Source organism: Thunnus maccoyii, chromosome 9 (genome assembly GCF_910596095.1).
Source record: "Thunnus maccoyii chromosome 9, fThuMac1.1, whole genome shotgun sequence".
Lineage (NCBI taxonomy): Eukaryota > Metazoa > Chordata > Actinopteri > Scombriformes > Scombridae > Thunnus > Thunnus maccoyii.
The window spans coordinates 22,257,656-23,342,342 of NC_056541.1; the positions used below are offsets into that span (position 1 = coordinate 22,257,656).

The window sequence follows — 1,084,687 nt, forward strand, 5'->3', positions numbered from 1 at the left end:
GGGAAGATCTGCACAAACAAATTGAATTTAATTATTGTGTTCATTTATTAAATTCAAATACGTTTTAATAGACATCCCAACAGTCTGATTATGTCAACATATGGGAGGCCATGCAGCAAGGCCTGGGCTTACATACCTGATAACGCCTGGGCTTTTCAGCAATATTTACGGCTTCTCTTTCTAATACACTCCAGATGGTGTGTGACTGTGCCACCGCAGTCAGCGAGCCCCTCAGTTTTTACTCAGCAGCATTTTGTTACAATTACATCAATGCTGAGACAGAATTTATTGGTGACCCATTTTCTCTGCATTATATGTAAAAGAAAATGATAAAAATAAAAAAAAGAAAGGAAAAAGAAGAAAGTTTGGGCTTTTGCTTTATTTACATGTGAAGATTTTTTTTTTTTTTTACTGCTCTGAAGTTTACTTTTCAGCAAAAAAAAAAAAAAAAAATCTTTAAAAAACCTCATTAAAGTATAGAGCTCAACTAGTTCCCACTTCATGGTTTGATGGATTAATATGTTATGAAGACAAAACACACAGGCCGCATTCATGCCTGACCAATCTTTGTTGTAGCCAGTGCGTTTTTTTTTTTCAGCCAGTCACTCAGGCAGAATAATGCTTGTGAAGATATAATCTACTGAGCCTATACCCTCTGTGTTCCTTTGCTATATTATCCACTGACAATAAATTGGCAAGTTTTTTTTAAGCAGGTGTCCCACCTCTTCACTAAACACATGGGAGTTCCATTTGTTGTAGGATTTGGTTAATAAACTAATTCCGTTTATATTTTATCACTATCAGCTTTATCATGACATGATAAAAGCCTGTGTCTGCTGTAGTATAATTCTGTTTTTTTAACATGTGCACATACTCTTTAAATTATTATCTTATATGACAAAATAGTCATCTGTCTATCTACCATGTTAGTGTTGTTTTGTAGCTTGTTTCACTAGTCAAAGTTGCAGTTCATATTGTTGCTATCTGTGTTTACCTGGATTGTTCAGAGACGCTGCTGTAGGTCTATTATGTTTGACTGAAACGATGCATTGAAGGGTATTTTTCATCTGTGCCACAGGGAACCTCTCCTGACAGTGGTAAGGTTTCCCATTGACTCCCTGTAGTCACCATGGTTGGTGCTCTCTCTCTCTCTCTCTCTCTCTCTCTCTGTCTCTCTCTCTCCCTCTCTCTCTCTCTCTCCCTCCCTCAGCCACCTCAGAGGACATGCGGCATGTTGATAAATACATGTCTTTTTTCCATCTTACTCAGCACCATCCATCAAATGTTTATGTCCATGTTACACTACTGTGCTTAAGGGAGGTAGAGGATGCCAGTAGTCGTGCAGAAACACCCTCTAAATCATCAACAGGGGATGTATTGCCCTCTCTACATACTAAATAATTACTTGATCATTCGCACTGTGTTCTGGTCATGTTGGTCACATGGTGAATTGTCTTAAATCAGGCTATGCCAGGGTTGTGTTGTTTGGAGATTTAGAAGTGGTCTTCTGCTGTTCTCTGTGGGTTAATAACCTCTTTACGCACTATAACCACTGTGTTTTGATCCCAGTAATACGTTGGATAGAGCATTTCTCTGGCTTGCCCACGGCTTGGACCACTCTACAGAAGACCAGTCGCCCTGTGGTTGCAAACTCTTTGTGGCCCCACATACCGCCGCTGTGATTATAGAAGTGCCTCCTCTCCCTTGTTAAAGGAGCAAAGCTCTAATCTAGCCTCTGTGTCGCCCCCAAAGCCAGCGTGCTATAGTGAAAATGTGCGTGCGTGTATGTGTGTGTGCGCGCGTGGGGGACGAGTGAGTGGGGGTCGGTCGGAGCGAGAGAAGAGGGGACGGGAAGGGTGGGAGAGAGGGAGAGCAAAAAGGAGGGGGGGTTATAACGGAGTGGCCCTTTCCTTCTTTTGAGTGACACGACCCCTCTCTTCTCTTCAAAGGCCATGCAGAAATAAACGCATCTCATTTGAATGGCGATTTTTCTTGGTGGTATTTCACAGCCAAGATTTCTGAAATAGGAATGTGTATTTTTTTTTTCTGCAATATTGAATTCGGGGATGGTTCTGGTGGCGGGGTATTCAATATTCCCATCTCTCCACATGCAGCATTCTGCAGCCAGTGTGGTATTTTGTCCATGACTACACCACCAACACCACCCCCTCCGCTCCTGCACCCCCCACCCCGTCCAAATTCATTTGCATCCGCTGATGATATCAGTAAAGAATTACTGGCACCGTATGAGGCAGGGTGGGGGAAGAAGGCTTATTTGGATAAAACTGGACTGCAGAGTGGACACGGCCCTAAAGGTCAGTCGCCCATTCATGTCAAGGTGGCAGGGGGTGTGTGTGTTGGGGGGGTCGGCATGGGATTGCCAAAGAGGCTTATTTGAAAGCGGGCGTATATTTGAGGCAAGGGAATGAAAAGGAGTGGACCACAAAGCTCGTCATACTTCAAATACGCCCCGTCACATCTTCACTCTCTCCATTCCATGCACGCAGCGGGTATATAAGGAAGGTAGGGTCTCACTACTATGGCATGGCCTGCAGAACGAGCAGCAGAAAATACAGCATGTGGACCAGAAAGTGGATCATAGAGGTTTCGGTGTACTAAAGAAGGGGGTTCCAAGGTTCTCCTTTAGTGGTTCCCTCTGATTTGCGCAAATAAAATACTGCAAATAATGGGGCCAGAAAGTTCCTTTAATGCTGCTGATGTGGAGCATTTCATGTAATCTCGCGGGGATGTTTTCAGCACCATAATGCTGAAGAGATAGAAAACCTTTCTGAAAGGATTCTTTATAGCACCAAAATGGGGCTTTGCTATGGAGCAACCCTGTAATTTTCTGATTACTAGCCTATATACTACAATTTTGGTAATAGTGCAGAATGTCAAGGATTTACTTCTAAGGAAAAAAATATAAAAGAAAAAGAAAAAAAGAGAAAAAGTATGAATATAATGGTATGTAGCTGTATATTGTAACAGAAGGACGCACTGAACGCATGCAATGTTCTTAGAAAAGTAAAAAATGCAAGCAGTGTGTCACACGAATATTTCATATTTAAAATATATATTTTATTAGGATTATCTTATTTTATATATTTTTTTCATTGCATTTTTGTAATGTAATAAATGACCAGTGATCAGATTACATCCAGTACAGTCTCCTTACCACAGAATAGCAGATCGTGTAAACAGTATCACATAATGGGTGAACACGTAAGAAAACTGCAAATGTATTTTTCCATTAATTAATAAATCAATTAACGCACTCTCCTGCAGTGCATATATACCCCAATTTACTTCGAGGGCACACACATACACACACACACTCACACTCACACACACACACACACACACACATACACACACACGCGCGCGCGCACACACACACTTTATCACTTCATCATTATGTATATATAATAAAATTAGGTGAGGTACAGTGCAGTGGAAGCAGTCACAATTTCATTATAATTATTTCTAAAACTATATTAGTGGCCTAGTTATAAGTGTGCACATGCAGTCCAAACTTTATTTTCAGTGTGGAGGTTGGGGGAGTTTACTGGACGCCTCAACCGAGCGAAAACTGTCACAAATTGCTGGTTGTTTAGGAGCGAATGACAAGATAACGAATATGAAAAATGTTGCTCCTGACACCTCGGTTCATATATCATTGCAAAAGCCGACTAATCAGTCACATATTGTCTTCAGCATTATTACACTTCAATATAATGTCTAATTGATATGTCAAAATTGTATATTTGGGTTCATTACACTTCCTAAACGTAAAAAGTAAAATGTATTGTATGTATTTGCTAGTTCAGCTTAGAGAGGTGAACTTATTGAATTATCTACAACTATACAAGAGTTTCAGTTTACAGAACCTTTTGATGTATGAGATTAATACACTATGAGTTTTTTTTCTAACCTGTTCAGTTATAATATGGACTAAGATGAATAACAACAACTATCTATCTCTATAAATACTCACCATCAGGCTTTTGCCACTGCTATCATTATTACTCAAACACTTCTTATACTGTATGAGACTATAACTGCTACTACTGCTACTGCACCATCATTACCAGCAATTATGTTATAGGGAAGACGACTTAGTTCTATCTTTGTATATGAAATAATGACTGCGGCGAAGGTGAGTAGAGAAGATTACTGCGAGTGAGGATGGAAGTGTTAGAGGCATATTACTCACCATTTTACACACATGATTCCACTTCTCTGTTTTTTTTTTTTTTTTTGGTCAAAACCCACCTTTTAACACCTTTCAGCAGCGGCAGAGCATCAGACACATATACTATATTATATAATTGATTCTCAACTATGAACTCGACAGAAGATGTATTGTTTGCTTCTGGTACATATACATACACAACCCCAGTTAAAACGCTGTGATGCAGCTTATTTTATCAAGTGGGGGAGTCACCAGCCGCCCTTCCCCTCCCTCACCCACTGTGACATTAAAAGTTGTCCCATTTTCAGCTTGACCACTAATCACTTGCTTTGCCATCTTCACCCCCTCGGATGCTCATAACAGTTTGATCCGGTGGAAAAAAAATAAAACGCAAGCAGACGTTAAACTAAAACTAATTGATCGATTTGAGCTGGATCATGTATTAATATTGCATAGCAGGCACGGCAGGGCTGGGATCGCGCCATGGCATGCATGATACACGAAGTTTCTGTGTTAGAGAGCGCTAAACCGCGGCGCTTTGTTGTGGCGTCCCTCTGCGCCCCTGTGTGCTGTGTGCGTAAAGGCAGCCTCTCTCTCAGACCCTCCATGCCTGTTATTGTTTCTACCTTTGTTTGCTAGATGGCGCTCTGCGTTATGGGACCCTCTGACACAAGAACCGCCTCATACCCTCTCTCTCCTCAGCTGCGCTCCCAGCCCACAGTCCACCGCACAGCACAGCGTTTCCAGTGCCATTTTTTAACCAGGAATTACAGCAGCTGCAAACGACTCTAATGCAGTCCCACCGTTGTGAATAGTGGGGGAGTTTTATAATTGCATTATCCTATGTCGACTGACATTTTTGTTTGTTTTGTTAAGCTGTGGTATCACATCGATTAAAACCAGCGATCAGTAATGCATTTAATTTGAATGTAAACTGATAATAACGCAGACTATCACACAATATTTGAGCTTTAGATAATTAGTGGTTTGTTTTTACAGTGTAACGTTGCAGAGCATATACACTAATTCGAATTTGAATTATGAGGAAAGAAATAAAAGCGCTTCAATTATCCATTTTCAAATAAAGAATGTCATATTAATTTAAGTAAAGACTAGATAGAGAATTAAGTCTGTCTCCAAAATCTTTGGAGCACAAATAGTCAGCATTATTATGGCTTTACAGAAAATAGATCAAAATGTCTTTTAAATAAAGAGTTAACTACAAGCACAGATAATGACTCAGGGAAAGACTTCTTTATATTAGTAAGTAGTAGTAGTAAAACAAAGCGTGATATTGACGTTTGGAATTACACAATTAACGAAAATGTTTATAATTTTGCGTTTTTTTCTGATTATTTTTAGGAACCCAACGATCATTTGACACCCCTTATAATCTGTTTTAGATCGATTACAACCAAGAAAAAAGTGTAATGTATTGTTTGCTGAGTGGTCCACTCTGCTCTAAGATATACTGCTGCAGTTACACTTTCACTAAATAGCGGCTTGTCGGTGTTTGACGTTGATGAATGTGTTGGAAACTTGGAGAGCCTTTTACAGCTGTCTTAAAAACACGCCGTGGCCCCAGACCAGCCACAAACAGATCAGGTGCAGGAGGCTTAATACGGCAGTCAATGACAAAGAAGCACGCACTTAACACACATTTGAAAAAGAGCCTCCGATGCAATGAAAAGTAAACTCTGTCAAGGTTTTATTTTAGAATCGAGTTTACCGACCATTTTTTTTCGGTTGACTTGAATATTTGTCTCATAAATGGAAACAATATCAGATCTGATGTAAGTTATTTGAAGATGCGGTCGCCTGAAGAGACAAAAGTACAGAGATTATTATTTTTTTTAAAGAAGATTAAATTGTTTTTTAGTTTATATTTGCGGTTTTGATGCTTTACAATAAACTGGGAATAGTGTATTTCAACCATCTTTATATTTCCTAATAAAAACAGATCCAGAAAATACATTCCCTCTTATGTGGCTGAAGATGAACACAGTCCAGAACATAAAGTGGGCTGTGAATGGTGGTTTTTGGCTTTTTTCCCTCCCTCTGTGGCTTCATTTATCCCTCATATGAAGACATCTAAAACACAAACCTCCTGTATAGTCAAATGAATTATTATATGGGAATTAAAGCTTGTTTATATTTCGAGTATTGCAGCTCATTTCAGTAAATAGTCTATTTGTAGCAGACCCTAATGATTACAGGATATGCTTTTTATATTTAAGTGGGGGGCTCAGTGTCTTGATAATAACACACACACACACACACACACACACACACACACACACACATACACACACACACAGGAACACACACCTCCCCCGTTGGATCCTGGGTGTTGTGGCACAGCAGGTTCGCTTGTACTGTATACGGGGCCTCTCCACCTGCAGCCCCCAGAAGACACAAACCCAGTCAGGCTTCACCTCATTCCCTCCAAATCCACGTCTTCTCCTCCTGCTATTTACATGAGTTGGCCTACACTTGGCTAACACATTATTAGCAAGCAAGGGAGAGGGGGGAAGCAGCAGTTCAATTATTTTTTGAACAATGGGCATGGGCCCGTCACACATTTTGAGTGTTTGAGTAAGGCTCTCCTGGTATTTGTTTTCCTCGACTTAACAAGCCATCATCTCACACATGCATATAGAAATGAAATAGCTCAGAGATCCCGCAGGCAAAGGGCGGGTTGCGGGTTCAATTAAGGTGGAATAATGCATGGGGACAAAGCGTATGAAGACCTCGATTGAAATTGATCAGAAAATGCATTCACCAAAAAAAAAAAAAAAAAAAAATACACAGTAGCCTCTTTGTTTTGACTTAATGTTGCCTCTTTGTATCCACACTGAGGCCTATGGCTGCCTCTGAAACTGCAAGCTACTTTGATTTTTTGGAAAATAATTCCAATGCCTGAATATAAAGCTAAGAATTTAATACCACCCAACCTATGTCTAGACTGATTCACTCCTTTTTTTGACATTCCTTTCTTTCCCTCCTTAATCGAATTTGCCACATTTAAGCTGGTGTGTGGATTTTGAAGCATAAGCAGCCATTTGGGCTATATCCCAGACAGAGAATACGAAGGTTTGTCATATTTTCTTAAGTAGAAAACAAGATATTTCACCGCCACTGTGGGATTTTAACGAATTAAAATATCTCACTGCTCGCCTGTGATAAAAAGGTATGGGATTGAGGCGCTCGCTTGTTAAGTAACTTGCTGTCAGTATAGTTAGCAGTGCTCTGATATGGACGGTGGCTGCAGAGCCTCATATCTTGGGGTTTTAATTAACAAGCTGTCTCAAAGCTGTAGAGCTCCATCAAACAGCCTCTCTCTCTCTCTCTCTCTCCCTCTCTCCCTCTCTCTCTTTCTCCACCAGTAAATCCTCCTCCCGTCAGTGCCTTGGGCTCTCTCTCAAACTTTAGACATTCTGGTTCCCAAATCAACTTGTTACCACAGTATGTGCACCAGCTGATAGGATGTAACTACTATGAGAAAATTTGCAAAATATAAATAGCTTGTTTTCCTCCTTTTGCTTAGCATCTATCATGCACATGTTTAATCACCAGACGTCCTCATACTGTATTCTGTTGGGCTCGTGTGATGGAGTCATAACTTGTACAGTCTGTTAAAGTCTGTTTCACAAATGTGAGATTATGCACCTTTAACCTGTAAACTTTGTTCTGAATTATCTTTTGACATACTTTACAAACTCTCATTCCATACATTTATTACAAAAAAAGTTTATATTTAGGAGAGGTGTGACCCTCACTTTCACACCAAAGTCTCCTACATATCCGGTGAGGAATCGAGTTAACAGAATAGAGTTTAATATGACATCTTAGGTGTTATTAAACTGAGGGAGTCATACGAGGACGCACGGGTCCTTTAAGGATAAAAATATAGATTCAAGTCTTTGTGTGAGTGTAACTGAGTATTGTTTACATAGACAGTTGGCGCAACAGCCAATGTAAACCGCCAACAACCTCTTGATTTACCACAGCATTACAGAGTGTAAGCACTGGCTTCACAGAAGATTTGTCTTCGGTGAAAGCAGCAAAAATCTCTCCCTCTCTGTCTCTCTCTCCCTCTCTCTCTCTCTGTTTGTGTGTGTGTGTGTGCCTCTCTCTCTCAGACTATAGTAAACTTGGTGCTGGGCTCCCACCGTGGCCCAGACGGGGGTAATTTGATAGCAAGGCAAGGTCAAGACAGTGCGCTGTCCATGGTGCTGCGACGGGCAGGCTGGATGTTATCATCAAATTAGACAGGACAAGTTTCAAATCGATGCCACCCCCGGATGTCTGGAGACCGCCAGCAGTCGGAGTTAAAGTCCTAACAAGTCCCCCCTGACAGGTCAACACCTCAACACAAACACACACCTCTGATGCAGCAGCCTACAGGTCAGCAGCGCTGTGCTGGCGAGATAAGCATCAATCGGCTCTAAGTGAAATGTATCTTTAGGTCCACTGTTATTCTGCGGGCCCTGCATGACACTCTGGCAGTTGAGGTTGTATTTTTATAAAAGTTGTTTTCTTCTCCTCTACTTGAAGTCCTCGTGCTCGCCGATTTATTTGACAGTCTTCATTTATCTGTGTATGTGAGGAATATCAGACAGACACACTCATCCCCCCCCCCACGCACACACACATACACATCCTGGTTTATAATAAAAATCCACTGCCACACAGCTATGGAAGGTCGAAAGTTTAGTTAAAAGCATAACTTTTGGGTTAATAAATAGAACTGTTATTATAAATATTTATATGATATGTAGTGGTGAACTGAAAGGTTGCACGGTCACTAGCTGAGATATAAACAATAGGCTTTTCATCTCTACAAGATCAAAGAATATAATGTTTTATGCATCTTCTGATTCATAAAATGCAAAAGATGCTTTTTATTTGTCGTTTTCAAATTAAACAGGATGCCATTTTCAAATTATTTACTTTTGCACTCCAGTTGCTTGACCCGAGCTGCATTTAATTTGTAACAGATTATGCAGAATATAGAAATATATTTTAGTTTGAATTGAATACGTTTGATTCTTAATGAGACTGAAACAACAGTTTCTGAAGAAAATAACACAATCCCGCTGTTCTAGCTGCAGTCTTTACAGTTTGCTGTGAGTTTGGCACATTCAGATATTAATAGATATATGTATATAAATGTAATCCAGCTGCATTTCTTTTTTATTTCTCGTGAAAATCTGTAGAGTTTGATACTCATTGCAGCTCCTTCAATACTAAATAATAACTTTAAAATTACTAAAAGGCCCGTGCAGACAATTTACAACCTATCTAATGACTTTAAACACAAGTGTAACTGAAAAGTTGCACTTCATCTACATACACATATGCATTATATGTATTATCCAAAGAATGAATGCCATTAGTTACAACCAATTTGTGAAAGATCAGGAGTGAATGAGTTGAGAGGGAGATCTCAGAGAGAAGTGAAGAGGGCACTGATTAGAGATGCTGCCAATCTGTCACCGCCTGACAGCTTTTGCTGCAGGGATAAACAGCAATAAAGTAGAGTTGGCCGCTGTGTTGTTAACTTCACACAGACTATCACACACACAGCTCGCCACCGGAGGAGCAGGTAAATTCACTCAACCCCTCACAGGGCCCCCCTCGCCTATCATCGCCTCTGTCTCCCTCCCTGCATGTCAAACTACCCCTTCCTCCCGTCCTTCCTCCGTCAAACTCCCTTTTCATCCTCCCTGCTGACTCAGGTAGCAAACACAATGAGGACCTTAGCGACAAGAAAGAAAGCCATTCAACCGGATGGAGAGATTGTGGACGAGGGAGAGAGAGAGAGAGGGAGAGAGAGGGAGAGAGAGAGAAACGTTATATTTGAATGGCTGATAAAGAAATGAAATAGATGGGAACAAAGTCTAAGCCGTCGGGATGGGAAGGAGGGGTTAGGCATCATAGAGCAGGCTGCAAGGTGACTGCAGGCCCTTTAATAACACAAGTATATTAACTGGCTTAACCACGGAGATTCAAAATGAACCCAACTTCACTTAAGGGGCCTTGCAAACCATGAAATGCACATCAAAACACACACCTGCCAATCCCACCACCTATATCCCTCCAGCCGCCCCCCCCCCCCACCACCCCCCCACCCCCTCTCTCTCTCCACCCGAGCTGTCCGTCATGGTGTGGCCCGGCTAATTTGAGTTCATTGGATGGCAATAACTTCATTTAGAACTTCATCTCTTTTTGGGGTGGATGTAATGAGGATGCAGGGTGCTGCCAGTGAAAGGCCGCTCCCTCAGTAATAATAACTTGGATCTTATTCTTACCCCACGCACTGCCGTGTTTATCCTCGGAGGGCTGCGTCCACATGATGAAACTCATCTATAATGTGTGATTTAATATCGCGTTGCACTGTTTGTTTGTTTTTTTTTTTTCTCTCTCTGAGATTTTAAACCCAAAAGTGTGAAGACGGAGGGCTGTAGTGTGGGTTGGTGCAGGAGTTACACAGCAACATGGTTGTTTAGATTTGAGTCTATATTGAACTTTTTTTTCTTTCTTTTTTTTTTTTTTTGAAATGTTACTTTTTCTAAGAACGTGAAAAGCTGAAGCTGAAGTTGAGATAATGTCACTTCCAACGCAAAACTTCCTAAACGGATTTGAATCAGCTATATATTTTTGAATCAGCCATACATTTCTTGATATTAAAGTAGATATCTTCTTAATTCTGTTAGAAATGTTAAAATAAACAATATTCACTGATGAAATGAAAATTAAACTGTATGTATTCAACAATTTGACACTCAAATGTAAGAACTTTTCGCGTTTTTGAGAGAAAATATATATTAAGAGAATATATAGCTCATCACTCATTAAAAGGCTTTTTTTTTTTTTTTTTTTTTGCTGTGTAATTCAAGGCCTTTTCTCCAACCGCCAACTAATCGATATCTCACCAATTCCAGTGCGATATTGATTCAGGGTTGACTGGACTTCAAGGGTTTCTGGAAATAACTAATTATTTCGTTGCTTTACGTGCAAGAAAATATTATTTCATATACAGTCGACCTCCTTCGATTCATGATGGTCGCTTAAAATAATCTTATTTTTTTCTTATCGATGACAACTCACCTCTGGAGTTGTTGGAAGCACTAAAACAAAGGTTTTTTTCTACAGAAACAACTGGACCATGAGCTTCATCCCGATGAAAATCCCTCTTCTCTTTTCTGACAAACTCTCAGTAAACTTAAAGATTAGAAATAAAATATATTAAATAATTCACGCGTTTTCTAAAATTTCGTTGAAGATTATTTTATGTATAGCTCTATATATAACAACGTCATTTTTTCGATCGATATTTTATTATATAATTGTTAGTTTTAATGATGCCTATTCAAATCTAGTGATAACGCATTATCAATGAGGTTATTAAATAATTTATTCTATGTCTTTTACTTTTAAATTGAACTTTTGTTTGAATTAAGTTTTAATCGGTTATCTGTAAAGAGTTGAAAAAAACATCAGTTTTATGTGGTACATTATTTTTTTTTAAAAATAATGTACATTTTCTGGTTTAGATTTTATAATATAATTAATTATATTATAATGCAGTGTATTAAGACATCATGAATATAAGTCGAAATATCAACATAAGCATATATATTTTTTAAAAACCTGTGTATTGTATTATTAATGATCAATCAATCGGTCCTCTGTTAAAACTTTAACAATAACATTTGTATTTAAATCGATGAGAAAAAAATATTTTATATGGTCTTGTAGTCAACTGGTTGGAAAATAAGAAAATAATAAATAATCAGCACAGGTGACTGAGATCTGTGAGTAATAAATTTGCGCTCCCTTCACTTTTTTCTGTGCACGTTAAGAAGAAACTGAAACACTGCAGCAGCTACACATCATACAGTCAACGAAATTGTTTTGGAAACGTGCACGCGAAGACACACACACACACACACACGTGTGTAAATAAAATTGGCATTTGTCAATATGATACTTGAAATTTGACAAATTACAGTGTGCTAAATAACACACGTTATAGGTCCTCAGATATCCAGTCGCATTTTACAGTCTGAGAAAGGCCCCGATCACAGGCCTGTAGAGCCCCTTCATCTTGACTGCCATTCATCAAGACAAAATGACCAATTTTCCGCAGTAAGTCGTCGGTGGCCTGTTAAACTAGGCCAATGAGCTGTGTTATACTTCCTTTCCGCCCTCCTTCATCACTGCTTGCCTAACATTGCTTCCCTGAAACCATCAGAGAGTATAGCCTCAAATCTTAAAAGTCAGAGCCCATTCTTCAAATGTATTGCATTTCAGAGGGTGTTTTTTTACTGCAGGAGTCTTTAGGCCAGCAGAGTATCAGAGGAGGTGTAATTGAGGGGGCGGTGAGGGGATAGAGTAGCGGTCCGCCTGAAAGCTGCTATTAAAGCCAAATGGACTGAACACCGTAAAACGGCTCTGCCAACAGCTGTCCCACAATCGGAGTATTATATGCCAGGATCCTCAAGCACGCACCGCACACACATTAGGCCACGCTGCTGATGTAGTGGCAACTTATAAGTGTTAAACAGCAAAACCGAGAAAAGAAAATACCAACGAGCAACCACTAGAATATTCCGGTAATGTTTTGATTATATTCCTACAGGGACTTCAGCGTAGTTGTGTTTCTTGTGTTTTGGTCTCTAAAGGCATTTTTCACTTCTGTACAAGCTCTTCCTGTAATAACCAAGGGAATTCCAATTTTGCTGGGATAGCCGATTTCCTTCGCATATTTTCACACATTATGGTTCTAATAGTTGTTTTTCATAGGAGCTCCAAGACAGGTGAGAGCAAAGGCAGAATAGCGGGTCATCTTATATGTGTGTTTGTGTGTGTGTGTCAGCTCAGGATTTAGACTAATTATACAAGTTTTTGTTGCACAAGTTCTTTTTTTTTTTTGGATTGTTTGCTTAATAACTTTTAGGACTTACATAAGGATGTTTTTTGTGCATATTATGATATATAAGATGTATGATATCTCACCTTTTATAGATCAAGTGATGCAGAGTGAAATTATGCATTAAATAGATAGAAATTAAAGTATATATTTGCATGTTGAATACATTCAAAAATATGGGGATCCCTATATTTCCCACTTTGGGGACCCCACTTGGTACAACACCTGTGCCCCACACATACATCTTTCAGCAGTGCTGCACCTTCTTCTCCCTGTAGAATAAAGCTCAGTCACACTCTTTCCTAAATGTGATGTCTGTGGCCCCAAGTGTTGTCTCAGTCCGCGAGTCCTTAGAATAGAGAAGGAGAGAGGCGATTGAAGAGGAGTTGTTTCCACTGGATTAAATGGTTTCTCTGCAAGTCAATGAATATGTAATGATGTCTAACGAAACCGGTCACTGAGTCCTGCTCTGGTATACAGGCCCTATATTAAAGACCTCTTCTGCTCAGGAGAAAACACAGTATAGAGCCGGGGAGAGAAAAGATGGGCAGAATAGGGGAAGGGAAGAAGGGATACAAATCTTGAATGCACCTCCAAGCTTAAGCCAGACATTCTCCCCTCAGTCAATAGATGAAAAAGTATTTGCTAACGTACTGAGAGAGAGAGAGAGAGAGAGAGAGAGAGAGAGAGAGAGAGAGGGAGAGAGGGAGAGAGAGAGAGGGGTGGGGTGGGGTGGTGGTGGGGTGCATCTCTTTTTAAGACAAGTGTGGGGGGTGAATTTACATTTTTTAAACTGCTTTGGAAATATTGTTTCTGATAAGCAGTCATGCCAATAAAGTAATTGAATTGAATTGATGGAGAGGGGGTGAGAGAGGGAGAAAGACAGTTCCTCTACCATGATTGTTAAAGATATTTTTCTTTTAGTATACCCGATAAAACATTGATTGTTGCAGTTAGTTGACCCGTAAAATTTAGGGGTTAGTTTTCTCTTCTGAGCTGAGCATATAATTATGCAAATAGTGATCTGACAGTGATCCGCTGGAGGAGTGCTGAAGGAGAGAGAAAGTGTTGTGTGTGTATGTGTGTGTGTGTGTGTGAGTGTGAGTGGGGGCTGTCAGAGGGGTGACATTCCAACTTTGCCTAATGCCTGGTTCCTTTTGGAAAGAGTTCATCTTTTGCAGGGATGGCGTGCATATCAGAGTGGGCCAGAGCAAGCAAGCGTAACAACAACTCTCTTAAAGTAAAAATTGAAATATCAGGCTGTGGCAGCGCAGGGGTTCCCCAACTTTTTCATGTCAAGGACCCCACCCAAACCCGACCAGCCCCCCCACAAAATCTGACATTACAGAAAGGACCCCCCTATTTGGCAGGATTTCATCCTAAAGCTCCGCAGCTGCTGTTATTTTCTGCTGTAGATATGATTCAGTGTGGAGCTGCCTGTAACTGTCTGTACCGTGAGTTGACGACAATAGCTGGGAGAGTGAAACCTATAATCAAATCAGTCATACCTATTATACATTGACACGCTATGCTAACTTCTAGCGAGTAAAAAAGACAGGCGAGTTGGACAGTTTCTCGTACGGTTTTGGGGCTCCTCTCTTGGAGGATGCCCGCAACCTTCAGGAGCCACTGAGATAGTCACATCCCGCAGACATTAACTTTAAAAAGCAGCACTGAATCCTTACTGTCTTCAGCAGTAAGGAGACATATGACAGAGTGATTCATCTGAATACACAGGACACTTACAAAATTACTTAAAGATAAATGGCACAGTTTCTATTTAGTTATGAAGTTTATTAAAGCCAAATTGTGGGAAAACTGGATTACTGATGCCTGATTGAAAAGTTTTATTTGTATTGTGAGCTGGGTGTAAACTGAAGGATATACTTTATATACCGTATAATCTTAATCTGTCTAATTAATCTTACTCTAATTCCGCTGTGTATTAGTCGTCTGCCTTTGATCACTGACGGGAGGTCATACTTTTCGGTACCGCCCGTTCATTGCTCGGGACAGGAGGCAAGTTAGACTAATTAATCAGATAGATAGATAGATAGATAGATAGATAGATAGATAGATAGATAGATAGATAGATAGATAGATAGAATACAGATCTTTCTCTCTCAGCAAATCGCTAAATTAAAATTTACTATTGATGCCCCTATGACGTTCTAAACTCATTTTTGTAAGAGAGAAAGTTGAGTAATTCACTTGTGTGTGTGTGTGTGAGAGAGAGAGAGAGAGTGTGTGTGATTGAATGCCCCTCTTTAATCAACGGCCTGACACGGTGTGAGGGGGACTCGCCTGGTTCCACTTGTTGTTCGGGGGTTAATGGAAAAGATTTCTAAAGATTTATTGAGGGGGCGTTTAATGACCTGATCGGTTTCACCGTGTGAAAACAAATGATGCTGTAAAACCTCGCCGGGATGGAGGGGGGCTCACTTTGCCAAAATTAATGACCAAAAAAAGGGGAATTACTGTTTATGGTTTGTTTTCCTTTTGACACACTTCTTGCATACACTCTCTTCCTGTAGCTTGACCTGTATAAAAATGCAACCTTTAAAACTTTTATCTACAGCTTCGCTTTAAAAAGCAGCAGTGGATTAAGGTAAACATTTTAGCTTAAAAACTTGATAAAAGGCACTTAACTGACACCGGCCGATTGTGCTGCAGCACATGAAGGTTAGGTGGTCTTCGGTTATGTGAGATGATGACTCAGGTCATTTTTCACTTGCTGCTCGACTTTCTCGTCCTTCTGCACTCACTTTACACTTTCGGAAACCTCTCTGTCTCTCTTTACTTTCGCTCCTGACTATTTTATTGTTCAACACATTTATAATGCGCGTTATTCTGCAGTGACATCCGTTAAAAAAATCTAATGATTTTCAATAAAAACTCGAGGACATAAAAAAACAAAAAACAATATGCAATGAAAATCAATAATGACAGGAAAATATAGACAGGTAAAAACCAAGGTGCAAAAGTTCATTTTATTTGCTTTCGACAGGTTTTACAGGTTAATTACAAAAATGAATCAATTGTGTAAAATGAAGAGTCATAACTGCGTTGAAGAAACTTTAGAATAACTTTGAAAGAAAACCGTTTAAAGCCAGAATGGTTAAAAAGAAAAAGAGACAGACATCTGAGAGTTTAAGAAAAATATGTGACCTGGCAGGACACTCGCGGTTTCATAAAATCCAAACGCTTAAAACAAAATGTGTGTTTCTTAAACCAATACAACATATAAACCATCTGCAAAAAATAATGTCTTCAAGAGCAATTGGCAAAATTAGTCCCCTTTTATTTGCAGACTGTGCTTTGGATTTAGGCTGCTCTTACATCTTTAGTTCCATTCACATATGGCTTGCTGGATACTATTAAAAACAGTGAGCAGAGTCTTGTTTATTCCTAAGGCAACAATATACAAATTATGGAGTGAAAAATGAACTGATTGTAGCTGAAAAGCAGGAAGATGAGCAATGGTATCTTGAAACGAAAATCATCAAATCAAATAATAAGCCAACTTCTTTGCTGAAACCTGGAGAGATCTGAATCAAATTAAAAGGAAATTAGGCCTGCAACCATCAGCCACAGTTGTCTCATTACAGCGGAAAGATAATCCACAAAAGCCTTAAACCATGCACACAGTGGGCAGGAGAGGCAGGATTTCACAGTATAAAAGTTAAACAATGGTAACTATTTGAAGTGAAAAAAAAAGAAAAGTACATATTTGAGAATGTGTCTAAGGTATCATAAGATTTAGTATCCAGTTTGAGGTTTTACTAATGTCATGACACATTAGAAATGTATTCCATTAAGCTTTGAGTGGTTTATAAAACACACCAGCCTTATGGAAATTTTTTTTTTTTTATCATGTTTGTGTCACATAGTCAGATTATGTGCAGCTGAGCAGGGAGCTGACTTTGTCACTTCTAAGTACACAAGAAAAGTACTTTGGTGGACGGAAAAAAGGGGGGAAAATAGATATGTTACATTTCTCCAACATCTAAGGAAATATCATTCAGGCTTAGAATAATATTGAAATCTTGGATTTCCTGACATGTGTAAGGCGATATATTGAGGCTTTATGAGTGTTGTGAGCTGACTTCTGGCTCCTGTTAAAATGAGATATCCCTCAAACCCATTTTGATGCTTGACTTTAAGTGATTTTAAATATGCTCAGTGTCCTGAATTTTCCATATTCGGCACAGGTTGTGTTTGTTTTATTTGTTTCATCACATTCAATCATCTGGAGACATCAATTTCAAGGATACACACATATATATATATATATTTATATATATATATATGAAATAAAGATATAAAGATGGACTCTCCATAATTTTGCAGATCAAACCCAGGGATACTCCAGAGTAAACATTTACAGCACTGAAGAGTATTGGCTTAATATTAAAAATCAAATAGTGTGAACGTGTGTATGAAACAATGCATTCAAATTTAGCTCAAAGTTGAGAAATTAGAAAAAGATCTCTCTTATTATAAGCACAGCAAACCCAGAGATATATGGCACATATTAGAACCATATTTCACACAAAGCTGAATGAGAGAAGTCAAGTTTAAAAGCAGACTGCATATGCAGTGGGGTTAGAGAATAAAGAAGTCATAAAAACAATACGCTTTGTTAAAACAAAACAAATGGTGACCAGTTAAGAGCGTGTGTTCACTTGTTTAAAAAAAATTGAGGTGAGTAAGGGCTAAAGAAAAAAAAAAAGGGCGCTGAGCAGGTTGAAATGATATCTAATGGTTAGCAGAAGATACCATACAGCATGAGCTGATTTCAGGGTAAGCGGCCCAGGCTTTAGGACCAGCGGGGAAGAGGGAGAGGAGGGAGAGACTGAGCAGTGCAGACTGGAGGGCAGGCGGGGCATTAGCTCAGTTCAGGCTGATGTCAGGACAATTAGAGGTGCACCACAGCGCATTGTGCACAGCGCCTGTCAGCCTTAATCTCTGCTGCCGTGGCCCATACCCGCAGCCAGGCCACAGCCCATGGGAAGCGCTAACACTCAGGCCCATATTGCTTTGACAGTTGCGTTCATCTAGAAGTAATGCAAAACGTTATTGTGATGTATACATGGTGACCCTGTACTCTTGTCTCTTGCAACAACAAGGCTATGTGTGCGCACAGCCAAGGAGGGCCGGAAGGGAGAAATGACACACAGGGAGAAGAGTGGGGCAGGAAAGATGGAGGTTACAGAGGGAGAGAGAGAGAGAGAAAAAAGAAAAAATAGCAGAAAGGAGCTGAAACCTTAGCCTCCCTTTCTGTTGCTCCCTCATCTGATCCCCCCTCCCACTCCTCTTATTCCAACTCATTGTTCTTGGTCCTCTACAAATCTTGGTGTTTGTTTTTGAGGGAGCTGCTGCGTGTGGTGACAATGTTGGAGGTCTCCTCTGCCTCCTCGTCCTCTTTTGCCTCCAAGACCTCACTGAAGAACCTGAAGATGGAGTTGAAACTCATCCAGGAGGTCAACTCATGTCTCTCTGTACCTATATAGAAAAGATACACACACACAGAAACACACACACAAACATAAGCATGAGCAGGTTTCACAAATTATTTGCAAATTGTCAGGCTGTAGGCAAAGACAGTGCATAGTAGATATTCCAACATAATTAAAAATGTAGCTCAGCATCCTATACACCCAGTGTGGCAACATAAAAGGTAAAAAATGAATGGCGGCCATTCGATAAGATGCTTGTGTATTAAGGCTCACCAATCCCACAATTCATCGCATCCCTCCATGCAAGCCTAAGGCCTTATGCATGAGAGCCATGACAGCCTATGACCTATTAGTCCAATGGGACAGCTTTAATATGTTATCCAAGCAGATACCTGATAAGCAACACCACTGCACGTCCTTCTTTCCATCTCAAGCCTTCCTACAAAACCATAGTTATGGACAATGGGTGCACTAAGCGAAACCAGTGGAGCGGTAGTCATTCATTCTAAAGGGCTGATTGAGGAAATGGAAGACAGAAGCTGAGGTAACTAGCGAGCATATCAGGTGGTCTGCTGGTGGCGGGGGGAGGCAGTAGTGCTGGGTTTCCCTCTGACCTCCTCCAGGTTAGTCTGTTCCCAAGTTGGGGTCACACCAGAGCCTGAAATCTGGTACATACGCCTCCAGCTTTTAGTTGGATGGCTTGCAAACTTAGAGTCTGTTTTCTACTACTCCAGCTAGACCTGCCACAGAACACCTTGGCTTGGCATCGGAGCATCAATGATCAGGACAGCTCGTGGCTGCAGCTGCTGCCCGACTTGTCTGCACTCCTGCTCGCTAACCATTCAGTGAGAGTGCTAAGAGATAATGGCTTCTTTCTGCCCCTGCTGGCTAGCAGCTCAGCTGCTTAGCAACACAACTGTAACTGGACTTGAGAAGCCATATTGAGGTGCCCTCTTGCGCAGAGGGAGAATAGGTTTCCTGCAAGATGATATTAAGAGTTTCATCCTTTGACAGATAGATGTGAAAGAAATTTACATGTGTTTACAGACAGAGGGATGAGCGAATACAAGCCTGGCAGTAATGAGTTTTCTTTTTTGAGTCTTTATTTGCACACTTAAGACTGTTTTTTTTTTTTTAAGATGGGACCTGCATTTGTTTGTGAAGATAAGAATATTAAAATGTGTCCCTACAATTTTCTTGGGAGGATTAAAAAAGGATAAGCTCAGTATCTGAAATCAGTTAGATTTGTGTAAAAACACAACCCTTCTAAGATAAGTCAAATCAGTAGTACATTAAAAATACCACTTTACCCCTGGTCCTGTCTTTAGTGCCTTTCTCTTTCCTCCCTTGCTTCCTCCCTCTCCTCTGTGTACAAGGAATTGGCTATAAAAAGATAGACTGGAAGGCCACAGGGATACAATTAGGAAGCACCTTAAAGGCTCTCTCACCATAGACAGGCCTCTGATGACCACTGCACTGACCCCATGTTTATTAGATTGACCCCTGGCTGGACGCATTAATGGAGATGGTGTGCATGTGTCTGTGTGTGTGTTTGTGTGTATGATTGTAAGACTGGGGGTAAGCGTGGGGTCCTGGGCTGAGTGTAAATTTGGGTTACGTTGCTGGTGGTGTGTTTTGTTTTGTTTGTGTGTGTGTGTATGTCATATTTGTGTGTAAGAGTATGTAAGGGGGTTCTCGATCACTCTGAGATAAGGGACTGCGCTTCACGCTATATAGCAGACTGCAGTCAGTACCTTGGGTCAAATTTACTGGCCTGGCAATCATGGGAGTCAATAACCCGGCACTCACAGTGACTCTGCTACCTGTGTAGGGCTCAACATAACACCTATCTCTGGAAAACAAAGACACAGCCCTCTCACACCTCTAATCTATCATTTATATCCAATTTAAGGCACTGTGATCCTTTTCCACCTCCTCCTCCTCCATTTTCCCTGTCTCATCGGTCTCTCGCTCACTAGTGTTTTTACTTGTGTTTTGTCCTTTTTTTTTTCTCTCTCTCCTGCAGAAGCGATCAATGCCGCAGTGCTCCCTCGTTCACCCTGAACTGGCGGTGAACTCCTCCGGAACGCCGCCAGCCTCTCCACCCTATCCCATCGCACTTTGGGGTCACCAGGGGGGCGTCTCTGTGCCAATATGCAGATGAGCCTGTGCCCCTCCAATGACTCTGGTGTTAAGCTCCACCCCTCTATATGGTGGAGACTTTGAGTTGAAGTGAACCCCCCCCCCCCCCCCCCCCCCCCAACAACACTCGCACACATAGAGGCATAAACCCACCCTCACACGTGCTTAAATAAGCCTTTAACAGCTTACGTCCACTCTTCCTTTAATAGCCAAGTGTGTCAAACCTAATGGATGTTGTCAAAGCTGAGTTGTGACCACTGATTTAGAGGAGGAACCCCAATGACCAGGCTTCACTAGCCACTAAAGACTTAGAGGGACAGAGAGAGAGAATTACCTCAGCTATGCCACAAATCAAAGTAATATCTTTAAAAGATGAGGGGATCGATGTGGTGTCATCTGGCTATATGTGTGTAAAGTGAACCCATAAACAGCCAGTGAACACTACTTTATCCTCAATTTTAGCCACTGAATGAAAAAGTTTTTCAACTAATAAGCATATTTTTTTATATGAGAAAATGATTTCATGTATTGTTAAAACAAGATATAGTAGATGAAGACACTCTTCCTTTTGTATCGATTTAATTGTAATTTGTGTCTTGCATTTAATTGATAAAACTTTTGAAAATAAAGTACCTTGTGTATTTACTTGTGCTTTTTGTATTTTATTACTATGAATCAATTAAGTTGCTTTTGCTAATTTTAACATGATCATTGTAATTGCATTAATCTGATGAAGTTTATTAGAAATGCAATAATGTCCTCATTTATTGTAAATGCAATAATGATTATGTTACTGTGAGCTCCATAACACTGGGTATTGTCATGGGAAATACAGAGAAAAATTGTCTTTACTTTCACGTGTTTATAATTAGTATTGGGCGACGGGAAGCTTAACCGAGTCTATTACTGCAAGTAGAATGATGACGGCTGCAACCTTGAGGCGAGGCAACACACACTAACAGACACATGGCGTGCTGTGATGATGTTTCACTGTAATGCAGGTAAGAGCGCGTACAGAAACAAGGTCTGTGGTGAAAGCTCCTCTTTGGTGCTCTCTGCTCAGGTCGTGGCAGAGTTTCAGTTGGGCGCCTAACCTGTGCCCTGTGTTTGAACATTCCGTGTGTGTTGTCTGAGCCCGGTGAGGCTGCCTCATTATGTGACAGGCAGAGAGTATTTGATCCTGGATATTTAGCCTCCTCCTCTCTGTCACAGCCACTGGAGCCCTCTCAAGGTAATTGACTGACGGTTTGATCTCCCTCTGACTCTACACTGGTACAAGACGCTGATACACACACACACAAACACACAGATTTGTCACTTGCAAGCATCTATGCATGGATGGCAGACACTCACGCATACTTTTACTCACACATGTAGCGCATACCCGCTGTACGCTCCCCCAAACAATCCAACACGCACCCCCACTCACACACACACACATCCAAACACACGGTTGTTATCATTTGTGTGCAGTGAGGTAAGGGAACAGAAGAGAGTTTTGAGCTGTTAAAAAGGAAACAAGGAAACTCCTCCATAGCTATGGGCCATGCTTTCTTCCCTCCGCACCAAACACTGCATGCTGTTACAAATGGTAATCGGCTCTGATTGTCACAAATTTCAAAACAAATGCTAGGTGACTGAAAAGCCAAAGTGACGCCCCGAGTGATACTCCGACAGAAAGCCCGAATCAAAGCATGCCGACTATAATTAGGTTCCATCTGGGCTACATTATTTAAAGCCGCATCAGTTAATTGCTTGTGTACAAATGGCCTATTTTATTTGAATCAAACTCTTTTTTTGTGATTCGTAATTACACTGATGTGAAGGGGGCCATATCTCTTTACTTCATTTATAATATAAATACATATTCAAATTATTAAGAGGACTTTGAGGCAAGGGAAATGTAAAGTGATGATACTTTTCTTTGTGTAAATTGAATTTCTTTAAACAATTATGAGTGCTTAATCAAATATATTGACATTTGGGTTAAACATTTAATGAGCTTCAATTAAAAAAGAAGATGAACAATGATATAATCATGGAGTGAAAATTACAAAAACAGGGTACCTAACAGGACTAATACACATGATATTGCATGCAGAAGCAAACATTTTCTCATTTCCTCTTGTCAAAGTTTTCATCAAAAATCTAACACAAACAGTGTCTTTTCTTATCGATTTCCTATCGACGGTAACCTAAGCTTTTGTTTTATCTCGATGTGAGGCACAGCAGCACGTTGTGGAGTGGGCCCTGGCTGGCTGTAACCTTAGCCGGGTGGCTGTTTGTGGAAACTATCTGTTGCATGGATCAGCAGTGGGGAATCGCTATCTGTATCCTGGTTGTCAGACGATCGGATTTCCGCCCCTGACGGTCTCTGATATTAGATGATCTTCCGTGGTGTGTGCGAGAGTATGTGCACAGTGTGTGTGCAGATAATGAGTGTGCGTGTGTGCGCAGTCAGTTATGCATGTTGTCATCTTGCTTGCCGACATGAATAAAGGTCAAGAATGTCTTTTTGCCCCACGTGGCTGTCTGTCGAGGGGGGAAGGCCATGTTGCCACTGGAGATGAGGTCAAAGAGAACCCAGGCAGGTGACAGCCGGTCAGCCACACTGCCAGAGCAACTCTGTCCTCTGTAACAAAACATGGAGATGTTGTCCTCAGTCAAAAAGCTAATTAAATCTAAATTTATCCCTTCCCCACCATCACCACTCAATTTCCACTCAGGGTGAAGACACATCCACATCAAACCCACAGACACTGTAACACAGGTATAATCAGACTTTGTTTATGCTATGCTGCAGTATGTGTCTTATTTTCAATAAAATCAACACGGTACTAAGCTTTCACACATCTACAGGGCCAGGATAGACACGCATGCATCAAACAAGAAAAAAATGAAACAGAAAAACTACTCAAAACAGAGCTCATTTCATCAAACCACTAATACCACTGCTGTTTCTTGAATGCAATTCATTTTTAATGCTCGTCGGTAAGTGGGGTCTGCCCCCCCTTCTCGTACTGCATTTAATTACTTTGCTTATTATTGTGTGTTGTTGTTAGACAAAAACAAGGCAGAACTCATTACACATCCAGAGATGAGGAACCTGAATCACTAGCTACAGGGGCCGCTGAGGGGACTGTATTTACTTAGAATAAAATACAAACAGAAGAGAGATACAGGGAAACAAAATCGAGTGAAAGCCCAGAGAGGGGAGAATATCACAGTAACTTGTTGAAATTATCCAATCTAAGATACTTTACATTCCACATAATATTTCCAGGCAGAGTAAAACTTGTGACAACTAGCACTTCACACAAAAGACAGTGCAGCACTGTAGTCTACTTTCTACTTCTTTCTCCTTCAGTACCCTCCCTTCATCTATCCTTCCCCACTCGCCGCCTCCCTACCCAGACACTGAGACTGCACTGAGTGCTTTTTTATTTTAACGTGAATGAGTGGCCTTGGCCATCATAAAGGACCCTCACTTTTATAGACTCGGAGCAGAGTATTTACAAGATAACCCTGGTCCAAGGACAGCGAAAGCTGTTTGATACCAGTGTCAGACTCCCCTCTCCTCTTCAGTAAAAATCGAAAGCCCAAACATACCCTCGCCTATGACAGCACCTCTCAATGTCAGTTGTTTTACTTTGCTCTACTGAAATGGGATGAGACACTTTGGAGTAAGAGGAGAGGCAGTTGTGTGTGACATTTAACAAAGACATTGGTTGAACTTTTTCTCTGTTTCTCCAATTTGTACTGTATATGTATATTAAGCACAAAAAACAAGTTGATAAGAATTTGTCTCAGTGTCATTGGGACACATAGCAGGACATCAGGACACTTATACCTCCTATATAACAGCCAGTATGCTGTACAATAAAATGAGAGACAATTTAAATCAATTGAAAGTAGAATATATTTGTTTTAATTAAACTGTACACATTTTATTTTCCTTATATCCATAGAAAAGGACTCTCTGTTGTCCTGTTTAATCAGGAAGCCATTTTGATAAAAATTGAGATTACAATTTCAGACGTGGCTAAACCAAAAGGAAAGAAACCTGTTTTGAGTTGACAAAATTAAATAAAATATGTTATTTGGTTAAAAGGGAGAATGTGAGATGATAGTCTGAGCACACATAACTAACTAAACTATTTGACTACACCAGGAAACTCATATTGTGAGAATGTCTTTGTAATAAAAAAAAAAATCATGAAAGTTTGAAAAACAAAACATTGACACTTCAGTTACCAGATGCAACACATAACAAAAAAAATCTGCTATTCCTTTCCTTATAAACCATTCCCATTTTGCCTCTAGTGACAGATCTGTGCTCCATCATTACCGGGAACAAATGTTCACTCCTGCATGTCCAAGATTCACTGACAATTGTTGTCACACACATGCACATTGTCTATGTGTGTACCTGTTGATTCAGTGTATGTATGTGCCAGAGAAATACATAAAAAGAGAGATATTGAGTGATTGAGTATGCGTACACATGTATGTGTATGGAGGGGTCTTGTTGGGAGTGCCACCCAGACATTAGCACTGTAAACAGTGCAGGCCTCCTTCCCTGTCCAGGCCCTTTGTTCCTTCTGCACCACCATTGGTTGGGACTTAAATGGCAAACACTCGGGGGCTGCTAGCTCGCCTGACACGGTTTTGTTTTTGGCCTATTGAGGGGCAATGGAGAGCTTCTGTTTCTATGCCCAGGCACAATGTGTCTCAAAAGCAGCATGGCTGAAAAGAGAGGCCCATACAAAGATTGTCCATTAGTGGAGGCACTGCATGCATGCGTATACGTGCACCCACATAGGCACAAGTGCACACACATACACTGAAACACACACATCATGATGCTTGGGTAAGGGTCAGGACAGACAACCTTGCCAAAGACACTGGTGGAGATGGAGCATGCGCACACGCTAACACACACACACAGACACACACACGCACACACACACACACACACACACACACACACACACACACACACGCACACACACTCACACACAAGCACAGAGTCTGTATAACCAAATCCAAGCCAAAGTGCACACTCGCTACACCACTTCACCATACTACACTCACTCCTTACTCACATAAACACACAACCTCTGCTCCACTTCAACACAATGAGGTCTGAAACACACACATGCACACGGAAACACACACATGCACGAGCTCATGCACCTCCCTAGCACCTTCAGGACAATACCAGGCATAGAAAAACACACACTCACACACACATGCACACTTCTACAATATCAGACATACACACATCACAAAAGAGGTGGAGGAGGAGGAGAGGGGTAAGAGAGGGCCCCTTGCACCTGTAAGAAAGACAGGCCACATTCAGAATCAATGGTCACAGAATAGACAGCCTTGAGTGTGAGAACCCCCATCCACACAAGGCCATGGTGATCGCACACACCTTACAAAGATCCTTCACTAACCAGGTTGTGTAAGCTCTATAGGAGAATGGAGCACAGCAATTAACACTACTGGCACATGTATTGTGAAATGCAAGGTATAACTGCATAGTATCTAAAGCATTTATACACTGGCAGCATAGTGAGGGAAGTGTAAGATACATAGCAAAATGTTGTTTAAATGATTTTCCCCTTTTTTTCTTTACATTCCACCAAATAAATCTGTGTCCTTTGCCTGTAAATGTTCATACAGCATGGCCCTTGCTGCTTTCATTGCTTACAATGTGAAAAAAATGTGTTGTTACATGTTCTTCTCAATGCTACAGCTTTTGTTTGGTGGTAAAAAGCATGAAGTGGATTGATAGCCTTATAGGCACAGTAGTCATGACCAGCACTTCACCCAAAGATCTCTTTAGCACTACAAACTAAGTGGACACAAATGTTTGATACTCTACACAATGATTTGTCACCCGTGTCAATCTCCAACAATGTTGGGAAAACATAACTAGGTTAGCACAAAGCAGTTGCCCATGTACCTATTTAGGCTCTAACTGTAATGAAATGAAAGTGTACTCATGTGTACATACATACACAGGCTTGTGGGTTTCTTGGGTGAGGTGGCATATTGAGTAACAGAGAGCTTGCTCTAACACCACTTGATTATCTAGCACTTCTAACTGCCTAGCATCTCCCTGGTGCAAAGGGCACACACACATACAAAAAGACAATACAGATACACACTTGATAGGTATAAAACCATATTCATGTGGTTCGCACAAATGTTGATTTTCATGTTAGCTCAAGGGTGATTCAGTGTTCACATTTGTACACTCACATGAAGAGTTGAATTGGCACAGAATTGGCTTAGACAAGGTAACCAATACAGCGAGAGAAAAGATATGTGGGCTCTGAAGGACATTTTCTGGCCACGGCAGTATACCCAGTGGAACATGTGATACACTAAACTGTATGATTTTCTACACATTTTTCAACTAAGAGTCTAATGTGATGGGAATTTAACATCTAAATCCACTAACAGAGCACTATGTAAGCCTCAAGTGTCTTTTTTTTCTCAAACAGACACACATACATACACCTGCTGTGCATGTATAGAGCTACTTGTCACACGACCTTGTGATCCCATGCATTGTAACACGTACAGAGAGGGGGAGATAGTAGGAGGAAGCAGTGGAGAGGAGAGGAGAGGAGAGGAAAGGAGAGGAGAGGAGAGGAGAAGAGAGGAGAGGAGAGGAGAGCAGGGGAGAGGAGAGGAGAGGAGAAAAGAGGAGAGGAGAGGAGAGAGGTCAGGTGGGGGAGGAGCAGGGCAGGGGTGGAGATAGCAAAGAGTGGGTGTTGAGGGCGGGGCAGGTCTGAAATAGATCACTTAAGGGAACAAAGTGTAATTAATGGGTCGCCAAAGATAAGAGGGCTCTGGCCCTATCTGGGAATGTGCTAATGGAGTTGACACACACTCAACAAGATCAGTGGACGACCGCTCTTTATGGGACGTGCATGTGCACACACGCGTGCATGGGCGGGTGTGTGTTTTAAGGACACACACTAGATAAATAGTGGGAGGAGAAGACCGCTAAGGTGACAGGTTAACATGGTTTCCTCCATGACGAAGATCTGCCATCCCTGCAATCAGAGAAAACCCAAAAGGAAACACACACACACACACACACACACAAGGTTTCTCCCGCTACACTCAAACATAACACACAAACACATACGTGAGTCAGCCTCCCTAACTCACGTAGACGTCGAGCCTCAAATCAAAACATGAGTGATGTTATTACTCTTGGCGAGTCGGCATGCCTTCAGTCGCAGGGATGTGGTTGTTTACGGAGAGATGGAGGGGGAGGAAGCTGCATGGTCAAGAGAGGGTCAGACCTGAAGTGTTCTAAGAGAAGCAAACTGACACAAACCTCTCCTCAAACTTCCTGCCTGCGTGTGTCCCTGCGTCAGGGGAACCCGGCTGGAGCCAAGAGGCCTGTGCGAGATATGTGTGTTGTGCATGTGTGGTGTTTAAATCTCTTGGGTTTGGAGCCTGGCCCGGGAGGTTGGGGGAGGGGTTGCAGGCGCCCACGTGCGCTGGGACAGTGAGATGGTCTGTGATGGACAAGGCAAGACAAGGAGGATTTCCCCTGTTTGTCTGAGAGAGCGGAGCTGCCGCGTCACACACAGACAGAGGGAGAAGCCTGTCTCCGGGATGGATTTTGTGTGTGTGTGTGTGTGTGTGTGTGTGTCATGAGGAGAGAAGGTCAGGCATCTGGTTGATTTTGTGTGTAGGTGTGTGTGCGCGCCTCTCTCAGGGTCACAGACCCTGGGGCCATCTACTTCAGTCTGCTTTAGTCAGACAAGCCAAGGCCACATTAACACACTACATGACTTAATAATATAGAGACCCCTGGCTTGGTGCCGCAGATACGAGGCTCAGACAGGTGAATAATCAAAAAAACCAAACACATATCTTACATCTTTATGGAAATTAACTATTTAATATCATTACAGTCACCTTGACAAGTCAATAAATATAAAATGAAGTAAATATAACAGTCCTTAAACACAAGGGCATGACCTCGACAATAGCAAGCTGTGCACTGTGCTCTAGGTGAATCTTAAATCTTACATTGTGTTGTTATGCGCGTCCACAGCAGCCTGAAAAGTATGTTTTTGTGTGTGTGTGTTATGTAGCATCAGGGGGTTCAATGGAGAGGGACGAGATTCCGAAGTGTCAGGACAGGGGGAGAACAGCTTCAAAGACTCAACATCAACCCCTCTCTCTCTCTCTCTCTCTCTCTCTCTCACACACACTCACACACGCGCACACACAAACACACACTGACGGACAGTCCATTGCTCCCAGCATATCTCTACTTTGTCCTTGGACTGTCTGAATACCACTGGAGGCGAGCATGATTTGAGAGAGCAAGTGGGAACAAGAGAGAGGGAGACAGAGAGAGAGGGGAAGAAAGAGGAAAATGATAGAGGGAAGGAGAGGGAGAGAAAAGAGGCGCCCCTCAATGACATCTAAAGAGATAACTCACTCTCCAGAGCTTCTTTTCTCTTGCTATCACTTTCCCAGGCAGCACTCCTTCCACATAAGGCCTCAAGTGTGAGTGTGTGAGTTTTAACTTTGTGTGTGTGTGTGCATGCGTGTGTATGAATGAGTGACAGAAGTGTATGTGGGAAAACAGTGTACGTGAAGGTGAAAAAGGCGAAAGATTTTTGAATCTCAATGAGACGATCTAAAGAGCTATCAAGCACAATGACGTGCATACTGAATATAGCATATTGTATACGTTTGCCAGAGAAGGGAATCTTCTGCTTGCTCACACTTCATGATGGTTGTACGGGATTATGGATAAAATTATAATAAGCAAGCTAGAGATGCATGAAAGCTGGTTTGCCTATTTGTTTGCATGTAAAGCCAGTGTTTAATTGTATACAAGATAAAGCTGAAAGCTGATAATACGAAATAACTGAATGCTGTATATATATATTTATGTCTGAATCATTTTGCTGTGAATCTGCACTCAGATGGCTCCTCAAGAAATGATGTACAGAACACAACACAAACAACAGCTGGCTTGTCTCTTGATTGAAAGTTAACTTTGGGAAAACCAAGCATCGGGCCACCGGTGGGTCACAACAATGTTGAAAACACCCAAACAAAACAGCAGGAAAACACAAAGTGGTCTGTCGCTGCCACTGTTGTCGGAAATGCTCCCCTTTGTAGGCACAGACAACTGTGGGAAAAGTTAACCTTTTGATAAGCTGCTTCGAGCCCCAGCTGTATGCATTTTTCATCGAAATGTGTGAGTCAGAAAGAGAATAATTATCTCCTCTCGCTCCGTGGAGAGGCGAGGGGTTGCAGCCCCAGTCTGGTCTTCATAAATGAACTAAGTCCTGAAATGAAGCAACGCTGATGAGCAGAGAGAGAGAGAGAGAGAGAGAGAAACTGAGCTATGCTAATACATAACCCAAAAATAAATGAAATGTACATAGTAAAACTTTCCTAGTTAAACACAATGGTAAAGGCACTAAGAAGCACAAACATATTAGAATTGCTGGATGCACTAAGATGTTCCATTCACTTCACGCAATCACGCACCAGAATCTTCACCCTAATATTTTTTTATTCCAGTGTGGAATTAACTATAACACAACTCTGATAAGGAACCTAACCTGACGAAAGTTCTGCTTCAAATACAGCAGTGCAGTGAAAATGTCTTCTCAGATGGCTCCATCATCATCATCTGGTGATAAAAGTTGGCACTGTTAATAATTGTCTTGGCCAACCAAATATGTGCAACCGCATATTACCATGTACCATGAAGCATTGTGCTAATTCTATTATTTACCATGCAAGTAATGAGCCACTACAGCCCATTATTGCTGCCATGATAGAGTTTAAAAATTCTGCCTCAAAAGACGATAAACCACTGTACAGTGTCATTATACCTATACTTATACCTGCAGCAATGCACCCAGACCGATGGAGCCCCTGCGTTTTGTTGATGCAGTGTTATCGTTGGTCCGAACATGGCCCAACAGTCCTTGCTTAGAAGACTTTCTTATCAGTACAAGAACAAACATGTATGCACAATCACACACACAGACACACAAGTTGAGTATTGCCTGCCAAACTGGGCAAGGTCACTGATCCCTGCTTCAGAGTGGCCACGTTCACCTCTAGAGGAGACACTATCTACACCACCCTGGCACAGACACACACACACACACGCACACACACAGAAAAAAAAAACAGAGCACCCACCCCAACAGAGCTTAAGACCTTTATCTGACAGCATCAGCTAACACCAGATACACACACAGTCCTGCCCTGACCTTGCAGCACTTCAAGATTAATCAAAATTGTAGCTGGGATCAGAGGTGTGGGTACAACAGGCAGAGAGATTCATTTTGTGTGTGCGTGTTGCTCTGTATTTGTGTGTGCATGAGTGTAGTGGGGTGGACAAGACGAGCGTCAGAGATTGAGGGAGGGGAGGTCAGGGGAGGCACTCACCCTCTCAATCCTCCACTATTGACTTGTGAGCAGAGAAATGGTGCCGAGTGGTCAAAAGCAAATAGAATAAACTGATCAATAACCTTGCACTTGTCAGGGGGGACGAAGGCACCTTTAGAAAAAAAAAACACACAGCAGCCCACCTTGAACTATGCAGGAGTGAAACATTGATCAAATCATGTAAAGCTCTGCCAGCCCGTTCACCCAGTTTTGTCCTTCATCCATGACATGTGTGGAACGCTACTTCTCAATAACACTACGGGAGAGGGAGCAGTGAGGGGAGGTGCCATGGCGTTTCAACAATAACCAAGTAGCTATTACAACATTTAACAGACGCATTGGGAGAACATGGCTCATTCAAACATAAAGTAATAAACAATTAAAGGATGTGACCAAGCGCACGTGTGTATGTTGGAGGTGGCTGGTTGTTGAGGCAGGTGATGGAGGAAAGGGACAAAGAGAGGCAAGAGGCAAAAAAGTCAGCAGGATTGGGGGACTGAGAGAATGAAGAAGGAAACTGAGTGAGAGCGGCAGAAACAGAAGTGCGGGAAGGAAGAAAGAAAAGTAGAAAAACTACCCTCTGTCATAATTTAAACGATCCGTAGTCTCCCAACGCTCTGTTTACAATGTATAATTTATGCCTTGCAGTTCAAACACAGCTTTATCTGCACTCAGCCGCTAAGTGATATGATTTCACTTTTTATAGCAGCCCCCACCCTACTCATCCAATCCACCACCACCCCTAGTCCCTCTGTAATGCAGGCTGGTGTGATTCTGCACGCCTCATGCACTGACTTTCAACTGTACACCCCCCTGAGGGCTAAAGTGGCATATTAAACCCCTCCCTAACCCCATCCTCTTTCCTCCCTTAAGCAAAACCACAGCCCTAGACACACACTTAAACACATGCGTTCTTGCGTGCGTGAGCTCACACCCACTGATATGCACACCCTATATGCTGCAAAAAGAGAGGGCTGCCTCATATTTTACAGCAGTTAAAGTTTCTTTCTGTATTTATTGCTGTGTTGGTGCGCAGTAATGTCCCATTTCACAGCAGCACACTCTGACCCCTGATCAGAGCCTCTCTGATGACCCCATGGCTCTGACTGAGTTGCACTAATACACCACTTAGGTTACTCCAGTTTAATGGCACTTTTCATCTACCCCCTCTCCCATCCAGCAGTACACACACACATGTACACACACACACATTACATTGCAGATAAAGTACCAGTCAAAAGTTTGGACATACTTTCTCATTCAAGGGAATGGGAAGGTGTGTCCAATCTTTTGATTGGTACTGTATACCATATATACATAGATATCATACTTGATATTGTGCTGGGGGATATTCTGGGCAATGCGTTTGCATCCTAAAACAGAGTGGTTGTCAAGGGTTACGCCCTATAATAAAATTGGCTTCCACAGTGTTCACCATGGTGTTCAGTGCAGTGATGGCATCAAGATTCAACTAATGAAGGCATAAACTGTAGTGCAATACGGAAGTTGCGAATGCGAATGAAAAAGTGTAAGGTGAGCATCAATATTGATCAATATTAAATTTAGTGTTTTTAGTGGTAATTAGCACTACTGGTAATTTTAGTGAGTTATCATAGAGCATGTCAAGGTATTTTAAGATGTGAGAACATTTTAACTGTTGTACAAATGCAACTCTGAGATGACGGCGTGGATCACAATTTCAAAGAATATCAAAAACCCTTTCTTTAGTCATGTATGATGGTATGCTTTTGTACTGTCAAACATTCTTACTGAATCACACTATGAACTCTGGTCTGTCCTCATTACACCATCATGTTACAGATCAATTTATCTGACTTCTGCAAAGAATGACCCCCCCTGCCTTTCTTGTTCTCTGAACCCTTCTGCTCTACTTTCCCACCATTTCATCTATTCATCATACTTCTCCCTTCCTTCAGCATCCCTCTTTTTACTTATTCTCTGCCATCTCCTCTCGTCTTCTTTCTCAGCTATCTGCCTACATAGTGTTTGCGCTAGCAGAAAATTCCCACTTCGTCTCTGGGGGGAACTGCGTTTTTCTCTGCTTCGCTCGTCTCTCGTTCTTCTCTTGTATGTTTTCCATGCTGGCAAAGCTTCCTCTTCCTGCATGCAGCAGGGAGTGTGCTCCGTCTGCAGCTGTCCCATAAGGGACCCTACAGTGTGATGTTACAATCTCCCATCTAGTGGGATCCTCTCTCTATCTTTCTCTCTCTCTTGCTGCTCTTTTCCCTTTCTCTCAACACAACGTTCATGCCCTTATTTTTTTTCCGTCTCTGTCTGCTTTATCCTCTTCTCCCTCACATACTTTCTTAATCTGTTTATCTGACTCTTACCCCTCTGACACTTTCTACCTTACATGCATACTCTCTCACTTTCTGCCTCTCTACTCCTACTGACACTCACACACTTAAATTACTCTTTCCTGTTTACTTTTCTGTGTTTTTTCTGGCATTGGGTAATCTAGACTCTCCTATTTTCAACCTTCTAGCCACCAGTATTTTCTAGAGGCATCTTTAAAACATGACACTCTTGTGGGCCCTTTTGCCTTTAATGGAAATGTGTGTGAGGAATGGAACCCGGTAAAATCTCAAAATCCAAGACTCCAGAAACTTCAGCCATTAGCATACAGCCCAAAGCCTCAGTCTCCAGGGAAGTGGCTACTGTGTGTGTGTTGTGGTCCAAGTGTGACTGGCCAGCCAACAGACCAGGGACCTCTGCCATATGGCTAGGGGCTGTCCTGCTCCAGTGTCCCTGTAGGGGCACACTATGATGAGCCACCCCACAGATCCTGAATTGGGCACCATGCCCTGTGACACAGAGGATAACACAAACTCAAGCAACAAGACATTCATCGCAGATGTGCATACATGCATACATGCATGGACAAGAAGGCTCTCATTCACAAAAAGTCTCTCACAAACTCATTGGGCTTCCCTCATTGATATCACAGGGAGTGCTTAAGTATAAACATGTGAAATGTGAGAAAAGTGTAAAAATATTCACAGCTGAGTTAAATGAAGTTGGCAGTTTGCACTTTTTTAAATTAAATATACTAACTTCTCCTTCACCAAATCAACCTTTCTGCCAAAACAGAACCAACAACAGGAAATGAGCCAGACTCTCATAAATGTTACACTCTAAATATTTTAAATACACACAGGGCATCATAACTGCCTGTCTGCTCACTGTATATCTCTGCAATGAATATAAGCATGACTTTTAAACTGCGGCTCAACAGAATTTCCCTTTGGATTCTCATGTTAATGCTACACACACTTATTCTAAGGCATTACATGTTTTAATTCATTTTTTTCTTTCTTCTTGATAAAAATGTAGATACAAGAAAAGTGTAAGAAACAGATAATATGAAATACAGCCGGCAGTTAAATTTATTTCACAATGTTAATGATATATAAATAAGTGAGAGAGAGATTTTAGTGTCCTCATAAGCATGTCAACACTAAGAAATCTGGACTTGTCCACTCAAAAGTGAATGCTGCAGATAAAAACAAAGCTTGGCTATGCCACTCACGTAATGATGCCTATACATACATATACAAGGAAATACCATATGTACTCCAGGGACTTATGAAGATATAAACAGAGTTGAGGGAGATCTTCAGTTTGTAGTAATGCAGAGCAATGCCTTGACTAGAAAAGATGAGGTGCTGTGTGGGTGAGATTCCCTTGACCTGCCATCTATGGACAAGGTCTCCGGTTAATTAAGTTTCCAACTGCATGGCTATTATGTTTGCAGTTCTCTTTGGAGATTAACATGGAGGCCTCTAAATCCACCTCACAATTTCATTTCATTCAACAGGATTTCTTTTCTCTTTTCTAAAGGTTCATATCAGCAATGTGATATGGGGGCGGGGGACGGTATGTGTGTTTGTGTGTGCACGTGCGCGCGTGTGTGTGTGCATGTGTATCTCTGTTCTTTTCAGCGTGCATTTTGTGACTTGTCTGTGCTGTAGCAATAGATAAAGAGGGAGACGGAGAGAGCGAGTTCTTTTCAGTGTGCATTCTGGCATGTCTGTGTGAAAGGGAGATGTGTTAAACTGAAACACAGAGAATGGGATTCAGGTTAAAGCTAATTCACCTCTCTAAATATTGCTCTTGGCTGAGGATGACACATTTGTCCATGGTGTTCTCACGTGGCCAGAGATGAGCAGGGACACAAAATGTCAGAAACTGACGCCAGTGTGATCAAGAGCAATCACAAGGTGAAGAGCAAGCTGACTGTCTGTCGGCACAAAAGCAGACTTTGACACTTCTAGGTAACACAATACCTCAGTGTAAATGATGAGTACAGAGGGCATACAGTATAAGTACGTTGGTTACACACACTTTTGCCAGACATATGCAGACAAACATGCATACATTCACACACACGCAGACACATGCACACGTGTCTAATGAGCGACTGGTACAGGATGTTTGTTTGGGTGGAACTTGAACCTGTCTGTGCCCTAGGGCCACAGCCAAGCAGGTGTTGGAGCACACACACACACACACACACACTCACACACACTCACACACACACACACACACACACACACACACACACACACACAATCACACACAGAAAGCAAGAATACCTGGACACCTGGGCTGGGCTGCACAGCACTGTCAGACTCACAGGAGCTGTCACACATTCCAGGATGAAAGTGACCCTAGAGCTGAGGGGGGCACACCTGTGCCATGGGAGGCCCCCTGTCTGTTGAGGACCCTCTCATAAAAACACTCTGTTACGGTGACAAAGTTGTAGGCGTTTAATTGGCACTTAAACGTGCTCAACGCTAATATGGGTACTAATAACATCTCTCAGAGCCTCCTAAACAAAGGGACAAAAGGGGCTGAAGAGGCAAAGAGGGTTACACTTGTACAGAGACAGAAAATTTAGTATCATGTTCTGAGTAAAGATTGCTTAAAATTGTATTTTTCTACGTGCTAACTAACAGTTTGGCTGACGAGCTAGTTCCAGGTTGGTGGCCACAGCTTTGGTAATACTGTCTAAGTCTGTGTGTCTTCGCAGGGCGGTACAGTGAGCAGCTTTGCACTTTACGCTGCTATGAGCAATCATCAAAGCCAGTCACACGTACGCATGAGAGCTGAGGTTCCTGGGTTCCTTGCTCGGTCGCCTGGCTCGGGGCAGAGAGTGTGTATGTGTGTGTGTGTGTTTCAAGGGATCAGGGCATTGTTTGATCATTGCCCACTCATTGTCCAGTCATTAAAGGGCACTTTTACCTGTGTGCCCAATGAACAATAATGAGAGAGCAAAGAAAGATGGAGAAAGAGAGGAATATGGAGCTGCATGCAGACACGAAATGAGAGAGATACCGTAAGTCACAGACACAGAGAAAGCGACAGACGGATATATACTGAGGGAGTTTGACACACAGCCACAACAAAAGACAAAAACAATGCAGCATCAGAATGGGGAAGCTACAAACCCAGGCTGGGCAGTTCAGATAGATGGGGTGGGGAGGAGGGAAAATGGAGGGCAGTGGGCTTGTGGGTCCTGTCCTGCCCTCGACCTGCGAATGCTGGCACACCCTGTCCTGCTGCTGGCTAAATAAAGAGCCCCAGGGTGGGCCGGGCTGGGCGGCAGGAGAAACAGACACAGAGTCGGCATTACCCAGCTAATCTCATTAGGGAGGCAGCCCTGCCAAGCTGCCAGGGGTCAGCCAGAGTGCCACGTCACTCACCACACCTTTGGCACTCCTTGTGACCCCCAGGCAGGTTTGGGCTGAGACTTATGGCCAGACGGGGTGAGGGGCGTTGGGTTGGTGGTAAAGGTGCTAAGCAGAGGGGGTAAACTAGATCAGCAGAGTTTAGAGTCAATGTAGTTTAGAAAACAGGGAGTGTCTGCATGCAGTACTTCCAGATAGAGGTAAAGAAGGTGAGGGAGACCAGAAAGTGGATAAAAGAAAAACAGGAGAATGAAACAAACTCAGTGAAACAGATATAATGCAAATGAGAGACAAAACCAAGAGAGGAGAAGGAGATAAAGAGAGAGTAAAAGAGAGAGAGATGGAAAGAGAGACAGAGACAGAGGCAGAGAGGATGGATAAGCAGCTTCCTCCTCTGCAGCTTGGTTTAATGTATTTACAGCGGATTGCATCAGGGTGCTGTAGTTAAAAGGGCCATCGCCATCCAACAGGGTCATCTGTAGTGTGATGTGCCTCTCATAAAGGGGATGTGTGTCACTGAGATCACCCTCACACGGGCACGCACGCACGCACATACACACAGACATATACCCACAAAGACACATGAGATACATGAGAATGTGCATACATGTGCACATGGTCAAATCTCTTCATTGAAAAGTATGAGAAGCCAACAAAATGTCATAAACTCTTGCCACTTCTATCCGATGGATCCAACCTCTCCCACCTTCTTATCTCTCTTTCTCCACTTCCCTCCCTCTGTGAACACAGTTGAGAGCTGATATGATGGCACTTTTAGCTCCAGCACCCTGTGCTCGGTTGACATTCAGTGAAGCGGGCAAAGGTAGGGGTTTGGAGCTGTGGAGCACCTCAGTTCTGTCAGCACCCTGACTGCACCCAGCATGCAGCCAGGGTACTTATGGGCTACTCCTATAAAGGTACTATAATTTTTTATATACTTTCTTTTATACTTTCTATATGTATGTGCTGCATGTTGGATATTAATTACTATTTTTATTTTTTGCACATTTGAGCCCATTCACAGCCCATCCTTATCTGCTCAGCCTTTCTTTCCTTACTTTTCCTCCCTCTAGCATACGCTTAAGCTACCTCATTAAGCAGATCAGCTGATCACGAAAAAATATTTTAAATACTAGTCATAGCGATGTAACTGCAGAATATACCAGTGAATTTAAAGCTCAGTGGAAGTGAGCAGATATTGATCAGTGACAGTGGCAAATCTCCATGCATTATGGTGGGAACAAACTTGGTCGCTAAAAAAGGTACCACTTTGCCCGTCTGGCAGTACTTTGGGTTTTGGCCTAATGAAAGAGGAGAACCAAGACACAGTTCTGAAGTGGTGTGCAGGATTTGTGTTAATGTAATCTGTGCAAAAGGTGGACCGATGACAACATAACACATAACACATAAGTAATGAATATAATTTTCTATGTTATAGCAGAGACACTAGAATTACAATATTCTTTTGTCTATTTGTCATTCCAGTGTCTGTGGCTATTGTCAATCTCTGCTTAGTGCAGTTTATTGTGTGGCATGCAGATCTGATCCGGGCTGGGCATACTAAATTGACAGTCATCAGTGATGGAACCCTATTAGCTAACGTTACCTGCGCAGCATGCCCATCATCTCCAACACCTGCCCACTATGGACACAAACTCATGGCCCTCAACCCTCTATTAACTCCACAGAAGAAAACCTTTCTGTGTATAAACTGGGAATTTAGTGCTCCCTATCATCTCAAGTTGGGGATCCAGTCTTACTTTTATTTAAAATACTTGTAAAACACTTTCTTAAATGAACCATGCTAATATATGTATATCAAAAAAATTATCTTTAACCTTAAGTCAGATGAACAAATATTAGTTGTTCAGCTCTTTTCACTCTGCATACATGGACCAGTGCCTTTATTCTGACCCTCTCTTGAACTGTAAACGTCAGCAAAGAATAAGCAGGGTGAGAGCTACAGAGGCCAGGATAGCATGACCAGTGGCACACACTACTATCGACTGAGCTCAGCTGTTTAAAACCCCAATCTCATTACTGTAACTCCTGATACTGATGAAGTACACAGGCTGGAAGGGGGCACGGGGGATAGCGAGAAAGGGAGAGTGAGAGTAAGCTGAGGGCAACATGGAAAGCAGAGGTCTTGTTGAGGCTAAAGCTGTTGGTTTGTGTCTGTGATGACTAAAACAGAGACTTGCAGTCTTTTGGCTGGGACTTCCATCATTAGCCACTAGCCAGTGCCAGTTGACACACTTAGTAGTTTTAAAAACGGAGTGAAAAAAAGGGAAATTAACCCAATCGCCTTTTCTGCTCGGGGGACACATTTTCAGAGCTGTCTTAGTTAGCCCAGCTTTGAAACACTCATAATGGCTGGCTGGCTGATGGGCTAGGTGACTGCCCTGATGGTTGTTTGACTGACAGCTTGTAGCAGTGTGATTCCCTGGCTAGCTAGCTGACTGGCTGGCTGGGTGCCTAGTCGGGTGGCTGGTTGATGTGCTGGCTGCTGTCTGGATAATAACAGAGAGTTTATGTTATTGTTGAGCTCTACTCGACACCCTGAGTGTGTTTAGACGTGCTCTATAAACTGTGCATAAGAGCATCCACTGCATATCAAAGCCCTCATCCAAAACCCTCCTAAAATAGGCAGAGATGAAGTCCGGGTAAAAAAGGGGGGAGCCAGCTAACTAGAGAGGGAAGGGCACTGAGGGAAAGGTTGAGAGTTCACAGCTGAGTTCAGGCGGGCCTTGCACTGCTTTGGGCCCCTGGCCAAGGCTGAGATTGGGATAAGCTCCTGATGGTTCCACTGTGAAATGGGATCAGAGGAGGGACAGAGGGAGGGATGGAAGGATGGAGGGAGGGCTTAGGGGGGGTAACTGTATGAATAGGCTAGAGTTGGCGTTGAGATTTGAAATTGTTTAACAAGCTGGTGTTGGAATATGCTGCCGGGAGTGGGGCTGGCTGAATTGCAGCTGTACAGGGAGGGAACGTGGTTGTAGGAATGCTTCTTCACTCCAAAGTATAGAGATTGCTGGAATAGTGCCATTTGATTAGATTCCTAAAGAACCACATGACCTATGACAGAGGAAATTATCTTCAGAGCATCAAAGTGAAAAGAAAAAATGAATCTACTCTGAGAAACCACATGATGTGGCTCCCTTTTCTGTTGTATAATTGATAGCATAGTCATACGCTGAATGACCGGGTAGTTGAGGTAAGCACTGAACGTAAAAGTTAAGTTGCAGTTCGCCAAAGTACCTGAGGGCCCATTCGACGGCAGGTGCCAGAGTTTCCTAACTAAAAGCTGATCAAGCTAACCTTACAGTTACCTCAGTGTAAATGCTCCACAGTTGACTAAGAGTGGGAGTGCCCTTATCCTCTCTGCAGGGGAGAGAAAAAAAGCAGAGGAAAAGAGAGGGTGGTAGAGATAAAGAAAGAGTCTTTAGGAAAGCGAGGCTCTCCTGACTAATTTTGGAGGGGTGAACAGTACAGAGTTCGGATTTGTGCCAGAACATGATTTGCAATATAAATGCATGCACCACTTCAGAAAATATTAACAAGATTTGGGGTTACGTGCCATAGCTGTGTTAGCCACAGGGTTGTAAATTAGCTACATAGAAACTGTCACGTTTAGAGATACAATATGAATGGTCAGCTAAAATAATCACTACTAAAAAGATGCCTTTTCTTATTTAAAAAAGAAATCAAGGAAATTAAATTAACCAACTTCAAAATTTGCACAGAATGTAGCGCAATTCTCCATTTGCTTCAAAGATATTCTCATGACATGCTGAAATATGCTGCACATAAATCTATCCGCTATACATTACACATATTCATCATCTCTAGCTACAGTTTAGATGCCTCTTCTCATTTCCTATTTTTTATGTATGTTTCCATGAAGAGACGAGTGCGAGTGCCTGTGATGTGTGCATATACATGTGCATTCACTACTGTATACGTGTATGTTTCAAAGCGTATATGTGCATCTAGATTCTGGGAACTCATTACCAGGAAAATCAATGCATGACATTGGTTTATAGCAGGCGGCTTCTCATCAACCTAAGACCTCATTCCATCCTCTCTCATTTCAGGCTGAGCACAGACACCACTACATATGAACATAGACACAAACAGAAAAATCAATACATTCAAAGTATATAGAGGGCACAATCATCCTTATGAGCATTATCAAACACAGCTGAAAATGTGCGAAGGCTTTATTTGTACGTGTCTATAAGTGTGTTTGTATAGAGACGAAGACAGCAGCATGTGCAATCGCATGTATGTAGGCAAGTTTGTGTGATCATGTATTCATCTAAGCATGCATATATGCATTTTGTGTTTGTGCAGCACAGTGTAATGCATTCTCGTGTGTGTTTGTGTGTGCGAGTCGCAAGAGTGAACGAATGTGTTTGCGGGCAGGCGTTTCTGATGAAGATATCAGAGTAAGCAGAGCCAGGGCGGGATCAGAATGTTGAGGAGAACTGGAGGGCTCAACAGGCAGAGAAGAGGACAGTGTCTGCCTGAAACACACCACTCTAACACACACGCACACACACAAACATCCTCACACATATCCCCCCCCCACCCCCCCCCTCTGTCATGGCCTCTGCTCCTACTTTATGTGTGGCACGCAACATGCTTTAAAGCGAGAACTACGAAGCACAACACTGTCTGCCTGGGGAATTCTCTACCTCTACATCACTCTCTCCTCCTTTGCACATCTCTCTCTTCCTCGCTCCTCCGCTCCCTCACTCTCTCCCCTAACTCTAAGTCTACGGAAACCCTGAAAGAACTTTAGCTTGCACAGCCTTCCCACAAAAGCGACTCTCTCCCTCTTACTCTCTCTCTCTCTCTCTCTCTTCACCACTCGTAGCCAACAAGCAGAAGAGACGGCAACCCTGTGCTCAAAAGTGATCAATTTTTAATTTCTCACCACTTTTTCATGTTGTGTCAGAGAGAGATGTCAGCAACAGGAGCCCTGGGGAGGCTAAGGGAAGGAGGAAGAGGGGGTGGTAGCAGATGAGGGAAGTGCAGGTGAGGAGAGCGAAGAAGAGCAGAGGATAGAGGGGAGGGAAACAATTGAGAGTGAGAAAACAAACCAATGTTCATAATCACAGTGTGTGAAAAAATACGTAGTCTACTTTATCACTGCTAAAATACAGGAATGCATCACATGTAATCTCTATCAAGCTCATCTCCAGTGATATGTTATTCAACTATCTTCATGTATCTCCCAACGCATCAGTTCCTTACACATTCTGATATTTGTGTTAAGGTGGTGGGGTTGCTGTGTTTGTGCCACATGCTGGCTGAGCTGACTCTTGCTGGCTGGCTGTTTGGCTCTTCTTGGTGACTTGGGTGGTGAAAACGAGCAGAAAATCTAACTGTTCCATATCAAGGAATATTTTTACTGCTGCTAATGTGACTTAAATACCTTGTTCCACAGCTGAGTGGGCTAGCACCTGCTGCAAGCAGCAGCTAGCCTATTACAGCTCGGTACAGAGCTGTCGCTAATTTTCTGATTCAATTAGCATGCCTCAGAGCTTTCCAGTCTAATTGCAAACTACTTCACAGTTACCTCTCTGATTAATCGCTGCCCATCTGCGAGCCATTGCACGCAGAACTTGGTGGAACAAATTTGTGTATTCTCAAATATCAATAGCATTGCCCTGAGCTGTTGAATAGGCTACTATATCAACTGGTCACTGAGAAGCCCTGATATCTTATGCCCTGATCCCATATAGGGCTCAAAGAACACATCCCAATGTTCTGCATATGTTGCTAGAAGCTTTTTACAATGCCTGTAAACATAGTGCCTCAGGTGGTTAGAGGCTCTGTGAAGAATGTCTGTTAGAGTGTGTGTTTTGTGTGCAGGATAAAAACAGAGAAAGCTATGCATCACATGTTATAGTGAATCCACTGTACATTTTAACCATGCTGCCTAAACCTAAAAGTAAGTCTAACACGGAGCATTCATTCTTTCATTCTCAAGCACTGTATTCTCAAATAATTCTGTAATTTATTAAATGTTCCAAATTAAAAAAATATTACCGCATGGGCCAGCTACCATTCTCGTCCTACTTGATAGTCCAATTCCAGTAGATTTTGAACCTCTTCAACATAGATGCATTAACAATAAAATCTCACTATCCCACAGATCCAGCCCACCCCCCAACCTAAACTCTGGACTAGCACACCATTAACCCCGTAGGCATAAAAAACTCTCAGCAAATCAATAATGTATGAAACTACTACAGTGCAGTTTAAAAAATTCTTTTAAAAATTAAAATTTGAGTGAAAACAGGGGCTACACAAGATGGTATGATACACGTGACATTTGATGCATTTGTTGGACACAGCAAAGATATCAGCAATGCCATAAGATATGGACATATATTATTTTGCTAGTTCACTGCACAAACTGCATGGAATTTTAAGCATTTCAACCACAGCTATTTCAGCTGTAATAACAAGATTATTAATATAATGTTGTGACTGTCCAATATGAATTCCATTATACCTTACTCTAATCCATAGCCAAAAAGCACAAAAACTAGCATAAACTCTTTGTGTAAGGATAGTATATGCATCCACTTCACAATATGAGATGCCCCATAGCACACTGTTAGTTGCAGAGATGGAAGTGTTATTCTGAGCATTCTCAGAATAACACACCACTTAAAGTTGCTGTAATAAATATTTGTACAATTTCTGGCACTTTTTTGTTGGTGGATCAGTTTAAAATATTGCAAAAAGTGGATCTCTTCATGAATCACCACTATTGCAATATTGTAGCTCTTGATTTGTTTATTGTGGATGTTCATATCGCAATATGATAAGAGCACGGCTAGAAATATTGCTTCTACATAGAATAGGGCTCAGATGGAAAATGTCATTATTATAAATGCTGTTTCCCATTACTATTAGTATAACCATACACTTCTAATGCCTCAAACTGTTGCCTGTGTATATTGTTCATACTGTCCTGGATCAAGTTTTGAAACTCTACATCTTCACACATCTGTTGCCCAAAGGCATTCTTAATGGATCACAATTGACTGACTATTGTTGCCCAGATATTTCTTAACCTCCCCCAACTGTAGGACCCAGGATAGTGTAGTCTAGACCTGGAGGTCATAACCCTCTGTGAGACCCACCAGGAGACCCATCACCTCTCCCACCAAACCAGATCAATAGCTCTGTGTTGTCTGGGCTGTCGGCCAGTGTTTACTTGTGCTGACCTCTGGAGCTCAAGAAGAGCAGCATAGGACAGATGACAGCAAAAACTAAGTAAAGCACAATGGTAGAGGAGATGAGGGCAGACAGTAGACAAGCTGAGGATTGAAGGGCAGAGATACTGCTATCAAAGAAGAAAGGCCCAGGATTGGAGAGGAGAAAAGAGAGGGGTAGAAAGAACATGAGAGTGAGGGCAATAACGAGCACACCAATATCAAAGAGAAAGGAGTGGAGCAGAGGTGAGCAGAGAGCTTTGACAAGAGAGAGGAGTACAGAGAGATGGTTAAAGGAGTGTAGCTTGGGTCAGAGGTAAGGCTGAGGTGTCTCAGGTTATCATATCAGTCAGTCAGCTAGAGACTTCCAGCTATCATAGCCAGGGCGCGTTGCTCTCAATCCCACACAATCCTCTCCTCTGTTCTCCAACCCAGCCCTATTCACAAATCTAAAACCAAGGTCACAGCAGTGTTTACACAGCCTTTAGCCCAAATTACATCATCCAAACGCTGGCCTGCTGGATGCATCACACTGTCACTGAGAGTAAATGACCTGGCAGGCTGCCGTCTTGCTCAAAGAGGAAAAGGGGAAAGAACAAGAGAGAGACAGAGGGATAGTGCACCAACATGGGTGGTGAAATCATATAAAGAAGAAAAAGTATGATAAAAAAATGAGGGAAAGAAATGGCACAAGAGCTTGGCATGTAGAAACTTATCAGGGTTTGCAATTTGTGCTCTCCACAAAAAATGAAATGTCATCCAAAACACAAACACGTTATTGTCCTGTGGCAGTGTTTTCCCCTCATGAGTCTACACACTAAACAGGGGAGCATAATGTATATTGTTGCTGGCTCCCAATAATGATGCATAACCCGGTGGCTGCACAGGAATATAATACCAATATGTCAGGTCTCTGATTTGGCCACAATTTGCATGGTTATAATAGCTTATCGACTGGCTCAAGGTTGAGCAGGGCCAGGCGGCTTCACTGTAATGACCGGCCGTGTGCCTCCGACAGTTTATTTCAAGCTTCTGTAGCTCAGTCGCCCGGGCCCCCTATCTCGTCAATACCCAATCTTGATCCCACTATCTGCCTTCTGACAAACTCTGAACAAACACCTCTGCTCCCTCCATCCCCAATGCCAACAACCTCACCTCCACCCCCTCCAAACCAGTTCTTTTTCTTTAAATTATTCCTGTATCATACAAGCATTTCCCATGGAGATCAATACAGGTGCAATTCATTAGGCCTCCCAAAATCTGCAAGCGTTTGCTCGTATAACAGCTATCGACCCTCCCCATGTTGGCTCGGTGCCCACCTTGTTCAATGTCTGTGCAGCAGTACAACAGGCGGGCTCCAGAAGCAGAAACACGCTTTTTGAAATTAAAATTATGGATTTTGTTTGAAATGAGAAAAAAATAGGCTATGATATGACCTCTAAAAACAAGCATTTGTATTCATAACAATTCATAACAATACATGGAAGTCCTTTTAATTGCATTATTCCAACTGATCCACACACTATTTTAGTTGATGTTTTACAACTATGCAGTGAAATTTCCACAGTTACAAGTTGCCTTAATTCAGCATTTACATATCATTGATATAAACTTGTGACACTGTTTACAGAACTACATAAAGTAGTACTGAAACATTTTAGTTGGTTAATCAAATAGTTGTCTAATAGAAAATTAATCAATTCCAATATTGATGATTAATTTAGTCAATTATCAAATAAAAAAAGTAGAGATGTCCTTTGCCAATCTTATAGATTGATATTGGGGCTGATCTGCTTATTTTAATGGATCAGTGTCAGCTAAAATAAACCTGATCAAATGACAATTTTTTTTTTTTACTGTGATTCATTGTGTTTTGTCCAACTCAGCCTAGTGTTGCAGTGAAGCTCTCCTCAAACAACTTGGCTTCATAGTATGAGCGCTTTCTACTCATAAATGCAAGTGAAAAAAAGTGAAAATTATTCAGTGCATGTATACTCTAAGCTATGGACTCAGAAGCCAAATAAAGTTGATCGGGATACCCCTAAAAATAGCCTACCACACAAGTTCAGCTTCACAGAGACGTTTCTTGCTTTTTGCTTTAATTTGGGGTATTGGCTGCTGGTCAGACACAGAGGATACTGGTTACTTGTGATGGGTATATTACTTTTGCCATTTTATAACTTTTTATAACTAAATGCTTGATTGGAAACATAATCAATAGATGAATCAGTGATGTAAATCGATGTTAGTTCCAGTACCAGCATGAATTATGTGAGACCTCAACAAGGTATTACATTTACAACATTAAACAATTTAAAGGAGATAATCCCTTTGTGTCTTAATTTTTGTTAATTTCTCTACTAAGAATTACAAGGTAATTTCTGTGTTGTATATAGTAAGTATAAGTATATAGTATCAGATTAAGAAAATACACATATCTTAAAGGGAACAGTGGTGAATTTTCAATGTGATATGATTCTCATTAGCTGTATATGACTTTGAAATTTGAAATTAAGAATCAAAATCTAAACATCTCAAAATACTTTATTTGAGAGGGAAATAAAAAATTAGATGAAGTGAGTGAGAGTAATATGTATGTGCAAAATAAAGATGAAAAGAAAATAGGTGGATAGCCGTAAAGAAGTGATGAAAAAGAAAGAATAACTGCAGAAGTCTGTCTTCCTAGAGTACTCCATGAGTTTGTCACTTGAAGTCCTTTCCTTCCCAACAGGCTACACGACTTAACAGTGTGATTGCTCCAACCCTAACGTTCCCTACGTCAGTTTCTAGGGCACTGCCTTCAGAGAAAGTCCTCAAGTTTAAAGGAAGGAGGACATAAAACAAGAGAGACCCTGTCATTCCTGCTCAGTGTGCCTTCCATTTCAAGACCTGAGACTGTTTTATACAAAAAAATAGTACAAATTTAAACTGTATTTGTAAAACAACAAACCCAAACTGTTCAAAACCTCTTAGTACGAGATTTGTGCTGCGCTGTGCAAATTTGTTTTTGAAAGCGTCTCATTCTATTAAAAATCTAAATGTAACATTTAAACCCACATTAATTAAAGCTTATAGGTTTGTTTCCATTTTTTAAGTAAAGGTGCAAAATATTGGATTTTCACTATTTCATAATTAAATGGTGACTACAGGCATAATGGTGTGTCTGTGAGCATATATACATTTCAGTATATTAGTCATTTGATGATTATCTATTTAAGCATCAGTTACATTTTGTCTACAAATGGCACTCGACTACTGTATATCTAACCAGGAAAACCCCTATTACCACTCAAATGAGAGCACAAAGCAAATCATTCCTTTTGTTTAACGCAGTTCTTGGATATCTGACAGAGACAAATTAATGAGAAAATGCCACCTGTAATCTTTTTTGAAGATCAGAAAAAAATAATATTGTTTTAAGAGTTTTGTTTTGATTAAGAGGTGAATGATAAGTTGCACCGTATTTAAAAAACAAAGCCCGAAAAGCATCCCACTGGTTGTCTGATCACAAACGTAGCCCATCGCTTTGACAAATCAATTCCGAAACATCTCTGTTTTGGCTGTTATGAAGCCATTTCCGAAATACAAAGAGGAGGGGGGGGTAGAAGGAGAAGAAAAGGATAAATCAAAAGGGGTGGTGGAAACAGGCAAGCAGTGGTCCTCGGTCGAGAGGTCAGAGTGAAGGCAGTGCCGCCATGCCCACTGTGGGCACTCAGCTGGAACTAAATGTGGACGCCGAGACGCCAACTATTGGAGCGCTGCCAAGAACCTCTCACCCTGCTGCGCTTTCTCTCTCTCTTTCTGCCCGAGACTCAACAATGAGTGGGGACTCACCGCCTCCCTCCCCACAACCCCACCCCACCTGCCCCCAAATCCCCCACCACACCCCCTACCCCTTTTCGCACTCATTCAGTCATTCAGCTTAACATTTTTATTACAGCAAGCACAGGGATGGTAGGATGTAGGAAGATCACTGAAGGGGCGGAGGTGGGGGTGTGGGGACCGGGGGGAAGTGAAGGACGAGGGGATGAACTTTAGAACTCTGACAGCTATGTTACCCAAAATATTACAATCATTTATATTTCAACACCTCTATGGGTGAATGGGTGGTTATGGCCATGTGTGTGTTTGTGCAGGACCACCCTCTCTGGGATGTGTGGGAGAGACAATGGGGCCAGTGAGCTCCAAACAGCTGTGAGTGAGCTGGGTGTCATACCACCTCCACACACACACACACACACACACGCACACACACACACCATCTGTGAACACCAACACATGACAGAGCAAATAGGATTACAGTATGGAGGAAGACAAGGAGGATGATCCAAACACCATAATATCATTTCCAAGAAGGGACGGGGATGGGGCAGGGCATGGGGCGGGTAGGTGTCGGGTGGGCTGGGATGAGGGGTTTACAAGGGGGTGGGGCAGAGGCTTAGTTGGTCAGGGGTCAGACCTACAGTGCAGCGATCTAATGGCTGTCTGGTTTGTGCACCACAGCTTAGCTCGTGTTTTCCAAAAACAAGATACAGAAACTAGGCCAGGATTCAAGAGATGAAAAGCACCACAAATAGCACACAGGATAAATGAAATGCACCAAAGTTCACATAGTTCAAACCTTTTTTTCCAGTAGAACCTTGTTTATTTTAACTCCTCAGAGACAGAAGTTATTCAGAGAAAGTATTTGATACGAAAGAAAATATAGAAATCACTGATTAGAATCTGTGAAATATACAACACAAAAGCATGTGTGCATTCTAATTTAAAGTTCATATGTATCAACACTGCTTACGTTATATGGACAAATTACATAGTCTGTATATCCATATGAAATTGTATTTTAAGATAAATTAAAGTACGTAGGTCTGTTTTTATGTCTCAAAAAGACGGTGAGCTTTTAGCCTGTGCTGTGAGAAGGTTATAGGCCAACATCCGACATAAACCTTATGACATGGTCAACATAACAAATACTGAGTGTCAACTACGATTAAACCCTCGGGTTAAATCCTTAGTGTGTCCTGTCATTCGAAAGAAACATTTTCATATCACTTTATTATCATGTGATTTGTCGACTAATATTGAATGTATTAAAAGAGATTATGGTTGCATTAGAGGATTAGAGGTCTTTTAAGGAACCAGGAATGAATGCAGTGACCTCCACACCCATCCATACACACACATACATACATTCATACAGATAATTCACACCAACCACGTCATATATGAAAGAGATTACAATGTCATTTACAGAATTGTAGTACAAAACAATCCATTTCTCTCTCATCTATCCATTCATCCACACATGCATGCATTTTTCTGCTGATTGGTTCAAGGGCCTGTCTGTGTGACAGAAAAAGGTTGATCCTGGGGCCAGAGCAGGAGAGGAATGCCAAGCATGGGTTTAAGCTGTAAGGTAACATCTATGTCAAAAGCCTCATCGAGTGTAAGACTAAATCTCTGAGTTGGGCCGGGCTGCGCAGGTCTTGAGTAGGAACTACCCAGACAATCTAACATGAACACATCCAGCGTGGTCCACAGGAGCCAGTCTGACATGTGACTGGCTGCGACACCTCAAGGTCAAAGGTCAATACAGATTTTCAGCAAATCTGAGCAGGCACGGCATGAACTTATATCCAGGGAGGGGAGGGGGCACGGCTTGGCCTCCAACCCTTACCCGTTAAGACCCTTGAAGTTTTTTACCCTGACCTAGACTTGACTCCTTCATCTGGGATGTTAGCTATACTAATTACTGCCTGATAGCCGCCTGGTGCCAAACGCAATTCACTTCCCCCCAGTTCTTCTAGACTTTGCTCCAACAGCTGGTGCCAACCTCACTTAGCGCTCATGAAGTGTTTCAAACACAAAGTGCGAGCCCCCAACTTCCACTCTGCTCCTGGCAATCTACCTCTTTTGTTTAGGGTTTTGTTATCTGGCCACATGTTGCTCAGAGGGCAAGGTTGGGGGCAAAGGGGAGCTGCACTATGTAACATCAGAGGGTCAGCTGGCATGCACTCTGAGAGAAAAAAAGCATTTCATAAGCCAAACAAAAGGGGATTAAAATGGCGGAATTTGCACCTCTGAGTACTGACCCCACCTTTTTGCATCTCAATAAGACAAACATCTCCTCTGCCACTAGAGAGTTGGTTAGGATCTGAACGAGGGGAAAGGTAGGGTGGAGGTAGCTGTAAGCTGTGACAGAGCCACAGCGCAGTCAGGTGACTTGGGCTCAAGGATGGGGAACGGGACTCGCCTTTAGTTAGGAGGCTCAATTTATTTCCTCTATGCCCTGAGGCCCGCCTGTCCAACCTTGTGGCGCCCTCCATTACCTGATCTGCATGTCTGCCACTTGAGCCTTAGATCCTCTTCTCTGCCCTCTGGGCCACTTCCAAATCTCATGGCAACAGCTGGTCATATCTGGGAACCCAGAACAGGCCCAGATCAATGTAAGTTTGTCTGTGATTATCAGTGTGTGGGTGTATATGTGTGGTGTGGGCCTGTGTCTTTGGGGGTGTATCACTAAGTGTGTCTACATGTGTAGGGCTATCTCTGAGCATGTCTGTGCACATGTGAAGCTGTGAGCATACAGGCAGTGTATGTGTGTGTGTGTGTGTATGCAAACAAGTGGCCTGTCTATGTTGATTAGATAGGAGGTGAGCCCTGCAGTAGGCGGACATACTGGCTGACCAGCACACAGATGCAAAGACAGGGGGGAAGGCAGGAGTGGTGTTTTTCCGCTGGCTCTGTAGTTTAGCCCTAAGAGGTCCATGGAGGTGATAACAAGACTGTCTCTAGGTCACCCAGATAACACGCCTGTACACACAGCATTCCTCTTCTTGGGAGGATGTACACACAAGTGTAGGTAAGTATGTGTATGTGCAGGAATGCATGCACACATATCTTCACCCAAGTATAAAGGTACTAACACCATACAACTATGCTGAAACAAGATGTGTCACAGATGACACAGTAAGAGGGCCTCTGGGAATAGTTTGAGCGCAAAAGGATGGACAGAAACAGACTACCAAGATATAATCACAGATGATTAGACAGAACATTAATATTAGAATTTCACAATATATACATCATGCACACCAAACCCTAAATGAATTTCCTTTTTGTCAGTCATCTTAATGAACAAGACCACTTAGGACAAATTCATATGGGGAAAACCGGGGACTTAGACAATTGAGACAGACATAAAAAGCAATTAGACCGCTTAAAATCAAGGCAATGGCTTACAGAGGGTTTGGTTCAGTGATAAAACCAATCCACATAGTTGCACACTGAGGAAAACATAATACACTGCACATTATGACACATTTATTGCCCCATTGCTTAGACTCAGTGCTAGACTATTTTCAGTGCTGAAAAGTCAGCTGACACACAGGTCAAAGGTCATCCTGTGCTGCCCAGAGCAGTGACAGGCCAGCAATGGTCAGAGGATGTTGGTGGATAAACAAGAGAAGCAGGAAAAGAGGGTTCAGGATTAAGAGCAATAGCATCAGTGAGAGATCAGCGCAGCCTATCTCATTACTCCCAGGCACAATAAGCACAACAACTCTCCAAACACTTTATAATTGCTGCTTCCTAGGCCACAAACAAGCTGTGTTTATTACCCCTTTCTACTCCTTGGTGCTTTCAATGAAAAAAAAAAAAATCATCTTCTAATTGCCACATTTTTCACGGGCGGTTTGTCTCCTGTCCTGTAGATTGCTTGTTAATAAAGTTTTTATCTGTCAACATGAAGCACAGTGGAGGATCCAAGGTCACTGCTGCATATTCAAAACCTCCCTGGTTGTGGAATCTACCATTACTTTCGTTTACATAATTATATATATAAGATGTAATTTCCTTTTCTCTGAAAAAAAGACAAATAAACATTATAATTTGTGGCTGATTATGACTCAAGGACTTTCAAGGATGATTTTTTTTCTTTCATTTTCCAATCATCTCTTTGGCAATTATGTGCATTCCAGATATATTTTCACAGCTTCCATGTTTGTTCTTTTTGGCTGGACCACAACAGTGGGGCCAGCTCTATAAATGCAAAAGTCCCTCCCTGACTGGCTGACTGACTCACTGAGTGACTGACTAAGGCCGACCAATGGCGTAACTTCATCAGTCGCCTCGGCGAGTGTCGCCACTTCTTGTATCTGTCATTTCAAATTAAAAGCCCTCTAGCGTTTACACAGTCCAGCCATATACTAGGTTTTGTCCTAGTCTTGTTTTATTTCATAACAATCATATTAAACGTGCATTTAATTATAACCTTATCATGAAGTAGAGAAGAGAGGGGGTCAAATTGTTGCAACAATAAATCAAAAAGGTTTAACTAAACACGAGCTGACTTTTAACTAACAGAATAAGAAAAAAGTCTAAACCCTTTGCTCACACATACAGTGCACACAGACAAACACACTGACATATTAAATTGACTGGCTTTTCCAGATGTTGGATCACAGCATGTGTTCTTCAGAGCAGCTGGGCATACAGTATGTGTGTGTGTGCTTGTGTGTGTATTAATTAGCTGCTAAACCAAATGAACTGGCCTCATGAACCCATAACAATAACAGTCTCCATTAAAAAATAAATGTATAACAAGCACAACAGAGCACAATGTAAGAACAGTAGAATAACAAAACTGTAACTTGCACCTACAGTAATTTCAGTTAATACACACTTCTGGGAGCCACAATCAAAAAATCAAATTAAAAGTGAGTGACAAAAAAACTGTTTGCACCACAATATAATCACCACATCTGTATTTAGAGTCATTTACAAATTGTTCACCACTGTAGGTCAAAAGAGTACTCCACTGATTTAGCATTGCCCTCCTATAATGTTGTTGGGCTCAGAACCGGAGACATCTTTTTTATTCCATGCAGTCTTCTTCCTTGTCAAAACCTGCTGCCTACATTACAATGCAACTCGACCCCTTCCATTTGACTGTATTGTGTTATGTTAGAAGCGCTAATGTAGCTTTGAGCCACTAGCCTCCAATAATAAATAATAAATACAAAAATGTCTTAACAGATTTAACTGTATAAATGGAGTTACAGTAAAACAATTGGAACATCTTGCTAAATAAAACTGCAAAGACGTATTTGTGGGTTTGTCTCCCATTTCATTTTCAATAAATATATTGTTTATAGTCAAATTATATATATTCATGTTCTTCCCCCTGAATAAAAATGCTGTGGAGCAATGAATAAGGTTTTCTTTCTTTTTTTTTTGAGTAGCTTGAACTTATAAGGATTTATGGTGACACTCTCATATGATTACTCAATAGATTAACCTCTACCTGCGCTAATCTACTTTATCCCATCAGCTAAATTCACCTAGTGGCAGCGCCGGTGAGGAATACTACATCCACAACATATACAATATCTAATCTATCTATCTATCTATCTAGACTAAAATAGGATTATGAATTTCAGAAGTAATACATGCATGAGTTAATGGAAATTAAATGTAAAAAAAAACAAAACGGAACAAAAAACCTCCACCAATGGGGAGCAAAAGTGGAGCTATTAAAGTGTAAGGTTTTCCTGTTTGCCTTGGCTATCCTCTCATCTTCCCACAGACAAGGTCAATGCCAATAATGATGATAAGTATCATCAGAGGAGTGTTGCTGCATGGATAACATCACTGTGACACTTGTTGGGTGGCAACTTATGCCTTGTTAATGAGGGCACAGTGATACTGGGAGACTATGGGATGAAGGTGATTGCTAAGAGTTATAATGCTAGCAGTGGTTAGGATTTGCTGTGCCCCACTGGGGCTTATTGGATTAATTCCACCCCAGGAATTGCACCTAAAACCTACAGCCACAAGAACCCAGCATGTTATTATGTGTTTCCTGCTTTTTGACTATACCACAAGGCAAATTGGGGAAAAGTAGCTAGAATCCCTTACAATCACTGACAATCAAAAATACACTGTCTGTCATTTTTCATCCTCATCTTTACACTTGACCTGTTGGTGCCGCAGCTATCAAATGTGGTATATGCACGGTTTGTGTGTTCTTTTTCTAAGTAGTTCGCCACATGTCGAGGTCAGGGGTAAAGGCTCGGCGGATTAGAGCCTATATCAACTCAATGAGAAGAGGCCATATGGGCAAATGAGATCCATGTCTTTGAAGCACTAATCTGGGGATGCCCTCTGAGTGACCAGGGATGGACACTACCCACAGCAGCTAAGAGGCTAGGGGATTCGAAAGCAGTCTGTGGCCTGCTCTACTGTACCCTGTACGTTAGCTCCCCCATCTGACCCTGAGTTCTCAAGAGAGGAAAGAACCAGGCCTTGAACATGTAAGAAGATTTAAAAAAAATATCAGAGTAAACAAATACAGTGTTACATGCAACTGTATTTTTTCCATTCATCCAAGATTTACACAGACTGAAATTTCCAATATGTGACATGAAGTATACATAAAGTAATATTTATTTCTCAAATGTTTCAACAATCCTCCCTTTTGTTCAAACCTTATAATTTGCATCAGGGTAAGAAAGTATATCCTCAACTCACACATAAGTAGGATTCAAGTCAAAGCATTTAAAATATAATGGCCAAAGTACTGTATACTGTACATACAGATGTGTTTACAGCAAAATGACTTCAACAGAAAAAAATACATAGTTATTAATGGAGTGTTGAGTAAAATGCTTTGTGTTTGCCCCATGGCAAAACCAAGTTTATAAAAAGAAACATAAATAAAGCAGTAGGAGGTATGGCAAGAGAAAAAATAAGAGATAAAAAAAGAAGGGAGGAGGGGGGGTATTTATTAGAGATTCTGTCCCAGTGATTGGCTGTGAGGCGGGTAGCGGAAGGACAAATGGACAAATCTGAGGAGCTAATAAGAGTGAATACGGAACGGCCCTCATGGGCAAATCTGGCACTAAGATGATAATGAGATTATAAAACCCCACTATATTGCAGCAAATTGTATAAGTGTTTCATTGAACCTTGTTGAACTTTCATTTATGCATGCCAGGCTCTTTCCCTTTTTGTCTCTCCCTTTTCTTCTTTTCCCCGGGATGATGGGTAGAGTATGAGAAAGGAGAAGAGGATAAAATGCCTCCTGGATAGAGTTTACCTAATACAGAGGTGAACTGAAGACCACAGACGGGGCTTTCCAGACAGGCTTCTAGTTAGCATAATCACAATAGCCTAAACTGTTAAAGCTATAGTGCTCTGTATGTGAGATGTGATTATAAATTATACTTCACATCTTATCAGCAACACTCATACACATATCATGTATTACATTTATTAAATATCTATGGCAAGTAGTAAGTATTAATTAAGTAGTAAGTATTAATTAAGTAGTAAGTATTAAATATACTTGATAGCCAACATTTACAAAACGTATGTATTTGGATTTATTTACATGAGCTTTGATATTTTTAAGTGCAATTAACTGAACCAATTTTAACAATGCCATGTTAAGTGTGGCTCAAATGACAGCTCGAAAAGAACTATAGTGTTACAAAATTTAATTGTAATCTAACCATGACCCATCTAACCAATGTAACCATGTTGAAAGGTGGGCAAAATTTTTAAAAAGAACATTTTAAAAAGTTGGAAGGCCCACTGCTGTTCATTCTTTGTCGCTGAGCAACCAGTTCCCATTAAATTTTAAATAAATAAATAAATAAGCAAAAATATTAAGAAAAGGGGAGGGGGGGGGGGGGGGGGGGGATTCGGAGACAAGATGAAATGACGAGTTCAAAAGCTTACACGACATTTTTTCTATAAAACATTTCAGATTTTCACACTCTAGACTTGTTGTTCTCTGTTCTTCACTTGAATGTAAGTCATCTGAGATTATGGATCATGACAGTTAATCAGTGTAACGACTGATTAATTTAAATTGTTTTTGTGTATGTAATGTCATTGTTGTTGCGTTATAATATTTTTTCTGTTGAATGGATGTTAAAAAATTAAGACACATTGGTCTCAAATACTACACAACATTTGCAATTAACCACAGCTACTGCTAATGAAAATAATAATGTATGAAAAATAATATTGTGATTACTGCCACTAATTATAAATCAATTACTGAAGCAATATCTTCACATAACTCGAATCAGTTCTAAAGACAAGCTAATGCAGCACTTTAAACTTTTTATGAACCTCACATCACTGCTGAAGAATTACAGTGTTTAACTTTGACAAGCTTGTACAATTATTAGCTTGACATATTGATCAACTTCATTTCCTCCTGTTTGCCTGCTAAGACAAACAAATAGCAACACCCTTGTCTTGGACCTGTAGCAAGGGCTTGTCTATTGACTATGTCGGCATATCTTTGATGATTCTGATCTGGGGGAAGATACAAGTCTGACAGAAAGCAAAGCACTGGAATTGATCAATAAACAGGGACAGTCCTCTAGAATTGAATCAAAGAATTGAATCAAAGTGGTCAAGTCTTTGATTCAAAGGAAATGTCCCTGAGAGAAGGCAACCTACATGACGGAACAGATTGCCCTGTCACCACGGGACAATACTGTGACCTGATAATCGACTGTGGGCAGTGTTGCATTTAAGACACAAAATGGAGACTTGGCAGAGGAATCCAACAAGGTTGGGTCATGTTTAGTGATGATAGTTGCTGTAAAAGTACCTAATGTTAGGACATTTCCATTAGGAATAACGCACTCCTGTGCTCTGAAAACTGTTTAAGCACAGTATCTTGGGCATATTTTGGTAAAAATACCAAAAAAGGGGGTGGGTGTGATAAGCCTTTTTTGTTCTTGTGTTATATATATATAATATATAAAAAGCTATAAGCTATTTTATAATATATAAAAAACTAATCAAGAAGAGACACCCTGCAATCCCAATCCCAGACGAGGGAAAAGACAGGAAGGGAGGAGAGGAGAGTAGCTGATGGGTGACACCCTTTTCAGAAAAGTAATATGACTGTTTTTTCCTCAACTTAAAATCCTGTGACAAATGCTCACAAGATGGCACAACACAATGATCCAAAAGTTGTGGAACAGAGGAGGAGATCAAATCTATAATGATGATCTGGCAGCCAGCCATATACACTAACAGACAGAGTTCCATACCAGGCCGACAGTCAATCGGTAGTCAGATTCTTCCAATCAGGACTCACCTACTTATTTAAACAGTCCAATCACAGGTGACGACAAGCATATTCCAGTACACACCACCGGCAGATACATTCTTACAATAAGCCATGGTCATAGTAGATGCAGCATTTTTTTTCCAGAGCATCATTCATGAGAAAAATCAAAACTAAAATGCAAAACACAATATTTCTGCCACGGCCTTTATCATTTCATATAACCACCTCATCAAAAATCTATGCACACTTGAGGCCAAAGTGAAATATGAATGGCATTGCATTCATATTCTTTTCAAGAAGAAGTCTGCATGTCTCAAGCATTAACTCTGAGGATATTCTTCATTTATGCTGAAATGTGTGTCTAAGCCTGTTTTCACGCATTAAATAATTAAATCACACATCTTTATTCGCAGTTTATTTAACTTTAGTATTAAGTTTTAAGTTGGAAAACTGTTTTCCTTTCTTCCAGCTGTCATGCCCTAAAATTTCTTCAACCTCACCTGCAACATTTCAACAATTCCAAATCAGATTCCAGAAAATCCATACGTATAAAAACAAAAAACAAACATTTAGAGGGAAGATATTCTGTACAGTCAACACTCTCCTTTGCTCATATCCCCTGTTTACCTCTTATACACCAGACTGTTGATAATGAGCCAATGTATCACTCCAGGCAAGGCAGCTGAGAGTTAAAGACATTGCAATCCATATTTTCACAGAAGAGTCTTAGTTCTTTTTCACATGTGCTTTACCATATAAACTATATATGTTTGTGCACTGATGTTCCTTAGCATTCAACACCATCGCATCAACATCATGTTGAGAGTTGGACCACCAAAAAACTGATATTTTTGCCTCACCCCTAAACAATTACTGTTTTTACCCTTTACCCTTCTGGTTCTCCCTGAGCAGGCATGGGAACTTGCCACAGGGATTGGAAGAAGAAGAGATGTCTGGCCATTATTTTAAGTGATTTCATACATTTCTCCACAAAATTCGAGCAGACATGTTTGGTATCTTTGGAAACATTGGGATTTATTTTCAAATAGAATTTAAAATAGAGTTCTGAGGGTTTGAACAATGTTTGGCTGTACAGCATAAGTTTGTAATAACTGGGGTTCAAGAGGTAAAGCCTCCTTCTTGTAATATGGCACTAAAGAAAAAGACATCATCAGAGAATTTCATTGTGTGACACTGGGTATTAAAAACGTCTTGTAGATGGAAACATTACAAAGTGTATTAATCACACACTCACCCCCCCAAAAAACTCTATTATAAGTTGGTATTCTGATCATAAGATTGTAGTTTATATCAAAGTACTATCACAAATCAAACTAAATTATTGTTCAATCTCACAAATCAGCATTTTATTACTAGTTCCTGACTGACACACCAATTCCAGGCATCATTAGTCTTTGGTGTCAGCATTTTCCACTTTATTATGATATGGCTTGAGACTAGTGTGACCCAGACAATAGGCTGAACCAACCTCAGTGAATCCAGGTCAAAGGTTAGGGTCCGGTTCACCAGAGTTTACCTGTCTATTTCCTGCTACACTAGAGCAACGTGTGCCAGTTGGACTAGGAAAACACTGAATCACATTTGTGAAAACACAGACACACACACAGACACACTTTTCATGTGATCTTCCATTGAGGCAGCGGACTTCCACATTACCAAGCTGAAAAAACAGCAGTTAGAGGGGATGAGGTTAATTTGAGTGAGCCTGAGTTTCCTCTTGGAGTAAGTCATCACACAAACATCAATCAGACAGTGTATGTGTGTGTGTGTGTGTGTGTGTGTGTGTGTGTGTGGTGAAGGGGTGTCGACAGCTAGAGGTGTTTCACGGTCAGCAGTGCATGGATCAGGGAGGTAAGGGTAACAGTCTAGTCAAACCTACAGCAGGACAGAGCACATTCGCAATCAGGCCATGAACGTTGTCCGTGTGTGGGGGTGTGTGTATGTGTGTATTGTATGAGCGCTTTGTGCCAGTCTGTCTCGCTCTTTTGTGTCTCTGTGGTATCTTGCTACATTAATAACACTGAGCCACAGACATATAAGCCTTAGGTAAAGAAGAAAGGCAGAGTGACCTCACATGTCATTGCACAGGAATTATTTCTCATTTCTATGACAATATTGCGTCATTTTTTTCAGCCTACCCCCTGCCATTTCCATAAAAGATATAAAAATCAAGAAATTCTTTCAACAAAATCCACCCCTTTAATTATGGAAAACCTTGTAAGTAAGGGAGAAAGGTGGGCGCATCAAAAAATTACATATACAGTAGTGGCGTATTTATGTAGTGAACGGAAATGAAAGTGAGTCTCCTTCTGCAGTCCATTAGGGTTAATTACAGCCTTATGTTGGGATGCTTGTAACAGAACAGGGTTGGTAATTAAAGTACAGGTAAGACATTAACTTACTTTTGTTAGCCATTAATCAGTGTTTACCTTCAGAGAGCTCTCCCTTTGTAATTAATAATCAGCTTGGACAATGAGTAATCACCCAACAGGAAGTTGTGTGTGCATGTGTGTGTGCTCATGTACAAGTGTGTGTGCTACTGGAAAAGTGGGTTTTCCCACATTTGAAATAGCATCTTTACTGATCAAACCACCAATCAACCATCTCACCAAAAACAAGTCAATAAACTAAGCAAAAATAAGAGAGGAGACCATATAAGAAAAATCACTGTAAGACTGGGTTTTTCCCTCTCTCTTCATCCATCTATTCCTGGTCACTCTCATTCTTTTTCACTTCCTCCCGTCTTGCATTTATCCTTCCCTTGGCATCAAAATGGCAGTAAAGGTTTGGAATGATTACATCTTGGGAAGGCCTAAGCAACCCCACTTAACCACCACCCCACTCCCCAACTTATTTCTCTGTCAGCCTTACAGCTACTCCACCACATACACAAAGGGAGCATTTCCAGCAAGAGATTGGTTCCACTTTATCTGCATATTTAGCCTGTGTTCGGCATGCTCCTAACTGATAAAATTCTACTAGTGTGCTAGGCCACTGCCAAACGCCAGAGCAGTGACCTTCTTGGGGGAACAAATTCCTTTTGAAAGACAGGGAAAAAAGAATCGCCTGGAAGGAAGAAAGATTGAGACAAAAAAAAAAAGAAAGGGAGGATAGTCAGTCAAATACGGTGGGATTGGATCCAGGTTTCATCGCATTTAAAACAAGAAATGGAGATGTTAGCAGACACCCCCGCTACGTGTTATTCTCCACCCCTCTCTGGGCACTTCCAGCCCTGTCAATGTGCCATGCCGGCGTTGCTTCACAGATGATTAGGAATAACAGACAAGCTCTGCCTCCACGTCTCCCTACCTCCTTCTGCCAAGAGTCTACCAGCATGGAGAACACAATCATCATGTCATCACTGCACCACACAGGGAGGCAGGATGCAAGCGGAGGAGGGGAGAGGCAGATGTATAGGCAAAGTCAGAAACAGAGAGAGTATGGAGAAAGAAAGGAACAGATGCAGAGACAGAAAAAGAGCAACGACAAGACTTGTCCTTCAACCCGTTTTCCCATCAGGCTGCCTGACCAGTCCCAGTGCCCATGTCTAAGCAGTCCAATACTTTGTTAGCCATCAGACATCTTAGTGTGTGTGTGCGTCTGATCACATGCCATTCTCCACAGTAGCTCTGTCGCCCCAGGCCTGGCTCTGTCTGGCTCCACACAAGAGCCGTGGGTCACACTGTGATATGTGTGTCTACATATGTGCATGATGTGCGTGCATGACAACAAGGATTCAGTGGTGTTCCCTGTTGCTGAGACACTTCATGGTCAACCCTGATTACCCCCACCTACACATATAAACACATACTCTTTCCATAGCAACCCAGACAAGAGCAGTCATGGCAGGAGAAGAGGTGACTGTCGGGAGCTGTATGCGTGTTGATTGAAGTGCTCGGCCACGATGCCCTGACAGCCTTCCCTCAACCTTCTCTCAACCTCGTCACCTCTGTTGCTCTGCTGTGACTCTCACCACAATAGCCACTGCCTGTGAACCTGCCAGGCTGCCAAGGACACAAAGACGACCGAGTCAACCTTTGACATCAGAAGCTTCCACCAAAAGACCAGAGACAAGCTGAGTTGGCGGCTCTGTTAACAGGCCAGGGACACATCTTTTCAGCTTGGTTAAAGTAGCTAAAGTCAATAGAGCACAAGTCAACAGTGCATACATACAGATGGACGCTATATCAAATGGGTTTGTGTTACGACAATGTCAGGCATACCAAGAGTTTCAAAAAGTAGACCTTGATATCTTGGCTCAAAGGTTGCTGTCTTTTGACCTACAGCAGTCACTGAGAAGAGACATAAAACATCAAGGTAAAAACTGACATTTGAACATGAAATACAGTATGGTTTTTGTATTGAAGGCTAGCTGACATTTCAAGGAGCTGATTCACTGGTAGATGCGAGGCCACCCACCCACACAGCTCCATGTGGAACATGGTGTTTTATTGGCCAAGAAAAGATAGCAGTGTTAGAGATTTATTCACAGACATGTGGAGCATGTGTAAGATGACCTATACATTCACCATGATGTCACTAAGGGGCTATGGATACAATAAAACACAATGTTGCCATGCAGGACCCATAGAGTGATGATGGAAAGGTGTGATGAGACAAGATGTTAGAATGTGAGTGTGCAAGTAGTTTACACATGTAACAAGAGTAAAAACAGGTGCTTTTAATACTGATGATGGACATATTATTTACTGATTTAAAGATCTCTACAAGGCTTGACTTCCCTTTTGTATCCGTGTGTGTGCATGCTCGCATGTGTGTCACTCTTCAAACAACACTGCAATCATCATCTCTTATCAACGGTCATGTTGAGGATTACAGCTTTCATCCCTAATCCTACATTAAGGACACATTCTCATGATGGCCGTGACATCATCAAGGCCAGTCAACCACAGAGAGGGCACAGGGACAGGAAGCCAAACACCACAGGAGAGGATTAATGAATATAGGAGACAGAGTAGATGATGAAAAAGAGAGAGAGAGAGGGTGCGACAAAGAAGATGAAAATAGATACAAAATCAAACAGCACATTTCGGTAGTGTGTGTGAAAGAGCCTCTGTTTCTTTGTCTATTTGTGTTTCAAGATAATCTGCCCCTGCTTCAGTTTCTCTGACAATGATCTCTCTCAATCAGCCCTACTAAGACCTCCAAGCTGCCCAACACCCACGACCATGTTAAGAACAAATACTGTCAACGTACACACCACCGTGCACTGACTGAACCTTGATAATCTGCACATGTGCACTGCTATAAGCCATTGACAAACACATATATAGAGTGCCATACATACTGTATATATTGTATCATTTATTAAGGTGAATTAAACACTGGGGAACCTATTTCTATTTTGCACATCAGTCATTTAGGCAGCTTGAGCTCTTCAATCAAAATAATTGCACTTACCTGCCCTGGTACATTCTGGTACCATCCTTGTTAGCTGTTTTTAACAGTTTCAAGTTTGTATATTGTGTCTACCTTACTCTCATCTGTGATTACAGATATAGTAGATAATAAAACTTTTACTTTAAATTTTACCTTTGATGAGTGTTACTCATATTTTTAGTCTATGTTACCCCTTTGATAGTTGAATAAACTGTTGTAGTTGAATAACTGTTTTGACCTATACGTAGTGTGGCTACACTTTGTTGTTCTATACAGTAGTTTTGAAATTGTAATGAAAACTGAAAGTGATCACAATTATACTCTAAAATATAGAGTCATAATGTTATCACTGTTGGAGTTTGTTTATGCACAGTAGATTTGATACCTGCAGAGACTCGGGGGCAGTCTGGCAGCATGGGATCCAGCGGTGTGTCCAGGGGCTCTGGACTCGATACCCAGTTGCAACAATGCTGTAAGGAGATGAAAAAAGAAGATTGATGAAACTCCGAGCACAGATATCTATCAATAGCTATTTGTTGTTTCTACAAAAAACATAGATTACTTTTACACACACTACTCATGGCATGTACTCATGGAGGGTCTGTATATGGGAAATGAATATGCAGCAACCCACATCCTCCACTATCACTTCCACAAACACAGTAAAATATATGCTCAAAGTTGGAATAATAAGGGATGAGATCTTATGAAAAAAAAAATTGTGGCTTCAGAAGTATAATTTTTATACTTTAATAGAAATGAAGCATGTTGAATCAAAATTGAGATATAAGAAAAAAAGAAGAAACGTGGCGAAAGAAAGGGAGAAGGAAGAGAAAATGGAGAGGCAAGAAGACAAAGAAGAAGGGGACAGGTGTTGAAGACAAGAGGAGGGACAGTAGTGAGAAAGAGGTGTGTGTATGTGTGTGTGGGTGTGTGTGTGGCAGAGCGAGGGGGGAGAGAAAGAGGAAGAGAGAGAGAGAGAGAGAAAAAGAGAGAGAGAGAGAAAGAAAGACAGGAACAAGCAATTAAAAGCTCTGTGACATGCTGCCCAGACAGCTTGGCGTTTGTTTGTGGTGGAGAGCTGAGGCCTTCTACCATGGTGGATCAGTGGGTGCCCTGGGGGAGGGTGTCTGCCCAGCTTGCTGACCCATAACCCCCTGCAGACACCCCTAGTCCTCTCAAACCCCCTGTGGTTGACAACTCTACTGTCAGAAAAAGGAGAAGACCTCTTTATCTGTGTTTTGCTGTCTTCATCTTCCTTCGGATTGTCTGTGTGGCGTTCCCTTATTCTACCTACTGGGTTAAATCAAATGTAGTAGGGTTAAACCCCAGGTATCATTAATAGACTCTACCAATACCAAACTAAAAAACAACTCACTTTTCCCATGCTTTGAGTTTTTATTCTCTGGGTCAGCAGATGGCAACATATCAAAGTGTGTTTTTCCTTGTTTGACCGTGCAATGTGGATTGGTATGCTGTGGCTTGTAAGGTTAGTACAAAAACAAGAGAAAGGGGAGAGAGAAAGAGGGAGGCTGAGAAGGAATGCTTGGAGAAGACGTTCCCCAGATAAGATAAAAGTTCAATAGAAGAAAGAGAAAATGTAAAGAGATTAGAATGTGCAGCTGGCGTCCTTCTGAATCACTGCTTATCTGCCCTTGTTTACTTTCACCCTAGCCCCCTGACAGCCATTACAGTGTTGTGCATGCTTGTGTGTGTGGGTCAGTGGCTGCATTGCGGGGGGTCTCCAATAAAGATGGGTAGCGTTGTGAACCCTCAGGACTCAAATACTCACACAAACGTGCACGTGTGCGTACGTGCTTTCACATTTTTGCCCTCAGTGAACCTGACTCTCAAGGCCCTGGCAGAGAAGGGACTGGATAGACAAACCTGTGAACCATCTCGCACTTCAGCTTCTCCAACAAATTCACATACAATACACATACTACATACATGCAAAGATCCTGGGTCACATCACATGCCCTCTTATCTATCATCCCTGAAGTATCCCCCCTCCACACACAAGCACACAAAATCCTGTGCATGCAGACACACTCATCACTGATAGCATATGTATGCTAGTGTATACATGTGTTCTGTTCTGCTGTATGAATATGAATAGGCACAGAGGGAAACTGAATATAGCTGATGCCTAATTGAGCCCCTCTTGCTTGTTGCCTTTTTGTCTACATAAGTTTCTGATGCTACGTCCAAGCAAATGTCTTTTGTTACTGTCTGCTCGACATGTACTGCATCTTCTTTTGTCCCACAGTGATTTATTTACTGTAAGCTTATATAGAAATATAGAAACTCACTGTGAAAGATGATTATAATAAAACATCTGGCCCATGTATGCAAATCCCTAGCAAATGTCAACAAGCAACACAAAATGCAGTTGGGAAATGTGCACATGACGGCCTGTGATTAAAATAAAGCTCGGCTCATGTGTGATCCGTTCTTATCCAATCAAAGGAAATAAAAATGAACTTAAGAACAAACTGGATCTGCCCCTCGAATATAAGAAATGCTCCCTTTCTCTCTTCATCCATATTTCAGTTCTTCAGCCTTGTCAATCACAAGTGCTAGCTATCGTAGGGGGTATAGCATAGGAAGAGTCAAAGAGGTTGAAGAAAGATCGGCTGAGAGATGAGGAAGAATGGAGTGAAGGAGGAAGGGGGGTTAGTGTTGGGGGAAGATGACAAGTCATCGGTAAACAGTAGCATATTGTGTATTTTTAGATCCTTTGCCTTGCCCTAGATGTGCTCTCCTCTGAGCCTGGGCTTGAGGGCAGAGCGGTGTAGAGCGGCACAGAAGCAGTGGGGCTCCTTGACTGCTACATCAAGTGTCTCATTGTATCTTCTTTAATTCATTCAGTCTGTCTGGAGGAAGATGTCAGCTGGGCTGTGGAGCAGTGGGCTGAAGGCAGCTGGAGAGAGGGGAAGGAGGCGAGTCTTTCAAAGGGCCCCCCTCCCTCCCCCTTCACCTCTACCATCACCACCAATGGAGGCAGGGAGGTCGGGGTTTGAATAGATTTGTCAAGGCAACAGCACACATGTGCACACAAACTCTTGCATAAATGCACACACACATACACATAGCACACGGCCCCAGTGCTGTGGGAGACCGCAGGCATAACAGCAGTCACATAAAGGCAAGGCCTGCTGGCTGGGATTAGAGAAGGGCGATGTGACAAAAGGATGGCACATCACATCGGCTGTCTCTGACGCATAGCATCATCACTTCAAGCAGCTTGTCCGCCGATCAATGGCGCCATTGAACTAAAGGCAGACAGAGAAACAAACATGTAAACAGATTTGACTCTCCACCCACCTCTGCTGCTCTGTGCATATGTGTGTGTGTTTGGATTATGCTGGATATGTACACATACATGAACCCGTGCAAACACAACAAGACACACTGTTGCACAGTATATTTTATTTCTCTTAAATCCCATTACCAATATTACTCAGACACAAAGTTCCAAAGGATCCCCTACAGTGGTGAGTAAGAGGCTGTGACTAAGCGCTAAAGCTAACTACTGAGCTAATAGCATGATCTTAGAGTGTGAATGGCGAACAGGTGTCTGCTCTACCCCTCTACCTGTGAGGGATGCTTTTACGCCTTCTCTGTCATGTGTATATGTGTGTGTTTGAGTGGTGTGTGTGTGTGTGTGTGTGTGTGTGTGATCTGCCACCTGCTGCCTTCTGCAAGTCAGAGTGGATGCCAGCCTGCCTCTTTCACATAAACAACACACACATGCGCACATGCACACACACACATGCGTGTACGCACACGCATACACACACATACACAAAGTAATGGACACAAAACACTGCACTCAGCTGATGGCAGAGTGATCTAATGGAGCTTCCATAACGACCAAAAAGGTCTCTCATACAGTAGGTGTCCATATCCACTACACAGAAAGTGTCACAGGAAGACACACACAAAGCCTTAAAAGGAGGATGTACTCCCTTTACCTTCCTTCCAAATCCTGCATTAAAAAAAACGTAGAATGAAAACAAGTAAAATGTGCTCTAAACACCATAAACTTCCAGAAGAAAAAGTGGTGAAATAATGAATTAAGTTACACAATTATCTTGTTTTTTTTATTTTGATAAGACACTGTTGTATTGCTGAGTTGAATGCAAAGATTAAACAAAAATATGTAGTGTGTATACACTGCAATTGTATGTAATTGTCTCCATCCAATGGTAAAACAGTATTTCTATCTCATAAGCACACAGGACTGAGTCCCATGATAGAAAGTCTGTGCTAAGTGTATAAAAGTCTCCTAAACCATAACACACATGACAGCCAGCAAACTAACTTCTCAGAAAGTAGTCCTGAGTATCAATTCTTGCTCACTCTCTCTATGTCTGTCTCTCTCCTACCTCCTCCAGTTGCTGTATAATCTCTATGGATTAGGATGGTTTATTCATGACCATAGTGTACTCTGTATGTATGTGTGTGCACAAGTGTATCTGTGTGTGTGTATGTGTGTGTGTGTGTGTGTGTGTGTGTGTGCTCTGGGCAGGCCACTAGAGTGTGACAGCAGGCCAGCACAGTGACAGGAGACACCTTGGAGACTGTGACAGGCTGCCAGCTGTACACCATCATTCGCATTTCTCTCCCTCACTCACTTCTCCTCACTATGCTACTCATCTATCTCCACATACATCTCTTCATCTCCTCTCCTCCATCTGTATTCAGTCCATTCACATCCTACCTGTCTTTTTGTTTTTCTTTTCCACGGCTCTACCCTGTGCTTTCTCGGCGGCAGTCAACAGGATTTAAATAATTGAATGTTTCTCATACTTTATTTCTTTGCTTATTTCTTTTTCTGTCTCAGTCAATGGAAGAGTCTTTATATCTCTTTCTCTGCCTATCCCCTTTCCATCCTCTTTTCTCTCACCTTCACCCTGTATTTCGTCTCTCTTGGCAGTGATGTCAGTTGCCCCTTGTCTGACCCATTTGGTCTATATAACCTGGCCCAGCAGGCGCTGATCTCTAAATCCCATCCCCTCTTTTTTACTCTCCTCTTCCCATCGCTCCATCCTACCAACCAGCGACCTCTTGAACCCCAGAGGGAGGGAATTATCTCTGTCCGAGGAGAACAGAGCAGTGCGCTGCTGGGGTACCCCGACCTCACATGCACCCACTCGTACGGGCACCCATATTTATACACCACCCAGGGCATTATTCAGGTTCATTGCTAGCTCCCCTCTGTGATGTGTAGCACCATCTGTGCTGTCCTTCCTGTGTGTGTATCACAGTGTGTGATGCTAGTGTTGTTTACATTGAAGATCCAGCTGTGTATGGGTTATTGATATAGATGTCCTTTACAAAGGAGCAGTATATGCATCTACTGTCAGGGTCTGTGTGTCTTCATGTGTGTGTATGTTTTGCACTGCACCAACAAGTGAAGATTGTGGACTGTGTGATCACTCAAAGCCAAACATCAGAAAAGTGAGCCAATGATAGAAACACATAGATCAGGCCAGAGCCATGGGATTAGCATATTGGGTGGAACACAAAGGGACTCTGACCTTTTAGTGGAACCACTGCACACACGCAGTATTGGTTTCTAATGTAAATGCCGAGGACAGATTAGATTTTGGATTCACCTCAATCCTCGTGCTGACCCAGGGCTTGTTAACTAGCACTGCACTGCCATCCATGCCCAGAAGCCAGTAATGTGATAAAATACTAAATTTGAGCAACAAAATTGAGGTTACCAGTTTCTAAACATGACACATGATTGTAGTTAGCTTTCCTCCTCAATATTGACATATCCAATAGTAATGTATATCTCACCATTTGGCAATTATCTACAGAATATATCATTAGTAGTGGTCTTCATCTGATGCTAAATTAGAAGAGACAATAAAAGGTCAAAACAACATCTGTTAAAACATTGTCATTTTTTTGTTGTTAAATAAAATGTATGCAATGATTAACATAAGGAATCACTGATCCCTGAGAGAAATATATTAAGTATAAACATTGCTTTGGAATTAGCAACAAGTAATGAGTACTTTTTGTAAAGGTAGTGCTAATTATTGTTAGTAAGACAGAGAATTATGGATAGAAGGAAGAAAAAAAAACAATGCTGCACAAACAGTGAGTGTCTACACATCTTCCAAAAAGCTTTCTGTGCCATTGAACAGGGCATAGCATGGTAGAGGTGTGCCACTGTCTCTTCTAGAAAAAAATCCCTTTAATTAGGCAGGCTCCTCTCTTAATTCAGCCAAAAAAGGACTGTGGGTTAATGAGTACGAGAGAGAGTGATTCCTTGCCTGTCCCCTTCCTCCTACTGGACAAAGAAGGTTATTTCAGATTTATTGTTCTGGGTAATCATCACAAATAGAAAATCACTTAACATTCCAATTATGCTCTGTCCCACACATCCCTTAGATGGATCAAAAATAGGAAATGCCAGACAAGGAGAAGGGGGCCAGCGCAACCTTGAATCCCCACCCCTCAAACTAACATACACACATTCACGGATAAGTAACACGCACTTGAGCACACAAACCAAACACACACACACACACGAAATGGGAGAGGACAAAAATAGCAAAAACAAAAGGCATGGGATATAAAAGAGGATATAATACAAATAAAGGTATGGTGTGTGTGTGTGTATGTGTCTGTGTGTGTGAGTGTGTGCATGACATTTGCATCTCTGGCTCTCAAGCAGCTCTGGTCTTGGCTGGTCCTCATCTGTATGTGCATACTGAGTGAGCCCAGGTGCTGCGTATGGCGCAGAGGTCACACCAGAAAGGGCAAGTGCTAAAATGAAACTAACACAAATGCACAAGTGCACGTGCATTCTATCTCACACGCTTACCCACAAGCACATATAAACACACTTACACACACATATATCCAGCCACATACACACACACCAGTGAGGGTTAACTGTCTCAGTTATTCATTGACATGCACCCAGGAAGAAAGAGTGGGGGCTGATAAAAAAGACAGAGAGGAAAAACATGCAAACAATGGTTCTCTATGACTTCTAAGGCTAGCTGTTGGTCAGGATGTAGGTCAGCAGGGTTGTACAGGGAAAAAACTGAGAAAAGCACAATCTGAGAGACCTCAGCTCACCACTGGGTGAATTTACATGATGAGATAGGAGCCCAGGAAAAGCCCATTGTACATTTTATAGCATCTTTGTTTGTTTTCAGTGTGTGTGTTTGAGTGTGTATGGCTACTTCACCTGCTGCATCCAGTCCTGTGTGCCTTTGCTGGTCTCCTGTAGCCAGATGTTGTGAGCCGAGTCAGTCAGAGCCACAGCACACACTCTGTTCTTCACCTGCATTTCCCTCTGATTCATCTGCCATAAAAAGCAAATCAAATTCATGTTAATCACCCTTCTAGCATGTTAATGATACACACTTACTGTTGAGATGGGCACTGTTTGTGTCAGAGACACATGGGCGACTATAATAACCTCTTTAGAAAAGAAAATCTTTTTGCATTGTACAGATGTGAATGTAATTATTTTATTATGACAAACCCACTGTGTAAGTAGATACTTTCCTCGTAAAAATTTCTTTCCCCAACACACGCTGTCAGCCTACCCCTCAGACCATGATAGCAATGGCCCAGTGGACAGTTTTGAAACCGGTGGACACAGATTCAACCTGGTGTATAGCATATGTTATAAAGTGAAATATGAAAGAGCTGCTCCACCACAGCGTGTCCTTGTCACGTACTGTGCAAATGTCCTTTCCTGTGCACGTTCAAATACCTTGGTCCCCATTCTTAATACCCTTTCCCTTCACATGTCATAGAGAATGTGGCGTCCGCAGGCCCGTCTTCCTATTCCCTTCTGAATGTCAACGCCGAGGAAAATGTCACACAAAGGACTTGTTACTGCACTACAATAGACTTCCCACACCGCTGGTCCCACCCCAAGGAGTACTGTAGCCAGGCCTTGGGAATGAGCCATTTCACTGTGTTTCACTTCAAGATAAAACAGGAAGAAAAGAGCACAGGACTTGCAACAATAGGTTAACAATCACTTAATCTATACGTTTAGTAAGGGTGGGAAAAAGATTGGCGGACTGAGGACGGGCATAGCGCTGCAGAATAGCTCTAAATTTGGTGATTACCTGGTCATGTACATACACATGATGCTACGTCAAACATACTGAATTTTAACCACAAAGGTTTAAAGGTTCATCATAAGTGTCATCTTGAGGGAGGTAACACTTCACAGTATCCTGGACTACTGGACTTCTTTCACTTAAAATTGTCCTGGTGTTTATGATTTTGGAATAAGACTACCACTACAGTGGAAGATGTAGGTAATGTGATACTAAGCCAGGAATTGGAATTTCAGGCCTTAATTGGTGCTTGCATGTTAGAACGCTATTAATATTGGACTATAAATGTGCCAGTGTAATAAAACAATATAGTGCTGAGGCCTGAGTACAAAGCTAGAGTTTGGGCTTGCATATAGGGTTTAAGCTGACAGTATGAATCTGAGTCTGACACTCAGACTGGGGCTAAAGCTGGGGCAATCACAGAGGCCAGGTCTGGCTGGCTGGCTGTACATCAAAATGACGGTGGGCATTTGAATACATCCTCCCTTGCCCAGCCAAATTAAAGTGGGAGTGTATAGAGATAAATTGAATCTATTAAAGCACTAAGGACTCATACATCATTCAGCTGATAAGGCTTCCACTGGAGTGTCTTCACCAGAGTGGAGGATAGAGCAGACTGAGAAGGGAGGTACAACCATGAATGTAAAGAAAAAAATGCACAACTGTAGAGACAGACAACAAAAGAAGACAGAGTGTGCACATGTATGCACACATTTGCTCCCTCACACAAAATCCTACGATCACACACACACACACACAGATACACACTCCGCTCTGTACTCCCTCCTCATCCACGCTTGGTTGAAAAGCTTTCCTCTGGCAGAACTGGGCCCGTGGGAGTAGAAAAGTCAACCTTTTAAAACTGGAGGTGTCAGTCAAGGTCCTATTTTCTGGCACTAGCCAAATGGGCCAGTCCCTAAGTATAGGGGCTGCAAGCAGAGGCCAGGAAACAGGAGACAGTGGACTGACTGCCCATGGAAAACGCTAAGTACATGACTTCAATCCAGTCAAAAACATCGCCCAAGCCCTGACAGAAAACTCAACATTTTTCCACTGTCGAAGTGGATAAATGGGTCTCTACTTGCTCTTATTGTGTGCCCCTTAAAAAACATCTGAATCCATTTTATTTTTGATGGAAAACTTAAATGTACTTTTAAAAGTACAAGAAATTTGGTCGGTAGGGTTCACTGTATATCTCTGGTATACCAAAACTGTAACTGAACTATAGTAAAGTTTGTAACTAGTGTTTTGTAAACTATATTTGCCAAACTGACATTAATGATAGGTTGTTTGTCCTTTTTTTAAAAAAAAATAATTTCGACGTGCCACCTTTAACACTAAGCACTAATGAAATAACAAAGGGTATGCAGATGGATGGAAGCAAGAACATAGAACAAAAACACTAACAAAGACAACCGGAGAAAGTGTGTGTGTGTGTCTGCTTTTGCGGGGTATACATGCACGGATGTATGCATATGTGTGTAGAAATGAATGTGAGCAGATATGAGAGCAATGCAGAACACACAGGCAGCGAAGAAGCATGTGAATGACAGACAGCGGTTAGAAAAAGATAAAGGCATGTACAAAGAAAAAGGCACAGCTGGTAAGGTGGGAGTGAAGCTCGGCTATAGATGGTGCTGATGGATGCGTCTGGAACTTAAATACTGGACTTAAGTATTTAGACAGTGCATGATTAATCTTGTGTGGACAGGCAGACTGTCTCATCAAGCAGACAGATGAATGGAGAAAAAATTGGATAACAAGACCTTTGGAAATCCTAAAGCAGTTGTTCAAATTGATTGGACTCAGCACCTCTAGCTGCTTTGTGGTATATAAAAACAAGTTTCCCGAGCAAAATTTCATCGGTTTGAAATAAAACAAACCTCTTTGTTTCCGCCCTTCTCTAACCAACTTTAAAGTTTCACTGTAATTTTCTATTCACAGATACTTACACAGTGTCATTATTTGCTGAAATGAGAAGGGAAAATAAATCAGGAAGTCTCACTAAAAAAAGTCTGTTTTCCTCATGATGCCTCAACTGAAGATTAAAGACCAAAGGACTCCATCTCCCAACACTGGCTATATCAATCACTCCTCCTGACAGCTGTCACTGCCGCAATGCCTACACACATATAGTTGGCTGTGGTAACAGTTGGGGTAATAGGCTGACAAATTATGACTCCAGGAGAGAGTGCTCTATGCAGTGTGGCCCTCAACCACAATGATTTTGACACCACTGGGTCTCATGTTTTACAAGCCACAATGACAACTGTGGTTAGCTGCATGTTGAAAGCTAAATCTAAGCATGTCTGTGTCTTCTGCTAGGTGGGTGATACTTATGGGGGAACTTACAAACCAGTTAAACCCATAAAGCCACATGCTCCCATGTGAATAGAGATGTAAGCTGTCTTATCCTATGACTCATCATGTTATAATTTTTACACTATGTTAGACTGCAAGTTAGTGTTAGCCATCTTTATCCAGAATGTTAAATGTGCTAATCCACTATGTAACTGCAGACTGTAGCTTTAACAAGGCAACGGGCCAGCTGTTGTGATCAGTCTTCTATCGGACAGGGAAAAGGAAGAGAAACGTGGAAATACTTGTTGAGCTAAAACGAGCACACAGATGTTGAGACATTTGCAGCTGCATATGCAGAATAAAGTTCGGGTGGGGTTGGATATGGGGGGGTTTGAGTATAAAAAGAAAGAGGAGTAGAAAGGCAGAAGGTTTTAGGTGGTAGTCAGACGAACGGGTATCAAAACAGGTCGATTAGGAGGATAAAGGAAGGAACTGAGAAAAAACAAGACAGATGACAGGCTGACGTGCACAACAAAAATATTTATGAATACTTTATTAATCCCCATGAGGAAAATTCTCTTTTCCCTTGGCCCACTTCACAGCTAGGTCAGAACACAGGGTCAGCTTCAGAACAGCATCCCTGCAGCAAGTGGTCTTTCGCTGTCTTACTAAAACATAAGTGGAAGCTTAAGCTTAAGTGGAATTTCAGGGGTCTGAACCAAAGTCCTCAGCTTTAAGAGCCGCCTTACTCACTACAGCACCTTGATGAAATGTTTATCACCAGCCATTTTGACATAATAATTTAGTGTGCCACAAAAAAATGTGTAAAAGAAATCTGTTAAGCCATTTCTGTAACAAGCTGTTTTTAACGGTCTCCACAAGTGTGATTTGAATTTAATTTGACTGCAACTACACATCGTGTTTACATCCCTCTGAGCCATGATAACAAAGCTGAGTCACAATTGATGACGTAGACTCAAGTTCACTCCCATCCCAAATACATTCAAACTCTGGATGAACTATGAAATCCTTCTCCCTCTTTTTCTCGGCTACTCTGTTTCTCCGTCATAAACCATTTCTTTTCTGATTTCTCTGCAGAGGGCCTGGTTGCTATAGAGATCTGTAAACATCACAGATTTCTGACCCCCTGGTTGGCACAATTCTGCTAAATCCAGCTTTTCACGAGCTCTATGAAATAGCCAACCCCCATGTGCTTGGAGCCACGCAAACGCATGTCTCTCACACACACACACACACACACACACACACACACACACACACACATACACAGATTTTTCTCTAACCCTTGTATCTTTTACCTGACCTCTCACTTGGCCTTTAACAAAGTACAGTGTTTAGCGCTTCAAGCTGCTTCCTGCTACAAAGCCAGCTAATTGCTGGACTTTTTGTTGTGCATAATCTTATTTTCACCACTGACGTAGAATGTGATATGTGATGGGTGTGTGTATATGTAAGTGTGGGGTGTGTGTATGAAGGAGGGAAGGGGGCATTTTAATCATGTTTATTTATCTGGACGAGGAGTTGAAATAAGCGAAGAGACATCATTTAACAGCATGCTAAACTAATCTCTGGTCGAGATAAATACTTCATTTCTCTCCTCTCCCCGTGACGCTCCCTTGCTCGCAACCGCTCTGCTGACGCTACATCTAAACACCGGCAATAATAAAGACAATTATTTAGGCCTTTGATAATTATGTGTCAAAGGCAGCGAAAGCCACTAGATAATTGGGCAAAAACTGAATGGTAATCCACAATGGAGATCCCCGTGGGGAGACAGGCAGACTCATCCCTAGAAAGACTGCAGAGCGAGAGAAAAGAGAGAAACAGGCAAAGACAGAAAGATGAGAGCTCTTTAAGGGGCCTTGCTTACTGTCAGATAGTCAATGTGAAAAGCCACAATTATACATAGAGAGTGAGTGCGAATAGAGAGCAACAAACAACAGAAAGGGAAAAACAAGGGATGGAGAGAGAATGACAGAAAATGAGTGAGAATGAAAAAGAGGAAAAAATGTAGTGTTAGTAGGAATGAGCAAAGACTGAGCAGAGGCCAAGGGGAAGGAGGAGAGAGAGAGAGAGAGAGGGAGAGAGAGAGAGAGAAGCGCCCCGTGACGATGCCAGTCAGAGACGAGGCTTATAATGTGGCTGCGCCATGCACTGCCAACAGCCACAGATAATCTAGGACTACCCACTGAGCACTGAAGCACTGCTTAAATATTTGATTGATTAACTGTCCTGTTGCTGCCAGAGAGTAAGAGGAGAGCATCAGAGAAGCCAGGGCGAACACAGAAAAAACAAACAAACATGTATGCGGGTGCACACCGGAAGGTTTGAAAACACATGGCGCAGGCACACTAACACATACACCCCCATAAATCCCTACACGCCAACATTGGAACAGGAGGACAAACACAAACACACACAGACATGTACACACTGAAAGCATATACTCTGCAAAGACAGTGGCAAGGGCTGGAAAAACAAATATAAAGGCTGGCTGATGCTGTGGCAGTGATTTTTTTCTATCATAAATCAATGACGACAATAGACTTCTAGACAAAAAAGTGGTTAAATTGATGATCCTCAGCTGGATTTGGCTTTTAATGACCACAGAATTCACCACTGGGATGGTTGTATGTGTGTGCTGCCCCTCTGAAGTTTACGTGTATATGACTTAATGTTGTTAGCCACTGATCTCAGGTCAAAGAGGGGTGGAAAGGGAGTGAAGGTGCAGTGTGTTCAGCTACTCTACCTACCCTGTCTGTGACACATACACACACACATAAACACAGTCATCCCTGTTCGTCCCTGGCTGTGAAAACACAGGCAGCTGGCCCCCCACGCTCCGACACCCTCCACAGGAAGAGACAACACCAGCGCTTCCTGTGGCTTTGAAGCAGCGGTCCCAGGTCCCCTGTCAGTCCCCAGCTTCCTTTGTCTTAACTGCAGGAAGGAAGCCCTCTCTAGCACGAGGCCACGGGGCCCTAGGGAGCAAGAGGGAGTGTGTTTGTGTGTGTGTGTGCATCTTTCAGTGTTGTGGGAGTGTGCAGAGGTTTTGCTCACTGAGGTCACATGCATTTACTCGGAGTTTTTCCCCTCTGACTCTCCAGTGCGGGAACTCTGGTCATGGCGAGGGTGTAGAAAGGGAGGGAGAGAGCAGGGGAAAACTGCAACAACTTCCTCCTCTCTTTCCTCTTTCCTCTCACAGCTTATTGCCACATGCATGATGAAGGGAAGATGAGGGAGAGAGGGAGAAAGGGAAGATGGTGGACAGAGAGACACGGTGAGATTTGATAGGGTGAGGCGGGGGCATTTCTCAATTGTGTGAGTGACAGCACCGGACACAGGGTAGTGGGAGGTGGTGTATGTCTGTGTACGTGTTGGAGAGTATTCCACGTGTATATAAACACGCACGCACGCACACACACACATACATACATACACACACACACACACACACACACACACACACACACACACATATATACAGGCACACTCACACACATGCACAGACGCACACAAACATCAGTGTGGGCGGTGAGGAAAAGGAAGGCCAATAAATATTTACTGACACAGCAGAAGTGGAGAACGGTTGTCCACTGGTGGAAACAAAAGGCAGAGGATGAGAAGCAGCGTGCCAGGAAACCTGCCGGCTGCGGGCGCTGCGCCCCACTTGTGCCCGCATGGAAAACAAGAGGAAGACGGGAAGGGAGGACAGAGGAGAGAGAAAGGGCAGGGAGGATGGGGTGGAGGGAGGGAAGAAAGGAGGGACGAATGGGGTTGTGGGTAAACAATAAGCCTGGTGTAAAGAAACTGCTGTTCACTTAAAAAATGGATTTAGTTTCTTCAACGCAAAGTTGAGTGACAGTTTTTATGTGTTAGAGTGTTGGTTCATGCATGCTGGCATGTGCAACTGCCTTTTTTTGGAAAATACTAGTCTTTTTATATATTACTTCTTCAAACTATGTTTCTAAGTGAATCACTCTTTGAAATTCACAATCAGAAGTGATTTTCCAAAGAGTTTTGTCTCCCTGCTAGTGATAATGTGATAGTGATAATTCCATACAGTAATGATAAGTCCCTGAAACACTAGAATTTTCACTTGACTGACAACTCTTTTATTGCAACAGCATTGCTTTCGAATCTTTCTGACTTGATTAGCCAAGCAGATGCTCAAATTGTAACAGCGTTTTCATAGTTACTACAACAGAATTCGATTAATTCCTAATTAACATCTGCACAGTGGTAAGTGTTAATGATATCAACTCCCAACAGTTTGATCAATTTACATTCCTGTCACAATGGAAAGAGTGCGGTAGTCATTGCTCAAGTTGCTCGAGCTATACCAACAATAGCCCTATAATGTTCACATTGAAATGATATTGACACAATTAAGAAAGAAGACAAAGTTTTGTAACATTAGTAGTTAAGGATGTTCATATATTGTTTAGCGACAGCAATTACAGAAATTCTCCAAATGATAATTTCTAATTAGGCAGCATTCCTTAACGAATTGAAATTACTGCATGGCGACTAATTAAAGTCTTGTGTTAATTAGAATACATCTTAGTTAAGAAAACCAGCACAAGGTACGGTGGGCAATGTCTTCATCATTCCCAAATCAACTGGCCATATTAACAGCTTTGGTCTACAGAGTGAATTGAGAAAGTTACTTTTGCGCATTGGATTCTGTCTAGGCCTCATCCTCACTACTCGCCTTTTCTCTCCCTCTCTCTCACTCTGAAAGTGCTTCTTTCTTGTCTTTCTCCCTGTCTCCCAACCCTCCGGCAATGCTGTAAAATAGAAACCTAACCTCAATATTTTCCCTCACGGTGCTGGGACTTGCTGGCCCATTAAATTCCCCTTCCCATGTGTCAGCTTGCACATTTCCACCATGAAATTTTCGTATAATTAAACTTTCTTAATGATTTATAAGCTATAATAATAGCCGTAAGTATTTCAGAGCAGGTTAAAGGGACAGCCTTTAAGTGCACGCCGGGGGATGACCCTGTTTTAACATAGTTTCGGATGGGTGACTCTCGGCTGGAGACGAGGATGGATTGGGCGAGGGAGAGTGGGATTGACGGAGGGAGCGAGCGAGTGAGAGGGCCTAACAAGGGTGGGTGGAGGAGGAGGCTGAGACCTTTGTGTCGTAACTCAGGCTGATACTGACATCGAGGAGAACCAAGGGCTCCCTGAACCCTGGCAGGGAGGAGACAGCTTACTACAGACAGACAGAGAGAGACACTCACATGCAGCGCAGGCATACACAGAAACGGAGGCAGAGAAACTGATAGAAATACAGAAACCCTGGGCTGGGATAAGAAATATGAAAAGATGCAAAAAGAGAAAGTAGTAGAGAGACTGCACATCAGCTAAAAAATACTTAGGTAGACATAGAAAACATTCTATTAAATGAACGGTAAAGAATTTGAGGCATATTGTTTTTTTGTTTTTTTTTAAAAAAAACCTTCATAAATACACTTAATCCTAGTGAATTAAAACATATCAATAAACAGACAAGTTTACCATGCAAATCTGTAGCAATACTGGAGTTAGTTTTTTAAATGATGTTCATAAGCAGTTTGGATGCATGTTTTCGACCACAAACACACACACAAACACACAAGCGCACACACACAGATGTTTGCTCTCTGCTGCCTCTCTGACGGCGAGGCTGATATGATTGCCACTTAGGAAATCAGTGTGTTTTCACACCACTCTCAGCTCCGCCAAAGCTAATGTGTTAAATATCCATCGGGTACTGCTGTCCATTTCTGAGACACACACACACACACACACGCACAAACACACACAGCCTTAGGGGCTGATAAACACTGATTCCTTATACTAACTGGGCCTACAGTTGGCATCCAAGCCAAAATTTCTAAATTGGGGTGCAGTGAGAAAATTTCAACAACCTATGATGAAGAATTTTCACTTAGTTCTTCTAAATTTATTTTGAATTGGTTTAGATAGAGCTAAATTTTAACATTTTAATTGTATGAGTCTCTTGTTATTATCAAGAAATGTCCATTTATTATTTTCATGCATCGCTGTTTTTTTTCCTAAGTTTTATACAAATTCACTTTCATGGTGCACAAATCAACACATAAAGTCCAGTTACAGTAAGTGTTTTAAAAAGGTGGAGCCTGCTAATAGCAAAATCTACCAAATATCTCAGACTGTTTTTCACCTTAGCTGTGAATGAGGGAGGAGGAAGAGAAGAAAAATGAAACAAAAACAACAAATCTGTTGGCGCCTGCTTCTCTGCACATTACTGGCAAATCAGGTGTGTGTGAGTGTGAGAGTGTGTGAGTGTGTGAGCGTGTGTGCATGTGTGTGTGTGTGTGTCCCTCTACAGGGCTGCAGGAGTTGGATTCTCAGGGGAGGTGTTTTGTTTAAACTTCCAGGGCCACTCGACCCATCGCTGAGTGAGAAGCCAATCATGGACAAATGAAAAAAAAAAGAAAAAAAAAGAAAAAGAAAGTTGGGGAAAAGGGAAAAGGGGAGGAGAGGTAAAAGACAGTGCTAATGAAAGTGACAAAGAGAGTGTTCCTCCCTTCAGTTATCATCCTCTACTCCTTCATATTTGCTCGTCTCCTGTGCCGTGGGGCAAGGGAGAAAGAGAGAGCCCAAGAAAAGAGAAAGGGAAAAAAAAGGAAAAGAAGAAAAAACAGGCTCTGTGATCCCCTTGTACTCAAAGGAAGGAGAGAGTGAGGGAGGGAAAACTACAGAAGGCCAACTGAAATTAATGGAAATATATAACAATCTGAAATTAACTTCTCATTGCCACTAGCCATGATTTAAAACAGCTTTTTAACGAGAGGAAAAATGATTCAGAAAAGAAAGAGAGGGAGAAAGGGTTGAGGCCATACTACAAATTGGGCAGGCTGGGGGAAGCTACAAGTTAATTTGCCCCATCATGCAAAAACTTTGCGGCTCTCAAGGCACACTCACTTAAATTATTATTTTTATGCCCAAAGTAATCAAGACATGAGATTAAAAGATTAAAAAAAATAATACTAAAGTATGATAGAAAAAATACAAAGCAATTCAATTTACCAATTAAACAGACAGAGTAAAGAAAAAATAACTATTTCAAGTATCTGAATTGTATCACAATGTTCGGTTGGACCAGATTTAATGGAAAAAAACATTTTCCCTTCCAGGTTTAAAACAACACAAATGAAGAGCCTCAACTTCAGGTTTTATTCCAATAAATGGAAAAACAAATCATGCACAAAAAGTAAGGAAATAATATCTAAAGTATTGAATTACTGCAGTCTGATATTAAGAAAAGATAAAACAAATTTATTATTAATAATAAAAATAACTAGTATTAAATTGTTTAAAGCAGACACTGAAAGTATATTTTTGATAAAACAAAAGAAAACCTGCATGTAGTTTGAATAATTTACCTTTAAGTAATTCTTTAGTAAAGTTTTTATACATATCTTATTAAAATAATATACCTTACTACCACAGCAATATACTTGTGCACAAAATGAAATCACAACAGCGATTCCCTTAATAAATTAAATGTAAAATTTACAAAGAGCAGTACACTAGTTGAAGTGCTTTTCAAGTGATATTGTTGATTAAAAGCAAAGCCTGAGAGAAGGGTGACGAACACACACACACACATGTACATACACACACACTCAGAGCATACGCACACATACACAATTCAGTATAAAGTATATTATTAATCTTATAAAAAAAGCAATTAAATCAAAGTGGTATAGAGCCTGAAGCTATGAGGACTGTCAATTCTGCTGGAAATGCCACAGAAGATTATAGTTGGGTTTGTGGATTCCATGAACCCCTTTTTTGATTAGGGAGTCAATTATTTCTCATTACTGAAGATGCTATTTCGGAAAAAGACCTTGTCAGTCAATCATGCAAAAAGTCCTCGAAAAGCGTGAATAAACCATTAAAGAGAGAGGCGGATGGGGAGGTGGGGGGAAAGCATACTGACCCTTTTCCCCACCCAAACTCCTACTTGTAGTCAAATTACCTTTTTAACTATTACACCTCTGTCAGGTCTTTGTCAGCGTATGGTAATTAGGGCCTTCAGTGGAGAACATTTGAAAGGAAAACAGTATATTTATTAGTTTATCTCAGAGAAAGGCATTTACCCAGAGCTGAAGGTAAGTTTGAATGTGGTGATTATCTTGTCATTTTCAGGCAGTTTGTCTAAGAGTGTGCATGTGTGCGTTGGTAGGTGTTTCTGTGTGTGCACGCATGTCAGTGTGAGTGAACGCTGGTGTATATGACTCCAGGTAATATGCTGTTGTGTGTGTGTGTGTATGCAAGTAGATGCACAAACACATGTGCATTCATACATATATATATATATATAATATATATTTATACGTGTGCGTGTGTGTGTGTATGTGTGTACTTTAGCCACTTTCAGCACACTGATAGGCGAGCGCAGCACATTTCTCCCGTCCTCTTTGTTCTGTGTTGGGTTTGACACCTCTAAACAATAGCAGCGCTTCACTTCGCCCAGCCCCAACCCACCACCAACCACACGCTGCATGGACGGGAGCTGCCAATTAGCACTATCAAACACCCCTCATCAGCTGTCTGCTTACCACAAAAAAAAAAAAAAAAAAAAAAAATCCCACAACAAATCAATAATTCGAATTTTCCTTCAAAAACAATTACAATCATCAGTAGGCTTAAAGATACACCAGAGAAGTAAGCATAATCACTAATTGTATACTATGTATTGTGTGTATAAATTAAGCAGAGAAAACAACTTGAGTACTGCTGTCCACATAAAGTGGAGCGCCACAACAAGCACCCGACCAGCAGAGTAGAAACAAAGGTCTGAGCCCTCCCTGTCTTCTCTCCCACTCCGGTGTCTAGAGCCAATTCTTCCTTGAACCCGAATGTGTCCGAGGTCTTGTCTAAATCCTAGCCTTTTGGATAAACAGGGCAGTCGCTCTTGTGCATTTTTCTTCACAACTGTTAATATGTGCCACTCTCTCTTTTAGTTTGTCTACCTTTGTCTAATGCCACACTGGGTGAGCTGTGTTTGGCGGCCACCGGGCAGCCAGACGATGTGGTGTGACCCAGGGGGATGGAGGGCTAACGTGGGGAGAGAGACGTGGGGAAGGGGGGCCTGTCATGGCGAGAGGGTCTCAGAGGGCTGGAGGTGAGCAGAGGTGTCTGGGAGATGACTGTCGCTCCTCTCAGTGGTCCAAGCCCTTTTCATTAACCCGCACCCCTGTGTTCACCAAACAGAAACGGGGGGGTGGAAGTGGGGACAGAAGGGTGCGGACGACTGCAGAACACTAGCCCTGGTGACCACCAGAGACCTGCTGCCTGCCTGCCTGCCTTCCTGCCTGTCTGAATGCAGATCTGTGTCATCCATTACAGACAAGGGACTGCTTTTTAACAAAAATACAAACACAAACAGGAGCTCACGCACAGGCACACAGACACAGACAAGACACACGCATACACAAATACACATACATCGAAGCCTGCTAAGGAAAAGAGAGGGGTAACGAAGGACAGGCAGTGCCCCCTAGTGTTTTCATCAAAGAGAAATCAGACCAAATCAACTAACCATAACCCCAAGCAAAGCCACAAAAACAGATACAGGAAGCGAGCAAGGAGGAAGAGAGAGAAAGAGGAGGGGGGGAGTAGCAAGAGGTGAAGAGGCTGGATTCATGGGAGAAGTGGCATCACATGTGGAAGACATGGCGGTGGGGGAGGGTGGAAGGGGCAAGACCAGGGGAAGGAAGGAGAAGGATGGAGGGAACAAGGGATGAAGAATGGATGAAAGTAAAGTTAAGGAGCGAGAATGGGGGATGGGGGTGTAGTGGACATGTGAGCTGGCTGGTGTTGGGGGGAGGGGGGGTTAAAAGATGTCTGACACGACCAAGATGTTTTTAATGTTCGAGGCCGAGAGAGCGAGAAAGTGAGAGAGAGCGTAGGAGAAGAAGAGAAGCAGGCAGGCCATGCATGAAAGCCGATGTCAGAGGAGTCCAGAGAAATCGTCGAGTGTGAAGCCATCTAATAGGAAAGCGGAATATATATGAGACAGAGACACACACACACACACACACACACACAGACTGTGAATTACTAAGCCACCCAACGTGGCCTGGTAACGGAACTGGACATGAACCACAAACTAATGAGTGACATGACGGGGGAGAAATGAAAACGTAGCTTACTGGGACAACAAACAAGCCTTTTGGAGCAAAACGCACACTCATGCTTGAAGATAAAAACATTTGTACATAAACATGAATACATTAAAAAAAAAAACCTGTGCAAATATGTGTGTTTTTTTTTTTTTCTTTTTTCAGTCGGACAGCACATCCAGCTTCATATTCCCACCATGAAACAAGGCCTACCCTTCAGTGAGTTCCGCATTCAGCTCCAAGCCAGCTAAGACATCAAAGGCTGCTCCACACCAGGAGTCTCTCACTCACTCTCCTTCTCCCTTCCTCTCTCTACCATCCTTTTGCTCTTTCATAACCCCCATCGTATTTCACAGCACATAAAGCCTTAAAATGGCACATAAAACAGTTCATCTCTTTTCACTGTCAGCTTTCCAGGCTTAAAAAATTAAATATGCTTTACTGCAGGTACATAACTAAAACACACCCCTGGAAAAAATTGCCATAAAGGATTCAAACTAGGCTTTCCATAATTATTGGAGGCTATAGAAGTGGGTATAGATCAGCTGAAGAGCCAATATGGGGTATTTCAAGCTCAAAATGCAGAAAATAGGAAGTAACTGAGAAATTGTGAGATTGCCTGTTTTTCCTTTGTCATCAACTCCATCGGCATCTTTTCTGTTTAAACACTAGAGGAAACGTGCAAGAAAAAAAAGAAATAAAAGAACGCCTTGACCCTGGGGTTTCGAGTAGGTAAGGCAAAAACATCATAGAATGCCAACATCACATTCAATGAACTTTAAAAGCAGTGAAAAACAGAATGGACTGCAAATGGTAAATGGACTGCATTTATATAGCACTTTTCTAGTTTACCGACCACTCAAAGCGTTTTACAACACATGCCAACATTCATCCATTCACACACACATTCATACACTGATGGCAGAGGCTGCCATGCAAGATGCCAACCTGCTCAATGGGAGCGATATAGCGCTTTTTATCCAAAGGACTTTACAATGTTTCTAATGCTCATTCACTCATTCACACACACACTGAAGGTGCAGCCATCACAAGCAATTTGGGGTTCAGGATCTTGCCTAAGGACACTTCGTCATGCATGCATTCGACAGGTTTCGATCCCCAGGAGCCGAGGGTTCGAACCACCGACCTTCTGATTGGTGGACGACCTGCTCTACACCTCCTGAGCCACAGCTGCCTCCTGTGCCATGGAGAGCAGAGAGTGAAGGAGGCAGGCGTGGATGAAGAAGCTGAGTTTGGAGGAAAAAAGCAAAAAGGAGAGAGACGATGAGAGAAACAGGCGCAGAGGAGGGAGAGAGGGTTTAAACTTCAACCTTAAGAGTCACTGAGTTCACTGACATTTGCACCAGGATCCGCCTAGCTGTTCCTCAAAGCTTTTCAGAAATGACACTTTCTCTCTTTTCAATTCCTAAGACTTATTCTTCCTCCTACATTCAGCACAGAATGAGACCATTCAAAATCTTGAGGGCAGAGAAAGAAGAAAAAGACAGAAAAGCAAACTGGATTGAATGTGTTGAATTTGTGTGATGCCCGCGTGACAATTTGCAACTCCATATGTCCTCAAGATTCCTCTCGTATATTGTATGCATTCTTATAGAAGAATTAACAAGGGGGGAGGAAAAAATGACATGGAACAAGTGATTCATTTGAGCTGTCAACATGTCATCTCCACCACATTCAAACCTCACGTCAACCGCTCGTATTCCCTCTCTGGTGAAGGTGACCTAGGTCGTAACCAGCTGACACACTCAGACACAGCAGGTGAATGCATGGAAATACCACAGTGGGAAAAGTGAGTGTGAGTGATTGGCAAGAATAAAAGGCAAAAAAGGACATAAAGGAAAAAGAAAAATGTGACATCTACTCAAAAAAAAAAGGAAACAAAAATACTTCTTAAATGATTGTGAGCTACTCGCATTTTCAGGTAAGAAAAACACGAGCCTTTATACACAGTTCATTCAGTATCTTAGATGATATTGAATGATAAACTTCAGATTACAATTTTCATCTAGCGGTTCTACACAAAATAAATAAACAGCAATTCAGAGATGAGTTCTTAATACTGAGAGTGTGAGACAGTGGAAGGAGTGGGAAAAATGGATGGTCTTGGACACAGACATCTGTTGAAAAGGACAAAATATAAAAATGTGTAAAGGAGAAGGACAGAAGTGAGGTCAGTCTCAAGTAAAGGATAGGAGAGACGGCATAGCATGAAGTAGCAAGGCCGTTGTGAGGCTGAGGTTAAGAGAGGGAAGGGAGAAAGAAAGTGAAGCAAAGGGGAAGAGCAAAAAACAGGTGAAAGAACATATACACTGAGGCACAAGATAAAAGGAAAAGGAAAAAAAAAACAAGAAGAGGTGAGTTTACAGGTAAGTGGTAAGAGAGAGTTGACAGTAGGAGGGTGACCAAAGAAGCTTAGAGGAGGGAGAGAGTCACATACACACATAAATCAAAAATCGCTAACAAGGAGTGTTTGACATTTTTAAAAACAGTGGCAAAGGGCAGAGGAAGAATGAACGAGTGAAGGACAGTTTTGCTGTGAATTAAGACCGAAGGTAAGAGACAATGAACGCCGAGGAGAGGAGTGAGAGAAATGGACAGCAGTGCCCGATGGGTATTGAAAAGTGAAAGAAAGAGTGAGAGAGGTCTGAAGAGGAGGAGAGGGAAGAGAGCGAGACCTTGCCTCTGAGGCAACGAGCCGAGAGGAACGAGAGAAGCAGACAAAGCGGCGCACTGCTTCTCACACAGCAGAACAAAGAGAAGAGGTGCATTATGGGAGTCTGAGCCTTGCACCGCCACTGACGCCATGCTGGATAAACACACAATGGTACAAATGCATGAAGTGAAATGTAAACACATTAGCCATGGATGTAATATGTAATGCAATCAAGGACATGATTAGTATATAGACATCTGGTTTTAGTTATTTTCGTAAAAAGTCTCATCACTTAAAAATTTTTAAGTACATCAGAGATGTCCTATTTTGAGTGCTTTATCTCCTCTACCTTCATAAAACTGCACAAATGCAAGAATATGTAAAAACTAATTCAATCGCAAATATTGTGGACATCATACACAAGAATACTATACCAGATATATAGTATATGACTAGCGTCTGTCTGTCATAAACTCAAAAACAAAACAGAAAACGTTCAGTAATATTGACTTTAAAACAGAGATAAGGAGAGAGTAGAGAGAAGGAAGCCTGTCTGAGCGGCTATAAGGCAGACAGTGCTGGTACAAGAATGGAAACGGCCAAGAGAAGGGAAAAAAAACAAAAGCGAGAGACAGCGCAGGGAGGAGAGCTTTCTTTGTAGAACACTGATACAAGCAGACCAGAGTTGAAGCAGAGGGTGAGGAGGAAGACGAAGGGAAGAGGGCTGTTTGATTATGGCAGGAATTCAGGTATGAGTAGAGATACTAATCTCTGTCTGTCTGAGTGTTGTATGTGTTTCGTTGTACATCTGACTATGCGCATATTTGCATGTTTAGTCCTTTATATCATCTTTATATAATTATATCATTGTATTGCATTTGCCCTCTCAGGCAGCTAGCTCATGGAGATACAAGTTCAAAGGAGCAAAGATACAGGGTGGCAGCGCAAAAACTATTTTTTACCTTTCTCAGCTTAAGTGTCAAAATTTCAAGTAAAAGTATGGAAAATTGTAAAGATATTGGCTTTTAAGTTTTCCATCTATCCTTTGACTCCTACATACTTCCCCCTTTCTCATGCTCTCTTTTTTTTCTTTCTATTTCTCCTCCTTGCTCTCTCTCTCTGTCTCTCTCTCTCTCTTCCTCCGGCAGGTCTGATATACCAGAGCTGCAGCTGAACTCTGAGTAGCACTGTCTCCGGGAAAAAACAAAGTGATCAATGTGAGAAGGCACGGGGCGCTCATGGACAGGCCAATCAATGGTGGAAAGAACCTTGCCCAGGGCCTTATGCAAATGGAGGCACGTCGCATAACCTCAGGAGTGAACATGCGCACTAGATCAATGGGACGAGGGTAGAACCTTACAGCAAGATCAGCCTCAGCCAGTAAATATGTAATGATGAATCCCTCTAGATTTTACTGAACTCAAATGAACTTCAACTAGCTCTGCTTCTTATATCACAAAGTGGCAAAAAAAAAGATCCCCGTGTTGAAGAGGTGGGGTATGGGGTGGGTGGGGCAGGACAAGAGAGATCCTTTGAGCCTTTGCACAATGATGCACTGAGGACAGATGGATTTTTCACTTCCTTTTCACTAGGGAGGAAAAAAAATAGGAAGACAAAAAGGTGAGAGGAGACTTATGAATAGTCACCTCAACAATACTTGTTTGAGATGTAATGATTTTCAATTACGTCACCATGGCAACATCTGTGTGTGTTTTGAGGAACGAAGGAGGAGAGTGGGTAACCGTGACGACCTGGTGAAAGCGTGCTCGACCATTTAAAACCATTGATGGTCAGACCGAAAAAACTGGATAGGGCAACCTACTCAAAATGGACAACATGACATTAACTAATGTCCTTATATATTAAAGTGTAATATTGGTGTCAGCAAAAGGTATCACAGATCAATTAGAAGTAGTGTACAACTTGATTATGTACAAGTAAAGGTGGTGACGGGGAGACTGATGATCATGCTATTGCATAACAACTTTTCTCACAGTAAGCAGAAAAGGATCAACAACAACTTACTGAACTGGTCCTGAAAAAAGACAGATAGCTGTGAACTTTAACTATTGGTTACCATAGAGAGAGACAAAACAGAATGATAAAGATAAAGATACTGGCAAATAAGTAAAAAACATAAACAGAGAGACAGAGGGACTTTTGAACTGATGATGGAAACCACAATGTGAGGAAGTGATCGTGAAGTGTATTGACTGCTCCTGCGTCAGAGCTTGAGGTGAGAGTAACAGCTCCATGTCTGTCTCTGGCTGTTGAGTACACTGTGGGAGAGTTTGATCAAAACAAGATACATACTGTATATCCCCAGGTTTTTATATTGTGTGAAAATAAAGGTGATGCATTGAATTGCCCTTGGTTGTTGGCTATGTCTCAGATGACCTTTATAACCCTTGACCATTCAAAAGAATAACAAAAGTTAGGGAAACAAGAAATAAAAAACAAACATAAAATGTACTGAAACACGTAGTCTTTTTTATCTAGTTATACTTGCAGTACTCCTGAAATAAATTTATGGGAGGCAGCTGTTAAAACACTGAACACAAATAGAATATAGCATATGGAAAGTTACTAAAAAGGAGAAAATAAAGTCAACTGATTACAATAATGTGCAGTGGTAGTTGTAGTTTGTAGTTGTAGTGTATATATGCTAGCAAAACTGTGGGAAAATATGGAGAACCTTCAATAAATGCATGAACATGAAGCGACTGAGTGTGCAAGCCCGTTCCTCACAAGAAAACCAACAGTATATGTCTAAAATTCAGGCTGGCAAAAACGACCTATAGATACGTTTACGCCATCTAGCAGCCGTAGTAATTATGACTCAGGGAAGTGACAGTTCAGATGACGTCAATATAAGGTGACTTGATAAGATGATTTTTGCCTTGTTAGGAGGAAGCAGGTTGAGTGGATGGCTAGATGGATAGTTATGTTTCCAACTGGGAGTCAGGATATTTTTTTAAAAAACTTTAAGGAAGTATAAACCACGTTTCAAGTGATCATTTTAACCCAAACCATGATTTGTCTCTAACCCTAACCAAGTGGTCATGGTGCCTAAACCTAACCAGACCTTAACCACAGCGTTGTCACACCACAAAACATTATTGTTTTTTAACAGTGATTTGTAACGGTTTTGGAAAGCCACAGTGCATTACTATAGTAGCTAGATGATATAAATGTATCGGTCATTTTTTCCAGCCTGAATTTTAGACCTATACTGTATTTTTTTATGAGGATGTGTTGAATGTGCACAAAAAAGACATGCTATTAAAAGTCTGTATCTTCTTGGAATCTTTTTGTTCATAGACAACAACATCACTGATAACTAATAAGCTAGCCAGTTAGTTGCTCAGTGACTCAAACAGCGTGACGTATTGAACAATATGAGGACAGGAAGATGCTAGCTGCACATAGAAACATGATGAAGCAGGGAACTGATTACTGAGTGGACAAATAGGATCCGCTCTGTATTCTAACACAGCATGACAGATTCAAGACTACAGCAATTTTGTACGGCTTCTCAGATTGCTTCCCTCCAGTTCATTGAGACATTTGAAAGCAACATGACTGAAAAGAGGAATAAACTGTATGTTTAATGTTAAGAAGCAGGTATGTCTTGATTGTCCTGCAAGTATATGGCAATAAAACAAGACCAAATTAAAAAGAAAGGCAATTAAAAAATCCAGCAAACAAAAAATTAGAACCCCTCACACAAAATCAATTTCCCTTGATATTGTAGGAATAACACAAGAGAGACAAGAGGTGAGTAAAGTATTTTCAACCCCCCCACTCCTCCCCAACACCACAAATGTAATCTAGAAACCAAAGATGCTCCTGAAACATAGAGAGAAACACCAACAAAGGTGAGAATAATGGCGTCGTATTGAAGGGAATACTTCACAAAGCCTATTGTGCGAGTATCCTTTTCAGGCAGCAAACCCGCTGTAATTTGGTCTGCGTCATCTGCCTCTAGTCACAATGCAGCACTACAGCTTTGAAATGGATGGCAAATGAAGGCCATTTGTACATAATCACAGCAGATAGAAGAATTCAGAAGCCCTACAATGTGTTGTTGAGGTGGAAAGAAAGACCTTGGTCTATCTGTGGCAGCCAGCGCAGCTAAGGTTTGGCAAGGGAGGTCTTTTTTCCAGAAACAAGCAAATCAATTCAAATCAAATCAGCTTGCTAGCCGTGACATTTAAACAGTTCAATTTACATCCTTATGTTAAGAGAAGAGCCGCTCTCTAAGATGCCTATTCATTCACAAAGAAATTAGACGTCTATATTTCAGCCACTTAATGGAGCAAATATGCTGTAGCTGTAGTGAGGAAGAAACCATGTCTTTTCATGGTGTACAAAGGGCTAGGCATTGTCTGTCATTACGAGTGGAGCACAAAAACACAGAGAGGGATAATATACATAATATAGACAGGACTGGAAAACAGTACCATGCATGATATGCATGCATTACCACATACACGCAAGAGCGTACCAACACACGTGCACATGCGCAAACCCACAGTGGTGATGGTGTATGTCCTGAGGGCTTCTGTCCTGCTGTGCAAGCTGGCAGGCACTTTTGTCATGGTGGTCCTTTTGTTTCACATCAAACAAAACACCACAGCTTTGCATACGGCTCCACTAATTTCTGCTAGTGTGCCCCAGCCATTTATCATCGCCTCTCACCCTCTCCTCCTCTCCTCCCCTAACGTGACTCTGATAGCTGCTCTCCACCAAGTTGTTCTGTTTAGGACGATACAGGCTTCTTCAGGCTAGGGCTGACACACTCAGTCATCCGCACATGTATACATGCACACACACATACACTCAGGCAAACAGAAAGCCCTACAATACGTGTGCACCCACTTGCAGACATAGACAGACATACACACAAGTGCACATCAGCACATGCAGACAGACATACACACAGGAAACTGCACTACTACCGCACCGCTTGCAAGCCCGCCAGCTATGGAGAACCTTGAGATAAAAACAAACCTTCTCTTCATCCCCTCCAGAAGCAATAGACAGGATAGTACGCAGAGTTTCGAAGGCAGGCGAGACGTGCATATAACATTAGACGAGGGGATTTTCAGAGCCCGTGTACGGACGTTTTCACAGCCGGGATGATTTTGTCAACAAATTAAAGTGACTTTTTTCTTGTGTGATGATGAACTCAGGTGAAGGTTGCAGTGGTCCTTGAAGAGTATTTGAGATGGACATAAATGTGGAACTTAGTTTGACACAGTTGAAAGGAATACTCCAACATTTTGGGAAATAAACTTGTTTGTGCTTAGACTGGGATTTAGATACTGTAAGAGGATCGATATCAATTTCATGTCTGTGCATTCAGTAGAGAGATCGGTCCAGGATGTGTTTAGTCTAGGTAAGCACAAACATAGGAAGCAGTGTTGAGATGGCTAATTTCCGACAAAAGAGAAAAAAATGCTACTTCCAACAACTTCAAATTTGTCTTATTTACATTTTGTGTCATGTTTATTAGGAAGCTAGTCACTGGTCTATCCAAAAGTCAGCTAGACTTTGTTAAGAGCTTAAAAACTTACAGTATGAGAGGCTACATGTGCATGTAGTCACTTCTCCCAACTGTCATTAGTCATTAAATACCATAGTTCCAGTCATGGATGGATAGTTTACATGAAATAGGATTAAGTACAATAACAACTAAACACTTCTCTAAATTGTATTCTACTCTATGACTTGATGTCCATGTAAATGTTTGTGATTTTCCAGGGGCATGCTGTAAAAAGGGTGAGGACTAGAAACAGGAGAGTTTGCACTGCGTCATGTGTTCAGCGAGCTGTTACCATGCCAGTCATGAAGCTGTACAGACCACTGCCAGACCCAGAGTCCTGCACAGAGGGCATAATTGGCACTGTCGCTGCCCTGAGGGTCTCCACGACTGGGAGAGGGAGAATCAGGAGGGCGAAGGAAATGAGGACACAACGGACTACATAGAGGAAAGTCGATTTAAGTATGGCAAATATCACAGTGAAATGGTTTGGTATGTACAGCAACAATGAATAAGGAGTGAGAAACGTGGAAACTGAAAATGCAAAGAAAATTAAAAAAAAAACTGTTGTATTGCAAAAGAGATGCAATGGGCTTGTTTGGAGATCTTTCCGTGGTAAATGGATAAGAAATCTTAAACAGGCAGAAATATAAGCACAACTTACTTTAACTTACTTGTACTTTAGCTTGTGAATCTGATTATGCACGAACAATGCACAGCATTGTTCGACAGAAATAAGCTTGCATCTTGCATCTTCCCATACTGTACTACATTAAAAATTCTAATTTAGTCTAAGGACGCTGTATCACAGTGGAGAAATTCAATCACTTTCTAAACTCCAAGCTATGTAAAACTAACTTCTCTGACTCACACTGATTCACCCAGCAGTGTTTCATCTTTCTCATCCTCCACACACCGGCATAGTGATGAAGTCCACAAGGAGTGAAGAAATCCTCCATATCTGTCTGTCTCACCTCAAGCATCTCTTCCCACATCTGACACCTAGCCATAACGTGCACACACACACACGCACGCGCACGCACACACACACACACACACACACACACACACACACACACACACACACAAAACCACACACATGATAGAGAGAGAACTAGCTATATTCATTATAGATTGAAACAGATGGCACTATACACAAAGTGCACAAAAAGATATGCGGCAAGCATGTACTGTATGTATGTGGCGTGTTCATAGAGGACACTTAAATCTGTAATCATGTTTTTGAGGGGCTGTTGTGGCGGTTGGCTGGTTGTCTGGTTGGCACCCACACATTTGTGTACTGGGAGACAGATGCATTCTTACGTAAGACCTTATATAATGCTGCCCTGTCCTATCCAATAAGAGTGCTCCTTTTTCATTCTGTGAGCGGGAAGGTTAGTGCAGGTTAGACAACCCTTCCTCAACACAACCACCACCACCACCACCACCACCACAACCACCACTTCCACTTCCACCCCCAACTTGTGGCAATGAAGAAAGATGAAAAGACAGGCTGAGCAGAGGGAGAGATAGAGGCAAGGACCTCGTTCTGTATGATCCTATCCCTTCGGTCCCTTCCTCTCTATCTGGTCCGTTCTGGGGGGAGACTTTGTGATCAGGTGAGGAGAGGATGATGTGGACCTGGAAAATGGCCAGGAGCATGGCCAGTATGTAGGTGTCATAGAGAAATGCAGAGAGAAAGAGAGTATGCAGGAAGGCTAAAATATCTTGGACTTATAGGAATACCAGGTTCAAAACAAAGTGTTATGATTGGGGGACCAGGACCCATCTTCCATTAAAACTACATAGCTGAGAGAGACACAGAAGGAGGACCAAGAAGGAGCGGGCTGACCAAGCATGAAAGCAGATGTCAGAGGAGACTAGAGACTCCAAGGGAGAGATAGAGAGATGGCGAAAACTGCAACAGTGAACTGAGATGGATGGATGGATTTCGTGATAGCTAAAGAATGATAGAGAGGGTAAAAGGGCAAAAAAGGTGGGGGCGAAGCAGAGAAAAAGCGAGCAGCCTTCCCCCTGCAGCGAAAGCTTCTCTTTCTCTCTTGCGCTCTCATTCAAAGGCAGTTAGCTACTCTTTGATGTATCTATAATTAGTCAGTACACACTGTGAAGTGTTTTAAAAGAAATCAAATTGCAATGAAACACTTGAGTGCTCCAAACAGGGGCTAACATGCTCCGGAGCAAGGGGAGCGAGCAGGAGAAATTAATGGCGGGCCTTTTTGATGTGCTTGATCAGAAATGTATTTATTAACTGCAAAGGGGAGTAGTAATTAACCCACAGACAGCTTGTTTTCTCTGGGTCTTCTCATGTGTCAAATGGTTCATCCCGCAAGGCTCCACTCTCCACTCGCCTGCTCATGCGCACACACCTCCCATCCTGTCCCGCTGGACCACTTTCTCCTCAATTAAGTAGACGGTGTGCATGTGTATGTATGTCTGTATGTGCGTGAGTTTGTGCATGTTTATGTGTGAGGGAGTGCAAAACACAGCAATAACAAGTGAGAAATATATACTGGTTGCTTTAAGTCCCATGTGTATATTTATCCGAGTATTTGTCCGAGTGCATTTGGATAAAAAGCCAAACAGCCTTGAGTGGAATACTTTATATAAACAATGCTCCTAAACAAAATCTATACTGCAAAAAATGATGATTGATTGGACAAGTTAACAATCAACTGCTCACTGAAGACAGAGTTGCTGATAGGTACAGGTGGGTGGATGAGGGAAGCTAATAAAAACTATGAGTGTGTATATGTGTTATTTTCGGGTTTGAATAGGTGAAGAAGGAGGACTGAAAGACAACAGAAGCTGAGATGGCCTCGAGGGAAACCTGACTATGGTGTTTTCGAACACCCTGTCACTTAAAGTGAACACAAGGATCTTTCAAGTCTCTATTTTGATGTTATTGTCCCCATAGTGCATCTGCTATATGCTACGTATTTATATATGCATACACTGTATATGAGTGTTTTAAGAGGGTTTTCACGTGACAAGGACATCACATAAAAGGAAGCAGTTAGAACCTTGTCGAGGCCTTTATACACAGAGAGAGAGAAAAAGTCTGACTTAAACACAGAGAGACAGAAAGATACCAACAGAGAGAATAGCTAGTCTTCGTCACACAGTGAGAAAGCCCAAGAGATTGTGAGGCTGTCACGGACAAAACACTGCATGAATATTTAGCAGCCAAATTAAAATTACAAAATACTAAACAAAAAAGAGTAGGTGAAAGAAAAAGAAAGAAAATAAAATATTCCTGAAAACACCAGTGGGACAAGTGCCCACCTTTAATCCCCCACTAACCATATTCTCATTGTGTCTCCTCCCTCCTCCTCCTCCTCCTCCTCCTCCTCCTAGGAAAAGAGGAGAGATATGTCCTAAATAATATGGGATGTGGTGAATATAGCAGTAAATCCTTCAGATCAAGAAACCAGCTGACTGGCAATGTAGCCAAGCTCACAGATCATAGAGAGGCTTGCAAACACAACTTGCACAGCGTGTTACTTTGCAGAGCTTAATACAGTGCAGTTCTTTGCAGTAACAGTATTTTAAATGCTAACATGGCTAGCGCTGCATGTTAGCAATAGGCCGGGAACTTAGCCAAACTAGCTACATACAAGTGGTTGCTGCAATTTCAGAAGCCAAAATTACAAAAACTTTAAGTTAGAAGTTACAAAAATTACAACTAAATTTTCTTCTTCTTCTTTTTTATATCAAGCTACAGAAAGCTACTGTATGCTAGCATTTACGGGGAAAAATGTGCTTTATGTTACTTATATGCAAAAAGGTTTTTTTAATGATAGTATCCTTGGAAATATGTGACAAATAAAATGTGATGGTTTCTTTGCAGTGCCAAGGTAAATTAAAGTTATCCAAAATACTATGAAATGATTATTAGTTTTTAACATTTTTCATTGTTCTTAAAATGTTAAGAAAGGAGCTCAAACCCAGAGTGAGGACGTATCCTTTAAGGGGCACATTAACTGCTCTGTATGTTCTATTGTTACACACATTAGACTCGACAATACCTCAACAACTATGTCACCTAGAAATTGCACTTATATAGTACTAATTTAAATAAATGTAATTTCTAGGAGACAAAAGCAGCATGTAGCCACCTAGTATGATGGCAACATTAACTTCCCCACCATCAACCATGACTCCTAAATGCTTCTCTGTTTCAGTAAGAATAACTCGCCATGATTGTATAGGCTATCTGCACATTGAAGCGTAACTATTACATAACTCTAGTCATTAAAACACTAACAGAAGAGAAAGTGATGATCAATATGTGATGCAGAATCCCATGAGGACATCACAGTAAACCAAAGACTAGAAAATAAAGCATTAACCTCAGAAGTCTTCATATAACCCGCAAAAGACACACTACAGGCCCATTTAGCTGAAGGGTGCGGTTATAAAGCCAAGAGGCTGGCCAAACTTTTATTTCTGCCCTCCCATGTGCACCATTAATTCCTTCAAATCCACCTCTCCCTCACCATCTTTCAACCTATTCTCTCCCTCCTTTAAGGCTGAGATATCTGCATGCTCTGCCACAGATCTAGTTTAACAGTACCACTGTAGTTGTATTGCCATCCCTACATTTCTTTATCCAGCCCTCTGTTTTCCCCTCTTTTACTCCTGTTCTTGATGTGCAGAGGAGGTTGATAGTGCCCTAGGACAAGGATGAACCAGATTGTTTACAGAACCAGTACTTTTTCAAAGAAACTAAATGCTATTTATTTTTAATTGTTCCACCATGTTTCACACACTATCACTCTGCTGCCTGTTTCCCTGAGGTTCCCAGTGTTGGTTCTGCTCTGCATGTTGTTTTTTGCACACTAACATGTTTGTCTGCATATACGGGTGTTAGTGCAGCATGTTCTGTGGCGTTGCAAACTTGAATCTGAGACTATGCGAGTGCTGGAATATATAATTTCTCCTTATGTGAGTGATCGTGCTGACATGAGCCTATTGTGTGTCTCACTGTGTCTTTGTGTCGGTGGGAGGTAGGACGGATAAGCGGAAAACTGAAACACTCACCAGCTCAACGAAAGACAGCCCTCCATAGCTGTGGGCCACGATGAAGACATTCTTGGCTGCGGCTTTGGACACAAAGTGGTCCCACACGTACAGCACGTGTTCCTCGGAAGAACCATTTTCCTGCAAAACAAAAAAGCCACTCCAATGTTAGATGCATAGCCAAAAAGACTAACTGACGACAGAAACATTAAAGGCTTGAACAAACTCCAACTAACACAGTTGTGCAATTACAATTCATTTAAGGTGTCAGAATCCAGCCAATATCGGTGAAGCATCGATATAGTTATCAAACTCTTTGAAATGTAGTGCTACAGCATTAAAACCTGCACCCGAGGCCTGCCAAAAGGAGGGGGGTATAAAAGAGAAACAAAAAAAGTGGTGGTGGCCTGAGGTGATTTCTATAAAGAGCCACACTTCAGTGGATCAATAAGTCTTGCATATTGCAAATGCCCTAAATGTAAAACTCAATAGGCTCGGTGACGTAACGTTTAAATCTTAATTTGTACCCCATTGCTCAATCGATGGCCCGTCTATACGCCAGTAGAGGCATAATGGGAAGACGCTTGGGGAAGGTCAAAGGAAAAACAACAGCGAGGGCATATATACATAAATATACAAAACACACAATCAGGCACATTATTGCACCCGTGCATACACACACAAACTGCCCCTCATCTGCATGGACACAGTCTTACAGTTCACACACATGAGCAGGAACAAACACACGTGACCAGAAGACATGTTTAATTAACCAGAGTTGTAAGCACTTATCCAGGGCTGGAGAGAACAACAGTAAAAGTACAGGCGAGAAAAGGGCATCCGTTAATGAACTTGTGACATTGATTCAAGAATTTGATTTCCTATCAAACTGTCTGGTTCACAATAGGAAGCAACAATACATTCCCACAAGAGGGTTACACCACACATGGAGCCCTGTCGACTGGAAACACCTGTATCCCTAGATCACAACACCACACAGTATTTATGATAGCACCACACTGAATGCAAACATAATATTCACACACACACACACACACACACAAGCACACACACATTTCTCTTAATTAGCATACAGATCTATATATATAAAAAAAGAATATCTTGAAATAAACAAACACATGGCCTATAGAGAATGGAACCTCATCTGTTAATTGAGTGTCAAACGGTTTAATGTGACTCCAAAACAAATAATTAGTGATATGAGGTGAAGGACAGAGCAGGTGTGTTAAGAGACTATCCTGTTAGTATCCGTAAATGTGTTTGCATTTTACAAAGTAAGACAGTATATTATCACAGAAAGATAAGTACTTCAACATTCGCTCTCTTAAAGGTGGTAATTGAGGAGACAGTGATACACACACACATACACACACACACACACACACATATACACACACACACACACACACACACACACACACACACACACGTTAAAGAAAATATGGTTTAAACTTCACTTTTAGAAGAAAGTAAGGCAGCTTGTGATTTGACGGGATGTTTTCGCTTGCACGTATCTGTGTGTACAACTTTGTGTGCAAGTGTGTGTGCGCTTGTACTATTTGATGATGTGCTGATGTGTGTTTTTGTTGCTGTGTTTGTCTAGAGGTAAATTAACCTGTCAGAGTGTTTGTGTTTACTGCTAGATTAGCATGAGGGGGTTGTAGTGTCAGCACCCACCGCCATTCACAGAGTGTGATGCAAGAGCAGGCAACTCCGCTCTGCCCTGCCCTTCTGCCATTGGTGCATGTGTGCGTGTGTATGTGTGGGTTTGCCTGTGCGCACGGAGGGGCTGGCTGAAGCAGAGTTGTCTGTCTGAAATGCTGTGACATCAAAGTCCTTTGAAGTCTCCCTCCTCTCTCCTCTGCCATGTCACCCTTCATCTGTGAAGCCCATTTCATTAGCCTGCCTCCCTCCCTCACTACTTCCATCTCCTCTACCTTCTTTCTCTCCACTGATGCCACCTGTTCTTCTTCACGCTCCTCCGTCTCCAGTTTTGTCCACTTCTCCACCCACCCTTTAGTGACAATGCCTAACATTAAGACACAAGGTGCTACTGTACATTACAAAATGATGTCTGTGTGACATCCACTTTTAAAGAATCTATTTATTTATTTGCTAAAAATATTTTACATTCACATTTTAAGATACATATATTGCGCAGTTGATGTCTTCATAAAAACAGGTGAGTGGTCCAATTCTCCTGACTCCATCACCCCACCTCACGCTAACACACACACACACACATTCTTTGTCTTCACCCTCAGCAGCAGGCAACAGAGTGACTGACTACCTGGCATGGCAGTGTAGTGAATTATCTAAACAGCATTTGCATATTGTTGCAATTATTTCCTGGGGTTAATTAGCTGCAGTGGAGCACACCGCCCTGTGAGACCGGCTTCCTGTCACCAGCTCTCACACAGTATCTTACCTTATTTATTTATTTCCCACTGTTTGTGTATATTTGTCTGTGTGTGTGTATGTGTATGCTGTGTGTGCATCTGTCAGCACTGTCAGAATAGTGTCCCAACTGCACACCTGTTGCCAGCATCCTTCAGCCATGACTGTCAAGGGACACTGAGGATATGTACTGTTTGTGTGTGTATGTGTGTGTGTGTGTGTGTTTACCGAGTATATATGATCCATACTGTCTCCTCAGAGAATATAAAATACTCTGCACTCTAGACAGTCTCAGGACCAGACAGTCTCCAGATGCTGACAGCTAAATATTATCAAAAAGAAATAAAAATGTGCAGAGAGAACTAGAGAACTAGAGATAAATAGAGAGAGAAAAAGAGAAAAAAGGGTGAACCATACACACACACACACACACACCTATGTGCATGTAAACAGAATTAATGTGCATTTATTGTCAGTCATCATGAACTCCAGTGCAGACAGCTCCCTATAGTACAATCGTCTGTAAGTACTTACATCCCACAGCCTGTGATTAAAGTGATATACGTATACTCAAAGATTGGACAGCTCAGTCAGTGCAGCAATGAATGCTGCCAAACACATCTTTGAGCAATATACAAGGGCTACTATATATACATACATTCACATTGAGTTTTTATACAGCTCTAATGGCTGCAGTGAGTCAACTTACCGAAATGTAGTTTTAGCCATCTAAAATTCCTTCTACCCGATGAACAGAACGCTGATTATGTGTTGTGTGTAACTTACGTCACCATAAGAACTGCTGGACAACCTGCTACGCAACATTGTGCATGACTATCTACCCCACTTTTAGTCCATAAGTGTTTCCAACTGTTACTCCTTTGTTGAATGTGTTTGCCTTCCACTGTCCAGTTTCAAGATTTTGTTCAATTTAGCTCTTTCCATTACATGCACAACTCACAACTGCATGCACACACACACTAACAGGCATATTCCAGTGTATGCACACAGATGCGCGTGCAGACACACTCTCCTGTTTCTTCAAAAGTTGTCCGGTCCAATACTTGCCCTGTGTTTATTCACTGTAATGAGAAGCAGGGAGAGGAGAGTGGAGGAGAGGAGTGTGCTGCAGCCAGAATAACAGCCCCAACGCCAACACAAACCCAGTGTCTGACCAACACAGGAAACAATGAATCTAACAACATCAACACACTCTGACAAACAACCACTTCAGACCTCCCTGCACCTCCCTTCTGCTCCTCCTCCTCAGTCATCAAAACCACACAGGACTAGAGAACTTCTGAGGAGGCTGGAATCTCTAGTTGGGAGATGGTGAGCAGTGTGGACCGGAAGGAATCTAGTGGATAAGAGCCATTATACTTTTTACACTCAGAAACCTTTCAGTGGGAGCCAGCAGTGTCAGGACAGTGTCACGGGATCCCTAAACAACTTTATTGGGTTTGGGCAATGCTGGTTTCAATCTTGCATGAATGTCAATAAGTATTTCAATGTGTTAGAGCCAATGCTGAAATGAAATTAAAAGTAAAACAAACCTACATCAAATTACACTATTACCCCAGAGTTGCTTCCAAAGGAAGAGGTAGAAACAAATTACCCAAATTAGCCTCTCTCACTTTCTCTCTCTCTGTCTCTCTCGCTCGCTCTCGAAAATGAACACACACACCCAAACTCTAAATGTCTGACCGATCTCTCTCTCAGTCCCCTTCTGCTCTCGGGCCACACACTGAGTAAACCCACCAGCAGGCCCAGTCATTATATTCTTTAATATGTCCTGATCAGCACAATACAAGATTGCTTTCATTTGCCCCAATGATTAAATATTAAATAAGCAATGTATATAATTGCATGTTTGGTATTAGCAAAGAGGTCATTAGAGTGAGTTAGTTTGTGTTTGTGTGTGCGGGTGTGTGAGTGTGATTGCGTACATGTCTCTGTGCACACAATTAAAAAACGGACCTCAACGACACCTGTTTGCAATTGCATTCTAATCAATGTCTAGGACGTGTACTCCTTCGCCATCTCCTTCCCTTTTTTATCCCCCTCCCATTTTTTTTTCTTTCTTTACCCTCTTTTAAGGCAGACAGAGAGCTGAAGTTAGCTAGAAGCTGTCTGGGAGCTGATGGGTCTGCTAGAGTGGGGGTAGAAGGTATGGAGCAAATTAGTGGCAGAGATGGGAAAATAATGACTGTGGCATTGTGGGTAATTAGCAGGTATAGTACCTATGGAGGGTTGGGAATATAATGATGTGAGAAAGAGACAGAGAAAAGGGAGAATGAGGTGAAAAACATGTGGAAGACTAACAAGAGGGGAGAAACTGTGTGTGCACGTGTGTGAGAAAGAGAGGGAGAGAGAGAAATGTATGTGTAGGTGTGTTATTTGACTTTGCAATAAGTGAGTGACTGCGAGAGAGCAGGAGCCAGAGAAAGGAGAAATACTATAGTGTACGTGTCATCCCACGTGCAGATTAGCGTTCACAGACTGTATACAATAAAATAGCATGACCTTGGTGGGGTCAGGCTGCTCTGACAATATTTGCCAGGGCATTGTTTCAAATCAATAACTCATTAACAAAGTACAAAGGAAGTTGCTGTGGGTTTGTGAGATTCTTTATTAGAAAAGAGCGGCTGCGGGCCAGAAAGGTCATCGCTGTGACATCTCGGCTAGCCTCGCGCCGCTGCCCGGATTGTCAGGTGAAATTACTGCGAGCCATTAATTGACATAAGGCAAAGGAGAGCGGGCAGGCAGACAAGGCTGTGTTTGTTCCAGGATGACCCTGAGGTGCTGTGTGTGTGTGTAAGTCTCTGTGTGTGTCTGTGTATGTCTTTATTCGGGTCAGCCTGTATCCACAACAGGATTGTGTGCAGAGAGAGAGAGAGAAGGAAAGAGAGCTCAGTGGGTGGGGAGGTGTGAGGGAGGGCAGGATGGATGTGTTTGATGGTTGACCTGACTAGAAGATTGGGAGCAGGGATCTGAGACCAGCTACACTGGTTCTGCCTTGAGCAAACACACAAACACACAGGTATGCCAGCACACACATATGCTATGTACTACACATAACACAGAAATGCTCACGCGGACTAACAAGTTCAAAATCTCACAGATTCACTCCTATTTGAAACTTTGATAAGTCAAATGACACTTATACAGTTAATTCAAATACAAGAAGATAACGCCCAAGTTAAAAAATGTCACACGTCACCACCACCATTAAAAGGTAACTCATAAAGACATGCACACAGGTCAAAACTTTTACTCTCCCACACTCACACTGAAATACACACCAAATACAAAGATGGCATCTAGCCAATTTGTTCTCTGCTGCAAGCAGGTGAGCTGCCCTCTAGCCCTGGTCATTGACCTCTCCTCTGACCAAGTTCAGGGGTTAATCAAGTCCCTACCTGTCCTTGGATATGCTGAGCCTTACTTCTTGGCACGATCACAGGTCAAAGGTCAAATAAACCCTGTCTGTATAATTGCTTGTGGGCCACCAATTGGGGCAAAGGGGTGAAGGTGACAAAGAGCAAAAGAGCCCAGTCCCATAGAGAAAAACTGTAGCGCCATGTCGAATACAATTACCAGTGTGTGTGCTTGTGTGTCCATGTCTTAATGTTTATAATCAAGTTTTGGTGTGTGTGTATGTGTGTGTGTGTGTGTGTGCGTGTACATTAGTGAATCCTCAGGACATTTTGTAGTACAGTGTGAACATGGGGGAACAGGACATCATCTGCTAAACACAGACAAGAACAAGGGTCTCCGCTGGCCTCTGTGGACAGTTGCAACTGGGAGTAATGGGTCTTGGAGAGGTAGGACCTAAATAATGCTGCTTCCTTTAGGAAACACACTCTACAAGTCTTATTTTAAACTGCTAAGAGAGTGTCTTACGTCAATGCTAACCAGAGCGAATGGTAAAAAATGGTTTAAGACAAGGGATTTAAACAATGCCTTGAGTAGAAACACAAGCACACTGAAGTGCCCCAATGTTTTCTCCATTGTGGTGCGATTACTCCAAATGAACAAATATAGGGAAAGTGGAAAGATGTGATGTGACCCTCTCCAATCTCCATCATACAGATATCTTATTCTTGAAGTTGAAACTGAATATAGTAGGGGAAAAAGAAGAGAAGGAATAGTCCCAATCTGCTACTTCAAAATGCTATAGGAGTGAAGGCTTCTCTGTCCAACTCTATGAACGTTTAAGTAACGTTCAATGTGACATGTTAAAAGGAAAAGCATAAAAAACTAAGAGAGAAAGAGAAAAGTATTCCAGTCATTTATAAAAATAAGTGGTGCTTAAAGAAAGGCGAAGCTCTGTTTTTTGTCCCCTTTGCTCTTTTTTTTCCCTTCTTCTTTCCAGGGCCTGCTGGCCTAATCCCAGCCAGCCAGCCTTGGGTGAACTCTTTGGAAGCTTCTTAAGCCCATGAATGTGCCTTTTGTTCCTGCCATTCCTCCGCTTGGCTGACAGAAAATAGCTAACTGGATTACTGCTAAAATTCAGAGTAAAGTGAACTCCCAAACTTCTATATGGCAAAGTGCTAAGAAAGCCCCCCCCCCCCCCCCCCACCTCCCACCCCCCACTCACCCCTCCACTATCCTCAACAGCATCCCTCCGATCAGACTTTCTATCCTTCCATCCCACCCTCTGTGCTCTCTCCTTCTCTCCCTCCTCCATCAACATCCCCCTAAACATGGCCCAGTGGTGTGTGATCTGGAGGAGAGGAGAGAAGAGGGATTAGATAAGGTTGAGAGGTTGCACACTATGAACCCAAGGCTAAAAAGTAAGAATCCTAAAAGCAGTTTAGAGCTTATTAATGTGTGTAAGGAAGCGTATTAATCAACTCAACTCTATCAGGGACTGGTGTGCATGTGTGTATGTGTGTGTGTGAGTCTTTGTGAGGCAATGTAATAAAAAAAGAATGCATATTGTAATTGTATGGGTCTTATTGGTATAAATACAGAGTATAACAGGTGTTGATTTAAGCTTTTTTATATGATGTCGAATTTTATTATATTAGAGGGAGTAGAGGCATATATTTGAGAGTGTGTGTTACTGAATGGCTGTGTGCAGGTGGTCTGGCAGCTCAGCGGGAGTTAGAGTGTGAGGTATAGCGAATAAAAAGGTTTGTGTGTGTGTGTGTGAATGCGCGTGTCTTGGGTGGGTGTTGTTAAAAAAAGATGAAAACAGCCCTGCTAAAGACGTTTGATTTGATTCACCACCCACCCCGACTAACAGAGGTAAAAGAAAAGGATACACACACACACACGCACGCACACACGCACACACACAAATGTCAAAACCTTAGTTCTTTTTCCACCTCCTTTACTCTTTTGTCTGCCAGTGTGTGTGTGTGTCTTTGCATATCTGCATGTGTGTATGTGCGTGCTCGTATGTGTGTGACAGCTTACTCTGAGGTGGACAGAGGCAGAGCAGTGGAGAGTAAAGCGGTGCAGGAGGAGGCGTGGACGATAGAGGCGAGGTCATACACACTAACATCCTGCTGACTTCTGGGTCAAAGGTCAAAATTCAAGGGGCACCAACACAGAGCCAACCTGCTCACTCATTAATCTTTATCCTGAGTCTTGCAATCCCTGCATCTAAGGACAAGTGTATTTGGCTGGAAAATCTAAACCTTCTACATGACCCCTATTTTTCTGGTTAATGAGGATAATTTTGTATTAGCCTGCTGGTCTGAAAAATATAGACACAGAAAACATTTTTTTAACCATCTCTCTCCTTTCACTGGATACTGCACTGGTATCAACTGCTAAATCAATTATTAGCGTATATTAAACAGAAAAAAAAAGTGACATGGAAATAGGCTGGTGCGGTATTTTCTTAAATCCTAACTCATTATGTTGTCTATCTGTCCTGACCCCTGTTTAACTGCACAGTATTTCTAAAGACACACCATGGCTGTATATCGCCTTTGTCTCAATGCATCTGACCCTGTCTGGTATGCATTATGCAGGCATGGGGAAAGCAAGATGAGCTCAATATCAAGATGTGAATAATATTGCGTGCTTCCTCGTAGGGTAGGGAAACCTTGGTTGGGACTGTGTTAACGATCACTGCTAACATTACAGAGTGCGAAAGATTTCAGTCAACAGAAGGTGAGCGGGGAGAAAGAAAGAGTGAGAGAAGAAGAGAGACATATGGAGAAAAAAAGAGTTGGAGGAAGAAAGAGATCATTATGTCATAGAGAATCCTTCAAGTTATACCTTTAAAATAAAAACAAGTTATGAATACAAGCTCCCATCATCGCAAGTATAACAAGATGTGGATTGCATTCACAATGAAAGATAAGATAAAAAATATGAAAGTTCTATCAGCCACTCAGAGAGTTGACAGAAGCAAGTTGGTTTAACTGAATTACATTACAAGACGTTAGGGATTGTTTACCATAAGACCTTTATGTCAGATAGTGCAAAGCCAGTTCATCAGTTATATGATGGGGAATCCAGCACACATGTAAAGAAGTGCGACAGAGTAAGATAGCGCTGCAGCTAATTATCCCTTATTAGAGTGTCTGTAAAGATACTGCCAGGGGGGTGAGAAAAAAAAAAAAGTCTGCGTTGACAGCTCACACACCGCCCGCTTGTCCCACAGCAGCCCTAACTCTTGTCAGACATTAGAGACTGACGTCTTTCACACACACACACACACACACACACATGCACGAACACCCACCCACACACACAAACGTACATGCATTACTGGGACTCTACTGCCATAAACTAAACTAAGACACAGATAATCGATGAGGACACTCTAGATGTATAAGACCCTGCGACAGGAAAACGTGTAGCTCATCTTGCCTGTAATTTTTAACATGTTACTGAATGAGAGCCTTTAAAAAAGAAAGAAAATTTTCTAGACCTTCTCGCAGCAGCAAATTGTGAATTCTGTTGGCAAGGGGTAAAACAAAAGCTGCCTATGAAGGGAAGATATTGTTGTATCTCACGTCACTTTGGCCATATTTATTTTCACAATGGAACTACATTTATGAAAAGGGTCACTTCCTTTGTTTGGCCACAAGGTAAACGGGCTGAGCTAGGTGCCCTCAGCCACGTGCGTGCGTCTGTACGTATGTGCATCTGTATATATGTGTGTGTGTATGATTAGGGGATGTATGGTCAGTGTCGCATGATAAGAATTTTGCAGTGTGTTTGCAGAGTGTGTGTTAAGGAGATAATAATCCCAGCGGTCAACAAGAGTGAAGGGCCACAGCTACACTGACCGGCCCACCATCTGAGAGAGAAAAAGAGAGAGAGGGAAAGAGGGAGAGAGGGAGGTAGCCATGTGGTTAACACTTGCTCACTGAGAGGCGACTGGAGCTCAGCCAACCTCTTCACACACAGGCTGACCACACAAGAGCCTCTCTTTCTCCCTCTGCTTCCCATCCTCCCTTCCTCCATCGTTACCTAACATTTCCTTTCCTCGCTTCCTCAGCTAGCCACCTCCCACCATCCTCCGCTCCGCACCTTCTTGCCTCTTTTGTCTCTTCCAAACTTACCCAAATTCCTCCCTCCCATTTTCTCACCTAGGTCTACTCCTACCTTCTCCCATGACCCTAAATGACCACGACCCCGTCACTCCGACACCCTCCCCCATCATGTCTACTTTTGATGAACATCTAGCCTTCTGTCCCTCCACCCTGGCTCACTTAACACGTCTTTCCTGCCTTCCTTTCCTGTCTCTCCTCCCTCGCTCCATCCCTATGTCCCTCCCTCCTTCTGCAACATACCCGTATTGGGGTCCGTTCAGTCTCTGTCTCCTTCTGAGGGTTGCGGTACTTCTCATAAAATTCTCTCTTCTTCTTGCCCTCTTTGTCATCTTTGCGTTCCCTCTTTTCAGCCGGTTCATCCGAGGGTTCGGTCGGAGAGGGCAGAGGAGAGGACTTGGACGGTTTCTCCACCTCCAGGTAGTTCTCATTGGGGTTGAGCACCATCACGCTATAGCCCTCCTAAAACAGATAACAGAAGTATGTGTATTAGAGCCATAGCATCAGCATCATCTACATCAGATACTGTTCATATTAAGTGTTCAGCATTCATGATATTTAATATATTTATCTATTTCTGTATATATAATACATTATAATGAACTTTATTTGTATAGGCCTTTTCACAACAAAGTTACTAAGTGCTTTATAAGGCAAAATAAATATACAAAATTCACCAGTTTGTATTGCAATGCAATTTAAACACATTATGAAAGAATAAAAGTGAAATCTATAGTGGAGAAGACTCTATCTATATTTATAAAATAAATGCATCACAAATAGACAAATTAATAGCCAGAAAGATATGTGTGTGTAAGGTGAGATTTGTAGAAAATGTAACATTACACATTGTTTATTTTTTGGTCGTTTTTTGTTTTGTGTTGGTTAAATTGCAGTTTTTTTAAAACTTTGTCAAACCCACAATGTAAAGTTGACAGAGAAGTGCATGATAATATCTGCTACACACAGTTCAGCAACTTTCCTGCTCAATCTAGGCCCTGAAGGGGCTCATGGGGTATAAAGAAGAGCTCGGCAGTGGATATCTAAGAGCAAATAATACAAGAACAACACTTGAAAGACCCCAACTGTTAGATAACTGGAGTAAAAGATGCAAATCCACCCAGAGAGAAACAGTAGAGAAAATGACAGAGGAGAGCGTGTCACTGCAGGGACAAGCCTGAGAAATAACTGAGGGATTGGAATTCAGTGACGGTGGTTTCAGTCGGTGAATAGCATTTAGTGACTCCAAAGGCCATGTGTCACTTAATATCAAACCCAATCGATCCCACCATCACTCAATGCAAGAGTTAGCTGCAACTGCATACGCATCTGTGTGTATGTGCACGTGTTTGTGTGTACTTGACTTGAAACTTCTACAGACAGCACTCCAAATGAAGCTCAGCTCCAAAAGAGCACCTCAAAATTTTAAAAAAAGCTAAGAAAGTTTCCACACCAAAACTAATTTTGAATAAACACTGATAACTGATACATTACTTCAAAATGCCAAAAATTAAAATTAATAGTTAAAATAAAGAGGAAATATACTGTATATATAAGAAAAAAGACACCCAAGTGGTTATAATAAAAGAGAATGACAGATGGGAAATGTATTATGGAGAAAAGGAAGTTTTCTTGTAGCCTTTAGTGACTTCTTCAACTTTCAAGCCTTTTAATTAACTGTGTTTATTGTCCCAAGCACTCTGAAACTTAAGCAGGAAATAGATGGATTCCTGTTTCACTGCAGTTGTGCTTTTCACACACAACCCCCATTGTGAATACATATACACACACACACCCCAAGACTCAAATGTATGGGTATGTGCCTGTGTAAACACACACACACACAAAGACACACACTAAGGAGTATGAAAGATATCAGTGCTGACAAAAAGACCTTTAGGAGATGTGAGAGAGAGTTAAGAGAGGCGGCATCGCTCAGCTTCCACTGCAAATTGCCATCGCACACACTGTCTTCTCAAGGCGGCACATCTTCTCTTCCTTAATAAGTGTTAACACAATGTGCTTGTCTTCCGTTGACGCAGTGTGTGTGTGTGTGTGTCCCTCCTGTGCCCATCGACATCAAACCTGCCACACACCCCTTCCCTTAGCACCTGCCGTGTGTTGACAACGACAAAATGACACTTTCTCACTTATTCAGATTATAAAATTAGTCTGATTCTCACTCCCTTTCAGATTCAGACAAGGCTATCCTTCCCTCACTGGGTATATTTGTAATGTAAAACTTAGTAATAGTATTTTTTCAAAATAATCTTAAGAAGCTTTTTTTAAGTGGGATGGAAATTCAACGTGATCGAACTTAAAGTATGTGTTTTCTCATTATTTCATCAGCTTTAAAATGTCACTTAAAATTCAACAAATGTATTTAGCTTTTGAGAATTTTCTGTGAGATAGCAGCAACTATATGATGATGAAATATATTTCAGTTTTGTATTTCTCTCTGAGATAAGTAGGGCGATTTGGCAAATGATTTATATCTAGGTAGATTACCTGTGTTTTCATGAGTTTGTGAGTATATGTACGTACATATAAAGCGGTAGGGGTGAAGTTGGAGAGGTAATGGTTTAGGATCTATTAGAGAGATTAAATTTAGCCTTCAGACATCACAGAGACATTTGCACACAAATACTGAATTTCAGACACACAAGTGCACATGCAGACAGATGGATGACCAGATGAAAAAGGAGCAGGAGCGATTGAGGGAGAGCGGAAAATAAAGAGAGAGAGAGAGAGAGAGAGAGAGAGAGAGACAAAGAGGGGAGAAAGAGTGAGGGACAGAGAGAAGAGAGATAGATGGATAGTAAAAAAGATAAGACAAAGATACATAGAGAAGGAAGGAGAGACAGAGAAATGTAGTCTAACCGGATCCACACCAGCTTTGTGGCACTGCCCACTGGTGGCAGCCTGATAAAATAACTGACAAGACCAGTTCAGCCTGTGGCAAAAACATTAGAGCAACATGACACAATTTAAAATCAATTAGTGTTTAGATGAAAAACTAAACTAAAATATGAAAAAAAACTAAACAAAGACAAAATGAGAAGCACACTACACTGTAAACAAATTCCCCAAATTAGGACAGAAAGACAGAAAGAACAGGAAGAGCCTCTTGCATTCAACCACTATCACATCACTTTGTGTGCGTTTTTCCTTTCCCCTAATCCCGGTTCACAAGGCCAAAAGTTAATGGTTTAGCAACACTGGTCCACGTGTTCTGATGCTAACCCTGAGTGGCCTACAACGGTGTTTGGCCTTCAGTGCTCTTAGCCTCACCCTGACTGGTCAATAACCCTTCCTGGCCTTAAGCATTCTAATGCTAACCTCAAGTGGCCCAAGTAGTCTGGTTCCTAGCCTTTAGCGTCCTTATGCCAACCCTTAGTGGCCTATAGCCTATGGCCTTTCCTTTGGAGAGGCTAACACACCTAACCGAGCTAACAGTGCTAACCCTTTCAGCTGTCCAGTCACCCAGAAGGACATTGCTGTAAAGGCAACCAGTGTTGTCGGCGTACTTAGTCTGGAGGAGCAGGGCCGCCGAGTTCACCTCTATGTCGGAAACCATCATTTATTTGAACACTGAGAGGTCTATCTTGATGTCAGGACAACACTGCTCTCCCTGCCCAGCCACTTCCTCCTCTTATTCTTCTCAACCAAATATACAACCATGAGTCTGAGGCAAGTGGACTGAGCACAACATAGCAAATGGGGAAGTTTCTTTCTTGACGTTTTTTAAAATAAATTTGAACTCAAACTAAAATATGGTTCTTTTATAAATGTGATAATTGTATTTTTTTCTTATGTGTAAAAAAAGAGTTTAAAAATAGATTATAACTTGCCACTATGATTGGCTAATTGGACATACTAAATCGATCTACATAAAAAAATAAATGTGTTGAAAGAAAAAAACATGGTATTCAAATTAAACAACTCAAATCCCGCACGCCTAATTTCTCCCACAGAACTCATGTTCATCATCCCAGTCTTTGCGTTGTTTTGTGACAGCTAAATCTTTCTACCATACACTGTTCTAGAGGTAGGTCATTCAGTCTTTGTGTGTTTGCGCTAACTGTTAAGTCTCACACACACCGACACACACACACACTCTGAATACACTGGCTAAATCTGATCTTTGTTTTGTGATGTGCTGTCAAAGTCTGAATCTTACACAAATGCACATTGCAAACCTTGGGTCACCCTGCTTTTTATGCCACTAAATCTCTCTCACACAGATTTCTAACATTGGGTCAGTTTGCCTTTGTCCTATACACACACACTGTCTCAGATAAAACACACACACACAGTCCTCTAGCGTTGGGTCAGACTTGTCTTTCTGCTGCAGCGTGTAGGCTAAGTCTCTTCCCATGCCCTGTGGGTGCCCCTGTGCCACCACCACACTGAGTCCCTGCCCTGGGGCCAGCGGTCAAGAGGGTCGCCCCGACCCCTCTAAGGGGGGGCACCCCGACCCCCATCACCCCGCTACGGACGCTCCTTAGCACTCCTTTGTCGGCCTGTCCCGAACCAGATAGCACAACAAAGGCTGCCGCTGCTACGGAAACCAGCGCTTGTCTCATCATCGTGATGAAACCCTTCCTCCATCATCACCCCATCTATCCACATACGGCATTGTGAAGCTCTTAAAAAAAACACTCTGTTTACAATCTGAAAGGTATTGGGAATTTTTATTAAATAAAAAAAGAATACATATATGAAGCTGTAATTTAAAAAAAAAATTGAGCATTAGTCGTGATTTATTATTACAAAATTAGAGCTATAACATGCCGTCTTAACAATATTGTCAATACTATTTGATGACACTGATGTGTTCTCTTTATGCTTAAATTGGATGCCGTTTGTCCACTTTGAACTTTGATGGTAACGGATCATTATTTTCCCTTCCACTCACATTATTAGCAAATAGCGTGTGTGTCTGTGTCTGTGTCCGCACGTGAGTGAGTACACAAGTGTGAGGGAGAGTAAATAAGATGTCCCTTTAAGACAGCAGCACCTCTATTTTTCCAGTGGCGTTGTAATGAAATGAAATGTGTCTAATGTGCGGGAGCGGGGAGAAAGGCGGCCGGAGTGAGAGGGTGTTTCATCTGTGCGTGTGGAGCTCAGCGAAGCTTTGATGTGAGAGCTCTCATGTAGTGAGCAGGGCTTTGGGCACAGGGAAAAGGACAGCACTTGACAGGTACAAAGCATGGCTGATAGCGGTCACGGGTGCATGCAGTGAGAAAAGTGGATGGTATGGTTGCGTGAATTTGAGGTTGTATGTGTGGCTGAATAGGAGCATATAAATGCTCTTCATTGCATCGCACTTGTATTTTAATGCATTTTTGTATCCGTATGCATGCATATAATGTCTCAAGAATCAGCATGCAGTCTATAGGTGTCTATTAAAATTGGCTCTTGGGCAGCTTATTTTATTAGTTTTCTGTCGGGGGGCTGTTAAGATCAGGGCAAGCAACACTCCCTTTTCTTAACAGCCGTCACTCCACTTCCTTGTTTCAGCAATACGCAGCTCCCGATTCGCTACTAAGGCTTGACTGACAAGGGGGAAAGGGTCACCCAGCATGGCATACCCAATAAGAGGAGGAGGAGGGGAGGGATGTCTGCAGGCTGCAGTCGGGTTTGAGGTCTGAACGAGGCACAATGGCTGACCGAGAAGAAAGGCTAAGTTGGAAAATAATCGAAAGCAAAGCGTCGCCGTTGCATCTTGTTTGCATTTTTAGTTACAAGTGGTTGCAGTGACGTTTAATATAAGTTAAAAAAAAACGTTTTAAAGGGAGGGGGGTGGTAGACTGTTCCTCAATAAAGAGGCATGAAGGAGCTGAGAGGGAAGGTACATACTGTAATAACGACTACACTCTTGTTCTGTCTCCCTGTCAGGGCCACCATGCTCTGTATGACCTTGTCTGTCTCCATCTCTACGTGAGCTTTTTCGGCGTGCAGGGCCCCTTTATCCATCCAATCCCCCTCTTTTCTCTCTCTCTCTCTCTCTTTTTTCCCACTCCCCCTCTCCCTGAGGCTGAGATACCACACAGATCGCACAGTAGTGTCAGATTAAGTCACGGTGCCCCCTTTCTCATTTTAACACAGCACCAGTCTGAGACCCCCCATACCCTCTGAGCACACAGCTATGTTTCTCTGAGAGCAGAAGGGCAGGAGAGTACTTACTATACCACAGGGGCTATGAAAAGACATGTGTGGATCTTAGGGGTCATGTGAGAAGGGATGAGACAGGATTGTCATCAGCCTGTCAGCAGAAAATCAATCATCCTCTTGATAACTACGGATACCCGGGGGACATGCCGGAGAAGACCTAAATGTAACTAAATATCATTATCTTTCAGTTTCACAAAAAAGACACCAAAACTTAAAGTAATACATGGAAAAAATAACAGGGTGAAATTACAACTTAGGTTAAGACATGTTTCCTCTGAATAAAGTGGTACGAATCGCACTACATACATACGATACATCTCATACAGCTCAAATTGCATTTTTTTTGGATCCACCGCTTAACCCCACATCCCTGTATGCTCAGCGAATCAGTTGAACAGCCAACACAAATGTTTACGTAGGAAAAGTAAGACACACTGGAGCTTCATCTCCCCATCTGCTCTCTGAGTTAATTTTGAACAAATTGCCCACTGCATTGGTTTCTCCTCTCATAAAGAGTACACATTTAATTAAGTTTCTCCGGATTCAACTTTTCACTTCAAGTTCAAAGACTACATTCGGTGTTCGCTTCCACTAATGTAGTCGTTCACTAATTTGGTCAAAGTAAATAAGACTCTGTGGTAATGATTATCTTTTTCTTGATCTTAATGAGCACAAATAGTTTAGGTCAGAATAAGACGCTAACCTTTTGAGCTAGTCAAGTAGTTGTGTCTGTAATAAGCAGCAGAGTTTTTAACCTTGGCATGAATGTCTGGGCTCATTTGGATATTGTTTATATGTGGAGCTGAATATTTATAAATGAGTTCAAAGTGGAGCAGTGGGGTGGAGGAAGTGAAGAGAATAGCACAGCTTCTGATCCCTGATGCCTCAGCTTCTTTTCATGCTCGCATTTACATTTCTTTCTCTCTGTTTCGCTTTCTATTCCTCTCTTCCTGTCTTGCTCCTCCCGACCTGTCTATTTTCAGCACCTTTGTGAAAGGATAGACATAATGACACACACACAAACTGTTGAGTAACTCACTCAGTGTAATGCCGAGGCCAGTTTATGTAATTATTTCTATATTCAACGTCACTGAATCTAGGCTTGATGGTTGATCAAGAGGAAGCATCCGAGCGTCTGGGCAGACACTGCCACATAAACACACATAAATACGCACACACACACACGCATGTTCGCTGACACACACAGAGTTCGGAGGCCTGCTTCATCTGCTCTCAGCACGACACACACAGAGGGAGGTGCAGGGTTGGGGGTGGGGGTTGGTAGATTGGGGGTGGATGTAGCATTAATCACCGTCCAGGTGGAAATTGTCAGAGCTATCGATTGTGCAAGTAAATGTTACACAAGTCATTTGTCAACTTTTTTACACAGGAACAGCGTGTCATTTGCAAAGACGCAACTGTGAATGTAAACTCAAAGACACTGAAATTTAGAGCGGTGTCACCACATGGGAAATCGGCTCCGTGGTCACTTAGCAGTCATGTAAATGTATGAATGTTTCCTAAAGTTTTATTATTTCTCTTTACGTTGCAATCTTTTAACAATTAGGAAAAGTAAAAAAAAAAAAGCAGTGTTGCTTGGGCAGATGATCAAATCAGTTGCATAATAAATTAACAAATATTTCCAGTCTAGTTTAATATTATTGTATAAAACATGTGCTTGCCACATACACAAAAAAGGAAATACAGTAAGCAGGAACAGTTCTCAGCCCACAGAGGGAAAGCTATGGGGAAATAAATACAGGAGGCTTATTCTGATGCCGTTAGCATTTTGATTTATATATTCTATATTGTCTCCCCTAAGCATACACATGTATTTTTAATGAGGGCACAGAGAGATATAGATCATGGAATGATAGGTGCCTCCCTGCCCTCCTGCCTAACTATTTAATGTATGAATCAAGGAGAGAGGAGAGCGGAGGGGGGGAGGCAGAAAAGCTACAAAAAGAAGGAAGACAAGACGAGTCCCAGGAGTAACCCTGTCCTGAAGGCCACTAATAACTGTGCACGGAAGGAAGAAAGACAAAGCCTGAGTTCAGTGGGCCTAGGAAGGAAGGCGTATGATCTTAAACGAAGATGATGATTATAATGATGCTGGGAATTTCAAGAAGTAAAAACATTGCTGCACAAGACCAGTCAAAAGTGAGGCACCTCTGCCATGACAGTAAAATATCCATTTCTGACGATGATACAACAGTGGCTGTGCGTTTACAGTAAGTTCGATTGAAGTAAAGACTTTGCCCCAACACATGAATTCTTAAAGTACACTGTCGATGAATGTTTCTACTTCACCATCTGGACAGGTAGTTAGTGAGTTAACACACATGAACACACGGTGGGTGTGAGACGCATGACCATATGTACAGACTGAGCCCGCCAGGGTCAATGGCAGGACACATCTAAACATTGCAGACACATGAACACATGTATGCAAGCATGTGTATGCACAGACCTATAGGCCCATACCCATCAGCATGGTGAAATAATACACAAGTACATGTGTGTGCCATGGTAAATTACAAAGATTTTTTTTACGGTTCAGTACATCCATCTGGTTAAAAAAAGAAATAACTTTGTGATGATGTTTTAATAGTTGGCATGTAGAATGTGCCATTCATGAAGAAAAACCACAGTATTTTTTATTTGGAAAATTGATTCTCGACCACTTAGTTGTGCTGAAAAAAATGTGTCAGTGTGCTGGACTGGGTGTCATCTCCCAGTAATCTGCACTGTGTTGGTGAATAATGAGACCGTGCTGTTGCGTCCAGGGTATTAATCTTACTGAACATCACAGGAACACTATGACCTCCATGGGTCAAAGGTCAAAGAGAAATCCCTTCACCCCTGCCCTGTTATTGTGACCTAGGAGGGAGAGCCACAGAGAGAACTGGTGGTCCTGCCGACAGTGCTGACTGTTGCTATGTGAGGCGTGTGTGTGTGAGATATTTCATGTTAAATGTGACCTTTCATGAGATTAATTTTGATATCTTATATGTGTAAATTCATTTCTATCTGCAACGGCATTGTACGTTGTGAGAGTGTAACAGGCTACAATCATGCAACCGGCAATAAATTTGAAGGCCACAGTTTTAGCGCACTCACAACCACAGTGACACACACACACACAGTCCAATAGTCCAAGAGAGTCTGACCTCTCTCTAAGTGGGGCTGCACCACAGGTCCTCGAGTCAGGGGAGGTCGCCACAGCCAATCACAAGCTGTGTTTGAAGTGTTAAGGGTAAACACTGTGACTTCTCTGTCCTGCCATTTACTCTGCTTATTTTCACAGGATGTAACTTAGAAAAAGAGGTGGTGGAGAATATTTGTGTGTATATGTGTGTGTGTCTGTGTGTTCCAGCACATTTTCCATAGTGTCATTACCACATGGCTGGGTTTATGCTCCACAGCACACACATGGAGCTACGCATGTATGTTGGAATCCCCTTCATCCTCTCACCATACGGCCAAATACACGTGGAGAAATCCATGCTATGGCAACTAAGGAAACCATGCATGGAGCAATAGACATTTTCCTATTAACCCGATGTAGCCTTCAAAAACGGTTGAAAGCAATTAGCCATGGAAAGCGGCTGTAAAACACATCCTCTCTCTCTTCAGTTCTCTTTCACACACAGTCCAACCCCCTCAACCCCACCACCACCACAATCCTCACTAGAGGCTCTTTCAAATCTACTACTTTTTTTTTAAGACCACCTGTTGTCTATTATTTTTACATTCTGCTTTTCTCATAAATCATAACACTAGGTAATTAATCAAGCTGTCAAAATAGGGACTGGAGGTCACCTGGAGGGGTCGGAGGTGGTTGCAGGGCCGATGGAGGTCAGGGTCACACTGCATTCCTCATTATCAAGTTGGGATGGGAGAGGGGCCGAACAAACAAAAGCGAAAGCAGATGGGGGGGGGGACAGATGAAAAAGAGAGCAAGAGAGACAGAGAGAGAGGGAGAAGGAGAAATTGACAAAGAAAAAGTGAAAGAAGCTGTCAGTTGCCTACAAATGAAGACAGGGGAGGCAATTCTGAGAGGGGAGACATCACATAAAGAGATGGGGGGAAAAAAAGAAAGAGAAAAAAGGAGGTAGGAAAAAAGAACAAAAGAAATCTACAACATGTTTCTACTGTATAGACCTGAAATTGGCTGCAGAGAGGAGAAAGAGAGAAAAGAAGTAGGTAGGGTGGTGTGGCTTCTTCGATGAGAAAACAGAGAATCAGCTGTGGAAGTATGATTGTTATCTTATTCCTTATTCTCTGTCCTAGTGTGTGTGTGGTGTGTGGTGTGTGGTGTGTGTGTGCGTGTGTGTGTGATGAGGCAGACTGATATCTTTCTCAGGAGTGTGTATCGGTGTCTCAGTGGGTTGAGAGTCAGTTCAGAGACACCAGGGCCACAGGCCTGGAGTGGTATGTCACCGACTCCACAATACACACTGCTGATTAGATCACACTGATTACACTGGCACGTATACACACACATAAACGCTTGAATAAATGCCCGCAGACAGACAAAAAAGCTGAATGAATGTTCTGTCTGTTCCTAAGCCATTTCTGTGGTCATCATTGAGCAGTTGTGTTATTTGGGAAACAGAAAATTAAAAAATGAACACTATCTTATTGATCAGTTAATGTTTTCTTATGTTTCCTGGTTCACTCAGTAATATGAATTATGCAATGTGTGGCAAAATGTGTTGACAATCAAGTAAAGTGAATTATCCAATTATGTTGGACATGATTATGTTATGTGAAGTTATGGGTGCACTATCAACAAGATGAAAAAACAGAAAAAAACAAACAAGCAGAATACTCGGCGGGGGGAGTTGAAAGACTAGGACAGACTACTGAAGTGACGGCGAGTGGGAAAGATAAAAAAGGAACAATTTAAAAAGTGCAAATGCCGCGGAACTACCCGTGCTACGTTCACATCCCCCTCCCTTGTGTGGGGCATGAATTCTCAGGCGTGGCTCGCTCTATCAAAAACATCACTCTTGAATGAGGCGCCGACCATTGCGCAAAATTAGCTGTCACCCTTTCCTCAAAATCTTTGTTAATCTTGTTTCCAGTGTTTGCGGATTTATCAGCACATGCATCAATGTCAGCTCCTTGGTTACTGAGCCGCACTACTTGGGAGAAGATATAATTAAAAATGTTTGGGGCGTGGGGGTGGGAGGGGAGGGCTGCTGAGGAGCGGGAGTGCTAGGAAAGATGGTGCGGGGTAGGGGGGGTCTGAGAGGAGGAAGGTGAAGTCTTCCTCTTGTCTCATAGTTTCCCCTGGGAGCCTGTGGAATACAGAGACTGTGATAACAGACAAACGGGCTGAGCCGCACCTCTCTTCCTCTCCCTCTCTTGCTCACTCTCTTGTATCGCTTGGGTCGTAATGACTGTTGCTCCGCTGATCTGACCATAGCCGGGAAACTGGTGTCATTGTTAACAGCTGCTTGACACAAAGGAAAATAACAGCCAAATGCATCCATCTAGTGACATCACTGCCTTGTCAACCATTTGAGTTTCAGAGTTTCACACGGGGGTTTCATAGCTGAGGAGAAAGACAATCGGAAAGACAATCATACAGCACATGCACGGACATCATTTTGGAGAAAGCCACTGTGGGTAAATAAGTAGAAAAATCCATTATTGGTATATTTAGTGCAACTTCTCTGATTATTGAAGAATCTGTTTGCGTGTTCACAGACTTAAACTAAAACACTTTGACATCTGGAGGGGCGGTGATGAATTTCACTGTGCCACCACAGCTTGATCCTTGATATGTTTCCAGCACATCTCTTATTATCATGTGGCTTTTTCCAAACCATCACTTGCCCATCCAGCTCGTGTCAAGGGACGAGGGACATCATGCATTAGAAATTCAACGTCCAATTCTCTCCTTCTAAGTCACAGATACAAACACACACCAGGCATGCATATACACATGTATAAAAAAAAAACACACACAGCCCTCTGGGATCGTGGTTGTGATGCCGAGACATCCCGGAGAGCTGTGCCACAGTACCAGCAGGTTTCAGGGCTGTGTGGACAGAACTCTGGCCACAGACATGACAGCTCGGGAGACAGCTCGGGAGGATGACAGACACATGTTTAAAACATAGCGCATAAATGCAAACCCCTTATGAGATGACACCTATCGTAGGGGCCCTCTGTCTCTTTCCCAAAAGACTGGGGTGTCAAAGAATGCGACAACTGTGCACCCTTGTGCCCGAATATCTATTACAGAAATTGGAAGGAAGGCCACAGGACAAACTGTGAGTCTGAATCTATTGTAGCCACAAATGGCTGTTCACAGTTTAGCTTGCATGTGGTCATGCTAGCAGGAAGGGATTAGATGACAGTGCTGGACTTTCAGGAAGGCAAGAGGTATTTAACCTTTCTGATTTCTCCTGCACCATGGTGGGAAGCAGCCATGATGATCTAGACTGAAGTTCACACGTCTTGGAGGTGAGAATACAGCTGCCCCATGGCAGAGGCCTTTCACTGCCGTGGGGTTGGGGGTGGACCAAATATCTCACCATACCTGATACGACATGTCAGCACTGCAAGCAGAGCTTTTTATCCATGCTCACATATTCTCTTCTTGTCTCCTCCTCTGGCTCTTCTTCCTCTCCCCTTTTCTCCTCCATCCAGACCTTTAAGTGCGGTCTGGCAGATTTGGCTGGGAGGTCGCGTATTCCCCCTCTTCATTAGTGAGAAAATGGACTCTGGTAAACGCTTGTTAAAGCCCTTACCTACACTCCCCCAGTTAATGGGAGTGATCCATTTGTGTCCGTTTCTGCCTGACAAGGCTTTACTGGAAGATTAATAGTGCGGTGTCAGGCCACGGCCACCCTCTGTCCCGTTCTCATTTCCTTTCTTCTGGGACGCACACATGCAATAATGGAGCCCCGTCTTTTGTTGTAACACCATGATTAGCCAGGGAGGAAAAAAAGCAAAGGAATGGGATAAAGAATAGAGGAGAGGAAGGGAAAACAAGGAAAAAAACTCATCCCTTCACGATGTGGTACACGTGTAGGTTTTAAGGCTGTGAATTACAGGCACTTGACAGTGGCAGAGTGATATTATTAATTAATCTCCATGTGAGGTGAAGAGAGATATAATGAATCACTTATGGATAATTCCACTGTTTTAAAGGCTGCCCCTATCTTGGCATGATCCAGAGAGAGGTCTTGGAAAAAGTTGAGGATGGAATGTATGACAGAAACAGAGACAGAAATAGACGGAGTAAGGGAACACCATGGGAGAAATAATAGAGAGAGAAAAAAGACAGAGAAAAAGCGAGAGAAAGAAGTGGGGAGAAGTCCTTAAAAGGGCCACCCAAGGTTTCGTCTATCACCCAGGCCCCCCAGCCATCCCTCTTCCTTTCGGGGATGACACTGTCAAGTGCTCTGTCCCTTCACCGGGTGAACAGGATAATCGCTCTTAATAATTACATGGACATTCCCGGGAAGTCTGTCCTGTCCAGGAAGAGCAATTCTTCAGATGAGAATCCCGTGGTGTAAAAGGCCTGGAAATGTGCCATATAAATGTAGAATTAAATCTAGATTTTTTTTATTTATTATATATTTTATTTATTTATTTATTTATTTATTTTTGCCTTTGTATTTTATCTCTCTGGGTCTTTTCATTCTCTGGTGATTTCTCTGATGGGCAGACTAACAATCTGGTAAACACACAAACAAACACAGACAGGGACCTGCATCACAACCCCCTCCTCACTACATCACAGTCGGTGCCAACGGAGAGCAGGGTGTTTCTCAAAGCAGAGTATGGGGGATTGGGCTGGTGGTGTCTCATTAAATTCTTGGGATTGTCTAATTGTCTTTCGTGGACCTCCGAGAGACTAGTACATTATACTCATTGCAATTAACTAAACAAAAGAGCCGAACCGCCCAAGCACTGGGGACAAGGCAGGCTAGGGGAAGCAAGCCGTCCAGCCGGGACCAGCACAACAAAACACAAACACACACACCAGAAGAGAGTGCAGAGAAACACTAAAGAACAAGAGAAAAGATATGAAGGAGAGCAAAAAAATGAAGGGGAGAAAAAAAAGGGGGAGGGAAACGAGTGAGGACTCAGACAGATCTTGGGATTGGCCAGATGTCAGAGTTGGGTGGGAGTTTGGGGTGAGGCGGGGTGAGTCAAAAGAGGAGGAGGGTGTCTGTGCTCATTTGAGACGCACCTTTGTGCTGGACCTGTCTTGTTTACTGCACCACAGCTTAGCAGTGCGAGGGTCCTATTCAGGGTCCAGGCCTTTCAGAAGGTACTGAAGGAGCCCTTAAGCCCACTTAACTACCATTTTCACACACTCTGCCTGCTCTCCTCTTTGTCCTTGCCTCCATTACATCAAACGCAGGAACAAAGGCGGGGAACAGAAACTGGGACTGGCAGAATGGCGCCCATCACAAATATTAATTTGAAAAGGTGTTGGAGAGTAGAATCTACTTTTATGCACAAGGACAACTTGGGATTTTTTTTCCCTACCTTGTGGGGGGGGGGTTCTTTGGGGGCCGCAATGAGCTTGGTTTTCAGGCTAAAGGGGAGGCTGAGGACTTGCAGCACAATTATCCAAGAATAAGGGGCTTGAGACGTGGCACACTGCTAAAGAATGAGCACACACAAGCGCAGAAACATGCACGCGCACTGCCTATTAAATAAGCTCCAAACATCAGGCCTCATTCATTTGCCAGAGCTATTAGGCAGAGCAACAAACTCAAAGAACACACACACATACATGTGAAGAGCCCATGCAGCGGTTGGCATACAAAAATTAAGAAGGAATCTACAACTCTCCTCCAGAAAAATGTACATAATATGAGCCACTATAAAAACTAAACTGCTACTTACTATAAATTTTTAAAGGTGGAGTAAGAAAAACAAAACATTGTGTGTTGAGATGTTTGAAACAGCGCTTTCATTCAGACACACCTGATTGAAGCATATTTGCTGGCGAGTAAATGGGTTTGAAAAACTGACCTTGAATTGACTGGTGGAAAGATAATTGTCTGAACTAGAGGTAATCCACAGTCCACCGCTCTTATTGCTATTAGCTCAGAAACACACACACAAGCTACACACACAAGCTACACACACACATACACACTCAGCACAGGAGCAAGGCGCATGCGTTTTCCGTGGAATGCTGGTCAGATCACATGAGAAAGTGGGGTGAAAAGTTTATGCTGCCATTACCCATCAGAAAAAAAGTGTACATGCCTCTTTCTGACATCGTCCCCCCCCCAACACACATACACACACACACTCATACACACACACACATACACACACACACACACAGTTGTAACACACACTTCCCGAGTTCAGGGAGTCACGGCCAGGGTAGTGGTATGTTGAAAAGCCCATCCTGTGTGTGGACATGGTGTATCGCTCTAATCTGCAGGATACAAGCTCCGCAGTCCCGCCCCCACCTCCATCTCATTCTACCCACACTCCAGGTCTCATTGCTGGTCAAACCAAACCCTGGCCTGCCCTGGCCCTGGCTCTCAGCAGGCTGGCTCTCACCCAGCTACTCTGGCTGACCCTGCAAACATGTGGTCAACTTGGGCAAGGCAGACCCTCAACTCTCTCAGGTGTGGGGTGGGAATGGGTGGATGGAAAAACGGAAGGAGAGAGATGAGGAGAAAAGGACACAGGGCTGGCTCCAAACCTAACCTTTATGCAAAAAATAGATTTGTGCTGTAAGAAATAAATACAAATAAGAAATAAGCAAGCCGCAACACTTCCTCCTGCCATATCGAGTTCAAATATGTATATTACGAGGTTGTCTATTCTCTGTATGGTAACACAGTGGAAGGTAGAAGCTGCAGTGTGTGTTTATGCATATGTGCTTACAATGACCAGCATGTGTGCAAGCACAGAAGCTGTCCAATCACCCATATAGGTATTCCTGAGAGGGAGGGAATGCAATAGGGGGAGTGCCCATTTTGATCTCTGACAGAGCTGCCACTGCCAGAATCAAACCCAGCTCAGTGGGGCGGCGAGCAGGGAAGGCAAAGCCACTTGATGGGGGGAGGAACACTCCATTCACCCGTGCACCACCCCCCTTCAAAAACATACACACTTACAATTACTCATAATCTGCTTATGATGCAGGCCTACGGTGGGTTTGCTAACATTACCAGAGTGAGAAAGAGACATGAGTGCGAGAGAGATTGAAAGACAGAAAGGACAGTCTCCAGGTGTCCAGTAATAGTAGTGACTGGAACGGTTTTTACTTTGTGTTTTTTTTTCATCTGCCACACACTGAGGCTTAAACATTTCACACAACTGCTTTGCTCCCAAGCTTCAAAGAAAATAAGAAGGAAATAAAGAAAGGGTGGATAGGGAATGAAAATAGTTGTTGAATCCACCGCATTTAGAGAATGTGAGAGAACAGGATTTAAGCAAATACTGTGTAAAGAAGAGTAAACACAAAGAAAAGGATGTAAAAAAGATGAGCTTTTGTTTTCTTGCTCATTCAGCTGCAGGATGGATGAAAATCTCTGGAAAGGCACCCTGACCTGTTGACATACTCAGATATCTAGGTTTTTTTTTTATGTTATTGTGTAACGTAGTGTACGAGAAAATCTTAGAAGGAAAACAATAATTTCTAAACTGACTGACATACAATAACCTGAGAGCCAAATACAGGATATCTTTATTCTGATAGCACACCAAAAAAATAAAAAAATATAAAATAAAAAAAGAAATATATTTAACATTGTAGGGGGAAAAAGGAAAGTATACAGTATGTTTATTCTGAGTAGTTTTGAATCCTGCACATTTTTCACAGTGACACAGCAAACAGTTAGCTAGTAGTAATCCTCCCTTTAGCAGCAGACTCACAATACAGGGATTTTCTGAGTGCTCGCCACAGTACGTTGCTTAGCAAAGGGAAGGAGGATGGAGATACGGATGCTTACGAAAAGAAGGAATGGATAGGAGCAGAAAGAAATTGATTCATACACCATATATTTAAAAAATTTCAAATTTAAATCATCAGACTTTGTTGTTTCTTTTTTTTTTTAGAAATAAGTCCATGACCAGCAACATCCACTTGTTTAAAACTATAGAAATGTTAACTGGCTAATTGAAACCAATATAAGCACATTTCAGTTAGCATTTACTTACAAGTTTTTGTAACATGCCACAAAGTCACTTAAACAGAACGTTAATGCAAAAGAATCTTTTGTAAAGTTTATAGTAGAGTAAACTAAGAGATGACAACTAAGTTGGAGGGTAACAACAACTGAAAATTACTTCCTCTTCCCACCCCACAAAAGCTGCTTAGCTTAAGGACAATAAAGGTAGATGGGAAAGGAGGGAGAGAAGCGTATGTTTGTGCCTTTGTGAGTCAGATGCAGGTTAGCGAACGGGAGGATGGAAAAAGAGAAGAAGAAAGTCTACGAGGTGAGGATACCACCACAGCAGTGTGTCTCGGGGGAAGAGTGGTGGGTGTTTCATGACAAAGCCGTCTATTTCCATAGGCTCTCTGTGCCTGATCTCCCTCTAGTCCCTCAGAGCCACGGCCTTGATCTGGGCAAACAGTGTGTGTGTGTGTGTGTGTGTGTGTATATGTGTGTCTGCATTTATCTGCTCACATCATTTCTAAGTTGATGGTACTGAGTCACAGCTGGTATGCAGTGCTACAATTTCTTATCCATCCACTCTTTTATAGACCCTGTATCAGACACTGTAGAATGAATAGCCCCGTCTACACTAACGATTGCTAACATCACTGCATTTTAGCATTTAAGCAGGGAGAACCTGCAGGGGAGATGAGATGAGGGAAGAGTCCATAGAAATAGAAAGATAGCCTGGAGGGAGATCGAGAGGAGAAGATGAATGATGAAAATAGTGTGATGGTTTGAGCTAAAGATGACCATGAAGGTACAAATCCAGCTCAATCCATGATTTGATAATATGAAAATAAAGATTTCTTCCAGAAATGGATGGATATATATGTATATACTATGATATTTATCATGGTATATAATATTTCTTCTGTTTTTAATATGGAACTCAAGCAAGACAGACAGACAAACAGATAGATTGGTACATATAGAAAGACAGACAAATAGATAGATAGGCAATAGAGAGAGAAGAAACACTGACTGAAAACAAAACGGGGCCCAATTAAGTCAGATGGAGAGGGGGGAGCGAAGGGGGGGAGAGAGAGATAGTAGATCTAGCCTGACAGTATACTGCCACCTATCTGTCTGATCTGGGACAACAGTCCCTTCTTCTCACACATCTGTCCCAGGATCTGTTGTTCAAGTTTCATATTATTCAGAAAAACACAAACATAAGTGAGGCAAGTGTGGGAGGAGAAAAAGAGAGGCAGGGAAATGATAAAAACCCTACAGAGATTAAATGCAGACGGTGACAGTTTAAGAAAGAGAAGGATGGAGAGAGGATAAAAGAAAAATCATGTCTGTTCCACAAAATCTATTGTATCAAAAGGTGGTATATCGTTAGGATTTTATTGATACTACTACTCTTATCGATACTCTTTATCGGTTCTTTTTCATTACTAAAGAATTGCTTTTTTTAAAAATATGTTATTTTAAAAAACAATCAATTCAGAACAGGATTAGAATTGATTTATATTTTAAATATAACTAAATATTGTTTCTAGAGCAGCAATAGTAACGTTTACAACAGCAAAATCACTATATAAACTCAATAACATCTCACTGGAAACTAATCTTAAATGTCAATAAGATAAATATTCCTGACATCAAAATACTGAGTGAAGTTTAGAAAGAAGACCTGCCTGCTAGTAAAGGGAGGAGGGACTGGTTTAGAGAGGGTGCTGCCATTTCAGCCAGTAGCTAAGTTTACAAGAATTTGCCAAATTTTAAGATACGTGACTCTAATCTAAGATAAACAGGCTACATAAAGACAGCTTTTGTTTTAGCTTGTTCAGAACAATTCACTATTAGCCAAACTAGCGTGTGCTGTGCTTGTGTAAGACATAGCAGCGGTGGATGAGAGACTGTGGACGGAACAGATGAAAATATCGCTTTTCTACATGTTTATGCTTGTTGAACAAGTGTATTGATTAAGTAGTGGCTTTTTACTCGTGAAGATTTATTGCACTTACAGTAACAAGCGTACTTGTCGTCGACTCGAGTAATCTTTCACTTTACCTGGTTCACTGTCTCCACCATGGCCTCTCTGCTCTGCTGTCTGTGCCGTGTCTGTGTGTGTGTGTGTGTGTGTGTGTGCGTGTGGAGGAGCTGAGCCCTGAGGACAAGACAGAGATGGGAGGCTCCAGCGTGACAATAAATTACACCAAAATGTAAAAAAGTACAGATAAAAGAACCCACCTTAAAAATACCACAGGTTCTTACAATAACAGAACCGGTTCCAATTCAGAACCGGGTTTCGGGGGCATCCCTAGTAGCACAGCAGCCTGGAGCAAACATCTGCTCACCTGCCAGCCAAGCCTGACCAAATCTCTCTCTCTCTCTCTCTCACTCTCTCTACCATCACACACACAAAAACAACCAAATGCACACATAACCAAATTATCATTTTTCATTTAATTAACATCAAACCCAACAATTTAATAACATGTGTGTGCATCTAAGAATCTAAGAAGATATAAATGTCCCCAAATCCCACCCCATACAACCACCCACCCAATTCTCCTTTAAGCATCAATCCGGTTTAGGAATTCCCCGGCTGGGGAAACGGGATGGCTGCAGGGCTGGGCTACCACCAGCTTTGGTTCATATGCAGGTTCCAGTTCATCCACAGTTCACGCATACTCTCATCTTTTTGAAGCAGCACCCCATCAGCTCAGGATCATGATTATTCAGGACAGAGAAGAGAAGCGTGGCGTGCCATCAATATAACATCTGCCCTTCTCCCTCCCTTGCTGTCTCTCTTTTTTCTTTTACAGACACACAAAACTCCCTTAGAGAGTTGGCGCCCCAGCATTTAGACCCATGTTCTGACCCTATATGTAGATCCATGCCAAGTAATCATTCCTCTTTCGCTCTCATTTTGTAGCGCCTCCTTGCTACAAAGCATACTGCCCTAAGCTTTGAACCTTTAACCATCCAATTTAACAAACTTAGAGGATCTTGCTGAAAGTTAAGCATGCCTATTAAAATTTGCCACATCTGTAGAAATACTTTGTGTATTATTAAATCTTGGACATAAAACAGACAAATATCAGCATGGGAATAGGCATCTCATGCGCCAAGTAATACTGATGGGCTTTTATTATGGATTAATCAAATTTAATCTGGTTATTGCATATGTACACACACACACACACACACACACACATGATGAGATGGGCAAGCAAGTGGAGTTTATGTTGCATTTTAGCAGAAATCATGACTCTCTACTCTCTGTGTTCCACTTAATCTAGCCTTACAAAGTACACAGCTAAAACAAATCACACAGCATTGCCCTTTATAATAATAATAATTATAAAATAATGAACAGACAAGTTGTATGAATTGCCTTTGCTTTGTATAAATTGGCATATAATCAGCTCATTAGCAAGAGGTGACTTTAACAGAGAAAAACAAAGGAAGAATGTCTCTGCTGTCAATAAAGAGCAGCAAAAGTTTTTTTAAAGGGGGTGATCAGCGTCCTCCACGCACAGCATAAGGGGGATTTTTTTTTCTCTGAATGCAGTGACTCAGGATCCCCACCAGCTAAACAGCTTTTCCTGCACTGCCACCCACTGCCAACATATGCCACTTCCATACAAAAGTAAAAGCACAAGGAACTTCACACAAACTACACGCATACATGTACGTGGACAGACACAAACACATATGTGCACTCATACACGTGCAAACACATCAATCTGGCTAATAAACACACACACACCCCCACTCTGTTCCTGCACACATCCACACAAACACACACACACACACACAACTTTGTTCTTCATCTGGCCTCCTCCACTCGTTGTCTTTATTTTAATCTGCAGGAGAGGAGTTCACCAAGAAGTCAGCGGGGCATACAGGAGTTGCGCCTCCAGCAGCACACACTTGCATACACGCACACACATACACGCAAAGCTACAGGGACACACAGCAGGATGGTGCAGAATGGGGAACAAGGCAAGGCGGAGGGAGGACGCATCAGCATTTTAAATTAACCAATGGAAAATATACAACAATTTGACATCAAGAACCCCCTTTTGTCTTCCTGTAACAGTGAGAAAAAGAACAAAGCACAAAAAAGTGCACCATTCTGCCAGACTGGCAGAGATGTTTGTGAAGAACAATGAAGCAAAAAAGGAGATAAAGATTTTCATTAGTGTTCTTATATATGTACATACATTACACCTTTAATAAAATTTATTTCAAAAATACACACGAGCATGGCAGGGGTGAAGGATATCGTGGTTAAAAAGAAAAGGACTGATGAGGTGAAATAAATGAGAGAGGGAGAAAAGAGAGAGAAAGATCGAAAGAAAATGAGAATGAGAGAGAGAGAGAGAGAGAGAGAGAGAGAGAGAGAGAGAGATCTGTATGTAGGATATTGCAGTCTCACTGCACCACTCTTGAATGTCAAACAAGAACCCTGGGCAGAGCAGAGAGCAGAGGAGAGAGCAGAGGAGAGGAAAGGGAGGAAAGACTGAGAGGCGGCGAGGCAAGAGAACGAGCAGCAAGCTAACACTGGAGGCTAACAGGAGGCAGGCAAGAGAAGTGGTTAGTAATGAGATATCTTAACTAAAGAAGGGCAACGAAGAGAAAGAGAGGGGATGGAGGAAGAGAAGAGAGAGGCATGGACCTGGATGTGGAAAACAGACCTGCTGGTGGGGAACACAAAAGAGGCGAATGAAGGGCTAAAAAAAAAAAAAATCTTCACACAACTGAGACATGTTTCTTTTCCTTTTTAATTCCCCTCTCACTTTCTCTTTAGCTATACTCCCTCAGTCAGCCTGTGCATGCTGCTGTAGTATGTGTGCAACTATGCATCTGCACATTTCTTGGTAAACATACTGCATAAAAGTGTGCATCATCACACACTTGAATGTGTTCTCTAACTGTATTTGTTTATGTTTTCGTGCATCCACATGTTAGTTTGTGTAAGCCTATGAGTGTGTGCGCACACAAATTTCCGTGTGTGTGAGTGTTAGGCTAGAGCATCTCTCTAATTGCTGGTGTATTAGAGGGCCAGCTCTTTGATCTGGGGGCTGTGCCAGGCCTCAGCACTCGCTGCGCAGGGTGGTCTCCCATCATGCTCGGCTGATCACAGACGCAGCCTCACTATTGGCTGCCTGGCAGGCCCTCCCATCAGCCTCGATGCTACACGCCTCTGACAACTTCATTATCCCGATTCAACCCTCCAAGTCTACTCTGCTATACCCTGCTCTGCTAGCAACAGAAGGCTAGTGCTGGTGCGACCGACACACAGTGGAATGCAGGAAGACTCTTACAAAAAATATCAAGTAGTATGATGAGAAAAAAAATAACACAGAGAAAAACACACATGCAGACAAACACATTTAGTTGCCAGTAATAGTTAATAAGCAGATTTTCTGTGTATTTTTAGTGTTTTGTGCTCTAATTCTGCATTGGCTGAGGTGCACTATACTTTTATTATCAGACTAATAATTGATGATTTTTTTATCTGATGAGTAAGGCGGAGTGAACATGGGGAGGACAGACGAATGGAATTTTAATACGCTGCTCTCTATTATATGGTTTTTCTAATACATTAAAGGCATCTCTGTCTCTGTCAATCAGTCTGTCTCTCACTTTCCCTCCCTCACACACACAGACACACACACACACACACACACACACACAAAAGCCGGAACTTACACAAAATATCTCTTTTAAGACCAAAATGAAGATGTTAATATGCATATGGTATATGGTGTGTTTGTGTGTAAACCCTACTCCTCTATATGTTAACTAGACCTAGAAGATGGTACACTTCAGGTGTATGTCTATGTGATGTATTTACATTTTTGTTTGTTGCAGAAGAATTTGCAAAAACATCTCAGACTGAGTAATTGAGGTAAACACACAAAAAGTGCCAGTTGTCTTTTTTACTCAACCCCGTTGATGCGTCATATGTGAATATAAAGCAAATATATTAATAGGATCTAAAACCAATCTCAATCATTGGCTGGTGTACTGGAGCCTCACTTGTTCTTGAAATATCAAATATCAAGATGAGAGCTAATCTCCAATGCTTCAGCTTGTCACAACAAAAACTGATTGACGGTCCATATCATCAATAGCCTTTAATCATTAACAGGCATAGCTGACACATCTAGGACAAAGCTTTTATAACATCCCATTTTCAATGACAGTAGTCATAAATCTGATCCCATTAACAAATCCTAACTTGTCTTTCATTCTAAAAGTGTCCCTACTGTGGAACACGCCAGCTCTTTAGTTTCCCAGGCACTCAAACTTTTTTCCCATGATGCCCATAGATAATGGAGTATGCAACTATGCCTCTTCTCAGGACAACAGCTTCTGTATTAAATCCTTCTGGCCAGCTCTTTGGACTGATTTGATTTCCAGGTTGCTGAACAAGACAGGTACTTGTAATACTGGGGTTTGGTAGCCGGAAGAGCAGGTAATCCAGGTTTACCATGGTTGTAGCTCAGTGGTAGATAGGTGAACTATTGAACCCTGTCCCTGCAGCTCAGGCTTGGTAGTGTAGCAGGCTAATTAGCCGGTCGCAGGGATGAGAAAAAAAAGATATCTCTCTCTTCCTCCTCTGCTCCACTTCTACTCCTTTTCATCTCTCATTCATGAGCCCTTGGTGGTGCCCTTGGCATTGGGTATGTAAACTATCAATTCATACCATCACACACAGACTCAGGACTGGCATTATAAAACTGTACCATGGTGCATAATGAGCACACAGCTTAATGAAGTTGTTTCAGAGGTGATGCTGTGTGGAAACGAAAAATCAATGATTATTTCACAATCCTGACACATATTTGATTAAATATGAATTTAAATGTAGTTTGGAGACTGTGATGTATCCTTAAAAGAAAGCAAAGCATATATTCATCTTCAAATGAATATAAATCATTCACTCATTTATTCATTCATCACTACTGTGATCTTAAGTACAGATTCATATGCTCAGTAGTTCTTGTTATTTACTCTGAATCCAAGCCCACATAGTAACCACTTCCTGTGGCCACAGCGAAACACAAAGAGTGAATTCCAACACAGAACACACTAGTTTAACCAACACTACTGATCACAGACTCCAATCTAGCTCAAACAAACAACACTATATCATGTCTTCTCCTTTTTTTTTTTTTTAACTTCTGATTCACAAGAAAACACAGATTTCAGAACTGTGTAAATCCAAAAGTACCAAAAGAGGGATTTGGTATTGGAACCAAAATTGTCAAACATCGGCTGGTTCCTGTTTCTCAAATGTAAGAGTTTGCTGATGTTCTCAAATTTAAATCACTGGAAATGAATATTTTTGAGTTTCGGGCTATTGATTGGAGACATGACCTTGAGCTCTGGATGGCTATTTTTCTGATATTTTTTTAACTTAACAATTGATTGCTTAATTAAAAATAATCACTGGTGGCCCTACATTCCATCATTCCAGATTATTGCTTTCTGTGCATTTGGCAAATTTTATTTTGACCAAAGTCTATCAATCAACTATTCCATTGATCAGGAACACAATAGCGGAAATATCCATCTAGGAAAGGGATGTGTTCCGGCTTTACAAGCAAAAGATAGCTGGCTGGCTGGCTGGCTGAGAGAGGAACTCAATCCCGTCTCCTGCTGAGGGGGAGACGAGCGCTGGCTGTCGACAGGCACACCACCTGACTACCACACAGCTACTGATTTGAAACGGCAAGTCAAGAGAAGTCAGGAGTAAATAAGAGAGATAGATAGAGTGAAAAACAGAGAGAAAGAGAGAGAGAGAGGGGTAATAGATTTCAAAGTGTTTTGGGGGAGTAAACAGATGGAGTAAACACAGCACGAGGGAAACCAGGGGACTCCCACCGAACCCGCTCAATGTGTCACTGACACTGCAGAGCAGAATCAACAAAGTGCTCTGAGGGCAACATGCACACAAACACACACACACACCTACACAATCACACACAGTTCACCAATTGGCAGGATGCTGGGACCCAGAGCTCCTATCCAGAGCAGTGACAGGCACATGGAGAACAAGCTGCCTGACAGCACATGACAACTCCTCAGCTTGTGGAAGAGGAGAAAGGCATCTCCTATTCTACTTTTAACTGTGGCTTTAACAAGTGGCCTGCATATGTGCTGGTGAAAATACAGTAACCTAGATATTTAGTGTGAAATATCTCTGTATTGAGGCATAGCTATAATTTACCTTCTTTCATCTCCTGATCATGCTCTAAACCTCATCCTAGCACCCATCTGTATTGCTTCTCTCTCCAATTTCTTCCACGCCCCCAGACCTGCTCGCACGCCCAAACTCTGCTGCTGTGTGCCAGCGTACCAACAGGCCTGTAGGCCTGTCCAAGAGAGAGACAGAGAGGAAGAGAGAAAGAGGGAAGGTAGCCAATTAAGATTGGGTAATGGGAGAGTGAAAGTGAGCGAGTGTGTGTGTGTGCGTGCACAGTAGTATGGGTGAATTCTTGACTTCAAGCGTCTGTAAGTGCACTTGCTCTTGTGTGTGCATGTGTGTATGTGTGTGCAGCCACAGGCTGTGCACACAGCCCAACTTAATTTAGCAGGCCCAGGATTTTAACACAGGCCTGAAGCTAGCCAGCAAGCTATAGCTGGACCAGAGAGCCAGAAGTTAACAGGCACATTGCTCCCCTAAACCCCCTGAGATCTCGTTCCTACCCTGAGGGGTGAGAGAACTCATTTACTCATTGATGACCATCACTGATCATATCCTTGTGGTCATATCTTTCCATCAGGTACTTCATTACAATAAAGCTTTATGGACTAAAAACTTTTCCACCCCAACTTCCAAGACCTAGACAGTCGACAATGCCTAAAGAGGTACAGGGCCCTCAGCTGTCATTGACAAGAGTTCTGACACAGTTTGTGATTGTTTGTGAAGCTGACATTTTGGAGGACTGCTAACACTTGCACTGCTGTATACAGACTGACAGACTCTGCTTGTAAACCATGAACAACAACAGAGGACAACAAAGGTGGCAACATCCATGTTTCTATTTTCTCTATGTCCCCTGGAAGGGGAGCTGAAATGACATGCTACCTTTTGTATGTGTGTGTGTCGTACCCATGTGTAATGTATAGTATGTGTGGTGCATGTGTAGCATCAGGGCTGAGATGGATGTGGCAACATGGAATTTTTGTACTGCAGTGGGGCATGCCCTTGACGTTGTTGTCAGTGATAAAAACACAGATGCAGCAACAGTCTGAACACAAGCACACACCTTGATCACTGGTGTTTATGGGAATTCATGCCTGGGGACTTAACACAACAAAACAGTGTTGGATTGCGTCTGAGCCTCAAAACAAACAAATATGCCAAACTAGCTAAGCACATAGCAACCAAATTTCCAGTTGTCTATTCACACACTGTTTGGCTATGGAATTAATAAATATTGCATCAATAAAAAGCGGATCAATTACAAAAGATGGTGGGTGGATGTAGCCTACAGCTAAAGATTGCAGAGTGACAATCGTACTGAACATAGAATGAAGCATGTGTGTTTGCGCATGCATGAGGGAGTGCATTCAGGCACTTCACACTGTCTCTGTGTGTCTCAGTGTGTGTCGTCTTATTCTACGAGGTAATAGGCAGTCAGTTTCACAGCCAGAGCATGACCTAGAAAGTGAAACCACGTCGGCAAGGGACTAAATGTGTCACATGGGCTCAATCATTTTCTCTCTCTCTGAAGACAGAGAGAGAGAGACGGAGACAGACAGAGGGAGGAAGAAGAGGAGAGAGAGAGAGAGAGAGAGACGGCTTCTACCATCCCGCTGCACTCAGAAGCTAATTAAGTCATTTGAAATAGCCACAGAGGGTACCTGTATGCAATCTAGCCAAGGCAAAGGGTTGATGAGGCTCTGCGAGGCCCCAGGCTAACTTAAAAAAGAAGGTAAAGGAAGGGAATGAAAGAGCGGAGGAAAAGGAGAAAGGAAGAGGGAAAAAAAAGTGAAGTGGATTTTTTAATTGAAGCCCAACTTGAAGAAGAGCATGTGTGTCTATGTCTCCTTGTGTTGTGCAGCAGGAAAAAGGTTAAGCATGCCCCCAGCAGAGTATGTCTGCACACACAGACTCTCAATGGGGAGCAGGTGGGAAGATGCAGGGATGGAGGGATGGAGGGGTGCAGGAGAAAGGCTGTGGATAATTGAGAGAGTTCACTGAGCGGCCATGTCGTATGGTGTGCATGTGTGTGCGTACCTGTGTGTGTGTGTGTCACCCTATCTCCTAGAAATTACATCTATATACAACTAATTTGCAACAGCAACTACGTAATGCCAGCCAGATTATGTTTTCTAGCAACATAATGAGGAAATGTTAATAATGTATCAGTCCGCAGTGACCTGAAGCACACTACAGTATGTGTTTATTAACATTTAACTGAAATCACAGTCTTTTACTAACCTTAACCAAAGTGCTTTTGTTGCCTTAACCTAACCACCAATGCAAACCCCAGTCTCTGGTGTCAGATTCCTGCCCTTTATACGCCCACCTCCCTGCAACTCTGGTCTATAAATGTAGCACTTCCTTCACTTATAAAATCATTGCCTCTGAAAATAATCCAGGCAGAGAAAATAACTAAGATATATATAAACGTTTATTCTAGGAGACAGGGTTGCTCAACAGCACATTCACACAAACGCACACCTGTGTGTCCCTTCTTAAGACACACATGCTGAACACACAAGGGACATTTTCTAATTGTCAGTCTACGCAAACTTTATTAACACTTACAGATGACAGCCACAGGCATTTACATACAGAGAGAAAACTGTGGAGCTGCTAATCCAGTCAGAGAATGTAGAAATAAAGACCACAGATGATATAGGAAATATGCAGCTGTGCTTGAACAGAACACACACATCTGAGGGTTTTGTGCCTTGTGCCCTAACATGCATGCCCTCACCAGGGGCAAGCTGACGACACCAGCGACTGAACTGGGTCACACACACACACATACACACACACACACACACGCTCGCACAGACAGTATAGACTGCGGCATTGGCAGCATGGTGATCACAGGAGAGGGCAGACAGGGGGCTGGATGTAGAGTGATTGGACTATTCTAGGTCAGCTCTCCTGACAATGCACCACTGTCTCCTAATGTGGTGGGCTAAAGGATAAAGGCTGTGTTTGGCCTGACATTACAGCTACACGTTCCAAAAGGAATACCTGCTACATACAAAGAGACACGCACACACATAGTGCTCGCGACGGCACAGTCGGAGCCAAACACATATCTTAAATCTCACGGTCACACGTACACGCTTGTGTGCATGTACAAACTGGCACGTAAACCACACGCATGTAATGTACACATGCACACATCTAACAGTGGCAAGGGAGGTTTAGGGCAGGCTCAAGACCCCCAGAATTGGATTCACCTCCCTCTTTTTCCACCCTGCTCTAATAAAGCTGTATGCAGCAGATCTCCTCTGCAGCCTATAGAGAGAGATCAGCCTGTGGACTTCAAAGAGGTTGCAACTAGGTCACCACAAGACACTGCAGTCAGCTAGAGCACAGTCTCTGGTCTGAGACATCTCACTTCTCTCCCTCTCCCTCTCCCTCTCGCTCTGGCTCTCTCTCTCTCTCTCTCTCTCTCTCCCTCAATACAATGATATCAGTGAAATTAAAATGGATTATGGTGCTTTTCTCTCTTGTCATTCCCTGGAGTCGTATAGCACCATGTCATGTTACTGTTACTATAATGTTACTTCTTTATCACTGTCCATCAAAGCCGGTGCTCAGCAGTTCAACTAATGTTTAATTTAGACACAGAGCAAGAGAAATGTGGAAAGAGAGAGGCAATGAGAAGAGCAAGAGACAGAAAATGAGACAGACACCAAGCAGAATGCAGAAACAGCCTAACCCTCCATGGTCACACACTGCCATCCTGATCTGTCTTAGGTCAAAGAGACAGTGACTCTAAAGGCGACTGCACTGCACTTTGGATAAAACAGACACAGAGGCAGACTGTGAGATGAATGGGAAAACAGGAACCTTAGAAAGAGAAGGAAGAAAGAAAGGAGAGAAACAGAAAAACACTTGGGGGTTTGAACAAGGTCAAAATGAACAGAGAGCTGCTGGGCCATGTTGCCTCTCTGAACACCGAGCAAAACACAACAACTCTGTTAACACAAGAAAACAGCCACCAACATCTTAAGACGGATACAGAAGATAGAGAGAGAGGGAGTGAGGCAGGAAGAGGGGGTGGGCTTTGCACAGGTAAGTGAAGGACATAATAGCCTACATAGTAACTAAACACACACACACACACACACACACTTTTTCTGGTGTTACGTTAAACTCTCCAATATGAAAAAATATTATAGAACAATAAAAGCTCTTTCTTAAATTGGTAAATGTATGTGAATGTCAGTTTGTGTCACTGTGCGTGTGCTTTTGTAGGCATGTGTGTGCAAACACGTGTGATTATGATTGTGCAAATATGTTACACACAAATATGTATGTCTGCAAATGCTTGTGTGACTGTGTATTTGGGTTTTCAGCAATGTCTTGTCTACCTGTGTGGCATCTGTGGTGCTTAGAGTATGTGTGTTCTTGGCATACATCACATTTGCAGAGTGGAGAACAAGAGTCTTGGAGCAGCTGGTTATCTTACATACTCTGATCCTATATCAGCATTTAAGTTAGATCTTTGTTTAGGTCAGTCTTACACAGCATTTTAACTGTCCCAACACAGGAGAAAAGTCTGGATACTACTCCCAAAAGTAGATACTGTTTATTTTGTTTGAATAGGACTCTTGATTATGTATTATGAAAATGCATTTGATGTGACAAACAGTCACCACACGTACATTAAACAAACAAAAAAAGTACAGTTCCAACATCTTCAGGGAAACGATTAAATACTTTATCAATGCACTCAGCACAAATGTCCTGATAGGGATATAATCATTTGTCTGCTGATCTATCTGACACAAATTATAATTGGTCAATAACTCAATTCAGCCATTGTCTAATTAATTTTTAATGGCCAAATCCTAAACAAATAAATTAATTAATGTTCAGGAAACAAATCCTGGTCAAGCATTTTTACTGGAGGGCTGCACAGGTTGCGCATGTGCAGAACATTCACCTATCACTGCAGAGACAATGGTTCAGTTGCCGAAGGCGATACCTCTGGCTTGGGCGTGCATTGCTACAAACACAGTAAGTGAGCCAACACCTCTGTTATGCACATACTAACATGTAATTACTACGTTTTCATCTCTGGCCATTAGATAAATATCTTAAAAACAAAACTCTGCCTGTATTTTTCATGTGATGAGCATAATCTCAATCAATTAAAGGCATAATTTTAATCGATTCATGGGTATACAGTACTTGTGGGTGTGTGGGTCTGTGTGTTACAGGCATGACAATTTTCACTTCAAGCTTGACTGCAGATGTTGTCGCCTTCTTCAGTCACCCAATGAAGAGCAGCATGTCGGTGCCTTCCTGGAGCCGAGCAAAACCGTCCTCACGTGGTGTCCCGATCAGAATGTGATTCTGCGTTCTTACTTTGGTCACATGCATTTACTTGATGCTTGCTTTATTTGGGTGTACAGTATTGGTATGAGTGACTGTGTGTGTGTTTTGTCACTGTAGCTGCGTTTCTGGGTGTGTGCCTCAGCGTACTGTGTTCTGAGCTCAGGTTGACATTCGTTTGACTGACATCGGGGGCGACAGCAGCACAGTGGCATATGGTAACCGCCTGCTAACCGCTAAAACTTGACATCAGCGCAAACAAGTCAGCCAAGCATGGCATAGTGTGCTCCTAAGAGGGTTAAGGGATAGGCTGTCAGCATACGGTGGGATAATAACACCTATCACAAGCATCATAATACCAGATAAAGGGGAAGGGAGCCAGATCAAATATACAGGTTGGTGGGGACTCCGGCAAAACCAATGACAAGTTACACACAAAAAAATAACAGGTAAACTGTAACGGATCCAAACATGTGCTGTGTGGTTGTTGTGGATCCTGATCTCATTGTTACACAGCCGGAAATGTAAAGAGACTCATTCACACAAAAAGGGCTGCCTCAAACATGGCATTTACAAGCATCTCTCATCTAGATTGTGTTTACAGGTGATGTAGTTGGATTATATTCACACCTGGCCTTAACATGTCTCTTTACACAGATCTAACTTCTCCTTCCTTTGCCAAAACAAACATTGTGACACACATCACTTCCTCACACAATATTCATACAGAAGGTGACAGTAAATACCCCGTCTGGCTTGTTCCTCATCCTCTGGTAATTTGACACTTTTTTGAAAAGTAAGCTACTATGAGAGCAGTCTGATGCTTTCTGCTTGGATCTGTGTGCTTAATGTTATCTCTGCCTATGAAGCTACTATGAATGGATTCACTGCATTTTCACATGAGACCAAATGCATCTCTGAACATGTCAAGAGGTGATTTGGTTGACCACACCTTCAATTGGTCTTTGCTTTTAAACATGGATTTTTATGCATTTTTGTGTCCAAGACAAACTGCATGTTGCATGATGCATATTGCGCAGGCCACAAAAAAACACACAGACGCAAACAGTTATTCACTGACCCACTGAGCTGCAGAAGACAAAAGAGCTGCAGACAAATCTGATCACTGATGTCATCTCTCCTCATTGTCTCATCTTTCTTTTGCACAGACAACACAAGCACACATCTCGAAACACTGAGACACTGCTGTCACTGCCATGATCTGATGTACCGAAATGTACATTTCACATCCACAGAAAATGCAGGACAATATCAGTCTCAAAAGACAGATAAGCCTTCAAATAAAGATTCCATCTTCAACGTCTGGTCACAGAGAGGGACAGAAAACACACAAGAGCAGACAGCTACAAGACTCTAATTCATACGAGTGAACACAGATAAAAACGCAGTCTCAAATAAATGCATGGGATATTACTGATCATCTATATATGACAAATAATCCAGTGGGCCAAATGATTGAAAATAGCGTCCTGTTGTTAGCGTCAAACACTACTGAGGAAAAACTGTCTCTAAAAACTGTATTTCAAATTTCTACAAGAAAACCAGAGCCTTCTCACAGCATCTATTTTCATTTCTAACCACAGAGCTTGCACTAAAACTATTAACAGAAAGATTTGTTGTTGTTTGTCTCTAACCCTATTGTACCTCCTGGAACCCTGGTAACCCCTATTTAAGCACTGGGTTTCCTCTCATCGATCAAAGTGTGGCACACACAGTCCAGGAGCATGACACTGGCACTGGAAAGCTTACAGCAGGTTTCAACTTTGACCCAAGAGATGCTCAGCAGCAGATTGTGTGTGTCTGTGCTTGCTTGTGTTTGCGCGTGTGTGTACTTGAGTGTAAATTCACATACGGGTCACCTATCTGCTCACCACTAGCTCCTCGCAAAACTCAATTTCCTCTCGGAGTGTCCACAGCTAAGCACTTTTAACCTCTGGAAAACCTGCTGCGATGGAGGATACATGCAAAATTTACAAGAGGATGAAGCGTATGCCTGTGTGTGTGTGTGTGTCTGCGTGTAATATTAATTGACTCAAACACATATACCCACCTGTACCCAAAAAAGAAGTAAAGGCTGTTACATTACAGCTGTCAGATACTGAACATGTTGCTGCACAGGCTGATGAATTGTGGAAAACATTGTGGAGGATTTTTCTGTGCATGTCTTTTGTGTGTGTGTGTGTGTGTGTGTGTGTGCGCCTGTGTGTGTTGGCCGTAGAGGAGTGTTCCCAGGGAGAGAGTGAGGAGGTATCCACCACACACTGCCTGGGGCCCTCTGGAGGAGAGACTAAACAAGACCTTCCCATTGGGACGCGCACACACAGCCTGCAGCTGCAAATGACCTACTACCCACCTCACACACAGACATACGCGCACGCACACACACACACACACTCACTCACACGCATGAAGAGAAAAGCCTTTTAGATTATATAATTTGTTAATTTCAAGAGCAAAAATAAAGTCAATTATCACACGTGGACTAATGAACGTACACTCCCAAATATCAAAGTCTTCCTCTCTCATTCTCTTCTGTTTTTCATCCTCCTGTTCTTTCCATACTCCCCCAAGCAACATGGTGGCATGCAGCCTGGAAACTGACACACCAAACAACTCTCAACAGCTTTTTCAATTATGTGCATCTATGTTTGAATGAATGTGCGTGTACAGTGCATCCAATAAGTTGTGTGCTTTTTTTTCTAACATCTGTACTTGTCATGTTCAATTTATGGATTCACAGTGGTGGTTCCTTAACTTTTTTAAAACCATGGCGCCCTGGTGGCACACAAACACATACTCATGCAACCTTTTAAGCTTAACATGACATAGTAAATATCTGTTATCAACATTTCTTTTAGGTCTATTTACTGTGAAAAATATATAATGAAATGTTATTAAAAAGGAACACCAGAAACTGGAAACAAATCATACCACATCCCTGGCCGGTTTTTACAGCATCCCAGGGTTTCACAACAGCCATTTTGGGAACCACAGATCTATGACGCTACGTTTAAAGTCAGTCTGTTCAATTTGTATTACTTCTAGATCAAGAATCCTCTAATGCAATTTTCAGGTGTGTAAATCTAGAGGTACTTTGTACCAAATAGAAAGCATAGAAAACTTGCCAGAGTTAATATACTGTTACTCTGAAAGTGTTAAAATCAACACTTCCTATGTTTATAGAGGCCAATCAACACTTATTAACACCACATTTGCTGTGTTTTCCCCTGAATTGCTGCTCTTAGCCCAAATGTGAAATATCATAATGCATGCTTGCTCACACACTTGTGTGAATTACGTATCTCGCAGATTTGCACTGAATGTAAATTACAGATGCCACTGGTAATTACGATAATGACAGGAACTCCCAAAAGAAAATTCATTTTAAATGGGGCTTGATACATAACGTGAAGAACATGTCCTACACCAATGACATACAGAAACAATGATAAAAAAACCATGAGATATGACCTTTCACCTACAGTTTGTGTTTAGAAAATACTTCAAATCCATGGTAAACTGTCGTTCCCATTCATCAGTGTCTTGTGAAACAATAGCGTGCGTGTTTTCCTAGAGGAAGCCTGAGGATGAACATATCTTCTTCATATCGTTCTCTGACTGACAAATAAAGGCTCCCTGCCAACAGAAACTCAATGAGACCACAATCAATATACTGCTACAAGGTGCACACACACATGCGCAAACGCACACTCATATAAACTACACAGATAGGGAATGATGTACGATTACCTGGAGCACATAACAATCAGCTGCATGCTCATACAGTATGCACATGCACACACTCTTGTACTGCAAGTGCACACACACACACAGATGCGCGCACTGAAAGACACTTAATATGCAAATAATTTTTTTTACAACAGGGACAGCACTCCATTGTTCATGTGGACGAAGGGGGGCAGATAGATAGATAAATAGGTCTCTAGATAGCTAGCTTGGACCCCAGTTGATGAGATTTCACATACAGCAGCAGCAGTGCTGTTAGGACAGGGAATACCACCACAAAATAATGTTTTCTCTCCCTCTGATCAATTTTTAATTTGGCCCGTGCAGCCGAGCCCTTGGCGGGCCTGGCCCCGGTAATTATGGTGGGTTATTGACAGCTGCCTTCCCATGGGAGGCTATTTAAAAGAGGTTTAACCCCTGAGCAAGTCCAGGCCCCACACCCGCCTTTGAAGGTGTCAAGTGCATTGATCTAAGCTGCGGGATGTGCTGGGACCTCTCCACCTGGAGGTGTGTGTATGCCTGTATTTGCGTGTGTTGGTTGCAGGGCTGCTATTACAAGGCCATGGCAAGGCGGAGCATCTTTTGACCCCTACACAGACACACCCACACACACACACGGGCGCACACACAAACACACACACACACACACATACAGAAAGAAAATGTCCTCTGGCTAAACCTGGCTGGCTGGATAGAATGATACCTATCTGGCCCCTGTAGCCACCTGATGCCCCGAGATAGGCTGTACACACACTGTACATACAATGTTATCACTAGGCTACACACACACACACACACCCACACACACACACAAACAGGTTAACTCACAGCTCGGGGGGAATTAGAAGAACTAATGAGAAAGGAGGAGGAGGAAGAATGGTGATTGGAGAGACAGACAGAGAAGAGAGAGAGGAATATCCTCACAGCACACAGGGCCATGACACAAGACAGGCAGAAGCCAAAGTGTGAAGCTGATGTTGAAGAAGACATCATCCAGCTAAAAAAGGAGGAGGGGGGGCAGCATGACAGAAATTAAAAGAGGATTTCTGTGTTTGAGTTTGTCTGCCTCGCTGCCCCCTTTCAGCCTCCCATTGAAATTCTGGGCAGATACAAACCCCTAGGCTTTTGACACACTTTTGAAAACACCACACCCCCTCTTTCTTTCCAGTGGGTCTCCAGTGTCGAGCCTGACTCACTATCAAGAGAGAGACAGAGAGAGACGGAGAGAGGTGGGTGAGAAGGAAGGAGGCAAGACGGGGGCTGTAGATCTGTTTTTGTATTAGCACCTTCCAAATTAAATTAAGTCATTCTTGAAGGCTTTTTATTGTTTGTGTGTGTACGCATGCAGTTAACAATTTGGGAATTGTCAGACTTGATATTGTTGATCAATTAATTCCTATTTGAAATATCTAACATGCTAAGAAAGACAACTTTAAATTGCTAAACTTTTTTTAATTTAGGTGAGCACTTTTAACCATCTGAAAAAAACTGAACTACCAACATAACTTCTCTAGAAATCATGTATGTATCTGTATGGCTGATAAAAATTACTATAACTTCTACGAATACTGAAAATTAATTGAGATTGAATACAAAGCATTTTGGAAGAGAGCATTGAAATTGATTCCAGCCAATAACACTGCAAAAACAAAATCTGACGACTGCAGAAAAGTTGGGGGAAATGTCAACAAGTGATATAAAGTCTCTACAAAATGTGGTCTTTTTCTTTTCTCACACTCATCCACATGAGTGATTTAGGAGAGCCATGTCCTGACAACAGTATATACGTGTTCTCTTTCAATTCTGACACAAATTTACACAAGTTGAAAGTGCTCCTGTAACTCCAACAGCTATCCATACACAGATACTATAACTAATGATCCCACCTTTCAATACTTCCTCCTTTCTCAATTATTCTGTCTGTAACCTCACAATCTACACACACTCTCTCTCTCTCTCTCTCTCTCTCTCTCTCTCCCTCCTGTCCCACCCCCCTCCAAACCCCTTGGCGCCCACCCTCCACCTCCACCATCTCAGTCTTAGGATGCAGAGCAGTGACAGGGCCAGAAGGTAATGATACAGCTGCCATGATGCAACAAGCAGACCTGTCGACTGTCAGGAATTGAAATCATGAAGGAATAAGCTGTCATTAAGAGGCCCTCTCCCAGTAGTGGAGCTGTCAGACGCCTGCCTTCTGCCTACTCTCTCTCTCTCCATACTCCCATCTCTCCTCTACCAGTCCCACCCCATTTGCAGTCACTGCCTCGCCCTCCTCTCATTTCTCTCTTCCTGCTTCAATCCTCTCTGTACCCCTCTCCTTCTTTCCACTTCTGTCCTCTTCCTACCAATCGTAACCCTCCTCCCTCTCTGCACCCCCAGACACCCCCCCCCCTCTCCAACCCCATCTCAGATTCCTCTTTTCCACCTCTTTCCCCAACTCCCTGGTTGTTGCTGGAGCAAGCTCCTCTCACCTGTCATTTTACCTCTAGGCTATGGGAATAGCACCACTTCCATGTGCACACACACACATGTACATAAAGTCAACATGTATGAGATCTGCACACACAGCACGAAGGCTTCCCTTAACCCGGTGCTACTGTATACACTGTGCCAAACACCACAAGCACACCTTCTGCCAGATGTGATGTGTTTGTGTCTGCGTCTGTGTGTATGCTTTCTCTGTGTGCACACGTCCATTTGTATATATTTTAGACTTATATTAACATATACGTTTTGCCAGCTTATCCATGTGTCATCATCATATAGCAGCATGACAAAGATATGTCATATTTGTAGACAGGAACATGGTGGATATGGGAGGCAGAGACAGGCGATGGGGTGCAAATGTTGTCTAAGAGACAGGATGCCCCAAGATTCACCCCTGAATGTGATGGTGTGTGTGCATGTATGTGGTGTGAAGGGCCTGATTAACTAGCGCAATCAGCTATTTTTCCCACAAGCCCCTGATTGGCAGTGGTGATCCCATCGGAAGAGAGGAAAGGCTGACTCGAGCTTCCAAGGAACATGGTTAAGAATTTCAGAGTGGTGCTTTAACACACACATATGCCGTAGTCTTGTGCCGCATGCACACACAAACATTACAGTAGTACTGTGTCTCTTTTGTGTGTGTGTCTGTGTGTGCTCATGAGTGTGTGTTTTGTAAAGCCACAAGCTCCCCCCATATTTCCCCGAATGCACTCCAGTTGACCCTTTGCTGCAGGCTTTGAATTTCCAATCAACTTCCCATGAGTAACTTCACACGAGCTGCACTCGAGGCAACAGATTCCTGCTACGAAACATTTTTGTAAAATGGGGCCTAATCTAAACATAATAAAATACATGCTCAAAATGTCAACATCTGACCCAACACTGCACTTAACAAAATTTGCAAATCAAAAATATTGAGTAATTGTCATAATGCCAGAGTCATACAGCCACACAGAATCAGGTTGTTCTAAAGATGATTTACAAATACGTTTCCATGCTAAACTTCGAATGTCTACATCGATGACAGTCCCGTTGAAGGAATATTACACTTTCAGATCTCACATGTCTTACATGGCTGTGTATCAGCAGCCTATTTCCAGTTCTTTTTTTAATGAAGTGGTGTAATATACTTCTTTCCTCAAGCTAGTTCATCAACCTCTTTCTCAGTTAGTCATTTCCTGCATTTTCCCAGAGTGGTTTTGACAAGTCAGTGTGAGTTTTGCATTGCATTCAGCTGTGGGTTATGTGTGTAGGTGGAGAGACTAATACTGATAGCTAGAGCTGTCGTGGTATTGTTTTCCTCACCGCACAAATTAGCGAAGCCGTTCAAACTGCCGTGGTAACCGTCATAAAAAAAAAAAAGAAACCTCAGATGTTACAAAATAATTGGTTCCTAAATACCATAAACTTTTCAAATGCATTTATTCCTGTAGTAGTCTATTCTTTATAGCCTCTATAGTCTAAATGTCTATCTTTATGACTTATGTCTCTAAATGTCTTATCATGTCATTCGGCACGTCATTCTTTATGTCAAGCCTGAGAGAATAACTGTTGTCCCATCACTTGAGCCACTCACTCAGCGGTGAAGTGGCTCAGCTTGACTCTGCGGTGGGCGTGACGTGATTGCGTTACTGCAGAAACCGTGGCGGCTCTACTGATAGCCACAGAGATAGCAATAAAAAGAGCTTCCCGCTGAGTAAAAGCGACCACCTGCCCAGTTTAATAACCCATAATAACTATTCTCATAAAATGTATTATATATTATATTACTGTATAAATGTAGGCCATCTATTCTAATTTTCATTGTTTTATCATACTGACTAATTATGTGGTATAACTTTTGAGCATACTTCAATCTCAAGCATCCACTGAAAAATACCACACTGAATAACCACTATAACGCATACTGCTGATGAGTATGTAGTATGTCACTAGTTTCAATTATTTTGCTTGTGGTTTCACTGATTAGTTCCTCCCTCTCTGCCTGAAGGGGAACAAATCATCAAAATCAGCTAATGGCATGTTAGGTTGAGAGGAACACCAGCAGGCTCTTGGCCCTCCATGGCACATTGCATTGGAGTGGTATATTGCTCTGTCACAGTAGTAATGGCTGGCTGGCTGTCCTTGAGGTGGTCTCCCCACAGTCTTGCTTGTTCACAGGATTCTGCTCTTAATATGGCGTAACGCTGCTGATCAGGGATTTTGTTGTTGTGTCTGTATTTGCTGTGTCACAGAGCTGCCATCCCTCTGTGCTGTCATTCATTTGAGAGCTGTTGACCAAACATGTTTTATTGCTTGTATTCTGCATACCTGCGAATTAAGGTACAGCGAATATAACTCTACGTTTTCTTTAGATGGTACAAAACTGTAGCTCTAATTCCTGTATATTCATTTCAAAACATCCACACAATTTTCACAGTATGACATACTAAACCACAAACATGCCCCTAATAGATGCAGACAGCATGCATTGACTGTAAATGTGTGTGCCTGTCTTTCCAGTGCGCACACGGAGTACAAGGCATGTGTGTGGTAAATGCCTGGATGATGATTTGTCAGGGTGTAAGAACATGATTTCTTGTTTACTATGATGAATGAGCAACACTCACACTACACACACCATGTTCTCTATATCTAAGCTGTCACTTTGGCTCTCTGCAGCACAACACTGCCTTCTCCAACTGTAATACCAGCCAGGGTAACTGTAATTCAAAGACAGTCTCGGGGTAGCTGAATCATCCGTTAGCACACACATGGACACACAGGCACGCAAACCCAACCTCTCCCGTTGTTGTACACAGCAGGAGAGGGCTTTGCACAGCAGTGAAAGTCTTTAAGGTATTCAGATGGACGAAACGGGCGAACGAGGGGGAGAGGGAGAGCTGGATCTCCTCTAAGTCAATTTGAACAGCGGGCCGATGAAATTACACAGGTAGTCGTGGCCAGGCTGGCAAATGAGCAAAGAGATGGGGATGAAAATAATAAGACAGGCAGAGCCACTTTTTGCTTGCTGACACACAGTTGTATACACTCGTGTGTAATCATATGGCAGAGAAAGAGAAACTAATCTATATTTTACATGATTTCTTCCTCTCTCTCAGCTCAGTCATCCATGAATACATAGTACTACATAGGAAATCATGCATAATAAGAATGCATAAATATTTTTGTGTTATAGTTATGATTATGTTGAGGAATATGCTTCATTTTACTAACAAGACAATATAAACCTTGATTCTGGGTTGAGAACTGTACATTTATAGTGTTATTTAAGATTATGCGTTTGCACCTGTGAATGAATGTCTGCTTGTTGTTATTTGCCTCTGTGATTATATGATGCTGTGGAGTGCTGAAATTACTCATACTCATATAATTTCTCATATGACCTTAGGACAAAGTTTCCTTTCACTACACACTTGTGTACATTGTAAAATGAAGTGAAACATAATTGAGTTGACGCAGTACATCCGGAGACTAAGCTATGAAAGCACACAGCAACAACAAATTACCACAACCACATTTAAACCTCCAGTCAAATAAAACAAAATACCACGACACAATGCCTCTGACTGTGCCACAAAGTTTTCCACAGTGCAAACTATTCAAACCAGCCCTTCAAATAAACAGTCTGCCTGTGTGTTACATTTGTAACACCAATATCACATCAGGCTACTGTGGTAGTGGTGGTACCAGTGGCTGCATGGTGAGCACACTGCATGCCTTTTTTTACCCCAAAACCCACAAACCCTGCACACCACAGACATGCAACAGGTTATACTTTGCAAAGGATAAACTGCAAGAAAAAAGAAAATGAAGGACAGAATTTAGTATTTATTTTGTCCTCAGTGCACCAAGCTCATCTGTCCATCTTGGTGAAAGATCAAAACAGGGCATCTTGGATCAAAGATCAAAAAATCAGATTGCTCGAGTGTCTTTTGTTGTTCCCCCTACCTCCATGGCTCTGGTGATGAAGGGGATCTGCGTCCCTGAGTCCAGGTCCTGGTTGATGATGAGTCTGCGGGCCCACTGACCGGCCCGCACCACACCGCTGCCCTGGATCAGCACCAGTAGCTTGGACGGGTTGGACAAGGCATTAGGGCTCATGTAGATAAAACTGGAGGGCTCATCGTCTGTGGCATCTACCTGAACGTTCAGGGAAACACAGGTTACCTTGTGTCACTGACGTACATCAAAATATGTCAAAATCTCATATAAGGAAATTTGTATACTTTCCCAGTGATGTTCACTATTTTTTTAAACTGCTGAACTGCTTGGGACATTTTACTCAATCAAAATCAAAATGAATCCTTGCCGTTCTGTGCAACAGCAGCAAATGCAAAGATGATCAAATTGTGATTTTATAATTAGAGCTTTAATTTCTGTTGCTTCAACGAATCGCCTGATAATGATTATGAAAAGAAACGTTGGGAGTTCTCTTATGTAACATGCATGAGTTTAAGGAGAAACAGCCTACTCCTCTGTGGCTTTTGTAATTAGAAAGCTCATATGCATCACCACACTAATCATCAATAATCATGATTAGAAAACAGCCTTTGTGTGATTAAAACTGAGGCAGAAAGTAATACAGACAGAAAGAGAGGCTAAGCGAGTGAGTGTTTGTGTGTGTGTATGCGCTCCGTCCACATCCCATGCGTCGTCGCATCCCTCCCAAGTATGCCTGGAGGAATCTCTAAGGAGACAAACACTGTCCATAAAAGCCATGGGTGGCAGCTGCAAGAACTTAATCCAAGCAGACAAAGAGAGCCGAGTGTGGGGGAGAAAATCTTACCCTTTTTTCTCTTGTGCTCCCTCATTCCCTTTCCCTATACTTGGCTGCAGTTAATCTTCTTAAAATCTGCGGTCACAAGTTCAATGCCACGCAGGTGGACAGACCCACCACTAACACACAAATACATACACACACACACACGCCATATACATGCAGGCGGGTGGGCAGCAGAAAAGCAGAACAGAGCCATTTTCCAGAGGAATAATGAGATAAATAGGCCAGGCAGATAAACCAGTAAAAGTGTATAGGGGCTAATGAAAGGCGCTGAGTCTCTGGCTAGGTGATTTATGGACACTGTTAGTGCTGGTGCTAACTCTGCTTCTAAACACCAGCGCTGCCTAACATCCCTATAAATGCAGCCTGAAAAATGATCACAACTTTTAGAAACAGAAAAAAGAACAGGAACGGAGGGGTAAAGGGGGGCAGAAAGAGACAAACATGCTTCCAACAACAGATAAAAGGGATCAAGTGTGTGCTCTGAGCCTGGATGAGCTGGGCAAAGAATAACTCCATGATGGCAGAGTAGAAAGTCCCCTTCAGCGCAAATGAATGCAAAACAGATTAAGCATCAGCATGCTGCGCCGCTGCGCCTTTGAAATGACACGTCACAATACAGTTAATTTGTTGAGGAGACACTTTTACACAAAGGATGTGGGCAGAGGAGGGGGTAATAGAAAGAGAGGAAGTAAGAGAGAAACTGAGTGAGATAGAAAAAGAAAGACAAAGACTGAGAGGAGAGCTGACTCCTCACAATCCCCTTTTCTTTATTTTTTTTTAAACAGGACACTCAATATCATAATCACACTCTGAAGCCTAAGCATTTACGTCAATTTTCATATTTAATACTCCCTTTAATCTTCAAGGGCATTAAATCAAAGAGGAAAATGCCTCTTTTCACTCTGGGTACTTACTGGCAGGATTGCTTTAGTCATGTTGCACTTTTTCTCCAACAGCTCATAAACATACTGAGTGATGATCTGGAGAGAAAAAAAAAACACACACACACACAGGCAGACATTACATTGATAATACTGTCTACTGCAATTAATATTTTCATATTGCTGTTGATACAAATCCATCCAAAAAAAAGTAAACTAAACTGTTGTGTGTATGTGTGAACAAGTAATAGCAACCACTGTCATACTTGCAAACAGAATAAAAAATACTATTCAAAACCCTTGTTTGCCCCCTGGCGTGTGTGCGTGTGTGCGCACATGAGCTACTTGAAAGGGTCTGGATTGTACTGTGTGTGTGTGTGTGTGTGTGTGTGTCTGTGTGTGTGTGCGCGTGTGTGTGTGTGCGCGAATCACAGTGCAGTGAGAGTGTTGAGGTTGTAAGTGCCAGGAGAGGAAATCTCCTGTACAAGCGAAGGGCTGATGTAAGTTATGTTTATCCCCGCAGCCACAGCACTAAAGAACCTTGTATACCGAGTCATTCCAACCCCAGGCCAAGCCTTTCATGGTTCAGTGACATTAACAACTTTCTATTCCATTTTCCTTATTTTCTCTTTCCTTTCCTCCTTCCTTTCTTCTCTCCACGTCTTGCTCAGCTGAGAACTGAAAGAAACACTCTGTGGAACAGATTTTCGACTTTTGATCGGATGTTAGAGAAAGACAGAGGAGTAAAGAGTAATAACAGATGACAGGGCACAAAATCACTAGCAGTAAACTGTGTTGGAGATATTGCTGCTGTGATGATGTCGCCCCAGCATATGTCAGGACAGACCCTATGTCCAGTCCGTGTCATGACAATGCTGTGTTAGGTGGAGGGACAGCAGGGAGAGCTGTGCAACATGCTGTCCTGCCCTGCTGTGAAGTTTCACTTTGGTTAGCTTTATAGCATCAGCCTAACTAAATCAGGCAACCAAAGGCTAGCAGTGGCGCCACCGCTAAAAAGCGTGTCCGAATCCCAGTCACGCTCTCTAGTCAGAGACCGACCAACTGACATACCCCAAACACAAACAAGGATCAAGAAAGTCATGTCTCACAGTACAGATCATGCTTAGCTCTGATTTATGTGTGGAAAGGGACAAAACTGTACTAGTATTTGATAGTACTCACTTAAGTCAGTGGGATTCATCCTCTGGGTACCATTAATGTCTGTATAAATCTATGAAAACCAAATTAAAAGTAAACACTCTGTATAAGGTACAGTATATGTACCAGAGGTGTAGTACAGCTGCATGACAATAACAAAGAATCTCAAAAAATAGTCAGGAAGCTAGACTTAAACTAACATGACAACATTTGTTCAAGTTCCTTGGAGGAGTAAGAAAATCTCTGCCGCCACTGTTGACATGACTGGTAGAAATATGCAGCAGATTAATACCAAAAAGTGAGAAAAGCCAAGACAAGATTCTTTTAGGCCACAAGCTGCTTAGCTTTATAATTTTTGGCACACAATACAAAATATTTTCTATTCCCATTAACCACAGGACAATGAAATTATACATATCCCTAAATTACATGTTCCAAACTCCAAACACATTTTAAATGGCATGAATTTGAGAGAATGTCTGCTATCTGATCTTGAAGGTGGCAGATTATTCTCCACACAGCTGATCTTTTACAGAGGAAGGAAAGGACAACAAAAGGCCAAAGTTAAGAGAACTTGAAATGGTTTCTACATTTGAGTCAAATGTGAATTCTCATGAATAATCACAATATTGCCATACTCTTTTATGCCTGAAAGAAACTCAATCCTAACTTGATTTACTGCTTATAGACAACATGCAAGAATAAAATTATGCACCAGACACATATTACCCTTATGACAGCCAATCAAAGGCCAGCAGACAGACTAAATGAGATGATCGATCTACTGTTTGACCCTGTAAAGGGAGGGGAAAAAAAAGCTAGAGGAGCTAAAACAACCTCACCTCACCCCAACCCACCAAACCTCCAACAGCTAATTCACTAAAATGTCAGCCAGTCTGATGAAGACTAAAATGATTCGGGGCCTCAGTATGCTAGTGTTTAATGACATCAACAATAAGCCTCACAGGAAATTTCATTTGCACTACGTTATTTGTTCAGTGCCTCAGGTGGCTCGAAAACCATCTGATATGGAATAAGGAGAGAGACGAATGGAGGAGAGAAGGGAGAAAAAAAGTGGGAAGAATGCAAGAGTTTCACTGTGTGAATGTGTTTCCGCTGATGAAAGGATACTATAACAATCTAACATCCAAATTTGTACAGGCTGTGTGGTAATCTCTATGTTTTAGCTCATACTATAAACTGCCAGATGACCTTTTCAGTGAACAATATACGATCAGATCAAAGGTCAGAGCTAAAAAAGTGAATAGTTGCAGCATTCCAATGGATCATACTCAGAAAATATTTTTTAGAAACAATGGAATAGACTCAGAGCTGAGGCACAGAACTCACGTAGTGATGCACACACATACTCGCGCACACACACACACATGTGCACACCCAGCCAACCTCCTTCTGTGTGGGCCTCTGTGGACTATGTCTCAGCAGCTGATCAGTACAATAAGAAAAGCCTCTTTGTCACCTAATTACCAATGTGTTATAAGTGCTTTAATGAAATGCCTGCAGGAAGCAACGCTGAGTGCCTGCATTGTCGGGATTGGATGATAGGAGAAGCATGAGGAGTGGATTTGCCAAATAATATTAAGACACACAAAGGGACACATAGGGAGGGGGTGAGAGAGAAAAACAGAAAGAGAGAGAGAGAAAGATAAGAGCAACCTGAATCAATCCAAATCAATAGGTTTCATGATAATAAGCATGCTTACAATGCCTTTCTATCTGCAACAAATATATAATATCATTCATGCTGACAAGATATTGTACGGGTGCAACATTACATAAAATGTCAATGTAAACTTGGATTCCCTGTCTATCATAAAACATGTGATCTGAAGTCCCAGACTGCACAATTCCAAGTCCAAAGACATAGTTTCCCCCAACGGAGACACACACACACACACATAAATGACCATGACTGACAGTTTATGAAACATGTAGCCCTCACTATGTAGACACTACAATGACCTGTGGGTCACACAGAGTCAGACTTCACTGAGGTAAAAAAAGAAGCAAAAATAGGTAAAAAAAGGAGATTTCAAGCAGCAATTCAATTGTCTTCTAGGACACCCGGGTGATGATGTATCCCTGAACAACGGCAAGCTTTCTACATGACCGTGCGAGCGATCGTGGGAGAGTCTGAAATAGACCTGCTGCGGCTGAGGTCACCTCTGTGTCTGTGGTTTGTTTGGTAGGGGAAGCATTGTGGCGATGAAGCAAGAACAGAGGGATCAGGGAGGAAGGAAGGGACTTAGAGGAGGGCTCAGTGGGAGGAAAGAAGGAAGACAAGAAGGGAGAGATGGAGAGGTAATCCCCAGGAGCCAGAATCTCGTGCCAGCTCCCACTGTGGTGAACAGCTGAGAGGAGAAGGAGCTGTGGAAGCCGGTATGGAGGGGGAGAGAGAACAGTACAGTACGTGGCCTTGATAAGAGCCCTTTAAAGTGGGTGGGCTGTGACTTCAAGTCCAAGCAAACCTCTGGTCATCCCCATAACAATCTCTTCATCACACTCATAAACACACCGGGCCAAGGTCTTAATGAAGACCGCTGTGGCTGCAAAGTTGATGTTTTTTAAACTCCTCACTACAAAGAGAGAGAAAGACCTCCCACATTATGGGTGCACATGTGTCAGTTAATGTGCGTGCGTGTTCTCCCACTGATTAGAACAGTCATGCCTGGTTTGGCTGACCGCACCTGAGGCTATAAGGAGATGATCCTTCCCGGGCATGCACAAAACAAACATGAGGAGGAAGAAAACCAGAACAGGAAGAGGAGGATAGATGAAGACCATGAGTAAGGAAAATATGAAGAGAAAAGGAGGATAGGAATCAGAGGGCTATAAAAAAAAAAAAGAGGCAGGGAGGATAAAGGTTGAGATGGTCAAGGGCAATGGAAAAACTGAGGTGATTACAGGAGAAGAAAAGATAGCAGTAATCTCAAACCGACCCTGAGAGGAGATTACAAATCATGATGTGTTTATCAAGATTGTTCTAAGTGTCAAAAAGATAAGTGAAACACAAGACTGTAATAATACAAATAAAATAATACAAAAGTCTTTGTGTATGTCAGGGTAATATTCAACTGAAAATTTCAGCTATAGCACAAAACTTCATAAAACTAATTTTGAATTATCTGAGGTCATATTTACAAAGGCCTCATTGGGTTTTCAGTTTAAATAATGTAACTGAAGATATTCTAACATTTACTGGGGGCCCATGAAGCCACACCGGTTTGTCTCATAAACTCCGATTACCAACCATGTGCACAAATATACTCAAGACAGCGAACACATACTGTACAGTATACACAAATACACAAGTAGCTCATGTACAGACACACACACCTCTTGTCTCTCTAGTCCAGAGCCCTCTCCAAAAGCCACTTAGCCATAGAAACCAGAGAGCAAGAAAACGCATCAAAGCTGTTTATATAATGAAACTGAAAGAGCTGCTCCATGCCGTATCACTGACTACACCCAGGAAAGCATTCCTTCTTCTCCAGAGAATAGAAGAGAGGAAGAAGGAAAAAAAAAAAAAAAAAAAAGAAAATCCCCCGAACAATGCAGCACAACAACAGTGGCAACAACAGCAAAGCATACTCAAAGAGAGAGAGACTGCGAAAATGAGAGAGAGCATGAGGCAATAGAAAGGTTGTTTATTTTAAGTCAGCCTTGTGTACCAACAGAAAGTGGTATTAAAATAGGGCCTATTGTTGTGAATTTGTGATCTGTCAGTCCATGTGGGAAACAAAGAGAGATAGAGAGAGAGAGAGAGACTGGTGTTATTCCCATGAGGTCTCTGTCATTCTTCTGTCAGAGGAGAGAGGGCTCTCCAGGGGAAGAGAAAGTTCTCAGACACAGACTGACAGACAGACTGTTTACACTTAGCGTAGATATTCCTCTCTCTCGTTCCTTCTCCTCCCTCCCTGCGCTACTCATCCTAATGGCATCGTAATGACCTCCTCAGGTGTTAACTGAGAAGCCGGTGGAGGGCTAATTCAAAGTAAAGTACTGTTTGCCACCATGGGTGCCGGCGGTAGCGACAGATGCCAGCGCTGTAACTACCAGCCCTCGTGTCTTTTCTCTGACACCCCCCTCAACTACTCCCACCCCCTGTCCAATTCCCTTCTCTTTCATCAACTCTAATCCACCTCACCCTGCTCCCTGCAACCATTTTTGTCTGACTGTGTCTGCTTCCTCCTCCCTGCTCTCAGCAGAAGCTGCAGCGGCAGTGTTGAAGTGTTTTGGGAATGGAGACGTGATGGTAGTCAGTGAATCAGGGCAGACAGCTGTCATTTATAGTCACTCTTTAGAGAGATCCCATTAGCTTCCCAACAAAATGGTCCACGACTGGTATGGGGTCTCCTGATGCTTTAAGTACAGTATGGAGGAATGTCTCTGGGGTTCCCACCATGGGCCTGATGCAACACTATATGACTACACCATGAAATTTTATAAATTCATAGCACCTCCACAAACTAAAAATGTCATTCATACCTTGTTGGTTACTATTGTTTTTACTAAACAGGTTACTACATTTCTGCTAAAACATCTAATGCAATACATTTGGGGAAAAAAACATTGTTTAATACCGTACAAAGTATGTTCTTTGCAAAATTACTTGATATAACATTATTTCCTAATATAGGTCACTATATTTACCTGTCTGCCCAACATCTAACCCTAACCCATACCTCCAGTATTCTTTTCTTTTACCCTCCCTCTGTCTTTTTTTAAAGATGATGTTTTCTGATAGAATTAAGATTTTGTGACCATTCACCTTCAATTTTTATTCAGATGCTCTTTAAAGGCCCTGATATACTCAGACACTGTTACAGAGGAGGCGAGGTGGGTGTACAGCGGACACACTATTATATATATATATATTATATTATATTATCTTAAAAGCTGGTCATAATTTCTCTACTGTTCCAAGGAAATTCTTTTGCCCTTCTCCTTAGTGTTTTGCTCAAGGACACTTCAGCAGGGTCTTAAACCTTGGCCAGCTGGTCACTGTTATGACAACACCCAGCATCCATAATGCGGAAACAGAGGGTGACAGGAAGAGAAGCATAACAGAGAGACAGCAGAGTGTAAGAGACAGACAGAAAGAAAAAGAGAGAGAGAGAGGAAGAGAGGAAGAGACAGAGAGAACGAGAGAGAGAGACGGCTTTCTAATTCAGCCATCTGGCTAGCTTTACTTCATTATAATATTCTGGCTGTGTGTGTATGTGTGTGTATGTGTGTGTGTGTACAAATTTGTGAGTGCCTTCCATTCCACAGATGCAGGCAGAGCAGAGAAGAATCCTCATTTATTAACAGCTTAATAGAGCTCCATCTGGGCCAGACCCTATGCTTGTCTTCTATCAGAGAGATTCATCACCGAATCACAGGAATTAGACTACAACTGACACCTACACACGCTGAGGTGACCCTGCTGCACTGAGCAACACCGCACAGATAGCCTGCACTGTATTACAGCTGTAATATTACAGCCACTACAATGTCACTACACCAGAGTTTTTCAGTCTTGGTTTGTGTAACGCTTTCAACTTGACTAAAACAAAACGGCACAATAAGAGGAAAATAACAATAATAAAAATATACAGTACATTAGATCAGTAAAACAATTTATAAACTGGGGTTCATTGAAATATCAGACAATGAGATCATTTATGTCTTTATAGAGTGCACCCAGAACTTGACAGGGATAATACAGTTTTTTCAGCTTTCCTATTTGTCCTACTTATCCAGAGACACAGACAACCATAGATACCTTTTTTATGCTACTGCCATACCTTCAAATTACACAGAGATATAAAAAAAAAAGGCATCAGTGTGTGAGCTGACTCTGGGTAAAAAGGAAAAATAGCTAAATCTACCAAATGAACTAAGCATCCCTTGAAAGAATTTAGTTTGAATATTCAATAACCACGTGCCCCCTTAGGATATTCTCATGCCAGAAAGCTTATGGTTTGGAGAGGCCAGCACTATTCTCCTGTTGACTCTATGTTTGCACTGAGTCAATACATCAGTCAGCTGAGTCAGCACATTCAAACCGTTGAATTTGTGTTATTTACTCATTGTTTTAATGATCTTTTGTATCCGCTTTCCTTTAACCTGTCTTGTTCAATAAGTGATTTCCTACATTTCCCACAATGATTTTGCACAACTCCCGACAAACTTGCCTTCTACTTTTATGTGTGTAAATATAGCCCATGGTGTCCAAACAAATGGAACCAGTGCAGGTTCTCAGACATAGCCTCTGCAAATCTCTCCACATCACACCATTTACTGTATGGGAAAATGTTTAAATTATTTTTTTATAGATTAAAAATGGAGAGTTAAAAATGATTCACTGCTCTTGCGCTAAACTCAAATTTTCTTCCCATCTCTTTCTTTTGCTTGGAGGCCATCACACCAACATCCTCGCTCTCACTCTTTCTATCCGTCCCTCCATTCAGACGAGGCTGAAGTGCAAATTGGACATCTGGTGCTGTGATGTGTCTGACAATACAGTCGCCTACCCCCCCTCCACCCCCCCCCTTTCTCTCTCTTTCTCACACACACACAGACACACACACACACACACACACACAGTCCTCCATACAAAATACAGGACCATGAAGATATAAAGAAACTGAAAAGAAGAGAGTAGGGAGGGAGAGATGGACAGAGGTATGGAGGAAGGGAGAGAGAGAGAGAGGAATGTGACTGAACATTAGGGGGCAATGATGATGCCATTCTATTCACACTGCCAGGGGCAAACACATGTACCCACGTCCTTGTGCCATCACACTCAGCTCTCAGGCTGCATTGTGGTTAGCTCTCAGACCGTCTCAGGTGGCAAGTTGATAGATGGAATTGAGGTATGTTGGGGAGACGTACTGACCCACAACACACTTGTCTGCATTAAAGTTTATTCTACATTTACCCTCATGACTTAGCCCACATTCAGACCAAAATCAGACCTGCATTAAAACAACACATGGTGGTTGGTGGGGTTGTGTTGTGAATTTGGAGGCTTCTCTGCACAGAGGTTTATAATAATCATGGAAATTTATCATGGTAGCAATTATTTTGTCTTTCATCGCGATGATTATGAGACTGAACAGTAGAAATACAGTTATTAAGTAACCTGCCAGGAATGTGCACTTAAATGTATTGTAGATGATTGGCCGATGCAGTGTATTGCTGGATGATGTTGCATTACAGCAGGTTTACATTTTTTGCCCCCCTGTGCTGGAACCCCTGCCGTGTCACCGGACAGGCTTCATTCAAATTAATAAGCAGTCTGTGTTTTTTCACGCAGGGCTACTATCTGAACCGGGCCTTTTACGCAGAATTCAGGAGAGGAATGAGACAAAGAGTTGATGGACAAACAATGACAGAAATTCCAGGTACGGATACATCTCGACCAGACTGACGCAGAAATAAACACGCAGGTATGCCTGTGTGACACACACTCTTAAACTCACACATACAGAGACTGACTAAGCAGCATAACCTACTTTTACAACCAAAGGCATACAATTCAGTAGCTGTGTCTATTTATAAAAGAGCATATTTCTTACCAGCAAAAACAATGCATTTGTACAAGCAAGGTACAGTATTCATTTTCTTGAATCATCTGTGGCCTAAAAACAACAGACAGATAATACTGCTTATTCAGGTAGTGCTTCTGTCTTCTCAGCCAGTTAATCTCCTGCAGCACAACTCAGACAGTATATGTTCTCATTACACGAGCTCATATCAACACTGATTGACACCGTTTCCTTTTTTCTCCTCTGAAGAAGATGCTTCTGTCAATTTTTTAATCATGGGATGAATAAAATTTGCATACATCCTGCTTGATGATTATTTGTTTCCTCCAAATGTTTGGCCCCCCTTGGATGCCTGAGTTCGGTTAGTTTAAATGTCTGTGTGTTCTTTCAGGGCCTTTGCTTGCCTGCTACCAAATGTTTGTTTCTGCAGCCTTTTTAGATGCTGGTAGATAGTGCCTGAGCAGGCAAAAGAAAAGAAGGGAAAAAAGCCTTCACAGAAGGCTGGCTCTCAAAGGAGCCACTGTATACCTGCATTAGAAATAATAAAAACACCCAGGTAATCCCACAAACAGGTCTATCACTTGCTTTGAACTTCAAAGAATGCACACAACAATTAAAAGCAACATAGCGGGGGATGCAAATAAAAAAACAGATTACAAAAGAACATTTGTCTCATTATCTTAATGCATATTGCATGTGGTGGTACTGTGGGAGTGAATTAGAGGTGAACTTTAGGATGGATATATGGTGATGCAGTTGGACGACCACGGAACTTCATAAGTGTGTCAACTTCAAAAAAGTGTCGGCAAGATTTTCAAGCTGTATGTATTTTGTGGAGTCCTTTAAATAAAAGTTTCCCACCATATAGTCCACAGACGTACAGTAGCAAAGAATAATAAAGGCCACAGTCATGTCCGAAGAGATTCTTTTGTTTACATGCAGTGTCAAGCCCTAAGTCTCCATCAGTACAATGTATGCAGACCTCCAGTAATGTGTGCATCACCAACAGGTTGCTCTATACACCAGCTGCCATATCACGCCTACTTCTTTCCTGGTACATACTTTACATTTGATTCAGGTTCTTGCTCAGAATCAGAAGATGTATCGCTGTCCAGTTCAGATTTTGCATTCCTGAATTTAACTGGAGTTATGTGACAAATTTGACCTCAAACTCAAGTCATACCTCAACTAAGCTGACAAGAAGATGATTAGGGTGAAATCAATTGTGCCAGTCTGCCTCCGCGGACCATGACCTTTAAAATACTTCCTCACTCTAATCTGACAGAGGCCTGGACCACAGGATACACCTCAGTTAAAGACATTCTGTAGCAGTGGCATTTAGGTGTTATAAAGCACGCAACAATGCGGTCCATCCAGGTTAATATGGAAGAATTTGTTAGAGATCTACCGTCCATACACACAAATTTTACACTGTAAAGGGTGTGGCAATTTATGTCCACATCATGTTTGAAACAGAGCTGGAATCCTGTCAATCAGCCTACTCAGGACCTTGTAACACTTTTGTAACTCTTACACAACTCAATTAACAGCCTAATGAATGGATAAAGCACACAAAAAATAACAATGTTCTTAGACATATACTGCACATGTATGGAAGTCAAAAGGAATTAAATGAGAGTCAAACTTGAGTTTCTGTATGATTACATTGGTCTGCTAGCTGCTGGACTGTGTAAAATAAGAAGAAATGGTCAGTATTGAGTTGCAGGAATGAAAACACAATCAACTTAAAACAAGTAAACATCTAAAAAAAAAAATGGCAGTCTGTGTAAGACTGGAAATGCTCTTCTTTCTTGGAGGAAATACTTTACAACTTGCCCTCTCCAGCAGTTCTGCCACCATGGTGAGAAAAATTGACATGACACTATTCAGTAAGGGGTATCTACAGTATATGTGAATGCCAAAAAACACACTGCCTTACACCAATATAGTAAAGCAATGTCACAGGTGCCATGTGTGATAAGGGCTTATATGCCATGTCAATTTGTTCCACAAAGAATCAACAACCATTGCTACATCTTGTGAAGCCATGTTACAAATAGCCTGGGTCAGGACAGAAAATCCTAATAAAACGAGTAGGCACTGCAAAAAATTGCTGAACCTGGATGGCCTGAAAGAATCCTAAGAACCCCCATATTATTGCTTACTGTAGTATGCCAGTAGAGAAAGCAGTATGTTACCTCTCCCAGAGCTTCATAACGTTTCTGGTTCCAGCGGTGGAGATCCTCTCTGGCATTGAACACAAAGGGTTCTCCTGTCTTTATATGTCTGAGTTGCCCATCTGTAGAAGACAGACAGAATGAAAGGAGGAAAAAAAAAAAACGCATCTGTAATGATAATTGATATGTGTATATGTGTAGGTACTGTGGGGGCGGGGGGGCACTACTTCTTACTGGACATGTATGCCAAATGATGCACTTCAGTTTTTCATTGCTTATTTTCTCTCTCCCACTTGCGCTTCCTCTCTTGATCCTTTCACTTCCTTACTCTCCCTCCCTCAGCCCCCCCATCTGGCAGGTACAAGGCCTGTGGATGCAGCAGCGTTCTTCCAGTCACGACTCCAACGGCCTTCTGGGTAATCTGGCAGGCCAGGGCTGGACAGCTGGTATGGCACAAATTCTCTTTCCCTCTCTCCCTCTTTTCATCCATTTAAAAGCCTCTCCCTTTCCTCTTCAACTGTGTCCATCTCTCTCTTCCTCTCCGTCCTCGCTCACTCTGGCGACAGGCCACAGGTCTGTCCTGGCTATTGCACCTGAAATCTCTAAAAGCAAAGACTAAAGGAGGTGTGGGAAAGGTCCAGAGTGTGTGTTTGTGTGTGTGTAAGCATAGAGAGAGAAAGGTGGCCTGGCACACATCAGCCACAACGACAACTGCTCCTTACAATTCCTTTGAGGATGCTGTCTGGGCATCAGCCAATCACCCTAACCAGCATTGCTTACACACTCATACACACACATAAACACCCCCGTCCCCTTACACACACACACACACACACACACACACACACACACACACACACACACACACACACACACACACACACACACACACACACACACCAGCAGCTCCAGCCAGGAAGACCAGGTGTGGTCATACAGTAAGTGTCACTAGGCTTAAGCATGTATAGTTCAATGAATTGTTGCCACGTCGCCATTATAACACATAAGAATTGAGTGAGAAAAAACAAAAGATCTTTGGGATAATGTTTAAGTTATTCATCATAATTTAGGGAAATCAGAGGAGTTTTAAACACATCCAGGTTTTGTTTCATATAAAACAGTCATAAGACGGTAAAATGCTGTTCAGACAGGGTACTACTTTTTTTCTTAATAAATAATTACCCTCGTGTGGCTGTTGAACCACTAGGTTTATACCTTTGCCAAGAGCCCATCGATCCTGCGGTTGACACTACAACACAATAAAACACTAAGCAGTGTTAAATTTAATTTTGACCTTCATGACTGCAGAATTTGAAAGAGCTAAACCACTGAAAAGTACACATACTTAACCCAAATAGCCAGGGGGCTCTCATACTTTCTCAATTATTGCACAATGTGAGAAAACACATCTAAGATATAAATAAATATATATGTTTGCAAGATAAAAGAATGCATAAGCTTTTTTTATCTGCCTCTAAATTGCCACCATTTTCACCCCTCTATCAATGTGATAAATCTTACATAGCTAATACACTGTGTATTACAGTACTTGCTTTCGTGGTTAGTTGTAATGTAATCCTGAATCGAGGTTTGTCATCATGTTGCATTAAAAAGCAGACTTGTGCCTGTGAGGTAGAGCAGGAGAAGGGTTGAGAAGTTAGGATAAAGCAGTGTGCACAAAAGTACCTTGAAGAAAATCAATTATGCATTCATGTAGGGGTGAGGATCTAAACACTACCGCCTAAGAGAAGGGAGAGAGGAGCTATAATGAAATCCTACAGTAGGAAAGGTGTGTGTGTGTGTGTGTGTGTGTGTGTGTGTGTGTGTGTGTGTGTGTGTGTGGGCATGAGGGAGGGATGGAGGGAGAGAAAAGTATGTGTGTGTGTGTGTGCGGTTGTGTGTATCGGGGGGTGGGTGTGGGGGTGGGAGGGGGGGAGGGGATCTGTGCCACCGCCTCCCCCAACACATCACATCCTCTCAGAGGAATAACGTTTTCTCAACTTTTATCCTCTTTTTCTGTCATAATTAGCATTCTGTTCTCAATTTGGCCGCTTAATTAGGTGTACATAACCTTGGATTTCCAGTAATGGAAAACCGGAGGGCTAGCGAGATGAAGCCATCAAATTCAGTGATTAAGATACCTGCAAACTATTGTACACAGCCTCGTCTGTATTCACATCATTACATGGTCAAATTAACATTTTTGTTCCACCTGTCTCGGGCAAAGGTATCCTGGGTGTAGCTATAGAAATGCCTGCAAGCCAGGGCGACTGCGAGCAGACATACAGCACTAGAGACACTGCCTGAGGGCCACCACGGCTTTAATAGAAATGCTATCCTTCAAAAACAGGCTTGAGTGGAAATTGACAAGACATACAGATGGGTATAGGTGTGTATGTCTGTGTGTGTGTGTGTGTTTGTGTGTGTGGGCAGGTAAGTTATGTCTCGGTTGCGGATTTTGAGCAGGGCAGGGACAGAAATAGAGAGATACGGAGGAAGGGAGAGAAAAGAGAAGAGGGGAGACAGAGAGGTGAGAGAGAAGAGACGGGAGTGTCTCTGAGTGTGTTCCTCCCTCCATGTGAGACTGAGTTGGGACTCGAGGGTGAGGTAGGGGGACGGTGGGTGGGGGGGGTAGGTCTATGTGTCTCTGTTCTTAGGCACAGCGAGGTTATGCAAATGCTCCGTCAGGCGGAGGGCAAGGCTGAGTAGGTTACTGACGGGCCGTAGAGTACACAACATGTCCCCCACTCAGCCAGCCAGACAGCCAGCAGAGACACTGACAGAGAACAGAGGGGGGGGGGGAGAGAGAGAAAGAGACTACAGGGGAATACTAAGAGCCAAAACCACCACCACCTTTCCAAGCCTCTCTCCACCTGTTTAGATCAAAGCGAGCCAGGAGAATTCTAAAGAGACTTTTATATCATCTGGACCAACACCACTCAGCTCCTGGCTGTCACTGTTAACTGACAAACAAGCACACACACACACACACACACACACACATGCACGCACACACACGGACATTCACACCACTACAGTACACCTGTACCCCCAAAATGTCCCAGGTGACACCAAACACAGTTTTGGGTCATTAATTCAAAAACAGTGATATAACACTGAACAGAAGACTCTCTTAGGGGCGTGTGTCCATATCACGTTTTTCTCTGGCAGAAAAGTGCTGGCAGGGCACTGGGATGAAGCGCTGAGAGAAAAAAAAAAGACACCGCACGTGGGTTTTGTTTCTATGACAACAATATCTTAACAATTTCTATGACAACATATCAACACTCTAACCACTGTTGTGTGATAGACTAGCATCGCCCTTGTGCTTACTAACTATCTATTTGTTTGACATTGTTTTTCATTGCTTGCCCTCATACTGTGAACAGATGAGCTTAATAACGGTGATGTCCCCGCTGTCACAGCTCAGTCTGACAGCCGTAGAACAGTGACGACACCAACGCCTTTCTGAAAAAGTTCAGAGATTTTCAACTAGAAGCGCTCACAGCGGCCGCACAAAAAAAGTAGGAACGCTCAGAAAAAAAGACGCTGGGTGCAAGGATTTTTCTCTAGGCGGCCACATGCTGTTGCATACACTCTCTCCTCACTGGGGACAACTGTAAAAAGATGCTGGCGCTCAGAAAAAAAAAACACTATATGGACACATGCTCCCATACTGAAAATGTCTCTGTACAGTAGCTTTAACACAACTCTGGTTGATGCAACCAACTCTATAGAACAGTGAGAAATAAAAGAAAAAGAAAAACAGATTGTTCTGCATCACAAATTTGAATTCATTTTTTTTGGACTTTTATCTAATCTTTGCTTTTATTTGAAATAGAGTTTTACCTCTTCAGGACATTAATTCAAGTGAAACATTCTTTGGTGGACATATTCAAGCTGTGACAAGGGGTCGCAAGTAGACGCTGCTTCATTTTAAGGGTTACAAGCTAAAAAGATGTGGAACCACTGCTTTAGACAACAGCTCATTGACTGCAAGGAGAGACATTTCCCTGCAGTTTATATCTACACCTCATGCAGCTGCCAATTCAGTGCCAAGATTTAACTTTATTTTCACCTGTGCCAAAGTATTTAGCTTGGACTTTAGTACTCAGCAGTGATGTTCTAATTTATTAAAGTGCATGGGCTTTGGTGTTTTTTCTTAAAGCAGAAAGCTTTATCTACTATTTGGCAAGCCATGGAACTCATGGTGGCACTTGTGGTTTATGGTTTGAAGTTTTAAATGAGCACTCACATTCATTGAAGGCATATTCAAACTCCTCCAGTGTTTTGGGGAAAGTGAAAGGAGGTTCATCTTTCTTCATTAGTTCATCTAAATCTATTCTTGACAGCAAATCTGAGGAGAAAGAGAAAATCAAATTAGTGACAACAATTATGGCTGCTTTTCTTTAAAAAAAAAAAGAAAGTCAAATTTACTTGTCATAATCACAGTCACAAAATTTTAACCTTAGCATTTCTAGCAAAGTGACATACATTTTACCTCCATAAGGTCTCCCCAATTTTGTTAAGTCATGAAGCAACAGCACCTTCTATGCCAAAGTTCCCCCTAGCAGATTAAACTAAAAGCTCTTCATTTCCAAGTGGCGCAGGAGGTGGAAAAGAAGATATTCTCGTCAAATAATAGCCAAACCAAAATGTCTATAATCATTTTTCTGCAAATTTTCTAACTGAAGTAGAAAGAAATTGCACAAATTGATCTGCTAAATAAATGGTGGGTGAATCTGATTTACTCAAGGTTAAGTAGAATAATTCCTGTCCTGTGCTATTTACTTTATGGGCCAGCAAAAAAGCCTACATATGCACTTCTAAGGAAGGCTTTCATAATCAAAAGACAAATATTTAAAAGAAAATCCTGTATTTAGAGTCAGACAGGCCACAAGAATTTTAAAGGAATGCATTCACGAATCAAATGGGAGGAATTGCTCATTATTTCATACCAGACTGAGACAAAACTTATTTTTCTGTGACATTTATTCTGCTGTGGCTTGTGCAAAATATTCTTGTATTTCTCATTTTAATAATCTACCATTTTAACAGTAGATGATAACATGGAAAAAAAAAATTCCTTCCAGTCACAAGGTTGTGTGGTGTTGTAGAAACACTTTTCTAGGAGGGATGAGTGGGCTGTACATCATCAACAGTGCAAGAACAGGAATTATGAGTTTTACAGGTATTAGACAAGTCAGACATGTTGGTGTCCCTGCCTCCAGGTCAGCATAGGGGAAAAACCTCACTAGGGTCAAAGCAGCTGACATTTCCAGGGGAGTTTGTTTGCATCGAGTTAGTGAGGATGCAAGTGACAGCTCCAAAACAAGAAGTCAGAAAGTTTAACTAAGAAGAAATAAAGAAGAATAAAATGAATACATATAAATAACAATAAACATGTTAAAAGTTACATCAATCTGTGCAGTATAACTGACCCTGTAAGTTATAACTGTAGGTTAAGTCCACTCTTCTCTCCTCTTAACACAAACGTTCCCTCTTTTCCTCTGTTCCAAGAGCACTACCTCACTTTCATATTTTCATAGTATTGCTCCATATTCACCTTTCAGTGCAGTAGTTTTCTCTCTGTCCTCCTGGCCAGCTACCTGGGCCATGGCGATCCACAGTATGTATAGGGCTGGTATGGCGGCACAAAGATGAGAAAGCATGGGCTCTGTGCTCCCAGAGATCACTGAGATGTGTCCTGTCACATGCGGGAATTGACAAGAAGAAAACTAAGAACTAGGATTTATCAGTGCTGGAACACATAAAGCCTACTGTGTGTATTTATAAGAACTAAACCTTTTGACCAACTGACCAAACATGTACTGCTAATTGTCTCAAAGCTTGTTGCACCTGTAAATTGGCAGTGAGCCAGAATATAGTTTACTGTTGAATCCTCTGTACAAGCTCTGTGCTTTAACCTCAAGTTCAGCTAATTCATGAGCTTGCGGAATAAAACGGATCAATAAGCTGCAATGACACACCGCATAAACATTTAACTACCACTGTCTGTCAACATTACTGCTATGAAACATGTAGCAGCGGCAACCGTGTGCTCGCTCAACTTTGCACCCGTGCCACAACTTTAATTCATTATGCAAACATAGCAAAGTTATTCTTGCTATAAAACGACGCTGCAGGCAGTAAAACCGATCATTATCACACGCTTAAATACCTCAGACTGCTTCGTCATTTACCCAACAACAGTCAACATCTGTTTAATGTTTCGTATTCTTTAAAAAAAAAACAACAACAACTCCGTGATGTGTGCACTCGCTCTGCATGGAGCTCCTCACTGCGAGCATGTAGAGTAGGTATAGTCGTGCTTTTTTTATTTCACATTCTTTAAAAACCAAACTAAGCACGGAGGTTCGCAGAGGACGAGTTGTTTTACAGTAGATGCATGCATGCTTTTTGTTCGACTCACGCACCATCAGTAAAAATGCGACTGTCCAGTTGCTGCTGCTGCTTCCTTGAAATTTCTACAAACAGGAAGGACTCTGAGCAGTGCAGAGCATGGAGAGTGTGAAGCTTCCGGGTTACCAGGGCAACGGACTGGAAGGATTATTTAAAGACACAGTAGCACAGCAGCTGCTTTCAATTTGTACAGATGTTTTCTGTAGCCTGTGATTTTTTCTTTTTTTTTTTTTTTTTTTTTACCCGTTGGCTGCGTTTGTTTATTGTTTATATCAGACGCCGTTCATATGTAAACTTGCCTTGTGATGATTTTATATTACTGAAGGGGATAGTTTTATGTGAAACAAATGACACTCAACTCTGTACTCAGAAAGTACAAAAAAAGAGTCATAATTCTGTGAGAATACAACAGATTAAAGTGAGAATAACTGGCCGCTCAAGGCTGATTTTAAGACAGTGGTGGAAGAAATATTCAGATCTTTCTCTTAAGTAAAAGAAGGAAGATTACAATGTAAAAATACTAATAATCTCAAGTAAGAGCTTTGCATTCAAAATCTTACTTTAGTAAAGGTATATAAGTATAATCAGCGACGTGTACTTACAGTATCAAAAGTAGATGCAGCAAAATGACGACTCAGTAATATTAATACATTTTATATAAAATTATTATGATTACTAATACATAAACATGTAGAAACATTTTAATGTTATAGCTGGTTGGGTAGATTGGTCTATAACAATGCATCATACTCGACATGATTATGTTTGGTTTAAAATAGTGAATCTTTAAAAGGTTAGTAACACGAGCTGGAAAAAATGTAGTGTAGGGAAAAGTCTAATATTTGCCTCAGACATGGAGTAGAAGTATAAAGTAGGAGAAAATGACTCAAGTCAAGTACAAGATATATTATAAGTACTTATACTTAAGTACAGTGCAGTCTTTGTTTTGACATAATAATACAAGAGAACAGTGATTAGCTGTATGTATTAGCTCAAGCTGGCAGGAGGGTGAATTGAGTGCCATCATTATATCACTGTTACCATGACACACCTGCCTCAGCACCCTCTATAGATTTTACTTATTGCTTAATAGTTGGCTTCTCCCTTAGTCAAACTGTCCTTTATTCAGCTTTTTGTTTAATATTGTCTCCTACATTGAGTAGAAGCCAATATAAAAGAGTAACATTTGTCATCTGTGTTACCTTAAATTCAGTATTATTTATCCTCTAGAATATTTAGATGTTGGATACCACCTCATGGTGATTTTCTATATCATCATTTTCTCTAGGGAGAAGCTGTTATGTGAAACCTTTCAGGTTTCAAGACTCTTCTCACAAACCTGTCAGGTTGACATGGATTATCTAAAGGGAGAGTAAAGAACTTGAATTCATGGTTAAGATGTTCATCATTGTGACTAGACGTGCCAGACTGATACGGTGACATACCTTGTTCACCTGTACAGTGTACCTGCAATTGTGCTTTATGACACTTGCTTTTTGATTCACAGAAATAGCCTCTTGGTTAAAGTAAAGCTGGATGCCCTACTTCTGGATAGCCTCTAGAAGTTGAAGCTGTTTCTCTGGGGAGTTGAGCTACCCTGTTTCCTCAAGCAGAGCGCTGGAGATGCTACAAAGAGAGACCCAAATGAGAAACAGAGATGACATATTGTGGCATTGATCTCCTCTGAGTTTGACAAGATAAAGGAGATACTTTTCATTCTGCACACCTAGAGTCACATGACTTGGACATAAGTCACATTTAAGTTTCTACAGTATTGACTAAATCAAAAAAGTCAAGCAAATCAACCAATAACTCTGGAATTCACCTGGAGTTGAGCCTAATGACTTAAACAACTTGATACCCTCACCAACACAAAAGCAGTTGTATAATGTCGCCTGTGGCTCTGAAGGGAGCTATTCAAAGTTTGAAAAATTTGACTTGGACTTAGTAAAAAAAAAGAAAAAAAAAACAAGAGAATGTGTTATGAACTGGAGATGTGGTTGTTGTTAATTACTTGAAGCTGAAATTTCAGGAACTAGGACTAGACAAAGACACAAATGGAAACCATGGTGCTCTGGCTGAAAGATGGTCTGTCTGTAACACCACCATGCTGGCTGCTAAACTACTAATGCTAAAACTGCTAAAGATTGTTGTACTTGTGAACAGATGTACAAGTGAAACCTACGTGTTTCTGCTGTGAGAGTTTGCTGTGGAAATTTGATTACTGCTGTGACTGTTTATCCCGTATGAATATGTCACAACTCAGGGATTCTAAAATGTTTATATAGGCCTGATAATCCCCAAATGGATACCGAATAATAGAATATTTCGTTTTCTTTGTGATTAATCATTCTTTGTAATGATTTGTTTTGAATTATACTGTCAGCTTTTTTGACAGGTGTCTTCTGAACCTATCACCTGTCTACAATAGAAATACAAATGGATAACCCTACATGTATTTACTCCAGGAGGGAGAGGGAAAAAAAGGAGATCAAAGCTTTTTTTTTCCACAGAAAACAGTTATCTTAGAAGAACAGTTTGGCAAGCTAAATACTGTTTTTCACCAACACCAACTGTTTTGTTATGTTAAATACAGTACATTTACAAAGACTAATTGTGCTTTGTTGCTGTTTAGCCTTTATTCAGAGTCAGAGACAGAATTCAGTTGCTGAACATTTTGTTGTCTTTTGTATTCTCTAAGTGGCTTGGCGATCATAATCTTACTACATTTGCATTGAAAACCTAGTTAAGGAAAGGAACATCCCTCTCTGGAGCAGGAAATGTTTTCCTCGTCTCTCAAAGGAATTGCAAAGGGTGTGCGGTAGCCTTTGTGAGCTCAAATTATATTCTTGTTGTTGAAAAGAGCTTCGTTTGAGTTGTTTAATCCTTACTTGATCAGATGTAATGGGGAAGAACACATGATGTTTTAAATCAAAAACGTAATGCTAACTTCATAGTCATAAATCATCATAAATTATTGACTGCACAGAGATCACACAAAACGATCATATACAACAGAAGAATATTCAATAAAGTGAGAATATATGAGAATATATGATTTTATTTTCATGTTTAATTCTAGAACATTCCATCTCCATCTCATGAATAACAAAACACGGACAAACTTGGAAAAATATACTGAGCAATCGTATTACACATAAAATAAATGTTTTCTCAGTTTGCACAAAATACTGACTGATATTACATAGTGGGGCAGATTTTTGGGACACACTGCAATCAAAACATACATCATCTTGCTTCCCAACCGTAATATTTGATGTTTGCTTTCAGGAACCAGGAGAAAGTATGCTGACACCAATGTCCTTACATTCACTGCCTCAAAAAAAAAAAAAAAAAAAACTTCAACTACCTATGATGATCACACAGTCCCATCTTGTCCCAGGCAAACAAATCCAGGCTCTCCATTTCCCAGAACTGATTTCTGGAGATGTGCTCCAAAAAGATGAAATGCGTCTGATGCAGCATAGAAAAGCACAGAGAGTTTGTCTGAGGGGTGTGCATAAAGAAGGAGGCGCCGACTCCCTCACTCTTTTTGTTGTTACGCAGTTTCTTGTCCTCTCACTCATGTTTTCATGCATACACATATGCAAATTTGCAGCATACAGCATATGCACAAACCCAATTACACCTACAAATGTGCACACACACTCACACCCACACACACAAACATACACACTCTAATACCTTGAGAGCTGCGAGTGTGTATTACAAGTAAACATTTACAACATGATAAAAATTCCAACTGCTTGGGCTGTTATTGGGCAGCGCTTTTATCGGATGTTTGCGGTCCCTCCTGGGTCTGTTCTGCCACTGTCTCATCAGCTTCAGCAGGGTCCTGCAGTCCCGGGCTGCAGTGGCAAACAAAATAGGCTCTTTGAAGTTCTTCTACCATAGCTTTCTCTCCATCTTCCAGCTCTGCACCATCCTCCATCTCCCACCTGGAAAGCACAGAGAGCATAGGGAGCGGGTGAAGCGTTTCAGACAGAATATCAGCTGTTTTAATACCAACAAACATTTATGTCTATTTATCTCCTCCTGCTGCCTGCAACTCGGCTTGGGTTTAGCACAGAGTGAAGAGTAACCAGTTGTCCATATGCATTCTCTCACACACACACGGCAGACCGCAGCTCTCCGCGGCTCTACGAGCTGCACTTTCACTCTTTGAGTTCTCATACGGGAGTCTTCTTCTCTTTCTTTCTCCATGATGTGGGGGTCAGTTTCACAGCAGTCTCTGCTGCTGTGATACACAATCAGACTTATACTTTTGCTCTCATGTGAACACACACAGACTTGCAGGCATCCACACACACACGTAGAATGAGGACTCAAGGGATGTTCTAGTGAACATTAAAACAGAAAAAACTTGGGGGAAAAAAAGAATACATTCTTTTGCCCCTATGTAGGACTGTCTGTCTCTTTCCCTTTCTGTCAATCTAATGCTTGAAGTGGCTAAATCATGGTGTAACAACTTCATAACTTCATACCATCCATGTTTGGGTGACTAATTTTTAGCATGAAGGAAAGGGCTCCCCATATCTTGTTGCTTCCGTCTTGTTAAACCGCTTCTACAGCATGTCTCTCCATCACAATTTCTAATTCTTAGGGCTACAGACTGGATGGTGGGCTTCAATATGAAGACATCAAGGGTAGTCACGTTATATGTAATTCACTCTCAGTATTTCAATGGAATCCCTTAACGAGTGACTGTGGTCAATCAAATCCATATGGAGAGCTGGCTGAAGGCTGTCTTTGAGCCGCCGCATCACACTCCTTCCAAAGGAGAATTATATCTGTCTGACTGCAAACGATTGCATTTTCATTGCAATCTCTGCGTCTCCTTTTATCCCGCCCTCCCTCCCCTCCGATTCCTCACTGTATCTTCAAACATGTACCATATAGTTGTGCTCTGCGCGTGTGTGTGCATGAGTGCAGTGTGCTTGTGCTTGAGCAGGAAGAGAAGGGGTGAAACACGACTATATCATGCACGTGTTTCATGCATACAAAAAAGCGGGCCTCTCAATTCACTTTAATGGAGTTTCAGCCTCTGTCATAATGTGTATCTGGCCAAATCAGACATCCTATTTTTTTGCTTCTCCGCCACTGTCAGTGTGATAATTACCGCCTGTAAGGGGAGGATCTGTTTATGTAAATATGCAGCTTTGACACAGAGGTTTCTTCTAATGCGACTGCTTTCTCTCTCAACATACAACTTCAGTTATTTCTAGTTTCTCTGTTTTCGGACTACTTTTTGTGACAGTCTGGATCTCTCTGTCCATCCATCACAGAGCGAGTGGACTGTTTCTCAAACAGGAAAGAACAAAGAGAAGAGTAGTTAAGTCTGCCTTTGATGGAAGCTGTAAAGAAGAGTATTTCTAGTAAAGAGTATCTTTAGGAAAAAAGCAGATAACTACTAGGGGCAGACAAAATTGCCACTATATTGTTTTTTCACTGACATAAAATTAAAATCAGTTCTACTAAATAACCATTATGGGATACAAATAACACTCACACAAACAAAACAATACAAATGTCACGCAGGGAGCAAAACAAGAACAGAAAGGGAGTGAGGGAGAACAGAAAGCTGGAGGAATGGGGGCCAATAAAGGAGCGAGTGAGCGAGGAAGGAAGACAGGAAGGTACGCTAAAGGTTTTTCAATGTTTAATTTTCAAATAGGATTAAGCAGAATGACATTTAGCTGAAGGTTACAGGCTCAGCATTGTCTTAGCTGATATTGATATGCAGGAGGCGCCCTGCTTGTCACCGGGACAAACACCGTTGATGAATGAGAAGCCTTTCCCCAGGAAGGTGTTAAGTGCAAATTTGAAATGAGAGAGAGGTAGAGGTAGCGAGAGAGAAAAAAAGAAGCAGCACACACAGACAGAGATTGAATTACCATGATAGTTGCCATGTACACTGTCACTAGATAATGTTGCCAAAAGTGTAAATTGTTCTGTAAAGTATAGGTTGCATATTTGTTGAGATTGGTTGATCTCGTGTTGAAAATGAGCCAAAAAATACACTAGGTGCTTTGCTGTGTGTATCTAATTTCAACAACTACAACACAACAATGCCTCTTAGAAATGCATAAGTAGGCTAAAGTTGACAATAACTTCACTGTATCCTCATTTCGGCAAGTTTTCCCCCAGAATTTACATCTTAATAAGGGGAGTCTTACCCTTTAATTCTTATGGGCTCTGCTCATTTTTCATGCATTAATACTGGAGCTGCTGACTTGGCTCTTCCTCTGAATACAGAATAGGACACACATATTAAGACTCATATATTTACAGGATTGATGCCATGGGAGATTGTCTCTGAGTGAGATGAAAAGGCTGGCTCAGATGTATTTCAACATGAACATCAAATGTAAGCTGTCCTAATCATGAGACAACGCAGGCACAAAACAGAGAGCATCTATTCTGATTTTCAACTGATAATGAGTAATGATGTTCAACAAATTAAGAGCATAAGCCTTGCTCAGAGATCATCCGACAATCAATTTACTTACTGAATCATACTCAAAACATAATGCAGGTGAAACTCTGATGCTTAACTTCAGCTACTACAAAAGACAGATACTATAAAAAAAAGGGATATGTAATCTGTGATGGAAAAAAATCCAGGCATGGAATGGGGAAAAGAAAGAAAGCAAGAAAGAAAGACAGAAAGAGACAGCAGAAACAAAATTAAAACAGGCAGAGGTACAAGTATAGAGTGTGTGAAAGAAAGTGAGTGAGCACGAAGACAAAGTGCTTGAAAGATCATGAGAGACAGAGAGACAGTGGCCAGTGGTTTCCTCTGCAGCTGTCAGCGGGCTGAGTGGTTTCTCTCAGAGTATTGGGTGTTTGTGCTGCGCTGGGTGCCCTGCCTGCTCTGCCACTGGGACCGCTGTTTGTTTAAAAGGCTCGCCTGTCAAACAGAGAGCGCCACCGACAGCCAGACACTCAGCTAAATGACTCTGACAGCAGCCCTAATCAGAGGCTTCGCACATTGCCGCAGGGCCTGGAGGATCCATCATAACCCAAGCCTAAATATTTAAAGTGCTAAACTTTCCAAAGGTCAGGCCTTTCCATGCATGCCAGGGCGACATGTGTCAGAGAAGTAGGATGAGAGGGACGGAACAAGAGAGAGAGAGATGCAGAGTGAAAAGAAAGAGAGAATATGATTAAATGTCTACTTGCATTTCCACCCTTGTGAGAACCCCTTTCAGTTGTAGACATTTGAAGTCAGGTTACTTTTAGTGAATGGGCAAAATTTTGACTTCAACCATCTCATTTGGGGTTAGAAATTGGGATTAGTGTGAGAGACGAATTTGACAAGATTTTTGTATGTAAAAATAAACATTTCTCAACATTTCACATCACAAAGTGGAGATGAAACGAAGTGCCATGCCATTGGTCTGACGGGCCATTATTCCGAAACCCCAATAGTTCGAAAAACTTCCAATTGGACCAAAAGCCCATTAGTCCAATGGCCCATTATCCTGAAAACAAAAGACAACTGCTCTGAAAATACACTCTCCTTGGAGTTCTTTGCCTTTAATATCTAAGTGTATTTTGATGTGCAAATGCAAGGATTTTTTGTTTGCCCATTGGCTAAAAATATCAAGGCTTTAAAAATAGATAAATCAAATTAAAATAATTAAATTAAAATGAACAAAATACAATATACAACTTGACACTTAGTCTACCCATTGAAATTCCTCAGCATAAGGCAGATATCTCCCAGTAATTTCCATTGTCAAGCTTCTGCAGCATGATTTTGCTATTACATAGTAGCCTACTAATGTGTGTGAATAGGAGGTGTAATGTTAAAAGCACTTGTGAGAATGTCATCTCTACTTCCCCAGAAATATCAACTTTCTTGTATTTATCTCTTAACTTGATCCAACAGCTGTCCAATGATTATGCCAGACATTGTTTCCTGTTTACAGTGCAAGCACAGAAGAGACAAATTGCACATCTCAAACCCAAATTGTTCCTTTGCACCCTAGGCAATGCACTTAACTGGAGTAGAGAGTAGGCTAATACCAATCAAAATAATTGATGTTAACATAAGCACACTGCCCAGGGAGAAAGGGAATGATGTGTTGACCATTGAAATGCAATGATTTTCCTTTCACATGATCTGTAGGCCTGCACCTCTGTTTTCAACAGCACATCATATAATTATTTATATTTCATATTTTTTACATAAATCATGTACACCTAAGCTATTTACAGTTAACTCATTATCTGATCTAAAAATAGCAATATAACACACTGATGGAAAGGCTGATCAAATCTAGCCTATTGGAGAATAAAGTTTTGAGAAAAAAAAAACCTTAAAAATTACTTTCATAAGTGTTACAAAGCTGGTATTGGCAGGGCCACCATTCAGTAATCATTTTTATCCAAGGCTAATGCACAAAACACACAACATGGTGTAAGGAAGATGTGTCAAGTTTAATTTATTCTTTTTATGTTTAGCTATAATTTTTATTTGAAGATCAGCTCACATCAGCCTACAACAAGTGGCTGTGAAGTAGGCCTACAATTAGAACACATCCTGGGGATGAAAAGGCCTGGCGCCAATAAAACACAGAACTTGAAGACACTTTCTCAATAAACAACAAAATAATAAACTTATATATCTCTATCAACATTACAGAGAATACAGAGCTGGGGAATACAGGATCCTGGGAGCATATGGCCTATAGGGATGGGACCACACAAAATTGTGCACTGAATGCTGCACAGCATTCCAGTACTAATCCAATGTGTGGACTCGCTGATTATATTCACGCTTCAGACGCACAATTCTTTCCTCCAGGTGCTGCCATTTTCTTTTTGGTAGTGGCTGAGGTTATCCTTTTTCAGCAGCTGCAGTTGATGTTTCCACCAGACACTGCTCATCCTTATGCTGCCACAGGAAAATCCACAGTGATGGATGCCTCCTTTGCAGTGCCGAATTCCACCGTTGATGAAAACCTAAAACAATGAATAAAAACATGGTCAGATAACCAATTAAGTTTGTTAAAAAGTTACTAAATTGCAATTTAATATAGTTAAGTTCTTTTTACCTTCAACAAAGTTGTTTGTCCAGTTGATTGACATCCTGTCGAACATGTTCCACAGTTGTGGTGGAAACTGACTGCCATCATCAATGTAGTTTTGCTCACTGTAATGGATGAAATGAGCCAGACTAGGAGCCAGACTGTGTTAAGCAAACTGTAGCTCTATCAGTTGACAGAATCCTGAAATTCTGCCTCACTAAAGCCAATGGCAGGTATCCTATTGCCATGAATTTCCGTACACATTTCCGTTGCCTGCTATGCCTCTGGATATGAGAGGTCCAGTTCCTTTGTTCGTCTCCATAAGCTCTGGCAAAAGTGGAAAAAACAGCCCATGACCAACTCTTGGGCAGTTTGGTCTGAATTGCCAGCAGCAGTGAACTCTCAGTCACTTATTATGCACTGCGGTCTCCATCTGTGCCCAATTACACACTGCACCTTGCATTTGACGTATGTCAGTACCTGCCTGTATTGACCGACCATTTTGCCAGTCAACAAACATATAACCAATGGCACCACTCTACCCATGTACTTACCATGAATTGTCACAAACTGCTGGTAAGGCCTTGGGGAATGTGATATCAAATGTATACATCTTGGCACCTGCTGAGCTTGGCAAAATTCTCATCAGTACCAAAAATCAGAACTCCTTAGTCGTTGTCCTGATGACACAGAACGTCAGTTTCACACCATGTTTCAGGCCACCCATTTTCAACAAGCACCTCATTCATATTATGTGGTATTGGTGGTAAAAGTGAGGCACGTTTCTTATTCAGTTTTGAAAGGACATTACTGAATTCAGGGACATGGTCATCCTGCTGGGGATCTCTAACAACCTGATCATATTCCCCTTTTACAGGTTTTGAAGGGTCAAGCTCAATTGCCTCAACCATTTTCTGTTTAAGTGCACTGGACTCAATCACGTTCATATAATTTGGATGATTGTGATTTGACACGCTTATGGATATTGACATTTTTTTGTTCTATGTTAAATGTATGCAGTTTGAATGAAGGCATTGCAGATCTTTCATCAACAACACCAGTAAACAGTCTTCTGTTGCTTTGTTTTTGGTAATGGTACCCTTCGTATACCAAAACCTTCCCTTCTCGATTTCCTGGCTATATGGATGCCATTAGGCCTTCTACTGACAATCAACGGACAGCAGTTTGGATCAAGTTAAGAGATAAATACAAGAAAGTTGATCTTTCTGGTGAAGTAGAAGGGACATTCTAACAAGTGCTTTAAACGTTATACCTCCTATTCACGCAGATTAGTAGGCTAGGCTACTAGCCTATGTATTAATCATGCTGCCAAGCTTCTCAATGGAGATTACTGGGAGATATCTGCCTCACACTTAGTAATTTCAGTGAGTAAGTGTCATGTCGTGTATCTTGTGAAATGAACCTATTTTTAAAACCTTGACATTTTTAGCCAATGGGCATACTAAAAAGCAAACACTCGAAACCTTTTGTAATCGGTACGTTTGCATTTGCATGTCAAAATACACTACGATATTAAGGGCAAAAGATGACACCCCCCACCCCTCTCGTGCCCACTGATTATTCAGTACCATGGACAAGGCTGTCAGTCACTGAACTCCAGCAACTACAGAGTGTGTATTTTCAGAGAAATGGGCTTTCGGTCCGATGGAGCATTTGTCAAGCCATTGGGGTTTCAGAATAATGGGCCTTTAGACTAATGGCCAGTCCCCAAAATTGGTCCCACAGTAACTAAGACACTTAGATTCACCACAAACCTACAAACATTTTAAAAAATAAAAACTTGAGAAATAAAAAACAAGCTTCTAGACAGCAGCAAGTGAACAGTCTGCCCAGAGAACGCTGGACTCGCCAACAATGGACAAACCTTTTCAACCACTGCTACTTGACCAGAATAAGTTTTCAATTCAAGCAGCTTCTTCTTGCTGATGTTAAAGTTCGGAGTGTAAGGTTAGGTGTTTAAAGGTGATAGGTAAAGGTGAGGTCAGTGGATGTAGTCGGTGGAACGATGCACATACAATGATGTGTGTACTATGTCTGTGTGTGTATCTTCATCAGACTAAGTGTAGCCATGCCATGTAGTCCATGCTATCTCATTTCACGCTCTTGCACTTGGCCTTTGGTGTTGCAGCTCTACAGACAGCACTGAAGTGTACTCATAGTCTGCCGTGCACTTTTGCACGCAGGTGTCTGCAAAGTAGAGTGCATGGGAATGAATCCTTATAGGAGAGAACACAGAGGACTTTTGCGAGGAGACAGAAAGTGTTTGCCCGTCATTAGTTTTTCAGTGAACTAAATTAGTTCTTTAGCAAGCAAAGTCATAGTATGTAATACACATCTGTCCTAGTCTGAATTCAATCTGCAGTATACCTTGAAATAAAGCAAAAAAGAAATAAAAATGCATCTTTCAAGCTCAGGGTGACACGACAAACTAAAAGGAGGATTAGAAGCCTTGTAAAAAAGGAAACAAGTTATTATTTGGGAATGGATACTGTACATTAGAATCTAGTTCAGTTGGGGTAAATGACAAGTTCACAATACGGGGCAAGGGGTCATCTCTTTGACTCAATTTCCATTGAGAAGCAAACATCCAATTCAATTTAGATATGTGCCTGTGCAAGGCCATGAGCCAGAGGGAGATTGTAACTGACAGCCATTGGACAGCTGGCTGGATTTGAATATTGACGAGACAGAGACTTGACAGAAGGGATTATGCTCTACCTTCTGATTTACTAGCCGCTACACTGATCCATTCTATTGTCAGATCAACTCAATGTCAGGTCTACAGTATGTCCGTGCGGTGCGGTGATGCCACTCAGTATTAGGACCTACCTGAGATCCATCTCAATCCAAAGTGATGTCCACTCAAAAGATACAAGACACACACTAAATCAACAAGGACAAAAAATATGCAATATCAAAGCAAATCTATTTCAAAGCAAACACAAGCTGCTTCTCTCTAATGTTGCTGTGTTCAATATAGACAAACACAAATACATACACACGCAATGTTTGTATGACAATACTTAATTTTGTAACTACTAACCTTAACCCTCTAGCATAACTAAGTAAAAGGAGTCCTGTAAAGAGTCTGACTCTTTCCTTTTTTTTCTCATGTTTCTAATCTTGTGATGACATCTTTATTTCATGTCTAAAAATACAAATAAACAAACTCATACACAGGTGCACACACACGTGCATGCATAAACATCTGCATTGTCCAGTATTATGTTCACTGCCTCTTTTCAGTTTTGAGTCTTTTTGAACAAAATTCAACTGTTGTATCCTTCCTCAACAAACTTAATATCCAAATTTCATTGAATGTGTGTTGATGTTTATATGTTATGTGTGAGCATGTGGGTCAAAGCAACAGTTTTACCCACGTCAAATCCAGCCCCGTTTCCCACCCAGCACGCACCCTCCCATCTCGAGGACCGCCGAGAGCAGGCGAGTCATGGAGCGCCTGATCAAAGGGCCTCGGACTGATCTGTGAAGGCCCTTTGAAAGGACATCCACAGTTACACATGTTGACACGCTTGTACGTGCTTGGGCACAAACACACACCCTGAGTGTCAGGGGCATGTATACACACACACACACACACACACACACACACACACACACACACACACACACACACACACACACACACACACACACACACACACAAACACACAAAATCACGAACACGCCATCGCTTTAAACTTCAAATCCAAGCAATGATGATTCTAGCACATCAGAGGGCTAAAAGCGCCTTTTTCTCAAATACACCACACACACAGATGTATACACACACAAACACAGATCCTAATGCCAACACCACTGAGGACTCCAAAGACAGAGAGAGAAGAAGAAGAGGGAGGTGGAGGAAGATGTAATGTTGTGACATATCTCTTCTGAAAAGTTCAGGTTTGGGATCACAATCTACTGGTGTATAAAGACTAATGCAACAGACATAATGACTAATGTAATAGACCTATAAGAATAAGAGACATTTAGTACTATTTAGTACTACATTTAGTACAGGCATAGCAGACAGACTCGACTTATGGCATGCATGTACTGGACAACGTATTTTAAATATGTTCTTATGGGTTACTATTTGATTTTTAAATATAAATGAATACATCATAGGAGAGCAACTTGTATTTTATTTAATCTGCTGTTGTGTTTTGCCTCCACCCTCCTGAGGCCTCCATCAATTTGTGTGTTGCTGGTGATGGTGATGATGATGATGGTGTTGGGAGTGGGAAGGTGGTAGAGGATTCTACAATGGGTACCAATGTATAGAAATGATGTAACAATAATATTTCTTTAGCAAAAGAACCCAAATTTGCTTTCATACAAGATATCATTCTATTATTTGAAGAAATATGACTGTGTATTCACATCACATGACCACATATTTCGAATCCTCTGCCTGGCTCTTTCTACCTCCTCACTATTCTCTCCAGTCATCCAGGGGAAAGTTTGTGTAAATTTGCAGTGGCTTAATTACTGAATAATTTAGACCATGCTCCAAATTAATGTAGACATCTCCATATTAATGTGTTTGCTCACCTATTCCACATTTATTTGTACTGCGGACAGGAGGGTAGCAATTATCACAGCATATCATAGCAGTTGTGCCAGTATTTCAAACATCATTAGGCGACTTGTCCACCACTGTGTGACTGTGAGCACTACTCTGTTGGACACAGTTTGGTACATTCCTCAAATAGGCTCACAGTGGTTCTGTGGGTAAGATCTATCAAATCTTGCTCTGGAAAAAACGGGTGAGGAGGTTTGTTTGTGTTTGACAAGGTGGTGTCCAATTTAGAGTCCTTGCTGTTTGTGAATGTATTATTATGAGCAGAACACCTGCCACGTCTACACAGTCAATGTCCTCTGGTCAGGGTAGTATAGTGGCTGACTAGCTGATTGCTCCACGAAGACACTGAGTTCTGCACATGGCCCAGGAGGTTGACAGCTCTCTGCTCCTCTAATCTCCTCTCCTAACCCCCCTTTTCCCCACCTTACCTCACCTTTCTTTTCTTCCTCCTCAGTCTCCTGACTGGCTCTTGTTAGGAGCTTGGCTGAGCAGCCTGGCACCTTTCACTGAAACAGCACCCAAGAGGAGGTTGTGACACAGAGAATGCGAAGTGTATGTGTGTGTGTGTGTGACCTCTCTCACTTGAGCTACTGTAAATCATTATAGAAAGGCCCTTCGTTAAATAAGCCAACCACCTTGGCACCTTTCAGTCGAGTCCCCTGTATGCCTGAAACCGCCTCTCAAACTCCCACTGCATGGGGCACAACAATTAATTCCGAAAAGGAAACAAAAAGCAACTACAAATACATCTTAGCTTTTGTTTTCAGTCTTGCATTTCTGATGTTTGTTGACAGGAATAAAATGACATCTTTAACAACTGATGCATGTATATCTGAGCATGACAACCCTCTTTCATCTACCCCATATGCCCATATGACCACCCTGTTCCTCCTGCCTTCACCCTCCACTTATATGTTACTGCAGTAACAAGGGGAGGCTAAGCTAGTTGAGCAGTCAGTAAGTCAGCCATTCAGCCTGGCAGGCAGGAAGGCAGGCAGAGAGGCAGGTACCTCTTAATGGCTCCAGTGTGCCTGCAGGTCTCTGGGATCAAAAATCTCAGCAGAGCCAATCTGTCTTTCCCCATGAGCCAAAGGGAGAGAAGGACAGGGGGTGAGAGATGGAGGGAGAGAAATAGATAAGTAGGCAGGTAGAAGATAGAAAGCAAAAAGAGAAAATGTACTTACTTTGACAAGAATAAACATTGGGAGACAAAATGCACACACAGATATATGTGCACATAACATGCACATATCGTACATAATGAAACTACAAGTATAATCTCACACACAAGCTAAAAAACTACTATGTAAGACAAAGCCCAAGGTTCAACCTGAATGCATTAAGTTTTTTGACTGGGTCTCCTTCATATCTGTCAATTCCTGAATCTTTATGAAGACTGCGTTAAGGCGGGGGGGGGGATGATGAAACTCATATGACGTGTCGTAGAAACAAATCAGAGGGAAAAAGTGTTTGTAGTTGTTCCAAATGGCCACACTCAAAGGTGGGGTGAAAAGCTGGCTGTCATAGAAAGGGGCGAGACGCGATAATCGTTCAAATGAGGATAATGGTGCATACTTTCCAATAACCTTTCCTGTAAGGAGTTCATAGTGTTGCACTCCTTTGAACAAACAAAAAGTACCAAGTAGTTGTGTGAAGAATGAAATGAAATGATGAGCTTAAGAGAGAAGTGCAAATCCTGCCTACTTTCTCCCCTCTGCAAACCTGTCCAATTGCCGCATGAAGTGAGCATGATTGTAAGATTTTCAGTTTAGGAGACTTACAGAAATTGTCCTGATGCTGACCCCCAATTCTGACCTCAGAGAGGTGTCTCTCTACGATTTGTATCAGAATTATTTGAAAATTTCATTGCTAACCTTCAAGCTTTGTATCCTTTGTCCAGTCTTGGTACATCAGTTCTCTACAATCAACAGTCTTTTCTTCCATCTTCTGCCTTTTCTCGCAGTCCGCCAACAGCCAACATTCACTTGTCTCCAGCCCAGGCTCACTTGTTGCCTTCAGCCTTTCCCTGCAGTCAACATGTACCTTCAATTCCCTAGTCCAACCTCCTCTGCCACCGCAAGATGTGCAGGTCCCCAACTTCCTTTAGAGAATAATAATTAAAGCCTCCTTTAACATACCATCTCCTTCCGTGTTGTGTGTCTCCATTTCCTTTCAACCCTGTCACCAAATGCATAAAATATCACCCATGAATTAATGAACAAAGATGATTCAGATAAACAGTCAGTAGCTTTAGATTTTGCCCTCCACACACACACACACACACACACACACACACACATATAAGCACAAACACTGAGAACAAGCATTCACTCATGCAATCTCCCCACTGAACAGCATACAGAGGGAAAAAAAGATGTTCATTGTGATTTCACCTCAATGTGCTACCAGGAAATAGCCTATTACTTATTCAGTACTTTCTCTTTGTTATTTGTGCATATATAAACTGTCAAATCTACTAAGGAGCGCTGAGGGTTGAGAAACTGCTACTTGCTCTCAGACAAAGGCCTCACTCTCAGACATTGATCTGGCAAAACTTCTATTCAAACCCCTCCACATATTTCCATAGCAACTATGAATAAATTGCATTTTTCAGCATATTCAACTTTTTCCTGGATTATGTAGTGGCTTAGTTGGGTAGGTTTGCTAGTACGGCCGATTTCATGGTGAGAGATTGGGTTGAAGAACAGACAGACAAGTTGGAAAAAAACTGAACTAACTGGCTCCCTGTCGAGACATCAACTACCACATCAAGACTAATGCGAGCAGACAGTGCAAATTGTTGGATTTTTCACAGTTGTGACACAACATGCAATGATACAACAATGGCTGCGTTGAAATATTTTGGATTGAATCAACTTCATCAAGTGCGGTGTCATCACTCATTGATTACAGTCCCTGCTGCAGTGCATCAAATCACTTATTTACAAGTTGACCAATCTGACCAATCACAGGCATTTAATTCATGCACGCCATGGTTAACTGGTCTCTTCCTCCCAAACACTGGTGCTGTAAGAGAGTGGTGACTTCTCAGGCAATCTGCAGGCGCAATATAACTGGACAATGCAAGGGGTAAATCCTTTTGAGTTGGTTGCATGGTTGCAGGGATGGAAATTTAGCTTGATGTCATTGACGTTTAAACAACAGTTGCACTATGTAATTAACAAGACAGAGAGCTGTAGCTTCATCACTGCAGTCAATATCTAAAGCAACAAGAGCCACAGGAAAAAGGCACCCACACATATCATCAAGGTAATTGCCATAGCCTAGTACATAGTACTTGGCGTTTTTTAAGCAGAGCCTATCTAAGTCACCAGGTAAAACTGTGTTGTTTTAAGAGTATATCACTTGAAAATACCTGTCAGTAGTTGCACAGTGTGGTGAAATTAACTGACACCAGTTGGTGTGTAAATCCTCAGTGACGGCCATACTGTAAATAGTGCAGTGTTCAAGCTTCATTCATAATGACATTATTAGCAATGGGCTCCCGTGGTTTTTCTGGGCCTGCAATGCACTGATTAGTCCATGCAGACATTGATCTCACCTTGCTATGTTGTGTGTGTGTGTGTGTGTGTGTGTGTCTTGGCTTGGGGAGCTCTGTTATTGTGTATCAGATCAGGGCCTTGTTCTCTTACCATTTCAAACAGTTCATTTTCTACCATGCTAATGGCAGTTTTAGGGGGTTAAGGAGATAAATAAATCCTTGCTGTCACTTCATTTAAAATCAAATGCCACTTAATTATAGCTGTATGTGTTTTCAAACACTTTGCATAATTTATTGTTCTGCTCCATCCTAATCTCCAGATCCTTATCGCATGTGCTCTATTTTACCCCCTCTGTCCTTATAATAAAATTATAATGCTCCCACTCTCAGTTTTCCTTTCTCTTTCTTGCTGCCAACAGCAGTGTGAAAGAGATAAGGAAGGCGATGAAAAGACATTTTTAAGTTGTGCCTCACCTAGTACGGATTTGATGCTGTAAAGGTCTATTGTCAACTCAGGAGAGCGCGCACACACACACACACACACACACAACCCTCTGGCAGTGTCGCAGTTCTTACAACCAAGATACAAACACTGTCAAATTCTATAAAAAAGAGCGACGTAACATCATCATTCATGATTTTGTTATAAGCGCACACGTTCCAAAAAATAACTAATGCAAGCATGCTGACGAGATTTTTTAACCTTTATCCATGTGATGTCAAGGAGCTTTCCCTGATTTGCATGTGTACTGTACAGACCCACACTTTCATTTCTTTGTAGCACTAACGTGCCAGAAAGAACTACACACATTAGTGACATTAATGTACTAGCGAGGTGTAGGTCATAAAGGGAGGTGAGGGGCACTAATATGCTACTTTACTGGCTGAGGCTGCCATCATCAACACTAAATGTCAGATCACATCAGTCATTTTCTCTCTTTTGGAAAAAAATAAAAAGTTAAAAAGTTGGCATTCTGTTCTATTGACCTTGCTCACAACTCAATGAAAATTTCTTATGAGATTAAATTAATGGGCCATTAAAATAGAGGGGCAGAGAGAGAACTTTAAAAAGGCCTTAATTAAATTGCGAGTAAATGCAAAATAACATTACACTGACTAAGATGGATTTAATGTTGAAAACAAATCAGAATCATTTTATTCACTAAACTTAATAACTTAGGAGAATTTGGTGTCACTGACAGACGCAGATACTGACAACCTTTGCACACACACAGCATGACCCCAAATCCATTGTAAGTGCAAGAGTTATATCATAATTTATATGCAGTTAGACACAGTGGAGTATACATCTCACTATACATTCATGCAATCACCATTTCTATCATTTTGCATTCAGGGAGCATAGTGTACTGTATAGCTGCAGCTGCTGAGGGAGTGGTAATGTAATTGTCCGGCAGTACAGTGGACCAGAAGACAGATTTAATCCTTGTAATCAGTGGATTTTGATTCTTGAGCATTTATATCATTTAACTAAGTACAACAAGTAAAGACCTAGTTTAAATAAGCAAACACAGGCAACATCTGAAACTATCATTTTTGACAAGCCACTGATTAAGAAAGCAAGTAAGAGCTCCAACTGTTTTTGATTTGAAAGCAGCACGTATTTTGTTGGCAGTTGATCGTGTTATTTCTTTACATAAAAAACACAACAAAAATACCTCCTAATAAGTACCTTACTTTACTCAACTTGGGCAAATAAAAGCCTTTCATATAAGTTGGTGAAGGATACACACACACATACACACACACACAAAATCTGTAACACCTCCATCAATGAGCTTCAGTCAACGTGAATTGGGAGCAGATGGTGTGTGCATACCTAACAAGATGTGTATGCGGCTTTCTGTTCCACAGAATCAGAAGCAGTAGCTTCAGTGTTACCATAACTAGGTAATGGATGGGAGGAGCATGCAGTTGTGCATCCTCTCTGTGGGCCTTCCATCCTGGGCCAGTCGATGGACCAGACAGGCTGGGGCTTAGTATATCACATAGATCCCATGGCTGGACAGCAGAGCCGACAAATACAAGTCAATAGGAAGGTACTGCTTTTGAATATTCACAGTAGTGTCTAGTGGCAGGCTGCATATTAATTGGCCACAGAAAAATCGTGCTCTGTCTTTGATGCAGATTTTGTAAAGATTCCTTGACTGAGAAAGAAAAGAAAAGGCAATCCGTGAGGTGTGCATGGAGTTGTGCGTGTGGTAGTGGTGGTGTTGGGTGTGGGTGAGAGGTGAGGTTGTATTCTCTTGATTGAGTGACTTAACAGCTGGGTCACTTAAACCAACACAATCAATGTCAGTCAAGTCAATCTGAGTTCAAAACACAGAATTCATTGCAAATAAACTAATATTGTATAGTATAAACTTCAGATAGACACCACTATATAATTACAATAAAGTAGATTGCTTAGCCTCAGAAAACCATCAATCATATACAGTATAGCCATTCCAAACATATTCCCTATAGAGAAGCATAAAGATATTGCTATTGAGCTTTTGAAATGTCAGGGCAATGGAAACCCAGGCATTGTGCAATTACATAATGATTATTGCAAAAACTTTCTCCCCCTCACTCAGTGTGGCTGTAATATGCAGTGGATGGCCATGGGGGTTCATTAGTGAGAACAGGCTGCTGTTGAAAAGCTCTAGTTTCACCTCTGATCCCGACTAATGTGATTTGGACCTGAGATTGGTAGTGGAGAGATTAGATGCTAGCTCACCTCAGGGTGGGAACCAGAGAAGGAGACATACATCAATGTTGTTTGCTTTCAAACTCAAACGTCTTCTTACCTCTAATTTGCTCTGAAGCATCTGCAAAAAGTGTCTAGAAAGCATTCATCGTCTAATTTATTTTGCAGTGAAGGAGAATTGGTGGGGCTGAGCGGGTGCTTGCTAATCCACTCAGTTACATTTTGGAGTGCATGATTTGGGCTTTCATAACAAATCAATTGATTTGTTGTGAGTAAGACTGGAGAACGGAAGACCAGCTATGGATGACAACTGTGTTAGCATTCTCCTCTTATTACCTCATGGCTTACCCCCATGGCCCGCACTGCCAGTCGCAATGTCAGACTACTCCTTCTTTCATTTCCTTTTCATTAAGCCTCTGCGCTCTCTGTCACTTCTTAGCCTCCATCCTTACAGACCCTCCAATTCCATCCATATACTCCTTGTGCCCCCTCCACCTCCTCCATTATGTCTCTACCTCTTTCCCTCATTCCTCTCTCCCCCTCTCATTAGGTCATAGTTGTGGTGATTTGTCAGGGTGGCTGTGTTGATTAATAGGCCGACGGAGCCCCTATATTTGGGGGCTGTCAGCGGGGCTCCAGAGTGCCAGGGCCACCCCGCTGAGCTCCCTCACCACCCAGGTGGCCCCATTTGGGCTAAATGAGCTGTGAAGGGTCCCGGCTATGCCCGCCTGCCCCACACTCAGACGTTACGCACAAACACACACGCATGCATAGACACAAAAAGGCACACATGCGGGCACACACACACACACACACACACACACTCTGAGATGCAGGCGCACATGCAGGCACGCTCACGTACTCAACACCCTGGCTCTCACTGCCACGCACCCCTGCGTTCCCACATGATTTGTCACACTCCATCAATAGACAATAAGTTACTGCCACTCTAGCCTGTCAATGGGCCCTGTCTTCAGCAGACCCCTCTATGGTGTCTCCTAGCCCGAGGGGGGGGTGGGGGTGAGAAAGGGTGAAAGAGAGAGAAAGTAGCGATCATGTAGTAGTTGAGAATGAAAACGGAGAGGAATAAAAAGAGTCCGGAAGAGAATGAGGATGAGAAATATGCATGTGTATGAAAGAGAAAGAAAATAAAGACAGGTAGGTGGATAGAAAAGAGAGAAAGAGGATGCAGGAGATATTAGACAAATTGCTTTGCTATGCATCCCACATCCCAATGGAGGGTTTACAGAACTCGTCCTGATGCACAGGCAAGTAGCCAGGTTCAAGGAAATGGGAGTCTGAGCCTGTATGTGTGTTCGTGTGTGTGTAGAGTAACATGGTTCAGCTGCTCCAAGCCAATTGCCTGGCCTTGGAGTCAGAGGCAGGTTGTGTGCATGAATGCGTGTGAATGCGAACGTCCCTCTTTGCAAGATTATTTTTGTTCTCCCCAAACTAGGAGGGGGAGACCTTGGTGAATGAGATCATCCTGCTGTATTGCACAGGCACACACACACACACACACACCCACAAATGCACAAGCACACACACCTCCACAATGATTCAATCTGATGATGGGTATTGGAGGGGAAACTGGAATCTGTGAAGGTCAGAAAAGTCTGAACAGTAACATCCACCACTGCAGGCTACTGCCACTGTCTCCACTCTTACACTGTCATTACTGCTGGCTGGCTAGCTCTCATTATCAACTTACTTTATCAAATACACTTCATTATCAGCTTGTCCTTAACAGACAGATGGGATGGACCCTCCAGCAAATGACAGAGTAACTGGTATAAAGTGATTCCTTTTAAAGTCTATTCAATGAACGGGTCATAACACATATAGTCCTCTGCTATTAGTTTATCTGTGATTTACACTTGATTGGACATCTGGAGGAAGAAAAAAAGTGTTATGTTTCTTCAGAAAATACTGTTTAATTGTACCAATGGCTATGCATTATAATTACATCTGAAGTGATTATAGTCATTATGAAGTCGTTATTTCTGAGACTGTTGAACATATGAAAGGCGGATGGATACACTGGCTGAATAGACAGCTGTTACTGAAGATGTAAGTAACAGACAGCCCTATCACGCTGGCAATATGGACGACCATGAAATTAAGACTCAACGTATAGTAATTACAATGACAATGAGCTTTGTTCGACGTGTCAAGTATCAATCTAACACTTGCCAGGCAGCTTTCATATCATAGCTAATAGGCAGTTGGCGGGCCAGGCCGTTGCCAACCACTGAACCAAACTATTCATAAGCCGGCCCTTGTCATTGTGCTTAGCAGTTGACGTAACAGTAACACACACATCAGCTACATGTGCCCCCATGCAAATGAGTGCATTAGAGCAGACCTCGGAGAGCGGAGCGTGGCCAATAAATCCAGCCAGGGTGAGAAATGTAGCCTTTACCATGCGTGTCCAACCCCATCTATTTAACCTAATTACACACACCATACCAGGTAATAAAAGTCTGCATGCCATCAATTCTGACATCCCATCCAGGGCACTGAGAGGAATGTCTATTAAGATCTATAAATCTTCAGGGTAGTGATCTTATCTAGGTATAAAGTGTGTGAAAGGGTGTCTCAGTAGGCGGCTGTGTCTTTCCTCCGTGAATGTGTGTGTGTGTGTGACAGAGAGACTGAAGTGAGTCAGTATAGCTCCCATATACTTTTGACACGTATGTATGTATGTGCATGTCCGGCTATGTGCCTTTTCAACTACTTGTGCATCAGTCTGCTGGTACTGTAATGGAGCACACGAGTGAGTGAACGCACCCGCCTGTGTGCAGCTGAGTTGTAAGTCAAATTCTGGATGCAGGAGGTGCCACACAAAGAGATGAACCCACCGATGGGGTTCAACCATCCCTATTCTCTTTATGGGCTCTAATCCAAAGTGAAAAGACAAAACAACAAATAGCTGATTCAGACAGCAGTAAAACACGCCACCAATCCTGGTTTTGGCCGACTGCTTTTCCTAACCAGGTGTTTCATGTCGCTCAATGACAGGCTTGTCTGTCATGCCGGAGGCCGGGCGGAACGTGGCTGCAGGTACTTTCACTTTCCGACGTCACGCCTTGCGATTGGTTAAAGAAAACAGCATGGAGTTGCCGCAGCCAGTGTTTTAGCCACAGGCGGCTGGAGATAAATAGATGTAGTCACAGTAGCTTCACTTGCACTCTCCTCGCCTTTGTCTGCAGCACACCTGAGCTACACCTGATCCCCATCCCCACCCATGGATGTGGATCTTTGAAAGAGAGGATGAAGTGGTAAGGTGAAGCAATTCACAAAAGGAAGGGTGAGGGGAGTGAAAGACAAATAGCTGAGAGGTGATGAATCCTATTGTAGGAAGCCATCGCTGTGAACCATTTCAACTTTTCACCTCTCTGGCTAATTGGCAGAAAGAGGATCATTCATGTTAGAGTGGCAGCATTATTGCATTAAACACGATTAAATATACTGGCTATTGGGTGAGAGATGACAGCTTAGTAAAAGGAGCATGAATAAAAATAGAAATATTATCTAGGAGCTCACTAAAACTACTGTACAGTGGCATACAGTAGTTCAGCTGTAATTGCAATCATACTAAACGATAAATTGTTTTTAATGTGGTTCCTGATATTTACTTTTATAAAACATTGAAACCTTGCTTTCAGCTCTATGCAATACTCAATAGACAAGTCAATTTAGTGCTTCCACATCCCAAATATCAATGAAGAATTTGCCCTAACAAGCAAACATTTCAACAACCATAATGAAAACAGCCATACGGGCCTGTCTCCAACTCACTCTCTCTCTCATCATTTTGATGGCATATCACCCACCCAGTCTGCAATTTTCAGCTTCCTGAGAAAAAAAAGAAGAAGAAAAAAAACAGGATCACCACACCTGGATTTCCACTCCAGGATGTCATCCATGGAATTCAGCAGAAAAGCTAATCCATCAAACTCTGTAAAAAGAACAGCGTGGGTGTGTGTATTTTCTATTAAAAAGGATTACTCCATTACCAAAACACACCCGGTTTGAAAAGCCAGCTCAGAATATACGGTTTGGTAAATTGATTTATTACTGATTTATCTCGCATAAGCCTAAGACAGTGTTGGTTTTTGGATAAGTGCAGGCTTTGTGTCACAAACAATTACTGTTTCATATAGCTGGCTAAGAAAAGCTGGTGAATTCGCAGCGGCTGCTGTCAGAACATCAGGCTGTTGTGGCCCCTGTCACTGCAGAATACGCTAAATGGCTAGGATTGATAGCCAAGTTTGCTGGGAGGAGGGACTTCTTTCTCATTGCACTTTGTGCTTAGTTTGAAAATGGCAAACCCCAAAATAGTCACACATACAAACACATCTGCACAAATACAAAGATTTATAAACAGAGGCACATATAGAGTTTTATTCATGAACGTACACACGACACACAAAGGCGGTTAAATGGTGATTCGCTGTTGGTTTATGAAGATTATGCTCTTCTTCATTGTCACATGTTTGCTGCATTGTGCCTCTACTCTCTACAGAGCTCACAGCTTCAAAGCTCCTCCAGTGCAATTGTTGTCTCAGTCACCTATTATAAACAACGCATTTTTAGAGAAAAGGCAGTAATTGTGCAAAAGTGTGGCACAAATGGTTTTGTAACATTACTGTATGCCTTCCTTCAATGCAACCCATACACAGGACCCTGAAAGCTCTCATCAATTGAAGTTCTGCTTTCATCCAGCATAAAAGCTATGTTTGCAATTGAGCTTTGGTGCTATACCTTTCCTCGCCTTTACCCCCAACCTCTCCGCCTTGTTTCATATGAGTGCACAACCACAATGGCTTGAGTAATGGGTCCAAAATGCCTTTTCCTTGAACAAAATCACTGTTTTTGTGGGTCATGCGGAGGTAACTGAGACCTGTACAACTTGAACAGACTACTGCTATTACTAATTCCTCTCTCTCTCTCTCTCTCTATTCTAATAGTGAAACCATTCTGCAGTATCTCACAGGCCCCATCATTTAGCCTGGCTCAATGCAATATACACACACACGACAGAGAAAAAGTACGAGAAAGAGAGAGAGGCACACAGAGAAAAACACAGGGGGAGAGAAAGAGAGAACACAGGTCAACCACAGAGCTTTTTCCTTGTTTGAAAATGTCAACATCAAAGAGAAGCTTCTCTCCATTGGTGGGGGCGTGCTGGTGGGCTGTGGATGTTTCCCTGCTGCAGAATGAATTGGGGTCCAAAGCCAAACCAAGAGCAGTCTAAAATAGCCTGGTGACTGGGTGGTTATGGCCTCACATCTTATATGAGTCGAAGCCGCATGCTTTTAGTGCCCAGTGGCTGGCCTTGTTTGCCGCATTACACTGTAACTAGGATGTATAGTGGGAGAAAAGTGCTAGAGTGTTACATTGGCACAAAGGTTTTGGTTGAAAAGTTATTCTTAGTTTAAAAATCCTTTAATTTAGCTTGTAAACGACAAACATCCTGTCATAAAAGTTAAATTATTGACAATTTTGCTTTTCTCTCACTGTGTGTCAGCTGTAAATGGACCCAAGACACTGCCAGTTACTCCAAACTCACATCCTTTCACCACCTGCTGACGTAATATCCTTTGACATGTATCCTCTATCACATATGACAGCGTGTTGTGGGTGTGAGCACATGTGTGTGTACGTACATGCATGTTTAGAAGCGTGAGCAGGCTGCAGACAGTGGCCACTGGGAAATCAAGGAGCACTTTGTCATGCATCTTTAAATGTGTGACACTGCGTCTCATGAGACGGCGCCTGATTGGTCTACGAGGCATCAAAGAATGACGGGTGAGTGATGGCCTCGAGGGGATATAATGTGTGTGTGAGTTGTGTGTGTGTGCTGGCTGGGGTTAGAGACACAGGACAGCACTGTGACATGTCTGGGTGGCACCCTGTCAAAGCCAGCTGGCAACGTCTTATAATGTTGCCATCAGGGAGTCATACGCCACTCTAGTCTCAGTTTTCAAGATTCATATAATTTTAACCCATATGTGAACTTCAACACAGAGAAAAAAAATTGAATCAGCTTTTAACCGACCAATCACTCTTTACATAGAGATTTGTTGGACCGTGGATATCATAATGAATGCATGTCAAACAAGTCAGGAACAAGAACATACAGCATGTGCAAGTACCAAAAAACTCACTATCAAAAATTCACACTGTAAATTAAAGGAACTCATGTTTTTACATTTGACATCTTGCCATCACTTTAAGAATAATTTATAATGACTGCACAATAGGATCAAGCTCAAAAGCCCACACCACCAGCATTACAACCAAGTCCATAGCACAGAGTGCAATTCTGTAATCAACAGCACGAGACATGTTTCAAACGGAATGCACACTGTAAAAAAAAAGCACGGATGAAGAGAATATATCAGACAAAAATATTGTGCTGTTAAATATCATTAATCTTTTATGTTTGGAGTATTTCTGCATTGTATTAAGGTATGATGTCTTTTACTTTTTTGCTGCAGGGTGCTTAATTTACTGTACGTCGTCAGTCTTCCTGGTATCAGTGTAATTCAGTTGGTTTGCTACATTTCATAGAAATATTTTTGACCACCTGCAGAGACAAAGTGTAAACTTGTTGCATTTGATACAGAGAAGCAAGAGTCATAGCCTTCTATTATCTTTAGTTTTCTGACTGCATTGCATTCTGATCTACTGGGGCTGCTATCACTTTAGTATCTCTGCCTCTACAGTGATGGGGTTTTCTTTGTAGGACTGTTGAATACCACTGCAACTCTCTCTAGAAAGAAGATGCAATGTTTGTTCCCTGAAAACATAGTAAAAAAATCAAAGCAATTTTCAGTCCATTAGTTGTAAAAAAAAAAAAAAAAAAAAAGAAAGAAAAAAGGTTTTCCAAAATGACAGAATAATCAAGAAATTAGATGGTTAATTTTCTTTTTTTTTTATTTTAAATAACTGATGTTCCGCCTTTCCCTGAATTTGTTTTGGGGAAACAAACACATTGCCGTCCTGTTTGAGGCAGAGCACCCAATGGAAATTCACTACAGCTTCCTCAGCAAACCTATTTCCTCTTGTGAACTATAAAGAAAGTCTTTGCTCTTTAATTATGTTGCACTGAAAATGTGCTGATGTTATAGATGGGTGAAATATTTCTAATTTTGCTGCTCTGGACATGTCTCTTTAGACATTAATTTGAGGGAATAAAAAAGCATACCAACAAAATGAATGCAGAAAAGATGCAAGGTGCATAATCAATGGCTGTTTTAATGATGCTAAAATCTTTCAGGATGGATTTCTCATTTAATTTGAATATTTGCAACCATGAAATGCAGACTGCGTTATGATATGATACAGTGCATTTATAGTAAAGTCAAAAACACAGAGGAGTTTTTAAATCAAAAGTAGAACAAATAATGGGGATTTTTTTAAATAATATGATAGGTTGTATGTAATCTATAGTAACCCTATTACTATCATGTTGGAATAAGCTTGTAGTTTCTTTAAATACAAAAAAGAAGCAACAGCTTCATCCTCTGGTGTGTGAATCATGTGTGGCTGCTGTAAAGAAGAGCTGAAATCCAAAACCAACAGGGGGCAGGCATAATTACCGAGCATGTCCCTCATATTTACTATCTTTTAATAAGCTACTGACATAGAGCAGACAATGGCCTGTCATCTTTATTTTGAGTTTATTTGTATTATGTTTAGTCGTATTTTCATCAGTGTACAAGGACTGGCATGGAGTGAGAGAGAGTGTTTAACTTTGTCTCCCTGGTCTCTGGTTCTGATAGATGTTACCAGCTCTTACCACCCGAGAGGTGGAGAGAGAGAGAGAGAGAGAGAGAGAGAGAGACAGAGAGACAGAGTGAGGGAGGAGGAGGATTTACGCTGGCACCGCATTTTTGTCCAATTAATAGATTGCCAGTGTGTTGCGTATTTTGCATGACAAAGGAGGGTAATATTAAACTGCCATTTGTAATGAAAATGCACTTTGCAAATTAAAAAGTGCAGAAACCCAATTTTTCCTACCTCTTTAGGAAATAAACAGTCCTTAACCAATTAAAGCGCATTGTAATAATTCTGTGATTTATTGCAGGTTGTTTAACTTTCAAAACTCGGCTAACCTATATTAAGGTCACAATCCATCATGTCTTGCATGGAGTGCTGTGGAGTAATGGCTGTTGTATTAGCTGCTTTTGATGATAGTATGAAAGAAGTATTAGCACTTGTCAACAAAACTGCTTACAACATAACATTAGCATGCATGAGCTGCGTCGCCTATTCATTATCTTGGCAGCTCCACACACGCGGTTACTGCCTTATAAAACATTTTGCCAGGCCGAGAGCACACGCACACTGTTTGGTTTTGTGATAGAGTGGCAACATGCAAACCAAGGGGCTCGCTCTGGTTGCAATGCAAACAGGTACCGGAAAGATGGAACAGTCTCTGTGAGACATAAGTGAGGATGGGAGGAAGAGCGAGGGAGAGAAGGAAGGAATGAGGGATGGATAAAGGATAAAGGAGATCACTCTCCATCTTTGCCTTGATTACTCTTCTTCAGTTAAGCTTCAGTCTCTGTGTTATAAACACACTAGAAAATGTCCACTGGCTGACAGCGGAAGAAAGGGAGAGAGGATAGGGGAAACAGAATGGATGAATGCAATGAGGGTGAGAGAGAGTACAATGTTATGAAAAAGCTACCAGCCTTTAGAGTTGAGCTGAGGCTGAATGATGACTGGCAAGAAAAAGGTAGCGCCAGAAGCGATACGGAAAGAGGTAGACACAATAGAAGCTGAGCTGTGAGGGTAACATTTGGAGGGCTGTTGAAGCAGATACAATGTGGAGAAAGAGAGAGCTTCAGTGGTAAGAAGCAACTGATTTGAAAGACAGAAAGATGGAGATGATGAGGGGGTTGAGGGTGAGACATGGGTTGAAATAGAGAGAGAGAGAGAGAGAGAGACAGATGTAAACACAGAGAAAGAGTTACAGCTGAAGGGCACGGCAGGGTACCAGCCAGAGAGAGAAAGATGCAGAGATGCAGAGCGTTGTGACATGGTGACATTTGCCTCCACAAATGGGCTCTCTGGCTTTAGCAGCGCAGTCTGGTGCGATGCCCCCCGACTGTGAGCCAAGAATGCACTTAGCTCAACAAGAGCAAATGAATGGCCCTGTTTTGACTTCTACCATTACACTCCTTCTCCCTGATAGCTGGTGCTGGGCAGAGTGGGTCTTTGTTGGAGCACAGGGATCCCTGCGTGTTTAAACACCCCTGCATGGTCTAATTAGTGTGGTAAATCAGCAGTTGGATAATATGTGGATTCAGTACTTAGCCCTTGATTCTGTAGTTCTTGTTCATCTGACTTGCTGCAATTTGGAGGCAACTAAAATTAAATTCAAGGGTCAACATACATTGTTAACATAACAATACACTAAATTTCAAACCCATTTCAAGATGAAAAGCAGTAAAGCAGATGCCAGTTTGTTATCTGTAGTTCCATTCTCATATCTGGACATACTGTTTGTTCTCAATGGGGGCATATAGAACCATGCTCTTTACTTCCCACACGGATAAATCTGAACGTATACCTGTCACGAACCACACAAACACCTGACTAGCCTACAAACATGTCAACAAGAGCCCATTTAGCAGCAAAAGCCACCATGCCAGCTACTCAATAGAGCTAATTACATCACTGAGGATTCTCATGTCCTAGAGCAGCACTGCTAAGCAGCATGCTTATATTATTTTATTTAGTTTTTAACTGGAAGTCCATTTTAGACACATTTTCTCATCTCTTGAATAAAACACACAGAAGTCTACTCCTCTTGTGAGAGACAAAAGTGCTCACTCAAAAGTTGTGCTGGGATTTTTTTCCCAGTTAAAAATACAATTATATCGTCAACTAACAGTAAAATGGACCAACCAACAAATTTATTTATTTATTTTTAACAACAATTCAACATCTATTATTTCATACTCTTTTGCATGTGATAATTTCCTCTTTAGAGAAAGTGTAGGCACTCGACTGAGTTAAGAGAAGTACACAGGTAAAGGAACTAGTTGCTATTTTGGGGAAGTAACATATTCATACTGTCAGTGTTGTTGTTATATGGTGTGTACATAGAGTACCAGGCAAAAGTTTGGACACAGCTTCTCATTCAAGGGTTTTTCTTTGTTTTTTACTATTTTCTACATTGTAGAACAATACTGAAGACATCAAAACTATGAAATAACACATATGGAATCATGTAGTAAACAAAAAAGTGTTAAACGAAAATATCTTTCATATTTTGGATTCCTCAAAGTAGCCACTGTTTGCCTTGATGACAGCTCTGCACACTGTGTTGAGACCATCAGTTATCTTGTACTGGTGTAGTGTTGGTATACAGGCAATAGCCCTATTTGGTTACTGTAGTAATCCATATTACGGCAAGAATCACTCAACTAAGTAAAGAGAAACAACAGTCCATCATTATTTTAAGACATGAAGGTCAGTCAATCTGGAAAATTTTAAGAACTTTGAAAGTTTCTTCAAGTGCAGTCGCAAAAACCATTAAATGCTATGATGAAACTGGCTCTCATGACAACCGCCCCAGGAAAGGAAGACCCAGAGATACCTCTGCTGCAGAGGAGAAGTTCATTAGAGTTACCAGCCTCAGAAATCGCCAATTAATGGCACCTCAGATTAGAGCCCACATCAATGCTTCCCAGAGTTCAAGTAGCAGACACATCTCAACATCAACTGGAAACTGCGTGAATCAGACCTTCGGGGTCAAATTTCTGCAAAGGACCCACTACTGAGGGAGACCAATAATAAGAAGAGAATTGCTTGGGCCAAGAAACACATGAGTGGACATTAGACCAGTGGAAATCTGTACTTTGGCCTGATGAGTCTAAATTTCAGATTTTTGGCTCCAACCACCATGTCTTTGTTAGATGCAGAGAAGGTGAACGGATGGTATCTGCATGTGTGGTTCCCACCGGAGGTGTGATGGTGTTGGGGGGCTTTGTTGATGACACTGTTGGCGTTTCATTCAGAATTCAAGGCACGCCTAACCAGCACGGCTACCACAATATTCTGCAGCAACACGCCATCCCATCTGGTTTGTGCTTTGTGGGACCACCATGTGTTTTTCAACAGGACAATGACCCAAAACACACCTCCAGGCTATGTAAGGGCTATTTGGCCAAGAAGGAGAGTGATGGAGTGATGCATCAGATGACCTGGCCTCCACAATCACCCAACCTAAACCCAATTGAGATGATTTTTGGATGAGTTGAACTGCAGAGTGAAGGAAAAGCAGCCGACAAGTGCTTAGCATATGTGGGAACTCCTTCAAGACTGTTGGAAAACCATTCCAGGTGACTAAAACATGAAGCTGGTTGAGATATTGCCAATAGTGTGCAAAGCTGTCATCAAACTTAACAGTGGTTACTTGGGGGAATCTAAAATATGAAAGATATTTTGATTTGTTTAACACTTTTTTGTTTATTACATAATTTCATATGTGTTATTTTTATAGTTTGATGTCTTCAGTATTGTTCTACAATGTATAAAATAGTACAAAATTTAAAAAAAAACCCTTGACTGAGTAGGTGTGTCCAAACTTATGACTGGTACTATATGTTTTGATGTTTTAATGAACTGCTGGATGGGCCAAAGACAATTTTCCACTTCTGTTGTATTCTAATGTGAATAATTAGTGTGAAATCTAACTTTATCCAAACATGTGCACACACACATACATGGCCATATACATCCACTGTATTAATACATGTATAGAAAGAGCTCTGTGTACTCAGACATGAGGAAACATTTAAATGCTCACTGGTTGAACCGAACATTCTGACTCGGCCCTTCATATTGATATTTGGCCTGTAGCACAGTTACCATTACATGTCTCCATACACTGTCTGTCTCTGATCACTCAGTCGTCCAGACCTGCTATGCATGTGTTGATATTCAAATCTCTCTATTTTCCTCTGTAGATTCATCTCCCTGATGATTATTCATGTGCATTTAACTCTCAAACAGCCCCTCATTAACTGTGGCACGCTGGGCCATACGTTGGGCCAAATTACGCAGCTTTGACATACACAAACCAGCAGGGGGGAGGGAGGGAGGGAGCGGAGTCGTCAGGATAAAAGGCCTGGCTCTCTACTTGGTCCTCTCTAACCATAGATAATGGCTGCCAACGTGTCTGTATGGTCTTTTAAAGCAATCAGCACTTTCACTTTTAGAGGAGTGGGGTTGGGGGTGGGGGTGAAGAAGGGGGAGGCTGAAGAGCAGGAGGAGAAGGAGGGAAAAGGGGGGTGAAGTGGTAAACACTGAGACAGGATTGGACCCTCACCATCAAACACACAGATGGTAAGGTGGGTAAAAAGCAAAGTCGAAAATTTTGACTAGAAGCAAGAGAGTTCCTGAGTTGATCTATAAGACAGGGATATTTAATTTTATCATTAATTGATTGGTATCAGTTACATAAAGCTTGATGTATTAAAACACAGCAACTTATTCCTTGTAATAAATAAACTGCAGCCAGGAGTTTTGACTAATGATATACACACTGACAGTTGTGGTAAGCCATGGGAGCACAGCCAATTTGGCTTTAAAAAAATTGGCATTTTGTGACTATTTCAGCAACATTTTGCAGGTGTTGCTGTTGGCTAAAAACTTCATTTGAACCTTAGTGTTTTGTTCATGCTGGGGATGATGATAGGTTGTCCAAATCCTGCCCAAACCTTCCAGCCACAATAGTACCAGACTAAAACTACCCTCTCCACAGATACAGTACATAAAAAACTATACCACACTATACTGTACAAAACACAATAAGTGACCATTATAGGAAAGCTGTGATGCAAGCTATAGTTTCTAATGCAGGCTTACTCAGGTACTTTAATTTATGCCTGCACTGTGAAGCTGTTTTATGTAGGAAAATGTAAATATCATATTGGGACTTGGCAGATACTCAATATTAGATGAGTTCATGAGCAAAAAAACTTGATTCAGACATCCATACTAGAGACTTGCTCTGGTTCTAAGTGATAGCTAATGAAAGATGGCTGGTGAGTATGTACTGTGTAAGGATAAGGAAGAGTTATTGAATTCTAGCGGCTAATGAAGTTAGCCAGGAGATTAAAAAGGGGTAGAAAATCTAAAAGGAAAACAGGCAAAATGGTTGTACAATGAAATGATAGCTTACATTGACATTTAGAAGTGATAACAACTCTTCCTCTTGTTGCTACAGTTGTAGTCTTATTGGAGTCAAGAGAATAATCAAAACCTTTTTATTGATTAATAGACGATGTCCTAATAATAGTGATCACAGTTAAATAGTGGAAAAGCCTAACAATGGATCTTGGTAATAGACAAATCAACCCTTAAAGCGGCAGAGAAATTAGCCCTCAAATATACAATCACTATTACAGCGAGGTGATTAGTCTTTGTCTGACAGTCTACTATACACCCTTGGCCACCACACATACACACACACACACACACACACACACACACACACACCATTAACGTTTTTGATACTTTGTGGGATAATGCAGGTGGCACATGCCAACAACAAACTGACAAAAAAAAAAAAAAAAGATTTCAACACACATTTACTATGGAAATAATGTATAAGGCCATAGTTCTGGTTTAGCCCTGCAACAGAGCTTACATTCTGAAAGTGTGGTGAAATAAACATTGTCGGACTGACGATGACACTTTGATATGTGCTGGCCCAAGAGTCAGGCTTGTGTATATTTCTGGGTCAGATTACTGCTCACTAAGGAGAATTTTATCATTTCAGAGGACTGATATGTTTTGTATTTGTAAAACGAAACAAACACTATAATATAAACAGAGTTCAAAATACATCCAACATGAAAAATTACATGTTATTTGATTCACATCACTTAACTATATAACCATTCTAGATACTGCGGTTGTATTTAGTGTATAGACATGTCAGTCACTGAGTCTTAAATAAGAGAGAAATTACTGCACACATCTGTTATCGGCTGCATGTTCTGACGTATCATAATAACACTGAGCGTGGGAGAACAAGTTTTGGATGACCTCAACCATCGACTAAACTCAACATAGCCATTACAAATCAGCCTTCATTGAACCGCAGGCTGAAAATCACTCATCATTGCCTCTCCCTGCACGTAGTTGGGCAATCAAATCAAAATGCGCCCTAATTTGACAGTTGCTATGAGAGTGACCTCAGCATAATGTGAATAACTACCCTTTATTACGAAGAAGAATTGAGACTAATTCTACATAGCTTGTCACATCTGACGTTGGACCTTAAGGTTTGGGGGGAAGGGTTAGCGCCATATGCTCAGTATATGACAGCTACATCACAGCATAGAAGTGTGTACTCCTCATGGGATGGTGATGGCCCCAGTGTGTGTGTATGTGTGTGTTTGTGTGTGTGTGCTTGTGTGTGTGTGAGTATCACAGATGTTGCAGTCTGAGGTCTGGTGCAGATGGCTTTGGGCATACTTGCCAGTGATCTCTTTCCAGTGAGAACAGCACCCTCACACACTGCTACCTGGACTCTGTTTACAGGATAGGAAGTGACATGCTGCACACACACGGACACAGAGAGACACACAGACCTCATATAAAAATGCACAGCACACAAACTCACCTAGAGTGATGCTTTTTATTCTCCTTGACAAAACAGGTCAATTAAACACTTCCTAAAAGAATACTGTTTAATAGACCTGTTTTGTCAACTGTTTCATTCCAAGCTGAATTTTTGAAGTGTGAGGAAATGCTTGAAATGAAACAGTTCTTTTTCTATGAATATCATTAGAAGGTTTCTTCACTTAAAAAGCCTTCTGTCTCTGACTAAACTCAATTGTTTCAACATTTTCCACCTTACATGATTATAACATTTAAAACAATGAAAAAAATGAATTTACTACAAGTGTTAACCCAATAAACACACTTTCAAAGCTTATGTGGGACAAAGCATATTCCCAGTTGGTATGTCTTAGATAGATTAGCCTGCTAATTCTGAACTTTCTTAAGCATAGGATATTTAGTGTTGCTACACGCTCCTCATTGACCAAAAAGGGGGAAAAAACTGCTTATCATACACTTTGTAGACACAGTTATGAGACATGAGCACAAAGGTTAATGTAGACCTCCAAGATACTAAGCCAAATTGCAACCAGAGTGTGTGGAAACAGTACACAGACACAGAAGAGCACAGGTGAGCACAAGTCTCTTTCTCTTATTCTATGTTTGTCTCTCTCAGTCTTTCTTTTCCTTCTGTTTGTCAGTGCCTCTCCCTCTCCTTGTTTCCCTCAGTTTCTCACTGGGTAAAGGTGTCCTCTGGGGGATAGAAAGGCCTTGGGGGATTTGTCTTAGTGCAGAGTGCCACCTTGTTGTCAAGGCTGCAATGACACATTTCTTTCAAAGCCACTCCTGACAGATGCTCTCAGAAGAGAAATGTCATTTCATGATGCATTGCAACATCAATGCAGCACATACACAGATAGTTTCTATGATATGTATTAAGATGAAAGGTGAGGAGGTGGATTGGCCACGGGCCAGACAGATTATGACATAAGAGTGTAGTAGCTCAGATATGACTACCTCATGGCATCTTATGCCAGTGGCTGGTGCTCCATCTCTGAAGTCTATGACTTTAATGCCTTAACCGGATGTTTCAAATTTAATTTGATTGTATTCTAATTAGGGGTATTCTTTTTATTTTTAAAGGATGCATGCAAGTAAATATGCAGTATGTGTTTTTAAAACTTGACATGACATTATTAATGTTTTTGTCAACTACAGTCTACATACAAACATACAAACAAATTATTTATAGAGTGAGTGAATAAATCTATTCCTAAAATAACAGCTTATTATATTTTTTACAAGTTGGTTTCCAATAATCAATTAAGCAAAGTAAAGAAAAATAATTACTTCAGTCAAAGTTTACCCCTCTGCATGTTACATCAATAAAGCTACACAGCTGATACTGTGAAGCTTCTTTTACGTAAAACTGCCATGAGTATGACATCAGTCTAAGAATCATTGCACTGAAGCTGTGAGAGACAGACAGACTGACAACAGATTAAGAGTGTATGTGTACATGTGTGAGTGCATAGATGTGCTAATAGGCAAAAATGACCATCATAAAATCCACTTCCTATGGCGGAGACGAAGGAGGGAGCATACCATACGCTGGCTCAGTAATGTGTTCATTAATGTGTGAGAGACCAGGATACAGGCAGCAGGGCACTTGTCACAGCATTTTACTGGATGAAGAAGTTAATTAAATGAGGGAACGCGGGATGAAAAGACAGAGAAATGGAGGAGAAGTCAGGAAGGACCGAGGGGTGATTGTTAACAGGACATCTGGCACAAGCTTGTTTCTCTCTGGGAGAAGACAGAAGGGAGGGGGAGATAGCAGCCATAAGTACTTGACCTTCCACTTGTCTGACTGGCAAACTCACATACACAAAATCAAACTCTAAAAAACACACACCAACATACAACCACACACATATGCAAAAGTGTATGCGTTTTCTGTGTGAACAGGTTCCCAGAGAGCAGAGAGAAACAGTGTGAAGGTGAACAACATGGCCGGCAGGGTGCTGACACGTCAGAGACGGAGACCAGAGGATGAGATCACTGTCCCGCCTGTGGGCTAGAATGGCATCAGGAGCCCCTCTTGCATACACATGCACAAAGAAAAACACACATGCACACACTTCAAAACATAAACAAGCAAGCATGTAAGCCTACATACACACATACTGTACGCACTTTTGTATGCACACAGGTACACGCAGAGACGCACATACTTTCTCTGGGAGTATGCAGTGAGTGTCTGTGCCTCTTGCATATGTGGCCCCATGCATAAACAATGTGCCCTGAGAGACAGTAGAGTGATACTATGGCCCTTAGCACAAGTCCCATGAGCCTCTCTGCACCCTCCATAACCGCTTCCAGTTTCTCTTTCTCTCTCTCTCTCTCTCTCTCTCTGTCTCTCGCCCTTACATTCTCACACACACACACACACACACACACACACACACACACACACACACACACACACACACACACAGGAAAGGCAAATGAACAGTAAAATACACACAAATGAAAAAAGGAGCAGCACAAAGAAAAAGCACAGAGAGAGAGGTGTGCATAAAAATGAAGCACATAGACACACACGCTTACTGATGAGCACAAGCACACATGCACATACAGTGAAGCACACTAGCACACTCGCACAGACACACACACACACACACACACTTGCACCAGCGACTTTCAGAAATAACAGAAGCAGCTGTGTGAGCTTGCGTTGTGAGATTACCTGCAGATAACAGAGGATACCTGCTGTACATGTACAGTACACACAAGGTGTAGTGGAGTGATTGTACTGTTAGTGCTGGCTTATCACCATTACTGAGACGAAGCTGAGCTACATATACTGTGCATACAGCAAGAGCAAGAATGTTTGAAAGATGTGTACTCAAAGTAATAGTCTTCCACAATTTCCGGTAAATACATTTCCATCTTGCTACCTATTGCGGAGTGATATAACACAATAATGATTCAACTCATGGACACTTCATTTTCTCTACTCTTCTTTCACTTTCACTGTTGCAAACATCTGGTGGCAGGCCAGTCTTTCAGGAGAAAATTCCTCCAGTGCACAGGAGGACATGCATTTTAAATTTTCAGCAGCAGCAACAGCAGTTTGATTGAAATAAACATAAGAGGAAATAGGTGGTTAGAATTTGCAGCACAGCTGTAGGAATAAAAAGGTGCCATCGACAGAAACTCATACGTTAATAACTTCACTACCAAGTGATCTCCTGGAAGTGTAAACCAAAATGTAACTGCAATGAGTAACTTGGACCTTCATGGGTTTAAAATAAGAACACAGGTTGAACACACACACAAAAAAAGAGGCAGATGTGAAAACAAAACCCAGCCACATGAGGACACACATGGGCACTGTGAAATCATCATTTTGGCTGCATGTGCAATAGAATGAGGGCAACTAAGGTGAGGATGAAATATATAGAGGCAAATTCGAGATGGACATTTGAGAACGGGGGAAGTAGAGGAAGAAGAGACACAGAGAGAGCACGGGAGAGAGACAGAGTGAGTGAGTTGGCGAAACAAAGAGGAATGTCCTCAGTATTACGAGGGAGATAATTGAGATATCCAACTCTTGACAAAATGTGCTATTTCACTGGTGCTGGGAAAAACACAGAAGTGGGGGGGCGGGGAGGGGGGGTGGGGGAGAGATGGAAGAGAGGGGGAGAGAGGGAGAGTAGTCTAGAGGGAGGTGACAGTGGTGTATGTGGCTGTGCTGTCTGTCTGACCTGATTGCAAATAAGCGAGGGAGCTCCACCGCGGCCCAGAAGCACTTCCTCATGCACACAACTCTGCTCTCTCACAAACACACACAGTCTTTCCCTTTAATAAGACTGCTTAATGGTGGCTGTACACACATGCCACAGCAGTAAAATCTGAATGCATGCATGTGTATGTGTGTGTTTGTGTGTGTGTGTGTGTGTGTGTGTGTGTGCACGTGCACATGCATGGATACGTGTAACTGGTGAGGAAAGGGACAAGGAGGAGGAGAGGGTTGCTGTAGTGAGACAGCAAGGAAAAGGGGGAAGAGAGGGAGGGGAGGAGGGAGGGGCAACGGTGGGTTTCTGAGACGCATTTGCAATTTAAAACACGGTTTGGTATAATGAAAATGTAAAGCAGTGGTTTTATTTTATTCAGTGTGGCAGGTTCAGATTCCCAGAGAAGCTCCACTCGAGCAATCAGTCCATTAATAATTGAATTTTGTTCAGGAGCTGTGCATGTTTGTGTATGTGAGTATATGAGTGTGAACATACGCGCGTGTAGCCCATGTGTACACATGTGCGTATTATGAGTGTGTGAAAGTGCATGTGACAAACCTCTCTTCTCTTTCCAGCTGCTGACCCTAATATGAAGCAGCCAATTAGAGATCTTTATTTAATTGCTGGGCGACTCGTCCTCGCTACACACCGCCACGCTCTGCCAACAACTGGCACTGTGGCACTGGGGCAGGGCCAGGGACACGCACACATACAGTACATCCATGCATATGCACACACATACGCACACTCTCATAGAAACATGCACACACACAAATGCAAAAAAAAATGCCTTGATGATAATTCCCACAGGAACATGCCTTGCTGTAGCTGGACTATTTTAAGTCCTACAAGCAATATTATTTTGCTTTAATATCAGCAACCAAAATTACAGTATGTGTGCACCAAAACATATATTAACCCTCAAATGGTTCATTAGACATAACTATGAATATATGTGTAGAGGAATTTCCTCTTCTTTTAGCTCTGGCATGTCCTTCATCCCTCTCTCCTCATTGACTGCTCTTTCTCTCTCTAGGCCCTAACTTCTCTCCATCCCTCCTCTCTGCCCTAAATCAGGTCTCTCTCCTCACCCTCCCTCCTCCATCTCTATATCTGTCTCTCTCCCTCTCCCTGGCTGTCAGAGAGTATCAGATCAGTAGTTAGATCCATGGCCGAGGCCAAACCGGCCTCTCCGCTCTCAGCACTCTACCACAACACATCATTACAGCTGACAGCAGGACTTCACAACGCGCCGTACACACACACACACACATGCAAGTGTGCATACAAACACATACAGTCATGTTTATGTGCATGCTCTTACTCTCTCTCTCTCACACACACTCAAATAGACACACACAAAACCGCAGTTACAAAGCATGAGGTCGCTACACATTTAATAACAATCCCACTGGAAAGATTGGACAACTTTTTGCCGGATGCATATTCACTAACACAGCTGTTTTTTTTATTGCGTAAATAGTTTTTTACAGATCACTTGGTCGGGTTTCATAAAACACAGAGATTTAAAATGAAGGGTGGAGATGGGGGAGGAGGGGGAGGAGGGGGTGGGTGGGGGGGGGGGGACCACTTCCAAAACCAACAGCAGCAATATGCCAGCGCTGGCGGGGAGAGTTAGCCTCTGTGTAACACTTCCAAAGAGAGGGATAGTCCCTCTTACAAGCCGTAAGGGCCAACTGGTATGTGTGTGTCTGTATGTGTGGGTGGATATGTTTTTAAGCCACGCTGGGGACTTTAGAGCTCCTGCTAAAGTGAGTTTTACACACACACATACACACATACACACAAACACTTGAGAATACACCTGAGAATACGCACAATCACCATGTAGAACAACAAATCTAACACTTTGCCCACTTTGATCGGCTACCCGAAAACAAGTCAGTGGTGGTGGTGGTGGTGGTGGTGGGGGGAGGGGGTGACTGGGTGGGTGAGTGGATATGGGGTGGGGGGCTACTGAAAAGAATTGGGATATAGTGCCCAAAAAAAAAAGTGCCCACTTCCCTCCCCTCTGGTAAGATGACAGGAGGAGAGTAGAGGGAAAAACAAAACACACTAATCTTCTGGCTTCGCAGGAAGCCACAAAGCATCATTTACACAGCGGAGTTAACAGGAGAGCACCAGGCTTCCTGATTTGCAGCGAGCAGCCTTGTTCTAGATAGAGATATTCAGACTGTCAGTATAAACTGCTTCTGTTTTCGTTTTGCATTTATTTCAATGCCAGACTCAGGGCATAAATTTTTCATCACCTGCTAAGCTATGAATAAAAGATTAAAAAAGGAACTGAGAGGGGAGTGGAGGGGAGGGAGGGACATAGAGCGAGAAAGAGAAAGAGGATAGAGAGGGAGAAGAAGGAGAGGTACAAAAAAGTCTAACAGATGTGGTGCATGCGGTGCAACGTGCGAGCACTGTGTGCATAGTGAGAAGGTCTCCCTCTCCTCTCTCTCTTTGCCCCCGCCTGCCCAACTCCCCCCCACTCCCCCAACCCCCCTGCACCACCATCCCAATATACCTCTAGGAAGAGAGCAGTGGCTGCGGTGCAGGGTAAAGATGCTATAATGAGCGGGAGGCAGAGGAGCATCTCACCTTGGCTTTTTATAGGATTACCTGAGAGGTGAACTCTCTGCTCTGTGAGAGGATTCATCAGTACATCCTCTCTCTCTCTCTGCCCTCAGCGGTCTTTGACAGGCAGGGCGAGAGTGAGATGTCGAAGAGCTGCCGGAAAATTCTATGCAATACAGAGCTGACAGGTTCAGGTGCGGGTTAAAGAAGGGAGAGAAAGAGAGGGATGGAGGGAAGGATGAAGAAATGCAAGGATACGGAAGGAATGCATCTTGCTCTCTAACTCTGTAATTCTACTCTCTCTCTGTTGATTTTATGAAGCTGTACATCTTGCCTCATGAGGACTATGAGTGTTAAATCTGTATATACCTCACACCATTACTTCCTCTCTGCCCTGCATTGACAGTATGCCACCTTTATTGTCAGGAGTGCTAGTGTCACTTGCATACTTGAATCCTCAGTTGTAGTTAGATAATAGACATGGCATTTTCTAGTATGTCCACTTGTGGCTAAATATAACAAGTAATGAATACACACACACTTGCAGACCAAATAAACAAAATGCAACTATTCTGATTATTGTTTTGTTACTGCTGAAAATTTCAAACATCAGTAGTGGTTAGGAGGTAGAGGATTTCATTATGTCAGCACTTATTTAATTTTTCTCCTGTTTAGTTAGGAGATATTTTATAGGCTAAGTGCTGTACACATTAAAAAGAACAATTAGCTACCTAGAATTCTCTAGCTATAATCAGTGGTCTGAAATTGTATTTTCGGTGCTTATCAATGTACTTCAACCCTCTCATCTGATAAGTGTGACATGCAAAGCAGAACTACCTGTTGTTGATTGAAGCAGTAGAAAATAAGGTTAAAAAAAAGTTCAGAGTGAGGGTGACAGGAATTACATCTGCACAGAAGTACCCACATATATACTTATACCTTATACCAATTGACCTAATCAAACAGGATGTAGTCTAAGGAGACAGGGACATGGAGGCAGTGCTGTATACAACAAAACAAACTGGGTCTACATCATGTCAGGCAGTGTGTGTGTGTGTGTGTGTGTGTGTGTGTGTGTGTGTGTGTGTGTGTGTGTGTTTGCATGTACACAGTTGTGTAGGTGCTCAGGTCTGCAGGGAATCAAGATGCCTGATCAAAATAACCACTTATATAGATGGGCAGTCACAGCCCATCCACTCAATGCAGCATCCCCACAGTTGTACATATATACATACATAAGCATACAGATGCAGTCATATGACCTTGTCTCAACATGTAAAAAATTAATGCTAGACTCTCTTGAAATATATACATTACACTGACACAGAGATAAAGAACACCCACTCGCTCTGTGTACTTTCAGACACACACACACACACACACACACACACACACACACACACACACACACACGAGAGTGCAGGCACAAATGCAAGCATACACGTGTGTTTGTGACCTCATGCACAAACATGCACGCGGACAAATATATTGTGTATAAATATATAAAAAGCCAGAAGGTTGTAGTGTATGTATGTGCAGGGTGAAATTCATCTCTGGTTAGAGTAGAGGTAATATATCCCACCAGGACCTGTGTTCCACGTAGCAATTTAAAATAATTATTGTGAGACCTGATGCTAGACGTCAGCCCCAGCCTTCTGCATCTAAATGAGGCTGAGTGTGTGTGTTACCCAGTGAAAAACCATGGTGGGGACTTCCCAAACTGCCTCCCATAGCCTCCTGTTCCTTTGCAATGGTTATGTTTTATTCTATTGAGATAAATGAGTCAAATATTCTCAATGCAAACCAGAACAAATCAGTACAATATGTTAGACATCTGAAGAGCTACCAAAACAGGGTAATGATATCATAATGAATGTCAGAATATAAAATGAAAGTAGAACTATTAAAATTTTAGAATTTGTGCTGCACGTTTCTGTGAATAAAATATGTTTCTCTGCCCTGTTTTGTATGCAAATGTGCTCATAATGATACTGACACTGTAAATCAACAGGTTCATCAGTGGGCATTCAACCACAGTCCACAGTGTCCTCATCATTTGCAGAGTTTCTTGGACAAGAAGTACAGATACTGTATGAATGAAGTGTGGGAGGAGAATACTACTTAAAGCAATAGAGAAATATGAATGAAGGAAATAAAAGAAGAAACTCAAGATAATCCACAATAATATATCAATTCACCAATTCAGGAATGTTTTGTAAGTAGCCTACTGGTAGTACACTTATCAAATAGAATTTCCAATATAGTAATTAAAAATTAAAAAGTGTTCTTTTTACTTGTAGAAAAAATAGATTTGGCCAGTTGACTGTGTGAAAGTTGAATAAAAACTGTGAGAGGGGTTCTCTAACATGTTGCCATCAGTTTGCCCTATGCACCGCACCTCCTACTCTTTCACCTCCTGCCACTCGTCTCCTCACATCACCACCTACTCACCATCTTTCTGTCTCGCCTCCTTTTTGTTGAATATCCGTGTCACTCTCCTTGTCACCCCTTCTTCCTCTGCTCCCTGTGGTAACCCTTGTTGCCCTCCCTCTGTATCCCCTCATTTCTGAGTCTGACTATTTCTTCATCCTCATTTACTGCAATCTCAAGCCAAATTTTGTGAGCACTCCCTCCAATACCATCTCATCTCAGTCAGGAATAAGGGTGAAGGCCATGCCAGAAGGAGTTGGCATCAACCTGTCACCCTACCATTCCCGCTTCCTCCCTTCTGCCAGCCTGCTTAATCAAATTACCCCCCTCACCCATGCATACACAAGTCCATTTCTCAATCAACTTCCCTCTATACCACTCTCCCTCCTCCTTGCCCTTCCTCTTCTCATCTCCTAAAACTTGCTCCCTCTGTTCTCTTTATCTTCCAGTTTCCGACAGACTGTGTAAAAAAAACCATATAAGGCCACAGTCCAATTGGCAACAAAACGTATGTGTTAACATGACTATTTTTGTGTTTGTGGGTCTTGGTGACTTTGCTTGAGTCTACGTGTTTGCGTGTGTGAACGGTACAAAATGGCATACTGTAACAATGGCTGAGGCTGCTGTTTCATCCTAATTAAATTTCCCTCCTCTTTTTTGCTTCCTTCGTGTGCCCGCTTGCCCACGCTCCAAATGTCAACAGAATTTGGGCACATGGAGTGGCATCTGGTGCCACATCACCCAACGCACATGGATACAAAAAACCTCACAGCACGCCGAGTTAACCTGGAGTGCCGCCAAGCCAGCAGCTACGCGCTAGCTAAGTGCCACAGCGCCAGTCAAGTGCCCGTTCGGCTGTGCGCCCACCCGCATCACTGCATCGCTCACACACATACACACACTGGCGCTTTCAAACCTCGATGGCACTAGGCGATGACAGGGAGACAGAAGGGCCTTGCCTTGCTGAGCCGCTCCCTGCCCCCAGCACATACTGTACAGCTCCCAACCTAACCCCAGAGCCATACTGTATCCCCATACCCTCACTAACAGTCTGTTAATGTGGGCTACAGACACAGAGAGATACCAACCTGCTATTGCCTCCGCTCAAACACACATGTGCTCTTATAAGGAATATACATGTGCGGACGCAGATATGCACACATATACATTACCAATTCCACTGCAGTCCAGACATTAAAATATACACACAGGCATACATTTACACACCAACATACACACACCAACACACATACCGACACAACTCTTCTTTGATTGAACTGTCTCAGATGGTACCATTAGAGGCTGAGGTCTGGCCTCCAAACCACAGTGTTCCTCTCAGCTATTACAGCTTCCCAAGGTTTGCTGCGAATTTGGCATTTCTGGAAAACACTTAAAAACACATGAGCATGCATGTACAGACACACACACACACACACACACACACTCCACCTGGCCTAACTTTCAATTTGTTGCTCTTAAAAAGTGTTTGTGCTGCTTAAATCAAAGGACACACATGTATGTGTGAAAAGAGAGGAAGAGAGAAGGAAGAATAGACAGAGAGAAGAGAGTTCAGCATTTACCAGTGAGGTCAAATATGTTTTAGCTGTGGGGATGATATAACAGAGGAAAAGAGAGAAGTCTCCCAAATATTGACTGCTTTGGTTCACAATACTCATATTCTTATAAAAACACCACTCAACAGATTTATGCCGACTCCCCGTGAATTCAGGGACCCCTTTTTTTCCTCTCTTTCCCCTCTCCTCCCTTGCCTCCATGCAGATTAGAGTTGACTCTCAATTACAGTCCATCTCCGAGCACAGATGACAGTGTGAAGCAGGTCCAAATAAAACACATCAGGCTTTTCAAATAGGCTGGTTCAGGACCACTGAGCAGCCAACAGCTAGCCAGCCAGCCAACTCTGTATACATCCATGGCTGTGAAGAAAGCTCAAGGAAGCTGGAAAGCTGTCCATGTTGCCTAAGCCCAACATATGTTCTATTCCAATCCGTGTCACTCTTCATTTGCCTGTTTGTCCCCCTTGTTCTAGACAGCTCTCTCATTCTCTCTCTCTTATGTTGGCATTTTCCTTAGCAATGTGTCTTTTCTATCTCTTCTTAACTTCTTATTCTCTCTCTCATTTTATTTTTAAGAAATTTCACTCTATTGTCTTTCCTCTCTATGATTTGGTAATACTTGACTGGTTCTTATTCCACATTAAAATATTTTTGCATCAATCAGTGACTGGTCTTCTCTTCTGTATCTGAATGCTGACCAGCTCCATAGCATTAGACATGTTGTCATATGGCTGTATCTTTGGCAGAACAAGATCAAGACAAAGTTTGGAGAGGAGGATGGGAGGGAAGCATATCCTGGTCCATTTGCACAAATTTGGCTTAGTTTTGAGGCAGTATACATATAAAAACAGACACAGCCAGGCATGCAGAGAGACAGATAAAAATGGGCCTTGGTAGCTGAAAGAATTGGGCTAAACAAAAAAATCTATTTGGCTTGTTTGTGAAGGAGATGCTCCATGTTATTTGTTTGGTGCTTGTCTTTCTATTGACTGAGATAATCAGAGAGTGATTATTTGATGTAGGAAAACACACAAGCTCACATGGTGCCTGCCTGTTAAAATGTAAACACATAGAAAGCAATAGCACAGCTTTTCATCTTTACATGAAATGACGCATTGTACTGTATGTTTATTGTACCAGATACACATGGTGCCTGTGTGTGCACGTATTTGTCAAGTGCACATAATATACTTAAGGTGGTGGTAGATGAGTGGTGGTGGTGGTGGTATTGAGATATGTGTGTGTGTGTGTGTGAGAGAGCTTGAATGACATTGAGCTCCACATAGGCATATACATGTGCAGGTGTGTGTATACGTGCACCTTCTATAAGAAACCCACTCAGTGTGTGGCCTCCACTTAAGCGGTTGAGTGCGTTTGGATCTGTGTAGCCACTCATACACCAAAGAGAAATGAAGCAACTGCTGCTGTGCCAGCTTAGTGTGGGCAGGACAGGCTGAGGGGTAAGAGAGAGTTCATTAAGAGATTTCAAGGCACCTGAAGTTCATTTGTCTCCCTAAAGCATCAAAACAGGATAATAAGGAGGGGAGGAGGGAAATGGCAACATCGAGTCATGCCTTTGTTTTTCCTCTCTTTAACAATTCTCCCCTTTAAATACCAAAGCACTTTCATCCTTATCTGCTACTTGTCTCTAAATTTCAATATGAAAAAAATTCTTAATGCGTTCCAATGTCAAGGTTTAGCTAGGGCAAACCTGTCTTCTGTTATAATGCGGTGCAGATAAGGGAAAATAAAATTACTCACAAGAAAATATTTCAACTTAAACTGCTGGTCACTTCCTTTTTTACTGCCAATTAAGGACATGATGTTCAACTATGTTTTGAGGGAAAGTAGATTTCAAAATATGACCAATAGTATTTTTGTTGCATTGTATTAAGTGTTGTGATTGTATCCTGATAACATAGCTGATATAGTTTGATTTCAAATCCATGCCTCACTGGACCTGAAAACTTGCCACTGCCTGTATCTAGCCATTGCATAATTGATGGGAGTTAATTGTCATTTAGTTTCTGTTCCTGACCTCCCTCACTTGGTCTCCTGGTTTTGTCATGTGTGTGAGCAGTGTATCTGTCATTGTACCTGTGTGTGCACTCTTGCCCCTGCCTTGCACACGGCCGGTGCTAAGGCTAATAAATATGCTCTTATAATCCTGCTGCTGGTGTCATCCAAGTGTCACTGGTAGACATAAGGCAGGGTGACAGTGGGGCGCCCCTTGCAGTGTGTGTGTGTGTGTGTGTGTGTGTGTGTGTGCTTAATGTGACTTTGCTTGGATGAATGCATGGTTGTGGGTTTGTGTTGAGAGCTAGCTGTGTGTGTTTATTTGTGTATCCTGAATTGTGTGGTATGTGTGTTTCTGTGGAACTGATTAAGACACACTCTAGTGTGGTGGGACACCTGGTCTTGGTGGGAAAATGGGCCATGGGCCACCAGGGCAAGAGGCAGGGAGAGAGAGAGGCAGGGGGAGGCAGGAGGGAGGCAAGGTGAGCTACTGGGAAACACTGTCATCCACTTCCGCACCAAAAGGACTTTTAATTTAGCCACAGTCAGATTAGACCAAGGCACATGGCATAGGTGGAGAGACACACTGCTGCCAAGTTATTAGGTAACCCTGAGTGGGCAAGGTGACAACACACAAATAGATATACTATATGAACACACACACACACTCACACACACACACACACACACTTGCAGGTCTCTCGCGGGGCTGTAGGGCAACAAAAACAACCATGTGTGTATTTAGGACATAGGTTTACTGACCTATGCTGAATGGATAGCTCTGACATCACTACCAAAGCTAATACAGCATACACTGTGGCAAAACAGACAACACGTGCCATATCTTTTGGTTATAATCAAATGAAAGAGTTCTGAAAAGTAACATGGTGATATGGCAGATTCTATATAAAGTCTTAGCAAAAACACTTTTGTGATGAGTTTGTTGAGGAGTAAGTTCTCAAACTGCAATGAGATGTTGCATTGCATGAACTAAACCATGTGCATAAATCACACATTCAGAAAAAATACCAATTTCAATCACACAAACTTTAGAATGACAGAATAAAAGATGGAAAATGGAGATGGAATTTGTTGGTGTCTATTGTGTTTTGTCCAAACGAAATTACAGAGGACCAGGTATTTCTTACACCTCACTTAAACTTAAAAACTAACCAAGATAATCCACATAAAGCATAAGTGGAGTATTGCTATAACCTGTGAACTGCTGTGATAAGTGCACACATGCACACACACACACACGTCTAACCCTAACCCTTACCCTAACCTTAACATAACCCTAAACTAACCTTAACTTTAAACCAAGTCTTCACTCTAAAATTAATGACTTGCTTTCAGTCCCTATAATGGAGGCAAGTCCCCACAACATGACTGTGTAAACAGATTTACGTCCCCACAACATGAGGAATACAAGAACCACACACACACACACACACACACGCACACACACACACACACACACCACATCCACAGTAAACATAAAAAAAGCCGGAGGCAGCTTGCAAAAATGAAGTAACAAAGCTAAGCAGGAATGGCAGTTTTCTTGGTGTCTGTTTAGACTTATAGTAATTGCTGCATGTCTGTCATTGCCGACGCAGGCGAAGAAAATGTCTTCCTCAGCTGCTCCCCTGCCTGTTTTGTTCACTGCACTTGTGTAAAGTGGGAGAAAATAAGTGTCATTCAATGAATGCAGCTATTCTTCCCATGACAGCTTCATATCTGCGAGTTGGGGGGAGGCCACCCCAAAATTCTCCTTTCTGCTGGTAACGCCTTTGACAGGGTGTTAAAAAAAAGGCCCCACCTCTTTGTCCAAGCATGGGTAAGCAAACACACATATATTGATGTGCATACACACCTACGTCCCACTCTAATAAGTTTTTACACACCCACTCAACAATGCACAAGGACTAACATTCACACACACACACACACACAAGCGCACAGAGCAAGCAGTGAAGGGTGTCTGTGCTGAGTGAATGGATGCCCTTTTTAACCCTGCTCAGCAAGGGTCCCTGTGTTAATACAGCTGATCAGATGGCTGAAAGAGAGACACACAGAGAGAGAGAGACAGAGACAGAGATGCGGCTTGAAGAGTCGAGAGCAGAGTAGAAGAACTTCCCTATATTCTTACAACTATACCTGTCCATCTGTCTGACCCTGTCTCACAGTTTCTCTCAAGCTCCTTCACCCTCACTTTCATATGCAGCAGGCAAATGGGTCAGTTGCTATGGTAACAACTGAGAGGCCAGGGATCTTCTAGTCTATTAAGAAAAGTGGGGGAAGTTGTCACCCTCCCACCCACCCCACACACACTCATTCAGTTGAACAGTGTAGGGAAAAAGAGTGAGATGGGCTGTACCGGGTGGAGTGGGATGCATACAGAGGCAAATTTAAGTTTCAGTCAAACTAAAAATTTGCTGGTTTGAAAAACTGTAATGCAACATAATGTCTTCATACAAGGCCAGGGCAGAGTTGGTGATGACAGTGCTGATGAGTGTGAGCACAACAAGAAAATCAGACCAGGAATAGGACGTTTGGTGAATCTGTGTTAAGGTTTATAGGATTTACAGCCTTACTTTGTGTTTTTAAGGTGACACAATTGACATATTTTTGTATTTGGGTTGTACCCGCAGTTTAACAGTGTAAACTAATTGGAAGAAAATGTCCATGGTACATTCTCTGTATACAATCAATGTTTGGAAATTGTTCATTGCATAATCCTAACGACTGCGACCTTTTGACCTCTCCAGGAGCCTATAGCCCACCTGACCACTATGCTTTCCTGAACTGCAGAGATAGCCCCGCTGATGGTGCACTCCCTTGAATATTTCAATAATCAATGAAATATTAATAAGCTGCACCGAGATGATGAGTAGAGGAAGTAGGGGACGGGGGTGGAGTGAACGAGTGATAGAGGGAAGGACTGTGCTATACGAGGAACACAAACCGAGAGAGAGGTGGAGGAGAGAATTCTTGTGAGTTTTTTCCATCGGTCCACAAAGTGTGGTAATCTTTTTCACTGCAGACTGAAGAAAATTCTCCACAACAACAACAAAAAAAAAGACAAACATCCATACCCCATTATTAATACAAACGGAATAGTTAATAGCAATCTATGAAGACTAATAAGCAAGACATTTGTTCAGCTTTGTTCACTGAGGCAGGGCCTGCCAAATCAAAACTGGGGAGCAGTCATGACTGGTCTCTGATATTACCTGAGATTATTGTATATTGTATAAAGCTTAGTGGCAGAAAGAGAGAGAGAGAAGGAGATAGAGACAGAGAGACCCCTGCGGCTCACACCCTGACGTGTATGTTACGCTCTATTAAATTAGCATGAGTCCAATATTAAAATAATAACATTTACCTCCACAATAAATGCGTTGGGTTCCAAAATCAATACCTCTACCCTATAATGCCAAAGTATCATTACAAATAATAAGAGCAAAGTTGTTGCATTATATTGAGCATTAGATTAAAAAAAACTGAGAAGGGCATGCACATATTATAGATTAAATAATTTCATTTCAAATGTCACAGGTTCCTATAAGAGTTAATAGAGTTACATTGTTAATGTGATTGTTTTTTGTTTGTTTGTTTGTTTGTTTTTTGGGTAGAGGGCAAAGAAAGCAAGAGGTAATAATGATAATGATAACAGAGAAAAGAAAAAACATTCTTACACCAGTATGTGCTCTCCATATTTATACGCATTACACAACTTTCTTCAGGGACGAAGAACCTTTTGAGGAATTCAGTTTCCCAACCTGTGTTTCCACCGGAGGGGCCAGGATCTAAATTAAGTTCCAGGGATATTGTTTTACCCCCCAAAAAATCTGCCCCTGCTTGGGGGGAAGCAGTTTTCAAAAGTACAGGAAGTTTGGGAGTGCAATTTGCAGGGATGACCGTTTCTGATTGGTCAAGCACAAATACCTTGTACACAACTTGTATACTTGTGTACTCGTGTAGGGCTTTATTCAAGGAAGCACTTTAAGTCACTAAAGGACTCATATCACTCAGCATCCACAAAGCAAACCCATTAGTGTACCCTCCAGAAAAACTACTCCACGCATCAAATCAAGGAGAAAAAATCATTGATTGAGGCACGCACATTAATTAGTGAAATAAAAAGGACCTAAATGTTGGAGTGGAGTGATGATTGTATCATCTTTGAGTTGATAGAGTTGAGTCTAAAGGTGAGAACAGAATGATAGGGAACTATACAGCTGGATTGTGAAGGTCCCTGTCATGCTGTCTATGGCCTTATTGGATGAGCCACTCTCAAGGTACTCAGTCTCTATTCAGAACATGAATCAATGGCTCCTGATTAGATTTCGGGGGGTTACTATGCTGTTTTTGTTTGTTGTGACATCTTTCCTCGCTTTGTGAGGTCTCTGTGCTCCTGCCTGACAAAGGCACCACCTCCTCCGATGGAGGAAGAGAGAAATGGGGAGACAGGAACTGGGGGAGGGGGATCACTGAGAGGGACCGTCAAGGCTGTTTCTTGTCGTTCCTTGTTGTGTTGCGTTCCGCCGTGCTGTCGTGTGCAAGTGTAAATGTAAGAATTTGTGTTTTCATGTATCAATCTTAGTGTTTTTTTTTGACCATGTGAAGGCATAAAGCATTTGCAGTCATGGAGCGCAATTTGTTAAATATGTATCAGCAGTGTGCGCATGTGTGTCTGGTCTCAAACAAAATCTGATTTATTTTTCTCTCTATGTCTATTCCTGGATGTTCCTGCTAATATTAGTCCCTATTTTGTAACTGCCCTTCCATTCTATTCGGCAGAGGAATAGGGAAATGAAAAAAGAACATGACGGAAAAAGGAAGAACATTTGCAAGTGATGAAGGCTCCCAAGTTTCCAAGTGTTCATTAGACTAGAAAATGCAGGTCAGAATGACATTCTTTCTCATGTTCGATGGCCACTTCAAATAGCGAAAGTCCAAACTGGAAACAGCCCACCACATGCCTAACTCTTTCCCTGTATGAGTCACGTGATTTTTGCTCAGTACACACCATATTGCAAAATCCTCAGTAGAAGAAATGTGTCGTGGGGAACGTTTACCAGAAGCTGTTATATATCCCACTGCATTCCAGCCAAGCCAAGGCCGAGCCTCACAGCTATCACAAGTAAACTGCCTATGTGATAAGGGGCTGAAAGAATCCGATAAGCTCTAAATCTAAACAGGGCCAAAGCATCTGCCTTAATAATAAATGTGCCATGCTAAAAGGTTACTTGAACTGCCGAATTCAAATTTAATTGAGGCTGTGTGTTGAATAATTAATCTTTTTCCCAGAGAACACAAGGCGCACTGGACAAGCCAATGCTGAGAGCCCAGAGAGGCGGAGAGGAGGAGAAGAGGAGAGGAAGAGAAACAGGCAAAGATGGAGGGAACACAGCGAGGAGTGTGCGCCAGCCCACGCCACGATCCCATGAACCCTGCCAGAGCGCGACCCACTATACAACACAGTCAGAGCATGATGTCATCCGCCACATCATCACCCTGGTAACCAGCCTTCGTGTGTGTGTTTGTGTGAAGACGGGAATAAAGAAATCAACCTTTCAACAACTGAACCCAAATAGGAGAGTGAGAAAAAGAGCAAAGGAAGGAATCAAAGCTTTCGCGGCGAGAAAAAAAGAGCATCATGAGATGATAGTTGGGATTTTTGTTGTTATTATTGTTGTTGTTGGGGTACAAAGCAAATATAAAGAGAAGCGTTTAACATCTGTCTTTAATGTTTGTATCAGTTTTACTCCCTCTCATTCTTCTCCTCCTTCTTCTGTAGGTATTTCAGTTGGAGGCGTCTCCTTAGATCTGTGCCTTTTAATGCTGACTGCCGCAAATCTTTTGAGGCCGACTACAAAAGCAAGCTGGCAGTAAACTTTTCCCCCTGAAGGAGAAAAAGAGGAGTGCTGTTTGGGATCGCTCCACTCTAGGGAATCTCCTCCCCGACACGGGCTGATCTGAAGACGCCATTGCCCCTCCTTTGCCCCGACTGGCCCCCGAACACACACACACCTGCAATAGCAAAAGAAGCTTGTGCGTGTTTGGCACGGCCACATGTCGACTGATTTAGTTTTCTCCATGCACATGAATAAGTAAGGGGGCTTTTATGTATCATTGTTGCATGTTTATGATGTGCCTTGCTGCCTGCAGTACACCACATTTCATATGTAAACATGATATTGTGCATAATCATAGTCGTTTTATTGCAACGGTGCTGTCAGGTTGCACTGCCTGTCTGCCCTAGCAGCAGATGCAGAAGCAGCAGTCCTGGTCTTCTAGGTTTTTTTTCCCCCCCTCTCTCACTCTCTCTCGTCCTCCTATCAGCCCTCTCTGGGTATAAGGCAGCTCCCCTCCATTGTTGATCTGACTCTGGGCTCTACATTGCTGAGGTGGCGGATTGTGGCGAAGAGATGCCTCTGTCAGGAACGTGCTTATCCTCTCGCTCTAGCCACCCTCTTATACATAAAATATCAAACATCTGAGGGACAATATGCTGACCTGCTGTGACCTCCACACATGCGTCCGCACACAAAAGGGACACACACACGCATGCAGACGCACACGCTGGAAAACAGAGACACACACACACACACACACACACACACACACGCGTGCACAGATGAATGCTGGCATACAGTGACACACACACAAAAAACGCTCAGAGAGCTCAAGTCGGCTCACATCCCCCACTCGTACGTGCCTTGACTTTTTTCCATCACCACCGCATCCCTCAGATGATGTATTTGCGACATCTGGCGGTGCTCGCTATATTCATGGGTACCGAGATACCATGTGGGTAGGAGGGAGAGAGAGAGCGAGAGAGAGAGAGGAGAGAAAAAGAACCGTGGTTGCCTGGGATGGCAGAGCGACTGAGGGAAAACAAGGGGAAAAAAAGAGCAGGGTAGAGCGAGGGAAAGGACCCCTAATCAGGGGGACATAGACGGACGGATTCATTGGCAAATATACTATGAGTTGCGCGCCGTAAAGCCGCAAGCACCTCGAGTTCCATAGCAAAAGGCTTGGGTACCCCCTAGTGGGCGCCCAGCGGCAATCTGGCCCTTTTGGCGATGGTGGGGTGTGGGGGTGCTGCGTTGGGCTGCCATGAATCCATAGGGGTCAGAGGTCAGCCTTCTTGAGTTGCAGTGACATCATGACAATGGGACACTTCTAGAGCCTCAGAAACACAAGCTGATCTATTCTGCTAAGGCTAAGGCACCAGGCCCCTCTTTTCCCACACATTCACACCCTCTGCCAGACAGGGAGTGAGGGAGTGAGAGAGAGCAGAGGGGTGAATGTGTAGGCCTCACCCCCAGAACCCCCACCCCTCACCCCATTTTTCTTTCTTTCTCTCCCTCTTTCTTTCAGGGGCTAGATTAAAAGAGATGGCTTAATTCTGTCTAATTATCCACCCTTACCCTCTCCCTGCTTCTCCCCCTCTTTTTTTCTCTGCCTCTCCCCATATCTCAGTGTGTGGATACTAATTAGCTGATGTGAATTGTATCTACTATACAAATAGACTGGGCAATTATGTGAAAAAATTATATTCCTGCCTTTTAAAACATTACACATTTGTACCACCAGTACTTGTTTTCTTTTCCCACTGAGGTAGTACAGAAATAATCCAGCAGTGTAACTGTCTTTGCAGTGGACCAATCAACACTATGATACCATGAGTGATGATATTCATCACACATTATCAAATTGCTCAGATAATTGCAACACATAAGGGGAAAGCCTGGTGTAAATGCCTGAAACACTGAACGGCACTGTCGACTAAACCTACAGCATTACTACAATCTCAACATTAGAATACATTTGATTCATTCATTCAGTCTAACTGTATTAGCTCAACAATAAACAATACATTTTCACCCACACGTTCATTTGCTTTATGTAATAATAGTGCAATCTCTGTGTGTGCATATGTTTGTATGTAAGTGTGCGCGTGTGCATGCACGTTACATAAGCAGAAATCACATTAATGAGATCATACACTGGTGTTGAAAGTGCTAATTAGTTGCTGGGCTGAGGGTGAGGAAACTAGGCGAGGATCCTAGTGACTTCAACCATTGTTTCCTAATCCCCTCCACACATTCATAATTCATTCCATCATGGACAGCAATAATACAGCGGCGCTCGTTTTGTCTCTTTTTCTTTCTCTCTGGTTGGGGAAATTATGATTTTCTTTTCTTTTTTTCTTCTCTTTTTCCTTCTTGCTGTGAGGTTTCACTGCGATCATAATAAAATGTGCGAGTGAGGGATGTTCGCCTCGGGACCCAGCTGTCGGGCCACTTTGACAGCTTCATTTGTGGTGTCGCTCTTTGATCCTTCCTGTCACTGATATCCAACGCCACTGAACATACATTTGCCCCCCAACCCAAATAAATAAATAAGTAGTGAACTGTGCAGTGTACAGCCAAGTGAGGCGAGGTTTTCAAGCTAGTTGGCTGTTTGCTACATCTGCTGTGAACTGGCTCGCCTCCACCCTCTTTGCTCTCCCTCCACTGCTGCGATTCACCGACACCCCCAGGGCTGATCCCTTTGTAAATGCTCTCTGACACACACCCACCCACCAACATACATACACACACACACACACACACACACACACACACACACACACACACACACACACAAACAAACGCACATCAACGCACTCACAACCCTGTACAGAAATAACAGCAGAATCACTTCCAACAGTAACTCCCTTTGCATACAGTGTATATTCCCAAAGTGCACCATTATTGCATGGAAGAGAATAAGAAAGAGAGGCGTTGTTAAGATATGAAGACAGAGGTGCAACACTAAACAACAGACAGAAAAATACAAATGCACCTGGTACAAGGTAAGAGTAAGGTTGTGATACAGAGAAAAAAAAGATAGCAGGAGGGAAAGCCGGAGGGGGACTGATTATGATCGGAGCTGTCAGGTCTGAGATGCTGAGATGACAGAGATATCAGCCATATCTGCTCTCAGTGATACAGATACAGAGAGACAGATATCAGCCCACACTGGCCTCCCACAGCATGGACGCAACCTCCTAAATAGGAAGTGATGAGCCAACAGTATTTATTGCTTTATGTTACTGTGTGTCAAATGACACACTTATGCACTTGTAACCTACATGTTTACGCTTTGTCAACTTCATGCTTAATGAGTTAATGAGAAATTTTGCATGACTAACCAAATTTTGAACATTTTAAAATCCACATTTACACCAATAATATTCAAATATTAAAATACAAAAGTTCTCAAGCCCGGTCACACAGTCACAGTGATGGATAACAATTAATTACAGTGCAACCCTATAACATCTCCTGTAGTCGTGGTTATGCCTTCCCCATTCTTAGTAGACAATGACCTGGCCTTACCCTGGTACAATTACAGGTAAGAACGCACTTCTGATGATGCTTGTCTTATCAAACCTACAATAATTACAATGAATACAACGCTAACACAAGAAGAATACAAGAGACATGGAACAGCAGACCATCTTGTAAAACTTTTGCTACTGACTATCCCTTTGGTTCACTGATGTTTGTTTTCTGATGTGAAAGACTGTGAACCAAATTTGTCGAGCCAGTCTTGTGAACTCAAATGTCGCTGCTGCAGCATGCTACCAAAAATGCCTCACTCATCATTTCATTTGCACTTGACTGCTAGTATATGGGTGCTTGAAAAATAATGCAGTGCATTTTTTTTAAACATTGTTACTGGTATCACTGTAGATACCAATTAATCAAAAATATCCAGATATCACAGTAATAATTACACCACACTGACGATAGACTACCAGATACCCTGCATCATAAATTCATAAAGTAAGCAAATATTTCTATCCATTTTGCAATTGCCTTGCCTTTTTTAGTATTCTAAGTGGTATAGTCTTAGAATACTAAGACTATACCACATGCACTAAGATAGATATGAACATAGTGTACATGTAGGAGAACCTCCTTGAAACGCCTATACTGTTGGCAGGCTTTGAGATTACCGCAGGCATTTTGACCTCTCCACCAGCCATGTGGGCATCAAAACTACAGACCCCACAGATACCCTTGGAGGAGGTGGGTAGGCCTTCCAAGAAAGAACAAGAAAAAAGGGAAGGAGGGAGATGGTAGTGGGCCCAACTTTTTCTCTGTGTTTTTTTGATAAAGCATCTTAGGATGAGAGTGTACGTATGAGCATGATTACAAGAAAAGAAATAGAAAAGACGAGAGCAGGAAGGGACTCACCTTGAGAGAAAGTGAGAGTGAGGGTGGAAGTGTGTATGTGTGGATGGTCTCGAGCCACCTTCCAACTTCCACTCTTTTGTAAGGTGTATGTTAAGTACTGTATAGAGAGCCATGGAGGGCTGTATGGAGAGCGTTGGTGGAAGCTCACCTTGAGAGGAAGAGCTAGAGGGAGGGTAAAACCTCCAACACCCAGATGAGACTGTGTAATAAGCACAGAATGGACAGATACCAGTAAGGTTAATATGAAGGACAGTGGAAACAGAAAGGCCACAGAGTGATGCTAACCTTGAGAACAGTGAGGGGCAGAGGGAAGGTCTACCACATGGTGATAAGAAGGGCTCTTTTAAAGAGCTGGAGAAGGAACACTCAGACAGGAGGGCTAGGCAGGCTGACTGATTGCAAGGTACAGTCCAAGGGTCACACTCTGACTCAGTGAGGGTAGGGATACTGGGCACATATGCATACACACACAAACCAGGCTCACAAAACCCACCAATTCACACAAAAACACCAACTTGTCCATTCACACACAAACACACACACACACACAAACACTCTATACCCCCCTGACCAGCTCTTCATCATTACAAGTTAAACTCAAGATGAAGAGAAGACAGATTACAAAACAGATGGAGTGATAGGAGGCCAGATAGGAAGAGACAGGACAGGGAGCCTCGACAGTAATCTAAATGTCCTTTCCTATGATTGTCATTGGCATTCTTATAGACTGGCATGTAGCAGTACAATATGTCAAATAATACCACTCTCCGTTCAGTCTGCTGTAAAGGGTAGAGCAGTTTCCATAATGTCATAAGAAAAAAAAAACAACATCTAAAAAAGATGCTTCCAGCAAGCCAGGTCCTGCATCTTAAGAATCCATCAAGATCACTAAATGTCTCCAGTGGCAAATTCAATCAAACAGACTGTTCTTAACAGTCATGACAGAGAAAAGATACAAAACAAAGATGTTTTTTTAAAGAAAATGAAGGAGAGAAAGAATTGATTCCTGCAAAGGCAATTCACCCCAGAAGAAAAATTCCAGCGCTTTGCCTTTATGTTTCAATTTTTTCTTTCGCTCCTTCCCTTTTTCTTTGTCTTCTGTCAAAAACAACTTGGGCTAACATCGCAAGCTGTCACATCAAGGCCATCCCCTGCATCTTACAAAAGGGACAATTCTGCAGTTGGATGGAGCGGCAAAGCTCCCAGACACCCAACCATCGTTTACACACGAGGTGTAAAGACTGGGGGGAAAAAAAAGGCTTTTTCTATTTGAACCAGAGTTTGTGCCCTGAGGACAAACCCATTATAGCACAGTGAAGGAGGTTTTCCATGCAATAACTTAACAAACAGATATGGATGAATGCTCAGAGTGGTAGGAGATCTAAATTCCAACATTTTAAGCTATTTAAAAACAATGTCAGGATTTTAAGCGCTGAGGTTTTTTCCTCCCTAATGATGACTGCATCATGACATCATCATTATCTTTCCTTACAGTACAGCACAAAAAAATGCATTAATTGCTTCCTAACTAACTTTGAATATAGTTACAATGTAGCTGCAACATGATCACAACCCAATGCTATAACAAAGTCTTTCATCATGTCTGAGTGGACACACACACACACACACACACACACACACACACACACATAAACATACAAAACACACACAAAACACACACAACACACACGCAAACACACACACACTTTCAACATCAGCAAATGCTTTCAACCATCAACATCATAGAAGCCAGATAAGTGTGCCCCCTCTTTGCAACAACCACTGGGGAGGTGAGAGGCCTTGTAGTCAACATGCTGAAAGACTACTCAATGATCAAAGACTCAGAAAAACATGACCCATGATGGTTTCTCTGAGAAGATAGGAGAGAGCCAGAGCAGGTAAAAGGAGAAAAAGTTGAAAGAAACAGAGTAAAAAGCTGCAAAGGTGGGGGAAACGGATAGCAGGAGGCAAGGAGAAAGGGAGAGTGCAAACACACACTTGCCATTTGCCACAGATTGGCAGCCTACTTGGTCATCACATTTACAGTATATGCTGATCTTGCTTGCTTAGACTATTATTAGAGTTTGGGTATACATTTAAATTAGGCTTTTAATTTACAATAACTGGTAATTTTTTAGGAAATGTGCTTTTCCACTCCACTTATCAGTTCTTGAAAATGAAATATGGATCTTCTTTGCTTCCACCTACATCAGAGTTTACACACTTGTCAATGCATTATTTTAATATTTAAAATATAGTTGGCTGGAGATGCTGTAGCATTTAAAAGGCTTGCTTCACAGAATAGAGTAGTGATACAGGGAAATGGGTGATAATTATATCATGCAAGGGAGGAAGTCTGCATGATCCCAAATAATTTACTGTAGCATGTGTAAGACTACAATGGTTTTTTATTATCTTCCTTGTCTTATATGTTATTGTTCCAGTATTAGGGGAAGAAACTCCAGTAAAAGCCACTGTAAAACAGCAACATTTAACTTGAGCAATGATAAGACAGAGCAGGGTAAGGCAAGGAATATTATTACTACTGCCATAGCTGAGGGAGAGAGGAGAGGAGAGGAGAGGAGAGGAGAGGAGAGGAGAGGTTGAGTCCAGCTGGAGTGTTCGCTCCAGCTGTCTATAGATTTGTCAAGACAAGTGTCAAGACAAGTGCACCTCTGTGCTTACCTGTAATGGCACAGGGGCAGGAGGGCGGGACAGGCTATTTCAATTCAGCGAAAGTGTGTCTGAGTAGGTCTAAGTGTTAGAGTGTACATGTGATTGCGTGTGTGTATTCGAGACAAGAGAAAGAAAGATAGAAAGAGAGTGATGAAGAAAGGCAAAGAAAAAGAGGAAACAAGTGTAGAGGGAGCTCATGAACAAAAGGTAGAGGCACAGAGTACAAAGATGACCGCATTAGAATATGAATCCAGGGCCTCGAGCACTCTTGGCACTTAAAGAACCCCTAAAGTCAAGTGTCAACTATTATGTGCCATCAGTGGCGACACAGGGTCACAGATCAGGACGGATGAGGTCAGCAATGGTGCTCACCCTCTCTCTCAACATGCACCATTAAACAGTCCCACAGTGTGCAAAAAGGACTAGCTGTGATTTGGGTGGAAAATGGGCTTTGCAGTGACAGGAACATCTATCCAGCCTTTTACACAGGAGTTGGGATTTCCTTGTATAGGAGAAACACCATCTATGATATTCAATTATGTGAACAGAGTCAATATTTGCATAGACACATTCAGCTAATGATGTGATATTTTACATAATAAGTGACACGTACATTAAAGGCTGTAACATTCACAGATGTACCTCATTTCCTCCGTTTAACTATCAAACAGGTACAAATACAACACACAGGCAACATGCTGAATGTATAAAATGCTTCAGTTGTTTGCTGTTAAACCAGCTCTGTAATTACCTGAAGGATGTTTTAATTGTTGCATGTTCTACTCTTAATATTAGTCAACGCTTTAGCGGCTCTCCAGGTGAGATTGATTGGATAAATCAGTCGGAATTATGGGAAAACAGGAGGCCTGCCAATCAGCAATGTGCAAGTGAGTGTGTATTTTTAGTGTGTGTGTGGCTGGGAACGTGCCAGGGCATGAGCACATGTACATGTTTGTTGGGATGTGTGCGTGCAAGTGTGTGTGTGTGTGTGTGTGTGTGTGTGTGTGTGTGTGTGTGTGTGTGTGTGTGTGTGAAAGTATATAAGGCTGACAGCTGGGCCTGTTCAAAAGGCTTACCGAGCATTCTGCCTGTTTGGGAAGCAACAAGCACAGTCTATCTGAACGGGGATCTAAAACCTGTGTAAACAGCATAGTACAACGCATGTAAACAGCCACTGAGTAAACATACTATCATTCACATACCAGCGCAGAGGCAGCTCTGATACACTGTATTATACACATGTAGTGTAGTAAAAAAAAAACTTTCACATCATAACTGTATTGGTCATAGGTCAAAAAGAGAGAGAGAGACTAATACTCTATTTCAGTAGCAGAACTGGGTAGGAAACATGAGAGAGACAATGTCAGTGTGTGTGTGTGTATGCATGTGCATGTTCATGTGTTATTGTGTGTTTGCTAGTGCACAGAGTTAGTGTGAGTGTGTGTTGGTACTATATTGGATGTGGGGTTTGTCAATGTGTGTGTATCTGATGCCAGTGTGTGTACATGAGTATGACGCTGCACTGTGTGCATGTGTGTGTGTGTATGTGTGTAAACATGTGTGTCAGTCCATCAGCATGTCGGCGTCACAGCCCTTCACTAAGTCCCAGATTAACAGTGACAGGCAGAGATCCCTCTAATTATCTCTTCCTGGACCACATGCAAATGGCAGAGCTGAGCGGAGAGCAGCCATTGGCTGGGGCAGCCTGGGCGCCGCCGACGGGCTAATGAGCCTGGCGACAGGATACAACCTCATGATGTACCACCAAAACAAACCCTCACCGTCACACAGGCTCACACAGGAGCACACACACACACACACACACACACACACACACACACACACACATATATTAAGTTTTAGGGGTTTAGTTTATGCTCTCTTCCAGAGTTTCTTACACTGAATGAGTATGGAGTATTTTTGGCTTCTGCCAGTTATAAAATTAGACTCTCACTTTACTATATGGGGATGGTATCTCTCATGCTAAAATGGTGTCCTAGCACACCCATAAGCAAATTATGCATGTACTGTATGTGTTAAACCACTATACCTAATACAATCATTAGCAATATTAATGCTACCACAATTACTGTTGGACTGATATGAGTGCAGTTCTTCTTGACTGCTGTATTGACACTGTAAACTAAAATTTTATTATTAGTTTTTCAATTTAACATTGAGTTTTACAGAAAAATCCTTCAATGCACTCATGAAAAAGTTCTACATTTGCTGCCTGGTAAAAGCCTAACTCAGTGTCACTCCAGGGTCTGAATAAAGATGGCACATGGAGTAGAATATTTAGAGAAAAGAAGACAAATACAATGATGGACTGGAACAGACGGTCACAGTCTGGCTCTTGACAATGGACTGCTGCAGTCAGCTAAAAAGTCAACTCAGTAAATCAGCAGGAAACATGGCAACAGCGTCAAACAGTCCTCCATATCTTGAACTGGGTCCCAGTCCATCTAAACTGGTTGACAAAACTGGTTCCAGGGGCAAAATATGGAATTATTTTGCTGACAGAGCTGACAAAAACAAATACCCAGTGGACATTCTACAATCTCTGAACAAAAGTTGTTACAAAGCTCCCAAAATCAGGTGTGGTAACAAAATATTTGCAGTTAACAAGTGTGATAACTTGGCAAAGTATAATGACCACTGTACTAGGATGTTATCATATCATGTTTGTGTGCACCTCGGTATTGTAGTAACACTGAATTTGTTATATATTTCATTTAAAATAATATATATAATTTGATTATATTACTACTGTACTGTACCACTGTCAATGCAAGACTACAGTTTCACTCAAGTAATCTGGCATGGCTCAATTGGCATTTTATTGAGACATGTTATTTCAAGTAGGATGTACAAGAGATGATAGACAGATCTCTCACTTATTTACTTAAACACCAACATGAACTCTTCTATTACATGACAAATACACAATTTCTCTGGGCTGTCATTGATCTTTGCTTTTGATTTTCACCCTGACAAAAACATGGCGGTGGTTTGAAAAGAAAAGTGTTAAATGGGTGCTGAATCATGGCTCATTTTATATTTATAAAATCTGCTCAAAAGGTTTGTGAGCTTGCAAGATGCAGTGGTGTCATCCTCAAAATTCAGGCATTTTAACAACAGAAATTCATTTCCTCCACTATTATCCATACTGAAGACAGAAACATAGCTTCCTCCTGCTGTGTGGAACACTGTCTTTATATTTGTACCATCAAACACCCCAGTGTATTTGAGGAGCCTTGGGACTTGCCATTTTTAATCAGGAACGGGTGGCTTTGTCTTGTCCCTGTTCCAGCCAGCATTTCTATCCATCCTTGGAGGGCTTTGCAGTAGATTAAGTGGCATTTTCATTTAGCTCTGATGTTACCGAGTCTCTCCAACTATTTATCCATCCAAGGTTGGAAGTTGGAACAATCGCAGAGGTTGCTATTTATGTTATGAAAGTATCCAAAATCACAATATTTATGGGAGGAAATTTAAAGATGTCACATGAAAGTGCTGAAAGTTCACAATACACAGGGGATGACCAGGTAATCCTGTTGAGAGGCTTGTCGTATGGCATAATCACTATGCAGCGACAATTCTGTCAGTGAATAGTGATATTATTGTAACTATTGTTAACAATTGTAACCAATTCAAACGCCTTGGGAGTGCAGATTGAAGCAGTAAAATGGTTGGAATGTGTTATATGATATAATAACCAGATGGGGATCGTTTCATTTTCACATGACTACATGACGGAGGCATGTGTATTGTACCCCTAAATACACTGTACAGTCAAAATGGCACATAAAATATTCTGACTATATGAGAAAAACGCACTACGCCAGCTGGCTGAATTATATCTTCACCTGTGTATCGTATTCATTTTTTAAACTTAACACAAATTTGTTGCCACTTTATCAACATTCATAGTTTGAATGAATTAGGATTTATTTAATTTACAAGAGAATGTGGACAGTTGGATTTGAGGACAATATGTTGTTTAACTGTACTGTACCACAAAGTACAGTCTGCTGTAACCACAGACAACAGAGCAATGTACAGTAATGACTGATGTCTCATGTCTCTAGAATGGTTTGACCATGACCACTCTCTGAGAAGATAGATTTGCCTCGACCCTCCAGCTCGTTTTTAGAGGGACAAGACAAATATTTCAGATGTATCACACCGAGGCATCACGCTGGAGGTGAGAGAAGGAGAGTAAGGGGAGACTGGGAGATAAATACAACAGTGGCGAGAGAGAGAGAGCAGGGGAGAGAGGAAAAGTGCGGCCTGCCTGCCTGCCTGGCTGACAGTTGACTCTGTTGGATGTGACTTTCACAGTCTGCTGGCGGTTTGTGTGGAAGCTATCACATCTGTGACTGGCCGTTTGATTAATGAGCCTCTCAGCTTGTCTGTGCAGTTTGAGGAGGGGCCACGGCCTTATCCCAGGCATCACTGATTTATTCGCCTTTGGAGCAAACCTCCAAATATCACACATACTGAAATATAAGAGTGAACATTCACACACATGCAGGCAGACACATGTACGCCCTCCATGATATGCATACAGTATACAAGTTGGTGCAGTGCAGATATGTATGCACTAAGGCAGGCATGGAAACAGATTCATGCGCACAAGCTCGTCCCTCTCTCCGACACCTGCTTACGGCTAATGAAAACCTCAATGTGTCAGTGCTGTCCAAGGCTAGCAAAGACAAAACACACCATGTATAACCAAGCAGACAAAAGATGTATTCTGTCTCCACCAACACAAACTCCCATCCCTAGCTGTCAGTCAGCAGAGGGTCACACACAAGGGGATCAACGAGAGAAGAAAGAAGCCCTTCCTCAATGACACATCACACTCTCCTGATTTTCAAAAGTGACAAGTCTTTTGAATTTCTGGCCTCGCAAGATGGAGAGCCTGATGATGGCTTGAGAGCGTTTCTTCTTGTTTCTTTGGCAGCGACAGCCATGAAATGTCACTCTGGCTAACCTTGAAGCTCTTTTCTCCTGTGTTTTTTTTTAATGCTTTCAAGACTAGGGCAACCAACTGCTCAAAATGGTATGGTAGCATCACCCTTTAAGTCAGATAAATGAATCCAAACATACTTCCATGTACATAAATGTGAATTAGTGTGCGCATACCCTCACACAGGCATGCACATGTGCTCACACACAAATACACAGCCCCACCAACCACTGGCACACACTCCCTCATTCCCTGAAGCGTAAAGTAAGACCATTAATCCAGACACACTGAGATCCAGCTTCTCCCCAGGTTGATCAGCGTCCGTGGAGGAAGACGAACATTCTGACATATTTGTTTTTATTTTATTCCCTGAGAAAAAGGCCCACCATATGGCAGCACCCAGGAACAGATGGCGATTGCCCACTTTCTGAAAGCACAAGCGTCTATCGCCGCAATTTAAGGAGCCGCTCAAGCAAGAGAATGCCACAGACTGGCATTTTTCCACAAACTGCTATTGTTATAGACCTAAGGGGTAAAAGCAACAATGAGACAATGCAGAAGAAATGCTTTAGTGTTCAGTAGTTACAGTGAAGCTTACGTTATTATGCTACCAAATCTATGGGTCAATGCTGCTAGTACTCTCTTACTGTCAATGTGCAGAATAAAATGGTGAAGATGAGTGCTTTCTCAGGATATTAGCTGTGAAAATAGCAAAGGCCAAAATATACTGAACTTTAAAGACACTGTTGGCCAATGTATGAAAATAATCTTTGTACTATCCAATGCATTTTTAGGAAACGGGACCCAGAGCAGTGGGTGAGTTTTGTTGATGTAAGTATGAATGTCCTTGGATGATATTAGGTGCTTGTGATGGAGTAGAAGAGCTGCCCTGTGACACATGAAACTTCATCTCTCATTCTTGGCTACCCCTTATCAAACAGGTCAGGGGACCTTCTCTGACTTAGCCACACACAAGCAAACTGGCTAAAAAAGTCACCTTGGCAGATGACAGTTAAATTGTGACTCTAGTTTCCAGCAATATCCCATACTTTTCTCAAAGATTTGTTGTATTTTCCTTGGATGAAAAAGAAAAATGACATAAAAGACTACAGTTCATAAAGGCCTTGTAACACACAAGAAGGGCCAGCATTGCTGCCATTAATTCAAACCTACAAAGGAGTTGTGTTGCTTTTGACTGTTTCCTACCAAAGTATGCTGTGACAGTTATAAGTGTTCACTAAAGAAAATAGGATTTCAAAGGTGACCAAGGACAAAGCAGACGAGTTATCCATTTATCATTAGTTGAAGAGAAACTATTCACTATCAGTTGAATCACTTAGTCCTTTAACTCAATGCCTCTACAACAAAGAGTGGCTCATCACTTGAAGCCAAAGATTGAGGCAATATGGACACATTTCAATCGGTAGATCATGATAATAAACATGAACTCTTGGTGCACAATTTGTTCAAGGTGAAACGTCAAGTGCATATTTAAACTAGGCATGTAATGTCATTCATTTTAGCATTTTAAAAGGGAACTCAGCTTAAAAGCTGCTAGAGACTCATGATGAAGGGAATGAGTGAATATACATCAGAAGGCTTGATATAAGTCTATGAAATTTACTGTAGTCCTACCGAGGTCTGCCTATGAACCTTGAATGTATGACTGACTGTATCATGTGTTGTTTCTGCAGCATACCTGATTCATAAGTCAAGTGTCTATCACTATCTGTAATATAGTCTAAATGACTAGATTTAAGAATAGAAAGAGTTGATGGAAGTGTAAAGATGTAGTTATGAAAAGAAATGTGGGAATTCAGAGCAAAAATGCTAGTTAAAGTTAACTCCCAGAAGCTTCCAAGGATTTACAGAATTTAATTTTGTATAGAATCTGCTAATGTGGGTAAAGCTAGGTTGGTAGCCTCGGTCTGGCATTTAGCTATCAGCAAACTAGTCAACCAGTTATTCTCCCAGTCAGTCCATCATCCATTTATCAATCCTTTTTCTTTTGATTAGTCAGCCACAATACCATTCAGAACATTATTAATTCATCTAAGTTATTCCACTAAGCATCACTTACATACATTGTACCAACCAGTCAGTAAGTAACCAAGTCAGCACACCTGTTAGCTACCCATTTAGTCAGAAAACAAGTGGGCTAAAAAGTTAGTCCACCCACAATTCATCTATCTATCCATTCAAACAGCCAGCCTACCAGGAAGCCAGGTCGACCAGTCAGCCAGTCAACCCTGGGGGTCCTAGGGTAGTATTAATCAGTCTGGTTTCTGCTGAAAAGCTCAATCTACAGATGATGGATGAGCCATCGTGCTGAGGGAACTGAAGTGACAGGTGACAAAGAAGGACACACACACCTGTATAAATCCACTCTCCCTCCTGTCTGGCCCCGATGCTACACCGTCAAGGTAGCAGGGTGAAAGTGTATGTGTGTGTGTGTGTGTGTTTATGTGAGTGCAGGCGCAAGTGTCTCAGCATGTGTCCTGCTCTGCTAATGAAGTCATCTGAACAGTGATTTAACAGCCCTGGTATAAAGGCCTACTGCCCTTAACTCATAGCCGTGCTCCATTAGAATGTGATATAAACCCTAGGCACAATAACTGTCCTGCCACTGTAACAATATATAGCAGGCCAATGGACCACACTGCTAACTCACACAGTCCAGGGAGTGAAAAAATTATTGGCTGTGTACAGGGAGGGGAAGTCATTCAAGGAGACTAAAAATACAGAACATCACAAGGTCACAGTAACAGGTGTTTTTGTACAATATGAGACAGTGTCATTACAATGAATATTGTCAAGTGTGTAAGATTATATCCTGTGGTTTGTCCAGCAACTGGAGGTAGTAAAAGAGTAATTGTTGTGACGCCTTGGTGAAAACAGCCGAGGGCACTTCAGTCTGCACTTATGCAGAAAGCATTATTCTTATCTGCACTAACAAATGGATCAGTGGATCTGACATTAGTGCGCTTATCCTGTGAATGGCCTTCTATAGCTTGAGAGATATTTTTGAGTCTGAGATGGATGCGAGAAAAACTTTGACAGCTTACATGTCGCCAGCCGTGAAACTAACTTCCTGCTCTGTGACAGCGTCTCAGGCAGAACCAAAGCCATTCACCAAATCCTCCATGAAATCTGCTCCTCTGGCCCAACAAAGAGAGGCTAATCAGGCAAATGACAGAATCTCAGACATTTTGATACTGTGAGATTAGGGTGAATTATATAACCTTTACCCCCTCCCACTCCCATCCTCCCTCATATTTTTTTGGTGCCCTGTCAGTATTGACTGCTCTCTTTCTCTCTCTTTATGTCACTCACACTCTCAAACTGCAAGTCCAATCTCTTTTTTCTCTCTCTCTCTCTCCTCCTATGTGACTTCATATCCACTTCATTCAGCTTCTATTCATGAATGCCCCAACATTAATTTGGTTCGGTCAAGCAATGACAGCATCTGTTTTAACATGCAACAAAGCAGCATATAAGGGGGGAAAGAATGGAGTGCGCGTGTACTGTATGTGTGTGTGGGAAGGGGGGGGTAGAGGCATGAGGGCGACAAAGCTCGTCACAGCACAGCATAGAGCTGCGTACTTCACCCTTATTAGACCTGTGTCCTTGGCAGATGCAGAGCTTGCCCTTTGTTAGAAAGGTGTGTGTGTGTTACAATGGCGGTGATTTAGAATGGATTGGGCGTAGGCGTGGAGACAAGGTGCAGTAGCCCCATGGCTCCCTGATAGCTGGCAGCGTGACAGCTGTGAATGGAGAACAGGGAACAGCCTGAAGTATTGCCATCTAATATGTGTCACATACCTGCATAAATATTTATGCCCGTTGCAGAGCAGAACAGGAGAGGGGGGGGGGGGTGGGACATGATCGGTGGACTTGGGTGAAAAACTCTTCAATCAGGTGACACCAAGATCTGAGCTAGCTGCCCTTTTTCCATCCCTAACTACTTATTTGTCTTGTTAGGAGAGTGGGCATACCTCAATTACCAAAATCTGCAAACATTTCCAGTTGTCAGTCGCATACATGCATGTGCATCCACAACGAAAGGAATCCATGATTCACCACACGCAGCATATTATAGTACTCCAATATCCTTTTTCCAAAGAGTTCTTTCCACAGCTCAGCCTGGAAGCCACAAGAGCCCATGGCCTTTGAACAAGTGGTAGTTTGAACCTCTGATGAAGAGCAGCTAGGCTATATGATCCCCAATGACTGAAGCTTATGCCAAACTTTTGTCAAAAGGGAATTTGGGGGTGGAAGGAACGTTTCTTTAGAAGTCCCAAGTAAGCACCTCATTTTGTACAGGTAAAGACACAACTGATGCATCACATGCCTCTGTGGAATGGGGCTTTTATTTCATGAAACGACAAAAAACACCTGTGAGGAGCAAATTAAAAACATAAAAAGACACACCCCGTGGTCAATCAACATGTGTATATGTAACAAGTGAAATTACTGTTTTACCTGTTAGCCAGCAGAGTTTTGAAGGTGACCTGACTCATGCCCTGAAAGGCTGGCAGCAGCCTTGGCCAGTCCCATGCCCAGTCAACCACAGCACTCTGTTGATGTATGAGGATAGCGTATTGTTAGTTATTAATCAGGGTTAATACCATCAGTGCATTACCGCTCCAGCTGGGACCCACTAACAAAGGAGGAGGGGGATCCCCAGCGCAGGCCACCAACACCAGGCGATCAATCATGTCCGCACAAGAAGGTTTTTATTCCAATAAGACAGCAATTAATTTATAAATCCATTTGGGGGGATGTAGCCATCATTTATAGAAAGATAAATCAATTTTGGGAGGTAGTCGTTACTCTTCTGACTGCTCTGCTTTTTTCTCTCCATCTTCAATGGCACCCCGCCAACCCCCCCCCCTCTCTCTATCTCTTACTCTCTCTCTCTTGCTCTCTCTTTTTTGCCTAAACACACACACACATTCACACACACACACACACACACACACACACAGAGAGAGAGAGAGAGAGAAAAACACACTTGGCACTAGCACCATATTGGGAAAGCAAATAAAAATCAGATTGCTTTGATTGCCAAAATGTCACTCTTAACTCCAGGCTGAGTTTTATTGACAAAAGGAGGAGAACTCAACTCGTTCCCTCCATCCACCCATTCCCCCTCTGCTCCTTCCTCATAGGTGATTGATGGATGTAACTTTTTTTTCTCCTCCCTCCATCTTATTTGACAAACAACACAGGCACCTGAAGCGGAGAAGGCATTTTAATCATTCTCTTAATAAGGTGTTTCTATGCAAAGCTATGCAGCCTCCTGTGATAAGCCGAAAACAGGCCAAGTCTTAGGATTAAAACGTGTCTGTTTTTGAAAAACAATAGCGTCAACGCAGCTACATTACAAGGGATCACAAATGTATAAATACATTTAATCCATGTTAAAAAGTAGAAAGACACACACAAGCCTGTCTTGAGGAAATACTAGCCTTTGTTGTTTGTTTTGTGTGATATCAGCAGTATTTCCCCTGATAGTAGGAGGGAAATGAGGGAGTAGCTGACAGCTTTCACATTGAACTAAAACTACCTGTAGCTACAGATATCTCCTTTAAGGAGGAAAAAAAAATCTGACAATTAAGTGAACATCCTGGTGGCACTCTTGGGGATAAGTTTGGGGTAAGAGGGTATACGGTTCAAAGCCCCAAAGAAGCGCACTTTAAGACTGCACTCTCCTTTAACATAACTCATTTTTTATAAAAAGGAACATTTCTCTCATCTTTTCACCTTTTCAGCATTCTTTTCTTCCTGCCAGCCTAACTCCTGCTTGGAAAAGGCAGCGACCTATGGAGAATAGGGAAGCTGAGCCCCAGAAAGACCTGACAACTTCAGAGATTGCCACAGTATCCAGTTCACTAGAGACTCAAACAGCTCCTAACCTTCAACATTACGCTTCTGGCCTTAGGAGAAAGTAAAATGACACGACCTTGCGCAACACAAGTACACCTACACAGTGAAAAGTTTAAAGACATAAAGAAGCACCAAAGAATCTCTACAATATTTCAGATATTTCATAGAGCTAAAATAAAAACTAAATTAATTTTTGCTCCCAAAATAAACCGTGATGATAACCTAAAAATATCACCTCACTTGACTAACCTGATCCAGCTTCTTTTTGCCAATATGCTCAAATTGGTGGAGCGGGTTGAAACAGGTAGTGCCCACATGACCATTAAAGCCAAGGTCAAAGTTCACCAAGTGAGGAGGATCATCGGGTGAGTCTGTTTCTCCACTCAGTTTAGACATCAGCAGTTCCTATATCCAAGACAGAAGGGGAGAGAGGATAGAAACACAGGAGAGACAGAAAGGAGCAAGGTTTAAAAAAATCCATATCATGACTGACAGAAAATATTCTGTAAAGAAAAAAGTTGACACTAAGACCAACAGAGGGAGGCGAAAAAGTTATGTACAAGTAAACTAAACTTCCCCAAACTGAAAGAGCAACAGAGTATACAGTACCCTAGGACATTCAGCATACAGTATATTGACATTTACAACATTTTTTGCTATTGTAATATTTATTTTTCACCTGCAATAATGATAATGACGATTTTTTCTTCAGTGACTTCCAGTTTGACTGACTATTCACAAGAGTAGAAATTAATCAGAGCTGTTGTTGGTGTCCTGCAAGATGTACAGTATAAAGTAATGAATGTGTGTATGTCTCGATGTGTGTGTGTGTGTGTGTGTGTGTGTGTGTGTGTGTGTGTGTGTGTGTGTGTGTGTGTACATGGGCATCCTGTTGTGAATTCACTATATTCCCATCCGTCAGTTTGACATGGCCTCCGAACCGCCTCTCCCTCCACCTCACCACCAGCCCCGTCTGCCCCTGACCTGCATGTTCTTGCCTCGACCTTGGGTGAGTAGAGATACTTGAGCTGAGCGGAGGGTAACTCAGAGGCTACTTGGGAATCCCATTCATATTCTATCAAATTGCTACGCAGACTTATGGCTATTTATGGATTCCATCAACAGCAGTGTAATGTATAGGGTGCTTATGTTTGTGTTATTCCACTGTGTGTCCTCATAGACAGTCTACAGGACACAGCTTCTCCTAGCTCTTATTACACCCTATTACTATACTTATACCTATACTACTATATATATATATATATATATATATATATATATATATATATATATATAGTTTGGGGTTGTTTATTGCAGATTGGATGTTTAACCACACGTGCCATCATAGAGTTTGTCAGCCTATTGGTGGGCATAATGTATAAATATGTGTGTGTTTTCCATTTTTAAAACATTTTGACCTGACAAAGATCAAAGTAGGATTGAAACATTGTCATCATTAAACGTTTGTGGCTTGGAGTAAGTGTGGAGGTGTTACTTTTTTCATTAATGCCGTCTTCTAATAGCCTCGCATCTACACGATATGTGTATAATTACTCTCCGTCAACTTGTTAGTACTGTCAATATCATTTTTATTATTGTTATGAGTTGCTATTATTTTTTTCGTTTTGAATGCATTTTATTTGTGATTGCATTCTGCAACAGCAACAGATAATTAAACTTTATGCTACAGTACTTAAGGATTAGTCTGTTGATATGTTTTTTTTTTAACTTCAACAAATCCCATGAAAAGACTAAAACCAACAATAACTGATGTTACTAAGAAGTATTGTTTGTGTAGACAAAGCCTAATAGAGTACAGCTTATTTGTCTCTGCCGTAGACCACCATTCGAGACGTTCTTAAATATATACATCTTCAGTAGGAACTAATGGGCTTGAGGCTCAGTACCACAGACAGGCTGAAGAAGATGGTAAATGTATAGAGACAGACTAAAGCACAACAGTGCTTTTGGTCTTTTCATGGAATTAGTTGACAGTAGCAAAAATACAGAATATCACCAGCATTATCCTGTAATTGGTTTTCTCCCAGATCGGAAGAGCCACTGTGGAAAGGCGCAGCCTCTATATGGAGCATGTGATACAATATAGCATATATTGTTTTTTTGGTTGGCTTTTAAAAAAAGGAAAAGCCTACCCGAAGAGGTGTTTTGGAATTCGAGTTGCCAAAAAAATTCTCTTAATAAGGTAACTACTTTTTAACTATGTACTTTTTACTTACTTTCAAGAGTCCAATCCTACTAGAGGGCATGTTTTACCATCTGCTTGAGGAAAAATATCACTAAACTCTGTACATACACAACATATAACATCTACATTTTGATTTACTTGAATTAACTTAGGCACTTTCTTGGGAACTGCTACTTTTTATTTTGTTTAACTTTTTTTCTCTGAAGTGAATTCTGATTTTTTTTAAAAAAGAATCACTGCTCTTTCTCACTCTGATCTCCCCGTAAGAGCTCTATACTGAATGTGGTAACTCCATGTGGCTCCCTCTCCTCCACATGTGGTGAGTGTATAACACAGGAAATCACTGTAGGTTTGCACCCTTGAGGTCACCTGAACAACAGAAGATCAGAACAAGCAGACATCGCACAGGCAGCAGCCCTCTTCCCTCTGTCTCCCCCTCCTGAACAGCCTGCGGCCTCAGGCCAGCAGCCACCTAATTGCTGGGGAGAGGGAGTGCTTCCCTACCTCATTGCCTTGGATGATGTGATAGATCTGCCTCAGGTAGTCCCTGCCACCTGCTTTGTGGCAGACCTCCAGCAGCATCAGGCCTATTTTCTGCTCAGTCAGTTCAGCTGCAGCGACTCCACTCTCCCTTCCTCGCTCAAATACGCTGAGAGAGAAACAGAGACGGGAAGAGGAGGAGACGAAGAGGAGAGAAATCACAAAGTCAGAAAAAACACAGAGTGGGGCAAAGAGAAAGGGGAGAAAACGGAAAGAGGGAGGGTGAGCTTGTATCTGCATACCACCTCTGGCTAAGGAAGTATTTTCTAGTTTAGAGAGGAATTTGGGATAAAATTTAGAATTTGCTATACAGAAGAAAATTAACTGAATCACTACTGAGTTTAAAATAAATGGGTTCTTTTTAGTTTTTAGACAAACCATTCACTCCAGAGGGCAAATCGACTCAAAATGCAATTCTTGGCAAGAATAGAAATAGAAATATTTCTTTGCTCCAAAAACTTGTTTGAAAACCAGGCAGCCTGGTCAAGGGTAACACTGGTGAAAGTGAGTGAGAAATACATACAAATTATTGAGCAACTGATAAAATAATTTTCACTGTTTTCATTACTATTCATGAGATACATAGGGGAATTTTGACCGAAGGATGCTGGTGCACTAAAAATGATTGGTGTGTGTGTTCTTAAGTGCGTATATGTGTGTGTGTAATTGTGTGTCAAGGTCCTCACGCATGTACAGTCCCCAACCCTGGCAGACACCTGCATCATTTTCCTGCCCTTCTTGTATGGATGGATATCAGACTACCTTCCATCAAACCTTTTCCTTCACATACACTTCCTGTCATTGTTCTCTCTCTCTTTCCCGCTGTCCATGTCTCTCTCTCTCTCTCCACCTTTGTAATTATAAGGTGGCAGAAACGGTGTTGCCTGTCAGCCAGCCATTGGCTGCTTGACATTGAGAGTGGCAAAGGAAGAGGAGTCCTGTCTCGTCCATACATCCCCTCATTCTTTTGCCTGGCGGCCCAGCGGTGGTGTTGTCGACGATGGTGGCTGTGCATCCGTGTCAGCACCTGCGCTGTATCCTTTCCTGTCCATCACTGTGCAGGTGAAGCAGATGATTGGATTCAGTCAGCGGGGTGATTAATGAGGGCCCCTCCGGATTTGGGACAGCCTATCAATCATGTCATTAGGGCCAATGTGCCCTGAAAGAGGCAGACCTCCGCCAAGGAATAACTGCATTCATCTTCATCTGTGTATGCATCCCGTCAGCCCAGCCAGGGTCACCATGATGGAGAACAATAATCTTCTCTTCTACAAATTACTTTGCAAAGACAAGGTGGGTGGCGTGGGGAGGGGGTTACAGTTGGGAAAGGAAGGAGGGAAAGTGGGATGAGGGAACAAGGGTGGGAGGGCTCACAAGGGGCAAATGTTCTTTGTAGAGGGGTTTACTCTGGGTAGGTGTGTGTGTGTGTGTGTGTGTGTATGCACGTGAGATGCCAGTGAGTGAAGTGCCAGTTGTTTTTGGAGTTATTACATCCACCACACACTCTCTCTCCCTCTCTTCCTCTCTTTCTGACACTGTATTCTGATTGTTTACAAGCCAGGCGTCACTTCCCTGTGAAGGTTAGTTTAATGAATAGTAATGATCCCACTGAATGCCTCCGACAGGTGATACATAATCACTCTTCTTTCACTTTTCCGCCTAACCCCCTTCCCACCTCTCCACCGCTCTGTCTCTTCTCTTTTTTTTACTCCAGTCTTGCCTGCTCTTCCTGTCACTGAAACAGACAGGATTTCCTAGAACTACCCATTATCTTCTCAGTGTTTTTATTTATTTCATTCTTTTTTTTTTTTTTTTTTTTAATTGTAGATGTTGTGTTAGGACACTGAATCACCTTTTTATGAAGACGGATGCATCCAGAGTTTGTTATGATGAAGTGAGCAACCAGAGACGCAATTTCTGGGAACGAGCTACAAAGCGCTGAGCCAAAGGTCACAGATCAGCCCAAAGTGAAAGCTGTTTTCCCATCACTCCAGCCTGCAGTCCACTCAGTCAGACTGCGTGTCCATCATTTACCACAACAAACATCGCAGAGATACATTGATCTTACACATAGAGGTTTTCTATGAAAAATGATCACAATGATACGATACATCATAATTTGAATGCTCAATTAAAAAAGGCATATCTACGCTGCACACTCTTTCCATTGTTTTATTCAGCATCTATATTGAATGTCAACTGCCTAAATACATCATCAGTCAGTTTGATCTGTTTGAACCTCCTCCTTCAGACCACCAACCCTCAACCTCCATCTTACTATTGATAAATCACTAAAATTATCTATTGGGAAATTAGTATTCAGTTTATAAAAAGCTGTTTTTATGATCAAAATGGTCTGAATAAAATGATACCTCACATGAATAATCAATATCAAGTGAGACTAGTGATGGATTACGCATAATAGCACTTTCCTGAATGCATGAAAACGTTAATATAAAATACTATACTAATATAAAATCGATACCATTTTGAATTTGACCTATTGCTAAATCCCCACAGTTGACCTCTCACCTGTCTGAGCAAAGTTTGCGGGCCTTCTGCAGCTGCATGTTTGTCCATTTGGGTCTTTTTTCCTCCAGAGCCTGCAGCACTTTGTGCACTGTGGGTTTGGGAACACCCTGCCAAATGGACAACCAAGGTAAATGAGTAAGAAAATCAACACGTGGCACACATCAGCTCAACTATTATCTGGGTTACCATGTCAGTATTTCTTTTAAACATGTATAAGTAAAAAAATGTATACTTTCAGCTTGTTCATACCAAGTATAGACTTTGGAATAACCTTCTTGACGAGATCAGGGCTGCAAACTCTGTCTCGTCTTTTAAATCACTTTTAAAAATACTTTTTTTTTTTTAAATTGTTTTTTGGTGAAATTGCTTTTCATTTATATTTTATAGCATTTTAGTTTGTTTTACTCTCTCTGTGACTCTCTACACAGGATGCAGCTCATCTTGGCCACTTATATTTAACATCTCATTCTTTCAATTAACCATACCGTATGACCACAGGTGAGATTTGGAACATAACCACAAGCTTCACCTTTAGACACAACTCCCACTTAACCACAATAGTCCACTATAATGTCCTACCTTACGCTCTTTGGTGAACAAGACCCCTTATTATTGCAATTATTGTTATTATTCAAACCTTTTCCTTTACCTTCTGTTGAATGCCCATTGAAGCCTGCAGGCACTCAGCCAGCAGGGCCAGGCGGTCCTTTGCCCCACGGTCCAGGGCCAGCCCACTGATCTGTTCTATTGTGTCTGGGTCCTCCAGGCCCTGGATCAGGCAGTTTAGTAGGGCCCAGAGCAACAGGCCCACTAAGCGCAGCTGCCGGCTATGCTGGGAGAGGTGCTTCTCTGCCACTTGGAAGAGGTAGCGGATGGGGAGAGGCAAGGATGCTACAACCAAGGGCAGGTTGGTGAAAATGAAGGATAAGGCTTGAATGGCTAAAGATATGACAGCTGGAAGGAGAAAGAAACATTAGCTGTTAGTTTTTGTAGAAACCTAAAAAAAATTCTGATATCTCGCTTTTCTTGAAAATACACCCAGTCCATGCATACACTTAGAAGCAGTCTCCTTTCCTCGTGCTTCCAGTGATGTGTAGTTCCACTCCTTGGGTACTTTAGCCAGGACACTCTCCGGTACATCCTGCTTGAACGTGGCTCCACTGGGCTCCTCTGTGGCCTGCCAACCCATCACCATGGAAACTAGGTGTACCAGGAGGCTGTTGGTAGACTTGGTGACTATTTCCCGTACACAGCTGATCACTACAGGTACACTCCGTGTTGTTTCTGACAAAAAAGGTGAATGAATTTGGCAGGTAAAGAAGGCTGTTTGATAAAAAAATATAAAGCTTAGCTGAAGCATGTAGTTCATGTTAGGTTGTGACCAGTTGTGAGGAGGACTGGGCCAGTCAAGACACTGTGAGAAGAAACCCAAATAACAGGCTAAAAAAGTACTTAATTGTCTCATTTTGGATTAGATGTTTGGCATGGAAAATGTCTGCTCCACTAACTGAACTAATGCAGCTGATTCTTTGTAGCTGTGTCCTACAATGGCACATGTGCCATTGTGTTTTTTGACATTCAGAGACCACTAACTGACAGAGTGATTAGCTGCTGGTCAGAGCTTAGCTCAACTGGTAAAACAAATTATGCACAGTTGAATTTATTACACAGACATATTGCATGTTGAAAAAGTACTCCTGTATTTAATTAATTTTTTAAAGTGGACATGCAGCACAAAGAAGTCTCTCATTTCACCATGAAAAAATAAGACCTCCAACTAAAAGCTTTTAATACCATTCAAGGTCTTAAATCATGTATAAGGCTATAATCCATCTAGTCATAATAGTGTACTTCATCTGTGTCAGAAATGACGCCACTTTTCAAACAATGGGAAAATACAGAGACATAAATAGCAGTGCTGTGGTATTCTGTTGAAATATCTGTAATAAAGCAAGTGATATCAAGTTAAATTCAGATGTTTTCGATCAAACCCAGGTGGCCTGACAATAGAAATCTTACTACGTTCTCCAGGTGCACTATGTCTTTCATCACTCTGCCCTTTCATATCCTGCTCATATTGATAGCAGAGCAGCTACAGCATGAAGTTGTATGGCACCCATAAACTTCCTACAGCATCGGCTGTAAAACCAAAGGCTACAACAGAAAGATATAGTACAGTGGCGGCATCGGAAGTGCTCTGAAATCTCAAGGGACACTTTACAAATGTGTGACCTCAGACCCATAGAAAAAGAGGAGAGCGGAACAGAAAATGATTTAGCTTTTTGAAGGAGAAGCACTCTGTGGCAGGTGACACCTACACCTATTTTTCAAAGTCACTTGGTTTTCAGACTTTATACCGCCAGCTACCGTATTGACTAGCGTATTGATTTGAAACAACCTGCTACTGTGTGATGAAACATCAGTCTAAATGGAGAAATGGTGAAACTCTCAACGTAATCTATGAAAGTTAAATCAGTGAACAGTTTAAATAGAAATGGGGGCACTGGGGGTATCCTGTAACCAAAATTATAATACAAAGATTTGGCACGGTCCAATAATTAAACTAATTGCCCTGTGAGGATAAATGATGATTGGATGACATTGAGAATTTCTCTCTGGCTCACTCTATCTCTTTTTCCTTCTTTTCCTCTGTCGACCCCTCCCTTGCTCTGTCTCCATCCAAATACTCTTCTCCAATCACCCTAATTTATGCTACAATAATTACCACTCACCCAGGATATAAAAATCACCACCAAAAAGAGCTCCATACTCCACAGGAGTTCTGATTAAGCTCTGTATCAAAGCTTGTACCAGAGAGAGGCGGGAAAAAAAAGAAAGAGTTGGGAAGTAATTGCAGTCTCTGTAACAGCATATTAAAGTCATTCTTTAACTCACGTGCATGCAATGTCAACATGGGGCCTACGAAAAATAGAGATATTCTTTGTGGGCAGAATTACTCGTATTTTACATATTGTATACATTTTTGAAATAAGTTAGAGAAGTTTCGTACATCCATTTTCTCTTACCCAAGAAAGAAATTGTTGTGTCTCAATAGCCTGGGAAGTGTGACAGAAATCAGTTTTCCAACTCAACATGAAATGATGGCGCTGACTTGTTATTTTATCATCACTTCATTTTGTATTATCTTACATAGTACATTATACTGCCCTGAACACTGAGGAATGAAAGTATGAAAGATATCAAAGTTTATCCTGTGCTCCGCAAACGCATTTTTTGTCCCAACAATTGCACATATTATTTAATGACATTTCATTTCTATGAACATGAAAGTTTTTAGTACAGTAGCCTCTAGTAAAATAAACTGTATATCAACCTCCACATCGATATAATATCAGTAATATTGGTTGGGAATACAGCAGCCTGTAGTAATGACTCCTGAACTACAACATTATACAGCAGCTGGTAGTTACTTTACCTGCCAATGTATAGAGATGTCCCCATATGCAAACCCTCTCTAGGTATGGTTGAAGGGCCTGAGTCAAGGCCTTGGGAACATTATTCAGGCAAGTGAATATGTTGAACAATGCGACTATGAAGTCATCTCCCGCCTTGCAATTCTCTGTAGACACTTCTAAGCCACTCTCCTGGCAAAAATCTGAAAAAAAAAAAATAGAGTCAGTCTAGTGAGACACTTCTACACACAATACAAATAAATGTGTGTGTATTCAAAATGTCAATGAATTCATGAAATTTTGTTACTCAGGGGCACTTGATACACACACAAACAACAGGATGCACAAAGAGATGAAAAGTCTTACCCATACACACATATACTTTCAGTAAGTAGTGTGTAGGTGAGTGTAAAATCTGTTTTTTTGAATTATGATTCAGAAAATATCAACCTTATAGAGGTAGGCAGTAAGAGATGTAAAACCCTATCCTACGAAACAGCATCTTTCTTCGCACAAAAACACAATGGAAAATGTCAAGGCTGCCCAACCTGACACATGTTAACAGAAAGGGTGAACAAAAGGCATTGTTGAATAGAAGGGGAAGAAAAACCCACATCTGTGTTAGATGGAGAAAAAAAACAGACCAGAACAAGCAGAAAAAGAAACAGATTTCAAAGCCCCTGGCTGTGGGATCCACAGCACATGGAGACAGGAAGTGAAAAGGAAGAGGTTTTGACAGGGTGTCCTTGTGGGGGTTGCTGTCTGAGCACAGGGCTGAGGATGGAGGTGTGTGTGCGTGTGTAACCCATATGGATGTCTATATACAGTATGTGTTTTCTGTACTTACAAGTGTGTGTGTGTGTGTGTGTGTGTGTTAAGTTGACAGGGGTTGCTGAGGAAAGGCCCATTGCTCCAGAGGTGGCAAACATCCAGTGGTCTGTCAGTCTGCAGTGTGGGAGATGACAGCTATTTGAATAGGATAGTGTATGCAATGCAGCAGTCAATGAAGGGGTGCCGTGATGGAGGGCAGCATGACTTCCTTCTGACTAATGCTGGACTATTTTAAAATGACAGGACTAAATTAGCTGTTGCAGTACAGGGCCAGTAATATCAGCCAGCTTAATAACAGGCAGGTAGGAAGCACTGCCACCACTCAAGGTCCAAATGAGAACAGATTTCCCCTGTCTCTCTCTCTAAGTCTCCCTTCATGTTGTCCACTCTTTCCTTTTCTTTCACAATCATACATCCAACACATACACTCACAAGTTGTCAACCACCTTGACCTACAACAGTCTATTAGGCAGCATTATGTGGGCTATGCCGGCATCTTGTTCTCTGCCTGTCTGGTAATTGGTCCTTAAGGAGAGAGTGTTCTGGATATCACTGCTGTGGCTGCAACGGTCCAAGGAAACAGTGGTGACTAACATTAATTTCCACTTGGGGTGCTGGAGAGCATGGCAGGTTAACTAGATGCCTTTTAATAATGATCCCATTATGGAGCAGCAGATGACTTCAGAAAACAGATGACAGTGCACTGGCACATCTCGAGTTTCCACTACTGCTGCAGCACACAATAATTCCAATGTGTTTGTGTTTCTATGTTGATTTCTCTAGTGCTTTTTTCTATTTTTCCTCCCTTTCCGTCTCTAAGCTTATCCAACCTTGATACATAGCCAAAACATACACCTGTTTATCTTCCGGACAACCAGTCAACCAGTCACAGGGGACCCTCTCTGCAAACCTCTGTAATTGGAAGCAGGCACGCTGATGATAATAAAAAAGGCTCTGTGTGTGTGTGTGTGTGTGTGTGTGTGTGTGTGTGTCTGTGGTGTATGTGTGTGTGAGTTTGTGTGTGTGTGTGTGTGTGTGTGTGTGTGTGTGTGTGTGTGAGTACCAGAAGTAATGTAATGTCTCCTGATTCAGGGCAAGTTGTGCAAATGCTTGGAAAACTGTTACTGTATTGTGGATATGGAGATATTATCCCCCTGCATTTTCAAATCAGCAATCAATGAGAAGGTTAGTTAGTTAGTTAGAAGGTTAGTTTGGTAGTTAGCTTTCCAGTGAGTTAGTTTGCTTTGATAAGGCAGAAATACTATACTAACAACACAGTTGAAAAAGAGCGATTGGTGAAATAAAGTTAGCATATTAAAAACAATTCACTGCCAGATTTGAATGTGTCAGCAACTAACTTTCAAAATGACTGTAACACATAAAACTGAACTGACTAATATATATATATATATAAATATGTGTATGTGTGTGTGTGTGTGTGTGTGTGTGTGTGTATGTATGTATGTATGTATGTGGCTTATGGGACTGTAAGTGTTCAGTCAAGCCGTTCCTTCTGTCTTTCTGCTTCCTGGTTAATTAGCCCGTCACTGTGATAACAGGCGAGAGTCAGCGCTTCCAGCATTGATTTACGGCAGCATGTAGGGAGAAGCATTGCAGAGCCTCTGAGCCAGACTCAGACCGAGCAAGGGAACGAGACAGTGAGAGTTGTTATTAATGAGGTCGCTATAATGTGAATTAATGTGCGAGTGCACAACAGTCTTTAAAGGTTAGACTGTTGCTGGTGCGGAGGAGAGAAGAAGGAAGGGAAAATCTTTAAAGGTCACCATGTGTGCTCCGCCTGGGCCTGTTGAGTGTTTATTACTGCGCTCTATTGATTTAGTGATGATGATGACCAAGGTGAAAATGATGATGATGGCAAAGATGATGATGATAACTTCATAAAATGGATAGAGCTCATCTAATATCCGTATAACTTACTTAGGATCTTAGAGAATAATTAAGACACTGGTAAACACCTTCCCACACATAGCCCCTGTGGTATCGACTCTGTGGGTCCACTATCATAAAAAAGGAAATATTAAAGAGAAAGGCTCATATTTTTATTCTAAAAGATAGACAGCTAGGTATGTACACAGCTTATATACACACATATAGACACTGTGCCCTTCATCCAATAACACCTACCAATCCATCTACACCAGAAAGAGAAGACTTACAAGAGTTTTCCAGGAGTATTTGGGGCAGGTGACAATCTCTGTAAAGCAGCATTCGCAGTAGCAACCCGGGATTTCTTCCTGGGTCAGAAGTCAGCAGCCTCAGCTGACATGCAGAGGCCGTCTGGCCCGTAAGGCCATCTCTGAGAGTGGAGAGAGGGAAAACAAAGTTGACAGTTCTGCAGTGTCAGGTGAGTGAACAGATAGTAGTCCATTGTGCAAGAGGCAACGAAGGAGGAAAAAAGATTCACAAGTGAAAGACAAAGACAGAAATCACAGCTTGGATGACAATCTTGGAGGAAATAGTATTTATGCTACAACGGTATCTTCCTTCAGTGTCACTCACTCCTGATGTGAGTTTAGTCTGCAAATGCCTTCACTCTCGCTTACTTATAGTGTGCACCGGGAAGGAATTAGCTCTAATCTTGGCCAGCTAAAAGCAAATTAACATTTGGGAGACAGCCAAATACATGAATATACAGCAGTACCCCCCTCCTACATCTTTTGTATAACCAAGAGGCTGCAGCCAGCTGTGGGTAATGAGCCATATCCTTGGTGTGTGTGTGTGTGTGTGTGTGTGTGTGTGTGTGTGTGTGTGTGTGTGTGTGTGTGTGTGTGTGTGTGTGTGTGTGTGCGTGCACATCCTTCGGTGCCTATGCTTGTGGTTAATATGTGTGCAAGTGTGAGAGCATGCTGACATGTGTGTGCCTGCATGTTACTTTATACATCTCAATAAAATCTAATGGAAGGAATGGACAGAGTTTGTCTGAAGAGCAAGGAGGCAGGAGGCTGTACAGGGGGTGTCTGCCCAGAAATTAACCATTCTATTTGAGCCAGAAAGCTAGAGCCGGGTGCACCCTGCTGCTTGACTGAGGAAAACTATGCCTCGATCTGACAGCGCAATTTATGATGTCACTGGGACCGCAAATCCAGAAGAAATCCTCTTTTAACTGCTCTGATAAATCTACCCGGCTACAGCGCAGGGTCAGCTTACAGAACCAAGACATACAGATACAGACACACACACATATGTGCAAAGCAAAGAAGAAAAATGCAAGAATGTATGCGTGCACAGAAACACACATAAAGCCAGAAAACAGAACTTCAGATCCTTTCTTTATAGCCTGTAATGCTAGATGATTTATTTATGTGCTTTGTGATTTTATTATTGTTTTATTTAATAACCATAACAATGGGTTTTATTTTAATGAGCTGGGGAGAGATCTGGCCACAGAGAACGGGTCCTGGATGAGGACCTGTGGATCTGGCCCTGGGCCACCAGCAGGCCCCCTGGCGCCCTTGCATGCAGGCAGGAGGTGGGAGCAAAGAAATAAAGAGGTCATAAAAATAAACTAATTTCAGCTCTCCAATACATAGGAGCAGGAGAGCGGGAGTTAGTTTGATTTGTGCTCCATCAGCACGCAATGACATCACCTCTGGCTGTGAGGGAGATGAGAGGGGAGGAGGGTGGAGTCAAGGGTGAGGGGGTAGAGTGATTGACTGCACCTCGGAGGTCAGTAACAGTAACTGGACACACATGTATGCATGTACACATTAACGCATACATAAGCACATACACACCATAACGTACTCTGTTGACGCCTCATGTGTAAAGCCCTCAGCAACCATCAACATAAACAAAATCAGTGTCAGCGGCAATGGTAGTTTATGTTATTTTTTTTTCTTTCTCAGCTTGCATCTGTGTTATATTACCACAGCAACTCTAGCTTGAAGCCCTCAGCAATGTGTAAGTCTTGTAATATAGCTGCACGTATGCTGCTGTAACTCCACACACACACACACATATGGTTCTTTATACAGTGGGTGGAGGTGTGTGTGATGGCTTAGCATACCAGAGTGTGTGTGTGTGTGTATGTGTGTTTGTGTGTGAACGTCCATATGTCTGTCTACTGTATGATGGGTGATGGATGGTATAATGGTTGTTTTACATACCGTATGGCCTGCTCTGTGAAGAGGTCAGGGTCTATAGCATTTAGCCAGTGGACAAGAGGGCTGTCAGGCTGGTGTGGCATGGACTCCTTTGCAGGATTAATCAGAAATGTCCTGGAGGAAGACAGATCGCTCATGGCAATTTTAAACAATATATCTTCAATATACTATCTTCTCTACTGCAATTGCTTCCAGGGAGCCCATCATTTCACTTTTTTTTAACATTAAGAGCCCACTCATTTTTATTATAAAATCTAGTGTGGGGCTAAACCTATTTGAGACATACATGTTTCTAGAGTCAGCAGCTATAGCCACATGACTATCTCTGCGCTCTAGTGTCAAAGTGACAGTACAAAAACTATGGTGTGCTTAGGTCATATTTTACTAAAACATACTGTGTATACTGACCTGTACAGCAAAGATAGGGGTGCTGTGACAATGACGAGGACTGTCAGGAGTTGGTCACACAGGCTTTGGATTTGGTAAGGCCAGTCTGATCCGCCCGCTATTATGGCAATTGCTGAAGAGGGGTCGGAGTGCATCAAGGCCTCAGGACTTTTACACACACTCCACAAAAGCTGCTCCACATACAGCAACACCGTCGTAATGTCACATCTTGCACACAGAGTAAGAAAACAGAAAAGGTGAATGTACAGATGAAAACAGAAAAGATGAGATGTGAGGGGAATATGTGAGAGAGAGAGAGAAAGAGAAAGGCACTGTCATGTTGAGGCACTGAAAGAGAACATCTTCAAAGGCTAACATCCACCATTACATCATGACATAACAGCCTCATCGCACAGCCAGTCAAATACCAGAACCTCCTGGTGATTTTACAGTTGGAAGGTTAAATGTACTGCTGGCTTTGGATTTCACTATTAAAGTCATTGCTTTTACGTTTAAATGCCCATAAATCTGTTTCCTCAATTGGACGGGGGGGGACTGCTCATCATCTCTCATCTCCTAATCCCTGCTCTTCCCTATGGCCTAAATCGTTATTAGACCCACACAGGGATCGACTGATACAGGAGAGGTGAGGTAGCGTAAGAATACCCATGTGAGTGCTATACACATAGGAAACTTTGAGAAACTTTGAAAAGCCATCTGTTTAGCCTAGACTTACACTTTACAATTGTCTCTCCAGACACACACGCATCTCCAAGCAATATAAACCTATAGACTTTGTGTTGACATCATGTGGCGCTACACATGTACACTGCACTTTGTCCTTGTCACTCTTTCATCCTCTCACTGTGTGTCACCTGCTCATTATCATCATTCAGTTACATATTAAGAGAGGTAAGAATGAGGATGAGGAGAGGATGACCTCTTGAGCCTGTACAGACAGTACTTCTATGACGCACGAACACAATGCTCAGACCTCCACCAACGGCCCCATAGGAGCCGAGTGAAATTAGGCCAACAGTGAGGAAGAGGGAGCAGAAACTATTTAGGGCTTTGTCTAGGAGTTCTGATGTAATAACTGAAGTCAAGGTAATTTAGGATACCATTATGTGTAGCCAAGTCTATATTCATATAGGCTATACAAAGATGTGTGTAAAGAAGGTAAAGAAGGAGTTATGCAGCTCAAAACATAAACATGTAATCACTCAAAGAGCTACATATACAATATCTTAAAGGAATAGTTTAACAGTTTGGGAAATATGAGTATTCACTTTCTCACCAAGAGTTAAATGAGAAGATTGACATTACCAGGAAACCAAAGTCAAATTACTGAAACTAATTATCTTTTTGGATGGAAAACATTTATAATCTCATTTTATGCTTGCTTTGGAGCAAGGGTGCGTGATACAGATAGAATCTTCCCTTTCACTTCATCACAGTAAATGTAATTTCATGTTATGATATTGATATATATTGTGATTTTGTAAATTTTCTGGAAAATCAATTAAGAAACCATTTGCAGATGTAATACAAGACATGAATATCTGCTTTGGGCTAAACCAGTGAATGAAATACCTGTTGGAGAAATTATGTATGTACTGTACACTTTTGAAATCAAACAGTCCTGCTCACTGATTTGCAACTTTTCCCACAACAGCAAAACACAACAAGAGATATTAAAGGGATAACTTCCGAAGAGGATGGCGATGGTCGACAAATTTGTATTTAGAGAACAGTATTTATTGTCACAACACCCAACCCTACTCTGCAGGCAAGTTTGAACTACACTGATGTGCTCAAACAATGGGTAATGAGTCATACAGCAGTGTATGACTAGATTTTGTATGTTGCTATTTTAGCAGCATTTTAGCGAAATTTCTCAAGGTAATATAACTATATCCAGTATAGGACAAGATAAAGCACCTGATCTGCAGGTGTCTCTTGTATGAAGGCTGGGCCCTGGCATATCTTTGCACCAGCAGCTGTAAGGTCTCTGACAGCACCTGGCCGAGCACCTCTTTGGCCAACTCCGCTGGAAGGATAGCCCAGAGGTCGCTACGGAGCCCACACAGGAAGTAGAACCACATCTGCACCGAGAAGGAACAGCGCTCGCCCTGTGGAAGAGAGAGGTGGATGGGAGGAGGGTGGGAGGACAGGGCGGTTACAGATGAAGATATATTATGATATGGACATTAACAGTGAAGGAAAAACACAGAGAGCAAGAGGAGATAAAAATAGAGGGGGGAGAAAGAGAGAGGGAGAGAGAAAACATGAAGGAGAAGAAAGAGAGAGACAGAGACAGAGGCAGGTCTGTCAACACCAGGATGTCTCAGTGGTCACGCCACCTGCACTCTGCACCTGGGTTTCTGCCCCCACTGGGATTTTAGACTGCTTTAAAGTCCTGAACTGGAGAACACATCACAACAGGCATACACTCGCGCGCACATACACGCTCACACATACAAAGAGAGAAAGAGAGAGGGGAGAAATTGAGAACTTCTCTGCGATAACGTGAGCAAAGACAAAAGATAGTGAGACGAAAGAGAGACAGAGAGAAAGAGGGACAGATGGGGAGAAACATTACTATCCTAGCATCCTAAAGAAAAGATATAGAATTAATTTGTTAAAAAACTTTCCTCTTTCACCTCCACCTGCCCAAATTCTTCATGTTTAACTTCCAAAAATAAACTGTTCCAGCAGATGATGTGTGTGGCGGAGATATTGACACATCCAAAACTCCTCAACTTCCTCTTGTCTTCAACTCATCATGCCTCTCAGTCCCTTTCATTTCCTTCTTACTTCACCTCATCTATCTCGTTTTTTTAGTTCTCTCCCTCCTCTTCCTCCCTTTCTTCCCTGGAGCCAGTCATTTAGGGATCGGTGTTTGATGGGGAGCGTGACCGAGCTCTATGTCCGGGATTAGGCTGCCATCCTCCGCCTGTGGACTCAGCAGAGCAAACCCAGACACAGACTTTGGATCCAAACCAAGAGCAGCCACAACTACATGTGTGGTTGGACTGTTTTATCCCTTCATTCAAGACAAACTTATTTAACTAGCCAGGTCAACTATGAACAAATTCCTATTACTGATGAAGGCCTGGCAAGATTGAAGACTGAATCTGGGACAGGGAACTAAGGATGGAACAAACTTGGAAACTCATAATAGCTTTTTGTTTTTTTCAGATGAAATTTAGCAGTTTGGCTTTATCCATGACAAGGAAGGTAGCCAAGGTCATGTTCTTAACTTTCTTTGATCGCCTCAACTGACCTCATATGCTGTTAATAAAGCATATTAAATATTTCTCTGCCAAAAACTATTCAAGTGTCAATATCAATGTTAAATAACAAAAGAGAGAGAAAGAACGCAAGCTGGAAACGGGTCTCTCTGGAGCTGTGCTGAGCCGCGTGAGAGCCAAGACACAGAGCTGTGGATCCAGGAGACAGAAAGCATTCAACTACACATATACAACAGACATCAAAAATACAGATACATACATACATACACACGCCAAATGAAATGCACATTCTGAGATGCTGCTGCACACCCACACATGCATTCATCTGCACAGATGCACACAGGCATGCTTGAACAAAAGAACACACCTGCGCACAGCAGGTCTGTCTGACACCATTGACCCAAGGAAGGAGGGAGGAACAAAGGGAAAAAAAGGCAAAAGCGAGGTAAAGTAAGAAAGAGAGGGGAGGTTTAGATTGGTTTAAGGGCATAAGGTAGGGGAGTTCCAGGGGCCCTATGCTGTTTCCAGACAGTCCCAGTGTAGACTGCAGACTTCAGACAGCTGAATCCCTGGAGCCCCCAGGGCACCATGGAAGCCACAGATGTTCTCAGGGAGCTCAGAGTAGAACACTTGGTTAGAAGAGGGAGAGTGGGAGGTAAAGGTGTATTGTGGGAATAAAAAGAAGAAGCAAGAAAGCTCTAGAGTATAATTCCTAGAGTTCCTCAAATTTTACAGAACAAGCCTGCTAAGACACGTGGCATTAGAATTTCCACTTTTTACAATGAAAGGAGGGATATCAACACCAGACAATTTGAAGTTTTTCTTATGTGTTACTGTTCCTTTTGATTTGGCAGTAAATAAGTAATATTCAAATAGGCTCCATTGATATATCATAATTGCTAGAAACTTTAACAAAGTTGCCTTGGGTAAAATCAAACAGATTTCCGGGACATGTAAAGATACTTTACCTCGTAGAAGGGCTTGGGGTCAGCCCAGTGGTGGCTCTCTGCGTCCTGAAGAATGCAGGTGGAACAAACTTGGATACAGTAGCTGGTCAGCTGGTCTCTCAAGGCCTGAATTATATCTTGGTACTTCTGGATAGGGAGCAGGGTCAGGGGTCTAGGCAGTGAGGAAGGAAACAAACCTTGGGATTACCTAACGGTAATGGCCGATGCATAATCTATAATACATATGGTATATTAAGAATAAAGAAAGGGACCGTTGAGGTCAAGAGTCCAATAGAGCAAAATCCTGTAATCTAGATGTATGATTGACTACTGTATATTCAGGGAGCTATCAAACAAACATGAGGTGAAATGATTAGATGAAAGAACAGATGATTTATTCTAAAAGTTCAGTGTGACATTTCATATCCTTTAAATCTGCCTGCCTTGATACTTTCCAGAGAGAGGCAAGAGTTTAACAGGGGTGCAGGAGGCTTAAAACCACGGGGACTGAATGGTGTAGAGAGGGGAAAGTGCTTTATGACCGGAGGGGGCACAGTGCAAGTGCAGGTGGAGGGGTGCACAGGGCCAGAGGTGGGAAAACAGGAGCACCAAGGGCACCAGGGATGCCTTTAGAGGGGATCTGCGGAGAGCAGAGGTTAAGGGGGTATTACGGGGCATAAAAACTCACCAGATGTAGACACAATATGGGTGTCATTACTGCCTGTCAATCACTTCCAGTCTTTTTTTTTCTTATTTTCTATGCTCTCCTCTTCTTAATCTCAACTTTACTGGAGGAGTTAATCTCTCTGATCCCTTCATACTCTCTTTATCTCAGCTTAATAAATATCTTTCTTCAGATAGGAGTCATGCATAATGTTGAGAAAGAGGCTAAGCACGGGTAGAGAGATGTGGCAGAGATTATGAACCAAAATACTCCAGATTTGTCTGTGCTGTCCTCTTGACAGCCATTGCCATACTTACATTCATACTCCAAACTTGGTAACAGGACTCAGTAGCAACTGAAATTTGATGTCTGTCTGATCATTGCGTCAGCACAACTTAATGTCCTATACAGTCACCATCTGTGGGTTGACACATCATTTGAATTTGGCTACAGTATGTGTTGTCAGTGTGATTATAACACAAAAGAACATATCCAGTGCAACTCTCATTTGTAAATCCAACATTTGGTTCTTTGCTGGAGGAAAGTGACAAAGGTGGCGTTTCAACAAATCTATCTCCATGTTTCTGCTAATGCGTGCAGCCAGTCAGCCCTACTCACACAGATACATACATGTTCCACACAACTCAAATCTGATGTTATTGTTCCTCTGGCAAAGCAGCCATTACTGTAGAATAGTTGGGCACTTCTACATAGATTCTCATGTTATTCATTGAGCTCACAATATTCAATCAATTACCAATAAAAAAATCTGTCTGTCATCCACTGCATGCTGGAATAAACCATAGATAGACAAAAAGACAGATATTGTAGATATAGATAGATAGTGAAATGAGCATATACACAAATTCACTGCAGCCGATGTATCATTCCCCTCCCATGCAATCCCACCAACACACACACCCTCTCCTTACACTTTAGCTAAAGTAGTAGTTGAATCCTTCAGCCTGGCATGGTAGTGCTCCAGTCGTTGGTGCACATAAATGCAAGTTGCCAGAAGAGCAGGGAGGTTCTTCAGAGGTGCAGAGGCTGGTACCTCCAGGGCCCTCTCCTCTAAACGTCCCAACATGGCAAACGCTGCCCTGCCACACGCCTCCACGAAGCTTGATCGCACCTCCAGGAGAGAGCTGTCCCTGCAGGCTGCTGCCAAGGGCAGTAAGGCATCCAGCTCCTCCATGATTGCTCCACAGAACTGAGGGTAGAGAGAAGGCAAAGACAAGACAAGATGATCTCAATAAGATAGGGAAAATCTGTCAGTAAGAGAAAAAAGTGGGGGAAAAAACATCAGAAAGGGATTTGACTAGATGTAAATAATGGAACAATTGCAAGGACTTATCAGAATGACAAGGATTTTAGTCAGAGCTGAGTATTACGCATGTAATTTTTCACTAACATTGTACAAGCCATTATAGCTGAAAAGCAAATATCAGTGCAAATGTAGAATACAGATGTAGAGACACTGAAGACATGCCCTCTACATAAACTTTGCTGCTGAACATGCATAATTGTTATCAGGTCAAATAAAACCTTTCCATCTGAGGATACATCAGCACTGTCTAATTTTATAACAGCATGCATCATGTTAGCCACATTCAAACAGAAATGTTACACATGGGAAGAGATGGGGAGTCAGACGTGCTGAGAGGGAAGAAAAAGGAAAGGGTCAAGCAAAGGTGAGAGTGAGAGAGGGAGGGGGAGAGAGCTGTTTCAGCAATGTAAAAGACCTACAGCTTACTCTATAAACTGCCAGAGTAACAAGCAAGACTTATCTCATTTATCCACATTTGTCCTAGAGATAGGCCTATAGGGACAGGGCTGCCTACACCTTTCCCTCTCCAGACGCTGGGAGACAGGCTGATGACAGTACTTTAAGAGAGTTGAGTGTGTGTGTGCTTGCTGAGATACAAATATGCAGTCTGGGTATTTGCTGGTACTTACATAATGCTGTATTAATTAATATAATGATAGCAGTGTATCAATCAGTATGGTTGACACAGTGCTACTTCATTCTTCTTCTGCCAACGAGAATAAAGTGAAACAATTTCACAAACACGGCACTTGATGCTGTTGATGACAGGAAGCTTTAAGGAGAGTGTGCATGTGTGTGTGTTGGGGTACGTGCTGGCTGCCAACTTATGCAAAAAATAAATGCATAGCATGCATAAACATTACTGTAGCGTAATAGTTTAATATGTATTCTGCAGACACTTTATAAAATGCACCATGTACCTATCACTGCAGAGAACAATTATACACCATGATACCACTGCCTCCGCTACCATATGTGCCTTCTATAGACATCACATAGCGAACAATGAGAGATGATCAGGCAAGTGCCAAGGAGTCACATATGGGCGTGACGCCAAATCCAAATTTATACATCCATACATGTGAGTTATGAGTCAGGCAGATTCTCAAAAAACCTTAAAACAAAGCATGTTTCAGTTATTCCCCAGAGCTACAAAGCCAGGTCACACCGAGGGAAAAGACATGCAGAAAACTATACCGGTTTAATCAATCAATTGATCACAGCATGTATTACTTGCTTCATAGTAATTCTAGAGTCACACACTCTATTACTTGACTTACTGTACTGGCTGGCTGGGAAGTTCGACATTCTGTCAGATCAGGGCTTCAGCGTGTGTACACAATTGACAATCTCACAATCTCTTTACACTATTTTCTCCATAAAAGCTTCCAGAGGGGTTAAAAGGCCTGGGAACAAAGGCCGTTTGGACAATTAAGTCAATATCTGACTGCATGTAGTCATTAGGAGCTTAGCTTTGAGAGAGAGAGAGAAACCAGAGGGAGACACAACACTGTGCATTACCAGGGTGATGAAGAGCCCTGGAGAAGCATCTCATACACATGCAGAGTTGACTCACACTCCCACAAACACACACATACTCAGCAGACAATCATCCTCACATGTACATGCATGCTCACTCAAAAATAACCACCCGCATGCACGTCCACGTTGACGTCAGGCTGAAACCTTAACTAGCTAAGATCAAAGTCTCGAATCCCACCAGGACTATTGCAGCAAGGTAAAAGAGATCGTATAAAGTTTTTAAGTGCTAGGGAGGCCTGTTTGTGTGCGCAGAATTTGGAGTAGACAAACTAGTTGAGAACTGAACATGCAGGTGAGGGCTTGAGTGAAGTCTGAATACAAAAAAGGCACTTCTGTTGCTATAATAGAGAGCTAACATCAAGGTTAGAAGGGCCAACCCAAACAAGGAAAGTTCAATCCCAGGTTTTGACAGGAGGTTGAGTTCCAGCTGTTGACGAGATGCTATTCTGTATTTGGTATGCAACTGACTGCCAATAAAAAAGTACACTATCTAAAGTACTCTGATGGATGAATGGTATCATCGCAGCCAGCCTATGTATGGTAATACAGACACTGAAGTGGGTTCACATGAAAAAAAGTGAGGATTGAGGTATGAAGATATGAATATAAATGTGTGAAATATTGATCCATCATAATGCCGTTGAACCAGCCATATTTCATGCTTACGTCTTGTATAGTAATTTGCTCTCTGCTCAAACACTTGGGCATGTGTCAAAAAAGGACGGGGGGAATATATATATATATATATATATATATATAATATCTAACGGCCTCCTCTTGGATGTCTGTCTGGCTCAGTGTTATTGAATGCAAATGCATGCATGTATAACCTTTGGGCTGAAAGGCTCTCATCTTTGAAGCGTTGACCTACACATAAATACGTTGTACAGGTCCTGAGCACAGACAAATTCTGACACTCGTTAGCAATGAGAGCCACAAATACTGTCAGTGTAAAAAGGGCTAGAGGAGAAGGGGAGGAGGAGAAGGCGAGGAGGGGGAGGAGGAGGAGGAGAGAGGTGAGGCAGTAATGATAATAGTCTGTACAGTGTGTGGTGTAGAAGAGAGTAGCGTGCAGCAAAAGAGTCGAGAGGAAGATGCAGGATTGTGAGCTGGACAAAGTTTCAAGGAGTTGCAGAAAGGAAAGTTAGGTAGTTGTTTTGCAATAGTAAATTAGGAAAGAAAATGGAGAGAAGAGAAAGAAAAAAACGGCACTAGTGCCACTTTAAATAGAAGTAAGTATATGGCAGTCCAGCACCAAACGTTGGAGAACCTTTGTAGAGTTAGACATTAAGCCTGGTCTCACATCAGAGACTGGTCTTTCTCCTGAGAAAAGTCAATCTCTGGTGTCATCTTCACCCCTCCCTGCCTTTTCCCAGGCCCTCTCCTCTCATCCCTCTCTCTCTCACTACCCCTTCTTTATCCTGCTCTCTACCCTAGCATCTTTGCCTTTGTGATCACTCTATCTTCTGTATAGCCGTATTCAACACCTTTTTCAAGACTATCTATCCCTCATAATATCACACAAACTGGTTCTTGGTTTCCTCCTATCTCTCTTTTGTCCCCGGAGTCTTCCCCTCAAGTAATACTGATGACTCTTCTCAAGGCCCTTTCTGATCCAGGGTGTCAACTGTGTCAGGCCCAAATCATTTGGGCTGTCTATTATAGAGAGTGCTTTCCGCTGGGGCTACAAAACCATTAATCTTCCCGGGTCTGGATGATGTGTTTAGACCTGCATTGTTCAGCCAGTTAGTAATAGAGGATAAAACAGGACAAAGACATTGGTGTGTAGGGCAAAACATGCTCATGCACGGGGCGAGGAGTGACAAGTTGGGGTCTACATTGATTATGTGTAGATTGTGTGTGTGTGTTTGTATATTTCTGTTTCTGTATACATATGGGGGCAGAGGTATCAGGCGCGCAACAGCTGAGTTTTACATCTAATGTGACAAATCATGTGTAGGAGAAATTATGTAATCACACTGTAATTCTTAGATGAATAAAACTTACATGGTTAAATATTGTAAGAATGTGCATGACACAAAAAAAAATCATTTCATGTTCTACCAAAACAAACCCTTTCCTCCTACACATAACATCTTTTCTTGAATATGTGGGGGTAGCCATATTTGCATTAAGACATACTGTATGGTGTATTCCACTTTTTGTTGCATCAGTATTGCTACGTAGTGATATAAACACCTTAAACCTCTCTATCAGAGTTCTCACAGGACACAGATCTAATGACACACACCTGACAATGCCTTCCAAAGACATTTACAGCTCTGGTAAGACACTTCACTGTCACTTTCATTATTTCATCATTCACAAATCCACCTGAGGCTACACATTTCTTGTGCTTCCAGCTCTGCTTGTGGCCATTTACAGAGTGGTGTGTCTTTCTTTAGGAAAGCATCTTTGGGTATCCTCTATTATCTTTGGGCACTGTGAAAAGAACTGCTTAAAGCACAGTTTTATATCAATACTTGCATAAAGTCTTAAGGTAATTCAATAGTAACATGAGAGAAATACAGGGTTTGAGGCACACTGGAATCTAATATGGTAACATAAAGTGGATAGGGTGTCTTTAATCATTAAATAGGCTTTGCTCAATTATATTAAGAAAATAAAATAAATGAAATAGTCTTAAAAACTAATTGAAACAGATTAATTAAAGTATTACCTTACTGTAATTATTGTCCAGATCAGATTATTAATGTGTATATAAACACAGCTTGACAAAGCTGAACAGCTCTAGTTAACTGATTAAAATGGCTAACTTAAGAGTTGGTGATGTGATGCATATCCCCCATTTAACCATTACTTCAGATCTTAAAGAGAGAAATGGAAATGAAGGCAAGCTACTGAACTTTTCTGATAAAATAATAACAAAGTCCTGTGATCCAGCAACACAGTTGGATGGGTTGGTAAATTCTTCCCAGAGGGCAACTTTTAAGAGACTGTTAACAGCTTTCCGCAATCATATTTTACCATCAAAATAACAGCCATATTTACACCCAAAAGTTTGATTTACATATGAACATTTTACAGTTTGAGCATCTACCAACTGAGTTGTTTAGTTTTTGACCATGTATTTAAAAGGCAGTCAATCTAGAACTGATAACAAGTTCCAGTACTGTGTTTTATATTAGGCTGAAGCTGGGCTACGATTTTGTTTGCATAAGGATTACAAATTGTGCCTTTGAGGGGAAAACTGAAAGATGCCAGATTTGTTTTTTCACTTTTGTGTTTCTGTATAACTTGCAAGATGACCCAGTTGGCAGGCTACTCACTGTGAAACCATTCGACAGACACTGATGCTGACCAACATGTCAATAATTTGACTCCCCTATATTTCCTCTCATTGACAGCGCATTTGTCTAGTTTTGTCACACCAGATACTATACTTGATAAGGAATCATATATAAACATTGGATAACTTCTGCAAACTGTAAATAACTGTAATAGCAGAGTACCTTGACTATCATTTTGGGAGTCTCGCTCTCTGGGTAGTTGTAGAAGGAGTCTTCTCTGAGATGTCTGTTGCTTGCAGTGACGGTCAGGGTGATTAAGGTGTCTCCTGAAGAATATAAGGCCTCTTCCTGCTGTAGACTCTTGGTACAAACATCATCCAGCACCACTTTAACACAGTGCGCCATGTGAGGGACCAGCCCCTTAAATGCTGACCTCCATTCAAACTCCAGAACCTGTGCCGCAAAACAGGAAATGAGCAAACAGCCATGAATGCTGAAAGGAATATTTCACCTGTTCTACTTCAATGCTACAAAGAGGCAAATCGTCTTGCCTCTTTGCAAATATAGAGAAAGGTAACAAGTCTAAATATCACTGAATAGTTGTAATAGAATAGAAACGTCCTCGCAGGGTCTTACAAAGGAACACGCACAAAACCCTTACCTCTGATGTGTGGAGAAGTGTTTCCGCTGTGGATTTCTTGTCTTTTTCAAGATCCCTAGTCTTTTTCAAGATCCCTAAATGACCAATAAAAGTGTCTCTTTAATGCAAATATCACACAAGATAACATTTTAAGATATTTAAAATGTCACAATTGATATTAAACAGTAACTGTGTCTGGTCATACTCTCAAATCATGTCAGCAAAATCTCACTGGAGACCAAAAGTGTTCACTAGTTATCACACTTCAAAGATGAATGACTATGTGGTGGTGGTCTGTAGCATCTTTCAAATCTATGCATTATTTAGCTTGAATATTTCCATATCACTCACAATATGCTGTGTGATATTATGTGCTAAAAGCCTGACCGAATGCCAAGTGAGGAAACATGAAAGCCACTGTATAACTCAGAATCAGATATGGGTCACATTGTTCCCATGTCCCCCCACCAGCCAAAATGAGACACAGTGACCGGAGAAAAACTGTACATGCCTCAGAGGGAGCATAAACAGGCAGTAGATGCGAATGGTGATGGCTTTATGAGTCTAAATTTGGGGCTTAGATTTAGATAGATTAGATAGATAGCATCAACTACAGTATATATGGGGGTAATTCTATGAAGGGAGATTGTGTGGATGTGTGGGGTGGCGGGGAGGATAGGGGGGTGCATGAGACAAGCGTACAGGATGTTGGGTTGGGTTGCAATTAAAAAGCGTGAACATCAAGGCCACAGTCTCCTAATCAGAAGGCGAAGAGTGAGACCCCAGGCGAGGCAATTTAGGCGAACAAGACCGCATGGAATGGAAGAAGGAGGAAGCAGCAAGCGCATCACTTTTTGACCTTTAAGCCCATCTGATGAATTTCTGGTAATTAAGCCGTTTGATTGCCTGGAATTAATGATTTGGATAACTGCCCTTTAAAGGCTGTTTACCTCTCTGTAAATTGAGCCTTTCTGCAAGTCTTGTTTTTGTAAATGTAACCTTTGTGGAAATTACTCCATGCACCAAAAGCTTTCATTTAACATCTCTGTAGCAGCAGTTCAAAGGGGAGAGAGGAAAAGGGTACTAAAGGCTTATATAACACCCAAGATAATTCCTTACTAAAATAACACATTTCTTCAGACACAACTCAGACATCCTGCTAGAAGTAACAATGTGTGTGTGTGTGTGTGTGTGTGTGTGTGTGTGTGTGTGTGTGTGTGTGTGTGTGTGTGTGTGTACATGTTTGTGGGGGTGTAACTGGACTGTTTATGCCTGGAGGGGTCACACACATGCAGGGCTATAGCCAGAGTTTTAGAAATTCTGAGGTCATGAGTCCCGGTGTTGAAAAAAACCTGCATTTTTCTAATTATTTAGATTATTCACATTTTATTTATTCATCAACTTTTTGATCATTTTCTGTAAGACTAAGACTTCCAAAATTCCCAGAAAAAATATAGAGAACACAACCTCAGAGGTCAACAACCCTGATTACATGTCTGAAATGTATGTGGACGTGTGCATTTTGGAAGGAGTCGTACCTTTTACACAGGGAGTCTCTCCTGTGCAATTAATGAAGGTCATGTTAGTGACCAGCTCCTTTATATTGCTCTCAAACCCCAGCAAGGTGCAGGCCAGATGGGTTAACGCCCTCAACTGGTGGGAGGTCAAACTGAAGCTTCTGCTTTTCATGGGAAGCTCCATTGGCGCTGTGAAGAAAGAAAAAAAGAAAGAATAATAATAATAACGTAATAGTGGAAAGAAAGGAAAAATAAACAGTTTATGTACTTGTGAATGTATGACTAACATAGAAATAGAGGAATGAGAGCCGCACTACAGTTTACAGTTCAGTAAAGGAATAAACAATTTCATGAAAATAGTTTTTCAACTCAACCTCCCAACCTGCATGCACTCATCAGAAAACACCCGCCATCCTCAAGTCTTGCCTTGAACGACACCTCTTATAAATATCGACCCATTCATGTTTTCCCAATACACAACATAAACAAAGAGACAGTGAAAAAATATGCAAAACTTTGCTCCCCGAGAAGTCACACATGCACATCCTTCTCTCCCGGCACAAAACTTTTCTCCCCCTAACCCACCAATGACCCCCTCGGCAAATATGGATTTCCCATTTTGGAGGCTGCCAAAGCCATCACCCGGGGGATGTTCCGCATTAAGCTGGAGAATGGGCGGCTGGGAGATGCGTTGCCATACTCCCAGACACATGCACAAATACTTTTGTGTGTCCGCTTAAATGAGCTCCTCCACTGCAAAGGCATTTGGGAATGGATGAGCTCAGTATTAGCCTTGACTCTGAAAGCGCAGAGATGATTGAGCGTTGAGAGGGAAAGAAAGAAGAGGGGGGCCCTTTTCCAATAATTGTAACATTATTGCCTCTGGATCCTAATGTAATTTTGCCATATTGTTAAACAAAATCTGACAATATGACAACAAACTATCCCCAAGGATGTGTGGTTTAATCATGCATGAGGTTTGATTCTGTGTGTGTGTAGGTATGTGTGTATGTTTACATCAGTGTTTATGAGTGACAGCAGATGTAATTTTGTGTGTTTGTGTTTGTCGGGTGTGCACACGCGTGTTTATGTGCATGTAATGCAGGTCATTATGAATAACTTGATTTGTAGAAGACACTTTCACACACATTTGCACATGTCAGTCTTCCAAGATAATTGCCATACTGCAACCAGACTCTGTGGTCACCATGGAACATATTCTGACCTCAAGTTTGTTTATGTTTGCAATTCTAAGCGTATACATCTATTTATGTCTATGTGTGTGGGCATGCATGGATGAAATCGCATGTGAGCAGCGGCGTAATTATTTGGTGTGTGTCTGACTGTGTGTGCATGTATGTGTGTATGTGTGTGTTTGTAATTAAGCTGCATGGGTCTGCAGCTCAGCAGCTCCTCTGTAATGGGGTCCAGTGGGAGCCTGAGCTAGAGAGACTACCTCGTACTGCATGTGTACATGCGTGACCTGGCTGACACCCACGTGGCAGACTCATTCTCCAGCTTGCACATTCGCACACGCACCACCAATCATGTCTATTTCTGAAGTCACCAGCAAATCAACACAGAGCTTTCTGTGTCTCAATGCTGGGGCAGACTAAAGCTGTCAAAAACTCAAGAGTAAACAATCTAACCAGATGAGACAGGGACACATTAGAGACAGAGCTGCTGGAGTCTCTAAAAAGCTATCACTATTACACCTCACATCCCACCCCCACCCATCCCACTTTCTGTGGGGCATTAATCTGAGCACAGCATCCTTTAACCACCACTTCATCTTGAGTGTCACCTTTTCTGGAGCATCATCTCTGTCTCTGTCCTTTCTCACCATTCATTCCTTTCATACCCTCAACCTATGACTGTTTCAGTCACTAAGTCACACACTAAATAGTTGCACATGACCTTGATGTTTAGCAATGCTCTGCCTCAGTGTCTCATTGAGTGCTGCCGCCCAGGCTATATAGGTATTTATAGTTGTCTTCCTAGCCAAATAGCCCTATAGCCATAGCAGTCTAGTACACAGCCATCTAAACCTCATTATACCTTTGTCACAACAGTGAGGCCAAATGGAGGCTCTCATAGCTGGTTGATGGAGAGGGTGTGCTTAGAAGCACCCAGGTGTGTCATATAGCGTAGTGCGTAGCATGTCCCATAGAGCAGAATGAGGAAGGGCACTAGCAAGCAGAAGGGTTCAACCAAGGGTCAATGTACTGAGAATCAATAAGGTGCTGAAAGCAGGGCAAAAATCATACAGTATGTTTATATAAGAGAGCTCCTCCATACGACACTATAGTGTAAGGATGTTCTTATGAACAAAAAGACAATTAATGGCTTGCCATATTACTATGACAACCATAAATGTAGTATGCATCTCTTCAGAAGCCCTCAAAGCAAACAATCTTAGGGCAGGTGGGGACAAGGGTGGGGGCTGGGGGTTCATAAAGGGCAAGAAAAATGCTAAAAAATACCGAATTCTGTAGGTCTACAGTGGACAGTTTCAGTTTGTAGCTTTTAAAAATGACAATAATGCAAAACAAAAGGAAAAAACAAACGGAGCAGGTATTTTTGGCGAGCCATCAGTCTTCTCCTTGTCTGTCTCTCCTGTGGGTTCCACCATCAGCTCCACAGCACACACACTCTCTCTCTCATACACACACATATGTGCACAAACACACACTGCTCTTGACTGGCAGGGAACAGAGACAGAGGGGAGAGAGGAGGGGATCTAGGGGAAGGGAAAGGGGTGGTGGTTAGGGATGAAAACATGGGGAAGAGAGGGAGGGAAAGAGAGGGAGAGGCGGGATAAGGGAATTCCCTTAGCAGTTGTTATTGATTCCGGTGTTTACGGGCGAATAGTTTAGTGCCGTTTACAAAACAGAACAGATGCAGCCAGTGAGCAAAAAGGTAAACAATTGCTGTGTGGCGGGCTGCCAAATCCCCAGTCTGATGTATTAAACTCACGGTGAAGAGCATTTCCCCTTTGGCTGCACTTATTGCCACTTCATTTCCTCTTCGCTCACATACACACTCTCTCCTTCTTGCCATCTCTCCTCTTCTCTGTGTCTCTGTGTCTCTCTTTCTCTCTCGTTCTCTCATTTATCTGAGGAAAAAAAAAAAGAAAAAGGGCGTAGGACGCTTTTTGCCGTCTGGCTAGTTTCTGTCCTTCTGTGACCCAGGAGGCCCAGTTCTTCCTAACAGAGCCATTAGTGGGGGGAATTGCATGTGTCTGACATGGCCGAAAACCAATTATTAGACACTTTCTACCAAATGATGCCCAAGTCTTTGGGGAATGGGCAATCATGCAATAATTTAGCCACTGATTTAATTTCTCTCCAGCACAGCATCTCTCCCTGTCTCATCCCCTGTCCTCTCTTTCTCTCATTCTGTCTCTCTGTAGTGTAAATCAGACCATCAGAGGGGTGGTCTGCCTCTCTCTTACCACACTGCCTGACTGGCCTGCAGTCTTTAATCATGTGATTAAAATGTGTGAAGACAAGCTATTTGTGTTTGTGCAGATGTGCGTATTGTGCAACCCTTCTACAGGTGATGTAAGCATTTGGTCTCAGTAAATTCAGAGACATAAGGAAGGAAGATAAGCAATTTTAGCATGTTATACACAATGTAAATTCAAGGTGCTTTACGTATAGCATAAAAGGCCAAAACACAATCATATAAATAAGATTATTGCTATTGTTCTTGTTACGACCGCTTTTATTTGTATCTGAAATGAGGATAACACACATATTTCTGACCTGGCTCTTTGCTTTCAAAGTGATTGATGGGACCATATAATACCAGGCAAAGAGATTTCGGTATCAATAGAAGGGGACCAAGTATTGACCCTTGTGGGACTCCACATGGTATTGTGATCAGGTTGGAAACTATATTGCCAATGAAAACAAAACATTTCCTGTCTTAAAAAAAGTAACTGAGGCCTGAACCTAAAGCAGTTTAAAACAGTCCTCAAATGTCTCAACTCAACAGTTCAAAGTTAAAACAGCCTTTAAAACATATAAAAGTAACACTTTGAGAGCAAAGCAGAGCAGTAGCAGTGAAAGCAAAATGTCAACTGACAATTGGACATGACTCAACACAACTCTGCAAGTTTCTCCTGCAGTGGAATCACCATGTGCTTTTCTCAGCATGCTGTCTGATACAGATGTTAACCAACATACCCAGGGACTAAAATAGGCTGGTTCATCCCTTTCTTGTGTATATGTGTGTGTGTGTGTGTGTGTGTGTTTTTTTTTGTGTGTGTGTGTACCACTTCCCACTTTCATTCTTACCATGAGGCTTTGCTCTTGGGGTGTTACGCTATGGTTGCTGAGCACTTCTGTGTGTTTCTTTTTGTGCCTGTGTTTTCTGTGTATCCATGCCTCCTTGTGTGCTCATCTCATAGGGTGTCAAGCAGGGTCATGTGGGTGCCTTAGGGTACGTCTGTGCGTGTATGTGTGCGTATGTGGGTAGAGGGCTATGAGCCACAGTGGACCGCCTGCTAGGCCCTGTGACAGCTGGGGTCCTCTTCGTCAGTTGCGGCCCACTGCTCACTCAGACAGCCTTATTATGGGAGGCCGCCTGCTGTGATTCCCTAATACACACACTGACAAGTGCACACACATGTACACACACACACACCACCCAAGCCCTGGTCTCTTGTGGCCCTTTCCCTGGGCACTGTCCAACCAGGCCACAGCAGGGGCCACCTGCCCTTCACAGAAGGGTAAAGTAGCAATATTTGATATCTCAATTAAGCTGCCTTACCAAGAAAGTAGGTGTAATGGTGGTGGTTTTTTGTATTGACAGAGCAGCAGGGCTAACTGCCTCTGCTCTATGTTTGTTTTTTTCTATCTTTCTCTCTCTTTGTTTCTGTCTCTCTTTGTGGTGAATATTGACAGTGAGATAGGGGTTAAGATTTCTCTGGCTTCATCCCCATACTTGAACGGAGCAGCTTGGATGAAGAACACGGAGGAATGTATTGTCTTGATGGGAGCATTTCATTAAAACCCACTTGTTTAGTGCCCTTGTTCGCATTATTGTTTTCAAGCCCTCAGCGAATCACACTGACTCTTCATCACGAACTGCTGGCTGCTCTCAATAAGCCAGCCATTTTTGTCGGTGCTTTCTCAATAGGAGGTGCCAGGAAAATGTTCATATCCTTGAGCTTTTCAAGAGTGAGACACAAAAGACATTGTGACCACTCGGAGGAAATGGAAAAAAAATAAATGGCATGCATAATACACATTCTCAAGGGCCATGAAACATATTCTTTTCTGTGATTTCATTGGAGCCATGATTTAGAGAAAATGAACACTGACACACACTCACACATAAACACAACCAGAGAGTAAAGACTCAGCTCTCATTAAGATTAGTAAACAACCACTTATGCTGTGTAGTAACTCTCTTAAATAAGGCCTTCTCAGTGTCTACCAGGACAGGAAGAGAGCGACATAAAAAAAGCATCATCCATGAACTGGAAGCGTCACACAAACACACATGCCCACGTGTACACAGAGATGCACACACACCCCCCTACCTTGCCCATAATTACATGGCAGCATGCGGGTGCACGTCCCTGGCTGACAGTGTGTATAAACTCAGGCAGAGATATGATCTAGTGAGGAGCTGCTCTTATTAAATATTAACAAATGCCATTCCCAAGTAGCCTCAATCCCCACAAGCACCTCCAATGCCAGTCAGAGCCTCAGCCTAGCTATCTCGCGTCACTACAGAACCTCTCTCCCTGCTGAATAGGCTGCTGTGCTTTCTCTAAGAAAGAGTTCAAAGAGCCAGAAAGGGCGAGGAGGGTGGTGCAGTGGGGGTGAATGTGCTTTATATACATGTTCTAACTCAATTCTTTTTTATCTATAGGGAGCTGCAGACGTCGTCATATAGGGAAATTAGTGGAAGTGGAATTCAAATCAGTGCCATCAGAATGGGGTTGCAAAGTGTTTGAACAGAATTTCACAACCACGACTTCACCCCTGTGGTCGATTGTTGGGGAATAAATTGCATGTGTGTATGCAGAGAAGTTGGAATGAAAGCTTTTGATGTCCTACAAAAACACGGATCTCCTATGCATACGTATGCAAATTGCCATATGGAAATTTAATGATGCATTTTTAAAAAGGAGGTATTAAATGACTCTTGATCACACAATTTTCTATATAAGCCTGCAATTAGTGTGCATACACATACTAACATTGAGTAAAAGACAAATGGGCAGCCACGTGCACATGACACATGCTCAAGGGTGATTGAAAATACACATGCACTCTTGCAAACCCACCTACCCACACATACACACATCATGAAGTCAAAAGGTGAAAACATAAATAAAACTGCACCATAGCAAATGGGTTTGGTGCTTCTGCATGACTACACAACTTGTTCTAAAGGTTTAGCAAATTCTGATCACCACTACCATCTATATTAACAGGAACAATAACTAGCTAAATTGTTGAGAGAAACAGTGTGTAAATTGTCTGCATGAAGAAATTCTTCAAATGTGACTTTTACTGTAAAAAAAAATCATAAAAGAGTTAAGAATTTGGATTATTGCTTTAAAGTATTAAAACTGTAACTGATGGCCAATAGAATATCATAGCCATGACTGAAAATGTATCCGACCGTAACCTTTTACAGGCAGGGACACTAAAAAAATGTAAATTACAGTATTTTTCTTTACTTTGGCAAGGTACACCACACACACACATATATACACACACATACAGTTACATGCACATGCAGACATAGCCCACCCACTTCCCAGCAGACTCAGCGAGGTGTGTTAGTAAGGTTTAAAGCCTGTATTGTTCCTGACCAGCCAACCTGTCGGGCCCACTCCCCAGTCTCACTGCTCACCCCATTACACTTGGAAAACTATGAGAAAATGGGAAAAGACAAGAAAAGAAAGAGAGAGAGGAAGTGGACGCGAGAGAGAGGGAGTAAAGGAAAAGCAGGGAAAAGGAAGAAGAGGAAGAAAAATAAAGAGGGCTGAGAACCTTCACATCTGTCTAGGTACAATGTCAGAGCCTGCCTTTGAGTCGGTAGGGTTAAAAGAGGAGGCAGATCTTGCCGTGAACGCTGTTAAATGGTTCAGTGGTTTGACAGTGGCTGATGCTACAGACAGCGCTGCTCCCCTGGGAGCCTGCACAGTCTCCCGGGCATGGCTCTTATCAAAATATACCTACCGCCTGCCTCCACTGCAGAAATAAACAATAACGCAGCAGGGAAGGAGGGCGAGATCTAAAGAGTCATTGGATGTTTATGAAAATAGAATCACTTTTTGTTACCACTGTCATAATTGTCTAGACAATTATGGGCGTAGCACAGAGTATAGAGAGTAAAGTGTGAAAACAGATTATGCATTAATGTTCGAGCTTTGGCTCTTTAGGAGCCACGGGTGTTTGGGTGGTGGATATGTGGGTTCTGGGGCTTTTTGGGGGGGACTTAAAACATGAACACAAAAATGTAATCCCAGTTGTAGCCCTCAAAGCTGTGTTGCAGCTGATAGTCAAACACACACACACACACACACACACACACACACAGACACACACACACGAAAACCCAGCACAGGCAAAACTGCTCCATTTTACCATCATTACACAGCACGGGTCCCCCGCTCCCTTTGGAGCCGTGTTCTGCCTCCGGTGCTACATTTGACGGTTTGTTGAGCGGCACGTAGGTGTGTAGCCTCCGTCGCGTTACGTGATCAAACAGTCCAACTGACGCATGGCCAATTATCCTGGCTGCCTCCTCTCATCTCACGTTTAAGGAGAGGGAAAGTAAAAACCAGAGAGGGAGATGGAAAGAGAGAGATGGAGGGAGGGAAAGAGGGAGAAAAAGAAGCAAGGCTGGTGGTGTGTTTATCGAAGAATGGCAGATGTAAAAGCACTCTTCTCCCTGTTCCGCAGGGAAGCTGACATGTGCACCATTTTTGAAAAAGTAAACAATGGCTCACACACTTTAAATTTTTTTATGGTGAATCTTTACCCTCAGCAAGCCGTAAATAGGCCAATATGAAACAAACAAAGAGAATATGAGGGGAATTGAGTATCAAAAGTGACACAGTGTGTGACGGTCTGTGCTCTTCTCTTGTCTCACTGTATAACATCACTGCCTGTGCCATGACAGTGACACATACTGCATTAGTGACAAATATTAAAAGCATTTCTTTGTATTTTTTCATCCCTCCCACTGTGTAACAAGGTCCAGAGAATGTTGAACCTTGCTCCACCTTGCGCCAACTCTTTCTTGCCTGTTGTTCTCCCTACATGGCTGTATCACTGCTCAAAAGTAAGAGGAAGGTTAAGATTAATCAATTTCCCCTTCTCTGCTATAAGGTCCTGTTGTCTGAAGCCACCAGTGCTGCTCCACCTTTGGTATGTTATCAAATCATTTATGATCTTAATAATAAATGAAATTGCCGTAAAGAAGACAGTAAAGATACTGTATGTTAATCAACCAAAACAAATCATTGGCCAATATGGCACAGTACATATTGCCAGGTGCATGGTGAAGAAATAAATTAACTCTGGCTTAAGCTCACTGTAAAGACAGAACTTGGATATAGCTTGGACCTTCTGAGGATCAGGGCTCATCACAGTCATAGTTAAAGTATGTGGTAAATAGTCTTTAGAAGTAGTTTCAAAAGAAACCTTGGCCCTGGAAATGCTGCTCTTCTCTTTTTGTTGGTAGAGAGGAAAGTGAGGCAGACGGGAAACAGGGCAGTAAAAAGAAAGCAATTACAATGGGAACAGCAGTTACTGACAATCACTTACAGAGGCCTTGGCTCTGGCTCAGATCACTACACACTGCAGTTGGAAAGTAACAGAAAAGTAAAAATGGAGAGTAGGGAGAGAGAAAATCGTTAGCCTTTATTGGGTAACAATAAGAAGCGGGAGGAGAAGGGGAGAAATGGAAGAAAAAAAGAGCAGTAAAGCACATCTAAATAAACTATCAATACCACAGTCTAGGAGATAGAATATAAAACAAAATGAGCAGAAAGAGTATAATAACAGATCTAAAAAAATAAATAAAATGAGCCACATACCTACGGTTGCCCGGGACCTGGCTGAGTATTTCTTGATCTTGCTGCTGAGGGTGGTATTGTCCCTCAGGGCCGTCTCAGATTCTCTCTCCACCGTGGAGGCCAATTCCCGAGCCACAGTGCTGAGGTAGGCTGCATTAAGGAAACCCAGGATGGTGTGCGGCTCTGCTAGTCTTGGAAGGACATGGAGGTCCTCTGTGAGGGCTTGGGTTAGAGCTGGGACCACAGAGCGGAAGCCCATAGTTAGTCTGTCAAAGCCAGTCTCACTGCCTGGGCTGGAGCTCAGGGCAGACTGCAGAAGAACCACCACAGATTGGCTTCTTAGGCCCTGGATAAGTAAAATCAAAATAATATATCATTGTAAAATTACTACTGTATCATATTGGTAAAGTATGTTCACAATGTGGATCTACAATACAAGAAAACAACATAGTTCATGAGTAAACTATGCTTGAAACGCTTGCTAACATATGCATTCAAACACATTTTATTCATACAGAGAATTATAGAATATCTCACAAGATTTTTCACTATTTCAATGTACCTGGTAATGTGTGAGCACTTCAGACTCAGGGTAAAGAAAGCAAAGCTGTTGCAGGCAGTGGATTCGTTCAGTGATGGACAGAGCGGAAATTAGTCTGGGCCCAGGACTCTCTGGGCTGCGGGAAGACAGTCGGTCCAGCAGGTAGCGGCGTAGCTGGAGACGCACATCATCCCACGCCTCCTGGATCTTAAGAAAATAATCAGATGAAGGGGAAGTGCAAAAATACACAGATGATCAACAACACCACATTTATAGTAGGAGGTATCTGAATATTTCTCTTTTATCATAAACAGTGCCACTACTATTATATATATATGAGTATAGCCTGAGCAGTGCATCCTTTTGTCAATATAACTTTTTGTTATTTGTTTAATTGTTAATTTGTTTATTTAAAGGATCCACATTGGCTGATACCATGGCAATCAGCTAATCTTCCTGGGGTCCACACCTGACATATTGCACATAACACATTACATGATAAATATTAAATTGCATTAATATACATCAAAAAATACATCAATATATACATTAGTATAAAAAATGCAAACTTAACATTGATAAATATACATATTGGTACATAAAAAATTCAAAGCCAGTCAACACTGAACATACATTTAGGTAGAATACTAATTAGAAATCAATATATAGATGATATTTAAAAAACTGAGATTTATATAATTCATATGAAGCAGAACACGAATATTGAATACTGAATATTGAAAACTCGCACAGTTATAACTCCTACTATTCAGTCTGTCATCTGCATGCCAGTAGATGCCTCTGCATATTATTTGTGAAGGATGATTTATTTTTTACTTGGCAGATATCGAGGGCTAAATTATTCCAGTTTTTATGGCTTCATAAATGACAGTTTTTTTTCAATAAGTTATTCCTCAGTCTAGGTACCACAATCTGAACGTTACTGCCAAATCTGGTGTTGTGGTTATGTGTGTTATTGCAGTAAGCTATTTGGTTGAATAAAAATGTTGGCATCTTTGAGTTAATGGTTCAGATGAAAAATGTGGCAATGCTTGATGAAATCCTTTGCTCAATGATAAGCCATGAGAGGGAGAGTGCAACTTTTCATTGTTAGTTCTAATAGAGCTGCCCAGAACAAGTCTAGCAGCCCTGTTTTGTATGACTTGTAATTTTACAAGATTTGTTTTGGATGCAGACAACCATACTGTTGAACAATAGTCCAGGACACACAAAATTAATTATTTAGAAACTTGACCCAGCATGTGTGATTGTACATCAGGAAAAAACACACATGTGACTGCAATGCCTCGGCCCATTTTTCTAAAACCGTATTAATGTGCTTGGTCCATGATAGGTGACTGTCAAGGACTAGGCCCAGCAATTCAGCTTTGTCCACCTGTTGTATGGGTTCACCAGATATGGATAGCTCCACCAACCAATTTGTGTTGTGACCCAAAGAGAATATCTAATTTGTTTTGATCCAGTCATATACTATATTCAATTCACGAGACGAAACTTTATTCATGGCATTTGGTTGCTGCATAATATACAGCGAAATCATCAGCGTACATTATTATAAATTACTGTGCATTTTTCACAGCAGGGGGAAAAGTCATTAATAAAAATTGAAAACAGGAGTGGTCCCAGACAACTTCCTTGAGTTATACCACATGCTACACTACTACAATTTGATAGACCACTGTTGTAAAAGACCTTCTGTTTTCTAGAGGAAAGATAGCTCTTCATCAAGGTAGTTGCAGATGGTCTAAAACCATAACATTTGAGCTTTTCAATTAAAATATGATCACTGAGTCAAATGCGGCACTGAAATCTAACATAATTGCTTGCACTATTTTTGAGTCATCAATCTCTCTCAACCAATCATCAGTTATTTGTATGTGCTGCACAAGTCAAGTAACCCTTTCTGTATGCATGTTGATATTTAGTAGTCAAGCTGTTGTTGTTATAGTAGTCTTTGATCTGAATATGAATAATCCTTTCCATAACCTTGCTAAGCGCAGGAAGAATACTTAAAGGTCTACTATCAAGCCCACTGAAAGGTAACTTATTATTCCTAAGCAATGGAATGATTTTTCCCTCCTTCCACAGTCTAGGATACACCCCACATAGCTGTTCAATATGTGACTTAAAGGACCTGAAATGTTATCAGCAATGATGTTTAGCACCTTGCTGTCAAGATTGTCTGTGCCTGCTTTGCCATATTCAGGAAGAGTCTTCAGCAATATCTTAACATTTCTAGCCTCTACACAGTTAAATTGAAACATATAGTTGAATTGAAACATACACAGTTGAATTGAACCTGTACCACCTAGGCTCTGCCTCAGATTGTTCACCTTATTGATAAAGAAGACATTAAAATAGTGATATCTTGGGGCTTAGTTAAAAACATACCATCTGATTCAATAAAAGAAGCACATGCATTTTTCTTCCTTCCTATGATTTCATACAAGATATTCCAAAGTGTTTTTACCATTATGTTTAATACTGTCAATTCTTTGCTTATAATATTCTTCTTCCTTTTGTTCAGTTCAGTCACTTGGTTTCTCAGTTTACAGAATTTTAATATGTCCTCCAATAAACCTGATTTTACTGCCACCAATTTAGTTTCATCTCTGTTTCATTAAATTCTTTAGAGGTAAATCAGTCCATTGGGCTGTTTTAGTTTTAGCTGTGAACTTTTTCACAGGTACATGACTATTAACGATTTCCATAAATATATTCATGAAAGCAGTTAAGGAAACCTCTGGGTCGTCAGCACTGTTCACACCATTCCAATCAACATTTCTAACATCCTCCACAAAGTGATCATTCGCAAATCTTTTGTATGACCATCTATATACAACTTTGGCTCTTGCTTTAGGAATTTTAGCCTTTCTACTGAGAGTAACTATATTGCTGTCACTTAAACCTTCTAGTACAGAGACTGTATTTTAGCATAGCTCAGGGACATTAGCATATATGTGATCAGTACATGTAGAGGAAGTATGGCCTGCTTGATTAGTGAAAACTCTTGTGGGAAAGGAAACAATTTGTGATAAATTACAAGCACTAATTAATGATAATATTTTTTTCTTCCTTGGGCAGTTACTGGTTATCCAGTCTATATTCATATTTCCAAACAAATATATTTCACTGTTCACATCAGAGACTCTGTCAATCCCTTCATATAATTGAGTGAGATAGTCAGCATTAGCATCAGGAGGTCTGTAGCAGCAGCCCACCACTATTGGTTTGAGGTGGGGTAGATGTACCTGAACCCACAATGCTTCTACATCATTCAGCATGAAACCAGCACGTAGTCTAACAGGAAGATGGCTTTGTACAAAAATTGCCAAAATTGTCACCATGTATATTTCTATTCCTCCTAAAGAGGGAGAAACCATTAACCAATAACTCGGAGTTCTGAATAGATTAATCTAAATGAGTCTCAGATACAGCCAATATATGAATGGAATTAGAAAGCACCAGATTATTCAAGTCATGTATCTTGTTCCTTATGCTTCAGATGTTCACATGTGCAATTACCAAGCCTTTGTTTGGGAGCTTTAAAGGGCTCGATTCCATTATTTGGGAGTAGACGCTGCCTTGGTCATAAAGTCAGAAGTGTGTAGTTCAATAACTTTTTCTGGGATTGACGATCAGCTTGTCATACCTCAGCACTCAACTGTTTAATTGCACATTAAATTAATTAACCCAATAACTAATTAAATATTGTAAGGACTCAATTGAACTGAATTAAAAATCATGTATTACCATGAATGAAGAGTCATCTCTGACTGTGTGTAACAAGTGGACGGAGGAGGCATTTAGTTGAGCATGGTGAGAGGAAGACGAGGAGGAAGAAGAAGGGGTACAAGGGAAGCAGACACCACACTGGGATGACAGATTCAGCAATAGTTGCAGCGTCACCTCCTCTCTCCCCTCTTCTTCAGACCTCAGGTAATGTTGCTGAATGGAGCAGAGGAGGGATGGAAATGTTAATATCCTGAACTACCTGAAGATATGAACTGTGGACAGTGCAGTCTGAATGACAATTTTATTAGCCACACAGCAGTGCAAAACTGACCCTACGAGTCAGAATAACAATAGTTCTCATATAAAAGGTATGAAAAATGTTCGCAGCCAAATCCATTTACTAACTCCAGGGCTTGTCATGGTCTTGTGAATAAACAGTTAATTTCAATAGCTGTGTGTCAGTGCAACTAAGTAGGAAATTGAGGTTTCTCCACAAAATCAGTGCAGATTGATAAAATCGTTCAAATCAACATCATGAATTAACAGTAATCTTCATCTTAGTAAATTTCTCGTTTTTGAAAAATGTAATTTGCAACTGTTTTATTATCTGCAAAATATATGGTCATCATTTGGAAAATATTAATATTATAATCATCTCCATCAGTCATTGTCATCATCCTAACATATTACCAAGCTTTTGAAGAAGTCCATGAGCTCTTGATGCCCTGTGGTAACAGGCCTAAGACTATTGGGCATTCTGAGGTTGAACCACTGCAGGCACTCTGTAGGGCTGGGCGGACGTTCCCCTGTCCGGGAGTCTCCCATTTTGGCCTGAAGCTCCATCAGCTGCTGTTCAATGCTGAGTGACAAAGAGATATGTACATTGTATGAGACTATGAGCTTAAACAGAATACATTACCAAACTGGAACAGCTACTTCCAAAGTTCCCTTAGATTACATTCAAACAACAAAAGAGAGGAGATAAATATGAGGCAGAAAGATGACATATTCAAGCAATTTAGTCTCACCTTTACAGTATTACTTAATAAAATTGATCACTTTTGTATTGCAACTGGTTTGAAAGAGAGCTCTTCCATCTGATGCGTGTTCCTGTTGAATTGCTAGAACTAATCTTCTCCTCCTTCCTTATCCAGACAAGATCGAACAAAGTGTGTGACTATCAAGATCTACTGAGACGTTGTCCTAATTTGAAAGAAGACTCTCAAGAGATTAAATATCACCTCAGACATCAAACACACACACTGGGAAGAAAAGCACACAAAACCAGCCCCATTACAGTCACACATACACATAGACACCATATTAAAGATAGACATGGACCTATACTCCAAATCACATTTGGCCCTCACTCACTCTCATTCAGTGTCTGTATTATGAGAAGACAGATACAGAAGCATCAACTGTAATGAACACAGACATCGATATATCAGTGTGTGAGTGTGTGCTAAGCATCTGGTGTGAAGTGGCGTTACAGGCATCGGTAGGCATCTGAGACACGCTTCTTGCCGTCTCACGTCTTACTCTTCCCCTTGACACACATACACAAACAGACAAACACACACGCATGCGCGCGCACACACACACACACACACACACACACAGCTCTTTTGATTTTAACAGACAGCACCACCTATTCCGCTTCCCCCCTTAATATGACAGATTAGAAATGACATCTTTGGGCCTGACATGTTTAGTCATTTCCATGCAAATCAATGCATATATATTTGCCAATGTAAGACAGTGTGTGTGTGAGTGCATGTGTGAGTGTAGGCCTACATGACTGCATAATTAAACAAGTTATGGTGTTGTGAACAAAGCTATTGTGTTTATGTGTGGCTGTGGGTTTATAAGTGGACATGTGCACAAAGCTGCATAAATGAATGGTGTGTGTGTGTGGTAGTGCATACAGTAGCAGGACTGAAATTAATAATCAGATGACCAATTGCTTGATCAACAAAAATTAATTAAGAAAAGAGACTCAAGAAAATGTATGAATGATGATCAAATAATGGTTTTGGGATTTTCTGCATTAAAATATCAAGATGCTTTTGCATTTCATATTACTGTAATACCTCTGTATTTTTTGATGGCTTTTATAGACTAAATGATTAACAAAGAATTCAAATAAATAATCAATATATAGTGATAATACTAATCAGTTGCAGCCATACATATCTGTCTCCCAAACTTGTGTGTATGTGTGTGTGTGTATAGTATACATGGTACAGAGCCAAAGTGCCATTTCCCCATCAGACAGCTCATCCCCTACCGCAGGTCTATAAACTGCCTCCTGCCTGCTCCTGGGCCATGAACGCATCCAGATGTCTTACAATGGCAACACATTAAATAACCGTTCAATCTGACATACTTTCGTTTCAGAGGGGAAAAATGCAAGGGGATAAAATGTTATAGACTGTTACAAACCACTATCCTCTAGACTGAACACCGCCTAATGCTATCGTTCTCTCTCTGATTATCTCTTCCTCTCTCCTTCTTCTTCTTTAAGGCAGGCAGATGATGCATCTCACCTTATTCTCTTGACACCAACTTGGTGACTGACAGAAACCCTGATTATAAAGGTGGCTGTGTTTGATGTCAAGTCATACTTGTTATACAAGTGCAGAACTCTTTCATTAGGGTAGGTCTTTATTATGTTTATTTTTTCCCCTGCCATCCCCTGCATATGTACGTATTTTTTTGTTAGTGTGCACGGTTATGCATTTGCCTGCATTCATGTATGCACGTGATATAGGGGAGGATAATGCCCTGAACTTGTGACAGATTGTGTGAGTGCAGCAACTCTTAACTATACTTGCCCAAAGCTCGCTATAGCTGTAAAACACAGATTCAGCAAGGTTCAAGCGTTACCAGCATGGCTCAGAACTGCTGACGGTACTGTGTGTTAAAATTAATCGACCCCCACTTTAAACAACAACACAAAGGACTGTTCAGTTTTGTTTGTGTGACCTATGACTTTGCTTTCTCTTAACAGAATAGAGCAATGACTTTCTGAGAAAAGTCAGTGGATACAGTATACTTAAAATCACAACTTTCCTTTTCCCTTTTTTGAAAATCACTCAAGGCAAACAAAATATAAGTGAAGAAATATAGATTTAAGAGGAAATTCAAAAGTAAGAAATGTCATAAACTGAATTATTTGCATAGATTTCTGTTTGATGTCTTGCAAAGAAATAGGTGAAATGGCAGCACGTAGCTCTATGCATGTTTATAGTTGGTTCTGGGCTCCACCCCAGGACTTCACATAGACAGCAGGTTTCAAATGGGCCTCCATCTGTAACTCACTTTTCACCGACTGTCGGAAGTTCATTAAAAACAGAAAACGTAGGTAGAGTGCACAATGGATATGAATTGTGTGGTTTTTCTCTAGTTTTACCACAGAACTGAGGTCTGAGTTTAAACCGCAGCTTCCTAGCACTTCAGGATATCCAACGTTTTAGCCTCTTAGAGTCTGTGAGATGTTACAGTGGTCTTTGAACTCAATTTTGCCATATGTGGACACAACAGAGAGGTTGCTGAATTGAAACCCATATGAAGCCATAGACTGAGACAGGAGGGAGAATGTCTTTTAGGCTACTCTAGCTCTGGCCCCATTCTCCATCATTTCACTCTTGCCTTCACTCAACAAAACAATGTACTCTAATGGCTACAGCAACAGTGAAGTCTTTTTTCCAGTTGCCTCTTCAGATACATTTTCAAGCCTCGCCTCCACAGTTTTCCTCTCTGTTTTCCCCCTCTTTCCTCTCTCTCTCCTCAAAACTCTTACTTTCCTAATTTTCTTTTCTTTACTCTCGCCTTTCAATTACCCCTCCTTAGGGCCATGTGCTGTAAGTTGTAAAGTCAATGTGGATGGTCTGTGTCAAGAAGTCCATCCAGCTCTCGACAATGTTGTGACCTTTTGCCCGCCAGTGTGAAAGCTACCTGCAGCCTAATCAACTTGGCAGGATTAGCTCCGAACCTGATGACTTCCACTGCCAGCAGCTCAGACGCCAAGCAAAGAGACAGAAAGAGAATGAGAGAAGAGGAAGGTAAAAATAGGTAGAATACAGAGGAGTCACAGGAAATAAAACCATTCAACTTTCTGAGTAAGGACGACAATGGACGAACCCGTAATGGCAAAAACGCAGAGGCAGAACTCAACAAAAGACCCAGAGAATGAGAAAAGAGGCAGAGGAAACTGTGAGGAAACGATTCTTTAGGCCTCTTGACAAACATGTCAATCATCTCACCCTAACTGACACACATACACACTCTTGCATTTTCACTAGTGAAGTGAAATCTAATTGTTTCTCAGACAGGTCTAGCTAGACAGTCAACACCGTAACCGTGCCCCCCCCCCACCAACCTTCACCACCGCTGAGAGAGAAAGGGAGCAACCGGAGGTCTTTTATTAGATATGATGGCACATTTCACAGCTCCCTGACTAACAGAAACCCAATCCCGCGATTAGTCAGCGCTTTGACGTTATCTTAAGTTCCTTGTCAGAATTAATTTAGTGTGGGTGGGCTGCTGTGGGGCTGCCTGTCTGTCGCGCTCCGCTCCCCTCCGCTCGCCTACAGGAGGTGGGGGGTTGGAGGCAACGGGGGCAGGAAGATCCCTTTCAAATAAGCCCCAGCTCTAGTCAGTGCCAAACCAGCCGCCTGAGAACTAAATATCTCCTCCATCAAAGGGCCCCATTCTGCAAGGGGAAAAGGAGTGAATGGGGTTGAATGAACAGGCTGAAAACAGATCCCGTCCTGGCCCGGCATGTCGCCCACTTAGTGCCCTCAACCCTCAGCCCCCCGGCCCGGGCAATGATACCGGAGAACCGATACAGCTGATATACTAACTTAACACACGCGTCACGCACAGCTAAACACAAAATCAACGATATACTGTGAGGACTGCAGATCAGTATTTTTGCTCATTGAAAAGGAACCTTGCACGATAGATTTTATACTGTGGCAGGTTTTCAACTCCACCTGCTTGCACACATATGCCAAATCCTGATTATCACAGGCACTCGGTACATACACACACACACACACATACACAAAATCAAATTTAAAAGTATTGATATTGTACCCTGATCAAGATTGGCAGGCGACTAGTGAGAGCCATTTACCTTGCCAGTGTGAAACTAGAGGCCTGTCTGCAGTCTCCTGGCCTGTGCTGACACTTCATTAGAGGTCTTTTCCTGGTGGCCCACCACTCCCCAGCCCCACTCCCCCACCCAGCCCTGCACCGCACCACTGTCCCATCTGATGAAAACTAATGGATTACAGCTTTTCAATTTGGGGGAGCCAGCTCCGTTGTCAGCCTATCTTAATCTCCTCCAATTAGGAAGCAGCTCTTAAGCAAATCTCTGACATCTGAGAACTGGGAGCAGGCCAGTCACTTTGACCCATAAACAGGCTGAAGTCCTTCACGGGTGTAGGCAGCTCTGTGTCCTCCATCTCCCGTCTTCCCTTTCCTCTCCTCCACTTCCGTAATTTGTCCCAGACACTGATAAGTCAATTAGGCAACAGGTGAGTGAGCTGTGGATGTGTGTATATGTCTGCAGGCCACCCTGGTTGAGGCAAAATAGAGGCCTTGCAAGATTTTGTTTGCCTGGATGTGTCCTGACAGTGAAAGGGCTATCCTGAAGTAGTCTGGGAGGAAGTTAGCTGCAGCCTGACAGAGACACTGACCAGTGGTCCCCCACGGCGAGAGGAGGATTGCCTTATTTTTAGCCCATTCTCCATTATCTGGATGCTTTGTTCTCATAATGGTTATCCCTCTCCCATCTGCAGGAACACAAAATAACCCTTTAATGCTTAGAAAGCAGAAAAATGGCCCGGCCTTCGGTAATAAGCCTTGAATTACCTACCCAAGGGTTTTCGTTTCAAGATGTGGAATCTTCAATTATTATGTTCCCATTTAGAAGGAGGAAGGAAAGAAAGAGAGAGAAGGGGAGGGAGAGAGAGGGACAGAGAGAGGGAGGAAGGGATGAGTCCCAGACACTAATGGTGCCAGAGTGAGGCTTTGTTCACTTGCTACATTTAGCCTGTCCTTCATCATCTGCCCTCAGCCTCACAACGCTGAAAACGATAAAAGACCTGAAATATAGATTTCTCTTTCTCTTCTCTCCCCCATGTCTCCCTCTTTATCAATCTATTTGTGCTATCACTGTCTGCCATCATTGACAGACATCTATATTTCAGTCTTGAGTGACAGCAGCACTAGAAAACAGCAAATTTAAGTTGCTACACTGCATTTCTTCCATAGCACAAGTTTTCTTCTTTTCCCTGTAATTAATGAAATTGACCCACCAAGATTGAATTCTTCTTTCGGTGTATATTATTAAATACTTGGCTTTAGATTTGTAAGATAAGAACAATGTAAGATCCAAAGTTTAATGACCTCTTCATGAAAGTCAATACAATCATCCCTTATCAGCTCAAACATACATGTGAATAATCATGAACAAACAGAACACATTTACATGCACATAAAAAAAAAATATTGAGGAAAAATCAAGTTTAAGGCTGAATCAGACCATGAGCTACCAACATTACAATAATGTGGTCACTCAAAAACCCATAGTTACATGCAACTAGTCACATCTCGCCTGACGCACTAGTATTTGTGTGAACAGAGGCAAGTGTATTTTCAGTGAAGTTATCACTTTTCTGACTGCTATTTTCCTGCTGTGCAAATGTGTCTGAATTTTATAAGCAGCCAAGTGTTCACCTGTGCAAACAGACTTTTTTATTCTAATTTTAGTGTCAGTTATAATCAGATTGGATATAATTGCTGTATTTTAGACGCAAGAAAATACAGCAAGAGGAATGATCTTTTCATTCATTCCTCTGCACTTCTGCCACAGTTATACTTAACCTGTATTTATAATGCATATCTATACATATAAATATCCTGCTGAAAATCTGTGTGTGTATATGGTCAAAAAATATTTTTTTCCAGTAGTTGTGTTACCCCGGTTTCTTTGAATCCTTTACTCCGATGACGAAAATTAGGTTTCTTGTTTAAAAGACATTTAAGAAATCATGTTACTGCAGGTTCCTTAAGTGCATTTATTGTAAATTTACACAACTGAAATTAGGGGTTTCTCTCCGCTGAGAACAAACATCTCTGTTGTAAATGAAAAGTCTAAATGTTGTGATGTTTCCAACTGCAGGCATTTTCAGAGGTAATGATTTTGTCCAAGCTCACAACAGATTATATATCAACAATGTATGTGTAAATTACCCTGTGCTCTTCAAATGACTCTGGGATATGTTATGAAAAAAAAAAAAAAATCTAAACACATAGAAATACACATACACACACATGCACACATCCACAAAGTCCAAATGGACAATACAGTCCAATGTACAAAATGTGGCTAGTCTAAGGGAGAGAGAGAGAGAGAGAGAGAGAGAGAGAGAGAGAGAGAGAGAGAGAAAATAATACAGATCAACAAAAAGATGGATGCAATATTTCAACTTTTAATTGTGATGTCATATTTCTACTGCTGGAGCACTGCTGGTATCACTGCCATTGTACAATATTACTGGTGTGGGTTTTTAAGTCATGTCAATCATGCAGATTGCACTTCACTTTTACATTATTCCTGCTGGTGTCTCTGTACGCAGTCAACATAAAGAAATCACATCTTGTTTTCCCACCTTCAAAATAAGCCATTTGTTTTCCTTTATCTTTTAACAGTAGGAAAAACAACTTCCACAGATGTGAAAATTGACATAAAGACATTACATAATTCATCAAAGTACCGACAAAGCTTTAATTATGTCTTGTCAAAGTTTTTGTTTAACATTTATTTTATCGTGCCAGTGTTGTGTTCTCTATAAACTGCACATTGCATTCACCTGACATCCACAGAAAGAAATGGAAGTCTCCACCAGGAAATAATCTCTTAAAACATGCTGTCTTAAAAACTTCACATCCATGTCTTCTTATTTGGGGTGTCATTGTCAACTGGGACGGTTTTTAATTTCAATCTGGCTTTAACATCAAGTAAGTAAATGTAAAAGAACTGCAGGATACATTAACAAATGATTGGGAGACGTGAATTACAAAAAAAAAAAAAGAGTATAACTCTAAATGACAAGTCAATGCTTTTGCTACTCTAACTGACCTGTTGGCATTGAGTCTGAGTTTCTCCTCTGTGTCCTTTAGAAGCTGTTCAAAGTCCAGCTCACTGGAAACCCCTGGAACCACCAGCTCAACAAAGGCATGGTCTTCAGGAAAATCCCCAGGCCACTCCATACTGCTCTGCAGGGAGGAAGAACTGGAGGAAGAAAAAGAGAAGTGGCCTTTCAGTATAACATGTAAAAAAACAACACATGACATGTTCCAGTTCATAAAACAAAATAATGGAAAAGACAGCAATGGTGTCAGGATTAAATCAACATTGTAGACTGACATCAAACGACTGAGATATCTGGAGTGTTGTATTATCACAGCTGTCTGTCAAGAAACAAACCACAAACACACACATACTGTACACACACACACAGTCATATGGATTGTAATAATTTGAAATTTCCTCAAACAAGAGTCTTATTAGGAGGCAGAAATCAATTGCACCTGAAACAAAAGGAAGCTTATCATCAAGAAAAACAGTTTCCTGCCTCTCCTTCCAGTTCCCCTCCTCTTTCCCCAGAAAATCATTTGCAGTAGGAGGACCCCTGATCAAAATGCATTGCCTCAGCCTCTAACAGTTTCCACCTACTGACACTACAGTGAGTTAACACAGAAAAAAAGACAGACCAAATAAATAAACAATGAGGTGAGATGCTCTTCAGTCGAGGCTTTAAATAAACAACTCATCTCCTTACGTCTCCGCCAGAACTGAGGGCCGCCCCCCTACCCTGTGGTGCTTAACGCTCATGCTAACAGCCAATCCCACGCCAGTGCCGCGTTGCTGGGTCTCATATCAACATTGTCATCAACGCGAGTCAAGTGGAAGGTAATGGAGAGTGTCTGTGTCAATTTGGCTTTCTCACACTCCGCCTCTCACCCCTTCCTCGTCATCTGCTCTGATTTTAATAATCCCTGTCAAACTCCAAACAGCTCCCTGCACTCCGCTCGGCTTCTTCGCTGCTGCATACAGTCTGTGCCACTCTCCCTGACAGGGCAGACAGGAAGCTCAACATTCATTTAGCCTGCACAAAGGGAGGCCTGTCCAGCTGGACAAATATTATTTTCCTCCGCTGACAGCCTCACCAGTTAAGCTTGTCCTTTATTATTTCTCCCTCTCTTCTTCTCTCTTACTGTTTCCCCTCATCATCATGCTCCCTCTGCGCCACTGTCTGAGAAGGGGTCTATACGCAGCCATTGCTGAAAGGGAAGATTTTCAATCCATGGATTAGGAAACTCAACATTGTAATTATATGGGCTCAGCCAGACACTGTGTGTGTATTTTCACAAGTGTCTGTGTGTGTGCTGTCTACAACCACTAAGTGTATGCAAGACAGACAGACAGATGGACAGGGGGTCTGAATGTATACGCTGTGTGTCTGCTGGGTGTTTTCCTCCTGGTCTGCCAACATATCATCTGTTATCTTAAGCATGAGTGTGTACATTCAAGTGTGTGTGTCAGGAGTCTCCAGGCAGCACACAGGGCCTCATTAGTACTATACTTTAAATCATCCGGTCTCTATTGTCTTGTCATTAGCTCTTTACAAAGCAGATGTTGGAGGAGCCCCTGTGTGTTTCACAGTGTTGCAACAGGGACAACTGGGCCAGGCGCTGAGACGCTGCCTGCGTGTACTCTGCAGCTATTAGAACACAGTAAGGAACACAGTCACACACACACACATACATACATACACACACACACACACATCACTGTCCTATCTCTCTTGCTGCTGCCTGTCTACCCCAGCTAGGCTAACACACAGGCCCATTTACAGTAATGAGTTTGTCCTGAAATATTTAGCAGCACGTCCCCCAGGCCGCCGCTTTAAAGCCACTTAGAGCATGTCAAGTTAAAGTCAACATTATTTTAAAGGGGGTACCTAACAGTCTGCTGTAAAGGAAACATAATAAATTAAATAGGTGCATATTCTGAGATCACAATACTGCTGAGAACTATCTCATGCATGCCCAGGGGGGAGCATGGCTTCATTGTTACCGTGTAACCCATGTAGTCCTGCTACACTGCACTGCTTTTGACTGATTTTCTTTTTTAAAAGAAGTCCTGTCTGCTTAGCGACGGGCTTTAGTCTCATCAGATTTGATATAGTGACATTTTCCCTCAATTTAGGAGGCATTAATCCTGTTCATATGTATTGGTCACTCTTTTTCTGTACCTAAGGGAAATATGTGGGCATAACATCTTCTTAAAATATGTAGCGTAAGACTGTTCAGAAATTGCAGCGCAACAACTTGGCATCATCATAACAAATGCCTATGTGATTAGCCTACACTGAGGGAATGAATAATACATGACTTAATCCTGATATTACTTGCTGTTGCTGTTTTGTGAAATAATCATCATCATTCAACAGTATTAAAGTACCCTGAGCAATGAATCAATTACAACCACTGAAAAACAAGACAATATTGTCACACTGGAGCAGTTCATATTGTGTAGCTTATTGTCTCCCAACTGCCATGATTTCAGTAATCGTAAACCTCAACACTTATATTCTGTTGGGCAACTGGTATACATCAAATTCATACACTTAGAAGTTGGTATGGTGGTATATCCTTCACATAAGACAAAATATTTGTCAAGTACAAAAAGAAAATGAATCAATACATCATCAGCTACAAAGATGACTGGTTCCTGCTTGGGCTGCAGCAAATTATTTTCATTTCAAGTAAATCTCAACATTATTTTGTGATTAATTGATTAATTAATTTGTCTATAAAGTCTCAGAAATTCCCAGACCCCAAGGTGAAATCTTCTAATTGCCTGTTTTGTCCAACCAACAACCTACAGGCAAAAGGTATTTAATTAACAATATTATATAACAGAGAAAAGCAGCAATTAATCACATTCGAGAAGCAGGAGCCAGGTAATGTTTGGTATGTTCTTTCTTCACCTATGACTTAAATTAATTGATCAATTATAAAAATTGTTGTTGATTATGCATCTTCTACTGCCAAATCGGTTACTGACATTACATCATTAGGACTTGAAAATGTATTTTATTCTCATTGATAACAGTCCTTTAGAGTATTTTATGGTGTTAAATTATAATGTATAGGCGAGCAACACACCTAAAAGAGAGTGACCTTGGACTGTAGTCTGACAGCTGCTGTTTTCTAGCTTTTTGTCATGCTGGTCTTTGGCCATGTAACTAGACACATCCAGACCTTTTAGATCACAGAAGCTTAATTCTTTGTCAAATAATTGCCACTGACTGTTTTTGATTAGGTGACTTTGACGGGTGATTTGTACCTTTTAATGCTGTCGATTCACGTGGTACAACTACAACTACATCCAAGTTTTATTTTTTTTGAGCTACCACACATGCATCTGTGTGTATCTTACCTGTCATAACATCTTTATACTCTTCTCTCGGTGAAGTGTGAATCCTTTATAGGTTGGCACAATATGAACAGCGTCATCTGCAGCCACTTATTTCTGACATTTATCTGCGATACAAATGTGTAGTTATGACAAAACGGTAAAAACCAAGACAATTCTACATCAAACATGCCACCACGTCACAATAATAACTACATTCATGTGATGGACATTGAAGCATCGCTGTGACCGAACGTTAACTGAACACGGCGCTGGGCAGTTGTTGTTGTTGGCAACAGTCGTGCGGCTTCATGAGCAGCTTCTCTGTCAGAAATCACCTTTCAAATTGATCGATCCATCAGATATTCCCGTTAATCAATCAGTGCTGCATGGTATCCAGTTATTGTGGATATTTCCGGGACAGCAAGCGTCCGTGACAACGACCCGGAAGTAGCTCTATGAAAACTTCCGCTCGGTGGGAAAGTCCAATTGGCAAAGCAAATGGGGGGGAGGTAACTTTAAAGTGACGGATAAATACGCAGCTTTTATTAATTGTAGATATCGTGTAACACAACACTTGACTTTAGAGTAATTATAATATTTTATGTCAAAAATATCGTCGATTCAACGTTGCGTATGCACACCATACATATTACTATGTGAGTGAACTTCCCTCTCCAACAAAATCATCTGTGCCGTGAAGCTGTCAACACATGGCAGTAATGGGCGGTGAACTCGATTTCACACATATAGACTATTTAATTACACTTTTGAGAGACGATGTGTGTCTGTTGACGAAGTTGAACGTATGTTAGGATTAAGGAATCTAACACGCACTCATACACAGGAAACATTGGATGTCGCTGTCAGAGTTTTGGCGCGCCAGCTCGTCACTGGAAGAACACAGTCATCGGTGGCATGAGAGAGGTATCTGATCGATCATCTGTGTTTAAGCAACTGAAAATCAAATTCTCATAAAGTGAACACGACACAACGCCGATTTGTGCTCATTCAGTCAACTGTGAGCCAGACTGTATAGCCATATGGGTGTCTATGTCAAGCAATTATGGCAGAAAGTTTTAGTATACCCTTATTTTGTTTTACATGCAAGTAACTTTTCTCAAACTTTGTAATTATGTTGGCTCAGACAAATTACCCCCCCCCCCCCCCCCCCAGCCAAAAGTAACATAATGTGTCATGATGTGTAGTGCAGATCTTCCTGCTTTTCCAATACTGTTAATTAGTAGTGAGAGTACATAGTCAAGTAGTAGTCAAACAAGACTTGCAGCATTATTTTCTCCACTGCAGGGAATGACCTTAACTTACTCAACTTGTAATTTGCATATAATAGACTGGAAACTCCTCTTCTCTTCATTTTCTTCTTCAGGATGGAGAGCTACACACATGTCTTCCAAATCTCTGGGATCAAGAACCGTGATAAGAAGAGAGTTTTGGTTCAGGGGATCCAGCAGCTGGGTGGAAGATACATTGGTGGCTCAGTGAGTAGAGATCGACATCTTTCAAAAAAAATAAAAATAAAATTGTAGGATCTTCATTTTTTTTTTCTGACATATATAATAATTATTCAGTCTAAAGATTCCCTACTATAGCCCAGAGTGAGAGTCTTAAAAGTAAACCAAGCAACCTTGAAAACCAAGCAAACCTTTGCATTTTAAAAAACCAGCAAATGTTCATATTTTTTTTCTTCTTCTTAAATGATGAATTTCATAAATCTTGTATAAAAACTCAATCCAATTAATGTTCTGTTCAATTAATCCATCCACAGTCAGGCATTAGACCTGTCTACTACATGGAGCCCTAGGCAGGTTGTCTTGTTAATAGCCAGCCTACGGGGCTAAATCTACTTTTAAGCCCTGAGACTTCGAATCTCCTTTGAATTCCAACTGCAGCCACTTCCTGTGAAAGCTTTTGATTATATTACATTATATTACTGACTGTATATGCTTAATAATATGAGACAGCAGGGATGAGCTACATTCATTCACATGGACAGTATGGTAAACATGGAGAAAAAATTGTCTCTGACAGCAGTTCCTTTTTGACCTTGTGTCTGTCAAGTAGATGTGTTCACACTGAGAGAGACCTCTTTGTGCTTAATGCTGTAGTTTCTACAGCTGATGGATTACTGTAAAGTGTTTCTGATAGTTCTTTGGGATTTAAAGTTTTAGTCCATCATGTGGTCTTTGAAAAGGTTAGTCTAGTGTTAGATAATGTAGGTGATGTAAATCGGCCCTTCTGTCTTGTACTTAAAGTTTTAAATTACAGTATTATTCCCACATGTATGGCTGGGCTGGATAATTGAATTATTATTCATTAATGTTTAGTGAATTTATTTGTTATTTTATACAAATTCTGTTGTCCAAATGAATGACTCAAAGCCGACTGTAATTATAACTAACAAAATAAGTTATTAATACACATGAAGAGTACTGTCTAGAATAATACATAACAGTGAAAAACAGTTCATTTATCAGTTCATTTATCAGTTGGATTATTTGATTTTTATTCTCTCCCAGAGACATGATTTTTCTTTAAAAAGTGAAATCCACCTCTGGTTTTTAGTGTGTAACATTTTCATATACTGATGCAATGATTATCTTCCAGGTCTATCAGGACATCAGCACCCATCTCATAATCCCTCAGGTTTTGTCCAGCGAGAAGTTTTTGGCAGCCTGTGCTGCAGGTCAGTCATAATGATTCTGATTATTATGATGATTCAAAAATAAGTCATATTTGATTAGCCTAATTATACTCAGATCACTCATCTAACTGAGCTACTTACAGCACTTCACCGTAGCGCTCCTTTTTTTTAAGTCTCAAGATTGACTCAACCCCAGTTCATTTGATTTTTGCCTCATCTTGCCTCATCACTGTTTCTGCTGCTTCTCTCCTACTAGGAAAGTGGGTTGTGACTCCAGACTATGTTTTGGACAGTGTTAAGAATGGCTCCTGGCTCGCAGAGGGACCCTATGAGGTGGCCATTTCCACAGGTGCCACATCCACCTTCTATCCTGTCAGACAGTGGAGGGAGAAAGTGGCCAGTGGAAAACTAACAGGGGCCTTCCAGGGCTGGAGGGTTCTTCTTAAGATCCAAGAGCCCACTCGCAGGGCCATGTTCAAACGGTGAGGTGACACACAAAAATGCTATATCACCAGTGTTGAGTAAGTTAACTGACTTGACATCTGTTATTCTATTCTAAACATTTACACAATCTGATAATCATTCTGTCAATGAACACCAATGAGGGAGAAGATTTGTTGCAAGATATGATAATAAATTAATTGTAATTTAATTTTTCCCAGGCTCCTAAAAGCCGGCAGGGCCAAAGTATACCGCTGTCCTCCTCCCTCTCATGCTTCCATCACTCATGTCATGGCTAAACCTGTCACAGAGGACTCAGACTCCCATAATGCTCCTTGCTATCCTGTAAGCCACATCGTCCAGTACCTTTTTGGGGTAAGTAAGTCTGAGAGAAGGATTTAACACTGGATTGGCCTGCTTCAATGTTATGGCCTGAAGTGATTATCAGGACTCATTATGTTATTCTTATTTAATTTTTCCATTCAATTTTAAATATCATATGTGGTCAGTCATACAGTATGTGCAGTTAGCACTCGAGCCTTAACGGCTTTAATTTGTTCTTGCTCATGATCAGTTTCTCAAACTCAAAATGTTATTTAAAGCTTTTAAAACGTAGGAATAAAGGTTTGAAAATCTTGTTTAAAAATCTTTAACAATCAGCCTTTTTTTCTCTTTGGCAGAGCAATTGTGTGGATATGAATTTCAAAGTAATGAATGATCTCCCAGCTGAGACAAAGGAAGCCAGTTTTATTGATGTTGACTTCTCCAAGCTGGAGATGGAGCTCAGGGACTATGTCATCAAACAGCAGGTGTGTGCGTTACAGAAAAGCACTAAAGCGTGATTTCAAATCATCTGGTCTACTTTCATGGTCACTTAAATGGGCTGCATTAGCTGTATTATACATATTTGACACTGTTAATGGGGTCTTTTTCTTTAGGGCCGGCCGAGACTGTGCTTCCTTGAATTTCTGGGTTACCATGACCCCCACCGTCCACAGTCACAGGTAGACGTGCATACATACTGTACCCACCCCCCATCCTTGATCACTACTACACATCTCTAAAATAACTGTGTTTCATCAAGAAGATCAGGTCATTCAATTTCCTTTATGTCATACATTTCAATGGAAAGTGACTTATAGAGCGAGGACGCATCATACTCAGGTCACTGATTTAACCACCACTGTCAGCTGATCTGAGAGTTTTGATTGGCAGACCTATTAACATTACTCTCCACTGTCCTGTCCATACCTTACCCAAGTGGATCTCCATCAGATTGCTATTATAAGTGCTCGTGTATTTCCATTCTGTACTCTCTGTACTCCATATGCTATTTGCCAATAGCTGACAGTCAGAAATGACCACAGGAACCTTTGATACCCATTCAGTTCCTATTTCCATTACCCTTCTGCCCTCGTTTTTTCCCTCCTCTTTCTGCTGTCCGTTTCTTTGAGTGCCATGTTTTCTCCTCTTTTCCATATACCTGTTAAATTTCATCATTGTTCTTTTATTCCTCTAGGCAACAGAAACAGACTTCAGCAATGTTGGTAGTATGATAGAGTGTGGTCTCTTCATTGAAGCCTTGGACTCAATCAGGAGTGCAGTGTTCCCAGGTCTGCTGCCACCAGCGCCATACCTGGTCTCCCTCTTAGAGTACGCACAGCAGGTAGGACCAGAATTACTAGACTGCATTAATTTTCACCTGCTGCTGCATGAGCCTCAGGGCCTGTATGAAAGTGTAACGTGTTTTGTAAGATTTCTCGAATTTCCTTCCTTTCTGGCATTTTACCAGGATCATTGTCATTGAACTAAACTGTAAATTGACATTCTTGCCGTACATCATAATATCCACACCACTCAAACTGTTGTCTGTTTATTTTGTCACAGGGTCATGCCACAACTCTCTTCCTGAGAAATTTCCAGCATGTCATGTATAGCCTGCTCATTACCAATCCTCCCTGGCTGGCCCCCAGCACAGTGAAAAAATATTTTACTCAGGTGTTGCAGTGTCCTCGGTGTAAGACAGGCCTGTGGCCTTTTCTAAAGACAGCCATCAGGTAAACTTCTGAAATTTCAACAAATTATTCACTTAAAAATGTGTGCACCTTTAATTTCTTAGAGAGAGATACTTAAACTCCTCTTTCATTAAAAGCAACCCTATTTGTATAATTAGCAAACACTATAAAATTCATTGAAAAAGTAATAGTAATTTCTTTCTCATATGTACTGTTCTTCCATATGTCCTTCAGTTACTGCCTGTCAAGTGAGTTCACATGTCACCCTCTCCCTGGACCTGCCCTGCCAACACTGTTACATTTCCATAGTGACCTCCTGGCATTTTTTCTCAAGCTCTTCCAGGGGGAACTCCACTCTGTCACCACTGGGTAACAACACAGATACACATTGTGGGAGATAGGGCAGTCCCTTTTGTTTGTTTGTTTTAAATGCATAGTCCTTTTCCATTCTGTTCATTAAAGGAGCCCCTAATCTTTGTTGCATGGATAGAATTGTGGAGGGATTTTCCCACAGATGTAACTTGCATATTCCAGAAATCCCCAACAAATCATTGTATTTTAACTGGTGTGTGCTGCTTCATTTACCCCTGCCTTTCTCTGTCTTAGGGATTTTCTATTGCTTCAGGGAGCAGGTGTATCTCAGGTATCAGCGTCAGGCTCTTTGCTGTATGGAACCTTCTGGACTGTGTGGGAGCGCACCACCTTGTTGTCTTGTGCTGTGAAACAGCTTATCCAGCTCGTCGTGCAGGCTGCCACAGAGGTGAATATTATGGAATTTATACATTGTTATAATCATTTAGTTGTCTCATATCACTAATATCAACCAAAGTGGCTTCATCAGAGTTATAATCACCCAACAAAAATGTAGTTACTCTGATCCATTTTAGCTAGGATGGTCAGATTAGTGATGTGACTTGACCGAAGTCTTCTTAGAATTTACTAACTCAGGCGTGGGACATTGTTTATCTATCACTGTAGGACTATGCTGAGAGGGATGAGAAGCAGAAGCTGCATCTGGCGGCTACCCTTCTGGACCTCTTGTCTGTGTTGGTGGAGTTCTGGTGTCAGCAGCACTTCAAACTGAACCAGAACCTGGTGGAAAAGGGCCTGAAAGACCTAGCGGAGCATTTTGCCGTTATCAGCCAGGGTATGAAAATACAAATGAAAATACAGCCACAAGCGGCAATTCATGGGTTCAAACCGTTTTGCGCTCAACAGAGGGGAGCAGCTCAATTGGCCAAAATTTAAGTGTCGAGCAGCAACAAGTGGGTTTCAGGCTTCACAAAGGTGAGCAAAGTCACTTCAGCTAGTTTAGTTCTGTTAGAGAATGAGCAAATATGAAGATAGGCCACACCCACTTGCACTGATGAGTATGACACTTCAGATTTTGGTAAAAATTTGCCCCCCGGAGCAGGCACACCAATTTTGGTGAAATTCTGTCCACCTGGTTTTCAGATACATGTTTGTGGCATTTGTGGCGCCCACTGTGGGTTGGACTCAAAATGCTTTGGTAGACCTATTTCCTACCTATTTATATCAAGGACTTAAATTATGTGCCAAGATTTATGATTGGACAAATGGTTATTGAGTTATGGCCAATTTCCTGCTAAGCCCCGCCCTTTGCAAAGATATCCTCCATCATGGCGGACTTTTATGGTCCAAGAGGCTTTTTTGTAGAGGACATTGACCTGGACCTGTGGGTGAAATTTTAAGCCAATCAGGGGTGTGGCCTTTACAAAATTGCATTTGCGCCTTAATTACAGCGCCACCATCTGGCCGATTGGGCTCATATTTCTTGGGAAGCATTTGCACATTGTTTCCAGTTATTGGGCCAGAACGGTTCTACCCCTTCGGGATTTGAACCCTAAATATGTTAAAAAGTGGAATAAAATACATGAACTAATTCACTCAGTATTAAGCAGAAGAATTTGGATTTTATTTTTTGAACGTCTAATTATGCAATGGTGTAACATTTTGATGATGAATAATGAAATGTTTTTCTGACCAAGACAGCTTGCTTTTTTAAGTCAAAAGTCATATTTGACAGTATGGTATCTGATGTATTTTCCCTCTGTTCTGTCCTGTAGATGTGTCTCCAGCGGCTCTGGCGGAGCTGGTTGTCAGAGTGTCCTCCACCAGACTTAAGTTGGTGATGGCTGATGCCATATTCAGGAACCTCTGCTGCAGAAATGGATTCACTGTGGGAGATGAAGCCCTCTCTCTCAAGAAAATGGTGTGTATGTTTTTGGCTCTGATAAAAAGTCTGATAAAACTACATGTTTGTAAAAACATAGCAAAAAATAAAGGAATTGAATATACTTTAATACAGATTTCAAATCTGTCTTATAAAAACACAGGTACATTGTAATTTTGTTGAATTTTTCAACTGTGCTTTTATATTATGGTAAAGAGGAATAAAACACAGATGTTCTGCATTAGTTAACTTGGCAGTGTGAAAATTCATATAGATTTCATTACAATGCTATGCTACAGAGACAAAGACTGCTAGTGTGGTCTACCCATTATGTTGCAATAGAACATCTGGCTTTCTCACTCACGGTTCGTGTCCCCTAAAGACACACAAACTTCCACTTACACTATAAAGGCACTGTCTAACCTTGTGTGTGTATGTGTGACTTCTGACAGGTGCTGTCCTACCTGCCTGCTCTGGGAAGTTTATCTCAGAGTCCCAGCGGTGCTCGCCGCAGGACTGAACCCACCTCCCACAGCTGCACCAGCCCGGGCACCGGCTGCGGGTCAGTTACACACAGCTGTCTGTCTATACCACTTTCAGTCTCAGTTGTATTTTCACAAAAGCCTGAAGCAGAACATGTAAGGACATACGTGCAGAGGTGGGGGCTGCACACAGTATAAGAGTCTAGGACACTAAATACATTTTTAATTAACTCAGGACAGTTTTTCCTCATTTCACTGTCTTATACTAGACTACATTCAACCAGGAGTAAATTTACTTATGTTTAAAGATCAACCTGGGAATTTCAAACGGCAGTTGTGTGCAGTTCATTGCAAGTCCATTGCTCTTCTCTGTCTTGTTCCCACTCTTTTAATTCAACATTTTCTGTGGTTGAGCAAAATTGCCCTGGTCAACTGCTTTAGATTCCCTCCTAGACATCACTTTCTTTATCAATGTGCGTTGCTACTTCCTCAAAAGTTTATGGCGCAATTCCCCCCTAAGATTTTCAAAAATGAACAAAAAGGCATGTATAACAGCATTCATTCATCTTGCTGGTTAGATGCATTGCATATCTTAAATAGTAGAATTCTTTAACTAGCAGTCTGTCCCTCGACTGTCAAGATTCCACTCATAGGTGTAAGAGTAGAGAGTAAAACGGGTGAAAATGTACAAACTCGGGGGAAATCTTAGTGAAGGGGAACAAAGGAACACCTGGAGAGAGGGTGTGTGTGTGTTTGTGTGTGTGTGTGTGTGTATGTGGGTGTGTGTGTGTGTGTGTGGGTGGGGTGGAGGAGCAGAGATGCATGAATGGAGGGACTGAGGGAAAGCTGGGGAGAGGCAAATAGAGGTCAGATGGAGCGTGAGGAGTTGGCATGTGATGGGTCATGCCCAGGTCTGATCCTATCAGTGCGTGCTTGCTGACAGGAGGGGTGCAAAGGGAGGTTAGACCCCTCCTCACACACACACACACTCATATACTGTACACTCATGCACTACTGAGTCTGATTTGGACAGGAAGCCGACAGATAGACAGACTAGGATATCCCATCAGGCCTTTGTGCCTTCCCTTATGACCAACAGCTCTCAGCCTTCACCCCCCTTCTCCACCTCTCTTAATCTGCCCTTGCATACTAAATCCCTCTTTGCCGTCTTGAACGCAATCACGTACACACACACACACTCTCCATAACCCGTATCAGACATCTGCTGTTCCACCAGCAGGTAGTTGGCCTGGAGAAGGGCAAGAGTCACCAGGGAGCAGGTTCATGTGAAGGCTACTGGTTCATGCACTGACCAGATCCCCTTTTCCTCCCATCACTGCTCTCTCTTTATTTTTTCCCCAAAGTTTGAAGAGTTCTGTTTATTTGAACATAGACATGAGAAGAAATGAAGAAAAAAACAAGGAATGCAATGTGTGTGGATGAGATAAAGAAATGCCAAAGGGTATGTGGAATCATTTGACCCTAAAAGAAAGAATGAAATCAAAATGACAAAGTCTGCGATAAACTGAGAACAGAAACCAAAAGAAAATCTTGTTTCTCCTTTTGCATGGCTGAATTCATGATATTATACATATCGTCAGCGATGTTGACACTGTTATGTTGACACATTTATAAAACTGACACACCCCTCAATCTCTTAAGCTTTCTCAACACAGTTCTCTGTTTTGCTTCAGTGCAGTTGAGGAGGAACTAAAATGGTAACATAAGATTATTTTAGGAATATTTTATGTAAGAAATCAACTGTATTTATAGTTAGAGCACTTGTCAGTATTTCACAGTGCTTTACAAGACAAGTCAAAATATAAATAGCATAAATGTGATTGTGGTTTCAGCAGTGAAGTATTGATGTTAAATGGTTCTGTTTTATCTGCCTTTTCAAAGTGTCAGCTTGACACAAGATAAAACTCGGGCAAGATGTTGGGTGTTGAATTTATGAAAAGAGCCGGAGCAGGTCTTAACCGTTGAGCGGAGCCACACAACCCCTTTTATCTTTAATTTCTTGCTGTTAGAACACGTTAGGCTGGTTTACTATGACTTGAGGCTGCTGTGGTAGTGTATGAAATGATGGTGAGTGTGCTTCCTATACACCAACTGGCAGCCTGGCAACACAACACACATTGAAGCCAATCTGACAGGCTGGCTGATTGACTGACTTTAGATGGCTGTTTGACTTGCTGGCTGCTGTTGCCGCTGTAATTGAACTTAGGTTTTCTCCTACTGGCTTAATCACTCACAGTGTAGTGCTGTTATCTTTTCAAACCATTTGACTATGCCGTTATTTTGGCTTCATCTCTTAGAACCAGACCTGTGTGTAGCCAGAGTCAACTCGATTTAAGAAAGACCTTTAACTAGACTAACTCAGCAAATATTTGAACAAAAGAGGGACTTTCATCCATTTGGCTTTTTTGGCTGTGGCCTTTTAGTTGGAATTAAAGCAAGTAGAATGTAATATATAGCTTCTGCTTGCTGTGGCATTGGACATGCACTTTCATTATTCCTCACAAGTTTCTTGGGAGTCAGCCACCAAGGGCACATGCTGCTCCAGGCCTAGAATTGATAGCTGGGCCACTGACAGCATGCTGGTCTCCTAAAGTAGACCATGAGGGGAGGGGAGTCCAGGGCATATACAAGCCAGGTGCTGTCAACCTCCACAGCTGCCAGCCTATATGGACAGAGGACACTTGGTTGAAGTGGTTTGAGATGAGAAGTTGTACACCCTCATCAGCGCTTGATATTAAGGATGTCCTGTTGTCCTGGGGACAGTAAAAATAACAAAGATACGGAGTCTGGGACAATTCTAGGACAGTAGAGAAACTTATTACTACAAATGAAATTATTACGTTTATGTGTCATGGAATAGATATCATTTTAATTGTAGGTGTTCAAATTTGAAAAATGCTAGGTGGCACCGGCACAAGCTCTACGCTACGTCACATAAGGACTTGCATACTTGCTAGTTTGGACTTGGCAAGCTCAACTCGGGCCACTAACCTCAGAGGACGGGAGGACGCAGCACGGCCATTCTGCAACTGGAACAGCAGCGTCCTCGCTGACAGCACCAGCTCAGCTTCAACATAACTACCTGACTGTACTGTGACAAAATAATCTCAATTCAAAGCTCCACTAATACACTTTTTTCTCTCACAAAACAAAAACCTCATTGACAAAGAGATGCATTAAATTATGGCATTCAGTCTGTAATGTAGATATACAAAAAACCCAAACTGCCATGTAACTTAATAAAATAAAATGAAATTTAATATAGACTAATCTGTTCATTTTAATACATTTATATATTTTGAAATGTGGTGATATCTGTACACATAGAGCCCCAGAGGCAGCGCTGTTGTTCTGTCCAGTAAAAACACGAAGCTTCAATTTAAAATTCAGACAAACTAATGTGGCAGCTACAATTGTTAGGTTTCATCTGTGAGACCAACATTTATCTTCCAAAAGGAATTATATCATATATCAAAATGCTGCAGAGACATAAGAGCCAGCAGTAAATTACTAAAGAGCTGCACAGAGCAGTTCATTGGATCTTGAAACAGGTTTGTATTTGCACTGCAGTTTGCAGTGATGCGTTTATTAATCAAACAGTTAGAAAAAACAATAAGCAGTAACTCAACCAATGACTAAAAGAATAATGAAAACTGACTGTGGACAAACACCTAGGGTGATATTAATTTTTATTAAGATATAAGTGCAGGGAACAACTAGCAGAACTTCCATGGCAGACCAGAGTGAGTCAATGAAGTGATGCGAGTTACTGAAACAAAGTTATTAAACTGTATTTGTTATGTAGAATGTAAAAAAAAAAAAGGACTTCAATTTGGGACAATGGTTGTTAAGTCTGGGACAGTTGAAAGTAGAGTTCGGGACAGTTGCAGCAGGACTGAAGAAAAAAGTTAATTTCGATCCCTGACCCTCATCCCAGACACTCTTATGGACTCTCTCTCTCACACACACAGACACACAGAGCTTGTCTCATCTCTTCTCAGCCTTGTCCCTGCTAATAACAAGCAATGTGACAGGACGCGTGTTTCCTCCTCACTGCTGGGAGCTCCTTCCTGGCTTCTGAACAAGCCAATTACCAAGGAACAAGCCTCTTCCCTGTAATACGGATGGCACTCCGCTTCAATGCAGCGCACATGCACATGCACAGACGTATACACACAGACACCTGTCAGGCTTCATGCAGGCAGATCTCCCATACCCACTCACAGGACTAGTGACAGCCCACAGCTATTAGCACGCCACTACTTTGAAGAGGCTTCACTTTCTTTTGCTAGTTATTCCTCCTAATGTGCTTGCTCACATCGAATTCTCCGTCTCTGCGTTTGAGGCGTTAAGTGGGAGGAAAAGTGCTTTGGAGACGGGAACGGAGGATTGGGTGTGTGATGTGTGTGTGTGTGTGTGTGTGTGTGTGTGTGTGTGTGTGTGTGTGTGTGTGTGTGTGGCCAACACAGTAGGGGTTTGACAGATATTGTCAGATTTCATATGAGATGATACAGAGCCATGAGGGATTCATTTGCTAATGGCACTTTTCACAGTACAGTGATGCCTGTTCCACTTTCTGTACCACTAGGCCTCCACACTGTCATACTGAAATGGTCAGTCATTGAAACTTTAGACTTGTTTATGTGAATCATGGGTAATCTCTCATTGAATTAGCTTAACGTGTCTATTTTCTCATAACCCCCTTGACTGTGTCCTTTGTCCCTGTACAGAATTCAGAACACTGTGGTGAATGAAACGAGCGCCGAGAAAGAGAACATCCCTAGAGGTCTGAACAGAGTAAACGCAGCAGGTATGGCACGTACATACACACACACACACACACACACACATACACACACACATACACAGACCACTGCTTGACAATATTGCTGAACATTTGCAAGGAGCAGACTTTTAATGGACTGATGCACTGCACTAGGTCATCAGTAAAGAGCGACATGATAGCTCTGTCATCACTTTCAGTTTAATGAAGAGCACATAATGTATGGAGAGAGTGATTGATTTGCATCGGACCACACTTCCATCTAGTCAGCTGTAAGGGCAACTTGGCTGCATAAGTAGGCCTGTCGTGTATGTTCAGGGCAGAGTTTGGACCATATCAACACTTCTGCATTATGCCTCCTCCTCCACTCGTTCTACTTGCATTGAAATTCAACGCTGCTCTTTGTTTTGTTTTGCTTTTTCCTCATGTCTTATTCACCTTTTAAAAAAGTAATAGATAAATAAATAAATAAATGGCATGGCCAGAACTAATGGGTTTCTCGCACAAAACAATAACACATATTAGTACGCACAGTGCACCTCAGATCTCCATTTTAGGGATATTAAATGCAGCAATTAGGGTAGCACTGCAGATATACAGTGGCTGCACTGGTGGAACTTCCTGCAATTAGAGGCATGGCACTCTGTGTGAACTCTCGAAGGTGTCAGAGCTCATATCTCCCCCCTCCACCTGATCAGAAAGGCTCTGTGCTGGTGCGAAGGAGGGATGGAGGGTAAAGGAGAGAAGTGGGGGGGGTGGGTAGGGAGGGCTGAGGCAGGAGACTCAAGGCTGTTGGCATGTGTTGTTTTTCCACTACGTGATCTCTATACCGATGCAGTCGGCATTAATTTTTGATGAACCATCGGCACAGCATCCTCCCCTCTCGCCCTCTCATCCCATCCCATCTCATCCCATTTTCTCCCTGACTCTCTTTCTCTTACAGGCTTTTTCAACCACATATGTAAGCTTACTTTCTTATATGCTGCACTTCTTTACTTTGGTGCCTCCATTAACCTTGGTATCTTTATCAAAGTAGCTGAGAAGAGTTGAGGGATTTAGGATAAACTTCTCTGTTTCAGTGTCTCATTATTCCCTGTTGGCAGAGTAAATGATTGAATCCTACATTAAAGGGGACCTATTATGCTTTTCCTTATTTTCAGTCATATATATAATGTTACAATGTCGGATGTTCATATTAAATGTGGTTAAAGTGTCAAAATAATGAGGTAAATGTATGTAGAAGTAATCCCTGTGATCAAAGAGCACTGGCTTCAGACTGCTCTGAATGCTTGGTTTCCAACGTTTTTTTCTACTTTCAGCCCAAGCCGTCATCGGCTCTTGACAGATTTCTCTATATGGTCATCTGCTCCACGCACAGTGCGTGAGTTCACTGCTCCACTCCGCTAACATTATGGCATTTTTCCATTCTTTTCATCTGCAGCTATTCATCAAACATCATCGTCACTGTGGCTGTTTCTGCTTGTACTATTGCTCCATGATTATTATTTCTAACTGATCCGCTGAACAAAGACCTTCAAATATCTCCATATGTTATTGTGTCGACTGGTTTTTAGCACCTCTAATGAAGCTCTGCTAATTCGGTGAGGAACACATTTAATTTCCTGTAAATTCTTCGCAATAAAAGTCTCCCCTTATTTAGTCAATTAAAAGCTTTTAATATGAAGTGGCAAAAGTAGGAAATGTTGGGTTTGCATCGGTGGTAACTTAACACGACTTTGTACAACGGCTGCTTGGCAGGCTCCCTGAAAGCTGGCCAATTAGAACAGAGTGGGCTCATCGGGAGGAGAGCCTTAAAGAGACAGGAGCTAAGACTGCCTAGAGACAGAGGCTGAACTGAGGGGCTACATAATGGGCCAGTATATGATAAATAAGGGTTTTTTTGAAATGTGAATTATGCAAAGCTACTCTAGTGGAGTCCTAGAATAAAAATATAGAGCTGGAAATGAGCATAATAGGTCCCCTTTAAAATCTTCACCAGTGGGATTTTTCAATGATGGTCAGTTACGTCAAGGCCAGTAGTTGGTTTTTGGCACAATGAAAGCTTCAGTAATCTTGATTTTGGGGAACTGACATGCCGCCATTACTCTTAGCGCCAGCAAAAGCAGTAGTCTTCAAATAGTTTTAAATACATCCAATAACTGGCACAGAATACCTTCCTAACACATTCCTGACAAATAGCATTGTTACAGGCTTCCAGCAGCTTTCTGGTCCAGGGATCGGCAGGCCAAGCAACACTTTACAGGAGTGTAGCAAGCAGACTGAGGGATATAAAGAGCAACACATACATTTAACTTTTCTATTAAAGTGTGAAACGGGGAATTTATAGAAAAGGACAGGCGGATTTATCCTTTCCGTGCTTGTAAATGCTGAGCATGCAATTACCCCTATAATAGAGGCGTTGTGTCCAAATTGGAGCCATTAAAGTGATTTAACAGTGCGTGGATTGGCCCTGGCATTTGCGAGGATGTGTACACATGGGGTGTAGTGGAATGGGTGTTTAATCACAGCGTTTTAGAGCCCAGTAATAGCAGAGAAGTCCATGTAGAACACTGACGTGCCGCATGGTACAGCTTACTCATTAGTGACTGTAGTTTTTGAGTGGGCTCCACCCTCTGTTTGGGTGTTTTTGATTTTTGGATTGGAAATACGGTTTTGCTTCATTGATTGCCTTCATTATTGTTACTCATACTGTACAACCATTTGAATATTGGTTTTCCAATGTCACATCCGCAAACAGCTGTGTACTGTTACATGGAAGTTAATATGATTTTACAATGCAGCATATATTTTCAGAAGGAAAATGAGATTGAAATTATGAACTAGCGACAGTGTTTTAATCGCTGAGTGTAGATAAATGTTTAGTAAAATATCACCACAGAATAGTGGGTTAATGCACTGTATAGTGCCTTTAACTGGAATTTTGTATTGTATCTAAACATTTGCAAGAGTATTACACCAGGAATCATCAAAAAACAGTATTCATTGCTGGTCAGTAAATTATTTGTGTGTGGGATTTCAGTGATTTGTTTTTGAGCATTCTAGTTGTTGAGTTTCAGACAATTTTTTCCACGTTACGTAGTATTATAACACATTACTGTTTAATCACAATACAGTTACAGAAATGTCATTTTTGGAGTTGGATATTAAAATTTCGTACTCCACCTGACTATGAGCATAAAGCTTGAAATAAGTTGTAGTGAAATAGCTACTATCAATGTGTTTGTTTTTTAGCATTCATTACAACCAATAAGTCACTATCTTTTTTTTATCTTTATCTTTATCCAGTCTGCCCTCTGCCAACATCGCTCATTTCAAAATATTTAACAGCCTTCTCAGTGACCACAGAAATATTTGTATGATATAACCCTGCAGGGTCAACTACATGATGCAATAAGAAAATTCTCTAAATAAATTTAATAGTTTCTTGCGGAGCAGTGCTTCAGTGTAGGACTACACCAACCATCCAATCATAGACTGTTTATAGAAATTAGATTTTTAGAGGTTTGTGCAGCAACATTTATAAGGGTAGTGAAATATTATAATATACTGTATGCATGCATCATTTTATAAAATGTAGTTGTTTCTGAACTGGATATAATCAACATTGGAAAAATGTTTGACTTTCAAAACTTTTAACTTCCCTCTGTTTGTGAGGTTTTGCATCACATTTTTAGGGAGAACATAAATGATCTTCCTTTTGATAAACAGCGCTTCCATTTCCCCCATTTTTTTTTTTTTTTTGTTTGTTATTTTTCCACTCCTCAACCTCTTTACTACCACTGGATGGCATTTAATACATCTTCTGCATCCTCAAAGACACCTCCTGAAAGAAAGGAATTCTTCAGGATGAATAGGATCCAGCATTTTCAATATTTCCCCTACATGCTTTGAAATGCAGGAAACCCTTTCAGTCTGTCCTCCACTGCCTCTTCTTTCTTGCCCCCCTGTTTCCTCCCTCCCACTCCTCCTCCTCCTCCAGCTCCTTTTGCCCCAGTCTCTGCTCTGTGCATGCTGGAGTGGAGCCCCTGTACAGGCGTGGCGTCCTGGGGAGAGCTAGTAAAGCATTTATTACGGGCTTTGCAGTCCTGTATTATACTGGCAAGCACAGAGCCACTCATGCTTGGCCTTTAACTTCCCTCTGAAGTTCAGCCATACATGAAAAGAGGGGGCTCTGGCCCGCTAATATATTCCTGATTTAATATTGTATCAGAAAAAGTGAGGGACGGGGTAAAGAGGAGAAAAAAGGGGGAGGAAAATTGTGTTTAAAAATGTAAATGGAATCCTTGAGAGGTTTTTTCCATGCCTGTTCACTGGTAGTTTGCTGATTAAATATCACGTGGTGACACTGGCAATGCCCAGCGGAGCTTTTGAACCCTGGATCTGTGAAGAATCCTTTTCGAGGCTTTGTGCGTGGGCTGTCTACCATAACTTCCTCTCAAGTAACAATATAGGGATGAGCGGACAGGAAGCAAGACCACTTTCTCACCACTACATTCAATCACTTGCCGACTACCCCGATATTAACTTTGTTGGGCTCGGGGTGTAAGTGGGTAATCTCTGTCTGTAAAAGAGGAAAAGAGCGAGGCGAATTTGCCCAACTCTCCATCTTTAATTTTTTTCATCCCTTTTTTTTTTTCCCTTGAAAGATCTCCCCCTTTTCTCATCAGTCTTCTTAATTTGCATCCTCATTGGCGGGTCGTACTTTTTTAGGTCAGGCTTTTTTTTTTTTTTTTTTTTTTTTTTTTTGGTGGTTGGGGATGGTATTTTATTGGTGTGTTCACCATATGGAGGGGGACAATGGGCAGGACATCGGGCACACCCTAATTTCGGATTTCTCTCTTCTCTTCCGCCTCTTCTCTCTTTTGGGTGTGTTTGTCCGTTGTGTGTGTCCTGGTCGAAGGAGAGACCCTCCTCCACAGAGCTTGCAAGAGGAACCAAGTGGAAACAGTGCTTCAGATCCTGGCGCTTCCTGGCACGGACGTCAATGTTAAAGGTAAGACTTTCTTGCTTTCCCTTTCTCTCACCGTCATCTCACTTCACTCCCACTGTTTGCTCTAGGGTTTCGAGGAGCGATTAACATTGAAGAAAAAAAGAGGAGAGAAGAAATAGGAGTACGTGTGTAATCATTGAGGTTAACCTTTAGCTAAAATGTAAAGGGTGTGTCTAGGAAGAGTGGGATGAGTTTGGAGGCTTAGATTTATAGATTTAGAGTCACTTTGCTAAGTGACTTGAACGCCTTTTGATATTTCAGAATGACTTTCTTTTGTCCCTTTAGGTCAAATATAATGACTTGTCCTCCTTTTATGGAAATGTTGTGCTGTTTCAAAGGTTTCTCCGATTTTGTAATCACCCTTTAATAGCAACCTAAATGAACTTGCTTCTCGGTAGGGGGCTTATGCAAGAGGTGATGTCCAAAATGTGATCAGGCAGAACTATGTGCAAAATGGTAAAATAAATTACCGCTGTCACCTCGCAGTTGTCTGCTAAAACGAGGCCCGTGGTAATTGAGGCAGAACATTTTCGGTCCTTTCTTGTCAGATAAAACAGATGTACGTTATGATGTGCTCCAAATGGGCTTTTTTAATATTCCTTGGGACTTGACTGTCCTTTACCATTGTAATTTTGGAAAGTAAGGGTGTAAAACAAGACAATATAGGCTAAACTAATTGGATGTTTCTAGGATATGCTGGTATTTTTATAATTATGCATGATGTACATAAACGCTGTTTAGAAAACTCCCGAAACAAGAATTTTAAACATTCTAATGGCGCATTGATTAATAAACCTCAATCCCTAACTCCCTAACAGCCTTATCTTAGTCATGTTAATGTCCTTTGTCTCATGGCAGTGGAACAGACAGATGAGTCATTGATAGCATTTGTTAAAAGTTCTTCTAAAATTTGCTGGCTTTAACGCAGAGTTTAAAAGCCTGCACCACTTTCAATATTAGTTTAAACCATTTTTCAAGGTGTCTCTTGTTAGTTTCTCTCAATCTGTGTACAGAGTTCCTCCTAATAGCTCTTGGTAGCTCACTCATTAGCTGAGTTGTTAGCATTTAGAGCTCAGCGCTAACCAGCGACTTAGCTGCGATGCAGTTGGTTAACCTTCTCACACCACAAGAAGTCTTTTCAAATCTTTTTTTTTTTATACTCCAATTAAACTTTATTGCCTAATACTGTCATTTTGGAGATTTACATATGTATTCAACTTCTTGCTACCGATAATTCTGTACAAAACATTGTACTTAATTTACTTTTTCCAGAAAGCGCATTCTTCAAATATCGTAGAAGTTTCAATGAACCTTTTTAACCTTAAAGGATACCAGATAACAATTTGTTTATACCTAGTTTATTTATCTTTCCTATTGAGTAAGCATTATTTGTGTGTTTGTTTGTTTGTACATGTGCTTTTGTTGACCATTTAGATCATGCAGGCTGGACCCCCCTGCATGAAGCATGCAACCATGGCAGCACAGCATGTGTAGAGGCTTTGCTACGTCACCACCCCGCCCCTGTCATTAATAACCAGGTGGGAGGAGTCAGTCCTCTGCACGACGCTCTGCTCAACGGACACATGGATATCGCCAAAATGCTTCTGGAGCACGCAGGTAGGTCAACTTCACCAACACAGATGAAACTCTTTGCTTTTGAGTGCGTTAAGTGTTGCAACATGACAGAAAGATTTACTGTCTCAAACATACTCAAATATGTATAGTTGATTTAATTTCTGATGGTTTAATGATGGGTAAATATTGATAGTAAGTAAGTAAATAAGTAAGTAGTACTGCTTATGCAAAGCGATTGCTAAGCAGCACATCAGTACTTTTGTGAGTGCTGAGTGATTTACACAGGTCTGTGGTTGTTGGCATCCAAGCTGTTGAATGCTGACATTCAGCAACACTCAAGAGTTGGCTGCAGTGTCGCATTCACAAGCTAACATGTGATTAGCTGAGTCATTTTTCTAATCTATACAACAGATGGATGGAAGTACATGAATGCACCAAGTCTGCCAGACTTTTCAGTCGGTCCATTTCTGCAACATAGAAAATGATTATAATAAAAATGCAAAACTATCTTCTAAATAAATACAAACTAAAATTATAAAAATGTATGTTGCTTGTCAATGCTCTGAATGTGACTCAGCCAATCAGAATAGGAGCAGACTTTTTATTTTTTTCAATTAGTTTATTCTGTAGTAGATTTTTAACCCAACCTGTGTCACTGTCAATACCATATATACGCATACATAAGCATGTTCAATTAAAAATGGTTCTTCTAACTCTGTGGCACATGTTTATATTTCCTAATTGGATGGTATAAACCCGACTGTTACCATATGTCTCCATGTAATCCATCTTCCTTGAAGCGATTCATTAAACCAAATGGTCCCCGTCACATTGATGGAATCATATAATGTTAAAATAAAACACCTTTAACTTGTCTGGCCAGTCAGCTGCCAAGAGAGCTAATCTGTAGAATTAGCTATTTAGCTAATGATTTACTGCAGTGGTGGGCTGAGTGTCACTGCTGCTGTAGCCAAGACAAGCTTTCAATTTAATGTAGCCGACAAATGTAGCTGAGCTTACTGACGGATTGAATGCTGCTTTCGACCTTATTAGCAAGGCCAGTTTTATCTTAACTAGCTTCATGGTAGAGCGAGGAACCTGTTGACACTTGGAATTGACAGAGTATCAGACATGAGGTCTTTTTAAAGGGTCACTCCACTAATTTTACACATCAAGTTCAGTTTATTCATCACAGAGAGTACTATTCAGCCCGTGAAAACGGTTGGATAATGTCTTCTGTAACTTCCTAAAGTCTGAAAAAATAACCCAGATGATGTCATCAGGGTTCATTCAGCTTGGGCTTGGAAACTTCATATTTCTATATGAAGCCTGTGCTACAATGTGGGGGTGTGGATTTTAAAGACATGGGCATTTACAAGGCGGAGAAGGTCTAATGAAAGCTGCTATTGAGTTGCATTATGGGAAATGAAGGATCCAGTGTTTTTGGAAATGTCAGACTAAAAGTCAAGATTTCTTAGGCTCTGCTGCTTGGATTTTGATGATTCTTTTTAAAATCTCTTGTAAATCTCTCAACTGTATGGAAATACAAAACTAAATCAGTGGACTACCCCTTTATTGTGTACACTCAGTTGTTAACAATTTGTGTGTTATCTGAGGGTATTTTTATTGGTAGTATTGTGGTGAAAGTTATTGGCCGAGGACAAGACAAGCTCAGGTTAAGAAACTGATGTTTTTTAGATAAGATGCAAATACATTTCTACTGCTATTTACGTTTACCTACAGTGCCTTTAGTGCCTGAACACTAATATACAGTGCAACAAGGACAAACAGAATTGGTGCTGGGTCCCAGAGGCCGTAGCGGTTGCCTACTTCTTCACTGTATGAATTCTAGATCATCTATATAATCTCTCCCTCTGCCCCCAATGCTTGTCTTCATAATCCTCATGCAATCCTGCACTACAGTGTCTGTCCAAACCGATTATGCTATCACCTCATAAGATGTCTGTTAATGTCTTTTTGACAAGATTAAAGGAGTCAGGATCTGCCGCTCGCGAAATTCACATGCAGGTTTTTGTTGGAATGTGTCACAACAGAACTAGTTTGTGCGTCTGCATGTTCGCGTGCCACATACAGTCTGAGCTCAGGGGGGTTGAAGTGAGCGTGACGGGTGTCAGAGCTCAGGAGAAGGTGGCATAGCTGGGTGTATGGCAGCAGGTGGCAGAGGAGGTGTGTGTGTGTGTATGTGTGTGTCTGTGTATTTGGTAGGATGGGGAGGGGGTGCCATTTGCCATCGTTGAACAAGTCTCTCATGTAACATACCTCTGCCTCCGCTCACTTCTCAGTTTGACTAATTATAGTTAATTTGATTCGACTTTCCCATTAACACATGTACATATTCTGTCCTCAAAAAATAAATTAGACTGGGATTGTTTGGTCCCGGAGAGGAAACAAGTGAGCGCTCCTTTTTTCTTTTTTTTTTTCTTTCTGTCTTTCTTTTTTTTTTTTTTTTTTTTTTTTTTTTGCCCTTCGTCAGAAACGGGAGGTAGAGCAAATTAAAAGAGGTCAGAGGAAGAAGCAGCTATCTGTATCTGTAAAATTAGAAGAGAGAGAGTGAGTGTGTGCGTGAGTGCATGCATGTGTGTGTGTCTGTGCAGCAGACGTCTGGCCTGCTGTCTAGGCCAGGTCTCTTCGCAGGGACCGAGCAGAACAACAGGAATGAGAATACTCTCAATTTGAAACACCTGCAGGCTTGTACATTATACTTCTTTTTCTCACTCGCTCTCTCCTGACTGTTTGCTATTTCCTCGCACCTTGATGGCGGGTTGTCTAAAGGCTACAGCAGGGAGTTGGTGAGGAGGTGGTCCTCATGACTCCAGGCTATACTGTCTCTCATGGTCTCTTTTCCCCGATCTCCATCTGGTTGCCATGGACACCATCGATAGGGCTATTTTTTCTTCTTCTTTTTATATTTTACTTACTTTAAGTCAGTTAAATGTGGAAAGTTTTGGCTTTAGGGCCACATCCGACTTGGTTACTATAACCATCTTTATGTTGTTGTTCATTCCAGTTTTTACTCCAAACTCCGGCAGGTCTTTTGTGCTTGTGGCGGCATGTCTAACACCCATACATCAGATTCCTTTTTAAATTTTGGCCTGGGAGACTCACTGCACTGTCCCATGATAGGAATACAGGCTAGTGGGCCAGATGCATACCCATTTCTCTCTCTCTTTATTTATTATATTCCCAGGTTTTTTGTTTCTTCTTCTGAGTGCCCGCTAGATCTCCTGAAACTATATTTTTCATTGAAGCATTCACCCCGTTGTCCTAGTTGTTTCCAACAGACAGGCTGAACCTAGCTGCCAAGGTTTTGATAGGCCAAAGAGGGCAACACTGACACTGGCACACCAACAAAGCCTTTATTTGGGAGTGATCTCACCCCTTTGTAAGCCTGTCTGCTTGGAGGCCTGTGCTCTGGGTGTGTGTGTGTGTGTGTGTGTGCACGCGCGCATTTTTAGGGGTGAATTGTAGGGGGGAGGAATGGATGGATCCCACCCCTACCCCCTCTACCTCAGTCCCTCCAGGCTTATAGAGCTGGCAAGGAAAGGATGCCATGGCTGAGGGCAAGGCTGACTCTGCTCTCCTCCCCTCCTCCTCCCATTGCCCAAGGCCGTCCCACATGACCCTGTGTGAGTGTGTGTGTGTGTGTGTGTGTGTGTGTGTGTGTGTGAGTGTGTGTGTGTGTGTGTGTGTGTGTGTGTGTGTGTGTGTGTGTGTGTGTCTGGCTTGTTTTCACACATTATGGATGTGGCCTTGGCTATATATTTTGGTGTGTATGTGTATGCATGCACAAATATTTTCTGAATCTCAAATACTGTAATGAGTGTATGCTGGCTTGCAGTTAAATATCTGTAAGTGTGTATGTGTGCTGACATTCCCTTTGCTCCCTATGCTCCTTCCTCAGCTGGTAGGAGTGTTTAAATTTTGCAGGGTGGCCAGGGCAGCCAGTACCCCTGATTGGAATGGAAAATGACCCGGAGCCTTAAGCTGTGCAGTTCAGACCTGGCACCCACACACACATAGAGGAGGCGTGTCATCGAGTGAAGGCGGTGGAGAAATAAAGAAAAGAGCCTTTAAGCTGTCATCCCTCGGCCCTGTGACCGTAATCACTGATGGCGTCCTCTCAATACAGCCCACCATGTTAGTAAGCGCAACTAGTCCATCCCCAACTCGTAAACACACACACATTCACGCACACTAACCAACTCATTTAGATGCTTACAGAGGAAAGAGTTTAGGATCAGAAAGAATTGTTCAGGTATGTTAAAGTGTTTTTGTTGTTGTTGTTTTTCTCTTGTCTAATTGCTTGACTCAGGTTCAAAGAAGGCAGGAGAGGTTGCTATGTACTTCAGTTTCTCTTAGGATTTTTGTGCATATCTTGTGCACACACAAGCGCACACATGCTTGATGCAAAGCATCCAGCAGTCCCTGCAGATCTTAATGTGAACGAGTGTTTGTGGAGCAGAAAGATGTCATTTGTTCACTGGCACAGGAAACACACAATCCCCTTGGACCATTGTAGTCAGTCATGGTTTGTCTGTCTGTTTGTCTATCTCTGTCATAGATACACACACGCACACACACACACACACACACACACAGGTAGTGCTTTAGACACACTCAGGCCTCTTCACTGTCAACACAGTAAAGAAAGTTCATTCCGCACAGCACTTATTTCCCTGTGGGTCCTGAACTGGCAACTGCGAGGAGCTGAGCGCTCGTACTATTAGAGGTGAGGCTGTGTTTTGAGCCCTCGGCTTAACTCGGGTGTTGATGTTTCAACTGCGGGTTTCTCCAGGCTGTATTTCAAGGACTTCCCTCATTGGGAATTTTCAACTAGGTTCTTCTTCTTTTTCCTCTCTTCCTGCCCCTCTCTCGCTACCTACCAATCCCTCCCACCCCACCGAACCTTTCTTTCTTCGTTTTTCGGGTGGTTGCCAGGATTAAGTGTGGAGTTCTATCCAACAGTTTCCCCCGATTGTTCCTCACTGTGCTCGAAGAGGAGAGTGAGACCCCTTTTCAGATAAACATGTGTGCATACGTGTGTTTTATACAGATGAGGAACCAGAGCTCAAGTGGAGTGGGGGTGATGATTTTGTGATTTGTTACCAAAGGTTTTTTGTAGCCTACTTATGCTTAGCACTACTTAATTTTTTTTAATCTTTTTTTTTTGTAATTAGTATTTTATTGAATTTTACTTCTGTCCACATTAACAATGTGGACATGTTAGAAAAATGCATAGAGTGCGTACTTCAGTGGTTATAATTTGAGACTTAATAAGCAAAAATTCGAAGTATTTTGCAATGTGTAAACAATCTATAAATCAGCGCCTAGGTCTCTGAATCCATAAGCATAACAGAACCTCCCATTTCCCAACGGACACGGACTAACCAACGGTCTTGATTAACCAAAATAAGCCTCTTTCAGCAAATTTGTTCGTATGATGCCACTGTTGCGGACTCTGTGAACCGTTCCTACAAAGAGGGCTCACCTGGGTTCCTCCAGTTTCTCATTATAATTTGCTTTCCCACCATTATACTAGTCTAAATAAAGTCATCAGCTTCACAGTGAGTTGTCATTTGTGGATCACTGAGAACATTTAGCCATGGGCAGAGCTCAAAGTTGGTCTTGGTAAGGTTTTATACGTTCATGAACCTTTAGCCAGTAGTTCTGAATCATAGGACATTCCCAGAGTGGGTGAAGAAGAGTCCCTTCAAAACTGCAGCACTTCCAACAGTCAGCATTGTCCCTAAGCTTAAGCCCAAACAGTCTGGAAGGGATCCAAGAAAAAGTGATTGAGATTCTTAAACTGGATTAATCTAATTTTGATGTCTCTTGATACCCTCTTAGTGTTTTCACATACTGATACTGATACTTACATATGATCCCACTCTTTCTTTGTAACATCAGTGTTCAAATGTACTGCACAAGTTAACGTCAGCATGACAAGACACAGTAACTGTCTGCTGGAAAATCACTGCATAATAGATAGACGCCCAGTGTTTCCCCTATAATAGTACAGGCCTGGTGGGCCATCAGGCCAAAAAATATTTTTTTTAAATGCCAAAAATAGCGCCAAATTCATTCATCCATTCAGAAATCAATAGCGTTTGGGAGTCTCTGAGCAGCACTGTTTCAAAACGTGAGTCAACATCTGTGTCATTACCTGGGAAACTGCAGGTAGCGTAACTCCTTTTAAGGAATAAGGCGGTATGTAAGCGAGTGAGTGGTTAAGCGAGAGGGCGATCATCAGAAAAGTGACAGTGAATGAGAGAAGAGCAGAGGAAAAGGTTAGCAGTAAGGCCATATTCCAAATCAGGCGGTGCGGCATTCAGCCGCAGGGTCGAGCGGAGGTGTGGGCGTGTTTATTTGTCCTCTGGAACGTAACCACTGTGAAACAATCAGAAACTAACATTTTATTAATATGATTCATCGGCTTTCTTGCTTTTCATTCTCGCTCGACCCCTCAGGCAGTAGGCATAATGATACAATACTAGTTTAGGGAGACCCATGCTACCCTTACTGGTTGGCAACTGAAGCTTTTCTAACTTTATCCTTGGACATTTACCATTCCATTAAAAAGTTTTTGCAAATATGGTTGAACCTTTTAAAGTACATATGGGATATGGCAATAGGAAGACATTGAAGCAAGTAATTCAGTTTTGGGATACAGTTCATCTTGAGGACATCAACTTTTCCCCATAATGATAAAAATGATGGTGACCACCTTTCCGTATCTAATGAATTTTTCATAAAAAGTCCAAATTCTTTTCAGTTATTTTGCCGATTTGTGGGGGAAGAGAATACCAAGATATTTTAAACCTTCAGTAGGCTAAAATGACCCTACCTGAAATAAAGTTTTTGGGCCGTATGAGGCTAGTGGAAGAGCCTCTGACTTAGACCAATTAACCTTATATCCGTATAGCTTGGAGAACAAGCCAATATTATCCAAATGTACTGGGACATATCTAAGTGGGTCCAAGGTAAACCACAATATATCATCTGCGTAGAGCACAAGCTTATGTGTAGACTCCTTAATTCCCTGAATATTTGGGCTCTTAAAAATAGCTGCTGCAAGAGGTTCAAGAGCTTGTCAGAAGAGCCCTGGTGACAGCACCGACCCCTGCCAGGTACCTCTACCAGGTGTAAAATAGGATGAAATGAGACCATTTGTTTGCACTGCTGCCTCTGGGTCTTTATAAAGGATTTCTATCCATCTCATAAATGTTTGGCCAAACCCAAAAGCTCTAAGTGTGTGAAATATGTATCTCCATTCTATCCAATCGAACATATCACAGTGTCAAGTGAAATAGCTGCTGGTGGACTGTTAGAATCCCACTCAAACAACGTAATATTTATAAGGCGTCTCACATTATCAGAAGAATTTCTACGTCTGATAAAGCCCACTTGGTTCAGATGGATAAGTGACCTAAGTGTTTTGTCTGATCTATTAGCAAGTATCTAGATAGCAGTAGACAATCGACTGAGATCAATCTTGGACAATAGCTTTTTGCAGTTAGGCAGGTCCTTGTCTTTTTTTAGTATTAGTGCAATAATTGCTTGATTGAAGAAGGAGGTATTCTACCAACTTTGAATGCCTCTGCAGCATCCTTTCAAATAATGTCAAAAGGTCTTCAGCATAACATTTAAAAAACTTGGTCATATAACTGTCTTAGCCAGCGGATTTGCCTGCTGTTAGGGCCTTGATTGCTTCAATTATCTCCTGTGAACTAATAGGTGAATCTAAGCCCTCTCGTTGTGCAATACTCGGCTTAGGGAGGTTTAAGTTGTTGAGAAACGATATTATCTCTTTGTCCATGGCAGAGCTTTCAGATGTATAGAGATTTATGTAGAATTCCATGAATATGAAATTTATCTCACTAGATTTGGTTGCCAAGTTGCCATCCCTATTGAAGATTTGGACTCTTTCTGTTTAATGTACCAAGCCAGAATATTTCCCACTTTATCCCCCAGTTCAAAAATAGTCTGCCTGGCCCTAAACAGAAGAAACTCAGTTTTCCTGGATACTATAGTCTTGTACTTGTATTTAAGGTGAATCAGTTCTTTTAAAACCCCTTCGGATACATTCCTTTTCAATTTGGACTCAGTGTTCTCAATTCTCCTTTCTAGATCTATGAGCTTAGCAGCATTAACCTTCTTTTTATGAGAGACATATTGAATAATGAATCCCCTTAGAAAGGAGGTGATCTTGTCCCCACCTTCCAGACCTGTCCTGATACTGTGAGCACGGTCCATTTCGATTCCACCCAAGTGAGGGTCAATTCCCAGGGACGTTGAGATAAATTTGTTTAGTATGCAGTAGTGTCGTTCTTTTCAGCCCTTTCTGGTATCCCAACAAATCCGAGGTTATTGCGTCTGGATCTGCACTCAGCAGTAGCCAGTCTGTCTGTCAGTAGGTGTATGTCCACTTTTGTGGATGCAGGATTAGCGTTCTTGCTAGCTTGCTTGGCTTCTGGCCTACTCACTCGTTCTTCCACCTCCGTAATGCAGGAGATAAGGGAGGATAGCTTTGTATCCATGGAATACAGAGATGGTAAAATTTCTTTCAGATCTGCAGTTTCCTCTAAGATCTTACTCTGCATCATTCGAATCTGAGCCACATCATTTGAATCTGAGCCATATCATGGTCTGTGGCTTTGCTAGCTGCAGGATCTTTGCTAGCTGCTTCTCCCTTGTCCTTATTGGCACTAATAGATACATAAAGTTAAGTTTATGTGGCTGAGCAAAGTTTTCTTTGTTCCATATTACTGCTAGAAGACAAACTTTTTAAGTCTTCTGACATGTTTTGGTTTCAATTAACCTTTGCCCACAAAAGTACTGATATCTGAACACGTTTGAGGATGAATAAAGGATATTAATCCCAAAGTCGATGAGTCTTATCCCTGTGTCACGTGACTCCTGCTCAGCACCACTTTTATAATGTACACAAACACATATCTTGGCCTTTTTTTTCTCTTGATACATTTAGTCAGCATGAAGGCCACCGGGAGCTAGCTTATCTGAGGAGGAAAGGGTAGAGGCCAAGGAACATTAAACTATTTTTATTTCACTGTCGTCTTTCACCTACAAGGTCCATCTTGAGTTTTAATGTCATATATTTATTTGTAAGGACTACATGATAATTGAGAGTGGTGAACTTGTAAGTGTTGAAAACATGCTCTTTCCATCTGCAAACAAAGCCGAGTTTCAAGGTTTAGTTCATTCCTTTTGTTAGCTTCTGGGCTGATTGAAAGGAAAAACAGCATGGTCATGGGCCAAAGATGATTTTGTTTTGTTGGCCATGAAGATCATTATCTGTTTCTGTGCTGCAGCCCTGAACTCACATCATCATACACTCTATGAAAACAAAATGTTAGTACTCTTTTTTTCCCCCTTTAAATTAAAACATTCAACAAGGACTCAAGAGAGGAATTGAATAGTATATTGAAAAAATAATGGAGATAAAAACACAGACAAAAAAGGAATTTTACTTACTTGAAAGTCATTAACAAGAAGTCAACAATGTGTATTGAAAGTCAACAATGGGGTGGTGTTTGAACAGTGGTGGAGTGGGTCATATAGTGAAAATGAAGTGTAGTAGAAAGACATTCAACAGCAGTTAAGTGTGTTTGCTTAAACTAATCTTTCAATGACAAGTTAAACCCTGCAGCGTGTGTAGAGTGTTGGTCTTTTAATTGTTACAGTTGTAAAGGCCACCTCTAGTTCACCTCTAAATTGTTAAACCGTCTCAAGAAAACAAAGAGTTTGGAGCTCTACAAGGATGTGCACACAGTGGAAGCAGCCATTCATTCATCAAGAATCTAAAGTAAAGCAGAAGTTACTAAGGATGACTTTCACAGCACAATGTCAAATAAAGGCTTGATAAAAAATTGAGAGAGAAGAGGCTCTGTTGCAATGGTGCAGTCACATTCAACAGTATTGTTATTGTTGCCAAAACTGTGTGTAAAGCAATAGTTTAAGTATATGATTGATAATAGGCCTCTCATCTTGTTGTAGTGGGAAAACCACAGGTGTTTCTAATAACATTAACAATGACTCTGCTGTATTCGAGTGCCCCGGTAAGCCTCGACAGTGTCACTGTGAGCCAGCATGCACAAGGATCCTGAAACCAAAGCAAATAAATAGAATTCAGCCATCTTTGATTTTATTATATACACTTTTGTTTTTTCTGACTGACATGTCAAAATGTTTTCTGTCAAAAGGGCCTATCCTGTTCCCACAACTATCCAGAGAGAATTTCTAAAAGATTACTTCCTCCTTGACTCGCCCCTGTTTATTTTCCTTAATTGAGAGAGACGTTGTTTCTGGAAAGAGATTGTGCTGTTGTATTTTTTATATTTTATTTAGTCATTTTTCAATGCTGTGAGAACAAAATGAAATTCCACTCACCTCTATTATACTGAGGTAGAGGCACAAACATATACAACTCAAAACCTGGGCCAATAAAAGCAAAACTATCTGCATTTTTTAACTGACCCTTTAAATTCACCCTTTCTGGGTTCATTTAGCAGCAGTCTGGTGTTGATGGGATTTTGTGGCATTATTTCCAGAAGTCACTTTAAATTTGGTGGCTGCACATTGCAGTCAAGTAATCAGTTTCTGATTACTGATGGAGTCACCAAATTATTAACTAAAAGATGCTGCTTCAAAACACACTTAGGCCTTGGACATCGATTCTTGGAGCAACATCAAAGAGCCTTTTTTAAAAAATTTTATCTTATTTTTTTTAACTAAACGAACACTCCACCTTATGCTTTCTAATTTGCACAGAACATCTATATTGTTGTGCTTCACCTTCTACCTTTGCACTATGCACACTGTGTATGAAAAAGAGCAAATAATACCAACATGACATAGTTTGCACTGGTCTTTTTCCATGAAAATGAGTTCATTTTGTAGAAAATTATTGTGTGTATTGTGAGTTCTAAAATCAGGGTTGGTCTCATGGCGTCAGTGTGGTCCAACCCGGGTGCTTGTCAGATGGTCCAACAGCTTCTGAAACCCCCTTCCCACGTACCTTTCTGACACTGGAATTGGGGAAGGGGCTGTATTTGACAATTTCTATAACTTGCCTAAACCGTCTGTTTCAATCTGACATTTAGTGATTGGCCAAGTCTGTTGAGATGACAATGTAAGCAGGGTTTGAACTTCTTTCTCAAGCTCTCTTCTGTCATTCTTTACACAACTACACTACTTTGTCACTTTTCGCATGTCACTCCTCTCTGTGATGGCAGGCTTTTCACTCTTCAAGTGTGGCTGTTTGGAGCAGCTATACATACTTTCACTGTCCGACATGGTCAAACTAGTTCCTCCCCAGCATACCCCCACCTTTACGTTTTCTGTGCTCATGGATTCAGCATTGGTTCCCCTTTGCTATAATGTGATTTGTAGGCACATTTCAGTCTTCTTATATCAAATTAAGCACTAGTTTGCTTAACTAAATGCGGCTGTGTGCATGTTAATAGCATCATAGGAAACTGTTTATCCGCTTGCACATGAAGATTCAGTGCATGATGTGGTTTTAGAGCCAACAGCTGATGGTTATGATTAGCCATTTCTGATTCTGAGAGTTCATTTAGGGCTCCACTCTGATCATTTAAGATGCTAATCGCCCACCACTGATCAGCATCCAGTAAATCAGAGTATATCTGATGCCCCCTCTCACTAGAAGTGTTGTAGTGGCAGGGGATTACACGAAGCCAGCAGCTGGTGTCCATGCCTTCACATCCTGCTGTACCTTATCACCCTCCCACACTTCCTGTAAAAGGTTATGATCTGACTGTAATCTGTGCCTGAACCTGTTAATCAGACACAACCTATTAAACTGACCATACTTTCACTGGCTATGTTGAAATGTTCTTCCTCTAATATTGGTCAATTGTATTTTCCTAATATGTAAAAAAAGATACTAATACTAAGATAAAGATATTGGCCCAACCGCTTCATCTAATGTACCCTCCACATTTTTCTCATCCATATTTTTTTTTGTTTTTATACTCTGATTATCACACTAGAGAGGGGGAGCGAAAAAAATAGGTGAGCGTTCAGACACTGTTGCTAAAGCAGAGAGAGATTTAAGCATATTCACATGTCTGGCCGGTCTTTCTTTTTCCTTTATCTGATGCCTCTCCGCTGGCTGCTCTGGTGCTTCACTTGGTTGGCCTTGTTGTTTTTGCTGTGGTTTCTAGTCGCTAGCTAGCAGCTCCCTGTGGATATGTGATGCCGTGCCCCTGGCTGCAGTTCGCACACTCACCCTGCCTCTCTTTTTCAGGCAGCGAGGGGGGAAGAGAGAGAGAGAGAGATAGAGAGAGAGAGAGAGAGAGAGGATGTTTACCATGCTGTGGAGCTGCCTGCTTCCCAGCTTGTCTGCCTCAGCCTCAGCCCCAGCCTCAGACCAGAGACAGAGAGAGACATAGGGGGAGGGAGCACTGCATCTTTCTTTCTTTCCTTCCCTCCCTCCCTCTTTTTGCACCAATTTTCCCCTCCTCCACTCTTGCTTTTATATTTCTTGTCTTCGCCTGCCCTCTAAAGGCCAAAGGGCTTTGCGCTGTGTATGTATATGTGTGTGTGTGTGTGTGTGTGTGTGTGTGTGTGTGTGTGTGTGTAGACTGCATCTGGCTGGTGCATCAGGCAGTGGCTTTTGCTCGGCATGTGAATTCCCCTCCCTCCGCCGTAGCTTCAGAGCTGAAGTCTTAGCGGGACATTTTTGCATTCATGTACACACACACACACACACACACACACACACACACATAAAGGATGGTGTAATTACCCTGTGCTCTCATGTAATACCCCAGGTGTTGTATTTATCTCCACTGCAGCATATCTGACACCCAGTGCCAGCACCTGGATTCACTTCAGTCACCGTCCCTGCACCAAAACCATTCCCCAGCTCATAACTGTGTGTGTGTGTGTGTGTATGTGTATGTGTGTGTCTGTGTGCAATACAAAATAAACAGCATGTGATGCTATTTTCATGACTTCTGTTGGTAAATGTGTCATTTAGCACTGGTTATGTGCAATGATGTCTGTATGTAGTGCAATTGAGCTGAGTATTAGTACACAAGACTGTAATTTCTATCCCCTGACGTAAGACAGTGAGGATTCTGTTGTCCAGTGTGTGAAAGAGTCTCATGCTGGTACGGAGAGAAATAAATAGAAAATCATTGGAAAGTTAAAGACACGCATAAAGGAAATAAAAGAGAGAAAGTCAGGCAGGTAAATATGCGACAAAGAGCAGACAGTTCGCATTGACACACACTGTTAGCTTTCAGGCAGACAGATCTACAATCAAACACGTAGCCATACAGTCAGTCGTACCGGCTTTCAGGCAAGCCGAGCCCAGGGCCGTGCTGCAGGGCTCCTCTCCTCCCCACACCAGTGTCATCCCTCCGGTTTGAGCCTGTCTGTCAGCTGGTTTTGACACAATGACGGCAGGGTACACTGGAAAACTGTGCCTCTCAATCTTGCATTTCTTTCTTCTGGCTTACTGATGATGTGAGCGAACAGAGCTGGGATTGACAGACATGACAGAAGGAATGCTAGAAAAGAGGCAGTGGTAGTTTAGATTGGACTGAAAGACTGTAGCAGATTGTGGTGATTTTATTTTGCATTTTTGTGTCAGGCAGTTTTATTGTCATTTCCAATTTTCATCATCAATAAAAGGGAATTTTTCCTGCTGGTCACTGCACACATAAAACACAAGTGCAACAAGATTTCCGTTGTTCAAAAATGCAGTTATAATATGGTATCTGGCTTGTAGTGTAAGTGATGCTTTGTGCTTAAATTATTTCTGCGATATTCGTTTACATATCTTTGCCGCTCCAACAACCGAATTTCCCATGAGAGGAGAACATACTGTAGGAGTTTCATTTTACTTAACTGCAAGGAAATTCATGCATTTCAAGAGTGAGTGGTGTAAAGCAATTTATAAATTTAGTTTATGCACATTCACTATGCATGCATGCATTTACTCTGCACATATCTAAGTATTAAATTTGAATTTAGCCTTTCTTTGTTCAGTTTTATATTCGTTATATCTAAATGTTCTTGAATTCTAACCCTACATCCAACAGATTATAACACTCACACACGTACACCATTTAAGAATGAGGAGCAATTCATATGACCCTGTATTGTGCCAGGGAAAGCAGAAGTATTAAGCAGAAGTGGAAGAAGTAAACTTTGTCCACTCTTCTCTTTTCCTCCTCAGGTAGAAAACACTGCATGACATGCTTAGGTTTGTGCCCCAGGCTGAGAGGATCCTTGCAGAACTCTGTCCAAGGCTGGTCCTCTCAAAGAAAGGCATAGAACAGGATGAACTGTAATGAAAAACAACCTTGGTCTTCCAAAACCATCCCATCTTTGTTAGAGTTCATCCAGAAGCGACAATGGCAGATCTATTTTCCAGCAGACATAGTGTTGCGAGTGTCTGTATGGGGTTCTATAGTGGTGGTTCAAAAAAAAAACAAAAAACATATCCACATTGTGGTGGACCTGCACCTTTCTGCAGTGTGTCATGCCATGGTCAGCTTCACACATTACAGTCACTCCTACTGGATGAGCATAATAGTGAGGACAGCTTGTTATAGGAACCTGGTGATTATGACCTGCTGTGAGCTACCTCACTCTCTCTCTCTCACACACACACACACCATGTCACTCCGTCTCCCTCTCCCTCCCCCTCGTCTTTCTCTTGTGGCCACTTTGATCAAATCTGTGCTCTTACGTCCTTGACTGCTGCCCCCGACGCCTGACCCCTGCATTTGAAATTTCCCCGCTTATGTAAAAGTTTATGTAGATTAATGCCACAATTTATGCAGATTGAGTTTTTGCCACTCAGGCTTGAAGCACTAAAAGGTAGATGAGCGCTGACCTTCCCCGCTAACAGCTACGTGAGCTCTCACCGATTATCTCATAACTGCTATACATAGTGTTAGTTCTGTGGCAGATAGAGAGATGGAGAGCAATTTCTGAATTCATAACTTTCCATTTTTAACTTTTTTTTTTTTTTTTTTTTTAAAGCGTGTCTCTTAAAACAAGGCTACATTCTGTCTTTTTGTCAAAATGGCATTTGGGAGGCTTAGTACGTGTGGTTTATGTCACAATACACCACACACACGCACACTCATGATTGTCCCTCCTTTAAAACATCATGCTTCCTGCAGCCCCACAGTGTCTGTCAAAGAAAAACAACTGCCAGCAGTGGTATCAACCAGCCTTTCAGCCGTCTGTGTGTCACGCCAAGCCTCCACAGAGCTGTAAACTCGCTCACAAGTGGCCGCAGCATTGCTGAGGTTGAACAGTCAAGTGCCATCAAGAGCAGTTTGCCATAGAAATGGGTCTATCTGAAAGCAAACAAAGGGCTCACACTTAACTCGACCCGCTCCATGTAGGCTAAGTGCGCACAGGCCTGTCTGACACTGGAAAATGGCTTTCAGTCTGAACAGACAAAGCAGAAGAGCAGAAAGAGGAGACGTAATTGTCACTGTTGTAACTTTTCTGGCTTTGAGAGAGGCAAAAAAAAAAAAAAAACTGTTGCATTCAGCTGTGACTGTCATGTTCAGTTTGAATGTGGCGAGGCAGGACTGAAAGGGTAAAGGCAAGGTTATTGCAGATGCTTTCAATGTAAAGATATTTGTATTCATCATAAAATTAGTGTGCCACATCTGTCTCTTTCGCTGAAATATTACCGCTGATCTTCATTGAAAGTGCAAGCCAAGATAGTATTGTGCCACAGTCACAAACGATTTGGATTAGTTCATAAACTTTGCTGGAACAAATCATCCTCACAAACCACTTTTTCACATCTCTATGAAGCGTGAACTTTTAACGGAGCAATTTTCTGATGTCACAGTCAAGGTCTGTTGCGAGTTTGTCACCCGCGGTAGTTCCCTGTGTTAGTGCTACTGTTGATACTGTAGCAATGAGCTCGCTCACAACATTACATCAAAAAGCTAACAGGAAAGCGGAGCCTCCATCAGGTCACTAGCCCTCTGTGCTTTTTACACAAACACAAAGTGACCCGCCCGTCACACAGTTAAGACAAGGTGTCAGCTGAAGTTAGCACTGAAGTGAGCTAAAAGCCTTGGCTGGCACTGAGGCCCAGTGGGAAAACAGCTGTTCACTTTAACTCCTCACTACACTGTGTGTGTGGGAGAGTTTCTGTATGTGTGTGTACTGTATAGCATATGGCTTCATGTGTGTGTCTGCGCACTATTTATATCCGTTGCTGTGTCCTGCCATTGACCCGTGCAGTGTCTCTTCCGCCTTATTTGATAATGATGCTTAACATTACACTTATTAACCTCCTAGTCTTCCATTCAAAATCAAATATTTCAAATTCAATCAAATCCTTCTGTATTGCAGCTTGCCAAAACTACAGGTGGATGTTACCAGATATCATTTTAAATCACCAAATGTCCTCTGTGCTAATTTCCTCAAAAGCACTTTCAGGTGATGCTACAAGAAACAAGAGGCAACGTAAAGATGAGCTTACTAAAGGTAGAATAAATACTGGTGGGTCATAGTGCATGAATGTTTAGGTAGTGTTTGTATTTAGATTTTCTGTTTTCCGTGTGTGATGTGATGTGATGTGCTTGTATCCTTGCACCTTCATACGGAGCTGTCTTGGATTGAGCGATCAGATCCTCTTAAAGACTTTCTGCCTTTCTACAATATAGACGAAGCGTTCTGTGCAACCAGAACAAATTGGAGTTGACTTTTGAGTATGTTTTTTGAAAAAAGTCATAATAACATCGATTCTGTAGCACAGTGTAACAGTGCAGAAAAAAAAAAAAATAGATGCCTGTCAAACATATATATAGGAAAACATTTACAGTCATGCTTGTCTCAGGTTGTTTCCTCTTGGTGCTGCATTTTGAAGGAGTCAGCAGAGGAATTTTGCACCACACACAGAGAACCAGTCGACTTTTAAGAGTAAGTGCTAGGTCATGCATACAGTCTTTTCAGGCACAATTATGTCATCATGGACGTACAAGCTGTCATGTGCATTATGTGTACTGTGTATGTACCGACACCTTCGAGGAACATGTAGCGGCATCGAGCTGTGAGAGAAATGTCTTCTATTGAGGACAGTAAAGGTTGTGTGATCTGACGCTGTATACTTCTGTCCCCTCCAGGCTCAGTTCTCCTCCAACAGACTGATGGAAACGGGCGGACTGCGCTGGATCTGGTCTCTGCAGCAAGTCAGAGGGAGGAGCTCCTCCACAGCGCACAGGTCGGTGACTCTACCCTGAGAAAGAACGTGTCCGAGGTCTTGAACCTGCCCCTCCTTGAGGCCGGATCCTCTCTGCTGTCACACCTCATTTTCTCCTACCGGCAGGAGAGGGGCCTGCCCAGCCACACACAGTCCAACGACAAGACCCACAATCTGGGACACAGGCTGGTTAGAGCCCTGGAGATGCACTCGCTTGAAAAAGTGACTTTGGGCTGGACAGACCAGCGGGCAGTGAGGCTGGTGGCGGATATAGAGACACTGTTGGAGCTCGGCAGAGGGAGTTACCTGGGGCAGGTGTCTCAGGCAGTGAAAGAGTGCAAAGGAGAGAACACTCTGCTACTAATGGAGGTACTGGGGGATCTGAAGTCTCTGGGAGAAGCACTAGTGGCTGATGTGTGACATAGAATCAATTGAAGAAGAAAGAAAACACATTGAAAAAGACATGAAATAAAGAAATAGGCAAGATAATCTGTGATTGAAATGTTCACCAAAGTGCATCTGTGTTAGTTATATCCACCTCTTGGCCTTCTGTGGATGCATGCCTTCAAACTAATGTGGCCTTCTCTTGTCTTCTCATTCAGGTAAATAGGTAAGCATGTGTTGTTGTCTTTTTTTAAGTTGACTGTAGGTTCATTTCTACAGACATACAGTTTTATTCTCATTTGATTGTAACCACACCATAGTTTGGTTCTATTTCACTACCTGTTTTGGTGTCAAATATTTTATACTTTGCAAATATTTCTGAAATGGAAAATGTTGTCATGGCAACACTAACATTTCTGTGTAGACTGTTACTACCTCAAGTTTGAGTTTTTCTACTTTTCTTAATGTTCAAAAATTAGATTGTTTAACAGATGTCACTATTATTTATAACAAAATAAAGAAAAATAAGTTGGTTGAGTTTTACACTTTTATGCCACGAAGTTAAAAAATTTCTGGTGTAGTATTTTAATACCAATAAGTCAGGGGGGGACATGGCAGCTGAAAGGCGCTCTAAAAGATCGAGTAGCATGATGTGGGGGGCTGCTGTAAAAGAGTAACATCAGTTCTCACAGAAGTTATCGTGGTCTGGGATGCTTGAGACACTGATGTGCACTCAGGGTCTCCGCCACACAGACAGCAGTGAAGAATGAGCCACTTCCTGAAGCTGAACATGAATGAGGAGAGGGGCTTAAAGCCTGCATGTTTGAGTGGGTCGAGTGGGCGATGTAGCAATGGAGGTGAGGAGAGGGGGATTTGAACCTGAAATGTGAGCGCGGTCGGTGTTGGAGACTGAGATGAATGGTCTTATCCCCTTCGCTGCTACCGGTATTCACTTAAAAATGAGCTTGTTGATGTGGAAAGCACATTGTGCAAGAATCCAGACACTCTGAAGATGATAAAAAATATTTAATCTCATGTTTGTTTTTCCTCTTTTTCAAAATAAGCAACATACATCAGATGCATTTCATTTCTCAAACCAGAAATATATACATCATATTTTCTCATGACTTTCGCCTCTTCCTGACCCACCCACGTCTCAGCTCGTACAGTATTCCTGTCCTGAAATGACATTGGTCAGAACTGGGCACATGAGGATGATGTCACAGGCAGGCAACGTTGCAGGCGGAAAAAAGACAGATCTTAGAAAATGAGGCAGGCATACACCTACTTTACAATATCATCACCAGACCATCAACAGGCATACTGTATAAAATACAACCAATAATTAATAAGTAGTTAGCTATGTACAGTATCATTTAAAAAATAAATAGTCTCATTTCAAATTGGTGCAAATAAAAGTTCTTTTTCCTTTACAGCTGTCAGTCTGATACATTCCTTTATATAATTTATTTTCTCTGCATCATACAAAATAAAAACACTTTGGTTTGCTTGCAAACATAGCCAGAACCAAATAATAAATGACAAAAGAAACGGTATTTGGATGCAATACCACACAATAGTCACCACATTTTGCTGTAAAATAACTACACACAGTAGTAGACACATATCAGGTATTCAAATGGTCCCTTCAGGCATTATAAAAAGCCATCCTTCACCAGCCACAGAGTGTGTTTGTTGAGGAGGCTATAATCAGTCTGCGACGCTGCTCTTGGGGGACAGTCTGTTATTGTCTTTCAAGTGGATTCCTCAAAACAACAAAACAAAATCAATGGCCCTCTAGAGTGACAGATTCGAGCCTGTTGATATTTAAGCATGGAGATGGATGGGTAAAGAGGGAGGGAGGGAGCAGGAGAGGGTTAGAGGGGATGGCAAGCAGACAGACAGACAGAGAGGGTAAGAGGATGATAAAATGGCAGAGGAGAACTAGAGCTGCATTGGGGAGGGGGTTTAGAGTGATAAAGACGGACGGAGAGACAGACAAACAGACGGACAAAGGGGGAGAGCTGGGAACAAAAAGATGGAGAGGGGAGGAAAGATGGAGGCAGGGATCAGTAGGATGAGAGGAGACCTCCTCAAATGTAGCCCGAGCTGTGATCTTTCAACAGATGCTCAGCGCGAAGCCCAGGAGACCGTCCCTTCAGACAGGGTCGCAACCCTGCTCACTGACGAATGAGGGAACCGCAGAGAGAGCAAACGGAGAGAAGCATGATGGGAAGAGGGATCTGAAATAGCATAAAAAACACACACACACACACACACACACACACACACATTGACATCTCAGGCCTAAGTCCCCTCAGAGCCTTGTCTTGTCACACAGCGACTTGCTGCTCATCTAGCTGACGGCCTTCTACACTAGCAAACCCCACACCAAATAACAGCTGGCACTTCTGCTGCACCACACACACATTTACATGCTGACACACACACACACACATACACACCGAATGAAGCTGCGCATCAGTCTACAGCTGGAGGGGAGATACAATTGTAACACACACCAACACTGAGAAAAGCAATATGTCTTTGATTGCATAAACGTGTATACGCAAACACTCTTACATACACAGTTCACATACACAAGCCTCTGTCTCTAGAAAGACAGATCAAAGTTGAGCTGTGGGCGCAGGAGGTGGGGCAGATGGAGAGGGCGGCCAGCCTGGGGCACAGCATCACAGAAGAGCGTGTTTGTCTTTGTGTGTGTGTGTGTGTGTGTGTCTGAAAGGGAGAGAATGTGCCTACTCAAATGGGATGTTTTGTTTTCATCTGTGAGCAAGTATGTACAGTATGTGTGACAGAGATCTCTAAGAGAGCCTGTGTATTCAAGTGAGAGGTTGTCTTTTTTTTTTTGAGTATGCATGCATGCTTGTGTGTGTGTGTGTGTGTTCCGTGTGTGGCCGTCGAAGCCAAACACGGAGGGAGATGAGAGGAAAGGAGACCAGCCTTTCAAACAAGATTAGGGCTGTGGCTGCCTAAAGGCCTGCCTGCCTTGCGACACTCTGCATAGACTGGGTGACATCTATATTAACACCATGACAGCAGGCCCAGTCTGCTGCGCCTCCTGACAGAGAGAGAAGGTGCCTCACTGACTGTCTGACTGATTGACTGACTGGAGATTTTGACATGTTTTTAACAGGTTAAACGAGCTTACAGCAAAATTATCTGAGCATTTAGTAGTAGTAAACGCTCAGCGGCATCATGTCAACTGTCCCAACAGTGTTGTTCTTTTTTTCCTCTGGGTATTTTTTTAATGACGATTATATAAACACAATCTATGTTTCAATCACTGTACTTGAAACGAATACCACTGCCCACTGCGGTTTGCTTTTTTTTTTGTTTGTTTTGGAGTCAAATTCTGAAAAAAAAGCTAATTTGGCCATTGCATTAAAGCACAGACAGACAGATACCACCACAAGCTTTCAGCTTGTTTGTCCAGTTTTGTGTTTGTGTAGAAGGACATATCTGGAGGCTACCACTGTAATTACTAATCAACTTGTCTGGCTGAGTTAAGTGGAGACGATCCAAATTACTGGCAGTGAACATAACATCATTACCACATCCAAGAGGGGAAGAAAAGAAAAAGATACTTAAGTACAAAAACAATTAGAAAATATTAATATACTCCAAAAAATCACTTCATAACTACAATATTAGCTTAAAAAAAATGAAATGTCTACTGCAGAGTGATGATGCACAATGTTAGTATAAGGCTTGTTTCCTGATAAACATGGATGCACTGAATATGTCGTTTTGGAGCAGTGAGTAGAAATGTTCAAATTCGTTTCACTCATTGTGTGACACTTGTGGCGAGCAAACGGACAGAGTCCTCCGAGCTGTCAGAGTGACGGAGAGAAGAAACAAGGAAGGTGGCTCATCACGACAGAGATAAAGGTCATTCCATCCATCCTTCCCACCCGCCTTTAAAATCAATCAAAAGCATAATGGTGATAAGAATAATTCAAGAAATTTCTTGTACTTGTCTTGTACTGTTTTTTTTTCTCTTTTTCTACAAAATTACACTTCAGGAAACTGTACTGTACATCATGAGTAATTAAAGACAGAAAAAGGTTTAAGAGAGGAGAAAAAAAAGGAAAGGAAAAAAAAAAAAAAAGGAAGGATAGCTGAGCCGAGCTGGTCCCGAGCCGTCTCCCTCTGCTCCTCAGTGTCCAGTAATAGACCAAGAGAAGAAAAGTGGAGAAGAGAGGAGTTGGTGGGCGGACACAGTCATCTACCCGGGGTTGTTTTTCTTCCTTTTATTTGGACTGGGATTGGGATCCAGTTTCAGCTCTCGGTACTGCACCTGTTAAAACACACAGAAACACATGCACGCACGCACACACAAACACACACCACCCGGTCAGGTGGAAAGAGCAAAGGATGCTTGAATAGCACAGAAACCCTCAAGAGGCTCTCTGGGTCCAGCTGTGTGGAACCGTGGCCTCAGGGAAGGGATTACACACTGATTACAACACACACACACACACACACACACACAGATGCACATAAAGACATGTACACTCACACGCACACACTCACACACACACAAACACAATACATGAACACTGTTCAAAGCTCGAAATACACTCGCACACAGACGCACACGAATGTACACGTACACACGTACTTCCACAGATGTGGAACGGTGGCCTAAGGGAAGGGATCACACAAACAAACAGAGCACAGGGCAAGGGCTCATGGGAAAGCTTGGAGAGACAACAGAGTCATCTCAGCATGGCAAGATGGTGAAGAGAGAAAGGGCAGAGCGATGGGAAAGAGACAGAAGGTAGAACACAAGTCTGTGTATAGCTGGTAGTTACTTCAGTATCGCCTCATTACCCATCACATGTTGACTTGATCTGTTAGCTTCATACATGCTGCACTGAATGTCGTGAGCTTTATTGACCAATCTCGTGATGAGTCATGTAGAATAAAAAGCTAATTACTGTATAAAAGTCAGGCAGAGACATGACATATTTCTGACAAAAAACCACAATGTGAATCTGCACAAAAGCACACTGAGTGCATCATTCATGGTATGAAAAACAAACCAAAAAATGACAGTGCAGAACCCCTCCTTTGTTTCTCTCTTCACTCAGGTTGGGTGAACTGTGGTTAGGCATCAGAAAGTAGTCTGTCTATGTGGAGCTTTCCCTCTTCTCCCTCAATAATAAGTGGATACTAGAGAAAACCTAACCAGATGAGACTTGTGTCTCCTTGCAGACAGGTGAAGGGCCTGTCAGCCATTAGGAGCAGAACAGCAACACCAACTCGAGTGTTTCACAACTACTTAGGATGACTTTAACTGGTTCGGCTTTAGACAGCAGGAGATGTGCAGGGAAAGAGGGAAGGAGAGTCTAGAATTTCTAGTTTCCTTTATTTAACTTAAAGTTACTACAAGGGACTTTTATTTTGTGTTAATTTTAGAAGCCCCTGTGGACTACAGCGGTAGTATTTTCCCAGAATGAAGACTGCATTTCCCATGAGCACCACTGCCTTTTGTCATAAAGATCTTGGCTAGCATGTGCATTTATTTTGGAAGCTACTGAAAGAAAGACATTACTTATTTTTAATACTATTTATCTTTTTTTAAACACAGCTGTTTGCAGGATGCATAGCAATGAGGTAATGTATCTATTTGTGGCTATGTTAGATTAATGATTGTAATATGATGATAGTACTGTTCATACACCTGGGTTACAGGTACGGCTGCATTCAGCACCAAATCTGGCAACTTTCAATGTCCCCTCATCCTCTCAACGTCTTCATACTCCCTCATGCTACAATGCTACATACAATGTAAACAAAGGCTCTTCTGGTCTGCTTGCCGTAAATCGTTTTGTCAGATTTTGCAGGCGATCCGACCCGGTGGCAGGCATTTAGAATAACTATATAGAAATAACCAATCTCCTCAATGATGATCTTGTTTGCTTATGTAGGTCATATAGCAGCATCAGAGGCAACACGAGACTGTTTCATAACCAGTTAAAAGTTCCTTGTAGTAACTTTAAGAACCACTTTAATCCAAAGCACCCCACAGCACCATATGTGCATGCTCTTTTAACAGCCCTAACGACGCGAAAGTCCCACCACAACAAATTAAGTGCCATGTTCTACCTTTTGAGGCATTAAAAGCAAATATTTTACTTTCTTCGGAGCCTTGTGTTATGTTTTGTTAACAGTATGTAAGCAAGCATCAGCTGAACAAATGTAGACACAGATTTTCTGCCTAAACTTAATCCTACAATCCAGCATCATAATTCTAATGACTATTTATGTATCGCTATTATGTTACTCATAATCACTCACTCTAGTGGCACATTACAATAACCTCAGAATATGTTCAACGCTATCACTGGGGTTAGCGTCACCAATTTCTATATTTGACATGTTGCTTTGCAAACAAACCTAGCGAACAGATCATTGAAAGAAACAGCTCTTAAGTGATGGACACTCAGACGCAAGAGCATGACAGTGGTTCAGCGTCAATAACCACAGACTGTCACTCTAGCAGTCTCACTTTCAGATGTATGCACACATGTGCATGCATACACACAAATACAGTCGCTAGCCTAGACAGATTCAAAACACTGACAAGCACTAGCCACTGAATCAGAATACTAATAGAGACAAAAAAAAAAAGAGTTAACAGTCACAGCACCAAAGAGCCAGTATTGTCTGTGGGATCCCTCCTAGGCTGACGTACTGTAGGCTACTCTGCCTGTCTGACTGACTGACACCCTCTCTGATTCTCCAGGCAGACAACAAACTGACGTCAATACGGTTTCTCTGTTCTGTCTCATGGTGAGTCTGTCTGCTGTGGACGGGAACAGCAGCGTCTCTCAGCGCTGGCTGGGAATAAGCCTTTATCATCCATCTTCTACTGGTTCCCACTGTCGCTTCAGTGAAGCCTTCCACTATCCTCTGCCTGCAATGTACAAATCTGTGATGCAAAGAGACATGTGTGAACGCACGCAAAAGACACATGAGTACCAGCAAAGGAAATGTACACACACACACACATACACACACACACATACACCCGCGCCTCCCACATCACACAAAACACCCTGCCATCCCCGCATCATTAAAATCCCATATAAATCCACACACTCCACACACAAATATACAGTGGGGTATGGCTGTTCCTCCGTCTAACAGTGGTGGTCACCAATGTCCCGTTAAAGTGCTTACAGAGTGGTTAGGCCAGCATGTGTTGCTTTCTACGCCTCACTAGGCAGCCAGACTGCACTGATTCAGATCTGGATGCTCCTCGCTGTCCACAAGGCAAACTAACATCCTACTAAACAGCTGTACAAATACAACTGGTTTGTAAGATACATTGACAGAGAAGAAGAGAGGCTAAGAGACACAGCCTGAAAGATGACGATGAAATAATCCAGGTGGAGAAAACAAAGGGGGAAAGGAATGATGGGAAGCAAGATAAAGAAGGGACAGAAATAGACAGAAAGATCAAGGGAAGAAGGGTAGACACCAGGACAAACCAACAAAGGAAACAGGAGAGAAAACAATGAGAGCAAAGAAGAGACTGGGTGAGATATGTGGACACTCGGGTGATGACAGATACTGTTCTCATGTGGGTGTGGATCCTTTTATAGCCCTGCCAACTAAAGCAGACAACGAAGCAAAAATCCAAGGGACAGAGAGGGGTTTATATGGCCCCATCTGTGTGTGTGTGTGTGTGTGTGTGTGTGTGTGTGTGCATGCAGTGGTAGTTTTGTTAGGGGACCATGACAGTCCTGGCAGAATGCCCACATTGACTGCGATCAATGACAGTGGTGTATCCATGGATGAACAAGTGACTGAAATGGTTGAATTATTTAAATCACTGATGAGTGATGGAGTAACAGCACATCTGCACAGACTGCAGTTACATGGACATACAGTATATCTGTTAACAGGAAATAATTGCAAGCAAATTCACAAAAAAATCAACCCTTATCTAAATGTTTATTTCTCTATATGCAAACTAATTTTCACTCATTGTTTGCTACAAGCTTCAAACAAGCTACCGTAGATCCAAAAGTAGGACAGGTATTGTACGGGATCACTGACTGTTAGTGGTCCCATTATACGACCAAACCCCTACAACAGCGAAAAGGAACACGGCAATTTAAATCTGCACGTTGACATTCCTGTCCAAACAAAAATCTTTGTGAGTGCATACAAACAAAGAAAAGTTTGCATGTCAGTAAAAAGTAGGGTTTTGTTTGTCATGAAAAGTAGCGAGAGGGATCGACAAAAAGAAAGGGTGAAGGAAAAAACAATATCTCAATCAAACAATACTTTTCTCTCTGAAGAGCTGCCAGCCAGGAAAAATGGGGCTCATGCGTCACAGGTTCAATTCCACCTTACAGGTGACAGGCCTGCCTGACGCTATACCCTTGGCTCCCTGCTGCAGACAACAAGAGCTAGTTAAAGTCAAAAACAGAAGAAAAAGGCAGAGGAGGTGAGGAGAATGTGGGACGTTAGCAAAATAAAAGAAACCAGAATTGGGTGAAAGTAAAAAAAGTGTGGTAATGCACATAAGCAATTTGGTAGCGCGAGTGGGGAGCTTAAAGGGGAACATCGACGGGAGAGGCAGTGGGTAAAGACCCAGCGCTGCTCAAAGGCTGCTCCACCCTCGCTCCTCTCCTCTCCTCTCCTCTCCCAAATGTTGACAGTACAAGTGCAAAACAGGCTTTGAAGTATGCTCTGCTGAAGGGGCGCCGTGTACCGTGCTTCGTTTAACGGTGTTACCCACAAAGCATCCCGGAACCTGCCTCTCTCCCTCTCTCACTGTCTCTCATTCTCTCTCTCTCCCTCTCACATTGAACCTTTGACAGTGTTTTGATGATGCCAGTGTGGGCAGACAGACAAGGCGAAACCAGGGTAGGTGACAGTGTGCAAAAAAAAAAAAAAAAAAAAAAGGCAAATACGTGAGTAGATAAATGAAGTCAAGAAAGGCAAGGGAGCAACATTTTAATGATAATATGTTATTCTGTTTGCAGTCCTCTCCAGAGAGCACAAAACTCAAAGTGGGTTTCATCTCATGTGACACCTAACAGAGCATAAGGGTTATTAAATGTTTCCAGGGAAACACTACTGTGTACAGTTCAGACATCTGCAGATTGTAGGATTCAGCACTCACGTCTATTGTTGAGAAAGAAAAGGCATGTCAAGGTGACATAAGCCAGCGAGCAAAAAAAAAAAAAAAAAAGTAAGGAAAGTTTTGCCTATTAGCTGCAGTGGTACGACATTGAATAGTGACTAATTGGCCGCTCGCAGTAAAATGTTTAAATTTGTCACAAAAGTGGGGGAAGGACAAAGCGAAGGAGAGAGAGACCTCTAGTAGATGTGAGTGATGGCATCTGGCAACGTATCAACCTTTAACTATCCTGCCTTTGACCTCAATATACCCAAAGAGGTCTCATCCCCAACATAAATGTTGTCTAAAAATATTAACCCGACTCCCCACTGTTCATTAGGAGCTAAATTGGAATTCATGCTTATTTTTGTACTGGGGGTTTGATCCAGCTCCTTTACACCGATCATAAAGGGCCACTTGGCATGCTAATTGCCTTGGCCCTACTTATGCACTCCCTAGCTCACATGGCTAATGGTGTCGTAAAACATACTAGTGCACTGACACCTCCCAAACGCCAGGTAGGGAATAGTAAGCACTATAAAGGTGCTCAGTTTGGCCTCGTTTAAGAGGACATGAAGGATTTCCTGATAATGACTATAAAGATAGCTTATGCTAGTAAAAGATCCAAACCAAAAACTCTTATCCAGAGAGCAAGAGGGACTCTTGCACGCACGCATGCAACCCTGCACACACAAATACGTAAGCCAGCCTTTAAAACTGCTTCTCACAGAGGGACACGATCATTTAAATAAACTGTTCTCTGCCTGTTGCAGCTTACATTCACTGCTGGGGATTTAGACTATAAAGAGTGTTTGACAGTGCTAGGGCCCAGTGTCAGTGATTTGGAGAGTTTGGTTCACAAGACTGAAGTACCTGGTGAAAAGAGAGTGTTGCTGCTGCTGAATGCAAAGTTACATAGAAATGGAAGATAAGAAAACAATGACAAAAGCTGTTCCCCATTTGCTGTAGTGCTCTGCATCTATATATGTTATGATAGACTGCAGTCCAGTGTGGTTGCCCTTTGAAAATAAAGTCATTAGAACCTCATCAGTTCTGGCTGCACTGAAGCACCTCCAAATGATGCGGAACACTAAACTGAAACAACCCCAACCCACCTCACATGCACTACTGCTGGGAGAGCATGTGTATGTGTTAGGTCACATCGGGGCCCTGAAATAGCACTTCATTAGTCATCCAGGGTGTCAGGCACAGTGGGCCCCTGCACCAATGCCAGTGGGTGCCATGGACACGTGCCCGTGAGGGGACGCTCCATTTGGACCCCAGCACCTCTCTGCATCATCTGAGAGCCTCAGGGGCTTAATCCCCACTGACGGCTCTGACCCAGTAAGGTGGGGGCAGGCAATGAGGTGAACCCACCACCGGAGGAAGCAGTGGGACGCACTGCGAAGCAGAACGTTCTAGTCTGTTTTTAGCCAACGACCGCAGAGCAGGATGTCTTCACAGTGGGCTAACCTTTGTATTCAGTGAGAAAGTGATTAGTGCAGGTTTCAGTTCTGACAGAGCAGCAAATCTAAATGTCGATGACCTTATCTTTTTGATGCAAACTAAGTTAAATTGTCCTAAATAATCAAACCAATCATTTCCATCAAACCATCAACTCAACTTTTACCTTCTGTCCTCATTCCTTCTCCCCTATATCCACATCCATTTCCATCTTTCCTCCCCTGAAATCTATTCTTACCCTCTACCTTGGTCTTTCACCCTCATTACTCAGTCAGCCTCCAAACTGTCAGAGAAACCTGGCAACAATTACCATTCCAACAGCTGCAGCAATAACTGTTACAGTAGCACTTACAGTTTTACTTATACAGTAGGCACAACTCCAGCAGCACGGGCACCAGACCAGGGCAGCATGTCTACCCCCACCTTCCCCAGCCAGCAGGCCCTCATTAGAGGCCTTGTAAAGGCCTCGTACCTGCCGGGCTTGGGCCCCTTCACTTCTCTGCTCCTTCAGGCTCCGGGTGTGTAAGGTGGCTGCACTTCACCAGAGGGGACAGCTTGGGCTCATTTAAGGCAATGGCTACCTGCCTTGTGCCAATCGCCGCAACAGGCCCCAGAAAACTATGAAACTGTAAAACTGCACGGGGGCCGAAAGGGGGAGAACATAGGAGGCTGACAGGGGTGTGTAGGGGAGCAAGGATTATGACCCTGTAAAGATGAAAGAAGTTGCGGGAAACAAGCGATCAAAGAGGAAGTGTGTCAGCGCTTATGTGGCAGGGGATTGGTCATATCAGAGGCCCTAGGTCGTACAGCCTCAGTCTGCACATTTGTGTATCTGTGTGTTCGTGTGTGTGTGTGTGTTGAACTCAGCACAGCGGGGATTAACGGCCACAGCGGACACCATCGGTGCTGGATAACACAATGACTTTCACAAGCTGCTGCTTAATTGCAGTTTAAACTGCACTTTGTCCTGGGCAGCACAGCACGTTACAGATTTAACATACACACACACACACAAGCACATTTACACACCTATATTTTACCTTAACGAAGCATCTGTAGTCTTCAGCCACAAAGTTAATCTGATCTCACGGTTAATGTAGAAGCAAAACCGCATGGGGCTGGTTAACTGTTGGTTTACACTCTGTTCCAATTACTAGCATAGCTGGGAAACGACAGCTAACTGTAATTGTGTGTGAGTGTATGTGTATGGAGTCAATCAACCTAGTTATATGCTGGGCACTAAACTCACTTAACCTTGTTATCTTATTACACAGCTCCAGCTATGTATGTGGAAATTAAATTAGACTAGGAAGCTACTAATAAGAAAACAAAGAAACGACTTTGAAACAATTAGATTAGATGTCTAAGTGGGTAAAACAATAGCCAGTTCACCCCACAAGTACAAAAGTGCAGAGTATAAACCCAGCGAGCGGCTGAGAAGAGGAAAAAGAAAAAAAAACAGAGAAAGAGTAAGACATAATAAAAGGAGCCCTAACCCTTGCCCATGTCTGAGACTGACAGAGGTAATGTCAAAAAGATATAAAAGATGAAACAAACATGAAAGTGGAAAGTTCACCCACCACTTGTACATCTGAGGGCACTCTGGACAGAAAGTCTAGCAGCTCATTGTTATCAATGGTGTAAGGGTCTCGCAGCTTCTTTGTGAATTTATTCACCCCTGTAGAGAGAGAGAGAGAGAGGTAGGGAAGAGTTGGAAGATATCAGCACATACTATATGAACACGTATTTGTATATACCTACTGAATGTAATTACTTAAACTTACAGTACATGTAAGTAAACATTTCTGACATTAGCTCACCCCAGACTAGCACAATATATCTTAGAGGAATGAAGTAGATGATGATGGTTGCCACTCCAAGAGCCACAATGGCCAGCCAGCTTAAGAAAGGCACAGTCCAGTTAAATGAGCTGTAAAGAGAGGAAAAAGGGGTACTGTAAAAATTAGGAGCAGTAAATCCAAACATGCTGAGAAAGAGTAAAGAGCACAGTCAGAAAGGGCATTTTAATACTTTTCTGCCCAAACAAGCTGATCTAGAAACCCCTGCACTACTAATTCATGCTCACTGGAGCTGAGCAGAAGAAAAGAAGTTTATCCTGTCTTACAGGTCAGTATTGCAGGGTGAAAATGGCCTATGACTCAATGCAATTCATATCATCTGATCAGTAAAACATCCTAAACTTTACAGAAACACGGGCCACAAACATTTCAGCTTAGTTTAAAATTAAAATTTACCTGTAACTGAAGAAAGAACCTATAGTGCAAGGCCAGTCCAACTTTTAATCTCAAAGAAACTCCCTGCCTTCACTTTGCTTGTATATGTGTGAGTGAATGTCAGGACCTTAGTGTACATGAAATTAATGGTTTTTGTGTGTGTGCATGTACAGTGATGTTTGTTTAAGGTGTAAATGTTTCAGTTAACAGGAAGTCATGGGGGATTAAGTGAGAAATGATGGACAGCCCGTGTGTTTGTCTTTCAGGGTTGGGTGTCACGCTGACAGTGTTTTCTGAGAGCAGCACTGAGTTAGACTCAGGCTGGCAAGAGGAAGCGGGGCAACCTGGCATTGCAGAAAAAAACACTGGGACGTGCGGAGCGGAGCAGAGCGCAGCGGGCTGTGTGCCGAAGAGCGGGCTTACGACTCACTTCTTTATCCTCTCGCCATAGGAGGCCACTTCATCCAGTGCATTCTGCACGCTGATGCACACGTCCTGAATGGCATAAAGCTTGTTCATGAAGCCCTTTCTCTCAGAGTCCTGCGAGAGCACAGATAGAGGGAGAAAGAAAGCAAGGGTGAGACAGGAAGAGATGGAGCGAAACAGAGAGGAGAGGGTGAGAGAGGGGAGGAAAGAGAAAGAGAAGAGAAAAGACAGGGGCTGGGCACAGGCATCTTTGTGAAAACAATACATTTTAAATAGCGTCAAAGATTTGGAGTGGGAAGCCAAATCACCAGATATCCTGCATGAACTGACGGAGTGCTCTCATTCCAGGCAGTAATAGAGATATAAAGTCGGCAGAACAAATCAAAATGTTTTCCTCCTTACAAAAGCTCACACAGGAAAATTTGAATACGTGAATAGAGAGGCAGAATTAAACTGAAAGCCGAATGGATACATCAATCTCTGGGCGCTCTTTCTCCCTCTCTCTGGTGCTGCCAAGACAGCTAGGAAGACCAGGCAGAGCCCTCTTTTGTTCTGCTGGCTGGCACACTGTGATGATGTCACCAGCTGTGACATCATTATCATCCTTATTAAGGCCATCACCCACCATGAAGAGCAAGCTCTTCCTTTTCAACTTTTGATGGTTGAGAACTTCAGAATATTGCGAGGAGCGGGGGGGAGAGACCACAAACTAGGCAGGCAATCTAAAATCTACAATCCCCCCTCTCACTGAAACAAAGTGAAGAATTTAAGAAGTCATGCAACAGTCAACAAGCTGCCTGCTGACTGACTGACAGGCAGGGACAGGATGGATCTGGACAGAATGAGGTGACAGAGAGTGATCGAGAGCCGTTGGGTGAGTGAGGACATCAACATGCAGACTGATTGCGGCTGAATGTGATTGGTGGGCATGCTTGGGAGACAAAAGTGGGGCATAACAAGAAGAACAGGGCTATCTATTACCATCAGAGGAAAGTAACCAGAGTGTCCAGTGCTACAGTATGATCAGGGGTGGTCAGTTTACAATATACTGTAGTAATAGTAGGGGAATTTGAAAAAAGAGCGGAGGACTTTTGTCATGTCATCGCCCAGATCATCTGGTTCTGGTGCATTGGCATGCCAGCTAGCATACACAACTCTATAAACTCTTTTTCTTTCTAATTCAGTGAGAGTGATTACTGTTTTCAGGGGGAGTTTGGTCATTTTGCTTGTATGCTTGCATGAATGAATTGATGTTTTCGCCTGTTTCTGAGTATATTTGCTGCTGAGCTGAATGGAAGATACCAGAGACATTCATAGTTCAGATAAGAAAGAATCTGGATTTGATATAGCCAGGAAAAATAAGGACATTACACAGCAACATAAGTGAATTAGTTGCAAAATGAACAAAAAAAAAACTGAAGCTTAAGTAATAAACGTTTGAAAGAAACCAAGAGCTTATGGCAAAACAACCGATAGCCACAAAATATTTCTTTTGTTAGAGAGACAGCATGTACAGCAATGGCTGCTATAGATGAGAATGGATGGACATGGTTAGATTAGAGAGGTAAACCTCTGAGTAATCCTTATCATTATACCCAAAGAGGACAGTGAAGTAGTCAAAGACACTAAAACCCCCAGGACCCCAGAGGCCTTTACCACGTTTCACTCCTTAAGACCAGCCCCCCCACCTCACCACAACCCTCCCAGTGAGACTCAAAACAACCCCCCACTGCCCCCAAAGCCACCCTCTTCTTTCTGCTCTCCGTCCAGGATCAGATAATGTGAAAAATGAACCATGGAACAGTCAGGGAGACCACATGGCCTCCCCAGCAAAACCACACAAGACAAATAGATATAATTAGACAGCGTCCCTGGGTTATTTTTCTTTGCAAATATTTTACAAGACTCCCTTTCTTTCTTCCTCCCTCTCTCCTCCTCTTCTCAGTCCTTTCCTCAGAGTCCATCTGTTTTTCATTGCTCGCTCAAACAAATCTCAGAGTGTGGAGGGCTATTGTGATGGGCTGGGTTAGGCCGAGCCGAGACGGACTGGGCCGGGTCAGGCCATTTTATTTTCTGGCCCGGACTCAGGGGAGAGTGTTTGAGGGCCAGGGGAGTGGTGTGAGAGAGCGGGCGGGGGTGGAGAGGATAAGTCAGAGGTCATCGGAGTATAAACCATTGCCACATGCCCCTCGGACTGCGGTCTGACTCCTATTTCCTGTCTTCAAACACGGCTCGGGGAGGCGGGAGGTAGCAATAACACAGAGGGCCACGGAGAACCTTGTTTTCCCAGCTTCCCCGCACACTGCGCACATATGGAGCCAGGCAACCTGTTCTTATAATGGAACCTAATATGCACACAAACACACACACACACACACACACACACATACACACACACACCCTACAGCTATTAGATAAGGTTGATCTGCACACCTGGTCTTGCTGTGTGACTCTACAAACGATATACACCGACACAGATTAGACGATGAGGGCCCTTGACTTCTGAAAGCAGTTTCTTTCTTTACTGAGCAAGTTTGTAGATTAAGTTTTTAGACTGCAATGTCACTCACCACTGACAGAAAGGGGATTGATACAGAATAATACAGAGAGAGACAGGGCACTCACACATCACAGTCAACGTTAAGGAAAGCTTTCTAAAATATTGACTTACATATCAAACAAAACTGTGAAATATTTGAATCAGGGAGGTGAGCTTAATTCTCAGTTGTATCATTCTTTCTGTAGTTTAGTGGAGCATGTGTGTGCATGTGTGTGACAACCATTAGCTCACATGTGATAAGCGTTGAGGTTTTCCAGTCCTGACCAGCTCCCAGTCTCACTCAGGAGGAGGAGCAGGGTCTTTACAGGAGACTCAGGGCCTGTATTTCCATCTGTCTCTTCCTGTGTCTGTCAGGGAGACTAAGATGGTTTGTTTGGAGAACTGAAGGCAAGGCTAATAAAATGAAATCTGTGAGGCCTCTCGCTTTGACTTGGCTACAGTTGCAGTCATGTTAATGCTCAAAGTATGCTACAAATCCCAGCACCTCTGACAGCAGTGTTCTGATGGATGGTGCTGCATGGCTTGAATCATTCAGACAGATAGTGTAATAAGCTTGCCTAATGAGTTCAGCATCATGCATTTTAATAGACTGCAACTGTAGGTTCATCTGCAATGTGTTATGCTGACATGTTACAGTAACTGCCAATTCAGTCTGTGTACTACAAATTGTCACTGCAGTCAGATGACAGAGCATTCAATCTAGACAACTTCATCTACTGTAAGAGAAGCCTGGATCTGTGTAGATATTATATGTATTCTTTACTGTCAGGTACACATGCCATGTGTACCAGTACATACAGTACAGTTTATGTACAGTACAATATATAAGCCAATGCATGAAATGTCATTAAATGTTGGTCATAATGTCTGACTCTGAGATAAAAACCACTGTCTTACTTTCTGCCATAACTACATTTGATATAAACCGAATGCTTAATAAAAGGGATATAAAATGATTGCAAACTGGTGCAGCAGCATTAAATGAAAACAAAACATATGCAAGAAGATCAAAACGGCAAGAAAGAATATATAAGAAGAAAGAATATATACTGTGTTAATTAATTTTTGAATACCAATAAGCAACAGTACACTATTAATGCAAAATAGCATTAATTTGTGTCTCTTAAATGCAAACTCCAGTGTCGGTCTGATATAAATAAGAAAGCGTCTCGAGGCCTTTGTACACATCTCACATTATTTTTCATTCTCTGTGTCCTTTTGTGTGTGTTGGTCTATCTCTCTCTCTGAATATCATTTGTTTTTTAATCTATAGCAAAAGGTCAGGGCCAATCAGAGTGCAATGTGAGTTAAGGGTGAAGTCAGAGTAACAGCACACTACTGTGTATGAAACGAAAATCTGCACTGAGACAATATGTTTACGCCGTGAGTGAAATGTTTCTATGTGCAGCAGAAACTCCTTGACATCAATTAACTCTCATCAGGTTTGGTAACAGAAATATTTAGTGAGTCAGTGTCCTTTGTTGGCAGAGTTGCATGTTTTAATTGTGTGTATGTCACTTAAAGGCAATAAATGCATCTTTTATGGTTATGTCCAAAGTTTGCATCATTGTGCGGAGTGTGATATGAAATCTCAGCCAAGCAGCCATCACTTTAGAGCTCAGCCACCCTGTGTACAAGTGTGTGGAGCAGGTTGCACCATGGGACTGCTCCCATCAGGGAAGACAGACTAGGGAAGGCTCGTTAAAGTGATGTGAGCTGTTTGCATGTGTTAAGGAGAAACAACCCTCAGTGACACCAGAGAGAGCCGAGGGACATGCGCTCTCTCACCTACATATACACAGAAACAGCCCAGTCAGGCTATCAACATAGCACTTGCTGGTAAATTGTGGTAAACAAATGTGGTAAACTCCTTGAAACACTTGATTAAATATTTAACAAAGGAAAGATGTGCAATGCCTCTGTGTACTCAAGTGTTCTATTTCTCTTTCAGAGAGATAGCATCATAGCTGAGCACATCTATATGCAAAAGTGCAAAGTGAGCACTTGTAAACTTTGCAAAGACAGTTTGTTCTTCACTGACCCAAGGCCTAGAGCTAAACAAGAGAGAGGTCACTGAGGACTTAGCCTATTACGATGGACTCAAATATCTGTCCTATATCTACTGGGTGGAAATAAAGAGAGCCATTTGAGACTGTTTTAACCTCCGATCACATTGTTCTCCCTGCTGGGTTACGCCATAAAAATGATAAACCTAACAGTTATAATGTAGCAGCATATATCCAATCACACCACAAAATGAGCCTGAACCACAAGTGGCTTCTGCTCAGTGCGGCTGTGCTAAAATTGCACCTGTTTTTCTTTGTTTTTCTTTTTGTCTCTCTCGCTCTGGCAGCACAGTAAAAATTGAAATGTCAAATAAAACGTGACAGGATGCTAATATGTGGCTCCCAGAGGGCATCTGAAAGTGTGCTTGTTGATTTTGTAACTGCAGAGAGAGTCGACATCCCTCCCATTTCCACCCCAGGAAAAAAACAAAAAAAAAACATTGAAAAGTTGAGTCAAGTTGAGGAATGCTTTAGCGGCAACACTGATTCAATTTCCAAAGCCAGTGAAAGAATTAAGGATGACAGAATAATAAATAGCGCATACAATTAGCATCTGCTGTACAGTCTGGTTAACACTTAATGCGTTGCTATCTCTCCTTATGAAATAAAATATGGGTAAAGGAAACTAATTATTCGTTCCCATAAACATTATATTTACCTCTTCCCAGTTTTTAAACATTTCTGTGAATAATTAAATATAGAAATAATTTAGTAATTGATGAAAGTGAAATACTGTTCACTAGTGGGAGGTGAGGCTTGTCCACATCAATGGCTTTTAGTTCAATCTTTTTTTGTTTTTGTTTGTTTGGTTCAGTACATGAGTCACAATTATTAGTCCAATCTGTTAAATGTTTACGTAATTGTTCATAATTTGCATTTCTGTATTTGTATTGCAAAGCATTTTAATTGGTTTAATGAAAATGTGAGTGACTGCTTTTTAAACTAGAAAGATCACACGTTTTTGCCGCTTGTTCATTGGGATGCTTTTTCTGGCATTATAATGAACTCAATAATATTTTACAATGGACATTTTTAGCAGTAAGTACTTTATATCTGTGACACTGACCGTTTAAATAGTTCTTCTTCTACCACAGAGGTAATGTAAGCCAAATACAGGCCTTAATATGAAAATTAATATGTCTGAATAGTGTCTATTCCAAGGAGTCCACTGGGGAGCGAGGAGTCACAGATTTAACCTACTGGGAGTTAAGAGAAAAAAAAAGTTGGGGACCCAGTGGCCTAGAAGAATATCTCCCCTCTGTCAAGAAATGACAACAAGACGAAACAAAGGCCCTGCGACCAGCCTCAGATACCACCATGCAACCTGGCACCTCGCCAGCGCCACATGAAAGAAGCAGATGTTCCTTTTTTTTTCAGGCTGCGGTTTTAATAAATAATTTATCCCATACAAGAACTAATCCATGGGTGAATGTGGGGAATACATCTCTATTTCCCTCCCTCTCTTTTTATCATAAACACATAAATATCTGTTTAACTAGTGTGTTGAGATGCACTGCACGTCCTCCTCCTGGCCCTCATCAGGCAGCTCACACACACAAAGGCCACGTTAAGATGTGATGGGGCGTCCCACTCCCAAAGGCCCAAACGGATGAATGTGAGGAGAGTGTCTGTGTGCACACACAGACTTCTTTGAGAATATCTATGTGCGCTAAGGGTTGCTCCCACAAAGCCAAAGTCAAACTACAGTTAAGACTGTCAGCTGGAGGTGGACCAGGCAGACACAATGCTCTCTAGTACTAATTAGTCTCTTCACCCAGCCTAGTCCCATAGCGAGGATAAATATACACATATGTAAAAGAGAGGGAGAGAGAGGGAATGAGGGAATAAAAGGAAGAGGTGGTGGTGACTTATTTTCAGTTTGACCTCTGCTTCCTATCCTAAAGAGAAAGGTTTCTGGTGTTATGAGAGTGCGTTTGTGTGTGTGCCTCTAATGTGTCTGGGTGGCAGGAGGTTGTTTGCCACTGATCATCTTTACCCATCTCTCCCTGGGGCCTCTCATCACCTCTACCACACCAGCCACTCCATCAGACTCAAGGTCGGGTGCACACACACACACATAAATGACTACCACCCCACAACTTCTGCGCTTGATCACTTCCTCTTCCTCACCTCCTGCCGAATGCCACCCGACCCCCCGCCCACCTGCCTAATTCTCCCCCACCTTGCCTCACCTCTGCTCCCCTGCTCCTGTGCTCTCCTTCCCCTGTCCTTCCCAGAATCCAGCCTGGCAGAGTGTGATGAATGGGACAACATTACTCTTGTCCTCTGTTGGCCTGGTTTAGCTGCTCCAGCCCATCTTCCTCTGTCTGTCAGTCTGTCTGTCTGTCTATCTGTTTGTCTTTTTCACTCTCTCTGTCTGCGTTGGCTTAAAACATATGGCACTATGAAATCTAAATACTGTATTCATTGGTTTTCGCCATGCTGCAAGATGAGAGTATAAGGAAACTTTGATAATACGCAAATGTAGATGAGGTACAGCTATTATACATATATATATATATATATATATATATATATATATATATATATGTATATGAAAGACAATCGTTTTAAAGACACATGTAAGCATTTCTGATTCTGTAAGGTGGTGTTTTTATCCACAGGAGTTTCATTTCTCTTCTATAAATTAAGATCCATACCTACACAATATTGTATAATTGTTCATTAATTAAATCATAGTAAATTACATGTGATTCATCACCCAGGTCTATAAAACGTGTGCTATCTCCGGTGTACCTTTAATTACATATTCATGTTCAGAGAGGCACAGGCAAGAAACAGCTTTAACATCCACTGTTTTAAACTTTGTTTTGGTAGGGAAAAAAAAAACACGACAGAGCGAGAGTGCATTGCTATGAAGTGAAGGGATCACGTCTTCAAATAAAATATGCATCCTCTCAGTGCTCATTACAGATTTATGACTCTTGTTAAAAGAAAAGGTGGCGGCTGCCTTCTAACATGTCTGACTTTCAAATTCAGACGACACCGCTGTCAAGTGTTGTGCTCCACATTCTGTCCAATGAGAGACCGGGAGGTATGAGTGTTCCATCTTCAACATCCTATTCGGTGAGTGTCTCGTAGAGAGTTACTTTGGGTGGATGAGAACACACAACTCCTCACCTACAGTGCAACGAGTGCTCGTCGTAAGCCTTTGATGCATAGTTCATCAGTCAAAAAGTTCAGTTGGTTCAGCCGCTCTTGTGTATGTGATTCAGAACAATAACAGTTGGGGGAGTAGACATTGCTGCATTAGGCATAATGAGCATTGGGATTTGCTCCAGCAATATGAAATAGTTTTGCTGTTTCTGTTGCAACTTTTAAGAAAAAGTGCTCACAAGCGTGTTCAAATCACCATACCACCCACAACCGCACACACATGCACACATATATGCTTTCAGGGCTCTGAGAATCCCCATTAGAAAATTACTTTGGTAGGTGCTTATTATCAGTGACTTATGGATCATAAAGTGTGAAAACAATCATTATTTTTAAGAGGAATGTAATTAGTGCTATTCAAAAAAAAAAACAACAATCTAAAAGTGTATTTTTGGCAAAAAAGTACACTGAGCAACTCTGTGGTGGAATTTTATTCCCTTATGGCCCTCATCACTGCACACATTACAAGTTCAAAATCAGCAATCAGCAAAAACTTGAGTCACTCCCAATGTCACCCTTTAGTACCTCAGAGCCTACAGTCCCACTAGCATCACACAGTTAACACACTGTCGCACCTCAATCTACAGCTGTCACCTTGCAGGGTAATAGGTCTACAGTGCTAGAGGGAAGTCACACAAAAAGACGGGAGCAGCCTTCCATGCTGGAGCCCCATTATCGTCCCCATCACCTTAAAGAGCAGGCAGAGGCGGAGGCCTCCAGGCGGGGTTGGATTGGGGGGCCGAACGTGCAGAGCGTGGGTGTTTGATTGAGACGCGGACAGGGAACAGGTATTGTACACAAAACCCTGACAGGACAGCAGACAGAGGCCGCCGGACAGACGATGAGCTAAGTAGGAAACCGGAAGACAGTCACACACACCATTAGAAGTCAGAGCCGCACACATGCCCACTTACCACCATCGCTCGTATCCACTCAAAGTGCCAGGAAGCCAACATATCCTCGAGGATATGGTTTTTATCACGGCTGTCCTCCCAGGGGCCTGGTTTAGGGTCCTTGTGGATAGATTACAGTAAGATTTTGTCTTTACAACCCGGAGAAATTAAGGTGCAAGGGTTAAAGAAAAAAAGAGGATACTTTACAACTGGGGTCTTATAGTTGATGTTTTGGCCAATATAACAGGCTATAGGCAAGAACAACATTGTTTCACCACCTTCTCTGTAGAGCTTGTAAACATAAGCACTGCACTAAAAGCAGCTTTAGCAGTGCAATGCAGAGGAGAGTTGTAATTGATTTTTTTTTTAAGTATTCAAACTTTGTTTCATCCTCCAAATAAATGCTTTTGATAGCTGGGTTAAAGCATGACTGTTTTAAAACCATTTTAGGCATATACTGGACTACTGCAAAGCTGTGTCTAGAAGAACACCAATTTCTATAATCTCTACAATGACTGTGGTGAGTATAAAGCTGTACTTATCTATAGGTATACTGGTAAACTGCAAAAAAAAACCCTCAGAACAAATGTTCATGTCAATAACAAAAGGCCAGAGTTAAAGTAAAAGTGAAAAGGGAATGGAGCAGAGCGAAGGAGAAATGAGAGAAAGCGAAAGACAAAGCAAGAGATATGTATCTTGGGGGAATAGAGATAGTGAGAGATGATCCACCTGATGTATGTGTGTGACAAAGAGGAAAAACAAACAAACAATGCAGTGTATTTTGCATAGAGAGACAATACCCCTCTATGCCTCTTTCACCCTCCTTTTTGTTTTCATTCCTTCCTCTATTAGCCAAACATGATTAAAATGCAGTTCCTACTAGTGTCTCTGCTGAACAACGAAAAAAAGACAGTGAGATGGAAAGAAAAATGAAGCGGAAAAGTCAAAAGCATCTTTTACAGCGTGACGCTTTTCATCCTTCACAGGCAGGGAGAAGAAAAGAACACAGAGATTGAAACTTTTTTTTTCTCTTCCCCTCTCCCTCTCTCTGTCTCTCTCTCCTATTCTCCTCAGCAGCTGAAACCCCCCCGATACCTGAGGACAACCCCACTGCATTACAAGCTCAATAGCCTCCCTAGAACAACATTTCAGTCACACTTTTTTTTTCCAGAGCATTGATATAATTCCCAATGCTCTCTTTAGTCCAATTACATTATGCCATGTCGCTATCTGAGCGATCGGCGCAGTGCCGTGACTGGGACTGAGAGAGGAGTGCTGGGGCTTGGGAAGGTGCTGCACAGCTCCATGTGCTATCTGGAGATAAGTCAGAAAACTTACACTGTTTTTAACCATATTCACACTGAGACAAAGTGTGCAAACCTTGTTTAACATAACATAGAGCGGAGAACCTAGGCACTAACAAGGAGAGAGCAGAGCGGTATTGTATGTAAAAATCAGTAGCCGAAAACAGCTGCAAGGCCTGCAGGGTGAGAACTGGATATGTGTGCTGATACTAGCCATTGGCCAGGAGTTGTATACTTGCCAGAGAATTGATAAACACACACACACACATGTGCACACTTGTGTGTGCGTGCATGAGTCATGCCTACAGGGAAAGCAGCAGAGGGTGGAAAGGCTGTCTCAGCACTATAGATGAGAAGGATAAAGAGATATTGTGCTTTAGGAAGACAACTGCGTGGCAGGAGAGATGAAGACACAGAGGATCATGTATGCTCAATCTTATATACAATGTACAGTCACCTGCATTACAATTTGTTACAACCTGTTTGGACCACATCAACATTTGGTGTCATGCAATGTGTACATAAATCACAGAAAGCTATCCTAAACTCCTCAAAATTGTATTGTAATTCCATATGGTTTACCTATATTCAGTTGGTGCCCCAATAGGTCAAAAAAGATTTCATCGCTGGTTCATGTGGAATGCCGTACGGAATTGAGTCCATAAATAAGACTAAAAAAAAAAAGGACTTTTCATTTCAGTATAGTAATTTAGATTTTACGGTTCAATGCGTTGGAGCTAATGAATAATGTCCACTCTATATTTACCATCAACTCTGCACATGAGGGAGGGAAAAGAGAAAATGAGCGAGAAACTGGAGAATGAAAAAAAAAAATTTCAAGGGTGCATGTGGTGTGTCTGTGTGTGTGTGAAAGAGAGATAGATAGATAGACAGAGAGAGAGAGAGAGAAAGAGAGAGGGAATGCACTGAGCAGTAAGCCTGTGAGCAGGACATGATTGCAGTGTGTATCTTATCTGTGTCAGGTCCTCCTGAGGCTAGTGGAGCCTAGCTGAGCGGAGCACGAGCGCTTCAGTGACCAGTCAACCGTGTGAGGGTAATCTCCTCACTCTTTCAGACTCTCTCTCTCTCTCTCTCTCTCTCTCTCTCTCCCTTTTTCCAGTAAGCCCCCCCTCTGGGAGACAGCTGAGCCACTGCGCACACATAAGCATGACGCTCACACAAAATACACAAACACATTTACGCACACAAACACTCTCACCCATGCTGAGCCTAAAGGTGATAGCTTCGTGCCAGCTTTGGACAGCGAGCCCTCAGGTGAGAAGAAACATCACAGGCTACATTGCACACTGAAGCCCCTGTAGCCAGTAGCCTGTAAATATACTGTGGGAATGAGCTGCATGTTGCTGCTATCTTACACCATCCATGTCCCACAATGTTACTTCGAGGTGTATTGGAAGATACTGAGAAGGCACATACAGACACATGAACTCAGCTGTAAGTAAGATAGAATTAGGGATGGCTGAGATGACAGCAGGTCCAGGACACTTGGGCATACAGGAGTACCTGTCCATGTCATTTTTACACGTTGTTGTGGCAGAGAAACCACAGGTGCGACTAACATTGATAATTGCTGCTTTCCACTTTTAACTGGTTCCAGAGCCCTGGTATTGTGCATGATGTGCTCAGTGTCATGGCTTACTGGGGAACCTACATAGAATGGAGGCATCGTTAATATTATTAATAACACTCGTGCTTCACCTGCTATGATGAGTCAAAATGTTTTCTGTGATAAAGTTTTATTACATTCGGCTGGGAGAAAACTCTCTTAGGATTATCTACGAAAAGAGAGTAAATCATTTCAAACGAAAACTACATGTCTGATAGTGTCCCAATACTAGCATCCCATAAACTAAAATCAGTGAACCTATGAAGGTGATAAATATAAACATGTCAAATTTAAGATCTACTGTTTGGGATGTTGCAACTGATATTAGAGTTCATGATGACAGCCATGTGAATAATAAGATGTATTGAGCTACAGTGTATTTTCAGAGCATTTAAAAAAAAATAAATATGGAAAAGTTAAAAGGTCTATGATTTTAACTTTACTATTTACTATTATGAAAACCTCTTCTTAGATTAAAGTGTTGAGCTCAATTGCTCTTGATTCAGCCTGTCTGGATAGTTAGATGATGATAATCTGTTGGCAGCACATTTTTTCACCATCATTAAATCACAACCAGATACAATACATGCTACACACTTGAAAAGTGTTCTGTATTATATTATCTGAATCTCTAAAAAAAAACTCTTTACTCTCAAAAAACATTTTTCATTCTGCCATGCTGACATCTTTTCATGCTGGATATGTATCTTATTTGTTATTTCTAAGACTACAATTTCAATATGTGTGCAACTGCTTCTGTACTCTGTTGGTGAAAAAGCTGCATCTGCAACTTGCCACCATGTTTAAGATTTGTTTTATTGAAAGCAGAGGTTCAAAATTTGGGCAGTATACTGCTTGCATATTCTCTGTGTGTGTGTGTGTAGGCAATAAGAGTCAAGCAACATTCCAAGCTGAAGATTAACGCACACACACAAACACACTCGCGGAGCAGGAGGACGAGAGTAGAGTAAAAAAAAAATTAGTTCATGTCTAACATTCTTTCATCCCTCATGTGCCTGCCTGCTTGGCTTTAACAACTGAGCCGTCCCCATCAATTAGTCTAGATGCTGGACTTTCATTGAGATTAAGTGACTAATATCAGTGCTTGCTCACAAGAAAGACACTTTTCACGTCTGCCCAACAATCTGCTAAGTCAAAACACATGTGGTGATCCAAGGCAAAAAGCCTGCAAGGGGTCTTCTATGCAATGAAAAACAGGTGTTCTACTTTTTGGCCATGTAATACCCCATTTAGCCTCTGGAGCAAAGGTTATCCAGCTAATAGCTGCCTTGTGGTGCACTGGGAAGAGCCGTGCACATGGCCGGAGTAAACATCTGGGACGAATTGTACATACTTGCAACATATGCTTCAAGTTCAATTAAAATGAGGCCTTGGCACATTTATTAATCTTTTTTTCCCTTTCGCTCTCGTTCTCTCTCTCTTCTTCCCTCTCTCCCCTATAGGCCTGTGCCATAAAAGAGGCCTCCTTTGACCCGTCCTTCATACTTACTCATACAATCTGAAGCTGTACCTCATATCCAATGTAAAAAACCTCATATCCAATGTAAAAGACAAATTTGTTAAGCCTTGAAATTCCATTTGTTCTGCACTTAACCAGGTTGGAGGGAAAGCAAAGGGAAGAGAGAGAGAGAGAGAGTACCGTATGTGTCAGGATGAAAGAGTGAAAAAAGGCAGGGAAGGGGACGATTGAGGAAAGGGTAGAAGGAGAGAGATATAGGCGAAGAAAAAAGAAAAATGCCCCCCTTTCAACTTTCCTACAGCCCAAATGAAATGCTAACAGTTGAGGGGAGCAATAGATCAAAATGTATGAAGCCAGAGTTGGTAAATTGTAGCCTTTGTGGCGGCTGTGCTATCCAGCATCCCAGCCCTGTGTGAGCACAGAGAGCAAGGCCTTCTTATGTGGAATAATCAGTTTGGCACCAAATCTGACGGAGGCTGCACAAGCTGCTGCTGCACCTCATTTCAATATGAAAGTCTAAAATGTATTTCATATAATCTGCAGCTTTTCAAATGCCTGTATTTTTATTTTTTCCCTGAGAGGAGGTAGGAAATGCAGTGATGGAGAACAGACGTAAAGAAGGGGTAAAAAAAGGTTCAAGGTTGCCTGGTGCATATCTTCAGTCAGTGGCCCCCTGTACATTTCAGCCTTGGAACTTCACAGCCATGAAACTTTGCTTCTGCATCACTGTGGGAGAGGATGTAATGCTCACGTATCTTTGTGTGCTCATCGCCCAACTGGCTGCCTGGCTGACTTATTGCCTGACTTACTGGTGGGATGACTATTTGACCATCTGCAACATAAGTGTGCTTTTTTTAACCCTTTTGCTGCAGACTTGAACTTACAACCCTTCGAAAATGGGAGCGGCTGTAAGCGAGGTTGGAATTGTATAAGAAAATTTCACATTCAGAATGTCCTTAGGCAAAATAATTTTGAGATATCAAATTGCCTGGTCAAAGGCCTTTACAATTACCATTGCAAACAGCCAGAGTTTTCCCTCAAAAAGATTACTACACCAGACCATGCAAATTACCACATCTTAGCCTACTAACCTTTATATTGCTGGAGTGTGGCTGCAAGGCATCAAGTAACAGCCAGACTAATTTCAGATTCAAGACTTTTCCGTCAAGGTGCTTTACGGTTTTCACAGTAAAATATTTGGGCTTTACTTAAAAGCTCAAGTTAGAATTTGTAAGAGTTACACTTCCTTGTTTTAAGACCCCTCGAGTCTGATCACACTGTGGTATCAAACTGAAAATTGTCTTCATTTCAAATGTGCGGCACCGAAGCCCAGACAACCCTGTAGATGGTTACAGAGTTGCTGAAGCATTTCAATTACCATCCCCAAGTGGAACATTGACAAAGTACTGTATCCTATCCAGTGGCATTTGTTTCAGTAGCTGTTCCTACAGTGTAAACGAGCGGAGGCAGTAAAGCAGCCACCTGTTGTTACCTGATAGTGTCTGGACAAGCCCAGATGCTGTTTTACTGGGACATAAAGGAGCAGTGAATGGACCTAAATAGCTAACTAAGCACTTTATACGGGTGCGTGTTCACAGGAAACAGGGCTGAAGCATGACTGTAATAACGTAAATTCTTCATAGTGTTATACGAAGGGAAAAATAAGGCCAGTGTACCAAACTGCAGTGAAAGACCAGGCCAAAGCAAAGCAAGCCAAGAAGAAGAAAGATGAGGAATGTGTTGTGTATATACCTACAGAGAAAACTTTTCAAAAAGGTTAAAAGGTTGTATAATCTTTGTACAAGTGTTTGTGCCTCAGGCAGTGACTGAACAGGGGAGGAGATGGGAGGGGAAGATCGAGTCATTTCATTCGTCTGTTTGTGTTTCCGGTCTATGAGGCAGTGTCAACTCTTCCTGAGGCAGTGTTTGTCTGTGCGTGTGTGTGTGTGTGTGTGTGAGTGTGTGTACATTTGTGTATGTGTTTGTGTGTGAGTGCATCCCTGCACACAAGACATAATTACCTTGTCATCTTTGTCAAAATCCTCATCCTCGTCCTCCAGCAGGTCCTCCATTGCTTGCTGACAGATGCAACGAGAGAAAAAAAACAGAAAGAGAAATAAAAACGTTTATGTAACAGCTATGGTGCAGATAAACATTAGATAACACAGGGTTAACATTGGCAGAACACCCAGAGAGGCATATTAAAGCTGATTGGTTATGGTTATGTCTGGCAAGAGTTTGTTAATGAGTATGGAAAGCATGTAGATAGCACAACTATTGGATTGGTGTGTGCTAATATGTCACAAGCTTCAGAATAGTTTAGAATTACAATTTAATTTTAGAAACATTCTGTTGTTCAAATGCGTTGACACTTCTGGAAATGTAAGCAAATGCTCTGGCTTTGAATTTCAACGGGCTGAGGATTAAAGTCTATTCATCCACTCAAATCGCATTGCACAAAAGCATTCAAATCTTACACCATTCAGCGGGACGAGACAGCAGAACTCTTCTTCTTCTGATTCTTTTTGGTCTCTTCTGACCTCTATGACCTTTGCACCCGTCTCTCACCTCAACCTCCCAATTTCTATACATTCATCAATCTATCATTTCATATCCTCTCACAGAATGGTGCTCCACGAAAGAAGAAAGAAGGAAGCCTGCAGCGTAGAGAGCAAGTCACAAAGAACAGCAACTATGTGCTTCAGTGGTCCAAAACCGATGAAACTGGAGCTGCTGTAGCTCTGAAGCCCCAAGATACCCCGATACATACTGTACAACACATAGAAGAAATGACAGAGACACACTCCTGTGCACACAGTCGGAGACAGTCAGAGACACAAAGACACATATGAATACATACGACATTCAGTAACAATGTCACATGCAGGTTGTGGCTTCTCCTGTTCACTAATAGAAGAAAGAGACAAAATTATTTTTACATATGCATTAACAGGAAATGAAATGTAGTAAGAAAAATGTCTTAATGGGAAATGCAGTCCTTCACATACAGCTCAGACCTCTATCTGTATGTGAAAAGTAAGCAGCCAAAAAACAAATGTCTTGGCTTATATAAAAGCAGCTTGAGCCACTGTGTTACTATATCTGATTAGTATTTAATGATACACTGCTTCGGTGGCTGTGTGCCTTTGTGATCGTGCACAAGTTCACATATGATGTCACCAAAGAGAAGACTACAGATCATTGCTGAATCTCTTATCCACCGTCTTCCTGTCAATCACACATCAAAGCAACAAGGTCATATTGTCGCTCCCAATTTACATAAACAAACACCCGTATCGTAAGCCCTACAGCTGTCAACACCCAACCCCCAAAACCCTAAAAACCTTCACCCAGACTCGACGCCACCACAACCCCCTAACCACGTCCAGAACGCCACAGACTAGTTTGGAGAAATCCAAAAATCATTACTTAACGAGACAATAGCTTTTGTCCTTTTTGTTTTTCATTGGAATAAGGGGAAAAACTATGTGGCGGCTGACATAAGCCTCTTATGTAAATGCAGCTTCTCAACACAAACAAAGAGGAGTTCAGAACAGCAGAGTTGAGAGGGTAGAGTCAATAGTGCGTTGTGCACCAGTGCATGTGCGTGCATGTGTGTGTGTGTGTGTGTGTGTGTTTGTGTTCTATCAATAGCTCGGAGCGAGTTGGGCAAAGTGTTGTGCATGTGTGCATGGTACTCCCTGTTGAAACAGTCTGACTGTATAGCAACTGGTTATTCCCCAGTTCACTGAGACTCCATCACTGTCTAGAAAAGTAAGCCTGACTGTTCACAGTTCACAATCTCTTTACTGATAGAGAATACATTCACTACTATGCTATACAAACACCAGAGAGAGAATTCTCGCTCTCAGCCGAGGCAAAAGATGTAGACGTGATACTGTAAAACGAAAGCCTTCTGGCATCTCTAAACAAATGAACTATAACTGTTTATAAAGTCATCATGGTTCCTCCCAAATCCTTTCACCCGTGCCAAAATACAAACATAATGGATTCCTCCACACAGAGGCTTTACTAGGGCATGCCTGGCACACGCTCCGAACTTTAAACAAAGGGAATGAGCATGAGCTAGCAGGAGAAGCATGACCTAGAGAGACAGAGAGAATGATAGAGTCGTTTGTCTCCCTCTGCTCTCCGCTCTGCTCTCTCTCCTCTATCGCCTCTGGTTACAGAGAGAAGTCATGTTTCCTGTGATGAGACACAGTGTAAAATTAATAAATAAAAAGACATGGAACATGTCATCTGCCCTGAAGATTGCCACGGCTAAATGCGTGCACTGAAGCTACTGTCTCAGTAAGGGAGGATATAAATTACCTCAGTGCAGCCGATGAATTCCAAACATCTTCCTTTCTCTCCCTCTACCTTTCTCTCTATTTTTCTCATTCGTTTCCTCTTTCTAAGACCTGTTTGGTGTATGATATCATTTGTCTGCTTATCCCCCCATTATCATGTTGTTTGAATTACTATCATTACAGCAAGGCAGCATCAAAGCCTTGCTGTCGACAGGATCGTGTAGAGCTCACATTGCCTGCAGAGCCGCTCCAGTCAATTCAATATCTACTGAGGTGGGGGATTAACATATTCAGACCTATTCAAATAATACAGGGAAGATACAGGCTACTCTTACAGATTACACTGTGCACCATAAATACATACAAAGATGGTGATAATATAAAATACATACAAAGAATATAAGTGAGTACAATGACATTGAGAGTTCAAATGGCTGTGAAAGTATATGAATACATCTGTTTGGCCTTCGTGGCTCCGACCTAAAAAGCTGATTTGCGAGGATTAAATTTCTTTTTTTTTTCTTTGTTTTTTTTTATACACTTTTGTCTTTGTTCTAGAGTGGCGACACCTTGTCTGTACACAAATTGAATTTTTAAAAAAAAGAATGACATATCTGTAGCATTGGCACATAACCCAGCACAAGCTCTGCTACATCATTCTGATTTTTCCTCTCTTACTGTGCTGCCCAACATTGCAAAATACTGTCTGTGGAAGGAGAGAAATGAACTGGACTAAACAATGAGTTTTGATTGTGTGTGTGTGAATGGCTTAGTCTTTTATCACACTATAATCAAGAACATGCAGCTACTGAACCGGATCATAGAGGTATTGTGGTATCCTCTTGTTTAGGTGTGTGTAATTCTTCAGTAAATCCTTGCATAACTATTGCTTTACTCTGTTTGGTGACTGATACTCAACATCTTCATGTTATTTACATTCAGTATTACGGAGCCAGATCTTTCTCTACCGTTTACTGTTACTCTGTGCCAGTTAAAGTGAACACTGATAGCTAAAAATCTGTCTGGACTGAATTTGAAAAAAGTCTGGCAAAAGCAACGGAAACTAAGGTAGTTGAAAAGTCCAGAGAGTGTTTGGATCTGATACTTTCCTGTTTGAGCGAGCCCCTGCTGCACAGACTGATTGACTGAGAATGTGATGAAAATTTTGTTACAGTGGTAAAAGGGAGCAGCGGAAGACAGTTTTTCAAGAACTGTGTGTCTATCAGCAGTGGGGCGCAGGTAGATATTTCTAATACCCTATTGATCCCCAAGAGGAGAATATTTGTATTCTCCCTTTGCATCCACAGGGAGCTTCTTGCACACATTTAGTGGCACAACAGCACCCCTAGAGTCTTTCTCAAGGACAGAAATTGCCTAATCTTGATTTATGTCCAGTTGTATCCCCCTTACTCCCCTAACTCTAACAAAACTAGCTCTGACTTTGATGTTGGAAGATTAGCAGTATGATTGTACCTTATAGGACTTAGCCCTTACCTATGTGATACAAAGTGAAAATGGCCAAAACAGGTTTGGAATTTAGGTTACAGGCAAGGATAACTACACTGTATGGAAACATACCGGAGAGTTTACAGCTAACCTGGCAAGGGTAGAGGGAAGCTTTTGAACTAAAAACTGTACTCTGAGGGGATTGTTGCTAGTACGTCATTTTCACCCTTCCTGTATAACACCTCTTTACTCACCCCTCTCTTTCCCTGACCAGGCAGAGTTCTCCCACCCTAACCTTCCCAATGACAGCCGCAGGGGGAATTGACGCCAAGGCAGACATCCCAGCGAACATGAAGATATACTTTCTCCTCCTTTTTTCTCCAATTCATCCATCCCTCCCTCTCTCCATCCTCCTGCTGCTCTTCCACTTTGATACGTGAGGGGGTTTTAACCTCTCCAGCTGCTGAGGTTTGGCCGACTGGCTGGCTGGGAGATCTCAAGGCCCTACTTGGTATGCACTATCCATGAGTGCATGTGTATGTGTGTATGTGTGTGCATATTGCCTACACCACAGTTTCTGCAGACTGGGGGAGGACTGTGCGTCTGATAAGGGCTGCTGGCTGAGCTTGGCTGACCCACGCGGGCCCTTCACAAGCTGTCAGAGCCACGGCCCTCAGAGGGGGGCCCTTCCATCTGCACTGCCCCAGCCAGGGCTCACCCAGCAGGGGGCTAGATAGGGGTGAGACCGGGGGGCTACCAGGAGCTGGAGGCTGGGGGTGGGGGTGAGAAGGGCGGCTCCATATTCATGAAAGCAACACAAAATCTGTGATCATTGGAAAAGATGCGTTAGCAATGCTTATTTTACAATTGCCAAACTCAGTGTACATTTCATCATTGCTTATTTGCTGACAAAACAGCAACTATGGTTAGTCAGAGATTCAGCAGCTATTTACAGGAAATCACAATGATCATGCTCCACTATCATTGTTTAGATAGTCGGTAAATCCGGTAAATTCAATAATAAGATGTTTGTCCTTCTCAGACAGATGATACAGTCTTGTCTTATTGTTTTTCATGCTCAATTGTGGAAAAGAGACTTGGTACATACTTGATGTTCAATCTATTGCACACACACTCACATCTGTAGGCTTGAGGCTCAAGGTTTAAACTGAAAAACTTGCAAACAGCTACAGCGGGTGTACTGTATAGACAAAACAACAACAACAAGCACTGAGGCAGACACCCTGAGCTGCTGACGCTGTTAGCAAAGAGCACAGACAGTTACAAAGGTTCAGTGTGATGAAGGGAGTTAGACAAATGGAGGGAAAGGAAGAGAAAGTGAGACAACATGATGAAAAGCAAGGCTGGGAGGATTCTGCAGTGGCATTCCTGATGCTCCCGATGCTCCCGTCCCGCTTCAAACTATGCCCGTCGCCTGTCTTTCTGCCTGCCAGCCTGCCATCCTATCTGCCAGTTTAGCAGAGACAGAGAGGCAGCGAGAGGAGCAGAGATGAGCGCGGTGATGTCGGGGCGGCACGGGGGAAATCAGCGGGGCACAGGCGCTCCCAGTTAAAAGTGACATGACCTTTTGATTTTGTCACCTGTCACCAACTGCCATGTCTGACTCTGCACTGAGGAGTGCCTGCCATCCACCGCTGCTTTCCTCTGCCTCCGTCTCTCTGTCGCTCCGTCTCTCTGAATGCCTCTCTGTCTTTTTCTGTCTCCTGCTCCCACTCCATCTCCTTTCCTCGTCCTCCTTTTCTTTCCCGAGCTGCGGCTTTGTGGGGAAAAAGTGGAGGTGTGTGACTTTCTGGAGGAGTTGAGGTATAATAGGCTGCGTTCCCTTTTTTCCTCGTAGCTTTCTTAATATTTACTCTTTTCTACCTGTGTTGTGCATGGCTCTTAATGAGGGCAGATGTCAAGGCACAGTGTGTTTAGAGATGCAGAATTTTTTTGAGATGCAAAATCTGGGAGAAAATAGAATAGATAAAAATGGCAATGTAGTCTTGTTCTAGAAATAATACAATGTTCAAATAAAAACCAGACATTATTACCGTCTTGGAAATAAACCTGATTGTTTTTACACTAATGAACAATACACTGCTGTCACACTGAGTGCTTCACAGTCGGGAAAGTAAAGATTAAACTTGTACAAGTAAAACTACATGAATTTAAACAAATACAAAATAAAACTATTAGAAGAAAACTTTAGTAAATTGTTTTAACTCGGGATGTAGAGTGGGTTGAAAATAGTCAGCTGTATCTCGCCGTCGGAGGCATGTCTGTAAGTGTGAAGTATCTTCAGGCCATTAAGGTCTTCTCTTCTGTAATGGGTTAGTGGATTCAGTGGGTGAATCAATGTAATGGTCTGAAGCATGGGATAAAGAGGATGGTCCTCCAGTGTGACGAGGCCTAATTGCCCGTCATCCTGTGGTAGAAAGAGACATCACCATGTTCTGTATGTGCCCTCTACGACAGCCTGCACTGAAATTAACACCTTCATAACATCTGGTAAGGGCCTTTCTGGGCCAACAGAACGCCAAGGAAGGATTTCTATTGGGATGTGTCCCTGCTCGTTAATCTCAGTGCCCATCATATATACTCATGCAAGCAGGCACACATATGAATACTACACACTGTTCTGAAAAGATACACACATGCATGCACACGCGCCTTGCAGCCTTTTTCTCTTCCAGCCTGTCCTCTGGTTGACCGAGCCCATCCTACTGGCAGCTTTTTTGCAACAGGTGTGGGATGAATCTAAGCCCCAAATGGTTCCAGGTATCAAAACAAGATAGAGACGGAAAAGGAGAGGGCCATGTCATTAAAAAGCTCCACCTCCTAACAACAAGGGACTCCACATAAATGCATTCCTTGATAGTACATGATCAGCTTTCAATGTCAAAGTAAAAGCAGTATCGTACTCTGCATAAAGTCAAAAGCATAAAAAGGTCTTTCTCTCCTTTTGTTTGTTTGTTTCAGAGAACATGTTTCGGCATGACATGCAGGTCAGCTAACAGTGTTGAGGAGTCAGGGTTCATAGGTCAGAGTGCTACATGATAAGAGAGGAGGTTAGTGACCTTCCTGGTGCATCGCCTCCTTTAATCGCTGTTCTAAGGACGCTCCAACTGCTTAGCAGGTACTGGTCAAGGTTGGGGCGAGGGTAAAGAGTGCTGATCCGAGATCTGTTTGCAAAGCAGCATGTAACCACACAACAGGCAGTGACCCTGAGTGGTGAATTACAGCATGTAGAGAACACTGTGTTTGTTTATCTGCTATAGACAGAGCTATGGACTGTGGTTGCGGTGTAAAACTGGAGAAGGGTCCTCACATTGAACTCATCAGATGAAGCAAGGCCCTTCAGTTCATTAGGAAGTCTGTACTCAAGTGTATACTTTTTTTTTTGTTTGTTTTCTCTCTTTCTCCCCCCACACTACCCTGCTCTCTCTCTCTCACTCTTCACAGTGAGTTCAGCAGAGATTCCTTTGGCATTACCCTCACCCCAGACTGTTGGAAAACCACAGCGCTCCGGATGCTGACCCTTGCTCGGCTCAGTACAATGCTTTAATTTGGTGTGTTGTTTAAAGTAATTAGAAAGCCCTTTCCCTTTGTTTTCTTTTCTATTCTTTTCTTTTCTCTGCCAAGTGCGAGAGGGAAACAGTGAGTCGTCCATGACTTCAGCTTGATAAAGAATCGGAAGAGGAATCCAAGGGATCGGGGGAGGAAGCGAAGAACGCAGATATTGTATGCTCGCTTGCTATACCCACTTCCCCCTGCACCACCACAGATTGGGAAACTCTGAAAACAAACAGGGACAGGACTCGGGGGATACATGTGTCTGAAAGTGTGTGTTAGAGTGTGCTGCGTGTGTGTACAGCTTTTGCAAACACAAATACCTAATAATACTACTTGCTTACACTATTGTACGTTACCTTTACTGTACTATATGTATTCAATTTGCATTTATTGCTATTTGTATGTATTTTACATAAGATAGTGCCATCACAAATGTAAGAGGCAGAGAGTTGATAATGGAACAGAGAGAAGGGGTTCATCACATTCACCAATCCTGAGGCAGTAAAATTGCAACAACGAGACAAGAGACGCTGTGATTGTCAGAGAATCTTCTTTGTGTCGCCCGTGCTGCGCTGTACTGTTCAGCACAACTGTCACAGCAGCAAGAAAAGGAGCATTAATGGTGCTAATCTTCGACAATTAATCCCACTTTCATCGGATATACTGTTGCAAAGGATATCTGCACGCACTCTTGCATGTGCACACACGTGTATGCATCGATGCACACACATACAGTAGATAGAAATAAGACGCAGGTTTTATACACACACACACACACTTTTATCCTCATATACACACACTGTACTTTGGCATACACATGGAATACACACACCTTTTTCTCTGTTTTACACAACTTACACATGCAAAAGCGTGTGTGTGCGTGTTTGCATATGGTGTGGTTCTACACTTCAGTAGAGCCTGAATCATAACCCTGAATAAAAGAGAGCAGACCGAACTACGTCAGGCAGAAAAACCACACACATACCACACCTGCACATTTACATACAGTACAGATGCACATATACAGCACTACCATCCCCTTCTCTTCCACTACGCTCTTGCCTCGGACTATCTCACAACCAGCCCGTACCAACTTGTCTTTCAGTCCTCCGCATACCATCCACAATCCAACAACACTTGAACTGCAAGAAGCACCTGTACAATGCTTTTGCTTTAAACCTTGACCATTGTGCTCATGTTGGACAGTGGAAAGTTTAATTGAAAGGAGGTAAGGTATTAAATTTTGTAGCATTGCTCTCATGTTTAAAAACATTCCTGGCCTTGCTGATCTATTCATCCCAAGCAGTCAAGTTAAAGGTATGTTCTCTGAATTCAACCACACACTCTCAAACCACACACTTTAAAGATGATGATATTCAGGCAACCTTCAAAAAATGGCAAAAAAAAAAGCCTTCAGGTGGACTACAATTGGGAAAAGATTTGAAGAGAGAAAATACTTACAGTACACTGAAAAAGTAAATGCCATTTTTTATAGTTGGTGGAAAACATCTTAAATGGTTCTGCTTTCAAGTGAGTTGAAAATGTGTTGTACAGACTACAAGCCTGAATGTGGTAGTATATGTTTATCAAAACTAAGACAGTATCAGATATTAAAAACAGTCAATCTGAGAGATCCCGTGTCAGTGCAGTAATAGGTGTCCATATCTCCTCTTGTCTCAGAGCACGGGACAACTTTGTAGAACTGAGCAGAACAGTATTGTTGTTCTAAAAGGCACTCACCATACCAGTATCAACAGTATCAACATGTCTTAATGTCCCAACCAATTCCTGAGATACTTGAGACACAATAGTCTCTTTCAAGGAGGAGAGAAAGCAATTCTGCACGAAGTGGAAGTTACATGTTCTTAAACTTATGAAGAAGTGAATGGCACATCCCGAGAATATGTAACCTTTGTTGCCTCATTTTAATTAGGAAGTGCATGGGAGAAGAATATCATTAGGTCTGGATAAATACAAGCAGAAGGTAGAGGTGACAAAAATCATCATGCTGGGTTTTGTCTTAGGGCATGCGTGATTTTTTTTTTGTCAAGCAATGTCGCCATCTACAGGTGAGGGGAAATATCCTTATTGTCATTCACAAATGAAGTGTCTATTTGGTCTACTTGCATTTGCAAACTTTCAAATTTTCACTTAAATGACTGTATTCAGGTTAAACATTCTAAATTATGTACAACAAACTACTATATCACCATATAATTGTCAAGTAACAGGAGGCTTGCATCTGTCTCACAGCGGTTGTGTTGCTGATTGAATTGCTGACTTTTTAAATTAACAAATATGGAAATAGAGAATTATAAATAGAGAAGCTTAGCTCTAAAGACTTACAAAGTTAATTTGTGTTGTATGTTATGTACATTTATCAAATTCCATTCTTATGTGTAATAATACAATGACACACCAATGAGCTCTGGTTCATTATAATGAAAAAATGTAATATCTGTTCCAAATCCAATCCAATCTAACCCAAAGAATCCTTATGAAGAAATAAATACACACATATAGATGGCAAGAGACTGCAAGAAAATCTGAGGTCTGTTAACTGGTTATTTCCAACTCAGTCTCGGAAAAGGCACTTATTAAAATTAATCACTTCATTGTTCACGCTCACTCCATAGTCCAGCTCTCGCTCTCATTTTCACTCTCTACTCTCCAAATGTGCCTGGCCATGATTAAAACATGTCTGTTTTCCATGACATTGCTTTGACATCATTTAATTGGTATAAGAGATAAAAAATAAATGAATTAAATAAATATACTACCAGGTAAGTGGCGTAACGTAGCTCAAGGTGACAGCCTATTATTTCTCCCTTTTCTTTGCCTCAAAGAAGGCAAAGTGAGAAATGTGAGATTGCACTGAGAAAGCAGCTCAAGGGGTAGATGGATTTCTTTTTTTAATTCTAAAAAAAAAAATCAGCTGATTATTGTTTTCTTAAACTCCAATTTTGCTCAAAGTTTACGGCTGCAATTTAATCAAATGGTATATTCCAAATGAGTTTTTATTATATTCATCTTCAGTGTTTCTTCAGAAAAGTATGTATGTATGTTTTTCACTCATCTGTACATCTATGCTGATAATACTCACAAATATGTCTTGTATCAAATCAAGTATCATAGAAATGAAATGTACTTAAATGTATTAACCCCGCATTGTGCATTTGGAAAGACGCATTTACAGTGAAATGAAAGAAAGGCGGAGGGATATCAAGAAGCTATGAGGTCACTCACCACATCTTGCCTTGTATCCTTCCCCGACACAATGAGGATGTAGTTCCAGGCCAACGGCAGCAGCAAAGCCAGGGGAATCATATAGAGTTCAAAGTTCCAAACGACAATGACAAAAAGCTAGAAAGAGAGAAAAGACAAAACTATCAGCGAAAGAAAAGTGAGAACAAAAAAAAGTGAGAACAGTGTGGTCTAGGAATGTATACATTCAGGACCCCATATTGACCCTCATGAGGCAAACGCCTGAGAATGTACGCCGACCATATGTGCGATTGGAAACGAGGCACATTCAAACACATTCATATGCAGAATCATAACCACCATGGAACAAAGCGTAAAAATAAGACTGTGCTTTAACAAAGGTACAGGCCTGGTGTCGCTGAGCCTAGGTTCAACACCCTGACCCTCAAGGCTTTCTAGGGCCTTCAGCTGAGGAGAAGGACGATGAGGAGGATGAGTACGAGCCGTCAGAGTCTCTTTCCTCCATGCCAATCATTTCAGGGGCTGAGGTCATGTACCGTTTCAGCAGCAGCACGTCAAAGCTGACCCTTCCATACTCAGCCCCAAACCCCAGCATCTGACCTCACACACCCCACACCCCGAGTCCCTAACCCTGTCACTCCAAGCCCCAATACCCTCTCTCCTACCCGAAAAGACTCTTATGCCCCATCTCTAACCTCCTCTTCACCCATCTGCCAAAACCATAACCCCTATACCTCCCCTCTCATCACCAAACAAGAAAAGTACCATCTGAAAATTAACCTTTCCTAAAACCTTGTATTCTGGTTTTGGCAGGGCTCTTTAGCCTCTGACAACAGATTATTGCGGTAGATAGGAGACGATATCTGTGGGAAAGTGAAATTGCTAATGATGGAAGCTTGTTATTTTATGGCGGCATTATGTCAATGGTCAAAGAGAATTGTGTCCGTTTTTTCAAAGTTTATCTGGACGAAATGGGATATTTTGTGGAAATAAACTGCTGGAAATCTTATCTTTCATCTCAAATAAATTTATGTTTAAGTATATAGAGATTTTTTGTGATTACTATTACCTCACCAGCAATTATAGTAAATGCTGAAAACTCAAGGCATGCCTAATATTCCATCTTTTACAAGCAAAACATATATATAAAATTCAAGCACAAGAAATCCATTTTTTTCAAACATGAGCAGAAAATATTTGTAATGAATTAGACTCTTTGCTGAAAAAGCATCTCTGTTTCACAACCAGTTTAATGGGAAACTTTCAAAAGGGGTGAAATTGAAACTATTACTGTATAAAGCAGATTTATTGGTATGTGTACCAGTTATGGTCTGTCCTGTTTGGCTGAAAAGATTAATAATCAACAATCACACTGTTTTAGCTTGTGTCTGTGTGTGTGTGTGTGTGTGTGTGTGTGTTGTTTGTAAGGGAAAGACAGAGAGAGGGAGAGGGGAGAATGAAAATCAAACTCTTCACTGTGTTTACAATCTAAGGTTAATACAAATATGAGGTTCAACAACCCCTCAAGAGTGTGCATGTAGGTCTGCTGTTACCGTAGTGGAGCCAGTCGGACACTAAACTGCACACACACACACACAGACACATTAATACACACTGCGCCGTCCGTATTTAATTTTCTTTGCACCCACCCACACACAAACACATGCGTCCGAGAATCAGCGCAAACAACTCCTCGTGACAAAATTTTTATCCTCAGCTTATCCCTCTCTCACATTGAAAAGTTTGAAAGGCTCGTTTCCAAACTTTTGAATAAAACTATAACTCCATGTAAAATTTACTAACAGACACTGAGTATACAAAGCAAAACAGAAATAAATTAAACATAACAAATGTCCAGTGCATTTGCATACTGCTCACAGCAAAATTTATTTTTCAAATAAACCCGAATGGCCTTGGTGCAACAACCAAATCTCCCAAAAGGATCAAAAGCTTTCTCTGTCTTTCTCAGGCTCAACTTCTCACATGTCTTTCTCTGACACAGCTGTATAAGAGAATTGCAAAGAAACTATTCAATAATTCATATTTGTATACTAATAAGCACACAACCATTTCTTTTCATTCATCATAAAAAAGCTGTTAGTGCCGTGTAAGCTCAACAACAGAAACTCGCATGCAAACATACAGAGCAACACATGTTTACAAACACATTTTCTCTTCGAAATGTAACCACTCTAAAATTATCCATCTTCCTACAAATTATTATAATTCCGAAATCTGTATGATCTGTAACACTGATAAACACTAGATTAAACTCTAACTAAACAATGTGCAATTGAGGAGCAGAATCATGACTTCACTCAAACAAACAAAGGAGCTCACTTGTTTTAAACCTATTCTGGTAGAAGCTATAAATAACAGCAGAATTACAAACATCTTCATGCAGATGCGCACATACTGTTCATTTCAAATACCCTGTTATAAATATACTGTACAGTAGGCATATATTGTACAGTAAATATATTTAGCGTGTGGTTCACTCATGAACACTCGTGGTATCATTATCACACAATGGACAAATTACAGTAATTGCACGTCGCTAGCCAGATACACTTATATATATATATTTATTTATATATATATATATATATATATATATATATATATATATTTCTTTTTTTTTTTAAGTCTAGCTTTCTTGTCCATTTGCCTGAGGCTGTTTAACCTGTCGTCCCCCTTCATTCCTCCTCCATTTGGTTATGGTAGCTGAGGGCGAAGTTTTGACTGGCAGCTGGAGGAACCGGACACCCAGGCTCAGCAGTGGGCAGCCCTGCCCCGTCTCCATGCCCCCCGGCTGGGTAATAGGGGCCCTGCAGTGCCTGGACCTTTCCACCAGGACTGGGTGATCACAGCCACCCCCCATTGCTCGCTACACCAGATAGCAGGCTCTTCGCCTGGGGAAGAGGGAGTGGGAAGTAGCCTGCTGTGGATGTCAGTGACCAGAGAAAGGCGGAGGAAAAAAAACAAAAAAAACAAAAAACCCACGATGAAAACATGAAAACTGGATTGAGAGGAAAAAAGACGAGTGAAATACTAAATGAATATCCAGATGTAGTCTATGGGAATAATTTGTAGATGACTCTTTGTGGCCGGAGACACATTATGTAGTGGTCTGTGACGGTTCATTGTGAGCGTGCAAACACGCACATAGAGAGATGCTCACCATGCCTCCTTCCTGCTGTTCTGTTTAATACTGCTGAATTCTTACCTGTTTGGTAATGTGATGTTTATATAAATTCTTTCAGTGTTTTTGTCTCCATGTATATATTTCCCTCTATATGATTCAAATTATACAAACTCTGATTTAGTCTTGAGAGCATTAAACAGCAGAGTAATGATGCAAATAAATGTGTAACATATTTGTGCAAAAACAAAAAGGAGTGATGTGTTCTTTTTCCTCTCATTCTACAATTGTGTTAAATATTGTCTGTGATTTTCTGAACTACTACTGAACAGCAGTGATCAATATTTATTTTACAGTTAGTCTAGCATTTGTTTCATGGTGGACATTTGATTTTCTCAATAAAACTACTGGATTTGGTGACAAAATAAAAAGAAAGAGAAATTAACAATTTAAGTTTAGACTACTAAATCAATTTTATCCTAAAAAAATATCATAATTTCTTATAAAAATGACATGTGCTTCAGCAAGTCTTTAGTGAAATACAGGACATTTCTAGGAACAAAACTATTCTCTTGTCATAAAACAAAGTAAAATAATAAATTCCACTGTCAAATCTGCTGAACCATTTCAAATATAGTTAAAGGCTGCATTTGAACTGGGCAAGCTTCATCTGAGCACATGCTGAAATTTAAATGAGAATGATAATTAAAATAGACTATCACATACATGAACAAAGCAAAACAATGATGGAATAATTTGTAATATTTTGGCTAAAATACCAATAGACAAAATCAGTAAACTAAATTATTTTGACAAGTCTCTGTAGTTGGATTTCAATGTTATTAAAATCTTTGATGCTTTCTTGAATATTTAGAAATCCCCTGAACAAAAGAAGCTATAATAAAAATGTTAACAAAGAAAGAAAAGTCAAAATGATTTATTCAAACATTCAGTGCACATTGAGAGTTGTATCTTGCATTATTTGTTTCAAAACACAACCTGCGTTCTTACGGCTCTGAGCCGCGGCACTGTGGGAGGGTAATATTCAGTACTTTGGCTTACATTAACCACACACCAGGCTAACTTTCCCCCTGCTCTGTCTCAGTGGAGTGAAACTGAAGTTTGGATTTCAGAGTTCCCCTTTATCTCTCTAACATCAATTTCCATGCTGGCACTAAGTGTTGCCAGATAGCAAGTAGAAGTCCTGTTAAGTTCGAGGGAACTAGAGAGGGAGGGAGACTGTGTCCTGTTTGTGACCGGACTACCTACCCATCATTCAGTGGTGCTAGACTGCCCCCTGCTGTACTCCTGCAAAACATACTGTAGATCAATTGCACAATTAATGCTATTCATCCGATAAAAATCAGCCTGATTCACTAAACTCAATATGTCAAAACCAGTCGTTAGAATAAAATAAAATAATAAAATAAAGCATCCACTATTTTATAACTATAATGCTGTAATTGGACACAAGTACCGATGAGAAGTACCTGTAAGGATGCTATCCCCGACTCCTTAAGAAAAGTCCTTTTGCATTTTCTGTTGAGTCTCTATCTCTGGTGATTAAACTCTGACTTGGTATTCTCTGTTAGTCATGCCACTATATTTCAACTATCATTCATTTTGCAAATCATGAGAGCAGTAAAATGTGAAAGTATATCTTTCAAAGCTGTCCCTTGCTGTGGGCAAAGACGAACTCCCGACTTTAAAACTTTTAAAAGTTAGACAGGTTCTTTGAAGAGGAGTCAAAGGAGCAATTTAAAGAGACCTGGAGTGGTGTGTACCACTGACTGCTATGGCATCTTTACACTGTGTGTGTGTGTGTGTGTGTGTGAGAGAGAGAGAGAGAGAGAGAGAGAGTATGTGTGTGTGTGTGTGTGTGTGTATCAAACTGCCAGACATGTGCAAACACACACGCAGATACACACACACTCCAATAGTTGCTTCTTTACCTGTCTTTGCTTTTTTTCCCTTTTTTATTTCAGCAGGGTGAATTTTTATCTAAATGCAAAGCAGGTGATAGGTGCTCCAGTTTCCTCTAGAAGTAGCTCCCTTGTCTGGGCTCTCTTCCTGATAAGAGTCCTACTTTGCCTGACATAAAAGAGCCCGGTATCATTTCCCCTGCCTCCCCAACAACCCCCAGCTCGCTGCCCTCGCCCTTCCCCGAGCTTCACAAAGCTGCCTCTATTTGCTCCCAATTCAGGGCCCAATTGCAGATAAAGTTACAGCAAATTTGTTTGGAGGAAGAGCTGCTGAGGCCTGCGGTCCCTCGGGCAATAACAGCCTTGTCTTGCAGGGGCCGTGGGGAGAGCTGGCAGCAGCAGGAGAACAGAACCCAACACCGCTCAGCCCCACAATGGCCTCAGCTCTCCGGGAGGGAAGGCAAAGGGAGGGGAAGGGAGGGGGGAGGAGGGAAGGGGAGGGGAGGGGAGATAAAGAGGAACAGGGATGGATGGACAGATAGAAGGGAAAGACACTCAGCTTGCAGGTGTGGAGAGAGGAAGCAGACGCTTAACCCCGAGACAGGGAGACGGAGACACTAAGACCCACCCATATATATACACACGCATATACGCACACAGACATATACACACACACAGACACCACCCATCATGCAGGACAGGAGGTAACTCCAGTCCCGTCCATTGTGCCAACGCCTCAGGCAAAGCTGCCACGGTGGCTGATTCACTGTCGGGATGGGTGGGTGACAGCAGTGTGGGTGTGGGAGAGAGAGAGAAAGGCTGCATGTGAGACTATGCGATATCTCTCTTTCTCTCACATGCACACAAAACACACACAACATACACACTAATCACAGCTGGCACTAATGGGCGACGTGTACATGTGGCTGGCAATGCAGAATTGGGCAGAAGGAGAGTAAGGGACCATGAAGAAAATTTTGAGCGTTTTTGTGGAGGGAACGTTGTGAAGTGACACAGTATGACAACTGCATTTTGATGCAACGCCATTTACAAAATCCCACAAATATGTGAGCACGCTTATATTCCACCCCCTCGGGCTTACTAAGCAGTTACGAAGTGCACACATTTGTAAGTTTAGAGGTTGAATTGCTCACAACTCCACCTCTGCAGCTAGAACCGTGTTGGAAAGTTAAGTGTAACATCTGTCTAGAAAGACAGCCAGACAGAAACACACATGCACATGTGAAGACACACATGCCCGTAATCACACACAGCCGTACACCTTCATGAACGCACCACCTTGGCCAGATGGCCCCCCATAAAAACCCACTTACAGAGATGAGCGAAGTGATTAAGAGGCCTCTCAAAGTGAGGGAGAAATGAGAGAGGGATGAAGAAATGGAAGGGAAGGGAGGGAGGGTGTACCTGTGTAGAGGAGAGGTCCTAAATACTCTGATGCTTTTAGCTAAGTGCATACTCCTACGATAACAGACTCACAAAAGAGCGAGAGAGGAGGGGTAGGAAAAGCACAATGACACCTAAATTTCAGACTTTCTATAAACTATAAAACGTTATGTCCTTGGCCTAGATACATCCTTTATCGTCATCTGAATACTTTGAATTTAAGTAAGTACAATGAGAATATGAATAGACTGCACTGTAACTCAGAAATGGATGTACAATACGCTGTGTTTTCAAAAAGGGTGAAGAGCTATACAAGGCATACGCATGTGTGTGTTTGTGCTGGCGTGGAGGCTGCACTATCCAAGGTTGCATGCTCCCCTGTCCATTCACCATGTAGATTGGCAATTCTGAAGTGACCTTGTTTTCTGTGAATTCCTTGACTTTTTTTTTTGTCTGAAATTTTCATTTATTTCTAAAAGATAAGACACGAGGACTCGCACCCAGTGCAGCCTTACAGGAGAGAAGATGCAAACGTTCACGTGCACGCCGGGCTTGCGCATGGGTCCGCTCGCACACACGCAGAGGGAAAATGTTAACTGATCAATACTATGTCTCTTCTGACCCGTGTCATGTGATGACACTGTGACCTGATGTACAATCACACACACACACACAAACACACATACCTCTGCAGAGATGAAACTAGTGTCAGACAGCCAAATGCTGCTAGTGTCTAATTTCTGCTGTGGAGATACTTAGTGCCCCCATGGTAAAGGGCTGGGGCGGGGCGGGTCCACCTGTCCTGTAGCTACTTAAGTCAGGACACCAAACCAGACAGGATTAAATGCCTGCTCTGTCATCTTTAGGGTAGGAACCTCCATGCAGCCACTCACCGCCCTGCAGGAGGATGTCTTTTACTGATAGCTCTGCTGTCCAATTACACTTCACCTTTTAATACCAGACAGAGATGACAGGTGGAGAGAGAGAGGGTGGAGAGAGATGATGAAGAGGAGGTTGATGGGAGAAGAGAGAAAGAAGCTGCCATTTCCACTGTCTGCAGGAACATCTTGTCACACTCCAATAGACTGCAGCTGCATTTTATAAGTATTTGGATGTATGAGGGCTATATTTAAAATCGCTTAAGCTACAACACCAACTGCCCATTAATTCCCAGCGTGTGAGACTCAAAACTGACACTTGCAATATATACAGTATATATACCATGTGCGCTCAAACATTTAATACAAAGCCGGAAAAAGAACTGAATCAAGTGTATCATATCAAGATATTTGAGTGTGTTATAATACTCTGTAGTGGGGTTTCAGTGTGTGGATGTACTTAACTGTGCTTGAGACATCAACAATCTCTTGCGTTAGAGTGTACAATTACCAGTGAAGGATCCATACTTTGTGCGCAGAGATGGTCCTCTTATAACATGTTACTCTCCTACTCTGTGTGTGTGTGTGTGTGTGTATGTGTTTGTGTGCAAGTGGTAACTGCCGATCACAGCCAGATAAAAAAAATGTGTAATAGGTAAAATATATGATAATGTCTAAAATGCAAATGCAACCAATTGCAATTAAGCTTATTTCTGTGATTGTCTAGACCATTCTCCTGTGTGAAACATAAAATAAACCAAATTAATCTAATACCAAAAAAGAAGAGACACAGCTCCTGTTTCTGTTCTTTGTGTTTAGGTAAATGTATATTTGATACATATGATATGGTAAAATGTATATTTCAGTGCATATCTACATACCACAAATGCACAGATGCTCCTCTGTGGCGAGTCCCATTCGAAGCAGCTGTTGATGTAACAGCCTGTGTTGATCAGGAACATGATGCAGCGCCTAACTCGGTTGAAGTTGCGCAACAGCAGCTGGAACGGAGACGGATAGAAACAGTGAACATTTAAGGTCAGAAAAGTGCTTTAGCAAGGAGAACAGCACGGTGTTGTATACATGATCTATCACTCCATTGTGAAAGCGACATTTACAGTCCATAAACATATGGGCATCCTGTAAAGAAGACATATTAACGTGTTGTATTGTGAATATATGGATAACTGATGAGACTCGGTATGACAGAAACACTCAAACACATTGAGGGCTGGGTGATATGGACAAAATCAAATATCACTATATTTTTGACCAAATATCTTGATATTGATATTGTGACAATCTTGTAGGGATGACACAACATTTACACCATGAGATTTTTGATAAATAATCATCAGTAATATGGATATAATGATTAAATGGGAACAGGAAAGCTAGAACAGTCTGGTAAGTTCAAAAAATTGCATCACTTTAAAAAGACAACACTTACGCCATGTTACGATATCCAAACTCTAAGACAATATCTAGTCTCATATCACAATATTGATATAATAGCAATATATTGCCCAGCCCTAAACACATTAGGGTTTGATGACTTTTCCACATTAGCTGCACATAATATACTTTTAGAAAAGTTAATAAAATATAGTGAGACAGGAGTAAAATGATCTGCCTACAAACATAAGCACAGCTAATATGATACATCTGTGATCTAGAAGTTTGTGATGGTATACTGTTAAAGAGGTCACTTTTCTCTTCTTTTTAATTACTTAAGGTGTGAATTCGTTACGTTTTTCATAACATGAACAAATCTGTTTATATCATATAATTTGCACCTTAGTTTAAATGACATATTGTCATACTGTCAGGGTTAAACCCTGTAGTGTCTCATTCTGCTGTCACTTTGTAAGGTTAACTAGAGCATTTAGCTACAACTTGAGATTTGCAGCTTTGACCTCACTTGACAACATTCCAGCATTGAGTGCACCATGAGGACGTTAGCATGTGGATAGCTATATATGGATGTGGATCAGCGTGTAAGACAAACCGCTGCTTTAAAGTGTGACAAGCTGACTCACAGTATTTCTTTAAGTCTACTATTCCAGTGATAAAATTAAATACAATAATAACAATTTCCAACACAGTCCCTGGATTCTCCTCCCTGATGGTTCTCCCGGCATTTGGCCAGAGATGAGAGAGAACTGGCTAACTGCTGTCCTCCCCCTGGGTTGCCAACCATTCAGGGAATAGCATAACAGCGGCGCAGAACGCCAACCACCCAATCAGGTCACCACCAGGAGAAAGTGCTCCCAAAGGACAAACTGTCTCTGCAGATCGCTCTTCAAAAAATTCTAGGCCATTATTTTACTCTTTGGAAAATTGTGTGTGTGTTTGAATATACTGTGGATACACAGTACGTGTTTGTAGCACTACAGTAAACTCTATTGTCTGCATGTATGTGTGTTTGCATGTGGTTAGGGGTGTCTTGGGTGCTTTGATGCTAGATGAGAGGAGGATCCCTCCTTCTCTATGTATAATTATGTGGAGCTTTTTGTTGCCAAACTGAGGATGACTGTATGGTGTCCTGCTGGGGACACACAGACCCTAAGGACAGCAAGACTGTAAATCATCCATTTCCACGTTTCTCAGCGCATGCACATGATGTACATGCTGTACTCTTCTTGGCTCATTATTGCCATAACTGCCTTGATAAGAATATTTCATTTTTCATGAATTATTTCAAAGACTGCCTTGAGTTATTCTTTCAAAACACTTATAAAAGTGGTAAAGTCATTTATCAAGTCAAATGTCATAATTACAATTAAATGGTTGTGTTTGGCAGGCAGCTTATGTGTTTTTTTTCTTTTCTTTTCTTTTCTTTTCTTTTCTTTTCTTTTCTTTTCTGTGTGTGTGTGTGTGTGTGTCTGCACACTAAGCAGCAAGCAACAGCAGGGGAGCTGCTACCACACAAAAGAGCCCTCACGGGGCAATCCCTCCAAACCAGCCAGTGACATCATCATTGCGAGACGCTGACATGGGTCATCTCTATGAGTCAGAGGTGAAATGGCGATTCTACACTTGGGAGAAAAGTGTAGAGTGGGCCAGTGTGACAGAGAGCAACAGAGAAGGCAGAAATAGTGAGGAAAGCAGGGAATAGATGGAGGGTCGACAAAAGGGTGGTATGGGAGCTAGTGTGTGTTGTGCTGCGCTGTGCTCGGCTGTGCATGGCGCAGCATTGACTGCTGAGCCCAAACGGTCACTCATATGACATGTCTGATGTGGGCCAGCCCCTACTATTCAGTCCTTTGTGATGCCGCCACACTGAGCGGCGTGACAATGAAGTGCAAAGCAGCAGTGGCAAAAAGGGCCAACTATAAGGATGGCCAATCTACTTATGCACCCCAGAGCTGACAGCTTGACATTTCTATTCACCAGTCAGAGTGGATGCGAGGGGGGTGAGATGAGAGAAGAGAGAGAGGAGGGAAGGAAAAAAAAAAAAAACAACCAAAATGCTGTTTTTCCTTCAATCACCCTGTTGTATCTTGCCCACACAGTTGTTGTGCTTTACAAGATGCCACTCTCCAGGCTTGTTGATATTGCTTCAGACAGTTAGTCAGAATAGGGGATACAGTGGTAGACACAGATAAAAATGAGGTGGAGTGGAAGAGAATAAGTGTTGGCCGCTGATGTACCTGTTTGGACACTCTGGGCTCCTCCTCGATATACTTCTGCTCAATGGGAATCAACGTCCTGAGACCAGCCTTCACCTGGAGGACGGAGTGCACACACACAGTGTCAAAAACAGCAAACGGTGAGACTGAAATGACACTCATTCAAAAGGATGCAGATGAATAAAATGATAGAGATGAGGATGTTTAATTAAAGGGAATTATTTAGAAGTTTTTTTTTAAACATATGATGTAGTGATATAACATAGCAGCACATGCGTAGAGTGTGCCCCATGTCAGTAGATAGGGAGAGCTGAAGAGAAAGCTGTAAGATGGCCGCTATAGGACACACACAGCGATAGTGAATGGGCGAACAAAGGATGCTGAGAGGGAGTCTTCGATAATTAAAGCCAAAACGAGGACGAGGGACAAGGGACGAGGAATGAAATGGAAGCGAGGGAGGGGGGGACAAACAGAATAAAGACAACAGCAGCGTAAAGGGGGGAATGCTGGAGAGAACAAGAGAGGATAATGGCGGGTAGGGGACAAAATAAAAAAAAACAAAAAAAAAAAAACAGGGAGGAGAATCAAAAAAGCAAAAGAAAGACTTACAGCATTAAAAATCACGTCTATTTCGAGAAAGATGACCCCTTTTGTTGGCCCTGTCAGCTCCTTGCTTTTCAAGGCGTAGGCTTTGCGTTCTCCATTTTGGATCTGTGGGAGAGGGACATGACAGGCGTCTGTCTGGCAATACCCGGCTGAATCGGCTCCCCAGGCCACCTTTGAACCCCAGCTGCTGGCGCTGACAGGGAACCCAAAACAACTGTGGCAACTCTGACAAGTACCTGTTCATTACCCACTGCAGCTCGGCTCTGTCAAACAGAAATTAACTATCCTGGGGAATCATACTGTACAGCAGAGCATGGATATATTAGACACACAGTTCTTTCTCAGGATATCTATATTTTTTCAAATATAAGAGACACTCTTCTGTCTTTCTTTTGCTCTCCAAATCGCGTCGTTCCGTCTCTTGATCAGTGTCATTTCCAAATCATTTCTCATTCCCTCACTTTCTTTCTTCTCACCTAACAATCTCTTTTTTTTCCCTTAGCCAGTCTTCCATTTTTTTTTCTCATCCCTGTCATCTCTTTCTCTTTGTGAAATAATAACAGTCTCATCTGTGGAGTTGCAAAAATAACCTCTGCTTTTTATATCTTCCACTGTGTGTTTTCATTCTTTCCGTTCCTCTATGTTCTCTATATTATCCCCGAGGGAGGGAGAAAAAAAACACACGCAGAGAAATCTGCCTTTGACTCACATTTAGTAAAGGAATAGCCACTTTCCCCAGGAAGTCTGCACTTCTGTCTCGGTCCTCATCGTAAACAGTGACTTCGAGTACTGAGTGGATGTCCTTCACGTTACTGGACCACACACAAAGGCAAAACCACAGAAAACAGTTTCAAATCTGAAATGCCCCAATGAGGCATAACACATGCTTCATATCTTAATACCCTCTAATACATTAACATAAATGTTTAAAAATCATAAATGTCATTTGATATTGCACTACATTACTGCACAAACTAAGTAGAACTTGAGTGTGAAGTACAAACGTGTCATCTTTTGAAAACTAGGCTAGCAAGAAGATGGCTGATGTTATGTATAGAAAGGAGGCTATGAGAAAAATGTGCACTCAAAGAATGACTAAATTAACCTGTCCCATCACTGGGAATTCTACTAGTTAGGACTCTGAAATAAAACCATCTCATATATAAGAAATTATGTAGAGTTTGATCTTCATTAAGATTAACTATAGCCATATGTATATTTATAGATTTGAAAAACATGTCTTTATTGAAAAATAAAATGTAACGAGCCTTCTTTTAATTCAATGTCTTGGATTTTTTTGTATTTCATTGCATACTATACATTTTGAGCACTATAGAATAAGCAGTTGTATTTTCATTGACTTATATTTTTAAGTTCACACAATAAACTGTAATCAATACTCTCTTTTAAAAATTGTTCAGATCAATGCATTTTTAAAAACACACAAAAAAAACCTATAGAATGCTGTGAATCACAAAAAGGCAATTATATTTCTTTTTTAATTAGATTGTGGCTCTGACAATATCAGACTTTAATTCAAAGATACATGTCAGTAAAAATTAGATTTTTCTTATATTATTATATTGTATGTGTCTATACATGCACGGATATATAGGTATTGTAAAAGCCACTCACAAAGTGAAGACCTTGTTCCACTCTGGGTTGAGGTTTTTGTAGACAGTGTGCGTCTGCAGCCGATCGTTACTCAGCTCCACCACACAGAATGGGTCACTCTTACCTACCGAGCAGAAAAAAATAAATAAATAAATAAATAAATAATACATGAATGACCTTCTTAGTCAAAAGAGAGACATAAATACAATAGATACTAAACTTTTGTTACCTTGAGGTTTCAAGGAAAGCATGAATCTTAAGTAACAGCTTTTGTCTATCTCCAATCCCTCATGTCATTAGGACACATAGTATATAGCATCCCCCTTATATGGTACCACATGACAGCTCCAATATCCTGGACTTATCAGAACTGTAATAACATGATTCTTTCATTTTTAGCCTCAATGCCATATGTATTATACAGCAGTATATCAGTGAAACAGCTGCAAGTTTCTATCCACACCCTGGGAACATGGACAACTAAAAGATAAGCTTCAGGACAACTACGCCCTGGGCAGTCACGGGGGTGGGGGAAGTGGGGGGGGTGGACTTTGAGAATGGATGGTGCTGAGAACACAGAGAGCGATGTGGCTCTGAAGGCCAGAGAAGTTCAGAGTAGAAGATAAAGACAGCCGAGCAGAGGTGTGATAAACGTAGCTGCTCCGTGATTAGCGATTCCGTGCGCGCTGTGAGATGGATGCAGCGGTGATGTAATGAAAAAAATGAGTGAAAGAAATGCATGCAATGCAGTAATGAAAGAATGACAGAGAAAATGTTTCCTAACCATTGTTTCTGCTTTGTTCTGGTGACAGCAACCTAAATAAGTTAAAACTGTGTTAAATTGAACTCTTTACATTTTTATGGAAATCACTGCTGGAGTTTTATACACCGGCTGCAACACTAGTTTCATCAGTATAACACAAGTACACGTTTTAACAAAACAATATTTATCCAAAGGCAGACTTACCCTGCAGAATAAATCATTTTAAAAGCTCAATAACCACATATGAAATAACTTGAGTGGCCCGTCACTGCCAAAAGATAAAACTTTAATACACTGTGTGAGAACTTTAAAGACCCTTAGATGGTATACACCATAGATGTGATATATGGTTCACTATAAATCACATTCATTAATGCTAATTCATTCCAACAAAACTTTCAATTCAGAATTTACTACGGTTATGTAACTGTAGGAAGAGAGTGAGAGAGAGACGGAGGATAAAAAAAACATTATTACAGAGTTATGTACACCTCCTGAGAATAGCATACTGCACTATAATAATCAAAACCAGTAATGTCCTATATTTTCTATTTGTTTACTAAAGTCTCACATTTAAATTTCTTTGTACACGGAAAGGAGTGAGACTAGCTCCCCACGCCTGCCAGCCCACCTCCTTTCAATTGCCTCAAAATGAACTAAAAACAACAAAACTCTTAATTCAAGCTTTGATCATTATTTTTTATTAGAACTGTTGGGAGCCGTTTGTGCTGTTTGTTTAAGCTTATCACTTGAAAAGGCTGGGTCAGGAAGTTAAAAAAATATATGTCCCACACAAAATTCCCAGGGAAAAAAATTGAGAATATTGAAATATTAGTAAAGCAGCAATGTTGCATAATAAGACTCCATAAAGTTGGGATTCAGTTCAAAGCCCCTCGCCGCACTCGTGTATGTGCTTGTGTGCGTCCGTCTGTGTGTGTGTGTGTGTGTGTGTGTGTGTCATGGAAGGCATGCGTGTGTGAGTGTCATTGATTGGTGTGATTTTCTTCAAATGTTGTGACAAGGGCAGGACATTTAGTGGGTGTGCAAAGTAAATGTCACCGTGATCAATGCTGAGCCGTAGGTGTTGCCTTTCATATCTGTTTGTGGCGTTCTATTGATGTAGAGTGTTTGAAGTGGATATTGACAGCTACGACTCCTACGATAGAAAACAGGATACATTAAAATAGACAGACAATGGACTAAGGAGCCTACTTCTCCATGCATCTCTCTATGGACATATTAACTGCCTGCATTGCTGATAAATTATGTATTGTGTTAAAATGCTAATTATTCATTGGGGCTGTTATCAATCCACAAAAAATACAGATTTTAAAATTGTAAAAAAAGTAAAACTGATTACATTTTAGCAGCATTTTTCATTCAATATTTTTACAGTAGTGAATATACCAAATCCTCCTTAATCGACCCAGAGCTCCCATAGCATAAACAATTATAATGTTGTCCCCACAAATCAAGTCTGATTAAATTTAAATGCAATCACCCAAATTAAGAGATGGAAATTATTTCTGCAGAACGCCGTCCCTCCCCCATTTTCTGTCTAATATTCTGTTTTTAATGACATGGCAGACTGTGTTGCCGCAGAGAGCCAGTTGTCATTGGTGATGAACTTTCACCTTATTGGCCGCCAGCACCAGAGGCGGCTGTCTTAACCAATTACACGCTCAGGTTTGAGCGCCACTCAGCGATCATCCAGGTAATGTCCGAGCAAAGCTCCTCCCCCCTCTGGGTCCCGTCTCTGTAGCACTTCCAGAGGGTTTGTAGCAAGGAGCGGGCTCAAACTCATTTCTGGGTGCCCTAAGATAAGTGTGGAGGATGAATATGGTACGGAGACGAGGGAGCACGCTGTAATTGCCTCGCAGGAGGCTTAGAGTTAGCGAGGAGTTTGAGGTTGGAGAGGGAATGCACGCTCTCATGTTTCTGTATAATCACAATTAATTATGATTCAGACTTTAAAATGTAAATCAATTGCATTTTTGTTGCTTTTCTTTTTTTTTTATTTCTTCATTGCTTTTAATAGACTGTACAAGATTATCTACAGTATTCCTCCATGTGTCCTCTGATGCACAGTGGAAAATCAACACTTTACTTGTAGGTTTTGTTTTGATATTGACTGAAAAAAGAATGAAGTCTATGCATGCTGCGGTGCTACTGCTGGAAGTGCGTATGTGTGTGTGTGTGTGTCACTATGTTCTAACAGTATAGCATCCACTCAGAGGGACAAGAGCTGGCAGACAAAAGGGATTGTTGGTTTTAGAGACTATTTTCAGTTATCCTACTCGGGCTGGAGAGGAGCTACTCCACAAAAACACTTAAATTAGAGAGAGAGAAATGGCCAGAGAGTGAGAGAAAGATAGAGAGAAAGAGAGAGAGAGAGAGAGAGAGAGAGAGAGAGAGACAGGAGAGGAGACAGGCAATGTGAATGGGAAAGAGATGGTGAACTCTTTCTCTCTTACTGACCTCCTCTCTCTCCCTCCCTCCCTCTCTCCCTCTCTCTCTCTCTCGGTCTGTCTGTTTGTCTGTCCGTCTGTTTCTCTCTCACCTTGCTCCTGACCCTCTCTTGGTCTGAGCTGTTAAAATAGGGTGTTTATGTGGTGAGGGCTCTTATGTGGCTCTTACAGAGCTATTGTTTCTGCCAGTGACACACGCACACAGACACACACACACACATACAGACTCAAAACAAGAATAAGCCATATAGAAACAGCCCCTTTGCCCGTCTGTTATCTGTATCCGTTTAGCTACTATCTCTGTTGGGTTAGACGGCTGAGAGAAAACATTTTATGGGGAATAAAAATAAAATATTTCCTTTGCGTTTGCAAGAACATAAAAATTCAAATGACATTAAAAATTCGATAGAGAAATCTCTTCAGTTATGACTTCACTTACAAGAATGTTATATGAGAAGGCAAACGTGAAACCAAAGCGCATGTTTTTTTTTTCCAATTTCACATGTACAGTGCACTGCAATCCAGCATGTGAAATCAAACTTGTCCATTTGAAACACATATGGCAAATGTTTAAATGTATACGTGGAAAAAAAAACATTTATCCAATGGTTTAAATTTTCAAATTTTAAGTAAAAACTGGAGAGTGACAGCTTATTCGTGTTCTTTGTAAAAAATTTGTCAGAAACAAACATGAATGTTCCCATATAAGAACTAACTTATTTTTTTAAAAAGCATGTTTGTTGTGAGTTTTCAAATCTGAATTCAACACTTATTTCCAGTTGTTTTGTGCCCGCCTTGTAGTTTGTATGTAAAAATATTAGCCCTGGTTGGCACCACAACACATGCTGCACTTTTACTGTGGAGTGGGCCTGTAGTTATAATTTCAAATCACCACAGGCTGTAAAGACACTGTTCTGAAATCAAACATGTTCCCTATGACTGCGTCAAGCCAGCAGAGACAGAGCGAAAGGCAAACAAACAGCCAATAGACATTATATTTCCACAATTTTACTCTTTTGATTTTTTTTTTTTTCTTTTAGAAGGAATCCATGATGCTCAGACTGAATGATGAGCTCTACAACGAGGTCACGGAGCAAATTCCTGCTCCGAGTGAAATTCAAAAGCCAGAGAGCCATTAGCCCTGCACTCCGGCTGCTCCGGTCGCTCCACGCAATAACCCAAATCAACCAGCTCCACTCTGTATTGGCTAATGGGACTGTGGCTGCTTCAAATGGAGAAAAACTCTAGACTTTCTTTCTCTCTCTCTCTCTCTCTCTCTCTCTCTCTCTCTCTCTCTCTCTCTATCACACACACACACACACACACACATTTCCTTCTCTGCTAGATAATACAGAGTGAAAAACTAGGCCTGTCCACTGTAGACCTAATTAAAAGTAAGAATTAATGGAGAATGGAGGATTCAGAGAGAGCAAGCAGAGAAAGAGCAGGAGGAGGGAGGAGGAGGGAGAGAGATTTGTTGGTTCAAATGTGTACTTTTTCTCTATTATTCAAATGAGCAGCCTGCATCTTTTCTAAAAATGCAGAGACAAATTTAGCGTCCTGCACAAAGTAGACTTTAACTCTCTCTGAGGATTCTCACAGAGGATCGTCCCTTAAACCAAAATTACACCCTGACTTTATCTTTGGGAAGATTTATGGCAGATTGCTTTTGGAGGAAAATGTGCCACTGAAATTGTTCAATGTCTGGATGCAAAACTCGAGCAAAAGTTATTTAAAGGAAAAAATACTACTGTAATTGATAGTATCAGCTATGAGATGTTTAAGCAGTTTTCACTCTGACGGTAAAGAATCAACAGAAATTGAAGAAAAAAAAACAGCATAATGGAGGCTTATTTGTTATATCATTTCTAAGTCTATGAAAATATGAGCATGCATATGTGAGTGAAAAAATAAGCTTTTGAGAGTGTATACGAGGAGCGCAGACGCTACCGTCCTACTATTTGGACTTAAGCTCAATTTCTTACCTGTGACATCCGCTGCCATCAGTCCCTCAGCCCTGATGACTTTCACCTGCACCACACCGACATCTTTCAGGTTGTGCAATGACCTCCACAAGCTCTGAAACATCACAGGAACATGGGGTGAAAGGTCAAAGAGGGTGGCAAATTAGCATTTAAGAGAAAGGCAGGTCAATAGCCTGACATTTCATTAAGAGAGGAAAGGCTAGAATATGTCCTTTAACAGTCCTTATTTGAAAATGTACTGTAGCGTTGGCATTTATAGTCAAGTCTAACAGAGGACAAACGACCGGATTTAATTTCACTGAATAGCTGTGCTCGCTCATTTGAAATGTTTCCTAGCTTTGTACTTTTTAGATAAAAATGGAACTTAACTGATATCGGTAAAGAAGGTGAGACATTCAGGAATATATTGTAAAAGGTAAAAGTGAAGAAAAGTAGTGTGTAGATGGAAGTGGAACAAATAGGGGTCATTATGGACAATAGGTAAGTTCAACACTACAGTATAACATGTTAAATAGATCATATAAAGTATTAAAACAGAATAGATTTCAGCAGTATACCCATTCCTAATACACAGTTTAAAGGCTGGCTTGAGGTGAGAATGGACAACATACTGTCTTAATATGCAGAACTGTCCAAAAATAGTTAACACATCCTCCTTCCATCCCTAACAAAATGCAGTTTTGACCAATAGCTACAACTTTGATGCATGATTTTCTGTGAATTGTAAGTTCTTTAACCAAAAACCAATTCGCACACAATCAGTCTGGATAATTTAATTGAAGGTGCTGGCCCCTTCCTCATGCATTGGGCTTCGAAAAAGGTGTGCAAAATAGCAGCATTAGTGTCAGCAGAGGGAGAAAGAAGAAGTAAAATATATAAAATGTGAAATTAAAGACATCCCAAGAGCATATGTGTGCAATATGTAACAAAGGAGGATGAAATGTAAAGAAAATTACAGCATAACGATTTACAAAAATGCAATCTTGATATTAATGGTTCTGTAGAGGGCTCACTGTGTACTACCTACACTTGTGTCTGTGTGTTTGTTTACTTTATAGAGAGACAGAGAGAGACCATTAGGCTGATAATATAATAATAGAGATATTGCAGTGAGAAGACACATCCAGTGAAGCGTGAATGGCAATGATATCATAGTTAAGAGGTAAACACACACACACACACATTGACCTCTACACTATCCAGTTCACGCCACATGTAAACAAAAGAGGAAGAAAACACACACTAACAGTAGGTAAACACAACTGTAAAACAGATAATGAAGAAGAAATAATCACACACGCTAAATCACACACCATGAACTTACATTTACATACGCTGTCAAGAGATGAGATTGTCTAAAATGAGAAAGCCAAACACTCTGCTACCATACTTTGTACAAGGTTTTAATAACCATGTACAATGAATTAATAATGACTTTAAAACTAGTTTGTAAATCTGTTGAATAAAGGAAGACCTGTGGAGATCAACAGCTGGGCTATCAGGCACCGACACACACACACACACACACACAAAGACACACACACACACAAACATAAACTCGTGCTTTTGTTCACACCCAAATACTCAGGTATAAACACATGCATAGAAAACCTACACTGAGGCCAAATTGAGTAGCATGTCGGCGTGTCTTAAAAGCAGAGTGGAAATGCACTTCACTTCAATTTATTTCTCTCTCTCTCTGGCAATAACCCCTTCCATCCCCACAGGAGTAATTATAATTTAAATTTCAGAGTCAAGGCCAGGCTACAGACTTAATTCATTATTACCAACTCTGTCAGACTCTGCCTGTTTCCAGCGATATCATTGTCCAAAAGCTCTCTAAAGGAGATGAGAGGGGAGAGTGTGTGAAAGAAAGAGAGGGGGAAAAGAGTGTGTGTGAAAGAGAGTAAGAGAGACATACAGAGAGGGAGAGAGAGAGAGAGAGAGAGGGGACAACTCTCAATTTTAAGGCATGATTTCTCTGAAGATAAAGCTGCTTGTTGTGATTATTGGGGGAGCCGCTCAGAGGAGAGACTCAGGGAGAAAAAGAGTCAGAGAGGGGGCACGAGGGAGGCGAAAGACGATGAGACGAGGGCAAACTAAAAGCTGACTAGTTAGCGTGTTGGTGTTCGACAGAAGAGCACAACAGGATAACGATTTCCCGACTGTAAGGCTGGGGATCAAATGTCAATACCGGTACTGACCGGAATGTGTCCATAGAGAATAAAAAAATTGTCAAGTTTTGAAAGTTGGCATTGAATAATTAATTTTGTTGACTATTGTTTAATCAGCTCTTCATTTCAAGTCCCTCCTATCTCAAAAAGTGTTTTTCCTTTTGTTCCTTGTTTGAGTTTCACTGAGTTTAACACTAGACAGCTGTTGTTTTTTTGCATTCATCTGCTGAAGGGGGAAAGTATCTCTTTGCTCACTTTAAATACCTACGCACTTAATTTGTGACATCACAGCAAGTTCGGAGCCAATCGTGGTCCGTTATACAACTTACACAAGTGTGATGCGGAAACTTGAAGACTCCAGTGTACAAACACTGAGAATGGATTTTACAGTGAACTAAGAGACATCTTCCATCCAGCAGTTCAACTTTTAGAATGAAAAATATTTGCATTTTCTGGATTTTTTTTAATTAGAGAGGAAATAGAACTAATTTTAAGAATTTTTAACAAGGTAATCGAACTTTTGTGGAAAAGCTATGTCAGTGTATTTTTATATGTTTAAAATGTCTTTGAATAAAAACTTTGCCAATGTTAGACTGTATTTTATCATTATTTTATTATTCTTGTGTTTGAGTGCCATTTAAAATTTGAGAAGTTTGGCTTCTTTTGTTAAATGAAAAAGGCTTTTTATAGAGAAACCTGTTTATATTTCTCAAATTAAGGCACTGAAAAAAGGATCTTTTGGTATCATACCAAAACTCAAGTATGATTTTGGCTCTTGTATCAAAAAGGTCCATATTCAATATTCATATGTAAAAACAAAAAATGGCACAGATATCAAAGAATGAGACAAAATGAAATCTTTAATGTACGGATGCAAAGATATTTTTTCACCTTCCAACCCATCCTCCACAATCCATCCCTTCCTCCCACCACACTGACTCCCTGAGGGAACATTTAGGGTTCAGCCTCGATCCACAATTGGTGGTGAAAATAAACCCATCCTCCACAAGAATTTGAATACTCATCAGAAAGATAGCCGGCAATAGATGGACAGACAGACAGGTAGAAAGGAAAAAGAGATGAAGGGAGGCCAAGACCAACCCCCACTCCCTCATTTACCCCTACCCACACACACACACATCGGGTCTTAGAGGGTTCAGCAGCACGCAGGTGAGAAAAGAGGATAAGTAGATAAAAGGAGGGAGGAACAGAGGAGCAAAGAGAAAGATGGAAGGACAGCGTTTGCTTTCATAAGACAAACCCTCGCCCTGTCTGTGATTGACAGACACTGTCACTGTGACGTTTTCTTCTTCCCATCTCTGTCACACTACACAGACACACAAACGAATTAGAGCTGGCATAGGCTTATGAAACGCTGTCATCTTTGCATTGTGTCACCTTTCATCAGAGCTGCAAGTAACATTTCACACAGACACACACACACACACACACACACACACACAGACACACAGAACATCTGCCTACCAGCAGCTCAGTTCAGGGGACATTTAATCAAATGACTGAAATGTTCAGATACAAACCAAATGCTAACATCTGATCACAATATAGTTTTTGCAGTTAGTACACAACAAATGAAGCCTTCTTCATGCCTCTTACTAAAAGAAAATGACACAAAACCTTATGTGACGGATGTTATATCATCCATTGCCACAGTGTATTGCAGGACAATAGTGTCCACCCACAGCACACTCAAAAATCTACTGTTTATAGTATGCATATTGTCTGGTTTGAGTATATTGAATTTGTACATAGTATGGATTTCAGACAGCACTGTTTGTCAAAGTTTTTCTCAAAGTTTACTCTTTTCCTGTCCCACACTTTACTGCAGCCCCTTATCTCACTTCCTGTCCAGGTGATGTCCTTTATCCTCACCTTAGAGCAGTGCACCAGAGAGGGTGGGAGAGGTACTGCATGTGTGTATGTGTGTGTGTGTGTGCAAATACATGGGGGTGGGTGGTGAAGTGCCACCACTTCAGCAGAGGTCACCACGTCCTCCTTCTCTCATCCACCCATCTTGCGGCCACCTCAGGCCCATTAAGAGCCATTAGTGTGTGTGCTCCTTTGCCATCATAATACATAAATCTCTTCCTCTCCTTTTTCCTCTCTCCCTCTGTCCCTCTCTACTTCTGGGAAACAGTAATTAGGGATGAAGGAAAGGTTATAGTGAGCAATAGTACATCTAAGGCAGTTGTCACTAAGTGAGTGTATTGCACCGTGTTGCATATGGCTCTGCCGTCAGCTGCATTCAAAGTAGTTTGCAGTAGAAATTCATGTGTAACCATTCACATGCATACATGCAAGTGTACACAGGCACACATAAACCTGGCATACACACACACACACACAGTGTGTCACAATGCAGAACAGCTAGAATGAGAGAGATATTAATGAGCTAGGCGCTAGCATCAGAACCCAGCACTCAGGTATCTATTATCTGCTTTCTTCAATGGCCGCAGATTGGGATGAGGAAAAAACACCTGCCAAACGCAGCACAGTGACCTCACTGACACCATATGAGGTATGGCGCGTGTGAGAGAGTGACAACAAGGACAGCTCTGGGATTTAAAATTAGTAATGTCATCACAGAGATGCAGGTTATTAAAGTGAGTCTGCGTGCATGTAGGTGAATGTGTGTGTGTGTTTTTTCTTCTTTTTTTTTACAATACTAAACTTTGCAATCCACCACTACACACCTCACTAGCTCAAAGTAATCTTATGTATGTGTTTTTATGATGAGCAGGGTGGGCCATGCAGCTGAAAGCTGAGACATGCAAAGGGTTTCAATTGTCTTCTCTTCTTCATCCTATTTGTGAAGATATCTGCTCTTTAAAGCTGTGATGATGACAGCATGGTACTTGTATTGCTCTGCCAACCCCCCTCTTCCTATTAGATAGCTGTCGCAGGTAGGTACTGTTTTTGCATATGTCTATGTGTGTGTGCCTGTGTGTGATTAGCGGTAGTGAATGCTTTGTGCAGGCTTGTGTTGGACAGCTGATTTGTAGCTGATAAAACCAGTCAGTAAAAATGTGCCTGAGCACAATAACATACACCTTCACCGGCACATGCACACACACTGGGCAGATTAGTGAGCTTTGAGCAGCACTGTTATATATTAGTGGTGGTACTTGGTCTTATCAGCGCTCTTTGATAAGGTACATCTTTATTAAATTCTCCAACTGAAAGACGGCCAGTCTGGAGAAAAGGAATATGTTAATAGGTAGAGACCATTCAAGTCTTCAAACCGACCTCACTGTGCCCCTCCATTTGCAACCCCCCACCTTCTTTCACCCTCTATCTCTCCATCCCTTCATCTAACAGGAGGGCCACAGTGGCGACAGACAAAGAACTGATGCTGCCGGGAGAGCGGGACAGAGATGGGGAGTGCAGGAGAGAGAACGAGGCAGGAAAAAGGAGTAGGCGATGGAGGGAAAATGTCTCGCCTTCAGCCGAGCAGAAAAACGGGGTCTGCACGAGTTGTGAGAGAGGTGAAATAGCTTTTTCTTTTCATTTTACACGCCTTCCCTTCCCGGTGCAACCCTCACCCTTTACCTCTCGCCCCCTATTACACACACACACACACACACAAACACACACACACACATACACTCACGCTCCCTGCCCTCATTTTGTGACTGTGAGAAGAGGCACAGCGTGTGTGTGTCTCGGTCCTAGAGCTCCCCCCTCTGATCTTGGGTGGTTGCTGCAGCGCGGAGGAGAGTGGTCGACCTCCTGTGGCTAGCCAATAAGGCACCGCCACGGTTATTTAGGTCGTGGCACCCGTGTTCGGCCTGTGGAGTCTCGCCGCTGGTGCTTACGCACACATTGGAAGACGCAAACACACACCAGCTGGGACGTACCGTTAACTGAAATTAGAGCACATCCCATAATCACACTGATTCTCACAAACACAAACAGCTACTTATTATAAAGTATGTGAACAGGCACATACAGCATACGCTCACACACAACTACTCTCCTAAAAATGACATGGAATAGGTGCAGTAATGATTGACATGTTGCCCCATTTTTCTCTATTTTGCTATTAAGTCAAAAATTTAAAATGAAAGCAGCAAGTTTTCAATATTTTACATTTTTCTCTTAAAATAAGTCATGACTGCAAGCTAACATGACTGCAGCATTGAGTGATAACACCACAGGACATTTGGTTGAGAAATGTTAGATGTCAATGAAATCTACTGAAAGCGTGTGCGCGAGCGTGTGTGTGTGAGTGATGTGTGAGTGTGTCTTTGTGGTAAGGAGTAAGGATGACAGGGTGTGAAGGGTTAACTAGGCTAAGACAAAGACATAGGCTGAAACCATTGTGTTGAGTGGAGGGCCTTTGGAGCAGATGGGGCCTCAGGGCTCTCACTTTCTCTCTCACTCTAAAACTAAGCTCAAATCAATGACAACAGCCTAACAAGCCGAGACATTCTACACACAAATAACTGAGCCCACATGCATTAATCATAAATGCACAAATCTCCGTAGGATGCTGATGCAAACAAACCAGCCCGTATCCTCCAAACAGTTATTCCCATCAGCTTGTCTCATTGCTGCCTGTTATAGACTTGTGATCTCCCTTCTCCTTCCCTGACCTCTCAACCCCTCTATTTTCTCTGTGCATCTCATCATTTCCTTCGCTCTCGACGTCTCCTAACTTCAAATCTTGCCTGGTGGATTTTCTGTGGAATCTCAGCGCATTTACTTGTGAAAAAAAGATACTCCTTTTGATGAATAAGTGCGATTCTTCAGAATATTTGAATAAACTGTGACTTTATAACAATCAGAAGTCTGATGATGAATGTGTGAGGGAGTTGTCGTTTGACACGTCGGGCTGACTCATGACACAAAAGACACAATAGTTCTCTTTGTCTTTACAACTTGGACATTTCAATGTGCATCACACAGCCATCAATTCAAGCAAGACGCTTCGGTGCCAGGTGGATGGACAGTCAGTAAGGAAGGGGCAACTGCATGACATTCAGCTTACTTGTTTGTAATATTTGCTGTTGATGTGTGTGAACAAATGAAGGCAAGAAAATCAGATAGGCATATGGATTTACTCCATGACAGATGAAGGGAACTGCACCATACTGGTCATTGTGTAGTTATATTACGCTTTTTTCTGATTTTATCTTCTATCATTTTATATGGCTTTTTGTCTGGAAGGGTGCAGTCGACAACACAGTATTGCTGGGTAGGTTCGACACCTTTTAAAAGATACAGCAAGGTCTTTCTAATAGGTCTTTGGGTTGAGCTCTCCACTATGAGTACTTTCTCTCACATATGTTCACTCAGTGTAATCTACCTTATCCTAAACTCATTCACACAAAATGAAGCCACTCACAACTTACAATAATACTAACTCACATATCTCTGCATGATCTGGTGTCTCTCATGCGGGTCGTCCAGCATGTTGACTGACAGGTCTGAGATGGAAACGGCGGCGGATGCAGTGAGTGTGACCAGCAGCACCAGCACACCTTCGCATTCCTCCAGCGGCAGGTCCAATTTGTGTGTGTGTTCTTTACTGAGATGCGACAGATCGATTGTACACCTAAAGCACACAAACACACACACGCACACACAGAATTAAAGCAATAGCGTATCGTACATATTCTGTGGGGAAGTTGACTTTGCTGAAACATAGACTGATAAAGGAGGAAGCTGAGCAAAACTACAGAGAAGACAATGAAGAAATGCTCCTCTTGTTGTTTTGAATATGAAGTTTGCAGGAAAATTGCCTGTAAAGTACTGTCATAATTATCAAATAGTTATCATCTCATCAAAAAAAAATTTATATTGCATGTTACAATTGAGCATAGCAATAGCAACCCCTTAACGATAGTATACACATAGCAAGAGTCATGTGTGTCGGATATACAGTAAGCAACTGTAGACAACCTGGCCAAAGTTCACACAATTAATACCTTTAAGTAGGCACTTGAGAGCATCTTCTCTTGGCTGGATTGATTTTCTGGCATGCCTTTAACATATCTCCAGCTAATATCAAGGCAGGCCAATAGTAATTATTGGACTTTGGTCAAAGAGTTCAAAGCAAAGGCTTCCTCAAGTGCCTTCATGCTGATGAAAAACTATGAAAAATTCATTTCCACAGGAAATGGCCTAATATCTAGCCGGGGTTTCAATTTTCAAAAGACTGCTATACTTTGCAGTAATCAACTGGATATTGAACAGGAGGTTAAAAAATGAGTAAATCTGGAAAAAATGACACTTTGCCATTTAGGACTAATATTACTGGTAATACTGTCATTATGCAATCCTCTCGCTGAATAGGACCTATATTAAGTCATTCATTTTGGTAAGCTGTTCTACCTAAACAATCTGACAGAAGGCTGAGACATATTTATATACAGGAAGACTGAAAGAGATCTCTGTACCTTCCCATGAAGTCATCCTTCTTGCCAGCATCTTTGTCCCAGACTGTAATATCCACATAGCCTCCGTGCTCCTCATACAGGTGGAAGTCAAACTGCTCTCTCCACTGAGGATTCAGCGTTTTGGGAATTGTCTGAGTGGACGACAGAAGGAAATACATTGTTTGTGTCTGAGTTGTTTATATGACATTGGATCCATACAGTCCATGAACCATCCATGTTATTAGCTAACAAATGTCATATAAACAACTCAGACACAAACAATGTATTTCCTTCTGTAGTCCACTCAGACAATAACATGGATGATTCATGGACTGTATGGATCCAAAGTCATCAGTTGCAGATTTACAAGACAGTGAAAGAGCTAAATTTTGGATATATATATATATATAAAAAAAAGGTGAAAGGTGATTTATGACATCTTCCTGCTAAGTAAAGTCCAGAATAAAGAGAAAATGGGAGAAAAGATTTTTGGACTGTTTCTACAGGCAGACAGTGAAGAGACAGAGGTGCCTAAGATGTGCCGAGTGATTAGGAATTTTTATTCATTGTAGGTTTACTGTAGGAGCAAGAATGGTGAGGAAGCAAATACTTTTCTTAATGCAGAAATAGTCCATCTGAAAAAAAATCCTTGTACATGGTTCATAGAAGGTTTTAGCTGTGTTCAAATGTTCAAATAAACATACCATAATTTGTCTTTAATAAGAATTGTATTATTCTACAGGCCTGACTCAATAGTTCCATTATGTACTGAATATGGACAATAATGAAATATTACCGTAAAAACCTTTCCTTTTAACTTTGATTACAGAGCCATTTCTAAAGAAAGCGCCTTATCTGGAATTACACAGTGATGACAGTCAAATGAAGAAAATACTCTCTAAAACGAGTGCTTTTACCTTGCTCTTATACTTTTGGTGCCCCATCCTGAATTTGACGTAAGGGTCGCTGAGGCCGTTGGCATCCATGGGCTGGAGGCCGCGACCTTCTATCAGACTGATGCTGACTATACCTCGCCACAGCTGGGCTTTTCTATGCACATCTGACAGGCGCATACTCTGATACTGCAGTGAGTAAACACACGTTCACAGAAACATTTACACACAGAGACGTGCATACGGACACATGCACACAAACATCCACACACACACACACACACACACACACACACACACACACACACAAATACATTAATTAACCACAAGATAGAACTTTTAGGCATATATACACTTTGTAAACCAGAAAATAACCATCAATAACACACCAAAATACATCAAGACAACACAGAAATGAGCAGGCAAAACACAAATGACAACATTGGAACACAAAATGAGATAATTCAACACAATTTACCCCTGAGGTCTGAGCTCACCTGACATGTCAGATCATCACCGAATGACAAGACAGGGTATCCTACTAATTAGTCAACAACTGTTTTGAATCCTGAATGATTTCTAGGGGATGCTGAGAAACTCCACCTCTGTTACATGGTGTTACGTAGTGACATTTTATATGCCTATGTTGAAAAATGAAGAACATGTACTGTTCTCTCTGTCTTTTATGAATAACATTTACTTTGAATTCATTGTAGAAGAAACTGCTCAAAGTCTGCACAAGTGTATATACTTAAAAATTGGACAAAATTACGAATATAATAAGTAACTGGGAGGCAAGTGACTTATCCGAAAATGGGCAGACCACTGAGAAGCAGCCCAACTCTGAACATTTCTTATTCCGTCTGGCCATACTGCCAGTTGACAGCACTACAAATTGATTGATGATTTTATTACATATTTAAGTCTATTTTTTCCAACAGTTTTCTCACCACTTACAGGCCTATTTAACCTCTCTTTGAATCATGTCAGTATCCTTCACTAAAACAAAGAGCAGGGTATTTATTTGTCAAACAAATACACCCCTCTCTCACTCCCTCTCTGCCTTTCTCTCTCCTCCTTCCTCGTTAGGGAGAATTTATTAGCATAGCTTTTGTTTTGTGGGTGAATTTCATTAAACTCTGAACAAACCCTGCCTCGCAAGCGCAGGCCTTTGATCTGGAGACGGAGCCTCTTAATTTCCATTCTCCAGACATTAAACAATGCGAATGGCCCCCTGCAATACAGCCAACCTCCCATACAGCAACTCCCACCTCTTTTATTTCTCCTGTTCACTTGCTGCTAACACACTGTATGCTAATGATGAGAGGTCGCCATTATATCCTTCTCGAGCACAATCCTAATTGTTTCCTTGTTTTGTTGCTACATATTTCTCGTTACAGAAAACCATGGGCTATTTGGATTGGAAGTCTATATCCCTCTGCCAGAACACAGCAGGAGAGAGATCATGCACGGAGATGTTCAGAGGCTGAAAGTCTTACAGCACGTTAAATTTAAGAGCTAATACACGGTTCAACTTTTGTCAGCTCTTTGGATGAAGAAAAACGTTTGAAGTGCCAAAACAAGCATTTTGCCTCGTGCTGAAGTTAGAGAGACCTGGATTTAATATGCCTCTGACTCATAATTATTATCTCAAACTACTTCTTGAATAGTTTGTATCATCTACTGTGGGTTCAACACTCATAGATGCTTCATTAAAAAGAAGTGGTTGTGTAAAAATAACTGTGTACTGTAAGCAGTCGAGCATGAAGGCAGGGAGGGACTCAGGAGCAGCGCCTTTTTTGGTTGGGTAGCACACTAGCTAGTTAGTTAGTGTTTGAGCTCATTCCCGAGTCACAGGCGGGGTGGCCCAGTTTGGAGGCTTCAAAGGCTTGATTTGGGGAAGCGCGATACAGCAGGACGTCTGCCCAGCTCCAACCAAGCGCACTTCAAATATGTATCTGTGTCTCTTGGTGGTTATCGAACTTTTTACTGTTGGTTAAGGAAAAGTGAGTACCTCTAGGTGCAATTTAGGAGATTGACTGAAAGTAAAACTGAGTTTCCAGACTCAGCCACTGTTTCTTTCTCAATGGCAACTTTTAAACAGCACAGGAAAAGACACCAAATTACTGCAATAAATGAGAATTATACGCAAACTTATGTGAGAAAATCAATTTATGTGCACTAAATTGTTCCGGATAAAAAAGACAAGATAGGCGCTACATGCATGAGCCAATGAGAAGAAGCAGATCCTCAACCAGCATGCTCTCTGTTCAACCTGACGGCCCACAAGAATAAAAAAAAAAAAGAAACCAAAAGGTAGCAATATCTTATGTATGGCAAGATGGGAACTCAAAAGAATGTGAACTCGAAGGGTTTCCACTTGATGTAAAGGGGTCGAAGAGTCATTCAACATAGTCAACAATCAACAGGCGTTCTTATTGCACAGTTGATTTGCTGTACAGGACTCCTTTAAAACCCCTAAAAGCAAACCAATTGCTCTATTTTCTCACACAGCAGCTGCAATACACTGCGTAGATCAAAGGTGGAAGAAATATGATATTTAAATATAGAATATTTTGTACTTGGGGCCCAAGTTGAGCAGAAGCACTGCACTTTTAAACTGCTGAAAAGGACAAAGCTGGAAATACTAAACATGTTTAAAAACATAATCTAAAATGGATTATGAAATACAACAAAAATTCACTGTAATCTATTACTTCCACCCTTGGTGTCTATTTATATAACTTTTGTCTTGCCTTCACACTTGTAAATATGAACAGGCGTGGTGGCACATACAAAAAGAGTTTACATGACCTCAGGTGATGTAAAAACAGGTGTTTTTGGTGGTATATTGCAGCTTGTGGAAAATAAGCTGGTGACAATGAGAACCAAAGAACTGATAAAGAAAGAAAACTGCTAATACCACTGTGGGAGGAGGAAAAGGAGGGAGGAAAGGAGAGGGCCAGGGAGACTCCATCCATGTACCAGGACACCAGTGAAGAGTGCAGGATAGGTGAGGTGCAGTGCGGTCGATAGTGGGGTTACAGTACAGTTGGAAGTTTGCGGGTGGGGGAGTTACATGCTGTTTTAGTTTACCTTACTAGATCGTTTCCAGTTCCTTCTCAAAAGCATGGTCTGTAAATGAGACAAAGCGGTTACAGAGCACCCCCCAATGTCTCCCACTTAGAGCTGCAGGGTCAGAGGTTAAAGGGCATGGGGTGTATGAAGATCAGATGTTAGCCCTGGCCTGGTGCAAGGGAGGGTTAGATAAGGAGTGGGGCAGTTGTCATTCATGCATGTTAAGTAAGCAGGAAGTGTGTAAGAAGCGCTCTTACTTGTCATATGGTGTTATGAAGTATTTGCATACGCAGACATGCGCACACACGTACAGATAAACATGTATGTATACATTAGATGCAGTTTGTGCCTCTCATACTGTATAACCATCATTTTTATACTTGATACTTTCACAAAGTGCATTTCCATTCCTAGAACCAAAGAAAGACAGCAATTGAAAATGAAACTGCTGACGTGTTCACTTTGCTTGGTTTTTACTTCTTTGTTCAGGTCCAATAATGACACTTTGAGAAACAATTGTTCTTTCAAAGTTTCAAATATAAAAATAATCATTACCCAAGAGGACTATTTACATGTGCATAAATACACTCACATAATGTCCAATTTCCAGTGTCATCCCAACACTCATCAACTTGAAAATAAGCACTGTATAAAGCAGATCATCATGTACAGAAACACTGTTGATGCTGCATTGAGACTACAATGACCACATTATTAGCAGTTTAACCGAACGTTAATTTAAAAGTAGATTAAAGGTTCAATATTCTTCCCTTACCATACCAGTAGGTGGCAACAGAGTGTCATTTAGAATGCACTAGTATAACCTTGTACTCATTTTCTTCACAGTTGGAGAAATCCAAAATGATGCTTAACCTAAATAGAGTTTATTTGTTCTGTCAAATGTGGACTCTCTGAACTACAGTACTAAATAAGCAGCAGAATTAAGACATCAGATCAAAAGGAATAAAATATTTCCCCCATGACTCTGCCTTGTTCCGAATCGAGCATGCAGGGGTCCAATTAACCAAACAAATAATTGAACAGAAATAAATGCAACTCTGAAACATCGAGCACGTCCGTAGAGGCACCAGCCAACATAATTAGGAAAGAGAATCCAGTGCTCTTTGAACATGGAACTTTTCCACAGAACATATTAATTACACTTGTGTTTATGCATATGTATTTGCTGAGTTGAAGAGTTTCCAGTAACTGAGGATGAATGAAGCCAGCACATTCCAGTTCAACACAGCCTGCCTGGGTTCCTGATGTACGAGGACAGAGTTCACTTAAACTAAAATAACACCGTTGCTGAACGTTGATTAAAGATATTATAAAACTTAAATTGATTTGTTTGGTTTTCTTACCAAAAAAATAGCTATGCTAGACTTAATTCATCAGGTTTTCTATATTTAGCTACAGTATATAAGGCATATAATTCCTTATCTTGGTGTAACATGTCAAAGATGATATACAGTGGGGCAAGTTAGAAAGGGAGGTATGATTCCTCTTAATGAGAAGGAAAAGTAGTGTTTGCAGGAAGAGTGACAGAAAAAGAGATGAATGAGTAATCTGACTGAGAGTTTATTCAGTTTTCTTACAGCATCCCTCATGTCTCCCTCCTTCGGTGACAGTGTCACAGCTAGTTCCAGGCTGCCTAGGTCATGTTCAGGGTACTGTGGGTCCTTCAGGTCCAGCGTCACATCCAATGTCCTACAGGGAAGCACAGGTTCACATAAAAAACCATATTATACAAATATTGTACATACATAGCCATATAGTGTATTGATTCCACATAAATAAATGCATGCAGATATGAAAAACACAATTATCTTAACACAGAGTGAAGACATATATTTAGTCAGTTAAAGTCTGACCCAACGGATGTGGAATACTGAGATAAGCCGTCCCACTAAGTGATTACTATATTCTGCTACCTTCTTCTCTCCTTTCCAGTCTCCACTGCTGTTTCAGTGAGTAACAACGACAACAATCAGTCAGCTGAGCCAACCATCCTAAATTATGCATAAACCAGGTAATTATTGAGGTAACAGCAAAGCTTGTAATTACTAATAACAAGAGCACACAGTATTTAACAAAAGCGCTGTGAGTTTAGGTAAATTCAGGCCTGATCTTGACAATTCTGAATGGTTCAAAGTCACAATCGTTAATTCAAATTGTTTTTTAAAAATGGGCACCTTCCACTTAAACTCAGAACACAACACTGAAACTTGCTATCACTCCATAACTGATTGACATGTGTTTTAAAACAGGGATTAACAGTACACAACAGCAAAAGTTAGAAATATTTTATGGTGCTGTTCAGTGTTCGGTTACATTGGTAGCACTAGAAAAAACACCAGATAATCTAGTTCTAATATACTAGAATGGAAAGAGACAGATCTTTGACACTGAAACATCGCTGCCTTGCTGCCTGCTGCTTGTGTGGTTGGTTTGACTTCCTGTCAGTTGGAGACGACATTAGGAAACTGCACACACCAGAGTAAACTCAGCCTATTTAAGATGTTTCATTTCTAACATCTCCCTCTTCTCTTCCTCCTATCACACATTATACTCATCCACACACTGCATTCATTACTGATCTAGCTGACTAACATTATTATTTAATTTGAGCTTAAGTTGACAATAAATGTCATTTTAAGAATTTCCATTCATGTGTGATTCCCTTTTTTGTTACTTACTCTTTGCCAGCTCATGATAACATATATAATGTAATGGAAATGGAAAAATGGAAATGTAGTAAATATGTTTCACACCTTTCTAAGAGAAAAAGTGCATCAAGTGAACACATTGAACAACATTACAGTTTTAACCAGAAAATGCAAGAAATTGCGTATGATTGCTGAAAGCTGAAGTTGATTGTGCTGCATTGCTGGAAGCTGAATTGCATTGAAATTCTACCAAGACTAATGTTGGCTGCAGGTGGCATAAAACCTACAACCTATTGTTTTTAAGAAAGCAATGCGATGCACTGCGCTTACATGTGACACAGCAAACTGTAAGATCAGATTTTCATATTTAGACTTTTAATTGCATAAAAAATAAGGGTTGCAGCCCTTCTTATAATAATTAAAGGGCACTGGGGTCACATTGAATGATGGGACATAATAAACATATAAAGCATTTTTTTTCATAAGCAAAATGTTATGAGTACTGTCCTGAGCGAGTATTAAACTCAGAACCCTGTGATTTCACAGGAAAACTGACCATGAACAAGGTTTAACCACTGAGCCAGCACAGACCCCTGAAGCATAAAGCACAAATTCACATTTTGTTAAGGAGAAACTGATTTGTCTGAAACAAAGCTTCTAGCTCAATGACATGACTAGCATGATTAGCAGTAGGACTAGCTGAGCATGAGGATGTATAATGTGTGTACACAGTGTTTGAAGGAAGAGACAATCTGTGATTTTAAGAAACATGAGAGTGACAAGACATAGCCTGCTGATTGTATTCTAGTCAATGAGTGCGTGATAGCGCTCTCCCTATCAATTAAGGTGTAGATCTCAAAATTATAACTCCTATGGGTTATATGTTTACATTTTGAGACAGAGGAGGCTTGTGCCAGCATTTTAAGGTGTGTGCTTGGAGAGTTAAAACTGTGGAAGTGAGACATGTCTGGAACTTTTTTTCTTGTCTAAAAAAATCTCTGCTCTGCCGTGATCACATGACACTTTGATGAGGTCCAAAAACTACTGCAAAAGCCTCCACTTTGGACTAAAATTACTCCAAAAACTTTCAGCAATCACACAATTTAATTCCTCTTCATATATTTCTCAGTGCTGTCAGAATCAAGCCCTGATGTGCTTCATGAGGTTTGAAGTGAGTTTCCAAAGGCTGCCACAAGAGGGAGGCAAATGCAAGAAAAGAGAGGCAGCTGCTTGAACAATCCCTAAAACCTGAACATTTATTAGTTTCTTGACACATCACAGGGTTATGCAGCTAGCGACACAAATAAAATCAGCAGAGACAGAGCACATGAGGGTTTAGTAGAAAGGAAGGAGAGAGAAGAGAGGATAAGGAAAGTGTTAATAGAAAAGGAAAAGAGGGAAGAAAAGGGAAATAAGCCACGGCAAAAAAGATAAAGAGACCTTTGATGCTCCAGTGACTCCAGGTAGAGGTATGCTGAGCCCATGAAATCATCCTGAAGTCCAAAGTCATAGTCAAAAACCTACAGAGACACAATACAGCCGTAACTGTCAATAGAGGATCCTTACAAACCACACTGCAAATGTCTTCTGTCTCTGACATTATTTGCACATTGACTTGTTATAACTGTCTTAAAAAGGTAGCTTGTAAAACATTATGTGTTCATGTCCAGTGAGACTTAACAATCCCCCAATAAAACATCAATTTGTATTAAAGCAGCATGACACCTGATGCTCAGGATTAATCTGCTGTACCTTGACATACAGCGGGTCCCTCAGTGTCTCCACCAGAAGGCTGACTCTCTCCTCCCACACTGGGTTGAGGTTCTTATGGATGGTCTTACTCCTGAACACCTCCTTCCCTGCAATCTTAAACTTCACATATGGGTCACTGGTCCCTGGGGAGAAAGACATCAGACACACAGGATTAAGGTATATACTGCCTATTTAACTATCTATAGAGTAAAGCATTAGGGTCAAATTGAAAGTTTAAGAAGATCAACCCTTCTTCAGCTGGTCTCATTTCTAATTTTAGTATTTATATCTACAATTAGGAATGCGATTTAAATTAGCCTTGCATGCTGATGATCAAAAAAATACAAATCATTTTCACAACCAAAAACACAAACACAGTGGTGCATGCTGCTTTGAAGGCCTAAAGAGAGTATCAGGTGTATCATGTGACTGATATAATGACAAATTTCACTATTGAAGCTGGGTCCCATACAGTGCCTCTATTTGACCACTAGATGGGACCATTGACTCACATTTGTATTATTCTGCAAAAGTGGCTGGTGATTTTGGTGGAATCTGCCTACTGTGAAACTAGTCCCCGAGAACATGAATTAGGCCTGCATGCTTACAAACATTTCACAAATAAAGATAGTGTATGCACAAATGAACACTTGATCTAACATACATAAATGTAGACATAAATATGCACTAAGGCCCACAGTATATAACACACACGCACCCTGTATTTGGTGTGGTAGATAAAATGTAAATAGGCTAGAAGGTCTAGAATTATAGTCTCTATGCATTCACTATTCATCATGACACGATATATAATTCTGAATCTACATGTTATTTCCCTGATAAATGGGTATTGATCCTCCTGCCCATTACATTTGTGCCTTATTCTAACCTCCTATTCCCAAAGGTCCATGAACTTCAGAATAAGTCAACTGGTTTGACAGGCAAAGAATGTCAGAGACCAGATAATAACACACCATAAAGGCAGAGAACACGGTCAATTTAAGGATTATGGAGACCATGAAGTAAAATTAATTTAATTTAAATTAATTTCTTAATGACATTCAGTCCAGTAGACAAGTTCATAAGTTCACTGCATCTGAATAAAAATGACACGCAACAACATAGATTTAGAGAGACTGTGAAGTATTCGTAATGGCAGTGGTTGCATTCAGAGCTGTGTTTGTCTTGGAGATAATCAGGTTTACTGGCTTGGCAGTCTGTTCACGTCCAGATTCAGATAAAAATAAAATGGCCAAAGGGAGCTGGTCCGGACTAATGAAAGGCATTTCACATAAATACATATTTACTTCACATGCACGCATACATGAAGTACATACAAGATACACAGGGGAGCTCATTTCCTTTTATTTATGATTATTTTATATGAGTGCTATGTTTCTCCTTGGACGGTGTAGTGGCCAGAGACCACAATGTTTCGCATTGAGGGAGTTACAGATACTGCATGTGATATTGGTACAGTAGGTGAGACACTCATTGTAAGCAAGATATACAGTAATAGAGGGTTGACCAACCATTTTTTACAATTTGCAAATTGTAGCATATATCATTCAAAATACTATTAAACTTATGTAAATATAATAGTCACATGAAGATAATCCTGAGCAAAAAGAGGCACATGAACACAAAGATAATATTATAGATAAAAACATGTCAATAGGGGCACCCTGGTAGGGCGACCCTATTGACATGTACTTTCACTGTACATGCCTGACTGCTCTAAGGTCATGATATGACTGCAAAAGCAAAATACATCACTTCATACATCATTTTCCTCCCTTTCAAAATTTTAGTCGGTACTACTTTATGCTCTCTCTTTTATCTGTTGTCGTTCCCTCCATCTTTGCCATCCACAGATCCCAGTACCTTTCATCTCATCACCCCTTGCAGTGTTTATACATGTGACTGTAAAGATGATCAGCAGTAACCTCCAGTGAAACAGTACACTGAACTTATCTGTTTGTTTGTCTGTGTCTCAAATCAGTGTCATGTTATCATCCACTGTGACAAAAGTGATTACCAAGCAAATCGCAGGGGAGGGAAGGTAATCCTATTATCAAACAATTCAAAACACTCTGTGCCTGCGGTTTATACTTTCTTCCAGCAACTCTGGGGAAAAAACAAGAATGTAAGTGAATATATAAACTATACCTTATAGTGCAGTATATACCATATGTTGACTGGCTGTGAAGATCACAAGCAACCGTAAACCTGAAGCATATTGTTTACCTGTTATGATAATCTGCCCTGTTTTCTAAGATAGCCATGACGGTGGTTGTGTTGTAGACAAGGCTGACATTGAGGATACTTGTTGATAAAAGACTGAGCTCTCTCAGTGTTTGCAAATGTCAATTCAAGAGGGACTCTTGCTCTATCATCTCAAGGGGAAAAAATGCAAATATATAACTCTCACACAAAGACTTGACTGATGCTCACTAAAGGCAGTGAAGAGTACTAATGGCGAGACTGACATGGGTTATTTTGTAATTACAAGAGATGTGAGCAAAAAGATATGGTTCTGCTGATAAAGAGCAAGTAATTGTCAGGAATATTATACTATTAACTTGTCATTTGGATCCTGTATAAATGTGTCATTGACAATATTAAACACAAAATCTGCTTGGTGTGAGTAAAAACTGCTGACTTGATTCTCAGCTGCCAGCAAGCTTTGATGTGAGAGTGGCAAAATACTGTATGCACTAACATTGGCCTCTGGGAAAAAATGTCCACTTCTTCACATGTAAACAACCTAAAACACTCTAATGCACACCAGAAACATACAGACACACACACACACACACCCTTTTACACACCGTTGCCTTTGACATATCACTGCAGGACAGCTGCAGCAAGGAGACACAGAAGAAAAAAGGAGCAGAGAAGAAAGGCAGCTAGCAGTGTCTGGGATTGCGTCTGCTGTTTGTAATGTTATAGCATATAGCACAGTAAATAGAAAAGACAATTCAAGCATGAAATACATAAACAGGAAACAATTCCTTGTAAGAGAACTAAAGAAGACTCAAGGACTTAAGAGAAGTGGTCCTTTACTGCATTATGGAGGCATCATTTTTTCTCTCTTTCTATGTCCCACCAGGTCGATATTTCCCAGACACACACCACTGGCTCTGAACCTCTGCATCCCACAGTGCCAGCTTTATAGTGCCATAAACACACACACAGGCTGAAAAGTATGAAATGAAGAAGGCTGGTGCTGTGCAGTAGGTGGGTGTTGGCTGAATATAAGTGAGCGTGGGAATAGCACAGAGGAGTGATGGCAGAGGTGCTTTCTTGGAAATCAACCATCATACCACATTTATAGAATCTTTCCCCATGGTTGGGGAAAGTCCATCAAGAGAGAAAGTGATTGTATGTCCCATATAAGAGCTGGTGGGTGGATAGGTCAATAAGCAATAGGTATTATAAGAGCAATAGACCTGAAGAAGAAGAATTAACAGTGGCTGACAAATGCCTAAAACCAGTTGAGGTTCGAGACAGTAGGTTTGATAGATTTGTGCACCCTGGATGGTTGTCCACCTTACAGGCAGAAGGCTGACAGATGGAAGTGCTGGGTAAGGGGAGAGTGGGAATAAGAAGTCAACGTGTCATACATTGATGAACTGCAAAGTAAGTAAGTGCCATAGGTATGCATGGAAGTGCAGCTGTAGAGAGCAAAAAGCGATTTTCTGTCTTCTACCATTGAGTGCCATTAGTACTGATGCTTATGGGCTAAAGACTCTTTGAAAAGGTTGTAATTATGTTTTAGAAGATTTAACAGCTCTCTAAAAAGTAAATGATTGCATTGTAATGTCTACAATGTATGTACCATGAGTTTCTAAATACACCCTGCAGGACAACACTCGATCGACACTTGATATGCAACATTCAGTGATTCAAGTCTGTTTTTTCAGCTTTGCATGTTGGGATTAACACTTTGTTAACAGGAGAATTAACTGAAAACAAAAGCAGGTCAAAACACAGCAATTGTGTGCTCCAATAAAACACAACTTATCAAAAAATAGAATTCAAACTTAATATGTTTTTATTGCTCAGACCTCAAATACACAAGTTCACTTTGAAGGAATGAGGGTCAGGAAAAAGAGTTACTGCTGAAACCAGGCTGAAAGATGATAACATTGGTTGTAACTAATAACGTTACTGATGTTTATTTTAACACCAGGTGTAAAGATACATTTAATTTGCCACATATAATACCAGGTTATTTCAGGGCATACATTAACATAGGAACAAACACAGACATAGTAAACCCTGTCTCTGGAACAAGGGCTTTTCTGTAAGCCCTGTTCTTAGAACTGAAAATCCAGGAATTTCCTGAATTTCAACATTTAAGATAGTTAACTCCTTTATCCTCCTTTCTTTAAGAACCTCCTGGGTCCACAGACTGGTGGTGAGCAAGTATGCGAGTGTGTGAGTCATATTATTCATCTTCTATGATGATACTGAAACCAACCACTACACAGTGTAATAGTAGCTGAGAGCAGAAATAAACGTGTGTGTGAGAGGACCCAGCGGCATACTCAGCAGGTAAATTTGCTTTGGGTGTGGCACACAAGCAGATCTAAAAGCCCCTCATAGACTTATTTTTGAAAGCTGCACTCTGTCTTCCTGACAGGCAGTTGAAAACATAATCCACTACACATTTATCTCGACTGAACACCTAATGGGCAGCGGCCATAAAAATACTGCTCACTGCATCTGCCTGCCAGTAAGCCAGCTGCCCTGTCAGACACCTGAGAATGCAGCAAACTGGCAATCTGTGATCCAAAATCCATAAACGAAAGGGTAGCCCCACTACCAAAAATCAAAATGCATGATTGTAACCTCCTATCACCTTTGAATTGGCAGGTCATTTGTAAGCATTTGAGCAAACAAACATTTAGATGGATTTAGAAACACAAAATGCTCACTCTCCACCTATTTATTATCTAATAAAGCTGTGTGTTTCTGGATTCTTGACTTGCAGGACATGAAGCAAATGGTTAAAATTAATTACATTCTTTCTAAGCCACTTACTATACCATTAACATTGGGGCTATTCTTACTTAAATGATTACTCTTGATGACTGAGTTAAAATGTTTAAATTTGCTGATGTTACTACAGTGATTGGGTTAGTAACAAAGTCACATGAATCAGCATATAAGATATGTCTGATACTGTCAGCTGGTCCAGTGACTGAACTAAAGAGACTGATGACTAAAAAGACAATCATCAACTTCAAGAGAGGGGAGGGTAGGAAACTGCCTCTTAAAAAAATCCCAAGAAACCAGTCAAAAGTGTTTAAATTTATTGACACCATTATTTTTGCAAACCTTAAATGGGAAAGCCACATTCACAAAATCTTAAAATTGGCTCATGACAGATTCAATTTTTTACAGAAGCTCAAAAAATTTCAGTCTCAAGAAAAGCTATGGTCCAGTTTTAAACATCTGTTGTAGGAAGTGTGCTCAGTTTTTCAATCACAGTTTGGGGTTTGTAGTCTGAAACAAATGCATTCTTCAATTACACTATGAATAAAGTTAACTCAAGTTAACTATGCCATTGTAGTAATGTTTCTTGTTTTTACCTCATGCAAAGAGGCAATCCTATATTACTGTCCCTCTCCTTTCAGATTCTTGTACATATGTGTAGTTACAGTATGTGTGTGTGAAAATGCATGCACATGTAATGTATGAATGTGTGTATGTCTACATACAGTACCAGTCAAAAGTTTGGACACACCTTCCCATTCACTTGAATGAGAAAATGTGTCCAAACCTTTGATTGATACTGTATACATCTGGACTGCTAATTTATTTACATTTGTAATGTGTGTTGAGATAACTTGTGTGACTGTGCCCTATTACCTGACTGGAAAAAACTAAAGGTAAAATGTTACAGCAGAATCTACATGTTATGTTCAAGATCTGCATCAGGAAATTTAAAAAAAAATTAAAGGATAATACCTGTGTAGACCAAGTAAACAAAAAAATCACACTTAGAAATGTTGATAGCAAATGTCTTCAATCCAAGAAGAATTTAAACAAAGGGTTAAAACACAAACGGCCTGTGATTCCCACATGGCAAATGTCACATGAATAATAAAACTGATTACCAGCATGGAAGACAATTCTGGATAATGTGTTGTTCCATTAGGAACATACCAGCTGTCAGCGATGGGAGGTGTACAACATAAACTAACACTCGAGGGACATGCATGAGTTCAACCCATCTTTACAAAATGAATTATTTCCTAAAAATGTTTGTCTTTGATCTGGAGAAGCTTTTACCTTTATTGATACAATTGTGTATAACTGTGGTATAGGCCTTAGGCATATTTTTGGTTTGATCTTTAAAAACACATTCATTTTCTGTAGTCACTGTACCTCATGAGCTTTATGGCATCTGTGATAACTACTGTACTTCTCTCAGTCCATCTTCTCTTTCATACAACAGCATTCTCTTGGTCCTCCATCTCAACGTTTTCCTCCATTTGCTTTCATTCCCCTCCAGCTCTCTAAATTAAATTACCTTATTAAGCCTCATCACACTTTTGTGACTTTCAGTAGATTTCTTTTTTGCCCTAGGTACTTAGAGAAAGTTATGGCATTGACATATTGTCACCGCATCTTCCAACAGCCCGCTTAATCTTCAGGAGGCAAGATTTGCCTCACCGTATACTGAAAATAAGTTTCAACTTGTTGTTTATGGTATGCAGTGAAAATGTAATGGATAGACTAGCTATCATGAATGTAAGCCGAAGTAAGTAAGAACAGTAAGTAAATCAAAACCTTATACCAACAAAGTCATATGTGTGACCTGGGTGACACGAGTGACCTGACAAAGGAGCCTGACACCCAGCAATCATCACCTACAGAATCTTGTCATGGGTGTGGACTCGTCAGTGTAGGGCACAGAGGGAGGAACCTTGAAAGCAGATGGTTGAGGAGCACATCTGATGAAGGCACTAAAAGGGCAACATCAAAAAGGAGCCATGATATGGCCATTTGAATGGCTATATTAACTGTAGAATGGCACGCCTGAGCATCCGTCAGGTAACCATGAGAACTTGTCACTGAAAGGAGGGGACACTCCCTCTACCGTTCCTCATTTTGACTGTCAAATAGGTTCCCTGAAGATGCAATAGACCGTGCGTCCCCATCATGTTGGGTAGCAGTGGAGGGTAGAGTAGCTAACTCATCCACTCCAGGCCTCATCATAGGCATGGAGTGGAGATTCTTAGTAGAGGCATTAGTAGCAGAGGGATTGCTAAAAAACTATAAATTAAAAAACAAGGCGTTAATCTGCACAAACTTGGGCTTGGGAGCCAATGTGTGCATATATATATATATATATATATATACACACATATATAACAGCTTTTGTTTCTCTTTATTTACAAAAATAAAATGTTATATTATTTGTAAAATAATAGTAGCCAAATATGACCTTTCCAAAAAATATCTGGGGTTTTACTGAGTGATTTTTAGGAGGTTTGTAAATAAATACACAGTCAAGTCAACTAAATGTCCATTTAGGATTTAGAGGATTTGCTCCTGTGGTGTAAAAGTCAAAATACAGAAAAGTTAATCTAAGTCTAATGCTTCCATTTAGACACCAGAGTTGTTCTGGGAGTGAGCAATGGTCCAAGGGCACGCAAGCGTGTCTCCCTACGCTCCAGAGAAACCTCAGAGCAATAACTAAGGATTCATTTATTTCACACATACAAGAAGAACTCATGAAGGGGATGAAGAACTTTGTTCCCGCCTGTGTGTGTGTGCGATTGTGCGTGATGTGTAAGGGATTTATTTTACACACCCAGACACACACAAGTGGTCATTACATTGACAAAAGCACCACCACTCTGCCTCTCTCACTCTTTATTACCAACTCACTATCTTCCTCACACACATAAGCGCGAGTTCAATGAAATAGATGTATTGAGTCATAAGCACTTTCAGCCACAAATAAACACATGCACATGCAAGGCCAAACACCTGCCTTGTTATATTCTTGAGAGGCAGCAGGGCAGTAAAACAGACAGAACTCTTGACAGTAATGTCAGACATGAGGCCCTGACCTTGGATAAAAAAATCTGGCAAAACAAAGGATGACTCCTGTCTGTCTGTAACAGTAGTTCTGGCCTCAGTTCTGGGCTATGAATGCTGAGAAGAAGACTTCTCCAGCAGTTAAAATGGCATACTATTTATAACAATCATTCACAAAAAAGACCCAGAGAAAGTTGGAAGTTACTGACCCATCTTGTTTCTTAATGCAGACCAGAAAATCCTAGCTAACATTTTAGCTAATAGACATGGTAAAGTAATTGATAAACTAATCTATCAAGATCAGACTGGGTTTATTCCTGGAAAGACCTTGTCACAAAACATCAGGAATGTTTTTAATATACTGTACAATTTTAAGTTTGATTGTAACTATTATTTCACTGGACGCTGAAAAGGCATTTGATCAAGTGGAATGGACTTCTTCAAATACTCAGAAAATTTCATCTTTGAGAAAATTTCATTAGATGGATAAAACTATTATATCAAAAACCTGTAGCAAAGATTATGGCAAATAAAGCACTTTCCTCCTGATTCAATCTGGGTCAGGGCACAAGACAAGGATGCCCCTTATCCCCACTCTTATTTGCTTTGGCCATAGAACCTCTTGCAGAATCGATGCATTCTGACACACTTATCCAAGACAGCTAACGCATATAATAAAATATCACTATATGCAGATGACATATTGTTAAACATTATAAGAGTGTAACGGTACACAAAATTGACAATTCGGTATGTGCCTCGCTTTTTAGGTCATGGTGCAGTACATTATTGGTACAGCAGAGAAAACAAAAGGAAGGCAGAAAATAACATTTTGGTCCTTTATTCTGAAAAATGTAAACAGCCAACAATGGCTCATTGGCCGTAACTATTACTGAAACAGTTAAGTTGTGCTGCAGTGGGAGAGGAAAACAACCTTTCTGTTTCTTGCAAGGAGTCAGGACACCTGGCTGACAGCTGTTGCTTTCTGTGATGCTGAAGCTTAATTCATGGTTGCTCAGAACTGGTTCTTACAGTGTGCTGTCCAACCACATCAGAAATCAAATGTGTTTTTAGTTGTTTAGTGGTTTCACTCAAAGGCAGAGTGAAAAGCCAACCATCACAAAAAGGAGAGAGGGACAGGGGGAAATGCAAAATTGTTTGAATACAGTGATAATGGTGCATATTTACTTAATAGTGTTGCACTTGGTCAATTTCATGGGAGGATCATCCAGCTTTGATCTTTTGTTTGTCATTCTGATGGCAGCAACACTACATGAGCATGGGTAACCAGGCTAACTTGACTAAGCCGGCCAACATACATCCATGAGCATGCTACAGCTAAGTGGTGGACTGTCAAAACATTCATTTCTCCAAGCATGCAAAAGTTAGACAGGGAGTTCCACAAGGTTCTGTGCTCGGACCAAAACTATATATGCTTCCTTTAGGTAATATTATTCAGAAACACTCTATGTTATGTGTTAAGTGGAAGATACCCAGTTATATTTATCAATGAAGCCAGATGAATCCAATCAGTTAACTAAACTTCAAGCATGCCTTAAGGACATAAAGACCTGGATGACCTGCAATTTTCTGCAACTAAACTCAGACAAAACTGAAGTAATTGTGCTTGGCCCTACACACCTTAGAAACACATTATCTAATGATATAGCTACTCTGGATGGCATTGCCCTGGCCTCCAGCACCACCATAAGGAATCTGGGAGTTATCTTTGATCAGGATATGTCCTTCAACTCCCACATAAAAGAAATTTCAAGGACTGCCTTTTTTCACTTACGTAATATTGCAAAAATCATGGAACATCCTGTCTCAAAAAGATGTAGAAAAACTAGTCCATGCATTTGTTACTTCTAGGCTGGATTATTGATTATTTCTTATTATCAGACTGCCCTAACAAGTCTCTAAAAATTCCCCAGCTGATCCAGAATGCAGCTGCACATACTGACAAAAACTAGAAAAAGAGATCATATTTCTCCCATTTTAGCTTTGCTGCACTGGCTTCCTGTAAAATCCAGAATAGAATTTAAAATCCTTCTCCTCACCTACCAAGCCCTTAATGGTCAGGCGCCATCGTATCTTAAAGAGCTCATAGTACCCTATTACCCCACTAGAACACTGCGCTCTCAGAATGCAGACTTACTCATGGTTCCTAGAGTCTCTAAAGGTAGAATAGGAAGCAGAGCCTTCAGCTATCAGGCTCCTCCACTTTTGGAACCATTTTCCAGTTTCAGTCCGGGGTGCAGACGCTCTCTCTACGTTTAAGAGTAGGCTTAAATTACATTTTCCTTTTTGATAAAGTTAACAGTTAGGGCCGGCCAGGCTTGCCTTGAACCAGCCCTTCCTCTGGCAACTGAAAAAGGCGGTTCCATATTCTAACCATTTAAACTCTCTGCTTTACAAGAAATCCCATGTCCCCTTCAACAGCTCGCTTATCTGTCAATTTATGCACCCCAAGAAAACACCTCATGGCTCGATTCTGGATGGCATTACTGTCGGGGGCATCTTTAAAACCCCACATTCATTAGATCAGCTACAACAGAAGTTCAGGCTTCCATATAGTCACTTTTTTTAGATTCTTACAATTTAGGAATTATATACACTCTCATAATTTAATTTTTAAAAACATCTCAATGCTATACATGTTTACAATGTTTTGTGTCTCCCTCTATGTCTGCATTAAAAAATGAATAGCAAAAAAAGATTTAGGAGTTGAAATATCAGAAGAAATTTGGCAATCAAGTATCAAGATTTATTTATTTTATTGCACGTGTGTGTATATATACAGTTTGTGTGTGTATGTGTGTGTGTTTGTATCTGCATTACTTTTACCCTATTGTCCGTGACTGTTAATGATTCAATTATGTAAAGGATTTCTTTTTTTTTTTACAGGGATTTTCGCTATCTGCTACTCATTATCCCTGATGGATTTCCACCATATGAATTGTGCAATTACAAGAGCCCCTTTTTGTGCTCTGTTTTGGGAGGGGGGCTTGGAGGTGTTTGGGTTCACCATATTGGTGATTTTATGTTGACTGTATACTGTGTAAAAATTTTCATAATAAAACATATTTGAAAACAATGGCACAATATGCAAATAAAGTCATGTTCAAACTTGTTAAAAAACAGTCTACCTCACTTGACACTATCTGTCAAAGGTGCTTGCTACTGACTGCAGGGTGAAAGACGACAACGATACAGGGTTGTGATTAGCCACAGATATCTAAAATAAAAAGCTCTTTTCTGTCATATGGCCTCACACTGATATGCTGAACAATTCATTATTCTGCTCCTTCATTTTCATCATCAATCTGTAGATACTCATTACACATTGATGATCAATAGCTTTCTGTGTCAGTACAGGGCAGAAAAACGGTCCTGAATAATTAACTGATAATATATGAGCAGGTAATTACATTCTCACTGAGGACAGTGTGATATCATCTACTAAAAATAAGTATCATACTCCATGAGAAAAAAGATTAATGTTTTGGATATTAGGTTACTGAAGTAAAACAGACCCTAAGAATTCATGTTTGTACATAATAATTATCTTTTAATAAAGAGTCAAAAATACAAAAATAGAATCCATGTAACAGCCCTGAGCAAAAAGTAGCAGGGGGAGCTCTACACACACTGAATGCAAAATCCAAAATGAATTCAAAAACAAAAATATTATTTCTTATTGGTGAAAGTTGAAAAATATTATTTGAACTAAAGTAAAGCCTTTGTACAGTAGATCTGAGATTTACTGATATCATTTTGGGTATAAAAATACAATGAATATGGATGACAACCTGCCTGCTGATAGCATTAGAAAGCCATCAATAATGCATAATGTCAGTATGAAATCAGTGCTGTTTTAGTCCAGCAAACACTTTGTTCACATTTCAAATACAACAAAATTTAGTTTATTCATTTGAGGCAGTTGACTTCAATAGAAAATGACAGATAAGTATATGACAGAAATTCAGTTAATGAACAGTAATGTATGAAGAGACACAAAACAGATCTGATCTGTTTTACAGATGCAGTACCTGAGATCAATAACACACTGTAGTGCAGCTCTGAACCAATGTTTTTGATGTTTCAGGTAGTTAAAAACTGTTTGCAGCAAAAGTATGCTGAAGAAGCAGTGAGATTATGTTATCAGTTACCAAATATCTACAGGATCTGTGGAAGCTCTACTCAAATGTATTAAAATACTAATTTAACTTTTTCAAAGATTAATGGCTGAACAAACAACATTACACATCCATTTACACTGCACATGGAAATTCTAAAAATAAATTAGATAACTGCAGTGTGACACAGCGGTGTGTCGCCTTTCCTAAAAAAACGGCCTCCTCTAAAATCAGAATAAATCTTTAAACTTATGAAATATTTCATTAACCTTAAGAGCAGAGCTTAACATTTCTGCTTGTCAGTTAGATAATATTAAACAAACATCTTATGCACTTACTTTGAATGCAAACCATGGCGGTAAAAACAGCAGTTTGAAATAATAGACCTTTTTCACTGCAGACATTTTGAAATGTGACAGCAAGAAAAGCACAGGTGTAGTTAATAATTAATAATGACTACATTACATTTAGGTGTTCCAGTTCTAGCATAGCAATGCCTTACGTGAACCCTTGATAGAACTAAGTCATTAGTAATGTTATTAGTTCCACCTGTGCTTTTCCTTTAATGTCAAGTCTACCCTGAAAAATGTCTAATATAAAATTATTTGAAATGTATATGTTCTTATAATTGTACTGTTTGTTAGTACTTATGACTAATTAAATTTCTAATTCTAGAATAACAACTGCAAACTGTAAAACCCTTGGCAGTGGAGATGTACTTTATTTCCAGTATCTTCTTTTCAGAGGAGCTGCTGATGATCCCATAGAAATTCAGTTATTGAGCAAAGTTGGGCTAATTCAGAAGATGTAGAAAGCATAGCCCTGAACTCCTTCAGAGGAACAGCACCGAGCCACTGGTTTAGATATGTGGACGACACATGGGTCAAAATTAAAAGTCAGGAAGTGCAAGCCTTCACAGAACACATTTACTCAGTGGACAGTAACATCAAGTTCACATGAGAGGACATCAGGAACAGCGTGGGTAACGTTAGTTTGCTTGTTGAAGTTACAGTGAGCTCATTCATTCATTTGGAATTGATCCAGTTTTTAATTGAGTGGTTGTTCAGTCATCTGTTGATGTTGTGTGATTTGTGATAAGTGTGCAGGAGGTCTGGCTGCTTGCTTGTGAGAATTTCTTCAGTTTGGTTTTAAGCTGAGCCGTATATTGAATAATGAGCTTAAGGTAACTAGAATAACAAGTGTTATCATGTCATCTTTATAGACTATATTTTGTATGTTGTGCATATAGATAAGAGTGTGTAAGACATGTATTTGATACATGCATTAATACTTTCTGATGTGAACCTACACTTTAGATCTATGAATGTTTTTAGTGTTCAGTCTTTCTAGTGTTCAGCACTGATCTGTACCTGTATCAGATCATAAGCTTTGTGGTACTTTATATATTTCTGTATACTAAGAAAATACATAGGAAACACATGTAAATCATGTGATATGTTGTCTGCTTTTGATGAGAACTTAAATCTGTTGTCACCCTAGAAGAATACTATAAATTTGAATTTCACTTTGTTGGTAAAATGACACATTCTGAACCACTCAACGGCTAAAATGAGCACTTCTTTGTTTAGAAACAATATGTATAAATGTCTTTAAAGAAGCAGCCTTTTCACCACTCAGGGGTTTTTGTTTTTGAAAGAAAATTGTTTTATTGGCATATAAAATTGCCCCCCACCCCTCCGATTTCATCAGGTTGGGGACAATGATGTAGTATGATGCGGTTTGTTGTAAGATTCCATGTTGGTTTTCCTCCTGTCCTCCCCAATTTTTTGAGTCACCAGCCGCCACTGGTCTGGAGTATCTGAGAAACTCAGGAGGATTTTCAACAAACACTGCATCCCTGTGTTTTTCAAACTCAGCAACACACTAAGACAGAAACTGGTCCACAGGAAAGGCCGCACACCCAAACACAAGAAAAGAAATCTAGTGTATGCAGTCAAATGCAATGAGGAATGCATAGACCTGTATACGGGGGAAACTAAACAACCATTAAGCAAATGCATGACTCAACACAGGAGGTCAGCAGTTTAGTTTACCAACACCTGAAAGATAAAGGACACTCTTTCAAGTGAAGGAAGCAATCTGCGTCAAAGTAGAGAGACCATCTCTCATCAAGGGAGGAGGTCCGCGACACCACTTATCGCCCACCTACAATGCTGTCCTTTCATACTTTCCTTAACAGCAGTTCAAATCTGGCTTCATGTGACAACTCCAACGACTGTCATTTACACTTGGTCTCAGGTGACTCCAACAACTCTTAATTACTGTTGTTACAACAGCCAGTAGTACTGACAAACCAACTGGTGTCAATGACCTTGATAACAACCCCACAGAGGTTAAATACCTCGGACTCCCCACCAGTCAGTTAGAACTGATCGTGCCCCTTGAAGGGAAGCGAAATGTCTTCAAGTATCTTCGACAAAGTCTAGTTGCCCTTGATTCAACCCTCCTTAGATAACGATGACCTGGATGACGGAGAATCTTCACAGACGGCTAATCTAACATTTCAGTATAAACCTTTTAAATGGGCACAAAGACATAAAAAAAGATTTTGTCTCACCCTGTGAAGAAGGAATAAAAATAGTCAAAGAAGAGACTAAAATTCACCATAAGAACATAAAATCCCACCATATAAACCCTAATATTAACCTTAAAATGGCCATACTGAACTTTTACTTCTTCTTGGCACGCACTGCTTCGTTAATATACAGTGCAGGAGGTCATATTCAGAGTTGGCCAACCCACTGCCTGTCAAAAAAGCTGTTATTAAGAACCACAGCATGAAGGAAGCTTACTGATGCTTGTCATAAGATGTAAGAACAGGAGAGGAGAAAAATGTGGTAAAGCTGCCCATAAAATAGTCAGTCATGCTCGAGCTGCAAACCTGAAAAGGCTCACACACACACACACACACACACACACACACACAGATTGTAGGCACTTTGTGTGGCTGCAAGTGTGTGTGTGTGTGTGTGTGTGTGTCCATGGCCTATGTGTAGTGTCAGGACTGACGGATGGTTGCAGCACTGGGGTTACCCATTACCCAGAATGCAATCGGCTCTAGAGGATGTATTGAGTAAGGCTGCAGAGACAAGACACTCCATTATGGGATACTGACAGATGGCTTGAGAGTCTACCTCATTACAATCCCACACAATCACACACTTGCAGGCCTCTCCTTTATACTGAGGAGTTTACTTTCCTGTCCTCTGATGACATCTACCCCTAATGACCCTTCACTAATGTGCAACATGGTTTTGCTGCAAAGTATGAGATACCATCACAGTTAGATGGTATCTAACATCATACAGCTGAGCTGAATGAGCAAAAACCGAAATAAAGCAGGCAACTGTACAGCACGTGGGAGGATAATATGAGAGGTGAGAAAGCAATGAAGGGGCCTTGAAATAAAACAAAAGACAATATGCCAACAGTGGTGTCAAGCTCTGGCTCTCTCACTGTTTTCACATCTTAAGAGACGGTTGTGCAGCAGACGAGATAATTAGACTCGCTGTAGTTTGAAAACTGACAACTAATCACTGTAAACCTCCACACAAATATTAGCTCTTTAAACATGCACGCACTCTAGTAGACAGGACACACACAGAGCCATATGCAAACAACAGAGACTATAACCATGTAACCAGTCATTGCTCAGTCTCAGGGGGATGAAAATAGTTTCTAGTAGGGACTAGAAATCTAGCTATTGTTACACATAACCAGATATCTGTTGCACTGGTTTATAGCTTTTAGCCAACAATAGACATAAACAAGTCTGCAGAAATATATGATGTGGAGTTTCATTCATATCAGTTGTGGGAATATTTTATCCAAATATGTCTTCAGAATTTTTCTGACATGGATTATGTAAGCTGATTAAGTGGTTTAAACATTCAGATATAGGTGTCTTTTTATGCTAATGTTCCTTACAACTTGTGTGTTACAACTTGCAAACGATGCCCTCAAGTACTGAAAGAACTATGGAAACTGACGAGGGTGATTTGGAAACAACAGAGTGTTCCTGCTGAGCGGCATAGAGCTGTGCTGCGATCCTAATAGCAAAGAAATGTGGAAGGAAATATTTTCTACTCTGTGATTGCCAAGAGAATGACCAAGTTCCTACAACAAAACAAGTATATCGACACAAGCTGCCAGAAAGCTGAAGTCCCTGGTTTCTCGGGTTGTACAAAACATGCAACGCTAATCTGGGATCAGATCAAGTCCGCCAAGAGAGACAAGCAGGACCTTCATGTTGTATGGCTGGACTTGGAGAATGTATATGGGTCTATCCTGCATCAGCTGGATATCTTCCATGTGCCGGTGTGTGTCAAGAACATCATTGAGAGCTACTATGCGGATTTGAAGCTTTGTCACTTGCTGCAGGACTATATAACTGACTGGCAGCAACTTGGCAGGGGAAGAGCAACGGGATATTCCATCTCACCTATCCTATTCACAGCTACTTTTGAAGTCATCTTGATTGGTGTGAGAACAATGCCCAGAGGGTTGTGCAACAGTGCAGGCCAATGGTTGCCACCTCTGCGTTGCCTCATGGATGATCACAAGCCTACTGCAGACAACTGCATGCACAGCACAGCTCCTCAAGAGACTTGAAGAATCGCTGTCGTAGGCCAGGGTGAAAATAAAGCCTGCCATGTCTCGCAGCCTCTCAATCCTGAAGGTTAGCCAAGTGGACACAGTCTCTTTTCAAGTGTCAGGAGAAATAATTCCAGTGCTCACAGAACAACCAATCAGAGGTTTGGGCAGAGAATATACAGCTGATATCACAGACAAGCATGTGGCAACTGCAGTCACAGACCAACTAAAAGAGGGACTGAAGAGGACTGACCAGAGCTACCTGCCTGGCAAATATAAAGTCTGGTGCTACCAATTCACGCTATATCAACGTGTGATGCGGCCACTAAGATGTGCACAATAACAGCAACAACAGTCTTAAAACTGGATGGGGAGGTGCAACAAGCAGAAATGCTTTGCAGGTAATAACATCAACTAGTCACCAAGATGAGCACCTGGTGGGTGCATTTGAATAATTATCCTTCATTACTTGCAAACCAAGGGGTGAAGAGCAGCAGGAAAAGGATGTATATCAGCACAAGGCAGGGCAATTCAACCATCAGATTAAAAAGCACATAATGTATTACAAAAATAATAATTTATGGTGACTTTCAAAATCTAGAAAGGTCAAGCAAACATTTTACTGGATAGGCCTTGGAGATAAATTGAACAAACATATTCGGAGATGGTACTATATATTCATGGCATACAAACTAACACAAAACAAACAGTCAAATACAGACACCATTCAGAGGAATTAGTGATGTTTAGTACTGAAAATTGTAGCTTTATAGCTCTCTAGAGTCAAAAATTAATTGTTTATTTTTGCATATCATTATATAGCTTGCTACACATCACTGCATAAAGCACTGTCATAAAACCTTAGCTTTATAATCTGAATCTTGAAAAAGTGCTATGACAGAAGTGGAATACATAAAAACAATATTGGGCTCTACCAGTCAAGCAAAACCAGAGTGTGCTGGGAAATTTAATCTGAGTTGAGCTATTCCATTCTGGGTAAACACACTGTCTCACTGAAGTGCTGGATAGGCATTTCAAAATGTTATGTAAAGATTTAGCTGAAGCAGGAATATCTCTACATCCTTTGTCTCTCTCTCTTTCTCTCTCTCTCTCTCTCACACACACACACACACACACACACACACACACATACACACATACACACACAAACAAAGGTATTGCAAGATGGGAAGAGAGGATGTTGTGTCAGGTCTTGGACTATTAACAAGCTTCACCTTCCTCACCTACAGGGAGCTAGAGATAGAGATGGAGGGAAGTGTGTTTGAATCTGAGGTCATCTACAAAGCTCCAAACTTCCCCATTGGTAGCTCACCATATATGACAACTAAGACAAGGCTAGGGCCTTAGGGCCACAACAATGTCTTTCTCATATAGTATAAGGTGAAATTCAAGGCAAAGTTATTTGACAGTCAGAATTTGCGTTGAATGTCTCTCTTGTGGCAGTTTTACAGGTGTATATATATGCATAGAGGCAGGATTAGATGGGAAACCATAACATCAGTGTCGACACTTCCTCTGTATAAGCCATACCTTGTTACAAAAAAGCTGCAAAATACATCTATTTACTTCACATCTGCTTCATTCATCCATATCCAATATGTATATTTTTGTTATCCTGTCATTTTATTAAACCATGGCACAGTGTTGGTGGCTGTCTCTCCTCGTGACAAAGTGGTTTGATTCTGTACAGGCTGAGGAAAGACTGATGACAAAGCCAGCCAGTTATTGTGGTTATATCAAAAATACTCACAAATGGCTCTTGTCCATTTAACACCAGACAAGTGAGCGGGCGATATCTCCTTATTCCTATCAGGAAGCCTTACACAGTCTTCTAATAGCTAGGTAACAACCAACCTCTGATCACCATATGGAGACAAATGAAGAGCAATCAGGTTCCTATTGTCAGTGACTATCCTAAATACAATTTTACCCATAGATATACTACCTATACATGCATATTAACACACTTTGTATGTAGACAGTCAACAAAGCACTAAAAAACCTTAATAGAAAAATAACAAAAAAGTCAGTTAAGACAAAGAATGAGGTTCATGTAGTAGCAGTGATGCAAAACCGTCGTCAGTAAAGGCTGATGGGTGAATAAAGTACAACACCATGATAGGGTGACACATAGGTATGATATATTACCCTTCCAGTATCTCATGTCAATACCTGCTCTGACCCAAATTCAGTGTCCTTGCTCTGCCGTAAGCACTGAACCCTCACAGACTTTAATTGACAGCACCTGCGTGCTAAGCATAAATGCCTGAGTGCATGAGAGTAAGAGGGCAAGAGCTGAAAATGCTTTACAAGGAACGTGACTGCACTCAGCAACTGGAGCAGAGGCTTTCCTATAGCCAGCAAAGAGAGGCTTGTATTTCATATGTCGTTTAATTAATTAGAGTGCTTGGATCTGAGTGTTCACTCCCATTTATAAATAAAATATGTGATGAAGTTTGATCAAATCAGATGAAATCATATTTAGAAGTTGTTACTATATCAGGTCATCATAGGAACTATATATAGTGCTTGTACTGAAGGTGAGATATGAACATGTAATCTTGTTCCCGTCAGTGCTTTAAGATGATAGAAAGTGACCATAAAGGGCTAAAGCACTGTTGAGGGAAAATAACTAAGGTTTCATAGGCTGTTTGCAAACAGGTGCCATGTCTGAAAAAGTACACATTGGGGGTGCCTTTGGTCCAGCATTATGTTTGCTTTCTGTTCTAATTTTTCTGTTCTAAAAGTTCAGTAATATCCTCCTTTTAAGCAACGGTGTGAAATGCTTGCTTCCAGTGTGATGTGAATCCCATAACGTAACATGACGTTCTCTGTTCATTTAAAATACTGCATTATGGGAAGGTTGTAGTCAAAAAATAGAAAGGTTATTTTATCAGTTTAATTAGAAATGGACATAATAATAAAGAAGCATCTATCCTATTTAATTATAATAAAGAAAGTGAGGAGTTGTTAAAAATTAAACAGCTCAAAGAACAATTGGACAGAATTTTATTTCTTATTTCTAATGTTTGACTGTCTTTACTGCTGCCTTCACCTGCTCTAACTGAGGGGATTTTGTTGTGGAAACGTATCCTTTAATTGTCTGTGAGGACTTTTCCATTTCAGCCTCAGTTCATCCCTTGCCTTTGTTCCCTTGCTCAGGCACAAAAAGGCTCCCATCATTTAGAACTTGACTGAAGGGACATCGAGAGAAGACAACGTGCTAATGTGAAACCGGATGCCCCTTGTCACTGAGCCCCTCTCCCCCTCCTCTTTTGAGTCTGACTAGTCACCCTAGTCGTTGGGTGCATACATCACTTTGATGCATGCATCAGAGCTGCCATGTAAGACGAATTTGTTTGCTACCGGTGTGCTTTGGTTAGCTTCTTGTAAAACTCCATTTAAGTCTCTCTTAAATGTATTGTATGTAAATGTATTTCAGACTGATTTATTTCATTTAACTGAAAATACAATTAATATATAGACCTTTTTAAACCATTCTACATGTTGGTCAGAGAAATAATTCCAGTGTTTTATGGTGAATATTTTAGTGGTTTTTAAATCTGTATTGATACTCAAATTTCAAGGTACTGAAAAAGCAGTGTTTTGGGTATCTTGGTATGATGCTACGCTAGTTTGGGAAATAATGAAGTGATTAGTATCCAGCAAACTACTTCTGTTTGTTTCTTCTAAGGGAGACTGGTTAATACAAAATCCCACCAATCCCATGTCAGTCTTCTTCATCCCTCACCTGCTGTAAAGCTGCAGCAACATGTAAATGACCTGACAGTACTGTATCTACAGTACATTTTAAAGTTTAGCATCAAGTTGTATTGTATTCATATTCAGAATAACTCCTGACTGTGTGACAATTTATGCAGTTTGTGTTACAACACTGACTGTTATTATTGCTCACATTGAATTCACTGAGTCCACCATATTATTTATGTGTCTCTGTCTCTCCTTCTCTCTAATGAGCTGTCTTGATGGGCTCAGGACAGGACAGGTGAGCTCTGCAACTCACAGTTCATTATCCAGAGGGACAGGTAGTCCCATGTTGTAGCAAAATGTACAGGAAAGAAGAGCAGCTTATTCATATCTGTCATCATGGTGACTGCTATAACCGCTAATGAGACCTATGCATCAGTCATGATCCAAACTGTCATCTCAGAAAGTTTATAAGAATGTCCCTGCCCTTCTGTGTTTTTGCTGGCTGGTCCTTCAGCTATGCCAGACATAATCACCTGCTTAAGTACAGTATAAGAGCTGTGTTCAGAGAGCTTCCACTATCTTGCACTTGTGGTGTAATCACTATTATACAACAACTCTGGAGAAGCAGCAAATCCTATTAAGAAGAGTGGCTTAATATGAGATAATATATTTCATACTGGTACATAGAGATAGATAGATAAACTTCCCACAATGGAATTTGTTTCGACTTTATTGTGTGTTGCCTTTATTGTCATCTATCATGCTGTTTACTTACGGGAAATACAATATGATTTTGTCAAAGTATAGTATGCAGGGGGATCATACCACATCAACAGCTTTGGCTCAAAATGTGACAATGTTCTAGCTTAAACCAAAGCTGGATTCTTTTCATGCTTAGATGCACAGGAAATGTGCCACATTATTCCCAGTAATTCCATCTCACTTCACACATACAAAATGGAGAGAGCTGCACAAATGAAAAGTGTGATTTAATAAAATCCTACATGAGGAGACAGATCAGAGAGAGAAGAAAAGAAGCGAAATATGAAAAAAAAAAATGAAGAGGTGAAAGAATATAAAAATAGTAGTGCCCAGAGAAATATTACATTGACAAAAAAAGACATATATAAAATTGGGGAGAGACTCCTAAAGCAGTAGAGACAGCAGATGAACAGAAGATACAATAACAATGAAACAAAGACATAGATATTTCAGTTCTCTGAGGATGGTAAGATGTATCTGTGTGTTGTATTCCCTGTGAAAGTGACCAAATAAATGAGGGAGGTGGACAGAGGACAGAATAGGGAAGCTTTTGGTGGGCTTGATAAGGGCAACATAAAGCTGTAAAACCTGTCTCTCTACATAAACCTTGATGGTGTTCTAGTAACAGGATGATTAAACAGAACCCCTACCTGTGCGATCTCGGATGGCTAGGTTGTTCCCTTTCTTTAGGACAATATCCAGCTGGTACATGGCTGGGCTAGGAGGTCGAGGGGGGGGTTCTGCATTACTGGGCCCCACTATGTTGATGCCCTGTAGAGAGAAGAAGTAACATAAGTGTTCCAGGTAAACCAGTACAGTCCAAAATGAACACAGCTTAGCAGTTTGTATAAGGGCAAAGAGAAGGACAAGAGAAAAACAAAATAATAAGAAAATGAGGCATTCAGTGTCAGCCAGACCCATCTGTATACTTTAAAAACTTTGGTCATCAAAGAGTTAAAAAAAAGGGGGGGAAAAAGAGAAAGAAATGGACATAAACTAAACAGCACTAGTGGACCCAACAATATCACTGAATCTTTAACTTCAGGTTGTTTTTTTGTTCTTTACTAATAAGTTTTTTTTCTGCAGCATCATTAAGCTCTGAATAAATCACATTACATAGAGAGAAAAAAACCCTGAGGAATAGACTGAAAAGGTAAACAGAGAGAGCAAATGAATATTTGCACATTACATAGTAGATGTTGCTTGAGTAGTATGCTTATTAATCATAGCAAGCATGAAATCTCCTCTGGAAGCTTCTGAGCATCAGGCTCTTGGAAGGTCATCTCTGTGGATCTGCATGTCACGCTGCAGCCCTGAGGTCAGTGCTGTTCTCTGGGAACCCCCGACGGCTCTCATCGTGGCTCCCATTGGAGCTAGAGGCACATTAGCAAGCCGCATGATAAGCCAAGCCATTCTCTGAGATCCACTACATCTTACTTGCTTTCTCTATCTCTTGCTCCTTATTCTCCCGCCCTCATTTCTCTCCTGCCCATTAGACAACCCGTGCGTGGGCACTCCTGTCAAGTGTGCCCAGCTATCGTACTCTGAGATGAGGCTAAGAATAACTATAAAAGAGCAGAAAAATGCTAGTGGGCCACTGGGAGGCTACTAACGGACTACCAATGCTAGCATAAGAGCAACTCCCTCTTGAGAGACGTACAAGAGCAGAGAGATCTCAGAACAGCTAAAAACAAGATAAGGATGAAAATGGAAAGAAAGAGAAGGAAGATCCCCGAGGAGACTCTCTATTAACACTGTCATCATAACATTATTTTCCTCCAGCATAATGCTTGGCTGTCCTTAAACACAATGACTGCATAGAGCAATTGTATTCTATTTATCGGTTTCAACAAAAAGCAGGAAGGGTGAGGGTTGGAAAACACAACCCAAAACAGAAGAGTCCCCAGTATTTCTGTGTATGATGGTGCTATCAATAGTAGAATATAGTAGAATATGATGGTGCAGAAATGTTCTTCCATTATTTAGGGACAACCCTGCACTGTGGCTACAGGTTAATAATGGTGATTTTAATTACTACACTTTGGTTGATGTAGTCCCATTGCAATGTAGCAATTAGCCTGTGCTGCCTTAAAAAAAACATTTCCTGTAGATGAGAAAATGGAATTTGCTAAATAAACAAACTACAATAAGTGAGCAAATCTAATTTTTGTACAAGAGGCTGTTGGAGACATTTGTATTATATTAAACATTTAACTGAAATAAAGTCCATCCAAAATAGTGCAGACAAAGCTGACTATTAAACTACACTTTGAGGAGTATCAATATACAAAATGTTCTTAAAATAAAATAATAATAATTTCAGCACTGGCAGCCTACTGGCACCTGTTTAAAAGAGTGTCATTTCGCTGTCATTATGCTGTCTTTACAATAAGAGCAGTAATTAATTACTTATGTGCAGAGCATAGTGCGTACTTAACACAGTGAAATCAAAAACCAAAGCAGCTGGGCAAGAAATGTGGTGGCATTTAAAGCTTGGAACTCACAAATCTCCACGGAAAAGACGATCCAAAACAATTTCAGCCTGACAGCACCTGCTGTCAAACAGGGAAAACAGAGTTGATCTTTTGGGAAAAATGAAAAACTATAATAAATCTCAAAAACAACATCTAATCTGCTCTGTAACAGGTGCACCAGCTCAGAAAATATCTGGAGAAATATAATGTGAACATCCAGGGACAGACAGAGAGTTAAAGCTATTTGATTGGATAGGATAAACCTGGGGTCAGCAGTGTATTTCATTTACTGTAACTGAACTCTGTGTTTGTGTGTGGATTGTGTGGGGGTCTGACCCTGTAACATTAAGCCCTTTTGGCTTTAAATGTTACCATCAAACAGTGACACAGAGACACACAGTCTGCAGCACGATGTCAAGTCGAGTCACATCGTAACACACAGCAACAGGCACAGATATGTTGTTGGGGGGGGGGCAGGTGCTCGAGAAAAAAAAAAAGGGCACTGATAACTGAATACATGAATTCACATTACACGTCTGTTGGGTCGTCTCACTGATCAGCAGGCAGTGCAGCGACAATGCTGCTGCAGTATGAACACACACACACAGACACACACAGTGAGCAGAGGAACCAACCGAGTAACTTTGACCACTTTTACAAACCATAGGGAATCAATCAAACTGTCAAACTGCGTCTCATCAGAACAAATCCTGCAGTTTTTTCAAGAACTTGATCTAAATCTACACTTTTACACTCAGAAGTAAAAATTCATCAGGTTGACCTTTAAGTCCTGTTCACCAATAAATACAGACTTTCTCAGAGTGGAAACCCTTCAGGAAATAAAAGTTAACTCTATCAGTCTCGTTGTCCTGAACCAGACAGGAAACTGCAGGCAAGAGACAGGATGGAAAGCTGAGGAAGAGGAGGAGGGAGTCATACCGCCTTAAAAACGGCTGGTAGAGTGTGATTTAAGTGCAGGCCGTGAAGGGGGAGGGGGAGGGGAGGTGTGTGAGTGAGGTTGGAGGGCTTTACTAGAGCCTGCAGCTAATTGCTCCGGTGGCATCTTAAAGCCCTTCTCCCCCAAAAGCCCTTGGAGCCTGAATATTGCTGCTAACAGAAGAGCTGCTGACACAGGAGGAGAGGAGAGGAGAGGAGAGGAGAGGAGAGGAGAGGAGAGGAGAGGAGAGGAGAGGAGAGGAGAGGAAGACAGGAGGAGAGAAGAGGAGAAGGAAACAAGAGATAAGGAGTAAGGAGGAGAGGAGCGATATCCAAATATGATTGTATAGACATATTTATTTCATTTCACACCTGTGACAAACAATGCCAGAGCTTAGGGGAAACACTATTGTTATTGGGATGGGCAGGGGCTCATGCAGTCTCCCAGAATTAGAACTCACATGCAGTTGTCGGGCATTACATAATACTTTAAATGAGAATTGATGCCATGGGCCAAATTTAAAAACTAAAAAAATATGAATTTAGAAAAAGAAATGGAAAAGAAATGTCTCACAAAAAGGGCACTTATCTAGTCAGAAGCCAAGAGGGAAGGTGCCTGAGCACCACCTGGGGTCTATTTGTGCACGTGCCTGCACAGAGATTAAGAAAAAATGGAAATGCCCTGACTCACTGTGCCCACAGAAAATGCCAGTGTTACTTTTCTTCTCTGAGGTACATGTATGCAATGTTCACTACTGGCTATTTTTCTTTTCTTTTTCTTTGTGTGTATATGCTGTACAATACTACTAACAGACACACAAGTTAAAACTCAGGTCGAGCACAGACACACAGAGGGACACATATATAAGGAGGGAGCACAGGATTTGAAGTGAATTTGTAGATAGCACAAGTTCTTTGAGTGAGCGATGGTACATCTGATAGGATCAATGAAATCTTTGCTAAAACAAGCAACTAGAGAAAACAGGCCACCAAGTTAAAACTGTTATATATAAAGGAAAGACAGAACAAGCAGTTGAGGGCTTGCAAGTGTTGCGTGTCCAAAGTCCAAACCAAAGGAAGTGACTTTTGCTCCCCATTGGGTGAGGAGGGTTGATCTGGTGCCAGGAGCAGAATAAGCATCTTATGTCATAAAATCCCACAAGAAAAATGTCCATTTTACCCTCTCACGATTTGCCATTTAAAATCTCAGCATGTTTTTGCCAAAGATAGGAGCAGTTTCTAAAAATGTCTTACATGTGAAATTGCCTCTGAGTTCCATTGAAACAGAGCAAACAAACATCATGAGAAACTGCAAAGAAAGCGGATGTATTATTTTCTCCTTTCTTTCATGTGTTAAACAGTCAAATTCTGATGAAATCTGAAATACAAAATGTTTACACAGTATTGTGTATATATGTTTAATGTATAAGATGTAAAAAAAAAAAAAAAAAAAGGAAAATAGTGAAAAACACCCCCAATCACAATTTCAAGGTTAGGTTTTCATATTGGTTGTTTTGTCTGACCAACTCCAATCCAAACATATTAAGTTTATAATTATGTAAAATAGAGAAAATCATATGCTATACACACGTATTCACAACAAAAAGCATATTTTTTATGTGAAAATGTTGGTGACACTATAATACTGGTGCACCAATTCAAAATACAACAGCAGACAAATAGGAGTGTCTTGTTATATTTTATGGGTTTTGAAGGAAAAACTATGTAAAAATGTGAAACATTAAGTGAATATTGTCCACAATTCATATCTAAGGATTCCATCCAACAAGAAAGTAAACAAAAAGTTAAGTACAAGTTAAGTAAAAATAAGTCTTGTGACAAAGTGACAAAGATACGCAGACGCTTTCTTTCTCCTACACTTACACACACAGACACACACACAGACTCTGGGTCTTGAACCAGTCGTTTTGTTTATCCATCCTTTTGGGACAGACTCACAAGAGAGGATTCACCTCCATCCTGTCCCCTGAGTCCAGGAGACCTGAGACTTACCCTCTGCACACTGAGGCCTCAGTGACGAGAAACGCACTAAAAAGACACACTACACAAATTCACATTGACAGTTACGGAGAAGAGAGAAAGGAAAGGCAGCCAAGACTCTTCCCACTCCACCTGCTCTGTGTTTCATGATTCTTTGAAGCTGACAGAGAACTAAACAATAGTCACCACAACCTAGTTTTCAGTCTCTCTCCTGTTCCAGAAAGCAATAAACCCTCTGGCAGCAGGAGACTGTACAGATCAACACACAGTGTGTATGAGTGTGCTTATTCGGCCTACACTTCATCGCAATTTATTTGTAATGCAAGTATTCCAGTGTTACACATGGTGCACCCAGAAATATACAACTTATGTCTAGTAAAAATGAGCACAAATACGATCTTTTAGATTTAGCTATTGTACTACTCACAATCATTCACCATTCAAAACTGAGAAAAATAAGCAATGTTCCAGAAATTGACATCTTTGCCCGTTCGGAGCCAGAAGTGTGTGTGTCTGTGTGTATGTGTGAGTGTGTGAGTGTGTGTGCTCGTCTGCATCTTGCCCAACGCAGCACGATGTAAATACAGGATTAGAAAGAGTTCCATTACAGCTGCATGTGGCACCGCTCCATTGAGATTCAACTATCAGAGCACTTTACATTTACATTAAATAATCCCTGGAGAACTACACTGTGAAGTGTATTTGGATACAAGCCTTCAGCATTTCCCTTCAAACCCTTTTGACTAAATCCCAGCTGAATCCATTCAAATATCAATCAATACCAATTTCCTTTTCCATTAACTAAATACTACTTTGATGGGATGAAAGGGGTTCAACATTGTATTGCAAATATTGATGGCAACCTTGCATCCTACCATCATCTCCTGGGGGCTGTTTGCATGTGATTACATGCACAGAGCGTGTATGTGTGTATGTGTGTGTGTGTGTGTGCTGCCTGTTCCTTCATTTTTGTGTGCATGTGTGAATGTTATCAACAGTCAATCATAGAAAGGAGAGCTGGTCCTTCAGCAATAAGTAAGAAAGATGATGTTTCAAGCTTCTTTGAAAGGATGAGGGAAAAATATTCAACAGGATTATTTAACACCAACAGATTTCCAGCCAGACACAATAAATGTTATCTGCTTACAGTCTAAGAGGGAGGGCACAAGAGTGTCAGGAGTAGATTATCTGGATATACTGCTTCAGATCAATTATGAAGCCATAAAAAAACACTTAGTCAAACTGCCTCACGTCTGTTGACTCCCATACACCTTAATTAAAGCTACACTGTGCAGCACGAACCCACAAAGACCCACAAACACCATGCCACAGCTTGATCAGAATAACTTTAGTAGTACAAAAATAACAGAATATATAATACATAACAGAAACCAGCAGCAGGTTCAGTTCAGTTTAGTATATTTGACTTTTCAGTGACACATTTGTACAGCAAACTGAAATTCAATCAACATCTTCCTCCTGAGCATCCAGTTTTAGCAGCAGTCTCAAACTCATAAAAAGGAAAAAAAAAAATGTAGTGAGCTCAGAAGACCAGGTTACTCATCTGGCAGCTCATGATGTTGTATTTCTTTTCAGTGTCCCCGCATGACCCACAGTAACTTTCCCCTCCTTGCCAAAGAAGCTGCTCAGGCTCTGAGAGATAATGACAAGTTGTGAAAGGTTCAGTTTAACTCTACAGTGGTTGCTCAGGTACATGATAAAAGGTTGTAATGTTGTAAAATGAGAAACGTCTGAGTATTATCTGAGTATGCATCCCATATTTGAGTTTCTGGTGATGGTGGCTGATGGTGACATCATTTTGAAATTGTGCTACATGATCGTGCTGTGCCATAGTTTTAGTCTAGGTTAGGTTAACCTTGACTGCTGCTGAAGTTTTATGCAAGTTCACATTTCACATTTAAAAGGCTTAGAAAAGGCTTAGAAAACGTCCCCTTTGGGATATCAACCAGAGTCATATATTTCTTTTCCTAGATTATATGTCATGACAGTGGTGTCTTCATGGAGGAGGAAGCCTGTATTTAGCCCAGAGCTAAATCACTCAATGCGGTGGCAGGTCATTTCCAGGCTCTGCACCTCTGTTCCTGCATTACAATAACCTGTACCTGCTTTGCTCATTAACAAGAACAGTCCTCCTTCTTTTAGTCGAGATGCCAACTCCTTCTATTTATCATAAAACTAATTAATTAATTAATTAATTAAACACAGTGAAAAGTGTAAACAGCCTGGAAAGTATTCACAAATTCAAAATACTGTATTATTTTGTTGTTTTAATCTGATAGTCTTACTCAAAGATAGATGCACTTAAAATGTTGTGTCTTAGATCACACTGCTATGTCACATTGACTGGACTGTGCAGTTTTATCTCTCGGGGTCATGTGTTAAAAAGTAAAATCTGTGTATTTCAATGACTCTGGCACCTAACTTAGAATTAATGTCTTGTTTAACTCGTTGACAAAATGATGAATGAAAACATACTTCCTTAATAAATGCAAGTGAACGTGCAAACAGGAAGACCCACATGTAGGAAATGATTATTAATAATTAAAAACACTGAAAATGTACCTCACCTTGCAGATGTCTGTAAGAGGAGGTTAAAAAAACTGGCACATACTACTACTGAAGTCTGTTATCTCTTCTCTAGTCTTTTTGAACTTGTTTCCTTGAGGGTATGCATCTAGGATTTGTGCCGGCAAAAACATAACATACTAGCTGAGTGTTGCTTCGCTACTCCAGAAAAATGAAAAACCTTTCTGTAATATTTGAGGTATGACATATCCCCATGTTTTCCACGATGAACACAATATAGCGTATAAAGTGAATCTGTTCAATAAAAGTAGGCTGAAACTCGTCCAGCTCCCAGTCAGAGTTGCAGTATTTCACAGGCTAATACAGTGATCTCATTATTTCTCTTTATGGATTCATTTTCAGCCACAGAGCCTCTTAACAAGCTTTGCCCGCACAGTCATCCATCAAACAGATATTTCAGTGCTTCCAAGATGGAAACATGGAAGCACAGCACCATATGCATGTAAAACACCTACACACATTTCTGCATGTATACATAGAAATACTAGTAGGGCTGGGTGATATGGACATAATCAAATATCACAATATTTTTGACCAAATACAACGATATCAATATTGACTATTGGTGCTTTCACAAAAATATTTACACAATGAGATTTTTGATAAATAATCATCAGTAAAGTGGATATAATGACAAAGTGAGTAAAGGCAAATAATAGAACAGCTAGAACAGTCTGGTAAGTTCAGAAAATTATATCACCTTTCAAACCAGGAAAACCAGGAAAAGACAACACTTATTCCATATCATGATATTACTATATCCAAAATCTAAGACGATATCTAGTCTCATATCATGATATCAATATAATATCAATATATTGGCCAGCCCTACACACTAGCAAAAAAACAACAACCAAAAAAACAGATACAGCTTTGGCTATATGACCACAGAGTATTAATGTAACAGTTTACATTTTGCAATAACACCAACTCCCTCAGATATGATACTTTGCAATTAGAGCTTAAATGATTAATCAATTAGTTGAAGAACAGAAAATTAATTTACAATCGGTTTGATAATCGGTTAATCGTTTCAGTCATTTATGACGCATTTATGCCAAATATTCCCTTGTTTAAGTTTCTCAAATGTAAGGATTTGCTGCTTTTCTCTGTTTTATATCATTGTAAATTGAATGGGTTTAAGACTGTTGGTAAGACAAAACAACAAATTTAAAGGCAGCTGGTTGGGTTCTGGAAAATTGTGATTGACTTTTTGCACATTTTCTGACATATGATAGACTAAGACATTTAATATATAATCGTTAATTTCAACCCTGTTTGCAATTATTACCCATAGCCTTTGAAATACCCACAAATTACAACATTCGCATCAATCTCTGAACACACTCACATGCACATACACTTGTAATCATGGACACATAAGGAAGGTTAGGCTCTTGAGGTCTGCCTGTGAGGCCTGTTGAATTTCTAGAAATGCATCTTTCATGTACTCAATCTAATTATAGCACATATGGGGGTGGCAAATACTGGAAAGGAAGAGATTCAGGCTGAGGTTGTTTCCAGCTATATCTTACAGTACATTACAGTACATTTCTACAAAATCTGCCCATGCTATAGCTTGTGTGATTGACCTGCCTGAAACGTCTTTAATAAAAGTTGCCACACAGCCACCTCTAGTTATTTAGCCTCTTTTAGGCCCTATTTACACCTGGTATTAACATGTTACCTGTATCTGGATACAGTACCTAAGTAAAAACGCACATTAATGCAAGGTGTAAATGTGCTTAGAAATGCAATCACATAGTGACTGTATTCATAAGGAAAAAACTGGCCCAGTAAGTTGAAGGGTAACCTAGGTCTGCCTCTTCCTGCCAGCTAAGGCAAGTCCTGCAAAAACTATAGTAGCAGCAGTAGCAGTCTTCTCAAAAAGTGATTTAGAAATGAATGACGTCGGTTGGTGGCAGCAGTTTCATTGACCTGGGACGCGCCATGTTTGTTGAGAAGATGGCCAGCTCCTCCTAGCTAATTTCCATATTGTGCACAACATGGGCACAATTGAAAAAACAAGAATGCATTGTAATAGGTGTAAATGCAAAAACCTACAGATTTGATGTCATTATCCAGACAATGTATCCCGATACAGATTACATGTTAATACCAGGTGTAAATGGGGCCTGAAAAAAATCTGTGGCTAAAATGACCTTGTAGAAGTTGGAAATATTTGCATAAAACTTTTTTTAAAAAGTTAAAGGATTGCTTGAGAATGTGAGCGTCATATTTTAAAAACTACTTGTGATTCACCTCCAGACATCCATTAGACTGAATTCTTTTAAGTCCTATTAGTCGTCTATCACGTAAAGAGGAATGACCTCAATAACCGAATTAAATACAGTAAACAAACAAACAAATTTTGCACTTGAAAACCCACACATTGCTTGGTGATTGACTCATTTTTCCATTCAACCAGCATTAGTCACAGATGGCAAAGGCATTTATCAGCAACTCAATAAAGTCATCGCTTCATCAATGACAAGTGAATCACCACCATTCACCACTGCCTCTTCCAATCACAGTCATCTCTTTTACTCCACTTTCTTCCTCCTCTCACTTAGCCTGCATGATAGTATCACAAACACAAAACCACGTCTCCTCTGCCATGTTTCAGACTCTTCTCAATATTATATTCATTTTCATATTGGCACTATACTGTGTTTTTTGTGCAAACTGGTGATGGCACAGATAAATGTGCACATATTTCTCGCTCTCATCACACGGTGCCAGTCACAGAATCTTGACAAATGTTCTCCATTAAACTTTCCCAACGAAATAAGCTGCTCCATTAAATACCAGTATCTCAGGGCCATTATTGAGTCTGCCCTCTATTGAGTATGTGTAGCCGGGTAATGTATAATGTGACAGAACACAGAGCCAGAGCAGGGCTCAGACAGGTAGACAGCCCACACCCACTCAGCTAGATAATGAGGTCTCTTTGGTGTGTTCTTTTCTTAATAACAGTCTAGGAGTGCACTGTACAAAGACCGAGCTTCTTCACTCTCTTATAGCATCATAGATAAAGCAGGTCTCACTGGGGTAATGAGTCTTTTGATGCAGCAGGTATAATGTCCTGCTGATAACAGCTGAAACACTTACTGATGTGTTTGAATAAGTGACTGTAAAACTCCTTATCAGTAGATGAGTCAACAGTGACAAAATATGGTAAATAACTGAATTGAATCTGTCACATTATATTGTCATCTGCATGCACCACAGACTTTAAATTTATAGGCTTACAGTAACACTCACATTTATCACTGAATGTCACTGCTTTCCCTGAGACAGAAGCTAATGTCAAATATATACTTCCTCTCCTGTCCCATATCCTGATGCTAAAATATGATTTAACACGCCAGATGGTTATATTTCACAGTCTATCAATCGTTCATGATCACAAAAGAGAAACCCAGTGAGGGAGAGTCATGGAGATAGAAAGCAGTGACGTGATTAAAAAGTAGAGTTACTGTGAATAGGAAGGAAAGAAGGAGAGTTCACTTATTACGTGTCAGTTGAGAAATGAGTCATTCCAACTTCCTGCCTACTTTTTTAATGTTGAAATACCTTCAATTCTGCATATAGTTGATGAGAAGTTCTTGAAATGATGTTTTAACTAAAACTGATATTGTGTGACAGCTCTGGTAAGACAAGACTTCATTGGTACAGTGCTGTAAACTAGACAGATGAGCTGCTATTTATTGGAATGAGATTAAATGTCAGCACAACCACCATCACCACACCACAAATGCGTCAGTCTTAACGTCTAACAACACTCCCCACTGCAAGTGACAAAAAGTATGGTACTTTAAAAAAAAAAAAAAAGAGAGAGAGAGCATCATTGCACAGCTCCATCATCAGTCTCGCAGTCTGTCTAATTATAGTGTGTCTGTGATGTCTAATGTTTAAAAAAAAAGTATGCGTTTGGCATCTACACTGAAACTCAGCTACAGTATCAGCATTATACCCAACATAGTTATAAAGTATAAGTTATACACTGAATAAATAGCTGCAATATTTCTCATTGAGTTGTTTGTGTGGGGATGCACAGCTTTAGTTATGGGTTTTAATAATTCATTGGCTAGTGTATCGTCTTGCTACATTGTCTTTAAAAACACAATATAGTTGCAGTTACAGCTGTCAGCGATACGTTAATTTTGGTGAAAGCAGGTAGAATTCTGGTCAGTGACACATTTCACACGATGCTCTTAAAATAATTTAAGTGTCAACATGGTCAGGTGCTAGTAAATGCATAGCATAAACACCAAGCATCTATCTTTAAATTGTGTGTTCATTAAAAACCCTGACTTGGTCAAAACATACTAATCCCCCCCTTGATCTGCAGTTCAATAGTCATCAGATGATTGACTTCCAGAGGGTTTTTTTTTTGCATCCATCCATTACAACAATCAATAACTCTTTATATCGGTGATATAAAAGAACTACTTTGGAGGAGATGAATGAACCGCCAAATAATAGCTCTTAAGGAACTGTCATTAAACTACAAAACATTAATCTTTTATAATCCTGCAGATATCATTACAAGAAGGAGCAGTGGGCATTAATCAGGTAGACGTGAGCTCCATTGTGTAGAGCACGATGAATGATGAGAAAAGAAGAATAATTACTGTAAATGATATTGGGTGACTAAACAGTAAGCACAAAGAGAAACTACTCCTAAACAAAGATGGCGAGAGATGGGGCCTAAATCAACACATTTTCAATGGCAATCACAATCACCAAGGACAAGACTTCTTCCTCTGTCTGTTCTTGTTCAAGGTATCCTGCAGTGACAGTCTCTCTTCAGTCTGTGGTCAGTAGCAGTGGTGGTCTTTAACCCATTCATGAGCTGAGTGTGTAGGGGAAGCCTGTCTTGCTATTTGGGGACAAAGTCAGGAGAACGGCGAATCAACTGAGGAGTAGAAGTGTTTGAGCTGACTTGTTTTCTCTATCTGTCTCCTTTGACATCCTGTACAGACTGGAAGGAGTGCTGCATACATTCCTGTCAAGTCAGGTTAGAATATCCTCAGAGTTTAACAAGCCCCGAGGAGACATTGAGCTTACTGCTGGTGGAGAAAAACAAGTAGCTTTGTATTGCCTTAAGACACAATGCTGGAACTCCAATTATTTATGTTTGCAGATATAACTAAACACCAAATTAGCCGTAATTATGAACTCAGAAAGCTGTAGGATTGGATCGTATATGAATAAAGTCCTCGCCGTAACAGTGATAATAATAATCTGTTGCATCTGCAGTAATTTCATGCAAGTAAGAGCTTACACAAGGGAAGAAAAGAAAAAAACCAAGAGATAAAGTCACAATTGACACAAACTGCATGCGTCATGCAACTTGTCTGAATTCATTAAAATGATGCACCCAGTGAACCTAAGGCTTGAGTGTACAGACAGTAAATGCAGTGGTGTGTGTATATATGATTATGTAATGTTTTCTCTTTAGATTGCAGCAATGCTATGAGGAATTGGTTATTATAAGAGCAAAGTGGACATAGTAGAAAACCTTGTTCATGCCCCATGTGAGGTCTTACATCAAAGAAGCCAAGACAGAGCAGAGAGAATGAGAAAGACAGTAGAAGATGGCCGAAATAAACATAAACAGAGTGAGAATGATAGATAAAACAATATAAAGACGGAAACATCATCATCTCTTTCATACTGTCCCTTTCTCTGGACCACAACAAAGTACCAGACTCATCACAAAGAAGCAGTGTGCCTTAATGATTATGTGCTCTGCTCTTTCTAACAGCCCGGACATCATCATTACCCTTCTAAAACTGGAGTTTTGTTTATCCAAAGATAAGCATTAATGTCATAAAAGCTATGCAGAGAAGGGCGTTATGGGTAACACTTAGTCACAGAGCATTGCAGAGGAGTCAATGCACACACCCTCCAAATCTCAACAACGCCTCTTGCAGATCTGCATGTCAAGTAAATTGATCGGTTCCCAGAAGGAAACCAAAAAAAAAAAGTAAACGTACTATACACAAGTACAAAAGAAACACCCACACAAACATCTCCAAGCGACCTTTTCGCCTATGTGCAGCCCAGAGAAGCATAATTCCAGCATTAATGTCACCACAGCTGCCCTCTGTGTGCCTCTAATCTACAGCTCTGACCTCCATACCTAGTGGCGTAACCCAGTTTCCATCCTTCCAGCCAGCTGTGTCAAGACCCTCCCTCCCAGTCACACCAGATGTTAGAGTTCAGCCTGCATGGCTTGGCCCACTTTGGTATGTGTTTAAATGGGTGGTCGGCTGATAAACACTGAGTTGTACATGAGAGCAGAAGAGGGGAGCCTTTTTCATGGTAAATCCGGTGATGAGCAAGATTAAGTTGTGGTCTGAGTGTGTGTGTGTGTACATTCATAGCATGTCTTACACAAACCACAATAAACTCTTTGTTTTCTTCTTGTCGACCACATTACATTTATGTTCAGAGGATGTTTCATTGTTATCATGAAGTCTGCTTATCTTTTGCTGTGATAGAATTTAATTCATTCTTTCACATCTGCCCTGTGATTTGTGAATCAATGGTCCACTCTGTGTCAAAGGAAAAATTCATCGATGTGAATATGATGATTTCTTTAAACTAGATCACCTATGTAGTAGAAATGTGTTTTGAAATTTGTGCCCTATTACTATAGAAAACTAAGGAAAAGTTTTTGGATACTGCTCTTAAGGGGTCCAACGGTGTGTTCACATCCAGCAGAGTACCAAAGACAAAGTTAGCAGAGACAAAGTTAGTGAGCAACAGCATTATATCTCTTTATGGGGCTTATTTTCATTTATAAAACGTTTTCCCTCACAAACCAGTGAGCTGGAGTCATTCATGTGGATCAACCTACTGAGTGCTGAACGGGTGCCGCTGGATGTAGCCACAAGTACAGGTAACACAATCGCTGTTCACTGTTGCTCTGTATTCAGACTTGGCAAAGTCCGATATAATATTCCGTCAGAAAAAAAAAGTCAGGTTCATTAAAGCACTACGAAGTTTGTTGCAGCACAGTTTTCTGTCTCTCTCCCAATTGCGATCCCGTGCATCCTGGCGGTCATGATGAAGGCACTTCCCTGACTGCGGCGCTCTTGGCTGATGCTGTTTCAGTGGTTGCCCTCTCCGCCACATTCTGTTTTGTCTGATTACACAGCACTATATTCAACCTCATTAGTTGCAATAGTGGCATCACATCTCTGCTCTAGCATTATATATATATGTTTTCTGTGTTAGATTCAGCTCTTCTGGATGAATCACAGATAAACTTAGCAGTTTAGCTTAGCTTAGCTTAGTTCTAGTCTGGTGTTCATTTTCTCTTCCAGAATCTTTTGTGTCTGATTCAACAGCTCAATATTGGGCCTCATATCAAGGAACAAGTTGTCTTCCAAAAATACTGATATTTTGAAGTATTTAGTAGCAGTGTCTGCTTTTCCTTATCAATAGCATAGCATGGGATGGGCTTTGGGAGACCAACATTTTACCATCCTTGAAGGTACCAATACAGAAAATGTGGAAACGTAGTTTGTGGTTTAAGGCAGATCTCCATTGACTGATGGATGACACGTTTTGGGACACGTGGCGCACATTTGCCAGCAAATGAGCAGGGAGCTCTGGAGGGAAGTTAAACATTGTTCATTTGCATATACTACCCACATTGTAGTGATACAATGCTTGTTGAAAATCGGCAAAGTTTCCCTTTAAGCACTGTTAATTTAGTTATTCAAGTGTTCAAGGAGTATTTAAATGTACTGTGATAGGTTGCAAGTAAAAATTTTGAGGTTTAATTACTGTCCACATTTTAATTGGATTATACTGACATACTGAAAATATGCCGAAAGACCAATGAAGCACAGCTTCAAAAGGTTTAAAAGATTAACTGTGGCCTAATTGAAAGCTTTTTTTACAAGAGGTTTTACAAGAGTTGGCTTTTTGGATTTTACAAGAGGTAACATCAATTTTATTGTCCTCAAGGGGAAATTTTTGCAATGGACTTTAAGTAATATTTTTATTTGAGTCGATGATGACAATGCTTTAACCCATAAGTGCAACAAAATCGACCAGTAAGGGAGACAGTAAAAGCAATTTATCAAACACGAGCTGAACAAGCAGAACACAAACGTGCAGAAATGCAGCTCTGCATGCAGTCAACTCCTGAGCCCCTCTCATCCACAGCCAGTATGTTTTACACAGTCATACAGAGCATGTTAGGTTAATATCACATTGTTACTGTTAGTAGCAAACATTAATTGTAAAGCTTGAGCCTAAATAGCCACAAATCTTAAAATCTGTTGAATTCCTGCACTCACCGTGTTAATGTAGAACTGTATGTCAGTGCCCCTCATGGAAAATTCAAATGTTACCCCTTCGAACATATTTACCATAAATTGTTTCAGCTTTGAACCACACGTGCTAAACGTGTTAATACCACTTCCTGATGCAACTCTACTAAAAGCCCCTTTGTGACACATTCTGCTGAGAGGTAACACATGATGACTGGTGTGACAAATTTCTTTCACAGGGACTCTGTGGAGGACATGTTTGTTTTCAGAAAATATGAGACATGAATGTGCCTGGAATCCAGTGCAGGTTAATGCTAGAGAAACTGCATTCTTGGCTGCTGCATCTGACAGCTACATAACACAGCCACTCTCCATAAATAATAAAAAGGAGAGATCTTCCACAGAAACCCAGAGGCTGAGGAGGTGGGAGGAGGTGAAAGAGCAGGGGTAGAACAGAGTGAGTGTTCAAGGGAGGAAGAAGAAGATGAACAGAAAACAGCAAACTAGACAGAGAGGTTATGACAGCACAAAAGATGGAACCCAAAACGAGATGTGGGTGAGGGAAATTGGAGACAGGTAGATGGAGACACAGACAGTAAAATAGATAGATAACCAGCCTTTTTGGGTAAGTAAACACAGAATGACTCAATGAGATAGAGAAACAGGAAACATCTTTCACACAACAAACATGCTGGCAGCCTGCAGAGCATTAGCAGGTTATTCCCATGTGTTTGTCACAACTGAATTTCGTGCGGCGACAAACCAAGCCGGAAGCGTCAAGTGTTGCTGACATCGCAGACAGACAAGCTGGTCGCCCTGCTGCCAACCCAACCTGTCAACCAACCAGAAGCGAGTCAAATGCCAGTCTGAGATCACGCTGACACGCCTCACAAACAGGAGCACAGTGCAGCTCTGAAGAGAGCAGAGCACATCCGTCAGGAACATGTTGATCCACGCTTCCATTTGCTGGCTCAGCAACTGCAACAGCAGAACAGAACCACACCAAAAACACTGCTGATGCGCTTTTTTGATGGATTGCAGGCTCACATCCACCACAGCACTGTACATATATATTTGGGCTTTCAGGCACCAAAAAGATAGAATCATCACTTTTTTTTTTTTTGGGATTCCTTTTAAAATGATGTACTGCTGTGATTAATATCACCGCTGATGTAAAAGTAATTACAGTCATGAAATGTTGAGTGTTATCTCTCATTAACTGCTTACTGTATCTCTCATTAATATCTCTCATTAGTGATGCATTAAAGAGTCACAAATCAGTGTCATAAATGAAACCACACAAGCACAGCACTACAATCATGGCATTTGCATTCTCTATCAATAGCTGTAGAGATATAATCAAGTTGGTAATGTGAGTAAAGTATTCTTACTTTACTTACGTACTTTCTAAATACTGCTGACATGTAAACATAATTATTAGGGTAGGTGTCCAGTCTCATTATAACTGCCACAGTCATGTTTTTGTGTGTCTGTAAAGAAACATTAGCCACTTATATGACCAAATTAAAAAATCTACTAAAGACCAATCAGCTGTGTGACCACTGAGTCTAAACTCCATCTGTGGTCTTCTCATTAGCGCAGGTAGTCTTGCTTTTAATTTGACAAGTTTACATTATTCATTTCTAATTGACATTGCGGGTGTATGTGATTGCTGTTGTGTGTAGCTTTGTATTTTGTATAATGTGTTCTGCTTTGTACTGAGTGTTGTTGTGCTGTTGTATGTTTTGATTGTGGGGGACTGCGGATGCAAATGAGCTCTGAGCTAACGCCGGTGCAGTGCATCTTTAATGTGTAAAAACTGCACACTGCCCCAATCAATAAATCAAATCAAATCAAATCAGATACTCTGATATTTTTGATGATGACAGTGAGCCATCCACCTAGCTATTATAAATGCCAAACTGAGCATGCAACAGGGAGACATTAACCACAGAATGACAATCACTTCATTGCAGCTTTGGTTTATGAAAATGAACCCCTGCTTATAAACCAAATAGGCATATTGCTTCGTGGTGTATTGTATATGTATTTAAATGAATGAGGCGAATATCAAAGAATCATTTGAGTTAGGTAAATTTATACTAACAGGTTTTCATTTCTTTAGTTTAGATGAAAAAACAACTTTTTTCATCTTGCCAGAATCTTCTTGTTTTGTTTATGTGGATGCCCCTGTGATTCAACCTGTTGGGTCCTGGTTTGCTGTTTACGACTCATAACACCTGTTTATGTGCCACTTGAAATATTCACAGAAAATTAACAGTTTTAATGGGAGTGCTGTCATGGACTGTACATACTGTACATACATACTGTATTCTTTATGATGTCTAAAGAAAAGAAGCATTCTTTTTAAATTGTTACACTCTCCACTTCTACTGTTTGGCATTATTAACAACCCTCTATGACTTCATATTCCTGTAAGATAGTTTTCTCCAAATCGGAACTCCAAGTGTGGAAATAAACAGGCTGTTACTGTCTCATTTTGAATGCACCCCTGTTTGTTGCTGTTCCCCTGTGAACCACTGACAATCTTACTACACTGAACAAAAGCTCACAGAGCCAGTGGTGGTATTAGCATTTTTTTTCTCTTGTTGTATGCTGCACCTTCTCTCGTACATACTAATGAGACAGGAGGGAAATTCTGTCCATCATTTTTCTAATTTCTTACTTTTTTTTGCAATATTTTCCTCTCAATGTGGATTCCCCCTGCTAGACTGGGGAGGGTGTAGGCTCCTGTGTGTTATTAGATGCCCCCTTTTTAATGAGGTTCACAGCAATATATTGACTATGTGTGACAAGGCATGGCCTCCCATCAGCATTGCCTCCCCCCACAGCACCACCTCCCCTCGTTGTCTGAGTCGTGATGCCGAGTATAGATCTGGTCTGAACAGCATCTTCTCAGATACTCTGCACATTGCTTAAATACTGTACAGCATTTACTCAGATTGTTAGATTTTTTTTGTTCTTTTTCTTGTTGTTTTTTTTTTTGTTGTTGTTGTGTAAGCTGTACAAGTTATGGAAGAGCAGTTATTTAGGAAATAATAGCAAGCTTAAGTGTTTAAAGCTACACCTCTTGTATGTGTTCCAGCACCACCTGCTCCATATGAGGTTAGGAACACTGACCAGATGGGCTTGCATCACTGCAGTCATAATCTACCGAAGATCTTCATAAAATATCTCCTTCTTAAGCATGGCACTGAATCCATTTATTTATGTCAAAGAATTATGCAATACATTTCTACAATATGTCTCAAATTAAATATCCAATGAATCTCAATTTTCACTACATAGAGAGGCTTGTCTCTGTGCCAGCTAGTGCCACCCCTTCACAAACACGAGGATGATGCAGATCAAAGGCTCTGGTACCACCTCCACACTACCAAAGAAACCAACTGGCAGCATGACAGGAGTGTGTACCCTTTACACTGTTACCTTTGCTAAAATATGCAAAGACTGAGAGGTGAGGGGAATTGTAACTGTGATGGATGAGAAGCGATGTGCTTCGTGATGGACAGACGACGAAGAAAAACACAGAGATTGTGAGAGGGAGAGTATGAGAGGGTGAGATGGAGAAACAGAATGACTCAGATTCATACATTTATACAAGCCTAGCAGGTATCATTAATTAGACCGTGTGCTTTTTTTTTACTGTGAAAGCTTCTTCTGAGAAATGCAGCACCTTGAGAAGCTTTTTGCAGATATATGAAATGCAGTGTAATGTATGAACACTTAGGTGTCAGAAAACACCTGAGCAATATCCACCTGATTAAGTATCCCCCATATACTGGTTCTATTTGCATACTGAAGAAGGTAGATACAGCTATTCTTTAACCCGCAGATAATACCGATCGTGACATTTCATTCCACACTCAGAAATTAGCACGTCCACGAACAGATCGACTGCTATGAAACTCAATTCACTAGCAATCTGCTATATTAAATGCGTTTAGTTTTAATGGTATAAGAACCAATGAAGCATTTTAACTACTTTCACGCTGAGCCTCTTCAAAATCAGCAACCAAGCAACCATGTGTGAAACTGTGGTTTAAATCGATCACATCTTCAAAGATCAAGAACCTCCTTCTCTCCCCAGCTGGGACATTTATACCAGCCAAATGCTGCAAATGTTGGCTGTTGCTGAACTTCGCTGGGCATATTGACAGGTAATCAGTCATAGTTTTAGAAGTTCTATTAAAAATCTAAAACTCAATTTGGGAGCCAAAATAGCCTAAGTAGCTGATGAATGTTGTCATTCAGCAGCCTTAAATGGTCGCTTATGAACAGTTTGCTTAATTCTTACATGGATGACAGACTCCAATACATCCTACACATGATGGAGATGGCACAAAACTTATATCTAGATGATACCATCCCAAACATGTATGTATTTAAACCATTTACACAACCATTTGCATAACATTTAATTTAATTAAGGCACATTCCTTATAGAGTTTCAACTCCTGTAGCCTAATCTCAATCTTTCTCTAAACTGAAAAAATCTACTCGTTTATTTACTGACATCTAATCCTCTGTTACTGGCTTTTATGTGGACTCAGTTCATGAATGTATTGAAAAGTATTTACACTATTTTGTAATGCCGAACATATGATTCTATATGACAAAATGAATGATTCAGTCACATTTGAGAAATACAACATGTAAAACCCTGCTACGGATGCTGCACTTCGTTTTAAAAACACATTACTCTCTCCCAGGAGAACTTCATAGTGTGCATTATGCATGTACTGTACTGGCTATGCAAGCAGGAACAAGAACTACTATTCAGGAATTCAGATACAAGTTGCTGCTTTTCTTGCAGTCCCTTCTAGGAAGAGAATGAAAATATTTGATGTTTTGAAGATGACTGTCATTGGGTGAAAATGACAATACAGCTTTTTTCATTACCCTTTTTTTTTGCTATGAAATGATATAGAAAATTGAGAAAAATGGTATTTAAACAATCTAAGAACGCCTGAGGAAACCCTGCAATATCCCGCTTTTTGAGATTGTCACCAGGGAGAGACTCATTCAGGTCTTCTCATCAGACCATTTCTCTTCACCCTCCTCAGGCTATCCCCTCTATTTTTACCTGCTGTAGTTTTTTTTCTCCCCCATCTCCCCAACCTTCTCTTTTCCATCTTGTCTATGTTACCTTGCCTCAATCTTACTTTCCTCCTCCATCAATTCTCAACTCTCCCCCAGTCCTGGCTTTTTAGCTCTCATTCTAAGCACGTTCAGCACCGAGCCCTTGAAACAGGAATTAAGGGAAGAAGACTGCGGCTGGAAAGCCAGGCAGAGGGGTGTGGACCAGGGACATGAGGGGTGGGAGACATATAAGCCTTATCTCCCCACCCAGGGGAATGGTCTCCTACACATGTATCCATCCTTCCCTTTTTTTTTACCCATTACAGTATCTGGTCATGACGGTTGTACAAACTGGAAGATTCCTCTTTTATCCATCTGCATCAATCCGTCTCTTCTTTTCGAATCCTAAGTCTTTCCTACCCTTTTCCCCTCTGCCTCACACTTATGTATATACCCCTGTTTTTCCTTCTGTCCATATCCTCCCCTCTCTCCTGTTTTCCTCCTCTTCCTCTTCTCCTGGAGTAACAGTCTCATGTCATGTCATACTAGCAGCCAGCTCAGGTTCCACACTATTGGAAACTGGACACGACACACCCACTGCACCTCCACTCCACACACACAGACACACACAGACACACACACACACACACACACACACACACACACACACACACACACACACACACACACACACACACACACACACACACACACACACACACACACAAACAAACACCCACACATAGTGTAAAGATGGCCAGTGTTTTCTATTGTCGACACGGAGTGCAAATCACCACATAAACAAAGCAGGTTTATGGAAATGCTGTATGAAAATCTGCTCTGCATGCAAATCTGTGAACATGCTAAAGTGATGGAAACATTTCACTGATAAACGGCACATTTGAATCCATTCATCATCTCCCTCAGCTGTCTCCAACCCTGTGGACTGAAATACTCTTGGAAGAAAAGAATGATCCTAAACAACCACTCTTTGCCATCAACACACAAAAGAATAAAAAAAAAACATATCAGTACACAGAAAGGAGCAGACAACATAGAAAAACAGAAATCAGCATTGTGTGTACGCTTGTGTATGTGTGTGGCTGTGTGTGAGTGTATACCTACAGTAAGGCTTCGTCCCGCAGCTGAGAGAGGCAACGCTAACATCCAGACACAGATCACGCTCCACTGTACTACTGCTGCTGCCGCTGCTGCTGGCTTACTCTCCTATATGAGCCACACACACACACACACACACACCAGCTCGCTCCGTACCTTGCTTACACACACACACATACACACACATAGCAAAGGGCAACCAGCTGTGAGGTTCCTGCATAGCCCACAGCCAGTCACTCAGCATCACATCTCTCTCTCTCTCTCTCTTTCTCTCTCTCTCTCTTTTTGTCACTCACAACTGTGCAGAGATGCTCACTGTAGACTGACTAATCCGCTGGGATGGAACAATGTCAAAAAAAAGTTGACAGAGGCAAAATCGGGATCCCGCCACCAGCTGCTGTCCCAGAGGTCTGCAGATGTTTAGTCAGTGAGAGAGCTCATTTTATCTTCGCCAATCCTCTCATCTGGACATTTGATAATGATTACATACCCGTGTTATTTAACAATATAACAGAGAGTCACTGACAGAAAATACTAACAGAGAGAGGCAGCCAGGAGAGAAAAAAGGTAAAATATGGATAATTGGTAACAGTAATAAGGGGGACCATGTAGTGTACAAAAAGTAAATGAACTGCCTTTGTGTAGCGCTTTTACACGTACACATACACCCCGATGGCTGCAGAGCTGCAATGCAAGGCACTGGCCTGGCCATTAGGGGTAGTTGGGGGTTCAGTGTCTTGCTCCAGTACACTTCTACATCTGATGAGGGGTCTAGGATTAAACCCCCAAACCCTGTCATACACAGTCGCCCAGATACTGCACTGCATTTACAGATTTTCATCCTCCAGCTCCTTTTTCATCTTCCCTCTGATTCATAACTCATTTTACAGTATTTGAATGTTGCAACGTCTCTAAAGCCCCCACACAATCATAGCCCACCCACACAGGTGTTTTCACTTTCACTGTTGCCTGATAAGACTTCTTCTCAGTTATGTGAAGACAAGAGCAAACTGGGCTTGACTGACATCTCCTTCGTTCTCCTGTCTTATCTTTGTTGCAGCTATAGGGCAGGATACTAATGTGTTCACATGATAATGGCAGAATGGGAGAAACAGGAGAAATCTAGTTATTCCAAGACAGTTGCCCCCGCTGTTACCCTCGTAATGACTGCATCTAATGACTCCATTTAAATTGCATAAATTTGCTACTTTTGCTTTGTTGCCTATTTGGAGAGGTTTGTTAACATGACACCAGATACAAAAAATCAAAGTCTTTTTAAATTAGATGGATGATTATATTAGTGTTAATATTAGATTTTATTAGGTGTAACCGCTGTGATTCTTTTCAGCGAATGGGAATCCATTATAGCTATCATAATACGCCGGGCAGGATTAATCATAAAACTTGGTGCAATAAATACTGTTGATATTGCACAAATATCTGTCATCACCAAATGGAAACTTTCCTCTTTTTTACCCTCTGCAGTATATACTTCTGCTACCTTTATCCTTCTTGTTATTCATGAAAAAGTCAATTTGCTCTCCTTTCCTGCAGCCGTCTATTAAAAGTGGGAGAAAATGGTGAAAAAGCAAACTATCTATGGTTCTGGTGGTGGTGTGCAACCTCTTTTAACACCATGGGAGGCACATGACTGAATGCCAAGTCAAACTTGTGGCAAACTAGACCAAACAATTGTTTACTGTTGAACAATAGAAGAGCTAAAACCTGCCCTGAAACCAAATACCACCAACGCAGGACATCAGGACATCATGTCGAGGTAGTTCAGGTTTTTTCACTTAGGTGGCCAATCAGTGTTTAAGAAACAATGAATTGTACAGAGTGTGTGAAAAAAACAAAATTAACTGAGGTAAATTTGGGGTACTTATTTTTGCAATGGTCAGAAATAATGTAAATAGTCAATGAACAACAAGATACATACATAAATTATAACATACAAGATAGATGTGCACAATTTGCATGTGCATACATTATGTTGTACATACATACAGTATGTCCCAGCATGCTTTGCTGATAAAACTATCATGTCATCTCCTCTCGAGTACATGTGTAAGCTGTAAATAATGTAAAGGCCAGTCTCTCCAACTCCTCTCCTTCTCTCTCTCTCCCTGTCAGTCCCATCCACCATGCTTTTCTACCTGCTCGTTATTCATATCACACACGTGGTGGGTACTCCTCACTAGGAGCTATCAATCCAGCGGATAAAAGATAGTCTGGCTGTGGGAGAAACTGAGGAAAGGTGCACCTCACAAGTCAGAAAAAGAGATGTGTTCTGGAAAGGTGAAGCATTAACGAGCGAGAGAAACAGAGGAGTGCAGCGGTGTAAATGGCTGAAAGATGAACCGGTAGGAGAAAGAAAGAGAGCGAAGGAGGGAGATTGGATGGTAGATTTAGAGAATGTCAGACAGGAAAACAGTTTGACAGCAGCATAGGGAGTCTCAATAGAGAAGAAAGGGGCTGATATGAAAAAAGCAGCAGGAGAGATACGATACACTATATATGCTACAGGAAAAGAAGGATGGAAATATAAATAAATAACACATGATAGCACATAGAAAGGTAAGGAAATGCTGCAAGGCTCAAACAACAGGGAGCATAAACATTTCTCACTCTTTTTTCTAAAACAATTTCTGATCCCTTTGCGTTTAGGAAGCGAAACAGGGTGCGTGTTAGGCCAGACAGGGGGTGCCACTCTGCTTCCTGGCACCGACAGCTCTGCAGAGTCACGACAAAACTCTGTCGAGGCACAGTGAGGAGATGGGGCAGTATGTGTGTGTGTATATGTGTGTGTGTGTGGGGGGGGTGTGTGTGTTCTTATATTACAATAAAGTCAGACCCCAGGACACGACAGCTGTCCCTTTTATGCGTGCTGTTGAATGAGGCTTGTTTGGCGTCTTATCTGTCAGCAGGTCTGATGACTTCAGTTGCTGAGTTCAGTCCAACGCTACACCCCTCATCCTCACAGCCCAGAGCGCCACAGAGAAACTGATGAAACTAAAATATGCCCGACAAAAACACAATAGGTTTTGATGCCTCAGTGCTCTTAGTAATAAAGCATGTTTTCCTTAAGCCAAAGCAATTCTGACAGGTTTAAAACTTACATAACCAAGACCTGTAGGGCTCAGAGAAAAATAACAGTATGTACAGTATGTGTGCGTGTGTATATGCACTTGTAGTCGGGCATATTAATGTATATTTAGAGAACATGTGGCGATTGAGGCAATAGTTTCATGCTTGTGTAAACGCAAAAAACGCCCCAGCTCTGCTCTTGAGGTAACAAAAACACAGACAAACGTACAGTCACCTTCTAAAATGTGTCAGGTTGTTTCTTTTCTACACATACTCATGCACACAGTACACACACATGCACATACATGTGATAAACAAATACACCCATGCGATGCCTCCATCCTTGCCTGAATCTCCTGCGTTGGCATGTCTGCGCCAACGAACCCTAGAGTGTGCACCATCTGTCTACTCATTACTCACCACACATCACGGAGCATACACATACTGTGTACACACACAAACATGCACAGCAGAACATCAGTTAAACACATATACATGCACACGTAACATTTCAGCTATAACCAGTGCGTAACATGACCGGCGGTGGAGCTGACACAAGCTCTTCTACTCCTGTAGTGTTACCGCCGGAAGAAATGGGGTAGAGTCTCGTATCAGTGCTGGAAAAAAAAGCAGGGTGGCCTTGGCAAGCGGGCAGACAGATGGACAGGGATAGAAGTGGCAGAGGTAGAGAGACAGGCAGGCAGACGAGCACACAGACACAAAGGCTGATTTATTTATTTTCATACCTCATTGTGAGCCTTTGATATTTACTCTAGAATTCAAATCGATAATCACTTAAACAAATGTAAAGCAGCCGCAGCGAGTACGCTGCGCATACAATCACAGGGATCAACCAATCTCTGTCCCAGCAGGAAATAGAGGAGCACACAACGAGCAGCTTGCCACAGGTGGCACACACATGATGCTTTTCACAACTTCTGCCCTTTTGTCTGATTGTTGTTCCTCCCCTTGCTCTCAGTCCTCATCCATTTTCCTTTCTCTACTCTTGCTTTCTGTCTTTTCACCTCTTCTTTGTTTTAACCTGAAAGCATCATACTCCACCCTCCCCTCTCTCTCGTCTTTTTTTTTTTATCCAATTGAGGTCTCTGTTTACTGACTCGTAGAACCACAAGAGCATCAAAAACTTGGCTTCTTATTTTTTTGGCGCTGTGTGTGTGCCTGATACTGCCTGGAGCTCTCTGCATGCTCACCTACACAATCATTGTCTTTCTCTTAGGTCTGTTTACAGTTGAGATATTACATGACTGTAAAGACACTGGCAAAGATTGATACCTGTGTGTGTTTCATGATGATATGATTGCCAGCAGGGTAGAGCTTAAACTGTAAGATGATTGGGGATGGGGATTCCCAACCCAGCTTTTCTCTACTGATAACGATTTTGATACGTCAACTCAGGGTACCTGCCAAAACCGAGTACCAATCCAATAGCTGTTCTCTCTATTTCCCAAATTTAAAATCTAAACGCAGCTGCTAGTGGAAACACTGAATTTTATCATAAAATTGACAAATTTTGTGAATCAATATCGGATCCATTTAAAGGAATACTTTGACATTTTTGGAAATATACTAATTTGCTTTCCTGTCGAGATTTAGATGAGAAGATTGATACCACTCTCCCATCTGTATACTAAATATAAAGCTACTGCTAGCAGCGGGTTAGCTTAGCTTAGCTTAAAAGACTGGAAACAGAGGAACACAGCTAGCCTGGCTACCAACCAGCACCTTTAAAACTCGCTAATCAACACAAACAAGACGGTGCGTTGTTACAGGAGGTTGTAACTTCCATGGAGTCTTGTCGTCACAGAGAGGTTGCCAAATGACCAGATGAAACTCCAGAAAGTTACCACACCTAATATTCATTATAATTAGCTTGTGCCAAAAACTAGCACAGCAAACAGGCCTTGGAAGTGATGTAAAAAAAATGCCAATGGCATTAATTAGAGACAAGAACCATCAGTACCAATACAGAGCAAGATGAAAAAAAAAATCACAGTAAATAATTAACAGGGCTAATTAAAGTCAGAACTCAACAAATATGCAAATGAAGCTAGTAGAACAAGGCCAAAGTGCAAACATAACAGAAAAAAAAAATCCCAAGGAGAAACAGGACAAATCAAAAGAACCTCAGCAGAGGGATTTGCAGAGAGAGAGATGAGAGCTTTAAGTCAGGGTAAAGAAAGGATAAAGGGATGCAGTGATGTACAAAGGGCAAAGTCTGGTTAAAAGCTGAGTAGCCCCGGTGGCTGCCAACAGCAGAGGTTAACACACACTGGGAGCCAGGCCAGACACAGCATACCCCCTTCTGGGAGACTTGCTGCTTCCCCCGGATCTATAGATGGATTTATCTCACGGCTGTTTACTTTTGTCTCTGTCGCTGTCTTTCTCTCTCTGTGTGACTTTCTCTCTCTCCAATTCTTGGCTATGCTCGCTCTATCACTTGCTACTTGTACTACCGCCACCCTCCTGCCTGTGTCGATCACATATCCAACCCTACCTCACTCCTCCTTTGAGCTTTCAGTATTCCTTGGACGGCTTGTGTTTCAGCCAGATTGCCAATTTGCCCATCTCAAATTGAGCATCACAAAGACAAGCGTGAAGACAAACTAAAAGTAATCAGTCACTTGAATTAGAGGACATTAGAAGAAGAAAACCCCAATTGATAGAATTAAACTTGTCTTCCTCGCTCTGAATTCCCTCAAGTAATTTAGTTCTGAAAATACATTTAAAAAATATGGATGTCCTGTTGATAAAATTGCAGCCCTTGTTGTAAATTACACATCTCAGTTCTCTAACACATTTCATGACCAGTCGTTTTAATGAAAAAACAAATGGATAAAGATTTTTTTCTTACCTGGGTTTACATGAACATTTTTACCTAATCTGTGCATTTTTTAATGAAAATAGCTCCTAGCAAAAATGTTTAATATATTCAGTGTAATTCTGCATTATAAACTTACAGAAACATGACAAGATTTCAACACTATAATCAGCTTACAGATATTGAAACAAAGTGACCAATTGCAACCCCATAATAACGTCCTGTGGTGGTGTAATTTAGTCTTTAACTTCCCATCATCTCTCTTTTTCTTTCTTTTAACATCTGTTTGTATCACTGTTATCAAGTCTTTCCAGTCTCTCAAGATTTACATATACTGTACATAAACACATGTATGTGTTCCTTGTGTCTGTGTATGTTGTATTTTATGGATTCCTCTTTGCATTTCCAGATTTTACAATTACACTGTATGTCTTTCTTTCTGTATGTATTGCAGGTGACTATAACTCGAGCAGAGGCAACAGGCAACAGAGTTCATGACCTCCCGACCATTAAGTCACATAAGCAGCTGTCTCATGGTTGTGAACGAGGCTATGGCTGGAACGTAACATTGCTCAGTTCCCAATATAATCTAGCACGATGCTGGTTCACATTATACACGAATTCTTTGTGCTGCTGGAATCTGAATTACACTCCGTTCCCTTTAGATAATTTGTATCTAGTAGCTGCAGATCAATAATGACCGAGCTCGGTACATGAACTCAGCCCGTCCATGAGCTAAGATTGTACACTCCATCATTTTATAATACATCTAATGGTGCAATATTCAGCAAGGGCAGAAACGCATGTGTGGGTCAAATACATATCTCTTGTCTTTACTGTATGATGTCTTTTATCCGGGACAGAGACATGACTGACCAGGTCTATCCGGCCATCCACTAGACAAAAGGGATACTGATACAACTATTACTGACTCACGACCCCTCTACTGTTTCTTTAATGTGAACATTTTCTAGTTTCTTACTCCTCTATGACTTTGGATTGTGGACAAAACAAGACATTTGAGGACGTCATCTTGGTGTTTTTGGAAACAGCTCTGAGCTGTAGTAACAGCTGCGATCTTTAATCACAGTCTAGTACGTATAGAGCAGTGAAGTTATTACTTGTGGCCAGGGTTTCAAAGTGCAATCCTTTTTCTGGACAGACAATATTAGATGTCTGGCAGTTGGATAGACATAAAACTGCCCCAGTTGACTCATCAGTATAAACAATGAGACATTGAGCAGAAGGTTCATTGATTAAGGCAAGATTAAGAACATGTACCTCAAAAATGTTAAAATATGCCAACTACGAGTCCCAAGGAGATCTGTGATTATCCGAAACAGCAAGCTTAAAATTCAGTAGCCAATGTAGCACTTATGGCTGGGCTGAGATTAGAGGTTGACCTCTGCAGAACTCATCAATACATTCAGCATTTTGACTATTCCACTTTGCTGTGTGGGTGCAGGTATTATTACTGTTCACTGGGAAGCACTCATTGGAAAAAGCAGTACATTTGACTCCTCTTTGATGATTTCTTCCTGCATGACTGTTGAACAATGGTGTAAAATTGTCGAGACCCTCACTTTTTGATTGAGTACTACCGACGTTTACCTTTTTTTTCTGCTATGAAGTTCCATATAGCTGGTCACGAAAAAGCTTGACATGACTTCACATAATCTATATTTGCAAAAGACATCAAAATATCTATATTTGTGCACTTGTCCATGAGAGCAGAAATAAACACTGTCGAACAAATATAGAGCCAGAAACGCAGGATACATCACAAAAGCTACTTTCAAAGTTTTAAGATAGGAAAGGCTTTTCCTTGAACAACCCGGGATTCTTCCCCCACACGGTGTGTCATCATAGCAGCCTACACTCCAGACCTGGAAAGAAGCCCACACTCCAGACCTGAGCGTTTGTAGTAGCAAACCTTACAAGTTTCACCCTGTGATTCATCCTCTTTCATTAGAACTACACCCACATGCACGCTCATACAGCCACAGGCTTTTATTATAACCACTGATAGCACATTGGTCCCTTAGAACTCATTCTGGTGAATTTTTTGATAAGTAAAAAGTTCAGCAAGAGCATTTACTATGAAGACTGTCCTTGACCCCAGTTCCTGAGATTTGATGATTAGGACACACACACAGTAGCTCTGCAGTGATATTACAAGGCTCGACTGCCTCTCTTAACTAATTAGTCAGTAGAGTCTTGGTCAATTAATCTATGAAATCCCTGAGTATTGAACAAATAAAAACTTGTTAAGGTGATGAGTAAGTACAGTTGTCTTCTTAAGAAGGCAGGAGACATTTAAGGCAGCCATTACTATAAAACCAGACGGTCATTCAATTCAACCCAGAGTACAGTATGTCTTCCATGACCTACTATGTAACCTTGCATTATTTTCTCTCTCTCTCTCTCTCTCTTTCTATATATATATATATATAATATGGGAAGAAAAGTATTTCTCCTCATGGGAAAACTGAATTGTGCTAATATTGTTGGATGGTTAGGTTCGGCCCCATTGCCCACTCAGCCTTTACAGACATAGTGTCGGGTGATATAAATTGTTTTGCCATTGATGTGGACTGCTACAGATGTATTATGGTAGAACAAAGTACTATTTGTGGGCCAACTCTAGAGATGGCAATATCTACCCTCATATAAAAACAAATCACTTTCATATATATAGAAAGTCACTAGCAGGCACACACTGGCCACAGTGCGTACATGTAGGTGTATACACACTCAATGTAAGATGCTTTATTAAATAGTCACACATTTCAATTCAATATTGAGACAATAAATAAGATAGATAAGAGATAAGATGTTCCCCTGCTTTGTTAAGCATTTAAGCATGCTATCATTTGTCAATTAACACTAAATTAAAAGTACAGCTGATATCAGTCAGGACCAAAGTGGTGGCCAGACTGACCATTAACATTGCCATAATTGTAAGAGTGCCTAAAAATCCTGTAAGAATTCCTATTTGAATGAATACAATAGAAAATACAGTAATAATCCTCCCTGCAATGCATTTGTGTGCAAAAAGAACAAATGAGTAGGAGCGACAGGAGAGACTTTATGATTAAATCTCAGAGCAGATGAAGAGACAGACAGAAAGAGATAACAGATGGCTGCTGGAAAGAAACATTCCCACCTTCAAGATGATGACTGACACTTCAGTGCCACTGCTAAACAATAATAATAAAGCTCTCTCTCTCTCTCTCTGTCTCTCTCTCTCTCTAACAGAGAGAATAGCAAATGATCACAGATTTCACTGGCAGAAATGTCTCATGGGTATAACTTTCTCTGCACCGTTTGCTATAAATAATTTATTGACATTAAGTGTGTTTCCATCCATTTCCTGTTTGTATGTGCATTTTCAATTTACACATAAACCTGAGTGGAAATGCCAAATGCCAAAAACAGTTAAAATATCGCAGAGAGTTTTTAAGCTTGGCTGGGGGTGGAACATTTGATATATCGATAAAAAGAAAATGAAACGCATGGAAATAGACTTGGAGAATAATCCGTGACGTGTATGAAACAATCCCCTCCACTTAAGCAGCAGACGACAACATCAGATCTGTGTGGACCGATGAGGAGGCTGTAATGTTCTTCAAATTAATTAATTAAATTTAATACATATGCCATATTTCCACTATGTTTTGGTTTTCCATTGTTTGAGGTTTGACTGGCGCTATGTTTTATGGAAATTCAGTTAAAAACTGTGCTACATTTGGATGAAAACGTGACTAGTATTTTGATTAGCGTACTTGGTTGCATCGTGATTTGTTAATGAGTATTTCTGATCATTTTCAGCATTGTTATGAAAAAATACCGTCTTTTCTTATTGCAGTGAGTTTACGATAAGGGAGGACACAGTATCCTGTAGCATCCACGACATAAACAGTGCCATCTGTTACATAAACGCATAAACAAATGGCTGCATTTGTGCTGCATGACCTCTTATAAGATGACACATCCATATTGATGTGGTGGGTGTGTGACTTCACACGCAAGGACATAAAAAGATAACTGAGCTGGGTTTGGATTTGCCTGCGTTGTGTCTGCGGTGAGTGACTATTGTCCTGTCATTGAGGTAAAGCAGTGTAGTAAACATATCACATCAACAAAGCAAGACAGAAATCTCTATTCATTTCAACATCTGTTCTGACTGCTCTGTTTAAGAAATAGGTCATAAAACTGACTTTCCTTTCATACAGGATCAGAGTTCTCAGCTCAGTAATAATATACAGTAGTTATAGTAGCACAATAGTTCAAATCAGACTAAGTGGCCTTAAAATAAATGACAGTCACACCATCAAGACGTGAAAACTCACCGCTGATTCTGTGGAGCTCATGGAGTCCCGCTTCTTTCACAGCAACAGATAGAGGACGAACAGGGACAATTGATGTGTTTCTGTATTAACGTGCATGAAAGAGTAATTGTGTCTATGTGCGTCCCACTGTTACCAGTACGTCAGCTGGTGTGTCAACAGCAGATGCGCACACCAATGGGAACAAGAATACTCGCTGAGGCTCACAGCTTCAGAGGTCACCATAGAGGGAGCAAAGTGCTAATGTCAATTAACACGTTTATCGGTGAACCTGCCTCGCCCTGACAGCCGGCCAGGATGAATAGGAATACGACCCTCCTCACACTTCTTAGTATAGAGTTTCACAAGGCAGCAGTAATCCCCAGTATCTCTGCTATTAGTCCTTGAGATGGTGAATGAATAGAAAGAGATGGAGACAAGACAGAAAGACAGAGTGACAAATGAGACAAACGTACAAACAGAGCTAGAATGAAAGCGACAGGCGGTGAAAAATTAAATGAAATGAAGTGAAATGAAAAGCAATGTCCTGACTTGGCACGCCTTTTTATAGAGACTATGGCCTGTGGTCATAATCATGACTTGGAAATAGCAGCCACCTGTTAGAGGTGGAAACTCCAGCACGACACAGACTGGCTGGCAGGCCTCTGATGGGAATTGGAAACAATTTACACCCTATGTCACTATTTGTCATATAGAGACAGAAGGCCAATCATTACAGATGTCTGTCATTATATTAAGATTAGAAATAGCTACTTATATTACATATATGTATAATTCTTTATTAGAGACGTCCTGAGACGGTCCTAAGGATCAGGGTCAATCCAGGCATATTTTAATGAACCAGATCAAATGTCAGACCTACTTTACTGTACTGTACTGTACTGTACCCCTCTGGATTTGTCTACATTAGCCTGCTGTTGCAAAGCGGCTCTCCTTTGTGACAGTGTGATCATTTTACTCATGAAAATGTTATGAGTGTTTCCTGTTCCAGTGTGAGAGACTAAACTCAAAGGCTAACAAATCTGTTTTTGATCTTTATAGAATAGAGTCAGCAAAGAGCAGTGTACAAAACATTCAGGTAGCAGCTTCTCATTTTTTGCCAGTGACAGACATTGTTGCTGGCAGGTCATATCAGCTGGCGCTAATTGATGTTGATTTCAGGGGTAACTTGATGACAGGCAGAAATCTAACTTGGCTGGTTTCAGCTTTGTGAGACTTGTGGAGAAAGTAATGTGATAAAAACTAAATCAGTCAGTTTACAGTGTTAGAAATAATGATTATAATGAGCATAAATTGCACATTTGCACATCAAAGAGGGGCATCTGCCCAAAATATTAAAATTTTGAAAAAAGGACTAGATGTGTACAGTAATGACTTAAATCTTTTGAAAAAACATGAAACAGCACAAACAACACAATACTGCCCTATACAACCTCATGTACAGTAGCATCATATAACATAACACTACATTAAACAAGAAAGAATAGGAAAAAATAATATTATAATAAAATATCAACTGAATACTCTGAACATATTATTAAATAAATATCTATTATTTCTAACATATGTTTGTTTGTCTGGAATTAATCATAATGGAATTAATGATACTTTGAATGCATTAGGCAGTTACACGGCAACGCAGTTCAAATGTATACAATCACCAGTGTGTTAGATGTCACTCCATGAAGAAAAAATTTCAGTTCCTTATTGACTAAGGTAGGTCCATTTATAGAAAAATCTTTCAGTAATTACATTCAGTAATGTGTGAGCATTGCTAGGCAATATCTAAACAGGAAGCAATCAGCTAATTGTAAAACCCTCATTAAGGTTGTGTTAATTCTTTCTTAACTTCTTAGTGACTACTAGCTAGTATCAAACTAGTGATTTACTAAATCACTTAAGTGTTATGTAGTAAACACTTAATAATTAAGTCTAAATTTGTTGCTAGGAAACATCTATAGCACTGTCCAATAAGAAGCAACCTACAGTACGTAAACAGGAAGTCACCACAGCATCACAAGTGTGTTTTAGAAGTATTCATACAGTTTACAGTGAGAGGGAGATATTTAATTATGTTAACCCAACCTACGTTATTTGAACATTTAGTTATTTGTAATTTTGGGTATACTGTGTTTTTTCTGTGAAATGTAATATAAAGTCATATATGATCAAGCTAGCATTAGTTTTGTCAGTTGGTTCATTCAGCTAGCTTACACAACAGTTACACCAGACAGTTAGAGGGTGTAATTATCTAGTAACAACTAATCTCTACATAAGATCTAGTTTGTGTGGTGCAAATGATTTTAATTTAGTGATGCCTAAATCCCCACTTAGTAAACACACTGGTGCCAGTCAGGGCATATTTTAATGGATAGGATAAAATAAACATTTACATTATAACTAGCCTTGTTATGTTTGAACTTATGAGCAGCTGGTGCAGTTGGCTCCAGGAGAGAAAGAGACACAGACGTATGCAAATATCAAAGACATTTGAAATTCAATTTGCGTGGTTCTCACTGAGAAATTATTCATTATTATCATTATTCTTTTTTTTTGTTTTTTGTATAAAAGGTAAAAGAATACCTGACAACTAAATCATCCAGCTTTTGTTTTTCCACACAGAACATGGGGTATGGAGATATGCTGATGGCAAAATCTGTTAGAAAGACACGTTTCAGTTTCTCTCCCTTCAGGTACGATTTTTAATTTAATTTTGTTGTCTCTTATCTACCTTTTAATTAATCTTCTTTGAATATAAATGCAATACAAGGGAATACTTCTGGAACAGAAGTATATGAATAATGCAAGAATGTGATGTAGTATTACTGGGAATTTAATCAGTTCAGTGTTTTTCTGTTTAATGACTCTTGTCTTAATGACTGGTCAGATGGAGACATCAGGCAGCAAAGGAGAGGAGGTTCTGTATCTTATGGATCAACAGAATGGTGAATAAACAAGTGGAGAAGCGAATCGCAGAGCTGCGGTCGGAATTCCTTCTCATGAAACGAGACTTGAGAGATGAGTGGTTGGCTGAACTCCTTGAGTTGATAATAGAAATGAATAAGGACTATACGGATAACACCAAAGAGGATAAAGAAGATGAAGAAAGTTCAAGTAATATGTTAGATGCCTCCGGTGATGCTGATACCAGTGATATCGCCAGTGACGAGAGCTCACAACCGGCTAAATGTGAGCAAAAGGAACCCCTATTGGTTTCATCAAATGTCGCTGAAACCAGCCAGTTGATGAAAGAATCAGCGGAAGAGGAAAGCTCAAAGTCACACGCAAAACTCTCCTTTGTTATGGGGGATATAAGATGTTTGGAAGAGGGCAGCGTCACGGTGGACAGAACGAAAGAGGAGGAGGCTTTGCTGATCGAGAAACAATGGAAGGAATGGATGGACAGACAGGAAATGAAAGTAAACCCAAAGCAAGTGGAGCCAAGTGACCAGCAGAGTTCTGAAAAACAAGGGGAGGCGGCACTTCCTGTATCAGAGAAACAGATGAGCCAAAATGAGAAAACGAGAAAGGAGTGGAAAATTAAGACATATCTCAATGACCTTTTCAATACTCGTACATCTTATAAATGGGAGAGATTTGAAGATGAGGACTGATTGAATCAACCTTTTGCCATGCTTTACAAAACACCAACGATTTCATGACATTTCAGTGTTGTGTTATATTCAGTGAATAAAACATTGTGCATGAACACCACTATCTCCAGCTTTAATAGATAAATAATGCCATCTCTCCCTCCCTGCAGTGTGTTGGTGCTGCAGCGTGCATCAGTGTGATTTATGAGTTGGTTAGTGGTGGAAAATGATAATGAAATGTCTTGGTAGACGTCTATGCACCATATAAATGTGCCTGTACCCAAATTACCTCCTCTCTTCATCGTACTCCCACCTCATAACACTTGGAACATTAAGGTCTTATGTGCCACAAAAAGAAATCTGAAGTTGTGAGATACAGTCAATAGTTCACCAGGGAGAACAGTTCTGATGCCAAAAATGTATGGCAGAGATATGGACTGAATGTTTCCAGACGCCTACATAAACTTTCATCTATCAGGGAATAAATATCTCAACACACATACATTTGAAACCATCCCAACTTCATTAAAACTTCAGAAAATGTCAGTTTTAAGTCACTGATTCATCTATTCACTGTTCAAAAGCAAGTGAAGAGTCCTGAAGGTTCCAGACTTTTAGAATTAGTCAGTCAAACAGACACAGATGTATAATGCAGATCTCTCTGACAAAGAAAAACCTTTAATCAGTTGATAAAAAAGCATTGCCAATTTAAATGACTTCTTAAAATTTTCTAGTGGGTACACTGAGGCCAAAGAGAGACAGCTATTGGCAAGCTAATTACACAAGCTCTTTACAGTGGAGAGGAAACGCTGCTAGCACTCAGGAAACAGTCCAAGATGTGAGATTAGGCTGAGCACCACATTGAGACTGGACGCTGGTGTGAATGAGAACACTCACTTATTTCAGCACAAATCCAACAATATCACCAACAATTGTACTCATAAATGCAAGCACACCTACTTGTATGCACAACACACACTTGCATGCATTGAACATTTTTAAATCAAAATAAACCTGCAAAAGTCTCTAATTGTGCATCTGTTTCTCACCACATCCCTCTCTACAATTCACAAGTCATAAAAAGCAGCCAATACTCATCTTTTTATTTTAATATTAAAAAATCTGCTAATGTATTGGCCAATCGTAAAGATTACATCAACAACAATTTTGATACGGAACCCTTAAGATTTAAGAATTATGACCGAGGTACATACTTAGCGACATGTTACAGTTGAAAAATCAAATTGTCATTGTTCTCTGCTGGACAAACTATGTAATGGTGACACTCTCTCTAAATTACCTTAAACTTAGTTTGGCCTTTCTGTACGCACACGATATCTGCAATAAGTAACAAATCATAATATTTGAATGTAATGTTTTTTTCCTGCCTGTCTCTAAATGTATCTCACTGACGAAGAAAGGATGAACTACCAAAAGGAAGAGAAGATAATAAGTACCTTGTCTAAATTAAGGGTCTAAAAGGACCTAATGACACTAAGCAATAAATGGCTAAAAGCTGTACACACATCACTACAGAGAATGTGACTTTTGTAACTCAAATATGTGCTTCTGACCTAACAGTCTGTTTGGCTCCAAACTGGTTTGTGAAACAAGATAAGAAGATGAGGTTACAACCACATTTCATTAAAACACAACAGCCATACTTTTATATTCATTAGAATTACTTGACCTCATCTATGTAGAGTAAATATGATTTATGCATGAATGATGTCCAATAACAAAAACCTTTTTAAGCTATTGTGCAAGTGCCTTTTAATCTCAGAGAGAGATTGCAGAGTGTGCAGACAGCAGTGCAGAGTGTGCAGAAAGTGGCCTTGGTTTGATATTAATGGAAGGCTAAGCATATCTAAGCCAAAAGCCTCACTAATCATATCCTGCCAGTTTCCTCACTTTCCAGAGAGCCACATCAGCTTTCTACCAGCAGGTGGCACTAAGTCCCTTCCATGCTGGAGCCAAATTCAGTAGCTCTATCAGCAAGGCCTGTACAGACAGTTCATGTTGATACAAACCATCATGTCATGATTTATGTCTGAAAAGTGACAGACATTGATTTCATGCTGTCATGATGCTAATTTCTCTACTAACAGATTGAGCTGACCATCGGCATCCTGCAGCAGCCTACAGCATCCCAGAATGAAAGCACAGCAATACTGAAGTGATGTTGCTCTTTTCGTCTCTGGTGTGATTAACACAGCACAACACTGTGATGATCATGTGCCAAAATGATGTTGCTCTCACACAGTCAGATCTCTGAATAAAAGCATACCCAAGAGAAGAAGACTTCACAGAGACACCCGAAGAAACAACATTTATGAACCGATGAATTTGAGCTTTTGGAGATTAAATGACAGTTCTGATTGCAAAAACATGAATTAAGTGTGTAAATTGTCACTTATCTAAAGCAGTGAATTTAGAGGACCTATAAAGTATGTTTAACTGACATGAAATGCACAAAATGAACATTAGCTGCCGTATGCACAGCTGTGCCATTGTCTCTAAATAGATTTTCCAAATTTATCCATGCAGGAGCACCTGCATTTAAAAACAGAAAGCAGCATATCAGATTATTCACAGTTTTATCTCATTGTCAACTCTAAAGAGATATCTGTGGGTTAAGAGACCGATTTTGGTTGGAGCACCACTTAAAAGCTTCATGATGTACCACATGATGTACCACAGTGACGCTGACCAGCCACAAAACACACTACTCCTGTCCTGATTCACTGATGCACCACTTTAGATGTGATGAAGGTCTGGATTTTAGATTAATGACAGACTTTGCCTGTCTGCCATCTGACCAGCTGCTCCTAAATTATTTCCTGCAGTCATCACACCCTTTTGATTTCTTTGACAACACACCTCAGAGAGAAAAAAAACTTATCTTTCAGAGGGCCAAGTCAATTTCAAGTAACACTGGCTGGCTATAAACATCATTGGGCACTGAGCCAAAAGTGACACCTTCAAGCACCAAGATACACACACACATACACACTTCCTTAACAGGTTTTGTGATGAGCAACTGACAAGAGAAAGTCACAGCAAGGTAAGAAATGTCTGATATCGCACTGATCTCTCACTCTAAGTCATAAGTTATGAAGCAGTTATTGTGTCATTGTATGCTTCATAAAAAGGACACATCCGCAGGCATCTAATGTGCACAATGATTTAAATAAACAAAACAGGCCTTCATGTGAAAAATTCTCTATATCTAGCTCTACTCAGCCATGATGGGGTGCATCCTTCCACACCGATGTTTCAGAACAGCAGCAGTCATGTCTGCAGACTGTCAGTTAGCTTCATGTAAGGATAGCAAGCCAACAGGCAAAGAATCCAAAAGCTGCTTAAATTGAGTTAGTCTGAATCTCTTTTGTCACCTTTGTAAGAAAATTCAATTTGCCGCATTGGCTGATGTGCTGTGTTTGACCTGCGTGTTTCATGTCAATAACAAAAAAAAGGGATGGGCTTGGTCTAGTAAAAGAAAGAAATAAAGTCCACCAACTGTTAAAGCAAAATGAAAACTGGTCATGTTGATTAACAAATAAAGGTCTCATCCTTTAGATTCTTCGGTAAGCAATGTTTCAGTAAGACCGATTACAGAAAACTCATGATTAAAGAAGGACAAATAATGTACCAGCTGATCATAATTTTTAGGGAAACTGCAGATATTTAAGTGCAAAACTGAAAATAGTTTACATTCAACTAGGAAGGAATCCATGAAGCAGTTGAATTCATTGTAGAGTAGGAAATGTTCGTAGCTGAAACAAAGTTAATATCAGGGTCAAAATCTGTATCATGACAAACATTTTCATCTCTGTTCAGTTCAAATGGATTAAATAACATACTGTCATGGATTGTAAACCTATGTTTAGTGATAAGAATGTCAGACAAGAATGCAAGAACGTGCATAGAAAGGAAACAATGAGGCACAAATATCTCAGATCCATGATTACAGTAATTACAAGATGTCATTTTAGGAACAGGTGTACATTTTAAGTGAAACCCATTTTTACCGAGAGAACAGTGAATACCTGAACCAATGGACTTTTTGGCATTTTGAAAATTTCTTTTTCTGACTCATGTAATATTTATAGGTAACTGTTTTAAAGAAAAAGCATATAAAATAGTTTCATAGTTGCACTCAATCTAATCTGAAGGGGAATCACTTCCCTATTCCTTACAGTGAGTAATCAGCTTATCATATCTGAGATAAGCAATGTCTCCTGTTTGTCTGGCCTCTTTGGTTGCTGGGATCAATTCCTTGCATTTCTGTCTGACAGATTCTGAGTAGTCTTCATTAACAAAGATGTCTGGCCTATCCTTATATCTGAGAAACCACTATTGTCCTCCTTGGCCAGGTGGTTTCCCAGAATGGTGTACATACTCTAGTTTTATTTGCTTGTGGTCAAGTTTCAGATTTTCTGCAATGATTTTTCTGATCTTTTCCTCAGAGTGACTTCTCATGGTCAGTCTCCAGAATCCCTTCAAAGATCAAATTGTTACGCAACAATGATTTTCCAAGTAATCAAGTAATATTTTGATCTTTTTTATTTTACTACTCCGCACGTCTCCTTATCTTAACCAGTCATTCAAGGGTCACTTAAATATGTTGTAAGATTAATAATCAGTGTATTTGTTTGACTTTGATTGTTTGCGCTCCACACTACTGGCTGTAGGTACTGTTGATGATTTAGGAATTGCTCATTTTAAGTTGCTCTGGGCATTAGTTAAGTGCTTACATTTAATTTAAATGTTGAGAATCATTACGAAGTAAAGCCCCTAAATGTAGAATTAGAAAGACATTTAGGTTTGCCTTGAGCAAAATAAACCCCACTGTGGAATCATACGGACTTCAACATACAACAGTTAATCAATCCAGTAGACGGTTAATGGATATTTCATAATCTAATGAGAATGCTATCCAAAACACCCAGGCACTCTCTCTCTCTTTCTCTGTCTCACTCGCTCTCTCTCTCTCTCACACACACACACATCAATGAATGACAGGGTGAAGCTATTCAGTAGCTAGATGAGTGGACACACAAACCTAATCTCAAACACTCAGCCATTACCACTATACATATTCTGAGAAAAAAACACAAAAATGAAACAGAAAAATTGTTTGACCTTGTTCATTAAACACAAAGACACTAAGAGCAAATTATTAATATAATGATGTCGTTGAGTTTAGTACTCTTAGGAGTAAAGATCCAGGAGTAAACACATGTTGAAAGAAATACCAGCCAGATCTTATGATGCTCACTTGTCTTGGAACATTTTGTGTCGCCAGTTTGTCACAGCAAATTGAGCTGCAGTGAAAATTGGCAGTAAGCTATAACTCTAAATCGGTCCTTTACTGTAGCTGCTCAGGTCCACCTTCTTCTGTAACCACCAATTCACTGAGTGCTTTCCAGACATTACTGAAAAACAGTCAAATGAAAAACTTATGTGTGGTGGGTTTAAATAAATGGCACCTCCTGAATTCCCCACACTCACAATTTTCTCCCTCTCTCTCTCTGTCTGGATCAATACGGTGGCTTTTCAAATGATTACAATGACTTCCCAGGAACCCACATAGACACATAAAAATGTTCCCTTGAGTTCAAATGGCTGCTAACCAGGAACAGAGTAATTTGGTGTTCTGAAATAATAAAGCATAAAACACTCCACTGTCCTGGGTCTATATGTTGTAGGAGGACAACCGCTTGTTCTTTAATTCTGTTAACTAATCTTTGATTCTTCAGGAAAATAAGAGACAGACTCCCTGGATTCCTAAGTTTGTAAGAACAGACCCTCGGCCTGCAGAACTGACCTTTGTAACCCTCCAAGTGGTTCGATCAGTGATGCTCAACAGACTCAGAAAGACCTCCTAGAAACCATTTCGATCAATTGGATTACGACACGAACTAAAAGCATGAAATGACCCTAAAAGCCACTTGGACCGGAGGAAAACAACTCCCACCTTATAGATGGAAGACAGGCTCTTGAGACAAACCTGAAATTCATGTAAATGAAATATCTAACCATCATGTAACTTATATCGTGTTATTTGTCATGTAAATACAAGAAGAATGGTATAACTTTCAGAGGTGTATGACTATCTACTAAAGAGATATAAGACTTAGATTGTATTATCCTTTTATACTAACAGGTAACAATACTGCTCCTCTATTGACAAGAGTTAAATTCCCTTATGTGAAGAGTTAATGAATGTTTAATAACCATGTATTTGTATTTTAAGTGTTTAACTTGTGATCTATTAACCTCATAGACAATCATATTTTAGTAGTTAAATTAGACAAGTAGTTTGGTTGAAAGAATGAAAGAATAGAATATATTTGAAGGATTTGGGTTTAAAGTTTCTTTTATTGTTAAACAATAGTCGCGTTGAATGCTTTAATATTATGAAGTAAGTCATGTCAACTTTATTTAAAAATGTTTCTCAAAGTAATCTAATCACATAAGTGTTGCCTAACTTTATTTCCTTTCACTATAGTATTAAACTTTATTTCAGTTAATGGTTTAAGTTGTGTAAATAGTTCGAGAAAGTTTAACTAATGAAGGTTGTATGCTTGGACATCGTGAAGTGTTAATATGAAGGTTAATGTTTGTTATTAGAAGAACTGACTTATCAAGAATCATGTAAATTGCTGAACTGTTTTTGAATGGTTTTACAAATATGATACAATCTGACAGGACCGTTATTAATCAGAAATGCTTGTTCATGAATGCTTGGACACTATGAAAAGAATGTGTTTACAGCTTTAATGTGAAATAATAGGCAACAGTGACTTGAAGTGTGAGTTTTTGCATGTAAAAACTCAGAATTAGATTTCACCAAATTCCTTTACTTCAGGAGGTGCAGGCTGCAAAGCACCAGCCACACCTAAAGCCCCTTAAACAAAGAAATTGAATAATCATCAATAATTCGGCGCGAAACCCTTTAGAAAACACCCAACCCCCTCCCGTTTTATCCTAACTTATAAAAACAGCCTAAAAGGAAACTCTTAAGACGTCTCTTTTATTTGTTTTTCACCCAAATATATCCGTATTTAACCTTTTATTGCAACAAGTTAATTTGTTTTGTTTCATTAGTAACATTAAGTCTCGTATTTCCACGTACAGTAATTTAATTTGAAGTAAACACGTACAGCATTTTATTTTGAAGTAGACGCCGCTGAAGACTCGAGCGTAGTCAGACTAAACTTTATCCGACACTCAACTTAAGTTACTACAAACCAACCAAAAACCTGAATCTACAACTTAAACTCTTGAAGAGGAAGAAGAAGAAGAGGAAAAGAAGAACGCTTGAAACTGATCTCTGAGAGCAAGACTGCAACCCAGAAGTGAAGCCGGCCTGAAGACTCTGCCAGAGCCTGAACGGCTCGATTCTTTACCGGCATTCAACGCCCCTGCATCCACTGAGATGCGCCACATCCCACAGCTGATACACTGCTGGTGATGCTGCGTCAAACAACGCTGGACCTGCCAAGATGACGCCTCTACCACAACAAGACACCGCAACAGTAAGGCATAACATGGCTTTGTGATAAAAAATTAAAGAATTTATTTAGAGAAGTTGAATTAGCTTTTTCCTTAGCATTTCCCGGTACGACACGTTAAGCCTCGAATCACGCACTTCGAGCCACTCTTGCTGAATCATTTCCTTTATTATTTTTTTTTTTTATCATTCTTAGGCCTTTATTTAATTTCTTTTAATATTTATTATTATCTGTATATATTATATTATCTATGCTTTATTATGTATCCTCAAGACGTTTAGCTATTAATAAATGTCTTCATTTATTTCAATTAACCATTTTGCCATAAATCTATGTCAATAAATTAATTGAACAGCTTTGGGATAAAAGAAAAACATAATAGCTGTTCTGAAAGTGAATCTATGTAGAAAATGTATGTGACATAAAGCATCATGCCCCATTTTATCTTCCACCTGATGCCATCATTCAGCCAAAGACAGGAATACCTTATAGCTAGAAACAGTACAGAACTGTCAGAATATTTTGAATTTGGCATCTAAATACACTAATGTGAAACTCAAATGTGGTATCAGGGTGACAATAAATAAATCAGCTCATTTAAAAGTCTTGAATAGGGATGAGAGGCACACATGTCCTCTCGATACGCAGAACATCCAACATACAGCAGAGCTCCTATATTGATCTTAATGGGCTACAGGAACACTTATGACTCAGTTGGGATAGCTTCATCTATGTAGCAGGGAGGCTCATTTGCAAATATTCAATATGCACTCACCACTGAGGAAGTGGGGTCTACATTGAGTTGCAAATGATCTATGTTTGATTAGCATAGGGAGTAGGAAAAACATCCCACAGCCTTTGGTCATCATGTGTTGTTTTGAGGATGGCCACAACCCACCTGTGCCATATTATTGTTGCCTGTCTGCCTGGGTTTGTCCTCGCTTTCATCTCGTGTAACCAACCCACTTTTAAAAGCTGTCATATAACTCAGCTGCTGGGTTGTTAAATTTCAAGAGCGATGAGGTTGTAGGTCACAGAAAAATATAATAAGTAGCGGACACAAAGGCTTTGTTTGGGGCTCTTAAACGAGAACATTACACTGTCACTCAACGTGGCCTTTCTCTCAAATGACACAAACACTTACCTGTTTCCTGATATCCAACAAATATCACATAGCAGGCTATTGTTGGACGTCATCTGTAATTTAACCAGCCTTCCTACTCATACGCACACATCATATTCCTACGCTGAGCCACTGCTTTGTTCTGACTCGATCTAGTGATGATTAATCTATGTGGGAGGGCAGCATTAAGAGTTAGAAAGCTAATTCCCAAGCTCCATCTATTGATTTAAAGGCTGGCTGACCCATCTCTACCAGCTCTCTCATTACTCTGACTGACAATCATGTCTGCCACCACTTCTAGCCTTTGTAAATAGGCAGTATTTACCAGTAGCATGCTTGATCATTGCATATTACTGTAATAAGAGAGAGGAGGAGGAGGGAGTTTGTTGTGAGAGTGATACCAGAGCAGTCTCTTTTTCTGTGTGTGTGTGTGTGTGTAATGCTGCCATTCAGGATGGCGCGTTGGCACTCCTGAGTCATTGAGCAATCTACATTGTCACCTTGCTTAACCTTGTTTACAATAACACCCAGGCGCTCAGACTAGTGAATGTATGTCTGTGCGTGCATGTGTATACCTTAGCTGCATATGCTCAAGGGGAAAATTCAGTATTTTTCAAACTGGACCCTATTTTCTCATCATTTTGTGTCTAAGTTACTAATGGGAACAACAATTTTTTAAAATTGGCCCAAAACTGAGTGAGAGCGCTGCAGCCGGCAGCCGAAATGGGCTGCAATGTAATCCTTTGGGGCAACAGCGCCCCGTCAATGTACGCCCACTAAAAATGTGTTCTTGCCACTGACAGGCTCCAGGTTGTTATTATTAAGTGTCAAACAACATCATGGAAAGGATCCCTACAGAGAAATTAAATGTTTTTCTTTACATTTCTCTTGATCCGGTTTGTTTGTTGTTGTGTCTCTCCAAGTTTCACTTAAGGAGAAGAGAAATCTTGTGAGAGTTGAGTTGTTATTTGCAAATCTTTAAGATAACACAAAGCCTCCTCCTCCCAGCACTCCTCTGAATATTTAGCTGATTTCAACAACTCAACTCTCGTGAGATTTCAGAACGAGACTTCTCCTTGAGCGAGACTTGGTGAAACACAACAACAAGCGGACCAGATCATGCAAAAGGTAAAGAAAAATGTTGTTTTTTCTCTGTATGTTGTAATGTTGTCAGACACTTATAATAATAATCTGAGCCTATTACATTGCAGCCCATTCTACGGCTGCCAGCTCACTCAATACTGGACCAATTTCAAAAATTGTTTGTTCTTGTCCATTAGTCCTTTAGACACAAAAAGATGGGATAGGGTCCATGTTGAAAAATACCAAAGTTTTCCTTAAACAGAGTGTGTGTGTGTGTGTGAGAGAGACTATGTAATGGGGCTGGCTGAGACTGGTGAGAACAGTGCTGGAGGGTAACACAATGTCACAGTGCAGAGATCCCATCTTGCAGTACACAGACTGTTCTTCTGACAGGCCTAGATACATTTTGGATTTGTCCTCAGAAAGCTCTTGTAAAAAGAGTGTTGTTATCAGAGAGACTAATACTGGGATCAGAGGAGAGATAGATAGATTAGATAGATAGAGATAGACTAGGGACACAGAGCAGGTAAGGTTATCCCTAAAGGACATACTGAGGGCTGATGAGAGGAGGAAGAGGAGACTCATTGAGGGCAAGGACTTGCAAAAACACACAGTTTGTGACCTTGCTGAAGGAACACTTCAGACAACGTACTGCATGATTGACAGGAAGAGATGATCTGAACCAAAATAAAGTAAAAAAAAGTTGCTTTTGATGATGTAAAAGTTAATCTGGCTGTTGAATTTAAAACTAAAAGGCTTAAATGATGAAAATTAATTAACGGTATTTTTTAAAAGTGTGTCTATTACAGCCTCTACACAGTGAGGTAATTTTAAGCTAAATGTCTTAGGGCTTTTTTAACTTTTGTTCAAAATAAGCATTTAGGAAGACAACAATTTTGATTGTTTTTTGTAAACATTAGTTACAGTCATAGTTGAATTTGATAGCTTTCTCAATATAATAAGCATGCTCTACACAAGTGTTCAGTGTAGATAAGACAATTATTTCCCACAAACATCCAGAGGTGACTAATACAGTAGCACACCAGCTTCCAAAATGAAATCCTCCTAAAACTTTTGATGTGTCCAGTTTTTGTTTTTGTTTTTTTACTGCCTATTTCTTCTTTTTGCCACTTTCAACCACTTTCAACTCTTGCAGTCAACATACACAATCAGTTGTTTATACAACAGTGATTAATATCCATGAATCTATTTATTGCATAACAGTTCCAAGAATAAAACAAAGCTTTGGGGCAGATCATTTGAATCAGGAATTACTCAAATTCAAGTAATTTGACTAAATGATAAAAGATAAAAACATCCTTAAAAGGACAATATGGAAACAACCTGACAGGACACTATGTCCAGAGGCACAAGTAAAAGACTCACAACTGACAAATAAAGACTATGTTATTTAAGTGTTTCCAATATCACTTGTGATCATTCAGTCACGGTTTATTGCCTCAGAAAACCTTATATAAAGATTATTCTAGTGAGTTCAACACAGTGCGGTATACAGATTTTAAATTTGGAGGAAAACTGAGCTTTTTTCAGATCAGTATCAGATACTCTGAGTTGAGGTATCAGAATCTGTTGGATTGGTATGCAGGTCACTATTTCATTGCACAGCTAACAGGTAGATACTACATTTATAAATATGGGCACTTCAGGTTTTCGATGCACGTCTTTAGATGTTTACAGCTCTTATGAAAAAGGTGAAGCAAAAGAATTGGCCCTCAGTTTCAGGCCTTTAGGAAACATTGCAAACAACTGAGCCACCATGCTGCCTCATTCAAATAAAATTAAATCTACATTTGCTGCTGATAATTTGCACTTGTCTACAGGTAGAACCACTCCTCTATCACATGTACTTCACAGATTTCCATGGCAGAAAAAAAGGCACACTCATATGTGTGGGAAGCAGAAATCTGGCACTAAAAGACACTTAATCACAAAGTGAGAGCTAAAATCCATCAGCATCTCCAAATGGTGTCAGTCATACTTCACATCTCCAATGTGTTTTTTTCCAAGTTCCCGTTGCCCAGACAGCTAAGAGGTCAGCATCAATCATGTGCTTGTCAGTGTCTGTTACAACCGTCGGTCCCCCCGGCTGTAATGAATCCTAATTTAAGCTGCCATCAAGACACTTCCAGAACAAGGCCAAGGGCTGTTTTTCAAGTGGCCGTGATGCGGCTCGAACAACACAAATCAGATATCGGCAACAAAAAAAAAGACACTTTTTCCTGCAGCATTTATAACACTCATTGCATTCATTGCACTCATTCATCTCAGTCATTGCCATATCAAAGTGGACAGTGTCTAAAGTTATCTGATATGCAACATGTATGGAGATCTATTAAGCTACTGTATATTTCATGGGTCAGATCAATTCATTAAAAGTAAAGTGTTTGATCAATTGTTCCACTTCTCTTGTCCTAACTTTTCCATTTGAGAATTTTGAATTTAAATGAGGCTTTAGAGATATAACACAAATTCTGAGATTCACAGATTCTGCAATTACAAATTATTTACCGGTATTTATTCTAATCAGTGAAGCACTAACTAAAAGCCTTCAGTTAGTGATTTACAGGGATGAAGCTCTTGTCCTGCCCATGTTCATCCAAAGACATGTGTATTCTCTCCAGGCACTACCATACACTTTATCCATGAAACAGTTACGTGAATGGGAATACCCACCATGCATCTTTTACTTCTGATATATTTAGCATTAGATTGTGGGTGTATAGTCTCTGTGACACAAAAACCTACTTCCCTGGTTCATAAGTGTTGAATATTTTAAAGTACTCCATATGAGCTGCGCTGAGCATAAGGGAGGATGAAAGAAGGAGGGGGGGAGGTCTGAATAAGTACTGCAAGCAGAGAACTGAATCTCAGAGTAAAAGCACAAAACAGAGATTGACATTTTTTCTAAAAAAAAGTGTCACCTGTTTTGTTTGTCTTTCATCTAAATAGGTATAAGTTACATGCTGTATACTAAAACCAGTGGAGGAAGAAGTATTCAGATCCTTCATTTAAGTGAAAGTAATACTACACTATGAAAATACTCAATTACAAGAACTACATTGAAAATATCATGTAAGTAAAAGTAAGGTATTATTAACTAAAAGTACTCACAATGCAGAAAACTGGCCCCTATGAGTGTTGCACTATTATGTTTTACATTATTGGCCATTGATTACTGTGTAAGTAGCATTTTATTGTAGTTGATCAAGGTGGAGTTAATCTTAACTATTAAGCATAATGTTCAGTTTAACCTAACAATGCATCATATTATATGAGATCATCGCATGTTTTGTTTGTAAAATATTAATCTGGAAAGTAACTACAGTAGTAACTTTATCTGTGAAACAAATGTAGTGAGATATAAGAGCTCTACAATATGTCCTTCTGATTAGTGGTGGAGTATAAAGTATATGAAGTATAAAGTAGCATGAAATGGAAATACTCCAGTGGAGTACAAGTACTCCAAATTTCTACTTGAGTCAATGTACTTGGTTACATCCCATCACTGACTAAACAAGCTACACAAATGTGAACACATATACTGTATTTCAGGGAAAAGCACAACAACCACTGATACAAAGCCATTGTTTGGTTCATATCTGTGGTCAAGCATGGAGACAAAGTATGATACAGTGAAATTGACTGGAACTGAGAAGAAAACTGGACCGAGTTATCAGCTTGATCCCACTTATGTCCATTTAAGAAGCCTATTGGTGTGGATGCAGCCCTGCCAGTCTTAATACAGCCACAATTCAACACCATGGACAGCGACACTTCCAGTGATGAAACATGAGAAAGCAGGCAGCTTGACATCAGAGGGGTGTATAAATCACTGCACTGCACAACAGAAGTACATGCTACTCGTAAAAATAATGTCAAAGCTTTAACTACTCACCAATAAATAAAGTCAGTGTCACGCTAGCTAACCAGACCTTCCGTGTGTGAAGAAACATGGGCTGTCGAAGTTTGGTGAAAATGTCCAAAGAGTTAGGTTTTCCTACTGGTGGTGTTTTTTCTCATATTAAGTACAACTGTTTTTTTTCTATGATCTAGTTACTTGTCACAACAATGATGGAGTGGACAAAAACTACTGTGCAATCTGACTTTCAGCTCCATTTACATGTCACCATACTGTTGTTTTCATTGATTGTTTCTCAAATTTGGCTTTGATGCATTTCAATGCGATTTCATTTTCATGTATTTATTTATTTATTTATAACTTCTTTCAAAGATATTTGAGGGGGAGGGTGGTGATGATTTTATGTCTGTCTACCATTATAACTTAAGCTAGTAAGATGTAGACTGGTAAATTTAAATCAATTTACTAGCAGTACACAGCTAGTACATTGACTGATTCAGAGTGAAACTGGGGATGACCGGCTTGATTGCTTTACAGGCTGAAAAAGTAACATGTTTTGTTTATGAGGCCAAACTCATTTCAGTTGCAATAGCCTGTAGTCATATACAAGGGATTTAAGTTGTCTCTCCACTCTGCTAACACAAGGCTCTACATAGGTAAACATATGTATTAACTCACTGGCATTTAGGACCTGCAATTACAATTGCCTTTTTGTTGCGATCTGGTCAGGGTAGGCTACAGAGAAAACAAAGCTGTCTCCAATCAATACTATTTTAAAGTAATGTCATACAGGACACAAGGCTTCAAGAAAAGGTCAGTCGGGTAATGATAGAAGGAAAACTCTGCTGAAGACTGAGAGCCAGCCACAGGGCAGCTGCATGGAGGGAATAAAATCAAGAGAGTTTAGTTCAATGAATATGAAATATCCATTTACCAAAGGTATAGGGGTGACTTGGGTAATAATGCCCCACTTTACTTCAATAGAAAGATGAATGTATGAGAAACTTTATTGAAAACTATGTAAAACCAAAAGAAAACTAATTAGAATATGAAATGGAGGAAGAGACCAAAAGAGGAAAATCAAAAAAACAGATTCAAAAATAGATCCCAGGATATAATGTGTGCTTTGTTTTTTGCTTCGTAATGTAAGCATGAAGTCCTTTCAGACCACTGAACAAAACATGATTATGAAACATAGGTTACCTATGGCATTTTTTTTTTTTAGATACAACAAAACTCATGCCATTTTAATGAAGTACACATATAAAATACATCCAGGTAAAGCCATTATCCCTTCTTCATCTTACATGTCACAGCTACATCTGATGTGCACAAAAAGAAACTGGTTATTTTTAAAGGATTATTGGGCTTTGAGACAAGTGAAATGTCCAGTGTGCAAAAGGGACTGCAACTTGATATCAGGAAGATGTTGCATGTTTTTAATATAGCATTCACCCACATACACAGATACACATAAACATATTCAAATCCACCTGCCCTGCACTGCAAGCAGCTGAAGTAAAATGTGTTTATTCTTTCCTCCAACAAGTCGATAATGAAATGACTCCCAGAACTTGGCAGTAATCCCCTCCATCATTCACTTTCCAAATCTTTATTCTTATTTAATTTATGAGATTTTGGCTTGGAGCTCTCTGCTCTCATTTTGGTAATGAGCAGTGATATACACTCACCTCATGCTGGATTGGTGGATGACTAGAATATTTTATTGTGGTAGGAAAGTGTTTAGGCAGCACATACTGTAAATGCATTGTCAACATGCACATGCCCAAATACAGTATGCATATACGAGTATGCAAGCACAAAAATGCACATTCACCGATGTGCCACAGGCTGTGTGTTGTGATTTTGAGAATTTCACTGACTTCCTTCCCACATATTTGTTCTCCACCCCCTCATCTCATCTCTCTTCACCTCATCTGTTATCATCTTAATTTTCTTATCTCAATTCACATCATCTCTCATCATTCTTATCTCATCTGACCTCACCTCTTTAGCACCTTTATTTCTTCTCACAGCTCATCACCTAATTTCCTATTTCCCATTTTATTCCTCTAAATTTATTACATAATCCAGAAAGATCCTACTGATCTGTGATTGTACTTGCACACAATCAAGCTAACACAAATAAATCTCTTATCACGTTCCTACAGCCTGAGAGGATGAAGCTTTGTTATTGTAAATTAGTGGTTACCACTGCTCTCTTCTTTCTAGGCATGTGGTAAATCCAACAAATGAGCAACAGAAGCTTAAATAAACATGGCAACCGCAGGAAGTATTTAACGGCTGACACTTAATACTAAAAGTTTATTTGGCAAAGTGAGATATCCGTGTATTGTGTAAATGAACTGGTAAAGTGCTGTGATAAAGCTGCAAGATCAATTTCGATGAAGTCACTAATTCTTGCTTTCTTTTACCTCTTCAGTTGATTGCAGTGCACTTCTCCTAGAGATCTAATGGATAAGAGATCTTTGGCAACAACTCCACTTGGGAGAAATGTACTTGTATGCTAAATCACTTTTAGACAGCGGTCTGGATGATGCTCAGAGCAGTTCTGGACTACTTAAAGAGTATTGAGATAAAAAGCTTTACAATAATTGCTGCCACTGAAAAAGAACCCATTAGGCATTCACAGATACATTTTATATCTTCAATATTATTTAATAATTGACAGTACTATGAAATATCAGGAGAGTCTGTCTGAAATGGCAAAACCCACTCTGAGATTGGTGGATGGGATCATAACCAGGGGACCAATTCTGGGTCCAGACATGATAATGAGCTGAAAGCATTACTCATCAGACAGCTTTTCCCATTGAATTGAACCAGGACTTTCTCCAGACCAATGGAGGTACAAGTCATTACCTAGCCTACTGTTTATAGCTTTTACTGGGGCATACTGACTCAGCACATTAGGTGGTGTGGGAATACAGATGCCATCAATCTCCAACACTGCTGGTGGCGTTCTTGTTATCCTGTTGCCAACTAGCTACTTATCATGAAAAGGAAGGACATGATGGACCCTTGAGCGTATGTATGCCTGTTGCAGCTTCTGTCCACAGGCAAGGGCACTGTGACAGATGGACTAGTGACGCTAGGGGACAATCCCTTTACTAGAGGAAAAGGGATGTGAGGAGGCAAACGGAGGCTATTAATGACATCAGAGCATGTAGTCTGTATTAAAATCCTAGATAGGATATATGTCATGGTGTGATGGTAATATGATGGAATGATATCAAACCAAGCAGCTTGTGATGTAAGTTTGTCGCTGGTGATGATCATATAAGCATGCACTGACACTGGTTGTAGTAATCTGGCCCATACAGCATGCAAGAGACAGGACAGAGTAAAGAACGCCACGCATTGACAGATCAATGAGTGCATCACATGATGTGAGCACGTTGCAGCAGCAGCAGCATGAAACTTGTCTCTTTTATTCAATTTCCAGGGCAATGTAGCCCAGCCATCCTTATGGATCATTGCAATAGCTTTGCTTGGTTTTAACAGATAATCTGAGTGTTTTACCACATGTGTCTTTACTCACAGAATCACTTGCGTTTTTACGCAGCTGCTCCTCCTCTCCCACCACCGCGGCCGGGTCCACCACCAGTTTCTCGAAGCACGCCGAGCCGAGAGAGGAGCTCTTCTGCTGGTACATGATCAGCTGGGAGACGGGGAGTTTGGGGCTTCCGTGCGCCGTCAGCTCGGGCTTGCTCCCCGTAGCCCCAGAAGCTGCGCCAAGGGTCTGCCCGTCGCTGCTGGTGCTGGGGACCGAGTCGCCTCCAAGTGACTTGTCTCCATCGAAAGGCGCCGGCGGAGAGCAGCACAGATTCGGCTGAGACGACGAAAACACCCGGTCCAGCTGTTTCTTTTTCCTCTTAAACATCCATAACCCCGATTCCTTTTTGCTGCCCTCCGCGCCACCGGCACCACGACGCTCCGATCCTAGTTTCGGACTGAGCCATGGCTTGGTTTTCTCCTGGAAATTCTTCCACATTCTCCGCTGGTAGGACAGAGACTCTTGCCCTTTAGCGGCGCCTTCATCCTTAGGTGATTTTTGCTCCATGGTGCCTGTGCAGCAGCCAGCCAGCCTGAGCACACTCTGTATAGTGAAAGGATGTCACAGTTGGGCTGCTGCGGCTCGGGAGCACTTCCACTGATGATCAGTTTAGAGCGCCAAGAATGAGACGCACAGTGTGATGATGAAGTCTCTCCCAACGAACCTTGTAGAAGGTTGCCTATACAGGCAGCACTATAAATTTGATGTCACACACCGTGCTGCACGCTTGTTAAACGGCAAGTAAGCTCACTCTATTGGAAAAAAACAATGGTTAAGTTGGAGCACGGTGTTGACTTCAGCTGTTCCCTTAAAATGTTTGCTAGATGGTTGCTGTACGTCTTTGCGTCCCTGCTCTGTCCACTGTGCTTAACCAGGGTTTGGTCAAACTTCCCCATATGTTCAAATGAAGGACGAATGGAGCACCGCGCGCCTCCCTCTGGCCAACCATGTCATTTGAATGGATAATCTGCATGCTGGTGATTGCATAATGCAACCCCACAATGCCTCGTGGAGATGTTTATAATATAGTTGTGGATCCTCTGTCACCCTCCTTATGAATTTATCCCTTTACATTTTGATATGTGTGCGTGGTGAACTACAGCCTCCAGATTCACCCCTCTAAAGCAGTGACCTTGATCAGTGTAAAGCTGAGTCAATCTTAAAACCTTAAGAGTTTTTTTTTTTTTTTTTAACCATATTTGGATGGTTTATTCCTGTCAAATAGGTCCAGCTTCAGTGAATGTTATCACCCACATGCAGCAGTGTGCAGGCAGTGCTGAGCAGCTTTTTCTCTTTTTGGATGCTGTGCTGCTGCGATTCGGATAACAACTCATTACGTCTTCCCCTCTGGCCCTTGCTTCAGTGCTGGCCTGTTCCGTCCCCCTGGTTAACACTGTACCCATGTTCATATAAACAAACACACAGAGACAGTTATTAAAACAGTGAATACCTCTCTCCATATTACTCTTGGTCACACACACATGCGCACACACACACACACACACACGGAAGAGGTCACAGTCTGACCTCTGCAGACAGGGTCGGTGAAATTTCCCTTTGAGCAGGTAAAATACAAAGAAGGGTTGTTATAACTTTATTAAATTCATCTGACTACACAGAGGAACTGGGAATCTATGGAGTATTTGTAGGCCTTGTGTTCTGCCTGCATGGGTATTTATTCATGTGAGACACTGATCTGACCTGGCATCACTTGTAGAGGTGATGCTGAAGGTGTGAGTGGCCCTGTTATAAAGCCTTCTGTTGGGGACTCTTAGCCTTGACCTCTAATAATGAGAAAATGATAATCAGCCTTTAGTGGCATGATGATCTACAGCAACATTGACTTACAGTGCTGTAAATAGAAGAGGGCATCATATAACATCTGTAACATTTTTTTGTTGACATAAAGACAAAGCTATGAGTAATCTATATCTATCTATATTAAAAACTGATGAGTAGCCAATGAGGAGCCTGAATTTTGTTGTAGCTTGGGATCATTTGATCTCATCCATCCAACAAAATAAATCACTTAAATTACAACTGAGGGCACTGGCAGCAACACAGCGAACTGCCCTGAACCCATTTTTCAGTTAAGTAGATGGAAAGTTGAGCATGCGAGCCAAACAATCCCTCTCAGCTGCCACTGGCTTTTCTATTGGGCTAGCATAGATAACTGATGAGTCGGCACTGCGCAGACGTTTCCTATTAAAGATCCTGCGCCTGGTGATAATCCACAGCGTGTGTGGTTGGGAACACAGACACCTGCAATTAGATACATAGAAATTCAATAATGTGTTTTTTTTTCCCACTGCAACTGCACATAATTCAATGTGACTACTTGAACAACTTGACTCACACTGCATGATAATGTAGGTTGGGCCTTGGTTAAATGAAATGAGATAAGGCCATTTTCACTCTGGGCTATAATACATTCAGTCAGAGGAAACCTGACTATTAAATGAATAGCCACAGTACCACACAATAAAGAATATCTTTATGTTATATTATGTGCAATGGAATAGCAGAGGGATAGGATACAAGCTGATTCATTTAATGGTTTGGCCAATATTCCCTTACTTTCCTTGCCCAGTTCAAGTCATCACATATTCTGTTTTCTAGCTTCAGCCTCCTTAAGCCACATAAATCAAACCTGCCTGATGCAACCACAGTTCTTCTTCTTAATACTGGCCAAGGAACAGGTAAGAAATTAAAACAGCTTTAGAATATTTTTTGAAATACCACAGATAAACGTTTTTTTTTAACTCTTGCTATTCAAAATGTTTCCATAAATCTCACTAAGAATTGTCATCAAATGCTGATAGTGTGTATTGGTAATCTGTACAGTTATTTGCCACATTCATTTAAAGCTCTTATATGCTTATATTTTCTGACAAGAGAATAGACTAATCAGATGGTCACCAACATGTCTGTAAATTCAAGCAAAACTGATGCTCATACTCCCATGTTGGCAGATATTCTGCTGAGTGAAGCTGCTTCGCTACAAATACAATACATCATTCTCACATTACTGTGTTGACAAATTCAAACTGGCAGACAGGCACACCCCACTCAAATAGACCGCAGTTATCAAGTGACAACACACAACACATGGTCGGATGAAGAAAAGCACAGATCTGAGTATTCTGAAATTTAAAAAAAGATATTACTTAATATATTGTTAATAAAAAGGGGACATATTATATGTAATATATACTGTTATGCCTATAGAGGACTATAAGATGTTGGTTTTATTGATTTTAACAATAAGAATGTAACAGACCAGTAAGGCACACTGAGTAACTACTTTATGTCTCACCAATGTATATATGTTTTTCTTTTTAGACAAGCAGCATGTCAGATCAGTCAAAAGTTACAAGCCTACCAGTATCACAGCAGGCAACTTTTCATTTAGACTAACTGTATTTTTTTTTTTTTTTTATTACCCATCAAAAATTACCTTCATATTTTTCACCTTCCTTAGCTCCTGTGGCTCACTAATTCAATTCTAAAATCAGTCTGTGAAGAGAGATAAGTTCTATTTCCCCCCGCTGATGGGATGGAAATAAGGTTGGGAACCACCAGCGGCCTTTCTTACACGCCTGTGAATCACACTGATCAAATTAATCCTTAATCCACAATAGCATCAGGCAGGGTGACACATCACGCAGAGAGAAGTCAATGAGAGATCTGGTTTGAGGATGACCTGCGGGGATGAAAACCAACGCACATCATCTCATTCTGTCTTCATTATTCTTGTGGGCAGATGACTGCTTCATTGAATTATGGATTCTTTCTCTCTCGATATATTCCTCCTCTAGTGCTAGGGAAAAAAATGTTCATGACTTCACACATGTATGATTTGCAAAACGAAATCAATAATGAGCTTGTAAAACTCCAGACTTGTTTTTCTGTTTCTGTTTGTTTCACGATTAAGGCCTGATGATCTTCGAGGGTCGTCTCAGTAATCAGGAGAAGACGCTGGCTGTGCTGCTGGAGCAGGCCTTCAGGATCAAAGAGGAGGTGGCAGCTGGCCAGCGGTCCGCCCAGGGCTCTGTCCAAGCTGAGGTCCTTTCCCGTAGGCTGCTGGAGAACCACATACTCACTATCACACACATTGTCAAACAGCTCAGTGTGGATATACAGGTGCACGAGTTGCTAGAAGGTGGACGTTAGTGGATAAGGTGTTGTCTTTTGCAAAATGACTCAACTGATGTACTGTAGTCATGCATCTTTGTAGCCTCTGTGCTTGTTTTGTAGCGAATATTTAAAATCTCTCATTATGTAGATAAAATAATTGTTCATCAGTGTGGATTCTGTTTGTCTACTGTGTGGTCTTCTTTTCCTTCCAAGTCTTTTATCTGCTTTTTTCTCCTCATCTCTTTTGATGTCCTGCACACCAGACACACACTCATGCTGACAAACTCATGGCTAATTTGATTATGCCTGATAGTATGGTCCTGAGCAAAGCCCCACTCCTTCTTATCATCAGCTTTAAGTCATTTTGATTGTATAAGCAGAAACACTAATGATGTTCACAGTAGGTTGTTAAATAAACATCACCACGCTATGCCAGCGCTTCTGAAAAATGTCAGTCAGAAATTACCCGAAAAGCATGGACCATGAGTGCTTGGAGTTGACTGAGCAGAACATCAAGTCACACTTTGATAATATGCCTTGCAGAAACAGGGCACACAAACGAAACACACAGCTTCATTAGTGCATACCAAACGGCCCATTAACATGATTAGAGGTTGTCATTATGTGAAATATTACATGAATCCCTAAGATCTAATTAATTCTGCACACGAAGAAGTAATAAGCTGAGCCATGAAGTGAATAAATGCTAAATTAGATGAAAGCGACATCGCACGGTTACTATTACTTCTCACGATAAGGCAAAAGGCACATCTCTTTGATGTTGGGTTATCAGAGACACGTTGCGAACATGTGACTGGGCCTATCCTATACAGTGGTTATTCATGTAAACGTAGCGTAAACAGGCATGATGACATTTCTGGCAATTTGGAATTTCTTTCTCAGCAAAGGACATCAAGTAGTTCACCCACAATAGTTGTTGTGACATCGTTACAGCAGACTGATCACTCATCAACGCTGCTGTCTTTGTTCTGAGCAGACACTGGAGACACAGATCGCCCAGTGTCACCTCTGGTACTACACTGGCTGTTCAAAGCCTCGACCAGAAGAATATGGCTGGCATCGGAGACCTAAGAGGAAAAGTAGCCAGGTATGCACACCGGGTTTGTTGCTCGCAGACGGCAAACACTGAGGAACACACTACAAAGTGTGTGAAAAATAGAACAATGTAATGAATCCCAGTTGCTAGAAGATTAAAACTTTCCTCTAAAGCTTTTTTTTTGGAGGAATGCTACAATTATTTAGACCAAGGTCTGATGCACAAGTGATCTTGTTTATCTCCTTCTCTAATGAAGTGAAATTGTATTGCCTGTATTCTGTCTGGCAGCTCTTCACAGTCTTGCAACTTCCAATCTGCTGTGGCACACACACACACACACACACACACACACACATTAATCATTTTGTTCCTACTAGAGTGAAGTTTCTAGGTTTGAACACGCTCTAGATGCTGATTAGCACTTGCTCATTATTTTGTCCCTGTGCAGTTCGTGCTTATTAGACTGGATAGCTGAAGAGATGATGTTATCTCAGCACTCTGCTTAACAGGACTTGCTTTGGGATTGGCGTTTTTGTGGCATAGCTATAGAGGTTTTATTATTTGAATGGAAAATTTGAGCATCCCAGGCAATCATTAGATAATATAAGATCAAAGACATAGTGTAATGTTCTTAATATGTTGTTTCACAAAAGGCTTGCTTCCTCCACAGTGTTTAGCATGCCAGTGGTGAGGAGGGAGATTGCCTATTACTCAACAAACAGCTGATTTATGGTCCAATATGGCCTGTAGAAAAGCCTCTCATACTCTAGTCTAATGACCTCTGCTCTTGGTCATAAATAATCAAGCAAGCATAGCGCAGGTGGTTTTTGATACACCGTTTTGTTCAGTGGAGCTCTTTATGATATGAAGAGATGTAGTGGTCTGCTGGGAAATAACCCAAACCTCACACTGGTCATCTAAATAATTAGCTGCAAGATTTTATTATTGAGCTTTCATTGTATTTTATCACAAATATTTTATTGACATTTGCATGCACTAAACCTGATAGAGAGAGGCAGCAAGAAACTTTGCATGCATAGTGATTGAATCTTAAATTAAGCATAGAAAGGAAGAGAGCTAAACTGCCATGCTGATAATCAGCATAGTTCATGCATTTCATATAAACTTAACAGATAATATGTCAGAAGCAAGAGGTTGCACATGAGAAGCTGCAAAGTATTTTTCCACAATCTGCTTTGTGTTCTGATTGTGTTTGGTGATAAATCTATCAAAATAATTTGCTTATGTGATGGGCTGTCATGTTTTGCCTGTGTTTTCATCAGTAGATACAAACATGTAACCACTAGAACATGCAAATTTGTTTGTTCAGCATTCAAAGGACAAATTCTCACTGCTTAGGATTCAGCACAGCCTTTCAGCCTCCCTGAGCTCACCTTTGACAGTATTTATAACATCACCTGTCTCCTGTCATCTGTCTACCTGCGTGGCTAACATCTAAACTATGCATGCCTCAGTATAGATCCTCCTCCCCTGTTTTCTCTCGCCTTTTGCTCATCTTCATGTCTATTTTAATTTTTTTAAAAATTTTAACATTCATATTGATATTCTCAAAGAAGGCAGTGCTGAAGAACTTCTGTACATCCTGGACAACTTTGGACTTTCTCAGCATGTAATAAACTCAACACATAACAAGGGACATATTCTGGATCTAGTTATTTCTGAGGGTCTACACATTTCTGAGGTTGTGGTGACCGATGTTGCCCTAATCAGAAAACACTATATCAACAAAAACATCTCTACATTATTCACCTGGGTTTTTACACCGACACCAGCTCTGCCCTCAGTTCCTGCCAATGATCTTGTGGACAGATTTAGCGCTAAAGTTATGAATGTTATAGATACCGTTGCCTCCATGAAGATCAAAGTTGTCTCTGGTAAGTAAAAAAGCACCATGGAGGAATACAACACTGGTAAAAGCTCAAAAAAAGAGAGTATAGACAGGCAGAATGTAGGTGGTAAAAAAACAAACTCCAGATTCATTACAACATCTATAAAGAGAGATTTTGCATCTATAACTTGGAACTAAAAAGGGCAAGGCAGTCCTTTTTCTCCAAGATTATTAATAGAAATAACGATAGCCTAATGCATGCACCTTATTTACTGTCATTGACAAACTGACAAACCCCTCAGCATCACTCCCTCCTGAACTGCTATCCACCAAGTCATGCAATGACTTTGCATCTTTTTTTTTAATAGATAAGATTCTGAGGATAAGACAAACAGTCTGTAACTCCATCTCGGGCAAAAGGCTATGTTGCCTGTGCCTCGGTATAAAACCACTGTAGTTAATTGGGCACATTTTCACCCTAACACAAATTGTCCAACACCTTAGACCGACTACCTGCTGCCTTTTACACTCTGCCTACAAGTCAGTCAGTCAATTACAAATAGTCAGGCCTTTTCCAAAAGCCCTGAAGACTGCAGTTATTTAACCACTTTAAAAAAAAGTCAAATCTGGATGCCTCATTAATAAATAACTACAGACCCATATCAAATCTACCTTTTTTTTTTAGGAAAGATCACTGAGAACAGGGGTGGACTTTACCATTAGGCAAGATAGGCAACTGCCTGGGGCTCCCAACAGCTATAAATTTCTTATGATAGTTAGATATAAAACATACAAAATGGTGTTACTATTCTAACTCATTACACCCCTAAATTACGTACAAAAGGGCCCCAAAACACAAATCATTGCCAATGTGCTCACAACTTGACTCACATGTTGATAGGGATGCAGAAACTGCTCCAGGTAATGTGCACTCCAACACAACATCAAATAGTGAAACAGAGTTGTCACAGAGCACATTTCACAAATAAAAAACTAAGAGGAAAAGTAAAGCAATCATTGTAAAAACTATTGCTTCCCCTGAAACAACTAGCAGGAGCACTTGTTAGTGCCCCCCCCTCCCCCCACCCTTATGAAAACAGACAAAGACAATGATGATAAAATAAGGAAAAACTGCATTCAATGAAGAGAGAACTAGTAGCCTATGAGAAAGGAGAACTGCTTTCAGGTCAGAGGGAGAGAGGAACACACAATGTGCAGCAACATGCTGCTGTCAGTGATGGTAGAAGTGTTCAGAAGTCACAATACTGCAATATAGAAATACTCCATTACAAGTCAAAGTCCTGTATTTAAAGTTATACTTGTGTTATATAAAGTTTTACTATATTACATGTTACTTGTATTATTATTATTACAGACCTATTGTCTTATAAGAAACATTTGAATGTTAATTTTAATATAATTTTAAAGTTATGTAGCTGCTGTTGGATAATTTAATATATAATGATGCATCATATTTTATCTTAATCTGTAAATGTAGTGGAGGTATTTGGTGGTATTTTAATGTCTTTTTTGCTTTTAACATAATTTAAATGCAATGTTAATGTCTTATTTTCAATGTATTGTGATGTAGTTCAATGAATTGCTTTGTGTCTGAATGGTACCATTTGAATAAAATTGCCTTGCCTTGATTTCACATCTTTCCTTAACTCCATGCCATCCAACAGTTCTGATTCAGTAGTCTCTCACCATCCCTCCCTGCTTCCCCGCCTATAATCTCAGGTGTGATGCCAGCATTTCCAAGCTGAGCGCTGATGTGAGCTTTTGGGAGCAGCAGGTGATTAAACTGCAGCAGGAGGTGACAGAGCTCCGGTCGGCTGTGGATGTACGGTTCCAATAGCTCAAAGTGAAGGTGAGAGACCATGTATCAGTGCTGACAAGGTATTTGGCAGTAAAGATGTAAGATAGTGGTTTAAGTCCTTACCATGAACTGCTTTGTACATGGTATGGACTTTGCCAGATGCCAAAAAGTAAATCAATCCTCTACATACATATGAAAAGTTCATCTATGGTTTACAATAGGTAGATACAGCAGGTGAGTGTAGAATTACTACTGGTGAGTTGTGTTGTGATCATAGGCGGCTGACTAATGGAGCAAGTGGAGCAATCGCATCTCCATTATTCAAATAGGAGGAGCAAAGTCATGGTTTTGATACCTCACCTTTTGTTTTTAAAAAAATAAACTTATCATCATTCAGTCTCCACAATCAGGTGATTATATTTAAACAGCCTGTATCAATGATCATTTTCAGCAAGTGACAAAAACAAGTAATTAAAAAAATCTGACGTTTTCTCTTTGAGTAGGTTCAGTACAATCCGTTGTGAGAGACAGACAGACAGAAAGAGCGGAGCTTTTCTTCACAGCGCCAAAGTGTTAAAATCAACAAACAGTCAAATATTCAGCGGTGGAAAGTAACTTGATTAGACTTCTGCAAAATACTTTGTTTTAGTTTCAGTTTTAGTCTGACTTTGATGCAAAAAAGTAAATCAGTCCTTTACATACTTGGACATATGAAAAGTTCATCTATAGTTTACAATAGGTAAATACAGCAGTTTCAGTTTAAGTCAGACTTTGGATGGAATTATTTTTAAATATGATGAGGCATCATTACGTGTCCTGATCTCTCATCCGGCTGCTCTGCGCTGTGCTTTCATTATTATGACTATTCTCTCATTTTCTCATACAAGTTTACTCAGGGGCAGTAAGGTCTAGTCTTCAACTAAAATGGCCCTTTTAAGTCTTGAGGAGCAAAAATCACCGTCTGAGCTGTGCATTAAAATAGTCATTGATTTGAGATAATGTAGGTTAAAATAATCTGCTTTTGAAGTTATGATTATTCATTCCTGTGTAACATTACAACTACATCAGCTAGTGATGCTAGTGATGTACACAACTACCCCAGATCCCCCCAACAATTATGTATCTTTCCAAGTTTGCTCTCCCATTTTAATACATAACCAGGCACCTATGGTTGTGATCATTATAATGTGGACAATATATAATGTCCATCACCCGTCAACGGATGGGATGAGTTGAATTTGTTACATCTTTGACAGAATACCAAATTCTTCTTCATTGTGACATTCAATAAGGAATAGGAATAAGGAATTCAAATAAGGAATAATACCGTCTTTTGTGACTATATCAGGTATAAAAGGATTTTTACGCTCTTGTAAATGCTGCTTGCATGTACAAAAAAGTAATCTGACAATATGCACGGGGGGTGTATTTGGTTGTTTATCCAAGAATAGACGGCTGGCTATCAGGTGATTTGGAGCTTACAGCTGCTGAGTGAGACTAGTCTTATCAAGTAAGACTCCACCACAATCACAGACTCTGAAAGAAGGAAATGAAGGAAGGAGGAAGAGGGAGGTTAATTAGCATAAGGTTGTAAAGGTCTCTCCTTTCATTGCCCCTCTTGTGTCCATTTTTTTTGTTTAGCATATTTTGATTATTTATCAATATTTGAAAAAAAATACTAAAACCCTGGATTAGAACACATATGTCTGACATTATAATGCTCTCCATCACTTTACTAAATCTAAAGCTGACTATTCAGTACATGCATACACACACATACACATGCACTGGTTCAGCCTGCACTCAGTTCTGTTGGTGGTGCAGAGTGGTAAATCAGTGTGATGGAAGCTCATTGGAGCAGTGGTCAAGCATGTACCATAAAGATAATTGAAAAAGCAGAGAAAGTGGGTCAATGCTGTTAGTCTCGGTCTTCCTGACTGACCACAGGAGCAGTGTAAGGCTCAACCAGCTATACTCAGCAGAAAACACAAAGGGTAGAGGTCAGATCGTGGATCCTGCACCACAAAACACTCCCATCGTCACTTTACAGCATTTGTTTGTGTGTGTTTTCCTGTTTCCTGTTTTATCGTGACCTGAGCAGACTGGAGGTCTCACTGACAGAGCATTCCCAGGGCCAAAGGAGCTCCATGTCTGATCTGCATAGACAAGTTCACCTCCTAGAAGCAAGGTGAGGCCATTAATTAAAGCAAGCATACACCTAGCTGACCTAGCTTTCATGCCAAATTACTGAGGCATGTATACACCTCAGTCTGATTCTCCTGTGAATTTCTTCTTCCTTCTCTTTTCATGGAGTGGCTTTAGTGTAGAGGTGTTGTCGTACACTATATAGCAACATGAGTAAGCAGGTAATATTTAGCATGTTTGTTGTTTTTTACCCTGTTAGCATCCTGACATTTGCTAATTAGAACTTAACACAAAGTAAAGCTGAGGCTGATAGGAATGGGTGTAGTTCTGCAGGTATCAGATGTCTTTACAATATTTGTTTAGTAATCCCTCCAGCAGGTTTTGAAATATTTCCGTCTGGACCAAAGTGGTGAACCAACAGGCTGAAATTGCCATCAGAGAGCTACGCTGTTTGCCTGGCTAACACAATTTTGAAGACAGCAAAAATGTTTTAATGTAGGTCATATAAGGGGTGTCTTGTAAGCCCATGTGGGCTGGGCACCTCTTGGTGTATGACACTTGAAATAAAAATATTCATTTGTTCATTCATACAACTGGTACTGCAGGTAACAAAACTTTTATGACTTAAGTGCTCTGAACAACACGTCTTATTCTGTGATGCTAATATCTCATTCATACTGCACTGTCTTATGTTTTAGGGGGGAAAGTGGGTTACTGTTAACCATGCAAATGCCATAATCAAAATGTTTTAGTTTTTTAGTTTAGTTTATTTGCACACATAAATAAAAAAAAGACATCAAAAATTAAAAAAAAATATTTTAGCTTTATATCAATATTTACATTATTATAGTTTTTCACAATAATCGGCCTAATAATTATGTTTTCTCCACATTTAATTTTTTTGAAAATTGTTCTGTATACAGTGTGCTGCTTGTGACTGGTACGTATGGCCATAGTCATACCTTTTTCATTCTGTCCACATTCATATACTAATGAAAAACTATGAGTTACTAATTTCCATTTCAAATAATATCCCAAATAAGCCCCAGCTCTCTCCACAGCTATACCAAGCTGTGCTTTCAAGAGACATGGCTATCATCACATTGGTGCCAGAGGCACAGAAAAGCTGTTGATAAATGAGTTGATTTATCAATGCAGCTGATAAATAACGTCTATTAGCATCAATATGCAAAAGGAACTGCATAGATTTGCCACTGGGGAAACAGAGAAGTGAATGATGAATATGTTCTATTTAGTATTGTTGTCGAACTGTAATGGAAAACAAGTCACTGATAATGTTAGAATAAAATGAACAGTAGATAAAAATAGATGAAAGAATTGATGAAAAGCAACACTCTTCCCTCCACCTGTCCAGGTTTGACCATTGCTATATTTATCTTGAAATAGGTTTATTTCAAGTTTATTTACTCTCTCAACGTCATGTGTGGTCAAGTCATTTTGAAGCAGACACAGCTGATTTCAGCTGCTTTCAGGGCCCTACATTAACAGCTGGAACCCAATAGATACACAGTCCTGTTGTCTAGTATATGTCTGGCCTACCAACTGTCAACATTAACCAGATTAGGCAGCCAGCGTGATGTAATAAATGAGGTGGTTCTGTAGCAGCAGATCTGTGGAGTTAGCCTACATTAATTTGTAGCAGGAATCTGTTTTGTAGTGCAGACAAACACACACACACAGACACACACACACACCTGGCATTTGTCTCATTGGTCATTCAATTTAAAGTGTTCAGGAAGAAGGAATTAGGACAAAGAAGATCAACTGAATATGTATTATATATATAACAGAAAAATACACCCCACTGAAAATTCCCAATGAGACACTGTGCATTGTGTCCTGCAGTGTCCCACACTATTTCATTCAGCAAGTCTAATGTTGCAGCATGAACATCAGTTAACCCAAAAGGTCCTGTGAGCAATGTGAACTACATATAGTTATATTAATGTCAACTTCTTCCAATATTGCAGGGAGAGGGAAATTTGTTCTGCTCTCCTAAAAACAATGTTCAGAGCAATACAAAGGTCATAAGATGAACAACATGCCTGCACTAGTTAATGCAGCATCACTCCACCACATTTTCTTTCTCATTTTAAAAAATGTAACTGTATTTTTAGACTCAGTCAAATATAGTGCTTGGAACAATCTGCAAATGTGAAATGCTGTGCTTGTGTACACTTACGTTTGCAGGTGTGCATGTATTTAACTGTGCATTCAGCTATTCGGTTGTGTGAGTGTGCATGTGACTGTGAGAGTATGTGCCTCCATGCACATATAGTAGCAGCACCCAACAACAGTGTTCTGCCTGCTGAGGTTGACATCAAGTCAAACTATAAAAAGCAGTGCAATTGCTGAGAAGGTCTCACCTCTAATTACCAAAGAAACACTGACTAAACATTTTGAAGCAGCTTCAAGGAGCAGAACAAAAGCATTTTGCTTTTAATATAATTTAACTATATTATAGTGACGTCCATCATTCATTTATGATTGACATTCAGTGTTCACACCAGTCATTCTACTTAGTGCAAATTGTTAACTAGACAAGGTGGTGCCAATAAATTATTGGTTGTGGAAACTGACAAACTCTTCATCAGATGCCAAGCACCTGGTAGTGCCAAGTATGAGTTGTATATAACAGGCCCAGCAAGCATGCCAGCTCAGTCCTCACATTGCCAGTCTATGTGCACTCCAAATATACTTGTCTACTGTACTTTAATTAAAGCTTTTACCAATGACTGAAACCCGCAACTTCATAGTTTTAATCTGTTACTGCATTATCAAAATATCCCAGTTTGGTGGCTAACCTAATCTTGAAACCATATTTACTATTCCTGATGTTTTTGCAGGATATCAAGTGACCTAAAGGAAGCCAAGAAGCAGACAGACACACTGAAGAGGTGGACAGAACAACAGCTCCACAGCTCTGTCCAGACACACGCACAGAGCAATTGCAATTTATTTTTCCATGGACCTTTTTTCACAAATATCTGAAAGCTTTAAGACAGTTTTTGCCTGATGAACAGCACCCTCTTCCTATTTTGTGCCATTAATAAAGAGTAAAATAAAGTATAGAAGCTGCCAGTCTTCTCAGTGGTATTTATACCTTATGTTACTTGTCAGATACAATGATATCTCAAAGATAATGTCATTTTAAACTTGTAAAGCTCAAATGTTATAAAGAGCATATTATAATCAATTAAAAAGAATGTTTAGGACTATTCACACACACTAAGTAAAAAGTGTTTGGCAGCACTGTATGTTTATATGTTGTGTGTTCAGTTAGAGGCAGAGTCTAGATTGGCTGACCGACTGTGTGGTCTGGAGGCCCGTGTGGAGCCGTTTGAGACCCAGCGGGATCAAGCAAACCACCGTCAGGCAGATCAGCTGAAACGCTCTGAAACCAAACTCGGTAAAAGAATGTCCTCAATTGAGAACAGCCTTCATCAGGAGCTGCAGCTGCTCAAACAGGAATACCACAAAGGTGGGTGACAACTGTTGGTAACTTCCTGTCATCAGTGAGTAAACATACACATACTACATGTAGTTTACAATATACGTCAAGGAAAAAAAATGCAAAGACACCTCACAAAAGAGAGAGAAGCAGAGAGACAGAAACAGAGAGAGAGTTATGTAAATAACTAGTCACAAATTGAACTGAGCTGACTACTTGACTAATAAGCTCCATTTCCTTTGCCTGAAAATGAGATGCTTAGTATTCCAGTTAACGACAAGGACATCTTAAATTAACCATAAGAAGAGAGGTATCTTCGTCCAGAGGTACCAGCATCACAAAGCTAATCTTAAATACAAATGTATGTGAGCTACAGCTGCTTCATCTAGTTACATCAAATCTAATAAGTCATAAGACAAGCCATGGAAATACACAGCCAGTCAGCGCAGCAGCTTAGCTCTGCATCAAACTGCTGTTGACATCCATCCTCATCTCATTGCTGTACCCTGTGGAAGCACATTTCCCAGGAGAACTGGCACTAGATCTCAAGCCTTCCCCACTTTATGTCAATCCCTTCTCAGTCTCCAGCTCGTATTAAAGTGTAGACAAATAGAAAATAGACAAAGTAAATAAGAGCAGTGACAAATCACCGCTCAGCCACAGATCTCCATCCATCACTCTATTTTAAGTATAGGATGAATAGGTTGAAGGAGGTGGTATGAGAGGGGGAGAAAAGCAATGCATAATTGATGCTGGTCGTAAATATTCGGAGCAAGACAGGCAAGGAGTCAGAAAGAGAAGAAGAATGAGATTTAATATTCCATCATTGAACGATATAGTTTATCACCTCCACCTCACGGTTCACAGTCACCAAATATTACATCCTAAAGTTATGTGATATTGAAAAAATATTTCCATTTTAGGCAGTATGTTCTGAACTACCCAATGAAGTCATGATAAGTGATGATTAGGACCACAGCCAATTTTATCCAGAGATTAAAAACTGAGATTATATGAGCTTGTTAAAAAAGTTGGTTAAGAGGGTTCCTCATAAAATTAACCTACAGATTAATAACGACACTTTTGCAACTGTTACTACAACACCAAATGACACAGGGTTAGAGCAAACAAGATAAACTAGCACAAAGCCAACGTTGTTATGGTTATCAGCACTGTGCAAGCAGGCCACAAGCCAAGTACCATGTTAAGACCTCAATCACCAGCAGCACTCACATACAGTACCAGTCAAAAGTTTGGACACACTTTCTCATTCAAGTGAAAGGGAAGGTGTGTCCAAACTTTTGACTGGCACTGTATGTAACCTAGACAGCCATCTATGTTAACATTAACACATTAGTCCTGGCCAGCCTTGTTAAGTGAATATTACAAATTACCTCAGCTGCTGTCAGTTAACTAAAGCATATGCATTTAGAGTCTATGAGACTGACCTATTTTCATGAATTTTGTCCAGGCTGGCCTCGTTTTCCATCTCTACCAGCAGTATTACCAAGCTTGAGCTGAGAAAAAAATTATCTCAAGTCGTTGGGCCAGAGCTACGTCAGGTTAGCTAGGTTTCAGTTTTTACTACAGTATTAGATGCATTACACTCTCTGCACCTCCAGTAAAATCTAGATAACTCATACAGACAATAATGTCTGATGATCCTTTGTACACCCTGCCTCTCTTTTGGACAGGTTTCCTGTCTGTGCATGACGTCATTGAGTCCCTGAGGCAGATAGGTAACATAAAATCCTGCCTTGACAAGGAGAAGCTGCAGAAGGATATCAGGCACATCTGCAGCAAGGTGGCTGAGCTTAATGACTTGTGACATTATCAGCCGAAGAGGAGCTCTTTTTTACTGTCACACCTATCCTAAAGCAATGGCTCAAAGGCATGTCTGTAGGTGACAGTGTGGTGTTTCCTAACTGGCTCTATTCCCAGCGTCCATAAGCCCACAGCTGTTTAACCTATACATATTTCAAGTTTAATAACTTGCTGAAATTCAGAGAAATTATCAAGTAATATGGAGTAGAATGCTTTTTTGGTGAAATGTTAGGCAACACAATTTGTACAACTGTAATGCTGTGTACATAAATTCTGTGTGCTGACTAATGAAACTGAGTTTTGACATGTGATTACAGACATTAAATCATTTATAATTGCCAGTGTCAATGACAGGTTAATTTTGTGCACTTGTTTAAAATACGGACAGGACCAGTTTTGGTGTTTAAATGGAAATATTTTTCAGACATGACATAGGGATACATGTGTGTTCACGGGGTATTTGTCCATTATATAGCCGCTATAACAGCGTCAAATCGTCAGTACTGCCTGTTTCAAACATGTTGACTATTACTGTGCACAAGGATATGTCCTGAAATCATATTGTGAGGACAAAGGTAAATCAAAGTTTGTGATATGAATGTGTTAAATGATCCTGCCAGCACGGGGCGCTATAAGTCAGAATTGAGTTTGTTTGAGTTGTCAATACTTTGAGTCCTGTGAATGACTCATGTGCTCTGAATACGCTGCTGGAGGCGAAAAGGAAACCACCCTGCCGAAACCCGGGATCGAACCAGGGACCTTTAGATCTTCAGTCTAACGCTCTCCCAACTGAGCTATTTCGGCTTGAATAAATATCTACAGCAAGGGTCACAAACATACGACTAGACTGGAATAGTCGCAGCTTACATGTAATGTAGATTTGTATCTTATGTGTAATCAACTAACGTTACCGTGGCGAGGAGTAAAGTGGAAGATTTTAAGTACGTCTTTTGAGATATTTATGCTGACTCCAACATACATGTTACCATAGACTGTGTGCCTTACCCATGGGCTGTAAAAAAAAAAAAAAAAAAAAAGGATGTAGTCACAGTTTTGAAGCCTCGAGTTTAGCTATTTGACCATCGCCATCTTGGATTTCACTGTCGCCATGTTTGTTCTATGGAGCCAGAAGCAAAGAACTTACATTGATACTACTTTGCCAGAAGTGGACGTGGACCATGGATGTATAATGAGATTTTAAAGTTATAATACACCCATGACGTGAACATATTCGGACGAGAGGGTGGAGCTGACCATAGTGCTAGCTTGGTTAGCACGGTGCCTTCACAGTCCATGGTTAACAGTGATCATGCTAATGCTAATTTCCGCTAGCGAAAAACAGGCCTAAAACCATAAAAACAAAATGTACTCACCGGAAACACTGAACATCCGACTCCTTCGAGGGCATTTTATCACCAACAAACGCTGAACAAGACTTCTCGAGGCGACCAAAATGTTACAATTAACTTTAATGAAAGGAAAACACACTGTGAATCTGGGGCCATGGTCACGTCCATCAGTGGTTACGTTACGTAACCAACGTTGTCGCCGTGTTAGCTACTTGTCAATCACAACGTAGCCACGCCCTGACGCATACGCTGCTTTATCATCTATTTTACTCTAAACGGGGCCATAATTTACAAAACGAACATCATGATGCATCGAAGAAGACTTGATACTATCGATTGTGACCATAAACTAATTAGAAAGGTGTTTACTGAGGTAATAAATTAAGGGAGAAGTGGGGTCATTTTCTCAAATACTTCCATACAATCGGACTTCTTTTTGCAGCCAGTGGAGTCGCCCCCTGCTGGCCATTAGAAAGAATGCAGGTGTAATGCACTTTCGCATTGGCTGCACTTTTCGGATCGAGAGCTACCCGCTCTGTTTTACAATAACCACAACTAAACCCTAAGTCCAGCCGAGGATGTGGCGCTACGAGAAACCAATTCATCATGGTAAATATGACCAGAAAAGGTTTCATGGCCCGTACGGGGATCGAACCCGCGACCTTGGCGTTATTAGCACCACGCTCTAACCAACTGAGCTAACCGGCCATATTTATTAGCAATCGTGACGTAATCAAAACTCTTAAAGCAACTTACTGAATAGAAAGTGAAACTTTCTGAGAGCTGACAGAGAGAAGTCTTCACCTGACGGTAAGGTTTGTCCCTGAATATTAAACCTTAAACAGCACTAGAGTTGTAAGATTTACAGAAAAAGTTAACAAAAGAACAAACAGGAAGTAATAAAATAATATGATACTGCATTAGATTATGTTAGAAGTTATGAAAGGTCGTTTTACTCGCCTCATCAGACTGACACAGCATATAGCCTTCCTTTGTTCTAGTTTAGAAAGTTGGATTTGATTCATGATAGGATCTTTTCTTGACTTATAGCCTACAGACTTATATATGTTGTCAGTTAGGACAGTTATTGTCAAACTGAGGGACATAAGGGGTGGAATGTGTATTGAGACAGCAAAACATGGACGGACATCTGACAAGGAAGCAAACAGATGATCCATCAAACACAAGACATATAAACACACATATAAATAGGATTTTCAGAGTGAAATAAAAAAGAAGTTAAAATTAAGTAAAACAGATTAAACACGGGAATGAAAATTACAGTGCAGTGCAAAATATGAATGAATAGTACAACATTTAATTTAATGGAAAGTAGTGGCAACACACCCTGGAAAACTGGTAGTTTGAGTAAACTTTTAACACACCTTTTCATTTGCACAACATCACTTAATGTGTGGTTCATCCTGGCACTTTTGTTACTAGTTTCTCTAGTCAGGGAGCGGAGGATTAAAACTAATCTGTAATTTCTAAACTCTGCAAGTCTCACCCTGATTGCTCTTAAATCTGTTACATGATTCCAAATTTCTGTATTCATTTTCACAGAGTTGCTGGTCTTTGCGGAGCTTCATCATCTTTTATCAGTCACATCTCTAAAGCAGAATGTCAATACAGTTCTCTGGCTGGGAGGTGGTCGACGATGGTGCTTCTTTTCCTGGTGTGGAGCTGGCGGCGTCACAGAAACCACAAAACCGGGGTGTCTACACTATGTACCATGGGACCAGTGTTGCCAGTGCACGGCTCATCATCGCCAATGGTTTTAAACAGTCATCAGGTGGCATGCTGGGAAAGGGTGTGTATGTCAGTCGCAATAAGAAAAAGGCGGCACATTATCCATTAAGAAGTAGCCTTTCAGACCGTATGGTCTTTGAGGTACGAGTGCGTGTTGGTCGCGTTAAGCGTATCGACAAGGACAACCATCCTATGCAACTCACCTGGCATGCAAATGGTTACGACACTGCCTGGGTGCCCCCCAATATTGGCCTAAGAGCTGTGCCCAGCGGCCTAGAGGAGGATTGTGTGTTTGACCCTAAAAGAGTGAAAGTCGTGGGCATTGCAAAGGCACCAAACCCCACCATCCTGGCAGAGCTTAAACAACTCATTGCAAAAAGATCCAAAGCATCCGGGAGAGGAGGCAGTGATGCTGCGGATGTGTGTTCACTGTGTAAAAGAAAGACCCAGCAGGGTTCCACACACATCAAGCAACAGTGCTGGAAGTGTGGGCAAAACATCTGCATCCTCATGTCCAAGCATTTCTGTCCAGACAAACCCTGACAGGGGGTGAGAGAAGAAGATGAAAAACAACAGAGGTGTTCAATACAGTCTTTGTATGAGCTGAATGCTGAGTGAGGGGGAAACTAAACCTGAAATCAATCAGACTTTGTAAACAGGACTCATAAGTGTAATAGATACAACATGTTAAAATAGTTCCTGCTGAACATGTTATCTGTTATTTTGTTATTTTTAACATATTTTTGGGATCTCTATTGGTGAAATCTGTTAATGCATTGGTGTTGATGGAACTGACAGTTTGATGTTTACTTTTTATTTCTGTTGGACCATAGTTTTATATTCTCTTATCAGCATACATTATCATTATGTGCAATCAAGATGGAGTGTGTTAAACACAATGAATTCACTCCAGGTTGACTGTGGTTATCTGTTATTTTCTGTGATGTAAAATTTGAAACGTGATGTGATAATATTCTCACAATTTTGATTTACTGTAATGAAGGAAGAATTTAAATTTATTGAACACTAAATCATGTGACATGTCTAAAGCCAATAAACATCATTATTATGATATCAGACCCATAATGTCCAGTTTGATATGATTCCATATTTAGTGATGAAGACTCAGAAAAGCTCATTCAGTGATGGTTTCAGTCTGTGGGTAAACTCATAGCTTCATGATTTCATACTGATGCAGTTACACATTTCAGTTGATGAAACACTAATTTTGCAGGTTACAAAAGCACCTAGAAAAAGGGTTTGTCTACCATCAAAATTGTAGTGAAAACTAAACAGCAAGTACAGACATATTTTGAGAACTAAAGTGTGGTTAGTTTCAATTTCCTATTCCTGCACTACCAGGGGACACACCTGCTGGTTGCAGTCTTAAATCAAAATGGAGATATGAGGAATGGATGGATTATCAAATAATCTTTTTTAGGCCAAAAATAGACAGTTTTCCCCAAGTTGATGTTTGATTTCTAAAAGTGTATCAACAGGAGTAAGAAAATATAACAGCCTTGTTATCTGAGACCCCTACTGCAGACATCATAAAGCAGGAAAAAGGATTCAGCTCGCTGCTGCATACTCTAAGCAAAATCACATTCATGCATATAGAGGCAAATAAGGTTTTTCACTTGGCCTTGCACACCACATCATAACCTAATTATCTCCTTCCTCTGCCTTTATGCATGGTGCACAGTATTCCTCTGCTGAAATACTACCTGGCCTCAAGTTTGCTGTGTGGTAACATGTTAAATACAAACTAATTTAGGAATATGTCTTCTGAAATAATTCAAGGCTTAATGCTAGATTTTTACACAGGGTCCCTCCTCAAAACAGGGTTTCAGGCTGGTAATTCAGCAACCCACACTTGGGCCTGACCAGCTGGTAATCCAGCCTTCTTCTAATGTAATGTAATGTAATGTAATGTAATGTTTTATTAGCAAACTGTTGTTGACAGCGTCTGAGACATAAGGCGGTGTCAATGACAGTGATCAACAGGAAAATGTTTCATGGCCCGTACGGGGATCGAACCCGCGACCTTGGCGTTATTAGCACCACGCTCTAACCAACTGAACTAACCGGCCTTATTTATTTTGACAACGTGACGTAATCAAAACTTGAAAGTGAAACTTTCTGAGCGCTGACAGAGAGAAGTCTTCACCTGACGGTAAGGTTTGTCCCTGAATATTAAACCTTAAACAGCACTAGAGTTGTAAGATTTACAGAAAAAGTTAACAAAAGAACAAACAAGAAGTAATAAAATAATATGATACTGCATTAGATTATGTTAGAAGTTATGAAGAAGGTCGTTTTACTCGCCTCATCAGACTGACACAGCATATAGCCTTCCTGTGTTCTAGTTTAGAAAGTTGGATTTCTTTTCTTGACTTATAGCCTACAGACTTATATATGTTGTCAGTTAGGACAGTTATTGTCAAACTGAGGGACATAAGGGGTGGAATGTGTATTGAGACAGCAAAACATGGACGGACATCGGACAAGGAAGCAAACAGATGATCCATCAAACATAAGACTCATATAAACACACATATAAATAGGATTTTCAGAGTAAAATAAAAAAGAAGATAAAATTGAATCGAACAGATTAAACAGAAGAATGAAAATTACAATGCAGTGCAAAATATGAATGAATAGTACAACATTTAATTTAATGGAAAGTAGTGGCAACACACTGGTAGTTCAAGTAAACTTTTAACTCGCATTTTCATTCACACAACACCACTTAATGTGTGGTTCATCCTGGCACTTTTGTTACTAGTTTCTCTAGTCAGGGAGCAGAGGATTACAACTAATCTGTAATTTCTAAACTCTGTAAATCTCACCCTGATTGCTCTTAAATCTGTTACATGATTCCAAATTTCTGTATTCATTTTCACAGAGCTGCTGGTCTTTGCAGAGCTTCATCATCTTTTATCAGTCACATTTCTAAAGCAGAATGTCAATACAGTTCTCTGGCTGGGAGGTGGTCGACGATGGTGCTTCTTTTCCTGGTGTGGAGCTGGCGGCGTCACAGAAACCACAAAACCGGGGTGTCTACACTATGTACCATGGGACCAATGTTGCCAGTGCACGGCTCATCATCGCCAATGGTTTTAATCCATCATCAGGTGGCACGCTGGGAAGGGGCGTGTATGTCAGTCGTGATAAGAGAAAGGCAGAAAATTATCCATTAAGATGTCTACCTGCAGACCGTATGGTCTTTGAGGTACGAGTGCGTGTTGGTCGCGTTAAGCGTATCGACAAGGACAACCATCATATGCAACTCACCTGGCATGCAAATGGTTACGACACTGCCTGGTTGCCCCCCAATATTGGCCTAGAGGAGGATTGTGTGTTTGACCCTAACAGAGTGAAAGTCGTGGGCATTGCAAAGGCACCAAACCCCACCATCCTGGCAGAGCTTAAACAACTCATTGCAAAAAGATCCAAAGCATCCGGGAGAGGAGGCAGTGATGCTGCGGATGTGTGTTCACTGTGTAAAAGAAAGACCCAGCGGGGTTCCACACACATCAAGCAACAGTGCTGGAAGTGTGGGCAAAACATCTGCATCCTCATGTCCAAGCATTTCTGTCCAGACAAACCCTGACAGGGGGTGAGAGAAGAAGATGAAAAACAACAGAGGTGTTCAATATGGTCTTTGTATGAGCTGAATGCTGAGTGAGGGGGAAACTAAACCTGAAATCAATCAGACTTTGTAAACAAGACTCATAATCTTCCTTTTCCTTCCCTAAAGTGATAAGTGTAATAGGTACAACATGTTAAAATAGTTCCTGCTGAACATGTTATCTGTTATTTTCTGTGATGTAAAATTTGAAACGTGATTTGATAATATTCTCACAATTTTGTGAAATTTATTGAACACTAAATTTATTGAACGCTAAATCATGTGACATGTCTAAAGCCAATAAACATCATTATTATGATATCAGACCCATAATGTCCAGTTTGATATGATTCCATATTTAGTGATGAAGCTCATTCAGTGATGGTTTCAGTCTGTGAGTAAACTCACAGCTTCATGATTTCACACTGATGCAGTTACACATTTCAGTTGATGAAACACTAATTTTTCAGGTTACAAAAGCACCTGAAAAAAAGGTGTATCTACCATCAAAATTGTAGTGAAAACTAAACAGCAGGTACAGACATATTTTGAGAATTAAAGTGTGGTTAGTTTCAGTTTCCTATTCCTGTACTACCAGGGGACACACCTGCTGGTTGCAGTCTTAAATCGAAATGGAGATATGAGGAACGGTTGTATTATCAATTAATCTTTTTTAGGCCAAAAATAGACAGTTTCCTCCAAGTTGATGTTTGATTTCTAAAGCCGGATCAGTAGGAGTAAGAAAATATAACAGCCTTGTTATCTGAGACCCCTACTGCATACATCATAAAGCAGGAAAAAGGATTCAGCTCGCTGCTGCATACGCTAAGCAAAATCACATTAATGCGTATAGAGGCTAATTAACCACTTCCTCTGCCTTTGTGCATGGTGTACAGTATTCCTCTACTGAAATACTACCTGGCCCCAAGTTTGCTCTGTGGTAATATGATATACAATGGTATACAAACTAATTTAGGAATATGTCTTCTGCAATAATTCAAGGCTTAAGGCTGGATTTTGACACAAGGTCCCTCCTCAAAACAGGGCTTCAAGATCAGGTAATACAGCAGCCCACATTTGGGCCTGACCAGCTGGTAATCCAGCCTTCTTCTAATATAATATGACGGATTGTTAGCTAACTGTTTTTGACAGTGTCTGGGAAATAAGGCAGTGTAAATGAAAGAGGATGACAAAGAAAAAAGATCTGATGGCCCGTACGGGGATCGAACCCGCGACCTTGGCGTTATTAGCACCACGCTCTAACCAACTGAGCTAACCGGCCCTGTTGTTCCACGCAATTATTATCCATATATATAAATGTACATATGTCCTCATAGGTCTTCCTGCATATTGTCATTATGAGGTTGAAGTCGAAATCGAATCTTGTTAAAATCCACTGAACAGAAAGTGAAACCCATTGAGGTGAACGACTCCTCACTGACGGTAAGGTTCGTTAATTTTCTAACGTTAAACCAGAATATAAAGCTCGTTAGCTACGTTAATAGATAAGGTGTAACCACCACGACTCATGAATAGTTAAAAGGCTTTAGTTATGAGAGTTGAAGTCCGTCGTCTACTCACCTCTTTGACAAAATATGAAGCAACAACAACCCGAGCTGTGTGCTAACTAACGTTAGCTAAACGTTTCCTGCAAATAAAACTTATTTCACTTTGATGATAGTTTGTCTTGTGATATTAACGAATAGCTGCTGAGCCTTGATATTTATTTAACCTAAAGGGTTGAGTAGTACGAACTAAATTAAATGTAATAAATATGGTTATTATCAGAGTCAGTTACACCAATTCTCTGAGACGTCGAGATTTTGGGACCCAATGAAAAATTTCAGCTTTCACAGCTACTGTCAAACCGTATTAAATACATCTAATTTTGAAGTTGTTCTTTTTTGTTTGTTTGTTTGTTTGTTTTTTACCACATATGGTAACTTATATTTACTGTAGGTGTTACTGGTGAACCTTTGCAGGGGCTCGACCCCTAGGTTGGGAACTGTATATAAATTAGTTGAAACTAGCTTCACCTTCAGCAGCTACAACAGTAAAATGCTGCTCTAACACTGATGCTGTGTTGGTACTTTTGAATCTGAATACTTCTTTCACCTCTGCTTAGTTGAACCAAAGCTTGATGGAAAACAAATAGTTGGCAGTAAGTTGGATAATGGGCATTTAAAAGGTCTTTGACTTGATTGTAGAAAACATTCTGTGGTGATGATAATTTTAAACATGTTTTTTTTTTTACCAGCAAACTTACTAAATAATATTAATCATTCATATATTTAAAGGCTGCTCCTTTAACTTCCTTGCCAGCACTGTTTATTACCTTCAGAGAACAAAGTTCTATTTCTTTCTTCCTAACTACAAATAAATTCAATCATCATTTCATTTAATCTTAACCTTATCTCTGTTTCCCTTCTTATATTGTAGCCTGCACAAGTTGGGTCATAACAATGTTGAAGTAGGCAAAATTTAACCAGATGATAAAATTTTAAAAAGACAGAATTTAGTCATAGTCTTCATTTTTCCACCGGTAACAATATTTTCTCAGTCACTTTGAATAGTTAGCTGTTTCCAACTCTCATTCGTGGATTTTCCATCATACAGGCCTAGTAATAATGGTAGTAGGTATCTGATATGATGCTCATTTTGGTTTGAGACATTGGAGTGGCTGTAATATTCATGTGCAGATTATATGGTAAATAAAGTCAAAACCCTTCCTTCCTTCTCCAATTTTCACATTATTTAAGTAATGTGTAGCCCTCAAATACAAGAAAAAAATACATAGAAACAGTCTCTTTTAAAGAGAAGATTTAAAAAAAAAAAAAAAAAATTGATGGGGAAAAATATGGGCTCAGCCCCTGATGGTTAACTGTCCAGTCAACGTCCCTGACGACACTAAGGGATCAACATGACATTACAGGCCAAAGGGACGACCAGATATTATAAAAAGCAGTTAGTGGCTGCTGTCACCGCTATCAAAATGTGTGACCTTATTTGTATAATTGGTGTTTTTTTTTTTTTTTCTTTACAGCTGTCTAAATTTGTAATCCTTTATCTAAATATCTTGGTAACATAGTATCAAAGTATAGCATGTAATAACAGTGTTTACAATGGCAATATAGCTGAATCTCCTGACTGGAAAACAGAATCTGATTGGTCACAGAATTTGATGCAACACAATCCTATGTGACACCATGTCAGCTGAAGGATTAAAGCTACATCCAATTAAACACAAATACTGCTCACAAAAACCTGTTATAACATGATGCCATTTTTGTTTCCATTTCTTACAGAGCTGCTGGTCTTCGCTGGGCTTGAACAACACTCTTCATTAAAGCAGGATGTCAGTGCAGTTCTTTGGCTGGGACGTGACCTACGATGATGACTCTCCTCATGTGGAGTTGAAGGCCTCTCAGGAGCCCAAAGACCGGGGTGTCTACACTATGTACCATGGCACCAGCATAGCCAACGCACGGCTCATCATTGCCAATGGCTTTCAGCAGTCACCAGGTGGCATGCTGGGAAAGGGCGTGTATGTCAGTCGCGATAAGAAAAAGGCAGAACGTTATCCTTTAAAGAATAGCGTTTCAGACCGTGTGGCCCTTGAGCTGCGTGTGCGTGTTGGCCGTGTCAAGCGTATTGACACGGACAACCATCCTATGCAATACACCTGGAGCACGCAGGGCTATGACACCGCTTGGGTTCCCCCCAATTGTGGCATGAAAGCTGTGCCCAGCGGGCTACAGGAGGATTGTGTGTTTGACCCTGAAAGAGTGAAGGTCGTAGGGATTGCAAAGGCACCAGACAGCGTACTGAAAGAGCTTCAACAGCTTGTAGCTAATAGTCTCAAAAATCCCACTGGAGGAGATGGGGGAGCAGCATCGCATCATGGCGGAGCTGTGGATGTGTGCTCACTGTGCAACAGAAAGACCCAGCAGGGTTCTCCACACATCAAGCAGTCATGCTGGGGCTGTGGGCAAAACATCTGCACTCTCATGACCAAGCATGTCTGTCCAGTTAGGTCCTGAGATGGGGTAAGGACTTTGAAAAAAATGGGAGTTTTTATGCACAGATGGAACCAGGATCCATGTGGACGAGGGAAAAAAACTCAGGGTGAAATCAATCTTTGGAAAAGGGACTCAGTTTCAATCTTTGGTGCAACATGTGACATATTACTGCTGAACATGCCTTAAGTATCTGTGTTGTTTTTTATGAATTGAAGTACTGTAGATACGGCATTTACATTTCTGCTGTATTAGCTTTATATTCTCTGATCAGTATGTTATTAGGATTATGTGCAATCAAGATGAGACAATCTTTATGTATTGAGCAAAATGACTTTATTCCAGCCTGAATGAGGACACCAGTTATTTTATACTCATGATTGTGATTTACTGAATTGATTAGATTTCCTTACAGCTGAATCATTTAATGCCAAAGAATCATGTAAAGCCAATAAAGTTCATATATATTATATAATAATGTCCAGTTTGCTATGATTCCATATTAATGAAGAGATGAAGCTAAATTAGAGGTGGGTTGAGCTGCTGGATACACCCATAGCTACATGATTTTAGAAAGATTTCATTTTAGACTTGCAACATTCAGGATGAAGAGACAAGCAGTGAATTAAACTCCAGCAATCTTTGATCTCCACGCTTTTTGGCATGCTCCAAAAGGACCTGCAAAACAGAGGAAAGAATAAATGTATGTTCAAGTTTCGATCAAATTAAACAACCAGTACAGAAATAACAACTTAAGAGTGACTAGTTGCAATTTCTGTATTCATGTGCTTCACGTCATGGTTGGAAACAGTGTAGGTACATTATGAGACAGCTGTGTGCTCACATTTATTAGCTCGTCGTCATTTTTGGCATGCAGGTGTCTGAGAAGGTACCAGCTGGCCACCTGCACCACAGTCACTGGGAAGTCTCGAGAGGGGACATATACCACCTTCTCCAACAATCGCCTGGTGTCCCTGCAGAGGACACGCACAGAAATGGGAAAAGGGTATAAAATGAGACCGTTTTTTTGTTAAAAAAAAACATTGTCTACATTTATGAGTGGAAACTGTATGAGATGAGAGGACATGATCAAGTGACAAGTCATGTTTAGTCCTTTTTGTGCTGCCTGTGTTGATGTCAATGACAGCTATACTTATTTGCTCTTGAAAATGTACAGAATTCGAAGGCTGCAGATCTGGTTTGTTGTTTAGATGAAGTTAGCTGGCATGAATGTGCCATGTGGGATTGTATAGTACACTTGTTGGTCTGGGTTGAAACCCTTTCTGTAACTATTCTTTCTGTTTTCCTATATATAAAGAAAACCGTGTCTAACATGACATGGCCTCTTGATACTGCAATTATGCTTGGCGCAGGGGACTTCCCGCAGCATCTCTCAAGGAATTTAGCCAGTTCATGATTGGCATATTTGTTCTCATCAGCTCTCAAGTGAATGCTGCACTCTAATTAAGCCTCCTGGCAGGCCTGTTAGGTAGTGACAGAAGGCTATTATGTCAGGACAAGGAAACTTTGCTTTGTAAATTGCTCAGTAGTTCCAAAAGTATGAACATCTTGAAAAGACAGATGGATGCATAAATCTGAAGTTACAAGAACCTTGTGATTTATTTGATCATATTAGATGCTTAACTGCACGTAGCCAATGGGATAAAATCATTTTCATATTTACGCAAAGCAACACGCACACCTGCAGCAGTGGAAACAGAGTACAGTGAGAAGCACCTACCTCGCGGTCATCTTGACAACATACTGGAGCAGTGCCTGGAAGAGGAGGGCCATGGGGGATGAGCCCAGCTTCAAGACCTCTGTAGTGGCTTCTAGTACCAGGTCCTTCCAGTCATTTCCTGGGACACCCGCCTGACAGGTCAGAAGCACACTGGGTTAAGGATAAAACTAGCTGGGAGAACCTTACACCAAACATTTATTCATCTCCTAAACTTGCAATGACAAAGAGATGGTGCAGGTATTAAAAAAAAACATCTCCTTTCATGTTTTGACAGTACATTGCAGTTTTCTAAAAAGGTAAATAAACACCTGACTAGTCTGTGCTAACTGTTTAACTGCTTTCAGTGAGAGCAGTGGCTCCAACCAAGGTGTGTTACTATTGGATTTTCTGTTCTTTGAGCAGTGGACCTAAAGCACATCTGCTTGAATCAGCTGAATCACAAAAGCAGTTTCTTGTCTTGTTTGTATTTCCACTTGGCCTTGACTGCTGATCCTACAATTCTCAGCGAGATAGTCACCCATCTCTCATCTCTTCTACCGTGTTTCTGCCCATGTGAAGGTGATGTAGAGAGAGGCTGCCTTAGACTGCTATGCAGTTTGAAATCATCACATTGCTGTAGTGAGTGTGTGTCTCTACTAATATGTAAATGTACCCCGTGTGTTTCTATAGAGAGCCTGTCATCAGTTTAGACAGCTAATAATCATCATTACTTGTAGGACAAAAGAAAAGCTGCGTTCTCAGCCTTACACAGTGCTAATTTTAATCTCTATCCAGCAATAACATTACATTTGTCTAAAATATGCATATTTGTGGCCACAGTATTGTAGCATAAATATCTGTGATCATTGTGCTGTAAATGCTGTACTAAATTAACCTAATCATGAATATTTTGGGTGTGGATGCATGTTACATCCTATATAAAAACTCACCATACAGGGTCCTAGGGCTAGTAGAGCTAGTCGAAGCAGGCTCGCTACTTGGCTGCTGTGCAGGCCAAGCTGTGAGGCAATTTGCAGACTCCGTCTATAAGCCATGACCGCCTGAACAAGCAGGCCCTGGCTACGATACACATCTGCCAGCCACTGAGAGAAGGAGAGTAAGAGAGCAATAGGACAAGCAAGGATGAGAGAATAACAGGGGGATGGGAGGAAGAGGATATAAGAGAAGTGAAACACGACGAGCATAGAGGAGATTGTTAAAGCCGATGTGAGATAAGGAAAGGTTAGGAGATGTGAAGAATACAAGAACACATTAAATCATTAATGAGCTTTGATCTGATCATCACTGGAAAATAATCCACTGCCTATATATTAAATTGAAGCAAATATAAAGCTATTGGTACAAAAATACAAGACTGAATATATAATACAATGACTTCTCAATACAATATTCTTATAATAACAAAAACAAACCCAAATTTCGACTTTATTTCTGGCAGCAACAAAAAATTCTAAATTTTGTCCATTATATACGGACCTATAAAGATGGCATGGATAATGATTTTCTGTCATTACATGAAATTGTTGATAATTCAGGAATAATGTACTCTGTGTTGATACAGAACTGACTATGACATTGTGATAATAATACACATTTCTATCTCCACAATTAATATTGTAACATTTGTTGTCATTAACCAAGTTAAGCTACAGTCTGCCAAAATGTTCAAGGCTTAAAAGAGATAACATGGCTTCTCTGCTGCTTCACCCCTGCTGCTTGCAGCTATCTGATGTTAAGTGCAGTTATCGGAGGTCTCAAGCAGGGCACAGAAATGCTCTTCATTACGTTAATGTCTCAGTGGAAGGAAGAAGACGTGTCTGTTTGTGGTTAGGAAAAGAAAACCACTTTATCAATACAACATGATCTCAGCATTTAAATGAGTGATCACTCAAGAACGAGACCATCAAGATCCAAGATTAACTTTACTGTCATCCAGAATATACACAGGACAACTGCACAGCAGAACAAAATTAAGTTGCATCCAGCTCACGAATGTAATAAAAAATGCTAAAAACTAATAGTAAAAATAATAAGTTAATTATAATATACATTCATTATAATATATTACAATATTTTCAAGCCCCACAATGTAGCAGAGTTTGTTTTTGCTACATATTTACATTTAAAATTTGGTACCATTAAACAACTGGAGCTTGAAATTAAAGAGCTACTGTCCAGTATTTCTTATGATGGAGTATCCACTTACATGCCATGCCCCAAGGTTGGTGGGGTTCATCATCACAGTGTTGCTGAGCTGCTCCAGCACAGAGTCTGGAAGGACAGTACCACCATCATTTGCCACAAGGAGGCGCTGACACTGCACTTGTCTCAGCAACAGCATCACTGCTGGGTGCTCTGGAGAAACATTCAGCACCTGGGGCAAAGCAGGCAGAGCATAAGAAACACAACGTTGAAAGGGAGGGATGACTTATATTCTTTCACTTTATTACTTAGTATAGATTATTCTGCATCATTCATGTTAATATCTCTCTAGAATAAGTCATTCCTCCAATAAAGTACATGAAGTGTGTGTGTGATCATATCCCACCTGTGAGCAAAGAGCTTCTGCCTGCTCTAACTGTCCCCCAAGCATGAGACCAGCCACTGCCTGTTGTAGTACCCAGCCCTCCAGAGACTGGGCTAGAGGGCGCTCTATCTCCTCCACAGTACGTACTGGGATACAGAGGCATGTCAGTTGTATACTCAAACACATACACAAAATAGTGAATCTAGTAAAAACCACCACAGAACCAAATGCACACACACCTTTCTCAGAAACAACTGACATTAGGGTTTGTTCCAGTCCTTGTCTGCAAGGAGCAGAGCCAGAGAGATAACAGGAAGTGTTTTCTGTGTGACAGGCAGCCATTAATCCTGCCCATGTTGCTGGATCATCTGAAAGTAAAGGAGAGGTGAGACTCAGACCACACTGACTAGCTTTATGCTCATCTGACAAAGCTGTAAAAATTCATTTTACTGTATTTATGAGGGACACCGTTATCTGGAAGAAAGGTTCTCACAGAGGAATCCCATAAACATTATTTTACTTCACACTATTTCACCTAAATTAGATAATTACATAAGTGAAATTACCCAATCCTGTCTGCAATCTTCAAGATTGCATTGTAAAAAATAAGTTTGTATGTGAGGTAGTTCAGTGTGTTTGTGTATATCTACCAGGACAGAGCAGCACAGCTCTCTGCATGGTCTTAAGTGCATTCCTGTGCTTGTCTTCTCCAGAGTGTCTCCCACTAGCCAGCTGGTTCACTCCACTGTACAACAACGCCCTCTGCAGGCACACAAGTCAGATCAGCTCAGTTTATTTTACAAACACTAAGAACTGTAATGACTTTTTTAGCTGTTGACATTTAATTATTAATAATTATTATTATTTAGCCAAAAGACCAGACAATGAGATTAATTAGGTGAAAGAAATTGTAAAAGAAAAAAAAAGACAGAACACAACAGATGACACACTAAACCATTTCAACATATTGTAAATATATATATTGTAAATATAACACACTATTTTACCTTTCCTTGGGTCATACTGGAGAGACAGGCAACATGGCCAGCCATCGCTCCACCCTGAAAAACAAAGCAGACAAAACCATGAGCACTTCCACTAGAACTGTCCAGCAGTACTACAGCACGACTGGGGGAGGTTGTTCAGTTAAATGTGTGTGTCAGTATAATACATTTTCTGGGGTGTGTGTGCATATACATATATATATACAGACTAACATTTGCCTTCCTGGGGTAGTACTGAGGTACCAGTCTGGACAGCAGGGCCCACAAAGATGAGTTACCCGGATTGCTGTAAATAAGACATCCAGCATTTATTTGACCAATGTGTGAACAAAACAGCATAAAGTGTAACCTTGCAGATACTTGTGTGGTTATTTGTCAGCTGTTATTAGATTTTCATTGAATACTGCAGATCAATAATGTTCTCTGCCTAACCACAGACTTTGTTTTTAAAATTGATCACAAGACAATGTATGCATAGAAAATAAATTATTTTGTGTCAGTTAAGTGTCAGTTGAGTACTGATTTTGACAGCTTACCTGTGTACCGCTCTGGAAGCCTCTCTTTGCACCGCACTGTAGTTGCCCTGCAGGGCCAACAGGGTGCAGGTGAGTAGACATCGCTGCTCTATAACACTGCCAGAGGCTGAGCCTTGCTTTAGCAGCTCAGTCAGGGCAGCAGTGGCTAGCGTAGTATCACTGTGGACCAATCCAAGGGCACATAAACACAGCAGAGACTCCGAGATTGGCTCCTTTAACATTGAGCTGTGGAGACAGAAGGCAAACAGACAAATACATTTAGCTGTCAAGCAAGAACAATAGAAGCATCATCACCACATTATCATTATGCGGTAATGAGTTTGGGAAGCTCCAACTTCTGAGACATGACAGTTTGGTGTCAAACAGCATTAGCGACCTCTCAATCTTTTTGATGCAATAATAAACTACCATTGGTTTCAGGAAGTCTTTTTCTTTTTCTTCTTTTTCTAATTGCTAGTCTTGCAGGTTTGATATTCTGGCATGACTGCTTGTGAACAAAATTTCACACTTTTCAAAACAGTCGCTGACTGCAACAATAACAACTTTAACAAATAAATGAAATAATTAAATAAATGTGGTTTATCTATCTCTAGTAAGCGTCAGGTCTTTGCAAGTTGAGACAGGACTGGTCAGGAAAAGACACTAATCGGTCTTTACTTGATTTCTAAGTTCAATCTAAAATCGTACAATATGCTTTGAACACAGGTTAGCGTTAATGTAAAGTATATGTAATTTTTTGTCATGGGCATTAGAACTCACCACTTAAACAGCAGAGTCTTGGCTGAGTCTAGGTTACCCTGCCTGTGCTGGAGCAAGGCCAGAGCTGTTAAGATATAAGCCTTCTCCTTTTCACTGGCAGCCACAGCCAGGGCACGCTCGTAGGCTAAAGGACACATACAAAACAGTTTATTCGCATGTGCATGCATATACTATCTCTGATTTGAGTGTGGCTCTGCTCACCATTGATGCTCTCTGGGATGAGTCCTGCCCTGCAGTAAGCCAGAGCCAGCCCAGCCAGATCACTGAGCTCCTGCAGTGGTGTGGAATTATAAACTTGCACCGCTTCCTCCCACTGGCAAGAGGTGCTGTGAGGAATATAACATGACATACAACAGAAGGAAGTCTGACATTTGGGGGTTTTGAGGCATGCTTATTATGTGTTCATTACTGGAATGTGTTCATTACTGGAATAATCTGTTCATTACTGGATTAATCAGTATCGGTGGATTTCTTAGTTTTGCCAAAACTGTTTAAGGAAAATGATAATGAGACAGCTGTTTGTTACCACAAAGCACGGCCATAGCTGCCAAGAGCAAAAGCCAGCTCTTCTGTGGAGGACATCGACTGAAGCAATACAACAGCTCTGAGGAAAAAGAGTTCAGATTAAATACATACAAGGGTGAACAGTAAACAAACATTAGGTAAGTTATTGGGTTTCTTATAGATGAAACAGCAGTACATCTTTCATGTATTTTTGGTAAAATGCCTCTTTCTGTGAGTCTACAGAGTATAATCAGTATAATTCAGACAGACACCTTTGGTAAGCCTGTAAGGCCTGTCTCTTCAGCTGCAGATGCTCATTCAGGTAACCCAGCATAATGAAGGCATCCGGATCAGACTGGATCCTCTCTGAGAAAGATGCAAAAAAAAAAACAAAACTACATGTCACACAAGTTCTGTCCCTAACACATGGTCCAAATACCACCAAGGATGTGTGGACTGCTATGCATGTACATAAACATACGCATAGATTCTGTACCTGTGTACTTGCTGAGTGCCACCTGAGCAGCAGAGATGGCATTCATCTGGACTATGTTGTAGCGGTACAGTTCAGAGTCTCTGTTGCTCTTATCCAGCAGGGTGGAACACACCCAGTAGGCATAACCTTTCACTCCCTCCATCTGCCAGGGGGAGGTGAGTGATAGAGAGATGTAGATGAAGAGGGAGAGAAAGGCAAAGAATAAGTCTGACAAGGCAGGGAAAAAAAGCCATTTTTTTCATAGAGGTATCATGTCTAATTCCTTACTAGTAGTAGCAAAAGGCTTAGAACTGAAAATTCAACAGAGTAAGAAAGGTGATGCAGAGATTAAACTGTAATTAGCCGGCTAATGAGTGGGTATTACAAAGGAAAGTGCATTTGGGAGGTCACGCACATGTGTGTTGAGTTCAGTGGTGTGCCTGAAAAGATCCATGGTGTCATAGCTTCCCACTCTCTCTGCTATCAGTGCCTGGTGAGAAGACAAAGATATAAAACCATTACTTAGACAGACAAAGATGAAGAGGTCTAACAAACCTTGTGCTTTATAATTATGTACACTACTATAATCAAATTCTGGCCTAGAACGTAGTATTTCTTAACTTTAAATCCTTGTATTACCAGATCTCTCTCAAATTCCTTACCATAGTGGAACACTTGTATTGTGCCAAGTCAATCAAACTATCTTGGTTATCTTACCAAATTATTTTCCTTGTTGGTCAGATTTGAACATAAGTTGTGTCATATGTATATGCATATATGGGACAAAAATGTGTTTGTTATAAAGACGCCTTAACCCCTGAACACTGAATTATTGCAGAGTGTCCATTACCTTGACAATATGGCATCAAAGTGACCTTATAACATTGTCTTATGATGTCTTTGTTAAATAAAGTTCTGTGAAAGGTGGGTTGAGTACCTGTCCGATCCAGCAGTTGACATACAGCGGCTCCAAGGACTGGGCAATCTTAAAGGCCTCATGTGCAAGCTAAGAAAATAAAACCAGACTTTAACAAAGAAAGTATCCGCCAACTATGATAGAAACAAGAATAATATATATAAAAACTGATCACACACACCTCTATATTGTCCTTCTTCAAATACAGGGTACCAAGGTTGGTCCAGGCAACAACATTCTATAACGAAATATGAAAAAGTCTATAAAAACATCAGCATATTTTCTGGGAACCCCATTCATCACCTGAACAAATGTGCAGTACATACACTTGGTTCAACTTGTATGGACTTGATGAAGCAATGTTGAGCCAGAGCAAAGTTTTTAAGACCTGATGTGACAGAAAGAAAGTGACAAGACAAAATGGCATTAATTCCTCTGACACAAAATACTTAACTACAATTATTAACAGTGATAACTTCATCTTAAGAAGATGTCAGTTAAATGAATGTTAACTATATCTCCAACCAATCTGACAAAAAAGTCACATCTGCATACATAATTAGGATATGCATTTTCTGTCTGTCTAATAAATGAATGTGTATTTCACCAAGAGTAATAACTTGAGTATTTCTTGCATCAAGATGAAAGTAATTTATGGTTGAGAGGCCATCATTCTCATTGAGTGGTATGATGTGTATTGCAGCAGTCTGACTAGTGAGCAATTGCTACAATGGATGGCCCTTTTCATTCTAACTGAAGATATAAAAAAGAGGGAATGTAAAATAACTGAAATCTTCTTTAAGCTGATAAAATATTACAACTTTCTATTAACTGCTGACTTTATTTATTCATGTCATTACAGTGGGCTGGCATAAGAAATTAGAGTAAAATACAGTTCAAGCTTTTGCTCTAAAAATATATGTGGAACATTTTCATTTCACAATAATATGTTTAAATATACACAGAATAAATTAATTCAGTTAGACAATAATCATGTGGGTTTTATTTTACCAATTACATATTGGTGGGAGACGTGCAATCTGTCCACCAGGTGGGGTAATCCTCCATTATTTACTGTATAAAAGCGAGGTAGCATACCTTTGCTCATGGAAATGACTCCCAGGGAATTCCAGTAGGTATGATTCCCACTGTCCATCATGATCGCCTTTTTCAAACACTGAAAAGCGGAGAAAAATCTCTTAAAAAGAACACTTCTGGGAACAAACCATGCCAAAGCTGTTGTTGTGCAGGATTCTGTGAGTTACCTGCTGGGCTTTCTCTAGGAGCAGAGATGGGGAGCTCTGATCTCCCTCTGTAGGGCAGAATAGGCTAGCCTGGTGGTAATAGTTGAGTCCAAGGTCATACCAAAGACTGGGGACCTCAGGCATTAGCTTCAAAGCACGAGCGTAGCACCTGTAGACAAAAACATGCACTTAATGTTCAGTATTTGGATTCTAATGAAAGACAGTAAAGGCAGGCTTTGCACCCAAGAGCAACAATCAGAAAATTATGCCAATTCAATCATTTAGTGTAAACTTCTTAACAGCAGTGTCAAGTCAAAAAACGTTCTCTCACCTATGTTAAAGATCGAGGATTTAACCGAGTAGCAATATATATAGACAGCTCTGAAAATATCCATGCCTGTTTGTGCTCATACCTCTCACCAACTTTGAGTGTCTGGGCCTGATTCAGCATGTTGTTCTGGGTGTGGGGGTCCATACCAGCCAGTGGGGCTGGCACTTGAACCTGGACTCTGTTTGGAGACACTGTGCTGACTGCAGTGCAGGCATCTCCCAGCAGCTTCCACAAACAAGAGAGGTCCGGACGCAGCTCTACAGCTCTGAAGAGCACAGAAATATGAAAAGATAGGTGGATGAAATGGGAGAAACCATCTATCTGATTGTTTTAGTTTAATAAATTCAAACAAAGCTTTAATTTAACATTTGCATGTTAAACAAACTTCTACTCATTACTTGAAGAGGTTCTGTATGGCTTGCTGAATGAGGTCAATAGCTCCCCCATCTCTGCAGTCCTCCATTAAACTTTTTGCCAGAGAGAGCTGGCACTCCCCAAGACCTGAACAGATCACACAAATTTAATTGATTGTCTAGGTTCAGAGAAAAGACAGATACACAGTAAAAGCTATAACATTATACCACGTGACATGCAAGCGTCAGATATAATGACATAAACACGTACCTTTAAGAGCAGGAACATAGTCCTGCTGTGCTGTGATCTGCAAGTACTCTGCAACCGCCTCTTTGAACTTGCCCAGGGTCTGTTTGATTGCAGCAGCCTGATAGACACTATAGATGGAGGAGGGCTGAAGCTGATGGGCCTTACCAAAGGCCTTCAGAGCTGCTGTGAAACTCCGGCGGTTTAGGTAGGCCTCACCTAAACACTCCCAACACACCCAGTCCTCAGGGTCTGCTCTCAGGGCTGCCTGCAGACTATCAATATAAAATACATGATCAGAAATGCTTATATAACTAAAAGACCTATGATGATGTTAAAAATGACAAAGACTAAGATAATACATTTTACTGTCTCAGATTTGAAAATCTTACTCAGCAATAGCCTGTTGATGCTGCCCAACCTTCAGGTAGTAAAGCCCTCGTCTCATCCAGGCCCATTTAGCCGAGCCGGGAGTGGCCTTCTCTATCACAGACTGAAGTATTGCTAAGGCAGTGTCCTGTAGCATTTAGAGGAGAAGAAGAGGAGGATAAAAAGAGAGGACAAGGAGGGGAAGAGCATGGGAAGGTTACAGACAAAAGAGAGACATCTGTAAGAAAACACTTTACCATAAAGTGTCAATATCACACTTGACAGCTCTGTACATTATGGCTTTTTTTTGCCACTGAACCTACTTACCATATCGTCATGAGCCATGCTGAGATCCACTGAGGCAGCTCCAGACTCAGCATCATCATTGTCCAAGTCGAAGGCTTTCTTATAACAGCCTCGTGCCCGGCCATGGTCATTTCCCACCTCCCGATAATAATGTCCAAGGTAGCGGAATACACAACCAAGGTGTGGGTCTAACTTTGCAGCCTGAAATGGACAAATGAAGCTTTGACCCTAAGATGCCTTTTAACATTACACTTGACAACTGGCAATAAGTTACATACTGTGACATTCTGAAAGTTAAGTCCTTCAACACTTATCTGTCATAGAGCAGACCATCAATATTTTGGCGATTAAATGAGTTTTTAAAATGGATATATAGTGTTGTGAAATACAATTTACCTACTTTATCTAATGAAAAAAATTAAATCAATATATTTGTGCTAACCTTGAGCAAGTGTGTATGGGCTTTGCCACGGTCTTTACGAGTTTCTTCTCCCATGTCCCAGTAGAGTCGTCCCAGCAAGAAATAATACTCTCCACAGTCTGAACTTTGGCCTGCTGCCTTTAGGAAACTAGACCACAAAAGAGCAAGAAGGAAAAGTTCAATGTAGAACCCAAACCATGGACTGTTTTACCTAGATTTAATGTGGATGGATGGAAAAAAAACATGCAAAAAGAGACACACAGTTTGTTACCTCTGTTCTGCCTGCTGCTGCTGGCCCTCAGCTAAGTGTGTCAGTCCTCTCAGGGCCAACCCCTGGGCCAGGTTTGGATTAGAGGCCAACAGCTCTGATGACACCTATGGAAGATATAATAGTTTCGTTTGCACCAGTCTATCTTTGATCTAATACAAGACAGATATTCATCTCACCCTGGAATCATATCAGACGTCGCATATGTTCTTAATTATTTATTTGCTACAATACTGTTTCTTATGGTATCATATCATAAATGTGACATTTTTACAGACTTTCACAGAATTCAATAGGCGAAAAGCACGTTACCTTAAGTGCTTGATCGACCTGTCCTTTGTTAAGGTATGCACGTCCTTTAAAGGCAACTAGGACTGGCTCTTTGTCAGCATTGGGGATCTAAAAAAAACAACAAAAAACAAAGATGGACATGACATTTCCTTTGACATTCTGTAGCACTACAAATTTATTATATTAATATTTAAAGAATTAGAAAAAAACCCAAATCACTTTCAACTGCTGAATTTTGCAGAACATTTAAATATAAAGTACATACAACATGCTGGATAAACAGATAAAAGTATCAGTAAATGTGTCTGTTTGGATCTGTGAGCGGACATGTCACTGATTACCTGTGAAAATGTCTCCAAAGCCTGATCTGCAGCCTTCTCCCCTCCACTCCTGACTAAAGCCTCTAGCCTCAGCTTTAGCATTCTGACCCTCAGCTCCGTGTCTCCAGACACACACGCTGTCAAACCTAATCGAACACAAGCAGACACACACTGAAGTTCAGTATCTGCTTCAGGGAAAAAAACCCAGCTGCCCTTTAAAGATAGTGGTTAACATCATTGTTTCAATCACAAATCCCTTTGTTGTTTTTTTAATGAATTCTTGATGTATTGTGATTTGTCGTATTCTTTGGATTAGCTGATTCTAGATCGGTAATTAAAATGCTGGTGTGAGATCATCTGGATGACAACAGTGATATACAGAAGACAAAAAAAAAATACCTTGGGAGCATGATATAGCACTGTCTGAGTATCTGTGCAGTTTGAACTGAGCCTGAGCCAAGTTGTACCATCCTGTACTGGAGCTCATTTTCTTCAACCCTAATAGATTAAAAAAGACAGATCAACAGCAGTTAGTATAAATTCCAACTTCCAAACCATATTACAGTGATTGTCATGAATTGTATGCCTCAGTATAAAGTCTTATGGCACCTTTTACACTAAGAGCAGAATGCATTAATTGTTCATGTGCAAACTAACCTTGTGCAAGGTCCTTAATTGCATCTTTATACCGGCCCTCTTGAAGTGCTTTGGTGCCCAGACCCAAGTGACCTAACCCACTGTTAGGGGCCAGGTCAAGGAGCCGGGAAAAACAGCTGACTGTGTCCTCATTCTGGAGACCTTCAAATGAAAACATAGCATGTACTAAGATTGCATCTGCCATTTTCTGACACAGGCAAAATATTTTCCTCGATGTCTGAGAGTGACACTTCATAAAAACTGTAAATCAATATCTGTGTACTTAAATTGTAAACTTAATGAGCAAGACAACTCAACTCTTACCTGTTTTGAGGTAGTGAGAACAAAGGATTTCCAGAGGATAACTTTGGTTGGGGTAGAGGGACAGCATGGACTCACATGCCTCTTTCATTTTTGCTTCTTCGTGTGGAAGCTACAGCAAAAGCAGAATCATAATAATCAGTCTATTTAGGGAAAAAAACCGCCTATTTTTAATACTGTATGAGCATTGTATCTACGGTGAGAGGGGATACAAACATCAGAGAAGATTAACTTACTTTAGAAAGACATTTGACATAGTCAGCTGAGGCCTTCCTGTGTTCTTCTCCTGGTACAGGATCCATGAGAACCATGGCCTTCTCAAATGCTGTGATTAACTGATAAACAGAAATACAAAAAGAGACCAACAGTCAGGCAGCATAAAGAAAGACTATTATTACGTTTTTCAGTCATGTGGGAAAAACTGAATTTTATGACCACCACAATGTAAGGCAAACCTACTGTAGGCTTTTTGAGCTAGGAGATTATTAGTGATGGACTCTTATGTTTCACAGAGTGTCTAAGCATGACAGGAAACCCTGTATATTACTCAGTACACATAGATACTGGGTGAAGACTTACATGGTTTTGAGTTTCATTGTCTTGCTCCTCCTCATTAAGGCAGTCTGACAGGAGATGGGTCATCTGTTGCCATAGCTGCAATAACTCTTTCTTGTCCACAGCCTCTTCCTCCTTCAGTTGAATGAGCTGCTGCCAAACTTGCGCCAACTAGGTGCACATATACAAATGCCTTAAAATGTGTGAAAAAAGTACACTGAACTCATGCACTTTTACACATGTTAAAAATGACGTACCTTTGAATATTCTTTGTCAGACTGGTAGATTTCTGACAGCTTTTTGATCACCTCATAACATTTGTTTTTATCAGAGCTGTGAATGGAGAATATAATGAGAATCAATAACATCACAAAACTAGCCAAAACTACAACAGTTCGTTAAAAATGGTAGGGGGTGGGCAAAAGCAAATACTACAAAAATCATCATAACTTAATTTTAAGAGACATGTTCTAAGGAAGTCTCTCTGTATCTTACCTTGCATACAGCTCAACAAGCTTCTGATAGATGTTAGGTAGCTCAACTTTGAAATCCCACTGATCAGTCTTCTCATAAAGATTTGCCAAGCCCTAAAACACCAATGCATTACTGATTTGTTACATAATTACTGGACCTGGGGAGAAATTTAGTATAACATGCAACATCCTCAGTAAAGATGGACACATTTTTTAAGTATTGAGCGCCACTCTGCAGTGGCACCCATTTATAATTTAAGTATCAGCAAGCACTGACCACTACATTTCCCATATTACCTGCCATGCCAGTAGCTGCTCAGGCTCCAGCTCCACTGCCTTCTTGTAGGCTGTCTGTGACTGTTCTGGTTGCTCAAGTTCACTGGCTGCCAAGCCAATAAACACCCATGCATTATAATTGTTCTTCTCAATTTTCAAAACAGCCTGAAAAACACATTGAAGAGAGCAAAGTCAGCTGTGCAACATCTCTGTGGTTGTAGTATCCTGATTTGTTTTGTTAAACAGATGCATATCAACATACTGTAGAACAGAAATACCTCACTTTCATCAACATCTGAAAATGAGATACCTTACCTTGCAGTGTTTCAAAGCCTCTTTGAATTCTTTGTTTTTTATGGCCTCTCTGGCACTTTTCAGAGCGGCTTTCACTTCTTTATTAGACATCCTGAGATGATCTGAGTGATAAGAAGAAAAAGAGATATTGACACATCATAACTGCCCATATTGCTAAACCAGTTTACAAGCTACCAAGCATTTGAATGACGTATGAGCTTACTAATGCTAGCTTATATGCTTGACTTAAGTTGCAAAGGTTTTGCTAGTCTTACTGAGAAGCGACGATGATGATGACAGGAAACTTAGGTAGAAAGAGTACAACCTTACGCTAAATTAATTGTTAGAGGTGTTGACTAACTGACTAACATATTTAGCATTAGCTAACTGTTAGCTTGTTGGAGCCTCTAAACCAGGTCAGTTTTCTATGACAATTCGTTTCAAACCTTTAGAAATAGAATAGAAACTTTTTTTAAAGGTAGCTGAGTACGTTTGTCTTGCAGTTAACACAGTAGGCTCTGTATATATGTACAAAAGTTGGAGCCACCCACTGTTTACGTTGACAACTTGCTCTGCTGCTGCTGCTTCTTCTTCCTTGTGTTTAATGGCGGTTTGCAAACCAGCTTATAGGCGCATTACCGCCACCTACTGGAGTGGAGTGGGGGATAGTAGATTGGCAGAAAAAAACAACTAAATTTTCTCTATTATTCCTGTTACTCTTAAGTAATTAATTAATTAGAAGACTGCATACTTTCCACGATGTCTTTCCTAACAGAATCCCCGATGTAATATTGTGTTTTCCTCTGTTGCTGTTGTCGATGACCCGGAAATGCTCGAGAACAGCCACGCCTTTTCAAAATAAGATTAGTTTACAGTTTGGTCCATTTGAGTGAGCTCAGACAGAAAAAAAGCCAGAAATACAGTGTTGAGATCATTTACTTTAAATACCAAACTACAATAATACTTCATTAGAGGCAATGAATGTGGTGGAGTAAAAAATATATGTGCTTCTGAAAGGTAGAGGAGTGTATAAAGAAGAATAAAATGGAAATGCTGTATTACAAATAGCTCAAAATTTTATTTGAGTGCACTACTTGAGTAACTTGAGTTGCTTTCCACCACTGAAGAAGGCAGGCTGTTTTAATATTAGTCTATTTTTTATTTCGAACATGTAAATAAAATAAAAATGTAAATAAAATTTTAAAAAGATAAAAACTCATATATATAATTTATAAACAACTATCACAATTTTATGTACAACCCAAATATCCACTTGGTGTCAATAAAATAAAAGTTTAACACAATGCTTCCTCATCCATATACTTTTTCAAAATATTTTTTTTTGTATATCTTCTTGAACTGATTTATGTTTGTAATTTATTTTAGCTCCACATTCAGACCATTCCACAAATTCACCCCTCAGATTGAAATACACATACTCTTCATAGTGGGGTGAACACAGAGTTTCTTTAAATGAAACTCTCCTCTCAAATTATAACTCCCCTCTCTGTCGAAGAACATTTTTTTGTATATTACCTGGTACCTTTTTACATTATTTGTGCTGTGTTAAATTCTACCAGATCCACGAACATCAAGGTATATGTCTTTAAAAACAGCGTGTTGGTGTATTCACTATATCCTAAATTGTTTACTATCCTTATGGCTCTTTTTTGTAGTATGCATACTGGCTGTAGGGTGCTTTTGTAGGTGTTACCCCATAACTCCACATAGTAACTCAAATACGGCAATACAAGTGAACACAATTTTAACAAAACGATTGAATGTAGGAATCAAAATACTTAAAATACTATAAGAGGGTCATATTTAATCTACGTCCAACTGAAAGTCTGTGCAGTTGTGTAAAACAGTAAGTGTCCAGCACTTTAAAAAACAGACAATTTAAAGTTATCCATCATTATTACAGTAAAAATATCACAAAGAGCCATAGAGCCACTTGTCAATAGCTCTCTCATTAGCTAATGCATCTTTTTGCCAATCCACATGCCACCTGAGGTTAGCGATGACCTGGCTGTAGTTTTTCCCCTGACTTTGGCGCCAGGCACCAAAAACTTTTTTATTGTAGAGATGGACAGCTGTAGAGACTTTTGGATAGTCTACAATGCTACGCAATAGCTTGTCCAGATGCTCCTGCACATCTGGGAATTTGTGTACCACATTGTGAAGTTCTTCCTTGTCCAGTGTTAGGTCTGCAAAAGAGAAAAATCAAAGTGAACCAGAGCTTTATGATTGTTTTTTTCTTCATAAACGAATAGGAGCAGTTAGTTTGAGTGATTGCAGTTTAATATCTGAAGCTATGAACTCACCAAAAAGCTGTGGGTGGACACTTTGACCATCTGCATAGGCGATGTATTTCCACTTTCCACTTCTCAGCATGTATGTTGAGGCGTTGACATTACAACCATGATATTCACTCAGAACCCAGTCTGGACGTTGCCTCTTGGACTTGGATAACAGAGGAAGGAGCGAGTGGCCGCTGAGATTACCTACAGGTGAAATACCAGCAATGTCTGCAAAATAATATAAGATTCAGACTTTACACGAGTGTCTTACATGAAATTGAAATACAACAAACAAAATCTAAAAGATATATTATTCTGTTGCTTTCACAGATTGTAAACAAACAGTCTAAAGCTCTAAACACCAATTAGAGGTATATATCTACCCTTTATGACTCATACTCATCAACAGACATTGCAATCCTTTTTTCTGTCCACTTCCTCACCCAGTACAGTAGGATAGAGATCAACCAAAGACACAAGCTGGTTGACCTGCAGGCCAGACATCAGCCCAGGCCCCATGATGAGCAGGGGAACATGGGAACTACCCTCAAACATGGACATCTTGTAGAACTGCCGGTGCTCCATGGCCAGCTCCCCATGGTCAGCCGTAAAGATCACAACAGTGTTGTTAAGCAGGCCGGTTTCTCTCAGTGCTGAAATGACCTGGCCTAGTGAGAGAGAAAGAGTGGGAGACACAGAGTGAGTATAGGCCTGCTGCTGTGAAAAACGTGTTATTATTTACAACAAAATGATAAAGTGATGGTAAACATAACAGGATCTCAATGCTGGCCATAATCTAGACTTTATCTCACGAAGTAAGTTTAACTATAACAACACTATCAACTAGATAAATTATAGGCTTTAAAACTGTATGTTTTAACATGTTCAGTATCATGTAGTGGAACACAGCACTGACATTTGTGTTCTCCTCTTGTGTGAGGAATATGTTATTGAGAGCTTTAGGGGCTTTTTTAAGTCAAAAGTTGATCAGTATTTATCATTACAGCACTTCTTATGATACTCTCACATCATTGTGCCTATATAAAGCATTTAATACTCACAAAGCTGCCTTGTTATCTTGAGGACTGTAAAAGCAGAATAAGTGCAACTGAGCCAACTGCTGCACTGACCCAACATACACTCTACTAAGGGACTTCAGTGCAATTAGCTTTTTCAATTGTATTTATTACTGATACTACTCAAGTCTAACGATGTGCTATTACCTGCAATGCTAAGCCCTGCTTTATATGCTGAGTGGTGCACTGGATGAACTGCAAACATTTACTATAGTCCTATTCCAGACATAATAATCTGTCACTATGTGCTCCTCAGTGTTTCGATGTGAATGTGATATTTTTGGCCATGTTGGGATCCTGTAGGAATGGTGACTCAAGTTCTTCACAGCTGATTGGTGCCCTCATACATTACATATCTGGTCTGTAAACCTGAACAAAAACTGCTCCTTGCAGGCTTGGTTTGTGGTATTAGTTATCATGGAAACATGATTTGTTCTGAGCTAACTCCTGCTTAATGAGATCTGTACTTGGTGAATTTACCACTGTCAACTAACCCAGCATGGCATCTGCCTCGGCACACATGGAATAATAGAAGGCCCGAATTTTTTTGACTTCCTCCTCAGTAAAATCACCGCTGCAGTTTTTGGTGAAGGTGGAGTAGTAGTCAACAGGGTGCATGGCAGCCATGGGGAGCCATTTAGGAACTGAGATGAGATCAGAAGAAACCTGTGAGAGTAAAATATACAGAGTTGTGATTTCACAGTGATTTCTATCAAGAAATAAAATGTAGTTCTGCAACAACAGAGAGAGAGAGAGCATTCAAGAAACAGAGGAAGAAAAACATGCCTTTTTTAGCCAGTATGGTGAGGTAAGGAAGGTGGATCCTCCTGCGGTGGGCCCCAGGGATTCAGTTCTGTAGGTGTGGGGTAAATTGAGACCAAGGTAAAGTGCAAAGGGCTGGTGTGGGGATGCAGCTCTCTGGTGGATCCACTGTGTAGCCATATCTGTGTGTTTCCAGTCTTCTTTCTTGATCCTTTTTGTTGACATGTTCCCAACAAGTTGCGTCACAGGCCGGCCCTCTTGGCGCAAGAGGAACTGAACATCTCGTGTCCAGGCCTCAACTCGATTACTGCAGTAATAGCACAAACACACACAAATGCCAACAAAATGCAGGCAGGGAGGGGGAAAAAAGGGAAGTGGAAAGAAATATGTGAGGACAAGCATCCAAAAAAGATGATTCACATTGTTCTGGAAAATAGCTGCCCACATACACAGTCTGTTGTTGCTCATTACTCATATAGTGGGTCACTAAAAAATTGTTTGTGTGTATTGTGTGCGAGTGTTGTGTTCATGTGAGTTTGGTTATTAAGGTCAAGTAAAGGTGTTTTCTTATCTGAGACTACTTACCTGACAGAGTGACTCCCTGAGGTGTAGTCCAGCTTGCCCATCATCTTTGTGTGATATCCATTCTTCTCCAGCAAATCCATCCATGTTGTTGCATTTGCATCGAGGCACTTGTAGTTGTTCCACGACTGAGTGAGGTGAACAAATTGACCACTCCACATTGCTGGGAGCAAAGATTTGTAAAGTCATATTTATTATTCCATATTTCCCTTTGAATATTATCCAAATACCTTTATAGTTGGGTAGTCACTGTTGAAGGATAAGGGTTTAGAGTAGGAGTAGAGAAAAGATTACTCTGCTTAACTTTGTCACTTGCCTGCTCTTGAGGGGCAGCAGATGGGAGAGTTGGTGTAGGCACTGAGGAAAGTGGTACCGAGCTGTCTGAGGTAGTTTATGTATGGCAGCTGCACAACTTTGCTACCAGGATCAAAGGTCAACCGCCCATCCTGCAGAAACAAGACATTTTCCCAGACACATAATCAAGCAAAGAATTTATATGAGAAATGAATAATCTGTGTATGCTGTTTGATCTGTAAGCCTGTTCTCTCATGCAGTTTTAACCTAATAAACAAGATATTATGGTAGTACAGAACTTCATTCATACTTACAAATGCATCACTCATCACCATCACAATGTTAGGTCTAGTTCCATTTTGGCACAAACCTCCACCATAAATTTGAAAGAGAAAAATCAAAGCCAACGCTTTCATCTTGGCAGCCAACAAATTTGACGATTAGCTGCTGTAAAAACAGGAAAAGACATTCAGAGCTGAACTTTGCTTCTGCTGGTTACTTTCGACTCTGAGGGTCTATAAACATCCAGGTGACGATTTCAAAATAAGAGTTTAAATCTACACTAGATCACACTGTGCGAAATGTATATCACTTTTTTTTTTTATAAAATTGAAAACATAATCATCTCACATTCTGAGAAATCCTTTAAAAAATATATTCAGATGAAAAAGTCGTTTATCAAGACAGATAAAACCACAAAAATAACTGTTTTCCACATGTAATGACAAGTTTTAAACTCTAGAGGGAAGCATTCATCTTAAAACAAAAACATCTGTATTGAACAACTTTTTTGAGCTGTCACCGTCAACTGCTTAGAGCTGTATGGTATGGTAGTAGTAAACAAACGTATGTCTATGTTTAGGAGAAAAACTAAATATCTAGTTGTAGGCTAATAAATGGTGTAATCAAATTCTTTTTGCCAATTGATTCAGTCTTGCAATTATATATATAATAAGTATAATATGTTGCTTGAAATGAGATTCATAATTCTTTGGTTTGAAATGTTTCTGTCAGGGTTAAATTTTAATCAAACGCACGTTTCATCCATTGGTACTGTACCAACAATAGTCGACCTACATACACACACATATTAAACACTACTGCAAATTCAACGCCCATCATATGAAAATGTTATTAATGAACTGATGTGCACCTTGTAATTGATCAAACTGAAATAAAAGAGGGGATTAAAAGGAACGCAGTCGTTCATTGCTTGTTGAAAGCAGTGCTCAGGAGTTACAGTGCTGTTCAACAGGTGATACTGCAGCTCAGTTTAGAGGCTTTAGTAACCGCGAGGTGGCGTTTTGAGCCTCGGAGTTGTTTTTCTGTATGCTGCGAGTTCAACACAATGAGAAATCCCTAAACCCCCCCGCCACCCCCCCCACCACCCATTTGCGCACGGATCCGTTCAGTCTTGACAGAAAACAACAACATGTGTGATTGATGATTAAATTGCAGGGCTCTCTGAAAGGCTGCTCATCCTCTTTACCCTTAAACTGTAGGCCTGCATGTCTCCAGCATCTCTCCATGGACTGCTGCAGGTATCGTGCCAAAAAAAAAAAAAAAAAAAATGCAGCTCTGTTGTGCTGTTGATGTAGATGCTGATGGATGTAGAGATTGTAGTGAGCCTGGATATTTGTGTGTGAGAGCATATGTTTGGATTATATCATTGATTAATGTACAGACACATTAACCATATGACCACTCTTATGACTGAAAGGTCTATAAACAGATTATGAGGTGATGCACTATTTATGTATGGTTACTATAGCTATAATATACAAATTGGAGGTGTGTTTGTAGGTCAATCAGTAGATGAATTCCTCATTTCAGAGCTGAATAAAAATGACTGGAATAAACTGAGAGAAGATTTATCGGAAAGATTTGTTCATCGTGTATTTTATAGATGAAAAATTACAAACTGCTGCGGGGGAACATGGCTTTCTAGCAGTCTTTCAGCTGTTCGACCAAACTTGTCATTGGCTCTGTGCCACACTTCTCCCTCTGCCTTGTTCCAGGAGGCGGAAGGAGGGGGCAGTGAAGCCCCGCGCATGCGCTCAAGGTTGTTTTTCACATAGCCCGTCGCTTAAAGTGAGCTGAGCTACGAGGGTTTCCTTGTCTTTGACTGGAGACCAACTCGCAGAGAGGCGGATGATAACAGCATCCATTGCTGTTATTCAGCCTTCACACATCTCAATGAACTGCTCGCACAGAAGCCACTGATCGTGCCTACTGCTTTTTGCAGGGCAGAGATACTGATCAGTGTCTAAAAACTGCATCCATTTTTTCTTATGAAATTATTTTTTCATAGACTCTTTTTTTTAAATTTCTAGGTCTCTGTAGCCTAACTCCTTTCCACCATGGTGCTAGGAAAGGTAAAGAGCTTCACAGTAAGCTACGACTGTCTCAATGACAGTAATGTTCCCGTGTTTTCCAGCGGGGACTGCGTCTCAGGGAGGGTGATCATCGAAGTCACGGGAGAAATCCGTGTGAAATCTCTCAAAATCCACGCAAAAGGATTTGCAAAAGTTCGTTGGACTGAATCGAGAAATGCTGGATCCAACACTGCCTACACGCAAAACTACACGGAAGAAGTGGAATATCTAAATCACAAAGACGTTTTGATTGGACACGAGAGAGGTAAGAGTTTGTGGTTTTATGATTTATTTAGTTTTAAGCAGAAGTTTTTAGAGAAGCTGACCGTGATGCTGTGTATGTGCGTGTTTGTGGAGGATCAGGTTCACAGGAGGATGCTGTTGTCTTGAATGATAGAAACTGTGAAAATTAAGATTATAGACACATTTAAGAATATGTGAAGTTAGATATTGTATTTTTGTAAGGTGGTGTTAAATCTGGTGTGTGTCACTGGCACGTCACAGCTCCATCGTGTTTGTGTCAAGGTGTCAGAATGAATGACAGCCATAGCGCAGCTGTGTTTTTCACTGTATTTCAAGTGAAAAAGCGACTATCAAAGTCATTTTCGAGCCGCGGGAGACAAAGAAATAACTTGCACGTATGTGTCTGCAGCTTTTGTGAGGATTTTTCAATGCATTACCACATCGTATAGGGTGTTTCTTTGTGGCTTTTTCTTAAGTTTCCACCCATTGTTCAAAGCGGTTCAATCCTGTTCAGAAAACTGGACCGGGAGAGGGCGGAGAAAAGGGCAGACCCCTCCCCTCGCCTCTCCCCGATTGGCTTAGGTGCTCATGTGTGGCCAATGACATCACTCTCTTGCAGAAGAGTGGCAGAAAATTCTGCAACTTTTTAAATGAAGGAAACACCTGCAACATTTAGTGTTGCGTTGACAGAAGTCTCCAGTTTTAGAAATATCAGGAAGCTGATACTTAGTTTCCATTTCACTTTCATTTAATTTATTCTTCCTCTGCAATATGTTTTTTCTGCAGGAAAATATAATATGTTGCATTGCCTACCTGTATATCTCCTGCAGCAAAAATGGTGTTCATTTTATCCACAATTTGTGAGCATTTGTATTTACAAATGTGTGTCCATGATGGTTTTGGTTAACTTGGTGTTTTCCACCATCTAAACAATGAATGGACTAATACAGTAGTTTCTGGTCCACTGTGAGTTTAGCAGGTGAACTGGGTCAGTCCAGCTGTAATTCCACTTTTGGGTTATTTTGCAATTATAAGGCAAACTGTAAATCAGAGAAGAATTCACTTTTTAATTATCTGTTACAATTAAGGAGACACACTGTTGCAAAAAGCGCCAAGCTATGTCACTAGTCGAGAATAACACTTTAATAAAAGATACATTTTTGCAACAAACGCCTTATCAAAGCTTTCCTGTTGTGTTGAAGCGGTCTAGAAACTGTGGATAAGTGCTGTAGTTGGTGATCGTAGCAGGGCTGTAGTGACTGCGGTGTTGCACAGTGAATGCGTAATGAGAGCTGAGCGGCTGTGGGAAGCTGCTCGCACCGGTTTAGGCCGGTCTCCTCCTGCTGGAGTCTGCCGTTTGACTGACAGCTCCGCACTTGTTTACCACACGGCTGCCTGGCTGCTAGGGGGAGGGAGTGCTGAGCTGGCAGACCCAGCCTGTCGACCCAGCTCTTCAAAATGCACTCTGGATGTTGTAAATGAAAAATTATATTTAATCATTTAATAAAGTGTCCCCGCCTGGGAAAAAAAAATATAAAAAAAACGGTATTTTATTCCGGAGGAAAACAGGAAACATCTTGGTCCTTGTTCGTGAAACAGATTAATCTGCAGATTAAGATTTTATTGTTGTCCCATATAGTCTAGTTTCCCGTCCTAGCCTATGGATTCTCTCTCATATAGGCCACAATACGCTGTCCAGGATGTGGTTCTTTGTTCCTCTAAAAAGCAAAATCTTGCAAGCTTAGTTTCTGGCACCATTTCACCCCCCCTCTACCCCCCAAAAGATTCAACTTCTCTGGTGTTCTCTAAATAGTGGCCTGCTGCTTATCTCTCAATACATTAATTATTTACGGACAGATATGATAGTAAAATCCACTTTATTCTCTTTTGTCTCCCCCACCCTGTGTTTTTTGGTATGACTTTCAGATGCCTTCGTAGAGCATTTTACCCAGGTATGGTATACATGTGTTTGGAATATTGTCCTCCTTGTTTTTCAGACGATGACAACTCTGAGGAAGGACTCACCACTATCCATTCAGGAAGACATGAGTATGCATTCAGCCTCGAGCTTCCACAGACGTGAGTGTCTTGATATTACACTTGAGATTAGATATCAGTCTGCATCATTATTCAGCAGTATTCTATGTGGGCTTAAGGTTGGGTTAAGTATAACCTGTTTTTTTTTTGTTTTTTTCTCTCTTCCTCTTCTGTCCTGCAGACCTCTGGCTACCTCTTTCGAAGGGAAGCATGGCAGTGTGCGCTATTGGGTAAAGGCAGAACTCCACAGGCCATGGCTCCTGCCTATGAAGACCAAGAAGGAATTTACAGTCTTTGAGCACATTGACATCAACACTCCATTATTGCTGGTGAGACTTAAGTTTTGAATATGCTTTTCTGCTGGCATTGTATGAAGGAAATATGATTTTAGTGTGACTCAGTCTAGACGTAGTTTTCCTAATTATGGGGCAACGTTGGAAAGAATTTGCCCTTTTTTTTTAATCTTTCGCAGCTCGTTTCCATATGTGTTATTCCTGCCGTTGTGTTCTCAGAAATATGTCAGCAGTTTTGGTTTTACGTCCTGAATTGTGGAAAAATAAATATCAGGATGAGTGTCGAAACGAAAAAGTTATCTAGTTTCGACTGATTTAGCCAATGAATAGCTGGAACAGAGCCCGCACGGTAGTAACAACCCAGAGCGGCTCCTTAACCAGCTCTTTCTTTATGATGCTGGGGAGGAATATTAAGGAAATGTTCTCCAGTTTTTAACTAAGGCATCTTTTTTTCTTCAGTCACCACAGGCCGGCACGAAAGACAAGACGCTTTGCTGTTGGTTCTGCACCTCAGGTCCTATTTCCCTAAGTGCCAAAATTGAAAGGAAGGGATACACCCCAGGTAAGAATAAGTTAATGATTAGCAATGCAGCTGCAGCAACCTTGTTAGTCATATATTAACCAGATACATTAAACACATATATTATCACTTCCTACAGATTACTTCATTGATTAGTAATTAAATACTGGATACTGATGATGGAAAAGTCTAAACATCTCCTTCCCCCTACTCCAACTCTGTAGGAGAGTCGATCCAGATCTTTGCTGAGATCGAAAACTGCTCATCCCGCATGGTGGTGCCAAAGGCAGCCATCTACCAGACTCAGACTTTCTATGCCAAAGGGAAGATGAAGGAGGTCAAGCAACTGGTGGCCAACCTGAGGGGAGAGTCCCTGTCCTCGGGCAAAACCGAGACCTGGAGTGGCAAAATGCTGAAGATCCCACCTGTCTCGCCCTCCATCCTGGACTGCAGCATCATCAGAGTGGAGTACTCCCTCATGGTAAGCACAGTTTTTTTTTTTTCTGTACTTGGGCTACATTCAACCTATTCTTTTTACCTGCGACTGTTAAGATTGTAATTCAAATAGATGTTTCTGCCTTTGTTAGTTTCCTCTTGTCCTCATCAATGTATAAGTACAGAATCGATATTTCCTAGTAAGCCAACACATCTCCTGGTAAAGAACCTGGCTGACTCAGCTAGCATTGCCAAATCTGGGTCTTGGATTGCACCAGGTGTTATCTCCACATGCTGCTAAGAGCATTAGCCCAGAATATCTGTGGTAACACCTGCCTTGAGGGTGCTTATAACCTCTTTACCCTGTGAACAGACAGCCACCAGGCGACGACTTGCATAAGCAACTGACCTCAAGACATTGACCCACATATTGTTCAACTGCTGCACAAATCACATAACCCTGACTAGCATGGTTTTATCTGACAAACAATCAAAACATTATTTAATTTCATGCTGAATTATCTGCTCCAGAGCCCTGAACTACTCCCCTTATACCACAGAATGTCTTGCATTATTCTAACCTGCTCTGGTGTCTGTGCTCAGGTGTACGTGGACATACCTGGGGCAATAAACCTGTCCCTGAACCTGCCCCTGGTCATCGGAACCATCCCTCTCCACCCCTTCGGCTCGCGTACCTCCAGCGTCAGCAGCCAGTGCAGCATGAGCTGGCTGGGCATAGGTCTGCCTGAGAGGCCTGAAGGTAGGTTGGATCTCATGCTTGTGATACAAATTTATAAATGTAGTTTAGGTATAATGTCTTTAGTATGCTAACACTCGGTCTCTTCTTTAGCTCCTCCAAGCTATGCAGAAATTGTGACGGATGAGCAGAGGCAGAGCAGTCTGGATGTCCCAGCAGCCCGCGAGGAGCTGGACGGTCCTCTCTTTGCCTACATTCATGAGTTCCGCTTCCAGCCCCCTCCTCTGTACTCTGAGGTGAGCAACAGTTGGCACAGAACAGAGCATTTGTCCACTTATCTTCCTATTACATAGTGAATTAAATCAACTCTGTGTTGCTATAAATAAACCCTCCTTTTCCTGTTCTTCTCTCCACCCCAGATCGATCCTAACCCAGATCATGCCAGCCGTACAGAGGAGCGCAGGCTCGACACCTGCCCATCACGCTGAGGGTATCCCTTCAATTCCCCTGACTGAATTGGGGATCCCAAAGGAACCTGCCTGCAAGGCTCAGCTTTGTTTATTTTTCTCCAACAACAGCGTTTGCACAGCACTGTTGACGACAAGAGAAAAACAAAGTATCCAACCAACCAACAAAGACTTGGACAAATACCCGCCGTTGAGTTGGGTTGGACAAATCTGTTCCTGCCTTCCCTCAGTGAGAGAAACAGGAGTCACTAGTTTGGGGTCTCACCTCCTTCCTGTGTCAGCCTGCTGAGGGTGGGATATGTACAGATGAACACGTATTCAGTCCGTATGAAAACCCCCACTAGTAGCAAGAACCCTGGTGATAGTATTGATGATGTCGAGGAAGAATCACCAAGGCTCTGCCCGCCAAGCTCCTCTTTAACCGTTGATTCTTCTGTACCCATGGCACATATGGACATGGCTCCTCACACAAAGGGCAGAACTAATCATGTCCAGACTTCAGCAGAATCACCTTAAGAAAATGGGATGAAGAGAGAAAAATAACAACAACAACAACAACAACAACAACAACAACAACAACAACAAAGTTCTTACCACCATAGTCTGTATGAATGAAAGCGGCAGCAGTCAACAACAGAGCAAAGACTAGGTCCTCCTGCCTCATTTGGGATTTTGTTTTGCACATTTTATTCTTTACTTGAGTTGTGTGGCTCCGTTTAATGAGAAATGAAAAAAAAAAAAAAATCACTCATAGTTTGGTTTCAGTCTTGTAATGCACCAGACTAAGAATATGAGACTGCAAGCTTAACTTTGAAGACTTTCATTTGCATAACTTTGAGCAACGCAGAGAACAGGATTTGATTTTTGGAAAAAAAAAAAAAGAGACTGAAAAGGACAAGAACAATGCACTGAATTTCTTTAAGCTGTTCAAGAAATTTCTTTTTTTCCTTATGACATTTCCTCAGTGACTTATAACAACTAGACTGGACTTTTACAAAAAAAAAAAACAGACAAAAAAAAAAAAAAAAGACTGCAGCACACTAACTCCATCTGGAAGCTCTTTAAGGTGTTGCCTCCTCAGCTTGGATCCAAGTGTGGCTTCCCTCCTCTTGAGTTTAGTTCCGTTCTGTTCTTGTATTTAGCTCCAATCATAGAATAGCTTTTAGCCTTGTTTTGTTGTTGAGATTGCTCTGGATTTGGACTAGGGGGGTTGCAGACCTGCATTTGCCACTCAAATTGTAGCTGAAAACAGAAATGTGTGACTGTGTGTGTGTGTGTGTGTGTGTGTGTGCGCGTGTGTGCGTGCGTGATGGAAGGTGGTACATTGTGGAGGGACTCGCCTCACCCTAATTGCCTGCAGCCCCTCTACTCCTAATCTCAGGGCAAGCCAGGCTTGCATAACTGCCCAAAAAGCACTGTCTCAGGTGGTCTTCTCACTTGCCAAACGGTTGGAAAAAAAAGAGAAAAAAATGTTAGGGGTTTTTTTTTTTTTTTTTTTTAATTGCACTGTTAAAAAATAATGAAGTTTTTATTTTAAACTACCAAAACGAGAGAAAAGACCTGCAGAGATGCAAGGCAGCTTTCTGAGATGAATCACATTCCCTTTTTGTCCTGCTGCACTTGCCCAGTTCATCCAACCAAACAGTTAGATTTGACCAGACCAGTGAAGCCAGAATGCTAACTTATAATAAAAAAATAAAGGTAAAAGAGGAATGACACTGCTTCTGTATTAAAGGAGCAAATCCAGCACAAACAAAAAGCTGGAGACGTTGCTAAACTTCTGTTCAGACTGGTCAGAACAAGTAGTAGTAGGTTGACATGAGTAATACATTGGTTTTCTAACTCATTCAACGTAATAGACCAGTTGTAACAGAAGTTTGACATAGTCAGGAAAAAAAAAGATGAGCAGCACTTTTTTATAAGAAAAAAAGAAAAAACAAAAAGCATTCAGTGGTGAAGGTCTGGGGATAAAACATTTGGTACTAACATGTTATTACTAGAGAATTTTTCAGTAAAGCAGTGATGTGTAGGACATTTATGCATTATTTAATCTTTTGAGGTTAGTGACTTTTTTTAAAAGTTTACATTTTAAACGTAGCTGACACAAATTTGTATGTGTTGTGTGTACGTGTGAGTGTGTGCGTGTGTGTGCGTGTGTGTGTGTGCGTGCACGCTCTTATCGAGATCCAGCTGGCAACTAAATATATACAGCTTCTGACAGTAATCAACGAACTGCAGATCATTTAAGTGATCTTATCTTAGTGGCCTTGACACAGAAAAGACCTGATCATGATTCTTCATTTTTCAGCGTCTATGTTGACTCTTTTTCTCCTTTTTAATTTTGTTTTTGTTTGTACACATCTGTATGTTTTAAATCTTTCCATGTTTATTCAAAGAGGACAAAAAGGGAAGAGAGAAAAAAAAAAAAGTGTATTAAGAAACGACATCCTGGACAGGCCTCTCGATTCTGTTGTTTTTCTGAAGCTGATGAGGGTTAACTATAATTTTTTCCATGTATTTCTGGGCATTGATGTAGTTTTGCTTCCTAGTTTAATAAGCAACATTACTGAGTTTGTAGTCTCCCTGACCTCTCTTGATCCCCCTCAGGCCTGGGGGTGGCAGCTGTTGATCAGCACCCTTCCCCCATCTGAGAAACATTTTAGTTAACATGGGATAGCAGACTCCTCCACGGTAAACTCACGTTCTATCCTGTTATGTTTCTTTGCAGTTCTTTGTTTGGATTTTATCTTAGGGAAACCGAATCAAGCTACACGGTAATGAATAAGCTTACATATTTGTTTCAGGTTGGTCAATTCCATAGTCCATTTGCTTGGGTCTCTGAGTAGTCCAGTGTCAAAACTAAGCTAAACTCCTGACTTTATAAAGGCAGGAACTGAAATGTTCAGAGAAAAAGTACCAGGAGACGGGATCTGAAACATTTTAGAAACAAAGTGCAATATCACTCACTGAATTTTCTTTATTCTCCATTTGTATGTCTTGTTTTTATCTTTTTTTGTCTGTTAATCATGACGATGTATAGATATTCTATGAATATACTATGTTCTGAATGATTTAACCTTTTGTCTAGTTCTTCCTTTTGATTTGAATAAACACTTTGTTCTAAATTACACTTCACTGTGATGTGAGTTTTTGTGCGTATGATTGAACACAGTTATACAACAACACCACATTGTAAGCTTTCCTGTGTTAATACATGTCCGAGAAAGAAAATTCACCTTTGTTTTGTCATCAAACACATTTAGTAAATCTTTAACAAAATTACAAAAAAAAGCATCCCTTCAACTGAAAAACAAACAGATATAAAATGACTTAAAGGTGAAAATGATTCATCATTACCACCTGCTTTACCTCCATAGAAATCTATTTTATTTGGGTCATGACAGCACTAGATTAGAAGCACACAGGTTGCTGGACCCAGATTATTTCCCAAATACTAGTACAATGGTGCCCCTAGAGGTGATTTAAAGAACTGCATCTGGCCTGGCTGGGAGTAAATTGCATGAGAAGGCCTTTGAAACTGGATGATACCTGTGAGAGTCATGCTTTTATTCTAAACAGCGGCCAGTTTTTTAACAAATGTACCACATAAATGTGATCTCTTTTTTTTTTTTTTCTAGTTCTGTGCCAGTTTTCAGTTTCACAGATGGGATCCTCCTTAACAGACATGCATACACTTGAGACAAATGTGGCACAGAGCACTCAGGAGACATTCCTCTTTTCACTGTGTTTGCACATGTTCACTCTGGTCTTTTGCTGACCAAAGTTTCCAGCGATTAACTGCAGGGATTCCTCAGGTCAGAGGAGGAGAGAGAGAGAGCCAGAGAGAAAAGCAACACTTGCCTATTTGCTGAAGTACCACTTGTGTGCATTAGGTCTGAGTGATTCAGAGTGCCGAATCATTTACTCTGAATCATCTCACCTTATATTATTGGCGTAGTTGTTTTTATTGGTGGAGCAAAATATTAAAGTTCTTGATAGGTTATTGACTATTTCTCTCAAATTAGACATATGATGGATAACAGATCAGGTCTTTAACTTCCTTGAAAAGAAACATGGTTGACTCACAGCACCCCTTTCTAGGAAAACTCTCAGTGAAACCTGATATGAGTTGATGGCTACAGGCCAAGTGACCCACAGTGACAGGTCGACATATAGCAAAACACATGATATATTGATCCCGGCTGATTGTGCTGCATACACACGAAAGGACATGCTGGCCTGCTGCAAAGCAGTGATGGACGAGGTGTCAGCATGAGACCTAATTGTGCAAAACATTTTTTTCATAGTTGAGTCTTTAATCTTTATAATCTCAAATATACAATCCTCTAGCACCAAAGAATAACTTTTGTTGACATTGGACTTTCTAGGTTGTATCAAGTCTTAATTGCACAACTATGTCAGGCCTATGTAAAGTTATTTTTGTAGAAGTGGCACTTATCATGTTGATACATATTGTTCTGAAAATCCTTGTGGTTTGATTTGTTTCAAGTTGAAGTCAATATTTAACCTGCACAGGTTGCAACTTTCTATCTCGAAATAGGCCTGCTCTCATTCCGATAACAGTTTGTCTACACATGACCTATTTGTAATGTTCACCAGGCCGTTTTGCAAGCAGTCAATCAATTTTACTCGTAGAGAAACTCATATTACGTCAACCTGGGTTTATACTAATTGATTTTCTTGGAAAATACGAGCATGTATGCACAAATGAGCTCAGCAAATTCGATCATTCCGGATGTGAATGAATATATTGTACCGCGTGTCTCGTAGGTCAAGCTGGAACAAAATGCACAGAACCAGCTCTGAAAAGTATGAAAGCCATTGCTGTTGCATAACTGAACCTGGCAGTTTGATGCCTAAATGTCCTCTGTGGCTCATGAAAGAAATAACTGTTCCCAAACTTGACATGTTAAACGCAAAGTGATCGCTCATCGACCTTACTGGGAATTTTAGAATATTATCAGTTCAAGCCTGCATCAGTGATGACTCAGCTTTGACCAAGCACTTCAGTTTGCCTTTGTCCCCACCCTCCTCCCCTCAGTCCCCCCCACCCCCTGCCCCCAGCCCCCTTTGACTTTTGTGGGCCCAGGCCTTTGTGGGTGTCTGACCCCTGTGGATTGAAAAAAAAGGAGGAGGGGATTATTGTGGGAGAGCATAGATTGGGGCGGTGTGCATGTATGTGTGTGCGGTGGGAGTGTTGATTAGCAAGTGCTGACACTACACAGGCCTCAGCTGTTTCCTCTCACCGGCTAATCCCACTACCCAGAAGCCCCTGTGATTCAGAGGTTCTCGGCAAGCTTGGTGTGACCAGGCACGTTCAGCATGGATGTGTGTGTATTGGGGGGGTTGGACTGAGGCCCCCGTACGCCTGCTTGCCAGTGCCACATCATCACTGTGACATAATAGAAATACACACACACACGCTCATCTCTGTACTGAGGCATAGAGCGCAGCATTGATGTGAGCCCACGCATTCCTCGAAACAATGGAACAACCAATATTATTACAGGTCTGCAAATGTTGTGGAGGAGGGGATATGAGTTAACAAATGTGAGAGTTTGTGACTGCTGTTTTGTAACTGCCAAAGAAGTATAGTGCCCTCATAGAGTTTAATTGTTTTCCTGGCATCGTTAAATTATATTTTAAAATTATATGATACATATCCAGTGCCATAAAATATATTGCACTCGAGGAACGTCTCTTAATGAATATGTTAGTTATTCAGGTGTTTTGCAGACACATCCATGTCAAACCATCTGACCCTTTGAAGAGGCAGTCCGACCTCTGCAGCTGAGAACTTGAATAATTGACAGAATTTGGCTACTGTTGACTTATCATTAACACACGTGCTCCTCTGTTAATGACACTGCTTTGTGTCAAACATTAATTGCTTCCAACTTGTTCTACATAAATAAAGCTACAACAAAAGTTCCCCTTCCAGCACAGGCCTCCACACCTCGCACTTCCCTGAAATGCAAGTTTTTCTAGTTCAATCACTTATCACTCCAAACTCATATAACCGATATATTTGTTTTACGTTTTTTTTTCCAGAGGCTGGTCTCAAACCACTCATAACCTTCCTGTCAAATAATTATACATAGTGTATTCTCATCCTCTTATCAAGTCTTTCTGTGTGCTGAGACATCAAAGGTCACAGTTTGTCTTCTTCAGTCAGTAACTCGGTTAATATGGCAAGGTTTATATCAAATTATCTTGTGTCATGGATCAATGACCATATAAGTAAATTATTCTTTATTATTTCTTGTATGTCAACATCAACCTCACTGACCAAAGAAAGTTTATGGGTCTTTATTTTGATTTATTACTTCAAGAATGATAAAGATGGGCTTTTAATAAGTCTGTGTTTGGATTTATTTATTTAATACATCCTGTGTAAAAGTACGTCTGGGAAGTCACTAGTCATTTTCATCATCTTGTACTCACACACACATACACACAAACATCAGCAGCAGCAGCAGCAGCTCTCCATCTGCCCTGTGTTGTACAGACTATACTCCTTTTTTCTTGCCGGGCACAAAGAAAGAAACAGAACGAGCTTGGATAGACTGAACGGAGGCGGAGGAGGCTAGGAGGGGGGAGCAATGTTCTTTTTTTTTCAAGGGCTTTTCTTCATGATCTTCCTCGGCAGCTGGTTCATTCCAGTTTGAAGCACTTCTGCACGAGGACGCTGACAGCAGAGACTGCTGCTTTTTTGTCACTGATTTTCGACCTTGCCAGGAGGTTGTTTACCTTCACCGAATACACCGTGTCGCACTGCTGAACAAGAGAATAACTTACCATGACACAAAGCAGGACCTTGCTTACTTTATTCACCCTGTTGTGATATTAGTTAAGCAGAGAGGGAACATACATTAAGAGGAACCTCGTGCCGACCTTTTGTCCCTTCATTTTGTCACTGTCTATGCATGCGTGCACATGCCTTTTCACTGCAAAAACATTTCAAATGAACATTAATACAGTGCATGCATGTCAACAGCAGCTGCAGCACATAAACAGTATCTGTCACTTGTCAGTTTTTAGAGTGCGTGACTCTAAGTTGGTCCCTCCGTGAAAGATAGATGTCAGATTCCTCTTCTAATCTCAGCTTCAAGTCCTCAGGGTCTGTCTTCACCTCACTGATGTGTCATATTTTCTGTTGTGTCTGTATTATATGAAAATCAAATTCTTGGTTTTAAAGAAAGCGTAGACATTGTCTGCCCTTGGGCTAACAGTGATTATGGCCTTGATACCCAGACTGAGTGTGATTTATGATGATGGTGCTAATTGAAAATCCTTTTAAATATCCTCAGTGGAGCTCTTTGGGGGGTATTGTGGCCCTCCATGTTTAGTAGGACAGGAACCTGATAGCCAGAGTGACACTGTGCAATGTTCCCATGCCAGGACTCCCATCCCCGCCATACCAAAGTCCCAGCATGGTCAGAATTCCACCTCCAACCCTCCTTCACACACACACAAACACACACACACACATACAAACACACACACTGCACTGGCGTGTTTGCAACTCTTACGCAGCACCAAAAGTTCAAGACCTTAGTGCTACTACTGTTGGGTGAAGCCCTGCACAGTCTGCACCTATTTTTGCTCCCACTGCAGAACTGGCAATGGTCAAAATAGACAAAGTTAAAGAAAGAGGTCAAGTTCAAGGTACTAAAGTTAATATTAGGTGTCATTTTAATTATCCAAGGAGAAATACTGTACCGAACTGCGTCATCTTGATCCCTAAATTCACTTGAGAGATATAAGATGAGACGTTGAGAGAATCCAGCGATAAAGTGACTGCTGTAAGTGAGAAAACAGAGTCATGCAAAAACAAGGAGCTCAATGCACAGCGGAGAATGACGTCACTTTGATTTCTGTTATGCAGGCTGCTCGGGGATTAAAAAGCCTACAGCTTTACTGTTGCGTAGGTAGGTTCCACCCTCCCAGCCAGAGGAGGCAAACAGAAGGCTTTGTCAGGCCTGATTATAATTCTCTAGAATCATGTCAGAGCCAGGCCACTAGGAAAAGTCACCTGGAGTTCATTTTTGATGTGACTCGTTGCATTTGGGCAAATGCCTTTCTTGCGCTCTCTCTCTCTCTCTCTCTCTTTTCCACTATTTGTCATCTGCAGCTTCTCGGAGCATCCACCAAGTTTTCTTTCTCACCTAAAGTTTCTCTCTTAATGAGGTGTCTGAAAAACTTTACAGAAGCCAAAGCTGCTCTGATGGCTATGGCCGCACGTCTCTTTCTTATTATAACCATATTAGAAAGACTGATGAGTTTGGGGACTCATGACATGAATCCAAGGAGAAAAACAAAGTCAGCTTGACATTACTGACACCCTTCACTGTGTTCAAAATGTACCACACAACGTAAAGCGAAGCAGTATACCATGCAACTCAGATGCTTGGTGCTCTGCTGTATTTTTAGAGCTCGAGAGGAGGAATGGGAGATACCTCCTTCACCAGTGACACCCTACCTCCCCTGTTATGTCACAGAGAATTTGAGAACGTACAAGTGGGTGAAATTCTGTTGTAACCCTAAAAAAAGATTGAGATGCTCTCTCTATAAACCGCAGAGATGCTGCAGTTAATACCTTGTTCAGTTGTAATTTGATTATATGTCTGCATGAATAGCTGTGTGTGTCTAAAGAGTCTTGATATAGTATCTATAATCTCCTTCACTAATTCATTCAGTACGACAAGAAGCTGTATCTGAGAGCACAGCTGCAGACGGCTAGACAAAATCATGTCAGCGCCTCATGGAAGAGGTGATGGCAGGTGATGTGGTTACTTTAAAGTCCCTTTTCATGTTTGTTATTAAGTGTTATTAAGTCTGTTTGTGTGTGGTATAAAATATGATATCTAATGGCGAGCCACCAAGCCAAGCATGATTATGCGAGGTGAAACTTGACATGCTTTTTATGCAACTAGCTCCCCAAAGTCCTTGGTCACCTTAAGTTCCTGTTCAAGGGGATAAGAGGCTGAGGAGTGCTGTTTCACCACTTATCTTATTTTACCTCGCTGGTCCCCAGTGGTAGTTGCTCACTTTCCTTTTTTAGCCACGGCTGACTCATTGCATAGCTCCCATCCCCCCTCAGCTCCCTTTCTGTGCCTGCTCAGATTCTCCTGAGTCACAGGGAGCAAAGGCACCCCTTTCCTCACCCCTCCTCTCTTTGCTCTTCCCATTCTGACCCCCCACCCCCACCCCCACCCCCCACCCTCAACCCCACCACCCCCCACCCTCTGTCTCGCTCCTGAAAAACAACAGGTGCAGCGGGGCCTGCAGAGGGCGGGCTGTCTGGTTGGCAGCGCATCCAAGCCTTCCAGTCACTTCTCACTGTTATTTTACCCTCTCTGCCTCCAAACTTCCAATCTGTCACCTCTTCCCCATCCTTCACCCAATCTCACTAAACCCTTTTACCCCATGTCTGCCCCCCTCCATCCCCACTCCCCCCCCTCACCCCTCCACCTCTATCTCTGTACTTGTTCCACCTCTTCCACTACTCAGCTCCTCTAATCTCAAACGCCTGCCACTCTCCTACTAACTAGATGCACATTCTTTCCAGGCAAATTATATTCTGTCCTCTATGATCTCGCCTGCACAGCATGGAGTTTACCACAAACATGACCTTCTGTTTCAAAACAGACGGATTAATTTTAGTGTCTGATACAGTCTCGCTCTTCCCTCCAACTCTGTCTTTCTTTGCAACCCCTTTTCTCTGTCTTTACCTCTCTCTGTACTGTATGCCACACCACTCAGTATTTGAAAAACACCATGCATACCGCAACTACACCTCATACAGGTAGGTGCGTGATGCAGATGTTTTGTGACTCACAATTTGTGCACTGTCACAATCTTCGCATTCTCAAACACTGGCAACAGCAGACTGTTTTGTGGGTCAACAAGTTGCTCTTTGTATACAGCATATATGGTTTCTAGGCCATCACTGGTGCACGCGACAGGTTCCAAACATCACATGTTCTTCACTCTCTAACCCAGATCCCTGTGTCAGATACCCTCTAGCCCAGTGACTTCCAAAATTGTATGATGGCCTCATACACAAAGTAAAATGGGGCAAGTTGTACAATACAGCTTTAGAGGGGAAAGTAAAAATGTTCACAGGTGTAAAGGGGGATTTTGTTGGCAGGTTAGTTGTGGTTAGTTCCAATTATTTCAACTGTGGAACAGCAGTAAAATAAATCTACAGCAAAACAATGTAGTTTATCTTATCTCCTACGAGATAAGATAAAATACACTCTATGCAGAACTCCACTTTCCAGTCCACAAAAAACTGCATGCAATGCAACTACATTAAAGCCGCTGAATAAATGTTTATAAGGATGTTTGTTGATTGGCCTTGAGGTAGAACATTGCCTTGCTATTTTGAATTTACACTCATGCGTTGCCTTTAGATCTGATGTTGCACTGTTAAAAACTTAAGCCATCTTTATGGTGAAGAGACCTTTTAAAAATTTCTCTTTGGCCTTGCTCAAAATAGGACTAGGACACTTGCTGTTGATTAGTCTGAGCTGACATTAAAAAACGACCCTGAAGCAGCGGCTCAATTGTAAACAGTTGAAAAAACTCTTGAGTTTTCTGTAAATCAATTGTTCCCTTTCGCTCTGTCATTATAGTGAAAAGGGAAAAAAAATCACTAATTTGATGTCCAGGGGTTAATCATTATTGTGTCTTCTCTGCCTGATCAGTTATTTACCAGCTCCAAGTAGTATGTTGAAAGGTATAATCTTCTAGAAAGACATTTTTGCAGGAAACAAGATGTAAAGTTAAACTCAGTAATACTGTTTCACACGAGAGTTCAGTTATTAATGGAGCACAATATCAAAAAACACTTTACAATCCAACATTTTATCAACATGTCAGGTGTAGCGTGACTAACTGCTGACAAGACTTAAATTTCTCGTCCTTAAATTTGTTGCCAGATATCCCGAGACTCCATATCATGTTCCAGATTTTTCCATCCGTCTAGACTTGCCTGGACCGGTGGGCATTTCCCCGAGTCTGACTTTGCTTCTTGGGTTAGACTGATATGTAAACAACATGGCCAGTCAGCCCAGCTGGTGCCTGTGAAGCTGAATCCAATAGAATGGATAGGAATGACCAGGTGGCTAAACAAGATGCAGGCACACATACATGCACAGTCAGGACTAAACACACACATGCACACAAGCATGAGTCATTATAAGCCTGAGTTGTGTGTCCAAATTGTCCCCTGGCAACACTCTTAGTTGTGGCCAAATGACAATTTGATGAAAGCCACAAAAGATATTAATCATAACAAAGTAAGAGCTGCTGAAATGTTGATGTGATTGGCTCTGAGACAGCAGAGAACGTACATAACAGAGCTGCGTTACACAACAGATAAATGACCTGCACCAATTCTGAAGATGCGTCATTATAAAACCTTCTCTGAGTTGTTGCTCATGCACAAACGCACACTTGTGTACGCGGTGTTTGAGATGTATTGATATAATAAATTTTCTCCACAAGTTATATCAAGGACAGTGACATTGCTGCTTCACTCTCATGCTCATTATCATCCGAAATGACATGAGAAGATTTGGAGCGCGGCTGAATCTTCTGTCGGGTCTGTGAGTTTTGGCAAAGATTGTTAGCCAGTGGAGGCAGAGGGATGTGAGAAGAATTTGCTTAGGAAGGGGTTTAACTACTTTCTGGAACTTTCTGAGCTTCATATTCATATTTTTATTTTTCCTATAATCTGACAATTCTTGATAGTGGAACGTCCCAGCTATTTACTTTCTCTTTCAATCTCTTCTCAATCACACCAGCTCCGCTTCTTTAAATTGTTTCAGTTTTTGTTTGTTTTTCCCCTCCTTGATTCCTCTCTTTGTTGAAAACTCTGCTGCAGTTCCTGACTTTCACTAATCCTCTCCTCTCCTCTCCTCTCCTCTCCTCACCTCCCCTCTTCTCTGAGCAATGAATCACCACTGCATCAGGAGGGTCCTGGGCTGTGGGCTAACTACTTCAGCTGACCAGAATCGGCCAATAGGAAAAAGGGGATGAATCACACCCCTACTAGATCCACCCCTGCTTCTTCCTACTCCAACATATGACTACACACACACACACACACACACACACACACACACACACACACACACACACACACACACACTTCCACGTGGTATCACCAAAAGCGTACTGAGTGTTTTTTCTGTACTATCAAGTGAATTCTCTAACTCTGTTGTACACATTTTTCATATTCTATTTAAAATCACACTGCATCTTTTCAGTCACTTTGTCATTTTTTTTTGCTCCTTTTGCTCTTTATCTTCTATGATGCTTGAAGTCAGGATATAATTCACACAATAGTCTGGTTTGTGTTCTCTGTCCCCAGCTATTTTTATCATTTTACAGAAGAGACGTTCACACCAGAGTCACTTTAGGACAAGGGCAGCCCGGTCCGGTCTGCTCCAGTTCTGTGACTCATTTTAATCATTTGGAGCGGCTGCCTGATGAAAAAAAAGAGACTAAAAGGCCTCTCTCATTTCATCCAACTGAGTCAGTTTTTGGCAGCCGGTCTCTTTTCCCTCCAAATGAGGGGAGCTGGAGCAGTGAGTGCCTCTAAGAGCTACGTTCGTCGTCACTGTGAGCTGAGCAGACAGAGAGGAATGTGTGACACATATCAGTGCAATCGTCTTCTGACCAGTTCACTCTCTTCTCACCATGTGCTCAGCTGCTCACTGGTTCCCGCTTCTTTTCACAGCAAACTGGATAAAGAAAATTTTGACATGGATGTTTTATAAGGTGAATGTTAAGGACATTTTAGCATTATATATTACATTATAGTTGCTGTCCGCCTTTTTAAACACCTAACTACAGTAAGATGATTTTTTTTTTACATCTTGCACTAAAAAACTATCTCTGAACATGTTTTGTGATGGTAACATAAACTGTAAAAAAAAATAATGGGCGTAGCCACCACGACGCCACCCATTGGTTTGTGGACTCCCGTTTTGAACCCTCAAGTTCGACATTTTGACTGTCACCATGTTGGATTTTTGGAGCCAGAAGTGACCATATTTGGACGAGAGGGTGGAGCTGAACCTAACACTCGCTGCTAGTTGCTAGCTTGGTTAGAATCATGTATTTACAGTCTATGGCTAACTGTGATAATGCTAATGCAAATGCTAATTTTGGCTGGCGAAAAACAGGCTTAAAACAAAATGTAACTTACTTACCTGAAAAACTGAACAGCTGATTCTTAAGAGCACCTTTTTGTACAACCAAACGCTGAACAAGACTTTTTTATGCGACCAAAAAGTTAAAATTAACTTTCACAAACTGAAAACACACTAAAATAGCGAGAGCTACACCTATATCTTACTCCTATTTTAATCTGGGGTTACAATATGTAACATACGTAACCAACGTTGTCGCCGTGGTAGTGACTTGTCAATCACAAGGTAGCCACGCCCTAAAGCATACCCTACTTTATCATCTATTTTACTCTAAACGGGATCATAATTTACAACATGAACATCATGCTGTATTGAAGAAGACTTGAAAATAGCAATTGAGACCATAAACTCAGTGGGAAAATGCTTACTGTGGTAATAAATCAAGTGAGTAGTCAATTTCTCATAGACTTCTATACAATCAGATTTCTGGAGTTTCCCACTGCTGGCCATTAGAAAGAATGCAGGTTTAAGGCCGGTACCTTGGATGGTACCGGCCTTAAACCTGATGACAACAGCAGAGAGATGACCAGTAACAAGGGGAAAGAGACATACAACAAGGGTCGGCTGCTGGAATCAAACTATGAACTTTGTCTTAACCAGTAGGCTGTCTGCGCACCCCAGAAATGCACAATGAGACACAGGTGCAACACATTAGGGCAGGGCAGGTAATCACACAGGAGGGAGACACATGAAGGCAGGAAGTAAAGGACCTGAAATGAGACAAGAGGTGAGTATCAAAATAAAAAAACAGGAAGTACAAAACAAAGAACACTGGGAGAAACAAAAGGCAACTCAACTATCCAGCCGGGGCGTGACAGTTTCGAGACTGTTTGCTCTAAAAAAGTGCAGCAGTGTCAGCTGAGGTCCCATCTTGCACATCTCTCATCAAAGTTGATATTTGACTAATTTTGGGCAGGAAAATAACATTGATACAAATAACTTAAGATACTGATAACGAAAGCAGAATTGAGTCATCGTCAGACAGGAATTAAATCCATAGTACAGTTAGACAAAAATCCAGAAGTTAATGAAGTATGATTTACTCATTGATTACAATGAAGAACTGTGGTCGGTTAAAATACTTCAACACCCACACAGCTAACTGTAATACTAGTAAGAGTACACTGCAAGCGGTTCCCTCTTTTGTTCTCCATGCTTGGCAATATGAAACAACAGGTGGGAGACGACAAACAGTTTGACCTATGAAGCATGCAGCATTTTAAAGATCACATTAACTCTGAATAAACGCTTCCCAGTAAAGATATTCAAGGTACCATGAACACTCAAGGTAAGAGATCTGCATGGGAAAGGGATTACTGTACTAGACAACAATTTAAGAATAAATTAAGCATCTCTATTCTTGTTCTTTGACCTAATTTTTGTCCTCAGTTCTTGGACGCAGATTGTGGACTCTCAGAGCATGTGGCTGAGGGGAAGTCATGGGAATGGTGGATGAGAACAGACATAACAGATATAAAACTTCATTAACCTTTCATTATCCTGATGAAAAGTGTACTTGTTCCTCTGCTCTGATCTGGTCTTTTTCCCCTCATCACAGTAACGCCATTGTTCTGAGTTGGTCAGTCTGCTACCCCACCACCAACCCTCAGGTCCTGCACTGACTGCCTTGCATTTTACATTTCATCACGGACACACAACAATAACTGATATTGTTCTCGTATGCAGCCAGAGCCTGATCGGGCCGGTTACTCTGTCTCATGCCATGTTGTTGCTGCTGCTGCTGCTGCTGCTGCGGCTGCTGTTGGTGTAGACGAACTGCTGGATCAAACCAGCTGAGTCTGGCTGAGCTCACACACACAGAGGAACCACTGTGACACGATGACTTTCTCTCTCTGATGTGTCATTTCCATTGGTTCGGAAAGGTCACACGTCTCTCCACTGAGGTCACCAGTGGTTTCCCTCTGCATTGCTCCACTCCAGCAACTTTCTCCCTACTTCCTTCCTCTTTTGCTTAGTTGTTATCCTTTTCTAGTGGTCTGTTATCTGTTAGGTGTGCTTGTAGATGCGAATAGATATCTGACAGCGAGATAGCCCACATTTCCACTCATTGTGTTCAGATTGTGGTATTTATAGAGCGCATCCTCACCACTGAGGTCAGAAAGTGCTGTTCCATCCAGACAAGCAACATTTACTCATATGAGTGTCCAGTTTTATACTGAACTGAAGAAAACAAGACTGACCTAAACTAAAAGAAGCATAGTGAGTTCATATTTATCATTATTTTTATCATTATTTAGTCATCTCTTTTCTTCATTTATTTCAATCAAAGACAGAATTTACCACACAGATGCTGCTGCTGTTGATGATGACAATTTAGAAAACTATGACAATGATAATGATGATAATGCTGGTGACTACAGTCATGATAGTGAATGTGGTGGTCACAATAAACAGCCATGTTCCACACAGGATGACAGGAGGGCAGCTATCGCTCTCTCACATGTCTTAAGTTGCCACAGCAAAAGCGACTTGCGGGTGATAAGCAAGAACTGGTCTCAGCCTGTTTGAGTGAGAAATCAATGTGAGCTGGAGTTAGAGAGTCAGAGAAGGACAGTGAGAGTGAAAAGAGCTAGAGAGAGTTTGTGACTGACTTCACTCCTTGCCACAATTAGCTGCTGACTTTGAAATACTTTATCAAGGCTCTGCTTGTAATCTGCACACGCATACATTCATGAGGCACATATGGCCCTACAAACATTCTCGCATGTGCACACTCAAGCACAAATGGGTGTGGCAGTGCTGATGATGACAGCGCAGCTTACATAGACCAGTCCTGTTGACTTGACCTGCACTGGAACACTTTGACCCTGTTTACAACAAGCAGACAAAAGGTTATTTCAATACATATCACTATAATAAAGACACTTTATCAATCTAAATGTAAGGCAAGCCTTTTATGCTTCAAACGCTTTGATTGAATAAAGCTTTGACACACAAAAGCCCACTTGGGATAAAAGGGAAGCTGGATGAGTTTCAGACCTGACTCTGATGCTTTGTGGTTCTCAGTAAGGTCTGTGTTTCCAGCAAAACAACTTATCTGCCCAAACGTGACGTCTATTTCAGGTTGCTGGAGGGGTTCCAAATATATATCAGCCTGTAGCTTCCAGTGTCAATTTTCAAGCACATGGAAGCGTACAGTATGTACAGTATCAACACTCAGGCATGCATACACTGAGGGCAAAGTTGTTTGCTCACATATTTGCATGCATTAACACATGCATGCACTCAAAAACACACAAAAAAAACAACACATGCATGGACATATATTAAAATACAAACATATAAGCAAGCAAGCACATGCTATAGAGGGGACAATCTAGTAATCCTGCCAACCAGACCACATAGTGAGAACAAGATAGAGTGTCATTTGCAGACATGAAATGTCTAGCCCCAACCCCCTTCCCCGGTCAGGCATGTTGGCAAGGCTGCCATGGACAGTGTTGCCTTTCACTTTGCAGAATCCCATTTCATAGAGCAGCAACAGCCTGCAGTTACAGCACACTGTGTCCACAGTAATGTAGCAAAGAGACAACAAAAGGCATCAAAGAAACATTTTAGAAGCCTCCCAAAAGAAAAGTCTGTCCGGGCTGCTCTGCTACACCCCGCTGTCAACTTCAATCAATAAACCAGCTCATTTCAATAAACATGCTGCATGATCTGTGATGTCTATGTCTATGGCTCAAGACGGTCCGTTCGCTCCAGTGTTCCTGGCTACATCTCCACAAGGCTCCCTTCTAATCTGCCTGACCTTTGGAGTCAGTGGACGGAAAGAGCCAAAAGGTCATGTTATCTGACCTGAGTGTCAGCAGCTTCAAATAAAAACGGAGCGAATGTGGGAATACGAACGTCATCCCACTAACCGAGTGTATCTCATCTCTTTTAATAAATTAGTTTGTACAGTCCCACTGAAACACATTTCATGTGTGTGGAATGTGTGTTCTCACGCATGTAAAGTGAATGACATTGTTGATTCAGTTTACCTCTCTTTGTATATGAAAGGTAGGCTACTTAGACACTACAGTTCCAAGAGAGTGAGCGTATTTCTACTATTCCTTTGGGTATTTATGGACTGATCAATGAAGCATTTAACCAGTAAAAACAATTATTTACAATTAATAAACCATTTTTAAACTAAGCCTTATGACAAAGTGGTGCCAAGTTCTATATACTTCCATATTTGGCTGGAGAAGGCCAAAGTCTTCATCTAATGACCCAAGAATAAACACATACTCAGAGTTTTCAAGCAGTGACACCACTGGGACTGCTGAAGCCACCAGATACCCTCTTGGACTGGTTGGTCATGTCAGACCAGTGTTTCTGTGATGAGTGCGATGTAATTGACCATGATGGTATAAGTCACTTTGGCTTGTTGAAGTAAAGTAAGAAAAGCTCTGCTCTGATCTCATTATAGCAAAGGTCATCATTTGCCATCTTAATGAGGGGCGATATAATGTGTGCATATGCTTACACACACGCACACACACACACACACACACACACACACACACACACGCATTTGATGTAAACTGTAAATTATTTCCAGGATTTAACAAGTTTTAACTGTACTATTTGACAATAAATTACACTATTATCACTTTACAGACTTTAACTGTAATATTTCACCATATAATACTGTACTCTGAACGTTACAGTGAAATCAGTGCAGACGTGGACGTTACACAGGAAATTACTCTAAAATTTTGATTTGAACTTGAACTTCATTGCACAGCCATGTAGGATGGACAATTAGTAGTAATACAGTAGTAGTAGAGTAATGAAATCAGATTTGTTATCTAACTGATCGACAAGGTTTTCGATCTGACAATGTATATTATTTTACCTTGTGACTTAACTAGCATTAGCTGTTTGTCATATGTGTGTTTTTTAAGCCATCGTAAAGAATTAGCACACAGTAGATACGGTAGACCCCCCCCCCACCCAGTAAGTTTGAGCGTGCTCACCTTTAGATAGACTCATAGCTAACGTTACCTGCGACGTTAACCGAACTTCATTATGTAGTGCTTGTAGTAACTTTGGAATATTAGTTAGCCAGTCAGATAGTTTTTGGAGCCTAATTTGAACATTTTGAACATCCTTTGTTCGCTTTTGTCAGTGCTAACGCATTCTCTCCTATCTTGCTGTTTCTGTCACAGTGTTTGCTGCACTGCTGGAAACTGAAGACCGCTGGTTTAAGATAACATTAAGCAAAAAATTTAATGTTGGCATGTTAACGTTTTTACCAACCAGAGGAATAATTGTGATGACTCAGGACAGGGGCAGAGATTCAGTTTAGTTGCTTAGTTATGTTAACGCTAGAGCTTGTTCGAAGCTCCGTCCACCATGTGCTATGGCGCAACTGCTGCATGATTCTTTCACTGAAAGTGTGCAGGATGATAACACATAGCTGTCCTCCGAAAAGCCTTAAATTCTCTTAAATTGAATGTTCAGTATATATTCGTCTGGTCCTTGTTGTCTTACATTATGTAAATTAAATTGTTTCACCAACAAGAAGCATTCACCTTTCTTAAAGTTAGTTTTTATGTGTGAAAAAATATAGATTAGCAGAGCAGCTAGCGTCATATAACACATTTGACACTATTTCTGTAGAAGTGGCCCAACCACCAACAGTAACCTGCAGTTATACTGAAATGTTGCTGGAGCTGTTACAACTGCACAGCCAGAAATAACATTACTGTCCATGCACTTTGGAGTATTAGTCAAATATATTTAGTGGCCTACACAGTTTGTAAAACTTCAAACTAAGACGCCATTGCCTATTTTTGTTTGATAATGGGACTGCTATTAGTAGTAAACATCTAAACTCCTCAGCTAGTTAGCCTGCTAGCTCAGCCTCAGGCTTGTTTCCAGTTCACAGATCCAGATGCCAAACACACTGCTGATGTGATCTGTCATCACACAGCTGCTAGTGGTTAATTGCTGAATATATAGACTTGAAAACTTGTCAAAAAACAAATAGCTACCTCTGTTCCAGTCTGCCATGTTGGTGAGGGACGTCACGAATAACCTGTGCAGGGATTTTATAAATGTACATGACCACCCCATGGGAGTCGCTATGGTCATCTCCTGTGGGAAGCAAACGTATAGTATTTTCATCAGCATCAGTTTTCTGAATGTCCCAGATGATGGTGGTTTAAAACACTGACTGCACATCTTAAGGTGTTTTCCTGAATACTCACATGATTTGTTAAATTTGTTGAGTAATTAAAAATATCAGAATCAGTCTTTAAAAAGACCCTCATGTGTAACTGGTGTAATAAACCCCCATAATCCCAGAAACAACACAGAGGACATGACCTCGGTGCCCTGCACCCAGTGATGCCCTTTGTGAGGTAATATTTCTGCACTTGTTTCCCCAGAGTTGTTTACTTGTTTTCCCATAAGGCCTTTTAAATGATCTGATCTTCCTGTATCCCTACAGTCACAGAGTCCCTGTCAGACCAGATCTACACCTCTGACCACTGAGTTTGTGTTTTTCAGGAAGGCCTCTGTCAAATCCCAGAGGAAGGAGACATGGCCAGCAACTCTTTTTATGGGTTCAGTCTACTTAGAGATGTCTTTGATTGTTTCTGGTGCTGTTTGTCATTTTGTTATGCCAGGATATGCTTGTTTTCTTTCTCTCTACTGTACTCAGGTTTCTCCCACAAAATAGATCTTGATTTCAAAGAGATTACCTGATTAAATAGAGGTTATATACTGTATAATGTTGGACCAACAGACATTAGATTAAGTGTAAACTCATTTTAATAGAGTAAGCCAGGATCAGGCCAGGACATGTAGAGTGATGTGTCTCCCGCTGCAGATTTAGATGGAAACTCAGAGGACATCGACAGACGGAAACGGGAGTTCGGACAGAATGTCACCCCTCCTAAAAAAGCCCAAAACCTTTGTGCAGTGTGTGCGGAAAGCCCTGCAGAACAAATTCAACACCCTGCACTTGGTTGCAATCATTTTAGTAGGCATTTATGTACGGGTAGACGCTGCGAGACAGAGTGAGTTTATCTTTTTGTTTTAAATTGTCAAACAGTCACTCTGTTTGTTTAAATATTTTCTGTTGTCTCATTATCAGGTTTCAGTCAGCGGGGAGGTTTGGGACTCAATGTACTTCCTGTTGCGCTTCCTGTCATATCAGCAGTACATGTGATAACACTTGTTCATAAAAATCATGTTCACACGCTAAGCAGCTGAGCTACTGCTTCTCATCTACACACATTAATTCATCTTTAAATTTACTTAATATTATTACTGATGTTTATTATCAATATGTCTTACTTGCAATATGAGAAAAACTTGTGCTGTGTTGTCTATGTTGAGACCGTGGCTTGGCGGCTGGTGATGTAGAGGGGGAGGGCGAGGTGGAGGCCAGCCGGATTGAAGGTGCTATTTTTCTGCTATCGATGGGTTGGGTGGTCGTAGTAATGATCTTGAAAGGATTAATCGGAGAGAAGCGGTACCGTAGCCTCAGGATTGAGCAGGAGCTGAAGTTCACCGTGGTCCGAGGGGGTAGGTTATTCAGATCAAAGTGTCCGAGATCGTCGCCAGTGACATTTATACAAGTGAAATATGGTGAGAACATGCATGCACTGATCGGTAAGGTCAGTTCACCTGAGTTTACCAGTTTTACCCCACGTGATGTTTAGAGCAGGGTAGGGCTGGGCGATATGGCCAAAAATGTTATCACGATAAAAATCTTCATATCAGTCTATCATTACTTATCTCGATAAATGTCAAATCATTCTGTCTTTCCAGTTTAAAGGCTGATTTTTGCTCCTGAGTAACAATTAAAGAAACCAGATGGTTAATTGTGGTTTTAAACTATTCATTATGGTGAGAACTCAGTGTAGCTCCTGTGATGGCTTTTCTCTCTCCCTCTCAGTTTAATTATATCGAACATTTGTTGTATTTCTATCAAGGAAAATTATATCAAGATAATTATTGTTGTCATTTTATCACCCAGCCCTAGAGCAGGGTGTCAAAAGTCAATACTTTCTGGTATGACTGAAATATGTCCACAGCACTGAGGATCATAAAGTTGACATCAAATGTCCTGTCAGATTCATTATCTTGTTGACTTTTTCTTTGATCAGATAGTTATCAATTTAAATAATCATTTTGCCAGTTTTGACAACTTTTGAATTTTGTGTTCAATAAAAAAGGGTTTTTTTTGTAGAGAAACATGTTTATATTTATTTCTCAAAGTGAGGTATCAAAAGAAGCAATGTTTTAGTATCAGTGCTGAAGTTCTGGTCACACAGTGGTGGAATGAACTCCCCCCAGTACACAGGACAGCAGAGTGTCCATCTTCCAGCAGCTGAATCCACCTTTTAACAATACACCCTAGAGGGACCGTGATAGACCATACTGATTTAAAAAAAAAAGAAGAAGAAAAAAAAGGCTTGTACCATAGCTGTCCAAACATACCTCTAGTTGTTTGCTTGAGAAGGTTGTTAATCAACTCAGTAAATTTTATTTCAAACATGTAAATAGAAACATAAAAACAAAACATAAATCACAATAAAATGTTGCACTTCCAATTCGTGATGATATCTATCTCTTGTTCCTTTTGGGTTTGAATCCACTTATTGTAAGTGAATGTCATGTAATGTAATGAAATTCATGTATCCTATCTGCACCAGTATTGAAAAAAATCCAATCATACCCAGCCTCAGTTGTGTTTAGTGATGCAGATAGTCTCAGTTTTGTGTGACAAGCTTTTAAGATATCTGTCTTTGGAGACCAAGCTGGCACCACAAAACGAAAGAAGTGAATAAAATTTAATTATGGTCCTCGAAACATTTTTAAAAATTCCATTTGAAAATCTGAACTGCAGGGAGTCCTTCCAGAGACAGTGCCCTTGTTCCTCTGGCTTATTCACAGAGCCCACTGTTAGCAGATCATTAGGTCTTATTTCAAAATGTCAGTCCAGAAGACTGCATATGAAATGTATGTTATTGTCATGAAATGTTTTCATGATAACAGTATAATCTTGTCATTTCAACACAAACCTAACTACCTTGTGGGGATAATTAAAAAGTCCTATAGATGGGTAGTTAAATCATGTCATAAGGTTGAAAACCACAGCAGAATAGTTGTTAATGATAAAGAGCCAATTTCACTCAACACTATTTCATAATCATTAGGTAACAAAAGATAAAAATATTTCCACCCCTCCGCTGCTGCATTGGTTATTTTCTTCTGCTGTCTTGGTGTGACAGACAGATGCTGTAATGATGATGTAACATAATGACCTGATAAGGGTGAACTGTTTTTACTGTGTACTTGTGTGTGTTGGTGTTCCAAGTGACCACCTCCCCGCTGACGGCGTCCTGATTCAGGGCAACGATCTCAAGACTGATGAGAGCTCTGTGACTGGAGTGTCAGATCATGTCAAGAAGGGAATGGATAAAGACCCTATTATGCTTTCAGGAGCTTCATTCTGTCCCATTCATATCAAATTACAGCAAAGTTCAGTGTGACCTGAACTGTCGTTATCAGCTCTCATCATCCAGTTTCTGCTGCTGCTTTTCCGCTACCAAATCTGATCCTCTCTTTGGGTTTCACACTTACAGACTGAACACTGAAAAAATGCATCTTTAAACCAGCTGAAATATCAGTAATATTTTTGTTTTAACTGAGTGTCCAAAAACCAGTTTCATGGTGATTATTGAGAGATGAGAGTCACCATTGTAACAGGAATATTGATGATTTAAAAACTTATTTTATATACTTAATTTACTTAATTTTAATTTTTGGAGAATTATCTTTCTCTCATGGCCGTCTCTTGTTCCCTGTCATTTGTCAGTGTAAATTAGTCTGGTTAAGTCTGTTACTGTTCATTGACTTCAAATGGTGTTTTCAAATATTAAACATAAATTTAATTATACACTATACTACATTTAAATTTAATTTAAAAATATTTTCCCTGAACATATCACTCAGTCATAATAGAATGGGAAAGACTGTCCGCGGAAACACAAAGAGGGAATTTGATGCTAAAAAGACTGTAAATGTGTCAGATATCCACTTGATATGACTAACTCAGACTGCTGAAGCCTCATATAAGCTTCAGATAAACTTTTAAATGCATTTTTGCACAAAATGACTGTGTGGACGCCCCCTTTACTTACATTGAAGGCACATTTGAAGGGGATCTTTAAATAGTCAGTATGAACAGGAGGAATGATTACAGCGAGGAAAACCTCTTTTTAGTGTTCATATGGACACCTGACTGTTTTAAGACACACTTGAAAAATTGCGAACCTATCCTTTCATGAGATCTAAGAGTTTCTTTTCTCTATGAGTTGACATTCCAGCTGACATTTCAACACATAATAAATGGTTTTAATTGTGGAACTTATTGAGGTTAATTGCTCCTTTTTTACATGATTTATGTCATAAATAAAATAGCTTAGTAGTTCATCTTTATTTTAACTGTCATGTGGCTCTTAGAGGAAATAAAGAGTTTATTTCCATAACCAAATGAGATTAAATTCTAATTTAATAAAAGCCTTAACAGATTTTAACAATATATGATATCAAAAGTTAAATATCCATATGCCCCAGAAACACAGGGCTGTAAGCAGGATTTACACCCCAACACAGAGTCTCCATTTAAATTTTATTTTATTATTAAGGTGTTTTCAGTTATGTTTGTGTAAGTTTTATTTAATGGAATAAAGTATTTTGAATTTTGTGGCCTTAACAGTGTTCAAAATTAATTTTTGACTCTAAAAAGACTGGAATCACCCTTTAAATGTTTAAAACATTGTAAGTAGAGAAAGCAAACTCCCCTCAGCTTTCTAAAACCTCAGATTTTCCAGAGAAAATACCAAACACATGACTTGGTGTCCTCACTGGTAATTATGGCTCAGTTTAGAAAACTCTGCTAAAAATCTACTTACGTAAAAGTACACAAGTATCAGCAGTAAAATGTAGTTGAAGTATTGTAGTAAAAGGAGTGATTTGGTCCCTCTGACTGATATTATTTTTTACATCATTAGATTATTAATACTGAAACATCAGTGTGTAAACAGCATGTTACTGTTGTAGCTGCAGGAGGTGGAGCTAGTTTGAACTACTTTATATACAGTTATCTAGTGTAGTCCAGTGGTCCCCAGCCTAGGGGTCGGGCCCCTCCAAAGGATCACCAGATAAATCTGAAGGGTTGTGAGATGATTAATGGGAGAGGAAAGAAGGAAAAACAAAGTTCTGATACACAAATCTGTTTTCAGTTTTTGGACTTTTTCTCTAATATTTGATTTTTGGTGAAATATTGGATCATTTGAACATTTATTGAAATGAAACCATGTGAGAAGTTTAGAGGGAAAAATCACTATTTGGTGCAGCTGTTAACAACTCATAGACATCTGAAATGTGACTCTGACTACACACTGCTTTTTGTAAGACGTGTCATCTTTAACAATGTGTTGTATTTTAACAGCTTGTTATATTATCCATTGTCTCAAATCTTCATCTGAAAAGTAACTAAAGCTGTAAAATAAATGTGGTGGAGTAGAAAGTACAATATTTCCCCCTGAAATGTAGTGTGTAGTGGAGTAGCAGTATAAAGTAGCATAGATGTTTCCTGCTCTTATTTAACATTTGGGTGATCCATCTGCACAGACTGACAATTATGGGGATATTATTGTATGGAATATTATTCAAAAATGTGTACTTGAAAACAGGATTTTGTTTTTTAGTTTTCTAAACTTGTACATTTATGTTTGTAACTGTAAATTCTGTGCTGCAAGCTTGCTGCACACTTGCAGGCTGAACATTTCGGTGACTGAATGCAAACTCAGTTTTGCCAGTTTGTGCATCAGTCACGGGCCTGCAAGCAAGTATTCATGACCTGCGAGGCAAAAACACTCACACAGGAGTGTATGTGCATGCACACAGACTTTTGACATGCTTACTGCATGTTGCACATGTTACAGTCATGTTCTGTACACTGAGCTTTGTAAAAGGAGGGTGGGACCTTCAACTTTTGACCATTCAGCTTTGTTGGAGCCTAAACCCCTTAAAGCTTCATAAAGGGAGTGTGTGACCACTAAGATGACTCAAAAACAAACTCATAGCAGCAGCCCTGATAAACATTTGGATTGTCATACTCCATGAAGTCACAGTATACTGCAGCTGTCTGGAAAGACAGTACAAGCAACCTTTTGAAATTAGAGGGTGCCACTTGATTTAGCATTCATTGAAAACATCTTTAATAGAGGTTGACAGTGAGGCTCAGCTTCAGTTTCAATTAGTGTTTACTGATAGTGAAAGCAAGACAGGTTGAAGAAAAACTGCTAAAATATTATTGAGGATTTTAGCTAATTCTTCCTTTTACAGTTATTTATATGCTTTTCTGATGCTTATTATCTTTAACCTTCCAGACTTGCAGAGGGTGCATCTTACGCTGCCCAGCATTAGGTCTTAAAGGATAGGTTCACATTTTTCAAGTCCGTCATAAAACAATTAAGACATGTCCTGATGTATCTTGAAAAAGTTGTTGGTTGTTGTAAGTGTTCCCTCTGTTCACACTGGAAGAGAAGAGATTCTAAAGCAATTCCCATGTAAGTGATGGGGGACAAAATCTACACATTCTGTGCAAAAGTTTCAAAATTCAGCCAAAGCTAATATAAGACTTCAGCATCTTGAGTTAACAGAGCATCCTCCCATGGACGGGAAGATGAGATGATAACTTTAACATATGCAAACACACAAATTCCTCGATTTATCAGGTCTACTTTGAACCGTCTATGGGTCATTCTGTTCTCTCTCCTCACATTTTGCAACTTTGTGCAACATCAGCGCGCCTGCAAATTAAGTTTCTGCTGACTTGGTGTCCTACCTGACTTTTTTTGCTCTGTGGTGTGTTTCAGGGAAAACCGACAGGAGCATGGGGAATGTACTGGGAGTTGTAGCTCCATGTGCGTAATACACAGATTCACAAATGCTTACCAAAGGTGCAAATCATCTGTACTTGAACTCAACCGAATTCTTTGGTCTTGGACGAAGACGGTAGTGCTTACTCAGTGGTCTCTGTAGGATACAGAGAACTGTTTCAGTTGTGTGTCAAACATGCACTTGTACAAAAGTTATGTTGTCTGTTAGGTAAGTTAGTTAGGAAGGTATGCATACATGAGAGTGTGATGTGAACCGTACATCTGTATTGGACGCATTAGTAGTTCTCAATTTGATCTTATCTTGAATGGCTAATAGCAATCTCTATTGTGACTTAAACCTGTAAAATCGTCTTCTGTACTGTTCAAATTACCTTTAAGCAAGTTAATGATTATCACGTCACAGGGAGCTGATTGGTTGATTAAATTACACGTATACTACTAAGCCACTAGTATTGACGTATGTGAGACTTGAAGTGCACAAGACGTACATGAACTGCAATAACATGTACCTTTTCTCCACAACAAGGCTGAATGTTATGCAACACAGATTATTTTGAAGATGTGAACAGGAAGTATGTAATTAATTAGCCTCTTTTGTTGTTATTCTGCTTCTTGTTTTACCCATTCATCAGCATCAGTGGTTCCTGACTCACTGTCTGGCTGTATTGATTTAACAGATGAAGACTGTTGCCGCCAGGCTTTATATGTGGAACTGGGTCACTCTTTTGTAGTCTGAGATGAGGTGTTGCATCCATTAAAAGGTTACACTTATTTATATTCTCACCCAAACTGCACACTCATTCAGAGCCTCAAGAATTAAAGACGGGTTTTCTTACATTCATTATATTGTGAAGAAAAGAGAAAGCGAAAACAGTCGAACGATGGCATTATCATGTTTCGGAAATTCACACCCCTCCATTGAATTTAAAGAAATGATATAATCCATAGAGATTTTGTTGTCATAATAGACTTCAGATGAACAAAACACAATGACATTGTTTTCCTTTGAGGGTCTACCTTAATTTCCTATGGCTTTTCTGGAAAGACAAATGCATTCATTTTTCCACAGGAACCCACCCCCCACCCTCGCTCCCAAGCGAGGTGTTAAAAGAGAGCAATCACTGATGGGATGTGACTGATAAGAAGCAGTCCTCTTTTCATCACCGTGTGTTTGCTGTTTCCCCTCCTTTATATTGTCAGACAACCTTGCTTTGAGGATGTGGTGATTCACTGAGAGCTATAAATGCAGAGTCATCATCTGTGTGTGTGAGAGAGAGAGTATCTATACAGGCGGACTGTGAGCCAGCATGAATCAGCTGTTGCCTGGATGTCTAAAGTGTTATCTCTGTTTTTCCCTCTGGGCACAGACAGATAGAGAGGGCACGCAGGCAAGAAGACCAAGGACTTCAACATAAACATGTTTGCCTCCAGTCTGGTGGCTCTGGGACCGCGGCTGGTGGGTTGGGACATTGAGCTGTTTGCTGTGGCTGTTTAATTGCTTTCCCCCTATGGCTGAGAGAGACAATTTAGATAATTTGAACACTTTTATTGATGCTCTCAGCATCTCATCTGAGACTCTGTGAAGTGCTGGCAGAAAAGTTTTATTACTTTTATATCAGCAACCAAATCAGCACCTCACAAATCTCAAAATGCCTTTTTGAGAAACCCTACATTCAGCCGACTGAGTACTTTTAATCAGGAAGAACCAATTCCACAGTCGCACAATATTTAAATCCCCTTTAGTCCTTGGGCCTGAGGGGTCATTCTTAACAGTCGCCACTTACTTGGTTTATCTGGACCTTTTAATCATATCTCATGGGCTTCGACAACTGATGTTCAGTTATCATGGAGATTCTTTATGTGGCTGGGTTGTCAGAACATCTAGTAAGAGTTTTCAAGTCATCGGGAGTCAGCACTTACTACAACCAATCAACACCTAAAAGAGGACATATCATACATATTTCAAGGTCTATATTTTCATTCTGGCATTTGCATGATTTACAGTTCCTTATTTAACTATACTGCAGCCCCTCAATTAAGCCTCTGTGTGAAACAGGCCATTTTAGGTCCTGTCTCTTCAAGGCCCCCCTCCCTATGAGCCAACTCTGTTCTGATTGGTTAGCTCCCAGAGGTTGTCCCCTGCAGACCTCCACCAGTTCCCGAGACTACGTAAGCAACCAACATTAGTCAGATCTAACGTTTTTCCCCCCATTCTTTACTCAAAATATAAACTTCTCAAATACAGACGTATATGTTCGAGCCTATATTTGATCTGGAATATGCAAGTGGGCTAAGTGGGCTTTTGATTTAAAAAAAATCAAAAAAACATTATATGTCCCCTTTAAGATCTCTGCTGGTATACGAAAAAGACAAGAACCCCCCCCCCCCCAGTATGACTAGATCATATGGTGTATGACATCACTACCATCTATCCATACATATAACAACACAATAAGATGATATTAAATATCTATTTTTTTCATTGTCAGCTATAGTTGTCTTTTTGACACCTGCTGATGCACTGAAGACTAGACAGATCCATATCTTAGTGTTCATAAACTGATCTAAGCTTGGTCCCTAATGAAACACTTGACCTACAGGATAAAACTAAATTATGGCAAGACTGTACACCACAGTTAATTACATAACTACAGTATACTATAAAATACGTCATGTGCACTGGTCTAACTTGCAGTCAGCAGTTTTTTATGCAGCAGTTAATTGAGATCAGCAGGTTTGACTAAAGGGCAGGAAGTCTTGCTGTTTTTCAGCAGATCCATTGTCCTTGTATCCCTAAAGCTTAATAGGTTACTGATGACAGCTGTTGTTCATGTTAATGTCTCATTAACAATGATGACATAATGTAGCCTACAGACATTGCAGTTTACCCTAATGGATACGTAATGGAAATATATGTGGAGTTTGTAATGCTATCGTGATGGCTCACTGCAATGCATGAAAATTAATTGCTTGTGTCTTAAATGCTTTTCTTAGGAGGTGAACAATGAAACAGGCCCCTTGGAAATGCTACATGACAATCAAAAGTTCTTACTGCACTATTATGAGCTCATTTGCTGCTGGAAAAAAAACAAACCCGGAAGCTGCTGCCATCAAACATTGGAGTGTTATTTTGTTAAATGAAGTAATGACCTCTTTGCTCTCCTTTGCTCATTACAGCAATGTTTTTCTTCAAATCCCCGAGGACAGGCTCCTACTGACAGTTAAAGGATGGGTCTGAAAGCGATGTAATCATATTGCAGGAAACAGAGAGGACATGCAGACTGAACATTGTTGTGTTTTGGGAATTGATATGATTTCTTTCAGGGTAGAGGTGTCTTCTCCACCCTCCATTGACGACAAATCCAAAAGTTCACCCGCTGCTTCTCCCTCAGGGGGTGGACAAGGGCCTGAGAGGTGGACAGAAAAATAAAAACAGGGGAAAAGAAAAGTCCTGCACTTCCAGCCACGCTTGAGAGTGGGGAGAGGAGGATCAATAAGTTTTATAGATTTCTGTGTGAGAAAATAGTGGCTCTGAGTCACTTCCTAAATAAAAATAAACTACTTCATGGGTAAAGGGGAAAAAAAAAACATCTTTTTTTCTCTCCTTTTATTCTTCCCTCCACTTTCTCACCTCTATTTGCTGTGGGAGGGAGAATGAAGTCATTAGCCAGTGGGAGGGAGGTACTGTATATCTAAAGGCAACATTTTATATCTAGCTGGTTCCTCACTGTTGAAATATCTTCAAGTAGCACACTCATCTCCTGCTGCTGCTGCTCTCTCATTATCTGTTGGCAAAATGACCTCAAGCATCCAGCCTACGTCTGGAAGGGTAGCTGTAATGAGCAAAGTACGGTGTTTCTCGCAACAAATAGATGGCTGGATGTTTCTGCTTCTGTTCAGTCTGTTTCTGTTTCCTTTTTACATTTGCAAATTTCACATTCTTGCTCTTTCTTGAACAGTAAAAGTAACAGCCTCCCGTGCAAACCAGTAACCAAGTTCAGAAGTCGAGTTGATGGAGGACAGAGGTTAAAGGTCGGTGCAAGTGTCAAGTAGACGGTGGATTCCAAGAGGATCAAAGCTGCTGTCAAAGTTGAAAGGGGAATATTCGCTTATACATTCACAACTTCTTCACAGCAGCAGATCAAAGACCAGACTTTGCTTTAAAAAATGTATGACATTAAGTGAAACTGAATTAAATATGACTGAAAAGCTAACATAATGCAATTTTTAAAGTATTTAGAGCTTACTCCACATTCCTCTGCTTTGCATTGATTACATTTTTTTTTTTTAATTTTCTGACTCATTCATTGCTCTCTGCCAGGGTGCGTTTCTTCTGCAGACAACAGCACAGCAGTCAGACCTCTCCCCGTCTCTCAGCTCTCAGATGATGCAGAACCAGTTTGTGAAATTCCTTTGAGGCAGCGATCATTCACACAAACCGTCTTTCGTGAGGGCGTGACCCTTGACCTCTGTGGAGACTCACTTACATAACTGTCAGAGAACACCCCCCACCACCACCACCCCCCACCCAGTCATAAGCTGTGTCTTTACAGTTTGACATTTTTGATTTTTGGCAATTTTGAATGATCAGTAAAAATGGAATCAGCACAGCTAGATGTAAAATATAGAGTAAATGATTTATTAACAATGTTACACAATTTCCATCCCTAGCAGCAGTAGTTGTGCTGTGGGCACATCCGGCTATCTCATTTGCTAGGTCTCTACAGAAAAAAAAAGATCCAAATATACATTCAGAAAACAATTCCATCAAGGACTTTAAAAAAATTAATTTAGTAAAACATTTATGTATAGGTTCATACATATATATAAAAAACAGATGTACAGTAAAAATCACAAGGTTTCATATCAAACATCTATATGAAAATGTTCTATTCAAAAAACTGTTTTAGTGCAAAAGCATTTTATAATATAAAAATACTGTGTTGTAATTTCTCTGTCTGATATGAAGAGTAGAGGACATGGGATCTGTGTGAGAGGAAAAGGTTAGAGGTGTGTGTCGGCGATGGGGATTCGTCTCAGCTCAACGATTTGGGAGTTGGTTACGCTCCCTCCGTCGTGGCTTCCAGGGATGGACTCGTTATCGCTGACATTAAGGCCGGTCCCTAAAACAGACAGAAATGACACCTTACACTTCAGTCACAAAACATGATTCATGTCTTTGTATTATGTGTTTGTGCAGAATATGTACAAACACATGTGTTTTTAAATATCTATTAGCTGTATACATTACAACAAATCTGCACAGCTAGTCATTTGCAATGCTGATTATCTGTCACATTTGCCCTGCTAGTGCAAACATGTCATTATGTAATTAATAATCTTTGTACTGTACTGTATCTGATCAGGCATGGTAATTGGTTGGACAAGGAGCAGACGTAAAGACTGTGATGCAAGAGTGGAATTCGGCAATGAAACAAAGTATCTCAGAAGTCGAAGGATAAATCGTACAGCAGGCCTGTTGGTAAAACTGTGGCACTGTATGTATAGTAATGTATAGTAAACACATCCTCAGTAATGCTATACAGTAAGTACGCAAAATCACATTTCCATATGTTGAAATATTACTACTGCTACAGACTTTATATAACAGTCACCAAGGCATATGTGCTATCTACTGTTTGTGCTCAGCAAGACAGTAGTTAACTCCACCGAGGAGGTTACTAGATATATACTGCATTGTTTATTTGCAGGATAACTTGAGAGCTTGCAGGGTTCAATATATTTTGGTGGAAGGTTAGGCAGTGGGCCAAGACACAAGAGATATTTCTTTGTGTAGATTCAGAAACTGTTGCAAAGATTTCTTCATATTATGGGATAGGGTATTTCACTATTTTTGCATGAACTTCTGCACTTATTTAATACAATAAATCACAAGATGTATTTTGAAGAAAATCCTGATCTAGATAAAGATTAAAAATAACTAAACAGCTTTAGTATTAAAATTCATATGATTATTGAGTCTAGTGTTAAATTTCTTATTACATTCTATTTCTAAATGTCTGACTTTGAATGTGGTCTCTGTCTTGATAAAGGATGGTGACCTGTGTAAATCAGGGACACTGATGGAACTATGCACAGTACCAGTCAAAAGTTTGGACACACTTTCTCATTCAAGTGAATGAGAAGGTGTGTCCAAACCTTAAGTCCAGGACTTTATCATTCTATCCCTGACAAAGTCTGATGTTTTATTATATAAATATATTAAAATGTTGTCAATAAATGCTGTCTTTGTCCAACGAGGCTGCTTGATGGATGACGCTGACTCCAAACTGGACGTTGTCAGGATCATATAACATCACAATTAGCAAACTTTTATTTATATATTAAGCATCCTGAGTTGCGTTCTGACTCCTGACCCATAATGCTTCATGCTTTCAGGTATGTCAAGGCTCCTTTTGCCATGTATGATAAGAAAAAGCTGCCCTTTCACTGTAAAACTGACATGTTAATGATCAGCCCTCAGTCGTACTACGTAGTGTACATGTGCTGACGCTACGTGTACCTCAGCGTGTGCGTGTTAATGGTTCACTACCAAATGAAGTGTGAAGACCCTCATTACAGCGCTACTTACTGACCCCGTCAGGCGGTGCCCTATTATGTAATACTGATTAACGAATTATCTTTATTGCTGACTGACTGGTTGAGATTAAACCAGGTTATAAGTTCAGTATAACGTGTATGGACGAAGAGAAGGTCAGAGGTGAGCAGGGAAAGTGTGAAGACTGCACTGGTGGTTTATAGAAGACCTTGAGACTGGTTAAGTAACAAGTGTAAAAACACATTAAATCGAGTTAATTAGCTGATTTTTACTGTTTTACTAAAATCAGACAAAAAACTTTCTATTTTTTAACACAGCAAAAATCAAGTTTTCCCTTTTACTTTTTACCTGAGGCCATGCCAGAGACCTGTGAGGAGCCAACCGCTTTGAATTAATTAAATCTTGCAAACTTGCCTCTTTGCTACACTGAATAATATGAATGATTACTTCATACTGCTGAGTTTGCAGCTAAGGGCACCAATAAATTCCCCCGGCTTGTGTGCTGCAGCCCCAAGACTATTTAAGGTTGAGCACCATACCGACTCAGGACAGCGGGAAGGGTTCAAGATAAGAGCAGAGCAGAGACAACTGTCCTGCTGCTACAACTGTCTGTTTATTTGAGATGCAGCCTGACACATGTACGTGTACAAACAACACAACTCTGGCTCTGGTTCACTTTGTCACCACACAATCAATAAGAGGGTGAGAGGCTATCTCTGTTCATGTTTTTCGCTTAGTGTAATGCTATCCTCTCAGCCTAATCCACATTTATTAACACCCCTAAGTCTCTCGAAGTCACAGCTGCTAGCAGGACTATAAATTTGGCTATCTCCTTGGTGACAAGTTTTGTTTTTCTTGGATGCACGCTAACAGGTCTCCAGTGCTGCATCCTAGAGGCCTATGCTCTTCACTATTAAGTACCTGAACAAACAGAGTGAAGTTTGATGATTGTTTCGAGATAAAAACCTGATGTCAAAGTCAAATCAAACCCCAGGCGTGCAGCTTTTACTGGGCTGAAAGCCATCAGGAGCTTGGAGTTGCTCAATAATTGTTAATGATTAATTTTGTCTCCTTGAAAGTATTTTGACCAAAGCCTTCAATAATTCTAAGAATAATCCTGAGAAATTCAGTGTGACCTGACTCAGCCCCATTAACTTCAAGTTCTTATCAGGCTCAGTTATGTCACTCTGTCTATCTTCACTACATATCTCTTATCTCTCCCGAGGCAGCCACCATTTGGCGGATCAAACTCTTGCTCTTTCTATGACGTGAGATAAAAGCTGACGGGGATATATTTGAAGATCAAATGGTTAGCTGTCCATCAGTAGGAGCACTCACTACTGCTGCAGAGTAACAGGGACAGACAGTTATCTCTGATAACCATAAAATAGTTGATCCCATGAATTTACAACTTGTTAATTCATTTCCAAACAGTACATGAACTAAAAACAATCAATATACTTTTTTAATTACAAGAAAGTTGATACTTTCACTTGTGTTTTTCCACAAGATTTATCATAAGACAATTTCAAGTTCAACTTCCTGTAGCTGTAAGGCACCACAGATGGATTCATTTCCTGAGCCGAAGCCATAACAAGAACAATCATGTAGATTTTCATGATTCATAACAGAAAAGACTCTTCGTTGCCACATTACAATGCTACTGCTGAATGCCTCAGCTGGTTCGGTGCCTAAATTTTGCAATGTGACTCTAAAACTGATTATTACTGATTTCATGTCTGCAAATTAGATCTACACCAGCACAACTGAAGATCACGACTTGCTCACAATCCTCAAAGTTTAGAAAAATACTTCTTACCTGTTGAGGGGAGATTATTTCATTAATTTGCTGACTAAATGAGATATAGATATAGAAATTATATTTATGAATAATTTATTTGGTGTTTCTTGTGCTTATTTTAAAGTTGTGGATCATTGCTTATTTATATTGTAACACTTTAGGTAGGACAGCTGCCTCTGTAAGAGTGTAAGACCATGACATCATCAGATTGGTTGTTTTTCAGCAGTGGTGACAGTTACTCGAGTGGAGTCCTTCTCTTTCTGGTAATGTCTCACATTAACAGCAGAGGAGTGTCCTGGTGTACTGAGGCTCCTTTTGGCTCTTGTCCAGCTGGGCCTGATTCTTATACAGACACTGTGAAGCAATTACTCAGTGATTTGAAAGAGTGAAGAGAGGACTGTGTGTGCTGGACTGGTGATATATCAGTGAGCAGTTTGGGCCCTCAGCTCATTAAACATTGATGGCAATTGAGGAAGAATGGTTTCCATGGCAGCAGAGAGATTTAAGGTCAGCAGAGGAATGACTGCACAGGGCTGAGGCTCATGGATGCAATGGATATGTATGTACACTATGGAATAATCAGATACACACACCACACACACACACATGTACACACTCATTTTGGCATTCAATCACCACAGTATAAACTCATAATATCTTTTTTGTGTTTGTGCTTTAAGCCACATGTGCCACGCCTGGTTAAAAAGAGGCAGAAATTAAGGTCATATTTTGGAAGCAGGTTGTGTTTTTCTTGTAATGTTTAAAAAAGAATAGCCACCACATTGTGTTGGATTGTGGTGACCTTCTGCACAGTACACAGTGTCTGTATTTTTATATTTCATGGAAAAGTACTAGACAGACTTACTCATAGGATGTTTTTATGCTTTCAGTTAGGATTGGGAAACAGGTAGCTTACGTGTGTTCTGCTCTATCTGCTTGGAATACGTTACAGATTAACACAAAATGTAACAAATTAATCTTCGTAAGTGCTTTTTCATATAAAAAATGATGGGACCAAAGGTAAAATCATTAGTATATCACTGTGTTTGATTAACAATTACCAGAATGTGAACTAGAAACTCTTGGAATTCTATTGTTTTTTTCTGCCATTAGTTTCTTACTGCTGTGTAATCTGCAGGAAACATGTTTTTTGTGTGCTGCTTATGTGTGTTGGTAGGATCCTCACCAGTTTTTAAGGCAAATATGAGGTCGTCAAACTCCTGCGACTCCTCGTCTGCAGTGACCAGGTTGGTGTTGATGAAGCCTCCCTCGGTGGTGTATGTCCCCATCACAGGACTGGGCTTAAACACACTGCTGGGCTGACTGCTGGGCCGCAGCGACGCTCGCTCCCAGTCTGCTGACACCTGACACACACACACACACACGTATACATACACATACAGTTATATGAAGTGCCATACCGATGTATTACAGTCATTGTTGGCCAAGAACCTGGATTGAACCTTGATTTTATGATTTAACCTTGAATTCCTTCTAAACCACACTGAATAAAAACAAAACAATATCTTAATAATCCTGGTATTTAATTTTACTGTACTGCATTTGTGACATGTGATGTTTTTGCTTGATAGTTGCAAAATAATACAAATATTAACTTTATTTATATAATACTTAATGTTAATTTAGTACCTTAATTTATCACAGAAAACATTTTAGAGGTTTTCAACATTCTCTTCTTTAGGTACAAGTAACAGCCCTCATGAGTTGTAGACTATGATAAGTTCAATGCCCCAAAACCTTAACTTGACATTAACGCAGGGCAAAATTGGGTCAACTTTTCATCTCGTCAATACACTCACACATACACACACATGCATGCTTGATTCAGAGAATGGCTGTGTCTGTCAGCCGTGTAATCATGTCTGTGATGAGTTAGGGTCAGGCAGAGTGCATGTTGTCCAAGCACCCCAAAGGGTTAAGGCCAGCCCAAAGGGTCACTTCAGGTTCATGGGGTGAGAGTGAGGTCAGTGGGTTTTGGGTTTCGGGTTTCATATTTAATTAGCCTAAAATCATACAAACGATGCTGCCAGCACAGTCAGAAAGATGACACAGAGTCTAAAACTGTCAATTTGGGGAAAGATAAAACGCTCTATTTATGCATCCGTGAGGCGAAAGAAAGGAGTGATGGGATAAAAAAAAAAGAGATGATGGCAGAGATGGAATTAAAAAGGGGAAACTGAGATTCTGTTTTTTTCTCTCTACACAAGCATATCACTGTATGTGTGTGTTTCCCTTTTATTTATCTGCATAAAAAAAAACGCAATCCATTATCTCTTGTTTTCTTCAGTGTTCATTTATTATGAATGCCTCATCTGTTCATGTACATGCATAAATTTGTGTGTGCCTGTGTGTTCTACCAGCTTATGATGCTTGCTGGGTTGTAACAGGTACAGAGCCTCCCAGTGAGGTGAATTAAGCACCACCAGGCACCTCAGATCCACTTTGAGGAGAGCAGTGACTGGATGATTCCAACCTTTCAATAAGCAATTCAACCCTAAAATTACATGTTTCTATCCTTATTCTAATCTCACTCCAATTTCTTTTAAACCAATCCTCTCCACAAATCATCACTCATCCAACACCCACATCGCTCTTCTTAGCTCTTAGTCTCTTGTCTGTGCTCTGCCTCTTATTTTTCTTACTGGGCTGCAGCCAAATATCAGAAAGGCAGGAGTGTGCTCTCATGAATAAAACAAGATTACTGGATTGCTACGTGGGGAGAGAGATCGAGAAAGAAAGAGGGAGGGGAGAGTTCCCAGGAGTAATGAAGCTAAACCGGCCTCCTTTTTTTCTCCTTCTTTTCTCTCCCTCTCACCAGCTCACTCCTTATAGGGTATTCTCGAGGGAAAAAGTTGCTGAGGAGACTGAGTGACTATAGTAGTAGTGTGTGTGTATGTGTGTGTCTGTGTATGTGTGTGTACATTATGTTTTCAGTGTTTGCTTGCATGCGATGTGCCGGTCTGACAGAGGCTTGAGGAGACAGGCCACAAGAGGAGTTGATGTGGCTGTTATGAAGGAGTTATGAAGACTGACCGTTTACACACGCACAATTTCACACTGATGTTACATAACGGGAATCAGTCTGAAGCGGCCAGAGCAAACGAGTGTGAGTGAGTATGAATGTTCCCTCTAGAGTCACGCTCAGCTGATGTGAGAAATGTGTGAAGGAGGAGCAGGAATGGGCAAATAGAGCCATGGGAATGAGGGCATGGGAAAAATAGGAGGAGGAGGAGGAAAGTCAGCTTTACATCAGTCAATCAGTATTTACAGGAAAATTACTTTTTTTTTTTTATATCCTACGTCTTATTTTCTTAGTTCTGGTCATCATTCCTAACAGTTATAATAAAATTTTACTAATGAAGTTAATAGCTTAGATCTGGAGACACAGGAACATCCCTACCCTTTTGTTAGAAGGAACATGAGCACTCAGACAACTGCTGTAAAGGTTGTAAATTTGTCCATATTATCTCAACAGCTATTAGAGGTGAAATCAAATGTGAGTGCATCCGATTTATCCTCGTTGCACAGAAAAACTGCATGCTTACTCAACTGCAGCAGGTACATTATGTTAAAGTGGAACCAGGAAGTGAATTTTGGACTGGTTGTTGCATCTGCAGATCTCAGCAAAGAAGTTGATGGACAAAATGTTTTCATAACCAATATATATGACCCAGATAATAAAAGACATCATTTGCCTTTCAGTTATGAGAAGAAATTATAATTAAGAGTTGACAATGAAGTACACTGTAGTTAAAATAAAAATGCATTAGAACAGACGAGTATGGAGAATATGGGTATCAAATACTGTTAATCTATATAATTTACTATGTACTAAATGTCTACCTTTGATTATAAATGTGTCTCTCTATCTGACAGCCCTCTAAGATCTGTGTGTGTATGTTTGTGTCATACCTCCTCCATGGCGCTGATGAGGTTCTGAGTTGATTTACTGATGTCACCCCCAACAGTGGTGGGTCCCCCTCCCTGGTAAGTAGAGTCTGGACTGTCATGGCCGCTCATCTCCACTGTGTAACTGGCTTTAGTCGGCCAACACAGCTGGTTGTGCATGACAAAGTACACTGCGAACACATACAAGCCCTGTAAAGAGAGAGAGAGAGAGAGAAAGGGGGGATTCAGCATTAGCATATAAGTTCTACATTGTCCACAGTCCTTTTGCAGAGCTTAAGCTTGTGTCAGACACAGAATCTGTAACATTACTGGCTTCGTAAAATCTCTTTGACGCTGGCAGGTTTTATGGTTGCTTGTAATGCTGGTGATTGAAGGAGTTAAATGTATTCTGTTATACTCATTGTATAGGTCACACTTGGGTGAGACAGTGAGGTAAATCTTTAGTGTATAGATTTTTCAAAAGACAACTGAAAATTATATTATAGGTTTCATTATTATTAAGCATATCATAAAAAATGAGGTGAAAATCCTTGCACATCATTATCAGCAGCAGCAGCGTCTGTTCAAGCATGATGAATGGACAATTACTTCATCTTTGGGCCATGACATCATCGGCACCCTGATACTTCTCCTCTCTCCACTTCCTTGTCATTACCAAATCCTCTTGGTCAACGGCACCGGGCTGCGAATTACCCCAAAACACCGGAGTGTCAAATACCACAGGGCCCTCCTGTATTTCACAACACCCATCACCGGGTGATGACGGCAGCCGCAGACAGAGATGGAACGCACAAGAGGGCCGGGCACCGGTTTGTGAATGTGTGTGCATACAGGTGCACATCCTGTACACATACACGACCCATTCTGCACACATAGAAACACTTTAGCATGTTTAAAAATGACGGTGGTTTGGTCTAATTTCATGTGACGACATGGTTTAAGAGCACCAGACATGCAGACATTCAGAATCATCTGTTATGCCAATTGTTAAATTGATAAATCCAGATTTCCTCAGTAGCTTTGTTTATGGTCACTACACTTAAAGCAAAAAGACAAATTTCCCTCTGTCTGGTGAGCAAAGTAACAAATTAGTTTTCAACAAGTCCCAGTGGGTACGAATGTCCCAAATGTCATAAATATTTCACAACATCTCACTATGCATCTCACTATGCAACATGCAGTTTTGTTGCATATTGGAACTATAAAGCTGCATGTTAGCAAACCACAGGCACGCTCCTACAGTATATATAGTGAAGCGATCATCATTACCCATGCACCCGGGGGATATTGACAAAGAAATGGGGTTATAAACAGTGCTGATGGCTGCAATCAACATTATGAGAAAGTCAACAGGGGACGTAACTGGAAACTGTGTGTTTATGGTTGTGCTTTAAAACAGGAAAATCCAGCTCGTAAGAAGGGAAAAAAAGCCCTGAAAGTAGATAACACACATGGAACACCTCACAGGTCATTAGCTGTGCTTTTTAACAAAGTGTCTGTGAGTGCCGTACATTTACGTACGTACCTTTGAGGACAGGTAAGTGTGACTGAGCTTCTATTTAAGAAATTTATACCATGTCACTTAAGAAATGGGACACTTCAGGGTTAGGAGCTCAGTTTAGTATTGTGTTAGGTGATTTGTATAGTTGGGACTTTTTGTTTGCATGTTCTTCTGATGAAGTTAAAGAAAGAATCACTTAAAACACAGAACAAAAGCAAACAGGTGTGTCTATCACATCTGGGTGTGCGTGTTGCCGTCCATGATTGCAGCTCCATCATAACAGCGCTGTGGGTGATTAGCACAGATCATTAGCAGCCTGAGGAACAGGCTTTACTACCATAGGCTTGTTATGTAAGTGTTCCCTGATCAGTGGAGAGGCCACGTCTTTAGAGATGGAAAGCGCAGACCTAAGGAGAGCAGGAAGGACAGGGAAGGTGGAAGGTAGATGGGGGGGCGGGCAGAGCTGAGGTCAAGAGAGAGAAATGAGGAATAAAGGAGAGAGCACAAGAGGCATGTAAGGGGGAAGAGGAACAAAAAAAGTTGTTTACAAAAAAAGTAGGGGTCATTCAAAAGAAAAATCTCTGCCTCCGAAGATGTAAAGCTCTCAGAGACATATTGTTGTCTTCTCCTAGACTGACTCATGTCAGCGTGACAGTGTTGCTGACAGTGTAATTCTTGTTTTCAGCTGAATAATTGATGCAATATTCCCTTCATTCCTAACACAGAAAAGTGTTGTGTGTTGTGTGCAACACATTTTCTGGTGCTCATAAAAGCAACAGATCTCTTTCCCATGAATCCTAATTCTTTGAAGGCTTCGCACAGCTGATTGCGTGAGTGTGGACATGCGTGGGTCTTCTTTTCCATAATAACACACAGATATGCTGTGCCCTATTTTTAAGCGAGTACAAAGGTTGAACGAGGAAGCGGGGGTGGAATTGAATTTTAATGGAGCATGGTGCTGCTTCACGGTTATGGATGATTCTAACTGTGATGATACAATAAGGTAAGGTTTACCGGCAGCAGGGCCGCCACAGGAGGAGATAATGAGGGGTAGTGCTGTCATGATTTGATTATTGTCTCCTGGTTCAGCCTGATGTGGCACAGATGTGGATCCAGACTAACCACGTGGCATGATGGAAAATGGGGGATGGAAGGAAAAGGGAGAGAAAAAGAATGAAAATAGTAATCTATGAATCAAAATAGTCTTAATTTCCTCATTACTGATGCAAAGATGAACGCTTTCACAGTTTGGTTCTATTGAATTTCCTGCCGGAGACTAAAGGTCGCTTTCTACAAACAGCGCTCAGAGACGAAAGAGTAATATCTGCCCTGCAACACAAACACAGTTGTGCACAGCTGTAACATCTGCAGCTGTTTAATGGTGTTCAGTAATCAGCTGTTGGGAAGTGGGCCACACAACCACATCAACAACACCAAGGTAAACATGGAAAATTCTCCTAATGGAAAATTCACGGCACGAACGCAACAAAAACAAGACTACTATTCTTTGCAGTAGAGACCTACAGTATCATAGCATGTAACCTTAAGGCAATGGAACAAAAGGGAAAATAATACATTAAAGACATAAATAAAGGATAAAAGAGCATGTTTAAATAAACAGCTAGTGGAATACTTTATGCAGCTTTATGCAGCACCTTAGCCTGTACAATATGTTGTTAAGTACAAAGTTTGTTAACCGCAAGGGCTTTTTTCTTTCTTCTGTTAATTTAAGCTTTTCCACATTGTGTGCAGAACTAGATGAGGCTAAATTTGTTCAACTTTACAACTTTTGCATCTGTTGTGAATCATGACAAACAAGGTGTGTTTGTTCACATTTGTTTCATTAAACTCTCATTCAGTCTCTAATGGAAGTCTCACAATAGCATAAAATGTCAGACTTGTAACGGCAACTTTTTCCCCTTCACAGCTAAAAAAAACCTTTTTTCCATAAAACTTTTTTTTTTTTCCCTTATATGCATGCACGCACGCACGCACACACACACAAATCTAATTGCAACCATGCTTGGTAGATGGCAACAGCATCTCTATCGATACTCTATCTAGTCTGTTTCCTAAGCAGCTAAAAAAAAAAACTGTAAAAACTAGGTCAGATGGGTTTGTTTACTGCTAATCAATGTTTTCGGACTTTGGCTTTGGGGCTCTCTACCTGTCTGTTCCACTCTGATGAATCCTTCCTCATTCCTGCTGCAGATGCAGACTGAAACCCAGAGGCTCCTGTTTTAGTCTGAGCTCTGAGATTGCAATGTGGGAGGAAGGACTGGAAATCAATTGCCATACTTCTTTTTTAAAAATACCTTTTTTTTAAAAAAAAAAAGAGAAGTCAGAGTTTGAAAAGTTGACTGTGGGTGCAAACTTGTTACCAGAATATGTCCCCTCCTGAAGCAAAGGGCGAACTGGACGCAATGGAAATCAGTGTGTTTGTCTGTGTGTGTGTGTGTGTGTGTGTGTGTGTGTGTGTGTGTGGGTGTGTGTGTGTGTGTGTGTGTGTGTGTGTGTGTGTGTGTGTGTAAGATAATAAGAAAAGCAAAAAAGACTGTGATGTTGCTCAAAAAACTGACATCTATCAAGTTTAGGAACATAACACGACCATTCAGTGTTTCAGGACAGAAACGCAGAGTCCTCCAATATATAAATGTGTTTATACTCTAAAGAGCACCATCATATTATTGGTCAACTGGAGAAACTGACCACATGATGTCACAGAGGACAAACAATACTGGAGCTCATAAACAAGTGCTAAGTGCAACCGTTGGCATTGACATCATTTCTCTTCATCAGTCAGTCTACCAATAGAAGAAGTTTACTTTGGTGCAACACTGTTGTCTTTGGCATGTGGATGCCACATATCACTCTAGGTTACCACAGACCTCTTATGGCACACTTTACAGACAGATGATGTCTGTAAGGTGATGACAGAGGAGACCACAAACATTTATAGACCACACAAGGAAGAAAAGGTCCTTTTGTACCAAAAAGAGCGGGGTGTGGTCAGGAGAGCTTCCTGGATATCTTTGTAAAGACACATTGTTCTGTTGCGCTAGAAGCAAGACATTTCCACTCAACTACATCCCATCCAGCTTGGAGGAGATATTTGGTGATAGAGTTATTTTGTGTCTCGTTAACGTCCTCTTTATCCCCACTGATACTTGGAGCACAGAGTCAGAATAAAGCGAGGGAGCAGCAAGAGAGAGAGGCAAACACAGAGACAACAAACGGAGTGACACACAAATGGTGAATGGAGACGAGTGAGATGGTGGTTAGAGGCTTCACTGAGATGATAGCCCTTCTCTCTCTCCACTCCTGAGGCACTCCTCTTGCTCTGCCTCCCAACACTTCAAAGCAGAGCTTCAAAGTGGGATGAAGTAGCCTTCATCACTCCCTTGCTCCTCAAGTCAACAAAGCATCAACACACATCGTGAAATGCAAACACACTGTGCAATGACCACACAGAAGAAAAAAAGCTGTGTTACTGTAATCCAAAAATACATTTCCTGATATTATTAATGTGCCCCGTAGCACCCTCAAATCCCCACATGTTCCCCTGGCGTAGTGTGCACATTTCATAGCTGAGTTTCAGAACAAAAACATTTGGCTGGGAGGTAAATTTTGAGATTTGGGAGAGCCGTGGGAGCTTTATAACAAAATAAAGGAGTGAAGCTTTAATGATGTCAACTAAAATCAAACTTGAAAAAGGGAATGCTTGGCAAACAAACTCCAACACATTTCAAGCTTGGAGGTGCACATAAAAACATCTTTTATGTCAGTTTCACTTCATAACTCTGCATTAGCGAAGATGACAACTAAAATGTATGTTGATGGCACCAGTGAAAATGACAACACTAATGATGAGATTAAAGATGATGATGAACAGCGAATCAGTCCATTAATCTCATTGGTACAGTGTTTAATCGAGAGGGGAATGCAATACAACAAACTTTGAGATACAAGCCAGGAGATGCTGCTTTTTTTCATAAGTGTGTTGGAAAAATAATTGCATAAATGAACAAACAAATAAGTAGACAAACAAGCAAGCAAACAAATGGATAAATAAAGCAATGAGCTCACCAGCAGGCAGTTAAAGATGACGTAGAGGATGAGCATCCACAGGTACCTGTAGCCCATATGGAGTCCTGCCCACAGCCAGACCAGAGAGATGAGCAGGAACAGGTAGAGGACCAGCGGCACCTCTGGAACACACGATAACAACAGAGAGGCATCGAAAACAATATTACATAAAGTATATCAATAACTAAACAATATGCATATCAGATTTTGATTCATCTTATGACTACTGTAAAATCCAGCTGATAAGTTTTATCTTTTTTATAGCACCTTAGATGAGTAAAAGCTTTTGAGTGTGTTACTGGAGAACACACACACACACATACACACACACACACACACACAGACTATCACATATGCCAGTAAACAAACACACATGTAAACATGCACAAGAAGTAGTGAAGTGTGCAAAATCATTATGTTTGAGTGGAACGGAGAAAATTTGCATGTTTAGTCACATTTATGTATAATTTACTGTAAAATACCAAATGGAGTAGATTATCAACATGACAGAAATGATCGCTCTGACCAAATGACTAAACTAGGTGTGAAAATGTGTCTGGTATGCATCACCCAGAGGTCGAACAGTTCTTACAACAAGAAAGCCATGTCTGGGTTTAAGACACAACAGGTCAAAGCCTGGTGGCTGATAATCTATTTGATAATCTATTGCTTCCAAATGTTCAAGAATGAGAGTAAAATGCACCATAAATTGCCTAATGATATTCCTTAGTATAATAAGACTAATATTGATATTTAAAATGTTTAAAGAACTAAAAATGAACCTCCAGAGACATGCTATTCCAGTTTCGACAAACCTTGCGGCAAGCCTTCATCTCTAGCCTTTGGCACACCTCACCTCTCTAGGGAATTTTTTACCGGCCAAAATAATAAATTGCCTTTTTGTGTCACATATACATTTGTCTCAGTACATTTCATTGAGATAATAAGATATTATGTTGAATATACACTTAAAGAAGAGGCCAAATTATTTTAAAAAAGATCAATGGTTAATCAAATCAAATCAAGTTTATTTGTAGAGCTGGTGTTCTACTTTATCCAGCAGTGTAACGGATAGCCTTCCGAGATTTAAAGAAGTCTTTCTGCACGTGAGCTGTACTGTAGTAACTGGTGTCAGTCTTAACCCACTTTTCTGTCAGGGCTAATACACTGCTTTCAGACATGCACAGGCCGAGGCGAATACTGGGCTCCAGACTCCAGCTGTAAATTTATATTCCCTGTTAACCACTGACCGTTCTAGTCTATTCATAATTCATAGTGTAAGAGTTCAAGGGAACGACCTGAGTCTCACATTGAAGTGAAGACTGAAGAAAGCCCACTGAGGTATCCCTGCACCCTCATCTATATCAGATCACGGTGTTCCTCACAGCTTGAAAAATCACTCCTTCACCTATTATTGGAACAGCTAATTAGAGGACAAACAAAATGAGGTCTGCCAATCAGGAGCGGACTGACTAAACTGGCAAAATGAGTCATCACATCAGAGAGCAACCCGTTCTCACTCGAACTCGAGACAGAGAGAGAGAGAGAGAGAGAGAGAGAGAGAGAGAGAGAAAGAGAGAGAGAGAGAGAGAGTGGGAGGCCTGATAAATAAAACAGCTCATTACTAAGCAGCATGTATTCTTTGAAAATAATGAACAGAACATGAAGGTAGCAGCTGTAGAAACAAGAAAACAAAATAATCTTGTCCTTACAAATTCTGTGCAACATTTTGAACATTTTTAAAAAGGCTGCACTCGATGAATAAACTTTATGGCCTGCTTGTTCAATTTCTTCACCGAGAAATAAAGAGATTTTTTTGCCACTTCGCTGCCACAGGTATACAGGTCAAATTACAACACTGTCAGCAGGAAAACCACATCCAATGCAGTGGTTAAGTGTTGTAAAAACATGAGGTTCCAAATGATGCAGTTATTGGCCACTGCCATGAAATTAGAGGCCCACATCTTTTTCATTTGTTAGCATTAGCCTTGGTCTGAGATATACTGAACAGCTGATATAATAAAGCTTTTACATGGAAGAATATTAGGACCGAAAAGGACCAAATGGAAAAAGTGAAGATAGAAGAGGGATTGAAACAGGGTGTGAGAACTGTAACTGTAAAAATGACCCCAGGTTATGATCATTATTTGTTGTTAGCTCAAGAGGAAGTTAAGACCACAGATGTTAATCAAATGTCTAAAAAGTGCTATAATAATGAGTGCTTTACTTTAGATATGCCTTTGAAATATATAGAAAGTACTGTAGTGTATGTATTTGGGTGTGTGTATGTGTGATGGGGTGTAGCGGGCTGGAATATGCAGCAGCATGTCTCCATTAGTGACAATCCCGTGTGGCTGAGAGCATGATGTACCATTGATAACATTCATTCATGCTTCATTTTGTCATATTTGCCATGACCATATGGAGCACACTTTAACAAACAGACCATAAGAACACACCATAACCTGAATCTTACATAAACAAGATTCCAAGACAACACCTTCAATAACTGAACTCAAACGTACCCCAGATGGGCTTAAATGCTGATTTCAAACTGACCTTCTAATCTCAAAGAGCAAACATACAAATTCAAAATTGTGCTGTTGAGTCACTCTAGCTGCTCTCTGCTAGCTGGTGTTATTCAGGACAGACTGTACAGTTCACCTCACAAGTAGGATGGAAACACAGGGCACGGGGCCCAAGTTTGCACGAAAAGCCCTCACGTAGGTGCTACTTCCACCACCCTGTCAGCTCCTCTCTGCTCCAGGTTCTGCTCCTTATCTCACTGCAACTTTCCTTTGGCTCTCTCCCTTCCCCTTTATTAAAGCCGTCTTCTCTTTTTCTTCTTTTCCATGCCTCTCTCTCTCTCTTTAGACTTTTTTTTCCCTATAAGTCTTTATTTGCGCATTGTTTTCCACTGCTTCACTATTATTATTTCACGCCCAGTCTCCTCATGCCTTATGCCCAGTCTGGACATTCTGTCTCACTTTGGTGAATATTTTCTCAGAGTCAATAAATCTGCCTAATAAGCCATTTCATCTGCTGCTTTATCTGTCCTCTCAAACTTCCTACTCCTTCCAGTTAGAGCAGCATAGACTTTTTCTATCTCTCTCTCTTCTTTCTTGCACATCTGTCTCCATCTCCTCCCGCCCTGGTATTATTTTTCCAACCATGTAAGCACATTCCAGCCTGTGGACAGGGCAGCGCTCCCACAGTAAGAACAGGTTCCCAGAACCAAATGGAGATGGACTGCAAAATGCTGACTGACTGACTGACTGACTGACTGGCTTCAAACCACTACGAAGAAGCAGAAAAAAGCTGAGCAGGCAAAAGTTTTCATTAGTTATGCGTGTGTGCAGTTAACATTTGTGTAAACATGCATGAATGCATCTTCAACTCTCTGCCAGACAGACAATGAAGCTGAGAGTGATGTCATGGGCATCTTTCTGTCTGGGAGATCTAAAATAAACAAACATATTAATCCCCCAGTGGTGCAACTTTTGCGCTAAACTACTCCTAGGCATTTTTGCTAGACACAAGGGACCTACTTTTCTCCACAGGTGGACAGTTTACATTTGATCAGAGTGGGTTCCTGGTATGAGAAGACAAACTGAGAGGGGAGTGTTGGTTCAACAAAAACAGACAGACACAAACTTAAGATGGTGCTGACATTGCTGTCACAGAGGTCAGCAGCTGTAATAACAAGCAGCTGTAATAAGCATGTGTTGAGCATGCATGAACACATATACACAAGTAATGTGTGTGTGCACTAAGTATGAACATACATACATAGTAACGCTATGTTTTTATGTAAACGTTGCTTAATTGCTGTGAATATTCCGTTAAGAGTAATGACACTATTAGACTACTGACAGGCTGACTGAGCACTACAGTTTCACAGTCATGTTTTCTTGTATACTTTTACGCTGGCAGAAAAACACTGAATGAGTGTGAATGTTTCCTTCAGGAAAAATGGCACCCCCCTAATATAAACTCAGCTCTAACTTTATAACTGTGCAGTTTGGAATTATGTTACTAATATCCGTTCCGTCCTCCAGAAAACAGAAAACAGGAAGCAGTGGTCTTGGATTACAAATCTTATTTACATTAGAATACACAAGCACATTGAGGCTTTGCTGTTTTAGTATTTACATTCATCTCAATTATAGTAACAAACAGGAAAGGTGTTTATACCAAATAATCTCAGTATCAAGTTGACATCTTGGTATGTGGATAATGTAGCCATTACTAATACATCTGTTAAACCAGGTATGAGAAAACTAATCCAGTCCTAATCCATTGTGAACATTTACATATGGTTTTGCATTTCAAGGCAATTGATCATGACGCTGTGACAGCAAAACATAAACACGTGTCTGGCATCCAGATATAGCAATAGCACCGCCTCAAACACAACAAGTACATAATGCAGCACTGTGCAATCAAACCTCACCCATCACATTTATTTGTTTCCACATTCCTGACCAATCAATGATCAAAGTGCATTGAGGGAGCACTCAGAGCCATAAAATAGAACAATAACAGTTATTCATTCAACTCTGCTCTGTTGAAAACTGAGAGCCTGCTCACTACTGCATCAAAAGAACATCATGTCTTGAAAACACACCTTGTGGGTGGGGGGGTGTCATAAGTACTCACTGAGATGATTTGAATTGACACCGCTGTGTATGGTTGGTTAAGCTGATGTTTTGTTTTTTGCTGGCGAGTCTTACATAAGGCACAGCGGCAGAGTTCCAATCTATGCTGAGGTACAGGTACATGTCTGCAGGTTGGGACAAATATGCAGGCACACATGCTTGATTTCACTGACGTCAGAGGTCCTGCTCTATCTCACATGGCCCTGTGAGTTTTACATGTGGGCTTCTCACACTCACGCACACACACAGATTAACCCTCACCTTATCTCCTCACTTCTTTATTGTAGTAAGGAATTTGGAAATGTTGGTGACCTATATATATGCTGTCTAACTGTAAAAAGTACCTGCAAAACCTGTCAGGTTGAAAAATCAATCTAATCAAAGGATGTTTTCATGTTGTTTTTACTGTACTTCTGTTTTGCAGCAGTGCATGTGGTTTTGAAATCTTCTCTGATACATTGCAGATACGTCAGTAAGTCGAGGGAATTAGCAGACACACAGCCTGTGATTAGAACAATAGAATATGAAAATCCTTTCCCTCAAATATGTTTTATTCCCCTTTGGACTCTGAACATGTTGAGACAAAGCAGATGCTGATATTTAATACAGAGAATCATACACTGTGCCTGAAACCAAAACCAACAATAAAGAAAATGTTAAGGAAAGAAAACCGAGACAAAATGTAGTCCATACTGTTTGTGTGCATGCTGTGTTCATAGTTTTATATATGCATGTGTCACTATGTGTCAAGATAAAAAAACTACAACTTCAACAAACACTGATCCCTCACTGCATGAACTTTTACCAAGAATGTAGTCGTTTAATTGTCTGTTTTTGAATGAATTTGAATTCCCATTCACCAGCAGCCTTTTCACAGTGAAGCTGTTTTACACAAAATTGAACACATAGATACACACCTCAAGGGCTGTCCTGTCTGTGCTCACACACTCCTCACACAGTCACTGCTGCTGCTTTGAATAGTGTATGTGAGGTACCTACCTTTCCCCTCATTTACGCTCTCGCTCTCTCTCTCTCTCTCTCTCTCTCTCTCTCTCTCTCTCTCAGAGTAAACACTGACTTTTAGAGGCTGCTGTAACCTTCTTTGCTGTGCTGACTGCTTCATCTCTGCTTTCCTCATTCAATATACAACACAGTACCATATTCTTATTCCTCAACCCACCACAAACCTATCCTGTCTACTCCTGATCTCTGCCTCTCCTTTTCCTGCATGTCCCTTTGCTATCCCTCAAAGTAAAACGCTCCTGTTAGGTAAAAAATCTTACATGATCAGATTTAGCCTCAGTCTGGTGGTGTATATGAGAAAGTATTGCTCTCTTGTTAGGTAATGCACACTTAACTGCAGCTCAACAAAGCACTGTTTTGGTTTCCTACCCTACTTCAGAGGCCACACACAGCGTGTAGGGCAAACTGCTCGCCAGCCAAAGGAGTGGCACTAATTCAGGCTTTGCTTTGTCATTGGAGGACCAAGACTGAGCAAAACAAGCTTAGGCCATGACACTGTGGGACTAAAGTGCTTTGGCAAGAATTCCCATGTGCGGGGTGGAATGATCGACTGCACTGAATAATTTCAACTGATTCATACTAACCATAACTCTACGATGGTTGTTTCCCAGCAAAGAAGAACGCCACAGAAAAAACAACTTTGAGGTCGTGTGCATACTAGTTATTGTCTTACTACACTGCATTTAATGTATTTAGTGCTTTAAATGAAGTTAAATATGCAATTAAAACAGATCAGATGTGGTAGAGGTTTTGGAGTTGCAGTGTGCACCACAAGCACATCCCACACTTCTACTACAATCTGTAACAGCTGCATACATCTTTCTTAAAACTGTGTCAAGTTCTGCAAATCATTTCATTAAGTCGAAGAAGTAAAATGGCTGAATAAAGGCGAGACTGTTATAGCATTAAATCATCAGTCAAGCAGGTATTGGTGATGCTTTGTCCCTTTTGAGCTCCTGTAAATGCATATTACGGATCTCTTGGGTACACACAGCAGACAGAGACAGAGCCTGTAGCTGAGCAAAATAGGGGCCGAAACCTATAGCCAAAAATAGGGGTGGATGCAGTCCGGTTCCTGAGGGCATCTTGGCAGCAGGCTACTTGTTTCTGTGGCGTTTGTGTTTGTGCATGAGAGAGATACAAAATGAGATTGTGTGATTGCACACGTAGGCACTTTTATCTTGAGTTTTTATCGTTTTGTGTACCTTTTCCCTCCTAAAGTGCAATATATAATATCTATAATTGGAACATTCTCAAAGTCATGCTCATGTATAAAGATGTAAGTGTGTTTGTGTACTTATTTGCTGGTGTGTTGGGTACCTGTGCTGTTAGTGCGTCCACGATAAATGTCATCATAGGCCTTCCACTGCTGAGTGACCTGGTAGGCGTGGATGAATACCACCAGCACTGCAACCAGACAGATGAGAGGCACCAGCACTGCTGTGCACAGTGCTGCGTAGATGTTCGGGATAAAGCACCTAGAGGAGGGACGGACAGAGATGTGAGTGATTGGTTTTTGTCTTAGTGTATGTAGAAAAGAGCAGAACAAAGAGAGAAAAGAAGGGGAAAGGGAGGGCGAGAGAGGGGGAAGTCAAGCTAAAAAGCACGATGTTAAGAGTGCGCCCAGCTCAAGGATAAGCTCTAGAAAACAGAACCGTATTACATGTCTTTATTGCTCTATATTTACTCCAGTTAAAACCTTGTTTTCTCAAGTTTCACAAACAGGATCTGTTTGGTGAGACCTCTGAGCCTGCCTAAGACTCACAGCATTCTTGCTCAACAGCAGCCTTCGCCTTCAGTAGCAAAATAAGCATGTTTTTAAATCTTCTCAACAACCAGGTCACCCTGCAGCTACAGTTGGATAATATCTGAGGCCAAAGACGCTTAAAAGTGTTTTTTCTATTTTAAAGATGAAAGAACATTTGCAAGAACAAACAACAAGATACATTTGTCTGCTTTGAGAAGGAGATGAATGAGGAATAGTTATGCGAGTTCATCTGCTGATCCTGCCAAAGGAGCAATGTTTAACGCTCATTGAGGACAAACTGAATTTCAGGCTTGATACAAAAGGTCGAAAGGAAGCTGGCAAAAACTGAAATTTATTCCTTCATTATCTTAACTTATTGCTCTTTCGGTTTCTACAGTTTTTTTAATGGTGTATTTTTCACTGTCTTTCTCATTTTTCTGGGAAATCTCAGGAGTCTTTCCCAAGATTCTGTCCAGTCAGATGCATTTTTTCTTCATTTAAGAAAACTGAGCAAAATATTTGTCTCTGGGAAAATCAACATCCTCATGTAAACTGTAACAGCCAAACAACTCAATCAAAACACTCGTGACTTTGTCCTTTTCACAAGACAAGCTCAGCTCCCGGTTTGGTGGGAGCGCAAAATACAGATAGGACCTCACCACAGGCTTGAGTAATCCCAGAGAAATATTTGGCACAATGCTAGCCATAACATGACACGAAGTATGCCAAATAAAGCATTGCATCACACTGTCCCAGCAAGACAGCCAGACTGTGAGAGTGTAAACACACTGTAATATGGATATTTGTACTGTTGTGGCCTTGTGGGGGGATGAGATCCTACTGTACTCAAAGTCTCACAAGAAAGTGAAATCTCAGGGATTCTTGCAGTGGATGAAAAAAGAAACATTACCCAGAGGTCTGTTTTCCTGACTTCAGGGTGGTTAGCGAGAGCACAAATGAAATGAGCAATGTTCTATCATTTGAAGAATATAACCGAGGTTGGACCTTTGTTTTTCCTCTCAGAGATGCACAGAGGCTTGTGCATACTTTTTTCACAAGTAGGCTTGACTACTGCAATGCACCATTCACAGGTCTCCCTAAAAAGTTTATAAATCAGTGACAGTCCATTCAGAACGCTGCTGCCAGAGTTCATATCGCTCCTGTTTTAAAGTCTCTGCACTGGTTTTCAGTTAGTTTAGGGATAAATTTTAATATTCTTGTTCTTGTATATAAAGATATTTATGGACTTGCCCCTGGCTACTTAGTTTATATGATGCAATGCCCCTGATAGATCCCTTAGCTTCACAGATTCTCTGCTACTAAAGGCATAAAAAACAAAAACCTATGGTGAAGCTGCTTTCTGTAGTTCTGTACCCAAACTGTGGAAAAATCTGCCTTTGAATCTTTTAAGCAACTGTTAACAAAAGACATTGACTATTTTACTTCCTTCCTCTTTTTCAGTGTATTGATTGATTGTATATCTTCTCTTTTATTTTTTTGTTATTTTATAAAGCACTTTGAGGGGAATTTTCTTATGGATGCTGTGGGGTTTTGTTTTATACATACAGCACATTTACAGTGTGAAGTAATGGTTTATATACATTTATTGATATGAATCAAATATATCTTGTCTCTACAGGAAATTACTGACAGCAAGGCAATAAAGTAGCCACACTAACCGTGACTCAGTGTGTCCAGGTAACACAGTTCATCATGCTGGATTTAAACAAGAGTTACAGTAGCAAGATACTATAACTGTATTTAAGTTGTATTTTGTACAAATCTAAATCTAATCAAAATTATGGTTATGAGATGTACTGCATTAGAGAAAGTTTTATCCACACTTTAATCTAAAGATGCATTAAATTTAAGAGGGGCCTCAATTTAATTAAAAGATGTACAACCTACCAAAACCGCAGTAAAAATTAAATGAGGTCCAAGCTCTCAACCACACAAACTGAGACCTAGCTCGATAAAGGAAAACCTTTAGGCACTCTGTGTAATTACTTACTATATGGAAGATAGGGTATCAGTATGAGCTCATGACAGGAGGGTTGACAATTAAAGGAATGTGATATTATGACAAATACAGGATACAAATACAGAGAAAAAAGTATCATTCAGTAGTGCCTTTCCCTATTATGTTCTCATCTCATTATACTTCTACACGTATGTAGTATCAAGTACTATAAAAAAGGTGTTTCACTAATGAAAAACAAAACGGTTTTACAATAATACAATTTACAAAAACGCCTAATGACGCAAGGTCTGAGCCTGACACCTTTTTGTACGCAGGCAGGCTGAAAACAACTTCAGAAAACAAGAAGCTACCTGTTTACACTGATGAAGAGAGAGAGAGAGAGAGAGAGAGAGGTCAAAGTCGAAGGCTGCCTCATTGCCTCAAAGAGGAAGGTAAGCTTCCCAGGAAACTGAATACCCCTCGGTATCCTTGAATCTCACATGTATACACCAGTGGAGGCTGCTGGTCCATAGAGGCAGAGGAGGTTGATCCTCCTCTATTTTTTGAGAGGCAAAAGGGAGATCAAAATATAAAAAAGAATATTTGGTTGAAATAAACCATTACCAAATCTCAGTATTATTTATAAAGTATTTTTTCTCTCCTCTTTGGAAAAAAATCCATTACTGAAATTCTGTTTAAAATGCTTCAACAGCGACACCTGCAGGGCGGGAGGAGAAAGGGAAGTGTGTGAAGTGGTGGGGGTGGGCGCGCGATTGGTGGAGAGTGGGGGACAGAGGAGGACGGGTGCCTGCTGTCCTCCGCAGGGCGGGATCTCTTACATTGGACTTAATGTATTTCATTTTTTTTCATGCTAATCTGTGATTGGCCATGACATGTAAAATGACGCTCCAAAGGAGGACGTCCTCCCTAACCAATCAACAACCAGAATGCAATATTGACATCAAGTTGGTTCAATGATAGTTTCCAGATTTCATCTTCAATTCTCTCCACTGTAAGGCAGAGTAGCAGCAGTAGATAGCTCCTTGCGTTAGCCAACGCAACAGTTAGCTTGTTGTAGCAGCCTGAAGGACTCTTATACATCCATGGAAGGACTGTTAAGGACTGTTGTTAAGCTAGTGGGAGAAATTATCTGGTCTGTGCAGTGCAGCAGCAGCAGGACGCTGCCGGGGAGGCTAGAGAGAGAAGCAACTGGAGAAACAACCAGGAGAGTTAGCTTGTTTGTCATTGTTGCTAATGATATCAGACTGGTTAACCAGCAGCCACAAAGTTCTGTTAACTAACAAACAAGATGACCAACAGCTACAAATGGACGTTATGACATGAATACTACATAACGTGAGTCAGATACAGCTTCTCTCTCTCTGTCTCTTTGGTCGCTAATTTCATCTCTGATGGTCAAATGTCTCTGTATGGCTTTTTTGTGTTTTTTTATCTCCCTAACAAGAATGCAGCAGAGATCATATAATGTGTTGTGGGTAACGTTAGTTTGCTTGTTGAAGTTACAGTGACCTGTCTGGACTCACTCATTCATTCGTTTTTAATTGAGTGGTTGTTCAGACACCTGTTGATGTTGTATGATTAGTGTGCAGGAGGTCTGGCTGCTTGCTTCTGACAGTTTCTTTAGTTCGTTTTTAAGCTGAGCTGTATATTGAGCAATAAGCTTAAAGTAACTAGAATAACAAGTGTTAACTAGTGGTGTAACTGATTGTAGTTGATCCGTGATCTGTACGATCCGTACAGATCACGGATCAACTACCCCCCACGGTTCAGCAGGCATATGAACTGCGGATTAATTGCAAAATTTAATGTCTCATTTAAGACAACGTAAACAAACTGCTCTAAGTACAAGTCATGGACAGACAGCATGTCGCTAACGTTAACAGGGATTTTGAAGAGCAACGATCAAACCAGCATCTAACGGGTCCGATGTGACATTTGAGTTATGTTTACCCGCTGTTTAATGTGCTGCAGCTGAGCAGCTAATTAGTATCTAGCTGCTAACTGACGTTAGCGGTGAATGTTTGTTATCATCAAGTTTTGATGATGTGGACAGAGGCTGTTTCATTCACTGTTTAAAAGAGGAAGGTTTCGTGCCTCATATTGCAATAACTGAGCACTGAATATTTTATACATTTTATTTTATTTTATTTTATTTAAACATTGGACATCTTAAATGTTGTTTTCATTCAAGACCATGGGCCAAAGTTCCCTGCTGTTTCTGGCTGAAAGTGTGTTACAGAGTAAATGGAAAACAAAGTTTTATTTGTCTCCCCCCTTTTTTTTCGCTGATACTAATAATGATCTGATCCGTGACTCAAATCCGTGATACGATCCGAACTGTGAGTTTTGTGTTCATGTTAACACCCTTAGTGTTAACATATCAGCTTTGTAGACTATATTTTGTATATCGTACATATAGATAAGAGTGTGTAAGTCATGTATTTGATACATGCATTAATACTTTCTGATGTGAACCTACACTTTTAGATCTGTGAATGTTTTTAGTGTTCAATCTTTCTAGTATTCAGCACTGATCTGTTCCTGTATCACATTATAAGCTTTGTGCTACTTTATATATTTCTGTATACTAAGAAAATACATAGGAAACACGTGTAAATCATGTGATATCTTGTCTGTTTTTGATGAGAACATAAATTTGTTGTCACAGTAGAACAGTACTATAAATTTGAATTTCACTTTGTTGGTAAAATGACACATTTGATCCACTCCATGGCTAAAATAAGCACTTATATGTTTAGAGACAATATATATATGCTAAATGTCTTTAAAGAAGCAGCCTTTACACCACTCAAGCAAATTGTTTTATTGGCATATAAAATTGCCCCCCACCCCTCCGATTTCATCAGGTGGGACAATGATATAGTTTGATGCGGTTAGTTGTAAGATCCCATGTTGGTTTTCCTCCTGTTCTCCCCTCACCAGCCGCCACTGGTATACACTCACTGTCTCACATCCTCCCACCCACAGGAAGCACGCATACACACTCGATACCAAGGATAACAGCCACACCTAAGACCACTGGCTAATTTTAGATGTGATTTAAGGGTTCTAACTTAATCAGTGTTTGACTTCGCCCATCATGGACACACATGAAAGACAGCCACTCAGAAGAAAGACACACATGTTGCAAAGTAAAAAAGTTTGCTTCACACTAAGCACTACATAGACACCCACACACACTAAAACATGGTCACATCTCTAGGGACCATTGTGCAAGTTTTTTTCAAAGTGACCTCATTTGTAGTGTTTTAGGATTGAGGTGCTCTCTAAATATAGACAGAAACTGGTTATTTATACCTCACACATAAAACACACACACACACACAGAGCTATACAATATATAGGTTATTCCAGGTTTCCCCCCTTCTCACTACACTCCCGCTGTGTGAAAGCCTCCACCTCCAAGGTAAAGAGTTTCTATGTGGGGAGACGTGTGCAAACACTGAACCTCATTCATTTATTCATTCAGTTGATTGGGTAAGCCACCTCCTCACATGATGTCACTGGCTCAGGTGTTTTCTGTTTGCTCTACTCTAGTGTGCAGTGGAATTTACCTAAGCCTAAAAAAAGAAACTGAGGTCACCATGACTGACTCAGACCGGTTTAAAAAACACACAACTATGAAAACAGATGACGTTGGCGTAGGGTCAATTACATCTCCCTTTCAACTGTTGTAAAGAAACAAACACATACACCATTTTTTACATATTTGTATGCACTTACACATCCCCTTGCACCAGTCCATAAACAGTGTGTATGGTCCATCCGAAGCCTCCAAGTAAGACGATAACCAGGATGATGATGACTAGAGCAGGAAGCCCCCAGCCCAACAGGAAGTACAGCAGGTATCGACGCTCTGTATGCTCGTCATTCATCACCAGCACTTGCCAGAAGTTCACCGCCTGGGGACACAGTTTGACATAAACATTTTGTGTATAAGACTGTGAGCAGAAAAAAAAAAAAACAGACACGTGCCAACAAAAGCAAGACCTTCACTGACTACATACATTCCCTTAACCCTATATCAGCCTCTTACTGTGGTCAGTGAAGACAAAACATCGTCACTTTGGGGGATTTTTTTCATCTTTCTATGCTTGTGAGGACATTTGATCCACATAGTTACTGAAGTTTGAAAACAAACACACGCACACACTTAATATCACACCCACAATAGCTGTGTTTGCTTTGTAATCTAACAGGCTTTGATATTCTCATCCGTCTGATACACCGAGCCCTTCATTGTTACATAAGAGGCTTTTCTGAACACCTGTTGGTTAAAACACAGACACAATGTCTTATCCCTGCGTGAAGACTTCAACAGATAAGAGTGTAGCTTTCTAACACAGATTTGAGCAAATGCACTGCAGAAGAGCAAAGGGCAAAGTTTATTTTAAGTTTAAAAGGTGAGCTCAAGGGCAAAATGAAGCAGTTCTTCATTTTGCAAGCCTACTCTCTCGGGGTGGGGTTAAAGTTGATGACCTTGATCCTGTCTAGCCTCGCTAGGGCTAAGACTTTTAAAGCATAAGAATTCAAGGAAATAAAGGAAATCAAAAAGGACAAAAAAGATTTAGGCATTATGACTTAAGCAATTAAAAGTTCCTTCTTTTGTTCATGGTGATAAACATTTATGCAACACTTAAGTCTGTGAACACTTAAGTAGGACATTTGCACAGAGGGCACTGTGATGCAACTAATGGCAGGAGGTTAAGCAGATGCTGACCTCTTCCTCAGATAACCTCTGTCTCCCCCATAACCATAACCATATTGTATAACCACTGACACAACAAACATCGCTGCACAAACCCACAACAATGAACACACATTAACACATATGCAGCATGCGAAACCACACTACAGTTGTATAACAGCTTGACTGCACTGCACAATAGCACAATATCCATCAGATTCAAGAAAAGCCTTCACTTTCCTGTGAGCAGGCTGGATCCACTGAGATACAGTAAATGGATTATGGGTAACTTTGTGCTGAACTTTTCTCTCTCTGCAGCAGCTGCTTCTCTCACTGACTGTTGCTACTTCAGTTATAAGAAAAGGCAGGAATACAGGTCAATATGCTCGCTGACTGGTTAGCCTGGCGATTGGCTATGCTTTTGTCATGCTGGTTGTTTAACAGGCCAATATGCTTAAATAACATATTTTCTCACTTGGTATTGAGACATGCGGATAGTTTTGTTTTTATTTGTCCTGGTTTTGATATATGTGATACAATGGGGATGAATGGAATTTTGATAATAGTTTCACAGCATTGAGAATGTGTTTTTTCAGAAACAATATCTTTGATACTCTGAATAATCCATAGTTTTCATTAGAACTACTTTCTGATGAATAAATACTCCCAAACAGTGGAGTATCCAGATTGTACTTAGGGGAGCAGCAGAGAGACAGAATCTCAAAAAAACTATCTACAGATGATGTATACCAATAAAGGTAAGTACTTTTTTGTAATTTGGGTGAATTGGCTCTTTAACCATGATTGAAGCAGTACTGTAGCACTGTTGGAAAGCTGTTTGTCTGACCACTGACCACTTAATCAATTACTACATCTACAAACACATAATTAGCAAAACACTGGCAGGTTTTGTCTAACTGAAGAGCTGTGAAATTGGCAACCTAGCTGGCTGTTTGGTTTGTTTGCTTGTTTGTTTGGCTTTCTGGTTAACTAGTGCAGTGAAACAGGGCAGAAACACACAGTAGGCCACTGCTAAGGCTTTGGCAGGTCTCTCTCGACTGTAAGAACTGTATTGTTATGTAATATTATGCAGCCTCTCAGTAAGCTGATGTTGGCGAGCCTCTGCAGTCAAGAAAAATCTGGTCTGGATAGTGATTTAATTATTGTCCATTTTCTGGCATTATGTCAGCGCATATTCCCCTGATCATCTATTGGACGTTCACATCCACACACACACACACACACCCACACACACTGCAGCTATTGATTTAACTCTTCTTTGTGGTCTGAGATGGGTTGCTGGCGCCCACTCATATCAGCCACTTAGCTGGAAGCAGCTACCTGATAGGAGGGAAAAATGAGCGGTGAGACATCACCGAGGTCAATACGGAGACGTCTGTGAGGACAAAGGGGTTTTAGTGCCACACATCAATGAAAGCCAGAGTGGCGGCAATATTTTCATTGTCAACTACTACAGTTGCTGACAGTAAAGAAATGACTAGAGATGATCGCTGGCAGTGGTGTTACAGAACAAGAGCAGTACGAGAAAAAGTAAATCTCTGTGTATGATAAAAAGTGGGGATAAAAAGTGTACTTTTTTCCTTAGATTTGAACTCCCTCTGGGGTGAATTATAGTTTAGTCCTAGTTTCGTTTTAGATCTAGTTCCACTAGATCATATCAGCTCTGCTACTATTCTAACCACTACCATGTGTGTCTAAATCCGCTTTTTTTTTTTTTTTTTTTTAACGTCAAAACACATTTAATCTCACTGCCAATTCTCTTGATCCAAATTCTAACACTTCTTAAGCAACATGAAAGCCTTTGGGCTAATCCATCATCTTTGAAGATATCTCAGAGGTCATCTGGTAAACATTCTGATATGGAAAAAAAAAGAAGAAGCCTAGCCTGCATACATTCAGCAGAGCTCTGTCCCAGTATAACCCTGTTGTGGTCAATCTTCATTAGCTTATTCAAAGGGCTAATCTTATAATACTCCACCAATAATAACGTATGTGCCAGAAGAGATTATATCCACTACATAAACAATTATTATGTTCACTTACAAACGTCACACGTTGTAAAAAGACTGAGGAGTGATGGAAACAAAGCAATAGTCAGCTGCTTACGCAAGAGGAGGACAACGAGAGGAAAAAAGGGGGGAGATGAGGAAGTTCATTTAGGGACAGGTCTCCTTGGGATACTGGTCTAGTACAGTACATACTGCTGAAATGTGTGGCCTGTGTTTATCTGGTAGAACTCTAACTTTTTTACCTCAGTTTGGGTCTGATTCATGGTCGAGTCAGTCACAGAACGGTTGTAAGAGATAATGGGTTATGATAATGGATCACTGCAAAATGTGACATATTATTTGGACCTATAAGCGTTCATTACTATTTCATCAACTGGTGAATCTAGTTTGTCAGGTAGTTTACAGTCATTTCTAAGTGCCACCAGCATTTTAAAAACCCCAATATAACATAAAATTGCCTTCCTAGCACAGATCAGCAGATATTTCTGATGGAATTTCTTAATTTCTCTCCTTTATAGAGGTGTTTCCAAACCTCTATGGAATCTGTTTAACCAGGCTATAATACGTATGTTTTAATCCTAAACAAATCAACAGGAAATCAGTCTATTTTACTACGAGACAGGATTTGGTGGAGGAGGATCAGCTGAGGTAAAGGGTCTATCCCTAGGGCAGCGTTCCTCTCTAGAGCGGCTCATGAAGTACTCCGGGCCACATTCACCACATTCCTGTGCTCTCTCAGCAGGTCACAAGTCATCCATAGTCTCTCTGAAGGATTAAAATTGGCTTAGGCAAGATTTACACTGCTAGCTGAAAATCATATTCTTTTCTTTGGCTTTGTGTGTGGCATAAATCTGATATATTTTATATAAATGTATTAACAATGAAAAGATAAAAATAAGTGTCACATTTTGGTGTTTTATCAATAAAGAAATGATCATTTTCACATTTCTGATGTCAGTTAGACTCCCAGAGGCTGCCAGAGTATATGAAGCTTTAATATCTTCTTCATGTGGGCATGTAAACCTGCGTGTAAGGACTTTGACTGGTTGGCTTTGTTCTTGGCAGTTACGTCACAAAAGAGAGACCAAAAAGAAATAGAGGCCGGATGGTCAAGAAGGGGGGGTTAGACGCTGTGGTCTGGGGTGAGGTGTTACTAAGTGGTACCAGTCTAGGGTCATAGGTCATGTTATGCAGCATCCTGGTACCTTCATCTCACCCTCTAATGAAAACCTATCTAAGCCCACATGGTGTAGGAATGGAGTCTCACTTCTTAATATGTTTAAAAAAACACATGCTTCACATAAAGAACAAAAGGAAGAATGGGAACCCTGTTTCTGCCAAGTCATGGGGAAAATAAGCAGGAAAGAAAATTTTAAAAACAGGTGCGCTTCAGTAAAAATCATATTTCCTGTTCTTACAGAAAACCCATACCTCTCTTAAAACACACCTGTGTCATTAACTACAGGAAACTACAGTGAAGAAATAACCTGATCTTAACATGGCATATAAGGACACTTCATCTGTTGTACTATAGATCTCTGATCGATATCTTTATCTTTGATCAACAAACTGACTTTATTGAGCCTCTCATGTTTCTTATCAACACTGTGGCTCATTGTCTGATTGAAATCCTGGTGTATGGACATTATTGTTGAGGTTTTCAGACTGGACAGACACAACGTGACAATGTGATGCTGGTAAAGGGGTTAACCAGTCTCCTCCTCATCTATTTTTCCAGGTGAATGAGCACAAATGGAACATTTTGCCCATCTCTGCTAAAATTATTATCTGTAATAGTCTAGCTGCATGGGACAATGGCAACAATTATAACAAAAACATTTATTAACTGGGCACTCTCTCCTAGGGGTATGTCCAGGACTATTATTACTGTTCCTGTAGAAATCTAAAGGGAATAATAGTGTTTATGTCCAAATATTTAATGCTATAAGGAGCAAAAGTTTTTAGTTACCATGTAGACTGTCTAGTGTTTCCTGATACATTTATTACCTGTATAAGCATCCAAAAGAATTGACTGAGGTGGAAATAGTGAGAGAAGAGCGCCAGAGCAGCACAGCTGTCCTCTGAAAACATTCGACCACGGAAAGCTGACACCAGGAAACAGATCTGTAAAGAAAGAGATAGAGAAAAAAAACAAATTTAAAATATATGGTATAAGCAACTATATGGTATAAACAAGTACATTAGATTATGCTATTCACTGCTCATTTACCATTGTGTGTAATTTCTTTTTCATTCTTATGGCAATTACTGTATGTACACAATTTTCTCTTTTTAGAGAACATGTTGACATTTTTTATGACTAGTTGGCACACACATGTACACAGGTGCAGTACTCCTTGCCTTGTCAGCGGGTCATATTGAGCATGAAGCCTTTTATTGCCAGCTTTATAGTCTATGCATTTTTAAAGAAGGACAGCAGGATTCAGATAGCCCCCTCCCAAAGAGAGACATCCTATCCTGCAGACCTGTTACATCACCATGCAGCAAGCTACAATATGCAGGCTGGAACAAAAATAAAGACATCAACAACATAAACAACACTGACTCCTTTCATATTATCCCACATGTACAAAGATTTGTACAAATGTGTGGGTGTTGCACTTCTCCAAATAACAGAATAAAGGGCACAGCAGAATCTCACTGCAGAAAACAGCATGTGTGTGTGTGTATGTGTTTGTATCAGTGAAGGAGAGAGTGGGAGAGATAGCAGAAGAGAAAGGGAGAGAGAGAGAGATTTGTAGGCGGGAACGTATCAGGGCCAAGATTCAATTTGTAACACTGGAAACCCATGAGGGCAGCAGAAAATACTGCTGCTCTGCTGTCCATCAGAGAGCTTCATTAACCTCCGGCACTGAGAAAGTGTGGTGCCAACGCAGCCGGGCGACCGTTGCATAACCTGCAGCCTGTTGGCCCGCTGCCAGCGCCATAGACCAGAAAGACTAAGGAGTAGAGGGATGTGGGGTGAATGACAACTCGGTGTCAAATGTTACTTAAATTGCATTCATTACACTCAGCTGCCAGGGACATACAGTAGCAGACACAGCTTCAGGTAAAGAAGGAAGGTTTCGTTTTACATAACAGAGCCAAGAAAATGGTTATGAAGGAAGACGATATGAGCTCTGAACATCTCCACAAAAGCTAGTGTATACTGTTGGCACCGCCCATTCACCTAATTTATATAACAAGACTGTCTCTATAGTAACCAAGTAAATAGGCATGGTGAGCTGTGAGATTACCTGTTTTCCACATTTATATACAAGCATACACGGCTCCTGTTTGTATGACTTGTGTTGTGGTTACGCCGCATAAAGGTTGATGTTAAGTGACATGCCCTTCAGATGACACCAGAAATCTTACCTATTTGAGTGAGGTGATGTCAGCCTCCTTGCTCCTCAAATGTCTCCTCTCTACATGCTTTCTCAATTTGTTCATTCTGTTTCATTGCAATTTCTGTCTCTCTGCCTTCCTCTTCCCTTCCTTGTAATTTTTTTCCCCCTTTTCACATTTTGGAAACTTAGCAGGAAAAACCCTAAATGACCATTTCTGGATTTTCCAGCACTTACTAACCCTGTCGAGTAAGTGGAAAAGTCAAGGCCTTTAAAGAAAAATAAGAATCATGAGTCAGTTTCCCATCCATGCTCCAAGCCCTGCAGGGTGTGAGTGGGAGGGATGGCACAGGAAGGAAACTTGTGCCTGAACTGCCTGGAATTGGGCCTGAGCGGAAAAGCTGTTCAGGTAGCTTATGAGAGCAAAGATCAAGCTGCAGGTCTGTGTGTTTTTGGCAGAGGGTAGCCTCATTTGGCCAAAGGCACAGCGTGGCACACCATCTACCCTCTCAAAAGCGAAACAATGAGGAAAGTACCAAGTGAGAAATGCTAAATAAACTGCAGGACGCTATGCACATAATCATAAGCAAACATGCATACACGCATGTTTGTGTAACACTAAGGGCTCTGATTCCATGAATTCAAGCACAGGGCACCGAGCCCAGTCAAGTCCGCCAGGCACAATGGGGGTGGCAGCACACTTACATGGCACAGCTTTGTGCAATGCATCCACACAAAATTACTATAACCTTTCATGGCAAATCCTAATAGCCACAGGGACAAGTATCAAATAATTGAAACTACTGACCTGTGGTGACACAATGACATAACTGCTAGAGAGAAATCGCTTTGTCGGGAAAGGAGAGCAAAGGGCTTAAGTGAATGTGTGTGTGTGTGTGTGTGTTGTGGTTTGAGTAGACTCTTTAACAGGTAGTTGCCGTCCAGATGTGCATGTATCTCTGTGTGTGTTTGTGTCCTCCATGGCCCTGAGCTTCCAACTACCTGGCTCAGGTCAAGGATAGAAACCAGGTAAACAGGTATAGTGAACCAGGTTGGGTGAGTCAGCAGGTGACAGGGGGACTCCATGAAGGTTTTATTTGATTAGAGACTGTTTGGTGGCCATCTGCCTTTTCAAAAGGCCCTAAGATAAGCAATCACACAGACAGGTACACACATAAAACTGCACTCTGACAGGAACTTGACGGGACTTTTTATTGCTTTGTCCTTATTGCATAATACTCTATTGTCACCTTCAGGGTCTAGTTATTATATCACACTTCATATCATATGGCTAAAATAAAGTGAAGGACATGAAACTATACATAAACCTAAAATATTACAAAGTTATTTGGGATTTACAGTTTTTTACATATGAGATTGGGGAAGAGGCTTGTAATGTACGCAAGCCCAAGTGCAGTTAAAATCAAACCAAACTATAATCATGATTTACGAGTTCTATATAAATATACATGTAAGTCTGCTGTTGCCATTGGCAGCAGCGGCAGCAGCAGCACTGTGGCAGTTGAAAGGAGCAATCAGATTTTAGCTGTAAACTGCTTACATTAACAGATATTCTGTGTTGATTTGTGTTCCCAAAAGAGGTTAAAAGGACAGGATTTCGGAAGCCTAAATATCCTGTAATCTGAGTGTGGAATAAACTGGAACCTGTTAATGAAACCACAGCAGTGAGGACTCTCTATTCTGAAACTAAAGTGAGAAATTGGGTGTAAGAGAGATAAGGGAGGTATCCACCCGCCCTGTAGCTAATTACACTTAGGACAAACAAACTGAATGTCTAACACTAGCTAAATGTCACAACACACACAGCACTAACTGAACACTAAAACAGAAGAGGGGGGAGGTTAGCAAAGGGGAGTCAATCAGGTTTTATGACAAAGTGGACTGATTCTTGAGGCATTCATTAATGACTGTACACATCATCAGTACTGACATGCAAAGCACATGAACTAATTAACTGTGAAGGTATAATTATGTAACTGCCTCTCATTAAACAGTCACCTGTGAGGATAAAGCAAGTATCCTTGGACAAATCTAAACTATAGCCATTAATTCTGGGATGGCATAGCTCCTTTCACCTGTTGCTTGAGTTTTGTTGAAGAAACAACACAGTAAAGAGATTTGCTATCATTTGAGCCACTGAGGGAAGTCTGTGTCCAGGTCAAGCTCTGCGGTTTTGAAAGATATGCTACTCTATGCTACAGAGCCAGGATTATATATGGATATGGACTTTGTGGAGGCCTATTATCTGAGGTTAGCTAAGTAGGTATGGAGGTCATGGTTACAACTGTGGCCATTATTCATTCCATTGCGAAAGTAACACAGGTATATGTCAGCACTGTAGTAATGATGACCTGCCAGAGGGAATAGGTTAGCAGGGTGGGGAGGTGACAGGTGCGGATGTAGGGTTTATCAGAGCCTATCTACCGCTCTGCCCTTTGTCCCCAGGTCTCCCTCACTTTTATGTAAGACACCAGGAGTCGACCTGTCTAGACCCTCAGGCTACAGACTTATTCATAGCAAAGAATGGGAGGTGTTGTAGGAACGCTAAGTACAAGTCATGTCAGTGCAGATTGTGTTATGTGTGTGCTTGTGTGCTCTTTTGTCTGGTAAAACAGGAACCACCACAGCACACACACAACTAACTGAATGCCTACTAATTTATTACCCTATTGTACAAAGATTACATATCAAGGTGCTGTCTCGCTCTGTTCACAACACCCAGGAAACTGCCAGAGACAGCAAATGAGAGTGAGATAGACATACAAAGAGGCCTTGAAGAGGCCTTTGAGAATAAATCTAAAAAAGTAGAAAAATAAAGCCGCTCTTCTATTACAGAATGCTTTTGTGTCCTTGTCTCGCCCCAGATCTTTAGCCTGATCTATTGGTCCATCTCCTATAGGCTAAATGTCCAATCAGAGAGCTCCCCTTTATTTTGTGGCCCTTAAGCACAGCAGACACTGTCAGTTCACTGTTGTTGTTTTTGTTCCAGATCTATTGCTGCTTTGAGAATGATTTTGTTTTTCTGCAGACACGATTTAAACTCATTTTGATATGATAAGCATGTCTGACATAAACAAAATGCCTTTTTTCCAATCTTAGCTCAACAGTGGGAAATGATACAGAACTTGACAGCAAACTGGCGCAACGCAAAAATGCCTCCTAAAAAAAATTAAAAGATGCATTATTTTTACCATACCGTACAAAACAAAATAAAGTTATGCACTGCACATCAAATAACACCAGCCTATTTACTTGTAAAACCCAACAAAGGAGATTAGAGAAATGCTGCAACAACAAGCTGCACAGATGAAAAATAATGCAACTACTTTGTGTGGCTGGTGGCTGCAGCTCTCGTCCTCTCAGTGGGTTTCATTGCTGATCGATAACCCTGTGTGCTGACGCTAAGGAAGCTGTGTACCAGAGTGGCTAAAAATAGCATCTGCCTGATGCATTACATCACTGAGGGAATGGGGCCTTAGCTGTCCGCCTGCCAGACGATCCATCTAGACTCGTGTCCAAAACACTTAACCTCCACCTCTTCCCTCCTCCAGTCATGCCATCCTATTCTTCTACTCCCAACTCCATCTCCATCCTCTGCTACACCCTGCATCTCATCTCCCCCTCTTCCCCCCTCCTCCTCCTCCTCCCCCTCCTCTCTCCTTCACCTCCCCCTTCTCTCTAACAGCTACCGGTCTGATCTAGCTGGTTCCAGCCTCAGCCTGCACCCTGGGTGTTTCCTCTTAAGCCTTTGTTCAGAAAGAGATAAAGCAAAAGAAAAGGAAAAAGAGAAATATAAGATTACCATTCCACCCTCACGCTTTTCATTTTCTAACTGGAGCAATGCCTTCCTATCAAGCAACATCACTATCACACCAACTCTCCTCCTCCACAGTGGAGCGATTCTATTTTAAAAACCAAAGCAAAGCCAGCTCTGATATGTAGAACTACATGTTTATGTATAAGGTACAATTACAGCTGCTTTAAAGTGAGCAATGTGACTGGCCAACAGTATTGATTTCAGTGCTACTGACTGTGTGTTAATGAGAATGCCATTTCTTTTTTTGCCTTACTGTATGTGCAGGCATCACCAGTCTCCTCACGTGCTGCAGCCTCTAACTTCATGCAAGCGTGTTGTTTATGTGCTAAAGGTGCACAGGACAGGCAGTTGCAAGAAGCGGGTCACACGGGGATGGCTGATAGCTGGGTTAGTGGGCCAGTGTGTGTGGAGAAGGAGGTGATATAAGTGAGGTGATTTAACATTTGCTGACAAGATGGGTGAGGTTGTTAAAATAAAAAGAGAAAACAAAAACAGATGAGCCCAACGAGAGCTGCATGCATCACAGCTGAGCAGGAAATATTATATCTGACCCGTGTCGAGTGTCTAATGTAACATTTTGAGAGCACCGTCCAAGACATAGCTACTGCTGTCATGTCTTTTATATTTTGAGCCTCACTGGATAGTTCAAAACAACATAGCCTGTATGCGTGCTAATGAGCTATCTTACAGTAAGTGTTTTTTTTAAGCATGTCCAGTTGCTTAAGGTCATAGTGTAGAAGTAAAGTTCACAGGTGTTTTGGGTTGAACCTCAGGCTGAGGCTTACTTGCTGAGCCAGCTGTTGGCAAATAAACACCCACTCCCTTTTGGTCTGTTTCACATCCAAACAACCACAACACTGCATCTACATTTGCTTACGTGAGCACACACTGCGATACAGTAATACCTGTCTACGTGCCTGTGTGAAACAGGAAGGGACATAATCGGGAGCCACTACCACGCTGACAATGAGTGATATATTCCCAGAAGAAATGATAACCTTAGAGTCTGCAGGTTTTGGACTTCCAAGTGTGATCCTGTGTGACACAACAATAGGGGACTGTCAGCACTTTGAAGTTTACAGTGTCATTAGCGTCGCTGTTTCAAGTCTAGGGAATGCGGAAACCAAGGAGCATCCCAGGCTTGTTTTTGTGGAGTGTGATCATTTGAAGAAAAAAGCTAAATGTGATAATATAATCTGTAAAAATCTCTGTACTGTATGTATTTCTGCTGTGTCACATTCCAAAGGTCTATGCACCAAATCACTGTACATTTTTTTAAAAAGAATCTTAAACTGTGATTGTTTTAATTGCCATTTTCTCTGTAGAGCTGTAGAGACCTGTGCAAACTAAATCTAATGGCAATGACTCATTATAATTAGTTCCTATTTAGTTACAGCACATGTAGATAGAAACTATTTTCAATGTTATTTCTTGCTGTTGCTGCATGTCCTATCAATACTCGTGCTAAATCCTCCTTACAGAGAATCTCAGCAGTACCACCCACATGAAGCACATTTAGCTGCATTCCAGCAGGCCTTCTCTTCTTTCTCCCATTCACATTTGAGTCAAAGGGAGTCTGCTGCTGGAAACTTGCAGCTGCTTTCGAACAGGGCTACTTTCAAGACGCCTCTTGAATTTCCTTCCTCAACATCTGGTGGGAGCCAGTCTGGAGATCAGACAGTGAACTCTTTGGGCTGCAGGACACTAGACACATGCACACATGGATGCACGTGCATACACATAGCTATAAAAACACTGCGACCAGCTGCTCAAGGTCAGCTCCCTAAACACACATACTCAATGGGTCTTCTTCTCTCTACCACAACTGTGTTTGTGCACGCATACTTATGTGAATACATGATGTGGGTGTGCACCAACCCACAAATAGAATTCTACTGGCATGGTGTGACTATTATACATGTTTTCTTTAAGCTATTCTAAGTCAGCAGACAAAATGCCATATAGCAAAACATCATGAAAACATGGCCATCTTTTTTCAAATTCACAAATCTTTTTTTACAATCTTTCACAATTTTTTTTAGCAGGTGCTTTTATCCAAAGTGACGTACATCTGAGAGTTGATACAACGTAAGCAGGGACCTAGTCAGGAGAGAACAACACGATTAAGTGCCATAAAGCTAAGTTCAGGTCAGACAGGACATAGGTGCCAATAGGCAGTGCACAGAGGCAATGCATAGAAGTATGGTCTATCAAGTTTAGAGGTTATTGTGAAAGAGCTGGGTCTTGAGTTTTTACTTAAATATTGAGAGGGCCTCTGCAGATCGGATGGAGTTTGGTAACTCATTCCACCACCAGGGAACTACAAAAGAGAAGAGTCTGGCTAGCGACTTAGGGCCCTGTTGTGGTGGTGGTACCAGGCGCCTTTCATTTGCAGGTTTACTTCAAAGAGAAACTACAGCAGCACAGAAAGATATTTCTTTGTTGTATGGCTGCCGAGGCTTTGTAGCCTCAATTCGATAAACAAAATGTAATGAATAGTGCAATGGATGTGACATGTCTTCCTGATATATGCACGAGTATGCTCAATTTGACAGTGCCATGTGGCTTACAACACAAGTAAGCATGAAACAATTAAGCTGTCTGAAAGAAAGCACACACAGATTTCTTCTTTTATGGTGACCTGTTGCATCACTTCCAGATCTGTAGTACTGTCATGCTTCAGCTAGTTATCAGTAGGATGAGTGCAAGTCTAATCATATTGATCAGAAAGCCTACAGAAACCTACATTGACCCACTAAAACAGCCTCATCCACTGCCGCCCAAGAGGCCATCGATCTAGGAACGATCTCTTCTGTGCAAAGTGGTTGATCCACAGCAGCTCTCAGTGTCTATCATTGAGAGACTGTAAAGGCAATCAATTTGTGAAGAGTCTGATCGAGATAAATACTTTATGCTTCATTCATGCTGCTTCTGCACACACACTCTGCTATACAGTACAATGTTCTTTGCTGTTCACGTCTATATTATCATGTGCTGTATAATGCCTCCATTCAACTACCATATCCAAACTAGACTAAATTAGCACAATCTTTTGAAGACTTTGGCTTACTGTTATAGTTGTAATGCAACATTAAACTGTTTTTTAATTTGTATAAATATACTTAGATGAATCAGCAATAGATGAGCAATTGTTTGGCTGTTCAGATTCCGTAAGGGGGAAGTTGTTTACAGTTTAGATATGAGTAAAAGCGAATTCATCCTAAGAACAGTGCAGCAACATCATAGTGTGCTCCAAAAAGGTCTAGTCATAAAAATGAGTAAGAGTAAGTAAATAAGTAAGAGTAAGTCTGGGGAGTCATTGATTAGGCACCTCAATCACATCTGCTGTTGAACTTGGCTCTGGCTGTGGAGCTACAGAGACCTCTACAGGTCAATAGCTGAAAGCTGAGTGAACTTGTGTGATGTTATTTGCTTCTCTGTGTATGTGTGTATTGGTTGGAGTGAATATTTGTTCACCAAGCCATCTGGACATGCTTATATATGTTTGTGCATCCATTAATACAAGCATATGCATGTGTTGCATAACTACCACATTGAGGAGCTGGCTGTGGTACTTGGAAAACAGCGTGAACAACATTTGCATATGTTTTTGTATGTTGGGTGTACATGAGCATATTCCCACGCACTTGGTGGAATATGTGTTCATCGGTGTATGTGTTTAATGTGTTTGTCGTTAAGATATGTTTGTGAGCTAATGCACTCGTAATCAGCGGCTTGCCTGCTGTTGTCATCGCGTCACTCCAATTATTAAATCACGTTCAAGATGAGACTGAGATTGAAGATTCAAGCTAGAAACAAACTGACAAAGTGGACTGTTTACAATGTGCTGATAAACCGAGAACAAAAGATCTTTTTATAGATACAGTTCAATTTGATTAGACCATTCGCCATTTCCTTCCTCCATTCAACATTTCCTGATTCTTCGAGGAAGTTCGGCGACTCATTTTCTATTTCAGGCCATTAAGCTGGCATCACACAGCTTACTCCATCATTCTCTCTCATGTTTTCCCAGCATAAGAAATCCTCAAATGGTTTCAACAAAAGAATCTTCATAATTAATGGGTACATATAAATATTCAGTAAATATTAATTAATTAATGTAGCTAAACACAGACAACATTAATGCTACAGTAATATGCTGTGTCATATGTTATAGCAACTGGGAAACTTCCTATACAACCTAACCTAGAAAACCACTGGAATTATCTATCTAGCATGGCAACACCACTGAGTTCAATAGTTTCAGGGTAAATCGGGTTTTCACTCCTCTAAACCTCCAAAGTTCACTCCACTCTACACATAAAGGTCTGCCAAGACAAGCTGTCAAACTCCAAAAATAGAGCAGGATACTGCAGACTTCTGAGGGCCCCACTTTGTTTATCATTCATGGTGTCAGCAGCCCTGTTTGATAAAGTCCTTCATGGCAAACAGAATGACCCCGCTGAATCAGGTAAAGGTGCCTACTGCTACAGAGTTTAGAAAGTATAGCAGGCTAACAACGACAGCTGTTAGTTTTTCAACAGATTTTCTTCATGCTAATACATTTACTACCCACTGGCCTTTTAAATTATTACTCCTTCATAATGGCATAAGATTACAGGGATACCAGCAACTGATATATGATAGAGCCCCTGACTTGACTTGCCTTGAGTAATTTTGCTCTCAGATATCATCTGTTGATTGTATTATCTTTATCTACTGAAGCAGGTAATTAATGGGAAGTCAATGTGTACAGCTCAAGGGAAGTAATAGGTCATATATGTTGAATAGATAGATTAATTAATTAATTAATTCCTACTGCACAGGGAGTTTTCATACATACAGTATATTGTAGCTGAACACCCATATTTATCAATACTTTTATGAGTTGTACTGTGAAGGATCTGATCTGCTCCAAGTGTACTGAACATTGCTATTTTCTTTGATGCACTCAACACAGTGACTTGTTATATTGTCAAAGGGTGTGTATAACTGAAATATCCTGTCACCCCAGAAATAACCGCCCAAGGAATTGACAGCTTGTATAATTTGCTCTTGGATATGTGCTGTCTTGTGTCTCACAGCTCCAAGACAAGGCAGGAGCTAACGGTTGAATCCTGATAAAGGTGAGAGGCTACTGTGGCCTCCTGTTGCTGTTTACTGTGCTTTTTCTGGAAATAGAGGAAAGTTCATGGTAGTGTTTCTAGGGTCACCAGTTCTTAGGACAACACACATTTGGCAAAAATGAGAGTGTAACTTCCAGAGTCCAAAAAGGGCAGAGTCTGGCGCAGCACAGGGGATCATTAGGAAATCAGTTTGATTAATCCAGCTTAAATTGCTCTTTCTCATGAACAAATCAAAAATCAGAGGTGCAGACAGGTGACCACAATTTCTTGCAACGTATGCACAGTAAACTGAAATGATTAATGCTGCAAATACTACACTGCTGAATCAGTTTAATATGACCGATCAATAGTTTACCACGAAAATGTGTACTGGACATACAAGGATGACCTGCATTACTGGAAGATTGCATGTGTGTGTGTGGGTGTGTGTGTGTGCTACATCCTAATGGCTGCCCCATGATGTAATCCAGATAAGACTGTCTGACCACGCTGGTAGATAAATAACTAGACCGATTCATGAGTAGTTGCTGCCTTTAAGGTTCTGTATTTGTGTGACGGTATGTAGTTGACAGCTACAGAGGAGGTTACATTTCTATCACAACACAAATTAAATTGATGATGTCGCACATGTAAGATTTAAAGAATGTATGTAGTGTTTCAGAAAAAGGACTTCAGATTTGATGACAAAAATTAGTAGATTACTTTAATCAATGTATTACTGTAACCTTACAAAAAGAAGTAAGGATATAAAACATGTAAATAACGCAGCACTTTCACTACTAGTTGCAGTATGGGGCAAGGCATCTTATGCACTACTGTGAGGACAATTAATAGCATGTGGGTGACAAGACACACATTTCTGCCGACTGCAGAGGGCACTAATGCAAATGTGTAGTGCATGCACGCTATATGAAGTCTGTTGTTTTTATGCAATCCAAGTGATGGACACTTGTGATCCAAGAAGAATATGAGTCAATGTAAACACGGATGTAAAAAAATGCAGGTTTCAAAATATATACAAAAATCTGATTTGAAAATGTTTTATGCGGGAAAAAATGCATTCAGCACATTTGTTATGCCTCAAGGATACGCACAACGTGTCCTTGTGAGAAACACCAAATGTAAACAAACAAGAACTCCACGGGGTGCCTTTAGGGACTTGCAGTAAGGCCACTGTTGATGATATTAAAACATGACGAAAACGGTCCTGGCAGACATCCCTATGTTTGGTCTCTCAGAGTCAGTGGACTGTCTGTAACCAGTTTAGGGAAAAGCAACATCAAAACTGATGAGTCACACAGGACGTGCCCGGCCACTTCCACAGGGATAACGACAGAGTGAGAGGCTGAGACAGAGTGAGACAGTCTTTTTGTGGCTCATAATGTCAGAGCTCCCAGCTAAGCCCAGCAGCAGCCAGAATGATAAAGGGGACAGAGAATAGAAATAGGCACATCAGTCATCATTTTGAGAAATAAAGCCGCGGTGAGAGGAGAAAGAAGAAGCCACAAGGACAAGGTGAAAGTGAAACGGGAAGATGAAGACATGGAAATAACTTTATGAGAGAAAAATTATAGTTTTTACTTTGTGTGGTTTATCGTTGTTTTTCAGTATCAGACAATAGACACAGGGACGTCAAGAAGGGCACAATGAACACTGAGTGTTGTATAAAAGAAAGATCCTCCTGTGTCGAGCAGAGACGGGTCAGATGAGGAGGAGGTGAGTCAGGGCAAACACTATGCGCAAGGTGTTGGACCAGCCAGTGGAGTGTAATGTGAGTCTCCCAAGAGGCCGTCTTCACCTCTCCACTGTCCTGTCCACACACACACACACTCACACACACAGTAACTGCTGATACTTTATACCCTTCCAGCACTTGTCTGCCATTAGCTCAGGCTGACAGACAGTAAAAAGCTTAGACTTGCATTAAAATCAAGATATATACTTTATATAAGACTGGAGAGTAAGGAAATCTCACTGTAAAGAACATTTTTGTCAAAGCGTTAAGGACCCTTTTCTTTATTATAGCTGAGAAAAATATACTGGACGAATCTATTGACTGAGAATCGACATGAGAAGTAAGAAGAAAACATGAAAAACAGCATGTTTTCCTCTCATTCTGTCCCCCCTTTAGCTTTCTCATTCTGTGTCCAAACACTTGTGGGCATAAAGCACTGAATAGGATAAGATATGCATATTGTCTGACGTCAACCAGAGGAGTAGACACACAAAAACCCACTCTCTGTTTATTGATTTAATGATTGATTGGCCATGATGGGAACTTCCTCAGGAAAAACAGTCACTCACATTGTTTACAAAGACTTGTGTTGATCTTACGTCCTACAGACAAGGACACGGTAAGGTCTTGGATTACGCAATTCTCCCCCTTTCCTGGAGAGCTGAGAAACTGCATGCACGCTTCTCAAAAACTGCACCGCCCCCACATATGCGTACACACTGACGACAGACACGAACTTTTAGGTATCCCTGCAGCAATTAGACAGTTTCTTTATTCTGCTGAAAGACGGGAAGTGAGGGTGGTGGGTGTGGTGTCGGGTTAGCGTGCTGTATGTGCTTGTGGACTGAGTAGTAGTAGTTCTGAATGCTGGAGCCGGTCCCAGAGCTACCAGGAAATCCTTTATAACCAGAACTAAGAGTCACCTAAACACCTCCCAAATACTGGAATAAAGCACCCGGGTAAACACTTATCTGAGCATGTGGGAATGGCTGTCTGAGTCGTGGAAGGCTGTTAAATCACAATGGATGAGAAATTAAATTGTGTTTTGTTTGCAGTCGAGAGGGAGATTAGATTTTCCTTTCTCACACTGGCACTTGAATACATGTTTCTGAGAACACACGCAATCTTGACTGGGCTTACATACTTTATATGAAATATTAAAGTTCTGTCAATAATATGTATTTAATAAATAAGAAGCTGTAAGTTTACAGTTTCTTCAGCGACACTCTAGGTACAGTATACAGTACTATAGGAGAACTATAAGTTCTTTGACAGTTCTCTATCTTTTTACAACTATGGGGATATCTTTAAGGCCATGGCCTGAAGGCAAACATTGACCACTTTCTTTAAAATTAGTGGGAAATGGATGAATCTGAATGAGATGAGAAAGTGCTTGAGGAGCCAAATTATAGGAAAAGATTATGGGACCATCAGTCATCTAGTTGTGTTTTAATTGAGGTATCTACCCAAAAATGTCCATCAAATTTATGACCTGTCTCTGCTGTCACCATTTTATGTTTTGGTATAAATGAATGCAAAATTACGCCAGCAATGTAAAACCACATGTGGGTGTACTGGGACTACATACTACTGTAGTTCAAGTCAAAGAGAAATTGCTAGTAGATTGATGAGCTCTAACATGATTGGCACACACAAAATCCAATGCACACACACACACACACGTACACACACGTACAGGTGAGGTTCACTTACACAGTACATATGCACTGGGTAAATTTCCACTCTACACAGACAATCTTCAGTTGTCTTGCTGAGCGGAGGGCAAACTGCTGGCCAGAGCCTGTCAACGCACTACCTCTGATGTGACAAAGTGGCGCGCACACACACAGACACACATAAACCACGATCGTTTAAAGTGAGACGACTCTCCCTGGAAGTGGTGGACAGGACAAATCATTATTTTCTCTCAGTAGGTGGTCTGACGTCTGTATCGTTGTCAGCTCTCTGTCGCCCCGTGTGTGTCTTGATACCAACACAGATCAGTTCCAGTCTATTTGACCTCCTGACACCTTCAACAACCTGCTTCTATGACTGAAATAACGTTGGAAAAAAATATGTAAGTCTGCAGAATGTATCTAATACTGTACAATCAGAGTTACAGTATTTACCCATCATTAAAATGAAAATCTTGAAGATTAAGACTTTAAGGCTTTAAGGATATTAGACTTCTGGACACACATTAGATAGAAAACACCGGGGATATGTCGCAATGGCAGTTTGAAGACATCTGAAGTACATTTCCTGCTTTTCCTGAGTTGAGGAGTGGGAATTATTCTAGTTCTTTCTTGCTGACTGTAGCTGTTGTAGAGAGAAATAAATCAAACCGGCAGCTTTAATTTTCTGCCCACAGAGGGCAGCGTCAGTGACTAATTACAGCCCAGCCACCACAGATGGAGAGTCCTTTCTGTCAGAGGTGGTTGGAGCTGGCCCTGACAGTTCAAATCAATGGTGAGACACGAGCAAGGCTGAGACCCACACGTTCAGGAGACGTTTCTGTCACCCTAATTGCATCTCTTCCATCAAAGATGCAAGATCCTTGGACTTCTTAATACAGAGATTTAACACGAATCACTTCATAATGCCTACCCTTGACTGTAAATATAATACCACAGAGCATTACAGATTCAAAACGATGCAAGACTTGAAAAAACAACAGAGGACTGACTTTGATCTACCGATGGTATGTCATGTGTCTGATCATGTAGTGTTGTAGCAGCAACAGTTACGGTCTCAGTCTTACCAAGATGTGGATTCAGATGAATCCTTACTGACATAGACGCATCATATAGTAAAGGTGCATCAAAAAACAGGCAGATACTGTGCGCTGCACTGTCAAAAATACAAATTGATCTCTACAGTGATGCTCTTACTAAGTACTGCTCACGGATGAAAAGAAATGAAAATAAATATTGTTAGTCACAAGCCAGAGGCAGAAATGAATTTAGTTTACTTTAATTATTTATTCATACGATAGGATTTTTTTCTGAAAAAAGGCTGAGGATTGATTGAATTTGACCTATCCTTCCACCAAAACCTCTAAATCCACTGGATATAAGTGTGCTTGCTTTGCTCCAATTTAATAGATGCAGACTGACTCCAGTATATAAGTTTTAGCATGACGGAATTACTTAGTTTTATTAGTGTACTTATACAACAATTGGGGAAAAACAAACAAGATTAGGAGAGCCTACTTCACTGGAACTGCAATTGGGGAAAACAAACAAGATTAGGAAAGCCTACTTCACTGGAACTGCAGAAGGAAGTCAGAAACTAAAACCTAAAATAATCCCGTCTACAATACAGGAATATAGCTCATCCTGAATGAAATGCGGAACGCCCTTCTGAGGGATCAAGGCAGTTAACCAAACACGAAACTAAATGGTAAAAACAAAAATGTCAGAACAGTTACTAAATAGACCTTGTGGTGATATTGTTTTGTCAATTTGTCACATGTTTTAGCCTCATGTCCACTGCATTCATGTGCATACATGTTTTAACAATGGAAGTCAATCAATAAGGCATATTCAATCCATTTGATGATCCATTTGACCATCTCATTGGTTTGTCAGTAAGAACACTGGATAGTTGACGTGTTGGACACAAAGAAGAGACTAGGGAAGAACTAGAGCTCACAAACAAATATGCTCCTAGAGGTTAACATAAAAGGGAGGTTATGTTCTGTCTGTTTCTAGCTAGCCAGTCCAGATCCAAGATAAAGTGCATAGTTAAGTGAGGACAATGACGTCAACTGGTCTATTTTAATTCAGCACATCCTGCACTGTGAGCCCATCATTACCTCCAAAATACTCCCAACAGAACTGGACAACTACTTAGAAGGAATATCTTAATACCAGAGTGCACATTCAGTTAGGCCTTCAGTTTGACAGTCTGGAATTCAACCAGGCCTTCGTCAACTGGCCTCGACCAGAAGGCCACAGAAAAACATGCATGTATTTTATAAACTATAGCACCATCTAAGACACGTGCACATCCAAGGAAGAAGGCCTTAACATACAGTACAGTATCAACAAAGAAACAGAACAGGACGGAATTTTCCATCCAAAACCCTTTTAGGTTCAGGGGCTCTCTCTGGGCCATAAACAGGTCGAGCCCGAGGTGGTTAGCCCCCAACGACAGTCTGCTTTAGTAGGGGCTCATGTTTGTCAACCAAAGAGAGGGGGGACCAGTGGAAAATTACCAGTCCCGCACTCACTCACGCACACACACACACACACACGGTTAGGACCAGCTGAGAGACTAACCTGCAGCCGCATATCTATCTCGCTCACTGCTTATGTGACAGCTTGCGTTTTTAATGGGCGAGAGTGCGGGGGGCATGGTTGCGTTGTCAGGACGCATCGGCCCGCAAACTACGCAACCAATGACATTTGATGATGTTTTTTCATGTCTATGCACATTTCCAAGAAAAAACCTGGGTCATGTGTGGTGGCCAGTAAGAGAAGGTGGCAGCGCGTATATGTGTGTGTGTGTGTGTGTGTGTGTGTGTGTGTGTGTGTGCGCACATGTAAAAGATTTTTATAAAAAAAGAGTACATGCATGTGTGTTTTCTTCTGTTTTTGAGTCAGTATTTGGACATGCGCTTGTGAAGGTGTGTGTTGCACAACAGACACATTACAGCTGTGTTAATGTATGTGTGCTAATGATCCATAGAGCAAATAGAGATAAATGTGTCTATAACAACCTCTACAAGTTCCCCATCCATCTAAATTTCTAGCCATATAGAAAATCAGTAGATGCGAACAGATGAAAATGCCAAAGAAACAGATAATACAGATGGTGTGGGAGTGAAGGTCTCAGCTTTCATAAGCAGTCAATTGAGGGTGTTGATACTGTGGCCTGTATAGAAAAAGTGTTGCAGTACTACACAAGAGGATCTTAGCAGAATAGTATTACCTGGGTTCCAAGGCAGCTCACCATCATGTGAGTGAGAAGTTTGGCAGCAAACATGGGGAAACGGGAGCACAGCACGTGGGATATAATGGCCAATGCAAAGCCTGAGGAGGGGAAAAAAATGGAACCAATATTTATTAGAAATTAATGACTATTGGGATGAATATGGAAGAGAGGAAGCTAAAGAGGGAGGTGGGCAGGTATTGGGCAGACATAAAAACACAGGAAAACAAGGTAAGAAATGCTGAAGAGAAGATATGGGAAGATGTTGTTTTGTACCTGAGATGCAGATAAATCCGGAAGCATAGAAGGCCTCGTTGTAAGATGCAAGAGTTGTAAACTCTGCGTAGGCCGTGTAGATAGACAAGTGGGAGCAGGCACATTCCACATAGTTCCCACTCTCTTTCACAACCCTGCAGTATTGACCATCTGATGACCAGCTAGAGGTGAGGAGAGGTGGAGGAACAATGTGGAAAAAGGTGAGAAAAAACAAGGAAAAGACAAGTTAAGACACTACCCTTACTACAAACTGTGAAAAAACAGGGACAAGGCATCTGCTCTCTGGTATTTTGGCTTCTGTTATTATTATTTGCTGTCACATTTACCCTTCAAAGATTCTGTGACAAACAAGAACATTATAATTTGTGCCGGATTCAATGGCACAAACATTGAATGAACAGACAGGTTTTTGAGCCGTTTCTCAAAAGCAAAAAACATCCTCAGTGACATTTTAATTTTGACCTGCCATTCACAGCAGGAGAGTCTTGCTGTAACAGTGTCCTTTCCCTGTCTGTGACTTTGCTTCTCTCTCCACCTTTTGCTCTCTTTCCCTATCAGTTCTCTCATCAGTTTTGTTATCTGGAATACATCGTTCAAGTCGCTGTTCCGGCCAAACCAAACCTGCCAATTCTTAACTTGTAACACTGTGTTCCAGCCAAGTCCCACTCCAAGCCCCAGGAATGTCCTCAACAAACTGAGGGCGAGTGGGAGGATTCAGAGTGCGCAGATTTTAAACAGAAAGCAATGTGACTTCACCCACGGTCACAGACAGGCTCCACTTAACAAACTGACCTTACACACGCAATAAGTGTGGGGATGACGAACTATTCAAATAGTATAAATATATCAAGCATCAAAGAGAGGCTGTAAAGGATGTAGTTGAGACAAATAACAATTCATAAAAGAAAAAAATGTATACAGTACCAGTCAAAAGTTTGGATACACAAACTGAATGGGAATGGGAAGGTGTGTACAAACTTTTAACTGGTACTGTATTTTTATCAGGCATACGTTGGAATACAATACAAACCACCTAAACCACTCACACTGACTAGCAATGGAAGTTAATATATATTGTAGGTGTCAAGTAGCTGTCTTAAGCCTATTTAGAAGCTGAGCATGAACCTGCATATGTCTGTCTGTGGTGGATTACCTTGCAGTGGTCTGGTTCCAGAGAAGGCACAGAGACCGGCCAGGTTTAACTCGCTGACCAGGTGTGTGGATACGATATACCACCTCATTACCGTCTCCTAGGGGTCGTGACCCTCTGTCCTGGAGGCTTGCTGAGAATACCTACATATCAACAGAGGCAACAGAAGAGGGGACTTAAACTGTGGAGTGAACTAGAAAAGGTATGGCTAGTTTATTTTGGGGCAATACTGCCACCTGCTGTTTCAATCAAATAATTTTTCCAGCAGTAAAAAAAAATCATTAACTTCCTTTGTTATTTACAGTAAACTAAGTAAAACTACATGAGCTTCCCTACCTTCCCATTGAGAGCAGTGGTTGTATCATTGGTGAGAAACCAGTGTTCAGTTCTAAACTCGGTCAGCTGAATCCGACTGAGGTTGCCACAGTTGGGAGTCAAGGCTGCTGGCACTGCCAGCAAGGTATCTGGGAGCTGGAAGAAGTCTGCATTACGGCCCCTGAATTTGTGTCCATTGATCTGTGTGGGGTACCATTGGAAGGCAGAGATGGACATATATGGACATTTGTCCAGGATGGTTCCCCCTCTGGAGAAATCACAAAAAAATACACATTTATAATACCAAGCATGAAAACTGTGCTAATAATATTTAAGAGAAAAAAAATCCTCAGTGTGCACAACATGTTCAACATCTCAGAATTTCAAAGCAAGATATCTCCCAAATCTTAAAAGACCAACAACCCAAAAAGTCTTCTGTAGATTTAATAGCATTCCTCACTCCTCACTCTTTTTTGCACAGGGACACTCACATTTCACATTGGCTGTGTGTGAGGAGGGAGAACGCAAATCGCTCAGCCACCTCAGCAAGGTGGCTAAGGCCCCGTGTGTCAACTCTGCTGGGATTGGCCAATGCACACAGCAGGTCATAGGTCAAATTCCGGCTGCTTTCCTGTAAAGGAGTCCTCTCTGCCACTGCAAGCACCTGGCTCAGGAAAAACAGAGGGAGAAACAAAAATGCATTGAGAATTCCAGGTATTATTGCATCCATCTGTCACTGATATGCATGTGATCTGTATTTGAGTAAACTTTAGCGTGCAATATTTCTCTTTTCCAACACTTCTGGCTCTGGCACTGTCACTTTTGTGCTTTAGGCCTCGATATTATGCAGCACTTATAACTCTTTTAAAGTGAGTTAATGTCATTTTCGTCTGCAGTGTTTCATCTCCTCCTCACTCTCTCTCTGCTCCCACGTATCCTCATGCTGGCATTTCTGCTGTCTTTGCTTTCTCTCTTCCGTCCCCCCACACACTCCGTCATATTAAAGCGGTGTCTTTGCTTGTCTGGAGGCTGAGCACGCGCAATATTGTAGACTTGAACATCAGAGCAGTAGTAATAACAGCGCTCATGTAGAATGACAAGTGAGACCTTTTCAAGTGGTTCTTAGAGTTGTCAGAATAGTGCAGTGGAGATGACGTGTGCCCTTTAGCGCAGAGCTGTCTGACAAAACTACTATGCTGACTCTCAGGCTTCAACTGGTGAAAAAATTTAATCAGAAGAACATTTAGAAGCAAGAAAGTGTTCCCCTCATCAGAGACTCATTAATCATACAGTTTTAAAAATCTGATGTGAGTGAAAATAAACTGTAAAACGCCATTCTGTCGTTTCTGTTGAGACCAGAGTTAGCTTCATCATTTTGACAATGTGATGACATTATGGGGAGACTTACTTTTGGTTTCAGAGGATATTAAACACGAAAATCATAGTGCAATTAGTAAAAAAAAGTAATGTATGCTTTAACAAAATATCTCTCCAACCCTCTTACCTTTCCCACAGCTTCAAGCACAGCAGCCATCTGCTCACGCGTGAGAGGTGTAGTGACCTTATTGATCAGACTTTGCAGCACCTGGTTCAATATAGTTGTGTCAAGAGGCTGGTGTAATTGGTCCAGTAAGACCCACACAGCTTCACTTGCTGCATTTGACACTAGAGTCACATTGGCGATCCCATACTCAGGGTGCACTCTGGCGCCTCCTGTAGCATTGTAGAGCTCAACTTGGAAGCGCTTCGGTGTGGGCAAGGACGAAGCAAGGTCAGGTGTCAGGTAAATTTCCAAAGATGTGTTATGGTGGCCCGCATCAAAGGTTAGCCTACCCTCCTGTTTAGGAAAATCCATCCCTGCTTTAGCAGGCCGGATTATAGAGCTTCCCACCATCTCATCCCTGGGGAGTTCCTAGGGGAGAAAAAAAACACAGATGTGTGATGTTTCATGGAGTCAGATTAATCAGCATTACTCTGCAAAATAAAAATGACAAAAACTTACTACCTGAAAACACTCAACAAAAACAATTGTACCTCCGGCTACTCTATTAAAAAGGCTCAGTTCTCTTTTGGTGCACAGCATCCACATGGTCCACAATCCAATTGCAGCACATGTAGATGAGTGAAGTTGACCATGTTGTGAAAGTTGGGATGAAAGTTTAATGTAAATGAGAGATTAGGCTTTTGTTATGTATAAAAGCTTATATGTCGCGACATGCTTCAGTTCTGAGAGATGAAAGCAGATGACCTGGCCATGTGTCTCAGTGAGGCTTTTCAATTTTGTTGAGTGCACTAGACACTCTCTACCTTTCATCTCTAATATCAAATACTGTGAGTGCCAGTAGAGACTTTATGCCCCTGAGCTGGGTCTAGCCAAGATATCTCTAATCATTATTCCTCAGACAGAGAAAGGGTGGCAATGAGATAAAAGATGTGAGGAGAGGAGGGAACACTGGTCTCTTTGAACTTTATAAGTATCAATAAACCATGACCACTATGTCCATATAGTTGAGGGAGAGAGTGAAATCTTCCAGGGACAACCATCAAGTGAAATAACTACTAGATGCAGTCCTGTTATTTGCATTCCATTTTAAAATACCTACATAAATTAAGGACTATATCATGCAAAGTTGGTGGCATTTAGTATCTTTCTAGCATTAGGATACAGAATTCAACTATGACTCTATTTTTCTCTAAATTGATCTGAGGAAGTGTCCAAAATGAGAAAACAACAACAGCTGTGAATAATCATGCTCCTGAAAAAGAATGCTTCCAATTTTCCAGTATTGTGAAATAAGGGAAAATCTGTGACAAAACCACTGTACATACCTCGGTTGTAGCAGGTAAAATGTGACATAATAAAATGATCATGTTTTTCTAACTGGCTTATATAATGACAGTGTTATAAAAGAGCCAAATTAGATCAGTATACTTTAGATATGTGATAGGGTCAACAAAACCAGGTCAGTTGGAGACAAATAAACGTTGTTCAGGTGTTACGATTTCAACGATTGGGTAAAATCCTATTTGGCCTGGTAAATGGCTGGAATCATATTGGCCTAGATTGAAAATGGGATTTCCTACTATCCAGAATAACACCTCCAAGGCAAAGGCGAACGGACAAAAACTGGTCCTATTTGTTTCACATAAAAGTCAAAGTCAAATAGAAGCAACTGTAAATACTGTACCAAGATATGTGCATGATGTTTGTTTGCGTGCCCAATTGTATTTATAGTACTTTATGTGTGCATGCGTATGCAATAATGTATGTTTGTGCTTAGTAACTACAGATATGTGTGTGTAACCTACCAGTGTGCGATATTGTACAGACATGGTGGAAGTTGTGATTGCTTGTCTGTAGACCTGGAGACTGAGCCTTGTGGTCATCAGGGTGGCGATGGGCAGTCTGTGGCCCACAGCAAAGTACACGATGCCTAGTGGATTGTCACTCTCAACCAAGGTGATGTTGGCAAAACGGGTTGTTGCATTAATGGTGGCGCCTGCACCCACCTGATAAATCTCCACTAAGAACCACGCCTGGTACTCTGGTTCCTACAGCAACACAGATGAGTGGTTGTTTTATTTTGTGCCCCCCAGGATTTCTTATGATTACATATATAAAGTAAATCATTATTCCCCCAAATATGTTGGCTTATAAACTGTATAATCAATTCTTATAGCGTGGAACAATCAGCTGCATTATAGCACACTGAAGCATATGTAAATCTTGCATAAAGTGTATTTAAAGGTCAGGAAGATACCAACATGCCCTGTTGCTGGATGCACCAGGGGCTTCTCCCTCTTCTATTACCTCATCATCCTGGACCTCCACAGTGAGAGCACAGATTATCTCTCCTCTCCTACACAGCACAGTTCCTGAGGTTTGCACCAGCTGTTTGGTTAGGTTGACTCCATTATTGACAAGAGTTAAAGTTGTCTTGTTGAAGGTAGCTCTCCAGAAGACCTGCACATCCTCAAAGGCTCTGAACAGAGAGAAAAGACCATACAAAAAATTAAAACAGTTTCTTTGAGGCAATATCATATTAAGCTTAATTTTTACCAAATGGGTAAAAAAAAGCAGTTTTATTACCTGTTTTCCTGTCTCTGCAGGTAGAGACGAGTGGTTCTGTTCTCTGAATCCTCATCCAGAACTTGGCCCATCAGAGAATTAAGACTGAAGCCCACAATACCATTGTGGAAGTCGCTCCCTGGTATGGGTAGTACAGATTAATGGTACAAATTAATTTCATCATAACCAGACAACCACATAATTATGTACTTTGTAATCAATCATAATAATCTGCCCACTGCAGTGATTATGTGAGAAGTAATGCCAGAAGGCCCAAAATAGCCGCAGGATACTAATGTAACAGTGACCTAATGCAAATCAAATAGCATTACTGAAACTGGAGGAGGACACTGAATCACTCTTTCAAATAACAAACACATGTCTGCAGGTTTTTTGATTAGACCCCAAGGACACACTTGGAATTAATTTAGTGCTATAATCAGAGGAACATAGTTTAGAAAACATAGCAAGAAATGAATATGTTGGAACATTTTTATTTGCTAATAAATTTGCAGAACTAGAAAAGAACTAGTAATAAATACTACTTAATCTTGATAGTGGAGTCAAAGAAAGGTCTTTCTTCGTTATTTTACCAAGGATGGTGATCTTGGCAAAAGCCCCAAAGCCCTGGTCTGGACTGTCTGTGATCTGCGCCCCTCCCTCGGGATCACTGAGGTAGATGAAGAATACTTCCTGTCCCTCAGGCTCAGAGTCATCCAGGATGAGGAGAATAACCTCGGCTTCATTTTGACCAGCCTGCAGGGACACTATAGTGGACTCCAAGTGGAAGTCCTGATTCTCCTTTGCTAAGGTCTCAACAGGCTCCACAGCGAAGGGGAGAGGTGTTGTGCTTCCATCTGGATTAAATCACATAGCAACACAAACTAAAGCAAAACTGCAAACATCACCGTAAATTCAAATATAATTAACTATATTGTAATTGAGCAATAGCGAAGTGCTATAAAACAAACACACCTCCATATGCTTGTACCCGGACTCTCACAGGCCCTGCCACACCGTTAGACCTGCGCACCCTTAGAACCACCTTCTGCTCCAGCTGGGTCTCCTCATCCCTGTCCTCTGGTACTTGGACCAGTCCAGGGCCAATACTTAGCACACCGCCAGTCACATCACTAGCCAGGATGGTGACAGTGGCCAAACTGTGCTGAGGGTTGAGACGAGGAGAAGTATTTGCCAATGCTGAGACTTGAGTAAGGACTTGAACATCTGTTAGGTTGATTTGAAAGTATTCATCAGGCTCTGAAAGGGAGTCGTCAAGTATTGAAAGGCGGAGAGAAGAGTTGGTTTGGCGAGGGGAGTCAAAGACCAAGCGGCCGTCTGGCACTGCAATAAAGTCCTCTCCTGCTGCTGCGCTGCCTGCTATTGTTGAATAGGACAGGCGGGTGCTGTTGCTACGAGAACCGTAGAGTCTCTGAACATAAAGTGTTATAGTCTGGATGTCTTCTGCGATAACCAGCTGCCGGGATTCAGGAGCAAACTGGTAGATTCCCAGCGGCTCCACTTCTGCCACAGTATATCCTGACCTGTGCAGGGAGACAGATTCATTTGATTGGACAAACATTCAGTCTAAACTTTATTATTTAAAAGTCAACATAAGTAAATCTTTGCTAACCCTAACCCTTTTTTTTTTATATAAAATATTGTTCCATAATGACTTTATAAATAATTTTTACCTAAACTATAATGATTTTTTTTGTCTTTATGTTTTATGCAGCAGACTTCTAAATCTCCATACTGACTGTACTACAACTTCAGTCCACTGTGAAAGCATTACCTGAGCTTGACACTTCTGGTTGCAACAGTGCTGGAGGTGGCAGCAGTAAGGTGTATAGCATAGGTAGCCGGCTCAAGTGCGTCATCAATAGCTGTCAGAGATATGGCTTTAGTCTTCTCTCCATGGGCCAGGTTTAGTGAGCCTGAATATGAGGAAGGAGAACATTATCAAAATCAACTGACATAAATAATGCAAGTTCAGTGAAATGTCAGAATCTGCGCTGCTATCATTCAGTATTTCAGGGTTTATTTGCTTACTGGGTATCTTACCTGAACTTGGCAGGATAGCTCCAAGTCTGAAGCCAGGAGGAGCCTGTCCTGAAGGATACCCTGCTCTCCACTGCACCCTGATGTCTCCAAACAGCCCTGCTCGCGTCACTTTTGCTTCACATTTCCCAGTTTCTACACTTGAAACCTGCAGAGCCAGGGAGGCAAAACCAACCTGCACAACATAAGTGAGAGAGGATAATTACTAATGTTGTTATCTTGTTGTCTCCTTTATTATTAACCAGCAAAAAACAATATAAGTGCACTGTTGTCTCTTATAATTATTCTGTATTTCACAGCACTGAGCTAGAATTGGATTAGATTAGATTGGATTGGATTAAAAATACACAGTATAATGTTCTGTAGGTAGCTGTAGCCAGTTATTTGTTATAAAATGTCTTTTTGTGGTGTCCACAAGGTTTGTCATGTACTGTAAATTTCATTGTTAGCAGCGAGCTAAATGCATTAGCTCTGGTGTGTTACATGGACCTTTCAAAAGGTTGGACAAGGAACAGTTGAGTGTTCACAGAGCTGTCAAGGACTCAGCACTAACTCAGTTATAAAGGCTTTAAGTGAGTTTTACATGATATTAAAGTCTGTGGGGAGAGATTTCAGAGGGGTATGGTGCAGTGCGTCAAAGTTTGTCCTCTGGTGGCTGAGAAATAATTAAACAAACTGATGTTTATTGATTAATTTTCTGTAAGTGTAAATTACTCTACCTTAACTAAAGAAAACAGATGCATTATGTCCATGTTGTTTATGTGGGAACCTAATATTCAACTAAGGAATTATTCCTAAGCAAAAAACTGCAAAGTAACACAGTAAGTATATCACCAGAAGACAAATCCACCCTGACAAAATGTCCTTGAGCAAGGCCGTGAGGCCCTTCCACTTTTTACAATTCTGAGTGCCCTGAAAGAGGGCGATATAAAGGAAGTTATCTTTGCGAGGTCATATATCAACAAACAAACAAAAAAACCCAAATCCACAACTCACCTCTGAGCTGGCAGCCTCTTCAGGCACAGTCACCGTAGCAATGCTGGCCTCATAAAGGAGATGAGGCGGAGAGCCGAGAATAGGACCGACTAGTTTAACATCAGTCAGCTCTGCTATGAAGCTCTCACCCACTGCCAAAAACACCTACAGAGAAAAGAGTAGAAAAACAAACAAGTGCTGTATGGGTGCTTAAAAACCAACAAACTACTTAAAAACTTAAATAGGGTCCTTTTAATCATTCACAGAATTTTCAAGTCTTAATTGTTGTTAAGCATCCTCATCCTTACCTGGCTGCTGATGGGCAAAGTGACAGTGATGAAGGCCTCTCCTTCTCTCAACAACAGCCTCCCCTCAGCTCGTCCTCCCAGTATCTCCTCAATGTCCATCACTTCATCTATCACTCCACTGATCCTATAGCCCACACTAGCATTGCCAAACCGCCCTGCGAGCCGTGTCACGTTCATAACAAGAACTCTGCTGACCTCTGACCCTGACCCCACTACCACTATAGACTGTTGCTCAGGGTTCAGGGAAAACACGCCATGGGGCTCATCATTAGCTCGCACCCTAAGGATGAGAGAGGAAGGCGAATTTTGAGTTAATTAAATCTTTGACTTTTTAATTTTTCATATATGTGAGTGAGTATAACAGAACCATCACGACAAACCTAATGCGGGTGCTGATGAGGTTTGGGTTGGCATCTAGGGTGGCACCACCCTCCACAGATGTGAGCTGGACAGTGTAGAGCTCCTCCAGCTCTGGTACTGTATCGGGCATCAGGCTCAGAACAATTTCTGCTTCCCTTTGGCCCTCCAGGATCATCACTGAGCCAGATAAGGCTAGGAAGTCACCTGCCATATCAGAGTCACTCTGTATCTGCCAGTGGACCTAAGGTGTTGGAGAAATGTATGTGTGTGTTTCAGTGAGAGATTGAGGAAAGGACAAAGGATTTGACCAATAACTGACACATTTCCTTATTGTTCCAGTTATTTTGTTTTTCTGCTGCTTGTTGGTGACAGAGGGGGCATGTACTACCTAATGCACATAAATACACATTGATGTAATCTGATGTTCATGTAATCTTACCGTGATGTTACCCATGACACCCTCTCTGCGTGTAATATATAGGGAAACGTTGAATGGGCCCTCTGCTTCTGTGGATTCATTGTAGACACGTTCTCGAAGAGCATTCTCAGTAAACTGGACTATACCATTTGGGTCACCAAACTTCTCAATCTGGGAGACAAAAACACATTGAGAGATGCTGAAGCCCGCTATTAGATTTCCTTCTGCAAAAGGTGTTCTGATTGATCATAGTGAAATCAACCTTGCAGTCATTAATCAATGAAGTACCTTCAGTGTTACAGAGCCAGCCTGAGGATCTATATCCATGTCCCCAGACAGGATGTTGAGCTCTACAACAAATGTCTCCTCCACCTCCACTTCACCATGGGGGAGAATAAGCAGCTCTATGGTACGTGTACCTTCCTCTCCATCCCTGAAGAAGAAGGACCCGTTCACAGGCTCTCTAATGTCTGTATTGAATGGAGGAAGGACCTTTCTGCTGTTAGGGCCAAGGATGATCCAGGAAACCTGTCAAAGGGTAAACAAGTTTAAAAAGCTAAGATCTGACAGTAATTTGGAAGCAACAAGGACTGAGAGAGCTGAAGTGATGTCATTTTCTCTGTCTGATACCGTTGCATCGCCCACTAGACCGCCTGCTCTCTCCAAGACAAGGTTGAGCTTTAGAGTGGAGTTTGGGTTGACCAAGGTGATTAGGCTCTCGTTGAGGAAACGCAACACCCCGTTTGGAGAGTCATTTTTGGTGATGGTGACCCTGGCAACATTTTGAGAGCCTAGGACTGCTCCCCCTGTAGCTCCAACCAGCAGGACTTCAAATATCTCAGCATATTCACTGGGGAAGACAATTTCAACTTTGAATTATAATAAAAGAATATCTGTATAAATTGTATGAGAATTTCAAAACAAATTTGATGATTTATGTACAACTCAGCACTGATATTTTATCCTAAATATACAGTATACTTTAATTAATCAACCTAAAATGTTTTCTTAATTTCTCCTCTCACCTGTCCTGGTCATCTATGATAGTAACATTAATGTAGCTGGTATTCTGGCCATGGTTGAACACAACTGAGCCATTATTTAGGATGTAGTCGAGGTCAGGAGTTGCACTCAGGCCTTTTGAAATGAACTGAGCTGAGACCTGTCCATATGAACCCACTCTCCTCACCACTGGGATCAATAAAGTGCCCGCATCCTCCTCAACTGAAAGAAAGAAGCCAGGAGGAAACAGGGATTTATTCTCTGTAACACACAGTGTTATTGCAAACTTTGCATGGCAGCTGATTTATATTTGTGTGTTTGCCTCACTTGAACATTGCACATAAGTTAGAATTAAACAGCTACTTTTCAATGTGCCTTTGTTTTGACTTACCTTTAGTGCTGATGTAGTCCTGCCTAAACTCCAGGATACCCTCAGCGTTGTCATTTGTCTGTATGACCACAGTAAGAGAAGAGATGTTGCCTATAGCTGGAGGCTGGTCCAGCTGGAGACCTGACTCTCTCACTGCGTAGTCCACAGCACTGACCACCAGAGGGAGACACAGAATGAAGAGTGACTGACAAGAAGTCTTTGAAAGTCATATCATCACAAGATTTTGACTAAATTAAGGCTCTGCAGTGTCTGTGATGTGAATGACGAGGACCCTCCAGTCCCACTTGCAACATAATTTCTGAAATTACTATAAACATTATGACCAACCATTTGTGGCCTTTACCCAACTAATTTTACTGTACCTGACATTGACTAGCTCCACCGCGGTGATGTTGAGGAAGAACACCTCAGGCCCCTCTGGAAGACTGTCATCATAGATACGCAGTGAGATTTGTTGTGAGTTCTGGCCTGGGGTGAAAAGTAGTCTTCCTGAAGCTGGAGTGAAGTCAACTCCGCTGACTGCTGTGTCGCTGGAGGTCTGATAGGTGACCCGCACACTACCCTGACTGCCTAAAGAGCGATTAACTGTCACATTCACCTGGGGAGAAGCATGTAGCTGTGAGTTAGGTTTTTGACTATAGTATATCAGATGTAGTCTATATGTTTTCTGTATATGACTCTGTACTCACCATTCCCTCCTCCTCAGTCGCCCTGATCTGGTGCTGGGTGAAGGAGAACAGGCCATGGGGGTTGTCGCTGGCTGCCATAATAACTCTGGCATGCTGCGCTACGGGACTGATTTCTAGTCCTGGGGTGGCAGACATGAGTGTAAGCCTGTACTCACGTCGTTCCTCAGGGAAATCATCATCCAGGGCCTGGTATCATGATGGATATGACAAGGTTACTTATGGAAAGCATGCAGAAGGTCATTATTATGATGCATTTTGATCTACATATGTGTATTCCACAGACAATCTCCTAATTTTTCAATGAACACCACAATCCATATTACTCAGTACCTTCAGAATGATGGTGGCAACAGACTGTCTGTCTCTCATAATCACAATGCCAGAGATCTCTTTGAACTCCGAAACCACAGCTGGGGTGATATTCCAGTAAACCTGGACCTCCCCAAAAACACCTGGCCCTCGCACAAGGCTGGGAGACACACACATATAGAAAATGATACATACACCAAAGGATTTTCACATTCAATTCTTAACCAAACAAAGGAGGCACTGAAAATTAAAGCTCTCATATATCTTCCAGTGATGTTTATCTCACCTGACCACAGCACTGCCATTGTAATCTCCCTGAGGTTCTCCAATGATGATGTTCCTGGATGACTCTGCTATTCCAATAATCCCCAGGGCAGCCTTGTCTGCCCTGATAGTGATGGTGGCCAAGCCTGGAGGAGCGCATGACCAGTGAAGGGAGCACATATCAATGAAAGACAATAAATAATAAATTGATGCAGTAGCCATGCAACTTTTTTTTACCTAAATACTGACCATTTAGGGGGTCAATGACAGTGCCACTCTCAGCAGGAAACAGTTGGACAGTGAAGTGCTCATCTCCTTCCAGCACAGTGTCAGAGAGGGCTCTTATCACAAACGTCTTTATTGACTCAGTCTGGAAGGTTTAAAACACTATCACTGTATAGCAGACATCATGAAGAAACTTGCATCATACCTATGTATTGACCTTTATAAATACAAAAAGAACAACAAAATGTCGTGAGTGATGTTGCATATTATTACACGCAGACTAAATCGTTACATAGAAATAATACTGTACTGTGTGGTGGGACAATGACACCACCCCTTTTATATTGTACCTCAGTGAAGACAAGTGTTCCATTGAAAGGTTCGAGGTCATCTTTAGCCTGGCCTTCCAGCTGCCACACAAGTGTCACCACCCCCTCTCCTCCTTCACTACGCAGCACTGCTAGTGTCGCCACAGCAGCAGGATCATCCACAAAATCTGGCTCACTGACAGTAACCTGAGAGAGGACAGAGTAAGGTGATTATATAATGATACCAACAATAAAATCACACGCATCACCAGTTATACCAGAGTTGAGGATCACTGTGATGATATTTAAAGGATCGGAGATGGTGTTGGTGCTTTATTTTGTCGCAGTGGAGGAATGCGAAGGTATCAAAGTATGTGGGTGTATTTAAGTCTAGGTGATCCACAAATCTGCTTATGGAGGAGGTGTACATAAGTATGACTAATTTAGACTCACCTCCAGTTCCCGAAATCCAAATCGTCCGAGAGGTGAGTCATTAGGTGGAATGCTGATAGTTACAGAAGTCACCTCTCCGAGTCGAGCACCACCAATCACACGCAGTAAATTTACTCTGAAGGTTTCCGAAGTCTCTACTTGTTCATCGTCCAAGATGGTGATGGCAATAATGGCTTCAGTCTAAGAACAATGTGAGAAAACAAAATCTAACACTGAGGATTTCAAGATAATAACACCTGTATCGTCTGTGGTTGTGGACAGTCTCTACTTGTGGCTCAATGATATTTAATACAAGTTAATTTTAAATATGGATAATCTAACCATTTACCTGCTCATCTTGAAAGGTGATGTTCCCAGATGTAGGGCTGAAATCATTCAAATCAGCAGTGAGGGGCTGAGCCTCCCAGTAGATGACCAGTCTTCCAGTTGTACCAGCAAGTCGCACTACTGACAGATGGAGGATGTTGTCTGGTGGTGGTATCTCATAGGCCAGCATGCTTCCAGGGAAATCCTGGAGAAGATGTTTAGAAATAATATCTAATTTGTGAAGAATACAACTTAGGAATTAAATATCTATTACATTACATTATTCATTTAGTCTTTTGGTTGTGTCATTATGCATCAGTTCAGAGGTTGTTGAAGAGGACTGCAAACTCTCTAACATGGTAATTTCAAAGTCATAGTCACAGAGATGATCCTGCTCTCACCTCAGACACATTAAACTGCAGAATCCCTCGAGGGTCATCGTTCTCCTGGATGGTTACTTCCGCCACTTCCATACCAGGTCTCTTTACACTGGGCTGGCCTGCTCCAACTGACCCTCTAACTAGCTCCACACTGGTGATATTTACCAGGAAACTCTCTGCCAGCTCTGGGATGTCATCCTTAGAAAACACACATTTAGGCAAACACACATATGCATGAACAGATGCTCTTACTCTCTCTCAAAGTCATAAGCTTTGTCACTAAATTTAGCTTTGTGGTTACACAACTGCAGTTAATGGTGCAAACAGGAATCATCTTGGATAGCGCAACATTTTAAGAGATTTATACAACTTATCCTCATAAAAGTATTAATGAAGCCTTGCAGTCACAAAAGACTGGCAAACTGTGTCTCACACCATTTACTTCAACCTCTAGTATAAACACACAAAATAATCATAAAATCCCATTAGTGGGAGGTTGAAATGGACATTATAGGGCCCAGAAATGTATCTGGGAGAGAAAAAGCAAAAAAAGCAAAGAGAAGAGATAGACAGTAACCATAGATACAAGGAAAGGAAAAGTTGATCAAAAGTGAATGGGTATAAAGGGAGTATTTGAATGGAATGCAGAAAGGAAGGGAAAGAGCTGCATTTTCCCTCTTTTGATTGACTACACGTGGCATTTTAAGGCTAGTCTGATAGTCAGCAGGGCTGCTTGGTAAGTTTTATCCTGAAGGGAAGAAACAGACCCCAATCTATACACACACACCAGTCTGAATGGGCACAAGTGTGGGAGGTGTGAGATGAAGGAATACTTAGAAAGGAAGATTAAAATTGTGACAAAGATTGAGCAAGAAAATCTATTATACCTCATTCCAAAAGATGATGGGAGACTGGTGCATTTTAAGAAGAACACTATCATAACACTGTCATATTCCTAATTTATTTTTCTTCATTCAGATAGATTTAATCAGCTCTATTACACAACAGTCCACCCTTACCGGTAGGACTGTGATAGTAACAAGGGCCACAGTAGCACCATCAATCATGATGATGGTGTCGTCTTTGGTGGTGTAGTCCCGTCCTGCGGTGGCCTGGTTGGATGGGGGCTGGTATAGGGCTGGTCTGGTCTGGTAATGGATTGCCACCTCACCTGAGGAGCCCTGCTCCCTCACTATGGACAGGGTCACATTGACTGGAACCCCTGCAGGTTGGAAGAAAAGGGAGGTTACACAATGTTAAAAAACAGCACGAAAATGATTATTTCCAAGATGTGTCATGTTAAGGAAGATGGCAACAACAACTTGATTCTGTAAAAATCCCATACATGTAGGTTAAATAATATTTGAAGGACAGAGGTATATTACTGTACCACACAGACTACTCTGACATCTCGGCTAACCTCCAAAACACAGATTAAGACAAATCCTAAATTACTTCAAATCCTGGAAACCTGCAGATCTCCTTTACAGTAAATCTCAAAGCGTGATTACCGTAATAGCTCCTTAAGAATCCTTATTCAAAAATAAAATGAATGACTGGTATTCAGCAACCAGCTTAACTCTATTAGAGAGGATTATCTTTCAATATGTAACTGCAATGCGCTGTGAAATAAACATTTAGTGACTAATCATCACTCGTTCACTCATCTCTTGCAACAGAAATTCTTACTCTGTGGTTCTTGTGTTAGTGTAAACTGTGAGTCCAGATGCCATCCAATCACCCCGTAGGGAGAACCATTTGGTAGGATGGTGAGTAGAGCTTGTGCCCGCTGCTTGTCAACGACTGCAGCCTGCTGTAGGTCCTGAAGCCCCACAGTGGTGACATCCATGAGGGTGATAGTGACACTCTCTCTCAGTTCTGGCACACCATCTGCTATCACAGTCAGTGAGATGATCGCTACCGATTGGCCCTCTGAAAACGTTACCTATTATGGAAAACAAAATGTTAACTTCATTTCACAAATCAGTGACATTACTTTATTATTATTATGCCACTTTTAAACTTTGATAACATTTCATATTCAAACATGTTGTATATAGATACAGTAATGTGTCTTTCATTATGATAAGTAAGTATAATAGGTTAACTCACCACTCCTGAAGTGGGGTAAATGTCTGCCAGACTGCCATTTGCAGTCCAATGAACAGTCAGTCTGCCAAAAGTCCCTCTTCTCCTCTGGACACTCAGAGAAATTTGATTATTTTGTTCCAGTTCCTCCACTTCCATAGATAGAGAATTCTGCAGAGAGGTAATGATAATGTGATGAATATGATGCTTAAAAATGACCTTGAAATGATTCTGATGTGGTTTACCTAACTTTAAGTGGCTTTTAACACAATTGCTGTAATATGAAGACAACTATGGCTAAAAACACAGGCTATCTTACATCAAAAGGTTTATCTGCTAACCTGAGCAAAGCCAATGACTCCATGGGCATCATCGTTGGTCGGGACAATGACAGTCACTTGACCACCAAATCCAATCTCAGCCCCACCCTTTGGATTCTTCAGGCTAACCTGAAAGCTCTCCTGCTTCTCAGGGATGTCATCATCTATGACATTCACTGCTATCTGCAGTTCACTATCGCCTGGTAAAAAGTGCAACTCGCCATAACTGAATGTGAGGAAATGAAGAAAACGACATAAATTAGTTTGTCTTTTTTGTCTTATTTGTCCTTGAGCAGGATTTGTCTTCATGAGCAAACACTAGCACATTCCAGACTTAGAAAAAACGATTTGGATACCTGGGTATGAAATCAGATTGATTGGAGACAGAAGTGAATTCATAAACTGTGGAACTGTTCTCCTCAGTGGAAGCCAAGAGGATCTTGGTGGTGTTGAGGGACGGGACCATGAGAGAGAGGAAGCTAATGGCTGGAGGGGCCCTCAGCATCATGGTGAACAGGTTGACATCAGACCTCCAAGAGTAGAGCGATGAGCTATTCCTACCAGCTAGCAGGACATAAGCTGTGAGAGGAGATAAGATTTAATTGATTTAATCAAGATGTCCAATGAAAGGATTTCAATCGTGCAACTGGATTAAAATGACGAAAGCTATCTTTACAAACAAAGCACTTTATCCGATAACATATGTACTTACTGACTCCAGAAGGAGCAGTAAAGGGATGAATAGAGGTGAGGCCTGGGTGAGGAATGGATTGATACAGCTGAGGTAAACGCTGCCCTGAACCCCACCATAACACCTCACAGGATGGAGAGAGACCTGAAGAAAGATACATGAACACACAAACACGCACACACATTTACATTCTTTCACACTAGAATAACACGTTTATGTAAAGTAAGGACTGGTCTTACTGACACACCCAAGACTGACAAATTACAACCTCTGTGTCCCTCTGTGGCTCTGCTCTCCTCCACACTGAGGCCTTTCCAGTAAACCCACAACAGGTCTGAGACAGGGAAACTCACCACTTTTGCAGACTCAGAGAGATTATGTCTCATCAAAATATACAGAGTGTAGTATAAATATATGATCTGGCACTACCTTGTGCATTTTGTCATGTTAGTTGAGACAACTGTACAAGGCTATTTTGTCTGTAATAGACACATAGTTTCTGTGTCCCTTCTAAAGTATCACCGATTTGTTTGTGCTATCCTAACCAGCATCTAACCACCACCCAATCCACTAAAAAGTACAGTGAACCGCAGAAAATAGCATCTCATTATTGTAAAAACACAACTATCCTCTTAACATAGCATAGATTAAGTGCATTTAACTTCCATTCTGAGCCATTTCTAAATATGTAGTCTCTGCAATACAGTCAACTAACACATACATTTTAAATTTACAAATTTTGCTTGTCACATCTGCTCATTGATGCTCTCATAATTCAAGAAGAGACTGGCAGTAGTTGTTTAAATGTGCAAAATAAAAAGACAATTTATTAATGTTATGGGAAGTCAAAGTAAGACAATTACCCTCTATAACAACCAACAGAAGAGTGTCATCTGCTCTTGTGTGGATTGCCTCCACCAGACTGGCTCTGCCGTTGAGTGGGAGCGGCTCTGGATTCAGAAACCTTCCGCTCGTCCACTGAAGCAGGAGGCAGCTGAGAGTCTGTTTGTCTACGCACACCACCAAGTAAGGAACAGCTGCACGAGTGAATGGAGTCACACTGAGGATGTCCTGTTCAAAGTCAAGGGTCTGGAGAAGGGTGAAGGAACCTCCACTCCAAACAAAAATCTATAGCACAAAACAAACAAAATAACAAGACTTGAAATTACTCCAATGAGGAATTTTACCCGTTTTAATGATCTTGACACACCTGAAAACACATAAAAATCTGTGTTATTGAGTTCAAGCCTCACTTAAAATCTAGACAGTGGAACAGTAAGCCTCACCTGGCTTGATGCGATCAGATAATCTCTGCCTTCAGTGGAAAAGTGTTTCACATCCAAAGCTTCAACACCTAAGGTTTGTGCCTAAAGAAATCAGATTGCACTAATTCATATGAAGGCAACACAAAACAAGGGAATGAAACTGTGCCAATGTACAAAAACTTGATGTAAGCAATGAGTACCATAATTGGGATGATACTTACCAATGTGACATCGAGGTCCATTTGTAGTTTAAAGATGCTGAGGTTGGCAGCAGGGGAAAAGGGAGGGCCACTATGTGTGATGGCTATGTAAGTAGAGTTATTAACTGCAAACCCGATACAAGAGCTCGGGTCCTGAATCCTGACAGACTGGAATGACAAAAAAGATTACCATTTTTTTTATGATTATAATGTAAATAGTTATAAATTAGTTCTGTAAGCATATGTGTTTGCAGTAGGAGGATCGGGTGCTGGTTGAGAGGAACAATACTGTAGTTATCCTACCTCTACTGGCACAAAAACACCCTGCCATCGATAGAGAGTGGCCAAAGTGTGGGAGGATCCAACAGTGGGACTCTTATCCAGCCTCATAGCAAGGAAAGCAGGCCCTTCAGGGAGGGAGCACCAAGCAGAAGTGGGGTTGTCCTCAAAGCTTTGGTACACACCCATCACTGGGAGATGACCCTCTGGAGGAAACAAGTAAGAAAAAGGAAAAAAGGAATTATAATGACATTGATTATTAGAAGAGAAGGGGGATAAAAGGAACAAAAAGAAGAGATTTCAGGAGCTTGAGACTTTGAATACAAACATTTATTGGTCTCACCAGAGGCAAAAGCTGTGACAGACTGTGTCTCCCATTCCACACTGACAGCTGACTCCAGACCATTGCTGCGAGACACGATGAGGAAGACTGCTCCACCACCTTCATTAATCACCACTTCTGTGTTAGTTCTGTCCAGAAAATGCATATACAATTGATAAAACTACATTTATATGTTTTACATGTGTGTACATGCTTATGTATTTGTACACATTTTCAACAAGGGTTTATGTTTTCTTAAGTTTGAGGGCCTTCTTGGTGCAATTCGATCCAGACCTGTTGAGAGCGGGTCTGATGCGGAACAAGCCAGAAGGAGCAAGGTTCTCCAGGACGGTGATAAGAGTGTGGAGTCGGTCACCCAGCCGTGCACCTCCTGTTGGGTCTGACAGGGTCACTGTGAAAGTTTCATTCACTTCAGGCTCAGCATCCAGCACTGCCCAGATCTCCAGCATCTGAAACGACACAGATAAAACAATGACTCACTAGCCAAATAAACATAACTGGCAAAATGCTTTTCTGTATGTTACAGGCAGAAGAATGAAGGCTCAAAACACAAGATCCATTTTACATTACAAAAACAGTAAACATAAAATCTGAAAGTGATATTTGAAGTAACTAAATACTGACTACTAATATGTATTATACAGTAAAATTTCAAAGCTTTGAGTGAAAAAGAAAAGAAATATCAGTCTTTTATAATGTACATGACTTGTCATGTTTAAATGCTGTAAATCTATTTTCTCTCACCTTAAACCTGACTCCATCCTCCAGTACCACAAACCCTTGTGCTGGCATCAGGTCGCCCTCTGCTAGGCTGCCATTGGCATCTGTGATGGAAAACTGAACGGTTACGGTGCCAAATGTGCCTTTCTCAGGGTTTCGTACCACGTACAGGGTGGCCACACTTTCACTCAGCACCGACACAGACGTGGGCTCCTTCAATAAGAAATGCTCGCTGGTGTTAAAGGAGATGACACCATGTCCATCGTCACTGGCCAGGATATTCACGGTTGCTGTAAGTAAATAGAGAGACGTATTTAAGGAGAATAATATCAAAGTTACATATGGTTACATCAGAATAAATTCTTATATATTATCAATTCTTGTAAACTTGACAGTAATTTAATATCTTTTAAATACTTTTTTAGTGTTAAGCAATCATGTATAATGCCTCATTTCATGTCCTGTCCAGTTTAAGAGTACACGATAAGGTATTTAACCTGATATGCCATGATGCAAATAACTGATTGAATGGTGGTCTCCACAGAGTCTGTTTTCATACCCCATTTCACCACATTGTGTGGTACTGTGCTTATTCTACCGCTTACCATAAAGAAAAAAGTTGCCTGTGTTTACATTAATATTTTTTTTTTAGTTTGTTAGTGGTCAGTTGAACTCATGGTTAGGAACAACACGAAGAAGATGTACAGTTGCTGTGGTTACCCACTGTTTAATTTACTTTGCCCTGTGATGTAGACCAGTGATTAAACTGTTAATTGGAACAATGTGAGAATGATAAAGAACTTTAAAAATCCTATAAAGCCTCCCATTCAGTCAGAAACAAGTATTTTCTTTGGCCTTGGTATAACACCTCTTTTATCTCACATGTTAATTTATCAAATTCCTAACCCTCTTAACGAAAATCTCCACTAATTCTTCACCATGAATTGCACATTTTGTAGATTTTGACCAAATATACAGTTTCTTTCGAAAGTCTTGTGCTTCTTGATTCTACTGCACTGAAAATTTCCCAAATTCTATTCTGTTCTATTCTGCTCTATTTACCTGTAATATTGGTGCCCAATTCCAGCCCAGGGGAAGGCTCGGACATGATCAGCTGGAATCTTTCAGCTCCCTCTGGAATGTCGTCATCAATGATCTGCACTTCTACAAACTTATGCCTTTCGCCATCAACAAAATGAAGCATCTGGGTGGACAGAAGGATTTTCACTTGAAAAAAATCATACTACTACAAATATTACACAGTGCATGATATTCCATGTTAGTGTGTAAGTGTGGGTCTCTGATTGTGTGTGTGAATGGCTGACCATTTCGCTGGTGTTGTAGTCCAGTCCTTGCTGAGCCTCGAGGTTCTGAGCGTAGAAGAAAAGAGAGACATTTCCATATGTCCCTTTGTTCCTGTAGGCCACTAGAGTCAGCACCCCTATCGATTCATTCACTTCAAACCTGGAAACGACAAACATATTTGTATGGGAAAAAAACATTCTAATTACAGCATGTGTAAATCAACATAAGAAATCTGTTAATCATAGGTGCTTTCTTACATGGTGTTTGTCCATTCAATGACTCCTCTAATTCCATCATTAGCAGCAATGCTGACCTCTGCCACCAAACCCTGAGTGTCTAGGGAAAAAAAAAAAACACTTAGCACTAGCAATGGCACTGGCACTGACTTTAGGGCTATAACTGCAGTGCAAGCTCCAACAGCAAGTTGTGCAAGATCAAACTCTAGAGGATCTAATTTTTCTCATGCCACATTTGAGCGAAGGATTACAGCTAAGAAGCGTCTTCTGTAAGTGGCTTGGGAGGTTGAGCAGCCAAGTCTTTTGGGTGGACTGATTTATGACCCCCTGAATAGTCTTCTCCCATTCACTCTATGGCCAAGGTACTGGGAGGCCAGCTATGGGTTTAGTTTGGCTTTCTCTCACCTCACCACACAGTGCTACTCGGCTCCCACCAAATCCCCAGGCTTCCTCAATCATGGAAAGCATCAATCTCACCATCCAAGCCACATAATGACTGCTGCCAAAAGAACGGCTGTGTGTTTACTGTGCGTCTCCAGGCAGAAGGCCGATAGTATTCTGGGAGTCTCCAAGTCCTGCTCAGCCCATAGTATTCTGTCTACTCATCACTTTCTAAAGTTACTCATTCATAAATTGGACTGTGGTTTGCATTATGCAAAAACAGTAGCAGTAACTACCAAAGCTCTGTCATGGCGCACTTTGACAGTCAACTACAATGTTGTAATTCAATGTACAATACAAGAGTATTGTACATCAGGCTACATGGCATTTTAGGCAAAGCTTGTGAGCATATGAAAGTGTATTTTACCTGGCAATGTGCAATACACAACCTCTACTCATCAAACAGAGCAAAGTGATGTAGAATTGGGATAAATTATAGGAAGAAAAGGAAGTAAGTAAAGTAAATTCACAAATTTCACTAGAGAACTAAAGAAGATGCTGAATACATCAGAAAAATAAAACTAACAGAGAGAGACACTGAGGAAAATCTATTAAGATCTTTACTTGCCAGTAATGGCACAAAGTAATTCAATAATCAGTACAGATCAGATTTAAGCTGCTTAACTGCTCTATACCTAGTTGGGGAACAGTGGCAAGGGTTGTGATGAGTACTGCTGATGTAATGTTGACCAGGAAGAACTCCTGCAACTCTGGAATGTCGTCCTGGTAAAAAAAGGGAAATGAAAAGCTTAAAATTCAACATTCAAACAAATCTGCTTCAACTGAGTAGAGCTTGCATAACATAAGAGCTTATCTTGGCAGAGATCAAATCATTTCCAACCCCACAAACAATGCAGGTAACACTAATAGCAGTCAGCACAAAAATGCCATGTCTCAATGTTTTCTTAATATCAGACTGATGGTGGAGCAATGGTTAAAATTTGCTGCTTCTTGATTGATGATGCTTTCCCCTACTGCTTTACCCTCAATAAGCAAAGCAATAAAGAATTGTAAATGATGAAGTATAGTGGAAAGATAAATCATGCCACAATGGTATGTTAAAAATCCATCTTTTCTCATATATCACCTTAGCTAACAAGTTTGATGGACAGACCAATTAAAGAATAGAAGAAATAGAAAACAGTCACAGTCTTTACCTCCAGTATGGTGACAGGAATGGCGACAGAAGTCTGTCCATCCTGAAGGATCACAAAACCAGTTCCAGAGACAAAGTCTTGTCCCGGGTCAGCGAGAGCACCCTCTACCTGGGATAAGTCCTGTAGAGAACCTCTGATAACCTCATAGGTGATATTCACAGCTCCTGGACGAAAACATTTAGGCATAATATCAGTTAAAAAGCCAAGGATTCAAATATGTATATAATCAACAAATTAGTGATTAGAAGTTAAATCGAATAAATCTAATTCACAGGGAACTTATTCATTCCTACTACACATTTCTGTCTTTGCACTCAGCCCACTGACCTGAAGCTCCAAACTCCCTGTTGATGTAGATGTTAATAGTTCGGTCCTGTTCTTCTGTGGACACCCTGAAGGATGATGGGGCAATGCTCAGCATCCCATAGGGTACATCGCTGGTGTCAACAGTAAGCACTGCCTCTCTGCCCTGAACATCAAGGACAGCATGGCCGGTCACCGCAACACCTGTGTCAGGAAGATGTCAATCTGTGTAAGAATTCTGATTAGGGTTATTTTGAGGTACTTGTGGTTTCTTAGAAAATATAGCTCATGTGTATCATATCACAATAAGCTAATGCATGATTATCAACCACAGAGGTACTAAGAGCAGATGTGTTACCAAAAGTTTGTATGTTGGACAAGGAAACTTTGTATTCGTCTTTGTCCTCTGGTGTGGCATCATCAAGAAGCTGTAGGTCAATGGTGTCATTCAGCTTTCCCTGTAGGAGATACATAATAAAATACATAGTTCCTGCTGTAGATACCAAATCACAGTTTATAACAATTTAAATCATGAACAATGATCAACAATCAACAACAATGACAACATGCTGGTATATGCCATTGTCTGCATTGCTACAGTGCACAACTGAACTGGCCCTTTGTACACATTTCTGTAACCGTGCTGTCACAACAAACTGTAAAATGATCTCCATCCAGTATTTTACCTCAGCAAAGAAAAGCCTCCCTGAGGTTTTGGTGAAGGTCCGGTCTACCAGGGACCCTTGTATAGTCCAGTCCACAGTGACATTACCCAGACCTGGAGCTGTCCTCAAAACTAACAAGGACAGCTTCTCACCTGTAATACAAAATATGACACAGTCAGCCCTAACGCTCGATGCAAAACCAGGAGTAATCTGAAATGCTGTGTCTTCTTTTCTCCTTTTCATTGACTGTGAGTGAAATTTATGCATAATCAGAATAGGATAGTGCAGTATATGAGAAGCCTTTCCAAAGCTTTAACTCCCAAAGCTTTGCAGATACTCATTTTATGAGTTTAAATTATAAGTGAAGATAATGTAAAAAGGTTTTCTTATAGATCCAGGTAAAGACAGTCGAGGGTCTCTAATTGTATGGATTATACTCAGTGAGACGTCAACTGCTCATGCATACATAATTTCCTGATAATGACAGACAGCCACAGGGACCACCTGTTGCTGCAAGCTGCCATTGCTATGAGTGTATTCCCTTACCTTTGCACTCACACATAATTAGGACACATCTCTAGTGACAATGGAAAAATGTTTGAAATACAATGTATGGGTGTGATAATGGACATACATGATGTATACTCAAAAATAACTACGCACCCTCTCTGGCGATGACAGAACGTGAGGATGGATGGAGTCCTACTATCCCAGCCACATTATCATTAGCCAGTATCACTATGGTTACAGTATCAGAGCTGGGCAGGATTCGACTTCCTCCCTCCGTATTGACAAGACCAATCATGAGGCTCTCGTTGTCCTCTGGTTCAATATCATCTCTGATTACTATCTCTATTGTCTTCTTCAGATCACCTGTAGACACAGAGGATAAAGTATGTGGAACATGGTTAAGAGTACATGCTAGGCTCTTTCAATTCTCCTGACTATTAGATAAATGAAAGCAAACACATTTAAATGTCATGTGAAGAATTCCAAGATACATGGACCAATGGTGAAGGTTTAATTAGGACACTGTCCCAAGTAACTACTTCTAAGGAGTTGAAATGCATTTTTTTAAAATATAATTCTTCATAGAGAATTATAAAAGTGCATGCTTTTGCTCATCAGTGAGTGATCCACCTACCATTAAAAACCAGAGTCCCTCCAGTCCCTGTGAAGTCAGCATCTGGTGTGGCTTTCCCTCCAACAAACCTCCACTCTACAGTGACAGCCCCTACATTTCCTCCCCTCCTTTCTACAACCAGGGGCACCACAACCATAGGTTCTTCTCGAACCTCTAGATAGAGCCCCTCGTTAGTGGCGTTGGAGCTGAGGCTGTATATCAAAAATATGCCAAATGCATCGCCATTCATCCCTATAGTCACCACAGCTTTGTCTGGCTGGCCAATCGAGGGCAGGTTCTTCTGTGCCACCGTCAGATTCATCAGCTCGACCTTCAAACAACACATGGTTATACGTTTTATTTGTTATACAATTTGCTGTAAAACTTGAATAGAATGTGTGTAAGAAACCATTAATATCGATCAATACACTGTACATATTATTGGATTTTACCTTTAAGATCTTTATGGAGAAACTCTCGGCCATTTCAGGGAATTTATCAGTCAAAATTTGGACTGTGAGGTTGGCGACCCCTGAACCATCCTCCATGAAGGCACTTTGAGCTGTCACAGGGGTGTAATCACTCCCTGCCACAGCCTGGGCACTGAACAGCACTGCAGCTGCAGTGACATTTTTTATGTAAGTCATAACCTGGGATTTTGTGGTCAGCTGGTCTGCCCCTGAAGTTACCCAAGTGCAGGATGGTGGGGTCACGGCTGATGAAAGAGAGAAGGCCTGGCAGGCATGCTCTCTCAGACATGCAGCAGCACATGCAGCCAGGGGGTCTCTCTGACCAGTGATGTTTATTGTCCTATGGGGGGCTGTGGATGGAATGCCTGGTTTTGGGGGTTCATAGTACATAAGCAGGTTCTGGCCCTCGGCCTGAGCTGAGCCAACAACATCAATCTCGGAAGTGCTGTACAGGATCTTTAAGCGACCAAAGTGACCCCCTCTGAAATGAAAGCAATGGTGATGATGGAAAAAAGACAGATGATAGGAAAAGGGGGGTTAGTGTAAGTAGTAAAAAACAGCAAAAAAACTATTTTTGCAGAAAAAAAAAAAGATCATCAAAAGTACCTCCTGCGGACACTAATATTGGCTCTATACACTCCTTCCAATGGCTCCTGAATGCGGTAAACAGACTGTTCAAAGAAGACTGTCCCATAGGGGTTGTCATTGGCAGGCACTATAATGTTAACAGATGTGTCAGCTCCAAGGTTTCCCCCATTACTGGCACCAGTAAGCTCTACCTTAATTATCTAGAAAAGACAGAAAGAGTATTATATACACTGCGACCTGTAAATACAGTAAATATCCTAATTTAGATCATTAAATGTCCTAATTTAGACCATTCATATTGTTATGTTCAGTCTCAGTTCCTTACCTCAGTGATTTCAGGAACATCATCAGCTAAGACCTCCACTCGGAGTGTCTTCATGGTCTCTCCAGGAGCAAACCTCACTTCTCCTGATGTGGGTCGGATGTCCCCCACAGCTAGTTTACCATTGACAGTGGCCTGCCATTGAACTACCACTGTTCCAATAGTACCAGCATTACGGACTATAGGCAGCATGACCTCAACAGAGCTAGATCCTGGTTCCTCTATGGTGACTGGGACAGCCTGGAAGACTAAGTAGAAATAAAACAAAGTCAAGAACTTGCTGAAGGACCATGTAACTTATTGAAATCAAACCATTATAGTGAAAACAGTATAATTGTGCATACAAGATGAAAAGATTGAAACTAACCAAAGGCACCAAAAGGGTCATCAGAAGGCAGTATGGTGATAATGGCACGTGTGAGCTCTCCCAGCAGAGCTCCTCCAGTGGTCTGGTTGAGCAGCTCAATAAGAAAGGTCTCCTCCAGCTCAGGGATCAGGTCATTGATGACATAGATGGGTACAGATTTACTGGACTCCCCCTCAAGAAGGACCACATCAGTGGAGGCTACGCTGTAGTCCTCACCTACACGATGACACATATGCACAGACATATGAACATGGCAAACCTCTATACACACAAACTGTAGAGACAATTTACACTGCCCAACACTTACTGACTCTGGCGGTCAAAGGCACGGCTCTGAACTTGACAGATACGTCAGCAAAAATCCCCCCTACACGTGTGACGTTTATTATGGGACCAACATAGTGCTCAGCCACACTGACGGCAGAAGCTGACAGTTGAAGGATTCCAAAAGCATCGTCACTGGCCTCCACTATCACCTGGGCTACAATGTCTGTCTTGGGGCCCAGAGAAGGGGAACTGGAAACTGTAAGGGACAGTAAGAGGATATCTTATCAGTGTAGTGTAGTATGGTTGAAGTATCATTACATCTAAAATTACTTTTTCAGGTAAAATCTGTGTCAGTAGCTTACTGAGCCTCTCCTGCTCTCCTTTGATGAGTTGAACACTGATCAACTTCACAAACACTGACTCGTCTCTTTCTGGATCCTCATCATCCAGAATTCTGAGAGTGATGTTTGCTTCACTCTGATTGGCAAAGAACACGACGGAATCCAGGAGAGGAACAAAGTCCCGCCCCTCAGAGGCTCGGCCCACATCGGGGGTCATGTAAGGTGCCGGATCGGCCTCTTTTAGTGTCACGTACGTGACTCGCACCTGGGTAAATGAATATTGCAAAAATATAATTTGGTACATCCATAACAAGTGAGCATCTATCAATTTGGTTTAATTATTTATTCCAAGTCAAAGACACAGAATCATCATCTTAAAATTCACCTCAATAAAACATATCACATTATTTTATTAAAGAATGCTGCCAGTCACAGAATTGGCAGTAATTTCTATACTTCTACACCTATTCAGTTCATAAATCTTCTATAGTGGGACACACCTGTCCCATCAGGCCTCTCTGTCGCAGGATGGTAAGGGTGACGGTTGAGTCTGCTTCAGGAAGTCGGACAGGCGTCGTGACATTAGAAAATACAAAAACACCATAAGGATCGTCATTGGCGAGCACAGTCAGAGTAGCAGAAGTCTGGACACCCAGGCGACCGTGGGAGACGTTAACCAAGGACACGGTGAAACTCTTGTCCAATTCAGGGATTTCATCCTGGGAAACTCTGATGGTGATGTTCTCTGATGTCTGACCTACACCAAAGGTGATGTTACCAAACCTACTGACGAGTTCCCCCTCGGAGCTGGGATCAGCCTCCCAGAACAAAGTTACATTGGAAAGGTCACCAAAGGACCGATCCACCTGGGAGAGGAAAAAAAGATTTTGTATGATGATGAACATTACTGTATGTTATGCTGCATTTAAAAATAGTAACTAACTTTGTTCTCAGAGCAGTATCAACATCTTGACTACTGACCTGTAGGACCACAGAGCTACGTCCATCCTCAGGTTCTGTCCCGTTAACAGACAGGGAATCAGGACTGAACTGGAACACTCCGTGGGCATCATCAGAAGCAGCGATGGTCACTGTAATGTGGGAAGCAGCTCCCAAGCTGGCTACACACACACAATACAAGATACAATCCTGCGTTACTGTTTATAGATATAGTTTGGATTTGCATTTTTAAGAGTGAAGTAAATGAAAAGTACCCAACGGCTAGAGAAGAGGGAATGGAAATGTGACACATCTTTCAATCAAATCAAGCTGCTGATTTTGAACAAGAAAGCTTAATAATATTAATAATAACAAAAATAATAATAAAAATACACACCTTTTTACCACTACATAAAGTGATATTATGTTCATGTGCATCAGACTGAAGTGTGTATGTGGAGGTTATTTCAGAGTGCCCAATTTAGTGTAAAGCACTAGGGTTTGCAACACGTCATGTGAACCACTTACCACTACTACCACTGCTGAAAGGCTATTTGCTTTTCCCATATCACTCTCTTTGGGTACCTCTCACAAGGGTCATAGTACAATGTAAATAGCACACACTATCAAACACACACATGCATGTGCACATACACATTCACAGCTGTGTGTGAATGTATATGCACTTAAGACTGCACTGGTAGATACTAACTATGATGTTGGTGGTGATTTTTTTGCACCATGTTTGAGCCAATTTGTATCTAAATTAATGGAAGACCAGTGTATTAGTTTGCCAATATACTGTGTTGATAATATATTTGAGAGTTGGTCAGTGGCATACTAACAATGTGATCATGGTTTTATCTCTGCCCACGGTCAGTGTATACAATATGTTTATTATCATCTTATCAGTATCACTTATTTCACATGGCTGACCAGAGAAATCAATACAGAGTGGTTTGGGAATATTTCACTCAACAGCTTCAAGATTGGTTGTCCAATTCACCCACACATTTCATTAATATAGGTTTCAGAGGAGACTTCCCCAGCTTTTATGGCCCAAATGTTCATATTGATCATTCTTATCTAAGTTTAGAGGTCAGATTTAAACATCAGATCCAAACAGTATTTGTCAGCAGCCATGCATCACTTGGTTCCATGATAGAGCTTGACTTTGAGATATACAACCTTGGGGAGTGAGAAATTATGTCAGTGTGGGAGTTGACGTAATACAGACAAGGAGTTCAGGGATTTAGGGGAGGGGAGACTTACCATGGTGTTGATAGGATGGAAGTAGGAAGTCAGAGTCACTCTCCCCACTACCACTTCCTTCACCATGCAGAAACTGATCCACTGATGTATCACACACCAGGATCACACAGGTGTCACACCAGGTTAGAATCAGACCAGAGGAGTAGGTATCAAAGGGCAAATAGGAAGGATGGTTGGTAGGTAGGTATGTGGGAAGCACGCAGGAGCACAGCACACAAACACACAAATCGCAAAACACACAAAAACAGAAAGGCAGAATACAGGTTCACTTCAACTCTAAATCAGAGGATAGAAAATGGAAGGCTTCTAATAAAAATATAGTGAATTAAAGAAAAAGTGCAGATAAAGTAGTTCTAAAACAGAATATCTATTAAAACACTATGTTGAATTTCTCACCTCCTCCATCAGCATTGTAGAGCTCTACTCTAAAAATCTTGTCCAGTTCAGGGACAGGATTGTCTATGATGGTGACAGTAATGAACTTTAACCTCTCCCCTGGAAGAAAGTCCAGCATGCCCTCTGAGTCCTGACAATGAAATACAGAAAAACAGGAATCAATCGAAGCTGCACAGCAGAAAGTTGAAAACTGGGGCCAAAAGTTAAAATCTCTACATTTATCAATAAGTCATCAGAATGGCATCAGTAAGATAGAAGACTTGAGGGAAAACTGACCTCATAGTCTTCAGGACTGGATGCTGTGAAGGGCGTGGTCCTGTATCCTACCATGACCCTTCCCAAAAGGCCTTGGGCCCTGGCCACAGGCAGACGGACTTGTCCATCTTCCTCATTAACAGTGACGTGGGCAGGTTCTAATGCCGGAGCAATCAACCCCTCCCCTGGAGGGCTAGGCTGAAACTGCAGCAGGCCTGGAAGTAAATGTGTTTGTGAGTTATAGTGATGATCAGAACAAAGGAGATGGGTGAGAAAAATGTGACACAAGAAGAAGGAGGGGGGAAAAATAGAATAATTCACACAGCAGGAAGAAGTAGAGAGAAAGTTGTACTTATGTTCAGGTGACCGAATAAGCCACTTATCACAATATACTACTAATAATAGCAACACTGTTTTTTAGATGTGTGAGTGAGTACCATAGGGGTGGTCGCTGGCTGTGACAGTGACAGTGTTAACAGAGTTGCTGGGGTCAATGCTTGCTCCGCTGGTGGGGGTGGAGCCTGGCTTCCCATCACCGGACTCTGCTGACACCAGTGTGATCTGAAAGGATTCTGCCAGCTCTGGGAGGTTGTCATCCAACACCAACAGGTTCAGCACCTAACAGAAAGATGCACATACAGTACATTTGTGTTATGTTTGACTCCAGGCTGTACATCAATCAGTCGCCATTAAATGCTTGATTTGTCATAACTAAGTCTCACAGTAAGTACATTATTTTTGTACAATGTGTTCATGGTGTGTGTGTTGTGTGCTGCAGGCTTAAAGACTAAGCTTAATCATCAGCTGACACCTGTTGACTCATCAGTAAATGCCAAACAAGCAACCACTAGGTGGGGCTGGTTGTCAAGTAACAATGCAATTAGGTGACTGTAAAATACTGCTGTTAAACTGGACATATAGTGTTTATTTGAAATCAATTAGCTGATGTGTAAATACAGTGCACGATAGGTGCATCACACTTGTTTTACCTACTATGTGACCGTTCTCTACGTGAACCTGGATTAACTCAGAGGGGTTTTCCTCAGCTCATATAAGGTCACATTAATTCATGTCCAACAGTTGAGTCACTCTCACACACAGTACCCACACCTCAGAGCGCTGTCCAGGCACAAAGAGCACAGCTCCAGTGGCATTAACAAAATCCTCATGGGCTGGCGTCCCGCTGTCCGAGATATCCAGTTGGGTAACAGTGTAGTTAATATAAACGTGGTCCAGAGATCCTCGCATACGCTCAATCACACAAGAAATGGTGGAACCCTCCTCAGTGGTCTAAGAGGACAAACAAGAGAATAAAAATGACAATATTGGAGGAAGTGATCAATACTGAATGCATTTTACTACAGTAATTTACTATAGTTATGCTTAACTGTTAATGGCTCTATCTAATTCCTGCACAGTAATAATGTGACTTAGAGAGTGGGTACCTGATAGCCCACATGCCTGTGCGTCTTTTTTATCCCCAAAGGGTCTAGTATATAAAGAGGAGTTCTGATGGAATGCCATCGCCAGCCCTGCCACCTGTTGTGCTGATGGAAATGAGGAACTAGATCTCCTGTTTCCAGTGCTGGAACTCCTGATCTACTTCTACAGGAATGCCCGAACTGGTAGACCTGCTGCAGCCATACCAGCTGTCGCTCTACCTCTACCTACCATCCATCCAATCCAACTAAAAAGAGAGAGCATACTCTTGCTGCAGCCAAGCATGAAGACTGATGAAATATGCAGCAGGACAGGGACTGACAAACCAGTGGGTTCCCATTACATGTGTTTCTATGCATACGTTTTCTCTGTAAACACAACTGAGTGATGACACTGACAAATGCTACTATAATGGTGGTCATGTAGACTCAGACTCATTCAAAAGATACCTAATTTAACCTTGATTAACAGTCTGATTTACAATTTTAAAAATTCAGTTTGAACTTCAGTGTTTGTGAGGTGCTTAGATATGCTTAAAGCAGCAAGTATGTTCCACTAAAAACCACTCACTAAATACTGTGCACTTACATCAGGTATGCAGGCACCGGTGAATCCGAAAAGTCCATTGGCATTGTCACTCTTCATGATTCGTAATATGGCAGTGGGTCTGGGGAGGGGGAGGCGGGCTCCACCATGCACTGCCACCAGCTGAAGATAGAACACCTCCTCTCCCTCTTCCTCATTATCATCCCTGACTTCCACCACAAATGACTTCTGCCTCTCCTCCTGCCGGTACCGTAAGTAACCTGAGATGTTTCGCATGTCTGTTTTAGCAGGCTGGGTGTGAAGCTCGTGGATGTGGCTGCGGTTCAGTTTCGTCCTGTACAACCGAACATCCTGGAGAAGGCCTGTGTACCGCTGTTCACCCTCAGGATCTGATCCAATAAACACTGAAGCGGGTCCTGGAGTAGACATATCCAAAAACAGTGCACAATATTTTATACAACCAGCAGCTGGACATAGCATACGTAGCATATGAAATCACAGATGATATGACTGCCAAAATAAAGGAAACACTGACATTTAGTCGTAGATTAATGTGGTGCTGAGTGGGTCACAAACTGCTACATTAACTCGAAGTGTTTCGCAATTTTTGTGTGTGTGTGTGTATGTGTGTTGTATAATTCTCCTGGAGGACCCACATACAAACACATGCACGCACACACACACACTTAAGAAAGGATGTACCCATTTTTGAAAATAACTTACATAATTCTAATTCTTGAATTGTTTGGATGCTCTAAAAGTCACAGGCTGACAAATAACACCAGTACATTTGCTATTATTTAATTTACATACCTGGGATTCTGTGATTTAATATTTATCTATGAATTTACAAACTGGTTTGAGATCTGGTGTAATCATAGCAACATAGTATGAACTGCAAAATTTTCACATGGATGAATATGACTTTTTTTGACCCAGAGGGAGACCTGTACTATTACAATAATAATAATCATATTATTGTTAATGGTGGAACTACTTTGGTTGCTATGGTTGGTGTATTAAGACCAAAAACAGAATCTTGATTAAGGCACCAAATGCTGTTAAGGTCTAGCCCTTTCTCATTACTCATTTATATACTTACACCTCACATGGCTATCGTTTTCTGTTCTTGTACAAAAAGGGACAAATGCAGGAAATCTGCCACAGTGAGCAAGTACAATGCCCTGACACAACGTGGTCCATCTGCAGGTTGAGTTGCCAGTAGCAGACAATAACACATGACATGACTACTGATTATGTATATATCTATGGTGATTGAAGTTAGCCAAAGAGCCATCAGGATATTTCGCCTCTGGGAGCTTTTGGTTCAATACAGGCTGTCACTATTGTCTCCATTAATTAGAGAGAAAAGGAAGAAAAGAAAATGCTGACTGATTCCCTTTCGCAGTAACAATATCCAGTAGTGCTGAGGCAAAGCGGTCACTCAAGCATCGCAGAGTCCCAGTAGTTCTGAACAATGAGGAAGCAACTGTGTGTGTGTGTGTGTGTGTGTGTGCACGTGAATGTGCATTAATGTGTGTGAGGGTGCATGCATCTATATGTTTGCAAGAAGACTTGTTTTCTTTCCATATGTGAACAATGAGAAGAGAAAAGAAAGAAGCTTGGACAGCCCCCCCATACAGTCACACATACAGTATGCCATGCACAAACACACTAACAGACACACACACACACACAAAATAATACTAGCTGATTCAAAAACTCACACATAGGCTGCCAATGACATCATAATTACAGAGACATGAGCATGATATTTGTGCCTCTCTGACACTGACCATGGTGCTGAAACAGCAGTAAACATAATAACCTGGATTTACAGGGCGAGAAAAGTCAAAGTCACAATTTGGCCTGAGTAGATTTTGTCCTTTGGGTTACAATTTGGCATAATAAATTGAATGTTAATGTAAAAAAGACTTTCAGACAAAATAATTTAAACACTCAATTTGTCATCAAAACGTTTCATCTGTGAATGTGATCTGGTATCAGTACTTTGGTATAGAGTTTTCAAAGCAACATGAGTGAGGCAACTAACAGTGATGCACTGGGGCCCAATCTTTTATGCCCTTGACATCTTTTATAAGTAGATGTCAAGGGGAACAAGCTAAAAGGTCATGACAACATATCGTAAACATAAATAAACTGTATTTACAAGAAAGAACAACAGACACAAGTTGAAAGTAACCAACAGGGATATGTCAGACACTCTACATACAACCTGATTCATGTCAGTATGTTATGTTTAATACATCTCTAATACTGTAAAATAGCTCACCATCAGTGATTCCCTCTCCTTTGATGCTCTTCAACCCTCCAGGAATGGGGTTTCCATCCAGGAAGAACTCAATAATCCCATCATCGACTGTAATGATCAAATGTAACCATGTATTATCCTCCACAAACTTCTCAGCAATGGCCCGGGCCACTTGGGTATTGTTTGATCCTATCACTGTATAGTACAGCATCACTGTGACATGAGACTCGTTGGTGTGGACCTTCACTCCATAATACAAGGTCCCATTCCTGATGCCTTTGGAGACTACGAAGCCATCTGTATTTGGTCTAGGCACTAGCCATGCAGAAAAGGTAAAGTTGCCCAGGGCAGCGGGCCCATCTTCAGGGGAGATGGTCCCATAGGCTCCTGGAAGGCCAGAGAAAAACCATGTGTCTGTGGCTGAGTGGTGTCTTCTGGCATGAGGCCTGAGCTCAACCTCGTCTGGGAAGGAAGCTACAAGGAGCAGGTCATCCATCAGTGGAAGGCCGTTTGGGAAGCGGCCAGAGACAATCTCCCAGGCAACCTGCACATCACCAAAAATACCCTGCTGTCGGAGGATGGTGAAGGAAGTGACATCAGCCATATCATCCATTGAGAGTACATCTTCAGCTACTTCTTGATCCAGGTTGCTGTCAGCGATGGCAAAGACACCGAATGGGTCGTCATTGAAAGGGATGACAAGCGAGGCATTCAGAGAAGTCTCAGCCAGTCGTCCACCCTCCCCTGGGTAACCACCTTAAAAAATTAGACAAGAGCTGAAGGGTTTTTGAAACAAAATATAATTTAAAGGGTTTGGCTGGCAATTTTCTATATTTTTCTTACTGTCGATAAATCTCATGTGCAGAGCAAAACCAACAATGAACTCACAAGTATTGTGGCTGTATCCAAAGTCTGATAAATCGTGTTACTGTCTGCCATAGACCTCTGTTGTTGTCCAAAAACTATTAAAAACACGTCAATGAGCCACATCACCACATTGGGTGACATGTTCCTTCATCCCTGAAGGCAGTGGTTACCGTAGCTTGTTTAGAAATAGCACCAAAGAGTAAAAATAGCAATAAGATATAGTAACCCTCAGAAGCGAGGCTCCTAGTACAGCAGACCAGCCACTGTGTTACTGTGCATGCACAGTGGCAGGTTACTGTCATATCACTATTTTTACTCTTTGGTGCCGTGTCTAAACAAGCTATGGTAATGTCATCGTACGACTGTCATCAGGGACAAAGGAACATGTCACCTAGTGCAGCGGTATGGCTCTTTGATGCGTTTTTAATAGTTTTTTGACAACAACGGAGCTCTGTCAAACAGTTGAATAAGATATTCTCAATACTGAAAGCCTAAGCTGATGACTAAAGTTATATTTCCTCAGTATCAGTAATCATTTGTTATGGTACCTGCCACATCTCAAATGGTGACTTTTTACATGTTTACATTATCTGTTAAATCTATCACTTTTCTCTTGAACTCACCTGAGATATTAACCAGCCTAAGGACAAAGAACTCATTGAACTCTGGGAGCTTATCTGAGATCGCCTCCAGGACAATGGGCTTGGACTCTTCCCCAGTGGTGAAGGTAATGGAGCCAGATGTGTTGGTAAACTCCTGGTTTTCATCCAGTGGAGTTATTGAGTCATTGGCATAAAGCTGCCAGAAGACTGTAACATTACCAAAATGACCCCTTGCACGCAGGACACTGGCACAGATGAGAGAATAATTTTAACAACAGTGAAAACTTCATCTCAAAAATGGCAATTTTCACAGAATGTTGTCAATGCATTAGAGGTAAAAAAAAAATCATTTGAAGCCATTCTTCAAAAAAAATGTTCAATTAATATGACAACCACCAATATTTTAAATTATTGTAAGATGTTTTGCACAAGATAAGCATCTATTGAAGAACTGTTCCTTACTAGAAGTTATTGGTTTTGCCCTCTTCAACACTTTTTTCTGTTGGCTCCAGGGAGAAAATCCCATTGGCATCATCATTGGCCTCAATCACCACAGTAGCTGTATCTGCTCCATACACAACAGCATCACCTGTGTACACACACACACACACGCACACACATATAATCAGGTTAGATCAGGACCCACATAATGATTTTATGTCAGTCTGTATCCTCAAAGAGATGAAAGATGCTTTGCTTAAATAGATGTATAGATAGGCGCAAGAGAGACTAACATGGATTTCACTGGCCATATTGTTATTGTCATGCTAAATTTCATGCAATACGGGGAGGCTGTCCAATAACATAGCACACCATAACTATGGCAACCAAGACAAGAAGGAAAGGGCTTCTTACTCATGAAAAAACGAGAGTCCAAGAGTAAGGGCTTCTCTCAGTAAAGGAGTTAAAATGAATAAAGTCAAAGATAGAGCCTCAATAAACTTTTAAGCTTTTTTTGTATACAATTAAGGAAGGAATAAGAACTACTAAAGAATATTTAGCAGAAATAGCATTCACACAAGTGCAGTAACCTCCCACAAGCAGATACTTCAAGTTGCCAGACTACAAGAACACTGAAATAGGAATGCAAATCTGCTCATAATTAAAAAGACAAGGTAAAGAGTGTCAGTGTCCCAGTATGAGTTTGATTGACTTCCAACATGAGGGTCATTGACTTTTAACGCAATCCCTATATAAAGGACAATCCCCTGGCATAAACCAGAGCCTAACCCTTACTCTACTCTACTCCATGTCATTAAGTAAAAAGAAAGAGGCCAGTGGAGTAGTCAGTCTTTGTGTCTTAGAAAGTCTGGAGTCTGGTAATTAAGGTCCTGTTGGGGCCCACCAGTCTTTCATTCCCATCCCTGACAGACAATACTGGGATTAGAAGAGCTTTCAGTGTTACCACAGACAATGCTAAATAAACCCAGCTACTCCTCTGTGTACATATACAACTGGCATTAAGACAAGAAAGGATAAAGGGAAGGGAAAGGATAGTTATATGGAGGTGAGATGTGTAACTAACTTTCAGTTATTGGTTACATTCTTTTAGAGGGATCAATATATGCATAAGAAGTTTCGATACATGCACTATATTACATGACATAAGCACTGATTCACAAACAATATCCTTATAATATACAATACACCGCTGAACTAACCACTTGTTTAAAAGGAAGAATATACTCACCTGTGGCGTTGTACAGAACAATATAGAAGGGTTCATCAGTCTCTGGTATGTTGTCATCTTCCACGGCCACAGAGATGTTCTTCATCCATTCACCCACATCATACACCAGCAGCGTGTCATTACTCAGCAAGGTGAGGTCACCTGGCGATGCATCACCGTATTCCACACGATACATCACTGTGGCACGGAAGTCTGCACGTCCCGCCCTCAGAACAGTGAAGTTGGCCACGCTGCCTTCCCGAAGCTGTGCGACAACAGGTTCTTAAGATGAGGCAAGAGAGATGACCGGAGACAGGGGAGAGGAGTGAGTGGCTATAGTAATAATATATGAATATATCATTATAGTCTTTCAGAAGATCCTTCATATACAGTAAATTTCTTACCAGAAAAGTAAATGGGATCATCGTTCTTATTAATCTGTAAACTGGCATTGAGGATGTTGCCCATTCTTGCTCCACCTGTAGCATTTAACAGCGCGATGGTGAAATTCTCCATGTCCTCTGGGATCTTAAATAAAAAATAAATAAAAATTCAAACAAGGAATATAACTCTAATTGGGTTGGCATGCATTGTTGAGTTAGTTAATTGTTTTACCTCATCAGGTACGGAGAAGAGAGTGAGGTTTTTCAGGTACTCCCCCTCCTTGAAGGTGATGTTTCCCTGGAGGGGGCTAACGTCTCCGGACAGGGCTGGCTCCAGAACCCATGAAACAGACACCTCTCCAAAGTGACCCCTGTTCCTGACTACAGGGTACATCGCTGTGAGAGAGTCAGAATAGACAGAGACAATCTGTTTAGTCAATCAACTTTCCCTCAAGTCATCAAATGTGGTCCTATTACTCTTGGTATAGAACATAATGATCATGTATTCTTCTGGTGCCCAGCTTAACTTTTTATGTTTTAAATTCACATTTTTTGCCTGCCGGCTCCACAAGTTGAACAAAGCACTAGTTAACCTGCGTGAACTTTCTGCTACAAACAAATTTTATTTACTACATAAACTCTAATTGTTCAGTTTTTAATTAACTAGCACATAAAAGTTCATTTACAGTAAAATACAAACTTTTATCACAGTCCAGCTCATCCTACATGTAGACAAACGTGCTGTGATTCATCCAATTAGATTAATTTTAAGTGTCAGTGAGATATCACTTGACATGGAAAAGTATCACTATTATCTAAAAGAGTGCCACTCCAATGTACCTTTGTGCATCTCGTTCCCTTTGCTTTCATTGATGGCCATTGTCAGTCCTGATTGGACAAACTCAATGACCCCAAAGGGGTCGTCATTCCTCCGCACTGTGATGTTGACCTCCTTGTGGTTGCCAAGGCGACTGGGTGGAGTGCTGTGGCTGCTAAGTACCACAGAGAAAGTTTCGTCCAGCTGCATGCACACACATACGCACATAAAAACACACAGACACACACACACACAGGTTTTCATGCATCAAAAACAGCGTCATTTTTACAATCTGTTATATAACTATAACTATCTTGCAAAAATTAAATTTGAGATACATTACAGCAGTATGTAGGACAGATGAAAACCAGGTTATTTCATGAGACACACTTGCAAAAATCTTGAATCAAATGATGGGTGACTTGTTAAATTATCTTAAATAAGATTTTAAGCTAGTTAGATGGACATTATTTCGCCATGATGGAAATTAATGTTATATAAACTTCAAAGGTCATATTCTTACCTCAGGCACCCCATCAGGCCTAGCCACCAGTGCCACCACCACCTCTCTCTCCCCTGGTTTAAACTCCAAGATGCCCGTGGCGCCATAGAATTCGGTGCTGCCTGAAGGCATGACAGCATATCGTACCAGCTGTTTGAGCAGCTGTCCCTGGGCTCTGACCACATGCAGCTCCACAGCCTCACCCTCCTAGGTGAGTAAGTTTAAAGTTTATGATGTAATGTCACCACATCCAGAGACAACAGAGAAAATAACTTTATTTAATTACTGTAATTATCAATTCACACTGTTTGTAGCTAGTTAGATACAAACTACACAAACAAATTTAGTCTTATAGTTTGAAACTGCAGTATAAATCTTAGACTTACATTGATGACCCACGGACCTCTGGAGAATGGAGAGAACTCAAAGACTCCCCCGGGGTCATCGTTCTCCAAGATGACAATCTCCCTGCTAGTGAAGCCAGCCTTCAGGATCTGATTCTCCACATTACTCCTGGGATACATACACGCATAAACAGTATAGGTATCATCATAATAGTTAGCAAGCACTACTAAAACATAGCAAAAAACACATTGCAAGAGATTGTATTTGGCTAAATATTAGTTATTATGCCTTCCTTAATGAGGGATTGTAGAAAGCAAAGAAGGCACATAAATGCCCCCTACATTGCAGTAGATGAAAAGTGTTTGTGTGTTTGCTTCTGTTGTGTTTTGTGCTTCTACAACATTATGCAAAATATCACGACAAAACAGCTGAGCTTTAATTTGAACATTCCCTGTATTGTGTAATGCTCATTCATTATTTGTTCCGTATGCTGTTAAGACAACTCTTAACAATGTCAATCAACACCGTGCCTGCATCTTTATTGCTCTAGAGGGGTGTGTGTATGTGTGTGTGCGTTGAGAAAATTGGAGCCAAGTAAGCATCACATAATGGGTAAATTAGAGACAAAGACATGACAGAATGAAGTACTCCAAACAAACAGTCACAGCCAAGGCACTGCATGCATACAAACACTGACATCTTTAAAAGGGTATACAATCAAGCCTGGTTAAATTAGAGCGAAACACATAAAGAAGATACTCTGTTTACTCCTCACAACCACTTTCTTTTGGATTCCCTTTTTTTCACACCATCGCAGAATCCCCCCACCCCACCTCAAAGCCCCTCATCCCCAAATCAACCATAGACCCCTGAAATCCTGAAGTAGGCCCTTCTCTGAGAAACAAGGTCCTGATTCACACCACACAAAAGGCCCAGGTTCACTCCACTCTCCACTTACCCGAAGTACACTATAAAGCGTGCAGTCTCCACCCTGCAGGGGAGGAGTGGGAGGGAAGCAAAGCTGCCGTTCTCATCAGAGCATAGACTAACAGATGAACCCATCCCCAAACCACCACCACAAACACACACACACACACACATATTTACAGAGAACCAAGGGAGGTAGGGGATGAGATCACATCCACTCTGTTTTCCGATCCCACTGGACTCACTCATAGTTACATAATATTTACACTCTAAACCCCTCAAATGTATTTTATCATAATTATGTTTGTGGACATAAGGTTCTAATAAATCTTGAAAATTCTTAACAAAATTACTGTGTTCAATATCTCTCCATACCTATCCAGAGTGAGCAGTAAGGTCTCATTGACTTCTGGTATATTGTCAGCCAAGACAGTGAGATTGATGGAGGCATCGCTCTGCCCAGAGAGGAAGATAACAGAACCACTTAAAGGCTCCAGATCATTCACTGTTACGTCTTCAGGATTGGCCCCTATTGGATGGAGACTCCAGAACACTACAGCCTGACCATCTGTCCCATCACGCCGCAGAGGGAGGTTCACCTGCAACAAACATTGCGAAAATGAATTACAGTACATTTATATATGTACACACAGAAGACTTGCTTTATGAACACAGATTGGAGTTGGCAAAGACAGGGGGGGGCTTTCCTGACTAGAAGCATGGAGTTTTGTTAATTTAACACTGTGTATGAGGGTATGACAAACAAAACCAAAATATGATCTTGTAGTGCCACCACCTCATACAAAAGGAAGAAGATCGTATTTGGCACTGGAAACCTTTGAAGGGATGTTGAACAAAGCAGGTCAGCAGACTGAAGTGTGTGCACTAAAAGGTGATATTTATTAACAGAAATATAAATGAAACCGAGGCAAAAATGAACCCTGGGAAATTCAACAAAAATAACCTAAGCTGAAGCAAAGAACAAACAAATAAAATCTGCAGCCTCACCGAACTGGAACGTACCATCTACTCAGGTTACCACAGGGTGAGCTAGACTGATAACAAGCCTTCAAAACATACAGAACAACACTGATGTAGAATTTATTTGTTATTGCTATCACAATTTTCTATGGTCACACACACAGCTATGAGTGCACCAAATCATACAGAATGTCATTTAGTACAGAACAGTTTTATCCTTCTTACCTCAACTTGACAGTGCCTAATGACTCAGTGCTTAGTGCAGCTAATGATGTACACCTGTTGTTACTATTACTGAGTAAGCAGATGATCTGCCCTGCCGTCACCAAACTCTCAAAAAGAATAAGAGGGCTGAAGCCCTTCGACAAAATATAAAATTATGAAACACCAACTACTTGAATGAAACCTGTATTCCACTATTTGTGTAACATGACTGGTAAATTAACAAAAACATTGAACTGGAATTAGTGATTTAACGCAAAAACACTAAGAATGTTGGGAACCAAGTCCCAGTGAAAAGGGAGAGGAGCAACCTTTTCACAGATGTTCATCAATAATTAAACATGACACTTTTTCTCACAAAGTCATTGATATGGTAATATAAAAAACAAGGTAGATTAAAGGCTGTCAGGTTACTTAAGATCTTAGCTAAAAATTGTTTTGTGACTCCCTGACAGGATCATTTATATTTAATAGTTCATTAATGGTTCATTTTTGCTTCCCGGTATATTCTTTTTAATAAAATAAAAAAATAAAGATCCTGAACACAGAAATTATACTATTTGTATGTACCACTGCTAAAATGGGGGTTATATCTTACCATGCTGGTATTGCTGTCCTCTGGTTCATAAACCACCACCGTGGTATTACTGGTGAAACCAATTTCCCCATTGGCAATGTCTGGGGTGACTGTCAGGTTTAGGTTGAGAGGTCCCCCAAACCTTGGGCTGTTTGAGGGAATTGGGGGATTGATATCTACCAGCTCCAGTGCATTCAACTAGGGGAAAGAGAAAAAACACCAAGACTCAAACTAGGGATAGATATTTAGATGAAAACTTTTTTAAAAATAAAGCATGTTTCTATAATCAGTCATCAATAAAGAATACAGCTGTAACTACATCTCATTATTTCTATTCTGTCACATTTCAAGAACGGTTGAATTACCCCTCAGTGCTCCATTCACAGCTTTTATGTTGGTGCATGTAAATGTTGAAAGGCCTGAATTTAAGTGTGTGGTGTGATTATAGTTTTGAATGTGAAGAAGGCTTTTCTAGTACTTTTTTTTGCTTGCTTTAAGAGCTGGGTGATGTTGTTAGTTTGGACAGTTAGGCAATTCCCATAGCAACATGCCAGATTTGAGTGCCAAATGTCAAACGATTCACAAATTCAAATGAGGATGTAACTGATGTGGCCTGAAAAACAAACACGAACGGAAAGTGTATATATTTAGATGTGTGAGCAAAATGTTTCCTGGATTACAACTTCACAAAACCATTATATCACTAAAATGGAAAAAAAATATCACATTTCATCCAAACATGTGTCACTCATGTGTTGCACTTTAACTTGTTCCCAGAATTGTTACCTGTATTAAGAAATGAGCCCCGTTCTGCAGAAAGGCATCATTCCTGATTGGCAGTATGAGGTGGACCGCCCGCTCATTGGAGAACACCACATTAATGGATCTGCTAACATTCAGAACCTGGTCACGGGCCAACGCTGGGTCTATTGGACCTGCAGGAATGTAGAGGGCTGTGAGAGTCATAGACACATCACCCAGAGTGCCACCGTCCCGCAGGAAGTTTAGAGACAGGAAACGGCCCTCAGGTTGGCTCTGGATGCTTTGCTCTTTTTCCAGGTTAAACCGAAACATCCCATAGACATCGTCACTATCCTGGATGTAGAACACCATCTGGGGAAAGAGTGGAGGAAGACCATGGAAAGAATAGGAGTAAAATTGACAAATTAGCAAAAGAAAGGAGAAGTACGCAGATTTTGCATTTTGACTGAAGACAACATGATTAAATACACATTCTCCATATTTCAAAGAACACATAGAACTTGCTTTTGGAGCCTTGTTTGCAGATACAGTGAGAAAAAAAGAAGAGAGACTGAAGCATGAGGAGAAAACTGAGAACTGAGGTACTTTTTCAAATAGTGCAAGATATTGTTTTCTGCTGACCACATTTGAATTCCGTGAATTTATTTTTATACACTTTGTCTTGGAAAAGAAAAGGGATTTCACATGTTTGACACATGGGCCTTGGAGGCAGCAACTCCAAACTGGTTTCAGTCCCATGCTCAGTGTGGAGTGAGGTGACTGATCTTTAGAGTATAAGGGGGTAATTGCACTGAGCTCAAGGTTCCTCATCAATACCTTGTTGGAATTTTGTTGTATATCCTGTTTTTCAGTTACTAAAATTAAACCTTGAAAATTGAAGGAAATAAGGAGAGGTAAGGAACAGAGAGGAAAGAAAACAAGTGGGACTGAAAGTAGTAAAACAGAGCCCTGAGCTAACTTTAGAGAGGCATCCTCTTTAATTAACTCTGCTAAGACTGCTAGAGTAGTTTTCATGAGCATTTTAACTGTGGCTCATTCATTTCCCTGAAACCTACACTTGTCTCATGCATTGCCTGGCATGTTCACAAATCAGTTCTATGTAATGTGTGTTGGTTTGTGCGATTTATCATGTGTAACATTAATGAAACTTAACAGTGATTCACTTGTCCCAACTATTAAAGTCATCTGTTAATTCTTAAAGGGATTTCTGCTGAGCATACTCGCTCTACACAGATGGCAAACAGGCCCTGTAACCTCACAACCCGAGGTGCTGTGCTTATGTGTGTTTGTGTGTGAACAAAGCAGAGTTTGTATGCACCTCATCTCATGCCTTAAACATAAACAAGACCTAGATGCGCCCACTGCTTTCGCACATAGCCAAGAGGCTTGGACAAAGATGGAAGCTATAAAAAAACCTGTCACCACTTCACCCATGCTTTCTAAAAAAAACACACAGACAGACACCACACACAGAGTGCGCCTGCTGTTTCTGCTTTGTTTTGATTCAGCCACATTAAGGGAACACCCACAGAGCAACGTGACAGACTAAAGGGTCGATTTTTGCAGAATGTGCCAAGTTTGCCACTGTACCTTACAGTAAATCACACACAAACACACACCCATGCAAAACACATGTACAACATCTGGAGGATATGTTCCCTAACAAGTGCACCCTTCCCTCTCTGTTCGTTCTCTGTCGCAAACACATCATAGCATCAAACAGAAGCTGTAAATAAATACATAAATACTGGCCAATCAAAGATCTTCTATGAACTGACCTCCATGGGTTCGTCAACCTCAGCATTTCCAGTTACAGTATCGGGCAGCAGCTTGAGAACAAAGGCCTCTGCCTCTTCAGGTAGCTCATCTGCCACGATGTTTATTGGAATCACAGCTGTCACCTGACCGGCAGAGAATTTCACTGTCCCCGCCGCAGGCCTCAAGTCATCTGACACTGGGGAGCGGTCACTGGAGTTTCTACTGATGGTCCAATTGGCAGACACATCACCATAGCTGCCTCCATTTCTTACAATAATAATGCCATCGAATCTAGGGGAATGATAGAAGAAAACACAAGTTGTCAACTTTTTATTATGATGCTTTTACACTTAGATTTAGACATACATTATAGCTATTATTTGTAAGTTTTCCACCTCTGTGTCAGGTCTTCATTGATGCTGATTGGCTGAATGACTGCACTGCTGCTGATCGACAGGACGCCGTGAGGCTTGTCGTTGGGCTCGATGGTCACTTGCACAGCATTGGGTGATACTAGCACAGCATCTCCTCTGACTGTCTCCTCTAGCAGGACCACGTGGAAGGATTCTGCGATTTCTGGCACTTTGTCATCGTTGATGTTAAACTGCAGGCTGGTCGTGTAGACAAACGGAGGGAATGTAATCGTTCTGACTTGCTGTAGGTCAAGGAAATCCACAGCTGGTGTGGCACTGCCCAGTCCTTCACCGCTCACCACCATGTAATCTACAGAGACCTAAAGACAGTATGTCCAGATGTTTTATATGAATGTATCTAATGTTTTTTTATGCTGCAATATGCTGTATATATATACTGTATATACTGTACTGCATGTTTGTAATTAAGAGGTTGAGCCCTATTCTTCATCAGCCAGAAGTCTACACACTGCACGTTAACATGCACAATTCTCCAAGTTGATAAGGTCAATAGGTCATGAATATTGCTAGCTTTTGAACAACAAACAAAAAACTGTATCTTAGAAATGTACCTCAGTGTCAACAGAGCCGATGAGTGGCCCTTCCTCAGTCAAATGACCGCGGGTCACATTGAGGGCAATGACTCCAGCAGACTCTGGTACTGCCAGGATAGGGTAGGAGAACCTCAGCGGGCTGTCATTACGCCGGATTCTCAGCTGGACACTGCTGGCGTTGGACCTGAGGAGTGCTCCACCTGCCACACCCGTTAGTCTGACCGAAAAAACCTCATCATCCTCTGGGATCTGGTCCACAGAGAAAGGGAAGCACATTTACAGTTACACACAGTACATGGTACATTTTATGCAGCTGTTTTTAAAAGTCTGAATATGTAACTTTGAACATTTTAAGAATTCAAATTTTATGTTCAGAGGAATGATGCACATGTGGCCTCTCATGAAGGGGTCTTTAGAAATGTTAACCTTTAATCATCAGTTAGGCCAATTTGTACAGATAGCAGGATGTGTGTGGTTAGTTTTGTATCAGTCAAACATATTGTATAGTATAGGGGTTTGTCCAATCAAACCTTGAACTTTGACCTTTAAAATAGCAACCACACCCATCAGGGCAATCTGGGTAATATACAATTTCGTCAAGCAAAATCTAAAAGATTGATAGAGAGACAGATGGACGGAGAGATCGTCACAAGCTAATCCATATCTGTGACATGTGGTGGTTTGAATGGGGAGCTTGTTCAGTACCTGGTCATCCTGGATGAAAATATTGAAGTGAACTACAGCCTGTCCTACAGGGATGGTGATGTTCCCTCTGTCTGGACTGAGGTCCTCAATGGCAGGATTGGGACCTCCAGAGATCTAAACACCAAGGAGTCACAGTGATGTTTACACTTCAGTATGTGTGACGAGAGAATTACATGTTCCTCTTTAGGTCAAAATTCTCCAAGCTCTTGGATTGACAAGTCTTGTTTTAACCAATAGGGAAAAAACTTACAAACGCGTCTTCATCAAGTTAAAAACAAGCCAGTTTGTCAGATACATACTATAACATATAAGCAGATATAAATACAGTATCTTAGTTCTGCTAGTTTTATGTATATTGTCTTCTCACCTCAAAGTTCACAGTCACAGTCCCATATGTTCCCTTTTCTCTAATCAGGGTGAAAGGCACATAATGGTTCCTTCCTCTCGGTTCGTCGACTATGACCTCTTCAGTCTGAGATGAGGAAGGTGAAGTAGACAAGAAGAAACAGACAGAAATAGAGCCCCAATTGATTAAATTTAATCGATTTCAACAGAGTTTCTTATTCACAATTAGAATAAACCAAGTTATACTATATTATATTATAATGAGAGCAGGGATAAAGCAGTGGCAAGTTAAACAAAATTGTTTTGTATTCTGTTTCAGTAAATTAATGTGATTGAGCGCTAACAAATATATTCCATCATAACATGGAGTAAAGATTATATTCAGTCTCACTGTATTTAGAGTCATATTCATTGACTTAAAATTTGGAAAGTAGATTTGTTTTTCTATGTAATTCTAGGTTCATTTGTCATGACCAAAAAAATTCAGGAGTATGCAAAAAAGAAGGAGAAAGGAAAGCAAAGAAATGCTGCACAGGAATTAGTTTAGTATCCTAAATACATAAATAAATACATAAATGCATCTACCAAGGCCAAGAGGCCTTTATAGATTCTAAGCAAGCCAAATCATTATCCAGCATATGAGACCATCTGGAGGTGTTAGGGCAAACAGTTCCCAATATACCACAGCTACCATGGAAACGCTATAAACTCCCACTGATAAGTTAATCCAGGGAGTGTTGTGGTTTTATTTGCCCCTGGAAACCCGCAACCACTAGATGGTTACATCGCCCACAACCACAATACTGGTATGATTGGACCATTCTCTGCTGTAATAGACCCACATTACTCCACCTCTGACCCTTTTCTTTCTACTGGTAAGTAATGTCTGCGGAATCAACTTTTATAAAAGTGGTCGCAATGCAAGTGCATGCTCATGGTGCAAATGCACATTGGTGTGGCCAGTTACATTTTGGAATTTGTGTGACTACACAACTGCCAATATGGTACCAAATAGTTTTTCTCTGACTATATTCCATATTATTGTAGACTGAATTAATCATAGAATCTAAATTTGAATATATGACATAATTTATGCTCTTCAGGTTATTGTATACAGGACCAAAGTGATTAAACAAATGAAGACAAGATGCATGACAGGGTTTCTTACAGAGTTGAAGGCAATGATTCCAAAGGCGTTGTCATTGGACAGGATGGTGATGGTTGCCTTGCTTGGTGTTCCCAGTTTCACGCCATTGGAGGAGCTCTAGACAGTAGAAAGAATTGAAATGGTTAGATAAAACGAGGCCAAATATACAATATGTACCTTAACACACCTCATCAGCTAACCCTGACACCCGTGTGAAAAACCAGAGCGCCTGCCTTATCCACTGTCTTCACTTCATTCTTGTGCTCCCACTGAGAGGCCCTGGTGAGAAGGTACAAAGACAGGAAGTACTGGTCTCAGCCCAGTTGATTTGTCAGGTTCCCTCTCTGTGGGATACCTCTTCAGGACTTGTGCTGTGCTCTGTGACTCGGCACTAAGACCTGACAAACTCCAAATTTCAGTGTGCTTAACATCAAACAATGACTTCACGAGGCTTAGACTGTGAGTTTTTAACTTGACAAATAGGACCATAACCTGTGATCTGTACAAGCAAAGTTTCCCTTTTTCTGAACCCTGTTAGACTTGTTATTTTGTGTTGCTTTCCAAGGTTTCCATTTGTGAGCTTACCAATGTTTTCATAAGCATCTCCAATACTAACTATGCTGCTTACCACCATGTCTCAGCTCGAGTGCACGGGCTTTCCCTTTGCAGCATACAAACATCTGGATACAGGCTAATTTGTGCATGTGCAGGCATTCACGGTAATATCATCGACTATGAGAGTCATGACAAATTATAATAACCAGAAACAGAAGACACTCCTGTTGAAAGTCCTTTACAAAACCACTGTGTGTGTGCATGTGTGTGTGTGTGTATGTGTGTGTGTGTGTGTGCGTGTGCGCGCATGTTAGGGTGACAACAAACAAAAGAGAAAATGAAAAACAAGTAAGTGCTTAGGCCTTCTGCATTCACTCCTCTATTCAAACAGGGCTTTTCCCAGCTGTAATAGAGCTTTCTTTTCGCTGCTGAGCTCTTGTAACGGTCAACTCACAGACACAGATTCCAAACAGTTTAACGAAGCCAAGCCACTGAGCGAGCCAGGAGTCTGCTTACACACATACACACACACACGTATGCCCAACATAGACGTAGACATTAGACACAGACATAGACATTCACATACCCAAATATGCAGCGACACACAAACACAAAAATTGGCTTCTTTAAAGCCAGCCTTGTCATATGCACTGTATGTAATGCTACAAAAAATGCTGCCTCCCCCAATCGAATATTCTACAACCCACTGTGTGTTAGTGCTGGTATTGGCTGCACCTGCTCTGGTCCACAACAATTCTACACTATTTCTATATAACGTTTTGTCATATTCGCCCTTTCTAATAAGGTAGCACTATATTTTCTATTGTAACAGATTGTTGGAAATGATAAATGTTTCCTGATAAATCCTTTGTTTCTTTCTTGTGCTTGATGTGTGACACCTCTGGTAATGCACATCCATCTTCCAGACAGTCTTTCAGTAAGCTGATAGGGTAGCATTTGGTCAAAGCTTTGTCTTCGCTGTAGTGTAAACAGAAGGGCTAAGTGGGCCTCATCTGGTCTTTCACTCTAGTGGCAGGCTAAATACGGGCTTGCGCTACTGGATTTTAACCAGATGTCACAAAAATGCAGCATCAAATTAACAATGTTGTGAGGAAAGTCACTCTTGTTGACAGCTGTTGAGAGTTTTGTGAATGCACAGAGATGACAATCAATGATTCACAATTGACAACCTTTGTTTTAGGTCTTTTAGTGAGGGATAAGACAGTCAGACAGCAAGAGCAGCACCCCCTAACTCATCAATCAAACTTGACAGCTAAAGGCTAAATGAAACCATGGAGATAGCCTCTGGGTGTAAGGCATCTTGAATGTGATGGTAATTCTTTTGAGAAGGATTTACAATGTCTACCCCTAAAATATTTTCAAACTTGCAAAAATCTATAGCTGCCCTATATAAGACTATGTACAATAGCAAAAGACAATAAAAAAACAGTAACTACACACCATCTGTCCATTCTATTTCTTTCATCTAGTCTAGAGTAGTGGTGAGTAGCAAGTTTTGATAATATGCTGTTTAATAGTGTCAGCAAAAATAGTGTGTCAATTGAAATGCTGAACACATAACTTACATAGAAATGAAATCCATGGAACGGACATGCCCATCGAAGTCAATGGGAGCAGAGAATTAGAGAATCACTTGAATCTAATGTGTGGTAAGGTTGTGGCTGTCAAAGTTAGTTTCATCTCACAAAGGTGTCTTTTAGTGTTGAACCTCAGCGACGCTCACAACATGTAGCCCCACCCAGGCCAGCCACGGAAAAGTCCTATAGAGCGCACACATCAAAGACCCTGAAGCTCTGAGCCTCTCAGGGCTTACTGTGGTTGACGCCCCCACTCCCCATTGCTTAGTAGCTGGGGTTAGGGTTTAAGACGGTCAGGGGCAGAATTAGAACAGTGGGACTTTGTGGAAAGAAAGCTTGTAGCTCCACAGAGGAGAGAGAAGGAGCAAGAGGGATTTGTCATCCATCCAGAAACATTTGGCACATAAATGCAAGTCTGCAAAGGAAAGGTTGACATACATGTTCACGCAAACTTTGAGAGAAACAATGGACTTTTACCTGTAGTGCGAGATTGAAGGTAAATGTCTCATCAGCTTCAGGCAAGTCATCATCTTTCACAGCAATAAAGATGGTCTTACTGGACTCGGTGGACAATAGAAAGGCTGCAGCATTAATGGCTTCAAAGTCCCCTGTGTCAACTCCCTCTAGCTGGGTAAAACAAACAAACATAAAATGGTATCACTCAAAGTAATATTGTGTTTTATGCATTATCTGAAAATGTAAAATGGAGAGAAACAAGGATGCTGCAGGTACATGATTAGTGCCTTACACAACTGTGCCAATAGGATGCCCCTGGCTAAATGTTTTTGTTTGTTTCAGCTCTTTCCAGTGACAGAGACAGTGTTCCTGTCACTTTACTTCCTCTCCAATGGTGCCTTTATCTAGCAGATAAAGGCACCAGTTTGTTTCTGTCTCTGTTAGTTTCCTGACAGGAAGTCTGGTATAATGCAGGATTTCATTAAATAATAAGGTAATGGCAGTCAGGTATAATAGATAATGTAAGAAGAAATATGGTTAAGACATCAAGAGGCATAGGAAACCCCCCAACCACACTCCACTGCATGGCCAGCTCGCCTTGCCAGACACCAGCTGTGAGCAGCTGACACTAGCCCCTATGTTGAGGACAGAAAGCCAAAACCTATTCTGTGATTTCCAAGACAGTTTCTGCAGACACACTAGGCCTTGGATGTCACCACCACTGTCTGCAATAAATGAAAAGTTACTTTTTCATTCACTGGACATGAAGGTGACAGCCCAGCAACAGAGCAAAGAGACAGTGCTACTGCACTTCTGTTTTGGGTGGCTTTGTACACAGAGAGAATTGAATAGATGGTGTTATGGGTTGAGGGGTTTCTTGTGCAGGATAATATATTGATATGATGTTATTATACTATATTCAAGCTTGTCCCATGTCCTACCAGAACCAAAGCTGTCACATTGACCGGGTCTCCCACTCTCTCCACGACCAGCCGGACCACAGCTGTGCTGCTCTCGTTGACAACAAAGTCTGTCTGCCCTAGGAACCGCAGTGTGGCTGACTCAGACGTAGTGCCAGGGATGGACAGAGCCAGAATCAACCCAGCTAGCAGGAGGACAGGGAGCATTCCTATGAAAAGAGGGAAACACATGGCGGAAATGTTTTTGAAAATGCAGGAGAGACAGACACAGTGCATATATTGAATTACAAAAGAAGTAAATTTTAAAGAGTTTTACAAATATAGAAAGCTGGAGAAGTTCATTTTAAGTTCATAGGATGTGTTTGACAGATCTTTCACCATTTAATGAATGTAACACCACTTCATGTATGGCAATGGCAATGCGTGATACAAAGACGTATAAATAACAAAGAAACACGGTGCTTCAAGGAGGATTAGTTTAAGAAAGCATTAGCCGTTTAAGAATAGAGAGGCAATTGAAACTGCAGAAATAAAATTCAAACTATACAGAAAAGCTCACATAAAACTTAAATCTAAAATTTAGAGACCTTCAGGGTACAGTTTTAAGAATAAAGATGTAGGATGTCTCTCCTCAGGAGCGCAGAAGAGAACTAAAAGTCAACCCAGAGATGAGGACAATGGGAGAACCCAGACAAGAGATCCAAGACACAATTACAGAAATTACAAGACTTTGTCTACGATGAATAATTTATTCACTCATTCATTATTTTAACGATGGATTTTGATATCAAAGTGAACAAATGTACAGTCAGTATATATTAAAACTAATACGATCCAAATACAGGCAGTATCGAGGGGCCAGATGTTCAGAAAGGCTGGCTTATGAAAATATGCCCGGCCGGCTGGCAGACTTGATGGTCATAGTCATATAAATGATTCATAACATTATTCCATAATTACAATGGCTGTTGTCCTCATGTTGTCATAACTGTTAAAGCACTTGTTGTTGAGGTTATTCTTCTTGACCACATGAATTTGTTGTGCCATGCCAAAATAAATCTGATCAGATCAGTATTTTCAGTAATTTAGCATGAAGCTTGCCGTGCAATTTTGTGCTGCCAGCACTCTCCTCTCGTTCTAATTATCTTTTCTGCTCTTCTGCTTCCTCCAATCATCCTCACTTCTTAGTTTGTCTCTTCTACTCCTCTCTGCTCTCCACTTCTCACATCCTCCCCTCTCCTCTCCTTTCCTCCCCTCTCCTCTCCACTCCTCTCTTCTCCTCTCCTCTCCTCTTCTGCTCAACTCTCTCACCCAGAATAATCCTAAAGCTGGATGGAGCCACTGAGACAGTTGTCATGGTTAACACAACAAAACAACACAGCATGACAAGTGGGGTGGAGCCAGCTGAAAGCTAAATTGCGGCCACTCAGTCCTGTATTTCCCCCTCCCTGCTGCCTTTTACCCATCCCATTCATAATCTGCACCACACAGCCTTGCCAACAGAATGAACACGTAAGGTCTTTAAAAAAAAATGTTTGCTCTTAATTACAAGGTTGAAAAAGAACATCAGCAGCTACGGTGGATGAAGTCATGCTGTTTGCTCCCTTTTTTCATAAGCAGAAATCGTTTAGGAAAGTTGGACATTGAAAATATCCCATTTTTCACATGTTCCATTACTGTTATATCAATCTGAGTTATTCTCAGTATTGGCTGGTGTTTAAATAGCAGCTATCCATCAATCAGTTTGTCAGCTTAGAGAGGAGAACAAGACACTGTAGCAGCATTACGAGCTGCTGGTTGACTGATTGAGCCAGAATCAATAGATGCAGACATTATGTGTGTGAATGTTATTGTGTGTGACAAAGAGAGAGAGAGAGAGCATAAGCACGTGTGTGACTGTCTGTGTGATGGGTTTGGTGTTAAGGGGGCACGTGTGTGTGTGTGTGTGCATGTGTTAGACACATGCCAGCAGTGGAAAGATTGCTGGGAAATCCATCAAAAAGGGATTTAGAGCTGGTGGGTAGCAAGGTTGGACAGTGGGGAACAGAGGGTGAGGCTAAGGGGGAAGAGAGGTGAGTGTGTCGCCGGACAAAGAGAGGCCTGGGCTGAATAAATCCTGTTATTCGCCCTACTCTCTCTCTCCTGGGGTCAGGAACTTCCTGCACCACTGACTGAGAAATCCCCTCTTTCTTGCACCATGTCCATGGAACTGCCTTACACATTATTAGTCAATTCTAAGGGCTAATAGTGCACCTAAGGGTGTGTGCAGTTTCTAGGCATATAGACACATCCTAGTGTATACCCACTTGCCTAACTAATTTAGTTATGTTGGAGGGTTATAGCAACAAATGCCTTTTTGGCCATGGCAATCCCTCATCAACCACATCTTCACTAAAAATCACCACAACTCTATAATAAAGAACAAATTATTTTTCATTTAAGCTCACTCTTTCTATGTCATCTCTGTTCTCTGTTGTTGGAACAAAAGGTCTTGGTTCCAATGGGCTTTTTCTTCGGTTAACCTTTGTGCCTAAAAACCTCACTTCCAAATGACTGCCTAACATCACTTAGACCACAATCTTTCAGATGGATGGTAGCGAGCATCCAACCCTCTAACCTCCTAAACCTCCACTCCAAAACAGAGGAGTGGTCCATTTCACATCCACTCACCCAGATGCTGCGCTCCCTTCAAAGGGCCTAATACAAAACAGATGCTGTGTGCATGGCACAGGTCTGTCTTATAAGCGGCAGGGCAGTTTTGTGCTGGCATCGTGTGTTGTGCCAACCCTGACCCCAGGGGTTACATGGGGACCAAGGATCTGTCTGTCACAGCAAAAGGCGGCATGGAGTGTTTGGCACAGACCTCTGACATTGATAAGGCTGGGAGTCAGAGTCCATATAGAGAGGTGCGCAGAGACACACTCAAAAATGTGTGACAGACAGTCACACGCGTGCACAGATATGCGTATGCATACATAGATGCATTTGCCAGAGATACCGCAATCAGCATACACATCCAAAATGCAAGGTCTCAATGCTCAAGCAGACAGCAGGGTGATAGGCCAAGACACTAGAGAGCTTCATAATGCATGAAAACACACTGTCCATCACAAATATCCTGGGCCAAAGGAACAGAAAATGATGGCTGGGGCCAAGACTCTGGGACCTGGCGCTCTAACAAGCCACGGACAACACCACAACTAAAGAGACTTCACATTCTGAACATCCACAATTGCTTTTGACTTATTCTGTGACTGCGACTTCAGTCAGCTGACTTATTTTTTTTTTATATTGTTTAACTTTATTACCTGGAACACACATTGTGTCCAATAAATATTTATTGCTCACTATATATAGTTTTGGCTAAATCTGTGATGCACGATATTATATCCATCCAGAGGAGAACAACATAATGCATGAAAAACATTCCCATAAACTTGACAAATGTACTCTTAAATAAGTAAGGATGCTCATGAATGTTTCTGGAACAATCCTGAATCATTCTTCACAAACAATTAAGTACAAATTCATGAAGGTCAAGTCTTATCTCATTAAGCCTTGACCTTGAACCTGCTTTCACCATAACCATTTTTCTCCTGCACATAATACTTCCAGCTAACTTCTTTCATCTTTTCAATATGCTGAGTCATTTAGAATTACGGTCCTCTTGCACAAGCAGGCATTGTGCTTGCCAGGAAAGTTTCTTAGTATTGGCTATTGAGCTAAACGAGTGTCATGAAGTCCGCTCGTTTCACCGGCTAAGCTCAGATCAAAGCTAAAGGGAACAATGGCAACACACACATGCACATGTACCCACAACCTGCATATACTATCTATGGGGTATCCCTTTAGTATCCCCTTGCAATCACTCACTCCTCTCTATCTTCTGATTGTCTCCCTATCACTTCCAACTCATTTTCCCGTATCTCTGTGATGGATGGCTCTCCACCAGAAAGCCTTCTCAGCGGGCTCCAAGCTGATAAGCACAATCAGCAGTCACAGTGATAACATCAATGCTGGTCGGCGGTGGTTTGACCCCATCACCTGTAAGCCCTTCTTACAGCAGCTAACAGTGTTAGGAGTCTGGTTCACAAAAACACTGTAACACTGGATCACTTGCACACACACAGACACACACTCACTCACTGATCTACTGGATATCCCTGTCAGAGGTGCTGAGGAGGTGTCTGGTTGCAGGGCTGCTCCTGGGGTCAGCGCACGGCGCCGATGCCTCTAGGGTTTCTCCTGACAGTGGTCTGCGTGTCGTAATCTTTAGCATCAATTATTCACTGCAAGCCTAAGACTTCACAGTCGGAGGATCGTAGTAAGCGTGACACTGCAGGATCCTCTGTATGGAACGTGCTGTGTGCATGTTTGACAGTGAGTGACGTAAATTTAGCTTTAACCAAAAAAGTATGCTAAAGTTAACAGTCTCATTAAATTCAGCATGTGTCATCTCTTTTCACCACTTAAGCTCCCTGGGATCTTCTCGTGGTAATGTACCAGCCTCTATAATCATATTAAAGACTTTGCCTTTCCCCTATATTTCACTGAAAATACCTGGTATTGGAAGGTTTAAAAGAGGAAAGAAATACTTTAACTTCCTTTTTGGTCAAGGGTGTGTGGTATAACAGTCTGCAGAGTCTTAATCAAGGGCTTTCCCATGCAGCATGCCTGCCCTGAGGCTTCCCTGGTTTTGAGACGCCCTTGGTGAAGAGTTTGTGGTTATATCTGGAAGTTAGTAACACACACACACACACACACACACACACACACACAATCTCCAGTTGTCTGACACTGGGAGGCCAAGAGTGGGATCTCATTCATCAATCTTACAGCTTTGGTCGGTGATCTGGAGTCAGTCTGGCCACAAAAAGAAACTGCTCTGTCATTAACATCAACTAATATAACAGTGTTCCTGGAACATTTGTGTGTTTCCTCAGCACAAATTCACACTAAAAACCAACCACGCAAACAAATAGACAGTATGACTGATACTGGCAAATATAAGCAGATAAGTAAACAAAACAGAAAGAGGTGATAATAAGCCTCAACATCTGTCAATCTGTATTTATGCCTCATGTAAGGGGTGACTGCTATGCCAGTGCTTTAGGGCTGTAAACATTGGAAAATGGACATATCCTGTGGTCGAACCGCCGGATTGTTATTCAGAGTTCAAACTAAATAGGAAAAGTGCCTAATTTGGGAAGGCAGTGGCTACCAATAGTGTTGCTTAAAATATCTCACAAAAAAATGTCCATTAAGGTCCTCAATACCTTAAACACAAAACATAATAATAATACCACTGTGTCACTTAGTGCGTGTAAACAGTTTTTTTCTCTCGTAATAGAAAGGCTGCTACAGTATATTAGAACAGTTTGTATTTATAAGTCTCAGGCTATGTGCTTGGCCCAAAACCACGGTGCCTCCTTGACTCTGTTTATTGGATTGTTTTCTGTTTGAGCTGCACTCTCTAAGCGATGCCACCACCCCAATGTGTTCGGGCCCTACCTCAGAAACCACCCACCGTCCGTTCTCAGCCCGGCGTAGCCACGACTGCCATACCCGGTCAACTCACGAGCCCATAATTGCACTTCACATGTAGTTTCTCCCTTTGGTATTTTTAGATCAGTGAATGTTCTCGCCATGCAGAGAAGTTGGGGAGAAGAAATTAAGAAACTTAATAAGCGAGTAGAGCTAAAACATACATCATTAAATCTGACAAAAACTCTGTGTTACTCACTGGGCTTATTTTGGAGAGCTCAACCCCCAAAAAACAGATTTCTATTTATTTAGAGGGGAAAAACAGAAAACCTACCATTAGTCCAACAAGAAGGGGGAGAGAGATTTTTGGGAAATGAGTATGGCAATGTGCTGAATTGCAGCCAAATTATGCCATTCCACATAAGGGGACCTAGAAAACACTTGAATGAATGCCTCTCTAAGGAACAAAAATGCATGAGGTCAGCCTTCCAGCTATTGTCAGAAGATACTTTTCAAACCAGGCATTTCTACTTCAGGGGCAAGAGGCTGCCAATCAAGTGTGCATTTCACTGTGAAAAAGAAACAGAGAGAGGGAGAGTTTTCCTGAGGTATTGTCCACACGGCTGTGGTCGGCTGCTCTTATGTTGTGCCAATGGCATCTCGCGTCCCTATAACTAAAAACAAGAGTTTTTTTTCTCCTACTTAGGAAACAGTGGGAAGGAATATAGAAAAAGGAAAGTAGTTCCAATTGAGTAGGAACTAGTGCGTTAGCAATTTAGAGCATTTTCCAGTTTAAGCATTGGCTGACTGATTAGCCTGTATGACACACGGTGATGGAGGCAGACAGAAAAGCACTTTCAGGGGATTAAACAAGGTTGTGCTCTCCACAGCCTCCCAGACCAATGGGCCAAATTAGAAAGGGTATTACTTCATTGCATGTAACCAGTTGGGCCTGGATGAAATGCTAATTGCATTTCAAAAGAGTTCCCAAAACAGAGAGGCAACCCAGAACGGGGGTGTATTTTCATTGGAGAAGAAGCGGGACTTTACGATTCACTGACCAGCACACAATTTTAAGGAGCGGGCTTTTGTTCGCTCATGCTCCTTTTTGTGTTTTGTGTGCATTTCTAACATTGCCACAGTTCTCTATTCTTTTGTTTCTCCCACTTTTTGGCATGCAGGCCTACTCTCGAACAGAATCCAAACCATCCTATTCAGACTCCCTCTTTTTTTTTTTCTCTGCTCTACTCTATCACTCCTAAACAAGGACACGGCTGCACACACAGCCACGGTACAGTAGGTGTGGGGGAGCCCCTCTTTCAGGCCTTGGAAGCAATGAAAACCTAAGGGCCAGATGGCAGCACTGAAGCCGGAGGGAGTAAATCCCTAAACAAGTGCTGTCCTCACATCCTAATTATCATAAATAAAAATAATAAAAACTATTTTTTTTGTAATCTACCTTACTGATTTGTAACCAGTTATTCACACGAAAGTATGTTATGTAACCGTGAATGTAAGGGAGCACTTACAGGTGTGTGCAGTATTTATATGACATACATTTGTTAAAGGATCCTTTCATACACTCTAATCAAACTCAGCAGTATATTACCTTCAACTAATAAGCATCTTTAACTTATGTCAAACATTCTTCTTCTGCAGTGCTTCACAGATCATACGGTGAAAAACACAGAGATCCGTGTCTGTTTATTACCGAAAGATTGTGATCTTGAGATGTTTTACTCACAAAGCTATAATCTATAATGACAGGCATCCAGAGAAAGTGGATGAATACATCACACTCCGCCACATCTCAGCCATTCTCGAATCAACCACCCCCCCAAATCACTACCCCCACCTACTCGAGGAATTCCTCTGCCATGACCAACTACAGTACAATGAGGGAAGTGAGAGATAAACAGAGAAAGACAAGAAAAGAAAGAAAGAAAGAAAGGGCTGGTGTAAAGAACAGGGCTGGTGGGAGGGGGGCAGGGATGAATGTGTGCGGATGAAAACAGAATGAGTCATACATACGCGGGGTGATGGTGGATAAATAAGGTGGAAAGGTTATGGAGAGAACTAAGATTGATCTAAGAGTCAGTGACCTACATCAACAGAACAGGTTTATGTCTTAAATAAGTGTCCTGACCCTTTTTTTCTCTCCCGCTCACTCTCTCTCTCTGTCTCTCTCTCACACACACACACTCACTCACAGAGGGGTATTAACAAACGAGGAAGGGTCCAGGGATGGATAGCCATGAAGTCCTTCCAGCCGAACTCAGAGTGTGACCCACTCAACCCAACCTGTCTAAATTAGTACAGGAAGCAGGGGGCACCATGGGATTTGCTCCACGTGGCTCCCCAAAAAAACATCCAGGCGAGGGGTATAACCCATGGGAATTTATGGCTGTACGGCGGGACCCATGTGGGGGTCTGCGCGTTTAAAGAATAGGATCAGTGAAGGGCAACCAAAGAGTGTGTTTATTCATCAAATGAGGCTTTGAAAAACGTTCATGGCTTTGGGATAGTAAGTTGTTCATTGATCAAAAAAAAGAAAAAAAAGAAAATATGCTTTCAGCAGTCCTTGAAACTAAATTTAACAATCAATGTAGAGTCTAGCCAAGAAAATGGGAACCAGAAAAACAGCCTTCCTAAATGTTCTTACTTTTCATTATGTTTTGACATCTGAGAAAAGGATGTTACTCTCTGTGCTTCCTGCACTGATTTTCCATGAAGTTTGCAAGTTGAGATGAAAAATAGCTGCTTCGGTTTAACGCGATTGTAATTAGCATCGAATAAAGTGGAAATATTGTAAAAACATTAGAAATTAAATTTTTGTTTGAGTGTTTATGAACATAGTAGAGAGACTGGTCATGCATTATATTCAGCACAGCAGGTAGGAAAGGCTCTGAGGCTGACCTCTCTGAGACCACCAGCTTTACTAACATCACAAGAGGTCAGGGGTCAAGTTTAATACTTGAATGGAGATACTGGGCAGCTGTAGGAGGGCTCCTCGTCGCCCCTACGGAGCGCAAGATATAACAAAAAGCTTGTGTGTAAGAGTACATGTGTATGTATGAGTGTGTGATTATGAGAGTTGACAGCAAGGTCATGGCCGAGGGTTCGCTGCAGCAACCGTACTAGAATCCTCTCACCGGGAACAATATGTGGTTGGTCAGGCCCACTAAAGAGACCTCAGGATTGTTGGCCATCGCTGAGGGCCCACCACTTTCCTGTCCCTCTGCTCCAAGGACAACAACTACTAAAACACGATACTGTCTCTTCTGCGTAAGCATGAGCTATCAAATAATTTTTCAAAACAAGCTATTTAAACCCCAGAGTAGGTTATACGAGACGTATTTATGACTTGAATTTGTCTATTCACTAAATCTAGAAGAAAGTGTATCAGGGTTTCCAGACATGGTGGCATCAGACCTCATGATCCTAGTCAAGTTAAACAACAGGAGACCTGCAGGAACAATAAAAACTAATTATTTTCAGTTTCATGAGTGGTGTAGGTCATATTCTTTTGTCTACTTTTGTCTCTTGTTACAAAGATTTTGGAAGATTTCTTCTTTGACCTTATAGTACACTTGTTCCTCATGGTCTCTCTGCCCACAGCAGTGCCTTTTTAACCACATGGGCCAAAGATCAGGAGGCAAAACACTATGCACCAAACATTGAATGAGATAGCTCCAAATTAAACTTCTGTTTAACAATAATCTGTGAAAATTAATTCCACTAGTTAAAATCAAATCCAGTCACTCTGCACAGTATATACGGCTACAGGAAACAACTTAATGTCAAGTGCTTGTGCAAACACTATTGTCCTTGGTCCCAGTTCGCCTCATGTTTGCTTTTCTGTGATTTTTCTTTTTAAAAGAAAGAGCATCTTGATCTGTGTTTAAAAAATATGTGCTGTATGGCACATGCACCGATGTATGGCTGAGAATCTGAGGCTACAAAAATATGTCTTTGGTTTGCCGTTCAAAAATGTTAACACCTATGGTTCATAAACTCAAATAAGCATTCAGTGAACCCAGTCAACTCCCACCATAGTGCTACTGCAGGTTTAAGGTACACATCTGGACTGTCATGCACCAAAGGATTATGAATTGTTCTACTGCGTGGTACTTCTGAGGGTAATGGTAATTTGAGAGAGAAATGGGAAGGTAGGTGCAACATTTTATCCTCTCAAGGTGTGGAAATGAAAACCAGACCATAACTAAAAAGAGGTGTGCATAGGTCTGCCGTTTTTTTTTTCCTCCCACATTATGAAAAACATTAATACAGAACACAAGATCATTCACTAAGGAGAAGACAAAAGATACATCAGGTCTACTTATTCACAAATAGAAAATTCGATTTCCTCCTGGGGATACATTGGAGAGCAGTCACTCTCAGCTCCTTCTCTATCATCATAGAAACAGACATTTAATGCACATACAGTACATGCACAATATAAACACCTTAATAATTCTTTTCCAGGCATTTGTTATATTTCCTGGAGAGGGAAACATTATTTCCTGGGCCTGAGTTTTCAGTGGATATATAAGGTTTACATACTGCATATTTAGATATATGGTAAGGTGTGGAAAACACCTAAGAAAACAACCAAATAACTTAGGTTTCAATGTATATAGTGCAGAACATTGAAGGAGTAATGGTGAACTACTGCAGATCGAGAATAGGATTGTTATAACTGTATATAAGTTCCCATTCAACTTTGCAAATATCCTTCACTCAACAGATAAAGACATTCTTTACAACTCTTGCCCCCAACTGTGATCCATGGCGGACAGCCTGTTGCAGGGCGGTAAAGTGTATCTAGAGCTGTGCCCTCATCTACTATTTCCCCCTCTATCCCCACACAGTGGGAATGTAAGCCCTCTCATCCCTGGCAAACATCAATCTCGTCCTGTCTCCTATGTGCAACACTTCAGCACCTCTCATCAATGAAACAGGCTCTCTTTATGGCACTGTCCCCTTTTGTACTGTGTAGCCATTAGGGGGGTGAGACAGAAGGAGAGAGAAGCAGGCAGTAAAACAGTTTCCGCCCAGTGAATCACATTCAGACCCTCACACAGCCGACTGGGGGCTGACCCCTGCCAGGCGATGACATAAACACTGACAAACAAAGGACCTGAGCTCTGAGCAAGTGAGGATCTCAGAGGATCCCAAATCTACACAAACTGGCTGACTGTAACATGTGGGTTTGTGATCATGGAAATATAAATGCAGGTTTCAGGTGTTAAAATAGAGAACATTTCATGGCAAGTTTAGCTGCTTCTTTGCAAACAAAAAGGGGGCAGACCGTAATTCCTCATCTGATTTCATAATTTCACCCCTTTTATACAAAGATACATTGCAGAAGCAGGAAACGGTGAAGGCTGGCGCTGGGGGGAGAGCAGGTGTAAGTGCTGAATGGATACAGAAGCAGCTCCCTCCCTTCCTCCCCAGTGAGAAAAAGGATTTAACTCTGCTGAGGCACCACAGAGGAGGCAACAAAAGAGATTTACAAGGGACGCACCGAGATGACATCATGTCAAATCAATTAGAGATAAGGTGGACATATTCAATTATTCAAGCATTTAAAACCCCACCCCATCAACTGGTGTAAATTATGAAGCCCCGGACATCTGCGCCACAAACAGCAAACACAATGAGGCTACAGGCACCACTCGTTTATTTAACAGTAGCAGCACATGTGCGCAACTCAAAGTGTGCCAAGATTACTTATGGCCCGAGTAAAGCCTATAGATTAGTCAACGGAGCCTTTATGAGCGGGTCCGCGGCTCACCATGTGTGGCAGTTCCCTCTGAATTCTTGTTTTATTTCAGTGGGAGAGAGGAGCCACACAAAGCGCAGTAATCACACTGGAGATCCTGGATGTAACCATGGAAGCGTTTGTCTCCGTCCTCAATGGGCTACCCGGCCATTCATTTACTGATTGCGCTGAATCAATATTTAGGCTTTTCAATTTTATTAGCTGCTCCGAGGGGGATTTTTGGCACCGTGTAAAAAGAAATTAGCAGCGGCCAACCACTTTTAATTGTTTTCTTATAGTGTTATACAATATGTCTGCTTGAGCTGTCTGGCATAATTGATGAGGAGTATCTACTACTCATTTGTTTCCTCTAGTCTCTGCCCTATTAATCTACCACTGGCAACAGCGCCTGGAGTCACCAATCATTAAGCTACTGACTCACTTACTGAAAAATAAATCTAAGACGTTTGCATTGTCTAGGAGACAATCTAACCGTGTGTCACAAAGCGATATCATCTCCCATCCTCAAGTCTTGTCTATGAAATGAATCCAGCAAACTTTTGCCTGGTCGTCACACATCCTTATTATTAGTCTATAGTCACACGGGCAAACAAGATATTTTTCTAGAAAAACATAAAATAAATAATTCCAGCTTACCTGACACCTTGCTTGGCCTCTCTGTCCAAGATAAATGACTACAATATTTGTATTGCTGAGGATAACATCGATAAGCGCTCCCGGGGTCCGCAGCTCCTTCTCTTCTCAAGCAGCTGCCAATAACTGCATCATTAAGTGTTGTTTATAAGAAACCTACTGAGATCGCTTGCTCCTTCGGCAGCAAATTCGGGTTCCCGGTAAACAACATGGGATAAAGCGCGAATGTCATCTAACGGGACTGAAGCCGGCAGGAGAAATAACAAGAGACGGAGGACCTTCTCCTCTGTCTACACACAGCTCCGGGCTCCTGCAGCCATGTGAGAGCCACCGCTACTGCATATACACTGTTCACTGTCCCGACACAAAGCTTAGTTTGCTGTTCCACAAGAGCTCCAGCTCGTATGTCTCCCTGTCGCTGAGCCTAATGAGACAAGATGTTTTAATCCCATTTGTCTCTCAAGGGTGCTCAGTGTGGTGGCGGACAGCTCCACCCTGTGAGCTGATCAGGCATAGAGCTGCTGTCCATCTCCCCACTGCTGTCACTCCACATAAACTTTGTAAATTTGTACTTGCGTACAAGAAAATCTGTAGTGGCCCAAACAGATACAGTTGTATACAAAAAAAAAAGAAAGAAAGAAAAAGAAAAAAAGAGAAAAAGTCTTTTGCATCCCCACCCAAGCAGGGGCACATATTGTTCTATAAATACAAGCAACAAAAGCGAAAATACGTTCTCAGCTATCGCCATAACACACGTGACACCACCTACTATGATGTTTAACGTAACACTCATTATAAAAGGTAGATCAACTTTTTAGCTAACTTTGTAGTGGATCTCAATATCAAGTAGAAATAAGATAAAGTTGGTTTCTATTGGTTCATTGCATTCTGTATGGAATTTGCCAAAAATTATAAATAGTTAGATTAAAAAGCTAGCGTTCCTGTCCATTGAGTTATTTTAAAAACAAATTAAAAATGTCACTACCCTAAAAAAAACAACTATTGCGCTAACTAGCCGTTATGTTACATTTACATTAGCTTGTATTTTACTTAACAGAAAACTGAAATAGGTGGACGCTGAAACGTTGGTTAATAACAATATGCATATCTGAACATATAATTCAGAATCTAATCATAACTTTAACCTAAAATCTCGATAGTTGTTCCTGAAGTGCAATTAATTGTCCTGATATCTAGCGCCATCTCGTGATTTAAAAAAACTGTGCGCTTTGGAAGTGTCTGTGGTAACGTCATTACGTAAATATTCTGTTGACGTGGCGTGAGAGGTTGCATTTTAACAGTAGCTAGCAGGCTTAAGTATCTAAGCGCTAACCAACGCCACAGTGAGACCGAAGACAAACCCGTGGAAGTATGGATATTATTCAGGACAACTGATCGATCACTGCTCATCTTTTTCAGGTAACGGCAGGTGTTGACGACTTCCTCCAAATCATATCATTCATCAACCGTATCCTGACCGATTGAAATGTACAAACGTTACTCGCCACATAACATAGGTGGACGCTAGTTAGCACTAGCCTATGTGGTTCTTAGTCTGCTAACCTAGCCAACTGTGGATGTGCTGCTGCTACATTACACTTCTGTCAACACAAACGCAACCTGACATTTCATTTTAGACACTGATCTGGTGGCTTACACAGACGTATTTCTAAAGTTACAGGACAACGGCATCGACTGAGGTACACGTTAGCTTTAGCTGTGTTATTTTGTAATTGCTTTGCGTTAGTTAGGTGAGGTGAAATAGTCAAGTAGCTAACTTAACTTATATGGGATTTTTGCCACAGTTACTCTTTGCAAGCTCAGATAGTTCATCGTATCCCTGCCTACTTGCTAAAGAAGGAGGTAGTTGGGGTGCTTGTGGTGAAAGTCGCCAGCTAGCTGCTAGTTCTCTTTATCACCTTATGTCAGGCAGGAATCTGGCGCACAAGAATAATCTATAGATCGCTGAGCTCATACCGGTAAATAATGACAAGGGGAATAGGTAGGTTAACGTATCTGACAGGGTGTCACATTAGTTGGTGGTGTATTGGGAAAGCGTTACATAAACACAGCACCCTCTTATCTCGGTGATTGAATGTAACGTTGCTGCCTTTATCGTCACTTATCTTAGTGAGTCTTATCTGGTTGTACTCCAACTTGCATGGCCAGGTCTGCCAGAGATGGACTTTAGATTTGTTTTTCAATATGCTGAACATGCTCGTTCGAGTTACCAGAAACGTGTAATAAGAAAGTAATAAATGAACTTCCCCGCTACAAACACCAGTTAATTGTAGGTGTCAGAGAAAGATATGCACGTTTGTGCTTGTATGCTGTCATTAAGTTCACACAGACCAGCTTCCATTCATAGTCTAATTTCATTTGATATGTAAAAACTTTAAGATTATATTTAAGTGCTATCTGACACAGTGGTCACATTTGGGATTACAATGACAGCTGAAATTATACTAGGATATAGTTATGAACACATCCAACACTGGTGGACACTAGGCTGGTGAAAGCAATTACTTAATAGTCATCTACATGTACTTCCACATTTTTTCCAAGCAGTGAAGCAGCAGTCACTTAAAGCGTACCTTGTTGATATTGCCAAAAAATAGACTGTACAAGTTTTGTACTCAAGCCTATTTCTGCTCTCTCCAATACAGTGAAAAAAAATGTCCAGTAGAAGCCAGCACTATGGTTTCCAGTCAGCCACCATGGTGCAGCCTGCTAATGGCGGCCATGCCTACCTGTTTGGAAACAACGGTTCGGAGAATGACCTGTCAGAGGAGGATGGTGAGAGCTACGAGTTGCGGCCACGTGGCAGAGAGAGGCTGCGGAGGAGCACCTCCAGAGAGAGGCTAGATGATATTGTCTACCTGACCAGAGATATCCAGGAGGGTGACACCCTGAACAGTATTTCCCTGCAGTACCATTGTTCGGTACGTGTCAGACAATCAGTCAATGTGTCTCTCTGTCTTTCTTCATCTCTCTGGGGAGTACCCACTCAAACTCTTTCCATTTCCATTTTGAAGTAGACTATCTTTTTTCTTTCCTTACATTACAACACATACATAAACATGCTTGGCCCTCAAAACAGTTAGGGCTGTAAGTAACAATTATTTTTGTCAAATCTGATCTGTCTCAAAATGAATCCACCTCTTCCCTACATCAGTAACAAGTATTGTCCAATAACCAGAATCTTCATGTCTTCACCCATGCTTTGATCCCTGGTCTTTATAAGCTTAAACTACTCTCTAGTGAGAACAAAGGAGAAGGTGGTTATTTTCAGGTCACAAAATGTTGCATATTTAAATAAAGGGTGTATTAAATAAAGTTAATTCATTTGCACAAATATCTAATAGTGTTCCCAAATCAAACGTAAAATAAATCCATACTCATCAGGCTGTTTTTGGCCACCAAATAATACTTCTGTACTAATTAAAATAAATCTGTTTATGACTGGTATAGTGGCATGACACAAAACACTTACTTTTAGAACATATTCAAGTTATTTGATTTGAGTCAGAGAGGTCATATAGAGGTCAGCTCCTTAATAACATGGCAACGTTTCTTATAAAAATTTGTTGAACTGTCATCGCAAACCATTTTTATAATCCCACCATAATCATGCTGACAACACTCTTAATTTATGTTGACTTGGGTTTTGTTGTTTCTTGTATTTTCATTTGAATTATTTCCAACATAGTGGTTTTATAGAGGGTTGACTGCAGTTAGTTTTTGCTCCAAGAACCATTCTAGTTTAGTGGTTGACTGATATTCAAAAACATAGAAATTTGTGTTTTTAAGCAGTAAAATAAATTCACATTTCTTCTGTGTTTCCTAGGTGGCTGATATTAAACGTGCTAACAACCTCTTGACAGAGCAGGATTTCTTTGCTCTGCGGTCTGTCAAGATTCCTGTGAAGCGCTTCAGTGTCCTCACTGAAACTCATAGCACTGGACCTCTCAAATCTGCCTCCCCTTCAGAATCCAGGCGCTTGCCCCAGATCTCCCCCGTTACCGCCCTTCCCTCAGAGTGCTCCACAGACTCATCCTCTTCCACGGACAGTGTGGAAGGGTTCCTCCAGGAGAAGGACAAGGACATCGAGCGGCTGGTGAAATCCACAGGCCCATCTCGGAGCAGCCTGAATGAGGTTGTGTCCTCCTTAACGCTCCAGCAACAGCAGCCACTGCTGGGAGAGGTTGAGTATAAACCAGTACAGAGAAAGGACCCTTATTATGGCGCTGACTGGGGCATGAGATGGTGGACGGCTGTGGCTATCATGCTGGTTGTTGGCATTGTTACGCCTGTGTTTTATCTGCTGTACTATGAGGTTCTCATGAAAACTGATGTAAGCCATCATGGCGCCCCTACGCAAGGTAATGGCAACATGCCTCCTGGACATCAGAATAGCAATCTTGTCAGAGAAGACAGTCATGCAGGGGCTGGACCTGGACAACAAGCTGGAAATGGAGCTAATGGAGAGCAGCAGGAACCCAGTGCGAATAAAGCAGGAGATGTTCAACAAGGAGTGAATGAGAAAACATAGCAAGGGATTATAAACTTTACATACAACTTTGTTGCTAACTCAGAGACATAATAAAACTGGGAGGATGTTCCCATTTTTTAGTAGTTTTTATTGACTTGGTACATCAATGCAATCTGTCTGACAGGGAAAGTCACTTTGTAGTGGGAACAGTAATTTTTATAGGGTTGAGATACTATGAGCAAGGGTGTGACCACATTAATTTCCTGTGACTGACAAATTTAGGTTTGTTTGGTTTTAAAACAAGGAGTTTTCCTCATCTTGTTTTTGCAATAGTTTTGTTATCATCCATGCTGCTGCATTCCCAGAAAATGAGTAAATTTTGTCCAAGGAGTTCAACAAAAACAAACCAAGGTGTTCAGCAACACTCAGTGTCAGATCATTGGCCACACCCTAAGAGAAACATTAATTGTGGGGATCTAGTTTTAAAGCAGTTTTTACTGAGATTGGTCCAATTTTTTGCCATGTTTGTAATAGTGTATTTTTCAACGCCATCTGTTGGAAATGTATGATTGCTGCCATTGTGTTGAATATAAAATTAATTTATTTCTATCATACTTTAGTCTTTACTTACACTATCAGTATTGGGGGTTAAAAGTTGAATTATAATTCTGAATTTCCTTGAAAGTTGCGTGAATTTTCCTTTTAACTCGCCTGGAGAGAACTGCATTTCATTTCTAACCCAAGAGCATGGTGAGAAAATCGGGAAATTCACAGTATTCCCACAGTGACTCATACTTGTAAATTATGTGAAATTTTAGACTTTGTTATATAGCCCTTTTATTTTATCACTGTGTTCACTTGATATTTTATGAAAAAGCATTACGTGTTGTTGACAGTATGTGCCTTTCAACCTGTGGAAAAGTGCTACAGGCTGAAGAATAAATAAATCTATTTTGAATAAATTATTGCCAGTGTGCACATAGTTTGGCATTTCTTATTTACACAAGTCTTTAAGGAAATCTTGGTTTTCAAGATCACAAAACAAGGAAAACAAAACTATCACTCTGCTTAGCAAACTTATCTACAATATTTAACCAATAGTAACGATCACATGATTGTTCAGTTGAACAGTGCATGGTTGAGGTGAGAGTCTCAGTATGTTGCTTCGCCGTCCATATTGTCATCACTGTCTGCAGCGAAGTCTTCACCGTTGTCAAAATAGCTTTCAATGTAGTCGTTGCCCTATAAAGAAATGTGGATAAAAGGAGAATATTAATGTTGGTTCTTACACATTGACTAGAGCAAGTTTGTGATAAAACATTTCAAAATGAGGTTCATTTGTTATCTAACCTCTTCAATGTCCTCTTCATCATACTCTTCCGCTTCAATTTCCTCCTCCTCCTCTTCCTCGTTCCCTGTTTTCTTTTTGCTCTCATCGTCAGATTTCTCAGGATTCCCATCATCTTTCTTTTCCAGTTCCTAAAATATTGACATTAACATTAAGTTGTTTATATGAAACATTAGCTAGCTCAGAAGGACATGCTTAGTTCTTGGCACGTTCATCAATGACTTGATAAATCACATGAACCACATTAAGCCACTTACATCTAATTTACTCAGCACATCCTTTGTGTCTTTGTTTGTTGTCTTCACAGTTTTCTTCTTTGTGCCTGTTGGATTTAATCATTTAATCTTCATTTTCACAGAATTAATCTTCATTATTTCCTAGTGGATTTAATATATTTTAAATACCTGCTTTAACACGAGGTTTTTTCTTCTGTGGCATCAATTCTTTTGGGAAGAGGCTCCAATCTAAAATATTAAGAATATACATTATTTTCCTTTTTTCCCCCTTCAATTTGCTCTAATCCCATGACAGTATGTTATACCAGTACCTGGAGTCCATTCGTCATCCTCCATCTGCCATTGCTTCAGATATCTCTCCGTGTATCGCTCTACCTCTGTTTCATGTAAATAAGAGAAAGTCCTGTTTCAGTACATTCCTCTCTCTCAAAACAAGTCTCCATTCACGCTCACGTCACATTGAGCAATTCATCAGAACCATACATATACAGTATGAACATAAACCACTGGGTGCTGCTCCTAATTCTTTGCTACAATGTGTCCTCACAAATGAAACTGAATTTATAAAATATAGATAATAGATACCAGTGACACATACCATCCTGTTCATCCCAAAACAAGCTTAGTGATTGTAAAGGTTATGGTCTATTAAGGCTCAGATTATTGTAATGAGAGTTATGTTTTTTATAATTTCAAAGCACCTAAACTACATCTGAAAACATTTATGACAAGATAAGATCTTCCACTAGTTACGGACATATTCAGCTCATTGCTGACTAAGGGAACTGTAAAGGCCTGTCAGGCCAGACCATAGCAATCATATTAAAACTGCCAGATGAAGCAGCAGCTGTAACTCAATATTCTGCCATAAATCTGCCTTTCACTCCTTTTCCCAGATAGGACCCTAATTAAATGTCTCAGCTCCTAAGTGCTGTATTATCTTCCTTCACAGAAGCCAATTGTCTTGCCATAGCATTTCTATTAGATGTCAGGTTTCTAATGCACTACTCTCCTCCTCACCTGCCTTTTTGGACAGGGGCTTGATGTTGTGTGGTAGACGTTGCATCGTTCCCCTCATCTCCTGTTTCAAAGCCAGCATGTAGTCCTCATCCTCCCCAGCTTTCAGCGGAACTGGCTTAAAGTCTGTGTTCTGGAGGAAGATTGATTATGGAAGGGAAACGATATCAATTATGTACGACAGTTATGTTTCTTTTTCAAAAGGCAGATTTGAAAAGCTTTGAATGAGGCAGTCTAAGGGCTCCAGTTTTTTTTACATTTTAATTGATGAGTGAAATTAAATAATTTGAAGTAAAATGCTGTGATAAAATAGTACCACACAATACCAAACTAACCCTTAACTTGAACTGAATGAGATTGTATGAGGACAATTAAAATGCAGCCCAGACTTGATTCCAGCCTGCCATGTAATGGTGCACATAGTTATAATAATACACAGCCTTTTGGTATAAATTAGAAATAACAGCTCATGGTACTGGACAATACTGGGTTTTATAACAATGAAAGCTGTATTTTTTAATTACACTGTACATGTAAAGCCCAACTAGGGACAAGAGTTGAAAATTAGCAAATGCTATAAATTCTGCAGCACATCAGTTTCATGCACTGTATTGGAACTATATAATATTGCAATGTCCTTATCAAATAAAATAAAAATTCAAATTCAATCAGTGAATGTAAAAGTAATAAAAATTGGTGCATCACTTATCAGGGGGACATACGACGTGCAAACTCTCAGCCAAGCACAAGTGAAGGATACTTAAAGGCTTAACGCAAAATATATTTAAAGATCCCCTCCAGACATATTTTAACACATAAAGTAATAATGCTTGGAATAATAATTTGTGTCTCAGGTTTTTTTTGTTTTGTTTTGTTTTGTACACAAAAAAGTTCAGTTAACTAGTTAAAACATTCTTAAAATGACATTGCTATACATCCCTCATAGAAAAATCCAGAATCTATGAATATGCAAATGTTTTTATTTTCAAAAGTTTAAATGCCCAACACGAGATGTCTCCTACTTCACTGAAAAGTCCGTTCTAAGTGTGTCTCCACTGGGGGCTTCAAGTTTCCACATGACATCACACTTGTAAATAACTTGTAACTTACTGGACCACTACTGGTTCTAAACTAGTTGTGATGTCACAAATCATGCTTGTCGGTACATGTGTTAAACTGGGATTTTGGGACAGCACAGAGAAACTTTAACTCTTCAGCAGATGAATGAGAAAATGTCCTTAAAGTGTCAAACTCTGCACATATATCATTCTGCACGGTGAAGCTCAAACATCCAGGTAAAGGAAAAAAACTTTTTGACTGGAGGGGGACTTAAGCTGTCATGTGTAGTCTGCTGTGTGCATTAAACATTATGAGCATTCAATGGTAACAGGACACATACACAATACACAGAGTATAGGAGAAAGTGGAATAAATAGGGGGCTGAGTGTCATTTTAGCCCCAGGGTCTCCTCTATTTACTGCATCACACAACAAATAATAGAAACATCCTACAGCAAATGATACTGTGTGTTATAAGAGGATGCTCTAGGAAGAGGCACTCAACGAGACCCTGCTTTTAAAAAAAGTGCAGGCTTTTCACATGACCATAAGTACCATTATGGTCATAATAAGTACTTTTACCTTTTTATTAATTCATTTATGCCAAAATAAAAATAGGTCTACAACATCACATTTCATATCTTTGTTTACAAATACATGTCTACTTTTGAAATTCCATGCAAATTTCATCTGCCTTTCTGCTTTATCAGGTCTGAATTCTTTCTCTCTGACACTTTCATGGCTTAAGGGCGAGTTTAATATACTGCAATGTGATGTGTGTGTGTGTGTGTGTGTGTGACAGAGAGAGAGACAGTGTATGTGTGGTCGGTACTTACTGGAAACAGCGGACTGGGCCCCACCCTGGCTTCTGGCATGCTGCCCCTGCCGATGCCCAGAGCCTCAATGTTGAAGGTAAAGGCAGCTACTCCACGGCCCTTACCCGCCATGGCTGCAAGCCTCCACTGCACCTGCAGCACAGAGTCCACACGACTTCAGTCAGTGTCAAACACGTGTAGACACAAGTTAATGTACCATAGCTTTGATCGTTTGACTTTGCCTACTATGCAGCGTTGGTTGACCCTGACATATTACATCAGATTCACATCTCCACATACAAGAAGCTGACAATAATACTCACTAGGGGACTTTAGATTAATTGCTCCTAAAGTGGAGACGTAAAATCCTAAAAGTCTGTGTACTTCAGGGCTGCTCAGCAGCATTTAGCCTTTACTGAGCCTCCATATTGTCACTTTTCGAGTTTACTTGTCATTAACATTCAACTACTCAGTTCTGTCTACTGTTCGGCTCGTAAACAAACTCCTGAAATCATTAAATTCACGACTAAACCTCATGGAGATTAGGAAAGCTGTGCTAACACCGGCGTGGAGACCTGTGAACACACTACACCACCCAGCATGCGTAAATGTGGCTTTAACTCTCCCCGCCCCGTGTGACGTCGGAGAAGGCATGACGTATAAACAACCAATAGTAGCACGCTTTCAGGCTTTCGTCATCCACCGGTTCGACCAATGACAACGCTCTCCTCCTACAAGGGTGTGTCGTCGGCCACCATCGCGTTAACCTCAATGAAAACATATCACCTGCAGCTAACAGCTTCGCCGCAAAACCGCCTGACAGCAGCGCGACACCCGCATCAGCTGACGTCGATAAGTACATGAACTGGGATGTCTGCAGCCGACTGGTACGCTCACAAATCGCTCGGAGACGGACTCTTCTGGATCCAGGAGCGATTTTACCAGTCGGAGAACCGGGCCAACATCTGGCTGCTACGCGGCACACACCAGGACGTGGTGATAGACACGGGTCTGGGCTTGAGGAGCTTACCTGACTACATCGACGCTAAAAGGCTGCTCGGCGAGGATCCGCAGAGGAAGAACCCGCTGCTGGCCATCGCCACCCACGCCCACTTCGACCACTCGGGCGGGCTGCATCAGTTCCAACAGGTGGGCGTCCACAGCGCCGAGGTCGATGCCCTGGCCAACGGAGACAACTTCGAGACGGTCACCTGGCTCAGCGACAGGGAGATAGCCGAGGCTCCCAGTCCAGGATGGAGGGCAAGGCACTACAAAGTCAAGGCTGTACAGCCCACACACATACTGCAGGAGGGTAGGTGTAGAGGCAGCCTTTGCAGATATGATCTATGCAAGGGGGAGTGGGTCTGTGATCAAAGACCGGGTCGTAAGGTCTAAATCATGGTCTAAATGCATATAACTAGGGATATGCATCACGGTCGATACCAGTGCTATTAGACGATATTTAATGGATGCGCCTGGACTCAGTAGCTGCAGTTTGCACATTATGCTCCGTACAGAATCCTTTCTGTGCCCTCAAGAGGATTTTACCGCACAATGAATTTGGCAGAAGACCAAAAAAACATATGACACAATATGTAGTATCATCAACCATTTCATGATGGGTTTGCACAAAGCTTATATGTTAATGTTATATGAATATAACATTAACATTAACTCATATTTGACATGTGTGAGATATGAGTTAATGCTTACACATGTGTAAAGGCCTTACTACATAAGAAGAGCTATGCTAACCCTGTAGGAACAGGTCATTTGTCAAGGGGGTGGGCCACCCTAAACACACTGTATTGATAGTTTGTGTAACAATATGTGAAAAGTAAGAAATCATTTGTCTTGTTGGAAGCTTTACTCTTTTGTTATCTGTACATGCAGAGCTGCTCTATAAACCAGTGTGCTGATGGCTTTGATGCATTCTGTGGCTTTCAAGAAAACAAAAGAACAAAAGAGAAGAGAACACAGAGACTGACTATGTACTTATGGAAAGCATCACATGGAGTATTAATAACCTCATAGCATTGATTTATCCATCACTTATGCTGTCAGCAGATACACACACAAATATCAATCGCTAACAGATTAAACTCACATTCGGCACTATTACATTTCTTGTTCATTTCATGATAACTAGGACACAAAGCTTATGTTACAAATGATGTTGCATTTTTCTCAGAGTCAGTATGGGATGAGCAGCTTTGGCTTCTGGAGAATGGACCAAAACTCCAGAAGATTTTGTATTCTTGCAGAGTGTAATTTCTGCACAGTCGCTCAATACACAGACTTGTTCTGCTGTGTCAGGGCTACTGCTGCAGTGCAGTTGGAATATCTCATTGCTTGGTGTGTCACTTTCACCCCCTTGTCACTGTCCGACTCATACCTGGTCTTGACCAAAGTATTGATTATAAATAGAATGTCCTAATCTTTGAAACTCATGTGGATTTGATGTGACGTGTGGGAAACACAAATATAACCCTGGCTTGATTCCAGCTTGCCAAATTATGAGGAAAATAAGGATCTAGGATGTGTATCTATGTCTTGTAATGGGGGTGCAAGACATAACTTTTTTGTATGTGTGAATTTAATTGTGGTACTATCTCTGTCTCCCTCCTGTCTAGGTGACGTCATTAACCTGGGTGACAGACAGCTCACAGTGCTTCACATGCCGGGTCACTCTCGGGGCAGCATCTGCCTCCACGACCGTGACAATAAGATGCTTTTCAGTGGAGATGTTGTGTACGACGGCGCCATGATCGACTGGCTGCCATACAGCCACGTCAGTGACTACATCAGCAGCTGTGAGCGTCTGGTGGGGCTGGTGGACAGCGAACAGGTAACACTAAAACACACCAAAGTGAGGCCTTAAACTCATCAACAGATCCACATTCTTTGGTCAGATTGACTGAGCTTTGATGGCACAAGATATCTGATGCTATAATGCTAAAATATTTGATTGTAAATACAACTTCAAGTGTCAACTGTACAGTTTAGGTTAAGTAACTTTTATAAATCACCCCAGTGACAGGGGGATTCTACTGTTTACTAAAAGTAGACAGTGTTTTTCTGAAAAATAAGAATGAAAAGAATGAATGGAGAAAAAAGAAACGAATGGATAAGGGTCATCATTTACCGTGTAAAGTGAAAGATGAAAATATGTTTTTCAGCTGTTGCTACCCTCTCTACCCTCTAAATCAGAGCTATATACCATCTACAGCTCAATGCAGATTTGAATTCATCCACAGAAATGCTACTTGACTGTCTCACAATTGATAATTTTGTGCAATGTGAAAAGTGCATGTTGCGTGTACTATAGGTGCATCATTTGAAAAGTCGATTAACTGTCAAATCAACAGGTTGATCAAGTCCTCCCAGGACACTACAACACCTTTGGTGCCAAACGGCTCCATCGGATTGCATCCACATATATCAGCAGAGCTGGAACCTGCCCCGCAAAGTTCTCTACATTCGCCTGGAGTACTCTGGCTGGGGTGGCGTTGCGGGCATCTAATCCACGGAGTGCCTGCTAATGAGAGGGGATCAAGGAGCTGGAGGAAGCACAAGTGCACAAAAACAAATTGTATGATTATGGAGGACATGATGAAGGGTGAGGAGGCCCTAATTTATCTGTATCTCGATGTAACTTTATTCATTTACTTATGTAATCCAACAGAAATCATATAATTGCCAAACTTTCTGTAAAATGCCCCTATTGGGTTACATGAGTCAATAATCAGTATCATATGAAGCGTAAAATATAAAATATTTATTAGTGGATTCTGTTATATACTGATGAATATGTATTTCTTGGGTTTAATATGATTAGATGTATGTTTTTTATACTTTAAGCAGTTGTGAAGTTCCAATAGCACAACAAATGGTACAACTCTGCACTACAAACAGAAAACAGGGAGCTTTGGGTTCTCCGACATTTGAAACAGAGTCAATATGGCCATAGTATTTCTCTATGCATATTACACAGCTCAGTGAAGACTCAGCATCCACTACCTCCTATGTTTGTAACAGTGCTTTGTACAATTGACTAATCTATGGCTTTGCTATCGAAACATTGACAATAAAGCCTCTGATCTACCTGCCTTTGGTGATGCTTGTATAACAGAGACTGCTGCATCTTCCACTGTATGTAGAATTGTATCTGTTGTCGTTCACATATGATGACATCTCCTATATGGGATTTGTTGCAGGAAGGAAAAAGAGAAGCAGAACAGAATTGCATAGAATACAGTATGATCCATCAAGTGTCGAGCCCTTTAAGTTATTCGACTGATCTGACAGAAAGCTCTCCCTCTGCAGGCAAAAGTGTACATGGTGGAGAAGAAAGAGAGTTTCCCTGAGCCAACTTTTCTAGTCTACTATACAGAATTATAATACAAAAGCAGTACAACTTTGCATTAAGGTGTTATATAAGTGGAATGTCTTCATATATCCATGAAAATGTAAGATACGCAGTTGGAATTAATGACTTTGGAGCTTTTTAAATGATTTCAACCTGATAGATCTTGCCATTGACAGACCTACCTTTTAATGAAACCATCTGGTGTGAACTATTTATAGCAGATTTCTGAAGATTGTATTTCATGTAAACAAGACTAATGTAGACGTGCGTAGAAACGGAGGCAGTTTTAAATGATAAAACATTTATTATAATTAATGTTATATTATTTAAACATGAGATTTCCATATTTCTCATATTATGTTCGCCTTTTGGGACGGCGTACATGCAGAACACAAAGCCTGCTAACACGGGAAACTCTTGCAAGGTTATAACATTCAATGTTATCTATAGTTAAAGATCTGCACATCATCTGTTAACAATATAATAATCATAGCTGCATTTATAACAAAATCAATAATGTAACAAAAGACAAAGAGAGGAGGTTTATTTGTTAACTTATAAAAATTAAATTACAGTAACAAATGCCGTTTTCAAGCATTTGACAGTTTTAATTCTTAGTAGAAATGGTTGCCCGAGTTCTGAGCCCCAACAGAGAAACTGTTACCATAGTAAAGTCCACAGTAAACAACAGACAGAGAAGAGGAGGCTTTACTGCACTGACAAGGGACACCGACTTTCCTGTAAGATTTGTTTTCACATGCTGTCTAAATGGCAATAACTTCCCAAATTATAACCAGGTGGCAGTGTAAACAAACCATTTTTCTCTTACCATCATGACCTAATGATTGATTAAAGTAGAACTCAATTTCATAGAAAGTTGCCTAAAATACAGCCACCATAAAATGAAATGCTTCTGTGTTGCATAACACACATTAGATTGATGGATGTTTCACATTTTATTGGACTTTCCAAAAGCAGTGAGGCGGTGTAGCAGAATCATACTGTAAGTATGGCTTGGGCTTTCAGTAATACACAAGCTTTGGTTTAATTCAGTTTGTTCTAGGGTTCTGAGTATGTCAGCATTTGCCACCCAATTGTGGTGATATCCTGTCGATAGTGTGCAGATAAACGTGTAAATATAAAGACCAGAGCACAGATTTTTACCCTGAAGAGATCACAGTAATAACCAGTACAGTAAGTATGAGCACTTGCATTAAGTTAAGCTTTCACCAGATTCATTGTTGAAATAATCTCAAGTAGTTCAACATCTTAACTGTAAGTCAAATCATGCAAAAAAACAAAACAAAAAGAAAACAAACAATAAACAAAATGGTGCATAGTAATTTTAGGAGAACCACAAAAATCATATTTCGTGTGGATATTAGATGATAAGTACACTGAAATAGATATCACAGTACAGGCAAAATACAACAACCCTTCCCTCCGCACTCAACAGTTTTTAACATTTGAAAATACTTTTGACTGATTACATCACATCTTGCATGTCCGTCTGGCCACATGCTCTCTGGCTTTCATAGCATAAACACTGCAAACCTTTGCTTATAAAATACATCCAGTCAAAAACCTGCTAGTGCATTAATAGAGATGACCTTGAAACAATGTTTGCAAAGCCAGGATGGCTGACGCAGAGGACAAATAAAAACGTTTCCAGTTGCAGAATTCGATTCCAAAGACAGAGAATAGGCCTAGTGTGGTTTGTTTATTGGAGCAAGTCCATAGTTCTTAGCATCACTGTCTCCCAAGCAGCATGACCCATCAGTTCCCAAAGCAAGCTGAGTACCTCCTATTTAGTTTTGGACTGTCTTCTACATCGGGGCAACCCTGCAAAGAATAGAGTAGCCTGCAGTGATTGTCACCTGTCTTTTATGTTAGAAGACATTCCAGTTTGCCCCAAGGGGGTCTTCCATGATCCATCCTCCAACAGGCTAGAGGCATCTTATCCTCCTCAGGGCCGTGCATGTGGCCTAGCAGATTGCCTGAGGTTGGTTCACATTATGTTAAGCCAGTTAAACCATGGTTTAATGAGCACTGTTGCCACTGTTGGGCGGTGTAATTTGTCTTTCAGAAAACAAGTTCACACCTGGCTTTGGAGCCAGTTGCGAGGATCAAGTCTGGCCCTGAGGTTCCTGAGGCTACGTCGAGCCGGGGAGGGCCTTGAGAAGGGAGCCCCCTCAGAGGACTCGGGGCTGTGGCTGCCCTCACTGGTGCTGGAGCTGTTGCTGGAGGTGGAGCTAGAGCAAGAGAGCGTGGTCTGCGTGCTGCGCTGTGACAGAGGTGAACGAGAGGAGATGGGAAGTGGGGTGAGCAGCGAGGAGGGAGGAGGCTGGCAGGGGCACTGGTAGGTCCCTCCTCCTCCGTAACCCCTCCCTCGAAGGGTGCTGAGTTTAGCATCCAGCGACAGAGTGCGTGGCCGTAGGCGGGAGGGGGAAGATGATAAGAGAGAGAAGTTTGAAGAGGGCTCGGGCCAGCCGTGGTGGTGAGAGCAGGGACTGGTGCTGCAGTGGCTGTCGCTGTCTGAGGTCAGACTTGCATCTGAGGACAGCAGACCCGGCTGTGGGCAGCGGTGAGTGCTCACAGGGCTCCGGGGCAGTCGATGAGGGGTGCAGGGACTGTGGCCAGACAGGCGAGAAGTACAGGGATGAGGGCGACCAGCGCTTTTGGGGTTATTCTCCTCAAACACAGACATCCAGGTGGGAGAGGTGCCCAGCTGGCTGCGGAGCTCCAGCTCCTGCATCCTCCGAGCCAGGATGTCTGACACAGTGCTGCTGAGATCATCTGATGACTCAATAACTGCAGGAGAGAGGCATTAAAAGCTTGAGCTCAGTTTTGATAAAAGGATTTCAACCCATTATAAATGATTGGTTTGGATTCAATCACTACCTGTTTTTTAGAACAGGTAATGATTTTCTTACTATTCTGAATATAATTTGGCAATCCAGTTTTGATTTCAAATTAATTTAAACCTTAAATTCTTATGAGTTATTCAAATTACTAAGACAGTAATTAGGGAATATATTGATTACAGTGCAAGTGTGTATTCTGGATGGATTTAGAGATATTTGCAGCTCATTAAATGAAGCTGTAAAAAATGAACTGATTTTTTGTTGCCCTCCAAGGAGGCTTTGTAATTTGTCTTTAGCATTGTAATATATTGTACACTTGTGCAGAATAATAAATAAGAGTAAAATACAAACTGTATTTAGTATGTTTTGATCCTGCACATCTTCTTACAACATATTGCAACATGCAGTAGTCAAAGAGATTTAGTGTTTAAAGACTTCAAATCTGAATGTGTCTTAATGTTGATTATTTATTAATGATGAACGATGACGAAACAAAATGATTCTGTCTTATAATGTTTTGCTGATTCTACTCACTATTAACCAGATGAGACTGATCCCGGACATGCAATAAATCCTGGACTGTAACATTTACCACAACATAACATATATATATATATATAGGCCCTACTCCTGTTACTTCACCTGTCGTTGTAATAGGATGAGAGCAGAGCACGAATCTCAGCAGACACAGCGTTATCCTGCAGCAGAAGACCCTCACAGGAGGGAGTGGCAAGGGGGGCTGCCAGAGGCGGGGGAGTTAGGAAAACCAAGAAGGAGGTTGGCAAGACAAGAAAGATGGAGTGGATAGGAGGTGTGCAACAGGTGGAGTGCAGTTTTTTTATGTATTGATGGGCATGATAAGAATTGAGGATTTATGTGTATGGGTGTATGGGTGTTTATTAAGGAAATTAATATTGAGGCATGATGAGAGTACAAAAAAGACTCATTCAAGGGTAAAGATGATTCACCCATTATAATTTAAAAGTGAAAGTTGATGAAAAATGTAGTGATGATCATGAATAATGTAAGGGGATACAAGGAAATAATAAAGAAGGACAAAAGAGGCAAAGGCAAGGAGTGATGGATTTGGGACACACAAGGAAAATTGAAAAGGAGAAAGAAGACAGAGAGTGAGTCAGCGTGTCAGAGATAAGACCCATTCTATCTACCGTGCAGAGAAGTAAAGCAGAGTGTGAGTTTGAAATATTGGAGAGGAAATTTTAATTGTGACAGCATCTGTCATGCACATAGACCCAAGGAATCAAAGCTGCAAACAGTCACATGCGATGCAAGAAATGTCTTTGGCTTTCTTTCCCTGATTTCCCTAACCATTGCTTTTATTTTTTCCTCACAACTCAAATGTTTTTTTTAAGAATTATGTATACATTATTATATCAGGGAGATGTCTTACCCATTTCGTGGTAAAGGGAACCCTGTTTTGGTGTGACAGGGGCTGGTTTCCTTGGTGATGGCAGTTCAATTTTCATTAAGTCATCACAGCACTGCTTCCACTGGCCTGTATGTTGGAGACAAACTGTCATCTTCAACGAACCAAGCCATATACTACAATGTACTACATGCCCTTGAGATGGAGTCCCTTTCTTAGCTATGATGATTTATGAGTATGTAGCGGGTGTACATCACACAAATTTCCTGTGATATAGCATAACAAGTACTTACTCATGTCATAGAAATGTTGCCAAAATGCCTCCATCCACCGGTGTGTGTCCTCACGACTGTCTGTTGTCAGCGTGTGTGTGACCTCCTCACCTCCATACTGATTACTGATACAGATATTCTGAACTTTACTGTGAGGGTCTTTCTCTGCAGCGCGTATTCTGGTCTCCTGAAACACGAGAGCGACAAAGAATACAATCATCTGCCACAAAATGACTGCAATCAGGGATGAATGCCAATACTCCTGAATGAACAAAATTATGTGCTGCAACAAGTGATCATTACAGCAATTGTAATTGTAAGTCCCCACTGACAATAAGCCCTCGCTAATAAAGCCACTAATTAGTCCTCTTCCAAACCATTTCCCTTCAGCAATTATCCAACAAAAGGTGCAGACTCCCTATTCCCACCTCCTTGCTCTACTCCAAATGTGTCTAAGTCTGTTCACAACCACTAGATGGCAGTGTTGTTCCATTCATCCATTCATCACACTGCTCTCCCTCCTCCTTCCTCTTTGGGAGATCCAGACAGCTGACAAAGGGTCATACAGGCCTGATCTGAATGAGTTAGATGACTCTAGATCAGCTGTGTGCTCAGGGTCAGAGGCTACAAAAGACTGAATGAGTCACTACGGAAAGAATGAGAAGCCCCTTAGGCATCAACTGACAGACACAGACACAGGAAATAAGATGATTGAGAACCTGACTGGCTGACTGACTTCTCTTCACTTCACTTTTGTGCCTGGAAAAATAGGAGGATGAGAGATATCTGGTTCCTGATTGGATGGGGGGCAGACTGCTGTGTCTTATTGTGTTTGCAAAGACTCTAGAAGATACTGAACAGATTCAGTTTTTAAATCTTTTAAGCTTTTTATCCATACATGCTCCTTTTCAGCCTTGCTGAACATTTACACTGTTGCACCTGAAAGCTGAGGAGCACAATCACAGTTTTCTTGTCTTTGCTACTGAGAAGCTCTACTAAGGCAACTGAGGGCAAAGTGTCTTGCTAACGGGCACACTGACAGTAGTTACTAGGAGAAGTCATGTCTTATTTACTTCTTTTGGCTCAGAATCTACCAGTTGGCTTAAGATTCAAACTGGCAGCAATCCACAAGGTCAGTTCCTTACTGTCTAGGCTGCGGATGCCTTAGGTGTTACCAAAAAATACACAACTGTATGGGTTCTTCAAAGCTCATTTCAGATAGGGTTTCTATTTTCACATGACTCCTTTGCTGACCTTGTTGATGGCAATGGTGAAAGCTGGCTCAACGTTAGCCTCCACATCTTCTTGCCCATGGTAACAGAAAAGGCTTGTTCCTTTCAGAACAGCGTACACTTTTGTCCAACTCTGAGGGTCACCTCCCAGCTGCTGTGAGGGAGAATGAGAGATCAGTTGAGCAAGGAGAGAACAATGCAGAAAAACACAAAAAGAGTTGGCAACGTAAATAGGAAAGGAAAAGTGGAGGAGGAGAAAAGCACAGAAATAAATCAGGACAAAAGCCAAAAAAATATTGACAGAAGTAGTCCCCCATCATTGCTACACACACACACACACAAATCTCCAACTTACCTTGACTTTCAAACATCCACTCATCATCTGTTGGGTCATACAGTGAGGCTGAGCTGCAAGGCGGCAACACATACTGCCATAGAGCGGCAGCCAGTACGAACACTCTTCTATAAGGAGAGATGGATGGGCAAAAATAAACAACATTAATAAATAAAGAAATTCCCATAAAGCATTCAAAACTCACACACAAACATGTATACTAATGAATCTATATACACACACACACACACTTCATCCTAACATTACAGTACCCCCCCTTTAACACACACCACAAGGCACTGGGGTGTAAGAGACTGGCAGCTGCAGGGACTGTCATGAAGTGCAGCAATGAAACTTTACAGCAGTCTGAAGGGTCAATGAATAAAACACTAGGGGCCTGTCTGTCTGAGGGTCTGGGCCCTTGTTAGCCCACATCATTACAGCTTTACACAGCAGTCACCTCACTAGCACAGCCTTTATTACTGTGACCTTGACAATAGCTGTCTGTCAGAGAACATGGGCAGACAGAGAGGAAGGGGAAGGCGAAGGAGGAGGAGTAGGAAGGGGCGGGGTAAGGAGGTGGTTTAAGGGAAATTATTAGAATGCAGGAAGGAGAAGCAAGACGAGAAGTGATAAGTGAGAGAAGGCCAAAAAGAAAAAAAACAGACAGATGGCTGTTTTGGCAGAGAAAAGAGAAAGATGGTGAAGGGACAGATTGATGGAGGCTGCCACTCACCGTTGCCTGAGATGGTGAGGTCATGTGTGCGAAAGCTGTCCTGGACGTGTGACAGTGACAGGGTGGTATGAGCTAAGAGGTGGTACTTGGGGCCCCTGCAAACATATAAGAGAATGGACAGAAATGTATTTGATGTTTTTTTTAGTATCCATGTTTACAGTGAAAATTGTGTTTTCTCTGAAACAAAGTATTTTTCTGTCTGTTCTCCCTCTGTTCAATATCTATCTGGCATAAAATGTAAACTAGTTCATATTTCAGAGCAAACTCACGGTACAGAGGGAACTGGCAGCAGGAGAGGAGCAGCCCCTCCATTGCTCACAGGACTACACGGCCCCGGCTCCATGGCTGCACGGAGTTTCTTCCCAGCTGATCGACCCAGTGAGGAGCTCAGCTTGCTGGCTAGCTTCCTGGGAGTGCTCCCTGCTGAGTAGTCATCCTCTGAGCAGCAGCTGTACAGCTCAACACGCAACTCAAAACCTGGGCTGGCTTCACTACTATGAAAAGATACACAAATGATGACTATCAGTCACAAGCATGTGAGTGTTTTCTTTAACAATGAGAGATTATGTTGCTGTATGGTTATAGAGGCGACTTACAATACGATGGTGTTATCAAAGCAAATATCGGTGAGTGTCCGGTCCACTATCACCATGTCTGTGTCAAAGATCTCTCCTCCCAGCTGCAGAAGGCAGAACACTGCACATCGATGTAACTCTACAAAGGCAGGGCAAAAAAAGAGGAACAGGGCAAAAAAAAAGGAGAGATTTAGTGTGACAAAGAAAAACAATATCTGTGAAACACCACATCAGCTTTCATTCTGCCACATTACTTTGAAACTCTTTTTCATCTTCAAAGCAGTTCATCCTTCATGATATACTGCAGGTGACTGTAATAACAGAGTGTTGATGCCAGGGGCTAGAGAGGGCATATGACTCGAGCAGTTAGAGTTTAAAGAAAATCAGCTCTTTCACCTGGCTGACGAGCACTTCTACTGTTGTTGGTTTCAGTTCAGGAATCTCAATGGCCAGCCGTGCCAAGAATTCCTCTGAAGCGTTGTTGGCTTTTTTTTGTGGTTGAAACTGAAGCAGAATGATCTTTAATGTTGCAGCAGCCAATGAGAGCTGTATAACAATCCTTTGGCTCCTATAGGTATTGTAAAAAAACATGCATTGTATGGAAGCTATAACACCCTTTAGGAGGAATTCTTCTTAAATTAATATGAGCAATTTGGCAAATCCTTGTGTCAAGAGGCAACACCATCATATCCATAAGGAAGAAATGAAGAGAAGGAAGAAATATGAAATAGCATCATGGGTATTATTGGTCGACTACTTTTTCTTCTCTTGTAAGCGAAAAGGATAACAAAATTCAGGTGATCATTTTGCCACTTCGCATAAAAATTCAAGGTTACAACCGACAAGGCTGAGAGATGAGGTCTGTTCCTGATTGTGCGCTTCCCCATCAACCTCACATTGACACTTAATATTCAAACTTATTATTCCAAGTATGGGCTCAACACTCCACTTGAAAATATGACTGGACATGAGAGAGAGGAACATGCTTTACCTCCTCCATGCCTCTTGGGCTCAGTTTTACGTCTCAGTGTGCTTAATGACCTTGACTAACAGCCTCATTATGCTTTGTTAAGAGTCTACTACCTGTCTCCTGAGTTCATTTATATGCACAGGTCATGCAGATTAATACCATTCAAGTTGCCAAGGGAGAGAATGAGCCCTGAGACTGTTATAATGAGTGCATGGGAGTTAACCCACATTGACTCCATCAAGAGGAGGCGGGACAGCAAAAAGTCAATATAAAGATTATACTCTGTTGTATAATCAGTGCACTGTTGGATTCTGAAATGCCATGAAAATATTTAAAAATGACCTAGTTCACAAGAGAAAATACTAGGGGAGTTCCTTAAAATGCACAGAAGAGTTCGTTTGCTTTCCCTTACAGTATTCTTTGTCCTACTAATAATGACCCAGTTCAGCGCCTGTGTGCTGCTGCTTTGCAGAGGCAAGAGGCAAAGCCAAAAGGACTGAGCAGTGGGTCAGGTTGTGCTGCCAGGAGTTTCTCACATCTAAAAAAAAATTCAGTTCCTGTAAAATATGGAGAAATCTGGGAAGCTGCAACAGATTGTAATGATCAGCTCCAGGAACTGTGCTATGGACCCTGTATAAAAATGTCATGCTGTATGGTCTGTCTGTAGAGTTCACTGAGTTTCTTTGGTCAGCATATTTTTAAAATATGTAACTAAAAGTCTAGCATCTGTGTTTCACCCTCTGGCCAATGATAAAAAGTGATTTTTGTTCTGTAGTCAGGAGGAATCCTTTACTCATTCCTGTGATTATACAAGGCTTTCACACAAATTCAGATCTTTGAATTACACATTTGATAACCACGTACCACTACCTCATTAATAAATACTACGGATATAAATCATTAATAAACCACTGATGAAATTCTTCACACGCATACAGAGGTGGCTCCTCACCTCCTTTGTTCTTGAAGTACTCTGTGTCTTTCCACATGAGAGGGATACGAAGATCTGTAACGACAACAGGCAGGAGATTAGACCACAAAAATGTTAATCACCGTTACTGTCCAACTGATATGTGGTTTTCTGAGTGTGTGTGTGTGTCCTTTTGCTCATGCTGCTTTCAGTCAATGGCTAAACTATCCACAGCTAATTACTGATTGTGTATGGGTGCATTTTGAGTGATCTCCAGCTGGGTACCATGGCTTGCAGAAAATGACCCCATGAACCTGAACCCACAAACACACCCATCCCAGCCCCACAACTCATTAATATTCCTTTCTTTACTTTCTCATCACATTGAAAAACCAAATAAAATGACAACAATAACTGGGCACCCTATTGTCATGCTCCCTGGTGTGAATTATCTCTGCAGTGTGTCCATGATAGTCATTAATCTGACTGCCCTCCGTCATTTTGCGATGGGCAGCATCTGCAAGCCACCACGTTCACTGCGGTCAATAAACAGAGAATGAAACATCCTCTAATAGAGAGAGAGAGGAAGCTGGATCTCAGCCTGTGCCTGACAAGCTCTGCATTCAATTAGAACACTAAAGGGATGGCAAAGACTCTCTCCATTTCTCTTCCTTATTGCAGTCTTTTGCTCACCAGAGTACCACATTTCAAATATAAGATATACATGAACTTTTGCTTTTCACAAATTCCTCAATTTATCTCCTTTTCGTAAATACATATTGTCATTTGTTACTTGCCTGAGATGGCCACTTTTCCTTTACACGGGAGTCTGTCGTCCATCGGCCCTGCATCCGATGATCTCCGCGTGACCTTCTGCATGACCTGAGCCTCTTTCATCCTCTGCAGCTCCGACATATAGGCCATGATACGGGTGCTGCAGGTTTGCAGGCTCTTCGCTGCCTCCAAGGCCTGGTCTCTCTGTGAGCAGGCAGCCAGCAGTTTGCAGGCCCCATCGCGCATCCGGATCTCATGGTCGATTTTTTTCTGGATGTCACTGTCCTGCAAAGGGGATGGTGGAGAAAGAGAGAGAAAAAAAGAGAGGGCGTGAGACAGGAAATCAGGCAGGAGCTTCAGTGACAGATAATGAAACATCTGAAAGAATTTTGTCTTTTGGCAAATAGTGGGAGACATTATTAAAAGGGGGAATTGAGAGTGAGGTAGATAATAGGCATGACTTCTCTGATAGTCATACAAAGAGGGGAATTTTTGGCAAGAACAGGTGAAATACAGAGGAGAGTTTTAGAGAAGAAATGCAAAGATGGAAGTGAGATTTAACGAGAGAGCGTACGTCTGCTGTAGATTTCAGCTCTCTTGTGGATACATTAGTGAGGCGTGTCTCTGAAAGCACTCTGAAGTGTTCATTGGTGTGTGTGAGTGTTGGCACAGACAATATTCAAGCACATGGCCTTATGCCCTCTCACCACTGAGACCACCCCCCACTGAGCAGACACGTAGATGTTGAATCATTTAGTGCAAACTTACTCACCACACACACACTCACAGAGGGAGCAACACATCTCAAGTGAGAGAATAAAGAATGAAGCTGTCAAACATTGAACATCTGTAGCTTGACTGAGAAACCCCAGATACACAATTGTACACACACACACACAATACTACTACTTGCCTAACTTGCCCAAACCTTACCCTAACATTACCCTAACCTTGCCTTAATCTTAAGCCAAGTCATCACCCTAAAATTTAATGATTTACGTCATGGGGACTTGCTTTTTGTGAGGCTAGTCTTTACACACACTCTTGAATACTTATTTGTCAAGCACTGCTGTTTTAATACATCTATTATGTGGTTATGGCCATGGGAACTCATTTCCATTGCATCCCATACAAAAACATAAAAAAAAAGAAAACAACCTTTCAAAGCCATTTTGCTGGTATTTAAACATTGTGAAATTGACATAAAATTTCTTTGGATTAGGACAATAACATATAATATTTATATTAAATGTACATAACATGCAATATTTTATATTATTTGATATGTATAAATTGGTTTTGAACAACATAAAGCTTGTTAAGTCAAGATAATCACAAATTAGTTTTGACCTTTTTTCCCCACTAGCCTATAAAGTTATAGTTATGAGGACCTTTGTTGACATAATGCATTTGCAATCCCTCGCTCTAACCTTAACCAGACAGACAAATAGACAATAGAAAAACTAAAGACAGTAAGACAGCCATCCTGCCTGTGATTAAAAACACCCCTTACACTCACGTATGCATGCATGAATACATACACATAAATACGCGCAGACAGTAAAGGTTCCTAAATCCCAAACTGTCTGGCTCCTCCTGTGGGAGAGGTGAAGCTGTCCAGAATTAAAACAAATCCCTAAAGTCCCACCTCTCTCTGTCAGCAAAACAGAAATACTGGATGCCTGAACTTAAAACAGTAGACAAAAGGGGAAGGAACTAACATATAAGCTGAGAGGGATGAGAGAAAATTCAAAGGAATCCGGGAATCAAGCAAAAGCAAAGCCGGGCTGACCTTGAGTGTTGGTGGCAGTGCTCTGTTTCAAACTACAACACCTCTGAATCATGCATTTGCACATCAATTACTTATTGATCGCAGGAATAATGATCAGTAAAGTTGTCTTTAAAGAACTGGTTAAACAAATTAGGAAAGCACTGGTGTTTGAAATGAATGAACGAACAAACAAACGGTGCAAATCATCTGGCTATCTGCTGGTGTATGTGTTTGCGGACATGTGTGTCTGCTTGTCCTCTACAGTGATACATTAGCGAGCTCATACTCTACCCACAAATAGTCTCTAATGCTCCCTTTGCCCTTCTTCCCCCACCCCGCTCTCTGCCTGATAAATGCACCTTCCCCTGCCCTACTCTGATATTTCTCATTTATCTTCTCTCTCTCTCTCTCTCTGCCTGATTCTTATGAATTTTTTATTCTTTTGATTTAAGCTTTTATACTTTCACTGCTCATTTTCTTCCGCCTTTGCTCACACTCCGTTCCACTTCACTGTCCTCAATCGGCTTTTCTTTCTTCTTTACACCCCTTCCTCCTTTCTACCTGTCTTTCTCTTTGCATGAGCCCCACACTATGTTCAACAGCGGTTCAGTGGGAGAGGAATGAATGTGGTTTGGACACAAAAATCCCCATTTGGACACAGACTCTTGCTTGGATGCAGTGCCCTTCACAAAATGTGGTTTCATGTAGTTCTCGATTAACCGCTGTATTGGAAAAACTAACTCGCTTCTTAGGATACAACCACACTGGTTCTGCATAGTGGTGAAAGCTACACTAACAGCTGTAAATCACACATAAGATCAAAATATAGTCCCTCTACCAAACCACTAGAACATTAAAATCCTGTCTGACATGCATTACAGTATCACCAGCTACAATAACAGGCTATAACAATAAAAGGACAGAGGTGATTATTTGCAGATTACTCCTCACAAACTCTGCCCAAGTGAATAATTATCAGACACAGCATGATTAAGTGCATTTATATTAATGAAGATAATAATCAGAGCTCGCAAAGTCAACACTCACTGTGGATGTTTGGCAAAATGTACTGTAGCTACACAAATAAACTTATCATTGAATAAACACTTTCACTGACTGAGAAACAACTACAGTATTCTTGACTGCAAAAGACAGGAATTTACAGCAACAGTATAAACACAACTTTGTCATAGCGTATGCACAGTTACCTTGACCTTTGACCACCAAATTTTAATCAGTTCATTCTTGAGTCCGGTTGGACATTTGTGCCAAATTTGAAGAAATTCTCTCAAGGCGTTCCTGAGATATCGCTTTCACCAGAATGGGACAGACAGACCTGAAAACCTGAAAACATAATGCCTCTGGCCACGGCTGCCACCAGTGCAGAGGCATAAAAATGTTTCTCTGTTTGTAGAATCTATATCTTTAATGCATAAGTCTTAGTGCCTCTGAGGAAGACAGACAAGATTCAGCACTGAAACAATTATTTGATACATTGATTACTTGACCGATGACAACTTTGATCATCGATTAATTGTAGAAGCAATTCATGAAGTCGTTAATTGTTGATCTGATGTTTTTCTCTCTTTTATATCATTGTAAATTGACTTTGGACAAAAAAATAAACCCAATTTGGACTCTCTGCTTAAAATTTGAAATGTTTCATTGTTATTGACATTTTATATATCGAGCAATGAATCAGTTTTTTTACAAAATTATATATTATTCAATAAGCACAAAATCCTTAGTTGTAAGCAATAAAGATAAATAAAGGAGATCAAAAATTGAACATAAGATGTAGAGAGAAAAGAGAGAAAGCCCAGCTCAGGCTGTGTCCAAATGTCCTTGTCAATTGTGGCACCACAAACCACGCTCCATGCATCACTGAGTCCGAGGCTGGCAAGCCAGCTTTAAAGGAATGCACACACATACAGTTTATATATATATTTACACACACACACACACATACAAAGACACCACAGTCCAGTTCCATACAGCAGGTCTTAGAGTGACCTGCTAGGAGGAGGTCCTGTATTTATAGCAACTAAATTAACAGACTTCTCCTTCTGGGGATCTCAGAATAGAAGACAAGCAGCCTAGATCCAACTCTAATCTATGTGTCTGGGTGTATGTCAGGCTAACCGAGTACAACAACCTGATATAAGCAGTCAGGGAATTAAGAGGTAAACCCATCAAACAACACAGTTTACACACAGACAACAACAGGCAGGACAAAATGTCTAGGACAATAAACTAATTTTCTTCTTGTAATCTTTCATAAAAGAGAGATAAATGTAACCTACACACACACACAAACACACACACACAACACACACAGTGTCTTAGGAGTGGCAGGTGTTAAACCAGTGAGCGGTGCCAGAGAGGTTGCCTGTCTGTGATGGTGGCAGTGTGGACAGCAGCCAGATAGAGGGTGAAGGAAGGGTGGATGGGCGACAGTGATGCAGCGCATGTAGGGTATCAAGCAGAGACACAGAAGGGGGTGGGAGGGGGGTGCTGTCAAAGAAAACAAGTGGGGGGGAGACTTGACGAGAAGAGAAGGGAGGGGGGAGAGAGAAGAAAGGAGGAGATATGGGTTGAAAAGGTGAAAAGGTCTGGGTGGAGCGTGCAAAGCAGTTGCAGAGAAAGAGAGAGGAAACTGTAGAGAACAAAAGAAAAAGGGAACTGAAAGAGAGTACAGAGTGGGGGGGAAATGGAGCGAGGGAGGAATGGGGAAGAAGACGAGTAAGAGGTGTTAGGCTTGCAAGAAAAGACATGAATGATGGAATGATGACGTATGATGAAAAACAACGAAAAGGGATGGCAAAAGAGAGGTGGCAATCAGGCAATGAAGAAACAGATTCTGCAAAAAGAAGAAAGGCGGCAGAGGGTTCTTTATGAGCAAATTTCCTCCCAAGGTAATGAAGCATAACGCTCTGTAAATGAGCAGGCATGGAAATAATTGGGAGAGAAAGAGTCTTTTTTTCTGGGAGGGAACAAACTGAGGGCATATAGAGACAAGTGTGTCTCTTCAAAACTTGACAGTTATACTAATGGCTAAAGACAGGAAACTTCAAAACGGTATGTCGGCAATTTACTTTGAGAGAGTTGTAACAGAATTTACATGAAGTGAATACTTTTGCATCTGTACAGTTGCAGGACAGTTATTTCATAAGCTTCTGTGTTAAATCATAAAGATTGTAGAGCAGCTTGGCCATTAATTGCAGGGTTGGTAGTTTGATCTCTGTCCAAATATTCCATCAGGTTACAAATAAATGTTTCAATAAACACTTCAATAATAAATGAAGATTTGCGTCTGGCAATATATTTTGAAAGGCTCACTGTATGACGCAAACAGCGTATGCATAATGCTACTGTAACCTTTCAGCAGGTAATTTGATGCCTCAGTAGATGCCAGATGGTCACTTCCTCTGTCACCTCTGTGTCCCGTCTGGCCGTGTGTGTGTTGATCCTCACTTGTGTGTCTGTGGGTGTGATCACAGAGACACTAACACACACGCGCTGGTTGGGGATTTGACGCCGCTGCAGATGGTGTGTAATGGTTTGTTTACGATGTGTTGTTCTGCATGAATAGGCTTTCCTGTTCAGATCACTGACCCTTGACCTCTGACCTCTATCCCTGACCATACCAGACGGCTGCGGTTATAACATGGGGTTAGTCCACGGGGTTAGGTTTAACACAGAATGAGTATTAAAAACCTCAAGAAACAACATGTTGTAATTTGCTTTGTACAGCAGAACCATATTAATTAAAAACAATTGGGAATGGAAGTCACAGAGGGGAGAAACAGCAGTTATTATACTAGTGTTTAATTTACTCAACAAAATTATTTATATTAATAAAGCTGACACAGAGGGCATATTTGCACCATTTTCAAATTAGTTCAGAGGTCAAGTTTTTGGGTTTTCAGCCACTTTGCTCCACATTGAAATATCTCAAAAACTACTGGATGGATTGCCATGACATTTTGTACAGGCATTCAGGTTCCCAGAGAATGAATCGTCTCCCACATCTTTGCAGCACTGGAGTTGGGTAGCAGCTATGTCCATTTTTTTATGTAACTTTCTGAAATCAACAATCCGACATTCATACCCACTTCATGCAGCAATTGGATGGCTGTGTGGAGGTGAGAAAGGAGTCAGGGTTTTTTCAGTTTTCACAACTATTTCTGTCACTTCTAATGTGAACAACTAAGTGCAACACTATGAATGCTTTCCAGGAGAGACTGCTTGAAAATGTGCACCATTATCCCTATATTTAAAAAATCTCAACTATATATGTCCAACTATATACGTCCTGCACGATCAGACACATGTACACACACCAGACATCTAACATTAATATTCATACCAATAGAAATTGTCCTTCTGATGGTCCTCCTCCATAAGGAGGTCAGAGGTCAGAGTTATCTGCAGAGCAGCAGGAGAGGATTCAGAATTGTCCTCAAAGTACCTGCATTCTCAAGTTAAAGGCTAGTTCTCCTAACCCAGTATACATCCCACCTCGTCTTCTCTGCGGGTGGTTTTCTTTTTGAACCGACAAGATGTCATAACTGACTGAACAACCAAAAGAGTTGGTCAGACATACAGAGTGAAAGAGGCTGGTAGAAAAGCAAGAGGTGAAAGGACAACGGTGAAGAATAATGACAGCAGGACTGAAACACACTCAGACAAAAAGGCAAAAGTCTTGCTCACTCAGTCACATAAAGCAGACAAATAGAAAAAATACACAAGCATGCTCACACATTATCTGTCAATCTTCATGGCTAGAGACATGAAGATTGACGCAAATGTGCCCTGTCTCTTTTTCACAAACACACATTTGCAACCAAGAATTGCAAATTCTTGACCACTCCCATACGTGGGGACTTTACTGGCCAAACTGCTGGCTTTCAATTAACTAGCCACAACTATGCGCCTCGCCTTCCTCTCCACCCTCTTCCGCTACTTTCCCTCTTGTTCACCCTCTTCCTCTCCCCCACCCAGAGCACACTTGCAGTTAAAGATGTACAGTAGGGAGGAGTTGAGAGTGCAAGAAAGAGTGAGAGAGGAATGAAGAAAGGGGAAAAAAAATCTATTACAAATTAGCTGATAGAAGAGTGAAGAATGAGAGAAGAGGAAAATGAGAATGAAGATAGAGGTAGAATATTAGGTGAAAGGGAAGAAAGATGGAGAAAGAAAGAGTGGGCAGATTATGGATAAAAGGGAGGGTGACTGAACTGCTAGGATCTCAGAGAAAAAGGCGTTTTAACAGACTGTAAGTGACAACACATGTCACCATCATGCACAAATACACGTATACACGTTACAGAAATGCATAATGATTTACAGAAGACAGAGCCTGAAGTCAGATTTGGAGAAAACAAAAAACAGACAACAAAAAAAAAACCAAAACCACTCAAAAACAATGATTCAATTCATCCAACAACGTCCCTTCAGTGTTTCAGACTGCAGATGCTGCTGGAATGCCAGCAGGACACAGAACAGAAAACAGTGGAGGGAACTGGTTTGGTACTGGTCATGGAAGACAGGGAGGGTGGGAGGAGGGTGGGGGGCAGAGAAACAGTAACTGGGTGGAGTGTTTGCATTTGCCTTTTACGACAGCATAGCTGGCCACATAGCAGTCTAAGCCTGTTCAGTGCCAGCGCACACTTCACACACACACACACCCAGGGCCCTCTCACATGGCAAAATGCACCTGTGTGCCCCAGTCTATAGGTGCCAACATGCTGACGTCATCATTGGCGCGATCGGTATAGATTTTCAACATTGGACCTGCTTGCTCTTATAGCTGGAACACTGTGAACTCTCCCCCTCTCCCGACAGCTTATGCATTCAATTATTCGCTGACAATAGAGACTGTTTCAGCTCTGCGTGCATGGAAAACTATGTGTGTATCTGCGCGAGTGCTCGTCCACATCGTGCTTATGTGTGCGTCCAAATGACTTTTCAGCCAGCTGTTCTCACACAAAGGCAGAGTGTTTCAATGCAGCTGGGGCCCAGCACACAGGAGGTGGAGTCACAGCAGAAAACGCTAAAGAAAGAATATGCATATGTGTTGTGTCCTAAATCATGTTTTATGTACAGGCAGGAAGCGACTGAGTATGCCTCGTATGCAAACAAGTGCATGCAAGCGAATCAGTGCATATTTATTCTGTGTGTGCACTTATACTTGCAAGTGCATTTTTTGGCTGCTGGCCCTAAGGAGAGCAACAGTGGAGTGAATTTCAAACTATAAAACAAATTTGTTTAGAGCTACAAGAGAGCACAGGGAGCTTAGAGTCTGCCAAGCAGTGATCACTTCAACAATTTATAGGCACACTAAAGCTTGATGGCTCTTACACGGCTGTGAACACTCAACCTAATACACTATGCCTGCATTATCATATAGTAGCACAGCGGGAGCCGGGAGAAGCAGCAGGCAGGCAAACCAAACTGCAGACTCATTTGAAGGCGATGTATAGATAATAATACCAGGAAGTATGAGTTTACCTGTGTGTGTGTTAATACATCAATAACTGTGTGTGGTCTCAAAGCATTTTAAGCAACACCAGGCCTGCAGAGTATAGATTTATGAAACTCTGGGTGCAAGTTCCAGAGCAGACTCATAAATAACTGTGGGCTGGAAAAGAGGTATAGGTTCAACCTGCAGGGCAGTTTATTATGAGTAACAACAGCACAAAAACACTAATAACAGCAGGACCCCCTCATGTTCTTCTTCCATCTCACATCTAAGAGGACCAGAGGGGAACAAAATAATGCTATGTTCAGATGTAAACTGGGTTATAAATCCTCTCGGAGTGGTAGAGCTGAATCTAAAAAAGGTAAAAGCAAAATGTATTGTAGTTTTCAAACTTGTAAACAGAAGTAGTAAATCCGAATGCAAACCTATTTGCAAGAAATGTGATGGTAATAATTCTATCCTTGAGCAGTTCTGCTGTATCGTTGGATGTTTCACAGCTTTAAAGTGAAGATAGCAGTCTGTACAGCTTCTGAGAATGTAAGGGACTGACAGAGAACCAAACCTGCTGCCAAGCAGCTTCCTCTTCCAATCAAACGGTAATGGAGAAACCCTAACGAGAGTAATTGGCAGACCGGACCGTCTGGGGGCTGTGAGAGGCAATTCATGAATTAAGAAACACACACACAGCAATGCTGCAACCTCATCAGTGAACTTTACTGGCACAGAAAGTGTTGTGCCCTGCAGGCTGCAAAAACAGCTACTGACTATTATACAAGTTGATACTGTATTATTAACTGATTAGCCAGCGTTTTCTGTAAGCCAGAGGCCCATACAGAGAAAGGAGTGAAAGGTTTAGAAAAGGAACGGGTATGAAGCAGGTCTTTCTAAGCCACTGATCAAACACTGCTGTGATCTCTCTAAATGAGAGCACTCTGCTAGTACATCCCTAAGTGAAGGGGATTTAATCACATTAAAAGATACACATGAGGCTAAAAAGTACTGATGTGACATTGTAATCCACTCTGTGCTGGAATTTTTCATGTCGTTACAGCATGTTCTTTTTCTAACACATCAAATTACTGTTTGAAGAGAGGCGTTAGGCTGTGAACGGAAGTTGGCCGCGTCACTTATCGCTTAAGATGATATGGCTGTGAGGGGAATATGTGGCACCACACATTCTAAAGTAAAAAAAAAAAAAAAAAACTTTCTAAAAAGAAAAAAAAAAGAACAAAAAAAGAATCTAATTTCTCCAAACAAACTCAGTGTGTGTGGAAATGTCACAGTGACTGACGGCTCTCAGTGTGACAAGTTGCCTCACACCTCGGGTAAACATCAGGGACAGCAAGGGGGGAGGCAGCGAGGGAAGTAGGACACAATGACAAGCCCTGGCTTCGATCTCTGCAGTGTCTCCAGGCTGCCAGGTCGAATTTTTCAAAAAATATTCTCCATCTTATTCGCATCTTTGCCTGTATCAAAACATCATGTGTTTTTGTTGGTGTAGTGTGTTGTGTTTGGACTGCATGTTTTCAGTTTTTTCCATGTGTGACTTGCAGGCACCTCGATATAGCATGGATGAATGAAAAATACACAGATCCTGAGTTGAAATAACTACACTAGCATGTGCTCACAGCACCCATTTCTTTGCAAAAATGCCAAATTCATGTGGAGCATATTGCATCAGTATCAACAATCGCTCTGCACCAAAAACAAAATCAGGTTGAACCTCTACAGAAGAAGCACTTTAATAGATTTCCTCTTTAAATGTGGTATTAAATGACCTTTCAATCAGGCAATAAGATGTATAGAAAGTATGTATGGTCTATGGGATCTGGTGTGATAGACTGTAGTGTAACTGGAGTGGGAGAATAGGGACAAATGGCAGATGAGGAATAGCTAAAGCGACAAAGAGAGGGCGTGGAGTGCAAGAGGTCACAGTGTCACTGTTTTCCTGAAAGAGAGTGACATCCCTGCTGAGTCCCGTAGCATTAAGCTCCTTCTCTGCCGTATATAGTGGGGTGAGGGGTGGCCAGCTATCTCACTCACACAAGCTCATCCGAACACATACTGTGCGACACACTGTAACACATTTATAGAGGTCTAATTAGTTGACTTTTGCAAATAAGCGCACCCACTCCCCCCTGCTGATTAACAGTTTCAACAGCCTGACACCATTTCTGCAACACATACACACACAGTGCTCGTCTCAGTAATCCCAGGCTTTCCTCCTTGTCTGAAATCAGGATGAGGAAATCGGGGCTAACTAGCTCAGCCGGCCTAACTAGCATTTAAGCCTGCCAAACTCTCCTCCCTGTTGTATTTCACCTCAGCTTTCCTCTCTACACTACAGACACAGAAAGAGGGTTCAGTTCAATCCAAACACCATACAGTTTGAATGCGGATAAATCTGAAAATACATATTTCTCCTCAGCTTTAGCTCTCTATCCACATTCAGAAGCACACTCTAAACACTTGCACAGATGGGCCAAACAGAGCTGTGACAAACTTTCCATAAACAATCTTACACATCCAAGTACTCTGTTTACCAGATGGTGGTGGCAAATAAACACTTTGTTGTTTTCCCAACTTCCATTAAAATTGAATAGAGGATGAAAAAGGAAGATATTGTTGTTGTTGTTTTGGCAACTGAACATTAAAAAAAAAGGTATACATCATTCATCATATATATTTCCACCTATATCCAACTTATTTTTATTTAAACTGAATAAAAACATCTAATTTGTAGTGATGTCAACAGTAATCTGACTGGCAGCATCACTAGCAAGGTATTATACCCTAAAAGTACACAGATGGTCCATCATTATACAATATATCTGTGCTGTTTTTGTTGACTATTCTCTCTTCACTGAAGTTGTGATACTCCACAATTCACCGATGCGTATTCCAATTTGGGCTTCTAGATGTCAAAGTAATCAGACAATGTTGTACACAGCCTCTAATCAATAGTGATCCATGTAAATGTAGTCATTTCCTCTGTCCGTCTCCATCTTTCATTCTGTGTGCTCTCTCTCCATTTCTAACCAAGGGCTCTGTAGTTGTAGCTGCTTTTATCACTCTCTATTATTCATCACTGTTGCTACTGTTGCCTTATTTAGACTATATGGCTACATGTGTATATATAACCACATGTGGTGCCCGCACGTGAGATTTGTCGGAGGGGCAGTAAGGCTTTTGTCTGACACGAGGGTCTATAAGCCAGAGAAACACAGAAAGATGGCAATGCCTGTGCAGCAGATATGTTGTGGTGAAGATGTGCGTGTCTGTGTATGTATGTGTGTCCTTGAATCACTATCGACCAGCAGGAGCCCTGAAGTGAATGCGGTTTATTATAATATTCATGAAGCTGCAGGACTTCAGAGCGGAGTTTAAGCAAATCTGAATATCACTAAACTGACCCTCAGCACTGCCCTCAGGGTGAAATGAAAAAGAAAGGGACAGATGAGGCATTGCTGGAGGGTGTGTGTGTGTGCGCATGTTATATATGCTGATGAAAACCAATTATTTTACTATTTAAAAAAGAAAAAAAAGATGATTTTAGAAAATACAATATTTGTATTTACCACAAACTGAAAAAACTGCACACTGCATTACTCTGAAGGATAGCTTTACAGCCCTGCGGTATGCTATTAATTAATAATCACCATGAATCAAGAGTTAATGTGAGGAATGTTGCTATCATAAGATAGTAAAAACAGTTTTTGTTTCACTGTCTTGATTAATGATGGTCATATTAATGTCATGGGGAACACATGTAAGGTGAGATCCACTCACAGTCCCTAAATCTGTCACTTTGGTTTCACCCTTCTGCCACTTTACAGCACTTACAGCCTGCTCTGGTTACTAATGGCCCACATTAACCCTTGGAGTCTTTGTGTGTGTTTGTTGTGCGTGCAAAAGCATGTATGTCAGTTCAATGAGAGACAGTGAGAAAATGAGTTGGGGGAGGCGAGGAGGCGGATAAGGGCAGCTGAGATTGAGAGGCGAGAAGAACAAGAGAGAGAATATAATTAATCGTAATAAGCGCGCGCGTGTGTGTGTGTATGTGTGTGTGTGTGTTTGTACGGTTCTTATCTCTGCCCTCCAGAACATCTTTAACAGATTGGGGGATCCAACCGACATTGCATTTACATAAATGCACGCAAACTAGGGTAAAACTTCAAACTCCTACACTCATTTATTCCAACGCTTGTCTACACAACAACACTGCACACACACATACTACTCAACTCAACTTAGCTAGCACCCTTCGTACAAACACGCAGCCCGAAGTGCTTCACATAGCACGCTTAAAACAATACAGACAAAAAATAAAATGAAAGAAGATCTCTAATGCAGGGAGGAGCAGGGTTATTTAAAGCTTTATAGGCAAGTAAAAGAACTTTAAAATCTGAAATCCTGAAAGATGCAGGTAGCCAGTGCAGTGTCTTAAGCGGTGGGGTGATATTATCCATATTCTTTGTTTTAGTTAAGATTGTGGACACAGCATTCTGAACTAGCTGTACTTTTCTCATAGACTTTTTAGGTAATCCGGTAAAAAGGGAATTACAATAGTCAAAATGGCTAGTAATATAAGCATGAACGAGCATTTCAGCATCTCTCTGAGTTAAAAAAGGTCTGACTTTGGCAATATTTCTAAGATGAAAAAAGGATGTTTTAATGAGAATTAAAATTTAAATCTGAGTCTAAAATCACTTCCAAGTTTGTAATATGTGTTTTAATCTGTTTGCTAAGACCAACGAGCGTTGAGTGCATTTTATCTCTTGCTGCTTTGGGTCCTTTTAAAAGAATATCAGTTTTTTCCTCATTTAGTTTTAAAAAGTTTTTACCCATCCATACATTAATGTCAGTGCGACAGGCAATGAGAGCATGCAGTGAATTGGGGTCATTTGGCGAGACCGATGTACAATTGTGTGTCATCAGCATAAAAATGGTAATTGACACGGTGATGGTTATGAATGTTTCCAAGTGGGAGCATACATACTGAAAACAAAATTGAGCTGAGAATGCTTCTTTGAGGAATACCATATTCAATACATCAGTCTCTGATACATAAGCACCCAGGGTGACAAAAAACTGTCAGTTAAACAAGACTGAAACCAAGCTAAAACACTGTCAGAGAGACCCGCCCATTTATCAAGTCTGTCAATTAAAATTTCGTGGTTGACTGTGTAAAATGCTGCACTGAGTTCTAAGAGAAGGACAGCCACATTGTTTGCATCCAAAATAATTCTCAGGTCATTTACAACATTCAGTAGGGCTGTCTCTGTGCTGTGGTTTGCTAAGTAACCAGATTGGAGCTTTTCTAAAATGCCACTGTTGACTAGATGAACAAGTAATTGATTAAAAACAATTTTCTCTAAAAGTTTACCCTGGAAAGGTAGATTAGAAAATGGGTAGTAATTGTTTAGCTTTGAGTAATCTAGATTGGATTCCTTGATGAGAGGTTTTACCATTTAAGTCTTGAAAACTGTGAGGAAGATGCCTAAATTAAGATAGGAGTTTATTATACTTGCTGTTACTTGGGAGAGGCTGTGCAAACAGGAAATTTTATGGAAGTACAACTAGTTCAACATAATATTTATTTACCCACAACAGAACAGACAGTACGCAGCCTCTATCTGCAGACATATAATCGCAGCATAGGCAGGCAGACATGCAGTGCTAGTCTGGGTCTCACATGGTCAGATTGTGAGGAAATTAGTAAAAAGCATCAATAAACATAAGATAGATAAACAAGGGACACAACAAACATATAAACCCTTTACACAGACAATATTCTAGCATGTTTTCATTAAGGTGAGATCAATATATTGAACCAGTACTGGCCTTTTATTAAATATCAAATGCTTGTTTTTGCCTGCAGTCATCTAATCTGCACGCAATAGTGATGATGGCTCCTCCATGGTCACAACTACAGCCAGTAAAAGCAGCAAAAAGTGTTATTCTCTTTGAAAGGAGAGAGGCTCACTCTCCCTTGTGGGTTTAAATTCTGTTTCAAAGAGCTTTTCCACCCAGAAATGTAACAGGTAGTGCAACAGGGTAAACATAATTTTTGCCTCTGAAAATTCTAATTTCTAGAGGATAAATATGCTTTAAAAAAATTGTTTTACTAGCCACATTAGTCTAAAAATATCAAAACTGACCTATAGCAATCAAGTTTTTCCACTGTGAAGCAAATGCAGAACAAAGGTCACACGGACAGTGACTATACACTGTAGTGGTATTTATGAAGGCTCTACTGCAGTCAGCCACCAAATGAACAGACACACATGCACACACAGAAGAGATAAATAAATGTGGGTAAACATGTTTCATTGTGACAGCAGCAAATTGCAAAGGAGTCAGTGTGCACCACACCCCTTAAACATTCTCTTGCCAAGCAAATCCACAAGCTATTTTGTATCCTCTGTCACACATGCTGTACACCCACAACCCTTTCTGTCTTCGTAATCTATCCCCCTTCCACACCGATGTATCATGTGAGCAGCATGATGTGTGCAGAGAATGTGTGCGTGTATTTGAGGGATTGTAAAGCTGTGTCTTTGATATCATTATTATCGATTCAATACGGCCATGCCAGCATTTCATCAGAAGGGCACGGGAGCAGGATAAAGGGTAGCCTAGATGGATTATCCATGATGTTACATTTCCACAGATCAAGTGTGTGTATGTGTCTGTACATGATTTTTGTAGCTTCGCTTATATTGGATAAGAACAATTCCGCTAAACAAACATAACCTAATCATGGATTGGCAGCGCAGATGCAGCGTAAAATGAAGGTAAACACATGCGCACACACACACATATACAACAGGTAGCAGGTATTAAACAGCCTGTCAAACAGCCCTGTATAAATTTCTGACAGCTCAGCATCTGCTTCCTCAGATACACATGACAGCTAGACGTGGACTGGGTCTGATTGTGATCCGCTGGCAGCAGCTTGGCATTAGCTGCTTGTCTGATTATCTGTCTGTGGGACTGAGCTCTCTCCTTCATGACCATCAATCCCTTCACAATCTCCTTGTGCATCACCAGGTCATCACTCCTCTCTAATTGTCTGTCTGTCTGTTTATCCGCCTGTCTTTGTTCTGTCCATCACTCCGATCCCGATCTACTTCATCAGCGTCATCAAACCAGACCATCACTGTATCCTGTACATCATACACAGATATGTCCTCCTGCATCTACCCTATCTGTCCTATCGCCCCATGTCAGTCTCTCACTCTCTCTTCCTTTCATGTTGAGGTGCTCACGTTAGGACAAAGCCATTGAGAACTCTTCCCCTCCGCCTGCCACAACACTTGCTTCTAAAAGGAGAGGGGGGAAAAGGACAGAACATTGCTAAGAGAGTTCTGCCATAGTATGTCAGGGACGTTTTTGAACTGGCTTAGTTTAGCATGTGTTTGAGTCATGAGGCCAGAATCCAAAGCTTGGAGGAGCTGGAAAGAGACACTATGAGAAAGTAAGAAACCCCCAGAGAAAAGGAGAAAAGGAGAGTTCATGAATAAGTTGCAGTTAAAACATCTATAATTGGGTGGGCGGAGAAGCAATATTGTGGAGGAGCAGTACATAAGTGGCTCATTTTTCACACTTTTCCTTAGACAACTGGCTCAAGGAGACACACAAAACAAAGTCCAATTCAACCCCCGCCCCCTCCTCCTGCATAGCTGCTGTCATGTCATACAGTATGTAGAGTAATGCGTTGCAGTTTCCCCCTGTGTTTCTCTGGCTAAGGAAGTCCTACCTATCTCAGTCCCAGCAGCCTCCTTGTGGGAAAAAGCAATGGACAATATCAGCAGAGGAAGCAGAATGACCTCTACTGCAGACACTCAGCAGCACAGAGCACGGGCAGAGGGAAAAAAATAACACATGCACGTGACTGCAGAGGTGAATGAAGGCTGGGGAAGGAAGAGAGAGAAGGGGAAGAGAGAGAAAGATACAAGCAGAGGAGAGACAGAAAGCTGGCTGGACAGACAGAGACTTGGCTGCAGCTTCTCTGCAGTAAGTGGTTATTGATTGTAAGACAAGGGCCGGAGGATTCCATGACCAATGAACTGACACAGGATGCTGACTTTTTTTTTTGCCTGCTTGTAGAATTGCAAACGCACAGAAAAGCCCCAGTAGGAATGCATTTAACAGCAAACAAGTCCATTTAGCTGCAGCATGCAATGAACAAAATGGGACTTAAAGTATGCAGCAAGCAGCACTGTGTCATTGTAGACTGGATGCTGTGTGGTAACACAGAGGGGATGCTCTAGCACATCAGTGACCTTTTAACCACTAATGATCAAAGATGGCTGTGGTTGTAACAGTAGTAGGGAAAAAAATGAACACACACCACATGCTTTGAGCTTTCTCTGCACTGTATACACACACACACACACGGATACAGACACACACACATACACACACACATGCACAGGCTGTATTCCAGGAATAGAAAGATCACATCTGTCTTGCTCTTTCAATTCCTGACCGATGCTGATGCAGGTGACCTTTTAAATCAACATGCGACAAAAATTGTAACTCCCAGTCTCCGTCGTGCATCAGGAAGCAGCCTGTCATTAAGTAGAGTGAAGAAAATCAACAGACAGAGGTGCAGCCAGTTGTCTGGTTAATCTGTGCGTGGATAGATTTTCAGTGAACCATAGGAAAGTTGATTATAGGAGGTGGTCAGAGCTACCAGTCTGTTGGTCAAACGTACTCAAAGTAAGAAACCAGAATGACTGCCTGTCACACATGCTCAAGCTCTCCAGCCACTGCTCTAAGGGGGATAGCATGGTGAAGAAAACATTCTTTGGTAGCTGTCCTTTCTTTTCAACACTTTTATGAGGTTTGGCCATGCTGCTTCAGTGGAGAGCATGGTGAACTGCTTCCGGAAATAGACACATGAATGCATGCTACACATTTCTCTGTTTTGTGGACTGCTATCCAGAGGGCCAAACAGCTTTCATGTGAAAACCATGGGGTTTTAATTTCTTTTTATTGCTCTGGGAAAAGTGATGAAAATCAAAATATTCTGACATGTTTTTTTCATATTCCAGAGTTCAATTCAGTATGGCTATTCCTGTGCTGCCAACTCAAGGCGTTTAGGAAAGATTTATTCACAAGAGAGGGGAGAGGTTGATGACTGGGAGATGTAAGTCATTACTGCAGTAATATCCCACAGTTGTCACATTGTTCCCACTCTGAGAGGCTGGCTGATACGCCACAGTGCTGTCAGACAACATGAGATTGAAGAGTTACTACCCCCTATTAATGTCACCGTTTACCTCTGCGACCCACATGTGCAGCACAGAGAGAGCCATAAAGAGTGTTATTTATTGATGAACAAAATAAATTAGTTGCCATTATTATTAAATGGGTTGTTAAGCCTACAGAAATGTAATTAATGTATCGATTAAGCACAATTAGGGATATATTACAACCAAACTCCTCTCAAAATCTAGCAATTTAAACATTTCGTGATTATTAGGACAAGTTACTAACTTGCAGGGCATGGGGTAAATTATCTGACAAATCATTTCATACACCGATTAAACAATTTACTCTGGTAAATGAATCTTTTAGAACTTGTTCATCTACTATCAATCTTCTTCCACTTAAAAATAAACATAGTGGGGTAAAGAGCAGCACGAACCAACTCTAAAAGTTAAAATTTGATACTTCTAATAAATAGGCCTTCCTTACTGATGCAATATAGCTCCTGATTATGTTACACCAGGAATGCAAGGCAGGCATTTAAGAGGCATTTTAAAGCAAGGCAACTTTAAAATGCCAGGTTTTACAATACTAGCGTTGCGTGTCTCCAAACAGAGTTAACAACCCATGATCAGAGAAGCTTCGTTTCAGTCAATAGCGGTCCCAATGGGACATGTCACCAAAGCTGCTGAACTGTGGCTCATTGGAGGATCGTAGGAAGTCTACGTGACTTGACGGTGACGAATTAACCTTGAGTATGGCGCGCAGCCTATTACAGCTGACTGACATTTTCCGTTTCGGCTCAAACTTAAAAGTGCTCTAAATCTTTCGGGAAATAATCGTTTGGACACAAAAACAAACCTTACCCTTTGATTGTTTGAGTTGTTCATCATGTTGACAGAGCAGGACTCCGCTTCCCAACTCTCCAAAACTGGCAGCACGGGCGCTTTACGCAACACCAGAGTCCGCACAACGTCCCCCACACAGCGTGATATACCTTTACTCAGATTTCCATTTGAGGCGACTCCATTTATGGGTAAAATGACATATCCACAGAAAACATCTGCCGTGATTGACCTCAGAAGTTGTTAAGGATCTCTGCGGTCCGCGCAGAAAACACAAACCCGGCACTTGGCAATTTGGGGACGATAGCGATCATGTGCTTGAAGCTCTCTCTGTGTTGTCTTTATCATCATCATCGTGATTGTCGTCGTCCTAGTAGCTCAAGAGCTCCAGTCCGGACTCACACACACATATACACACACATACACACGCACACCAGCAGCACAAGGGAGGATAGAGACTGACCGAGTGATGGACCAACCGAGAGCCGTTTCTGAGGAGGCGGGTGCGTATGCGTGTGTGCCTAATCTGCGCACAAGCAGAGGAGAGTGAATTGTCATTTAAGACTGTGACTCTCAAAGCGGTGTTCAAGGACCTCCAGGGGTCCTTAAAGAGCATCCTAGGGGCGTTGGCAGCAATTTTAGGAAGAGTCTCATCTTACTGTCATATTATGAAAGGATGATGATGTTTTACTCAGTGGTTTCTTCTCTCTCAGTCCCCTGCAGTACTCAGACACATTCACTGCCTCACTGTCCCATGGGTTCCCGAGATCCCTCCAAAAAAATGTAAAAAAAATGGGGACGCACCGTCTAAAGCTATTTGGGAGAAATTGGCATAAGAAGCATTTGGCAACCCAGAGTTTGGCCAGTTTGAAGTGGGCTGCAAGTGTGTCAGTAAAATGGGAGGCCTGTGCCTACACCGCCCACAGTGGAAAAAGATGTTTTTTTTCTTTTTTTAAGTTATGACTCAACTTTTTTCACAAGCCACCAGTCAATATGTTGCTGTGCACTGAGCAGTAACAGGCAAAACATCCCTTTTTCCCCCCCACATGTTTCTATTTGCTGCTAAGATTCAAATAAGCTGTTGAAATACAGTATGTCTAAGAAAACCGTTATTTCATTGCATTTGTAAATATAGAAAAGATGCATACTATTATTGAGTACACAGAGAGTGTGAAGTGTTCTTTGTGCGCCAATTTTAGAAGCAGCAAAACCTGCTGTTGAGATGCAGCTGCAAGTAATGGTGAGACATCTTCCTACTGATCCCACAGAGGACTTATAGATCTCTATGAACCCTCTACTGCATGCGTGGCATATTTGAAGTCCCTATAAGATTAGCACAGGGATAAGTAAGTAATTCTATAAAAGAAAAAGGCAATGAGTGCAATATGGTGGCACTATACCACCAGCATACTTAAAGTTAATTTAGCTGCAGCTGCATAATCATAATTATACTCTCAATTTACGTAAAAGATACTCAATTGATACTCAAAAGAGGAGAAAATATGTTTCAGTATCAAGACACCACAAAATAATATTGACCAGCAGCCTCAAGTTGATACATATTTATGTAATTCTACTAACAGAACAACTTATCATTCAAGGCAAAATATAAATCTTCATTTGTCTCCCTCTGTGCCTGCCTCTGCTTGGCCCATGTGAGTGCACTGGCAAGTTGTTGTGCAGCGGAGCCTGTCGCCTTGTCAAATGGTGATGTATGAGAGTGATTTGTGGGCAGGTGGAAACGGAAAACACAGATGAGCCTGGCTAGAATTAAGTGTGTGAATAAACAGGGGTTAGAGGGAATCAGCTGTCTTGAGAGTTGGGCTCCAGGAAATCCGCACTGGAAAACTAATAATGGACAGTCCAGGACATATTTTTCAAACACAAGGAGAACGTTATGAAAATATACTTCTGCAGGAAATAACTGTAAAACATTAAACAATGTTCCACCCTTTTTTTTCTTAATGTTTTAGCATTTTCCTAAATGTCAGCAGAGCAAAATGGATAATATCTCAGTGACGGAAGACAAAAACAACAACACTTGTTTTGTTGTGTGTTGTTTGTGGGTGAGTTGAGAATATACAGTCCAGAGAGGCAGCAGATGACATGTAGGAGGATCAAGATGGAGGAGGAGAAAGTCAGTCTGTGGGCAGCCTTGGCTAAAAGCAACAGAGCGACACAGTCCGTTTCAACGGTGCACTAATACATCTGTGCATCTCGCCGTATGAACACGGGAGGGGAAGCTTCATCATGGCACTCACTTCGCTGCGGGGGCAGAGGGCGGACGCTTCAAACACTGGCAAGAATGTTAGCAAAGTCATAGGGTATTTAAAAATTGCCTTCAACCCTCTTACACAAATCTCTCTGTCTTTGCTCATCTCTCTGGGTGAATAGACGTGTGCAGCAAAAACAAGATGAGCCTTGATAACACAGGACTTGGAGCTGTAAATATCCTACAGTTAATCAGATTAAGGTTTCATCAGCAAGTAGCTGCGCCAGGGAGCCGGCCAGAGAAGTGCTGTCAAGAGACACATTTGCACTCACAGTTCACTTCAGAGAACAACACATGTGAGAGACAATGCTAACAGAGGCATAAACAGGCAAAACGGCACTGAATTAAACAATCCACCTGTTAAATAGGAATATGGTATTGACCAAACAACATACTGATTTTGTGAATATTTAGACACACAGAATTAGCTTCAGTTTTCCCATGATGAATGAGTCAGAGGGTTCAGCTGAATGAATGATATCATCATTCAGTGTCATTACACTGCATTTCACAGGAAGAGAGGACATTCCTCCAGTCAGACTAACCTACTCAGCCCTCTCCCTCGGAGTCTCGAGCACTTCCTATTGACTCACTGACAAGAGTGCTGTTCCTAAACAGGCATTTCTCTTCCTCTTCTGCTGCTACTGTTGCTACACTACACATCCTCAAGACCTCTTCCTTCCTACTGTAGATATAAACGCTGTTTGCAGCCATGTTTCTTATCGCAGAACATCTTTCCGTACCATTTCTGTTCAATTTGTAAGAATAAGGGTGAAATCTTAACTCCTAGCGTGGCCTGGAGGAGTAACTAAGCAGTAAATAAGCTTACCAAAAATTCACATTTCTTGGTTGTGCAGATTTGAATTAGGCGCCTTTGTTGACAGTAGTTGTTGAGAGACAGGCTCTCGTTCATATACTTTACTCACTTTTTTTCCACAGTTCTTTGTTTTAAGAACGGTCCCTGGGCAATTTCACATGGACTGACCCAGAGGAAGCACTGGAGCACACGGATAAGCTGAAACTGCTTTACTGCGAGATGCAGAGAATAACAGTCAAAAAATAAAAGTGTGATAACTTTCTTCTTGTTCTCTTTTGGATGATATTTTTAGAACATTCGTCCTGTTATGGCTGCATGATATTGACAAACTCTGATATTATCTAGCTAAACAGTGCCGTATGAGGGAATAGCAATATACTGAAGTGTACAGACACTTTAAAATAAAAAATAACATGTTGGTCAAAATTGGCACTGTTTGAATTAACAGTGTGTATCTAATTGATAGGCCAGAAAGTGGTATCAATAACAGAAAATTATAGGAATTAAATATTAAGTCAATTTGGGCCACCCACTGCTACAATGATTTAACTGCAATAATTTTTTAAATAGTGCAGCCATATTGTGCGTAAATGTGTCATTTATTTATCTTATTTCTTACTTTTTAATCACTACTATTAAAGGATAGGTTCATTCCTCCTGTTCATACATGGCCATTAAGAGATCCCTTCATAATGCACTTTGAATGTGCATTATGATCCACTGCAGCTGATCAAGAAAACACTGTTCATCTAGACAGAGGGATTTTTTTTTTTTACTAAAAAGACTAACCTCGGAAGATTTATTTGACTAACTCAGACATAATCCATGTTTTGAAAAAAAGAGGACTACTGATTTTGTCTCTCATTACTTGTAAGTGCATGTGGAGGGGATCATCTAACGGTCAGTATGAACAGGAGGAATGGTTACAGGGAGCAAAACCTGTTTCAATTGATTGACTCAGTTGATCATTGTTTTAAGAAAGACTTGAGGAATAGTGAACTTATCCTGCAAAGAGACACCCTCAACCCCCTAATGGCCATTAGGGGGCATAGCAACATCTACATACACAATGAAACAGGATCATTAACTTCCCTCTCCTCATTGTCATCGCTGGACTGTGTCCATGTTATTATACGCTTTTGTCTTATGCAAGAGACATGTAATGACCTGCTTCCCTCCCAGTGTCCTAAAGCAGCCTGAGGTGCTGCCAAAAGGCCAACGACCTGACTATTGTCTAACCACAAGTATGCAGTGAGTGAGCCAGGGACTGTCACCAAACAGACATGACATCAGCATCACAAACTGATTAAAGCTTTTAACATATAAAAGGGGACACACCTTGAATTAGGAGTGGCAGTGTGGTTTACATACTTAGTAGAAGCATGCTCCTTAACCGGCCTGCAAGTATAGTTACAAAAACTGTGTGTAGGATACCTTATCTTCATTCATTATCACAATAACGATATCAACGGCTGCAACATGAAAAACCTAATGAACAAAATCATGAGACACTGCTGTCACCAGTGATATGCAGGTATTGCAACCTATACCACAGTATTATGCAAGTCAAATCAACAGCAATCATATGCGAAGCTATATATATCCCGACTGTCAATCTCGATGGATCTCAGTAACAGCTGTGGTCGCCAACTGTGAGTGCATGAGCTGTTTGTGTGTCTTTATGTGGTCCTAAAATAGTGCCTCAATAAACTTACACGTGTAGTTACATAACAACTAACAGACATGCTGTGTCCAGTGACATACTGACCAATGACACACTGTTTCAGGGGTGCTTGGTGTAGCGGGGGTTAACGAGGGTCTTCAGGCCGGTTAGCTATCTGTCTCAGCCAATCATATTGAGGCATGCTTCTCCTCGGGACCAATAGAAATCCCTGTCTAGTTTCCTTAGTCCATCCAAACAAAGATAAGATGGATTAACCTTTTCATCTCCTAGTGAAGACAAGATTAGAAACACATTCTAACATATGGACACCCGTCAACTCTGAGAAGGTGTAGTCAACCTGAGGAGGATTTACAAGCTTTTTTTTTAATAGCTTCACTAATGGGGGGGGGGGGGGGGGGGGGGGGGGCAGGAGGATACAGAGGGTAACAGAGTCAAAGGTGTGTGCGTGCAATGAGACAGCAGAGGGAACAAAAGATGGTACCACTACAATACATTCGCACATTAACAGTCAAGTTCAGTGTGCAAAAAAGGGTGTAGCACACACTGGTTCTCACACAGACACACATGCGGCTTCTCCTAATGTGACCCTGAGCTCTTGACCCCTAAGTCCCAAACATGACATCATCTAGCTGGAGAGTTTGTTCCACTGATCTCATCATGGTGAGACAGTGTCTGTTTTTTTTTTTTGAGGAAGGGGTGTTGTTTGGGGATGGAACAGCTCAGTCATGCCTCTCAACACCTCGCACCACAACAAGAGGCCCCTTTCAGCAGCCTTGGCCCTCAGACCTACCTCAGCCTTAAGCTCCAGCTCCTGCTGACCTGCCTACAAACTCTGGAATTCCCCCCTTTTGACAGTTCGCCTTTGGCATTTAGACTTTCCTTAACAGCACAGTCATCCATCTTCTCAAGGCTAAGCCCTCACCAACAGAAGTAACTTAGTCCTAGTCCTGCCTTCCTGTACTCAAAGCCTACTACTGACAGTGTGAGGCCACCTGTTCAGCTTGATCAGTTTCGTACGATTCAAATATTATCAACATTAAAACAATCAATTCTGTGATGTTACTGCGTCTCTCACAGACACATGGAGACAGAGACAATAATAGTGTCATTACATCATGTCTCAAAGGGAGGTGAGATTCTCTCTTGCCCTTGATGAAAGCAGAACGGACCCTAAGATGGTCAGACGGCAGCCCTCCAAATGCTGACAGAGTCCACCTGCTAAACACACACTCACCAGTGACACACACACACACACATACACCCAGGAACTCAGTGGCCAAGGATCCTGCAGCGTGCAGTGATTCAATAAGACACTTTGGTGCGTTGCTGACACGCACATTGCAAACACTGCCCCAAAAGACATAATCCTCAGGGTCACTGCAATGCTAGTGATGCTATCCACTTCATGGGAATGTGCGCTAGGGAATGTTTTAATGGCTGTAATTGTTTGTTTAGACAGCTCTTGCTTCGTACTTGTCCTCTGCCTCTCTGACTTCCACCTACTCTCTGTTCCAGGGCACTCGCTTGGCATGGTGTCGGTAGGGATAATAAAGAGATGTAGAAAATCAGAGGGAGTGAGATAAACACACAGAAATAGACAGAATTTATTCATGCACACATTAATCTCCCACACGTACTGTATATAGACCTCATCAAAGACACACAAATCAATAAAGTCACTGCATGAACCGTAAACTTGCACACAGTCATGTACACTGTGCAGACTTTATCTCACAAGCTGGAGAGCACACAAGTAGATCAAAAAGACATGAGCATAAACTGCATCCATATGGACAAACACAAAAGCAACTTCTACGGGCTCAATTAAACAAATTACCAAATGCTCGTTTCAACCCAATGTGCGTTCGCACACAGTTTCAAAGACAACCATCTGATTAAACAGCCTGCACTACCAGCTGCATCTCCAGAACACGTTCAGATGTTTTTTAATTACATGTTTTACAAAGAAATACAAAATTTATATCTCCACTTGAAAACTGTGACTTGTGAGCTTGTTGACACCACAGCTCAAACACAGCTTTAATCCAATCTGGGCTGATTTGAATTACGCCTGCAGTCTCAGTTCAAATGGCTTAAGTGGCTCCAATTTTCCTTGCAGTTGCAAAAAAAAAAAAAAAAAAGGAAAAGAAAATCTGCATAAACTGCTAAAACCAAAGTGTCTTTGTGTGTGCGCAGGTGAAAGTAGAAAGAGTGGAGAAGATTAACAAAAGGTGACGCTGAAGGCTGAGATAAAAGAGTGTGGAAATAAGTGCTGAAAGCGGAGATAGAGGCAGAGAGACAGGAGAACAGCAGAGGGAATTTATCAAGTAGTTTCAGGCAGAGATAGCGCGGAGAGGGAAGCGAATGACAAAAAAAGAATCAAATTGGGAAAGTGTAGGGAGTCAGGTTGATGTTCCAATAACAGCACCTCACAGTTTGGCTTGGTATTTTCTCCTTCTCACTCTCCTGGCTCACGCTTGCTGTTTTTCAAAAGGAAACTGGCTCAGGCCGCGCCATCTAACTGGTTCCTGCTCACACAGAATGCCTATTCAGACCTGCGCTGCCTCCTCTTAACTGCTGCATGGGCGATGGATGGGGTGAGGACCGAGGTGTAAGGGGGTCACGGCACTGTTGTAAAAATCCAGGGGTTAGGGGGAATGTTGGGGTGCAGACGTGAGATGGGGAGCCAGATGTTTTGGAGTCAGTAGACCTGAGGTTGGCGGGGAGGGAGGAAGGCTTAGGAGAGATGGCTGAGGGTTAGGAGCTAGATTTGTGGTTCCACGGTGGGGAGGAGGGCCTTGGTAGGGAGTGATGGGTGTGTGTGTATGTGATACAAAGCCCCCTTTCTCCTCTACCTCACACACACACACCATGCCTGCTTTTGGCATAGAGCGTTGGAAGAACTGGAACCTACTGTAGCTATCCATGCTACGGATGCCAAAGATACACTTGCAGACACACAAAGCACACACACACAGCAAACAGACTAATATGTACATAACACTCAAGAGCAAGCAAATCTAATGATTTCCATTCATTTCGCCAGCACAGTTAAACTGTCAAGCCTTCGCACTCAAGTAGGAAACTCCTTCATGCAGATGAAAACAAATGCAAAAAGATTTAAAACCTACAATTACAGAGAAATCCAGGGTGACAAACCTCTTGTTCCTAATTAAATCAAAGCACTCTGCTTGATTATGTAGCTTATAGTATTGACTTATTACTCTTTGCAAATATTTACACACACACACACACACACTCACAAGCACACAGGCACACACAGACAGGCTCAGCAGGGAGCTGTGTACTATGAAGTGGTCCGTTGTGGAGGAATGTGTTTTGGCTCAGACACGACTGTGTATCCTGTATCACACTGTTAGCTTTAGCACACCTTCCACTGAAGCAGGCAGGTCTGGTGTAACTTAGGCTACCTAAACAACCTCACAGCTGAACTAACATACTATATACATACACACACATGCATGCACACACACACACACACACACATTTCAACTGCTGACTTTGTCTTTAAGAAGAAATATGTTGAAGTTGAACTCATTACTGATAAGATTAATTTATTAAAAGAAAGGAAAAAGTGCAATCGCAAAAAAGGATCAACAAATTAATGGTGACAATGATACAAGAGGAAGGGAATTTAGAGGAATAGAAAAAAATAAATGAAATGCATCTAAAAGTCTAAGGCAGGTAATACAGGGGACTGCAGCTAGACCTTACATGCACTGTTTTGCTGTTCCAGAATGAATAAGATTAACCTTTGCTCTTACTACAAATTCATCATCAGGTAGAGATTCAGTCTAGCCAGACTGCACACAAAGATCCTGGTTTACTGTCCCACTGCAGACAGGGATTAACTGCTGTCAATTTGGCCTTTGGCCCTCCAGGACCTGCCTACATTTAGAAAGCCTGGAGCTCTGGACATCTAAAGGGACTAGAGCTGAGAAATATCAGTTACCAGGGCTGATACTGGTAAAACAGCCATACTTAATGACTTCAAATACATGCATATGACAACAGACGGTCAATTTATAAGGTGACAAACTTTATCACTTATCACAGTGAAGTTTCGAATGGTAACAGATGATGCATTGATCTGGGTGGACAGACGTTGCCTTCTCAATCAAATGGTCAAGGCAGCTTGACCAGTGATCTGAGATCAGAAGAAGAGACGCTACATGAATACCAGCCAACGGATATTTGAGTCCTGTGGTGTCTAGAATCTTCAGAACTATCCAAGGCATGGCCACAGCTAAGTTTAGGGTTTGGGGGCGTGTGAGAGGTCAAAAATGAGCCCTGAGTGAGGTAGCAAGAAACTCCCACCTGACCCCCACGTGAGCTCATAGTCAAGCAGGGTCAGAGGATCAGCTACCGTGACTATAACATGTTAGGATCAATGTGTCAGTCTCTATTTGCTTAAGGACTTCAACAGAACTTGTCAAGTTACTGTTGTCATTTATCAGCCTGATTATTAGCTTCATGTTGGTGGGACTATAAAGCATTAAAGGAAATGTTGTAAAAAGGGACTGAACACTTAAAAATGCTTTGGGTTGTTAATGCTATCTGAAATCTGAGTAAATAGATTAGTGGAAAACAGCTAACAGGTTGAAAAAGTGTGTCAGTCTTACTCTTCAGCAGATTATTTTGAGACTTTCCAACCACAGTTGCTCCATAACATGTTTTCAGTCGTCTCCGCTTCTCAGTTTGTGTTTTACGCAGGTTCAAAAAATAGTGATGGGTCAGCTCTGTTTCCTAATACCTCGATACACACAACAACTGCAGCAGAACCCAGAAAAGGAATCAGGAGTGCCTCCAGTCTTTCATCAGATGATAACATTGCTATGATCTGGAGCTGGAGCAGCTAAATGCCCTAGGTTGCACCCCTTCTGGGCATAGCAGGGCTACTCTGACCCAGTGAGGTCAACACACCCACACATAGAGAAAGTATTGTACTTTGACAAACAATGACTTACTTAGAGAATGAAATGCTTGAGACAAATCCCGCTTTTATAACAAGAGCAAAAATACATGACTTCAGAAAGCTCATGTCCTCATTTAACTCTGGCAATGCCATGATATGTATTCAAGGCTAGTCAACAGGCTAAAATTAGACCAGGGAGAAAGTGTCCATCTACGGCCCTCGGGCTGTTAATGGGGAGAAGGGGACAGGAAAGGGGGACAGAGTTTGTTGAGGACAGGAGGACAGGAAAAACAGGGGGACGTAAATAAGCAAATAAGGAAAAAGTATGTGTGTGTCCGGGTCTGTGGTGACAGGAAATGGTGTGTATACATCTATTAATGGCAGTGAGTTCAATGACATCATGTTGTCACTCCCGGTGGGAAACAGTAATTACACAAGACCAATTTCCTTCCTGTTTCCCATCAGTCATTTCTCCTTTTGAGGGGAATCCTGCATGCTGTGAGCGAAAGGCTTTACACTTTGCACGTGACTGAAGAAGAAGCACTGCAGTGACTGTCCTCTGGGCCTCATAAGAAAGGAAGGGAAGAAGAAAGATAACAGTGCACCAAAGCCAAGAATGCAGTCATTCCTATTATAACAGGCTTGTTAAAACCTGAAGAGCAGAAAAGTTACATCCTACTGAGCTTGAAAATAACACAATGGCTGCCATCTCTCCTCCTGACACAGCAATTATACACGCCTGAGAAATGCTGGAACCTCAGTGCTCAAGACACACATGATTTTCTTAGTTTTTCATTTTCTTTTTAGGTGACAGGCATTCATATCTTCTGAGATGACACACACATAAAAAAAGTAACCAACACGGTGTACTTTGGTGGATGTTATAAAGGTATATGTGTGTGTGCATGGGGTAGGAGCGGCTTTCAGATATATGTTGCCGCAGGGAAAAACAAGAAGGAGGAGGAAAAGGTTTACACTGTAATAACGGCAAGTTGTGTTGTGGACGTTTATGAAAGACCCTGGAGCAAAAAAAACATCCATAGCTAGCTGAAATTACAGTTAGACTGTGGGCCGTGCAGCTCAGGCACATACAAAGAATCCCTGTCTCATAAACCCACCCAGGCAGAGGAGACATGGGGGGAGGGAGCAAGAATGAGCATGTGAGCAAACAAGTGAGTGACTGAGTGAGTATTAACCAGAAAAAAAATACTTATTTGAGTTGAAGATGAGCACAACTTTGTATCCGACAAAAATCTCCATCTATTGGAGGATAATGCTGCTCTGCAACTGACCCCGAACTCTCAGCTCTCTGTGCAGGAGAAGTGACAAGAGCGTCTTCCCACAGGGCTAAAGAAGAGCTCATCATCTTGCTACCACACATTCTAGTCCTTGCAATTGCATTAACAGAAACAAAAATGGAACTGAGACAACAAAATTTCTTAAATTTGCAAAGATTTTAAACAGAAATGGCTGTTATCTACATTCCAACATAATGCCCTAGATTCAATATTCAGACAAAGTACCCATTTCATGTCCGAGCAAAACAAGTTGATTCATCAAAGGAGGTCCTGTGTCAGGAACTAATAAGTTGATTAGTGCACAATCAAATTGTTGGTAAAGAAAATACCTCGTGATTGCTGGTTTGTCACAGTGCATTTCAGACTACAGGCGCTATTAAAGCTTCAAAGAAGTCACTTTTATGCTATCCTTGTTGCACAAGTGGCTCGTACGTTTGGTGAGAGTTTCATTAACAGATCCTAACATCTCAGAATGAGGGTAGACTAACCTAAACACAAACTTACGTTGGTAGGTGTGTGTGTGTCATTTCATAGTCACAAATCTCCTTTTATGTGATAAAAAGCCAAAGACACCACTTGGCAGGCTCCGTGGCACTTGGCACTGGTAAGATACACCTCTGTCACACAGCTGAGGGCCTATTGGACTAGATTTCAGTTGCCAATGAGCAAGCTCTTTACGCCTATAAACAACTGCAGCTCAGACAGCCAATATATCTTCAGATTATGGAGCCAGAAATTCAAATATAGTAGAATTCCCCTTGGAAATTCCTGTAACACTTCCAATGGCTTTGTGTCTCTTCTTCCATTTGGCTCTGTTAAGACTGAGATACTCTTCAGCTATTTTCTCTATAACTGTTAAAGGAACAGAGATTGTGTAAATTTGCAGCCGAGGTGGTGGGATGTTGGATTAATGTAAAGTGTTGTCGTGTTTCTCTGTGTCTCTCAGAGCACAATACTACCCTGCACACACATGTGCATGCACACTCCCACTGGGACTTATGAGGCCCATATGTGCAGCTGTGGACTGTGTGTGAACCCCAGTTGGAAGGGGAGAGACAAGGAGAGATGGATGGCATGCAGTGTTGTTTTCTGTTTGCTGTCAGTGAGAGCTTTGCCATCTGTAAAGGGAGAGACCACACCAGTGTCAGCTCGACTTGTTTGTCACACAGAAAGATTCTTCAACACAGCCCCTCTGTAAACTTTACAGCACGCCGAGGCGCAGCTGCAGCCTCAGCCGGCTAACACAGTGATGCACTGTATACTCTGGGAGGACAAACATGACTGAAAATAGATTTCAGTTATTAGTGAGCCTGCTTATACAGTCTATCAATCAAGAGAAAGAAGGTAAAAGTCTGAGACACACATACTTATTTCTTGGGTGATACTTCATTGACACATCCCACAACTTCAAGACTGTCCAAATCTGGTGACAGCAGCCAAAACAAGAGCAACAAAACGTGCAGAAGATTAGAGAGAAGTGATGGTCAACAAGAAGTGGAAAGAAACGTTTACCTGTAAACTGAGAGCAATCTGACGAATGTACATCATATTGAGGTCCTCCAATATCCACAGTTTGTCCTCCATGATTGCGAATTTATCAACTGGCATCCTTTAGGGAGATATCCACAAATTACCTCTTCTTAAAAAGTTAATTATCGAGATCAAACTGCTACCTCGCTGGCACCGGGGAGAGAAAGTTCATTATGATAGTGTTCCTTGCGCTCGCGTCTTGTAGTACAATCAGTGCGCAAAACAATGCAGAAAAGTTCCGCTCCTCGTCCAAAACAAGACCAGTCGCTCCGGGAAAGCAGACAGAGGTGGAGTGGATGACAACATGAGCTTTGCTGTAGTAACCCTGTCCATAAAAATCCCCCCAACTCGTTCACGGCGCGTATTCTTCTTCTCTACTTTTCTCCGGGCAACAAAGATCCTCTCAAACACCCACAGTCAACACCCAGCGACAGCGGGGGAAGAATGGACCCTTTTAAAACGCAGTTCTTCTCTTTGTGTCCCTGCGTCCCGATTGTGAATGCCGTCTGTCCTCTGTGTGACAAGAGACCTCTCCACAAAAGGGCATCGCCTCTGCGGGAGTGATCGGCACAACTAGTCCACTGTGTGCGCCCTGACGCGCCCCAACTCCGCGCTAATTTAACCCCTACGACGCGCCTCTGGTGATGGTAATGAACTTTAAAAAAAGAAGAAAGAGGGAAAGGGGAGAGAGTGATTACTGTAGCAGCTTCCACGCCCCTTTAAATAAACAAATAGCAAATACCGCACCACCACACAAGCATAGCGGGGTGGGGGGCTTTGTTCTTTTTAATAAATGGAGAAATTATAACCGTGTCAGCGGGTGCTGATGGGAGGCAAGACTGAAAAAGAACACTCAGAGATGCAATCTTACAATGTGGGGTATAGATATGCTTATTCTGAGCAGTGAATTTGATTCATATTCAACATTTTAACTACTGTACTACTTTAAAATTAACACAGCTGCTGTGACTTGATTTCACTTGTTAAGTCTGTTAATTTGTTTTTCCAGCAAGGTTGTGCCACCGGGAGTTGTAACACAATGAAATAAGTGAAACAGTGATATTATGGCACCCAATAATTTTTTTTCATTTTTTAAATAAAAGGTTTGTTTTTGTAACATAATTGAAAAGACTCAGCCAGATGTGTGTGCTGCTGTTACGAACTGATAAACTGAAAGAACAGAAATGTGGAGAATATCAGGAAAATAAACACTTTAGTGGGTCACAGGGTCACAAGCATTTGGCCAAATCTAATACATATTTCATAGCACAGAACACTAGTGTCAGAGACGATTTCAATCTTTTATCGCGTGTCCCTTTAAATATTAATTTAAGTCTCTCGTGGCAATTCTTACCATATCCAACAAAAACATCGGTTCCCCAAATGACGCGCCGGTTTCGCATTAAGTGTAAAAATTAGAGATAACAAAAATGTCAGAAAGTTGTTATTAAATGAAGAAATATCTCCACACCACAGTCTACGTCACGCCAGGGCAAGGCCAGTCTCCTTTCCCATCAGTCGCGCTGTTTGGTGGACAGTTCCCTCTGTCCTCAAAAACAAGAACATCCCAAAGTTGACTTCATGTGACTTTCAGCTGTAAAGCCCTCTGAAGTTTCCGCTTCAGTCCTCTGGGAAAAGTGGTTTATAGCTCATCTGCATTTGCTCTTAAGAACATACACGAGAAGTAGGAGCGCAGAGAACCAAGCGTTCATCCAGTTCACTTTTCCAGCGCGTTCAATCCTGAACCTGATACAGATGTTGCGTGTGTGTGTGTGTGAGAGAGAGAGAGAGAAAGTGCATGTGTGTATCCTTCCTTGTGAGGTGGGTGAAACCAAGCATGCGCAAACCACAAGCCGACCCCTCAACAGGAAACCGGCGTCACATTGCGCACCGACACACACATCCATCTCCTATTCACACACACACACACACACACACACACACACACACACACAAAAAGGGAGTGGACCAGGACCTTTCAGAAGATCACTGGCTGATGTCAAGAGCTCACCACAAGGAAAAGGGTCACTCCTTAGAAGAAAGGAAAGTTTGAAACATTATCTTCACTTTGACCTGACATTTGTGACCACCCTCTCCACACACACACACGTCCATATGGCACCCCATCACACTGAAGCACGTCCTCTAAACTCTTTAACACAGGCAAACTAATGAAAACAAAGGAGCTGTAAAAGCTCTTTCACCTCACAGGAGAGGAACCAGGGGTGCCAGTAGCAAGCCAGGTCATTTCCCCGAGAAACGCCTCCACCCTCAGAGTTTAAATCACCCGGCTAATCTTTCGCAGACACCAACATACACATGGTAAGAAAAGAGATTTATTGTTCCTGAGGTGGAAAGAGAAATAGTTGAGGTGAATGCACAGAGGGAGAGTTATGGGTCCTCACAAAACCATTCTGGGACTCATGTATGAGTGCGTGTGTGCATGCGCTGGAGTCAAAATTTGCTGTGTGCAGATTCATATCCAGTCAATCTCCTTTGAAAGGCAATCTGGCATGCTGCTGAACTGGAAAAATATTCACTTAACAAGCCTTCAAACAATTCTGCTCTGCACACCATACTGAATGGTGTAAAAACAGGGTTAACTCCTAATGAAGTGATGCCGTTTTCTCTGTTATTCTTTTCCAGAGGCACAGCACTTGTTTATAGATGAATGTGTATGTTTCTTAAGGAATGAACAAGGAGCTGAACTATTTATTTTTCTAACCTCACTTAATCCATTTAGTCTTTCTTGAATCTCTCTATTACACCAGCAGCAGGTCCTTGAAGTAAAACATGCTGCAGGTAAATCTCCCTACAGTAAAACATATACTGACACCTTATGACAAAAGCCTAAAGGCTGAACAAAAACAACACAAAAAACAGCTATTATCTCAATGACAGGGCACAGTGGCAGGCAGGCAGGCAGGGAACTAGCTCAAACACAGAGCATCGCTGCTTCTTGGCCAGAAGCCACCGGGGATGAGGCAAACTCAGGTATTCAGAGACAGTAGATTAGTGGAGAGGCCCCACAGATTTAGACCTGACTGGGATTTTGCGTTGTGAAATGGTGATTACCTATTGATCAGGTGGTGAATTATCAGCTTGGTCTGATAGTAGCAGGGCCAGATGTACAAATTGGCTGCCACGTGGGAGGAGAGAAACCAATACATTACACAATCAGTTAATCCAAGACCAACTCTGAGGTTTGATCAAGAGAGGGAGGATTAAGCAAACACAGCACAGACAGAATCACTTGTTCCATGAAAAGATTACAAAATTAGGATAAAAATCCCTCCTGCTGACCCTTGCATAAGAGGTTCTGAAAGGGTTGGACTTCTTTCAAAACAATACCCGGTGTATTTCTTGTTTCTGAACGGATGTGTGGAGGAATATGGAAGACTTCCTTTCCCTTTACCTAATCAGCTGGAGGAAACACGCTGGACTCAGAGTTGAGGGTCACTCTGTCAGCTTGTGATGGTGTGCCAAAGAGGCAGACAGACAGGTGTTATATGTGTAGTGTTTGTAGTGCAGTAAAGAAAGGGTATTAATTTTAAGACTGATTTATACTTTCATTCTTTAAAAAAAATCAGTTTTGGGCACTGAAGTCAGCAAGGGAGGAAAGGCTGTCAAGACAAATAGACTCCAGAAAATTTGTGGCATAAAGTCAATGATAAATTAAAGTAAAAGAGTAAACAAAACATTTTTTCCTCATTGCAAATGTTCAAAATGTCGAGGGACAATTCCTCTTTGTTACAACTTAGGTCTTATTTTTATAGTTTTGGCCATCATTTTCTATCAGCTACCAAAGTAATCGCTAAGATCTGGAGGCATGATTGAGCACGTCTGATGAGGCAAGAAAACAAACATTCAGACAGTCAGACAGGTTGTCATCAGGTTGTTGACAGCCAGACAGATTTTCCAGATGTTCTACACCATTTTATCTGGAAGTAAAACCGAAAGTGAGAGCACCTGAAATGTCGGTAAGATTCTCTCATTGCACAGAAAAACTGTATGTGGGCAAGTGCAACAAAGGTCAAAACTGCACCTCGAAGTCGGTCTGTAAACTGTGACGGATATTTACAAAGGACAGTTTGAGTAATAATTTTCCTGTTTGCCTTCATTTTCACTTCCAAATAAGTTTGTCTACGCTGGGGGTTTGTTTAAAACCTGTATGATCAGGTTTCCTGCCCTATTAGACTTCTTTTTAAGAGATGTTGGTGCTTTTCCAGATCAAAGCAATTAGTTTGGTGGATTGAATGTTATTGTTAAAGAAATAAAGGTCAAAGGTATGAAAATAAGACCCTCATTGGAATAAACTGCAATTATCCATTGATATCATCAGACTCCTAATGCTTCGAAATAAAGAGTATGCGCATTGTTCAGACAGGCAGTCTACCACAGAAAAAATAAATAAACTTAAGGAGACCCATCTGATACTCTAGAGAGAGTTAAGAAAGCAAAGAGACTGATGTTTATCACAAAAAAATGTCATTTTCAACCTCTAATCAGCTAAATCTTATTGCCTCAGATAACAACGTCACCTTTTATCTTCAGAGTCTATGCTAAAGGTTAAAAACTGTCTCCAGTCTAACACACAGTGTGGCAGGGAGACACAAAAGAGGGCCCCAGGCCAGCCGGGCCCCAAACCACAACAAAGAACCCTGACTATCATCTAGACCCAATCTGAAAACTGAACCCCACCCGCACCATGACTCCCACTCACTGACTGAGACATACTGTATGTACACAGACAGAAACCTACACTTACATACACACCCAGGCATAAACATAAATAAACACTCTATGAACCATGTGCACATAGCGCGCACACACAGACACACACACACACACACAATAAAAACTCAAAAGATTAAATAAATGCAGCTGATCAAGGTTCATCTGTCTGAATATGGCCTGCCAAGCAACTGTCCTCCCTGTTGTTTTACACAGAGGGCAAAGAAGTATAATAGGACAGAATTATTCAGAGCTTTTGCTCAGTGCATTTTTACACTGTTAGACAGTTGATTGGACAAGGACAGAGAAAAGACAGAGAGACATCTACATAAAACAGACTGTGCAGCCGACAGATAAGTTGAAACCTTCGGTGACTGCGCAAAGTCACAGAGAGAAAAATGTTCTGATCAGTGTTCAAATGGATACACAGAAGCTAGCAACGGTTTCAGTCTACTCGGAAAAAAAAAAAAAAAAAAATCAGACTCAACAGATTTGAATATTACAGGACTTCAATTACATGGCTGTGTTACGGCAGGCACTGGGTCACATCTGCTCAACTTGATGACAGTAGTGTGTGACGAACTGTGAAACCAGACGTATCATAGAGAAATCCCCCCGGAGGTCAGTTCGCCGTTACAGAGCATGAAAAACCTGCGCTGACAGCTACACAGTCATAACTCAGGCACAGAGACGGTGTAATGACATTGTAAATCTCACCGACACTCTACCTTGTTATTAGATGTATCAGTTTCAGTCTGTAAATTCTGAGTGATTTCACTTCTACTTCAAGATTAGATAAAAGGGATGTTATGACGATCATGATCAAAACTGGAGTAATGTTGGAAATTAAAGGTTATCCTGTATGAAAAAAAGGATGTATGTTTCACAATCTGTGGGCAAGCTTGGGAGAGCTGGGGGAGTAGCCTGTCTAATCGCAGATACAGCAATAACAGAACAGGGAGTGTTTTTGCACCTGGTTTGAGGGCCCATCTTATTTCTCAACATGGCCCCTTGTGCTGTTATCTGTGAAGGAAACACACACACACACACATAGAGAAAGAGAGACACACACACACATACCTATAGAGACAGTTCAGCAACATGTCAGGACTAGGCAGAGCACTCTGGCTGCCTCCCAGAATCATTGCTGACTTTAAGGAACGCTACCTCCGCCAGTCACTAGAAACTGCAGCATCTCATCACTCTGAAGAAGCAGGCAGCTCAGTGAAAGAGAAATTAACTCGTTAGGCAATTCATCTCCATCGATTTCTACCCTCAGGGTGCAGGCTGCACTTCATCAGAGTCGCTACGTGTGGATTTGAGAGGATAAGTATACAAAGGCAATTCATTTAGTATTTGCAAATGTGCATTCTCTTCTAAAATTACTAGTAGTGACTGTAAGGTGAATGTTAAGTGAATGTCATGTGATGAATGTGAAGGAAAGGTGAATAATGAGGAGAGAGAGCGGCGCCTTAGCTGCTCGCGGGGCCTCTGAAGAATCTGAAATGGAGCAATGGCTCCCTCTGCAGAACAGCAGCAGCAACACAACCAGATGTGCCACCATGTGATACGATTTAACACTCAGCGAGGATGCACAGTACTTCACTAAATAATAATAACACATAATTTTGTTAGTCTCACGCTTGAATAATTCAAATGAAAAGAGACAGAGAACAAATGTTCAAAAAGGTTATGCGCTTGTATTTGTTTCCATTTTAAACCAGACATGAGAAAGATGAGCTCCAAGGACATGAAAGAGAGCAATAAAGAGCGAGACCAAGACAAGGAGAGACAGAGCAAAACTCATTGTTCCATGTGTAAATAGTCGGACTTAAAAAAAGACAGAATTCCACACTTTTATTTGCCATGAGGTCACTCCTGCCAGACCATAACAAATGTTTTTGTAGAGCTCTCACCCAGAGGCTTCTGTTTGTAGTAAAGGTCTGTCTGGGTAAAACCTAAAACAGATCCCACTAATCTAAACATCTGCAAAGATAATATAGGAATCTAAACATCTGTAGGAAAGACACTGGGGAGACCATATCTCAAACTGACAAGAATAACATCTTTAGAGGTTCCTGAGTTTTTGCTCACAAGGAGGAAGGCAATTGATTAAACAAGCTACCGCACATGATGGTAATTTTGGTGTTTGATTATGTTGAAATATTTGAAATTCACCCCTTTCTAATGTATTCAATGCACATGCTTTTGACAAATACTAGATGTGGTGTTCATAATGAAAATGTTAATTGTTATGTTGGTTTTCTTGCTTTCTTAGACAGATTTTTGAGTTTCATTTATTACTTGGTAAAAATGGCATCACCAGAATATTTTGTCTGCAGCAACAATCGCATCTCAGTTGTCTAGTCTCAACTTTGGGGAATCCCCCAGCGAGTCTCAACTACACAAAGAATTTTGGAGGGTTAAGATTTTGAATCAGCGTGTTAGATTACATGTCAGTGTGATATGTAGGACAAGTTTGACACTTAAAAAAAGGACTACATTTGAAGCAACTAAATCCCCACTGCAAACACTGCTACAAAAGGTGGGTCATATGATATTTTATTGATTATTTCCAATTACATGTTGAATATATTTTTCAACTTAGTTTTTTGACTTACATTTTGGTCCCTGATGATTTGGTCTCTTCAGAGTCTTCACATTTTAAAGTGCTGACTGCCAGACCTCTTTCACTGCTGACAAATGTTGCTAGATGCTTGATCCACCTGCTGTGGATGTTTTTGGTAATGTGACTGTCACCTCAAAGTTGAAATCCTTCATCATAGTAGTTTATTTTGTCTGCCCCTCATATTTTATGGTATGCTCATAGATGTACCCACAGTATCATTCCCCCCTACACTATGGATGATTAAGCATCTGAATCCACCCGAGTGAACATCTAGACAAGCCGATCGCTGTTCTTATTCTTGACGTAGGCGATAATGGAAGACCGGTGACAGACACAATAAAAATAATTGCTGAGACAGCAGGAACAACACAACGATACAACGAGATCTGACAACACACCGTCTGCCACCGGGCCCAGTCAACACACACATTAAAACACACGCTGGCAGGGACTAGTACACTATGCGGCATGCAGGGAAGGCAGACATGCATAATAGACCCATCTGCTCCCATAAAGTCAAACACCTGCTCGGCATAATCAACACAGAGAGCAACATCATTGGCGGTGTGCCCCTTTGCCCTCTCCTCTCCACAAAAACATCCAATGATCTCCCAGAGAAGCTGCGCTGCAAAAAATGTCCACATTAACAAGTCCTTTCAGCTACGGTTTGGAATTTACGCTCAACGCTGCACTAAGTGATTTGGGGTTTTGTTTGCAGCGTGAGGACAGAACAGCAACACAATACCCACATACATCAACCAATCACCTACAGTTGTTGGTTATTACTCACAGTTCATCTACTGTAGGTAACTTAGTTTGAACTCATCACTTTGTAACTGCTAAAATGAAATGAAAACAATTGACCAAATCAATGCAGGAAGAGGCATGTACAACACACCTAGCCCCCACCCACACACACACATACACCGAAACATTCCTCAGTATCGACTGCGTTCCTCTGTATGAAAGAGAGGCCCTGACTCCATTTATTTCACAATGCGTCAGGTGGTGATGTGATGTATAGGACTAAGGTATGAAAGGCTTTTTGTTCGAAAAAAAAAAAAATCAGAGAAGAGACTGGAACAGAAAGAACAGTAGAAAAGATGTAACATAGTGGGTTGACATAGTCATGCCCCATATTCTTCAACCTTAATGACTGTGTAGAACTGAAGGTTAATGGCTTGTCCCTGGTGAAGTTACAGGCTAAACTTAGAGAATACAATGTTGTAATGGATTTACATAGAGTGCAAAGTGACTACTCCATTTTTCCTCTCACTGCCCATTTGAGTCTTTGCTACCAATACCTTGAGCTTTAGTTCACAGTCGACTTGTTTGGTTTGCATGTCCACACAAGATGTAACAAAACCCCATACAGAGCTTCTTTTTTTAAACCAGTGTGATACCACCGTGTAAAAAAGAACCAAACTAGTCTCTTTTATTTTCACATTAATCTTTACAAGAAAAAAAAACAAAACAGAAATAAATCTGAGTTTCATAAGCCCTAATGCACAAAGTTACAGCAATGCAAGCATCTGTAACTATTTCTGAAATTGTCCAGCATAATATGTTTGTCAGAGAATGGCATTCTTCCACATAGAGACAGAGCCTCGTCTGTTTCTGAGCCCCCTATGACATGTCAAAGGGGGCTTACAACAAGTGTCGTAGACTGTAAACTAAACCACGCATTGGAATCTGTGTGTGTGGGTGTCTTCTTGTTAATGTTTAACCGAATAGTATTCAGCTGGGGTCTTATGTTCACAGGAAGAAGATACCATTGGCATGAGACAGTCAAGTTCTGTTTAACAGTCTGTTAGCGCAGGGCTCAGTAGGTTAAGGTTAAGGTCTCTGCTGTGGTGTTTATACAGAGATGAAGCTTGAAAGAAGATTGAGAGATAAAGGGACATACAACAAACAGTAATCTTCTATGGCTGTCTAGAGGTAAAGACAAAGGAGGACTTCCTTGGTGTAATCTGGATCAGGAAAGTGGGTTAGCACTACACTACATGACAAAAAAGACCCATTTTCTTGCTACATCAGGGGACCTGAGCCTCAAAGAAGCGGAGTGGCCCACATAACACGGCTCTCCTGGGGAGGGGAGGCGCTGAGGTTGATAGATTGGGAAGAATGAAACAGTGGAAGGACGTGAAAGCTCTGAGGCAAGTGAGCAGGTACAGAGCTTTACCTGCAGTGTGTTTCTTTAATTCCAAACATTTTCTTCATTTTCTCATTTTTCTGTATGACATCATTTAAGCACTATTCTTGATTCATTTATAGTTCTTTAATTGCGGCTCATTGCCATTTGTCTGGGAGAGCTTACGTTTACAAGAGGGGCTGAACCCAAATCCTTCCATTGTGATGTTTTTTTCCCCCGGTACTACACAGTAAAGACAAGACGGAGAGCAACACCTCTGGGTTATCCACTTCACTAACCAAGGTAGTAACTGAATGAGACAGGTTTGATGATGCATGAAGGAAGTTTCCCATCTGGGGAAGTGGGAAAGTATCCAGTGATTATGCCACCTTCATCTATGTCTCCGTCTGTCTGTTAACTGAGTCACTGTCAGTGACAGCCTCGCTCAGGACACTGGTGAACAAAGCCTGTCTATGTCTGAGGTAATTTAAGGGACCTTGTTCAAGGATACACTGCTGCTTAGTCATTGTCTGAGGGAGTGTGTGCATGTGTGTGTGAGAAACAGAGGCTGACAAACTAGGAAAAGCAGACATGTGTGAACTGGATAATGACAGCATGTGTGACTCACTTCCTGTGTGTGTCTGTATGTGTATATACACGTCAGTTATCTATCTTTGGCCCCTCTAGTAACATCTTGTTCAGAGTAAAGCTCTGTGCACACGCATACAGATCTGCAGTTGGGTGGGGTTCACATGCAGCAGTAGCAACAGACCCTCAGCTGCTAAACTGCACCCTGACACCAGTTGCCACATAGAGACACAGGCTACTAACCACATTCCAAGGCCAAAACACTTGTACACCTAAAAACATGCACGGCCCTCACACACAGGCCACAAGCTTTATTCAGTCTGTATTCATTTACAGCAAAGAGGAGCTGCAAACAGATGATTGAATGTGTTTAGAACACCCAAAAGATACAATGTAACTAAGTATATTTACTCAATTACTGTACTTTAACACACCAGAGTATTTCCATTTTAAGATACTCTATATTTATTACTTCACCATACTGCAGAGGGAACTATTGTACTCTTTACTCCACTATATTTTATTTGACAACTCTAGTTACATTAAAGATCAGGTTTTACATTCCAAATATATGATCAGTTTATAAAATATGATGCATTGTCATAGAATGAAGTACCCAACATGATATTAAATCACACTGGCAGGAGTCATTCTGCAGCCTAATGAGGACCTTTTAATTTTGATACAAGTATATTTTGCTGCTAATACTTCTAGTATGTCTACTTAAGTAAGATTTTGAATGCAGGACTTTTACTTGCAGTGGATTAATTTTACCTTGAGTAATTGCTGCTTTTTCTTTAAAGTTGCCCTGTGAAGGTTTTTTTGTAAATTATCAAATGTTTACATTGAGTGTTACTCACCAAAGTGCATTGTGTGTATCTTTGAGGTCTAACAAAAAGTGTCGAACGCATTTCCTTACTCATAAAACATTTGCAAAGCCAAAGTATTTTAAATCCTGCATTGTCAACACATCCATGTTCTAGCTTGGAGACAAACAAAATGGAACCCACTTATTAGAAATGCTCAATAGCACTACTGGGAGTCAGAAACTCCACAAGGTACCTTTAAATAAACGATCTGAATAACTCTTCCACCACTGCAGCAAATAAGAAAAAGAAGACATTAATTGCGGAAAAAAAGTCCTGAAATCAATTCAAATTAACATCCAAATTGATTATTTTGATGATAAATTGATGCCAATGCTACCGTCTCTCTAAGCCAAACATTGAATGGTTTGTCCAGCATGTCCGGCCAGAAGTACTTAGATAAGATAAAGCTGTGAAGGAAAGTGCTGTCTGGAGAGGACCAGTGAAGGGTTAGTGCATGAGGACATACTGTAACTCTGCGTGTGGGTCTTATGAAATATAAAAAGAACAGCTCTACAGGGCTTTTGAGGCCCAACAACAAGTTAACAAACCTACCGTACCAAACGATCGTCAGCTGTTGCTCTGATAGCTCACCGTGAAAATGAACAAGTCACCGACTGAAAGAGATAAGCTTGCATTACAACAAGGATATTACATAAGTTTGATGTTTGAAATTTCCCGACAAACAATAGTTCTATTGTATTAAATGATAAACTATAACATAACCTTGCCTTGTTGCATAAAAAGATAAAGAATGCATGTATGTGGGTTCAACAGTGAAATAAATAACAATCTTTATTGAAAACCTTATTTGAACAATAAAGCTTTGTTCTGTCTTTCACCAAACCTATTAGGCAAACAGTCCAGTCATTACCATGGGAACAATGGTGGGACATTGGCTGAATTTTGGCTGTGGCTTGAAGAAACTGAGATTAAACAATTTTTCATTTGTGCTAGCACTCAGAGGCTGAGTGGGAACAGTGTTCCACAACGGTGTACATACAAAGCCTGTGTAATAAAAAAAAGTTAAACATTTGCTAGTTAAAATATCCCTTAGCATACTGAGAAAGCCTCCAAGCATACAGCCCCAGTAGTTGAGCTTTGTTTGAGAAGAAGGGTCTTGTAAGGGGTAAACTTTTCCTTGGCATCTCCCCGGTCCCCCTGCTGTGTTCAACATGCCAGAACGCCCTGGGGTGCACACACACACACTTTGGAGTTTAAACAGATTTAACCACTTCTGGTCAGTCCCACACTAATTTGGAAGATTGGGCTAAAAAGCCAATATCATAACTCTCCCACGGAAGAGCATGTAGGCCAGTCTTTAAGAAGCTTGGCACTGTAGTTGTTCAAGAAATCTGGTGGAGTGCATCCACTCCTAAGAACCCCAGGGCCTCTGAGTCCCTCTGCCTGGCATTTCATGCCCCAGAACAAGGCTTAGTTTTGGGCTACAGTGCAGTGATGGCCTATTGTTCTCTGGGTACACAGAGCTGCCTTGAGAGACTCGGGGGAGAAGTTCTGGCATTCCTTGAAAGCGACTCTTTTATCAATGGTCTGAGGTTCTTCCTCTTTGCTGGCTATAGTGTTGCCCTGGCAACATCTATATGACCTCCCTCCCTCTCCGTATGTGGGGAGGCAAACATATGCGTTCATAAACAAGCTTAGTTCATCACAGTTTCTGCCAGGCCACATTAAACACTAGCAGAAGCCACACTGAGAGACTGCTGAACATAAGGCTGCTTACAGGGCAACGTCTGCCTGTGTGAACTATAAACCATAAATCTAAGCATCTGGAGAAAACATATCAGCAGACAATATCTCAGACTGGGGAGGAATAACACTATGTAGCATCAGTTTCTACTGATAAAAACAAAAATATTCCTTATACCCTGACAAATTAAACAACATGTAGACCTACACGTTTCTCTAGCTGAACCAAGCTCTGATACAAGCTTCTTCTTTTTCAGCATCTGACTTTGCATAAAAGAAACACTGTATTACTTCAATCTCAAAATAGGAGTTGCTGCACTTCTGGTGTGACCAACACATTCCTTTTAAGGTGGGCGAATATACGCTGAGCAAAGGGAACACCCATTGTATCCAAATTTTCACTAAAGCCACTAGTAGTTTCAGTTTGGAAGAGTACTGGTGAGAGTGTGCGGATCTACAGGGTGGAGAAGGGCAGAGCACCAAAACCGACCAAACCGCAGCCCAAAGTTGTTAAAGATTTTACTCAACACACATGGCAGACTCCCAGACCCTGCCATACACTCCTACAAGCTGGGAGAGAGTGTGGGTGTATGGGTGTGTCATCACAAACACACATCTAACCACTTCCTGGCCCTACATAGCTGGTGGTAGCCACAGTGGTGTGGACCAGCGGGGAGTCGGGAACCATCCTTGAGTTAAACATAACAGAAAGTTGAGTCGAGGAGTATTGAAATATAGGACATTCCATCCCCACCTCCGTAATAATAACTGTACCACTCGGGCTCCCACTGCATGCCTGGGTGGCTTCAGCTGAAACAGCAGAGCAGGCGAGGATGGAGACAAGAGCAGAGTGCAGAGACACACTGGTGGCCTTTTGGATGAGAGGAGGGATGTAGAAAGCAGATGTCTTCTCTGCTCCCGCTGAGAGCAGCAGGCAGAGAATCGACAGGACGGCTGCAGAATGGATGTCTGGACAAATGCTGTATGAGCATGTAATCGTTTGCTCGGTTTCTTTGTCCCTCTTTCGACTCTCTGAACATATTACTCTGTCAATTTCTGATACGCACACGGCAGAATGATTCAGCACCGGACCTCAAGAGGATGTGGAGTCAGAACACAGTCAGACAGACTGTCAGGACATCTCTTGATATTGAATTATACTCACATGGAAGCAATAACTCAAAACTTCTTATTCGTCTTCTATTATATTTAGACATGATAATATGTCTAAACGTCGAATTGGATTCCTAGCAATATTTTAAACTTTTTAATCTTTTATTCACATAACTGATTACAGTAATTAGTAATTAGGCACACAGAAATCCCCAAAGCCTGGTTCTGCAGTCTCTAGATTAATAATAGCAGACATTTAGTCTGACAAAATCATGCTCTTGGCTTCATTTGCCTCCAGCCTCTAGGCGAAATAGCACAGACAAAATGCATACACACTCACTGACTGTTAGTGTTCACTCCATTCAATAGATACTTTATGTGTCCCGTCAACAACAAGCTGCTGAATTCTGGGGCATGTGGGAGAGTCCTAACCAGTATCTTTTCTCTACCAAATACACATTTTCATTGCCCACATACATGCAAATGAGCCTGCAAAACAAAGTTGGCAGTGGTCACTTTGGGTTTAGTCCAACAAAGCAGTAGAGGTTTTTCTGTCTTTATCAGCTGTTTGAGCATTGTGCGTTTCATTCACTGATAGCATGTCATTGACCAACAGAAACTCCAGACAAACCACCTTTACATACACGCATTTACATAAGAGGCTCAAATGTTGGCACAAACGCACGCACGCTCACACACATGTGATCTCCCCTGGCACAGTGAAAAGGGGGTGCTTTCACACCGAGGTAGCCTGCTTCATTGAAATGCCACAGGCTGGTTCCACGGAGGTATTAAGAGAGCCCTAAAAGATACAGAGCTGAGGGAAAGTCCCAGTATCTGAAAGAGGATCATTAGCATTGAAAACAAAGCCAGAGACACAAATTAATCTTGAATGAGAGCCAACGGAGATGAGATTACAGAGTTAAAGAAGCAATGATGGTTGTTGTGAAAAGAAAGAAAGTCTTTACCCTGATAAATAAATACCTGATAAATAACTAATACAGAGACTAAACAATCAATATGAGTGAGGGAAGGAATATAGGGCAGCAACTAACGATTATTTTTATTATCGATTAATCATTCTGTCTATAAAATGTCAGAAAATGGTGGTATTTTCTGCAATAATTTAGAGCCCAAGGTGACGTCTCTGAATGTCGTGTTTTGTCAAAAATCCAAACATATTCAGTTTACTATTATATATGACACAAAAAAGCTTCACATATTTATAATTTTTCCATAAAAAAAAAGACTAAAACGATTATTCAGTTATCAAAATAGTTGTCGATTAATTTTCTGTTGGTTAACTAATCAATTAATCAACTAATTTCCACAGCTCTCGTGGAATATCCATGAGGCTACGTTAAAGGATGTATGTGATGGTTCGGTATAACTCTGACCAGTCCCTTTGTCATCTCATTGGATTTATTTTTTTTTTCCTCCCAGAAATACGTGAAGAAGAGTCCTCCTCTTTCCACTTCTGCTCTCTCCTCATCTAACCCTTATCCGACCCCTGCGGGCAAAAGACACATAAATAAATATTATTTTAGATGAAACGCCTGCATTGCCCCCCACCCCACCCCACCCCCAAAAAAAGACCAAGTGCCACTGTTCATCTCTCTTATCACAAAGCCTTTAAGGAACATTGCTTACACTGTACGCTCTGGACACAATCATCAACTCACACCATCTGAAAAACAATCACTCCAGCCAGAGATACTGTACAGGCTTAAGCACATTAACAGCACTACACCTCCAGGAAATGTTTTGTGTGATTGGCCTGTCTGAGTTTATGTGTCAGATATGAACTCATGCTGCTCAAACACCAGAATTGGGTAATTCTGACTGCAGATTAATACGATGGAGTGTGTCTGGCTTCCAGGAGGTTAGTGGTGTTTTCCTGTGACATGAATCATAAACAACTAGTAATATACATAAGCAGACAATGTGTACGCCTGCACACGTGTGCTGAGACACACACACACACACACACACACACACACACACACACACACACACACACACACACAGAAAGGATGAAAAAATGAGAGATTCAGAGAGGAGAGAAGAGAGACAGAATCAATAGCTATTCTATCTTTTCCATTTGTTGTATTGCACCATTAACATTCCTTAAGTATCCTCTTACAATTGAGTCTACCCCCTCTCTCCCTCACACTCTCTTACACACACACACATCCTTCTTTCTAACGTCTGTCTGGCATAACACAACACAGCATACATCTAAAATGTGGGTTTAGTTTTAAATTAACAGTCTCACACACACACACACGAAGCAAGAACAAGTTCCTGGCTGAATAAACCAACAGCAGCACTCTAAAATGAAACCAATGTAATATTGCTCACGACTTACAGACAAGTGTGTGTTCGTGAGAAAGGAAGGGAGGGCGAGATAGACAAAGGTAGGGCTTTCCATCAAAACAGTATTAAAGTGGACCGTGAGTAAAAGTAATTAGAGGATTGGATTGGAAGTGCTTCTGAGCCCGTCTGCTCTGCCGACAAACAGTGGCTAATATGAAGCAGATGGTGACATGGGAGCTTTGCAGAGAGGAAGGGGAAAACATGCATGAAGAGCAGTAGTTCAAATCCAGTGATAAACAGCTGAGAGGGACACACATGCTACAGCTTTGACTTCTCAACTTTTGGTGGGTGCAGTCTTTTTTGACTATTCCCCTATAAGAATGACTGTCCAAAGCAGTTAGGACACACAAGTAAGATTGAAATCATGTGCTGTGAAGAAGAGCAGTTTTGTAATTTTGCAATGCTATTCAAAGAAAGTGTTGGAGATTAAACAAAGCAGAAATCTCTCGAGAACATAATTCAAAAGTATAATGGATATTGTACGTTTAAAAATTGCCATTATAAAAGACAAATGTCATGCAATAACCTCTCAAAACTGTACAATATTAAACCATGTAGTAATAATACATCATGAGCGATGGAACACAACATAAAACACATTTACGTTACTATCAACCCACTATTGAGCACCACAGGCACACTTTCAAGTCTCTGTAGGAATATTATTGCTTTTATGTTTAGAGTAAAATGCAAAGTAGCTTGGAAATGCTGCAATTAAGAGCTTTAATTTGAGGACCTGAACGCAGCAGCACAGCTCTCCAGTGCAATTTAATTAAAATATCGCACAAAAGCAAAGCAGGGTACACACTCAAACGCCTTCAATACAAGATTAAAAGTGTGCCAAACAAGTTAGTTCGTAGAGGGAGAGAGATCAAAGTTGTAAACAGTAAATCCCCACACGCTGTTTGTGTGTGTGTGTGTGTGTGTGTGTGTGTGTGTGTGTGTGTGTGTGTGTGTGTGTGTGTGGTGAGACGGTGATGATGATAACTGGCGGACAATCAGAGTCTACCTGTGATGTGTCCAGAAAAACGCTCTTTCTGAACTTCCCTCGCCGTATCTCCATTTCAAGAGCGGAGCCGCGGGCAACGGTGGCTCTCGCTGTTTGATTGCGGCAAAACATCGTCTCTGCTTTCTGGCAACTTCACAGAAAGACCTGTGTAGACCGTATTAGCTGAGCTTAAAGTGAGCGCAAAGGGAGGAACCGCTTCGAAAACTGCCAAACAGCCAGACGCAGATCCAGGTGGCACAAAACGACCCCACCGGCGAAACTCCCAAGAGATTTGAGCCAAGTCCGAATCAAACACTGACGTTTCTTTCCTCTAAAGTGGAAGCTGAGACTGTAACAAATCTACTGGGTGAAAAAAAAATAAAACAGATTTACGGAGTCTTCCCTCACAGCTGACTTTTCACTTTTCCAAACACTACCCCTTGTGCGTCCACAGTGACACGGTGACACCCCATGTGGCGCAGCCGAGACCTAACTTCGCCCTGTCCTGGATCCGGAGACCTCTACCGGCGATATGAATGGCTTACACCCAGAGCTGAGATTTACTATTGAAGTACCTGATGTGTTGTAGGCCTGTCTATGCACGTTATCCATGCGGGTTGAAGCACAACGACATGTGCGCACGGCACAAACTCCTTAACCATAAATGAACTTTCAGTTAGTCACCAATGAATGAGCTTTACTATTTTAATATTATTAGTATATATATATATATATATGTTTTATCCATTAAAAAAAACAAACTGCAACATACCATTAACCCCTTGCACATACAAATCGCCTGTATATCCCTTTAAGAAGTTTCAAAGTGAGAAATTAACTCCATACTACAGGACAGTATTTGTTGTACTTAAATGAGTTTATGTATATCACACTTACATTGTACCTTTGTGCTTTTAAGAAACAATAACTTATGCATGAAACAAATAAAAAACACCTTTAGTGACAAACGGAAAAAAAGAATCTGCATTTAGAGTTCAATCTGACATGTTATGTCTGTTATATCTTTGGAAACTTTGAGGTTTTCACCAGTAATACTGCTGGTTTAAGCAACTCTCCAAGTAATACGCATTTGAATGATGGAAGCACCAGTGAGTTGATGAGGTTAATATCACATGGCCTCAGTAGCACGTCACATATAGGAGGATACCAGAGAAAACAATTTCATGAGCTGTCAATAGATCAGCTTGTAAAATCAGTAATGCTTATTTGCTACTGCTTGGCTGGTGAGAAATCCATTTCCTTAATACCAATAATGTAGCCCATTTACGAGGCTTTAAAGCTGGGGATATGGGCTTTGCCTTCATGGTGCAACATTTTATTTACGAGCAGTAAGATCTAGCAGGAATGTGAATCACAATACCTGAGCTGCACCAGGCGCTTTACCGGACCCGCTGTGAGTGGAATTCTGAAAGGTCAGAAGGTCATCGAGGATCAGTCTCACTGAGGCAGACGCCACATCCACGCTGACAGAAGTTGAAGTCTCCAAGATTTACATCTTGAAATGCTTCAATGTCAAAACTCTGCTCCCTCTTTTTGGTGATACCTTGGACTACCCACTGATAATGCTAAAATATATTCAAATAGGTGGCAAAAAGCAAAACTTCAGCAAAACTTCAGTTACCTATTTGCTGCATATCGACACATTGTGTAACCCCAACACTGACCTGTATCACCTGATACTTCCTGATACTTTTCAAATAAAATGTGAGCCATTAAAGGAGAGGAGATACCCAGAAGACATCAATAAATTAAAAAGCCTTTATTGACACATGGATGGGAATTATTGCATTAAGATAAAGTCTAGGTGTTGTTAATTGTGAGCCACTGTTCACTGTGATTAACAATTGGTACGTAATTAACTCTGAAAATCCACTTTCTGGCAACATATAGTATTCGTGTCCTGATGGTGAGCATGTTTTGTTCAATTTCGTCTGCATCATAAACAGCCTTAATACTGCAATCTGCTGTCTGTCTGCCAATCATAAAAACTAAATTTGGGGTCTGTTTGCAAACATTTGTTTATATTCGCTGGAACATTCATAAACAGTGTTGCATTCCCCAAAGTACAGTTTGTAGCACTATGTGCTATTAAAAAAAGTCCAACACACTTTAACTTGGTGATTTAGCACAGAGCCAAACTCTATTTATAATAGTCCAAATTGATCTTGTCCCAGAAACACTTATTCTCCTCAGCTGGGGTTAAAGGTGCTTGCGCCACAATCTTAAACATGTAATGATGACTGTATTCTGCAATGAGTGGTTTTGGCTTGGTTTCTACAGAGAAAGGAAAGGGGGCTTGTGAACCCCCCCTTTTGCTCTAATCTCCCCCCAAGTCTCTTATTTAAAAGCAGGATGTTTGTTGATGTTGGGAGCTTGAGTAAATAGCTGAAGGCGCTGTAACTCATGCGGCAATGTGATCTTACTTGGATGTCTGTCTGTTTCCTAGAAGGGACTATGTGAAATGCAGATTATGTTTACAAGCCTCATACCGCTCTGGTCAGTAGGGGGTAGACAGTCACAGAGGGGAGCAGTGCTTTCCCAAGCTAGGTCTGACCCCCTTTTAACTCCTCACTGGGCTCCAACGAGCCCTTTGGGCAGCTCAGTTTGCTGCAGAGTCAGGCAAGCAATGGGCTTATGTGCAGGCTCTGCCGTGGCAGATTTTAAACCCATCTGGGAGGAGAAGATAGGTCTAGTTTATCACCACTCGTTTATAGTGCATATTCTATTTGTAAATCCCACAAACTACATTTTCTCCTGTTTGCGCTCCTGTTCCTTGTCCCATTTTCTCTCTTTTGCCCATACATACAAAACGGGAAAAACAGAAGTGACAGCTACATGAGAATCAAATAGTAGCAGTCAACACACAACGACACAGTCACAGTGGGCTATAAAATGCCGACCAGTCAGCACACAAACAAAGGGATCGCTCTTCACTCAGAAAGCAATGGCTTTAGAGCAGCTGGAGGATGATCACATGGTATAAAAAACAGGAGACAATCATAGTGTTACATCCTACCACAAAACACTATTCTGTTTCTCTCTCTCTCTCTCTCTCTCACACACACACACACACACTCACACACACAAACACATGCTTTATGATCAATTGCCCACCAGTTTAGAACCAGAGGAGTGGGTGTAAGCAGGCAGCAAATCACCAATATGGGAAATATAGGAAATCTGTTTGGTTTCCTTTTCATGGAATGAAAGCGCTACAGGCCCAGCAGAATGATTGTGGCTGTAGCAGCCCACTGTAATTACACGTGGTTTTCTATATTCTAAATATAAACTCGCATACAGTATCTGCAACCATTGCCCTACTTCCTTTACTGTTCTTACATTATTAAACCTCAAACATTCCAGGATCAGTTTCATGAGTGATCAGGGAGAAGATAATAATAAGAGGTCAGCATCCAAGAACGTAATGAACCTCAGGCTCTCATTTCACAAGCATACCATATAAAAGAATGCAACATTAGTATTTGTCTGTATTAATAATAAATCACCTCCATGTTCTCTCTCTGACCTCCAAAGGCCCTTTCATCAACATTAAGTTTGCAAATTTGAGTTTGTTAAGTGTAATGGTTGAGATAAAATATCTTTGAATGATCTTAATACCTTAACACATAAGAATCGATCTTCCTCTGCACAGTTGGCCCGATGTGTCGTACTATTTGCAGTTAAAACTTTGCCTAATATCACTCTGAAATCTGTGCCTATCTAATGTGAGCTGAAAAACATTATGATGGATGCGATCCTATATTGGGTGGTGGATGAGGGAACACCTCAGGGAGAAGGGAGAGCTCGATTGCAAGGCATATACTGGAATGATACTCTGAATTAACTACGTGGAAAGCGCCGCAGGGACTAAGGCAGGACTCAAGTCTGGCTCGTAATCAAATTCTTAGCATGTCAAGAGACACAAGTGCACAGTAGACATGCTAGAAATGGAGAGTCTTCCTCTGCATGGCTGTAATTCTTTAGAGGTTTAAACAGCAACCCATTATGTATTCATGCCACATTTGCCTATAATGTGACTACATTATACTAGTCTGACTTCTGCTGGACAATACTCGCCATTGCAGCCACACATCATTGAGTCTGTCATATACACATTTGTAAAACTAATCTCCAGTAAACAATTGCTTTTTTGGGGGGCTAAGTGGTAAAATAAATGAGAAAAAATATTTTGCACGAGTGAAAAAACCCCCAGCTATCATCACAAACATCTATCATGTCCAATAAACATTCATTTTATGATAGTGTGTCTATGCTAGTATAATAAAAATAAAGTATTAACCGAGTTAATAACTGTGCTCCGATAGCCTTTATTTAATTTATTTACAAAGAATACAAAACTCTCCTCCTTGAACTCATATGAGTGATCTGTTCACACCATGTACATTTCCTTTACATTTCCTTTTGAAACAAGGACACACATCAGGCACAACAGGGAGGGTGGTTGCTGCTCCAGGTGACAGCCTGCGTAACTGGCTAACTTGTGCTGATCATTTCATTTGTGGTGCAGTTTCGTCCAATTGGCAGCTTCTTTGCGTCCTTGTTTCAACCCCTGTAAAAAAAATAAAAAGAAACATATGATGTTAAAATACCTCTCCTTTTAAGAATCAAGGACTCCCACCTGTTATTAAGCTGATGGTATTCGACAAAAAGGTTTTATTTGTTAAAAAGCATAACAGCAAAAATGAAGCAAATTCCTGAAAAGAAAAAAAAACAACCTCCAAATAACCTCATACTCCCACTGCTCTTGATGTGTAAATAACAGCTGTAATTCCATTCTATAATTCATAATAAGGTGGTTAGCTTCTGTGCACATACCAAGTAGTATCCCGTGTGATATCCACTCATGTACCAGGAGATGAGCACGCTGCCCAACGCCTCATCATCCACCATGTCTGGGCTCATCGGAGGAGGTGGAGGGATCATCTAAGGCAGAGAAATCAACAAAAAAGAAAGTCTGATCAGAAAGCTTTATCTACATTTGTCCCTCAAATCGCCAGCTTGACCTGTCAACATGTGCATTCATACACATAAAGTGCAGACCCCTATTGCTCCAATAAACAAACAGTTTCTGCTGCAGTGTTTACATTTATAATCGTCATTAGTGTAAAGGTATATATTCCAACTCACTGGTGGACCAAAGGGCATCATGGGAGGCCAGGAGGGAGGTACAGGTCCATGAGCACCAGATCTCCTGCTTCCACCCTGGTAGAGTCCAAACAAAAGACAAAAAGAGGCTTGAAAACATCACACTGGGATCTCAATAATACTGAATAGTATAAAAGAGAGATTAATGGTTAAACTAAACCTTTTTAATAAATTCTAGTGAAACATAAAATAAAGTGCAGTCTGGGGCCATCAACTTTCATGTACAACCTGCAGGAAGGCTATCCAGAATCTCCAATTATATTCTTTTCAAACACGTTTTTACTATTTATGACTTAATACATCCAGAACCAGTCAAAAGTTTGGACACACCTACTCATTTCAGGGTTTTTCCTTTATTTTTTTTACTATTTTATACATTGTACAAAAATACTGAACACATCAAAAACTATGAAATAACCCATATGGAATTATGTAGTAAACAAAAAAGTATTAAACCAAAATGTGTTTCATATTTAGTTTGCCTAAATGACAGCTTTGCACACTATTGGTAGTATCTTAACCAGCTTCGTAAGGTAGTGACCAGGAATGGTTTTCAATTTCAATTAACAGATGTGCCTTGTCAGAAGTTAATTGGTGGAATTTCTTGCCTTCTTAATGTGTTTTAAGACCATCAGTTATCTTGTGCCGAGGTAGTGTTGGCATTTATATATTTTTTTAACTGCACGCATTTTCATTGGTTGCTCTTTGTTTTCAAATGCATCTACTTTAACTATCCTTTAAACCTAAAACAGCTTTTAGTTCCATTCAGATCATTATATTCATTTTAACACACTCAACAACCTTTTTATTGTGCCTAGAATCTTTAAAGAAATTGGGAGACGTGCTTTTAAGTTTAAAGCACCAACAGACTGGAATAATTTGCCTAATTCACTCAGATCAATTACTTCTTGGCTTGTTTACCTTAAATCTACTTGTTCTTGTTTTTGACTGTAATTACCCTCATTTTAGTTTGTAATTAGACTCAGTAGTTTGACATAATGTTATTTCATCTATTCATTTATTTTATCTCTTGTTCATTCTTTGTACAGATGACGTGTAACAGATGTAGCAAGTTGGGTTTGGGATTCTGTGAGAGCTCTTATGAGTATGTGCATGTCCCTGTTGATGTTACTGTGTTGATTGTTTTGTGTCATTGTATTGTTTAATTTATCATCATTATTGTTAACATATTTTGTTTTGCTTAAATGTTGTAAGATTTATGTTTTGTGCCCTCAATAATGAGATGGTGCATCTCAAGGGGTTTAACCTCTAATTCTTTTTCTTTGTTGGAAAATACAGCAAATAGCTCTATTCAACTACTGTAGTAACCCATATTATTGCAAGAGCCGCTCAACTAAGTAAAGAGAAACGACAGCCCATCATCACTTTAAGGCATGAAGGTCAGTCAATGCGGAAAATCTGAAGAACTTTCTTCAAGTGCAGTCGCAAAAACCATTAAACACCATGATGAAACTGGCTCTCATGAGGATTGCCCCGGGAAAGGAAGACCCAGAGATACCTCTGCTGCAGAGGAGAAGTTCATTAGAGTTACCAGCCTCAGAAATTGCCAATTAATGGCACCTCAGATTAGAGCCCACATCAATGCTTCCCAGAGTTCAAGTATCAGACACATCTCAACATCAACTGCTCAGAGGAAACTGCGTGAATCAGACCTTCATGGTCAAATTGCTGCAAAGAAAACACTACTGAGGGAGACCAAAAAGAGGAAGAGAATTGCTTGGGCCAAGAAACACAAGGAGTGGACATTAGACCAGTGGAAATCTGTACTTTGGTCTAATGAGTCTAAATTTGAGATTTTTGGCTCCAACCACCATGTCTTTGTTAGATGCAGAGAAGGTGAACGGATGGTATCTGCATGTGTGGTTCCCACCGGAGGTGTGATGGTGTTGGGGGGCTTTGCTGGTGACACTGTTGGCGTTTCATTCAGAATTCAAGGCACGCTTAACCAGCATGGCTACCACAACATTCTGCAGCAACACACTATCCCATCTGGTTTGTGCTTTGTGGGACCATCATGTGTTTTTCAACAGGACAATGACCCAAAACACACCTCCAGGCTATGTAAGGGCTATTTGGCCAAGAAGGAGAGTGATGGAGTGATGCATCAGATGACCTGGCCTCCACAATCACCCAACCTAAACCCAATTGAGATGATTTTGGATGAGTTGAACTGCAGAGTGAAGGAAAAGCAGCCAACAAGTGCTTAGCATATGTGGGAACTCCTTCAAGACTGTTGGAAAACCATTCCAGGTGACTAAAATATGAAGCTGGTTAAGATATTGCCAATAGTGTGCAAAGCTGTCATCAAACTTAACAGTGGTTACTTTGGGGAATCTAAAATATGAGAGACATTTTGATTTGTTTAACACTTTTTTTGCTTACTACATGTTTCCATATGTGTTATTTCATAGTATTGTTCTGCAATGCAAAAAATAGTAAAAATAAAGAAGAAAACACTTGAATGTGTAGGTGCGTCCAAACTTGACTGGTATTGTAGTTGCCTCAATACAGAGGGTAGATCTATGAACATAAATGCCAGTAAAATGTATTGCAAACCAATACTTATGCAATATAAATGCCAGCTCTGAGAGGTTGTTTGTATTTTTTCATTGTTCACATTGTAAATACTTTGTTTATATTTCAGTTTCATCATGCATTTGCTATGGCAATTAGACAAAGTTTAAAACTAGTTGAATCTCAATTTTAACATATTTCAAGTAATAATATGTACAAAAACAGTCTATTACCAGTTATTTTGTTGGTAAGGAGTCTTTCCTCTTACCTGTCTGAAAGCTGGCATTGGCGGCGGGCCTGGAGGAAACCCAGGGAAGCCAGGAGCCCACATGGGAGGAGGTTCTTTGTGGGCCTTGGGCTTTTGGGTTTTACTGTTTGGCTGCTGCCTGTGTTGGTTTGGTGGAGTTGACTGGTCACTCTCCTCTGTTGAAGATTCTACCTCATTTACCTGAATTGCAGACAAATACTGCTTTAGCCTCTTTTTAAAAATTCCTTTATTTTATAACTTTGTGACTACACATTTCTCAAATTTCCTTGAAATTGTTTTGGGAGGCAATTAAAGGATATGTGCAAAATATGAAGATATGCATTTTGCTACAGCCAAATTAAATTATAATGCATATACGATGTAAGTGCACCGTGAGATATCAATGTGTTATGCTTATCACAATCTAATATTTGATAAATATTGAGTATTATAATTGAATGCTGTGCTGCTTTTCTTTACAAGTAGATGTTGCAGAAATATTACCAGGTCATGCACTGGCTAATTGTTAAAATGATTATCATGGAAAACTGCCTTTTATTCCTGGTTAATGCCAAAATGTACAATTACTGAAGTATCTACAGATTTAAGTTTATGTGTAAAAAGGGCATTCAATGATGAAAATGTACGAAGGAAACCCAGAAAAAGCAAGAACTGTCATTTACCATGTAATATTTCAGAAAGCCAAAACTATTTTTAACACAATTCTGCTGTTTGGGAAAACATCTTCTGAGTCATGACATCACATTTTCTACATGGCCATTTACAAGACAGAAAAATACAAATACACCACTGAACAAAATGGACTCAAGAGATGCAAGTATATCACCATTAACTTAACGGATCAAATGTTTTTATCGAAAAACAAAATAATTGCACTACTTTACCTTAGTATTTGTTTCCTCATCACCCTCAGAAATCTCTAAAAGCAAGTCTTCAAGGTTCTGCTCCTCCTCGTTACCATAGTCTGTATAAACAACTACACAAGTGCCCCTCGTGTTGTCTATGGAGGAGATGGTGGCTGAGTACAGCTGGCCGTCCTCTGACCAGTAAGCATTGCAATAATCTCCAACCTGCCACTGCAACAGAAAGTATATGTTAAAAAGGTCGAGGTGTGATCATAATATACAGTACATTGTTTTCTGGTATGAAACAACCACTAGCACTCTAAATCCAAAGTCTTTGTTGGTTTTTTCAATTCTTCCAAACCTCTTTATCTGGCGGTGCATTAGTTCTTTTCCTGCTCTGGTTCTTTTTATTGTTCTTGCGTTTTTTTCCTGGGTGGTTTTTCTTGGAAGTTTGTGGTTCATCTTCACCCTTGAGGGCAGTCTGGCACACAAAACAAGAGGAGAGGAGAATGAACAAAAAGCTAAAAAAGGTTTAAAAAAAACAGTTGCACACAAACGCACACTGCAAAGCACCAGTTTTACCTTGAATGATGCCACTGCCTTGTCATAAGCCTTTATCAATGCTGTGTCATCCCATATGTCCGAATCGTCACTCTGGAAGAAGAGAAAAACTGATTTACAGCTTCTGCTGATGGAGGATTCATTTTCTAACAAGCCTTTCCGATTGAATGCAAAACAAGTCCGACAAAATACATTAAAAACAGGAAGGCTGACCCCTGAAGCTGATTTGATATTTTAATCCTCTGATTTTTGCAGGTGACCTGATTTTTGACATGTACATGTTTACGTTTGTATCCCCCACACTGTGGAAAGGATGCTAACAACCACAGAAAGTGAGAGCAACATGTTTGTGCAGCTACAGTTCATGCATGTGATGTTTGTTGGAAAACGTCGTGCTAAAATAAGGTGGCTAATAAAACACATTGGGTACATTTTGGACTTCTGTTTGCTTCTTGCTGTTCATTTCCTCTTTGTTTGATACTCAACTTAGCCGAACTCAATGTTGGTTTGTAGCTTAGCTGGCTAGCTCACCATCTCAACCAAGTCTACAATGGCCTAGAAAGGTACACATTTGTTGTCATCTAATATTAGACACTGCTACATGACTCACTTGTCCGGCTCCGCGTGTAAACAGCACGTCTTTGCATCCATTCGCCATGTGAAATGTTTAGATTTAACTGCTAAGTGCTAAACAACAAACGAGCAACGTGCGTCGGAACTGGTGACGTACTTTATAAAGGCTGACGTATATGTCGTGCGACACAGCGGTTGGCTTGGCAACGACGGTAGTTATCGACTTTATCTGCCTACATGACCCACGTATTCGACAAATTTTTGTCTAAACTGCTGTTATTAGCCACAAATATACATACTATTCATAGTCTGTGGTGTATGACTCGATGAAGATGATCGATTCGTCTCTAAATTCTTTGGGTGCAAAAGTTGTTGTCGCTGCATCCAGCGATGAGGATCACCCACCAGAAAACATCATTGACGGGTGAGTGTTTCCTCTGAAATGATGTATTTTACTTACTTTACTTACTATATCTCCGCAGTGAAGGTTAATGTTGCTTGTTCACTAACAGTAAGTTCGCTGTTACTGACTCCTAAACTCACCGGATCAATGATAACATTTGATGTTTGTTTGTCACTTCCACTCAAAAGAACTTAGTACACGAAACTAACTAAGTACACGAAGCTGAATTTATTGTAAGAATCGACGTTTCGACCACACTTCACCAAGAGTGGTCGAAACGTTGGTTGGAGCTTATCGTGCTGGTCATCTCCTCTTCAATCTATCTTTGGCGTGCATTCACCAGACAACAGCTGCTGTTTGTCCCTTTTCACCCAGAGACACTAAAACGTTTTGGATGTCCACCGGGATGTTTCCTCAAGAGTTCATCATTGGCTTTGCTGAACCCACGATGATTTCTGCAGTGACAGTGGACAGCTTCAATGGTATGTGATGGTGTCTTTCAACAAAATGAATCAGAAAATAAACAAATCATTTAGCCCTCTCTGTATTGAAAGCTGCTATGACACAAGTTGTGCAGTGTAAGCACTGGCTGCGTCATGTTTAGTGAACGGATTAATGAAAGCTCTATTGATCATACTGTTTTGAACTACATAGGATCCAGATCCTCTGTAGCTATTAATAAATTCTCTGAGAAGATGCAAACATCACAATGGTATTTTTTAAAGCATGCTCTCACATGAAAACATTCCCAAACAGAAGGACAAATATGATCAGTTATCAAAGCTTACTTTCATTTTACTGTGATATGTTTTGTGTCTCAGAATGGAGCTACATGCAGCCTGTCTTCGAAGGTCTATTAAAGGTGCAGTGTTTATAATTTGGTGGCATCTAGCTGAATGGATTTGGTAGAAATGGAATATAATATTCATAAGTATGTTTTAATTACTGTATAATCACCTGGAAATTAGAATCGTTGTGTTTTTGTTACCTTGGCATGTGCCCTTAGTATCTACATAGGGAGTGGGTCCTCTTCTACGGAGGCCACAATGTTGCACCGCCATGTTCTACAGTAGCCCAGAACAGACAAACCAAACACCGGCTCTAGAGAGGGCCTTTTGCGTTTTTCGTGAGTTTCGCGGTCACCATAGGTTCTCCTACACATTTGGATGGGGAGGGGGAGGCGGGGGGATATTCATTTGGATGCAGTCTGCAACCTCACTGCTAGATGTCACTAAATCTTACACATTGGTCCTTTAATTGCCAAATCCTTTATTACACAAAGAAACTAGTTTTTAAGTCAGTTAATGGTCTCTTCAGGTCAGGTGTTTTTGATTATACGAGTAAAGATGACTATTTTTTTAATGATCAATTGAGAAACAAAGAAATTCTTCTAGTATATTTGTGTGCATTTCTGTCAGTGATGCGTGGAGACAAAGGTGCACAACAATTCATTATATTTTCTCTCAGGCTATGATATGTTATCTTTTTCTTAAGCTAACCATGGTTTATTGCATTTCAGTATTGGTCTCATCTTTTTCATTTATAATTGACGTCATTGATTCGTTGGACAGGACTAATTACATTTTTTTCCCCTTTTTTTGCAGTCAAGCATCTAAAGATAGAAAAGAATATTTCACAAAATGCCTCTCACTTTGAGTTTGTTGGGGAGAAAGGTAAGAATGATATATTCATCTATCTGTTTGCACATTTCTTTCAATGTCAGATAATTAACATTGTGATGAACTAATTACTTCCTTGCAGAGCTTGAACATACAGAGGGACATCTTCAGTCAAATGCTATTTCAGTAAGTTAAAATACAGCTATTCTCATGTAAAACCTTTGAATGTATTGAATTAAAAGTTAGCTTACCGTTTTTTTTCTTTACTTTTTTTTCAGCTAAATGGAACCAGTGCAACCCACCTTCGTTTTATCATCACCTCGGGATATGATCACTTTGTCTCAGTGCACAGAGTCAGTGTACAGAATTAACACAATTGAATATCGCTTAGTAAAGCCCCCGGGATGTATTTTTGTATATACTATATGGCCTCATTATATGCTCAGTCTGTTTTGATAAGGGACACACACATACACACATTGACATCTTCCATCATGGCAGATTGTTGTAACAGTGATTGGGAATCTGATACACATATTCCATGAATATATGAGGAATATTGATTTGTAAAATCAATTAATGTACTGTGCGTCTAAACAAAATTAGTCTAATCGTCATAATCTTATCAGCAAAGCTGCAGTTGCAGACAAAGCACATGGATGAAAGCTAAGGTGATGTTTTAAATCTGGCATGTAAATCTGAAATTTGCTTCGATCCATTTCCCGTGTTTGTGCATATTTAATGTTATGGTTTTACTTATGGGGCTTTTTATCCCATATTCAACTGTTCCTGGTTATTTCACAACCTGATAGTGGCAAAGCTTTAGAATAAAAGCATTGGATTCTGATGAATAGTATTACTTACAAAGGAAATTTCTTTCTGTGTGAGAGATAGAGTTAATTAACTAATTTTGAGCAGTGGGGGCTTAAATTGGCATCCGTACAACCCCCCAATGAGCAGAATTTGACATCCCCATAGAAATGGGGAACCATGGGCGATGCAGCTGGGGGGTTGGGTAACCAGATGGTTTCCCAGCCAACCAGCAAGTCTCTAAAGACTGCAGGCCTATTCACACAAAGTACTCAAGCCACCTCCTGTACTTATATCCTCCACACATACAGACACACACTCACACAAACACAGATACCGACTCCTATGTACCTCCACTGCCATTTCAACTTGTCGGTAGCAAAGGGTTCAGCAGTGTGCGAGGACCCTTTGGGACTCCCTCCCCAATTACTTTGCTGACTGCGGAGGAGCTTAGGGATTTGCTGAGGCTGTGTTTGCTATAGCTTGGTCTGCATGCAGGGCTCCGCATAAACCAATAAAAATATGAAATACATGCCTGAGTAACTAGCCCCCTGATATTTTAGAGCAACTAATTGCTTAGGGGTATAGCTGGGATATAGCACATTTGAGTATGTGAATGTAATGAGTAATGAGGGCAAGGCAGAAACTGATAGAATGTTATTGACTCATGTATTATTTACCAGTATGGAATATTTATTATAATGTTAGAGGTTAGCGTCGGGCCATGAAATGAAGTGCAAACTCCCATTTTGTAGGAGTACAATTAGTTTTTTTTTCTACCATACTTGAAATTGTGAATTTATTACATGTGTTTGCTGTGAATATGTAACCACACATCCCTTTTTTGTATGATGAACAGGTTTGCAAATGCGCCTCCCCATTACTAATGAATTCAGGCCCTTTTGTGCTTGACTGTCAGCCGAGCAGGACAATCACAGCAGGATATGAGTGCATTATTATCATGTCACTGCAGGGCAGGGCTAAATTATCGCCCAGTGTCTTCTGACGGCTGCCTAACTGCTGTCCAATCACCGAGACATCTGCTGGACCAAAACTCTGTGTGTGCAGTTCACACAAAGAGATGTATATCATAACCCATTACCTTCCCAAACAGCCTTTCTGCTACTACACGACATAATTGAAAATGGAAGACTTCATAAAAAAGATAAATATTGAAAGCTGGGATTTGATTTATAATTGTCATAGTTTATATCATTTTTTTCAACTATTCTGCCGTTAAAAAACATTAGTAATAGCTGCATACTTATTACATTAAGTGCATAAAAACATTGTGGCTGCAAGGATCTATTGTACGTTTATTGTATACAAGTGTAGGTGATGATTCTTAGATGGTTATTTTGAGCAAGAAATCCTCCCCACCACCACCACCCTCCATCCACCTCTGTTATTTTCTTTCATGTCAAACCAGCGACTTTGAATTTCTTGTTATCTCTTCTGTGTGGCCCTCCTTTCATGTCAATGACGGAGCCACATGCTCTGACAATGGGCCTTAATTTGATTTCAGTTTTGATTTGGTCCAATCAGCTTAGTTATGACAGAAGCTGAGCTGGGAAGAGCTGCTGTGTGAGGAAGGAAACACTATCAAAAGGCCGAAATTAGATGATTCGACAGGCAAGGCAAACAATCTTATTATTTACATCCAAGAAGAATGGAGAATTATAATAAGGGATTGACAAAGAGTGCAGTTGAAGACAGCTTTGAGTATATATCAACAGCATTCATATTTATTTCTGAGTCTAAATCCAGCATTTGTGAAGTTGTGTAATAAATAGAACCAAGTGTAAAATAAACATTTTAAAAAATCTAATACCTCCTATACATTTATAACTGCAGCATATTGTTTATCATGGTGTGGTTTACTTAATCAGATGTATTCACCCATATTCTTTGTATTAAAGGAGAGTTTTGGTAATCATTCAAAGCAAACATAATGCAGATATGTCCAATAATGTATTTGTTTATGTTAGAACATTGATAAACCTCCTCACTCTCTTCTTTTGGCACAAAGAGTCTCGGTAAAGTCTGTCTGGTGAGATAGATGTAACATAACTTTTTTTTTTTAGATAAACAGAATTTCAGAATACACAAAAAAAATTTAAAAATGGGCAAAAGTATTAAATGAGTACTGATGCACAAATGACAAACATTTGCTGTTTGCACCCTAGCCCTGAGGCTTTTTTCCCCAAAGCGTGTAAGATTTTCTATGTTTGTGTTTGTATATTTAATCCTCAACTGCTGCACCCAAAGCGTTTTTACCACTACCATATCAACAGTATCAACCGTCCTTTTGCTGCTTCCCTATTTGACCACTTTTCTGTGCTAAGACCTTGAGTCAGGGCTGTAAAACACTTATCAGTCTCTAGAGTGTGAGTGCCGTTGGTTTCAGCACCTCATCCTAGAGTTCCACTCTGTCTGCCTGCAAATCTCTCCTGACCTGCTGTGGTAATGTAATGTAATGGTGGGTAGCTGAGCAATCTCAAGCAGTCTCATTATAAAGATTGCCACACATTCTTGACCAGCGCACTGTGTGCATATTTCTGCCTGACAGTCTATGTTAGCCTCTGAGTATTGAGTGGGTGGAGTAGTTAAACTTTTGCTTCACAAACTACTTTGCCCTTGTGGGAAGTGGAATAACGCCAAAATAGTGGAGCCAAATGGCTGGGGCTGCTGCTCGGAAGGGTTGTTTGTCTCCAAGTGGAGCATTGCCAGCGAACTCTAACGAAGTTTGATGAACAATGTAGGGAGAGAGATAGACGTTGTAGGGAGATCACGATTTTTTTTCTTTGTTTTCCTCTTAAAATATTTGCTTTTATTGTACACTATCCGAACCCCTTTAATCTCTCTCTCTCTCTCAAACACACACAGAGTACAAAGCGAATCCCAAAATTTGCATTTGCCCTTGGCTTGTATCAGAGGTGTTCTCAAATATATATTGCCTGAATTTCTGTATCAGGCATTATCATGGTGTATTGGTAGTGGAATAAATGTTCAATTATTTGCATGATGCAGACATAAGGTTTGCTTTTACACAGATTCATACACACTCAAAGAATACAGTGATATTATAATCTAATCTCAAGTGTAATCTTTCATCTTTCATGTATGTAGAGGGAACCACAGTAAACTAATCTGGATAATTAGAACCATAAGGGCCACAACATCTCTGGTTCGAGTCCACCTGGGGATGTTTGTTGCATTTCTCTCTCCCTAATGTTAGTAATTAAAGTACAAAAATACTCAAAAATACTAGACCTCATCGCCGCAATCTACTTGAGCCACGGTCAACCCATTTCAGAAGTTTCCGTTCCTAAAGAAAATAAATTGTTTCATATAAAGAAATATGTTCAGTGGAATTATACATATTGAATGAGTGATCTCAGGACTCTTACATATCACCTGAAGAGACGCATGTGGCATTTCCTTGCAAGATTCATTTACTGATCTCTGAAATGTTGTCTGTAACACAAACTTTGAATTTTCACACAATACTGACAAAAACATACAGCCAGTGCAATAAAGTCTTTTGACTGCACTATTGTCTGTTTGACTTGCATCACATGTCCAGTGTTGAATTGAATTTAGGGATGAAAATGCATAACAGTTGACACTTAACATGTATTTTGAAGTGGAATGTGTTTTTCATTGGTGTGGATATAACAAATATTCACATCATAAGACTTAAAAAATGTAAAAAAAACCAACAAAAAAACCCCAACTTTTTTTCCATGCACAACCCCATAAGAAGATTGGACAGTGTTGGACCATACTGTAATGTGGATACACAAGACCAAGTAAATTAAGGTTTAGGAATCCAGACTAACAATAGATGATATATCACTGTCATTGTCCATGCTGGTAGGGACAGATGTTAAGCCACTATCATGCTTATCATGTGTTACCATCAGACATTTATCATGAAACATATAAATCAGCTATTGTCTGGCCGGTATCAATGAACAACTAATAAATGGTGTTTCAACTGCATGATTTGAATGAAGAGGGATCCTGTTAGACGGTATGGTAAAAATAAAATATAAAAAATATTCTCTTTTGAACATTAAATAACTTAATATTTACTTTTGAACAAATAGTGTAATCACAAAAAGAGTTGCACATTCTATTAAATAACCCTACTAGAACGATAATTAGCATTGAAAATGACCTCCAGTGGCTAGTGTGTGATGTCTCTTGGTCCGTGCAAACATGTAAATATCTGTGGTGAAAAAGTTAGTGCCAGTATTTCCTATACTGCAAGCATGTTAGTGAGTTTTCCCGTCAAATCTCTGTGGCGATAACGTCGTCATATGTCTGTAACCCTGAGCTGTAGTTAATGTCCATGCCTAGCTCTGTCCGGCTCTCCAGTTCAGCGGTCAGCTCCTTCAGGATCCTCTCCAGGTCCTGGTTCTTCTTGTGCATCTGCAGGTAGTTGATCTGGAGCTGCTTCTGGTATTTGATGACCCTGTCTTTTTCCTTGTTCCACGTCTGCCTCTCCTGCTCAAAGCTGTTGGCCAGCCTCTCCTGAGCATCCTTCTCCTCCCTGAGCTGCTGCTTCAGTCTCTCCACTTCTTTCTGGAGGGATTCTGTGGAGGTGTGTCCCTTGGTCTCCTCCTCCTGGCTCTGGATGGGAGAGTCTGATCCTTGGATTAGTCCTTCCAAGGCCTGAGTCTGGGCATGGGCCTCAAGTTGCAAACTGTGTTGCAGCCTCTGCTCCTTTGCCATGGCCAGATCTTGTTTCATTCCCTGGATGTCTTTCTCCAGTTTGCCCACTTTCTCTCTCAGCAAATCAGCCTCATTCTTCTTGCGCTGAAGTTCATTTTGGCAAACCTGAATCAAAAATGGAAAACATTCAGACATAGGCATCAATTAAGAAGAAGTGTTTTGACTGATATTACTGTGGCCTAGTCATGTGAAGTGTCAAATAAGCTCTCAGTCTGCTAAAACATGGACATTGAAAGCAGTCTGAAGGTCACAGTTGAATGCAGGTATCCTTTTATCTTTCATCTTACAAGCACTGTGTGGGCATTTTATTCATGTCTGTATTTGAACTCAATTGTGCAATGGATTGTCATTCAATCATAAACAGATTAACCTCAGCCTCTCTGGTGCGAGAGTGGAGCTTGTCCCCGTGGTCTTTATTCTGTTTCTCAAGCATCTCCGTCTTTGCTGTGATTTCCTTCAGTGACACCCTGAGGCTGACTATCTCATTTAGCTTGTGGCTGACGTCCGCCTGGCAATCTCTCAGCTGCTGCTTCAACAGTGAGATCTCCCCAGCCTTCTGGCACACCTACATTTGAACAGAAAGAATTATGAAGATCAAACAGTTTTATATTGTGTGTTTTATATATCTATCCCAATGGGGCAGTTAAAGGAAAACTCCACCTTTGGAAACCGTCACATATCTTCTAATTTTAATTTTCATTGTTCTTCAAGAGTTATTTTCATTTTGATATATTTCTCTCCATTTTGCCTCATATATATTTTTACAGTTATAGATTTTGTGCATTTCCCTTAATGACAGTTCCCAGAAAAGGAATGTGAGCCTGTTGAATTTTGTTTTGCACACTGTCTCATAAAAGTTTGTGAAAATAATACAAACTCCGAAATGCTGAACAAATGTTATGGACATGAATTATTAAATTACATTCCTCTATCAGGAATGGATGGGGAACACTTCGTTCACATTTCCATGCCAAAAGTAAGCTAGTAATTCAATAATCCAGCAGACACAGAGCAACATTAGCATTCATTTAAAGCCACCTGACAAATGTAAGTCCAATATTCATTCTCCTCTTAAATCTGGTCAGGTCTCCACCACAGCTCAGGAAGTGGTGGTCTCCAACTAGTCATCAGTTAGTACCTAACTCTGTCTGTCCACTGTTTGGAGCTGGGCAGGTAGTTGGTAGTTTACTTGAGCTTTTTTGCTGCCAGCTTTGGCAACAAGGCCAATGAGAGCCACAAGACTGAACCAAAACAAAGAGCTAAAAGGTACAGAAACGCTCTCATGAAAGAGCTGAGGGGAACTGCAGACAGAGTTGGGTGATAATTCTCTGTGGGTTCATCAGTATGAATGGCCCTTGTCACACATTCATTCAGTCACACATTACACATTGTCATTTGATCCATTGCTAATATAAAAAAATAAAATTCTTTAGAACAAATGGTCTGGCTACAAAATATAAATGTGGGTACTTGGAGAGAGTTACAGTGATAGAAAAACCCGGAGATTTGACATAAAAAAGGCAACACTGTAGACTACTGAGGCAGATGTCAGTGGAGAAGTTGGTATTTCTGACTCTTTTATGACAGATTTCTCTTTGTTTTTTTAACAAAAATGGTGAGTTTTTCCTTCAGTGATGGATGAACATTATGTTCCCACAACTCAGCAGCAGTCTTCAAGGTTGTGCCAGATTATGTTGTGTACTACAGTGTTTCAAATCAAGCTGGTATCACACATATGACTCATAACTCACCTCCCACTGCGTTTCCTCGAGTGTCGGAGCGAGTCGTGTGCTCTCTGTCTCGTAAGACCTCAACCTGAGCTCAACAAGGTCCTTCTCTCGGGTTAGCTTCAAGACGTCCTCCTGAAGCCTGTCCTTCTCTGCCTGTATAAAAGTTTCATTGTGTCATTTCACTAATTCATGCAATTTTGCAAGGTGTGGTAAATCTATACACCTGCTGATGTTTTTTTTCTCAAATGAAATTAAGGTCAAATGCTGAATTTAATTTGATTCATTAATTGATTCATTTTAAGAGGAGGCTTGGTGGAATGATGGAAAAAAGGAAGTGGGCTGACCTGGAGCTGGCTGACCTGCAGCTGCAGTGCTTGCTGGGTTTTTGCAGCCATCTGAGACACTTGTCGTAACTTGGTGGAGCATCGCTGCTTCAGCCCTTCCATCTCCTCAGCACAATACCTTTGCCTCTCCTCAAATAGCTGACAAGTGTCTGCTTCCTTTTCCTCAAAACTCACCTGTTATAAAGTGAAGACATCTCTGTAAATATACTCAAACAGTAATGTACAGTCTTACAACTGATAAGTAAACGTTGATTAAGAGCACATGCTGTTTTTTTAGTTATATGACAGCATGGTACCTGTAGCTCCTGCAGTTCAGTCTCTCTTTCCAGCAGTCTTTGTTCCAAATTTTCAATCAGTGACTCATCTGTAGTAATAGGGGACCGAATCCCACCTGCAGTTTCAGACAGAGGGCTTGGCTCATCTGCAGAAAGTGAGGAGCCAGCCTCTCCATTAGCCTTTGATGCCAACCCTCCGCTGTTTAAACCAGCCCTGTAGCTACAGTCAAGGTTAGCACTATTTCCGCTGACCCATGGAGGGAAATTGGGTTGTGGTCCCTTGCTGAGGCTGCTTGCGGGAGCCGAGCCGCCATCACTGTGACTGACAGGGCCTGCTGAAGCACTTAGGCTGCCGCTGGTGCTGTGGGTGGGAAGGCTTGACATAGAGTTACGTCCAGAGTCAGAGAGAGTCCCTGAAAGGAAAAGAGATGACGTATTACTCAAGTGTAATTTGTCATTCAACCCAAATAATTCAATTTTAAGGCAACAGTGTATCAATATGGTATAGATGAAGACCTGAGAAGGTATCTTGCTTATTTCTATTATCTGGACTCCTTGCTTTCTCCAGTGGGCCGAGGATGTGGTCCAGGCTGTTGTGCCCTGTGGAGGTCGTACTCCTGGGAAACACAGGCTTGAAGGCAGTGGACCGGACCAGTGACTTCTCAGCAGTGGTCTAGAAGAGTGAAATGACACACAGTCAGGGATGCGATTCCTTATTTTTGGTTTTTTATATTCAGTGGCTCCTCTTAGTAGACAGCCCGGCAAAAAGCAAGTCCTCTTGTACTGTTACAGAGAGTACAAAGAGCTGAGGATGAGTCACATTCTAAAACTTGAAAATCATGACTGGCTTTGGCGGAGATAAATATTGTCACGTGCTGGAAGTCTGTACAAATGAAAGGGATAGATTTTTTTTCCAATCATGTCTTTTCATATTAGAAATAGAACCAGTGAAGCGTGTAGAATTGCCTCACTACAAGCTGGCAGTATTAAAAGCCACACAGCAGTAGTTGCAAGTAAAATTCACTGTCATAAGAGAGAAAACTCATTTCAAAGATGAACTTATACTCCACATGCCCCATCTGTGCTGTCCAAGAACGTCACAAGCTGTATCATACCTTCCCTCCTTTCTGTCCTCCTCGCCTCCCCTCTGCATCCCACATCTCTCCCCCATGTGCTGTCTGAGTGAAGATGAATAGCCCTTTTCTGTGATATTAATAATATGAGCTACTGCTGAAGTGTAAGAGGTAAAGCTTGTGAACTCAGCATTCCTTCTCACTGACTTCATGACTGGGATATGGGATGCCTTTCCCTGTTTTTTTTCTCTCTTTCTATCCCTGATATCCCGCCCCTCTCTCTCTCTCTCTCTCTCTTTCACTCTCTATCTCTCTCTTATTTCTCTCTTATTCTCTACTCTGTCTCATTTAAAGCTGCTTCCTATTCCTCTACCCCCCACCCTTTTGCCCCTGAAGAATAAAGAACTATTGAAGAAGAGACTCAGTTTGCCTATGTATTCTTGGCACAGAAATGACTTCTCTGAGAAGATCAAGGCATTCTTAGGTCACTAATCTGGGAGGGGGTGATTAATAAGCTGGGAAGGTTCAACACAGGTTATGAGGAATGGCGGCTACCTATTAAACTACCTGCTGTGCACGTTTTATCCTGAACTTCACTGTGAGGTTTTCTGTCTGTAGCAGTTATGCAGTAGACTATAACTTGTTAATAGTTTTAAGCAAAAGTTCCAGTCAAGCAAAGGTACATTTTATGAGGCTATGACAATAGCTATTAATAATGATAATAATAATAGTTTGTATACCATGTTTTAAAACAGAAAAACAGAATGTCTTTAATATCTAAATCTAATATTCTTACTTCGGGAAATATGGTTATTTGCTTTCTTGTGAGAGTTATGATGAGATTGAGTGATACCACTTTTACGTCTGTACACTAAACATGAAGCTACCACCAGCAGCCAGTTAGAAATAGAAGGTAATAATAGGTAAATTGCTAACCCTCTCAGTCATTTTCCCTGACATGAGCAGCAGTTTTGGTTGTAGATGCCCATCTGATTCTCCATCTCTGTTCCTTCGACCTGTATGTTCTTCCATTGATCCTCCTCTGTGGTACACCGACCTCGGTTTATGGCCCACCTTGTATGGAACAGGACATTTTATCCAAAAGCAGTGCAATAGTATATGTTGTTATATCCTTACATTATGTACATGTTGTTTGAAAGCATGTGAGCTGACCTTGATGTAAAAAAAATCTTCACTTCGTCCTGACCGGGAGTGTGACAGGCCTTTAGAGAGATGAGTGGATGAAGAGGAGCCCTGAGTAAAGCTGCACTTCAGTAACCCATCAAGGCTGCAGCCTCCAGACTTTCTATTGTGGTTTGTTCCCCTTTTTAACCTAAACTCAGATGCCTTGCAGTGTTTGCTGTCGAGGCTGTTGCCGCTGATGAGGCTGCTGACACTACCCATGGTCCTGCAGGCATCGGTGAGGAAGTCCAGGTGGTCAAGTCACACAATAGTGAAGCGAAGACTCGACTCATGACCCCAGAGAAGTATAGTCAGTAACCTAATCTGAAAAACAAGATGACAGACAATAAATACAGAGAATATAGTTTAAATGTGTTTTTCATGAAAGGACTAAGCCATGTCATAGTTTTCTCTAATGCAAATAATTAATTTTTAGTGTTGTTTATTTAACTTCATTGTTTCCTGCCCAGTCCAGACATGCACTGTTGAAGCAGGTGTGTTCACATTTGCAAAACAAACAGACTGAAAAAAAATCCATCTTGGCACTCTGGCACTCTGCCTGGCTTTGTGTGTCTAGATTTATGGCTCGGCCATTGAATTTGACAAATAACCCTTTGGATTCCCTTCCTCTAAACAAACTGGCAATTAGGCTACTTACTGCCTACTCAACACTTGGCTGGTGGTGCCATCTGAATAACACTGTGCAATCATTTTGTATTTACTATTATACTTGAGAAAAGTATTTAGACAGTCAATACAGAAATACAAGTTTTAATAATGTAAGTAGCTGGAATTATGATTGATTGGATGAAGCACAAAAACATGGCTGAATTTCTGTTGTTAACATTCTTACTTGTAATCAGCAAAGAAGTTTATTCACAGAGGTACTAGTGATGCTCTCTATTCATTGTCCCCATCTCCCTTTAAAAGGCAACTAGACCCCAGATGTTACTAGTCATGATCTCTTACCCTCAGGGGAAAACTCCTCTCACTAGTTACTCCATGCTGGCTGATCAGGCCGGTGGGCTCCCCTAAACACCAGGTCCTCAGCCTTTAAGCAGTTAATAATAGCCACAGCAACAAAAGCATGTGACTAATGTCCTACCATAAGTCACATATTAGTGTACATGGCATTTGGCTTGAGGCTAATCCATAATCATTGGTTGCACAGTGGTATTTGTAAGATACACATAGCTGTCAGTGTCATTCTTCCTGAGATATTTGATAAGCATGTTGGAAGAGAAAAACCAAGAATGAAGGAGGGAGCACTGATCAAGCCTGTCACTTTTCATAGCCCAGGAAACAATTATAAGCAAGATGAGACATGTGCAAAATAGATGTTTCATGATGAGGAGGATAATGGGATGCATCAGAGACAGACAGCAAGTGAGACAGAGCAGCATGCATACAGAAGGAAGAGGCTCATGGTAGAAGGAAATAAAAAGCTGACAGGTACAGCCTTTAAGGTGAGAATGGGAAAGGAAAGATAATCCTAAATTGCATGAAGCCTTCTAATCATTAACAAATTGTACATCTAGTTGGAAGTCTTCCAGCGTGGCTTCAATTTTGATTTTCTTGTTCCTTTGGGATATAATTCAAAATATATTCTACAAAGTAAACAGCTGAAACTGTTGAGTAATGGTATATGATGTTAAATCTGTACCTGCACAAATACAAAGCAGTCCCCTCTCCCATTGATGTAAACAGTCCCTGACACATCTGTGACTGCCTCTATTCTGCTGTGCCTGGATGTCTGCTGCTAAATCTAAACCCCAGCCTTCACTATCACTCTCAGATATTAGCATCCACCACTGACATGGGACTGAAATAATGAAACAATAGATTTTACTTACTAAGCATCAATCTCTAGCAAGGCCTCTGCAGAGTCATCTATCCAGTCCTGGAGAAAGTGAACAGGCATACATGTGTACGTCTGTGTGTGTATGCCCTTGAATGAACCAGCAGCAAATGCAATCCTCACACTATCACCACAGCCAGGACGTCTGCTAACTGCTCCGTGGAGGGGGTGGGTCTTCCAGCTTTGCATTATAACTGACATGTAAATTCAACTTTGTGTGGGTGTGTGTGTGTGTGCTTTGGGACCTCCCGCTCCCCCCCAGGGGGGCCAGTGTACAACATGTGCTCCCATAGAACCGGCGTGTGCCGCTCAAGTGATTAACTCCCAGCCTTCACAAAAGATCTTTTACAACCCCCCCCCCGTACCCCCTTCCATTCCCCACTATCACCCAGACACCCCCCGTTTCTGCATCGACTAAATGTGTAATAACCATTCATCCTTCCCTCCCTCCCTCCTTCTATCAGTCCCTCCCTCCATCCATCCGTCCCACTCGGTGCCCTGCACCCACCCTGAACAAACAACACTTCATCTGAAGGAGAAAAAAAGGCGCTTGCCCTCTATCTTTTCCCTCTTTGTCTGTTGAAGTGTGCCGCTCTTTGTGTGGACTCTTGTGTGCCGGTTGATGTATTCTCCCCAAACAGCCCAGGACCATATTTGAGTGTTAAATAAATGACTAGTCCCCACAATGAGAGGGCTGGAGAGCCTCAGTTTTATAGTGATTTACCACCATCCTGCTGCCGTTATTCTGTTTGTTCAGACATAACACACAGACTCGCTCTCTCTCACACACCTTTACACAGCCACACAAACAATGCACACTTTTCACAGTCTCATTGGTAGTGTACAAGTCTCTCTGAGGCAGCTGAGTGTTCAGCGCCCGACAGAGTACACACTGTTGACAAAACACCTTGTGGATGAAATACAATCACACACCGTGACAGGACAATACACAAGGTACTGTGTACCAAAAGATCAAACAACAACAACAGAAAAGATATGGCCCCTAAGCCCTGCTGCTGACAAAACACGTGTAAATCTTACATCCCGTTTTTGTCACAAGTGAATGTATACTTTCTCCTAACGTGAGGAAAACAGACAGCTTTACCACATACCGTATCCACAGATAGCAAACTACTGATTCATTGATATTATCACACAAAATACAATAAAGAAATCAGATATTTTTAAGATTGAACTAATAACAAACAGCAAGAAGCAGCATGACCTAATGTGATCTTTCAACATCTGCAGACAGAACTGCACTAAAGTTTACATCATATTACATCATTATACTATCTGAAACTAACTTTTTAAACATGGGGTGTTTTCAAAGTATTTTGACCCACTTATGAAATAATATACAGTATCTCTTTAGATAATCTTTCTCAGCAGCACTTCTCACTTATCCTTTCAGTTGACTTCCATTGTTCCTCAATTAGTCCCATCCAGCCCCTTAAGACTGTTTGTCTGAGCAATGGCCCTACCGCTTCACTTTTATGTTCCCTTTCACTTGTTAGAGGCAACTAGTCAATATCAGTTCATATCATTTGAAAATCTTTCTATTCCTCCCTCCATCATTGCAAATTTTAATAAGCAGTACAAATAGTCTGACCTCATGGCTTTTGAGTAGACAGTGTGATTTAAGACCTTTGGTGAGATGGGATGGGGGTGTGCATGCATCTAATCTGATATTTGATTGGCTGCATGTTTTTCAGTGTCTGCACAAAAGAGAGTGTGCACTTATTTGTCATCTTTGTGTGTAAGCAGGGGGTGGTGTGTATGGGCGGGGTGCCGTCTTAGCTTTCGAGCCCCAGCTGACCTGCCTGACACAAAGCCCTGCCCGCACAAGACCAGCTGACAGTACACCCCCCCAAACACAGACACACTCACACAGAGACACACACTCGCAGAGCATAGCCAATCCATTACCACAGCCAGTGGAAGGCAGCAGTGTGCTATAAAGGTCCAGGATTTATACCTGTCTCACAATAACCATGAAACTCTGCTCTGTTTTCACTGTACCTCTGCACTGCCATGGTGCCAGATGGCATCACTTTAATTCTCACTGTCTATATGTTAATTTCTAACAGATGCATAATCTATCTAGTTCAGTGTGTCTGTTTTTTTAGGTCAGTCTTGGACAGCTTATTGTTCTTTGTCTAGAGTCTAGAGTGCACATGGAATTTTATATACAGTATCTTTTTATTTGAACCTGTGGAAACACTGTGTGTCTGGTTATGGTTTATGCAATTTATCTCTAATCATCACAAAGTTTAACTGTTAAGTTTATTTTGTGGAATCTCCAATAAAAAAACCCTTTCATAAAACAGTTAAACTAAGAGACCATTCATGTTTTATCTGTTGCTCACAATAAAGTTTGAATTTTAAGATTCAAAATTTCTGCAAACTAAACATAAAGTTGATAGAGAACTTGTGAGGGAAGCTTGTCATTGGTGAAAACCAAGGCAGCAGAGGAACAAGATATATAGAATTTTAGTCCCTTTTATGGATCAAACTGCATAAAAACTGGATCCTACATTTCCCATAATACAACTCAATATAAAGCATATTTTCGTTAAACCCAGTAAATGCCAATATCTTTTAATCTCCATGCCCCCAGTTTCCAACACAAGATTTCTGTAAAAAATTCTCAAAGTCCAAACTACCCCGATGACAACAGGCTTATTTTTTTGGACTATAGGAAGCTCCCTCTATAAGTCATTACATAACTGTTTACACAGGCCACATACTGTATATTCCCCATGATGACTAAACTGATCTTGATGTTTCAAATCAGTTTCTTTGTTTCTCATATTTTACAGACAGCCATGACTTTTGACTTATGTGAGTGCAGCACCTTGAAGAAGCTTAAACTTACTTTACTAGGTCTACTTTGTCAAAGTTTGGTTCATTCTCATCATTGTGAGATAATACTAGTACTGTGGATGAAAGGACAATATTATTTTTGCAGAGGCAACACACTACCATCAAACTGACATTATCATTTCCACATCATCCATGTTGGCTCATCCTCGTGTTGATAAAAATGTAAGGATTTATCACTAAATGTTATGTTATGTATTGAAATATGTTTTTAATAGTTTTTGCACAACAGTACTCCTCTGTGATTTTTTAATATCCAAATAGCTGTGGCAGCCTGGTAGATCAGGTAGATTGGATGATAGGAGAGGTCTGAGGCATACTGTACAAGATATATCAGACTGTGGCTACACAGGAAAAAAATATAGTAGTAGAAAATCATCACTGGTTTTAGTCTTTTAGGGGAATTGTTGTTAATATTAATGAGCTAAAATAATACCAGCCTTATCCTAGTAAGTCAGTAGCGTGTCCCGGAGTCTACCCACATGCATGTTATAAATGCTGTTTCAGTGCATTCTCCAGAGAATCAGGAGAAAAACAGAACTGTAACCAAAGTTTACACGCTGAAAGAATCCCAGATTATACTTTTAACTCTGTAGGAGGCATCAATCTAAATCAATCCTTATTATGCTGTTCGATCCCCTAAATGCAAAACGCGGAACATATTGCTCCCAGTGTGATGTAACACGTTAGATAACTGGAATCGATCTGCAAAGTAACTGATGACTCACATGTAATAGAGCAGGCATTTCCCCATTATCCCAGTCATGACACAGTGGAAATTGAACTCACAAATTAAAGCAAGGGGATGAAGAAACAGCTCACATATGGCAGCGGAGAGTACATTTCCAGAGAACGATAGGCTGATAGGTTGAATTATTGAGAAGTAATGCTCTGTTTCTTTTTCTGTCATCCTATGTGGCCTGTCAGGGACCCAGTCACACACACACAAACACAAACACACACACACACACACTTTTACTTCCTCGTCTTGTGTCTTACTCACTGTGGCTGAGTTGTGGGAATGAGTAATGTGGCCTCCAGCAGAACATCAACTGGGAATGAAATGTGGGGTACAGAGTGCCATCTATCTTTCACTTTCTCTGCTAACACATCCATCTACTGACCAAGCACACACGCACACACGCACACACACACACACACACATCACGCATGCACACACAATGGCATCCAATAGCATCTAATTGGGTAATCCTTTTAGTGCATTGTAAAGGAGATTGAGCATGAATAGGGCTTCAATGCTGAAGAGCAGAATACCAGACACTCATTATCGCCCCAAAGTAAGGAGATGGAATACCAGGCACGGAGAGAGAGGCACAGGCCAAAAGAGAAAGAAACAGACGTGGAAAGACAGAGTGTATATGTGAGCGAGATTTATATTCTGAGGGGCTAACATTGCATTATACACTGATGAATGTTGTATTGCCCAGCAGTCAAACAGTGTCTCCTCTGTTCAAGGCTGGAGGGGTTTGGATACAGAGAAAGCTTTTAAAATGGCATTTTCACTTCAATCATATGAGTAAAACATTTAGTGCTCATTAATTCCATTTCGGAGTCTTCTATTGGCAGTCATTTGGCCTTGTCTTTGACAGGAGACCAGCTTTTAGTGATGGACCCCCTATTGAAATTAGATTGCATTCAGATGCTATTATGTGCATTCAAATGAGACATTAGGTCATCCAAACAATCCACCTCCTTGGGTATTAATAGATAAGGAGGTTGTCTGCACTACTCACTGGGTTTGTATGGCTGGCCAACCACTGTTCCTATAGTACAGACATTTGCATAACCTTGGCAGCTGGAATATAGAGGAAAATGTATTTTTAATGGAGTCTAAATGGGAACCTTTCGCGAAGCGATGAGGAGGGGAATTGATGCTCATGAATTTAAGGAGTCTTAAAATTAAATATCTGAATTTTCCTTTTATATTGCTTTATTGAACTGCATCCACCCATACCAGATTGAATATTACCCTACAATATGTGTCTGCACTTTTCTGTAATGCTTCAAACTTATGCAGCACCCTGGAATCTGTCCAAAAATGGTTTTAAAGTGTTGTATGTGTCTTCTGTTAGATCACCGGCCCGCTCCATAGTCATAAAATATTTACTTGTAAGGCTTTTATCCCACTCTAAAAACAGCAAGAGAAAATGTACTGTAACATGTGAATGTATTTTTAGACAGTTTGAATTATCACCCATCCATTACCCACCAATAATTTACCTTTTCCATTACCCATCACATGTTTTTAGCAGGCTGTGTCATTTATGCATGATATGACAGCCTTATAAATATGAAATGTAAATTTGATGGATTGTCATAAAAGCTTTGTTGTGGTGTCAGATTATTACTTAAATGATAATTGAGTTTCCAGTGAGGAAGGCATGCTTGTTGTCTAAATGTAGAGGGTACACTAGTAATACGGTTTAGTTTTGTAACTCTCTGTTTTGTCAGGTTTGTCAAAAATATTTACCACTTTTTAAGCTATTATAAAGAATGGACCATAAAATTGTATCCCAACCACAAATTTGAGATAAAGATGTTGTTTTTAAAGTGAATGACAGTGAATTATGAGCTTTACATAAAATCGACATGTCACACACACAGTCGGCGCACCATTTCTCAAAAGTCTGTCATATACATTATTGTTTGATACGGTATCACAGTGGAATGACATGCATAGGTAGGTGGAAAAGAATGAGGCCTTTCCTGGCACGGGGGCCCACTGACCCTGCAAGCTGAAGACTCACTGATAAGGTTGTCATTCTGGAGCATAACCATCCTCCCATCCTCCTAATCTGCTGTGGCTGTGTGTGTGGATGGTGTAATGTGGGAGTAAGAGAAGATACAATGAGCTCACTTTCAGGGGTCTGTATCATTCTGAAAGCAGCTGGAAATATGTGCTGCAGGCGATACCTGTGCTCAGCTCCAAAATAAAAACCCTCTGACCTTGTAATGCTAAATTGTTCATTGTAGGGACAGTCTGAGGGGTCATAACTAACAAAAGTCATGGCTGATATTCACGTGCTGTGCACAGATGCTCAGCTTATTCCTGTAACATGTGAATGTAATATTCTTTTTAAGAGGTGCAGTACACAGAAATCATAACTGAAAAGTTGAAAAGTCTGTAAGATTGTCGTGGGATGAAACTCACAAAGCTGTTGAGATGCTGCACTCCACTGATACAGAGCCTTCACTCAAGAAAGGATGCTGTATTTGGGTATCTGGGACAGTTATTTTAAGAAGCGTCTTCTTTAGCAGGTCATGACAGCTCCATTGGTTTGTCACACACTACAGATATGGAACTGAGCTGCATTAATTCCCACAACAAAATGCAAAATATGAAAAGTATAAAGAGCTGTTTACAACAACAAAAGGAATTCTGTATTGCGAGTAAGAAAAACAAATAACTCAGCTATGCCTCCAAAAGACAAGGAACCTGTCTTTGCTACTCTCATCCTGTACTCCCTGTCCTTGTGATTTTGTTTCACCCCTGTGTTTTTCTCTGTACAATACATTTCAGTACAGAGCAATGCTGAACATGCCTGAACAGGTGCCCCTTTACTTACACATTCACCTTGTCACCAGCACAATGTAATTCATGATCCCCCACAGGTCTCAACACATGCATTACTGTACAGGTGTGACAGTGCTGGAACTGCAATGTTGTGCAAAGGGCGAATTATTCCCCAGGCAGGTCTCTTCCTCGTGTTCCCATTAATTATATGACAAAATCATGAGGATATTCAAGAACAGTTGGGCCAATTACTTTATAGAATCACTGGGTGGGACATATATAGATGGGCCCACTTAATTCATGCTTAAAACACCTTTAACAACCGGCTCCGTGTCCAATGCTATTTATTTCCTGAAATTGCTGTGTATGGTGCGACATTTAAATAAATCCCCATGCTGCTCCCTATCATTTCACCTGTTTAAAAACAATAGTTTGTCCAGTAATGGCTGTGCTGAAAGTACAGAACATGATTGGCAAAGAACTAGAGAAAAAAAAAAAGTTGAAAGCAGACATTTCATCTGGAGTTGGCATGCCCTCAAACACAGAGATGATTTTACTTTGAGATTCAGCCTGCATATTAAAAGTAGTAAAAGACTACTTGGATGGCTCCCATGCTGAGCAACTTCAGTTCGGATAGAATGTTTAACTATGTGCATAGACAAGCAAACTTTCTGTGTGCTACTAAAACGAATCCACTCTTATGTGTACAAACATTGCTAACAAACTACATGAAATAAGCTATATCAAGACAGCTCCACTTAACAAATCCGACTCACTGACTCTGTGCCATCATTTGCCCCCGCCACATCCAATCAAACAGCCATAACCTTCCTTCAAGTCCGGCTGGAGGTGACTTACCTCCATTATAGTCAGCTTGACACCACTGTCACAGTCACTGCCGCTGCTTCCAAAAGCTGTGGGGATCACTGTGGACAAACCACTTTCAGCTTGATACTAGCTAGCATTGCTGGTGTGGACAGAGAGAGATATCTGCTTTTGTTGCTGATGTTCTTTCCTGGTCCCCCTCTCACCCCTCTTCACCACCTCGTATGGTGCAATCAGTCCGTCCCATCTCCCATATACTGAACACTGTCACATTCCTCCATAAACATGCTCTTTCTCTCTCTCTCCCCCTCCCTCTCTTTACAGTGTATCCTTGTTGCCTCCCTCCTAAACTCCCTCCCACTCTCTCCTTTACTCTGAACATCCAGCACTCCCTCCCTCCCTCCGCCGCTTGCCTCGTCCATCTCTTAAATACATTTCTCTTTACTTCTCTCTTTCATCATTTGTTCTCTGCATCCATTTCTCTCTACCTGTCTCTTCTTACTTTTCACCAGTCTTTCCCACTCTTCTCTTTTCCTGGCATTATGCCCTACGGCTCTGCTATTCATCTTAAGTCAATTCACTGCCTCTGTATGCCTACATACAGAACATTATCCCTGCCCACTCTTCTCAGCCACACAGTATGTAAGTGGTCTAAATATCTCCGGGTTTGAGTGTGCAGCTTAAAAAGTGTCAGTTATAAAACATTTGCAGTTATTTAGTTTTATTAAGTGTGTCCATTTGTGTGACTATGTCCATGTGAAACTGTGCAGCCTATATGTGTGCACCTGCACATAAATCAGTAAGTGGCTGCTGGGTTGATGACTCATCCGTGCTGTTACCCATAATACTTTGCTGCTGTAGATTTAACCTGCTTCACTGGTCCAAACGACTCCAGTAGCTCTCTCACTCATAGGAAGCCATGGGCAGATCTGTTGTGTTTTGGTTTATTTATGTAACAGATGAGTTGAATAAATGATCAGGATGGCAGTGCACAAGTTGTAACCCCACTGCACAGTCTTGGCAGAATATGTGTTTGACATGCGAGCGCATTCTCCCATCTCTCAGCTCTCCGCTCCTGTTTTGTCTCTCTGTGTCCATCATTTGCCTGTCTGCATGTCTCTTGTTTTTGTTATCTTCCTCTTTCTACTCACTTTCCTCTTTTGCAGTTTTCCCCTCCTTTCTCATTCTTAATCTTTCGCCCCTAAAACTCTCTATGACTGCTGCATCACAATTAGGAGTATCAAAACTTCCTGTCTCTCTCACAATTAATATAATAAAATAAAGTTTTGAGTTACTTGAAGAATTTTCTGGCAGGGAGCAGAAAGTACAATATTCCTTTGCTGTCTGGGCATGTTTGGTAGAGATATAATGACTGTTGCAGACTTCCTTCTGTGTTCCCGGTGTGCCAATTTGTCTCGAAATGATATTCCCCCTTTAGTCTGGATAATGATATGTAATCAGCGGCCAGGAACACAGTCAGGAGCATCGCCTTTTCACACAGTGGGTGCCAAAGATGTGTATGTCTGTGTGTTTGGATGCTTGATTCAAGTCTGTAATCTTAGTTGCCACCAAGGTGTATTTGAATGATCTAAATTTGATATACTTCACAGTATCATTTTCCCCTTTTTCATACTGCTGAACACACCCAGATTATTCCTGCATGCATGACTGTGTGTGTGTGTGTAAGTATGTGTGAAAATGACAAAACAACTGTGTTGTCATGACAAAGTACAGCAGTCAGTGTGTGTCAGTGTGTGCTCAATCTTCAAAGGCCCTAAATCTGACCAGTATCCTGCTCGCCCTCTCAATAAGCATGAGTCAATGTGTGGGCAGGACTGTGCATTTGGGATTGTGTGTGTGTGTGTATGTGTATGTAATTCATGGTTATCTAAAAGCCTGTGTGCTTTGAAAGTGTCTGTTTTCGTACATCAGTCTAAAGGTATAAATAATGGTGTGCAGGGTTGTTAAAAATAGTTATTGATTATTCATGTACCTCAGCCCCCTTTGTGAATTTGTGTATGAGAGCGTCGGAGTGTGAGCGCAGGAGTGTGTGTGTGTATATGTGTGTGTGTGTGTGTATTGGTCTTTGCATATTCAAACTCACCGTCATATAAATCTTCTAGCAGGTCTCTAAAGATCGCATTACAGGAAAACAATTAAAAGATGTTTGTGTTTTCTGCTAAAGCGAATGAACCAGCGTGATTACTCATGTGAGTTTTGTGTTTGGTGTTTTCCGTACTTGTAGGAGCGGCTCAGGCTGTCAGACTGGGAAGGGGCTGCAGCAAGTGATTGGATTTTATGTCAAATTTGCTCATCCAGAACGTGCCTCCTTTTCTTGGCCTGGCCCCATCTCCCTGCTTATCTTCACTCATCCCCTCACCCCCACCCACACCCCCCCCCCCCACCCCACATGCACCCACACACTCAAATAACACATGGAGGAAGATCAATACCTCGTTGAATAAAAAGATCAGGCATAATGTTGTTGACCCAGCTGGCCTGAGAAACTCACCCTTGTCAATGCCGGGTGACATAGAGGCTGGACACAGCTGGGTTGCACTGCACAGACACACACACACACACACACACACATACACACTATAAGCACATATATAGATCACATATATATATAAATACACATGTATATACACATAACCTTAAATTCACATTATCACATATGTACACACATTCAGACCCTCTGGATTTTATTGAACCAATGCCTTAACACATATGGAAAACCACACACACACACTTTTTCACAAACCGCCAATCTCAAAATCCAATTTGTTATGTAAGCCTGCTCCATGTTTGCACATATGCGTTCTTTGGCACACTGGTGGATGTAGGCAGCTGAACGTGAAACCAATATGAATCAATATTACACTGGAGACTTAATAGACAATATCAAGTCACAAAAGTATCACATATGGAGCAAACAGACAATAACTGTGTGATTTACAACCCTCATTTGAAGTTTCATTCCAAAATGAAAATGTCTAATGAAGACTCTATTGGACAGAAACATGAAATTAAAGTTGTTGTTTTACAATTTAGCAGAGTAACACAGTTTTTAAAATCAGTTTGGGTTTCTTCATCTCATATCAAATAAGATAAAAAAAGAGTACAACATGCTTACTCTTACAAAATGATCAGCGGAAATCAAAGCAATGCTCCATGCTATTAAACTCGTCTTGCATGCTTACACACAATTTCTATTTTTGATTTCACAGACAAAATAAGTGGTGGTTTTAAAATATTAATTAGCAAAATTATTCCAAAAGGATTTTATATTTCAACCCTCTATAGTTTACAACTTCAACATAATTATTATCTCTGAAGAATCATTTTTGTGGAGAAATATTTTCATTAGAAATTAAAGTTCCATTTCCCGCAAATAAGATCCAAGTCATTTATGGGAGAACTTCATAATGGTAATCGACAGTAATAAATGAAAGCCAAACCTCTTCACCACGGGAAACTTCTACTCTTCTGGGTCGTAAACAGGTAGCAGTGACATTGACGCTCCAGTTTAATTACCGTGAACTACTCCCCAGTGCTCCTTCTATCTCTCTAATAGCATTTCCACTGCTGTCTGAAATGGTTTGTGGGTACTACACAAGGCCCTTCATCATTTAAACTGTCTATTTGGGGAACATTCACCCCTCCAGAGCTTGAATCACTCAACCCCTCTGAAAAAATTATGTATGCATTTGTCTGATGTAGGTGCCGCTGCACTAACAAGCTGAATGGCCTTCGGTAATCCTCAGGCCTTGGTCTTTTCTTTCTTTCTGAAGTGCTTTTCTTTTTTTTCATCTTCTGTCAAGGCTGACAGCTCCACTGTGTATCAGCATGTTCACCTGGGGCCGAGTAGAAGGGCAGATAGAGATAATATTGACAGAAGTTGTAGCCAGACACAGATAAATGATGTCACCCTGGAAAAGACAGAAGTGGAGAGGAAAAAATGGATGAGGAGGGGGAAAAAACAGACAAAGACTGTGAGTAAGAAAAGAAGGTAAAGAGGCCGAGGCGAGGTCTGAGTGCACAGAAGTAAGGCTTGAGCTAAGGCTTTATTGATTCTGTTGGCTTTGTCTGTCACTGCCTCAGAGGACACAGTTGGCCTATGATGTATGGCTGCTTCATCCTCTGCCGCTGCAGAGAGGGACACAAGTCAGGGAGTCAGGCACTACAGGGACCTTCTGTTACACTGCTTGTACAGCAGGGGCAGGGCAGCCCTCCGAGCCCTGTACATCACAACTCCACTGAGAGCTGGTGTGAACCAGAGAGAGAGCAAGAGAGACATTCACCTGCTTGCTGACCTGTAAGAACACGGCTTCTCGCTGAACTTGATAAATCTCCAGCACAGGCTGCCAGACAACAAACGACATAAACTCATCATTAATAAGTAAAATCCATACACAGATTTTCATTTTCCCCCGGCATCAATATGTAGTACAACTTGTCCTGCCCATTGCAAGAGATGAAGTGAGGCTCTGCACACATACGTATACACACACAGATGCTCACACTTCAAAGCAGTGATAGCTGTCTCTCTCTGTGCAAAGGCAATTTGCTCTCCCCAAGATCTCTCTCACCGGCAGCATATAAATAAGCCTGGCAACAAGCGGTCAGAGCACACAGTAACAGCCTGTCAGGTTAGATGAGGACAATGAATTTGTCCGTCTGTCCCGAACACCTGATGAGTGGTACAATTTGAGAGGATAGTAGGCATTACACACCTAGATGCTGATGCTGTCATTAACGTACGCACACAAACACATACAGGGGTTATTAGTATTGATTTAATGCACCTTGCTCAGCTCTGCCAAGCCACAGTGTGATGAGGCTTTAATTCATCAACACACTCTCTGTGTTGAAGGTGTTAGGCACAGAACCAGGACAATCATTGTCTCCATAGACGAAGAAGGATTAACTGACTTCAGATAAAAGTATAAGGCTAAACACGTACAGATTTGCTAATCAATATACACCTTGACCCCTTAAAAATGTGTATACCTGGGAGGTTACTGGTAGGACAGTGTTGCCTCTGGCGCTCACTGAATCTTTGTTGAGAGCTTCCAGCTGCTGTTTCACCCTCATTTTACCTTTCAGACTAGATTTGCACATAATCCTATTAAGTCTTGAGGTTAATAGAGGAACTGTTGCTGATGATTTAAATTTTTGATGCAGGGGCGTAGAGGCAGAGGGTGACTGTGCCCATATGCAGTGCAGATGGATCACTGCCAAAGTCACCCTGATCTAGCTGTTTTGCCCCCCAGGTGTTATGTGCGTGATATAAATTTCACAAATAAAGTCATTCATCTCTCCCTGTGGTTAACACTTCAGAGGCTAACAACAGATAACTGCTTTGAGGAGTCTTAAGCATCTGCTAATAGGGATTATATGGAGTGTAACTGAGCTATAAAGTGCAGAGAGGTGCATGGTCAGGTAGCGTGAACAGAATAGTAGAATACCCCAAACACCTCTTCCTTCCAAAATCTGTTTGCTCCACTGAACACACTCTAGTGATGTTAGCAAGAGATGAGACAATCTTATTGGTTTCTTTAGTTCCTTCTAAAGATTGATGGTGTGCTATATGTAAATTACAATAATGGCTAACCTATAGCTGACTTTTGGGCCTCATGCCAGCTCAACAAGTGTCTCAGTTGAATCATGAATATGGCAGTCTGTAAGCCAGTGGTTATTACTTTACAAACAGGGCAGGCTGGTGAAAAATGGCCTTCACTATCATATAATTAAGCCTCTGTGAACACTAGCAAACAAATGTGTTAATACTTGCCATACTAATTAAAACTGAGGCCCTGCTGCACTAATGCACTTATAAAAATCCTGCTGTAGACATAATACCAGCTTGTGATTGCACTTTATTCATACTGTTATTTTATCCGTCTTTTATTCTCTGCTACAAACTGCTCATGAGCTGGTGCCTTAAAATAACCCCACTTCACACAACCTATTTTCCTCAGCCATTTTGTCAGTCCTGATCTTTCCTGATCACTTTATCTTTTTTAGCATAGCTAAACCAAGGTGTATTGACAGTATGAGGCTGAACCGCACAAATCAGCTCTTTAATGTGTGAAAGAAAAGACAAATTTTGGAGCCATTGCAAATCTTCAGCAGTGGTGTTAAAGAAGGCAGAGAAGTTGCTTATCAGCTTCACAAGGGGGCACTGTTGCCATTCACTTCATAAGCCCAGGTCACCTCATACATAATTTTTCATTTTGTCTTCCTCCTAGATGATATCATACATGAAATGAAATTATGTTATTCCTTATAAGCAGGAGGGGAGTATTAACAACAGCTTCCCCATTTCTCCCCTTGGTTAAAATTAGCTGAGTGCTGATACAGGGGGCAGTACCTCCATTGTGCTTGCAGCACACAGGGTCCCTGTTAATTTCCTAGCTCAGTGGCGAGGCAGTCATTATCTGAGGATGGGCATCTACAATGGATAATTATCCTGGGAAAAGGATTTCAAACTGTGGAGAAAATACTGCTTTCAGCAAGGGGGCCTGAATACACAAAAACACTGGCTAGCAGTTAGTCACTGCCATTACGTCTTTCTATATGCCTTTTTCCAAACGCCCAGTTGTGATTTGGACCAACCCCTGACAAAACAATTTTAAAATCACTCTCTCTTCCATTTTTTCCACATAATTCTATTGCTATTTTAAATCTCATTTCCAAATGAGCTTGCTGGCTGGAGAGACCAGATAATAGAGTGTGTAATTTGAGTGGACCACTAGGCAGAACAGGAGAGTGGACACAAACACAAATACGTGCGCGCCAGCGGACACAGGTGCATACACACAAACACACATACACACACACACACACACACACACACACACACACACAAACCGAAAATAAAAGAAAATAAAAGTTGAAACTGTGATATGTTTCACTCACTGTTGAGTTGATATCGGTATCAGTGTTTTCAAAGGCGGCTTTTTGGGAGTGTGTTGGTTGTTTTAAATTGTCTCTTCCTTGGTGAGAAAGCATAGTTAAGTCCAACATCAAACACTCTCCCCGAGAGTCCATTTATCAGCACAGACACTCTCACTTTCATACAGTGACTTATAATTTTGATGAATAGAGAGGCTACTCAACCCTGATAAGAATCCACTTCTACTGTCAATCATTTTATCAAGAGCCGAAAGATAAATTACTAGACATAATGTCATGTCAATGTTATCTCTGCCTCTTACATGGAGATCAATACTGCAGTCAATTTCCTTGTGTTTGAGGGGACTCCACTGTAATGGTTAAAGCTGAGGAAGAAGTTTAAACAGATCCTGGATCAGAAGCAGTTTGACCCTACAGTAGCAGTTCAGTTCCCACATACACCCTATGAACCATGAGTAAAAAGTATTATTATATTCCACTGTGGACTTGATATCTTGTTGAAAAAATCCTACAGAGATTGATTTGATGCCCAGCTGTGCTGTGCGGTAAACTCAAATAAACTCAATCATATCAGACCAAAAGAACATTATTAATGACTTGGAGCAGCTTCACACACATACACACAGACATACCCTCTGCACACTATTCCCTTTTTCCAGTTATGGTGATGATTGACCCAAGCAGGCAAGTGAGGAAGAAGCCAGATCTTGAAAAACACATTATATCCTAATATGGTTATCCCTTATAAGCAGATACAGGTTAAATAAAGTAACAGAATTTCTCTGTAGATTGGGAATAAGCGGATGACAACACTGTTCTGATTTGTTTCTGGTGGACTGGTTTAGCTCAATATAATTGGCCATACGGCTTGCAGAACACAGGTGATTTACAGATAAGTGGGTCTGCATGGGGCCTGGTCCAAGCTAATGCTCAGCCACTAACGTCAGCAGTTGGTCTCTTTTTCGTTTCAACTCATTAGACCTGAGTGCTGCAGGGGGACGGGACTGGGAACGGTAGAGCTGCAACTCATAGAACAACCTTGCAAGTCTAGATCTGTAACTTGTTGTAACTTCAGAGTGGACTTCAGCTATACCGAACTTGTTTTTGTGACTTGCAGATGTAGGTGTGGGGGGAGAGAAAAATGAGAAGAGACAGTAAGTGAGAATAAATATCATAATACATTCTGGGCTCTGTCACGCTAAACCTGTCACTGTTATTGGCATACCGTAGTTTGGGATTTTTTTTAACCTCCTCACAGTCTCAATCCCCTTCCAAAAGACACATCACTATTCCAGTAACAGTGGATTGCGTGTCCCATTTGGCTGAAGATGTAAGTTAAGATTGCTAAAAGAAAGACAATTCCAGCCAATGGTTTTGCAAATTGATTAAACATCATAGAATGTGTATTACAACATTTATAGTCTCCAGTGCTACAGTTTTTGTCCTTAAAATACCACAACTATGGTCTATCTTTGCCACGTCTATACTCATATGTTCCCACATTTCTGAAGGCTACAGCATTTAGTCACTTTTAATGAATCATTTAGATAAGAAAGCCAACAAGGAGTATGAAATGTTTTATAATGCTATGGCCTTGGGTGGTGTGGTCTTCAGTGTATTAGCTGTGAAAATGCTTGAATGTTTATAAGAAGAAGTTTTAATGTCTGGCCAAAAATCTCCCTTAAAGTCAGAGCAAAAGACAACAGCACTTCTGTTGACAGGAAGCATTTGGAGAAACCATTTCTATGAGAATGAATTTGCAGTATTGTGTTTGTCCATTATTGCCTTATTGTCTTCCTCCATTAGCTGGAACCATCATCAAGCAGCTGTTTTTTTTCTTTTAGCATACTTGACCTCGTCAATTAATCACACACCCCCTTCTTTTTCCATGAAATGTTCCCTCTTCCTCTCTGTACAGCTCTATATCTCTCCATGTTTCCTTTCCATCTCATGGAATTTCCACTGATGCCTTTGTAAGAGGGAGCACTCATGATGTTGGTGATAGAAAGCCTGACAGATATCGTTATTCATTTATGATAAATACATGTACATTTCCTGCAAACATACCACATTGATCCACCTCATTATGTATTAAGCCTTCCAGCTGTGCTATTTCCACTTAACAGTATCCAGTTAATGACTCAAAATATTTTCATGACAGGGATTTTTTGCTGTTTACGATTAAAATTATATGAATGATTAATAGAAGAGTGTTTTAGGGCTGCAACTGGTTATTTTCAATATCGATTAATCAGTCAATTGTTTTTTTTGATTAATCAGTTAGTCATTTGGTCTATAAAATGTCACTATTTCCCAAAGCCTGATATACAACCTCAAATGTCCATAACCCAAAGATATTAAGTTTCCTATTATAGAAGCCTAAAGAAACCAGAAAATAATATCCTTTAATAAGCTGGAATGAGAGAATTTGAGTATTTTATCTTAAAAATGAAAAAACGATTGATCAATTATCAAAATAGTTGGCAATTAATTTTCTGTCAATTGACTAATTGATTAATCGTCTAATCCTTGCAGCTCTAGAGTGTTTGTAAAAGGTTTTCTCTTCTTCTATTTGTTCCCCCATCTAATACGCAACATTTTTCTGCAGAAAGAGTAATCACATTATTTAGCTCCAATCTTCAAAACTTTATTGTCATTTGTAGCTACAACATGCAGTATTTGGTATTTGTCTGTGCTGTATCAGTATTCACCAAGAAACTGCTGTAGTGGGAGAAAGAGAGCACAGAAAACTGACTTAGTCAAAAAAAACAAAAACAAAAAAATCCCCGTCAGCCAGGTATGTGATTTCTCACTTTTTTGCTATCTCCCTTTTGCTCCCTCTCTCCAATACTCCACTACACACACACACACACAGCATATATAGGCCTCCCCCCTTCTCATCACTATCTGTAAGACATCACCCCTCCCCCTCTTTCATTTTCCTCAGTTTCCCCAACTCTCTCGTTATTTCTCACTGTCCGCATCTCTTCCTCCACCTTTCCTCTTTGCACTCCCCCCGCCTTTCTTTCTCTTTTTTTCCCCTCTCTCTCTCTATCGCTCTATCTCTGCCCTGCCTGATGTGTGGTTGTAAGAGGAGGTGTTCTGACCTGACATTGGGTTTGTTCAGCATGTCCATCCGCAGCAGGTGGAGGCCCTGTGGGGTCCTCTGGGCTCGGGTTGTGTTGGTTGTGAAGTGTGGTTCTCCAGCCAATATGCTCATTCAAAATACAAACCTGGAACTCACCTCTGAAGGGGGTTTTGCGTGGCGGTGGGGGGTACAGGGGTGAGAAGGGGGGTTCATCATCACTTCTTCCCTCCATTCATCTCTTCCACTATCAGCTCCTCTTTCTCTCTCTCACCCCCCCCTCCCCGACCCCCCTGTCCATGTATGCCTCAATGCATACATAAAGTACACAGACTCAGGATAGCACAACGGCCCAGGGCGAAGACCTAAAAATACAAACTTCAACACACCCTTACGTGAAGCTACACACACACACACACACACACACACACACACACACACACATGCACGCACTTGCAATATCACACTGAGATTCCCAGAGCTGCTCTCTACCATTGCACTAAGCTCTGCATGTTCACCTTTACTCAGACTTTCTTTCCACAAAATAAATCTCCCCGCCATGCTTTCACTGTGGTTTTTGATCTGAGCTTAACTCTATTGTGTTTTTAGCTGGACTACAAACTGCAAAAATATTTTGGCTCTCAAAATCTCTTCTCTCTTCCTTTCTTTCTTTTTTTCTTTACGTTAATGAACGCTCTCGCCATTAAGGTGCACTGCATATGTTGAAACGCTATATCACCATTTAGAGCTCCCAATTTATTAGCTGCTGATACTGATAAATGCAAGATTCATTATGATAATGCATTGTTATCAATATCAATATTGTTTGATGTGGTGAAATGTCATCTCTGTCATAATGAGTGATCCCCAACAACTGCCACCTCATTCCAGCATCCAGACCTGTACATTTCCCCCCTGCTTTTGGTTGCGTAACACACTTAAATATTTATAATTCATTAATATTATTTGCAGTTGTATATAATATGGCTGTTAAAATCAGGAAATAAATAAGACCACCACCACCACCACAGTTGCGGCAGATTTGCTGGAGCAGTGAAATACTCAGTTTTACGGTAATTGATGAAGCACTAGTGTACAGTATTTCATATGCTGAGTAATTTTCTAATTGGTTGAGGGGTAGCAAGTTGTTGCGCAGCCCTGCAGCACCCTCAGTGAGGGGAAACACTTGCTCATCAGAGAGAAAGAAAGGGGGAACGGAATGTAATGAATTGTGAACCTTAAGATATTCAGCATGAACTGACGCTGAATTTTTAATGAAAATCATTTTTTTCTGAATACTAGTCCAGAGATAAACACTGCTGGACTGCTCACTGTGCCTTTTCCTTTGCTTTATAACAGTGATGTTTTACTAAGATTGGCCTTCAAAATCCTCCCCAAGTAATTAGGTCTCCTACAGCATTCCTGCTGGAATACGTACAGTTCATGTAAATATGATTACAAGTCTGAAAGACACTCGCATCAGGTTATATGTGTGTGTGCCAAGAACGGGCTGGTGTGTGTATGTCCACAGAGAGAATGCAAAAAAGAAGCTCCTATATTGGCCTCTTCAACAGTGTTGCACAGAGATATGGATTGAATATATTTGCATAATGGATTTCCACACCTTACAGTGTATTGTATGACTTTAGTCTGATGTTTTAGATAGTTGAAGTTGTGGGATTAGATGAAGAATATGTAGAAATTCTGTATCACGGAGAATGCTGGCACAAACTAAATTTTCTATCATCGAAGGAGTGTAGAAAATGTAATTGAAATAGAGTTGCTGTCTAACAATTCCTTCCTCCCACACACCAGGAAATACTGTAATCATATAATCAAAAGCTGAAAAAGCAGACTGCAAAAGCCAAGTGTAACCCACAGAAATCATCGGTGTATTGCTGGGTTTTGTTTTATCTGCGGGTGGTGTCTTGATGGGTCATCTGCTGCTCTAAATTCAAATATTTCAGTACTGAGAAAAATGGAGGCTTATTTTTTTTTTTTTGAGAGCTCCCGTAATCCAAAAATCCACCCATACCATTTTAAATCACCACCGGCAGCAGGAATAATGAATCTTTCACTATGTGTACGTCATAAACATGTAAACGCGCTGGGCCAGGAGGTGCAAGAGTAATGAGAGGCAGTCTAAACAGTCTGTCATCATCTATGCCTTTAGAGTGGGTCCTTTACCCGGGCCCCTGCAAAGTATATTGGTAGCATTATAGCATAGCGGCCCTCAATTTATCAATAAAAGAACCGATGTGTCATTCCAGCAAACACACAGCCGGCATTTGCATTCAAGATAACCAGACCTGTCATGTGAATTTTATACTCTGTCTCCTCGCTCTGTTTGTGCTGTCCCTCTTTCTCGCTCTCTTGCCTTTCGTTTTTTTTCCTCCTGTTGGAAATTTGGATGAGAGCTCCTCCCTTGGGCCACGTGGCTCCTCATGGACCTGAGTCCAATGTAATATTCAGATGCCATCCTAGTAAATTAACAATAACTTATTGCATTACACCACTACTTCTATTGTATTCTATTGTATTCTTTTCATATACAGGCTACTTCCCCGCTCTCCCACTAATGCCACTTCCCATCAATATTGTTGCATGCTGCCTGCAGCCAGCACTGATACTAACTTTGGTTCTAGTTTTCCAATCTTTTTCTTTAGGGGGTTGTGTACATTATGTTTGCTTTCTGCCTTTCTCCCTTTGCAAAAAAATATGTTTTCAGAAAGCACAAGCAACATTTAGCTCCTGATTTAATTGCTGACATTCTTCTGAGAGTGAAAAACAGTATTAAAATACAGTAAAAATGCACTGTTGACAAACCAATCCAAGGAGGGTAAATGACAGCTGCAGTGGTGAGCGGCAACATAATCCCTAAGCGCAGGACTCCATACAGTGTTGTGTATATACAGTATGTGCCCTCCACAGGATGACTGTGGCTGTGCAATAAAGGCCAGACTACAGCTGTGTGAGAGACAGAGATCCCATCACCAAATCCAATAAGAGGAGTAGAATTTCATCACAGATGTTCAGCCTGGATATGACGGCTCCATCAATAACCACCCTACATGTGAGAGGCAGAGGGGTGAGCATGACACAGTCAAAGTCGTACAGCCATGGCAGAATCCATATCGGATTGTTTCACAGTTCCACTAGCTTGAGTCCTCTTCTCCCTCCTTCCCGCATTCTCTCCAACGCCTCTTTGTTCCCGCTGATGCCTCTCTTTCACTCTATCTGTCCCCCTCTCTTTCTTTCACTTTCACTTTTTTTTTTTTCCTTGACAATAGAAATGTCCAGTCTTTCTTCAACGGAGCAAGGAATTACATCTCAAGTGGTCTGGTTCAATACTGCTGTCCACGCTCCTCGCCAGACAACCAAGATGTTTGCTTAAAAAAAATATGGCCCTTGTTTTGATTTCCAATTACAGTCTCCCTCTCTGTCTCGGTGTTTCTCTCCTCTTCAGTGAAACAATTTTCACTTGTCTAACAGCGTGTCATAAGTAACACTGTTTTTTTTGTACAGTAGCAACTATAAAGACTGTTTAACAATTAATTAAAAATAGAACAACATTGACAAACTTTCATTTGTCCTTTAAAAGAAATCTAAAAGCATGTGTTCCTCTTTCCTGTGTGTCAACGTAAAAGGACATACAGCCCTGATTGACTCTTTTCCAATAACATATATGTAGAGTTTTGCTATGCCTCACTCCTGAAACAAGCATGGGCAAAACATGAACAGATCATTGAGTGATTTTGTAACAGAATTTTGCTGAAGCTCACTCACAATGACATTTGAAATTTGAAAAGATTTGACCCTCAAATCCGGACTTCACAGAGTGAAAAGGTACTTTACATTATACTATAATATCTTCTTATATCATGAATGACCACTTATCAGACTCAGATTAAATCGTTCCTCGGGAATGACATGGACATCTGAATCACAAGTGTAGATTAGACATATAGCTACATAATCCAATATATAAAAGGTTTTCAGGCATGTTTTAAAAAAAAAACTCTGAAATGGTTACACCATAAATGTGTCATTTATATTGATCAAATTTGTCTTATCATGCAGGAAATCCACTGGAGAGGCAGAAATATTTGTGTTCAGCCACCGCTTGGGTTGCAGGGATGCGGGGTATTGAAGTTCATATTTTTCAATTACCTCTTGCTGCCATCTGGAACCGCGACCCCTCGGGTACTGCTTGGGCCAACCTTTGTTTTGTTTAATGTGTGTTTGAAAAACACATTTAAAGGAAGCACGTGCTGAGATTCCAAAATGCATTGTGAGACTTCTAATGAGCAATATTTTAAATTTAAATACACCTGTAATGTCGGCTAGAATCACAAACTGAGTGTGAGAAGAGCATCACATGTCGCATGATGAACACTTGCCCTATTTAGTTTTAACAGTGAGGTATTATTATTCCTTCCCCTACAGTTAATAAACAATATGACAACTCTAGAGAAAAGAAAGTGGTAGTTTCTGCTTTCACTGTCTTTTGTCTTCTCTGATCTCTCCAAGTAAGGCAAAAAAAAAAAAATCCTCCTAACAGCCTTAGGTTAGCAGTCCGCCCAGAGACTCACCAGTGTTGCATTTGTCTTATTCTAATGACTTTAATTCCCTACAACTGCCTTTAATATTGCACAGCAAATCGATCTACCAGAGTGCGTTTCTCACATTACAGTAAAATATTAACACCTTTAGTGGAACAAATGAAAGCACAAAGAAAATAATTTGGTGTACTGTTGGTGACAGAAACATCTGAACATTGTTCGCTTGCATTAAAGTAATAGTTAATCTCACAAGGATATACACTACACGCAACAATGTGAGCCTTCCATCACTTTGAGTTTGTTTGCTGCTCTTTCTTTTCTCATTTTCTGTCTTGCGATTTATGTTATTATATTCACAGCGCATTACTGTACATTGCTGAGGATACATGCTGTGGCTAGAATTTTTCTGCCCATGCAGGCATCGAAAGAACTATCATTCTGAGCCCATATCTCAGCGGTTTAGAGAGCCATTAGTGCATGCCATACATATTTATCAAGAATCAACACATCCAGGCTGTGTATCAAACTTGATAAACGGCAGTTTATATCAAACATCCCGTTCTGTCATCCGTGAAAGTGATATATTTTCAAGCACATCTGTATCTATTACTAAATATTTTACTGGGGGATCTTTTTTAGCTTTTAGCAGGCAGCCTACTACATTTTTCTCCTGAATGATGACATAAGGCCCATTAACAGCTCATTACAAGCTTTTACATCAGTTCCTGTGGTAATCTCCAAACAAAGACCATGATACACACCGTGAACTCCACAGCAGCAGATGTATCACATATTTCTCAGACAAAACTCATTGGCACCTTACCGAACACAGGGTAAAGGGTCCAATTGCGTCAGCTGCAAACTGCTAGACAAGAAGAAGAAGAAGAAGAAGAAGAAGAAGAGGAAGAAGAAGAGGAAGAAGAAGAGGAGAACCCCACAAAAACAGGTGGGTGAGCACAGAATAGAATGATGGGACGGCAACAGGAGCCGTCTGTGATTGGAGCATTCCTAGCCCCAGTAAACCTTTCTTCTCTCACCGCCATGTGCAGAGTGTTGATAAGAGACATCATCCTACTGAGTCATTAATCAACTGTGAAATGTACAGCTACCTGCCGCTTTCTTATTCCCGTGCCCCCAAAACCCCTCCGCTACCTGCCTCCTCCGCTTCTCCTCTTCTGCCCGTCTGTAAAGAGAAGAAACAAACTGGACTCCACAAGGATTCCTTTTGAGAAAAAAAAGAAAATTGCTCTCCTAGCAAATTCCCTGTTTCAAGATTTTTTCACTCTTTCCCAATCATATCCACACACACACACACATACCGCCTTGTGTACACATGTATTCACACAGAGACAAGCGTGAACACTCTGTGTTTAAACACAGGAATGCAAGGACACAGGGACAAAAGGAGCCGCCACAACTGTGCAACTGGTTTGTGCTTTAAAGTTGTGCAGCTGCACTTTGTTCTACACACAGACACATGTCCTACGCATTTCTGTCTCAATAGCTTAAATTATGCTCATGCAGACAGATAACCGTATCGTTTTGGCTTTACATCAAACATTCAAACCCGGCTGCCACAGTTCACTTTTTTCCCCCATAAAAGCACTTTATTCTGTCTCTTTTCAAGCTGTCCCACCGCTGTGCTCCTGCACCGACAGTATCTGCCATAAAATCTCTGATACATTTCTAAATTGTGCTGTGTGCTGTGTAGGTCTCCTGCATATACATTCTCTTAAGCTGTGTAAGAACTGCTGATCTGCTGTCTTTTCCACCCCAAACTCAGACCCACTCCTGGGAGGGGAAAATGAAAAGAGGGGAGTTTTGAATTTTGATCAGTTTATTAGCATTTTCAACATGTCAAAACCCTTAATTTATCTGCCAGTTTTGATCGCCTTTATGGGAGGCTGAATCACTCACAGTGCGTCATCAATTTTTCTGAAAAGTAAGCAACAAACTGACCAAATCAAAGTTTGATTAATAGTCGTGGAGGTGTAGACAGCATTGTTCTGGGGACAGCTGCGTAAACAGGAAGCCCAGAGAGCTTTCGGCTGTAAATTATCTGATTGAGCAGACTGTAAAATATACACAGCAGGGCAGAAGTTCACTTTCATGTTGTATTTACATAACAGAATATACTGCTAACAGATAAATGCAGTCATTTACATTTACGGCACACTGTGGAGGTGTGACTAACTGCAGGAGAACTCTTTTTGGTTCCACTCAAAGGGTGAAAGCCAAAAAAACATTTTATGTTGTCAGAAAGGTTGAACATGACGTGTCAGTCTTTGACTTCTCACAGTACATAACCCAGAAACATCACCAGATTCCTGTTATCATCCAGGTACAAATGCTGCAGTCTGTTTGCATTTTGCCTTCTCCCAGTAATAATCCTGCTGCAGACTCATGAGCTCTCAATTATTCAGGCATGATGTAAAATACATAGAGTTGTAAGCGACTGCAGGTAAAGAAGGGCCCAGGTGTCAAACTGGCCATACACATCTCACTATGGTATATGCTCAGATATGTATGTTAAAGGAAAAATCTTGAGCATCAGGCTGTGTCTGTAATGGGGTCTGCACTACATTATGGCTGTAACGCATTATGGACTACCGTGGCTGTTCCTGCTGGTGAATTGGCAGCTCTGATTCATCCTTGATGGATTTCTCCCAGTGAAATTGTTAAATGTTGATGTAAGATAAGAAGCTCTTGCTCTTTGATTCTCAAACACCGAGCCTGACTTTTACTGTTGATGTTTTAGATATGTTTTAGATTTGTTTAAATCTAACTGTTTTGCCACCTCATGCCTACAGTATTTTCCTTTTTTTTTTTTACTTAGACAGCCATATCTCTAAATCACATATTCTATATCGTAAGAGTAATGTAGAGGAGCGTGTAAACTTTTACAGAGGTACATTATAATTCAAAAGGAATGCAGCATTGCCTGGAACAATATCTGATAAAAAAGGAAAGAGATGCTTGAGATGCATGCGGGTTGTAGAATTACTTCTGACAGCACACGCAAATTACTAATGTGTTTGGTTACATTATCTTTTCAAAGACTTTGGCAGTTTGAAGCCGTGATTGATGTTACAAATGTGTGATTATTTGTTAGGAGACTGGTGAAAAATGCCTAAAATGGAAATGTCTGTCCTTTCTTTTTTTTTTTCCTTTTTTTTTTTTTTTACAGCGTACCTTCACCATATCTTTTGACATCCAAAACGTTAACAAGAGCGAGCCAAAACATCAAACACAGTGTCTTTTTTCAGATGTGTTGAATGTGGAACTCATGCTTAAAAATCATAAGTATTACTTTGAAGTGTTTGACATTTTAGATTCTCAGAAGCACAGAGCAGTAACCTCACCAGTTTAGGAAAATCATTGTAATTTCTACCAGACGTGACCACACTGTATAGGCTGAAACCACAGTTAACAAAAACATATTGAGCAGAGTTTAACTTTACATCTGTTCCAGTGACAGATAGTAAACCTTTTTCTGAATCCGCAAGTAACATAAAGCTGTTTGACTGAGTAGCATGCATTTATGTGGCACAACACTATACTTGATGTGTCGCCTGAATATATAAACATTTAGGTGGAAATACTGATTGTGTGGTGACAGTCAACATGATTTCACTGCAAGGAAGGGGAAAAATGATGTAAGCATAAACATACAAAAATACATCTTTCATTTGCAAAAATGCCAATGAAAGTTTGGATATTCTTTACATGTCAGAGAGTTTATATTTTGAAGAGAAAAGCAATGCATCATGGGTAAAATAATATTTTTAGTGTATATTTATACACTATGAATATTAGTGAATGAATATAGCAATATATTGTCCAAATTCATGGTCATAAATTATTCTGACCGATATTGATTGCAATGTTGAAAATGTATGGCTCTTCATCAAATTTTGCAAGTAAATATTGTTACATTATCACATTTTACACTGAATGACTGCAAAGTTTTCTCAATTCAGTAGATACACTGATTTGCTGAAGTAACCAGATCCTATAGTTCAAATTAATCTTAATACTTTCCAGCTCCAATGATACAAGTCTATTTTACAACCTATTTTCAAAAGTTGAAAAAGTTATTGGTTGTTGTAATCATTCCTGTTTTCCACACTGGCCATGAAGAGATCCCTTCCTAATGCTACTCAAAGATGACAAAACCCACAGTCCTTGTTCTGTGCAAAAATCAAGTGAGTACCCTCCAAAGTTAGTTTTTTGATTATGAAATTCCCTTTTCTGTGTTTCCCTTGACTGCATTTATGTGCTGAGCTGCGGTCAAAGGCAAGTTCCAAAAAAGAGGGAATAATTTCTGAAGATACCCAATTGATTCAGCAACCAAAGACTGCTGAAGTTTCTCCTGATATTAGCTTCAGCTGAGGTTTGGAATAAGAAAAGGAAGGACTATGTTTTGTCCCCAATCTCTTACAGATATAGGCCTTTGAGTTTTGTATCAAGACTCAATTTATCCAAATGTCAGTATGAAACTGCCTCTGTATAGCCCAAGATTGTCATTTCTACATTTTGTTTTTTTCATTTTTGGTTTTAGTGAGCTTTAGAGGTGCTGGTAGGTGGATTTTGTTACCTTAGGACAAAGCCAGGCTAGCTGATTCCAGTCTTACTACTAAGCTAAGCTAACCAGCTGCTGGCGGTTGCTTCATATTTAGCATACAGCAACCTTGTCTCCTAGAAATTACATTTACACTAAATTGTCTTCCAAATTACATTGCATTAGCAAATGTAATCGATGCCTGGATTATGTTCACAGGCAATGTTTTTTTTAATGAATGAAGTGCTACATTTATATATTGCTCTGAAGTCAGAGGGGGCAGTCAGGCTGGATGGAGAGTGTACAAGATGCAGGACTCTGACACCAGAGACCAGGGTTTGAGTCCCACATGTGGTCAGGTTTAGGCAACAAAAGCATTTTGGTCAAGGTTAATGTAAGACTGTTATTTTGTTGAAATATTAATAAATGTGTTATGCTTCAATTCCTTGCAGAGCTTTTTCTGTATTAAACCAAGACCTTTCTCTCACCTTAACCAAGTGCTGCCAGTGCCTAAACATAAGCACAGAAAGTTTGATGATGCTGTTTTGTGCTTGCGGATACTGTACCGCAAGATTGGATATTTTGGTGGGAAAAAAAGAACTACTATGTCATTCAGCCAGCATTACGTTTTTAGCAAAACATATTTGCTGTTGCAATTTAGTAGTATATGAACGTAAATTTGAGAAGACAGGATTGGAATCTATCCTCTCTTCTAACTCTATGCAAGAAAGTGAATAAGCATATTTTCCATAACGTCATATTAAATTACATTATTTGGAAGGCAATTTTAATAAACTTTGAACAAAAATTGATTCCTGAAAGGAAAGGTTCAGATCTTTTTCAGTTGATAGATATGTTCATATACAGTACTGTATGTGTGTGCATTAAGGAAATGTTTGAATTCCTAAAATATGGGACCTTTAATATATTCTATAAAATGAGAAACAGTGGAGTTGAAACATGTCCTGGCTGGGTCACAAGCACTTTAAAAAACTGCTGGCTGCCCTTACTTCCAAAAACCCTGCAGTTAATTACACTATGCATCATAACCTCTGCTCTCTGAGGGGGCCGAACGAACCCCCACATTGGCAATTTCAGCCGCTCCTTATAAGCTCCATTTCTCTTGGATGTAAACACAGACGCACACACACTGTAATAATTGTCGACACACACAGTGAACACAGTATGATACTCACACACAGGTTATGGCTTTCCAAGCAGCTAGAGCTTGTTTAATCTCATCCCTGTATACATTCTTTGTCATCAAACCTTTATAGACAAATATAAACGCAGATAATGAAGGCCTTCCATTAGTACCAAATCTTTTTCATACTCAATACAGAGATCATCATAGCATGGAGTCATGTCCATTTAAGGTACTGTAGATATCATTAGGTTGAATGAAAGAAAAATGATGTTTATATACATAGAGACAGAAATATACACATGTGCAGGTGGACGTATGGCGCACACCCACAGTCATCAACAACAACATCTCAAATGACCAAAGAACCATTAACTGGCAGCATCGCCGTAGTTCATTTCGCCGTCTGCTGAAAAAGTATACTGTAGCACCCAAATGAAAGAGCTGTACGGTAGATTGATTATGGTCACGAATACTATACCAACACTTAGAACACTGAGTAGGCTTTACAGTTTAGAGTTTACACTAGTGTTGAAGAGACAGAATGTAATCACCCACCATCCCCGCCCCTAAATTTGTGGTCTCTTCATCCAAGAGAAGATTAAGTCAAGAATCAATTCAAGACCAAAAAAAAAACGTGTGACTGATATCAGAAATATGTCTCTCTCTCTCTCTCTTTCTCTTTTCGCTCTCTACCCCATTTACCTCTCACTCATTCCTTTCCCCCCTGAAACAATTTCTTTTCCGTCAATCCTGTCTTCTTTTACTAATGTTGTTTATTCCCCTCTCTCCCTCCTTTTGGTGAGAAAAGTATAGAATTCTTTGACATGATCAGCTTCAGTCCTCCAGGTTTTTTGTGTCTCAGTCAGAGGGAGAATCATTCCCAGAGAATGGCCTTCATGGCGTCTCACAACAAGGGTCTTTTTTAAAGCCATGTGCTCCATCACAGTTGTGATCCGCCCTAAAATTACATTAAATGAACAACAAATTCACAGTTGTAACATTTAAATATTTTCCGCCTCTTTCCTCCTTTTGTTTTTCCTCTTTCATAAATGCCATTTATGTCAACTGCCCAGAGATTCAGCCTTCTTAATATCAGTCTCAGAAATAACACCTTCTGCTTTTGGGATCAGCTTGTGGGTGGATGACCTCTTTTTTCTCCTCCTGGCGCTTCTATAAGGCATGCTGAGCCAGGACCAGAGCCAAAGCCAGGCCGGGAAGCAGAGCCCAGACGTTGGCACACAGACAGGCAGAGTGATCCTCTGGCAGGCCCCGGGGTTTGTTTGAGCCACCGTCTCTTGGTTCAGGATACTGGGCAGATAGAGGGACACACAGAGGGAGAGAGATGTGTAAAGGTTAGACATGACTCAGACACTTGTGCTTCTCTCCTGTTCTGGCATTTGATGAGGCAGAGGGGGAGGAGGAGACAGGAGGGAGGTGAGACAGGACAGGGTCAGAGCTGAGGAGGAGAAGAGAGAACATGAGTCAGAAAGTCAGAGCAAGAGAGAGAAATTACATGTATCCATGGCAGACCCACTTTGGCACAAACATTTAAGTGTTTGATCCACCAAATGTTTTGATATGTGAAGTATATTTCAAGCCCCTGCTGCTTAGTATGTTCTCCGCTTCTTAAACAAGTTGGCAACAAAGGAAAGCTTCTTGTGAGGACTTCCTCTTTTTTCTTAAAGTCTTTTAGGTTGTGCCAGCAAGTCTCTAAACAGTTTTTAAAGCTATCATTACAGACTTTATTTACAAGAAAAACATGCTACCAAGCCAAACACATACTACTGAAGCCAGCAGCGGCTGTGAATTTCTTTCAATATTTCATAAGGCATAAATTACAGCAAGCAGAGGCCAAACAACACAGTTACAAGACCCCTCGTATGCAGTTTGACTTTGCACAATATGAATCAAAACATTACAATGTTTATTTCTATGTGCAAGAGAAAATCAAGTTTTGTACAGTGTGCAAACTGAGACAAAATGTAGTTTACTACAATGTTCACATTATGGCAGAGAGCAGCAGGAACACATCAGTCCAGATATTAAACTGTATGGCCTCCAGAGTTCCACTGTTACATCCACACTACAATGGCCTTATTATGTGCTTTTCCATAAAATTGTTAGCATTTTGAATACTTTTTCAATTTTCTTGGATTCCCGTAACACAAAGCATAACCATTTGCCTCCAAGTCAAAGTAGTCTCGCTCAATTTGCGGAGGCATCATTTTCAGTCCAGCACAGCAATACAGAAGCACATCATAAGGAACATGAAACATTTTCTTCTCCTCCTCCTCCACCATCCCCTCAACTCATCTTCACCAATGTAACCTTTGCAGAGATTGCACTTCGGCCCATTTCCCTGTACATAGAAAAAAAAAGCATCTACTCAGATGTTATCTACCAGCACCTCATCTTCCAACAGAACAAGGCAACACATAAACAAGAAAATAAGTAATGAAACAAGGAAATAGTGTGGAATTATATTAACAGGTAAGGTATTTTTCTTTTCCTGGAAAGGGAGAGAAGGAGGAAGGGAGAGTGAGAGGGAGAAAGGAGGGGTATCCAAAAGACTTACAGAGTCACTCCATAAAGAAATGGTTAAATGACACTTGCCAAAAAAAGGGGAAAAAAGCTACGGGTAGCTTGACAATGCACCAAACACATCCGCGACTAAAAGCCAATTAATTAGCAAGGGCAGTGATGTGTGGCAGCAGCCTGTTGACATGAGTCCAGATCTCTGGCTGCAGCCAATATCCACACATAGACTCAGGCTTTTGAGAAGGTACAAACACACACACACACACAAACACACACACATACACACACACATAAACACATAGCTAAAAGCACAAACACACTCATACATATGCATACACCGTGACGGAATACAGACAATGTCAAAAATTGCATTTGTTGACTCGTGCTTTTCATGCACAGACGTCCACACAAGTGTTTATTAAAACAGTTGATAAGCATCCCACTTGTCATTGAATAGGTAACTACACATGTAGATAGGGACTGTTTTCACTTTTGATCAGCACATTATCAGATTTACAGTGCAATAGGGCTGCATTTCCCAAGGCTAGTTATTGAGTAACCCTGAGTTACACAGTTTCTGTCCACGATCAATTCCATTCAATTGAGCTGAAAATCAACACATGACAGTGCTACATGGGAACACAGGCAACACCAACTTCTCAGCCACTGGAGGGGTGGAGGAGGGACTTTTTGCATGCACTAGTTGGTTTATATTGCAGTGTAAATGAAACGTCAAATGCAATAAAAATGGGCTGTTCAATTTAAACAATTCTTATTTAAAGAATCTGTTAAGTTAGGGTATTAAAATTCAAATCAGGATTACAATTATAAGACACACAAAATCCATCTTATCTGAGAGACTCATGCCGACCCCGGGAATATGGCAGAGACATCACTGAGAGTTTACAATTTCCTTCATCAAACTCCACAGAAACACATTAGTATATGGGAAAACAATTGTTTTTCTCTGTATACAAACAAAGCAGGGCTTGTGATGGCTACTCCTCTGACTTACAATACTCAAAGGACCAAGCTTCAGCCCACATGTTTACTCACGGAGCATGGGATAAAACCCACAACCACTGGTAGCGACATTTTAAATAATTATGAATCTAAATTAGCTTATAAGTGTGCACTATGACTGACATGAACAGGCTTAGTCACAGACAGCAGTTTCTCCTCAATAGTCACTTTTCGCTAACTGTTCTTCATGTTATAGGTTATCATTTGATGTCATGGTCACCTTCTGTCCATCCATCCATCACGAACCTAATATATTCTGTTACCCAGACTATTTGTATACGTGTGTGTGTGTGTGTGTGTGTGTGTGTGTGTGCTCCCAAGGAGTCCATGCTGGCCACTGTGAGATTTACAGCCTTGGACAGTCAGTCTTCTGCCAAGACAACTCATACCATAACAACACTCCCCCAATTTATCTGCCATGGAAGTTTGACAAGTTTTAATTGCCAGGCATAGTTGTCTGAGAATGCAGGGCCGCCCAAAATGTCCCTACCAGCTCCCTCTCTAATTATAAACTTCCTGCTTGAGTAATCACACGTCTTATTGTTTCCTAATTACCATTTTTACAATAAATTAAACACTACGCTGCAGTGAGACAGGCACAGAGCAGTGCATCAATACTGACATACACACACAGGACCTTTGGAGAAAGCAATTCCACCATCCACTCCCTCCCGACCATCCTCTCTCTCTTTAACACCTTTCCCATACATAAACACTGTTATTGTTATCAGTGGTGCTTGTTCATTAATTCTCCTCTTTGCAACATTTTTAAGGTTTTAATTTGCTGTCTTCACAACAATGAGGGTTTCTGCGTAAAGGACAATACTGCATGACTTGGGTGCAATGTGAAAGCCTCTAGAATTACTCAAAATAGATGTCTTAATGGGAGTCGTTCATTCAGCACGCAAATTTACATTCATAAACATTGCACACGGCTTGGATTTCGTGTATATCTGTAATAGTCACTGAAAAATGACATTAACAATAACATCAGCAGCAGCAGTAGAAGGTTTTACAAAGTACAGTTTTATACTACAATGTCTATTTCAGCCAAGCTTGGTAACTGGATACTGCAAAGGTGAAAAACATCATTAGTCTCATACTAAAGGGCTCAACAGCACATATAAAATATTTCATTGTGAAAACTAATCAAAGTCAAACACCTAGATAGAAAAAGAAAAGAAAGAATGAAAAACCTCTCCTCTGCCCCAAATGCAAAGTGAAATATTTCTGTCCTGTTCGAGAGAGAGAGGGAGTCTTTGGCAGACAATATACACATTGTCATATATACACTGTCATTTACACATTTCATTTGAACAGAAAATGAAGTGCAGTTCTACTAGAAGACAAACACACATGTATTCCTGCTGCACAGCAAAGAGTGATGTTTTTCTGCTCTAGACGGTGAACCCAGTTCTAGCAGTCTAGTTGACTGCAGTCTTCAGAGCAGACAGCATTCAGCAGAGAATAGGCCCTGGGCCAGTATTTTAGAATCTCTAATCCAGATTAAAACCCCCACCTCACATTTATTTCACTATTTCATTGTGTGAGAGAGAAATATAATATTTCAACCAAATGTCATCATCTTGGGTGTAGCATAAACTGTCTTATCATAAAGCGTCTGTTCTGATGTGCCAATTGCTTTAACAAGCATAGAGATTGAATGTGATGTGAATGTGAATGGTGTAGCGTGTTAAGCTTTATGATTTTGCCACTGTATGAAATCCTCCTTTCATGGAAGCAGAGTGGAGGAGTGTTTTTGTGGTTCTTCATGTAATAGGTCCATTTATGCAAAGAAGTTGCTGGAAACTGCTGAAAATGTGTGGATATATTTTTGCAGCAACAAAAGAATCACTTCTATTTAAATTTTACACAGTGAGGTGACCTATATACAGTATAATATGGTAAGGCCAACCTGACTGACAAGCAGCCAGTAAGTAATGACACATATTTTACATTTAAATGTAACATTTGCAATATCTTACCTTCTCAATGATGACAAAGGGAGGTTCTGAAGTGCCTGTTGACCTATCCGACCCTGTGTTTGTCGTCACTGAAGGGCCTGGGACAGACACATTTTTGTTCTGCATGTAGTCTGTCCCATAACCAAAGGCCTGGATGGCATTTCCTGCGGGGACAGAGATATAAAGTCATTTGTTTTTGACTGCAATCCCAGCAAGAAGCCAGCTAGCACACAGACAGCTCTAAGTCAACTTCTTGGTCCCCTGCCCAATCTTTGGCAACCCAGGGAACGAAGGAGGAGTGGAAAGTAGTGGGGAAGAAGTAAAAAGAGCATGGAGAGCCAGTCTTTTTGCTTTGTCAGTAAGCCTGGGAGTTGTACACCAAACTAATCAAAAACAGCAATCTGAGATTTATTTGTGAAATCTGTCACAAAATACCAGCACTGCCCCACGTTTAATATTTTAAGCTCTGCCTTCGTTATGAATGTCTAACAAGTTAATGTAATTAATTCAGCCAGTAACAATCCTTCTATGAGAGAATCCTGCTGAGACAATGGACGCATTCATCAAATACAAACAACTTTGGTTCATGTCCTCAGCTCATTACAAAAACCCTTTTATGTTGCAGCAGCCATTCTCAAATTGCAAACTGACCAAATTGTAGCATAATGTCCACACTTGAGATGATCAACCCTAATTTGCTTGCCGGCAGTACTACACTGAGAGATGAAATCTTTTAAAAAGTAGAAAATCAATCAGCTCAACCAGAGGACAGCGGACTGTGAATGCATATGAGTGCTTGTGCATCCGCCTGCAGATGTACTGTATGTATGTGTAATTTTGTGTCTAAGTGCATGTGTGAGTCTCTGCAAAAATTTGATAAATCCCTGTTCAGTCAGCTTTTCAACTAGATATGGTAAAATAGGGGCTGAGTACCTTTTTCAACGCTCATCCGTTTAAAACATGAGGTTTGTTTCTCTTTGTTCAGCCAGAGAGAAGGCAAGGTTTATAATTGCTTGGAAACCATGTCCATTATAAGGTCAGAATGCAGAGATGACTTTGAATAGATTTATGTGACTGATCAAATTCAAAACATTAACAAACAAAAGAGAAAATGGCATTTCCCCACCGCCGCACAAAGGACAAATAGGACGGTTGTGGAACACACATGCATAATCCTGATGGACACAAACACAGTTCTTAGTACTGCAGATATGGCTACATAGATTTGTCTGTCACATCCTCTGTCCACCTACACAGTGTTGCGCGCACACACACACACACACACACAGACACACACACACACACACACACACACACACACACACACACACACACACACACACACACACACACACACACACACATACATACACACACACACACAAAAGGACAGAAAATAAAGAAACAGAGCACACCAGTGAAGCCTAACAACTTTAATGCTAGCTGTGAGGCGCTAGTAAAGTACTGCTGAGACATGCGATGTTCCGCATCTGTTTGTCAGGGTGGGCTATAGCTAGCTATCCACCTACAGATGCTGTAAGATTGGGGAATAAAGCCATAAATCAAACTAGTTGGCTGGAGGGCCTCCATACAGGATGTTTTACTGCACTCAAATGTTCGACTGAGTGATTGCCAATAGCAATTCAGTTTTTTAATGACTCTAGATAAGTTTTCCTTTAACCCCTGGGCATAGCCTGTATTGCCCTACCTGCAGGGACAGATGGAGTAAGAGATAAGGGAGGAAAGAATAAGAGGAAAAGAGATGAAGAAAGGAGGGGAACCAGGGTTCAACCTATGTTTGGACCTTCACTATAATATCCTTTTATCTGGGATTTTTTCTGTTAGTCTCCCCCCAATCGACTAAATTTTAAGACTACTCCTATTCCTTTGCTTGAACTTGTATGGAGCAAGTGTGAAGGAGAGTGTGAATAGTAAATTATTTGTCATACACACATAGTTTTAATTTTTAATGTACTCTGGTTTTATCAATCAATGTAAAAAAAAATATTTTTTTTGCAGAAGCAGTCAAAGAAACAGCGAAGGTGGAATGATAAGCTTGAGACTGTGGGGTTGATGGTGTTCATAGGGAGCTGAAAATCATTTGTCTGTTCATGTATGTATGTATGTATGTAGGTATATATTCATACAGTGAATGTGGTATAGTGAGTGTGATTTTGTGTATATTCTCCTCCCTGGTGTGTCGAAGTTTATCACTCGTTCCCCTTGACTGCAGAGAGAAGATGCTGCATTTTGTGTTATTTTTCAAGACGCCTCCTCAGCTCCCAGCCTCATCCCTCATCCTGCACACTCAGCTAAAACGGTACCCCAGCAATCTATTGAAATGGTCTGAAAGCATTATCCACACAATGGAACATGTAAAAGGCAATGGTGTCTTGTAGCACTGATGACACTGCTCACTCCGCCATAGCAAGGACAGAGCTTGCTGTATTTTACTTCTAAAGAATTGTAAGAATGTCTGAGGTAACCACTCTGTCATGCTGGAGCCTGTGTGTTATGCATGAGATGTGCAAATTATATGTATTTTAGCTTCCTCTATTATTTCATTTGTGCTAGATCTGTTCCTTTTCATGACATTTTATCCCGTAGAGGATAAGCCCTTAAACTCTCTAAGATTTAATGTGAAAATGACATGCAAATGGTTTCTTTTGTATTAAAGTCTGGGCAGATCTTGCCCAAAGGACGGATGAGAAGTGATAAAAAATTCCTGGGAAACTAAGAACTTTAATTCCAACTTAATCAGTGGGCAAAGGAGTGTCCGTGGATAAGTTGTATCAAACTATGTACCAGACAACTTTTCATTAGGACTTCAAGAAGTTCCATACAGCCATCCATAAATATTTTCATTTAATCCTTCCAGCTTTATTTCCTCCCTTGTCCCTCCATTACCAAATAAAATACATAAATCACTATGCTCCATTTAATTTAAATAAAATTAATAAATTAAAACTGACAATAAGTTCATTTTCTTTTTCATTTTAATACCTAGATATCTGAAGACTATATCCCCCATCTCCAGCCCCACCCTTAATTTTTTCCACACATTTAGCCCTGCCATCATCATCCACTCCTCAACAACATCACATCCGCAGTAATCTCACTGGAGAGCTAAACAACATTGAAAAACAGAATCTGACATGAAACCATTAAAGTTGCATTAGATCGAAGTTCATGGCTCATTCTACTCTTACATGGCAGCAAAAGTAACTACCGCATCACACACTTGTGCTCTTATCAATATTAAATGACCGTTGGACCCCTATCAGTTACAAAACACATTTTAGATGCATGCAGAATATGCTCACTTAGGCATGTGTTATCGGTGAAGCTCTGCAGGAATTTCAGACATTCCTCTTCCTGGTTTCCACTGCCCTTACAGGTGCACCACGGGGAGATGGTCCAGTTGGAGAAGTTGCTGTCGACATAGTTTGGAGTCATGTCGGTCCCTGTGAGGGCATCCACGCACAAACACAGACACATACACACATTAGGTCTAACAGTTATGGGTCACTAATGGACAATAATGGACTATATTTATTGCAAATAGTATATAAAATGGACAACAAGATGTTAGTCATAGGAATGGGCTTGCACTGTTTGAGTTTATTTAAAGGTGAAGTATTCTGTAATGCTTTATTTTAGATGTAAAGAGGCCATTATGTTATGAATATTTTGCAAAGTAGGTGCTTTAGGAACTGTGCGCGCTGTTTGAGTATAACACTACTGTACCAAAACATTTTACTTTTCAAATGTCTCTCTGTGTCGATGCTTTTAGCTGGAGTCAGGGGTGTTAGATGCACTTTGTGTAACAGTTTTCAGAGAAATCCAGGAAGCACCACGGCATATTTTCACTTCATACTACACGATTTATGACACATGGTGAGGAAGCACTGACTGATACAGAAATATGGACACTTCAACAACCACTATACTAATAAAAAAAAAAGGATTTTCATGCAAATTTGCATTTGGAACTCTTTGTGAGCTCTGTGATGCCGCTGCAACATCACCAAGGTGCTGTTATCAATTCACTGGCTGGGTTTGAAAAATATGCATGTACTAGTCAGCGCACATTGTTTGAGCAATATTTACTATGAGCAAACAGATGGTCATCAAGTATTTTAATTAAGTAAACACTCTCTCTGTGCCTCTTCTCTCTAATTACTTCTAGTAGTGAACTGATGTCCAGTGTGCTGGGGGAGATATCAGGCCAGGAGGGAAAAACCGAGTCTCACTCCTCTGCCTGCTTGCCTCTAGAATAAAACTGAAGGTAGAGTAAACTGCTGTCACAGTGTCTGTTCCTGTCTAGACCCTTAACCATCACTCTTTATCTCACCATGTATCTGAAATGTGAGAAAAATATTGTGGATAAATGTGCATTCCTGTATGTCTCCTACCATTTTGCTCCTTTTTTTTTTCGCTCTTTTTCTCGCACACACAAACACACTCTCACTCCATTACAGAGTCACCCGCAACCCTGACCATACTGACCGATGAGCCTTGTGTAGGAGGCCAGGCAGGCTTGGTGATTGTCTTGGTTGGGACAGGTGCTCACTGTGGGTGGATAACTCCGGCAGTTTACCATGAAATCAGCCAGCCTAGACCTGCACAACAAACATGAAGCACAGCACAGTCAGAGAAAGAGGCAGGGTTCGGTCACAAACTCCGAGCACACGACAGATGCCCACACATATATACACAGACAAACATACACACAGATTCAAAGCACTGGGCCTAATTTTTTGGCATAATTTTTGCTCTTGAGCAGCTGCCAATTGTGACCAGCATCAAAAGGGGAAAGTATGCAACATCTGTTTTTGGGGCGCTACAACAGGTGTCCTGAATAACAACCAGGGCTCACTCACACACCTCAGTACCAACAAGCTATTTACTATCTTCACAACATGCAACATAAACCCAGCAGTGGTGAATGTGGGTAAGGATGAAAAAGATGTCATATACCTCTTTTGGCCGATGCTTCCATGCATATCCTTGACACCACGACTGTCTCCGGAACTCACTTTCTCCAAAAAACCGAGGGAACCGATAAAAATAGTATGTTTTGTTTCTGTGTGTGTTTGTGATAAGAGCTTTAAGTCTGTGCAGGCCCCCAGGGTGGCATTGCTAATCCACTTAAGTGGGTTTATTGGGAGTAGCGTGTGCAAAGTTGCTCTGTCTGTACTGTTCACATCACAGCTGCCCACTAAGTGAATCACAATCCATTGCACATTTCTCTCTCATTCCGGTCTGACCTGGTCTGACCAGTTTTTGCTGCCTTAAGTTCAAAGGTACTGTAATGTAACGCGAATTGTCTAATCCTTAGCACAACCCAAACAAGCATCCACACACACACACACACACACACACACACACACACACACACACACACACACATGCACAGGTTTATAAGGGCAGTTGACTTCATGTGTTCCCTGTTTGGTATTTCAAGTCTTTGTTATTGTGACTTTTCTGTTTTTTAAAGGATGCTAAAACATCATTTTCAGATTAAGTGTGGCACATTTTAATTACCATAAAGAACTGACTCACTATCCAGATGAGTGCCAGCCTATATCTCAAGCCAGAGGTGTTGGTACTGTTTGAGTTTCATTAAGACAACATTTTTTTTCCTGGTGTCAAAATTTGTTTATTCAGTCAGAGGTTTTCTCTTTTCTCTGAGGAAGGTTAGGATTATTTTCAACAAACTTCAAATTTCAAAATGTCATGTCCATCCCGGAGTCGGACATCTCACCGGGTTTATTCATCTCACAGAACAAGATACGCTTCCATGTGCTTTCAACCAATGCTGCTGTCCACACTGGACATTTAACATCTTGTGCTTCTCTTATGCTCTACATGTGGAACTCGGCTAATTTTTTACTCATTATTTCACTGTATAACCCATGTAGACAAGATGTAAAAAAAAAAAAAAAAAAATCCTTGATTTGTACTGCAAGAACACTATCCTGTTTGTTGATTTGTTCCATAAAGCAATCTAGGAGACTTCTCATAAAAATCACAAAAGAAAAATATGTGTAGTCTTTACCTGGTGCTGGTCTCCTTCAAATAAGTAATTATCCCAATGTTTTAAAACAGATGTGTTAATAATCACTTCATTTACAAATATAACACCTTTAAATACATATTCTCTCAAAGGACAACGACAGTACTTGAGAAAATATGATGTGAATGAGCGTCTTTGCACGCATTCTCACATACACACATGACTGAATTAGCAAAACTGTTAATGATTCATTTGGACTTATTGCCTACAGTATCTATCTAGTCATTGAATTATACTGTAGTCAGTGAGAAAGTTTGACAGCACTGTATTCATGCACTGAGCAAGAGATTCTTATTTTTAAAAAATGACAAAGTGCTGATGGTGCACACCACTGCACACCACAGTAGCTTAAACAGGTGGAATGTTAATGTCACCGAAATTTACATACTGCCTTGTCTTTAAATATACATCACAACTGTATCACTTATTATTCGTCCTACAGTGGCGCTACTTGATCACTTATTCATTATTTTGTGGCTTTTTCATAAGGTTCTGGAGTAACTGGATCAGATGACATGCATTGTAATGATACCGAGCCTGAACCTGTATACTTATCTGCAAACACTGAATCTGTTGCTATCAGAAAAAGGGACATTGTCATTCAGAGAACTCAGGGAAGCCATAACACAGTCTATCACAGAGAAAGTCCTTTTGTTGTCGCTATGAGTTAAAGACCAAGTGTGCTTACTGTTGTGCTGCATCCTAAGTCTACGAATGAAGACAGCGGAGACAAGCTGATTTGGCTGAGGGGGAATGAGGGGTGATGAGGTAACGATCTCTCTGACTCCCTGTCTGTCGTTCTCTCTCTCTCTCTCTCTCTCTCTCTCTCTCTCTCTCTCTCTCTATCTTTCAGCATAGCAGAGATGCAGCCAGTGTGGTGTGATGGGCTTGGGGCCTCCAGCAGCAAACCCCACTCAGACTCACTTCATTACTCCAACTCCATCTCCATCCGCCCTCCTATCAAATCACCCAGAGAGCCTCTCGACGTGACAAGCCTCGCTTCAGAGAACAGGACGTATGCTCGCTCTACCATGGCTGCAAAGACTGATACGGATGCACACACATGCACACGCACACTCAAATAGCGATACACGGTACATAATGCTAATTCATACAACAACAAAAAAAAAAAACGCAAACACAAATACAAATGTATCCCTCTCCACACCTGTCCTCTTCACTCAGAGCTCTCTCTCTCTCTCATCCATCCCTGTTCGGACTAAAAGACGGTACTTCACTTCACAGATGATAAAAAGATATAACTAAAAAGGGGAGACAGAAAAATTCTATTGTGCCTATACAAAGCAACCTTTGGAACCACATTTCCCATTTTTCTAGTTCTAATGGGCAAAGGGTCTTTTACTTTTGTGTTAATAAAGAATATGAACGTCAGATTTCTGTAAGAAAGGCAAAGACCACAGAAGATTAAAGAAACCGAACAAGCACCGTGTTTCTTTTTAGAAGCGGAGCTCTTTCAGACAATGATGGCTTAAAAACAGTAATTTAAAGTTTAGAGAGGTGTCCTGAGTGTTCAGACAATGGTGTTCCAACACCGGGATGCAGCACATTTCATGGCTTCCACGGGCTTTCCATTATACCTCGGCGAGGCGCCACTCGCTGCTGAAATTACAGGCTGTCTAGCTCAACAGAGTTTTATGGTCATTTCAGCCACTCAGCCCCCAGGGAAGTGGCAGGGGAGCCCCCACAGAGGTAGACTTCTTTCAGCAAACCTGACACTTTAAACACAGTGATTCGGCTGAGCGCTGAGTGCCTGTCCATCCAGCTTGGCAGTAATAGAAAACTAATGGCTTTTTATATGGATTCTTATTCCTATCACTTGATGCCCGTGACAAACAATGTGACTCAAATCAGATGAGTGTCAGTCTTGGAAACCATTTCCTCTTGAAGGAGGAGAGGCAGGAAGAAAAACAGTTATCAGACTCTAAAGTCCTCTAATAGCTTCCTTTCTACATTAAAAACAACAGTCTGCTGAGAGTCCTATCTGGTTTAGAGACTTCCCCCGTATGCTCTGTCTACAAATGTGTGTTCTTCTATGGATGATAATTTCTGTTAAATGTGAAATTACCGCTCTTCATTCTTATCACTTCCCTCAGTCTTCAGCCTAGTGAGGCTGTAGAGGCCATATCTCTCACTCATCTACAGAAAGTATAACAATAACCATGACACAATAGCTGGCAACATAATAGCACTTACATGAAGCAAATGAGCACCGACCTTATGTCTCCTCTCTACTCCTTTCCTTTCCTTTCCTTTCCTTTCCTTTCCTTTCCTTTCCTTTCCTTTCCTTTCCTTTCCTTTCCTCTCTTCTCCTCTCCTTTCCTCTCCTCTCCTGTCCTCTCCTCTCCTCTCCTCTCCTCTCCTCTGCTTTCCTCTCCTCTCCTGTCCTGTCCTCTCATCTCTTCTCCTCTCCCCTCTGATTAATGCCCTGTTGTCAGTGACACTGATTGTCATTGCAGCCTCAAGTGCTCATGTGCAAACTCACGGTGAGGGAATTTGACCCTGGTTCAATCAATAGGACTCAGCGGCCTTGTGTGTCCTTTTGTCACTTCATGTTAAATGCCAAAGCAAACAATGGCCCTTGACAATGCTGAGATTCGACTATTACTTTCTTTTGACACACTGAATTTCCTGCATTGTGCAGCATGGCTCATTACGTCATAACACTTATTATGAAAAGCCTAACAATACAGCACTGACTTTGTGAGTGGAGTGCTATGAATATATTTTGATTAAAAGGGCATAACATCTGTCTGAGTTTTATATTTTTTCCTTTCCACTAAAATACACTCTTCAGTGTCTAATAATTTGGTCTGCTGAATTCGGCTCCTGCTTTCCCACCTAAATTTCTACTGGTGACCCTGAGACAGTCTCTTGGTTGCTCTGGTCAGAGGTGATAGTCCATTTCACCTACAGCTATTTTCTCTTGAATGTGCCTGCGCAGAGGCCTGCCTTTTTTGGCAGCACTGTACTCATTGGGATTCCCAGTCAATACTCTAAAAGGGCAACGTGGACAGATGGCATTCAGTCAAAACACAAGGCAGTTTAGCTTAGCTGTCACATGACACAACCTTTCACCTCTTACTCAGCAGAGAATTTCAACTAACAAAAACTGTCTGGTGACACATCCTCCCCTACATTATCAAGGAGCAAATCCCAAGTAAAAAAAACAACAGTCTGAACTTGCACTTTCATTTAATTAACCCACTTTTTGTTTAATTTTGAAACACTTACTTATGCATGATTACAATGTTCCTTGTTTGGTGACCATAAAATTGGCTTGCAATTCATTGTTTCTTTTACTTGCTCAATTTCTCTCTTGCTTACTCTCTCCCTGCCTCTCGCTACACCACCCGCTGCAGATGTCTTACAACCCCCTACTGAATGTTATGTCATTGGAATGAATGCTAAATCAAGCATGCCACACACACAACCTAGTACTGTCTGTTTGGTAAGGGGTGAGTAGATTATTCAAGGTTATCTGAACTCCCTAAATACACTCTGAACAAGGCAAACAGCTATCCCCCCACACAAAGTGTGCATGTCAAACAAATGGATGAACTGTCACTGAAAAAGTGACAGAGTGAGTTAGTAGTGTGCTGCGGAACAGTTATTACGAGTAATTAAAGAACTATTACTCACATATTTAACAACTCTGTGAGAAAAGTTGAAAGAAAGGTTCAAGCTACATCTTTCAGTGAGACTCCTTAAGTGCAAAGACAAGTTAGGAGTAAAGGGATAAAGAGTGGAAGAGCAGGCCCTAATTGACACAATTAAAACCACACATGGACCATTCTTTAGATAAGTCTGAATTCCTATTGATAATGTTTGCATTAATAATAGATACGGTACCTCGGGAGGAAGAGATTGTGGAGGAAAGGATGGGGCCTAGTCAGTAATGACTACAGTTTTCAGCTATACCATGTTCCCTTAGAGATTACAGTTAGGAAACTAAATGGGCATATACTAATCCATGTATTGGAATTAAATGCACATTCTTTTTTCCAGTTCCTGCCTCATCCCTCTCTACTTTCTCTCTCTCTCTTGCTTTCCTCTCACCCTGTTTGCCGCTCTCATGTGTAGCCAGCAAGCTGAGCACGTCTCTGCCGGAGCTGGGGCCTGATTAAAGCCGCACACTGCAGCAAACTCTACTATGTATGAGGAAAAGGTCACCAATTGACACATGCTTCGCTTGCAAAACCAGAGCTTTACGCTATCAGAAAAGACACTTCACTTTGATAGCTTGTATTGTAACCAGGGAGATAGAAACAGTCCAGGTATTACCTTGAGCACAGACTTTTAAAGGTGAGTTAAGGAAATCTGATGCATGCATGGGCTTTTATACTTCCATCTTTGTGAGGACCCTTTTTGAGTTTGAGACCATGTGAATGAGGAAATCTGTGGAAAGCAAGAACATTTTGGTCCCTCTGTCCAGGGTGATTAAGAGTACGGCCTTTTAAATTGAAGCTTCAAATGTGGTTTTGCCGCCAGACGCCTTGGCTGAGACTGTCCCAGCGGCTTTGCAGATAGACAATGATGTCATCCTCTTGTCTGTGTCTGCATCATCGTTGACCTTCGAAAATCCACCTACAACTTCAGGTCGCTGTAATTTTCCAGAGGTTGTGGTGGCAGAGCATGTAGGGCTCATACTGCCCCTATCTATCCCGCCCAAACCGGTTAGCCAGCCATGTGAGGGCTCTTAAGGCCCAGCTCATCCAGCAGTGCGTCAAAGCGTCCAGGATGGAGTCATTGAAGACAAAGTCATCAGTCAGTTCAAGACAGGGACACACTGGAATATTTCAAAATATATATTTTTTAAATTTATAAAGATTTTCCAGCTGGACACAGCAGCTAACAAGCTGCAGTTTCAGTGTCAGGTGTCTGGGCTGCACCAGCCAGATGAATAACCTGATTCAGGGAGTTGCTACTGCTGTGGGGCATATGATGTCGCTTGCCACAGTGGGCTCCCATCACGTGTGGCTGGAACTCACTGCCAGTCCACCTCAACAGAGTCACTGCAGCACCAGCCCTCCCGTGACCGCGGAGTGGCCCATGCCAGGATGAAAAACGCTGGCGCCAGTGTGTGGCCTTCAGGGGAAAACCAACACATAAACCGCCTCAAACTTTGGGTGGTGCTCTTGGTTCTCCAACACTTCCTGATTCTGGTTCAGGGGAGACATGTGTTGGTGAGAACAGACAACTGCACCACGGTTGCCTACATCAAGGCAGGACGGAGTCCATCCGCAGCCCTGTTGAGGATTGTAGAGAACCTGTTGTTGTGGGCCTCAGAACACCTCCTGTCTTTCAGAGCCCTCCACATTCCAGGTTCCAAAAACAGGGACATTGATCTCATGTCAAGAGGCGGCCCTATGGCAGACGAGTGGGTGCTGCATCCCGAGGTGGTGCAGCAGATTTGAAACTGGTTCGGAAAAGTGGAAGTATACCCGTTCGCGAGTCAAAACAACATCCACTGCAAGCTCTGGTTCTCCCAGATGCTGCAAGACAATCCACCCCTGGGGTGGTCACATTTACACACACGCCATGACCGAGGAGGCTGCTTTATGCCTTTCCTCCTCTTCGTCTCATTCCCCCTTTTCTGGAGAGAATGAGACAAGAGTGACTGTTGTTCATCCTGATAGCCCCGGACCGCCGTTCGGCGCTGTGGTACGCAGAGATGACCCAGATGTTGGTGACCTAGCCCTGGTCCATTCCCAGAGCGTGGGGGGGCCCTGTCCCAGGAGGCAGGCTCAACAGGTGTGCTGCCCATGTTGGGCCAACCTCTCCAGCCTTGGCTCCATGAAAGGGACAGGCTGATGTGGCTGGACTGTCTGCACAGGTGGTGCAGACCATCCTGACGTCAAGAGCAGGATCCACCATTGCTTGCTACAAGCAAGGTAGTTGGGATTCCAACGCTGGTGCGAGGTAGGCAGACTAGACCCCCTGACATGTGCAATGGGAGAGGTTCTTTCCTTTCTACAGTATCTGGTGGAAAAGGGGCTGTCTCATGCCACTGTTAAAGTGTATGCAGCAGCTATTTCCTCCTGTCAGGAAGAGTTTGGCGACAGACCTGTCTTCGCCCACCCCCTCGTGAAACGTTTCTTACAGCTGGTTGGGAGACTACGCCCAGTGATGTGTGTCTCCATTCATCAGGCCTGTGTAAGATAGAACGAAGGTTACGATATTGTGACCCTAGTTCTATAAGCACAGGTGGAGCCCTCTACCTATGGACCCTGCCGTTCCTATGCTATCCACTGAAGTGGTTTCTGGATGTGAGAAGCAGTGAGATGCTGCTTTTCATACTGTGTGAGACAAACATAATTGGTAGGCGGGTCCTGATTGGCCCACTATGTACATGCAGATTTCAGTGGGCGATTGCGTGCGTGTGATTGGAGGAAAGTATTACCCATAGAGTCTAGTAGAGGGCCCCACCTGTGTTTATAGAACTAGGGTTACAATATTGTAACCTTTTTTACAGCACATCACAGCAAACTGACCATATGTGTGAACGGGGGTTAGGGGTTAGTGGTAATACATCAAGTACAAGTACACAAACGTGTATGTGTATTTATATGAAAGAGAGAGACAGAGACAGAGACAGAGACAGAGAGAGATTGATGATAAAAGTGCAACAGCATCCTGATTTCCTTCAGCTTTGTTTGAAAAACTACAGAGTAATGCCATCTGGGCCAGTCATTCTCCCTATACTGTTCCCCCTCAGTGGAGGCTGGAGTTGTCAGATACAACAGAATAGACTGTTGATTTAGGTCTGTGTGTGTGTGTGTATGTGTGAAAGAGAGAGATTGAAGTAGTCTGCAAGTTTTCTGTTAGCAAAGGCAGCCTACTACAGTACATCTCCCAAACTGGGTCAGGTTACCTGTACAGTGATCGATTGTCTCTCAGCTCCCCACTTTGAAAACCAGTGGCTAAAGAACTCAATCAAAGAGCACCCAGTGAGCCTGGAGACCATGGAATATAAATCAAAGATAGAAGTGTTGCATTGATCCTTCAGACGATCAATACACTACACATATACAACTCAAGGCTCTTTAGGTTAGGCTTCATTGGGCTTGTGTTGTGTGAACTGATATGGAAATGGACAGGGAGTTTCTCTGCTTGCATACATGCATGTACAGTACACACAAATGCTCACAGTACACTACCCAAAACAGCACATCCAAATATAGCCTATTGTCACTCTGTGGACTCAGCAGTCCTAAATGAATAGATGCTGGATCCACTGGAAGCATGGTGAGAACACAGTGTAGAGAAATGAGAAGAGAGGAAGTGAGGGAAATAGGAGAACAGTAACCAAAAGGAATGTCTGTTTTTCTCTATTTGTGCAGGATTATGGAAGGAAATGACATAATAACTGCAGCAGAAATACAACCAGGTGTAAGAAATAAGGCCTGGGAACACTTGTTCACTGTCCATCTACAGTCCCCAGATCTCAAGAGTATGTCAACAATTGCCTCCACAGAGACCAAGAAGAGAATGAAATCTCCTCGTGCAATATGCCACCTAAGCCCAAGCCAAGATGAAATATTTGAAATCCTTTCAAATATTTATTTTTTTATTTAGGAGCGCCATGGTAGCCGAATGGTTACTGCACATGCCACGTAACAGCCGGTTTGATTCCAGCCAGGGACCTTTGTTGCATGTCATACTCATCTCTCTCCCCATGTTTCCTGTCTATCACTTCACTGTTGACTGTCCAATGAAGGTAAAAATGCCAAAAAAGACACCCAAAAAAAAGCTTTTGTTTGATTGAGCACTGGGCTCCACCTGGAACAGTCTCTAAAGGTGAAATCACAGCCAATCTGGCATCTGACGTGCTTGAGGTAAAACTCAAAGAAGAAAGTATTTGAAGGCATCTTTCAGAGTGTAAAGCAAGGAATTGCTGGCTTTTCAAAGTCTAAAATAAATAATAAAATAGGTGAGTATACATTTTTAAATTCATTTTGACTTGGGTGTGTTTTGAGCCATGACCCTTTCTTCAACAGAGTGTGTTGCAGGGAGCTAAGCTCGTCTTTGAGATGGCCAGCAGAGTTTGCTGCAGAGATCCATAGCTGTATGACCAAACCAATGACCTCCAACCCACTGCAGTAGCTTTACGGCCCGGATCAATCATGCGACCCTCCCTCCCCCTCCTCCTTCTCTATGTGTCTCATTATCTCTCCCTCCCTCTCTTTATCCTACCATTCCTTCCCCCCTCTCTCGATCCATCCCCAGTGTTAAAATTAAACAGGCTTGGGCTCGCTGTGTATCCCCTCTTTGGAGTCAGACAGGTGTCCCCAAGGGAGACAGGCCTGTCGTTGAATGATCTTTCTCTGCTTTTATCAACACATCTCTGAGAGGGGAGAACAGGGCCAGGGAAAGTTTCCTCCGGTGTTGTGCTTGAGTGTGTTGTGAGTTCTGTGTTTAAAAAGTTTGGGGAGAGTTGCTCCATTGCAGCACCAAGGTTGCACAAAATGAACCCCAAATCTCTTGACTTTTTCTCCATTAGCATGACAAATGAGTTTTAAATTCAATTTGCTTGTACAACATACTGAAGGTGCAGAACAAATTAAGAATATAATGTGTTGGTTACTACAGTATTTCAATAAATTACCAGATGAAATAAAATAACAAATCACTGTTTCTAAGGACCTGTGATAAAGTCTGACATCATGTGACAGATAGAGGACATCAAGACAGATAGAGGACACTTTAGGAATATTTCACACTGATTGGGGACACCTCAAGGCAGGAGAGAATCACCAATCAGAGAGCACTGTCAGCCCGGCACTGACCAATGACATCTCACTTTAATTGAATCGTTGTGACATTCTCTTGCATGGCAGCACTTACTCACTGCAGGAGAATGCAGCACTCAAACAGTGGATTATTGGAGTCACGTTCAAGCTCAAAGTGGTTGTAAGTGAGTGTGTGTGTTTGGATGTGTGCATGGCTGCTGTGTGGTTGTTGGACTGTCGCTGAGCATGCCAGCGTGTGTCCGTGTACTGTATGAGTGTGTACAAGCTCATCGAGCTGTTGACCTCAGTGGGGCATTACGCAGCCACAGATAATGAGCTTTAACGTTCTATTTCATCTTTCTCAATAAGCAGGCACACAGCAGGCACCTGAGGGCCTAAAGGTCAAAGAAAGCCACTCAGCCTGAAAACAGATTACACAATGCAGGCAAGCAGGTAATTATCAAGACAATCATAAATTGGAGGAGAGGCAATAGAGTTTCCCTTCTTTAGCAGCGTGGTGGATGGATTCAGTGTTGGTGGAGAGGAATTGGGTTTTTGCCATTAACACTCAGCCTTGAAGGCTGCTCACCTCTACCGAAACAAGATAAATGTCAAGTATCATAGATATATTTCTCACAAAGGATTGTTGTGCATGGTTATCAAGACTAATTTCAATTTTTGTGACTGTAAATCATTAATAATTCTTACAATAACAAAAAAACACTCTAAGGAAAGGTAAACAAATTATTCTGACGATATCTAATAAGCTAAACCAATTTATTCCAAACCTGTCACATTAAAATAAACACTGAAAATAATTGAACATACTTTTCTGAAGAAGTGGCTGGCGTTGTCGTCTTCCGTGCCTTCTGAGGTTGGACAGCTACTTGGTGTATTAAACACACCAACTCTGTCAAGACCTGTCACTGATTGTCACGGAATTGTATCAGCTGCCTAATCATCCGTCACGCTGGGAAATGGAAAAGTAGCCAAAAGTTTTCCCCTCTGATAATTCTCACATCACAAGTATTATTTTTAGCAGTGAGCATTCAAGGGTCTAACACTTGGTCAAACTCCATTAGGTTCCTAAATGAGCTTTTAAATGCTTAGAATTATTCAAATGTCCCACATTTTTTTATGCTATTAGACTAATGAAGGCAGAGCATATCTCCTTCAACTGGCTGGATGTGTAGGCTTTTGATGGGTGGGCGGGGGGATCTTGACAGCTGATTGGGCTGATAGTACAACCGCTATGTTTCACCTGCTCTCAGCAGCACTTACACAAGGAAACATGTCACGGCTGGGTAGGTGTGAATTGAATCCGGCTGCTTGAATCCAATAGAGGGCCCATGCAGCCAAAGTGATCCACTAATGTTTTGTTCAGCTTAATTGAGCGTTGTCCCTTCAACTTAGCCTCACATCTTCATCCTGCATTTAATAGCCACGGCTTCCCTGAAAGTCTAATTACTTTGCTGGCAAAGTTACAGCAGAGAAATACAAAAGTTTAGAATGCCATGAGAAGGAGGAAATTGCTGTCAAACAGGAACTCTCTCTAATACATGGATTCTATTTTCTTTTCTTATTTTCCATGAATATAAGAAGATGATGATGAACCTTCAGATGTGTTTGGTGGCAGCTCATCTCATACGCTCAGCACTAAAATCTGCCGTCAAACCAACAAAACAAAAACAGACACTCACACACAGACATGCAGACACATAAAATGCCTGCCCTGACACCCCTTCACACACGCAGTACAGGTAAATACACTACACCCCCACCCATTGTTCCCTTCCCTTCACCTGCAGAGAGAGTCCTGGCGGCAGACCCTCCGCAGCTCCAGACAATTGGGTTTATCCTTATCTTTATAGGAGCAATCAGGCACGATAGTCTGCCTGCGTCGTTCGGCACAGCCCTCACTCTGGCAGGGGCAGAAAAGCAACCGGTGGCTGAACTCAGTGGGCACACGGTCCAGGAATAACCTCAGTGCTTTGTGGCAGCGTTTCTTGCTGCAGGTTTCACCCTTGTTGGGGTCCTCCTTGCTGCAGGTAGCAATGTAGGAGGAGCGGTGCCTCTTGCAGGTGCCGTTGAGGTTGCAGGCTTTGGCCGCATCAAGACAGGGGTTGCAGGTTCTCTCGGTGTCGGCACAGTGGAAACCTTTTGGGGCCACTGTGAGCATCCCTGACAGTGGATACAAAGAAGAGAGAGAACTCAGTGACTACAATAAACCTAAAAGATAAAAACACCTTAAGTCTCATAACCACTTCAAAACACTGATTTAAAACATATCGGTCATAGCAGATACACGTGAAATAGTCTTGTGGATTTCAGTGTTATTTACAATCTGTATATTTCCAAAGAGGGATGAATAGTTTTCATATGATTCATAAAGGGGCAGTTTGTTAATTTCTTAGTATGTAAGCAAACACAACCTGATTCAAATACACTCACAACAGAACAAAATAAAAATCTTTCCATTGATCCTCGGAGTCAACATCAATCTGATATACAGTGGGCTCAGCTGCAAACTACAGTCAACAAATAAAACAATAATCCTTGCATCTCTGCCCAACGGGAAGTTGATTGCAAATGTTAGACTTGAACGCTGAAAACGACGCTTCAATATCATCTATACTTCTCTGTTTCTCCAACCAACAGCAGACCACTTGGGGATGCCTGCAGCTAACCCACATCCACTCTAACTGAATTATTGATTCAGTGCGTTTCAGACCTTGAGTGAAATATAAATGAAATAAGTTATGATTCCAAATTGGATGTTAATAAATTATTCATTTTCAGGTATTACTATGATGTGAATATCATAATATTAGTACATTATCAAGTTGTCGCCTGTCATATTGAATTATAAGATACCTTGATTGAACACAAATCATATTTTTTTGTTATATTAGTAATTTGACTTACAATGAAGTAAACACGATTATTAAAATTAGTTCAGTGGAAATTATGTAGAGCAAACAGGAGTCCTTGGGAAATTATTGACAAGAAAATGTATTAATGTGTATGCTGGTCAGTGGGAAACAACACTAAATACTGTAACATCTGCCCAGAAGGTGCTACGCTCAAGGACTCCATGCTGTAATACATTCTGTGCTGTATGATCCACTAACCGGATGGTTCAAGTACAAGATTTAAGTTCCCTGATTTATTATTTTTTTTCCAAGTGTAATCACAAACTGAAACATAACAATTACCCCTCAGGCTACACATCATATTTGGAAAACAGATTATGTCATTAGGTGTGTTTGGGTGTTCTGAGATGCAGCATAAACAGTACCACATGGCAGTAAAAAAAACACAGTTTCTCCTGAAATATACCGGTAATAAAGCAGGATCATGTTCACTTGTGGCACCCCTCTCTTGTGTTCAGGCTATATTAGAGACGTTAACCTCCCTCCCCTGTAGATAATGATATTTCAGAGGTCGTGGTGGCATGGTGACACCAAGTGAGATTCATCTCTTATTCAACAGAACCAATCTCACTCTGTGTCTATCAGACAGCCTGGAGCAGGAGGAAGACCATTTATTTAAGAGGGGTGTGCCAGAGATGCTGTATTGTTTCCAAGTGGTGCATCGCACAATATCAATCCTAGAAATGGGGATACATTGAACACAGCACATCGTAACGGCAGGAAAAAAAATAAGCAAACCTCCCAAATTAATGATTTTGCAGTTTGAGATCACATCAGATAAAACAAAACTCACTGCCACTGAAAAATAGCAGAAGTAGAATCTCAGGAGTTCATCCCCAAAAGCAGAAAGTACAGTAAATCTAGCTTTCCGTTAACCAGGGCTTTCATTGATGCATCAAGGTTAAATGTAGCAGGCACTCTGATAAACAGGCAGGGAGTTAAGGGACATGTTCTGAGTTCAACAGATGTAGGTGTTCAAATAGTGCTGTCTATGCAGTGTTTGTCCCCGGGCCACCAGGGAGAACCTTTCCTTCTTTGCTCACATAATGGGGCATTAACTTTTTATGACACTTATTCAAATAAGACATCATTCTATCATCAAATGAAAAACTTGTTTATCTTTGCACTCTCTAATGGGAAAGGATAAACACTCCACAACAGATGTCTGCCAAGATACTCAGACTTGTTAGTGTACAGTAATTGACTGAAAAGGCAGACAAAACTCTGCTCAGAACATTTACTTATGCGACAGTAATGCACATCAAACCTTACAGGCAAGATGTGAGACAATTGTCAAGTGGGAGAAGCCTGGTTGATCTGTGATCACAATAAGAATCAATAAGAGAGATGACTTTGGCACCGGGCAGGAGGAGGCCGAGGTAAGGCCAAAGTTTTACAAAAGTGGGCCAAGCTTGGCTGAAGCGGGCCTGAAGGGGGGCGGTACGGTCCAGCTGGAGGAGACTGGTTCAGGCTACATTACATTGATGGATTGCAGCTCCTAAATCTCCCCTGGCCATCTGCAGGCTCTAATGTGGGTCACTGGGGGGTCCAGGATGAAAAGAAAATAGGAGAAGGATGAGCTACTAAGATTTATCTGACCAAGCAGGGCCGAAGCCGCTTTTGAGGCTACAGCGATGGACGGATTTTTACTACCGCTGATTGGGGAGCTGAGATTGAATTTGGTGCTCAACCAAAAAAGATGTCCTGAGGCGAACATAAGACACAAAGCCTACTTGATGGCTCTGACGTGCTTACACACAAACAGGATGATTGCAAAGAGCTGTAGGAGAAGGGGAAGGAAGTAAAGAAGTGGATGTGGGAGGGGAAATATGCAGTATTGTGTTACAGACTGATAATTGATTTTCCAAGTGCATTACAACGAAGGTTTTCAGCAAACATATTCTGCTATAATGTGAAGAGAAAGGGGTTGATAAGCTAATGATACAATATGTATAAAAATGGAAAAAGCTTTAAGAGGGGAGAGGAGTCTTGAGCAGTTGATTACAGCACTTGATCATGACAGATAGAGCAGTGAAATGAGAGGACGCAGATTGGACAGCCACTTATAGAGACATGCTGGAGAGCTTTCAATTAATCCAGCCTAATTCAGGGAAGACGTGCGACTCATGCTCAGAATAATTAACCCAGCCCATCAGCAGTGCAATCAACAGCTCTCAGCATCACAATAGTCCACACATATCTATTAACTTACCTTGCTGGCTGTTGTACTATAGATAAATGAGCAAGCGAGGAACAGACTGAGTGAATGAACAGATAGATGGGCAGGCGGATGCATTGATTGATTAATGGATGCTATAACCACAGAACAATCAGTGTCATTAAGTGCTGGAAAACTCATAAATAATGTTTTTCCCATCATATCTTGCAACTTGTTGACTGCTGTATAAACCAATATGAGCGAGTGCAGAGATGTTTTACATGCGCATGCAGTGTAATGCGACGTGTTGAATTAATTAGGTGAACACAAAATATGAAATCACAAAAAAAAGTCGAATGTTGTTTACTCACAACTGCCTCGTGTATGTGGAAAATGGTCTGATAACAGTAAGTTGATGTCAACAACAGTTAAACACCGTCATTGCTATTGGTGATCCTGCTGTTTGACTGTAAATAGGCTTTTAATAGGGCTCTCTGGCAATGTGGTGGTAATAACCATCTATTCTTTCTGCACATACGGCACACGCAGCAAGAGAAAGAAATAGAGGCAAAGAAGTGTAGAGAGAAAGAAGCAGAGAAGTAAAATCTGAGATAGGAGAGACTTATAGGGAGGAGGAAGGAGAGGGACAGAAAATTACCCAAGATCTGTGTTCCGGGGCCAAAAAAGACAGAGAGATAATAAAGAGAGACAGAGAGAAAGGGAGGTGAGGGAGGTGGACAGAGCACGTCTGAATGAGCGGAAGTGGATTAAATATTCACGTACACTATATCTGGATTTTGATGCTTTTTTCCCAAAGAGTAAGGGATCTTCCTTTCCCAGTAATTGCTCTCCGTCAGCCTAATTTGAATTCTGCATTTCATATATCATCCCTTACTCGAGGGACGCTGCGCTGCAGAGGGGAGTTCAGCCCAGGTTAGGAAGAGGCTCTTGGCTCCGGGTATGTTCTCAGTAATTAGGAAAGGTGCCAAAGTTTGGATTTAATATGGCCTTGGGTGAGTGTGCGAGAGCTTGTTAGGGAAGTCTTTAGTCCAGACCCTGAGGAGCATGTCAAGCATTTCTGTGTCAAAGGGCTCATCAGTCATTAGCTCTGTACTCTGTGTCGCAGCAGGGTTTCCAGAGGGGAGGAAGAGGCTGTACTGGATCTACAACATCATCTCCCTAAGCCTTACTGAGCAAGTCATACAAGTAGACGTCATCAGAGGAAGACCAGCGGAGTTCATGAAATGTTCTGTTCTAAGGGATGAACTGAGTTTTACCTCTGAGCATGAAATTATTGCTGTGAAATGAACCAGCGTGAGAATAAGAGAGAGAGTGGGGAGATGAAAATGATGAGAGAAGGATAAATATTTGTATGTGAGGATGTGTGTGGAGAAGAGGAGAGGAGAGGTGGGTAAGGGGCGTCCAAAGGAATTTTAAATCATTGTAAACACACTTTTAAATACTTGAGCTGTTTATGAGCATCTGCCTTCAAGTTTAGCTTCCTTGTGGAATTCAAAGCCTGAGCGTTCCTCAGTGGCCTCCTCAGTCTTAATATGCATGCTGTTTATCTCCCTCAACCGTCACCAGAAATAATGCATAATGTATTGAAACAATCTATACAACATCCTATCAATACTCTGCTTTCTTATTCATTAACCACATGCAAAAGCTGGGAACAACTAAACATACTAACAGACTAAAACAACAAACATGCCTCAGATTATTCACTGCTGTTTAATTCACTTGTTAGAAAAACGCTGACTATTACAAACAGTCTCTGTTAAGTGAGCCTTGAACAGCAACTCTCATTACTGACCCAGAGAAAGACAAGCTGAGGCTGGGCTAAGGGTAAACTGATTAGAAAATTCACACAGAATAATGAAGCATATAAACAAAGTAATATAAATACACACAAGCGCAATCACAGGCGTATACAGAACCAATCATGCACAAATAAACACATACACAGATACTGCCAGACCCCTAATAACCAAAAAAAACCCTGCCATATGCATGCATGAAAAGATCTTAGTGTTTGCCTAAGTAATAGTAATTATTATGAGGACAATGTGAAAATGTCAAACATTTCAACAGCATGCAGAGCACGGCTGTTGCACTGGTCCTTTTTCCCTAGCTGTAGGAATAGCTTTCTGGATTTAATTGGATGGTGGGCACACTGAGCTGCGAGGTGAGAGGCTTAGTGCTGAGAGTTAGAAAGTCTAACTTAAGGATGTTAAACTCAATTCCTGAAGGGACCCCTGAATGCAGGATTCTTCACTGCCCTCTGCTCCTAATAAGTTAATTAGCTCAGCGATGGGTCAAGAGGACGGAATACATTTCATGTGGAGCATATTAACAATTACAGTCAATGATGTCTTTGCATGCTGTATGTAATATGGCATTCATCTGGGCTTTGATGGGGGTCCTGGTGTATTGTGGAGGAAGGATGCTCTCCCACATCCTTCATGCATGATGTCTTATTGATTTGAGTTGAGGCACATATGCGCCTGAGCAATGCAGCAAGTGGAGCAAATGCATTATTCAATTAGAGGGAGCAAAGTTATGGTTTCACTACCCCACTTTTTGTCTTTTTAAAAATAAACTTATCATCATACAGTCCCCGCAATCAGGTGATTATATTTAAGCAGCCTTTATCAATGATCATTTTAGTATTTTCAGCAACTGACAAAAACAAGTAATAAAAAATTCACACATTTTTGGACCACCCTTTGAGTTGGTTCAGTCAAACCCGTCGCTGATTGTTGCCACAGCATACTTTGGCTGTCAATCACAGTCTGTCAATCCACACAGGAGTCCGACTGTTTACAAAGGTGAGAAACATGCCATTTAGCTTAACTGTGACTGAAAACAGAACATGGGGAAATGATTTAATCCAAGAAGTTAGGTGGTGTAGAAATGCAGGAAATTTGTTTTAATTTCTTTTTTTTCTGTGGGAAAGACCCCCAGACAGCCCCACCAATTATGTATCTCTCCAAGTCCCAAGTCCAAACATAACCAGGTACCCAGGTTGTGGCATACTGACTGGTACAGCAACTCTGCTTTTAAACCAAGAAAACAATGGTTACAAGTTGTATCTCTGGCTCCATCAACATTGTCAGACAAACAAAAATGCCAAACATTCCCCGGTTCCAGCTTCTCAAATGTTAAGATATGCTGCTCTATTTGTTTTCTATGATATTGTTTGATATTGTTTTCTGAACATTTTTGAGTGTTTCTCAGATAAAGCAAACAATTTGAAGATGTCAATTTACACTGGGAAACTGTGACAGCTATTTCCCAGTTTTTCGATATCTTATTGACCAAATGATTAACCATTTATCAAAAATGTAATCTGCAGATTGATCAATAATGAAAATAATCTTTAGTTGCCTTACTCCTCATCAACAAAAGGTTCTGCATGCATCAGGCAAACTAGCAGAATCACGACAGGCACCAAAAGTGATTCATTTTCTGAAGTAACTAAAGTCGGTGGGGCGAGAAGCTGTCTGTCATTGGCAGTTGTGGGACTGTAAACAAGACAAATGTGCCTTCCTGTACCATCCCCATGCTTCATCTTTTTGCTTGATTTTGTTAGATTCCCACTGGTGTGTAGTCCAATTTGATTATAACAGGGAAAATATGCATTAATATTATTCATTGCGCAAGATGCATACACTGAGTGAAGGGGTTTTGGCTAAAGAACTGATTATCAACAAATTTCCTCTGGGAAAGACCCACTCAGCGTGCTCTATCATTTCAATGATGAACTTTTTTTTTGAGTGCAAAAAGTTACATGCAAATGCCTTTCTTTAGGAAACAGTCTCTTTTATTTGCAAGACTAAATGTACCTCTTGTTTCTTAGCTTTCCCAAAGACCACAATGACAAGTGAAGAGGTAGTAGTAGTGCAAGAGGCTTTGGTTTGGGCTTGAAAGCTAACTTAAGGAAGTTCTTTATTTGATAATATTTTGGTGTTTTTATAAACATGAGGGACATTTTTGCGTCACTCCTTTGACACAATACTGCTGGAGATGAAAAAAAATGTAATATATGATTGGCTGATCCAATCATGGGGCACTGAACTGGACTTGCTGCAAGCCTAAATTCCATGGTAAAATAATAACTAAATATGCTTATGAAATACTGGTGGCAGACAAGGCGGGGACAGTAGTAAGGTTAGAAGAAAATAATTCTGTTATTGCACATTGTGTGTCTTTGGTTTGAGCTGTAGTTTCATGTTGCTGAACAGAGAGCTCCTGTGAAGTGCACTTTCATACATCCTTTAATTTGCTGCAGTATCCTTTGCCTCTGTCATTGGAGTAGTGTTCATTTTGATAGTAGTACTGCAGCTGAGATGCTGATTATAAGGGCTGAAGTTGTCTCTTTCTCTCTTACTCAGTCTTACTTGGTCTCTATGGTGGCTGAATGGCAACACATTGTGCTATTAGTGAACCTCTTCCATGTGGAGCTGTCAGTGTCTTTGTGGGGCAGAGACAAGACTTTTTGGTTGTTTTCATAGCCAGTGCAACAAGTCATTCTCTTTCTCTGTTTTTCTCTCTATCTGACTCTGTCTGATGTATGTAGCAGGTATGTTCATAGTCACAATAAATCTTTTCATAAGGGTGACTTGTTACAAGGCCCTACCTGAGAACTAGGGTTACACTGCATAACCATCATCATATTTCAGATACAGGCTTACTGTCACTAGTGCTGAGGGCTGACTAGACTGTGCACACCAGAACAGCTGTCGCTCCTGAAGGAGAAGAACTGTGTTTCTCACAGCATTTCCACTGGCTGGTAACCAGCAATCGCTTTCGATTCCAGTCAGCTGTCAGTACTTATTCATGTTTTTACTTCTATAACTCACCCACTCCTGTATTTTTGAGGCCGACACTAATATTGATCATTAGGACTTTAAAAAAAAATGATGACAATATATCAGCCAGGCAGATTTATTGGTGTGGCTCTATTTGCTATATAACCTCTCCAGTCTCTACAGAGTGCCTACAGAGTCTTGGGACTCCTTACCAGACGCCTTATAATCGCACCCTGTAACCTGACACTCAGCAATAACCTGACTGCATCAGAAAGATGGGCAGGTGGGCTGCATCACACTTCATGACAGAAACGAGATTGTGGCAGACTGGGCAGATCCAGCCTTTGGGTCAAAGTGTGGCAGAATCTGTCTGCAGCCCCTGAAGCAGCACTTGGATGGATAGAACGTGGAACATGTTTGTTCCAGCTGATAGCAGAGCCTAAAGCTCTTAGCATGGTCCGTGCCACGACCTGTGTGCAATCTGGGAGTTGTCATTGCTCTCCGTGTGCTGTGGACTACTGTAATCTACAGCAAGCACATGAGAAGGCTGCTGTAGAAAAAGAAAGCAGGAGAAGCCGAATGTAACGTTTTTTAGTTAAAATGGTTCTAGTGGGTGTATGTTGCCACTGTACAGCAGGTGTGTTTTGTTTTCCACTTGCTTTTTTGTTCCTCTCATCTTTATAAACATTTTGGAAAGAGGCGGAAGCGGAAGTGAATGAGCCAATCATCAACAAGGAGCCCCACAGGGGCCCAAAAAGCATTTTTTCCACACACAATCATGGAAAAAGGAGCGGCTGTACAACGGTGGATACAACCCCCGCAAAATGACTCATTTCACTATCAGAATTTGATCCATTCGGTCTGGTAACATTTGGAAAGTCTAGAAGAGCCGCACACTTGAATTGTTTTATCCCTGTTCAAGTTAGCCAGAGGGCTAAAGTGGAAGTTAGCTGGCCCGGCTGCCTGAAGTCTCTGGTGCGCATGCACAGTATGCATTCATCCGAGTAATTTCTTTACAGCAGGAAGTGGCTTTTTTTGCTTCATGAGCAACTGAGCAACTTTCATAGAAATGAACATGGCCCTGCTTCCAATGCTGTATCCAGTTCTTATTATACAGCCATGGTGTGGCCGCAGACCATGATGTTTCAAATTGCATAAGGCATTTGCCAGGTCGCAATTATGTAATTGCTGAGGTATTCTGACATGCATACCTGTCTGCAGAGTCTAGCAACGGGAAGCATGTAATGGGCCTACAGTAACTGTGTCAGGTGTCTGTTAGGCTACTATGTCAATTGGACAGGTTGTCCATTTAAAGCAGCAATATGGGAAGGTCCAGTTTCTAAAGCTTCTCAATGTTAGCCAATTGTCAGTGTTTGTAGTGTAGTGTTGTTTTGTGACACTGAAGGCAGTCCAACTTGTCATAAAAAAACTAATCTACCATCACCCTCATCCTTTAGCAGGGAGAGGCATAGTCCATGTGGATCAGGGCTCCAGGGAATGCCATCACACTCACATCACAGCAAAGAGATTTCCAGCAAAAGGCCCACTGCTGTCGACAAAGACCCTCTGGTCAGCCCTAGATGGAACTTTGCGTGAGTAGTAGTGAGTAGAATGAGCAGAAATTGGCACAGTGTTTCGTGACGAAGCTGTCCATGGTTATGCTGCTGCTAAAGAAAAATCAATGAGGGTAGCCACCGCCTATATTTAAGGGACAGACCCCACAGGGTAGAATTGACTCACTGTCTGATTGTCTGAGTGTGTACAGCGCATGCAAATTTTCAGTTTGAAGATATGCAAAAATTAGTGGCTAAGACTACACAGTCCCATTAGAGGAAGAGGCCTGTGTGAAATAGTTTTGTAGGTATCTCTTGGGGCGATGCAGAAACAGAGTCTCCATATGTTCTGTTTCATTTTAACTTCAGAGTGTGAGTGTGATTGTGTCCCTTATCTCTCTCCCAGAAAAAAACTTATAAAATAGCAGAGATTATTTTTCAATTTCCTACCTTTCCTCTTGGAGAGTATACATTCCCCTGTCCTCATCAACCAACCAGATATCAGATATTCCCTGGGTCTCCTTACAGTTTAACATTTATAGACGTGATTATGAACATTTTTGTGCAGTTCAGTAATCGAAGTGAGAAGTATTTCCATAAAACAAGTGTGTAATTACTTATCTGTTTGCCTGTGGTTTTCTCTCAGTGCCACAATCAATTACTCTGTCCTCAGAAATGATAAATAATGAGGAAAGCTTGCGGCAAAACAGATTTCAGAGAGCAAATCCAATATTTCACCTTGGAGAGAATTGAGGAAACAGCTGAAGAAAAATGGATACAGTAATGAGTCCCTTGTTGTGTCTTAATATGTCTAGGTGCACTGTACAGCACTCCTTGTTTTACCAGAGCAATTGAACTCTTACATTGGTAGGTTAAGAAACGGCTGAACTCTGACTATTATTTAGTTTGACTGTTAGTTAGCAGGGCATCTCAAAACTACTCCTTCAATGAGCACTCCCTCTACAAATGTCATCCAGCCTTCACCAAATTTAGTTCATATCATTTCTCGTTTTTTTTTTTATTGCATTCTTTTTTCTTATAACTGTTTTCCTAATTCTAATTGACATACATAGCCATAATTCTTGTGCACACTGCACTATTGCAGCCATATTTAGACATGTGTACCTATCAATTCTTGATGGCATTTACCCTTTAGATGGCGTTACAGCAACATGATAAACTGAAACAGCCATAACTCGCTTGTTTATCCTTTCACAAAGTCCTAATAAAACAAATCATACATCTATTTACTATTAACATTTTTGATGCAGACCTCAAATAAAGATGAAACTTTTGTATCATTAAAAGAACAAATTTTGAGGATTGTGCAACCTCGTGCTTTCTAAATGCTTTCTAGATTAATATGCACTTAAATCTAGGAAGACAGTTTGCCATCATTTCCCAAAACTCTGCCATAATCAAAGCCTGCACTTTTTCATATTTATATTGGTAATCTCTCCTTCTTTCAAAATATCAAACAAGCATAATTTCAAAAACAAGTGATACACTGCTGATTTCAAGCTAAGGGGATTATGCAAAAAGCGTGTCTTTCTTGTACCTCCCAGTTATAAAACAAAGCAAGATACATCAGCCAAGAGAAAAGGGAAATGTGCTGTCTTCAGTGTTTGTAGATTGCTTTTGGCAAAAAAGGAAAAAAATTGGAGAGAACATCCTCCGGAAATTTCTGTCAGAACTGGATGAAAGAAAATGAATTTTCAAGTGACTGTAGTCTGTAGCTCTGACAATGGACAGGCGTTGTCCCTGTGTCCAATCACACCTATGATACAACTTGCTTCTCTGCACATCATTAACCAATGTAGCTGTGTTTTATAATAAGATCTGCATTGATTAGTGATACCATGATGGTAATAACCACTAAATTAAATAGCAAGCTATAGCTCCCCTGCTGATTGCTAGGCTGTTTAATTAGTAAACCAAAGAGGAAATCAAACTGAGAGCAAAATCAATAGCTGGGAAAAAATGTAGGGTTGTTTTCTGAGGGTAAATGGTTTACCTCACAATCCCACAACAACCCTCATATGTCACAAGACAGATCAAACGGCAAGCACCCAATTCATTCAAAAGCAGTTAAGTGGTGAAATGCCATTAAAAGAAGATCAGTTGACCACAAAGGCTCTTTGGACCACCACGCTGTTTTTATCCCAAAGGAACGACTATTGCACCATCTCATGCAAATATTTACATCGTATTTTCTTTCATTTCATCAACTACTAAGGCTTCTGTTAAGATCAAATCTGTCATACCTGAGGAGATGGAGGCCAAGCGGAATGCGTCAGGGTGTCGGTTGGGTGCCACAGGTTCATACGGAGATGAGTCATCGATGTCTCCACCTGAAACAAGAGTAAGAATGACAAACTTTCAGTGTCACTGTAATGGATGACCTGCACTTTACCTTCCCTGCAGAGCAGAGCATTTGAGTGTTTCTGAGAGAACAAAACAGAAGCGGGCACAATCATTAGAAATAATCATTAGAAAACATGTATTTTAGCTCCAATAATCTGGAAAACACACAAGAACAGAAAGTACATTCTGTTCATGATTTCTTTTTTGGCCCTGAATAACAGAAACACTTTGTAATAAGTATTTTTTGATCTTTCATTTGATGGGTCAACTGGATGCAGGTTTTAGATTTCAAGACAGGTAATGTTTAACTGTAATGATGATGATGTCATTTCCCTGTAATCGAAAGGCTGACCAACAAGTGACTCATTGTGAGCGATTAGTAAATGTTTCATACAGAAATCAGGATGTTCACCATGGCCAAATCATTTCGTTTTTGAGAGAGTATTTGTTGCAGATGTGGTTTGATTCAGGGATATAATTAAAGGACTAAAGCACAAGCAATGTATCTTCCCTGCTAACAACGTGTTGCCAGAGCTGTTTGTAAAAAAGAAAAAAAGAATTAAAAAAAAATCAAATTAGCACTCAACTGACTGAGTCTCTCCCATGTGCCTGCTTCTCTGTAGGCCCTAATCCCGCATTTAAAATTCATAGCCATTCGGTGTGATTGAGACAAACCCTCCAGTGTGTAATAGCTTTGCATTCGGATCCCAACAGAAACACAGTGAGGGTGTTGTGAGGAAGGCTTGGAGGCCCGCTGCTACAAATGAGAAAATCTGAAACCTGTTGGTACCAGACTGCGCTGCCTGGACAACCAATCAGTAGATCCAATCAATAGATACAGTACATTTTGTTTATCAATGTGCTCTCTGGATGCTTTTGAAACAGATGAGGCAAGCTAATAAAATGGTGTCTAGTAACTGCTCTGATAATAGGCAAGGCTCATGTGGAAGGTGTATTTATGTGTGTGTGTGTACCCATGTTTACCAGTACATACAGTACAGTGTTTTTTTATGTCTCCTGTGAACATATTTAATCATGAAATAAGAGTCAGAGATCTAAAATGAAACCCATGATAACATCAGCTATGCAATAATACTTTACTGTAAGTGGAATGCAAGTTGTACAAGTTGAATTTGTCCATTAAAACTGATCAAAAGCAAAAGAAAACACGACATGTACACTGGCACACAGTAAAAGGGAATGATTACACTTAGGTAATCAAGGGGAAAAGTGAATTACTAAAGGGAATATTCTATCATTTGTCCAGAGGGCAAAGAAAACAAACCTCAGACGTGGGTTCATCTGCATTCATGCAGTCATTGCTTTATGTGTAGGTCTACATCTCCCCTCTACATCAATATTGACAATCATAACAAGATGGAGCAGCTCAGCTGGCCATTCTCTGAGCACATATAGCTATTGACATCTGGCACAGTTGAGGATTGTATATGTGTTTGAGAAGAAGAAAAAAAGGAGGAGAGTCAGACCAGAGACACAAAAGAGAGAAAAGAAAAGAGAGAGAAAATCGGAGAAGAGAAAAAGAAGAAATACAAAGAGGGCGATAGAGAGCGTTAGAGAAAATTATCTAAATCCTCGAAGTTTGTCTTTTTTGTTTGGTTATCGAAAGATGTGCATAAAAATGCAGTTATTTGAAACTGGAGTTCTGCCTGTTCACCATGATTTGCATCACCCACATCTCCGTTCATGTTAGTCTTTTACATTTCTGTCAAGAGAGAGAGACTTGAGAGACTGCCGGACTTGAGATCTCTCAGTATGTCTAATTACAACAATTACCTTCTGAAGCTATAGTGCTTTAGAAGCCTTTCAAGAGTTCAAGACTACCACTTGCTCAGCAAACAACCACCTTAACCCTACTTTCATGTCTTTTTTTCAGCAGGAGACATGGCTATTGTGTATTTCAGAAAGAGGCAAATATTCCATGGAAAAGTGTAATGCCTCGTCCAGTACACCAAGAGGACTGAACAGAACAACGTGGAATACAGTCCCTATCTTTTGCCAAAAGCAAAACATCGTGTTATGTGGTTGCTTACCATTTTGTTCAGGCAGCATCTTGCAATGTGGGGAAGCCTTACTGCACTATCAGCCAGGAATCAAACAGCGTTAAGCCACATTGAATTTCATAAGTAAGCTGTGTAGAATGTACTGTGGTGATCCTATAAAACACAACAGTTGCTGTAGTGAAGGAATTTTAAAAGCTTATTTACATGGATGTTACAAGCCGTGTTGAATTACAATATTGCGAAACACACTATAATCACTCGAGCCCTTAGGATGTAAGAAAAAAAACCTACAGCAGGAGGCCTTGTTGTACTTAAAAAAAATGCTCTTTGACAGTCACCCTGGACCCAATTATGCATTCATCAAGTAATAGAAAATTCTTCCCAGCTATTTAGTGATAAGATGTTTTTAGCTGCAGGGCAACAACTTATCGCTGTAATTAAGCCTCCGTTTGACTCCATTTGCTCTGACAGTATGGAGAATGACCGGCACGGCTCAGACAGACAATCAGGCCTTCCCCTAGTTACAGCATGAGAGTAATACTGCTTTTAAGTGGATTCACAGTCCTTTCCTTTGCCATAAGGGGTTTTATGAAGCTGTTAGGCACCATCACTCAACCTTTTCACATGCATTATCAATGAAGCTAAACTCCTGAGGTGATGGAAACTGTCCTATGGATTTTTTTAGTGACATTCTTGGCAACCCCTTTACGGCTGGAAGCAAAGTCAATTTTAATAACTGTCATTCACCTTGTTTTGTTTTTTTTAAAGGTACCCTGTGCTGATTGTGTTCCTGTTTAATATTGATTTTATATTGTCCTCTTTTAGCTACAGGCAATGTTGTAAAAAAGTCCAAACACTCCTGTTACATATTACATATTACTTTAATTTTGAATATTAACAACACATTACAATACTACCTCTGTTTTATATTAATTGCACACAAAGAAAGCTTAACATAGCCTGAGCAGCCTGCAGCACAGCCGGAGGTCCTCTGCCAAGCCCTGCGTGTTGTTGCATGGACTTGAATGGTAACAAAAGGTGACTGAGCATTTGCTGTCAGAGCTCCCAAAGTTTGCAGATGAGCTGTCAGAGATCTGGTCAGCCAGAGCAGTTTCCTCTTTAAATTGCTTCTCAAAACACACTTCTAGCAGAATTTTATAGAAATGTGTCAGAGGAAACACTGGCATATGATAATTTACTATATTTATATAAAGTGCATTCATCTTTCCTTTCAACTTCCATAATTTGTTCATTTTAACAAAGAGACGATCAAGTTTAGTGATAGCATAAATGCATCTTTTTTTTTTGGAATTGTGCTGCACAGAACAAGAGTTGAAGCATAAATTCAGTTAACGCCTCAGTTTTTGAAGTGATATTGACATTTTAAACTCAATTTCAAACCATACAAATAGCATATTGGATTAGCTCACAATAATATTTCAAGTCACAATTCCAATCCAGCGTGGCATGGTGGGCAAACACAGCTGAGAAAATGAGTGCTGAAATTTTCAAGCTTTCCCTTTGGCTATGCAAATGTAAAGTTAATATGAATAGTTACACACTCGCTTACCTAAATCAGCATTTTAATACCTGGTGTCAGGTACTAAATGTTGAATATGGTGTAAATCCTGCAAAACTTTCAGTAAAAACGACTATCATCTTTATGGCATAGCAACATAACATTACAAGCAGTGCAGCTCAATATATCAGCCTTTCCTCTCCTCCCCGTTTTACATTTTATATCGAAATTAGTGAATAGAAAACCTCATCATTTTGGATTTTACAAACTTACAACAGCTGGTTGATATTAAACAACTTAAATATTTAATGTAAACATGATTATTTCTGCTCTATGGCTCCCATTGTGACTGAGAGATAACAACCCAAATACTGAATCTGACTGCAGAAAATGTGTTAAACAATAATTTCACTCGACTTCTTTCAGCCATTTCTATTAATGATGCAGAGAGAGAAAGAGAGTAACAGACAGAGAGAGAGAGAGAGAGAGAGAGAGAAAGAGCGGTAGCCATGCTGTGATGACAGCCTCCGGGCCTGGTAGTTGACTTCTGCGATGCACATTCATTCAGCACCGCTGTGAATCTTTCTGCCAGGAGTGAGTCGTAATGCCCACATCATGACAGTATTCACTGAGCAGAATGGCCCGTCACTCACCCTCCCCTCTGATGGAGAGACGCTGAGAACTCACTCTGCTATAAAAGGCTAATCTAAACCCTGCTACCTGGCCCTCATTTCAGCCATGCTGTCACACTCTATACCAGCCTCCTCGTGAATGGGAGTCATCTCGGGCCGTTCACCTTACAGTATAGAAAATCATTAGACAGATTTACGAGGACAAACAGTGCCTGTTTTGTCATCATATTTCACTGATCCTTTTTGCGTTTTGGGACAAGGGATGAAAGGGGAGAAGAAGGGATGAAAAGGACGAGGATGGGAAAGCTGTGAAAGACCTTATTGATCACATGCAGAGGCTATCGACAGGTCCCTTCCTCTGATGATGGAGTAGCCACCTAGCGAATGTCGGCTGGGTCTCCAGCGCAGGGAGGGAAAAAGCAAAGAGGACATATTCAGCATGCAGGAGCCTGCTTCCCCTATCCCCTGACATGCGGGGCAGGCTGGAAAAATGTTCTGCTTATGACAGTGGATGGCTAAGGTAATGGCCGGTGACTGCTACCATTGCTCATAGTAATGATGGTTTCACCCAGGAATACTGTGTACCTTTGTAACCTACCCTCCTCTGTAGTCCCCCCCCCCCCCTACCCCCCTGTGACTCTCTCTTTCTCCCTCTTGCTTTTTCCTTCCTCAGGTTTCTCCATCTCTCTCTTAAATTTTCTCCCCCCCCTCATTATTTATCCACCACCCTTTCCTCACCTCCTGTCTTCTCTCTCGCTCTCTCCATCTCTCTTCTTCCTTGCGTAAGTCTATCATAGAGTTCACAGCATTCTCACTGTCCGTTTCATGAGACGTCCCATAGCATTAGGGGCCAACTTGTGATATTAGCATGATATAGTGACATATTCAGAGGCTGACCTTTGCAATGCTGACATCCATGAAAATGGAGAAAATAAATCATTCTACAAAACTGTCTAGTATTCTGGTGATTTCATGTAAAGATACAGTCTCCTCTAACAATAAGCTGGGAAAGACTAGTGTGGAGCACTGGTGGAGCTCTCCTTTTTCTCTCTGCAGTGAAAGTTGGCTCAGCTAATTAAACTGCTCTGAAAGGTCCTCACAAAAGATCTTCGATTCCTACTTTTAGAGGCAGGCTGTGGTTTCATAGCTAAGGCTATGAAATAATATATGTTGGAGGTGTGGAACTTATCATTTAAATTACCAATTCCACTGCAAACCTTCTAGGCTATATCCACGAGGCCCAGGGCACAATTGAAAGAGAACCGCAGCTGCCTATACAATATCCCTGTCTGTAGCAGCCAATGTATCTTGTTTAGTAATTACTTCTTTTATAGATTCAAACTGCTAGACCTCATTGCCTCACACTGACATGGGCTCATTCAGAGCAGAAACCACCGATTATCCATCAAAGACGGCTGCATTGACGCATTGAATTCAGCTGCTCTTTTCTGTTAGAAAACCCAATTAACAGGTCACCATTAGCACCATTGCTGATCGCTCAAAGAATGGCATTATAACACCCTTTAGCAGAGGGTTTTTAATCCAAACAGTGCAGTACAGTAGCCTAAAGGCAGGCAACAATATACCGATCAAGAAGGAAATCTGACCCCACATCATAGCTACGGGGTCTTGTTATTCAAACAGATTCACACTGGTGAGGAATGTGTTTAAAATTTAAAATGCTGTAGAAATGTAGCTGCCACCACCTGCTGAAATGTGTCAAAATGCTTTCTGGTGGTATTTCAAGAAGACACATCAAGCAACACTTGATGACGGCACTGAGTCACGTTGTCACTCTGAGGCACTCTGTACTGTATTAAGTGTTTTCTCAGCAACAATGCACAATTTCATCACACAAACTGTCAAATATGAAACACCTTTAAAAGATTCAGTCGTCTTCCTGGAGACACTCATCCTGCTCTTAAGTGTAAGGACTTTGTTTGCTATTTATTACCGCTGTAATTTACAGTTGCAGCTCACGGACACAAGACACACTGCAGCTTAAGGGCCTTTCCACCAGGGCCTTTTTTGGTGGGTCTGATTTGACTTGGCTGAAGATTGAAAGATTATCTTTTCCATCTCAGGGTATAGACTCTTCAGCTTGTTTTCAAATAAGCATGATATTTTCAGTTAACATAGACAATGGTATGGACAATATTTACTTCATCACTCTGAAATTCGCAGCAGAAAGCATCCACTACACTCTACTGATTAAGTGTGCACTATCTGAGGAACAAGTGATGCTAATGTTTGGCTGCTGGTGTCCTGTTTTAGCAATAATCAACACACACCTCACATACAAGGTAACATGACATATTCCCTTCTTGTTTTACATGCTTCCATGGCAATCAGGCCTTGCCATGAACTACCTCAGTGTTGGAGAACAATTTTTCAGTAGGCTATCAATTATTTTCAATTTAAAATGAAAACTAGAATGATAAAAAACTGAAATTGAAAATTGAACAGATAAGACACATATTTAATTTCTGATGCTAACCTTAAAATTGAGTTGATAGCGTCTACTTTAGTCTTATTTTTCTTTTCTCTGACTTCTGCAGAGATGAGAGAAGGACAAGAGGCAAGAGTATTTTTTGGGTTTTTTTGGGGGGGGGGCTTTTTAATTTTTTTATTGGCAAACAATGATTGAAAAAATGACCACAACCCTTTTGACCATAACTGTCTCCAAACTGCAGGTGTTAAAGTTATGCATCACAGCTCTGCACAAAACATGTTGTGAAATACTTCAACAAAGGACTCAAAGGGTCGCCAGTCATCAATTTCAAGCTTTAAATTAGTACCCATAAAAAGTAAGATTTTGATCAATTTCTGCTCATCTAGGTCCATATGAATTATAATCATAATAATGGTATTATAAATATTATCCATTCAAAACCTCAACACACTATTTCAAAATCACAAATACATATTAAATAAAACATATTAAATTTTTTAAAAATCTGAGAGAATCGGAATCATCATTTCTTAGAATATTTAGTTCTTATCATTGTTTTAGGTTACGGCGCTAATAAAACTGTTTTGTCTCTGAAGTGGAAGAAGAAATAAACAAAGCAGCAAAGTAGTGAATTTGAAGACTCAGACCTTGCCAAGGTTGTTTTGAATGTCTGAATTGTGTTCATATCACTTCAAGGATGGCCCCTGAACTGATCCACATGGCACTTCTACATGTTAGGGTCCTTCAGATGACAACTCCTTTTCATCTGGGAAATAAAGATCTTCTAGATAGAAGGATGCAGTAACGTGCACATTTGAAATATGATCATCTTTGATGTGAGTACTTTGCTTGATGTTCTTGAAGCGATCCTTCCTTCATTCAGATGTGAAAAAAGTGTGGTCAGGTTATGAACAAGTCTTCCAACTAAGTTCAAGAGGTGTTCATGTATATAAACACAGGAAATCACATTTATAGGCTTTTTTATCAAGAAGCATCAAAGAACCAAAAACTATGCCCTTGGATTTTTAAATTCATATTTCACTACTGTGCATATTTTGTAAGCACATTACAAAGACATGGTCATACAATTCTCTGATGCCCCTGTTCAAAAGAAATGTGTTTCTTACTCGAGACTGAAACCACAAAATGGTCAACATTAAAGAAGAACCAGTCTTTAATATGAAACCTAAAACAGGATCTGGTCTTTAAAAAACTACATTTTATGTTTTTATTTATATTCATTTCAGAATCATGAGGCTGCAACGCTAACATTTGATCTGAAAATCTTAAGTTCATGTGCTCTGACAAAAAAGCACATAAAGCACCTTTATCATGCTGATGCAATTAAAATTTAAGCCATTAGATTTTCTTTCCTGTTGACTGTGTCCAATTTAGGGCTACATATTTATTAATGTTCAGCAGTAAACTTATCGAACTGTTTATTACATTCATTTGTTTCTGTATTTGAAATCAAGAGTACACACTAAGGTAGCGAGATAACCTTGCCTGAGGCAGTGGGGTATCTGTGTGCCATTTGTGGATGGCTGGTCTGAGTACAGCGGATTGTTTTAGACCCACTCCATCTCTGGTCCACATCGGTTTTCTTTTCACAGATACAATGGTTTAGCCCTCAAGCTCGAGGAGCCAAATTCCTGCCCCTGGTCAACATGGGTCATAGGCAACACACCAAGTTCTTGCTAGAGTGAGATTTCTATATGACTTTCCACACTTTATATCGGCCTCAGGTCACAGGAAAGTGGCCATATGTGCAAAGTGATGAGTGTTTGTCCTAAAGCCATCAACCAGACACTCCTCTTCATACAGAGCTTATCACATCAGCAAAAATTACATAGGCCTTTTAAAATCTCAGTCCTCCTAGTTCCTAGCTTTTCTTATCTGTCTGTCTCATATGCTCTTGCTCTCTCCATTTCTCCATATTAACAGAAGTAAAATACAACTTTCAAAGCTGCAATACATGTTATCTAACCCTACTACTACAACTATCGAAAACTCCCCGTTTTGTGAATAAATGATTTCTAAAGTGGTTTAGCACCATTTCGAGAGGGTCTGTTGGGATTCAGCCTTTCGTGTTTGTTTCCAGAGATGGATGTTGTACATAGATTGTTTCCAGTTAACAAAAGCTTGCTTGACTGCACAATGGATCGTGATTAGATTAAAGCTGCACTGTAAGAGCTTTTCGTTTTTGTTAAAGCGGGTTTTATCTCTGAGGGCGACAGGACCAAAACGGGACACTGCTGAGAAGCATTCTTCATAAAGAAGCAAAAAGCTCTGTGAAGGGCAAACTGCAGGCACAGGAGGTCTCTATCCTTGACAGCCAGACAACTTGCATGATATATTCAAACACAAACACTTCTGACTGATGCCACTATTTCTTAGGAAAGGAGTAAGAAAGAAAAAGTCATATGAAGAGGGAGAGAGAAGAGAAAGATCATTGCAAAGGAGAAAGAGTTAGAAAAGAGGAGAAAGGCAGGAAGAGAGACAGAAGGCCTGGGGAGCATCCATGTCATTACATTTCCCTTGAACTCATGTCAGGGACCCTCTGCTGCCATCAGTGTGATGAAGTGTAGCTGGTACTATGAGCAGTCAGCCTGTCGAATCACTTCACGGATCACAACACAAAAGCCCAGAATGCTCAAAGCTCAGAGTCTTTGCAACGTTTCCACCATTACCCCACGTGTCAAAACAGCTGAGTACATTATGTCCTCCGTGTTTACACAGCATCTCTGTGAGTGATATCTCTGTGACATCAGAGACTCGGACTGTGGAGTCGGCCATGCGTACAAGCGTGGAGAACAGCCACTCTAGGGTAAAGGTCCCCCTTTGGCCTGATCCCTGGGGCATGGCATCTCCAATAGCTCTGATTCAGTCATATTTGTCTTAATATGAAACACTGTGTGCTTTTTACCCTTAAGGATGGACGAAAGAATGATGTCAGTCCAGCGGGCTGCTTTATGCCCTCTAAATGTATTGCAATGTAAAAACCAGAAGTTACAACAAGAGTGCTATTTTATGTATTGCGTAAGTGGGCACATAAGGGCCACTGAGCTATACAATTGTAACCTTATTACATGGTAATATGGAACACTTTAGGTGAAACCCAATAAGTCCACCATAACAGGTCTACCTAATGTAATCCCATTATAGCTCCATTACCTTAGAAAGGGTGAGGAAAGTAGGAAAGCATATATTTTTCATTAGGGGTTCTGGGTATCACAATAAGAGGGCATCAGGGAATAGGGCATCAACAAAGGGTGTGGTGTGCATCCTTCTCATCTTTGCTCGGAAACTATACTGGTACTTGAGATTGGAAGATTCATTTAAAATAGATGTTGTGATGCTGAAGAATGCACATTAATATCAATAGAGGTATGATGCATATCCACAGATAGACTATTTACTGCAATGCACATGAATCTTGTAGTACACTTGTCATGTGATATGAGGCTCTTGTAAAGCTGTGCAAAACATGTTCAGTTATAACACCACTGAGCACATTGTAAACTGAATTCACAGCCACAGAGGGAATACAAAAGGAAACAAGTGACACTGAAGACTGATCACTCACAATAATAAGACTGGTAAAATGTGAAAAAAGTAAGTGCTAATTCCACAAATTCCACAAATCCTTTTGTAGTTTTACAAAGAGAATGACCTGAAGAGGTGTTAGTATGCGACAGGTTTGAATTTTATGTGGCTACCTCTGAGACAGAGAATTGTAAAACCATCTGCCTCCTACCTTCAGTGAGTCCCATGTGGATGGTCCAGTAGTTCTGCAGACACTGCAACTCCTTCTTCATGCCCCTCTTGCAGCGGCAGTCAAACAGGGGACTAACTAGCAGCACTTCCAAGGCAGCCTGGCACTCCCTGTTGTTGTCCAGCATGGCTTCCTTCTCCTTGCCCACAAGGCACTGGCGCATCACCCGGTACCGAGAGCTGCAATAAGGGTTCTGGTTGCACATGTCACTTGCCTGGATGCAGTCCACCCATTCTGTCTGAGCTCCAGGCCCAGAGTCAGTGCCTGGAGATCCAGGAGCACTGTTGGCCAAGGACATGGACAAAGATGAGGAGCCATCCCAGGAACTCGCTGCCTCATCTAGGTGGGGACGACGAGAAAGAGGTGGGGGTGTCAAGAAAAAGGAGATTGTAAATTGATGTGAATTTTGTGTGTGTGTGTAAATTCAAGCACATAATATCATCATATCATAAACCTGCTTTCATTCTTGTTTTTTTTTGGGGGGGGGGGTGGTTTGTTTTTTGATGCAACAGGTTAGATGTGGGAGGAATAAACAGGTTGTTGGTGTATGACAGCATGTCCATGCATGCCAAAGCATCTTTAGCAGGACACTTAAACCCTTAAATTTCCACCAGAGTCTACCGGTAATGTATCTCTATGTGGTAACTGAAGTTTCTTCATTTTGATGTATCATTTATTTTGTATTCAGCACTTTACCTGTGCTCACTTTAGTGTATCTGAGGTCGCCAAACCAAACAAGCCTGCACCTCTCAGTCTCCTGTTAAGTCTTATTAAATCAAGATCATTGAATGATAACTAACTATATCATAAAAAAGAGCCCAATCAAGAACGACACTTAATTAAAATCTAAGTAACAAGAAACTTGGCCTACAATGAGTAAACTGATCCACAGAGACTAAGGTGTTGCCGTCTGACAGGAGTCAAGATTCAAACACACTTCCTTCACACAAACCAAAGTACAGGCCGTTCTGGTGAAATGACAAGAGAGACCCCTTGTGGTGGTCTCGAGCATTGAGCTCGGAGAGGAAGAGGATGGATGCTGCATCAGAATCAGAGAGCAACGGGTGAGAAAAAGAGTGACATGAAGTTAAACTGTGAAATTGTTTTAGCAGTCCAATTATTTTAAAGGATGTGCCGGCGTCTGAGGACGACACTGATGATGGTGATCGTGTTAATGATGATAAAGGTGATGATGAGGTTGATGATGATGATGATGATGATGATGATGGATTTTCTCATATTCGACCAAATACAAGTGTGTAACTGAAAAGACCACAGAGATTCCTCTCTTCTGACTAAACGCTGCATTGTGCTGTTACAACAATGAGCTTTTTTATTTCTACAGCAGGAAATCTGTGATGGTTTAATGGATCCAGTATAAGTGATTCACTTGCGACGACCAAGTTCGGTCTGTAGCTATGGGTGATAATTAAACATAATCTAATCAAACCATCCGACTGTAACGTGAACGCCCATCAGCATTTTACTGCACATAATAATAATAATTAATAAAAACGGAATAACCTTGTGCCCTCAAACAAGTCCGGCTTCAGAAAAGTGGAACCATAGCCTACCAAATGTAAAAATTCTCCCTACCAATAATTATTGATGTCAATATTTATCTCTGTGTCTTGTATTTACACATAATGTTCATTAAACATTTTTTTCTCCATGTTTCACTTCTCACCTAGGAGCAGAAGAAAGCTGCACACGCACACCCACACAGTGACAGACTTCATATTGGACTCAGCGGCAAGAGAGATGAGTTGGAGTCCAATTAGACTAATATTTCCACCTTGTGAAAGGTTAATTCCCCTCTCCGGATCCTTGACCCAGGCGTAGGCTAACTGTAAAAAATCAATATCCTCATTCAACTCCAAAATAAAGACGCACCTCCAAAAATCCTCGATTCCCAATAATATTCCACAGTTTTTGATATAATATAGGCTACTAACCACCGCACAGGAAAAAAAGAATCCTCTGATTTGGAAAAAATAAAAAAATCAAATGCCAATCAACCAATCAATCAATCCATGAAAGCAGTTTCTCAGGGTCCGTCTGCGCTGCGTTCATACCGACAAACTACTGAGACTTGATCTCTCCGCATTATAAGGGCTCAGACTGCCCGCTCATATTGCCCCTTGGAGACAATTTGTCCCTAAAACATTCCTTAAACTGGCGTGAAATGATCTGTCAGTTACGCCAATATCTCTAACGAGGAAGAAGAACTCATCTGAAAGTGCAACAAAACGCTGACTGGATTTTTCCCCCCAACTGGCTCCCTCAAAAGCTGTGCGCTCCTCTGGAGGGAGTGAACGCTTCTTTTGCACTGCATGCGTGTCGAGGCATCGCAGCACTTTATAAAGAGGAGTTTCTGTGAGCCAGCAGAGGGCGCTGCCGCCGCGTGCCCTCATTGGAAAACGTGGGATTCGGTCACACCAAGGTCCAATAATAAATGTTACCCTATAGAAAAATCGCCACGGTATTGCTTGAATATTCCTGCAGGGAGCTGGGGAAAGATGCACCTGTGGTACTCAGCAGTGAGATTATAGTGACCTCATTTGGCCTGTGTGATATTTCTTTAATCTTCTGTGGTATTGCTATAGGATTTTCTGTGAAAACATACATTTTGTGAAACAATTTCTTTGATTCATGTATAATACCCTTCTTACACTATTACTATGTCTTTCATAAGGGAGTACTTACAGGCCTGTTCTGACTGGCTCAAAGTACAACTGTAGTAGTGATGAGGCCACAACTGCAACCCATCAAGGAAGCCGTGGGAAGCAATGATGAGAGTGTTGGCTGCTTGCACTCATAGCAAGGATATCTAGTCAGCCAGTACATAGTACGTCCTTTATTCAAGTATTTAGTGAAGCCATTAAAAACCATTCATTGTCTGGCTGACATCAGGGCCACATCCATTTTGGATCCACAACAGAACTCATAGAAATTCGCAAAAGGTTTTTAGGGGCAGGGTTCAAAGGTGGACTCAACAATGATGATGAAAATGTCATAATTCTTCTCAGCAATATCCCAACACTTGATCACATGACATCTGTGTTTCCTCTGATCGAAAGAAAGATTTTAAAAAATGGCACAATGCCTCGTATTATATTTGTGCTCGGAGGAAATAAGCCAACAACCCCGCAGAATCTGCCATATCTCAAAGTGGCTTCACATTAAACAAAATGACTTTGTTGTGCATCATCGCTTAAATAGTGCCCGGAATGTCATAAATCTTTACAAATCTTGAAAACAAAGTCTCTATTTAGAGGCTCTGACAGTGACAAACTGCAAGGCCACTGGCTCATAATGATGTTTGACTGTCAGCCCAGGCTCCATCCAAGAGGGAAAAGAGCTCGCCGTTATAATGGCAAAATCAGCCTCATTCTGCCTATATTGGCCCGGGCTTATTCTCATCTCCCCCCAGAGTTTGTAGTCTCTGTCATTATGAGGACACTGTAAAGCATCATCCACCACCATGCCTGTATCCTGCATCTGTCCTGCATCAGTACTGTAGAGGCTGATTCAGCCTATCCTTCAACAGTTTTTAAGTGGAAATGCCTTTTTCCATCACAGAAAACCAACCCTATGCCTTCAAGCAACCATTTCCAGAACCAGACCAATTTTCTTATTTTATTTTAGCAGATAACAAAGAAGCCATTTAGTTATTCAAGTAATTTTTCACTGAGGAGCGGTTGCATAAACTGTATAAAGTTTACAGTTGCCTGAGCAGTAGGCTCAGGAGGGAGAAGAAATTTCTAATAACACAAAAAAGCATGAAATCAAACAGAGACATTAGTTGCTAACACAGTGAATAAAAGAGCAAAATTTGAATTGTGAATTCTTGTTCAGGCATCACATTATTTCCATCCATGATAGTGAAATATGGATAAATCCTCTTCTCACATTTTTTTCTTGAACCAGGCTGCTCAGGTTTGGGTTTATTCTAGTTGACGTTGCACGATTCACCCCCCTCTGTGGGTATTTAATTGCTCCGTTCTGACTTCATAAAGCATCTGCATTTTTTGTGTGTGTACAATTAGAGAGAGCCAACAGAGAAACACACATGCACGCATGGCTCCGTACACATACACCCTTTTTATAAATAAGCATACATTCATAATCATGAAAGAAAGCACTTGCAGACACACATGCACTCAGATGCACATAATCTGTATGTCAGATAATCATACTTCCACAAGATGGCTCAAGACCATGAAGATAAGGGATGACAAATCTGGATGTTGAAGACATTGGTCATACTATTGAGGGAAACCAGTCCCTGCCTTTGAGAAGTGTGTCTAATATGGTGAACATAGATGATATCATTATGAATTCATGGGATATGAAATAATGATACAGATAAGAGTCACAGTTAAGACTTCGTGCAATAACTTGTGCTTAGTGAGACAGCAGGGGGGTTTGAGAGTGAACTCTCATGGGTCAAATAAGAGCTTAGACAGTCTGAAACTGTCACCTTGAAATCAGGACAGGCACACTTGCATACAAATATGTTTATGCAAGTATATCTGTATTAAGGTGTGTGTGCATATGGCTGTAGTTAGGGTGCTTGTGTGTCACTTAAATTTGACCCAAGAGAGTCCAGCACATTTAGCTGCCAAAGTGTTAATTATCTAGAATAACACCTTCAATGGACCATTGATCCTCATTGTTTAATGTCTTATCCAATAATACTTTAAATTAGAAATGTGTTGGGCTCCATTGATAAGGTTTTGCTTCACCTCACAGCTTTGCAAACACAATATTTAGCTTAAGATTTATCTGAGGGCAAAGGTCGCTGTATCTCTCTCTGCTGGTCATGCCCACTGGAGAGAGTATTAACCTGAACACAGTATGTGCATAAACAGGCACACACACACACACACACACACACACACACACACACACACGGGTTAAGCATGACTGATTAGATTAGGAATTATGGGCTAATTAATGTGCATCTTGGGAGACCTGTACAGCATGCTTATTAGGAGGCAGAGCCCGAGTTGAGCAGAGAACATGACAAAAACATAAGTGTTGTTAATTCCCAGTGTTAAATTAATTAAAACACTACACTGTAGCGCTGCCTACTCATTCCAGTTTTATTCAGTTTGTGTAAAAACAGCGGTAAAGATGAAACCTCTGCCTGGGCATACTGTATAATCATAATTTATTGAAGGTTGGGATTTGCTCTGGCAAAATATCTTTAAAACTTTCCCTCTTACTCTTGACTAAAAGTCAATTTTGAAATATTAAAAAAGCACAACATACTGGGTCATGATATATTTGAGACTTTCACACAGCCGTAGTGCATGTATCAGGTGCAGAGCCCGGAGTCAGTTCAAATCAATCTGTTCAAATCAATGTGAGAGTGAAAATAGCCGATGAAATAAGCATCAGTAAAGTCAATCGTGGAGATGGTGGAGTGACAAGTGCAGCTGTAGGCTACACATTCTGGGTAGTGCCTGTGTGTTATTTTCTACATTATTCTGTTTAGCTTTTTGGCTATTGCAACAACAAACCACTCTTGTTCCCACAGAAGGTCCGACATGTCAGCGTTTATGTGTATGTCATCTTTGTTTTGGGTTGTTTTGAGCGTATGAACAGCACTAAATTTCTGATGTGACCTCTGCTAGACTCTCTGGAGGCTATCGACCAGTTAGATCCATTTGTTTTCCAGGCATTTCAGACGTTGTCCATTTCTATCACATTACTTTGACAGAAATTGAATTTCCTCTGATGCATTTTTATGTTTCCTAAGTGCTGCTTTGTTCTCACTGGGAGTATAGTGTTTCCAGTTACGCGATGATGCAAAAACACTTTGGTTTTAAACCACAAAAAAAAAAAAAATGGAAATGGATTTTATTTTAATGTGTTTATTGACTTTCATGTATTTTATTCCAAAATGTTTCCCAGTTAAAGTATCCATCCTTCCAAATGAGAACCATCCACATGGTATTCAGGCAATTGTCCAAAGGCTGTTTCAAAATTTTACAAGAGCTCAATAAGAACATACAGAGGACGCATTTTATCAGTGGGCTGACGCCATGCTGGGCTTACTGTCTTGTTAGTCTCCAAAAGATTGCCATCTCTCTAACTGTAATGGCAGCAAAGCGAAGACATGCACCTACTCCTATCAAGGAGGCACAAACAGATAGCATGAGTCTGCAGTTTTTTTTCCCGGCTTTTGTTGTTTTTTTACAGTTCAGGAGTTTTACAGGTAAGGACATCAACAAAGATACTCTGTTCTGTGGATAAAGTGACTGGTTGCTGGTTCAATTTCAGCAATTTGCTACAGAGGTACAAACAGTGGCACATCTAGCCCATCTCATTAAACACACCATGGGTCCCATATGGGATATTGACAGGGACCTCCGCTCTGCCCAGCTCACTGAAGGTCTTGGCATCCAGAATGAGTAGGAAAGTACTCTTCTCCTGGAAACAGGAATGGAAGAGATTAAACATGCCATGTAAAGAAAAAGGTCACAGAACACCTCTTTCACAATAATGATAGTGAAAGTACCAAAGCATTTGTCTCCTCCATGCATAGTTAAAATATATGGATGGTAAAGTCACACAAAAATATATTCAAAGTCTGCTTTATGTTGAGAATTGATTGTGGTTATTTCTCACAGGATCCAGTAGAGCATACAGTTACAATCTAGTGTCAACATTAATCACAGAAACGTCTGTTGTTGTGGATTGTTTTTTGTTTTTTGTAGTTGTTCACTTACTTGTCTGGGTGTGATGATGACTGACAGGACCACTCCATCATCTTCCTCAGTAGCTTTGGGCGAAGCAACAAAGACAGGCTCAGACGGGTACAAGCCGGGATAACGCCACACCTAGACAGGGAAGATTATATAAACATCCCCTTTACTCGGAGCTGTTTCATGTCATAAAACCAACTCCCGACCTACTGCTCCAAGTGATAGGGAGGCGGCAGTAGAAATAACTTTGATGTGATAATACCCATCCCAGTTAACAATGAGGTCTGTCTAAGTAGTCTTTGATTGATAGAGACCTTAAGCTCCTTGGTGTGGACATCCATCTTGAGCAGGGAGTCACTGAAGACGTGTCCAAAGCCGCAGGAGTAGAAGTAGCGGTAAGGTCTGCCATTGTACTGGTCGTAGTTGATCTGTGGGAACTCAAGGCCACCATACTGCAGCAGCTCGTCATCATAAAGCTCCTCGTGGATCATGTAAACCTGGAGGGTCGCAGGAAAAAGTCAGGATTTTACTCAGATCAGTGTAACTTTTATTTTTCAATTGAAAAATTTGCCCAGTTATTGCACACCAACAGACCTGATTCATTGTACACTGCATCTCCAGGTTTTTATGCTGCGAGTGCTTGAATCAATACTGTATTATTCCCCAAAACAGTCAAATGGATACTTTCACAAGATCTTGGTCATTCATTCTAAAATTTATTTTTATTAAGAATATCTCAATTTCTTTTGATTTTACTTAATGAAAATACGTGTACCTTAAACTGCAATTATATACTCACATCTTGATATTTGCGTTCAGTTGCCCAATAAAGTAGCCAGTAGTACTTTCACAGCTGTTTTCAGCTGTTACGTGTACATAACACCACTGAGAACTAAGACTGAGGACAGTGTCGCTCAGGTAGTCATGACAACTAAAGCATCACCTTTTCTTTCAGTGTTTCAGCTTTATTCTGCCATAAGAAAATGTTTGACAGTTTGTGTGTGTGTTTGTGAGAGAGAGTGTGAGTGGGCCACACATAATTCGTTAAACTGCAATTGTTCAGTCGCACGGTGGACTCTCATTTTGACATAATTTGTATCTGCTATAAGTCATGAAATTACTATTGTGCGGAAACTACCTTCAGTGTCTCATCATGCTGGATAATTGAAAAGAGAGCGTGGCAGTGGATTATGATTATAGGCCTCATTCTTTAGTTGATTCTGGTAAAACCAAATCGAGGGTAATGTACAGTTAAACATATCACTTTACATGCACAATGAACATGCTTCATCATGTTTTATCCTACCTCTCCAGATTTTGTCTTCTTCGCTGTGGCTTTATATTTACACAGGGTGACTAGGTTTTGGTCCAGAGGACTTTGTTCATCCACAGTCAGAGGTAGGACGTATCTCCTCGGGAGGTTTCTGCACAATGAGTTGTAAAACTGACAAAGGAAATCAGAGAGACATGAGAAATTGTGAGTTTGACTGAATTTGACTGAAAGGTGCAACTCAACCTCAGGAAAAATCAGACCCAAACAAAATTCTGTATGCACATGGCAGGGATATTGTTTGAAACATTTTTATATTATTTTTATGTAAGAATATTTTGATCAAAGACTCTTTGCCACATTTGAAAGAGATTGTATTGAAAAGGTTTTGAAAGCTTTCTGCATTGCGTCAGAAATTGTCCAGTTTTTGAATGATCAGAGAAAGTACAAGGAAAAATAAGAGAATATCAGACACACTTCAACTGTCTCTGTCTGTTTAGATTCAAATGTGACAAAAAGAGAGAGACTTTACTAAAAATTGTAGAGACAGAGAGATGACCTTGGTGATAAAAAGATGGCCCTTACACAAAGAATCGCAAATAGCTCTCTTAATGCTTGCTGATTAATGTTTTATGGACATGTTTAAAGTAAAAAATGGAATGGATTGATTTGGGTCAAACTGTCCACATATTCACCTTGTCCATTTCCTCCCCTGAGCCTCTGCGGAGGTTTTCAAGTGTGAAGTCTCCGATGACCTCACCATCGTCCCCACAGCACATGTCCATAACCAAGAACCCATTGTCCTCAAAAGCGTTGATCTGATGCAGTGTGAACATGGGTGCCGCGCGGTATTTCACTTCACTCAGCTGTTGGACCAGTCACATCAACCAATCAGGACTCATAAATATAAGATATTTATACAAGAATAAAGGTTTATGAAAGCTTTTGGTCAAAGAACAAAGGGTTTCGGGACAAGCTCCCTCCTTGGTGCCGCTGTTATTATGTTGTACCTTCACATTATGATAATGATATTAAGTTTGATATTGGGTGTGATAATGGGTATGCTGTGTAATGAGATGAGAAAATTGAGAGTAAGAATGTATGAGAAAAGGCTACACCATCAGAGTGTGACTTCATCAAAATAAATAAGGAAACATTACATCATGTGTGAAGAGATTAGCTTGAAACTCTCCTTACATGTTCAGACTGTTCAGCAGCTCTGTGTGTTTGTGTGTGTGTGTGTGTGTGTGTGTGTGTGTTTGTGTGTGTGTTCCACTCATTTTAACTCACCTTGCCAGTATGCCTGTTGACCACGTGGAAGATGGTCTCATACTTGGGCTCCCAGGTCATGACTTTATGAAAGCTCTTTCCCTGAATTCTGTACAGCATGAACTTCAGCAGGTCCAGCTTGATTGGCTGCTCAATGAACACAATGTAGTTCTCTGACATGACTGGAGAGGCAGGGCACAAACGGGAGGAAATATATGTATTAACATTAACATATTTGGTCTGAGAGCATGTATAACTGATACTGTATACTAGTTTAATGTCGGATTTTCATAATTTTCTGTAATAGCCAATAGCCCCATTAATATTTTCATGACCATATGTAAATCATGGTCATGGTTGTTGCACTTCTTGCCACAATTTAGCATTTTGGATAATTACTGCAAGTATCGTATACTGTACATGACCAGTCAACAGGTTTTCAGTGGGGATTTGGGTGTGAACCAAATGTGGAAAATTTTAGAAATAATGGTGTTATCTGCATGTAAACGAGTGCATGAAAATGAGTGTTCTCATGTTTTTTGAGGGAACCAATAATAGAGGGATTATAAACAAGCTCTAATGATGCTATGAGGCTCGTTTGTGTGCCTTTTTGCAGAAGGCCACACTCACTGCTACTCCCCCTGAGGCCAATCAGTGTACAAAGTAAATGTTCTTTGCCACAGGACCAACCTTGCACATAAACACATGAAATGGGGAATAAACATAAACCCCTATCCCCTGTAACTCTGCTGACAGAAGTAATTATGTGATGCCTTGTATAACAGTACAATGCTCCATCACTTGTGAGATTCCTTGGTGCCAAACAGTCTGGCAGAGCAAGGGTGGTCCTCCCAGACTCCTACACTGTGGATGTAATCAGGGAGCTGGTGCAGTACAAAAACAAACTGGAGAATAGGTTTAGTTTAGACTAAACTGTGTTAGTTAATTGACATTAGCTTCATTCAGCATTCATCTGTAAGGCTTGGGAATATTTTTTGACCTGTGCCATGCAGGGGGTGGAGTCATGGTTGAAGTTGAGCAAGAGAAGTAAAAGAAATCACTCTTAAAGCGCCAACAAATCTACAGTGCTTAATCCAAAAGGCAGTGTAAAGAAAAACAAAAATGGAAATTAATAATTACATGCCTGTACCCACACTCATAAGCTGCGCTACACAGAATGGGGACGAAATACATACTTTATGAATAAAAGACTATTCTTTGTGTTGCATGTGGGTCAGTTTTTGTGACTCATGAGTCACTGGAAGAGCAGAAAACAGTGCCATCTACTGTGCCCACGCACTGACCTGCCACAGGTCAAAAAATATTCCCAAGTCTCTCTCTCCTTCATTGACTTCTTGTCTATCAGCTGGCTGGTAACATTCAATCATATTCACCATAATCATACATGTGTAATGCGCAATTATACCCTGACTCTTCTCACTTTTCTGCTGATGCCAAGACCTCGTCCTTATGTGCTAGAATTTTAATACTGATGACCCTTGCACCAATCTTTTGACCACCGATTAAATGTTCATGTATGTTAACGAGGTGTTAGCTCTCCCAACAAAATCCTTGTTGCTGCTCAGATTCTTTGAGAGCTTCTTTGAGCAACACAGAGCAGAGCCTTTTCCACCAAAGCTGTATAACAATTTGCTGTAAATGGTCAATTCTTCACAAAAAGTAAGTGGGCTTAAACATGGAAAACAACATTAAAAAGTTGATCATAACTGCAGAGAAAGTGTGTACTTTTATGTGTGAGTCAGAGCTATAGACAGAGACAGATAGTGAGAGCTGAACAGAAAGACAAAGGAGCTGTGATTGACAAAAAGAAGCAGGACGAGACTAGAATTGAATTTAGTAATTAATGAGAGCACAAAAAACTCTCCCTCTTTCAGAGAAGTAGACTCACGCTGTCAGAGTGGGCAAAAAAAACCCAAAACAAAGAATCATAGAATTCATTAATTCAGTATACATCCAGCATACAGACGACCTATGGAGGGTGTATCCTGTTTGCTATGCTGTGTATCTCACCAAAGCTGTGATAATAGGAGGGTTTCCTGGGTTCAGCTGCACGGATGGAGCAGATCACTTTGGCTCCATTCAGCTCTGCAGAGTCGTCCCTTGCCCCTCTCTCCTCAGGAGGAGGCACACGGATGATGTTGTAGAAAAAGCCTGAGGAGGCCCACAAACACATGTTGTAGAACTATATTTATTAGGATGGAAAACACGAGGATAATCACTTAAATACAAGGTAAGAAAAGGAAAAATAAAATACAAACACACATCACAAAAGAAGAACGACTACAAAAAAAAACAACAACAAAAAAACACCCACCTATCCAAAGACAGTGAAGAAGCCCACATCCACCACAGGCATAAACCACAAACATGCAAAGATACACATCATTAGCCTGAGAAGATACATATGTTTTCAGTTTGAAAGTAGACACAGTTGTGACATATTTCTGGTCATCAGAAAGTTTTTTGATCTTACTGGAAAGCTGGATCTTATTCTAGCTAAACTTAGTTTGATTTGAGAGTTTCATTGGCCTGTGATCACTGAGCAAACAGACATATAATATGTACTGTAGGTAAACAGGTAGGAAGCATTGCAGGGATGTTACCGCTTTTGCCATAGGAGTTGCCCATGTTGTACGTGGCCCCTTCACGGTCATAGTGTGGGTGAGCTGTAGCTGAGTTGACAGCAATGTACTGACTCCAGTCCACCTTAAATTGAATGAAAAATGGTATCATCATCTTTGTTGCCCTTTTCATCATCATCAACATCTTCCTCATCTTTACCCTCTGACTCTCTATTAGCATTCAGCATTGAAAAGAGACTTTTAGTGTTACCGACTTACCTTCTCCTTTGTATCCAGAGTTTGTGGATCTATTCGTCTCATGTAGTTGGTTTCTGTGCTGACGTAATAGTCTCCCTTGTACTTGACAAAGTTCACACTGGCGTTATCTGTGGCCTCTGTTCACACATACAGATGTCAGGATCATATTAAAATATAGCACTCCAGCGAAACTTGCTCTCATTGATATCACTGGTAACTTACTTTTTAAATCAATTTCTTCCTCCTTAATTTTTCAGAGGTTTTATGTCATGCTTTTACCCCTCACAGACAAGTACACACACTCATGCACACACACCAATATTGAGTTATGCTCCCTTTACCTCAATAAAAACACAATATAATGTAACACCAGCTATCAGTAGGCTGGAAAAGCAATGCACAATACAGCACATACTGCCATGCGGATGGGCAAAAAATATTTTTTCCTTTCTACTTTTTTCTTATTTGTTAGATTTTTTACTTTGCCTCTAGTAATCTGGCCTTGTTACCTATATGCAGAAATGAATTGAATAGTTTAATGATCATTTGGCACTGCCAGTGTTTCATTATGCTGCAGTGAGGTCATTTAAAACATGGGAATATGCAATATGTAAAGAAGACACACATACTAGGAATTTGAAAGCGTGAAAAGAAGCGTGCAAAGATGTTCTTGCATGGATCAGGCATGGCTAACGTCCCGAATTCTGACACCACAATGCGGTTCTTCTCTGCGTTTTGGACGTATGAGTCGCTTCGCAGGAAGCGGCTGCTGTAGGTGACTTCGCCCTCACATATGTGGAATCGGTGCATCATGGCCATGCCATCAAACCAGTGGGTATATCTGAGAGAAATAAAAAGACAGTAGATTGCTCACCAGGGTATTTGTGTAACACAAAGTGAAGAGCATGAGGTGATCACTGGAAGACAATAGAGACAGTGAGAAATACTCCTCCTCACATGGTGACAAAAATCCTAATCTGGAATAGCCCCGGTGGTGAAAACCTGTCACAGAACTATAGGGTTTGAATTGTCAGATAATGTGATGAATATTTCCAATGATTATTCCAACAATTACAGTACAGCTGTCTCATACTGCATGGCTACAGTGTTAACCTGCTGACTCATACTGTTTCTTCTGCTGCCCTAGTCTTATCTCTTGAGTTGTGAGCTGTTCAACCAATTTTTTTTTTCAGATTGTTTCATTTGAGAGATCTTTAGAGGCCTACAGAGGGGAGAGTATTCCTTATTTTTCAAGAACCAAGAACATTTCTGAGGAATTAATGTTCATGTGACTCTTCAGATTTATCTCATGATCTTATCCAGTTTGATTAACGCTGTTTTAGTCGTTGTCATGTATTGTCATGCTGTCCATCAATTCAGGAGGGATTTGGGAGTGAGTAGATTTCAGTCCTGTTCTTTGAATTGTCTAAATTATTGATATGTACTCTATGCTGTACTTCTTTTTTTTGTAAATGTTTTTTTTTAAACTATCATGACTATAAAGCTCACTGAATTTAAATCATTTATTAATTATGTCCAGACATAAATATCTCAGTGACTATTTAATAGATTTCCATGAAATTCTGTACAGATATTCATGGTGCCCAGAGGATGAATCCTACTGACTTCTGGTGTTTCCCTGACTTTTGTGTGAAAGGTCTCGACAGCTATACACACTCGACAGCTAGAGTTGCTTGCATGGCTGTAAACTCTAACTCTTGTTTTTTCAATGTTCCTCAAATACCTGTCTTTCCCAAACTCAAACTTTCCAGGGCCATTCCTCAGGAAGCTCCCATTGATCCAGGATGGAACTGTGCCCTTGATGTAGGTGGGGATGGGATCAGGAGTTTCCTCTACAGAGTGCACCAGAGGCGCCACGCTCTCCAGCCCAACGGCCCGTGGACATTTTTCCCGGCTGGATACTGAAAAAGGAGAGGAGAGGAGAGGAGAAGAGGGTCATTGAATGGATGAATTTTGTTTAAAGTACACTGTAAAATCTATGGAGTAAAGTGTAAAATCTATCTCAAGTACAGCATGATAGCATGCTGTACTTGAACAGCAGCTGAACTCTTGGTCCCACAACCCCACCCCTTACCCACCTGTCTCTATAATTATTTCTCTCTCTCTCTAGCACATGCACATAAACACACACACACCCACATGTGCTCACACACGCAGGTATATATCAGCACCAATATGTAGGTGTGGTGTTGTGAGCCACTTACAGCTTAGGAACTTTGAATGAGTGTGAATGAGGAAGTGAAGTCATATCATATAGAAAACCACATTTAGCAGAAAAAGGATGATCATAGATGTGATTCATTAAATTATAATTCACAGCTGGCATTGTCAGTGTTGCCTACTATCAAAACAATCATTAATAAGCAAGGAGTTAGCAGCTTTATCTTCATAAATCAATTCAAAGCAGTCTTATTTTTTAAATTTCACACTTTCACACCTTCTACTGTATGTATCATTTTATGATTCTTCAAACCTCCTTGGCTGTATTTAAAGCTATCAGCACTGACATCAAACACAATAAGTGATTATAAAATGCTGTTGTAAGACGGTATAAGACATTATGCAATGTAACAGCTCCCGCTTGTGTGAACTCATGACTCTCTGGGGTCATGCACTGTGAATGACACCTACACTATCTATGGCCTTATCTGTTATCCAATAACCAATTCCTGTTCATTACCTCATATCTCCACACGTAATGGAGATAGTAAAATATATACAAGAGTTACGTGATTAGCAAAACCAAATCATTGCAGTTCAATACTGAGCCACATGCTGAGCTTAGGTTACAAAGCAGTTTTTTTACAATGTGGATTGATATTGCAACCAATCAGAAGAGCCAGAATTTTGTTCATTCCCATGACTCTAGTACAATAGACAATAAAAAAGAGAATGTGCAATAGAGAGATAACCGCTGTAGGCTTTAACAGTCTCTTGCAGTGTTGACTTTGTGAGTTTTGATTGTGATTACTGCAGCATTGCAAATGATGCCTGAATGTGTGCTGTCATTTTTTGGGGCGGGTATTTCATGTAGTTTAGGCTGCATTCAAAATCAAGCCTCTTGAAAACAAAACAGCGACACTGACGAGCTCAGAACTGTTGTGAATAATAGCTTCAGGTATTGTTTTTTATCTTTCATTTTTTTGATAATCACAAGTGCAACAGTAGTTTATTTGTAACAGCTATTGCTTTAACATATTGTTTTCTCTCATGGTGCCGATGGTACGTCAGTGTACAAGTAAATGACCTTGTTGGAATATGTTGTTTTAATTTTTGTTCTTTTTATTTTTAACATGCAGGAACCTGCCAGTCAGTTTTTTGTTGACAGCTGGGAACAACTAAACTGTTAATGAGATATTGTGCATATTCTTTCACCAGCTCTGATTCAACAGGAGACCTTGGAGCAGGAACAAAAGAAAATGCCAACATGTCTTATTGTAACCGCAGCTCTGATTATGAAATGCAACAAAATACCATTATGACTAAAACAAAAGCTACATAACCTACAGTATCTAGAAACATATCTATGTGTGCATGTTTTTTTTTTTGTGTAGATCTCAAAGAGGTGGAGAGGTATATAAGATATGTCAAGTCCCAATGCTTTAGTTATAAATGAACTATTAAGTCAGTTAGCCATGTCCTTTCCCCAAAATCAATGATCACAAAAAACAGATTCAGATTTAGTTTCAATATAGAAACAGAGGAAACAGGAGTTAAGTTACTTAACCTTCCTTTTGTGTTCCGGTCAAATTGGACCAATCAACAAGTTTTCTCTCTGAAAAATGTAGTTCATTTAGTCTGATTGTCATAAGGTTCCATGACTTTGTCCACATAGGACATCTGAACACACAAAATAAATTTTGATCCCAGTCAAAAATTACCTGTCATTAGAAATTAATGGGTGAGGCTACAATTAATGTGTAAAATTGAATTCAGGCCCATGCCCATTCATCAGATGGACACACCTCCTCTCCTGGACCTTCACATGCATGTGTGTTTGAACACACACACACACACTCAGGAACCACAGACGTTAGCAATTCTCACAAACAATCACAACATTGTTTTCAATAATATATAGAACTTTTCTCGAAGCTCTGGTATATAAAGCTTTTTTGGGGCCTTGCTCACAATTCATTCTGAGGCAGCACAATGAACACACGATATACTGTATGTGATCATATCTTTGATCAGGACAGTGGTGAGGAAGAGAGAGGCCAGGAAATTGATAGTGAAGATGGATTAAAGGAATAAATGTCAGAAGTTGAAGATAACACAGAATATGATCCAGACCAAGAAACAACCAATTTGGAACAATCCAGTGATGAGGAAGAGGGCCCTGATGCTGTTGTTACATTCTGGTCAAAGAATGAGAATTTGACCTGGTCTTCATCCCCACCTGAGAGGAGAGGTCAGCTGTCGGCTGAAAATGTTATCGGGATGACCCCAGGGCCAACCCTATTCCGGGTTGATGACAATTACTATAGCTCAAATAATCCATAAATTACATTCATTTTACTCAAAATTAGTTGTATTAGCTCAGGTAAATAAGGTCTACAGGCCATAAAGTGCAAAATATAAATGCAAATCTTGTGATAATCAATAGAAATTAAGTTAATAAAAAGATTAGTACACAGTCATAGATTATAATATAAGGATGGTGGTAGATTTATAAGCAACTATAACAGATCGGTCAGTTTTGACTGGGAGCCCAAAGTTAGCAAGCATGAAATGAACACAGCAGGAGGGTTAACTCATAATAATTTGGTATTTTTGTAGCCATGTAATAATGTCAAATAACATTAAAAGCAAAAGGTACCCGTCTTTTAAACCTCATGACCAGTACGCACAGTCACATTTCATTTATCCTAAATACCACCAAATACCAAACACCTTGACTTTTGCCTCACATTCATATTTTAAAATAGACTGAATGAAATCAATCTGCTAGAATAAAAATGTAATCTTTAGCTCAGTCCTGATTCATTCTTCAAATGTTTTGTGTTTGCAGTATCTACACAGGAGCATATGTGCACACCATCTGGCTAAACATCTGAAAGTGGCATCTACTCACTGCTGTGTGTCTGGGGCTCTGTGGTCTTGGACATGGCTGGTTGTTCTGCGGATTTGATCAGACAAACGCAAAGGATTTATACACGCCCCAAGGAAAACCTTTGAACCCTTGGACCCTTGCCAAGTTCAGGAAGTGAACCCTGGCACTAAACAACACTGGTGCAATGTTGACTATATCATTAAACTGCCAATAAAAATGTGGTAAGAGACAATGGGTCATTACTTCATGATGCAGTTCACTGTTTGCATAATGTCACATAATATTATTTATAATAATATTTCTGAAGCATAATATATAAAAAACTGCATTTTTGATTATTTCTCCCATACAAATCTATTCTGGAAGAAAACAAATGAATTGATTAATTACCAGTTGATACACAAGGGCCCAAAATCAGCACCATACAGTCAAGGTTATCCTATTATGTTATATTATAAATAGTAGTAGTAGACTTTATTGCTGTTGTTACATTTTGTATACAATTATGTCTCCGCAAATGACCTTTAGATTATATATAGAACTATGGTCCACGTAGTCAAGTGCAAGTTTGCTGCTTTTATCTAATCTCACTATACATTGTCTGGTCACATACAGTTTAAGATTTACATGTGTCACACTGCAGTCAGGGTCCCTTACTGAATCAAATTACATAAAACGTACATAATTATTGTAAATGTTACAACATGTTGCAGAAGAATTTCTGTGCCAAAGCTGTTGCAATGTCTTTGACAACAACAATATTTCAGCCTTGTACAGTCTGGAAATCGATCATTTAGATGGAGTGGTTGAAGGAAAGCAATGCAATAGAATTAATTGCTGTTAATAAGGGAAGGTAAAAAGAATTACTCCAAAAGACTACTCAGTGTTAAGTGGCCATGCTGTATTGCATGACATTGCATCCTTCCCTTCACCCTAAGTAACCCTGCATTGGAAAAACAGGCCTGAAATAGTTGAGGTGGTTCCAAAACCAAATTACTATGAATAATTCTGCAGGTACATGCGTAAAAGTGTGAAATCTGTAAAAAGATAGAATATTTAAGAAGTACCTTAGCAAACGGCTTTGTATATAAACAGTAATAGAATGGACAGCTGTGAACAATCTGATGTTTATTGTGGGGAATTAAAACAGAAAAACGATACAGCCAAGACCAAACAAGGTAAAAATAAGAGAGTGGCTGCTACGTTGAGGTCACTGATTGTTAATTCATTTGTCACAGAAAAAGCAGAGAGGATAATATCCAGTGAAAATAGAAATATTAAGTTACTGGAAATACTGGCACAAATCAGTGGCTTAATCAGTAAAAAGGACAAATTCAAGCAGTAAGCACTTCTCAACTCACTATAGCACTGTGTGTGGTGAGACAGCATGCACCCAGTCCCACTGCTCCCCTGCTACTCTTTCCCACTCAGCGTGAAAGAAATGAAAACCTGGCAAGTTTGTACAAGACCTGTAGGAAGACCAGTTGGGTCATGATGCGCTTAGGAGATTTAATTGAATCAGTAGTTCCCAACCTGGGAGTTTCTAAGGGATAAGCCAAAAATGTTAAGAAGCAGTGAATTAAGATTGCAGTAAAGAAAAACATTTAAATGCAATAAGAAAGCCCTCTGTTAACATTAGTATGAAGGATAATGATAAAAGCAAATCAGCAGCAGACAGCCAATGTTTGGATTTACTTTTCAGCCCTCCGGCTCAAAACACACCGCCTGTGGCAAATAAGGCAGCCACTGGAAAATACAGCTGTATATTTTTTTAAAGACAAAAAAAAGTATGAAATATACATATTAAATATTGTTATATAAAACCATATTAGATTATTATTACTAGACTATTGCTACAAACCAAAAGATCCAGCACAAGCTAGCTCACTGTGCATATGAATATCAGTGGTGGTATTGTTGGAACAAAGAGGCATGCAGGGGGAACAGGTTAAAAAATCACACAGCTGGCTGCTGCCAATAGCACCGACCTGCCACAATAATATTTATACATTATTGCAAAATCTTTCTCCTTTGCTCCACATGGGGAATGGCGATGGCCAGCACAGTGTTTACTGCCCCAAAGTGATATAAACCCACCATAAACCTCACACAGAGTGTCATTCGGAGTTCAGCTGCTGTTCTGATAGGGAAAACAGGCTGAAGTGTACCTGTTACAAACCCCTGGGGGGGTTTCAGTCAATGAGGTGAAATGCTTTGCTCAGCCATGAAACTAATAGGCCTCATCTCAGAACATGACAGACTTCATCTACCTGAAAATAAACATATTTCAGTGGTAAGAAGCAGATTTTTGAGATCAGAGGTGTTGAACTCAAGTTGGGTGATATTTCTGGTCGGGTTGTTTTGCTGTAAATTCAGCGCACACCACGGTTCATTATCCTGTGTCATCTGGACACTATCAAATTAATGAATATAAGAGGTTTAATCAGAAAATGGGAAAGGGAGGCATCTATTCTGGACACTGGCCTGTAATTAGTTCAACAATGTTTTACAGATTTGAAGAGTAATTTTAATTAGCTTTCAATTAATTGCATATCGCAGCTGTAGAGAAGCTCACACGTGCAGGCACAGGGATGCATGCACACGCACACAGTTTCACTCAGACACAAACACACACACATAGGCCAATTGTGTCTAAGCCTGTTATGTTGCTATAGAAGCCTTTCAAGTGTTTTTCATCCCATCCAGTATTTTCTCCTGCGTGTTAATGGACGAGTGGCACCAGCCAAACTTTGAAACCAAACTTTAAAAACAAAACTGCTTTTTAGATTCAGCTGTTAAGTTGTGAAGTCATTCTCTGAGGTGCGTGCAGGTCTGCTACTATCATTTTCAATGTCCAAGTTTTTGTCTGACCTCCTTTTCAGATGCCGCAACCCAGTTTAGATTGACGATTGATTTTCTAAATGACTCACTTTACAAAGCTTGGATGTAGTTTCTTACAGCAAAGACGGAAAAAATACAGCAATGAATTTTTCCCTTCTACAAAAGAACATAACTTACTTTAGTGTCTAAACAGATAAATTGTCCCATCTAGTGGTGAGCTGGGAAACTAAATGATTCATGAACAAAAGGTCTAGTTGCTGTTTGATATATTCTGATGCAAATGCTTTTTTTTATCTTTGATATACTTTGTATTGAAGCACACAGTTCATTCTAAAGAAGTCACAGATCAGACGTAATGCTCCTTTGTAACAGATTTTGACCTAAAACAACCTGACTCAATGTAAGATGTCTCCTCAGGTAAGTCTTTTAGATTCTTCCATATGAGCATTTTGTACTGACCTCTCCTTACTACCACTTCTACTGACTCTACCTGCTTACTGCACTGTAACACCTAACCTTTATTGTGCCATGTAATATCACCCAAGCAGCTTGTTACAGATTTACAGTGTCTGCATGCACAGGCACCTCAGGCCTGCACACTGTGACACTTTCATACCGTAGGAGTTGTGTTTGTGTCCTCCAAGGCTCATAACTTATTCAAGTTCTATTCAAGTCATTATAACAGCCTCGTGATACACTGGGTTAGTGTACTGAATAGCATATTTGACTATAAAACAGCGAATATAATGCAGAGAAAAATATCAACTGAATGTCTGAATGTCTGTTGAGTGATATGTTTGATCATACAGTCATACAATATGTCTCACATCCAAAGCACTGCAGAATTTACTGCAGAACTGCGTACACTGTAAGATGTCAAAAAGAATGTAGTGTAGCTGTCGATATTTTCTGCACCAGTGACACCATCTGTTTCTCGTTGTCTTGGTTATTTATCATAGTAATGCCTCTTAGTTTGATTTTCCTTTTACATTTCGAAGAAAACAAGCCAGTGCCTGTAATCCAGATGTTGGCTTCCCATGCTGTTATGCAAGCATTTAATTCCAGGTTCCAGGCAAGAGATGTTGAAATGGAAAGGAATAAAGGTGAGTGAAAATACAAAATATGATGTGGAGGTTGTTTAGTATGTGTCTTCAGCATTTGCTAACATATACATACTGCGCATGTACATATAGGTACCATCTTGAACACACGTCTTATGCATGGTGACTGAACATACAGTATGTTGTAGCTCCACATCAAGGTCATGGGAAATGTTCCAGACAATACACCTGTATGATTCGTCAGCCACTCACCCTCGTTGCCATTGGCCCACCTTCGTCCCTGAAGGCCATGTAGAACCAATAGGAGCGTGTGTTACCACATTTGGGGCAGGGTGTTGCCAGTTTAGACAGTTTAAAAGAGACTATGTGTCCTGCTGTCCCTCAGCAGAAGCATCAATCAACATGATCCCCATTGTGCTGGTCTCAGTGCTCATTGCTAGCGGTAAGAACATCTGGCATTCTCTTAATTCTGTGTGTTACTGTTTCTGTGTGTTTGCAAGTTTGTGTGTGTGCATTCAAGTGCTTCAAGCACCATGGAGCTAGCACTCTGCAATTCTCTATTGGAAAAAGAAATGTTGCAGTTTGTGTCTGATCTGGGATTTAAAAGTAATTCCATTGTTTTCCTGCCTCATGAGCACTCCCTCTCTCATGTCCATCACATGTACTCCTCCTCTTCTTTGTCCAGCCCTCGGGTGCGGCACCCCACCCATTGAGCCCCTGACTTCCCGTGTGGTCAATGGAGTAGATGCCAAGCCCCACAGCTGGCCCTGGCAGGTATGCCAATATGTACACATCTGTCAATGTTTTTATATTAACTGGCAAACCTTATGGGTCTGGCATCTGCTTATTAGCTGTTGGACATGGTGGCTATTGAAAATTCTGTGATTAAATTACTGTTTTTGAATTAAATCAGCAAACTATGCCATCCATCTATACATCCACAACCTGCGCCTTAATGTATCCTTCATGGTTTGTTTTTTTTGTTTTTTGGGTTTGTTTTTTTTTTTTGCTTTTTCGGTCTCCAGATCTCTCTGCAGTATGAGAGGAGCGGTGTGTGGAGGCACACTTGTGGAGGATCTCTGATTGCTGCCAACTGGGTCATGACTGCCGCTCACTGCATCAAGTATGAGCAGCAGAGGAACATACACACACAAACACACATCTACACGCATCTCCTGTTAACTGTATTGTGGTTATTCTGCACCAAACTACTTTCCTAATACTGCCTTCAACTCTAAACTCTACTTAGCCCTTATAGAATTAGGACTGGGCAAGTCAAATACACTTTGCATGAAGGCCAAAATAATATTCAAGGTCATCTGGTCTGCTACCCAGTTCAAATCCCCTCTTTGCCCACTAATCATCACTTTGAACTCATCATATCATTCAACTGCGCAGCAAATCTTCTATCTGTTCTCTCCCCCAGCACCCAGCTCTCCTACAGGGTGTTTGTGGGCAAATACAACCTGGTTGAGGAGGAGGCTGGCTCCAAGGCCATCCTGCCTGAGAAGATTATTGTCCATGAGAAATGGAACCCCATCTTTGTGGCCCTCGGGTAAGACGAGCTCCGCTGTGTCTCCTGCTATGACATACAGTACATCATAATCTCATCTGTTCTGTATCGAGGTGACAAAGTAGACTGAGGCTAAAATTCCATTTCTTAACTTCAATCCTGCTCAGACCTTTGACACATGTTCTCCATCTTCATTAATCTCATATTTCTCCGCAGCACACAGATGATAGAACCAATAAAATGTGTATTGCTCACTCTCAAATATGCAATATCCACAGTGGGAAATAGGAGGGTGACATCAATTGAGTTGATTTATTTGTATTTAATGACATAATGAAACACAGGAAAAAAGGCAAAAATACAGAATGAACTCCTTGTCATTATCTTATTTATTTCTGTTTCTCTCCTTTTCTCTCCGGCTCTGGAGGAAGATTTTAAATTGCCTGCCAGTACAACCAGTCTCTCAGTCTCTCTTTCTCTGTGTCTCGTGCAGTAACGACGTTGCCCTGATCAAGCTGTCAGAGTCTGTGACTTTGAGTGATCAGGTGCAGCTGGGATGTATCCCTCCTGCCGGCACTGTGCTGACCAACCTCTACCCCTGCTACATCACCGGATGGGGCAGAGTGTACAGTAAGTCACTGTGTTTGAGTTTATTTTTTTCTTTTTCAGCTGAGTATCTCTGAAATGTGTTTCTTGTAAACTATCCTTTAGGGTGTGCAAGTAGGATGTTTGGATTTATAAGAAGTTGTGTGTGTGTGTTGTGTGTGATTGGGGCTACCCAGGGAAACCTCCAGAGCTGGGATGAAAATCTTGTGCAGGAGGTTTTAGCAGAAACTTTTCAGGGAGGGATTACTCCTAAATTGAAAATTTGGGTTGGACTGTGAGTTTGGTGCTTGGGGAAATGTTGTGAAGCAGATTTGATAGACGGCTCGTGTATGTGGATGATGGTAATAGACTCTGTCTGTGTGTTTTAGCCGGAGGCCCCATAGCTGATAAGCTGCAGCAGGCTTTGATGCCTGTGGCTGACCATGCCACCTGCTCCCAGCCTGACTGGTGGGGTATCGCTGTCAGGACCACAATGGTGTGTGCCGGTGGGGATGGAATCGTGGCTGGATGCAACGTAAGTTTGTCCTCTGTGTGTGCATTAGGAGATTATTTTCAATTATGTGCTTTCAGCTATTTCTTTTTCTTTTTTTCTTTTAAAAAATCTAAATTGCCAGACACACATAGTACACCTTGTTCTACCTGCCATGCCACAACTGTATGTCATGCTAATAAAGCAAATTTTGAATGTTAATGCAGCAAATGTGTTCAAATTAAAGCATGTCCAAGGAATTAGAGTAGATTTCTTTTGCATAACACTTACAGAATGACAAATGTTCCTCTTGTCCCCATTAAACTTGGTGAAACAATGATTCTGATTGTGATTCTCATAGTTGTGCCCTGTCTGTCTACCAGTGGCTCCACCAAATGAATAAAACATAACTCCTCTCTTCCTGTGTCCAGGGTGACTCCGGTGGCCCTCTGAACTGTAAGAATGAGGCGGGTGTCTGGGAGGTCCACGGCATTGCCAGCTTCGTCTCTGGCCTTGGCTGCAACTATCCGAAGAAACCCACTGTCTTCACTCGTGTCTCCGCTTTTAATGACTGGATCGATCAGGTAAAGGAGAAACACGAATAGAATTAATTAAATGAAGTAGTACTGCCAGTTGACTTGCAGCTGTTTCATTTTTCATCTAATGACTAAATCTTTGTCTTTTCAGGTTATGATGAACAACTAAAGAGGATGAAGTGTCAATAAAAAAGACCAAGCAAACTGCATTTGTGTTGTGTGTGATGTGTGTGTTCCCATCAGATTACAGAAAACTCTCACATCTGATAAATTTACATCCACATGAATAGGGTAGGAATTCTAGGACTTTTTTGGTCACATTAGCTGATTCTTTTTAGTCTTCTGAGGTGGGCTGGGAATTGAAACAATGTGAACAAATGTCCAGCAGGTGTCCTCATACACTCATGATAGGGAACTGGTTCTGACAGCTTTCTAAAGAAGGATACTGTGCAGAATGCTCAATGTTCCTGCCCGGAAAACAGCATCAACAAACAGATGCGATACACTGCAAATAGCGGTGATTCAGAAAAAAATTGTGTATCGACAATGTGTCAAATAACACTAAGTTGGATGATCGGAGTGAATGGTTATGGAAGAGACCCTTTATATAAAACATGAATCTAATATCCCTGCTTGAAACTGACCTGGTTTGTCTCTATGCCCTCTCAACAGGAGGGCTTTATGAAAACCATAATACTCAGCTGAGGAGTCTATCTTTCCTCATGATAACAGCACTCTGAAAATGAAGAAGGCTAGAATGGCAAAGTTGAGATTAACGCTTCTGTCGTTTTTTTCTCTTCTTTTTCTCACTATGATGAGATGAGGATGAGGGAGTAAGGGGGACAAATTAAGAAGGGAATTAAATTGCCTCTTCTTTTCTTTCCTATCTCACTCTTGCTCCTTTCTCTCCGTTACATTTGCAAGACACACATGGAGACACACACACTGATAAGTTTTGACAGAATAATGGAGGTGTGCGAGCTTCTTCATTGACATGAAGCAGTGATCAAACATGACACGTCCAGCAAGAGCAAGAAATAATTACTACTCTGTGTGTGTGTGTGTGTGTGTGTGTGTGTGTGTGTACATATATATATATATATATATATATATATATATATTAAGAGCAGTAAGAAGGAGAGGTAGGGAGGGATATTCAAGGAGTTTCAGTTTGTGTCCATGATTTTCTTAGGCTATATTTGATATGATCAATCACACTTTTGGAGCAGCGTTCTCTGGAGTATCAGCCTGTGATCAGTAATAACTTTCCCATCTAAGCTCTTATGTAAGCTTCAACAAAAGTGCCGCTCGTTCACTAATTCAGTCTGATTTTGATGAAAAATATAGCCTGTCTTCATTTGAACTGCATCAATTAAAAAATAAACTTGCACTTTCTTTACAAACTTTTTGTCTTGTTACTGTGCATCTTCACTGTAGCAAGTGAAAGTGTAATACTGAATGAATATTGATGCATTAACTTATCAAAAAGAAATTAGATAATGAGGTTGAAACTTGGTCATGTAAATTGCTGGATAATGTTATGAGAGAGAGGAGTAAAATATGAGAAGTTTAACTGAAATTGCTACACTGACTTATCATTTAATAACTTGTAGCAATGAAATGAATACAATAACTTAAGTTATTACATTATTTTCACTGTTATTGATAAAAAAAAATTTACAGCCATGTAATAACCAGCAATGATCAACTGTTTTATGTTTAATTACATTTTTGGCTCATTTCATGCAATTAATTGCATTTATCAAGTTACTACATCATCTGGCAGTTATTACATTGTCAGTCACTACATTCATATTCAATGTAGATGATGTCCTTGAAGTATTGCTCTCATGTGCACCAGTGCATTCAACACTTTGGACTGCTGATCTGGACGTGTTCTTCTGCAAAACTTTTGTCTGAAGCTAGTGGTGAGGGTGTGAGTGGGGCCTCAAAAGAATGCTTTGTCTATGTCTGAACTCTGTGGGTCAGGGTACCACTCCCAGACACACACACACACACACACACACACACACACACACAAAGGGAGGGAGACAGAGAGAGCTGGCAGAATCCCCCAGGGACACCACCTGCTGTTGTCCTGAATACCAATGAAGAAAAGAAGAGGCAACAAGTTTGAAGTTTGTGCAGCTGCTGTTCAGCTTTATGCTACTTGCCTTAAGTGTACTAAGCAAGAAATAGGGTACTTGTGATTCACTGCAGCTCTAAGCTCAAAATAATTATGAGGCATGTGTAGTTTTTAAAAATAGATCATTTGGTTTGACCAGTTCTTAAAAAATACTAAAATTTCCTATACTGACAAAAACCTGTGTAACTGTTGAACTCTCTGAGTGAAAATGACCATCCAAATCTCACATGGAAGGGTAGTAGTCTATGGTAAGTGCCTCGCTGAATCCCAAATATCTCTTCAAGGATAAATGAAGGATCACATTAGTGTTAGCATTTGACAAGTGCATCATACATCTCTTTTATAAAGCTCTAAATACTCTATGCATTAACGGCTGGCTATGGATCATAAGACTGTCGGGGTTGTCATAATAACCTCTCGCGCTGAGCAGAAGTTTTGACCGTGGGATCTTCACAAAGGTATGAGAGGAAAAGCCCTTGATGGGATGTTCCAAGAGCGTCTTTACAAAAATAGCTCAGTAGTGGCGGAGAGAGAGTAAGGGTGGCGGATGGGGGAGGGACCAGGGGATGATGAGCAGCCACACTGACAGCAGCATCCCCGCTCTGTCGCCCCGCGCCTGTCAGCACAGCAGTCACCGGGAACCGGCCGGGACTGCGCCAGCTTGACCTAACAGTCCAGTGCTGCGCAGACATATCGCCAAGCGGACGGTCAGGATTTGGTGACCTACTTCCGCACAAAAGTTCCCGCCTCTTAAACGATCTGGAGGAAGTTGCTAAAGATCTGTGTTCATTTTGAAACTGTATCTCAAGCTGTTCTTGCAGCCGAGACGCGCAAAGGAGAGGAAATAAAACTAGAAACGCATGGACACCGGACACCAGAGGCAAGCATGCGGTATGCTGTTGTTGTATTAAATGTTGATGTGCGTGGAGTGCAAGTGTAAAAAGTAAGAAGAACACGCCACCCAATTATTTTAGCGTTTATCTTACTGTAACACTCACTTTTCCAAAATATTACTAAAATGTTTTTGTTACATAAAAGTCATTTTTCTTCTTTAACTAAAAGGGATTGGACGTGTTTTATATTCATATGCAATATATAACAATTGTAAATGATCCGTCTATATTAGGCTTCTATGGTTTCTCTCCCTTGTAAGGACAACCTTTGATCATACCCAGGTCTACACTCAAGTGTTATTAATAGTGTATGCATTCAAAACTGGTGATTCAATGACTTGTAGCTTAGAAAAGTTTAGTTCATGCAGCTGGTATTCTCAAATGAGCTGGGAGGAAAGCCAGGGAGTTGAGTCACATGAGATGGAGGCCACTCATGCTGATAGTCCACTGCAAGGTGATGCATTATACACAAGCATTTGCTTGATTACCTTGTGGTCACTGCAGGCACAGGTCTGTGAATGTGGCTGTTGCTTACATGCCCATTTGGCTGCCTCTGTAAACAAGCATTCTTTGGTGCATGTAGCATTTGCATACATTTACATTGGATTGTTTGCATGTGTACACAAAAGGCCTTTATGTTGGTCAATGGCACCATTCAAAAATATAACTATGCGAGCACAAGAATACACTCCAGCTGTATTTTGCTGTTGCTAGACTCCAGTTTCAGACCTAAAGCTTCCTGCCACAGTCACAGAGCACAGTCATTGCATAACAGATAGACTGTAGTTATCTGTGTATTGATTGTAGCCTCAGGGAGTGTGCATGTGTGTTCATGTACATGTGTTTGGTGAGCCAGACTAATGCTGTTCTGATCTTTGAACCTTTGAACAAAACAAACATTTGATCCCTCAAACCTCTGATTCAGTAAACTAACTTAGTGAAGCATTATTTGATGAATGAGGTGTTGTGTGCAACTTCAGAGCAGTCACGGCAGTCTATTCCATTCTCTTTGTGCAACATCTGTTTATTTTTGAATTAATTTGTTTTCCTCCAGTGCGGTCACTAATTGAAACAGAGCTATCTGGCGTTCAGAGCGAATGTATTTATCTTGCAAATGAGAACAAATTATCCTTGTAGTTATTAAGACGTGAACCACGATCGTCTACTTTGGGAAGTGTGAGTTGTGAAAATGTGTTATAATTGGTGATAATGAATAACTGGGGTGACTGCTTTGTGTTTTCTTGTTATATGCACCACTGATTGTCTGAAATCAATATACGCACACAAGCAGTCCCTGCTCCAATATGTTGCTCACATTCATTTGGTTTCTCTCTCTCTCTCTCTCTGGCGCACACAAACACTCATCACTGTCACATCTCTATGTCATCTAATAGCTTGCACATTCCTCGCTTTTGTTCTAATTGGAACAGTAAACTGGAAGCACTTCATTTAGTGTCACTTGGCTTCTGAGAAAAAGTTCCTTAGGATGTTTTGGAAATACTCTGCAAAACTGTGGAGGCAATTATATTGACAGTGATCCCAGTTAGTGATTATGAGGGTATTTTATTCCCTCAGTGATGCCACCAGCATCCTGAGAGGGACCCATCTGGTGCAAACAGAGGCCGACTTCATGTGTTTGAGAGTAGATCAAATGCGTCACTGCCAACTACTCTCACTTGGAGCGATCCATCTTTATTCGGCTTGGTCATAAAATGTCTATAGAGGGAAGGATAATTTTGAAATGAGTTCACAACAGCAGACTTGGACTGTTGGAGGGAGGAGAAAATATGTGGTCTCATTAGAAATGCATTAGGGGAAGGGAGAGAGGTATCGAAGCAAGGAGATGAGCTTGAGTTTTTATCTGTTCAACTCTGAGCGAGTTCATTCTCCAGCTCATGCTTGGACCGACTATGCTTCTTCTCTCTCTCTGTATTAGTCTCTCTCTCTCTCTCTCTCTCTCTCTCTCTCTCTCTCTCTCTCTCTCTCTCACACACACACACACAAACACACACACACGCCAGTACACCTCAGTGACCCATTTAATATTAGACACAAAACTGGCAACTTTATTCGCACATGTTCCCCCTGAAAATACATTACTGTTGAAATTCATTCAAAATAATTCAGCAAGAAAAAGTGCTTACTGGCACCGTCTTTATCAGTCTAATAACTTCATCGCTCTCTGCCTATATAAGGAAACGAGAATAAAAAAGAATGTTTCAACAGGGAACTGCAGCCAAAGGGCACTTTCTTGTCCTGTAATACTCTCTTATCATCCACAGTTATTATACATAGCTAAGTCCTCTGAATTACTATTACTCTGCACCTGTCTGACCTTTTTTTGTACATGACAAGTGCTAAATCATTTAAATACTACATCGTGTAGCTTCATTGGAAACCCTTAAACGCACTTTATGTGACACAACTAAAGGAAAACCTCTCATGCAGGTGCTGAATGTACGCAGTTTGATCCATATATAGCGTCTGCCGGGATAAAGCCACCTTGGCCCAGTGACTAGGTTGTCAGAGAGAAAGTAATCTTTACTGAGCTGACCTCCCCAGCAGACTAAGCAGGCCCATGTGACAAACAGGTTAACTGTGGCCGAGTATGCTAATATGTCTGTGTGTGTACAGGGCATGTATGCATGTGCCTGGAAATTAAACTCAGTATGTTTATGTGATGCATTTTGTTTTCTTTCAGGGATAAATTATGCAACTGAAGTGAACGCTGTGGAGCCATTAACTGACCTCAGACCTGCTTCTGAACTCTGGTGTGACCATAATGAGTCTGGAATCGACTGTCCAGTCGACCATGGAGCATGAACTGAGGATGGGCCTGTCTGTGTGGGCCATTGCGGCCATTATTTGTAACTCTGCGGTGGGCGTGCTCATCCTCATCCTCTTCGTCATCCTCTACAAGGCCTGCAAGGTGCCTTCACACCAAGAAAAAGTGCCCGTTTTCATAGCAGTGCCAGAGCAGAAGAAGGCCGAACAGAAATACCTGCTGTCTGCAGCCTGATCATGACTTGACAACAGACCGGAGATGGAGAAAAAAAGTCAACTTTGTCGATCTACTGGAGGTCCAAAGTTCAGCCGTAGAGGGTTAGAAGACCTGCTGGACTGTGATCTTTGAGTGATTATCTGTGTCTTGCTTCCTCTTCAACCACTCTTGTCATTATTTTCACTCAGTACCTCCTTTTGTCTTCCATACTGTGCACATTTCTCCGCCATCAGCCCCATCTCATCTCTGAGCTATTCAGCAGAGCTCAGAGTGAGCTAACTGTGTTAAGAGTTGTGGCAAGACAACAACAACAAGCAGGCCCAATCCTCTTATCTCCGTTGTGCGTCGCTGGGACTGTCCATCTGTCAGTCTGTTTGCTTTTCTCTACACTGGCAGACCATGATGTCCGCCTCATAATTTTTCATCCCTCCATTTGAGACAACTAAGAGGATGTGGTGGAGAAAGAGCAGCAGCACAACAAACTGGAATAGGAGAGTTACGAGTGATGGGGTTGGATGAGAGTCACGTGTTAGAGGTGAAGATTAGCTCTGTAGCACACAAGCAGCTCAGTGTTTGCCTGCACTAATGATGGCAACAGCAGAGCAGCAAGCAGATGCCAGGAAGAACCCAAAAGTGTCAGAAAGAAAGGAGATGCGACTGGAGGAAAAAGTGCTGGAGACAAGGGCAGAGAGGGAGATAAAGGGCAGATATTTGGTGGGGATGATAAAGTGCAAGTGAAGAATCACAGAGAGGATGCTTTGATGTGTTGTTTACAGAAAAGGGAGCTCGAGGCACCTGTTTGACATTCTCCCCCATTTGACATATTTAAAGTCTCTGCTTCCACCGATCTGACTCCCATGGGGATTAAAAAGTGATACCAGTGCCTCCCTCTCATTTTATGAGCTCCTCTGAATAAGATATTTATAGACAACCTTCATCAGAAACGACAGACGGACTGAACACTCGCAGTTTCGCAGTAAGGAGTGAATTCATTGTAGTTACTGTAGTGAATGTGCAGCAGCCACTAATTGTCTAATATCAAAATTGTCTTACTGATGGAGGAGAGATGGGAGAACAAATTTACCTACAAAGTGACAAGCCAATCATCATTTTATTTTCACAGAATTAGAATAAAAAGTGCTGCATTTTTGTCTCGTATAGTAGGTGTATTTTTTACTAATGAAAGGGCTCTGTATGGAAATGTGTTAATTAGTGAGAAACATCAGTTGAAATCTAATCTCAGGTATGAATGAATTTGCTTTTATTCCGATGGAGTGGGAATACAATGATTTTTTTTTCTCCTCTGCGGCTACAACTTAATGTTCTGCTTCATTTATAGGATATTTCTATAAAAAATACTCATGGACTGATGATCATAAAAAGTGCTGAAATTAATACAAACTTAATTGTTCATCTGGGCTCTGGAAAACTTGTGGAGGTCATGTCTGTGTTTTTAACATTTCGATGGATTAAATGATCAATCAAATATAATAGTTTAATTGATCATGAATAATAATTATTAATTGTAGCTCTGCACTGTATAGAATAGTTATTGTTTACCTGTGGTAATTGCAGTTTTGCTCCATACCTCTGGTTCAGTTTATTTTATACTGATATAATAAAATGATTTACTCTTGTTTATAACTAATGTTGTTTACAGTTTGTCACTGTGCCCCTGTCATTTTGGTGTTTATTATGGCTAATGGTGATTCAAATTACAATCAAAAAGCAATTACAAAAGATAGCTTGTAGGTAAACTGAAATGAAAAACATTTCATCTATTTTTATGTCTAACTATTTAATATGAGCTTGCAAGAGTTCCTGGAACACATTGACCTCAACAGTAACCCACATCCTGTTGTTTTTCAACTACAATATATGGGGGAGAACAGGGTAACATGAGTCATTTTTAACATTTGATGATTTTACTGCAAAATGAAAGTATATTTGTTTCAAATAATAGTTACTATATATGCCTCAGTTTGTTGTGTACTCATGGAAATTAAAACAAGTTATCTAATTATTATGGTTTTAGAACAATGACCCATCACAAAAAGTTAGTCCTATGGCACAACCTACCCCAAGGTAGGGGTAAAATGAGCATGGGGATGGGGTAAATTGAGCGCTCTATGAGTAAATAGTGTTACCATTAAATACTGATATAAAAATTACACAAAATCAAACAAATTTGAGATAATTTTCAACTTTATTAATGCCATCAATTTAACAAAGGCAAAAACTCATACTTTTCAGTAAAACAATATGTTTGTGTCCTGTTGTTCAACATGTTACCGAAACACTTTCAGTCAAGATAAAACTGTGATCCTTGTGTGTTAGCTACAGAAAGAATGTGTGTGTAAATGTGCTTTTGTGTATACAGACAGGTGACAAATTAAAGGAAAAACTGGTCCAGGTCTGAATGCTTGACCCCTACAGTGAGGGGATCTGGTGGGTCTGTTATGCTTTGGGGGGCATTTTGCTGGCATGGTTTGGGTCCACTTGTCCCCTTAGAGGGAAGGGTGACTGTGAATGAATACAAAGTTGTTCTGAGTGATCACCTTTATCCTGTGATCAAACATTTCTACCTTGATGGGAGTTGTTTCTTCCAGGATGACTGTAGTGGAAATTTAAGATGAATTCACAGAGAGCTAGTTGTCTTTCAGAGTTTTTGAATGAAGTTCAGTGTTGGTACTTGCATATACAGCCACATGCATCACAATCATCCCATATTCATCATCCTGACAGTTATTTTTAATTAATTCACCGTATCTCAAGGGAGTTTCTTTCAGTCTCTGCTGAGGATTAAGAGTTGAAGGCCAAATCCTTATCTGCCTTTCCTTCCTGTACATTCCCTCTAAAGTTACAGTGACTGAGTCCCACACCTCACCTTTGATAGTACCTGTTAGGAACATTTTCACACGGGAAGCAGAGATCATAAAGTCTTACAATGAGCTTTTGACTATAAGGCAGTGTAACATAATCTTAAAACGATAACATAAGTGTATATGTTTCCATTTCAATGACAATGCCCCCATTCACAGGCCACAAGGGGTCACTGAATGGTTTGATGAGTATGAAAATGATGTGAATCATATGCTATGGCCTTCACAGTCACCAGATCTCAACCTATTTGAACACATATGGGAGATTTTGAACCTATGTGTTAGACAGCGTTCTGCACCACCATCATCAAAACACCAGATGAGGGAATATCTTTCAGATGAATGGTGTTCATCCCTCTAGAAGAGTTCAGAGACTTGTAGAATCAATGCCAAGGTGTATTGATGCTGTTCTGGTGGCCCACCACCTTACTAAGACACTTTATGTTGGCTTTTCCTTTCATTTGTCACCTGTCTGTATGTACAGCATGTTTGTGTGTGGCTTAAACATTAGTCAACAATTAGGTATTTATTCATCAACATTGTAATACTTGTAACAGTGATCAAACATTAACATGAACAGGGTCTCTAGTCTCTAGAATATCAGAAAATAATTTTTGGGGGTAAATTGAGCCATTGACTCATCTTGCCCCAACATCACTGGCACGTTTTACCCCACAACCTCCATTTTGACAAAACTGTTTCACACAGTGGCTCAGATCCACAGTTATGCTAAGTTTATGACCTTGTTTTGTAGCTTACATTGACTTAAATTAACATGTAATAATGTCCAAGACGTATCTTTTTTAATTAAGATACAAGACTCATAACTTTAGTAACATGATGAATTCACTTGGCATGACAAAAATCTTTTTTTTTTTGCTCTGTTTTGCTGACCACTCTCTCCATGTGCTTGAGTCCAAGATGGATTGAGTAATGTGAACTATACTTTCTTAATTTGTGATCACATGATTACTTTTGCTTATGGTCACCTTGATAAAGGGGGTGGCTCATTTTACCCACTGGCTCTATTTACCCCGTTCTCCCTTATACCTTATCTAACCACGACCCAGCATCATTATCAGGGTGGAAGGGAGGAAACTTCCGAGTGATAACTGCTGCTATTGTTTTCATTTAGTGACACCCGGCAGAGATGAATTTATTTCAGTCATCATTTCTCCGCCTTTGCTTCTTCACACTCTTGCTTTCTGTTTTGCTGTTTACTGAAGACTTTTCTCTGACTTACAGTTCATGCACTGTCAAAACCTGCTTACAGGTCTGGAGGTATGTCTCAGTATTGTTTCCTCACTGTAACATGTTCTCTTTGGCTGTCTTCACCACACATAAAGGCAGCGATAAAACATACTGCTCTTTCTGAGATACAATTTTGAAGAACTTGCACTTTACTTGAGTATTTTATGCCTTCTTAAACTTCCATTCCACTTCATTTCAGAGGCACATATTGTAATTTTTACTCTACTACATTTATTTGACAACATAGTTGTATATTTACTTATATGCAAAACATGTGATTATCTTATAAAATATCATACTTTGTAGATTAAACTACCTAACAGTATATAACCTATTGTGTGGATGTGAGTATTAGGGTCCCATGGAGGTAAACAACTGTACCAATGAGATTCATTAATTTATCATGGATAGGATCACAGATGAGGAACTGTGCAATTTGCTTACATAAGAGATGTATCAGCTTCATGTCCAATGAATATGTGTGAATGAGAAAAAGACTAAGAGACAGAGTATGAAAACATGTATGCACATGAGTAAAACAGTGTTTTATAGCACATATAAGACAGATGGTTGGAGCCTTTGGTGGGCTGTTGATTTGAAATTGCTCTTCAGAAAGGCGGCTCTACAGCTGTCCGGTATTTATATGCTTCTCCTCTATTTATCTCCCTGCTTGTTCCTCTCTCGTTGTCTGTCTTCCTCTTATTTGTTTCTCTATTCCCACCTAACCAGACCAGTGCCAGGCCTTTGTAAAATGGCCAGCACTGATCCAGTGATCTACTCCATATTGAGCTGTGTGGAAACTGTGTGAAGGTCACACAGTTTATGATCTTCCCTGGTTTTCAAGTAAGCCTTGCTGATAATAGATCTTCTATTCAAGACAGCGGAAGGAGTTCTTTAATCGATCCTGTGTGATACTAATGAAGAAAACACTATATAAACCTCCATCTAGTCATCCGTCTGTTCTGCTGCCCGCCATGCTTCCATTGATCCCTCCATCTCAGTAGAGAGTATTACAGTTTAGATGATGTTTACTGCGACTTCATCCAGTTGTGATTAGACATGGCTGCTGAACTCAGCATCAGTCACTACTTCCCTACATCTCAGGGGCCAAACTACATGGCGGCAAGGCAATTTCCAGGGTCGTTGAGAGGTAGTTGACATGGAAGAGGGTCGCTGATCTCAACGTGGTGTTATATAATGATCAGGACAAATATTACAGACAGAGAGATTACTAATAAACATTCAAGGGGCCAGTAATCTGCAGTTCCATCTGCACCGCTGGAGGGGTTGCATAACCCACATAAGCCCAGACTGAGTCATGGGCAGTGTTTGTATGTGTGTGTGTGTGTCTGTGTTTAATGCAATTACAAAGGGATCAAATGTTAATCTATGTTTTGGACACTACATGCTGAGACATTGCGTGGGATCTCTGCAATATTTGAATCTTATGTAATCAATAATTTCATTTAGTGGCTCCAAATAAAGCATTGTCTGAGTGTGTGTGAAATAAAGAGAAACAGATTTTAGGCTGCTTTTCTAGGTGTTTCTCTGTGGTTAAATGTGCAATATCATGATGATGCACTCTGCAGTGATATCTGCTAAAGACTATCACACAAATGTGTATAGATGGGATACATGTGTGTGTTGCTACCTTACTGTCCTTGTCTATGAATAATTGATGACTGAATTCTAATTACACTCAATCAGATCTTTATAACAGGACCCCTATGGAGTCACCAACACTCATCACAATCACATGCATGCACGCACAGTCATTACATCGATTTCAACAACAGCGCAGCCCTGATATTGAATGCTTATAATTCAGTTTAATTTCATCTGTATGAGTGTTTATTCTGTTAACTAGGTCTAATTATAGCATGAAACAAGCTGAAATAATAGGAAAAGAATCAGTATGCAAGACAGAGCAGAAAAAAAACATGAAATATAGAGAACGTATGTGACATATACAGAGAGAGAAGAGCAAGAGAATTCAATTAAATGAACTTCTTTAATCTGTAAATGTACATTTCTCTTATTTCATATCATTATATGAGAAAAAGACCAGTGTCTGACCTCCACATATGCTGCTATGGTTATATCTAATGCATATGCATCACCAGATGTATGGTGAACTGCTTGCATTTTGCAGACTGAAACATTACGACCTACTTGACCCTGCACACATCTCATTGACATTCATCCTCTCTCCATCCAGTGGCCCTCCTCTTGTGTAGAATTAGACTGCCACCTCCTGGCTCAAACATTCATGTCTGCTGCTTGAAACAACCTGCTGTTGGCTGCAGTAGTGGCTGATTGCTGCCAAGAGCGCCTCTCCACTATTGTGCAGCAGAGCGTGCTGTTGCTGCTCTCTGCTGGTATTTCCAGGTAAGGACAATGTGCAGCAAGACGTGTCAGTGACTTTCAACGAGCACGACTCACAACTCTGCGGATGTTCTTCTGGCAGGCCATCATCAGTCAGAGGTTGTGTTATTTTCTTAAGAGTTTATAATTAATGTGCTCCATGACATTCATTTGATTCTCTAATTTGGTGTTTGTTTAGATTTGTATGAGGACAGCAGCTGTTCATTCCTCTAGCCAAAACCTGTAGTCATCCAATAATACTTAGAGGCATATACAAAACTATAATTTATAATAGAAGGTTTGATTAGTTTTATAATTAATTTACAGAACTATAATATAGAGGGTAATTGTTACCTAGGTTGGAAACCCTACAGGCAAATACAGGAAATGGACAAAATTATGCAATAACCCTGCAATTAATCATATTGTGATGCTGATAATGTTCTTATCAACATTCATACTGTAGCTCTTGGTTTATTATTGTATCTGATTTTTTTTTTTACATCCACTTAAATGACTGAGTGGGTAAGACTCATTTCAATGTAAAAATACTCTGTTACAAGTGAAAGCACAGAAGTATTATAAATAAAATGGACTTAATTTATCAAAAGCAAAAGTTTTCATTAAGCAAAATGACCCAGTTCAGAGTGCTACATTGATATATATACTGTATCATGTTGCCAGATTATTTCTGTTGACGCATTTATATTAAAGAAGCACTTTAATGTCATAGCTGGTTGAGTTGGAACTAGTTTTCGCTTCACTGTTTGGTAGTTTAATCTGGGATAATGCATCATATTTTATAAACTGATTCTATGTTTGTATGTAAAACTTCTGGAAGAATCTAGAAAAATAGATGTTGGATAAAGGCAATAGATTGATGTAGCTAGAAGTACAAAATTACCCTCTGAAATGTAGTGGAGAAGATGTATTAAGTAACATCAAATGGAATTACTGAAGTAAAGTAACAGTACCTCAAATTTGTTCTTACATACAGTATCTGAGCAAATTAAGCTACTTTTCCACCGTTCATAGCATACCTGATGCTGAGTCAAAGCTGTCATGAATTTCCACTGAATTTCCCTGATTGGCCAATGAGGTCGATTTAAGTCTTATACACTGATAACTGATCCTTATTGGTCATGTAATTAGGAAACCAAAGATATTCAACCTCAACAATACCCTGCTGGAACTTTAAATAAATTCAGGCTGCAAGACACAGGATTTTTTACCTATATAATTTGACCTATACTCACTATCAATCAAGTCCCCATTACAAATATTTTTCTTTGGTTGTTTTGGGGTTTTATTGTTATTAGGTTGTTTTTTTTCTTTTTATTCATTAGACTTATGTTTTGTTCCTGATCAACTGAGAATTTCTGGCACCATAATTAATTCCATCCAAGCTGTTCATTTGATTGAATAATTTATTCAGTCTTAATTAATTAAATTGCTAATTGACTTTCTGAGAGATGGGTTTTTAAGCAGTCTGCTGCTGGCCTAGTGTTTTTTTTTTTTTTTTTAATAAAGTAATGTCTTCAGTGTTCACTGGTTGCATTTTTAAACTGCAGTTTCTGAACAATTTCATGCCAGGATTGCCAGAGAAGAGACTCTTTTTAAAGAAGATGTATTTTGAAGAGCTAACAATGGAGAAGGTTAATCCTCTGATCCTCTTGGCTTTGATTAGTCACTTAAATTTGATTTTAGACTCATCTAGATCTCCAAGAGAGAAAAAGAAAAAACAAATAAAAGAAACAAATAGAGCAAATTCCTTAAAATTAAAAATTAAAAAACAAAATCATATTGATATTACAGCGATTCCCTAACTGTAATATCTTCCAATTAAATTATTCTGACATTAATCTAACACTCACTTTGCTGGGGACCACCTTTATCCTCTCCAAAAGGCCCCTACTGGGTCCCCGAACCACAGCTTGGGACACCCTACCCGGAAGTGGGTGGTGGAGTCACCGTCACCCAAACTGGTCACACCACCGTCGACATACTGCCTGCTGGGATGAGGCTCACCACCGGAGAACCACAGAGATTGTTACAAATCTGAGATCAATCACAATCTCAGCGATAAATCGGCGAAACGACCAGTAACCAACATTCAGTTAGTAGGAGCAGGGAGGACAGAGGCGCGCTGCCAAAATGATGGAAGAAATAGATAGATTTCAAGTGCCGAGTGCCGTGCAGGAGGCGGAGATGCAGGCTGAGATGCAGCCGCTGGTAAGTCAGATTTGTAGGCTTATATTATCTATTGGAAATGATTAATCAGTGTTTTGGTCTTGTTTTGTTCTTTAAAAATAACACTTGTACCAATCCGGGATGTTTGTGTGAGGCCTGTCATTCATATTATGCTATGCTTTGGGATTCCGACAAATCCATCACCTGCCATGCGTAATACTAGCTGATGTACTATTAGAGCATTTCCTAAGTTTTTATCGGCAGCTATCAGACATCAAAATGTGAAAATGACATCATAACCCGTCAGATAATGGTTTGTTTGCTTCTAATCAGGCGTATTGGTTCCTCTGTGTAATAGGCTACATGCAGCGTCCGGTCTGCTGCGTAGTGAGCAGCATCCGTCATGTCTGGCGAAAACAAGCATCCCATCCCAGCACTGCTGCTACATCCTCAGCATCCATGCAGCAAGTTGCTCCGGCTTCGACGCCACTTGTTTCGCCCTGAAGTGATGAACGGGCGGCCCTCACTCGCTAATATGTGCGTGTATGTGCCATTAAACCACCGTCCCTTGATTAAATCAGTGTACATGATGTGACGGTGCGCTCCGTGGCCTGTAGCGGGGCCCAGGGTTATTGCAGCCTGCAGGGCGGCCTCTGCTGCCCACGGCCGGCATCTAGAGAGCCAGACTAGACCCAAAGCTGTCTGACCTGCCATCTACAGGCGTCAGCATAACCCCCGTTCACCCCTTTGCTTGATGAAGCCACTGATCAATAAGGTCTTTCTTTCTACTTATCTTTGCCCTGCGGATATAAGAGGTGCGTTTTTCAGGAGTGGTTCCAAAACTGGGACTTCCAGGAGTCCTCCACATGGTCCCAGAGCGACTTAAAAAAAATCAAGGATCACTTAAAGTTCGATATTTTACGGTCACTTAAATTTTGTGTAATTGCTATTTTGATGCACTGTCTCCATCTTTATCTTGTCAGTTGGATGCAACCACAACATAATCTAATGGTTTGCCAATTAAGGTTTAGGTAATCCAATTCTCAAGCAGTGTCTTTTTGAAACAAGCAATCTAGGTGTGTGTCCAATGTTTCATACAATGATGTTCATCACACAGAGGAGGGGAGTCTTCCTCCTGTTTCATCTATTTATGAACTGTTTTATCCACATTGTCTGGGCATTGTGGGGTTTGTTATGCATTAAAATAAAACATTAATTATTCATGGATGCCTCAGTGATGCACATTTCCACTCATATTTCTGTCCATGCTGTGTTCCTGTGTGTCTCCAGGACCCTGCCTCATCCACAGCCTCAGAGGCGGACTCAGACACCAGAGAGGGGGAACCCGTCACTATCAACTACAAGCCCTCCCCCCTGCAGATGAAAATAGGTGAGTAGGTGCTACTGTCTGGCAAGTGTCTGTCTGTGGGAGTCAGGATATCTTGTAATCTACTGTGACTTTAAGGGTGTGTTAAGAGTGACACCTTGTAATGTATAGATGTGGGTCCAGACAGGATCTGCTGCTGTATCTGGCATAATATCTACTCAGGACACAGGCTTAGAGGAGTGTGTGTGCAGACTATGTAGCATTTTAATTCACAGTGTGATGGTGTCTCAGCAGTGAAGATCAATTTTCTATTACAAGGCAAACCAAACACTGTGGTGATATACAGTGGCTTCATCCTTGTTATGGTGCTAAGTTATCAGTAACAAGTAGCATTGTTTAGGCACATGATCCACTCTCTGTTTTAGGACTATAACTAACCTTTTTTATATTATTGATTAATCTGTCAATTATTTTTTTGATTAATCCTGTAATAATTTAGTCAAAAATGGTAATCACAAGTTCCCAGAGCCCAAACTGAAGTCTTAAAGTTGCTTGTTTTGTCCAGCCAGCAGTTCAATATCCAAAAAAACATTTAGTTTATCACGTTATAGCACAAAGAAAAGCATGTAATCCTCACATTTGTAACTAGAAAATGCCTGAGAAGTGGCTTAAAAGATGCGATAAATCATCAAAGTTGTTGTCAGTTATTGTTTATATTTAGCAATAATCCATTAAATAGTTTGGTTTATGGATATTAACAGCAAAAGTATTTTTAAATGTTTGGGGAAACTGAGGCTCTCATGTTTATGAATAGCGACAGTCCTTAAAGACTCATTTCAGCACCTTGGACAGAGTCCAGTGGTGAGCAGCCGAGCTTCTTTATTTCCTTACTCCTACAGAAATACTTCAGTAAGCCAAAGCCTTTAAGAACTGACAATAACAGGTAAACCAAAATTAAAACAGGTAAACCATTTAGTGTCAGGAATGCTAAAAGTGTATTTTTTAAGCCTCTGTAGAGGTACTTTTCATTCTACATTAGCACTGCACGACAGGTCTTAAGTGCAACACACCTGCAGTGTTGTAATGTTGAAAGTGAGACCACAATGAAGGCTACAGTCCTGCTTAATATTATTCAAAGATCATCTTAAAATATCTTATATGAAACTACAGTCTCAACACATCCCTTCAATTATGCATGCTTGTTAAACTAGTCACTTTGTAACTGTGACCTTGAGATGCATAAGGCTCTAATCTACATATAATGACTTTTTAAAAGTCCTTTCTCGATTAAAAATTGAATGTCTTTAACTGGTGACACAACATAAATTAAATACATCATATATAGAATAAATAGTTACATTTGTAGTGTCACTAATGTATTTCAGTTCATCACTGACTCAGACTAGACTGACAGGGTTCATCATTTGTCATCTGATCAGTGATGAGAATCGAACAAGGAAGAAAATGGAGGGGAAAGCATTCGGGTCACATGAGGAATGAGTGCTTTTAGGATTTAGTATTGAGTTGTTTATCAGTTGAAAAAAAAAGACTCCTGATGACAACAATGCCCTCACTTCCTGGTCAGCTGACCATAAATCCCTCCAGAGAGCAGAAACTGATCTGCACTCATGTCATGTTTTGCACTGTGCTGCTTTCAGATGTGAAAACTTACAGTTCAGAAAAAAGATGGTATAGTTCTCTCAAAGTGAAAATTGACTTCAGATATAATTAAACCCAGTTCCCTTCCCTGATGATCACACTTCCTGATGAGTGTGTGTTTTAAATTATGCTTATTTCCTCTAGTGAAACTTCAGTACTCAAGGCTGTGTGCAAGACAAATATGTCATTTAATTTCTTAACTGGTCTGAAGAGGCAAATATGACAAAATGATATGCAACAGGAAGTTGAGAAATCAAAACTTTTCTGTCAACAATACCATGCTTTACATTTGCCAATTACAAAGGTTCCCAAGATTATTTAGTTTGTTTGTGCTATGTTTTTATACAAACTGCAGCATTTGCAACATTTTAAGTGTGTGTGATTTGTAAGTCTTACTAGTCAGGGATATTGACCATGTTTTGGAGATGAACCACGGTGTCTGTTCTTGTTTGTGTGTGTGTTTGTTGTGCAGAGAAACAGAGAGAGCTGGCTAGGAAGGGCTCATTGAAGAACGGCAACACTGTAGGTAGTCCAGTCAACCAGCAGCCCAAGAAGAACAACGTAATGGCCAGAACACGGTGAGAAACGAGCGCTGCGGTCTCGCTTTGGAGGAGAAAATGAGGGACTTTCATCTTTTGTTGGGTGCTGCTGTCTTTCTGAGAGTTGAATCGAAATGTCTTTTAGTGTTAAACAAAGTCTTCAATCCAGTGCAATATGTTAGATTTTGGTAAGCTGCTGACAGCATGGGGCATACAAGCTAGTTCACTAAAATGATGATCATAAAGTTGTTGTGTTGCTCTGTACTTGATTACTGTCTAGAGATACTGTAGTCTGTCATGATGGAATTTGCAATTGTTTCGTGTCACTGTATCAATCAAATCAAAGCACAATGAAACAGTGAATCAGAGCCAGTGTCAAATCAACAATACTCAAAGAAAAAGATTAATTTCGTTCATCTTACCTTGTACTGTGTGTAGATTTATTATATAAGATCAAAATAAACATGTTTTCGTGGGCTTGAATAGATGGATTTTTATCTCATATCCATCATCTTTGTCTGCCATATGAGCTCTGAAGAGAAAAATAGTTTTATTGATTCAGGGTTTGTAAGATGTCCGAGTTAGAAATTAGACCTCCTTCGTGCTTCTGTTGTTACTTTCGTTGAGCTGTGATGTTGCCTCCAGGCCCGCTTTCCTTTTCTCTTAACATCTCTGCCAATCGTTGTCTTACTCACATCTTCCCGTTTCCCCTCCTCCTCCCTTCCTGTCACATTCTGTTACACCCTCTTCTGCTCTTCTGATCATTCCTCCTCTGTCCTCTCTCTCTCTCGCTGCTGCCTCTTTCTCTCTGTTCTCTCCCCACAGGTTGGTAGTGCCCAATAAAGGCTATTCCTCTTTAGACCAGAGCCCAGATGAGAAGCCCTTAGTGGCCCTAGACACAGACAGGTGAACACACAAACACACACACAACCACAGACACTAATCCTCAAAATTTTTTTGCCTCTCTTTTTCTTGATGGAGAGACACATAAACACAATGTTGTGTTTTTCTGTTTCAGCGATGATGACTTTGACATGTCTAGATATTCATCATCGGGATACTCCTCTGCTGAGGTGAGTTAGTGATGGAGCAGATATCTGTGCACTCTGTAATGCTTCACGTTTACTCTCATTCAGTCACTCCCTCGCCTTTTTTCCTCCATTTTCTCTGATTGTTAAGAGGCCAAGAGCCAGGTCTTCTTAAGCCGGTCTTGAAGTAAACCCATTTATATCCATCCTGCTCATCCATGTTAATTTTGTAGGCATGTGCTCCCGCCACAAGTGCATGTTTGCATTGCAGACACACCTGCACACAAATGTGTATTAGGCATGAAGCAGGAAACAAATTAAATGCCATCTCCGGGTGTCTGCGCCGGCAAATCCTGTTCTAAATGTTGCTGCCAATAAAATTGCAAATCACAGCCACATCATCATTTTTATTCCTCAGAGGAGTACTCATTCCCACCCTCCGTCATTTTTCTGTCTCTGAGTGGTCGACTCTTGTAAGAATGTTGCAGTCTAACAGGGGTCAGATCTTAATGCTACCGTGATGTCAGAAATATCTAGCTGATGTACAGTAAATGCTGTAACCCTGTTTAGCCATCATCTCCTCAGTCTCAGCATTAGATAATGCCAAGTTGTAAGCGAGGGGCAAACCATGGCAACAGTATGATTGTACTGTAGCTTGAGGAAGGAGGGCAAAGGTTGTTGTTGGTAATGCAGTACAATAATGTGTAAGTTCATTTTAATAGACTAGACTGTTAATACATAAAAAGGTAAAGGCTACAATTTAAGAAAAGGACAAAGAAACCGGATTTTAGACAATGTCCTATTTTTCCTGCAAACAAAGGCATTGTCCTGATGAAAAAAATCTCAACAGGGAAGGACACATCACGGTGATGACAAAGCTCCAAGTGATGATCCTTACAGCCATCTGTGAAAGTGCCTCAAATCAGTTTGCCATGGTTACTACAGTAGAGCATAGGAAATCTTGATATTGTTAAGTTGTATATAAAAAGATGTTTTTGTTGCCGTGAAGCAGTGACAGAAGTCATTTATTAGTTTAGATGGTGGTCTCGGTACATGAAGACTTAAACTTGAACTGCTTAAACTTTACTTGTCCTACCAAATTTGAGACCCAAATTTGAACCGAGACCTGATTATTTTTAGTATTTTTTCTATATTTCATCTGTTATTGACTGTTAGCTCACCAGGCTAATGCAACACATTTGTTAGCTTTCTGGTTTGGGCCTTGTGTATCTACCTGCAACACATTCACACGTGGATGCAGAGGAATTTCTGATTAAGTTACATTTGAAGATATGTTGTGTGGAAATATCAAACCTGAACCCAAGCAACAAAACGTCTGGTCGAACTCTACACACCCTGAGTATTAGCAATGGTTCTCTGGGCCGGTACTGGTCCGCAGGTCGGAGATTGAGAAGAGCTTCTCCAGCCCAACAACTTCTTCTGCCTCTCCTTCTTTCCTCAGCAAATCAACCAGGATCTGAACATCCAGCTGCTGAAGGATGGTTACCGCCTAGACGAGATCCCGGATGATGAGGACCTGGATCTGATCCCGCCCAAATCAGTCAACCCCACCTGCATGTGCTGCCAGGCAACCTCCTCCACCACCTGTCAAATACAGTAACCCTACCCCGCTCCAACCCCTTTACCCCTTCCCTTTCCACACAACATAACCCCTGATCTTCATCTGCTGTGAGTTTACTTCGCCGCCAGAGCGGCGACAGTTAAGCATTGGTAGAATATTGTAATGACAGTTAAGTGCTATGACGATAATGACAATGACAAATAATCAAATTAACATGTAGAGAGTTTGGTTTAAAACTAGGAGAAGGAAAATGTGAAAATATTCAATATGTATTTAAAATATGAGTTAAAGTGGTGGTTTCCTCCTATGGTAGGACGTGCACTTGTGTTTGAGAGCCTTTCTCCTGGTGAACATGATGTAACATAACACACTGATAATAGTAGACAGGAAACAAAAGGTCAATTGATGCTATAAAGTGATTTCCATTTCCCTAAAGAACAAGAAACATTATCATTACCGCTGACTCAACTGCTCTGCTTGCCTGAATTCTGGGTTCCATTTTTGCAATTTTTATTCAAGTTTTTATTTGAAAGCTTACTTTTTTAAACCTGAGGCATCAATATCAAAGTATGTGTTGAAGAGATATTTGAGAAGTGTGGACTGCGGTCTTGGTTCTGGTGCGGTAATCATCGTACTGTACAGGGTTGTTATGTAGCACAGGCCAGGTCGTTACACTCATTCACGCCACCTTCAACACTCCCCGCCTTTGGCTTTCTTTGCAGTACTGGTTTGAGATGTTTCAGTACAGAGTTTAGGGATGAATGTATGAAAATGAATGGCTGAGGAACAAATTGCATGAAGAGCACCAGACTAAATAATTGAATGGAAAATAATAAATAAATAGCCTGTTGCACATTTGATTTTTTTCCCCCCATTTCTACTGTGCAATCACATGCTACTGTTGTGGCTCTAGCTTGACATGTATTTATTTATTTTGGGGCCATGTCTTTGTACTCTTTCCTGCATAGCAGTGACAGTGTCTTATCTGAAATGAACTGTGTCAAAAGGGAAGATTACATATCGTTGCACCGACCCTCTAACACATGATGCTCACATGTCTTATCAAGGCCAAAGGGATTATGGGGCACGTAGGATAGTTTTTTCAGTGCATTCTGTTGTTACCTCCACTATATATTTTCTCTGTGTCACAGAACCTGACGATCACCAGACACTCCTTCCTTCCCATTTCTACTTTCACACTACAGATCATCAAGGAGCACACAGGTTCAGACACCACAAAGATTTACCCTTTCTTCTCACATATGCATATGCATGCATACAGACATAACAATGCCAACATAAAGAGTGAGGTGGCATCTTATTTGCCTTATTTGAATAATAGGTCGGAAATCGTTTTGTAATTACAACATCAAGGATCGTTGACTTGGAGCACTAATATTCCTTCATTTACAACCTCTGACTCCCTTAAATCAGTTGATTATTTGCAATTAGAGTATGCCTTAAGTACGGAGAAGTTTAAAAGACGTGTGTATTTATTGCCATCTTGATGATTTAGTTTATTTGAAAGAACATTTGCTGTCTTTTAAGGTGTTTTTTTTTTTACATTTAGACACAGGTGATGCTTATTTTTCTTTGGTTTTCTCTTTTTTTTAAATGATTTACTTGTATGGTAAACACCTTTCATTACAGTATTTAACAATGTTATTGTTATGTGCGGTGTATGAAAACAGTAAATAAACACAAAGCTAATGGAGCACTCCCTGTTCTACCTTCCTTTATTCATTTTTACTGTAAGTTATCTTTGCTCTGTTTCATCAGTTACGACCTTAAAGAAGAGGATGAAATATAGTGTCAGATATGCTTGCGTGGTGTGGGAGAGAGGTCATGAGCAAATGCTTAGAAAGAAAAATAATTTTAATGTTAAAACTTTTGAGCAACAATTATTACATGGCTATGTATAATGCGATAACATAGGGTCTGGACTGACAGTCCCTGATTACAGTACAGTAGCATCAGAAGTAAGGGCTTCAACCTGAAAGGGTGATGACACAATCACAGTTGTCATAATGCCAGAACAAAAGAAAAACAGCATTTCACTTTACAAATGTATGTAGGTTTGTGTCCTAAGAGCTAATCTAAACCTAACTTTACACTCTATCTGGACATTTGATGATGCATCATATGGCAAGTATAAAAAGAAAACTAATGACATCAACAGTGTTTCTGGCTCCGGTAGTGGACAAATAACACCTGTCATCCCATTAATATTATTATAAAAGATTACCAGTCAAATAAAAAATACACTGTACCAAACAAATACATACAAACATGCTACATGATGGAATTGATTGATTCACAAACTAAAACAAGAGTGTGCCTTAAAATGCTCAGACAGAAAAAAAAAAAAAAGAAAAAAAAAAGAGGTTTTATGACTTTCTGTTGCGAGAAATGTTGTGCTTCAACATCACCACCAGGGGGTGTAATATTGATTGAAATGACCATGCATCACATTATTCCCTGATAAAATGCAGTCCAGATACTGAGTAAACAGAAGTTAGTTTCAAGCAGCTGGCACTGTTGGCATAAGAGACAGTCATTGATATTCAAATGATTGTTGAATATCAACATAAAGAGTCTTGACGATGTTCATTCAGGTAGTTTAATTCCAAAAGCTGAAAATGTAGAAATCCTCTCTGCTACAAAACCCTTAAAAGGCACAGAGCTCCTTGTTTACAGTTTACACACTTTTAATAAATATGACTCGTTGTGGTCTTAAACTCTGAAAAGTGTTTCAACTGCAAGTGGAAAAAGTAAAGTCTCCCACTGTAGCTTTTAAAGGCTTTACCCTGTTATGTTTTTCCTGCACTGTTGACACAATTCAAGCGTGGAAAGCGATACAGTTGCTGAAATTCATCTTACCATGAGGTTTGCTTATGTGTTATGGTCTTGTCAAAGTACTGTAAAGGTATTTTGGTGCAATTATTTGCAAGTTTATCATGATGTGAAAACATTTATGTATCAACACAGGAAACACACCGCTTATACCTAAAAGCTCACAGTTTACCTGATTTACTAAGCCCAGAGTAAAATATATGAAATTAAATACCCAAGCTCTTTAATTCTCTATATTATAGCTTTGTTTTATTACTTTCTAATAACACTTAACTACAGTATATTGAGTAAATCATCCATCTGAAAGGTAGTTTAATCTATATACATGATAATACTGCTATACTGTACATTCGCTTTGTCCTGGACTGGAGAGTAACTGTACACAGGTGTGTTTATGTGTGCAATAATAATATTCACTAAATCCTCTTAACTCACTGGGAATATCTCACTCATGACATTTTGTTTTCTTGTTTTTTCACCTGCAAATGAAGTCTGTGATTGAGAATGAACACATGTAGTGTTTATGAAAACTATACATATACATCCAGAAGAAAAAAAAAAACCTCACACAACATGAAGTAAAATAATTACAAGCTGCAAAGCAACTACACCTGCCTATAGACAGACTCTGAATAATCTTTAATAAATACCAATCACCTCAGGGAAGAAGGGAGGGAAGCTCTAATTTGATTACAGCCAGGTTCAGAAGTATGTTTCTGTTTGTTGCACAATGTTACATGCGTAGAAAAACTCTGATAGTGGTATAGCTGGTTGAGTTGTCTGACTTGACCGGATTTGTATAAAAGGTACACGGGTGTGTCCGTGTTTGTGTATGCCTCTGTTATGGACTGCATGTACCTTTATGTATATATGTACAGCATGAGGGTGTGTCTCACACCCCGACAGGGCTTTGGTCTCCAGAGTCAGAGGACGACATGGACACAGAGCAACGGCGTCTCTTGGCTGCGCTGGCGCCCTGGAGCATGCTGGGATGGAAGCCTGCGTGTCTTCGGGCATGTTTAGTCAGGTGGTCACTCCTCATGAAGCACTTGTCACACATTGGACAGTTGAAACGCTTCTCGCCCGTGTGTGTGCGGTAGTGACGTGTCAGCTCGTCTGAGCGGGAGAACTTCTTGCCACAGTCTGGCCAGGTACACTCGAACGGGCGCTCACCTGAGGAAACACACACACACACCTCTGTAAATATTAAACTTTAAAAGACTGCATTTATTGCTAAAGCTCCAACATCAATCCTCGTCACTACACACCTTATTTAACTTTAATATTTACTCTAAACTGAAACTAATCCGCGTGCAAACACACTTTAATTCAAAACCCAACAAATTCTGGACTTGCCTTTTGGACATTAGGGGGAGACAAAACATAAACACACAACATTATTATTCAAAATTGTAGTTTAGCCTCTTATTATTATTTTATGTATTTTTTTCTTCTATACTGTGTAAATGTTGGATTGTTGTAGGAATCGTATGCATAGACATGCGAAAAATGGGTGTTTCTGCGAGGCCAGTTCTCTCTTTTGATTTGGGGACCGTAAGTGGGTGTAATGGATTAGGAATGGGTTTAATATAACACACAACCCACTTTTGTTATTTTATCCTATTCTATTTTTGTCTTGGGTAACTATATTGTACAGATCATTTAGTGCCATGTTTATCTGAGAGGAGAGGAAGCAGAAAATTGGGGAAGTAACCCTTGACATACAGTGAACCCATCCTGACGACCAAGTTTGTTCTGTTATATGTTTATTTATTTTGTTTGTTTTATGTTCTACTACCATGTAGGTTGTTTAAAATGCAGTAAAAAAAATAAGCATTAAGAATATGAAAAGTAAAAATGAATCAAGTCAGAAGAAGAAGAGGGTACAAGCTTCATCTAACAGCTGTTTGTTTTTTGTCTGAGGCCAATCCAAATTTTGGGAAGCAGAACTGCATGAACAGTATTTTCTCAGAACAAACACAGAACATATTGATATAGAAATGATAAGAGCCTCCTGAGTAAAAAAAAAAAGAAAAAAGAGAGAAGGGGGTGGGGGGCGAGAGAGAGAAAAATCCATGGATACCCACACCCCCTCCTCTTCCTCCTCCTCCTCCTCCTCCTGCACGTGCTCCATTGAACCACATAACCACATGTCTGCTCTTGTTTACAACCCGACGTGAGTGGAGCAGGAGGGGGATGACGTATGAGGAAATGGTGGTGCAGGGAGGGTTACCTCCGGACAAGAACATGTGGGGACAACAGTGTCGCAGTGACCTACCATGTGAACCATAAGCCAATACGTTGCCATTTTAGTACACAGTTACTCGTTATTATTAGTATGAGCGATGCATGTTAACACAAAAGCAGCTGTATTTGTTTTAGAAAGACAGATTTATCTTTTACAAGGTGAGTAACACTGATAATCATTTGAGACATTACTTAGATGACATCCTGTCTTATGGTGGTCCAGGATGACATATAGCACTTGAACAATTTACCATGCATTACAACGCGGCGGCACGCGGCGTTCCCAGATCGCAGTTTGGATGCGTGTCAACAGAACATTAAAATACCCCCCACACACACCTCCCCTCCCTTCTCCCGTCTCTGTCTCTCGCACACCTCCCCTCCCCTCTCAGCCAGCCTCTGGCCCTCTATGGGCCGGTCAGTCACACCCCCAGCAGGGGCAAATTCATGGGACCACCATTCCTATAATCTGTTATTCATTTGCAGGAACATGTGGGCTCTCACTGACACCTCTCATCTCACATTACAGGCACACCATGGGCTGTATAGGCCTAACGCACATGCCATAGTATTAGATCATGACTTTAAATGACATCAGTATTTGGCACGTTTCATCTCTGACATTAGACTATTCACAGACTGTGTTTTTGCGTCCCTAATCATTTTTTTCTAGACATATGACGTCTTAGACATAACCATTAGAGGTTTAACTGTGATGTCAACCTGCGTCTGATATTAAAATGATGGCAGAAGTGACGCAGAGCGGTTTCGCTGTCGTCAACAGAACCGAACCAGTAGGCGAGTTTCGTAGGCGTGTCACCCAGTCCACCACTCACCGGTATGGACCCTCAGGTGGGCTTTGAGGTGGGACGACTTGCCGTACATCTTCCCACAGCCGGCGAAAGGGCAGCAGTGCCTTTTTTCGGGGGAGTCCTGTCTCGCCGCCGCAGCCGCCGGCTTCTGGTTCCGGGACTGTTTGGGTGCCGCCGAGCCCCGGCTGTCCCCGGCGTTGAGCCAGCGGCTCCCCCGCTCCACCTTCTCCTGCGCGCCGGCCTCGCTGGCCCCGACACATCTGCTGCCTCCCGCGCTGATAGCGTTGGGATTGCATTTGTTCAAGTCCAGTAAAATCATCGCCACCATCAGTAAAGTCCCGTTCTCTTGGTTCTCTTTCAACATGTCCTCTGTGCGCCCCGGTGGTCTGCTGGGGACGCAGTCTGCAGGGACATCAACCTCCGACATCACCGCAGCGGATCCGGATAATAGAGACAAGAAACAATGTAGGCTATGTATTGAAAAACAATCCGGGAAAAAATGACACAATAAAGTAATCAGACCGCAGTCCTGCCAGTAAACATGTGGTTAACCACCCACACGTGTCGTCTTCAATGTGACCATTCCGCAAAGGCTGCGTTTTCTTGTGGAGGTTGCAGGGCGGATAAATAAACACCCCCCTCAGTAAAGATAGCAGTCTGAACAGTCCCCGGCTCTCCCTCTCTCCTTCTACCGATGGATCATTTTTTTCTAATAATCTGATCAATAAAACAGCGTTTAAGGACTGAGCTATTGTGTCTGCGTTTATTCCGCCTTCCTGTGCGCTCCCACACATGCGTCAACTTGTCCTATTTTACTGTGAGCAGCACTTCTCTCAACTCCAAGAAACAATTTCGCGGAATCCCACGGTGTCATAATAAAACAGGACTGCGATTGGCTGAGAGGAAACGTGATTCGTTTTTTTGGAATTGTCTATTCACGGGAGTGAGTGGCGAGACAGTTGGCCAATCACAGGGCGGAATGGATGAAAAGAGGGATGGACCAGACTGATGATGCCTTCAGAAAGTTAATCCGACTGGGAAATATGGGCGTCACAGTGTAAAATTGATTTTGAAGTTTTAGCTTCAGTTGCTATGCACTTAGACATGGGAATAAATCTAGCTAAAATATAATATACTCCAATCAGGAAAAAATCCAAATAATAGTTTTCCATGTTTTAATTTTCTGGTTGAAAATAAAATGAGGAACACTGGGAGACTTTGTCTCGTTCAAAGCCACATTCCTCCATTTCTAGGGCCACATAAATTCAACCTAAATTCATAATAATACATAGTTTGAGTGACAGATTTAAAAGAGAATTCTGTCTGCTTCATCAAAATTAAAATATAATCCAGTTTTTAAAAGTGATCTAGAGAGTAGCATCAGAAAATATTAAGACTGAGAGATGTAGTTTAGTGTTGATGTATGTTGGCCAGCCCACTAAATAAACTAGGGCACCTTGTCAATCATTTTTGAGAGTGATTGGGTTCACTCACCTGTTCTGAAATTTTAATGGTGGGATCGAGTCAAGCCAATTTTTATTTGTATAGCCCAATATCATAAATAACAAATTTACCTCAGGGGGCCTTTACAATCTGTACAGCAATACAACACCCTCTATCCTACAGATACGGGGAAAACTCACACCCCAAAAAACCCTTTAACTGGGAAAAAGTGGAATAACCTTCAGGAAGAGCAACCAGGACAGACAGACATGCAATAGGCTAGATGTTTTGTATACAGAATATACATAACATCTACACTTTTGTTATGATAATTTGTTGATTCCACTGGAAAAGGCAAAATAATATGACAGCCAAACTGCTGAAATGTGACCTTGCAAGAAAGCAAGAAAGCCATAAAAATATAAAATGACTGTTCACACTGCCTTCTGTTAATGCTTCATCTGTAACACTCAGCATGCATGCTTTTACGCTACTTCTGTTAACACTTCTGTTATCTGGCCCATTTTGCCGTTTCGTACCAATCACAACTCATATTTACGACATGCTGTGAAGGGGAACTTGAATGCAACATACTCAGCAGGGGGGCTGGGGACATAGCTTCATCATACTCCCCGCCCCCACCCCCCACCTACTCTGTTGCCTCAAACGCCCCATGCTGGAGTGGAGGGGGGTGTCATTTGAGGAAGCCTATTCATTTAGTATTCGTATAATAACATATGTTTTACTGTGGTATTTGTAAAGCAACTGTAAAAGCAGGGTCTCTACACGGGAAGGACATTTCATTTTGCGCGAGAAAAAAAGAGAAAAGGCAAAAAACATGGATTGGACAAGCAGCAACCTGAGAAACCATTTGCCACAAACTCATTTACATTGTTTCACGACTAGAAATTAGACGCATTGCAACATCATATATTACTGGCAGCAATTACCATACGATATGTTGCTGGTTTGCGTGCACATGTTGATGCATGATATATATCTTTATTAAGTAGCCAGTGGCAGCTGGCGTTGCTAGAAGTCCCGCCTACAGCTGCAAACTATTTGCTCTGCCGTTATCAATCAATGAAGGTCATACATTCAGGGCAAGCAGTTCATGTTCAGTGCAGAAAGCATGCAGGCATAAGGCTGCAATTATTCACACCAATCCTTCTTTATGTTCTTTGCCCTTTAAGCAGGAGTTCATTTTATTCTAAGAGCAAGATCTTAAAAGTTTTGGCATTACAGCGCTCCTAGCTTTATTGTTAGACTACTATCATAAAACAGCTTAGTGGAAGTTGATGTTACCTCCCTGTTAGGAAATACACATTTGCTTTAACAACATCCACATATTAGCAGCTGCAGTGGCGTCCGACCAGAGCTGGAAAATCATTATTCAGGGGACAACAGATACATCTGTCACGTATAAAAAAGAGATATGTGTCTTGTTTTCTTAAGTGTAAACCAACCCAGCCGCTGTGGCCCATAATGCTTTAGCTGTGGACAGGTCTCACTTTTGTGTCCCAGTTTCACAACCACAGCCTCATCCTAAATTAGCGCAGTCCTCAACTGTCCCCAAAGCTACACTTAACCTCCTCAACGCCAATGTAAACTCACTTGACACTGTCCATATGGTTGGTTTTATGTTGTCAGAAAGACAAACAGCCATAAAATGTGGACAAGAAATGATTAGATGCAGTATGTCACCATGTGGGCTGGTCCTGTAATAAATAGAGCTTTTCTTCTATTTCCCTCACTGGTGAGTACACTGTCCATTTGTTTTTGAGTATGTTACCAATCTATGCAGTCACACTTTCAATGTATTTGTCCAAAATAATAATAGATTTAAGATATTTTATTACCAGTTCCTACAGACCCATATCCATACAATAGATACTTGATTAACACATTATAACCTATTTCTTTGCAAGAGGTGATGTAGACCTTCATAATGCATTATGGTGTCTGCTAAGTCATGAAGCATTACAAATATAAATGGGACAATAGACTACTGTATAATCATATGTATCGCAATCTAACCAATATGTATTAAATGTGGTGAGGTGTTCTTTATGTAAACAGATAGGAGAGTGTGGTTTTGATCTGTATCTGCTTCAAGTAGAGCAAAGGTCTATTATTATCTATGACATATTTACAGGTATGTGTTAGTTATGTTTTTATAAGGTGTAAATACTTAGAAATGGTTGTTTGTTTTATAAGGAGAAGCTTTTCCTCTATTCACAATTTTTAGTATATAGTGACACATCAAAATAGCTTCATGAATATGATTTTAATTTTTCATAGTTTGAGAGGTGCAGAAAGCGAGACAGGTATGACGAGTTCTGAAACTAATCATACTGCTGATGTATGAGCTGCCCCAGCATGTGTTTCTTAGTGCTGTCATGCCCATATTCCCACTCATTTACTTTTCGTGTCATAAATTTACTTAGAGATATACTTTCAACAAAGTTCTATGTCACAGTGTTTCATCTGTGCCTCTGTACCAGCATCCTGAATGCCTGCAGGGCTCTTTCAAGGTGTTAAAGTGGAGTTTTGTGTCACAATCAACAAACAATATGTTGGTCATATCCTTCCTTTGTCTGAGCGATGTAATGTGTTCACTCAGTATCAGATCTATTATAAGCTGTAACCACACTCTTTGTTGAATATACACAGAGCAAAAAAATTCACAACGCCTTATAACCTTTTATGGAAAGTGGGTCAAGTGACTGAGTAATTGTGATATGCCTACTTGATTGTAGAGTTAGTTTTAGGATTGAATTTACCTTATAGGTCTAGTCTTAACACATCAATTACAATAATGTATGAAGCGTCATCCACATATATAACATATTAAACATTATAGATGTGGGCTTTATAGAAAGTGTTACTATAGTTTTATTTACATGAGTTTTTGAAATACATGTGTATTGTATGTACATTATGTTATTGTGGTGAATATTTTGTGTAGAGCTCTGTGAAGGCGTATACAGCCAGTTAGATATTGAATTCAACACAACCATTAACAAACAAACAAACAATAACAAAAAAAAGCATTTAGGCCAATCCTTTTTTTACTCATTCATTAATCCCAGCTGTTCAAAACTCATAACTGCAGACCAGTGACAAGTGTTAAGTGGATCAGTTAATTTTGTGTTTGACAGACAATACATGTACATTCAGGAAGCTATATATAGGTCACACTGAGCAAGACAGACTGTAATGCAGCCAGTACATTTGAAAGTGTAACAGGACCCTCCTCCGTTAAAAAAAAAAAAAAAAGAAAAAAAAAGGAGTGCTCCCAGTGCAGTGGGAGGTTCATTCATGAGCAAAGTTCCTAGAAAATCTTACTCCTACTTTTGGGGGTGTTGGGATTGAGCAATGTTGTTTCTGGCCTGAGCTGTGCAGACATTTTGGATACATTCTCTTCCCTGCGGCTGTTTATGAGTATAAAGTGACTCAGATCAAGTAATAACGCCCATACACAGAAGTGTTTTCCTGCATTAGAAACACATGATCCTAGTAATGCTGAAGTAAAATGCCCCTACATGTGCCACTGAGCTGTCCCCAAAGATACATAATGACATATGTTAAGTGGAAATGTCTAAACCTAGAAAGATTTCACAACAGGCAGGGAAGAGTGCCACGCCTCTCCTAAAAACTAAATAATAACCTCTTCACTTGATCCTGTTTGCACTGCAACAGTGAGTCATTTGTTTAAACGCAGATTTATCGTGATCCCTTGATTTATATGCCCAGTGCTTACACGATATGCAAAACCAGAGGAAATGCACTGGAGGAAAGTTCGAGAGCAATGCAGGAGTATGATCATAAAGTCAGTAATTGAGCACCACAGATGGAAACATTGCGGGCACTTTTCACCCTCCTCGGATCGTCTCGTACTTGAACTCCGCCTCCAGTTTGCTCGATTCGGTGGCAGAACCCCCAAATTTCCAGGAAAAAAAATCTTGTTGGGACCAGCGCCCATGAACGCGTATTGCCTGCAGCCGCCCTCCTGCTCCTCCTTCAGCAGGGCCGTAAACATTTCCCTGGAAGAGGAGGCGCTTCTAGCTGCTCCCCACTTCCCCTCTCACAAGAGTGCATGGGTTCAAGAGTGCACGGCGCATCTGGGTCATGTTGTTGAGATGACATGATATGGTGATCGTGTCAAAGATGAAGTTGTTTTTTCTACTCGTGCGCGCGCGCGCGTGTGTGTTTTAACTGAAAAGGAGGGGGCACGTGCGCAACCTCAGAACAGAATGTTCCCTTCCTCGTGAACGAGTAGAGAGCTGACGCACCACTGTTGTCCCGCTGTACTCACACACACACACACACACACACACACACACACACACACACACACACACACACACACACACACACACACACAGGCGGATAGACCAGTCCAGTGGCCTCCTCGCTGTGCGTTTATTCATGCAGAGAGCTGCTGAAGGCAGTCAGTGCTGCACAATGACGACACAACAGTCACAGCCTGCACAGGGTTAAAAATCTTGTCAAGGGTGTCAAAGAAGTGTGGATTCAACTCATAAGGGGCATTTTTTGGCCATATGTATATTATTATATTCGCTATGGCCTTAAAATTACATTAAAGGTGAATAAACATCATTTTTGGCACTGTATCAATACAAATTGGTACATTGTCAGCTGTACAAAGGAATCATTAAAGCCCCCCTCTAGTCAAAAATGTGTTTTTCTTCTTGCTCCCTCACTGCAGAATGATGTATGTGCTGACTTAGACACTAGAAATCTGTTTTCACATTCATCTACTGAAGGGGGAACATTTCTGTTTTGACCTTGAATCTGAGTTCAAGACTTGCACTTATCAGCATGATTTGTGACAATCACAACTAGTTTAGGAGAAAAAAACATGTCAGACACAATTCATTATTCAAAGCAGATTATTTTTATATGTCATAAAACTTGTCTGGAGATCTTTAAATACATAGATAGTGCTTGGACTGTATTATGATACAGGTGGTAGGTGCTGCTGATAAATGGTGACTTTTAGTTTGTGAATTTGAATTTTATTCAGTCAAAAATATGTATCTGAGTTTTACACAGACTACTCAGCCATTCAGAACTACACTTTAAAGGAAAAAAAAACCCTTTACGAATGATGTGTTGTAAAATGTGCAAAGGATATAGCTGAAAAAGTGGTCAGAAAATGTTTATATCTGATCCTGATAAGACTTTTTCTCATATGGCATCCATTTAAGGCTGAGTGTGATGGTGTCACATGGCAGCGAGACAGGATTTAAAACTGTCAGTCCACCAAGCAGCACCTGTCCCACGGATCTCACCAGCAGCCATAGGGAGGCAGGAGGAGCCTGTCTTCCTGCCATAACTGCACAGCAGCATGTGTGATGCACCTCATTTTCGTGGTTTACACACTGTGTGACTTTACAATGATGAGGTTAACAGGTCTCGGCCCTAGTTTGTAGCACACATCATAAAAGGAGTCAAATAAATGCAGATGTCAATGTTTAGTTCTACACGTTTTCCATCAGTGAGCCAGTTAACAATTTAAGCACCATGATGAGTCTTTCTCTCCTTCCAATGTGCATGGTTGTGTGTGTTTGTGTCTGTTATTCCTCTCTACTTGTCTTTTTTTTAATCAGCCTGCTAAAGCTGTCATCACATCTGTCACACACATGTGATGAACAACTGTCTTTTTGTCAGGTAAGAACAGTCAAGACACGGTATACCAATCTATTTAATTGTTTATTTAACAATGCATGCCAGACATGATCCTATTCACATTGAAGAATACAGATTTGTATTTGCATCCAAATACTCACTACTTTGATTTCATATTATAATCTCTCTCTATCTTTCTCTCTGTCATCTTTACAGGTCGTCTCTGTACACTCTGAGTGGAAGAACTGCATGCATTTAAACAACATTAAATAAAGTGTGACCAGCAGGGGGGTAAGTCCCTTTCAGTTGTAAAAGCACAACATTAGCAATTATTGCAGAAAAAAAAAACAAAACAACATGTGCATGAACTTCTCTAACTTACGAGTCACAGGTTGTCATAGAAGGGAAGCAGATCTGTTATTATTTATTTATTATTGATTATCGTCATATGCTCATGGTTCCACAAAACTGTAAGCTACAGTATACGAAAATATTGTAAAAATACTGTACACTGAGATTCTGTTGGATTGTGTTGTGTTGGCATGCCTCCCTGTTATTAATATCGTCCACATGTTGGGGTCCACACGCAGTTAATGTACACACACGCACGCACGCACACACACACACATGCACACACACACGCACACACACACCTCCATCTTTAGATTTGAGCTATCAATACCTTGCACAACAGCCATGTCAACATATCACAAAACCATCTATAGAATCATGTACACATGAATTTAGAAGTGCCACGAACATGTATGCAATATCATGTACCTTACTATAAGGATTAAGTGAACTTGAATTTTCCTACTTCAATAGATCAAATAGGAGGGCCTAAACCTACAACCCCGACACAGTCATCTGTTTTCATACTTAGCCGTACAAAACTGAGTCGAGCTATACGACCCTTGCTTGGTTAACCCTTGTCTGCCACCGCTGTGTAGACAACAGGTCAGTAGAGCACAACTTAGCTTCTTTCCATTTGCTTTGGCAAAGTTTGGTTTGGTTCAAGTGTGAGTGACCACAGCCCTCTCTTTCAATACATAATTCTCTTTTAAAAAAAAATCCCTCCTTGTTGTTTGGAGCTGAAACTCCTGTGACTGAATTAGGAGCCTGTCAATCAGGTATGAAGACATTCATTCATATTCTATTGCCATTTCTGAAGCCATAAAGCAAGAAAATATACAGATTTCCCTACAGTTCCCAAAGATTCTAGGTTAGACTTGTAAAGCACAGTGATTATACTAGAAACCTTCTTCTGAAGACAAATTCAGATCTCTCTTTCTCTTTGCATCTTTCTTTCCTTTCACAATGATTCCACAATATACTTACTGCCTTGCATCACTGGTGTTGTCCCTGAGCATTGACTTGGGGTCAACCTTTTCTCACCAAAACATACTGTAACCTATATATTTGGTGAGGAAAACTAAAAAATCTGATCCTTTTCAGGGCTTCAACACCCAACTCATCATCTCACAGGTACTTTAAATTACTTCCCAATCTATGGTGCGTGTAGCCACAATGTAGTTTATTTTGGAGTTGTGATTAGTGGGCTCAGGTTAAAGTTTGGGTCAGAGATAGCAGACATATGCAGAGACTGGATTGTCAGACAGATTGGGTTGTGACACAGAAATAAGTTAAATCGTTCAGTTACTGTAACAGTATCAACCTCATGGTGATGCTGTATCCTCACGGTTATCTCTCAGTTTCATGTGCAAATAGTTATTTTCTTCAGCTATGAAACTATTTTCCTCATTCAGATCGTTTATGTGTTTTGGTGGATTCAAATATTCATACAAGCAACAATACAGTTTGCTAATTACAACAACAACAACCCCCCACTCTGTACATCAGATGTGTTTGAAGAGAAAAACAAATGTTTATGCAACATGTTGAAAATAATCACTGATATATGGGCTCTATGATTAGTGAAAAAAAAACAAAAAATGAGAAATTTCACAGATATCTGAATCACTTCAGTCCTCACATACTCCATCCATGCCCAGAAGGCACCCTAAGTTTGGTATACTGGCAACCGTGTATTGCCGTGTCAACTTTACATTAGAAAATTCTCATAAGCTGCTTGATAAAACATACAATAAAAACAACTGTAAATACTTTAAATATGATTGAAATGTACAGTATATCAGACAGTTCTATATTTAATAAATAATATAATACATCAGCATTTAGTGCATGTAGATGGTCATCTTTTATTCAATTTAAAAGCTTAATTAGAAAATACTTAAAATTCGACAAAAATATCACTGAGAAGATATAAATATTAATCTTGTAATTCAAACAGGCATTTACTGTAATTATCAGTAATGAGCGAGAAAATGTCAATAAATAGAATCAATCTCAAAATAATTGCAACATGATTAAACTGAATTGTAATAGTGATGAAATATAAAACAAACATAAAAAAAAAATCAGTAAGAATTCTATTAATTTCAACTTCTTATCTTTAAAAAGCTATCAGAGAAGGGCATCTTCTTCCCCCCAGACTTCTTTCATTAAAATAAAAATTAAAAAAAGAGAATTTTTTTAAAAACACTGATCTGGCTTTCATCTTATACTCATAATGACCTCATGTTTCCTCCTTTATGTCACTTAAAATCCATGCCTTTCCTATATCTCGGCTAGAATGCATATACTCGACAGCTTATTTTCAAGCTTTTTAAAAATGTAAATTAGCTCTTAACTGAAAATGTTCAGCATCCTCTTATTGACCTGTGTATGATTTAGAGTCATGACATAGAGTCATCAGGCAATTGCTTTTTTTAAAAGTCTCCTTTTGCAGTGGCTGGCTTTGAAAACAATCTAAAAAAAAAAAAATAAAGGTGAAAAGCAAATGAATGACAGTTAAGGAATAAATGAAGGACGGATCCATTAGTTGTAGGTGGATGTAAAACCATTTCAACCTGAAGGAGGAGACCTGGGTTGCAAGAGAGCAACAATTCGTTGAGTGGAATGATTTTTGGTGTCAGGTGCAGGCAAAGAAGGTTCACATCAGGTTCACCCAGCAAGCGTTGCTTCTGAAATAGGCTCACAGCGCCCTCTTGCCCCCGTTTTTTGCAATTGCACTTGATAAACCTCTCTGGGATCGGGTCTGAACTTGAGTTTATTTCCTGGTGTGTATGTGTATGTGTGTGTGTGTGTGTGTGTGTGTGTGTGTGTGTGTGTGTCAACATGTAAATATGGATGTGAATGTCTACATGCACTTTATATAACTCTTCTACCTCCTTTCCTTCCTTATGCATTGGCTCTCAAAGCATCGTTTCCTGTTACAGAGCCATGCCTCGACGCAGTGCTATGCCCTGAGCATGAGCTGTAAAACACTGGATACTGTCATGTCACATTTTCTCTCTCACTTTCTCCTGATAACTGCCTCTCACTCTTATCACGTGGCTAATTTACCCAAGTGTTTACTGCTCCAGTTACTGCAGGTACAGGTTGCTGACAGTCGACAGCCATGACTGGAGACACATGATAAAGAAATGACCTTTTCACTGTTTGTTTAAACACTGCTTTCTGTTTCTAGCTGAGCTGAATAATAAAAAATGTTTTAAAAAGTTTTGTAGATGTTTTAGTTTACAGACAAATATCTATGATAAAATATGTGAACAAAAGACAGAGTTCCTTTGAAAAATGAAAAAAAAAAGACTATTTGAAAGGTGTATTTGTGTATCCAGAGGTAAGTTGTTGCCATGTTACACCAATCGTTTCCAGTGCAACCAAGAGGGGAAATAGTTCCCGATGGTTCCAAACACTTGACTGATTCTTTTATGAAGCAGCCAGAAATAAAAACTTCTTTCTGTTTGCTAGTGCTGGGGTCTTAGAGGGTGGATTATATGAAGAGAGGAAATTGTATATAAAGCGAAGGCTGAGTGACATTAATGATCTCTGTGCTGAGACAAAATGAGATGGATGTTTTCTTTCTTCTCTCTCTTTGTCTCTCACATCTGACAGTTTCTACCATATAACGCAGCTAAGAGTAACAGTATACTTTCTTTGACTAACGTGATTGATATGTGATGTAACACAGTGACAGATGTCTACGTAAAAGGTGGTGGGTGGAAGACATACAGTACAAATACACCTTCCATTGCCAGAACACCCCATTGAGAGTTACTTAGCTACAAGAGGAGGTAAAAACTAGTCTAGAGTCATAGCTCTTTGTTTTTGACAGGTGTACAGTAGGACCCCAACCTCTCCCATCCCCATCCCCATCCCCCAGCTCCTCATCCAGGGTAAAGTTGCCCTCCAGCACTGACTATGAATCAACTTTTATCACCTTTACTAACCTAAAACGTAAGTGAAAAAACCGTAGATCTGGTCCAGATCAAGATCTATGGGCAACTTCACCCTGTTTTCACTTTTTGCCCATTGCTTTTTCACTTTTCTTCCCTGGTCCTGTCAGTGTGTGAGTGTGCTGACCAGTGTCCTTGTCACGTGTAGTTTTGTCTATCAAAGCTGCGGAAAGCTGATGGAGTAGCCAACTTCCTCATGGAGAGGCTGTCAGTCTTGGCTGTTTCAGGCCGTGCACCAGACTTGCTCCTGAGGAAGGGGTTTCTGGTTCCCGCCAGACCCCGCCCCCCCGGCCCAGGCCCCCTATCTGCCCCCAGACCCGGTCCCCTCTCCATCCTCTCACTCACCGACAGGCTCTTCCGGTGCGGAGGGGCCAGCGTGAGGGAAGGATGGGAGTCGTCTGAGGAGCAGCTGTTTGCTCGCTCCAGCCTGGAGAAGGGGGAGCAGAGAGGGGCCCCGCCGGGCCCGCCAAGGCCCCCTAAACGAGGGGTATCTGGGGCTGGAATCAGGTCCTCAGGGTCCTCTGGATCGGACTCTGTGTGACTAAGCTCTGCCTCTCTCTCTGGGTGAGAGGAGCCAATGTCTGACGGCTTATCAAAGGGGAATGAGGTGGATCCTCCAGGAGAGTGTGAGCGTTCTGCAGGGGTGTATGGAGCTGAGACGCAGCGTGTATCGATGCAGTCAGTGATGCTGGTGTACTCTGCAGCTTTTACCTGGACTCCTGCTGCCCCTAGTGCACCGTAGCAGCCTCTTGGTGTGAACATGAGGCTGTGGGACTTGACCAAAGGAGGCTCATCCAGGAAAGCTGTGCCTGCCGTAGAGAGGTAGCGGCTGCTCTTGGAGCGCTCGAGCAGCCCTGCTGAGGGAGGCGGGGATGGTTCCATGTCCCAAGGAGGTAAGGTGGTGTCTGGTAAGAGGTGGGCTGAGCACAATGACAAGTCAGCAGCTGCACTATCGTCAAACATGGCTCCGGCTGTTCCGCTGCTGCCTGCACCGCCCTCCGAGTGCCTGTCGCCCAAACCGCTGGTGGCAGCGCCGCCAAAGTCCCGGCCTCCTGGCAGCACCGTCTCCATGATATCTGACTGCAGCGAGGAGTCTCTCTGGAGCGGTGGGACCATACGGAGAGGATCCAGAAAGACCTCCGCAGGCCCCACCTCCTCAGAAGTTGAGACATAGATATCAATGCATGATGATGGACGGTGCTGCTGGGAGACCGACAGCGTCGCCAGGGGGAGGGGCTTAGACTCCTTGGGGGCGGCAGCTGAGGACACAGATTGTGAGCTGTTGGCTCGGTGGAGACTAAGTGAGCGTTCTTTGAAGAAGCTCTCAGCTCGTTCAGCTCCACTTGCGCGTTCACCACCACGACCGCCTCCAACATAAAATGAATGACTCCTTGTCCGTGTAGCCATGCTAGTAGGAGAAGGAGGGGACATGGAGCCCTCAGCTGTTCCCTCCAGCGCCTCCTGCAGGCGGTAGGCGTTCCCTTCTGTGCTGTTGAAGCTGCTTTGACGAAGGATGTACGCAGCTTCGGGGCACTCACCCTGGCGGAGGATGTATGCCGAGTCTGTGCAGTCAGATGACGTCCGAGAACGTACTTTGTTGACCTCCCCACGCTCAACACCTGTCACACGCTCCAGCGCTACGGCAATTCTTCCAATCAGCTCCTCCATCTGGGCCAGACGAATGTCAACAGTCTGCAGTGAGGCCTTCATGAAGTGTTCCCGCTCATTGACTTCCTCCAGACGCATTGCCATGTTCTCCACCCTGACACAACAAGGAGAAGAAAGGACAGAAAAGACATTAAAAGCACCGGAGAGGAAAGAATAGCGGGGGAGAATGATGGTCGAGAGTGCGACCCATCGATCAAAAAAGCAAAAAGCATAATAAAAACAAATAGAGAAACACAATTTCAACAGATTGAAAGCATATAAACTACATTTAAAAATGCACAGCAATTATACAGAGAAATACTGAACATAAGCAGAAATGCTGCATTACACAAGCAACACAAAATACATTTCTCCACAGACAAATGACAACAGCATTGTTGAACGATTGATTGTTAATCGTGCTATCTGAATGTTAAAACTGGAGTCAACTTTCCACTTAGTTAACTGACACCATTGATCTACGTACATATTAAAGCTTGTGGTCTAGGATGCCAATAATTTGTCGCTCACTCTTTCGCCCTGTGGGTGGCCCATATAGACAGTTAGATGCATATCAAAGCATTTCTGTATTTGCAAGGAAAACAAACATGCAGCTTATGTGTTGCCAGTGAATCTGTTTTCTCAGTATGCTTTTGTTTAGAGTTGAAATGTGTCGGCCTCCCGTTCATCATAGACAAAAGGAAAACAGGAAAATGATATTGTACGAAACGTGTACTGCATCAGCATTGTATGAAGGTTATATTTCTGTTGCTTCCTCTGTCTAACGTACTTGGTGGACAGAGCATTGAACTCAGTTATACACCAATTTTTTCTGTGTAGCCATGTCTGACCTTTCAGAAGTGACTCTGATCCTCTCATCATTAGAGGAGTGGAATCGGTCATCTTTCTCTCTGAAGTACTCTTCGATGCATTGCTCCTCAAAGTCATGGACTTTCTTCAGCTCATCATCCGTGATGAAAAGCTCTGTGGATGATAGAGTTTGAGGGTGATAATGTTACAGAATCATACTAAACTGTTAGCTGATAACTGATAGCATAATGCTGTAATATTAGATGTTCCAAATTACAAAATGTACGCTAACTATTCAGAAAATTTTGTAAATATTGTCATTAACTTGAGTTAAAACCAAAACTGCATGTCATTTTACTACCACAACATTACAACTCATTACTCTTGCTTGTTCATGCCACTCACTCAGTCCATAGTCCCTCTCGTCATCGTCATGCTTGCGCCAGCGACAACAGAGGTGCTTGAGGACCATAGTTATGTGACTGAAGATGATGAGGGGTGGAGGAAGGACTGGACGCTCATGGAAGGTCATAATGAGCTGGTAACGCTGGAACTTCCAAACCTGGTTGGAGATGGACTTCACCTCGAAGAATGTATTGCTATGATGATGGACAATCACAGACAGAGATGCCACAGCAACCAAAAAAAGATTACACCTGTTTATAGCTTAAATTAACAACATAAACTCATCAGTGGTGAACCAAACATTATGCTAATTGACTGGTTAATGGACTGATTTGTTCAGTCATAGCACACTGCTATACTGCAGAGTCAAGTTAAGATACCACGAGCATGTAGAGACAAATAAATGCAATAGCCAACACAATAAATGGTTGCTGTAATGTGTAATGTGATTAAACCTTCAATTTAACTATTGTTTTATTCCAGTGTGTACTTTTTGGTAATTACCCTGACAAACGTGAGGAAGAGGATAATCGTCTTTGCTACATGGATTATTCAGAGGCACAAAAACAGATCATTAGCATCTGTGTGGAAAAAACATCATCCTGTTCTGTTAATATAATTTACTACCAGCCTCTAATGAGTGGCTTAACAGCAGCCCAAACTGTAACTACTGTCATCTCTCTTTCTCTCACAAATCTTAAGAAAAGTCTGCAAGACAATTATGTCTACTTTGTGTAAAACAGTAAAAATGAGATGCCCCTACAGGTAATATGCATATCTTAGTGATAACTTGCACGGCTCTGCTGTTTTTGTGATGGTGTACAAGGACACAAGGATAGAGGGAAGTGATCTGTCATTATGTTTGCCTAAATATGTGTGTTTAAGGCCCTGAAGTGTCTGAAAAGTAGTGAGAAATGGTTGGATGTTACGTACTTGAACACAGCTATGAGTAGATTAACCAGCAGTATGTTGGCCACCAGCAGATAGCAGGCCATGATGGCCGGGACAATCCAGGCACCTGTCTTACAGGGAGGCAGGGCCACCACCACCCCATCCTCTGTAGTGATGTTCTGCCCACAGGGTGCTGCACAACGCCGCAAAACAAATACACACACACAAAAGTTAATCCGAGGTAAGTATGCCTACAGATAAAGACTTGAAACCATCATATATAATATTTGTAGATGCAAAACAAATTAGAAGGACATGCAGACACGCTTAACATAGACATTACATATATAACATATATGATCAAGAAAAAATATAAAAATAAAACCAAGAAATTACAAGAAAGAAAAAATAAAACATTGAAGCATGTACTGCACACAAAATTACAAGACAAAGAGACGAGCAGACCTGAAAATACCAAACAAAATGCATAATGACATATTTTGCAAACAAACAAGAAGCATAAGTTAGTTTTATGCATCTTTTCTTATAGAGGGACTGGAAAGAGTGGTTACTATAATGATAGGGGCTCATGTTCAGAAATGTGCATCTGAAAACAAAATACAGAAAAAAATACGTTCATCATGTATCAACACAAGTTGTGCTCCCAATATATTTAAACATGTATTCAATGTTTAAAATATATTGTCACATATGTGTGCCATAGCTTCATTCAGCAATGGTTGATTGCTTTGAATCATTTGAAATGCATTTAGGATACATAGTATGTTTTTTCCATCTGTGATGGTTCAGTTGCTGTGGCTTATCTGGGGAACATTCAGCATTTGTTCTTGGTTTGTTTGCCTTTGAGATTCATTCTAGTCATGCTCATCGTTGCTTGATGTTCAATTGTTTCACACAATGCAGCCCAAAGACAGAGAACTGAAGTAATTTTTTCTATTTTAGATGTTTTACCTTTCAAAAAATTTGGATTAAAAACTCTGACAACTGAACCACGTGAAAAAACAGATTACAAATGATGAAAGGTGGCTGATAAATATGTTCTGGTCTGGATGTGTGTATGTTCATATTTTATTCCTGTATGGTGTGGTATTCATATGTAACTTTTAATGCTTAATGTTGGCTATATATTTGGTAGAAATATTTTGGCAATGTTGCAATAGCTTCAGTGAGAAGCTGAGCTGGCGTACAGGGAGGGTGATATGGTTTATGTGACAGATGGTGTTGACATGGCAGGGTCACTCCTTCAAATGACGCTAATTGAAAGTTAAAAAAAAAACAAAATGGTGGAAAGGAACATCCAAAGGATATCAAAGTTTAAAACTTTGATAGGTCCTCTTGATGTTTTCAACTTAACACAACTGACCAAACAAAGACCATAAAAATATTAGATATATTTAACACATTTGAAGAGTGCTACTGCCATGTAACAGCCATTTGCCAGCCAGTGCCAAAATTAGTCAGGGTAAAGTTGCTCACAGGATGTGTTCTTAGGTCGAGCTACAGTTTAGTCAGTTAAATATTTGGAGAATATTTGCAGCCTCATTGATTCAGGACTTCATACATTTTACAAATTCTCTTAAACTAGCTTCTGGTATTCACAGAAAATGATATACAGTAGCTGACCCAAGACACCAAAACACGAGGGCAACTTTAACCTTAGAGCGTGTGGAGCCGCATGCACACTTGTGTCTCAAGTGGCCTCTAGTGGTAAGAGTGGGCATGACATGGTGGTAATGTGAGGATGATGAAGGAGAGGTGGAATAGGTAAATGTGGTTAAATTGAGGTCTATAGCTATAGATTTACTCTGATTTTGACTGCTCTGGGCAATGTGGAATGCACCATTACTACGCCAGGTTCCGTGAGTTCGTAAGTAATTTTCGACCGGCCAGAGTTTTTCATTCAGCCTGTGCTGTAACTTCCTACTATGCATATCTGAAACAAAGAATGAAAACATTATTTCAGATCTCTTCTCTTTGGGCCACTCCTCACATTCTGTACACAACATCATATATACTACCATACATATGGACAACAGAACAGTATGCAAATACACTCTCTCTCTCTCTCTCAGGACATTTTTTTCACGGACGCTGCTCACAGTTTATGTTTGATTTATTGAGTCAAAAGGTCACTTTCTCTACATTAAATAAAATAATGTAGACACCAAAAACCAAAGATCAAGACAAACTAACAGTGAAAGTAATGTCCTGATGTAGGAAGCTAAGTAACTTGAAATAACGCAGATGTTATGGCTCAGAAACAACATTTCCATAATTCATAACTCAATCAATAAGAGTGCAGATGCAATTTGACTTTAATTACTTGTAGTGTTTTAATATATTATAAAAAGGCATCTTCCAGCAATATTACAACCTGGGGAGGAATGACTGAAAACTAAATGTAACTACACTGAGATAAGTCTGTATTCAGTCACACTACTTGCATCTCTCTTCAGAATCAGGAACTATTCTCCTCTGAATTAACATCAACAAAGTTTATTCAAAAGCTCTGACACGCTGGCCCTGAACTTACGGTCAATCTGGTCGGCAAACACCTCTCCGTAGATCATCCAGTAAGGCATGAAGAAGATGTTCCTTGCTAGCATCCAGGATGGGTCTTCATTAGGGTTGAGGATGGCCTGCCGGGCCACCCCAAAACTCATCAGCACCACCAACATGATGATCACAAAATACATCATGTCGATCATCTGACAGACAGAAGGGGGCAGAGGAGGATTGCCGAGGAAGGGGAAGGAAAGGGGTAAGTGGTTTGAAAAGAGACAAAAAGAAAACAGTAAGAATATGATGTTTATAGAAATGAATGTGAAGAAAGCAGTAATGAAATGAAACCGGAGAATAGAAATGTGACACTGTTACAGCTGGAGAAGCAGTCTGCATTTGCATTTTGTGATTACTATCCCTCTCAGAGTCTTGGCTTGTCAATTAAACTTAAACCTTAACTAAGGAAGTTACAGCACTGAAACAGGGGTCACCCTTCCCTTAGGCTAATTTATATTCCACTAGCCCATGTTACATGTACATGTATTTGTGCATTAAGGGAGTCATTCATCTGCCTTTATGAAAACCTGAAACGCAACATAGACACACTTTTAAAAGCAAATTGGAGCTTAAGTCTGTCATTCTAATCACTTTGTTAAAATCATGAAGTACGTACCCATTTGGTAATATTAACCCTTTCAGTTTTTCAGAAAGACAGCTGAAAAGCATCCTCTTAATTATATTTTATAACAGATGTTAGTGGAACAGAGCGTGGCCTGCAAATATGGCGTTTCTTCAGTTTTCTATTGTATTTTAAATGTGTCATTTATTTTTTCCCCCCCTTATTTCTGTGAACTGCTTTGACTTCAAAACGTCTTACCTTGCTGCACGACATATATGCCAATTACCTGACTAAGTCACCGAATGCTAATCTAAATCTCTCCTTCTCTCTCGCTCTCACTAATTGCTGATTTTCATTTCAAAGAGAGTTTGTGTCCAGTGGTACACAGCCCATGTCAAAGACAGTCGAACATCAGACAGATACAGATTTGGGCCTTTGATCTGTTCTCTAGTTGTGTCTCATGTTGAAACGTATGTATCAGAGGCTCTGATCTTGTGCTCTTTGAGATCAAACAATAAGGTTTAATGGCACAGAAGCTTGATTACACCTGCATACCACATACAAATAAAACCTTTGTAATCATGGGACTCAGTCAACCTTCATAATCAGTATAGATCATGCTGAGTGAAGTCAGAAGGTAGAAAATGTCATAAATGAAGAGAAGATAATGGGCATTGGGAATATGATGACGCTGTGGATAGAAAAGAAATAAAGACAAACGCAAAAAATAAATAAATAAATATATAAACCCCCCTGCCACCTCTCACCATCTTGCCAATCATCATCACATAGGGACCCAGGTACTTGTTGACCCCAAAGATGTCGAGCAGCCGGATGTACCAATAAATGATGTTGACGCAATAGATAACCCGCCCGTAGCTCATGAGCGGTGGCTCCTGGAGACGCAGAACCATGCCGACGGAGAATATGAGGATGGCCATGAGGTCTGTGATGTTCCAGTACTCCTGAAGCCACACCTTCACCTTCTGTAACAACTTCCCAGGCTCTGACATGAGGATCTGAAAGGAGGGAGATTGGTAGAGAAAGAAAAAAAGAGGAAAGAAGAGGAGGATGCTCAAATACAGGAAAGTTGGAAAGAGGTGTTCATAAACACAAAAACTGAAGGGAAAAAAATTTAAGTGAGACTAATATGAGATTGAAATAGAGGAAAATAATAATAGCAATGCATTGTGTCATGACCACCATCAGAGGGCAGTATGAGTTCATAAATCAGCATCTAGCGGATGTCTGAGGAGGCATCGTTGCAGCTGAGAATGATGTGACACAATGATTAATGCATTTCATACGTTTACAGTACAAACACAGCCACAGAGTGAGGCTGAACTAGATAGTCCCATATGGCCACATACCTGCATTTTATGTTGTGTCTTTGTTTTGCCATCTCTATGTCCTGCCTTTGTTTCCACCACCTTCTCCCTTTTCCTTTCTTTTTTCCCATATGCCTCATCTTCATTGACCCCATCGCTGTTTTCCCTGTTTATTACGAGCTGTTGGTTGACATTTCCTCTGCCCTCAACCACAGAACTTACTGAATTAAACTGTGGGCGACATTATGGCAACGAGCTGCATGTATAGTGCACATCTGCATGTAACCACTGCTGGGATCTATTTGTACCTCTCTCATCTTCTCAATGCCATTGGTGAAGATGTAAGCGATGACAATCCACTCTTGAGGAGAAGGCCACAGGTCCATCTTGACCAGAACGATGTAGTTGAACAACATCAGGTAGCCCACGTATGCCATCTGCATAAAAACACAACAGTAGCAGAGGGAAATCAGCCAAGAGCCAAATGTATTGTTACATGCTTGTGTGTATTTATGTGTGTGTGTGTTTGTGTAGGTATCTGGCACTGTGCCCACATTAGCATACTGTATATCAATAATGTTCAATTCATTCTCTGCAAACATTGGCTAGAAGGGCACCTGTATAAAGGGGTTTTGTGTGACTGGTTGACCCTAATTACACTTTCCCTTTAATACAGTTTTTCAGATCTGATAATGGAGATTTGATGTCAAGACACTTGATTGCTATACCTCCACGCTCGGCCTGAAAATGTCTATTATGTGTCTCCTGTGGCTGCATCTATTTAAATCCATGTCAGATGTCCACTTTCATTTTTCTTCACGATCCAGATAAAAAAAAAAAAAAATCGATCACAATGGAAACCTTACCACCAAAAAATTGGCTTGGCGGACGTGACAAACACGCACATAAAATCCATTTTTACATCAGTATATTCACAGGCTCTGACATATTTCACATTTTTGATAACCTTAAGAGGTTTCCAGTGATTTGAAAGGAGGCTTTAACATATTTAAATTGCAGATTAACCAAAAAATGGGGGTAGTAAATCAAGCATTCCACTGAAGTAGGCAGGTAAAGTGATTTTAATAATGTGTGACCGGGGCTGTCGTCATTTAGTCCCACATGCACAGTTGGTTTGTGTGATAGGTTTGACTAATATTACCATAATAGGGGTAGTGCTCTACAGTGGATACAGAGCATGAATACAAATCTGGTAATGAGTTAAAGACCACATTTGACCCTAAGAAAACCTTGCATCTATTCTACAAGTGCAATAATGAAATTCATAGTAGAGTCTTTTTCTTTAACCTGTAGGGCAGGAAGGAGAAAAAGCAGGGAGAGGAGGGGGCTGTGAGGGGGCTAAATAGCCAGACAAGAGAAAATGGGATGAAATGAAAGGCAGTAAAATATTTTCTCAGCATAAATAAACTGTGAAATCGCTGTCAGTGATGTAAAGAGATGTTCTCACTGGGCAAGCAAATTGAAGGAGCCCGAGATTGGTTGTGGGAAACATAAGATGAGCTTTTATCAAACATTACACACACGCTCACAGGCATGTACTGTACACACATTTAAAAGTACAAGCGACAGACTTGAAGGGCACCTTAGAGTCATAAAATCAAGATGAACAGTGCCATAATGACAAACACTCCCTCGCACACATGTATACACTGTAAACTAAGCTTAAAATCAAATAATATTGACTTATTGTAATATTTAATCCAGCGGCGATATGCCACGACTCAGAGGATTCAGTGTGAGTTTACACAGTAAGTGCAAATTCCCCTTATTTGATCTTTGATCTCTTTCTCTCCCTTGCTACCCTGTATTTTTCTCAGCATATTGCTTCCATCAGTCTCCCCAGCTCTTAAACCTTCCCGCCCCAAAGCTGGGTAATGACAGGGTCGAACACGAGGTTAATGATAATGTAGGCACTGTGGAAGTAGAAGCAAACCGCAGGAAAGCAGCAATTGGCGCTGTTGCAGAAATACAGTAAACTGACAGCGCCAGCAGGAAGCTGAGTATGTAGGACGTGTTGTCGAAGCAAAAACTGACCGTATGGAACCAGAACTTGACAATAGGAGCATTGTAAAACTCGTAGATCTTGCGACCCATGGGGATGAGGCGGTGGCGTTTCTGAACCTCCTCGACATCCTTCTTCCTGGATGTCTCTGTGGTTACTTTACCCAGCATTGCCTGGGGGAATGCAAACCCCACAAGGAGCGAGGGAGGAAGGAGAGAGAGGTGTGAGGGGATAAAGGGATGAAGAGAGCGGGAAGAGGTATGTGACGAATTGGAAAAACAGAGGAGTAGGGGAGATGCAGAGAGAGAATGGAGATGATGACAAATGTGGAAGGGAAGAGGAGGGACGGGGAGAGTCGAATAACAGAGGAAAAAAAAGAAGAAAAACAGAGAAAGGATAAAGGGTTACCTTATGGGCTACTGTACAATTTTAGCATCATAATCAAAGAAGCAAGCACAGGCAATGTCATCATTCCAAAATGTGAAATACGTGTTTGAGGTGGAGTGTTGGGTGAAGGCTGGTAACACAGTATGACGCAGACACAGACACTCATGGATTGTGTCTCAGACAACAGGGAGAGGTAGAAGAGAGACAAGATAATGACAGAAAGAAGACAGAAAAAGAAAAAAGATAAGACATAGATATCTCATTTCCATCTGGGACACATTTCCTTATCCATGAGAGAGGGTTCAGAGCCCACTGTTTTTATGGGTCATGGTCTTAATGTCAGAGCAACACCAGACCTCTGAGGGAGTTATTCTTTTAATTGTATTGTATGTCAAGATATACATCACAGACCTGGGCAAAGATAAAATGTTTGAAAGTTGCTCCAAATATTTGTTTCTTGATGTAAAGTTCCCAGGTGCTCAAACAGATGTAATGGTGATCACACTGCCACTATAAGATCAACAAGAAATCAATGAAGAAATAACTATCTCTAACAAATAAAGCAATTTCAATTTTTCCACATAAGTGAAACACATTTCACTAAAGTTTTGTCTATTTTCTGGGTTTAAGGCACACATAGACAGGGCTTTCAGGTGAGTAATTTCAGATGCCAGTGTGTAAATCACACCATGCCTTTACTGTACTGAACATGCACATTTATCTGATCAGCAAGTGGACACAGGCTATCACACGGGCTATAACATTCATCACAGTGTGGTTTATCTAAAGCATCTGAGGATGGGACAATACAATCTCCCTCTGTGGTGTAGCAGTCTGTGTGTATCTGTATGAATCTCGGTGTGATTCACAAGTATCTGAAGGTGCATTTGTACAGTCAGAAGCCAGGGCAATAGGAAGGGCTCATTGCAGATGCATCCGCTGGCAGCAGGGTTCTTTGTTTAACACCACAGTGCCTTGAGGACTACATGTGTAAAATGGCTCGTTTCTTTGCGCTGGCTTGCTGGCTGTGCTCAATGCAGATGGAGAGTATGTGGAGTGGTGCTGAAAGACGTTCAACTCCAGTTCAATCAGTCAACGGGACAACCTTCGATCCAGTTTGTGTATTAAAATTGCCTTTCGAATTCCAGTCTTGATTTCAGTACACAAACTGGACGCTGGTATCATCTCCAGAATTGATTGGATTGAAATTGAACGAGTCTGAATCCTGCTGTACATCCACGTCTATGCAGATGGACCAACTCTTCCACTGTGAGCCGGGAGAAGGTGCTCAGACTCTGCATGATTTAAGCTCTGCAGCAGCAGGCGGACATGGTTATATAATGCAAAAGCCTGGGCCTCCCATGCTCAGCAGCTGACATGCTGAGTGGTATGCTGCAGCAAGCCATCACTGATGGGAGAGAGTGAGGGGCAGCAATCGGCTGGCATACAGTACTGTACCTCAATCAGAACTGAGCTTGGAGAGAGGGGGAAAGAGAGAAAGAGCTGGAAAGAGGGGGAAGTGTTGAAGAAAAAGAGATTGAAAGCAAAAGAAATAGAGAAACAAAAAGAAGCAGAAGGGAGAGCTGGGCAGAGAACAAGAGGGACCAAAAGGAAGGTAGAGAGAGAAATAGAGAAGGAGATAGATGGAAGGAGAAACATACACGAGGGAACCCACAAGCGGCGACAGACTGAGACGCTACAACTCCACGACCATGTCTTTTCTGAGACGATGAGAAACAGGAAAGGCCGATTTGGCTGGAAGGGTCCAGTTGGCCAGAATAGAGAAACAAGTATGTCTGTGTGGAGAAATGTGTGCATATGTGTGCACATATCGTCATCTTGCTGTGGATTGTATAACACTGCGTTAGATCCACAAGAGATATTTACAGAAGAACACAGAATCTGGGCTATGTGTTCAATGATGTGTTTAACAATCTGAACAAAGCATGTGTGTATTGCCTAAAGTTTGAATATGTGTATAGATTCTGAGATGCGGGGCTGAGGTGGGTTCTCTCACCACGGAGTTGTACTGCGTCTCACAGTAAGATCTTACTGTGAACTCCATGTCTTCCTCCTCCTTCTCCTTGACTGGTTTCTCAGGCTCCTCTTCCTCCTTCTCCTGCAGGTAGGCCTCCTGATCCTGGGGCATGTAGGACATCTCATCCTTGTTCTTGAACTCCAGGCTCAGGATGGACGGCGGCAGAAGAAGCCCTAAGATTACCTGGGTGGTGCGGGAGAGAGAAGGTGCAGGAGGAGCAGGAGGAAAGTTAGGGAGAGGAGCTGTAAGCGACAAATGACAGATGTGATAAAGATGAACAGTTTCATGAGCAGCGCTGCGGAAATTAGGACACAGAGAGTCTGGAACAAACTAACCTTCATAACCCTCATGCACATGTGGAACTCACATAACATAATTTAACCTCATAAACACCGCCCCATAATACCCGGCCTTCACACGGTTGAATGACAAAGCTTTAGTATTTATGACAGGTCAGATGAGGGTTGTCATTGAGGAGGTCAATTACAAAAGAATTAGTCCAGACAGGCAGCAAGGGTGCTGCCATGATGGACACCCACCAGCAGCGGATAAAGGAGGCAGGCGTGCTGTAAACACTTCAGATAAATAATAGTCAAACAAGAAAAGCAAGAGTGAGGCTGTAACCACAGTGGGAAGGTGAAGAACAAGGAGAAGAGAAGAAGATGGAGAGCAGCGTAATCGAGTGTCTCCTTATCTCTGGAAGCAGCTGTCTGTTAATTATTTTCAGAGAGAATTTTAACTGTGTTCAACGCACTAGCTCAAAATTCAAGTAAGCTTTAATTAATTAAAGTTTACTCATATTAAATTCTGATCAGATGAGGTTTGAAAAACTGAAAAAATAATTTAATAACAAAGGTGTCAGTAAAGACAAACTGATTGAATGTATGAAAAGGACAGTTTCAGGGTGAAATAATGGGGGTTGTGACCACTACAAAATACAATTATAACCACAACATAGCAAGTGATATCTCAGCTTCTCTTGTCATCAGTCATTTCAAGGGGTTGAAGGCAAAGATGTCAATAGTTTGTCAGACTTGATGTGTGAAGAAATCAATGTACTCATCTTTGCATTTCATAGTCCCCTTCACAGCCTCCAGTAAACATTCTGATATGAGTTAGAGTGTTGGGAGTCGAAGACGACTGTCCTCGCAATTATAGAAACTCACATATGTGCACACATATTATTTTGACAACGTTATTTACTGAATATCATAAACTCCAGGGGGCACAGAATCTTGTTTGTTCCACTTGTGGTTTCCTTTCTGTCTTTCTGCTCCAGTGAGCTTGACTTAGCCGAGCACTTTCTCTTCTCTCCACCTCCCACTCCATCCCTCCTGCAAAGGCCAAACCATACTTAAAGTACTTGTAGTCAGCCCTGCTCCAAGAAGCTAGCCAGACCCATCATCCTGTCTCACTCTGTGTATGATGAGTGTGAACCCAGCTGTGCCTTCAGCAACTCTCATGGCAACTCTTCATTATAAATAACTCTAACCTCCCTGATCTGCGCAGCTGCCTCCTATCACCTCACCCCAAGACGTGTGGAAAAACCCACATGAGCAAAAATTGCCTAAAACTCAACTATCAGTCTTAACTGAAAGCTCTCCCCTCCACTAAAATGGATGCTCGCCCACATAGGCCTTGATATAAAATATGTGGGACACAATTTCAAGGTTTTTTTTAGTAATTAAGGTCAGTTCTTCTGTTCCCTCTGGCTTAAGAGAAGGCGTTGTAGGCTTATACTAATGAAGTTATGGCGGAAGTTCAACCAGGGGGGGCACCTGGCCCCGACACTCAGCACATTATGAATGTTTCTCCATAGCTCAATGCTCCTATAAATCTCTCTCTCCTGGCTGATCATCCTCCTCCCCACCATCACAAGTAACCCTGACTGGATGAGCTTTGGGGTTCATAGTCTTCTAGTACATCATTTCACCTTGAAGAACTCATCTATATCATCAGTCTGTCATTCCTTTTAAAATACTTGAACTAGTTTACTCCGAGTTAAATAAAAAAAATACATAAATTACTCGCTCTTCACTTGCTGGTTTCTTATGGTTGAACTATGTATACATGCACTTGTGAAATCATATCAGAACAAAACACCCATCATACGTTGAAGGACTGACTTTAACAGATTAGTCATCTCATTTCTGATTTCTGTTGTTAACCAAACTACAGGATTATGAATAGATGTGACGAGAATTCAGTGTAAAAATCAAAGGTTGATGTGATGTGATTGGAAACAGTCTGACTGATGTGAGGCAAGCACGTTGAGTCCTGCCCTCACAAAAACCTCAAGATAAAGTGCTTTAACTGTCAGTGGTGACCCGTCTACAGTACTTTTCACAGTCCAGTGCACTCTCTCCACATCGTTGGCGATGAGTCATCATGGTCAAACCACAGTTATAACCAGACACACACATGCACTTCTAGCTGTAGGTTATAAATTCCTTATTACAAAAACTTTGTATGGTTAAGAGCTAATTTTTCACCTGTGCTGAATAGTTTAGGTCTTATGTATTTAGTGAAGATGAATAGACACACAGTGTGGATGGACAATGAAAGTATATTTTTTCAGTACTAGACTGATGGTGTCTGAGATTCATCAAGGACATAACTATTGTTCTGTATACAGAACAATTCACTGCAAACCACGCCGCATTACTTCTAATAGCAATCAGACTAATACTGGATTTTTGAGACTAAATCAATTTACAGCTGAAAATTAAACTTGTTAGTGCTCTCTGGTGGAAAAACTAAAAACTAAATGAACTCAAACTTGTATTTGGCAATTTCTTGTTACATCCAGGCTGTTACTGTATATGTAACGACATATTTGTAATATGCTAATATCAGGCAGGCTTAACGTAAAATCATGGTTTACTGTGTCTGAAGCAGCTTATGATATTCAGAAGTCATCTACAGAAATGTTTTCATGCATCACATCTGGTAATTCTCATGTTAGTGTTAGCTACTCAGCAGCAGGACAGGCACAATTTGGGCCACCTAGACGTGAGGGGATTACTTGTTACACAACTTTTTCCAGGCAGTCTGACGGGATGCAATCATTCCAATACAACCCAAACACCGAAAGCCTAAAGTCATTGTGAAATGAACAACTGTAAGTGTAATTTTTTGTTTTCTTTACCCACAGGTTATCCCAAACATCTGCCCCACTTCCACTACCTTCAGGCCTGAATTCTTGCGCATGCGCAGGCGTCCCATCCACATGTCGGTCAAGAGCATCTGACTGCAGGTGTGAGCGATGAAATCTCTATGTTTGGCCGCTACCGCCAGCTGCAGACAGGTGGCGTTGCTCCAGTTCTTCAGCTCGTAAGTCAGCAGCTTCATGGCCATCTGCTCGTCCTGTTTATAGGACTGGTCTAGGAGCTCCACTGCCAGCTGGCCAAACTCTCTAGGGAATTATATGCAGGACATATACAGGCACACAGAGACATGAAGAGAGACAGTAATATACTCTATACATGTAAAAATGAAATTAAACTGGTCCAGACATCGCTAACCATCTGGCCAAAAACATTCTGCATATCAACACAGCACACAGGCATGACTGAGGCATTACATGACAAGCATATCAAATGTCTTTAGTAGATGCACACACAAGGATACAGCAAAGAGTGCCCAAATTCTCACTGGTAATTATGTCTGTATTTGTCTAAGGTGAAGGGGTTTGTAATGCTTGTTCTTCCAGTTTATAACATACTGTATGTATTCTGCATAAACAAGAAACACTGTGTGTAGAATGTATTCTGAGATTTCATTCAAAGTTACAATTACAGGATAACAGAGCTGGTGTGAAATATTCCTTCCATAAATGAGGCAGAAACATAATAAAATATGGGAAAAATGGGAATAGTAGTATGGCCAACAGACTCACATACACGCAAACACACACACACATAAACATAATCTTGCACTATCAAATATACAAAACTGCAGGCAAACATAAAGCACCGACCCTTGCACCAGCTTTTTAATATGTCCCATTCCAGACAATAAAGACATAAATCAGATGAAGTTTCACCCGAATTTCAGACACTGGAAAAAACTTTTTGCCACACAGACATGCATGCAAACAAACTCACGAATACACAACACAATATTGTACACCATACCGGAAAGCAATCACTCCTGTTAGTTTTATGTGTGTAATAAAACACTAACACTGCTGGGCTTTGGAGGATTTATGAAGCAAGGACTCACAATGTCATGGATGCACAGCACATGACACAGTTCAGCTGTGTTATATCAACAGGAGAATGAGTTTCTGGTTCTATGAAGTGCTTTTTTAAATGACTTAAAAGATAAATCATGACATATAAAATGCGTATATACCAACAGCATTTGTTGGCAAGTGCTTTGAGAAGCAGGAACTCCCTACATAATGTAGGCATCGCTGTATGTACTTCCACATATTATAAATATCCCACAAGTTCCCACAAACATCCCTTCCCTTCCCACACAAGCACACACTCAAAGATTTTCACATGAACACAAATTATGTAAAAATTAGAGATATAGATAGAAGACAGAAGAAGATATAAAAATGTATGTAGTTAAATGAGCTCTTCGAAGGAAAGCAGCCAAATTCTCAGTGGAAAGTACACTGAAAATATGCCAGCTCTAAGGCTGTTCTTTGAAACTGTGAGTGTGCGTTTGTGTGTGTGTGTGTGTGTGTGTTGGGGGAGCTGGGGATTGGTGTGGCTGTGCTTCATTTGTAGTATCTGAAAAATTCCCCCTAATTAACAGTTATTTCCGTAGCCAGCATTCTCATCTCTAGGTGATTACCTTCATCTCAAATGCATACGCTTAACTAACGATGATGCATGTCATTAGATTTCTGTATGTATGTCACTTACATCCCACGGGAGCCTGGGGTAGTCTGAAACGGGTCATTTTCCAGGAAAGAAGGCGTGTTAGTTAGTGTGTTTGTATGTGTGCATCTGCCTATATGTGCTAGAGTGTTGGGGGGGTTAGTGTTCCCGTCTAGACTCCCTACTCAATTTTGCATTCATCATTTGGAGCAGACCTACTCAACAAAGCCATGTTAAGATGACATGGTGGACCACATAAGCAGAGACGGCCTTATGTGTGTGTGCATCGTTGGTGTCACCGACCTGGAGTTGTGGTTTAGTTCCTGGGAGATATCGTCCACCATGTCGTTCTCAGATGCTTCATGTGCCATGGCCTTGCAGAGCTTGCAGGCTACCAAGGCCTTGGCCATGGCCTCTTCGCCGTGCTGCCAAAAGAACAGAGCCATCTTCTGACGTTTCATAAGCACAGCCCACACCATCAGCTCATGGAAGGGGAAGGGGAAGTGGTTGATTTCTGGGTCGTCCAAATCGATGTCCACCTCCTCTTCTCGTTTACGTGTCGTTTTTTGACGGCCTCTGCGGATCGGCATGTCATCCTGGTGGAGATCCAATGGCAAGTGAGAGGGGAAGGAAAAGAGACACAGCTACGTAGATATTTTCTGGGGACAATTTGTTTTGGATATTCAAATCCAGTACAACGGGACAACATTTAAGTGTTTTAGGTTGATTCTGAACTCTTTAAATTATCTCAAAGCTTAGGATCTAAATGGCAACTGCGTGTCAAACTGAAGAAACTTTAAAGCTGAGAAAAGTTTATCCTATGACAGACTTTTCTTGGGTTTAGCCACATTAGACATACAATATGTCTAGAATGGTCATATCATCCAGTGCAGATTTTTTCAAAGCTGTTCACCCTCCATGTGATGAGAGTTAGTTGAATGCAGAGGGAAAGTCAGAGTTTGGAGGAGACAGGTGGAAGGACAATGTGCTGCACACAAAATACACACGGCAGGCATGATCTTATACACTTTTCAATAGTTTTCTCTTTTTTTTTTTTTTTTTTAACTTTTTCTTTTGAGTTAAAAAAAAATAACTCCACCAGACATAACCATTCACTCATTGTCTCTGGAGAGACTGACACTGCCAGTTAGTGCCTAAAATAGCATGCCAGCAGGGAGGTATTGATCTCAAATAATTTCACAGTTGAGGACCACTGATGGTTGGTCAATTATAGACATCTGAGAAATGACTTTCAGTGCCCCTAGAATAGCTGCTTGCTTTGAGACAGATTATCTGGACAAAGAAATATATGACAATACTATCTCACTAAATTATTCAGTAATCTTAGACAGGGGCGCTCCTTGTCTATTTATAAAAGAATAAGAATAAGCTTGTAATTTTATGGACATTAAGAAATGATTGCAGCATCATAAATTTAAATTTTCAACAATAACGGGTGTCAGGAGTTAACAGCAGTAAATTTGACATATTCTGTTTCATGGCCAGGTTGCCACACTGATTGAATGATAAATTGGCGTATGAAAAAAACAGAACAAGATGAAGTAGATTAAAACAGGCACAAACAAAGACAGAACACACACTGACAGGGAGACAGATTTCAAACAGGTAGACTTACAAAGGAACGGACAGCCATGCACGTTAGATATAAATACCTCTGAGGGAACTGTAGACACATACTGTGATAAAAGTTTCATAATGTGGATATCTCATGGTGTGTACACCATGGATGCATGAGAGTACACAAACCATGTATTACGTAATCCTGTTCGGTCAGCCATTACCTATTCAGTTCAATGTAACTGGGCCGTTCTGACATGTATCATAATGTGAGTTATATACATACATTTACACCGTCTGGAGCTGTTAAACATGTATGTGGTCATAAGTATTTTTTTCTTTCATAAATCTTACAAAAATGTAATAAAACGTAACGTAAAATAACGTATAAGGCAGTGTATAATGTTATTTTTATTTTTTTGAAAACAAGCCTTTAACTGGCTTAAAAGTGAATACAGATAGCCAGCATTATAAATTAAATATGCCTCAAGTTCTTCCTTTAAAAGACTACGAGGCACACAACACACTTTATTATTATCTTTTTTTTTTTTTTTTTTTTTGCTGAGAGGGTTTTCTACAGACCGACTATACAGCCAACAGTTTTGAGAGAAAAGACTGTTTTTTCAGACAAGGGAGAAGAACAGTGAAGTAATGACTGAATAACAACCTTGATGAGATCAACACTCACCTCCATCCCCAGCAGTTTCAGGGCTTTGGGCTAGAAAAGCAACAAGAACATAAACAAACAGAACAACACCTTGTCGAATGTATTTTATAGAGCAATTTACTCTATAAGCACAACACAACGCAGAATGACAGACTCACTCACATGAGACCAGATATATTATTTAATATGGTAGGTCACTCATTTTCAGTTTAGCAGATTTCTTGAACAATGAGGGACAAAATTTTGTGCTGGTGTGACTGACAGTATACTATACATACAGTAACAACCTCCGGCTGTGTGTTTGCATGTGTTAAAGCTGAACGTATTTGTGCATTTGGTACAGTACTGTGTATCCGTATTAAAACAGGGCATGTATGAATTATGTATTCATGAGCCATCATCTGAGTTGGTAAAAATAGCCCAGGTCTCCTGTGGGGATTTTGATATCTGCATCTATTTCAAGGCTTTGTTCTTTGTTAACATGTGTTTGTGTGTGTGTGTGTGCTTGTGAACGTGCATGCACGTGACTATGTGATCGCACATTCATTTCATCTAGAAAATCACAGTTCCATTGGAATCCATTCCCTATCTCTCTCTCTCTCTCATTTTGCCTCTTTGCTCAGTCTCTGTCCCGTTTCTTTGCTTTCGCTGTATCTGCGTCTTTCCAGCTGCTTTGTTGCTGCCATGGCAGACATACAATGAGATAAACAGGCACATGACAACACACATACACACACACTCACAAACACTCAAATATACAAACACAAAGGCGCACCATCAAGCAGAAACAAGGTGTTTCAGACACAGCTGTGTACTGTATATTTCCATTTGCATCACACCTGCGGCAGTGTGTAAGGTATTGAGGCTGAATGAGAGAATTATACATCAGAACGGAACATGAGCGTATACCATTTCATGTAAAATGTGTTGAAATGGTATAGCACATGATCTCAATGATCAGTTGGTTAAAGGTGTGCTTATCAGTGAGATGAGTTTCTGTAGTGGTTGGTATGAAGTGTGTATTTTCTTGGGGTTATGATGGCACATGATGGAGGGCCACTGCTATAGATGGATGATTTGTCGCATCGAGCTAATAATAGGTGCTGTGCTGCCACTCTACTAGAGGTGAAAATAAAGAATAAGGGGAGGACCACTCTTACGTTTGACCTCTGCTGATGAACAACACCTTGATTACTTGGGATAATGACTTGAAACACATCACATCACATCACATCATGTTGAGGTTTTCTAAATAGAAAACATTTCCACATTCCAATCCAGGGCTACACTAGCTATAAGTCGCACCTTGAAGTAAAACAGCTGAAATTTACAGTTTCAAGCTTATACTATATATTGGAAAGGTCATTCTGTCCTGCCATTTAAGTCAATCATTTCCCCAATATGTATGAAGACGTTATCATCTGTGCAAAGGACAGATCATAATACACTGCTGTCTAAAAACGACAGATAAAATCCAGTATATTGCTCATGTCATTTCTGTCATCCTTGCTTTAAACATCAAGTACCTACAGCAAACTGCAGGCTAAGGTCGTCTTTGCTTCATGTCACAATGAACCAGATTTAAATGTACACTCTAATTTACTACTTGTAGCAAGGTGAAATTTACCCCTGAGTGCACAATCCCTGATTAACATTTTATTATTAAAACATAATTTGCCTACATTATCCAACTTGTCCTTATCAGGCCTAATTTGATCATGAGGCTAATTTCACTGATAGTCTTCCTTTGATTAATGACATTTACATCTACACGTAAGTGTTGAACTGCATTAACTGGTGAGATGCTACTGCAGGTGAGAATAAGTTACTCACCCTCTTTGGTCCGAAGAGGTTGTGGTATAGAGTCCTGAATCTCTTCCTGGTGTAGTTACAACGGTATGCTCCGCCCATAAGGTATTCAATGACCAGTCCAATGTCGATGAGGCTGATGCGGTAGTCCGGGGGCAGGTTTCCCTAGAAAAACCAGACAGTGTTAACAGCCAACAACTCATTCCAAATGACTGATAAAAGAAAAGTAAACAAGAGGGAAGCAATAGTACAAAACAAATCACGCAGTCATACACACTCACTTCACAAAATCCATATCAAACTGTTTTTGGCTATGAAAACAAAAAAAAACAAAAACGTGATTATCGGATTCACCTTGAAGTAGATCCAACTGAACCCTGGATATTCTCGCTTGGAAAGAACACATAATGTCAGTGAGTATACCGCACGATAAGCATGAGCAGGGGAAATGAGAAACACAAAAACTCTCAGGCGAGATCTCTCTTCCAGCCTCTTAAATAAACTGTTATCTCATCGACGTGGTTTAGTTTAGGTTTTTTGATTTTTTTTAAACTACGTGGATAATTGTTTCGATGTAGAAACTTGGAGCTATTCCCTCAATATCGTAATTGTTTCAGGTAAGGTATTTCCTGGGCTTTGTTCTCTTAGATCCAATACAAGAGCAGAAAATGAAGGGAGAATGAAAACTTAGGTGCAGAATGATTTATAGAGAGAATATAATTGCTGAGGACAGTTAAAAAGGATGTAAAAAATTGAATGATCTGTCATAATTTGCATTTAGGGAAATAATAAGATATCCTCAGAGAGGTTCAACACAGTCTGGAAGAGAAGAAAAGAAAGAGAAAGTGGTAATGACTCATTAGCCTGGAAGAGAGGGGTAATAGCATGGAGAGACAGACAGATAACTATTAATGCTGGATGGGAGAATCATTATTGAAAAGCAAGTCTTTTCACATGAGCACTATAACCATGTCAACACTTTGCCCTCAACGTCACCCCTCGATCCTGCAGTCATTATCCTGACCCCCACTGTTTCTTTGAGCTGCACCAATTACCTTACACATCTTTAGACCTATGCTGATACCATCTCCACTTAATCAGCAATCAGATGTGAGATCCTAGATCTCTGTCCTCCTCATCCCCAGCATGCCCTCATATCCGAAGATTCAATTCTATTGGCTGCAGCACAGTAAAGCCAGGAAGCACTGCTACCAAACCCCTGTAGGCCAACTGCTAACACTTTGAAGTAAAGAGAGCCACAGATACTGCTTGTCTTTTAATACATACTGGAGTTCAAAGTGAGCACACAAAGAATCACCTCCTCGTCCTACTGATATAGTTCAAATGCACCAGTCAGCGGTCAGCAGAGCCCTCTTTTAATTCCCTGGGGTGGTGAAGCTGAAGCTAATAATAGCTTGTTTATACCTTGTGTAAATACACACACACTCTCTCTCTCTCTCTTATTTCTTAAATTCTCCAGCGTAGTTAGTGAGCTTTGAGTCCTGAGGCACGTCCCTGGCATTAACAGCGAGTATTTTACCAGTTGAAAAATCTTTAAAATCTAAACACTACACCGAAACCCTTTTTAAGGTGTAATTTCTTGCTGAACTTACAGAAAGTCAGATAATCACAATACAGATAACATATGTAATGCAATGTACACTAGGTCAGTGTTTCATGTCAGCTGATGACCTACATTACTAATCAACTACCCAAATATTCTGGCTCATTCTTACAGTCATTTAGCAAAGAAAACTGAGAAGTAAAACTGTCAGGTTACATTTGGATTTTCTCCCAACATTACCTGGCATGTGAGACTCAAGGCACGAGGTGTATTGCTACCAACCTTTGGCCGCAAAACTGTGTTGTTCATTTGCTCTGCAGGAAAACCAATTTCTGCCTTTGCAGCTGTAGTCCATAGGCCAATCTCTGCGATTCTTCCTGTTTTCTGACTCAACTTTCACACAGTCTAATGAACGGACCAGATTAAATCTGAGAGCGGGCCTTACAGCAGTTATTAGAACAACACCAATAACTGAAAATTGCTGACGGTACGGCCAATATATTAATGAGAAAGGAAACGGCGATGACATGGTGACTCGACCTGAGGGATAGCAGTAAAATCTAATTAGCATCATACTATGATACAACAACAACACACAAACACTCAACTATACTATAACAAGCAGCTCTGCAAAAAGTAGATGTTGATGTTATGCCATGCACTACAGAGTGTGTTTTGCACATGTCCGAAGTGTTGTGAGGTGTTGTATCATACAAACTACATACACTCTCTGCGCCAACTTCAGATCAGAGTTGTGCTTAAAGACAGAGCGGAGTTAAAGGAGTGATGCATGCGGCATTACTGTAATCAGTAACACTTTAATTAACGAACACCTCTCAGTGCTAATGCTGGTGTTACTGACCCCTCTATTATCTCTCAACAGTGGGATCACTCCTAATTGGACATGGGCTGAATGTAAAAGTCTAGGTTGCTGTCTTTTACCACCGGTAATAATCAAGATGTTATAGGAGAAATGCAAAAAATAATGCAAATTGCATAGTGTAAACCTGGGTTTTCGGCTGTTTCACCATCTTCACCATGAAAATAACACAGTGGCGATGCAAAAATAAATATGTTTTTCATGTACGGGGATGCACAATTTCACTACTCTAGTTGGAACTGCATATAAAAAGACCACACGTAATAATTATGTTAATAATACAAATAAAAACAAATGAATTAATTGGGTGTTTACTGAGTTATTCCTTCTCAGCCTCACAGCAGTTCCAATGCGGCTTCAGTTTGCTTAAATTCAAGTTCTGTGGATAAAACAATGTTTAATAGATGTAGTGTTTGTTTGCCGTGGTACTGTGTGCCTTAGAGAAGGAACAGAGTACATTGCTTAAGAGTCCTGAGGGGGATGAGAGTCGTGCATAGCTCTACACAGCCACTGCAGCCTTTAACTCCAGCTGAAAGAGAAAAGCCGGCCTCTATTTGCAGTTAACAGCAACTAGGGCTACCGAGATGAAAACAAACAAATAGATGCAAACAGAGTAACGGAACACATCGCCAAAAAAAAAAAAAAAAAAGCAACTGAAACTCTATGAACTCAGACATGTCTTCTTTAATATACACATTCAAGCCAACATTCCCATACGGTGTGCCTGAACAGCCACACAGCTAAAGTGGCGGTAGTGATGGTCTTACCTTTTTGACATCTCTGACAAGGTGGTACAGCGTGTTGGACGGTCCATGTCTCTGTTGAATAAAAATCAAACAGAGCATGTCAGGATATGCTGTACACTATCACCACCTACAAATGATCTGCCAGTGGAGGTTTTGTTATATAAAGATGATACAGCATGTGTTTACTAAGCAATGTTGTCATCGCTGTTATGTGCATTTGTTATACCGTGTTGTAAAGCTCCTCCAGTCTGGAGAGTGTGAGGAAACGGTGCATACTGACTCCATTTTCAATCAGCAGCTTGACAAAATCCACTCTGTCCAGAACTAAGGCATCCAGCATTGCCTGCTCCAGGGAACCAACCTAAGGCACATGAGATTGAGAGTATATAGTACATACTTATGATACTACACACACTACATATATATAGTAGAGTATGGACAAGTAAGCACAGATCAAGTGTATATGTGCTATTTTTAGATGAGTTCTCACAGTCCAGATCAATGTTTTAGTGCTTTATGTGCCACAGATTTCACATGACACTTCAATAAAAAAATATATAAATATCTATTTTTCTTATTTTAACCTCATGTTATCCTTTAGATTTTTTCCTGCTACGGACCACATGTCCAAAATAAAGTCAGTTTAATTTACACAGTTGAACATTTTGAAAGACATCTTGTCATTACACAACTGAAAACTGCAAGAAATGCATACCTTTCAATTATGTTCACAAATAACCCCAGAAATCCATCATTTGCAACCATTTGTCAGTTGTTGAACCCTTTCAATGGCTGATTTTGAGCTGCTTTCTGCAACCAATAAATTTATCCTTAAAGTTTTAAGTATCCTTTTATCTGATGATATTGACTTTGTCTTTCTAATTATTTTTAAGTATTTTATCTTAATGTAAAGTACTTTGAGCTGCATAGCTTCAACGCTATATTATCAGTTTTGTTGAGGATGAAGCAAGGGCAAACTTTCAAACAAGTGCTGTGTATAAAATCAATATTGCAGTTGTATGTCTGTTGTACTGTGTATGTTTCTTACAGGCCACTGCTGTCCGTAGATGAAGATCTGACTGCGGGCAATGTCGACTCTGTTCCATGCCAGAGCCAAACTCAGCTGGTCAGGAGCTGACGCGTTGGCACCTGATGGGTGAGAGAAAATGTCGTATGTTTGGCTATCAGGGTTTTTTAAGCACTGATAGTGATACATAGTCCATGATAATATGGATCACAGTATAATCATGCAGTTGTTCATCATTTGTTGGTTTAATACTTTCATTGCTGCAACTTTGATCTGCTGTTCATTTGATTTTCTCTTAATGTGCTGATATTCTCATTTACCCTTGCTGAATGCTATTCCTTTTGCTGCTGCTAAAAAGGTATTGATACATTTTTATCTTAAGTCAAAGACAGCTCTGGAGGGACCTCTTTTGTGTTATTTTATATTGTTTTAGTGTTCCTGTATAGACAGAGTTGCGGCTTCTCCACGTATGTAGCATTATTTCAAATCAAAATGTTGTTTATTTATTGATTTTTCAGCTTTTTCTAGTTTTAATCTGATTTGTATTGCACTGTAGTCGTACTGCTCTGACCTGCAATTGTAGAGCAATTGCAGCTCCTATAGCTGTTGACTAATAGCTACTACCTCTCCCGTTGAAGTATTGGGGCTTCATCTTTAGGCTGCAGTAGCTTCATCTACTATAACTGCAGGCTTGGTGGACTGCCTGTCTGCTGACAACTTTTGTCCTCTGTTCCTGCCTTTGCCTGTGCCTGTTATGCAAGTCTGTAGACAAGAGATGTCTTCCTATTGGAGGCTGACAGACGGTCCTTCTTTGATGTATCACCTAATTTAACGCCCCATCTCATCCCTGCATATAATATGGAATATAACTGTGTTCCTTTGGTTTTCTATGTCAGTGAACTTCATCGTTTACAGTATTCTGTTACTCAGGTAACATCAACATATCTGTAACATAATCAGCAGAAGAAGAAAATGAACTATACATACATACATGACAGCCAAAAAGGAAATTGAAACACAGAACAAATGATCAAAAACGTGGCATTCTGCACACATCAGATCTGCTTAATGTTATACGAGAAGAAGCGGAGGCATGAAAAAAATATATTGTTCACTAGATTCAAGGGCACACTGACAAATAAGGATAAATAAAAAATAAAATGACATTGCTGAAAAACAGCACTTCTTTCATCACTGTGACAGCTTTTGCTGCATGTCCTTGCTGTTTGGGTAAGGGCCAAGTGGTGGATGTAAATCTGCCCAAAACAGTTTCAGGGAAATACACAAAATTTAAGCAGAAGATTATGCAGTTGTAAGTTTCAGGTAGTGGGTGTTCAGTAATTGCTTATATAGGTATTTCTTGCAGGAGCTTAGGCAACAGTGATACAGTAATTGGTTGTAGTTGTGTGAATAAGTCTTCAACACTTAATCCAACGGAGAAAACTCAGAAGCAATAGAAAATGTGCTGGTGAAAAAACAGTATGTGAGACACAGAGGGACTGTAAATATAAAATCAAACTTCAACTTTACTATTCAGAATTGATTAGTAAACTCCAATATAAAATATCTTGAGTGTAAAAACAAAAAAGCATGGCTGCCAAGACTCATGCACTGACAATGAGACTCAATTGACACTTTTCACATGCTCTCACGCCACAAGGCCATTTTCTCATGCAGTGAAAAACAAATTCATAACGGATAATGTCACAGCGTGAAAAGATGACACTGACAGCGCACAGACAGACAAGACAGAGCAGCACAGCGCAACAGCAGCACCGTGCAGCAGCGGGTTGTTCAGCAAGAAATAAACACAAATCTATTATATTATAATTTATTCCCATGCATGCTGCTCTGAGTAATCTCAGTCAGTGGCTCTTCTGGCAGCAGCACAGCATCTCTCCCTCTCATCTCACTTTGTACTCTATTGCAATTGTTAGACTTTGAAGATGGCCTTGTGAGTATTGAGAATAGCAACCCTCAGGTTTAACCAGGTTTAGTTATCTTAATCATATTATGATGTGTTGTAAGGCTATTTCATTTATATAAATTGTTTGTCCTTGTTTACCCTTGAAGATGGCCTAGTAGCCTGCAACCTTCTACCATTTTAGGGCTACATAATGTTTTTATAATATAATTTTAAAAATGAAATAGCAATTTGTCTGATAATTATTTCCTGTCCTGATCCACCCGATTAGACACTGTTCTTGATGCATTCTCAGTTTTCATAGCACCCTCAATCTAACTAATCTAGACTAGTGCAGGTGGCTGTTTCTTGACTTAATCCAAGAGGGAAGGTGGTGTAGACATGCAGGACATTTTTTTTAAATTACAATTTTTTATGGGGGAGGACCCCCAGACCCTCCCAACAAGTGTGTATTGTTCCAAAACATAAACAGGTGAGCATGGTAAGGAGCATAGATCTTATCCTATGTTTTGAAGAAAAATATGTGTAATATCTGGAGTGTATATCAAAAATGCTACCAATAAAACACAAATTAGCAAAAAGAAAAAGTCTTCTGAAAAAGGTGTTGGTTCATAAGGCCAGAGAGAGGTCAGGTGGGTCAGTTGACCATGAATAATGTTCTTTTTTTTATGAACAACAATAAGTACTACTGAAGTGCACTTGGCAGTCCTGATTAAACCTAGTAAAAAAAGCACTCACTCCGGCCTCTAAAAGTAGCTGGTAACTTTTGTAGTGGCGTACTTTGGTGCTGACCAGTGAGATATAGCAGAAAACAACAGTCTGGTGTTCACATTAATAATTTACCTGGACACTTGGACGAAGCACCCAAAATGAGAAAGACAAGGTAACAATTCATCTAAGCCTTTAGGGAAATCCAGCTTATTATAAGGTATAATAATCCCTTGTGTGTAGAAAAGACTGCAATTTTTAATAAGCACACCAGCATCATCACTTTACACGGTGCTCTCTCTCCAACTTAAAGGCCCATACAGCATTACTGGAGATTAATGGCGTGATTTCAGACAGAGCTCTGCTACTGTAATGAGATGCAGAGCTCCCTAATAACAGCTTTAGTGGATATATATGTATATTAAAAGGCAGGGTGGCCTTGCTTTATCAAAGGCCTGTGGCTTCACTGTCTGCCTGCAGGGAGGCTGAACTGTAGCTAACTGACTTTATGGACACAGTCCTCAGGATATTGACTACCTCTGACGGCAGACCATCAATTACTCTAAACTCCCCCTGTTACTCCATGTGTCTTAGCTGGCCTTTCCTTCCTGCTCTGTCTGTTACCACTTCTCTAAATCTTTCTCTTTCACTTGCTCCTTTTATCCTTTTTTCTTGCTCTTGCTCTGTTCTCTCCTCACTGTGTATTCCTGACTCTGCTGTGTTTTGTTGAGCTTCAGGCAGTAGCTTAGTTCTCCAGCAAAGGAGTCTAATCCAGTGTTTTAAAAAGCTCTCAGGCAGGATGTGACTGATTTCATTTTACACTAAAAGCCTTAACGCGTCCCATTCACTCAGCTGCAGAATAAGACTTGCATGTAAAATGACCCTCATGCTGTTTATCATAAAGGATTTTTTGCCCTTTTTCCCGGTGTTCCTCTCTCATCCTTTTACTTCTCTGATCTACTCCTTTTCATTTCCATGTTCTTATTTTGTCTCCTCTCTTTCTTTGATTTCAATTCCCTCTTTCACTCATTCTTCTAAATGCCATTCCTATCACAACGTGAAAAGAAATGAATAAAACGGCTAAAAAAGTGAATAGAAATGAAAGAGATCAACAGATGGTATCAGCAGAATAGATGAGTGAGACTTGTACACAGGGAAAGTAAGTAGTAGTAGAGCAATGAAGTCAAAGATCAGGGAGAGATTCATGGGCCAGAGAAATCATGAATCTTGACTGCTACACATAAATTATGTAAAACACATTTCTCTTTCACTCTCTTCCTTGCCAAACTCTGTAGTTTAGTCTCACTCTCAGTCTCTGTGGAATGAAATGTTTCTCTGAGGAACAATTCCTGAGATAGTCAATCATATGCTCTGAATTGCTAAGCAGTCCCACAGGACTCACTGTTCTTCGTACACTTGTGTACACAGGTGTGTATGTGGGAGAGAGCATGCATCCTTGCTCCAGCCTGGCTAGTGTTATATTCTTTGAAGAGGCAAGAGCAGCCATGATCAATACAAGCTACTGAACAACCAATCGAAAGTATGGATCTATGAATCCTCTGTGTGTGTGTGTGTGTAGAAGGGAGGGTACGGAAGGGTGGGAGCATGGGAAACAGCGAAGTGGGAAATAGGGTGGAGGAACAATGGTGGTTGAGTTTAATTGCACTGTCTGCACTTGACAAATTTTCAATTTTGTAACCCAATTTTGTCCAGTTCATTGCTTGTATTGGCAATTGCATAACAATTTGTTGAAGTATAAGGATCACTGCTTCTGCTTCTGCTAACTGTATATCTTCTAGTATATCTTACTGTGTCATACCTTAAATCTGTGCTACTGTTGCCATGCTGATTTAACATGTGTTACAGTGTGATATGTGCAGACAACGACACTGAATGGCTGTGTAACATTACCTGCATACAGTTGTATATGTGTAAAGATAAGATGCTCTGACTGTGTGAACGCTGGACACACAATAGGTGCATAGTTCTAAGAATAATAGTGTGTGCTTAGGCCATGCATCCATTTTCAAAGTAATAATTGACCTCATGGGAAATTAATTTGATAAATACAAATTAAATTGAAATATACACTTCAAAAGAGATGAATAAAAGACAATACTTTTCACTATTTTCTGGTGACTGTAAGTGTCTTTCTATAATTATTTCTATCTGGCCACAGAGTTAATGAGCAGCTGAGTTCGTGCTAATTGATTATTCCGCAGTTGTTGTTGCGATATCAGGGTTTTATTAGCATATAAAGTAGGAAACCTGAACAACGGCAAGCTTGTCTGAAACAAACAGCTGGTACTAGAGCCACAATCTCCTCACATTTCACACAGCTCTTTTAAAGAGGCTGTGAGTGGATTTTACACATCAAAGTTAGTTGACAGGTCATGTGGAGTTGTAAACATAGTACCCTCTTATGTATTTCATGAAAGTACAATACAAAATCACAGAAGTACCCTTTTACAGAAATATTTGCAAAAAATGAAATGACTTCTGTGATATAAAAGGGCGGTGAGTACTGCTGATCCCACTGAGAATCAACACCCACTCTGCTGCTTTATACACCTTTCTGTCAATTACAGCTCACTGTTTTAGTTCAACAGTCTGTATGGTTGAATCCTAGTGGCTCTCACCAGCCCCCCATACAACCCTGGGGATAGCCGTCCTGAACATGTAAGCTCACACTACTTGCTCAGTCAGAAAACAAACCGAACCAAAATAAATGAGTGGCTGATTGGAGAGAGTTGAATATTTAACCAACTAGCTGGTGGGCAAAACGAGTTATTTATTGGACCTCTATTGGATAATTGGAGAAACAGAGGACTAGATCTGTAAGTAAGCAACTGTTATAAACTGATTATCATGGCTTAATGCTGTTTTGCCTTCCTGCCCTACAGTGATCGAAAATTGCTAAATGGAGCTTTAAGAGAAATAAAAATAGGCACGGATATCTCTGATTTATTCCTGAGCTATGAACTGTAAAAGTAACAACATGGCGTGCTTTGAACATACCCCTAAACTGGGACAGTGAGAGGAATTCTTTCTGCAATATCGTCCCCCTTTTATGAACAGAAGTTTCCAAATAACAACATCCCTGGAGGGTGACAGTGAAATGGAAGCCACACACTGTACATTCATACTCCAGCACACGCACATTTCTGTACTAAAACACCCACCTTTGAGTAATGCAGTGAGGATAGCAAGGTCAATGTCCTGATGACCCTCTGACCCCATCCGGAAAACTGTTATCTAGGAGAAAATGAGAGAGACAGACAGGCAGAGAGAAAGAGTGTGAGGGAGAGGTGCATTAATTCTATACAAGTCAAACTGTTTGAAAGTGACTTTACTCATGAGTCATTCTTTTGTTGTTCGATTGAATGTATCAAGGCTTATGGCATAAAGAAATTCAGTCACATCCTGAGCGAGAGTGCTCTCACTCAGGATTTGAATTAAACTGTTTCAAAAAACACTGCTGCTGAGGTGCACACAGTGAGAAGGAGAGGAGAGGAGAGGAGAGGAGATGAGAGGAGGTATTTCTCTGATGTAATAGACTGTGTGTTCTCCTCTCCAGACTCTCCTGTTTCCTCTCTTGTCTCTTGAGCAGAGAATACCACAAAACTCACATATATAGCTTGTTCACTGTAGGGAGGGAATGAGGGGATTCGCTGAGAAGGCAACTGAGGAGAACGACAGTAAAAACATGACAAAGGAGTGGAGATCAAATGAATATACTAATAGCGCTCTCCATTACCAAAGATCATTCTGTTCTCTTTCTTTTGCTGTGTCTTAACATTTTTTGGATTAGGCTTTAAGGGAAATATTTTACTCTGAGGCCAGTTTATGTCTTCATCTGTGCAGTCTGACATGCCTTTTAGCTGCGTTTTTTTTATATCCTGCATGCAATGAACTAATGGTACGATGGATAAAAGCCAAAGTCCAAAGTAAGAGGGAAATCTGAGAAATGGGGCAGATTTTCTGGATTTTTTTTCCTGTCACATATAGCCTGCACGTGTATGCATGCCGGTGCTAGCGTGTGTGTGTGCACACATGCTCACATGTGTACATGCATGAAGGGCACCTTGTGGGAGCCATGTACGGGGGAATGCGTGTTCTGAATGCCTGACGAGCTATTCCTCTAATCCTTCCATTCACCCATCCATCTCCTCCCACCTCCCTCTCTTCCCTGCAGCCCATCTCCCTTCCCATCTCCCCCCCTCTAAATGGCTTCATTTCGTAGAGCTCCGGGAATCTGCGGGCTCTGCTGCTGCTGCTGCTGTTGTTGCTGCTGCTGCTGCTGCTGCTGCTTTCCCTTGGGCAATGCTGCAGTGTTGTAGGCTAACCATCTTCTCTCTCCTTCTCTCTTTTCACACAATCTAAATGCACAAAAGTAATTCAATTCACATTGAAGATTTACAGTATCTAGTATGTTGGCTCATTCATCATTTGTACAGCAGATGCCGATGAAATGTTGGCTCCTTACAGAGAGAGAAATGAGGAGACATCATCTAATGTCTTTAACTTGTGTCATGCAATCACTAATAAGGGAAGCATCTAAGTGTGTGTTTGTGCTAACATGTGTGTGTGTGTGTGTGTGGTGGTCACATGCCTGTGTAATCAAGAGGTCTTTCTCCAGGTGAAATGAGAGTGCAATAGGATGTGAAGGTATCGATTGAGTTCTTCATGAGCGGAGGCGCCAGTGAGTTGTTGACACAGTGTGTAATTTTACGAGCTTAACCTGGTTAGTTAGCTTAGTGTGTGTGTGTTTGTGTTTGAATGGTATGGCCAGTGGCTAGATTATTATTTGCTAGAATGCATCTCCGCCTTCACTCTAATTGATATTAACAACACATTTATGGAGCCATCTGTTGAACACACGCGCAATGCATGAGTGTGTGTGTGCTTACATGGTGACTCTAAAAGGTCAAACTATATGTATGCGTAGCTGTGATTTTCTAACTGGATCAGTTTTAGAAACACCCAATCAGGAATGAGGGTGAGAGAGAGAGAGAGACAGAGAGAGACAGAGAGAGAGAGAGAGAAAGAGAGAGAGAGAGAGAGGGAGGAAGAGGGCAGTCACCTATAATTTTTAAGGATGTTTTATGTGTGAGGTTAATTTTACCCAATCAGTACAGGTTTCTATCCTGGCCACTTGCTCATTATCCTGTAGTTATCATTAAAGCACAATGAAGAGTTACATGCATTCCCTTACACACACACACACACACATACACACACACACACACACACACACACACACACACAGAGGCTTCTCGGCTGCCTTCAGGACTAAAGATGGATGACGGTGTGATAGAGGAAAGATGATGATAATGGGAGATGTTCGCCTTTGTTTTGCCCCTCCAGGCCTCTCCACCTTTACCTCCATTCCCTCTCTTCCACCCATCATCCTCCAGCTCCCCTGCTTCCTACCGCTAATCTAACAGCAACCTCCCACAGTCACGCTACTTTACCCCCTCCCCCCACCTCCCCTCCCATGTTTGCCCACTTCCTCTCCATTTCTTCCTCCTTCTTCCCTTCCTCCAATCATATCCCCAAGGTGACCCTGTGGATGTGCTCTACCTGTTATCATAGAGACCTCTACAACACGGCGGCTAAGCAACAGAACCTCTATGACAATGCGAGGTTGCTAATTTAATCTCAACGACCCTGCGGAGGGTCATCAATAAGTGTGTGCAAAGGTAAACAGACAGCTTCTCCCTCCTCTGTTTTTATCCTCTTGTACAAGCAAAAGTGCTCTTCAGTGCTTAAGGTGAGAAAACAAAAGGGTAGAAACAGCTTCATTGTTTTTTACTCAAGACATAAACTCTCCCATCTGTTGTACATTACATTTTCAATGTGCAGATTATAGCAGCGCTTGGTTAATATCTTAAAACATCTTTAAATCTTCAACTATTTCAGCTGAATGTGTATTTTTGACATTTCTCTGCCTCCACACTGACACTCATCAACTCAGGGGTCGACATGCATGAGACAGGGCACTGACTTGTGTCTGTTACACTCTCTCTCTCTCTCTGTTGACAAGAAAGGAGGAGAAGACGAAAAAGAGCAGGAGTGCAAGCGTAACGATAAGGAGAGGGTGACGAGTGGAGGTAGGGATCGGGAGGATAGACATGAGACAGCAGGAAAGAGGAAGCGTGAGAAAGGCAAAGTAAGCCAGAAGGAGAGAGATTTAGTGTTGACATATTGAAGACGGATATAAGAAGTAAAAAAAGGAAGAGTCAGTGCAATCATTCTCAGTGTGACTGGGTTCTGTCGGAGGATTCCCGCATCTTCCCAGACGCTAAGCTATATGCTTAGAGGATCAGACAACTGCTCTTCACACCGCAGTGAGCCAAGCTGATTGGAAAACATTCATCTTCGTTTAACAGGCAAAGACCCTGCTGATGCTGCTACATATATAGTAGGCAGTGAAAAGTACTGTACATACAAGACACATGGCAAGACACCACACACACACACATATGTCCACATGGGTTTCCAAAGCATCTTTTACAGTCCATACGTCAACAATGGTAGCAGTTCAGATATGACAGAAGCATGCTAATGGTTTCATCTGTGTGAAATTGAGCATAAACTATTATGATGTGTTTTATTACTTTCTTTATAAACAATAAACCGACAGTTTACAACAGCCAAAACAGAGAAAAGAGGGAAATAAGTTTCTTTTTTATGAAATTTTTAACTGAAAAACTGCTCTGCTGATAACCAAGAGAGGAATTTTCTCTCTTCTTCCACTATTTATCTTTGTTTGTGGCTTGAACTCTCTACTACGCCTCATTTTCAAATTTACTCTCCATCAAAACCACTGATTTTCCCTCTCTTTTTCCTCTCCTCATTTCTTCAGTTCCCACCCTCCCTCTCTCTCTCCATCTGTCCCTCCCACCCTCTTTCCGTCTCTCTCGTGATCCATTTAAGTCACTCTGTCGTTCTCCTCGTCTTCCTCCTACTCATTCTTAGTCTCTCTTGTCAAGGAGGCGAAGGAACATTGTGGGCTGGTGGTTCCTCCTCAATATTTAATCCGAATTAAACATATAAGGACTATTCTGCACTCAATTATTCATACCAAGCTGGGAGATACCAGGACAGTCATCTTGCACTAACTCTCGCAGAGTAAGGGATCGAAATGGAGGGAGAGGGAGAGAGAGAGAGAGAGAGAGACAGGGGCTCTTCTCATTTAATAAGACCTAGAATTGGATTCACTCATTTTTAGCAAAAAAAAGAGCTATAACAAGCCCTGATATTATGTAAAGGCATTGATTCTTACAAAGTCTTCTCAGTGTACTTGTTTGACATTCATATGAAATTGTATGAATAAAAGAAACAAGCTACTTGATGTACATATATGAGGAAGACAATTGCCCTTATGATCCAGACAGATTGATACGCATGCAGTCTCTATATTCCCTTTCATTGCACTTTCATAACACACCATATATATGCTTTACATCTGTTACCCTTCTGTAAAACTCGAGGGCGTGCATATTACTCGTTGATTAGCTTCGCAATTATTTCCCCTCCCTCCCTTTCCTGACTTGGAACCTAAGAATCTATCATCTATCGGAACAGATTTTTTTACCGGGAGATGAGCCAGCACGCTCCTAAATTAGACCAAATGAAAGCATAAAGCAGATAACTGGAACTATTGTTTGTAACAGCAAAGAGCACTTATCCGTTCTATAATTCACTGCCTAACTAAGCTCAGAGCAATATATTAATGACAAAATTCATCATGCTGCGTTGTGAAATGGGGATGTTAAAGCAGTAGTGATGGTTTTATACAGCGAACTATTTCACATTTATAAAAAAAAACGCTTAGAGGCACATACATACATACTTAAACATCTCAGCGTGCGCGTATTAAGCATCGCAAGTTTATTGACTCTTGATGTGAAGCAGAAACAGTATGATAAACAAAGCAGGGGTATTAGGGAAATAACTGAAGCACAAAATGTCTGCATGAATCAACCAACATGTTGAAACTAAGGAACAAGCAAGACAGAGCCTCTCTTTAGTCCTCCTCCTTCTCTCGCTTACCCTCTCAAGCAGAAACACACACACACACACACACACTCTCCCTCTATCCCAGCCAGTCACCTTTAGTCCTTCTATTTTCCTCCTACTCTATGGTTTTCCTGCTGCAGAGCCAAAAAATAAAGAAATAAATGTAAAAATTGGCCGCCCTGGCACACTGGCAAACACGCACTGTCAATGTATCTGTCACACACACTTACCCTTCTTAGTATGAAGCACTGACCCAGGATAAACCTGCATTTGCTGCCAGTGTCAATGTGTGTTATCCAACCTGGTTTTGTGACCCGGACCTGGGTTTTCTCACAGGTTGGCTTTGGTGTATGAGGGTAAAACAACTTTTCTCTGTTACCCTATTACTATTATATCTATCTTATAATAATCTGAAACTCGTAAACCCTGTTCAAGTTTCAGTTGATCAGTATTTTGTGATAATCTTCAGTTGCATGCCACTTGTGGGACTTTTCAGTTTGTTATTTTTTTGTCTGTTGGTGCGTTATCTATGTTGCAGTTGTCTCAGCAGTAACTTACTGGCTTCTCACATCATTCATGATGACACGCACCTTATCTGTTTTAGTGTTAACCAGTCTGTGTTTGGTCCACCGTCTTCTTAATGTCTTGAGCCAGTCCTTGACGGGCTTTGGGACATAAGGAGCTGTCTCTTTTACTCATTCTCACATTTCTTTTTTTTTCTCTTGCTCCCTTACAGTTACTCCCCTCCAATCTCACACACACAGACACACTCAGATCTGTGGCTTTCTGAGGGGGAACCCCTGTGATGCCTATCAGCCTGATAAATAGAAGACTGGTGAAACCAACTCAGTGAGGGAGAGATAAAGGTGCCAGACAGCAGAGAGTGAGATGACACATCTGTCCTGCTCTCATTCTACAATAACCACAATCAACTTGGCTTTTCAAGACTCTCTGCATGGTGCACGGGCAACCATAATGATTGCAGTGTGTGTCCGCTGAGAGAAGCCTGACTTTTTATGGAAGAGGATTGCCTCTACTGAATGCATTACCAGGGAGTATGCTATCAACATTTCATGTCATTGGTAAATGTTTTATGGCATTGTTAAGACTATGAGCCATAGATGACTGCTTATTTTTACATTCATACATAAAATATGAAGTACAGACTCCTGGATATGAACACCTATCCACTGTTTGCTTTCATTGTGTCTACACTGTGCTTTTTCTGATCATATAGATGTATCAGTTACACAAGTTTACACACTAGCTGTACTGCCCACTGGATAAAGAAGCATGCTAAAAAGTTATTTTTCCCTTTGGCAGTAGGTGTAATATGAGGAAAAAAAACACTAATTGGTATGTAAAACACACACATATTTATGCAAATGTGAGGTGGGGTTGGTGGACTATAGTATTCCCTGTATAGAAAACACTTGAGTTTTATTCTTGCTCACTATGGCAGTGGTAACAGTTGTGTAAATTCAGACAGAGGCAGCATCAGATTATCTGAGCTCTACAGCTGCTCTAGCTGAATGATTCACACCGTATTGTTCTGCTCTGGTGTATTGTGTTCAGAAGATCCATCAGTGTGAGCATCAGTCAGCTACTGGAACCCCACTGGGGACGCAATCAATCCACTTATACGCTGCACAACCATGACCAATGCTCGGCTGCCTGAAAAATACTACACTGAATCATGCTACGTGTCCTGTGGTTGTGCATGTTTCTGTGTGTGTGTGTGTGTGGCTTGCATGTGCATGTAATTTAGATATTTCATTTGTATGATTCAGTGCTTGACAATTACTGTAATAACTAAAACACATGTTACAAGGATTATCTACGATTAACAGGAAAGACTAGCGCATGACAAATACCTGGTCGAGTCATCTTAAACCTTCCAGCCCTCAAGTTTTGAGAGGCTTAACTGAATTCTAGTTTTGTATTTTATTTTAAAAGTTGTGATAAAATGAGGCTTAGGTATGTGTGTATGCTACCAATTCTAATTTTTTTTTTTTTTGCAAATTACCACTGGCAGCCAGCAGCACTGATAGTCACTAATCTGACAAACACTCCCCTCCTTACAAAAGACATAGAACACAATGTTCAAAGCGAGCTGAGGCGAGAACCACCAAGTGGTAAATAAGTAAGAATTGCTGCAGAGCTAAGATACAGTAAACACTGCTAGCTTTCTGTTTGGTACACACTGCTTTATTAAGGATTTGTTACTCATAATCTTGTGTTTGAGGGTGTGTGTGTGTGTTTGTACGAGCACTTCATGCGATACCGTGGTGCGCATTTTCAATCACGATGTGCGTGCCACACACCATTAATGACTGTGTAAGTTACGGTGGCGGTTATGCCCCCTGCTACTGTGATGTAATGATTAACACATGCGCAAAAACACATATACATACAAATGCAGATAGGTATGACATACACACACACACACCACCTTTCCACACATGGCATTAAACAGCATCAATAAGAGGCTGGTTTCATGTGACTGACAGTGCTCTAAAGGGACTGAGACTCCGCTCCGGGGAAGAAGGATGTGTTTGACAGCTGTGCTTGATGTGTGTCTTGACTTAAACACTGCCAAAGGGGTACAGACTCTCAAGGTGGAGGCCATTTGGTCCCTAACGTCATCTGAATACATTTACATGCACTTAACATTACATGTCATACATAAAAGATGGGGTAATAATTGCTTCAATAAAAGTTTCATGATGAGAAAGCTTCATTTGACAAATCCATTTTGCTCCTCCTTCACAGATTTTTCATTTTTGGACCTCTTTATACAGCAGAGACATCAAAGCTTAAGTTAATGATGTTATTGGTGTTATTAGTGGTTTAATGGTGTGCGCGCGTGTGTGTGTGTGTGTGCGTGCATCTCTCTTTGTGAGTGTTTCATGCATATATTGCCTTTTCTGCAGCTGCAAATATACACATACAAAAAGTGTGTATGTGCATGGATGTTTGCAAGGATGTGTATGTGTGTCTGTGAAAGACACTCACCAGCTCCTTCTTCTTCATGCACTCCATGAGTATGATGAACAGATGTTGGGCCTGTGTGCGGCTGTAAGTGAAAGTCTTCTGGATGGTCACCAGCAACTGGTCTCTTAGAGACTCATTAATTATGCTGGAGGTGTAGAAAAAAGAAAGGAGAGTGTCAGGAAGGGGGTCAGGCAGAGAGAAGGAGAGGAAGACAGTGACGGGGGAAGCAGTCAAATTAGATTTATTTGTCAGTAAGTGGAACCAAGGTTGACTGGGACTCTCAGCGCTATTATGTCTTCTGAAAGTTTACCGTCATCTGTAACTGGATATATGAAGCGGTAAAAACTATTGAGAATTCATTATGTGTCTCGTGAGAAACCGAAAATGTTTACTTGTGTGTTATTAAATTCATGCACCAGCACATTCTTTTGAGAGTTCTTGCATCACTCAGTTTTTATACCAATACTATATCTTTTCCCTTAAAATGCACAGAATTACACTGTTGCTGTAGAGCTATATACATAAAATTGTGTGCTGGCTGAGTCAAAAGCCACTTTAATCATTTAATAATTCAAATGTTAACACTGTCAATCACTGTGATTACAAACAATCTATCGAAGAAAACACAAGACTTCCACAGTGTGTAGTGCATTTATCTATATTATAGTGGTTGTCCTTGGATTACAGTTTAATGTTCACGTGTGAGTGCATACCCTCCCTCCTCAGAGTATTTGTGTCCAAAGGCCAAGATGTCTGAGGCTCTGCCGCTGCCATCGCACACCACCACAGGGACTGGAGGTGTGTCCCTGAGGTACTCCAGCACTATGGAGATCACGTTAGGGCCTCCCTCTACAATCAGAGCCACCACTGGCACACCCTGACCGATACCTGCGCACAAATACAGAGTGGAAGCAGGAGAAACAGGGAATGAGCGAATGATCGGAGAAAAGAAAAGAGGGAGGAACAATACAGAAAAAAGGATAGAAATGTGAGAAACAGAGGAAGAGTAGTCAATAAAGAGGGTTTGTTACATCAGCAACACTTAATCCATGAAAAGAAAAACTCAATTCAAATTTGCACAAGGTGCAAATGTGACACCTGCAGTGTCTCCTGACTCTATTGTCAGGACACTGTACGCTTCCTAATTATGGTCGAGATTTTTCTAAAGAGCACCTGCACCAAAAATAACCAGCCCACTTTGTGCTCTGTTCCTGTGACATGGGCATGTGTGTGTGTGTGTGTGTGTGTTTGGTAGTTTTAGAGATAAATCCCCCAACTGCTTCATACAAAAATGGCTCCTTGCTTGCTAATCACAGGCTATTTACGGTAATTACTCATAATTAGCAGGTGGGTTTTTCTGCACACGGTGAGACTACATACAGGAGAAGGTACTGTAGATATGAAAATTGTTCAAAGGAATTTCCTGCCTTCTTCTGGCTGCTCCTCTCTCTTTAGCGTCTGGTGTCCTCTCAGTACTCTATTTCTCATTATATCTCTGAAAATCCCCTTTAAGAAATAAACCCTGTAAACCCCCCCAGTCCCATCCTCCTTTACCCCCCTGTGTTCTTTCCCCTTTTAGTAGTCTCAGTCCAATCCATTTCCTAAACCCTTCTTTCTCTCTCTGTTCTTCTTTCCATAGCCACTCCACTCTTTTCCTCTTCCTCCCATCCTGTTTCATGTGGTTGTGTTTTCTGCCGGGTGTTTTGACTCTTCTAATTCAAAAGCCGTGTATCTTCCCCACCCAGCACCCTCATCTTGGTCTGCATAATTCACAGAGGAGAAAGCATGGTCTGTGTCTTAAACACGCAGGCAGACGAGCACATGCAAATGCATGCTTACATACTGTTTGCTCACATGTGCACTCACACACACACACACACAAGCACACACACACACACATTCAGAAGCATACCCACCACACAGCCTTGCACAGCCTTGCAAGAGGGACAGTTACATAAGGAGAATATTTTAGGGGCCTCGCCTACAGTACTTCAAAGAGGTAAAACGTCACTGTGCTACAACACATCACGTGACCATACATCAACCGCGCAGAATGTGAGAAAGGAGCAGACTAATGACTTGTGTTTTGTATCTGATTATTCCATTTCTTTTGGATGTCTATTTTGGCTGTTACCTGCCTGTGTGTGCGCGCACGTGTGTGTTCGCTTGCAGTTGTGTCGGATCAAGCATTGATATTGATGACTGGTGAGCTTTGGAGGCAACGCTGCAGTATCTAAAGCAGATTATTGTTCAACTGAAACCCACCGAGGAGCAGATGAGGAGGGGAAAGCACAGCTGTGTCATGGTTAATTGGGAGGAGAAAATTCTGCCTGCGCGCACACATGCACACATACTCACACAGATACAGACAGAGGTATGCGCACATGTGAGGAAACCACAAATTAAATACATTTCTCTTTTGCCTGACTACCCAAAAACAACAGGTGCATTTTAGGGTGACATTTGACCTCCCCTTCACAATAAGTTTTTCTAATTAGCTTTAGCCTCAGCTACTGTATGTATTCTTGTGGGAAACGTAGATTACATAAACATGAGGAAGCCACAACTACATTCATCCTATTCATTCTAATTAAAACAAGTTTTTCCCATTTCATTCTGCGGGTGCCCAAAGTGCACACGAATGGCATCAAAATTTGATTTTTTGATACAATCCTTGTTGCTTTTACATTTTATTTTACCCAAGTGCTCATTCTTTTACTGTGCTTTTTAGTTTTACAAGTACTCTTTTAACTTTTACAGACATTTGTATTATAATATATGTGTGTTCGATTGTGGCCACCACTACAAAAACAGCCACACAGCCAGACTCTGTTCCTGGAGGCTTGTGTGGGAATTGAAGCCTTAAACTTAACAATATTAATGCTCTGCCAGCTGCTTCTACTGAAATTGCAATTTTATACTCTTTTTAAAATATAATCCTCTGATTGTTAGAAAACTGAGAATCCTTTGAATTATTTCCTCTGTGGAGGCGAATTCTATGGTCTGAACATTCCCTTTATATCGAATGAAACACTACGTATTTGAATACACGGACTGTAGTAACATGAGCCGGCACTTTTGAAAGAATATCTATTGTTCTAGATGGAAATGTAAACTCATAGCTTGAGAGCTAATCTGTTGAGAGTATTTAGTGAAGATGCAATCCTTCTTGACAGAGTTTACAAAGTGTTTACTCTGCAACATTGTTATGCAGTGGATAAATTCATCTTTTCTTCTCCCCATTTCTCTCTATACTCCTTACTTCTATACTTCTATATATACTTACTATAGTGTGCTTCTTTATGTTTGCTAAGCCAGAGGTTCGGTGGGGCTCAGCTCTTTATTAACAGCAGAAGAACATGTGCCCTTATAAGAGAAACCCCTAACTGACCATTTGCTAAATCCTTCCCTAAAATTATAATTTAGCAACCATACTAGAAACAGCAGGTCTGCAAAGCTTTGGATTTCTCTGCATGTTAAAGCAGTATGTGTGGGACTGCAGTTTTAGCCTTTCCAAAACCAAAGACCAAAGGAATGGATAGAGAGTGTGTTTGGCTGCTATAACGTTAGCATATGTGGTTTTTGGCTACAGTGGTAACCAGTGGTAACCTAACCCAGCATTACTTTCAAGGGCAGGAGTCACTATATAATCAGCTAACTACACAGTTTTGTGGGTTTACAGGCTGTGTTAAAAAGTCCTGCACCTCCGCTGTGTAGAAGCAGGTCATGGATTGTACTACTGTATATCAGACTGGAGGTGATGTTAGGTGTTCTGTACTGTTCTTTATTGGATTTGGGGAAGTGTACATCCAAGACAAACTATTTACCGAAGATATTACCTCAGTATTATGTTTACCAAACACAGTTAGTCCATGTCCTCAAAGCCTTTTTTCTTGTAGCTTTAAAGCTGAATCATACTGTCCACACATATTATATTGATGATGTTACATTTTTTCCTTGTCAAACTGAGGATCCTGACTTTTGTTAGGTATATGTAGTTTTAGCCTCAGTCTATCAGCGTAAAATTATGTATCACCTTTGGTGACTGAAGGGTCACTGGCTGGAAATGATGAGACTGCTTTTGTCTACATCTGTCTGTCGTGTGTGACTCTGCCATCTGATTCTGAGCACCACTATAATACAAAACTCTTCTTATTCTTAAACTATATATTTTTAAAATCAGATTTTCATCCGTCTGTTAGATAAAATCCCAGATTTCGGGGCTAAAAGCCTTAGAAAGAATGCACAAGTTTAAGTCTGTCTCTACTGTCTTGTCAATGCTTTCAGCCTCTCCATCCCCTCTTCCAGTACTGAAAGTATCGAAGCACCATTCACACACTCCAACGCATCAGATAACACAATCGTCAGAACCCCCTACTCTCTCTCTGGCTCTCCTTTCTCTCTGTATCTCATCCATTGTTTTAAGCCAGTGCCCACACCTTATCTCTTGGGTGGGAAACTTGCCTGAAAAAGTGAGAAAAAGCAGGGGCAGATATAAAAGGACAGAGGTGGTCGATGAGACTCAATGGCCACAACTTTCTATATTTACCCGGCCCGAGGGATGCGGAAGTAACGAGGAACAGAGGGAATTAGGGAGGGAACGAGCTGCATGTAAGCGAGACACACATAACATGCTTAAGTGGTCCTAATTAAGGATCCAGCAATGACTCATCCTCTGCGTGTGTGTCTGTGTGTGCATGAGTGTGTGCAAGTGTCTGCCAGTTTGTCCTTGTACATGTCAAATTAGTATCAGCATGACTGGAGGAGGTGTGCTACAGTATGTGGGTCGTTGTCTTTGCACCCCTCCCTCCACACACAGACACAAACACCATTATCCTAGCAACTACTAAAGCAGATAGGAAACATCAGATCTGTGAAGGCAACATGACTCGACAGGCTACAGAACAAAAGGGCAGGGGGTACGGTACATTAAAAGGGCAAAGCTTCTCTCAAACTTTACTTTTTTTTCTTTTTTTTTTTTGTCATGTTGTGACATCAAGATATCCTGTCGTTTTTGACCTACTCAGAAGAATTCAGTTTGAATCCGACGGTCTGTGTTACATAGTCACTGATAATTTGTGCAAAATTATGGTGTTATCAATGCCAAGTGAGCCTAAGAGAATCAATCATGAATGGTGTCACTGGCTGGGAAAAGACACTGCTGCAGGGAAATTGGGTTTAAAGGAATTTTATCCCATTGATTCGTATGTCAAAGTGTTGTGAGACTCTGTGTGTGTGTGTGTGTGCGTGTGTATATAGGTTTGTATAATTACATCTCTCCATCTTATAATCATGCATGCCTCATTTGGGAGGTGGTGAAGATGATACAGTGTGTTTATGTACTGTTGTACACACATATGATACTGTAAGCCCAGTATTATCCCACCAAGTCAAATAATGCAACTAAATGAGTTGAATTGGTATCGATTGATTCAGAATATTAAATGACAACTTTTAATCAGTTTCTTATGTAAAGACAAAAAAGAAGTTTGACTGGTCTTTGCTAAGATGTCATGTGGATTCAGCTCACATCACGTTGCATCAGAAACTAATCAGTAAAGATACCTTATATATCTTTACTCTGCACTGCCTCTAAAGGATCCACAAAAGCAACAGTAAACATTTCATCACACCACAATTGCTGCAGTCTCCCCTTCTGGGCAGCCATAAATATGTCACCTTGTTTTGACTTTCACTCCAGTCAATCAGTGTAATTTTGGAAATTCTGGGATGCAGTAAGTCAAATTGAATTTATTGTATAGCTTCTGATCATGATCAAGTTCCCGGAGGGTTTGTAACACACAAAACAATAGGTGAAAAAGCTTCACTTTCACCTGTTGTGCCTCCTTTAAGACAAGTTGTACATCTGCATGGTTGCTTTTACCACTCCTAATTTTCCAAAAGACATCACAGTTCACACTACCGATCATGCAACCCAATTCTTTCCACACCATATAACAAGTTGTCATCGATGCACTTCCTCAACCTGGAACTATACCTTGAGCAAGTCTTGAATCCGACTATGCCTTCTACTGACTCTTTTATCTTTCCACCACAGGGTTGAACACTATGGCAGGTCATGTTTATCATTTTGACGTGTTTTTTGTGGCCATTCGTGCATGAGCACACCTTACCCCCAGATGACTTGAATTGAATTGTCCCCACGCTGTCTCTATACGCTTATTCTTGCGTGCCTGCAAATATTTTATGTACTGATCCACACCCACAGTGTCGCTTCAGTTCCGCTGATTTAAGCAGTCGTCAATACTGCACCTCCTCATGAACCGAAACCGCTGCCCAGGAGGCTCATGAAAAACTAATATTCATGTAGGTGACTGATAGTTTTGATTAACTTTAAACTGACCTGAATTAACTTTTTAAATGTAAATGGATTTTAAATGTCAACATACAATGTGCACATCATTATTTTCCTTGTGTTTCTGCTTTATTAAATACAGTTACATTCATCAGGGGGTGACATTTCTAAGCAATATTCAGACTGTGACACTGCAGCTGTGTGATATCTGTCAAAGCACAAAAGCCGCCAAATAATCCAGTTTGTCACACACTTGGACAGCACAAAGAAGGGTGATTTTAGTATCTGAAAAATCAACAACAGCATTTACGATGCTTGAAAGAAGAGCATTACAACCCTCTTGACTTCCCATGTACAGTACCATAGCTTAACTATAATCTCTTCTGTATGGGCTGCTCCATGGTGGAGGTCACAATGTCATGGCTAATCTGCAACGAGAGGCCTTACTGCTTCTGGATTCAATTACCCATGCTACTTCATCTTTTACCTATACTGTGATTAATGAAACCACTGCTATAGGAAGGTCAGTGAAGGTTACGCAGTTGACACACAGGTAAAAACACACACACACACGCTTATACCTACTGTATGCACGTATTCAATATACAGTACAAGGTACTTATGCACCCTTCTTTATATTCTTAGTAATTTAGGTGCACTGGAAGAGGGAGCACTCAAGGTGCCTCATTCATTCTTGCATAAATTGATAACTTACTTCTGGTTTGGCCTGGAATAGGCATCCAATTTAAGACTGCAAGAACGAAAGTGTGTGTGAATAAGATGCAGGGTTTGCTTATTTTGCTCTTGTTCAGTTTTAGAGGGAAAATAAGAAAACATGAATGGATGAGGATCATTACGTCCATTCTCTCACTGTTTTTTCAGTGAAGACACCTCAAGGTAATATTTTGTCTCACTGCCTGCATCCTCCTCTCGCTTTACATATTTCTCTTCCCTCCTTGCAAACCCTCAGTGCCTTTTCTCTGTCTTTATTTTCTCATTCTCCTCTCTTCCTCTTTTATTTTTCCTCTCTCTGATGCAGGTGTGTGATTAAAAAGCACTACAGCCACTGCTAGAGACATGTCAAAAGTGCTGTGCAATGTTTGAGTGAGCTGTGCTGAATGGTGCCAATCATTTTTGTGATTTTTTTTTTTCCATCTTTGAGTTTGACTGCCAGCTTCAAGAGATGGAAAGGAGTAGTTAAAGAGGAAAAAAATGTCCCAGTGTGTGGGACTTTTAAGACCATAAATGAAAGTGTGTCATTATGAACTATAAATACAACACTTTTTTGTTTTATCAATGATTCATCAACACTTACATTTGCAAATAATTATGGAATGTGTGTTCATGATCACTGTTGCTGCATGTTAAGTGTCCTGTGTTGTGTCACAGTAATCCAGGCTCATCTGCATCTGAATCTCTGTCCATGTTCAACCACGCTAGACCACGCCTGGTTGAACAGATCAGGAAAGAGCCACGCATGTTAAGCAGCGCACAGAACTGAGCATTTACTCTACCGTGTCAATGTGCTGACTGCATCCACCATATTTACAGTTTCTGCAACCCCAGTTGCCTGTCGTGAGATATTTATTTTGTTTACACCCAGCCTTAGAATTTCTTGTCCACTTTGCACCGAAGTGGGTACAAAACCACAGGAGTCAACACCCTCCACAACATCAAATATACAGTAGAGACTGGAGTATATCTACAAGTATGTGGAAGGAAAACACGTACACACCTTGTCACCATGGGTGGTGTTAAAAGGTTTAGGGGCTGCACAACTGTGCTCCAATGATGAGTTCTGACAAGTGCCAATGTTGTCACCATAACTTGAGATGGAAATGTGCAAAATGACCACAGCTATCTTGTGGCAAAAGGAAATCAATATGCAGCAAAGGTTCAGTAAATTCATCACGCCCTAGAAGATTTGTTGAGATGTTTTTTGCAATATTACATGTTTAATGTATTATGTGTTTTTCTAGCTGAACCAAAACATCCATACATTTGTTATATAGAATGGATTCACATGTTTAAAAACTCATAATATTGCAGAGCCAATTTGATTGCTACAGCATTTCCACCAGTCAGATGGTTATAGCCGTTGCATAGAAAATTGCACACTGGCACAGTAGGATTAGCTACAGGATTGCCTAGACATCACAAAAATACCACAGGGGGAGATTACGCATATCTATCAACCACACTTCTTTTATCTTGTGTTTGTGTGCAGTGTGTGTGACGGTGTGTTAAGAGAAAAAAAGGAAAAAAAAAGAGCTTGTGGTTATGTGTGGTCTACAACCCACATGTCAGGTCATTCAAACTAAACTGCTTTTTCCCTCTTTACTTTCTTTATCCTCATTTCCTTGACAGGACTCCAGGCTACAGTTGGATCCCACAGGGGCCCTGCTGTGAGGAAAATTGATGCACTGCTCGATTGACCGTGGACAGGTAATCAAATCAAGAAATGGTCCTTGTCTTCCAACCCTACAGCAGTAAATGAGGAAGTAAGGGATACACATGCAATATGTGCAAAACATCATACTGGCACATACACATACAGCAATCGCACATTTAGACATTTGAGCAGCATGTTTACTTGAAAAACTATGTAATAGCCGTGCTACAAGAGAATGAATTTGTGGTGTGTTTATGTCCTTTTGGTGTATGTTACCCTATTTTGGGGTGAAGTTGTGCTCAGGGCTGTTTTTCTAGTGAAGTTTTATTTAGTACCTGGGGATTAAAAAGGGGCCCAAACTTCACAGCCAAAAGATTTGAAAATTAGTACTGAAGTTGAACTTGTAGTCCTTCTTTGAGTCATGACTCGGTCAAATCTGAATACAGAAATGATACACATATTTTTAGATTCGGTGTGACTTACACCTCTTATGTGCATCATCTATAAATCTGCTCAGAAATCATAAAAGGAAGACACTCCATATAACTCTAGAGCTTGCCTGAGAATCATCACATTTTTAAGTCTTCTTCAGGATTAAAGTAATCCAGTTATCTGTACATACAGTATGTGCAGCCATTTATAGTACATTGGCTAGTCTGCAGACAGAAACTGCTGATATCTGATTCGGCATACTTTTAATGGCACAAATTTGTCAAAATGTGGAAAAATAAAGGCTAAAAAAACGGGGCGCAAATAGTAGCCCACAGCTACATCAGTGAATCCACAGCAATGTTGTTTACATCCCCCAAAGCATTATGGGAACTGTAGTTCCAAAACTGAGAGCATGACAATCCCCTAAATCAAAGTAAGATAATGAGCAAAAAATAATAACAGAAGTGACAAAATCCATCAATATAAACTCTTTTCATGTTGACACTCTCCTCTATCCTTTCATATACAAACCCTGACATGCAGGCAAAAAACGTAATTCTCACCATCTGAAATTGGCTTGGGGATGCTGGTAGGTTGGTGGTGTTGTGGGGGAGCAGTTGTCTCAATTTTGTCTGGGACTTTGAAAATCCCTGCTGTAGACTATACAAAAGTGTGATTTTATTTTAAGTTTGCCTTTTCATTGTGATGCAGTTCAGAAACAATTACCTTAAAACTATTAGGGCTATCTCAAATTAGCTTTATGATAGTGTTGTAAACCTAAAAATTTCTAAAAAATGTTTCAATGCCTGACCACAATAGCTTGATTTACTACATGTCTTCAATCTAATTTACAACATGTCCAGACAAAAGAAGGTACTTGCTTTGATTAAATAAAGAGGATTCAAAGATATAAATACTATGAGTATAAGAGTGATTTTGATCGGGGCTATGGATCTATTTCTGCTGATAGAGCACTTGTGACATATTGTAACTGTTGCCAACCTGAGTGTCAGGTTATAAAGCTGAAGCTACTTATCAGTGTGACCTCGGACACTGCTGAGGTTAAGGTTAGTGTGAGTCTGTGGGTGATGGCTCTGTGTTACGGATGGCCAGCAGAAGAAACACAGTACACATAATCACTTCTCTCCTTGTTTCATTAGTAGACCCCATGCAGTGTTAGTCCTCACCTTGGATGCGGATACAGGTTAAAACAAGTCAAATGATGAATTTAAATTAGGAATGTTACCATTATATGGATGGTCAGATGCTTGTATGACGACTGGGCGTCCCTTTGCCTTCCCAGCCCCTTTTGTATGAGTCCAGGCATAGGATGACAAAGGGAAATCCATAGGTCACATGACTGGATGATGAGCAGAGAGGAAGTACATTTCTGTACCTGTCAACCTAAGGGCCATTTTTTAAACCTCTGAAGCCGAGGAGTTCAGAGAAATGTGGCAGTGATATAGGTAATACCCCCATAAAAAAGCAAAAAAAAACAAAACAGTTTTGTTGTGAAAGTGACATTTAACAAACTCTTAAAAAGTCCCTACCAGAGAGCATCAGCAACCCATCTGACAGGGAACAAAAATAACACTGACAAAGGTCTGGGTCATGATATTGCTCTCGACACTGTAACCATGTATCCATTTGGGAACACCTATTTCCTGACACTCTTGGTTTTGAAATAAGCACTGATGTTAAAATGATCGCATTCATGTCAACCAAACCCTTGAGAAAATATTATAAAATGGCTTTATGTTGACGACAAAAGAAGGTCATAAATAAAACACAGCTGCAAACACCATTTCTCTGACTCAGGCCTGTTGCACTGTCAGGTTTGACACATTCTGAACAATGCTGCGAGAGGCTATTGAGAAATGCATTTAAAGGGTATCAGGGACGTTTGTGTGTGCTTGTGACTTTGTGCGTGAGAGAAAAAGCATTTTGTATTCATGCAATTCCATTTGGTTTCTAGCTAAGGTACATTGTGGAAATTGAAAACGGAGAAATGCAATGTGACAAGGGCTGAACGGCGGATGAACACTCTACACGCAAGCAAACATGTGCATGTGCAGACACAAATACACATTAATACACATTACTTTCGACTGCAGTGTGCTTCAACAGTCTGTTATTCATATCTGTCAGAATTTATAAAAATAGACCAAATATCAGAGCATCTTCTTGTCTGTGATGTTGCCCCAATGATCTAAAATACCACCATCAAGGTAAAAATACTATAAAAACACAAACACATCCGATATACATTTCATTCTTTTCAGTGGTTGTCTGTGCTTGTCATTACGTCGCTGTTTGTTGGCTGCTTTGGTAGCTTTGTGTGGCACCTCAGAACAGGAGCACACAGATTATCCAGCAGGTTCATTTGAGGAAAGATTTCATCTGAGCTGTCAGGAAGCTTTGAAAGAAAAAATAAACCCATCCTTAAGGGAGGGACAGGTTCAAAGACTCGTGGAAGTTGTATCACAGCTTGCTAAAAATACACTGTCTAACAGCATGTGTTCGGTATAAAGCAGGTAATAATAATTTTAGTCTGGTCGCAGCTATAAAATAGAGTTTGAACCCAATTAACCCACAGTGGTGTCGTTGATAAAACGAGGACTGCAGTTTCATTATGCTGTTATCGCTCGCTGTGTCATTTAAGAACACCTCTTCTGGTTTAGGGTAAGTAGGTCAGGCATATATATGCGGTGTACTCCACTCACGTGTGTTGATCTTCTGCAGGGAGATGTGTTTCTCCAGCTGGCGTCGCAGTTTGACCTCAGCGCCGTACTTTCCTGTGGTGCCATTGTCTGCCAGGATGAAGTGGGAGTGGAGACTGTTCAGAACCGTCAACTTGCTCATTGGGTTGGACATGGTCTGGTATGGACGCACCACCTAACCAAGAGAAGATAACATTTATCAGTTAGACAGCACTCTGCTGACCAGGATATGTGACAGTTTGACAACGAAAAATATGACTGGTGTTGTTCTATATTTTTTATTCTTGACAAATCCAATAAAAATACCAAAACCAGCAATGCATTAGTGTCTGAATACTTTCAGACTTCCCTAACCTATCTGTAGCATTCAGTCCCATTTGTTCCTAATGAAGTCATAAATCTTTAAAAATGGGTCACAAATATGTAGTTTCATTTTTTTGCAAAGGCTCGCTAATTTCCTAAAATAGCTGGACACAAACAAGACTTTCACAGGGAGTATGAACAGGAGGACTGATTACAGTGAGGAAAACCTCTTTCAGTGATCATAGGGGCACCTGACTGTTGTTTTAAGACACACTTGAAAAATTGTGACCCTTTCCTTTAATATAAATCAAAAAGTGTGCACACCCAAGCATAGGCATCAGATTGATAAATGTTTCTTGAAACATTTGGCTCTTGATAAATGATGACAAAAAATAGAGGATACTGTGAGTTTACTTCCATGTCACGTGTGTTTTCAAAGGCTACTGCTGTCTGTTGTATTGAAGGTTTGACTGCAGCTAAAAAAAAGTCACTAAAAAGCATTAATAACACAATTCTTAATTTTAAGTCACACGTGTATTGACTTATTTATTTAAATTACACACCCGCTAACCTGGGCCAATATTTATACTATATATATATTCATATTACATTGAGACTGTGTCTCAAAAGCTTTGATGTGGTCTACTGGGGCTGCGCCTGACAAGCTGGGGTAAACTCATCTGGTCATGAGGCATAGAGTTGAGACCAATCAAGCATAAAAAAGAGCTTCAGCACTTAATCATCTCATTTCAGCCACCAGTATTAATCGGCTCTGCTTGGCTTGTTCAGTAGGACGGAGCGCAGCACATTCTGATGAAATTTTAACTATAACATAACATTGATTGCTGAGATTTGAATGAGTCAGCGTGTATTACGTGGTCTCATGTGGTTCCTCCAGCTGTCCAATTCAATTTAAAGGAGTGTTTATCACTGATTAAATCGACTTACTCAGCATCTCAGTTAATATGCTGTCATCAGCAATTTTCAAGCTCTGGTGAACTCTGGACATAACATGGCATTTTTCACATATACACGCAAACAAGCACTAAAGCATGCAAGCGCTGCCCACTCTGTTACTGTTTCACATTGTTCTGGCTCTCTTTCTTTCTTACTCTTTTTTACTTACATCTTTGCCAACAAGATCCTCCTGATTTTCTACAATGCCCCAAGGAGCAATGCCAATGGTGCAGATCTTCCCTCTTGACTTAGAGGCGTGGTCTTTCAGTGCATCACCCACATGGCGAATCACCCCTGTTGGTGTGTGTGTGAATGTGTGTTTGAGAGAAGGATAGAGAAACAGATAACAAAACAGGTTTGTCACAATCAATGCGGAACCTAAACTTAGATAATGATACACTGTGCTGTGAAAGATAAACAGATTCTATTAGACGCAGAAGACGACGGCGTGGCAGCCAATGTGAATGCGCACACACACGCGCGCGCGCGCGCGCGCACACACACACACACACACACACACACACACACACACACACACACACACACACACACACACAGCTTCAAACACAGACATGTCGGATCTCCTGGCCTCTGGTTCTTGTCCTCGGGGGAGTGGCAGTCAGACCTGGAGGCCATCTTATCCCATCTCTCCTGCTTACATTATTCTTTCTCCACCTCCAGCCTCAACTCCAATCCATCCCTCCATCCATAATTCAAGCCCCTCTCCTCCTCTTTCTTGCCTCTGCACCCATTCTGTCACTAAATCTTACTTTCTATTCCTTTCTGTATTCAAGTGTGTGCATTCCACGGCGTCCAGTGTTGTACCCTTCATTCCATCCGTTCATATCTATCCTATTAAGCATTTTTTATCGCCTCTTATTATTTATCCCCTCTGTCAGACTTCATAGCCGGTTCTCATAATTTAAGAGCTGTTTTTAAAGCCCACTTCCATCCCTCCACCTCCTATGGTTCTCACATACAGTCCATAGCTGCAGATCCAGTCTACTGAGCTCCTCATAATCCCTCCCGCTCCAGGTCAAATTCATCCAGCTTTTCAGCTGAAGATCTAAATCCAGGAGGAGATCTCTTACGCTGATCTTCTCCACCCACAGTGTCCAGACTGTACCGGGGAAATTCCCTTATTGCCCTCAAGGTAGGGATACACCAATCCGATATGCTAAATCAGAATCTGCCCCGTTGCTGACCTTATTAAGCAGATGAAATATTGCCACACCGTGACCGATGCACATAAAAACTGTTTGTCACTGTCATTATAAAATTCAATGTTTCTGCTACCTGTTACATTCAGTCAGCGATGGCAGACTGCCAAGTCAGCTTTTAGTGCCACAGCAATTTCTATGTAAAGTAATATGGCTGCATATTACTTTCCATAGAAATGATTGCAGTCACTTCCACGCAGAGAGGTATACAGATGTTAAATTAAACTGAGGTTTCGGAATCCGTATCGAGGGAGAAAAAGTTGGATGGGTGCACGCCTTCTTCAAGTAAAATTTCACGATAAGCCCTGATTGCCTCGTCAGTCATTTCTGTCATGCAGCTAATAAGAGAATATAAACTTGCCTTACTTTACTTTCGATAAGTACTCGTCTTCATCTACATGTGAGTGTCTATAAACAAGTTAAGTGCTCATAATATACTTAAATTAACCTTTTCTCCATGCTCCAGTGGTTCAACATCTTTACAACCTGATGGGGCTTGTTAAATTATTTATTTAAATCAAAATTTACTAGTTATGAAGAAAATTTGAGCACATTTATCATGCTCCTAGCACAAGTCCATGCCCACTCAGTTTGTAAAGAAAATAAGTTGGGCTCAACAGTGCTGATAAAATATCCCATTTAACATTTCTACACTATACATAAAAAATAACACTAACACTCAAGGGAATGTATCACTTTTGAGACTATTTTTTTATGTTGGTATTCAAAATAAGCTGCATGTTATGTGGTAAAGTGTACAGTGTAGTCCTGCTCTATGTGAAAAGTGCCCTGAGATAACATCACCTGTGTTGACCCCTCCAGTGAAGATCCAGGCTCCGGTTGTCATGGCAGCCTTGATGAGCCCTTTGCCAAAGACCTGCTTGAGTTTGGGCTGTAATTCAAAGTTCTGCAGGCCCCCGTGGACTGAGATGAGCAGCTTGGGCAGATCCAGCTGCCACTCCTTGGTCATCAGGTGGAGCAGCAGGTCAGGCTTGGTGTCATAAGACACTCGCACGTACTGCAAACAGTAGGACATGTGTCAGTGACGTAAAATAGCACGTCTGCATCACCTTCACCACACATACAGACAAGAACGCACATGCATACACAAATACACACGCTATTTGTTACAAAAGCATTACAAGTGAAACAAATCTGTGAAATGAAAACAAAATTATGAAATGTAAAAATATCACATGGACCAGTGTTGAAGACCTGCCTGAGGCTTTTATTTTTCAAACTATAAAAGTATTGAACAGATGTTTGCTAGGATTGGAGAACCACATGCATTATAGAACATCTGTTTATCTATCCCATACAGCCTCAGACACCAAACCTGACATGTGTCTGGATGAATAATTTAACACTGGGAATAAATCAGACATAATTCAACCATAATCATCTGAATTCCCTGAATGCTACGGTATGTGTGATGTGATTTCATCGCCATGGTTATCACAAACAGGGACTTTTGGGATGGCTCATTTCATCAGGCAAAGCTTGATCTGATGCAGTCACTAGAGACAAACTTCTTTTTAATCAACAATTATATATAATTATTTCCTAATTATATACATTTGATTGCTTTTGCTGCCTTGAGTCATTCTGATATGAAGCATTTTTTCATTTTGCATAGGTGTGATGCCTTAAATTGGATTATGTAGCTAGCTATGGGGCTAAATTACAGTGTAATTTGAATAGAAGCTCGATTGAGGAAGGTGCACAAGGACTCTTGACTTGTTAATCTCCTTTTAGTTTTTGGACTATATGTGAAATGTATTAACTGGCCATCATTGGCACAGTATATTCAACCATTTTCACAGCACTGGTGTAACTACCATCCAGATCAAAAGGCTAAAACATTTTACTCAAGTATCTAACATGTTCCTCATCTTTTGTGCTGTCAAACTGCATCAGTTTACTGCAGCTGAGGTAACATATCTACAAATAACATTCAATTACTATGTACTTTCAACTTTTGGCTACCGTCTTCACCAAAATGTTTACAATCCTCTCAAAGTATATAGTATATTCAGCAAGGAACACTCAGTATACTTCATCTTTGACAACACAACTCATGTCAATAGAAAATCTTGTGTTATTTGTCTCCTTCTTGACATCCATGTTTAAATATGTTTAAATTTAAATGTCCAGCTTTCTTGCAAGTTATATCAGACACTGAACATCAGATTGTGACAAAATTTGATGGAACGATGCATCTCACTAATATATTCTACGATTTTCAAAATCACACTTAGTGTACTGCTTTCTGCCTTCTGTGTATTTTTGGACATCCACAACTGCAAACTACACTGTGATGGTGATCTGTACTTGTTTGCCTTGAGACATTGACTATCTCAAGGAGCAAGCTTTCTCCAGGATACTGACAACATGCTAAATAAAAGATTTGTTATGGGATTCACCATGGCTTTGTTGGAGTGTCCTCCTCCCTGGAACTCAATGGTGCCGAAGGCATCGGTGGGGCTGAGCTGTGTGTGTTTGCTGATTGACCACTTCTCTGACAGGCTGTCATTCTTGGCCAGACGCTCTGCCCTGTCATTCTGACTGGATGGGATGCCTGGGGGCATGCCCACATGCTGACCTATCAGACGACCACAACAGCACCTGGATGAGAGAAGGAAGTAAGAGTGAATGAAAGGTTGCTATATTAAGTAGTTCTTTACAGAGAACAATTGAAATCCTGAGATGTGGGAGCTTGAAGAGAAGGAGAAAGGAGAGGGTGGGAGACGGAGATGGTACTGTATATAGGTGTGTGCGTGACTGAGAAAGGAATAGAAAAAGTGCGAGAGCTGACATAGTCATGTGCATGTCAGTAAGAGGTGAGGTGACAGCCTGCCATCTGACTTTCATCTCCTGATAAGGAGGAGAGGATGAGATGGATCTGTAGGATTTGTAAATCCCCTGCAATCTTTTATTGGCACTGTTTCTCTGTCTTTTTGTTTTCTTCTCTTAACAAACCTCTGTCTATCTCTCTCCCTTGCTCTCTTGTCCCTTTCAGCAACTACGGGAGACAGCAGGATGACAGTTACATGAATTGTAGCATTCCTACACGAGTACATGCTTATTTAGATGTACAATGCAGCTTTCATATTCTATGTTTTAACCCTGCAGGATGGAGTGGGAACCCTGGGTGGAAAGGGAGTCAGGAGGCTTTGATTATAACTTCATGTTTCCGTCATCTCTTACCAAAGCTACTATGCTTTCCTCTGCCTTTACGCATCAACACAAGTGTTTTTGACTAAAAAGAGAAAGGCTGATTTGATCTCCGGGAACATCTCTTTTCCCTCCCCCTGCTCCTGGCCTACACTCACTTTCCTCCAGTTATGATAATTCTGTTTATCTAAACAAACTGTGGCATTTCCTGTGTATTTGTATGAGTGCGTCTGGAGGCCGTTTCTGCAGGAATTAGACTCGCCTTTTTCAATTTGTCACCCAGAGCAACAGCATCAGCTGTAGTACAGGTTTCGATGATGTCGCTGTAACAGTGACTTTGCAGAGGAGAATGAAAGAAATGTTGATAGCGAGTGGGAAAGTACCTCTCAAAACCATGTTTCATTTTCCTGAAGTGCTCTTATCATTACAATAGTGTTATTGTATTAGTATTATAAGGACAAGGACTTTACAAATGTACTCATACTGAAAGTGGATATGCAATACATCTTAACTATTGCTTACATGAATAACCTTTTAAAATGATGAGGAATATTTGGCTGTTTTCATGCACAGACCTGGACTTGAATGTTGCAAATGTCACCAAAGGAGCTAAATTCGCTATTTGTGGTCAAAAAATATATAATGTCAGTATTTTGGCTGATTAGTGTAGAACATGTACCTGTGATGCAACTAGAGACCATTGTGATATTACTCAGAAGCACGATTTAAAAGGTCAATAGTGAAACAAGGCTCTTAATCTACTGTTTGAGAGGTAGGCTAACACATTCACGACACACACATTAGCTCCTGTAACTTTTATAACAAATAAATAAGCAGCTGAATCCTAAACATAATAGCTTCTTCAAACTCAGAGATTCTCTGACTTTGACAGAGACTATACTGAGACAACAGTACATTCTTACTTACCTATGGTGGTCTTTGGCGCTCACTATGATATGAACACATTCTCTCTTGCTGAACGCTCTTTCTATCCACGATTTCTGTGCCTGTAGAAATAAAAGACATAAAAACTCGGTCAGTCTTTGTCAGATAATGGAGCTGTGACCTGAACATGAAGGAGTGACAGCAGACATACAGAACATCATGAGCAGCCTCCTGTTTGACGGAGCAGTTCACCTGTAAAAGAAAAGGTTTCTTCGTCCTTCAAGAACTGAGAAGGGCTGTGTTTAGAGGCTGTTTGCTGTGTAAAATGACACAGTGTTAACTTGTTGTACAGAGATTTATCTGCCATTGACTACAGTATTTCCCTGCAAGCAGCAGCCCAGTTTTGGGGGACAGAAAACCAAGCATACACTGAGAGATGAATCTCAGAAGCACTTGGAAACTTTTTTTTTTTTTTTTTGGCCATTTCGCCTTATTGGACAGTTGATAGTGTAGAGGCAGACAGAAAATGAGGGGGAGAGAGAGGGGAATGACAGGCAGCAAAGGTCCCTGGCCAAATATAAACCAAGGATGCTGCTGTTTTACGGTAAGTGCAAGAAAAAAATTGAGAAATAAAGAAAAATCGGAAATTTTACATCCAAAGCTAGTTTAGGAAGGAAAATCACAGCACTTTGGAAATGGCATGGACACACACACACACACACAAACACACACACACACACACACACACACACACACACACACACACACACACACACACACACACACACACACACACACACACACAAACACACATAGTAGATGTGCTCACTCACACATAATTCACACGCTGAAGACACTCTGACAGAAATGTTTTATGTTATTCAGCGACTCCAAACCAAACCAGATAAGATGAACTGGGAAAGATAAGTGTTAAAAGCACTGAGGCAGTAAATATTGTCACTCTTATGTGCAGCCAGCTGAGTGCGTGTGTGTGTGTGTGCATACTGTACATGCATGTATGTGTATGCAGCTCTATATGTGTCATATGTGTGATCTTGTACTGTACAGTATAGAAAGACATCCTCAGCATAATGCAGCCAGTGTGATGGTGCATGTGTGAGACTGGGACGCTGTGCAGTCACATCTGCTGCAGGTCTGAATGACAGAGCAACTGACTGGAGCCAATTATCCTGCTACACACACGACCACAAAGACACTGTTGAGCCGCAGAGCCAGCCTGAGATACACATGCAGCACAGGATTAGAGACTGATACACATCTGTATAGATGAGACAAATGCATGCATGAATCCTTGTTACATGCAAGCAGGACAAAAGGCAATATGCTGTATGAAGGGAATCTTTCTTAGGGTTAGTAAGAAAGGGCACTGTATCCTGAGAAAAATATCAAGTCTGCTTGTTTTACCTTTTATCTGCTTTATCAGCGAGCAAAGAATTGTAGCAGCAATGAGCAGTCTCTGGTAGAGATTATGGTGTACCTGTACATGCATGTAAAGTTGCATTCTCACAATAGATAAAAGTGATCTCATTAAAAAGGTACCATAAAAAGTCACAATCTGAAATACTACACTTGTTTTATATATCCCACCCCAACACTAACAGGAAACTATGTTGTTTTGGTGGCATCCGCTTGTATGTGTGTCTGCTTTCAGTCGCAGGTTTCTGCTACAGAAGAGATCATCTTTTCTGTTATTGTGCAGTTAAAAATGGGAGCACATAAAAGGGCGAGAATGGGAATGGATTTTTTTGTGCCGTGTTCGAAAGTGAGATTTGAAAGTTCACCTGTGGGCCTGTTAAGAGCAGTCCTTTCAGGTTTCACAGGAGGAGCTGCTTAAACGGCTATTTTACAATTGAACATAACAGAAGCTAGACTGTAGTTCAGTGCACTAAAGCTGGGAACAGATTTGAGGATTATTTAAACCTACAAAGACTAGAAACATCACACAAAATGACTATTTCCACCTTACATATTCTTTAGTCTTGGCAGCCGAAACGGAGCACATACTTGACTAAGTAAATACAGAGAAAACACACTGAGGATTGGTAGACTATGAACAGATTAGCGACAGCAGGCAACCACTGAAACCATCTCACAAGAACACACATTCCTGTACAGAAGCTGATTAACAGGGAAAGAATGTTAAATTGGGAAAAGAGAGATGAGGGCAACATGTGCTCTGTTTCATTTTTATAATTATTTCTAATGTTAACAGTTCTGATTCGAGTTGTATGTATCCAACTTGTTTACAATAACTGTAATGAGAATGACAATCAGCTACTGGATCAAAAGACAAACAACTTCTTACAACCAGTCATCATGCCCCATCATATTTATATTTACATTGTAGCATGCATCCCCACCTCACAATGACTGAAAGATAGATTCTTTTACTGTCTATAATGCTTTCAATGAGTGTTATTCTATGTTAAAGAAATAATCTAGTTTATTCAAAACAGTTGTTTATTCCATGCTGTTTGATGTAAAACTTTGTGTTTCTGTGATAATGCCCATGTTACGCTGTGCCATTTAAACTTATAACTACTCAGCACTTTGTGGTTCAAAGGTTGCACTTCCTGGATTGACACCGCCATTCCAGGAAGTGGACTATGTCTGTATGAAGTTTTGTGGCTACGGAGCACAACACCAGCGACTGAATGTCCCAACCAGGAGGACACACAGAGCAGACTCCCAAACCCACAGCAGAGGGAACACAACAGCCATGAAAACAAAAGGACAGAGCTTTTTTTTTTTTTTTTTTTTTTCCCCCCTCCTACTTTTCATTCTGGGAGAGCTGCCCCGGCTCGTCTCCCAGCCAGCAGAGCTGAGAGCTGCTTGTACAGGGCTTTCCCCACCACCACGGCTACAACAACACGCCCCATCCGCCTGACTGGCCCTGTCACACCACGGCACGCCAAAACCCACCGCAACCGGCCACAAACAGGCTCGGCCTGCACACAGGCACACTTACCCTAACACCAGACTTCCCACGATTAACCATTACTCTGGGGGGCTGGGGGCCTGCTTTTAGAGAGCACCCTGGCCACGATGACTCAGCGGGCCACAACAACACCCCCAGCCCCATTCTTTCTCTGACATGCTAAAACTGTGTATTCATCCGCCGGCTCATCCTGACACAAACTAGATCCCTTCCAGTGGTAACGGAAGCAGAGGTTGTTAGATTTGATTAGTATTGACGGGACTGATGGCAAAATCACAAACGGTCACACAACGCAAAAAGCCTTTTATGTTCTTTAAGAAAAGTCCTAAAAATTGACCGCAGTAGCTTAACCCCGACATGTGTGTAGCAAGATTGCTTTCCTTCTCTCTGCACACTGTCCTTTACTCTGCCTTCTTCGATTTTAACTTGTCTTTTTTTTTTTTTTTTTTGGTATAGATACGGGATGTACATTTCCTCGCTGTGTCTGTCTCATACTGTCGCATCCCTTTCTCTCGCTCTTCCTCTCACGCTCTCTAGTGTTGCTTATGAGATTTGACATGGTATGATGAGATGGCACATGGCCTGCACTCCATGGTGTAATTAAGATTTATCACCAGGGCACACTCACATGCACCCACACACACACACATATACACACACACAAATATACCAGCCATCCAGCAAAACACTAGATTGAGTCTTGTGCTTGTGTGTGTTTGTGTGTGAGAGAGAGAGAGAGAGAGAGATAGAGAAAGAGAGAGAGGAGTGACTGTGTGGCAAGTGAGCAGCATCTGACAGCCTGTTAGGGATCCTGACTCCATTACACTCAACCTCCGCCACCGCCACCCTCTTCTCCCTCTGCTTTCTTCCTCCCTCCTTTACTATTGTATCTCCTTTTTGTTATTGGCACTGGCAGGGAGCTGAATTGGGAACTATATCCAATCAACGGCCTCATCTCTCTGCTCTCTTACTGTTCTTCTCCACCTTTTTTTTTCTCTTTTAACAAACATGAATGACCCAACTTTTATATGGGTGGGCATGGTTCATGGGCAGCTGTAGCATTCTTCTATAAAGCCTTATTTAACATTAAATATTAGTTTCCTTGACAAGAGTTTTCAGATACATCTATTCCAAAAAAGTGATTACAGCCTTATCATCACTTTTCCTCTTTTATTGCAAAAGTCTTTGTCTCCTTCTCTTTGTGCAACTTTTCAACTGCTGCGGGAAAATTTGGTTTTTACTGCCAGCTCAGCGATAGACACAAAAAACCAGGCACAGCTGCTTCCCTTTTTTACGTAAATCTTCATTGTTACCTTTCGCTGACTTTCATATTAATCAAGATTAATATCATAAATCAGAGAACTATTACATTTTTCAAGAACCGGTCTCAGGAAACAGTGATCACATTCACTTTTACTGTGTGATAAATCAGGTTGGTCCAAGATGACACCACCTTCATTGGATGAATATATCATAAAAGATACAGTCCTGCTGCGGCACATGAGAGTAAGAGAAGAGCAAAGACGGAAGCTTAACAGTTAAAAGACAGAACCGACATCTTAATGCATATTTAGTTCTTATTCTTATTAGTGATCTTTTTTGATTTGTGGTTCAAGGAGAAATTATTGCATTTTTTTTCCTTACATTAAATTATGCATCATACAATAAAACAAAACAAATAGATGAAATAATATATAAATAATACATGTATTTTAGAATATAAATATAATGGACACATACATATTGTACATATGAGTCTGAACTCATATTTATATATATACACTACAGCTGAAACAATAAGACCCCATTATCTTAAACACAGAATGTTACTTGACGTCAAATTTGTTCCCCTGAATTTTATCATCAAAAATGACTGTAGTAGTACACACAAAGCAGGGAACTAAGAGATTGATATTTCCACAAATGAAGAGATCCTGATTCAAATTTAGAGAAGAAGCTGAGTTAGTTTGCCCAGTTAAAAAGCAAGCGCATAAAAAAATGAGTCATGGTAAAAAAAAATCTCCTCAAGAAGGTTTGTCAGAGCAAAACTGTGAAGCACATGTGTGTGGTCTTAATGACTCACCTGTATTTTGTGATGGGCTGCACTGTTGTGGCCTTTCTTTCATAAGCAAGGTTGAAGGTAGTGTTAGAAGCATGATTCTACCTAAAAACTACAAATCACTGAACGAATCTGATAAGAGCAAACCAGATCAGGCCACCACTCAGTCCACAGGCAGCAACTGGTCTACTCTGGCACTATTAGCACTGATGGAATGTGTGTGCAAGTGTGTGCAAGTGTGTGTGTGTGTGTGTGTGTGTGTGTGTGTGTGTGTTCATGGTGCTGAAGGTACACACTGAGGCAGCCCTAAAACACCACTAAACTAGCCTTTAGCCATCTCTCACAGTCTCCTCCCTGCTCCGAGCTCCAGCCAAACTGGCTTTGTGTGTGTATGAGCCAAATAAAAAAAATACAGTTAGAAAAATCCCACATCATGACACAGCGAGTTAACTATCTATGCATAACGCCACACAAATCTCCAAAATATTAATAAGGTGTGAAGCCAGTGTGCTTACAGAATTAACTGCTGTCCTCCACTTCTCACCTGCACCTGTTTTAGATTCAAATTAAAGTTGGACTGTCAGGCTACATGTGCATGTGTGAGTGTGCGTGTGTGTGTGTGTGTGTGTGTGTGTGAGAAAGAGAGTGTGTCATCTCCTTCAGCCACATTTCTGTCAGAGATCAAGACCACGGGGGGAATCTGAATGGCGAGAGAGCCTATTAGGTGGCGTAACATGACATTCGTCTAGCCTGCTCACCATCCTTTTTGTCCTAGATGACACACACACATTCACACACACACACATATGAGCTTTTGCCATAGCATCTGTAGTTGTCCCAACTGTAGTTGTTGTTTTTTTTTTACAGTTCATGGGTTTAGCCCCCATCAATTCTCACCTGTTTTCATGAAGGGGATTAACAGACCTGTAGATAATACAAACTGGGTTTAATTAGCAGTAGCAGTGGGGGAAACTATGCACATAATACTGTAATCTGAACTAAATGAAGTCTAACAATACATAAGCAGGAAAATACAGAGAGGAAAAAGAGTGTACTTTCCAAAAACTGTAATCCTACACACACACAAACACACACACACAAAGCTTGAATATAAGCTTAATCATCAGAAACAAAAATTCTCCCCCTGATCAGGTGGAAATGAAATTGTAATATATTCAGTGTCATGACAGACTCAGAATGCTTAGAGGAGTGCACCTGAGTCCAGACAGTCCAGATGCTGCCAGGCACTAGAGGCAGGTGTGTGTGTGTGTGTGCATGCACCTTTGATAGACACACAAACACACACCTATTAGCAATGCAGTGAGGATGGCAAGGTCATAATTTGTATTTTGCCAAGGAGGGACACACACACACACACACACACACACACACACACACAGGCTTACAGTACAAACATGTATGTCACCTGCATAGTAAAGAGAAAACAATGAACAACATTTGTACACAAACACAGTCTGTTTGCCCTCTAAGACACCCAGTCATGTCTGCCTGAACAAACACAGCATACTAACAGTAACAAATGCCCCCAAGTATCAAGACCCACTATATAATGAACTTGATGAAGTCAGTGATGAAAACTGTTCACACACTTTAACGTGTGGCACAATAAATATGCATTATTGAGGATACATACAAGCAGCCTTATATGGAAAAAAAAACTCTTTGGTTTTTTTGTATTTTACACAAAAAAGCACTTTCTTCTATGGCTGCAAAAATAAATGTGAACTATTAGGTTAAAAAGTAGTCTAGGGAAATTCAGATCATGACAGCAGTCTGTTTTTAGACATGCTAGGGACACGGCTCTAGGGATGGCAATGTCTGTCGGTCGCTCCACCACTTTGGTTCAGACTGAAATATCTCAACATCTATTGGATGGATTGGCACATCATTTCATACAGACATCAATGGTTCTGAGACAATATATCCTAAGGATTTTGGTGACCCCCTGACTTTTTCTATGGAATGGAATGGAATTTAGGGTTGCCATGACGCATTCATGTCCCCCTCTGAAGGGCTTGTTATCACTCCGATGATCTCCTGACTTTCCCATCAGCCTTAGCTGTACTTTGTGTTTGTGTTGTGCTAACATAACGTGCTAACATGTGACAATATCAGGCAGACACAGCAGAGTGGCACAACATATACTTTGACACATGTTCAACAACATACAAAGTCTTTGGTATGTACGTAATATGTTGTTTTACTGCTCAGGTTAAATATGCACATACATAGGAGCTGCTTATCTTACTAAAAGCAGTTGTATGAGTGACAGAAAACAATAAGCTATTGAGGTAAAGTTTGTAGTGTAAAGATGTCTCTTGCACACAATATCCTGTTGAGCCAAGTTGTTGGTGTAAGCTTTTACACAAAAGAAAAGATGCTGTCTGTCTTGATACTTGTGTATAACAGGATTATGTAGACACCATCAGGTTCACTGCAGTGAACGGCTGCACCTCATATAATGAAATGGACTCTTATGCATAATCATTTTGTGCAGATTTTGTTCCTTGACACAAAGTCAGTGAAATAACATGAATTTTAGAATATCACCGCTTTGTGAAATTAAAAACTTATGTAACAGTTTAGACTGGGCGCATTTAATCACATGCTAATGATGGGCTAAGCTGGATTTAAGCAATTCAAACCAAGGCTGGGCAATAAAACCAGTTCTAGTTTAAACCAAGCATACCCACCATCTGCCTCCCTGATGTCAAAAACATTATTATTATTATTTTACACCACTTACCAGTGTCAAAACTAAGCCTCATTCTAGTCCTGTTACCTGCTTATCACAGTGGGAAAAATGACATTACATGGCTTTGTTGGACAAGCCTGGTTAAAAGAAACAGCCTGATACTGTATATGTCATGTCTAACAAACTGATATAACATCATCCAAACTCTTGTCACCTGATTTAGATCTAACATCCAATCACATTATACTGTACATGGCAACAATAAGTGCAGTTAATCAGTATTACCAACATGATGTCCTTTAAGAAAATTCATGTTCATGTGTGAAGAAATCTGAAAATAAACAAATGTTGCTTTTTGACAGTAAATAGTGGTTTTGCTCAGGCAAATGAAGGCTTTTCTCCCTAATGAGCCTCTAATGGACTCGATCAGTGCCCTCCATTCAAATTCCCCATTTAACGGATGAGATGTGCTTCTGCCCCGAAGGTCGTTGGATCTGTCCCCTCGCTTCCATTGAGTCTACTGGATTTCATCTAGATGCTTTTATGCACTGAAATCCAGATGGAAGAGTTTAGGGTGTGTAAACTGGTATAAAATATGGAAATGGTCAAAAAAATTTATATTAAAATATATTCCGCTGTTTTCAGCAAAGACAGGACTGTTGTACAGAGGAGACAAGGCACCCTCAGTTCAGAAGAAAGCAAATTTAAAGTCTTAAAGATGGCAGAACTAACTGAAGTAACCGTTCTACACATCAGCTTCCACACTGGAATTAGATCTGTCACAGATTAAACTGATCACACAAACTGTTACTATATCTAGTTTATTTTGCACTTGATTTCAGACCTAAGCTGGCCATAGCAGACTTGAACTACACTAAAGTTTAAACACACTCAGCACAGCCATTTCACCTTCCATCTCTACCACACCCATCTTCTCTTAATGTCACTCTGGGTGTCACTGTCTGTCTGTTTATTCCTGCTCTACTACTGCTTCTACTTCCTCATCTTTGTCTCCTATCAAGACAACTCTGCACAACAGCAGCTAGGAGCTACTCATACATAACATACCCCCAGACATGGGCGATATTATATAGAATGACCTTCACATGATAGCCTGTTGGAGCAAGTCAATGCATTGGTAAACAGCACTAGATTGTGACTCAACGCTTGATCCAGACCCACAAAGACCAGTGCCGGCTCCATGTAGTTGCTGCTTGCATTAAGGATGAGGTCATTGCCTTTAAATGCAATCTTATCAAGGAGAGGAACCACTTATGCAAGTGAAATAGCATTCACTGACCTGAACACACTCACACACACACACACAACACTGGGTTTATCTTCCTGGAAGGTAGCTGGCTTGCATGGGTATAGACCAGCACACACACATATTAATACTCTCTCTCTCTCTCTCTCTAACACACACACATACACACACAAAATGAGTTTTCCACTTGTTTCAGCATTTTGCAGCTTAAGAGAGATTTAAAGTATAAGCCAAATGGCAATGCAGTACCACAGTTGATTTACAGAACCAACTTTATATGTGTGTGTAAATGTGTCAAGTTTGCTTTTTTTCCCCTGTTCGCAAACAGCTGAGCAACATAGAAGACAACCCACTCCAGACTGCACTGTGTGCTTTTTGCTGCTCTACTAGAACAAAGTGCAGACGTAGGCTGAGTTGCCTCAGTCCAAACCAACATTTTCCACCTCTATTCAGCAGCTCTTCCCCAGTCTGGTTGACCAAAAGGGGGTAACACACAATGCAACCAAGAGCAGACTGCCTTAATCCAAACCAATCTTTGCCACCACTCTATTCAGCTGAATTGCAAAATGGCCAATACACGAGACAACCAAGTGCGGATTGGAGGTTCCTCTCTTGTGTATTACACCAGAGAGGAGCCTCAATCCCAACCAACGTTTTCCACCTCTATTCAGCAGCTCTCCTTCAGTCTGGTAGACGGGGGTAGAGCCACAGATTGGTCAACACATTAGATAACAGTGTGCAGCCCAAACCAACCTTTCCCACCTTTCTATTCACAATGAAGTGTAAAATTCAAGAAAACAAATACTGAGTAAATTCACACTTCTCATATTACCAGTAACAGAAAGACTCATGAACACAAGATTTAGAGTGAAGGTTAAAAGCGTCTTCTGAGGCAATTTCAAACAATTTCATCATACTCACTACGTTGACCAATTAGAACCATGTAACAACCAAATAACCAAAAAAAAAAAGCTTCGTTAAATCCCAAACATTAATGAGCTCTACAGATACACATGGAATATTTATTTAAATCCAATAATTTGTTAAGTGCCACTGGGATTCTTTGTTTTAATCACAAACAATGCACAAATCCACCCAGTGCAAATTCAAGCTGCTAAATAAAAAAGCCTGTCAATGTTTTTCTTCAGTGCTTAACTACACGCTTTGTGCAATCCACCTGCCAAAAATGGCAAACAAAGCACTTTGCACATGTAAGATTGGCTCTTATTTTCTCTGCTGTGTTTTACTTTCAAAGAAATCCGTTTAGCAGATTTAAGGAGGCACAGCTTACATAAATATTTAAATAGTTTCACATCTTTAGCTTTAGTTTCAACAGATGAAGCTTAAATAGCAATTGACGAATACACTGATTTGCAGCTTGAGTGTGTTAGAGATTTCATAATGTTTATTATGTGTATATATTAAATTATGTAACTCAATGAGCTAAGTTAGTTATCTGTGTCTGACCCTTCAGCTCAACGGCCTTGAGAAGACCTTCATTGAAATTACCTGAAATGGGATTTCTGTTATCCTGATGGAAGACTTTACGGCAGGTTGCACTCAGGTTTATGCAGTGACTTATATGTAATTTATGGAGCTCTCTGCAGCTATATAACGTTCTATAAAACACAAGACCGTAGATAGAGTAAAACCCTTAAAGAAGCATTTCTATTTCATCCATTGCTACATGTGTTGATTTATTTTAAACTCAATTGGAATTTTCGATACCCCTCAAAAAAATAAATCATCCGCCCTCAACATTTCATATATTAATGGCTTTCTATAAAATAGACCAAAGTGCACTTCACCACTGTGAGGCATGTCCCTGGCAAGTAATTGTAAATCAGAGCGCGATGTAAAAAGGATAAATAGAGACTGTCAGAGATCCTGTGGTGAGGTAATGTGAGAGTGGTGGTTAAAATGTAAGAGAGAAGGGGAGATCAACAGTGAGAGGATGAGAAAAGGAACAGCATGGTTACAGCAAGGAAACCAGAAAGTTAAAAAGCAGCGCTACAGAGACAAACTATATCGTTGCATTATAGCTCTACAATAATATTCTGATGCTAATTTCTACTTTTAACTATTCTTATGATCATTTATAGCAGGGCATTTGTCTTGTCATGTAGGTAGTTTGAAATTAGCAAAGACTGTTGGAAAAAAAGACATTTTAAGAGAAAATTTTGATAGAAAAAGTCCTTTTTGCCTCAATTCCTGGAAGGAAAAGCAAGATATGGAAGTTAATCACTTTACACTGAATATATTAATGCATGCATGCGTCACACCATTCTTCAAACAAGATCAATCCTCAGAAAGAATGGATGATTATACCACCAGCTGATTCTTCTTATTATTCGCCACACTATATCAAATGCAAAACTGCATGAGGAAAGAATTTCTTTAAATGTGTGTTTTTTACGACGTGCATCTTTTTTCTTCTTGAGTCGACCGGCGTGGATATGTGCTTAACTTGTGCATTTGTGCACATGCGCGGGAATGTGTGAGTGTAATGAGAGAATGCTTGCTTGTTTTAGCCCCCGTCGTTTCCAATCCATCTCCTGAGGCTAGAATAAGCAGCTCTCTTTCCCACAGGCCTCCGCTAAGCCTGGCTGAGCATCTGGCCATGCGGACTCTAATCAACACTGGCATGGCCATTCTGTCTGTGACAGAGGGGGAAAGGGGGGAGACAGGTTCACACTCTGGGGGTAGGTGGTGGTGGTGGTGGTGGTGGTGAAGGGGAGCATTTGAAGCTGGTGTCAGCATGTGGAGGGGGGGGGGGGGGGGGGTGGGAGGACGGGGTTAGAAGATGGAGGCAGAAGTAGGTGAAGGGAGAGATAAGAGGTGAGTGAGAGGTGAAGAAAGGTGAGGAGCAGGAAAGGCGGGGGAGGGGATAGGAAATTGGGAACATAGAACATATGACAAGGAATTGTTGTATCAGTGAGTTTGAGTGTAAGATGTGAAAGTCAAAATGGCAGGTGAGAAAGAGAAGGAGTGAGCAAAGAGCAATTTTTGAGTCAGATGAAGTTGACTTGACCAAAGAGAGACGAAAAAGAAGAGAAAGAGGAGGAAAAGGTAGAGGCAAAGCAGACAGTGATAGAAACACTGTAGAAAATGGAACTACAGAGAGAGAGGAGAGAAACCACATCCTTTTAGACTGTCGAGAGACGGGCAGATAAGTGAGAAAGCCAAGATCAGTAAAAATGTGACGCCCACAAAGAAGAAGAGCCATGAAAGGAAGAGCCACACTGAATGACAGGGAGAGCAACAGGCCAGCGAACTGCAGTCAGTCTAATGATCACATGGTGTTTTAGTTAACTGTGACTGACACCTGTCGAGTAGCCGGTAAGAGGTGAGAGGACGTTGTAATAGTCGGGCGCAGGAGGAAAGATATAGGGAGAAGAGATGATGTACTGTAGAGAGGTACAGTACTGTGATGTTATGTGTGTCAGCGTTAAGCTGTGCTCTGCAGTTTTGTGCGGTACTCTTACATTGTCATGTATAGTTATGTTTTGTTGTGTCATGTTGTGTTGTGCCAGGCTCTTTTGTTATGTCATGTTTTGCTGAATTCATTTTGTGTGTTATGTGTAACCCATCGTCTGATAATCAGACTGAAGTGCCATTTTCTTCTGCTTCATTCATTCAATCTGGCATTTTTCATAAAGATCAAAGAAATTGATTGGAGAGATTTCCATTAGTTGACTTACGATGACCTATATAGTAAAGCTTTATCAATGTCACCCGCAATTGGTGGCCATTTTTCTGTCACTATTTTTATTACTATTTCAGCTTGGTAGCTATGAGGTGTGTCACCATTTTAATCCTTTTGACTTGCTGAGAACAGTCATCAATGGTCACAACAGCAGACCTATCTGAATGTGGGCAGGCTGTACTGTATAACCCACTGTACTGTTACAGCCTGTGCTGTTCATATAAAGTTATTTTTTGTGTTCTCTGTTGCTTCATATTGTATCTGTACCAGCCTGGCACTGCTATACTGCTCATTATTCGCTGTTCCACAAAGTGATATGCTGTTTACCAGACCACTGGCAATATGACTTGAACACTCTGCATGTTACCACCATTATCATGAAGTGCCACATTCACGGCTACAACAAGAGCTGTTGCACTCCACTCTGCTGAGCCGTGTTTGTGTCTGAGTGTGTGCAGCAGATCAGCACTGGGGTACTGTAATGAAGTTGCAGATGCTGAGGTGGTTCAGGCCAAGGGCTGTGAAATTGCCTCTCATGCAACCACTATGCCCTGGTCGATGGGGATTTTGAGTGTGTGTAGAGACAGACAGAGAGAGAGAGAGGGAGAAAAAAAAAGAAGCCATATTCTGCAGATTTTGGAAAGAGCAGCAATAAAATGATCTGTGCCGTAAAGGCTCATATCGACAGACTTTGACCTTGTCTGTTCTCCACCGTATCTCTGACTTCGCCTCACTTTGGCAGTGCAAGTTCTCATTCTGTCTTGTCTCTTTCATCAATTTATGATGGATGTATTTCTCAGGACAAGTGTACATGGCCAATAATGGAATTTCTAATATCACAACCTGCGCAGTGGTCACACAGTGAGATGTGGTTTCATTAACGCAGCTCACGCTCAGCAGCAGTCAGATATTTTAAAACGGCTTTCTGAAATCTCTAAAACAGAGACTACTTCCACATCTATGGCTGTTTGAAATCTATTGAACGCTGTATAGTTGTTTGATCAATAGCTCTGATGGAAATGTTTAATGTAATTGGAATAATTGAAGGCACCGAGGGAAAAGAAAGGACTAAATGGAGGAGAAATTAGTTATTTTTCAGCGTAGCGGAGTGCGTCTGTGTCTAATCACGCAAAAGAAAAAAAAAAAAAGAAAAGAAAAAAAGACACATTATTTCCTCCATTCAACATCTCATTTTGGCAACACAATCTCAGTGTTTTTCAACAGAACAGAACTTGTATTTATGCTTACTGACCTGAAGCAGAAATGAACAGTTAAATCCATTATCACAATCACAGACAGGCACACACACACACACTAACACACACACATTATCTGTCTCTTGTTCTTTCTCTGTCTGTCTCCCTGTTGTTTCCAGCACAGCGGGAACAGCTGACAAGTTTCCTCTTCTGGCACAACCCCATCAGTATTATTTCACACAAACACACACACACATACACACACACACATATATAAAACAACCATCTACCAAACCCATAGCGCACTCAGGCCATCCAATTACATCAACACAAATTCAACCCTCTGCCATATTAGAATCAAATCATTAGGCCTCTATTGAATTATAGACCTCCTCCTTCATCTGACTCTCTCTGGAACATTTTTTTCGATCAATAGGCCGTTTTCAATCTGACTCCAACAATTGAGACAGACAGAGAGACTGGACCCACAGATAGGTAGACAGGAAGAGCAATGGGGAGAGGAAGGAAGTCGCAGCTCGTCCCCTCCGGCCAAAACGCATAGTGCCAGTGATGTGCTGCCAGAGAGAAAGAGAGAGAAAGGGGTGGGGGGTTGTGCGTTGGCTGTGCGGGTCGGTATGAGGCATTACGTTATTGTCCAACGAACTAGCAGGTACTCAAGTCACTGAACCTCATCAGTTTTTCCTCCTCAATATCCCTCCCACTCTCTTTTTATTTGGCAGTGACCGCACTCCTGTGAACTCCATGATCCACTCTTGATTTTCCCTCCTTTTTCCACATCCGTTCAATCCCTCTCATCCCACCGTCATTCTCTTTTCTTTTCTCTCCTTCTCTCCATCCCTTGCTCTCCCTCTCGGCAGCCCATCTCAGCACCACTGACACAGATCCTGCTGGCAGGGCAGGACGGTGTTACCATGGATACTGAACACTAGGAGGAACCCCCCTCCTTGCTTCCTGTGGCCCCCTCCCGTAGCCCCCCAGGCATGGCTGGGAACTGGAGTGGTGATCTCTGGAGCATGCCCATGTGCGTCAGCGTGTGCGCACTCACACACACACAGACACACACATAGAATAAGGTAACAAAAAATAATTACATATTACAATATTTCCATGACAGGCTTATGGAAATACATGAATCATAAATCATGAGAATACTAATGGAAGGAAATGAGGCGCTGCGACTATGGGATCAGGTCTTTAGTGTTTATCTGTTCTTCTGTCTATCAAACATGATTCTAAATGTCAGGTGATACATGACGAGCCTGGGAGGGACAGCGCCCCATCACACTGTGTACCAGTGTTTATAAAATGACACTGATTTGCATCAAGGGAGCAGGGGCTTGAATTAAAGGTTAAAACATTTAACTCACATGTGATATCTCAGAAACCACTGATGATAAACCGCTCACTCTTGTTACTCAGTGGCCTAGGGGGCGTCTTCATCATTTGTGGAAAATACATTTTTAAAGGTGGCTCTTTGGAGCACAAAAAAAGGAAGCCACTTTTTTTTTTTTACAAGATTCCTTTGAGTCTCATATTTCTAGTTCATTTCCTTGCATTGCTTGTTCTGTTTATTTGTAACATTAATCATTGAGGCTAGAAGTTGTTGGACTTTGTGAACTTTATAGTACAAGCAGGAACTATAAAGATATCTTAATGTTTTCTTCTATCACCTAAAAAGTGCTGTGTAATACAGTTTTATGAGAATGGAGGTGTCTTGCATATGCTGCACAAGTTATTGTATGCTGACATTTGGGAGACATGCTCTTTTCCTGGGAAGAGGCACCGTATGGCGGTTTGTTATCAGCCTGTCGATTTAGCTGTCTGACTAGTAATGGTGCTGTCTGTCACAGGTGTGGGCAAATCAGCGTGAATATGGCCGTATCACTGCTTTATCAAAAGCCTGTCACAACTGCGCCTATTGAAAATATTTTTTATCAAATACAAATGTGTTTAATATCCTAGATAACATGTTAGATGATCTTTAGAACGACCTTCACATGTACTCCTGCTGCTCCGCCTCCATAACGCTGTTTTATCATCAGTATCAGTATGTTCATAAAATACATTTTTTTTGTTTTGTGCATCAAGCCTAGGAGCAGAAGAATCCCGAAACACACACATACTTCCATAAATGATCCAGCTAAAACCAGTGAAGCTTTATCCCACAGATGATTTATAGACATCTTGTTCATTTCATGTATTCCCAAAAATACATGTTGGGAGATTAAAGAGTGCAGAAAAAGACAGTAAAATATCTCAATTTTCCTTGTGGAGGGACTGTAGCCAGAAACTCATCCGTGTGAATCAGATCTACTTTGTCTGTGTTTGCACAGAGACTCGGTAATGTATCTGTGGTCAAAGCTACTCTGACACAAAGCTCTTTACCGAGACCTGAGCCTTAATCCTATTGGCAGTCTCCCAATCTCTCTATGTCTCTCTGAGTGCACATTACCCCTTGTCTAACCCTGCATTTTGTGTATGCCAGTTTGTTTGTGCATTAGAAAGGCGTACATAATATAAATAAATTATAAGATACGTAGGTAACTAAAATTTGTCCAGAGGCATCCATAAATGTTCCATAGAGTGATAGGATGGGATAGAGACACAAAGACAGACGAAGAGAGTGAAGCAGTGTAACAACATGGTACAGAATTAATTAGTGTAATACAGGAGGCTTTGCTCTGATAACAGCAGCTCATGGTAAAGAAAAATGTAACTGTCTCAACTATATGGAAATTCTGGAAAAGATACGCCAGCGTCCAGCAACAAAACATGTCAGGAGTACTTTTCACCACAGAACCACCCTCCCTACCTCCCAGTTTAGCTAGCTCCCTATGTGCGTCTCTCTCTTCCTATTGCCAGAAAGTTGGCAGAAAATCTAAAAAAAAGAAGTCCACTGTGTTTCTAGCAGCCAAACGGCTTTGAACTTTGCTTCAAAACTTAATGAACTGTAACTTTTTCTTAAATCACAGTGAGGGGGAATCTGCCAAAAGGAAAGCTATAGGAAAGTGTATCTCTCTCTCTTTGTCTTTTAACATCTAAAGTGTATTAATAAGTCCATTCTCCTGCGTCTGACATGGCAGATCAGCATGACCTGTTAGTTGGGGGGCTTTTGAAAAGTTGTCTGCTGAGTGTGCCTGATTGTAGCGCCACAGTGGAAGATGTTTTGATGTTTTGCCAGCAGGCAGGTTGTGAAGACTGTGGCTATGCTTTTGGGATGAATAAAAGCTGTGATGATGTTTCTAATAACAGTCTGGTCCATGAGGTCATGAAGACCTCGGGTGAACGGGTGCTGGTCTCACCTTTAGCTGCACTAGTGACCAGACTTTCATGTGTGTGTCAATCCATTAAATATGAAGCTCTGACTGTACAGTAGCTCTCCGCAGAGACTCAGAGTAAAATAGTGTTTGTCAGTCGGTAGACAGGTATTAATGTACGTGACAAGAGCTGATCAAACTTGGTCAAAATACATTTGACAACAGCCCCTATGCAGTTCATGGCAGCACTGAGAGGGGAAATCCTGGGCGTAAGTTTTCTTGTCAGAATTTGAAGCAGACTGAGAACAAAAGATACACCAAGGAGTGATCATTGTAAAGCAGATGGACCAGAGCAACGGGTACGGGAGAAGACATGAGAGGAGGCTGGTGAGGCTGAAAAAGGATGGCAAGATGTCAAACTGAGGGATAATAAGGAGAGCTAATGAGGAGAGGGATAGAAGAGCAAAAAAAACTGATTAATTTGTAAAGGTCGGACCACAGCAAGGCCAGGTTGCAGATTTGGATATGTAGGGGGTTGAGGTGGGAACAGACAGCATTTCTGAAGGGGAGTTATGAGGAAACAAGTAAGCAGGAATTTGTAAGAGGGTGTGGGAGTATCAAGACTGGAGAGAAAGAAAGCATAAGTGGTTCTTCCATTGGCAAGACGGGTGCAGATGGAAGTGTAGCGTAGACGAAAGGGCAGCAGGAGGAAGAAGACATGATAGAGCTTGTGGGAAAGGGGTTGAAGAGGAAAATGAGTTGTGCACTAAGAGAATAATATTAATGTATGCCTGTCAAACTTTTTTTTAGATATCTCTGAGTTAGACGGACTGGTGCTGAGTGAAGTTGTGCAGGTTTCATTGCATAAAGTTGGAAATGGGACTCTGACTTTTTGAACTAATGTTTTTTTCATCCAACGTGAAGATCTTGCACCTTGAGTCTCTGGAGCCAGATACGTACAGGATGAAACAGAAGTTGCAAAGCAGGCAGAAAAGTTTTGTTGCTGAGGCTGACCTCCTTTCTTCTTAATGTCCTTCTCACCAAAGGAAGCACATAAATGTTGGCTATTTGAATATAACCTCCAAACACAGTTGTAGCGAGATTTGACTCTGACCTTCCAGGATCTGGTTTGTAATAGCTGTGGTGGCTGGGGAAAACACCTGAAAATCTGTTATGCACTGACTTTTATGTAATTTGTTCAAATGTTGCACAACATTGCCTCATATTGAGACATAATGTGTATGGGGGATGGATGATTGCAGGGAACTGGAGACGATTCAGTTTCAGGCCAACGTTACACCTGTGTCACCACTGCTGTCTCTAATGAGGAGGAAGTTGGAGGGGATAAGTGCAGCTGAGCTGAGGCTTGGATTGATGGGGTTATACCTGAGTTCAGAGAGATGGGTCTCTAGGATGTGGAGCGTGTGTCTTAAACAACTGGGGCAAGATTGTCTGAGTAGAAGTGTGTGCTCTCTCAGATGTCATACAGAGGAAGAGCGCTGATAATTAATGACTAGTTTTGCGCCTGTTAAGTAAACCCTCTGGCAGATTTCTGGCACTAATCCAGGAGCAGGTGGACTGGACCATCAGCTTTTATCTGAGGAGCTGGATAACAATCTACAAATCTGTCCCTGCAGTACGAAACTAGTTCTAGTTCTGGTTGGCCCTAATACTTGAGAGGTGACATTCACACACACACACACACACACACAAATCCTCTCCGTCATACAGAAAGTCAGGCTGACTTTCTGTATTATAGAGGTCTTTTTTATTTGTCTGTGAACTCTGTCTATTCAATTGCACTAAGTACATCCAGGATAAAAAAATAAAAGTGACAAATTGAGTTTACACTAATCCTGTTCCAAGGCTGAAATGGCTGATATGGTTCATCTACTGTGTACGCACTTTACAAACCTTTTTCTATTACTAATGGTATCATCTAATTTATGAATATTATGCATTGTGGGTGAAAGATAGGTGCCGCTCGCTCCATTTCACTGGGATTCTGGAAAGGTGTTGGAGGCTTATGAGTTATTTCTCGATGTTTATAGGCAAAAAAACCTTGAAATTGTGAAAAACACAGTTTGTGGAGTTCACACAGGAAAAAAAGTGTGCGTTTTGACAAGTGGTGTGACAAACCCAGCAAAGTCTCAAACTTTGAGCAGATGCATGAGGTAATTCTTCAGGAGGAATTGAATGATTTAATGATAGAAAGTTGCAACCCTTTTTTTACAGGCTGGCATACAAGCTGATGAGTTCTCTCTGACATATATGGTAAGAATGTATTTTTCTCCCTGGTATGTCGTGACCAGCCTGTCTTCCGGGAGAGAAAACTCAAATCTCCCGAAACAGTTACAGCACCACTGACACAATCATTTTTACTGGCATTAACCTGGCCACCTCACTGACACTTGTTCATCCATCAAGTAAAAAACAGCTGTCTACGCCCACCTGCTGTAAGTCTTATTCAAAGCAAGTCTGTCACCGTTGACCCAGATCATGTCTGAATCTGACATCAAAATGATGATGCTTTTAAACCATTCTTGACCCAAGGATTTGAATTCTAGACAGACCATAAAACGAACCAGGTGCCAGTTAAAACTCTGTGATCCTGGTGTAAAACACTCAATTACCCATAGCGGTGGGTTTTATAACCTGGTATGTTGCATTAGATAAGCAATTTATGCACACCTCACCACACTATTCATCTCTCCCGCTGTCTTATGTTGAAATCTGGACTGCATGTTTGGTTTTGGACTGGCTTAAAATCAAACTTTGCCAAATTTTGTTGTTAATGCCAAAATAATCAGGTCTCAAGGATGCTGCTACATCAGATTTCAGCATCTGGTGAACCATTTAAACATTATAAACATCCATGTCATCATGGATTGTACTGGACCCTTTTCTAGACAACATGTCCTCATCATTATGTCCATCCATTTTGTGCCACATCAATATGCAGGCTGATTATTTTGAGGTTGTAGTTAATGATGGTGTTGCACTGGATTTATTATGTCAAAAAGTTTCTGTCTATTTATTATATTTTGACCTGCATGTTTGTGTAAAAATTGAGGAGTTTTCAGTGCTATTTTACTGTCTTTCTTCTCTGCTTTGCTGTAACATATGTTTCATTACAGAATATCAACAGTCAAAGCTTCTATTAGCAGGTTCACAAGCTCAGTCCAGTGTACACTGTATGAAGTGTGGGTGGATTTCCTTTCAGTGTGAATCAGTGAACCAACCGCTCTGTGTTCAGCTTTTCCCACACACACTCACGACAAGAGGCTGTCAGCTAAATCAAGACGAACCCTGGCCTTAAAGACAGGCTCAGAGGTGGGAGGAGGAAGAACAGCAAGGCTCATTAAAATGATTTGTCCCTCCTACACTTTGAACATGGAGCCATTTAAGGATGCTGAGATGCGATATTGTTAGAAATGAGATGAAGGAGGAAAACTTAAATAGAATGAAAAAAATATTAAGCAGTAAAACGAGGTTTTGATGGTTTTTTGCCTCATCACTTGCATGTCAGCAACATGAAATCACTGTTTTCATGTTTTGTCAGTTATCCTTTCACCAGTTAAGGTCAAAGCAGTGTGAAAACTAAGTTATACTCCCCTCAGCTACAGTATGTCAAGAATAGTTGTGACATTAGACTTGAGTCCAAGTCACATGCCTTGCGACCCAAATTTTGTCCCTAAAGCGAAGCATGACCTTCCTATATTCACAAAATCACTTTCAGTTAGCGGTTCTAGTCATCAGGAACTCTTGTCAGTCCAAACGCATCTGAACACCATAACCCAGCGCTGCAACTGTGTGTTCTCTGTGCATTTTCCATTTATTACAGATGTTTTTAACACATTTTCTCTTTCTATTTTCAAGAAATAACAATAACTGGGAGTGAAGCTCTCATTCAAATCGTTCTGCTCAGTTTTCTCTGCAAAACAAAGAATAAACCACAATCCTCTAACCTTTGTATAGTAGGTTTCAAACAGAATGAATGCATCACAACTCCCACACACAGGACCTCACTTGAGCAGCACTTTTACATTACTGCGTGGTTACCCATGAATGCCAGAGCATCATGTTAATTGGACTCATTTTAATAGGTGGAATATTCGAAGTACACCAAATTGACACCAAAATTAGGAGTTAGACTTTTGAATCTTGCAACCAGACTAGTCACGACAGCTTCAGTGTCAGTCGCATCTAAGCAAATGACAGAAGTTTAATTGCACTGCACAGCTTCATCAGCTCTATTATGAATCATTACAGGCTGTGTGTGTGTGTGTGTGTGTGTGTGCGTGTGTGTGAGAGACTGTGAAAGTGAGTGCATGTTTGTGTGCTGGTATTACAGCCTGTTCTAACTCCCAACTCTTCACACATGGAAGCTTGGTCAGGAGCCCTCGGCGTCACTTTTTAACACACTGGGTTCTGCTTTAGCGTCATGTGCGGGGTAGTCTGATAGACTTCTATAGAACTCCCACAATGTCAGAAATAGACAACATGAGACCGATGACATCTATATAAATAAGGTGACAAATTTCCTTATTCGGAGGTGGCGGGTTGGGTGGATGGCTAAATAAATAGATGGGCTTAGCTGCAGGAGACTGCTGTTCACTTCCCACTTCTAACTGTGAATGTCGAACAGTGAGTTGGGACAGTTTTTAAAAAATTTTAACTACGATTGTTGTGGTGTTTACTGTTGCCATGACAACAAAGGTTGCCTAACACCACATTTCAAATGATCATTTTGACCCAAACCATGATCTTTCCATTACCCTAACCTAGTGGTTTTTGTGTCTAAACGTAACCAGACCTTATTCACACTGTCACTCCATAAAACATAATTATACTGTGACTATTTCATAAACTGCTGTGATACTACTTGTTGAAAAATGATGCTAAATGGGCACCAAGTGCGTTAAAAAGTGATGCCAAATGGTCCTGACCAAGTTTCCGCATGTGACGAGTTAGGAGCGAGAACGTGCTGGATATTATTGCTTTGCAGCTCCTGTAGGCTACTATTATAAGCAACAATGAAAACCAATCAAGTGAGACATGAAACATTATGTAAAGTGCCAGCAGGCCTTGGCCAAATCCTTGTGGCGATATTCAGATCTCTGCACTCCGCAGATTCACGACTTGATCGACTTTGTGTCTCCTAATGAGGCCTTGAAAGGCAGCTTTTTGAAAATAAGCTAGAGGAAGGACAAATGTCTATCCCATCCCCTGTCTCTGCCCCCCCCCCCCCCCCCCCTCCCCCCCTTCCCCTGAATCTATCTCTATCACTGTTAATGGAGTGTCTGTTCATGTGTCATTGGTGGTGTGCTGTGGGAGTCTGAGTCTAATTGGATGGGCAGGGGCAATGGTTTGTTTAACCACAGACATGACAGGATAATGAGGACAAAAACCCTGGCATAAAATGACCTTGTATCTTCTCTGTGATACATACACATAATGACATACATGCCTGCACAGGCGGAGTACAAACACACAGAGACAATCATGCATACAGACAAGTAAACTATGTTTCTGATCACTGTGTCTACTTTTTATTCTTTATTTTGTTCTTTAAGTCTTATCGTTAATTATATTTGAGTTTATCTCTGACTGACGACCAACCAACAGTGCACTCCAGAAAATGTACCATACATGAACAGATGTCTCTCTCTCTCTCTCTCTCTCTCACACACACACACAAACACACACATCCTCATTTGTTGAGTTCAGTTTGTGGATGAAGCTCCACTTGTTTTGACAGACCATAATGATTTTTGACACATGTCAAATGTCAAAATCTTTATTCTGCCTTGTTCCTCTTGTATCTGTTATCCTCTCTCTTTATCTCTCTGTCTCTGTCTATCTCGATTTGACTCAGGCATGACATCTCTCTGTCAAGGTAAGTTAAAGTGAATTTCTGCAGAAGCAAATGGTACGATTCTGTTCACAACATATGTGTATACTGTATGTTTGTGTGGGAGAGTGGGTTGGAGTAAGAGGGGTGTGGAGAAGGTTCTGTGGTTTTGACATCAGTTGTCCAGGCTTCTTATCTCCATCTTCTTCAAACAATCACGATCGCTCAGCCGACAGCATCTTGCCTGCTTTCTCAGCTAATTATCAGTTAACGTGCTATTTGTCCTCACTCAGCGGGGATTTCTGTCGTGCCCTCTAATTGGACAAAGAGGAAGTAGATGGTACGGTGAATGGCCTGTATTTACACATCATTACTTCAGCAAGAAAAATCTCCTGCAGTGAAAACATACAAACTGATATTAATTAGTGAGGCAAGACAGCTGCTGTAATTAATAACCTCAGTGTACAGGGACTAATACATTCACCCACATTTTGTGAAGACTCTATATCTACATTTCTGTTCTGTTTTGGTTTTGGTGCTGCATTGCACATCTGAGCAATTTGCAGTCATATACTATTTATACTGCACACACTGTTTAGACTGTTTGTTACTTAATTGTTGCTTTGCTACTTTTACATACTGTATGGGTTCTGTTGCTGCATTGCACATCTGAGTTGTTACTACTCACTACTGCCAGTCACTGTTCATACTGTTCGTCACCTTATTGCCACTTTATTACTATTTTATTGCATTTGTTGTTCTATTTTTACCTTATTTATTTTGATTTATCGCATCGGTACAGAACTCACAAACTTAATCTTGTTGCACTTGTACAATTTCGATAAAGATATTCTATTCTACTCTATTCATGGCGAGGAGAAAGAGAGGGAGCGAGAGGAAAAAGAGACAGAAATAAGTTGAGACATCTCTGCAATTAAGGGAGAGATACTGAATACAATTTGTGCGTTGATTTGCATACACATACAAAGATCTGGAGATGCGATATAATGATCTCAGGGAACTCAGATGAGTATTGGAGCTGTCTAGTAGATGAAGTGTTGAATGGAGAGTTAGCAGTGTAATGCAACATTAACACAAATGAATGCCATCCTGTGACAAATAAAGCAAGAATAACCATCATAAACCTTTTTAACAGATCTGAGTGAGGAAACAGAGTTGATTATGTAGCCCAGATGGACCCATTCTCATTACCATGGCTCAGTTCAAGTTGTAATGAAGGGATTAGCAGGTCAGTGCGGTATAAAAGTTTGTTCACTTTATCTCATGAGTGAGCAATAACTGTCATCTGTATATGAACTAAAAAAAGCAATAAAAATATCTTTGACAGTTAAGCCTCATGAGTGAGGATATTCAAACGTTTTTAGTCAAATCAGGCAGATGAGCTTTAAACTGTGGACACTGCAGGCAAGATCATGCTTTTGTTTGTTTTAAATATCTAATTTAAAAAAAGTAAAGCTGAAAAAGCAGCATTCATTCATTAGCATTTGTGTTTTGTGTGGCACACAACTGTCAACTTGTCGAGTTAACGCTATGTCCAGTGAAATGAACTGTCAGGCCAGCTGGGTCTCAGAGGACAGCACCATTACCTACATAATAAGACAATCAGCACTGCCTCCACTCACACATACACACAAACACACTCTCAACAGAGAAATCACAGAGCAGCTGGTGTGTTATTGTACGCTTTCTCTCGCTTACTTTCCAGTTGACCTTACCTCGTTTGTTTCAAAAAGCAGGTGCATGTCGCCGCCTGATTCCATGTTAAGTGACTTGGCTTTACATTTTAGGTCAACACATTCATAATTGTTAAAGTGCTCACATTCGCAGTGGGAGCTACTGTAAATGTCACTATAGTTAACCTGGTTGTCCGCCAGCTGAGCTCCATAGGCCCCTGAACACACGCACACGCACACAAACACCAACACATCCTCATAATAAAACAACCATATAGGTCAATTGTATATGCACACCAGAACGACCCATTGGAGTGTTTTCTAATATGCCGCCTCTATCGGCAGTAATCATAAAAAATAATTTGGTTTTATGGTGTGACAACGGTGTGGTTAAGGTTCAGGCACAAAAACCACTTTGTTAGGGTTGGGGAAAGATCATGGTTTGGGTTAAAATAATCACTTGAAATGTGGTGTGGATTAATGCTACTCTTTCTTTCTGTCATGGCAACAGTAAACACCACGACAATCGTAGTCATGGTTTTTAAAAGACTGTCCCAACTCGCAATTGGAAAAATGATGCTCGTGGTTAGAAACGAGAAGCGAAAGGCAATCTCATGCAGCTAAGTCCACTTTTTGCCATCCACCCACCCGCCACCTCCTATATGAAAATTTGTCATCTTATATTGACGTCATCTGAAGATAATAACTATGGCTGCTAGATCGCGTCTGTCACTCAAACATAACTATAGGTTGTTTTTGCCGACTGAATTTTCAGCCTATACTGTCTTGTGAGGACGGCTGCAACACCTTACACACTCATGAATATGTAAATAGGTGCCCCTTATGTCCAATCTTGTACTCACAGATTTATCTACACTAGTGCAGTGCCCGTTCAAAATGTGCCTGTTTCGGAACACGCTGATTGCTTGGCCTCCAGCTGCTACTCCAATACATAGAAACATTAATACAGTTGATGTGAGGTGTGAATGAGTATATACACCAACAACAAGTACTCTGATAGTAAATGCATGTTCTTTTCTCATTTCAAGTAAAGTAAGGGCTGCACATAAAAATAAAATAACGTGCATCCTAAAATAAAGTGGATCTATCATATTGAGCTCTTAGATCGTTCCTATTTTCTGTGCCTTCAGGTCAGATTTAAGTGGGTATGTTTGTTTTGTTTCTGTAGTGGTGCTTCACAATTGCCATGGTCTCAGAGCATAAGAGACAAACTGGTTTTGAACTGCCCGTGGAATGGTTCAAGAGATACAAGAGGGACATACATACATACCTACATACGTACAGAGATTCCTTCCTTTAGTAGAGAGATATCTTTCACAGACAACACATCTCTTTTTGGATAAAGTGTCTCATTTTCAAGCAAGACTCACAGTAATACCTTCACACTCATTCACAGCTTCCCACGCAGCTAGCTACGTTACTGTAGAAAGTGATCTCACTTCAAGTTCTACATGCTCCATAATCAAGCACTGTAAATAAGAGAAGTTTGTCTGTTTTAACTTCTGAGAAAAAAATACAATTAACTATTAGTGGTCATTTATTGACACTCAAAGATATAGAAGAGATATTAGGTTGATAATGGCAAAATGTGCTCTACTTATTCCTAAAATTCCAATAATGAATGAAGGCAGTGGTACGGATACAATATTACTGATTGAAAGCCTCTGATGTTAAAAACTGCAGTGCCATTAAGTGAGTTTGGGTGTTTAAATGTTGAGAAGAACCATGCCAAAACTACACATTTACTCCCACAAGTGCACCTTATTTTCATGCATAATTACATAATAATCATTTGTTCTCAAATCAAATCACAGCAATTTTCTTCCTTCCCAAAAGCGTTTGGTGTTTTGCTATGTTGTCTTGTCGGATTTATGCATTTCACCCAAATCAGTCAAGGGCTTCAAGAATTCAAAACATCATAAATGATTTCATAGAAAAAATAAATATCACAGTCTTTTCAATGTAGGCAGTATCTTAAACAAATGAAGCAGTACAGTTTTAAAAGAGTCTACAGATATCTGAAGTGCTGCTCCGTTTTTCAACTTCCTGCAAAATCACCACAATATAACCAACAAATGAATATCAGTGAACTTTTCTGTTTCTCCATTATTTAAAGGTCCTATATGTAGAAATCTGAAATTCCTTCTCATTAGTGACACCAGTGGCCATTAAGTGAGCTGCAGTCAGCATCCTGTTGGTCGCGCTCGCATACTTGCTTGCGGAGCGAGATTATTGCAGGTTCCATAATAACACAAAAGATCTGTAACACTGTGTTGTGCACCATGATTCTGCAAAGCATCTCTCACTCCCAGCCAGTCAGTGCAGAAAATCCGGCACGGGTCCTTCACATAGAAATCAGTCCACAGGCTGATATACCCAACAAACAAAGTCATATACATATAGAACCTTTAACCTTTGCTACTCTAGTTTGATCAACTCTATTTGTCATGTAGTGGTGTATTAAACAGGTGTGGTTCAGTCTGCAACTTGAGAACAGTAACGTGGTTTATAGGAACAGATGGACAGAAACAACGGGACAGAGAGCAAAAACACACACAATGTCACCCTGCACTAAACACTTATGTGTCCTGAGGTAAATATTTTAATCATGTAAAAGGTAAAGGAGATGACAGATAGTGAGACTGTGGAAGCAAAGAGTCACATTGCTCCTCCTGTTATGTGTTTGCATTAGATTTTTCACTTTTGCATAACAATTTTTCTGCATGCTGCGGATGGGGAATCTCATCTCATCTCAATGTAATTTCCACGGGGAGTTTTAAGACACTGCATTCACACCCCTACACACACACACTGCATAAGTCTCTTTCTTCCTCCCTCCTTCTCTCTCTCTGTTTCTCTTTTTCATACCGTGCACAATATCTAATTTCAAATGGAAGAGGAATGATTCGAAAGGCTTCTATGGTGATTTTTCACGCCTGTGTCAAGTTGAAATGACATCACATAGTCCGCTGGCTTTTACCCTTCGGCTGAGGAAATGGCTTCGCAAACTCATCAACCACCTCATCAATGTCTATCAATGAGAGTCACACTTACTAACACCTACCCTGATCCCACACAAAGGGTGGTGCTCACGTGGGAGCAAACACACATGCACACACACGCATTGGGGTGGCCTTTAGAAGTGACCTGCAAAGGAAAATACACGTCTGACTGGTCTCTAAATGCACATAAGGTAAGTGTGGACATTTCATTGCAAATTACGTGTCACTAAACAAGCCCTGTGATAAATGTAGTGGCAATAAGTAATGTGTGAACATAGACAGCATACTCATCAGCTTCCCTCAGTATCGCCAGGAGTTGCAGCTCAGTGCGACTGAGCTCTGGTTCTGACAGACTGGTGCACATACGCACGTGTGTGTGCATGCAGAAATGAGTGCAAAACTTTAAAAAGCCACTTTGACTATAATAAAACCTCCAATTCCTCCACTGGAGAGACGCTGTAGTGCCTTCCTTTTGCTTGAAATCAATTTAGACAGTTATTATTACCGTGACACAAAGATGAAACATGCTAATCAATAATTCACGAACAGCAGAACATCATCTTTATGGTTGGTTTACATGCGCGTTTGTTTCCAAGCGTGTGTTTGCATGTAATGTTCATACGTGTCTCCTTAGATAAAGATGCAGACTATGATGTGACCCGGACTTAACTTTTGAGTGCCGATGGCCGTGTCTGGAGCATACATGTGTTTCTGCATGTTTGTGTGTGTTCGCCTGTCTGCCAAGCACAAAAATCTTTCCCTGAATCCAGAGATGAAGAGCCACTGGCACTGGCAGCTGACCTCTGAGCTGATAGGATGGGGTTAGGGGTTCTTTTCAGACGGATGGGCAAGAGCCACAGTGCATTGTGGATACATGTTTCTCTCCCATGTCTGGACTAGCCTGATAAGGCAAAAAGAGCTGGCTAAGGATCAGGGCGAGTGCAACCTCTGTCCTTCTCTTTTTCGCTGCCTGGCTCTTTCACGCCCTCATTCATTACCAGGTTTTCATTCTCCATTTTTGACACTTCTCCCTCTCTTATTCGCTGTCCTCTCCTGTGCTCAACCTTTCTCACTAATCCCACTGTTTTCTCGCTCTATTCCTGTTGTATCTGCTTTACATTGGACCTCTTCACTCCTTTCCTTTTCCTGACTTGCTGTCTCATTCTCTCAGCAACTCATTACTGCTTTCAGTCCTCATCCGCTCTCTGTGTCTCCGACTTTCTGCAAATGGGATTTTTTTCACTTCTTTCCACTGTTGAAACACCTCATCACCTTCCAGCTCTAAACTCTTCCCTCTCCCTTTCTTTGGCTTTCTCTTTCCTCTCCTCTCGAGCTGTCAGGCTGTCAGCTCGCAGACATGTTCCTGTAAGACAAACACTGAGAAGTGGGGACTTGGGGGTGGTGGCAATTGAAACGAATAAGGACGGAGGGTATGAACTGCAGCTGGAAATCTCCGGGGATCTCACACTTCCATTCAATTTAGATTGCTAAGATACGACAGTGGTTGGGACTACAGTACATGCATGATGAAATCAGCCTATTTTCCAACAATATATATACTCAAGATGCATACATGTAATTTTGCATGTTAGTTGTGCTGCTGAAAGATTTTAGCTTTACATCATTGCGGCAAATGAAGAATAATAGATATAAATAAACAATGTGCTCGAAATTTTGATTCCTCTATCTGAAAATAAACAGCTGCTGAAATTATCCCACATTATCTTTGAGTCAGCTGTTCTTCACAATGTCTGTCAGTCAGCACCTAACAGCGTGTGTTTTTAGCTTCCTCTCATACAGCGACGTTCCAAACACACCAAATATTTATAGTCTTGACAGTTTCTTTCCTTTCTTCCAATATCAGACGGATGACAGCAGAGTCAGATTGCACATTAACATGAAGCCTGACCACATGTTCCTTGCTCTTGGTGTGTCGTCATGACACATCTTGTGGTGAGGGCTAATCGTAATTAAGCCAGGGACTGACTCCATCCGATGCTCTGCTGCACCGCTACCATTTGACTGCCATTTTAATTGCTTTTCTTCCCCCTATTCCCACCTCACTCGCCTGGCCTGCTCTGTCAATCTATTCAATTCCATGGGGCGAAATTCCTCCTTACAAACATGCAAATATGGGAGTGATAGAGAGATAGCATGTGTGTGTGTGTGTGTGTGAGCATGTGTGTTTGCGCATGTGTGCCCATGCATGTTTGAGCAAGCAGGGTGAATGCACACAATTTTAACATGCACACATCCCAGTGGATGTGCACTTTGCATCCTAATGCGTACTCATGAGCTGGTGTCTGCCCATGAAATGACTCATGTGTGCTTCTTTCTGCACCTGTGGTGCAGAGCTGTGGAGTGTGAGGTTTCCCCAAATAGCTACTCTCATTTACAGCCTCTCTGTGGTCTCGGCTTTCTTTGTCTGCCTCCCTTGGCAGCAGCTACTGTTCAGCACCTGACCCTCTTAACCAGACGTGCGCTCACACAAGCATATATACACATATGTAATACGCATGCAGTTCAGGAAAAGAAACGTGGTTCTGAAGAGCTTGTAAAACTTGAGTATGTCATGAAAACAGCCAAGGTCATGGTTAACATTGGAACGTGAGGTTTGCTCTAAAAAACACACAATATGGATGTGGTCTCATGGGGCAATGAGTAGCCCTAGATAAAAGCATAAAAGGGACCATAAGGCATGGTAGGTAAGAGATCAACACAGTGCATTACTGGCTTTTCACAAGCCTCCATACGTGTTACACACTGTTGACCTAATTTTGACCTTTCCTGATCGACAAGTAACAACAAGGGTTGTTTTTTTTCTGTTTCAACCCAGATCACTGGACCGTGCAATGTTTGCCTGTCCTCCTGACCCTGTGACTTGGACCTGAAAAGGACTGTCAGAATTTGAGTAAGAACTGTGGTGATAATTGCAGGGAAACATGTCGAATGAAGCGACAAATGCAGCAACAAATGGAGAGCATGCCGAGAACCTTGTATTCAGATCATATCCGCATTTTTGTACACAATCTGGAGAGGTGAACGGAGTGTGTCATGTTAGAAAGAGCAGAACAGATGTTATGCATGTTTCGTTCCAAGCACATTCTCATTAACTTTAGTTATCAGTATAGTTCATAATTTACTGTATTAGTTCAGATCAAGTCTTTTTTTTAACTAGATTAATTACAGTTTAAGTCTTTCAAAGGAAGTGAATAATATCTTGAATAAATACTAATGAGAGGAAGATTTCACATTTGTAATTTCATGGTTTGGGGGCCTCCTGGTGGCTGTAGGGCCCTAAGCAGCCAACTTTTGCACCTACCCATCAGGCCAACTTTGTTCAGTCATGTCATTGAAATAATTGGCACTGTACTGCTAGGAAGAGCCAAGAAAACCCACTTAAAGTACCTGTAAAAATATATGAAATCTGTAATTTTATGTCCAATCTGTTGTAAGCCACAGTGGTCAGCACTTAACACTGATTAGCATATTAATTATTCAGCAGCTGATCCAAATGCAAAGGAAATTTCCATTTGCTTGATCTCAAATGCATAAAAATCACACTTCAATCACATCTGAATTAGTTTCTTGTAAAATGAACCCATTTTAACACAATTAATTGAGTCATAGCACAAGATGCAATCTGTTAAAGACCAAAAAAATGAGAAGCTGAGCAAGCAAGTCCCATTCATGTTCCCCATTAATGATCTCCAGCTCGATATTGCTTTACGCCACTTATACAGACGGAAGGCAAAGTGCCGCGGTATCTCAGGAGTGACAGTTATAAAGCTTCATTACATAAGGTTGCTGGCAGGACCGGAGCTGGTGCTCAGAGGCGCAGCACCTGCCAACAATCTCACAGGACAACGGGCACACATTCATCATTAAACAGACTCCCTGCATCCTATTTTTTGTACCTCTTTCTGTCTGCTCATTCATTCATTCCTCCTCACTTATCCGTATTCCCTCTATTGTTGTTTCTTTTCTTTTTTCTTTCCTATTTTTCCGCCTACCCCGTCATCCCCTGCTCTCTCTTTCTCTCCAGAAAAGTGATACATCCTAGTTTCCTCCTGCCTTTTGGGATCAGGCTGAAAGGCAAGCAGAGAGGGAAGCGCTGTCTAAGTCTCTAGTTGTCCTCACAGTGTATAATCCTCTTGATGTTCTGCCACTGTTGTTGCACACTCTATATGGAGGCACAGCGTTGGAACATCCATACCGTAAATGCTTTGCAAAGAATTTCAGAGCAGAAAGAAGCTAACGTGGACGTATTCGCACGAATATATCAAAACAATAACCGTGCAGAATATACAGTAATGTACGTGTATGTATATAAAAGCAAGTTTAGGAGGCAGAGAATTGTTTGTACAAATGACAATCCGTGCTTTCTTTTGCATTTTCTGTGCCGTCTGTGCACACATGAGAACAACCATTCAGAAGAATTCATGCTGAAATGCCAGCGAGCTGCTCTGTGAAACATTTATTTGTTCTTTACTCAATACACTTCACACAGTAACTCCTTATAAAAATGACCCGTTTGATCTCATTCTTTATCTTTCCTGTCCACTAATCTACAACCTGCTACCCAACCGGTCAACCGGAGTTACCCTCATTTCCGCTTGTATGAAAATCATCTTTTACTGTAGCTGAGGCAGAAATTGAATTTTTATAGATACAGATTAATGTACCATAGCTGAGCTGTCTACTGTAGAACCGGCTAAGAAAAAGATGAAAAAGGAATGAAGGGGAAATCCTGCATAACTATTGCAGAATTTTCCAAAGAATTCTCCTCGGGGGCATAACAACAGTGCTAGTTCAGTGCAGTGCAACCATACTGTATATACAGTACAAAAAAACCTGACTACATAACTAAATATTATGCAATGAATTTGAGAAAGACTGACAATCTGGCTTTAAGTTGTAGAATTTTGCAGGACATTTAAAAGGCTGAGCATATGAAATGTTTTATGAGAGGATAGCAGAGATAATTTTAGACTGACTGGTGTAAAAATCTGCGCTTTGGAAGCTGAAGTGGAGCACTGCTATAATAACCTCTTAGATGTAAAATGACAGTCATCCCTTCAGGGTAGGGGGCTCTAACCACAGTCTAAGATGGAAGTGTGACTAGTCGATGAGATGGGAGAGAGAGAGAGAGAGGGGACTGGTCTAACCGGTAGGATATGTCCACAGATATATCAGGCAGAAGGAGAGAGGGAGAAATGACAGGGAGAGCGAAAAAAGGTGACGGAAAGTTGGGGAGAAGGAGGGGGGGGGGAGAGGGATCCAGAACTGAGAGAGTGTGTGAAGGACTGAGAGATGGATGGAAGGACAAAAATAGCCCTGTGTGGCCATGCTGTTCACTTTCATTTTCCATGTCCCAATATCCAATTTACAGCCACACACACACACACATGAAAGCACAAATGCACACATATACACATTCTCACTCACACACATTTCCCTCTAATGTATCTCACATACACAACTTTACACATAATCACTCTCACACATGAATGCACAAAGGCACATATAAAGGCATGCACACAAACACACACACACACACGCACGCACACACACACAATCTAATTTACCTTGGTGATAAAACTGGTCTATTCTCACATTCTTTTACACCTCCACACTCGCTCATTTTCTCAGCCCTATTCCCTCCTCCAACTTGTATATTTCAAACAGATGGTAAAGTGTACATGGCCATGGATTGGGAACAAACCTATACTGAAACATAGGCACACTTATGCATACACATGTACACATACACACACACATACACATGCTGGCATACACACAGATACTGACTGCAGCTGGTACCACTCCCAGGGGTGCTGTCCTATAGCTGTGCCATGAGATTTAGAGCTGCTCATCCCATTAAAACGGGACAAAAGTTGGAGTGATGGATAGTTGGGAGGAGATACAGAGAGTGAAAGAACATTGGGATAAAGTCTAACGTGCAGGGAAGGAAAGATGGAGAGGGAAACTGAAACGGAGAAATCCATTTGCATACATGTGGTCTTAATTCCTATGAGGCCAGTAGTGACACGCAGGAATCCAGCCTATTTTTCATCTGCTTTAAAAAATTGAGGCTTAATGTTACAGCTGATCTTCAAAGACCCTTCACGCTCTTCATGAACCACATGCATGTGTATGAGTACGCACACGAGCGCGTGTGTGCGTCATTTCAGCCGAGGAAAAGACCCTAATGCCTCCACTGGGGTACAGACTTCTCATCCATTTCCTCCATTTCGCTGGAGAGGAAATTCACTTCTACTAAAAGTATCATTACAACTCAGAGAGGAAGCAGGCTAATCACACACGCGCAATAAAACAGCATTGTCTCTGGTTTACTTGTTTTTAGAGCTTGTATGCGTGTGCTTGTGTGTAGGGGGTTGTGCTGGGAATTAGCTGTTGTGTGCAAGCGTATGTGTGTGCATCGTGTGTGCATGGTGTTTGCAGAGTTCAGTTTTGTGTTTTGAGGTTCTGGTGTATATTTGTGTTAATTCACGAGTGCAAGCACAGGGAAACAATTTGTAGGAGGCACTTGGGAAAACTAAAGCTGCCCCAGCATGATTTAAGATGCCACCACTCAGAGCTAATGATCTGAGTGAGATCACTACCACTGAAACAATACACCGCGAGAGCTGCAGGAAACAGCGGTAGGAGGGAGATGGATAAGGAGTGAGATACAGATGCTGACAAAGAGCTGAGAACAGTGGGGAGGAGAGAAATGAAATAGTGTACAAAAACAGTGGGAAGTTATAGAGAAAAACTGGAAAATGTTATGAAGAGGAAACATGGAGAGGAAACAGCCAGGTGTGAAATCCTCTGGAGCGACATTAAAGAAAACAGGGGCAGGGAGAAAAATACTCCCAATTCCTGTGTGTACTTTTGAGTGGTTAAAACACTTCCAGATATATTGGATGTCAATAGGAAAAGTGTTGAAGGCAGTAAATAAAGAAGTATATAAGGAGACAGAGGAGATCATTAAGGTATTGACAAAAGTGTGTGTGTGTGTGCATGTGTGCGTGTGTGTGCGTGTGCGCCATAAAACATGACCAACAACCTGTCCCACTTTCAATTTACTGTGCAGTGCAGCAGAGTGTTGGGAGGCTGGGCAACATGACAACATCGGAGTGTAATTAGTTCCACGTGCCAGAGTCAGAATTAGATAAATCATTTGAAAAACGGGAATTTTGTGGGCTGGCCGATCATCCAAACTCTTTTCATCCAGAATATGTTGGACCAGGACAATGTTCAAAAATAGCTCAACATGCTTATTCACTTTCTTGCTGAGAATTCAACGAGAAGATCAATACTGATCTAAGGCTATGGCCTGAGGACAAATTAGCTTAGCTTAGCATAAAGACTGGAGGCAGAGGGAAACAGCTAGTCTGGCGTTCTCCAAAGATAAAAAACACACCTATTGGCACCTGCAATGCACATTTAACATCTAGTCTGTTTAATCTGGACACAAACAGAAATGTAAAAAAACACAAGCTTTGGTTTAAAGGGGAGTTATGTTGGTGACCAGCGGCCAGGCGCAGCAACTTCCTTGAGGCCTTATTTTTTTTCCCACCTGATTGGAAAGTACTCATTGCCTTTGTTGGTTAGGTTAGTTAGGTTTAGGCATGAGGAGTGAGATGGTTTGGGTAAAATATCAGGGTCAGAGCCAATCAGAGGCAGAGTAGGGGCGGATCTTCGCAGAATGCAGGTGGGAAAATAAGTAACGCTTCCTGGAGGGGCAGAACCCCCATCTTCATGCTAGGCTAAGCTAATTGCCCCATGGCTCTGGGTTTATACTTAACAGACAGACATGAGAGTTGTATTGATCTTCTCATCCAGCTCTAAGCCAGAAAGCTAATAAACTAATTTTCCAAAATCTCTATTTACACTTTTTCTTAAAGCCTGCATTAACTGATTTTTGGCCACTTGGGGGCAGCAGAAACAAGCTGTGAACACAAAACCAACATACTGCCTTTTGAGTTGATATGTTGAACTTGTTAGCAAACAGCTGCTTATTTACACATCCAGCAGTTACAGAACAACTTAATCATTGATTTGGAGTCGTGTTTCTGTCCACCTGGTGACTATAAGTCCGATATTCATTCTCCTTTATTATTATTTTTTGTCTCTATCAACTCCTGAGGGAAATATCTGCTCTTTAGCTGCTGAATGCAACCACTGTGTTCACCAGTTGATTGCTAACTGTGTCTGTTTGCAGTTTGGTACTGCTGCAGCAGAAAAGGAGTGAACCAATACAGTGAAGTCACCCTGCAAAGCTCCATAAAGCCAAGGGCAGCTACAGAGTCGGATGATAATTCTCTGTGGGCTCATCACCACGAGCGACACCTCTGACATTACACATTAGCATTTGATACGTTATATATTTAAAGTGATTATAGCTGTTCTCATACCAGACGATAAGTCTAGATGCTCAACCAAAGCATCTGCCTGTCTGTCTATCATCTTGAATCATCTTGAACAATAACAGATGTAACAATGGCAACGAGACTGAGAAAAATGGAAAAAAGTTTTTTGTACGAACATGTAGTTACTACATATACTAGATACAACAGTTTTTCTTTTTCTTGATCCAGAGAGAGAATATGCAAGTTGAATGAAGCTGATAGTGGTGGATGGTGAAGCAGAGAGGACATACTGAGAGGGGACAGATAGAGAAGTACAGATTGAGAGCGAGTGATGAAATGAGACATTACATAAGGCAGGACAGGCAGAAAGAGCGAGCGCTCTGTTCCGATGCTCTCTCAGATCAAAGCATTTTGTTAAAAGACTCTTCCTGTCATAAAGAATCTTATTCTCTTTCAACAATCTTCATATTAAAAAAATATTTTATTCACTCCCCTTCATTTGGCTGTCACACTGCAGCACCAGCCCTCCCAACACAACAGACACGGTGCTAGATGTGTTATCTTTTCATGGAGAATAGATCATTAGCAACAAGCCACAAAGCTCACTCTGTATTTTTGTGTAAAGAAACTTCATATCTAAGTTTTTTTCAGTGTATTGTTAAAATTTAATTTAAAAAAATCTTAACTTGTGTACTCCACAAATCTGTGAGGTAGAAACCATCATGTGTGCAGGATACCCAAAAATGAAGTGATAAAAACTAATAAAAAACATTTTTGTTTTTATTTGATGCCTTAAAGATGCAGTATGTAGAATTTAGTGGCATCTAGAGGAACAGACTTGGCAGAAATGTAATATGATATTCATAAGTATGTTTCTAATCACCTGAAAATAAGAATCGTCATGTTTTTGTTACCTTAGAATGAGCCCTTTATATCTACATAAGGAGCGGGTCCTCTTCCATGTTGCACCGCCATGTTTCTACAGTAGCCCAGAACGGACAAACTAAACACTGGCTCTAGAGAGAACCTTTCGTGTTTTTTGCGGGTTTTGCAGCCACTGTAGGTTCTCCTACATGCTTAGAAGGGGAGGGGGAGGGGTATTCAGTTGGTTGCAATCTGCAATCTCACTGCTCGATGCCACTAAATCCTGCACATTGCACCTTTACAAATGGCCAAACTGCTGTAACTGTTTACACAACAGATACCACTGTGTGCATCTTCAAACCTCTGATCCCTCAGCGCTGAGGAAAATATTAAATCAGCAATATGCAAAGAGTGAGAACAATAATATCCAGTTTTCTCAGTCTGTCCTCTTTGTGTGATAAATAGCACCTATATTTTAGCAACCAGGCAGGTCGGGTGTGAAAAATAAGAATTCTCTACCACGTTTTTGAGCAATGAAATGGGTCAACAAGTAGTGTAGGCTGGCACACCACAGTCAACCAGAAGCTTGCACAGCATTTATATTAGGTTAGAATATGAAGTGATATCATGATTCAGCCTTTTACACACACACATACACACACATATAGACTCACACACACCACAATAACCAAGGCCATATCAATTATTAACAGACTACCACCTGTTCAGACATCAACAGATGGGTATACTATTCCCCTGAGTCTGTCTGAGGGTTTAACAGGTGAAACTCTATCAGTGCAGAGTCTAATAAGGGCACGTATGTAATTTCATGTCATACGCACTGAAACACACACACACACACACACACACACTCTGCTAGAGACAGCCAAAGTCCCACACTACTTCTGGGCTAAATGTGATATTCTATTTAAATTCTTAGTTTATACAGATATCAACTGCCATAATAAATGCATAGAATTATTATTTTCAAACATTACACATCTACGTCACCTATCAAATTTTGACAATGTATGTAAGCAATACATCATGGAGGTTGTATAAAACAATATTATAATGTAAAAACATTATTATAATATGTTCTAAATTTGTTAAGGGATAAGGCTTGTGTTATTCTATATTTTTCTCATTTTCAACAAATCTCATGAAAAGGGAACATCAGCAAGACGGGATCAACAACAACAATGCCAATGCTCCTGGTAATGAAGGAACCTGTCCCCCAGTGCAACGGTGTGTCTCACTGATATGATTTCAATATTTTTTGTACAACAATAGAGGTCTTTCGCACATATATGTAAATATATATATATCAGATATATGCATATATATATAGCATTATATATATAGCATTTGGCTATATTGGCAATACTTGTAAATACTTTGTTGATTTGGGTCATTTCATGGAATTTGTCAGTATTAAGAAAAATATAGAATACCACCATCCACAACTCTTACCCTTTAAAATATGTTTTACATCATACACCACTTTTGTTACTAAAGCCAATTTCAACTTCAGTGCTGCAGCAGATTTATGAATAGCACTGAATGTAGTGGAAGAAATAAAACTAAATAAAATCTCACTCTCAGGCTGGGATTTGAATTACTTCTGTGTGCTCATTGTTAGAGCTGTGCCTGACATGCTGTGCAGTCACTGTCCATGGTGCTGATTTTGAAACTTGGACTAATCTGGCTGCATTTCAGCACACTGTCAAAGTAGCACTGATTGGCTGGCTTCATGTCAACATGAACAGCAGCTTGATGGATTACACACGCCTCCGTAACAATATGGCTTCAGCTCTCTCTGATGATTAGAGAGGCCTCTAATTTTAGACTCCTGAGGGGATACAATTTCAATACTTTTCCCATCCTTCCCTCACACCTCAGCGTGCCTTTTCATTATCTTAACAGCCTTGACAATTACATGTGAGAGTGATTAAATGGAAATGTATTGATTAGTGGATTTATTGATTTATTGTTGAGTTATTGATTAATTGTAAATTACCTCCCAAATATCCATGCATAAATGAATATTAACCATGTCCACTCCTTACACACACACACACACACAAAGTCCAACATCTGATATGAAACGGCTTCATTCCCTATTCTAAGCACACACTAAACAGTAACCCCTTAACTGATTAGAGTGATTTAATAAGTTGTGTCTGCATACACACATACACACCACTTCTGTACTTTATTTTGAACTTTGAGGTTTTACAGGAAGAGTTTCACATTTTGGGAAATACCAAAAAACCTTACAGAAGTATAAAAATGATATGCAGCAGTGTTAAGGGGGGTTAACAGCATTATTTCTTGGTCGGGTGCAAGGATGTCGTGAAATCTCCGCTGGTTGCCTGAGCTTGCCAAGACATCAGCACAAGACTGCTTCCAGCCAAGAAACAGTCTGGCACATAAGCCCCCTGACAACACAACTTGTTGTTTTTACGCCTTGGTTTTTGTACAGACATAATTAACAAACATGTTAATTATTGAGTTTTGGAGGTCCTGGTAGGCAGATTTATTTAAACATGTAGACAGAGTCAAGCTAGCTGTTTCCCCCCTGTTTTCAGTCTTTATGCTAAGCTAAGCTAACCTGCCGCTGGCTGCAGCTTTATATTGAATGGACAGATATGAGAGTGGTATCAGTCTTCTCATCTAACTCTTGCAAGACAGTAAATGAGCGTATTTCCTAAAATGTTGAAAATACTGAACTATTCCTTTAATCCATTATGGCATTGATATTCCCTCTAAAGGATTTGAATCACCTCTATTTCACTTTTTTGGAAAATGAATATTCCTCATCGTGTTCTAGTAGGAGTAAATACAAATTCTCACCAACAAAAACATGACTGTGTTTTTAATGTTGTGGTCTGAGTTCAAGTCAGCTTCTCTCTGGTATTCTTATCAACCCTGCTTACATGCTGAGGAAAGGTGGCAGTGAAATACTTCAAAGGTAAGGTTCTGCACTACTGCATCCAAACCAAATGTAAAGTGTAGGCTAAAAAAAAAAACAAGCTGCACATACACAGTTGCGATACATACATAAACGCACACTATAAATTCTTCCGACACTGGTGTCACACTTTCTATACTGGTATAGAGTTCATAAAACATATCAGGAGGATTCATGACTTACTGTCCTTGTACATAATTAAAAAGCTCTGCATCACCAGTATGAAATTCCCTGTGGCAGTTTATAGGTCAAGGGTCAGTGTTCAGAGTTCATAACTCTACTGCTGGTGTCACGTGTGTAGCTGTTCTGACAAGGTGGGAACTGTGGGTGGATGGATATGAAAATCAGCATTTGTATATATGGAGATGTGTGTGTGTTCTGCTGATGTTTATATATTAGCATGGGAGAAATTTCCACAGTGAAAGCTAGAAGTGGTTTGCCAAATTATACATTTATTCTGAAACTGCAGGTCCTTTCGGTGTTGATTCTCATAAATGATTCAGCAGCTGACTGCTAGGTGGGTTCATTCTTTACTCTCTGTTGCATTAACTCGGGACAAATGCATTTACATGACAGTAGAAACTATGAGTACAAACAACATGACAACACATTGTTTCCTCAACCTGGTTTCTTGTTTAAAGATCCAGACATTTAAGAAAGCATAAAAGACAAATTGTTTCACTGGAAGCGAGCCAAACAGGAAATCTAGTCTTTGTAAGCCTGAATAAAGGAATGAGGTGTTAATTGGCAGCTTATGTTCTCGTTTTGCCTCATTAGTGAGATAATGTTTTAATTGAAATCTCATAAATGCGGTATTTGCCGGTTAATTGAGTCATAAATAAGCAAGCTTAGAGACATTCTGCGAGTTTGAGGCCTGTACGCACATCACTGAATATGAAAAAGAGGGAAAGTGAGAGAAAAGGGAAAGGACCCTCCCTCAGGCGTGTGCGCGACAGTGCGCGGTTTCCTCCAGTTTCATTCAACACTCAAGTAGCATTTGTTATCAACACGTTGGGATCTGTCAGTAAGTGTGGAAGTAAGAGTGAAAGAGGGGAGGGGAAAACCAAGAGTGACCTCCAATGCACCGTAAAAGTGTAGAGAGAAAACTATACAGAAGTGAACATCCAGAAATATCAGATGAGCAACCAGTTTTCTTTGTGCTGTGTTTGTGTTTTTTTAAACTGGGGTTTGTAATTCATTGTTTTATTTGTGGCCTTTTTGTTTGTTGTAATGTTGTTTACTGTGAGTAAGTGACATAATTTTTTTTGTTTACCTTCACAGGAACTACAGATGTATCTGGAAAACAGGTTACATTATTGGGAACAACAGATCATCTGTATTTTTTTTTAGATGTATGTTAAATGCCCCGGCAATGCAATAATAACAAAAATGCACAAAAAGATCCAAATGTAGCGTACGTATTATGGGTGTCATTATCATGCGACATGGAAAATTTCATCAGATAATCAGAGGTTTCCGACAGCTTTGTAATTGGAACAATCCCTGCTGTCACAATCTTAGTAATTTATCAGAACATTTATTATAAAGAAGGAGTCTAATGCAAAGACTCAGCTTGGTAAAAAATTTGTTACAACACTTTCGCTGCTGTGATTATCACATTAAATATGATTACCAGTTCCAAACAGTTAACAGATGTTTTTCACAGTATCATATCAAACTAAACAGAATTTTCTGTGCAATATAGAGAAGTATTACACTCTAAACGACAGATAAACTGATACACTGGGGTGCAGTGATGTTTGCTGCTGCACAGGAGCAACATCTTTATCATATTTAAAACTCCACACACCCCCAAACAGGTCAGATGCATATAGAAGACACACCGTGAACAGTTTTCTTTTCATGTAATGAATCTATCTCTTACTGTATCTACTGTAGATATAAAAATGGGTGGTGCCACCTATGGGTGACAGCATGTACATTGCTCCTTGCTTATACAGTATACTCTAGCTGTTAAAATTTACATTAAAAATAGGAAATTGATATGAATATCATTATGTTGGACTTGCACACATATTCCATCCTCACAGCCCAACGAGATGATACAAAGAACTGCAACACAGTATCTTTTTATGTAGCACAAATTTATTTTTAGCATTAGAGATATATTTATTTTTTTAGCATCCCGTCCCCCATGTATTTTGCATAAGATAGAGCGTTATCTATGCTTTATGATTATGGGGAGCACTGGAATAGGAAAAGGAAGAGAGAGACAAAAGGAGAGAAAGAGGAGATGGGAACAAAAAAGAGAAGGAGGCAAAGAGAGAGGATGAAAGAGAGAAGGACAGGAAGACAGACAGGACATGACAGAGAAAAGATGGTGTAAAGGTAGAGACAAGAGGGAGGGCAGAAAATGAGTGACTTCATGATGAGAACCAAAGACAGGATTATTATTGTATTCACAGTATGTGGCATTTTCTTTACACAATCACTGTAAAGCACTGCAGAGGTATTAACAATATCTGATTTCCTAAGAGGGTGAGGAGATGTGAAATAAGAATTTCCTTAAAAGATAACCCGAAAGACAAGAGGCAGTAAAGCAGTATGGTCATCAGAAGTAAGATAAAACAAAGCACACAATCAAAATGTGAAAGATAAGAGAGACTGTCATAATTGAAACGGATAGAATTTAAGTGAATATGAAGAGTATTAAAGTGGCCAAGAGAGGATAGAAGATGACAGATTTTTCATTTCTAATTCTCTGTCCAATATTCTTTTCCTGTTTCACACTTTATCCCGATGAGTCCGTGCAAAATCCCAGGCTTAAACTTGTACAAATCTCTGCTGTCAATGTTGCAATATACAGTATAATTATTTAAGAAACTAGATGCAGGCTCTGGCAGAGAGGAGATTTCAAGTAACAGAATAACTTGATTAAACATACACAGTTAACCATATCCTGCAAAGAACACTTTAGAAAAGGTCCGGATAAAAGAGCGATAACTAAAAAGCTCTATGACTCTGTTTCTGATGACTTTCTGTATAGATAAACAAGATAAGAGCAGAGCGAAACTAGCCTACTGGTGTGATTTCTCTCCCATTTTTTACACATTACAGCTCAGGAAACCTCTCTTTCCCCCCCCCCTTGTCTAATAGGGACATTACTCTTCTGTAAAGTGGCACTTGACCAATTGCTTGCCATTTTAAAGGTCAATAGCAAGATGTCAAACTGAGTCAATCCCACACCTATACTATGAGCCTCAGGGTCTTGCCACTGTGAAAATGATACCTGCAAATGATCAATATCTGAGCATTCAGGCTTGTCTCATGCGCACAGGCGCAAACACTAACTAACTCCATTAGCTATCTGGTCAGATTAAGGGTAAAGGACGTGGTTTAAGCTATGCTAGCAGCATGGCTAAAGGGATGTCCATGTCAATCTGTTGGTCCACGTCTCAAAAACTATTAAATGTATTGTGATTAAATGTTGCACAGACATACATGATCCCCAGAGGATGAATCTCATTGACTTTCTCTAGCGCCACGATGATATTCACATTGATTTTTTGTGAAATGTCACAACAACTATTGGATGGATTGTAACATTCACAAAACTAATGACATTCCCATCAGTCTCAGCTGTACTTTGTGTTTACTGATAATGACATTAGCAAATTTTAGCATGCTAAAATATGTGCATCTGCATTTTAGCATCATGAGTAACATGTTTGCGTGCTGATGTTAGCTGTTAGCTCGAAGCGCTACATAGCCTAAGTACAGTCTCACAGAGATCCTAGCATTGCCGTGTACTCTTACCTTACACGGATGTCCGGACAGAGCCTACGCACACAACCTCTGATGACGAAATTTACGTCATGCGGACCCTAGCGGACCCTCGCAGACTTGCGGATGCGGAAACTATATTTTCAGCTTGAGTCTTGTTGATTAACTGCATTGAATCATATAGAAACACTGGCTGCAGTACAAGCAAGTATCATGTGTGTTTGTATAAGACATGCTATTGGTTTAGCATTTATTGGTGTTAGCTTTAAGGAGATGAAATGTGTGATGAAGGTCACTTGGCCAAAACAGCCATTTAATACATTTACCATAAGTGCTGACAGTGTGCAGGAGTTGATTTTCTTTAAACTATTATTATTACCTGTCTGTCTCCAGGTACAAAGACCATTATTAGTTATTCATATCCTCAATGGCAATTTAATATGACACGTGAAGATTTCAGTGTTTATGAAATGTGCTTTCTGTAACAATTCCTCTCATTCTGAGCAGATCATATGCTCACATACCAGAACTACATATGTGTTGCAACGTGAACTGTGCCTGTAGCACTGCATTGAAAATGCACATACTCATAATAGAAAAGCACGTGCATATCACAACCACACACCTACGCACAAACACAAATACACACACACACACACAATCTGTTGGACAATATTTTCCTGCCAAAGAAAGACAGAAAACATCCTTGACAGCCTATAAATTGTAGTCACACTCACGTGCACACACATATGCAGTTGGCAGCAGTGAGCAGGTTAGAGGGACATGGGAGGAAAGTGCTTGTCATGCAGAAACGTCCAACAATCATGACAGACCTGTTAGTTTATTTTCACACTGACAGCCTGATGTCAGGATGGATTTGCATACAGTAAACATAGTTTCAGGGACCACAGTCCTCTCTATCTTCATCCATGGCACTTACACAGCAAATGCTACAGATTCAGCTGCCACCGAAACTGTATGTCTTTAACTTCAAAGTGACAGATCAACCATTCAAAAACACTGACATACATTACTGTACGACTCATTTTTTATAAATTTGAGCAAGCGTCTTTTGAGCTAAAATACAGAGACAACACTGTGGTAATGATGTCGTTAATTCTGGAGCTGCTTCGTAAACATTACCTAGGACATACAGAGGGGATAGAGGATGGGAACATTTTTTGATTCACAGCTGGGAGCTTTAAATTCAAATAAAAAATAATTTGGTGTAATTATGAATCCACCAAAGGAGTCGCTTATTCAGTGTGAATGTATCAAATCCAAAAAGTCTCCCTTGATAACATCATCTATTCAAGTGTTAATACTCAGGGATCCAGCTAAGCCAGAAAATAATTTCTAATTAATCTAATTTGTGTCAGTTCACTTTTTGGGCGTGCTTGGAGTGGTTTTAACGTCTTTACTGATAAAATTATGAATAAAATTAGCTATGATTTTGATGATATAGGAGCTCTTTCCTCCCCAAAAGGAATACATTGCTTTCTTCTACAGCACCTTGGTGCTTTGAACAGTCAAGTCTAAACAAACATATTCATAAGTGACAAAATGTCATCCTCGTGTAAAGTTCCAAAATAAAACGTGTTAGCAACACCGCTATGTACGTCCTCAGACAGACACACGCACATAGACCCTATGCACATTCACTCAAGGATTACAATGATATTCATTTAACCAGGCTATACAAATGCAAATGCATGACATGTGAGCCAAGGCACTCTGGTTGTGTGGTTCAACATCACAGCGACACTGTTCTATGAAACACTTTGATAAAGCCAGATCAAAGGAGAGTGAAGAAGAGGCATTCAAGACCTCCAACAATAGCCCTCCTTACAGCGTGCCTGTAACTGGCTTATAAAAGCAAATCAATAAATAAAGATGAGGTTTTAGGCTACAAATGTCTGTAAACAAGCCATATAAAAGTACTTTGGATTTACAGAGGCTATAAAACATGAATGTAGTATACAGATGCACCCACACACATGCTAAGGAACACAGATATACACTGATTCATACACACACACACACATAGTTGTGTTTCCATCACTTCAGAGGACATTACATGGACTGAAGACTTATCCTAACCTTAACCATAACCAATACATGTCTAACCCTAACCTTAACATAACACTAAACTAACCTTAACTTTAAACCAAGTCTTCACCCCAAAACTAATGATTTATGTTAAGGGGACTTGCTTTTTGTCCCCATAAGGGAGGTGAGTCCCCATAACGTGAGGAATACCTGGTCCACACACACACACATACACGCATTATGCACACACACACACAAACATATGGTGAGGTGAAAAGGTGTGGTTAGCCTACTACACTAACCTCACTCAACAATCAAAATACACAAGTCCAACAAGGGAACTTTACACTGAGGTGCACTGTTGAATTTATTTTAAAAAGCTGTCAACCGGGATTTGATGTTGCACATCCACATTGTTCCTAAATCTCCTCAGTCCTGTCCGTAAGCTCCAATTTAAGATCTCTGCTCACCCATCTGTACAAATCCTCTCTTCTCTTTCGTTCCTCATCTACCTTTTTCCTTCCTCCCTCTCTCTTTTCATTCGTTTGGTCTCTTTATCAGTCCACATTTCATGCTTTCACCTTCACCCTTTACGCATCCCTCTTCTTATATCCAACACTGGACTCCAGTAATCCACTTTCACCCCCTGATTTCTTTCCATCTCTTGTTGTCCATGTCTTATCTTTATTTTTTTCTTGCTTTCAATCATTCATAAATGATCTTTTTCTCTTTCACCACTTCTTCCATTTCCTAACTTCATGGATTTTCTGTCCCCATTTTTGTCCTCCCCCTCTTTGCGCATTCCCATACTTCCAAACCCTGACTGTGTTCTGCCACACTTCTCTCCATTTCTCACAGCATCCTTCACTCTATCCCTTCTTAATTCCTGCTGTACATCCATTCTGCACTAAGTACACTTGAAGGAAGCCAAAGATGTGGCAGAGCACCTTTTCCAGCATTCATTTTGCATTGCCTCTTGCCTCACATCTTTTTCTACTTATCTTCCTTTGGAAGTAGCAGGATACCAGAAGGGCTGCCTGACATATTTTACTAAACATTCCCCAGGGCATTTATTTTTTAGTTCATTCCCACTCTCCTTTGCTCTGTGTTCTTTTACCTTTAGCAGGCGTACAGATGGCAGGAAAGCTGCATGGCACAGTTTTCTGATGGTCCAGTTGATTGGCCGTGGTGCGTCCAGCTGGTTCATGGTGCCCACTCTTCACGGTGCGGCCACTGGTGCCTGGCAGCTTTTCCCGGCACCAGGATCAGTGTTGCCCCACTAGGGGGGCAAAAATGGGAGAGGGTCTCCAACTCCAACTGCCAAATACCACACAAGTCCCAGGGCATGACCCACGACGGACAACCATCAACCACCACCTTGAAGCCTTTACTTCCCCAAGCAGATGAAGCTCTCACCTGGGCAGCTCTCAGCGCCCTCTCCCCTCCCTCCCTGCCCTCTCCTCCTCTCCGGCCTACACAGATCCACAGAGTCCACAGAGGCAAGCCAAAGCTGGAAGACCAAGAGCATCAGATTCCTCTTCCACCAGTAGCCTGAGTGTTCTCAGCTCTGGCGCGAAAAAACCAAGAGTGTACAGTATTTTCCCAAACAGAGGAGCAGAGCGCAGGAATGCACAACAGAGAGAAGAGTGCGTAGTGTGAGAGGGATGCAGGTAGAGATGGAGAAAGAAGAGAGAAAGAGAGGGAGGAAAGGTGGAGATGTGAGAAGACGAGAGACGAGCAGTGCAGTGCAGTATAGCGCAGAGGGGAGAGGAGAGGAAAGGAGAGCAGCGCAGAGCGCATAAACGGAGCAGCCTGACAGGCAGTGGCTTAGATTTGAGGCTACATGTACACCACTGTCTCCAAGATGAGAGAGAGAGAGAGAGAGAGAAAGAGAGAGAGGGGGAGTGAGAGAGACAGAGAGAGAGGGGGAGACAAAATAAGATCCACATACAATTGATGAACAAGCTGAAATAGAAACTGTGGGAAAAGGATGCAACAGAAAAAGATTGTCTCTGCGCATGAGAAGAAAAAAGGAGCAATAGAAAAAGAGACACGAGAGAGAGAGAGAGAGAGAGAGAGAGAGAGAGAGAGAGAGAGAGAGAGAGAGAGAGAAGGCAAGATGGTGAGAATGGGAAGAGACAGAAGAGAGCTGGTGAGGCACTGTATGGTGGTAAAAAAAGAAATGGGTGAACCAGAGTCACAGCTCTGTTTTATAGCGTTAATTCCAATGGACCTCAAAGATGGAAGCACATGAAACAATTTGGTGTGGTGGCAGCAGAGAGGAGTACGACCCACTTACTGATTTGCACGTTAGACATCACATTTACGCATAAAAAGCTATAAAGGGGTTAAATAAGAACATTTAAACAGCTGTTGATGTGACTGCTTTATTACCAACTCATTTTAAATGCCCCATTTGATGCAATTCAGTTTACTGTATTGGCATGAATGTTCAGCTGTAATTAAAGTTTAATAGAAAAGACAATAAATTTTCTCCTTTTTCTATGATTTACTTCAAGCTTTAAGACCCAAATAGTATTTTTTGTACTGAAACTTTACAAGTGTACTCACATACGGTGGAAGAGTTTGATAAAAATACACATTTCTCTTTATTTCTTGATCCAACTGCAAATACAGGCTTGTTTTACCCATTTTTACAAAGAATACACAAAGCAAATCTGTAACGGCACCAGGTAGCATTAATGAATTAAGTGTTGCAGCATTAGTCCTATACCTTACAATATGATATTGATATATATGATATTTTACATTATCTACAACTAACAAATTAACTACATCTAATTAGGTTCTTCACACCAAAAGCCCATTTTTACTGCTGTAAAGAGTTGTATGCTGCTCCTCATTCCTGCAGCCTACTTACTGAACGTCAATGTATCGACACACAAGGTATGAAGCATTTTTGTCATCGATTTCTACAAAGGTCTGAGATTAATTTAATATTTTCGTTGTCTTAGGGCCACATGAAAATTTCATTTTGTAGATGCTGCTGGTTCAAGCCCTACAGTGAATTTGGTGTGCCTTTATTTGCAATTATAGTCAATCAGACTTTTTGTCTCCAGCGACTTACTGAAAACACAAACTCTCATCAAAACAAAAGATATGAAAAACACAAATCAACAACTCTCTCTGTGATAGATTCAGCATGTTTGGACTGGTCAAGAAGGGAATCAGTGTGATCTGATCCTCTGGTGTAGAGATAAGAAGCACTGAGGGTTCAGAGGTCTTGATGACAACTCATGACACCTTCTGTTAGATGTACTGTTCAATGTCAGTGGAAAAACAAGGTTCAGATTAACGTCACAATGAATGCAGCTACACCGAGTATCACAATATCTGAAGTATAAAGCGTAAGTACCGGTGCAACACATGCTCCAGCTCGGTTGAGGCGATATATCTGTGCAAATAAAAGGTGAGCTTATAATATGGACATGAACTATAAAGGAAGCAGTTTGTCTTACATTTGCGATTTCATAAAAGGGAACCTTCAGGGAATATTAAGCTCAGCTGTAGTTAAAGAACCTGATTCAGTGAAGCAAGACAGGCTTTCAGAGTTCTCCTAAAAGCAAAATAAAGAGCAAAGAATAATATGTAATGAACTGTAATGAAAGAGTTGCTGCAGTGCAACACAATATGACAAAATATGAATGATTCTGCCAGGGTGCAAAATTAACTTTTTTGTCCACCGGCCAAATGAGTAGTGAATATTCAAATTTTGCCAGTCACTCAATAGATTACCACTGTTTTTTCTGTTGGTGAGTGAAGCAAATCTAACCTGCCACTTGCATATTTTACCAGCAGTTGGCTGGTCGCTGGTGCTAATTTTGTGCCCTGTATACTACCATATTACTCTCAAACTGTACTTTGCTGGTATGGTATTCTAATACATCAGTGATAGTTTAGAGCAACATACTGTATTAGTAAATGTCCTAATTACTGTCTGAGTGAGTCACCACCTCACAGTTAGTGGGGGTTTTGCCCTGACGGTCAGGGACTGACATTAAGAATATCCACCTCACTGACCACCGGCTCCCCCGGGGACCTCCGAGAACTCTGGGAGATCTGTCTGTCAACTGTACAGCCAGTCATTGTAGAGATGACGTGTCTGTATGTGTGTGTGTGTGTGTGTGAGTGTGTGTGAGGAAGGAGTGGGTGGAGTGTGCCTTTTCCTCTTAACCCTCTCACTTCACACTTCTCCATTGCACCCTATGAAATGGTTCAGCAAACACATCACAATCACCCTGCACTGTCTCCTTCCTAACTCTAGATGGCAACCTTCTAATGCACAATAACCATCTCAGCCTGGGCTCCAGCATTCAAACCTGACTCATATTTTACACTCCAGTCATACAACAAAATCATTATCAAACTGCAGGTTACTTTATTACTTTAGAACTAGAGTGACTGCCATCTAATTACTAGATGCATTAGGTTAAGGAGGAGGTGAAGTCTATATTATGTGCCTGCCTAAAAAGTAACACTTCAACCACCAGGGGGCATCAGTTCAACACACCTGATGCAGACTGAGAGAGTCTGTCCTCTCGCTCTTCTTGGCTACACCAATTATCACAACTTTAAAAGGTATTAAAGCACTGGCAGAGAACAAGACTAGACAAGATGACATTTAATTGATCAATTTCTTCCATTGGGAGCTTAACTTGGCAGATGAGGGAGGCAATTTACTGTGAATTACTTAAGTGCTTCATCACTGTGAGCTTTATACCTGAAGGCTATAAATATCCAAAAATGTTTTGTTGTGGGGAGAGGACTGTTACATGGAAATGTAACGGAATCAACCGCTACACACATAGTCCTGTACTCGTACCATGATGTATGAGCATGGGTGTATATATGGGTTTCGTGTAAAAGTGTGTAAATGTGTGTGTGCTTCGGTGAGTAATTTACTCACAACGCAACAAGTAGTCGTGAGGAAACTGCACATTCCATCATCTGCTGTATGTACGTTGTGTGTGTATGAGCATATTTATGTGTAATAACACTTGAGTGGGTGTTCTGTAGCCCATTTCTTCACGGAGACATCTCTGTTACAGGTGGACCTTGTGACATCGCCTATCTGCACTGTGACAGGAGTGAGAAAGAAGCCCATTTCCACCTGTCACTCAAGCGAGGCCAGAATCTCCTGAGAAGCCGCTCGCTCATTGAAAACGTGAATCCTCTCCACTGGTGTTTGTGTGGGGAAAAAAAGAGTGAATGAAAGAGATACACTGAATATTATTGTCTTATACATACATACAACATTTAAAGTCCTTGCAATATTGTCAATAAAGAGAAAAGAGAAGGAAAATAAGTGTGCACTGTGTCTACAAGTGCCTGCACATGGACTATGCTGTGACAAACCATTCAACAATATAGAAAGATAAACATATACAGTAACGCCACTCATTCTGTGAGAAGAGTACGCTAGCGCAGGTGCCTTTAAACTTGGCATCTACGTGAGGATCCATCGAGACAACTTTGCCTGTAAAGTCTTTGCTGAATTATTTATGTGCCAAGATGCTCGTTACTGTTCCTCAGCATGTTTTGTTTGAACTGAAGGTTTTGTATGCACAGAAAAGCAACCCCTTAGATTCCCCTTAGAGAGCTCTTAGAGAGCAATCCCCGTAACTCAGAACAGTTAATATACACTAACTGTGATGACATTTGCTGCAGGGAAACCATCTTAGGCAAACTGACAAGAACAGGATGTCCCTTGTTGTCGTACTGTAATACTTTCTCTATGATTAGTTCAGTTTCCTCTGGTCAGTCATGGTGGAAAAAGGTAAGGACTTATGGGTACTGTGCGCTGCGGATGACTGCATCCACCAAACGACCGGTGTTACACACGGACAAGGTCGCTGTCAGTTTTTCACTAAAACAAGAGAGTGAAGGTATGTGATAACAAAGTTGTCTGTTGTGGATGGATGGTGCCAAAAACCTCTATCTAATTTGGTTTCCTCTCCGTCTTCTCTGCGTGATGTTCGTCCCCTGGAGGATTCTCGGTAAGTGACAGTTCAATACCTCCCTCCATATGCACTCAAACACACATATGCACACACACTCACACATTACTACCCCCTACTTCTGCCCTGAGGAAGCAGGAAGACCTCCGCTGAGTCGGGTACACTCCTCCATCTGGAGAGAGGCAATGATTATTAGCCTGCGGGATGGAACCACAAGCGCACACATATACACACACTATAGCTCTCAAATTGTGTTGTTTTCTCCGCATTTTTTTTTTTTTTTTTTTGCCACTCACTCTCAGCTACTCACCATCATTCATTATCATCCAGTATACGAGTTGTGAGAGCTGCATTACTATGCCTGTGAAGCATTAAACATCAGTAACAAGCTTTTGCCCTTATAAACTAAAATGTTTTACTTGTGTCCCACAAGATGTAACACAGAGTATCTTCCTGAAACCAGGTCCACATTTTTCATCTCTGACATTCAGGCCTCTGACAGTACCGCTAAATGTTATTGGCAGGTGCAAGCAGCTGTTGACAAACAGCAGCGTGATGAAGTTAAGCAAGCGGTGAGAGACACCGGCACTAATTAAAAATAATGACCTGAAGAGGTTGTCCATCTACCAGCCACTTCAACTACCTATCTCCTTTATAAGAGCTGAACATGCTGTTGTTTTGGATCAGTAAAGTTTTAGTTTGCTATTGAGATCCATTAATCTTGAGAAAACACATTTACCTGAGAAATCAAATTCATGTAAATTCACAGCCTCATCTGAGGGAATCAAAGGTTTAATATCTTTTTAAAAAATAAGGAAATACTTGTGATGATTACATGCAAAACTTGTTATAGATTTATAGTAAAGCAGGAGTGCACCTATCTTATGTGGCATTAACATAAAGCCTTAACAGGAGATTCTGTTATCACCTGAGTAGGAAAATAATCACTATGGTGTTATCGGCGTCAATTCATTACCCTAAAACTAGCGGCCCTTATTTCCCTCTTTCTATTACACCTGCTCTGTGTTAGATCTCTGTCTACCTCTTGATATTAATGTCTGTCTATCATTCCTGCTGGGCCAAGACTTTAAGGTTTGGTGAGAGACACACATATGACATTCGGGAAAAGATACAGTTGATTAGATGCAAGAGGATGGAAGGAGGTAAAAGGACAGGCAGAGAGTTAGATAGGAGCCTGTGCAGGCAGGTGGATGAGTAAGATTGAGGGCAGGTAGATACGGACATGTGAAGGTATATCTGTGAAACACATTCAGAATAAGTAAGCAACAAGAATGGTAAGCTGAAGAAAATAATGAATACAGAAGATTAACGGTTTGTTAGACAATGGATGAGAGATAAGATAAATGAGACTGAAACAAAAAATGAGCGGAAGTAGAGGAGAAAAGAGAAATAAAATATAATGATGAAAGTTTGGAGTGGTGAAAAGAGGGAGAACTTGGTCATTCTTCCCTCCAGAAAAATTCAGCCTTAAGTTGAGCACATATTATTTCATGCTGTGAGGTAGTCTGACAAAGAAACAGCAAGAGTCAATCCTCTTTTCTCTGCAGTAGGAATTATTTATGTGGCATTTGACTTTTTCCATATCAGAAAGTAGTTAAATCACAAATATATCTCAAGACGACATTTGTGCAGTAGAATAAAGAGACACTAACTTATATTTACCAAAACCAAATAAAATGCATCTGTTCATTTACATACAGTATCACCAACAGGAAAAAAAACAACGTGGCATGTTTATAGTTTACCATGCTGACTGATTTCAGGTTACACTGGATTAGGCTAGTGTTCAGTCTCAACTATCAGGTGACAGACAATCAGACAAGTTAACAAATTAATTCAGCTTTCATTAAATGCTTAGTATGAACAATAGAATGTTAACTCTCTATTTAAAATCATGTCATATACCAAATGGAAGCAAACTTATATCTAACTCTTTTAGCAACACAACAAGTTTGACTGTTTGAGAATCAAAACAGGGTTCACAAGAGATAAGGCACTTATACTAAAGTGTGTGTACACTCTGTGTAGCTACATGCACTTTGTATCCCTGCATTTATTTGTATGTAACAACAGGAGTGTGTTTGTGTGGTTGTGCACTCGTGCATGTTCATCTGTTGTTGAAAAGCATCTTTAAACTGCCCCAGAACTGAGAAAGGCACAAACAGCACACAGCGTGATGCAATTATGGGAACTCCGTCCATGTAAATGGCAATGAATAATGTACAAGGACTACTGGCAGTCCTTAGAGAAGGAATCATTTTGTGGTAAAGTACCACTTAGCCTGTGAACTGTATGCATAGATTCAAATAAAACATCTACAAACAATTTACTTTGTCCATAGTTCAGTTGTTGGGTTAAAAGCAACAAGGGTGAACTGGCACACTATTGTTTTAATGTGTGGTCTTTCATTAGCTGTTTTTTTTTCTAGAAAAAAATGAAAGAAAAATGAAATAATGTATTATGAATAAGCAATAACAACTTACCCCGCTAACCAGTCTGTAATTTAAAGATTTAATGGCAACCATCAATGTAATATGGAATATGAATGTAAAATGTAATTGTAACACTTGAGCAGAAATCTAATGAAATGAAGAAGTACTGGTTTTATAATATAGTACAAGAAAGTATATGAAAAAGCTACTAATTTGCAGCATCAGTACTAAATTGGTTACTTAACAGCAGTATTTTTTGGTATGTGGTACTTGAAGCACGCCAGCAACACCTAAATTAACACTGGGCCTCTGATGTATTAGTTAAACCCTCTGTGCTGACTCACGGTTTACCTAAAGCATCAACACAGCAAGAGCTGCAAACAGAATGTAAAATGAATCCTGGAGACAGTGGCAATTAGTCCAGCTAAGTGTTTGTGTGTGTTTGTATGAGCATTACTGTCAAGTTTTAACCTGAAACCTACTTTGCCATTTATTTCTGTTATACTGCTCAGTTCTGACTGACTATACAGTAGCTTGCTTTCAATGGCACTCTAATACAGTCCCAGTGGATGAACAAACCGGTGCAGTGTTTTAAGTTCTTTTGGAAGTTCACACTAAACAACAGAGAGCTGCAAACCTATGCAAGCAGGATTAAAATAGTCTATATTACTGTAAATCCCCTGTAAGAGTCTAAAATCCTTAAATGATTAAAAATAAATAAAATGTGAGGTCCGGCTCTAAAATGTCTGGTGTTAAGCTACAAGTTCCTCAGGAATTGCACTTGGGGAAGAGTTCTTAGGCTTTCGATCTTCTGTCCAATGAAGCAGAGAAGTGTGATAAAGAACCATGACAAGAGAACATCCATGCAGTCCCGCTGAGACACACCAGCCTGATACTGACAGAGGGGGCAGATTTAGAGGAAGATTTATAAAGAAAAGAGACTCAAAGCAAAAATGAAGAAGATGGGGGGGAATGGACTTTGGGAGAAACGAAAGAGAGAAGATGGAAGCAGAGGGCAGAGAGAGAAATTAAGGGACACAACCATTTAAAATAACTAGTGCCAGGCTCATTAATTAGGCTCTGAGTTGCTCTTTTGCATAATGTTGACTGCATTTAAAACAGTTAAAGTGGCTAAAGCTCTCACATTAAGTTTTCCATCTAAATCTCTGAATGGAAATGAGGCTGGGAAAGAGATTGTTTGTGCTTTATTTAGATTTAACAACAACATTAAGTGTCCGCCAGGGCAATTCATGGTATATCTAAGACAATGGATATTCTGAAACAAAATCAAGTTTGATATCTGGAGCCTCATTAAGCCGGTTAGCAGCATAAATGTAAAGAGGAGAAAGCACTAGCACTAATGAGTCGTTACATAGTGTGAATCACACGTACTCTTTGGTTTAGGTGCAGGCTGTTTTAATGATGATGAAAACACAGTAATAGTGCAGCAGCATGAAACTGCACTTGTGTTGCTCTCAGGACACAATTTAATAATAAAACCATATCAAAACACAAATTTTAATCAGATAATCAGAATTTCTACTGGGTTAGATTAACAGGCATTTCTTGCAAATACAATTATCCTTACCTTTAAGCAGATCAGATCTTTTGACTCTTAATTTCAAGGGATGGGCTGCATGTAAGGTCAAAAAGCCTTGAATAATCAAATCTTCTGATAAGGCACTGGGATCTAACTAAATAGGTACATGGTCTATTTCTGCTGAGTGATTCTGCACAGATTCTAAGTACAGGAGCTCTCAGGTTGCAGCCTGAGCTGAGACCTTGAAATACTTTTTCTATAAACAAAACAACTAAACCCATTTTCTGTAGACAATCAAAATGAATATTTTCAGATTATACTGAACTCTCAGTTTATGTGATTGTGTAAGTGGCCACATTGTTGCCCATCTCATTGTATTTGCAGTGGTGGCAGTACAGTGTGCATGTAAACATTCCCAGATATGACTAACTGATTGCAAGTCTTTTAATATAGGAGACACACTATAGTGATGCAAAACATTTTGCTGTGCTGCACGTTACTGTAGTTGCAGCCAGTGCAGAAATATTGTCTTCTAATATACTTTTATGTGCATCAATACACACAAGCGAGAGTGTCTCCTGAAATTTATATTAGATATAAAAAGGATGTACAGTCTGCCCTTGGTAGCACCCCCCTAATTGTATTTGGGGTGCCATATTTCTAGTTTGGGACGGCCAGAAAGCAACAGTTCTCTGTCTTTTGGAGAAGCTGGTGAGTGTGCACCTGCTGGCGTCTGCTGCTTTTTAAAACCTCAGAGCCAGTTGGCAGTAGAATTAAGGGAACACCATTGAACACTGACCTTTGGCAGTCAGTTAAGAACCTGGCACTGAAAAACAGAGCCACCTTGATCTCACAAGATTATTATTGTCTATAACAGGATGATCAAATTGAGAGGCTACTCGATAAGAAGCAATTTATAAGGAAATAGTGAATTGGCCAGTCGGAGATACTCGGGCAGTTTTCAGAGCCAGGTTACCTTAAAAAGTCCCCCTAAATCTTGTCAACATGTTCCCGTCCGGTCTGAGGATGTTAGAAGGTTGGTAAAGGTCTCAGGCCATGAAGTTCCTTAAAAGTATTTAATGAAATATTAAAATCAACTATAAAACAAACAAGCTGCAGGTCTTTCACATCTACTAGGCAGTTAACTGAGCAGGACAGGTGAGTCCTGCTGCTGGGCTTGACAGGAAGATATACCCAAGAGGCAACAGCTTTACTATGGAAGATAAAGCAATGTCTACGTATAATGTGCCTCAGGAGAGTCATATATAACATCAATAAGATCAGTGCCTAAAATTAACACCTCAGGTACTTCAGAAGTTATATAGGCTCTGGTGGAGACATCGTCCCTCAAGGAGACAGAAATTCGCTAGGTAGAAAGAAAACCACTGCAAGCTGTGGCCGACATGTCAACCCACTGCTGGAGTTTGCTTATCAAAATACCTTATGGCTGGTACGATGAGCAGAGAGCGGCCTCCATTATCAGCCTTCATTGAGGGGTCATTTTAAACTATCAGAAGTGAAGTTCAGTGCTGTGGCTGTTTTGGAGGTCTGACTAAAAAGTTTAAAAAAATAAATCAAGATCTTGACGATAAATGTCAGATATGAAACCAGTAAGTTCATTATAACAGCAAAAATTCATCTTATAACTATGTTTTAATTAATAATAATTGTGGCATTATTTTATTCAGTTGATTGCATTATCTTTATTGTATTCCTTTACTTAATCTATCCAAGCCTGTATGTTTTCCTCTGTTTTATTGTAATTGTTTGATTACCTCTGTTCTAAATTTTCTTGGTGGCTTTAAAAAAAATCTCTACTTTTGGCCACAGTCCAGTCTGTGATGCATCAGTGTGATATCATGCATGCGAGAGCAGTTTCATCCACAGTTTGCCTCAGTCTTACATAGTAGTTTGGACAATTTCTTAGCAAATACAGAACAAACAGTCAGTAGAAGAAGAAAATGGAAATCACCTTCATACAAGTACCTCTGTTTGAGTCAGAGATTCATCAGCACAGTCATTTCATAAAAGAGGCAATATGGTAGTGCCACCCGTCCTTTAGAATAACATTATCTCTCCCTCTCTGGAGACAGGAGATCAGTGCAGTGCCCATATGGCAATACCTGAAACCTCAAAGTCCCTGTCAGCTCAGCGCACACACACACACACATGCACACACAGAAATCTATAAATGCCAGATTAGCTTTAGTGCTTGCCGATCTAATCTTCTGAGTCAACAGAGCAATGCAGACATGGCTTAGTGTCAGAAGCCACTATAATGAACAGTCTCTCATTTCACTCCAATACCGCAGAGTAGACTGCCGTCTTTAAACCTAAAGCCTCCTTCTCCAGCCCTCTGTGTGGCTTTAGACTTCTGATTCATTAATTCAATCCAGGATCAACTTGAAAAACTTTCACTGAAACTATCATGGAAAAACTAGATGACTTTCAGAGGATAGGGGAAAGAATAATTTGTCATTTTATTCATCACATTTCTACTTTTAGAAAAGGCCGACTTTACTATGTAAAACATGCCAATGTTAGCTTATATAAGACAAGCACAAGCCATAAGGCTCCTGCAATTTTAATGAGATAATTTCCCTGTGGCTAGAAGGCAGGGTTCGGATCAGGCTAGTTCAGGCTAGCTGTGTCTGAAAGCTACTGGATACTGAGTGTTTGACATAGCTTGTGTTTCAGGTTGTCCTAAAAAAAAAAAAAAAAAAAACAGATGTCAGTGCTCAGTTGTGTGGATGGAACCAGTGAGGTGAAATAGCTGATAGTACAACTAATGGGTCAACTTCCTCCATTTTGTCTCTCTGTCTTGAGAAGGCAACACACAAACACACAAAACGTACAGCTACACACACATGCTGAATGCTTACCTGCAATACAGTGTATGGAAACAAAATGCCACACTCCCCTGACATAAATTCTACATTAGCCGTTGAGAACTTCCACGTTGCCGTAGCAACGTAGACATAGTGTAATTACCGTCTTGCGGCTTGGTGTAATAAAGCCAGACCCACAGTCCAGTGGCCGCAGGGCCCCTGATAATGGCTTTTATGGCAATTATTATTGCCACACCGCCACACCAGGAAATACATACGAGGATACGCTTAGCCTCAAAAGCCCAGAACTCATGGCATCAGACACAAGAGCTTCAAAGCTGCAGTTCAAAGACAGTGTGCAACACAGCTTTCAGATCAACAGATCACTATTCAAAAATGTCTAAATTTACATAAATAAGAATATCTCCATTTACATAAAAAAAGACAGAGCTCGCTGTTATGGGGTTTCCTGATTCCAGGTTTGGCAGCAGGTTTGAGGAGGTCCAGGAGTAAACAGAGACTGAATGCTGAATGAAATATCGACAATGTTGGCATGGCAAGGGTTTCCCACAGAAATGACCCTTTTCTGAGATTTAATATGTAGCTTCATGGAGCCGCCACATCACACCATGAAGCCCACATATTTAATGAGTGAGTGGTTTAAACTGTCAGCTACTGTACAGTAAGATGTGTCAGGATCTGCCTGGTTCAGCTCAGCAGGTGACAATGATTGACTGATCACCATGTACGGTACGTTCGCTTAGCAGTAATTAGGCAGAGCGGCGTGTCAAAATGTCAGGGAAAAGACAAGCCTCTGTATTTTTAAAAGTCGGGGAAAAGAGAGGGAAACAGCCCTAACGGGAAAGACTGACAGCTGTGGTGCCGTTCAGACATCAGGTTGAAGTTAATTACCAGCTGGACAACATGTCTGCTTCGAGTTGAAGTTAGTTTCAAGTTCGTACTGACCAGCTGGCCTTGTTTCAGTAACTCATGTTGTTTTGTTTGCATCAACGTATTTGCAGCAGGGCTTAACGTCTTCACTAAATGATTCCCTGGGGAAAACCTTTAATACCGAGGCTCAATACTGAAGTGTCGGGGTTAAAAAAAGTTAACTGCGGCTAGTATAGAACGCTCATATTCAAGCACTGATCACATATAGCACCGAAAGCTAAAGATTTCTCTGAAAGGAGTGAGGGAAATGAAACACTAAGACTTGTCATTGCTTTCTGCATTAAAAATCTGTAATCTAATGTGAGCTGTCTAATGGAAGCTGTTTGGGTTGAAGCATGACTGAGCATCTCTAAAAAAAAAAGTCTCTGCCTGAGTGTCTCTCTTCTTCGTCTTTTGCTCTCCTCCTCCGTCTGAGTGAGGATAAATTAGCAGAAGGAATTCAGAGCGAGGCTGCTTAGAGGAGGGTTTAAAAAAAGCTTTGATCAGGACCCATGCCAGTAATCTGACAAATCCATAAGGGGAGCAACTCAAATCATGTTCCTTTGTAAGAGGCTCTATATTACTTTGGTAAGTCATCGTGCCCCTTACGAATATGTGTTTACTCTGTGACGCCCTGGTGCTCATGAACACGAGTGCCTCTGAATAATTATTTTAGTCATTTTGGAATCTTTAAACGCTATATCATTTCTGGTCATTTATTTCAGTAATAAAACATTTCAGGCTGGTTTTTGACTTCCTCTATTCATTCATGTTTGTGTGTTTGTGTGTGTGTGTGTGTGTGTGTGTGTGTGTGTTTGTCATCCAAACAGCTGTGGAGTAGACCCCTAGTTTTTATAATCCGGCTCTCCAGGTCGAGTGGATTTCACTGTTTCTTTCACTTTGGCGTGAAAATGTGCACATACAAGTGATTTCACTTCTATTTATTCCTGCCACTCAGAATTAGTGCACTGGCCTGGAAGGAAATGAGCACAAAGTGTACAGTGGTAGAGCTAACTTAAGTACAATAGCACATTTCAATCACAGCAATTGAATGAAAAAGAGCTTCTTAATTCAATTCTTTAGCCCCTTTGCAATGTTATTTTTACAGCTCAATTCGACAAATTATCCAAACGTCTTGCAGAGAGAATGGATTATAGAGCTGTCATAATACCTCTCTCTCTCTCTTAAGTCACATGGAGAAAAGAGAGAGAGGGGGATGAATGGATCTGCAGATTGGTAAAATGAATCAGAGAGAATGAGGAAATGATAAATAAAAGCCCAGTTAAATCTATGAACCTGATGAAGATGGATCATATGTTTTCAGACACCCATGCATGCATTTTGTCTGCATGGCATTTTCAAGAATACGGGGAAAATGACGACCCCTTGATGGCGTAGGATGTGGTATTTTATCTAAAACTACCAGCTTCTTTTTTCTATTTTTAGCTATGTAACCAGATAAAGGCAGACGGTGCAGGCAAACTTTAGTAGTTCAGTGGAACTAGGCAGGCTATGGCACACACACACACACACACACACACACACACACACACACACACACACACACACACAGACTTTGAATCAACTGGAGTATTTTTAAGGTCAAAATGCTCCTTCCATCCATGTTTCCTTCACACATAATCTCTCTCTCTCACACACACAAACACACACACAATGATAATGTCTGTCAGGTCAACTGTGGTCATTACGTCAGCTAGGTGAGTTGAGGAATCATTGCCACAGCAACGAAATTAGCCATACGACCTTATCGAGCCCCGTCTTCCTGCTTTCCTTTTCCCTCCCTTTTCCTTTTTCATGGCCAGAGTTCATTTTGCCCTTTTTAGTCCCTCAGCTTGAAAAGTTCAACATCCACATCACCTCTCTGAATGGTATCTAAAGGAAAGATCTCTTTAGTGTGACGACAAAAAAAGGTCTGTGCCACACCCTATAATGTGTTTGTGTGTGTAAAATATATAGAGAGGAAGAAATAAAATGTTCCACTTTCATTTGTAACACTCTTAGATGTCTCAAAAATTACCATGCCTACTTATTCCTCTCACTCTTAAAGCTCCATCTGTATCACACACTAACTCTCCTCCCCTGTCTCACATACACACACACACACACACACACATATACACACACACAATCACATACAAAGCGCTTTCGTTCTCCCAAAAGATGCTTTGTCTCCTCAGCACGTTCTCCCACCTTCTAACACCTCCCACCGCGTTCACTGCTTAAACAAACTCTACATGATACTTCAGGCTGTTTCCAAGTTACTGTTGCTACGGATGTCAGTCAACACCCTCCACACACACACACACACACACACACACACACACACACACACACACACACACACACACACACACACACACACACACACACACACACACACACACACACACACACACACACACACACCATCACTGCCATCACATAACCAGCTTATTTGTACTACCGGTCTGCAACTGAAACGTGTGTTAAGCAGATTAAATGTTAAGGACTTAGCTGTGTTGGCATGCCAGCAGCCCAGCCTCAGGTTTCTTATGACTCAGCCCCACCGGCGTGCTAACAGAAAGTCAGATGAAAGTCTCGGGCGTGGGATGACAGTTACTGAGAGAGAGACCAATTACTGAGATGTGCCAAACTTTCAGTGAGACTCAGCGCAACTCCCAAATGGAAGAAAAAGAACATTCTGGCATTTTGCCTTTTTGCTGCTGGTGGTCCCTGATTTATTTGGTACTGTGGTTACAGGGCAGTGTGAGGATTGATGTGTTCGCATTTTCACACATCTGTCTCTGTCCATCTGTCGCTCCCTAGCCTTTCTCCAGATGGTTCTCTCATCTTTCCTCTTCCCTTCTCTTCGCTACTTAAATTCTCATTAATTAGTATGAGGTGTATCACTATAGGCTAATGATTTACAAATAGGCCGCAGGTTCTATTATCCACCCGCGTTGTTGATTATGTAGAGCATGAAAAGAGCATGATGTCTAATACTGTTAATATCTATTTTAAAATAACCTTTACTAGATAAAACTTCATATACTGTAGCTCTCCTGTGTCAGTGACATTCAGGAGGAGGGAGTCCAATGACAGGAATATTCAACAGTTTGGAAAGACATGTGTTTGCTTTATAGCTGAGTGTTAGATGGGAGGATTGATACCCCTCTCAGACATGAGTGGAATCAGTGTTCTTATCTAACTCTGAGCAAGAAAGGGAATAAATGTTGAACAATACCTTTAAGCAAGACCATGAGAGGCAAGTGATTTGCAAATTCATACTATTTGTGGTGTGAACAGATATCTTCCCAAAGGACGTAACAAATCAAAACTTACAGTAAGTACAAATGGTAGCCTGTCCTACGCTTTGGGGAATATTTTGTCCAGAGATTTACTGACTTCAGTTTTTGCCCTTTAAATGGTTACTCTCACAGTTGATTTATCTATTTTTTTCAGAGGCAGAAGAATCTGTAGTCTGCAGTCGTCTGGTAATAGCAAGTGAGCCGTAACCCTGGTGCATCTTCTCCAATCATGTGCACTGAGTGTTGCACAACAGCTTTTATGCTGTGAGAGCCGCTGCCAACAGACAGGCAAAAAGTAGCCAATTAGTGGTGTAGCAGTGTGCACTGTGGCTGACACAGAGAAAGTAAGAAAGCTGCTACGAAAATGGAAAGGTTACGAGCTCCGCATGCTCTAACATGTGTTAAGAGAGCAGAAAACCTGATAAATAGAGAGAACACAAAGTTTTACTGAGGCAATAAAAGCAAATGCCATTACCAGACCATCTGTACTGTACTTTCTTCACACTTGGTTTTAGCATTAACTTGCAATGATTAGCCACATCACCCACGTATATCAGCTAACTAGATATTGTTGATCTCTCTTTCTAATAAAGCTGAGATCTCACACAATGTAACGTTCTGTTTTGTTTTTTGTTTTTTAAAAATGATGGTGAGTTCAATGGTTTCTTGATTCATAGTCTTTCACAGTAGGGGAAAGCTACGTGTCAGCAAACGTTTTTAAATAAAATTCTAAAATATATTTTTCACAAGCTTGACAGTTTTATTCCTGGTCTTCTGGGGAACTATATTATATCTACAGTAAGACGGACAATGGTTGAAGAAACAAATAATAAAAAGACAAAGGACCATGGCTAAGCTCCAAAATTCACATTTCAGGCAGCTCTAAGATTCACAAGTATGAATCCAGGCTGCTGCACATCAACTTCACCACAGTAAAGAAAAAGCAGAGCTGCAGGGTAGAGACCTAACCTCACTCAAAGAGTCAATCAACTGAATTCAACTTTTTATTCTCATATCATACTGCCTTCACAAAAGAACCACGCCGACTTATTATGCCTGCTGCCAAAAGACACTACCTGGGGAACTCTGCGTGATGCTACGGCTGTGAAAGTTGTTTTTTTTGGAGTAGGTGAGAGACAGACCATATTTTGCATGAAACTAGATGAAAGCAGAGTTGCCACCAGTGCTTCACTCCTGTCTGTTTGTTCTGATTATATTTGGTTTGTCAAGAGAGAGAGATGTGTGGAGAAGATACTGGTTGGGAAAGCACTCAAGGAGTTCTGTTTTGCTTCTACTTTCTCACTTGCAGACAAGACATAATTCATGAGACAATGGAGTGGAACTAAATCTGAGTCTGTACTGAGTATGGAAAAGAAGATGACACTTTATGTCCTTATGAGAGAAAGAACAGAGAAGGAGATATAGAGGTAAAATTAATCCTGTAAAACCGAATTCTTGCAAAAATAACACATTGAGTAAATTTTACATGATGATGGGAAATTATGTTACTACATCTAATTTGGAACCAGTATCACACAAATCACATTGTTTTGTACTTTGCACCATGAGTGGTGTTGCCCCAGCCAGTTGTGAGAGAAAGTTTCATAATTTCTTCAACACAGTATCACAGCATTTGACATGACATGTGGATATTAAGAAGACATTTTTATTGTATCTTGAGATGAGAGATGTTCTGCACCTGCTGCGTCCCTCTGGATGAAAAATGTATCTGCAAGTGTTGCAGTGTTGCATGAGGAGTGAGACAGAGGGAGTGCTTGTCATGCGGTTATTATTTACAGTATACAGCATGACTTCCTGTAATGCTGTGTGGTTCTAAGTTTTCAGTTTTGAGGACAGCGTCCTTGTCTCTCAGTCAAAACATTTACTTAAACAAGTTCACTAAATGCCGAATCTGTTGCTTTGTATGTTTTCTGAATGCACCAGTGGTTGCACTTTTAATAGCACAGAGGTATGAGACCACCGCAAACAAGTTGCCAGTAGTGATGGACTGTGTAGCAAACATTTCCCGGTCAACACACAAGCTAAAAAGCACTTCTTTCAATCAAGAGGCCCAATATCTTTAAAAGCCTCCCACTTGTAACATGATGTCTTTTTGAACTGCACTGTGAACACACAAGCTTCAATTGTTGCTCATTCATTGCTCATCCTGCTGGTTTCCTTGAAGATACAGCATTCGACTGTTAGTTCTATCTACCAATATACAAGCTGCACCCATTAAAATAAATAGTAACAAATTACTTAATGAGTAAGTGGGAACAAAACACTCTGAATATCTCCAACAATTCTGAATGTGTGCACCACCAGAAATAATGAAACTCAACACAAAAACCCAGTCTTCAGTCAGTCAGCTACAGGAATGTCTCAAACTTCTGATGTAGATGAAAACCTGAGTTGACCCAGGTCTGTCTAGTACAGTAATTCAAATGTCCTTACATTTGAAATGCACACATTTGAAAGACTGCTCTCATGATAGCAGCAAACTAGATAGTATCACAACTGGCAGCAGATCTCAAAGTTTTGAGTGTGATCTTTGACATTATCAATCAGAGTTTATGGTTCAGCTCATATAGTATCTTACTCATAGAACTTTTTCTCATCATCCTCGTGTGGGGTTCCCAAAGGTTGGGTTTTATGTCTGATCCTCATGATCCGTTTTCCCTTTGCTATACCGTCTAATGGATAACCCTAAAAAATCTAGACATACAATATAGCAGATATTGTATCTTATCAATAAAAGATGTTGGAGGGCTACTTACAAATAAAGACAGGCTAAGCTTTTATAGATTTATGAAGCAACGTCTGTGAGCTAGTTCAGGCAGCCCAACTCGAGCTGCTGCTCCCCTCACTGTAACTTATATCCAACGCACCCTTAAAATCATGGCGGCATATGTAAGCTGTCAGTGCTCCACTCACACTTTGCTGCATGCCTGCTGCCACACAGCTCACATGCTTGTGTGCTGCCATTGCTGCCGTTCATACAGCATTTCAAAAGCCCCGCCTCCACCCCAGCATCCACCTGTAGGCTCTGAGTCTATCATCTCCTGGGGGGGAAGTTAGTATCATCGCTCCCCACTTCCTGCTGTGTGAGATTAATGTTTCCTTGTGGGGACTGACGGGGTCAGAGCTTAGATGCCAAACACTAATGCTGTACGTATTCTACATTTAAATAATAATTGACTCCACGTGAGTTGGCTGACTATTATGGTTCAACAGTCAGAACTGGCAAACCCCAGGAACTCTTCTCACTCTTCACTGGGTCCTAATGTCATGAAATTTTTAGGAAAACAAGATTGGCTGCATCTGAGGTGGAACAGCTATATGTCATCTTTCTGTATGTGTTTTTTAGGGCTGTAGTCTGCTGGTCGACTGGTCGCTTAGTTGGTCAATATGCTCTCGTCCGACTAAATTCTCATTGGTCGAATAATCTCCGTGTTATTTTCATAAGGAGAAAACGGGGGTGTATTCAAAACGTGAAGTGACGGTGGATGCGAGCGGGGCAGAGGAAAAGGTTAGTAGTAAGTTGTCAGTCTGGCAGTAGATGTACAGTACAGACCACAGTGTGTCGGTTAATAAATGCGTTTCCCCAAACGCTGGAAAAGTGAAGGGGGTTAGCTCCAAAGTTAGCAACAATGGGTTAGCACAACCTGAAGACACAAAACAGAGAAATACAGAACAGAGAAATGTGTGGCTGATGAGTTTACTGTGCACTCTGTCCCATTACAACCCCCCCCCCCCCCCCCCCCCCGTGCAACTAATCAATTAGTTGAAGATTATGTACGATTTCCTTGTTTGTGGGAGCATACCAATAAACTTGATTTCGACTGTGAAAATGTGTGTTGCTGCTAAAATCAAATGGCTTAAATTCAAGCCTAATCAAGGAAAGACAGTTGTTTGCAGGCATCCAACTGGGCTCCAAACCTAAATTAGTGTTTCTGAACTAAAATGTGTTGAAAAATAATAATTTGGTTGCTCATGCTACCAAGCAGCAAAAAAAAGCACATGCCAGATTTCTTACTGTAACTCAGAGATAACTTGCCACTGATCTTTGTTCTAAAAGCGTCCCTCAAAATACAACATGAATCGCCGAACCATGCATCGTTTCCATAGGAACCAACAAAAATCTTTTCTTCTTTCCGACCTCTGCCTCATGAAGTAATATCACACTTGGGTTCATTGTAATGAGAATCCAACACAAGCATTCACACATTTTCAGTTTTGTCTCCTCGGGGAACAAGAGATCCAAAAAGAACAACTGAATTGAATTTTCAATAACAAAACCGAATCAGCCCTTGTTCTTAAACTGAAGCCATGAAACATTAAAATTACATAAGCATGCAAATGTGTATTGTGCATTAAGAGAGATCAGAGGTCCGGTAGAGAGCTTGTTGTATTTGAAAATGTGTAATGTTAAGATTTCGTTTAGGAGCGACGCACGTTACGATGATATTGGAGCAGTAACAAAGTGTCCTAACAATGTTAGAAACATTAACAAACATGATGCAGGACAAACAGTAATTGATGCAAAGTCAACAGTTTAATGTCCAGTGGACATGTTTAAGTGGTTAGATAGATGTACAAATTCAATTAAGAGGGAATATTGTTAAGTCACCACACGTATGTCACAGCGTACTTAGTAATAATGCGTAGTCCAAGATCAACGTGGTTGGATACAATAGTTCAGATCGAAGCATAATAAATAAACAAATATTATCTTTTTTGATGTCATTGCTACTGACAGCAATATTGCAATATGCTCTCTCTCGTGATACTGGAGCACATCTACTCTCACCTTTTTAACTCTCTGTTTTTGACAGTTCAGCCTCTGACCAGCTTCTGGATGTTTTACATTTGATTGATGGCCCACATGTACAAGTTGCTGTGTTTCAATTTAAAAGGCTCTACGCAGTTCGGCATAACTTCCTATTTTAGTTAAGCAAAACTAAAATTTAGCTAAAATGATTACATTTCATTTCATTTCAATGCTGTAAATATGGTACATGATTGATTCCTGCTTTGTGAAAACATTATCCTCCCATTTGTTATGTATGTGTACTCTTCAGTTGCACAGATGGACTGTCTTTAAATGTATTTTTTATTGCATCATATCTACTGTTATGCCATTATTATCGTGGGATAATAAAGCAGTCATTAGAAGAAGACATTTTAACATTATAGTTTTAGTTTCATTTGTTTCATCATAAACTTTTTAAAATCATTTGGATAAAAGTTCATGTGATAATTGGCTATTTCTTTTTCTTAACATGAGGGAAATCTCAAGCAACATACAGCGAACACCAGTGAGCCTAATCAAAGCGACTAAAGACCACTGAGGAAGGGAGATAAATGGGCTATGGGAGCTTTTGAAGTCGTGCCCTGGTGCCAGGGGTGATCACAGTGGGTAAAAATGTCTGTTTTCAAGACTATTGTGGTCCCACTGTGACATGAGATGAGGCTCATTACAGCCAAACAGTATCAGGGTGATGGTGTGAGCTGCAAGGGCTTTGACACTACCATCCTATCTCAAATTGAGATATTCTCAAAGGGACAATCCTCGTGACATACTGGTTCACACATGAAAATACACACATAGACACGCACACAAAAACACACACACACACACACAAACAAGACATCACACACACACAGTTACATTTTCATCTTGCTGTAAAAGGGACGAGGGATTTCTATAGCTGTTTTGAGCAGACGGCCTCGATGATCCACAGATGGCTTGATGAACTGGAGGGCATCCACATGGCAATAAAGAAACAAGCATGACTAAAACTGAGACGCGCGTGTTATCACAAAATTGTTCTCCATAAAGTTCTTTTTAAGCGACGGAGTCAGGCAGGGTTCAACAACATTAGCCAATACTACAAAATGGATGAAAGAGTCAAGACTCAATATGGCTGTCAAAAGAGAGAGACTGAGAAACCCATATGTCCTGTTATTTCCTCCAATTACAAACATACTGAGTTATTCGCATCAGAGGAAAACATCAGATTTCACTTTGTGCAACATACAAATAAGACTTATACATCCAACATTTAGAGAAATTTAGGATTACATAAAAACAAAACAGAAAATCTTAACAAAAGAGTGACAGTGTGCAGAATATGCACCATGAAAAAAGATATATACCGGTGGCAGTCATTTAAGAAAGCGGCAAACAAAGTAACAGAAGACATTAATGTTACCTGCAGGAGCAGTCAGCACAAAATGGAGAAAAAAAACATTAATGTTAGCAACTACATCATGGCCCCTACTCGCCTCTGGCAAAAGAAATAACTGGGACAATAAACTATTTCAATCGCAAGGTCATGTGCCAAAATAACATTGTTGAAAACAGCATTTCAGTGAAAATGCATCTCTGGCGACTGACCAAAAAGTTGCTCCATGTATTACTTATTATTACCATATCCCATTTTCTCAGCAGACAATTTCAATATGTAATAGCAGGAAAATCATAGGTGCAATCGATTAAATTTAAACGACTACACTCCATTTAAGTGTCACAATTTCATTCGTAAGGGTCATTGGTTACATCTGTGCTTTGCCTGATAAGATGTGTTCATATGTCTTGCCATGAAAAGGGTCGTGTTGACTGCTGTTACTGGGACAGCAAACACAATTTTTTAAGCATTTGGTTCTTTAACTCCCAACACATCCATGGTCCACTCACATCTGTATGTATTAGACTTGTTTGACATTTTCCTGACTCCACTATTGGATTTGCTGCACCTATAGAGTAAGACTGATAGCTCCACCCAAAATTAACCTGAGCAGAGGTCTAATCTGTGTTATGGCTCTTGGGAGCAATGTCGGTTTGTAAGTCAGGCTACTACTTTGGTCCAGAATGAAATATCTCAAAAACTATTGGATGGACTGCCATGACATTTGATACAGACATTCCTGGTTTCAAGATGATAAATCCTTGTGACTTTTGTGATCCCCTAATCATTCCTCCAGCACCACATTGAGGCTGACATTTGTTGTTTTTTGTGAAATGTCTCAACAGCTATTGGATGTATTGCCATGAAATTTGGTTCAGACTTTGGTGATTTTTAATTGTTCATCTTGTGCATCATCAGGTCTTTTTATTTATTTATTTATTTATTTTTGGTTTATGATCAAATACCTGCAAAACTAATCACATTCCCATCAGCCACAGCTGCACTTTGTGTTTGTTGCTAATTAGCGACTGTTAGCATGCTAACAAACTGCACTAAGATGGAACATGGTAAACTGGTAAACATTAGCCTGTTAGCATTGTCATTGTGAGCATGCTGACATTAGCATTTAGCTCATATGATTGCTACACCTAAGTTCAACCTCACAGAGCTGCCAGCAAAGCTGGAGACTCTTGTCTTGTTATTAAGCTGCTACCAGTCAAAACCCATAAACTTTAATTCATGTACAATTTAAAGTATCAAATTATTTCAAATTAGCTTAGAATCACAGTTAATTTTTGTATTTGATGGTTTTGCAAGTACTGTACATGAAGATGTCTCTAGGTGACTTGTCTGACAGAAATAGATTAATACCTCTACAGTAAAATACACGTTTCAAGAGATAAACTTTAAATCCACAGTGTTTTTCTCTTAAAGCTCCTCTCCCTATCTGTCTTGGCCTCGTCTCACTCAATCAGCACTTTCACTGAGAACTGTATTCTCAAAGCGTCTATGTAATCCTGCGTCACTCGCTCACTTTCTCTTCCTATTTCTATCCTTCACTCTTTGTCTTACTCATTCAGTCAGTCATACACGGAGGATCATTGACTCCTTCACTCAATAACACACACACATGAACAAACACACATAAATAGATCCATTTGGCCATTATATAGACTAATGGTTCAAAGTGTCTAATGATTTGAGACTAGCAGTGGTGTTATGGTGGTATCACTCTGTGGTTCATATCCAAGCAACACAAATCCCAGAGGGCAGACACACACACATATACACACACACACACATGCAAAACATAAATGCAGCTAGAGACACAGACTGGAGCACGAGCACTCATTATTGTAAAAGCACATATTGATTCAGTTTTTTAAAAACACACGTCTTTGTATTCACAGAGTCCATAATTACATCTGCGACAACACTGGCTGAGAGCCCACTACCTCATAGTAAGTATTACTTAAAAAAACATTTCCTCTGAGACTGTTATGTGTGCAATACAAAATAGCACTGGTTACTGGAGAACTACTGAATAAAAAAAAAACACAGAAATGGATCTTGTGTCTCCAACTGTGCATATCTCTGTCTCCCACACATCTCCCAGCTCAGATATCTCTGCCAAATATCACCCCACAGATTGGCGAAGTGTGATAGTCCATGAGCACCAGCTAGCAGCCAGCTTTAGTTACTCTGACCTTGATCTGTAAACATCAGTTAAGTTCTACATTTCAAAAATAGAGTGGATGGGACCCCAGATCCATCAGATCCATATCACAGAGAAGTATCATCATTGCCTAAATGACTGTGGAGAATTTTTCCTCCACTTGCCTGACAGATGCCGCCCAAGGACATACACATCCCGTTTGAAGCTCTACAAGAACCCTAGTACCTGGAGGCAGACATAGGAGGCACACAGAGAGAGGGATGGAGTGAAATAACAAAAAAAAAGTCAGTGATAGAAGGAGAAGAAGGAATAAAGAGTCTAAGTTTATGTGTTCAACCAGTTTCCAAAATAGTCAATGGTTCCTTTTTCACAAATTTCTTAATAACTTCTAATAGTTTCTCATGTTAAATCGTTTGCAAGTTTTGAGAGATCCATCTTTCTCTTCCATTTTGTAAATTGTCTGCAAGTGGTATTTTGCACCATGCACAGTTATTGTAAGCCTCCCAGCTGTCAGTTGTTCTGTTGATATTTAATTAATGTTGCTTAATTATCACTTAGCAGCTGGTTATGTTTATTTGAGGATAATTATCAGCAAGATTCTTATATTGCTTGATATTGGCATCACTTCCGTTTAAACATAATTGCTTTGATGTTCCACAGCATTGTCACTTGAGACAACAAAACCAACAAACAAACATTACCCCCCAGTATTTAACCAAGACTAAGTTTTATAAATGCTGTGACAAAAGTATTTTTGCAAATCCCTAAGAGTCTATAGAGATGTTAACATCTAACACTATAAATTACACATGAATTATAAAGCAATAAAACTACCAGTTGTCCTTTAAATGATAACTAACTTGCAAATGGGATGCATCTTTAATCAGTGCAAGGTCATCTTGTTTTTGTTTTTCAGTCCAGTTTTGGCTCAGACACCAGGTAGGTCATTTCATAGGTTGAATCATTACTGCACACTGGAGTTGTGCCTTGTTTTTTTAATATCTACTGGGTGCTGTGGGTTTTTGACAAACTTGGCCAATTGGTCAGTGCACACATTATGCACAGGGAGCACAAACATCATAATCACCCATATGTCCTTGGTAAAAAATCTGTTGTGGTGCTCCAGTAGGAAACTAGCACCACTGATACTGACATTATTTAGCAGTGTCTCAGAAGTTAGAAAATGAAAAACATGTAGCACATTTAAATATAAATGAAAAATAATCTCGTGGGTTTATGTAATAATGTTTGCAATATAGAGTATATCAACTAAAGAAAACTATATATAAATAAACTACAGTACTTGGTTTCCAGGGTAACAGGTGATGGGAGACAGTGTAAAGCTGAAAACAACTGCACAGCAGCAAAAACAGACTTACTTTGGGTAAAGCTAGGTGCCTTCTATCACTCAAAAAGATCAGTAAGGGGCAACGGAGAGTGAATAATCTACTGAGGACACATGGATTTTTATGTTTAAATCCACATTACTAAACTGGTGAATTAACCAAGAAGTTAAGTCTTCCAAATTCCTCCACCCCATTTACCTCCTAATCCCTCACTGCTTAACTACCTCCCAGGCAAAGTGCTATCTCAACAGCAGCCTTTCCTGTCCTATTTCCCTCCCAGCACTCAGGTCATTGATTAATCTTTGGGGAAGCATGTAGAGGGGGCCTGTGTATCCTCGAAACATCTTACCGGTGGCTGCTGAGAGTTGAGCACCCCCCTCTTGGTAGACCCCCCTCTGGAGCTGAGCCTTTTCCACGACTCTGAGAAACGTCCCTTGGTGGTGGGACGCCCCGGCCCAGATGTCCCGGACGCAACAGATGAATCATCCCGGGTGGAGAACGGCCGCTCCCTGCGCAACTCCCTCCGCTCAGCCCACTTCTTCTTGGAAGCCATTTGGTGTTAAAATTTGGTCAAAGAGATGTGGGAAGTAGGGCAGCCACACTGAGTCTAGGAGGCTGTTCTTTAATCAAACTAGAGCCACAGGTGGCATCTTCACTTCATGTTAAACTCTGCTTCCAGCTGAACTAGTCTATTTTTCTTTTTCCAATCTTTGTGTCTCTACTTTGTCTTTAAGTCTTCTTCTCAGCTCAGGAAATGGTGCGAGAGAAATTTCCGACTCCTTTGCACCTGTTTCTTTCACTTTCCCCCCCCTCCCTCTTCTGATCTCTTGATCATAAGACGTGGGACAGCAGATCTTCACCAGTACGGCTGCACTCCTGTGCTCTTCTTTTCTTCTCTGTAAGCCTTCCTCTGGGAGGTATGAGAGTCAGAGAGGAGAGGTGGCGAAGCAGAAGGTGCTGTATGCACCCTGTTGCATGTGCTGTTACTGTGGCTCGGCCGTTGATGCTGTTTTCCCTCCTCACAGTGAGTGAGAGAGTGAGAGAGAGAGAGAAAGAGAGAGAGAGAAACAGGGAAACAAGGCAAGGGAAAGAGAGAGGGAGGGAGAGAGGAAGAGGAGGGGGTTGGAGTGTACGGTATTGAGATCTGGGTGAAAAGGGGCTTCAAGACAGAGACAAAATAATAACAAGAAGCTCACACAGTGGTCTGAGGAAGAACAGGAAAAAAAAAGAGCAAAAGACAGCGAGACAAGTGGAGAGGAAAAAAGAAAAGGCAAGAAAAACGAAGAGGGGGGTTCCTGTTGAGCATAGCGCAGCGCTGCTTTAAGCTGACTGAGAGGCACAGAGACAGACACCCTGTTCAGTAAGTCACTCTCTCACAGTGAAAACTGTGCTTTGAATACCCACAGCCACTAAACCTCCATCTCCTCCCTCTCTCCTGATCCTCTTGCTCCCCTTAGCTTTCATTCACAATCTCAGTCTTTCCCTCTTTTCTGTCCGGGGTACACCCCCCCCCCTTCTTTCTCCTCTTCCTCTTTGATGTGCATGGTTCACAGTTCATGAGTTAAGCCACCTGAGCCTCGGTCTCTCTGGCGCGATTGAAGACTAAAGAAAGGGCGATGCCAAATGAAACTGGAACTCGTGATCTTTTCTGCTTTTTTCAATGTCCTGGTCTTCTTCCTCTTCTTCAACTCTCACACCTCTCACTCAAAGTCTTCAGATGTGCAAAAAAAGGCTGGAAACGCTGTGGAGTTGTGGAATTGATAGAAGGTGAGAATTTGAATAATTACTTCAGGTGCAATTGTGAGAAAAATGCTTGTTCATGCATGGATCTGCAATGCCTCAAACTCTTATTTGGCCTTAGAAGATTAGAAAATGATTCTGGGACGAGAGGACAAACCGAAAGAGACGGAGTGAGACAGACAGAGAGAGAACAAGTGAGATATCAGGATCGAGACAGGGAGACAAAGTAAGAAGAGGTGACAGTGTCTGAACACCGGGGACATTGTTGTCGTCGCTCCCAGCAACCACTCACCACCTGGGACTACACACCAGTGTGGGTTTATATGTGTGTGTGTGTGTGTGTGTGTGTGTGCCTGACTGAGCAGTGAAGAAGAGGGAAAGTAAAAAAGCAAGACAGAAATTCCCTGAAGGATGAGAGGAATACGAGTGAACAAGTGACAGTGAGAGAGTAGGACGAAGGAGTGAGACAGTGGGAGTAAAAACACACAATCACAAGTTTTTGTCAAACACAGAATGACATCACAGGGACATTTAAAGTCAGCCCTACACACCTTTTACCACAGCAGACGTTTTTGACTTGTCATAGCAGTGAAAAGCACAGGTGGAACTGATATCATTAACGATGGCTCTGTTCTGTTCAGGGGTCCCAGGAAGCCATACTGGTGAACTATAGCAGGGTCAGGAACTGGAAAAAACTACATGGGATTCAGCCATCATTAATCTTATTGACTGCAGAAGAGCAATGCCCTGCTGAAGAGCCTTGGCATGATCAGATGATCAACCAGAAACAATTAGTCCATGAATCGGTTAGCTGATCGACGGAATTGAAGCAAAAATACCAACCATTCTCTGGTTACAGCTTCACCTATATAATATATAATATATTTTGCTTTTATGTGTTTAAAGTAATTGTACACTGAATATCTTTGGGGTTTGAGCTGTTGGTTGGACAAAGCAGGAAGACATTTGAAGACTTCAACTCAGGCTGTAGGAAATTAAGATGGTATTTTTCACCATTCCCTGACATTTTATGAGTGAAACAATTGCTGAATTGAAAGAACAATCAGTAGATTAATCAATAAAGGCTGCATGTAATTATACACTATCTGTAGGACATGTGCTCTCTATAATAATTACATATTATTATTGTAATTTGTCTATCCTCTGCACAAGGTTTTCATTATGGTTATTTGCTGCACTTGAATACAAATGCATCTCTTCATTTTCATCTAAATAAGATAGAAACAGATGAAAAGATGAAGCAATATGGCTCAACTTACTTAGACTTTAAAGAGCAATGTGCAAAGGCTTCTCTAGTTATAAATACTTTGAGTGTTTTAAACTGTTTTTCACCGATTTAAAGTTTTGACAGTTTGAAACTCAAGACTGCTTCTATACACAAAGCAGCTGCAATGACTGATGTTATTTTTCAGCCTGGACCCTATTTTCCCATCATTTTAGGTCTAAATGACTAATGCGGACAAAATTTTTTGGAGTGGGTCCAGTATTGAGCGAGTGATTCAGCTGGCAGCCACGAAACAGGCTGCAAAGTAATCCTTTGGGGGCAATTATGCCAGTCAAAGTACTTGTTTTTGCCACTGTCAGGCTCAGATAAGTGTCTGACAGCGAAAGTAAACACAGGAACTAGTTGCCTGTAGCAGCATTATGGCTAACTGCATAACTCCAGGGCATTTTGCACGTCAGTTTTTTTTTTTTTTTTTTACGTGTGAGGCCGTGGATAGCTCAACGTTTGTTCATGCTAGAGAAGTAGTAACTTAGTAGATGAAATACGATTCATGTATTTCCAAATTTCGAGGATAAAATGACCGGTTCCACACCATGGGCTACCACTGGATGATAGAGACTTACATACTGTAATTTCTCACACAGTTATGTGTTGTAATCACATGTTTCTTACTGTGTGGAGCTGAACGTTTGATCCGGCCGGCCTTGCTCTTTTCATCCAGTGGAGGTGAAATAGTCTCCAGGACGACAATGTTGATAAACGCTGTAAATCCATGTGTAGTAGTTACACAGCTGGGATTACTCTCATCCGTGGACACTTCTAGATTTTCCGAGTCTGGCAGCAACAGATCTGACTCTGCAGAAAAAGTTTTCACTCTTCAGTAAACACCAGCAGTTTCTCTTAAGTAACTGTTACTGTACGTTGACTTACTGAAAGTCCTGTTGCCTTTCTGCCTCCATTCTTGGTTTTTCCTCTTTCAGTTGTTTATCTCCTTTCTGTGTTCTTAAGCTCAAATAAATACCAGTGAAATGACTCACGATCATCTTCATAATAGTCCACAGGATAATACGTCATTGAACTTAGTTTTTTTAGTTTCCTTACTAGTTTCTTACAGTCTAACCGTGGTGAAAGTCAGCCTTACATTGCTGTCTGTTTCACGACTGCCAGCTGAAGTGCTCTTGCTCAATACTGGACTGATTCCAAAAATTTTTGTCCCCATTAGTCACTTCGACACAAAATGATGGGAAAATACCAGAATTTCCCTTTAATTAATGTGCAGCTTGATGCAAATTGATATTACATGAACTTGTTAATAAGCAACATTATATTTTATTGTTTATTGTGTGATGTAAGTTAACACCTGAGAGGAATTTGGAGGAACTTTGGCAGAATTAGTTAATAGAAATCTTTTTCTGGGCTTTTCTTGCTAATGTGCGGACCAAAGGGACCAAAAGAGACCAGTCAACATTTTCAGCTCTGTCTCCTCTTGGGGGATCTCAGCTGTAGGAGATTATAGCTTGATGTTTGCCTTTGATATTACCACTGGGAGTCACACTTTCCCCAATTCTAGACATATTTGCCAAAATATTCTGACCAAATCTGAACCTCAAGCCACAACCAAGCTGCATAAATCCACAATAGGTAATTGTGTTGTAAATAGTGTTATATTCATTTTTAGCTCTGTTTTGTTCTCCACCAACTCAGAAAATTAGTGTACAGTGAAATTAGCATAACATTTGCAAAAAAAAAATCATTAGAGGTGTGAGACTAATTTACTAAGCAGCACTAATGCGGCTTTTGTAACTACAGTAGATCCCTTTTACATTATATTTAGTCATTAATGTAAAATGGTGATTAATGTAAAAACACTGATTAAAGTAGGTGTGATGACAACAACAATGATGTTATGTAATTTTAAAAATATGCCAAATACATGCCACACTCAAATTTACATGACAACTTAACATCTTTTAATATTTGGAAAAATGGGGATACAGGCCAAAACAGATGAAGAAATCCTGTGATAGAGAGAAAAGCCATAAACTCTGAAATAAAAGGGAAGTAAAAGTTGTCAATTTCACCCAAGGAGCTCTGAGAAAATCTGACACGTGTTGAAGGTTTGGACATGTCGGTCTGTACTTGCTGACATCTGCCTCCCTCATGCCCCCGAGTTACCACCCCCCCACCCACCCCCCTCTCTTTCACATCAAAGACCCACCTACACAGGGTTACGTGGTTGCCATGGTTACTAACCCAAAAAATTAGATGTTGCATCATCAGTGTTTCATTATAATCCTTCCATGTATCACCGCGTGCACCCATGTAAAATTTCACACCATTACATCCACACAAAACACACGTTCCCCCACGCACACACACACACACACACACACACACAATGACCTGCAAAAATAGTCATGTTTCTGTCTGTCTGTGTCTCACTTACACACGTTCATACAGATGTACGCATGCAACCATGTTACATGACTTCATCACTTACTGATCTCGAGTTGCCAGACATTTTTCCTGCAGATGCTGGATGACCACATTGACCGCAAACATGTCGCTCCAAATATGAAAATAGTTTAACAAAAAAACAACAAAAAATATAAAGCAATACTGAGCCAAAAAAACTTTCCCAGAGGACATTTTGTTCAGCTTCAACTAATTAAAGTGTGAAATATAAATGGTAAAAAAAATACATGCATTTAAAAAACGCCTACAAAGTTGCTCGCCTGATCAAAACTATACCCATTAATTTCAGGTCACTTCATTAAACAAGTAACTTTTTTCTCTGAAGGGGCTTTCTAATTGTCTGTCTGATTAGCTGGATATTTGTTCTGGGGTTGTGAAGAGTGTCAAGCTCAGACTAACAAGTTACAGCAGAAGAAGAGAGAAAAGAGTAAAGCATGCCCCTGCAAATGGAGCTGCCATTATCTGAGGGAATAACAAAATACTTGAGAAAAATTGCTCAGTCTGCTTCTAATCTCCAAAACAAATACTAATTGTCAGACCTTCTAAACAAGATGATACTCTCTGATCTTGAAGTTTGCTGATGATCAAAGTCTATCTGTTTTCCCCACAAAAAATAAGAATGCTTGAATATGAAGTGGCTTAAAGTCAATATCTGAACCGTGGTGGCAGAGCTGCTGATGTAATAACTATCACCAGTACACAACCACGTTGAACCACAGCAAAATCTGAGGTTTTATTATTTCGACTGTATTTAAATACAAAAATTAAGCTTGTGGAACAAATTATTCATCTGCTGCTAAACGCGGCTATATTCAACTTTCAAACATCCAGAGCGAAGGCTCTTTTCTTAATCTGAGCGTTGGAAATTCGTGCCTTCTAAAACCTTCTGTGGAGTATTTGTCACCCACTTTAATGTCATGTCTTTGACAGTCTGAAAGTACACGTTTACTGAAAATGAATATCAGAATTAAAAATCTTTCCACTGCAAAATGTAGACAAAAAAACAAAAAAGGAGAAAGAAAAAAAACAGTCAGCCACTCTGGCTTTAAAATAAAATTATAAAAAATATTGAATGTTTCCTTATAGTGTTTTTGAGGGAAAATTAAGGAAACTTACACTTTTGCTTACTGTTCAAGATTAGCCTTGTCTGAAGTGGAGTACAATGTTGTAAACTTGTTTTTTACCCCTGAAATGTCAGTAATTAATTACAGGATTACAGCATCCTTCTTATGTCAATTAGCAAAAGCATCTGTTCAGGCAGTTTTGCAGATGACTTATTAAAATAATTTCTGATTCTAATCAGCTTATGTTGCGCATAGGAATGAAGACGTGTATATATAAATATATGCAGTCAATACATGCACTATGAATAACTGATAAATATATATATACATAAAATTACATAAATGAATCATTATTAAAGTAACATTCATGTTTTTGTACATTATCTGTCTGTCATGTTGAAGAAACAGGAAGTGTGTCTTCTACCTTTATCTCTGTGCACAGCGGGGTCAGTACTCTTCTGTTGTGAGATTTCCTCGTCATCTTCCTCTGGAGGACAAAATCAGGAACAGACGCAGAGAAGACAGTAAGAAAACATTAACATAAAGATATCAACACAATCCAAAATCTCATCATTACTTCATGATGTCGTCTTCAAATCTGTGAAATATGAAATCAAATACAGTTTTATTCCATAATTTACTAACATCTGTGATATTTGTAACATAATAATCATTTTAAAACATTTAAATAATGTTTACGTGAATGCTGTTAACAGCATAATGTCTTTTCAAACTGCAGTCGATTAGTTTTGTCATATACTTTCTTTTGCAAAGGATCTGTCGATGCTACAGCCTTCATACTGGAAGCATGATGCAATTTGTTGAAAACGTGCACCCAAAAATGGGTTGCATAAGTCTTTTCATGGATGTTTATTTGCTTTAAACTGACACATTCCTTCCATTGCTCCATCCTTTTATTGCTTTTTCAATCTACACCGTCTGTTTTCTCACTGCTAGTTGAATGCAGTTGTTTTATGTTCACTGCATAAATTAACTTAACCGATTGGTTTTGTAAAAGGAGTCATGAAAATTACATGTGATATGAAGTCAAGGTTGTTGCATACAATGTTTTCAAGGATAAAGTCTAATTTGTTAGTCTTTTAGTTGCCAGGAGGGTTTAGATATTTCTCATCCTCATACAAACTGCATTAAAAAGAAAAAAAATTGTAAAAGTTGATTAGGATTAGCTCTCAAGAGGTTTTTGTTCAGGTGTTATGAAAGTGTTTCCGACCTCAGCTAATTGAAAGTGCTTCACAGAATTAATGTTTCCAACTAGCGAAGTAAACAAATACACAGACGCGAGCTGCAGAATGTGGTTTTAATATCAAACAAGCCTCATCTCGACAGAGGCGAGAGTATTATAAACAAAATTTGTTTAAAAATGTTTAAAAAAAGTTTTAGAAATCTCGCCACAGTCAAGACCAAATGCTGTGGTGCCAAGGGACCAAAAATTTATGAAAAAGAGAAGAAGACTCTGTACATGCAGGTCTTGGGTCTACAAAGCTTCATTCAGTCTTAATTTGATTTAATAGATCAGTTTTTATCTGAATCTGATTTCACAGTTATATTTATCCACTTCTGTGGTGCTGATGATCAGATTACTGCGGCCATAAGTCCCTTTTTTCCATCCTTAGACAGACCATACTATACTATACAGTATATAATGACAGCACAGTGGGGAATATTTTGATTTATGACAGCAAATATCAATATGTTTGAGAGATAATAGAGGGATAATAACACACAAATGATCAAATAAATGAATATTTTAGTTTTTTAAAAACTTTCCATTTCTAGATAAAAAATACTACTTTTGGTTTCAGTCTCTGCTCGGTCAATAAACCCTTAAATAGGATTCGTCCATGAGCTCCACATTAATACCAAATAATCAAAGGTTTTAATGCAGGGTGTGACAGACACTTCTTTCACAAGATTTGACCATCACTTTTCACCACCAGCTCTTCATTTTCTCAACACTTCCCCCTTTCCACATCCCTCCATTTTTTCACAGTTTGTTATATTTATTCATCTTTGAGTGCCAGAGTGTGGCGTGTAACCACTTCACTTGAATCAATGTAAATTTGTGTAATGAATTCAGGATCGCCTTGTCCTTGAACATGAAATGGTCTGTGATAAGTGGCTCGCCCGAGTCTTTCCTCCGACTTTGCATTTATCTTTTCATAATCAGACATAACCTCTTTTTTTTTTTTCTTCACTTGCGCAAAAGGAAAAGACACACAGCTCTACCCATCCCTCTGAAACCAAACCAGCTGGATCATGTGTCAAAAATGAGGGATTATGATTCATTTTATTGCAATTTAAAGAATTTGGGATTTGTGTACCTGAGTCTGGCAATAGAGTTTCTTCCAAAAAAAGCTGTTGTGTTTACCCCACTGATGATTAGTGCCTGTCTCCTCTCATATCCTAACACTAATTACTGCTTCCTCTCTCTGTGCGACAGAAAGGTTGGGGATGCATTTTTAAGCAGGCTGATGCCATCAATAATTCAGGCTCAGTAACCACACACAATATGGGTGTTTCTTTATGCCACAATTTGTGAATTTTCTCTTATATATGTCTGCTTTGTGCATCAGGTACATATTTACAGACAATATTTTGGTGGAGTATTAAATAATGCAAACAGAAAAGGGATCTTCCATCCACAAAATCAACACTGCAGCTGTGCGAGTTATCATTTCCCTCAGCAGACCCTCCTGCAACAGAGGTACAACCAGAGAAATCGACAGTGTAAAAAAAAAGAAGATAGATACATGATAAGATTGGAGCTATATTTTGTTTTTTGTTGTTGTTTTCTCCTCAGCTGGCAGTGATTCAGCTGGGAAAGACTCAACAAGCTGTCAAGCTGTAATAGCAGATTAGTCAAAAGCAAACGCAGCCTCCTGTGGAGAAGTGTCACCAAAAGTGTCCACACTGCTGCCGAAACTCCTACACATCTCACGGGCTATTTGACAACAGTCTGAATGACAGCCAGCAAACTGATGATATCCTCAATATGCTCACGAAATTATGCAGTTGTAATGTGTGTGTGTGTTCGAATGATTCACTGGCTCGCTGGTCAAGCCATACAAACACTAACGAGGGACAGCTCATCTGTGCCTGAACGACAGCCACAGACCGGCTCGGAGACAAGTCGCTAATCACTGAATCATAGAGAAGAGACTAAAGCATGTGCAAAAAACTGTCTCCATCTCCAGTGAAGGACAACTGCAGGTTATGACCAGATCTTTTGTCACTTTTGCATCGTAGGAATAAAACTCAAGAGAAAAGAAAGACTTGACATTTACAACTGATGCTATGTGGCTAGCAGTGGTGTTTGCTGCAGTTGTGGGAATGAGGCTTTAAAGGTGTAAGGAAGGAAGAAAGGAGCTCTCAAAGTCCCCCCCCCCCCCATCCCACAAAAACCTAATATCAATATTTAAGGAAAGACATAAGTGAAAAGAGAATCACGTTGGTTAATGGATAGAGAATCCCTCAAAGGCTTTTTTTCTGGAGAAATGTGCTAAATCCATGTTTTATCAGACTAACAGGGAGCAGGCTATGGAGGATGATTTATACATAGAGAGCATATGGCTGCTTCAGTGTCCAACAGTTAACAGATGGAGGGGCAAAGCGAGAAAGAGAGGGAATAGGGAGACGACAATCATTTATTTAGCACCCCAGTAGCCGACAACTTCTCAGTGTTGATCTGTTACTAGCATGATGCAGTTTAAATCATCTGCTACTAAAAGTTCAACACAGAAGCAAGTCTCAACAATAGTGAACCCAACATTTTTCATCTTTTTTGTGATTTCACAGAACTTTCTGTCCAGGTGTTAACTCTTTTTTCAATGTCTTTTTTTTTAAAATAAATACATTTAGCCCTTAAAACAACTTCTTAAGCTTCATTTCCAAGTGAGCATTCAGATTCAAAATGGCCGATGTCTTACCACTCTGAAAGTCTCTAAGGCTCCTTTGGGAATCGTTTTCCTCTCCACCTTCCTCCACTTGAGTCTTGAACTTCTGAATCCTCTTCTGAGAGAAGCTCCTTCTTTCCTTTTTAAGAAAAAAGAAAGTCTAAACAGAAATGTGTAACGCTGGGTAATTTTACAACCAGATGAGGAAAGAGGAAACAAACCAGGTGATGGGAAGAAGAGAGAAACGATGGCTGAGAGAAGATGGCTGGCTCCAGGAGTCAGAAGCCACAGGTGGGCAAGACGTCCCTCTGCTAGTGGAGGCGTGTTGGAGGACAGGGCATGACGCAACCTCTGTACGTGTGCATGCGTGTGTGTGTGTGTGTGTGTGTGTGACACTGTCAGTCTCTATTAAAACACATCTGTAGGTCCATGAGACACGCTGGGCTGAAGACTAGGATCCAGATATTCCACGATCATCTCCTTACAGCCTCAACACCACAACCAGATCAACCTTCCTCCAGTTGTTATCATCTCAAGTATTATAATGATGTGAAGCTCTCAGCTGCTCTCTGATTGGTGTTTGCTAATTTGTTTAAATGCTTGTTATGACAAGCCTGAGCCTGAAAAGTTAGAAGGAAGAAGAAGATCATCTGGCAGCCATGGAGATTAAATAAATGTCCGAGGTGATGAAGATGATGTCTTTTTTTTTCTTCAGTCTCCTCTGCTCTTTCTCATTGGCTGACCCGTCTTCACCCCGTTTCCTGTGGCATGTCGGCGAGGCCTTGTGCTTCAGCGGAGGTGAGAGGAAGAGGATGAGAAGAGGGGTGTGAGGATAGACCTGTTCTTGCAGATCTGACTGCTGTCTGGGCCTGACGAGCATCTGGCAGGTGGAACGTCATCAACACAAAAACCACCTGAGTCACAGTTACTCTGAGGGGCTTGTGGGGTGGGAGGCTCAGTGTGTGCGTCGCCCCCCAGTGACCTGGACCCTTTGAGCATCTCCCTGGGGCAGGTTGCTAGGTGAGGGAGTTATGATGCCCACCCCGAATCCCTCCCCCCACCCTCACAAGCACACATAATCACACACACACACACACAAAGAACACAGTTTGAAGGGAGGAGGGTTAATGATAGCAAATAAAGAAAAGTAAACAGCGGGTGGCTAACGAGTGCTAATTTAGTACGTCGCTCTGCCATGAATTAATGAAGAGATCACTCGGATGCCACAGCAACAGAGGGGAGGAGTGGTCTTTTGGGACAACAGTGAGGGGCCCCTGTCAAGCCGCTGATCATTTTAGTACCCTGAGATGCCTCTCTGTTGTCTAGAAACACGAGCATGACATATCGTCTCACTTTGCTCACTGAAATCCCTCCGTAACAGTTCCACCCCTTTTATTTTGCTCTCTGACTTCTTTCCATCCTTCATCTCATTTTCAAATCTCGGTCTTCCTTTCTTCCCTGCTCCTTCGCTACTCTTTGTTTCTCCATCCATCTCCTCTCCCGTTCACCACTTTGTCCCCTCTCCCGTCATGGCCTGTCTGCTCCGATGCAGCGTTGAGATTATAAAATGGCTCATCCAATTGCGGACTGTCATATTAGGTACAAACTGATACTGATCAGGGCCTCGCTCATTTCCGCACTGCTCCGTCATATATACACCTGCCGCATCCACACACACACACGCACAAATAAGCCTCCTTGAGCTTTAGGTTTTCTGAGATAAATTTTAAAGATGCTCTAATCAGAGAGGAAAGAGACAGATCTAAGAAGATGTTGCGGGAGCAAGAGAGAGCAATTAAGGGAGGCGTAGCATCTTAGACAATAGATCCACACAACAGCTTAACAATTAGTAATCAATTAACTGGCTCTGAGTGGGTGGTTCTATTCAACAAACTCATTATTACAAATACTGCACGTAGGCCACAAATAAGAAGAGACAATAATAATTGTGGAAAAGGGGCTGGATGACAAGGGTGAAGAGGAGGAGGAGGAGGAGGAGGAGGAGGAGGAGGAGGAGGAGGAGGAGGAGGAGGAGGAGGAGGAACAGTGTGGATGGTACAGTGAGGAAACAGAGAAGACATTAAAAAGCTTGCTCACCATTACGACTTTAAGTTGTAAAACTTAAGTTTGCGTCATTTATAGCTGAGGGGGAGGATGAGGATTTTAACTTTAATGGAAAACTATAAAACTTCAATAAAGGATAGACAGTGATTTTGTGATTTATTTTACCTGTGCAGTTAACAACTGATTCATTAGTTCAGGAAGAAACAGCAATGAAGAGTAGAACTACATTTATATGTGACAAAAACCCACACATTCAGCTGAAGTCTTTCTGTATCAGGGTGTTTTAATAAATATTGTTTTGGGTTATGAGATTGAACAACAAGGAGAACATAGACAATCAATCGACACTGTGTGAGAGCAGAAAATACATGATCTTCCTCTTAGTTTCACCTATGGACGCACAAAATCTATATCTAATCAGCAAGTGTGGTGATGTTTTTGGGTCTTTCTGATGGCACTGCTCTCCCTCCACAACACGGACGCTTAATACAGGACACACAGAGCCGATCAATTGCGCCACAAATTAAGGTAGCCGGTTATCAGATTGAGTGTGTTTCAGGGAGATAACTGTATGTCTTTAGGCTGTCTTCAGGCTAACAGGCTAAATACTGAGAGGGGCGTCTCAGAGGATTTACTCTGTGATCCCTCTGTGTTTGAGCCTGGGCTCTTGGCGGTTGACCAGGATCAGATGTATCAGTGACAGACTGGAGCAGCGTCTCTCAGCAGAGCAGCCAGCCCTGATGTTTGGTCAGTCACAGCAGACACAAATCTGGTGCAGCTTCTCCAGGGAACGGTGCTTATTTTGGTTTGGTAACCACACAGCAAGAATTGGGTTAGTTTAGGGATTGAGGCTTGCAGTGCGGGCTTAAATGTTATCATTATTTTCACAGTCATCATCATTGCCAAACACTAATGGCCTTTCTCATATTTCTATAAACATTTAGGTTGCAAGCCCTTTTTGTTTTTTGTTGCAAAAGCGTTCACTTAGTCCTCGGCAATGACACAGCTCTGTTGAATCTATTGAAAGCAACACATTTGAGCCTTAACAGCCTCCGCGAGGCCTCTTTACAGCCAAACAAAATGATCATTACATTTAACCAAACTACAGGACCTTCTAATGTTTTTTACACACACACACAGCGATTTCATTTCACTGCTCTCTGAATCACCCACTGACTCATGTAACACAGAGAACAAATCCGTCGAGACTCACTAAAAGTTTGGCTTTAACAATCTCATGCTGGGTTTTCGCATTTAGACATCTCGCAGCCCTTTCAAGTCCTTAACCACGACACGAAGCCACATATTAATAGAGAGAATGATTAAAATACGGTATAAGCACTTTTGACAATAAATAACTGCATCATAATCCGTTTTTTATTGCATTTCTTTGGGCCTGATTAGCCAGTATCGTGCTGCGTGGAAAGTACACGGCATATTTTCTAGTAACAGCTCTGACTGGGACAAGGCTATTACCGTCACACCCATACTTCATCTACAGGTAGATAAGGTTAATTCACTGTCTAATGGGCTGGGGAACTGATGAACCATTTGATGTTAAAGGGTAATTGACTATGTCTGAGTAGTGTTGTGTGTGAGGAGGATCAAGAGACTTTGTGTGTGTGTGTGTGGTGCAGGGAGTATCAACATACTGTCGAAAAAGATTACGGACATCATTAAAATATTCTCTCTGTGACCTTAAAGCGATCCCACCCACTTCTGCACTGACTCATCAGTACATACTGAAGCAGTTTGTGGTCAGTTACAACACTGCATGATAGAGAAAGCCAAAAACAGTGTGTGGCTTCTTCCAACAGTGTTAAAAATGCTGCTACACCTTCTAGAGTCATGACAGCATATGAAACTCATCCTTCCGCTTCACCTTTCCTCCGTGACGACACCGGGCTGAGAGGAAACGGAAGACCGGACATGTAATCAAAAGCTCCCACTGACCCCAACCGGCACGTCTTTGTGTGTGCCACTCTGCTGCGGTTACTGTGACATTAAGCAGACAGGAGATTTACATTACTCCTCAGGGCAGCAAGGACACCAGGAGAAGGGTTGTCATGGAAACGGACCCCTATGTGGCAGTCAGAATTGTTTAATTATTCAGGACCACCGTCAACTGGAACCACTGAACCGATTGAATGTTGAGATTAAAAAATGATACGATGTGGTGAGTTGGGGAATCCAGATAAACTTAACTTGAATATACTTAACTGTTGAGCTATAAAACTGCTGTGTGGACTCAGCTAATGACTATATGCTGCCATGCTCACACACCCCTCTCTCTCTCTCTCTCTCTCTCTCTCTCTCTCTCTCTCTCTCTCTCTCTCTCTCTCTCTCTCTGCCTCTCCTAGCATCGTCCCTAAGATAAGGGATGGTCTTGGGTGTCTCACCTCGTTAGTTAAATCCTCCATAAGAGTCTAGGTATCACTATGGACCAGGATCTGACTCTGGATCAACATGTCAAGTGTCTGATTCGCTCTTGTTTTTCCCTGCTGAGAAACATAGCTAGCAAAGCTCAGGCCTATTGTGTCTCAAGCGGAGATGGAAATGAAAATTCATGTTTTTATATCGTCATGCCTTGACACCCGTAACTCCCTTTTCACCTGCCTCAGCAAAACATCCCTGGATCGTTTACAAGTGGTCCAAAATGCTGCTGCTAAACTGTTGACCAGGTCTCATGTGACACCGATTCTGAATGCTCTTCACCGGCTCCCCATCAAATTCAGAATCCAATTCAAAGTTCTCGTGATCACCTATAGAGCTCTATTTAATTGTTTTTATTGTGATTTATGTCTATATGTATGTTTATGCTTTATTTCTTCTGTGAAGCACTTTGTGACGTCTCAAAAGGTGCTATATACATAAAGTTACTTACTTACTTCATTTTCATGCAAACATGCACATTGCACACACTTCCACTAATCTAAGGCAGGCAGGAAGCTATTCTTTCTGTCAGTGGACATGTCAGTTTCTGCGACAGGTGAATAGTACTTTGAATATAAATTGGCTCTGGGACTTAAAGACGCAAGAGATGTACATACATGTGGCCAAGGTGCCTCCACTAAATAGATGCTCATGCCGTCTGTCACACAAAGACAAAATGCAGCAACTGCATAATTAGTCAACATTTATTATCCCCTTCAGGCTTGGAGGGGATAATAAATGTAAATATAACACTGTGCAGACATGCATGCAACATTCTGCACACAGTGGAATTCACTATTTGATGCAAGACTGACACCCTCTATAAGGCCATCTTTACAGTCTAAATGTTAATTTAATGGTAAAATTCTTGGATGGAAGGTTTTGCTAACATTAATGAATAACTTCAAATAAATATAACTTAAATACACATTATCCTCTTCAACTAAAATAAATTAACATTATCATCTATGGAATGATCAGCAGCAGATTTTTGAACTAAGTATACATACCAACTCAGTATACTGACAATTCTTATCATTGAAAAGAATTGAATCATTTTTCTTTTTTTTCATGATAACAAAATACAAAGAAAATCCCACAGACCCCCTGCGATTATACCAACTGACATGTAATTCAACACAATGCTGCTCACCTCCTCCTTCACGTGGGAGCGGGCCTGGTTCAGTGGTGGGGGGAACTGGGCTGCCGAGCCTGAAGCTGCATCTGTTGGGCCTGGCACCAGACAGGGCCAGGGACAGCTTATTTAGTATGAACAGCTTGCTAAATGTTTTTACTGCATTGATTAATGTCGGCTTAAATGTAAACACTCTGAACTTAATAACTCTATGAAGTTATTAAGTAACTAATGGTAGGGGAGCAAAAGCAGGCTCTTTCACTATGGACTAAGCTAACAGGTTAATTTCCACCACTCACGGACTACAACACCTTTCTTTGTGAAAAATCGGGTGACTACCTGTCGCCCTTTCTCTCTCTTGTCTTACTTTTCTTTCTTTAAATTTTTGGAAGTCATATTTTTCTTTAGGAAGCTGGGCCATGACGCTCCACCTTCACTCCTCACTTGCAATTCACAGCTAGCTAACACCGTTCACACCTGAAAAAGCGATTTTTGTCTTTTCAGCAGTCCTCGCCATTTTACGACATGCGTTGCAACATATCAAACGGCATTCCTGGCAATTAGCTAGAAACAAGCATAGAAACAAGGCTCTGGTACAGCCCCGTTTTAGTCTTGTCCTGTCTCTAAAACTGACATCTACAGAAGTTTGGTGTTATCTTGAACCGGAGCATCTGCAGATTAATTTCATATACGACATGTTATGATGCATTGATACAAGATGAATAAATCCTCGTTTTTGTTGTCTTTGCCGCCATTTTGATTGTACACACCCAGTGGAGATATGCACTCTGCTGAATGCGCTTTTCTAGTTTTATTTTAAAATATTTTTTATGCTATATAAATGTATAATTTCAAAGAAAGTTACTACAAAACAAAGCCAAATAGTCAAAGCAAGACAGCCTAGCTATCTCACCAGCTAGCCCAGATAGCCAAATTTAAATTTACTTACTGAAATTGTTTTTTCTTGCCATAATCATTCCTCCTGTTCATACTGACCATTAGAAGATCCCCTCATAATGCACTTACAATGTAAGTGATGGGAGACAAAATCCACAGTCCTCCTTCTGTGCAAAAGTGTATTTACAGGTTTATCTGAAGCTAATGTGAAGCTTCAGCTGTCCAAATAAGTCATATCAAGTAGATATCTTTCAACATTAGTCTTTTTGGTGCCAAGGTCCCTCTTATTGTTGCCACAGCTCAACGGGGAAACACTGTTTGAGGAAACACGAAGAGGGAATTTGATGTTAAAAAGACTATAAATGTGGCAGATATCCACTTGATATGACTAACTCAGACTGCTGAAGCCTCATGTAAGCTTCAGATAAACTTTTAAATACATTTTTGTACAAAATGACTGTGTGGACACACTAGATTTTGGCACTTACATTGAAGCACATTTGAAGGGGATATTTTAATAGCCAGTATCAACAGGAGTAATGATTACAGCGAGGAAAATCTCTTTTAGTGTTTTTATGGGCACCAGACTGTTGTTTTAAGACAGACATGAAAAGTTGTGACCCTATCCTTTGACACTAAACTTTTGTTTTTTCTCATTTGTTACTGATGTTACTGAGTAACTGTTGTTACCGATCTCTGCATTGGTAAGGCAGCTTTATCTCCTGTTTCTCTTTTTCTACAATTTCCTTTTGTTCTTTGTCTCTTCTGTCTCATTTAAACTTAAAAAGAAAGGTTAGAAGGCAGAAAAATCCCAGGAGTAGTTAGTGTTAAAAACAATAAAAGAACAGATACTGTAGTTACTGATGTACTATAACGTAGAACGTGTGTTGCTATAGCTGTACTCTCATTGAAACAATATACAGTATATTGCCAAAGGCGACCGCCCGCCCACACTCCAACGCACACACATACACACACACACATACACAGCGTCATATTTTTAGCCTTGGCATTTCTCTAATTGTATTTGCACAGTTCAAAAGCCTGTGTATTACATAATTAAAACTCAGCTGTAAAGACACACGTCCATGTGACAGAAACACAATCATCAATGTTTTTTTTTTCTTTTTAAGAGCATAAATATTACTGAAAACATTTCAGCAATGGTAGATGTGAGGGAAATGTTGTAACGGTCTGTCCTGATGTGAGCATTTGAATGTGTCCAGGCCAACCTAAAAAAACAAACAAACAAAAAAACAGGGACCTGCAGAGACCATCAGTGAAAGACAATGAAAAAGATGCAGTGCAATCCAACCATTGTCTTTTTTTTTTCTTTATGATGCCTGGGAGTCAGATGATACTGTCCTCATGTGAATCATTTTACTGGCAAACTGAGTCGCATCTTCTCCAGAATAGTGTGAAGTTTGTGGGAACACTCAGCCTTCATTGGCCCTTTTATAGACAAGAATATTCACTATCTGAGCCATATGGTGGTCTGCGGTCTGTGAGGATTGCACCATGTGTCTTTATGCAGTGACAGTTTTTATATCATCTTCTTGACGAAGATTTTCACACACAAGCACACAGAAATGATGTTTCTCAACAGCAGTAGTATGCCGTGTTTTTATCTAATAAAGCCTGTGCCTGAATTCATACATTATTTATCCAGTAACCTGCAGTTTGTACCTTGTGGTTCGTTGTCACACGAACTGTTGACTTTGAGACAAGTTGCCCCTTGTGGATAATGAATTCATAATTTTCATCCATAATTAATCGTAGTAAAAGCCTATGCTCCTTCCCATCTTGCTACTATAGAAATCTTTACATCTCATACTTTACATATTTGATAGAATATGTTAACTGTGATTTCCAGAGGCTCATTGAAACTCTGTAATATCCCTCTTGCCACTTCCCATGTTGGTGAATGATGTGGTGAAATAAACAGTGATGGTTATTTTGTAAATCTAAAGTCACCTTAGCTGGAAAAACATGTGCATCATTAGATTAGGAATTACACACTAAATATTTTTTGACATCTTTCAGACACTATTCCTACTGCACTATCACTTACATACAATTTAATTGTACTGATTTCATTTTCTGACATTATTCATTTAAGAATAACATTTAATTTCACAATTCAAGGCAGGAATTCCTCAAAAATACTAGGCTGCCCCCAAGTGGTGAAGTTACTGAGGTGAAGAGCAAACACGCTGAATACGAGGTATCATTTGCATTTGTCAGACCTCTCACCTGAGATCGATACTCACCTTTAGCTACTGATGTAAGACAGTGAAGACGTAGAAGTTTATCACAAAGCATAAATGTTTATTTAATTGGCAATTTCATAACAAATGCCAAGTTTCCATATTGAAAGAACTGACTTCAATTTTTCCATTATTTGACAAAAAACAAACACACAGTAAATTGACAACCTGTTTGACATGTCCATTACATGTACAGTTTGAGTTATAACATTGAACACTATTTACAAAGCTCACGTCTAATTTAAAAAAAAAAAAAAAAAAAAAATTAGGAACTCTCTGGTTGTGCATTTTCAAAGCATCAATTGAACAAAAGGCAAGGTTCGGAAACATTTCTCTCTCTCGTTCTTTTGCTCTTTTTAACAGTAGAGTGGTTAAAAGGCAACAAGGTAAATGTCTTCTCTCTATCTCACATGGTCAGTCATACACTCACACAGTCGCACACACACAGTCACAGACAGGTACTTATCATTGCTCAGTGGGGGAGCCCTGCTCACATCCAAACACCCTTTAAAAAGATTATATACTGTAAGTATCAACATAAAGCCTTACAGCTAGAATATGATCTGTATGCATTTTGTTGCTAACTACTGTATAGCCAGGGTGCCACCTCTAAAAATGCACCCTGGCATCATATCTCAACATACTGTTTTGGCAATAATGCACATGAAAAGATCATGTATGAGGCAGATGAAAGGTTAAACATTCAATTTTGTTTAAGAAAAAAAAAGAAAAAAAAAAAAGAAAAGTAATCTACAGTATATGTATATCTGTGCTGTACATGTGGCCAGCACTTGAGACACCATCACTGTGAAGAGATAAATAAACATATGAGAGATAAAAGATCCAGTAAATCCAGGTAGGAATCCATATAAAGGTGCTTAAAGTATTTTTTTTTGTACAGCTGCACGATGATCAGAGGAGGTTTTCCAGTTAAAGATTCAGTTGTTACAGACATCAACTAAAAATATGTGTGTGTGTGTGGAAAAAGATTAATGGGCTACATACTGTCTCCAGATGTGATTAAATTATCTCTTTAATGCTATTTTTTGTATGTCACAGCTACGCAAATCCAATAAGGCAAGATAACCAGATTTAATTCACTGCAAACTATTATGTCTATATGACTCTTTAAATACTAATATGAATATGGCTTGGTTTAAAAATTATAGGTGTTTTGCAATAAATAACGGTAACAGCTAACATATCTAACTGGCTCCTGGCTCTGTTTTAGTACACTACACGTTTTGGCTAAATATAGCTGTTTAATTCTCAGATGCAATGACATTTATTTTCATTATTTCCCTTTGACCTGAGCACATCCAATCCATCTCGTTTCATTTTCAGTTCCAATTGAACATGGTCTCATTTTTCAGGGACAATGCAATTTATTTCCATAATTTCCTTCTGGCCTGTTTGTAACTATTGTTGTGTTGTGTTTTCATTTATGACATAATAAATAATAATAGATGTTAATGGGTGCTTTGGATTTGTTTTGACTGTTGTCCAAGATAAACCATAAAGTTATTGCAAAGCTCCGTTTGATCATTTTTGCTGATAAGGCAAGTTGTGTCTTTAAAAAGGAAAGTGCATTGACTCAACGGCCCCAAGGCATACTTACACATACACACGCAGACACACAAACTAAATCACAAAAATACTCACCCCCACTCATAATAAAATACCTTCTCTCCGCTTGAAACTGGTAAACATCTTTGCCATTGTTAATAAATTAAAGGTTCAGCAGTTCACATTCATCAGCTGGTTGTGTGTGTTTGTGTATCTGTGTGCAAGAGTGTTTTGGGTAGGTAAGTTGTATAGTTCACATTGGTCATTGTAGTCCCGTGGCTTTTTTTAGCAGCTCCAGGTCTTTGCGTGTTTTAGCTGCATGTGGCGAACAGCCGTATACTTCCAGACCAAGTGGCAGGTAGCGCTCCTGCAGCCCCAGGAACTCATCATCGTGCCCGGCTTGGAGCGAGACCCACGGAGGGGGTGAAGAACTGCCCTGGAATCCCCAGAGTGCTAGACTCTCTGTGGTAAGAGACAGCAGTCAAAGTGTATGAGAAAAGGAGACCCTGCCCTGACAGATATGTAGTAACAAGAGAGACAAAGGCGGGAATCAATTTGTGAGGGTGCCACTAACCTTTACTGCCCAGATCAGCAACTTTGGCCACACCAAAGGAGACCAGATATGGTGCTACACCAGTTAGGCCTTCTAGCTGACCTCGTGTTGCCATGAGCACTATAGACCTGTTCAGGAAAACAAACAAATCTGTAAATTAAACAAGAATCTGCATCATTCTGCTATACTGTGCTGTTGGCACAAAAATAAATAAAATAAAAATGAAAATTTGTTGAAAAACGAAATAGGAAAGTTATGTCCTTGTCACAAATGCAAGTGTGTTGGTGTGAGTCATCTTATTTTCCCTGGCTTACCTCTTTGGTATTCCAGTTTTTAGGTACTGTGCCATCTTGGTGTCCATCTTGGCAAATGAGGTTTTCTTGGTGACTTTCCCAGAGCAGGCATCCACAGACACCAGGAAATACCCGGGCTGAGAGAAGGGCATCGTCACCTCATTCACCTGACATGGAACAGAAACAGAGGGGTCAGACAGGTGAAACCATTACCCAAAAATTCCAGTCACATGAAAACACAGTTTCTACAAGGAGAATTTGTTTTTTTGAATTGGAGCCTGGTATGCTCACAGTAATAAAGGAGATGTTTTTGCTTCCTCTCTGTTGCTCTTTGCTGCTCAGAGACTTGATTTGTGTCTGGAGGTAGGACGTCCATGGCTCACTGGAAAACACAAGCTGAGACACAATACATACTGGTTACAAAGATCTGAAAAAGAGCTTAGAATCTCTACACCAGTAAGCAGGGGTGGCTTTCGCACGCTGTATTATCAACTGCTGGACAGAAATTTTATTTACTGGTACAGCTATTTTTATGTAGCAACACAAACCTGTTTTGCTCCACAGCCTTTGCAGGGTTGTGTGTTGAGGGAAGGCATAGGCACCACTGCAGAGGGGGTCTTGGAGTACTTGGGGTACGCCTTGGCTGTACAGTTACAACTCTGTTTGGAGGTCGTGGTAGCCATGATTTTCACTCTTTCACAGCCTTTCACTGAGCAGTAGCTGTGACCTTCACGACCGTGCCGGGCCCGAAGGTAGAGCCACAACAACCTGGCAGGAAAACAGGAAAAACAGGCAGAGTTATTAAACTTTAGGAAACCAGAGTGACAAACATTTAAGAAGGTTTGTAAGTCAGTACAAACCAGGATCAGGAGTCACTCTGCTTTGTGTCAAAGTTCAAAGCTTAAGCCACTTCTGCTTTTGTGAGAATGCTGCAATATTTCCAAGTGTAATTATGTGTGTGAGGGGTAAAAGAAGAGGACTAACTGGAATGTGTTCACTCACCCAGTAGTTTGGTCAAAGAAGTATTTCCTCTCCATCGGTCTCTTTTCTAGCTCTGCAAGAGATGACACGGTGCCATAGTCTGTCATGTCATCAAAAGTGTTGCTTTGCCTATCGTTGATGTCGGCCATGATCTGAAATGTGCTGTCTGATGGGTAACAAAGTCCAACCAGCAACCAGTCATCTCTGAGAGAGAGAAAGAAAGACATCTAATATCACACAAGGTTTCCCCAGGACCTTTCATAACTAAAAACATTTAGAAATGTTATTACACTCTTAGGTTAGGTAAGATATTTCTCATGTTGCTAAACACAAAAACAGCACACAATGTAACTGAAGATGTGAATACATTCTGATATATTCTTGTTAAACTCAGTGATAAGTGATAGATATAAATAGATATAGATATATCAGATATTCGTTGACTTGCAGCAGCCCTGCTTACACATAACTGGCTCTGATGACTCACTTGTCAAAGTTGATGAGCGAGAGGACGACCTCTCGGGGTGCAGGTCCGCTCCAGTGTAGCGTGTAGCTCTTGCTCATCATCAAGATGGGCTGGAACAGCGCCCCCTGGCTGTTGATCCCCCTCAGCACCAGAGGAGCCGTGGGGTATTCATCTCTGCTTATTGACAGACTGAGGTTGGGAGCTCCTTGGGTCTGGATGTACACCTGAAGGAGAAGCGGGTGCAGTTAAGTCAGGAAGAAGAAGAAGAGTGTAGGGTGATAAGGAAGCATTTTACAGTAGAGGGACAGCACGACTAAGGTGTAGAACCTGACACGCCGTTTTCTCCACTGTACCTGAGAGTAGCGGCCACTACAGATCACTCCATTCCACTGGGACATGTTGACACAGCCAGGATGTTTGATCAGGAAGTTGTCTGCTCTGCCGACATAGGTGTCTTTATAGCCTGTCACTGACCCGTCCACATCATGGAAAATTGAGTTCTTGTCACCATCCAAGTCATTCTCCTCAAACCACTGCCCGGGGCGACCAAAGAACGTCCGCAGACCCACCTGAGGATGGTATACACAGAGTGTGTTGTGAATATCACCATACAAATTAAGAGATGCGTAAAGTAGTTAAGTGCAACAGGGATATGTTAGTGTCAGGTTTAAGTAAGGCAGCACACTGTGCTATACAGCCACTAGAGGGTACCAGTGTTTTATTGTTTCTCCACAGTCCTGACTGTAATCATCTCTCCTTCTATCCAACCACTGCTTCACATAAATGCTAACTTAGTGACTGAGTTGCAATCTTGTCAATATGAGAGGATGGTTGATGTTGAAGGGGGTGAAAACAAATAGGATGAAGCTGCCAGGCAGCTTAGGGAACCAAGAGGATGGAAATATAAAGAGAGACAAAGAGAAAAGGACTTTGTCTTTCTAAGAAAGTTTTCACAATTGCTCTATTTTTAACAGCAGTGAATCTGCAGAGAAGAAAGATACAAAGTATGATGCAAAAGAATCATAAAGAGGAAGGAAGAGAGAGAGCTGAGCAAAATGCAAGGTTAAAACAAACAAATTAGTCACATTTAGGAATTTTTACCCTGAAATGTCACATGAATTCAAGTCATCTGGTCAAACAAGACAAAATATACGCAAAAATTAACTATATATAGTGCCTGAAACCATTCAGCACCCTGTTGGACTGCTTAACAGGCTCCACATCAAACTACATTTTAATTTGCAGAAGTAATTGTAATATCGGAATAGTGCACATACACACACTGAACTGTAAAATGTGCTTATGATGTCTCAAGTGAAGTTACATCAAACCTAAATGTGTACTAACAGTGGAGTGGAAGTTGAGCTGGGACAGGTTGTTTCGTGGGGTGAGCTGCCAGGTGTTCTTCAAGCTGAATCCCACTGCACTGGTGTAACGCTCTGGAGTGGGCATAAATCCACGGAACGTGCTCTGTGTGAGCCGCACCGGACCATCATAGATCTGGAAACCTCGGATTGGAAACGTCCTATAGTGGAGAAGGAGAAGAAATGGTCCATGATTGGAAAAGACATTTGACAGCAATAAATAAATGAGAAAGAGTACAGATGAGAAGAGAGAAGTAAAGAGAGTAAAGGGACCATAATTCAAGTGGACAGCCTCTTTAGCCATGCACTGGCTAAAACCCAAAACTTTAAAGGAGTTTCAGAGAAATATGTTATTAAATCTCCAAAACGATTCAGCAAGCCCATGAGCTCACTATAGAGCAGACATGACATCTTCCATAAATCTTGGTCATACATCCTTGAGTCAATTTTACAGTTCCTCCCTAGCGACTCCAACTACGTTAACATTAGTAATGTAGACATTCTGCTTAATGTAGGACATGTGATAAATGGTACATTAACATAAATTTCATTCATATTTGAAAGAAATTTACAATAAGTAGACAAGTGAATTTATAATTAAGATAAGACTGACACTCTCAGATAATAATCATATCTACACCAATTCTCAGCATCACTTAATTTTTTTCCTGTTGAGGTTTTCATTAGTTTTTTTGTAACCCTCTGATGAAGAACCAGTGATAAAGTGTCACTTTCATTTGTTTTCATTATGTGGGCGTAACTAACAGTCACACAAATAAAAAATGTGTCTCATGTAATTGCTATTAATGAAACCTTTTAGGACCTGTGTTTTAATTAAATTATCAAATTACACATCCTTTCTCTCTGGCAAGAAAAAAAAGTGTTGGCAGTCCTGGCAGTAACCACCATGACGACAGACTAACTGACTGAGCCAGATGTCACAGCGCGGTCAGGAAGCCTATAAAATGGTTGTAAAATTGTACATAGTGGTGATAATGGTCACAAACTGACATAAGCTGTAGTTCTTAAAACCAAAAAAGGCTGCTATTTGTCAGTCTCTTGTTTATGTTGCTCTCTCCTCTTGTATAAAAAAAACATTTATTATGAGACAAAAAGAAAGACAAACAGAGAGAGAACTGTAAGGAGACCCTGAGACAACAAACTTTCTGATAATGGAAGTCCAACTTAAGGCATTGACTTCAAGGCACATGCAGTGTCTAGTTTATCTATCAGTGAGAGCACTGTCAGATCTTCATATGTTCCCCTCCAAAGATGATAAAAAAAAATCCAAATGATGTCAATGATATAGCCAAGGGAGGGAAATTCAGTGGAAACACTGTCAGTGGGAACTGTGTGTCAGAAAAGCCTGATAACCCAAACAGAAAAAAAACATGCTTAAGTAATCAAAATGCTACAATGAGTAATCCCTTTCTACGAAACCACTGAAGTGTTGCCACCAGTTTTTCATAAGCTGCCTAAAATATCACTGGAGGGAAGTCAGTCAACACAGAACTTCCTTTCACAAGTCAACCTACTGCTTAAAGCAGCTGTAGCAGCCTCATGTGTCCATCTGTCCAACTACCTGATTGCTTTGCTGGTTCTCTCTTCCTTGTTTGTTTTTCCCAACATATTTTTCTTTGCCGACTCCTCTAACACCCTCCCCTGAAATTCCTGAGAAAACTCAGTTTGAGTTGGATTTTCCCCTAAATTCCTCACATTTATCCTTCCTCCCTTCATCAACTTACTCTTTCCTGTTTGCTCCCTCTCACCTGTTTCTAGGCAGCGTCCTCATCTTTGCATCAGTCCCTCCTAAGCCCCAGTATTTATTCTGTCCTCCATTGGTCCCTCTGTTTCGGCTTTCGCCCACAAAGAGAGACTGTGTCACCTCCTGGCTGGAGCCTTCATCCTTAGGGTAGCTGCCATCACTGCAAAATAAGAGGGCGATACGGGTATAAAGATGTATAAAAATCATAATTCAAGTACACAGCATACAGCATATATCATATAGTGCGTGGTTCTTGGCTAGGTCATCTAGCAGGGAAAGAAGAAAAGCAAATATGGCTGAATAAAATCATTAGACTCATATGAGCAAAGTGATTTAGATAAGTACACACCTGGCAAAGGATAATCCTACTCCATTGTCTGCAAAGCTGCTCAGAGAGAAAAAAAAAAGTCTGTTATTGAAATACAATGAACCTACCCTGGTAACAAAGTGGTCAAAGAACTTGACAGTATTTTGTTATCTAGCATTCAGGAAATTAATAAAACAGAAAAGAGGTGATCAAAGTACCTATCAGATCTGACAATATATTAAAAAATATGCAAGGTAATTCACAAAAATATTGAATCGTCAATCCATCATTATGACTTAAAGATCTATGGAAATCAAGCCAATGTTGAACATAAAGTTAGGTCAAATGATAAGGGTGTAGAAAAGTACATTTCATCACAAACAGAGGATGATGTCTTCACAGGAAATTGGGCTGGACTTATATAATATTGCCAGCACAAATGTTCATCTTTCCAGTTAATGTTTCTATGATTACAACATCCTCTATATTTTTCATCAGAAACATCCCTGTTCACAGTTCCCTTGAAGACACTATAAGCTGGTTTCTGGTCAAATTGTAGCCGGTGAGCCGTCTCACCCTGAGTTCTGGATGACGATATCTCCTCCCCGTATCCACGCTCCCAGGTCATTGTTCTTGAAGGAGATCAGTGTGTCAATGACTGCCGCCACCCGAGGACGGCTAGGGTCTGCATTCTGGTGTGGTCGGAATCTAAAAAACCCACATGACACACACACACACACACACACGCACCAATGTCAAACTAATTTATTCCCCTAATTTTTCTGCACATGTGGTCCTCATGAAGGTTATTCTAGACAATACACACACAAACACATGCAAAATTGATTTAATAAATTTAACTTTTGGTGGCCTATGAATGACTTATAGAACCAATAATCATCATCTTATAAATCTGCATGCAAAAATAATTACAAGACATAAAGTTTAAAGCACCACAATTGGACCCTTGTGGCTGCAACGATCATTGCCTCCCATATTGTGTCCGACAGTTGCTTTGGAGAAGACACAGTGTCGTTAAAAACAAAAGGGTTTACATCACTTGGGAGGGTGAATGTTCTTGGAATTTTGTATTGGTCATCTGCCATTTAGATTAAGAAATACATTCTGTACAAATTTGACATTGTGGCCTGAGTGATAAAGTTACACCACTGGTTGGCCAGCCCAGTGTTGGAGTTTCCCCATTGGCTGTTGCTCTTTCAAAATGAATTTGTGCAAACAGTTTCGATTATGTCCTCAGGGGGTGTTTTAAAAACATATACTATATTGTTATAAATAGCCTACATAGCCTGATATTGCTTTATGCAATTCATAAGTATGTATGTTGGGGGAAAATGGGGCCAGTTCAGATGAAAATTGCCAGGGTGGAATTTTGTTCCTAGTCCAACCCTGACTGGGACCACTACAGAAAATCGCAGATGAACATTTCATATCCGGGAATTTACATTACAGACACTACCACTGACTATCCCTGCAACAAATTGGCCACAATTTCGCACACTGACTATACACAGTCCAGTCATATACTTGGTTTTAACCTAGTCTTGTTTGTGATGTGTTTTATGCAAAAGAAATTGTGGCTTTGTTTTTTTTTTGACTTGATGTTTCAGGTAAAGGCTATGTATTTACACTCTGAATACCATGAATATCCACAAATGTCATGGATATCTGGCTGTCGGTTTGCAAAATAAGACAGAAGTGTTGGTCATGGAGAAGTTTTGACCTGTTGGTGACGCTACAAAAAAAAGGTCAGGGGATCAATCATAAGGACGTAGTAATATCTAATATAGCTGCAAGTGGCAATGATCAGGGTCCAAGCAGATTGCAAGCATTTGGATGCTTGTTTCTTATTTAATTGACAAGATGCGAAACTCTTGATTTTCTTTGAAAAAAAAATATTGTGGTCATCATGCAGATGACTTGAGAGATTAAAATGATGAAAGAATTTTGACTCTAGGCCTAGCCGTTTTCAAGATAACTGTGAAAATGTAAACTTGATTATTATAGTGTCACCTTGAGGTCAATGAGTGTCATATGTTCCTGAGTAGTGGGTGAAATTTGAAACCCACCTGCCAATTGTTGGTGTTTCTTGGTCTTACATTTTTTTGTTGCAAAAACATTTTTAGCAGTGATAAATAATAATAAGAAGAAATTTTCACAGGGTCACGATAGGCAACCATCGACTTAATATGACCTCTATAAGCACTTGAGAACATACCACATGCATGAATTGCTACATTGTTGGCAGGTAGGACGTGGACACCAGGGGATTCAAACCCTGGACCTTTGTATCCTCAGAAAATATGATTTACTGAGTGCACCAGTGGCGAGACATGGTTTCCTCACACCGTCTCACAAGTTGAGGCAATGACATCACTTGTGCAAGAGTATTTGTCTATTTAACCTTAAAATACTTAAAACAGTCAACATGTTGGTTATAAAAATCTGGAGGGAAAAAAAAAAAAAAATCACATCATTCTGCTGGTTTCGACTGTATTGTCAAATACTTTGATGAAGTTTGATCAAACATTCGGTGAAATAGAAAATGTTGTGCATACAATACTAATTAACACTGAATGTCACTGCGGACTCATCATTGGACATATCTGAACACTATTTAAGACACTTGATATATAGTATCCAAAGAATGTATGTGTCAGTTTCAGTAGCATTTGAGTGAAACTTGTGGAGATTTGATGTTAATTGATTTAGCATATTTTGAAAACTATAGCATGAGGGACTTCTGAATTGACCATAGGTTGCAGTGAGGCAATGTTTTTTCACGCATCAGTGGATGTGCTGAAAAAATTTCTGCTCTCTAAGAACTACAGTGAAATTGAAATTATTTTTGGAAGTTTTGACTGCAATATTGATAAAAATGTGAGTTTACACTTATTATATTATATTATATTCATATAATGGATTGAATATAATTGTATAATGATTGTAGAACATGGAAAAAATTTCAATCAAATCTGGACAGCTAATTATAAGATATAAACTTTTTGCTTTTGTGGAGCCCCCTAGTGGCAGAATATCCCAGGATTGTGCAGCGAAGCTCAGACCTAGCATCCGAACACATGCACCCAGGTTGGTTACAATAGCTTCAACCAATTTTGATTTATGAGCGTTTACGTAAAATTTAACTTAAAGACACAGGTTTAAAAATGTGTCATTTTAAAACAATATGGAATATCAAAAACCCAAAAAACGACTTTGATGCCAATTGCCTGAAATTAGTAGGAGGAGTAGCGAAAAAACAGATTTGGATAAAATTCAAAATGGCAGAAAATCGATCTAGGTGCAAATGGGCATGGCTTATATAGATAGATTTGTCTGGACCCACAGAATCCAGGAATTCAGCGCCACCATCTGGCCAATCGGTATCTTTTTTTTTTGGTCTGAGTAGTGGGTGAGATTTCCAACCTATCTGCCAAGTTTGGGAACTTTAGCTGTTACGATCTCTTAGACCCAGATACTTTTAGAACACAAGAATAATAATAATCCTAACAAATACAATAGGGTTCCAGCAGCTTTGCTGCTTGGAGGCCGAAATATCCTCTTCCTTGTGTTTCCTACAATCACAGACACATCTCTCTCTCCTTCTCTCATGTAACATTAATACAGCACACATTTTAACATTTAAAATCCTCCCTCTCATGCAACCTCTGTAGACATACATACACTCACATACACACAGAGAGCGTGGCCAGCAGTCTCAGTGGACACATAAGATTTTTTCCGTCTACTTGAGGGCTGTATTTGGGTAGGGAGCTAAAGAGTGGAAACTATCTGTGAAGCCTTGTTTACTCTGTCAACACAAACCTGACAGACCCTCCACTAAGATGCAGCAGCACTGTAGTAATAAGGACATCCATCTATCCCAGTCAATGGCCATATCGTAGTAGATATATACTGTACAGTAGGGAACTATAAATCATTTAAATCACACACAGTTAGTGACAGTGGCATTAAATAAATACATTAGTAAGCCACAAATACCTTAATATTTACTTTCTGTAACTCTGTAGCGGTAAGTTTACATATGGTCACCCACCATAGACCCTCTAACCATGCACAGGCTTTGTGCTAAAAACATATGGACTAATCAGTTGTAAGTCTAACAACTCTAACAAGTCTAACAAGTCCAGCAATTCAAGAAAACACAAAAAACCCTTGAGAGCAATTCATATTTCTTTGCACAGTATAAATGACTATATATTTCTCAAACTGAAAGCTGGCAGTAAAATACTAATACACACGTTTGCACACAAATACACACCTGGCATTGTTATCTAGACAAAGGTATTCCCGGGGGTCAGCGGCGCTAGCATTGGTGGTCTTCACTCCTTTATCAATGAACAGCCCAGCCTGGAAAGGTGAAAGTGTGATTGCAGTAAAAGTTTTCTTTAAAACTATGGTTAGAGATCCAGTATGTGCCACAGGTCTATTTCTGTTGGATTGACATAAACAAGACTACTAGTATATTTTACAGTGTGGGACCTGAGGCATATAAACGGACTAAATTTAAATCCCAGGTTAGAGAATCAGTGTTGTACAGGAAACTGTAGAAAGTAAGGAAAGAGGTAAACAGAATTCCTGTGAATCATTTATGTGTATGAAAATGTTATGTATATTTACATACTTCATAACATATGGATTAGTTTGGTGTCGCTTAAAACTGGACTGCAAAAATGAATTAAAGGAAAAATGTAATATGTCTGTCTGCGTGTGTGTGTGTGTATGTCTTGTGTATATGGAAACCTGTGCTCTGAGTTGGTCCTGTGGTATAAGCGAGGTATAGTCTTAAACCTTGGGGCTCCTTCCTCTATAAGAGAGCCTGCTGTGGTCAGACTGGACAAAGAACTTACAGTTCACCTACTCGACTTGTCATTACACAACAGAGGGCTATTGTAGAGCCCACTCGTGTGTGTGTGTGTGTGTGTGTGTGTGTATATGCCTCTTCATGGCAAGAACCAAATGAGTAAGCTGAGAATTATGTGCAGTTCTTTAGTTATAAGTACTATATTTCTCTTGCTTGTATAAAACACAGATGCAGGAAGAGACAACACAGAGAGGCTTGGCACAGCCTGGTATACTTAACTGTAGATGGGAAGAAAGTGCACACTGATTTTAACCTACACTGATAATAAAAAAAGCTTAAAGATAAGCAACACTGATGATACCTTAAAGTTGGAGTGTACACGGTTATTGTAGAAAATCCCCAGGGGAGTGAGCTCTGCCTTGGTCTCTGGTACCAGCCCATGAGAGTCTCCTGTTGAAGAGCTGTGGAATACAAACCATATGCCAGTATCCTGGAATAGGATAAGGGAAGAGACAAGGAAAAGTTGTGTTCGTGGTTGGTACGGCTAGTCAACAGCAAATTTTTCATTATCTGGGCTCATGCACATATCATCCATAGGTGGAGGGCTGAATTAAAAGAGAAAACCAATGAGGAGAACAGGGCATGTGGCTCAAGTCTCACAAAAAAGTATAAACCAGGTCTAAGAGTTCATACAAGCTCAACAGCTCATTAAAGTTTGCAGTTCATCAGATACACAGACAACCTGAATACCCCCTATACCAATAAGTACTATAGTACATAGTCCTCCCAAGTGGACCTCCACACTGTTAGTGCTGAAATGAAAAAGAGGTCTTCTACTTTCTTATATTAGAGGTCTTGCTATGTTATTGCAACCCTCTATCAGACACTAAAGCCTCTTAAATCCCACTTTATTGATGGATCACTTTGTTATGAGATTGAAAATCTTCAATTTTCATTATGTAAAGTTCAGGAACACCAAAGCCAGTGAGGCTTCAATACAGTTAATTTATCAATAAGGAGCTCATAAATTTTTCATCATTTTTAAAAAGTGATTTAAAGTTCAGTTTTAATTATAAACCTCTGATGTTATTACCTGAGAACCAGCAGCTGCATTGCTGATGAGGTTGTTGTTGGGGTTGGCGATCCAGAATGTTGAAACTGCCCTACAAAACATACACATATACAAACACACAATGATTAAAAGATATTAAAAGGGCAGTACCTTGTTATATCAGAGACCATGACTAATAAGTAGAAGTAAGAGATCCACAAATTCACTGATTTCAAAATTCCCCAATAATCCACCTCTCCAACATAAACTCTAGACAGAGACAGCTCTGCCAACACACACACACACACACACACACAACGAAACTTCTGGAAACAGGCATTGCTGCTTCCCTCACAGAGGCACTTTTCTTGTTCCTGTTACGACATAAAAACATCCCATGGAGAGGAGGGAGCGGTTGTTATTGCATGGATAAAACCACTGTGCCAGTATCTCTCACACACACTATTACTAACTACAGTATCTCTCTCACATGAGCACGAAGCTCTGTCTTCTCTCAACTTATGTCTACACTATCTCAAAAAACTTGCCATACTGACTTCAGTGTCACACTTATAGATTAAAAAGTGGCACGCAACATTTGTGTTGATTTGACTCCACTGTTCACTGTTTTCAAAGACAAGATAGTTGATCAGTGTTGTTTAACTCATGAATATAAAGCTACTTTTGTGTAAAGATGTAGGTATGTTTGCAGTTCTCAGGGCTTGGCAAGTGCGTTTGCAGCGTCCCTACTATTATCTGTCATTACAATTATCCTCAGGCTCGTGACTAACAAGACCCCAGAGTCTCTGAGTTGCAGCTGTTGCTGCTGTGGGTGGATAGATTAGGTTAAAAGTCATTTTAAACCTGTGTGTATGCCTACAAAGCAGTTGTGGCGGACGTTGAAAACTGTTAAAACTACTAAATAAACTTTGATGGGTGTGTGAATTTATATATAAACTGGTAAATAGGTGATTTTTATACCCACACTTTAGAGGACACCAATGATATAACTACAAGTCCTTATCCCAAGATCTTGACTTGCAGTGGTTGTTGAGCAATGAACAGTAGCTACTTATAGCCACGTTCTTTATGTTGGTGCAGAAACTCACGTTATCAGTTTTCTCTGTACTCATATCTCATATCAGAGACATACCAGGTCATTCTCCTACTTTCTTACTTGCACTCTGTGCTGGGTGAGGGAGTGTAGCCCTTGTAAACTTTGTCCTTGATGCTGATGCAGAGGGTCTCGTTACGGTCAGTGGGCAGCTGAGTCCCAGGTCGAGTAAGCAGGCCAAGGTTGTGGTAGAAAGTGTTACGCTGCTCAATCCCATCCTCAAGGAAGAAACAGTGACCCAAGGTGTCATAGCCCACACTGTTCTTCACCTGGTAAAAGAGAGAAGACCACAAGAAGAAAAAGAAGGAGTCAGTTAAAGATTTTTACAACTGAGTTCTTTACAGAAGGAGAAAATAAATACAATACTATAATCGCATTTATGGTAATCTTTCCTAGGAAGATACCGTTTATGGAAACATGCAGAAAATTCTGGTAAACAAGAGGCAACATAATATTTAGATAGTCAAGCTTGGAATCATCAACAACCCACAAGAAGAAAAAAAAATCTGCATGTTCCAACTGCTAGATGTGCCTACCTCCTTAAAGACTTAAAATTCCTGAAAGTGTACAACCATTTTTTTATTAAACCCATCTGAAGCTATGTAGAGAATGATGGTATCAAGAGAGCAGTTGAAGAATACACAACAACAGAATATTCGCTTGGTCTTTCTGCCAGAAGGGAAATAGGAAAAAACAGCAGAGTCAAACAATGTTATCTAAAACTTTGTAAATTCCATTTCCTCGATACAGCTTGGACGAGTGCTTTCAGTCCTCAAGGACGAAAGTTAACCCATCACCTTTTGACAATGATATCAAGAGAGGGCATAACTCACACATATGCACACACAAGCAATCTGGCAGAGAGGTCACACAGAAACACATTAAGACATTGTGATTACGCAGTTGACTAAAATGTACTTGTGTGAACATGTCATATGATTTTACTTCAAAAAGTATAATAAAACATCTACATTTGCTCAAGGTCAGATACTAATTATTGGGGACTAACTCTTAACTATTAAACCTCCTTCTAAAGATACAGATCACTTTATTATGGAGAAAGAGATGAGACAGGAGGCTTTGAAGAGAGATTTAGGGGAAAAAAGGAGACGGGACAGGAAGAAAAACAAAAGAGGAAACAAGCCAGTACAGTAATCCAGTGAGAGACACTGTAATTGATGTGCACCAGACATTATCACATGGTACTCATTAGTAAAAGATGTCTCACGCATCCTCCAATCATACAGACGTTTTAATATGCCTACAGCTGTCTTTTCTTCTTTCTCATATACATTTCAGACTTACTCAGCACACAAACTTTACTCACCAGCAAACCATTTGTGGCATGGATGGTGAGACAGCGAGAGAAGGAGTGGTGTATGGAGAGTCCGTCCACATAGGTGGGCTCCCGGTAGCCTCCCTTCTGGTCGACATCCCCGCACATGTGGAAGTGGAGGGGGTAGCGGCCTTTTTCTCCCTGCTGGCCCATGTTCTTCAGCTCCACGTGGGACAGATGCACTGATGAGAAGTTACCAAAGATCTGATGGTGCGTGTGTGGGAGAAAGGCAACAAAAAAAAGGGTCAGAGTTGAAGATAAGTCACAAGAGAGAGGGGGAGAGGAAAGTGATTGAGCAGGAGCTATGAGCCGTTATACACCACAAAAATAAATTATACTGGCCTTGTGGAGAATAACGCAAGGTTTATATTATGCCACGAAAACATGCTAACTGTCTAACCACTCTTTCAATTAAAAGTTTAGGTCTACAGTATGATTCTCTGTATTTGTCTATGATCCCACTGGGTTATGTACTATAGCACTGTTGGCACCAGGCTCCAGTGAGTCAAGCTGTGCCAAAACCACTGATATTCCTCCAGATGAATAAGAGATGGGAGTTATAGAAGCACAAATTAAACACATATATTATTTTTATATGTGTTATACATATTTGCACATATAGTAGATGCACACACACGAAACACAAATGGAGAAAACATGAACGTCAACAAGTAATCCAATACAAATAAACTGTACAATGCTCTCTAGGAGGTCTTTTTATGGGTATGGCATAATCCGCAAGGTCTGGTTCCTGTTAAGGAGGTATTGGCCAATCTCTCCAGCTAACTGTAACTCACCCACAAAAACACGCACATTCATTCATGTACTGTACATACCGACAAGCTCACTCTCCCTTTTCTCTCTGACCGACACGCACGCACACTTATAACCACGGATGAGCAATGATAGATAGTCTTACTTGTTTCTACACATGCACATTCCTGAATATAATCATTCTTACTGCATATACATATGTATGAGTACTTGCATGCATATATACATATACATATATACAAACATACCATACATACATACATACATTTACTGGCAAGACTGAGAGGAGTGCCAAAAACTCTTATGTTAATGTCCGGATGGATTGAGGATAACGTGCGATGGTGGTGCTATGTGTGTGATGGCTCTATTGTTGAGGTCAGATAGGATGGAGGAAGAATGGTCGATGATTTTAGAGGCAGACTGTGTAATAATTGTTGGAGTTAAAATGGTAAAGAAACAGTTAACATGGCTGGAAAAAAGGAGTGTTTCTTTTATTTAGCTCAAAGGGGGGTCAGTTACACAGAGTCTGAGGAATGTTATTATGCGTTTGCCATCAATGTGAATGAAATTGTGCGATCGTCAATCATCAAATTACAGTGAACTCATTGTGTACTTCCATGTAGGTCAGGGAGAATATGATGCTCCTAATCTGTCTTATGTCTTCAAAGTTGGACCAGATTTAAGGACAAGACTGAGGAATTAGTGTCAGCCATTGAAATGAAAACTTGACATATGAGGAGAAAAACAGAGAAAAGATGGGAGTGAGAGAAGTAGTTGGTGAGGAACCAAGAAGTGCTTTACATAACAAACTGTCCTGGGAACATGAATAACCCCTCTCACTTAGGACGGCATATAAATATAGAATGTATGCACACTTTAGCTCTATGCAGTATGGAAACTGTCACGCAGGTTCCTGCAGACACAGTGACCTTTAACGAGAATGTTGCTTAAACATGCAGACACATACATCAGCCAATACAGACATAAAGCACAGAGTCTAAACAAGGGCCTGTGCTATGAAATTAAACACACACGCACACACAAACACACACACACATATAACACACACCTTGATGTGGCCTCCATAGGTGTCGTGGCTGTAGAACTGGCACATGTTGTTACCGTAGCAGGAGTTTTCCATTTCTCCGTAGATGAGAATGTTTCTAGAGAGCAGAGCCACTTCAGCACGCATGTCGACCCCATCTATGATCTCTCCAACATGGTTGTACTGAGGCTTCCCTGGGCAGCACAGACAGGTAGATTCTCAATCATTAGAGTAAAAATAATACGACTAGCTGAACATTTTAAAGGAAAATCCCCAACACAATTGCACAATATCTGGAAAAGGTGCAAGTTATTATTTTGGATAAATACAAATGTCAATCACTGCATTCCATCTCGACCAAAGAAAGCAGAAATGAAAATGAACATGGAAGGAAAAGTCGAAATGAATAACAGCAGAGGAGACAAATTAACAGCAGAGTGCAAAACAATTTGGCTTCAAACTCTTGCGCAACCTTTTTCAGGTGGCACAAGTCATACTGAGACTCAAATCTTGTTATTGCACTTAGCAGAAAATGTTGAAACAAACAGGTAGTGGCAGTTGATCTAAACTTTGGTTTTTTATTTCTGAAAATGCTGTGCCTTCAACTGTCAACCACAGGAAGTATGCCTTGCAGCACACACTGAAACACCAAGTAAACAACTGCCCACACCCAAAAAAACAACCGACTAAAATAATAGACATGTAAAAGCAAAAGAAATCAAATACAAATGAAACACAAAATAATCAGCTTTTCTACGATGTGGAAAGCACCCTTGCCCACAGGGTGCAGCTGCCAGTGTTAAATTCGCACAGCAGTGCTCCAGCTGCTCAGGCCTTCCTCACAGCAGCAACACAAAACTAGGCGCGCACACACACACACACGCACACACACGCACACACACACACTAATACACTCTTCTCTCCAGGAAGGGAGTTGGCGACAACAGAATAATGAGATCAGGAAACATGTCATGATAGAGAGATGGACAAAGATTAGGGAATGAGGGGAGGGAGAAGGGAGCAGAAGTAGGAAGAAGCAGTGACAATGTATCCAAATCCAATAAGCACTCTGCTTATTATAAGATAAAGTTACTATCAAAATATAAGCTGATAATCTCTTTTTAGCCTCCTTGAGTAATCTTACATCACTGTAACAGCTGAGCAGGAAGTTATAATCTCTCTGGACCTGGGTATTAGTAACACTACTGTTCATCTGCTTATCGCATCTATCGACAACAACAGTAATAATTAGCATAAGATCTTTGTCTTCTTATGCTCCTGGAACAACATTGGTTATCAGTCTTCTCACAAGCTTCCTAATATAACATCCTGTATGTCTGTGCTGTGTATCTCCCTCTCTGTTCATCTACCTATATTACAAGAACTGTGAATAGTCATAGCTGAAAATGATACCTGCAGTACAAGCTACACACATGATAGGAGTAGGTCAACATAGGACAAACACCCACAGAGACAAAGACAGTTTTACTCTGCAGCCCAGGAAAACACCTCTCACCTTGTATCCTGACCTGCCTGCTGGTGCAGTGAGGGCATGGCAGCAGGGTAAACTCTTCAGCTTGGTGCATGGAGTAATCTGTACTAGCAACAACAATCTGATTCCCAGGTTTCCAGGTCTGCTGCACTTCATCCTGCAGGTTCAGCACCACTTGGTCCACAGCATCCACCTGGAAGCCTGAGATGGGGAAACCTGGGAGGGCATAGCAAAGCATAACACATGAATTAGAAAACGGGGTGAAAAATGATGCTGCATTGTTAATATCTTTAATAGGTAACATATTTTTTCAGAAATTACAGATAATTATCATTATGATTTTTGACATTATACAACAAAATTTCAAATAAAAGATCTTTTAAAGGCTCTCTTCAAGTAATGAACACATCCCTTTAGATGGACTTAAATGTTTTCATACCAACAGTAGCAAACTCTTATTACACTGGTATATGGAAGAGAACTAAATAGCAGTAAAAAGCAGTTATTTATAGTGTTCAATGGTGGGCAGTATCACTGAAAATAATTCTGTAGAGAAAAAATAGTTAAGGTGTTAACCTCAGGAAATATAATCATTTCCCACTGAAACTGAGTCACTGTCGAAATGTATTTTACAAGGTGTGGGCATGTATAGTCGCAATAAATAAAGAAAACAGCTCAAAGTGTGTACTAGTGCCTCACCCAAACCACACACATACACAAAAACACTTACATCTGCCTCAAGACCTGGTATTTGTCATAACGACATGGTCACAAAAACATTATCACCCACATAGGCATAAGAATGTCTTTCATGTTGAGATGATTGATCTGCAAAGCAGTTAGCATGTGGTAAACCTCATTCCTCACCCTGTCACCTTCCTCCAAACCTTTTGCCCTAAAGCTGGAAAAATTTCACCTGAACTACTTCCATGATCTGAAGCTGACAAACAAGCATTAAAATAAACAGCAGATCACTATCTTATTTTTAATGGCTGTCATCACTGAACCATATATGTTCAACTGCTTTTTATTGATTACACCAGAAACTGCTTCTCACCGTTCTTCCACTCGCTGTAGGCGGTGACTGAGAAGCCCACTCCGTCCACGGTGCTGAAGTTCTGTCTTGCCAGAGCTCTCCCTCCAGTGTCATGGTTTTCATGTTCCCTAACGTCCTCAGAGCATGATGCGTTGCCGCCGCCTACCACAGAGACCAAAGCCCACGCCTGTCTGGAGAGACCAGAGGGATAGAGAGAAAAGTGGGAGAGACACAGAGAGGAGAGGAAGCGTTTTTCAGACATTACATAGACTAGTTTCACACATCCACATCAACACTTTAATTAATGAAAATGGCCTTGGAGTGTAACTTCATGGATTGTAACATTGACGCATGCTGAGCTAAGCTGCAGCTTCCGTTGCAAACTCATTCAACACTCGACATTTATACATTACATCACTCGTTTCATCTTTTATCTGCCTCACAACTTTGGTTGTGAGTTTGAATCACCTTCAATTCTACAAGTACACACACACACACACACACACACACACACACACAGACACGCAGAAATAAACTTAATTAAAGCCCAATGAGAAGTTACCAGTATTTAATATTTAGTCATAGTCTTCTGGTTCTGTTTTTATTGGGGGAAGACTGAAACAGTTTTATGTCTGTGCAGTGATGCACAGCTATTCAAGACGATATAACTTTGTACATGACCCATGAAATGTGAAGAACAATGCTAACCAAAATCTTGACGCAATCAAAGTGATGGTAGATGTAGTAGCTAGATGCAGTGTCATTGTTAGTCGAGCGGAGAGTGAAAATATAAACAAGACATTCATGTCAGTTAAATGTAACATCTTACAGACAGCACAGTGAGTTAGATACAGGCTGTGACCTAAGTGGCATGATAAAGTTTGTCTGTGTTTGAGTGCGTGTACTACTCCAGTAATCATTCAGGGTTAAGTGTATAAAAGGCAACAGGTTGAAGATATCACCACAAACCTCTTCCACTGAGGGATTTAACGGATCATAACAGACAGGTGCATACTCAGGATATTTGAAAAAGAGATTAAACTAGTCACTAGCGTAAAGCTCTGAAGGCAGAGCAAATGCCAGCAATAAGCCTGACGCAGGATAAGAAGTGAGACAGGAACAGACGACTGAATAAATGAGTAAATGTCATGTCATAATTAAAAAGTAATAGAGAGATAGGAAACTAAAGAAAGGATATCAGAGAAGTCAAGTGATTATTAAAATGATGACAGAAGATTTCAGAGAGGGTGTTCATATGGCTCAGAGGAATAATGGGTGTACCTTCCACATCAGAAACTTCATTCAAATCCAGCCTTTTACTTTTGTTCCATGTCCTCCTTCCTCACAACATTGAACAATATCTTATAAAGCAAGAATGTCAAGAAAATTATTTTAAAATGAGATTACAATGACTAAATATGAAGGAGAGACTGAAATCATTTGAGCGGAGGAGCTTGAGGGTGTGGACAACGAAAGGGATTGGGCGTGGGTTTAAGGGTGTTTGACCTAACACAAGATACTGTGCTGAACCTGCTGTCTTGAATATTAAATGTCAAGCCCTTGACTTCTTTGGAATAACTTCTTCCATTTTAGTCATCCTGCATTAGCTGAATGACTGCAAACAAGCTTAAACACTTCTTGCTATTCATGGATATAACATAATATTTTTAGGCCATTGTTACTGCATGACCTTTAAAGACAACACAACCCGCCCCTGACCAACACAACCTTCTGGCACCATTTAACGATTCATAACACTTCACTTTACATTACAATGCAGACATCAGCTGAGAATTTTGGATACTACCCAGCTCTGACTGTAATGATAACTTCATGGCCCGTAATTTGACATTCCCATGATGGAATAATGATGACTCACAGGTCACAAATATAATAATATCCACAGGCAAGCAATCAGTATTTTTAAACCCTTGGAATCTCATCTGGACAAGCACTTAAACATTCTGAATAACAAGAGGACAAGAGGAAATTAATCTCTACACAAGTCTGTTGTTTCCACTAAGGCATTACTTGGCTCATTCTACATAGACTTAACAATGCCAGAGGCTATTTCCCAAATTCACCTTTACATTTCACTCTCTGGCTCAGTTTTAACAAACGCTATGATGGATCTGCAGTAAAGGCGTCAACTCATGGCACATTTTAACACCATACAACAGTGATAAACAGCTTACTCTATCTTGGTAATGATTCAATCAAGGAAAATAAACCATGACCACTGGAGAAACTTCAGATGCTCGTTTATTACCTACAAAGTCTCCCTGAACTATTAGAAGCAGTGATGTTATAAACTCCAATTTGTCTCTGCGTTATTGTCTGTCCCTGCACATAATAAATGCTCCCACTGACTCATAACCTAAACACATCTTCTTGTAGATGAAAGAGCCCCTGTGCCATGTCACTGTGCACCCCACTGATACACAAACAGGATCCATCTAGGGCCCCACTCTGTTCTGTCATTACAGCCCCACTGTGTGGCTTTCTGTGAAAAAAAAAAAAAAAACCAAGGAAGGCCCCCTTTTTGTCCTGAGGCTGCTGATATGCATCCTGTGTGAGTGTGCACTCTATGACAGACAGATGAGAGCAAAAGTTGGAGGCACACAAAGGGAAAAAGAGAAGTATTTGTACTTTTTCCTTGAGCCACATCCCCAAGTGGATGTTCATCAGCCCTTTAACAACCTCATTGTTTGATCGGAAATAGCAATGTGTGGAGTCCAGAAGTGAATTCACTATAGACCAGCGTGAACGTGTGTTTATCTGTGTGTGAGTGCTCTCCTGAGAGACAGAAGATTAAAGACAGAGGGGTCAACAGGCATGAGGCAGAAGCCGACACACTTGTTGTGTCTGTGCCAGGAAGGACGGCTGACGCCACGGAGGTGAACTTACAGAAACTCTTAAGTATCTGGGTCATGTGCTAGTTTGTTAATGTTTATTTGAAAGTGAGCATGAGCTGGAGATCAAAAAGGGTTAAAGAGGGTCATGAATCATGCCCCAGGGGAACCCAGGTGTAAGGCATTGACGCAAAATAATAAAAAAATGTTCCTAGTACGTTCCAGCTCCATCCCCTGTTGTTTCTCCACAACACGCCACATGTCATCACTTGACCGTTGCTTCATCATTACATCCTATATGGTTACATGCTTTTACCACCCAGCTGCCTCAGTCTAAAAATCACTCAACCTAACTTAGTATGACTTTAATGAGACATTAAACTGCATGCTGTCTCATAAATTTGTGCTATGTGTTTCCTCCTACCACAAGCAAATCCACAGAAAGCTAAGATAAAAATCCCCCCTCCAATAAATGGTGAAAGGATAAGAAGAGTGTGCACCACGTTACGTTACTGGTGCACTCACACAAACACTTCTGAACATACGCAGGGCTCTATCATCTGATCCATTTAAAACACTGTGCTGTGGATTGTAGGGGATTTGTTTGAAGACTGTGTGCTGCCTTGGCACCCACCCCCAGAGGTGAAACGTGACACGGGAGAATCTGGCGTAGCACTTTGCTTTTCAGCCAACCACGGACCAAACCAGGCCAAGCAACAAATAACAGTTAAATGCTGCACTTAAGATTTTCCATTGAAAGAAACACGTGTTTATACATGTGTTTGAGTGACAGCAGCCTGACAGAAGACCAATAGCTATAATCCAATTTTTTCACTTAATGAGCATACAGAAAGTGTGAGCCCACATGAACAGGATTACATCCTATGTCAAAATTCCAGTACTTGCCCTTTGAGGGAATAAGAACTGTGGACGTAAAATCTCCTGAATCACCACATTTTGCACAAATCCTGGAAACTCATCGACCCTAACCCTGTTATCCCGTACGTACATCCTTTCTTGGCAGAACAGCATACAGCGGAAACACAGGGGAAACAGGAAGAGAATTACATAGATACAATTCAAGGGAGCATCCCAAATGAAAAGAAAGATACATGAAAGACGACATTTTTACGGGGGGGATGGACCTGGAACAAAAAGCTTGTATTGTCAGTCCAAGTATTGCTGTTTCAAAGGTGGAGGGCCCTTACTTCAGTGGTTAAACGAAACACATAAACCTTCTTTATCAGCCCCTGGAGACCAGGAATAAACAAAACACTCCAAAAGACATGCAACAGACAACACACCATGGAGAACCAATACAAACTTTTAAAGAGCTGGCACATTCTGCAACACAGCTGAGCCTCAGATGCACTCATGCATATTTTAATACAGTTTAACAACACACACGCAGGCCAGGACAACGGCATACACCAATCTATGGAGGTGTATTTTCATCTGTATCGGATATGAACACCTGTTATTATACACTGTTTTGTTGGACTCAGTTTATATGTAATTACTTATCTTTTAATTTCTATTGATATCAGTTTATGTTATTTACAACCCTGAAGAGAAACCAGTGTATGTAACAATGAAATAAGTTTCTAGCATAAAAGTTTGTACATCTCTTACATTCATAAACTGGAACTGTTATTTACCTGTATTTGAGGTCATGGACAAAGCTGCTGCCAAGCTTCTCTTCAATTGCCCTCTTGGTTTCATCCAGAAGACTTTTGACAGCAGAGTCTCCTATAGCCAGTGTGACAATGCGACCCGCCGGCAGGGACCGAAGCAGCTGGGTGAGCCGTCGACTGTCATTACGGGACTCATGTGTGTCAAAGCGTTCAGAGAGCAGCACAGCAGCTGTGTCCTGGTCCACCACCCGCAGGTTGATGCCTCGGCTGAAGTTCCGCTGGAAGGCATAACCCCCTGTTGCCAGACCAGAGGCTGGAACACTTCGTGTCAGCAGAGACCAGGAAACTCTCTCAGTGCCGTGTAGCTCCAGAGTTCCGCCGCTCATGACGCCGATGAACTTGCGGCCCAGGCCAGGTATTTCAGGGACCGCCTTGTCGTCGGAGCGGCCCTCGAGGCCTATGGTGGCAAGAGAACGGTAGCGACATTTGGGCGCACCGATGTGAAGGGCTCCACCAGCTTCTATAAGAATATGTCGTGTTTTCAATGTTATGTTTTTGGAGCCGTCAGCATTGTCTGCAAAAACTAGTCGACCTATGAGGGGTCAGAGGGAGACAAAGATGAGTTCTTGCATGCTGTATGTTATATCCACACACACACATAAACTGTATTTAACCTGTGGAACAATGTCATGTTTAACAAATGAAGTGAATCCATCAATATGACAACTCAAAACGCTACTTAACACTTCATGCGCTTACCTCCTGACTGGATGGTTAGTGAATGGAAGGTGGCCGAAGCCTCTAATCTAAACAAGTCTCCCCTCCTGACAACCACAGCCTTCTCTGGTTGGTGGCCTGGATTCCAGTTACTCAGGGATGGATTGTGGTCCGGACAATTCTCTGGAAAGATGACCAATAAGTAACAAATCAGACAACCTCATATACTGTACATGTCATTAAACAGCGATATACTGTACATAAATATACATAGAGAGTATAAGCGGAAACAAACACATACAGCAACGGAGTGAACAGCAAAGGGATCAGGCAAGGCTCTCTGGCATGCAAATCGTTTTTTTAAACGATAGCTGATAGGTGGAAAAAATCATAAAAATTTGAATCAGTGCTTTGTAACACTAACCGTCTAAAACGTCTCCATTTGTGAGACTAAGGACAAGAATGAGGGTGAGGAAGAAAGCACCCATCGACACTCCAAAACAGATCAGTGTGTTCTTTCTTTGCTGGAGGCTCTGAGCACGCTCCCGGCGCTGGTTCTCCTCTGACAGGCTGAAAGTGGCTTGTCGCTCCGGTGGCGGACCGTGAGGTTTTAGCGGTGGAGGCGGTGGAGCTTTGGCAGGTGGCGGCGAGCGCACCGGAGCCACTCGCCCGGGAACATAACCCGGAGACCGCTGGTGGTTGCCGTGGGGCGGAGCCACAAAAACTGGGAAGCGGCTAGGGCCATCACTTGTCGGCATGGTATATGTGTCTGCTACCTGAGAGGACAAAAAAATGAAAGAGGGTTAGGGCTAAAGAGAGATAGAAAATAAGAGTCGAGAAAAAAATAAACATTCATTAACAATGTGTGTTTCAACAATGAGGTCTTTGAGGATGTTTCTTTCTTGGCATCCTCAGACAAATTTGGGATTTGTTGCTGCCAATGAGAAAAAGTGTAAGACTTTCAGTTGTCTCAGTAGTAATCACATCCAAAATGTTTCTTAGACAGTTTTTCAAGTTCTAGGACTTAGGGTTAGTAAAAGTTTTTGAATCATACACAGCATTTGTATTTTCCTACAATGGTGCCATAAGTTGGTAAAATAGGAAAATTAAGTCTTACGGGATGAGACGGAGTGAAGTAAGGAAAGGAAAAAGGAATCAGACTGAAGAGGTCAAAGAGAAGGAAGAAGACACTAAAAGAACACATAAAATGACAGTAAAAACAGTAGGAGGCAAAGAGAGAAAAAAGGACTGATTCTGTGGAAACAGGCAATAAGCCACCAAGCATCTTACTCATGGACTTCCAGGTAACAATGCTGGAAATCAGCCTTAAGTAGACTATTAATCTAATCCTCCAAAAACAGTCAACTTCTCCTTTGACTTCTTTCTCCTTTGGTCTGAACAGAGTGACATAGGCTGCTCTTGACCACAGTAACGAAGGAGCTTGTGAATAATGGATCGCAACATTCCTGAGACTATGTTAACACAGCCAAAACAGATGGCACCAATTACAGTAGGGAAGGAGTGCTGCAGCTCTAGTGTGTGCTGTGCTCCCTGTATATCACACAAATAGAGAAAGTAGTACTAACTGAGCTGCAGCCATGGAGACACACACACACACACACACGCGCGCGCATGCACAAAAAGGGTCATATAGACACACACCTGCACATATAAACACACAGAAGTAGAGGAAATGACACTGCAGAAAAAGGGCTTTAATGGCATTTTTCCTTTAAACAAACAGCCTGTACCACTATAGTGACATAACCTCGCTACTTTATGTCTTCATAAACAAAACGTCAGCAAGTACAAGCCATAGGACTTCAACAATGACCCAGTCTTGTTAAAAGTCTTTAGATCACCCGGGTTGGTATCAACGCTTCACACACACGCAGTCCTGTGCCAACCCACAGAAACATGAAAACAAACCATTGTCTTGTCAAGCCAATTAGTCATCATTTTAGCCCAGAGGACAACAAACCTCTTCAACTCATAAACAAAGCAATATACAATCAAGGACTGCTCAACAAGGGCTCAGTCATTTATGTAGGCCACAATATAAGCTTGTGAATTATCCAATTTAGGGCTGAAACTAACCATTCTTGTCATTTTGGACTAATCTGATGATTATTTTCTTGAGTAATTGTTTTGTCTATTACCTTGAAAGTCACAAAACAGTAAGAAATGCCCAGTTTCCCAGAGAGCAGAATGATGTCTTGTTTTGTCCAATGTCTTGTTTTGTTTAGTGCAAACCCCTAAAATATTCAGTTTTAAATGATATAAAACAGAAAAGCAGATAATCCTCACACTGGAGTTGCCAGTTTTTCCCCCATTACAATGTCTCTAAACCATTTTTTTTAGTTAAACTAATAATTTTCCATCTTAATCTAAACTGGAATGTCATCAACAAAGGCATGCAACTTACAGCTTCTTCTGGATGTTCTCACAGTCTGTGCCCTACATTGCACAGACTCAGTGCGACCGCTATGATGGGATGAACCCTCGGGCATCATTTTTTATAACCCTATCTCAGGCTATGTTTTTATTCACATTCCTCACCATAAAAGGGCCAAGCCGCTCCTGCTCCTCTGGTACAAACTGACCTGTCAGACCATAAAGAGTTGTGGACTTACTCACCTTAGGGCTACTCAGCGTCTGGAAATTATACCGATCACAAGGCTGCACAGCACTTCGTGGACATGTAGTATTTCCTAACAATCAGGGAGTCATTACTCCCTCCCTCCCTCTCATATTGTTCTGATTTCAGAGCTACTGAATATCAAACAGATGTGAGGGAAACACTGGAGTCAAAGCGGGACAGACCATCACACATACCTAAGCTGTAAAATCATCATTTAGCTTCTTCAGAAATCGACATTGGCAGTGAAATCATCAGGAAGCCATGTGTTCGCTATAGTCATTGAAAAAACTATATGCTGAAGCAGCAGTGTCACAACTGTACTACACACTTACAGTAGTCAGAGTAACTAGTTACATGTAACAGCGTTACGTAATCAAATTACAAAAACTGTAATTGTAATCTGTTACAGTTACTGAGAAAAAATATGTAATTAAATTACAGTTAATTAAAATATTGTCGATTACAAAGGGGTTACATATGAATATATTCTCTTTGGTAAAAAGCTTATATGTAGAATATAACATTCATTCTGTTGCTTTACATCTTTCCTTGTAATTTTCTTTTTATTAAAATCACTATTTTAGAGGCTATGCAAAGATTTTTGCTCATTTTAAATCTGTATATGACCTCAGAATTGTCTGTAATCAATAAGAGGTATTGAAAAAGAGTCATTCAGGAACCACTGTCAAAAAATGATGAACAGCACCATCCCTATTGTTAGTTCTGTCACCACTGAGCATGGAGTTGATAGTTGTGGACTTGGTTTGAGGTTATGCTTACATTTTTCCTTTACTGCGGTCAGTTTAATGTTTGTAATCTACATACTTGTGATTTGTTTTGGTGGTTGTGTTTTAAAATCAAAGCATTCCTGTCTTAAATTAAATTATACTGAACCTTTAATAACAGTCTGATAGTCATCATTGTTGAGTACTCTGTGCCTGTATTTAGGACTTTTCAGCTTTAATGCCTAATTTAAAACATTAGTTGTTGTTGAGGAAAAGTAATCAAATATAATAAGTTACTTTACCTTGATGAAGTAATCAAAACATTACTTATTACATTTTTAACAAGGTAACTAGCAATCTGTAACCAATTACAATTCAAAAGTCACCTTCTCATCACTGATAGTAGTGTAGTGAGTACGTTAGCTCACATTAAGCGATATCAAGGTTAAACAGAGGTTAAAAGGTGGGGGGTTTTCATGACTTATGATGATTAATGGGCTTTTTTTGGTCACAGTTCCTCTTTCCACGCGACCTTTTCTTTACTATAAAGAAACACTTGCATATTTGAGAGTTGGTCCATCAGAGAAATGTCACCACAGAAGAGGAACCCTTGGGGATAATGTATAGTATAAGTTAGCTACGCACGAACTGATAACTATATAAGAATTATAGATAAACTATACTGTTTTTCATTTTGTTCATGCAAGCTAGCGTTAAAGTTACATTTTTTCACTTTTGACAGGATAGGTTATGGATGGGACACGTAGTTAGTTAGTTAGCAACAGACTGAAAACAACTTTTAGACACCAGATTAGGGCACAGACAAAACCCTCCCACAAACTTAGACTGTTTTCACTCGCTTAAAAAACCTATTAATAAGCCTTTTCACAAGAAAACAACCCACAAATCAATGGCTTCACCCGGTGAGACCTCTTATCACCTCCAACAGTTGACAGACAGACAGACACAGACACAATGTACACGGTCGTACCGTCGGTGAGACTGTCCTGCTCTTCTCCCGCTCTGTCCATTCGCTCTCTGCCGAGCCGTTAAAAACGTTGACCCGGTGTTGGTGGTGAGACGAATAACTTCTCACCCTCGCAGTTTGCTTTCCGTGTCCCTTTTTTATATACCTGTTCTTCACATGGTGTTTTTTTCTGCTGATGGGCTGTCGTCCGTCCGTCGGTCAGCCCCTCCGGTCCCACCGAGGGGGAGAAGCAGGCGCGGCTTGGAAGAGAGGAAGTGATGATGCGTTCACAGGTTGTCGGAAATAGCGGCAAATGGGACAGATGTAGCCTAAGATAGTGAAGAACACAAAATGATGATGATTATTATTATTAATGGTTGTAGTAGTGGTGGTGGTGGTGGTGGTGGAAGTTGTCAGGGGCATTTCCAGGATGTTATTAAAGTCTGTTACTACAATCCTGAATCCGCCCTCCTAATTCATCCCTCCACCCTCATAAAATGTAATCCTGTTTCCAAACAAAAAGGTTTATTTATGTCTTTGGTTGGCCTAGTGGTCAAATTTAAATATAGCACAATCCTGAAGACATCACAATCCTGAGGACATCAGCACTAATGTCCTGGTAGCTGCAACAGTAGTAGTTGTGGTAGAGGTAGTAGTAGTAATAATTGTTGCCATCAACGTTGTAGTGGTAATGGCTAGTACATCTAGACTACCACTACAATGTGATCTGTTGATGTATTTTTATGTGAATAAATTATGTTGCGGTGTACACAGCATGACACCAGAAGCTGCACATGTGATGCGGTGACTGTGGTGAGGGAATCTGTTAGTATTTTGAGAATGGGTACACCACCAACAACACCACTACAGGCCTCTCTTGATAGAAATGAGAGGAGTCCTAGAGTATACTGTTGTATGCCGTTGATTCCCTATCAACACATGACCTCAGAACAGTAATAACCTGTGAAATTAACCGTACAGGCTTAATGTGTGGATGTACCATAACAGAAATGGTATGTTCCTGTACAATGTGCACAAGCATATTTTATCACTGTAATTCTGTAATTCTTACTCATATTATAAAGCAACTACTGAATTTGTAGTTTGTGGCCTGTGTGTTTTCTATTCTTAGGGATCTGAAGGTGAGACAGGCCCCACTTTTATTATGTGACTTAATATAAGAAGACAGGGATTTCCGAGGAGTTACTGAACGTGTCACCAGGAGCACTTCAGCAGCATGGATTGAGGGGAGGGGCTTAAATCTGAGCCATACTGCCGCCTGCTGGTGTGAAAGAGAAGATCACTAGGGGCAGGTAGCAGAGCCTTTACCTTGATATTTCCAAATTAGCTAAATCTCTCCCTAGGCTGAATAAAAATGTTTAAGTTTAAATATTAAATACATGTAAGATGACAAACACAGTAACAGTTTTATGAGTGTGAGAAATAGACAGTCATAAACCTCTCCCATACCTTTCACATCTCTCATTTTAATTGGAGTCTCACTGCAGGATTTTCCCCACATCCTTCCTTGTAAGCTCTGTAATCTCCCATTCATCTCCTTATTTAATACTCTTACTGTCCCTGAGCTCAAGCAGCAGGGCTGACCTCTTGACCTGAAGCAGTATCAAGTTAACATTTCTCCCCTTCAATGGAGTCTGCTTTGAAATATCATCTCTTCAATTTGACCTAGGGAAAGTACCCTACTGTGTGCTTCCGAGCCAGAAAAACACACTGTGCAGAATACGCTTCTTTCTACAATGTTATCTAAATGAAGATGGCACAGTGTTATGAACAATAACAGTACCACAGCATACATCTTCAAATATTACCTCCCTCTGACAAATGTAATATGTGATGGAGGGCTCTTGTTTTGGATTTCATTAAATTGCACAGGTGTTTGATAATGTGTCCAAGTAGAATCTTACAATTCAGTGTTAAGGCAAACACTTGGTAAACCCTGTGAGTTAAAACCTGCATCACTCAGGACAGAAGAAGTGTTTTCTTGACAGTAAATATCAACCTACTTTGCTGTAATGTAGCCAAATTCAAGCTCTGCCAATGTAGAAGCACACTCTTGTCCCAGGATCATCAGCTCTCCTTCATCACAATAAGAGTAAGTCCCCATCATGTCTGCAGGAAGACTCCATTATACTGTATTGTTCAGTCTTGATCACATGTGAGGGCATGTGATTCCTTGTTATCATGGCACAAGATGACCCTCCATGATCTTCATCTGTAATACAGACCTAAAATTAAGCAGCATAAAAAAAATGTTTCCCCCCAAAATCAAAAGTTCACTCACAAATTGAGTTGCTTCTCAAATACCATTTTTATTTTCTCTATCGACATTTGAATTACTATATTAATATTGTTATTACATATAAGTTCCTTCTGTATTGAAATATGCTGTACAAAAAAATCTAATCAAATCAGAGATGACATTAGTCAAGGTGACCATTATAAAGGTCATCTGAAAAGCCAAAATGATGGCCTACCTTGGTCTAACAGTTGTCATATCAAGAGTTAAAGAACTAGAGTTGAGAGATGATGACAAAAGCTTGTGAAAGACAGTCCAGTACAAATAGTATTTACAAAGTGAAAATGAAAGAAAGAATAACTTTGTTTTTAAGACAGAAATGAGTTGTGGAAAAAAAAAGTAGTTTTCCATGACAAAATACAATCACCTGACAAACAACAGCTACCAATCCTGATGGATCTTGGTCAGTTTGACAAACGAGCATTGCTTCCTCTCAACCTGTAAGTAATCAGACCTGAAGGTTTACTGTAGCACCCATTGGCTTATTGGTCAATTGTCACTTAACATTATTAGACCCCTTATGTGAACACAGGCTCAAGTGTAATAAAAGGTATTTAAAATACCTATAGTAAAAGTGATTCATTGAGATTTCTTATGCAATTCTGTCTGTTATATTGGCCAAAAATAAAAGAGAAACTAGCCATATGTGGCATGCAGTAGCACTTTGACATTTGCTTTTCAGGGTTATGAAAGAAACTTAATGGAGTCATCAGTACAATAAAAGTGCAGCTGGTTAATGCTTTGTTT

The 1,084,687-nt window shown here is 40.9% G+C and overlaps 25 protein-coding genes, 1 long non-coding RNA gene, 4 other non-coding genes and 1 pseudogene across 78 annotated transcripts; 13 read left to right on the forward strand and 18 right to left on the reverse strand.

Annotated features, from left to right (window-relative positions):
* Positions 1 to 16,088: 16,088 nt before the first annotated feature.
* fam172a (family with sequence similarity 172 member A) lies at positions 16,089 to 166,669 on the reverse strand. 7 transcript variants are annotated; one of them, XM_042421385.1, is made up of 12 exons: positions 166,569 to 166,669; positions 165,698 to 165,838; positions 164,387 to 164,488; positions 160,153 to 160,253; positions 149,274 to 149,339; positions 147,525 to 147,716; positions 106,707 to 106,925; positions 96,547 to 96,666; positions 69,887 to 70,003; positions 63,050 to 63,134; positions 50,474 to 50,561; positions 18,521 to 18,635 (listed from the first exon to the last, which is right to left on the reverse strand). In XM_042421385.1, exons 2-12 carry the CDS (start codon positions 165,801 to 165,803, stop codon positions 18,620 to 18,622), a joined length of 1,212 nt encoding a protein of 403 aa, XP_042277319.1. In that variant the 5' UTR covers positions 165,804 to 165,838; positions 166,569 to 166,669; the 3' UTR covers positions 18,521 to 18,619. The 7 variants fall into 7 exon arrangements, with proteins under 7 accessions (XP_042277317.1, XP_042277322.1, XP_042277321.1 ...); XM_042421384.1 differs by lacking the exon at positions 50,474 to 50,561 and adding an exon at positions 64,457 to 64,551; XM_042421386.1 differs by lacking the exon at positions 18,521 to 18,635 and adding an exon at positions 64,457 to 64,551 and having other exon boundaries at positions 50,540 to 50,561.
* Positions 166,670 to 169,599: 2,930 nt separating this feature from the next.
* On the reverse strand, positions 169,600 to 290,029 carry kiaa0825 (KIAA0825 ortholog). 11 transcript variants are annotated; one of them, XM_042420830.1, is made up of 25 exons: positions 289,594 to 290,029; positions 289,280 to 289,323; positions 285,911 to 286,063; positions 278,446 to 278,614; positions 277,774 to 277,968; positions 274,021 to 274,206; positions 273,480 to 273,804; positions 264,428 to 264,595; positions 262,911 to 262,984; positions 262,472 to 262,702; positions 257,062 to 257,339; positions 255,487 to 255,637; positions 253,206 to 253,396; positions 251,286 to 251,492; positions 250,881 to 250,991; positions 248,931 to 249,070; positions 245,946 to 246,125; positions 243,563 to 243,793; positions 243,159 to 243,463; positions 242,510 to 242,616; positions 239,942 to 240,086; positions 237,481 to 237,636; positions 235,825 to 235,919; positions 182,094 to 182,320; positions 170,366 to 170,513 (listed from the first exon to the last, which is right to left on the reverse strand). In XM_042420830.1, the coding sequence occupies exons 3-25, from the start codon at positions 286,039 to 286,041 to the stop codon at positions 170,461 to 170,463; spliced, it is 4,056 nt and encodes a 1,351-aa protein (XP_042276764.1). In that variant the 5' UTR covers positions 286,042 to 286,063; positions 289,280 to 289,323; positions 289,594 to 290,029; the 3' UTR covers positions 170,366 to 170,460. The 11 variants fall into 11 exon arrangements, with proteins under 11 accessions (XP_042276770.1, XP_042276764.1, XP_042276763.1 ...); XM_042420829.1 differs by having other exon boundaries at positions 289,280 to 289,383; XM_042420833.1 differs by lacking the exons at positions 170,366 to 170,513; positions 182,094 to 182,320 and adding exons at positions 174,858 to 175,511; positions 175,638 to 175,735 and having other exon boundaries at positions 289,280 to 289,383.
* A 13-nt stretch (positions 290,030 to 290,042) lies between these two features.
* Positions 290,043 to 326,613, forward strand: slf1 (SMC5-SMC6 complex localization factor 1). Its single transcript, XM_042420851.1, has 18 exons — positions 290,043 to 290,182; positions 290,643 to 290,754; positions 291,881 to 291,959; positions 292,174 to 292,399; positions 292,580 to 292,733; positions 293,039 to 293,167; positions 293,297 to 293,362; positions 293,878 to 294,024; positions 294,246 to 294,415; positions 294,608 to 294,742; positions 294,980 to 295,133; positions 295,352 to 295,520; positions 296,461 to 296,606; positions 297,020 to 297,129; positions 301,801 to 301,880; positions 306,775 to 306,867; positions 308,299 to 308,481; positions 325,620 to 326,613. Exons 2-18 carry the CDS (start codon positions 290,644 to 290,646, stop codon positions 326,114 to 326,116), a joined length of 2,649 nt encoding a protein of 882 aa, XP_042276785.1. The 5' UTR covers positions 290,043 to 290,182; position 290,643; the 3' UTR covers positions 326,117 to 326,613.
* A 479-nt stretch (positions 326,614 to 327,092) lies between these two features.
* On the reverse strand, positions 327,093 to 476,473 carry mctp1a (multiple C2 domains, transmembrane 1a). Of its 8 annotated transcripts, none has more exons than XM_042420843.1 (21): positions 475,297 to 476,473; positions 422,374 to 422,494; positions 400,416 to 400,558; positions 400,104 to 400,183; positions 397,593 to 397,704; positions 392,941 to 393,105; positions 392,045 to 392,175; positions 391,014 to 391,200; positions 383,449 to 383,542; positions 378,254 to 378,356; positions 377,328 to 377,430; positions 376,622 to 376,723; positions 376,034 to 376,108; positions 373,262 to 373,381; positions 365,056 to 365,172; positions 354,499 to 354,555; positions 348,088 to 348,186; positions 339,375 to 339,484; positions 338,531 to 338,640; positions 338,291 to 338,388; positions 327,093 to 327,259 (listed from the first exon to the last, which is right to left on the reverse strand). In XM_042420843.1, exons 1-21 carry the CDS (start codon positions 475,816 to 475,818, stop codon positions 327,113 to 327,115), a joined length of 2,796 nt encoding a protein of 931 aa, XP_042276777.1. In that variant the 5' UTR covers positions 475,819 to 476,473; the 3' UTR covers positions 327,093 to 327,112. The 8 variants fall into 8 exon arrangements, with proteins under 8 accessions (XP_042276777.1, XP_042276781.1, XP_042276782.1 ...); XM_042420847.1 differs by lacking the exon at positions 475,297 to 476,473 and adding an exon at positions 438,066 to 438,153; XM_042420848.1 differs by lacking the exon at positions 475,297 to 476,473 and adding an exon at positions 424,228 to 424,286.
* On the forward strand, positions 456,184 to 458,244 carry LOC121903633. Its single transcript, XM_042420852.1, has 3 exons — positions 456,184 to 456,251; positions 457,158 to 457,228; positions 457,423 to 458,244. The coding sequence occupies exons 2-3, from the start codon at positions 457,161 to 457,163 to the stop codon at positions 458,147 to 458,149; spliced, it is 795 nt and encodes a 264-aa protein (XP_042276786.1). The 5' UTR covers positions 456,184 to 456,251; positions 457,158 to 457,160; the 3' UTR covers positions 458,150 to 458,244.
* Positions 476,474 to 479,240: 2,767 nt separating the features above from the next.
* Positions 479,241 to 491,933, forward strand: fam81b (family with sequence similarity 81 member B). The gene is given in 7 exon segments (XM_042421223.1): positions 479,241 to 479,462; positions 480,446 to 480,556; positions 484,095 to 484,229; positions 486,260 to 486,361; positions 489,186 to 489,315; positions 489,553 to 489,820; positions 491,485 to 491,933. Coding segments are annotated over 7 exon segments (1,092 nt in total). The 5' UTR covers positions 479,241 to 479,250; the 3' UTR covers positions 491,619 to 491,933.
* A 412-nt stretch (positions 491,934 to 492,345) lies between these two features.
* On the reverse strand, positions 492,346 to 492,418 carry trnaf-gaa. The gene has a single exon. It is a non-coding gene; the product is annotated as a tRNA-Phe (tRNA).
* A 1,160-nt stretch (positions 492,419 to 493,578) lies between these two features.
* On the forward strand, positions 493,579 to 502,383 carry LOC121903831. The gene is made up of 4 exons (XM_042421224.1): positions 493,579 to 493,773; positions 494,527 to 495,249; positions 497,687 to 498,267; positions 501,696 to 502,383. Exons 2-4 carry the CDS (start codon positions 494,584 to 494,586, stop codon positions 502,381 to 502,383), a joined length of 1,935 nt encoding a protein of 644 aa, XP_042277158.1. The 5' UTR covers positions 493,579 to 493,773; positions 494,527 to 494,583.
* trnai-aau lies at positions 493,598 to 493,671 on the reverse strand. Its single transcript has one exon. It is a non-coding gene; the product is annotated as a tRNA-Ile (tRNA).
* Positions 496,729 to 496,802, reverse strand: trnai-aau. Its single transcript has one exon. It is a non-coding gene; the product is annotated as a tRNA-Ile (tRNA).
* LOC121903634 (grass carp reovirus (GCRV)-induced gene 2p) lies at positions 496,842 to 498,669 on the forward strand. The gene is made up of 2 exons (XM_042420853.1): positions 496,842 to 496,885; positions 497,618 to 498,669. The coding sequence occupies exon 2, from the start codon at positions 497,675 to 497,677 to the stop codon at positions 498,323 to 498,325; it is 651 nt and encodes a 216-aa protein (XP_042276787.1). The 5' UTR covers positions 496,842 to 496,885; positions 497,618 to 497,674; the 3' UTR covers positions 498,326 to 498,669.
* Positions 499,552 to 499,625, reverse strand: trnai-aau. Its single transcript has one exon. It is a non-coding gene; the product is annotated as a tRNA-Ile (tRNA).
* A 21-nt stretch (positions 502,384 to 502,404) lies between the features above and the next one.
* Positions 502,405 to 523,093, reverse strand: ttc37 (tetratricopeptide repeat domain 37). 3 transcript variants are annotated; one of them, XM_042420841.1, is made up of 42 exons: positions 518,278 to 518,374; positions 518,078 to 518,174; positions 517,548 to 517,648; positions 517,254 to 517,397; positions 516,979 to 517,070; positions 516,741 to 516,816; positions 516,508 to 516,654; positions 516,165 to 516,263; positions 515,932 to 516,040; positions 515,629 to 515,769; positions 515,371 to 515,469; positions 514,993 to 515,117; positions 514,673 to 514,759; positions 514,364 to 514,467; positions 514,114 to 514,240; positions 513,693 to 513,872; positions 513,389 to 513,513; positions 513,021 to 513,271; positions 512,795 to 512,897; positions 512,479 to 512,661; positions 512,087 to 512,234; positions 511,920 to 511,998; positions 511,148 to 511,209; positions 511,003 to 511,059; positions 510,843 to 510,911; positions 510,321 to 510,395; positions 509,927 to 510,068; positions 509,703 to 509,796; positions 509,453 to 509,530; positions 509,128 to 509,252; positions 508,927 to 509,050; positions 508,168 to 508,392; positions 507,845 to 507,917; positions 507,635 to 507,688; positions 507,278 to 507,389; positions 506,867 to 506,995; positions 506,649 to 506,773; positions 506,307 to 506,474; positions 505,030 to 505,182; positions 504,101 to 504,231; positions 503,204 to 503,333; positions 502,405 to 503,037 (listed from the first exon to the last, which is right to left on the reverse strand). In XM_042420841.1, the coding sequence occupies exons 3-42, from the start codon at positions 517,635 to 517,637 to the stop codon at positions 502,960 to 502,962; spliced, it is 4,713 nt and encodes a 1,570-aa protein (XP_042276775.1). In that variant the 5' UTR covers positions 517,638 to 517,648; positions 518,078 to 518,174; positions 518,278 to 518,374; the 3' UTR covers positions 502,405 to 502,959. The 3 variants fall into 3 exon arrangements, 2 of the variants coding, with proteins under 2 accessions (XP_042276775.1, XP_042276776.1); XM_042420842.1 differs by lacking the exons at positions 518,078 to 518,174; positions 518,278 to 518,374 and adding an exon at positions 517,802 to 518,027; XR_006098078.1 differs by lacking the exons at positions 502,405 to 503,037; positions 503,204 to 503,333; positions 504,101 to 504,231; ... (35 more) ...; positions 517,254 to 517,397; positions 517,548 to 517,648 and adding exons at positions 519,851 to 520,054; positions 520,270 to 520,494; positions 521,397 to 521,568; ... (2 more) ...; positions 522,563 to 522,692; positions 522,855 to 523,093 and having other exon boundaries at positions 518,084 to 518,174; positions 518,278 to 519,733.
* A 1,553-nt stretch (positions 523,094 to 524,646) lies between these two features.
* arrdc3a (arrestin domain containing 3a) lies at positions 524,647 to 532,737 on the forward strand. 2 transcript variants are annotated; one of them, XM_042421869.1, is made up of 8 exons: positions 524,647 to 525,180; positions 527,156 to 527,237; positions 527,377 to 527,524; positions 527,948 to 528,050; positions 528,233 to 528,489; positions 529,047 to 529,203; positions 529,294 to 529,436; positions 529,560 to 532,737. In XM_042421869.1, exons 1-8 carry the CDS (start codon positions 524,901 to 524,903, stop codon positions 529,626 to 529,628), a joined length of 1,239 nt encoding a protein of 412 aa, XP_042277803.1. In that variant the 5' UTR covers positions 524,647 to 524,900; the 3' UTR covers positions 529,629 to 532,737. The 2 variants fall into 2 exon arrangements, with proteins under 2 accessions (XP_042277803.1, XP_042277804.1); XM_042421870.1 differs by having other exon boundaries at positions 525,098 to 525,180; positions 527,085 to 527,237.
* A 17,469-nt stretch (positions 532,738 to 550,206) lies between these two features.
* LOC121903833 lies at positions 550,207 to 552,369 on the forward strand (annotated as a pseudogene).
* An 8,078-nt stretch (positions 552,370 to 560,447) lies between these two features.
* Positions 560,448 to 673,875, reverse strand: adgrv1 (adhesion G protein-coupled receptor V1). Of its 2 annotated transcripts, XM_042422460.1 has the most exons (95): positions 672,675 to 673,875; positions 660,791 to 660,978; positions 659,871 to 660,020; positions 657,262 to 657,357; positions 656,116 to 656,220; positions 655,749 to 655,862; positions 655,062 to 655,292; positions 654,472 to 654,809; positions 654,097 to 654,367; positions 652,343 to 652,669; positions 651,578 to 651,754; positions 650,152 to 650,375; positions 648,891 to 649,017; positions 648,526 to 648,711; positions 648,026 to 648,206; positions 647,418 to 647,581; positions 647,207 to 647,330; positions 646,824 to 647,084; positions 645,596 to 645,722; positions 645,155 to 645,378; positions 643,686 to 644,420; positions 641,435 to 641,808; positions 640,517 to 640,696; positions 639,844 to 640,024; positions 639,428 to 639,621; positions 639,152 to 639,281; positions 638,756 to 638,836; positions 637,526 to 637,665; positions 637,045 to 637,410; positions 636,566 to 636,809; positions 636,244 to 636,459; positions 635,937 to 636,152; positions 635,573 to 635,817; positions 635,266 to 635,447; positions 634,642 to 635,140; positions 634,211 to 634,520; positions 633,730 to 633,939; positions 633,088 to 633,218; positions 632,760 to 632,859; positions 632,426 to 632,605; positions 632,099 to 632,262; positions 631,577 to 631,664; positions 630,522 to 630,600; positions 630,285 to 630,423; positions 630,022 to 630,163; positions 628,984 to 629,249; positions 628,513 to 628,688; positions 628,240 to 628,367; positions 627,921 to 628,102; positions 627,639 to 627,785; positions 627,439 to 627,519; positions 627,016 to 627,280; positions 626,174 to 626,296; positions 625,818 to 626,040; positions 625,483 to 625,687; positions 625,166 to 625,312; positions 624,743 to 624,998; positions 624,073 to 624,275; positions 623,075 to 623,251; positions 622,696 to 622,878; positions 622,368 to 622,547; positions 621,957 to 622,121; positions 621,631 to 621,751; positions 621,404 to 621,527; positions 621,139 to 621,277; positions 620,809 to 620,994; positions 620,482 to 620,717; positions 620,120 to 620,268; positions 619,752 to 619,950; positions 619,357 to 619,576; positions 619,015 to 619,254; positions 618,748 to 618,897; positions 618,329 to 618,549; positions 617,949 to 618,228; positions 617,662 to 617,805; positions 616,669 to 616,840; positions 616,400 to 616,541; positions 615,580 to 616,148; positions 615,198 to 615,461; positions 614,626 to 614,743; positions 614,347 to 614,518; positions 613,845 to 614,087; positions 612,040 to 612,447; positions 611,027 to 611,199; positions 610,557 to 610,803; positions 610,224 to 610,363; positions 609,071 to 609,231; positions 608,795 to 608,895; positions 591,821 to 591,937; positions 586,820 to 586,998; positions 580,668 to 580,825; positions 573,667 to 573,788; positions 568,083 to 568,268; positions 565,336 to 565,513; positions 560,448 to 560,912 (listed from the first exon to the last, which is right to left on the reverse strand). In XM_042422460.1, exons 2-95 carry the CDS (start codon positions 660,974 to 660,976, stop codon positions 560,794 to 560,796), a joined length of 18,624 nt encoding a protein of 6,207 aa, XP_042278394.1. In that variant the 5' UTR covers positions 660,977 to 660,978; positions 672,675 to 673,875; the 3' UTR covers positions 560,448 to 560,793. The 2 variants fall into 2 exon arrangements, with proteins under 2 accessions (XP_042278394.1, XP_042278395.1); XM_042422461.1 differs by lacking the exons at positions 651,578 to 651,754; positions 652,343 to 652,669; positions 654,097 to 654,367; ... (6 more) ...; positions 660,791 to 660,978; positions 672,675 to 673,875 and adding an exon at positions 650,800 to 650,817.
* Positions 673,876 to 673,984: 109 nt separating this feature from the next.
* lysmd3 (LysM, putative peptidoglycan-binding, domain containing 3) lies at positions 673,985 to 678,128 on the forward strand. The gene is made up of 3 exons (XM_042422462.1): positions 673,985 to 674,090; positions 675,338 to 675,613; positions 676,519 to 678,128. The coding sequence occupies exons 2-3, from the start codon at positions 675,347 to 675,349 to the stop codon at positions 677,221 to 677,223; spliced, it is 972 nt and encodes a 323-aa protein (XP_042278396.1). The 5' UTR covers positions 673,985 to 674,090; positions 675,338 to 675,346; the 3' UTR covers positions 677,224 to 678,128.
* An 11-nt stretch (positions 678,129 to 678,139) lies between these two features.
* polr3g (polymerase (RNA) III (DNA directed) polypeptide G) lies at positions 678,140 to 682,253 on the reverse strand. The gene is made up of 8 exons (XM_042422464.1): positions 681,961 to 682,253; positions 681,659 to 681,790; positions 679,768 to 679,897; positions 679,059 to 679,124; positions 678,916 to 678,975; positions 678,769 to 678,833; positions 678,514 to 678,642; positions 678,140 to 678,405 (listed from the first exon to the last, which is right to left on the reverse strand). Exons 2-8 carry the CDS (start codon positions 681,767 to 681,769, stop codon positions 678,316 to 678,318), a joined length of 651 nt encoding a protein of 216 aa, XP_042278398.1. The 5' UTR covers positions 681,770 to 681,790; positions 681,961 to 682,253; the 3' UTR covers positions 678,140 to 678,315.
* A 106-nt stretch (positions 682,254 to 682,359) lies between these two features.
* On the forward strand, positions 682,360 to 685,743 carry mblac2 (metallo-beta-lactamase domain containing 2). Its single transcript, XM_042422463.1, has 3 exons — positions 682,360 to 682,949; positions 684,271 to 684,485; positions 685,006 to 685,743. The coding sequence occupies exons 1-3, from the start codon at positions 682,508 to 682,510 to the stop codon at positions 685,177 to 685,179; spliced, it is 831 nt and encodes a 276-aa protein (XP_042278397.1). The 5' UTR covers positions 682,360 to 682,507; the 3' UTR covers positions 685,180 to 685,743.
* A 790-nt stretch (positions 685,744 to 686,533) lies between these two features.
* Positions 686,534 to 744,604, reverse strand: rtkna (rhotekin a). Of its 9 annotated transcripts, none has more exons than XM_042421735.1 (12): positions 728,268 to 728,672; positions 726,896 to 727,568; positions 696,084 to 696,345; positions 695,329 to 695,382; positions 693,428 to 693,545; positions 693,101 to 693,325; positions 692,832 to 692,926; positions 692,117 to 692,223; positions 691,784 to 691,915; positions 690,551 to 690,716; positions 690,282 to 690,386; positions 686,534 to 688,817 (listed from the first exon to the last, which is right to left on the reverse strand). In XM_042421735.1, the coding sequence occupies exons 2-12, from the start codon at positions 726,989 to 726,991 to the stop codon at positions 688,102 to 688,104; spliced, it is 2,076 nt and encodes a 691-aa protein (XP_042277669.1). In that variant the 5' UTR covers positions 726,992 to 727,568; positions 728,268 to 728,672; the 3' UTR covers positions 686,534 to 688,101. The 9 variants fall into 9 exon arrangements, with proteins under 9 accessions (XP_042277669.1, XP_042277667.1, XP_042277666.1 ...); XM_042421740.1 differs by lacking the exons at positions 726,896 to 727,568; positions 728,268 to 728,672 and adding exons at positions 689,513 to 689,609; positions 744,067 to 744,594 and having other exon boundaries at positions 688,732 to 688,817; positions 691,784 to 691,912; XM_042421738.1 differs by lacking the exons at positions 726,896 to 727,568; positions 728,268 to 728,672 and adding exons at positions 689,513 to 689,609; positions 744,067 to 744,587 and having other exon boundaries at positions 688,732 to 688,817.
* Positions 744,605 to 748,370: 3,766 nt separating this feature from the next.
* smn1 (survival of motor neuron 1, telomeric) lies at positions 748,371 to 754,190 on the reverse strand. Its single transcript, XM_042421080.1, has 8 exons — positions 754,052 to 754,190; positions 753,463 to 753,534; positions 753,242 to 753,361; positions 752,920 to 753,111; positions 752,036 to 752,215; positions 749,215 to 749,289; positions 748,903 to 749,010; positions 748,371 to 748,636 (listed from the first exon to the last, which is right to left on the reverse strand). Exons 1-8 carry the CDS (start codon positions 754,097 to 754,099, stop codon positions 748,580 to 748,582), a joined length of 852 nt encoding a protein of 283 aa, XP_042277014.1. The 5' UTR covers positions 754,100 to 754,190; the 3' UTR covers positions 748,371 to 748,579.
* Positions 754,191 to 754,213: 23 nt separating this feature from the next.
* On the forward strand, positions 754,214 to 756,883 carry hspb11 (heat shock protein family B (small) member 11). Its single transcript, XM_042421081.1, has 5 exons — positions 754,214 to 754,438; positions 754,793 to 754,899; positions 756,022 to 756,090; positions 756,179 to 756,222; positions 756,315 to 756,883. Exons 1-5 carry the CDS (start codon positions 754,341 to 754,343, stop codon positions 756,405 to 756,407), a joined length of 411 nt encoding a protein of 136 aa, XP_042277015.1. The 5' UTR covers positions 754,214 to 754,340; the 3' UTR covers positions 756,408 to 756,883.
* Positions 756,884 to 757,502: 619 nt separating this feature from the next.
* lzts1 (leucine zipper, putative tumor suppressor 1) lies at positions 757,503 to 775,560 on the reverse strand. Of its 3 annotated transcripts, none has more exons than XM_042421077.1 (9): positions 775,325 to 775,560; positions 766,182 to 766,514; positions 765,945 to 766,082; positions 764,452 to 764,608; positions 763,957 to 764,348; positions 763,661 to 763,834; positions 763,338 to 763,469; positions 761,957 to 762,151; positions 757,503 to 761,691 (listed from the first exon to the last, which is right to left on the reverse strand). In XM_042421077.1, exons 2-9 carry the CDS (start codon positions 766,410 to 766,412, stop codon positions 761,143 to 761,145), a joined length of 1,968 nt encoding a protein of 655 aa, XP_042277011.1. In that variant the 5' UTR covers positions 766,413 to 766,514; positions 775,325 to 775,560; the 3' UTR covers positions 757,503 to 761,142. The 3 variants fall into 3 exon arrangements, with proteins under 3 accessions (XP_042277011.1, XP_042277013.1, XP_042277012.1); XM_042421079.1 differs by lacking the exon at positions 775,325 to 775,560 and adding an exon at positions 768,044 to 768,381; XM_042421078.1 differs by lacking the exon at positions 775,325 to 775,560 and having other exon boundaries at positions 766,182 to 768,031.
* A 20,691-nt stretch (positions 775,561 to 796,251) lies between these two features.
* On the reverse strand, positions 796,252 to 841,902 carry LOC121903265 (GDNF family receptor alpha-2-like). 3 transcript variants are annotated; one of them, XM_042420121.1, is made up of 8 exons: positions 841,830 to 841,902; positions 840,125 to 840,481; positions 829,644 to 829,730; positions 817,724 to 818,102; positions 805,602 to 805,714; positions 804,416 to 804,556; positions 801,114 to 801,256; positions 796,252 to 796,875 (listed from the first exon to the last, which is right to left on the reverse strand). In XM_042420121.1, exons 1-8 carry the CDS (start codon positions 841,879 to 841,881, stop codon positions 796,738 to 796,740), a joined length of 1,410 nt encoding a protein of 469 aa, XP_042276055.1. In that variant the 5' UTR covers positions 841,882 to 841,902; the 3' UTR covers positions 796,252 to 796,737. The 3 variants fall into 3 exon arrangements, with proteins under 3 accessions (XP_042276055.1, XP_042276057.1, XP_042276056.1); XM_042420123.1 differs by lacking the exon at positions 841,830 to 841,902 and adding an exon at positions 841,014 to 841,061; XM_042420122.1 differs by lacking the exon at positions 841,830 to 841,902 and adding an exon at positions 840,839 to 841,001.
* A 4,302-nt stretch (positions 841,903 to 846,204) lies between these two features.
* bco2l (beta-carotene 15, 15-dioxygenase 2, like) lies at positions 846,205 to 853,071 on the reverse strand. Its single transcript, XM_042421964.1, has 10 exons — positions 852,859 to 853,071; positions 852,259 to 852,372; positions 852,022 to 852,124; positions 851,429 to 851,569; positions 849,419 to 849,579; positions 848,824 to 848,994; positions 848,165 to 848,302; positions 847,173 to 847,355; positions 846,883 to 846,993; positions 846,205 to 846,583 (listed from the first exon to the last, which is right to left on the reverse strand). Exons 1-10 carry the CDS (start codon positions 853,054 to 853,056, stop codon positions 846,467 to 846,469), a joined length of 1,437 nt encoding a protein of 478 aa, XP_042277898.1. The 5' UTR covers positions 853,057 to 853,071; the 3' UTR covers positions 846,205 to 846,466.
* Positions 853,072 to 861,593: 8,522 nt separating this feature from the next.
* ela3l (elastase 3 like) lies at positions 861,594 to 864,546 on the forward strand. Its single transcript, XM_042422238.1, has 8 exons — positions 861,594 to 861,655; positions 861,899 to 861,987; positions 862,239 to 862,336; positions 862,640 to 862,768; positions 863,220 to 863,356; positions 863,701 to 863,846; positions 864,233 to 864,385; positions 864,489 to 864,546. The coding sequence occupies exons 1-8, from the start codon at positions 861,616 to 861,618 to the stop codon at positions 864,504 to 864,506; spliced, it is 810 nt and encodes a 269-aa protein (XP_042278172.1). The 5' UTR covers positions 861,594 to 861,615; the 3' UTR covers positions 864,507 to 864,546.
* A 2,578-nt stretch (positions 864,547 to 867,124) lies between these two features.
* LOC121904471 lies at positions 867,125 to 872,025 on the forward strand. Its single transcript, XR_006098238.1, has 2 exons — positions 867,125 to 867,374; positions 870,078 to 872,025. It is a non-coding gene; the product is annotated as an uncharacterized LOC121904471 (long non-coding RNA).
* A 6,805-nt stretch (positions 872,026 to 878,830) lies between these two features.
* Positions 878,831 to 886,913, forward strand: fam219ab (family with sequence similarity 219 member Ab). The gene is made up of 6 exons (XM_042421517.1): positions 878,831 to 879,106; positions 880,355 to 880,454; positions 882,523 to 882,628; positions 883,415 to 883,495; positions 883,608 to 883,662; positions 885,080 to 886,913. The coding sequence occupies exons 1-6, from the start codon at positions 879,029 to 879,031 to the stop codon at positions 885,236 to 885,238; spliced, it is 579 nt and encodes a 192-aa protein (XP_042277451.1). The 5' UTR covers positions 878,831 to 879,028; the 3' UTR covers positions 885,239 to 886,913.
* A 143-nt stretch (positions 886,914 to 887,056) lies between these two features.
* Positions 887,057 to 891,953, reverse strand: klf9 (Kruppel-like factor 9). Its single transcript, XM_042421320.1, has 2 exons — positions 891,136 to 891,953; positions 887,057 to 889,225 (listed from the first exon to the last, which is right to left on the reverse strand). The coding sequence occupies exons 1-2, from the start codon at positions 891,536 to 891,538 to the stop codon at positions 888,945 to 888,947; spliced, it is 684 nt and encodes a 227-aa protein (XP_042277254.1). The 5' UTR covers positions 891,539 to 891,953; the 3' UTR covers positions 887,057 to 888,944.
* Positions 891,954 to 898,274: 6,321 nt separating this feature from the next.
* On the reverse strand, positions 898,275 to 1,049,985 carry trpm3 (transient receptor potential cation channel, subfamily M, member 3). Of its 10 annotated transcripts, XM_042422292.1 has the most exons (29): positions 1,049,305 to 1,049,408; positions 1,048,956 to 1,049,035; positions 1,043,339 to 1,043,444; positions 1,039,816 to 1,039,878; positions 1,033,216 to 1,034,607; positions 960,398 to 960,477; positions 958,720 to 958,921; positions 957,101 to 957,314; positions 955,246 to 955,370; positions 953,820 to 953,991; positions 942,670 to 942,844; positions 941,978 to 942,101; positions 934,120 to 934,192; positions 928,327 to 928,427; positions 927,505 to 927,639; positions 927,300 to 927,350; positions 924,113 to 924,253; positions 922,301 to 922,330; positions 920,338 to 920,630; positions 918,386 to 918,614; positions 915,179 to 915,382; positions 912,807 to 912,947; positions 911,060 to 911,188; positions 910,191 to 910,442; positions 908,836 to 909,010; positions 906,324 to 906,474; positions 905,391 to 905,584; positions 905,027 to 905,159; positions 898,275 to 904,290 (listed from the first exon to the last, which is right to left on the reverse strand). In XM_042422292.1, the coding sequence occupies exons 5-29, from the start codon at positions 1,033,417 to 1,033,419 to the stop codon at positions 902,667 to 902,669; spliced, it is 5,352 nt and encodes a 1,783-aa protein (XP_042278226.1). In that variant the 5' UTR covers positions 1,033,420 to 1,034,607; positions 1,039,816 to 1,039,878; positions 1,043,339 to 1,043,444; positions 1,048,956 to 1,049,035; positions 1,049,305 to 1,049,408; the 3' UTR covers positions 898,275 to 902,666. The 10 variants fall into 10 exon arrangements, with proteins under 10 accessions (XP_042278226.1, XP_042278231.1, XP_042278228.1 ...); XM_042422297.1 differs by lacking the exon at positions 1,033,216 to 1,034,607; XM_042422294.1 differs by lacking the exon at positions 922,301 to 922,330.
* A 2,156-nt stretch (positions 1,049,986 to 1,052,141) lies between these two features.
* Positions 1,052,142 to 1,081,882, reverse strand: cemip2 (cell migration inducing hyaluronidase 2). The gene is made up of 24 exons (XM_042421899.1): positions 1,081,648 to 1,081,882; positions 1,077,715 to 1,078,066; positions 1,077,333 to 1,077,473; positions 1,076,598 to 1,077,165; positions 1,072,109 to 1,072,278; positions 1,071,076 to 1,071,267; positions 1,069,584 to 1,069,753; positions 1,067,732 to 1,067,944; positions 1,066,468 to 1,066,673; positions 1,065,333 to 1,065,402; positions 1,064,601 to 1,064,729; positions 1,063,697 to 1,063,785; positions 1,059,973 to 1,060,104; positions 1,059,439 to 1,059,474; positions 1,059,094 to 1,059,249; positions 1,057,308 to 1,057,485; positions 1,056,314 to 1,056,529; positions 1,055,982 to 1,056,184; positions 1,055,516 to 1,055,698; positions 1,055,062 to 1,055,281; positions 1,054,805 to 1,054,909; positions 1,054,535 to 1,054,680; positions 1,054,242 to 1,054,348; positions 1,052,142 to 1,054,129 (listed from the first exon to the last, which is right to left on the reverse strand). The coding sequence occupies exons 2-24, from the start codon at positions 1,078,046 to 1,078,048 to the stop codon at positions 1,053,930 to 1,053,932; spliced, it is 4,164 nt and encodes a 1,387-aa protein (XP_042277833.1). The 5' UTR covers positions 1,078,049 to 1,078,066; positions 1,081,648 to 1,081,882; the 3' UTR covers positions 1,052,142 to 1,053,929.
* Between the last annotated feature and the right edge of the window lie 2,805 nt (positions 1,081,883 to 1,084,687).

Bases quoted from the DNA above. Each gene is read 5' to 3' on its own strand.
- adgrv1 (XM_042422460.1), bottom strand. From the start codon at position 660,976: ATGCTCCCTGTCCTCCTGCTAGCTGGGTTGATTCTGGCTCTGTCCATC. The intron at 620,995-621,138 runs GTACTGAGTAAT...TCATGATACCAG, and splicing joins TTGCCACCATCATTCTGAAG to GCCCTGGATGATGATTTCCC. The intron at 618,550-618,747 runs GTAAGATTACAT...CCAACACCTTAG, and splicing joins GTGTCATGGGTAACATCACG to GTCCACTGGCAGATACAGAG.
- LOC121903634 (XM_042420853.1), top strand. From the start codon at position 497,675: ATGTCAATACAGTTCTCTGGCTGGGAGGTGGTCGACGATGGTGCTTCT.
- cemip2 (XM_042421899.1), bottom strand. From the start codon at position 1,078,048: ATGCCGACAAGTGATGGCCCTAGCCGCTTCCCAGTTTTTGTGGCTCCG. The intron at 1,054,910-1,055,061 runs GTTTGTGTTGCT...ATTGTGTCTCAG, and splicing joins AAGGCTGTGGAGCAAAACAG to CTTGTGTTTTCCAGTGAGCC. The intron at 1,054,349-1,054,534 runs GTAAGCCAGGGA...TTTCCTGAACAG, and splicing joins AAAACTGGAATACCAAAGAG to GTCTATAGTGCTCATGGCAA.
- bco2l (XM_042421964.1), bottom strand. From the start codon at position 853,056: ATGGCCATGATGCACCGATTCCACATATGTGAGGGCGAAGTCACCTAC. The intron at 852,125-852,258 runs GTAAGTCGGTAA...ATTCAATTTAAG, and splicing joins CTCTGGATACAAAGGAGAAG to GTGGACTGGAGTCAGTACAT. The intron at 847,356-848,164 runs GTAGGATAAAAC...GCGACCCTCCAG, and splicing joins AGAAGACAAAATCTGGAGAG to GTTTACATGATCCACGAGGA.
- ela3l (XM_042422238.1), top strand. From the start codon at position 861,616: ATGATCCCCATTGTGCTGGTCTCAGTGCTCATTGCTAGCG. The intron at 862,769-863,219 runs GTAAGACGAGCT...TGTCTCGTGCAG, and splicing joins CCCATCTTTGTGGCCCTCGG to TAACGACGTTGCCCTGATCA. The intron at 863,847-864,232 runs GTAAGTTTGTCC...TCCTGTGTCCAG, and splicing joins GAATCGTGGCTGGATGCAAC to GGTGACTCCGGTGGCCCTCT.
- lysmd3 (XM_042422462.1), top strand. From the start codon at position 675,347: ATGTCCAGTAGAAGCCAGCACTATGGTTTCCAGTCAGCCACCATGGTG. The intron at 675,614-676,518 runs GTACGTGTCAGA...TGTGTTTCCTAG, and splicing joins CCCTGCAGTACCATTGTTCG to GTGGCTGATATTAAACGTGC.
- arrdc3a (XM_042421869.1), top strand. From the start codon at position 524,901: ATGGTGCTAGGAAAGGTAAAGAGCTTCACAGTAAGCTACGACTGTCTC. The intron at 527,238-527,376 runs GTGAGTGTCTTG...TCTGTCCTGCAG, and splicing joins AGCCTCGAGCTTCCACAGAC to ACCTCTGGCTACCTCTTTCG. The intron at 527,525-527,947 runs GTGAGACTTAAG...TTTTTTCTTCAG, and splicing joins TCAACACTCCATTATTGCTG to TCACCACAGGCCGGCACGAA.
- rtkna (XM_042421732.1), bottom strand. From the start codon at position 744,177: ATGTTTTGCCGCAATCAAACAGCGAGAGCCACCGTTGCCCGCGGCTCC. The intron at 693,546-695,328 runs GTGAGGAGCCAC...CTGCCTTTGTAG, and splicing joins GTACTTCAAGAACAAAGGAG to AGTTACATCGATGTGCAGTG. The intron at 693,326-693,427 runs GTAAGTCGCCTC...ATCTTTTCATAG, and splicing joins TTTGATAACACCATCGTATT to TAGTGAAGCCAGCCCAGGTT.
- LOC121903633 (XM_042420852.1), top strand. From the start codon at position 457,161: ATGGGGTATGGAGATATGCTGATGGCAAAATCTGTTAGAAAGACACGT. The intron at 457,229-457,422 runs GTACGATTTTTA...ATGACTGGTCAG, and splicing joins TTCAGTTTCTCTCCCTTCAG to ATGGAGACATCAGGCAGCAA.
- ttc37 (XM_042420841.1), bottom strand. From the start codon at position 517,637: ATGTCTAATAAAGAAGTGAAAGCCGCTCTGAAAAGTGCCAGAGAGGCC. The intron at 512,235-512,478 runs GTATGAGCACAA...TTTTGTCTACAG, and splicing joins ACACTCAAAGTTGGTGAGAG to GTGCTACGCTCGTGCTTTGA. The intron at 509,253-509,452 runs GTAACAAACAGC...TATTCCTCACAG, and splicing joins AGCTATGGCCGTGCTTTGTG to CACCTCTTGCCAGTGGGAGG.
- kiaa0825 (XM_042420832.1), bottom strand. From the start codon at position 286,041: ATGGAGTGGCCTGGGGATTTTCCTGAAGACCATGCCTTTGTTGAGCTG. The intron at 250,992-251,285 runs GTCAGTATACAC...GTCTTCCTCCAG, and splicing joins CCCCTATCTTTGCTGTACAG to GACATTTCTGATTAATCCTG. The intron at 240,087-242,509 runs GTGAGAGGTCAA...TTTCTCTCTCAG, and splicing joins CGCAAACTTTGCTCAGACAG to CGTATTTGAGCGAGGAAGGG.
- fam172a (XM_042421383.1), bottom strand. From the start codon at position 165,803: ATGCTTTCTCATCTTTGTGCCGCCATACCAGCCCTATACATACTGTGG. The intron at 160,254-164,386 runs GTGAGTGCTCAT...TGTCTTCTACAG, and splicing joins TGAATATGCCTTCAATGAAT to ATGGGCAACTCAGACATATA. The intron at 70,004-96,546 runs GTGAGTGTTTCA...TTTTTATGGCAG, and splicing joins GGCTGTCTTTCGTTGAGCTG to ATGAATCAGAGGGAAATGCA.
- mblac2 (XM_042422463.1), top strand. From the start codon at position 682,508: ATGTCTGCAGCCGACTGGTACGCTCACAAATCGCTCGGAGACGGACTC. The intron at 682,950-684,270 runs GTAGGTGTAGAG...CCTCCTGTCTAG, and splicing joins CACACACATACTGCAGGAGG to GTGACGTCATTAACCTGGGT. The intron at 684,486-685,005 runs GTAACACTAAAA...TCAAATCAACAG, and splicing joins GGCTGGTGGACAGCGAACAG to GTTGATCAAGTCCTCCCAGG.
- lzts1 (XM_042421077.1), bottom strand. From the start codon at position 766,412: ATGGGTAGTGTCAGCAGCCTCATCAGCGGCAACAGCCTCGACAGCAAA. The intron at 764,349-764,451 runs GTCTTCATCTAT...TTTTCCTTTCAG, and splicing joins TAAGCAAGATACCTTCTCAG to GGACTCTCTCTGACTCTGGA. The intron at 763,470-763,660 runs GTCAGCCCACTT...ACTTTTATACAG, and splicing joins TGCAGGTCAGCCAGCTCCAG to GCAGAGAAGGACAGGCTTCA.
- fam219ab (XM_042421517.1), top strand. From the start codon at position 879,029: ATGATGGAAGAAATAGATAGATTTCAAGTGCCGAGTGCCGTGCAGGAG. The intron at 882,629-883,414 runs GTGAGAAACGAG...CTCTCCCCACAG, and splicing joins AACGTAATGGCCAGAACACG to GTTGGTAGTGCCCAATAAAG. The intron at 883,496-883,607 runs GTGAACACACAA...TTTCTGTTTCAG, and splicing joins GTGGCCCTAGACACAGACAG to CGATGATGACTTTGACATGT.
- hspb11 (XM_042421081.1), top strand. From the start codon at position 754,341: ATGAAGATGATCGATTCGTCTCTAAATTCTTTGGGTGCAAAAGTTGTT. The intron at 754,439-754,792 runs GTGAGTGTTTCC...CTTTTCACCCAG, and splicing joins CCAGAAAACATCATTGACGG to AGACACTAAAACGTTTTGGA. The intron at 754,900-756,021 runs GTATGTGATGGT...CTTTTTTTGCAG, and splicing joins GACAGTGGACAGCTTCAATG to TCAAGCATCTAAAGATAGAA.
- LOC121903831 (XM_042421224.1), top strand. From the start codon at position 494,584: ATGTCAATACAGTTCTCTGGCTGGGAGGTGGTCGACGATGGTGCTTCT. The intron at 495,250-497,686 runs CCCTGACAGGGG...ATGTCAATACAG, and splicing joins AGCATTTCTGTCCAGACAAA to TTCTCTGGCTGGGAGGTGGT. The intron at 498,268-501,695 runs GTGTGGGCAAAA...TCATTAAAGCAG, and splicing joins ATCAAGCAACAGTGCTGGAA to GATGTCAGTGCAGTTCTTTG.
- klf9 (XM_042421320.1), bottom strand. From the start codon at position 891,538: ATGTCGGAGGTTGATGTCCCTGCAGACTGCGTCCCCAGCAGACCACCG. The intron at 889,226-891,135 runs GTGAGTGGTGGA...GTGTTTCCTCAG, and splicing joins CCACCTGAGGGTCCATACCG to GTGAGCGCCCGTTCGAGTGT.
- polr3g (XM_042422464.1), bottom strand. From the start codon at position 681,769: ATGGCGGGTAAGGGCCGTGGAGTAGCTGCCTTTACCTTCAACATTGAG. The intron at 679,898-681,658 runs GTAAGTACCGAC...ATCTTCCTCCAG, and splicing joins GGCCCAGTCCGCTGTTTCCA to AACACAGACTTTAAGCCAGT. The intron at 679,125-679,767 runs GTGAGGAGGAGA...TACATGAAACAG, and splicing joins GCCCCTGTCCAAAAAGGCAG to AGGTAGAGCGATACACGGAG.
- smn1 (XM_042421080.1), bottom strand. From the start codon at position 754,099: ATGGCGAATGGATGCAAAGACGTGCTGTTTACACGCGGAGCCGGACAA. The intron at 753,112-753,241 runs GTTTGGAAGAAT...TTTCTGTTGCAG, and splicing joins ATGCACCGCCAGATAAAGAG to TGGCAGGTTGGAGATTATTG. The intron at 752,216-752,919 runs GTAAAGTAGTGC...TCTGCAATTCAG, and splicing joins ATGAGGAAACAAATACTAAG to GTAAATGAGGTAGAATCTTC.
- LOC121903265 (XM_042420121.1), bottom strand. From the start codon at position 841,881: ATGAAGTCTGTCACTGTGTGGGTGTGCGTGTGCAGCTTTCTTCTGCTC. The intron at 840,482-841,829 runs GTGAGAAGTGAA...GTCCCCACCTAG, and splicing joins CAGCTTTCTTCTGCTCCTAG to ATGAGGCAGCGAGTTCCTGG. The intron at 796,876-801,113 runs GTAAGATATTGC...CTATCTGCCCAG, and splicing joins CCTTTGTCATCATTGAGAAG to TATCCTGAACCAAGAGACGG.
- slf1 (XM_042420851.1), top strand. From the start codon at position 290,644: ATGGAGAGCTACACACATGTCTTCCAAATCTCTGGGATCAAGAACCGT. The intron at 292,400-292,579 runs GTGAGGTGACAC...AATTTTTCCCAG, and splicing joins CGCAGGGCCATGTTCAAACG to GCTCCTAAAAGCCGGCAGGG. The intron at 301,881-306,774 runs GTATGGCACGTA...TCCTGGTCGAAG, and splicing joins GAACAGAGTAAACGCAGCAG to GAGAGACCCTCCTCCACAGA.
- trpm3 (XM_042422292.1), bottom strand. From the start codon at position 1,033,419: ATGGCTTCCAAGAAGAAGTGGGCTGAGCGGAGGGAGTTGCGCAGGGAG. The intron at 924,254-927,299 runs GTAAGACCATCA...TGGTTTTTCTAG, and splicing joins TTGTCAGAGATGTCAAAAAG to GGAAACCTGCCCCCGGACTA. The intron at 911,189-912,806 runs GTCAGTTTTTGC...GTTTTTATGCAG, and splicing joins TCAAGTTCTGGTTCCATACG to ATGGCATACGTGGGCTACCT.
- mctp1a (XM_042420843.1), bottom strand. From the start codon at position 475,818: ATGGAGCAAAAATCACCTAAGGATGAAGGCGCCGCTAAAGGGCAAGAG. The intron at 376,724-377,327 runs GTGAGTCAAAGG...CCTCTCCCACAG, and splicing joins TGGCTATTCCTTTACTAAAT to ATCCAAAATGGAGAACGCAA. The intron at 338,389-338,530 runs GTGAGCTAATGT...CTCTCTCTACAG, and splicing joins ATATATTGTGCTAGTCTGGG to GGGTGAATAAATTCACAAAG.